Source organism: Melanerpes formicivorus, unplaced genomic scaffold, assembly GCF_026170545.1.
Source record: "Melanerpes formicivorus ecotype bairdi unplaced genomic scaffold, bMelFor1.0.p_v2 SCAF_12, whole genome shotgun sequence".
Lineage (NCBI taxonomy): Eukaryota > Metazoa > Chordata > Aves > Piciformes > Picidae > Melanerpes > Melanerpes formicivorus.
Genome location: NW_027142364.1, coordinates 4,339,551 through 5,463,751, shown reverse-complemented (window position 1 = coordinate 5,463,751; position 1,124,201 = coordinate 4,339,551). Strand labels below are relative to the sequence as shown.

The following is a 1,124,201-nucleotide window of genomic DNA, read 5'->3' as shown; positions in this document are numbered from 1 at the left end:
TTGATACTGTGAATCAATTTTTCTTACAAAGGAGTTCACTGAGGAGTGAATGGATCTATGGACGGAACAACATCTGACTGTGGTTTGGTTTGGAAGACCGAGTGCCTATTGCACTGTAGCTACACATACCAGTGCTTGTGACTGTTGTTTCTCTAAGTGATCTCACATTTCACTGCTTGAAATGGTTTAGTCCTCTCCCAGTTATTGTCTGCCCTTAGTGTTGCTGTACTTGCTGCAGGTCAAAGCCACAGGGATATTCCAGATCTGCCATACTTTCCAGAGCAACCTTGGCTACCAAAACACTCATATAGGATCAAACTGTAATCCAACTTTCATCTTTTGATTCTGCAAGGGCACAGGAGGCAGCAGAAGCATGTTCTGTCATGTGTGTCACCAAAACCTGGTACCTTATCACAGATGGAGAAATGCTCCATTGTGTTCCTTCCACATTTCTGTTCTGGCTTGTTTTAAAGCCAAGTTTCCTTGAGAGGCATATACTCTTCTCAACCCTTTTGAATGAACAGGTGCTTGATTTCACTTTGTCTACAGGCATGATTGACACTCTAGAAAAGGTAATGTATCTCGGCTTCTAATTTTCATCTGCCTTCTTCTTTGCAGTAATACAGGCATTTGTTCTGCTTTATTGTTAGAGCTCAGATGGTTTTACTCATTTCATCATTTAGATGACTTTGTTTTGGATTTCTCTGCAATAGGAATTATGAATATTTTTCAAGAGTGGAGAACAGCAAAAGCAAATAAAAATAAGGTAATAAATATTTAATGTCAGTGTTGCTACAGGGGAAAGTTTTTAGGCATAATGTAATGACAATGACTGGAGATACCATTAGCAATGTGAGTTGATTCCAGATCCCCTGAGATAGTCCAATAATTAAGCTTGTGTTTTCCAGTCCCTTTTGGCCTTAATAGCTATTACAATCATGATGTGCAACCTGCCATAGACTCTGGTTTCTAAATGCCTTTGTGAATCCAAGACCAAGTCTGTGTTCCCTTGTGAGGGAACTAGGTTGCTAAGACAAAAAAAGTGTTCTTGTTAATCCCTCAAGATGCGATTCTTACTTTTGTTCCTAGCCTCTCTTTTCCTTCTTGGTGTCTACAGCTAGCAACATTTTGTAGCTTTTTCTGAGCTTCACTTAATCTTTACTCTTTGTGACAATGTGGCAGCTCTAAAGTGTCACTGAACTTGCTCACATTTATCATCCTCTTATTCAGTGTTTCTAACTGACCCCATCCACTGCAGTCTTGGCTGTGTGGCTGCTAAGCTAGAACCAAACTAAATTGTCACCACAGCAAAGGCCACTCTTAAGTAGTTGGTCTTCAAGATGCAGCTCTGGCTTCAGAAAGTTCGGTCTTATCAGAAAACCTCCAGCTCTAGTTCATTACAGAATATTACAGACATTTCTTCTGCTTCCATAGAAAACAGAAGCAGAAACTTGTTAAAAGGCTTGTTCCCTGTCGTATTAATTGGCAGTGCTGGCAGTAGACACACAGCTGCGAGTAAAGGAACTGCCGTTCTCTATTGCAGAGAAGCATGGCAAAAGCAATACACAAACAAACGAGGCACAAGCTTTTGACTAATCTGTCACTCCTAGCTGAACTTGTCTGAAATTTGTTGCCAGTTAGACAGCATTTTCTCTCTGTTTACTGATTTGATTGAAAGGATCATTTATCAAGGCTCAACACCACATTGAACGCTGCACTCTGGACCGCAGGGTAATGAGTTGTAGACACATTTCATTCTCTTTCCCCATGTGACTGTGAGATTGCAGGGCAAGGTGAGCATCTGCAGGCTTCAGCGTACCACAGAGGCAGCTCTGCTGGGAAGGGAATTGCTCATGCTGTCTTCAGAATCAGCCCACTACTTGCCCCTCCCTGCAGGAAGGGACACATACTGTTTATCAGAAGATTTCAGGTAGCTGCACAAAGATAAAAAGGGAACGTCGATGAGAGAGAGAGGAAGGGCCATGGAAATGGTAAGGATATAAAAAGGATTAAAAATATCAGAAAGTTGAAATGACAGCTTATTGTTGTCACTGCTGCTACCTCTGCTGACACTTCAGAGTGTGGCTTAATGCTGTCTGACATTGTCTTGGCTGCCTACCATAGCACAGTCCCATCACAATACAGTGGAAGCTAATGCTGTACATTTGTTCTGGTTATGGTAAGTTTTTCTCAAGCAGCCCTGGAATTTGTTTCAATCACAACAATACCCATCATCTCACCTTAATTTACGGAGTCATAACCAGCAGTATTTCTTTTCAGTGTAAAAAGTGCACTGAAACAACTGCCACTATTTATCAACTATAATGCAGTTCTTTATAAAGGTCTTACGTGAGCAAAGAGTAAAAATGCAATGATAGTCTCGCAATAAATACCCTAAATCCTTTATTGGCTATTTATGGTGTAATCTCTCTACAGTTGTGCAACAGATGACTGTTTAGAAAAAGCCCCAGAATGCAGTTATATGGTTTATTTACCAGGAGATGGCAATGGTGATCTACTGCAGTATTAACTTCTCTGCAAGGCCCATATAATTCTTCCACAAGGCCACAAACTTCAGTCTGAATGAATCCAAAGTATTCCAATGCTGGGTTTGCCCTCTTTATTTCTAACTTGTTTCAGCTGCTGCTATTCATCGTAAAGAAAGGCTTTATTTTCCCTCATTTTTGATTGAAATGGCTGTCACTACATTTTTTAAAGGTGTCTAAACACAATCATACTGGTATTCTGGAAAACATAACATTACTTAAAAACAGAGCAGCCAATGCCTTTGAATAAGATGTGCCACATGTCAGAAAAATCAAACAATTGAGGTAAGTAAAAGCTTTAAAAAATGTGTTTAGTTTTACAATATCAAAATTGAACTTGAGAAGTTAATGAAAAATAAATTATAGGTCATTAATAATCATATTAGAATTTCCTGTTAGCTACCTAAGTATTATCTTAAACTAGGTAGATGCCAAACATTTTACAGAACCTGAAATTAACTGTGGTCTACGATGTTGTTAGAGTTGGTTTATTACCTTAACCTACAATAAGGCATAGATGATTCTTACATGACTTAGTACAACACTGATGTTCACGTGTCATACAGAAGATCACTGCCATGAGCACTGGAAGTAAAAGTCTGGCTTCTTAGGTGATTGTTTTACATTCCTTCATATCCTTTTCCACCTGACTGCCAGTTTGTTACTTTTCTGCCCAGGAAGCTTGTACAAGTTGACAGGTTGGTTTGTGCGTGTATAGCAGCTTTTTGGCAGTTTGCTAACAGAGGAATCTGCTGGTGAGTCTTGTATTTCTCCAGTAGAGCATTGTCACTCTCCTCTACCCAGTTTTATACCCCTATCTGTAAAGGAGTGAGATAGAGACAATGATGGCTGGCTAAATCTGCTCTGATCCATGTAGGACAGGTGCCATTTTTTACCAGGGAATTAATCTCATGGTTGGGTTTTGTTTTGGACTTCTGAGACTGTCCATGTCTTACAACTGTCAGTATGTGGCTCTCCGGTGGGAGGGTTATCCACCCTCAAGTTGAGTAAATGCTTTAACTGCACCCACTCTTTGCAACCTTAAATGCCAGAACTTTGTTTTATTCATGTGAAGGTCTCAATTTTCTAATCTTTTAATTTGATTTAGTTTTCCAAAGCCCTTCTTCACTATAGTGTTTACTTCTCTACCACCAGAATATCTTTCTTTTCCTTCCTCTGTTCTACATTAAATGGTATTCAGTCAAGCCCCATCTGCACAAGGAATAAAAAGCAGATTTAGAGCACAGTATTTCCCTTACCACTCTCTCTACACCTTTATATCAGACAACTTCTGTGCTGGGATCTGCCTGCTCAGCACCCATGATGTACTTTCTAGAACATCTGTCTCCATCTAACCAGTAACAGGAGATAACCTATGTGCACAACAGCAGTCACACATCACACATCTGCAATATCTTTATGCTCAGAGATCCCACAAGGTACAAAGGAAAGACAGAAGTAAGAAAGGCCTTTGTCAGTCTATTTTTTTCCAATAAAGAAATCGATCCATGGAGCAAAATGAACTGACTGAGTGAAAGCCATGGAAGGAATAAGGGATAGGGTTTAGAGCCCCTTGGCTGCTTGCACCTTGCTGTATCAGCTAAATGAACTGTTGTTTTCTCTTTCCCTTTCATATTTTTTCACCTCTTTACATTCCTCTAGAAAACAGCAGAAAGTGCAACCAATACATTCAGTGCCATCATCTTCCCTGGGCAGCAGAGCAGCCACATGTTTCACCTTATGGTGAGGTTCTCCAGCAGCTTCAACATCTAACAGGGCTGTGAATCACTCCAGTGGCATTCGTATCTCTTCAAAGGACAATTTTTCAGAAAGGGCAAAATGATGTTCAGACTGACAGGTGCTCACACAAAATGTCTTGTCTTCTCTGCTGGATCTCTTGCTGTGAGTGCCACATTCATGTCAGCTGTGTGGAAGGAGGAATTATGAGTTGCCCTATCACTTATTTAGCACCTGCTCCCATCTCCCTTGTTTACCAACTTAGATCATGCTTATGCTCCAGTATGACGTGGATATGAATGTTAGCTTGAAATGAATTATCTCAGCTGTCTCTTTACTTTGCTAAAATCTGTCCTGTAAACATATGAGACTGCAGACTCATGAGAGTGGGTCTATTTACAGCCTTGTTTTTACAGTGTTTAGTACAACAGGGCCGAAGCAGCGAGGCTCTGGATGTCACCGTGGCACAGATAATTTTCGCAGTGACCCAGAGGGAGAGGCAAGGCCAGACTTAGAGGTTAGCAGTTCATAATGGGTAAAGAGAAGTTTAAATTTCTGAATTATAAAGTTGTAAAAAAGATTCAAAGGGAAGTAAGGGCATCCTCAGCCCACTCTTTGATAGTACAATACATAAACCCCAGATTTTGTAGGAGTATAATAAAAGATTGTATAGGAGTATAATAAAACCCAGACACAAGTCTGAAAAATTCATTAGTTTCTGCCATGACTAAAATAAGCACTGTCTATGAAAACTACTTTGCAATGGTAATGAAAAGCTAGTGGAAAAGCAAGTGTTAGCACCAGTGCTGCGACATGAAATAATTTCTGTATGCTCAGATCAGTCATTGTGAACAATGTTGTTGATTATAAACCACATCAAATTCCCAGTCCCCCAAAACATGTATTTTATTTTGCAGTTTTTCTAGTAATTATGAAATCAACAGAATGCTACCAAGTTTTACCACAATTAAGCTAAATATACACTTAATTGATGTAACGTACTCAGTAATTGTAATCTCTCTGTAACAGTAACTTCCTTCCTAGGAGCGACTGATGACGTTTCTCAAGCATTTTCCAGGAGTGGCATCTAATGATAATGAGGATGCTCAGCTCTCACATAATGTTATCATTTTAAAGGTACTTGAATGCAATTTAAAATCAAAATGTGACCTGCAGAGCTTCTTTTATTGTGAGCTGCTAAGAGGAGTCTCCTCGATTTGAATGGTTTTATGGCCCCTTCAGTGTGTGTGGGTTTGATGGAAGAGATGATGGCACAGACTTACAGCAGTGTGAGCAGTTCTCTGAAAACAGGTCTATATCTAGTCTCTTGTGAGATAGTGTTCACCTCTAAAGCTATTACCATGTCATTGTGATGAAGACCTTTGGGCTCAAGGAAATCAAAATGCTTGTCTTAGGTCCTCAGTGATAGAATGACTGGATGGTATTTTGTTTCAAGCAATAGTCACTTGATCAGAGCAGAGGGTCTGGCCAGCATGTGGTGTCTGTGATGGGCCTGGGAGGCAGGAGCTTTATCCTAGAACTTATCTCAAATTTTAGTCTCATATATATATACATATATATATATATATATGTATATATGTATATATATACATATCTCAAGAGACAGCTCAATATTCTCCACCAAACTGGGACTGCCTCTGGCAGCTGTGTCTTGCTGCAGATCAGTCACTGCCATGCTGGCCACCAGAACTGAGCATATACTCCAAATTTATGTTTACTGAAACAAAACCCCTAACCCAGTTTGTAGGAAAAGGCAAGAGAAACTCATGTGCACATGCACCATTAACTTAGAATTTATTTATACATAATTGTTCTGAAAAAAACAAAAAAGCAGCAGGTAGGAACCTGAAATCTTACTATTTAATATTAGGTAGCTACTGATAGAAGTGGAGACTCAAGAACAGAAGATGGCCACTAACAGAGTAGAAAAATTAGTTCACAATCCATTGTCTAAAATGTCTTATATTAAAAGTTCACATCCCTTTACTATTCAGTATTAAATTACACAAATCTTTGCTATACAATACATTCTGTAGATGCATGTTTGAACAATGAACACATGAATTTAAACATTAGATTGGTTAATCTTTTCCATACGCCCCAGAATTTGCTGCCAATGGTCAAGTGGTCCCAAGACTGGTTAGGCCACACCTTAAGTACTGTGTCCAGTTCTGGGCCCCTCAGTTTAGGAAAGATGTTGAGTTGCTGGAAAGTGTCCAGAGAAGGGCAACAAAGCTGGGGAGGGCTTTGGAGCACAAGCCCTATGAGGACAGGCTGAGGGAGCTGGGGTTGCTTAGCCTGGAGAGGAGGAGGCTCAGGGCAGACCTTATTGCTGTCTACAACTACCTGAAGGGAGGTTGTAGCCAGGTGGGGGTTGGTCTCTTCTCTCAGGCAACCAGCACCAGAACAAGAGGACACAGTCTCAAGCTGTGTCAGGAGAGGTTTAAGCTGGATGTTAGGAAGAAGTTCTTCATAGAAAGAGTGATTGGCCATTGGAATGTGCTGCCCAGGGAGGTGGTGGAGTCACCATCACTAGAGGTGTTTAGGAAGAGGCCAGATGGGGTGCTTGGTGCCATGGTTTATTTGATTAGATAATGTTGGATGATAGGTTGGACTCAATGAGCTCAAAGGTCTTTTCCAATCTGGTTAATTCTATTCTAGTCTAGTCTAGTCTATGATTCTATTCTATTCTAAGTTTTATGAGGGCTTTTAAAAATCTCATCTTTCACTGGTTATTTGTAGACAGATCTAGTGCTTCTTATGCATTTTCGAATGTCCTGTTTCATTTTGATTTGACCTTGCTTACTCCTTGTGACAGCATTTGCCTGAGAGACACTTTTCTCTCTAAATGAACACTAACTTTAACCATTTGGTTCAATAACTGACTTTTCTTTTTTATTTTTTCCAGGCTGGTGAAAGGCAAAGAGCAGACAAAGCAAAGATGAATCACATCTCTTTGGCTAACTATAGTTAGAAAACACATTGGTATTGCAATCTGATTATTGCAAACTATTATGACCATACCTGAACTGGCATTTCTTTACTGAAATAGATAGAATTGACAAGTAAATGTGTATATATAAAAGAACATAGAGTTCTTCAAGTTTCTAGTGTTATGAAAGGAATGAGCCAGATTTTTTTGGTTTTTCAATGTTAAGTAACATGTGACTTGGTATATTTTGGAACGTGCGATAACATGTTCAAGTTCCTCCTAGCATATAAAATTGTCTCCAGAACCTTAAAAATCAGTGCTCACAGGCCAAAAACTATTGGAAAAATAAAACTTTGGGAAAAGTGTACTAAAAGGAAAGCAAACAGTTCTAAACAACAGTAAAGAAAAGCAAAATGTTTCACTTTATATATATATATATATATATATATATATATATATATATATATATCTATAAATAAATGGGATGGGATGGAATGGACTAGACTAGACTAGACTAGACTAGAATAGAATAGACCAGGTTGGAAGAGACCTTTGAGCTCATTGAGTCCAACCTATCATCCAACATTATCTAATCAAATAAACCATGGCATCAAGCACCCCATCTGGCCTCTTCCTAAACACCTCTAGTGATGGTGACTCCACCACCTCCCTGGGCAGCACATTCCAATGGCCAATCACTCTTTCTATGAAGAACTTCTTCCTAACATCCAGCTTAAACCTCTCCTGACACAGCTTGAGACTGTGTCCTCTTGTTCTGGTGCTGGTTGCCTGAGAGAAGAGACCAACCCCCACCTGGCTACAACCTCCCTTCAGGTAGTTGTAGAGATCAATAAGGTCTGCCCTGAGCCTCCTCCTCTCCAGGCTAAGCAACCCCAGCTCCCTCAGCCTCTCCTCACAGGGCTTGTGCTCCAAAGCCCTCCCCAGCTTTGTTGCCCTTCTCTGGACACTTTCCAGCAACTCAACATCTTTCCTAAACTGAGGGGCCCAGAACTGGACACAGTTGCAGTCTGCAGTTGCAGTACACAGTCTGAAAGCACATCATCCTCATATCTATCTCCCAGTTTCTGGATACAGAGAGTGTATTTGTCTTTTCCCTACCAAAATCAACCAGTGCAGTTAGATGGTGGGTGGTCACTTCCATATACACTATGAAAAATATGGCCTCAAGTAACCCTTTGTTTCCTCTTCTCTTTAGAAGACAGTGAGTGCTCTGGTCTCAAGATTGTCTTAATCACAGGATCACAGAATCACCAAGGTTGGAAGAGACCTCAATCAAGCTGTCAGCGGGAAGACTGCATTAAAGCAACAAGGAAGACTAAGGGTGATAAGGTAATTACAAGCAAAAGTGAACTGCTAGCCATATCCAGATGTATGTTTAGCATAGTGGAGGTATATTTTTCATTACTTACATGAGGTAGTTTTCTCAGCTAAACTACATGAAAAGGATTGTCGTTATGTTTGTTGAAAGATTTCTGTTTCCATTTGACTTTCTGATTAGCCTGTTGCCTTTCCTGTAACTAATACTTTTCTATAGTGAGAGCTCTTCTGTCATACCCTGTGCACGTCCAAGCATCTCTCCCTTGATCAAGGGTAGACAGGCCCTTTTTTCCCTAGTTCCTGGCATGCAAAGTTAAAGCTAAAGCTCAGTTTTTTGGTCTCACCATCACTGCAAACTTCAGTGTAAATATGGCCTAGGTTTTTAAACCAGACAGAGCAACGCTGAGTTCAGCAAGTGTTAACCTCCTTGTTTTTTCAGCTTTCTGACTGAATTTTGCAGCTTGAACTGTGTGCTCTGTGCTTCTGAAGATAGACTGCTGCCATTGCCCAGTGTGACTGGTTTACATATTGCTTTACTAGATCCCTGCTGCACTGCAGGCAAATGGTGCTGTACAGATACAGTCTAAGAGATGGCATACTGAGAGTGCAAATACCCATAATTATGATGAACAGCCTCTTTGAAGGCTTAATGATCAGTTTTGGTGACTATCTTTCATGTACCTGTTTAAAACTAGTTTTATGCTGCACTTTCAAAAAAAACCCCACCCAGATTGACAGTACAATTACCTTTTCTATTTACTTATCTCACTTTCCATTGTTATGAAATGAGAGCAGGAATCCAGCCCCTATTTTACCAGCCTAATAGACTTTATAGATAATATTATTCAAGAAAACTCTCAGCATATTGCATCTATAGTAGAAACGATTTAGTAAGTCAGAACCTAGGACTTTTAAATCTTTCTCCATTCAACATAATTAAAGATTAGCCAGTTTTTCTAGTGCAACAGAATTTTTATAAGCTGCTATAAAGCCCAGATTTCTTTCTCAGGATATGTGCTAGACAAAAGACTGCACTTTGCTGCATGTGAAGAACCTAACTGGTGTGAGCTGGGACTACCCTAGGCATACCATAGGAGTTTGTGCTGTCCCTCATACTGAATCACAGAATAATATGGGCTGGAAAGGATATCTGGAGATCATCTAGTCCAACCCACCCACCAGAGCAGGTTTATCTAGAGCAGGTGACACAGAAGAGCATCTAGGTGGGTTCTGAATGACTTGAGAGATGGACAGTCCACCACCCCTCTGGGCAGCCTGTTTGACTGTGCTCCACCACTGTCAAAGTAAAAAAGTTCCTCCTTGTGTAGACAGGCTGAAAGAATTGGGGCTGTTGAGCTTGGAGAAGAGAAGTCTTCAGGGACACCTTATGACGACATTTCAATATCTGAAAGGTACTTACAGGAAGATTGGGAAGGACTGCTTAGAAGGGCTTGTAATGTTAGGATGAGGGGCAATAATTTTTAACTGGAGCAGGGTAGATTTAGGTTGGAGATAAGGAGGAAGTTCTTTGCAAGGAGAGTGGTAAAGTACTGGAAGAAGTGGCCCAGTGATGTGGTTGAGGCTCTATCCCTGGAGACATTCAAGGTCAGAGTTGATGTGGCCTGTGGCAGCCTGACCTATTTGGAGGTGTCCCTGCTCACTGCTGGGAGGTTGGACAAGATGACCTTTGAGGCTCCCTTCCAACCCAATAGAATCTGTGAACTTCCTGTGTTCAGGTTTGTTCATGTTACACATTATCTTTTTGCTGAGCACCCCTGAAAAAGCCCCATCCTCCTGACACCACCCTTTACGTATTTATAAGGATTGATAAGGTTCCCCTTTAGTCTCCTCCTCTGTGGGCTAAAAAGTCCCAAGTCCCTCAGCTTTTTTCATAAGACCGATGTTCTAGTCCTCTGATCATCTTGTAGCCTTTGCTGTACCCTCTCAAGAAGTTCCTTATCTTTCTTGAACTGGGGAGCCCAGAACTGGACAAAAACACTGCTGTGCAGAGTAGAGAGGGAAGAGAACTTCCCTTGACCGGCTACCACACTCTTCTCGAATACAGAGATGTTTCTCTTGTGAACCAATTTGTCTTTACTCTCTTATCCAGTTACACCGAGTAGTCTCTATTGTAAAGTAAGTCCCCACTGTCCTGCACAATGTACAGCTACCAATGTATCTGCAAACTTTAAAATAATATCAGCAGGATGAACAGAAACATTTGCTATGAGCACAGACACAAGTAGCTGGCAATTGCTGGTGAATTTATTTTCATCTTCCTTGGGAGCAGTAAACTAGTTAGAGTGTGTTCAGAAATACTGAGCCACTCACTCAGAGAGGAGGTTTCTTCCTGTTACATTCTACCTGTTAAGATACTGACCTGGGCTGCAAGAGCCTCCACACTATTTTCTGCTCTGCCATTCCCAGAGCAAGATTTTTTTCAGTCCAAGGAATCACCTCTTAGTCAGAGCAGAGACTAGTTCTCTCGTATCCAACACCAGGGTTTTGATTGCCCCACACATGCAGTCCCCATCTAGTTTTTGTAGAAATAGCAAAATAAGAGAAAAGTTTGAAGAAAGAGAATCTCAATGGGAACAGTCCAGCTACTTCAGCTGGACTGACAGCTTAAACAAGCATAGATGTCAAAATGATGGTTAAGCCAGTGAAAAATCAACCTGTGTGTACTCTTAGTCAGCTGGGAGAAGTCATGAGTAGGTCTTGAAAAATCAAAAGAACAAGATGGGTCCAATACATTTGCATTTAGTGTGACCACATAACCATAGAATAAAGGGAATTCCTAAAGGAAACATTTTTTTGTCACATAAACACTGTGCCCCTGCAAATAAATCTGGCAAGGCTGAGACTCCAGCTCCCCAGACTGAATATCAGAATACCATGAATAATGTCAAGAGGCAGCACCAGGGCTGTCAGATACTTCTACTGTCATTACCCTATTACCTCAGTTACCCACAAGTTTCAGTAGTTTACAGAAACTGTCAATGGATATTTCAATCTATAAATTCAGAAAACAAAACTATTTTACCAGATAATGGTTGAAGCTAATCTCTCTTTGACAAGATCATTATTTATACTGCTTCCCTTGTAATCCCTCCCCCCTGCCATGTACATACAAAATAAGGCTCTGAAGCCTAATCTTGCCAGTGCTGAAAATGAGACTTTTATGCAAACTGATAAAAGTTCTTTGTTTGATTTATCTGTAAACCAAAATAGTCTGGTAGTTTGCCTTGAAGTTAAAAGCAAAAACACACTCTGTCAAATCCTATGTATTCCTTTTTATGTATTTTGTCATTTCCCCTCTATTAACTCTGTCCTAAGGTTGAAAAGAAGACTGCACTCCAGCTTCCATTTACATACTGTACTTTAGCTTTGACTCTTTTGGTTGCAGCCTGTTAAATTTATTGACTATAAGCCCCTTGAGCTATTGAAGAGTATGTGGCTTACATTCTATATCTTTTGAAAGGCAGTACTGGTAGCCTGTTTTAATGTGTTTGCTCTCTCCAGACACAATTTGTCTTACATATTCATTGGTTTTTAGTGCCAGGCCCAGTTTCTTCATCGCAGCTATTGTTTGGAAGTCTTGCACAGATATTAAGACTTAGTAACTTTTCAGTGCTGCTCAGGGGATCTGAGTGTCAAAAGAAATAATAAGTGTGAATTTGGGCTCTGAAAACCCCTAAGCAGCTGGCTTTTTAGATCTCAATTTATAAAAAGAAGAAAAAAAAAGTAAAGGAACATAATTTGAGATGGCATGAAAAAATACTTTGAGAAGTCTGGAATATTATATATGTACAAATAGAGCCAGCCAAAAAAAAGTAGTGCTTTCCATTTACTGGCCATTAGATGCCATTTTAATTTCAAGATTTCATATAGCTTGAAAGTTAGAGGAAATTTAATTTGTGAAACACCAACATTGACCTGGGAAAACGAAATATGCTCCCCAGCCACTGCAGCTGATTTTTCTAGTGCTGGAGCTGACCAAAATACTGATTTCATCAGGCGAGGGCTTGAAATGGAAGTGATCTCTTTTCAGATTAAAGTCATGGCTTTCAAGTGTGGAGTTTCAAAGGAGAGCGTTTGAAAGCCTTTAGAGTGATGGTTGCTTATGGTTGCAGGCTCCAGGATCCCAAGGTCTCAGCCTCCCAGATCTCACCTATCAGGCTGGTCCAGAGTATGGGAATGTGATATGGGTTATCCTGTGGTTCTGACTCTCATTAGCTCAGTCCTTCCTTGTGCCCTGATGTAGAGGTGCACCTCAGAATATCTTCTGTTCCACAGCATGGGTGTTGGCATCTTGGTTACCGATGCTAACTTAGAAGGTAATGAGATAGGATACCTGCACAGCATGAATTTAAAAGTGCAAAGTATGTAAAGCTGTGGATTTGGAATCTCCACCAGGTACCTTCACATTTATGCTGTTATAGGTATTCCAGGTGGAATATATCTTCATCGGTAGCCGCCATGCCAAAATCCATTGTGCATCTGTGACAGAATTCTCTTCAGATCATCAGCATTCTGCTCCAGATGCAATCACTTGATGTCTGATCCTGACAGAGAAGTCTGCAATGAATGTTTTCATTTCTAGGAAATCCATACTGAAGGTTACCCTCCTTTCTCCCTTGGAAAGCCAAGAGAGCAGCCTCAATACACCAGGGATTTAGTGAGGAGGCAAAGGTGAGATCTTTGTGCACTGCAGTCCACGCTCTGTGCCATTACCATCTCAGTGCCAGGCTTCTAGATATTCCACCTTATACCTTCAAAATCTATCCTTGTCAGGAACATCTGTGGCCCCAACAAGTGCTGAAAAAGAAATATAATGCAGTCAATCTTTCACATGGAAAAGACTGTGCTTTGACTTTCAGTGAAAAGAACACAGGGAGGTCATGGTGTCCCTAGCTTTGCTTGCTGGCTTAGACCCTCTGTGGCCCCAGCATGCACATGAGGATGACATGTCCTTACAGGCAAGTCAGGAAAGCCTGAAATATTTCCATGTCATTAGTTCATAGAACCTTAAAGCTTTCACAGGCAGAAAAGTCCCAAGTGTTAATGAAATAAAAGTGTTTTAACTTAGATTTACTCCATATAGAGTATGTGTTGTGGAAGAGAGGAATATTTTGGGCTTATAGTGTACATATAAAAAAAAATGCAATTATCTATTTCTCAATCTTTATAGCTCACATCATCATAATTAGCTTAAGTGAAGCTGCATTTAGCTTGTACATAGCCTCAATTTGCTGCAAAGTAAATCACCAAATAAATCAATAATTTACAAGCCAGCAAACAGTGCAGACTTTTCTGAAAGAAAAAAAAAAAACAAAACCAAACAAACCCCATTATGACTGGGCATTTCCAAATGGAGCACAACTCCTTGCTTAGCTTCTCTGAGCTAGATGTACCAATTTCCAACCCCAGCCATTCTCATTCAAGCAAGCAGGAAATATGCAAAAGCAAACAAGTAATGACACAAAACAAAGCTTTGATTAGGAGTCTGTAAATATGTCTCTTTTTCACAGATTCAATGTCTAGGATGTTTAGTGTGTTTTACATTTAGAAGATAGCAAGCAAGCTCCACAGATTAGATTTTGGTATTGAGAGAAACTCACTTTATTAGAGAGGGAACTTGTCAGGGCTTGGTGCCAATCGGCTGCCACGAGTTATGTTGCAAACACATCCAACACCCTCATTTTTAGAAGTGCAAGAGGGAACATGTTTCATATTTTCTCTTTCAGTTCCTACCAACAGAAAAAAAAAAGGGGGGGGAGAGGGAAAAGAAAAAAACAACCACAACCTCCCCCCCCCCCAAATCTCCATGGCATGATTAAATCACAGGGTTACATTGCTGAAAATTGCAATTAGGCACGAATGCTTTTGTGTAAGTTATTACTATCAAGACTGTATTGATCTGCTGCATTCCTCAAGTGGTGGTAGGTAGTATTCAGAGAATTTAAAAGGTGGAAAAAAGTAATTTTATTGTATATGTTAAATTGGGGTTTTTTGTTGCCAAGAATGCAACAGGGAACCAAGGCACTGCAAAAGTCTAAAACTTGGAGATATTTTGAATAAACAGAACATCCACAGGTGAATTATTTAGAATGAGTTTGGGGGCCAGGGACTGTTAGTCCCAGTTTCTGAAAGGAATAAAACTCCCTCATGTTTCACAGCATGAGCCATATATTTGCCTGATGAATTTTGGAAAGGCATTTTACCTAGCCATTTATTTCCATGTTTTTCATGCTCAGTTTGCATCTTTCTCTAGATCTGGTTCTGTCTAGCAGTGGAGAGTAATTATTAGAAGAGATGAACCACTACCCTGGGTACACCTTCCTTCACAGGAAGGATATTGTAGTGGCTTCTGCATGTTACTGGTTGCTACACTTTGTGGAGCTCTCCAACTATTTGCTGCAACCTACCTAGCAGATATCATAGGATTATAGAATTGTCAGGGCTGGAAGGAACCTCAAGGATCATCTAGTTCTAAACATTCTGCCATGGCAGGGACGCCTCACACTAGATCAGGCTGTTCAGAGCCACATCCATCCTGGCCTTGAAAGCTTCCAGGGATGGAGCTTCTACCACCTCCCTGGGCAACCTGTTCCAGTGTCTCACTACCCTCATGGTGAAGAACTTCTTCCTGGCAGCCAATCTGAATCTACCCACTTCTAGTTTTTCTAGTTCTAGTCCTAGTCCTATTGCTACCTGACATACTAAAAAGTCCCTCCCCAGCTTTCTTGCGGGCCCCCTTAAAATACTGGAAGTCCACAATAAGGTCTCCTCAGAGCCTTCTCTCCAGACCGAATAGCCCAAACTCTCTCAGTCTGTCTCTCAGTCAGCCAGTATCTGGGATGCTATTACATTTGTCTTGAAGTCACGTGTAGTATTACACTAATAGTTGTGCTTTCTGGCATGAAAATATTTCACAGGGTATCATTGTAAAAATATATCAGTATGTACTTGGATATAAGCAATACTTTAGCACATGACACATGGTTTAATTCATCACTTTCTGCACTAAATATTGCAATGTAGAAAAATGGGAGTTTCATGCAACCTGCCAAAGTCAGAAGGATGAATATAACTGTATATCAGTAGCTAAAAATTTGGTTCTGTGATTAAAATTGCATTATATTTCTATAGCTGGAGATGTTCATGTTTCATTAAATAAACAGGCTTTCTTGTTTCTCAACACTTCAGGAAAGAAATCGCTATTGTGTTTGGAATGAATGAATGTAATCTCAAATCTTTTGTTTGCACCACTGTAAAATGTGCCATTTTCTCAAATGAAAGCCTGGTGCATTTGCAGAGCAGACACAGAAGTATGTATGATTACCTCACCATTTCTTTGTACCATGCATAGATGGAGGTGAATTAGGACTCATCAGCATGAGAGGTTTTTTTCTTCCCTAACAAACCATCAAAGAATCCCAGAGCGTGGTTTAAACAATTCATACTGAAAATAGACTGAATTTTGTCTGCCTGATTTCAGTAAATGCTTGTGCATTACTTATGGCGAGATTCTTTCAGAGCAGATGCTGGAAACTGTAAAGATCCATGTAGAAGATAATGCCCAGTAACTAGTCTCAGGCCCTTCATACAGCAGTGTGGTAGTTTCAACCCACCATAAGCAGAAAGCTTTTCTGAGTAGGACTGCGAGAAAATAGCTGTGACAAAAGCCCAGGTATAGATACAGCTGTATGGGCAAAATTATATGCTAATACATTTTCTTTCCTTTTAGAAACCTACAACAAGGTTGCCATTGTAGCTGCTTGCCATGCCACATTTCCAGTGTGTGCCAGTGCAGCTCTACCTGCAGACAAAATAATTTAAATATGAATAAGGCAAATGTTGGCTAATTAATTAGACTGCATGCCTTAGAGTGTTAAAGTTTGATGTTTCTTCTCTGAGATGGGGAATCACAGGATCACGGTCAGAAGGGACCTCTGGAGATCAAGTCCAACCCCCCTGCCAGAGCAAGACCATAGAATCTATTGCAGGTCACACAGGAACGCATCCAGAGGGGTCTTGAAAGTCCCTAGAGGAGACTCCACAACCTCTCTGGGGAGCCTGTTCCAGTGCTCTGTGACCCTCACAGTGAAGAAGTTCCTCCTTGTGCTGAGGTAGAACCTCCTGTGCTGTAGTTTATATCCATGATACTGAAAAATTTAGTTCCTGACCCTGCAATTTTATTCCTGTTTTGTGTGTGTGCCACTAAGCTATGATGCCAGCTAGAATGCACCACCTAAAGCTGACCAGAGCAAACAGAGGTTGAAGAAAGTGAAAGGAAATAGATGGAGCTTGCAGTGCAGAGCAAGCTGCTCTGAACAATCAGTGAAACTAGATCTAGGTATATGCACTATTCAACTTCACACCCATTGTGCACTAGCTTCTTGTTAACTGGGGCTTGGGAGATGGACGAGAGAAACAGCAGAAGCTCATTTTTGGTTTCTGCTGAGGCTTATGGTCAGCTTCATGTTTTCCAACATTTTATGCCAGGAAGCTGTTCCCTAGAAAAAAAATGGGCAGCTCCAATTAAGAATTGATAGCTTAACACTTCCCAAAACCCTGGTTTTAGCTGCAGGGGTATGATCTTGCCTATGGCAATAGTCACAATTGCCTGCTACTGTTCACTGAAACGCTCATTTCCAGTGGAAACACCTTGGTCCTGACAAAATTGTTGCCAGAAAGCATTCCTCGAATTTAGCATGCAATGTAAGGTGGGACAGGGAGACAGGGATGTGAAAATAAACAAGAACCCTGTGGCTAGGGCTACTCTTCTAGGAAGCCAAGCTCTGGTTCAGCTCTTTAGTGGGACTTGAACAGAGCAGGGATGTGAGACTCCAGCTCCTGTCTTCTGGCCATTATATTACTCCCCCACCAGACACTTGGCTTATTTAGGCTGAGTAATATCTCAGTCTTCTTTTTTTTCATCTGGTTGGATTTTGGCTTGTTTGAGATTTTCTTGTTTGGATGTTTTGGGTTTATGGTTTTTTTTTTGGTTATCAGTAACTTCTTGATACAGGCCAGGAGTGTTTAGTATCTTTAATAACTGTTGCATGAAGACAATTCTGCTGTCTCACAGCAGCAACCTCTCTTGTGCTATATTAGAAATCTGCCTATTCTCTGTGTCACTTCTGTACTCTGATGGGTGTTCTACTGTAACAAATCACAACATTTGTTGCTACTTTTTGCAGCCCTGTCAAACTGGAAGCTCCTGTCTGACATATGTTTCTGTCAAATTCGCTGAATTGTGCAGCAAACAGGTTTTATGTTTCTGCTCAGTGTAGCAGGGAAGGTAAAGGTTATCACCACCACAGGACACAGGGAGGAGTGGCCACACCTCTGAGCTGCCTCTGTAGCTCTGCTGATGGTGTTTGGTGAAGCAAATCGGCTGCAAATTACAGCGTGTGGTTATAGATCAATTTGTGCTCCTGCCTGCTGCCAACAGCGTGCTGTGCACGAATGGAGGTAACTTGGTAAACACACATTCTAGTAACAGAAAATAACCTAGTGTTGTTGAAAGGAATAATTAATTAATGTTTGTAAAGCACTTAGAAACTGAAAAGCACCTTATTAGTGCTAAGTGTTCAGGGGCCTAGCTCTCTCATCAGAAGTTAGAGTTGTCTTCTTTGTTAGTCTTTAACTGAACAAAACATTAAGGGTACAAAGCCTTTGTATCTTATGTCCTCAGTCAGGTGGTATTTTGTGCCTGGCAGTCATTAGGAAGCAGTAAGTAAATAAGAAGAAACTATAAATGGCATGAATCAGCTCGTTTCCACTGATGCCAGCAGAATCGAGTTGATTTACATTAACTGAAGATCAACAATAAAGAATCCAAAGCACAGCTCCTCTTCCTGCCTATTGCGCTCAGTCAGAGCCAGCAACTGGTTTATTCACTGCAGCTCCCATCTTTTCTTGAGGCCAGCTGCCAGGAATGAATATAGAACTGTAATAGGGTGCAGTCCTCCCTGTGCAGTGAGGCAGACAGATTGGATGGCTCAGATTTGCTGCCTGGGGCAGTCAGTGTGCTAAGTGAACAGCCTCATGGTGTTAGTGAGTAGGAATCCTATTTGTCAGGTGTGCTGAATGGGGCTGAAAGGTGATACCTATGTCTGACCCTGGTTTGAGAGATCAGAAACATGGAGAACCAGCACCTGTGCCTTTTACTTTCAAAAAGCCTTGGCTCTCTCAGAAAAATAAACAAGCCTGCATGATGCAGAGACCACCAAATGAAGTTTGGATTTACTTGGGAGGCTGAAAGAGTTATAGCCAACAAGAAGTGAACCATCTGGGGAGATGTTCATGATCCTGGCAGTGTAATGCAGCCATAGAGTCCCATCCAGCCCTCTGCACATAACTCTGCAAGGTGTGGCATTGCACCTTCTCTGTAGTCACCTGAGGGCTGATCTGCCCCTCTAGGAAGTTTGCAGTCCACAGTCAACATTCTCATCTGTCTGAGAGGGTGACAATCCATATTTCACTCCCTGTAAATAGTACTTAAATCTTAGATATCATGGGAGCAGGAAAAGGGAGAGGAGAGATAACCTGGTGGAAAACAGGGCACTAAAGAAAGAAAGTTTAAGACTAATTGGCCAGAGATCCCAGGAAAAACCATTGCACTTTCCATCAGAGAACACTTTTAAGATTATCATGTGCCTTTACCAGATGAGGTCCCTTTTTTTCAGCCAGAAATTTTGTCAGGCTAAATTTGATGATGTCGAGCATCTGTTTCACATTTGTAAATGTCCAGCTCCTCAATAGCTCACACTGATCTTCCAGATTAATTGAAATCCTGATGATGTGCCAACTTAACTGTATGGTGCATGAGCTGTATGACCAAGTGTACATCACATGTGGTCACGGGCAGGAGTGCTAGGAGAGTGAATGCAGTCTTTGATCTCCTAGGTGTTTCTTCTCACAGGAGATCAGTGAGGGTTTTTTTTTATGCTGGATTAATTGGCAGAAGAAAAAATGTTACCTGCCAAGAAAAAGACAATAATTCAGCCCTTTGCTGGTCTTGGATAAAGCTCTATGGTTGATTAAGGATCACAGCTAGAGACAATTAAAATAAGCCATCAGAAGCACAGATATTCTGGTTTTTCAATCCCTGCATCAGTCGAGGGGAGAGTATTTGTCTCACTTCAGTTGTAGTGCCAGAACACAGTGTGCCACAATACCTCCTCATGACATTCTGGGAAGAGCTAAGTGGTACTAAAATTGGTTAATAGTTATCGTTGTAATTAAGTATGTGTTATAGATCCATTTACTAACCCTGGAAGGGGACAGAAGCCTTGAATGTCCTCCTTGCTCCTAAGTTTGCTTGAGTTCACGGTAGAACTTTCCGCAAATTGTGTCCTTGAGTCATAATAATTTGTCTTTTCTGCACTTATTCAAGAGCACAGGCTTTGAAGATCTTGAAAAAAATTTTTATAGGTTGAAATAGGAAATTGGAAGTTCCTCAGGGGTCCAGGCAAGACTCTGTGGTGTTGTTGACTTGAGACACAGTGGTACACATTCATAGACTCACTGTTCTTTGAGCCTGTGTTGTCTGATGTACCCTGTAAAGGTCATAAAAGCTGATGCCTGACACTTTTCAAATCAGTCAGAGACTGAGCTTATGAAACGGGCCAGTTCAACTGTGGCTACTTTCCACTCCACAGCTATTTGTATGCACATCAGAAATTACTGAAAGAAGTAGGCAAGTGTTTAAGGTTTGCTAGATTCCTAAATGTTGGAGTGATAGCCAACCCTAATCCTATTTGTAGGCAAGCAGAAACATTTTCATTGTCATTGGTAATCTCTTGTCCTCTCACATTCACATATGTTACAGACATTATTACATACACACACATGCACATGCACATTTTATCACATTAACTTTATTGTCTTCTTTGTCATCTCATGAAGAATTATTATCTCTGCAGATCCTAGTAACTTTCTGTCCCATATATTCATAGCTAAGAGAGGGAAAAGTGCATGTCAGATCCTTAGATACCATGTGTCTGTTGTCAGAAAAATTTACCAAGCTAAGCTATGCTGCACCAGGGGAGGTTTAGACTGGATGTTAGGAAGAAATTCTTCATAGAGAGAGTGCTTGCCATTTGGAATGGGCTGCCTGGGGAGGTGGTGGAGTCGCCATCATTGGAGGTGTTTAGGAGGAGACTTGATGGGGTGCTTGGTTGCATGGGTTAGTTGATTAGGTGGTGTTGGATGATATGTCGGATGCGATGATCTTGAAGGTCTCTTCCAACCTGGTCCTATTCTATTCTACTCTATTCTACTCTATTCTATTCTATTCTATTCTATTCTATTCTATTCTATTCTATTCTATTCTATTCTATTCTATTCTATTCTATTCTATTCTATTCTATTCTATTCTATTCTATTCTGTGAAAGGCTTTGTTTCTATAGGTTTCTGAATACAGAGGCCAGAGCTGAAGTGATTTGGTTCAAATATTCAATGAATCCAGCGCAGGTAAATGACCCAGCTGAAAGTTCCATAGGTGTCAAGGCAGAAGGTGAATGTATGATAATTAATTCTTTATCCTGGAATATATGCTGCTAATTGACTTGTCAGCAATATCATTACCATGATTCATAGGCTCATAGATTTTAGACCAGAAGCAACCATTACAATGATCTAGTCCTACTGTCTGCATAGTGAAGACCACAGAACCTCACCCTGTGCTTGTTACATCAAGCCTCTAATTTCTGATTGAATTCTGTGGTTTTTATATTTTCTTTTATTTTCCAAAACCCCATCCAATTCTTTTTTAAAAAAATGTACCAGGCTCTTGGGTAAGTAGTTCTAAGGGCAATTTTTTCTTAGGTATTTGCAGCTTACCTTTAATATCATATTCACATTGATATTTCCATAGGATTAACCTTTTTTTTTCTCATCTAAAGGTAACCCAGAAGCATTAAGAAAGCTGTCAGTCAAAAGACTGGGGTTTTTTCCCATTTGTTTTTTTGTTTGTTTGTTCTTGGAATTATAGGCATCTGTAGATTTTATGGTATTGTTCCTGTTATATTACTAATAGAACAAAAGGGCAGCAAAAGGGCCCCTCTCTCCTGGAGGGCTGTGCTGAGATTGCCACATGAATCATGTAGAAAAACAATTTTTGGGGGGGTCAGAGTGGCTGGAGAGCAGCCAGGCAGAAAGGGACCTGGGAGTACTGGTCGATAGTAAGCTGAACATGAGCCAGCAGTGTGCCCAGGTGGCCAAGAAGGCCAATGGCATCCTGGCCTATACCTAGACCAGTGTGGCCAGCAGGAGCAGGGAACTCATTCTGCCCCTGTACTCAGCACTGGTTAGGCCACACCTTGAGTCCTGTGTCCAGTTCTGGGTCCCTCAGTTTAGGAAAGATGTTGAGTTGCTGGAATGTGTCCAGAGAAGGGCAACAAAGCTGGGGAGGGGTTTGGAGCACAAACCCTATGAGGAGAGGCTGAGGGAGCTGGGGCTGCTTAGCCTGGAGAGGAGGAGGCTCGGGGAAGACCTTATTGCTGTCTACAACTACCTGAAGGGAGGTTGCAGCCAGGTGGGGGTTGGTCTCTTCTCCCAGCTAACCAGGACCGGAACAAGAGGACACAGTCTCAAGCTGCACCAGGGGAGGTTTAGCTGGATGTTAGGAAGATGTTCTTCATAGAAAGAGAAATTGCCCATTGGAATGTGCTGCCCAGGGGGGTGGTGGAGTCACCATCACTGGAGGTGTTTAGGAAGAGACTGGATGGGATGCTTGGTGCCATGGTTTAGTTGATTAGATGGTGTTGGATGATAGGTTGGACTCAATGATCTCAAAGGTCTCTTCTAACCTGGTTAATTCTATATTCTATTCTATTCTATTCTATTCTATTCTATTCTATTCTATTCTATTCTATTCTGTTCTGTTCTAATGTGTCATTGAAGCTTTGTCTCCTTTTGCCTTCTTTCTGTCCATCCTCTTACTGTTCTCCAACCACAAAACCAAACCAAACCCCCAAGAACAGAGAGAAGATTTAAAAGGGGAGAGAGGTGACACAGAAAATTCATAACTGAAGAATCTTAAAATATGCAGAATGTTCCTGGACACATCTTAAAGATCTTTTCCAACTAAATCACTCTGTGATTCTATGATCTAATGGAAGGCAAGTATTGACATTTCTGCAGTCCTGAGCAAAACGTGTGGGTTTTTTTGTTTTATGGTCCCACCTGTTCCTTCCCACATATTTCTCTCCTCTTCTTGTTCCCTAATACTCCCCTGGAGTCCTATTTATCTGATTTGTAGAACATGTGAGGATTGCCTAGGTAGATCATATCAATGACAACACAGTGACTCAAGCAGTTAGACAAGGTGTCACACTGCTTGTTGAAAGGGTAGAACTTGCCTTCCTTACAGGCAGTATTTCAACAAGTCAGCATTGCTACAGGAGCTGTACCCCTTCCCTACTCCTGGAGCCAACATCACATATTTTGAGACAAACACTGTTCTTTGCTTCTCTGAGTATCCTTTTATCCCACAGAATAATTTCATTGATTTAAACAGGAACTAAAGTAAAACAGCCAAAATCCTTTTGGCATTGACTAAATCCTTATCCTGTAAAGGCAGAAGCAAAATACCCATTGATGGTACCTGAATAAACATCTTGGTGTATTTATAGCTCAGCAAAACATGAGGCTTTTCAAATTAATCAGAGGTAAACTCAGTGCATGAACTGGAACAGTTTAGCTGTGCTACAGGTATCCAGATGAGGCAGTAGTAATAAAGTTGCTATTTCCTCATTATTTCATGATGTCATGTATGTGTCAAGTCTGCTGTGGTAGTTTGAAGCTGTGGGTGCCTTGAAGAACCACAAAGTTACAGACCTCCAGAGGGGCCATCGTGTTCAGGAGGTGGACTGGAAGATATATTTCATACCTGTAAGTCCTGCATCCCTATAAAACTGACTGAAAATCAGTTTTCTTCCCTTCTCCCTCCTTCTCTCTTCCTGGGAAGAATGCCCAGGCTCTGATGTCTCTTGGAGGAGGAGTGAGGTCTGGTGTTGGCCTTGGCAATGCTTCCAATTCGGCATGGAGCAGCCTAACTGGGGCCTGGAGCTGCCAAGCCAAATTTTTGCTGCGTCAGGATGGTGTGGTATGGAGGATAGAGAGGCTTAGCAGGGAGAAGGGCATGAAAGCTTGGGTTTGTTAGCTTGGTTTAAAGGGAGGTTTGTGTGAAGCTTTGGCTTAGTGAGCTTCTGTGTTAAGCCCAGACAATAGACTTTGGGGTATTATATATGCTTTGTGCTGTTGTATATAGTTGTGAATAGCATTTCCAGTTAAACTTTCCAATCCTTTTGTGTGAGAGATTTTATTTTGCCCCTTTGGCAGAGGTAAAGGAGCAATCTGTCTTGTTCTAAACCAAGACATCTGTGAATAAAGTATTAATTGCCATGGACTTTCAGAATCTGGGGAGAAACATGGTGACTTCCCAAAGGTCCAAGTGGACTTGTTTGTATTTATGAGCAAGTCAACAACAAGCTGATGTGATTAAACAGTTAGTCCATCAATGAATTGGCCCAATTCCTTTCTCCATCTGGTAGGTAGGCAGGCAGATGAAATTTATGCCATGTGTTTATTTTTCTTGTAGGGAAAAAAAAAAAAAAGGAGTTGCATTTCTATTTCTAGTCACCATGAGGTGGTAATGACCTTACAAAAATACATTGATTCACATTAAAAAAATGAAGAGTTAGCAGGAACATCATGACACACTGCACAATGCACAATATTTTACTTAAAGGAAGTGGCAGAACACCATAAAAAAAAAAGAACAAAGAAGTTGTTCAATTAGAGCCCTTAAAGAAAATTAAATTTATAGTTGAGCCTCAGAGTTTTGAAGCCACCAGTTGTTTCCTGGAAGTGACTTTGAAATGAGTTTTGGGAAATCATTTTAGTATTGACTTGGGCCATAATGGTTGGCTGTTGCTTTTTTGTATAAGATTGATTAAATCACTCTGAACAAGCTCCAAGTCCATGTCCTTTTCTGAGGCCAATTGTGAATATGACCATAATGCACTCTCTGAAAAATATTACAGAAAGTAAATAATCTCTAAACCTCGAGCAAATTTAGTTCCTTCTCTCAACATGCATCACTTTCTTTTATACCACACAGTTTCTCTAGCTGTAAAAGGCTGGAGTTATTTGCTCGTTTCTTCTATTTGCTGCAATAAGAGGGAATTTTGACTGTCCTAAAGAACTAGCTAAGGAGTAAGTGTATTGGCAGCAATAAGAACTGGCAGTTGTACTACTGATTTTAGCCTTTGTCTGCCTTTCTGAAATGTAGGACCCCTCTAGCTATGTCTTCATAATCTAGCAAACTCAAGTGGTATTGGACCCTATACAAGCTCATAGGAATGAATGCTTTTAATCTAAAAGAGCTTTGAAAAGAAATGTCAGATGTACAAAGGGGTGAAAGGGCTTCTCCACAGTTGTTGAATACACCTGGACTGGAGGTGGAAGCAAAACCCAGGTCTGCAGAGACCCCTGTCAGTCTCCTATTCTGTGAGCTCTGCTGTTTCTTGGTTACCTGAGCTGTGATGTCTCCCAAAACACTGGCTCGTACAAAAAGCATGGCAAGTCAAAAGACAAGAGTAAAAGCCAGTAAGATATACCCCCAGAAGCCACCAAGAGGTGACTGCCTCCCACAAAGCCAGAAGCAAGTTAGAAAGCTAGAAATGGTGAAAGAATAGGAGCAAGAGGAAGAACACAGATATTTTTGGAGAAATTTAGCATGAGCAGCTGCACAGATAGTGTCTTAACCAGTGGTGGGCACTTTGCAATTATGATACAGAGAAAATCCCCACAGTTTATAGAATACAACCTTCCAAAGCCTTTTACACTTCCCAGATGTCCCAGGTTCTCATCTGAGATTGTGAACCTCACTTAATCAAATCTAGTTCAAGAAAGTTAAAGATTTCATGGCCCTATCATACTGCTAGGGAAGATTTCTCTTTCCTTGGCATTAGTTTCCATGCTAGCAGATCATGCACTGAGTCTTTAGGTCACAGGATCTGGGCAAGTCTTGGTTGACAGGCAGATGAAGCTGGCCCTCAAAGGTTGTGATTTTCTATTCTTCCCATTCTTAAATGTCTTTAACTCCTGCTGACAAGAGTAGTCTAGCTCCACAGAGGTCTTAAGTAAACAGGAATCCTGCAGAGTGCAGGTTAAACTAGCATTGAAAGAGCTGCAATGGCTGTAATTATTTCCAGGAACTTTCTATCTTTCCATTCCTTTGTTGTTCAAGGCCAGAATATTTGAGTACCAACTCATGGAGGGAATTGCCAAAATGTCTCCTACCTGCCCTACTCTATAGGTGGTCCTCTTTAGATCTTTAGGTTAGAAAGAAAACTAATCTGCTCCTTGGATTGATCAAAGCACAAGGGATGATCCAGTTGAGTGAATGTGGAAAGAAGTGGCAGCCTGTGTCAGATTTTTCTTGTTGATAGTTATTTATTTATTTGTTTGTGTTGCGTTTCTGCTTTGAGTAGACAGAAAAATCTTGTAATTTATTGCCTTGAGTTTGAGCTGTAATAGACTTCCTCCTTCCCCCTCCCCTCCCACCCCATGCTTTCTTGTTTTCTTTGAGCTTTAGAAAAGACAAAAAAAATTTCTCCTGTTAAAAGTGCTGGTTCATTCCATATTAATTTGAATATCTCACAGATAAACTGGATTTCCTGCTGCCTCACAAACAAGGTAGATACGAACAATCCTTCCAGCACTTGCTTTTGTGATGACATTTTAAATGTAGGTTCCTATAAATGGAATCTCAGTTGAAGCAATAATTGGCATTTCAGTCTGTTTAAATCAACATTTTAATTAGCTGTAGTAATTCTCAGAATTGAAGACTATCCATTCAGGTATTGCAGTGTTATTTCAGATGTTCTGCTTAAATTCCTAAATTCACATTATGCTCTAATATTCCCTCCTCAATGGGTGGCATTCAAGGTCTAGGTGGTGTTAATAGATATTTTTAAACCACAAAAATGGAGACGATACAAAATAAAGGAAATAGCAGCAGTCAAATGGAGAGGATACAAAATAAAGGAAATAGCAGCAGTCAATTAAACTCTTATTTATCAGTCAATATCTCACTTCACATCATTGAATGGTTTTACAGGAAACCTGAAAAACAAATAGCATTTGTTCAGAAAAGCTGATGTGTCCCACATGCTTAGGATACAAGCAAGTAAACATGAAAGGAGACTCCTGGACATAAGGCACTGAAGCTCTATCTGACCAAGGGGAAGAGAATAAACATCACACAAATACCACCTTAGCATGGGTTGTCAAGTTTGCATGTGCCGTTGGACAGAGCTGAGAAGAGAATTAGTTTAGCCCCTATCTCTCCCACCCTTTCACAGGATGGAGGTGGAAATGACAGGCAGAACATGCCAGCTTCAAGAAGGTGACTTTGAAAGCAATTTATAGTGAGTGAACATGCATTAAAGCAACAACAATTCTGTTTGTTTCAGGTAAGGCATGGGCAGTCTCGGTGCAAGTGCTGAGGGTGATTTGTATTCAGAGAACAGCCTCATTTTCTTTACCATGTGTCTTGTGCAGAGGCTGTTGCTGCATATGCATTGTGAAGTTTATAGCTATGGGGGTTTAGGAACTGTAAGTATCTCTGACACCCCAGTTGCGCTGTTGCTTTCTCTATTTCAACAGCAGATCCTTTTTTTTTTTTTCAGTAGGTGGTGTGAAAAGAATTGTTTGCAATTCTTCTTGGCCTCACTTTCCTTCTGCAGATTCCGATTTAATTAGACTCATTAACAAGACCAAGTGACGTGTTTTCTATAGGAAAAGCTTGGAGATGAGACAAGATTGTTATATCTAGTTCTAAACCACCTGCCAGGAGAAACCTGACCAACACAGGGAGGCTTCCAAGAAGTAGTTTGCTTCTCAAATTGGTTTTGCAGAGAAGGGATTTGCTATTTTGAAAAAAACAAAAAACCCAAAAGAATATGATTGTGTTTCTGTTTAAAATATATCTGCTTTGCTCTTTAAAAACATCATTTACCCACATTTATTGCTGTGAAGAACCCCCTGTATTACAGCCAGGACTGTTTCATAGTGATCCAGATAGGAATGACAGATGCTTCAATGGCATTCTTTAGATGTACTTTTTGGTTACCGGGGAGCCATCTAAATTGAGACTGTGCAGTATGCAGCATCCTTTCCTCAGAGCCTGTACCTGCTGTGGGAGATCACACAGCAATGTGATTGTGGAGAGACAACAGAAATCAAAAGGAATAAGAATAAGGGGAGGAAAGAGGATAAATGTAAGCACAGAATTCTCAGGAGAAGCATTTCTAGTTCCTTAAGGGATTTCTAGTTCTTTAAAGGATTTCCAGCACATAGTCTGTAGGAAATGTTCATCCACATCCAAACTGGCCAGAAACTCCTTTCAGAAATTGTTATCACTAACCCATAAGCAGCTGGCTTCAGCAGCACACTCCAGGCTTCACCAGAGACTGGGATCAGACACTTAAAATAACACACAAACCCTTAATTTGAGGAAGGCTGCAGAGAGGGCTCCTGATAATGTACTGTATACCTTGTGTTTTAGTGCATCTGCCAGTGCCCTGGTAAAGAACTGGTATATAGCACACATAGCATAAAATACCCACATGTACAGCATAAATACTGCTTGGACCTCTCTCTTGATGCAAGAAGTCTATAAATGATAGAAGTTTAATTTCTGGTTAAGCTGTAGCCTTTTCCTGGGCAGAAAAAGCAAGGACGTGTATTTCAGATGACAACTGTGAATGTATCCTATGCTTTTATTCTCTCTTGCCATGTAGTCTTTCATTCTCTAACCTCTCTCCACTACTATCCTATTATTCATCCTCTTATTTTATTTCCCTAGGCAAAAATCTGTGGCTCTAGACAGAATCACTCTCTGGCATTCCATTCCCTCTTCAGAATTTTCCTTTTTGTGGACAGGCAATTCCCAGTCTCGCTTTTGTGTTATAACCCACAGCATGCTGGTACAACCAACTGGAGTTGGAGCTGGGAAAAACCAAGGTCACAGAGAATATTCATTTTACATTTAGCTGATGTGCTTGAGCAGATCAATCAGCCATGACCATGCACAGACCCTGTATAAGCCACTGAGGCAGGGAGCAGAGGTTTTTCAAGAATTCTGCCAAAACCTAGAGATATTTCCAAATGCATGGCAGCGAGGTTGTCAACCCCCACCTAAATGCTGTCTGTATCCTTTGAATGTCTTCTGCCTTAGCACTCTGGTTATGACAACTACTAAAATAGATCTGTGCTTAATATTTTACTACAGAGATCTGCTTTAGGTAGCCAGTTATGAGATCCCATAGGAAGTAATTCTTAATTCGCTTGGATCTCAAGATGGATACCACTTCCATTTCTATCACTGAGGGCACAGTCTTTAATCAAGGCCTGTCTTTAATCAAGGCCACTACCAAATATACAAGCCAGATCTTTTTGACGAATAAAAAACCTCCACCCTGTGATGCTAGCTTCAAGCTCATTTTTTTTTTTCCCCCTTTTTTTTTTTTTTGCCTTCTCCTGTTTAGTATTGACTGCTTGGCTTTATTAACTGTGACTGCAAGTGCCTTAAAATATGTCAGCAGAGTTACTTTGTTATTGCAGTTAACAGCATTACATGGGGTCAGCATCTAAATCTCTCAGCCTATATGGCACGTCAGAAGTGTGGAAAAGAATGGCTGGAGGGAATCGTGTGGAGCTTATCAGTGTAGGAGGGTGGATGCAATCATAATTCATGTGTCTTCTTAGCAGTAATGAGAAAGATTCTGTAGGCTGAGTCATGAAAAAGAAAGAAGAATACACTTTGTTTGACTATTATAGCAAGTGCCAAACCCAGTGAATAATGTAGATAACTTTTGGACATTTGACGTGAAAAGCAATGTAAGATTAGTGTCTGTTCCATGGTTTAGCCTCCTCATTGCTTTGTACAACAGAAGTAAAATTGGTGCAGAACTATGTCTTTGGAGAGGACTGTGCTAAAGTTTTTGTCAAGCATTTGTTGCTGGCTTTTAAAACCCATTCTAAATATTTTCTAAGTAGAGGTAGGGGTAGGTCTGTCCTCAGCTGCATCTTCAGATACTTAATGGAGTATAGATTAAAAACATGTGTGGTTATATACTTGCAGCATCATAAGTGACATTGTCCCTTAGAAGTGTTTGTTGGCTTTACCTCAGGTTATCACACTCACTGTTTTCACCCTAGGTTGTAAGGCATGTTTTTATCTCTATGGGATCACAGAATAATTGGAAAGGCCTCAGGAACTGTAAGTTCAATTATCTTGTGTTGAGAAAGGACTGAGAGTACTTTGATTAACCCCAACTGATGTTTGTTTAATCTGTGTTTGCTTCAAATTAAAGAAATGGCACCTGGAATGGTGAGCAGTAAGGAGACAATCTTAAGGCATTCATACCTCCCTTGGGTGCTCTCATCTGCTGCTGTGCAGCACAGACAACTTCCTTCTTAGAATCATAGAATCAATAAGGTTGGAGGAGACCTCAAAGATCATCAAGTCCAACCTGTCACCCAAGACCTCACAACTACTAGACCATGGCACCAAGTGCCACGTCCAATCCCTTCTTGAACACTTCCAGGGATGGCGACTCCACCACCTCCCTGGGCAGCACATTCCAATGGCTAACAATTCTTTCTCTGAATAACTTTCTCCTCACCTCAAGCCTAAACTTCCCCTGTCAACAGCTTGAGACTGTGTCCTCTTGTTCTGGTGCTGGTTGCCTGGGAGAAAAGACCAACCCCCTCCTGGTTACAACCATCTTTCAGGTAGTTGCATCTTCCCAGAGAAGCGCTGGAGATAGGGTAAGTGGAAGCTAGCAGGGTCAGAACCTTGGCTCTACTTGTTCTTCTCTGCGTGTATGTAGAAATCATGTATAGTTTCTACAGATTTCTCTTGGAAGAATCTCATCAAATCAATGTATAAAAAAAAAATCAAGCAGAAAATGTAACATTTTGTATCAGACTACTCTTGGCTCTTTCATTGATTTTGGTCTGATGTGGACACTAGGGAGCCACTCCATCACTGCCATATGCCTTTCCTGGACAGAAAGCCCCCTAACCCATCATTCACGCTTCAAATTTCACCTGTCCATTGATTCTATAGCCATGACAATGTTAGATAATTTCCAGCTGTAAACTTGTCAAAAGCCACAGCAACAGTGTGTTTTCCCTCTTGCAATACAGGAGGTGGAACACTCTCTGTTAGGTTTATCTGTCTATCTCTGTCTCCTCTCCTATGTCTCTCTCTTTAAAAAGCTCCAATTTATTCAGTCTTTACTCTGAGATGGTCTTTCAAACTTCTGATTTTCTTGATGCCTCTCAGCACCTGACAATTTGCCTACACCTTTTCTTTGGTCAAAATGTAAGAGTCCAGAGTTAAGTTCCTTGGATATATCTTCATCAGTGCCAAGTACCAGAGAAAAATTACCTCCCTCATTTCCTGTATGACACTGCTGTTAACATACGGCCAGATAAAATTTGTGCTTCTGCCACAATGCTACACTGTCAATACAAGCACTTCAGGACTGCTCTAGTCATATTATATAGTGCATTGCCACTTGCCCACTTTCAATGTCACCTCCTTGAATCTTGACCATCCTTCCAATTTACCAGGGCCATTTTGGATCTTAATTCTGGCTTCAAAACTGCTGTTACCGTTGATAGTTTAATGTACACTGCAAATTTTACACAAGCACATTCTTCCATCATTTAAATTAATGAAAGCACTGGCAGACCTCTGTCTGGAATACCTTTATAGCTTTAGAGCAAAGTATTAAATCTTCTAGGAAAGTGGATTTTCAGGCACTTTGGTAGTACCATTGATTGGTGTTAGTACACATTTTCTCACCTTGCTTATATGGATTCTGTTTAGCTTTACTAGGGCTAATAGAGGTACTCCCTTCTGCATCTCTTATCCACTAAACAATTATTCTGTCAAAGAACATACTGAGGCTTTTGTGGATTTACTTTTTTTCCACTTTAGGTACTAAGGAACAAAAGATTTTAACAAAATCACAACAATTTTTTTGTTCCAAAGTTTCCTTTCTAATTTCTGTGCTATGGTTGCAGCAAATAAGGTGAAGGGCCTGAGGACTTTCCTATTGTGCCACTGTCGGTGATTGTAGATATGAACAAGACAGGTGTTCAAAGTGTCTGTGTAAGTACCCACATAATAGGTTTAATGCATTCATTCAGGCTGATTTTGTCAGAATTGATTTACACTTTGTATATTTGAGAGGCTCACATGAAAAGGTGCTTTAATCGTGATTTGTAATACCATTTGATGAAACCATAAGGATTGACTTTGGAAGGAATTATAATCAATTTCTGCACATACAGAGGGTATCATTCCACAAGCATAAAATTAAGATCTCTTTGTCCTCCATAATGTTTCATGAGGGAGAGGCAGAAATACATGAAACCACATAGCAATAGGATCTTTTAGCTGTTTTTCTTAAGAGGGGAAAAGAGCCCAGGTCTATTTAAGGGGTAAGAATTTCACTATGAAAAAAAATTCTGGATTCCATGCACCATCTTAATTTCCTTTTGCCTTTTCCATGTTCATTTATATTCTTCCCTGTCCTAGATGCAAGAACATTTCCTCAAACTGCCTTCAATAATAATAACATCGTTTGAGGGAAGATTTTTCTTCTTTCTTTCTTTCTGTTGAAAGAACAATGGAAAAAAAAAAGCCAAATAACCCTCAAGGAAATGCACTTTAAGGAAAACCTTGGAAGGCTGGGAGAAACAAGCCCTGTAATGACTGCTGAGTCACTTCTTCCTACCAGGCAGGGCAACTTCGGGAGCCCAGAAAGCTTGTCAAAGTCAAACTCATGCTTCCCTGGTATAGCATATACATCTGGGATATCATCAGAACGCTTCCTGACAAATCTTTGGGGAGAAGACAAGATAATTAAGGAACTGACTTTAGAATGTGAGCTGTTAACTCCCACATTGAGCTCAGTGGACCAGGCAACTTGTAAATGTCACTGTCAAAGCAGATATTTATTAGTTTGAACTGACACACTCTAACTTCCCCCTAAGTAGTGAGAAAATATTTCCTATCACTTGAGACATTAAGCTGCAGCTGATTGAACATGGCCTGAAAAAATGTTCTCTGGAGCTGAATGTTCTTATGGCAGCAAGGGAGAGTGAGGAGATGAACATTTGGGGGGAGTGGGGTTATTTTGTGGTTTTGTCCTGCTACTACCTTCAGGATGCTGCTGCCTGCTTCTACAACCACATTTGTTTTCCAGAGTGCTATAGGGTAAGTGGCAACTCGACTTATACAGTAATGAGTACATGGAGAATTGGATGACCTAGCGGCCAGAGTACAAAATAATGGGGCCACTTTAAAAAAAAAAAAAAAAAAAAGAATCTTTTCCCCCCTCCTATCTTACCAGCTGTGTGGTGAGAGAAACCAATCATAGGCTCATTCTCAAACTGTCTAGATGAAAAAGACTTCGAGGCTACTTTGCTTATTGCCATAACTCTCCGGAATTGCTTCCTGCCATTTATTTGAGTACTCTGTTCAGGCTAATTTGCTATAGCTTTCCACTGGAAAGCTATTCCATACCCTGATAAATCTCATCTCTAGCTTTTCCTGCACTCCCATCCTGAAAAAGCTCAGTCCATCTTTTGCTTTGCCCATTTTCATTCTGAATCAGAGATGCCCAAAATATTTAAAGGCTATGGACCTCAGCAGGCACTGGAGAATGCTGTCCAGACTTCCCCTGTCATTTTCTTTAGTCTGTGGATGAACTGACATTTTAATAACTATTCCAGACAGGCCAGGAAAAAAAAAAATTATCTATAGGATAAGATGTCCTGCCTTTATCTTCTGGAGATAAGGACCTTTTTACCAACAGCTTGGGAAAGTGTTATTTAGCAAGCATGAAAGACATGCCTTATAACACTTTAGTTCTACCATACTGTATTAAAAGAATACCTCTATGGAATGTAGAGAAGAAATAGAATTTTTAAGTAACCACCTCAAACACAGCCAAGAGGATGTTGAAATGGCTGAAGCTCCATTCTGCAGCACAGAAACCAGCTCAGACTCATTTACCCCTACATCTTGGGTGCTGCACTTACATCCTGATCCTGGTGTGTGTATATGTATATATTTATACTCAATATGCTGTGATGATCTCAGGGGAGACAGTCCTCACGGATAAAGTAGGATGTGGTCTGATGAATATATTTCTCTAGGTGCTCACCTAGGGAATTCCATAGGGAATATGTATTCAGAAGTCTGATTGTTTATACCTGATTCTGTAAATGCTCACTCATTTGTTTGACCTTGCCCATGGCACCTCACTTAGCCCCCACTGAAACCAATGGAAACCTTTCTGCCCTTTAGAGGGGAACTGAATCAGGCCCAACTGGAAAATGAAAGTTGATGTCAAAGCTATTGAAGGCAAGAGCAGAAAAGCCCTAGGTTAGAAGGTCCTCTTCCATTTCAGTATTAACTGTGAATTGAAATTAAAATATTTGGCCATTCCCACACAGATTTTTTCATATACTATTAGTAATTTTCAGGTAATATTAATAATTAGTATTACAGGTATGGAATCCTGCCTTTATATCTTTTAGCAGGAAACTTTGTCAGTGTCTCTAAAATATAAAGAGAGCACTATTTTCCTGAGCAAACAGTGACAAAGATGTGCTGTGCTGGAAAAAAATAGCACTTCTCCTGTCTCTGTCATCATTTTTGAGTCCTCTCTTGGTTATCTCTTTATTCCACACAAGCATGGTATTAGTAGCCTGGAGCAATCTCTGTGTGCCCTTTCAATCAGAAGAAAAACATCTTGATTTGTATACTTATATAGCACAGGCCAACCTGAAGTGATAATTTATATCCTGAAGACAAGAGATTTAATGTGAAAGGTGATCCTCAAAAGTTTCACAGTTTCAATTGCCTTGGAGAAGCACTAAGAAACAGGAGGGAATGTTCTGTACAGAGGTTCCTTTCTCAAGGACAGAACATATATTAGAAATACTAAAGTGGGATTAACGTGATAATCATCAAACCCACGCATTCAGTATCACATTCTGCATTGCTTTGTGGTCCACAATTCTGCTCAGATCAGAACCTTCAGCTCCTGCTCTTCCATAGTTACGTGCTCCCTTCACCTACACTGGACTTTGCAGTCCTCTGATTCTGACACCCCCAGACTCCTCAGAACTTCATTGTGTGCATTACCAGCCAAAACAAAAATATGTGAGGAAAATGTTCACCAGTCATTTAAAACATTACCAAAAAATTGTGTCAACAAATGCATTTATCAGAAAGTCAACAGTTAGCTTCAGTTTTCCTGGTTATATATCTGTTCCTGATCTTAATTAATACAATTCCTGAACCTTGAAATGAGTGCAGCAATAGACAGAGGACACAGTGAGTGAGTAACATGGTCATCAGCTTATTGTTTGGAGTGCTGATAGCTGCCTAAAAGGATGATGTACTGTGAAGAGCCTCTGATATGAAAAAGAGACCCACAGACAAACAGCTATTATCCAAAGTAAGGAAGATATGCCCATGAAATAACCTTTGAAGACCTTTGGTAATTTGATACTTCAACTCCTGGTCACAAAGCTACTAGATGAGAAAAGAACTGTTCATAAGCCCTTTCTAAATACCACTCTTCCATAACAGCAATGCACTAAAATGTATGGTATATGGCAAACAAAGGATGGATTAGTGCGTGACCTAACAATTATATGAACAAAAGAGGGGGAAAAAAACCCACTGCACCACCTTTCTGTAAGTTTCATTTATCCATGAAATAACAATTGCATTCTTATTTGCATTTCCATTACACAGAATAGCCTACCTTCTGACTTACCAGCACAGTGGTATTGTTTTATTTATCTGAGCTGGATGGTTTGCTTTTCACGGTATGACCAGCTGGTAGCAAAACAGGATTCAATAATGTGAACATTTCACACTAAATAAATTGCATTAATACAACAATATAAAAGCTGTGCTCAGCAGTTTCTCTAGGACAAGGGCTGTTCTAGAACTATGCATGCAGCTTTCTAAACGCTCACTTGGAGAACTATGAAGGTTACATCTCATTATGTGAAATCGTACCAACAAAAAAAGTGTTGCATTTCTACTTAGGATGTTGTTTACTCATTTCTCCCTGTTAAAAAGAGTTACATGTTTAATTGGGTTCTCTGAAGCAGAATATTTCTGTAGCTCTATTTCTTGCTCTTATTCACTACTGCAGACATCTGTGTAAAATCTTGTAGTGACCAAGGATTAGGAAGGCATAGCCATTAATTTCATTTCAGAGTTACTCTATGCAGAGATCATGCACACACACGCACACACACAACCCCAAACAAAATCCAAACATTCACTCTCTCTCTCTCTCTCTATATATATATATATATTTATTTCACCCATATATATATATATAGAGAGAGAGAGAGAGAAAGGGAGAGAGAGGCGGGAGGGAGAGAGAGACTTAGACACGTTCTTTTGCTGTTGGATCCGTTGACTTGATTGCCTGGCAGATTTAGCATCCTCTGTGCAGAATTCCATCTCCTCTCTGTGTTGATTTGAGGATAAATTTTATTTGCTTCATTTCTGTGAGTTGTCAAAGACAACAGACCTCCTCTCCTTCTTCTTTGGTCTTCTCTGGTTGTAGAACATCCACCTTCTCTCTTAAGACCCTTTTAGTAGTTTGCTGTGGAAGTAATCAGCAAAACCTCCACTTCTACATCCTAAACAGATCCTGTTCAAAGTATGCACGCTGTATCTGCGTTAAAGAGTCTGCCACCTGTACAAGGTGTACACATTTACAAGGCAACTGCAAACATCTGTAAATAAATGAGACACTCTGCTAGTGTCATGACTGTTGTTTCTTATGTAAAGTGAGATGAATTGACAGCTGCTACCACATGACTCTGAATTTGTTATAATAGTAGCAGTGGCAGGGCCTTGTGGCCTGTGAACACTTCCACAATGTGCTCCTTTGAGTTCATGTCTTCTCTGACTTACCAGCAGTGCTTCAAAGCCATAGCCCAGGTTGACACCACCCAGTTTGACACTACCCAGTCATTCCTTGTGTTATGCTGGCAACAAAAATCATCTGTGTAAAACCCATGCTATTCAGTAGTGATGATGTCCATCAGAGTCTGCATTATTTTGCTGGCACTCAGACTTGTTTGACCTTCACGAGACAATGAATATTTTATATATTGCTTAAAGAATTATGTTACTGTTTTGTCTGAGTTTCATAGAAACCATAGAATCTTTCAGTATGAGTTGAAAACCTTTGTTGAAAGAACGAGCATAGTGAGTTCATATCTTAGTTTGAAAGGGAACAAAACCAAAATGAAAATAAAAACACTTGCCTGCTTTTAATGTTCCCAGTTGTCCTCTTTGTCCTTGACTCCTTTGTAACAACCACAATCTTCTTTATTTCTGATCCAGTGCTAAGGAAAATGAAAAGCCTGTTGAAAATGTAACTCTTGGATATGGGTAAGCAAGCTTTTTTTTTTCTTTCCCTTTAGAAACTACTAAGCTATTTGGATGTTCATAAAAAGTACCTCAAACGCTTAAGCTAGGGGGGAAAGAAAACCACAAAGCAAAAGAAACCAAAACACCACATTCTGGTATTAACTGTATTTTTCATTATCACAATGGGGTAGTCTTGGATAGTGAAACCATATGGCTCAAGTGCTTCAAGTCTGTTGATGTATTTGTGGTTTAATGTTTCAGGCATCTGCAGCTGGAGGGTGTATGAGCAGTAATAGTGGGCATCAGACCTGACCACCTACCCTGGGACTTGGAAGAAGTTCTGCCATTGGGAGACTGGCTGCCCTCTGTTCTCAAAGCCAAGGATTTCACATGCTGGTCCTTTTCACCTGCAGTATTGCTACCTGTGGGTTCATTAGGAATAAAATTACAGATAAAGGCAAAATGAGTTTCCAGACCTTTGTGGTCCTTGCTAAGGTCAGAAGTAACATGCATATAGGTTCAGTTATGGTTTTGTCCTGTTTGTCACAATTCTGCTTCCTGTGGTATAGTTATAGTGGATATGCGGTTGTGGATATTTCCAAAAGAGGTTTTTCTGGAAAGAATGTGATAGATTTATTCTGTCTCATATGTTCCCTAGTTCTTGCCTAAGCTCGTTGTGTAGTTATACACATAAAATATTACCTATACTTTTGTATGGATATAACATTCTATTATGAAGTATTCAACCTGACCTCTTTTTTTTTCTCCTTGTCTTTCTTTTCTATTTTTTTTTTTTTATATAGCTTATGCTTGTCATGATTGAATCTGTAAAATAATTAACATTTAAGTTGAGCCATTTCTGTCTTTTGTGAGAATATATTTCTGCCTGACTTACATAAGCATCTGGAGCATGGAGCCATAACAAAAATCTGTAGCAGCAAGTGATGGAAAGCGCTTTTATATTTTATCTCCCAATACAAACAGCATACATACATTCTACACCTCCCCATTTCTGCACTGCATGTACACTGACACCCTCCCATTGTTCTTTCTCTGGAGATACACTTGGCATGGGTGAAATAAATGCATAAATGAAATAAAAAAAAGTACTGTTGCTATATTGGTACTTAACATTAGCAAGACAGCTAAAGCCTGCATTCTCTGCTGATTACAATTAATATGAAAGGGTAGAAAATGTAGCAAACAAAACATTTCTTGCACATTATGCACGAGCGTCGGAGCTGATTTTATTCTAATGTTCCGTGACATCCACACAGTAGTCAGAAAGCCTGAAAAATTTAAGCATAACAAAGATCTAAATATGTAATTTATCTTTTCAAGTGACTGCTAAATTATAACCTTAAAAATGGTGGAATTTCATCAGTGACACTGTTTGTTGTTCATGAAGAAACTGAGTAATTTACCTATCTAGTTTTAATGTACGTGATCTTTAACTCTATTTTTAGCACACTCCTCACCTGTTCTGCAAGAGTGAAATGCAGTTGCCTTGTGGTATTGTCTTTAACCACCATTTAAGTCTAAGCAGACTGGATGCTTGAGCAGACCCTTCAGTTTTGTAAAGGGATTTCAGGTGAGACCAGCAGTCCCTGGGTTGGCCTGGCTCTGATTCCATTAATGCTATTGAAATGGTGATAAGTATCCCCAGGTGAAGATCTGGCCTCCAGTTTTTGAGCAAGAAGTAGCTGCAACACAGCAAAAGCTGTAAAGCATTCACTTTGAAAATTTGAGACCTTCAGCAGCAAACAGGTTTTTTCCCCCTGTCACACTATACTCCTGCCTGGTGACTCTTCTGCTGACAGTAAACTAAATATTGGACACCTCTTCAAGGGATTTGCCTTCTTCCTTCTAAGCTTCTCAAAGAAACTGATAAAATGTCTAATTACTTAAATAATCAAGGCAATGAATATTTGATCAAAGATGCAGGCATAATTCAAGAGTTGAGGTATGTGCTTAATGTTGCATTACTCATAACACAAAGAATCGTTTCCTTGAAAATGTGTTTGGAAAAGGTATTTTTCCTCCGCCTCTTGGAACAGTGGAATGGAGACACATTGGGAATTAATTTGCATGTATTTGTTTAATTATCCCAAACTTGTCACAGTGTTATTGACAAGCTGCTGGGTGGTCAGTTAAGGTAAATTCACCATGAGAGTGGTGAAACCCTGGAATGGGTTGTCCAGGGAGGTGGTCGAGGCCCCGTCCCTGGGGGTGTTTAAGAGCAGGCTGGATGAGGCTCTGTCCAGCCTGATCTAGTGTGGGGTGTCCCTGCCCATGGCAGGGGGGTTGGAACTAGATGATCCTTGTGGTCCCTTCCAACCCTGAATGAAACTATGAAACTATGAAACTATGAAATAATTTAGACACACTTCACAGTGCCAATAATGGTCAAGAGTCTGACTAGCCATGGCAACTGGTATCAGTTGCTGCACAAGCAGGATTATCCATTCAGTGTCAATGAAGTCATTTTGTTTCTGGTTTTGCATCAGATATACTGACAGGTGAATATGGGACATTATCGTGGCCACTGCCTGGGAGTTTCTGCTTGCCCTTCTCAACACCTCTCTCTCTCTATATATATATATATATACACACACAGAGAATCACAGAATCAAGCAAGTTGGAAAAGACCTCAGAGATCGTCAAGTCCAACCTATTACCTAATACCTAACACCTCATGACAACTAAACTATGGCTCCAAGTGCCACATCCAATCCTCTTTTGAACACCTTCAGGGATGTTTACTCTACCACCTCCCTGGGCAGCACATTCCAATGGCCAATTACTATTTCTCTGAAGAACTTTCTCCTCACCTTGAGCCTAAACTTCCCCAGGTGCAGCTTGAGACTGTGTCTTCTTGATCTACCACTGGTTGCCTGGGAGAAGAGACCAACCCCCACCTGTCTACAACCTCCCTTCAGGTAGTTGTAGAGAGCAATAAGGTCTCCTCTGAGACTCCTCTTCTCCAGGCTAAACAACCCCAGCTCCCTCAGCCTCTCCTCACAGGGCTGTACTCCAGACCTCTCATCAGCCTTGTGGCCTTTCTCTGAACATGTTCAAGTATCTCAATGTCCTTCTTCTATTGAGGAGCCCAGAACTATACACCTATATCTTTATACAGATATATTTAGTTCAAATTCTCCTTTCCCATTTCATCCCTCAAGGCTCAGTGTCACAGCTAGCACAGATCATTAACAAATAGAGTTTAACATGACCTTATGCTCAAGCTGGACATAGGCAGGAAACAAAGCAAGTGTATGTTTTTTAATATTTCAAACACACCTTAAACAGTTCAGGGACCTTCCATCACAAGCACCTAGAGACACTGTCAACTGTATAAAGCCCTGTGCATTTACTTGCCCTGACCAGTTATTCATATAAAGACGCCATGTTGTTATGGTTGCAGATAATTAAACTATTAACTACTACCTATCAAGATATAGAGAATAACAAAGAGAGAGCATGAATTGAGCATGAATTGACCTAAGAAGGTGAGTTCTGACCTTTCATTCTTGTCCCCTGTGCAGTCCCTGAAAAAAATCTTCATTACAGAAGCACAAATACAGGCTGACTCACTCAGCTACCTCTAAGCAGTGTTTCAGGACTGGATTTGCCACCAGATCCCTTTTCCAAGGCAGTGTTCGTGTCTATTAAGGTCCATGCTTCATGGAGATAGACAAGCAACACACCAAGAGGTCAAAATCCATTTCACAATGCCCCTTTACAACCATTTAATCAGTTTCTCATTCATTTTACAGTGAGTATTCTTGCTGATTATATCTCTGGTCATGCGTCTCCCGCTCACTTTCAATCTCCTTAGTTAATTAGCTTATGAACACACTGAGAATGACTTCAAGATTCACTTATTAGCAAAAATTTAACATTTTTAGCATAATATTGGACATTTTTTCTGGTCTGAATATCCTCACAATGCAGTATCTCAGGAGTCTGAATAATCACCAATGCTCTTGAGTGGACAGCAGGCATCTTGCTCATTGATCTAAGTAACTGCTTCCCAGTCCTGTTCTCAAGTGCCTCATCACTTCTGCTGCACAGCAACAATATTTGGACTTCCTACTTCTTTAAAGCAATATACTAATATTTGAAACCATGTACCAATCCAGATCCTCAGGCAGTAAATACACCTAGTCAGCTGCATTTATGTGAAGGTATTTACAGGATAAGTTATCACAATGCTACTAGTGCAGTTGGTTGTAAAGTAATAAAAATATAAATATTGTACAATATTTTAAGCTTTGGCTCTAAACTATTATTTTTAATGTTAATATCTATATGTCTTATTTGGATCTGTTTGGACCTTATTTCTTTATACTTTAACGTGAGCGTGAAGGCTTTTTGAATTATAAAAATCCCCCCAAACCCTCTCCAAACAACAACAAAGCAACAAAACTCCCCACAAAAGTACACCCCCCGCCAAACCTCTCTTATTTGTTTTTCTTTTTGTTTCAATAAATGAAATGTAAATTAATAGCCCACTCTCCCCAACCCTCCCAAGGCTTCTATAAATGTACAGCTAGACCAAGAAAGTGAGCTAATAGCCTCATTGCTCTGAGGGAAATTATCATGTTGACTTGTGGTAGTGTCATGTGGTCATCACTTCCACTGACTAACCCTACCCAAACTCACTAAGAATCAAAGAAAAAGGTAAGCCATCCCCAGGTGGCCAAGAAGGCCAATGACATCCTGGCCTGTATCAGGAAGAGTGTGGCCAGCAGGAGCAGAGAGATCTTTCTCCCCCTGTACACAGCGCTGGTTAAGCCACACCTTGAGTCTTGTGTCCAGTTCTGGGCCCCTCAGTTTAGGAAAGAAGTTGCATTGCTGGAATGTGTCCAGAGGAGGGCAACAAAGCTGGGGAAGGGTTTGGAGCACAAGCCCTATGAGGAGAGGCTGAGGGAGCTGGGGTTGCTTAGCCTGGAGAGGAGAAGGCTCAGAGGATACCTTACTGATCTCTACAACTACCTGAAGGGAGGTTGTAGCCAGGAGGGGGTTAGTCTCTTCTCTCAGTCAACCAGCACCAGAACAAGAGGACACAGTCTCAAGCTGCACCAGGGGAGGTTTGGGCTGGATGTTAGGAAGAAATTCTTCACAGAGAGAGTGATTGCCCATTGGAATGGGCTGCCCAGGGAGGTAGTGGAGTCACCATCACTGGAGGTGTTTAGGAAGAGACTTGATGGGGTGCTTGGTGCCGTGGTTTAGTTGATTAGATGGTGTTGGACAATGGGTTGGACTTCATGATCTCAAAGGTTTCTTCCAACCTGGTCTATTCTATTCATTGTCAATTAAGAGTGTGATATTGCAGTGTTTTCCTCTCCATTATTACACCTACAGTGAATAAATGTTCTGAGTGAAAGGATAAAGAGATTAAAGAAGAATTATTTACCCAGAGAACTCTCTAATTTCTTTATGGTAGAATTTTCATTGGAAAAAAACCCCAACCTACACCTGAGGAACAATAGCACAAATTGCAGATATTCACTGCAGAGACAAAATTTGCTATATAAAAGGTAGCAATGCTGTTGCAATTTCTAGTGTCAAGAAGCAATTGCAAATTGTACTTGTGCCTGGACCTCTACTTGGAGATCAAAGATCAATTGTAATAGGAAAAAGACTGCATTCTAAGGAGTGCCAAAAATAGAAATGGGCAGTCCAGACAAGCAGGGTGCATATCATCCACTATTGTAAAGGAGCAAAAGCAACACTGTAGGTTCTTACAGTGCACTGCTGTATTTTATCTTACCAAACGTTAAAAACCTGTTTTGTTTTGGGTTTTTCCCACCTGTCTTTACCAGCACTGCCACAACAGAAGCTCAATGAGAGTCCTTGCAGTGTGGACATCACAATGCCACAAGTCCACTGATGGCAAGAGTGGGGGTGGTGAGAGATCACAAGGTAACAAGATACAGCATTAACAAAACCCACAAATCCCCTAACCATAGAATTTGAAGGACTGACCTGAGGGGAAAGGGGGGGGGGAAAGGAGGGGGGGGAAAGGAGGGGGGGAAAGGAGGGGGGAAAGGGGGAGGGGAAAGGGGGGGGGGGAAAGGAGGGGGGGAAAGGAGGGGGGGAAAGGAGGGGGGGAAAGGAGGGGGGGAAAGGAGGGGGGGGAAAGGAGGGGGGGAAAGGGGGGGGGAAAGGGGGGGGGAAGGAGGGGGGGAAGGGAAAGGAAAAAAAGGGGAAAAAAGGGGGGAAAGGGGGGGGGAAAGAAGGGAAAGGGGGGGGGGGAAAGAAATTCAAGGTTGTTTAGATATAATTTGACTAAAACATGAAGCAGGGAAAGCAGCCAGAAGATACTTTAAGGATGTGTTTACATGGGAAATACTCAGAACTGCAATACAAAGAACTCTGAAGCATTGCATAAATAGGGGAGATGGAACCAAGTGAATATTTTGAAAACTGATTTGACAGCAAGTGCTATGCAGTTGCTTCGTTATTGTTTCCCAAGGGAAACAGTCAAACCTGTTTTGCTAGAAACAGTAAAACTCAAAGCAGGCTGGACAAAAGCACAAGAAAATGTACTGCAGGGACAGTGCAGCAGTAAGAGATGGTTCATGAGAGCTTTTCCATCCCTGAATTACTCATTTTCTGGCTGGGGTTTCACTGTGATCTTCTTGTTTTCCCTTTTGGAATGTCTAACCTTCCACTATACAGCAATCTCAAGCAATGGTGCTCAAGCAAAGACCTGCTTGGGAGACTGATGTGACCTATCAGCCTGCATCATTCAGCACTGACATTTGTGTCCAGAGTCTTGCCTCTGGAAAGCGCCAGCAAGTTTGGTTCCATCCTGCTGTCACAAAAGACATAGCCAGAAATTAACTGCTATATGGAAAGGCATAAAAACATCATCAAATCTTGAAAGTGCATGATAATTCCCCTAGCCTATTTTTATAATTGAATGGAAAAAATCTTCTTTAACATTTCACACACATTATTAGAGCACGTTTAATTTATGCTGCTAAGTACTGCCTTAAAATATCTATACTGGAGCCTTCAAAATGACAAACACCTGTCTTACCACTCACACCAAGAATAGGCTTCCACCACAGACCATAATAACAAAATGCTAATTTGTGAGGTTCTGAAGGAAGATGGGACTAGTAAAAAATCATCACATAATTGACTTTTTAATATCCCAAGATCACTGTCACTTAATAAGACCTGAGACTTTGAGAATGAAATTAAAGCATAAATCCCTGGAAGAGACTTTTATGAGCCTAACGTGCAATTATTAGGTTAAAGAAAAAAAAAATCAGCTTGAAAGTTCTAAATGTCTCCCTGTCAATAGAAATGCAAGGAGAGAATGCAAGCACACACTATTAGGAATAAGAGCAGCTCAGCACTGAAGGTGAAATTGAATTCTCTGATAATGTTCAAGATCCAAAATTGTTCCACCCAGCCTTGCAGTTTCACAAAAATACCTCAAACTAGAAAATTGCTGCTACAACCGAATTTTGCTCCATGATGGTGTGGAAAGTGCAAAGCCATATTTTCAAAGTGTTTTTCAAAACCCTTGGCAGCTCAAACAGACTTTGAAAGAGCTTTCCAGTGATTTCAGTGCTCTACAGACCTAAAACATCACAGCTGGCCCTGGAAGAATGGTCAAAAATTCTGCTGTGTTCCTGAATGTGGCTTGTGAGTTCTCAACACCAGGTTTCCTTATCACTGTGCACAAAAAAACTTGTGATGATGTAAAAATCCTAAATAACCTGTAAAAACTGTTGAGAGTTCCACCCCTCACCCACACAAAGCCACATGCACAGGGTAAAGGTTCAGAGGGTGGGGGCTCTGCCAACCACCCTTTGCAAAAGTGACCTGCATGCAGGACTGTCCACACTCTTTAGGAAGCTCTTTAGAATCATAAAATCAATAAGGGGTTGGAAAAGACCTTAAAGATCATCAAGTCCAACCTGTCACCCAGCACCTCATGACTGCTAAACCATGGCTCCAACTGCCATGTCCAATCCCCTCTTGGACACTTCCAGGGATGGTGACTCCACCACCTCCCTGGGCAGCACATTCCAACAGCTAACAACTCCCTCTGTGAAGAACTTTCTCCTCATCTCAAACCTCAACTTCCCCTGGTGCAGTTTGAAACTGTGTCCTCTTGCTCTGGTGCTGATTGCCTGGGAGAAGAGACCAAACCCCACCTGGCTATAACCTCCCTTCAGGTAGTTGTAGATGGCAATAAGGTCTCCCCTGACTCTCCTCTTCTCCAGGCTAAGCAACCCCAGGACCCTCACCCTCTCCTCATACAGCTTGTGCCTGAGGCCTCTCACCAGCCTCGTTGCCCTTCTCTGGATACCTTCAAGAGTCTCAATGGCCTTCTTAAATTGAGGGAAGAAGGCACAAAGAAAAAGTTGCCTCGGAGCCAGAAGTGCTTCAAAGCCATTCACAGGGCTAACAGATTCCCTCCTTTGTGGAAGACAATCAGGATACTTAAGGAATGGTGCCTCAGACCTGTGTTTTCAGATGCATGATGTTTCTTATGAGATATTTCAATTTCTGGGAAATAGTTGTATGGGTTTTTTTCCCAACAGAATTCTGTCTTGTCTGATGAGGTCTGACCAGCCTGATTTTGCTGTCTCATTTCTATAGTGGGGAGCTTACCACTGGTGATTTTTAGAAGCTAATATAGTAAACAAAGAAAACTAAAATCAAGCTTCTACTTAAGAAATTGCATAGCTGAGAACAACACCTCCAGTTGTGTAGAAAATATGAGAAAGTTTCCAACAGTAAGTGCCCTAGAAGCCTATGCACCAGGGGATGAAAAGAGGATTTCACTGCATCTACTGTGGATCCAGCTGGCAAAAGAGAGCTCCTACAGCTTCACCAGCATATGTGCATATCAAATCCTGGGCAGGAGTCAGCCTGTTGATGTCTCACTGCTGAGTTTGGCCTGGACTGCCAGTCTCATTCAGAGTAACCTGGATGTTACTGCACTGACTGGTAGGTGCAGAAGAGCAAGTTGCAGCAAAAGCTACACAGCCTGGAGAGGTAAAAAGCTATTTCAAGCCCAAACCTCCCTTCCTGCAATGGGCCATGAGCACCTGCTCAGCAAGTGAACTCCTGAAGAGTTCACTGATGTCTTCAGGCTTTGAATCACATTTATGCAGCTGATAAGCAGAAATCTGGTCTCTGGATGCTTGTCTGTTCAAACTATACAGATACCACAAGGTGAGATGCCACAGTTTCAATTACTGTTCTTAAGTTGCATGTGTGTAAGAAAGGGAGCAAATAAAATAGACAAAACTGTTGCAATACAGAAGACACCTCAAGAACCAGGAAGCTTGAGAGAGATTAGATGTGACAGGGACTCCCAGGAGAGCTTTGCAGGAGTTAGGGAGAAGAGAACTTTTTTGTTAACTCCAGCACATCTAAAACTGAGAACCTGAAGCAACAATTTAGTAGTGTTTGTTTAATAAAAGAGCATTTTATTCTTAACTTAGAAAGAATCTGAAGAACTGTTTAAAGCACAGTGGAACGTTATACAAATAAAACTTCCTCAGACAACAAAGGGAAAGTAAGACATGCCTAAATGAGAAGGAAAATTGCTAGAGAAGCTCAGACAACACCTTAGACTTTTGTCTAAGTCTTTTTAAGTAGTGACTAAAATTGTAAAGCAGGTCTATGTGCTATGAATAGATGCTATAAATAAACTCCAGGTACCCAGCTAGTCATTTTTTCTGCCTAATAAATACATACCCTAGGAAGAACTAATCTGTGTGGAGAGTAGAACTTAATCCATGGACTTGATGCAGCTGATGGAGTTACTTTAGGAATTCATTACAGGTTCGCCTGTAGCACATTTTGTATCCCTGTCTGCTGTTGGCACCCAGTATTAGCAGTCTACCAGAAGGATGACACCAAAGCATAGCTGGAGGGGAGGTGTGTTGGCACAGAGGTTGTAGGAATTTCTGATCTGAATCCCACAGCTCGGAAGCTGCCTATGCAACAGAGTTCTTTCTTAGCCTGGAAAAATGGATGTGGAGCAGAATCACACAAGTTTTGTGCTTTCCAAAATTCAACAGGGGGAGCAGATCTTGTTTAACATAATAACAATACTTAGTGACATATTTAGAATAGAATAGAATAGAATAGAATAGACCAGACCGGGTTGGAAGAGACCTTCAAGATCATCGCATCCAACCTATCATCCAACCCCACCCAACCAACTAACCCATGCAACCAAGCACCCTGTCAAGTCTCCTCCTGAACACCTCCAGTGATGGTGACTCCACCACCTCCCCAGGCAGCACATTCCAATGGGCAATCACTCTCTCTGTGTAAAACTTCCTCCTGACCTCCAGCCCAAACCTCCCCTGGCACAGCCTGAGACTGTGTCCTCTTGTTCTGGTACTGGCTGCCTGGGAGAAGAGACCAACCTCTGCCTGTCTACAACCCCCCTTCAGGTAGTTGTAGAGAGCAAGGTCTTCCCTGAGTCTCCTCTTCTCTAGGCTAAGCAGCCCCAGCTCCCTCAGCCTCTCCTCATAGGGCTTGTGTTCCAAGCCCCTCACCAACTTTGTTGCCCTTCTCTGGACACGCTCCAGCAAGTCAACATCCTTCCTAAACTGAGGGGCCCAGAACTGGACACAGTACTCGAGGTGTGGCCTAACTAGTGTACAGGGGCAGAATGACCTCCCTGTTCCTGCTGGCCACACTCTTCCTGATGCAGGCCAGGATGCCATTGGCCCTCCTGGCTGCCTAGGCACACTGCAGGCTCATGTTCAGCCTACCATCAACCAGCACCCCCAGGTCCCTCTCTGCCTGGCTGCTCTCCAGCCACTCTGACCCCAGTCTGTAGCACTGCATGGGGTTGTTGTGGCCAAAGTGCAGAACCCGGCACTTGGATGTGTTCAATCTCATGCCATTGGACTCTGCCCATCTGTCCAGCCTGTCGAGGTCCCTCTGCAGAGCCTCTCTACCCTCCAGCAGATCAACTCCTGCCCCCAGCTTGGTGTCGTCTGCAAATTTACTGATGATGGACTCAATGCCCTCATCCAGATCATCAGTAAAGATGTTAAAGAGCACAGGCCCCAGCACTGATCCCTGGGGGACACCACTAGTGACTGGCTGCCAGCTGGATGTGACACCATTCACCACCACTCTCTGGGCTCGGCCCTCCAGCCAGTTCCTAACCCATGGCAGTGTGCTCCCATCCAAGCCATGGGCTGACAGCTTGGCCAGCAGTTTGCTATGGGGGACAGTGTCAAAGGCCTTGCTGAAGTCCAAGTAGACTACATCCACAGGCCTCCCCACATCCACCAGGCAGTCACCTGATTGTAGAAGGAGATCAGGTTGGTCAGGCAGGACCTGCCCTTCCTAAATCCATGCTGGCTAGGCCTGATCCCTTGGCCATCCTGTAAGTGCTGTGTGATTGCACTCAAGATGACCTGTTCCATGATCTTGCCTGGCACTGAGGTCAGGTAGTCTTCACATGGTGATGCCACAGAAGGCCACCTTCAGATGGCTTCAGCAACCTTTGGTTCAACTGACAGGGTGAGTAAAGTTTCTGCTTTGTTATTGTATTCAAAAACATTAATTTTTGCAGGATATGACTGGGCAGTTTCATGTTGCAGAGTTCTCAAATGGAAGGGGCAACACATCCATCTGTCTTAACACAGCTTGATTGTGAATTTTTTTTTCATGGTGTTGGATTTGACTTTAATAAGTTTTCATGTCCTGTCCATCTAAATTACTGCCTAATCTGAGCTGAAATAGAATCATAGAATCATAGAGTTGGAAAGGACCTCAAGGATCATCTAGTTCCAAACCCCCTGCCATGGGCAGGGACACCTCACACTACATCAGGTTACTCAGAGCCACATCCAGCCTGGCCTTAAAAACCTCCAGTGACGAGGCTTCCACCACCACCCTGGGCAACCTGTTCCAGTGTCTCACCACCCTCATGCTGAAGAACTTCTTCTAACAGCCAACACCACCTCCCCAGGCAGCACATTCCAATGGCAAATCACTCTTTCTGTGAAGAACTTCTTCCTAACATCCAGCCTAAACCTCCCCTGGTGCAGCTTGAGACTGTGTCCTCTTGTTCTGTTACAGGTTGCCTGGGAGAAGAGACCAACCCCCACCTGGCTATGTCCTCCCTTCAGGTAGTTGTAGAGAGCAATGAGGTCACCCCTGAGCCTCCTCTTCTCCAGGCTAAGCAACCCCAACTCCCTCAGCCACTCCTTGTAGGGCTTGTGCTCCAAACCCCTCTCCAGCTTTGTTGCCCTTCTCTGGACACATTCCAGCAACTCAACATCTTTCCTGAACTGAGGGGCCCAAAACTGGACACGGCAGTCACAAATACATCTAAATACTACCCAGAGACCTCTTACTTTCTTTGAAGACTGCATTTATTTTTTTTAATAGTGGTGTGTAAAAGTGACATCTGTGAAATACAATGAAATTTGTTGGAGGCTTCCAACACTGAAGATTAAATAAATATTATTTTATTCTCTGTACTAAATCTGATGATGAAGAAACCAAGTTCACAGCAGCAGCAGTTACAGTAACTAGCTTGCCTGGTTTTCTCATGCTAGGGATAATTCTTCCTTAGAGATGCTACTCATTGATGCCTTTTTTTCCATGACAGATGTTTAAGGTGATACTTCCTTACATGACAAGAGTGAAAATAGACCTAACACCAGCTGCAATTCAAAGAACCCCTCAAGCATCGATACAACCAGCACAGACCCCAAGTCCTTTATCTCAGGTCTCAGACAGTAGTTTGGCAGCCCTATATATGATAATGTAAGAATAATTGCTTATTACATTTCTGCTGTAACATACAAGCGTTGTGTAATTCAGAATTAATGTCTGACAACCCAGCTGTCATCTTTCCAAAAATACTTGCTGTCTAACTACTGTAGCTGCTACCGCTTCTACTTCAAACCAAAGGAAGAGATTCTGCTGCGGGGCATTTTGACAGGGTGTTATCTTTTGAAAAGACAGATGTTTGTGCTGGAACTGGCTGGTGATTTTAAGGCTTATGCACATGTTTCAATAAATAAGTGCTAAATTAGTTGCCAGGTTCCGAGTTTAAAGTTCAGATTAGGACATCTTCTAGAGAAATATGGCAGTGACACACAGAACTATGAGCAGTATGTTCACACACACGCACAAGTTTAAATTCACCTTTTAAACAACATGGAAAGCTAAGAAGCTCTATCTTTAAGGCTTATGTATGTGAAAGGACACTGAGAATGTATAGAACAGATGGAGTTGGCGTTCTCTGCCCTTCTCCATTTCATTAACCAAGTGAAATACTCCAGAGGGAGGGCAAATAACTCCTCACCTTATAAGAGATTTTATTATTTGAAGTAGTGTGCTAGTCCTTATTGACCCAACTTTGATTTGTAAGCTGCTGATGAAATTAATTTGGCCTTTGGTATAACCACAATTAACTTCTCCAGAAGGGAGGTGATAAAAAAAAACCAACAAAAAACACCACAAAAACCTGCCTTTGCAAGGAGCAGCCTGTTTGAGGTTTCAATAGACACGTCAGGCTGAAGTGGTTTGTCTGCCTCCGGGTGGACCTCTGCACAGGGTGGAATTTCACCTTGCAGGATAAATTATGGAAATTCTTTGGCATCAAATGACTGACTATTAGCTGATGTGGGAGTTTAATTCCTCGTTCAGATTCCAGATAATGGACCAAAGAAAGAACTGGAGGATGACACTGATTGAACGGTGGGTAATAGTCTTTGTTTAGAAAGTCTGGTTAACCTGTCACAGCTAAATGAGTATGTGTTGCGTCTGTGTGTACTTTAGACTCTGTCTTGTATTAATAAATGGAAACAGAATAAACTACTTGAACTTTAAAACTACTTACAAGGGAATATATGAAACACACACCCTCCCTCTTTTAAGCTGGTGAGTGCTTATTGAGTGGAAGGACAGGGAGGCAAAAAGAGAAAAGAAAAGCAAATAGGGGTCCCATTAGTTGTAATATTCTGAAAGTCAGTCTTCTGCCTTTAAATTATCAGAACATCAATCTGAGCACTCAAACTTTGGGAAACTTACTCAGAAGGATCACTTTAAGTCATTTACGGAATACAGATTAAGACCACTTGAAGTGGAATAGCTTTGCAAGTTAGAGTCTGACGATATTCCTCCATATGCCAATGGATCCATCCTTTTCACATGCTTAATTTTAAGTTTGGACAATATGAAAATAAAATTAATGAAAAAAAATTTGGTTGTCTGGTGCTGGAGCTCTGACACAGTCTGAACTTCTCTGCCTTATAAGGAGCTGGAAATGGACATGGACAGTGCCAGCTGATCGCAGATTCCAGATATTGGAAGAAAACTTTGTTGGAACAATTTAGATTTTCTTTGCCTGAACAGGAATTTCCTGTATGAAAATTACATTCCTCTTTCCCCTTGCTTTCTTAGAATTACACATCTCCCACTGCATCTCCTGCTCCAGATGGAAAACCTGAAGCCAAGACTCCTTACCTGCTGGCTTGTAGGCTTCTGCAAATGATGTCTTCTGTGCATATGCCATTGCTACACAGTTCTTATGTGCCACTTTATTGTTTTTCCAGAGCTGTTCATGGCACATACTTGCAAGCAAGCAAGCAAGGCACCAGCAGTGGATGGTTAGCAGAGCAGCAGAGTAGCAAATGGAAGATCAGATTTTAACTTCTCCTTTTCCTCTGACCAGCTATTCAGAGCAGTATGAAAATTCTGCAAGTATGCTCTGGGGAGCATAAGAAAAAAAAAAAAAAAAAAAAAAAGAAAAAAAAATCAAGGAAAAAGAAAAGAAAAACAAGGAAAAGAATGGAAGCATTTCAGCATTAAGCTACTTCAATTTTCTTGTTTGTTGAAAAAAATAGCTCAAAAATGCCCTGCATATTCTTTCCAGTGCTCATATTGGTTTGAAGGAAAAAACAAAAATGAAAGAAAACATCTTTATTTTATCTGGATTAGATGGGCTCCTTTGAAGCAATTCTTAGTAGTTTTCCTACTTATTGCACAGGGGTTTGCTTGTGAAATTCTCCCTGAGAATGTGAAGCAGATTCCTTTTGTACAAGCCTGAACTGGAGGACTCATACTGAGATCACAGCATGAACTCTACTTACAAAGGGATCTGTTGGACTAGACCAGAGCTAACGCAGTGACCCCCAAACATGCAGGATGCTGCCCTCAGCACCAAGTGTTTCTCTCTTCAGGTTCACCTGTATTACTGTAAAGTCCCTGGCAATGGACAGGTGCCAGGTCTGGCCTGTGCTGTCCCATGGGCAACGATTAGCCCCAGATATGCATTTGCAGCAGCCTTGCACCTGGGTAGAAGCCCTGAAGGTACAGCTGCTGTACAAACACAAACATTAAGAGCTGATGTATTGGTTTGTCTTTGAAATTCAAATAATAGCGACATTTTGAGAGATCAATAGCTTTTGAATTTCTTTAGGGCAATCTAGTAAAGTGGCTTGATGTCAGAGGATTTGCTAGCAGCTGGAGATACTTGAAAACTCACCCTCTTATTTCTGTCAGGAAAGGCTCAACCTGTAGCTCCTGCAGTATTGAGGTGGTTTGAGATCATCTTGGAGAAGATACGTGCTTGCTTTGCACATATGTTCTGATTTCAGAATAAACTGCAGCAGGTGATGTGCTCCTCAGCTCAAATCTCCCTCCTCCCCACCCCCCCTTTTTCTTTTTTCTTTTGAGAGTGTAGCTTTCTTAGTGGTATCTCACGGTACACCAAAAAAGGACACGTATCCTAGGAACAAGAAGCACCAGGTGATCTGTCCCAAGAGGCAAAATGACAGCTATGCACAGGTTACACACCTTGCAGGGTTGGCATGAAAATGTGAAGCACAAGAAGAATCAAGCACACTGTACATGTGATTCACACTCCTTCACTTGTCCTCCTCTGCAGCACAGAGGATAGATAGACTTTCGCTGCTGGTGAGGGAATTTCAGCTGAGCCAGGAGCTCTCACAGCCTCCATCACCTCTGCAGGTAGCTGGCTGAGTGAGCTCTCCACGTGTGTCACTCTCAATTGCCTTCTCCAGGGAGCCCTGCAGATTCTTCAGGGAAGGTGAGTGACAGTGCCCCAACACTAATTCTTAATTATTTTCCAACTTTGACAATTAATAACTAATGAGTCCTATCTAATCAAATGGGATTTCAAGCCCAGGGTCTAAACTCAATTTACTGCACTTTCATAAAAGTATTTTTTTCCTCTTTCCTTTCCCTGAGGGCACCCTCTTCCTGAATTCTGGGAGGTGAAGATTAAGCTGACAGATGGTATCAGCAGAAGAATGATGATGAGTTTTAAGAATCTTGATATTTTGGCTTAGTACACTATTTTACATGCAAATACTGACATGGATATTAGCATCCAATTAAGAAAGTATAAAGCTATGCCATTCTGTTACAGTTTATGTTACTATAATTTAATATTTCATTTAAAATACAAAGAAACACTGCTCTGAAAGGGATAAAAATCAATGATAGATATGCCACTTCTGCTGCTTTGCTGCTCTGGTACTAAGTGCTAGTGAAAAGAACTCTTCATTCTCTTAAACTCACTGAGTTGCTGCTCCCATTTTTGAGTCCTACCCTTGCCAAAAGGATCAATTGACAACATAACACACTACCTGCTGTTAAGAGTCTTAGTAAGGCAGTTAAGTGTTAACTCTTCTGGAATTTCCCTCTGTGTCTTTACAGAGTACTTTAATATGATTAAGGTTAAAAAGCTTGTGACATACCTGGGATGATTTGTTTCCATAGGTTACGTCTAATTGGACACCATGTGTTAGCTGGACAAGGACTATGAGGGATATGTGCTAGACAGGGATTTAAACATCAAAATCATCTGATGATTTACATCAGTTTTAAATGTCCTCTCTTAATTCTGGTGCATCAGAGTAAGAAAATAAGGAAACAGAGTCTGCTCAGGGATGTCTGAGGAAGAGTGATGGGTAGGTAGAAAGCCAATCAGACATTCACTTAAGGTCATGATTGTGGCTGCTGCTGACATTTCTTGGTGGCATGCCTTTCTTCACTGCCCCCAACAACCCCCAACCAAACACAATTGTGACTTCATGCTACTTTTCCCTTCCAAAAAAAGTGAAATCCCTGTCTTTTTTAGTATGGAGGCCCTAGTGCATAGCAGTGGCTCCTCAGAAGAGTGTGAAATATCTGGGGAAATAAAGGAGAAACTGCAAAATATCTGGGGAACTGCAATGTTTCTGCTTCATGCTTTTGTTTGTTTTGTTTTTTCCCTTTCCATGAAAAGTGGACATAGATACCAACTCCCTGTCTCCTGTAGATTCTGGCTACAAAGCAACTGTAGGTGTAGGAAGGATGTCTAACCTGTATTTATCAGACTGTAAAAATGGAGGTTATGAGTGGTGAAAAAGAAACAGCACTGCCATCCAAACATTGTTGCACTGTAAATAGCATTGGCTGGGTTTCTGCAAACCACTTGCAGGCCTTTATTCACACTAAGAAAGCCTGCTGTGGGCAGTTCATCATCCCTCCAATCCTATTAGCAGTAATGGAAAAGTGGCAAGCCATTTCCCACAAATCTTCACTAGTTCCCTTCAAATTCATATAATATCCAAGCCTAGAGTCCAACCCTATCAAAGAGCCCCTGGCTCTTAGTCAATAAAATAATCCGGTCCTGTGTTAGAGAGGCATTGTCAATTCATTGAAGGGTGGTTGTAGCCAGGAGGGGGTTGGTCTTTTCTCCCAGGCAAGCAGCACCAGAACAAGAGGACACAGTCTCAAGCTGCACCAGGGGAGGTTTAGGCTGGATGTTAGGAAGAAGTTCTTCACAGAAAGAGTGATTCACCATTGGAATGTGCTGCCCAGGGAGGTGGTGGAGTCACTGTCCCTGGAGGTGTTTAAAAACAGACTGGATGAGGCACTAAATGCCATGGTTTAGTTGATTAGGTGGTGTTGGGTGAGAGGCTGGACTTGATGATCTTGAAGGTCTTTTCCAACCTGGTTAATTCTGAGTGAGTGGTGGAGTCACTGTCCCTGGAGGTGTTCAAAAAAGGATTGGATGTGGCACTTGGTGCCATGGTTTAGTAGTCACAAGGTCTTGGGTGACAGGTTGGACTTGATGATCTTTGAGATCTTTTCCAACCTTATTGATTCTATGATTCGAGTTCTAAAGCACAAGCACAACAGAATATCACAGAATCACAGCATGATAAGGGTTGGAAGGGTCCTCTGGAGATCATCTAATCCAAGCCCCCCACCAGACAAGGTTTACCTAGAGGGGGTTGCACAGCATGGTGTCTAGGAGGGTTTTGAATAACTCCAGAAATGGAGACTCCACCACCTCTCTGGGCAGCCTCTTCCAGTGCTCTACCATCCTTAAAGTAAAGAAGTTCCTCCTCATGTTTAGATAGATCTTCCTATGCTCAAGTTTGTGTCCATTACCTGTTGTCCTGTCACTGGGCACCACTGAAAAAAGATTAGCTCCATCTTCCTGGCACACACCCTCTCTTTATAAACATTGATATGATGCCCTGTCAGTTTTCTCTAGGCTCATGGTCATCCTCCCACAGCACTCCCAGGTCATGTCAGAGTTAGATTTTTTTTCATTTGAAAATGTTGAAGCTTATTCGTTTCATACATTTGGACATGGGTTGTTAACAAGGTTGTACTCTGAGTCCATGCTGTGAAGATAAGCCTCACACGGATTCCTAACAGCCGTTAGCTTTGTCTCTGATACCAAAACTGACATGTGAATTCTTTAAGGTTTGAAAAGCTGGTGTAATAACCAGCAGCCTGATGTATTTTGCAAACTCCTCTCATTAAATTTTCAGAGGCTGATGTGTGTTTTTATGGTTGGTATCAAGGGTAGGAAAAACTGTAATTTCATGCCATGGCTAGGAGGTAATGCTAGGCAAATTCAAATTCAAAGGAGTATACTATAAACAGGTATCCAATGAGCCAGTTTAGCTAGGAAACTGATGGGTGCTTATGCACCTCAAATCCCTACAGGGATTACCCATTTCATTCCAAGAGCAAATATTTTAATTGTTTTTCTTTCAAAAAGTCAAAATATTATCATCTCTAAAGGAATGAAAAAAAAAAAAAATCAGAATATTTTTTCATATGTGAAATATTGTGACATCTTTTTATAACATTATTTCAGCCTCTTTACCAGGTCCTATAATGTACCATGCTCACACCATCCCAGGAGGAACATGTAGGAATACAGTGAGGACAATGTAGGGGGAAAAAAAGGAAGCAGCTGCCTACCCTGTAGAAAATAAAGAATTTTGAGATTCATGCTACAATGTTTAGGGCTTCCTGTGGCTCTTATTCTTCAAACATAAGTCAGCAGTCTTACAATATCATTTAGTCCTAAGTGACCTGTTCTTTTCTGGAGGGATTCAGCCATACAGGATACAGACAAGGGCTATTTGTCGGTTTGGAGATAAGGATGTAAGTGAAGACTCTGCTGGATCAGCTCAGTGCTGGGAGACAGAGGTGAGCAATGAATGAAAAATTCTAGTGCCTGTTCATAGATGTGCCTGCCATTTATCTCACACTCTATTCTGGCAAACAAAACTCTGGGGAGTATATAGTAGAGAATAATCAGATTAATGATCTGCAGAGATTTTTGTGTTAATGCTCTCTCTTCATAAGAAAGGTATGCTTTTATCTAAAAGCCTTTTCAGTTCCCTTCCTGGGCACCTAAATGAATAAAAGGATGATAATGGCACTTTCATTACCTTAGGAACATATTTACACCCTAATGAAAGAGCTCTTGGGAGGCACCAAAAGCCCAGAGATGCAAGTGCTTAAACTAATAGAAAAATGTTTTGTGGATTATGTAAGAATTGAAAAATGTAAACCACTCTCCATGCTGATATCTTAGTATTAAAGAATAAATAAAACCCCAAACCAAATGGTAATGAGATTTATAAAACAGCAGTCAAACTTTATCCTATCACAGTATCATATGGTTCATTTCTGTAAGTTATGAGGAAGAAACCTGTAGTGAAATTTCCTGCACAGCCAGGACCTGGGGAGTTTTTTTCCATCTGTGGAATCACACTGTTTTCTTTTGTGACAAATATAATCTAAACCAATGACTGACTAGTCTTCAAATACATATAGCTGTCAACAACTTTGGAACACCAAGATATGCAAAACTGTTGTGGGTTGGATTTGCACCCCCAACAAATTGAAAATTTACCCTCAGGAGTAAATTTACCACACTAACTCAGAACTTGGAAGCAAAACGAAATTATATTTACAAAAATAGACTAAATATAAAAGTATATAGGCAATAAACATATACAAGATATGTTTAACACATATATACAATTCAACAACAGCACAATACCCCCTTGCACAGATCCACACTCCCTTGGGCAGCCCAGAGGGCTGCTGTTCCAGCTAATAAGTTATCCCTATCCTGTCCCAGGCAGTTCTTACCATAGCCTAAACAAGATCGATCAGGCCACGCAAGAAAGGTCAGAGAACAGAGAGAGAGCAACAAGCAAATGAGCAGCAGAAAAGTGAGAGAAAACACTCTGTGCTCCTAAACTATATAGAAATTTATAGAACCAATTAAATGAAATAAACTTCTCTCTGTTACTTGCTCAGCCTTTTAGAAAACTTCATCCAGCCCCTGGACTGAAGTCTCTGGAAAAATCTAATTCTTATTTACATTTAAGCATAGCCTTTAAACTGTAACAAAAACTTTGGTGCACTTAACCATTTTAAAAGCATGCATTTCTATAGAAACGTTAAAGTTTATCCTCTGTGGTACATTAAATTTATTTACCAGTTTATGGAGTGGGCATGCTCTGGTCTCATTCTTCTAAACAGTTCTCAGGCCAGTAGCCAGCAAGAGGCAATGTCTAACATCTGACTGAGGAATACAGAATGATTTTTTTCTCCTCATATGACCCTTCTTAATTTATAGAAAGCATAAAAAAAAAAAAAAATCAAAAAAGGAAAACTTAGGGATGAAATCTGAAGTCCAAACTTAGAGCAATGCAAAACACTGGAATATGCCAGTGTTTGATCTAAGGCAGCTACAGAATTAGCACAGCAAGCATATGTTTGTGCTCAAAGATAACAGACATTTTTGATAACTCTCCCTAAATTTAGTTCATCTCTAATTTACATATTTAAATGTTGGTTTGTTTTTGGTTTGGGTTTTTTTTCCTCCCCCTGAATGACTTAAATCAAGGTCACCTTCATAATTTCTACAGAAGTATACACAGAGCCTTCATTTATACAACCGCTTAGCTACAAATATTGCACCTGAATTTCTACACAGTGAATCTGTATCAAGTTGCTCAATTCCTTATTCAGGATTTTTTTGTAATGCATAATTATATTTTCTTTCTCTGCACATGTGTCAAAAATCTGTCTGCACAAAGGATGCTTGAATGTCATTCCTTCACAGCTGAGTTCACTTACTCCTAGATCTCTTTTCTCTCTCCTCCATAATCTTTTCATTAAACTCTTCAGCAAAATCCTTCCTGGACAGGAGCAATATAGCTAGTTTAAAGTTTTTATCAGAACTCAAATATTTCCATGAATAATTTGGGAGCAATAATAATTCTTCTAGGGCAAGCCATTTCTACCAAGCATTTCTGACTAGGGAAGTTGTAGCCAGGAGGGGGTTGGTCTTTTCTCCCAGGCAACCAGAACAAGAGGACGCAGTCTCAAGCTGTGCCAGGGGAACCTTAGGCTTGAGGTGAGGAGAAAGTTCTTCGCTGCCCAGGGAGGTGGTGGAGTCACCATCCCTGAGGTGTTCAAGAGGGGATTGGACATGGCACTTCATGCCATGGTGTCACATCCAATCCCCTCTTGAACACCTCCAGGGATGGTGACTCCACCACCTCCCTGGGCAGCACATTACCATGGCCAATAACTCTCTCTGTGAAGAACTTTCTCCTCACCTCAAGCCTAAACTTCCCCTGGCACAGCTTGAGACTGTCCTCTTGTCCTGGTGCTGATTGCCTGGGAGAAGAGACCAACCCCCTTCTGGCTACAACCTCCCTTCAGGTAGTTGTAGAGAGCAAGAAGGTCTCCCCTGAGCCTTCTCTTCTCCAGGCTAAACAATCCCAGCTCCCTCAGCCTCTCCTCATAGGGCTTGTGCTCAAGGCCTCTCCCCACCCTCGTTGCCCATGTCTGGACACGTTCAAGAGTCTCAATGTCCTTCTTAAATTGAGGAGCCCAGAACTGCACACAGTACTCAAGGTGTGGCCTAACCAGTGCTGAGTACAGGGGCACAATAGCTTCCCTGTTCCTGCTGGCCACACTATTTTTGATGCAGGCATATGGAAATCCTTCCTGTAACTGGAGGGAAAAGTATCTTCTCCCCGTAGATCTTTATCTTCTTTGCTAAAGTGAGCCTTGATTATGTCAAAATTGCACATGAAGATATCACAGATGATCTTATTAGGATGGATAGACTTCATGGAATTTGTATGAGAAAAAGCTGGGCATCTAATCTGGTCCAGTTTGGAACTGCACCTGTGTTCCACATGTAATTATCCTCTGCAGGCCAGGGAAACTTGCCAAAGGCACTACAGTAGCTTTTTACAGCAGGTTACAAACTTGTATTTTATGTGTGGCTCTCTAAAGATACTTAAGGGAAATACTGGTGGAGCAAACTGAATTTATTGCCATGCTAGTGGATATGCAGCTTCCACTGCTTCAAACGATGTTTTCTCTTTATTGGGAAGTTTTAAAAATCCTGCATCCATTTTTACTCTTTGGCTCCACTACTAAAAGCAAACAAAATATAATGTGCAGCGTTAGAAAGTATACATGAGCTCTGATATCATTTCTGCTTTTGGTTAACTAAATCCCTGAGGCCATTTGTCAGTGTTATGAAGCACCCAGAGTGAGTGCAGCCAACCATACCATTTAATGTTCTGAATGCTGTGTATACCTGCATTCCTAGAAAGGCTTGAGGCAGTGGAAGAGCTCCTTATGACTATAGGGTTAGATAAGCATTTTAGGGCTTTTTTTCTCTTTTCATATTCAGTCTTTTGCAGTGGCTGCTGAAGGTGCTTCTTTACTGCCAGGAGCAAAAGGGATTAATTTGATTCTTTTCCACTATGAATATTAGAAAATATAACAAAATATCTCCAAGTATTTTGATACTAACTGCACCTTCTGTACAAGGGATCACTGTTTTTTTTCAGAAGAATAAAATGATGTCTTTATTCTTTTCCACTCACTACAGCTCCTGGCCACTGTTATTTTTCACCTCACAGTAAAAATTGCAGCAAAAGGTGCTGCAGAATGAGTAGATTTCAGTCCTTTGTAATCTGTTCTCTTTGCTCAGCCCAATCCCCTCACACGCTCCAGTCTCAGGATTTTCTTCTTCACTTGGCTTTATCAGCACATTCTCTATTGCTCACCTTGCTCCTTCCAAAATATGGAGCTCACATGGGTAGCCATTCTTGCCCCAAGATGAAAGCAGAAGAGCTTTCCAGAGGAGAGCTGCACTGTGGACCATGCTCACATTGGCAATTCACTCAGGGAAAAGCTGCTTTAGCTGCAAGAAAGAAAGGGAATAAGCACAAGGTCCATACTTGAGACCCTGGGAAGGTGCATGTGCAGGACGTAGGTTATATGGTACAGCTACCAAAGAGGGAAATTTTTTACATCAGAGTTGTTATATGTTCATCATCTCTACAACCAATAGAAGACACCAAAGGTTCAGACTCAAATTAATGCTGTAAATTTTAGAAGTGACACCAACAAGATAGTGTTGCATTGAAAATGGGTTAAAATCTAACCAGTACAATAATGGTTAGGACTTCAGCAGTCTCTAATATTGTGACAGAAACTCCTCCTCCCTATGTATTTATCTTCTTAGTCCGTGAGAAAGGGACTAGCAAATATTAGTGTTAAAATGACACAGAAAAAAATGTTTGGCTTTTACTGATGAAACTGAAGAACGAATATATTATTCAGATTAAATACACTCTTGCAGATGCAACACTTAGTTGATTTCTACCAAATTAAATTAATAACTTAGCAGCACCAGAACAAGAGGACACAGTCTCAAACTGCACCAGGGGAGGTTTAGGCTGGATGTTAGGAAGAAGTTCTTCACAGAAAGAGAGATTGCCCATTGGAATGTGCTGCCCAGGGAGGGGGTGGAGTCACCATCACTGGAGGTGTTTAGGAAGAGACTGGATAGGGCACTTGGTGCCAGGGTTTGGTTGATTAGATAGTACTGGATGATAGGTTGGACTGGAGGTGTTTAAGAAGAGCCTGGACAGGGTGCTCGCTGACATAGTTTAGTTGATTAGATATTGGTGGGTGATAGGTTGGACTCGATGATCTCAAAGGTCTTTTCCAACCTGGTTAATTCAATTCTACTCCTCTTCTATTCTATGCTATGCTATGCTATGCTATGCTAATTCAGTGTTTTTAGTGCAAAAGAGTACAATTGGTTTTATGACTCAACGTATTAAAACAGCCCACTTGGCTGGCAGTGGGGTTGAAGGCCAGATATAATTATTATATTGGTTTTTTTTATGTGCACATACCTGTATTAACATCTGTGAAAAAGAAAATGCTGCTACTCCAGAACTGTGTGTACCTGCTGAGTCCATTTTCTTATAATAAAGATTCATTATTCCCAGCAAATAAAGCATCCTATGGTTTACGTAAAACAAGTGTTTCCAGCTCTGCACAGTTTCCCATTACCAAATCCTCTTTCACTTTAGACAAATAACAAAATCACTTCATACCTCACTAAGAAAAGAAATTAAATTATTATTAGGCCTACTTACCAATTCCTAGTTTATAACAAAGCTGTTGGCATACTGTTGCAGGCCATCTCTAGATCTTAAAGCATGAAGCTGACCTGCAGAAGACTTCTAAGTGTTGTATGAAAAAGATGGTAATAATATAGGTCATCAGTTGTGACTTGAATCTTTCTTTGCTATCTGGAATTGTGGTAAAGTGAAAGATCTTCAGAAGCAATTGGAATTTAGGCTTTTAGGAGGACTGAAGTCAATTATATGAGTTAGGTCTTATAAACAAATCTGGCATACACCCCAAGGAAAATACATTTCAGGTCTAATACCTCATGAATTGACCATTAGTAAATCAATTATTAAAATTAGTTAATCCTTTGCAATAGTAAAAACTTAATTTTCCATCAATTTGAAAACTAAGCTTTTTTTTTTCATCCAACTGGGAAGTTCCTGCTTCCTGCAGCAGTAAGACTGGAAAAAACCAGCTAAACACACTTAGAATTGTATAGATATGTCTGAAAAGCATGAGTTTAGGAGTGTCAGTCAGTTGTTTCAGTTCTTCCTGGGGTAAATGTATTCAAAATTAAAACTGGGAAAATAGAAGTTATATCAATAACTTAAACTTGCTTAGAGCTCTCCTGTGAAACCTTCCAGATCTATAGGGTTCAAGGCAATAAATGTAATTGTGGATGCCATAATGCAGCATGAATTAAAGGAGTCTAGAAGCCAATATAAAAAGGAACGCTAGTAAAACCTTACTGAAATGCATTCAGTGATTAAAAAAGACCAACCCAAAACCACAACATAAAATGCATAACAACTATATTTGAGTCCTGGACAATGACCTTCTCAGATTACTATTAAACTGGTATATGGCACAGGAACACAACACATAAAGTTATAGATTTTTTTTTTTTTTTTGTTACAATGTCAAATACAATAAAAATGAGATATTCCCAAGTTTCCCACGTTCATATAAAAGGAAAAGATAATTTTTGAAACAAAGACCTAGGCTTTAAATCTTAGAAATGTAAAATAACCAAAAAAAAAAATTACCTCACAATAAAAAGAACTGCCTTTTATTTGTTTCCTTTTTCACTTCTCTACAAAAGCCTACTGATGTTTTGTTCATCTGCATCAAATTAAGTTCAGCTGGGAGGCTGAGTTTATTTGCTTTCATTTCTCCTACGAAATCTGACCTGGCTATTGAACTTCTCTCTGTAGTAAATACCTAAAATATAACTTCCTTGGTGCTGTTATTTTCCCAAAGCATTCACAAATTGCACAGTTGTTCTTTCCTAGGTTATCAAAATCTGCTTATATGAAAGCCCTAAACAGAGAAATGAAGTAAAAAACCCCAGACCTTCAAAGACTAATATAATATATTGTAATATATTGTTTCATCTGACAAATAAGCAAATATATTTCCATATATATATATATATATATTTCCATATTCCAAATTTCCAGTCACTAGATTGTCAAATACTTATATATTGATCTTAAATAGTTTGGCTGCCTTCTTTTATCTACCAGCTTCTATCTACCTGCAAGAGTATATCAAACCATTTGTCCTTTATCTTCCAGATATCAGATATTTTCATACTGCCACCCTATGTTCAGTGTATACTTTGGGTTTTGCAAATATAAAATCTTACAAATTGCCTTCAGGTAATTAGAGTACTTAAATGGAAGAGTTATTACAATGAAACTGATAATTATACTATATACAAAAGAAAATGTGGAGGATGGAAAAGGAGTACACTGAACCAGAGTTGTATATATTAGCCACGATAACATTAGCCACAACTACCTGAAAGGAGATTGTAACCAGGTGGGGGTTGGTCTCCTCTCCCAGGCAACCAGCACTAGAACAAGACGACACAGTCTCAGGCTGCACCAGGGGAAGTTTAGGCTCAAGGTGAGGAGAAAGTTCTTCACAGAAAGGGTGATTGGCCATTGTAATGTGCTGCCCAGGGAGATGGTAGAGTCACTGTCCCTGGAGGTGTACAAGAAAGGATTGGATGTGGCACTGGAAGCCATGGTTTACTTGTCATGAGGTGTTAGGTATTAGGTAATAAGCTGGACTTGATGATCTCTGAGGTCTTTTCCAACCTGGTCAATTCTACGATTCGATGATTCTACTAAGTTAACTCTTGTCTCACTATATTCAATGACAGATTTGCTCCAGCAAGCTGATGAACAAGCAGCTATTTTCTTGACACACTAGCTCCTCTTTAAATGCTAGCTGTTGGACTGACTTCAAACTTGGCTTTTTTTAAGCCTTAAATATATGTTTATGCAAACAATCACCATTTCCTGCACTAGGTGAGAAATACTGCAAACGTTAGTCAGAAGGAAAAATAGTGAAAGCTCTTGAGGCTGCGCCAGCAGCAAAGACACTTTCCAGCAGGCATTTGATGTACCTTTCACGTCTCATTGTTGTGCATTTTCATGGTTTGAGGTTCCAGGGAAGTGATCAAAATATGTATATCTCCTTGCTTAAAACCAAAAGAAAACAAAATAATGAAAAACCAAGGCTAAGTGTACTGAACATTTTGCATTCACAGTGAATTCTGATTCATTCTATTCCTCGCTTTGTTTTGTTCATCTGGCTTCTGAAAAGCAGGCATGCTGCTGCCTCATTGATATCTACAGCGCATTGTAAAGCTGGTGTCCCTGTGATCAAAGTCCTTCCTTTTTTACTCACATGTTTGTTTTTAAACACAATCTTGCTCTTCAGTTAGGCCACATAATCAAAGTGCACACTCTAATTGCAACTCCTTGTTTCTGTTCTTTACACTGACATTTAGAAAATGAATTTAGAAGAACATAATGGTTTCACTGACTGTTTTCAGCAACAGTAGACAGTCACAGTTTCACTTCCAGAGTGAAATTTCTAGAGTTTGGGGAGGGGGTTTGTTTGGTTTGTTGTGGGTTTTGTTTTGCTTTGTTTTGTTTGTTGTTTGCCCTTTTTTTTTCCCCAAAAACACTTTGTAAGGGTTAATTAGATATATATTTATTAGATTTGGAATATATGCTTAAATACCTTGAGAGTAAACTACCATCCATTAGGAAGTGATTATTATTCTTGTTCAGTAAGAACAAGTGTTCTCTTGGTGAAGGAGGAATGAAAGCTGTGGAGTTGGTGTACAGCAATTTTATTTACACATGTATGTACCAACCAAAGGCCATGGGTGGTCAGAAGGCTTACAGAGCCTCAGTCTAACATAGCGGTTTAGATGGCAGAAAGATCTCACCCTGAGAATGTTTCTGACCATGAACCCTGATCCAGAATAAACTCTCAGGCTGCTCCCTTAGAATTTTGTGTGACAGAGCTAGATTAAAATATATATTACTGAGCTTGTGCATTTTGCTCACTTGATCAGGACAAATAACAGATTGTGTAAAAGTGATCATTTCTTGAAGCACAGCTTGAGTATTTTCATCATCTGTAAAATGTGTGAGATCAATAGTTAATTACATCATGAGGCAGCTGGGAGAATTGCCTAACAACTCCGTCTACAGGGCTACTGATCAGATCAAATACTGTTCTTATTTAAGATGTGTCAACACTTCTATATGAAGGTGTGACTTGTGCAACCAAGCATGCTAGACACCTCCCCTGGGTGATGAAAGCAGTGGTTAAGAAGTGACACTTGGGTATGGCCTTGCACAACTTCATGAAAGGTGTGAAGCACGAGGCACATACATGCTGTTCACCTGCACTCCTGTCTGCACCGCAGCATCTGTGAGACCATTACACAGCCTGTCTGGCCTGCTCCAGTTACTCCAGCTACTGCTGTATCTTCATTCTGCTGCCAAGACTTCCCTTTAAATGAATTTTGGGAATTATTCCAGTGTAATGCACATAAGAATTGGAAACCAAACATTTATCGAACTAGATAGATGTATATGTTGATATACTGCTTTGTGTCCACAAACTAAGTGAATCATTATATGTCTGCTAAAAAAAACATTTAGTATGTCTTGGATGCTCTCTCTATATACAAAAGAGTAAGACATTATCTTAAAAAAATGAAGCTTCTAAAGTATCAACATGTTTATATATATCATATTTATATACATCTTGCCTTTTTTCTCTTCCTTCTTTGAAATGATGTTTTTTATTTGCAGTTGAATCATTATGCTAGATTCTCCTTGGCACACAAACATATCTTTTTAAAAACAAGTCAGTTGGCTGCTTTATAGTGCATCACTGAATGTGGAAGACCACAGCTGGTGAGAACTGGTACATTGTAGAAGAAATACAGAGTCTATCAGATATCTGAAGTTCTGAATTGGGCAGTTGGGGAAAGACAGTGGAGAACCCTTGTCAAGCAAAGTGCAGAAGCAGAAATTACTCTGTGCCAAGAATGTCTGGATACCTCAAGAATGCTGCCTGCAGACAGCATAAACTCCCCTTAATAAAGCAGTCTGAAATACAGTCACACCTGAAGAAAGGTCTCACCTTGGTGTGCAGTGATTATACTTCTGCCCTCTGTTCGGCTACAGCTGCTGTGAAAGCTTCAAGGCACTTCCCAGGCTCACTCCATGGGCACTGATTGATAGTCTGACTGTAATTCATAACAGGTGGAAATGGCAATACATAATGTCTAGCAGGAGATACAGTGGAGTTACCAGTCCATCAGAAACCTGAAACAAAGGATAAAGCAAAAAATGAGCCAAAGTCTGGTCAGAAGCTTAAATGCTGAAACAATAAAGATAGGCATTAGGTCCGCCTTATGAAAAAATCAGTACTATTTGTTGCATATTCTTAGGGATAGTTCTCTTTTGAGCCATATTTGGAACCAAGATCTAAAAATATAAAACCTGGTGGAAAACAGGAGATATCAATACCATCTGTAGTGCTGGCTGCTGGCACTTCTAGTCTTGCTCCTCCTACAGCCAGCAGTGACACTGCACTCCCCAGATAGCAAAAGTCATGATTTTAGCAATGCAGTGCAGAAAGACCAGTCTGGTTGCATCTATGCAAGAAGTATTGTAAGAACAAGGGTTCGATTAATACTTGAAAAAATATGGAGTTGAGGGGTGGACCACTTTCAAGATAAGGAATTGGCTGGATGGCCACACTCAGAGAACTGTGATCAAGGACACCATGTCCAAATGGAGACCAGCGACAAGCGGCATTCCTCATGGGTCACTATTTGGACCAGTGTTATTTAACATCTTTGTCAGAGGCATGGACAGTAGGATTGAGCATGTCTCTGACAAGGTTGTAAATGACACCAAGTTGTGTGGTCTGGTTGACATGCTGGAGGGAAGGGATGCTATCCAAAGGGACTTGGACAGGCTTGAGAAATGGGCCCAAGCCAATGTCATAAAGTTCAACAAGGCCAAGTGCAAGGTCCTACACCTGGGCTGGAACAATCCCAAGCACATGTATAGGCTGGGCAAGGAATGGCTTGAAAGCAGTCTCAAGGAGAATGACCAGGGGGTGTCAGTTGATGATAAACTCAACATGAACCTGCAATAGTCACTTACAGCCAGAAGGCAAATTATGTCCTGGGATACATCAAAAGCAGTGTGACCAACACAATGAGGGAGGGGATTCTTCCCCTCTATTCTGCTCTTGTGACACGTCATCTGCAGTACTGTGGCTAGTTCTGGTGCCTACACCATAAGAGAGACATGCGACAACTGGAGAGGGTACAGAGGATGGCCACAGAGATGATCAAAGGGCTGAAGAGGGGCTGCTCAGCTCCAGGGGGACCCAATAGCACCCTTCCAGTACCTGAAGAAGGCCTACAAGAAAGCTGGAAAGGGACTTTTTACAAGGGCTTGTAGTGATATGATGAGAGAAGGGATTGAAGCTAGAGGAGGGTAGATTCAGACTGGATATTAGGAAGAAACTCTTCACAGCGAGGGTGGTGGAACACAGTGGAACAGGTTGACCAGGGAGACTGTGGATGCCCCTGTAAAGTGGTGTTCAAAGTTGAGTTGGATGAAGCCTTGACAGCCTAGTCTAGTGGACTGTGTACCTCCCTGTCCATGGCTAAGGGGTTGGAAGTAGATGATCTTGAAAGTCTCTTCCAACCTAAACCATTCTATGAATCCATTGATAGACAAATTAATGATTTCTGGAGAAGATGGCTTCATACTACACCTGGTAGTCACTCTGCAGATGCATACAAGGACACATTGTCATTGCAGTGACTGGAATTCCGCCTCCTTCCCCAGCAAACTTATGGTCTGAAGCCATGAAGATTTATGATGATGCCTCAGTGAATTTTGGACTGAGTTTATTTTATAAAGAGCTCTCATTGACACTACTAAGCAGTAAAGCAAAACTTCATTACTATAAAAGGAAAATTGCAGTGTGCCCTGGCGGCCAAGAAGGCTGGGAGTATCCTTCTTGCATCAGAAAAAATGTGGTCAGCAGGGCAGTGATCATCCTCTTGTACTCAGTACTGATGAGGCTGTACCTTAAATGTACGGTTTGGGTTCTTCACTAGAAGAAAGGTATTGAGGTGCTGGAGCTCATCCAAGGAAGGACAATGAAGCTGGTGGAGGCTCTAGAGAGCAACTTTTATGAGGAAAGGTTGAGAGAAGAGGGGTTGGCTTGGAAAGAAGTACCTTATCACCCTCTACAATTGAAAGGAGGTTGTAGCAAGGTGAGTGTTGGTGTTTGATCCCATGCAGTAAGTAGTAGTACAACAGGAAATAGCCCCAAGTTTCATTGGGGGAGGTTTAGATTGGATATTAGGAAAACTTTCTTCACCAGAAAGATGTCACTCACTGGAAGATGTGTAGAGGTGATGTACCTAGTAATATGAGGTCAATGGTTGGACTCCATGATCTTAAGGGTCTTTTGCAATGGAAATGATTCTGTAAGTCTACAATCTCATTTACATTTAGTTATTTATATACCTGCTTCCATCTGACCTAGTTTTCTGAGTTCCTATTCTAGTCAACAGAATTCTGTCTGAACCACTCAGTGGGCGGAAGGGTACAATCCATCTGCCCAAATGCAGGCACTTCTTTTAGGATGAGGTGCACTTTAAACAGATATGGGTAGATTTTTTATTTTTCTTTTTTTTAATTGGTATAAAAAAGGAACATAGAGCATCTACGTCACTTGCATGTACCCATATTATATTCCATATATACTCACATAAAATCTCATCCTAAAGGACCAATACATTTCAGGTACAGATTGTAATACTTTTTATGGACATACACCAGCAGAAGAAAATACTGGTTTATATAATTCCATGCTTTAGAATCATAGAATCAACAAGGTTGGAAAAGACCTCAAAGATCATCAAGTCCAAACTATAATCCAACACCTCATGACTAACTAAACCATGGCTCCAAGTGCCACATCCAATCCCTTTTTGAACACCTCCAGGGATGGTAACTCCACCACCTCCCTGGGCAGCATATTCCAATGACGAATTACTCTTTCTGTGAAGAACTTTCTCCTCACCTTGAGCCTAAACTTCTCCTGGCACAGCTTGAGATTATGTCTTCTTGTTCTGGTGCTGGTTGCCTGGGAGAAGAGACCAACCCCCACCTGTCTACAACCTCCTTTCAGGTAGTTGTAGAGAGCAAAAAGGTCTCCCCTGAGCCTTCTCTTCTCCAGGCTTAACAACCCCAGGTCCCTCAGCCTCTCCTCATGGAGCTTGTGCTCGAGACCTCTTACTAGCCTTGTTGCTCTTCTCTGGACACGTTCAACTGTCTCAATATCCTTCTTAAATTGAGGGGCCCAGAGCTGGACACAGGTCACAAGCCTTAGGAGCCTCCAAAGAAGCAATATCCTTAACTATCTCTGACACAGCTTGTAACATCTACTTACAGATCCCAGAGTAAGGATGCAGAGCCAGCTGTTGACACAGGAATGTGTTTCCTGTTGACCGTGCAGAGCCTTTTAATACAGAAAGTTGTTCCTTCAGTGGAACAGGCCCTGAAAATAGAAACATTCCTCTGGACCATTCATTTTTAGAACAGTTAATCACAATTGATCCTTACACAATGAATACAGAATAAGAGTTATTGTTAATAATGAATAATAAGAATGAATCATAACGGTGTGTTTATTAGGCTATCAATAATTAACAGGGATTTGCCATTTATTGTAAATACTGTTGCTGTTTCTGTTGCAGCTTTGGACGGTGCAATTTATATGGTAATTTTGTATGAAACCCTGCCAATTACAGCCTGGCTATTACAATAGACTTGAAGCAAATGATGACTTTATCAGTTTTGTTAACTTTTCCATTTTACTCACTGTTAGCACAGCCTGTAATATAAACATGATGTAGGGGAAAGAATAGAGAAGTTTTGAGCAAGTCTAACAATTTTGGCTAGTGATCTACCTTCCCCCAGGCGGTCACACGGCAGAAATAAATACAGTAGGGCAGAAATAAAGGCAGGCAGGTCGACATAAGGATGGAGAAGGAAGAAGAGTATCAGAGTTTGTTGATTACAAATGGCCACTGGAAGTGCCACTGAAAGGAAGGAGAGGGAGAGTAATACCCTCACAGGGAATAACAGCAGCCATGGCAACAGGGAGTCAAAGCAGGGAAGGATCCCTCCACATGATCACAGAATCATAGAATTGTTAGGGTTGGAAATGATCTCAAGGGTCATCTAGTTCCAACCCCCAGGCCATGGGTAGGGGCCCCTCACACTAAATCAGGTTGCTCAGAGCCACATCCAGCCTGGCCTCAAAAAACTCCAAGGACGGGACTTCTACCACCTCCCTGGGCAACCTGCTCCAGTGTCTCACCACCCTCATGGTCCAGTAATCCAATCATTTAGGTAATGCTAGGGCTGGATTTAATAGCAGCGTGGCTGGAGATATGCACTTACACAGGCTCATGCCTCCTCCAACACATGATCCTAGCAGAACTGTCAGTGGGTGTAGGGCAGTCACAGTGTACAACTTTTAACCATGTTGATCCAGAGCCTGCCTGAACTTGTGCTATCAATAGAAATACAAAATTATCAGTCCATGGGAAAAGCTAACCAGAATGACACATTTGATGACTTCCCAAATAGGAAAATACAGTAAACCACCTTATACTGAAGCATAGCTTCTAGTGAAGTCTAAAGATGCATTTTTGTGGGGAAATAATCTGCAAGAAGGGCAACAAGGCTGGTGAGAGGCCTTGAGCACAAGCCCTATGAGGAGAGGCTGAGGGAGCTGGGATTGTTTAGCCTGGAGAAGAGGAGGCACAGGGGTGACCTCATTGCCCTCTTCAACTACCTGAAAGGTGGTTGTAGCCAGGAAGGGGTTGGTCTCTTCTCCCAGGCAACCAACACCAGAACAGGGGGGGACAGTCTCAAGCTGCACCAGGGGAGGTTTAGGCTCGAGGTGAGGAGAAAGTTCTTCACCAAGAGAGTCATTAGTCATTGGAATGGGCTGCCCGGGGAGGTGGTGGGGTTACCATCCCTCGAGGAGATTGGACATGGCACTTGGTGCCATGGTCAAGTCGTGAGGTCTGTGGTTACAGGTTGGACTCGATGATCCTCAAGGTCTCTTCCAACCTTGGCGATACTGTGATACTGTAATATATGAGCATTGCTACTGGGGAAAAAAAAATCATTTCCTTTTAACAGTGGAGATCTTACATTCCAACCATACCTATGAAAAAAAACCCAAATCTTATTGTGAGAACATATGCAAGAGTGACTGAGTGGCACAATGAAACATAATAAGAGCCTGAAATATGATTTAAAAATAAAGGACTTGGAAATATGTAAATGTTTCAAAACTTGGGAAATTTGTCATGTAATCTGTCTCAATTACACCATTACAGACTGCAGCTAATTTCAAAGGAAAAGCACTTCCAATACGTGTCCCAAACATAGCAATTTGTGAATTTAATTGAAGACATGTGACAGAGATAAGCAGATAGAATGCATGTCATCTAGTTAAAAAAGAAAAGTCTGTATTTTAATCACAGTATTGCTTCCAGAGAATTGACAATAGCCTGCCCACAACATTTAAAGGAGTCATGAAACTTTTAAGAAACAAAGGCCATCTTTTAAAATATTTAAAACAATTCTGCAATCTTGTCAGAACCTGCATCTTTGATATTAATAATCAGTGTTTTCAGAACTGCCTTAGATGAACCTGCATGGCACACAGATGGCAAGTCATTTACATGAGAAAAATGAGAACTGGCCCATCTATGGATCCCTAGAGGGTGCCATGACCCATTAGCAGAGGAAAGAGGACCTTTACTGAATAATAATTGAGAACTATTACTAGGATAATTACAAAACCAATTGACTGCCAGAAGGCCTAGACCTTGGATCTTCAATTTATAACGCAACTGCTCATGATCTGCACAGGAAAAAAAAAAAGCACTTAGGGTTCACAAACACCATAACCTCAACATCTGCCTGCCATCTAAAGATAATGATCTGGTATTAATTAATTTGAACAGCGCAGTCATTGCAGAGGTAGACTGCATCACAAATCAGACACTTAACATAACCTGAAGTTATCAGGTTTTTGTCCAGCCTCTATTAACAAGCAGAATAGTATAAGGTAAATTAAACTGTTGCAGGTCACAACATGGAAATGAATTAACTTAATTCTCTTTAACAGGGAGCATGATTGCAGCCCTGCACCGAATGCCGTTGCTGGTAAACACGATGAAAGCTCTTCTCGAAAGTGTTTTACCAAGTGCTTCTACCACAACTTTTTCTAACACTACATCTTCAATGGCTTTTTCAGATGCCTTCCTCTACAGGAAGAAGAAAAAAGTATTTGACTTTGAATGAGATCTTTTCCACATGTGGAGTTTTTTGAGGTTTTTTTCTGTTTCGTTTTCCAAAGAGGAGGTTCTAGGAACAAAACTATCAAGGAGTATCTGTTGTGAGATACCACCTCTGTGGGTGAAATCCTGGATAACATGGAAAATCAATGAAAAATTCCCCGTGGCTTGTCTGATGTCTGCTGCAGGGATATGATGCATAAGACATACAGCAGCACACCACATGTGTTACTGATTGGATTTTCAAAATTATCCTTCCTTACATGTGAAGGATATTTTGCAGAAGACATCAAAAGCAGAATGATTTAACAACATAGTGCCAAGTGTCACACCTGGGAACTGATATTTGGGAATGCTCAACTTCAAAAATACCCAATACTCTACAATATCATAGCTAGACTTCATCCTTAGGAAGGAAACAGCTGAAATTGCTGTGAGAATGTTTTTTTTCACCTAAGACCTGCTTCTTGATTTTTAACTCCATTACTCAGTCTCAAAGCCAGGATTCTTTGAGGACTCTCTACTAAAAGGAGTGTTAGAGGTAGACATTCTTCAAGGGAGACAATTTGAGTTGCAGCATGAAGTTTATATAAAATTCAATTCACATTTGAGACCTATAGCAAAAAAAGAGCTGCCAACACTGACAGACACTTAGCATGACAGAAATGCTAATAGAAACAATTTATTACCCAAAGAAGTATCTATACAATAAGCTATGGTGGAAAGGGGAGATGTCTTTCAATTTACAAGGTGCAACATTCATGAAGAGTCAAAAATATTAACTGCAGTCTCAGGTGAACCTGCGAAATCAAACAGTAAGCCAGGTGGCACCAGAGGACACTGTGACTCTTACACCAAACCTCAGACATCTCACCAGCTGGCAAGGTCAAATCCACAAAAAGGACTGGGTCGGGCTTGTAGTTTTAGATCGGTGATGGCTGGGGGGAGTAAAAGGATTTCCCACAGAGAGACAGCAGTGCTTTCTCTTCCCATCATCCTGGTTGCAACAAAATCTACATCAGAAGCAATAAGACATAAAGGTAGAGAAATAATGACCATGAAGAGGTCTTTACAGAACAGGAGCTGGGAAAAGCCAATTACCAAAGGTCTGTCCATGTCACATGCAGAGGAATAAAAGCATCGCATTCTCAACACCCTTCATACATCTAACACTCTCTCAATGCAACTTCTGACTTGCTCTGATGCAACATGGAAGATTTAAATCAAAATATGCACAGTGTCTTTGGAATCAAGGAAGCACCTTGCTCTAGGAGTGGAGCTATTGTAACTACCTGGTTGCACCTTCTAGCTAGCACTTTGTGGGGAATTCATCATTGGAGACTGACACTAAAGAGAGTCCGTTCTTTTTGGATTACACCTTTGTGCTGTAATACAGCCTAGGAAGGTTTTCTATTCAAAATCTCTTGGCAATCACTATTATTTCCATCAATAAACCCTGCTATATAGCATGTTTTCAAGCAGTTTTTCTTCAAGAGATTTTAGCTGTAGGATGGCACTTACGCACGTTTTGACTGTTGTAATTGTAACAGGGATCAACAAAATTGGATGTTGTTCTGTCATCCTTGACTGGGCTCCTGGTGCTAATCAGGAGCTGAAAATTACACATTCAGATGGATTTAGAGGCATATAGCATGTGACAATTCAGCAAGCAATGAGGAACACTGTTTTGAATTCTTAAAGGTTAGTGATGCAAGCTGCAATGACTAAAAATTTTTGAGCCCTGAAAGAAAGCCAATTAAATATAGGAAACAAACACATTCTAGTAATGTAATCTATATTTTCATACATTTAAGGACAGGAGAAGAGATTAGTTCATCTACACTGACTTTTTGTTTCACAGATACTTACATTCCATCCAATTACCTCTGATACTGAGCCCCTATAACTTATGTTCAGCCAAAAAATAACTTTCAGAAAGTAGACAGACTGTATCTGAAGGCCTCCAGAGATGACGTCTACCATTTTCTACTGCAATGTAGCCTGCCTCAAAGTTTAATTACCATCTCTGTGAAACAGAGGGGGGGGGGGAGGGGGTAAAGAAAAGCAACAGCATGTGCTTTATTTCTAATTTGAAATTGCCTTGCTTTAGCTCCAAGCTACTGGTTCTTGCTACATGTTTCTTTGGTAGATTAAAGAATCCTGTAGTATTTCATATTTTCTTCGTAGAAAGGTGTTTATACAGACTTAACTTTCTTTTTTGATAAGCTGTACAGAAATCTCCCACTGGAATGCATTTTCTCTCCTCTCAAAACCTTCTTGTAACTCCACTTTGTACATTTTCCTTTTTTTTTTTTTAATTTTCTTTTTTCTGTCTTTTTTTTTTTCTTCTGTAACAGTTACAGACATTAAAATCATCCTACTACTTTAAATTCTGTTTCTATCCAGAACATTAGTAGAATCCTTACCATAATGAAAACTGAGCAAATTTTGCCATTGAAAACATGAGGGAAAAGAGATGAGGCATTAAATGCAAGCAAGTGCACTGCAGAAAGCAAAAGGAGTAAGTCAGATTTGGAGCCCAATAGGCTAACTGGCAGAGTGAGCCACATAAGCAACTACATTACATCTTTTATTTCTTTTCTTTTTTTCTCCCATAGTACTGGGGGGGGAAAACACCATTAATTTCTTATATGAAAAATATGCAGAGATTTCCAACAAATATGGAAAGGTCTAGAAAGAAAAGGAGGTAAAAGATAACTCAGTTTAGCTTACTATGGTAATGATGGAGTTTGTGTTTTGCATTTGCTATTATGATACTGATGGTTTCTTTCTACTATCTCAGGTGCTGAGTGGATGGCCAAATAAATATCCTGTTCCCCAACACCTTAATATAGGCTTTGAAGGTGACTACAGTACTGATGATCAATTCATGATTTATTAACACTGATTGAAAACATGAACAGCTCAGCTTTTACTCCTGCTAGTCACCATAAATGGTTAAAATGTAAAATTACTAGGAGGAAAGACAGGAAATTCATACAAGTGGAACAAATTCAAAAGCTTATAAAATCACAGCTTAATTTCAGTGGAATACATCCAATTAAATAAACATAATATAAACACACAAAAAGCCCAATGCAGGTTACAAATCTCGTTAGCTGTGAACATGCTCCCACATTCACTCAGATGACCTTGGTTTGCATGGCATAAACGGGGCACCAGATGGACAAGAACCTGAGGGAATTATTTTTTTTTCTGCCAAAGTACCAATATTCAAGTTAATTTTCATTCTTACATTCTACTGTTCTCCTTCTTATGAATTTATATTAGCATCAGTTTTCCTTTGTTTTTTGTAATAACCTTCTTTCTTCAGCATCCTTATGCTCATTGGTTTGTTAGCTCAGCCTCTATTGCTGCAGCAATCTGTTGATATGATTTCCACAGATTTATTATTCTTTGCAGATTTAGTTCTGTATATTACATGCTTCTGTTCTGTTAGAAATGTTAAATATTTATCTATTTCCTAATTTTCATTCTGAGATTATAAAGAATAAAATTATTGTGTGTCCAGTTCAGGGTCCCTCAGTTATAGAAGAACTCTGAGACACTTGAACGTGTCCAGAGAAGGGCAACGAGGCTGGGGAGAGGTCTCAACCACAAGCCCTGCAAGGAGAGGCTGAGGGAGCTGGGGTTGTTTAGATTGGAGAAGAGGAGGCTCAGGTGAGACCTTACTGCTCTCTACAACAGCCTGAAGGGTGGTTGTAGCCAGGAGGGGGTTAGTCTCTTCTCCCAGGCAACCAGAACAAGAGGACACAGTCTCAAGCTGTGCTGATGGAAGTTTAGACTTCAGGTGAGGAGAAAGTTCTTCACAGAGAGAGTTGTTAGCCATTGGAATGGGCTGCCCAGGGAGGTGGTGGAGTCACCATCCCTGGAGGTGTTCAAGAGGAGATTGGATGTGGCACTTGGTGTCATGGTTTAGTCATGAGGTCTGTGGTGACAGGTTGGACTTGATGATCTTTGAGGTCTCTTCCAACCTTGGTGATTCTGTGATATATATATATATATAAAAAAAAAGAAATAAAAATTGTGTGTCATGCAAATATTTTTTGAAAAAGTTTAAAGTTCTTTAGTCTATTCTTATAATGCATAACTGCACTTGTAGCTAAGCACAGCTGCCAAGGACTTAAATGTGGGGTTTTTTTTATATTCTTAGCACTCCCAATAATACAATTATTTAAGTGGAAGCAAACTAGGTCAGCTCCTCAAAGCTGACTCAGATTAATCAAACAAACAATCAAATAAAAACAGAAGAAATTGAGATCACTTCAGGCTGTATTCAGAACACAATCACAATTCAAACAATGTTTCCTCACAGTCAGCCTGCTGCTATGAGATGCTTTAACTGGTAAAAACAGTTTTGTGCACATCCAAACACCGAGTCTACCAGAGTGTAGCCCAAATATCTTTTATAATGTGCACCTTCAGCCCAGAAAGCCAATCAGATCCTGAGCTGCATCAAGAGAAGTGTGGCCAGCAGGTCAAGGGAGAGATTCTTCCCCTCTATGCAGCTCTGGTGAGACCCCACCTGGAGTACTGTGTCCAGTTCTGGAGCCCCTATTACAAGAGGGATCTGGACATGCTGGAAGGTGTCCAGGGCAGGGCCACAAGGATGATCAGAGGACTGGAGCACCTCTCCTATGGGCACAGACTGAAAGAGTTGGGGCTGTTTAGTCTAGAGAAAAGAAGGCTCTGAGGTGACCTAATTGTGGCCTTCCAGTATCTGAAGGGGGCCTACAAGGCAGCTGGGGAGGGACTTCTCAGGATCTCAGGTAGTGATAGGACTAGGGGGAATGGAAGGAAGCAGGAGGTGGGGAGATTCGGACTAGATGTGAGGAAGAAGTTCTTCACCATGACAGTGGTGAAGCCCTGGAATGGGTTGTCCAGGGCTCCGTTCCTGGAGGTGGTTAAGACCCCATTCCTGGAGGTGTTTAAGACCCCATTCCTGGAGGTGTTTAAGACCAGGCTGGATGAGGCTCTGGCCAGCCTGTTCTAGTGTGGGGTATCCCTGCCCATGGCAGGGGGGTTGGAACTAGATAATTCTTGTGGTCTCTTCCAACCCTGACTGATACTACTATGATAAGTTAGTAACAACTGGGAGAAGCTGAAAATGAGGAAATTAAAGTGTTATCAATGGCATAGCTATGGTATGAAATAAACCCTTTAATTTAAGATAATGAAATCATATTCAGAAAAAAAAACCTACTGGGGAAACAAAAAAAAAGAAGGTGGTTTAAAAGGTAACAGAATTTCTGGCAGTGTCAAGTAATGTGAAAATTTAATTTGTTCATTTGTTCAGGTGTAGAGTAAAAAAAAACAAAAAGATCATCACCATGCCAACCCTACAGCAACCGCCTCATTCTTCTCAGGGTGCTTTGGAAACCAGTTTCCATAAAGAAACTATGACTCATGTTGTCATTGGAATTTTTATGCCTTTGCTTTATAAAAACACTGATTTTAGTGGTTGTTCATATGACAGTCTTGAGCTTTTTGAAATCAATCTTTTCGTATGAAATCCAATAACAGCTTTCCCCAGTGGGCATATTTAATTTTACCAAATCCCACATCAGTTCTGTCCACATACGAAGACTAACAAAGAAAAATTCCTTATTTTGTGTTCTGATTTGTGCATTGAGACCATGTCTCTCCTTCGACAAAAGAAGTGAAACCAGAAGCAGAGTATGTCAACAAGTCTCTTTTTTGTGTCTGTTTTCATCAAAATTACCTCAAAACTGCCTATGCACGATATATATATATATATATATATATATATATAAAAAAGGCATGTAGAGACTCAATCAATACAACCTGAACTAAACAGTTAATTTATATTAGGTACTGGGGGGGGGGGGGGGGGGGAATACATTCAAAGCTACAAGCACAAAGCATCTGCAAGCTGCTAACCTTTTGTTGTTTGCACATGTCAGGTGCTGAGATGAGATTCCTCACTTGCTCAGGGAAGAGCTCTCCTGCATGAATTCATGTTGCTGAGGAATACAATAGACATTCACACAGTGGTAGATCAAGGCTGAGTAACCTGCACTTAACTGTTGGAGAGTCACAGCTCTGAATTACAAAGATGGAGAAACCACTGGCAATTAATGTTTGTCAGTAGGTAACTGGCCAATGTAAATAAAACCTTGTATCATCATGTCTCTCACTGCAACAAGAAGAGGAATCACCTACCACTTGCCTCACAGTGCAGTGCAATGAGTTCCTAACCCTTTCTGCTCTCCCTTGCCTTCCTGACCTACTGAAAAGTCCTGAGTTAAGGCTGATGATGCAGGAGCCTGCTTTTTCCTTAGGGCATCCCTAGTACAAAAATGATGCTGCTAGTCTTTGTTCAATTTCTGGCAAGAGGAGGCATCTATAAGGTACAATATCTCCAGTTATAAAAATCAATAATTAGATACTTGTATTTGCATTTCAAATTATATATATTGGATCAGACTGTGGCATTGGTTACCATTTTGTTTCTGTAAGAAGATAGTTGGAAGGCAGTCAATATTGACTGACTTTTTATCCAGTAACTCCCATTTCACAGTTTCTGAGCATGAAATCAAGACGTTACACAAAAGATCTGACAACAAAAGCCACTTAAAACAGCCTTTTGCCTTATACAAGCAACTGTTGAAATTAATTGAAATAAACCACCCAACTTTTGACAGAATAAATCAGTGGTTTCTCAAATTCTGGTGCTAGCATGCACAATGAGAAGCATTGGTATGAAACCATTTGCATTTTCTGTTGGAAAGCAATCTGTCCTTAGTATAGTACTAAATTAGGAAGTGAGTGGTATGTCTTCAATACTGAGGATACTAATTACTGTAGAATGGAAGATAACACTACCTCAGCAGACTGCTTTGTGGTAGTCATGGCTGCAAAAGCTTAATGTTGCAGCTTCTGGATGATTCCAAGATGACCACTCTGGGCAGGAACTCTGCACAATAAAGCTTCCTACCTTGCATCCATGTAATTTTTCACCAAATGAGGATCTGGCCCAGATGTGGTATTAATCATCACCACAAAAATTATGCAGTAATGAAACAAAGACTTCAAGGAACTTTCAAGCACCCAGCCAGGCAAGTTTGTGAGGTTTCTCTGAAATACTTTAGGCTCAGTACTGCTCACTACTTCACCAGTAGGAAAAAAAGTAGGTAAATAAAGGCAGCAAGATGAGCAAAGCCTTGGGTTCAGACAGGAGTTCTTCTGGGTTTGAGCTAAGGTTAATCCTAAAGCAAATACCATCAGTGCAGAGATTGATTTGAAAAAGAATCTTGAGAACCTAGAATGAGCAGAATCATTCCCTTAGAAAAGTATTCTTTTATTTGCATATTCCCCTCTAATAAGCTAATAACTTCTATTACATCTAGCAGTTCAGGTCACAGACCTGAGAATGATCCTTTCTCCAAATTACTTGTTGGCTGCTTGGATCTCAGAGGAAAATCAAGTGACAGAGGTAATCAGGATAAACAATTAGATACAAAGATTTCCTGCGAGCAACAGGGCAGCAAGATGTGTTAGGGTATTAAGAACTGCACAGCTGAAGAATATTATTGGGCCATAAATATAAGAGGACAGCATGATTTTGAAAGCTTTCTTGTTTTTATATGAATAATAATATAGTGCTTTCTTTTGTATTTCTTTCCTTTGTGCATTGCATTTTGTGTGTATGCTTCTACATGAATAATGCAACGTAGCAAAATTGATGGCACAGTTCTTTTGTTAAAGCAGTTATGAAATAAGAAAACAAAGTCTACAAGGAAAAGTTATGAAAAAAACCCACAACATTTCTCTAGCAATAAAAATATGAAGTTGCCTGGCCATTTACATTTGTCTCCTGTGTCATGAATATTAGATCAGATTCTTTTTATTAATCCATTGATAGTACTGTAACGCAACTCATTTTTGACAAACTCTGTCAGGACTGCTGTAAATACCAAAACAAAACAAAACAACAACAAAAAAAGATTTATGAATTAATTTTCATACATAAATGACAAAATCCTCTGATACATTAGAAATTTCTGCCTCACAGTTAAAATAGAGATACACGTGCTTGCATGCATATGTGTTACTTTAACATTCAGCTCAGCCTATTCTTTTAGAACTCTAATGTCAGCTGCATTTTTCTGTAGGGAAGAACAGTAAACTAGAAAGATAATTGGCATTGAGGGCATATTACAAATGAAAGAAATAGATGATCTGCTGCCTGGGAAGTGTGCTGGACTAAAGGTCTAGTGGATTTTATTTCAAAAGCATTTCTGTTTTCAAGCATCAACAGGTTGCTTATATGACAGCGTACTGTAAAAACACAGATATCTACAAGCCATTGCTATTATTACTTGAATTGTCTTTCTAGCTACAAGTCCCAGCCATAGACCTTTTAGACTAAACAGCACAAAAAGGATAAGCTCTAAATATGTCTGCATTTGAAGAGTACATGAGTAATTCATCGCAGTCCTAACTACATAAAGCCAAAAGTACCACTGCGCCTCACTTTTGCTGGCAGCAGTAAATCACATAGCTGGTTCAACCCCTCCTTTTCCTCTCCTTTGCCAGTGACACAGGGACCACAATGGGCCTGCCAAGACTGATGCTGCCATACAGCCAGCACACATTAAAAGGCAATGAGGTACAATCATATTTTTCTTCCTTTTCCTTGTACCACAGTGATGACCCCTCTACCAGTACATCCACACTAACGCTCCAAGTGTAGCACCTCCTGCATCTTTTAGGCATTTTATAAAGGAAACTTTTTAAAGGAAACATTATTTTTATCTTACAGGTGGGAAAATCAAAGTACAAAAATGTACACTGACTTGTTCCAGGAAGAATTTCATAATCTGCTATGCTCTGAAGAACTTGGAAGCAATTTAGCTACCCTTTTTGATCTGTAGTACATCCTCACTTTCTGTATATAAGGACCCACTTCATGTTTTGAAATATTTTGTTCTGACTATTTTGACCTGTTGCTTAATACAGAGGGGTCAGATTGAAGGCCAGCACAGTAATGGGATTTCTAAATTATAAAGGATCTTATTCCATAATATGAGACAATGTTCCTGCTTAGCAACCTGCAGCCACCTACTAGAAAGTTAAGTGATACATGAGATGGGTGTAAACCAAATTGATCTGCACTAATTCTGGGCTTTGCATTCTTTTAAATAACAGAATAACAGTCCTGTTATGTTCTGTTAAAGATCAGAAACACGCTTGCAAATGAAGAGAAAGCAGTAGATACATTTAATCAAAAATTTTCTTAAGTAAGCAAGCCAAGAAAAAAAACCCAATAGTTGAAGGAAGCTTTTTCCCACTCAAATACACAGTTTAGTTACACTAATTAAATTCAAGTATACTTTTCTACACAAGCTTGATATTTTGTATTAACTTGATTGTTTCCTGAAGCTAGAAAAGAAATTCTTAGTAAAAATAGAAGTCATAGCCAATTAAAAATAATTTGAATGAATCTTAGTTTCTTATTTTCATATTACTGAAATACTTCTGTTAGCAGCCAACCGAGAAATCAATCCCTTATTTTGTTGATATCAACAAAATTGTTTTGTCTGTCTTCTGGTTTATTCAACCTCAGAATGTGGCCCACCATCAACTTCAGCAGGACTCTGACAATATGATTCACAGATGATTAAACTCAATATGTGCAATATCCTTAGGACATTATATTACCTGCGAGCTATGTCTAAGAGATAGAAAAGGAAGAACTAAAGGCTGTAATAAGAGCTGAGCAGAGTGGGCATTCACTATATCTCACTTAAAGTAGTTTGGCTCTGTTTCACTACAATGCTAAGAAATACACACACACACACAAAACACCCATGAAACAAACCAACAACAAAACCAACAACAGCAAAGCCCCACATTGCTGCATTACAAAATATATCTGTCCACTGTTCATAAAGTTATTTCTTTTGATGCCAAAGGAATTCAAAAAGGAGTACAGATATAGAAGGTGCTGAAAGAGTTAGAACACTTCTATTAACCTATTAGCTTACAGCCCCTGAGGGCTTGTTCATCATGGTGCCTATCAAAGTGTCAGTCTTTTCTATTACCTTTTCCTTCAGAAGATGTCTGTCTATCATTGTCATGCTCTTCTAAAAGAATTATCCATCATTTTGGATGAAGCCAAATCATTCATTTTCATGGCTGTCTCTGTTAGCAAGTCAGGGAGGGAAAAAAGTGTTTTATTCAACAAAAGAAAAATGATGGAATTGCCCTCTTAATCATTTTCTTTTATTACTTAATCCAAAAGGTTGGGAGGAGGCTTTCAGTTTATTATACCAGAAGTCACTGACACTATTATATTTCAGGGTGTAGCAATACGTCCTGCTTTTTCAGCAGCTTATAAAACTAGCTATAAACATTACCTTCAGGCAAGAGTTTGTCATACTGTACTATGGCTCTTGATTCAGAGCACTGGTTGACCCATGTGGTTGGTATTATGGTACCCCTTCTGGGCTTCACTTCACACCAGAGGCAGGCTGAGATACCTAGAGATCACAGTGGGTTGTTGTGATGAACTGCAGCTTTGCCCTCTCGGAGCTGTGTGCATTGAGACATAATAGATATTGCTAGATGACTAGATGAATCTTCTAGAAGTTTGAACATATTTAGGTTTGACTACTCAGTGTCATTATCCCTATAGCTACTAAACTTACCAGCAGAATGTCTGTAGTGAAATATGTAGATGTTTCAGAAAGTTTAATAAGGCAGAAATTCCAAATTGCATCCCAGTCCACAGTAATGTTCTGTAAAAGTCAGCCTCAGATCTTAGGAATTTGCAAAGTTAATGTAGAACAAAAAATGTGAAGTTTGCTCCCTTTTTTTTTTTTTTTTTTTAAATAATCTTTTTCTTTGAATTTGTGGGTTTGGTTTACTCCAGGTTGGCTAAATCTCAATCCATCCCTTTTGTCTTATGGACATCTTCATGTTGATGTTCTGCTCACAGGAAACCAAGCTCCTGTTGCCACTATTCCTTCACTGAGAAGTACTAAGTGTACATCTTCTCTTCCTCACCTCTACCTTAGCTACCTATTTTCTTAAAAAGTTTTAGCAACTTAACTTTGAGATCACTTCTGCCATGTTGGATTTGGTAAAAACTGGCTGTGCACTCAGAATTTAAATCATAGGTAGGCAAGCAGGTTGAAGCACGTGAAAAATAATTAGGGGAGAAACGAAGTGAGGTGATAACACCACAGGAAAAGGATAAAGCATTTGAGCAAGGATTCTAGCAAGGAAGAAAACATCAGAGAACTGTGACACAGTGTGGGTAAACATCTTAACCTCAGTCTTTTGAATGCCTCATAGCAGCATCCTCTAGCCCTGGAGCAAATGTTGCCTTCTATCATAGCCTAATTGAAAGACTAATGAAGTAAATGTGACTCTTTGTTTTGACTACTTTGGGATTGTGATTAGGATGTTGGAAAGAGAGAGAGACACTGGATAAGTCTTTTTTGTGTTTGATGTAGACTCTCATCATGCTGCTAGCCAGCCGGGCATAAGTCAGCTCCAGAGCAGAGCCACAGCGAGCATGGCACAGGGCCCAAGTTAATAAGGCCTGCAGAAAGGCAGAGTATATCATCTTGAGCTCAAACTGTACTGCTGCAGCCATAAGGCTCCTGGCCAGCTTGGCACTTCAACTGAATAAACATCACATCTGTCTGGCACAGTACTCCAACATCTGCCTGAAAAATCCCACATAAATACACCCGTTGCTGAGCAGTTACAATCACATCCTCTTTACAATCTGAAATGTGACTGCACTACAAAAGCCCCTAAATATTTGTACAGAAGTAGAGCTCAGGAAATAATTACTTGGCTAATTCTTGATAGTCTGGAGATGATGTCTTGTTACTCTACAATGTCAATTGTTGAAGTACTACTGAAGAAGATACTTGAGAAATATAGAGTGTCTTCTCACAATCACACTCTCAAGAGCTGTATTTGTCAGTGATGTCCATAAGTGGTTTCAGGATAATTGTGCTAACCTCACAAAATCATATGTCAAATACCACAGAACCCTTGAAAATCAACTGGCACTTTTAAAATGCAAAATTAGGATCTTTGGATTGATACTTCTACTTTTTATCTTTACAGTTTCTTTGTGGGTGCCCTGCCCAGGAATGCAGATTTTCAGTATGGTGGATATTCATTCCATAGCATTATTAAAGGATCCCTAATGGTTTTTTGTTTTGGTAATAAAGGCAGTGATATCAGAACCCTGGCCCCTTCATGTTCTTCTCAGTGGATGGTGAGAAGGTTTCTCTTTCTACAGATATCCAATGGTACCTAGAGGGATCCATCTATCAATCCACCTGTTCTGTTAAAGTATTGTGAGCTAATAGGCACATTCCAATAAATCCCTTAATACTCCAAAGACTATTGTTGAGTTTGCTTGCCACAATTTTCCCTTTGCTAATCGATAATATTATTGTTATATCCTTGACCTAACTATAACCCCAGCCCTAACCCTAAGCCTAACCCTAAGCCCAACTCTAAACCCTAAGCCTAAACCTAATATTAACCCCTAACCCTAAAATTAAGCCTAAGACCTAACTCTAACCTTAAACTCTAACAGGAACCCTTGATATTACAATCACCAACAGTAAGGCAAAACACTACAGAATTAAAGATAAATGCACCTGCACCCACTCAGCAGCTCAACCAAGGTTCCTGACAAGCAGCAGAAAGTGAAGATTCACCTAAATTCTCCGAAATTATTACCAATCCTACCTAGAAAACGTGTAATTCCCAGTTCAAATGTTGGATTAAGAATCTCAGAAATAAGTTTCTAGTGCAAAGAACTCGGGTCTGGCCTGCTCTTGGTAATATGGTAACAAAATTCATAGGTGTTCTCACAGGGAAGTAAAAAAGCAGAAAAAGTGTGGGATGAGTGCTAGGTGAAGCATTAGGATATATACCCAGCCCCACCCACAGCCAGTCAGTTCCAGTGTCTGTGCATAGGATTTTCCTGTGGTTCTGGTTCCAGCCTCTGAATACTTAGGGACAGCTCTGATCTATCCACAGATCTCTTACGTGTATGACATGAACAAAATCCACATAGAATAGAATAGACTAGACTAGAATAGACCAGACCAGACCAGACTGGAAAAGACCTTCGAGATCACTGAGTCCAACCTATCACCCAACACTATCTAATCAACTAAACTATGGCACCAAGCTCCCCATCCAGTCTCCATCTCACTCTTGACAGTTAGCCTCACATACAGAATCATAAAATTATAGAATTGTTAGGGTTGGAAGGGACCTCAAGGATCATCTAGTTCCAACCCCCATGCCATAGGCAGGGACCCCTCACACTAGATCAGGTTGCTCGGAGCCACATCCAGCCTGGCCTTAAAAACCTCTAGAGATGGGGCTTCCACCACCTTCCTGGGCAATCCGTTCCAGTGTCTCACCACCCTCATGGTGAAAAACTTCTTCCTAATATCCAATCTGAATCTACCCATTTCTATTTTATTTTTTTTCCATTCCCTCTAGTCCTTTCACTACCTGACACCCAAAAAGCTCCTCACCAGCTTTCTTGTAGCCCCCTTCAGATACTGGAAGACCACAATTAGGTTTCCTCAAGGCCTTCTCTTCTGCAGATGGAACAGCCCCAACTCCCTCAATCTGTCCTCATAGGTGAGATGCTCCAATCCTCTGATCATCCTTGTGGCCCTTCTCTGGACATGTTCCAGCACATCCAGATGCTTCCTGTAATATGGGCTCCAGAACAATACTCCAGGTGGAAAGAGATACATCTGCTTTTCTATAATTTTCTATAATTTTCCATTTTTAAATCTTAAAAAGCTGCCTTGAGTCAGGATCATATATTAGGCCTCACATTTGGAAGGCACCTTGTCTACCCTGCAGAAAATCAACTACTCATCAAAAAGGAATTTCTGCCTGCAGCCACAGCAAAACAGAAGAGTGTTATGCAGGGATTTACCAGCCACATGTCCCCCACATATGAAGATCACAGATGGTATAGTTCCAACAAAATATAGGTGTTCCAAGTAATTGCTGCAACAAATCAAAATTCATATTAAAATAGACCAAAAAAGAAATAAACCCAGTGATGATGATACAAATGAATGCAGATCATGCTTTTCTGTGTAAATTCAGTGGTTCTTATAACCTGGGAGTTAAAAAAAAGACAAACAAACCAACGCACAAACAAAAAACCAAAACAAACCAAACAGAAAACCCACCCTGAAATTTAGTAATAGATATGATGGGCACTCTAGAAGGAAAACTAGTATTTTTTAACTGCAGTTCATAAATACAAGGGACTATATTCTTTCACTCATCTTTTGAACCCATTAGTTAGAATGACAGTTAGAATATGGCCAGAAGAGGGTCTAACTAATTTTAATAACAGTTAAAAGAAATCAAGACTTACTGCCCTAAGCAGAAGTCTTTTTCTCTGTGATACCCCTTATTCCAAATATAGATTCAGTCAATTTCTTGAACAACAGGCAGTGAAACTAGCAAACATTTTCTTCAATTCTGAGTACAAAAGTCAGGTCTTCACTGCCAGAAATTTGATTATAATTGCAGATGCTGAACATCAGTGGAACACAATTTTTCTTTGCTTTTCTAAGAAGATCTATTAACAGAAACAGATCTTGCTTTTTACAAACATGGCTAAAGCTAAATTTGTTCCTCAGGCCTGATCAAAATAATGAAATTTGTTTCCCTCACTTATCACCATCTCAGTTCCTCCCTCAGAAGGGATGGGTTAGATTAAAAAAAAACATGACTCAGGAAATACCACTGCGAGCTGTAAGCCTCATTCTCATGTACCCTGCTTTAGGTGCCACAGGGCCATGTATATGGTCTCTTTTCAGGTCTGACAAAAGATAACCTCAGTAGACACTGATATCCTCTTGGATAAGTCTCTGAGAGAAGGAGAAGCAAAAGCAAACACTTTCTCAGGCCTTTATCAGACAGAGTAACAATCAACATACAGCATCAGAGCAAGGGAGCAGGGAGATTAAAGGGAATACTAAGAACTTTTACAGGTATATTAATGGGAAGAAGAAGACTAGGGAAGGTGTGGGCCCCCTCAGAAAAGAAAATGGTGACATGGTCACCTGTGATGAGGAAAAGGCTGAGGTACTTAACTTCTTTACCTCAGTCTTCACTGCAAGGGCCTCTAGCCACACTCCTGATGTTATGGAAGTCAAAGCCAGGGACAGGGAGGAAGAACTGCCCATTGTAAGTGCAGATCAGGTTCGTGATCATCTGAAGAACCTGAAAGTGTTCAAGTCCATGGGACCCGACGGGTTACACCCACGGGTGCTGAGAGAACTGGCAGATGAGGTTGCTAAACCCCTCTCTATTATATTTCAAAAGTCCTGGCAGTCTGGTGAAGTCCCCACAGACTGGAAAAGGGGAAACATTGCCCCCATCTTCAAAAAGGGCAAGAAGGAGGAACCAGGGAACTACAGGCCAGTCAGTCTCACCTCTGTGCCTGGAAAGATCATGGAACAGATCCTCCTGGAGTCACTACTCGCTCAAAAGAATAGTGAAGAGGTGATTGGGAACAGTCAGCATGGCTTTGCCAAGGGCAAATCCTGCCTGACCAACCTGGTGGCCTTCTATGAGCAGGTGACAAAATTAATAGATGAGGGGCGAGCAACTGATGTCGTTTACCTGGACCTGAGCAAAGCCTTCGACACTGTCCCGCACCACATCCTGGTCTCCAAACTGGTGACACATGGGTTTGATGGGTGGACCACTAGATGGATAAGGAACTGGCTTGATGGCCGCACCCAAAGAGTGGCTGTCAATGGCTCCATGTCCCAGTGGAGGCCAGGGACAAGTGGAGTCCCTCAGGGATCAGTCCTGGGACCTATCTTATTCAACATCTTTGTGGGGGACATGGACAGTGGCATTGAGTGCACCCTCAGCAAGTTTGCTGATGACACCAAGCTGTGTGGTGCAGCAGACACGCTGGAGGGAAGGGAGGCCATCCAGAGGGACCTTGACAGGCTGGAGAGGTGGGCACAGGCCAACCTCATGAAGTTCAATAAGAGCAAGTGCAGGGTCCTGTATCTGGGTCGAGGCAATCCCAGGCACAAATACAGGCTAGGCAGTGACTGGCTGGAGGATAGCCCTGAGGAGAGAGACTTGGGGGTGCTGGTGGACAAAAAGCTCAACATGAGCTCTCAGTGTGCACTTGCAGCCCGCAAAGCCAATCAGATCCTGGGCTGCATCAGGAGAAGTGTGGCTAGCAGGTCGAGGGAGGTGATCCTCCCCCTCTACTCAGCCCTGGTGAGACCCCACCTGGAGTACTGTGTCCAGTTCTGGAGCCCCTATTACAAGAGGGATGTGGAGGTGCTGGAAGGTGTCCAGAGAAGGGCCACGAGGATGATCAGAGGGCTGGAGCACCTCTCCTATGAGGACAGACTGAAGGAGTTGGGGCTGTACAGTCTGCAGAAGAGAAGGCTCCGAGGTGACCTAATTGTCGCCTTCCAGTATCTGAAGGGGGCCTACAGGAAGGCAGGGGAAGGACTTCTCAGGATATCAGGTAGTGATAGGACTAGGGGGAATGGAATGAAGCTGGAGGTGGGGAGATTCAGGCTGGATGTGAGGAGGAGGTTCTTCACCATGAGAGTGGTGAAACCCTGGAATGGGTTGTCCAGGGAGGTGGTCGAGGCCCCGTCCCTGGGGGTGTTTAAGAGCAGGCTGGATGAGGCTCTGTCCAGCCTGATCTAGTGTGGGGTGTCCCTGCCCATGGCAGGGGGGTTGGAACTAGATGATCCTTGTGGTCCCTTCCAACCCTGAATGAAACTATGAAACAAGTAAATTTCTAGTGTTTATGTAAATGAGAGGAACACTTATGGAACAGTCTGTAAAGAGTTTATAAAAGCACAATCAGAACAATGAAATGCCAGATCTGATATGCAGGATGTGATATTAGTACACACCACTGCACACCTGAGCAAAAGAGCAACTACGCTCCCAGTTTTGACAAATTACCCTTCAAAAAAACCAGTGACAATATTTGATCCAGTCATGCTGACAATGAGGACTGGGAAATTATTCCCTAGGGAGCATCACCTTCTGAGAACTGTGAAAAATCTCTATAAAAAAATTAAGGGAAGGAGAGGGACCTCTGCAAGAACTGTGCTCCTTCAGCTTCTCCAAAGCAAATGAGAGCTCTTGCTCACCTGACTTCAAGGAAGTTTTGCTCTTCCGCTTCACAGTTTCTCTGTGTTAGGCTCAGAAGCATAGTTCTTTGAAGAGGTCTCTAAAATATTGCCATTTTTTTAAAGTGAAAATATAAAGCTCTGTATTAAAATAGTTGCAATCAAAACTCCATCTTACCATGGTCTTTTCCTCCTTGCTGTCACATTCGACTTTCTCTTTATTAGTATCTAGGTGTATTCCTTTTAGCTTGCTTTAAACTGTTTTATTTCAGTAGTGGTGCTGGATAGTAATCCTAGGTATATGTGGCTGTCATTCATTTTTACTACATCATATTACACTCTACAAAACTGTTTTATACAGCACTTGGGTGTATCTACATATGATACTCAGATTACATTTTCTTTCTCATTTTGTATTCTACCTTCAGTGCTGTGCAGGGCTCAGTGACTGTCAATAGGACAATTTCACAGTATCACAGAATCACCAAGGTTGGAAGAGACCTCAAAGATCATCAAGTCCAACCTGTTACCACAGACCTCATGGCTAAACCATGGCACCCAGTGCCACATCCAATCCCTTCTTGAGCCTCCTCTTCTCCAGGCTAAACAACCCCAGCTCCCTCAGCCTCTCCTCATAGGGCTTGTGCTCAAGGCCTTTCCCCAGCCTCGTTGCCCTTCTCTGGACACATTCAAGTGTCTCAATGTCCTTCTTAAACTGAGGGGCCCAGAACTGGACACAGTACTCAAGGTGTGGCCTGACCAGTGCAGAGTACAGGGGCACAATGACTTCCCTGCTCCTTCTGGCCACACTATTCTTTCCAGTGACTTAACTGAGAGCTGGATAATTCCTTTCACTGCTGGGTATGAGCCTTAGTTTGTTATTTTATCCAACTCTACAGAATTTAATTAAAAAACCCCAGCAAACAACAACAAAAAACACAACCCTAGCAAACTCCCTCTACACCTTAAGATGTATTTTTATTTCTTTAAAAGAATACATTTCCTTCCTCTCTTATTATTGTTGCAGTGATGGCAAGGGAGGATTAAAAAAAAAAAATTAGCTTCCTTTCTGCTCACCGCCTTCCCACTCACTTTATAAACAGGTAGCAACAACCGTAAATTTATGTCATTTTTCAAGTAACAAAGGATAATATCTTAGAACAGCAAATTCAGGGAACCATTTAGTGATAGGTCTTGGCTTCAATTTTGGAAAGATCTAGCTTAATAATCATTGCCAAACTATATCTATGCCTATCAATCTGTATCTGTATGCATGCACTGATGGATGCGTGCATGCACTGACATATTTATATGCACATCCATTTCAAAATGTTTCTCTCACTCAACTTTAAACTGTTTGCATTGTTATTACTTTCCCCCCCCCCGACTTGTTCAAGAAAGCAGTAAAAAAAAATAGTTGCCAAAATGGTTTACATTAAAGGAGGAGATGCACTAACTAGAGTAATCACCTAAGTTGAAACAAACTTTTTAACAAAAAACAATAGACTTTTTTCAGACTTCTCCTTTACCATGACTTCCAGCTAAGAACATTTTCTAGCTGTCAGACTTCAACCCATTATTTGTTACTGTAGAAAATTGTTCTGTCAACCTCCCAGTGTGCTTTTCAGTGGGCTACTAAAGGAAGGTAGAATGGGAGCTAAGACAGATCCTCACCTTTGTAAAATAAGTTATTTTGCATAATTCTAAAGTAAAACTTCATCCTATAATGGACAATTGCCTCCATCTCAACTTCAGCTGAGAATTACTCAGTTGTGTCCAGCAATAGCCTAACATTGGGAGGTCAGTGTGAAAAAGAGATTCATGGATTTGATACGCAAAGTCTCACAAAAATCCTGATAACATGAGCACTTTTTTGGTGGTGACAAGCCAGCTGTGACTGCAGTGACAAAAGCAATTACAGAAGGTGATCAGAAGGACCCAGCCACGTCAGAGACAAAACCCAGAAGAACAAACTAGCTGCAGCCTAACCTCAGAGCATCACATCATATTGCACAAAGAGTATGCATTTGAATGGAAGAATTGTGTACAACCTAGGAGTGCTGCAGGAAAAAAAAATCACCAGGGTTTGACAACTTGCAACAGCATAGCAGGAGGGAGAGGATTAGTAACAGATGGTCTTTGTATTGATGAGCTGGTGCTGGGAGCAGCATCTAGGTATATTAGAGCTGAAATACATCTACTGTGCACAAATAAACAAGAGAAAATGAAAGAAAGGTGTCTAATGGCCTTTGCTTTATCTTCTATCTTCTTCCATTCAACCCCTATATTTCCCACATATTATTCATGGCACTACAACCTTCTGCTGTAGTTCAAAAGGTAAAAAAAACCCTCAATAAGTCCCTATACGAGTTAATCAATACAGAAGTAACGCTGCTATGGCTAGACACCATGCCACCAAACGTCACACAGCAACACACCCAGTGCACAGGGCTGTGGCTTTCCCAACACTATGCAGGAAGAGGTGAGAAGCAGCTCCAATAACAAAGCAAGGCTCTGGGCATGCTTAGGATTTGGGTTCTTCAAGCACAGATTTCTGTAGCTATAAAAGAGATCTCTTTCTTCCTCCCAATCATGAAGGGTCAGATGAGGATAACTCACACTCATATCCATTACTACTCTCCTGCTTCAAGGACTGCAAGAGAAAATAAGTAGACCAGCTTGAAAGCAAGATACTAGAGTGAGTCCTGTGTATCCACTGTGATTTAGCCTACAAACTAAATACAAAACATTGCAAAGGGGAAAAATAAACAATTTACAGTCAAAATTTTGTGCCTCAAACCAACCTTACAGACAAAAACAAGGCAACTTTATTTTGGATAATAAAAACCAATGCTTTCCTTCATTAATCTTTACTCTTTTTTTATTAGTAGTCTTGGCACTGTGACTTTAAGCTGAGCCCAGCAGGCTGCCCAGGCAATGACATTTCAGAGATTGGCAAAGCAGCACAGTCCATGTCAGTTTGACACTATCTTGAGGTTTTGTCATTGACAGCAGGAAGAAAGCTGGTCAGTTCCTTTTGTATTTTTGAGAGGCAGATGAAGAAAAAAAGGTAGTGGGGGGTGGGAGGGTGTCAGGAAGGTAGGGAACTTGATTAGAAAGAGAAAACAGACTGAAAAATATTCCACTGACATTTTGATCATCTGGGAAGCAGACATCATATCTCAGGCAAAACACTAGCTGTTACATATTTTCCCTCTAATCAACAGTCTCAGTGTGGAGACTGAAGGGGAATAATCTAGAAAGTTTTTGATCCTATATATTTCCCATATTATGAAGAATATTAGAAAAGGTTATGAGAAGTTATTTTAGACATAGATACACACAAGACTGGAAAGGACCAAAAGAATTCTTTCAGTTTATCCTTTTGCCCAAGACTAGATTGAGCAGTGAATGCATCTTTTTACTAGCCTCTCTACCATGAAGAATTTTCAACTGTCTTTAAAATGTATGTGCTGAACTACTAAGATCACTATTCAACAGAAGACAAATGCTCTGTCAGATGACTCTAGGGAAACTAAACATAAAATCACTGGTTTGGGGCTTTGACTGTTCTGATAAAAATAACTGCAGTAATAAATATTATATTTTTGTGTCAGAAACAAGAAGCTGATCCCAAGTAAGAGCCACACACTGTCAATGAAACAATCCATGATTCTTGCAGTTCACATTCAAGACAAGGGAGAAAAGACTGAGTGGAAAATAAGAGTCTATTCTTCACCAGAGAGCTCATCTCAGGTAACAAATTTAGCAACTTCACATAAACAAAAAACAAACCTGTGGCAAAGTCAATAGTTTAATTCAGATCTCACCAAGTTCCAGGACAATGAATTCCTTAACACTAGCATAGAAATGAATAATAAAAAGCCCAGTGTAGGAATGTTTCACAGAAAGATTAAATCAAATTTATTGTAACTAAAAATATGTCTATCAAGGCAAGCTGTGGTGGTTGCTGTCTGCAACACAAAAAATGCTCGCTATGTTATAAAATATTAAGGATATCAAGTTCATTTAGACTTCCATTATGCCCTATAAACTCATTAGAGTAAAGAAAAGAAAAAAAGGCAGGGTGGAGCGGGAGATGGAAGGAAAAAGGGAAAAATTCATTCAGCCAAACCTAATGATGACAGAAAAAGACTTTTCCTCCCTCAGGGCTCTATTTAAAGCTCACCAGGTCTTGTTTGTGGAAGAGTGGAAGATGAAGAATATGCGATGGTTAAGCCAAGGTGGAAGACACTCTCAGCAGAAGGATCCAAATGAAAAAGGGAGGTGAAAATATATTATCAATGATATATAAGCATTTAAATAAAAAATTACTTTAATACCAACAGACACAACCTTGTACAGTTGAATTTTAAGTAGTTACTGACATAACAAATCATTCAAAGACTGAGTAGTAGTCATGTTATTTTCCAAACACATTTGCACTATGAATGGAATGTGATTTCTTGTAACAGAATTGTGTTGCATGGTGTGTTTGTATTTTAATTGATAGTACAGCAGTATGACTGGTTTTCTCCTTCCATAACAGAAGTGCCTAAGCAGACACAAGCTAAACTCAGTTCTTTTGATTAGCAAAGCCATTGCCTCCAGTGTTAGCTGATTGCTTCCTTGTGGTGCTGAGAAGCTGCACATCTCATTGCATGTAGGTGTTCTAGCTTAATCTACGGTCTAAAAGAATTTTCAGGCTCTTTACAGAAAATACTGTGGAAATAAGATATTTTTCATGGATAGAATTTACATATATTTGATATCTTATAAATTATTTAAACCTAAGAAGGGTTTCTACAGCACTGTTGACGTAGAAGAGAGTGAAGCCACGCGAAGATTTTCTGCATGATGTTCCATTTCAAAAAATATCTGCTAGAAATGAGACAAAACATAGGCCAAAACTTTAAAAGAGGAGTCCTAGTAACCAAATTTATATGCCTGTTATGTAGGTACTATTTTCCAAAGATTTTCAGCAGCTGATGAATGATAGCTGTGACAGGCCCAATTAATAAGATAAACAGATATGTCCTTAACTGCTCTGACAGTGAGTACAATGAACTGCCTTGAGAAAAGAGAAGATAACTATTATTTTGATAACAGTGTTTGTTAAGCTTGGGTTACTGCAGCTTTGGAAATCCCTGACTAGTATGTTGACTCTATGACAGGGACTCTGCCTGCATTTGATATATTGGAAATGAAGATGGGTAACACTGACTTGTTCTCATTTCTTGTTTATTTCCCGTGACATGTCAATAGCAGTGTTGTCCTGTATTAAAAATAATAACCTTTAAAGTTAAGTGGCCCTGGGAGCAAGAACCTCTAGGATGAATATACACCATATCTACCACAAACACAATGAAAGATCCAATACTGCATCAGTCTTGGGGGGACACAAATTCTGTATGTGAACCAGAAAGGTGTTGAAGTGAGCAGATCTCAATTCTGAACAAGCTGAGTACCAGTGTGCCATAGCCTGCACCTATTCAATCTAGGTGCCACATGACAGGCAGTTTAGATTTATGCTGATCATTGTGTAAGAGGATGGCTTATTGAGTCCACTCACTCCCAGCCAGGATTTATTAAATCAGAGAGCACAGCTGGCCATAAGAACTTTTTCCCCAGCTTTTTTCCTACATAATGAAAGAAATAAAATTCATATACAACTCTTCATTGGTTAAAAGGTTCTTTCAGGGATTTTAATGTGCTTGAAGAGAAAAGTATGTGTTCATTCTAGACACTTTAAGGTCTCTGTTTCCTCTTATCCTTCAAAGGATAGTTTCTGTTGAGTTTTATTTCCAGTTCACCAATATTTTTTCCCTTGCATCAGAAAGAATGACTGCACTTCTACCAAAAGAAAAACTTTCTTCCCAAAGGAATAATAGAACATTTTCTCATCTCCTTCTTAGAGGAATAACAGATTTTATCCCCATCTTCTCCTTCAGAATCCAAGGGCTAAGTCTCTTAATTGTCCTGAATATGCCATCTACAACTCCATTTTCTAGTCTGACATGTGAATTACAGCCTCCTAATAGCCACATTCTGGTTACACCCCATCCTTTCCCGTGGGTTAAGATAAACCATATACCAGTAAACTGCTGGACTAGTGCTTCAGAGGCAGACAAAAAGGCTACCAAAAGACACCTCATCCTCTTAGGCTATGCTGATAATGCCAACTGTTAAGGTGGCCAGAATTAGAGTACTGCTTCTTTATACTACCTTAATTTTCTTTTTTAAATTTATTTTTCCTGGTTGTACTAGATCACACCCCCTCAGACATGAATGCCACTTGCTCACTCCTGTCTCAAGAAAACGGAAGCTGGTCTCCAGTGAGGACTTGAGGCTGTGAAACTCTAGGAAGCAGCATATTTTTAGAGACAACAGTTCTTCAATGAAGAACTGACAGCTGATACAGGAAGAAAAGCCTATAAAATCCAGAAGACACGTGCTATGAATTCAAATGAAGAACCAGAACCCGCACACAGATCCTCACCCAAACTCTTGTGGCATTGATGATGATAGAGCCTGGCGCCACCAGTTCATGGACAGAGTGCAGAAAACACATCCAGAGTCAATAAGACTGTGGAGCCTCTTAGAAATACTTCTTATGATGGGAAAGAAGGGGGGGGAAGGGAAATCAACATCATTAAGAACTGATATGTGATTGTAAGGTTTATACAGAAAGCCCACATACATAGGCACATTTCTTACTTCCTCTTTATAACACTTAATACTGCCTTCATAGATCAGTAAGTGTCCTGTCCCCCACCCCATATACACATGAAAATCAGTGATATGATTACAAGCATCTTTAAACAGACTGAAACCTCTGCTGAGTTGTTAAGGCAGAAATAACAACAGAACCTCTCACTATTGCTAGACAAAGCAAACCACCCATTTGTAGGAAAACACAGTTTCACTTGATATGAAGAAAAAAAAATGAGAGAAAGAAGCAAATGCAACTTGTCTGAGAGCCCAGAACGTGCACAGGATGTAGTTAGCTCCATCTGAACACAGAGTACCACTTAGCACTCCAGTATAATGGGTCTTTTCTCAATTTAAAACTACAGGACAGACAAGCTGAACTGTAAGAGTTCACAGTGACAATACACTTGGATCTGCAATACAGACTGCGTAGAAGACCATGAAATCAATATTCTAATTGTTAACTAACAGAACAAAGGGCAATCTCAAAAGATAAATTCTCCTTAATCATTCTTCTATGAGTGGCTGTTAACCAAGTTGCTTGTTACCTAGAGCATCCTTTCCCTCTAACTTCCTATCTTTACAAAGCAAAAACGTTATATACTCATGTTCTAGAACCAGGATGTCAGTTTCCTTTGTCTTGGTGTCTAAACATGGCTGCTTTTGTAAACATTTCATGGTTGGGTTTGAACTGTAGGCCAGCTTCCTGAGTCAGAGTTAAGCAAATCTTCCTCAACATTTCATGATGTTTTTGCAAGGGAAACACTAGATTCAAAGACTTGCATGCCACCTCTTGCTATGACAAAGCTGAATATGTTTGGTCACGTGTGTTGCTCCACCTAACTGAAAAGTAGAGACCAGCTGTGACAGTTCTCAGGCTACATATGCTTGTTTACCTCTACTGCTGATGAGGCTAGAGGTCTGCTTTGTCAGGGCACACTGCCTCAGTTCCTCCAGCCTACTGCCCTGTCACTGCCTCTGCTTTGTATTTGAGGTATTAAGTCAAATAAGTGTTTTACCATTTGTAAATCCTGTTGAAAGTGTTCACTCTGCATCAGGAGCAAGGCATTTACCTGTCTTGATCTTGTGTGGGATACTCTCCAAGCTGACAGACGGTGCTGTCTCATCCATCTGCTCTGTCGACAGCTCCTGGGAGGACCGTGCGTGGATGGAGTACTTCAGCCCATTAAGTAGCCAACAAAGAGCTGCCAAAATTTATTTACTGCTTTAAGCATATAAAAACTACAGAGATAGACTCAGGTTTTCTATAAACATTATCCCATGAAAATATAGGAAGAGCACACTGACAATCTGCATGTTTCTACAGTAAGCACAATTTCAGTCTATTTATGAGGCATAAAATAGAGACCCCTCTGGTGTGTCTACAGACTTGGCTATAGTCAACTTCCCTGTTTTCTTCCAGAGATACACGAGGCACAGATGATGGATTCAGCATAAGTACCAGCTGACAAAGAAACTTCTGTTTCTAGAGAGATTCCTGCAGACAAAATCCTGCTTATAAAATCCCAATATAGAAAAATACACTTTGCAGAACCTTTCTTCATGCCTGCTAAATATGCTAAGTAGTTCACTATATGAAAACAATACTGCACTTCAAGTATATATTTGCATATATCAAGGTCTGATATCCCAAAGCCCTTGAGTCTGGAGTTTCTGTTCCACTAACAAAGAACAAACTCAATGACCCCTAGTGAATCTGTGGCTTTCACCTCACTTATGTTGATAGACTCAAAAAATCAATTGGCAAAACATGATATAAAGCAGATGATAAAGGTTTCAAGGAGTTATCTCCTAATCAGAAGTCAACACTTGTGCAACTCAAGCCACAGGTGATAGTTATGGAAATCCAACAGCCAGCAGTCAATTAGAGAGGAAAGGGAAGGGAAATCTACTGGTTTGGATTATGCAAGAAGTTATTTATGTTAAATTGCACTGCAGTTATTATTTTTATATATTATCATACACTTACCCTATATTTACTACTCCTTGCACCCTTTAGACATTTCAGGAATTGAGTTGTTCTTGCAAGATACACCTTTAATTTTTTGCTAACTTTAAAGCAAATGAATGAATGACAGAGGAACGTGCTCATGTTGGTAGAATATACTGCTGATTGTTTCCCCAAAGCAACCATTTAAAGTGCTAGAAGAGACTAAATAAATTAGATGGAAGGATGGAGGGTGTTTAGATCTGTTGTAGCTAATTTCCAAGTAAGCTTCATTATAGAAGCTGGGTTTCCAAGGAAATGAGCATCCTACCACAATATACCAGGTCATTTCTCTTGTTTCAAATGGAATGTTTACAGAATATATAGTTATAAATAAAAATGTAAAAAATAAACCAGGAAATTACAAAATAAATACATTCTGTACATACAATTTTAGGAGCAAATGAAATTCAGTATCCCAGATTATATTCAACACAGAGACAGAAAATATTTGAGTACATAAAGTAAACCTAAAGCTTCCTGTACAGAAAACTGCTCTCATCTGAAAAATCACCCATTCCATACAGAGAAAAGATAAGTTACATCTCAAAAGATACTGCTGAGTATGTGGCAAATGCTCCTGTACAGTGACATATTTTAAACCAGAGGCAGTAATAATTCTATAAATATCTTACAGATATGCACAACCTCACAGGGTGCCTTCTAGATCCATCTCTTTTACTGTCACAAAGGACTATATCATATGCAATCTATCTAGAGATCTCTTCTACAAAGAGTGAAAAGACAGCCATTAACTAAAATATTCCTCTCCTTGGAGAAGAGCAACAAGACAACAACCACTCACAGGAGAAGGAAACTGCAACTATTAAGGGAAGGAAAGAAAGGCAGATAGAGTTCTGCCAAGGAAATTCCTAACAGGAGAATACTAGTAATAGAGAATGCAAACAGAGATCGTTAGTAGGACCCAAACTGTGCAAATTCAGATTAAAATAATATGCACAAATACTTAACCAAACCCATGGAGAAGAGAAGGCTCTGAGGTGACCTAATTGTGGCCTTCCAATATCTGAAGGGGGCCTACAAGAAACCTGGTGAGGAACTTCTCACAATATCAGGTAGTGATAGGACCAGGGGGAATGGAATGAAACTGGAGGTGGGGAGATTCAGGCTGGATGTGAGGAGGAAGTTCTTCACCATGAGAATGGTGAAGCCCTGGAATGGGTTGTCCAGGGAAGTGTTTGAGGCTCCATCCCTGCAGGTGTTTAAGACCAGGCTGGATGAGGCTCTGGCCAGCCTGATCTAGTGTGGGGTGTCCCTGCCCATGGCAGGGGGGTTGGAACTAGATGATCCTTGTGGTCCCTCCCAACCCTGACTGATTCTAAGATTCTATGATAATAATTTGACTCTATTTGCAGTTTCTGAGAAGTCTTTGGATTGTCTGATGCTGAGGGCGAGCAACTGATGTCATTTACCTGGACCTGAGCAAAGCCTTCGACACTGTCCCGCACCACATCCTGGTCTCCAAACTGGTGACACATGGCTTTGATGGGTGGACCACTAGATGGATAAGGAACTGGCTTGATGGCCGCACCCAAAGAGTGGCTGTCAATGGCTCCATGTCCCAGTGGAGGCCAGTGACAAGCGGAGTCCCTCAGGGATCAGTCCTGGGACCTGTCTTATTCAACATCTTTGTGGGGGACATGGACAGTGGCATTGAGTGCACCCTCAGCAAGTTTGCTGATGACACCAAGCTGTGTGGTGCAGCAGACACGCTGGAGGGAAGGGAGGCCATCCAGAGGGACCTTGACAGGCTGGAGAGGTGAGCACAGGCCAACCTCATGAAGTTCAATAAGAGCAAGTGCAGGGTCCTGCATCTGGGTCGAGGCAATCCCAGGCACAAATACAGGCTGGGCAGTGACTGGCTGGAAAGTAGCCCTGAGGAGAGAGACTTGGGGGTGCTGGTGGACAAAAAGCTCAACAGGAGCTCTCAATGTGCTCTTGCAGCCTGCAAAGCCAATCGGATCCTGGGCTGCATCAGGAGAAGTGTGGCTAGCAGGTCGAGGGCGGTGATCCTCCCCCTCTACTCAGCCCTGGTGAGACCCCACCTGGAGTACTGTGTCCAGTTCTGGAGCCCCTATTACAAGAGGGATGTGGAGGTGCTGGAACGTGTCCAGAGAAGGGCCACAAGGATGATCAGAGGGCTGGAGCACCTCTCCTATGAGGGCAGACTGATGGAGTTGGGGCTGTTCAGTCTGCAGAAGAGAAGGCTCCGAGGTGACCTAATTGTGGCCTTCCAGTATCTGAAGGGGGCCTACAGGAAGGCTGGGGAAGGACTTCTCAGGATCTCAGGTAGTGATAGGACTAGGGGGAATGGAATGAAGCTGGAGGTGGGGAGATTCAGGCTAGATATGAGGAGGAGGTTCTTCACCATGAGAGTGGTGAAACCCTGGAATGTGTTGTCCAGGGAGGTGGTCGAGGCCCCGTCCCTGGGGGTGTTTAAGAGCAGGCTGGATGAGGCTCTGTCCAGCCTGATCTAGTGTGGGGTGTCCCTGCCCATGGCAGGGGGGTTGGAACTAGATGATCCTTGTGGTCCCTTCCAACCCTGAATGAAACTATGAAACTATGAAACTATGATGGACAAAGTTGGAAACTCAACATGTCTACGTAGCCTTTGTTAGGAGGGAAGAACTTTGGGGAGTGAGAAAGGAAGCTGGCACCAGAGAGGGGTAAACCCCAACTCTTTAAAGCAAAATCTGGCTTATCATCTCCTAAAAGACATCAGACATAATATACTGAAAGTAAATATTATGGGGTGAGATCCTATCATCACTAGTACGCAGGAGATACAACTGACTTGTTCTATCAGCCTTCTCTGGTCTTAACATCTGTGTGTGCATGAATTTACCGATTCAACATAACAATAACTCTCCTTTAAAAAGTCTCTGTGGAACAGTATAATTAGTTTGGGTTTATGGCTTGTCTAAAATGCTTCTGATAGTGCAGCATACACTAAGGCAGTGTTATAAATGCTTAAAAATGTAAAATCTAATTATGGTAGCTGTGCAACTGGGGTAATGAGAAGTGAGCGTGACTGATAAGAAGTGAGATGGCAAGCTAACAAGCTGAACATTTAATTCAAAAGGAGTAACAGAGGTCTAAAGGAAACACCTGTGGCATTGCTTGGAGGAAGATATGTAGAGGGTAGGAAATACGAGCATACAGCTTTTATAAAGATATGGTATGATCTGAATACACAGCAATGCTAATTATCAGAGCAGGCATTTAATATATATGTAAAATAAATGGCTAACAGAAATGCTCAAGACTGAAAATGACTGCTAGATGTTGTAGTGAAAAAGAAATTACTTGCTGTGGATAAAAGAAAGCTGTGGCTCTGTTTATTTGGATTCATGCTGCTGGACAGTCAGACCTTACTGAATAGAAGAGAACAGAATAGAATAGACCAGGTTGGAAAAGATCTTTGAGATCATCAAGTCCAACCTATCACCCAACACCATCTAATCAACTAAACCATGGCACCAGGTGCCTCATCCAGTCTCTTCTTAAACACTTCCAGTGATGGTGACTCCACCACCTCCCTGGGCAGCCTATTCCAATGGCCAATTTTCAATATGAATCAGTGTTGCCTCTGAGTATTTATTATTCTGTCTGAGCAATTACACTTGCACCACACTGACTGGTCAATGAGACAGCGCCACTAGTACCAATGACAGGGAAAATGAAGATGAAGCAAACATTGAGCAACAGAGGAACATAAGTGGTGATTTTGCCTTCCTTTACTGTAATGAACATACACTACCAAATAAGCCAATGCATCCACTGCTGCAGCACACTCCCTTCTAGAGCATCAGTATCCCCTTGCTGAAATCCTTGCCACCAACCAAGACTATTGCCCAGTGAAATACTAATGCTTTTTCTACATATTTTTCTGAGATCATAGGTTATTGACCAATTTATACAATTTTATGCAATAAACCCACAGGTATTAGTAATAAATTTGCAGTTCTACTGGAAACCAAAATTGCTGTATGAGAAAGCTGTACTACAGTATACATAAGACAGCACAGCAATGTTCCCACCATACTGCTTCAACCAGCACATAACATCAAGTGGTATGTGACTGCATGTTTGGGCCTAAGCAAGAAGCTTCACAGCTTTACTGCCCTTTCTACCCTTGCATTGTTTCTATGGGGTTACAATACATAAGTGAGGGGAACTCTTTTCTATGTTCATACAGCACAGGGGGGCAGGGAATGAAATGTGCACATAGAATCATAGGATCAGCAAGGTTGGAAAAGACCTCAAAGATCATCAAGTCCAACCTGTCACCAAAGACCTCATGCCTATTAAACCATGGTACCAAGTGCCACGTCCAATCCCCTCTTGAATGCCTCCAGGGACAGTGACTCCACCACCTCCCTGGGCAGAACATTCCAATGGCTAACAACTCTCTCTGTGAAGAACTTTCTCCTCACCTCAAGCCTAAACTTCCCCTGGTGCAGCTTGAGACTGTGTCCTCTTGTTCTGGTTGCCTGGGAGAAAAGACCAACCCCCTCCTGGCTACAACCACCCTTCCTGCTGTCATTGAATGCTTGATGTGATTTTCTTTGCCTCCTTTTTTCCAAGTTGCACTAACAATAATTTTTTTTTCCTGGTTTTACTGATCTCTTTAAATAGTTAATCACAAGATATATAAGTAATAAACAGTCCCTTTTTTATGTGGGATTTTCTTTTTGGTTGGTTGGGTTTTGTTTTTGCTTTAAATTCTCAGTTGACAATGCTGAAGATATTAACTTTATCAAGTATCAAGGCTGCAGAGCACATCTTATTTAACAATATTCAGTAATTTACTTTCTTACCCTGCTGCCTCCACACTAATATTTTTAGTTCAGTGAAGATTTTCCAATCTGTCTAAGCTGTCGTCCAAGACATGGGGAATACCAGAAATGGCACATTTTGATTTGACAGTACCACAGGCTGTTGTTTGGTTTTTTGGGTTGGTGTGTGTGTTTGTTTATTTTTAATAGCCAAGGAAAAGACTTTGCAGCATTGTTTGAAAAGACTAAATTTCCATAAGGGTCAATAGAGGTGCTTCTCTTATGCAATTTATTCACTAACAAGTTTCATGGGTTTTATGAGACAATTCACCTTCCTGGATAATAGAAAATCTGTACTTACCATGGCAACCCCTATATCAGATGGGCATACAGTAACACTCTTGAAATATACCATGGATTTATTCGGTCTTCATAATCAATCTGGTCATAAATGTCACAGCACCTTGTCATTAAACTTCCCCTCTAGCAACTGTAGCAGTCATTTGATCCTTCCTGCTTCTCTGTCGAACTCTTCCCTGTGCACAGCTGCAGTGTTCTGCATGCAGTCTTTTCTCAAATCTGTCACCTGCTGGGTGTATAAATGCTCAGTGATACGGCATACATAACAGGTAACTAATGACAACAAGCACTTTCACACACACCTACTACCAACAGCAGCAGTGATCACTTTAAGACAACACTGATGACCAAGTGGAAGTCAAGGTGGAAGAGAAAAGAAAATCTTGAAGTTTAATAGCAGACTAAATGATTTGTCTGTGTTCCTTACAAGACTCCTTGGATTTCATTTCAGTTTTGCTAGCTGGCAGTGAGAGATGCTGCCTCTGTGGATAAGACAGATCTCTCTGCACCAGCAGCATGTGAAAGGAATGCCCTGTGTAAACTACATTAACAAGGTATGGGAGAACCCAGATTTCATCAGCTCCTGTCAAAAGACTCACAATGTAATGTAGCCCTAATTCTGGCTGCTTTGCATCTTTCATTAATAATCTGCATCTGTGCAATATGGGTGGAAAATGTGATCGTGTAAAAATGAGTAATGCAAAGAGGGAAAAACATCAACTAGATGCATTGGGACCTCAGGACTAGCATATATTTTGAATGTACTTTATTGTCAGCTAGAAAAAGCAATACATCCAGCACAAAGGAGGATGACCAAATGTTTAAATTTATTTGAACTAACTATAAGCTTAATGAATAGTTTATGCAATTCATGTAGAGCTTAATAAATAGTTTATGCAATTCATGTAGAAAATAGTGCAAGGTAATAGAACAAAACACAGAAAAATGCTATATATACTTTATAAGGGCATGTGCTGCAAAACACTGATTAGGAAGATGAGGAGTTTATGGTGGGTAGCATCCTAAAATCTTCTGAACTGCATATAGTACACTAAAACCTTCCAAACGGTACACAGCAAAAGTAACAGATTTTATCTTCATGATGATTAAAATCTAGACTACTAGAATTACATAAGCTATCAGCAAACTCTCATCCAGAACGTTAGATTCATCACATCTGATCCTACTCCACATTGTTTTAAATTTGCAGCAGTGTCAAGTTATTGATTGAAGCCCAATTATACTGGAGCCAAGCCAGAGCAATTCAGGAGAGAATCAGTCTCATTGTTTGCACAGTACCCTTTCTAAAGGCAACTCAAAGCTAGCCTAGTGCTTCAACCCCTTTTACTTACATTAACTAGTAGAAAGACTCTCTCGCATGCAACATCTTCAACTTCCTTTTCTCTGTTTAGACTAGTAGCAGCGCAACCACCCTAAGTTCACACAATCTGAAACAAAGATACTTTTCAATGACAGGAAAGAACGAAGTTCCCAGCTGCAAAGCCTTGTCTTTGTTTGGATCTTATAATTTAAGGAATCATTTTCTAAAATTGCCTCTTGTACAGTAAAATGACAATGATTAGGCTTGCTATTCTCCAGTCTCCTGCTGTGCAAGCCATTCACTCGGTGGGTCTAGGATACAAAAGTAGCTGCTTTACAAATAATAACACAGCTTAACCACCATTTAATAGCTTCAAAAACATCATCGTAGTTACAAACCCTTTGGAATGAGGACAACTAATTTCAGCATCTCAGTTGTTGTTATGTTTAATCACTTTCTAATGACAGTGGCTGTTTTGGTTTGTTTCTTTGTTTTTAATTGCTGGAAATTTTTAATTCCTGGTTCAAACAACTTAACTTCACAGTTTGTGTATTAATCAGTGATCACCTGAGGGGAAACAAAATTATTGAAGTTCCTCAGAATATAATGGAGAATCAACGTGATGTTGCATAAAGTATTTCAATTCTATGTAACACTAAGGTAACATTTGGAGAATTGACTGGGTATGTGGCTTTCAGGGATTCTCTGTTTGATCTACAGAGCTGATCTTCACTGCCAGAACTAAGGATATATCATCCTCAGGGCTGGTGAGCTTAAAGGGGTGGAACAATGACTCCCTCACTAGAAGAAAATATTGTCTTGAAAGTCTCATTTGTGCACCAGAGAAATTTCCTGCCCAGCTGCCCTGAGTCCTATAGAATCATAGAACGGTTTTGGTTGGAAGGGACATCCAAAGGTTATCTATACCTGCTCCACTAGAGCAGGATGCTTGGAGCTTTGTCAAGCTCATAAATAATTTCTTTGAACACACCACTACTGAAAATACTTTGTGAAGTCCTGAAACTCATAGACACAGCTCTCAGACTACATCCTTCCAGCACTGGTAGAGCATCCCATCTCCTCTATTAAAAGATATTGAGTGGTCATTTGTCATCTCACACCATTAGCCTCCATCAGGCTACCCCCCTGGCAGCAGACATTTTCAATGTTTTAAGACAAGATTGTCTATACAAATGCAGTCTTTGCTCAAACCTAATACAGTAGTGGGTTCAGCAAGGCAGCAATGCACATGAGACACTGACTCATTTAAAACTATTTTTTGTTAGATAACTTAGTAGAGAATCCGCAGCAGGCCCTTTTACAAGTAAGTTTCCACAATGAAGCATACCTGGGGATGCTAAAACTCATAACCAGAGCATTCCATGTAATACAGAGAAGCACAAAGTTATACAATACTTTTTAGTCTGAAATGAGTTGTACCAAATACAGCTACAGTGACATCAACTGTGATTCTTATCTCTCTTTCAATGGCTGTAAAAAGGTTAATTTCTACGTCTTTACTCTGATTTGATATTTAGCTGGTCCAGATCAGAATCAGCCCTAGTGGGATCATATGAAACATAAAGAAGCCCAAAATTTGCACCTGACTCATCTCTTTCTCTCATACCACTGTAAATACACTTATGCTTAGTCAATATATTTTATAGTCCTGTAATTTTAAATCATCATTTTAGAGTTTGTCATTGTAATTTCTAGTAGCTTTACTCCCAGATGCCTTAGCTATTTTGATGCTATTATACTGTCATTACCTTGATGCTCTCTTGCATCTTACATGGTTGGTTTTATAAAACACGAGGCAAATTATTGTGACCTGATACTGAGAAAAGCCTAAAAACATCAAAACATCTGCAAGGAATTAACTTTGTCCTGGAAAATAAATGCTGTTAACCATTATCCCAGAATTACCTGTGTCCCTGAACTAGCATATCCAGCATATCTAGCCCAATTTGGGGGGAGGGGGAACAAACAAACAAAACCCAAACAAAACAAACACAACCCAGGGTACAAAGTAGAATTCTGCATCTCTTGTTAGTTCCCAATTCATTTCTGAGCTTACATATGCTCAAGGGAGTATTTCAGTCTCAAAACATAATTCAATGAAGCCACAAGAGATAAAAGAAGCTGAAAGAACATTTTGATGGAATATTTCTCAAAGGGAAAATTTATTTCTGAAGGACTCTTTTCAAGCCTCCTTTAAACCTTTAGGTTCTATATATTGTGCTTTTCCATTTTCTCCCCCCATTTGACTTTCATTCTCTTTTTTTTTTACAGGATGTGAAATCTTGAGCATTTTGGATCTGCCTTCTTCATCCTTTTTAACCTGAGGGCTTTAAAACACTAGAAAGCCAAAAGAAAAAAAAAAAATATCAAGTGATAGACAAAGGAACAAAAGGATTTCTTAAGGAAGGGGGGGGGGAACCCAAACCCACAACAAAACACTATAGATGAAAGAGAAGGATGATAATTCCTAGAGACATGTGCAGTTACTCACCATCTTCATCATGCATACCCAGAAAACTTAAGGGTAAAAATCAGACAAGCCATGACTCTGAAATTATTTGAGTAGTGAATATATGTTTATAGACTCCAAAAGCTTTTCTGGCATTCCATTTTACATGCCTGCAGGGTCAAGACTCCTGTTTCATGTGGAAACAAACAAACAGGAAAAAGGAATATGGAAATGTTGACATTGGGGTATTTTCAGAGATTTTGTTCCCAAATACTAATTTCAAAATATAGTCCCTTCTTTATAAAAGAGGACAGTGGTTTTGCAAGGCTATGTTAAACCTGAATAAAACTCAAAACCTTTAAGGTTCAAAATCATTTGTTATACAGACATCAACTCTGCCTGCTCTTCAGCAATCAGTTTCACGGCAGGTTACTGATACCCTAGCTTGATTAAGCTAATGATGAAATGTAGATACTTTCTTTTTTTGCCTGTATACTTAACTGTAGAAGGAACATGAGATAGTTGTAAATTATTTATTATTTGGAGGGGAGGGGATGGCAATCAGTAACTCCAGTTTGTAGAGATTATCTTCCTCTGCTTTGCTAAGGCCTGATGCAAGGAACATTTGATTGCTTTGTCACTGACAGATGCTTTTCAAATCTGCCTGTGCAAAATCTATGCAAGAGTCATTATGTTTGAAATGGTGTGTATGGCCTAACAAATTAGCTTTGAGATCACACCATAAGTAAACTAAGATTGGTTTGTCATTGTAAGAGTAAAGCTGGCTGTCAAAACAGGAATACTCAGCAGTAATAGCCAAGAGTTTTAAGCGATATTCTGTTCTTGCAAACAGATGAATATCAAATAAGGCATAGATACAAAAGAAACATAATAGTAGAAATTATAGAACACCTGATTTTTCTCCCCTTTACAAATTTTCTCTCTTCAGCAAGTAAAAAAAAAAAAAAAAAAAAAAAAAACCACCCAAAAAAAACCCCAAACAATTGAAAAAAACCCACAACAAGCAAACAAAAACCTCAAAAATTTTTGCTCTATGTCTCCCCATGCTTTACTGGCTAAATGTTTGGGCAGCAGTCTGTCCACTGAAAAATGAGACCACCTGTGGTGGGTTGAAAATTCCCCCCTAACATTAAATTTAACAGACCAGCTCAACTAGAAGCATATGAAAGCTGTATTTACAAGCAAAACTACAATCTACAATGGGATGCAATGAATGTGTACAAAATACACAGTATTTGCAAAATATTTACAGGTATTTACAGTTAATAAACAGCACAAGGACCCCTCTGGTCAAAGACTACCTGAAGGGAGGTTGCAGCCTGGTGGGGGTTCATCTCTTCTCCCAGGCAACCTGTAACAGAACAAGACGACACAGTCTCCAGCTGCATCAGGGGAGATTTAAGCTGGATGTTAGGAAGAAATTATTCATAGAGAGAGTGATTTCCCATTGGAATGGTCTGCCCAGGAAGGTGGTGAAGTCACCATCACTGGAGGTGTTTAGGAGGAGCCTTGATGGGGCACTTGGTGCCATGGTTTAGTTGATTAGATAGTTTCATAGTTTCATAGTTTCATAGTTTCATTCAGGGTTGGAAGGGACCACAAGGATCATCTAGTTCCAACCCCCCTGCCATGGGCAGGGACACCCCACACTAGATCAGGCTGGACAGAGCCTCATCCAGCCTGCTCTTAAACACCCCCAGGGACGGGGCCTTGACCACCTCCCTAGACAACCCATTCCAGGGTTTCACCACTCTCATGGTGAAGAACCTCCTCCTCACATCTAGCCTGAATCTCCCCACCTCCAGCTTCATTCCATTCCCCCTAGTCCTATCACTACCTGAGATCCTGAGAAGTCCTTCCCCTGCCTTCCTGTAGGCCCCCTTCAGATACTGGAAGGCGACAATTAGGTCTCCTCGGAGCCTTCTCTTCTGCAGACTGAACAGCCCCAACTCCTTCAGTCTGTCCTCATAGGAGAGGTGCTCCAGCCCTCTGATCATCCTCGTGGCCCTTCTCTGGACACCTTCCAGCACCTCCACATCCCTCTTGTAATAGGGGCTCCAGAACTGGACACAGTACTCCAGGTGGGGTCTCACCAGGGCTGAGTAGAGGGGGAGGATCACCTCCCTCGACCTGCTAGCCACACTTCTCCTGATGCAGCCCAGGATCTGATTGGCTTTGCGGGCTGCAAGTGCACACTGAGAGCTCATGTTGAGCTTTTTGTCCACCAGCACCCCCAAGTCTCTCTCCTCAGGGCTACCCTCCAGCCAGTCACTGCCCAGCCTGTATTTGTGCCTGGGATTGCCTCGACCCAGATGCAGGACCCTGCACTTGCTCTTATTGAACTTCATGAGGTTGGCCTGTGCCCACCTCTCCAGCCTGTCAAGGTCCCTCTGGATGGCCTCCCTTCCCTCCAGCGTGTCTGCTGCACCACACAGCTTGGTGTCATCAGCAAACTTGCTGAGGGTGCACTCAATGCCACTGTCCATGTCCCCCACAAAGATGTTGAATAAGACAGGTCCCAGGACTGATCCCTGAGGGACTCCACTTGTCACTGGCCTCCACTGGGACATGGAGCCATTGACAGCCACTCTTTGGGTGCGGCCATCAAGCCAGTTCCTTATCCATCTAGTGGTCCACCAATCAAACCCATGTGTCACCAGTTTGGAGACCAGGATGTGGTGTGGGACAGTGTCGAAGGCTTTGCTCAGGTCCAGGTAAACGACATCAGTTGCTCGCCCCTCGTCTATTAATTTTGTCACCTGCTCATAGAAGGCCACCAGGTTGGTCAGGCAGGATTTGCCCTTGGCAAAGCCATGCTGACTGTTCCCAATCACCTCTTCACTATTCTTTTGAGCGAGTAGTGACTCCAGGAGGATCTGTTCCATGATCTTTCCAGGCACAGAGGTGAGACTGACTGGCCTGTAGTTCCCTGGTTCCTCCTTCTTGCCCTTTTTGAAGATGGGGGCAATGTTTCCCCTTTTCCAGTCCGTGGGGACTTCACCAGACTGCCAGGACTTTTGAAATATAATAGAGAGGGGTTTAGCAACTTCATCTGCCAGTTCTCTCAGTACCCGTGGGTGTATCCCGTCGGGTCCCATGGACTTGAACACTTTCAGGTTCTTCAGATGATCACGAACCTGATCTGCACTTACAATGGGCAGTTCTTCCTCCCCGTCCCTGGCTTTGACTTCCATAACATCAGGAGTGTGGCTAGAGGCCCTTGCAGTGAAGACTGAGGTAAAGAAGTTATTAAGTACCTCAGCCTTTTCCTCATCACATGTGACCATGTCACCATTTTCCTTTCTGAGGGGGCCCACACCTTCCCTAGTCTTCTTCTTCCCATTAATATACCTGTAAAAGTTCTTAGTATTCCCTTTAATCTCCCTGGCTAGATTCAACTCAAACTCTGCTTTGGCTTTCCTAACCAGGACTCTTGCTGCTCGGGCAGCTTCCTTGTATTCCCCCTGTTCTACCTGTCCTTCCCTCCACTTCCTGTAGAGTTTCCTTTTAAGTAATAGTGTGTCCAGTAGCTCCTTGCCCATCCAGGCAGGCCTCCTAGCATTCTTACCTGCTTTTCTCTTTGTTGGTACACAGAGCTCCTGGACACAGAGGAGGTGGTCCTTGAATACTGACCAGCTGTCCTGGGTCCCTCTTCCCTCCAGGGCTTTGTCCCACGACACTTTGGCTAGCAGATCCCTGAAGCGATCAAAATCTGCATGCCTAAAGTCTAGGGTCGTGAGCTTGGAATACTTCCTCCTGATTGCCCTGAGGATGTTAAATTCAACTGCTTCATGGTCACTGCAGCCAAGGCCGTCTATGAGCCTCACATTGCTTACCAGCCCTTCCCTGTTGGTGAGAACAAGGTCCAGCATAGCACCATTTCTTGTTGGTTCCTCCACCATTTGGAGGAGGAAGTTGTCATCTATGCAGTCCAGGAACATCCTGGATTGCTGGTGCCTTGCTGTGTTGTCCCTCCAGCAGATATCCGGGTGGTTGAAATCACCCATGAGGACCAGGGCTTGTGACCTGGAAGCTGCTTCTATTTGCCTATGGAGGGCCTCATCTGCTTGGATCTGCTGGTCAGGTGGCCTGTAGGAGACCCCCACAGTAATATCTTCTTCCCCTGTCCTGCCTTTAATTTTGACCCATACACTCTCAACTAGCTTATCATCCCTCCCCAGTTGGAGCTCCACTGATTCCAACTGGCTATTGACATAGAGGGCAACACCTCCTCCTCTCCTTCCCTGCCTATGCTTCCTAAAGAGTTTATACCCATCTATGCCTACATCCCAGTCATGGGATTCATCCCACCAAGTTTCAGTAACAGCCACTATGTCGTGGCATCCCAGCAGCACAGTGGCCCTTAACTCATCCTGTTTGTTGCCCAAGCTGCGCGCATTCGCATAGAAGCACTTCAGCTGGGCTGGCCCTGGCCTCCTCTTGTGCCAAATCCCCTCGGTTTCCACAGAATGTCCTGATGGATCATTCGTGGCTTGCCTCAGGGTAGCAAGTTGAGAGCCCTTACCAGCTCTCCTTCTCTCTACTGCTGGTGAGCTGCCCCTCTGTTTGTCACCAGCCAGCAGGAGACTATTAACCCCTTCCCCCTTCAAATCTAGTTTAAAGCCCTATCAATGAGCCCTGCCAATTCCTGCCCCAGGATTCTTATCCCACTCTGGGACAAGTGTGTCCCATGAGTTGTTTTCAGCTCAGGTGCCTTGAAAACCAATCCATGATTGTGGAACCCAAAGCCCTGTCGATGGCACCAGCCCCTGAGCCATGAATTGATCTGTTGGCCCTTCCTCAGTGTGTCCTCATCCATTGCTGACGTTAGAGGGATAGTAGAGAACACGACTTGAGCCCCTGATCCCTTTAGCATTTGCCCTAAGGTTCTGAAGTCTTTTTTAATAGATTGTGAGCCTCTCATTGTTACATCGTCACTGCCCACCTGAAAGACCAGCAGTGGGTAGTAGTCCGAAGGACTCACGAGGTTGGGAATTCTATCTACAACATCTTTTACTTGGGCACCAGGGAGGCAGCTGACCGCTCTATGAAATGGGTCTGGTCTGCATATTGGGCCCTCTGTTCCCCTCAGTAGGGAGTCTCCTATGACGATGACCCTGCGAGGTTTCTTTTCTGGGTAAGTTTTGATGGCTGGCCTGAGGCAACCTGTCATTGGTGCAGCTTCTGACCTTCTTGGGTCCTCGACCTTACCAATGACCTGTTCCTCCTGCAGAGCCTCATACCTGTTCTGTAACTGCACTGGAGGCAGCGTGCTGCTCACAGGAGCAGACTTCCTTTGTTTGCATTTCTTCCGTCGGGCAGAGACCTGGTCCCATTGGCCCTGCTCATGGGGGTTACTACAGGGAGGTTGAGAATCTTGCTTCTGGGAAGGTATCAAACTCCCTGTTCCCCTAAGTGTTACCCCCTGTTCTGGTTTAGAAGAGATTACATTATGGGAATTGTCAATTTTCTGCTCGCCATCTCTTCTAGCTCTTAGCCTTTCCACCTCTTCTTTTAGTTTGACCACCATGCTCAACAGATCACTGACCTGCTCACACCTGAAACAGGAGCTGCTCCCTCCAGCCTCCATGTCGAGTGCCAGGTTCCAGCACTCACTGCAGCCACCTGCCTGAACATCTGCATGCTTGTGTGTGGTCTCTGTTTGGGTGCCCACTGTCCTTCTGCTAGCCTTTGCTCTAGTGGTGACCATCTTGTAGTAACCACCCTCTCCACGCGGCTTTTTTTTTTTTTTTTTTTTTCCCTGTCAGTGAGCAGCCGAGCTGCGCTGCTCAAGCTGCCTCCTCTCTCAGCCACGCGCTGGGTTCTGTTTGGTTTGCGCGCGGTCTCCGCGGCAACCCCTCCCCCAGCTACGTCACTGCCCTCCGGCAGGTAGGCAATCCGAGCCCGCTGCCCCTCCTCCTCTCTTTGGAAAGTCCCAAGCCACCAGCCCCTTACCGCCTGAAAAGCAAGGGAATTAAAGCCAAAAGCCAAACTCCCAGAGCTGCGCTGCTCAAGCTGCCTCCTCTCTCTCTTAGTGTTGGATGATGAGTTAGACTCAATGATCTCAAAGGTCTTTTCCAATCTAGTTAATTCTATTCTATTCTATTCTACCAGGGGAAGCTAAAAGCTTCTCCTTCCCTGCCTCTCCCTTATCCCCCTCTACACAAAAGGGACAAGAGAAAGGAGCACAGAGATGTTAGACTTAACCAAAACAATGCAGCCAAGGTCAAGCAGAAGCGAGTTAGTATCTCTCCCAGAGCAAAGAAGCGAGACAAGGGAGGAGAGATTGTTTTGGTACTCCTAGTTAAGTCCCTTATTTCTCCAATGGGATTGTTTAGAACTATCATTGGTTTCCTTTTTACACCCAATAGTGATTTATTTACATTTTACCACTTTCTGTTCAAGATCTGTGAAAAATTTTCAAGGCATAGCCTAAAACTACCATACCACCTTAGTAAATCAAAATAATTCAATATGATAAATGTTCCCTGGCTGAGAAAGTCAGCAAAACCAGCAGCACTCCATCTGCAAGTCCTATGTAGGAGGTTTTAGACATGAAAAAGTTCTTCCCCTCCATCTTAGTGTGTTTTCTAATAAGTAAACTCAGTCTACGTGACATATCCAATTTGAATTCCCAAGTTTTCTGATTGAGAAGAGATAATAGAAGGTGATCAAGGCTCATTTTTAAATTCCACCAAAAATTTCTATACATGCACCCATTAATGACTTAATGACTTAATTACTCTAAATTACATAATTACACTTGTTCATTATTTTTTTTTTTTTGTTCAGCACAGTGTCACTAAAAGAAAGACCGGCTTGCTGATTCCAAAGAAGAGCCTAAAAATGTAATTGTCTACAGCAATTAGCTCTGGAATTCTTTCAGATGGCATATGACTTGCATTCTCAGACAACAGTGATATGGAAATCTGAATGAATTTATAAGTTATAAGCCAATGTATTCCCTGTCATTGTCAGGCGTAATGTAAGTAAATTAGATTTACACTGCCATGTCATGTGCATAAGAATCTACAAATAAACAAACTTAGTAAAAAAAATTCTACCTCATTTATTTCCAGAAAAAAAAAATAATGTTTTAATAACATATTCATAGCTAAGCTACCAAAAATATTGCTATTTTTAATGACTATCAAGGGAGTGATGAAGTTCACATATTTCCTTTGTTATATTTTCTACATGGAAAGCCCTGAGGTTCAAAACTATTGTAGCTTTTGAAGTTGTTAATAAATTTAACCTGAAAATTAAAAGGATAAGAAAAGAAAACTATTCCAAATTATCTAGCACCCCACAACATATTTGAATGAGTAGTCTGCAAGAAGTGCTAAAAAAGTTTCAGGCTGGGCTGACTGAGCACCATAAACATACAGAATTTAAAACTTTTTGCAGACAAACATGTCAGAACAAAAAATTTAAAATACATTTCAGACATGAAATGTAGACAATTGAATGAGCAAATTGTTTTGTCTGGGGTGTCTTGTGCAGCTTTTGGAGTTTTGAGGTTTCTTTAGGTAATGCAAAAATTTCCATGTAAAATACTGGGAAAGGGAAAGAAAACAAGCCCTTCTGCTTTACTGTGATGCTTTCAGGGTAACTGTAGCATGGATATTTCATGTAGATAGTCTCATCTACATGCTCAGATTTCTAGCTGGTACTATGTTTTCTGTGGTGTCCCTGCAAAAAATGGGAAATGCAAAGCATAAATACAACACCTCATGGACCAGCAAAGTATTGCATAAGGTAACATACCTGTGGATTAACTTTGCAAAAGGAAATGAAGTTGAAGAAAAGCAGCAGCACTTGAAAAATACAAGTCTATGCAGTTTGGGATGAAAACTTGGATTTCTAGAGATTTGAGTATTTGAAAGAAAAAGTAATGATTATTTTAAAGAAAAAGACATGAAGCAACAGGTCTTTCAGTTTCACATTTCTGACAAACAGCCAATCTTAAGTAGTGCCCCTACACTGTTTTTTTCCTGCTCTGTGTGAAGTGGAAATTGACCTTGGACAACATGGATAGAAGCAAATTTTAACCTGACCAAATCACATTCTGTCTAGTATGTCCAAAAAATAATGCATCACATTTCATTAATAGGGAAATCATATTAGAAATATTAACCAGCAAACACAACCATGCATATAATGCACACACAAAAAACCAAATGGAAAAAGAAACAACCAACAAAAAAAACCCCAGCAAAACCACCAAGAAAATAAAAAAACAGCAACAAACTGACAAAACTCCCTCAGATTTAATTAACACAAAATGCTTTGTATCTGTCCCTGATTTTGCACAGGAAGCATTGCAGAATATCATTTATGTACAGCAAAATGCCATTTTTTAAATAAGAAAGGACCTTTCCAAATGCAATTATAGATATTTAAAGGTGAAGCAAAGGGAAGCAGAGATAACACCTGTAATAGAATAAAATGTTCTTTTTTGTGTAGTCAACACACAATGGCTATCAAAGAAAATTAATTCTAAATAAATGGATAATGGAAAGGAAAAAAAAAAAAAGCACTATAAATTTTGTTAGGAAAGCTGTACATTCTTATGATACATCCTTCACTGTAGCAATTTAACATGTTAGTCTTGATCTGCCCCTGAAGCTGGTGGGACAGATCCTTAAAATAAAGCTTGCTGTCACTAAGATGGGCAGTGCAAATAGAATATAGTGTCCCATAGATCAGTCTGCTTTTATTTCTGATGCACTGGAAGACTTGAGGCTATTCTATGCCATACCAAATTGTCCTGAGAAAAATTTTTCCATCCAAGACTGCCAAGTCTTGGTCTTAACAAGTCATACCCAGCGCTGGAGTGAGTTCTTTGCATATAGAACTGTTCCACACCTAGCTCATGAAAACACACCCTACTGCTTATTTTAAACAAGGCTGGAAAAGCATTTTGGCTTCAGCAGCAAAGAGCAATAACTACATCAGAATTTCCCACCAAACATTTTATATCCATTCTTTTTTTCCCCAAAATCTTTTGAGCCAGTTAAGTGCCTGTAAAACAATTTGCCCTTAAGAGGTGAAACTGGGTATATAAGCACGGTGCAGTAACGGAAAAAACACAGATACCATTCTATACTGTAGGAAAAAGATGATTACTGTAACACTACACTTGGTCTGTACAAATTTTGCTGACAAATTTGAAAAAACAAGGAAGGCTCTTCTGTAGTGTCACATACAAGACAAAAGTGAGGAATGAATTCATGATCATAAAGAATTCTTTAGGCAAAGCCAGAAAAATAAGATTCCTCTTTTGAAAACGTAAGCCTTTTATATTCAGACGCAAAGAAACAGATTTTGTGTGGATAATTAACTATTAAATTGGGCATACAGGGATGCTTCATCATTTGATGTCTTGAAAATCTTCTTCTCCAGCTCAATTAAAAATTATGGGCTTGATAACAGATCCATTTATCAAATTCTGCTGCTTTATGCCAAGCAGGTTGTCATGGCAGTTTATTTTAGAAGACAGAATTTATCTGTCAGTTGAGTCCATCAAAACCTCTGAATCGACAACACACACGCTGAACATATTTTCAGTGAAATGTTCTCATAATGCCATATGGATTCTAGAAAACATCCATTGCAGTGCTGCTTCTGGTGCTTGGCAATGTAAATCTACATTTAGTTGACCTTGGATTTCATTCGTCAAGAACAGAGTTACTGTAACTGCAGTCTCACAAGATAGCTTCAGAGCACATAGAAGGAAAAATACACATGAAAGAATGGCACTTTTTGTTGTAAATTATCCAATTACAGCTCCACTTTAAATCTGAGTGCTATATAAAGTTTTCCTACTAAATATGCCTGGAAACAGGCAGAAGAAAGCTGTACAGTGCCTTACCTCATCTCTTAGTATCAGTTACTAAAAACAGATGTCATTCTGACAATGAGCTGCTGAAGCTGAGAGACTGTAGCTCATTATTCTGCAGAAGTCTCCTGACTTACCTTCAAGATGGGCACAGTGTCATAGTGCATGTTGGTAATGATTTGTGCCACAGCAGCATGGCATGTTTTACAAGGGACAGCCAAGGACTCAGGTAGAACACCAGAAAGAATTTGTTTTCATGTGTTGTCAGTTTAGATGAAATTAAGCACATGTACAGGTTATGGGAGGAAAAAAAAAAAAAAAAAAAAAAAAGAAAAAGAAAAAGAAAAATAAGTGCACTTATCCCACGGGGATTTTAATCTACCCTGCAAGGTGTGTAATTAGATTGTTGCTACACTTGACTACACTTTTGGAGCTTTCCAATTTGGGTTTGATTACCTGATGATTAACAAAATTTCAAATTTCAAGTCTGATCTGTCTCCATATTTCATAAGTAGGAACACTTCCCATGTCAGTAAAAGAACCTCAGCCCTTCCTGTAAAGAGGCAATCTGGCAACAGGAGTGGAAACCAATTCTATTCATGCCCCACATTGAAAGCAGCAGTACAGGAGCTGTCTGGAACATAATCATCCCTGTGCATAACCTCTCTTTAGTCTGCAAATGAGCTAGATGTATGTCCCACCCGTACCTAAGAGGAAAGCAGCTGCAGCCCTGCATCCAGATGAGCCATAGACTTCTGAGAATGAGATCACTGTTCTAAGTAGCAGCCTTCAGGGCACCCTTATGCCTTCCACATCAGGAAAGTGATAAACTAGCCCAACAGCAGACAGTTGAAAAATCAGCCTTAGATAACTTATGACACCAACCACTACACAACTCTCATTAAATTCACACAGTCAAGGCTGGCTAGGGAGCACCAAAGAATTTAATGTACAGCAAAGGACATATTCCAATCCATAAATACATAAGACAAATGAAAAAAAGACAGTCCAGATAAGGTAAGGACATGGAGACTGCTGGAGAAAAGATGGTAAGAAAAATCTAAATGAGTTTCCAGCACAATTTAAAAGGGAAAATGGTAGATAGACAGGGAGTAGACGAGAGAAATACTAAGAGATAGACATTAATATCAAAGCCTCAAATCAGCAAGAATGGTTCAAGGGGACATAAAATGCAAATAGATGAAACTTTTCTGATTTTTGGTTCTCATTGTATAAATCAAGGAAAAACACACAGAGGGAAGCAATTTGTGCACTAGTGCTTTAGATGGACAGAAGACTGAAGGCAAATGACCGTACCTTCTAGCATTTATCCAATGGTGTTACTCCATTAACAAAATGAGAAAGGAAGCATTTAGTGCACTAGGATGGAAAAAAAAAAAAAAAAAAAGTATCTAAACTCTTACCAGCAAAACAAACAACACCAAAAAGTGCTGGAAAGGTTGGGTTACATTCAGAGAGATAAAATAGTCTAATGGTTCATCTTTCTTTAAACAATGCACTAAATGGAACTGAGAAGTTACCATTTCTTATAGCCTGTTATTCTTGCAAAACAATTCACAAAACTAGGGTAAACCTTGCTTTCTACTACAAATTTCCTACATATATTGTATACACAAGTACACCTATATGCTCATAAGAAACTCTCAGCACAGCTATTTCCACCTGTTCACGGTATTGTTATCCATATACAAGACAGTCCAGTCGTTGCATGTAGCAGATGGTCCTAACCATGCACTACTCTTCTGAACTATAGTACTGTCATAACTGCAGCTAATTTAGGCACTGGAATAAGCAGATTGAAATGGCTGCTGATCAGTGCCTACCAAAGCCTCACACCTTCTCTTTTCCCCCAGAGCCTGGCTGCAAGGCTCGGTGCAGAGGCAGGTGTATTTCAAGCCAAAAATCAAGGAAAAGGAACACCTCCCTGTGCTGTGAAGTTTTTCTGAAAAGAGCATGAGATTGTGCCTTGTTTTAAAGCCTCACTTCTTAATGTTGGCTGATGTGGCTTTGTTTTAACATTTGTTACCTGATGCAAAACGGACCAATACAGAAACTTCTTAACACAGAACACGAAGCACAAAACAATATATATATATGTATATATTATTTTTTACCATTGCCACAGGTTAAATTTAGATTACCCAGAGTTATTCTTTCAATCATATAATTATTCCTCTCCCTAATGTTTATAAGGCTCCTGGCAGATGATGCCAGAACCATAGCCAGCTAGATTCCAACAGAGATCTGAAACCCCAAGAATGGGAATGGAACATGACTACTGATGTGGAAGAAGCATGTAACAATGAAAGAATGATATTCTCACTTTACCAACTGCCATGGTACTTGCTAAGGAACACTGGAAGATGCAGCAGTTGGAATGTGGCTCTATGCAAACTGTAGTGAAATGACTTCCAATATAAACACTACCTGAAGAAAGAAACATCTAGTGAAACTTCACCTCCTTCCTTCTAATACAAGAGTGCTATTCCCCATGGTAAACAGGTGGGATAACATCAGGGACCCAGTTTCAACAGTAATTTTTCTAATTAAATCCATTAGCTCCTGACTTTAACAATCACTTTAAGACCACAAAGCAGAATCTTTCTCCATACAATTAATGTTCAGGCTTGAGGTACACATGTATGTAACATGGGTGTACTCAAGACACTGAATTTCCCATCCTCTTATGTGGTGGGATGGTCATAGCTGCAGCGTCTTCAGACTACAAGCTATACATGTTGCATCACCTAATTATACCACATTCAACCCTGAATCCTAGTAGCAGTGTAATAAGATCAATCAACTGAGAAAGGGTCTCTATATGCCTAGCAGAGTGAAAGTCAAAAACTTTTAAAAGGTGAAACATAACTGTTATCCAAATAAATACAATCCCTTCCTAACAAAGAAGACAGGTAGATTTCTGACGTAATGATAGATTTATATGCAAGTTGCTCTTGCATTGAGTCCTTACATGATAGGCAACCGGATAACTTGGAAGTAAATAATATAAATCAAACCCATGATACTCCTCTCTTTAAGGATTTGGGGGGGAGAGGGAAGGCTGTTAAAGATGTTTATTTTGCACAGCACCATGGGGAAAAAAAACTATGTCCCATGCTCTCCTGTTATTTTCATGTTATCAGCTAGAGTTTTTTTATTCCAGGGAGGGGAACAGAAGGAAGTGGCTGATGGATGAGTAATTTATATATATCTATATTTCTTTTATACTGCAAGTACATTTCACTGTTCTGAAAATATGTCACGATCTAAAATGAGGACAATTTTAATGAATTGGGTTCATAATATTTCATATCTTGCTTCCAGACTCTTAGTCAATCAAACTAATGTTATAAAGGAACAGCCAACAGCCAATTTTGACATCCTTTAAGGAGGTCAGTTATAAGCCAATTAGCTCTACCTACTTGGTCTCCAAGGTCTGAATAAAATATAGTCTATTTTGCTTAGAAGAACTGCTTCCACCAGTGCTCACATGTCTTAAAATAGACTGCAAAAATACTTAAACCCCCATGGAATTGCTAAAGAATGTCTCAATCCTACTGAAGTCAATTACTATAATAAAATTTCTCCCGGCTTCTCACAGATTACAAGGGCTTCTAGATTAACACAGTGTCATTCCAATTTTATTGGGTAGCGGAAAAAGCGTGTGCTGCATTCATCAGAGCCCTTCCATCTGCTAAACACAACTTTTCTGCAACATAAGATAAATTGAAAACATCAGTCCTGAATTCCAGCAAAATCACTGGTGAAGCAACTTTGAGGGGAGGAAATCTCTCAGAATTACATTTATAGGCACCACACGTTAATTTCTCCTGCTTATTTTAATACAAGTCTCACATAATTAACTGTCAGATACTCCTTCAGTTTGGATGGCTTGATGAGAAATGCAGTTATTAAAACTGGGTAAAATAAAAGTCATCAAATTATTTTGAGAATGAATTTGATATTAACCTAAACTTATTTATTAATTTTCATTAGTTGATAACATTTTTTTCTCATTAACAGTGTAGATTAAAAAAAAAAAAAAATGTTAAAATATAGGTGTTTCATTCCTCAAGAATTTCCTGCTTTTCATTGCTTAAAAAAAGCATTATCTTTTTCATTAATTTTTTCTCCCACCATTTACATCATTACATAAGGATGCCCAGGTGGCCAAAAAGGCCAATAGCATCCTGGCCTGTATCAGGAGAGAGAGAGAGAGTGATTGCCCATTGGAATGGGCTGCCCATGGAGGTGGTGGAGTCACCATCATTGGAGGTGTTCAGGAGGAGACTTGATGGGGTGCTTGGTGCCATGGTTTAGTTGTTTAGGTGGGTTGAACTGATTGATGGGTTGGATGTGATGATCTTGAAGGTCTCTTCCGGTCTGGTCTATTCTATTCTATTCCATTGGAACAGTGTGGCCAGCACAAGCAGGGAGGTCATTCTGCCCCTGTGCACTGCACTGGTTAGGCCACACCTTGAGTCCTGTGTCCAGTTCTGGGCCTCTCAGTTTAGGAAAGATATTGACTTGATGGAATGCATCCAGAGAAGGGCAACAAAGCTGGGGAGGGGTTTGGAATCCAAGCCCTATGAGGAGAGGCTGAGGGAGCTGGGATTGCTTAGGCTGGAGAAAAGGAGGTTCAAGGGAGACCTTATTGCTGTCTACAGCTATCTGAAGGGAGGTTGTAGCCAGGTGGGGATTGGTCTCTTCTCCCAGGCACCCAGCGCCAGAACAAGACGACGCAGTCTCAAGCTGCACCAGGGGAGGTTTAGGCTGGATGTTAGGAAGAAATTCTTCACAAAGGGAATGATTGCCCATTGGAATGGGCTGCCCAGGGAAGTGGTGGAGTCACTGGGGGTGTTTAGGAAGAGACTTGATGGGATGCTTGTTGCCATGGTTTAGTTGATTAGGTGGTGTTGGATGATAGGTTGGATGCGATGATCTTGAAGGTCTCTTCCTACCTGGTTTATTCTATTCTATAATCTTCCTGCATCGTGTGTCAAACCACACACACACAAGTTATTGAAATTACACCAGCAACAAATTCAGCCTACTGTATCTCACCATGTTTGCTACTATAATCACACGGTCACTTAAAAAAAATAACTAAAAAGAGAGTGTAAAGAACCCCAAAATCAACAAAAAAAATTGAAAAGATACACAGTTAGCAATCCAAGGGCACAAGAAGCAGCAACACCAGGATTCAGAACCGTCTAGAACTGCCTCCACTGCCTACATTTAACAAGACTTATGAAAAGACAGAAGGGGCCTGACACTCAGCTGCTGTGAATGTCACAGCTTCCATGAAGCCAGATGGCTTCTAGCCAGGTTGTGCTGGTCAGATGCACAAAAAGCTAATATAACTCTGAACCCATCCTAAGAGGACTGCATTGACAGAAACTGGAATGAAGTTCTTACGAAACAGCAAGATTGTAATACTGAGGGTTGTAAAATTTACTCATGCTTGAGAATGTAAATAAGCTTTCCCAGAGTAATTTAAAAGAAAGATACTGCTGCTTCATACTGTGAATACAGAAATATTGAAACCTCTTATCAAGGAAACAAGGCTACAACTTCCTTGATTTAATGGTTAATTACACTGTTGCTAATTATTAAAACTCCTGATAAGTGAGGCAGCAGAGGCAAATGTATCTGCCTTCCAAAAATGCAAATGTGCCATAAACATTCTCTTTACTGCACTACTTTTTCAGTGTTCAGATGATTGCCTGTCCTATGTCCATTATTCTTCTACATTTCCACTGAGCTTTAATTACAGGTGAAGTATGTCTTGATTTGCTGATTAAATATGATCAGCAATTTAAAAGAAATGGTCATCACTTTAAATATGCAGGAAACTACATTTAGCTCGCTTCACAAAACACAGCCTTAAATCAAGTAATTCATTTTTTAAGAGAAAAGTTCTGATCATTTCAAATTGTAAATTAGTTCTTTACTTAAGCCTGGAAAAATCTGAGCTATTCTTGAAAAGGAACCAAGGGAGCAAAGCAAATGTGGACTACAGGAGGGCACATATGTAATTTGCAGTCAAAGCTGCATGTACTGTAATAGGTACATAATGGATGGAATGGCAGAAAGTTGTTCACACAGGGATGGTCATTATTTCCATCCCAGAAACATTTGCTTCAGAAAGAAATCCTGCCTGTCTATATCAGCATGTTTGGTCTAGCATACTTACTTGCCTTGAGGATAAAACCAAAATCACTTGCAAGATTACCTGTGTAGACATAAAGGTATCCATATTTTAACACCTTTCCTTCCCCAGTATGGAAATGTAGGAAATGCTTACAGTGTTTTCTTAGTCTGCAGGAGAATTTTTTGACATCTTACTAAGCATTTTTAATATGGGTAAGTTTCCTTTCCAAAAGGTTATTCATTAGAAAGAAATAGCTACAAGCTAAATATTTATACATTTTTCATTGAGGAATTCTTCCTAAGCTGCTGTTTACTTTTCCCTACTACTAACTGTCATAGTATCATTTCATTAGTTAATCAACTTTTCTCTACTCATACACACTCAACAGGCACTGTAACTGCTGGGGACTGGGCTAAAGCAGAAGAAAACAATCTTTGTAGAATCAGAGACATGATAGAAATGGAAATATTTTACATACAAATAAACTGACATACTTAGAGAATGACAGAGCACTCAAAATTTATCACTTCAAATTAGACATCCAGTTTCCCTTCTTACCAATCTATGAAAATGCTTAGGAGAACAGCATCAAAGAATGCAAAATTAGCTATCCATAGCTTTTGCAGAAGTGGGGTTCTGCTCCATAGCCATACAGTTAAATAAATTACTTGCTTTTTGATAGTCCTCAATTCACTTAGTTAAGTACCTGAATCTAGCTAGAGACATAAATCTGAAAGTATAATAATAAACTACCCAAAGCCAGACAGCAAATCAATCTCTAAGCAAGAAGAGGAGTCCCAAATACATGTCAAAAGACAAGGTGACACCGCTCAGTGTGGAAAAACATATTCCATTATACAAATATAAATCAGTTCTGCTCCCCAAAGTATGGCTATCCCTGTGAAATCATCTTACTGTGTATTCCTTTACCTTCATTCCTACAGAGGTAGGTGTGGAGGGATTAAAAGCACAAAACTCCAAAGTCCAAACATTCTGTACTAGGATTAAATCACTAACTGCTTGCACCCTTCTTGTAGTGGTCCTAATTACATTGTAAAGAAGACTATGTACAGTATCTGATTAATTACTTAGTTTAATTACCCTGGAAAATGTTTGTAAGTAAAACATTTGAGGGAAGCTAAAAAATGTCTCTGTAATTAGTGTAGAAACTTCAAGTCTGAAATTGTGCCAAAATTAGGTCCCATGTCAAAAATTTCACATTTAGAATAAATTGTGTGTACAATTTTTTGGGGGGTCGAGGTGAAAGCAAAATATGAACTACTGTTTAAAGAGAGGAACTGCAGAAAAGCTGCAGTCTCCCTTTTTAAGTGACCAGTCCCTCTCCCTGACCACTGCCATAATTATTCCCCAGCATGCATCATGGGACTAGGAAACGAAAGAGCTGGGAACTAGATGGTAGGAAATTTAACAGCTTCAAGGACCCTACAAATCTATCTTCATTTCCTACTGAAAAACTTGTCTGATTCATACAGTTTTCATGTGGCTCAGCTTCAGCAAACCTTCATTTTAAATAGACACAAGGCTTCAGAAAATTTTCAGCCAATTTAACAGTAACTGTTTCTTGCTTTTTAGGTAGAATATGAAGTCACTTTAAGAACAGTTAAAACTGCTGTGCCTCTTTATGATCAGCTGGTGCAATGTGAACTGTGAAGTGGAAAAACCTTGGCACTGCCTGAGTCTGAGCTATGAAATTCCATGAAAACTTGACTATTTCTTTTGGGGGGTGAGGAAAAGGGAAGATTTTATTCTCTGCTTTTGAGTATCCCAGATGTTTCCAGTATCATTAGGATCTTAAATGACTTGTTCTCAAGTCAAGCCCACAACCTTACATTTTGGGAACTGTAATTTCTGACTGTGTCTGGTCAGCCCACTATCAGGAAATATTTCTGGATGTGGAAATAAATAACACTTGTGTAAGATGCCAAAGGACTGTTTTTGGCATTCAAAGAACATCTCAAAGTGGAACAATGGCAATGTTATTGTTGAAACATCGTTTTGTGTGTGTGTGTGTTTTACATTATGTATGTTCATTGGTATCTGATAATAGCAAGAGCTCAGCAAGCAAACTAAATACAAAGTCTTTAAAGAATTCATTAAACTTTCTATACATCCCAGGAGAGATGCAGAAAATAATGCTTCACATCCTAGAAAACTTAATGTAGTCTGTAAGGTGAGACATTTGAAGTACAATCTCTGCATTACAAAATAGCACATTTGCACATTAGGCATCACCACTGATACAGCAAGTAGCCTCAAGGTTAAATAACCTGCTGATGCTAAGAGCTGAAACAATGCTTATGAATTGCAGCTGGAGATAAGCTGCACTTCCCCGGAAGTAAACTGATGACCCTTACATACACAGAGCACTGAAATAAATCAATTGCTGACTAATAATAATGCTTCTGCAATTCCTAACCTTCACCAAATCCATAATGGATAAATTTTCGCCTCACAAGATCAATGAACAAGGAAACACCTTCTAAGTTTTCTTGGAAGTAATGTCTCTTGGTACTTTTGGAAGGTCTAAGCAATCTAATTAAATCAATGTACATTGTTGATCTGTGCCCTGGTGCAGTTTGAGACTGAAGGGAGGTTGTGGACAGGTGGGGGCTGGTCTCTTCTCCCAGGCAACCCGCACCAGAACAAAAGGACACAGTCTCAAGCTGCACAAGGGGAGGTTTAGGGTGGATGTTAGGAAGAAATTATTCATAGAGAGAGTGATTGCCCATTGGAATGGTCTGCCCAGGAAGGTGGTGAAGTCACCATCACTGGAGGTGTTTAGGAGAAGCCTTGATGGGCTGCTTGGTGCCATGGTTTAGTTGATTAGATGGTGTTAGATGATGGGTTGGACATGATGATCTTGGAGGTCTCTTCCAACGTGGTCTATTCTATTCTATTCTATTCTATTCTATTCTATTCTATTCTATTCTATTCTATTCTATTCTATTCTATTCATCCTTTTGTTCTATTGGTGGTTGCCTGAGAGAAGAGACCAACTCCCCCTGGCTACAACATCCAGGTAGTTGTAGAGAGCAATAAGGTCTCCTCTGAGCCTCCTCTTTTCCAAGCTAAGCAGCCCCAGCTCCCTCAGCCTCTCCTCACAGGGCTTGTGCTCCAATAATAACATAATAGTATACAGACCACCTTCTAGATACTAGAGAAAATTCTAAGGTCTTAAAATATACATTTGGGGTTTTTCTTTGGAAGCAGCATTGTGTGGTCTCAGGAACTTACAGCACTTAAATGCGCTACATTCAGCTTTATAACTAAAAGTCAGAACAGGTCACGTCCACAGAGTCCAGTTTTCAGAAAACAGGTATTTAGCACTTTCAGTAAGTGAGGCATAGCTGAAAGCATCAGATTCTAGCAATTGGTAGTCACATCAGGAAATCCTGGCCTAGATATTCCTCTAGCCAGCTGTGGGTCTGTTGCACTGTGATTCGGTATTTTCTGCCTTTTCTATCCAGAATAAGAAGCATTCAAAATCTCACCTAAGCCAAATAAGTTTCAAATGATTCAGGAACTGGGGAGGAAAACCAGAGTGATTTGTAATGTCATTGTTTATCCTCTAGATCTCCCATTCTAATCCAAGGGCACTCATATGATGGGCTTCTACCAGGTGAGCTCCAACCTCTGCATATCTTAAGAACCAGACATCTTAAAAGAGTAACATGCCTTCATGAATAGCAAGAAGCCAGACAAATTTCTGTTAATTTCAGATAAAATCCTTTCATAAACCAAACGCCGTGGGATTTGTTCAGCGTTATTACCAGAATGTCCTGTAACACGCACCCTGACTCTGGCTGTGCAAGCTAAATTTGCTGTGATTAGTAGGGCTGAAAGAAAAACGACTGCACTAATATTCAAGCTGTTTGAAGAAAGGTTTACTGCCCCCCAAAGAATCATTTAATTATAACACACCATTTTCTTTAGATCTACATATAAAAGAGTTAATTTGCCTAAGCACGCACCAATGGGGCTAATGGATTAAGGTTTTTATTAGGGATGTGCCAAACGGTTCAATAGTTATTTGAATCCTGTAGAGACCTCTCGAACATGTAGCTTTGGTGCACAATAATTCTGTTCAATTAATGGGTTTATTTCCTTCACAGATATTCTTTTTGAAGTGCTCCATCATCCGTGCAGTGCTGTTCAGAGACATGTTGTAAATACTTTCTCTTTACTGGTAAATTCTAAGGACATGAAGCTGTTCTTTCAGACTGCTGTACTTGATAGGGGAAGAAACCTGCAGAGATATACATGAAAGAATGCTGTACCAAATTCTCTTTGGACCTGACTTAATTGGTGATAATAACACTGTTGCAACCAGTGGCATCACATCAGCTTTAAAGCAACCTCTAGCACTCCTCTCGACTTCAGCATGGCACATCCAACATTAGTTACCAGAGACGGCCATTAATATGACTCTAAATCTCTTAGTGCAAATGCAGCTCTCTTATCTTATCTGTGCGCTATTGCTGAAATTGCATAGCTCCACATACCTATTAATTTGGAGTTTTAATAGCTGTCAGTAAAAAAAAAAAATAAAAGCCAAAAAAAACAGGCAAAAAAAGGCAGTAAAGACCTCTGGCCTCTATCACCAGGGCATCTGCCAAATTACGCCATGTCTGATGTAGCTGATGCAGGCAGGCAGACAGCAGCCCCATTGCAAGTCATAAATATCAGCAGCAAATCTGCATTTCTATTCACTACAGATTTCCTGATTTATAGGCTAGCTTTTAAGACACTGCTTTTTGCACATTTATGTTCATGCTGGGAGCTGTGTTTATGCTGTAGTATCTCAAAAGAAGTTGAAAACAAACCTCATGAAGTTCTGGCCATTAATACAGACCAGGACAGAATGAAATTCAGATAAGAAATTTCTCCAGAGCATTGCTGACATTATAACTGGCTGTATTATCAATTCAATTAATAAGAATATTTGAGGTTTGCATAATGATTTCATCCTGAGTATCAGCACACCTAGCTATAATTGAAAAATAATTGTATCCCCAGAAAAATGTGTGTCTAAAGAAGTCAAGGGATCTGACATGGAAACACTTCAATAAAGGCAAAGCCAGAAGATCCTCATCTCTTTACAGGGCCCTTGCATAATTAAAAGGAAAAAGGGAGTAGTTTTAAATGGCATAGAAATGCATAAAGGATGCAGGAGATTTCATTTAAACATGTTAACCTTTAGAGTAAAATTTCAGTGGTCATCTTTTCTAGCATCCATGCTCATTATTTCCCCAAGTTTCTGGATCAACTTTTGTTGCTTGTTCAATATTACTCACGTATCTTCAGACTGAGTTTTTCGGTATGATCCAGAACAAATTAGTCAAGTCCGACTTAACAAAAGATGTAACAAGTTGGCTTGTGGGGGACATCTTTTCAAAGACAGCATGTTAACTTCTCATTTGAAAGCTGATTCAGCAAACTGTGGATTAACTACAATCCCAAACAGATCATTCCCCTGGCAGTTTCGTTTCTAATGTAGCTCTCCCAGCCACAGCCTGACCAGCTCCTTTACATCTGCTTCTTGAGGCTCCTCTTAAAATGAAGCAATCCATTCTAAAAACAATCAAGATTGCTCTTATAAACCCATTTAGTCTCTTTTTAAAAGTAGAATCTTACACAAAGGGAAAACAAAGCAGCAGAGGGCCAACCAGAAATGGGGGCGGGGGGGGGGGGGGGGGGAACAAAGCCGGCACATGTGCTTTAGCGAGCCAGGAGAAATAAAAATTGCAAAAGCAAATATCCAGCTGCATAAATGCCAAGAATTCTAAAAGCACATAAGTGTATTTTGATCCCATTTGTAAATTAGCTCTGTTCTATAGTCTTTGACAGGACTTCTAGAGAATTTTACTCAATTATTTGCATGCTTTCAAGACTGTGATTAAACCATGATTTAAGATCTCCCAGGGACTTTCTAGCAGCGATGAAGCAGACAGCAGCACACTCTCCACCACTGTTGAAAATCCTGCCTTTCCAATAGTCTTGACTTGTCTTTGAAAAGGCAGACCAGCTGGAAGGAATACTGCTTTTGATCATAGAAGCTTGTATAGTATGGAAACCACCACCCTCTCCCTTTGCCATTCTGTCAGGAAAATAAATTTACTGTGCTATGTTCAGAGATTTTTAGAGATGTCCTCCTATTCTGTATCTCTATTTAGCCACTCTCTCACTTCTGGAGCTTAACTTTCTGTTTCTGTTTGCTTTTTAATTGCACATGCTTTCTAGTAAGCTAGCAAAGTACCAAGCCTTCCTGACGACCCATTGGCCTAAACTGTCCAGCAAAGAAAATTAGGCCCTGTCAAATCTGAGCTACTTCTCTCCCAGGAGCAGAAAATACTGCGCAGCATCACATCTCTATTGCATTGTCCAGCTATTTCAGAAGAGTTTTCCTCAAACAAGGAAACAAAGAAACACCAGCATCCTTGAACATTCCTGTATGTTTTTCAGTTTACCTTCTGACTCTCTCTCAAATTCTAAAGTAAACATCTGCTACTTATTAATTTTATGTCTGTTTATGGATCTAAAGAACCATATAATACCTGGCACATCCAAGAAATCAAAATGTCTTTCTGTATCAAAAGCAGGCAAGTTACAACAAGGCACAGCAAAACCCAGTGCACACTTCTAGCAAACATCACTGAAGTAATACTGTCCTCTGAATGCTCCCCTCTGTGTTGCCTGTTGTTTCTGTTGATTGTTTCTGAGCCCTCTTCCTTTAGTTCCTCTTTCTTGCCAATCTGATCCTCTGTTCAATTCCACTGAAGGATCCAGAAAAAAAAATCTCAGACCTAATATGACCATTGCCATCCAGCTGTTAGCTGTCCTTGAATGGTCTGTTTCTTTGTCCCTGGCTTTTATCTGTGTTGTTTGTTTGAACAGTAGAAAACAGATCTTGAACAGTAGAAAGTGCAGATCTTCAAAAACATTTAAATGCCTGTCTCCCATTGGGAAAAAAAAATGGAGTCTGGTAACTAAATATTTATGCAAAGCTCTCTGTAGGCATGATGTAATAAACTGCTTTGTCTGTGTTACATTTCAAAGACATATTAAATCTTTATGTAAAAACATTTTTCTTATTCAAAGGGAGCTTAGGTAACTACGTGAGAATTGAGAATTTTCTGCTATAAGTTTAACATTGTTAAGCTACCATTGTAACAAATTTTAGCCTTTAACAAATGGAGTGGCAAATAAGTGAGATGCTGCAGGAGTAGCCCAACATCCATAACAGAAAACAGGAATGTCTGGATATCAGAAAAGTTTGAGATTCCCTCCAGAAGGATTATCTATCTTATTGTGACTCCTGTATTATGGCCTTTAATTATAAAAAAAGAAGATGGAAAAACATAAACTTGAGAGTTTCTAAAGTTAAAGTCTATGGAGTCAGCAAGTATCTCACTTGCATGACACAGATGCTGTGACATACTATGGCCCCCACCCCTCTCACTGCCTGGTGCTTTTCCCTCTGAGAGGCACCGGCAGCATTTTCTGTATTATTGGACCACACTTGTAATGTTCTTCACTATTCTTCAACAATGTAAAGGAGATTATGTACAAACCTCTAGGTAACTGAAGTCAATACCTCTATTCCAGTGGTTTGGGTTTGTTTGTTTTTCCATTTTGTTATTCTTCACCTCTCCATTTTTGAGTGCTGGTTCTTTAAATCCTGCTATCAGCACAATAAGAAGTAGTAGTGAGGACAGAAGTCATGACTACAGAAGACCGTGAACATTACAACATTTTCATGGCGACATTTTTACAGAAGTCAAATTATTCTCTAATGACATCTCCAGAGCTTCCAGAGGTGACATCAGTCAGGACCACAAGACGGTTTTTGTTTCCTGTGGCTACCCAGGGTAGGAAAAGTCCACAAAGGAGAACATACCTTGCTCTTTCTATGGGAATGAATGGAATGGAATGGAATGGAATTAACCAGGTTGGAAGAGACCTTTGAGATCATCAAGTCCAACCTATCACCCAACAATATGTAATCAACTAAACCATGGCACCAAGCACCCCGTTCAGGCTCTTTTTAAACACCTCCAGTGACGGTGACTCCACCACCTCCCCGGGCAGCCCATTCTAATGGCAAAGCACCCTTTCTATGAAGAACTTCATCCTAACATCCAGCCTAAACCTCCCCTGGTGCAGCTTGAGACTGTGTCTTCTTGTTCTGTCACTGGTTGTCTGGGAGAAGAGACCAACCCCCACCTGGCTACAACCTCCCTTCAGGTAGTTGTAGACAACAATAAGGTCTCCTCTGAGCCTCCTCTTCTCCAAGCTAAGCAAGCCCAGCTCCCTCAGCTTCTCCTCATAGGGCTTGTGCTCCAAACCCCTCACCAGCTTTGTTGCCCTTCTCTGGACACATTCCAACAAGTCAAAATCTTTCCTAAACTGAGTGGCCCAGAATGATTTTAGATGGAGGGAAAGTTACACAAATTCCTGAGATTGAAAGTAACCATCAGTGTTTGATACTTCTGAAACTGTTTTTCTAAACTGTGATGGGAAGACCTAGATGTAGCTTTGTCCTATTTACCCTTCCTAGTAAGGATCTCTCATTTCCTAAACAAAAAGGGCATCGTATTTAAACACAGTAAGCCTTTCAGCAGTTGGAATTGAATACCATTGAATACATTGACCTTTGTAAAGGTTTAAAAATAACCTTGAATGTTGTCTTGCATTAGCTTTCATTATTATTCAATTGCATCTGATGAGCTGGCAGTAATTTCCACTTCTGTTTGCTATTGTTTCTCGTAGAACAAACACCTTCTCATATCCACAGGGCAAGCTATTTATGGAAAAATGTACGAAAAGCTCCATGATATAATTCAGATAAAACATGTCAGCACCGTGGATGTCTAGGGCATCAGTCAGAACAGCATCTCATTCACTCTGCCTCAATGCAATTTGCACAAATTTCTGTTATTTGTTCCTATTTTTCCTCACACCACTTAATATTTTGAAGAGCATTTCTTTAATCAGAGACAGATTCTCTACATTCAAGACAGAATTCAGCTATTTGCTTCTAGGAAAAAAAAAAAACACAACCAAAAAACAAAACAAAACAAAATCTGAAAATTTCTCAAATTCTTCTTCTTCTCTGTTTTCAGAGAGATATACAAAACAGTTTTCTTTTTGTCCACATTTGTATGGGGAGCACTTTGTTTTCTTACTTGCCACTCTACTCCAACTTGCACCACAGTCAAGTAAGTCAAAGTTTACTCTACAAATGAGTGAAATATATTGCTCTGACCTGCTTGTTAGCCACTTAAGCATCTCCAAGGACCAAGGGCTGAGCAAACTGACTAATTTTAAAAGCACAAAACAATGTTAAATGTCCATTATTCTCATTCCATCAATACTCACTATTATTTCCAATACATAAGGTGGGTCTCAAACTAATGGTACCTCTCCTCCAATGCTAATTCCTTCCCTGATATCCCATCTCTCTCAAGAGATCTTCAAAGACAGAAGTGCCTGGCAGGCAGCAAAGCATGGCTCAATCGAAATGTTTTTAGCAATAAGCAATCTCAAACAGAACATTTGTTGGGAACCTTCCCAGTGGCCACATACAGTGAAACAGGATTGGGGCAGTGAAGACCCAAGACTTTGCTACTTACAAGCCTTGCAATATGATACAAAGAAAGTTATAGACTTTTAATTAGATTTGGATGTACTACAATTTTATGAGGCACAGTCATCCTTTTCTGAATCAGCTGGACTCTTTGCGGAAAAATACACCATAGCAGAATGTAGCACCATGAGTGTGAATCCATTCACAGCTTCATTGGAAATTCTTGATGAAAGGTGTGATCATTTTGAAATTGTTTTAAAATAAAGGAATAAAAGAAAAAAATTTACCTCTTTGCATTCCTTGTTTTTTGTTTGTAACATTAAAGTAAATGCAAAAGGTGGAAAGCAGTAGCTTTTCTTGATCTCGTTATATATGTTGCAGGGATGAGGGAAGAAAAGCAATGATAGTTTCAGAGTCATATTTACTTCCTTGGTGCAAATAAAGTAAATCTGAGCAAATAGGTTCTTTTCTACTCACTGACAGTCTAATATGTTCTGACTTCAGTAAGGCTCTTGCAAACAACTTTAATGGTCTGTGCTAAGACCTAATCAGAACCCTCAGGTATTGATTAGCCTTGAATCAGCAAAGATATTTACTGGTTTACCACATTCTCGAAGAGGAAAAAAAATAAACTCATTTTAATAAACTACTTGTGTTTCATAATTCATTACATGACCACCAGTCACTTAATAATTCTTTTGCTAACTCTTAGTGTGATGCTGTGAAGCTAGTAATAAAAACTTTCTCCCTGCCAACAGTGCTCAGAAAAAAATAATTCTTCTCTAGTCTATCTTTGCTGAACAGAACCCAGGAATTTGCTTCAATATTGCATGTGGAGAGAAATCCAGATCTTTTTGTTTAATCTGGCCTGGAAAAGAACCCACAACAGCCAGGTAGGAGAAGGTCTTTCTGAGAAAGCCCCCTTTCTGATACTAGAATAATCATGACCCTGGAGTGCAAAGATGTTCTGTTCTTTGCAGCTACAAAATAAATTGGGAAACAAATGCTTTGTTAGACTGTGAACCCGACTGATGCCAGTTGCACTGAAGAGCCATCTTTGCCCAAGTCAAAAAATCATAAAGATATACACCTTTCACCTATACTTCTCAAGCTGCACAACCAAGACTGGTAGCAAGTAGCAACAAAGCAAACAGATCATGCAGCATTATTTAAGCCCATTGCCAGGCACAATTGAGGATTAGCTATTCAAATCAACCACATTTTGCCCAAAAATGCTTTTCTAGGTTGTGTCATTAATTCAAGCCTAAGACCAAAACATGCTATTTATTTATTCTGCAAACATAATATTACTGTTTTCACAAATAAGTATTTATGTTGTATTTATGTTTTATTTATGTTTAATTTGGAGAGATTTTTACTATATGTTCGAGGTTATACCCAGTCCCTAGGTTACTGGTATACAGAATAAGGGTCTAGCTGAATGGTTAGAAGTCATGTAATGAAGGACACTTGCAATTCTACCAGCATTTAAGAAAATTATATTGTACCTAAATTTTTCTATGCTAAGAATGGTTGTATACTGTTCCATGAGACAAAACGGTTTAAAGTTCTAGAACTGCCTTATTCAAAGTATTAAGAGTATTAAGTATAAGAGGACACAGTCTCAGGCTGCGCCAGGGGAAGTTCAGGCTGGAGGTCAGGAGGAAGTTTTACACGGAGAGAGTGATTGCCCATTGGAATGGGCTGCCTGGGGAGGTGGTGGAGTCGCCGTCACTGGAGGTGTTCAGGAGGAGACTTGACAGGGTGCTTGGTTACATGGGTTAGTTGATTGGGTGGTGTTGGGTGATAGGTTGGACGCGATGATCTTGAAGGTCTCTTCCAACCTGGTTTATTCTATTCTATTCTATTCTATTTTGTGTGATGCAGAGGTGCATACACGGGTATCAGGCTTGTTTGGATAAGGCACAGGAAGCATGGGAACACAGGTGAGCACCTTCCTTTGTGTCTGCTGCTGTATTTTCCTTACTTTCTATGCAACATATCAAAAATGTATTTGTGTAAGGCTCTATTCACAAAGCTGTATTTTGACAGAGCTGACATACAAAGCAGCATAATGCTAGGAAACTCATCTAGGGTTGTGCTTCATTTCAGGCTTCAGCTCATCTATATGCTAATTCAAACTGGATGCAAGTTGGATTCTTTCAAAGACTGTGCTCCTAATATCCTTTTAACACATAATTTAATATCATGATTTGGGGACAGGCAGATGAAGTTACTGCGTGGTGGTGTTCTGTAAATCTGTTGATTGCTTCTTTCAGGTATACTGCATCAAGCATTGGCTTTTCAGCTGAAAGGGCAGCAAGGTCTATTAGACTGATCTGGCTCATTGTGCCACATATGCAACACTGAGGAGCATTAAATAACACTTCACTGGTGCTAATATAGAATAATAAATGATGTGGTACAAAGGTATAAAGAAGTGTCTATTTTTATATGAGCAATGAACCACTTATCATTGAAATGCCATTATTTGCATGTGAAGCTTTAACTATCAACTTCTGGAGCCCTGTAAAGGGGTGGTGGGGGGTGGAACCAAAACAAAAAACCCAGCAGACATTTGTGAACTAAACCCTATATGCATCACTGGAGGTGTTTAAGAAGAGCCTAGACGGGGTGCTCGGTGACATGGTTTAGTTGATTAGATAGTGTTGGATGATGGGTTGGACTTGATGATCTCAAAGGTCTCGTCCAACTTGATCTATTCTATTCTATTGACAACAAAAAGCCTGCTCATGAATATAAATAACTCAGTTTACTTCATGGAAACACAGTCAAATTTCACTGAAATTTGTAAACAGCCACTCCACTAATGGTCACAAGAAGGTCAGTGTATTTACCAGATACCTTATTTAAAATCCTAAGCAGTTAATAATCTTAAATAATAAGGAAAAAAAACCACAACCAACCACACCTATTTTAAGGTATCAATATTCATTTATCTCTTACTTTGAGGATAACATCCTGTAATGAAATACAAGGCTACCCTGCACACCTGCCTCCCTTCAAGACAATCTTCTCGATAATCTTCCATTCCTTTGATCTGTTATCTCCCAGCACAGACCTTGTACAAAAAAACCCCCATATGTTTCAGAAGTTAATTGGATTCTGAGGCTAGAATTGTCCCAGCTAATAGGTCAGTGTCATCGCTTGGCCATCCCTGTGACAGCCCACGTGAGGTCCTTATTTTTCTTTAATAGCAACTCCACAGTTTTGTCAGGTGAACATTCCAATCAGCACATTGTATATACATACCGTATTCAGTATGTGCATAGCAGTGTAGGCTAAAACACAGAAATGCTACCCTTTTTCTTTTTTTTTTGAGCTGAGGATAAAAATTAGCAAACCTCAGACATGCACATCACAGAATCATAGAATCATCAATAAGGTTGGAAAAGACCTCAGAGATCATCAAGTCCAACCTGACACACAAGACCTCATGACTAACTAGACCACGGCACCAAGTGCCACGTCCAATCCCCTCTTGAACATCTCCAGGGACAGTGACTCCACCACCTCCCTGGGCAGCACATTCCAATGACCAACAACTCTTTCTGTAAAGAACTTTCTCCTCACCTCGAGCCTAAACCTCCCCTGGTGCAGCTTAAGACTCTGTCCTCTGGTTCTGGTGTTGGGTGCCTGGGAGAAGAGACCAATCCCCACCTGGCTACAACCTCCCTTAAGATAGTTGTAGACAGCAAGAAGGTCTCCCCTGAGCCTCCTCTTTTCCAGGCTAAGCAACCCCAGATCCCTTAGCCTCTCCTCATAGGGCTTGTCCTCGAGGCCTCTCCCCAGCCTCGTTGCCCTTCTCTGGACACGTTCAAGTGTCTCAATGTCCTTCTTAAATTGAGGGGCCCAGAACTGGACACAGGACTCAAGGGGTGGCCACAGGACTCAAGGGGTGGCCTAACCAGTGCTGAATACAGGGGCATAATTACCTCCCTGCTCCTGCTGGCCACACTATTTGTGTTGCAGGCCAGGATGCCATGGGCCTTCTTGGCCACCTGGGCACACTGCTGGCTCGTGTTCAGCCAGCTGTCAACCTGTAACCCTAGGTCCCTTTCTGCCTGGCTGCTCTCCAGCCACTCTGTTCCCAGCCTGTAGGACTGCATGGGGTTGTGGTGACCAAAGTGCAGCACCCAGCACTTGGAATTTTTGAATGCCATCATGTTGGACTCTGCCCATCTGTTCAGCTGGTCAAGGTCCCTCTGGAGAGCCCTTCTTTCCTCTAGCAGATCAACATCTGATCCCAACTTGGTGTTATCTGCAAACTTACTGATGATGGCCTCAATCCACTCATCCAGATCATCATTAAAGATACTGAACAGGATGGGGAGCAGCACTGATCCCTGGGGGACACCACTAGTGACTGGCTTCCAGCTGGATGTGGCACCATTGACCATCACTCTCTGGGCATAGCCCTCCAGCCAGTTCCTTACCCAGCACCAGAGTGCTGCTATCCAAGCCATGGGCTGACAGCTTGGCCAGGAGTTTGCTGTGGGGGACCATGTCAAAGGCCTTGCTGAAGTCCAAATAGACTACACCCACAGCCTTCCCCACATCCAGGTATACTGGAATCAGCATACTCCAGTATAAGTCTGAAACTAGCTACTGGTGCTACCAGGTTAAATCACTGCTGCAAAATATGGCATATGTGAAAATCACTCAAGAGGAATTTCAACATGTACCAAAGAATGAATAATGTTAGACAAAAGACTACATGACAAGAGGCCTCAGCATCAAATCCCAGGCACTGACTAATTGCCAATAAGCAAAATACAGCAATTACTGGCTAATGAGCACTATGGGGTGCTTAGTGCCATGGTTTAATTGATTAGATAGTGTTGGGTGACAGGTTGGACTCTATGATCTCGAAGGTCTTTTCCAACCTGGTCTATTCTATTCTATTCTATTCTATTCTATTCTATTCTATTCTATTCTATTCTATTCTATTCTATTCTATCAACACAAATACTGCCTTAGTACAATAAAATGGAAATTCTTTCATTTTCACACATCAGTTATGGCCATCTCGTGGCAATTTCTGTGAGCTTCTCTTTTGTGAATGTGGATCTGAAAGACTCATTCTTGAGAATACCCATGAAAGTTAAAATCCATATCCTGCTAGAAACAAACCCCACCCAATATCAAAGACTAGATAAACCAAATGAATTATCCATAAGGGAAGGGAAAGTCAAAAGTTGGCTTCAATGCATGGGCCAAGCCTTCAGGCTGATATAAACAGAGAAATTTTTTGTACAGAGAGAGACAGATATTCTAATAACACTTTAAAATAATTTTACCATGGGCATTTGTAACCAATCCATCTACTTCAAAAAATTTCAAGAAAATCAATCAACTATGTTATTGCTCATGGCTTGTTTACAGCAGAATGCACATCAGAGTAAGGAACAGTTAAAAGAATAAGATCATTCACCAACACAATTAATTGGGAGATATTCTGAAACAGTTCCTTGCACAGGTAAATATCCTCTCAATTTTTTTGATGGTAGATGTTCCTCTATAGGATCAATCTCTTCCCTTTGTATTTTTCTTTTGACAGCTCTATCAAACTAGTAGAGGCACAGTGAGACTTTTCAGGTCAATTGTCAGAAGCACACTCATGTTACATGGCTGACTACCTCATCATCCGGAGCAGGCAGTACTCTACTGGGAGACCTGACAGCCCAACAAAAACACTAGCAGACAAGAAAAAACAAGTTGACCCAGGTGAAGTAAAGACTGATGAGATACACAAACTAAAGGATTTAAAGGACAAGGGAGAAACAACTACCACTAAGGCCCCATGAAGAGGTCATCTCATCTCAAAATTAAGAGAAATGTGTGCACACCACAGCGGTTTGGGGTTTGCAACTTCACTTTCTACATGCAGAGAGGTTCTAAGGCAGCTTCTTTTCTCCTCCTTCAACACTCCTCCATTTCTATTACCTGATGTGCCCCAAACCTGTCCAGCACAGAGATTCATGCCCTCACCATGTCCAAGAAACTGCTAAACTACAAAAAGAGGTCACATGTTGTCTTCATCTGGCCTGAGATACAGTGATTATGAAGCAGTGGAATAAAGCACATCACACTGGTCTCTTCTCAGGGTGTTCCTCTGTGATACTGGATAAAACATGATGCCCATACCTACCCATGCAAGTTCAGTTAATTTGCCCCAGTTAGCATATTGCTTTAAGTTGTTTTGTAGAAGACACCTTTTCATAAAAATTGTACCTCCCACCAGATAACTGACAGTAACATGTTCAGAAAATATGTGATAAATGTGCTTATACTCCCATGTGGGTATTTATTTATCTTTTTCTGGAAGACAAACTTTTGTCCTGAGGCAGCAACGATAGAATTTTATTGTAGTGATGTTATAGTGATTGATGTCCTCAGTAAAGTTGATTAGCATTAAAGAAATGTGAAGAAAATCAATGAAGCCAAAATAATCAAATAATGAAATAAATCCTGGCTAATGGATATAGGTTTACCAAATTGAAAAGCCCACAGTGCTTGCTATCAAAAATCTGATCTCCACCTAAAGGTATAAATTAGTGATTCTGGGATATTTCCTAGTCCATGCAGAAAAAAGGGGAAAAGAACAAGATTCCACTGTTTACATTACTCAGATATGTTTGTGAAGACACAGCAACATTTTAAGTGTGAGCACTCTTCAAAACTAGTCAAACAAAAACCTGTATCTTGGAGGAAAATTCAAGAGTGCAAGAGAATGCAGCGATACTAAAGCATGGATCATAAATAGGATACTGACAAAAACTATAAGGACTTCCCGTGGCAGGGAGTAATTTTTTTCTCTGAGCCCTTCTCATATCAAAGTTAAATTCAACTCTACATTTGAGAAGATGATGACAGAGTTTGCAAAAGCAGATGCACTGCATCTTCACAGGAATCTTGCAGAGCAGGCAACGTGAAGCTAGTAGACACATTAAAATGAAGAATAGATCTCAGCTTCAAAGGAAAGAGAATCACTCTCACATTTACAATAATACTATCATATAACATCATATTTAAAGAAGCCAACATAAAAGGAGTCAAAATACATTTCTTGAAGTATAATGGGCTTTATTCCTTTAGCCTTGGATGTGGGGGGGAAAAAAAAGGAAATATAAGAAGCAAATGACATGAAGCTTTCAGTGGCTTGGGGAAGGTGGTCCACCATTTTAAAAAAAGTTTTCTCTGGCTGAGAGTATTTTAGCTATGCATGTATCAAAGTAGCTCTGAACACAGCTTAGAGTTCATGGAGTTTGCTTCAAATGGAATAGACACTTTTAAGCTGCCAGTGGACCATGTTGCTTTTCTAACACGAAGACTTACTACAAAGCCCAAGAGAGTGCTGCTGTTACCTCCTACCTGAGTGCAGCTGATTAAGCATGTCCTTGACAGAAATTGTCTGTGTGAGTGACTTTTAGCTTCCAGGAACTTAGCCAAACTAAGAAGTCATCCTACAGGCAATAGTGTAGGATGAAAAAAAATGATAGTCCTTTGAATTTTCTTCAAACCTAACTCTTCAAGAGAGGTTTGGTAACCTCAGGGAATAAAAATAAAGTCAACTGATTGTACATTCTGGTACTCCTCATCTACACTACCCTTCTCATTTTCTTTCTTACAGAGTCACAGGTTGAGATACATACCAGAAAGATAGGAAGCATCCATGGTGTACATGGTATAGCATTTTCTTTCCTCCTCCTTAGCAAGTCTATTGCAAGGTAGGCTGTGACACACTTAAGAGAAACAGAAGATCAAGGACTTAAGCACTGAAGTAACTACAGACGCAGGATCTTCTGTGACTATTATAACAATGTCATGAGAGCTGCCTGTGTCTAAATGGCTCAGATAAGAGCTATTTTCAGAGGGTTTTTATTATTGTTGTGTTTTGTCCTGGATCACAGTAGGAAGATGTCTATTTTAGGCACCTGATACTTTATTCAAGCTGGTTGAAAGTGGTTATTTTGAATGCATTTTTGTCCCCACTTACTTTTTAATCATAAGCTACCTCTTTCACTCACTCCACGCCCACATCTAAGGGATGTGAAGAAAAACGTTTCTTCCAATTATCTCGGTATGAAAAGATACTTTGAACATCTCAAGACAGCAGAATAGTCAAAAGATATTTTGGCCATCACCCTTCACATGACCACAGGCTGAAAAGTCTTTCAATTTGTGCAGTTTAATACCCAGCACAGAAGAGAGAAAACTCAAAACTGAATTAATTAGCAGCAAGTTTGTCAAACCACTAAAGTAAACATTTTAATTAAAAGCTAAACTTCTGGTTGACTTGATCTGACCTTAAATTTTCAGTTTCCTGGTTTATTCAATAGGGACATTTTGAGATCCTCTTACACCTTTATTCGGGTTAGAAAATTGAATTCTTAATTCACTGAGGTGTCTGATGCTTAGGATTTAATATAGGCTTAGCTTTGGGGCATTGCAGGCATACCCAGGATTCCAGAGAATTCCTGGAGCTGGGACCTGACTTGTTCTCACACCAAGTTCCCACTCAGTGTGTTCCTGAACATTTTCTTTGAGCTCTGTATGCCACTGATCATATTCCTCCACTTGTCTTCCTTTTTTCCCCTCTTCCATCTACCTTTCTCATTATAATCCCAGTAAACCAGATGGGAAGTTCAACCTATCAGTGTTTGCTGGAATGAGAGAATAGAATAGAATAGAATAGAATAGAATAGAATAGAATAGAATAGAATAGAATAGAATAGAATAGAATAGAATAGAATAGAATAGAATAGAATAGAATAGACCAGACCAGACCAGACCAGACCAGACCAGACCAGGTTGGAAGAGACCTTCAAGATCATCGTGTCCAACCCATCATCCAACACCACCTAATCAATTAACCATGGCACCAAGCACCCTATCAAGTCTCCTCCCAAACACCTCCAATGATGGTGACTCCACCACCTCCCCGGGCAGCACATTCCAATGGGCAATCACTCTCTCTGTGAAGAATTTCTTCCTAACATCCAGTCTGAACCTCCCCTGGCAGAGCTTGAGACTGTGTCCTCTTGTTCTGGTGCTGGTTGCCTGGGAGAAGAGGCTGCACAAGGTTCTTTAGGGAACTGACATTTGGTTAGCTGGTTTTACCTAACATGTGCAAACTGGGCTTATCAAATTTCAGTGGTGACTGCTTTTGCTACCCTGCTCTTATTGTCATAGTTCTGTGTAGCAGATGTGCTGCAATTATCCCTAAATGCCTAATGTGCATCCCTTTGTGTTCCAAGTGTGTTTTTGTTTTTATTTAATGGAACCAAATTTTAAAATCATGTTTAATCTTGTGTGTCAATTTGAAAAACTTCTCCTTTTTTTATTTTTATTTATTTTATTTATTAATCAGACACAAAATGGAGGCCAAGGATAGACTTGATGCAGCCTCTCTGCAGATAGCAGAGATTTCATGTAAAGATCTTACTAAAAAGAGTTTTACTTATTGCTGTGGATTTTTTTTTCTTTTTCTTCCTTAGTCTGCCCATATTAATTCCAGTTAATTTCATAAAACTTAATCTTGAGAAATTATTTGTGCATAAGTGAATAAGCCCTGACGAGATATGAGGGGATTAATGCTCTCACTCATACTACCCAATTAAAATACTGCAGAACCTACACCAAGTGCAGTAAAATCAGATAAGTGCAGTACACCAGTCTGGCTGTCCTTAGGTAAAGCACCATTTGCATTTAGCTGTGGAGTCTTGAACAAAGTCTTTATCCCTGATACAACAGAAATCAGATTGGATTGTATTCTGAAACAGAAAAAGCCCCTAGTGATACACAGACTCTTTTAATTATGAATAAAGTATGTGATTCTAACGAACTGCAATCTGATAAGGTGATTTTTTTTCCCCCCCTGCATTGGAAGAAAAAGACAAGAAATGTAGTAATCTTTTTGTCTTTGAGGCAGTTTGTCAAATGCATTAAATTAGAACAATGTTTTCTTTATCACCTCTTGGTTTTGGTGTACCAGAGTTTTATTATATTCAAATCTTTTGAGTGATGCAGATTGGAGATAAATACACATAAAAATAGTGTTAACAAGTTCTCTCAAGAATAAATAGATACTTCTTTTCATTTTCCTATTGGATTCACAATTTTTCTTCTTTAATCCCATAAAGTAACTGAAGAAATGTCTGCTTCCATACATCTCTTATTTCTCTATCCCCAGCAGATTTTGTCTAATCCTGAAACAAGAGCTACTTCTAGTAAGAAACAGAATGACTGAAAAATTATAAACAAAATAAAAGTATGCTGTACCAGAAAACACATTATATGATGGATTTGTTCCTGGGGTCCCCAGGGCTTTGCTCTTAAAATGGAAAAAAAAACCAAACCCAAACCACCAAAAAACCACCACAAAACAAAACAAAAAAACAAACCCCATTTGTTTTGCAACCAAATAATAAATAAATAAAAATATTGAGCTATATGCTTAGTTGCTAAAATTAACATCATGCTGAGGACCTAAACCATCTTTAATACGCCCATAATAATAGACTACCTGAGGTGCGTGCCCTGGTTTATTCTGGAGGGGGAAAAAAAACCAAAAAAGCTGAAGATCATTTTACTTATACTGGAAGGTGCTAATGGCCACTACCAAGAAAATCTTTGATCTCTCTATATTCCTAGAGATAGAGCTCAACTTAATTATGTGTGCTAAAAACTCCTTTCAAGCTCAGAGGAACCATCTAGTCTCCTTACAGCATGAAGAGACTCAAACAGCAGTGTTGGCTAATTCTTTCTCCCCCTTTGGTACTCTGTATCCATGTTAAAATGTTTATGGTATACCTTCAGAAGCAATTTTTCTCTTCTTGCAATCACACCTCCCTTGTGCAAAAATCTTGCTACTTTTCTTAATGCAACTGTTTTGCAGAGTGGCTAATGCTGTGGCATTGCTACAGAATGATAGAATGATTTCTGTTGGAAAAGACCTCTACAATCATCAAGTCCAGCCATTGACGTAACACCACCATGGCCATTAAACCATGTCCTAACGTACTGTGTTTATATGTCTTTTGAACACCTTCAGGGAAGGTGACTCCACTACCTCCCTGAGCAGCCTATTCAATGACTAGCAACTCTTTCAGTAAAGAATTTTTTCCTAATGTCTAATTTAAACCTCTCCTGGCACAATTTTAAGCCATCTCCTCCTATTCTGTCACTTGATAGTAGAGAGAAGAGAATGAATCTCACCTCACTACAACCTCCTTTTAAATAGTTGTAGAGAACAGTGAGGTCTTCCTTCTCTTCTCCAGACTAAATAATCCCACTTTCCTAGGCTGCTTCTCATAAGATTTGCTCTCCAGGCCCTTTACTAGCTTTATTGCTTGTCTCTGAACACACTCCAACTCAATGTCCTTCTTGGAATGAAGGGTCCAGAGCTGAACAGTATTTGAGGTGTGGCTTCATCAGTGCTGAATACAAGGTCATAATCACTCCTCTTCTCACTGTTTCCAATCCAAGGCCATGAGTAACAAGAAGCAAAGATGGGACCCCTCTATTCTCTCTCTCTGCACTTTTTCCTCTCTTTAAGAAACTTACATCAACTACTGCTGTCTGAAAGCTGCTCTGCAAGTTGTTAGGAAAACTCACACACATTACTCCAAACCATCTCAACCTCCTGTCACCAAAGCATTTCCAAACAGCTCACCATAACAATTCAGAACCACTGCTTGCACTCCTTTGAAACAGTGGTAATATCTATTACTTGCCCCAATATACTGATAAGGGAAACGATGCCTGAAGAGACTGAAGTCAATGCAAAGGACGTGCAAACATGCTTTATGTTAGCCATGTGCTTAGCCTCTTTAACCATAAGAAGTCATAGACAAAGAATGTCAAATTCTATTTTTCAATCACATCGTGGGCCTGATACAAACAAAATTATAAGAAAACCTGCTCCTTTGATTCCTGTCACAGAAGTAACTCTTATCCAAGTGAATCATTTCTCCCAGCACAAATGGCAGTGGCACCAATGTAAAGAACAGGGCTTGTCATGGGCAATGGGTCATCAACATCTGTGTTTGCAGATAAGAAAAAAGTATATGGGTCCCTGTCCAAGTGGAGGCCTGTGACAAGTGGAATCCCTCAGGGATCAGTACTGGGACCAGTCTTGTTTAAAATATTTCTTGGTGACATGGACAGTGGCTTTGACTGCACCCTCAGCAAGTTTGCTGATGACACCAAGCTGTGTGGTGCAGCAGACATGCTGGAGGGAAGGGATGCCATCCAGAGGGACCTTGACAGGCTGGAGAGGTGGGCCCATGACAAGCTCATGAGGTTCAACAAGACCAAGTGCAAGGTTCTGCATCTAGGTTGGGGCAATCCCAAGCACCGATATAGGCTGGGCAGCAACTGGCCTGAGAGGAGCCTTGAAGAAAAGGATGAGAAGCTCAACATGAGCCAGAAGTGTGCACTTGCAGCCCAGAAAGCCAATCACATCCTGGGCTGCATCAAGAGAAGCATAGCCAGACGGTCAAGGGAGGTGATTCTCCCCCTCTACTCTGCTCTGGTGAGACACCACCTGGAGTACTACATCCAGTTCTGGAGCCCCTCTTACAGGAAGGATCTGGACATGCTGGAATGTGTCCACAGAAGGGCCATGAAGATGATTAGAGGGATGGAGCTCCTCTTCTGTGAGGACAGATTGAGGGAGTCAGGGCTGCTCAGTCTAGAGAAGAGAAGGGTCTGAGGAGACCTTATTGTGGCTTTCCAGTATATGAAGGGGGCTACAGGAAAGCTGGTGAGGGACTTTTTTAGGTTGTCAGGTAGTGATAGGACTAGGGGGAATGGAATAAAAACTAGAAGTGAGTAGATTCAGACTGGATGTCAGGAAGAAGTTCTTCCCCATGAGGATGGTGAGACACTGGAACAGATTGCCCAGGGAGGTGGTGGAAGCCCCATCCCTGGAGGTTTTTAAGGACAGGCTGGATGTGGCTCTGGGCAACCTGCTCTACTGTGATGGGTCCCCACCCATGGCAGGGAGGGTTGGAACTAGATGATCCTTGAGGTCCGTTCCAACTCTAACAATTCTCTGATTCTATACACTTTCACCCTTGATTTGTTTTTTTAATTTTCTTTTGGGTAAAGATTAGAATTTTCAAAGATCACAAAGGCTTATGTAATCATATATCAACATACATAAATGAAATACCTGTGCAATGATTTATATGTGAAGTTCTGCATTCGTTTAATTAGCATGGAGCTATTCTGCGACTGCATTCCAAAGAGCAGCTATGTTTTCATGGAAAATTTAGTGTTTATTCAATGAAGTTGACTGCTGGAATTAAATTTATAAGAGTGGCATTCTTGTCACCACACTGCAAATCAAACAATGCAGCTTCCTACCTTCCCAGCACTTGCTACTCAATGCCCAATTTAAGCCTTAATATTCCAGTTCATAGAGTGTCTATTAGAGCAATTGTGTGGTAAATCACAGAGAAAAATGTTTCTTCTTCCATATGCATAGTCTTTGCCATCAGAGGTCAACAATTAGTACACAGATCTATTATTAATGTTAATTAATTTCTAGAAATAATATTTGTGACTATGAGTATTCATAATTTATGAGCTGATATTTAAAACCTGTGAAGTAGCTCACTTGACATACATCATAAATTACACAGTACATTACTAGCTCATGAAAGGAAGAGCATATGACTTAGAATAGATTGTGTGAAATGCCATATCTACTAATTTGAAAATCACCCTCTATTAATATTCCCTAATTACTTAAAACTTGCTGTGTATGAATTTCCCTTGCCAGTAAAATCATGGAACATATGCAAGAAGCAGAAACAAAGAAGGTGACAGAAGTTTCAGAGCAGAACCCTTTGAAATTTGAATTATTATTAGTGAAGAGAGAAAGAAAAATTGAAATAAAACCCCCCACATCCAGCTGCCCTGTAGCTGCAGACAAAGAAAAAGGAAGGGAAGATGATGACTTACACTGAGGGACATGCAGAGGCATCAGAGTTGACATTCATTGAGTCACAATTATAAGTTTGTCATTCCCAGTCTCTTTCCTTACATCATAAAGTCGGTCTTTCTTCCTACTACATGCATGCAGAACACAGACACCCAATTACTGCTAATTGGTTTCAGTTGCATAGTTATGCAACTTTATTTATACTGAGCAATCAGCTCCCTTCAGGTATGATGAACTTCGCAGTTACATTCATATGAAAGGGCATTAATTTGAAATTTATAAAATACATTGAAAATATCCAGAGATAGCACAAGAATCAGTCCACAGGATGAGAAGTAAAATAAATAAACACTTTAAAAAGCAATAATGTTTCTACAAACATTTAAACATGCACTTGCTCTTTGCCAATAAGATAATTCCATCCTGGATGCTTAGGTTTGTGTGGACAGATGCATCAGGCAAAACTCATCAGAGAAACAAACCAGGCAGCAATAAATGAGCAGAGATACCATGCTATGGCCTCAAATAGCCATAAACTACAACACAGAGTAGTTTTTTTTACACCAAATTATATCTTCACTTGCATTGCCATGAGTGTTTTTCACGTACATACATCTGAGTCCACACTGTTTTTTGATAAGTATTTGCAAGAGCCTACAAAGGGGCCCAGCACACAATGCAAAGCTAACACACAAAGGTGCCTCCGTCTGATTGTGGCAATAGGTCTGAAGTCATCTGTGGGAAGGCTGTAAGTAATGCTGGATTTACAAGAGATTCTCCCAGTTTCACTTGTACCTGCCCCTTACCCACTGCCTTCAATTATAGAATGACAGAATCAATAAGGTTAGAAAAGACCTCAAAGATCATCAAGTCCAACCTGTCACCACAGACCTCGTGACTATTAGACTATGGCACCAAGTGCCACGTCCAATCCCCTCTTGAACACCTCCAGGGACGGTGATTCCACCACCTCCCTGGGCAGCCCATTCCAATGGCTAACAACTCTCTCTGTGAAGAACTTTCTCCTCACCTTGAGTCTAAACTTCCCCTGGCACAGCTTGAGACTGTGTCCTCTTGTTCTGGTGCTGGGTGCCTGGGAGAAGACACCAACCCCCTCCTGGCTACAATCACCCTTCAGGTAGTTGTAGACAGCAATAAGGTCTCCCCTGAGCCTCCTCTTCTCCAGGCTATACAATCCCAGCTCCTTTGGCCTCTTCCCAGTCTCTTCTGGCAGAGACCGTAACTGTGATCTCTCTGAATTAGGAAGGGACACTACAGCTGTTAGAATGCACTTTTGTGCACTTTTTCTACTTCATTGTATAAAACCTGCTGAACAGTTCTCTCTTACACACAAAAGGCACTGTTCCCCTTGCAGCACTTTGGAACAAATTGGAAAACAGGATAGCTGACCAAAACACTTGGATTCAATGCCTGCATTTAACAGCTAATACATTTCCTTTGCTCATTGTTTACATATTTTTCTGTTCCAAAAATGCAAATCAATTGATAGCCGCACTCATCCAACAGCCAGAAATGTGCCCTAGAAATCCAGCAGACAGAGAATTTCTGATAGCAGCATTTACCCAATTAGCCATCAACTCACATTAGAGAATGGGTAGTTCTCTGCCTGTATTAAACTACTGAAATTTCTAGGAGAGTGCTGGGAGATTATATGACAGGATCAGCCTTTCACCACAGGTGGTGAAACTAAAACTTGAAGTGCAAATCCAGTGATGCTAAGCCACTCCTCAAAACTGTGGAGGACCTGCCTTACCTGACACACCTTTGCTCCAGGGGCTTAAGAGCAGTGCTGTGTGACCCACTGAAGGTACTCCTTTCTCTCCCATGAGGACATAGTTCAATACAGAGAACTCACACTACTGGCAAGTCAAATTCTGGTAAAACAAACTACCCCCTACTCTCCTCTCTATCACATAGCACTGACTCCTCTTGTAGTCTCACTTTCCCAGGAAAGTCTGGTCCCTGACAACTGCTGCCCATTCGGGTGCCCACCCTGTGCCCTGCCTGACCAGCCCAGCTTCAGTACCTCAGGGGCTTCATCCTCCCCAGAAAATGTCTAATTGCACTTGGGAAAAGCTCTCCCACTGCCCTGCAGAAAAGGCTGCTGGGACAACAGACTGCAAGGCAGCTTTTTTTGTGCCACTAGGCTTTATTTACTCTTTCAAACACGCAATGCAATAGCCATATTAAGCTTGAGAAAAACCAATTAGGCCCTCTGTCACATGGCATAAATCAGAAACAATGCCATGTAAAAAAAATGCTCTAAAAATCAGCAGAGAGGACAAAGGCAGAGGTAAACTCAAAGGCAGCAGCTGTGCTGGCTACCTGAAACCATCATTTTAATTTGGTTTCTGCTAAGCTATAGACTTGGCTACCTCTGACAAGTGTTGGCTCAGTATGCAAATGTCAGTGCCCTCCAGCCCCCTTTCCACATACTAGCAGGTACCTGTCCATTTAACTCACTCAATGCAAATTAGTCCTTGCAAGTCCAGTGGCATACTCAGAAAAAATATAATTTGAAAATGTAGTCCTATGCAGCCTGCAGATGTAAGGCACAGGATACTTTTGTTCCAATGTTCCTAAAGATAAGCATGGTGCTTCACAGAATTATCCCTTTTTCTAGACTCTAATCTACTGACATCATACTCAGAAAATGTTTGTATCATAAAAGGCCCCAGATTTATTGCTTTCTGGAAGAAACATAATAGTTTGTCTGAAGAACAGTATTTTCTTAATTATTCCACCATTATTCCACCACATAGCACGTTCCCCCTCTTATGGTCAATAGCACTGTCACACAGACCCATCTTAATTGAGCAGATATTGACAACTCTCTGTTTAAATTGAGGCATGTGGAAGTATTTCCGAAGTACAGTTGATGGCATTTGGGTGATTACAATCTCTCTGTGTGTCTTTCAAACTCACACCATTATTTTTTCTACGTGGCTTAGTCTAACAGACTTCACTAGGATGAAATCAGGAAATAGAGACCCTGGCTTTGGTTTTACTTTTCCTTTGCTCATCTTCTACTCATTTATCCTTTTCTTTTTAAATGTGAGGACATCTGAAAATGAAATTAAAAAAGTCAGAAAGATAAGCCTGTGGGAACCCTTATTACTAAAACTGATAGTTCATGATGATTGCACAGTACCATTCCAAGTAGCACTGTTTTGAGTAGCCTGATCTTCAGTGTACCAAACAAACCCTGTTTCTCTACCATCAAATGTGTGTCCCCTCTAGACTACCACACATACCAGTTCTAGCATGAATTTTGCAACAGTTTGCTGCAGCCTGTCTGGGCGATGTTACCCTGTGTCTTCCATCATGCCCTATACAAACTCTCTGGGGTACAAATGTTAATCAACTTGATGTATCCTTTCACTGCTGAATGAGGAGCCTGTGCCAAAGCACTCTTCTGTGAATAGTGGTCTCAAACTTAATTTACTTTGGTCTTGATAAAGATCAAGTGACACCCTTTAAAAACAAACAAACCCCACAGGTTTAGCTAAAGAAAAGCTAAGACACAGGGTCACCCTTTGTGCTGCTACATACACTTAAGGTAAAAGGGCATCTTCCACTTAACTGCCTGGGACTTTATTCTGATCCTCTCCAGTTTTCCTACCTTGTGTTTCAGGGATACTGTCATTGTGCAGCCTCTCACCTGTCAGTCCAATTGCCTTTTTCTTTTTTCACCCATGAGTTCCATGTGAAAACTAGCATAAACAGCCCTCATGGGAGTCTCTTTCTCATACCAGGTATCGCCTCTCACTCTAGTGGAAAACACTTTGTGGAGAGTGCCACCCCACTTCCCTGTCATCCCTCCACCAGGGAGCTACAAGGGAACTGTCAGGTTGTCTGCAAGAAAGTAATGAGCTCAGAAAAGCTGCCAGTTGGATGTGTGTAACTAGATGAAAGACAGAGGGCCAATGGCAACAAGATGAAAGGTAGGACAAGGCTACAGTCCCCATTGTCCTCTGATAACAGTGATGCATCCAGCTTAGCTTTGTGTTCTTGAAAGTATCTGACGCAGATTGGCAAGAGCTAGCATGAGCTGTTGCAGGCCTTAGTGTCGGTAATTAAATCACTGCATCCTTAAAACTGCATCTCCCTCATCCTCACAAAGAAAAAAAAAAGTAAAAACAGAGTATTATGTCTGCTCAATACTGCTTATTGAAAACCAAGCCACAGTGGACTTGTTCCAGAGTTAAGCTGTCCTGACAAAGTAACATGAGCAAATAATTAGCCAGCTTTTATTAAGCCATGGTTTTCAGCATCATTTTCCAATCTCATGTGGCCCTAATGAAGAGCTAGGGTGGGGAATGTCAGTGAATTCCAGACTCAAGAGACCAGTTAACATTTGTATGTGTGAATCACACTCTGAACCTCCCAGTTTTATGTTCAGTGACTCTCAGTAGCTCAGCTCCATCTGACGTGCAATTCTACGAGACTACACCAATTCCTGTGGATTTACCCTGGGGATGTATTTGGCTCAAAAGGATTAACACAGAAGGGAACTTTCCCCTGAAACAAGTGAAATAAAAGAAATAGTGACATGGAAATCCTATTACTGGTTCTTGCCATTATTGATTAACAGGCTAAAGACAACCACTTTCTAATAATCTGCTTACTAAAACCTAATGGTTGCTTCTTTCCTAATGCACATAGGCACTGATCCTTGTGGAAAACAAGCACCACATTAATTACCTCTATGAGGAGGAGTTGCTCCTAAGAGCCTTTTTGTTCAGCAGATTCTAGGTGGGCAAGAGCAAAACCCCCAGGTCATTCCAGGAGGGGTTGTCTAAGGTGGTTGGGTGGTGGTTGGTAGGGAGGTGGTTGAGGCCCCATCCCTGGAGCTGTTTAAGACCAGGCTGGATGAGGCTCTGGCCAGCCTGATCTAGTGTGGGGTGTCCCTGCCCATGGCAGGGGGGTTGGAACTAGATGATCTGTGTGGTCCCTTACAACCCTGACTGATTCTATGGTTCTGATTCATGGTACTGAATAGAAGATAAAAGTGAACTACTGAAGCATGGAATCTGGCACAACCATTCACAGCAGTAACTTACTAATAGACTATGCCATCTGTAGGACCAAGTGATACTGTACATTCAGTTTTCATTAATGTATACAGGGATTTTTCAAGTGGTATTTAGTTGATGAAGCATCACCTGTAAAAATTTGCATAGATAACTACAACCTTTTATGAAAAACGGTGCTCTGCATTTTTGAAATGTCACAGAACAACCCTTTGAAAAAAAGAAAATAATAAAGCAAGTAATAATGACAGTAACTTTTCTTCATTATGCTGAAAACCAGCCCACAAACACTGTTTGGTCTAATACATTTCTCCTTTGTTTTTTTAATAGATGCAGATAACAAAGGTTTCTTAAAGGTTTTCCTGCAATAGAAACCAGCTAAAAAGAATGTTCTACAGGACAGAAGGTATAGCCATGTGCATTTAATTATAAGTTATGCACGTTCTGCACTTTAAAATATGCATCTTCAGACAGATCTTGGAACAATTTACATTGTTGATACTATTCAAAAAATGAATATAAATGAAAATGTCACAATAAATAAAGGATTATTTTTTCCCCCAGCCACTATTAATATTTAAAAGCAATGTGTGGGGTTTTTATTAACTTGAAAAAGAAGTCTTTTAAAAAAAATTTCATTTACAGAAATTAAACATTCCCTTGATATTACAGATACTCTTCCTTTTTTTTTTTTTTTTTCTGCTTCAGTTGCCTGATTATCAAAATGAAAAAATTAAAAGGGGAGGGGGGGGAAGAGAAAAAAAGAAAAGAATTAAAAAGGGGGTGAGGGGCTAGAGGGCAGATAGATTTCATGCAGACGCATTCTAATAGACCTTCCAGATATATAGCATCTTGTTAAAAATTCATTCAGGCCAGAATACTAGAAGGTCAGAAAATGTCTTTGAAATTCTGCCAGAGCTCTTTTTGATAATTCATTCAAGGTTTTAAAAGGGAAAATTCCTCATTAAAAAGGACCTAATGCTTATTAATTTATACTCCTAAGGCAGAGGCTGAATATTAAGTGGTGGACTCTGTTAATCCATTTATTGAATATCAAAGACCATATGTTTTCACCCTGTGTCCTTGCTTATTGATTAATTGCCTTAAATCTATATGGGTAAAAGCAGGGGAAGGGAAGAATGTTCCCTCAAAGGTAAGTCTTTAGACACTCTCTTAACTTGGTGAAAATAGTATTGCTCTTTCGTGTACAAAAGAGTATCTTAAAGAACTGAATCTCCTCTGCCTTCAGGTACCATTCTGTAATCTACTGGATCTGGCTGAATAAAATTTCCTTTGCTGAAAGTTATCATTTTGTGACAAAGGGTAACTATAATAGCTGCTACAGCACTGATTTCTGGTTTCCCGGTGAACACATTATTGGACATTAGGTAACAGCAAGGCTTCTCTGTGCCCCAGAAACAAACAATAGCTTCTCTGCTTTATGCTGGGACATAGCAAAGAACTGAGCACTTTTCACACTTTTAACACTATTTTCAAACTCCCTATTCAATTGCAGAGTTCTAAGTACAGTTCAGATGAAGTTCAGTCTCTGGTCTACAATTTAAGCTATAAACCTTATAGAGAACACTTTTTTCACAGCTACCTAGCAACATCCATTTTGCCCAGAATCTACATATTACCAAAGCAGGAAGCAACAAAAGCAACAGGAGTGCTGGAGTTCTAAGCAAATCTGTATTTTACTCAAGTATTTTGTTAGGATAGGGTTTGTTACTTGACCATCTTCTACTTCCTTATATCAGTCTCAAATGAGAGAAGCAAGAAGACAGGATCATGTCCTTCATTCACTTCATAAAGTATAAAAGATGAATCAAGGTGAAAGCAGTTCAAGAAGAATCCAACCTTAACTATGAATCTTTTCTATCTTTTCTGAAATCCAGTGAATGTAACTGTCAAACACTTTTTTTTTTTTTTTTTTTACTTCTTATGAATAAATTCCCCACTTTCCTGGAACTGAGGATGAGAACTAACAAAGCATGATCTCAAGTACATTAAGAAGGTTATATCAAGAATGACTACTGGCATGGAGAAATATGACATTAGATAGCAGAAAGGCTTTCCAAGCAATTGAAGCTGTCAAACAAAATACCCCACAATACCTGTCCCCCAGAAAAACCAAAGCCCCCCCCAAAAAAAAAAAACCCAAACCAAACACAAACCAAAGGGGCAAAACCACCCAAAACAAATAAACAAAAAAAAACAACCACCACAAACACATGAGCAAAAAGCCAAGCAACAGACCTCCAGGAGCAATCGCAACTAATACCTTCAAGATCATCAAGTAATATGCTGATGCACATTACCTTGTGGATGACATGAAATCCTACCAAGGAAAACATGGAAGCAGGAAACAGTTTCACAGGCTTGCTTGGCAAACCTTTCTTTCTCTGACTCCAGAGGGGAAAAGCCCCTCCAGGAGTGAGGACCATCCCTCTGCATGTGTTACTGTGTCAGCAAGCAAGTTTTCTAGCCAGAACTATTTGGTTATCAGGAAAGCCATTACTCTTTTTGCCTTTTCAGAACCAGGTGATGCTCATCTTACTGCTAATTTTCAGTTGCCTACTAACACAGCCTGGAAGTCCACAGAGACTTTTTCCTCCTTCTCTTTCTTTGCTCTTAAGTGCTTCAGCAGTCAGCAGACAACAAACGAGATGGCAGATGAGTACTGGCAGAGTTGAAACAACATGTTGTATGGGGAGAAAAAAAACCCTGTGTAGCAACAAAGTGAGAAAAATCCACAACAACAAAAACGCCTGTAAGAGAAAGAGAATGAGGGCACTTCAAATTGACACAGAATAGAGGACTTCAAGGTGGTTTTGTTCTTGTATGAAGGCTGCTGTGTGCAGTCACTGCTCCCTCTGCTAAGTCTTGCTGCTCCCTCCATTGTGCTAGTATAACTATATGTGTGACTGTGAAGTGAATCAGATCAGGGAACTGATCCAAGTTAAAAATAACTAGGGGAGGAAAAAAAAAATAAAGAAATAAAAACTCAAAGCAGCTGCCACTGGCACCAAAATGAAACATCAGGCAAGTCACAGACTCACCATGGTCTCTCCAGAGCCCAAAGTTTTAGAACAGTTAGATTGGCACTGCATTCAAGACCTACATATAGACCATACAGACAGCAGAACATAAGCCTGTCCTGTCACAGGACATGATGGACATAGGCAACAGCAGGTTTTGAACTCAAAGTCCAAAATACCAATATCAGGGCACAGGGATATAAAAGGAAGAGCATGGGTCATCATACCACAGATTGAAACAAAAGGATCATGGGAGCAAGTCTTCTAATTGCTGCCACATTCCAATCACTCAGAGTGAAGGTGGAGACTCATGTTTCCAGCTGGCCTTGCAGCTGCCTCTAAGTCACCATCTCAGAGAGTTCTTCCCAAAAGCAGAATTTTCAAAACTATAACCCAAAACACTGATCCTCATATGCAACATGACATACTGAGTGCATTTTAGATTAGAGAATGGAAGAAACATCAGGAAACAGCTAGTAAGCATTCAGAAACTACAAGAGGGAAGGACATGTCAAAGGCAGAATATTAGCAGAGTCTAACCCTCCCCCACATAAGAATGAAGCACAGATTCAGTTTCAGTAAATGATTACTGCACACAGAATGGGCACAACTGAAGTCTACTTTACATGTTAATAACATTCTCTGTGAATACAGCTAAGCCTCTTCCTGCTTATGACATGATCTTCAGCATGGCAGTCAGTACAGTGACCAGCTTACCACAGCCCAGATAAACTGTGGAGTTTATTGCACATTTTCTGAACTCAGCAGACAATGCTTTCCTGCTAGACAGCCTGCCAGAAACATCCAAACCACTACCAGATCTACAATATAGGCTGAATGGTTTCCTTATGAACGAAAAACATGTAAGAGTATCATACAGAATTCATTTTAGTGCCTGTCTCTAGAGGTTAGATAACAATTCCTGATAATAAGCTCAGCCTTAAATGCACACATGCCATGATCATGCTGTGTAAGTTTTAAAATGCTACTTGTCTGCCTGCCTGTTTAGCTGGTTGTTTCACCCACCAGGAACAGAAATGATTTAAAACCCAGATGCTGAGCAATTTGAGATGCAGAAGCACCCTACAGTGAAGCAATTATTGCCTTGGAGGGTCTTATTATCCTCATCATGACATGAATTCTGCAGAAAGTAAACATGCCTTCACTGTTATATATTTCCCAAACTACAGTATTGTAAAGAGAAGTTTTAAAAGATTTTCCTCATGCCTAAATATGAATTCCACCAACTCTTCTCCCTGCTTACAGACAATGGAAGCTTGCTGCTGTCCTGCCAAATTACACTGGAATCCTCTCCATGCCATCCTGGAAACCTAAGCAAGTAGCTGAGTCATGGCTTTTATATGCTACTGACCAGGGAGCACAGATACAAGGTAGCTTGCTCAAGTAAACAAACCATGCTGCTACACTGACCAGCGCTGCTCCCTCTCCATAGCCGCAGCAAAGAGTTGGAGCTCATTGGGGCAGAAGTGTGTTAGCCACAGAATTGTGCACAAAAGGCACTAGCACTCTGGTTTAAAAAGAATATACCCTACAGGGCTTTTAAATCAATAGCATTCGTGGCAAATGTCTTATTGAACAGATTACAGTATCAAGAAAACCTTTCTTTTTGCCAGAGAACAAGGAATTTGTCTAAAATTATTCTCTTGCTGATGCACTGTGCTTATTGCATGCTTGTTTCCCACTCTTAATTAAAATGCATTGAGACGAGGGGCCTGTGGACTTAACTGGACACCAGTAATTGCAGACCTGGGATGTATATTTGGTGCCACCTGATCAGAGCCAGGTCACCTGAGTATAACTCAGAAATGTAGATTTCAGGTATTTACAGCCTGGAGAGGAAATGGATTAACTGCCTTTAAGAAAACTGCAGTGCCCCTCATATTATTTCTTGAATGATACTCAAACCCTTTACTGAGTCATCTAAAAACTTCCAAACTTAATGACCAATTGACAGTGCTGCTTAATCTTTACATTGATTACTCTGTGTCCTTCTGTGCAATGCATAAAGGAGAGTCATATACTTTTGGACTACACTGTTTATCCTGGAGTACAGCAAGTACCCAGTACAGGAAAATGCTAAAGTAACAACTCTGTATGAAGCAAGACGTGTACAGATTGCACAGAATCAAACACTTGTTTTTTTCTATTTTCATGAACCATCTGCCTCCTACATTATTAAGACAAAAGCAATACAGAATAAAAGAAGAAAAAAAAAACAAACCCAAACACATTGGAATGGAACAGAATGGGATGGAATGGAATAAACCAGGTTGGAAAAGACCTTTGAGATCATCAAGTCCAACCTATCATCCAACACCATCTCATCAACTAAACCACGGCACCAAGCACCCCATCAAGTCTCTTCCTAAACACCTCCAGTGATGGTGATTCCACCACCTCCCTGGGCAGCCCATTCCAATGGCAAATCACTCGTTCTGTGAAGAACTTCTCCCTAACATCCAGCCCAAACCTCCCCTGGTGCAGTTTGAGACTGTGTCCTCTCACTCTGGTGCTGGTTGCCTGGGAGAAGAGACCAACCCCCACCTGGCTACAACCTCCCTTCAGGTAGTTGTAGAGAGCAATAAGGTCTCCCCTGAGCCTCCTCTTCTCCAGGCTATACAATCCCAGCTCCTTCAGCCTCTCCTCATAGGACTTGTTTGTGTCTGAAGTGAATGGGTGGTACAATAGGTACTAATGACTGCAGTTAATCTACAATACAGATATAATCATTTAACTGAGGCATCCAAGGATTATTCTTGCTAAACCACACAGTAAGTTCCAGAAAAGCCACAGGGAACATTCCTTTTCCTGAGGAAATATGAACTGGCAAGGCCATAGATACATGCCCCAGTTATGCTGTCTTGGTTACTGATGACATAGTGACACCAGTCTCACATCTTCCCATAGAAGCTATTCTGCTAAACATGATAGTCACAAACAGGAGTGAAGATGGAATGGCTGTAAAGACTGCTCACTACAAAAGGTAGGAAATAAGATTCCCAGTTTCTGATGCACTAGCTAAGCCTATTCATCAAAGCAGGACAGGTTCAACTGAAGAAGAAAAATACTGCACCTAGAATATGGTATTGCAGAGACATTTAATAAAATGCAGTCCTGCAAAACAAGCACTTTCACTGGTTAGATTTTAATTCCAGGGTCTTCAGTGTGAATTCTCCAACAGCTTCAAATCAGATAAAAGCATGCCAATGATTCTACAAAAATATTGGCTTCTATGTACCTGAAATCTGAAGTTATCATAGATCCATTAGCTAATGCTGACCAGATACAGGAAGTGGACTCAGTAGATTTCACAGGAGTACAAAGGCAAGTACTCTAACTATGGCAGTGTATTGTCCCAAACCCGTGGCTTAGCCTTCTGATGTAAACCATTAACAGTTACTATAGTAAGAGATCTCCTGTGCCTTAGGAAGTTTAAAGCAAAGAATCAGTTCAAATATTCAAATTCAGATACAGGTCTTTATTCTAAAGAACATCAATAAACTTAAGAGCATAGAGTATTTGGATTTGATGATCTTGGAGGTCTCTTCCAACCTTATTGATTCTATGATTTTAACCATTATAGTTGAACATTCTATCAAACAATGTAGTTCACTGTCAGTTCCAGGTTTCAAATATTTCCACTTTCTTACCAGCTTAATTCCAAGATCAGCCAGGTCCCCCACTTGATCAGAATCAACAAGCTGAGAACATTTTATTACTTGAGTGAAGCAAAGGATCTAATCTCTTCCTGGTGCTCATTCATCATCACCAGGGAAGGAAGATAGATGGTAGGAGCATTCTCCAGAATGCTTCACTTCTGCTGCTGAATTGCAGCTTATTCTGCTTTATCAAGATATTTAACTCTCAACAAATGCCTAATAAAAAACATATCAGTCTTGTAATTAAATGCAATTGTTTTTTTTTCATTGATGTCAGCAGTGCCAATGCAAAGCAGGAATATTATTGTAATTTAATTTTGAAGAATTCAGAACTGAAATGAATGATGGCTTCTTTGCAGTGATCACAAGACCATAACATCCTTCATTCCAAGATGACCTAGTGCATACACATATGAACATAATACAATGTGTCTATGCAACACATAAGGCAAGAACACTACAAGTTACTCATTACCTGGATAAAACTAAGTAATTTTTATATATAGTAAACAGAGCAACAAAAAACCTAACCTTGTCACTTTGTCCTAAATTGCCTTCTTTCATGTTTAACCTGAGTTGCTCAATGCCTATGCCTAAGGTTGGAAATAGGCAACCAAATATTTTGGGCTGTTTCTCAGGAAAATAACGCCAGAGAATGCTGTAACGTGCTTCATGAATTTGTTTTTCAATGCACACACAAAGAAAGTTATTCATCACTGTAAAAAGGAGGGTTGAAGCACAGTTGCTCAGTAAATTCTCCCCACTTGCATCACAAATGACATTATCTGACAGCCAAGATTATGAGAACTTTCTCCTCTGCATTACCTTTCATGACCATGTGCCCATCTGCTGCCTGGTGGTGGCATGCTCTCCATCCCAAAGCTCAAAGATTTTACAGAGGTGTATAAAATCTCCTAGGGACAGACTGCTCCCACAGGCAGTCACCATATCTCCATACAGGTTACATTCTTTTTGTATAGTTGTTCCAATCCTTTTGTATAGCTACTCCACTCACAGTCAGTTGACGAATTGTTTAGTGTTTGCAGACCCTTCTTAAACTACCCTATTCACACCTAACTTTCAACTGTTTGCATCTGTGATTAACTTGGTCCAATGAATCTTGCTGCTATTGCTGTAAATCTATTGTCAGCCCAGGCGTAGAGGTATAGCAATTGATTTGTCTCAGCTCTTCTGTCTTTCGTGCCCTAATTTTCAATTAATGCCTATTCATTAGTGCTTTCTTTCCATTAAAAATCCACAGCCGTTTTTGTTGGTGACTTTTATTGGCCTGCAATAAAGAAGGCTCTGCTTTTTACATGTCAGACAGACCTGATTTTGTATTACTACTGGCAGCAATAACTAAGCATGTGACACTGCCTTTGTACTACTGATGAATGTCATATGACACATGTAGGAGGCAGAGACGAAGGGGAAAAGAAGCTCTCTCTGGTTAATACCTACACATAATAAAGAGTTATACAATGCAACAGGAAGAGTGGACCTCTGCACCTATCTACCATTATCTTTGGCAGAAGCTTTAGTACAGATCTGCCATTTTTCCTTCCCTGCTCCTATTTCTGCCTAATTGCAATCCTAAATTATGTGCAGCACATTTGTCTGAATACTATGCAGAGAACAAAAAAACTAATGAAAGCTAGATGAGGGACCTCAAAAACAACAGTGGAAGGAAAAATTGCATGGTGGGAATAAAACCCATCTGTTTAGGAAAATGAAAAGAAAGAAATGCCAAAATGCCTCAGTTTCATAGTAAAATTGATCAATGTTAGCTAGATCTCAGCACTTGTCCATTATTACTCATTGCAGCAAATGTAAGGCAAAATGATGTTTTTTTAGTGCCTGACTCTGACCTTTGGAACAGTTAAATGAGAAAATACTTTTTGGAGGCTAAGGATACCTCTTCTTGACAGTTACTGTGGATAAACTGGTGCACAGTAACTTTTTGAATGATATTAACTTGTCTGAGTCCAACCTGTTAAATTTACTCAATATAAAATAATGTTAAAAACACATTTTGTGGGGAAAAAATAAAAATAAAATAAAAAAAAAAAACATTGCTGGATCCTTAAAAGGACAGAGGTCTAAGAGCTCTTCTGACAGGTCACCAGATGGAGTGAAGATGCTCTGAGCCAGAGCTGTGATGCATTCTCAACACGGTAACTGAAAGGGACAGCTAAACGATAGATGCCTTGGCTGAACGTCAAGATGAGCTGTTGTTCTCTCAGAAGATCAACAAAAGACCATCAGGCATTCTCTATCTGCAGGAGCTACATGATCAAAATGCAGTTTAAGATGTTAATCAGAAAATGGAACAATAAACTGAAGCACAGCAGTTCCTTGTAGTCTTGCTGCCCCTGTGGCATATAAGAGTTTTGCTGCTGATTTCAACAAGAGGAAAATCATGTAATTATAATGCTTGTAGCTTACAGAGCCCTCTACCTTGACTAACAAAGCTCCTCAAAGTCAATAATTCTGGCATTTCTCTACAGTCTTCTTCTACAAAAGGACTTCTTGTATAGTAATGGCACACCTTTAATTAAAGAAAAGCATTAAAATTCAAGAGTTGAAAAAACATTTCAAGGGCCATAAATCATGATTAAGTGATCTATAAAGCTTCTTCACAGTAACAACAGAGGTATTACCTGTACTACCTATAGCATTATTACAGCTCTGCAGTAAGAGAGCAGAAGATGGAAAAAGACTGTTTAAATTGTTTTGTTTAATTCTGCAAAAGACCTTATTCACAGCAGCCTTTAAGCATGGAAGATTCTTAACCTTAAGTCCGGAATGGAAACTAAGGAGATTCCTAAAGTTAACCATGATCTTAAGCACTCCCTTAAACTAGCAGTTTACAAAGCACTGTCTCTGATCAGTGGTATTCTTCTCTTATGAGGGCTACTCTGGAGTCTAACAAGATGCATACAGGGCCCCATGTTTCAGCATATAAATTGACCAGAATCACAGAATCACAAAGGTTGGAAGAGACCTCAAAGATCATCAAGTCCAACCTGTCACCATGACCTCATGACGAAACCATGGCACCAAGTGCCACGTCCAATCCCCTCTTGAACATCTTCAGGGACAGTGACTCCACCACCTCCCTGGGCACCTTCCAATGACTAACAACGCTCTCTCTGTGAAGAACTTTCTTCTCACCTCCAGACTAAACTTCCCCTGGTGCAGCTTGAGACCATGCCCTCTTGTTCTGGTACTGGTTGCCTGGGAGAAGAGACCAACCCCCGCCTGGCTACAACCACTCTTCAGGCAGTTGTAGAGAGCAATAATGTCTCACCCGAGTATCCTCTTCTCCGGGCTAAACAACCACAGCTCCCTCAGCCTCTCCTCGTAGGGCTTGTGGTCGAGGCCTCTCCCCAGCCTCATTGCCCTTCTCTGGACACTTTCAAGAGCCTCAATTTGGGACATTCTAAAATGTTAAAAATACATAAATAAATAATCAAGGAAACTTGGTAACATAGGTGAACCTGTAATGTATGTAAACATAGCTTTACTTATGTGAGCATATTTACAAACTACATTACTCAAGTAAGGGCAAAATCATGCTACTGGCAGCATAATGACATTCCTGTGCTTTCATCTGGCTGACCTCTGACAAAGAGCAACAAAGTTGATGAGGGGTTTGGAACACAAGCCCTATGAGGAGAGGCTGAGGGAGCTGGGGTTGCTCAGCCTGGAGAAGAGGAGACTCAGGCGTGACCTCATCACTCTCTACAACTACCTGAAGGGAGGTTGTAGACAGGCGGATGACGGTCTCTTCTCCCAGGCACCCAGTACCAGAACAAGAGGACACAGTCTCAGGCTGCGCCAGGGGAGGTTCAGGTTGGATGTTAGGAAGAAGTTCTATACAGAAAGAGTGATTGCGCTATGGAATGGGCTGCCCAGGGAGGTGGTGGAGTCGCCGTCATTGAAGGTGTTCAGGAGGAGACTTGATGGGGTACTTGGTGCCATGGGTTAGCTGTTTGGGTGGGTTGGATTGGTTGATGGGTTGGACACGATGATCTTGAAGGTCTCTTCCAACCTGGTTTGGTTTATTCTAATAAAGAGATTTATTCTAATAAAGGCAAAAGCCATTGCTTGAGATGGTAAATCTAAGTAGTTAAGTGAATGTTTTTATTTTAATTCCAGGTAGTCAATTCTAATACTTTCTCTACCTGGAAACTGTGCACCACAAGCTGCAGTAATACTGTGTTCCTTGATTTTTTTCCTTTTTTACCAAATACAAGATGAAAGCGCAAAGACTGAATGAAGCTGCAGTAAAATTCTTGTAGAGACATAAGTAAAAGCAGGTAACTGTCTCAACAGCAAGAAGATTGTACTGTGGGCCCTATGAAACAGAGAGACATAAGACTCCTTGGCCCTACAGTCGCTACTGCTAGTGGTTGTATGAATCTGAATAAAATGCAAATGTCCATAGAGATTATAGGCTTTGTCTGTGAGCTTTAGTGCAGATCTTTTGTTGCAGCCTGCCCACAAAGATAAGAGAGTGGATGGATGGATACATAATAGATATGCTGCAGCTTCACCCAGTACAAAGCCAAATGCACACACTTGCTACTTGCAGTGTAAACCCCCAATTATTTAAACCCTTATAAAGCACTAGTTGATGGACTACTTACTAATAGATGCCTAAGAGGCAGCTCTTCAGGTAGGCTCATCATCTGAGAGTGCTAATTAAGGGGTTTTAGTGACATGGCTGTTTTGACATAGGTGCACTTTCATTTCCAAACATGTGATGTATTACTCCAGGTAGAAAACTCTTGTAAATATCTGGCATTATTGTGGGACACTTCTCATGAAGCACTTTGCATATTTTCCACACCTTCATGTGTAACATCAAATGACTTTAAATACCTAGGTGTTTGAAAAACAAAACAAAACCCAACTGCATCTGGGTAGTAGATAGGCTTAGAAGCAGAAAAAAAATGCTAACCAGAGAGACCTCTCTGGGAAGCTGAATTTAGGACTGAATTTACAAAGAGACTCAAGTGAAGACAGCAGAACAATTTTCAGGTTCAATGCCACGTTGTGTGTACATCCAAAATCCTTCATTAGCTATAAAATAAATGTCAAAATAAACTATGCCAAATTATGGCCCTAGTAGAAAGGAATGAAGTATGGTTAAGTGTTCATAAATCAGATGTACAAATGAAAATTAAAACTGTAAATTTGAACCTGGCACATTCTAGATTTACAAAAGCTATCAAAATACAGCCATCCCTTTTCACTGGGCTGCTTTAACTTGGTGCCTTTAAAGAAAGGAGGAAATAAGGCAAGCACGTTTCCCTCTCAGATTTGTTTAAATTGATATACCAACCTCTATATCTACATCTTCATATTTGTAATTTACTAGAAAAGTCCCTCATTTTTCTCATTACTACAAGTATGAATATGAAAATAAATAATAATATCCCAAGGAAGTGTTTCAGCCTTGATGTAATGATTCTGTCGGAGCTATTAAGGTTCATCATTTCCATAAATTCAGTCTCCATGCAATGAGCTCTTTATGAAAGGCCATTTAATTGCCTGATAGGAGGGTATAATGGCTCCTTTGCATCAATGATAAAGTCAATAATCTGCATTTTTTTAAAACCTCTTTAAATATCCATTGATACAATAGGCTGCTGCAATCCTAAGTCCTTCAGGCCCATTGGACCACTAATATAAAAGTTCTGAGGCTATTAAATATACATTTAACATGATAGAATGTTATGAGTCTATTGGAGGTCAATGCTGTAAAATTATGCCTCTAAAAATCCTCCTCAAAGTAATTTATGGCATAGAATATGTTTATTAAAAGTCCCTGACTACAGATTTATGTGATTTTATGTGAAGACTGCAATTGAATATAGTTGGGTACCAGACCCGTGAACACTTTCCATGAAGTTCAGACAGAGCTTATTACCCTGCATAATCCCTCCTGGAGTCAAATGAAATGCTCCCAAGAGTAAAGTTACTCATAGTTTTCTAAGTATTTAGTAGCTTCATGCTCTTAGACTTGTTTCCTCAGCTCTACCTCTGATTCACTGTGTGATCCAGCAAGTCATTTGATTAGCTGGGTTTATCTGAGAAAGGGAACCGTTCAAAGAGTAAATAGCAAGATAAACTGTATGTTTGTTATGCACTTAGAGAAGAGAAGGCTCCGAGGTGACCTAATTGTGGCCTTCCAGTATCTGAAGGGGGCCTACAGGGAGGCTGGGGAGGGACTTCTCAGGATCTCAGGTAGTGATAGGAATAGGGGGAATGGAATGAAGCTGGAGGTGGGGAGATTCAGGCTGGACATGAAGGGGAAGCTCTTCACCATGAGAGTGGTGAAGCCCTGGAATGGGTTGTCCAGGGAGGTGTTTGAGGCCCCGTCCCTGGAGTTAAGACCAGGCTGGATGAGGCTCTGGCCAGCCTGATCTAGTGTGGGGTGTCCCTGTCCATGGCCAAGGGGTTGGAACTAGATGATCCTTGTGGTCCCTTCCAACCCTGACTGATACTACGATAAGTATTGGTACTAATTGCAAACTATGTCTGCAGCTCTGCTTTCATTAACCGACTGTGTCAGTGCTAGTGGCCAATTAAATAAAAACCTTCTCAGATCAAACAAGATACTGAAATCCCTTTGGGACATACCTCAAAAAAAAAAATTTAAAGTTCCTACTACTCCATGCTCTGAACCCATTCCTGTGCTTAAAAATAAAAATCAATGAAAAAGAAATTAAAAAAAACTAGCATGCCGGTCTATTTATAGATATTTTGCAGTGCAATGCACATTCATGCAAAAGTATTGCTTTGCTGCTGAAAATAGTAATAAAATATTGTGGAAAAAAATTCCCCATCCCTCTAATTTTCTATCCACACATCTCTGCAATGTGGTTCTCAAGAATCACTCCCTCCATGCCACTGGAGTAATTGGTTACCACTGTACATAAGAGCAAGCAAGAGTTATTTAATGAACTGAGTAACTGCTTTCTTTTCTATGCTTGTATAAACTGTGGGAGGGATAATTTTTACATTAATTTCAGATCTAGCTTTGGGCAGAGACTGAGGAAACAACAGAACCACCTGGCACACAAGGGAGTTTACCTCACAGTAACTTAATGGAGAGCTTATCATCAGCTGAGCTTACAAGCTGGGTAGCAAGGTGCAGGCAGGGAAACATCCTGCATAGTCATGCATGAAGGACAGCACTGCCTAAGCACTAGGAAAGACAACCAACAACCTTCCTGAAGGACTGCTAATCTCCTAATATCCCTTCCATTCATGGCTCAACAAAACTGTTGAAGAGTGAAATACCAAAATCATATTAGAATAGAATAGAATAAACCAGGTTGGAAGAGATCTTCAAGATCATCACAACCAACCCATCATCCAACACCATCTAATCAACTAAACCGTGGCACTGAATCTCCACATTCATCTGGCAGGCTTTGGAAGGTGGGGATGGGAACAGGTTATATACTTTGAGCTGGCTTTTAATCAGGGAAAAAATAATTTAAAAAAAAAAACAAAACATTCAAAATATTTCCAAAGTATGTAGAAGAGTGTCTGTGGAGCGTAGGTATATTGATCTGTGTGACTCAGATCTAGTGAAGCATTTGACAGAAAAGGACATCAAGGATTCCAGAGAAAACACTGAGCTATTTGTCCTGTAATCAAAGCTTTGAGGAAGGTTGTTTTCTCTGCTACCAGCATGGAAACTTTTATTCTCTGCCTAAAGGGGGAAAGATGCAGGTATTCGGTGGGGAGAAGTGAATGCCCATTTAGAATTTATTTCAAACAGAGGCTTCCCTAAATTATCAGCTACTGGTACAGCATACAGAAGGAAACATTTCTTAGCAATTTGTTTTGTTTGATGGTGATCTGAAGAAATTTTCACTGGAAATTTAGGAACATGATGATATCTCAGTACCTTTGGATGGATGTCAACTGGCTCCATAGATATATATGTCAAGTAGCAGGTCACTGACCATTTGCCCTTAGATTATGCAGGCTTCATTCTTCTCCTTCTCCCCTACTCAAGCTCAGGGGGCTAGGGACTTGGAGAACAATGAATCTTAATAGTAAGGAGGGAGGCAAAAAGGTATTACATTCCTCAGCCTTTTCCTCATCATTTGTCAGTGTGTTTCCACCCGCCATTCAACAAAGGATGGAGATTCTCCTTAGTTCCCTTAGAGGGGCAATGCCTTCAAGAAACTTAAAACGGGAGCAGGTAACAGCTTCTTCAATCTGATCCTGTTGAAATTCAGTGAAATTCCTCTCACAGAATTGAATCCTCCTTTAGAAAAAAAAGGGGATTTATGCCTACACAGTCAGGAGAAAACTAAAAGCCCCACTAAACAACAGAAGAAGAAAAAACCCAACTCATAGCACCACAGGGGCTCTTGAAATTTCCGAACTTTCATGCATTTTTTTTTGGTGGCAGAAATTGTTTGCCTGTGAAAATAGAGCACAGCAGAACAGCAACTGCTTGGCAGTGTTTACGTGTTCCCTGGGTAGAGTTCTCTCACGTCTTTCTGGAGCCCTGTACTAATTTCATATATACACTGAGCTACAAAAACACTAAGAAAGAAATCTATGCTTTGTTTCTGTCTTGTATGTTGGAAATGCTGGAGCATGGATTTTCTTTTTATGGTATTTGGCACCCAGAACTTGGGTGAAAGATAAGCCAAAACAAAACACATATGATGCTTGATTCTCCTTTTTACTTGCATTGATACAACAAGAACTGCAATTCCTTGGATTTCAAGAAAGTTTTTCCTTATTTACATTGGCATAAAAGGAAAGCAAACTACTATTCTAATAATCAGAATCTGTATTGACAGCTAGCACATAAAAGAACTCAGTAGCACAGGACAGTCATTTCTTAACAAAACTGAAGATAAGAAATGTACTACCAGGGAATGTGTTAGATTTTGCTTCCTTTCATAGCCAGATTTGGGATTCCAGCAAATCTGTGGATCAGCACTGACAGCATAGCAATGACAGAAGCAGCCTTACAGTCTGTGATGAGAGCACTTTCCTTCTCTGGCCACAACTCCTCATTTCTTAGAAACAAAGATACCATGGTGCCCCAGTCTGCTCTGATATAAATTACAATTTACATCCATTCATTATGCAGCAGTTGGTTGCAAAAAAAAAGAGCTTAGTTTCATGAGAAGCAGAACCAGACTGCAAAACATTTTCAACACAGCAGAGTTTTGTCAGGAAATGCCATTCACTAAACCCAAAATGTTTTGCCCAACATTTCTCTTTTTCTTTCTGAGATTCACACATATTGTCAATTGAATTCCTGACAGGCTGTTGGAAAGCCTACTACTTCCACACTGCGTAATGCCAGGGGATGAGCTAAACATGTGCTCACATACTTGCTACAACAGAAGTGACAGATTCAGGTTATCCACACCACAGTGCCAAACTTCACCTCAGGGACACAAGGACAGAGAGCCTAGGACCTTTAGCCTCACAGTAGGGTAAATTCAAAGGCACAGACATTCACACATGCATAGAGTGTTCAAAGTACTGTTTACAACTTCTAAATGCTTATAAATAAATCCAGATTACAAATCTTATGTTATGGTGCATGTATGCCAAGTCATTTATATAGGAAAATCCTAAAGCAAAACACAGCAGAACTACAAACATGCTGAGACTTCTCACAAACAGTGAGTTAATCATATGTGCAAATAAAAGTTTAGTTTAATCTTAGTAACAAGTTTTCAGAATGCTCTCTCTCCAGACAGATTTGTAAACAATTAAGCAATTCTAAATGCTTTCAAGTATTCTTCAAACATTATGTTTCTCATATGAAAAACCTTCCCAAGACCCACAGCTGAAAAGGATGCCTGTTGCTGTATGGTTCAGGGTGTGACCACAGCAATGAAGATAAAAGTCAAACAGAGTATAGAGGGAGAGCCCAGACAAAGACTGAGAGACCCCCTCGAGCAACGTATTCATATCTCCACTCTCAGTGTGACTCCATGTGCTTGGCTGATGATGTGGCTGCATGGGGTTGGTTAACAAGCTTTTTTAAAGACTCTTACTGGCTAGTGATACTCATTAAGCTAGCACAGCTGACTTCTATCTCATCTACTACAGTTAGTCATTAAGCTAGTGCAGGTGGTTCCTATCTCATCTTACAATATCTCACCCTTAAACATGCAGCCCAGGGGACTTCCCAGATTCTCATGGGAACACAGATTCATCAAAGTCCCCCACAGATGCCAATTTTTTACAACATCTTTTGGGGCTTCTAGAGTACTCAGCAGGTATTTTTCCAGATTCCTGGGTCAAAGGTAGCAATGGGAGTTGCTGCATGGAACAGTGTCAGCTGCATCTAGAAAGTTGCATCTTGAAAGCTGTAGCAGTGGCCAAGGCTTTAATCCTTAGGTTTAAAGGCACCAGACCAGAATTCACACTCTGAGAGGTATTCTTGGGAAAAAAATGGAACATCAAAGCCTGAAGTAAATCCTATGGATGCCTGAGATTACAGCAGGTAACCCCAGGATGATCTGAGCTATATAACTGGATATTCTTAAGAACTCAGTTGTACAAAATGAAAGAGGGAGGAGCAGCAATCCATCTCTGTGGCTCCTTGGTTATATACAGACTGTTCTTTAAAAAACATGGAGAAATTAAAGAGGGGGAAAAAATACAAATCAAATCCTATCAAGCTGTCCATGAAGAGAACTTAGAAAAAATTTCTAGAATTGCTCACTGATGTTGTTGGAAGGCTTATGAATAAATCACCCATAGCACTGAGTATTTAATTAATTAAGCTTAGTTGTCTCTTAGTTGTCTTAATTGTCTGTGATTCTGTCTCACCATTGGCTGCACACCCCTTATCCAGCAATGTCATTGCACTACCTCAGCATCTGTCTACTGTTCCCACAGAGAATGAATATTAGTTCAATTTCAACATGTACCCAGAGTTCAACCACCCACATCATACTGTAAGATTTATAAAAGAAATTCAGTTACAAAGTGCTTTGTTTTAATAATGAATCTTTCTATAGCCAGGGCCACTTCATTGACATCAAGCCTACATCTGGAATATCAGGCAGTTCTATTTTGTCAAATGTTCATCCCATTGTAAAGTTTAGGGGGTTTACAAATAGCTTTTTCTCCTTTACTGTTTGCACTTTTTGATATATTCTTTTAGCCTAACTCCATTTGCTTCCCTGTTGGAAACCCTTTGAGACGTAAATAACTGAAAGTATTATCTCTTGCAAGAGCACATTTCAGCTGATGATAGGAAAAAAAAAATAATAACAAATTGTTTAGATACCAGCTACATTTCTTTATTATTGTTTTTTTCTTATAAGTAAATCCTAATATAGGGCTTTTTGTAAAATGCCATTTTGACTACTGGGTGGAAATAAAATTATGCCTGTCCAAAATGTGATATGTTCTAACACAAATGGAAACCCAAGGAAATGTCTCTCCTGAAGTCATTTTTAAAGAATAACTACTCAGATGAAAATCTCCAGTAGTTATACAGACAGCTGCCAGGGTGCACTATTTAGATTACATTAACTGTAATACATCAGTTCTTATTTTGTACACACTCACATCGCTCTGATTTCCATCCTCTGCACCCATAACAAAGACCCAAATATTTGATTTTGTTCCCAAAAAGGAACATTCTCTTTGACCCATTACCGCAGGAATACATCCAGAGACAGTAATAAATTCAATGAAATCCTTAGCAGCAGCAATTTCTAGTAGGTATCACTGATATGGCCCTGCACTCAAAGTCCCTGTATTTTCCAGGCAAGTTAATACACCAGATGGCCTTGGACTTAGCCTTTTACTTTAGATCTGCCCTTGCCGGAATCCATCTCCAGTGCTCATTCTTTGTGCTTACTCTCTGTGAACAAATAAGCAGCTAACACAGAAGAAAGCACATTTTCAGTCTGATTCCTGTGAGTGCACACAAAGTCACATGTACACAATGTTGTACACTCCATGTATACGTGTCAATAGATGACCAGTGCTACTCACCGTGACGTGGAAACTTCTAGCTCTCTAAGTACACAGTGTAGAAAAGTATTGCTGTGTTTTGCAAATTTCTTACCTGCACAGCTCTTTAGTGTCATGAATCATAGAATCAACCAGGTTGGAAAAGACCTCAGAGATCATTAAGCCCAACCTATTACCAAATACCTAACACCTCATGACAACCAAACCATGGCTTCAAGTGTCATGTCCAATTATTTTTTGGACACCTCCAAGGACTCCACCACTTCCCTGGGCAGCACATTCCACTGGCCAATTACTCTTTTTGGGAAGAACTTTCTCCTCACCTCACCTCATGTGCACACAGCCTGGATGGGGCAAGTTTTGTGGTCAGTAAGCAGCATAAGCAGCAAAAATGAGTATCAAGCTCTCAAAGAAGGCAGCTGAGAGAAACAAGCATCATTTTTAAAAGAGGGCTCTATACCTATTTCTTTGAGGACATGCTGCGAAACATGAGATTTGGAAGCATTTTACCTAGGTCTAATTTTAACATGAAAAGCTTACATACAGAGGTGAGAAATGTGGTATTGGTACCATCATTACTGCAAGAACCACTGCAGATGCTGTGGCATAGTACAAGACAGGACATCTGGGATTACCTGTTCATTGATCTAATATCACCCTAGAACAAGATGTTTCATCCTATTATCTCTTTATCAAAATATGAAAGCATACTCACACTGCTACCCTCTGTAGAGAGCTTCCAAGAAAAAATGTCTTGCCAAAACTGCACATTGGCCACCTACATAGTGTACAGCAGTCACAATTCTTCCATTTGTAAAAGTGGATGATTTATATCTAGGGTGATGACACCTGGGCCTGTAGCAGGCTATACTTTAATGCTTTTAGATGTCTGTCAGCATTCTCATAAGATGGTTTTCTCTGCATGACTGCATTTTTTTTATAACTATTTTTAAATCTATTACCTCCATGACCAGAAGTGGAGTGTGAGGCTGCACAGGACAGATCTTTGCCATTTGAACTGGTGACGCCCCTGGTAACTCTTCCCTAAAGTGCTACAATGGTATTAACTTTTCCCCTGGGCAAGTGTGCATGGGGAGAAAAAAACACAGGACTATCAGCACAGTCATTTTGCAACCTAGGTGATTCTCTTGTGCCTCCTTTTCAGCCTTGCTACTGCTCATTCTTCTGCTTTTCTGCAGAGATCCCTACTGCCATACTCTATCCCTCACTTTCCCTCTTTTCCTTCTTACACTCCATGGATTTCTTATATCCAGCCCTTGTTTTGCTTATCTACCTTATTCTCAAGAAATACCTCTTCCCTCCAAGCCTACCCCAAGTACCTTCCCAGAGATTCTTTTTGCCTTAACCCTTTCTGGATCCCATGGTCCAGCCTGCTCAAATAACAGGGGTCATACTACAGCCATCAGCTTCTAGGCCAGTTCCTAATTCAGTTTTTCTGCTTGGGCTCTTCTATGATTTATGCAAAAGTCTGATTTGGTGCTTTTACATCTGCAGTGCAAGGATGCTAAGGCAATACATTACGATTAAAAAGTATAGTTCTAATTACTTGTAACTGCTAGTATTTCACTGAGCAAATAACCCTGGAGATTACCACAACACCCAATCAGCTGCTCTCATAATTTATGCATGTTTAAATGTATTTTCTCCCCAATAAATCCCTTTGAATCTTTTGGAAAGCTGTGTTCTACATGACTAACTCTGATTTATGCAAGAAACATTCTGAAATCAACAGGAACAGTTCTTGATCAACCAGAAGGAAGCTCTCTTAGCCCAGTAAGACACATGGATATTCAAGACGCTGTAAAACACAATAATAATCCGGCTTCCAAGTCAGCATGGTAGGAACATTAACACTGGAAAAACCTAATGTATGGTAAGTTCTCTCTTAAACTTAATTTCGGAAGCTCAAATAGTGAATTTATGGTACCTGGAATGACTGCTATGTAACAACTCAGAATATTTCTGCTCTCTAATTGTATCACACGTTAGTGGCTGTAATTGATTTGGTGTTAGTCTTGCATACCTTGGCTTTGTTTAACAGGCTGCACTGAGCACCACAAGTACTTGTACATTTCCTCTAAAATGCTGACCTGAGCTGGTTCTGCTTGAGATACTGATTATTTTCCTTTATCATATTGTTTGCTTGGGATATTTTTTCTATGTGGGTTCCAATTTTTCATTAACAGATTAATTTTTTTTTCCCCAGTGTCTTGAATGTTCCTGAACTGTGTTTATAAGCTCATTCATTCCAGAGAGTGACACAGATACAGGACCCAGAAAGTCTCTCTCTAATAATACCAGATGAGCTTTGATGTAAGGAAGGAATTGCTAGCTCAGGTGAAGTGTGCAAAACAAGCTCCCATGAAACTGGTGGGGGAAAAAATATTAAAGATGGAATTTTTCTCTGTAGCCAGGATAAGACATGAGATAAGACTGGATATAATAGGCAGAAGTCCCTCACACAAGTATCTTTCATCTTTCTTGTAATACTTGTGTTTGACCTTTCTGGAAAGGTCAAAAGAGGATAGAGTAGAAGCAAGAACTGGGGGAATCAATACGAAGCCTGTGTGGCCAGATTTAAGAGGCACAGAGTGGCTGTAGCTCCAACTTTCAGGATGCACCAGTGGATTGGGCTACCTTTTAGAACCACTACTTTACTTGCTGGTCTAATAGCTTCCTAAAAATAAAGCTAAAATTTCTCTAGCTAGATTTTGAGACTATTTTCTTATGTTATTGCAAGTTCCCCAATTTTTTTTACTTTTGTTTTTTTTAGGACAAGAGAATAATATTACCAGACCATCTATGATTCTGCTGTATTTCTTGCCCTATTTAGATTTAAATCAGGAAATTAAAACAATGATTAAAAAAACACATGTCGTGATTAAAAATGGTACAGAATATTGCCAAGGGACTAGAAGGGCTGAAACAATGGAGAGATGAACTAAAAACATCCTGAAAAGTGGAAACCGGCTATGAATGAGTTTTTCAGAGCAAGGAAATAAAAACAATATAAGTCTCTTTCAGGTGTGTAAAGTGGAGTGAAGCTGACAAGAGAAGACATTAGGCCATGACAGGAAATTTCAAGGAACTTAATAAAGGAGGAAGATAATATAGCCCTAGAATTTAATGAGGTCCCTGTAGTGTTTGCAAGAGGAACAGGAGTTGGAAAGCAAGCAATAAACAGCACACTTAAGTTTTTCAGAAAGTATTGTGCCTAAAGGCCATCAGGTTATTGTTCAGATTTAATGAAAAACTATACATAGACCAGAAGGTTAAAGCATACATCAGATCTCTTCACACTAACTTAAGTCTCTGCTGGGGAGTGGAATTCCCTCAAATACAAAACTCATTCAAACACTCCATGAAAAGCTAAGATGGAAGAAAGTACAAAGTATTTTTCAACTTACTCAATCTGAGACTTTCTTTGATAATTTTTTTTTTCTTTTGCCTTGTCAAGCTGAGATGAATAACAAAGGATTTTTCCTGGAGGATCCTATATTTTCAAGAAAATTAGTTATATATATGAATATATATATATATATATATATTTAAAAAACCCACACACATTTAAATTAACAATTTTTTACACTGTGTCTGGGCCCAGCCTTCAAGGTTGACCCTCTGAGAAGTCAGCCTCAGCAACAGGGACCTAAGACTCCTGCAGGCTATAGCCCTGGAGATAGAATAAACCAGGTTGGAAGAGACCTTCGAGATCATCACGTCCAACCTATCATCCAACTCCACCTAATCAATTAAACCATGCAACCAAGCACCCTATCAAGTCTCCTCCTAGACACCTCCAATGATGGTGACTCCACCACCTCCCTGGGCAGCCCATTCCAATGGGCAATCACTCCCTCTGTAGAATTTCTTCCTATGGTACTGCAGCCCCCCTAGGGGCCCTGGGCTTTCCTCCACAGGGCTGCAGGGATGCTCAGAAGCTGGGGAGAGCTGATCAGGGGAGTAGAAAGAGGATTTCCTTCTCAGACAGAGGTTAGTTAAAGAGGCTTGCTACTACAAAGTATTTACAATTTCAGAGCTTTACATTACAGAATAAATGGCACCATAACGTTTCTGTCTGGCTTACACAGGCATTCCTGTTTCCTCATATCTTACTATTGTTGATTTTACTAAGCAAACATCACATATTAGGGGAAAAAAAATACTTGAATGGATAGTCTCTGAAATCAATGGACATTCTATTGACAACCACAGGCTTTAGATCATAGACCTTTAAGAAGACATTACCTACTTCAAATGACCTCTTATTATGCAGCTAAAAACAATGAACGATAAGACATTGCTGGAGCTGATAAAGAGCCTCCAGAGTAGTAGTTCTCAAAATCAGAGTTGCAGCCTCAGGTTAGAGTATGATGATGTTTTTCTGCAGGGTGACAACATATTTTACAAACTTAAGATCTCCTTGTAAAGGAAATTACTTCTAGCTCTTCTGGCAACAAAGATAACCTTCAGAATGCAAATCTCTGAAGTAGTTTGGTTTATTGAATATATAATAGTAGGGAGTACCCAGCTCATGATGCTTTCTACAAGGGTAAAGAGTTGTTCTATTCTGATCTTATAAATACAAAATAACAAATTTATAAGTGTCAAATATAAGTGCTATGAAAACAGTTATACTGTGGTAAACTATTTCAGCTGGGTTTCTGTTCCTGAAACAGCATCAAAGTTTCTAACAGAACTCAGAATACAGATATTTTTAGAATAGAATAAACCATGTTGGAAGAGACCTTCAAGATCATTGCGTCCAACCTATCATCCAACACCACCTAATCAACTAACCCATGCAACCAAACACCCTGTCAAGTCTCCTCCTGAACACCTCCAATGATGGTGACTCCACCACCATATGCTGTGAAAAACTATAGGATGGAAATTTCTGGATTTAGAGTTACCTAAAGATTATTGACTTTGTATTTCATATACCCAGGTTGATTAAAGAAGAAAACTTTAAGATTTGAGACACTATAAACTGCTACCAATTAGAAGTTGTAATGGAAAAAGCATTAAAACAGTCACAGAGAAGCTTCATAGGAAATTGGGGGTTCTCTGAAAATGAAAGGGCAAAACCTACAAACTACTTAATCCTTCATGAAGAACAAGCATGTGATCATCTGAATACCTTGCTTTCCAGGATAAAACTTCATTGCTGAACTTAATAAGCACTTATCAAGCCTGCACAGCTAAAAGTAAAGAACTATAATGCCAATTCAAAAGCACCAACCATACACAAGAGAGATCAGGTGACCCAGTCCGTGTTCTTCTCATAAAAAGCACCACCTGATGCCCACTCCAGTCAAAAGATATCATACATCCAGTGTTTTCACATCAGAAACAGAAATGGGTTGTATAAAGTAGAGTGAAGCCAGCAAGATAAGACATTAGACCATAGCAGGTAATCTGAAAGGAGGATAATATCGCCCCATAATTTAATGAGGTCCCTGCACTGTTTGCAAGAGGAACAGGAGTTGGAAATCAAGCAATAAACAGCAAACTTAAGTTTTTCAGAAAGTGGGCTGCCTTTTAGATTTGTTTTTCCTTTGTTTGTTGGTTTGGGGTTGGTTGGTTGGTTTTTACTTATTTGGTTGGGTTTTCTTGGGTTTGGCTTTTTGTTTGTTTGTTTACATTTTGGGTTTGTTTTTTTTTTCAATACAAAAGACCTGAATTTTCAGTGTTCCAATGGAAATTAATACACAGAACTTAATCTTTTCAGACTTTCTTAGATTGCAGTTCAAAATACTGGTTGCAAAAAAGGGTCTTTGATCCCTGGTTTATAGGGGACTAATGTGTGAGAAAATGGATCTGGCATTAAAAGGGAATAAGAAGTGAATTGTAGAGGAAAAGTTATCCTATATGGAAAAGAAAAGAAACATATATGGAGAAACAAACAGACTACATCAGTGTCCAAAGCACTGAGTAACTTGTTCTGATTTCAGTAATTCACATCAGTGAAGCATTTGGTCTGATATCATTAAACTCAGCTGTTGTCACAAACACATAAAGGAATTCAAGAGAAACCTAGGGAAGGTTGTAAAGAAACAAAAGGAGTAAAGAGATAAACAGTTCTGAAAAAAAGGGTATGAACCTGAAAGAACAAACGACCTTTCCCTGCTCTGTAGATTTTCCAAGAATAAACCTGTTTAAGGGAAAAAAAATTATTGCAAATCTATCCCTACAGTTACTGTAGTGATAATGAAAGCCATTAAAATGAATATTTGATAAATGAATAAATGAATAAAAATTAAGGGAATAAATGAATGGTAAATGAATATAAATACTAAATGGTGAAAATTAAATGAATAATTCTATTAAATTAATAAATCCATTGTGCTTCAGTTTGTTAGTGCTCTATATGGATTAAATTTCTCTTAAATAGCATCTTGTAAGGAGTTTACGTTGCACCACAAGGATGTATATATACTCAGGGTTAGCAGGATAATGGAAAGTAAACATCTGCATGTGTGCCCTTGCTCAGTTTCTTTAGCACACACAAAAACCTGACTATTCAGTTTTCGGATTTTTACAGTTAGTGCAGTGAGCTGCTGTTGCAGAGACAGCAGCCTCTCAACTTTTGCCTGTGCATTTCCTGTCCTGGTATTTATTAAGCATTGGCATTCTTAGCATTGTACACAACACAAATACCAGGATGCTGAGACAGCACACAGTCTAAAGTCAAAGAAGAAAACAAGAGCTGAAGACAAGGAGATGAAAAGATTGTTCTGTGCAGGAGGAGCTCTTCAAAGAGAGAGGTGGAAGGAAGAATGCATAAAGCAGTTGTTGAATGCAAAAGGGAAGAAATATTATCAACAGAAGACCACAACTATAGAGACTGCAGATAGGAGGAAAGGAACAGATACCTAGAACTAGATAAGGAATTGAAAGATGAAATTATATGATAGAATAGAATAAACCAGGTTGGAAGAGACCTTCAAGATCATTGCATCCAACACCATCTAATAAACTGAACCATGGCACCAAGCACCCCATCAAGTCTCCTCCTAAACACTTCCAGTTATGGTGATTCCACTGCCTCCCTGGGCAGCGCATTCCAATGGCCAATCACTCTCTCTATGAAGAATTTCTTCCTAACATCCAGTCTAAACCTCCCCTGATGATGATGATAATCTAGTTCCAACTCCTCTGTCATGGGCATAGACACCTCCTATCAGAACAAGTTGCTCAAGGCCCTGTCCAACCTGGCCTTGAACACTTTCAGGGTTGGAGCCTCCACAGCTTTTCCAGGCAGCCTGTTCCAGTGCCTCACTAGCCTCCCAGGGAAGAATATCTTCCTGATGTCTAATCTAAATCAATCTTCTTACAGTTTGAAGCCATTACTCCATAACCTTTCACAACATACCTTTCTAAAAAGTTCTTCTCCTGCTGTCCTGTAGGATGTCTTCAAACACCGGAACGCTGCAACAAGATCTCCCCAGACACTTCTCTTCTCCAGGATGTATTCAAGTCCTTTGATCATTGTGCCCTTCCTCTGGACCTCACTTCTAACAGTTCCATGCCCTTCTTGTGTTGAGGGCTCCAGAAATCTCAGTCCCAGCTTGAACTGTCACTGCATATTTTATTTCACTTAGATTCTTCTCTCATCCACTGGAGGAAATGCAAGAATGAAAGATACCTGGAAAAGAACCAAAACCATCATGTGCTTCTGATATAACTGCACCCTGCTTTGGGATTAGCTCTGCACAGCTGCTGCTGTTTGGTCACTAATGCCATTGTTTCTTAAGTAGGTCTCACTGAAGAATTAGGCCTGTCTTTTTGGTAGCTACTAAGTTAAAGGCTGTAAGTTTAAGTAGGTAACAAGTCTCATGGTGAGGTCCCTGCATGTTGAATTATTGCTTCTCTTCTTGTAATGTGGTTCTTCTCCTTCTTGTTTCTTTAGCAGAACTTAAGGCTTGTAACCCCACAGAAGTCTTTTGCTTGTCAGTGGGTAATTCGTTCCTATTTCACATCTTATGTAGTTTCTGTACCCCAGTTCTGAAAGCAATTATTACAGTATCATAAAGATGAAAGTTTCAAAGACAAAAGTCTGCATAAAAATGCCTAGGCAGTATTATAATATCCTCTTTTTCACTGTGGAAGGAGCCAAGACCTGTGTCCCAGTATTTCCTAGCCTTAATGTTTAAAATAAAATTACTGGGTTAAACCAAGCAAACATCTATTAAGCCAGAACAAATAGGATGCTCACTATCCATTAAGTATGATATTCATTGCCCTGTTACCCCTTTTTCCCCAATCTTAAAAAATAGGGGCTGGCCAGTAAATAGTTGTTATCTAGCAATCCATTTCTCTCTCCTTATTTATCTATACATCTGTCCTCTTTACCATGTGGTAAATGCACAGAATTGAAGTTGCATTGAATTACATACCTGCCAGAATGTCTGGTGGTTTTACAGCAGAAGTTTTATTTGATTCGTTAACTTGGCTTTGAAACAGTAACTGAGAATGGCATTTTAATAGCTGTTATTCCCTGCACCATGCTGGAAAGTACTTTTTTCATTACCTTTTGTTATCATTCTATTGTTTACCAAAACCTAAACCTGTTGATATCCCTCAAACACCTCAACTCTTTCAGCTGAAGCAAGGTTGATTAGCAAAAATAATTCTGAAATACGAAGCTCTATGCAATTTCACTCACTGAATGCCAAAGAGCCATTTTGTGCTCCTCAGTCCCTTTTATAGCTATTGACTGAAATGTTGCATCAGTATCAATCACAGAGATTTGAAATGGTGAGAATGGTGGAGAAGCAGAGAATGAGATTTCATGATCACATCAAAGCCATAAATATTGTCATTCTTACTGTTCAAATGTCCCCTAAGCTTTATTTAATGGTTAATTGATTGCTAAAAAAAAATAATCTTTTAGATTAATTTAATTTTCAGGAATGTGGCCTTGTTAGTATGTTGCAGGGGCTCTTTTCTTTTTTTTTCAACAGCAAAGTTATATATTCTGTGGCATGAATTATAAAGCAGTTGTCATGGAGATGTTGCTAATGCAGGAGACTATATGCTGTGTACTTTGCAAACTGTGGAGCAGTTTTCAAGCAGCAGTAGGGTTTACAAGCACCTTTTCAGAGGGCCTTGCAACTGGTGGTTAGGATATTACGTGGATAGTTTGTTGCCCATGCCTGAGCATTATGCTGTCGCAGTGATACTCCAAGTACCTCTCAATTTACACCATACTCAACACTGGAAATTTTAGTGGTATTCAAAGCCCATAATAAGGCAGTGAATTGAATATATTGAATTGCTCTCAAGCTTGTGTCTTACCAATGTAGAGCTTACAAAGAAGTGAAACAGGTAATACTAAGAGCTTGAGATCTAGGACTTCTTTTTATTCCTTTGATTTATCGATATTAATTAATTTAGCTAAAAAACAGTAGGCATACAAAAGAGTGTTAATGAACCAGAGCCTGCAATCTGGTGGCTCAAGATTTGCTTACCTCTATAAGATTTTGGTAAGTAGGTTACAGAACAGTTTCTCCTCTGTTTGCACAGCTGTGAAATGGGGACATTTATGCCTAATTATCTTTATAAACTGCTTCGGAGCTCTCAAAATTGAAAACATTGCTTAGATGCTAGGAAAAAACCCACACCTCTATCTCTAAAGCATTTCAAAAGATACTACTCACCCAACTTTCTTAACAGTTGTACTTTACAGCATATAGATACTTTACAGCATATAGATACTTTACAGCACATAAATACATACATAGATATTAATCTTGAATAACTTTTATTCTTGGAGGAAATTATCCTTCCTTACAAATCAGTTTGACAGTGTTTTTCTTGCATGTTACCAAACAGAACAAGCTGGTGTGTAGACTTGTTTTGTAAGACAAATGGTTCCAAAGGGAGGTTTGCAGTGTTATAGAATCTCATGAAAGCACAGTATCTTTATCTTTCTCTCTTTTGTGGTAGTGCCATTAGAAGATACTGGGTTTTCTGACAGAGAACATAAGACACAGCCTTACTGAAAACTGCTAAGTAGGTTTTGTATTAAGCATCAAGTCCACTATTTCATATTTTCATAAATATGTAGAAAATCATGAGGCCTTGCAAAATGAAACTTAAGAGACCAGTTCATGAAAAAATTATATGCTCCATTTACTCTGGCCTCCTATGTACTTTATTTTTTTATTAACTCACTTATCCTTTATATGCAGGAGACCATCTCTCTAATATGTAACCCAGAAGGGTGGACTGTAGGGCAGGGAGAAAGTAAGCCAAAGTGGGTATTTGCATTTTCCAGAACAGAAAATACATTCAGAAATTCACCCCACATTAGAAAAGAAATGAACCACACAGAATTCAGTTGTTTGGGAAGGTTTTTAGTTTATATAAATGAACAAACTAACAACAATAGCAACAACAACAAAACACACAAACAACAAAAAAAAAAACACCCACCCACAAACAAAGACAAATTTCTAAGGGCTTTTGTGGACTGCAAGAAATGATATACACCCCAAACAACCGTTTTTATTGCAGAAGGGACACTGTACTTCCCAGATCATTTTTTCTTCCATCAGTTATTCCATGTTTTTCCTCCCTTTTACCTCTTGAGGACAACTTCCTTCCAAATTATACTAGCAGCTAATTATGATCCTACTGCCCTGGTGGGATTCAATGACCAGAAAAAAAACTTCATTTGGAAAATGCCTGCTCACATGTCTCACAAGCAGGGAGGCTTTGCTTTTCTCACCAGGTGAGGAAAAGGTATATTTCTGGGTTTGTTTTTTTTTTTCCCCTTACAGATGGTAACTGACATCAGCTACAGAAAGTTTTGGTTTAATATTCACTCTTTTTGGAAATTATCCAGATTTGTTAATACATGTGAAAACAGCAAACATTTAATCCTTGATAGACTTCTACCTTCTATTAGCCCATGTTGCAATGGATAAGATTGCAATTTTTTTCTTGCTGGCTACTATTGAGCCTTATTGTCTTTTTTGTTTTGTTTTGGTATGGAGTTATTTTTTCCCCTACTACTGTCAGTTTGTTGAACGGACTGGAAACTGAGCATATTACTACTTCTCATGCTCATGAGAAAGAGCTTACTTGTGCTAAAATCCTCTTTAACATGTGTCATATGTGCAAGCAAAGTAATAAAAGCCTTCTTAAAAGCTGTATGCAAGAGTTTTTCCTCTCATTTTGCTGATAAATTTGCTAAACTTAGGAAGGGAACTTTAAGATACAAATAAAACTAAACCATAAACAAGATGAGGCTAATCATAGTCATTTATCTGGCTACAGAACCCCAACAGATTAAGTTAAAATTGGACCTGGCAGGGAAGGGAAAACAATATAAATTAATAGAATATTTTGAACTTACCACAAAGGATGAAGAAAAAGCCAACAGATAGTCTGAGAATTCAGGTTTTATGGGGTTTTTCCCTCATTTTTTCCTACTACAAACAAATATTTGGAAGTCAATGGTGATCTTTCTTTACGTTATCATTTACAGTACCCAAAATTAACCCTCAGGGCAAAACATATTGTCATGTTATCCACATTTAGCTTCACTCTTAAAGATGTGACTTCATTTCTGTATTAAAATGAGCTCATTTTTAAGATGAGAAGGCAGGACTGGATGTTAAAATAGCTGAGTTGTATTCCTCATCATGGGGCATTCATTATTTCATTGTTCCTAAACTGAGTTTAATGCACCTGGTTTGGGCTTGTTGTTTGCTGATTTCAGAAGATGTTGAAGACTTCATGACATAAAATAATAATAATCCTTGCTTCTTTTCTCCCCTATTCCTAATAAAAGCCAACAGATTATGTCAGAGAACTGTCAGGATGCTTAGTGGCAACTTCAAGTGCTCTGCAAGTGCTCTCAAACTGAAAGGTAGTCACTGAATGGCAAAGTATATTCCTATTAGAGAATATTAAACTTCATTTTAATGTTCCAGTGCAATCTTCATCCTGTTAAAACATGGGTTACAATTTCATTGCACAGCTATAATGGAAATTTTGTTCTCTAGGTGTGAGAGTCAGAGCCCAATGAAATCAGAGAAAGACATGGCAAGCACTGTGGCCTGATGAACCCTGGTAATTACTGCGGTTTCTTGTGTTGGACTGGCACAGTTTTAACAGTAGAGCAAGAATGACACCAATTTTCATAAATTTCATTACATTAGTAGTGCCTCATGAAGATTAGAATGCAATGCTCTGGAAAGAGCAGTTAGGAACTAAGTACATTTTTAGGCAATACTAACCACTGAGGGTGGGTTCTAGTCTTTGTTTTGTAAAGCATCGTTTCTTCCTTCTGTGTCCCTTCAAAAGAATATGTACAGAAGTGGAAAGACATAGAAGTCAATCCTACCATGTGCCACTGAGTGAATCATATAGTTGTTCCTATTGTGGAGCAGAAAATGGGAATGTGTGAATCTGTAGTGACATTAAAGTGATCATTAATCCTTTGCTACTTGTCAATCAAAAATGTTTTACTCTTGGGGTGAGAATACGTTTGGCTGAGAACAGGCTTTTAGTAAAATAGATTTGGCAGAGGCATATCTACAGATGCTCATGAAAGATGAATCATGACATCTCCTGACAACAAACACACCAAAATGTCTGTTTTGCTACTCTTTCCCTTTGGGTATTGCATGAGATACATATACTGTATATGTCTGTGTTTCTGTATAATTTAATCAAGCACTAATGACGAAAATTCTTTGCTCTACCTACATACCACCTTAACAATATCCTGGTCACAAGAAAGAACAAAAAAGTGAAGAACATCTGGAATGATTGAGCAGGTTTTCAGAAAGGCTATGAAATATGATCATTACAAATTCTTTAATTATGTATGATTGTTATATTCTCAGAGAAGACTTTCATTTTTATCACTAAACCTCATCAAAGAAGATTAATTAGCTTAAGACAATTCATCTGAGATCAGTAAACACCTCCAGTGCAGAACACATTAAAGAAAATGGTGATTTTATTGTACATTTGAGGAAACAATGGGAAATGACTGACACAGTGAATGAATGAACAAACAAATAGACAGACAAACACATAAATATCATTGAACTTGTCTCACAGTTCAGTATTGGTTAACATTCCACTTTATTTAGTTATTTAAAGTTTTGCGCAAACCCCAAATCAAGCCAGCAAAAGGAAAAGGAAGCTAATAAAAATAGAGCAAAAGAATGAACACAGGAGAATGCTAATGAACAGGGTCAGATAAGTTTGAGCTGATGCTCAGAAGCAACTCAGATGCCATGTAAAATGCACTTAATCTCAGAGCAGCGTTTGACTAACAGCAGTTAAAATTTCAGCACCCACTATTAAAGATTCAGGTGCTCTTTGCTTCAATAAATGCTGAAAAAAGTCAGAACTTCAAATTCATGTTGATGGTTACACAATATCCACCACCCCTCACCCCCTGCTCCAATATACTGAACTGAACTCATTCATTCCTTTGTCTTTTTTAAGGTGTGTGTGGGGGGTGTTAAATGATTTTTAGGGTGGGGTGTTTTTTTGGGTGTATAGGAGGGTTTTATTCCTGCATTTCTTTAAATGAATTGCCTTTGCAAGGAGGCAGAATCTGGATATTCTATAAAAAACTCGTTATTGTAATATTTACTCATTATGCCTTTGAAGCTGATTGCTTCTACATGTACTGCACAAGCTGTGACCTCCCAGGGTGTATCCACCAGATGACCATCTAGTCTGACCTGTTGCAGTTTCAGAGCACCAAATCAATATCAGTGAGAATATAGGCCCTCAAAACACAGAGGCTACTAATGTAACAAAGGCAAAAATAAATTTGTCATCAAAGGCCGCAGTCTGTTGTACTAAGCTTTACAATAACTTTGTTCATTCTTAAGGATTTTCCCCTAAAATTGAATTTAGGAGTATCAATTAGTTCTTTAAAATGGATTTTAAAGCAAGTAACACCAATGTATCACAGTAAATATTTACTCACATTCCTTCTGTTTGAGCGCAATAGTTATGTCTGACCAAACCGTATCTTCCAGACAATAGCCAGCCTTGACAAAGATTCTTTCTCTTGACTACATGTTCCAATAACCTTTTATGAAGACATTTGGCCTCATTTTTACTCTGAGATGTCCAGCTGCATTTTCCAGGGAAAATTGCCTCTATGTTGACTGTCTCTCCAACTAGGGGGAAAGATTAGAGACAATTGCTACAATCAATGGGGAAGCACACCCAGTCTTGAGATAATGACAAACACTTGGCTTGTGAAGGTATTTCACCAGTGTGGCTTTAAACAGGTTGGGTTTCCTCACCATCACCCACTGGTTTTGCATTCAAATAGGCAGAGCAGTCATTGTTCTTTGCAGATATAATCAAGCTGCAGTGCAGGATTCTGTTTCTGGCTATGGATATTTATTTGTTATTAAGTATAATATATTAAAAAGCCACAGCAATGCTGATGGGTCAACACAGATGCCTTCCATTATCAGTTACCAAGATACGTTTCTTCAACAAAACCCATAGATGAAATATTTTCAGCTAGCTGAGGTTAATAAAGATAGGTCCTTCATCATCTTAAGGAATGGAGCCAATAACAAGTAACACAAATAATATCATAAATCATTCTTTATAAAGTAGGACGGGCTATTGTTTTCTAAAATGCACTTCATGGTGAATTTGCATTCTCTTAGTTCTTGAATCACAGTAAGAAACAAAAGAACAAAGGTCACAGGGGATACAAGAAGGCTAAATACTGCAATGCACTACCAGATTTGATAACAAGTATTGATCTACAGAACAAGCTACCATACTATCCTGCCTACAAGTGATATGGCTAGCATGAGAGTCTATTCACATAAGGAAACAATCTAAATGTCTGCATTTTGAACGGTTGACTGTTCAGAAAGATCTGGATGCTCCTAAAATGAAACAGGATCTTTATGTATGCTTTATTAGTGCCAATCTCTTACCGTAACTGTAGTGTTACTATGCAGGGGTAGGTTTTGCTCACAAGATGGCAGTGTTGATTACCACACGCTGCTTCACTCAGCCTTCCTCCCGCAGAAGGTCTCTGTGTTGTTCCCCAAGAAAGACCACACAGGGTGGAATTCCTTATAGGGCTGCAACTCTACACCTGCTTGCCCCAAAGGCAGATCGTTTGACACATCACACTGCATATTTGCTATCAAAACCCCTCAGGATTAAACATACAACACTCAAATAAGACTCTGAACATTCAAACATCCAAACAATGTTGATCCTAGTTTCCCAGTTCTTATTAATTTTAATGTCAATAGAAAGCAATTTTTTTTTTTTCCATCCTTACAGATGGCTTTTGCCCTGTAGAGAGCAGAAACGATCTCTAAACTGACAGGATATCAAGTTTCCAACCTCTGTTAGATTTTCTTTAGCAGCCAAAGTTTCCATATGATTAACACAAACTAGTATCAATGACTATTTGCAACACAGATATGCTCTAGTAGTTTTGGATACCCTGTGCTGAGTAACAGTCAAACCCTACAGGACTTTTTTCATATGGATTCAAGAGGTTGCATTCACCAAATACACTCACAACAGACAAACTGAGGCCTTTTCTGTGCAAACTCAGCAGTAGCTCTTTACTCATTAGACTCATGAAAATCAAACTGTTTCAGAGCACATTTATCCAACTTTTCTTCAGAGTTTGAGAAGCAAGAGGTTCATCATTGCCACTAAACATTATGGTACCTTCTGGAGAACTGCTTATTAAAAGGGCTTGGAATTCACTAATGTTTATCCAAGTCCAGAATTAGAGATAAAGATTTTTTCTGAAGTTTGACAACTAAAGATTTGTGTTGTAGATGAGAAAATAAAGCACTTGGAAAAGGGAAATCACACATTTTTTTTAGTAGTGGGTGCAAGATAACTGCAAAGACATAGCAGAATGAACCACCATGCAGAATCAGGCAAACATACAAATCAGTTTCCAAAACAAGTTAGAAGAGCTTCTGGCTGCAGGTGTTGTTGTGACCAACTACAGTCCTAAGAGCATGGAGAAACAGTATAAACTGAGGCAAAACAGACAGATTCTCATTATGTAAACCAATGAATGTCAGGAACAATGTTCATTTCAACTAAAACATTATAAGATTCCTTTATTTACCTGCTATAAAACTGAAAAAATGCTTACTTGTGCATTCCCACTGATCTATCTCCAATGACAGAAGTGACTTTAAGTAAATTAAATTTGCAGTGTTTACTCTCAAGCATCATAGAATCACAGAATTGTTAGGGTTGGAAGGGACCTCAAAGATCATCTAGTTCCAACACCCCTGCCATGAGCAAGGACCCCTCACACTAGATCAGGTTGCTCAGAGCCACATCCAGCCTAGCCTTAAAAACTTCCAGGGATGGGGCTTCTACCACCTCCACGGGCAATCTGTTCTAGTGTCTCACCACCCTCATGGTGAAGAACTTCCTCCTAAAATCCAGTCTGAATCTACTCACTTCTAGTTTTGCTCCATTCCCCCTAGTCCTATCACTACCTGACATCCTAAAAAGTCCCTCACCAGCTTTCTTGTAGCCCCTTTCAGATATTGGAAGGCCACAATTAGGTCTTCTCGGAGTCTCCTCTTCTCCAGACTGAATAGCCCCAGCTCCCTCAGTCTATTCTCACAAGAGTGGTGCTCCATCCCTCTAATCATCCTCGTGGCCCTTCTCTGGACATGCTGCAGCATGTAAGATGGAGCTTTTCTTAAAGAGCTTCTGAGAATCCAACAAGACAACATTTTCTTTGGACACTGTGACAAAACCATTTAACACTGTAATGATTACAGGGCTTCCACTTAATCACAACATCAACAAAATTCAAAGTCCTGGATGAAACTGTACCTGTAATGCAACCGGTTCTGTTTACACATTGCAGTGCTGAATGCACCTAGAGCTTTGAATCGCTCATGTTTGGTCTCACTTGTCATCAAAGTTATAGTCCTAAACTTGCAAATTCCTGCTTTGCATGTGTTAACTTCAGTAAAGAGTTTATATTAAACTCATTTGTCACCTACATGTCTTGGAATTTTGAAGGGCAGACGAAGTACGTGAACGATAAATCTTCTCTACTGTTGTGGTGATCAGATGCTGAAGCTATCCCAGCTGTACAAAGGCATTTCTGTATTCCTTCCTACTGACTGTGGGGAGCTCAGGGAGGAAGAACTATTTCTTATTCACGGACAGAACTCAACACTGCCATTGCTCAATTGCAAGGGCACTTTTCCTCCCCCCCCATTGCCCCCCATGTAGTTGTTTCTCTGACATTTCCCCTCATGAAATTATTTTCAACAGAGCAGTGTGCTCTAAATCCACCTGAACCAATGGCCCTTGTTTGGCTTTTGTCATCTCTGTTTTCCTTCCACCTCTTCAGTCATCAAGACTGCCAGAGCATCTGATATGCCCTTTGCCTGTGAGAATGACAATGGATTGTGACCTTGTTTTCCTTTCCCTTCTCATTCCTCTTACAGTATCTGTGAAGGTATCACTAGATTTAAAAAAAACACAAATTTGAACTGGTGCCTTAGAAACAGATTTTTCTACTCCAGACCAATCTTAGCTGGCCAAAGGAAAATACTGGGTGACAGACAATCTGGGGTCAGAAGGACCTTTTTGTGTGTGATTATGCATTGCATGAGTTCCATCTCCTTGCATAATTAATAATGATTAGTGATGCTAATAAATGGTACCATAACAGAACATGAGTTTGCTATTCTAGTATGCTGGAACAGGCTAGCCTCTCTTTAACAACTTGCTACCCTATCATTTTAACCAGTTTCTTTCTCACTTCCCAGTTGATAGTCCATGGCCTTCCCTGCCCAGTCTGAGCTCCTGCTGACATTGATAGGGAGTGAATTTGGACTCTGCAACCGAGAGAGTGCACTCTGAAAAGTGAACTGGTGTGGAGAAACTTGCCCTTGGCTGCTGCATGCGTGACTCACTACAACTGATATTTCAGATGCCCCAGATTATGACCTATTTTACTGTGCATTACTCAGAGAGAATAAGTGAGACATTTCTGAGGTTGATGGAGTATTTTCTATGGTAGCAAGGAATAAATGCTTTCTTAAACAATAGATCAATTTTGGAATTCTTGTATCAATGATTAAAATTCCCTGGGGTTAGCATACGAAGTCTACTGAAGAACTGAATTGATTCTCATAGGCTACAAATCAGATGTGCAGTCTCTAACTGAAACGCAAGGTGCATGTTTCCCTACATAAGGGATCATCTAACTGATGAAAGACCAAATAGGCCTCCATGAACAGATTTACTGTTTGGCAAAATTACAGGGTTTGTGGGTAATTCATTCAGTACTGGCACCAGAAGTACTGTTTTCAGCCTGTTCTGCAAACCTTGTGTGGCACAGGCCTTAATGTCAGACAATCATTTAAGCATGTCCCTAAGTGCTTGGCTGATATAATATCATAGATCCATCGAAGTCACAGGAAGCCTTTGCCTGACTTTTATGGGCTTTTCATAACATCTTCTATGATTCAGTTTTCCAGGTACAGAACGTGAATATGAATAACAGCTCTTTCCTCCTATTATTTGTCAGGTCTATTTAGACTAGAAACTCTTCAGGGCAGATCCGTCTTTTATATGCAGGTCCTGTGCATACAGAACAATAGTCCCCCAGCTCTAGATGGGAGCTAAGTCCTACCATAATATTGTGCTCCAGGTCAAACCAGTCTTAATTTGTGGAAGCTCAAAGGGCCAAACTAAATCATCAAATTGGTTCCTCTTCTCACTCTGGAGTTTAATAGGAGTAACTGAGATGCAGTTAGTGAAACTGAAGACCAGCTCTGTTTTTCTGCTGCTACTGGAATTCCTCTGGGTCTCTGTAAATGTGTGGATTTATACAAGTAGATTGAACTTGCCATGTAATAAGCAAGTCTTGAAAAAGCTGTGGCTCAGTGTCTGAAAAAGTTCTGAAAAATCCAGTAGATACTTCAGTGAGTGGTCACACTGAAATCCACATGAAGATATCAGCCCTTCCAGGAACTGCATGACGACTTTGTGGACATAACTCTTCATATAGGTCTTACCCACTGCATTAATCTCTAGAAGTGATCTGAGTGAGCTTAAAGAAATTTCTTCTTATTCCTGTTTAACATTGTAACATATCTGCGTTGGACTCTTTTTAACTATATGTAGTAATGGTATATGAAGGTCAGTGTGGGGACATTCATAAAACATCACTGTTTTGATCTGTAGTGGCTCCTGAATAATAATAATGATAATAATAATAACAATAATAACAACAACAACAACAACAGAATCAAAGAATCACCAAGGTGGGAAGAGACCTCAAAGATCATCAAGTCTAACCTGTCACCACAGACCTCATGACTAAACCATGGCACCAAGTGCCATGTCCAATCCCCTCTTGAACACTTGTGGTGAAGAGGTTATTAAATTTATGAATATGAAATATGAATTATGAAAAATATTATTTTATTAATTATCAAACTATTAATAACCGATGAATCACCAACTTATATACATGTTCTAGTGCACGTTCGTGAAATAGATTCCACAATTGGCTTAGTGTTATGATTATAACGTAATTAAACTATCTATAAACCCTTTCTATATTTATATAACGAAGGGTGCAGTTCTGCCGCTTGGCCACTAGATGGAGACTCGGCGGGACGCGGGCGGCTTCTGGCTATATACAGCAATATTATAATCTTTCTATGCGTCAGCGCTTACTCTGCTAGACGCGGATACTTTGAACTGAGTGCTAGTGAGTGGAAAGCACGTGGACAATATTCAATTCCCTTCAGACAACAGGGATCGGTCCTGGACAGGGTCGGTCCGTGGGGTCGGCCCTCAGAAGTCGGCTCGCACGGCAGGGCGGGACGACGGTGGCCGGTAGCTGGGCTCGAACGACGGAAGCAGGCGAAGCTACGGGGGTCGGCCCAACCACGGCGGTTCTCGGGGCTGATGCAAACAGCCTCAGGGGGAGAATGCGGCTGCGTTAGGCGGCGGATTCTCTTTACCGAGGTTAAAGGAGCAGCGGGACTCTCGTAGTGGTCCCGGGTCCGGTGCAATACAAGCACGAACAACGCTCTGGTTTTCCCTGGAATTCACAGGGCTCAGAGCGGCACTCGGCGGCTCTGAGAGAGCGACACTCGGTATTGATCAAGTCCCTTCTCCCCGGCAACTGGGCAGATCTTACCCGCGGGGGTTGGTCCAGTCCTCCGGTGGCACGATGGGCTCTTCCGATCGGCACGACTGGTTGTAGCAACGCTGAGCTCCTCAGGCTCAGCGAAGGTCCTCCCTCTGGGCTTCTTCAACAATGCAGAGGCTTCCAGTATGCGTGCATGTATAACAGAAGCTAACAACAATAAGCTCAATGGCAAAGGCTACAGCTCGAGACTTACTCTCTCGAGCAAGCACAGAGACAAAGTAAATGAGGGGGCAACGTGTTCACCAACTGGGGTGATACTTATAGATTCCTCGAGGCTGGGCTTGACCAATGGGCACTCTCATAAGCAACTGGCTTCAGCCTATAGAAAGCGTGAAGCTAGAATTATGCCCATACTTGGTGTAAGCACAAGCACTGCATGCGCTGGGTGCGTGCAAGCCTGGCTAATGCCTTGGCTTTTGTCTCCCTCCTAGAGGGAGGGGGAACTTGCCCACATGCTGGGACAAGATTCAGTATCGGGGCATAATGTGCCTTCACCACAACACTTCCAGGGACAGTGACTCCACCACTTCCCTGGACAGCACATTACAATGGCAAACAACTCTCTCAGTAAAGAACTTTCTCCTCACCTCGAGTCTAAACTTCCCCTGGTGCAGCTTCAGATTCTTGTCCTCTTGTTCTGGTGCTGGTTGCTTGAGAGAAGAGACCAACCCCCTCCTGGCTACAACCTCCCTTCAGGTTGTTGTAGACAGCAATAAGGTCTCTCCTGACCCTCCTCTTCTCCAGGCCAAACAATCCCAGCTCCCTCAGCCTCTCCTTGTAGGGCTTGTGCTTGAGGCCTCTCTCCAGCCTAATTGCCCTGCTCTGGACATGTTCAAGAGTCTCAATGTCCTTTTTAAACTGAAGGCCCCAGAACTGGACATAATAATAAATATATTCATGTCTTTAAAAGTTTCTACAGGAAAAAAAAACCCTCATGTTCAGCTGCCTGTTCAATCAGCAAATGAAAGGCTGAGATAAGACACCAAAGAAGGAAAATGCAAAAATAAAAATGTTTACCATGCAAATGAGCTTCATTAATACAGAAGATCCTTATCTGGACTACTCAAAGGGTTCCACGTGGGTGGATTTTTCTGCTGTGAGATATAAGGTTTTCTTTTGCAATCAGCATGATATAAAGCTGTTGGCATCTCCATGATTGTTTATCAATGCAAGTGTAAAATGAAAATTAGATATAGAGATTAAAAAGACTGAACCTATTTTAACTAGAATTTAAAATACAGAATATTATATATATATATTCAGTCTATCTCATCAACCCAAAATGATGGTTAGACTTCTAAGTATGTATGTTTCCAACTTGTTGTGATAACTAAATGGTCTTACCCAACCTGTATTCCACATCCATGATTTTGAATTTTGACCAGTGGTAGGAATAGAGTATTCTAATTGGGTAATAAAAATTCTAATGAGTTGGAATACACAACCAAAGAAAGATGTTCACTCTGAATAGAAATTAGGAAATTCTTATTATAATTCACTACCAAACACTTCCATCTAAAAACTGGATGTAGCTTTATCCCATAGGTTCATACTCAGAAATCAACTTTGGCATTTCTGTTAAAGTATCTTCTATGAGCTTATTTAATTTGGTTGTACAATTATATTCAAGGCCGGTACAAGATGTGTATCACAGTATGATAGTACGTTAGAGGTTGGAAGGGACCTCAAGAGATCATCGGGTCCAACAGCCCCCCCACCCCCCCAAAGCAGGATCACCCAGGGGAGTCTGCACAGGAATGTATCCAGGTAGGTTTTGAAAGTTTCCAGAGAAGGAGAATCCACAACCTCTCTGGGCAGCCTGTACCAGTGCTCCATCACCCTCACTGTAAAGGAGTTTCTCCTCACGTTGATGTGAAATCTTCTATCTTCAAGCTTGATCCTGTTGTTTCTTGTCAATATTGCACACCACCGGAAAGAGCTTGGCCCCCTCCATTTGACACCCACCCCTTAGATATTTATAGACATTGATGTAAGGGTGTCAACACACAGTAGCAACTACTTACTGCTTCAATATTTTTGCAAAATTTTGCCACCAGTCTTTTCAGGACTTCCTTATTGAATCTGAAATTCAACCTCAAAACTGCAAGAAGCAAGAGTTTTATCTAAACCCAACTGAAGTGACAGAAAGGTTTACAGTGGTTGTAACGAGCTTTTCAGCAGACAGGAAACATCTAAGTATCTTGGATACAGAATCTGTGGCAGAAAACATTCATCTGGTATACCAGACCTTTCTTATTCCTTATATTAATTTATGGGCTTTTTAGAACAGGATTTTCAGAGTGCAAATAGATTTTTAAAAAAGCTTATAATTTATGCAATAAGAGTTATAAGGAGTTTAAGATGGAAATCAAACCTCGGGGGCCATACTACTACTATTACTACTGCTAATTCTGCCACTTTGAGGCACAGAGTAGTATCTAGTCTTACAGTGCTGTTACAGTAAGATATCCAGCTATATGGAACTTCCTCTACTGACATAATGCATGCTTGAAAAGCAGGCAAAACAGTTCTGATTCCTATGCTCAGCTTTCAACTTTTACATTGAAAATACACTAAAAACTGAAAACTTTTGATTAACTCTGTCTGAAGAGGTGATTCTTACTAATCTACACCCAAATAAAACAAGCATACAGAATCACTTGATCACCAATAATGGGATTGCAGCTGCCTGCCCCCAGATCCTTCCTTTCATAGCATCGCTGTAGATGTACTCTTCTATAATAGACCTTTTTAAAATGTCACCATTAAATAGACACAAACATACACCAAAATTACATATACATGGATTTTAGTTTTGCATTTGATCATGTGTGCTGTGTAGAATAGAGTAGAGTAGAGTAGAGTAGAGTAGAGTAGAGTAGAGTAGAGTAGAATAGAATAGAATAGAATAGAATAGAATAGACCAGACCAGACCAGACCAGACCAGACCAGGTTGGAAGAGACCATCCAGATCATCACATCCAACTCATCATCCAACAGCATCTAATCAACTAAACCATGGCACCAAGCACCTCATCAAGTCTCCTCCTAAACACCTCCAGTGACAGCAACTCCACCACCTCCCTGGGCAGCACATTCCAATGGGCAATCACTCTCTCTATGAAGAATTTCTTCCTAAGATCCAGTCTAACCTCCCCTGGTTTATGGGAGGATCTTACTTAGAAAGAAAGAATCCAAAATAGGATAAATGTTAGCAGGGTGGAAGCTTTGCACTCTGCTTGCATTTAGTCTATGCAATAGATCTCACAGTAATTGTTACTAATTTCTTTTTCCTGTATATAAATACTTTAATACTTACAAATGAGGCAACAAAGAAAGTCAATTTGACATTTAATGTTCCACACGGAAATCACAGACACTCTGCCAAGGAATTAATTAAAATTACAGTCACATCATAATGACAGCAACAATAAATACTCTTATACAGGTAATAAATTAGCTCATTAATTCAGCCAGTACACAGTAGTAAATAACTATATGAAAATAACAAACATTTTATATTGGTGCTTTAAATGTTAGCTCCATTTTTAACACTAAGTTCCCTTCCTTGGTTGTTCAAAATAATTATGCCATAATGGGGATGCTAAAATGTTATTAAAGAAACTGAAATAAATTGGTTGGAAACTTCCTAAAAGCAGTTCAGAAAGACTCACAGCCTGCCTTAATCATGATGCCAAAAATCATAGAATAAAAAACAGTGGCTCTATGTGTATATACAAATTATGTACACACATAAATATATAGACACACACACATAAAAGTTTATATCTGTAGGTACAGACTTCTTTTTTCCAAACACATTTAATTGAGGGAGGCAAGTTCAAAATATGTTTTAGGAAAACACATTTGTGACTTGCTTTAATTCAGATTAGCAGTAGATCTTCAGCTTTTATCTGCTAAATTGTGACATTGTATTGCAGTCCTATGTGGGTTAAATTCCCATCACAGGGAAGCAGTAGATCACTGATACCAGCTTGCCACAAGGAGGACATCCCAAGAGCATCTGATCTTCTTTTGAGCAGCTCTGTGTGTCAGTGTCAGAAAGAAACCCCATCAATCTATCCTTACAAGGAGAGAAGTCAGAAAGGCCATGCACATCTGCCCTTTATCCAGTGGCATATATAAATACCTTATTTTGTCCCTCTTAGAACTGTTTCTGAAACATAATTCAGAAAAGCAGAAATGTCATTCTTACTTCAGAGCCTCGGCCATGACTGCACTAGCTGCTGCAGGTAACCTGCTGCTAAAAATGGTGAGATTATATGTTGCAGACACAGAAAAGTCACCCACAAGCCAATGCATCTGGAGAATTTATTAACTGATCATTTTAATCCTCCACAGTTTTCAGGAAAATGGATTTTGTAAGCATTGAGGTACTAAGTGCTTTCAATTTACTGGTACAGTAGTGGATAAAGAATTAATCAGAGTTTTCTCTACAGTACACTGTAGAATCAGAATTACAGAGTTACAGACTCTCTCGTCCCATTCTCATTCCCACCACCAAGCAAATCCCAGGACGTTTCTCTGGGCATTTTAGAAGGCAGCACTTCTCTCTTTACCTTTACAGAATTACAGAATTATCCAGGTCAGAAAAGACCTTCAAGATCATCGAGTCCAACCTATCACCCAACACCATCTAATCAAACAAACCATGGCACTAAGTGCCTCATCCAGCCTCTTTTTAAACACCTCCAGCGATGGTGACTCCACCACCTCCCTGGGCAGCACATTCCAATGGCCAATTGCTCTTTCTGTGAAGAATTTCTTCCTAGCATCCAGCCTAAAACTCCCCTGGCACAGCTTGAGACTGTGTCTTCTCATTCTATCACAGGCTGTCTGTGAGAAGAGACCAACCCCCACCTGGCTACAGCCACCCTTCAGGTAGTTGTAGACAGCTATAAGGTCTGCCCTGAGCCTCCTCTTCCCTAGGCTAAGCAACCCCAGCTCCCTCAGCCGCTCCTCATATGGCTTGTGCTGAAGACTCTTCACCAGCTTTGTTGCCCTTCTCTGGACATGTTCCAGCATCTCAACATCTTTCCTAAACTGAGGGGCCCAGAACTGGGCACAGTACTCAAGGTGTGGTCTAACCAGTGCTGATTACAGGGGCAGAATGGCTTCCCTACTTCTGAATCATGTCAGTATTGGCAAAAAGCATGGCATACTCCCAAGTTACCAGTCAAGAATAGTTTTCCTTCCACCACACTTATTTATGTAAACCTGTATCTAAAATGAAATGGAATATCACTCACCCATGTAAGGGAGATTCTGATTCTGTGTCTTTCACTGTAGAGAACACATTTCTTCAAACAGGTCTGATAAAGCAACGCTTTTGAGCATCTTCAAAATGTAATATTTTGTCCACATACATAGTTTCTTCACAAATGTTTTATTTTCTACCTTGTAGTAAAAGTGTACTACTTTTTAGCAGAACAGACAGATTCCTCATTTAAATCATAACCAATATTCTTCAGCTGTTATTAATCCATAAATTGTCTAGGCTATACTTGCCCCATAATAAAGTATATTTTAAACAAGGTAGCTATCTCAAGCTGAAAAAATATGAACTGGTTGATGGTCATTTCTATTACAAGTACAGAAATCATTTTGGGACTTATTGGTTTGGTAGAACAGGTTCATTACAAGCATAGTGAAGTGTACAAAAAGTAATCACGCATCATTCTTCCCCTGGGCCTTGTTCTGAAAAATATACTAAGGGATTTCAAAGACAAATAAAAATTACCTTCTGCTTAAAATCATCGTTACTTTGACTACCTGGACTGCATCTTTACGTAATAAGAATATAGCTCAGTAACAAAATAATGGTCTTCTTTTTTAATAGTAAGGTTATCTTTCCATTGGAATGAATGAAAAGACCATAACAGCAGTTCATTTACATACCCTTTGTGTCCAGCAATGGCCACATTCTTTACAGAAAAAGGCAAAGATCTAAGTTATCAATTACAGACAAATTCATATATATATAGCATTTTTTTCCCTATGCACCATAGTCAGTAAGTTTATCAGTTAATAGATACAGTATATTTCTTTGCTACAATTGTTTCCCCATCCAATATGCCATTGTATCATGCAAGTATTTGATACCACATGCTTGTGCAATAGAGTCAGATATTCAGATTTTTTTCACCATTTGGCTGAAAAAAATAGCCTAAAGCTAATGCACTTCCAGAAAAAGAAAACCTGTATCAGAGAGGATTTAGAACAATTTGCAGAACATGGGGGTAATTTTCTGTTGGTCAATAAGACTAAAAATGATTTGTGTAAATTGAGGAATTTGCCAGTAAGCTGTCTTTAAGTGCTCTCCTGATGGAGATGATGTAAGGGAAAATTTAAGGACAACATAGATGTCTTGTTTCCATAGCAGGGTAAAGGACCCAGTGAGCCAAGACGGGCTGATTGGCTTTCTCCTAATTTGCTATTTTAAGTGAAGGGAACCAATGAGCTGGGATAGGCCTAACATGGTATTGTATCATAGTAAAAGGGGATCATTAAAGCCAAGATGGGTCATGGTATAATTCTTGCTAACTTTGTAAAAATACATTTGGCATTACTTGTGGTGAGACAAGAACTAACCAAATTGCTGATTTAGCATAACTGTAAAGGCCTGAGAATATCTATAAACCGTGGCAGAACTGCTGAACTAACAAATGGCTGATTTAACACAATAAATAGCACATAGGAAAAATAATGCAGAAACAGCACAGTTGAGACAGCTGCAGAATGAGGGGAAAAGGATCTGTTTGAGAGGAACATTGCCTTTTGAATATGGAATTAAAAAAGTCAATATGGAATACTGAAATGGGAAAATGCCAGAACTGGTGTCAGGAAGTTTCCAAAAGAAACAGAGAAACGTCTGTACTGGGGATCTGACTCAGCAGAAACAATGAACTATTGGTCTGAGAAACTGAGGAAGTAAAGAACAGAAAGCCATAGGTTGTGGGTTGCTAAGAGGATAAACCACAACTCAGAAAACTAGCAAGGTGGGATTAGAATTAGAATAAACCAGGTTGGAAGAGACCTTCAAGATCATCACGTCCAACCTACCATTCAATCCACCTAATCAACCAAACCATGCAACCAAGCACCCTATCAAGTCTCCTCCTGAACACCTCCAATGATGGTGACTCCACCACCTCCCTGGGCAGCCCATTCAAACTGATCATCATTCAAATCCCCAGCTGTGAAGAATCAACCAGTACAGAAGCAAATACCCTCTACACTGGGACCTTGAGGACTTGGGAATACTTGACATACCCATGATACTGTGCCTTTAATACTTCTGTGGCTGTACGCCGAGGAGTTTGCTACAGCTCTCCATTACCATTATTGTCATTAGAGTTATCTCCTAAGACCATTAGAGCTATTTGCCATCCACTCCCATTCTCCTAATTACCTCAGTATCCTGATTGTCTATTGTTATTGATTACTTATGGCAGTCTGTTTCACAGTAGAATATTGATAAATCATAGTTACATTTGGTACTGCCACGCTTAAATTTACACAAGCTATTAATCAATGGACATTTTTAAAAGCTGTCCCATATACTTCATGTAGTCACAGTGCCTTTCTTCACTTAATGAGATGCTGTTCACTTCCCTCTTTCTCTACTTACAGATCCAATTAGACAAAATAATTTACCACTGTGTATAGAAATTACCCCAGTCAGGTGCTCCATAGCGGGGGGGGCGGGGGAGGAGAAAAAAAACAAGATAAATTCCTAGCTACATGAGATGTTATAAAAATTAGAACTAAAATGGGAGACAGATACAGAAATACAAAGGCAGAATGCAATATAAGAACATCTTACAAGTCCATTTCTGGTCCCACAGATGACTGAATGTTAGATTTCAGCCAACACAAGTCACAGTATCACAATATCACCAAGGTTGGAAGAGACCTCAAGGATCATCAAGTCCAGCCTGTCACCACAGACCTCATGACTACACCATGGAACCTAGACCAAGTCATCCTATGTGAAACACAAGCCATACCTGTTTTAACATTAGAAGGCACCAGATGAAGCATCCAGGAAATTAATATTTTCGGGGGTTCATGTTTAACCAAATAAATCTCATCACTAAATGGTACTGATTAGAAACCAGAGGTGAGGCATGAGATACTGACCAACAGCAGAGATACTATCACTAAGGGCCACTGGAAGGAATCCACTGATTCCCTCCCTGAGGAGAGTATCAAGTGAAAAGTTGAAGTTCATTAAAACTGTAGCTTTGACTAGTTTGACTGGAAATTACAATTCTGGGGTATTACATAATATATTCCTTTGATGTATATTTTACCTACCATAGATTATGAATTAATAGAGGTATGATTTTAGATAAAGGGAAGGAAGGTAAATGTCAGCAGATGATAATATTCTCTGTGTCAACATAACTTCTCATGTTGACTCTGTAGAACCTTCTCTTGAGGCTAAATGTGGCAGGTTGTGATTTATGAAACAGTTTAAGGTGTATATTTGATAACCAACTATTCTAATTAGTTCAATATTATCACTCTTCTTGATAATTTTGGTTTCATTCCAGTGTCTATCGATGTCTATGAAAAGGCTCTGTTATTACCAAGGGAAAGTAGGTCATAATTCAGTTTAACTGACTGTCAATAGCTGTCATTGAATGATCTTAAGGAAATGAAAAGCTCTCAGATCTAGGAAAAATGAAGTCATTACTCGGCCTCTGGGTTGCTTTTATTTTTCCCTTGGTTTGTTTTTTTTTTTCCCCTCCCAGTAGACCCCAGTAATCATGATACAAAACCTGGCACATTTACTGAGCTTTCTGGCAATCTCAGTATTTATCATGGCAGTCAGACTTGAGGACAGTAGTACAATGGGCTTGAACTGATTGTAACGATTAGAGGGCTGGAGCACCTCTCCTATGAGGACAGACAGAGGGAGTTGGGGCTGTGCAGTCTGGAGATGAGAAGGCTCCAAGGGACCTAATTGCGGCCTTCCAGTATCTGAAGGGGGCCTAAAGAAAGCTGGGGAGGGACTTTTTAGAGTATCAGGCAGTGATAGGACTAGGGGAAATAAAAAAAAATAGAGATGGGTAGATTCAGATTGGATGTTAGGAAGAAATTCTTCACTATGAGGGTAGTGAGACACTGGAACAGGTTGGACAGGGAGGTGGTAGAAGCCCCATCCCTGGATGTTTTTAAGGTCAGGCTGGATGTGGCTCTGGGCAACCTGATCTACAGAATACAGAATTAACCAGGTTGGAAAAGACCTTCGAGATCACCAAGTCCAACCCATCATCCAACACCATCTAATCAAACAAAGCATGGCACTAAGTGCCTCATCCAGCCTCTTCTTATATGGCTCTAGTGACTCCACCACTTCCCTGGGAAGCCCATTCCAATGGGCAATCACTCTTTGAAGAACTTCCTCCTAACATCCAGCCTAAAACTCTCCTGGTGCAGCTTGAGACTGTGTCCTCTCATTCTATTACAGGTTGTCTGGGAGAAGAGACCAACCCCCACCTGGTTACAACCCCCCTTCAGGCAGTTTTAGATAGCAATAAGGTCTCCCCTGAGCCTCCTCTTCTCCAAGCTAAGCAATCCCAGCTCCCTCAGCCTCTCCTCATAGGGGTTGTGCTCCAAATCCCTCCCCAGCTTTGTTGCCTTCTCTGGACACGTTCCAGCAATTCAACATCTTTCCTAAACTGAGGGGCCTGGAACTGGACACAGTACTTAGGGTGTGTCCTAACCAGTGCTGAATACAGGGGCAGAATGACCTGCCTGCTCCTGCTGGCCACAGTATTCCTGATACAGGCCAGGCTGCCATTGGCCTTCTTGGCCACCTGGGCACACTGCTGGCTCATGTTCAGCCTACTATTGACCAGTACCCCCAGGTCCATTTCTGCCCGGCTGCTCTCCAGTCAGTCTGACCCCAGCCTGTAGCACTGCATGGGGCTGTTCTGCCCAATGTGCAGAACCCGGCACATAGATGTGTTAAATCTCATGCCATTGGACTCTGCCCATCCGTCCAGCCTGTCAAAGTCCCTCTGGACAGCCCTTCTACCCTCTAGAGTGAGTGGTTCCTGCCCATGGCAACAGGGTTGCAACTAGATGATCCTTAAGGTCCCTTCCAACCCTAAGAATTCTATGATTCTATGAATTTAACTTAACAATGCTTCCTCAACCCAGCAAATTTATTCTTGATTCTGTCAATAAAAAAAATAACTAATTTTATAATCTATTTTTTCACATAGTTTATTATTACTGTCTGGCTTCTTTGTGTCCTCACTGCATTAAAAAAATAAATAGATCTGTATCTTTTCGTATCTCTCTCATTTTTATATTAACAATTTATTCTTTCCCCAGATGTAAACCATTTGATGTTGCTAAGCTCACACATAGCCATTGTTATTGTTATCAGTATTAGTAATGGAATCATTATCATTCTCATCACTAAAAGCTACCTCATTATCTGATAAGTCAAAATTTCCTCCCCAAGATTTTGAGGCATTTGATTTTCCTCATTTGTATGCTCAGAAGTAATTTCTTCCTCACTTGCTAGAGATGAAAATGCACCTTCCATAAGTAAGCTGCCATTCTGCTCATTATGCAGCTTTGATTATTAATTTTTCTTTTCTCCTTTGCAGCACAAGAATGATTGCATTTTTAACTGGTTTGTGGCTCCCAAGAGATTTCCTTTGAAAAACTGCTACTAGGGGTTAAGTTGTGATTATGTGGGCTTGAGACAACTACTGATCCAACTGCTAAAACCGATGGGTGCTGATAAGACTGACAGTTGAACCACTGCATCAGCTGGTGCATGAGTTCTTGGGGAACATTCTTGAGGAAGAATTTGAGATGATACTGATGACAAGCTGGCCTTTCACTAGGGCAGAAGATGGAAAAATGTTTCCCTTTTTTCCACCTCAGTTTCTCCCAATATTGACTCAGTCACAACCTACTCAAAACTCCTTTTAGCCAAGAGAGTTGCAAGAGCTCAGAGAAGCTTTTGAACGTCTGCTTGCACTGTAAAATGGGTGGCTACTTCCTAGACTGTTAAGTTCCAGTTGGAAGATATACATGCTAATTTTTTTTCCCTCTGTAGCTGGGCAGCTCTGTGGCTGATCTCAATGATTACTGCTCAGCTGTTCTAGTGTAGAATATTAACTGTTTGCATATCTATCTGCAGGATGATGTCATAGTTTGTCCAGCATTGTTACATCAGGTTTTGCTAGGCCCTTTCTGATTTCTCCTTGACACTATAGAGAGGGTGAGATTTTCTTTTCAGAAAGGCTAGTTTGATATTGGAATCCTTTCCTGATCTTTCAGGCACGTGGTTCTTCATTATTCAGCTGAGTTCAGGAGCACACTTCTCCACTGCAAGTGCTGACACACTGAGCGTGCAGGAAATCTAGGAAGAAAATGTAATCAGACTGGGGCAGAGGGGGAGTTACTTCATTTTTGTTATTCTGGTTTTGTGTTTTCTCTCACAAAGAAATATTTCTGATGATGTGGTACAGAAAACTACCTGATGTGTGAGCTGTAAGTGGCCTTTTAAAATTCAATTAACTCTATTTAATGGGATTCATGCATTTGCAATATCAAGGAGTCACATTACTGAAAATTAGTTTCAGTAATGTTCTTCTAATATTACTGCACAGCTATTTGTTGCCAAATGGAAAGCAAGCTAATTACTGGACTTAGTTTCTCATACAACTGATACTGCTTTTGCCATTTCCCCCTCCCATGACATATGACTATGCATGTATAATACTAAATCATAATTTATATGTGAGGTACCTGACCCCTTCAGAAAACTGTGTGATTCTATTTGTTTAGACAGGGATGTGCACACCCAGGGGAAGAATTTAGATTCTTTATTTCCAATTATTGGAGTCTAAATTCCTAGCTTTAACACAAACTATGCTTAGAAAAAGGCCTTTGCATGTTTAATCCTAGCATAAGCCAGCTAGCCAGGCTGGGGCATTAGCAGATAACAGCTTTACATACAGAATTCACCTCCTTTTTTTCCCAATGTACTGAGCAAAATCTACTTAATATTTGTTTTGTCCAACCTTTTGGAGGAGAAATTCGGGTTGGAGCCATGCTTGAAAGTTTAAACTTTGTTTCTTCCTAGAAAATAGGACAAATATTTTAAGGATTTGGAAATTTTTAACAGATCTTATGCTCTGTTTCTCTGTTTGGAAGAAACGTGGGTTTAAAATGTCACACAATTATTTTGCATACAACAGAAATGTCAGCATTATGAAGCAAATCTGTTTGAAAGCAAAATTAATGTGTAGGAACAAAACTAATCCATTTCAAGGCCCTTGGACTCACCATCTGAGCAGAAATATGGAAACCAAGGAATGATAATGTTTCAAGGTACACAACAAACATGTTTCATTATCACTGCACTGACTGCACGGAGCCTGAAACAGCACTGGATTTTGTTTAATGGGAATTCATATTTTCTTTGCATTTTGCTGTAAATTGCAGGCTGGTCAAGCTTGAAAATGCAAAATTAAACATGTCCCAAACTATGGCAATTTAACTTCAAATTTATACCTGCTTTAAGAAGATACAAGACAAATTGCAGACAGAATGTTATGTATCCTGGTTCATTTCAGACAGAGCTGTAAGAGACTACAGGTTTTTCATAAACCAAATCATACTTAATAGATACATACAACTTCTCTTATGTTTCAGTACTCATCAACCAGCAGACCATACTATGCTGACTAAATTACATCTGGTGCATGAAAACAATGAGAAATGGGGGGCAGGGGGGTGGGGGGGAGGGGGAGAGAATACAAACCACACAGTTATTTTCTTTCATTCCTCCTCTCATCTTAGCATTCAGGCTGCTCTGTTACAGGGTAGAGAAACTCCATGCTCACTACAAAAAGACCTACCCAACCAATAAACAGCTAACAACTTGCATTTGCACAGTGTAATGCCTTTCATGAGAAAAAGATAACCAAGGACTTAAAACATTTACATGAACTATACACACATTTGTCATGGAAAGCAAATGGCATTATAAAATCAACATTGAATTGACAATGTAGAATAAATCTGAAAAAGTATTGTAGAATCATTTAGGTTGGAAAATACATACAAGGTCATCAAGATCAATCGTTAACCCAGCACTGCCAAGTCCACCACTAAATCAAGTCACTCAGCACCGCATCTATACCTCTTTTAAACATCTCCAGATATGGTGATTCCGGCACTTTCCTGGGCAGCCTGTTTCAGGGCTTGACAATACTTTTAGTGAAGTAATTTTTCTTTATGTTCAGTCTAAACCTGCCCTGGGGGCACAACCTGGGGCCATTTCCTCTTGTCCTATTCCTCGTTACTTGGTAGAATAAACTAATACTCTAAAACCTCCTTTCAGGTAGTTGTAGAGGGTGACAATGTCTCACCTCAGTTTCCTTTTTTCCAGGCTAAACAACTCTATCCTCTTCAGCCTTTCTTCACAAGCCTTGTGCCCCAGACTCTTCACCAGCTTTGTTACTCTTCTTTGGATATGCTTTAAAGTAGCTCCATATCACATCCATATTTAACTGCAAATGTTAAAGGAAATCTAATTTATTTTGAAGTTTTCCCAAAAGACTTAGAGAAAAGAGACTGGTAAGTCAAGCTGGAGGACATCACCTACAGGAGTAGAATGCTGGTGGGTTCCCTGGGATCTCTCAAGGCAACTGCTACCCAGAGTGCTGGTTGTTTCACCTGAGAGGTAATAGACTAAGAGGGAATGCAGTTTGTTGCAGACCTCAAGCCCAATCTTCACTGAAGCTTGGTAATGACTAATACGTCCCTAGACAGCTGAAGACTTTATTTCCCAGTTCTTGTGATGTCAGCAAATAACTAATGTGACAAAGCAGTTTCAATGTGAAATTAAGCACAGAGAAGCACTTACCCAAAATGATGAGGGAATTAACTAAAACAATTAATTTTCCATTTTATCTTATCTGAGTTAGACCAAAACTCACTGTCAGCATTTCTGCTTATACTGTGATCCTGGAATGCAAAAGTTCTTACCTGCATACACTCACAGCATGGATCGAGACATACAAAAAAGGGGCCTTATTTGTTATTGACTGCATCCCCTGCAGGTGATTGAAGAGTTCTTGAAAACACCTGAATTTTAAGACCTTTAAGACTGATATCTTTCCAATGAAGCCCATCTTCTTCTTAAGTCTTTTCAATAAAGAAACAATATTAGAAAATGTCAACCATTCTTCCCCTAACAGTGGGACTCTAGCAGAAGACACAAGGATTTCAGTTGTCTGTTATTCTTGCTGGTGCAACATGAAAGATTTTTGAGTTAGATATTGTACAGTAAAAAAATCTCTTTAAAAAGAAAAAAAACCCAAACAAAAAAGGTTTTGATAGTTATACTGAACTTACCACAGAGAACACTGACAGCAAACTTAAGAAAAAAACTATCTGAAGTAGAAACAGAAGACTTTGCCCTATTTTATTTGATATAGCCATATCATGGATATGAGTCTATGAGCTTTTTGATGAAATGCTGAATAACATCAGACTTTAATGAAGAAAAAGCATAAATTATATATAAAAGGGTTTCCTACCTATTTGTAGGAGGTGGGATGGCCTCACATAGAATGTTGGGTTCACTGCATGTGCAAACATAACAGTCCAACAGGAAGAAGAATGCAAACCCCAAACATTTATGTCATGAAAACGGTAAACAAATTGCAAGAGTTTATATTTTTACCTTTACCAGAGAAGGGCAACGAGGCTGGTGAGAGGCCTCGAGCACAAGCCCTATGAGGAGAGGCTGATGGAGCTGGGATTGTTTAGCCTAGAGAAGGGGAGGCTCAGGGGAGACTTTATTGCTGTCTGAAACTACCTGAAGGGAGGTTGTAGCCAGGAGGGGGTTGGTCTCTTCTCCCAGGCACCCAACACCAGAACAAGAGGACACAATCTCAAGATGCACCAGGGGAGGTATAGTCTGGAGGAGAAAGTTCTTCACAGAGAGAGTTGTTAGCTATTGGAATGTGCTGCCCAGGGAGGTGGTGGAGTCACCACCCCTGGAGGTGTTCAAGAGGGGATTGGACATGGCACTTGGCTGCCATGGTCTAGTAGTCATGAGGTCTTGGGTGACAGGTTGGACTTGATGATCTCTGTGAGGTCTTTTCCAACCTTGTTGATTCTATGATTCTACCTTCAGGACTGAGGTACAGAAATAGAACCACAGCAAGCATAGAAGAGGAACCTCAGCAGAGCAAAAATGTAATCTTTTCCCTACAGAAGAACTGCAGCACCACAAAGTGTGAGTATTCCCACATTTGAACAGGATCCCAAGCATTTCTTTGGCATCACTGTTTGTTTTGTTACTTGCTCAGGGTACTTCAACATGGTGCTCTGATGTTAGAAGCTACCTTGCCAGGCTGTGGTATTGACAACTTGCAGTTTTCCCAGTTAGACATCCACTTAAGGTGGGCATCTGGGGTGGTACTCACACTACACTGCCCTTGCTCAGTACTCAGCCTGTGATGGCAGAATGAAGTAGGCACCTTCCTACTGATTTAACTTAAAAGTTTCTCTCTGCCACACAGGCCACCCTGTGTCAAGCAGAAAAACACTGGGCTTTAGTGAATGCAACATTGGACTGGAGCTCTTGGAGGTAATTTTCTTGAGCTCTTATGAACTGATCTAGGCATTTCATTTATGCTTAATTTCCCCATACATATAATGGAACACTAACATTACGGCACGCAATGAAGCACTTACCCAACCTGAAAACCAGAAAAGAACTTTGCAGCCTTCCAGCTGCTCCAGATATTGTCCCTCTGTGTTCTTCCCATTCAGCTTTGGCACAATGCTGCACAAGTTTCAGACTTTCAGGTATCATTTATAGATTCAACCACTTTTAGCTGTTACATGGCTTGTCTATCCTTCATTTAGAGGGGAAAAAAATCATGTAACATTGAATGTGTGCTAGAATTACCAGGAGATAAATGGTCTTTGATTTTCAGATGTGTATTAATTAGTCAATATTCTCCTTTCTTAACATATACAGATCTCTCATTAATTATAGTGTCCCTATAGCTGCAGAATTAATTTGACCCTATCCATTGAGTACCATGTTTTAGTATTAACAGTTTTTGTTCTCAAAGCAATTGGGAAATACAGCCAGGCATGCTGCATGATATATTCTTTCCAGTATGGCTCTACTCATTCAAAAAAGTGAAATATGAGAAAGGGTGTTAACAACAATTTATTTCTTTGCATTTCTCTTTTTAACAACAAATTGATGTGCTCAGTGCTGGGATTATAGAAATTTAATATTGACCTGTGAAACTCATCGCTTCTATGTGTCTAAAGCGGTAGAAAAGGCTTGAGTAGGAATCGTTATTCAACTCTGGACTAAGGTTGTTTGCACAGTAATTTGTTCAATTTGGCAGCTTTTCCTTTATTTTTTACAAAGATAAAGTAAATGCATAGCTGAGTGAGTGCACATGAGAAAATGCATCAAGTGGAAACGTAGCACACAGGTAATTTTTCAGGAAGCAAAATTTCTTCAGTTCTAAGCCAACAAAGCCTTGATCATAGAATCAATAAGGTTGGAAAAGACCTCAAAGTTCATCAGGTCCAACCTGTCACTCAATATCTCATGACTACTAAACCATGGCATCAAGTGCCATGTCCAATGCCCTCTTGGACACCTCCAGGGACGGTGACTCCACCACCTGGGCAGCCCACTCCGACAGCTAACAACTCTCTCAGTGAAGAACTTTCTTCTCACCTCAAGCCTAAATTTCCCCTGGTGCAGTTTGAGACTGTGTCCTCTTGTTCTGATGCTGGTTGCCTGGGAGAAGAGCCCAATCCCCTCCTGGCCACAACTTCCCTTCAAGTAGTTGTAGAGAGCAAGAAGGTCTCCCCTGAGCCTCCTCTTCTCAAGGCTAAACAACCCCAGCTCCCTTAGCCTCTCCTCATAGGGCTTGTGCCACTAACCTGATCTAAAACTCCAGGTTTGTAAAATACCTCAAAATAACTAAGCATGGATGTGGCATTATACAATGCTTACACCAGGAAGAAATAGAGCAATAGGGATATTCTGCCATGGATAAAACGGGAATAAACTGGAATGCAGAAACACCTTTGCTAAGGTAATACAGCACTGTTTCACCAAGAAGTTCCCAGGCACTGACAAGAACAACACCACAATGAATGGTTTTATCCTGGAGAAATTAATAATGAGATAATAGTGAAGTTTAACTGGACAATATCACAGAAATGTTTTATTCGGCTAAAACCAGTGGAGTTTTATCAGGAATTTCATTCAAGCTGTTTAACAATATCAGTGTAACACTTCATTTGAATGGGTGGGAAATAGAAAAGCAGTAACGGAAGGTATCATTTGGACAGTGTCAAGCCACAATGTGCTTGAAAGCAATTAGGAATCTTCCGCAGGAATTTAAATGACACCAGAATAGAAATCTATGCATAAGGAGTTACAAGAAAAGAAGCAGTGAAACAAACAGGCTAGCTTTGAACAAATGATTATGTCTCTCCTGCTTAAAATAGAGCAGACTTCAGGATAAGTTTAGGATCTATACAAAGTGACAGTTATGCAGAATGAGATAGAGTATTCAAATCTAAAGCTAAAGGCTTCAGAGAAATTCTTTTCAAGAGTGAATCCTTCTGGCAAATTCTTGCTGTGGCAAAACCAGCGTGCTGCCCTCTTATCTCACATTCTTAAGGAATTACAATTGATCGTGTTAGCTCAGGCAGCCACTGCACTCCTCTTACTTCAGGGTCATTATGTGTATAGGCAAATGAGACTACCCTTACTGGTAGGACAGAACAAAAATGCAGCACTTTTAATATGGAAAAAATTCCACCTCACCAATTAAGTTCTTGTCTATTTCCCGGCTTCTGTCTAGGACAAACTGGTCCCTCTTTGCTCAGCCATGGGCATCTGGGTAGGGTCTCTAGCTGTGTTCTCCTCTTTCTCTTGAACAGCAATTCACATCAGTACATTGGAATTTTGGACAGCTCATCCACATGATGTTTGGTCATTGCTGCCTTGGATGCAAGCATTTTCCAGAGTGAATTACTGCACTGCAGACAACATCAGTCTTTTGAAACCATGAAGAGGCTTTCATTTTAGCCATACCACAGGAAGTTAAATTCTAATATAAAAATACTAACATTAAAACTTGGGTTTATGTGTTTGGTTTTATGTGTTGCTATGTGTTTCTCTGTGTCTGTATGATCCAAGAAACAGGATGGTTGTTTTGCTAGCTTTGGGTATGTCACAAATGTTTCATGTGATTAATTCTTATAGACCTGTTGCTGCAAGTTCACAAAGTAAATGGGTTAAGTAAGAGTGGACTCAATTCTTGCTTTACTCATCAAACTCTCTTCAGCCAAGACTGAATTTACCTTTAAACATACTAAATTTATTAGTTTTTTTCATATATATATACAAATACAGCTGGTGCTCCTAGTGAGAACTGTGATATAAGAAAATACCACTACATGCCTTGAGCTAATCCGTTGCTGTTGTTTATGCTACTACCTAAAACACAATCACAGAGCAAAGAAATGAGAAGTTTTAAAGGCTACTGCATACTGGAGATGTGAAATCAGCACTAGGTTAAGGTTATCTAGTACAGCTTTTTAGAATGACATGTAGGGAAAATGCACTGCTTAAGGATTCTCCAGGTCACACTCACAAATCACAGTATCACCAAGGTTGGAAGAGACCTCAAGGATCATTGAGTCCAACCTGTCACAGCAGACCCATGACTAGACCATGGCACCAAGTGCCACGTCCAATCCCCTCTTGAACGCCTCGAGGGATGGTGACTCCAGCATCTCCCCGGGCAGCACATTCCAATGACTACTGACTCTCTTGGTGAAGAACTTTCTCCTCACTTTGAGCATAAACTTCCCCTGGCACAGCTTGAGACTGTGTCCTCTTGTTCTGGTGTTGGGTGCCTGGGAGAAGAGACCAACCCCTTCCTGGCTACAACCACCCTTCAGGTAGTTGTAGAGAGCAATGAGGTCACCCCTGAGCCTCCTCTTCTCCAGGCTGAACAATCCCAGCTCCCTCAGCCTCTCCTCATAGGACTTGTGCTCGAGGCCTCTCACCAGCCTTGTTGCCCTTCTCTGGACATGTTCAAGTGTCTCAATGTGCTTCTTAAACTGAGGGGCCCAGAACTGGACACAGTACTCAAGGTGTGGCCTAACCAATGCAGAGTACAGGGGCACAATGACCTCCCTGCTCCTGCTGGCCACACCACTCCTAATACAGGCCAGGATGCCATTGGCCTTCTTGGCCACCTGGGCACACTGCTGGCTCATGTTTAGGCGGCTGTCGATCAGCACCCCCAGGTCCCTCTCCATTTGGCAGCTCTCCAGCCACTCTGACCCCAGCCTGTAGCTCTGCATGGGATTGCCGTAGCCAAAGTGCAGCACTCGGCACTTGGACTTGTTAAATGACATCCCACTGGACTCCGCCCATCTGTCTAGTTCGTCAAGGTCCCTCTGCAGAGCCCTTCTACCCTCCAACTGACTAACATCTGCCCTCAACTTGGTGTCATCTGCAAATCTGCTGATGACTGACTCAAATGTAACATTTGTGACCTATTCTGTAATAAAACAACATGAAACACAAAGAGCCTAAAAGAAAGTAAACCTTCTCAAAATCCCTTGGCAAACAAACCCCCATCAGCTCTTAAAGTCTGTTTCTTCTCTAGTGTATCATTGTCTTTTGCTCATATCCATTTTCCAGGTTCACTGATAAAAAAAATGCTGATTCCAGCTATTTTAACAGTTACACATTTCCATCTCTGTTGCTTAAAAACAAATAGAAGTATTTCAAAGGGAATTCCAACCCTACAGTGTTATGTTTTGCTTGATAAGGCATTCAATCACTCTGAGACCTGCAAATCAACTGAGATTTCCACCAAATGGAATTAAGTTCAATGTTGACACTTTGCTTTAGTTTGCTAAATTTTAGAATAAACACATAGATGCTCATTTGAATATTACTGTGACCTCTGGACACTTCAGCACACGGACAATCTTAATTTAGTTTGAAGGATCTCGTTTACCTTTCCTGAAGTGTGGTATTATTTCCTCTCAAAATAATTATTCCACAACAAATGTTACCAGTGCTGCACTAGAATGAGGAAGATTTTGCCCTCTTCTATGAGCAAAGGCTTGGTAAACACCTCAGGACAGAGTGCTAGGACCACAAAGCTGGTGAGGGGTTTGGAGCACATACCCTGTGAGGAGAGGCTGAGGGAGCTGGGGTTGCTTAGCCTGGAGAAGAGGAGGCTCAGGGCAGACATTTTTGCTGTCTTCAACTACCTGAAGGGAGGCTGTAGACAGGTGGGGGTTGGTCTCTTCTCCCAGGTAACCAGCACCAGAACAAGAGGACACAGTCTCAAGCTGCACCAGGGGAGGTTTAGGCTGGATGTTAGGAAGAAATTCTTTACAGAGAGAGTGATTGGCTGTTGGAATGGGTGGAGTCACCATCACTGGATGTGTTTAGGAGGAGACTTGATGGAGTGCTTGGTGCCATGGTTTAATTGATTAGATGGTGTTGGATGATGGGTTGGACTCAATGATCTCAAAGGTATCTTCCAACTTGGTCTGGTCTATTCTATTCTATTCTATTCTATTCTATTCTATTCTATTCTATTCTATTCTATTCTATTCTATTCTATTCTATTCTATTCTATTCTATTCTATCCAATCCACCATGGATACACTGCAGGGAAATGACATACTCTCACGTTTTGGTATTTAACAGAACAGTGATCTGTTCTGTAGATGCTGCTCTCAAGGCTGCTGCAGGAGGCAGTAGGTCCATTGAAATGAAATTCCAATAGTAACACAGGCAAAAATATTAACTGTAAATCAAAGAGGCTGTTTAGTTCAGCCTGCCAGAAGGCTCAGACTACTTTGAAATTTCATGTCATCCTGCCAGATTTATAATGATATGACTGAGTACAGAGTCTGACTTGCCATCTTTGATCTGATAAAATATTTAGACACATTATTTTCAACTTTAAATGTCCAAGTCCCCTCTTATAGAGTCAAATTTTTCCCTGATGGTACAAACTCCAGAGTGATGCCACTGACTTGTACAGGCTTTTCCCATTTACTCTATAGTCAGTGGAGTGACTGTGGATTTAAACTAACGTAATTGGGAGTAAAAGTTGGCTTTTTAAGTCTACTTCTATTTTTAAAATCTTCTGTCAAGTTTGATGAGGTCAGATGTGAAGATGAATTTGTTGTTTAAGCTTCTTCCTCCTACAGGCAAAAAGCTTAATCATTTTTTTCTACTGACCTTGTCTTGTCTAAAGATGAGTCAATGAATCAAGTTATGAACGATGTATCATGAATAAATGATTTATGCCTGGTCAAATCAAATATGATGTATTACTTAGGTCCTTGAGTATTATTGCATATAAAGATTTATCCAAAGTGTCATACAATTGGTCAGGGAGAAAATTCTTAAGTCTTTGTATGTCCTCTTGGAAAGGAAAAAAAGAAAAAAAGGGGGGGAGGGAAGTATATAACTGTTCTCTGACTAGAGAAATTTATTGTGGCAGAAATCTCTTTGACAGAGGCTTCCAAAGGACAGTCCAGCAGTTAAATTTCTCTGTGGGAATGCAGGAGATCCCAGGTATGCCTGTGCCCTTATTTCAGCTGGGACAGAATTAACTTTCTTCCTAGGAGCTGATACAGTACTGCGTTTTGGATTTAGGATGAAAATAATGTTGAAAACGTACTGATGATTTAGCTGTTGCTAAGCAAGGACTTTCCAGCTACTCATACCACCCTGTTGGTAGGCTTGGGAGAAGACACCAAGGACATAAGACCCAAACCATCCAAAGAGATATTCCATACTGTATGACATCACAGTTGGTATATAAACTAGAGGGAAAGCTGGGCAGGGGCTGCTGCTCAGAAACTGGCTGGGCATTGGTTGGCAGGTGGTGAGGAATTGCTTTGTGTATCTCTTGTTTTGTATATTTTACTCATTTTTATTATTATTTTCCCTTCCTTTTCTGTCCTAACAAACTGAAGCCAAGATTGGTTTATTTTTCTTATTCCCATCCCAGTGGAGGTGGAAAGTGAGCAAGTGGCTGCCTGGTGTTCAGCTGCCTGCAGGATTAAACTGTGCCAGCCTGTCTCTCTCATTCTTTGCAAATTCCCTTCACCTTAGTCCCACTATCTATAAAAGATGAGAACAGGAAACCTCTTTCAGTCACAGAATGATAGAATTATTTAGGCTGTAAAAGATCTTTAAGATCATCAAGTCCAACTGTTAATGCAGCACTGCCAAGTCTACCCAGTCCTGAGTGTGTTGTGACACTGAAAAGTTCAGAGACCCCAAGGAGCTCCCACAACATAGCAATTTATCTAAGATATACAAGAGGTTGTTTTTTTTTTTCCTTTTTTTTTTGTGTTTTGTTTATTTTTCTGGTTCAGTATAATTTTCTGACAGCCTTCATCATACGGATTGAATATAACAGATTAGAATAGAATTAACCAGGTTGGAAGAGACCTTCGAGATCATCGAGTACAACTCATCATCCAACACCATCTAATCAACTAAACCATGGCACCAAGCACCTCATCCAGTCTCTTTCTAAACATCTCCAGTTATGGTGACTCCATTACCTCCCTGGGCAGCCCATTCCAATGGCATATCACTCTTTCTGTGAAGAACTTCTTCCTAACACCCAGCCTAAACCTCCCCTGGTGCAGCTTGAGACTGTGTCCTCTTGTTCTGTCACAGGCTGTCTGGGAGAAGAGAGCAGACCCCACCTGGCTACAATGTCCCTTCAGGTAGTTGTAGACAACAATAAGGTCTCCCCTGAGCCTCCTCTTCTCCAGGCTAAGCAACTCCAGCTCCCTCAGCCTCTCCTCATAAAGCTTGTTCTCCAAACCCCTCCCCAGCTTTGTTGCCCTTCTCTGTACATGTTCCAGCATCTCAACATCTTTCCTAAACTGAGGGGTCCAGAACTGGACACAGTACTCAAGATATGGCATAACCAGTGCTGACCTTTGAGATCATCAAATCCAACCTGTCATCCAACACTATCTAGTCAACTAAACCACGGCACCAAGCACCCCATCCAGTTTCTTCCTGATTGAGTCCTAACAGTAGTGCAACAGAAAAATATTTTACAAAAAGAATCACATTGCAGCAATAATCCATGCCTCCTTTCATGAGATTTGATTAAATTAATAATAAACTTGTGAGGTAGTTCCTCAGGTGGGCTACATAAGACATCCCTGAAGTCTGCTGGTTAAGGCCTGGCCATAACTCCGAATAACCGCTGGAAAAAGCCTTGGTGCAGAGAAGTTATTAAAAAGACCTACTTAAATATTCTGAAAAATAAAGTAAAATAAAATAATACAATATAAAATAATCCTATCAGCCCTTTGACTTTCTGTAAATCTGACTTTTTGTGGTTTCTCTCTTCCAATAGACTTAACTCTGCTTCACACTTATGGTTAATGATGTTACACAGTTATGGTTAATGATGATTAATGACCTTGCCATACTGGGAAGGATTTCGGAACCACTACCCAGATCACACCTTATTATGCAAACTGTTTTGCATCTACTTAATGAGTTATCTATCATGGAGAACCATTCATTTCTATTTATTCTAGGTTTATGAAATGAGGGGCATCAACACACACAATCTGAAAGAAATTTATGTATTCTGAAGCAAATTAATGTACTCTGAGAAGGTTGTTTTCTCAGAAATATTAATAGATGATAGAAAAGTTGTGCCAATGTAATGATTCTGACAAGGAAGAGCTTTTTTTATTTGAAAATGCAGCCACAGCAGCAGAAGCTAAACTAACAGCTCCTTACTGCATATGGATGGTGAAGGCCTCGTGGAAATATACAGCATAAAACATGAGAATATTAATCATCTGTCAAATGTTTTGCACTGTATTGTGACCAGAACTAAATGTTTGCAGTCAGCTTACAAAACTGCATGAAATTGTACAGCCTAGAATCAATCCCTTGGATGGCCAGCAATGTAACTGAGGCAGAATTCTGCCAGGATAAAAATCCACAGTTACAGGAGGTGCAGAGCCGGTTGAAGGAGTCAACCAGTCACTACAAATATTTCTCTCTAAACCTAATAATGAAGCACCAGTGAAGTAGGGCATGGAACATCAAGTTAAATTCTTCACAGATTAATGAAAATGTTACGTGCCACAAAGTCATGCATTGGATTGTCATACTGTAAAAAGAATTATTTTAAAAGCTGCCTTTTTATTTCAACTGCTACTTCCCCTGCTATTTTCTAATAGTCAATGGTAACAAAGTTGTCATTTTACATATAGGATAACAAATTGCCTTGCTATGAATACAAGGCTATTACTCATTCATAGGACCCTTGATTATGTTGTGCTAGAGGAATGTGACAACTGCTTTATGAATGACACACTCCTGAAAGTGAACTCAGTCAATGTTCATTATAGGGTCATCCTCCCAGAATTTGAAAATGGGAGCTTCATGTGTGGAGGTATGACCAAATTCTTCATGCTCACTGTATAAGTAATACCTCCATATCAAGTTCTCTGTGCTGGTTTTGGCTAGGATAGAGTTAATTTTGTTCACCTTAGCTGGTATGGGGCTGTGTTTTGGAATTGTGCTGAAAACAGTCTTGAGAACACAGGGATGTTTCAGTTACTGCTGAGCAGTGCTTACAGAGAGTCAAGGTCTTTTCTGCTTCTCACCCCACCAGCAAGTAGGTTGGGGGTACACAAGAAGTTGGGACGGGACACAGCTGGGACAGCTGACCTCAACTAACCAAAGGGAGATTCCATACCACACAATGCCATGCTCAGCATATAAAGCTGGAGCAAGAAATAGGAAGGGGAAGGCTTTTGGAGTGATGGTGTTTGTCTTCCCAATTAACCATTATCCATGATGGAGCCCTGCCTTTTTGGAGATGGCTGAACACCTGCCTGCCCATGGGAAGTGGTGAATTAATTCCTTGGTTAGCTTTGTGTGTGGAGCTTTTGCTTTTCCTATTAAATTGTCTTTATCCCAACCCAACATGTTTTCTCACTTTTACCCTTCTGATTCCTTCCTTCAGCCTGCCAGGGGAAAGTGAGTGAGTGAGTGACTGTGTGGGACTTAGTTGCTGGCTGGAGTTAAATCATGACCGTCTCCCACCATAATTCCGCATCTTCATTTTAGGTAACACAGAGATCCTTCACTTTAGGAAATGCAGTGACACAAGACATATGAGGAAACTTACTCAGCTAATTTGACCATCTTTCATATGTAGTCCCACGCTGACAAACACCTGCTTGTCACCCAGGCTAGAGACAAATCCATCTTTATGAATTCTTCCACAGAGCTCTATCATTATCAGGAGGAAAAACACAGAGATACAGTTAGAAATGTCAATTTGTTTGTGGTAGATGCAGACAGTAATCTTTTTTCCCTTGTTCCTTTGGATGCCATATCGAGTTTGGAACAAAACAGTTACATTTTGAGAGGTATTAGACATCTCAACACCTGACTAGCTGTACAGCAGTACACCTTCTCTCACATATAACTTACACATGTCCATGTAACTTGGATTTAGATCCATTTTTAACCTTAAGGTTTTTCCTGTGAGTTTTGTAATGACCTCCACATATTTATACTATCAAAGCAAAGGCATTTCTCAGCCATCTTGTCTTTTCAATATTGATAACATATTTCCTTGATTTCTTTCACTTTAGATACTAGTTTTTAACTTCCATTCCAGACTGCATGACCAACACCATGTGAACACTTCTACTGTTTTAAGTTTTATGGCTTATATTGCTGTATTTTTAGCTCTATAGTGCATCTCTGCCTATTATTTTCTTTTCTTCCTCTTGAAGATACAGTTCAGATAGAGTACTGAACTTTCCATCTTGCTCTTTAATCACAGCTAAGGAATAGAGAGGGATACTGTGTAAAATTGCTTTGTATTATATGCTATAAAAGCAGCGTATTCTTAGGGGATGATAGATAACTTTGTTTAAAGGAAAAGTCTAAGTTTAAGTACAATATTTGCTATTAAACAAATTACACGTGTTAAAAAGGAAGTAAATATTGGCATGGTATTAGTTACAATGTGTGTTCTCTTTTGTGCAGGAAAAGTAGCCCTTAACCTAATAGGATATTTCATCCCTGGCATAGCACTGACCTCAGCTCAAATATACCAGAGATGAATTGGAGGCATTGGCTAGAAAACTCATTAGATTTCTCTTGAAATGAGATAGTCAAGGAATGTCAGAAAATGCTTCCATTTGTTTGAGGCTGAACTACAAACAGATGATCAGATCTATACTTGATGTGAGCTGACAGCCTCAAAGGAGTGATCTTGGTTTACAACACTTGAGATACAGCCTAGAGCCCTGTGTTTGAGAGGAGGACGATAAGCAGAAAGAGATTGAAGTTTGTTAGAAATAAGGTCAATGGACTGTTCAAGGTCACTGTACTGAAAAATCTTTGCTTTGGTGCCTTTGTGCATTAGCCTCAACCAAAGCTTTAATGCTTTCTAAACTTGGATATTTAGACCTAGCTTATTTTATCCAGTCTTGGGATCAGTCATTCTCCTTCTTGGCTGTTAGAGAGAAAATGGTGATCCAGTTGCTGTTACCAAGCATCTCAAAATCAATTCAGCTCACGGCACCACTCTCATAGTCACTTTTATATTCTCTTCTGACAGAGTGCAGAATACTAACTCGCAGAGCCCTGACTTTCTCTTTCAAAGGCCGGATTGGCTCCTGTTTCGAGCGTTAAAAGTCTTAGCCATTTCATATCTTGCCCTTTCTAAAATAAACAGATCAGTGTGTGGCTGAACTGCTCTTACTGGTGTGCAGTGCATTCAGAGCAGATTCAGTGCGGGTTAAACTGGCATCAGAGTTCCTTGGGCAATAGCTCTCCACAGTGTGCTTTCTGGTACCTGGTGAAACAGAATAATCTTATCAGTACTTGCCTTTCCCAGTGCCCTCCTCTGGCACTCTTAGGACTTTCAACTCATCCTTGGCTTTCAACTCTTCCAAGAAGCTACCAATTACCAGAATCCATTTCTTCTCCCTTCCTGCTCATTAGTTGAGTATACTGGTGACAGCATAATACTACATATTACTTTAGTTGCATAGTTATCATACCTGCACTTACATAAAAAGCAAATGCCTTAATAATGACATTATCCTATAGACTCCCACATGGATCTTAATGCTACTACCTGATGAGAAATACAGGTGCAAGAACTGCCACAGCAATCTCATGGTGAAAGAAAACAGTGGAGAGGATGGGTTATAGTCATATTCTCTTGGACATATCTGGTCTATGACAAGCCTTGGAACACTTGTATGTTAAATATCACTTTGGGGGGGGGGGGGGGGGGGGGCGGAATAAAAATCTTGCTTAGTTAGATACCCAGTGAAAGAGAATAATGGTCCAGTCTCCTAAGCAGAGCCATGAAAAAGGATTTTGATTCCCAGGCAAAGAACATTTAGCTGCAGTGACATTTTTCAGCGACACTGACTTCCACAGATCTATCAGCAGGGGCTGCAAATCAGATACGTGTATAAAAAGATTTGTTGATATACAGTTGGCTTTTATTTTGATGGCACAAAGTTTACATGACTCACAGGAAACATGTTCTGAAGGAGTATGTTTCACAAATTAAGTCTTTAACATGATCTGAGAGAGACACTCTAGTCAGAGCTGCACTTTTTATGGAGCTAATGCATCAAGTGAGGGTTAATGTTAATTAACAAGGTATCATTTTTATTTTTCCTTTTCATATGGTGAACAGGAAAGCAGTTTCAAAATAAAAAAAAAAAAGACCTTCACAAAATGGAAATAAAATTTGGAAATACACATTCACTTACAACGAAACTATTTCATTACACCTCTCAAGTGCTTCAGAAGTACAGTAAAGCCACCAAGTGCTAACATACTAAAAGCAAAACATAGAATTTCTATTTTCATGAGATAACATCTACTGTGTAATTTCAGGACCTCTGAACTCCAGGAAAATTTCACATATTTTGAATATTAAGTATCATCAAGATTTTCAGAGCTGCCTGGTATGTTTCTTCAGACAGCATTAAGGATTAAGGTTCTTCTGTAGCACTTTTTTTTTCAATACTTTGAGTTTGATCCAAAGTCTCTGTCTACTTTTCACATTTTTGATCCTCAAAAAGAAAGAGAGACAATTTCTTCCTACCTGAAAGACCAATTATCTGAATGTCTGGGCTTTTAACATCAGCACCTTAAAAAGTGGGTAATTCAAAATTTACCTGTCAGTAAGTTATCGCATCCCAGGTTCTGAGGTTCTCACTAGGTATTTTTTTCCTTCCTTGCTTTTTTTTTTGCCTTTTTTTTTTTTTCCCCATTATGTTTTCATGCCTGGGATCCATGTTACTGAATCAGCAGCTTGAGAGGCATATGTTACAGCTCACTGGCAGAACCAATTAAAGAAGAAAGCCATTCCAACATAAAAAAAGGCAAATGATTATAATTCCAAATCATTCAGTGCAATGCACATTATACACATCTTCATATTCCACTTTAATTTCTAGCAAAAATATAACTATGGCAAAAATGCTGTCTAATTTGCAACCACTCTCACAAAATATCTATTACCAAACTCCAGTCCACAGAGCCTTCTGGACAAACACTCACAGGCTGCAGGAATCATAGAGCACAAACAAGTGAAATGTGCTTCTTAATCAAGGTACTTAGCATCTACTTGCATTAATGGCCAATGTTACCTTTTTATTACACCACATTATAAAAGTACAAATTGATACAAAGTAAACTAATTTTGCATATCAGCTGTTTCCTTCAGACCCAACACTCTACAATGTGTTATAAAAAACATATAAACAAAAAAAAATCAACCTTTCATTGCACATTTCCACATAACATGATATTTATTGGTTTCCAGGAATCACTGCATTAAGTTTATAGTGCTGCATGGTCAAAAAAACCCACCCCACCAGCTACTTAATGTCTCAAATTGTCTCATTTGTGGCAACTTGATTTTACGACAGGAAAATCTGAAAGCAGATGACGGGATGAAGGAATCGTCATTCACGTGTCTAACATTCTGTGTCGAAGCTTGACAAAGGGAACACAACTTGACTGCTGCTCTTTTGAATACAAAAGGCAGAAACACTTGCATATTCCACATGATTAGGTTAACTCCGTAAGGTGTTGCATGACATAAAAATAATAGTTTGTACTGAGACTAATATGGTCACCAATAACAGTGTCAGAGCATTAATCCTCAAAGTACAACAATGAGGACATATGATGCATTACTGTGCAGCTAGGTATTAATGCAGTGCTAAAATCTGGCCTTATGCAGAAGAATATTATTTTCCAGACCTCTACTAAAAGTCTCCAAAAGCCTCTGTTTCAAGTATCTTAACTTGTGCTTTTTCTCACTCTATACAAACGGTCAAGATACTTTAATGTGAAGCATTCCCTGAATTCATTATACTTCTGGATATGGAATCATGTTCATTTCCCATCCATGTCAGAATAAATCATAATATATGTGATAATAGTATGCTGCATATTAGCTTCTCCTATGAACACAGGCTGAGAGAGTTGGGATTGTTCAGCCTGGACAAGAGGAGGCTTCAGGAAGAATTTATTGCAGCCTCCCAGTACTGAAAGGCAGCCTACAGGAAAGATGGAGAGAGACTCGTTATCAGGGATTGTAGTTGTAGGATTGAGGGGTAATGGTTTCAAAATGAAACAGGGTAGATTTAGATTAGATGTAAGGAAGAAATTATTCACTGGGAGGGTGGTGAGATAGTGGAACAGGTTGCGCCCAGAGCAGCTGTGGATGGCCCATCCCTGGAAGTGTTCAAGGCCAGGTTGGATGGGATTTTGAGCAACCTGGTCTAGTGGAAGGTCAGTCTCCCCATGGAAGGGGGGCTGTAAGTTAGATGAACCTCATGGTCCCTTCCAACTCAAACTATTATGTGATTCTATGAACTTGCATAAACTGCAAAGAATTTGTATTCATCTCATCTGCTTGAAGTAGGAACTATTAAGCATGTCCTTATTTCTCCTCTAGTGGATTCAGACCATAAGATGTTTCAGCTGCTGAGAACAGGAAATGAGACTGCATGACAAAATCCCAGTGTCCAGCACTTTTTCAGAATCCTCAGTATATGTACTGAAATGAGCAAAAGTTTGGGGAGCACTTACCAAGTATTATATTTAGTTTTGTAAGGATAGGAGGCAACAGCATTTTCTGTAGCAGGCTGACACATCAGACAGACCTATCCATCTCCCTTGGTGCCATTCCGACCTACACCAGGACTGTATCGTATAAAAGCTGAGTGGAGCTAGAAGGGACACTAAACAGAAACTGTGGAAATACACTGACAGCTAAGACTGCTTAACATGCCACCTGGAGCAAGAGCTTGCAGCTGACGCAAGCAAAAGCTGGTATTACATTGCTGTATCACCAATATGCTCAGGGGAGGAGAGTTTCAAATGGGGAAAAATTAGCAGGTCTCTGTAATACTCTAAAAATAATAATAAAATTATTCTTTTAAGTTAGTGCCCCAAAGCATCATATTGTATACTTACACCACTGCATGGTAAAGGCAGACACTAATATCATACACATTTAAGGGTCAGTAAAGGACCTTCTTTCAAAGACTATGTGTGGTAGTTTTTCCTTTGCTTCTAACTGAGTTGGTCTGGCAAAGTTAATGCTGCGGGGGTGGAACTTCAACCCACCACACCATGCTTTGAAACAACACTTTTAATTCCATCATATAATCCAGGAATGATCAGACAAGACAACATTATACTGTCTTTACATGTGATAAGCTTTCCATAAACAACAAAGGCAGCACACATTTAGAAGAAAAATAAAGAGCAAGATTTTCATTTCAAAAGCTTGTTGGAAAATAACCCAGAGAAAAGTAGCTTAAACAAAACCCTAATCTTTTTTTTAACCAAATGGATTAGGCAGATGAGTAAGCATATACTGCATTTGCAGAGCAAAAAAAGGAAGTTGTTCCATAAATATATTCTGATTAATTTCTTAAATTAAGCTCTTGTATTAATTCCAATCTGTGAGGTTCATAAGAGAATGTGTGTATTAATCCGTGCCAACACTTATAATGACTATGAAGTGAATACTAGATTATAATACATCACTTGTACATACACATTTATATTCTGCCCTATGGCTTTACTTAACATTGACCAAGAGACTCCAGCACATTTATTTCTTTGAAGAAAGATACTCTTGTTTGTAATAATCTACATTGAGAGATTAAAGAGAATAGACTAAGTATAAATAAATAATGGGGGTTTTATACCAAACCTTTTAGGAAATTCCATAAATGCCAAATTCTGATGACCTCCCTGACGTGAAATAGTACCTCGATAAGCAGTCACTGTAAGTCGGTTCTGCTGAACAAACCAGACCAAGTCAGTAAGCCTGAGGACAAACATAATCTTTCAGTAAATCTGTTATCTATGGGTGCACATATTCTCCACTTACAGTGAGTGTGGATGAGCAACAGTAGAAACAACCAGCGGCAATGGCATTAAAACTGGGGGGGTGAAATGTTAGGTTTGATAGCACCAGAGTTTTAGTAAACATACAGTCTACTTTAGATATTCTTAAATCCTTTTGATTCCTAGATGAGTGTTTATACTCTTAGGCACTTCCTAGGTTCAAGTACATGTTTGTCCATATGGCTTGAGTCCTTATCACCCTTAATCATTGAAAACACTGCAATACAGTATATTTACACGCATCATTTTTGCACCTAATGAAAGGTATTAGACGGCACGCACAAGGTCAGAAGAAACTATGTGCTTACATATTGCTTAGTTTATTTTGTAGGCAGGAAGTAGACAATCCCAACTCTGATTGTCTACCATTTCTTATTCATATGACTTCAAAAAGCTTATTTCAAAACTTTCAAGATTATTGCCTGCCAACACTGATATTTGAGGCAGAATTTCCTAGTCTGGATATTAGAAAGAAAGAAGATGCAAAACAATTCTTTGCAGGCCCCATGAAAATCTGCTTCCATTCAACCAAGTTATAATTGGAAAATACACAGAAGAGACTACTTTGAATTTAACAGATAATATTTCCTTACATTATATCCACTTGGATCTGAGCAGGACTTTTCCATCACTTTCAGCTCTTCATCGTGACCATCTGTACCAGAAATAAGACTCTAAAATCAAGGGAAGTGAGCTGGGAATTGGATGGGGAACAGAAGATGTGGTTGAGGTCAGAGGGAGAAAAAAGGGGGATTCACTTAGTGACTGGAGAATTAAAGGGGAGACAAAGAAGGACAAGTTGGCAAGTTAATGGGATGACTAAGATGTGATAAGGAACTCGAATAGAGACAGAAAATTAGTGGGAATGATTAAGAAAAAGGTGGTGAGCAATGGGAAGGTCGTCATATTGTGTGAGGATGTGACAGAAGTTGAATGCAGAGGGTTGATGGCAGAGGGAGAAAAGACATTCTGACGGTTAAAGCCATCAAAAACGATCTAGGGTGACAAAATTCTACCCCTGCATGGCTAGGCAAGTAATTTTTAGCATCAACATAACCTTTAATAGACAGCAACTGTGTATTCCATATTTCTGAGACATTTACTTGCCATACTGGAGCCTCCATCCCAAGTTTAATGGACTGAGAGCTCCAACAGAAGTCACTTTACTAAGTTTTCAACACTTATATTGCTGCATGAGGCTAACTGTTTTCAAAATTCAGGTCCCAGGCATCTTAAAATGAGATTTGTTTCCTATCACTTGCCTTTCTGGGACTGCCAAAATACTGCTAAAATGTTATAGAGCGCTAAATGGAAAGAACATATTCCACACTAAGCTTGTTTCCTGAGATAGCAAATGTAATGTATGTCAGAGGTACCTGTTTCTGAGTAACACAGATAACAGCTGGTAACACAAGGTTTCTGAGGAAACTCTTAACTGCTCCCTTGAGAATACAGGCCCAGACATAACTATGTTTATAGTATTTAATAATATTTAAAGCAGAATGACCCATACCATTATCTTGTCTGACTTTCTGCATAACACAAGCCACAGAAGTGCACTGAGCTCCCAGAGTTAAAATGGATACGTTAACCCCACATAGCTATGCATACTCTGAAGGGTACTTTTCCTCCCTATGTTTTCTGATGTATCTTTGGCTCTCAATCTCTCTCTTACTGCATATAGAAATCTTGTGACCGGAAAGCAGGGAGCATGCAAAAAGACCTCCAAAGTTAAAGACATTAGTTTCTATTACTTAAAAATAAATGCCACGGCTTGAAGATCTTCTCACACAAACTTTCCAACATATTGACTGAAATCCTAGAGACCTTGGCCAAGAGTTTTGACTTACTGAAATGATGATCACCTTTTGAATATTTGTAATTAAATCAGTTAAAAAAGAAATACATAGAAAGATTTGGGAAAACTGTATCTCTGGAAGAAGGATGCACTTTATGAGGGTGACCAAGCACTGGCACAGGCTGCCCAGAGAAGTTGTGGAATCTCAATCCGGATTTGCAAGTAAAACTAATCTGAATACAGTCCCTCCTGGGCGACTGGCTTTAGGTGACCATGCTTGAGCAGGGAGGTTGGACTAGATAGCCTCCAGGGGTCTTTTCCGTGATACTTGAGAGATTTAACCTTTCCCCACCTACCACTTCAAGAAGCGTAGTCAGCTCTAGTGCCTTATTTTACACCTCCAGACTAAAACACTTTCCTAAAGCTAAGTGAAGCAGTATGAAGTGTTTGTTAATTTCCTCTTACAGTTTTTATTTACATCTATGTTTATGCAGATGCATCATGTCACTGAGCCCAGTAAATTAGCCTTTGTGCAATGTTTTGAAGATATAAGGCATTTGTGTATTTCTGTCTTTGCATATATGCCCAGATACTGCTTTTCTGGGATGATAAAAGCAATTCACTGCCATTTTTAAGATCAGTACTCAAAATCCAGCTCCCATGTACTTATTATTCATCTGGGTTAACTGTACTTTACCTTCTTTATGGACTCTTTAAAATGAGCATTCATAAAGTCTTATTAGCTTTTTATTCAACTGTCTCCAAATACAAATATTGCAGGGATTTTCTGGTCACTGGGAGCATGACTTTAGATTACCTAAAAATCAATACATTTGTTATGCTGTCTCTGGCAGTTGATGTTTCTGAAAAGGTAACACATTTTTAGCTTCCTTCCTGCCATTTGCAAGCATGCTCCTGACTTCAAGGGTGCCCTGGTTCTTTCAGCACAATATAGGTACAAATTTAATCTCAGTAAGCTACTATGATTTACTAACACCTTCCTTTAGCTGATATTCCACCGCTGGCTGGGCAAAAATTCTGTGTTAGAAATACACCAGGTATTTAGGACCTTAACTTGCTATAAATTCTTTGAAGTCAATAGAGAGGATTTAAAAATCAATGAAAGGATATAGCTCAGAAATGGCTTCTCGAAAGCTGTAATGGTACAAATATTATCACTAAGCACCCACACAAAAGATCTGACCATTTGAAATAAAAGCCTAGAGATCTAGAAATGTGAGATGACATTGTGATCAATGCATGGAAGTCCTTAAACACCTCATCTGATTCATCTCACCAACAAGAACATATGACTGTCTTTAGAATAGACAGGCTTCTATTGCAGTAGTGCTTTCAAGGAGGACATTAGTGAGAAAACAAGATAAAAGTTTCAGTGAGGATTACATAGTTAAGAAATCTTACATGAGGGATCCTCTTTCCATCAGATTTCACCAGTTTTGCATGGGTTCACTTTGGTTACATTAAAGGTGGTTTTGGTGGAACATACAAACTAAGACTGAGGAAGCAGTTATTAAATTCACTTGGCAGAGTGAAAGGAACTGTTAATCTCTAATTGTGTTCTCTTAATGGCACCTGACCCTGTATCATGCTGAACCCTAAGTTCACAATGCAGAACATATTCCTGCTTCAGTTGCAGCTGTACAACTACACAGCCCCTGACTCTGGTCAGACCTGGGATGCTTTTGCCCATGTGATGATAATAACCTGAAAAAAAAATGTAGCAACAGCATAATTGTACATACCTAACCCTAGGTCACTGCTAATAGAGGCCCATTTGACAAAGACTTTTAGGAACAGAAACCCAGCTCTCATTTCTTGCAACATGAATACACACTACAAAAACTCTCACCAAAAAATGTGCACTTTGAAATCTTTTGGAGTTTTTTTGCATTAATACAGATACCTTTTCCACTTCTATTGCAACCTGAAACAATTCTGTGGCAAACTGGGTAACAGTACATTTAGTGTTTCCATCAAATAAATTACATTTCAATTCTAAGTACATATATAAAAGTAATTTTTTAAGCTCTACCTCTACAATCATCTGAAATTGTAAAAGTCTAAACCAAACAGGGCTTAACAATTTCAGCTGTTTATATTATTAAGATCTGCAGTTCTCAAGGGTGCCTATTATACCCTTAGAGGTTAGGACACTGAACCTCCTGATACTTTCATTCACAGATTACTTCCGGCCAACAAGGTAATGATGTGATTACAGCCTCTCTGTAGGGCTTCCACCAATGCAAAACAGATTTGAGGTGTAGCCTTGTAATATGCATCAGCAATTTGTGCCTTCAGAGGTGAATTCCTGGCTCTGTAGCAGAGAGTGAATTTATATTTTCCTTATGCTATTTTGGCAACAATCCAGGTCCTGTAAGCCAAGCACTACTGATTGTATGATCCACACTGGAACAGTGGGTGGTGTGGCCAAGCGGTGGAAGCCCAAAAAACATTCCCAGAACTTTGAGGACTTGTTTTCATTTACTGCTCTGGAAATTTAGGGAGACCTTGAAGTGGGAGGTGTGGTAATGTATAAGCTATAAAGCCTGTAGCCTTATAAAGTTAAGCAGTTATTTTATTTAACGTAAAGATTCAATTATTTTGGTACAAGTGTAACTACTGATACAGACTTTTCAAACCATCACAAAACTTTCCAAGAATTACTAGAGAAATTTTTTTTGGTGGTTTTTTTTTTTTTTTTTTCCATACAGAAAAGGGATAATCAAAGTTTATCTGTATTTTGAGGTATTTATTGTTCCACAGGAGTAAAGATGTTGGATTGCACTGGTGCAATTTTTGTTTGTGCACTTCCTGATTAACTCCCATGCTGGAAATGCTACATCCTTCAACTACTTACTCTGAAAGGAGCAAGGAAGAAAAGGAGTACACTGAGGAAGTTAAGAAACACAAGAGTATATTTAAGTCACATTTTTCTGACAGAGTATTTCATGGAAAGCTCACCTGGTTATACATCTGGGGTGTCTCAGAATCAGGCGTTCAGCATATTGCAGAATGTGCTCTGTACTTGAGCTCTTAGTCATAAAAATATACTTTACATAAAAAAATACAGTAGATGTCCTTCCAAAAAATTCTATCTTAAGTGTTATTCCCTCTCATTATGTTTTATACATTCAGAAACAGACATGAGAGATATACTGTGAACAGTGCAAAAGACTGTTTTATACTTATGCAGACATGCATTGCAGTACCTTTAAGCGCCAACTGAAAGAAAAGTTGAGGAAGGTTTCATCCTCAGAGAAATTCTGGTCCAAGTCGAACTTTTGTTTAGCAAGTTGTAAACAAACGTCTTAGAATGCAGAGAATCCTCTCATTTCTTTCCAGCTAAGGTAGTCTCAAACACATCAAGTCCTGCTTTGAAGTAAACCTGAGCTGAATTGATGCTGTTCAGCACCTCTGACAAAGCTGCTTGAAGGGTCTCATTTGACTGATGTAGTTTGCTGTGCTCCTGTGCCTCTAGCAGTACTGAAAACTGGCTTGTCCTTTCATCCAGTCTGTAAAGAATATTCCTAAAAGAGAACAATGGAGAGTGGTAAACTTTTTACTCAAAACAATTCGTGAGAAATCATCAAAAACCACTGCAAGCATCAACCACGGTTTACAGATGTTATCTATTATGCGCAGTGAAGCTGACCTATGGCAAAGTGAAAGACAACTGCATATTTATTACAGCTTTGGAAACGGCATCTCTCCATTGATCATGATGTACATACACTGAAACATCCACTACATCCATCTTTTATTCAAAATCATGAGACTAGACTTATCAAACCCCCCATGAAGCATTTTGTGTCTCAGCTGGATTCCATTTATTCCCCTCCAGAAAAATGTTTGGTTATTATTGTGGATGCTAGCCAGGGACATTTCCTGCCCCTCCCTCTATCTGTTCCTGTTATTTATTTCACACTTCAGAGGTGAAATTCTAGCTGCATTGAATTCAATGGCAAAACTCTCATTGCCTTCAGCAGAGACTTTATTTCATCAATAATCCTTTGTAGCATCAGAACAAGAGCAACTCATCTTTAAAGTCACATACTTGAGGAAAGAAATAACTGGAACACACAGCTAAACCCTTATGAAACAAAACCCATGTTTTCCTATAATATTTGCAAGATTTTTTCAAATGGCTCTTATAAAAACACATGCAAAGGTAACATCTGATCCCTTGAAAACAACGTCTGTGTGTCTCGGTCTGGAGAGGGAAAGAGACTCAGTTCTTCTGAATATTCCTGTGTTATGAAATTAGAGGCACAAATGAGGCCAAAATATCAACAGCTAGACTGTTTATTACATCAATAAAGTGGATGGATCAGAAGGGGAGAGAGAGAAAATAGAGAGTGAGAGAGAGAAGAGGAAAGGAATTATTTTACCACATCCCAAGACAGTTTGAATCAGTGGAGGAAAGGTGCTGTTGGGTCTGTAGAGAAAGAGTGCTGAGGCTTTGGCTGTAGAAGAGATGTGGTCCTCTGGGCAGCCTCTTCAGCTCCATGAGTTGCAGCAGGTGGAACTTAGGACACAGAGAGAGGGTTCTGCTTCTTCCAGGCTCCACAGTGATGTCTGTCATTTTCCTCTCCTGGTATTCTCTCCATTTTTCTTCAGAGCAGCATTGCCCCAGGCTTTTTCTTCTCTCATGTTTTCCTTTTCAGCAGCATTGTCCTTCTCCTATGTTTTTCTTCATCTGTGTTTTCCTTAACTGTGTTTTTGGTTCTACTGAGCCACTAGTTGCTCAAGTCTTTTATACAGTTTTTAGTCCTTAGGTATGTGTCCAAGTATTGTCCCCAGGAAATCAGGGGCCAGGAGGTGAATCCATTTTCTCACCATCCTCCCTTTCCGGGGTACCTCATGGGTGGAGATGATCTTGTCTTATGCATATTCCCGAAGGTACTGATAACAGTGGCCTCAGCCCATTGTTGTCAGGCCAGCTGTGGTCCAGTGAGCAATGTTATCTTTGCACCTTTCCAAGAGTCGTTCCAGTGGCTCTGCCCAACATACATCAGCTATTGTCTGGGCAAGCAGCAAAGGTGATTTCATCTTTGTTGAGTCACATCAGAAGAGACAAGATTTCAGTCTCTCGCACTGTGTGACGTGTTGAAGGGTCAGAATCCAAAGCTAGTCGGTGATTTCAGTGAGGCTTTTGGAAGTAGGCTAGAAATGTTATCTCAAAACAGGTGTAATCATTATCTCAATTAGCAGAACAAGTAAATATCATAAATCTCCACGCAGGAGCCCCTTGAATTGCAAACAGAAGTGAGTGAAATGTGAAACAGGGAAGCCACATGTGATACGGTGCAGGACCTTATTCTTGAATACAAGGCACCAGAGGAGTTGTTTCACGCAATGAAACCAGCAAGAAATCAGGATGACTTAGATAACTCATTAATAACCTAATTGCACTATAGCATAGGCCCAGTGGCAACTCCAAACTTGTAATAAAACTGCCAAGTACCTATAAGACAGATGACCACAAAAGTGTATCTTAGTATTATATGAATCATCTACAAGAGGGAATGGTAACAAAGTAGCCCAATAAATGACACCACGGAACATCCACAGCCTGCTCCCATGTCTTCCAATTTGAAAAAGCGCTTTGAATAAGGGGCAATGTTTTTCAATGTGGCTCTTACCCTCATAAAACAATTTCTCAGTCTTTATGTTTTTACCTTCCTATAACATATACATTCAAACTGATAGGAATTGGTAAGCTTTTCATCCTCTGACAGCAATGTATCCAGAAATTTCAAGTGGTCTGCAGCACAATCCACTGTACTTTTAAACACATGAGGGTCATGGCTGGAATCTGACATTGCAGGAGAAGGTTGCCTTCCAGTATCTTAGGAGGGCCTACAAGAAAGCTGGGGATGGACTTTTTATGGTGTCAGGTAATGACAGGACTTGGGGAAATGGAGGTTTTTAAGGCCAGGCTGGAGGTGACTCTGAGCAACCTGATCTAGAGTGAGGTGTCCCTGCTCAAGGCAGGGGGGTTGAACTGGATGATCCTTGAGGTCCCTTCCACCCCTAACAGTTCTATGGTTCTATGATAGCTTCTACTACATATTTTAAATAGTAGGTCATCACTGACCCAGACCATTTAGACTAAACCAGGTTAGGAACACTTGTAGGAACAGCTTCACCAAGGACAGAATCCTCTATCAACAGCAACAATTAGATATGGCTATACCCTCTTCATCTTGCACTTCAGTAGAGCCAGATGTCAATTGCCTGCTTCCTCAGTTCCAAGCTGATGATGGGATTGTAATGCAGTTTACACTCGAGGTTGACTACAGTTATATTGTGGACTGTCTCTAAAGCATCTCTGTGATACAGCAAATGCAAACTCTAGATGCTGAGAACCAGATGAATTCTTAGTCAATGGGTTTTTAAGGATAGACTGTACTATGGGAAATACTGTAGTTTCCAAAGCAGGGATTGATTTTGCTCCCTCTGAAATCAATCCAGGGACTCCTGCTGAGTTCAGTGGGAGCAGAACCAGGCTTCTGACAAACTCTTCTCTATAGTTCCCACAGTTCACAAGGGACAGAAGCCTGTTCACAACTCCCCAACACCTTTGAACAGCAGGGGCAACACCAGAGATAATCACATTACTTTCTACTCTTAGGAGGCATGTGAGAGTCTTGTCTAGTTGCTGGTGACTGGGAGAGTTTGACTGAGCCTATGACACTGGCATGTTCATCTGTATCAGAATCTCTCTATTCCTTTACTGGGGGTGGTGTCAACTAATAAAAATGTTGTAAGACCATAACCACCAGCAGAGCAACACTAACTTAGATTGCTAGATATCAGACTTCGGAGAGAGGATAACCTGAAGACTGGAACATTAAGGGACTGCTGAGGAAATACTTGTGGGGAATAGGAAAGGATTTTTCTCCTATGCCATCTTCAAAAGTGCTCTAAATAAGACACACAAGTTAAAAATATTATTTACATAGAATAGAATAGAATAGAATAGAACAGAATAGACCAGGTTGGAAAAGACCTTCGAGATCATCAAGTCCAATCTATCATCCAACACTATCTAATCAACTAAACCATAGCACCAAGTGCCCTATCCAGTCCCTTCCTAAACACCTCCAGTTATGGTGACCACACTGGCCAATCACTCTTCCTGTGAAGAACTTCTTCCTAACATCCAGCCTAAACCTTCCCTGGCACAGCTTGAGACTGTGTCCTCTTGTTCTGTCACAAGTTACCTGGGAGAAGAGACCTACCCCCACCTGGCGACAACTTCCCTTCAGGTAGTTGTAGAGAGCAATAAGGTCTTCTCTGAGCCTCCTCTTCTCCAGGCTAAGCAACCCCAGCTCCCTCAGCCTCTCCTCATAGGGCTTGTGCTCCAAACCCCTCACCAGTTTGATTATACTGCAGTGATTTTGGAATCACAGATGATTCCAGAGTAAAGCCATGGGCAGGTGTTCCACCGTAAGTATTCCTAGCCCATCTCACCTGACTACAGTACAAATCAGCATCTAAGGAAAAAAAGCTGTTTGATTAATTGAAAGCTGATTAAAGCAAAAAATTATGTGATGAATGAAAGAGACAAGAAGTCTGTTGTTACAGTTTAAGAAAATAGATTAATTGTTTCAGTGGTAACATGATTGCAGCATGCCTGATTGCATAGTATGACAGAATCTTTTTGTGTGTGTGTATGCAAATAATAATAATAACAACTGACATTATATGGGACATGTTTGGGGTTTTTTTCAGATTTTCTGCTAGGAATTCTAAGCAGGATCTCATATTTTCCAATTACTTATCTTTGTTTGGCAAGCCATGCCACCCCCCACTGTTGCATTAAATGTTTTCTCTCTTTATGCATGTTCATGAGAGTCAGTATATACAAATTTACTTCTTATCTCTGTCCAAGTTTCATCAAATGAAAAAAAAAATGGTTAATAATAATGGTTAGTCCAATTTATTACTTTCAAGCCTTTACAAGTTAAAAAGTATTCTCATTAAAGATTACACATGGACTGAAAAATAAACCCCAACCATTTCACTGGCACAAGATATCACTGCGACCACAACATGCATAATGACACCAAGAAACTTTAATTTACACTGTGAAATTCAATTACTTAAACATGCCTTAATACAAATTAGTTTTGTAGCCTACACCTCTAATACAACAATTCCAGCCTCTGGCCTAATTGCTGAAGTATCTACCTTCATTTTTAACTGTTTTGATCTTATAAATATAGTTCACACAGTCTGACCCACACAAAACCAAAAGAGACACCCAGACTGAAAACTGTGATACATTATGATGACACTAATGAAATTACAGCACACATCATTCATCCTAATGGGCTTGTTTCAATGACACATGACAGTGACCTGAAAAGTTAAATGCTGCATAAGAAACCTAATTAGTAACTTCAGGCATTGGCACCAAAAGGGGTGAAATGGCTCCAAACAAACAGACAAAAAAAATCAACCTTAGCAAACTAAAGCAAAGAAACTATAAGGATGAATTCTAAAAGAAGTTCTTCTATAACTTTGACAAGTCCTCTGCAGGCCTAGGACCATAAGCACAATTGGCCAGAATAATGCCTCTCACTAGAGTTAAGTGCTCCTTTACATTATCACAAATAAAAATGCAACATATCCCCACTAGACCAAAATGAATTCAACAATTTCTTGAATGACAGATCAAACTAAAAAATCACAGAATCACAGAAACATTCAAGTTGGAAAAGACCCTCAGGATCACCAAGTTCAACTGACAACCCTACTCAACAAGGTTCACACCTAAGCCATATTCCCAAGCCCACGTCCAAACCAGCTTTAAACACATCCAGGTGGGTGAATCAACCACCTCCCTGGGCAGCACATTCCAATGCCTGACCACTCATTCCATGATTTTTTTTTTTCTAATGTCCAGTCTAACCCTACCCAGTCACAGGTTGAGGCCATTCCTTTGTGTTTTATCACTAATTACCTGTGAGAAGAGACCAGCACCTATCTCTCCACAACATCCTTTCGTAGAATCATACAATCAATAAGGTTGGAAGAGACCTCAAAGATCATCAAGTCCAACCTGTCACCACAGACCTCATGACTACACCATGGCACCCAGTGCCATGTCCAGTCCCCTCTTGAACACCTCCAAGGACTGGTGACTCCACCACCTCCCCAGGCAGCCCATTCCAGTGGCTAAAAACTCTCCCTGCAAAGAACTTTCTCCTCACCTCCAGCCTCAATTTCCCCTGGCACAGCTTGAGACTGTGTCCTCTTGTTCTGGTGCTGGTTGCCTGGGAGAAGAGACCAACCCCCTCCTGGCTACAGCTTTCAGGTAGTTGCAGAGAGCAATGAAGACTTTAACACAGCTTCAAGCTATTTCATAGTTTCATAGTTTCATAGTTTCATTCAGGGTTGGAAGGGACCACAAGGATCATCTAGTTCCAACCCCCCTGCCATGGGCAGGGACACCCCACACTAGATCAGGCTGGACAGAGCCTCATCCAGCCTGCTCTTAAACACCCCCAGGGACGGGGCCTCGACCACCTCCCTGGACAACCCATTCCAGGGTTTCACCACTCTCATGGTGAAGAACCTCCTCCTCACATCTAGCCTGAATCTCCCCACCTCCAGCTTCATTTCATTCCCCCTAGTCCTATCACTACCTGATATCCTGAGAAGTCCTTCCCCAGCCTTCCTGTAGGCCCCCTTCAGATACTGGAAAGCGACAATTAGGTCTCCTCGGAGCCTTCTCTTCTGCAGACTGAACAGCCCCAACTCCTTCAGTCTGCCCTCATAGGAGAGGTGCTCCAGCCCTCTGATCATCCTTGTGGCCCTTCTCTGGACACGTTCCAGCACCTCCACATCCCTCTTGTAATAGGGGCTCCAGAACTGGACACAGTACTCCAGGTGGGGTCTCACCAGGGCTGAGTAGAGGGGGAGGATCACCTCCCTCGACCTGCTAGCCACACTTCTCCTGATGCAGCCCAGGATCTGATTGGCTTTGCGGGCTGCAAGTGCACACTGAGAGCTCCTGTTGAGCTTTTTGTCCACCAGCACCCCCAAGTCTCTCTCCTCAGGGCTACCCTCCAGCCAGTCACTGCCCAGCCTGTATTTGTGCCTGGGATTGCCTCGACCCAGATGCAGGACCCTGCACTTGCTCTTATTGAACTTCATGAGGTTGGCCTGTGCCCACCTCTCCAGCCTGTCAAGGTCCCTCTGGATGGCCTCCCTTCCCTCCAGCGTGTCTGCTGCACCACACAGCTTGGTGTCATCAGCAAACTTGCTGAGGGTGCACTCCATGCCACTGTCCATGTCCCCCACAAAGATGTTGAATAAGACAGGTCCCAGGACTGATCCCTGAGGGACTCCACTTGTCACTGGCCTCCACTGGGACATGGAGCCATTGACAGCCACTCTTTGGGTGCGGCCATCAAGCCAGTTCCTTATCCATCTAGTGGTCCACCCATCAAACCCATGTGTCACCAGTTTGGAGACCAGGATGTGGTGTGGGACAGTGTCGAAGGCTTTGCTCAGGTCCAGGTAAACGACATCAGTTGCTCGCCCCACGTCTATTAATTTTGTCACCTGCTCATAGAAGGCCACCAGGTTGGTCAGGCAGGATTTGCCCTTGGCAAAGCCATGCTGACTGTTCCCAATCACCTCTTCACTATTCTTTTGAGCGAGTAGTGACTCCAGGAGGATCTGTTCCATGATCTTTCCAGGCACAGAGGTGAGACTGACTGGCCTGTAGTTCCCTGGTTCCTCCTTCTTGCCCTTTTTGAAGATGGGGGCAATGTTTCCCCTTTTCCAGTCTGTGGGGACTTCACCAGACTGCCAGGACTTTTGAAATATAATAGAGAGGGGTTTAGCAACCTCATCTGCCAGTTCTCTCAGTACCCGTGGGTGTATCCCGTCGGGTCCCATGGACTTGAACACTTTCAGGTTCTTCAGATGATCACGAACCTGATCTGCACTTACAATGGGCAGTTCTTCCTCCCCGTCCCTGGCTTTGACTTCCATAACATCAGGAGTGTGGCTAGAGGCCCTTGCAGTGAAGACTGAGGTAAAGAAGTTATTAAGTACCTCAGCCTTTTCCTCATCACATGTGACCATGTCACCATTTTCCTTTCTGAGGGGGCCCACACCTTCCCTAGTCTTCTTCTTCCCATTAATATACCTGTATTTTGGACCTTACATCAGAACATGTGGACAATACAAGATAGAACTGGACAACCACGTTGTTCTTGTAATGAAAAAGGATTTTTTTATCTTACAAGAAAAGTTTTGAGTGTAGGCAATGCACAGCACAAACTGAATGATTCAGGTACTTACAGTCTCCTGTCTAAAAGATTATGTTTGAGATTTTGAAATGTAATTATTAAATCATTAGGACATCATTAGGATTATTAAATCATGATGGCAAGTATACAGTCTCACATGACTGCAGGTTTTATCTGTGGAATCAGATTAGAATTGTTTACAGATAAATGCTATGGGCAGCCTCTGTCTGTTTGAGTTACACCACAATGTGCTGTAATTAGAGATGCTTCAGCATCCTCACAAATTAAATTTTATAAACCCCTGAATTATTTTTGTCTTGAAGTCTCCAAGAGAAAAAGCTCACCAGAACAGGGAGCCTCTGCATTTCCCTTTCTCTTCAACATGTTCAGTTTTGAATGCACTTTTCTTGAATCTAGGAGGTGTTTGCTTTTTCACTGTTGTTTGTAGAAGAAAGCATTACTAACTTAGTAAATAAATAAAAGCTTTTTAATAATAATATCTACACGTTAGGACTACTAATTCCACAGGGTGTTTATTTATTGTGGAACATAAAAATATTATCAACTCTTCTTCCTTGGAAAATACAGGAGTTGATTTACACTAGTTTATTTACACTGGTTTGCACCCCAGAAAGTTTTACGATGAAGACACGGAAAGCTACCCTTCTTCCTCTGTGTTGTCTGGACTTTTGGTCTCTCCTTTCCTCAGCACCTTTCCTTTTCCCTCTTTTCCCTTTTTTTCTTTTACATTTTTTGACACCCACACACAGTTACTCTATTTTATTTTCCCTGTTCTATTTCACAGCATTGCGGCAGAAGGTTTATTATTATAAAATTATAGCTGCTAGTCATGTAAGGCTAACTTTTATCAGGACAAAATTTATGCTCTGGTGAACTGTTATTACATGTTATTACAGCTGATCCAGAGGAAAAGCTTCTTTCTACAATGCTCGTTTTTTGTTGGATCAAACACTGGCTGCAGGGCTGCGTGAATGACAATGTGAATGGAAGACAGGAATATGGCAGCTGATCTTTCAGGGCAAATTAGCTGTAGAAACCACTCTACTTCTTCACTGTCTTAAGTCCCCACAAACTCAGCATGTCATATTTAAGGACCTTTTATTTGTAATAGGTTGTTCCTAACTTTTGTCTGCTGCACATCATACCCTTTTTAAGAGCCACCAATTGCCTTCACTTAGTATTCTTAATTGTAGGACTGTTCCACCAGTATACATTATAGAAAGTGATATGTTTAAACCACATACATTCAAATGTGAGCATCTGCATGAAAGATAAGCGTTTCCATGGTATCAGCAGTTGGCAATCACAGAATGGCTTAGGTTGGAAGGGATTTTAAAGGTTATCTACTCCAACCTGTATGATCATGATAGGTTGGACGCGATGATCTCAGAGGTCTCTTCCAACCTGTTTATGCTACTCTATTCTACTCTATTCTACTCTCTATTCTATTCTATTCTAACCTCCTCACCATGAGCAGGGATGCCTCAACTACACTTGGCTGCTCAAGGCCAAGAATTGATTCCAAGCTGTAGAATCAACTCTGCAGCTTCAGCAGCGTGGAATGACTTCACAGAGTAGAAGTGGAAAGAAAAAGAAAGATTAGGATGCATTTGTTCTTCAGAAATTGCAAGCCATTGTTTATCACCGCTAAAGAGCAGTCCTCTAATTAATTAGGCACGATTTTTCCAGGGTTTTATAAGAAATTAATTAGGTAATTTTAGCTAGAAATTCCTGAAGAAGCCACAGAACACACTTTCAGACTCTCTGTCATAGGGCTTCCAAACTCTATATGCAGCTGGTGAAAGAAGGATAAATATTGCACAGAAACATACAAATTCCTTGAAAACCCTTCAATATTTTCCCTGCACTTTCTTAGAGCAAGGGCTTGCATCTATATTTAAGAGTGATGCATTAATCAAAATTAATAGTAACTGTACTTTAAAATGCTATTTGCTGGCAGCAACTGGTATGAAATATGCTTTGTTGAGTTTCAAATAATGTAGCTGCTGGTAACAAATGTTGATGTGCTGTTCGTGGAGTGATTTATGCCACACTTGCTTTTGAAAGGAAAGAAACATATGCTTCTAACTGAATAATTTGGAGGAAACTATTTTTTTTCTTTTAAGGATGTCTCAGTCTGAACTACTCAAATTCAAAGCAGATGTGCTACTATTTTGAAAGATTTGAGGGAAGTGAATTAATAACATTATTTCCAAATGGCTCACAGCTGATGTTCTGAAGGCTTCACAGAGATTTTTTTTTTTAGAAATCATGTAAAACATCTGACTCCTGAGGAGGAATAGAATTTCTGAAGGAAACAGCAAGCAGTGTCCAGTGTTTGATGCAGCAAACTGCCTTGACCTTGTTCTCCAGTTCTGATCTTGACTAGCTTTATCATCTTCAGTAATTTTGCAGCATGAAACATGAGTCCATTATCATCACAGCCAGAACCAGACAAGTCATAATCATAAGAACTAACTCTGAATAAACATTAATTATCCTATAATATGTTCCTTAAAGAAATGCTTAAAGTTATCTTATTATAACCTTCAATGGAATGCATATACACAAAATTTACACTTATTTTTCATCCCAGTTGAGATAAGTTTCCTGTTCATGACCTCACCACCAAATTTCTAAGCCCTATTGCCTGGGTAATAAGTTAGTGGGAGGAGCATCACATATCACAGTATCACCAAGGTTGGAAGAGACCTCAAAGATCATCGAGTCCAACCTGTCACCACAGACCTTATGACTAGACCATGGCACCAAGTGCCACATCCAATCTTGAACACCTCCAGGGACAGTGACTCAATTGTTTCTCCAACGAATTCCACTTATTTTTGTATTATACTGAAGAAATGTTCCTGGCTAATATTTTAAACATAGAATCAAAAGATCACAGAATGGTCTGGGTTGGAAGGGACATCTGAAGGTCATCTAGTCCAACCCCCTTCTGCAGTAAGCAGGGGCATCAACTAGATCAGGCTGCTGACACATGAGTGGTTCTTATCTGTCACAACCAAAAACGTGGAACCATATGTTTCATGGATCTAAAATAATGTCATTGATCCTACTCTTTACAAGAAAAATTAAATGATGTATCAAATACTAAGTTTCTGTCAGATCTAATCAATTTGAAATCTAATACTTTGTATTCAACAGAGGCTATTTTTCTCTGCAACTAAATATTCTTGGCCTATTTAACACTGTAATCGCAGACCTGAGAAAGATCTGCTAGCGAGGGAAACTGAATGGAAACTCATTCCTAATCAGATGACTTTCTAGGCATTGGCATGGTAGCTCTGCACTGAGCTCATTGAACAGACTTCCATGGAAAAGGTTAGCAGAACAACTGCTGTGAAATGGGCTAAAACATCTTTTAAGGCCAAATATGCAAATAAATAGCATTATACAAAACCTCCCAGATTCTTTGCAAAGTCAAGACCATGCACAGTTGTGGAAAGCATGAGGAATTGCAGGTCCTGGATAAAGCATGGTCTTCGGGACTACCAGCGCTGTGTTAAATTACAATGCACATATTTACTATATCAAAACCATAAAGGGTCTGATGCATCCTACAGGTAGAATTCTGTAAGTGTACAAACCAATCTAATTAAAAGCATGGAAGAAAATTTATGGGAAGCACAGACAGAAAACAAAAGTTGTATAGACCCAGGTTTACCATTCATATCAGGGAAGTGGGAAAGCTGGTTTGCAGCCATGACATAATCCCTAATTACAGTGGTTTTCTGCTTTTGCAGGTGTAATGAAAAGATTTTCATGTACCCTGTTTAAATTAGCTCTAAAGTCAACCATAATTATGTCTCTGCAGATGGCTAATTCAGTAGTATTTATGCAGCAAATGCTCTTTAAATAGTAAAAATTGACAAGACAACAAATACAGACATTACTTCATGGTCATTACATGTCCTGGTGATTCCAAAGGAAAAAGCATTTGAATTGCCACTCCAATGGATCAGGTGTTTTGAGTATGAGTTTAACTCACTTTATTGCATCTTTTCAGTATTAAGAAAGGGCATAATACAGCATGATTATCAGTCATGAGAAAAATAATAACCATAGCAGGAATTATAAGAGTATTATCAAACTAGTAATTGCTACTGCTATATGCTAGTATAAACGTGCTGCTCCACACATGGATGAATGCTAAAGTCATCATCACAGTGCATGAAATTCTATCTATCTGGCCTACAGAATGAATAACAACAGCACTGTTCAATCACCATCAGAGGGGCTGGGAGGACTAGGCCAGAACCCTTCCCAAAGTCACCAAGTGCAGAGAATGCTCATGCTGCTAGAATATTGTTCCTACAGGTCCATCATGAATCAAACAGTTCCTACAGATTTCTAACTGTGTCCGTTCTACGGATCTGCACTGGTAGCAAAAGGTATCCTGGAAAAGCTCCTTGTGCTTTTCAGAGTTAGAGCTTAATTCAAGTACTACATTATGTTGATCCACTGAATGAGCAGATTCATGACTGTTATCTTCTTACCAGTCCAGTAAAAACCCATTTTTTAGTATCTGCACCATTTGAGTGAATAGGAAGTGATTTTAATTATTTCTGGCTTCTGGTAGCTGCTCAAGAGAGAATAAAATTCCCTTTTTCCTTCCAGCCCCTGCTATACCCCCATGTAATAAATGGGTACAATGTTTAAAAGTAATATAGTGAATAAAATGCTTTCAGTCCTCTTTATATCAAGGTTGCTGCTCCAGGTTCTGCTAGTGACTTGCCTGCATGAATTTGAGTCAAAACTGTGACTTTAAACAGAAATTAGAGTGACAAACATGTTAATTGCATTTTTTAAAAGATAGAGATAGCTCCTCATGAGAGTGCTCAAGAGACTCCTCGTGCCTTAAATTATATACTTGCACAAACCACCCTCAGACTGCACAAACACTAGAGTTTGAAGGAAGAGGAAAACAGGAAGACAGTTTAGGTGTAAAATATACATTGGGACAGTCAGAAGGGAGCTGAACAAGAACTGGAGAGCCAAGAAAGATTAGATAGTGAAACAAGTAATTCTACTAATCATAACTCCATTTATAAGATGTGGGACAATTATAGAAGAAAAATAGATGCCAATTTTGAAAGATACAAGGCATTAGGGTGAAAAGTTGGATGGAAAATCACTGCTGTGCAGTACGATGAAACACATTTACTCTGACTGAATGGCAAAATCTGAGGTATGCAATTCTAAAGCCAGTACACAATTCCTTTCTTCTCCCTCAACATCATTCTAGCATTATATTTACAAATTGCACATGGTAGATAATAAGGAGACAGAACATTATCTACTGCTGCCAGTGCAACATGAATTGTTGCTGTGTTTCTCACACTAAGGATCATCGGCACCATATCAAATGACTCTTTGCTCTGCATAATACAATGCAGGAAAAGAAAAATAATTCCATGTGTTTGGTTCAGGCCAGTCAGAAACATTTCAAACATTACAACAACGTATACAGAAATATTTCCTCCTTGATGCCACAAAGAGTTCAAAATGAAAACTCAAATCTGCAAAGACTTCATACAGTGAGAATCACTGTCTTCCATAGAAACTCTTGGCTAGTGTGTGTTGTTTCATTTGGGTTTTTTTCAGATGACATTGCACTACATGTTTACCTATATTACTGTTTAAGATTATCTTTAATGCTTGTCCTCTGTAAATCCAAAGAGCAATTTATTTATACATGGAGAGTTAATAAGGACTTTATAACTCCTACTAAATGTATCTCTAGAATCCAGAGTCTTAAGGCATGTGAATTTTGACACCTGAGAATCTGCTGCAGCTTATCAGCAAAACAAATAAATCCAGTAGAGTCTGCACATTTGTATATAATAAATCTTAATCTGAAAGGAGAACATTTGTTCTGGTGAACAACAAACACTTGAGTGGCATGAGATTAGCAGCCACAAATTATTTTCTTTTTTTTTTTGTGGTGCTAAAAAACATTTTTTTGTTGTTCTTTCATGTCATTAGCCCAAGCTCAGGCTGCACAATCTAGCACTGTTCATTGTCAGTATTTTATATAGTCCCTTACAACATACTGATTTGTGGTGATTTTTTTTTTAGCTGAATGAAGTCTTAATGTCACACCTGGATATCCATGATAAAAAAGAAGCAAAAGGAAGAAGTTTAATTTGCAAAATGAGCATGAGAAACTGCTGGTGGTCTTTCCTGAAGACACAGATTGTTTTAGGAAGTCTTACTTCTCACATACTTATTACTCAATTACAGCTAGCACAATGGCCCTTCCAACAATGCCATAGATAGTGGTGACAGATGCATACAGCCTTAATGGATTGGTTAAACTTGGCTCTTACATGAAAGATTTTGCACAAGTTCACTTTGATTCCTTTATAAAATCAATTAAAATAATTATCAGCCAGGACATAACTGAACCTTAAGCAATGGTCTTTGAAGAATAAACCCCACTTAAACAGAACAGAAATGACAACCTCAGCCCTTACATGCCTTGTTTTTTTTTTTAACTTTTAAAGACTGAAGACAAAAACTCTGGCTTTAGGGACTCTGTTATAGATTTGGAATTCTTAGAAGGAGCATAACAGAGTTTTCTAAAGCATTCTGCACACTTCTGGATCTCTCTGGTATGAACAGCACCCACCAAATATGGTTAGACAAGCACCTGAAGAAACCAGACACTTTCAGAGAGGACTTCTTACTGCACCTGATACTCCATGAAGTTTTCTTGATTCCTGCATTTGTTTGTGGTGTTACTGTGTTCCAATGCCAGTAAAGTGCTACACATTTACAGCAGAGGGACACAAGCTCTCTGTGTGAATACCTAAAGAGTTCACACTCAGACTTCCAGATCCATTGGTCTGACAGGTAGTCAGAGGCTGTAGTGACTGGCAAATACAGGAAATAGAATAACACGTCCAAGGAACAGCAGGAAGGGTCTTGCTCACATGTAAGATTTGAGCTCAGTATTTATAAGGAACAAGAAGATACATGCAATGTTTTTACACCTGATGTTGCCAGTATTAGTGCTTTGGAAGGTATTTTCATAGAGGGAAAAGCATGCAAAAGCATTACAGTAGACTTCTTAAGAGTTTTAAGGATTAGCTGATGCACGAAAGACAAAGATATTCAGGAGGGACAAAGAGGAGATCCATTACTCAGTATAGATACATTTGCCTAACTTACAAACATTAATTTACAGAAATTAATTTTGTCCTCTCTCAGAAGCCAGGTAGAGATTTAGTGAATCAGTATCAGAACAGATGACAGCATGTACTTCCTTGACCTTATCAGAAAAGCCACTTTCAGTGTAGGGAAACAGTCCCAGGTCTTTACTTGGATATATGTTTGTTTATAGCTGGAACACCCTCTGTTTAGACAACGGAGATTAAACATCTTTTCCTACCCCTAGCAGGCAACTACACCTGCTATATTGCATGCTGATGAAGGCAAGAATTTGGGTATTACTTATCCCCTGTCTACGCACAGTACCTAAAATAATGGAGCCTCTGTTCTTACCTTAGCTTTGTACATGCCACTGCAGTGTAGCCTGTGGTTATTAGCACCAGTATGAAAATACAGGCATCAGAAAATACACAGGCATGTTCAGCACAAGCATACATTGTAAAAGTGGAAAGGAAGAAAAGGCTAGAGGAAAAAAGCAGACATATACAAACTTCTACTGATTATTCAATTAAAACAATTACAAAAATATAAATCAATAAATCATTAATAGTATGATTATGTTCCAGGAAGCAAAGGCAGATAAATGGAAAATATCAATAGCTACCTTACTTCATTCCTAAACTTTCTTTTTGAAAATAGAAAGAAGCCTACCCAGAGTTATCAATGGGAATCACAGAAATTCCTCTGGTACAATAAAACTCAAAGAGCTTGTCCTAACCCCACATCAAGCTCCAGGGTAACCTTTGCAAAGCAGGATTAACATTCCTCAACCTATTATTTTTCATTCGGCTTAAATTTCTGGATAAGACTGAAATACCCTGATGTCAGCTCTACTTCTGTATTTCCAGCTCAGCTGGAAACAGAGTATCATGGGGAATGTATGGTACTGTCACATTTTCAGTTCAATGTCATGAAGTACAGGTAAGAACAATCATCATCTAAACTACAGTGTTTACTTACACTGTATTGAACAACCTGCCAAAGTCAATCATCATTACTTAAATTTAGTCAGGACCTACTAATATAATGATCAAAAATTAAAGTAATTTCAATTCTGTTAGTAGCTCTGAATAATTTGATTGTTCATTATAGATGAATAATGCATCAGTTGTGCCCAAATACTGCCCTATGCTATTGACAGGAATGAGGAATCTAATTTTTTTAAGCACATATATACAGTGAGAGGCTACAGCTATGGTAGTGTGTGTACAAACCATACCATACCACCCTGACCTGTATTAGGAGTGGTGTGGCCAGCAGGAGCAGGAAGGTCATTCTGACCCTCTACTCAGCACTGGTTAGGCCACACCTTGAGTACTCTGTCCAGTTCTGGGCCCCTCAATTTAAGAAGCACATTGAGACTCTTGAACGTGTCCAAAGAAGGGCAACGAGGCTGGGGAGAGGTCTTGAGCACAAGCCCTATGGGGAGAAGCTAAGGGAGCTGGGGTTGTTTAGCCTGGAGAAGAGGAGGCTCAGGGGAGACTTTATTGCTCTCTACAACTACCTGAAGGGAGGTTGTACCCAGGAGGGGGTTGGTCTCTTCCAGAACAAGAAGACACAGACTCAAGCTGTGCTAGGGGAAGTTTAGGCTGGAGGTCAGGCGAAAGTTCTTCACAGAGAGAGTTGTCATCCATTGGAATGTGCTGCCCAGGGAGGTGGTGGAGTCACCATCCCTGGAGGTGTTCAAGAGGGGACTGGATGTGGCACTTGAAGCCATGGTTTAGTTAGCCATGAGGTCTTGGGTGATAGGTTGGACTTGATGATCCGTGAGGTCTTTTCCAACCTTATTGATTCTATGATTCTATGAAAGGGATTAGTTTCCCTGCATTGGACAAGCACAAGTAGGTTGCAACCCACCTCTGGCAATAAAGAAAAAAAAAAAAATCCACCTTTCTTTTTAATTTAAGTTTTAGAAGAAAAAAAACCCCATAGTATATATCCAGAGGGCCGTGAATTAGGACAAACACAAGCCTAAAAACGATGCCTAAACTTCAGGAAATTTGTCAAGTACTTTGATTGAGGTTGAGAATACGAGTCCAAATGGGTATACAGGAAGCAATCATTTCTTCATGAAGAATACGTGCTTTACTGTGCACACAAATTCTTCCTTCAGAAGGCTGTAAATTACAGTATTTATGGAATCTTAATGATCTAAACACAGTTGGAGCCTGAAGGTCAAGGCTGCAAGCTGAATCCTAAATTTCTGTTTACAGATGAGGCACAGTATTTATTGCCACACTGCTTGTGCTGCTATAGTTAAAGGGCTGCCAGCATTTCCATTATAAACCACTATTTCAGAGGTTTATAACTTGCCCATCAATCCTCTGGCTGGGATGAAACATGGCATACAAGGTCCTGGCTGTGAGACTGACTGATTTTTTTTGTTTGTTTTCTTTATCAAATAAAAAAAAAATAAAATAAAAAGCTTAAATTTATACAAGAAAAAAAAAAATTAAATGAGGATTTTCAAGCATTTCTAGTGCTCCTGAGATGCAATTCTAGCTTAAAAACACAAAATAGATGTACATAATTGCATCAATTAATAGAAAGACTTTCAGTCCTGAAAGAGTGAAAAATAACCCAAATAGACATGTTTTTACATGCCTTTTTTTTGTTTGCTTTTGTAAAGGTAAAAAAAAAAGAAAGGGAAACTGTACTGCAGATTTTTAGTGACAGGAAAGGGGATATGAGAAACCACTGTCCTTGATTCTGTTTGCATCAAAGTTAAATTTACACTACCATGACACACCTTGGCACAGAACAAAGAATGCAGTCTTTTAAAAGGAGTATCTAAATGAAGATACACAAGATTGGCCAAGAAGGCCAATGGCATCCTGGCCTGAACCAGAAATAGTATGGCAAGCAGGAGCAGGGAGGTCATTCTGCCCCTGTGCTCAGCACTGGTTCGGCCACACCTTGAGTCCTGTGTCCAGTTCTGGGCCTCTCAGTTTAGGAGAGATGTTGAGTTGCTGGAACGTGTCCAGAGAAGGGCAACAAGGCTGGGGAGAGGTCTTGAGCACAAGCCCTATTAGGAGAGGCTGAGGGAGCTGGGATTGTTCAGCCTGGAGAAGAGGAGGCTCAGGGGAGACCTTATTGCTGTCTACAACTACCTGAAGGAAGGCTGCAGCCAGATGGAGGTTGGTCTCTTCTCTCTAGCAACCAGCACCAGAACAAGAGGACACAGTCTCAAGCTGCACCAGGGGAAGTTTAGGCTAGAAGTGAGGAGAAAGTTCTTCACAGAGTTGTCATCCATTGGAATGTGCTGCCCAGGGAGGTGGTGGAGTCACCGCCCCTGGAGGTGTTCAAGAGGGGATTGGATGTGGCACTTGAAGCCATGGTTTAGTTAGCCATGAGGTGTTGGGTGACAGGTTGGACTTGATGACCTCTGAGGTCTTTTCCAACCTTACTGATTCTATGAAGCTGTACTTTACTGCTACGCACTCCAGATAATGTTAAGCAAAAGTATAAAGTCCATTCCAATGTTTTTGCTCAAACTAGTAACCTTATTGTCTACTGTAAAACTGTGTATCAAAGTTAACAAAAACAAGAAGGGAAAAATTAAAAAGAAAAGTCATTTCCATGTTCTGTATTCAGCCAGGGCAAATACTGTGCCCTGCACCAAAGCACTGATAAGAGCAGGAAGGTGAAAACTTTAAACCACGTTATGCCTGCATGCCTAGCAATTACATCTTGATAAATAACAAACTCAACACTGCAAACACTATACGAATTTAAATATTAGAAGACTTTAAAAAACCCCAACAACCAAACCACCTACTTATTAGAATCCTAAGTTTTGGCATAAGTTATTTCTACAACTAAAGATCTGGGCCAGATTGAACTGCGTGATACAACACAGACACATAACATCATATGAAGCAGTTTTATGGCTTCTTTGCAACACCACATCACTTCAGACAAGAAAGAGAGCAGTGCTAAGCCTGGAATATTAGACCTTATTTAATCACATTTTGGTTTATTTCTTTATATCATAAAGCCAGTCAGAGCAGGAATGACATAAATTAGTCTCACCCCAAGTATATTATTACATTTTCTTTATTATATCTGTAGGCATTTTATTCACTGACACTGCTGAGTTAACCACAAACTGTTAAAGGATGACTGCATTTGTTCGATGCCACTCCTAATGCATGAAAGAATCTCTTCTTCCTGATGCTGTAGATTTCTGCTTTTCTTCCAAAGTGTTCCTTTACCATCTGCCTGTCCTGCACCCACTTGAAACAATCACTTGCACCAGACATTTGACAATTTTTCCCATCAACTGGGACAAAGTACTGTTCTGTTACTTCAGTTGGTTGTGGTTGCAAGTACATTTGTATTCCTAAATAACACAGATGCCTTATCCACTTCTGTGTCCTGCCTGTCTCCTGTGCACGCATGTCAGTTCATTTCCAAGCTCTCTTTTTTGAGCACATCAGCCAGCTCCCTCGTAAGTAAAACCTGGGCATGGCTTTAGGGACAGTTTTAATGTGGGGATGAGCCATTGGCTGTGCACAGACATAGAGTCATTCAAACTAATACCAGTATAGAATCAAAGAATGGTTTGGGTGTGAAGGGAACTACAAAGGTCATCTAGATGCATGCCTCTGCGGTGCGCAGGGACATCCTCAAGTATCAGTCTTCCCAGAGCCTTGTTGAGCCTGACTTTGAATGGCTGCAGGGATGTGGCCTCAACTACCTCCCTAGACAACCTGTTCCAGTGTTCTACCACCCTTGTGGTAAAGAACCTGTTGCTAACATCCATTCTAAACCAATACAAGACTGCCCTGACCTAGGTGCAGGATTTCACACTTTGCCTCATGAGATTCTCCTCAGCTCACCGCTCCAGCCTGTCCAGGCCCTTCTTGATGGCATCCCATCCTTTGGACTTATCAACTGCACCACTTGTCTTGGTATCATCTGCAAATTTGCTAAGGGTGCCCTCAAACTCCCTGTTGATAACATTGATGAAGATAATGAACAGCAGTGGTCCCCATACAGACCTTTGAGGGACACCACTTGTCACCCATCTCCATATGGACACAGCCACTGACCACTACCCTTTGGATGCAATCACCCAACCAATTCCTTATCCACTGGACAGTCCACCCATCAAATCCATATCCCTCCAGCTCAGAGAGAAGGATGTTGTGAGGGACTCTGTCAAAAACTTTACAAGAGCCCAGACAGATGACATCTGTTGGTCTTCCATTGTTCACTAATGTAAACATCATAGAAAGCCACTGGCTTGATCAGGCAGGACTTGCCCTTGGTGAAACCCATGCTGGGTATCTCAAATCACCTCCTAATGAAGTCAAACAGCCCACATATGCACTCACTCTATAGCCGAGGACACTGAGAACACATCTTGGGGGGAAAACTATGAAACACCACATTGATAGGCTGCAATACAGTGGTTCAGACAGTTTGTACTGAAGCACATGCTCACACTTTATTATTTCTCCTGAACAGCAAGAGGGTCAGACATTGCTCAGGGCAGGCTTGGCCAGTTCTTGCTTTTAAAACTTTTTTTAAGCTACTGATAACTCTAAGTTTTTTTGGTTTGGGTTTTTGTTCTTTCATAGAGGAATCTATGATAAGAGATATATACCTGTAGACTGCTTTCTTATGAGGTGAAAGATGGAATGATGATGACATCTTAAACTCAACCTGGATAGTGCAGCTGAATACACATTGAGGAATATTTCAAACCAGAGACAAGATGTTATGAATGGTGACTGACTAAGGTTTTCTCATTCACTCCACCATACTGCCTCTGACTGGTTGAAATGAACCCAAGAATGTTGCCATATGATTAAATATGTTAAATAATGCTACACAGTACCTTGTATAATTCTCAATCCTCAATGAACTGTAAAAAGTTTTAAATAAAATATAAGTGGAGCCTGTCAAGCAGTATTAGACTTCAAGATATTTTCTTCTTCTGAAAGCTTACTGCACCATCTAACACAAGTATCTGTCACGCTGCCTGAGTTGCCATCACACCATACATCTTGTTAACAGTGATGTCACGACAGAAACGCTGCAGTGCTGTATTGTAATGACCTCTTGTATTGTAATGAATTAATGCTTTCTGCAGAAAGCATGAGATAGGGAAAAAAAATAGCTTTAATCTTAGAAACTCCCTGAGATGTTTTCCAAAAGAGCATGACGGTTCTGAAAACCAAGCACTGCAAGATTACCATTTTAGGTGAAATGAAGAACATGCTGAGCACCATACCTGTATAGTCCCGGAGGAGCTCGACGAACCAGGAAGCTTTTCTCCAAGCCTTGTAACACATCATTGAGCATCCTGACTCTGATAGGAGCTTGCTCCTTGGGGTCATTAGCTGGGCGCATCTCGTCTGACTGGAACAATTCTGCCGTGTCCCTCAGACATGCTGCCACTGCAAGCAACCGAGAAACATCTCCTTCATCACCTAGGAAAAGTAAGAGCAAGACAGTTGCCAGTGATTCAGAACACATCACTCACTTCTCTTGCTTACAAATCAAAATTCATAGTCCAATTAAAAGCTGAGCCTCTTTCCTGTCGTGAGAAATAGAATAGAATAGAATAGAATAGAATAGACCAGACCAGACCAGACGAGACCAGGTCAGGTCAGAAAAGACCTTCGAGATCATCGAGTCCAACCTATCACCCAACACTATCTAATCAACTAAACCGTGGCACCAAACACCCCATCCAGTCTCTTCCTAAACACCTCCCTGGGCAGCCCATTCCAACAGCTAATCACTCTTTCTGTGAAGAATTCTTCCTAACATCCAGCCTAAACCTCCCCTGGTGCAGCTCTGTAATGGGTCAAGGAAAGACACAGGTCATTGTGCCTAAGCTATAATATTTTAAGATCTAATAAGCGATGAGGAATGGTTTTGGGGTACAGCTTGAAATCTACCACTGGAAAAACAGGCATGCAGGAAGCATTGGTTATAAATCAGTAACTGTAACATTTCCTTCTGAGACAGAATTTATTCAACTCTGTTTGATGCCACTGCCCTCCAGCTAAAAGCTTGTGCTTGGATTCCATAATGACTGGTCTGTAGAAAACCATAATATGGAGAGCTCAATTTAATTTTGTTCAGCATTTTAGAATCCTAGATGCTAACAACAGCTGTGGAGGAGCTGTGCAATTGTTCCTTTTAATCACTCAGATCATGCCAATAAGCCAACTAATACTTCAGTTGAAATACAAGTGTACATTTTAATCCAGCCAATATTTTAAAAACTTTTTTACACTTGGGGTGTTCACTTTACTTTGTCATCCTACAGAGTCACCAAAAGAATAAAAACACACAGCAATTTGGAGCACACCACCATTTAGCTATTTCTCTGTTCATAGTCCAGAAGGTAGAATGTGAGATGTGAATTGGAGCACTGTGAACTTGAAGTCTGTTCCCACTTGCAGTGTAGGTGAAGAGCATGTCCTCCTTTCCCACTGTGTGCACAGACTGAGTTAATTTTTACAAGCATGTGGAGAGAGAAAGCAGTCTGAAGCTGACATAAAGTCAAAAGTAAGGTCAGTCAGCAAAAACATTTCCAGGATGTAGAAATTACTTTTAAGGCCAAGATTCACCTTGCCTATTAAGGACAAGAAAATTAACTACCCTTAGATCTCTCAAATGATGATTTAATTAAAACAGTATCACAGTATCACTTAGGTTGGAAAGGACCTCGACGATCATCGAGTCCAAACTATCAACACAGACCCCATGACTAGACCATGGCACCAAGTGCTACGTCCAATCTCCCCTTGAATGCCTCCAGGGTCGATGACTCAACCACCTCCCTGGGCAACCCGTTCCAATGCCGAATGACTCGCTCGGTGAAGAACTTTCTCCTCACCTCAAGTCTAAACCTCCCCTGGCACAGCTTGAGACTGTGTCCTCTTGTTCTGGTGCTGGTTGCCTGGGAGAAGAGGCCAACCCCTTCCTGGCTACAACCACCTTTCAGGTAGTTGTAGAGAGCAATGAGGTCACCCCTGAGCCTCCTCTTCTCCAGGCTAAACAACCCCAGCTCCCTCAGCCTCTTCTCATAGGGCTTGTGTTCAAGGCCTCTCCCCAGCCTTGTTGCCCTTCTCTGGACACGCTCAAGTGTTTTGATGTCCTTCTTAAACTGAGGAACCCAGAACTGGACACAGTACTCAAGGTGCGGCCTAACCAAAGCAGAGTACAGGGGCACTATGATCTCCCTGCTCCTGCTGGCCACACTATTCCTAATGCAGGCCAGGATGCTATTGGCCCTCCTGGCCACCTGGGCACACTGTTGGCTCATATTCAGGTGGCTGTCGATCAGCACACCCAGGTCCCTCTCTGTTTGGAGCTCTCCAGCCACTCCGACCCCAGCCTATAGCTCTGCATGGGATTGCCGTAGTCAAAGTGCAGCACTCAGCACTTGGACCTGTTGAATGACATCCCATTGGACTCTGCCCATCTGTCCAGTCGGTCGAGGTCCCTCTGCAGAGCCTTTCTACCCTCTAACTGACTAATATCTGCCCCCAACTTTGTGTCATCTGCAAACTTGCTGATGACTGACTCTACCCCTTCATCCAGACCATCAACGAATATGTTGAAGAGGACAGGGCCCAGCACTGATCCCTGGGGGACACCACTAGTGACAGGCTGCCAGTTGGATGTGGCACCGTTCACTACCACTCTCTGGGCCTGGCCCTCCAGCCAGTTCCTAACCCAGCACAGAGTGTAATGGTCCAATCCACAGGCTGACAGCTTAGCCAGCAAACAAACCATTCAGCTTCAGAAGCTGTCCATTCTTCAGTCTAATGCAGGAACCTCAGTGAGTTCAGTATCTTAGCTACTGAGATGATTAATCCAGCAAAGTGGTTCAAGACACAAGTTAAATGAATACTAAAGTTCCTTGTCTAATAGATATATGGAGAGATCAGACACAGTAAATGAGAATCATCAATCCATTTCTCAGACTTTTTATGGATGAAATCTGAAAGGTGAGCATGTAATGGGAATGGAAAAACCAAATAGGTACACTGAAGAAATTCAAGGAAACACCTCATTATGGCATATTCTTCCTCTTACATAGAAAAAGATACATTTCAGCAAAGAGAAGGGAGTTCATAGATTCCAATAGATTCCCACTCCTGCCATTCAGCTGACCAACATATTCCAATCTAGCAAAACCTGAAATGATCCAAAATATGTAGAGACCAATTCTGGTGTGAGAGAAACTGTCAGGTTTCATGAGCAATCAAGATGAATTTCAACAATGAACAGAAGCTCTCTGTGGGACCAGCAGTGAGAGAAGATGGTTTACGTCTGCTTTGGTTTGGGACAAGTTTGCTTTTTCAATGGCTCTCGACCAATCCACCTTTCCCTAATTAGAATGGATAACAGGTACTCTGCAGGATTGTTATCTTTCTGATTGAGTCTGGAGTAAAATAAAGTGTGATTAAGTTAGATTGATGCTTCAGAAAAGTATTCTCCAAACAAATAAACTTGGTACATTTGGGATATTTTGCACAATATCAGTGGCCTCAATTTTCAAATCTCAGGCAGACATCCTGTGCAGCTGAAGAACTAGCAATTTCCAGGCATATAACCAGGCACTGTGCCTACCTTACCCTGGGACTTCCATCAATATGGGAAGGTTTAAATTCACCCTGTTAGAAAGAATCCTTTGGTTTCATCAAAGCACTTCATATTCCATGATTTTTATTCTGAGTATTATATAAACAGTTGTAAATGTCAGCTATGCCCTTTCAGTAGGGAAGGTAGATAAAGGAAAAATACCTCATTGGATATTTGGAAAGAACACCAACCAGACCACCCTATTAAACATAAAAATCCTGTAAATACTCATGTTGCTTCTCCACAGCATGCATTTTGCCCCTAAACCAACTACACCACACTCTAACCACTGCTCATTATAAAACAAACACTCAGACCTGTCTTTTAATACTTCAGTACAAGACCCAGAAGCCTCTGACTAGTGTTACCACAGAGAACTAAGGACAAAGCTTTAAGGGCATCAGCAGCTTTTACCCCAATGCACTGAACTTCACTGCCAAGGGAAATTGGGATTTATTCTTTTCTCAAAAAACTGGGAATGGAAGGATGAACAATTCTTAAAGGCAAGGAAGCACTAACTGATGTCTTAAACATCTTGGCATGCTTCCACAGAAGACAAACAAACCACAAACACAAAGGTAACTTCACTAAGGAGAAAACACCACCACATATATTTTCTATTCTTTGTCCTTTTGTCTGCAGTATGAATCATGATGAATCATTGAAGCTAGTTGTTTAGTTGTTAAATAAAATTGCAAGTGACTCAAGAGTATGTATACTCTTGATCAGAGAATTACACTGCTGAATTTCATTTCACTTGCTAAACACAACTGGATTTTATTCAGAAACAGGTTACACCAAATGGATATTTATTTTTACAGACCTTGAATACAAAAGCCTTTTCTTATGTAACTGATTGCTCTTATGAAAAGTACTGCTAGAGATTTAGCATTTTTAAGTTGTGTTTGCACACTCTGGTAGGAGGGTACTTGCCTATGAACACTTACAGGAGAATAAGTACAGACAAATCAGCAGTTCAAGGCACGATGCTCACTCACCATGCATGTGAACATATGCAAACTCTCCTCACAGAAAGAGGGGGAATTGCTTCAGGTTTTGATGAGCTTACAAATGCAGGATCAGCTATGGTGTGTTGTATTCACTAGGAAGATTTTTCATGCTGTACAAAATTGGATGATCAGACTGGCAGTAGAAAATCTGAATGGGAATGCTTTGCAGAAACTACCCTAAAGGGGGTAGAAACACAAATCCATGGATATCCTCAGTGCAGAAAGTATGTTGCCATCAGCCTCAATTTTGTTACCATGACTGCTACTGCCCAAACAAACTAATCTGGTGTTGCAACAAGAATACTCTTCAAAGAGGTTACCATTAAAAAGGCATGTTGTGACATACTATTATACAGATCAATACAATCCAGGAGAAGAGACAGTTCTGGGGAGACTTTATTCTGGTCCTTCAATACTTAAAAGGGGCATATAAGAATGATGGGGACAAACTTTTTAGTAGGGTCCATTGTAATAGGAAAAGGGCTGATGGTTTTGAACCAAAAGAGAGGAGATTTAGGCTAAATAAAATGAAGGAATCTTTTTTTACAATGAGGGTGCTAAAACATCAGCACAGGTTGCCTGGAAAGGTGGTAGATGCCGCATCCCTGGAACCATTCCAGGTCAGGTTAGACAGGGCTCTGAGCAATTTGATCTATGTGAAGATGTCCCTGCTGACTGAAGGGAATTTGTATTAGAAGATCTTTAAATGTCTGTTCCAACCCAAACCATTCTATGATTCTATGACATTATCCATGACTTTGTACAGAGGTGCTGAAATGCATAAGGCTTATGGACACCAAGTGATGAGGAAAAGGCTGAGGTACTTAATAACTTCTTTACCTCAGTCTTCACTGCAAGGGCCTCTAGCCACACTCCTGACGTTATGAAAGTCAAAGCCAGGGACAGGGAGGAAGAACTGCCCATTGTAAGTGCAGATCAGGTTCGTGATCACCTGAAGAACTTGAAAGTGTTCAAGTCCATGGGACCCGACGGGATACACCCACGGGTGCTGAGAGAGCTGGCAGATGAGGTTGCTAAACCCCTCTCTATTATATTTCAAAAGTCATGGCAATCTGGTGAAGTCCCCACAGACTGGAAAAGGGGAAACATTGCCCCCATCTTCAAAAAGGGTAAGAAGGAGGAACCAGGGAACTCCAGGCCAGTCAGTCTCACCTCTGTGCCTGGAAAGATCATGGAGCAGATCCTCCTGGAGTCACTACTCGCTCAAAAGAATAGTGAAGAGGTGATTGGGAACAGTCAGCATGGCTTTGCCAAGGACAAATCCTGCCTGACCAACCTGGTGGCCTTCTATGAGCAGGTGACAAAATTAATAGATGAGGGGCGAGCAACTGATGTTGTTTACCTGGACCTGAGCAAAGCCTTTGACACTGTCCCGCACCACATCCTGGTCTCCAAACTGGTGACACATGGGTTTGATGGGTGGACCACTAGATGGATAAGGAACTGGCTTGATGGCAGCACCCAAAGAGTGGCTGTCAATGGCTCCATGTCCCAGTGGAGGCCAGTGACAAGCGGAGTCCCTCAGGGATCAGTCCTGGGACCTGTCTTATTCAACATCTTTGTGGGGGACATGGACAGTGGCATTGAGTGCACCCTCAGCAAGTTTGCTGATGACACCAAGCTGTGTGGTGCAGCAGACACGCTGGAGGGAAGGGAGGCCATCCAGAGGGACCTTGACAGGCTGGAGAGGTGGGCACAGGCCAACCTCATGAAGTTCAATAAGAGCAAGTGCAGGGTCCTGCATCTGGGTCGAGGCAATCCCAGGCACAAATCCAGGCTGGGCAGTGACTGTCTGGAAAGTAGCCCTGAGGAGAGAGACTTGGGGGTGCTGGTGGACAAAAAGCTCAACATGAGCTCTCAATGTGCACTTGCAGCCCGCAAAGCCAATCAGATCCTGGGCTGCATCAGGAGAAGTGTGGCTAGCAGGTCGAGGGAGGTGATCCTCCCCCTCTACTCAGCTCTGCTGAGACCCCACCTGGAGTACTGTGTCCAGTTCTGGAGCCCCTATTACAAGAGGGATGTGGAGGTGCTGGAACGTGTCCAGAGAAGGGCCACAAGGATGATCAGAGGGCTGGAGCACCTCTCCTATGAGGGCAGACTGAAGGAGTTGGGGCTGTTCAGTCTGCAGAAGAGAAGGCTCCGAGGTGACCTAATTGTGGCCTTGCAGTATCTGAAGGGGGCCTACAGGAAGGCTGGGGAAGGACTTCTCAGGATCTCAGGTAGTGACAGGACTAGGGGGAATGGAATGAAGCTGGAGGTGGGGAGATTCAGGCTAGATGTGAGGAGGAGGTTCTTCACCATGAGAGTGGTGAAGCCCTGGAATGTGTTGTCCAGGGAGGTGGTCGAGGCCCCGTCCCTGGGGGTGTTTAAGAGCAGGCTGGATGAGGCTCTGTCCAGCCTGATCTAGTGTGGGGTGTCCCTGCCCATGGCAGGGGGGTTGGAACTAGATGATCCGTGTGGTCCCTTCCAACCCTGAATGAAACTATGAAACTATGAAACCAAATAGCTGCTTATCCTTTCCCATCAGCAGCAAAATCTTTGGTCATGAAAATGCTTCTTGCCAATTTTTTTTTTTTTTAAAGGTTGATGAAAGATTTGCCAGGACAAAAATATAATATCCTTGAAAGAGTACTGAAGACAAGATGTCAGTGTCTCATAGCAAAGAAGGTGTTTCTGTTGCATATCCAGATAACTGTCACATTTTTGACCTCTGCAGCAGTCAGGAATGATGGGTGTGAACATTAAAGAAGGAAATTTTCTGAACATTACGGACAGATGCAGAAAGCACCCTAAGTGATCAGGGAAATGTGGTCAAGCAGGTAAAATGATGTCAAGCTGAGCACTAGCAGATAGCTTTAGGCAATGAGTATACAGTCATCAAGTAAATGACAGATATGTTTCTGTATTGATTTTTCCAAGGATGGAGTGTTTAGACTGATGTTATGAAACATATGGGTTGTGCCAGAGCTGTGAAAAGCCATGCAGACTTTCCTGGGAATGGCTTTTCATAAACCAGATTATTTTAAAACTTCTAGCTCTGCCTGCTGTTATCACCCCAAGTACTTCAACTGCTTTAACATCTGTAAAACGTTGCTTCTGGGGAGAGTCAAGGGTCTGACTCACAAGAAGCAAGACACAACTGACCCTCTGTCAGCCAAAGAGCTTTAAATCACAGCCCATGCCCTCCTCTTACAGGGAAAACCTGAAAATCTCACCTACACTAAACTTGATTTGTCTTCATAGGCCTCTCTTGGCCAGTACCTATTACAGATGGCTTAGAGCTTATCTGACTCGCTTAGGAGCTTCAGCAGTATGTGGTGATATCCATAACAAAGGAATCTTAGCATGTGTGCCTAGTGCTACTCAGCCACAACCTAATGCTGGGGCAACAGACACCAATTTTTGAAAGGTCTGCATGAATCTAGGTGAGCCCAGTGACTTGCGATAATCAAGCAAGATCAGATTCTACAGTCACCTGCACCTAAGCAAGATACACAGCTGGCATGAAACCTGGTTGCCTATATTTCTGTGAACCATGAGACTGAACTTGTTATTCTTGAGCCAGGAGCAAATGTGCACCTCCATCATCAGTCCCTGAGGACTGCTGTAATAAAGACTACATTTTAAAAAGGTTGAAACCCAGCATGAGAAAGGCTACAAAGAGCATGTCCAGATGGCACACTGCTTTTTAAAAGCATTCCGTGGACAATATAAATACATTTTGAATAAAAATATGTATATAAATACATGAAGAATACTTACATACATTTGTGCTTGCATAGACATAGAAAATACTCTTATAGAAGTGCTTAAAAGAACCATTTGACACATTCACACACAGGATTTGACATCTTGACTGTCCCCTATCTCAAAAGATAAATTGGGTTTTCATAGCATGCAAGGTCTAGAGAGATATGCTGGGATTTGATTTAAGTGGCAGTGGGTCTTCATTTCAAGTGTATGAAAGGCACAAAACCACGACTGGAATGTGTAGGTAATAAGAATATTTCAAACTCTCACCTATTTGTTAATTTCTGTAAAACATCACATCTATGATCAGACAGGAAACAGCCTGAATAGCCCCAGGGACTTGGAACCCACCTCATGTAATTTATGACTATGAGGCTTCCTATTAAACCTCAGATTATAAGCAGATTCACAAATAATGTCTCTCCAGTCACAACAGCTCCTTTGAGGTAAAGCAGTAGCTTGTTTCCAAGAGTTCTGGTGTGTGCAAGTGAAAAAAACACATAGAATCATCATAGCATCATAGAATCAATAAGGTTGGAAAAGACCTCAAGGATCATCAAGTCCAACCTGTCACCCAAGACCTCATGACTACTAAACCATGGCTTCAAGTGCCATGTCCAATCTCTTTTTGAGCACCTCCAGAGATGGTGACTCCACCACCTCCCTGGGCAGCACATTCCAATGGCTAACAACTCTCTTGGTGAAGAATTTTCTCCTCACTTCCAGCCTAAACTTCCCCTGGCACAGCTTGAGACTGTGTCCTCTTGTTCTGGTGCTGGGTGCCTGGGAGAAGAGATCAACCTCCTCCTGGCTACAACCTCCCTTCAGGTAGTTGTAGAGAGCAATAAGGTCTCCCCCGAGCCTCCTCTTCTCCAGGCTAAACACCCCCAGCTCCCACAGCTTCTCATAGGGCTTGTGCTCAAGACCCCTCCCCAGCTTTGTTGCCCTTCTCTGGACATGTTCCAGCAACTCAACATCTTTCCTAAACTGAGTGGCCCAGAACTGGACACAGGACTCAAAGTGTGGGCTAACCAGTGCTGAGTACAAGGGCAGAATGATTTCCCCACTCCTACTGGCCACACTATTTCTGATGCAGGCCATGATGCCACAGGTCACTTAACAGCTATTTCCCCAAATTTCTGAGGGCCTCGAGCCAGATGTAAATATGTTAGGGATGACATTTCCCTATAACCTGCTACCTACTCTATCTGCAATGTAAGAAATTATTTATAACATCCTAAGTAGCATCCCACTGAATTTAGCTGAGCTCACAGTACAGTCATCCACCACATTACAGAGTTAAATCCTTTGGAAATGTAAGCAAAATGCCACATTAACAAATATTGAGACACAGACATCCTTATGTGAGAACATCCAGGAGACTGAAAAATTATGACTCAAGTATTTACACTTATGATTTAACTTCAAGAATGTAAGAAAGTCCAATAATAAAACATGTGTGAGCCAGATCCCAGAAGCAGAAAACCAAGCCTAATAAATCTTGCAGATTTCCCCTTCCCTGTTCTACATTTATAGCTTGCACCAAATTAGAGAAGGGAACAGTTTACTAAGACCATGCACGTTTAAACTAGAAATCTAAGACAACACAAAACTTTGAAGAATGAAGAAACTCATGAACCATGTTAAAAAACACAGCTTCTCATTTAGGTAAGCAGAAAAAGAACCATTGTCTTATTGGTTTCCAAAATAAAAATGAAGTGATATTAGACACAAGTCAGAGACAATGAGACATGAAAGTCATGAAAAAAAGTCATTAAACAAAACTCCAAAGTGAACAGCTGGGAGAAAATTTATCCTGCTGGCCCTAGAGCCCAGAAAATAGTTTTTCCTCCCCTAAAGTTGTGGCGATAAATGACCTCACTGAAGTTGGAGGAAAAAAGTCAGCTTAAATCAAAATTTCCTTTTACTCCAAACAAAGAAAGAAAGATGAGCAAAACTAGACATCTCATATACAGTTGAAGAAATACAGCCTGAGACACACTTATTATTTGATGATTATTCCCTGCTGTGTTTAGAGTGAAATAAAACAATGTCCACATGGCACAACAGAGCTAAAATTACTTGTCTTTTTGGATGCTCACTGATTTCAGACCAATACTAGCCTGCTGACTCCTCGATCTTGACAATGATGGATGGCAAAGATTAAAGAAAAAATATCATACTTCTATGAATGTGTATTACAGAAAAGTGATACTTTATACTGCCAGGAGTGAATGAATTGCAGGGGCAACACCTGAAGACTGCAAAAAATCTTCCACTTTGAGAGAAGATGTCACATTCTGCTAAACTACATGTAAAATTTTGGTGCAACTTTATAAAATGTCCATCTTTATTTCACAGACCAGCTTGAGAGAGAGCCAGAAATGTATAAATAGAAAAATTATTGTTGAAAGGCCTTAGCACACTATGGGTAATCTATGACAGAGATATGATTGGAGAAAAGGCAATAATGAAATGGTTTTACCTATCTCACATTTTTCCATTGTGAGGTCCTAACAAGGGCATGCTTTGGAGTAGTCTTTTATATTTCGTGGGGGGTCTTGTCAGGGATGTACAACTCCTTTAAGTTCATTGAATTCTGACCAGAACATCAGCTTCTGAAATACCTCAGTTTGTACACAATCATGTTAGAATTTGGCAGATAACTAATCAAAAGGTTTAATATCCAAGGACAAAGCCTCTTATGTGCTCTCAGCATCCAGTCTACTTTCAAACAGTTACTAAGATACGAGCAAACTGTAAGGGAAAAGGGACAGAATAGGAGGAGGAAGACAGATGACACCGAAAGAGAAAGCTTTAGATAGTGAGAGAATCTAGACTTCCTCTCCTCCTCTGTCCTCAGGACTGAAGTTAAGACTTTTTTTTTTTTTTTTAAATAATTGCTAAGAAGGATTATTGTTCCTTTGTTGTTTAGACAGTAGCAATGCACAACTTCAAAACTGCACCTTTTAACCGTGTTATCTTAAGCAGCTCAAGCCAAGGGCTATTTGCTGCATTGGGTTCTGTTGTCAAAACAGGACAAAAAGACTGCAGAATGCTTGTTCTTTTATCAAGCCCTAAAAGGCTACAAGACAACAGAAAGAGCCAGAAATGAGAAGCTAAGAGGAATATCAGTAATAGCTTCACAGTCTCAACGGCGCAGTCACATATCAAGGAGTTCATCCTACATCTAGCACACAGGATCTGATCTAGAATCTATGAGAATTATATCTGCCTTATTTCCAGGTTAACAGACACTCGTCTGCTTTCTAACTAGGAACCTTTTTGTCCTTATCTCTCACCCCAACCCACTGTCCCAAATGCAAGATCAGTTTCAAATACAGAGCTTTCAGTATGAGTGCTTAACCAATTCAATCAATGTGCCTTGGTAAATGATCGTGCTTTATCATGTCTGAAAAAAAGTTAGCAGGCTCAGCCAGCAGGGTGAGTTAGTGGAAAAATAAAACAAAGATAATGATTGTGAAGACTAAGGAGCTAAATAACAATGGGATTAGAGGCACTCTCTTGCTTGCAAAGCCTTGAAGAAAATTCAAGTCAGGTTCAGTCATAAAGGGTGTTATCTTTAACTGTCATCTTTACCTGTAATTATGACATTTTAATACTAATTAGTGCTTAACTGACATGGTAACATTAAAAACAAACAACAACAACAAACCCCCCAAACAACCAACCAACAACAACAACAAAAAAACAAACCACAAAACCCAAACCAAACCATAAACAACTTATGGCTTTATTTAGCAAGGAAAACTGTGTTTTATTTAGCATTATATAATGACACTGTTTAACTAGTAAAATCACTGGCTAATATTCAAGTAGAAATTGACAAATTGGTGTCAAGCAGCAAAAGATCCATTTCCCTCCCCCTGTATTAATGCAAAACAGTATTGCTCTAACACAAATTACCTTTAAGATTGTTCTGAACTTCCAACGCAATGTCCAGGGCATTAAAGGGCAAAACTGGTTCACTGGCGATTTGCAAAGCCACTTGTCCTGTTAGCTGAAAAATACAAGAAAATCCACAAAACAGTCAAATAACTTCTAGCAGATTTATTAGCCAACACTTCTTTTGGAATAATACTCGCTTTCACTACATGGGATTATGAGGGGAAAATGAGTAAAACCCCATAAATGCATCTTTATGAAAAGAAATAGGATCTAGGCCTTTTGCTTTGTAAATAAAATGTTACAAAAATGGTAAGATATTAGGATTTGTGACCACTCAAAAGAATTCTGTTCAGTACTTTTTCTGTGGACCTAGGATAATGCAGGAGTCTCTGAAGGATTTGAGTTTTGCTTTGGTTTCAAATGAAAACATCACAACATTCTAAAAATAGCAATGAGGTTTACTGCGTTACTTAGTTCTCTGGTTTTAGTTATTGGATTTTGAGAGTTTACACAAATGGAAAAAAACCCAAACATCACATACATTAATGAGCTTTGGATCGAGCCGGTGGCTAAATGCAAGCTGACCTGAACACCCACCGCCTTTTGAAGACAAACGTGAGAACTTCATACACACAGATGTACAACTTTCAAACTGGATAGAACCTGCATTTTCTCAGTAACTTACAGAAAGAAATTCCCAAATGGGTGAAAGGGCACTCTCAGTTCACTCCAGACGAGACATTAGCACCTGTCACAGAACTCAGTGGCATGAATGCTTATTTTCCACAGTTCCAGATTGTAAGGCCAGGAGGGACTGACTGGCCTGAGTGCTTTTTTCACTTATGGAAGATAGGCTCCCTAGCTCAAGGCTTAGACATGCTACAGGGACTGTGTATAGAACTATGTCTTTCTGTTGTACTATACCTAGCCTGTGATTAAACAGAGGATTTCAGTCTCTAGGCTGCCAAGTCTGTCACTGTCCATGGGAGCTATAAAAGCACACTGACAAAAACATGCAAGCAACTTCCATTCATCATCTTCATATCTTGATATTGGAAAAAAAGAGGGGAAAAAAGCAGCTGTAGGGCTGTGTTCTAGAATATAATGATGGCTGCAGGTGATGGTGATTGTGTTGATAAAAACGTAGACTGAGTAGAATCATATGGTACAATACTTTCCAACCTATCCTTCAAATGCAGTATGGTACTTGCTGTGCTGAAAGCAGAACCCTAACTCCACAATACAAAGTAGCAGGAAAAGACAACAATCCTAAGTAATATTAAAAACAATAGTAGAGCAACTGAAAAAGTTAATCATCTCCCAGAACAGTGTATGAAAACAGGATACTGTAACCACTATAAATTACCTGGAGCAACATCAATAGAACCCCAACATTTCTAGGAAAGTATTAAGAAGCTGACCTAGACACAAGCTGATCTGGTACAAAGACTGAAGGACTAGGGGGAATGGAACAGAAATAGAGATGGGCAGATTCAGATTGGATGTTAGGAAGAAATTCTTCACCATGAGGATGGTGAGACACTGGAACAGGTTGCCCAGGTAGTTGGTAGGTTTTTAAGGCCAGACTGGATGTGGCTCTGAGCAACTTGACCTAGTGTGAGGTGTCCCTGTTCATGGTAGGGGGGTTGGAACTGGACGATCCTTGAGGTCCTTTCCAACCCTAACAATTCGATGATTTTATATTAGACTGTAATCTACACCTCAGCAGAGACATACTGTGAAGCTCTTGAGATTTACCTCTAGAGAATACAACAGTGCCAGAGGCATAAAGAAAAATACTACATCATATATACAGTGAGAAGAAAAAAAAAAAGTAGGGAGGAATAATGATATGTCAGGTCATTACCACAAAACCTAAATAACTAAGAATGAACTGGAAGGAAGGCAGCAAAAAGTACAGTGTTTGAACATCTATGTTAAAATATTACACAGTAACCTCTCATGAAGCTTTTTTCCGAACTGCCCAACTGCATAAGCCATTAATGCTTGAAGGCCATTATACTTTCTACCTGTGATGACACAGAAGTCTCTGGGTTGAAAAGAACAGAAAACTTTGGTCTTAGGCATATCAGAGAGGGATTGTGGAAACACAAAACCTAAAACTGTTAGGTGAAAAACTGTATCCAAAACTTCATTTAATCCAGCCATATACAACTGTAAAAAAGCTGGTTCTAATTGTCCAGAAGCCACTCAAAGTTCTTCCTTGTCCTGCACAGCATTCCTTCAAGATACAGTTGCCCAAGACATAAACAACCTTTAAGTTACTATGAACAACCAACTGTGGCAATGAAATAACATCCTGTCAAAGAGGAAGCATCCTATATGGAGTCCAAGTCCTTTGAATCTTAAACAGCACTATAGCACACTAAACATTTCCATTCTTCCTTGATGCCCTATTTCTGCAAAAACTTTCACTAAAAAGTAATGCAAGATACATATTCATAGGTATATTTTAGGGAGGGACATCTATAGTTAAACAGTGCTCATGATACTTTTCAATCTGTTACTGTGATGTTTAAGAATGCAATAAAATAGAAAAAGATGTTTTTAAGAGGCATGAAAGTGGCATTAAAAAGGAGAACAGAAAGCATTTTTCCTTTTAATTGTCATCTCCTACAGAATTTGGCTTGATTTTTATAAGTTCTTGCCTTATTTCTATTTCTTTCAAGTAAGTTTATTTTGGTTTTGACTACATAAAACCAAGGTTGCTTGCTCTTTCCTATTCAAATGAAGCTACCAGCACCAGAACAAGAGGACACAGTCTCAAACTGCACCAGGGGAGGTTTAGGCTGGATATTAGGAAGAAATTCTTCACAGAAAGAGTGATTGGCCATTGGAATGGGCTGCCCCAGGAGGTGGTGGAGTCACCGTCAGTGGAGGTGTTCAGGCAGAGACTGGATGGGGTGCTTGGTGCCATGGTTTAGTTGATTAAACGGTGTTGGGTGATAGGTTGTACTCGATGATCTCAAAGGTCTTGTCCAACCTGGTTAATTCTATTCTATTCTACTCTACCCTACCCTATTCTATTCCATCAAAATCTTGTGACTGACTGAAGCACTTTGGATATAGCATCCCCGTATGTAATATTGCAGACCTGCGTGTGCCAGTAAACATCTAACAGTGGTGTTTATTAAATCACATACTTTGCAAGCTAATCTGGAAGAAATCAATCACAGAGAGGAAAGCTCAGAGCATTGATTTGAGCAAGTAAGTAATAATGCTGCAGAAGCATATATCAAACCCACATAACGCAGCAAGACAGAAAAGGCTACTGATTTCTTATTTATAGTCTTATTTTTGGATATACCAGTCCCCTGAGTACAACACTGAATACACACAGAGCATAAAGACCAGCTTCTGCCCCCTCTTCCCTGTTGAAAAATGGTTCAGTCTGTCTATTGAATTATTAAATGCAAGAATAACTTAGCAAAGAGTAAAGACAACATTTTATTTTGGTGGGTTGTTTTTTTTGATGAAGTGAAATGCTAAAGCAGCATAATTGATTCTATTCCCACACTGAACCGGTTATAACACTAAAGACAGCTTCTCAAATAACATCTATGCATAACAACACACACACACACACACACACGATGCACACAATAATTGATGTAAAATTTGCACAGTTATCAAGTATAAAGAAAAATGTATCCTTCAAACACTAACTGATTCTGAAAGGCTTTTCTCATACAATTTGCAATGAAAAAAATAACAACTCATGCACTGTGCTTGGCTTTGGGAAAGGTATTCTTCAGTAAGCCAAAATGTATTTAATGACATTAAAAGTATTTTAGAGATCAATATTAATATAAAAAATAATTGCAGAGTTTTTCTGCATATTGCATAGTAAATCAGAATATTCAAAATAACATATTTCAAGGCAACATTTTTTCAAGGTCTTTTACCTTGAAGTGAAAACACCTTTGTATGAAGGAAACAATGATTCTCTCTGCCTTTCTCTGCCATCACACAGATCCCAAAAGCTAAAAAAATCTTGACAACTCCAATAAAGCAATTTCTAAAAGTGCAGCACTTAAAGATTATTTAGTATCACATGACACTTCCTACATGAAACCACAGGTTCTTCTCTCTTCCAAAGTAGAATCATAGAATTGTTAGGGATGGAAGGGGCATCAAGGATCATCTAGTTTGAACACCCCTCACCCCTCACACTAGATCAGGTTGCTCAGAGCCACATCCAGCCTGGCCTTAAAAACCTCCCAGAATGAGGCTTCTACCACCTCCCTGGGCAACCTGTTCCAGTGTCTCACCACCCTCATGGTGAAGAACTTCTTCCTAACATCCAATCTGAATCTACTCATTTCTATTTTTGTTCCATTCCCCCTAGTCCTATCGCTACCTGACACCTGAAAAAGTTCCCCACCCGCTTTCTTGTAGGCTCCCTCCAGACTGGGTCTCCTCAGAGCCTTCTCTTCTCCAGACTGAACAGCCCCAACTCCCTCAGTCTGTCCTCACAGGAGAGGAGCTCCAGCTCTCTAATCATCCTCGTGGCCCTTCTGTGGACACCTTCCAGCACGTCCAGATCCTTCTTGTAATAGAGGCCCCAGAACTGGAGGCAGTATTCCAGGTGGCATCTCACCAGAGTGGAGTAGAGGGGGAGAATCGCCTCCCTTGACCTGCTGGCTATGTTTCCCTTGATACAAGTGTTATAACCCACTCATTTATGGACTATCTCTTCTTCCAATTCAACCCAACTTATGAATCTCATTTCACTATTAAAGTAATTTCTCAGGGACATACATTGGAGTTGGACCTCTCTCCACAAGCTTGACCCATAAATAACAACTAGATTAAATAGAGACAATACATCTAGGTAAATTATAAGTATACTTTCTCTTTTCAGTCATTTCACAGTGTAAATAAGGAAACTGACTAAAATGGAGTCGAGGGAGGGGTTCATGACAGAAATTATGTTTCTGGTGAGTAGGTGACACCTGGTTTTTCAGTGAGTTAAACTGAGTTTTCAATGCAGCTTGCTTCTTTAAGTATCCAAGCTGCCTACTAACAACTCAAAGCACGTCTGTTGGCACGCAACGTTAAAAAAAAAAAAATGGCAAAAAGCTGAATACTTAAAACTCAGGATACAAAAATGTGAAAAGCTCCACTCAGCCTTTTTTACACAGATTCAGTTTTGCTTTTGGGGCATGCTGTTATTGATCATGTCTTGCAGAGACACTTCTTAAATGTTATCTGGTTTTACAGACAACACAGGCATGGCAACCCATCTTCTATTCTGTCATATGATGACAAACTTGTAAGATGAATAAAATGAAAACATATTTAGTGGATAGGAAGATATGAAAATATTATGCATGATAGAGATCAATCTGCTAGAATAAACATCAGCTATAGTGTGCAGGCAGTTTCTTTAACAGAGAAGCTCACATGCTAGTTTTGCTTTGTTTTTTGTTGTTGGTTTTGGGGTGGTTTTTTTGTTTGGTGGGGATTTTTATGTTGTTGTTGGGTTGGTGGTGTTTTTTTTTTGTCTAGTGAAATGTGGAGCTGTGCTATATCAAGCCTGCATGCTATGTAAACCTCAGTGGGTGTATGTGTTGAGCCTTTAGGACATTTTTAGTTACATTAAGAGTGCTAAAACCTAAACAGACATCTCAGATCTCTTCATATGCCAAGTTACAAAGGACATAACTTAAAAAAAAATATCAGGTAAACTGCCATGTTTATCCTTTTGTGAACACTGCTTTTCAGTAGTGCTGCATTGTAATTTTACCTGCTGGAATCAAATAGACAGATATTTGAAAACTGAGTGGTGCAGTATGGTGGCCATATACCTCTGCAACATACTTTTACTTCCTTCCTGTACTCTGTAATTTTAAAAAATTATTTATGGCATAGTTTTATTCCATGAATATTAACAGCACTTTACCCTACTGCCACCTCTGCACTTTTAGAGAAACCTAAACACAAACAAGGCAGCTGATCTACCAAAAACATGACAACACATATTGGGAAGCAGATAAGATAAAGTAGTGTAGCAGACCTGTACAGATTCTCAGCTACAGATTCAACAGACCTCTGCATGTAAGGCTCCCTACCAGCTCAAACAATCCCTGTAATTGTTCTGTGTATGATACTGGGCAACTTGTTGGAGTTCTGAGCCTCAACTTCCTTTGACACCAGGTATTATTTTTTTTGGAGTTATTTTGCTCCTGTGCCTTGCATCTCCCCTTTACACATTATCCATGGGGGTTCATGGATGAGGAAAGATGGAAGGATACTGTGCTATTTAGGGGGATCAATAGCAGTGTGTTGAAAATAACTTGTTTTCCCTCTTTTTTCTTGTAAAGGCGCATGAAAAGGTTTGGCTTTTGTGCCTGGCTGTTGCACTGCCTCATCTCTGGTGTTCATCTCTTTGCATCAAGGGGTCTCTCTTTCCACATGTACTGACTAGCAGGGTGACCTGCTGAGATATTTTGACATTAACCCAAACAAAATCGATGGTTTCAGTGTCCACAGCCATGTAAAGAGGAAATAAATCTCTGCATATATTAAGATCCCCTCACAGAACATTAACAATCTCATTAACATCAGCAGCCTCAAATGCTGCAATAATCAGCCTTCCATCCTGCAAAATTAAAGAAATCTTTTGGATAACACAGGCAAATTTGACGAATTTCCTTGCTGATGGTTGCCCTCCTCCACCCCAACTTCCTACTTGTTATCAGATATTATTTTTTTATTAAGTATGAGAAATTGAGTGCATTTAAATGAAATCTGTGATTTCCTGGCAATAACACAATTTTAACAGTTAGTGCTACTGGATGAATGGCAGTAATCATAAGACTGATGATAAATTAATGAGCATTTTTGACAGTAGGATCTCAATTTACTGTAAAAAAAATATATCCTGCATAATCAGCCTACAGCATTGTTTCTTATAATCAGCACCCCCCTCAAAAAAAGCTAGCTGACTCATAAAAGGCAAGTCAGAGACAAGAGCAGGAAAAAAACAACCAGTTCTTTGGCTTTCTGATTGTCTGAAGAAGCACAGTCCCTTGATTAGACAAAGAAACAGAAAACTGGTTACAAACACGCTTGCTTTGCACTAAAGCTGTCAGCTTGTGAAAATTCAGAGCTTCTTAAAAATTTGGTGGTGCCACATGTCGTTTTGATCTTAATGAACATTTGAACTCTGCCTTGGCACCAGGACTCGTATTTACACGACAAGTCAGGAGATAGTTTGGGGTATCTGATGCTCACTGCATTTTAGGTCAGTAGAGGGCTCTCTGAGAAAAGAGTACGATCAGCTTATGGCTATAGTAGGTGAACTAAAGCATAGTAATTCAGAGCAGATAGCTGTTTCTGACCAAGTATGACTTGTATCTGAGGCCTTGTTAATGTTAAAAACTACGTCAACACTGTTACTCCATCATTTAATATTGTTCTATTTACTCTCAGTATAGAAAACACTGATTGGGAAGGAAAAGTGATAGTGAACAAAACATGTATTCTACCTAACTAATTGTATTATGGTGACACATTTAGGCATCTTGAAAGTTACACATCTTAATATGCCAGAATCTTAGTAGCATGGGCAGTTCACTCTGGAGTACAAAAGATCTGTACCTACATGATCATGCTACATTTTCTGCACAGCTCATGATGAGATTCTGAGGCACTGAGAAATTAAGGTAAAAAATATTCTCTTAAGAGATTAATTTGCTCTAAATCTAATCTGTTAGCTAGCGTAGAACTATACACCGTGTAGAGCACTGAATGTACAGTTTCTACAGGTTTCCTTCACAGCTGGGAGGGATCAGTCATCCCACTGTTTTCAACTGCTTACACACACACAAAGGATCTCATGCTTATCTCTGCTTTTTCTGTTTACATCTAGAAATGCCTACATTTTAAATAATATTTATATAAACATATATATATATATTTATCTATAAATGCATTCCTATGAATCATGTGTATCATAGAATGAATCATGGAATCATTTTAGTTGAAAAAGATCTCTAAGACTGCACTGCTGACTACTAAAAATGATACTCCAGATTCTAACTTTAACTGTGGTCATAGGAGAAACACACTTCTGAGGTGTTCATCACTAGCTACAGATAGAGCCTGGGAACAGGGCTGAAGTCTGGTCCGTTGTGGCAGCTCTCACACATGAGTTACTACCACAGCAGAGAACAGAGATTATTAACTCTACCTCCAAGATAATAGCTTTATTGAGTTAGGCTTGGCACTGTATCAATGAACTTGTACTCAAGCTGGTTTCTTTTGAGTGAGGTGAAGGAACTTTGTGCCTGCGCTGAATACACAGGGTTAATGCTTGCACAGGAAACCATGAAGATAACTGTAAAGCACCACCCACATAAGAAGCTGGGCCTGTATAGAAGTGTAGCTAGAAAGGGGGAGTTTCTCAAGTACTTCATTCTTATTTTTCTGCACATAATCAGAAATTGCACATCTTTGAAGCATGTGAGTAGCACATGCTTCATGCTTATTATACACTCTTGAGAAGAGTGTATAATGATGTATTTCATATTTATGTATGTCAAATTCCAGTGGGATCTTGTTTAAAAAAGTTGGACTTTTCCCTAGTGTGCATAGCTATGAACATGCAAAAGGGTACAACAGAAATGTCTTCTGCTTTTCATGAGCTCTGGGTGAAGAGGTCATACTATGACAACACAAATCTTTACATCATTACAAACCCTCACACTAGACTTCTGAAAGAGAATTCTAACATTTAGTTCAAGTGTTAATGCTTTTTTTTTTTTTATCTCAGACTTTAAAGCCATGTTGCTCTGGTTACCAGCTGCAGACTTTGAGAGTGACAAATAGAGGAAAATTTTGCTTTAAAGCTCAATAATTTGCATACAGCTTTCCCAAAGACCAAGAAGCCATCATTGCACAGAAAGTGACCTTTTTAATGCTTTCATTCTCTGGCCCTCTTCAGGTATAGCAGGAGGAGTGGGAAACCAGTGCTAGATCCTTTTTAAAGAAGCGATGTTAACTGCCTGAAGCTGGTTAGAGGCAGTTCTGAGGAAACAGATTTAGCAGTTGTTGTGGCAGAAAGAGAAGTATATAATAAAACACATAGCAAAATTTATTTCCCCATACAGAGATTTCCAGTGACTATGTCATGTAAAGAAGTTGTACCAAAACCACAAAGTTTTGTGGTTTGGTGGGTTTTTTTGGTTGTTGTTTGTTTGTTTTTCAGGGGTAATACAGACATTCGAAAGGTAAAACACGCAGCTAGCTAACAGTGCGCATGGCAGAAATGTTACATATTATTTCTAGTTTAAGCCATGAAGGAAAGTTGTAAAAAAGTAATTGTAATTTCAAAATAACCAACAAGATATAGCATTGTAGATTCCTGTGTCCTGGTATGGAAACACAGGGTGCTGTGATTAACAGCTTGGACATCACGCTCTTCCATGCTACTAAAGGTCTTCATTGTGTTTGCTACCAGTTCATGACTATCAGTACCTTTCCCTGATTTATGTATGTGTTTAAGACTCCAACCAGGATGTTAGCACGACCAGCCCTCCTTACGCACGATGCAGGCTAATCAAAGCACAAGATAATGGAACTCAGCAAGATAATTGATAATTTTGTTAACAGTTGCCAGACAGTTGGCTGGGTCCTGCTGGCCTGTGCGCCTTACAAGTCAGGCAGTAATGACTAGCAGATAAAATAAGCAGCAGTGCAAGTCTGCATTTAATCACCCAGCTTCACAAGCACTCCACAGAAATATAGATCAGTCTAGCTAACAGTATGTTGTCTTACAGCGCTACTTAATCAAAGTGTCTTTTTACATGCTTCAAGATACATGCATGAACCAAGAGCCTTCCTGAATTTGGACCAATCCCAGGATCATACATTCAAGGACATCCAAGCACTTGCTAAGTTTCTATAAAGCCAGTTCTGCTGCAACTGCAGGACTCAGTCTGAAACTTGTGGCATTGTCAAAAAGTATGTAACAGCCATCAGAAGAGTGAGTGCAATAATAGAGAAAACTGCAATAGGAAGCTTCAACCACAGCTTTCAGTGTAGACCTTGATATCATCTTTTTAATCACTCCCCTTTTACAGAAATGGATTTAATTGAACTCCTGAAAAAAAACCCCACACAAGTCTTTAATCACTCTTCATCAGCATGCAATTATTATTCAAAGGAAACCATATGTACTATTAGGCACACTTAATTAAAATAATGCATATAATCTGCTTCAGTACCTACAGTTGTACTCCTTGATGTGCATTATTCTTTTCCTTCCCTTACCCTGACAAAAGATTTTTTGTCTATTTTTCCTCATCTATCTCTGCTTCATTTATATAGTTTTTCAACATTGGCCATCATGATATGAGGTCACTGAGATGTGTTAATATGTCAGCATCCTTAAATCTCATTGTAGAGCATGACTTTTAATGGGTCAGACCTGACTGTGAAGAGTTGTGAGAAGAGGATGAAGAAATGCTGTAACAAAAGACTTAAACCATACTTTGTTTTGCTTGAATGTAATTATCAGGTCTTCTAAGTGGCCACACTGAATGAAGAATGTGTGCTAGGCAGCAGTCAGTCCTTAGAGAATGAGAAGTGGAACTGGGGGATAACCAGGGACAATGGATGGAATAAATTGAATCTGAGAGTTGAAGAACGTGAAGAAAAGCATCACTGAGGGGTTGAGACAGTGGTTCCTTGAGGAACTTGGGAAGCTTGGATAGTCAGTTCAGCATAGAGAGAAGAGAATAAGCACAATGAAAAGATGCATGAGAGCATCAGACATTAAAGTCTACCTATCCTCTCAGAAAAAGCTATTTAATGGTGGTGTAGAGAAAATATTGTTCTTTTCTCTCATCACCTCCTGATGCAAAGGCACCTCAAAGTTTCCTACTTAGGTCACCCTTAATCAGTCAGGATTGGAGCACTGACAGTTCATTAAACATGACAAGACTAGCCCTAAGGGAGACACACTAGGGAACCACAGTGCTGAGGATTCAATGGAAACTGAAAACACACAGTTCTGTAGTATATAGCTCATAGGAAAGACCCATAAACATTAACAGAGACAGTTCCACTTCAGGGGAGAATTGGATGGATAATATCCTGAGGCCACCTCCAGACACCAAGATATACTGCAATAGCCACAGAGAGGCTTAATTTCCTTGTTAGGCAGTGACTTATACTAGGAGTTAGATTCTGCTTTTGGATTTACTTGCATAGTAGCTACCAAGGCAGAAAGGTATTTAAGCATCATACTAGTACCATAATTCAAAGACATAATTACTGATTTATTTATCTTTTTTTTTTTCATACTACTTTTCAAATGAGAATATTCAATCTTTAGTATACACTGTGCAAGATATATAGAATGTGAAGTAACCAGTTGACTTACATTAATAATTTGAAATTCAAACCTCAAAAGGAGACGGCAAACTTCCTCCTCTTACACTGTTAAATAGTTTGTGTTAGACTTTTAACTAGTATAACTTAACAAATAAAGGTGGGAGTAGATTGGTTGTTTTATTTTAAAAAGAAAACATTAATTAAAGATGAATATGTTTGGGATGGAGCAATCTCCCCTCAGGCTTGGGGGAAATGCCAAGTCTGACAAACTCTTTGAGCCTTAGGGAATCCCAGGTCAGTTTGATGAACCTACTGGAGTACTTTATAATTAGCTGGAATGCTCCTGAGGCTACCAATTTACCTGAAGAAGAAATACCCTCACCTTTCAAACTTGTCCCTGAATAACAATGAATAAAGATCTAACAAATAATGTTTCTCAGCACAGAATACTTATATAAACAGAGGGACAAAACTCAGAAGAATGTCCAGTGCTATAGAGTGGCCCTTGAAATTTATAAGTAACCCTAGCACTACAGCTCAAACTATCTGAAGGTAAAATTGAGATTTATTAACACCTCTGGGGCTGTAATAACATGCCCATTACGAAAATAGTCAAATTATGATGGCTACTTCATTCCACTGCATCCTATCTTTATGTGGGCTCTGTATTAAAATTATAAAGGCAGCATGATGTAAGGGCAACAACAAAGTTTAAATAGAAAGGCACATTTTAAAAGCAACCTTACAACACTGCAGGAAATCCTACTGCTCGCTCAAATGACAGCAGTTGCTATTAAGAGAAAAAAAAATACAAGTCAGTGTTTACCTGCAGTATGGACCCATGGTTGCTCCTGCTACCACCTGTTTTACATACCTCATTATTCACAATCATCATTAGTGTCTGAGCACCAAAAAACTGTAATAGGACTCAGAAAATTCCAAAGACATCTACTCTTAAAGGCTTCTTGTCTTCTCTACTTATGCAACAGAATCCAACAAAGAGGAAGGAGGGTGGCATGTGAAAGGCACAGGTTATGTGAGACTATTGGGTAAGCCATAAGAACTCCAAGCTCAGGACTCATCTTGTTGGTAAACATCATACATTTTTAGCTTTTCATCCCACCATTCATTCTACAGCTTTTGTTTTGGCTGAGCTGTATGCCTGCTTGTCTTCGGTTTCAGATTAACTTTCCGGAACAAATGAGTTCATCAGAAGAGATCTCAATATGGGCAAATGAAAAAGGAGACAACTTTTGCCTGACAGGTAATAACAAAGATGAAGATCTCATGATTGAAAGAAGATGATGAAAGGGATGTTGTTGAAGAGGCTGTGGAGTGGAAGGGCAGGGGCTTGAAAAACACAAATGCTTTAAAAAGAAAAACAAGTTGGAATTTGCTGCACAACATAAACAAGAGCCTGGGGAACTCCTGAAAGAGGAGATGGCAAGATTAAAAGGACAGCTGAAGAAGATCATTTTGGCAACAACACTACAGATGGATTGCAGGGAGAAAAAAGACTTGCAAGGCAAATGTGTCAAGACAGGAGAAGATTACAATGCAGACACGTGGTTTGGTCATGAGGCTGAGGAGAAAAGGATGGATTTTTAGATATACAATAGAATGAAAATTTATCAGAGGGAAATACTTAACAATATCCTTTGGCATACTTCAGTCAGACAGTGTGTACTCAGCATAATTTCCCCATATTATGTAAAATTCCAAGTAAATTATCCCCCAATTTGAAGAAGTGCAGCAGATTATGGCACAGATATATAGTGAACAAATGAGTAGGAGTGCTGACAGTATCGGTTGGACACGATGATCTTGAGGGTCTCTTCCAACCTGGTTTATTCTATTCTATTCTATTTTATTCTAAGTGGACATGTGCATGAATGTGTGTACTTGTGTACACAGATCAAAACCTCATCTCAAACTTGTGTATGCTAAAATTACAGCTACAGTAGAGTTTCAGACCTAAATTAAGGCTTTGTAGCACCAAGAATTTCCTCTTTTCCCCCTCTGCAGCAGAAAGGCACTAGATTATATGGTTATGAGGTCCTGCTCTGTCAGGGAGGTTGGACTCAAAGCTCTCGAGAGGTCCCTTCCAACCCCTAACATCCTGTGATATAGGTGCTTGAGGTACTCAGAATAGCTTGAAAATGTAAATAATTTTCAAGAGAAATTTTGTATCAGAGTGAAATTTCTGTCTACATTGCATGTCAAAACCACAAAAAACATCTTTAAATGTTTCATATGTACGTTCAGAGAATAAAGAGCCCTACAGAAATTGTTCTGTATCTTTTGGGTATACCAGAATGTTGTTAACAGGTTCTGAAGCCAAGCTTCATCCAATAAGGACTTGGGGTATTTCTGGGGTGAGGAACTGATCAGGATGCACACTTGAGAGCAGATTTCAAATATTTTTTTTTTTTTTCAGTTTTCATTTATGGGCCTAATGAAAAAGACAGACTTCAGATTTCACTCAGTAGCCAAAAGAAGTAGATAACAAGTCACAAAGTTTTTAAATACCTGCAGTGGTTTTAGGCTATGCCTTTAAAATTTAATTACAGATTTCGAGGGGAAAAGTTGAAAAAAATACATAAATCACTATTGGGTGTAAAAAGGAGAACTAAAGTTTATTCTAAACAAATTCATGGGAGGAATATCTGCCATAAAACAGGCTGTACCTGAACAAAACTATCTTCTTTTTCTGATCTCTCTGCTTGCTTCACACAGGAGAGATTAACCTGCTTGTCAGCTGACCTTGGCTGTGTTGTTTAGTTAAGTCTAACCCATTGTTTTCTCTCTGCTCTTTTCTCTCGTGGAACAGCTTCCCTGGTCTCTGACCAAGGGGATTTTTGTGTTGTTTGCTAACTGTAAATATCTGTATAATATTGTAAATACTGTATATTTTGTACATATTCATTGCATTCCATTGTAGAGCATAGATTTTGCTTGTAAATACAGCTTTTATTTGCTTCTGACCGAGTTGGTCTGGCAAAGTTAATGCTGGGGGAAACTTCAACCCACCGTAATACCTTTTAAACTCCAATTCATCTTATGAAAGCTGACCTCTTAATATATTTTAAACAAACAAACACCATAAAACTCTAAGTCTTGTGGTTTCTAGGAGCTGCCAACTACTGCTCAGTGGTCACAGTCAACCATGACAAGGCTTAACCCAGCTGACAGAAAGTAGGTATCTCCATGTCTCCCCATTCCCAACTGTTTTAAATCTTCGACACTGAGAATGCCAGACACTAGACACAGTATTATATGAGGCCACTATATTGTGCTGATTTTGGCAGTATTTATGTTATCTCCAGTCCTTCAGCATCTTTTGCGCAAAACCCCCACGTGTCCCTAAGACAGAGGTTTAACTACATGTCCTCAGCTGAGTTTATTGCCTTTTCTGCTTATTCTACTCAAAGAACAACTGACATTTGCAAAAGAGGGGATAAAGGGGGAGACTTGTACCATTTCAGCAGAGGGTTTTGTTTGTGCAGAATACTACATTAAAAAGAGCCCAATAGCTATTAGTGATTATTAATCTTCAATTACAATAATAGCCACGTTTAACCAAGAAAAAATGAAAAAGCTATGCTGCAAGCCATGAAAAAAACTTTTTTAATTGTCAGCCTTGCCAGTCTAAAACACTCTATTCATTCAGTTATCATTCTGTAGTTTATAATTAAAGTGCTAATGTAGATCAGAATTCTTTGATCTCAAAATAAAGGATTCCTTAACCAAAGAAATTTATGAACACAGCAGTTACAGGAAATTCAATCTTCCAAGTAAAAATTAGAAGAAACAACCAAAAGTAAAGTAATTAAGGAAAAAACTATTCTTGTTGAATAAGAGAAGGGAAATTAATTGTGCAGTCATTCTGGTTTGTGGAATGGTTCACCAAGCAAAGTTACAAAAGACCTCTCTTTTTCATAGTTAAGTACAATCTAGGAAAAAAGCAAGTAAGTGAACTGTACCAACATGAACAGTCTAAATGCCCTCAAAGTCCTTTATCCTAAGCTAACAAGTAGAGGTAATTCATATGTCCAGGAGTATAACTTCAATTAGCATGAGTTATCATAATGATTTGCAATATCTCATCCGTGATATTTTATTTCATTTCCATTCTAATTTCCTATTTGAGGAAAAAAGTCAGCAGCCTGCTACATCACAAAGTTGGTCTAAATTAAAGCAAATTCCAAGACCTGTGTAGTGATCTGCACTACATGGTTTAAAGTGTTCACTTAAGCACTCAAGGTCAGAAGAACTCAACACACGGTCTCATCTCTTGTGTCTTACTGATTAAAGACAATGTGCCAGAAACATGAATTTAGAAATTAAAGGTGGGCAAAAAAAACCTCAGAAATAATTTTGTCTTTCAGTCTTCTAAGGAGAAATCTACTTGGGTCACTGGAGATGCTAACTGGAATACATGTTTCATTATCCCAGGCTGGATGAAAGGTATGAAAAAAACTGGAAACTAAAGAGATAGAGTCAGCAAGCCAGTAAGATGCTGCACTGCTTATCTGCCCATGTTACCACTCCTGAAAATCATAGAATCATAGAATTGTTAGGGTTGGAAGGGACATCAAGGCTCATCCAGTTCCAACACCCCTGCCATGGGCAGGAACACCTCACATTAGATCAGGTTGCTCAGAGCCACATCCAGCCTGGCCTTAAAAACCTCCCAGAATGAGGCTTCTACCACCTCCATGGGCAACCTGTTCTAGTGTCTCACCACCCTCATGGGGAAGGAACTTCTTCCTAACAGCCAATCAGAATCTACCCATTTCTATTTTTGTTCCATTGTCCCTAGTCTTATCACTACCTGACACCTTAAAAAGTCCCTCACCAGCCTTCTTGTAGGCACGCTCCAGATACTGGAAGGCCACAATAAGGTCTCCTCTGAGCCTTCTCTTCTCCAGACTGAACAGCCCCAACTCCCTCAGTCTGTCCTCATAGGAGAGGTGCTCCAGCCCTCTGTTCACCCTCGTGGCACTTCTCTGGACATGCTCCAGCACCTACAGATCCTTCCTGCAAGAGGGGCTCCAGACCTGGATGCAGTACTCCAGGTGGGGTCTCACCAGAGCTGAGTAGAGGGGGTGAATTACCTACCTCAACCTGCTGGCTATGCTAAAATGGAACATGAGCTTTGGAAAAATCATTCAAAAGCAACAAGTGTCTCACAAGTCTGAGTGAACACCAGGTAAGTTTAACTCTTATTTCAGCACTGATATTGTCATGCCTTCACTCACAATCTGCTTCTCTGGGAAAGTGATCTTCTTTACATATAAGCAAAAACCCCAATAATAATAATAACAAAAAAATTAGCAAAAATTAGTCTGCACTCAGTTTCAGTGAGCTTTGGATCAGGCAGCTCAGTACATTTTAGAAGCAATATACACTCTTGCTTTTCAGCACCGTAAAGGACGTGCTTTGTGGTTTTCTCCTCATTATTTTATTTGAATTAAACCCACTAAGCCTTAACCAAAAAAAGCAACACAGTTCAGTCTCAGTGGACTAAACCAGTCAAACTTAGAGAAAGTGAGCAAGAGCTTCTTAACATGAAAAATGTTCCTACTAAAACCACATGACTCAAGACCACCTTAAATATTTCCTACGTGGCCTCTAAAAGCAAGATTTCTCATTCTGCTGCCTTTTGAGACACTCTGAAAGCTATGATTATTGGAGCAGACAGTCATTTTAAAGTTATTAGTTTTCTCATTCTCAAAGTCTCAGTTTTTAAGATTTTTAAGATCCAACTAGTCATGTAAGAATGGAAACTGAAAATCCACTACAACCACAGACAATAACACAAGAAACACAGCTACAGATCAGAGGAGACTGTGGAATTTTACCACAGTATATACTTCTCAGTGGCATTACTTAGCTTTGTTCTTCAGAAAAATCATACACCAGAAACATGAAAAGTTTGATCAGACAGGACTTGACTAATGAGCTGCATAGCTGGCATTTGGAAAAGCTCAGGCAAAGGATGTAGGAAATAAAGGGTCAGTAGTTTATTTTCCAAGAAAGAAAGATTCAGAGTGACATGGGTTGAGTTGAACCTGCTGATGTGTAGCCAACACCATGTTGCCACCATGCTAGCTTAAAAATGAAAGTGCTGGCACTTTCCTTTGCCAATATTACAATTTGGTTACCTTCTCTCCAAATAGTTTGAGTTGATTCATGCACTCAGAATGGCAAAGATGTGCTTTCTATAATTTCTGTGACAATTGTCCAAGATGAGCATAGAAACTTTCAAAAAGTACTGCCTTAACCATTGTGACCATTGAAATTTCAATGTTTTCTTTGCCTTCTCATGAAAATGCCAAGTGCTAACCTTTAAATCAAATTACTATATTTGTCTCCTGTTTACTTTTCAACTTCCCGTGCCTTATGAGTGACAGACGAGACCTATGCTCTGAGAGAGGAAAAGCTGAGCTTTAGAGTGCTGCTCAGGTTAATACCCTGCCAACAGCCTCTAATAGAAATGCATGAACCACGTGAAAAGGACCATGGACAGATATGTCCCAAATAAAAAAATAAAGCTAAAAGAGAATTTACACCTTCAGCTGTAAATACAGAAGCATAATTAAAATAATCACTCTCAACAGAGACATTTCAGAGGAGGGTTCCCTAAGTGTATGTCCCTGTTAAATTGCTGTTTAAAAACTAATGTAAGACTGCTAACTGAATAGCTGTCATCTCTCTGGAATATAACTTGCAAGTTCAGGGTCTCTTAGTTCAAGAAGGACAAGGAACTGCTTGAAAGAGTCCAGCACGGAGCCACAAAGATAATTAAAGGAGTGGAACATCTTTATGAGGAAAGGCTGAGGGGGCTGTGTATCTTTAGATTGGAGAAGAGGAGACTGAAGGGTGACCTCATTAATGTTTATAAAAATGCAAAAGGGTGAGGATGGAGCCAGGCTCTTCTAAGTGATGTCCAATGATAGGACAACAGGACAACGTGTAACAGCTGCAAGCTGGAACATAGGAGGCTTCACATAAACATAAGGAAAACCTTTGGGTTTTTTTTACTGTGAGGGTGACAGCACTGAAATAGGCTGCCTAGCGAGGTTGAGGAGTCTCCTTCTCTGGAAACATTCTAAACCTGCCTGGAAGCACTCCTGCTCTGGCAGGGGGGTTGGACTAGATGATCTTTTGAGGTCCCTTCCAACCCTTAACATTCTGTAATTATATTAGCAAAGTATTACATATTTCAATCTCCTGTTTAAAACTCAGTTACACAATTTTAACAGATTACATTAGACAGTATGAAAGTAGGAAAAAAATAAATAGGAAAGAGGATATGGAAAGTGCTTATTAGCAGCAGCTTCTTGATTACAAAAGTGTTCTGCTTATAAGCACAACCAAGGAGCCCTACTTACGTATTGCCAATAAAGACATTTTGCAGTGTCCCAGTTTATTTATAGTCAGTATGAGATATTGTAAGCAAATTAAGAGACAGTACAACCAGACTGCAATATCTGAAGTGCTGTGCTGCTGGATTCCTCAGATAAGAATTGAATCTGGAGACTCATCTTAGTCCCATGTAATAAATGTACTAATTTCAGTAATAATGAATTTAATAGTGAATTGCCTTTCCTAGTTTGTATAGGCTCTGTATCCAGCAAGCTACAGATCAATGCCAAGGATTACAGACTAATGCTTTATAGCAGTGAGGACTACAATAGCGTTAAGTCCTTGCCTTCCAAAAGTACTAAAGCCTTAAGGCATTTCACTATAACCCCTTTTTTCTTCAGTACAGTAAAAGGCATAATGATGTAAGTATCTTTAAACAAGATAACTGGATAGTCAGTACAAGCAAAAGGTGCATTTTAAGGCAAAGAGGTGGGTTTTGTTGTTCCTGCAATATTCTAAGACCAGCTCTGTTTCTAAGATCTACATCAGTGAACCAGTTCAAGCTGAAATTCACAATACTTGGAAGGCCTTTAATGAAATGAAACGTATTTCAGCAGCATATGTCACAGCTTTTCTAAGTGGCACACATTCTTCACTGAACAGAAGCAGGTTGTTAGTTTCCTTTATACTCATAATTATATCTCAATCCTCCATCTAAGTCTTAAAAATAACTGAGACAAGGCATGAGAACGAACCTGAATCATACTGCTTTCAATATGGTAACACAGGGAAAACTATAGATTATGAAGAAAGACACTATGGGCCTTTAAAAAACATTTCCTGACAGCTTCTGAAAAACAGCAAAACCCCCAAAATCTACCTATTTATCAAATAATATCTTACTGTGCAGCAAATTCATCCCTTAAAGACAAAATAACTCCATAGTAGCAGGACAATTGATTTCTCAATTTAGTGAAAGAACATGGTGAATTTCTTGTTATAATTTCTGCTTATTTTTGTCTTCTCCAAATGTTAGAATGGAGCAAAGCATAGCCTGAACTATAACCAGAATAAAACTTTTAAAATTGAATGCAGTGAGCAAACCCATGTTTCTATTTTTATGTTCCTTACCAAGAGTCTCACTTCCTTGCTTTGGGTTCTAATCCAATTTTGAAGCACCTCAGTGAGCATAAGAATCATTAAGAGTAAAGTCATAACTTACTCATGGGTAGAATAGACAATAATCTTCATAAAAATGCAATAATAAGCAAAAAATAACCCAAGCTTCCAGATTTGCTACTGCTGCAAACAATATGGGTTTTCATAATGGTTTTGTGTAAATAGTGCATCTGGGACAGCTGATATCTTCAAAAAGCCAGCAACCACAGTCTAATAGCATGCTAACCAAAATCAGGGGATAGTTGTGGCAAAAAATACTGCACATATACTACCTGTCACTCTACAGAAAACATCATATGCCTTTCATCCGTAGGAATTTGTTGAAACAGCTTATGTACCACATACAAGCTTGCTTCAGTGTCTTAGGTCTGGCCATTTGAAGATATCAAGCCTGTGCTCAAGATGACAATCTGGCACTCAGCACAGCTCCACCAGCATAAAACAAAACCAAATGACCATGTTCAAGTCCTGAGACTTCACTCCCGGTCTTCAGCTTCACTTTCCCCTGGAGACCTGGGACAAGCACCGTTACAGAGAGAAAAGCTTGTAAATAGCATCACTTCCCTGCTACTGAATATATTGGGAAACGACTTTATGCACTCCAATATTTTCTATGGGCTTGCCATTTTAAAAACTTTGTAGATATATATATGTAAGAATTGATCTCTTCTGCTCTTACAAGTCCACCAGGAAAACTAATCTGCAATTTATTGTGCATATAGATGGAAGATGAAAAGTAGACTGTTAATACTAACATATCATCTGTTTCTGGGCAGGCTGAATGCATAAGATATTAAATAGGACACAGATTTATAGCTCTATTTTGGAACTGGAACTCAGTTCCTAAAAATGTCCCCACACAGCTACTGGCTTCTGTTACATAATTACAACCTAACTGTCCACAGCTTGTCAGAATTCTGTTGCTTCTGCCAATGTTAGAACCTCTCCTCCTCAGTAAGCAAGAAAATAATTTCTCTTGTCAGCATACAACTGCTGAACAAGTGGAAAGTCAAGGCCTTCCAACTCACAGAACACAGCCCTTCCACTGGTATACTTACATGGGCAGAAGTGCATCAACCAAATGTCTTATTGAAAGTCTTTCACTCTCCTTGAAATGTGGTCTGGAAAACCAGAGACAGTAGAGCCCAGTAGGAGGCACAATAAGGAGAAAAATTACATGTAGCAGCCACAGGTAGAGTTTTGCTTTAAAAAAAAAAAAACACAAAAGAAAGATGCGAGTCTCTTCTCTGACAGCTAGTCAATTAGAGGCTGATGGTATAAAAGCCTCTAACAGTATCGTGAGATTAAAAGCGCTTGCTGTAGATCCGGACGCTGATCGTATCCAAGTATCTTGAGATTTTTTTTTGTTTACTTTCATTTCACTAAGAAAAACAAATGGCTTTAGAGCATCCTTGTCCTTCCCCCAGCAAACACATGTTCATTAAAAAATGTGCCAGAAAAAAACAGAAAGAAGAGGTAAGTGGCATTCTTCATTAAAAATTAATCTTATCTATTAACCACATCTTATAATTTGGGGGGGAAGAGAAAAATAAGCTCTCTGAAGTAGACTGCTGGCAAGGCAAATATGTTAACTGTCATATTTGTACTGGCAGCATTCACAAAAACATGGTCCAGACTACAAAAATAGATGGTCTGATATTATCACATTGCTTCCCATTCTGTGCTCTAACAAGTAATTTGTGTAGTGCAGCTCACAAACTGTCTTGTTTTGGATACACTCTGCACAGATGTCTGCATTTTCATGGGGGGTGATTTGAGCATGCAGAAGTAGATGGGAAGTTCAAAATGACGACATAAATACTCTCATAATCTTGTTGTCTTCTTTCCTGCTGTGACTGTGTTTTGTGAGTTTGATTACTTACAGTAGAGAAGAATGCAGGTACAATTCTAGATGCAGTTTCACCCCTTCAAATCTCTAGACACAAACGGGAATGATGAAATATTCAACAGAAAATCAGTGGAACAAGAGTTGGGTTCCTTTACATATAGCAATAAACTTAGTGGGATAGCCCACAACCACATCAATATTGCATTGCCAGTTAAAAAGAATGGAATGGAATGGAATGGAATGGAATGGAATGGAATGGAATGGAATGGAATGGAATGGAATGGAATGGAATGGAATGGAATGGAATGGAATAGAATAGAATAGAATAGAATAGAATAGAATAGAATAGAATAGAATAGAATAGAATAGAATAGAATAAACCAGGTTGGAAAAGACCTTTGAGATCATTAAGTACAACTCATCATCCAACACTATCTAATCAATTAAACCATGGCACCAAGCATCCCATTCAGTCTCTTCCTAAACACCTCCAGTGATGGTGACTCCACTACCTCCCTGGGTAGCCCATTCCAATGACAAATCACTCTTTCTATGAAGAACTTCTTCCTAACATCCAGCCTAAACCTGCCCTGGTGCAGATTGAGACTGTATCCTCTTATTCTGGTGCTGGTTGCCTGGGAGAAGTGACCAACCCCCACCTGGCTACAACCTCCCTTCAAAAGGCAAAGCAGGAAATTTTGAAAATAATTTCTAATTTTTGAGGGTTTTTTTGTTTGTTTGCTTGCTGTTTTCCTTTCTTAAAACACACAAACACCAAATCAACAAAACACACAAAACCAACCCCAACAACATTCAAACATAAAATTCTGTCCAGCAAAGGATGCTTTAAAGTTTTAAAGTAAGTGTTTAAAGTAAACTAAATTCTTAATTTTTTAAATTGGTTACTTAATATGTAGTATGTAGCTAAGTAATTTAACTTCTTTTCCCAAATTTAGCTATTTTCATGTGGATGTGGGTTTGATTGATAGAGCAGTGCCGTGCGGAACAGCAAATAACTAACTTAGAATAATGCTTTATTTCAAATCCAGTGATGGAAATGAAGCATTTAGAACACAGAGATTCTTAGCTAGGCTGGTTTAGAAAAGTACTTGTATGAATATCTGTAACACACTTGTGCTTCTAGCCAGGTGGGGTTTGGTCTCTTCTCCCAGGCAACCTGTGACAGAACAAGAGGACATAGTCTCAAGCTGCACCAGGGGAGGTTTAGGCTGGATGTTAGGAAGAAAGAAATTTGTCACAGAAAGCATGATTTGCCATTGGAATGGGCTGCCCAGGGAGGTGGTGGAGTCAGCATCACTGGAGGTGTTTAGGAAGAGACTGGATAAGGCACTTGGTGCCATGGTTTAGTTGATTAGATGGTATTAGGTTGGACTTGCTGATCTCGAGAGGTCTTTTCCTACTGGTAATTCTGTATTCTGTATTTCACAAACCTTTTATCTGGAATAAAATAATCTTAGAAAACAAGAAGGAATGTACCATATGACAAATATTTGTTTCTTCTGGTTCTGTGAAATTTTACTGTGGACACAGATTAGGTTTTTTTCTATCCAGAGAATGTGAAGGAAAGATTCCCAGTTAGTGTGGAAAAGGGAACAAAGAGGAGACAGAAAAGTTTTGATTAATTAATATCTGCAACATTCAGCATTCAGTCTTTTATATTATGAAAAATATCTACTGAGCTACAAGCAAGTAACTCAAAAGCAAGTATTTTTCCATTTTATTTTTCTTTGCAAAGAGTGATATAATGTCCTAGTGGTGTTGGAAATTCTTAAAAAGAAACATTTCCTTTTCTTTGCGTTATTAAGATCTCATGCAAGGCTCCTGTCAGCTGCTAGTTTGTTCACTTTATCTCAAGAAAAAAGGAAGAAAAAAGCTTCAAATTTTCCTTAGATATGTCAGTCAAAAGCATTACATTGGTTGTAACATCAAGTTCAGAAGAATATCATTCATGTCAGTTTAGACAGAATAGTTTTGTGGCCTCATTTCCTTCAATACTTTTAGACAAGATAATACTTTGTAAAAGCCCAACCTCATCCTGCTATTAGCCCCAAATCAAACTGTGCTTATGAAGGTGATCAATGATTCCAACATGCATTTCTCTGTGCTGTCTTCTTAGCTGAGAACTACTTTCCAAAGGATCACAGTTTCACTAAAGATAAGTAGTATTCAAATTTGAATTAGCCAGGGAGAGCAGGCCTGACACTCAATCTTAAAGTATTTCCTAACTTGGCTGTTTGAAAATTATTGAAATTCCAAAATTCTTGTGATTTATTTCACGTTCCATTTGCAGGCTATGTTCATTTATATTCAAATTTACTGCTTTCTTTCCATTCATGTACTAAAGATACACTCTCCTTATTCACTTGTGTTCGTGTAACTGATTTTAATGTATTTGCACTAGGAATGAAACTGAAGGCCATGCTGTATGAGATCCTTGATTTTAAGAAACATACCTGGTTGGAAGGGACCTCAAGGATCATCTAGTACCAAACCCCCTGCCATGGGCAGGAACACCTCACACTAGATCAGGTTGCTCAGAGCCACATCCAGCCTGGCCTTAAAAACCTCCAGGGCTGGGCCTTCTACCACCTCCCTGGGCAATCTGTTCCAGTGTCTCACCATCCTCATAGTGAAAAACATCTTCCTAACATCCAATCTGAATCTGCCCACTTCTAGTTTTGTTCCATTCCCCCTAGTCCTATCACTACCTGACACCCTAAAAAGTCCCTCCCCAGCTTTCTTGTAGGCACGCTCCAGATACTGGAAAGCCACAATAAGGTCTCCTTTGAGCCTTCTTTTCTCCAGACTGAACAGCCCCAACTCCCTCAGTCTGTCCTCATAGAAGAGGTGCTCCAGCCTTCTAATCATCCTCGTGGCCCATCTCTGGACACCTTCCAGCATGTCCAAATCCCTCCTGTAAGAGGGGCTCCAGACCTGGATGCAGTACTCCAGATGGGGTCTCACAAGAGCAGAATAGAGAGGGAGAATCATCTCCCTCAACCTGCTGGCTATGCTTCTCTTGATGCAGCCCAGGATGTGATTGGCCCCAGGTCTCTCTCTGCCTGGCCACTCTCCAGCCACTCTGACCCCAGCCTGTGGCACTGCATGGGGTTGTTATGGCCAACGCATAGAACCTGGACCTTAGATGTATTAAATTTCATGCTGTTGGACTCTGCACATCTGTCCAGCCTGTCAACGTCCCTCTGCAGATCTCTCCTACCCTCTAACAGATCAATACCCACTCCCAGCATGGTGTCATCTGCAAACTTACTGATGACAGACTCAATACCCTCATCCATATCATCGATAAAGATATTAAAGAGCATGGGGCATCTTTAGCTATCTTTATATATTTCCTTATATTCCATACTGAATGATATTAGTAGGTCTATTTAAAAAATGAATTTGCCAAATCTTCTCACCATAGAACAAAATTCAAAAATCAAAGTTCATAGTGTGCTGAGCCACAAACTCTACTCATATAAGTGAATGTTCTCCATATTTCAAATGAAAATAAATAAGATAACAAGGAACTTCAGCTTTCTATATGTTGATTCGATCAATTTTTGCTTTTTTTATGACACCTAAAACTTCTGTAGCAGAGCTTTTATTCCACTGAGCCAAATCCAAGTTTCTCAGTTGCATAAATAGAAGTATTTAATCTTCTGTCTTGAGAGTGCTCTTCAGCTTCCTTTAAAGCTTTGGAATTGAATTCCTCTCTTAAGTGCAGCAATGCCAATGTGGAATAGTACTGGATGATTACTGATGGGATGCAGAATATGGCTCATAATTTAATTCCCAAATAGGTCTTATATTCACAAAGCAGAAACAAAAAGATATACTTTCTATTTTGAAGTACAATGGATTATATTTGCAGCTGCTGCCTCTCATTTTGCAACTGAAAATCTGAGAGTGCACCTGCACTTAAGAGCTCAAACACTTTGTGAGCAGCAAAAAAATCCAACCAACTTAATTCTTGATAAGCACACTTCATGCAGACCATTGGCTTTTACACTGGTTCAAGCCAGAGTGAACTCCAGTGAAGTACACTGCAGTAGCACTATAACAGAAATTAGACCTGGGCTCATCTGTTTGCACCAGCTTCATTTATCTGGTAGAGGGCACTAATGATGAATTTTTTTAAGTGAAATCTGAAATGAATAAAACATGCTGGCACCTTGACAGATGCAAAAAGGTTATTTAAAATTAGATTCCTCAAAATGATATATTAAGGAAACAACTCATGAAGGAAATTATTTTTTAAAAGACACAATCTTCACCTTTTTATTCCAAAGCCATTCCTTAAGAGAGAGAGAGGGTGTGTACAGAGTTCAATTAAGCCAGTTGAAAGCTTGATTTTTGCCAACTAAATGCTTTAAATATAACCCCCCAAACTTTAAAACTCACTAACAAAAAACCCAGCAATTAAATATTTGTCTGCCATGTAAAAAAAAAACAAACCACACCCTACTTAAAAAAGCCCTAAACAAACAAGTAACAACCTGTAATATCTGTGGTTATTTCTTGTATGGCATTTTTGACAAGAGGCAAGGGCTGATAACCAATTAAGGAAAGCTATTTGCTAAAAGCCACTGCCCAAATTTTTCCCTTGGGTTATTTACAGGCTGGAATTTTTGAATACTTATCCAAGATGAAGTGAAATCTGTAAGGTTGCCTCACTCCAAATGAAAAAAGATGTGTTGATTCAATGCTGCTGGTCACAAAAGGAGCGTGCTTCAGTGTAACTAGATGTCACATTCACTCTAAAAGGATTAAAATTAGCTTGTATTCAACTATTGTTATGTTTGCTTTAATTACATGTTTGAAAAAAGCCTTCACTTCTGACAATGCTGACTTGTGTCATCCTCAGCACATATCAATTTTAATCTTACCTTGACTGTGCAGCCTACTTTCTTTTTTCTTATTGGATACCTTGAAATTCCAGGGAGCTTTCCAGAATTTTGATGGATTAGCTGTTCACCCTGTCCCAGCAAGTCTGAGATAAATGATTGGAGAAGCTATGATCTTTGGGTAAATTACTCTCCTTGACTGCAATATATATATGATGAATTGTGCTGGTATGCATTTACATATTTGTCAGTTTAATTACCCAAATAATAAACCCCACACATCCCTGGCTCCATAAGAATGAAAAGAAGGTACCATATGCTATTAACAAAAGATAATCATGAAATTCACATTAAATTTGATCAGGAAAAAACAACAACAACATAATAATGAAATCCAAAGTTGTCTTAATATCATCTACTGTAGTCAGATGCAAAAGTACTGCTATTTAAGAATTAGAATCATAGAATCAACAAGGTTGGAAAAGACCTCACTGATCATCAAGTCCAACCTGTCACCCAGGACCTCATGACTACTAAACCATGGCTTCAAGTGCCACGTCCAACCCCTTTTTGAACACCTCCAGGGATGATGACTCCACCACCTCCCTGGGCAGCCCATCCCAATGGCTAACAATTCTCTGTGAAGAACTTTCTCCTCACCTTGAGCCTAAACTTCCCATGGTGCAGCTTAAGACTGTGTCCTCTTGTTCTGGTGCTGGGTGCCTGGGAGAAGAGATCAACCTCCTCCTGGCTACAACCTCCTTTCAGGTAGTTGTGGAGAGCAATAAAGTCTCCCCTGAGCCTCCTCTCTTCCAGGCTAAGCAATCCCAGCTCCCTCAGCCTCTCCTTGGAGGTCTCTCCCCAGCCTTGCTGCCCTTCTCTGGACACACTCAAGAGTCTCAATGTCCTTCTTAACTAATTAGAACTACTCTGTCACATGAAAGGAAACATTCTCCTCTCACAGTTTCATACAAATGTTGATGGACCGCATCTGGTAGCAAAAATGAGAGAATTTCATTGCTTATCTGTAATAATCTCAACCAGATTAAGTAGAACTTTACAATTATGTTGGGATATACACATGCATTGCCCATGTACATGCACTCCTGATGTATCTAAGCCATTAAACAAATGAATTGTCTTTCCACCAACTGAAAAAGATAAGAACACTCTGAGATTGAAGGATTATCACGTAACTATTAGGAGACACTACTTTTTCATGCATTAATCTCCCAGAAAAAAAGCCCAAAACTTTTCCATGCATGATTCTTCAAAGAAATTATAATTCAGAACACGAATTTCTTCAAAGTAAGGTTAATAATAAAGCTGTATTTCTATTTCTATACGATCATATTATTTTCAGATGAGGAAATAGCCGTAGCATAATAGAATATACTACTCTACTACTCCAGAACAATTTCTATCCTTTCCTTCTATCTTTCTGAAATAGTGCTTTTCATTTATTGGTTACTAGTCTTTTCTCTTTAAACATTTTTAGGTCTAAATGCTGTACTTTATAATATTAGTTTAAATTTTGAACTCAGATTATTTCAGGGGATAATAAAGATGCTGTATCTTTGCAAATCAATAATATATGTGCGGGGTTGGAAATAGGCTGCAATTTATGAACCCACTGGCCATTAGTTTTACAAGAAGGCATTAAAATAAAAAATAGCTTCATAGCCAGTATATGATCTCTGCTTATGAAATAAAAATATCATTTCCACTGCAGGAAAGTACATCTTTAATATTCCTTTTGTTTTATGGTTAGCTTGCTAAAGGTAATTCCAGCCTGGGACCCAAGGAATTGCTAGTGGATGGGGCGATCACTCCTGTTTGTTGACTGAATCTCATGCAAATTATCCTAAAACGTGGTCTTGAATCTATTCTGTTGGACTTAAATAGAAACAGCAAGGATCATACATGAACTTCAAAGTCCTTAAAGCAAAACTGACCAGTAGCAGTCCAATCTTACTTGCGTCTGTGTCTTGCTCTTCAACTGGAAACACTCTTATCTACCACAATACTCCAGCAGACAGAAAGCCCTGTTCAGTGACCTTTCTTCAGTCAGAATGCACTCAAGAAATTGGATTTTGCTTCCCTGCACTGCATGCTTGGACTAAATTCTTTCAGTGTGGCTGTCATTAATTGTCTGGAGCACAGAATTAACTGCTTTTGTAACACAGCTGAACTCAGATCTTCTTTCAGGTGTGAAGCAGGCAGACAGTGTTCCTTACACATAATCGCTGCTTAGCTATCTTCTCAAAGGTGCTGAACAGATCATAAAAACAAACTCTGTGATGTTATTCCAAAGTGATCTCTTCCCTTGTGCCTACCAAAATATGAAGAAACAGTTCAACCACCCCCACTGTTTCTGACAGCGGATTTTCAGTCCACAATTCTCTGAAAGATACTTCTGCTAATACTCTCATTCTAGTTTAACTCAAATAACCTGTTCTTAGTTTAATGCTAATTGGTCTAATCCTAGCTGCTTTAACACTAGAGTGTCTCAGCAAACTGGCAGTATTTTTTTATTGCTATTGACTATGCTCATAATAAAACCAAATCAATAAACAAGATGTTCTTCTTGGGATTCTATAATAGCTCTTGCTTAAAGTCTGTCTGTTTGGTTTTGGGTTTTTTTTTGGCTCATACTTTTATTTTTTAAAAGTATTTGCTAGTTTTGCCTCACAACTTTTTGTAACTTAGAAAATGTCTTCACATTGTTCAACTCTATTTGAAAATAGAGTTTTCCTTCCTGCTGATTTTGCTGTCCTTCATGGTATGAGATTTAACACATCTAAGTGCCACAACAACCCCATGCAGTGCTACAGGCTGGGGGCAGTGTGGCTGGAGAGCAGCCAGGCAGAAAGGGACCTGGGGGGTACTGGTCAATGGTAGGCTGAACATGAGCCTGCAGTGTGCCCAGGTCACCAAGAGGGCCAATGGCATCCTGGCCTGCATCATGAACAGTGTGGCCAGCAGGAGCAGGGAGGTCATTCTGCCCCTGTACACTGCACTGGTTAGGCCGCACCATGAGTACTGTGTCCAGTTCTGGGCCCCTCAGATTAGGAAAGATGTTGACTTGCTGGAATGTGTCCAGAGAAGGGCAACAAAGTTTGGACCACAAGCCCTATGAGGAGAAGCTGAAGGAGCCTCTTCTACAGCCTGAAGAATTCAAATCTGCAGCTTCTATTACCCAAAAGTATACCATAATATGTCTAAGCTGCAGGTCACTCTAGACAGACGTATCATAGAACCCGAATGGCGAAGATGCTGCCTAGAATTAGCGTTTCAGTGGTTCTGTTACAGAATAATGAAAGAAGAGGAGTGTGCATTTGTATCTAACCAATTAGTGTGTTAAGTGACAGCCCCTAGTTTCCACAATGTATCAGGTTTTAACATTAAATAGTGTTGATGTACAACAAAGGTTATTCTCAGAGGGTCTGTACAGCAGTTACATTACAAAAATAGTACTCCAGTAAATAGCCCTTGTCCAGGCTACAATGCTCAAGACAATATTTATCCAGATCTAAGTTTGTGCTTAATTGTTACTATTGGGTTTCTCCAGGCATTCCCTGACTCAGAATGTAACGGGTTGGTTCTTAGTTTTTTTTCCAGGACACACATTTCTTTTTATTCACTCTGCACACACTTAATTTTGGTTTTATATTGTCTTCTCTGGATGGTCACAATCCCAAGAAATGCTCATCACCAAGAGGATGGTTTCAGCAGAGTTCAGCTATCAATCAGACGCTGAAATAGGTGCTGACATTTAAAGACAAGATTTAAAACACTCTGGATTGGGCTAAGACTCTTGGGAAAATCTGACATTTTAGACTTTCTTAAGAGAAACTGAAGTCTGGAAAACCTGGGGATGAGCTCAGAACTGAGCTCATGACAGAAACTTCAGCATCTGATAAATTCTGATGTGTCTGTAGTTATGTCATGGAACAAAATATAAAAAACCCCCAAACCAACAAAGAAAAAATGCCACCACAAAACAGGTGAATAGCATAGAATAGCATAGAATAGCATAGAATAGCATAGAATAGCATAGCATAGACCAGACCAGACCAGTCCAGACTGGAAAAGACCTTTGAGATTGTCAGGTCCAACCTATCATCCAACACTATCCAATCAACTAAACCATGGCACCAAGTGCACCATCCAGTCTGTTCCTAAACACCTCCAGTGATGGTGACTCCACCACCTCCCTAGGCAGCACATTCCAATAGCCAATCATTCTTTCTGTGAAGAACTTCTGCCTAACACCCAGCCTAAACCTCCCCTGGCACAGCTTGAGACTGTGTCCTCTTGTTCTGTCACAGGTTGCCTAGGAGAAGAGTCCAGCTTCATCTTTGATACATATCTTAGTCTTTGTCTGCAGTGTCAGACAGATCATTAAATTAATGCAGAATTCAGGTTCAGGAGATGAAGTAGTTAGTTACTCTAAGCATCATTTTTTGACCCACAGTATTTAATTTTCTCATATATAGAACAGGGAGTTAATGCTCCCTCTCAGGCCTATCCTATCTTCTTTTGCTTAGTCAAATGTACAAACACCAATAATTTGGGGTTTTTACCATAAGATTTAAAATTATATATTATGTATGGACTTATATGTTTATCCTCTGTTTTGATTGGATCAGCTGTAGTTGACATGTATTTGTTTACTTCATTTAAATTGCAACTCTAGGCTGATAAATAATGGGGCGACGGAGATTGGGAATCAATACGGCTGACCAATGTGATCGAGTATTGTTCCTTTATTGTTCCAGTGTTGCAGGCCGATGGTGCAGGCCTATGGAGCAGGCCTGTAGTGCAAGTATAGCACTGTAAAGTGTAGAAGAAACAGGAGAAAGGAAAGGCAGAAGAAGAAGTGCGAAGCAAGGCAACTGTTACGACTTATATAAACTCGGAGAGCCTCATTGGCATAGCTCCATTGGTTCCCTATGAGTGACCACACATTGCACTATTACAGATTATTGGTCCAACTACTAATAACACAACGAGGTTGTTGATGCAGGTGCATATCCTGTTGTCCCCAGATAACTGTCCGTGTTTATAGCTACCAGTGTCTTGTTTTAGTTACATGCTGCAGGCACAGCACTGTTTTGCTACACTGCTAGCTGACTCTGCATTTATGGCCTACCACCATGTCAGGCTCTAGGCCTGCACTGCCAGATTGCTCACACTGCTCGTCGCTGGCATTGCCACAGATAAATGATGCAAAGATTTTTTTCCTTTTTTGCTGACAGTTGGCAGACAAACCTTGAGAGAAACTGAGGAAAATTTAGGTTCAAAACAAGAACTGAAGAACTGCTCTAAACAGCAATCTGGTTAGGAAATTACCTAACAGAAGCCAATGATAACTTTTTAAAAATAACCTAGAGCCTTGCTGCCCTCTAAAAAAAGATTTAAGGACTGTAGAATTAATTCTCTCATGATAATCAGAGCACTGAACTCAGTCTGGAGAAGAGAAGGCTTCAAGGAGACCTAATTGTGGCTTTCCAGTATCTGAAGAGGGCTACGAGAAGGCTGGGGAGCAACTTCTTAAGGTGTCAGGTAGTGATAGGAGTAGGGGGAATGGAACAAAACTAGAAATGGGTAGATTCAGATTGGATGTTAGGAAGAAGGTCTTCACCATGAGGATGGTGAGACACTGGAACAGGTTGCCCAGGGAGGTGGTAGAAGTCCCATTCCTGGAGGTTTTTAAGGCCAGGCTGGACATGGCTTTGAGTAACCTGATCTAGTGTGAGGTGTACCTGCCCATGGCAGGAGGGTTGGAACTAGATGATCCTTGAGGTCCCTTCCAGCCCTATGATTCTATGAACTAAACACAGACAATCCAGAGGAATGGTTTCTACATAAACCATGCTACTAAAAATGGCTAAGCTGTCTTGTTCTTTTGGCTTCTCTTTTTTATTTAGCCAGTTTCTTGGTTATTTTGATATTTTCATTGTTGTCAGAGTTCTCTGAGCTGAAAACATTAAATTCCAAGTACTCAAAAAAAAAAAGGAAAAAGACACAGGAATAGAATGGAATAGGAACAGGAATAGGAACAGGAATAGGAATAGGAATAGGAATAGGAATAGGAATAGGAAGAGGAATAGGAATAGGAAGAGGAATAGAATAGACCAGACCAGGCTGGGAATGACCGTCAAGATCACCAAGTCCAATCTATCACCCAACACCATCTAATCAACTAAACCATGGCACTAAGTGCCCCATTCAGAATACTCGTGTCTTGATGTCTTTCCATAACTTCAAAAATAAACAGCACAGGAGCAAATGGAATTAGTTCACTCCCATAACTCTTTCTCCAGTTTGAAGAAGTTATTAGTAGGAAAGACAGGGAAAATGTTAGGAAGATGGGGGGCTGGGATTGGGTTTGAATACCTGACTGAATCAAGTAAAGTTGCCTTTGACAGTGCAGCTGGTTCATCAAATTTTTACCAGGGGTCCTGCAATTTCAGTTTATTTTTATTACCTAGTCTTTATCCATCAAAGTTCATGTATAAAGTGCAAGTGTCCTTGAGGCTACTTGCTTTCAGGAACAAAGAACTGCTGAAAAATTCCAAGCATATCTACCCTAACTAGGCTAAAGCAGATAGAGAAGATGTTGTCTGGCCAAACACAGTATGACTGTCTGTCACAACACCTCATGTCTGCAGCAGCAAAGTCACCTCTTCCACATCTAACATTGAGAAAATCCCCAGAGTGCTTTTTCCCTTTGAACACTATTACTGCCCTGTTGACCACAATTCATACGGCATCCCCAACGTTACCGTGCCTGTTTATATCACCAGATTTGCTCTCCTTTTTATTGCTACTGACAATAGCTGCAGAATAAAATACACATTGTTAGAAAGGAGTTTTCAGCAAGTTTGTATTTACCCTCTGTTTGAACTGAATTATATGTTCTTTCATGCAAGAAGGCTAAAGGTAGAACAAAAACTCTCACTTGGGTACTGAAGAGACTGTGTGCTAAATCAAGACATTTCAGTGAAATATGCCCGTGTTTCTTTGCAGAAATCTTTGGATGTTTGGTTTTGTGCAAATTCAGTCAGACTGTCACCACACACAATGTAGTTCTTCTTTGCACATCTCAAATCACACATCTCAAATACCAGTAAGATGCTTGAAGCCAGTACATGAGAGGCCCATTACTAAAGCAAAGCAAGTAGTTTAAGTTATGGAGAAACTAGCTGGCAGTTGGTGCATCACACTGCACCTATGCTGCTACATCACTTTAGGGCAGGTGAGAGCTGCTGAAACACCATGAACAGCTGCCAGCTGTGGGAAAACAAACAGAAAAATAATGAGATGCCCCAAGTCATCCTGCAGTTTCTCAGGCTACAACCCCATATCGGTGCTGTTACAGATGACAGAGCATCCAAACAACACTGCAGACAATTCTGGTATGTTCAACACAAGGCCAAATTCCACATCTCAAAATTCAGTGTCAAAAGCAGATTATTGCAAATACGTGTGAAGAGAAGAGAAGAGAAGAGAAGAGAAGAGAAGAGAAGAGAAGAGAAGAGAAGAGAAGAGAAGAGAAGAGAAGAGAAGAGAAGAGAAGAGAAGAGAAGAGAAGAGAAGAGAAGAGAAGAGAAGAGAAGAGAAGAGAAGAGAAGAGAAGAGAAGAGAAGAGAAGAGAAGAGAAGAGAAGAGAAGAGAAGAGAAGAGAAGAGAAGAGAAGAGAAGAGAAGAGAAGAGAAGAGGAGGTTGGAAAAGACCTTTGAGGTCATGGAGTCCAACCTATCGTCCAATACTATCTAATCAACTAAACCATGGCACCAAGCACCCCATCCAGTCTCTGCCTGAACACCTCCAGTGACGGTGACTCCACCACATCCCTGGGCAGCCCATTCCAAGGGCCAATCTCTCCTTCTGTGAAGAACTTCTTCCTAATATCCAGCCTAAACCTCCCCTGGTGCAGCTTGAGACTGTGTCCTCTTGTTCTGGTGCTGGTTCTCCAGATTGGTTGCTACCTCATACACTGAGAATTTAGTTTCTCTTATGTTAACTCCACTTAGCACCTCTGACACCTATTCCTGTTGGTTGGTTGGAATCCTGAATAATGTGATTCCCAAGTACAAAATCACTATTTGTCTTTAAAAACACGAGTGCTGTGTTGGTCTGTGTAGAACACATATCTTCGGAGGTATGGTGATGAGGAGACTGAGAAATGATGTGAAATTCTGGTGTACACAACTGAAGACAGGAAATTTTTAAAATGACATCAAAAGGAATGCATCACTGCACAAAGTTAACTGCACAAATTACCTGTGAAAAGTGACACTCCAAGGTATCATGTTTTCATAGTGGTAACAATGATATTCAGCAAAAATCAGCACACTGCATGGTGATGCAGGGGAATGCTGCCATGTATCTGCCTGGGCCTTGCAAGGATAAAGAGATTTCTGGGCTTGGCTTGGCTCTGCTGTGTACTCGGGTGCATTGGGCTTTTGTTTCTGACTATTTCAGATTCATTCCACAAGTGCCATACAAGCACTTTATCACTTTAAGTGCTGTAACTCTGACTAGAGCAACACTGTGTCTCTGCTGTTTGGAAATCTTAAACAATTCCACCAAATCCTCTATTTCCACACAGAGGAAATTTTAAAATGAAAACAGAGGATAGATGTACAGCTGCCTGGATGTAGAGGCCACTGGGATGCCTAGTCACTATGTCACACAGCTTTTTCAAGACCAAAAAGGGTGTATTGTAGCGGGAACAACTCATGAATGTGAATGTACTCCGCTGAAATAGTTATGGCAGTAATAATATGCTGGCAGAAATGTTTCTGGTAAAACTTTGCAACACAAACATGCTGTACATGCTTTGTGAAAGTGTCTGCATTTGATATTATGAGGATTGCACCTGTGCCAAAGCTACAACAGATGTTTCAATGAAATGCAAAGAAGTTTGAAGCTGGCTGACTACAGTGAGATTCAGGTTCAATTTTGAAGTCTGAGAGCAAACAGCATTAATTCTGTTCTTTAGAGTATTATTCTAGTGATTCAGAATCAACACTCTCAGTCTTTGGGACTGTAAAGGTTTACCACCTTCATGTTAATTTAGATATGTTGTATTATCTTTCATACTTTTAATATTTCAATAATTTATGGAAATCTCACTTATCAGTTACATATAAATACATCTATAGTTACTTTAAGCTTTTGCAGTAGAGAAGCATACAAAAAAGGAGTTCATTTGCAGATACCATTCAGGAAGATGAAAATACTTAGCAGAGGTAGCAAGCACCAAACCACAGATTTTGTTTTTAGGGAGATTACAGACAGGAACTAATGAAGTTATGGATATTATTGCATTGCCAAGATGAAGGGGTATTCCCTAAGCTTGTATTAGAGAATTAATGGGACTAGACAACAGACACATGGGAATATCTGCATGTCTCCCCATGCTTCAAAGGAACAGAACAGTATAATCCTGTTAGAAAACTCCCCAAATCAATATTCCCATGCTGTAAGCAGTTTGTGGTCCAAATGTGAATTTGATTTACAAACAGCCCCACAGCCGAGTACTTTTCATTCCATTCATTACAAGGAAGGAATCTCCCTCTCATCTTCCAGGAAGTGTCTGTATTGTTTTAAAAATCAAACTACTAGGGTATGTTACACAAAAATCTGTTAGTTCCTCTAGAAATGGAAATACTTCTCCCTAATGTTGTTTTATTTAACATTTAGAAGTTAATTTCATTATGGTAGTTAATTCTACTTTATGCAGCTCCATAATTGAAGTGCAGAATAATCAAGATCACTAATAATTTCCTCAAGAGTTTTCTGTCAGCACCCATAACTCATCATAAAACCAATTATGTCACTTCTGGCATACCTTTCAACACTTTGGTGCCTGCCAAAATGAAAATCAATGAAATATTATTATTATTCCATGGCTGATACAGTGTAAGTGGCTCCACTGGCACTCCCTGTTGGGGGACTGCCATCAGAGCTTTTAGAACTGCATAATCTGAGTGTTATCAGGCTACTCAAGTGAGCATACCTCATCACACAAAAGTATTTTCAAACTTTTTAATGACTTCTGTGGATGAGTTACCACCAAACTCTGTGCTGAACAACACTGACGAATCTCACTGAAAACTAGCACATACTTTCCTGAGTATGCATTTGCTGAAAATGGAGTTCACCTGATTTCTACTGGCCTGAGGGGAAAATCCCTTCTCTGCCACACAGGCACACATTTCTTCATTTTAATACTTGAGAGATTCATTATAAAACACACTTGAAATTACAAAGTCTGCAAATCTCACTTAAGATATCACTAAATTTTCTACTGCAACACGTGGCTGTAATGAATGCCTTGGGTTTTCACCACTAGGAAGCCTACATATTTCTCCTCCTTCTCTCAGTCTTTCAGGTCAGCCTGGGCCTTGCAGCAATCTTCCGTAAATCCACTTTAAAGTGCCAAGATCTAAGATAAATCGATTTGATAAGTGTTCTGACAAATTAGATCTTCCAAGCACTCAGATTACAGATCTATCTCTTTAATAGCTGCACATCTCTCATTCATTTTACCTGCCACATTCAGCAGTCTCCTCTTCATGAAAGTGGGCATGAAATTAAGGTATCTCTCCCCTTCTGAGAGTACAAGCCACAATTAGCTGCTTACTTGCTCTTACATGGAGCCTCATGCAAAAATTTATGGGGAAATTCTTCCACCATTACTTAGTATCAAGCCATTCAGAGAGAAGAAAAAAAAAAAAATCATTAAAGTCTTATTTCCCTTAGAGATATAAAAAGCCTCAAATAATTTCCTGCCAAAACCAGCATATGGTTTCCCCCCAGTTTCAGTGGCTATACAAGCAAAGCACACTGCAAATGATAAGCAATGGGAAATAAGTTTCAAACTGAACAGAACTCTGCTATCAAGATTGAAAGATACTCTTTCTTTGTGTCTCTCTTGACCTGCATTCCAGATTGTTTCAGCACTGTGATAAAAAAATGTCAAGCCCACTGCTGGAAAATATGAAGTGACGTATGTGGGAGGAAACAACCTATGAGTATACACAGACAATCAGGCTCATAGAATCAGAGAATCATAGAATGGCTTAGGCTGGAAGAGACCTTAGAGATCATCTAATCCAACACCCTGCCATAGGCAAGGAGGCCTGTCATCCAAACCAGGTTATTCAAGGCTGTGAACATTTTCATGGAGGGGGCTTCTACAGCCTCCCTGGACAATCCATTCCAGAGTCTTGCCACCCTCATAGTGAAGAATTTCTTCCTAAGATCCAGTCTAAACCTATTTTCCTTCAATTGTAACGTATGTATTAGCTCATATCACTGAAGAAAGAAGTATTCAAGTCATCACGAATGGTTAATAGGTAATAGCAGTCTAAAAAACCACAATAGAATATTGAAGATTTTTGAAAAAAGGATTAGAGAAGAAAATAACACAGACAGTCTACACATCCATAGTGATTCAACATGATAAATATGGTACATAGCTCATTTATTATTTCTCACAGTAAAGGCAGGGGGGAAAAAATCTACTGAGTTATACAAGCAGCAAGTTTAAAGTATGGTGGGGAGGGGGGAATTAAGTTGTGGGAACTGTTGCTATGGGTTGTTATGAAAGCCAGAATGCAAATGAATTTTAAAGGGGCATAGACGACTAGACATGTAACAGAGCTGGAAATTGGTGCAGAAGTGTGATTATGAGACTAAGAAATATTGCACTGCCAATTGACAGAAAGTGAGAAATTATACCAGAGGAAGTTTCGTGCCATGATTCCCTGATTTTACATATTCTTTCCTGAAGAATATAATGCTGTTGTAGGAGCAAATGGAGCTTTGTTCTCATCCATCGAGGCTATTTCTACTCTGAAGGCTGTATGTTCAAACAAGAAGCAACAACACCTTTTGTCTGAAATCTATCAGCTTGGGTAAATTGGTTTGTCCATATTTAATACTCTGGAATATACACAAAAAAAAAAGATCCAGACTGCATCAAACTCTCCTATCAATCCATCAATGCACAAGACATTCAGTAATAGATATTACTTCCTAACAGTTGCTTTCTTCAAGAGTTTCAGGGTTTTTTTCTCCAGATATATCAACATCTTTAATATCTTCACCGCCAGGTCTGAATGAATAAATCTCATTTTAGTAAAGTAAATATTCCTTCTACATTAAGCACCATCCAGCTCCAGTATGACTTCTTGCACTGAATTCAAGATTTTCTGTTTCCAAACCTCAATCTGATATGACAAAATAAGTACAGCTTCAAGAAATATATACCAACTGTATCTCAGAAATACCAATTACTGTGCACGTTCCAATGAATGCAGAGTCATTCAGGTCAGGCTGCTAAAGGATCTGGGATTGTAATTTTAAACACAAAAGCAGCTGTAAAGTACATGCTACATATGGAAAACTGATTACTTAGCTAGTGTTTGGCCTTTTAACCAGAATTTGGACATCAAGATTTTCCAAAGGAAACAAAATACAAGGATTATTAGTGGAAGTAAAAATTACTGTAAAAAAAATAACTATTTATTGAACACAGACCCTATAGTTAAATTCATAATCACTGAAATAGAAGAAACTACATTAATAATTGAACACAGCCTATTATTTCTAGAACCTAGGCTTTAGCTTGGTAGCAGGCCCCTAAAGAATACAAAATCTTTAGTTCAGAACTAAAGATATGGCAGAACCCTGCTTAACTACAAACGACAATAAGTAATCGACTACAGACCTACAATACTTTGGATTTGTTTTCCATAACAAATAAATAGTGGTAAAATAACCAGATATGTATCTTTAAATACCAGGTCAGAATTTGACATTTTCATCATGTGAAAAATATTAAATTAATGAAAATATGCTTGATCTCAAACAAGAATAAAAGCTTATAGTTTGAACATTTTTCATACACCATTTCTGAGGAGAAAGCAAATCAACGTCATTAAATATTTAGGCTATTACATTTGCATCTAAAACTACCACAGAATCCTAATTTCTTTTAACATTATAAAAAACAGTCTTGTGTGAAAAGTCTTTTGAAATTAAAAGTTCTGAAGCAGTTATGAGACCCATTTTACTTGCAGTTGCAGTGGAGCTTACAGTCACTTAGCAAGGGCCTGCTGAAGGGCATTAACTTCCAACTGAGGAGTGTAAATTCTAACTCCAAGCTGACTTCTCACCATGGATTTATTTTGCAAACAGAAGTAGTTTAAAATAAAGCTAGAGATTTCTAATCTTTTGAAGATATTACTTAGACTCATCTCTTCAGAGTAGCACAATGAAGACTTCAGATTATGGAATAGCATTAAGAGTGCTTAGTTAAGTAAATAAATTATAGTATTTCCTCTGAACCCTATATCCAAGTAATATTTTTAGTTTAAAGACTTCAGTAAGAAAGTAAGGCTTGATCACTCACACCATGAGGTTTCCAAGGACTTCAGAGAATTGCATGAGAATTTCTGTAGTCTCATGAATAAAACTTGGCTTTGCAGCTTCTAAGTAAAAATTAAAATTGTTTTCCCTTTTAGCTTGCTTACAAAAGTCAGGGAAACTCTGTTTTCAAAGATAGAAGATTCAAATATTATTTTGGGATATGTAACATTTCTGGATTTTTATCCACTTCTCTAATTCACTCAAATAGAAATGTATCTTCTTTTCAGCCATGCTAGCTCAAAAACACCCATCAGGCATATACAGTAAATGAAAAATAGGGGGGGGGGGGGGGAACCAAACAACTAAAAAAATAAATTAGTATTCCACTGTTTACTAGAACAAATAATTGTCAAAGTTGCAAACATCAGGTAACATTCATGTGCATATGTAAAATTGTTCTATCACTCATGCACTGACCATGGAGAAGAAACTAAGAGAAGAGGAGGCTCAGGGGAGACCTTATTGCTCTCTTCAACTACCTGAAGGAAGATGGTAGACAGGCGGGGGCTGGTCTCTTCTCCCAGGCAACCAGCACCAGAACAAGAGGTCACAGTCTCAAGGGGAGGTTCAGACTGGATGTTAGGAAGAAGTTCTTCAAAGAGGGAGTGATTGCCCATTGGAATGGGCAGCCCGGGGAGGTGGTGGAGTCGCCATCACTGGAGGTGTTTAGGATGAGACTTGATGGGGTGCTTGGTTGCATGGTTTAGTTGATTAGATGGTGTTGGATGATGGGTTGGACGCGATGATCTTAAAGATCTCTTCCAACCTGGTCTGGTCTGGTCTGATCTATTCTATTCTATTCTAGGAATGGTGTAGGATAAGTACTAAAAGATTTGTATCTCCACATGACTCAGATTTCCTTTATTTTAGTAATTATAGCTGGCTTTGCTACAGCTAAACTGATATGTGCTTTTTCCTTAAAAAAAAACCCCACAAACATAAACACAAACTTCATTAAGCTTTTTCCCCCTTAAAAAAAGTCACATTGAGAATTGTCTATGCAGCAAAGATAGGCCAAAAGCTTTGATAACAGAGAGAGGAAAAAACACCACTACCACCAAATCCCCAGCATCCTTCCAGGTTGTCCAAAGCATAGGAACCAATGCCAGTTTAAAAATAAGATTACTCTTTAGAATTCAGACTACATATGCAGCAGCTTGTTTGCACTAACATGCAGCTACGAGAATCAAATGGAGGGCTGAAAGAAGATGCCATGAAGGAAAAGGTTATATGCTGTCACTTTAGGTACAAAGCTGGACAAACCCAAATCCTGGCCTGCTCTAGAATATTGCACATATTTCTGTTACTTTCACCCACAGAAAATGCTTTAAAATTGGAACAAATTACACACTAGGATAAAGAAGAGGCAAGGGAAAGTCTGTCTTGCAGAAGGGATAGACAATGGCTGGCTTAGATACTCTGAAAAAAAAAGGCAGGTAGTGGACAGAACCAAGAAGTAACAACTCCATTAGTTAGCTATAAAAAAGAGCAAATAATAGATGACGTTTAGAAAAGAAAAATTGCCCTTCAAGCTATTCAGAAACTATTTTAAGATCAATTAAGCTAGGCTAAAGATGACAAAATGACCCACTGAAGACCTTGCTCCAATGTTGCATATATTCATCTGTATAAAAACATCCTGGGCTATGGTCTGAAAAGCAAAATGGAAATACAGTCTAGTGCAATTTTCATCAAGTTTTATTAAAGAAAATTGTAATGCTCAGTGAACCTACTTAAAATAATTTGTAATGATTTAAGCAGACTCAAAATGCTCCAAGTCGTCTATCTAATAAATATTTTTCTTTCAGTCAACATTGTAGAGAAAACGCTAAAACACAGATTATTCAGATTACACATGGCCCATCACACACTAATTAGTAAATCACAAATCCATTATGCAGTAAATAATCACATGCCTACTCCCCTCAGTCTTGGGGTGGGGGGGAGGGGGATGATGAAATTTTTCAGTCTGGTACCAAGGATGACTTAAAAAAACATCAACTCAATTAGAAGTGTTCCAGAGAAAACTCATCTTGTATTTGTTCCTTAACTATCAGACTCTGCTAAACTTCAACACCCCCCCCCAAAAAAAATGCCCAAGATCAGTCCATTGTCTGTTTTGCCAAAGATGCTGATCTGCCTAGATGCTAAATCTGCACCCTGCTGATCTTGTGGAATTTATTTTTGTTGTTGCCAAAAGAACTGTTTCAATGGCAGCTGTTTTTCCAAAAGTAGTAGCTCAGAATAAACAAATCTTTCTGTGAGGTCTACATAAGCTCTGGTTAATAGGAAAACCAACTGTAAGAAGCACAGATATGAATCCATTAAGCTGGACTCATTAATAGTCATGCCTCTTTGCAGAAAGTAGGCTGAGTGGACAGAGTGAAGAAAGAGCAAGGAGTAAATTTGATTGTATTAATAAATAACATGGAGGGAGTATTATGGAGGAGCGACAAGAAGGGAGTCAGAACACATTAACTTTGGGAGCATCCTCTCTGCAGAGCACTTTCCAGAATCATGGGATGGATACCCCTGTCTCCCATGTAAGCATCACTGTGACAGCTCATAAAACAAAATACCTGTGCATGTGAAGGTGCCTTCAGAGAGTGCTCTTCACTGACAAACATGCTACTTTCTGCCACGTCGTGGCTCAACACCCTGTATGCATGTCAGAGAGTTTTATGTGAACCATGCAAAAAAACAAATGAATCACAAAATGTGAAGCATTTACACATAGAAGTGTTTCATCCTAGCTGACCAATGCAACAGTATATCCAAAGGTGAATCTCAATGAATACAAAAAAAATCACATTCCAGGTATTCACAGGAACAATTTCAAAATGCTTAGCAAATTCAAATTTGCCCAGGTGAAGGAAGCATAAAGAGATCTCGATTTCTGTTACCTTTGCAATGGCCTCATGCAAGTGGAAGGAAGGATCCATCTCTTCGGTTTTTGTTGCATGTACAGGAAAAAGAGCTTCAGAGAGAAAGCCAGAATTCTGTGAGAAAGAAACAAGAAGCTCTTTAGGATTCCACACTGATTTCCTCCTTCAAATGCTTATTGCAATTTGTTCAAAGACTGAAAACCCCTTCAAACTGTTTTTAAGTTTTGTCAATTACTAAACTTATTTCACTGATATAATTAACTGATTCAAAGTCCCTGAAACAGGCAAAACCTCCTAAGTCTTACAACTATTTCTGGAATGGCAGTTGTCTTTGTAATTATGCTTCCTAAAGTAGCTAAAATTTTCGCCTAGAGGGAGAAAAAAATATCCACACAGATTTCATTTTGAGCTAGGCAGCAATCACACATTTTCTTAAATATGTTACAATTTAATCTTCAGACAAAATGTAAACATAACAAACAAAGATTGCACTTTCATCTTCTGCAACTTCTGTCCACAGTAATAGCATTTACATAACATGGGAGGGGGTTTGGTCAGTTCCCTGGAATGACATCCTTTAGGTCAACCGCTCTCCTTAACAGCAGGCAATCTCAATATATTATTTGTACAAGGTGTTTGCCTCTTCTTGTGCTGCAAGAAAGCAAGCAGTTAGATTGCATATTTGCTGTCACAAGGGAGCAACAAACCGATGCCCAGGTATGGACTGGAAAAAAAAATGTTAAAATTATAATGATAATAATAATAACCAACAAAGCAAACACACACACCCCGAAAAACCAATAACAAACCTCAACAAAACCAAAACCAAACCTCAAAGGTGCACAAATGCCTAAAATGGGAATTATTTTAAACCCATGTTCCTGAAGCCGGTATAATAACCCAGCATCTAAGCTTAAAGGGAAAGTCTTTCTCTTCATCCCTGTAACTCCTGAAACATAGATTTGAAAATTACCCTTGCTTTTCTGAAGCACATTTAGTTTTGCTCTTTAGGCATGATGTGAACTACCCCTTTTGGAAAAGCTAGGAACATAGTGCGTATCTAATTCCCACATGGTATAAGAACACATGTAGAGGTGCTTCTTCATAGACAGAGATGCTTGATTTCGTAAGCATAGTGTGAATGCACTCACTGCTCACCAACAGTAATGAGACTGGTATAAAAGCACAGAAACTACAGCCAAAGTTATTTTAAGAGATCAGCAGGAGGCTCTGACAGTACACAAGTATAACACCATTCTAAAGTGTACTAGTTATGAGCAGTTCTTTTATACATACTCTTCTGATGCACTACTCTCCAGACTTACCTATTTCCTGAGGAGGAACAGAACTTCATCTCTGCCAAACTCTGGTTAGCTTTAGGCAACTAGAATTCAGCATCATAATATTTTGCATGTCCTTTTGGGAGGCCTAACTTTCCTTGTCCATGACTCTTATTCTGGGTTTTGAATATAATTTTGGATGCCAGCACCTAAATACATTATTGTCTTTAGCTAGAATATCCTAAGGTCTTTAGTTCTATTTCATATTTAGCATACAATGCACAGTGTGCCACACAGAATCACACCCAGGCTTACCAGAGGGATCACCTGGGGATTGCAGAAGGACTACAAGCTTCTCATTAACATACTACCTTGTAGCATGTCTTTGCATCTGACTTCTGGGAAACTTGTCTTGTCCTTTGTTTAACAGCTCTGGAAGAATCTCTCAAGAAGTACCCAGTTCCAGATTAAGTTAGGCTAGTTCTAGAACTAACATTTTCTATACCACTGTTGTGTTTTTTGTCTGGAGAGCAATAGTAAGAAGAATGTAAGAAAATGTATTCATTAAGAGAGGTTAAGCAAAGCCGCATGACTCATGAAATGAATATATTTGCCAGGATCATAACATTTTATATAAACTAATTCTGGAGCTTTATGTAGGATCTACTATAAGATCATCCCTATTCTGAATTAGATTTTTATATTCTATGAATTCATGTATAAAATAGTACCAGCAGCAATAACAAGCAGACAATATCAGCATAGAGAAGAGAAGACTGAGGGGGGATCTTATCAATGCTTATAAATACTTAAAGTATGGGTGCCAGGAGGACAAGGCCACTCTGTTTTTTTCAGTGGTAACAGGCACAAACATGAACATAGGAAGCTCCATCTAAACATAAGAAGGAGCTTATATATTGAGGGTGGTGGAGCACTGGAACAGACTGCCCAGAGAGGTGGTGGAGTGTCCATCTCCAGTCTCTGGAGTCATTCAGAACCTGCCTGGACACTGTCCTATGCAACTTGCTCTAGCAAGGGGCTTGAACTAGATGATCTCCAGAGGTCCCTTCCAGCCCCTATTATTCTGTGATATTCCTGTCTCAGAAATGCCCAGATCATCATGAGATTATACTATGGTTACATGCCTGTGAAAGTAATTGCAATAAAAGGTGTATAATTTTTTGAGACTGATTTCTGAATACATTCACAGAAACCTGTGGTCCTGTGTGCAAAACAAATAGTTTTTCTCATCTAGATCACGATGCCAAACCCCTAACCCTTCTTCACCAGTCATGAATTTATTTCCATTCAGAGATTACATGCTGAGCAGTGGTCAAAAAAAGCTTTCTTAAAAAAAAATATTGAAACTAGTCTGAGCTTTAACCAGATCGATTTGTAAGGCTGGCACCCCACACTACCTTTTCACTTGCTAAAAACGCTGAGGGTTTATTGTTTTTAACATCAGGAAGTGTGCAAATGTAAGAGACAATTTAGATGCTTTGTTTTGGTTCATACAACCTCTTCGTATGAGACTAAGCTTTGCTCTTTTGCATGCTGAGTTTTAAGCCATACAAAGAATGAAGAAAAACAGTACTTCAGCTAAAAGAGCTGTTAACTTCAGTTGAAACAAAAGAAGCAGAGAAGAAACCCTACCCACTTCCACTAAACAAACAACATGAAGTATCTTACTCATGTACCCCCGGAGGATAAAATGATGGTCTCTGATACACGCCTGCTGAATTGGAATAATGTTTGTACTACATGATGCAGTACGTTGTGTGGATCCAAGAGCTAGTTCTGAACTAGGCACAGCACTGTTAGCTCTCCTCCCAAAGACGCGTGGGACACAAATGCAGTATAATCACACCAGTGAGGTGATATGCCAATATGCCCTGCTCAAATCCACTCAGCTTTGGCATAGATGACTACAGATGTTCAATTCACCTCCTGACCTAGTACCTTCACCACTAATTTAAGCTTCTTTGAACAGTGTGGCACAGACACACTGAAGAAAACTCAGTGAAAGCTGTGTCTCAGAAGGGCTATTACACTGCTGGTAAGTTTGCTTGTTAATTTTTTTTCTACAAATTAATGCCCCTATGATCAATATCCTATAAGTATTTCCATAAACTTCCAAAATATTATTTCTGGTAGTAAGCTCCCATCACTTTCTTAAAAAAAAAAAAAAAAGAAATTAAATATATATATACATATAATGAGCACTGACTTATACAAATTTTTGGTTAAGTGATGCATCTGTGTGTTGCATAATTTGTCACAGAAGTATCAGAATAATAAATGGAGTCATTCTTCCCTTCAGAAAACTATTTTTTTTAGATCTCAGGGAGAAGATGCACAAAGTCATTTATTATAAAGATAAAACACTTACTTCAGGACTAATTCATAATAGCTATTCATCTTTGGTTTGAGTTGGCACACCAGTTTACAAATCCATATCGTTTCACTGGGGGGAGGCTGAGGAACGCTGCCATTCTGCTTCGGTGGTGCTAATGCTGTTCATCATCATTCAAGTAATTGCAATCAATAACTCAAAAATAACTGCATTATTTATAGTCATTCTTGAGTACCTTACTGAGAGTCAGGGAGTTGGATTTGCTACACAAGATCAGGTTATCGCTCCATCTAGACAGATATTCTTTCTCTGGAATTTAAAACTCGATGGAGTAGATGCTTGCAAAGCAGAGAAGCAGCACTTAAACTGTTCTGTATCCCACTCCACTCCAGACACACCTGCAGAATACAGGTTAGGATTCTAGTCATGCTACACTCACATCGCAGTCCTTATTACTGTTCCCCTCTCACACCAGCCCAGTTGCTCTCTTTAGTATGCCACACCTGTGCTCTGGAAAGCTCTCCCATATTAGCATGTTCCTTCCCACAGTTGACCTTTCTTCCAAAGGCTTCCAACCTAGAAGAGCTCACAGCAACCTGGCAAAGTAAGTAGGTAGCATTGGCTACCATCTCAGCGGCTGCCTTTTACAGAAACACAACATAAGCAAGCAACAATTGGCAAATAAATCAAAAGCCATTTTTTTCATCACAAGGGGCAAGTCATTTTGCTCATGGTGTAACTAGGACCTTGCTTGCTGCAATCTTGAGAAGGAGTCACTCAGAGTATCACTGCTTTAAGCAGGTCTGGGTATTTTTACATGATTGAGCTTTCTACCCAGAAAACAAAGCCTTTCCTATGAGTGCACATGAAATAAAACAAATTACTACAATTTTTACACATTTGTGCATATTTATAGATAACACTTTTTATTCTTTGTGTCTGTGCAGACAGATAACATTTGCAAATAGATGATCCAAGATAGCTATCTGAAATAACTTGCTGACATCTGGAATATCTTGCTTTGTACTTATTAAAGGGAAATGTTTAAAAAAGCTGTTCCTTTTCTTTCTTTTTTTCCTTCATAAAAGATACCACCATAAAGAACTTCTAGAAAGGCAAACATGTTGTTTCTCTTGCCTTTCGCTGCCTTTCAAGCACTGTGCTCATCAGAGAAACCTGCATGAACTTTCCAAGTAACAGAAGCCCACTCTTTATCCCCAGGAGCACATGGCAGAGATATGAGTCTAGATGATGTTTCAAGAGTACCTCTTGGCATTTAACAGCAAGAGCAACACTTTCCAGCAGCGAGAAGCTGAATCAGACTCCTCATTTATTCTTTCAGCAGGCTCACAACAAGCATGTTTTGGTTTGATGTTTGTTTTTCTTCTAACAGCAATTTGCTAAGCAAATTTCTAGTAAATACCCCCTAAGAAAAAAACATGCTAATCCAAAGAGCACTCAAACATATTATTCCTTTATGTTTCTCACCCACAGTAGGAGTTGCTGTCCTCATAGTCTCCCACACTTACTTCCTGAATAAAATTAATCTGCCTTTACTTCTAGTCAGGCACTAGAGTCATCCTCACTTTGTACAACATGCGGAATTTTCTATGTACTGTGCAGCTGAATACTCTTAGGATGATATCAATTTATGGAAAAACCTATTCCAGATCATACAACTGTGAGACACCTGCAAATTTAAGAGACCAACTTCCAGCCATGCCTTTGAAAATTTTCTCCTTGCTGCTTATTGCCTTTTGTACATTGTTCTTTAGGTAGCTGGCTATCCAAATGGATCAAGAACATTTGCTCTTCTAACAGGAAGGTTTTGACCTACAAAATGTACAACCTAGAAAGGACCACACCACTAATCCTTGGATTCCAAGGGTAATGATTTGGTTTCCCTGTGAGCCCTTCCAAGCAGAAATGAACAACCACAACATGTATTTGGAGGAAGGCTTCCAAAGCCCTCCTTTGTTTCATCTGCCTTTTGAAATGATCAGTTAACCTGATCTTTTCGATGCTCATTTAATGAAGCATTCTGTGAAATTAGAAAGACATCGATGTTCCACTTTTCAAATAATGGGTCACTTCTGATTAAACTTCGATTGAACATTCAACTTCCAATCTTAAAACAAATTGCCTTCTTTTCTTTTTAATTTGAACCCAATTTCCTGCTGCCCTTGGGTCTCATGACAGTAATTAATTGATTTATGAATCGATTAAGTAAGGATCGAAAATGCAAGGAAAAAAATCACTTTAAAATCCCAAAGCCAGCTTACTCATGCTTATTTATGATGGACACTTGCACTAAAATTAACTTCTGATTTACTAGACTCATTTTTCTAACTTAACTTATCCTTCCTCAAACAATTAAGTGAGCAGAATTCTTCACCTTCTAAAGGTATTTAGCTTTCCATTCCTTGAGTAGTCTCACAGCATACCTCCAACTGATATGCCACCTTTCAACTAATGAATTTTAATTCATTAATAAAATCCCCCATCACTTCTGGATTTTAACGTAGGAGTAAATACCATGACATACTTGAGAGATTTACTTCACAATATTCATGCCACCACTTTTGTACCAATCAAAAAAGTAACAGACTCTTAGGAAGACAGAACAGAGAGCAAGCAGCAAGAGTAAAAACCCTTCTGAAATGTATACAGGTAGGCCAAACAGTATAAATGTGCTAATCTAGCACTGCTAAAGACTGAAAAGCAAATACAGAAATGAAGGATGAAAGCCATGAGAAAGTTGTTCATTTTCTTCACACAGTCCAAAGAATAATGCCTGGTAGAGGAGAATTTGAGAGTATAAAGCATCTGCTGCATTGGGACTGAGAGTATAATCTCCTGTCTGTCTATATATATGCTGTGCCTTTTTTAAGAGCTATTAACCTGTTTTGCTTTTTCTTTCTTTTTATATTGCAACAGCATGAGAAACAGAATTGAAGCAACCTGAGGGACATGCACCAACATGCAGTGTCTGGTCACCAAGCCGCAAAGCAAGTGGTCAGTACTTACATTCAGAATCAACCTGGGAAACAAGTTCAGTCAGGAGACTGAATTCACCCACTGAGCACACACTATAAAATGTGCCTAAAATTATTACCCAAGGGCTTACAATTGCATGAGGATTTGTCTGCATCTGTATTCAAAATCGTTGCCAGAAATTTGTCATACCATGAAGAAGAAAGCTCCGTCTGAAGAAAAGATAAAGAGAGAGCAGTGAGCGGAACATAAATAGCTCTGAAATCTGCACTGCAGGCTTTCACTAATTCCTACTTGCATTTTACCCTAAGTCAAGCAGTGGCATATGGCAGCAAATATAAAATGATATTCCTTTGTGAAACAGGTGCTTCACCTCAGCAAGGCTAAAAGACCATCTCTTCTACATGTTCTTTGGTTTTTGGTTTGCTTGCTTGTTTGTTTGCCCAGAAGGTTGTTGACTGGAAGAAGGATTGAAAATAGAGTTATGGAAAAGAGTGTCTCATAGACTAAAATATTGCTTATCAATAACTACCTGGAATACTTTCTGTTTGGGAGAGTATTGCAGACTGGGGCAGATTTTTAAACAGTTTTACTGAAAAAGTGGATTATCTAGCACAGAGCATACTGAAGTCAAAGTGTAGTTCAGTAATATGTGGGTTACAATGAATCAATGGAGTAACACCCGGCATTAATGTATGACATAGAACATTTCTCACTAACAAAAGCCCTTCGACTGCAAATATATTGCAGAAAGACTGGGCTGCTTCCTCTCACTAGTAGACTGACTCTTCCCTTTCTAGCAAATGCTTTTGGCATCCAATTAATTATTCCCCCTCAAAAATCCATAAACAATTATAGAGCAACATAACAGTTGTTTTTCACTGGTTTTTATTTAAATGAAACTAAAGATCTAGACCGTGTAACCTTTTCTGTCACTTTTAGAAAGCAACTGTTTGCAGGTGCCACAGCCTAGAGTGTGTCAAAAATCTCATTCAAAGTGAGAATGACCCTACTTTGTGAAAATGGGCATGTCAGGAGGAGTTTCTGACAAAGGGCCTTTTCTTTGGTATTTTTACCATTTGAGTTTACTGAAGAACTTTTAGAAAAGAAGCAAGCCAAAATGTATTTTCTCTTTTAGTTTTTTTCTTTCACTGACCTTGTGATGTCATCAGATGCTGGACAAAACAAACAAGGCCTGCCAAATCAGACTACAGAGAAAAGGCAAAATTGGAATCACTGCTGAGCAATTTATTTTATTCTTCAACTCGATTGTAGCCAGAAAAACTCATGCCAACAGTCATTAGACAGGAAACGAATACAGGCACTTTGCTCTCCTCTCTTGTAATTTAATGTTTTCTTCCTTGCATTAGTAAGTGAATTGAAATAATCAGTATGAAGCTATAAATTCACAGACAGAAGCACAAGGAAAGCAACTGTTAAGATATGAGGATACTTGCATAGCTTTATTCATCTCTAGAGTCTTCCCTCAACACTTTTTAAACTGACAGCAGAATCAGCAATTGATATAGGAGGAAGTAGCACAAAACAAGAAATCGGGAACCTCACAGAAGATCTTCCCAGTGTGTCAGAAGGTTAGAAATAAGAGGCTCAGTTCAGACACACTGCATATTAGAGAGAAAACCTTTTTTGGATGTGTCACATCAAGGATGCACAAACATTTTGTAACCTTTTATGATCAATTGTGAGCATTCCAATTATGCAGAAAACCTGCGGTGCCAGCAAGATCATCCTAGAAATGTCCTTCTCTAAGACACGAACTCCAGTGACAATGTCTTTCATAACGTCCAGTATAAAGCATAACAATCTAATTTCCTGATTTGATGTTTCCTATTTTCAGGTTTTAGTGCTTGAAAAAAACTGTTTGAGCAATTGCACTGAATGGAGAAATCTGATTTTCTCCACTGGACAGATGCATAGGTGCACTAAGAGCCAGAGCTGGTTTTTGCTAAGAGCAAGAATGTCTTCAAAGACAGTATCTATTTACTCATTTAAATCCTTATTAAACAATTCTTTAATGGCTATGATAAGATTGCAGATTTTATTAGAGAGAACCTATGTCTGACTCAAACCAGAGCTGTCTGATAGTCCAGTGATCTTGATTCCGCCCCCCCCAGAGTATGAAAACATAAAGCACAAAACAAGTTCTGATACATATTCCAGATATTCTGCCAGAAAATTTTAAGTTGGTTTGTTGAATTTAGCCACTCAAACAAGAACAAAAAAGCTATCTTGAATGCAACAGATGCCATTTACTTCTCTAGGGAGGACAGATAATTCAACGTCTTCACTCCTTACATAACACGTTTGTCAGTAACTAGATGCTTCAGCACACTATCAAACAGAAAGCAGTAACTGGTGCCTAAGCAAATTTCTCACACATTCCCATATCCCAGCTGACCCTGTAAACTTCCAGGATGTCTTTCTTCCATTGAATTTCAACAACCTTCAGTCAACTCCAGGAAAATGAAATGCATATGAGAGAATCTGCAAAGGCAGAGTTTACAGCAACAACATGTTTTCATACAGTGTGAATAGTAAAGCTGTCTTTTTTCTTTCTTTTACTGTGTGGCAGGTTTATGCAAAGAATTTTCCTCTTCTGGAGGCACTGTGGAAAGTCTGGGACATGAAACCACTATGATTTGCGAAACCAGACAGATTATTCTGGAGTAGCATATCCAACCGATGAGGACGTCATCAGCTTTGGCTGAAATTAGTGGAATAACAAAGATGCTCTTCCATGAAATTAAGAAGCTAAATATTCATATTATTCAATAAAACAACTCAAGCAATCAATGGAACATCAAGTGTATTTTGTCTTGTAAAACACTGAGTCATTAACCTTAACAATTTCAGCATGCTCTCACTATCAAATTCAACTAAATTAGCATCCAAGTGAACAGATGGTCTAATGTATTAATATATTACTGGAGAGTACCATACTGAATAACCCCTGAATGTACTGAGAAATTTTAAAACACTAATTTATGCTAAAGATAGAACAGGAATACATTTTGGTCTGAAGAAATATATTATGAATAAACAAATCCATAAATATTATAAGGACAGAATTGCCCATGAAAGAGAAAGACAAGATACAGAAGCTGCTGTGGTTTGGACTGACCTCCACAAGCAGTTCTAAGACAATCTACTGGTGTCTTGGAAATAGATTTTGTAACACACTGGCACTTCATCACTTGTCCATGAACAAAAATGAAACCTCTCTCTTCACCTTGACATGTCTAACTCCCAGTGATACACTTTGTTGACCATGAAGTTCTACTACAAAGTTCATAAATTTTCCCAGCAGCAAATGCAGCAGCACTAAAGTCTTTGGAGATGGAATCCTAGGTTCCCAAGCAATCTGCTATTCAGAGGCTGAGAAACATTTGTTCCCTTGAAAAGTAATTCTGATATTCTAAGCACAGTTATATTTTGATTCTTTCATACAAACATGGAATATCTCAGGTTAACTCCTAATGAGCAGCTACAAGCTGCATATTGCCTTTTAAAAAAATTGACACATACAAGGGAGAAAGGAGGAGGAAAACATGGAAGGAGGGAAACCAGCTGTATTTAGCTGCCAAATTGTAGATCATCACAGCATCACACCGCTATTATTCAAACTTTGTATTGAGTCTTGATATAGATGGGGAAATACAGCCTCTGTTTAAGGAAGGAATCTCCCTGGAATATCAAGGTCAAACAACTGGCACTAATTCTCTTCTAGGGACACACAAACATATACATGCCACAGGCCTGAAAGTTCTGTTTAGAGCAGCTAAGGCTGAAAAAAGTATGTTGTGTCTCTGTATACGGCATTCTTTGATCCTTCAAAGAAAATGATGCCACAATGCTTCTAATTGAAGTTCTTAATAAATATACTTTGATCTGATAAATTAATTGGTACTCTGTGACACTTAATCCAGGAGGAAATAAATAATAGCAGAAGAAAAACAGCATAAAATTTACCAGAAGAGCATGGTCAGACGTGTATCATCCAAGCAGTCCCTACAGTAACTCTTTCTTGCCCAGAAAGGGACTGGAGGACATACTGGATGTAAAGGAGAAAATTATCTAGATACGGAATAACAGTGAGAATAATGATATGATATAAAATGTTGAGATAACTGCATTAGGAGGAAAAATTTGAGACTTCAGAGCATAAAAAATTATTGACTTTAAGCACTATCACTCTTTGACCAGTGAACCACATCAGTGATACATAAGTGGCTCTCAGTAAAGGGTATCATAGATGAGACAACTCATATTTGCTTGAGATAAATCTATGATGGCATGATGCTGTGTTCACGGGGTTAAATTTCTTGCTTTACCCAGAATCTGCTGACAAAATGACGCTGCAGACTTTTCTGCCTTCCATTATGCCACCTTGATTATACCTAAGAAAACTAAGTGTGTGTGTATTATTATCGATAGAAATAATCCTTGATAAGAACTTCTTTAAGAGTGAATATAACAGAACACTGGTCAGAGATTTACAGTGACAGTTATCAGAGTTTGTTCACAATACATAGAGCTCCTTCACGTTACAACAAGTTACTCTGAAGACAGAGGTTTTGTCTATCTCTAGGGATTATTTGTCCTTGAGTTTGCAAATTGGTACTGATTGTTTTCATCTTCATTGACATACACAGTTCAACCTGCATCAGAGATACAGAGAAAGAGAATGGGTCTTTCAAAGAAACAGTAGCTTTTAACAAACTCTGTAAGACAACAGCAATAGCTCACTGGTAGACAGAAACTAACTTTATTTTCTTTGCTTATTTTGTGATATATAAGAAACAGTGTGCTGCAGATGATAATGGTAATGGCTGTAGCTATTCATGTTGTAACAGGGCCAGCAGCCACACTATTGGATTACCCATACTACAGTGATTGATAAAGGCAGTTCCAAAAGTGAAAATAATAGTAATATTAACAAAAAACAACGACCTCCAAACCTTCCTACAACTTCCACTTAAACTAAACTTCTCACAGTGGCAAGTTAGTTAGGCACTTTCATAAACACTGTGCCAAGGTCATAACTGGAATCACTGGTGAACCCATAATGATAGAAAATGGATTCTCCCAGTCATCAGCAAGATACAGGTGTTTGCCATGAGGTCCCACTGTGGCCAGCCCAGCTGACTGGAAACTGCCTTGACCCTTTACACGTGTCCAACACCCAGAATTTCCCCCATGACACCCTGATTTCTATGAATTTGTATGTTCAGTTCAAAATAACCTTGACACAAAATCCCAAGAAATGAAACAGCAGCTCAAGGTCCCCATAAGAGAGGGCTGAAATGGTGCTCCTAATCAATGGTGCTGGAACCTCACAGCTTACAAGCACTCAGTACTGTTCCAGAGATGAAAAAATTGGTATAAACATCAGTTTCCTAGCCACTTTAATAGACACAAGCTAGATGCACTGAAGAGCACTCCAAAAAGCCTAAGCACTCAGTCTAAACTCTCACAAGCACATGAAAGTGATAAAAGCACCATGCAACAAGAGTTAGTTTTCAGTAAACAAGACCCTAAGTTCTTTCCATCAAGGACAATTCCTCTGTTTCTTTCCTCATAACAAAGAAAACTTCGAAAACTTTTGATTTCTTTCAAAAGAAGTGTCAGTCTAAGCATGCAAATACCAAAATTGAGAAACTGCAAGAAATTTCCCCAAAGAGTGATAAAAAGGGAAGAAAAGAGAGCAGGACGCAGGGGAAGGCAGGAAGGAGAGGCAGACATGAGGTTAAATAAAAAAATAAAATAAAATTGAGAAGCCACATTCATTGAAGAGTTAAGATTTATTGGCCTCTGTTTTACACCAGTGTGGGTGAAAATCACTTTTAAGGGCTCTAATGAAAGTTGAAAGTTACCTTCAAAAAGTTATGCATATTTCAACAGAAATAAAAATCATTATGCATTCTCTCTAAAGAGGATACAATCTCAAACTGTCAAAATTCTAAACTCTTCTACATATATTACGTACAAATGCCTTCTATAAAGAAACCACTTTTCATTTTTCTTCTAAATTAGCTTAGTGGTCCATGGTATTACACTACCTTGGTCTAGCCTGTGAATAATGTGACAGGTAATTTTTATATTCCCTGCCTGTACTTTTAAGTTTGAGTGAAGATACGGAAAACAACTTTTATGGCCTAGGTGTAAAAGTAAATGTTCTGTAAGCCCTGCATACCCAAACCTGGCCAGCTACCATAAAATATTTCATGCTAAATATGTGTCCATCAATAAAGAACAAAAAAAAAGAGGGTAGGGTCTGGTTGTTGTTTTTTTTCCCACATGTGCAGTAACTTGTGTTTTCTCAAAGCAAAATGACAATACTAACATTGACACAACCTAGCACATTATCTCGGAAGGGAGTTCAGATTCTGAGTTACCAGATAGGGATCATCATGTAATAGGATGCGCTGAGAAGGATGAATTATACGTTAATTTAGTCACTTGCTCCAGTTTGTTAATTCTGATGTACTGATGATCCTATGATCAAGTAATTCCATTGGTATCTAGCTCTTACTGCAGCACAGAGAGTTAAAAAGCTCACGAGGTCTTTACAATGCTAACTCTTGATGTAAAGTTAAGTGAAGATTTTTCTCATCCTATCCTCCACTGAGGATAGGGATCATCATGTAATAGGATGCGCTGAGAAGGATGAATTATATGTGGGTAAGATAAGAAATCAACTACAATAAAAATTAATTAATTAAATTAGATTCCTCATGAAATTGTTGACTGCAATGACATAGAAATGTAGAGTAACAGTCTATTTCCATCCTGTAAAGAAGCTCAAAATACTCCTGTATCAGCTCAAGTTGGCAAGTGATGAGAACAGCTTCAAAACACTGAACAGTTTAATGTTTGACTTACAATGCTGAAGAAACAATCAAATCTCAGACTGAAACGGTAGCTGATCCAGACTGTATTTTCTCTTGTACCCAAACATTAGGCAGCCAAAGCATGGCTATTTTTCTCACTCTCTGTGATTCACTTACATTCCAGTGCTTTAGCACCTATGCTATAAACTGCACTGAGACACAATCAAAATTAACTTGTAACTATGAGGCTGGTTGTTTTTAGTGAAGAAGCCCACTGCTTTACTTCCAAACCCAGACCTTTTAAAACCTACTTTCCTCTGACCCCTTTTAAGAAAGAAAAATAGGCAAGTGTGCACATTCAATTTCTCACTCAGAAAAGGGAAAATGACACAGGATGATGCTTAATGAAATAATGGAGACAAATAAGGGAAAGAGAAGAAGGGTAAGAGATGAGGTATGGATAAACTTCTGAAGCACTGATTCTAACAGGTAAACTTATGGCTAGGGACAGGAAATAGAATTTTCCAGACCATGCTGTGAGTCCTAATATTATGTTTTTATATAATATATTCAGTGTAAAAAAAAAGGAAGGATTAATATGAAGCAACTTTTGGAAAAGGCTGGAGACACCCTTGGCTGAAACACTTTAGCGTGGCCACGTAGAAGGACTTTAGTTTCAAGAGATTTTGATTGCAAAGAAATGAACCTAAGAATCTGAGCAACAAGTTCTCTGATCCATACAGATTTTCCACCCATTGCCTCAGCAATACATCAATTGTATTTATTTTCTGAAACCAATAATTCTATCTTCACAAAACAACTTCTCAATCTGAGTTAAGCAGGGTAACTGGGAGTATTTTGCACCTTTGCCATTCATGTCTCCACATACAAAAAGCTTCATATTAGTTAATAAATAATGGTTCAATGTGACTAAACCTACTTTTTTGCTAATATGGCCAAGGATTTGAATAATGAGCCTTTCATTGCTGTAAGGACTAAGTTTCTATAATTCTTAACACTTTTCTCTTTGTATTTTGTAGAGGTCATTCATTAAGTGTCAAGCTGAGTCTATAGTAAAAGTTACTCCATATGGAAGAACAGTTATCAATCAGATAACTGCAATGAACCATTTAATACTAGAATGTCCATTAACATGCTAATGCAAAAAGATGCAACCCCCCAAAAAAATTCAACAGAAAAGGATAAAAAAAGATGTGTGAAAGAGAAACAAGGTGAGTTATTAAGTGATAAAGGAGCATTTTCTATTACGCAGGTACTCACCCAATGTATATCCATTCAGAAAGAACAACAAAGAATTCAGATAGAAACTGAATACATGCTTTTAGATCATACACCACCTTACCCAGTGTTGTCAGGGTTATTCCTGATTTACAATCAAGTAACCAAGAGCTGAGCTTCAGACATGTTGTTCACAAAATAAAAACACCACAGGTGAGGAATTGACATCTAAGACACTAAGCAGAATTAGGAAGAAGGTGATGCTCAAAATCCTGGCTTTGTCCATTACATGCACGTGATTTCTGTCATTGTGGTGGATAGTTATGTATTATACTCCTTATAGATTTCTTTGGTTTGAAGATATATTGCCAAAAAAAAAAAAAAAAAAAGGCATAGAAATGGTCCAGACGGGAAAAAAAAAGTTAATTTAGTCACTTGCTCCAGTTTGTTAATTCTGATGATCCTATGATAAGTAATTCCATTGGTATCTAGCTCTTACTGCAGCACAGAGAGTTAACAAAGCTCACGAGGTCTTTACAATGCTAACTCCTGATGTAAAGCTAAGTGAAGATTTTTCTCATACTATCCTCCACTGAGGTGAGGACTAATAACATTACTCTCTCTCTGGAGATTCTACATAGTCACTGGGATGTAAACTAATGCTTAACTTGAATAGTATGTCTCCTCTTTAGAGGAAGAGAATCTGCAGTATTAGAAAAAGCTGATTAGTCTTTTTCTTAATACATTACAAAGCAGAATGCGACCCTTATGTGGTAGTGAAGCCAGTGCACCAGAGGTTCAGAGGAGAGGAAAGCTTTCTTAAACAACTGCAAGAGAATCCTTGGAAATTAGGTTAATGTTGTTTTTTTGAGAAATTCTTCCAGGTTTACAATTTACTTGCAGACTAAAATGCTGCATATTTTCTGCTAGCAAATAAATGAGCTGCATTTCACTCACTGCATTTTTCATGGCTGAATACTTAGAATGCATTTTACTAGCTCACCTGACCTGACCACAGGCATTTGCCATGCAGATTTAACCTCCCTGAAGCTGTGGTTCACTGTATTAGGCAATTTAAAGCAAGACAGTTTTACTTACTCTTCTGGTCTGAATGTTGCCTCTTACAACTTTTATTTCCTCTTATTTACTCCTCAGGTTGCTGCCAATGAAAAACTCTTACAATCTCCTCTCTAAGGACTGGCATTATACTGGCTATGTAAGAAATACATTGCTAAAGCTGACATATAACTGTTGCTCTATAGGCAGACTACTGGGCACAAGTCTTGGGCTTTTTTCACTTGGAACCAGAGAGGTTTTGAGTGTGGAACGCCATCAGTTTAAAGTGATGCTACATGCTGACAGGTGGGTAAAATAAAGAATCAAGTATATTCCTCAGTAGATCACAGCAGTGAAAGAAAGAGACAGCAGAGGAAACCAACCTGGCAAAATGATAGCCTTCAAAAGCATGTCAAAACATCCCATTTCTGAAATTTGTTTTGCAATGAAGCTGACATAGCTGAGACATAGTTTTAAAGGCCAAATGGCTTGGAAAGAAACAAGTAAAATCCCTCCCTGCAACCCAACAGATTATTTTCAGTCACTAATCTGCATGAGAGGAATTCCTACAATGCTTATTAGTAGGGCTGAAAAACCCAGAATAATTTCTGTCTGCCTTGCAAGTACTATCCATGTCTGATATAACAAACAGAATCCCCAAGAAATAACTGCAAGAAACAGCAAACAATAAACAGACTGCTTGTCTGACAGACACAGGAGAGCCAGTAAGCCTATGTGTTAAAGGACTGTTAATAATCAGTACAATAAACAACAAAATTATAGCAAAGAATCACAAGTCTGTGCACTTTCACTTTTAGAAAATAATGCATCCTCTTGCCAATAGAAATTTACACATTTTGCTAAGCAGATTTATTTCTCAAATAAAGCACATCTCACAAGGTCAGGTTCCTCTAGGGTCTGAGATGCAGAGCTTCAACTGCAAGACTGCAGATTCTGCCTATCAAAATTATTTTGCAAGAAAGACAAAAGCTGTTTTCAACACAGAATAAATTTGCTGTGCCATGTGCAAGCAAATAGGAAAATATTTTGGTTTATGATTTTAATTACATTGCTGAGTCATTCTGAGAGACAAAGATGCACATCTGCAAAGTTAACTGAACATAAAGAATAACTTTGGTGAGATCTAAACAGACAATAGCCAAGGGAAGCTTCAGTGTTCATATTGCAAATGTTGCTAGGAAATACTATTTCGATACACTGAAGTTTGCAGATTATTTCTCATGCCCTATACATCCTATATACACAGATGTGGAACGAAAACTATGTGGAATTGCTGTTCAGTGACAACAGAAATTTGCAGTGGACTACAAGCCTGTCAAAAACATTGCTCTCATAGGTCTTCTGCCTTCACATTTTCTTTACAGCCTCTGCCTTGTCTTTAGCCTGAAATAGAATGCTTTGCCTAATAGGTGCAGCGATGCTTAGAATCAGAAGTCTCCTTATTTATATAAATTCTTGACTTAATCTATTTTAATTTACACCACAACACGACAACAATGCTCCAATATCTGGCATATTTCTGGTTTGGTTTGCATTTGTGAAATAGAAGCATATTAGCATGCAGTGCAAGGAAGCATTCCACTTCAACTCAGCTTCAGTTTGGTTATTGAACTTGGAATGATGTGCACATCCACAGATAAGCACAGTGCAAGAGGAGAAATGAGAGGAATATGAAGTCGATGCATTGTCACTTTTTACAAGGAAAAAAACACCTATTTTCTCATGACCTCTGTATCTTGAAATAACTAATGCCAGGCTTGCTAAGCCTCAGCTGAAAGAACTGAGGGTAAGTGTGAGCTGTTCAAGTGCAAATACAACCCACAGTAGTGAAGGCTAGGGAAGAACAAGCCTTCCTAAGAGTTTGTGTTTGTCCAGTCCCAGCCTGGTCTACCAACAACATAACATACTGCTTTCCTCAACTTATCTTGCAGAGGACAATGGACTGAAGAAGGAAGGAGGTATACTGAAGACTCCAACCAAGCACACATATTTTTACACTAGAGAGTCATATTCTGCCCACAGTATGAAAATGGATGTAAAATTCATTTTAAAGGCTGTCTTGTCTTACTGTGCAGGCAAAAAAATGCACATAAAAACTTGTCTCTCCTGTCTTGAAAGCTGTCTGAAAAGTTTGGTTAGATAATATGTAACCTATAATATTATCAGCAATATTAACATAATGTCTAACAATTATTTTTTTTTTCTTTTCATTTGTTCTAAACATTCATCTGTTTGTTTGAATGCTGTACCCTTATAAGGTCAGTCCCTTTGAAGGTCTGTGGTAAACCTCCGAAGATAAGAAAAATGCACTTACAGGACATAATTTTCCACTACAACATACTCATCATGTAACGAAATAGCTAATTATTTTCTTCTGCTATTTTTAGTTTGTCCATTTTTATTTGTAAATACCTCTGATGTTTTGATGTCTTCATAAGAAAACTGCATGGCAGGTACTCCGAGATGGTTGATGAAATAATCTGCGTCTCCCTGTATCTGCACAGAACTCACATTAGATCTTGGACATCTGGTCTTTCCCACACAGTTCAAGCTCTGGCTCTGAAAAACAAACACAAACCAAAATTCTACTTATTTGCAACCAGACTCTTAAAAATTTGTACCAATACCTTATTTACACAGGATTCTTTGGGTTGGAGTATTTTAAGAACAGGGTGGAACAGACACTAGTGCAAATTGGTATCAGCTCATTCACACTTAGTAGTGAGTCTACAAACCTTCCACCTTTTATTGATATACAGGGTGGTCATTTGGATCAGAAATAGCAGGGGATTAAGAGTATGCTGCAACATGGCTGAGTCTTTCAAAGGACAATGAAAGTCATGTCTAATTGAAATGGTAGTAGGGCAAGAGAAGAAGCCTTTGAAATGTCCCATACTGGGCAGGAGATTAGGGGTCATTGCGGTGCCTTTTGGAAACACATGTTGAGATCTTTAATAGCTACTAAGGATTTAATTAATGGCATACTCTCTAACAGCAAAAAGCTGAATCAGATAATAAAATTCAAGATGCCTATGGTCTATGATATGCTGGCAATGTAAAGAATTTGCTGCAGCTGTAGAGGTTCAGAGAAAAACATAATTAAAGGCTGAAGATACCTAAATACACATTTTCTGAGTGAAATGCCTAACACAATTCTATTCAGTGACACATTGGTATTTCTTTCACAAAAAATATTCAATGGTGAAATCTTAGCAAAAGAAGTATAATAAGGATAAGATGAAAACTAGAAAACAAGTCTAAGGGTGCTACATACTAATGTAATTTGCAACTACATCAGGTAATTAAACACTTAATAAACAGCAGGCACAAAGGCTCTCGACATCTTTTACAACATACAAGCTACTCAAGCTTCTTTTTAAGAACGGTAAAAAGCTGAAGTACCAGAGATTATTTACATTCAGTTATCAGTTTATGTAGCACACCATAACTTCTTCAGACCTAACCACTAAATTACTAGCTTGCTACACAGAACCATGTAAGATTAATTCCCTTTTAACACTGAAATACACCAGAACCTGCCCATGAAATTTCCCGAGGTTAGCAGGAAAATGTTTGAAGAGTAGAAAGAGACAAATCTTGGTGTTCTTCCACTTTTATATTAGCATAATTTTTGTTTCAGTTTCACCTTTGTGCTGTGAAGAATGTGATTGCATGCTACCCAGTATAAATAAGGGCTGCAGATTCTCACAGAAAAGCTTCCTTTTCCTAAGTATTTTTAAAGGTGGTTACATCACTCTTTTAGCAAACGTTTCTGCTTCCACCATTCTTAACATGCAATCACAGTAGTGAAGGTCTGCCCAGAACGACTGAGACTTACAATCAAAACAGAAACAGAACAACAAAAAAAATCACTCCTGTATGCGCAGTCCACATCCAGTAAGTAGTAGCCCCTTAAAAGATATCCATGGAGCAACACGATTCACAGCAGACAAAATTATGGCTCTTCAGGGCTTAGTAAGAAAGAAGAGTAAGTAACATTTAATATTAATACAGTATTAATTTTAGGTGTTATCAGTAAGTCATAGCTGTTAAAACTCTGCAGAGGTTTGAGTTTTTTTTAATATGTTTTTAAACCTGAAGGTATCTTTTTAATTACAACTTGTGTTTCTGTGTTTCTTTCCCCCTTTATATCACTCTTGAGGTTTCAGTCACATTGTGAAGACACAAAAACCCACCTGCTATCTACACACAGTCTCAATAAAGTCAGTAAGCTTGCTTTTAAAAACCAAAACTGTCACAGAAACAGCAGAAGCCCAAACTCTATACTAATTTCAGGTGGTTTTAAGTGACCGCACTTGATCTTCTACAATCCTTCCCAGTCAAAACCACACATCCACAAATAAAGGAATGGTTATAATTTTATGCATGTGTGTATTCACAGAAGATCCATCCTGAAGTGATTGCTCCTTTCAAGAACTGTAAGATGTTTAGTAGTTTAATATCACACAGTGTGCTATTGTAGAGGGTAGACTACACTGCATGATCTCCTAACTTTCTCATACTGCCAAACACATCTAATCAAGTTGCATAAATGACAAATAGTCAGCTCTTCCTTTAATGCTGAAAACTTTACTGAATGATGTTAAATACAGCTTTTAGGTTCAATAGGAAAATCTCTGAAATGAACAAAAAATCCCAGAGTTATCTACCAAAACAAATCAGAAAGTTAAATGACCAAAATAATCCAAACAGAACTGTTGGGGAAAACAGTACCAGAAAAGACAAACAGAGCTGAAGAGTCAATGAGCCATAAGCGAGCCACATACCACATGGAATGATCTTGTCTTTCTAAAAAGACCTGATCCTAACTCTCAATAAACACAATGGCAGCAAAGTTCTGCAAGGCTAATGTAATAAGACAAGAAACAATGGGTTCAAGTTTGAACACAGAAGATTTCACCTCAACATGAGGAGAAACTTCTTTATAGTAAGGGTGATGGAGCACTGGAATAGGCTGCCCAGAGAGGTTGTGGAGTTTCCTTCTCTGGACATTTTCAAAACCTACCTGGATGCATTCACACAACTTTTACTCTCCTAAGTGAACCACCTTTCATTATCTCCTATGTATTCATATCTAGAATTAGCAATGGGATTTTCAGAAAGGGAATATTGTAAGCTCTGACTGGAGGTGCAAGTGTGGAATTTATATCTGGAGACCCCGATTAGAGAGAGGGTAATAGAAACGGAAAACAAGGTTTCATGCAATAAATAACATTTCACACAGCAAAAAAAAATTTTGATCTAATGTGTGAGACATCAACCAGTGCAACAGTACAAATGACATATGAATACATCTTCAATTAAAGTCATCTCACTACCCCTCAAATTTTTTGACAAAGTATCAAGAAAGCTGAATCGTCATTGTCATCTACTACACAGATCAGTTTTCACAAAGAGTAATCCAGGTTATAGATTGTGCAAGGACACAGAGTATTTTGATATTAGTCCTCTTTCTAAGACAAGAAAATGATGGTAAACTCTTTTAATTCTGAATATACACCAGCTCCCTTTATGCAAGCAAACCAGGAACGCAGAAAAGAGCTAACTTCCTTTTTCAGAAACTCAAGCCTGACTTTTTGCCAGCACTCTGCCCTTCAGAAAACGCTTTACCACATTCCATTTTAACTACTCAAAAAGAGCTCTTACTTTTTTTTTCCTCTCTATAGCAACACCACAATATGTTTTATGCATGAAAGTTTAAATATGAAATGTTTACAGATTTGGCTAAGAGTACAATGCGATAAAGTATACTGGGGTTTTACATCACCATTTTTCATGGTATAGGATCTATATTTTGATGACAGCAACGTTCATTTCAATAGTGCTAGCATCTGAAGAGCTTAACTGCTTTCTTCAGCTTTCACTGTTCTGACACACAAGTCCCTGATAATGACTAGTTCAACAATAAATATTTAATATTGCACTAATATGAGAGAAGGCTTTATGTGCAAGACACTGTTCTCTTTCAAGCTATTTTTATTGTTATGCAGACTCTACAACATCAGCATTCTTCGAGTCTTTGACAATGACTGCAAAGTTCATGTAGTGTGCTTTGCATTTGTGCTGGGCTAGAGGCAGCCCTCTTCCCCACCACTGGCAACAATAAACAGACAAACAGATTGCAAAAGTGATGGACAGTTTAAACAGAAAGCAGTGAACATTTACAGAGAACCAAAAGCACAGTGACAAAGAAAAATCCCAAAACAGACCCAGAGAGATCCCATCCCCACCTGAGGGTACACCCAAGACCCCCAGGGCTCCTTCTTCCCCCTCCCACTGCTAGGCTAGCCTCAGCTGGCCAGATCTGAGACTGCCCATCCCCCCGTGGCCTTGGGCCTAGCCAGGCCCAAAGCCAAGAGACATCTCCCCCAGTTACCGGCTGACAGAGGAGGAAGAGAAGAGACAGTGCTAGATTCCGCACTGGATCTTATAGTGGTGCAAAGAATTGTGGTAGGAAATACTACATAACTTCCTGTGTCCATCCCTCTGGGCTGGACTTCTGGACACAGGAAGTAAACATTGCAGGGGGGCACCCAGCTCAAACTGTAACATGCCACCCCTTATTTCATACCATAATCTTTGCACCCAAACACATCATTAAATCAGAAATCTTCTGATGACATGTTCGGCGAAGTCCGTATCTTCATCTGAGTGTCCACCCAAACAGTCTCTCATTCAGGCTCAAGTGTCAGACCATTCCAGTTCTTCTTCCCTCATCTAATGGAACCTCTCAGCGATGCAGAGGTCACTCTTGTGCGGTGCAAGCTCTTCATGAATCCGTTGGACATCCTGGTCACCTGGAAAGAACCTCACAACTTCTCAACCAAACCTTTATTCCTGTCTCTATTTACTCAGCGGCGTATTTCCACCCCTGGGGCAAATTAAATATTTCTCCAAATTAGTGGACTTAAAGAATTATAATATGCTACAACTAATAACACTTTCCCATCATCCTTACCTAAGAGAGCCATCCTAGTGTGATCCTTCAGCACAGAAGACACTACTGTTTGTGACACAGAAATTAACATTAAAGTCCATCTGGAAATACTGCTCTTGTATCCTGTGAAACAATCTCCTACCAAAATGTACAAGCACTGCATCAATTTTATTTCAATATGGAGAACAGCAGACTGAGGGGTGACCTCATTAATGTTTATAAAGATGTAAATGGTGAGTGCCAAGAGGATGGAGCCAGGTTCTTCTCAATGATGGGCGACAGGACAAGGGGCAATGGGTGGAAATTGAGGCATAGGAAGTTCCATGGAAACATGAGGAAAAAAATTTTCACTGTGAGGGTGACAGAACACTGGAACAGGCTGCCCAGGGGGGCTGTGGAGTGTCCTCTTCTGGAGATATTCAAAACCCGCCTGGATGAGTTCCTGTGTGATCTGGTGTAGGTGATCATGCTCTGGCAGGGGGTTGGACTGGATGATCTCTTGAGGTCCCCTCCAATCCCTAACATTTTGTGATTCTGTGATGCAGCACTCAGAAAACCAGGAAAAGATCATGTCCCAATACTGTAACTGCAGTTTATGACAAGCAGGACAGCTTCCACGCTTGGCAGCTGAATGCCTGATCCTTACTGCAAGTCAAGTAGGCATCAATCAGAACAGATGAGACTGACTGAAAAAATTACTGCTGCTAGGAAATGAAGGTCACTTCTAAGTAAAAGGCTACTAAGGGATGTGGGCCATAGAATTGACAGGGGTGAGGGAGAAGATTGCACTAATGCATATGTCCAGAAACATGGGATTTAAAAGCATTTTGAAGTTCTCCAATGCCAAATAATATGTCAATCATCATGTAATAGCAACGGTTCATCACTTCGGCATTCTGCTTTCCCTTGCCTATTTTTTTTTTCTCCCCTCAACATCTGATCTGCTCTTATTGCAAGTTTAAATCTAAAATGGTGTCATTTACAAGAAAAAAAAACAAACAAACCTTATTTCTAACTTCACAATTTGATTAATTTTAATTCTGATAATCTACAGAATCTTTCCTTGCATATACTCAAAAAACAATTTGCGACTTCCCAGTCTGGAAAAAAAAAAAAGTTCAATTGCTGTGCATTACTTCACCAGTTGCAGTCAGGTCCTACTTAATGATCCTTTAAATGTTAGCTTTTATGTAGGATAAAAAAAAAAAACTCTTTTAAAAATGCATCTAGAATACATGATCAGCAATGCACTCTGTAAGAAGTAACTCCCTATTGCAGAGGAGGCAAACTACATTTCTTCAGCTGGTTAATCTTAGAGTAAAACACACACAGTAGCACTATATAGATCACTTGGTTGGTGAGGATGGTCTCCACTGTATCAATTGAGCCCTCCCTTTAGACTGGAAGGAAACCAAGCCATGTGGTTAGACAGTAATGAAGGAGGGGTTCATGTCAGTGCAAGGATGCACATGCTATTTGTAATTGAATAATTTTATTTCTCTGGAGTTCATTTTGGTTTTCAGCATCATGTTGCAGGTTTATATTACAAATTTGAGAAAATGAAGAGTACCATATGGCCCATTAAATGCATTTAATTTGGGTTAATGTTATAAATAGATCTGACACACCTAAAGTATAATCAAGTGGTACTTCACAGCAGACCTTTTCCTAGGATGAATTAGAGCCAAAGACTCCGAAGTGCATTTTGCTGCAGTGTTAAGATCCTGGTACAAATAAAAGCCTATGTATTTAAAAAAAAAAAACCAAAAACAAACCAATTGGTCATTTTTGCACTTCACCTTCCACCTAGAGATGCATGTCTGTCAGTTAATTCAGGTTACCTTCCTTCCTTCATATGACTACAGATGAAATAAAGACTTAGCAGCTTTTAGAATATGGGTTAAAATGTCTAAGTATTTTCAAACAGGGCAAATAAAGAACCACCAATTATGCCTACAATGTGTCAGTGATCCCAGCTCAGAACTACAGCAAGGAAGCTTATGCTTCATGAATAATCAATCTCTATTTCTTGAGCTGAATCACCACCTGTGTGAGCAACTGGTGCAAGGCAAAGGCATTTAAGACGCTGAAGGATGATAAGATCATCTAGATGAAGCAAAATTAAACAAAGAACTGCATAATTTATTAAATTAATCACAGACCATATAAAAATGCAGAAAGCAACAGTGTGGTATCTTTATTACTGCCAATGTGTTATGCTACATCACCATCAACAGGTGGGAAAGGACAGAGAAGCTACAAAGCACAAGTATATGTCTCTCATTCATAAAATCTGCTACATTCTGAGAAATAAATCATTAGAGAGAGAAAGTCTGACAGCTCTCTTAAAATGTTAGTAGATATTTCCTTGCCATGACTACCAAATTAAACAGAAAAAGAAAGAAAAAAAATAATCATGGAGTTTCTAGGAATTGTATTGATTCAGATTCCCATCTGATTTATCTGGTTTAGCTATAAACAACGTGCTCTGTTCTCTGTCTTTGTTAATTGAGCATGCACATTACTATCCATGCAAATCAGCTGGTTATAAAATTCTTAGGGAAATTTAACACAGCACTTTCCCCTATAGACCTCAAAGTATTTTTCAAACCAACTAAAAAGCAATGGATCTAATATTTCAGTCTTGCCCAACTATTCAGAATAAACCATTTAGAATAAACCAAACCAGGTTGGAAGAGACCTTCAAGATCATCGCGTCCAACCCATCAACCAATTCAACCCACCCAAACAGCTAACCCATGGCACCAAACACCCCATCAAGTCTCCTCCTGAAAACCTCCAATGACGGTGACTCCACCACCTCCCCAGGCAGCCCATTCCAATGGGCAATCACTCTCTCTGTATAGAACTTCTTCCTAACATCCAACCTAAACCTCCCCTGGCGCAGACTGAGACCGCGTCCTCTTGTTCTGGTGCTGGTTGCCTGGGAGAAGAGACCATCATCCGCCTGTCTACAACCTCCCTTCAGGTAGTTGTAGAGAGTGATAAGGTCATCCCTGAGTCTCCTCTTCTCCAGGCTGAGCAATCTCAGCTCCCTCAGTCTTTCCTCATAGGGCTTGTCTTCCAAACCCCTCACCAACTGCATTGCCCTTCTCTGGACACGCTCCAGCAAGTCAACATCTTTCCTAATCTGAGGGGCCCAGAACTGGACACAGTACTCGTGGTGCGGCCTAACCAGTGCAGTGTACAGGGGCAGAATGACCTCCCTGTTCCTGCTGGCCACACTGTTCCTGATGCAGGCCAGGATGCCATTGGCCCTCCTGGCTGCCTGGGCACACTGCAGGCTCATGTTCAGCTGACCATCAACCAGCACCCCCAGGTCCCTCTCTGGCTGGCCGCTCTCCAGCCACTCTGACCCTAGCCTGTACCTCTGCATGGGGTTGTTGTGGCCAATGTGCAGAACCCAGCATTTGGATGTGTTCAGTCTCATGCTGTTGGACTCTGCCCATCTGTCCAGCCTGTTGAGGTCCCTCTGCAGAGCCTCTCTACCCTCCAGCAGATCAACTCCTGCCCCCAGCTTGGTGTCATCAGCAAATTTACTGATGATGGACTCAACATCACAGAGCAAGCCAACTAAATAGACATTAAATAGAATAGAATAGAATTAAGCAGGCTAGAAAATACCTTTGAGATCATCCAGTCTAACCTATCATCCAACACTGTCTGATCAACTAAACCATGGCACCAAGCACCCCATCAAGTCTCTTCCTAAACACCTCCAGTGATGGTGACTCCACCACCTCCCTGGGTAGCACATTCCAATGGCCAATGGCTTTTTCTATGAAGAAATTCCTAACATCCAGCCTAAACCTCCCCTGGTACAGCTTGAGACTGTGTCCTCTTGTTCTGGTGCTGGCCACCTGGGAGAAGAGACCAACCCATATCTGGCTAATGGGACCTCCTGGGACCGAACCACATTTTAGATGCAAAGTTTACATTAAACTGATAAATACAAAAGCAAGGAAGTAATATATATATATATATATATATATATTATATAGTAAATTTAATTTCCTTTACTGGACTTTTTTATTTATTTAACTTTATCTAGTGACAGTCTCTGATTCCTGATGCTTTGTATATGACACTGAATTCCATTTATCCTTTCTATACCTAAACTGAAGTCATATGCCTCATTAACTCAGATATACTTCTTGCCAACAACCAGTAAAAACTCCTAGGAATTTTAATGGCTTTTCTAAGGGAGATAAAAATCAAGCAGGTATGCTCCCATCTGATAAGAGAACTTCAGAATGAACAAATATTTAGAGGTAAAATTTCATACCATAAATTATATCAGTGGCAAGACTGCAACTGGAATGCCATCAGCAATTCCAAACATCTCAGCATCTTAAAAATAAAGAGTTAGAAGATTTAACAAAACTAATTAAGAAATTAGAGACCATAGCTATGGTAGCTGTGTTTCTCCAAAGCATCCTCTTACTCCAGGACTTTTAGACTCATCAACCAGATGTACTGCATCAACACTTCTCCCATAATTTGTTTCATCAGCACAGATAAAAGCAAACAAGCTCTCAGGCATCTCAGGTAAAACAACTTTAAAGACCACAGGCTCAGCCTCAATATTCAGTGTACTACTTGGGGTAAAATCCAGAAAACAGTTTAAGATTGTATTTCATTACAATGAACACCCAGCAAACAAAATGCCATATTAACAGAGGCAAACTGTCTCCACACCCAGCTCTGAACACACTCACAACGATTGCTGTTTTCATTCAGAGCTTATATTTTTAGATCTAATTTGTTATGTAAACTAGTTTTGAGCATGCTGTTTGAGCAATTAAAGGATGAAATCAAACTGGGGTTTGATTATGTAAAAAGTAGTACTTTCCTGCAGGTAATATGGTAGTATTTTCTTCCAGGTATTCAGTAGCAGGAACATTGGTAAGTGTTAGTTGTCACATACATGCTGAGATCCCTTGAAACCTAGCCTTAACAAAGAGCAAATGAATTGATGATCCTGAAGGGCTTTTGCAACCTCACCAGGTCTATGAACTAGTTTTAGCATAAAACTCTGATAAATTTCAGCTTGATCAGAACTGCATGGCTTCCTTAATGTTTTGTGCTGTAGTAACACTTATTGCTAATATCAAAACACTGCTTAAGCAGGGGAAAAGATTAGGATTTGACAAGAAGACATTTGACAAGATGGTTGATATTTTATACTCAATGGAAATAGCTGTGGCTTGTAAATCATTTTAAATGCCTAAAGGCATTCTCATAATACATAGAGATGGAAAGACTGTGAACCCATTTAAGTGTAGTCTAACTCTGTGATGATCAGGTTCTGCCACGTTACTCATTTTGGGATGTATCATTCAAACCCTCCAAATAGATATTAAATAATTCATGCCAGTGAGATTACAGTCTTGCTTCTCATATCCCACAGGAAGAAAAAGAGATAAGTTACTCATCCCCTTAAAGGGGATGGATACATAGACTCACTCTCTTAGCTGGAAAGTTACAATCTCTCATATTTCAAGATTTCATAAGTGTTCCAAACAGGATAGGACAGTCATTGTGAGGCTGGATTGCAAATTAACATGATGTAGCAAATTGTTCACTGGTCTTCAGAATAGCTTCAAAAAAAGAAGAAGGGGGGGAAAAAAAAAATCAGGAGAGAAAGTTTAAGCTACATACTTTCCACTGAAAATGAGTTAAGGTGCACAAAGTAAACTGTGAAAGTAAATGTATGGATTTTTTTCTATGCTCAACAGTAGCCCCATTAGTACGCACAGCACACATCTGCAGAAGCTGTGTTTCTCAGCTAGCTAACCAGACGGCTCAAACTACCCCATCCCTCTATCCTATTTGAAAAAAATAAATAAAAATAAATACAGCAAAAGCCACACAGAGAGCAAAAATTTGTGTTGTAACACCTAGTGCTAGAAGTTAAGCCTACAGATGGCTGTCCTGTGGATTCTGTGGTTGGCAACTAATTTGTATTTCCCCAAACTCTCATCATTCACGTCACACTTTCTCTTTTTGAGCTACATATGATGTGTAGTATTTCTACCAGAAATGTTTGCCAGCTCTACTCTCCCAGAAAACCCACTTGTGCAAATTAGCTCAACAAAGACATCCTTTGAGCCTGACCCAGAAGGACAGATGCATCAGACCTTTTGAGTGTCAACCTGCTGCCCTTTCCCCATGCAGTGGACTGTTCCACTGTGCTGAGATCTAGAATCTGCTACTTCTGAATACAGTATAAAATCCATCGCCAGATAACAAAACATCACACACATGAAACCATTACATGCCACATATTCCCTACCACTCCTCACACATTCACACACTCCAGCTATCCAATATTGTATTGAATCTTTTCCATAACCTAATAATCTCTCCTGGTTTGAGCTGGAACAGAACTAATTCTGTTCAGTGATTTTACTTTTCAGCCAAGACTCTTCTAATAAGCTGCACTTTCTGAAGTTAATGGTATGACAGTGTCTGCTTGTAGCACTGATATAACATTTGAAGCTTACAATAGCCACTACCAAGGTCTGGTGTGCACAGACTTTGCTTACACTCGCTCCAGTGCAGACCAAGGTCACTGATAAATCTTGTGTGCAACACTGGCAGTGCAGAAAGACGGCACCTGCAGGGTGGAGTGGTCAGAAGAGGTGACCCTACACTGACCAACAAGGGATTCCATTCCATAGACCTCATATTTCATATAAAGCTGAGGGATCACAAGGGTCAAACTTCTTCAATGGCTCATGTCTGAGGAGGACTCTCTGTTCTGCCTTTGATCCCAACTGTCATCATTATGTCATCATTATTGTTTGGATTAAAGTTGTTTTAGTTTCTAGTGCATGCATTGCACCCCCTCATTCCCTTTCTCTTTCCCTTCGGACAGGGAAGGGGTTAATAGAGCGTGTCTGTCAGTTGTCTAGAAGCTGGCCCAGTTCTAAACATTGACAAAACCCTACTGAATCACACTGCACATCTCTAACACTACACACAGTGGACAAACCTCTAAAATACTATGTGTTACACAAATAAAGGTGGTCTAAAATGTGGATCAATCAAGGTTTTAAACTGGAGGAGAAACTTGCAATCAAAATTTCTGTTTTGTTTCTGTAATCAAAGAACAGAATAAGTTCAAACATAATATACACAAATGAAGCAACTTTCTTGGAACAGAACACAGAAAATCACATACTCTGGAGGAACTCTCTTGCCACATTGGTAAATTACTGCAAATCTCCCCTTGTGGCACAACCCTGGAATAAGACCAAAGTAATTTACTGCTGGCAAAGCTCTACCTTGCTCTGAAACCTCTGGTCCGACATTTAAACTTCTTGATAGTAGCTATGCATGAACAAATCACTCCCTCCCCAGCCACACACACAAAATATTTTTCATTGTTTGAAGTGGGAAGTCACCCCTATTAGACCATGCAGATCAGGAAGGTTGATAAGCTACTAGCATATTTTTCATATAAAAACCCCAAACACCCATGCTGAACTTCAGTGGGAACTGAGTGAATGCAAACAGTATTTGCACTGAAGATATCAAGCAGCTGTATCAACTGCATTTTTCAGAAAGATCATCACAAAGCAGATTTATTCGAGTGTGTCAGCACCACAAATATTGGTCTCCAGGCTCCACTGGGAGATAAATTAGCTGATCTAAAAGATATTAGATGATTCTATTCTCTACTGCAGTAGCACAACCCCCCCCCACCCCACCCCCCCAAACTTAAGGACAAATTGACCACTGTAATCTCTCATTTACATGATATAATGGTCTGATGCTTTCACAGACTGGATTCTTCCAACTTTTAACTACCTATGCCATAAGTAAGAACCCTTGGTATTTCCTCCATACTGAAGAGGGAAAAAATTAAAATCATATTAAAAAATGCTGGGGCACAGGAGCAGTTGTGCTACTACAGTCAAATGACTTCTTTCTGGCTTCCACAGAATAGAATAGAATAGACCAGACCAGGTTGGAAAAGACCTTTGAGATCATCAAGTTCAACCTATCACCCAACACTATCTTACCAACTAAACCATGGCACCAAGTGCCCCATCCAGTCTCTTTCTAAACACTTCCAGTGATGGGGACCTCACCACCTCCCTGGGGAGCCAATTCCAAAGGCCAATCACTTTTTCTGTGAAGAACTTCTTCCTAACATCAAGCCTAAACCTCCCCTGGCACAGCTTGTTCTGGTGCTGGTTTCCTGGGAGAAGAGACCAGCCCCCACCTGGCTACAACCTCCTTTCAGGTAGGTGTAGACAGCAGTAAGGTCTTGTCTGAGCCTCTTCTCCAGGCTAAATGACCCCAGCTCCCTCAGCCACTCCAAAACCCTGGCTTGTGCTCCAAACCTCTCCCCAGCTTTGTTGCCCTTCTCTGGACGCATTCCAGCAACACTTGACCTTGGTTCCAAGAGCTATGAAATAGTATTTGGGAAAACAACTCACTGGTTAAAATGTGATTTTAGTCAGACACATGAGACAGATCTAGCTGAAGCAACTTTAAGAACATTTTCACCAAAACACACAGGAGCCCCAAACTCATCATACATCTAAATGGTGTGTACTTTTGCACTCTGAAAAATTATTACCTGAGATATTTCCAAAACCTATTTATAGTATTGAACAAGGATATTACAATTCCTATGACATGTCAAGTACTGGAGGACTAAAAGAAAAATGCAGGAAAATATGGGGTTATGGTTTCTTTATAAGGTCACTTATTTTTATTAACAGGAAAGTAAGCCTCAGAAAGGCTGATCACATGTTTTATTTCAGAATTTATTATTACATAGAATCACAGAATGGTCTGGGTTGAAAGGGACCCTCCAAAGGTCATCTAGCCCAACCCCCACAGATCTGTAAGACTGAAAACTGTTTCCAACGACTGCATAATACAATCTAGGTAAAATCTTTAGCATATACTGTTTCAGGTTTTAATTCCTCAGATTCTGATTGCTTAAAATTGTAACTAAACCTTCTGAACCAAGGCATATATGGCATGTAAGAGAGAAATGTTTATACTGCACACATTGAGAAAACAGATTGACAAATCCAGTAAAGAGCAATCTGCAGCTAGTTACTATTATCAAGTAAGGAAGACTAATAAAAGACACATATAAATGTTTTTAAGTATACTAAATAATACAGTAGCTACATGAACACTGAGACTCTTGAACATGTCCGGAGAAGGGTAATGAGGCTAGTGAGAGGCCTTGAGCACAAGCCCTGTGAGGAGAGGCTGAAGGAGCTGGGACTGTTTAGCCTGGAGAAGAGGAGGCTCAGGGGAGACTTCATTGCTCTCTACAACTACATGAAGGGACAGCTGGGGCTGGCTTCTTCTCCGAGGTAACAAGCACCAGAACAAGAGGACACAGTCTCAAGCTGTGCCAGGGGAGGTTTAGGCTGGATGTTAGGAAGAAATTCTTCATAGAGAGAGTGATTGGCCATTGGAATGTGCTGCCTGGGGAGGTAGTGGAATCGCCATCACTGGAGGTGTTCAGGAAGAGACTGGATGGGGCACTTAGTGCCATGGTTTAGTTGAGTAGATGGTACTGGATGATAGGTTGGACTTGATGATCTCAAAGGTCTGGTCTATTCTATTCTGTTCTACTCTATTCTATTCCTCAGCTGTAGCATAGGGCTTTTTAGTTCACATGTGAATTTGTAGTTTTCTTTTCCAGTTTTTGACTCTTAGGCTAGTCTTTATTCACAGATGTTACATGAGCAGCAATTTTCTATCCAATAAATAATGAAGATCTTGACTAGTGCTGAATCTAGTGCTGGAAAAATGTTGTTAGAAAAACCTCCCTTCAATGATGACTCTCCATTGGCAGGTAATACCTTTGAAGATCTATCATACAGCTTGTGTAAATTGGAAATCCAGGTGATTACCTACTATACTAAAGCACTGTTTTTATTGTGAATTGCACAGAGTACCACACAAGATGTTCCAGAGAAGCTTGTACTGCTATCTTTTTAAAATAAACATCTTTTCTTCAAAAGCCTTTTTAAAAAGGTTTCATGAGAGAGATGTGTTCTGGAAAAAAACAACTCTCTAACTGCCACTTATTACCCTGCTTTTTCTATACCCTGTTTAAATCAGTAATTACCTTATTTTCTCTTGGGTATCATCAAAATTAATCAATTTATAGTTACACAGGTCATTGCATTTCTCTTTCTTAATGTTGGTTGTGCTTTAACACTCTTACAGCTTCTGGAGCATCCTTAGCCTCCATATTTCAGTGCATGTGGCTCATTTAGTCTATGGTTCCAGAAGGACAGGGACCTGCTTGAAAGGACACAGCCAAAGGCTACAAAGATGATCAGGAAACTAGAATATCTGTCTTATGAAGAAAGGCTGAGGGACTTTGGGCTTTTTAGCCTGGAAAAGAGGACTGAGCAGGATCTTAATGCTTATAAAAAAACATTAAGAGGACATAGTCTCAAGCCGTGCGAGGGGAAGTTTAGGCTGGAGATGAGGAGAAAGTTCTTCAGAGAGAGAGTTGTTAGCCATTGGAATGGGCTGCCCAGGGAGGTGGTGGAATCACTGTCCCTGGAGGTGTTCAAGAGGGGATCGGACGTGGCACTTGGTGCCATGGCCTAGTAGTCATGAGGTCTTGGGTGACAGGTTGGACTTGATGATCTTTGAGGTCTTTTCCAACCTCGTTGATTCTATGAAAGAGTGGGTGCCAGGAGGATGGGGCAAGTCCTTTTTCAGTGATGCCCAGCGACAGGACCAGAGGTAACAGGTGCAAAATTGACCATAGGAAGCTTCATCTAAACATGGTGTTCCTGAGAAACAGCAGATTTCCTTGTGAACAGAAGATTGGAAAGCCATCAAAACAAAGCAAAATTAATAAATCTGAGAGAGTTATACTGTCCTTGGCTAAGCCTATTAATAAATACATCGTATTTGAAATGTCACAAGAGAAGAGACACTAGAATGACTTGTTCTTGTATGAGCAGTGTATTTTTAAGAAATGCTAAAATAGTCATTACACAGCTCCAGGTCTAATCCTGGACCTTCAAAGAAAAGAAAAAAAAGAAAAGAAAAAAATAAAAAAAAAAACCACCAAAATGTTAACCTAAAGCTGGAAGCAAAGCTGAACCTTTACTTAAAAAGAAGGCAATACAAAAAATGACTCACACATCCTTCCTTAAATTGTGTTTTTCTCCATGCTCCTAAGTAGAAATAGAACAGTCATCAGGACACTCATTTGCAATCAAATATTCTTTTTCTCTAAGTATTTGCATGTTGACACAATACAGAAATACTAATAATTATCATGCATTATACCAACATTTGCTACTTTCTTAAATGGCACTGAATGACATACAGAGTGTGAAGTTTTAGGACTTCATTTTCTCTAAGAATATAATTTGTAAAGCTTTTTAAAGACTGTGATCAAAAATAGCAATGTAGATGAATTCTAGAGCTGTAAATTTCACTTCAAGTGCTTCACTTTAACACACTTGAGTGCAGTCTGATTGACTTATCAAAACACTGAAAAATAGGTTACAATTTGAGCCAATCATGCTGAACTAAAAGGAGCTGTGAAAAAAAAAACCACAAACCACCAAACAACAAAACCACATAACCTCAACCTTTCTAAAGTGGAGTTCAATACTGAGATTGGAGATAAACAGTATTAGTGTACATTAAGGGGGTTAAGGATTGCCATCTAAAAGCATTACAGAAATTTTTATGACAGGAATTATTTTCTACTTACTTGCCACATAGCACATACTAAAACTGAGAGGGAAAAAGAAAAATAAATCTCTCATTCATCTGCACATCAAACCTGAAAGCAGTAGTACCCCAGCATTTGTTAAGCTAGTCTCCCTGCTGGTATTTCATCCTCTTCCTCTCTTGTGCCAGCCTTGAGTCTTGCTCCTGCTTTGGCCCCCATCAGCACAGAATCATCGAATCAGTACCTCAAAGATCATCAAGTCCAACCTGTCACCCAACACCTCATGACTACTAAACCATGGTACCAAGTGCCACGTCCAATCCCCTCTTGAACACCTCCAGGGTTGGTGACTCCATCACCTCCCCGGGCAGCCCATTCCAATGGCTAACAACTCTCTCAGTGAAGAACTTTCTCCTCACCTTGAGCCTAACTTCCCCTGCTGCAGTTTTAGACTGTGTCCTCTTGTTCTGGTGCTGGTTGCCTGGGAGAAGAGACCAACCCCCTCCTGTCTACAACCACCCTTCAGGTAGTTGTAGAGAGCAATAAGGTCTCCCTGAGCCTCCTCTTCTCCAGGCTAAACAATCCCAGCTCCCTCAGCCTCTCCTCATATGGCTTGTGTTCGAGGCTGCTCACCAGCCTCATCACCCTTCTCTGGACTTGTTCAAGAGTCTCAGTGTCCTTCTTAAATTGAGGGGCCCAGAACTGGACACAGTACTCAAGGTGTGGCCTAACCAGTGCTGAGTATAGGGGTAGAATGACTTCCCTGCTCCTGCTGGCCACACTCTTTTTGATGCAGGCTAGGATGCCATTGGCATGAGCATACCTCAGTAATGCTTCACCTACTGATCCTAATTCAAGCAGAGCAGATAGCTTCAAAGTGTAATGTGTGTCCTCAGAGCACATGGGGTTGGACCACATACATCATGAAAGTCTGCCGATTTAAAAATTCCTGACTCACCTAACAAGCCACAAGAGAGTCTAGTGAAGCTTCTGGACCAAATTTTCTTTTGAACACAAATGATTTTACAAAAAGGTGGCTGAAGCTTAACTCAGACTCACTCAGAAAGATCAGCATTCACTGACTCACTGTCACCAGGGTGAATCCTTAAGTGGTTACTGTCAATTACCAAAGACAAAAAAGAAAGAGAGAGATAAAAAAAAAAAAAAAGGAAAAGATAAATCAGTACTCTGAATTCAGCCTTTTGAACTACCATCTCTGCCTATCAGGAAGGTACTCTGAATTCAGCCTTTTGAACTACCATCTCTGCCTATCAGGAAGGTACTGAAGCAAGTACTGCAAAAAATTTGGAGCCAGCTACCTGACTAAAGAATGAAATCATTTATAAAAATTAAGTAAACATGATGATAAAGCATTAGAGAGCTCACTCAGTGAGGGATCTGAAAGAAGCTGAATCCCACATTAACCAGCTTAAATCTGGAATGTTGGATACATGTGTACTGCTTTCAGATCACTTACAGAGTGATAACAGATTTGATGCAGAGAAAAATTCTGCTAAGCATTTGAAACAACACGTGAACTTCACAAAAGAAGGGTCAGAACTAATACAAAAGCACAAAAGACTACATATGGAAAATTTCATTCAAAATTCATCATTTACATAATGCAACATATTAGAGAATTTTCAATTTTATACCTGAATTCTGTATTAACCACTTACTCTATGCAACCTGAAGTGATCCCAACTGCTACTTCTCAAGCACTTAACAAGTGAACTTAATATCAAATGTTTAAAGAGTGCTCAAATGTAGAAGAGAAGAATGAAAATTCATATCCCTTTAGTCATTTGCCATGAGATCTGGAATAAATTCCCCTCTTTTTCCTCCTTTGTGACTTTGTCAAGTCCTATTCATCTCTTCACACTTCACTTTACCATTAGTAAAAAAGAGACCGGTTTTGGTTTGCCCTACTGTTAGTCTGTCTTGTCTCTTGGGATATAATTTTCAAAAGCACAAAGGCCAATCAGGAAAAGTATCTTCAGCTGAAAGCCAATTAGATTTAACAACTTCACCTTATCTTCAAAAAAATCTCCTCCATGTTTCAAGTGCTGTATAATCAGACTCACAATTTGTACTAATTTAAAACGATTCTCATCAATACCGAATTCCACAAGCTAGCTGTTTGTTTTAAAATCAAATACTTGAATGGAGGAGACCCAAGATAGCCTTAAAATGTTAACGCATGATGCAAAAGCAATGATCCAGAGGATGCTCTAGCTAATTAACAAGCTCTACACACTGACTTGGAACGACAATACAGATGAAAGTAGTGACAAAGATTCCATGAAATTCTAAGAGATCCTTGATGGGCTTGTGCTCCATAGAAAGCAGAGGGAGAAAGGACAAAGCACCTCTGGGGAAGTATTCATAAAGATCCATGTTCATACACCTAGAAATGCTGATACAGGCAAATGTTTCAGGTGCCAGTGCAAATAATCCTGCTGGCGTAGTTGATATAGCTGGCTCCTCAACTCAAACAAGGGATATCCATGGCAGTGAGCCTCACAGAGAAGTGAGGGGCATATCAGTAGTAATTTGAGCAAGGAATAGGCACCCCCTGTTGCTGCAGGAAAATACATGCTGACCAAGATAGATGAGGTGCAGTTCTTCCAAGACAACATGAGAAACACATGGGCATCATGAGTTACTCTACCACAGGTTTTCAAGACTTCCAGAAGACTCCTGGGATCTGTGTTCATGCTGTCTGAGATTCAGGCATTACTTAAATATTTCTGTATTTTGCTTGGCAGAGTCCTTCAGCAAAATTTGAAAAACTGAAGAGTAGTTGTACACAATAAGGAGTCAGTTAACTTAGCAGTTAATTACCAAGGACTATGCAGCACTCATTGAAGTAGACAAATACTTTAAGAAAAGGTTTTATGTCTGAGGAAAAGAAGGCCCACTCTGCTGGAAATCCAGACTTCTGTAGTGATAGAATAACCTCTAATCTCTCTCATGCTTTATCCCCCTTTCACATCAGTGTGACTGCACCAGTTCTCACATAATTCCTCAGTGTACATAAGTTTACAGGAAATCAGAATAAAGACCAAAATGTTTGCACTAGTGCCCAAGGCAGAGTGTGTTCTTTGTAGACCATAAGCACATTGCTTCCATTAAGGATCAGGTACAAACTCTCCTCTGTTCACACAGTGTTACAGCCTTCTTTTTAAAAGGTCATAGGTAATCTGTAAAGTAAGTGATAAGGATATTTTGCCTTGAGCTACAGCATTACTTACTATGAGTAGTACTGTATAAGTGTCTAACACTAAATCTGCATGGAAGAATGCTGCACAGTACTTGTGCCTGCTTTCAGGAGGGAGTACAGGATGTCAGAAAGAAGAAATGATCATAGAAGTTATTTACCCCTTTCTCTGGAAAGAGAGATTAAATACTAAAGCATGAAACTCAGACATCAGCACCTTAGAATCTACTTTGTGAACCCCAGAATGAGCAGATGCTGCCAGAACATGAACAAGACCTCTCAGCACAGTAGGCAAAGGTGAGTTTTGCTACCGTAATGATTTTTTTCTTTGTCCTTAGGGCTGCAAAATTCCATTTATGGTGTAAATAAGAAACTTAAAATACAAATTTAGGATGACCTTTTCAAGCCACACCTCTCATTAAAACAAATAATCCTTGTATTATTGGGGAACAACTAACCTCCCAGACACACCAAGGGAAGCACTGGGAACATGCCACCCTAACATTACCTTCTCCTTCTGTGCCTTAAGACAGCTTTCAATCTTCCTTTGCCTTCAGGACAAACACCTTTCAATCCACAGCAGCAGCAAAGTCTCCAATTTCTAGACCTTGTGTACACAAATCAACTTGTATGGACAAGGACTGCCCTTCCATCCATGTAAGCTGATCCTTTCAGATTGTAACAGTGCTGCTATTCTGGTTTGTTTTCTAAGAATCAGACTTTGACAGTTGAAAAAAGAAAAAGAAATGGACTGTTTATATGGAGACTTCTACCTGACATGTGAAGAAGAAATAGTAAAGAAAAGAAAAAAAAGAGAGAAGTAGTGTGTAAATGGTGTTAGACAGCAGAACACACATATATGGCATCAATAAAAAGGTCAAAGATGAACAATACATAGGCCCCTCAGTTTAGGAAGGATGCTGACTTGCTGGAACGAGTCCAGAGAAGGGCAACGAAGTTAGTGAGGGGCTTGGAACACAAGCCCTATGAGGAGAGGCTGAGGGAGCTGGCGCTGCTTAGCCTGGAGAGGAGGAGACTCAGGGGTGACCTTATTGCTCTCTACAACTACCTGAAGGGGGGTTGTAAACAGGCAGAGGTTGGTCTCTTCTCCCAGGCAGCCAGCACCAGAACAAGAGGACACAGTCTCAGGCTGTGCCAGGGGAAGTTCAGGCTGGAGGTCAGGAGGAAGTTTTACACAGAGAGAGTGATTGCCCATTGGAATGGACTGCCCAGGGAGGTGGTGGAGTCGCCGTCACTGGAGGTGTTCAGGAGGAGACTTGACAGGGTGCTTGGTTACATGGGTTAGTTGATTAGATGGTGTTGGATGACAGGTTGGACGCCATGATCTTGGAGGTCTCTTCCAACCTGGTTTATTCTATTCTATTCTATTATTTTATTTGTGTCAAAAGATAAGGTACAGATTTAAGTTGAAGAAAAATAGATGCTCCCACGTGCACTTGCCAGAACTGTTGAACTGCTCAGTTCTGCACATAACCATTTTAAATGCCTGACAGAGAAGCCTAATTAGATTGCCCTGTTATAATATTAAAAATTGCTTGTTTTGATTACCTGCCACTCAGGATCTGTACAGCACTCTTCTCTTTGCCAAAAGAGATGCTATCACACCATGATACCTCCTACATTAACACATATACGTACACAAAGAGTGTACTTCATATGACCTCTGTCTCAACTATTCATGAGTAGCAGAACAGACTAATTCATGAGAAAAACATGATGTTAAACCCAGGCATTTAAGTACCTCATAAAGGTAAAAAGAAAGATGATCAGTATTGCCATTAATTCTAATAAAATGCAGATGATAACCATTTAAGTCTTTCTTCTCTTGAAACAAAAGGATTGCTTTCATCACTCAATCTCTCCAGAGATATTCAAGGCCTGCTTGTATGAGTTCCTGTGTGATCTGGCATAGGTGATCCTGCTCTGGCAGGGAAGGGTGGACTGGATGATTACTCAAGGTCCCTTCCAGCCCCTAACATTCTATGATTCTGTGATCTGTCTATCTCTGATTAGCTAATATCAAAGACAGCTAACTTTTAATGAGCAGGATCAGATGCCTTCAGTAGCTCTGTCAACACAAATAAAGTGTTTTTATGGAGAATACTTTTTAGTGCTGAATCATTAAAACTCCATCATTCTAACAGGGAAATAAATCAGAACACTCGATTCTTTTCTGTCTTATAACAGGACAAATATACTTAAATCATTAAGGTTACAGCATTTTATCAAAATAGAAGTGAAATTAGAATTCCATCCTCAACCTGTTCTTACCAGGACAGTAAGACCAAAAAAAGCCACAAATACAAACACAGAGCCATTTGACAGAATAAGTGAGATATGTCCCAGAACTGTGAAGCTAGCACCTAGGGACTAGTATTTTTTTAAAAAAAATATAGAAGGAATCAAAAGGAAAACTGAGTGAAAAACTGGAGAGCAGCCAGACAGAAAGAGACCTAGAGGTACTGATTGACAGATGGCTGAACATGAGCCAGCAGTGTGCCTAGGTGGCCAAGAAGGCCGATAGCATCCTGGCCTGCATCACCTGACTGGTGAGAGGCCTTGAACACAAGCCCTATGAGGAGAGGCTGAGGGAGCTGGGGTTGTTTAGCCTGGAGAAGAGAAGGCTCAGGGGTGACCTCATTGCCCTCTACAACTACCTGAAAGGTGGTTGTAGCCAGGAAGGGGTTGGTCTCTTCTCCCAGGCAACCAGCACCAGAACAAGGGGACACAGTCACAAGCTGCGCCAGGGGAGGTTTAGACTCGAGGTGAGGAGGAAGTTCTTCACCGAGCGAGTCGTTCGTCATTGGAACGGGTTGCCCAGGGAGGTGGTTGAGTCATCGACCCTGGAGGCGTTCAAGGGGAGATTGGACGTGGCACTTGGTGCCATGGTCTAGTCATGGGGTCTGTGTTGATAGGTTGGACTCGATGATCCTCGAGGTCCTTTCCAACCTAAGCGATACTGTGATACCTAACCACACCTTATGTTTGGAATCTGCAATATAAAATTCTAATTTCCTTTACAGAAAAGCCCCAAACCAAACAACAAACCAAGCAGACTACATCTTTGTGTTTCATTTACTACAATGATCCATTAATTTACAGGGAGAAAAAAAAAAACAGATTTAATGTGATTTTTTTTTTTTACCCCAATTCCCCAGAGCCCCAAAGAAGTATCTACTGCAGCATAATTGGTTCCAGAGCACCGTTGATTCCAAATGTTCAGCCCCATTTTAGCTGTGCAGGCAACTGTTTTACAAGCTTTCTTGAAGATATTTTGTAAATAAGATTTATGATACTTTTGTGGTGTTTGGAATTAATTAAATGCTTTGACAACTGCAAATAACTGCGGCCACTTGTTTTAAACAAAAATCCTGTGACGACAAACCTCGATAAGCAGACCAAATGCAGCCAGCAAAATGCAAGCAACAAAATACACTATGCAAGGCAAGCTTCCTGATAAGAATTAATCTAAGATCAAATAAGATGTTTTGCAATTAGCATGAATAACAGAAATTTGAAAACATGATACTACTATGAAGTTCATGTACACAAGCTACTTTGTCTGTTTTATATAGCATTATATTATCTTTTGTTCACAGGTTATTACTTGGTAGACGACAGCTTTAACATTTTAGAGTTAAAATGACTTTAGAACAATTTTCCTCTCATCCAAGTACCAACTTGACAGAATAAAACAACTTTAAGTATTTATTACTATTAATCTTTGTATGTTGCCTAGTAGCTTAAATTAGAATAGAATAGAATTAACCTGGTTGGAAAAGACCTTTCAGATCATCGAGTCCAATCTATCATCCAACACTATCTAACCAACTAAACCACAGCATCAAGCGGCCCATCCAGTCTCTTCCTAAACACCTCCAGCGATGGGGACTCCACCGCCTCCCTGAGCAGCTCATTCCAATGGCCCATCACTCTTTCTGTGAAGAATTTGGAATGGAATGGAATGGAATGGAATGGAATGGAATGGAATGGAATGGAATGGAATGGAATGGAATGGAATGGAATGGAATGGAATGGAATGGAATGGAATGGAATGGAATGGAATGGAATGGAACGGAATGGACATCTGAGAAGAACTTCTTCCTAACATACAGCCTAAACCTCCCCTGGCACAACTTGAGACTGTGTCCACTTGTTCTGGTGCTGGTTGCCTGGGAGAAGACACCAACCCCCACCTGACTACAACCACCCTTCAGGTAGTTGTAGACAGCAATAAGGCCTCCCCTGAGCCTCCTCTTCTCCAGGCCAAGCAACCCCAGCTCCCTCAGCCTCTCCTCATAGGGCTTGTGCTCCAGACCCCTTCCCCAGCTTTGTTGCCCTTCTCTGGACACGTTCCAGCAACTCAACATCTACTACTACTTTTTATTACTACTTTTCCACTCCATTTCAGCCTCCTTTGGCAGAAGTATGAAACAAAAATTTGTTAAATATACAGGATTTTTTTTAAAAAAGTATACTTGACACTTGCCCATTTGATGACAGAAATTTTAAAGGCTTATCACTTTAGACAGCTTTAATAGTAGGTTTAAATAATTACTCACCGTCAGAATCAGCATTTATCTACTGAAACTGTGAAATTTGGAGGAAGAGCGAAAAAATATGGAACAGTGGAACATTTTATCAGAATAAAAACACTGCTGGCAGATATGAAGTACCTGCTGCAACTCCAAAATCAAACCTACCGTTAAACAAAACTTTGCTTTTCAAACTAAAGTGGTGCTTTAATGAATTTAATAGAATTGGCAGTGAAGTATTGTCTGTACTAATGGAATCCTTTTAATGTAGTTTTGAATTCCTGGGACAAGAATTCGCAGCTTAAACTTCTGATTCTCTTGAGACATTCCCCCCCACCCCGCCCCGCAGAAATACAGAAAATGATCAATTACAACACAAAAAGCAATAACAGTAAAACCTGAAAATTCATGGGGAAGCTATGTCTCTTGTATAGCATACAGCAAGCAATTTAAATAATATTTTCATGTTGTTTTCTTCTTTACAACTTACTGATCTATGAGGCTTGAAGATCCGTTATTAAATGCTGAAGGTGAAATAAAATAAATGAGCAGCACTTAGAAGTTGGATGAAAAGGATCAATACTGACATTAATGTAAGATTTTTGTTTAAAAAAAAATAAATTGAAGGAATACAGAATCTTTACAGAAGTTTATCTTTGGTTTCACTTCAAAAATACCTCCCCCCCCCCAGTTTTCTGTCAATAAGATCACTTTTAAAATGTAGAGATATTTTATGTCCTTTACTTCATTAATAGAAACTAATACTGCTAAGTAGCAAGGAACAAGACTTGGGTATGGCCATTTGTAATGCTCAGCTCACTCCAATAGTTTTAAGTGGCTCTTTCTCATAGGAGAAAGGAACTGCAAGTTTTCTTGGGTTCAGCAATAGCAGCAGATTTGGAGTCTGATCAGCAGTAGTCATACAGTCAGTTAAATGAAAAACAGCAATAATTCATGTTTCATAATAACTTTTTTACTCGTAAAATGCTATTAAAAAAAATAATTAGTGGCCTTATTTACAGAAAATGAGTGCCAGCATTAAACAAACCAAACTTACCAATTACACTCTGCCAACAAATGGTGATTCACTAGCTGAGCAAGTGAATTAAGTATAATTTTCCTTACAAAATAATAGTAGGCAAAAATATAACTTGGCAGTATTTCCCGCTTGTAAATGTGGACACTAATTAGCATAGTTATATATATTTTTAAAAAAATGGAATTAAACATGTCAAGGTCTCAGAATTGTTTGAATTCCTCTTTGCTTAATTAATCTGAATATTTAAATGCGCTGCTTCGTGTATTTGGTGTTTCAACCAGAATCCCACTGAATCCCACTAGCAGTCACATTAAATTATTATTTGCACACTGCTTATACAGCTCCCTTTTGAAACCTGCAACTAAAATGAAGATGTAATCCCTTCACATAAAACACCTCCAAGAAATTATGGTCTCTTAATTAGCCAAGCACTTATCCTATTCTTCAACTGACCGTGAGATCTCATGCAGTAGGCAACTCATCAGGTTGATGATCTTTGGTTTTGTTGGTAATACTCAGTCTAGAATCACAGAATCACCAGGGTTGGAAGAGACCTCAAAGACCATCAGGTCCAACCTGTCACCATAGAACTCATGACTAAACCATGGCACCAAGTGCCTCATCCAATCCCCTCTTGAATACCTCCAGGGATGGTGACTCCACCACCTCCCTGGGCAGCCCAGAACACTCATAGAAACTACATTTCAGCTAAAACTTCATCCCTGCATTCCCAGAAATTTAGGGAAAATGAGAATTTTGGAGGATGCAGCAATTAGCAAGCATACAATATTTTATTTTAGACAAGTCACATCTTTACAGCTCAGAAAGTAAACACTGTGGGATGCCTTTGTTTAACTTAGTGTGCCATTTCTTCACAGTTCTGTATAAAATATCATCCTTGTAGCATTCATAGAGTGCTGAAGGATCTACTCTAAACATTTATTCCTTAAATGGCAAATAGCTGGTTTTGATTTGTTGTTGGTTTTTTGGTTTGTTTGTTTCTGCACTATTTGTTTGGTTTGGGTTTTGTTTTGTGGTTGCTGCTGTTGTTTTGATTTGGCTTTTTTATGGAGACAGGACCACACACACTAATAGGTTAGTAAAAGTCTACCATCCTATCAGAACAGTATTGTTTGGAAATACAGCGCCTAAAACTCATAATGCAGTCTTGACATATCCATAATACCTGAAGACACACACACACACATATATATATAACATTACAAATTATTTTCCCCAAATAGAAGCCTTTTTTTTTAAGCCAGAAAAGAAGGTATTTTGCATTGTATTTTCCACAATATTTACACAGAACAAAGCAGATCCTTCCCTCTGTGGAAATTACCACCTAATCACTGGATAGGAGAATTGGATAAAACATTGCTAAGAAGCAATTTGACTGATTACCATTTTACTAACTTAGTTGAACAATTGCCAAGCAATATCAGTCTTAAATGGTATTTCATTCAAGATAATAGTTTGAGCAGCATTTAGCACAAAATGCTTCAGAGGCAAGTCAGAGACATAAGAATAAACTATTGATCTTGGCAAATTTATGGAAAAACATCTAAAAAGCATACTTTATGACAGTGAGATCAAATTCAGAATCACAGAATGTATCTGGTTGGAAGAGACCTTGAAGATCATCCAGTCCAACCTTCAACTCAGCTTTGAAGGTTCAACACTAACCATGTCCCTAAGCACCACGTCCATATGGCATCTGAACGCCTCCAGGGATGGTGACTCCACCACTGCCCTGGGCAGACCATTCCAATGTTTGAGAAGCCTTTCATCGAAGAAGTATTTCCTAATATGCAGCCTAAACTTCCATGGCACAACTTGAAACTATTTCTTGTAGTTCTGATGCTTGTCATGAAGGAGAAGAGGCTGGCTCCCTCTTTGAGCCAACCTCCCTTCAGGTAGTTATACTGGCCCATTATGCATGCCACTTAAAACCATTTTTTTGTGATTTAGTATGTACCTTATATTATTTTCAGTTTCTTTTCAAGATTAATAAATTAATCAACCTCAAAACCAGCAAAAAAGTCATTAGTCTAAAACTCAAGTGCACTTACACCAGCGTAACTGCAGACCAGTTACAAAAGTGTAGCTGAGCACTGAACCTGACGCACTTACTTTAGATAGCACTTACTTTAGTAAGAGTAATAGTTTCCCTCTATGTCATGTTATATCTGGCAATCATAAAGGCTTAAATGCAAACTGGAAAACAGTCTGGAAAGATCAGATCAGGAAAAGAAAACTGTGGGGTTTTGTAAAGCATAAAAAAATATGTTACTTGAAAGCTGTCCAAAGGTGAAAAAGCTGTAGGGCATGCAAGCAAGGTAAAACTCAGTTATAATGAGCTGCTGAAGAGTTATACTTTCCAACCTCTTACTACACCCTGGAGTTTTTTTAATTAAATTGAATCTGGTTACTTAGTAAAAACATTTGATGTGTATTCGTGAGGTTAACATGCTTAAACAAAACAGCCTACACCTATAGTTCTCTAAAACCAAGATCATCAAGAGGGTAACTATGTAACCATATCAATCAAATGTGAAAGAAAATATTTTAACTTCTAACCTCTGTTGCCAGTTGCTGAAGAGAAGGGGATGCAACAGGGTGTAAAGTTGAGTTGCCTCTGACTGGATTATGTAGGCTAATGTAAGCCACAACGTTTCTTTGAAGAACTCTTCTGAGATCCTACAATGCAAGCAAAGCAATGGTTATTACTATGCATCATTATAATCAAGTTTTTGTCCTCTATGATTTTCTAAGTGTTCCTTTACTACTACTTTTTACAATATGCTGTTAAGAACTTCAAAGGATATCTTACTGTTATTTCTCTCTATAGCAGAAGTTATAAATCCATTTCACACATCATCTCAACAAAATGCAAACAGGCCTGGGAGGAATTAAAATGACTACACTTGTAAGGTCAAAAATGAAAACATTACATACTGTGAAACAACGTGATGGCCTTTTAAACTCATGCCTGACAGCAGACAAACTTCAAAAGCAATCATTATCAGCAGTTAAATGTACTAAAAGTTTTAGAGACCAAATTCAGATTTGAATTGCATAACGAACCCAGTGTTTCATTTTATTATTTTTTAGACTACAAAAAAAGTATGTATAAACTGTTTCAATTATTATCTCCTTTTAAAAGAGATCCCCTTTGCCTTCTCAGTAATGAGCTACTCTTTGCATGAAGTGGCTCTTTATTTTGAACAGAAGGGGTGTAATGCAATTACATCTGATGTAAAGCTGACTTGAAGTGGAACTAAACAAATTTTGCTTCCAGCCTGGATCTTTTCAATTTGATTTTTTCACCCCTTCTTGTTTTTGAAGAATAATCATATTGGAAGTATGAAACTTGCAATGCTTCTCACAAATGATAAAAAGCAATTAACTCTTCATTTTTTCTACTGCTTTAATTCAACAGCCATGGATCTCTCTGTTAGCTATTCCTTTATCAATAGAAGTCCACTGTAATCATACATGATCAACAATGCCCTGATGAGGTATTGTCTTTCAATAAGCTGATTTCTGTTCTGTTGAAGGTAAGAGCCCAAGGAATTGTCTGTTAGAATGTACCTAGCTCCTTAGTACAAATATGTGAGAAGTGAATCAGCACTAGCCATGAGGACACTGAAATGTTGACGTCATTAATGTTAACCACAGTAGGGTTCTCTTCCATTCAGTGTGCTCTTGATTCAATTCTTCCCTCACTAAGCCTATCAATTATTGGTATCTGTTGAAGCCCCCAAAAGAATTAAAAGCCCTCTAACCTATTCCTGGGCCTAGGTCTTTTCTGAGGATTGCTCCACCCCCCGGTTCCTCCTCCACCAAACTCTGGCAATGCTCTCTCTTACAGTTCTCTGCTGAATTAGGGAGGGGAATGAGCTCACTGAGGTGCTGCCTTCACAGCTACAGAAACAACTTCCCATCTCATTATTACCCACACTGAATTCCACAGGAACTGCCTCTACAGACATTTTCACTGTGTTTGCTATGGAGTATGTGAATGTACACAGACATTACAAAATGTAGACAGATGTCACAGACCAGTAAATCAACCATAATGTCTATGTGATAACTTCATATCATTTTCATGCTTTCAAGGAAATAATAATTGGTTCAATGAGTCTTTCTGAAATCATTTTACCTCTGCCCATTCATATGAACCAATGTTCCCAAATAGTGTTCCTCCCCATGAGCAGAAAACGATGGTCCGGTCAGGTCTCCAGCCTCTCTTAACCTTCAGCATCAAGGCTTGTATAACTGCTGAGATGACTGCAGTGCTACTGGCCCATTCCTGTCCACCATAAGCATTCAAATCATTGTGATGACTACCAATGATGACATATCTATCTGAAATGTGAGAAGAAAAGACAGACAAAGGAATCTCATTTCCTCTGGATACAAGCATTAAAAGAATTTAAAATAACCTAAAAGATGAACTGTATTAGTGGTCTGTAACATCACTAACAGAATACAATGCTGTCAACAAAAATTTACAACATCATGTGTAAGACAAAATAACAAAATAACACATAAAAATGTGAATACTGCTTCAAAAATAAACCAGTAAATAAATAAGTTAATCCCTGTGCCCTTGCCTTCATTGTTTGCTTATGACTTTGTCTTCTTATAAATCTGATATATACTATTTTTACTGCCAGGACCTTGCCACATAGATAATTTAATAAAGTTCCATGCTCACATTACAGTGTTACAAAAAAAAAAAAACACAAATGAATAAGCAGGAAACTCTATTTTCAATACAGATTAGTGTGGAAAATGGAAGAGAAGAAAAGAGAAGAAAAGAGAAAAGAAGAGGAGGAGAGGAGGAGAGGAGGAGAGGAGGAGAGGAGGAGAGGAGGAGAGGAGGAGAGGAGGAGAGGAGGAGAGGAGGAGAGGATGGGGGAGGAGAGGATGGGGGAGGAGAGGATGGGGGAGGAGAGGATGGGGGAGGAGAGGATGGGGGAGGAGAGGATGGGGGAGGAGAGGATGGGGGAGGAGAGGATGGGGGAGAAGATGGGGGAGGAGAGGAGGAGGGGAGGAATTATGATGAGGAAACGGAGAAAATACACAAAGTATTAGCACTCCCTCACCTGGAAGCCCGTGTTCTGTGCTCACCACCCTATCTCAAAAAAGACATTGCAGAAACAGCAGTTGAGAAGCTGGTAACCAGAACAGTTAGATATCAGGACTTAGACTTCCGTGTAAGGAGACATCGAAAAGACCTGGACTGCAGGTTCAGAAAGAAGACATGACAGAGGGATAGAGATAATGAATGATACAGATATGGTAAGTCAGGCCTAGCAACTTTGATGATCCTGGAAGAATGTATTGTATATAAGGCCATTTTATAAAATGAATTTATTATTTATTACTATTATTAATATTAAATTATTATTATTATTTAATTATTGTCCATTTTAGTTATAATAGTATATATTACTATATACTATTATTTAGTATTATTAATTTATGAATTATTGTATAAAATTCATTTTATAAAATGAATTTTCAACCTGAAATAAAAAGACCTGTCTATGCTTATCCAGAATAAGTACTACTACTAATAATAACAAAAAAAAAACCCACACCACAAAACAAACAAAAACCCCCAACCCCACAGTATATATGATGATACAGACATGGTAAGTCAGACCTAGCAACTTTGATGACCCTGGAAGAATGTATTGTATACAATGAAAAGTAAGACTTTTCAACCTGAAATAAAGAACGTGCCCATGCTTATCCAGAATAAATGATTAAAACAAAAACAAAACCACAAACCAAACAAAAAAACCCAACCCACTATATATGTATATATAGAATATATAGGCCCAATACTAACTTGCAAGTGTAAAGAACTTTATTTTATTCCAAAATGATGATGTGATATGAAACATGCATGACCAGTGGGACTGATGTGCTTCTAGGAGCCTAAACCAAGTTATGACTTGTTAAACTATAGACCATCTATATGAGAAGAATTCACCACCAAAGCCTCTTTGGAGGATTGCTTACTGGCTGTGCTCTGATATTTAGTAAAATTTCTTTCTAATGCAGACCTAGACTTTTAAAGGTGCTGTTTCCATATTTCAGGGTAACGAAAGTGAACAGAAGAATAGTTATCAAATGATGTCACATCCAAAACAATCTCTGGGTGTCGCTTGAGTTTCAAAACATTCTAAAAGTTTTTGTTTTCTTTCTTTATCCGAGGCAATTCTCTCTTCAATCTTGTCAGAACACTGGAATATTGCAACATATAGGTGTCAAAATGCCCATGTTTTATAGTTGCCTATACAAAATTAAGTATCTCCTTCGTACTGCTGATTGCTACCTCAAACCTCAGATTTTATTACCAACACCAACACACTTTGGATATTAGACCAAATTCTCTGTCAAACTGGACTTCTACCAGTTTTGTTCAACAAAATGTGATGCTGTTTTATAAGGAGTCAAAAAATACTTTATAAATAGGGGATCTGTTATGAACCTTTAAAACAACATCTTCAATCAGCTGCTTGGGAGTGTAGAGGTATGTAAGTGAGAATGTCTTTCTAAAAGCAAACATTTAAAATATAAGTGTACATAACAATTTAATGTAACTAAATGCAGTATAAGTCATATAATATTCCAACTTGTAATATTCCAACATGTAATTACAGGTTACACTGACAGTGAAAACCTGTAGGATCTTCATCTCACTTAATTTTAGGCCTTTAGAGGAAGTGCCACTAACCCAGGGTGATCAGACAGAATCAATGTTTGCCTTGTATTGTAATCTCTGTTCAATCTGTGATTGGCATATGTGAACAGGAGTGGAAAGAGACCTTAAATAAAACAGTATAGAACATTTTGATGGAAAAGAAAGTTACAAGCAGCAACTTACTGTAGGAGATGCCAGCTGAATGAACAGGGGTAAAACATACAGCTGGTGCCTCCTTTAAAATTCTTCATCTTTGCACATCTCTCCCTCTTGAATAGAGGCAATACCCTGAAGCAAATGACTATAGGAAAAGCATAAGAGAAAGGATGGTCATGCTTACAGAGGCAGCAGCTGTCCTTTCTCATAATCATTTGCTGAACCATGTAGAGAAAGAGATCATATGGTAAGAAAGTCAAGAAAGAACGAACTAGAGGAAAAAATATCTATCACTTTTGAAAGTGATGAGATAATTCTCAGGGTAGTGATGGGCTGGACAAGAGGGATTTATCATTAAAAAACAGTGACTTTGCACTGTCTTCTCTTGTTATGCATCCCATTTTCAACCATACCCAATAAAGCTACCAAATGAATGTTATGTTTTTCAGGTTTTGAAAGGGCATCAACTATCACATTTCCTCTGCCCTTAAATCTTCTAACATTGTTGCTTCTCAAATCCGATGTCTAATAAGATCACCATTATATGGATGTATTTCTGTTGTGTGTGTTAGGAGGTCTTTAAGCAAAAGAAAGGAAAGAAAAAAATTCCGCCCTTGGTGACGCTCTGCAGTCTTTTCCTTAGGCACTAAAGAGAAATTCTGCCTTTTTTTCAGCATTTCTGGGAACACCAAGGCAAATATTTCAGGTGTAGGAAACTAGCACAACCCCACCAAAATGACAGAGAATGACAACATTGAATATTCAAATCAGTCAAGGGAGCATCAACCAGGAAAAGTAGAGAAACAAATGAAGGTTTAACATTGATTCTGTACAAAATGTTATCCATAGTGCATTACACAGTTAACTTGTGCCTGCATTAGAAGCCATCGCTTCTGCCCTTGCTCAGCAAAACACTCACAGGACTAACTGTTAGCATCTGGGCAGCGCTATTGACTTCACTTAACTACATAACCTTAAACCCTTAAATTAAAGCATATAAGGATATACCTTTCTTCATAATAATGTAATAACAATGCAATAATAAAAGGAGATATTTGGATACAGAGAAGATAAAGAATTTATTAAAGATAAACTAATGTATGCTTTCAAATATCTGCCTTGCTTCTGTTTCACAATTCAGTAGACAGTATGTCTAAACATGGCAGTTTCTACCTTTCAAGTTCTTTGACAGCTATTTGCAAAACAGCAATAGCAGACTAGTAAGTTTGAATTCATGAAGGGAATTAAATTCTTGATTGAAATTAAATTCACTGCACCATTGTTTTCTGTGCTGCTTAAAATAAAAATATTCAGGGTGAGAAGCACAGCATTCAGCACACACGAAACAGAGTCATCAGTTCTCCAACAGGAAGAAATTCCAAATTCTTCACCTCTTACAAGCCCTTAAAATATGAAATGACTGGCCCACCCCCTAAGGGTCTGTAGATAAATATGCAGCCTTTCTTCTGAACTTAATAAGAAAGTCTTAATCAAGACAAATGTGCTGATGTTTGATGATGATTCAATCTGTACATTAAGATTTGAACTGGGTCTGCCACACTTTGAACTATGTAAGTAACCAGAAGCAGTGTTCCTTCATGTTGCAGAAATCTTTCAACTTTTAGGCAAATTCACTTTAGACAGAACAAGCAATAACTGGCCTTCGTTCCCATGATGTCCTCATTATTGTATTATCTCCATACAGCACCAAAGGAGGGAGGGGGATTGTGGTTTATGTCACAGTTGTACTTGTGCAAATTACTGTCTAATTCTTACCCATATTGAACAGCAATTATTATTCATAGACCTGTATAAAACTTAGTCATTATTGTAACACAAAATAAGGCTGCAGGAAGTGTGATTAAGAACTTAGTCACAGATTTTGCACATTATAATCACATTCAATATTAGATTCTTAACTAAGTCAGAGACCACGCTGCCCTACACTTTGGTTTCAGTGAGATGCTTGAATTATGTAAGGATGTTCTAGAGTTGAAGCACAGACTTTTCTTTATTTCAGAATTCTGCTAAAATTAGAACAAACCAAAACCACACACCTCCCACCCCTCCTTATCTAAATTTTTATGTACAGCTTGCATTGTAATTCAAATAATACAATACAGGACACTGTAAAATTTAAACCACAAACATAGTTGCTTGTTTTAAAACACTAATGGTCTTTATGGTCTACATGTAATCAGTGCTAGTTGTGTAAAAATATGTGCCCTTCAGCTCACTATCTGCTTAACCCTTATGTTTTATAAAAAACAAGTAACAAAATGACTACAAAGGTTGTCTCCTTCCTTTGTATTAGCAAATTATCTGGTAGAATAGATTCCCAATCCAAACTATGACTCTCAGCCATCATAAAACAAATACTTGATACAAATGACAAAGGACTACTTACCAGGCAATACAGATCCTTTTAAATATCCAATAACATTAGAAATTGTCTTGTAAGTTGTGACTGACTGAATATTCAGACTGATTATTTTTTTGTCTGTTAAAAGATAAAAAGACAAAGAAAATGATAAACTTGCTTATCCAACCAAGAAATCTAGAGCTATAAATTGCCTGCACATTAAAAAAGTTAAAACAAAGGAAAAAGAAGGGAAGAAAAACCACAGCAAAGAAAATACAAGGTACCAAACATGGAATATGAAATTAAACCATGAAATATTACATTATTCTCTTAGTCACATTTAGATCTCTAAAAAGATCTGTACTTGTTGAGTTAAAAGATCCTTCAGTTCACCCAGTATAAGCTGCCAGAATACAACAGGAAAAGAAAAAAAAAAAAACAACCAAAACATTAAATCCAGTAGGATTTACATAATTCTAGGGTAATGAAATTTGTCTTAATCTTTATAGGTTTTTCTCACTTGATACTTTGCTCAGGTCAATCTTTTGGTAACATCCACAAAATTCTACTTTGTTTCTTTTACGCTATTCTTCTGGAGAAAATCCCCTATGGTAAAACAGGTGGGAGAAGTTTGACCTCAGCTTGGTCTTTGGTGATATCCTTATGAACTTATACCAACAGAAGCCAGCTTTTATTGGCTTAGCTGGTATCAACTGATGCAAATGGTGCAAACAGAAAGCAGAAAAATCCCAAAACCTGCTAAAATGCAAGGGACTTGCCAGTATTGCTATAGCAGTTGAGACTGTAGCATAGGATAAAGTCAGATAAAAGTGAATCACAGCATCCTAGAATGGTTTGAAGGGACCATAAAGATCATTTAGTTCCAACTCCCCTGCCATAGGCAGGGACACCTCCTAGTAGATCAGGTTGCTCAAGGACCAATCTAACCTGGCTTTGAACATTTTCAGGCTTGGAGCTTGCACATCTTCACAGAATCACCCAGGTTGAAAAGAGACCTGCAAGATCATCAAGTCCAACTGATACATGCCTAATGAAAGGAACACACAGACACGGTGGCTTGGAAGAAGTGAAGAAGTCTCTTCCAGGATGACCAAGTCCCCAGGGAATAATTTCATGGGGGTTTGAAAGGAAACACAAAAGTGATACCAAACTTGTTCCAAGTCCTTGCTGTAATACCCAGCAAAGCAGTGTGAGGACTGGATGCTCGGCTTGTAGAGTCCTCAGCCAGCCAGGGCTGACTAACAAAGCCTCCCCTGATCGCAACCTATCTTTGAGCAATCTGTTCCAGTGCCTCAACACCCTCATGGGTAAGAATTTCCTCCTAATGTCTACTATAAATCTAGCTTCTTACAGTCTGAAGTCATTACCCATCAATGCTGTCACCATATGCCTTTTTACAAAGTCCCTCTTCAGCTGTAGGTCCCCTTTAAATACTGGACAGCTGCTAGAAGGTCTTCCTGGAGCTTTCTCTTCTCTAGGCTGAACAATCCCAACTCTCAATCTGTCTTCACAGGAGAGGTGCTCCTATGAGTGTCAGACATAAAATAGCTTCAAAAAAATTAACTGTCCTTTCTTCAGAATTGTCACTCCCACTGTCTCCCAGATGAACTTCTTCAGTCTGCAGCAATGGAAACGAAACAGTCAACTACAGGGAGCTGCTGATACCTTTAAAATGTTTCATTTGTATTAAAATAGGCTGTGTTAACATTCATCTCATCTGAAAGGTCATAACTTCTATCTGAGAAAAGCGAAAATGTCTTACACTGCTCTAACTTAAATGCTAGCAGTTGTCTGATGATAAGGACTGTCTCATCCTAGACCTGCAGGGAGGTTCTCTTACACCCAGTGTACTGCACCACCCTCATGACAGATCTCCTTCAGTGCCCACAGCCTAACTGTCACAGACCAAAATTAAAATATTTGGTGGATTGTTTTGCTCTTTCCCTCCCAGGCCATTATCCTCCCACAGCTGTATTGCTAACAGTTTGTTTCCTGAGACATATGGAATACGTGAGGAGTTTATTGCAACATGTAAAATAAAACCAATCCATCTCTACAATACTGTTCTTTGAGGTTCATTTGCTAATGCTTCATCTGTTGTTTTGTTTGGGGGGTTTTAATGTACTATTAATATTTATTCTACTCTTTGCTCAGACAAAACCCTCTGTCATTAATGGCTGTGTTCTCTATGGGACAGAATCACAGAATCACCAAGGTTGGAAGAGACCTCAAAGATCATCAAGTCCAACCTGTCACCACAGACCTCATGACTACTAGACCATAGCACCAAGTGCCACGTCCAATCCCCTCTTGAACACCTCCAGGGACAGTGACTCCACCACTCCCTGGGCAGCCCATTCCAATGGCTAACAACTCTCTCAGTGAAGAACTTTCTCCTCAGCTCCAGCCTAAACGTCCCCTGGCACAGCTTGAGACTGTATGCTCTTGTTCTGGTGCTGGTTGCTTGGGAGAAGAGACCAACCCCCTCCTGGCTACAACCACCCTTCAGGTAGTTGTAGACAGCAATAATGTCTCCCCTGAGCCTCCTCTTCTCCAGGCTAAACAATCCCAGCTCCCTCAGCATCTCCTCATAGGGCTTGTGCTCAAGGCCTCTCCCCAGCCTCATTGCCCTTCTCTGGACACGTTCAAGGGTCTCGATGTCCTTCTTAAACTGAGGGGCTCAGAACTGGACACAACTCTGGTTTTGCTAGAACACAACAATAAAGAAAATGCAGGTCAAGCACAGTTAATTAACAATAACCCTCACCACACTGCTTTGCAGTAATCAAGGACAGCACATTAATATGTTGATCTGTCGTGCATATGCTGGGGTTTGAGTCAGAATTAGCTTTGCTCCTCTGATGTAAATTGCTGTAAGGTTTATTAACTGCATGTGATGATGTTTGTTCCATAAATCTGCAGATGTTAGCCTAGAAAATTCTTTTAAAATATTTAATTCTTTTCCTTTTCTAACGTCATGACTTGTAAACCTAAGCCAACCCTGGCAGCAGGGTAGGTCATGCTAAGATTGAAAAAAAAATTCCTTGGAGTAAATTAAAGTGAACTGATGCCAAACAGCTGATGAGTTTGGTTTATGAGAGCCAGTGAAAACTCTTGGTAATGGACTGGAGCAGAGGGAAAATGAAAAGAATAAAAAAAGAGAGGGGACAAAAAGAGAGATAGTTACAAAGTAAAACAAAGATATCACCACCCTTGATTCCCACAAAGTTTCCCAGGCATAGTCCAAGTTCTTGATGGTGGGTGTACCTTCCAAAAGTCTTTTGTAGTAAATGCAACTAATAGTTGCGGTCCTTTTATACCCTTTTGGCAGGGGGGTTGCTCTCCCCATGTAACAGAGAGAGGTGTGCATGAGTTCGGTGTGCACAGAGGGGTGCTATTGACCTTTCAGGGTGCTGTTGCAGTGGTTTTAAAATAAGGAAATAAGGAATTCCCTCCTCCACAGAATCCTCTCTTCATTGTTAGGCCATTTTGCCAGGCCAGTAACTCTCCTCTAGAGCTATTAAGGCTATCAAACCCACCACTCTGTCTATTCAGACCAGGTAATGCCACACAACTCCTTTGAGACAATAGAGTAATTAGAGGCTATCAGCCCTGCCCTGTCACATGCAGTATATTGAGACAATAGAGGCATTGGGCTCTCACCACTAACCCTGATAATACTCAAGGCAGGCCCCATTTCAGGCAAAAAAACTACTGTTTATTTTGAAGACAACAGACAACTGTTTTAATTATACTTAACTCTTTTTCCTCAATCAACACCACCTATCCAGCCTTCAACTAAATATAAAGAAACAGAAAAAAAAACTGCTGGAAATGCACATATTCTGGAATCAGATATTTGAGTTAATAGTCATGTAACACAGTAGTCAGCTTAAAGTGACTTGGGCTTAAAGGCTTAGTACACCAGATGAAAAGACTGAAAATACTCTTTGGAGTACAGAGCAGAAGTGAAATTTAATCCCCTTTAAATAGTTCTGACAACAAACCTCTCTTCCTAATGCTGTATTTTAAAGATCTTGACAACTTTCTCTCTTTTTTCTGTACTCTCTAGAAAACCATGAGGAGACTTGAGCCTAACATTATTATATTATTAGTTTTGAGTTTATGTAATCCAAAAAGTTACTTCTAAAAGAGAAGAACAGAAAGGCAATCGCCAATATTTATTTATTCTCAATATTTGTTACTTTGAAATCTGTATATTGTCTCATACTGAACGACTATCTTCTCCTCTCACAATTACATAGGATCTGATGACTCAACTGTTAAGTTCTTGAGCACATAGCACCGAACTTTTCAGACAGCCCTAAAGGCTTTTTTTTTTTCCCTTTAATAATGAAAGTGACAGTTTTCATGAAGTTATTTCCTCCAAGACCTGAGGCCTTAAAGTAATATCAAATAACACAGAACACGACACAGGTAGAAGTAGCTGCACTCCATGTAGAAGCACCCTAATTTATTTACATGTTAACAATCAGATATGTCAGAGATTTCTTTTATACTGTTGGTGCTATTGTATGGAATAATGTGGACTGCTATGAAATATTTGTAAGATCCTGCTAAGCACACTGATATAAGTAGTACATATTTAAACATATAGAACATATCACAGACTCACAGAATGTTAGGGGCTGGAAGGGACCTCAAAAGATCATCTAGCCCAACTCCCCTGCCAGAGAAAGATCACCTACACCAGATCACACAACACATCCAGGCAGGTTTTGAATATCTCCAGAGCAGGAGACTCCACAACCCCCGTGGGCAGCCTGTTCCAGTGCTCTGTCATCCTCACAGTGAAAAACCTTTTCCTTGTGTTTCCATGGAACTTCCTATGCCTCAACTTCCACCCATTGACCCTTGTCCCGTCATTGGGCATCACCGAAAAGACCCTGACTCCATCCTCTTGGCACTCACCCTTTACATCTTTATAAACACAAAGGAGGTCACCCCTTAGTCTCCTCTTCTCCAAGCTAAAGAGACTGAGCTCCCTCAGTCTCTCCTCATAAGAAAGTTGTTTCACTCCCTTTATCATTTTTGTGGCTCTGCAATGGACTCTTTCAATCAGCTCCCTGAGGTCCTTTCTGAACTGAGGGGCCCAGAACCGGACACAATATTTCAGATGCAGTGTCACCAGGACGGAGTAGAGGGAGAGGCAAACCTCTCTTGACCTGGTAACCACACCCCATTCTAATACTCCCCAGAATGGCACTGGCATTCTTGGCCACAAGAGCACATTGCTGGCTCACAGTCAACCTTCCATGTACTAGGACCCCCAGGTCCTTTTTCTCTTCACTACTCTCCACAAGGTCAGTCCCCTACATATTCCAAAGTTTAATTTCATAATCCTGCACAATTTAGAGAGATTCTTTACCTGCTTTGCAGCAATCTAAACCAAAGCATCACACAGAAAAATAATGGTAGGGAACCAATTTCTGAAAATAAAGCTTGATAATTTACAGTTCTGGTAGGAAAACATTTGAAGTGTCAGGTAGGAATAGAGAGAAGATATATAGACAAATGCTTCACACTGCTTATGCTTAATTCTTTTCATGATCTTCTGTTTAAAAGGAGATTACAATTGAAAGCAACACACAAAGAAAATCCAAGGATGTTAGCATAAATGTTTATAAGTTTTCATATACACTATGCCTGTGCTCCATCTGACTTCCCTATTTAACATGAACTACTTTGAAATGCCAGTAAGCAATAGGTGCAGAACATCATTCTGTTTCTACTGTTTCATACAAAGAATTCAAATTTGGTAGATAAAGTAACGTGCACCGCCACAAAATATGGTGACATCTTTCTCTGTGTTTTCTTGAATTTATGTGCACCACAGTGTAAATACCTAGAAATTATGGGATTGTTTGCATATCGATATCATAGTGCATGATGGCACAGTCAGAGTTTATTAACTGTGCTATTCTTTCTTCTTTCTGACAGGTAGCAAACTACAAAAGAGAAATACAAAACAGCATCACAAGGCTGTAGCTTAATGGGAGGATATATACATATCCTGCCTTTAATAACTACAGCAGAAAGCTGGGAGTCTTTGAGCATCTGGATCTATTATTCACACAGTGTTATCATTCCAGTTACTTAACTTCATGATTTACTATTTTATAAGTTTAAATATATATATATATATAAACAAAAGAACCCAAAAACAATGTCTACTTCACAGACAAAGGCATTAAGAGTTCATAAGAAATGGAATCTTTTCCTGTGCATGCTAACTCTCTGATATTTTCTGAAATTACACCCTCAACGATCATGGTTGATCTAGATGAAGAGAGAAAGAGGGTTGGATATAAACATCAGCTGAAGAAACTTAAAAGCCTTGCATTAGAGGTCCTGTAATTTCAGACAAGACTGCTTAGGAACACTAGGTCAGAACTGTCTGTCCAGCCCTTTATCTGTAAGAGTGACTAGCAATCTGTATGGGGAGAAGAACATAAGAATAGGATGAGTGTATAATGTTTCTAAGACATTATTGTGTCCTCCAACAACTTGAAAGTTACTTAGGCAAGGAGAGAGGGAGGGAATGAGGTGGGGACTATGTGTGTTTAAACTCTTTTGACAGGCTTTTTTTTTCCCTCCCCCAGTGAATCTTTAAGTAGTCCTCTTTGACTGTCAATTTTTAGCATGCACAATATCCTGTAGCTGAAGAGGAAGGGAGAGGGACCTACATTAATAGTCATTTATGAATAATGATATTCTCTCATCATAAATCCCTATCTCCATTGGTGACTTATCTCCACCTCTTCACTGTTAAAAACAAACTTAATTTTACTTATTGCTTTCCATAATTAAATCTCCTGTAATTAAACAGCTGCTTAGCCATATGAACATTTTACCTTGTATACTATGCTGTTTTTCCTAAGTTCTGGAGAGGATCTCAGTAGAAAAACCTTTCAGACAATATCCCCTTGATTCCCTATTTACAAGTCTGGCAACTCAAATTCCTCAGGGTTCCATTCATCCTCCAAAACATGCAGCACTGTGTTTTGTTTCATTTTGTTGTTTGGTATTTTTTTAGGTACAGGAACTATTTAACCATGCAAGTGGGTCTGTGAGATCCTTGGGTCTGCCCTTCTGCAGCAGACAGCTAGAGATGATCACTAGTGAAATCCTCCATCTTTTTCATCTTTTGTCTTCTCAGGTACAACTCATGTAAGCATGAAAACTGACACTTAAAGGCAAAGAGAAAAATTACACATATAGTTCTAGTGTTTTGAACAACCAGACTTCCAGGCTACCACACTTTCCATTTAACACCAAAGCATGCAGTCATTAGTGAGGAAAAACACTTTGTAAACTAAATCCCACTAGACAGATTTACTTTAAGCACTCCAAAGATTCACTGAAAAGGGATGGTTTGCACCTAACTGAAATCTACCAATGGGCAGGTAACTTTAACAAATAACAAATTTTCTCTATCACAGCAGGACTTTCTTCATTTATGTTTATAGGAGTGCTTTAGTTTTACAGCAGTCTTCACTGTTCTAGCAAATACCCTAGTAATACTCTGTAAAAACAAGAAAGCTTCAGAAGAGTACAGCTTCTCTATAAAACTTCACTCTTAAATTCCTTTTAATTACCCATTTTTGGGAGAAAGATCATGGGAGCACAGAATTTCAGAATAATGAGGATTAACAACGATGCACTGAAGTAAACAAAAAGCAATCTAATTACTAACTTCAACAAACACAAAACTAATAACTACACTTCCATTCCCACTATATGTTTTGTAGGTTTTAAGCATTCATCGTATCTCACATGTTTCTCTCCATATCCTCCCACTCCCTCCATCACTTTATGTCTCTTGAAAACTGCAAGGCTAAGGGAAAATAGTGGCAATATGAGAAAACTATATATAAATGTTTAATCATTACTGATGAATCTGCTGTTCAGCTTTTTGAATCATACTGATGAGAGAATGATGATCATTCTATTCCAACAAATTTTAAGCCAACCAATCATCTGAATTGCTCATCCACCTCTTTTGACAGATATGTGATGAGTTCCATGTCAGAAGTCAAATCTCTCTTAAGCTTCTTCAGATCAACAGGAAGACTGCAAATTCAGCCTTCATGGTTCTCATATGCATTGCTCTGTTCAGCATTTTCTCTTTATCATTATAAGTTATACAAGATTTCTTGTCATGAGACAAGTCTTTTATCTCTTCCACTAGGGCTCATACTGAACACTTCAGCACAACATATGCTCCAGCACATGCATAGCTTCATCATTATTTCAAGGTAAAATATATCATAATGCATTACAGAATTATGCAAGGCTTTTTATTATAGACCTCAGTTGCTTAATGAATTAAGAATTAAAACAAAAAACAAAAAAAAACCACCTCCAAAAAACTAAATCTCATGTGGATTACTGTGCCTCAGAAGCTTTACAAGAAATCAGACACAAGCTCTTGTGTTCACCCAGAGTAAGCTGGCCATGGACTGGCTCTTAATGGACTGATAGATTGGAATATTCTCTCTTTCCAGAAATTTTCCACCACACAAAATTCCTGCCTTCTCAGGGAAATAAAATAGACATGCCACACCTGTCACAGAAAAAAAAACAGAATAAGCTGTCCTGCAGTCTCCACACAAAGCTTTTTGAGAAGCAGAGCCTGCAGCCTTTTATCTTCCTAAAATGAGCATCATTTGCAGACTAAATTCATGCTTTCCTTCAGACACTTCAGCTGTTGAGAATTCCTATAATACCAGCAAGCCTCACACATCCTACCTGTAATGGCTAAGCACTAGTTCCTCCCAAATGACCTTTCCCCATTTATACAGTCTGTCTATTGGTTGTGGGGAAGACAGCTCATTTTAAAAATATCTAGTCAGCCAGGCATGGAAAGCAATAGTCCTGCCTAGCCACAACATCTTAAGCCATGAAGCATGAGGTCTTTCTGCCTTTTTAGTATGTGTAAATATAAAAGCTAGCACAAGTCATAAAATTAATCAACCTTTTTTTATGACTTGTTGTGTTATATTCCTATTCCACAATCACCTCCCAAAAAGCAAGAAACAAGTGATACAGCACATATGTGACAGTAAAATAGTTGCCCTTAAAATCTGCTTTTACTGTTAGGATCACCATATTCAGCAAAGGATACAGTGGCTGAATTAATTACCCTTCATCTCTACCCGAAGACCACTGCTTCAAATCAAATAAATTAAATGGTGTTCTGATAAAATATATAATTTTTCTGCCTTTTGCTTTTTTTCCTTCTGGTGAAAGACAGACTAGCATAAACCAAAGATGAGGAAATAACTACTCTTTACACACGTATCTCATCAAGTATGTCATCTAGAAGGTGTTTCTTCTTCCTTCACTGAAATGTTGCTCAGCATCTTTGCTGGAAAACTGTATATGGGGGAAAGACTTCCCCTCCCCTCCCCCCGCAATCAACAATAAGTTTATTCAAGTAGCAATCTGTATGACTTTGCCATCACCATTATCTCTGAACAGATACTCTGAAGGCACTTTTCCATTACATCTAGCTCTACTCAAGGTATTTTTCTCTTTTTGTGATGACCATTTTCCTGGCAAAACTTGCAGGAAAAGGTGCCTGAAAGTTCAGACAACAATCCATAGTTTATTCTACAGCAGATACAAATTAAGTAACATAGAAAAACATATAATAATTTAGTATTATTGTATTATTATGCCAGAGGCAGAAAAAAGACACAGAATGACTTTAATACAGCTACTAGTGCCTTAATGTTAAAATCACATTCTTAGTTGTACAAGAAGGCCTAAAAAAACGTCCTGCAGCACTTACAGAATCCTCCTAGTGATGGTATCTAGATAGGAAGTTTCAAAGTCATTATTAAGAATTAGAGCTTAATGGTTTATTTTATTTTATTTTTGTTAGACAAAACTTGCATCTCTCAGTTTTTGGGAGCATAATTTTTAGATGGAATCATAGAACTGTTAGGGTTGGAAGGATGACCTCAAGGATCATCCAGTTTCAACCCCCATGCCATGGGCAGGGACCTCTCATACTAGAACAGGTTGGTCAGAGCCACATCCAGCCTGGCCTTAAAAACCTCCATGGATGAGGCTTCTACCACCTCCCTGGGCAATCTGTTCCAGTGTCTCACCACCCTCATTGGGAAGAACTTCTTCCTGACATCCAGTCTGAATCTACCCACTTCTATTTGTTCATTTCCTCTTCTACAAAGCAGCTAAGCAAAACATATTCATAATCAGTTAAAACCTCTTAGTTGTATACAGTTACAGAAAATGGATTTGGGGGTCCTTGAAGAACATTTAATATTTCAAAGAAAAGAGCATTACCTGTAGCTGTATTTTGGAAGGGTATACACCTGTCTTTTTGGACGGTGCCCTCAGGTAAGGAAAGGAGCTTTTTGGCAAGCACTGCAGAAATTGGTTGTACTAACAGCGTTGTGAGGTTCAGTCCATTTTGTCTGTAGATTCCATCTTGCAAAAGAGAAAGAGAATGGCAATATGATAAGTAAGAATTAGAAGAGTGTCTTCTGCATTAACCAAACAATAACAACAAAAGTATCTACAATGCAGCCCCAAACAACTGAGTTAGATAAGCAGCCATTATTTTGTACTTACCTTACTAAAAAACAGAATTTCCATCAAGACTGTGTGTCACACAACTACACACATGTATTTTAGTATTTGAGGAACAGTTCCACAAGAAAGAAACAGTTTGCATCTGTGGTGGGTTGAATTTTCCTTCTCCACATTAACCTTGCCAGACCAACTCAGTTGGAAGCAAATGAAAGCTGTATTTACAGGCAAAACTACAATCTACAGCAGAATGCAATGAATATGTACAAAATATACAGTATTTACAAATATTTACAAATAACAACACAAGAATCCCCCTGGTCAAGTGACCAGGGAAGCTGTCTCTTTGCTCCTCCCACTCCCTGTCCAAAAGGGAGAAAGGAGCAGAGAGAGTTGCTGTTAGACTTAACCAAAACAATGCAGCCAAGGTCAAGCAGAAGCAGGTTAGCATCTCTCCAGAGCCACGAAGCAAGAAGAGATGAGAAGCTCCCAAATTGTTTTGGGCAGGGTTGAAAATCCCTCAAAGTTGTTACTTCAGTAAATTGATGGTAAAATCTGTTTGCTGAAGCTTTGAGGGTCTATTTCTGGATTCAGAAATAATCTTAAAATGCCCATCAGAAGTGTGTAACTGAGACACCACTTTCTGTCTGTTGTTTGTCAACCTGCAGATTGAATTACTGTGGAAGTAAAGCTCGAAGTCTTGCAGACAAAAAGTATCTCTTCCCATTGACCCACAACTTGAGCTTCACACCTGAATAAACTGTGATAGCTACACTTTTGGGAACAACTTACAAGAGAAAACTTCTCACATTTAAAAATGGATGGCTTCACAATATAAGATGGACTCAGAAATATGGGGGGAGAAGGGGGGAAGGTTATAATATAGAAAGGGAGATTTAAGTTATCTGGATGAAAAACGTCCTAATAGGATGAATTCATAAAGACTTGCCTAGGCAGGTGGTAAAATCTCTACAACTGAAATCTTTTTAAAGGAAAGATTAAACAAACATCTGACAGGAATGATGTAGGTATGGTTGATCCCCTCTGTGAGGAAGGTGCTAGATTAGATGACCTCTTGACACCTTTCTAGGCTTGATTTCTACACAATTTTCTAGTGCCTGACCTTCCTGAACTATTTTTTTTTTTTTCCAAATATATTGGAATTACTGTTTAAAACATTAGTGAGAATTCCTTTCCCTCTGCCAGCCATTTATTAGTTGCCATGAGTACCTTGTTTAGGAGATTGAGGAAAGCTTTCTGCATCATGATTAGGATTCAAAACTGAAAGATTCAAGACCAATTTCCCCAGTAAAACACAGCACTCACTGGAAAAAAAACATAAGGGGTGGGGGGGGGGGGAGGTGGATTCTCTGGGCTACTAGTTAAAGCACAATCATTCAGTTTTTAAATAGTCATGGGCTTGGTGCTGTACCAGCTGCAAAACAGTGCGCTGCAACTTCATAAAGAAACCAGTTATCAGAAGAACTTTGCCAGACTCGTGCATGCTCTTTCTCTGCTGGATGCCAAACTCCTTGGAACACATTGTGCTTTCAGGATCTGTGAGCATAACAAATGATTTGAGAATAATTTAGATCTGAGATTTTACTTGTAATGATACTTAGTTTTACAGCATGAAAGTCTTCCAAGAAGCAGAATTCCTTCCTCTACACAAGTCTAACAGTCTCACCGTGCCAGGCCTACCTGCTATTAAGTATGGCTCTAGAGAACATACCGGAGGGCAAGAAAAATAAATGTGCTGATCAGTAATTGATAATTTTAGGAGCACAAAAAAAAGAGGAAATCTTTGGAAAGTTTCTTTGTAGGAAGCAAGAACTCCACTTCTACTTTTGCAATGACCATGTTTTGTGTTCTCTTTTTCAATGCAAGCACAAACCTTGAGCATCGGTATACATATGGCTCAGTCCGGGATACATACTTAGAACCTAGTGTTTCATAATATTGTTAACTTACTAGTATTGGTAATGTATTCTCAGATTCCTGCAAAGTTTTTACTGAATTTAACAATAATACATGTGTGCCATATGCCACTCAGTTCTGCTTTAAAGCACAAATTTACCACCATTTCAATCGTTTTTGTCAAGCCTGAAAAATCAGCCAAAATTAGCCAGTGTCACACTCCTCCAGTCAACAGATTCTTCAGTGTTATGCAGCCAGGCTTTTATTTATCTTTCTCCATAGCATTTGTGCTGCAAGAATAAACTTTCTGTTAATTTTTATTTAAATTCCAGATTCAGAAAAAGACTGGACAGAATACTGCATTTCATTGCCATCCATTCATTAAAGTCACCCTCCACCAGGATCTGATAAACCAAACAGTTAATAAATAGAACTGTCTAAAAGGTTTGCTGATAGAATTCATTAAAATAATTCCTTCTATGACCTGAAATTGTTTTAATGATGTCTGCTTCGAAATATGGATAAAAGAGTGAAGTCTGACTGAACACTGACCCATGATTGTACATACCCACATCTTTGACTTTCTGCTGCATTCATAATAGAGCAATATTAGTTTTGAAATATTTGAAGTGAATGGTTCATTAATTTTTCACCTAAAGCTTAATAGAAATTTGACAAACAGTTTTATCCTGAGTATTGACACCCCAAGCAGGACTTTACAGCAGACAATGAGAATAAATCAGAGCATAGAATAAAGTGTGCTTGGTCACTTAAGATGGTTCTGTCATTCAATTGCCTGAAGTGAACAGTTCAATGCATTTCTGTGCAAGAGGTATTCTCCCACTTACTCATTCCCAGCACATCATCTGTGCTGCCCTCTGTCAACATTTGATCTTGTCTTAACCACAACAAACCCAAAGATGTATAAACTGACACATCATAGACATTTACAGCATTTGCCCTTTGAACTCATACACAGCTTCCTCCCTATCTTTGCTGGTAAATTCAAGAGCTGTTAGGCTTCTATTGCTTCTCATGAAGCTAGTCACAATGCACCTCCTGGCAAAATCATTTTATCTGTATTATTCTGACTTACAACTACCCATATGCCCAGACTGAAAGAGACTGTGTGGTGCCTACAACAGGGAGTCTGCAGCAGCTGACTGGTGGCTCCAGGTACTAAAACAACATCACCACTGCTAATGATAATAATTTAGTATACAGCAGCTATTTTATTACATCTTCAGCATTTTTAAGACCAATTATGACTCTTCCTACTCAAAAAGCAGCCTTCAATTAAGTATTCACACTATCAATTAACACTGCTAGATAAGGTTTGACATTGGTACATTCATGATACACAAAGATTTCAGGGGTTGCTGTGGCTGCTCATTTTGCACATTGGTCTTACAATGGACAGTTGCACAAATTAACACCTTTTCCTATGACAAATCTTTGTTGACTTTTTGATAGCACTATCACTACAAGTATAGGCATACTCAGCTGAAATGGCAGGATTTGATTCAAGCAGATTCTAATACATATATCCCATCTAACCTCTGATGTAAAATTCAACCATCTGCTACACCTCACAAAGTCACTGACAATTTTTTTTTCCCTTCCTAAATGTCCTCTTTGAATATAGGAAGAGAAATAAACTGATTCTGGCTGCCACTTCTTATTGTAAATGGATACAGTGAGAATCAAGAAAAGCTGACGCTGTACTCCAAGCACTTACAAAGAGGAAATTCTGGGAATTTCCACTTATGCACAGTATTTGGACTTTCAAAGTCAGACACTTGTTTTTCTGCATATGAAGTCAAATGGAAAAACTATTCCTTCATCTCTCTTAAGTAAAGAGAATGGTGCTGATCATCCTGTGGTTCTTAAAATCGAAGTTAGGTGGATTTTATTAATATGACAGAGACCATAGCTTCAGCCTTGGAGAGTATATTCAGAGTTGTAAGCTAAAAGTATCAGCAAGGATAAGAAAAATGAATGGTATAGAAAACTGTTACTCAAGAGAGGAGCAGAACCTGGAGCAGATGTCCACAGAGTAGAAGTGCTAACAGCCCCTTTTCCTGCTATGACTTTATTCAGTTCATCATGAATTATCCACTAGAATTACAGTGTGGAACATATGTCAGTTTTGAAGTACTTTGCTTCACTAGCCACTGGTAGTAACGCGGAAGAAGAGGAAAACATTTGCTTCTCTTTTGTAAGAAAAGAACTTTGAAATTCTGCAACCAGGGATTTTTAACAGCAGCCCCAAGTAAGGATGTTCAAAGCAGCTTTACAGGCAATGAAGCATGAGATGATGAACTGTTCTGCCAACTACAAGAGCACCGCGGCAGCTTGCATTTCAGGATGCACAATTCACGTTATGGACAAGGGATGCTTAGAACTATGTAGTGCTTTGGCATATGGGCGAGAGAGACAGATGTGCTTAGAAAGTGCTTATGCACATTTATAGAAAACACAGAACTTGAAGGCAGTGAGGATCACCTAGAAGGAAAATAAGTCTGAGAGTCCTCAAAGTACCTGACAAACATTGTCAAGTTTTTCTTCACACTGGTGGTGGATAAAGAAACATCTTTAAAAACATAGTTTGTAAAAAAATAATCCATGATCTCATGAGCTACAAAGTTTAGAAGTCAAAGCTACCACACCACCTGGGACAAAATCCTGGGAGTTAACACGACCATACTTTCATTGATATATATACAAAAGTACAGATAATATAGGGATATTGTTTTGCTTTATAAAGTCCATTCACTCCACTCTGCTTACACTACATTTTACCAATGGAATGGAGGGAAATTTGGGTATATAGTACCCAAGATTGTCTCTTTAAGCAGATTTTTATTGTTCTTATAAGTTAAAGTAGAAATTCTGTAGTTGATAGGAGAAGAAAACATTCCTCTAGAACCCAATGTCACATTTTTTCCTTCCCTCACAAGGAAATATGCTTAACCAATATGAGAGAGGAAAAAAATGTAACTGCCCTGTCTCTTAGTGTAAATCACTCTTGTCTTAATGCATACTTAATGTACTTTACAAATACTGTCAGGCTTGTTTCTTGTTAAGATAAATTGAATAAAAAGCAACACATTTATTTTGTAAAAGCAAAACTGCTTTGACAGGCTGACGCAAAAACATCACATTAATCCCCCCCTGTTCCCTTCCAGAATTATTTAATATAGTGGCAAAAATGAAAAAAAGACAAAACAAAATCCCCCCAAAAAAAAAACTTTTCACAGTATTCTCATCATCTGGTATCCTCTTTCCACTTAGCTTGTTATAGTGGCTAATCATTAAAATGACACAAAGTGGCCAAAATAGAGCAAAATTGCGTAACTCTTCTACACCAATTGACATGGAAGTATATTTTTTTTTCCTTATTATGTAGCCTCCAATTGTATAACCACTAAGTCATAAAAAGGAAAGAGCAGTTCCTCCAGACATTACAAAGGGCTAAAAGATTCTTATGTGCGTGTTACAATGGAAATTAACGGGAGAGAAAGGACAAGGTAATTCTCACTTCTCCCTGTGTTAGCAAACACTCATTAAATTAAGAACAAAAGCACTGAGGTAGGAGCCCACAGTGAGGGAAAAAAGTTATGATGATAATGCAGCATCTCTTGTATTGTGAGTGGCTAAGTAGTTTTCCCCCAGTTTATGGTTAGTTGTATTACTTGGCTAGTTACTCTCTCTCTTTTGAAGAAGGATGAGAATAGGTAAAATACATGTTTACTTTATGTTTGCACGGCAGAACCAAAGATTTCTCTCCCTCCTGCAAAACAAATCCAGGTAGCCACCAAACACAACAGTGGGACCATTAAGTCACACTAGTAGATAAGGCACAAAGCACCTCCTGGTTTCCTGCTAACCATTTCAAGATATAAGCACCTTTGGCAGATCTGAGAGTTAAAGGGCTGGTCTTACAGCTTGTACCCTCATGAAATAAACTTTGATTTTCTACACTGATGATGGCCACTGTAGACAAAACAAACGTGGAAACGAGACACTGGTACAGATTTCCTTCCTTTCAGTGATGATCAGGACTACTAACAGCAAAATAACTGTCTTGCTTTAGGTAAAATATGTTTGCAGCAGCCAGAATGTACGTCAGGTTAAATACACCATCATTGTTCTGGTGATGAATAAGCACGGAATCCTGTCTACCCACAACAATGAGATGTATTGCTAATAAAAATAATAAAATCCTTATAACACTCTACAAGGAATGGAATGGAAATAGAAAATCTCTAAGAAAACAGTGGAAATGACAGGTTTAGGATGCCAATTATATTTTTTACAGCCTGTAGGGTGCTCTGTAATGACTCAGAACCATGTGCTGTCTAGATGTATTTGGTGGGTAACGTGAAATAAAATTGCATATGTTATCTGTGGTACATTATGCTTTTCTTACACTGATAGAGATGTCTAATTTGTTTTTCCCTATTTGTTCGAAATCAAAGAAAAATCACATTTTGGCTTCAGTTTGATGACATAGGGAGACACACAAAGGTTTGAAGTCTCCTCTCTTTCCCATAGCTTTTTACTTGTCTCCTCATGCTGCAATGCCATTCATTGTGTCAACACAGCTCTTTCAATGGCCATACTAAGCAGCACATCAACAAACTTTTTCTCAGTTCTTTAAAGCTAGATCAGTGCCCCAATCCACATCACAGCAGTGCTCTTCACAGATAAAACAGTAAAGTAGGAGGTAAACTGGGGCAAGGAGGTAGATTGGGTGGCAAGAATGTCTTGGATTCCTCTCAAAGCCTTGTATTGTCAAACCATAATGCCAGAGGATATTCTTGTCCTCTAGGCCACAGAGACTGTTCCTTGGCACAGAAGGATAGTTAAATCATAGAATCAATAAGGTTGGAAAAGACCTCAAAGATCATCAAGTCCAACCTGTCACCCAAGACCTCATGACTACTAAACCATGGCTTCAAGTGCCATGTTCAGTGCCTTTTCGAACACCTCCAGGGACAGGCGGTGGACACCTCCACCACCGATTAAAAAGGCACTTGCAGGTAAAATAAACAAATAAATAAATGAAACAATCTTTATCGTTTCTATTATATTTAGATTTCTGGGTTTTTTTGGTTTTTTTTTTTGTTTTTTTTTTTTTTTTGGTTTTTTTTTAAAACCAGTGTGTATGGTGATTAGTAAGGGGCACCACTTAGTTTACATTTAAAAATCAGAGCCTGATAATACAATCCTCATGGGGTGAGGGGGGAGTGAAGAAAAAAATGTTACTGTGTTAGAGTCTGGTTTATGAAAGAACTATCTGGTAAATCCAGCACAATCAGGCAGTAATTGAGTAATAACTGGTGAGAAATGAGACGTTAATCACAGGTCAGATCCTAATGGACAGATGATTGCATACACATGTAATTGGAATCAAAAGCAATGAGAATCCCCTTGTCAGCCTATGGACTATTTTCAATGCTGAATCAGCCCATGGACTATTTTCGATGCTGAATCACAGAACAGTCACTAAACCAAGCCTACTGCATATATTTTTGGTTCCCTCCTGTAAGGGTTTTAGCAAACCAACAGTATGTCTTCACTGTCTGTCCCCAGGTAAAAGTGCTGCTTTACGTATGCTCTGTTGACTCAGACTTCAATAATGATTGCTGTTCTGCTGATACTTTGGAACATTTCTGGCATGGTGTATGAGGTATTTATTTTTCTTCTGTACAAATCTTCCAATTTAAAATAATTCTATGCTGTTGCACTCTGGTATTAGAGGTAGCAGTTAGGTTGGTTTTTGTTCTTTCTCCTTTTTATCGCTACACTGTGTTAATGAGTGTCAAATCAGGACAGCCTAGATCACTTTCTCCTCTCATTCTGCATAGTTTGGTAGCTTCCCCTTGCCACATTTGTTTTCCTACCAGCAAAATATTTGAGGTTCTTCATTCATTACTGTAGATATTAACATTTCATTTGTAAAACAAAAAAAATTTGCAATCCCTTACTTTCTCCTTTGACTGCCATCTGCTAAGCTTCTCCTCAGAGAAATTAGCAAGTTTCCATATTGGAGGTCTGAACTGCAAATATGCCATCATCTGCAAAACTTATGAAAATAATCCCCACTGGAAAAGATAATAGTTTCATATGAAATTACCAGAGAAGATTGAAACATAAACAGGGCATTATCCAGATGATATATGAAGGCTGCTCATGGATTCTAAAACAACAGAGCAGTCTGAACAACATCAGAACTAGAGAATAGTTGAACTTGGAAGGAACCTGCAGGGATCACTGAGTATCAAGCAGCCAGCTCATGGCAGCTAACCACAGCAAGTTGCCCAGGGCATTGTCCAGTGCATTTCTGAGCATCTCCAAGCATGGAAATACCATAAGCTCTCTCAGCAGCCTCTTCCAGTGCTTGCCATCATAAAATAGTTTTCATTATGTTTAAAGTGAATTTCCTGTATTTCAGTTTTCTCTTCCATTACCTGAATACCACTGGAGAAGAAACTGGTTCCACCTTTTTCAACTCCCATCAAGTATTTAGACATATTTACAAGATCTCCACAAGTCATCTCTGCTCACGAATAAACAATCCCACATCTCTCAGTCCTTTCTCCAATGCCAGATGCTCCAATCACTTGGTCAGCTTCACTGCACTCACTTCACACCATCCAGGTCTCTTCTGTGTGGTGGAGGCCAGAACTGGACCCGGCACTCCAAGTGCTGTTTCACCAGTGTTAAGTGGAGGTGATTCATCACCTCTCTCTACCCACCGAGAATTCTTTTCCTTATGCAGCTCAGAATGTTGTCGGCCACCTTTGCTTCAAGGGCATGTTGCTGGCTCATGCCTGACTTGTTGTTTACCAGGACCTGCAGGTCCTTTTCTGCCAAGCTGTGTTCCATTCAGTCATCACTCAATGGTTACTGGTGTGTAAGCTTCTTCCTCCCCCATAAAGAACATTGTCTTTCCTGTCGTTAACTTCATGAGGTTATTGAGGTCCCCCTTGAAGGGCAGTACAGTGATATGCTGTGCTGAGCTGCATGAAGAACAGCAACCCTGAAAGTTCAGATGAATGCACTGACTAGAACTAGATTTGGAATGCTTCCTAATCAGTGATAGCAGACCCTGACTTTGTACACAACAAATATAACAGGCTGAGACAGGGAAACACTGCCAGTGGTACACTTTGGATATTAATCCTTAAGCTACCAGGGACACAGCTGTCTGAATCAAGGGTCTCCCCAAGATGTTGCAAAGCATTGCAGTAAAAAGCACTCATTTTCTATTTGAAGTGCCAATACAGTTTCTAACTCGTAACTTAAGACTCCACATATAAGAAGAGGTGAATTTAAAAACACACTAAACCCAAAACATTGTGGGAATTTGAGGTAACAGTGGAAGTCAGACACGAGTTAGTGCTGCTTTATTGTTTTGGGGGGTTTTGCAGTGTTCCTCAGAGATATAAACACTGATACTTAATTTACTTAATAACTTGTTTATGCATTTGCAATGTTTTATTATGTTCACACTGACTACTGTAACTGCTGTACTCAGCTTCAGAAGACTGTTACAAACACCCATGAGGGCTGGATTTTACTTTGCACATAACTAATATTCACAGAATCACAGAATGTTAGGGGCTAGAAGGGACATTGAAAGATCATCCAGCCCAACCCCCATGCCAGAGCAGGATCACCTCTACCAGATCACACAGGAATACATCCATGTGGGTTTTGAATATCTCTAGAGCAGGAGACTCTACAACCCCCTGAGCAGCCTGTTCCAGTGTTCATCACCCTTACAGTGAAAAAAAATTTTCCTCATGTTTCCATGGAACTTTCTGTGCCTCAACTTCCACCCATTGCCCCTTGTCCTGTCATTGGGCATCAATGCGCAGAGTCTGACTCCATCCTCTTGGCACTCACCCTTTACATATTGATAAACATTAGTTTCCTCTTAAAAACTCCTAATGGAGTCCTTGGCCCTAAATGATTCCTGAACCACCTCTCGTAAAAAGCTTGCATCCTCACTGAGGCAGCAGACAGAACTGAGCTTGTGCTACCTGAGATGAGCATGCAAAACCATTTTATTGAAATGACAGAGTCGAGGGACCAGTTAATGCTTAGGCTAAACCACTTGAAACTCAAGGACAATTTGAGTTAGGAGGATCAGAGGTAAAGGCAATTTGAAACAGAAAAGAAAATGAGGCATTAATTGAAAAAAATAATGTAAACAAATTCCTGTCAAAAAAAGCAGGTTTAAAGCATTGTTTGTAACTAAAGAATGCATGTTATCCTTATTTTTTCAATCCCTTCTTCTTTCAAAAGAAATAAAAAGCAAGACTCACTACAGCTGCCTCAGAGAACATACTCTTCCTAGCTCCTTTCTTACTGCAAGATTCAAAGGACGCTGCAGCATTGAACTGTCCTTTGTTCCTTTCTATAGTATTAAGTGTGGAGAGCTCACTCAGGTCACAGGCAAATCAGGAAATCCATTCTTTTTGTTTAGGTTTGTTTTTTTAAAGTTTTACTGCAAAGAACATAGAAGAAGCCCTAAAGAAGAGTGCAGAAGAAGAAATCAACACATATCTGGTTTCACTTAGACTTTCCCCCTGAAGTTTAAAGATATCTAGAAGCATAACAAAATATAGAGAAGACTGACAGAAATGCCTATGCAAATCTTAACTCTTCATAGCAGCTGCATCTCAACCAAACCACTGCCACAAAGCAGCTGTCTTCTATATTTTGTTATTAGAAGAGTTATCAGAAAATATTTCATATTTGGCACTACTTTCCTGTAAAGTACTTGCAATTTGCTTGCAGCAATTAAATTGTTTTCACAAAGTGAAACCACAATGCACCAGATTGTCCTCTTCAGATACATGTAGCTCCATGGAAGAACATTAAGCAAACTACCTGCAAAAACTGTACCAAGTAGAGGAACTGTTTATACTACAGATCAGAATCAGATCAGATCAACATTCCTCAGTTCATTTTTTCATCAACATAGCAGGTATTTGTAATGGTCATACCTTGATACTTTTATAAATGTGAGCGGTGCTAAAAAGACACATTGCTGTTAAAAACTTATTCTTCCACGACATCTCCAAGGACTAGCCCTGTCTTTGAAGATGGGACCTCAGTGTGTGAAAGATCCACAGCATCCACATCTATCCAGAAGACTCTTGAAAAGTCTGATGCTACAGAAATGCATGAATTCCAAAAGTACTTGGGACTCAGAACTCTGGAGCTGTGTCTGGATCTCATGGCAAAAACCTATTACACAACTTTCTGGTTCAGTAATTAAGACAGTGTGATGGCACAATTACCCTAATCAGCCTACAAATCCATGCACATGCACACATACGCACAGACACAAACCTTGTCCTGCATGAAACAGAAACCCCTCTAGCTGCCACTGAAAGTGGCTGCTTTAGAACTAGAAGCAGCATAGTCATGTTTCTGGAGAGCGTAACATGGAGAAATAAAACTTCCCTCTAAGTAGAGCTAAGCAGCTCTGATGTGTTGTTCTACTAACACAAGCCTCACCCAGGATGTCCTCAATGTGAAAGACACAGCCTTACATCACTTAATCATTCCTGTAAAGTTCATTCAGCACTGTATTCAAACTATATTTGATAACCTAGCCTTCAATGTTGCCTCTATGCTGATTCTAATACTTTACTGCCACAATTCAGTTCCATGGATTTCTTGCCTGAAGTTACACAAAGGTGCAGAAAGCAGGTAAGCTATCACCATGGCTTTACAGTAGATGAATAGATGTTCTTCACTCAATCACACTGACAGGCAAAAGCACAAACAAATATAGAGAAATATGGCTCACTGAAAGAGATGAAGACATACATATAAAAAGAACACATGGACTCTAATAACAACCTAGGTTAAAGCAGTTATTTTCATAAAAGGAATGTGTGACAAGTAATCATCACTGCTATGCTATTTCATCGCATTCTTAGCATGGCTAGAAATAAACAGATGCCACATTTGTAAATTTCATTGGCACTGTTCCATTAAAGTGACACTTGATGTATCACACACTTGCCTCTACAGTATGTAACATCATTCTTTTTTTGTCACAGGTGTGTAAACCAGCATTTGCAGTTTTATAATAAACTATTTCCGTCCTATAGCATAGTAAGAAAGTTGCATTTTGTCCTCAAGGATCTGTTTTCTGCTCAGAAAAAAACCCAAACATTTATAGTCACCCAAAGACCAAACACTATTTTCCCATTTTCCCGTGCACTTGTTGCAGTCCTTTCATTCTCAAACATGGTGTGGGGTATGCGGGCATCTAAGCTGGTGAAACAGACCTGAGCTATTTAGTTGTCCATTATTGTTCATTATAAGGCATTTCTTAACCTGATTTCAGGTTACCAATTCATAACTTCATTTTGCTGCCTACAGTTCAACTGCAGTAAACAAGTCTACTATTTAACAACAAGATCAGAAGGCAAAAATACTACTTTAGTCTGTGGATACTGCTGAAATTTTTTAGTGGGCTTTTACTTCATGTGTGGCCTTTCCACAAATATCAATAATTATGAGGAAAAAGATTAAAATGCTGTGAAACAAAAAAGTGTACTACATGAAAAAGCATAAACTATTACTTTTATTACCATTTAAATTAAAATTAAACTTTACATATCTTTGTTTTAATCTTATTAAGCAATTTTATGTCCTGTTAACTTCCAAAAAGGAACTGAAAATGGCATTCCAAGCATAGGGAGAGCTTACTTTCTTGACAGTCACAGTCATCTCTGTCACCAGTGCTAAGTACATAGTCACAAAGCTAGCTGCTAAATGCATTTTAATTAAGAAGATGTTTATATACAAGGCCATGCATTCTACTTGCATTGATGGGATAGAAAACACAGAAATGAAGAAAAATAAGTTCTCTTCCAAAAAATCAGGCCCCTTGATTCAATTATCACTATAATCTGATCTTGCTTTTGAGTGGCAGCTGAAAAAAGTGGCAAGACTCTTGAGAAGTATTAAAGGGCTAAGAGGAATTCCAGAAAAAGGAAACTTGAAACAATTAATCAGACAAATTGTTTAATATATTAATATGAATTCACTACAGGATACTATTTATCTCCCTTACAGAATTCTTCTGTACATATAATTAGATAGTACAGAGCCTGTATTGATGAGACATCACGTACCTATAAACCTATTTAACTCAATCCAAAAATTAGATTTTGAGTTATGTATAAAAATTTGTTTAATCATAACTTCCCTATCAAAGATTATTAAGCAGAATAAGGCATTGCCTTAGATTAACTGGGCTAATCATAATTCTCTTAAAATTCTTTCAATAACTTTCTGTCTCCAGCCGTAAGTAAATATTTCAGATTCCATTTGTTAACCTCTAGTTTAAATCCCCAAGACAAAAAAAAACATCCAGAAGCAAATCTATTTAAAATCTGATGGAAAATGCTGTATTTTTCTACCACTAGTTGGAAGTGTGCTCATTAGTGTTGGTTCCCTACATTGTGGCTACTGAATTCTAAAGTGGGCCAATTTTATTCTGTTCCGAGAAAGTCTTATTCAACACAATAGAAACCTCCACGCACAGTCACAACTATGAATCCAAGCACTGCTGTGGTTTTTTTTTCCTTGAAGTCCTTGCCACTGATGTGCTTTTTGGGCTCTGCCTGTAGTTGTAATTTTCAAGCTTTAACCAAAACGTAGGTGTTCAAGAGGGGATTGGACGTGGCACTTAGTGCCATGGTCTAGTAGTCATGAGGTGCTGGGTGACAGGTTGGACTTGATGATCTTTGAGGTCTTTTCCAGGAGAGAAGGAGACTCAGGGGTGACCTTATTGCTCTCTACAACTACCTGAAGGGAGGCTGTAGACAGGCAGATGCTGGTCTCTTCTCCCAGGCAGCCAGTACCAGAACAAGAGGACAAAGCCTCAAGCTGCACCAGGTGAGGTTTAGGTTGGAGGTTAGGAAGACGTTCTATACAGAGAGAGTGATTGCCCATTGGAACGGGCTGCCCGGGGAGGTGGTGGAGTCACCATCACTGGAGGTGTTCAGGAGGAGACTTGATGGGGTGCTTGGTGACGTGGTTTAGTTGTTTAGGTGGGTTGCATTGGTTGATAGGTTGGATGCGATGATCTTGAAGGTCTTTTCCAACCTGATTTATTCTATTCTATTCCAACCTTATTGATTCTATGATTCTAAAACTTCACAGTAAGCATGATTGGCCATTGGAATTTCTTGCCCAGGGAGGTGGTGGAGTCACCATTGCTGGAGGTGTTTAGGAAAAGACTGCATGGGGTGCTTGGTGCCATGGTTTAGTTGATTAGATGGTGTTGGATGATTGGTTGGACACGATGATCTCAAAGGTCTTTTCCAACCTGGTTAATTCTATTCTATTCTATTCTATTCTATTCTATTCTATTCTATTCTATTCTATTCTATTCTATTCTATTCTATTCTATTCTATTCTATTCTATTCTATTCCCATGTTTTCTTAGTCATACATAGATATATCATGTTCAGGGTTGATATTATACAAGTTATTCCATTTAGACTAAAAGCTTGTTTAAAATCATCACTGCACACAGGTTTGGAGGGGAAAAGGGAAAAGAAGGGGGCTGGGAGAATGATCTTTTTCTTTTGAGAGAAGTATTGGCCACATTCAGTGTGCATGGAATGCGCATTAGGTACCTTGGACCTTGTGTTTTTTTTCATTAAATAGTTCTAAAGGGACTTCATTAGGTCAAAAGAGGAAATAAAACTGTGTTTTTCACTGATATTCAACCCTACACTCAGGATAGCTCCTGAAATACATGATTGACATGAAATAAATCCTGCATGGAAAAGACAGAACTCTAGACTGAAACCTCCTTCATCCATTTCTTAACAAAAAAACCCATGGTGAGATACAAATATGGCAGCTTTTCCTCCAGCTGCTGAAAATCTCTATATTCCCTGCAGGAGAAACTGATTTTATTATGGTCAGATAACCTGATACTTTCAACTATGGTCAGCTACCTGAATTAAAGCTGACAGCTTACAATTGGAATTTCCTCACATAAGAAAAGTAAATAGCACACTGAATAACCATGAGGCTGAAATAATTCAGATTCATTTCTGAAAGTGTTAAGAGCAACCTTGCAAATCTCCCATTCAACTGAAAGCACTATGTACCTATTTACTGCTCTGCTAAGGTTCACCACATGTAAATTATATTATTGAAACCTGTAAGAAAGATGCAGGAAACTGCCTAATGTGGTCAACTGACTAAATATTTTCCTGTCTTGGATTAATTCAGCAGTTGTGAAATTAACCTTCAGAAAATGCTCTCAAAAAGCATCAGACACTAACTCTGTTTATTCAGCTCCTGTGACAAAGGGGTATAACATTTGTTGCATTGATCATTACTTACTGTTGCTAATTAGGTCCTATTATTACTGTCAAGAATTTTGAGAGCTCCCAAAGGAAAACAGAACAAAATGTTAACAAGCTGTGTAAAAAAAATCCTGTACATTGAAGTATCTACACACAGTAAGGTATTTTTCACCACAAGGGTTTTGAAAATCTGGAACACACCCAGAACAGGACAGGAATTAGAATAGAATGGAACAGAATTAACCAGGTTGGAAAAGACCTTTGAGATCATCGTGTCCAACCTATCATCCAACACCATCTAATCAACTAAACCATGGCACCAAGCACCCCATCCAGTCTCTTCCTAAACACCTCCAGTGATGGGGACTCCACCACCTCCCCGGACAGCCCATTCCAATGGCCAATCACTCTCTCTATGAAGAACTTCTTCCTAACATCCAGCCTAAACCTCCCCTGGTGCAGCTTGAGATTGTGTCCTCTTGGTCTGGTGCTGGTTGCCTGGGAGAAGAGATCAACCCCCATCTGGCTACAACCTCCCTTCAGGTAGTTGTAGAGAGCAATAAGATCTCCCCTGAGCCTCCTCTTCTCTAGACTAAGCAACCCCAACTCCCTCAGCCTCTCCTCATAGGGCTTGTGCTCCAAACCCCTCACCAGCTTTGTTGTGAATTCTGGTACCCATCAATCTAACATTTTTTTTTGCAAAGCAAAACAGCACATTCTAGCTTCTAAAGTAACCAAACCAACAAAAGGTGCACAGTAAATTCAGTGGTCAGTGCTAACTACACCATATGCATTAAACTATATACCAAGCGTGAGTGAAAGGGAATAGAATGGCTGATGCCAACCTAATTTAATATACAGGGAAAATGAGACTGGCCAAGGATAACTTTTCTGGGAAGTGGTCAGGAAGAAGACTCACACTAGACAAAAATGTCTTTTTGTTAATGGTTAAATACATGCATATTAACATCAAATCTGAATCTCAAATCATAGTGCCAGCATTTGTAGCAGGAGACAAATGGAAATAAAAATGTGAATTCTTACATATTCCACTGAAATCTCTCTTGTCCTTGAAAATGAAATGGGGAGTGGGGAGGAATCTCAAACAGAAATTCAACCTCTTTAGATAAATTACTTAGCTGTAGAATGATCCATAACATAGCCAGGACAATATATTAATCACAAGGACTATTTGAAGTAAATAGTACTTTGAAAAGGATGTTAAGAAGATACCTATGGATTAATGTCACAGGAAGGTAAAGCTGGAAGCTGGAACGTGGCACTTAATCCAATTGTGTTCCTGCCATGGCTATATCACAAAGCTATGTAAGTGGAAAGAGAATACCAAATGACTTCTGGCAACATTCTCATCAATAATACTGCAGCAGCTAGAGAGTTCAGGCTTCAAGACAACTCTGCATTTAGAGTCTAATACTGAAGATTTGTATGATTAGCATGCAGCTCACCTATATTCATTTGCAAAATAAGTTCCAGAAGGTGTCTGTAACTATACTTAGGACACTTGGATAAAGAAATAGGGTAAAGAGGTAAGCTGTCACATTTAGTGAATAAGGATTAGAAATTCACTGTGGGAAAAGGGACTTCTATATTCCTTGGATCTGTAGCTAGAACCTGTATTAACATAAATGGATTGTCACACTCTGCATTCATATGAACGAGTTCTTAAGTAAAATCCAGAGTTTAGTCAGGCTTAGTTATTTGATAGATTGGCAAATAGAAAACATAATGTCAATGGAAGCTTTTCCACATATTTATGTCTTTTCCAGTTCAAGGTCTGATTTAAAAGCTCTCTTAAAAGTAATTTATTCAAGAAGTGGAAATATTTTTCTAGTCAAACCTTTTACCACAGTAAACATCAGTAGGAACAAAAATCAAGATTTCAAAAGTGGGCCATATTTTAAGTTCCTTTCACTTCAAAGATAAATCACCCAGACCTACCTTAATTTCTCTAACAATCAACTTTCTCTTGGCAACGTTTTTAATTCAGAAGGAACTTTTAATAAACAAATAAAAAGCAGAGATCATGTACATCATGCAACCTCCCTGTAATGTCTAAGGATTTCTTACACATCACTTAAGAAATACTTTCCTAAGATACTTCATGTAAGGTTTCTTCCTCTCTTCCTCCCTTCCATAGGAGAAAGCCATCAAGTCCCCAGAGTTTCAACCTGAAGTCTCACAATGGATGTAAACTACAGCACAAGAAGTTTCACCTCAATATTAGGAACAACTTCTTTACTGTAAGGGTTCTTGTGAGACCTGTGCTACATTGTATGGACTTGTTCTGGTAGGGACATTGGACTCAATGATCTCCAGAGGTCACTTCCAACCCCTAATATGCTGGGATCCTTGCTTCAGCAGGACTAAAGGGCACATAAGTCTAAAACTTAACTGAGCATCTGACCACAAACATGAACATTGCATTGTGCTTTAAGAGAGTTGCTCTTTATTTTCCAGGCAACATCATGCTACAAGAGCTATATAATCTGAGTATGTTCAGAGTCACAGGATCAGAACATTTACTTGTATAAACTGCCACAATTTTACTGCAGTCAGTTTACACCTGCTTATGACTGACTGAACCAATCTTCATATTGACATTCTCAGGTTAAGATCCTGAAATGTGACTGGAAGCATAGTGTTTAACCTAAAATATTTTGAGGAATGTTTGGAATGTTCATTTTCAAAAAGCATTTCAACCTTCAAGGAAGTAAAGACTTGAAAAGTTATTTTCTGAAATGCTGCTGAGTCATCATTGGATGTTAGGAAGAAGTTCTTCACCATGAAGGTGGTGAGATGCTGGCACAGGTTGCCCAGGGAGGTGGTAGAAGCCCCACTCCTGGAGGTTTTTAAGGCCAGGCTGGAGGTAGCTCTGGGCAACCTGATCTAGTGTGAAGTGTCCCTGCCCATGGCAGGGGGGTTGGAACTAGATGATCCTTGAGGTCCCTTCCAACCCTAACAATTCTATGATTCATTAATCGTATTTAAAAACCTTGAGTTAAATATCTATAGCAGGTGCTCAGTTCAAGGTAGCTACTCTCAGATTGGCATTCAGACAGGAACTTCACTGTACCTGCAAAATAAGTAACTCCAGAGAACTGTATTACAATGCTAAGTACTTTTGGTACTTCCAAAGGCCAACTTCTCAAGTTGCTCTCAAACAGCAGGTCAACAGAGTACAGCTGGATTTGTCAATTATTTTGCAATAATGTGCATAGTGGTGTTTTGGTATTACCTACACTAAATATATTTGAGGTTTTCAAGCAGGATTTAAAGCAATCAAGTGCTAATCTGCAACACGAAAACGCTGCCTCCTACATTATTTGCACTCATTACTAGGATGAATTACCACAAATTTGCTGTGTTCTTTCTGTGTTTTTTCACAGTGTAATGTTACTGAAATGTATATGACTTGGACAAAATACATTTAGTTACATCAGTGCATGTTCGAAGTTTTTTGAAGATCTCCACAGGACAGTGTGTTCTGAATCTCAAACATTCGGAAGACAATGAAGCTGCTATTACTCACTAATTATTAATTAATGGAAAGTACCAGATGCTGCTGAAATGGAAACTACTTTTTGCTCCAAAGAGAACTTAAATAATATTTCCCAGATACCAAAATTATTAATGATCCTTTTGTAGTCAAGAGCTGTAGTACATTTTTCATTAATAGGCAGGGTTACTCAATGAATATTTACAGGTAAAAAACAGTTGCAATGGCTAAAGGGGAACATGACAAGAGGAGGTCCTCAAACATATCCCAAGATAATCTAACAATGTTAATCTCTACAGCATCCCCTTCCTAAAGCAAGGGATTCAGGCTATCTTGCACCAGCATATCTGCTATAATATAATCCTAACTTGGCAATGGTACCCTGGTCACATTTACCTCAAAAGGCAGATGTGATCCCCTTTGCTCCATTACTTTAGTTCACCATTTTAGAATAAAACCATACAGTTTACTAAAAAACAACTAAAAGCTACTTTCAGCATTTAATACAGAAATCAGAAGGGTAAAACACATGTTACATAGAGAGCAATAAAAGAATTAATGCTCTTGCACCAGAAAAACATTAACTTATATAAACCCTATATTTTAATGCAAAGTAAATAGATGCATTTGGAAAACACTTCTAGAATCGTATTAACTGCTCCTTCAAAACCAGAACAATATTCAGTAAGTATAAAAGTAGGTTAAAGTTGCAGGCGCAGCAGGGAAAATGTGCTAGTTCTGCTTACTGACAACAGAAGATTCTCTTTCAAATAACTGTGGGAATTAGGCTACAGTAAGTAACAAGTAATGGACAAATAAATAGCAAAATGCCATTCATAACGACAGACTGAAATGAGCTCTTCTTTGCTAATGTCTTCAAAAGGTTTAAACGCAATCAAGTAAGCAATGTAAAGGAGGGCACAATTCAGCTGAATTTTGCCAGCTCAGAAAGAGACTAATTTTGCAATCAGTTTTGCTATTAACAAGAACAGAAGAGTTTATCCAGGTCTTATAGTTTACTATCCTTCTGTGCAGTAACATTGCAGACCCCACCAAGGAGTGAATGGACGGAGCTAGAGATATATATGATCTGAAATATTTTACACTGCGAGTGGTGAAATGTGTGTGCATTAAAATCAAGAGTCAACTACAGGTAAAACAGTGTTTGAGTATTAGTCTAAAAAATACAATCAGCTATACTGCAACAACTGTTAAGTATCAAGAACTTTTTTCACAGGGGAAAGAATGAGTTATTCAGTTATCATACAAAAAGGAAACTGGATCTAATCCAAAGGGAACTTTGTATGATAATAGAGAAGAAAAATGTAAAGTGGAGGTAATGACAGCAGGGAAGGATGTGTGGACATGCATTGGCAAATTGAATTAATTCCCAAACACACAACTTCAAAACGTTTTCTGAAATGCTGTTGCCCCAGCTGCACAGATGTGACATTTTTTAACTTGACCTTGCGGTAACACAGGGTGGAAAATTCTGACTGAACTCTGACTCTAAAGTCAACAGAAAACTCCTAAAAACTTTAAAATGGCCAGAATTTTAGATTGTATCTCCAGCCCTAGGCATCTCTGGATTATTGATAATTCAGCTGTTTTCCTTGGAAAGAAAAACATAAACTTTTAGAGTACCACAAGTATTATAATACAGGTAAAAGATTACCAGATGGAACATGAACTGCCTTACCAGTAGTATTGTAGAATAAGAGTTTCAGTATGCAGCTGCAAATATTTCAGGCTTGCCTTAGGAAGCTTTGTCAAATCACAATTTTCACATTAGAATTTAATTTCTACTTTATTATATCAACATGAAACACAAAACACTGTATTTCTGAGGACAACCTTGGACACACTATAAAGAAAACTTACTGAAAACCACTGTAAGTTTATGCTTTAAGCAACAGAGGGAGGCAAATGTTAATTTTGCCAAATAGTTCCAGTATGAGCCCTGGGCTCATGACAGGAAGACATTGAGATATTACCTAGAACGCAACAAGGACTGTTAAAATATATACTTGAAAGAAAAGTATGTGCCAAGCTAGTAAAAATAGATTTTGCTCTTTGTTCTTATCTTGAAAGAAGATTAACTATGGATAAATTAGTAGAGAAAAGCCACAAGAGATGTGCTTTTAATGCTTTATTTTATTTCTTCTGTGTAGAATAAAGGAAGCAAGTTTTTAAATGATCTGTAAATGAGGAAAGAAGAGGGAATCATTACCAGGATGATGAGGCAGATGAAGTAATGTAGAGTAAAGGGGATAAACCAGACGAAAATGAAGTACCACAGGGCATCTCCACATTGAGGCCATAAGAAACATGCAATGATGGTCATGGGATAATTTAACTGTTGAAACAGGCTATGTAGAAATCTGGTACTGAAAAAAGTTAAACAAAACATCCAAATTTTAAACATTTTTTTTTTTTTCAGAAGGGACAGAGTTTCTTCTAATTTTATACCATTTAAATTATTCTGAAGATGAACTGAGGCACAGGTACTTCCCACCATTAATTTTAGTCACTGATTTTACAACTGATTCTGAAATTAGCTCTCCATATTTAATATGATAATCAAAATTATCTTAACCCTAAAGTAGCTTTCATTATTTCATGACTGAACTGCAAATACATTTAAAAGCCCTCACTAATGATCAAGCTTTCAAGTAAACTAAGATAGGATTTCCAGTACTATCAGGTAGTGATATCCTGTCTAATAATAACCTGGAGGTAACATCCTGAAGTACACCAGCACATCACACTAGCTCTACTCTAACATTAAATCTAAGCAGAAACAAAAAATATGTAGGCGCGTATTGAAGGGCATCTTTTAAATAGCATTAATCAGCATAAAAGAAGTATCTAAGTATAGATAAAAACTCTGTTTTTTAAACAGAGTTTGCAACTGGACCCTTATATATACACAGGGGAGTTTTCATCCTGAAAGCCACGATGCAGTATGAATCACCTACATGGGGTACATTCATGGCTCAGTTATTCAAGCACACAAAGTCTCTGCTTGGGTATTGTTCTAATTGTTAGCCCTCACACTGAAAAATCCATCAGTTGGGTAAAATATAGCAAAGGAATTGAAAAAGATGCAATCTACAGAAAGCATTTGACAGTGGGAACATTGATGTTTTCTTTACCAACAACGAAAAAGACATTATATGATAATTCAAAGTAAAATACTGATGGGAGCATACAAACCACAAACCATCAGTGAAATATACAAATCACTGGCCTGATAGCCTCAGCCCTGACATTTTGCCTGACATTTTTGAAACAACAGAGGCTTTCCTTCCACGGGTGTCAGGCATTTTGTTCCTCTCTTTAGTCAAAATAAGTGGCAGAGATGCCTTGTGAATTGAACTTTTCTTCTGGATGAGCACAGTCAGTCTCTGCAATTAGAACGCAAGTCTCAAGCCGAAACAATTTGCTGAATAAAGCTTAGCTTTTGCAAATTACAAGTGCAAGATGTTGAATAGGCAGTAACCTCAATCAGATCAACGGACTGAAGAGTCATCAGCATCTTTAGATAGTACTCCACAACAATTAGAGCTTCATTATCAATACGGGGAAGACAATGTTGAAAGGCATTATTAGAAGCTGTGACACATATTGCCTTCAATACTCTTCTTTTAGCAATGATTTCTCCTACAGAGTCTGATAGGAAGCACAGTAACAAGGAAGACAGAACCTGAAACAGAAGTAGGTGAGTTAGCTATACACTACCTAAACAGGAGTTGGAACTAGACGATCCTTGGGGTCTCTTCCACCCCAAACAATTCTGTGATCTAATTTCAGATCTGTGCTTCCAGACATCTAGTTGGTCTCATGGTCAAATCACCAGAGGCACAAGTACTCAAACTAGCACCCACATCCAGCCAGAGATACAATGTATAGGCACAATTACAGATACAAGGTAATTTCAGCTGGAAAAAAAAAAAAAATACTGCGTTGAGCCTTAAATCATACTGGATATTGCTTGGTAAATCCTACTAATGCAGTTCAGTTGGAAGCTCAAAATACACAACCCTTTGACTGAAAATTAAGACCAAAGACTCTTTCATCCTTCCTGCTTTAAGACTGGATATATGAAAAAAATCCATCAGGTTCTAGCTAAAGGGAAATCCATGTTTCTCATATTTGGAACAGAAATAAACTCAAATGAAAATGTAGTCCAGTACACATTAGTGCCTTAGGTCTCTGTGTGGTCGATATTTAAACATTCCATTCCTTTTACTCCCTCTGGTTTACTTTATTCCTTTTTTTATGCAGGCTATGGATTTCAACATGAGTTTAAGTTCAGCCTTACAAATAAAAGGTAATACACGTTTAAGTTTGAGGCATTTTCTATTATAATAATCACTAAAATATTAAACCCCTCCAGTTTTGAAAGTATAAATATTTTCAGTAAGCTAAACCCAGCAAACTTGTAATGATAGCTCTGTGATAAGGAGATCTTTCAGCCACTCTGCTTACCTCAACTACTGAGTGCTCAAATCATTGTGGTAAGATAATTTATCTCTTTAATTAAAATAAAGCAAGCTCTGTATTTTCCACTAAAAGTAAAATTTCCCCTAAAATTTATAAAATCCCAAATTCCAAAGACCACGTAAAAGTCCTATCCTTGTGATAAGCATCACTAAGCTATACTGCTGTAGTAGCCCACTCTTTAACATCCTTAATTACACTGGAATTTCCATGTAATTAGTCTACGAAACAGATGAATAGAACACAAACCCATTCAAGAACTAAAGAGAAAAATTTAAAGACCCAACAAAGACTTCTTTACTGCAAGGAAGCAGAATGAAGAGAAGACTGAGAAGGACTGAAGAAAGAATACAGTAACTGCTTTGGACTTATACTAAGCGCAATTCATCTGACTCAATAATAATCTGGTAGAGCAGTGACAGAGTGGAGTTGAACAGCACAGCTTGGCAATATTAAAGAAATAAGTATTGTTACTATGAATTCTTTTAATCTCATTTTCCGTGACAGCTAGGAAACAGGCAACACATTAAAATGAAAGGGATATCCTTTAGCTAAAATAACATGCATGCAGATTATCCACATAAACAAACCTGCATCATTATTAAAGTAACAAAGTGCCTATGGCATTGTAATGATTAGATTTTTCTTTTCTTTCTGGAAGCAAGTATAAAATTCTTGCCAGGACCTGAAAAATCATAAGTATTCAGATACAGAATCAACCAGGTTGGAAAAGACCTTCAAGATCATCAAGTCCAACCTATCACCCAACACCATGTGATCAACTTAACCATGGCACTAAGTGCCTCATCCAGTCTCCTCTTAAACACCTCCGGTGATGGTGACTCCACCACCTCCCTGGGCAGCACATTCCAATGGCCAATCTCTCTTCCTGTGAAGAATTTCTTCCTAACATCCAGCCTAAACCTCCCCTGGCGCAACTTGAGATTGTGTCCTCTTGTTCTGTCACAGGTTGCCTGGAAGAAGGGACCGACCCCCACCTGGCTACAACCACCCGCCCTTCAGGCAGTTGTAGACAACAATAAGGTCTCTGCTGAGCCTCCTCTTCTCCAGGCTGAACAACCCCAGGTGCCTCAGCTGCTCCTCATGGAGCTTGTGCTCCAGACCCCTCACCAGCTTTGTTGCCCTTCTCTGGACACACTCTATTTTCTTTTTCCTTTAACAACGTCAATTAATTATGTTTCCAGCATTAACCAGCTACTAATAACTCAGTTCAGCTTTCCTGGGCTATCAGACATAGCTTAAGAAAAGCAGCAAACGTATGTATGTCTACAGATGTAATACAGAGAGTGGAATGGATACACAATGCTACAAAAGCAAACTCCTATTTCAGAAAATCCACCTGATAAATCTGACTGTCAGACAATCACTCTATCCACAAAACTTCATCATAGCTAGAGCAATAAAGGTGGAAGCAGACATTTCTGAGTCTCAGAAAAGCTTTCCTACTCCCAAAGTCTTGAGCAACATATTTAAAAATGCAAACACTTCTTCCAGAAGTGACACCTTGCTTTCATGTTGAAAAATTAGTCTTGAACACTCTTCAGCAACCATGGCACCTACCAGAAAGACTGTGATGGTCACTGTAACTGACCTTCCAGGAAACCTCCAAGTAGCTTTTCATGAATCCTGCTCCACAAAAGAATCATGAAGAAAACTGTGATGTTGCAGCAGCTAATACAGACACTATTTGACCTCAAGGTTTCTTTTGTCCTTTCCTTTTTGTCATCATTTCTCAGAACCACTGGATATAGCTCCTATTCAGACTGTGCAATTCCTTTAGCACCCTCTAAAACTATGAACTACCAAGACCATTTCTTACAGTCATAGAGAAAAATAAAATGATTAAAATGATTAAGCACTACAGGGTATGTCATACAACCAATACATTTCTCACCACGTGCCAGAAATACCTTAATAAAGACTCTAAAATGCATTTCATCCTGGCATCTTCCTCACTACACAGCACCCAGTGCTGTTTGAGAAAGCTTCTTTAATGTCTGCAGTCTATAGACTTTAATAATAACCATCCACATTTCATCCATCTCTTTAAACTTATAGCTCTCAGAAAACATTCACTGATTCTTTCAGTTCAGACAATTACTGCTATTTTTACTCTTTAGCTTGGGTCATGAATGAATACTTGCCATTGTGTTGAAATTGCATTAGATGGACATGTTAAATCTTGTCTTCCTTTGTCTGCCAATTACAATAGGAGTCATAGAAGCTTTCCCCTACTTTAATACTGGATCAAGACCAATTTAAATGGCTGCATACTATCAACACACAGTGCATCTTGTTCTTTATCATCAGGAAGATCAAAGTCCTTTAAACTATTGACCAAGAGCGAAGATGAAGAAATGAAAAGTATGACACAGTCAATAATAACAGCTGCTTCAAATAAAATAATTCCATAATAGTTCCTACAAAATCCCTTGAACTCCACTTAAAACAGAGAAACAAACTATACATCTGCCAAAATCACATTTTATTCACACATCCCATTTTGTTGATTAATGTATTGGGTCAAAACTTAAACCTGGAAAAAGGAAAGACCATGCAGAATCTGTTCAGGCCTGATCTCTTACATCCCTTGCTATCATACAGACATGTTCTCCTAAAGTGCTACAGTCAGACAGTTCCTATCAGCTGGACTGCAAGAGAAACCATTAGCAGGTATACTCTGGGGCTTCCTGGCTTCACATCCACAGTTCCAGGGTTCTTTTAGGCCACCCTGTCCAAAATCACTTATATTATTATATTTTCTTAATAACTCTGTCAACAAAAAAAATGGCTGTCAGGCTGAATTTATTCTAAAATTCATTGCTTGCTCCCAGAATCTAAGAACAGTTCAGGCTGCAAAGGACGCTGGAGATCACCCAGTCGAACCTCCCTGCTCAAAGCGGCATCATTTAGATCGAGTGGCTCAGGATGACATCCAGCTGCATTTTTCATATCTTCTCTGGGCAACAATATCTCTGGGCAATCTGTTCCAATGTCTGGCACCACCATAAAGACAGTATTCACAATACTCATGTATTCCGCACACAACAAATCCAAGGAAATGACATTTACAAAACATTAAACCTAGGATTTTCCTCATCTTAAGGCGAGACAAGACATTAAAATGTCTTTAAATTTTGCCTTTTCAAAAACTGATCCACATTGAGCTGTGCCTAGTATGAGACAAACATCTTACTAAATGACTATACTTCTATGCAAGTTTCAGTTGCCCATTTCTGTTATAATGCAACCACCAGGGAGGAAACAGCTTTTGTAACCATTTCTATGAATGTCAAATTCTTGCTCTGCTCAGAAGATAATATTTAGGGGGTTTTATTCTATGGAGTTGAAGGGGGGAAAATGAGCCACAAAGAAAAGTATTTTAATAAACATAGGTCCCATAGAACAAAATAATAATCATAAAGAGCCTGACCCAAACCAGAGCAGACATAAAAACCGAAGAATGATCTCTGCTAGGATGACAGAGATTTTAACTTAGAAATGAGTACAGATTTGTATAGCTAAATATTACTTTATTAAGATTTATGCTATGATTTGTAAATCTCTTGCAGTATTTCTACATATGCTTGTGGATTTGTAAATCTATTACAGGATTTGCAATTCAACTTTTCAGCTGGCAAAGCGAACAAGAGAGGTAACTAAATCCTTTCTTAAAGCACTTGTTCCTAAGTCAGGGCTTCAGAGTTCAGAATTGCAGGCCCATTGTGTAAATCAGTTGATAAATCCAGACTCCAGATACACAGATGTGTTCCCTTTAACTGGATGAAATTGTCAGAAACTCGAAAAGTAAAACTGAAGCTGCAACTTCTAGAAAACATTGTTGACTGCCTCAGGATTACTGAGGCAGAGTTTCATGCATGCTTCTGTGCTTAGCTATGTTGTACTAACAAGCAAAAATTACTGAAAGCACATGAGCAATGCCTACCAGTTATAAAACCTACTTAAAATCCATGGATGTTTTCCTCATTTGCATGCTGGGGTTGGGATTTTACTTTTTATTAGACAGCAGCCACGCTGTGCTTCTCGGCTTCCTCTAGTGTCCTGAAGCTCACAAGGTAACACTTCCACTTTAAAAAATAGAATGCTAATAATAAAAAATTAGTAAGTGCATTGAACAACCTAAGGCTTACAGACCAAAAGTAACTACAAAGCAAAATTAACCAAGCAGTAGCAGCCATTTGATACCTTCACTTTTGGTATTACTGAATACATCACCTTCCTCTCCATCCCCCCACCCCCCCACCCCCCCGCCCCTTTAAAACAAAAACCATACAAAATACTTATATGAAATCATCCACAGAATCTTTACACAACTAATTGTAACTGAAGAAACATTCCACTCACACTACCATTGCAAAGCCTATATTCTCTCTTTCTAGGAGACTTCTAAAACATTCCTCAAGACAGTCCATACCAGGTGATTGATCTCTTCTTTCAATTGGTTAGAAGCACACAATACTACTGTCCAGGAAAATGCTTTGTTTCTTACCAGCAAAACTCAGTCACATCTAATACAGTGATTTTGGGGAGGGAGAAAGGGTAACTGACAAGGGAACTGACTCATAGCTTTACCACACCTCATATACTCCTATAAAAGCAAAATGGAGTTTAATCTATGCAAAAATTACTATTGCCAAAGCTGTAACTGCTGAAGGCTTGCCAACGGGTGGTTCAGTTCTCTCAAAGAGATCTTTCAGAATGTTGGTGTAATGATTTGCAATATTGCTGAAAATCCCTTGCAGTTCTGGATTAAACTAGGCTTGGCAGAAACCGCACAGTGGACTAGTTGAAAGACTGCTGATGCTTGGAAATCAAGAAAATAACAAACAACTTAGGCATTTTAAAACACGAGGGGGCCAGCTGTTCTAAAATTAGGCTCCTTGTCATGAGTATTATAGCAGAAAGGAATTGATTGTCACCACGTGTCAGCTTTAGATGACATCTGCTATATGAAAAAATATAAATAAATTACCTCCCAAGCAGGCAGCAGAAGCATTTGTTCATTACAGAGTTTGTGAAGGGAGGTCCCTACAGCACAATATTTTAAATAAATATGCAAATCCTCATACCACTATTCTAAAAGATCTATGACTTCAATGAAGTTTGAAATAACTCAGGAGGCTCCACTCATCTCTATTCCCCACTAACTCAACAGACCCTCTTGTCAGTGATGTAAATTTAGCATATAGGAGGTACTGGATGTTACACATATTCTGTGCAAATTCTTGTCCTAATTAAAACAGTTACCAAAGTTCTTAAAGGTTATTCAAATCATTCTCATAGCCTCATTTTGCACATGAAAACCACATCAGATAACAAAAGCATCTGGCAACAAACTGACTGCTTCTTATTCTGGCACTGAACCCATCACACAGCAAATATTGACTGGCATCACCACGTACAGGACTACTCCAAAAGCAGTGAAGAAAGCAGCGTTATAAGCTGTGACAGCCTCCTTGTTACAGAAATTCTTTCTCACATATTTATGTCATTCTCCTGTATTGCACAGATGGCCCCTGGCCATCTCTACCCCTAAGTACTTTTCCCGGTACTATGCCTTTCCCGAAATGAAGCTCCAGGCTTTCCCAGAACAATCAGAGCACTTTAATTTGCTTTAGTAGAGTAAAGGAGAGAACAAATTTGCACCAAAACTGACATGATCTCTTACATAAAGGAGTGTTAGAACTCGCTACCAGCAAGAGTATATGAATCTGATGTCCCTTAACAGGAAACTATGTCTACAGCCATATTGACACACCGGGGTGCTTGGTGCCATGGTTTAGTTGATTAGGTAATGTGGGATGATGGGTTGGACTCAATGATCTCAAATCTCTCTTCCAACCTGGTTAATTCTATTCTATTCTGTTGAGACGACTGAGACAGTATGCCTGTAATGGTTTGCAACACCAGACCTGTCGAGGCAGAGGAAGCACCTTTTATCCAGGAGACACCACAGGACATGATGACTCACTTCTTCCCTACTCTAAATGCATTTTGCAAAGCCACATTCTTCCATGCCTAAGAAACTTTATCTACCACTATATTTCAGCATTCAAACTACAGAAATAAGTATAGATTGTGATATTGAGAAGCATGTCAGAAGGAAAAAAAGAGAGCAGCAATTAGAGGAAGATAACTAAGGGGTTGGAGCACTTGATGTATAAGGACAGGCTAAGAAACATGGGACCATTTATTCTTGAGCAGGACTTCCAGAGATTTTAACATGTGTAAATACTTGATAGGAGTGTGGAAGAAGATGAAGCCAGATTATTCTCCAGTGAATGGAGAAGGAGCAACAAGCACAAACCGAAATACAGGAAATGCCCCTCAAGCAGAAGGAAACCTGTTCTGTGATAAAGGTGGTTCAGCGCTGGAAGAGGTTGCCCAGAGAGTTTTTTGGCACATGCTTGAAGATGCTCAGAATCACAAAGGACAATATCTTGTGCAACACACTGTGACTCTGCTTCAAGCTTGTGGCTTGTCCTTCCAACAATATTCACAAGTCCCTTCCAAGGTCATGCATTCTGTGATTCTCCTCTCCTGTACTAAGGGCTATGATCCCTTTACTGACATCAGTGTCAGAGGCATCCCACCTGCTCCATCACACCACGCTCTGGGATGCACTGCCACTGAAACCACACTCCTAATGTGTTTAAATTGTTTTGATCCCATTTGATGCTGTTTATTCTCTTGTCTCATAAGGTTCCTTCACCGATCTTTTTGTCCAGCTAAACAGTTTCTTCTCTCCTCCCTATCCCCAGTCCCTGAGTAGAACATTCTTCTGCATCTGAAGGAAAATAACGCAAGTCTGAAAGAAATCCTGAAAAGTACAAACAAAATGCTTCTGAATATTGGCCCAACCCAAACAGTGATGGATTATTTATGTCTTTCAGTTTTCTACAGAATGGTACTACAGAATATGACATTTATGTAACGAAAAAAGTCTTTTCCACATTGCCATTCTAAGATGATTAGTTTTTCTTCTGGGGGAGTTTCTACCTGTCTGAAGGCAGCAAGAGGTACTATTATCTTTTTTTATACAGCTGCTGAAAATGGTAAGCAGTGGGCTGGAACAAAGATCAAGTCGAATTAAAGACGGTTTGGTTTATTCTGGCTTGTACTATTCGAACTGCACTAGAAAAAAAAAATTCAATTCTAAAACTAATTACATCTTTAATTGCTTAAACAATCAGCCAGATGACTTCACAGTGCTCTTGACACTATGCAGGTGCACTTCCAGGTGTTAGCTCTGCAATATGTTAACTGTTACATTATAGTAGCCTAACTTGTGCCCAGAGTGCTAGGACAAAAAACCATTGTATTACATACAGGCACAAAAATATGAGAAAGTTAACCAAGCATTATTAGCAAATATAAGTCCTTATCTAGAGAGATATTCTAATATATTCTTTATAATTCCAACTATAGCTACTATCTGCTTTATCTTAATGTGAGGGGTACCGAAACTGCATTACAGTCATTGTGCTTGCAGCGCTTCCTCTTTGGCTTCTTTCTACATGGCAAAAATTATTGGCTGAGTCTAACCATAAATTAAGACAGTTGTGTTTCTGGCAATTACAGTAGTATTAATAACTAGTACAGCCTACCAGGAATGCCTGCTTTTTACCCAGTGGCATTTTCTTAGCAGTATGCAAGGGTAAAACACAGACACGAAGCAGTTATTTGCTTTGTACACACAAAATAAATGAGGAAAAAGGCATAACTACTAGTTAACCTTTTTGTCTCTTCACTGTATTTCATCAAGCTTTAAATAGAAGAAAGAAGTTCAGATTTTTGAAATTGAAAAAGTAAATTAATGGCTTTAAAAAAACAAATCTCCTTCCTGCATACAAACTTAGAAACTAAATTCAGCCTAAACTAACAAACATATTCTACCTCCCAGCATTTCTTTTAAACAAATGTAGCTCTTCACTGAAAAAATTAATGAGTTTTAAATCCAAGCTGCCTGAACAGTCATATTAAAAGAGAATATTTTAAATTTTGACAAGTATAATTTTCAGAACACACAATATATCACCTGAAATGGGAGACAGTGGTAATTAGACTTGGCTGTTAGAAACAAAGGAAAAATCAGCCTTGGGCACTGCTGTGGATTCATTGTAGTACTATAACAAAAGTTTTGGAACCTTCAGAAAGAAGTCTACTCAAAAGGTTGTAAGCCCATTCTGGACACCCAAATACCAGCAGCACCACTGATGACTGCTTGCTTGCAACACTGTCATCACCAATTAATAAGGATACAGAATTAATCAGGTTGGAAAAGACCTTCAAGATCATTGAGTCCAACCTATCATCCAACACCATTTAATCAACTAAACTATGGCACCAAGTGCCCCATCCAGTCTCCTCTTAAACACCTCCAGGGACGATGACTCCACCACCTCCCTGGGCAGCCCATTCCAATGGCCAATCTCTTTCTGTGAAGAATTTCTTCCTAACATCCAGCCTAAACCTCCCCTGGCACAGCCTGAGACTGTCCTCTTGTTCTGTCACAGGTTGCTTGGGAGAAGAGCCGGATCCCCATCTGGCTACAAACTCCCTTCAGGTAGACAGCAACAAAGTCTCCCCTGAACCTACTCCTTCACTTGCAGTAAACAAAGAAAAGTGTTTACAGGCTGCAATTAGCAGAAACCTGAAAAAGATAGTATTGGGTTTGTCGTTGCTATACACGTTTTTGCCATAAACTCAGATTTCAAGTCTGAGTACAAACACTGCTAAAGCCTTCCTGCCTATCTGCTAGACATTGCTGGATGAAAAAAAAATCTCAGGTAGCATTACCTTAATCGTGGTCTGAAAGAAAACAGCTCCCACCTGAAACACAAAAGGCCATTGGAAAAGGCTGTGAAAGATACATGATCAGAAGAAACCACTGTCACGGCCAGAGAAGGGCATTTAAGTAGCAAATGACTGGCAACAGAGCAAGTGGTCCATAAAATTGGCCTCTAGCTGAGAGTCAGTTCAGAGCTCTGCTATTTTTTAAAATGGATCATTATATATTGCTACGTGAGCAAACACACAACTATTCAGCTCTCCACTTTTACAAACAAAAGTAATTCCTTTCCACATCCATACACATAAATCTACTACGATATTTCCTGAATATCCTGTCTTGGGTCTCATCTACTTCTTAACAGCATTTCCATACAGCACTCCTTGGTTGTATGTATGTATATAGGAGTGCAAGGGAGTCCTTGTAAAACTTCCTGATGCTATAAAGCCATGGATTTTCAGCCCATGCAAAGACAAGTGATTTCAACTAGACTTTGCAAGCCTCTCTGCTTCTGTAGTAGCAGATTCCAACACACCAGCTAGACTTATTACCATACAGTGATGCTGGCTGTTTCCTGAGCACATAATAAATTAGCTCGTTCACACAGCTGAACAAAATGTTGAGCTGAAATATTATGGCAGTAAAGCTATGGTAGGATTATTTTCAATCATGACTGCACAAAAGATTTAAATATGCTAAACTAACTTGCAAGTTGAGCAGCTTCAAAATTTAATCTGGACACCATTTAAAGTGCTGTTTTTGCAGGATGAGAGACGAAGTGGCTTCAGCTAGAAAATGTTCTGCAGGGAGTTAAGGCTGTTTAGCAGCTTGAAACTGTCTGCAACATCAGAAATACTGAGTAGCTCTCTCCAGCTTCTAAGGCACCAGGAAGTATTTAGGCAGTAGGTTTTACCACTGAACTGATTTTGCAGCATAGGGAGCTTTGTTGTGTTGCTTTTCAAATAATTTGGTACTACCACTTGTAAATTCCACAGCTCTTTTAAAACCCACATTTTTTGTTCATTTTCTGTTTGAGAGAAGATTTGACCACATGCTTCAATACATCATTTGCAAGAGTCACATAATATAAATGCTGCTAGCAAGCTCTTGCAGTACCGTAGTCAACTCCTAATAGTCTAATTGATAAAATCAAGACATTTTCAATTGAAATATTTCTCTCCCCACACGAGGGAAGATAAAATGACAGCTGATACATAATACAGAGTTCCACACATACAAACCTGTGAACCTAAATTATCTTGATGTCCAACTGATTTTCTCAGATTTAAAGAGATGCTACTCCAACTGAAAGCCAGACGGGAGGGAAAAAACCCACAAAGCTCAAACAGCTCAGAAAATGTAATTTGCTACTTAAATAAAAATGTACTTGTTTTATTATATCCTGCAAAATCTGAAGAGGCAGATCATGGATTCAGATACCTTTTGAAGCCTCAGTTCTAGAGGTATTATTGAAAAATCTGCTGAAATTATTACTTACTGTGCTGGCTGTTCAAAAGGCAGTATTTTCAAAAGATTCATTTCTCTGTTGCATTAGAAGAGATTTTTTGGGGGGTTTTATATTCATGCAGAAAACAACACTGCATCTCAGTGATAAAGTCTGGAGGTTTATTTATGGCAATCACTAAAATGATGTCATAAGTAAAAAATTATCAAGAACATATGTTTACATATACTCACATCCACTCCCCCCCCATTAGATAAACTTACAGTGTCATATTTTTTCTCCCCAGTTTCAGTTTGCCCTTAAGACACATGAAACAAAACAAAACCACCCAGAAGCCTGCATATAGACAGTCATTTTACACCAAAGTATCTTCCTATTCCATTTATCTGATGCTATTAGCACAAAGTAAACACAAATTTGGGAGGAAAAAAAATATAGGATCATTTTCTCAGCTGCAAAGACAAGCACAGCAGAACTGTCCTTGTAACTGTGTTTTGTTCTTTAAAAGAACAGACAAACCAGGGCTGAGGACATCTTGTAGAAAGTCATGATGATTTATAACAAAACATTCTAGAACATATGCTGCATATTCATGGTTAAAACTGTTACACAACATTCTGTTTTCTAGTTAACTTCTGCTCAGCTGGTTGCTTCAGAGGAGCAAAATACCATGAAGTAAAGGAGAATAAGGATAAACTCGGATATGAGGCAGGAAGCACACACACACACACAGAATCATAAGGCTGGCTATAAATAAAGCAGGAATACATTTCCATCACAGCATGCATGTACCTACCCACATTCCAAGTAGTAGCAGTAGTTCCTTGTGTCCCCTGCAGAACTGGCTAAGGTCAATTAAAGAATGACACATGATTAAAGAGGTAAATGCCACAGGCTCTTTATGATGCATACATGGGGTTCTTTAACTTTTGCTGTAATTTATCAAAACATGGAAAGCACATTGTGATGGGTTAACCTTGGCCAGCTTCCAGACATGTAACCAGACACACTCTCACTCCTTCTACTCAACAGGATACAGGGTGAAAATGAGACAGAAAAGCTCATTGGTCAAGATAAAGATAGGGAAATCACTTGTCAGTTACAGTCATGTGGCAACTATTGCTAATTATGATAGTGAGAAACAAAAATGGTAGGATAGTAGGAAATAAACCAGAAATTGTTAAAGCAGCACCTTCACCCTGCCTTATTCCTGGCCCTCCATTCCCCTGCCTGTCCAGCATTCTTGTCCTTTCAGAGGAACCACAGACTTGGTTGATGGGGTAAGCTGTGACCAGCAGTGGGTCCACACCCCACCAATTTCTCTGAAATCTCATCCTACAACCAACCATTATTCTGTTCTAGGGAGAATATGCATTTACCCTGTGTTACATGTGAGCAACCCTGCTCACATGACTAGCTGTTAACAATGACCTGAAGCATGGACTACTTTCAAATACACCACTTTGCCTTACTGTTCAAACCTCTGCATACCAATCCTCTGAAACAACATTACACTTGGAACTCCAGATGATAGCATAAGATTGTATTTTACAGCTGTTCCATTTTAGCATTTTTTAAGCTCTCAGTATTTTCTATGATGCTGCCTGAACTCTTCATGAAATAATTTCTATTCCACCACTGCACAGATAGGAATTCTATTATGAGGTGCCTTATCTCAGGGCACGGTTCTTAATGCTTATCACAGTGACACTTTCCTATTTACATACTAGGATTGACAAATAGGTTCTATCCATATTTTTGTTTACTGAGCCATTTCGTGTGTGGAAACAAATTTGATTTAAAATGGCTCAGAAGCCTAGCAATGGAGAAATCTACTATGTGTCTGCCATACAAAGGTAGGTGAAAGGAAGTGCAGCATTCAAAAAAGACAAAGTGGGGGGAAAAAAAATAGATTGGTGGAGAAAGCCACTCAAGTTTCATGCTATTCTTTAAGTTCAAGGCAAGTTTTGACATGTCTCTTATGTCCCTTTCAAGTGTCTTAATCCTATACATAGAATTCCTTGAGTATCACCCACTGGATCTGTTCCAGTTCAAAAACAGGAAGAGGGAAGAAAGATTTCTAAAAACAGAGGATGTCTTTGGCAAGGCAGAATCAGTAAGACAGAAATTCATGCTCCCAAAGGCTCATACAATTGTTTCAGGACTGATGGGACATTGGGAAAGTCTTTGGAATGGAATAGAATGGAATGGAATGGAATGGAATGGAATGGAATGGAATGGAATGGAATGGAATAGGAATGGAATAGGAATGGAATAGGAGACCAGACCGGATGAGACCTTCAAGATCAAACAGAACAATTAAATTATCAAACAAAGCTGCAGAAACTATTACATAAGTGCTGTTCCCTTTCCACATCATTGCCTTTTCCCCTTTATAAAACAGAGATTCCAAAAAATATAAATCATTCCACTCCCAGGTAGTAGGCCTCTCAAACCCATCCCCAAGCCATTTCTGTACATTCTAAAATAACTCTTATGTAGAAGCAATGAATTTCATCTTCATGAAACAGAAAATTGAAGCTAAAACCTCATGAGAACTCAAAAGTTCTCACTGCACTATAAAACAAACCTATCTGAAAATGTTTGTGGCTTTGAGAAGAGATCTATAAATGGTATCATTTCCTGAAGAGTCAAGAAGAAACTCTGAAGCAGTCCAATACTCTGATGCCACAGACAAATTTTAGTTGAGGCTAAAAGAAGAGGAGAAAAATAGGCAGCAACAGGAAAATACAAGTTTCCTATCCTTTATTCATCTATAACAGGACTAGCTTTGGGTCACCCATCTTACTAAGAATTTCCCAGTAAAGGGGAAGATGGTGGCAGGAGCAGTCCCTGAGACTGTAACAGTTCTTTCATCAGTGTGTGAAGTGCAGGTCCTATCACAGATATGCCAATATCTTAAGCAGGAGCTTCCCATAAAGTCTCTTGTACTGTGTGCTACACTCTGTGAATCAAAGTGATAGGGCAGCCTTGGGTATCTGACACTTTTATTCGACATGCCACCAGTTTAACTACCTTTATATGCAAGCACATCCCTCAAGGAAAAGTCTGCACTCCAGACATATTTGTATTTGTCCCAGCCACAAGTTACCTCTAACCACACTGATTCATAGTCTCCAGGGAAGAAAGTCATCATCAGAAATGCAGAAATTACTTCTATTTGATCTACCTTTCAGTGACAGAACCATAAAATAAGACTTTGCTCAAGTATTCCTTTGAGCACTTTCCAGCTCATCACTGCATTCAGTGAGCAACATATAAATGACTTTAGGAACATGATAGCCTCTTCCTGCTTTTAGATATAGCTCAGAGTTTTAAAACCACAGACAAGCCACCCTAAAGGTCCTAGTAGAAATCATCACTGTACTTGTATCAGAGTCTTCTATGTAGTTCCTTTCCCAAACCGTGGGCTGGAATGTATATTGCTGATGAGAGCATTTGCTGACAGAATACCAACACATAAGGTTTAGACACTGAAGTAGCATCATCATCTTGGTGTATATGGTTTAATTAGCTTTACTTTTCATGTAGGGTAAATAAAACATTAAGGAGTCAGCCAGATAGATAAGCAACAAACTGGTTTTTTTCTTCAAATAGCTCCATGAAATGAACAAGAATAAAGCTTAAAGAGTGTTACATTTACCTCTGTAGCTCCCAGGGCACTTTTAAGAACACTAGGTCAGGTACACTGAGACACTGAGAAAATGTGCAATTTCTTTCCCACTGAGCTGTCAGAGCATTCATGCTGTGAATTGTTAACACCCTTCTTTGACAACCAGGCAAATATTTCTATTTTCTGCCATTCTAGTCATGAAGTATCTCAGCATTGCCTCAGTTGATTTAGTGCCAATTCAAGTCGGACCTGAGATGCCTGAAGTCGTAACCAGACCAAATATTCTTGATGAAGCCTTGTCACAAACTCATAGACTGCTGCTTAATACATTTCCAAATAGTTAGATAGTAAAAAAAGGTTGTAAAGCTGAAAAGGCAGCAGAGAAGCAGAACACACATTTCAATGAACTGCCAGAATGGAGATTTAAGTAGTACATACAAGTCAAATATGCTGCTGCTTCTACTTATTGCTTTAAAAAAAAAACAACTTATACTTATAAAAGACTATGTAGTTTCTTAAAACAAAAAGTTATTTCTCTTACTTTGAAAATATATGTATTTAGAAAAGCATAATTGGTGATCAAGTCTATCCAGGCAGGGCTGCAACAAGGCTAAACAAACACATACTACTCAAGTGCCAATTGCACAAAGACACTGCAAGCAACATTTTTTCTTAAGTCTTTCCAGATATGAATTTCTGATTATGCTGCACTTGCACCTGTTGATCAAAAGCTTCTATTAACTATACCATGAATGTGGAAGACAGAATGAAGGGAAGGATACTTCTTGCGGTGGGGACAGATTCCATGGAACCTGGTCAGAAACCACTGTATCAGTATTGCACAGCTGGCAGGAATAATGGTTCCATGTGTGAATACACAAAGATAGACCCCAACAAAATAAATTATTTGAAGTACAGACTTTGTGCCAAGAGTTTAGAGTAAAGCACTTCTGAGATTGGACTCCATCCTTTGAGCCATGCTGCATTACAGCGTTCTCTTACTCAAAGCAGGATTTGCTTTGGACTTTTAACTCCTATACTTACTAATCTACAGTGAATTGAAATATCCATGACTTGAATATGTTTTGAACAGTACTTACCAATACTGGCATAGCCAGGTGTTGATGGATCTCCTCCGCTGTTCAAGGAAACCATGAAAGCTTTATCAGCAAGATCTGAAGTCTTTGGTAAGTCACATGGATCAACATAAAGAAGAACACCACCAAACCCCACGTCTTCTAAGAGAGAAAGCTGGAGAAACAAAACAACACAGCATGTTGAGGAAATACTCACTACAACTGCATTTAAGATTTTGCAACTCTTGTTCCACCTTCACCTCCTTTACTGTGATAATCAGACAGAGCTGGTGTGCTGGAGATTATATTTAGATGACCATGATTCAACAACATACCCAAAGAGAGGTGAGTGGAGCCACCTTTCTCCCATCTCATTTGACACCTGCTAGACTTACAACCCTAACCATCATGTGCTATAGATAATCACCTTGCAAAATGCCTTAGTTTTGAAACTAATCTTATTAATTGATCTGGAGTAGATCTCCTATATTTTCCATATTTTTAGCAGAATGACATTCCTGCTTAGCTAATCTCTTCCAGGACATGCACAAGTATGTATGTAGCATATACTAGAGACACAGTTGCTCTTCATAAGACTTGCTGTCTAGGTCCTTCTAAGAGCAGCTTAGTTGTTATTCTCTGGACCTGCTCAGGCACCTAGATGTTTCTCTTATATTGAGGTGCCCAAAAGTGAACACAATATTCAAGGTGCGACCTCACCAATGCAGAGTACAGAGGGATGATCACCTCCCTGGTCCTACTTGCCACACTGTTTCCAATACAAACCAGGATGTCATTGACCCTCTTGGCCTCCTGGGCATACTGCTAGCTCATATTAAGATGCTTGATAATCAGTACTCCCAGATCCCTTTCTGTCAGACAGCCTGAAGGGAGGTTGTAGCCAGGAGGGGGTTGGTCCCTTCTCCCAGGTAACCAGCACCAGAACAAGAGGACACAGTTTCAAGCTGTGCCAGGGGAAGTTTAGGCTGGAGGTGAGGAGAAAGTTCTTCACAGATAGAGTTGTTAGCCATTGGAATGGGCTACCCAGGGAGGTGGTGGACTTACCATCCCTGGAGGTGTTTGAGAGGGGATTGGACGTGGCACTTGGAGCCATGGTTTAGTAGTCATGAGGCCTTGGGTGGCAGGTTGGACTTGATGATCTTTGAGGTCTCTTCCAACCTTATTGATTCTATGAATGTGCACAGTGAGGATGCAAATGACCAGCACAGGTGTTTAAAAACGTACAAGGTTACAAATGTACTACAGACCATGCAAGAACAAAGATTTCCAAAGTGGTAGGTTAGTTTATTGCTGTATTGTTGTGTTTCCTATCCAAGTTCATATTCAGCTAGGATTTGACTGCACAATAAAAGGGGAGGGGACACTCTTGAGACAAGCAGGACACATGGTAGCTAAATAATCTAACAGCCAGGATTTAAAATAATAACTGTCTTTTCTTTTCCTATATCCAGTATATTTGTTTTCCCCTCTCCAGACTTATATAATAGCATAGAAGATAGGAAACACAGACGCAGGGCTTTTTGTAAGAGAGTTAAAAAGAAATCACTATTAAATACCTCTGTTTCACTGAGAGAAGGCAACTACACCGCTGTTATAGACAAAGTGCAGCAACCACTGCTGCCATGGCTACAATCTCTAGTAAAGAGTTGGGTTGCACTTGAGAAATTACAAAACAGTCTCCAGATTTCAGCTATAATTGTTGCCTTTTAACTTCCCAACAGCGATGTGATAACTATGCCAGCAACTATGCTGCTTCCATTTTCCTCTTCAGTCAACAGTTGGACAGCCATAAAATACCCCAGCACAAGGAATCTAAGATGATACTGATTTATTATTATTTTTTTTTTTTTTTACATAGATAGCTAGAGACTGTAGATTAAGTCCTTCAGGTAAATTAATACATCATTCAGACTGCTACTGTCTAGACAGTTCTCCATCTTTGTGAAGCTTCTTTGCAGTCATGGTGTTATATGTGCAGGGAGCTACACAATCAGCACTGCGGTTTGTCTTCCTCTCTCTCCTGTTGAAGGTCATCCCTTCTGTCTCCCATTTATCCCTCCTCTAAAGTTTTAATGGTTGTGCTTTATTTCTGATTTAAAAACACTAAAACCCTGCCTTTTTAAGGCTTCTTTAGTCTGTTTTCTATGCTTGTGTCTTGATCCACAGTAGCGATTGAACCACTGATTAGTTAGCACAGAAGACTTATTTCGCAGCACAAAACATCTCAGATCTCAGTATGTTCCTGTAAATTTAATGAAAATGAGACACTGAGGAGACAAGAGGCAAATCCTGCTAATGCACCACATTGAGAAGGCATTAATAAAAATCTTGAGAGCTCATCCCTCAATGCAAGTGGGAAACCATATAAGAAGCCACAAGAAGGAATGTGACAGATGGAGAAAAATACAGGAACTGGGACCACAAATCTGACACCACAAAATCCAACCTTGAGAAATAAAGCTGTAAAACCCCTGTTCACTGACTCATGGAACAGCCTGTTCCTCTGTCCAATGATACATTATGCAAGACAATGCAGTTCAGAACAAGATGTAACACACCTCTATAGAGCAAGTGACTTTGTCATCATGTAGGGTTTATTCTTACTCAAAACAAGTAGAACTAACACTGTCTGGAAAAGCTAATTTACAATGCAGCAACTTTCAATGAGAGGTTCACAGCATGTAATAAATCAAACTTAGTGCTGAGGGGAAAAAAAACACCAACAAAAACCCCTCAGACAAAAAAACAACCACTCCCTCACACATATAAACAAACAAACAACAACAAAACCCCAAACAAATCTCTTCCTTCTACTATCGGTTCTCTTCTGTTAAATTTTACTTCTTAATACTAGGTACATTATTAGCACACTGGGCAGTCGTATTCCCAAAGCACCTCAAAATTAAGTTCTCATCTTCAGAAGCCATTCATGTGCATGGATTTCACATTACTGAAAAGTGTGCATCTTGGCTGGATCCTCCCTTCTGTATACAGATAACTACACTAATAGTATCAGGTTGTACATTGAAATCACTCACAAGTTTCTGAAGGCCTTTCTACTGTACCACCACAACACCAAACACAACCCCAAGCAGCACTACAGCCTTGGGGAAGTGTGGCTGGAAAACTGTCTGGCAGAAAGGAACCTGGAGGTTCTAATCAACAAGCAACTGAATATGACCAAGCAGTGTGCCCAGGTGGCCAAGAAAGACGATGGCATCCTGGCTTGGATCAGAAATGCTGTGTCCAGCAGGAGTAGGGAGGTGATTGTCCTCTTGTACTCAGCTCTGGCGAGGCCACATCTCAAGTATTGTGTCCAGTTTTGGGCACCTCCATACAGGAGAGATGTGGAGGTGCTGGAGTGAGGAGGGCAATGAAGCTGGGGAAGGGCCTGGACAATAAATCTTATGAAGAGCGACTGAAGGAGCTGGGGCTGTTTAATTCAGAAAAGAGGAGACTGAGGGGAGACCTTATTGCTGTCTACAACTACCTGAAAGGACATTGTGGAGAGGCTGGTGCTGGTCTCTTCTCACAGGTAATTAGTGATAGAATAAGAGGGAATGGCCTCAAGCTATGACTGGGTAGTTTTAGACTGGACATTAGGGGGAAAAAAAACCCAACCAAAACACAGAAAGAGTGGTCAGGCATTTGAATGTGCTGCCCAGGAAGGTGGTTGAGTCACCAAGCCTGGATATGTTTAAAGGTCATTTGGATGTGGTGCTTGGGTATATGATTTAGGTGTGAACTTTGCAGAGCAGGGTTATCGGTTGGACTTAGTGACCCTGAGGGTCTTTTCCAACCTGAATGTTACTGTGATTCTGTGAACACAGCAGAAAAAGGATGGTGTAAAGTAGAATAAAGCAATTATGCTGTACACTAGCAGCTTCTGAATAATGTCAGCACCATGAAGATCACATACCCAACCTTTGTGAATTTATTTATATGAAAAAATGGAAATTACAGTCACAAATGAAAAGGGACTGAGATGGTCTAGAGAGGGGTATACCAAGACATAAAGCTGTAAGTAGTAAATTAAGCAAGCATTTACCTTCTTAACTTTTATCACCAAATTTATTGCAAAAACATAAAATTAAAGTATATCAAAATGTGTCTGGCAAAGTAAAAGAACCCTAAATAAAGAGATTGGACATGTTCTATCTCCAGGCACTTACAGAACGCTTAAGCATGGGATTTTTTAAGCTTAAGAGGGCACTCCTTAAATCTTCTTAAATCTGCACAAAAACTTTACAAAATTGTATTTCACACAATGTCTGCCTTATTGTAAATGACATCACAGTTCATTAGGCAATACAGGCCTTTAAGTGTCAGCTACTGACAGTACAGCAAAATTCATACTAGATCTGGAACGAGTCCAGAGAAGAGCAACAAAGTTGGTGAGGGATTTGGAACACAAGCCCTATGAGGAAAGACTGAGGGAGCTGGGGTTGCTCAGCCTGGAGAAGAGGAGACTCAGGGGTGACCTTATCACTCTCTACAACTACTTGAAGGGAGGTTGTAGACAGGCAGATGATGGTCTCTTCTCCCAGGCAGGCAGTACCAGAACAAGAGGACACAGTCTCAGGCTGTGCCAGGGGAGGTTCAGGTTGGATGTTAGGAAGAAGTTCTATACAGAAAGAGTGATTGCGCTATGGAATGGGCTGCCTGGGGAGGTGGTGGAGTCGCCATCATTGAAGGTGTTCAGGAGGAGACTTGATGGGGTGCTTGGTGCCATGGGTTAGCTGTTTGGGTGGGTTGGATTGGTTGATGGGTTGGACACGATGATCTTGAAGGTCTCTTCCAACCTGCTTTGGTTTATTCTAATAAAGGTTTATTCTAATATTGTTATTGTAGCAAACAACCTCTTCCGTGTAACTTCAGACCAGAAGCCTTCCTCTTCCTAAAGCCAGATTCTCAACTGTACTGTTTATTACAAGTCTTAATGGATATTCCTGCAGATGTGTTTATGGACTGTATATAATCCCCCTTTCTCTGTGCCCCTTTGAGGTAATCTATCTAAAAATGCACACAGAATTTTTATATTCAGGTCATAATACGCACAGAGCACAGAAACAAAACCGCAAAAAATCTTAAAGAATCAAAACTTATCAGTAAACCAAACAATACAATGCACACAATAAGAATTCAGAGGAAGAAAGAAAACATCCCAAACACATATTAAGAAATACATAAAAGTATCTATTACTGATATCTGTTTAAAATCAAATATGTTCATACACATTTGTAGAAGCTGCATGGCCTACGGTCATTACACTGCAGTGCAATGATCAGCATTTATTAGACAAATAACAGCAACCAGTTTTTAACTGCTGCATTTTTCTATTTGTAAGCAATGTGCAGAAGACATTAATCTGAGACACAGCTTTACTAGCTGGACAGGCTACACATTATTAATTACCTTTTTTTTTCTACTGAAGTTCCAATTAAAATCATGACACTCTGAAAGGAACTCCCATCTCATTTTACTAACTGGCAGTATGTAAAACTACCAGGCAGGGGGAAAGTGACATTTAAACTGTTGGAAGACCTCACTGACATAACATCTTTTTTATTTCAGAAACAGATTGCTTGAGGAGAAAAATAAGACTTTGCATACTGAAGATTTAATTAGATGCCACTGTCCTCTCAATTACCTCCCACAATGCAGAATACTTGGAAGATTCAGTGGTAAGACAAACAAGACTCAAGGCAGAAAAAAAAATCCCCAACACCTAGCTACATACATCTTCATTTTTATACCACTCACATATTTTTAACAAGTAGAACAGCAAAAGTTAATTTTGGCTTAACCTTAATATTTAATACTGCATTTAATGTTTAATCTTTCATCTGTATTTCCCATCAGACAAATCTAGGGACATTGATCAAAAGAATTCTGTGGAAAAACACTATTTGAAGAGGTTTTGGCTTTTGCTGACCAGTCCTGAAAGTACTGAGTAAAGACAGTGAAAGAGACAGAAGACATAGCCAGTTTAATGGCTCACTGTATGGGGATAATGAAAAGAAATACATCTTTCCTATTCAGCTCAAACACAGCCCTTGTCTAAGGAATGACACCATAGCTCTGTTGAACAAACAGGTCTGGGAAAAAGATTATGCTGCATAAAACATCAAAAAACTAGAAATGCAGACAACAGTGATCTCATAACAGGCTATTCCCATAAAGGGCTTAGAAGATGGAAAGCATACTGCATTGGCATTAAACAAACTGTTTGTGACATACAGTGCCATATACCTGAACAATACAAAGTCAAATACTTCCTCTGCATCATGGCAAGACCTTAAAACTGTGATGTACTTACAGCAGACAAATGATACTTTGAGGTGCATTTGGGGAAAGAGCCTGACTTGCAGACCTAAGATTTATTTCAAGACATCTTTATTAACCACTTTGAAAGCTCAAAATGTCATTGACAGTTTTCAATTCTCAGAATCTTGTGTATTTTATATCTAAAAATTATCTTTTTTCATGGGACAGGGGATTTCTCACTTGTATTTTCTGGATGTCCTGTAGAATGTGGGAGGAAAAACAGGAGGGAAGGGTAACAAACCTTAGGATGTTAATCATAAAAACATGCATATGAGTGATAAGGCTGTATGGCAGCAAGGAGTAAGAGCTACTCCATACATAAATTTACCATAAGTTGTATCTTTAACTACATTTGTCTGTCAGAGAAGTGCTATTCAAGGGCAGTAGACATTTAAATTAGCTCTAACCACAAGAAAACTGATTTGTGAAGGTTTATGAATATATATTTTTAGAATCAAAACAATAAGATAATTTGCTTTTCCTTAGTGCATCTTAATCTACCAGAGGGATGTAAGATAGTCTTCCACATTGCTAGCTCAGCTTGGAATAACAGTTCAAACCATAGTAGCTAAATCCCTTTTTGCACTACATGTGGCTATGAGGAGTCCTTGGAATCCTGCAGCCCCCACTAGGAATGCTTTTGCAGTTGAAGGAGCAACTAAAGTGTCATGAAACACAACATACCTTCCCACAGACATATCTTATATGCCAGTTATCCACTACCATATGTGTAGCTGACCCTTTTCATTCTCAGAGGCAAATGATGGTATATAGCCACACACACAAAACCAACAAAGATAAAAGAAACCCAAGGGAATACAAGACAGGCAATTAGCACTGGGAATCAAAGCACACATGCAAAGAGCTGCAGCTTCTCTGGTGCAAAGCTGAGAGAAGTATTTGCCAACAAAAGGAATAAAGTCCTGCATAACACAGAAATTGGCAGAACTCAAACTGGATCAAGAGTTTCCAAGCATCCATGTATAATGCTGAATCACAATTCAGCTTGTTGTCAACTATTTTGACTGGAAACCAAGGCCTAGAGGCAAGCACCTGCTGTAGTAGCTGAGGAATAACCTCTTGAGACTTTTTCCCTTCACCATCTCTAAACGGGGAAAAAAAAGTTCCATGCAATCCTGTAATCCTTGCACAATTTGTAATGCCATGGTCCTGGATGTGATGATAAGCCTACAAAGAACTGACTGCTTTGTGCTGTTCTTTTCCTGTTTACTGTCTGCTCATCTTCTTATCAAAGAAAAGTAATTTGTCACACACCAGCAACTTTTAAAAATGGAATTTTCAAAATAGGGTACTTGGACAATTTAACATAAGGCAGATATACTGTCAGTACCCTGCACTAGATTTTAGGCACTTTTAATACAAATTGAGTGCATATTTTATTGCCAGATCTTGCTTACTACTGCTAAGAAACTCACAATGATCAATCTAATTAAAAATGAAATTGAACTACAATTCCCTAGAAACAAAGGTTGATTGGACTCAATAAGCTTTACTTAATTTATTTCAGAAACAAAATAATTGAATTGCTTACAGTCCAGGGGAAAAAAAAAAAAAAAAGCCTCACTATTTGATGAGTATATAATACAAAGCCTTTCATATTGCTACTGCCTGCCTACATCTTCAGGAAATACTACTCACATTTAAATAAGCATGTAGAGGAGCGCATTGTGTGTGTAATAAGTACCATTAAATACTCAGGAAACATTAAAAAGAAGAAATAGACAAACTGAATGAACATCCAGATGAGCAACCTCCAAAAAGCCAACAGCATTTCTTTGCTCATACTGAAACTTGTTTCTGATTATGGTCATGGTTATTTCAGTCTATGTTTAGACTCCATTATTGAGAGAAAAGAGATAAAGATCCATCACACAAAAAAAACAATTACACAAGGATGTCATTATAATCCCGGTAAATCATCAGGAATAAACTGATTAGATCCTTAGCTGTATTTTATCCATTCTACCAAACTTTTGATGCAAAATCCACTGAGTGGCCAAAACAGTCACAGACCTAAGTAACATCTGCCAGTTTCCCCCATTTTAAAATTCATTTGTTATTTATCTCATTATTTATTTTATTTGTTTTTCTACTGCTAGAAAGATGAGGTAAAGTCAGCAAGATGCAATTTGCAAACAATGTACACAGCACAGGGTCCTTCTCATAAAGAAAGCCATGGGGTCAGGTTTACAACAATCTTCCTGCGTGATTTACTCTGGGTGATCCTGCTCTAACGGGGAGTGTTGGACTAGATGATCTTCAGCTGTTCCCTCCAACCCCTGCCATCTGTGATTTTGCACCTCATGCAAAAAAACCCATGCAAAGTTTTCTCTAGTAAGGAGGCTGCAGTTTCACTGTTCCAGCAGTCACACTGTTCACTGCAATCAATTAGGACACCTAGCTCCAACTGCAGGGAGGTCTCAGACCTCTGCAGTCCATTTCTCCTTACCACTTTTGAACTCAGCACCAAGTGCCCAGCCAGGAGATATCCCAACTATGAAACAACTAATGACAGACCAACTTTTCACTATCAGTATGGTTGCATACTACAGTACCTCACATCACATCAGATCTCTTGCAAGCACTGCTGAACAACCTGGTGGCTCATACTCAGGGTGGGGCACGGGGAAGAACATTGCTTCCTCTGCAGTTTGCCATACTGGCCTTCCACAAGGAAGGCAAATGTGTTCAGAACCCAAAACCTTTCCACTGCAACCTCCATCTTCATGAAGTGCTGTGACAACTTGCTACAGCAAATATGGTTTTCTTGGCACCACATGAGCTGCACTTGCCCTGCAGATTTGCTGGGTGGCAGCTGACTGGCCTGGGCCAGCAGCTCTCAGGTCTCACTCAGACCAGGATCATCATTATTCTTTTTTGGGAAAATACATTTAGCCTGTGGTGTGTCTTCTCTCCTCAACTTCTGCTAACCACAGCAATAATGACACACTGACTCAGTGCTGTTAGAGAGAGGTTAGACTGCAGTACCCTAAGCCTTATAACAAACTGATGAGCAGGCTCCCACCCTGCCTTAACACCAAGAACAGGACCTGACTCCCATGGGATGTGACAGCAACTCCTATTTTTATCTCTTTAGTTACAAATTGAACCCTGAAGTCTCATCCAAAAGAAAAGTGATTACTTTCATGAGTGGCAATACTTTATACTCAGTCAATAGCATCACAAATAAAGTACAAATAGGTGTATTAAAGGGATTTTACCTGTCACTACAGTAAGAGCTACTAAAGATATAATGTGTCAATTTAAAACTATTGATGTCTATCTATTTAACCTTTTCCTTCCACCCAAGATGAATTTGCATTTTCCATTTTGGAGAATTCTCTATTATTTAAGGAGCAGATAGTTGGAGTAATATCTTAGACACAATTTCAGTGTTTTGCCCTCAAAACATACTGCCAGATGTCCAAACTGAGACAGGCTTACAGAGACTCAGTGAAGCCACTGTGAGTGGCAGCTGAGGAAATAATTTCACACTGGTGTTTCTTCTAGTAGTGAGCTGCTAGCCCATCAGTGTAGACTGGAACTGCAATCCACTGCCAGTGCATAGGTGCCTGTCTCACAGAATAGTCACGCTAACAACTGGCAACCTGACAGCATGCAGGAAAATTTAAGGATTAAGAACATATAATTTCATTTACTAGAGTTTCTTATTCATTGGCCATAGATACATGCAACTGAAGTCACAAACAAGATACTTGCCTAAATCTGAGTTTTAGCATACTTGCCTCTAATTAACTGAGTTATCCTCATACTTTGACTGTTAAGATTCAGGGTTCTTTGTTAAATTCAAGACTATACTCACACAAAAGGCTTAAGGCATCATCATACCAGTCTTAGGGGAAAAATTTTTTTTAAATGTTTAAGTTTATTACCCAAGTGCTTCCAGCAAATCAAACACCAGTGAGCATACAGGCTTGTTTTTCCACTTTCAGACCACAGAGCTGAGTACCTTATTTCTCAGTTATATGCAGTAAAAATCAATTACATGGTTATACGTTTTCAGGTGATGGGAGAAGCAGCTCTTGTGAGGAGGGAACAGCTACGTCTCAGATTACACTGCACCCATCAGCCTTCTGAGGTGATTCAAACCACCACAGACACTGGCCTTTGCCCATAAGGGAAACCTCTATGGCTATGTAGTGGTGTAAATCATCTACTGAGAGTAAAGAAGAGGGTAGCAACTTATATGTTAAATCCACGATAGGGATTCTCAAATTCTTATGCTGTGTCTGCTATGAGAAATGGTGCACAGTCTGAAACACTGAAGAATCAATACAAGATGTACTACACTTACAGACACAGTAAACAGCAGAGGTTTGTGTTGTATGCACCTAATAGCCAGGAATGTGTCCTCTTTTCTATATGTGATTTACCCCAGCTGTTTCTTATAACTCCTCCTGAGGATTGGGGGTGTCATGACTATTATTCACTCAACTCTGCATTAATTCTGTACAAATGCATACATTTATGAAGGGTTTCCAGAAACAATTCTCCAAACAAGACAGGTTTTGAATGAGAATATCAACCAAACCAAAACAGAAAACTATGGAGACAACAATATGGGAGGAAAAACACCTTAGGTTGTTTCTAAAATTTCTGGTTACATAATTGGAAAGACTAAGGAAGTAAATAAGCAGACAGAAAATGAAATACCTACTTGCATTAACCCCTCACATTATGCATCATATGAAACAAGGGGACACAGTCTCAAGCTGCACCAGGGGAGATTTAGGCTGGATGTTAGGAAGAAGTTCTTCACAGAAAGAGTGATTGCCCATTGGAATGGGCTGCCCAGGGAGGTGGTGGAGTCACTATCACTGGAGGTGTTTAAGAGGAGACTGGATGGGGTGCTTGGTGCCATGCTTTAGTTGATTAGATGGTGTTGGGTGATAGGTGGGACTCGATGATCTCAAAGGTCTGGTCTGGTCTATTCTATTCTATTCTATTCTAAATATAAACTCTTAATCTGATGCTCCCAACAGTCTCTTCTCAACTTGCATGTAGCTTGTGTTTGAAATGTCCTTGGGATACCTTGAGTATGTATTTTCCAATATCAACACTGAAAGTACAGGCAAAGCACAAATCAGCTCAAGTAATCCTACCACCTCCAAGATAAAAATAGGATTTTGCCTTTGCTAGCTCACTGAGTGTAGATGTTATATGGTATCTATCAAGATATTAGCAGATGTTCTCACAACCCACATAACAATCAGTCACAGATTTTTAATTAATGTACATTTGCTGCCTCAAGTAATTGCATCTTAGAACGTCTGTTAGGCTGTTAAAGTACAACTGCCTTCATTAGACCTCTGCAAAAAAAAATAAAATACAAATATTCCTTTCCACTTATTTTCTTATTCTTGCAATTATTATCTTTGAAGATTCTATGCAAAGCTAGTCTGTTTCTTTTAAAGTACAAAACATGTCCCTTACTCAACTGTCTTCTGGGATGTATATATGGGGCTATTCAGTCTGGAGATGAGAAGGCTCTGAGGAGACCTAATTGTGGCCTTCCAGTATCTTAAGGGGGCCTACCAGAAAGCTGATGAAGGACTTTTTAGGACGTCAGGTAATGATAGGACTAGGGGGAATGGAACAAAAATAGAAATGGGTAGACGTAGATTGGCTGTTAGGAAGTTCTTCACCATGAGAGTGGTGAGACACTGGAACAGGTTGCCCAGGGAACTGTTAGAAGCCCCATCCCTGGAGGTTTTTAAGGCCAGGCTGGATGGGGCTCTGAGCAACCTGATCTAGCATGAGGGGTCCCTGCTCATGGCAGGGGGGTTGGAATTAGATGATCCTTCAGGTCCCTTCCAACCCTAACAATTCTGTGTAGCATTGTATCCAGGCTTCATGCTTTAATATAATGCCTTGGATATAATATAACAACGCCTTTAGCTATTGTATAACAGCATTATGTATTTTTAAATTTACACTTGGTTTAATTTTATGTTTCTAAATGGAACACATAATGATATAGAGTATGCTATATGTAAGCCTCAGGCATATCTATATATCAACTAGGAAATCTGCATATTATTAATTGGCTGATGAATATTTTACTTTCATTTATGAAAAAGAGCAGTGTTTAACTACTTGGTTAGCATGCCTTTAAGTAAATCAATACTCAGAATGAACTTATTTATCTTCCTGATTAGAAAAACAGTCACAAACTAGGAGTGATAAAAGGAATGATCATAAAGAATGTGCCCCAGTGTATAAAGTTATTTCACAAACTATAAATATTAAATAAGTTATTAAAAACCCTAGCAATAAAATTTCCTTATAAATTACCAGTACTAATTTCCACTACTATATGTCCCTAGAAATCCCCAGAATTAAAAATTTGGCTAGTTTCCTTCTTATTTTTCATGACTGAAATTTCAGCAACTAGAATTTCTTCCACCAGAGCCTATTAATGAACTGTGCTATACAAAATATATCATAAGCACATCTTTCATGTTGAACACAGAGTCTGTCTGGACCATCTGCATGTAACACAGCAAAGCACCATTTTCCTTTATAACTCAAGAACAGCAAAACTGCAGGAAATCTAAAAAAAAACCCCTCAACAGCTGAAAAAGTCAACCTTCACACATTGGCCTTTTCCCTCAGTCATTTCTTTTTTGCTGCTTTCCACTCAGCACATCAGTAAAACAGTTTTTGGCTCCTCCTGTGACCTATTAAATAGCCCATTCACCAAAATGAAATCGTAGAAAGAGCTACATGGAGGAGGTCCAAGGTTGAAGTTCTTGATGAGAACAAGGATGGCAGTTGCATTAGTTTGGCAGTCACAAAGTACTACAAAGTCTTTCATTCACCATCAGTTGAAAAAACAAACGACAACGACAAAGAACCCCAAACACACAACAAAACCAAACTAAACAACCCCTTTCAATAACACCAGTATACAATTTGTTCAGAACATCAATCCAAAATTATGCCCTTGCCTTGTCATAAAAAATGGAGTGAAGAACATAAAATCTGAAAAATATGCCCAACTTGCTGTCATGAAGATTTGTTATGCAGTGATTAGGAAAGAAGGACCCTAATACTAAAAGAAGGTCACATAAGGGGTGGGTAAGAAAGATGAGGTAGCTGCACTATTGCTCCCTGTCAGTCTCCTCCTCAACTAGGTCGTGGACAGGAGCCACAGTAAGGTCATTTCTGCCCTTCTCTTGACAGTTTCTTGGGGAATGTGAGAAAAGACCAAAAGAAAATATCTTTTGAATTGGTTTATGATAGAAACAAATATATATTGCTCTAATGGACCCACTGAAAAGATTTAGCATCACTTGCAGCTTCTGGAACCCCACTGGAGGTGTTCAAGAGGGGACTGGATGTGGCACTTGGTGCCATGGTCTAGTAGTCATGAGGTCTTGGATGACAGGTTGGAGTTGATGATCTTTGAGGTCTTTTTCCTACCTTATTGATTCTATGATTCTACGAAGTGACTTCTAAGTGACAAAACACAGAATACTATAGGTGGAAAGTAAAAGAAATATAGTTAAACTCATGATCAATCAATTTCTGTTACATCACACGCTTCTCTTGAGACTGAACTTTCAGTAAAGCATAAAGAAATTAACCCTGGTTTAGAAACATAAAAAAGGGAAAAAACCCACAAAACTCAACTACAAGCTCAAGCACAATACAATGCCCTTTCATATAGGCTTATGAAGAGAATGAGCCATTTGTGTAACATTCCATGAAGATACTGAGTTTAGAAGGCAGCTCTGACAGTAAAAACTTTCTGTGACACAACTCCAACTCTTGGCATCCTGCAAGATAATCTTTAATTGTTAGAAAATAATACTTTGAAGTCTGCCTCAGAAACACTTAAATATTAACTTCAGCTCACAGTCACTGATGTGATATTCCAGGCCTACCATCTAAAATCTTCCCTGGATTTGAATATAAGCATTTGTGTAACAACTTGAGAGTACCCTTATCACTTAATAACCCTTCTTTCAGAAGCCGTATCAACAAGTTGGTGATGGATAAACAAACACATTGTAAAACAGGGCACTAAGTTAAGAGGTTCTTACTGATTTCTAGAAAAGAGGATAAGCACAACCTATTACAAGGAATTGATTATTTCACCCAGGTGGAGAAAGAATTTTTATGGCTGACATCAAAATGAGGGCAGAAAGCCTTAAGAGAAAGCATCAAAGACATTTGTTTCCCAATAATAAACCCAAGTTTGTGTATTCTTTAGTCTCAGCATCTTTTAAAACACTTAATGTTTTCTGAAGATCTAAGGAATTTTGAGAGGGAACAAAATAGCTGTAGTTTTTCAGAAGACACTGTTAACTAATGATCAATCTTCATGGATTAATCTATTCACTTAGTTGGACTTTCAAGAACAAAAATGTCAATGAAGTTATTTTTAGTTCTCTGTTGCACACAGCATTAATCTAGGGGGGGTGGTCAATATTTTTAGAAAAAAAATAAAGTTTTATTCTTTGAAATGCTTTGCTTCTGAAACACCCTTTTGAGAAAGACATTTTGAATGACTGATCACCTAGCAACAGGAAGGCAGCCGAGGTACACACTCAAGATGAGAGATCAGGTGACAATACAAAGTCTGAGAAATTCTCTCAAGTCATTTTCTCAATTACACTCATAGTTCTGAGTGATGGATGCAGTTTTCTCCAAACACGCTCACATTTGAGACAGATGAAAAAAGAATGCATGAACCCTTCTCAGATGGCACAGGTAACTTTGTAGAAGGTAGATCTAAACTGTACTCATGATGATCTGGTGCTAAAAGGGGAATACTTGGAACAATATAGAATCATTTTTGGTTGGAAGAGATCTTTAGGATCCTCAAATAAAACTGTTAACCTAGTACTGCCAGATCACCTCTAAACCACGTCCCTCAGCATCATATTCTACATGTCTTTTAAATACCTCCAGAGATGCTGATTCTACCACGTCCCTGTGTAGCCTGTTCCAGGGCTTGACAACCCTTTTGGCTTTGGTTTAATTGGTTTATTTGCTTTCAGAAGCAGCAGACAAAGTATACATTACAAGAGAAGTGTTCAGAGAACATAACTGAGTTTTTATTTACATAATGTTTTGTCTATGACATTTTCATCATGTATTTCCATTATTTAACATCACTGAAATTCTGGTATCTTGCTTATTCAATGATTAATTTCTATAGCCATATGCTTTCTAAGTCTATGTGCAGCATGTGTTGTTGAACCTCATTCATAACACATACATTTACTTGTAAGTACAAGAGTTCTATTCAGACAGTAGTAAAAGTCAAAGCCATATATTATCACACTTGTATTACTGACAATAATTAGTATTATTATCACTTCACATCTTCCTTCTTTCTCTACATTTTGTAAAGCAATAAACATCATGTATCATCCACCAGCATTTAAATCCCAGATGGTTTTAGACAGGCAATTGATGTACATGGATTTGAAGAAACAAGTTATACAGTTTTGTCCCAAAATAATTATTATTGCACTAGTTTCCAAGATGAAGGTGTATGATTTGTAATCAAATTCACTGAAATGTTCCCACAGTAGCACTCCAAAGACTTAGGTCAACACTAGAACATACAAAAGGAAGTGCTGCTTCCTCTTTAAGGAGAAGACACACATTTGTCTTTGTGTTTGGGTTGGGTTTTAAGTTTCCTTTTGGAGGTTTTCTGGGTTTCCTTTTTTTCCCTTTTGGGATGTAGTTATGGCATAGCAATGTTACAGATGTCCTTTTTTCCTAGTACCTATAAACATCATGTATCACACCTTGACCAAAAGATACCAACTACTTAAATTTCAGAAAAAAATAAATCTGCTTGGGTGATATTTCAGGAACACAGACTCCTGAAGCACTGGTTCTTATTACACTATTAATCTTGAGGCCAAGTGCAAAAGCTTCTCTTTTTCTAAGACCCTTAAAGGGGGAAGACTAGTGTTTAGCATGCAGCTGGTACCCTCAGGATTGCAGGAAACTCCCCAGTCTTCTATAGCCCTCTGATTATTTATTCATTTCTGGTCATACAGGATGGAAGTGATGAGGTTGAGTACAGAAATGCAAAAGCAATTCAAAAGGATTCCAAGACACTGGGGTGACGGGTTGAAGGACCGGGAGCATAGGCAGTGTTTTCTTCAATACCTTCATTGGCAGCAAAGACTGCACTGAACACTGAAAGGAGCAGGAAAGCGCAGCTGAGGAACATGTGGCTTAGGGGCTGGTGCCACAGGGGGAATTTTGGTGTCTCTGATCATGGGAACATTTATGCAGCAACAACAGAGTTCAGCTGTGTCAAAAGGGGAGAAGGATTCTCACTTGTGAGTTGGCAAGGCTCACTGACAGGGCTTTAAAGTAGGCTCAAAGGAGGAAGGAGATAAAACCAAGCTCAATAGCGATGAGCCTAGGAGTGGCATGCCAATGTCAGTGGAGAAATTGATAGCCCAGCTCAAGTGCATCAATTCCAAAGCATACAGCATGGGCAACAAAGAGAAGGAACTATAAACCATTGTGCAGCAGGACAGCAATGGCATAGCAGCCATCACAGAAAAGCAGTGGAACGACTGTCATGACTGTAGTACTGCCATGAATGGCTATAAGCTGTTCAAAAGGGATAGGCAGGGAAGGAGCAGGTAAGACAGCCGGGGTTGTTTAGTCTGGAGAATAGAAGGCTAAGGGGAGAACTTCTTACTGTCTGCAACTGCCTGAAAAAAGGTTGCAGTGGGGCTGCTGTTGGTCTCTTCTCCCAAGTAACTATTTATATGAGTAGGAAATGGGCTTGTGTCAGTAGAGGTATAGATTGGACATTAGGGAATACCTCTTTACTGAAAGTGGTAAGGCATCGGAACAGACTACCCAGTGAGGTGGTGGAGTCACCATCCCTGGAGGTGTTAAAAAAGTGTGTAGATGTGGTGCTTCAAGATATACTTTAGTTGTCGTGGTAGATGAATTAGAGTTGGAGTTGATGATCTTCAAGGTCTTTTCCAACCTTTATGATTCTGTATTTCTATGAATTAATCTGGTCTGTTCATATGCAGACTGAAGCCTGAATATTTTGGGGATAGGTTATTATATCCATTTTTGTTTTGTAATCAGTGGTAAAGCATTACCAGAGTTTTAAATAGATGCTTTCCTGAATGTGCAATTCTATATGAAGAAATCACATCTACATAGAGAAACTCATCACCAGGAACTCATCACCACAAGACGTTGTAGAAACAAGCATAAATAGGCTCAGTACTGGAACACAATTATATTCACGGAATACTCAAGATGATGACAAAATCAGCCCAGGCACATTCTCCACTTCAGGAAGTCAAAATATCAACGATTTTCATTTTGGGGAAAAGGAATACTGAAGAAAAAAAGAATAATTTCATTGTAGTAGTTTTGTAACTCATACTCTTCCCCTTAGCACAGGCCATGACATGTAAGGATTTCAGGCTGACAGAGGACATTTGTTATGTTTTGTTTTCATAGTGAAAGATAGAGAGAGTTTTTGGTCAGTAAGAACTTCTTGACAGAAGGCTAAGCAGCTGATCATTCTGGATGAGCGACTGTCTGTGCACTTGACCATGACAGTTTAGGGTAACAATATTTCAACAATAACAGGACTATGTGATGTCCATGACCTTATCAGAGTTTCACCTGAATAAACATCAGACATGGCTGTTTCTGCTAAAGGGGAGTTACTCCTGAAAAACATACTAAATAACACACTTAAGTATGTTCTTCATATGAAATGAAGCGAGTTTGAATGTGCTTAAAGATAAAACTGTGTTTCTGTATTCTTGTGGAGCAAGAGCAGAATGGTGGAAACTTCACTCTTATCAAGCTTATCTCTTTACTGAGAAATCCAGTTGGCACATTAACAATCAAAGTAATTTTGACATTAAAATATAGGTTTTCCTGAAATTAAGTAATGTACTTGAAATTTTATTTCATTTGCTTGCTGAACAAATAAAAGGGAGAGCCGAGACACTTAAGCTACCCCTCCACTGTTACTATTGCTATCGCCAAAGCACTGAAAAATTCTTCATTTCTGGTAGTGCCACCTTAAAAATCAGGCCTTAAGCCTGTTTTATTGCTCTGAACTTGCATTTTTCAGGCTTGCATTTGAAAGGCTTTCGTTTTCTTCTTTCCTTTCTTGGTCCATGGACATTACCTTACTGTGGAGACAACTTACATTGCCAGGCACAGCAAGAGCCCATAAAGCCTGCCTAAGTTTCAACATTTCTCTGATACTGGAAAAAGCAGATCCAACATGTCACACACTTATGCACTGCTAGAAGGGAACTCAAAATTAAGATGGTCTAACTTGGTTATGGAGAGGCAATAATTTCTACAGCAGCCAGATACACAGGACTAATTAATCTTTAATCTGTCAGAAAGATTCATTAAACCTGGAATCCAAGAATGGCCTGAACTAGCAGATTTGGACTTGTCTCTTTCTTTTCTTACGTTCTATAACATGATAAACAGGAATGGGACATGCTCAAGCGGTTAAGTGGATTAAATGCTATCATATTTCCTCTGAGATCACAGCAGGAGGCCTGACTGAAATGAGTTGTCAGGTCAGTTCCCCGATGGCCATTTTATATCATAAAACCATCACATATAACTGAATACTGATATAAAAGGCAATATAGTCAATTCCCACTCTAGGGAAAACCAAGATTCACTTAGAAGTGAAAAATGCTTCCCTCTTATTGAAAAAGTGGTCTCTCTAGGTCACCACAAGATCACTTCAGAGGCTGTGTGGTAAGAGTTCTTATGATGCCTGCATAATAACTTACAGTGGGAAAGCATAACTAAGGGGTTCTACTGTCAGTGGAGGCACTCCTCCAACACCCACCAAATGCAAACACTCTGTCCTCTAACTAAAATGTTACCTGTATCTGGACATAACTGTGCATTACACTGACACACCTCAGCCAAGGCACATACAACCATTATTAGCAATTAAAAGGCTCTCATTGGTGACAGTATGAGGCTGTCAGTTTAGTTGGCTAGTTGTAATTTTTGATCTGATGAAGAGCCTAGTTTTTACAGAAATTTGAAATGTAAAAGTAATGTGAATTTTGGAACTATTAATGAAAATTGTACTAATTATTCTATTGCATCCTAAATAAATTTAGGAAGGTAGCCCTCACCAATTCTAACTTAAGGTTCCAGTGACCGAGTGATTTTTGTTTTCTCTCTGAACAAACATCAAGAAGTTAAAAAATCTTTTTATATACACAAAGCCCTTGACTGATAATTTGTATCAAGAGCAGTGTTTTGACAATATTTTAAAATAATAGTAATAACGCAAGGAAAAAAATATCAATCACTGTGAACAATCACAACTCCAACTTCAAATACAGAAAATTGTTCTCAGAAATGTGCTTGCAATAAATTCAACATGAGACCAACAAAAGGAAAAAAAAATCCAAACAACCCACAACAAAAATAAAACCAAAACACCAAACCCAAACACCCAACCCAGAAAAACATGAGAACATAGTATTAAAGCATATGAATTAAAGCAAGCTGGCATTTACATAGAGGTAGGCCTAGAGAAAACAAGGTAATTTAACTTTGTTGTACATGTTGCTGACTGTGAATTAGACCTAAAGACAAAATTATAATGTCTGAGTTATCATATTGAAATGCTCAATCTTTTCCTGTTGAATGAAAATATGTTCACTGTGGAAGAATTGCCTTCAAGTACAAAAGGTTAGGTTAGTGTTTTGGCAATCAAAACTAAATATTCCAAGTGGTTGTTACTGTCCTTGCAAAGAGGGTGCCAATTATATCTGCAATAATGGACTTTGTGGTTTTCTTTTCAAATTCATGCACAGGCATCAAGAGCCCCAAGTGGCTAAAAATGAAATGTTGGGTGATGTGCTCTAAGCTTCTCCAGCGTTATGTAAAGAATGAGAAACAATGTAATGCTAAAAGACATCCCCCACCTTCCGTCCATGCCACCACCTAAAAAAGAAAAGTAAAATCAGACCCCAAAACAGCTGAACAAAAATACCCAACACCCTTGCAAAATCCTGAAGACAAGCAGCTATATATTTTATCCAGAAATGTTCCACAAAATCCAGTTACAGAAGCTCTGAAAAGAGTGAATCAGCTCTAGGGAAAACAATGAAAAACTTCTACATAGGCTATAGAATGTAAAGTATAAAAATCTAGTTCCACTTATGCCAGCGAAAAGGTTGGCAATCAACATTCAGCAAGACCACATTTCTACTCAAAGCTCTGATCACAATGCTAACTACACGTGTATTTGAAAGGGCAGAATTCAGATTTCCATACATAAATCACAAGTGCTGACTTTGCGAGCCAGTTCTCATAGATGAGTCTCTAAAGCCAAGCAAAGAAAATGTAAACCAAACCAAGATCTGGACCTGGCTATAGGTCCTAAACTGCAGGACCAGCTTCAAAGCTATTTCTGTTCAGAAAACCCACTGGGTTGCTGAACCATATTTTTCTTAACTGTGTTAACTTAGCTGAATTTTAAAGGCCAAGTGACAAAAATAAGCCATAATGCATGAAAATCATTCCTCGGTTAAGTAATCTATGACACTCTGTTTTATCAAATAAAATGTAAATTCTAGGAACAGAACTATTTATTTCTGTAATATCTTCAGGTTCTACATAAATACTTTGCTCAACAACAGATAGAATGAAAGGAAATTACCTCAAGTTACACCAAGGGAAGTTTGTATTGAATATTAGGAAAAAATTCTTTACAGAAGGAGCAGTCAGGCATTGGAAAAGGCAGCCCAGGATGGCTGTGGAGTCCCCATCCCTAGAGGTGTTCAAAAAAACTGTAGACATGGCACTTTGGGAACGTGGCTTGGTGGCATTAGGTAGAAGGTTGGACTCAAGGGTCTTAGCGGTCTTTTCCAACAAAAACAATTGTATGATTCTGTGACTTCTGATTCCTTTCAAATTAGTTCACAGACTGTGAAACAAGAAGAAAAGAAAAATAGACTGGAAAGAGCATAAAAATCCCAGAGAATCGTCACTAACTCTGCTTAATAAAATAAGACAGAAGATGTCATACAATACAAACTCACTGTAGAATGAGGAAAGTATTTATCAAACACTTTTTCCTCTGGTTGCTATTCCAGAAAATTTACAATAAGCAGCATGTACAGTACTGCTCTGTAATTACCCTTTGTAGGTTTGTTTAGGTGGGCAGTTCTGAAGAACAATGGCATTGGTTGCATTGTTTCACCTAGTCCCGATGCTGATACTTTCAGAGAATCAAAAGGCAGACAGACCTGTCCTGGCTGGATGAGATTTTACATATTCACCCCTCATCTCTACTCTGAGCTCTTTCCCACTTTCTAAGCTGTCGTTGAAATCAAACAGTATGTGCTGGGAACACATGAGATGAAAACAGACCCATGCAATTTGTCTGTCAGCAGCTCTTTTGCAAAGTCCAAGCTCAATTAAGCTGGCCTCAGTTAGGAGCTTGGGCAGAAAACAAATCTCTCCAATACCCTGTGTAAGTAGGAGAGAAGTGCCAAGACCACTTGCAGAAGTATGGCTGGTGCATTTGCAGAAAGAGCAAGGCTAAAAGATTTAGATTTTATGACAAAAAGACAATGTGGACAAGGCCTCCCTATTGTCCTGCTCATGAGTAGCTAATCAGCTGTACAGATTTAGGGCTCTGAGGCACCAAGTGAGGCAACAAATTTCTTTGCTCAGCTCTGCTTCTCAGCAACTGCCTCATAGCAAAGCTATTGCAAGTGACTTTGCAGCATTTATCAGGACATAGCACTCAGACAGTGAATTGGATGATTGCATTTACTACTCACTTCTTAAAGCTTGATAAAATAGAAAATTATGCTTGGGTTTCACACCTCTAAAATCTGACAAGAGCTTCAGAATACCCCAGGATGAATCTTTTATGAGTTAGTCATCCTCCATCTTTGAATGGAAGCCACTTACTGTCTCACTCAATAGAAGCCTATTGTACTAAAAGGAGAGGACCTGCTGTAAAATGGCCAGCCCTTGGCCTCAGGAAGTAGCAATTCATAATGGGAGCTTGTCTAATTTTTCAAAGGATGCATTTAATGCACATAGTGCATGTGCAATTAAACACCCAATTGAGTATATGAATATTTAGAATTATTTTCCCAAGAGAAAACTAAGTGTTCAGTGTTATTGAAGATAATAAGACCGTGTAACCTGGTCAAGTAGCAGAGAATTCAGTGCTTGATTCAGCAGTAGGACCTCAGGAACTTCTGTATCAACCCAGAAGAGAAAGAGATAATAGGAACTACATCTGGGAATACAAATATGTGTGCAAAATGGCAACGACTTCTCAAAACACTCAGGGAAAATTCTGTGGCATCAGAAATGCAGAATAATCAACACCTAATTCTGCTCATTTTCACTCTGGTAACGGAACATTTCTTCTTCCATTCAAACAAATCCAGGAATTTGTAATTGAAAAGGAAATGAGTTATAACCAAAAGACCTTTTACTGATGCACTGATGCAACCAAAATGTTAATTATATGAGAATATTGACAAGTTGTCCTACAATTATGCTTCCTTCCAGACATTGATTGCTTTTCTCTTACTCCACCCCTTCCATATTATTCTAACTGCTTACAAGAGCTAATTACTTTCTCCCATCTATATTGTATAAACAAGGAATCCTCACTCTACTCTTATTTACTGCAGTGCAGTGAATAAAAGGATAAAAATGCAATTTTTTTTTCAACTGTTTCATATTCAGATGAACAGGTATGGATTAGAAGAGCACTAGCCCTGTTTCACTTTTAGGCAGTACATGGCACAGGAAATCATCCTTCAAGTGATGGATTAAGTATGAAGTAAACTGACATATTCAGTTTCAGTTATTTTGGATAGTAAAAGCCTTCTAAGAACTGAACAACAGATATCATCATGATTTGGTTATAACCAGCAATACAAAACCACTTGTGCCAGGTATTTTTTTGTGTTTGTTTCCTCATTGTTTTGTTGTTATTCTCAACAGCTACAGATTTCTGAAGTCAGGATCTTTATCAATTTTCTTTCCCATAGTACCTTATACAGAGGGTAGATAATATACCACAACCAGTACTTTAATTTTCTTAAAGCTATGTGTTAAAATAAGTTTACCAATACAGTTTAAGACATGACTGCAGGAAGAAGAACTACGTGATAAATCTGTGCAGAGACTCCTCTCAGCATTCTGGAGGTGGATTTCTTAGTCTCCCCAACCTAGAGTGGATTTATGACATTGAGGCAAGGTGTCTCCAGGCTCCTCTAATTAGCTATTATGGCTTATACCTTTCTGTTCAAAGGGACAAGAAAGTACTGTTATCAGTCAAAGTAGTAGGAATATAACTGAGAACTATGTCTATCAATCTCTCAAATTTGATACAGTTTGAGATGAAGGAAGACCCATGGTTTTTCCTCAAACCAAACATAAATTCTCACAGTAATCACTAAGAGCAAAACAGCTTATGCAACATTCCATGAACCATGAAATCAGGAAGAGGTAAATAGATGACAAAAGAACCATTCAAAACACAGGATTGATGGTAGTGTGAAAACCTCAATTACATAAACAGCCTTTTGGTACAGACCGTTGTCCAGTAAGTGCTTTGGATGCCTTAGTATTGATTTTTTTTTACATAGAAAGTAGAAAAAAAGAAAAGGGAACCTTCTTCAGAATGGATTATATCCAACAGATTAAAGAAGTTGTTTGCAAAGGGAGAAGGTTAAGAACAGAAGTATAGTAAATATAATCATTGGGTTAAAAAAAAATAAATAAAACGATAAAGAATAGCCATAAAAGTAGCTGCTTTGAAGCAGGTAATCTCCTATGAGCTCAGAGACAAAGGCTAAGGAAAAAGAATCACAAAACAACTAGTAGCTCCTTGAAGACAGAATAAGAACTTGCATCTTTTGCAGGAATACAATTTGGCTAAATAGCACATTCTACTTCAACAAGTCTGATTGTTATCAGTCAGCCTGAACTCAGCTTGGATTATTCAAGAGGAACTCTGAGGACTCTGGGAATCAAGACAGTATTTCTGAAAGAGAAAAAACGTGAGAAACAAGAGGCTATTGAAGCAAAGTTATTAGAGGATCCCTTCAGAGCCACATTCCAGATCTAGTTTTATATGCTTTTATAGCCTTTATCCATGCTACCTGTACCTATTGTGTGAATTTTGAAGAAGGACTTTGAGAGGTGAAATTATATCATAAAAAATTCCTATAGCACTCCCATGGGAAATGGGTATACAAAGACTCTAGGTACCTTGGAGAAAATTCCATCCTGAAAAAAAATCCCAAAACACCTCAAACCCCAGTTTCCATAATAATGAAACATATAGAAAGTGTTGGAGTCCTTTAAAAATAATTTTACAGGAATCATAGAATTGTTAGGGTTGGAAGGGACCACAAGGATCATCTAGTCCCAACCCCCCTGCCGTGGGCAGGGACACCTCACACTACAGCAGGTTGCTCAGAGCCACATCCAGCCTGAGCAACCTGATGTAGTTCAATATAGTTTATATATCTAGCTATATATGTGCACACTGCATGCACACACACACACATATATATACACACACACACACTTATACATGAATCTATATTAGGAAGGTGGAAGGGATGGAAGAAGAGAGTCCTAGTTAAATGGAGATTTGAAATGCAATCTCCAGTTGCACGTGCTAGCAATAAGAAGTACCAGAGGGAGAGAAATAAACAATGTAGACAGTAGGCAAGTAAAATGACTTTTTTCACAAGGAAAGTTATTTAAAACTAACAGTTATTAAATAGAAGCCTTTTAGCAAATTGCCTTTGTTCTGGGAATCTTTAATATTTTTCCATTTAGTGAATCTTCATCTCTAAGTGCCTGCCAATAACCTCTGCATGAAAATGCAAGCATCCACATTTCTAAACTTTGTGACAGTTAAAAAGCAATTTCATGCATATTTATGAAGACAGTAAATTATTAAAATAAATATAGATATTTACACATTAGAACAACATCTCTGTTTAATGGATGTGGAAAAAATGTTAATATATGAACATTTAAAAGATGAAGTGGTTTGGCCTTCAGGGCTTTTGTTACTCTATTAAAAGTTAATTTAGGACAGAAATGATGGCTTTTTCTTGAATCTCAACCCCAAAAGATTAAACCACGTTCAAGACTTTTCCAAAAAAAGGAATCTGGAAATGATATTTCTAGAGTCTGAATATTGAAATGAATGTGCAAAGTTCTCCCCTGAACAAAAGCGGCCTCTGACTTCTTTCCTGTGCTCACAGTGGTGACATACTCTGACAAATGCAGGGCAGTGGAGCTAGGTGCGACTTACGTGGTTTCATTCATCTTTCTGCCACCACATACTTTTGTACTGCTGGAATATGTCTATAAATACAGCAGAGGCAACTCAAGGTATTTTTTCTCCAGGTGTTGCACACCACAGAAGTGATTTGCTTAATTACTTGTAATACATTTCATCATCTTTCTCCGCATTTATAGATCCTCCTGATTCAAGGGAAGTCTTGATTCCTAAGGGAGTGTGCTCTGACCTCCTGTCTGTAACTGGCTGCTGAAGTTCACCAGTGATCCCAATGTCCTGAGTTCCATTAAAACACCAATTTTGCCTCTAGCTAGGACACCAGGAGGCAGTCACTTTCAATCTCACCGCATAAGGAAGCGAGTATTCTATCTTTGTTTATGGTAGTTAATTCCCAAAGTTGTACTTCACTTCTGTTCTACATTTATCTCCTTTTGGCATACTCCACGAGAAGTTTTTCTTCCTTGATCCAACCCTCTGTTTATTCAGAAACAATCCAGCTCTTACAAGAAGTGTCTCAGGCTAGCCACAATGTGCCTTTAGGAGTAGGCATAGTAGTTTCAGTTTTTTCCTTCTCTCAGTGATTCAGCACTATGAATTATTCTGGCTAAAGAGAGAGCATCGTGGCTATGCCAAGTTAATTCACCACAGGAGTACCCCCAGTATGATTCGCTGCTCAGTCCGCTGGCTTAGCTGCTACAGGAAATTGTCACTCCAGGTGTTTGGAGTAGTAAATTGCTAAACCTTTCAGTTACATTTGAAAATTATTCTGCCTTTGCCATGCTATAACTTGCTCCAGCCCTTCAAGCATTTCTATCATTCTTTTCCCCCTCTTTTAATATTAATTTTATAATAGACTAGAGTCTTGTTCCCTTACTGTTCTTAATAATCCTGTGTGAATGGTAAAACCTCTTTCTAAACCTCCACTCCACTCTGATTTATACATAGGTTAATACATAACCACTTTTTACCCTTTTTAGCACATGTAAGCTCTACTTGTTCCCCTCCAGAGTCAATGTACTTTTTGACACTTTGTCCTGATATAAAGGCAGGGTCCATGTTCTTTCTTTTTTTTTATGTATAGCTTATCATGTCAGTGTAGTAACATATTCTTCATTTGAAAAGGTCTGGCTTAAGGGATGGAGATAGAATAGAATAGAATTAACCAGGTTGGAAGAGACCTTTGATATCGAGTCCAACCTATCACCCAACACTATCTAATCAACTATACCATGGCACCAAGGACCTCATCCAGTCTATTCCTAAATACCTCCAGTGATGGTGACTGCACTATCTCCCTGGGCAGCCCATTCCAATGGCCAATCACTCTATCTACGAAGAACTTCTTCCTAACATCCAACCTAAACTTTCCCTGGCACAGCTTAAGACTGTGTCTTCTTGTTCTGGTGCTGGCTGCCTGGAAGAAGACACCAACCCCACCTGGCTACAACTTCCCTTCAGGTAGTTGCAGACAGCAATAAGGTCTCCCCTGAGCCTCCTCTTCTCCAGGCTAAGCAACCCCAGCTCCCTCAGCTGCTCCTTGTAGGGTTTGTGCTCCAAACCCCTCCCCAGCTTTGTTGCCCTTCTCTGGACACCTTCCAGCAAGTCAACATCTTTCCTAAACTGAGGAGCCCAGAACTGGACACAGTAGTCAAGGTGTGGCCTAACCCGTGCTGAGTATAGAGGCAGAATGACCTCCCTGCTCCTGCTGGCCACACTGTTCCTAATACAGGCCAGGATGCCATTGGCCTTCTTGGCTACCTGGCCACACTGCTGGCTCATGTTCAGCCTACTATCAAACAGGACCCCCAGGTCCCTTTCTGCCTGGCTGCTCTCCAGCCACTCTGACCCCAGCCTGTAGCACTGCATGGGGTTGTTGTGGCCAATGTGTAGAACCTGGCATGCAGATGCGTGAAATCTCATGTCATTGGACTCTGCCCATCTGTGCAGCCTGTGCCTGTGTAGCTCTGCAAGTACTACAGAAAATGTGCCTACATCAAAACAGCTGCTGCCATTCTAACTCTGATCATAGAACAGCTTGAGTTTGAAGGAACCTCAAAGATCACACAGTTCCAGCACCCCTGCCATGGGCAGGGGACCTTCTCCCTAGACCAGGGATCAGATATTACATTTGTTCCAGTGGAAGAGCAAGTCAACACCCCAAATGAAATCTGAAAAATCACATTCAATAACAAAATAACTTAAGGTCAGATTTCTACAAATCTTGTTCACACAACACAGCTTGAATTTATGAACCTTACCAAATTTAATCAGAATTACTCCTATTAAGGATTCAACTGCATGTTCTAACAGCACATTAACTTCAGGCTTTTATGAACGCTCCAAATTCCCTCTATATTCCCAATTCCCTCTGTATTCCAATTACGAGGTACTCCAAGGTACTAAACCCTGTCTGTTCTTTTCATTATGTCTGAGGATATGAGAGATGGGCCCAGTCTGAAAGAAGATGCTCGAAATTATGTTCAGCCTTGATCCTCCCACAAATTTTGTACCCTATCCAAGCTCCATAAAATACCAAACAAACCTCTACAGCAAAAATAGGCAGCAATAAAATTACTTTTCCAAATACTCAACTTCCCATCACTTGGGATATTTCTATAAATGATCCCCTTGCACACCAAGCTGTTTTCTACCAGGACATATTTCTTTCTGTTTATGTGCTGCAAAGACTAAAGAAATGTTGATCAGTTTTCACAGTGAGTTTTGTGCCAGCAGCAGTTTATTATTGTTTTCAGGCTTTTTCCAATGGACTCAATAGAAATGGAAAGATTGAAAAGGCAAATTAAAAAGAAGAAAAAGGAGGGAGAAGGGGACGAATAGGAAAAGCACATGAAAACCAGCAGTTGATGATGGCAGTAAAGGAGAGAGGCAGGCAAGAAGCATACCCATGCAAGGGAATAGGAAATGTGGTAAAACAGAGATGTGATTAGAAACTCTTATGAAAATGAAACTTTGGTGAACAATCTCTAAAATAAGACCCAAATCCAGGGTGAGATAGTTCTATAATACAAAGTAATAACAATGGGAAATTAAAGAACATTACAACGTGAAAAATACAAGTCAAATATGGAAATTAAAACAAAAATAATTTAAACATATATATATGACAGCCCTTTTATGAGCCAGCATTCTGTTTTAATGTGATGTAAAACCAAGCACGTGGAAGACAGAGATAAGGAAAATATAAGCAGAGCGAAGTATCTGCTGAAACAGAAATGTGAGACTTACTAAGTACAGAAACATAAACATTAGGGGGGGTGAAAAGATAAAAGGGTGGATGCAGTAGTGAGATACTGAGCCCATTTAAATCAGCAGCACTTGCTGTTTAAGGCACTCTTGCTCTTCCACGTCTCATATTCCTTGTGAAAGACTAATCTGTTTATGATACCTTTCTATGTATTTCCTCACACTTTTAATAGCTTACACTTATTTCACAGCCAAAGAGACATGATTTATATTTGGAGGGGGGGTAAAAAAGATTGTTTATAACCTCAAAATAAAGAGTAAACTTCCATCCTACATGAGCAGAACACAGGAAGCAGGTTTGGGGAGTTGCATCTTTAGCTCAGATGCCAAGCACTAAGTCAAACACCTGATCATACCACACTTTGGTTCCTATTGTGTAACACACTCCGAATGTGCAAAATGGATTAATTTGGAACAGCAGATGAGCTCCAGAAGTGTCACTCAGCCACCAGTCAGAATCTACTTTCTTGTGCCCAGCCGACGGTCAACCCAAACTCAAAGCTTCCGAGATGTGCCCTGTCCTCAGCACAGAAAATTGTTTTTTCCCCTACTTCTTCAGGCTGCACTACTGGCTGATTTAGACACAGTGAATGCTTGCAGGAACACAAATTAAACCAGTAAAAAGTCCATCTCCTAGACACTTCAGATAGTGTCATTATAGCAAACTTTGCATCTTTATCAAATGCCTACTTTATAAGCCCCAATTGCTATTTCATTGCTTTTGTCAGTTAGCGCTGAAGTGCAGTGTAAGATCTATTGGTGGAAATGATGCACAACAGCCGAGTTCCAACAATGACAACTGACCTTTCATGGACATAATTAGATTGCATCTAAATAATTCAAATAAACAGCTAAAGCTACTCTGTTGAAAATGGCATTTTTACTGAGACAAATATTATTGCTATAGGAAAAGAAAACACATTAAGTGGTGGGTTTTTTTTTCCTGAACCTGTGTTTTAGTCCCGAATGTGCTTTCTGTGGCTGACAGAGCAGATCTTGGCTCTCTTAATTATAAGATCTGGAGTTACTGTTCTTTTATAATTGCTTTTGTGAATTGGGAATGAATTGTTCAAATATTTATTGGGCTAGTGTATTTTCTGAAAGGCAAAATGGCATTTTTGTTTATAAAATATTTGCAATAGAAGGTGGGTAGTTGACATTTAGAGTTTAACTGTGGATTATATGTTGAGTCTATTACGTCTAATTTATAAACAGACTTGTGAGCTCCATCTCTGTGCTTTCTGCCAGTGCTGCAGTTGCAGGAGAAAGAGCAGGCACAGACATACCCTTGCGCACACTTCTCCACATATAGCTGCAACCAAAGAAGAAAGGAAGAGTGGAAGAAAAACATCATTCTCATTTCCAACTTCTGGTACCCCATCCACAGACCAGTATATCCTAATGACTTTACAGAAGTGTCTGACCATTAATGGCAGGAAGGATCAGAGCATCCCAACAGGCAGAAAGTCAAGAAAGGGAGCCAAAAGAGCCACATGGCTAAACAGGGAACTGCTGGGCAAACTCAAGTGGAAGAAGAGTCTACAGATCATGGAAAGAGGGGCTGGCCACTCAGGAGGAAGAGAACACTGTTGTGAGAGGATGTAGGGAGGCTATTAGGAAAGCTAAGGCCTCCTTGGAATTAATCCTTGGAAGAGGCCAAGGACAACACAAAGGTGTTCAATATGGTATTACCAAGGGGAAGTCATGTTTAACCAACCTGACTTTTATGAAGACATAACCAGGTGGATAGATGATGGTAGCGCAGTGGATGTGGCTTATCTTGGTCTCAGGAAAGCATCTGACTCTGACTCCCACAGCATCCTAACAGCTAACTGAGTAAATGTGGTCTGGATGATTGGGTAGTGAGATTCATTGAAGTCCCTTCCAACCCCTAACAGTCTGTGATTCGCTGAGTGTCATAGGTTACATTTTTAGCACACAAATCCAACTGTTCCTGAGCTCAGTTACCCTTGGTTTTCCTCCTCATGCTTTATTATTTCTTGTAGGGATTACTTTATTTGCCAAAAGGATTACAGTACACCTAGAGAAAATATGGTATACTACTGAGGCACGGCAAGAGATGCAGCAAAATAAATAACTGTAACACATAAAAGGCACTGCAGATCAAAGTAGCTACTATTAAGGAAGAACCTGAAACCAGTAAATCCTGACTTATTGGGATAGAAATATAAAGGCCTTGTTTTGGTATGTTAGTACAGACAAAAAAAACTAAACAAATAATTCAGCTACAGTGCAACAAGCATTTGACTAACCTTATAAAGCAAAGGTGATTGTCCTAGCTTCAAAAGTGCAATTTTTTTGGTCACATTCGTAATGGCTTGAATACGGATCAAGTCTTCCATGGTCCCATACTGTACATCCACAAGTTCCGCCTGCAGAGAAGACAAAGTTCAGGCTATACATATAACCATGCATCATTGAGGGTGCTCCTTCCACAAAAAACTAAGTTACTTGCTCAAGTGCAAGCATCTGAGCAGAGTTTTCCAATTACCTTACCCCCACTTCCTAATCAATACCTGTAATAATGAAGAGATTGAGAATTCAATCTAGCAGATACAAGCAGATACATTTCTATCTTTGCAGTTTTCACCCACGCTTCATCAGCTGTGATAAAAACCCTTTTGTTGTGATTTGTTGGTTGGTTGGTTGTTTTTCAGTAATTATAATAAGTGGTGCTGATTGTCACAAGAATTTCCCCTTGGGGGAATGCAAATTCCCTTAAGGGAATACATTTTAAACCAAATAAGGGAAACTAACTCAGCTCTTAATTTTCTTCACAGGAATCAGAGTCTTGTAAAGCATGTTTAGAAAGGAGTGAATGATTACACTAGTCATGTATGGAAACATACAGATAATGGATACTCTACCAATAGGTAGTTTTATTATGCAGTCTCATGATTCCTCAGCAGACCAACATTACCTATTGCAGTGTTTTCTTACAATCCATCAGTTATCCAAATGTTATCCTCAGCTAACCATTTAGATAAGACTACATCACTCTGACATGTAAATGGTTCTATTAATACATATTTTTAAATCATTTAGAGTCATGTCTCAATAAACTAAAACTTGTTGAGAGCATGCAGGTCTTCAGCTCTGCAAGAATACATAATAAAGGTCTAAGTTATTATTAAATGTCAAGCACTGGCAGCAATGGAAAGATACTTCAAGACATGTTTTCAAAGATTTTTTGTGTGTGTGTATATAATATGTGTGTATATATATATATATGTGTATATATATATATATATAAAATTTTTACCAAAGACATTTTGTCACATATACATAGCCATAAATTCCAGGGAAGACCAAGCATGAGGATAATCACCTTGCTCATTATTGTTATTTAAAACATTACGAAGCTCTCAGGACTGCATCAAGGACATTCTGCAACAATCTCTAAATCCCTACACAACTTTCACACAAAGCACAAATGCTAGATGACACAAGAAAATTACAGGAGAGTTAAAAAATTAAAGTAAGAGAAGCAGTAGAAGCTGGGGAAGTTTCTCTTTCAGCTTAGTTTTGGAAACTTAAGTATGGATCCATTGGAAAGGAAGCAGTTCTGATTTGGGGCATCTCTCCACAAACTGTTTAAATTCCAACAACAGCTGTTCTGGATGTCTAGGATGTGTGAAATTTTACTAGATTCTTGAGCCTGGGTGTTTTAGGGAAGCATTTACTCTTCTGCAACTCCACCCAAATATTTTGAGTTTGTGTAATTACAGTATCACAGTATCACAGTATCACTTAGGTTGGAAAGGACCTCGAGGATCATCGAGTCCAACCTGACACCACAGACCCCATGACTAGACCATGGCACCAAGTGCCACGTCCAATCTCCCCTTGAACGCCTCCAGGGTCGATGACTCAACCACCTCCCTGGGCAACCCATTCCAATGCCGAATGACTCGCTCGGTGAAGAACTTCCTCCTCACCTCGAGTCTGAACCTCCCCTGGCGCAGCTTGAGACCGTGTCCCCTTGTTCTGGTGCTGGTTGCCTGGGAGAAGAGGCCAACTCCCTCCTGGCTACAACCACCCTTCAGGTAGTTGTAGAGGGCAATGAGGTCACCCCTGAGCCTCCTCTTCTCCAGGCTAAACAATCCCAGCTCCCTCAGCCTCTCCTCATAGGGCTTGTGTTCAAGGCCTCTCACCAGCCTTGTTGCCCTTCTCTGGACACGCTCAAGTGTCTCAATGTCCTTCTTAAACTGAGGAGCCCAGAACTGGACATTCATACAAAACAATTTGCCTTCTAAATTTTCAAGTTAACAAGCTCCTAAGTCTGTAACATGTCAGCACTGCTATAAACCCCAAGTATTTAGAAGAGTCAGCCAAAGTTATAAAGCACTTCTGTAAAAGGCAAACAGTAGATTTAGCACCAAATATTGAAATGTGGGAAGAGAAAATTTTGCATATCATACAGTTTCTTCCAAAATATATGTGGGTTTAAATATATAAAGAACATAAAAACTATTTCACAAGAAACTTCAAATGGCAACTACAGGCTGAAATCCAATATATGTTTTTTTCCCTGTCATATTTGAAAAGTTTGATAAAATCAAGTGCAGAAGTTTTTATACTAGTGAAAGCTATTTTATGTTTTACCTAATCTGATACCTCTGTTATAAAGAGCTCCCATCAAAGAAGGGAAGGACACTTCCTTAAAATGCACACAAATTTTACATCATTCCTTAGATCTCAGCTTTGTTTTAATTTGCACCTACAGACATGTCAATAGATACACTTTAGTGCAATAATTATTTGTCTCAAAAGTCTTACGGCTTGAGAGGTTAGATTCCAGCTCATTTCTGGGAAGACCTCTAATCTAATTCCTTTGGACCCAATGCCTTTCCCACTTATCCTCAAGCAAATCGAAAAACAGAGCTTTCATCATTTGTACCAGAGACACTACACTGAATTTTCCTGAGGCAAAATCAATACACAGAGACATAACATAATGAAGTATCAAACCATTTTCTTCAACAGTATGCCTGTGTGAAAATGAGATCCCATCCCTGCCCATCTACATTCACGAGCTTCTTCTCTTCGCATTAGTTGCTAGCTGCTTCTCCAGGGTGCTATCCACCACTCTGTAAACAACAAAACTACATGTTTGCACAATTATTAATGCATTTAGCAACTGCCCTTCGATGTTCTTAGTTAATTTATGGATGTAAACTGCATCTTCAAGAGCTGCTCATGAGTCTTTTGCAGGCAACATGAGATCCAAAAAGAGCAGGCTGGAGAAAAGAGCCTTACAAAGCACAGTTCATTTTTCAATTATGTGAAAAACAGAATTCAAGTCCCTGATGCCCTAAACACTCTGCAAACCCTGCCCTTTGCTCCAAATGTTAAACATGAGCCCTAATGCCAGAGCTATGAAATACACTTCTACATGCAGAGTACATGCAAGCTTTATAAATCATTACATAATAAAAAGAAACTGGGTATAACACAACAAAGTGTTTCACGTGCTTTCATTACACATCTTGCACATGAAGGCTAGGTTAAAACTCAGTATATTAGAATCATTGGATCAACCAGGTTGGAAGAGACCTCCAGGATCATCCAGTCCAATCTATCACTTATTAGAACCAACCTAACAGCCTATTAGAAGTCTTTCCATTGCACTTGTCTGAAAGTATCACAGAATGGTTTGGGTTGGAAGGGACCATGAAACATCATCCAGTCCCATCCCCCTGAAGTGAGCAGGGACATCCTCCACTGGATCAGGTTGCCCAGAGCCTTGTTGAGCCTGTCCTTAAATATGTCCAAGGATAGGGCCTCAACTACCTCCCTGGACGACCAGTTCTAGCATTCCACTACCCTCAAGGTAAAGAATTTCCTCCTAATATTCAGCCTAAATCTACTCTTCTCTAATTTCAAACCATTCCCCCTCATCCTATCACTACAAGCCTTTGTAAACAGTCCCATTCCAGCCATCTCGTGGGCCCACTTCAGGTACTAGAAGGCTGATATTAGGTCTCCCCAGAGATCTAACTCTCTTCTTACTGTGCAACTTTAGGTGTACACTTAATATTTCACTGTGCTTTGAAGTGGTTCTCTTCTCATGAGTAAAACTAGAAATGGTTCCTCCCGTCCCGAAATGAAGTCAAGAACCCACTAGAAGAGTTTAGAATAAAGTCATAACATTTTGGCAGTACAATCCAGAAACTAATAGATAAATATTAAATTCTAACAACAGTTTTAAAAGTCATTACCACCCCTTCTTTTCTTGTACACTTCGATATTTTACTAAAATTTGTAACAAAAAGCAAAATGTTTTTGCTTTACTTAACTGGAACATCTCATTAAGTAAAGTACAGCAGCACAGTCAGTTTTGGTTTTATATAAATACAAAGATACTCAACTAACTGGACCCTTTACTTCTAGCATAAAATAAAGGAAAAGTATTGAAAAATATGTAACTTTAAAATAATGTTAAAGAATCCTGTTGTATCCAAGGAGTGTGGCCCTCTCAATAATCCACTGAGAAATTAACAGTATTTCTATGCTGCCTGAAGTCTTGTTTTAGTCAGAAAAATTCCTAGCACCTCCAAAAAAGGATTAATTTTTCTACTTTCTTGTTTTTAGAAATGCTCACAACATAAACACAATCTGCATTTTACACATTCCAGAGTTATAAAAGCAAAATATCCCACCCTGAACCAGCCATATTTGATAAACTGCTTTCCTTTTGGATAGGATAACTCTGTTGAAAAACAAAAGAGAACTCCTACTTTTATCAGGTGCTAAAAAGGAGCACTCGTGTACTTGGTTTAGATATGCAACGGTAAATCCTCTTACCCTAAATCTGGGGAACAGCTAAGAATGAGTTGTTTTATCCATTTGAATTAGGTACTTACTCTTTGAATTGTTTCATGCTATGTTGTTTGAAAGATATGAGTATTTAGGAACAAATTGTGATGTGCACTATGGAGTTCAGTAGCATTCCCCCATGCATGAAATGAAGTAGGGGTAGGTAATTAAACAAACATTTTTAGACAAAGTAGTTATTTTGTGTTAGACTTTATTAATAGTTTGTAAGTACTAGGATGAGGCTTAATGAGTTGTAAGCATTTTAACTTGAGATGCTAAAATCCCCCCCAAAACTGAAAAGACAAGCACTCTGAAAATGCCACAATCAAGACAGATGAAGGTCTTTTCCCAATTTCCTCTATGCATCTGTAAAATTAAAGAGGAAAACTGTAGTTCACCTGGTCATGGACCACATGAAAAAATAAATTAAAAAGTTATACAGGTCTTGGAAAGAAAAAAGTATGATTAACTATATGAAGCAGATGGGGTCTTGACAATGCTGGATAATATTTTAAATCTTTGTTTTCTTTGCAAATGCTGAGTCAGTCAAAAGGATTAAGTTAAATAGGTGAAAAATAACAATGGGAATACATTTGTCATATTATATTGTTATCGTGTGGTTCACTTATGAGATGAAAGGACTAAAACTACTGTCCCTGGAGGTGTTCAAGAGGGGATTGGATGTGGCACTTGGTGCCATGGTCTAGTCATGAGATCTGTGGTGACAGGTTGGACTCGATGATCTTTGAGGTCTCTTCCAACCTTGGCGATACTGTGATAATACATCTGCATCCAATACACTGGCTAAGAGGCAGATTGAGGCTGATTTTCCAGGGGCATACAAGACAGGAAGATGATTAAGAGAAATAACCTACAGGAAAGAAAACTTCAATGCCAGTACACTCAAAGGGATGCTCCTCACAACCACCAAAATGAAGATGGGAGTCAGTGCAGCTGGGGAGATAGCTCTTAAATGTATCTGCTCTAGCTGGCAAAGCTGGGAGTAGCAAGATACAAAAGCACTACCATATGCAACAGTTTTATTGTTATTTCTTAAAAGAATACCACCAAGGTGAGTACTGAACAATCTCTGAGAAATCTTATCTGAAATGTGTAAACTTATGCAGAAAGTACCCCAAAAGTAGCATGCAAAACACCTGTAGTGAAAAATCTGTTCACATTACCTATTGTCAGTGTCACGGTCCTATAACCTCAAACCAGGAATGTATGTTATCAAATACCAATCTGTTGACTCACATTAATGAACAGCTTCTCCACAAACTATTTGGGAGGTGAGGACCACAGAAGCTGCAGCTATGAAAATGACTGATACTCAATAGCACAGTCAAGCTCATATTTCTGCCACTTCTGCCCTACCCACTAAGAGAGTGTGAGAAATGGGTGACATGACAAAATTCCAAGTACTGAAGAAAACTAAATATTAAATGCCACATAACAAAATATATTTGAGATTGCTTAGTCTTCAAAACGAAGACAAATTTCTCTGAAAGGCACATGGCACATATGTAATTCTAGGAGTATCCATACCTCAGTTCTGTGACTGTCAAGGCCTACTCCATCCCCCTTTTGAATTCAAATCAATGTCCTTTATTCGTACTTCAACATTTAGCTCTTATTTTCAGGCTGTTCACAAAATAAAGGTAACAGAAACATCCAATGTATGATCATTCACAAGGAAATAACCTTCAACTATTCATTCCAAATTGTATCTGAGAACACAGCAGTCTGCAAACAGGACATGAGGCCAACTTTAATTAAACACTTCACTCTATTATTTGCACAGCTCTGAAATTGAGGCTGAAGGCAGCATTCAGCAGAGCAGAAAAGCAAACTCGGGCTGGCTGTAGATCAAAGATGGACATCAACAAATGCAAAGAGCTGCAAACACAAAACCAGCTCTAAAATTAGAGAAAAGGAAGAAAGAAAAGGGCACATAACAGAGCTGTGCCCAAGTATGCCAAATCATTTGTTAGTGTAAACTCTGCTACACTTTGACAGGAACTGCTGCTCCCATCTCAGCCGAAAGCTTCCCTTCAATAATCAGGCAACCACAGCTGTCTCTCTCTGATTGCTACCACTCAAGCCTCCTTCATTGTTCAAAATAGCAAGCCAGAGACAAATAAACAGCCACAGTCATCTTTTAGATACTTACTGTATTTCTACAGACATGTTAATATTCAAAGTTATCTTTCAAACTTTGTCCTTCACTTGGTTCTATGCAAAAAGAGGGACAGAGAGAGACCGTCTGTGTTCGTGGGCTTTGTGGCATGCATGTGACTGCCTCTGAACTAGAGTGTTTTTGAAGTGCCAAAGTTTGAACTAATAAAGTAATGTGTTTGACTACTGATTTGTTTTACAGTAATGGCACTTGACATGAATGGGATCAGTCAGTCTGCTACTTCATCATTAGGACTCGCTGAAGTCAGATGCAAGTGCAGCAAGTTTTATTTCATAATTTTATGTTACTAGGTGCAGCTTAATCTAAAGAGGTAAAGATCCAAGAGTGACCAAGGGTATAATTCAAGATTTAACAAAATAAATACAAGTCAGACACAAATCAGGAAAGGATATGAGAAAGAATATGAGAGTGATTTATACGAAGAGAGTCCTCATGGGTGTTTTTTTTTCATATGAAAGAACAATTTTTTTATAGAGCTACTTTTGCTATAAAAGAAAAGAAAATACCTTATTTAGAACTCAGTTTTCATGCAAACTCTATACTTCTACAATGTTTACAATGATTTCAAAATAACACTAGCTTTGAAATTCCCTGATAAGGTTCCACTATTTACTTCATGAAAAATTAGGCATAGGGCCTCAAAAGCCAAGCATGTGGTCTTCTGGCAGGAAATACTACAGTGTTTTGTGTGTTCTATGACACTTAGCCATTCCCAAATTGCCTGGGAAATCTGGCAGATACATTTGGGGTAATTACATAGAAATCTCTATGATATAATGCATTAGATGTTCAAGAGGGGATTGGACGTGGCACTTAGTGCCATGGCCTAGTAGTCATGAGGTCTTGGGTGACAGGTTGGACTTGATGATCTTTGAGGTCTTTTCCAACCTTATTGATTCTATGATTCTAAATGACTAAACTGTGTATTTGAAAGAAAATTCCCCTACCTTGTTGGCCAGATTTAGATGCTACTCATCCATATTCTCTTTCTAGTATCACAGGACTCCCTAAACTTGAGCTTCTTTTTATGTATTATTAGAAAACTGGAATTAGAACAATCATCTTATGCCTTGGAAAACAATAACCTAATGTAAGCAACTGTTAAGGCAAGCCATAAAGATATTTTTGTGCAACTTCACTTGGAACATTTTTGAGCCTTAAAAAGCAAATCCTCATATACCTGGATTAACTGAAGATGACTTTGCTCTGTTACAACACTAAAAGATGCACCTCACTCACAGCATCTGAGGATTTAAATCATAGAACTTCAATATTCCTCCACATGACAAGGCAGGCGTGTATGGGGTCACTAAATAAATAGCTAGTCATTAATCAGCTGGTGGTTTTTTTTTATCTAGAGGTGCTTTTGAAACACATTCAGGACATTTTTTTTCTTCATGATCTTTATCATCTTACTCTAGAAGTTTTCTTCTTTTTTTTTTTTTTCCCCTTCTTTAATATTTCTATCATGCAATAAAATTCCAGAGTATCACTCATAGTGTCAGCTTACAGTCAAACAAGATTTTTCTGTGTTTAGTTTTTATTACATAAAATTGCATACTAGATGATGATGACAGCTAAAACTGCAAACTGTACCAAAACTGGGAAAAAAAATAAAGACATCCCTTAACCTCAGTTTGAAACAGTTTGGCCCTACAGGCACACATACACACTCCCTCCAACCCTTCATCCTATCTGTCCAGCTAACACAGCTCCATTCCAGGCAGGGCTCTGATGAAGCTTTTCCTACAAGAAGCTTTTGCTGTTCCAATATGAGTTTTGAAAAATACTGGGGTTCAACTTCCTGCTTTCTGGCTTTTTACTGCTTATAGCAGGATTTTTTTCTACCAGCTCCCAGGGAGACTGAATTAAGATCGAAGGCTTTTTATAGTCTATAGAAAAGAACCTCTTCTACGTTTTATGGTTATAGAGCCCCAGATAAATCTGAGCTGACATAGCTCAGTTGACTGTTGATGTTCATCCTGTAGACTCCACCCTCGACAGCTATTTTCAACTTTATTTTTCCTTTCATTTCTTCCATACTTCCCCCACTCTGGGTCCAAAATCACCTTCTTTGAATTTTCTTTTAGCAGAAGGGGAAATTAATACTTAATATAACTTCTTAATTCATGATATACAGTGAGATATCCAAACAATATATCTGTGTTTTCATCTTTTCTAATTAAATATTAATACACAGAATCACAGAATCAATGTTAGGAGTTGGAAGGGACCTCAGAAGGTCATCTAGACCAACCTCCCTGCCAGAGCAGGATCACTTACACCAGGTCACAAAGGAATGCATCTGGGAAGGTTCTGAGTATCTCCAGAGAAGGAGACTCCACAACCCGCCCTGGGCAGCCTGTTTCAGTGTTCTGCCACCCTCACAGTGAAAAAAAAATTTCCTCATGTTTACATGGAACTTCTTATGCCTCAACTTCCACCCACTGGCCCTGCCATTGGGCATCACCAAGAAGACCCTGACTCCATCTTCTTGGCACTCACCCTTTACATCTTTATAAACATTAATGAGGTCACCCCTTAGCCTCCTCTTCTCCAAGCTAAAGAGCCCCAGCTCCCTCAGTCTCGCCTTGTAAGTAAGGAAGATGTTCCATCATTTTTCTGACTCTGTGCTGGACTCTTTCAATCAATTCCCTGTCCTTCTTAAACACAAATCTAGTTTGTCAAGTATTCTGAAAAAGAAACATTTTTATTTTCAGTCATTTAAAACAGATATTTAGTTTTAAATCTGCAATTTGACACTTAAATACCTGTCAGAAATGTTAGTATTTCAAGCTTCCATTATTATTTGTCTCCTCAGTGGTGACAAAAATGTAAATTCTTTTTCTTATGCATGTTTAATATTAGTTGTTCTCCCTCCTTTATAAGAGTTAACTGCAAAGATATTTAGTAGCACTAGTCCCTAAAGTATAAAGTCACATTGATCATATATTCCTAAGGAGAAACAGTAATCTGTATTTGTCAGCCTACTTGGTTTAGCTTATTCAGGGGTAATTACTCATGCAAATATACATTTACAAATTACACAAACTAAGGATAAACTAAACAAACCAGAATTGTTCACCTGTGATACAACATCTTAAAAAATACACAATAAATTATAATGGTGTGATGGAAATCTGGCTTTAAAATCTTCAATGAAATAGCTTTACACCAGAATCCAGTCCTTTCACGTCAAAACTCACCAAATTCTCCAGGCCAGGCTGCAGTAAGGCAGAAGTCTGACTGGCTACTCTCAAAACATCCAGAGGCCACAGGCTGTCCTCCTTCAGTGGCCTTTTTATCATATATAGAATAAAAAAAAAAGGCAACTCCTCACATACTAGCTACAGCTGTTAAATCTTTAGAGAAAACCTTATGGAAGGTGCCTAGAAGAGCTTTGTATACAAATAGGCTCCACAGGCTGCAGCAGAAGCTGCCAGCTCAACACTTATTGTAGGGAAGGATCCATCCAGCTAGACAGCTATTGCAGGGAAGGATCCATCTCAGCAGTGCAGGAGAGGCACTGGGCACACTCCTCTCCCACAGTATCTCACACAGTATCACACAGTATAACTTAGGTTGGAAAGGACCTCGAGGATCATTGAGTCCAACCTATCAACACAGACCCCATGACTAGACCATGGCACCAAGTGCCACATCCAATCTCCTCTTGAACACCTCCAGGGATGATGACTCAACCACCTCCCTGGGCAACCCGTTCCAATGACGAATGACCCGCTTGGTGAAGAATTTCCTCCTCACCTCGAGTCTAAACCTCCCCTGGCGCAGCTTGAGACTGTCCCCTTGTTCTGGTGCTGGTTGCCTGGGAGAAGAGGCCAACCCCTTCCTGGCTACAACCACCCTTCAGGTAGTTGTAGAGGGCAATGAGGTCACCCCTGCGCCTCCTTTTCTCTAGGCTAAACAATCCCAGCTCTCACCTCTTTGGAGGCTCAATGTGAAAAACAGTGAAACGTGAGTTCATGTATCTGAAATGAGAGGTCATAAGAACGATGTCCTGTGAATGCAAATGCTGTCTATCAAAGACAGAACCTGTCAGCTGCAGTGAAATGTTATATGGAAGTGCTTCTGAATCCAAGTACAATTTAAATATCTCCTTTTATAACTATAATAATTTTATATTTCCTAGTGAGTAAAGTATCAACTGTTTGATTTTTCAGTTAGTCTGGTTAAAACAAAACTTTTTGCCATGATTCAGAACATGAAAAGCCTGTTTTGCAATTAGCTCTCATGAACAGTGTACTGTTTGCAGATGACACAAAGTTAGGGGCAGATGTTAGTCAATTAGAGGGTAGAAAGGCTCTGCAGAGGGACCTCGACCGACTGGACAGATGGGCAGAGTCCAGTGGGATGGCTTTCAACAAGTCCAAATGCCGAGTGCTGCACTTTGGCTACGGCAAGCCCATGCAGAGCTATAGGCTGGGGTCGGAGTGGCTGGAGAGCTCCCAAACAGAGAGGGACCTGGGTGTGCTGATCAACAGCCACCTGAATATGAGCCAGCAGTGTGCCCAGGTGGCCAGGAGGGCCAATAGCATCCTGGCCTGCATTAGGAATAGTGTGGCCAGCAGGAGCAGGGAGGTCATAGTGCCCCTGTACTCTGCTTTGGTTAGGCCGCACCTTGAGTACTGTGTCCAGTTCTGGGCCCCTCAGTTTAAGAAGGACATCGAAACACTTGAGCATGTCCAGAGAAGGGCAACAAGGCTGGTGAGAGGCCTTGAACACAAGCCCTATGAGGAGAGGCTGAGGGAGCTGGGATTGTTTAGCCTGGAGAAGAGGAGGCTCAGGGGTGACCTCATTGCCCTCTACAACTACCTGAAGGGTGGTTGTAGCCAGGAAGGGGTTGGCCTCTTCTCCCAGGCAACCAGCACCAGAACAAGGGGACACAGTCTCAAGCTGCGCCAGGGGAGGTTTAGACTCGAGGTGAGGAGGAAATTCTTCACCAAGTGAGTCATTCATCATTGGAACGGGTTGCCCAGGGAGGTGGTTGAGTCATCATCCCTGGAGGTGTTCAAGAGGAGATTGGACGTGGCACTTGGTGCCATGGTCTAGTCATGGGGTCTGTGTTGATAGGTTGGACTCAATGATCCCCGAGGTCCTTTCCAACCTAAGTGATACTGTGATACTGTGAAACACAGAGTCTAGCTCTATTTCTGTGCACACTTGCTATACAAACACATAAAATATATGTTGCTGTTACTGCAGTACATCAATAGATAAAGCTAAAATAGACATCTACCTCAAGGATACCGATAATCCTGTGTATGTAGAAGAGGAGGTCATCCACTGCATCAGAAGAACACTTGAACTTTCAGAAATGTCAGTGAGAACTATTTTCCAGAGTATAATAAATGCTCTTTCACAGAGTACTTATAGCCCTTGCTTGGTCAAACATCATGCACTTGAACATAATCAGGGAGATGGCCAACCACACAGTGCTGCAAACATAAATCTGAGCATTAAGGCAGCACTTTATCAAATCTAGAGAAGCAAACATGCAGTTGTGAAAAGGAAAATGACATCTTTCCTATATTGTGAATTTTATTGTTTTGAGTTGTTACACAGATGTCTAAGTCTCTAAATTGCATCTGTAGAGAAAGGGCTGTGAAAAAATAGGTTCTAAAATTACAAATGCATTCAAACAATAGAAAAGGACTCCAATGAAAACAGGGAATGCATTTGAGTAATAATAAATTCAAGTGGCCCAAATGATTGACCAGGACAAACACAAAGACGGCTTCATATGAGAACAGCACAGCTCTAGGTGACTAAACAAGTATATATTTCCATTTTTCAATCACCTAACATTTTGGAAAGCACGAGACAAGTACTTGGAGACTCAGTTACACATAACAAAATTATAGCAGGAAGAAAATCAAGTTCTTTGTTATTTCAGGCCCTCAACTTTTAGTTTTTAAAAATGCACTCAATATTTTGGCATGACCATTGGGTCATTAAATGTGACATTTCTAGTTTTTCACACTACTTCATCCTCCAAAATACCCCCCAAATAAAGATCATGCCTAGCAAGCACTGACCTGCAGTATGAGAAACATCTCTCCTGGATGACACCGCAGCAGGAGTTTTCCTGCATATTTAAGCAGCTTTGCTCTCTAGTAGTTGAATCCACTGCCAGACCTCTTCTATTCTTATTCACCTCTGTGTGCCCCTTGAAGATATCAGTGCAAAGCAGTAAATCTTACAGGAGACAAGACTAACTCTATATGGTAACATAATTCAGTGGAAGGAAGATAAATTCCTTGAAGCCACCTTCTTTCTCTCACACCTACTCTTGGGCCAGTCACAGATGGTGATCGATTAGTCACCTTCTCTCTGAACTGCAGAGCACAGGGACATAAGAAATAATTATGAGAACACACCTGGTATTTCTCATTATTATTTCATATTAAGGCCCTCTTAATGAATGAGATAAACACAGCAACTAATATTCATTATGTGTTAGATGTGAGGTTTACTTAGTGGAAAAGACAGCATATTAGACAGAAGAAAAAAAAAAACCAAACAAAACAACACAACAAAGGAAGCCTAAATCTAGAGAAAGGGAAGGCCAATGTATTTTCAGCTTTGTTTAGTTTGCACTGATATTTTTATTATTTATAAGCAGATACTTCTCTCCTGGGACTGTACCCAGTGGGCACAGCCAGAAGTGCTGAATGTCCAACCAGCATAAAAGTGAAATTCTGAACAAAAGCTTTTTCTCAGGACATTTTATTCCAGCCAGTGAACAGGTTCTGGCATTTTGACAGACCCAATGCACTTCTGCCAACTGCACCTGGATACCAAACTTAGACTTGCCTGTGGTTAGTGACTGGGATCTTTCTTGGTTTATTATTCTTTCCCGCCCCCCCCCCCCCCCATTTTTAAGAATTCGTTTTTCACATTTTTTTTTCAACCAACTATAGCAGAGCAGCACTTTTTTTTAATCTTGCTCCAAAAGGCTTTCAAAAGACATTCGCTTCAAAGAGTTTTCTCTGAGAGAGGCCTTCTTCACTTTTTGGTCTTTCTTACTACTAAGGCTGTGTGTCCAGGCTTACAGCGTTCCTCAAAGCAGCCTCTAGAGAGGGACATCCTTTGCTCTTTCCTACCAGCATTTTTCAACAAAGAAGTCACACAAGCTGCTAAAATCTGTCACCAAATTATTCACATAATGGCAGCTTTATCCTCTACTAGCTTAGATTACATTTCAAACCTGTCACATATGGTTTGGGTTTTTTTTCCCCAGAAACTATTTCCACTCTTTCAAAGTGTTCATCTCAGAAGATTATTTTTGAACTTCATATTATGACATCCTAACAGAGATAGGAAATCTTCAGACTTGCTTTGGATTCTCAATGCTACTTCAGTTTCAAAATATTAAAAAGATCTTACCAATGAGAAAAAAGGGGGGCAGGGGGGAGAGTCCTGCAGAAAAGCATTCAATGAAATGATACTATTACATCTAGGAAAAAAAATTACAGATTTTGACAAAATGTCCTGTACTCACTGTAAAAGTTATATGTGTAGACACAGATAACTCCTAAGATAAAACACATTGCTAAGGTTTCAACTGATAAGATTTACCACATTGCATCAAAGATTAAGATGCTCACACCTGATTCTTTCCAGCTGCCAGCACTAAGTCACAAGAGAAAACACACTGAAGACCTTTCCTCTATTTCCAAAAATAATCAAGTGCAGTATGTCAGGTTATTGTTTGTTTGGGGTTTAGGTGTCTTTTATTGCAGTGATTCTAACCCTTTTTCTTATGGCTGAATGACTGATGCCTGGGACTACCAGGGTCAGAATCCTACAACGAGGCTACGCGGTACAGGATGTATAGGCATGGTAAAATGTAATCTGCCTCCAACTACAGAAAATAGAATAGCATAGACTAGCATAGACTAGCATAGACTAGCATAGACTAGCATAGACTAGCATAGACTAGCATAGACTAGCATAGACTAGCATAGACTAGCATAGACTAGCATAGACTAGCATAGACTAGCATAGACTAGCATAGACTAGCATAGACTAGCATAGACTAGCATAGACTAGCATAGACTAGCATAGACTAGCATAGACTAGCATAGGTCGAGATCATCACGTCCAAGCTATCATCCAACACCATCTAATCAACTAAACCATGGCACCAAGCACCCCATCAAGTCTCCTCCTAAACACTTCCAGTGATGGCGACTCAACCACCTCCCTGGGCAGCCCATTCCAATGGGCAAACACTATGAAGAATTTCTTCCTAACATACAGTCTAAACCTCCCCTGGCACAGCTTGAGACTATGTTGTTGCTATCATTCCTTAAAAGGTTTTAGGACTTGCTTCTCTTCCAACAACAAAAATAGAAAAAAAGAGACCAAACTGTAGTTTAATCAATATTGTATTTTACAGTCACTCATAGTATCACAAAGCTGAGTAGCATTTTAACCATTCCTTTTATTGTTTATGCATGATGCTATGTTTTTTGGGTTTGTTTTCTTTCTTTCAATACACAAAAAAGTTATATAATTGGTTTTAGGGACAAAAACTGGGTATTATACAAATAAAAAAACTGTTCTGTTATTGTTCTCATTACATCAGTTGTAGTTGTTCCTTCTGTTGTTTTTCTCATCCTAGTAATTTTTTAAAAGCTGATAATATTGGCTTTATAGTCTCTCTCCTGGAGGAAATTTTTGCTTTTGTTTTTAATGCAAGCAAGTTCCCTTCAAGGAAGTTTTAAACCTTCAAAATACTAGAGAAAAGTAAAAGAAAATGATCCCTAAACCCCAAACCTAACAGCTCACAGCAGAAGCAATTTTTTACTTGGAATTCCTCCTCCAAGTAGGATATTACCTTTATAAACTTTAAACAGAACTCAATAGGCTCATATTGACTAAGGAGATGTGAAAGATATTACAGGGAGCTGGTAAGACAGCAGAAAGATTTCCACTTGACTTGGGGTACATCTGTACTTATATTTGCACTAAACACCATTAACAAAAAGTGGTCATGAAGGAAAAGTAACTGGGTAGATATCAACCCAGATGTCTAATGAACTGCACAGGTGATTGCAGCTTAATGAGTCTAACATAAAATAAAATCATTACTGAGGAAAACCATTTCTCAGAGATCCATGCATTTAGAATCATAGGATCAATAAGGTTGAAAAAGACCTCAGAGATCATCAAGTTCAACCTGTCACGCAACACCTCATGACTACTAAACCACAGCCTCAAGTGCCACTTCCAATCCCTTTTTGAACACCTCCAGGGATGGTGACTCCACCACCTCCCTGGGCAACACATTCCAATGGCCAATCACTCTTTCTGTGAAGAATTTTCTCCTCACCTCAAGCCTAAACTTCCCCTGGTGCAGCTTAAGACTGTGTCCCCGTGTTCTGTTGCTGGTTGCCTGGGAGAAGAGACCAACCCCCACCTGGCTACAGCCACCCTTCAGGTAGTTATAGAGAGCAAGAAGGTCTCCCCTGAGCCTCCTCTTCTCCAGGCTAAACACCCCCAGCTCCCTCAGCCTCTCCTCATAGGGCTTGTGCTCTTGGCCTCACACCAGCCTTGTTGCCCTTCAAGTGTCTCAATGTCCTTCTTAAACTGAGGGGCCCAGAACCGGACACAGGACTCAAGGTGTGGCCTAACCAGTGCTGAGTACAGGGGCAGAATGACTTCCCTGCTCCTGCTGGCCACACTATTTCTGATGCAGTCCAGGATGCCATTGGCCTTCTTGGCCACCTGGGCACACTGCTGGCTCTTGTTCTGCCAGCTATCAATCAGTACAGCCAGTTCCCAGAAGTTACTTCTACTTGCATTCTCTCATAGCAACTACTAAACAGACAAAATGCAACTCTGGTTAAAAATGGTGCAATTCCTACTGATTTCGATAGGAATTTGACTTGCACTAAAATCCAAGTAAAGCACCACATCTATTTCCCAAGTCCTCAGTGTTTTCACCCTACAATTTTTACCAAGCAATTGGAAGATAAATAATGTTTATGATTCAGCACTGCTCCCCCTCAAATACTGGGGAGAGAGAGAGAGAGAAAGGCCTTACTGAAAAATGCCTTTAGCTGATTATGTGCAATGGCATGGAAGTGCTCAGTGATCTGTTAGAGCTCTAGATATCAACACACCTCACCTTCTGCATTTTTGCATTTAAACCCCTTCATTTATTAGTAATGACATTACTACTAAAATGTGATTAGCAATATTTTATTAGGAAAACATGAGTACGTGTTGACTCACAATTATAAAAGGTTTTGCAGCAGGAGCCACGTGCATCTTTGAAAGCTTGCCCTTCAGTGATACAAAAATCTTGCAGCAGCATTAACCAGGCTTTTGTGCATGATGAACTACTCTTAGTTTTAGGGAACTGTACAACTTTATTTATGAATGCTTATGTGATATATGCCAGAAAGCTGACAGGATGTTCTGCAGGACATCTCTTCAATGATTGTTTTTTCAGTCCTTGACTGCAATTTTAAATTATATAACCTTCACATTGCATTTCACAGCTTTCTATATGTAATTATAATGGAGAGGCAGCTATGCTGTAGTTAATGTTGAATGCTGTTTTCTGTTTAAAGGTCAAGTCTATTCTAAAATCCATATTCTAAGTGAGATTGTCTTGAAAATTTTCGGTGCCTACTTGGTATGCAGAATAGCAGTCTAAATTATGATTATTTGTGGAAGAGGTTTCTGAGAAGCTCTTCCATAAATAAAAGATAAATAAAGCTCCTCTAAAACATCTAAATGTTACCAAAATATCACATGATTCTTCTCGTTTGTGTGTATGTGTTATTCAACCTATAGCCCTAACCATCTGCAAACTGATTTTTAGTTGCTAGGGATTCATTTTAGCTAGTACATGTCCCTTCAGAAATTTTTTTTAAAAGACTGAAAAATGTTTAATAAAGATAATAATGAACTAAATTGGCATGCCTAAAAGAATTAAATGCACACATGTATCAAGATTCCCTCTAGCTTGGTATTTTGCACCAACGTGCCATCAAAAATGACTGAAAGACTTAGGGTGAGATGCTGTGATTATTTTGTCTAAATTAAGTGTAGTCTCTGCCTTTGGAATTCAAGATGTGCAAGGGAGCATGATGCAGAAGGCTCATTTGGAAATTTTGCCTGAGGATAAAAATAACCTGGAAAGATTTTAAAATTTTCTAAAACCAACCTGCTGACACCAATCTTAATTCAGAGATATTGTTAAAGAAATTACCACTGATTAGCTAGAGGGAAGATAAAAGACAATAAAGGTGCACTAATCACATTTCCAGCACAATGAAACCAAATCAAATGGAAGCAAGCTGTTGGGTCAAGGACTTCCTGATGCATTGTCCCTATGAAACTCTATCAAATGGAGGCAAGCTGTTGAGTCAAGGACTTCCTGATGCATCATCCCTCCAGATGAACTTGCAACCTTTTGGTGCAGAGCTAGAAATAGAGACCTGCAAATACTGCAAGGAAATAGTACTCCATACTGCAGACATAGAAGGGAGGAGAGGGGACTATAGGGCAGGCAAGGAGGGAGCTTGGATTGAGTGGGAAAGATTAGAGGAACAGACAGAAGAGGGGAGGATGACTCCCATCTTCCTGTAGAGTGAAGGACTGGGGACAGAAGGGAAGAGAAAACATCTCAGCATAGCCATAAAAAAGTGGGGTATCAGAGCAAGCCAAGACCCAATTCCCTTACTCTCTTGCCAATATTGAAGAATGGTGGGAAGTTCACTGAGTGAACTTAACAGATGGGTTTGTACTTCTCATGTTGCTTCAGGTTGCATTAATCTCTGCAGTGAGTTCTCATTTAGCCGAGAAAATGTCATCAGAACAAATGAACCGGAGCAGACTGATATACAATCAACAGATGTAGGGAATCTCTCCTGGATATTGCAGAGAGAGGCAAACAGTCGCCATTCTCCTTTGTCTGCTCCCTGCAGCCCCTCCAAAACTAATCCCAACTATCTGTTGGGAATACACATGCCTAAAATCAGCAGACACGTCAAACAGAGAAATAGGTAGAATCAGTCAGGAAACTTGGATGATGCCAGGGAAGTGAGGTGATGCAGCTGAGGAGTCCAAGCAGTCAGAGAACAGGGACAGCGGAGGGGTCAAAGTACAAAGACGAGTCAGGTCTTGGCAAAGGTGCCTTGGAGATGGGCATGAGTCATTTGTCTCCATGAAACCATCAAACCTCTGCCTGTTTCAAGAACATGCCACTATTGGTACTTTTCTTACATCCTCTCTTGGTTTGAACCAACAGAGACCTTCCAATGTATAAGGTTCAGTAAAGTGATGTTCTGCTGGGTTGCCTGAGAGCATCCATGATGAAACAAAGAAAGGACAGAGATCCAGGAAAGGAACCTAGAGGGCACATTCAGCAGCCAAGGCAGAGTAGCATAGTGTAGCACAACACAACACTGTATAACGAACCTCAGTTTAAAGTATGGTTCAGATTACCAAACATTCCTTAACTTTCCCATAAAGCAAGGAGTGAATGACTATAAGGCAAAAGGAAGGTGAAGAAAACTTAGGGTTGCACAAAGATGATTTTGAAATCTCAGGAAATACAATGCAAATACAATCTTCATTTTGCTATAATTAGCCTGTCCTTTAATGATGTCCCAAGACACCAACCATTACATCTGCTAAGCTTTTCACTTCACAGTCACTAAAGAAACAGGGAACAGAACAGATGAACATTGTGACACCAAAACTGAACACTTTCTTCCTGAACTTCTCTGTACTCAGTGGGCCTGCTTTAAACCAACAGCTCAGCTGACCCAACTACGACCCAGCCTTCTGCTCTGCTTCCAGCCAAGATGTGTCCGTCCTTACACTTCCCTGCACTTGGGGGATTACTGCTGTGTTAACAGATGGGCTACAATATGCACCTACACCGACACTACCTCAAAGAAGGCACTCAAAGAAGGACTCTGGATCTCTGGGGGTTCACATACACCCCTCCTCAACTCTCATCCATGGTTCCCCAGATAATCCCTCTACTGCTTGGTGGTGACAGCACATGCAGCCATAGCTCTCCTATCACTATGCACCATGAAGGCAAGCAAGGACCAGCACATTTGGATTCACCACACTACGCTCGCTCAGAGACTGGCTACATAGTGCTTGAAAATGGATTTTAACTCATAAATTCAATGCAAAGTAATTTCCCTTTATAGACCTATTCTGCTGGCCACTGGCTTTCTTGTTTCCATTAAGGAGACTAAATGTTTAAACTCTATAAAAGGTGGCTGATATTTATGTTTTAATAAAAATATACTTCAGGTATGTCATTCTTTCCTTAGACTGACCTAGACTACAATACATTATTTACATAACTGCTGCAGTAACTATTTCAAAGCTGACTAGACAGCACTCTCCAGATCTGTAGGCTGCCCTGCTTGTTACTGAGATGGGTAAATAGTGTCACCTTCTCAGGGCCCAATGAAATATAGAGTAGTATTAAAGCACACCATCCATCACAATGGCAGTAAGTAGGTTTTGGAAGTAGATTTCAGATCACAAAAGCTCACATTTTCACTCAAAAATGCTGTTTAGACTGTTAGCAGAAAGCACAAATTGGATGGCTGATACACAATGGCCATATGATGAATGGACATGACAGGTGGTCAAAGAAAATGAGTCTTGCTATTTCACAAATAACTTTGTCAACATGAAAGCAGAGCTCTAGCTCTGCTGGTAGCCAGACTGCAATAACTTAATGGTTTTATTTGTCTGAACTTCTAGCAAACTAAATATACAAATGAGACACAATGAAGCAGCATCATCAAAGCAATATTAGCAATTCAGCATGATTATGTGACACTCACAATAGAAATTTTCTACTAAAGATGTGTCACATCTGAAAGAAAATTATTCATACTATAAGCAACTGTTACAGTACCTTTCCAGAGGAAAACTGTCATGATTTTGAATCATAACCCACTATCAGATATTCAAAATACATGACTTTCAGTTCCACTGCAAGCAATCCAGTCACCTCCTGATGGCTGAACCTAGCAACGGCCACCACCTGCCACTTCTCATCAAGATTTTCTACTTCCATTAGTTTAAACAGTAGAAACTACTGTGTAGGATTGAAAGTCAGGAAGGTTAGATCACTATCAACCTATCTGTAGCCTAAACAAATGGGAAATTTTCCCTTTTAGGCAAAACTCTAGAGCTAAGGTCACTTTGGGCAGACTTTCCAAAGGAAGAAAAGATTTGAAGTTTTGCGAGGGTGCAAGGTATCTCAAAAAAAATGACTGTAAAATTGTGCACAGCCATTCTTTGGCTCAAGCACAAGCTTCCAAGTTTTGCCAAAGCCAAGGTCCCACCCTATTGATGAGTACAACACAACTTGTGTGGACCTCATTTCTGCAAACTCATATACTGCCCTGAAATCTAACTCCACATGGAGGTAATAACATCAATGATTTTTCCCCAAACACTGGATTTCCTTTAATCTGATTAATTTGGCAGCAACACATTGCCTTTCTTGAAATTAAAACTCAAAAGCCGTAACTGGACTTTTACCTCATTACAGTTACTTTTTTTAAGCTAAAATGAGGAAATATTATTACATACTGAGTTTCTAAGTAGTAAATGTGAGAAGTTAAACCCATTCTTTAGTTTTTTCACTTGTCCATGGGGAAAGTTCAAGTGTAAATCATGCAGATTAGGATTTACCCTTGCCTACTTTGTTTCATTTCTAAACAACAAACTATTAACTTGAAGTTGTTTGAGATCATGACAATGAGACTTAATATGGAAAGCAGGCATATAAAGCACACCAAAACAGAAGATGGAGAATAAGACTTCCATTCCTTCCCCTCAATTTAAGAAGGGCATTGAGACTCCTGAACGTGTCCAGAGAAGGGCAACGAGGCTGGGGAGAGGCATCAAGCACATGCCCTATGAGGAGAGGCAGAGGGAGCTGGGGTTGTTCAGCCTGGAGAAGAGGAGGCTCAGGGGAGACCTTCTTGCTCTCTACAACTACCTGAAGGGAGGTAGTAGCCAGGTGGGGGTTGGTCTCTTCTCCCAGGCAAGCAGCACCAGAATGAGAGGCCACAGTTTTAAGCTGCACCAGGGGAAGTTTAGGCTTGAGGTGAGGAGAAAGCTCTTCACAGAGAGAGTTGTTAGCCATTGGAATGGGCTGCCCAGGGAGGTGGTGGAGTTGCCATCTCTGGAGGTGTTCAAGAGGGGATTGGACATGGCACTTGGTGCCATGGTCTAGTAGGCATGAGGTCTGTGGTGACAGGTTGGACTTGATGATCTTTGAGGTCTTTTACAACCTTGTTGATTCTATGATTCTCTTATCTGGAATAAGTTCCTTTAGGGCTTTTTAGAAAGAGAAGCTGAAGCCTGTGGACTTCAGGAGGAGAAGTTTAAGGATCTGACTTTCTACCAGCCCTATATTTCCTACAGTTCACATTTGAAAATTATATTACTAGTCTGTAAAATGGGTGAGTGAGCATCATGTAACTTTCCCCACTTCCACGTGCTATGGACATTATGGACAAAGAGTGTCACAAACAAAAGGAAAATAGACAATAGCTGCATTTAGCAGCTAGAAAACCAGTAACTGATACACTGTAAATATTAAGATCTTCACAAAGATACAAAGATATTTTGCAAGAGGTATCCTCCAAACCCAATGCCATTCACAATTTGTTCCTATATAGTCCATCAGTGTTCTAAGTCAAGAAAACAAATCCATTGTTTAAACAATAAAGAAACCAAGAAGGAAAAGCTGTGTCTCTGGAATAACCCAAGAAATGTTAAAAAGGAGAAAGACAACAGTAATGCACTTAGCAGTGACATTGCAATTTTTATATTTCAGATATATTTACTGAGATTTATACTACCTCATCTAGGAAAGGAAACAGAAATTTTGACCTCTTTGTGCACCTCCCAATATATTTCGAAGGCAAATACAGCAAGCCAGTCAGTGAAGACAGTAAAGAGGATAATAGAAGATAATCCAAGATCTTATTTCACTTGGCAAGTAACAAATCCCAATAGGCAGGATCTTTTCTACTGACAAAACATCCTAACAGAAGCTATAGTAAGATACAGCTACAAAAGAGAGCTTTCAAGAGGAAACAGAGCAGATGTGTCAACAGTAATTGCTATAGAAGTATGCATGCTAGAACAACCATAATTCAGGAGTTCCAGGTATTGGTCCAACACTCCTGATGTTATCACTACAGAAAACTTCATCTTACCCTTCTTACAAGGATCCCTCAAACCAGTAGCACTTATACATCAGCAAGGACAGAATGTAGTCCTAGAGACAGCTTCCAGATTTTTACACCCATGCAAAGATGTCAACTCACAAACTTACACACTTAAAAAAAAAAAAATAAGTAAAATTTTTAAAAAATAAGAAAACCAACCAACCAATCATAGGAAGCATTCAGGTCTGAGGAGCTTTTAAATCTGAATTGAGATTGGCAACATCATAATTGTGAGGTCTTGGGTGACAGGTTGGGCTTTATGATCTTTGTAGTCTCTTCCAACCTTATTGATACCTGAACAAGTTTATTTTAAGGCTGGGTATTTGTGAGAGACTAATAAGTTTGTCTCTCTTGGTGTGAGTCAACAAAGATAAACTGATAGCAGAGCCACTGGAAAGAAGGTGGAAAGATGGTAGGCTGAACATGAGCCTGCAGTGTGCCCATGCAGCCAAGAGGGCCAATGGCATCCTGGCCTGCATCAAGAACAGTGTGGCCAGCAGGAGCAGGGAGGTCATTCTGCCCCTGTACACTGCACTGGTTAGGCCACACCTCGAGTACTGTGTCCAGTTCTGGGCCCCTCAGTTTAGGAAGGATGTCGACTTGCTGGAACGAGTCCAGAGAAGAGCAACAAAGTTGGTGAGGGGTTTGGAACACAAGCCCTATGAGGAGAGGCTGAGGGAGCTGGGGTTGCTCAGCCTGGAGAAGAGGAGACTCAGGGGTGACCTCATCACTCTCTACAACTACCTGAAGGGAGGTTGTAGACAGGCTGATGATGGTCTCTTCTCCCAGGCAGCCAGTACCAGAACAAGAGGACACAGTCTCAGGCTGCGCCAGGGGAGGTTCAGGTTGGATGTTAGGAAGAAGTTCTATACAGAAAGAGTGATTGCGCTATGGAATGGGTTGCCCGGGGAGGTGGTGGAGTCGCCGTCATTGAAGGTGTTCAGAAGGAGACTTGATGGGGTGCTTGGTGCCATGGGTTAGCTGTTTGGGTGGGTTGGATTGGTTGATGGGTTGGATGCGATGATCTTGAAGGTCTCTTCCAACCTGGTTTGGTTTATTCTAATAAAGGTTTATTCTAATAAAACAAATGTCATTACTAAATACTGAAATGAAGATAATCCTGTCTACCAATCCTGGATGCAAATCAGCTTGTGATTGCATCCTGATAACACGGGACTACAACAATGGACCCAAGGACCCAGCCATCACGCCTTTAGGGCAAGATAATCTCCACCCATCAAGTACCCTGGGCAGGATGACACAATGGTTTTTACCACCTGTTTCCTGATGTGTAAGGAATGGGGGGGGGGGGGGGGGAGGGGCTTGTCTGGATGGAAATGGGGGAGATGGAGATCCCCCCTCCATCAAAAATCTTGCCCAAACACATAGCAATACACAGAAAGATTTCTGGGGAAATGATACCTGGATATTTACCTAAGGATTATTTCCTGTCCCTGGAATTCCTGAGGGACAATGTTTGAATACATACCTAAGGACTAAAAACTGTATAAAAGACTTGAGCAACTACTGGTTTGTAGAGAGAAACAGAGGAGAAAAACAGGTAGAAAAATGGAGATGAAGGAAAACACAGGAGACGGACCATGCCGCCGAGAAGGGAAAGCCAGGACAATGCTGCTCCGGAGAAAAGAAGCTGCCCAGAGGACCACAGCTCTTCTCCAGCCAAAGCCTCAGCACCCTTTCTCTACAGACCCAGGCTGCCCAGAGGAGCCTCAACACTATTCCTGTACCAACCCAACATCTCCCCAGAGGATCACAGCTCTTCTCCAGCAAAAGCCTCAGCACCGTTTCTCTACAGACCCAACATCTCCTGCAGCACCTTTCCTCCACAGACTTTAACTGTCTTGGGGGGGATGAGGGGTGTGGTAATATAATTCCTTTCCTCTTGTCTCTCTCTTCTCTCTCTCCCTCTCTATTTTCTCCCTCTCCCCTTCTTATGTCCACTTTATTTATGTAATAAATAGTCTAGCTGTTGATACTTTGGCCTCGTTCATGCCTCTAATTTCACAACACGGGAATGTTCTAAAAGAACTTGAGTCTCTTTCCCTCTCCAGACCGAGACAGTATTCCATTGTATGAACTTTGGCAGCTAAGTTGAACAAAAACTGATGTTTTCAAACTCTATTTCACCACAAAAAACAGAGACAAATGGTCAGATTACCTCAAGAGTTCCTTTGGCAGAGTAAGCTGCATACGAATACAGGAGGTCTTGGCTATGAAGTGTTTTGGTCTCTCTGTTGCATGGTTGACCACTAGGATGGAAGCATTCACCACTGTTTTTCAGAGTAACTGTGTTTGAAGAAGAGCCTGGCAGGTCAAGCAACACAGAGTAATTTGCCAGCCGAACATCTTCAAGGCCCTGGGAAGTCCACTGAACCTGAATTTTTGTTGCAATGTCCACATCATCTTCTCTAGGGAACTGCAACAAATCTCTGGAAAAGACACACAAGTAAACACAACTTCAGTTTATTTTCCACCAAGACACTTACACTTTAGTATGCTTCAGTCTGTAATTTTATTCATAATGTATCATCAAATATGGAAGAAAAAATATAATTAAAGATCATTCATAATATTTTGGATATAATTTCATACCAATTATGAGATTAAGGCAACTGCTGGTTTGGAAATAAAAACAAAAGGGGGAAAAAATAAGTATAACCAATTGAAAGAAAGAATCCTACAGGAATTATCACAGTAATTGTTTCACAGTTAATCTCTCTGTCTCTGATCAAGTTTCTGATACAGCATCAAGTTAACCAAAGACCAAATACGAAGAACTTAATCTGAAGTAACATTTCAGGGTCTTCAGGGAGGGCATGATGCTGAAAATTAGTTGTAATTATATGTTTGGCTTAAATTCATCAAGAACATTTGCTAAACAGAATAGCACTGTTTCCCCAAATACTGTGCTAGCTGTCAGAAAGTTTTCCTCTGATTTCCTACCTGCACTGAACAATTTACTGAGCCAACAGCTTGGCAAGGTTACAACACAAATCTGCAAATTATTCTGGCAGTATCTACCACACAGGCCAGTTGATACTTCAGACAGGTTGGTCTGGGCTTGTATCACTGAGTTTCTATCACTGTTGAACACCTGCTACCAGATGGGCCATAGGATGAAAACGGTGATGGCACTGAAGAACCATACTCCTTCCCAGAAAATACAGAAGGATACAAGGTGTAGAGAGGATTTTAAAGATAACTCGAGAGGATAGACATGCTGAAGGGACAACAAAAAGCTTTCCCTACTCACACAGTCAAGCACTTATGCAAGCAAAGCAGAGAAGAAATAAAAAGCACTGTTATTCAAATAAAAAACACTATCCAAGCTTATATACTATTGACCAATGGTGTGGGTTTTTTTTGTTTCGTTGGTTTGGGGTTTTTGTTTTGTTTTGCTTTGGGTTTTTTTGGGGGGGCCTTCCTATGAAGCTCTCAAGACTGAGAAACAACACTAAGAATCACAGAGGTATTGATTTCCAAGCATGGAGACACTGACATTGACTGAAACCATTCTTCACAACTTTCTCTTCACAAAAGGGCCAACTATGTGTAGAGCTTTAGGCCCTTAATAGAATCTTTAAAAATATCTTGTCTGTCTTTCACACATCAAAAACAATGGCTGAATAATGCATAGTCTTTTAAAAAACATTATTCCAAGTGATAGGTGCTTTAAAAGCACCCTTGTGCTACTCAGAACCCAGCTGTGAAACTGCAGGCAGGATGCTCCTGGCTGCAGGTACCAACACTGCTTCCATTGGGGTCTGCACTAACCCCAGGGAGAACTCCACCAAGCAAAGTTTATGACAGAAAGCAAGTACAAATACTTTCTTCTCCACCCCAACAAAATTATCTTGCAATTCAACAGAGCTTAAAAAAACCCCAAGCATTTACTGACTAGATAAAAATAAAACCTTATAAGGGCAAAAAAATCAAGTTTTAACATGTATTACAGCCTAAAAATGGCTCAAAAATAGTATACTCCATTCAAATGTCTAATGCCTGTCACTGCATTATGTGGGTGAAAATTATTCCAACATCAAAAGGATTTTAAAAAAATATACAAAAGTTCCCTGTTTGGAGAAATCTGTTGCATCTCAGACTGCACTACAATTGCCAAGGTACTCATGTACAAAGTCCAAAATCACAGAATTGTCAGGGTAGGAAGGGGCCCCAAGGATCATCTAGTTCCAACCCCACTGCCATGGGCAGGGACACCCCACACTAGATCAGGTTGCTCAGAGCCACATCCAGCCTGGTCTTAAAAAAAAATCCAGGGATGTGGCTTCCACCTCCTCCCTGGACAACCCATTCCAGTGTCTCACCCACATGGTGAAGAGCTTCTTCCTGATATCTAATCTAAATCTGCTCTCCTCTAGCATTCCTCCTAGTCCTACCACTACCTGACACCCTAAGAAGACCTTCACGATCTTTCGTGTGGGCCCCCGTCAGATATTGGAAGGCCACAATAATGTCTCCTTGGGAGCCTTCTCTTCTTCAAACTGAACAACCCCAACTCTCTCAGCCTGTCCTCATATGAAAGGTGCTCCAGCCCTCTGATCATCTTCGTGGCCACTCCTAAATCTTTTCAAAAACACTAGACTTATGCTGAAGGCTTCAGAGATCCTGTCAGGACATATCACTGTCTTGCAGATTCAATCTTTTTAAATTATCTAAAATAAGTCTTCTAGCAGTCTACACAAGACAGATGAGTTAATCCAATCTTTAGTATATTACAAGTTTCCAATTTCATCTCCTGTGCCTGCTAATATAATGACATAAACTTGGGCAGTGTAGAAGTAACAATAGTTGCTTGATTAATACAACCAGCAACAGAAAATCTGAGCTTTTTTTCAGGTGACAGAAACATTAATAGGCTAAATAATTGAAGAAACTAATCTCTAGCCAGTAAGGTTATGGCACATTGCACTGAGAATTATTCAGTTTAAATAAAAGAAATTAGGCATTAAAAGAAGAAGAGACAATAAGCAAATTGCTCCCTTCTAACAGAAGTTACTTTTTACTTCAAAATTAAATAAGCATGCCTTTGAAACTTTTGTGACAACATACCTGATTAAGTTAAAGAAATTAACACACTCACTATTTACTCCATAATGTCTTTATAGCGTGTTAAAATCAAATAGCAGGTTATGAGCACACATTATATTACAGCAAATCAGCACATATTAGAATACTTTGATACATCTTATGAACATTGCCAGCAAGATGACTTCTTGCTGACTCAATGACTTCTTTACCTCAGTCTTCACTGGCAAGGGCTTCAGCCACACTCCCAGAGTCACAGAAGACAATGGCAGGGGCTGGAGGAAAGAACTGCCCATTGTGAGTGAAGATCAGGTTCGTGACCATCTGACAAACATGAAAGTGTTCAAGTCCATGGGACCTGACAGGATGGACCCACAGGTACTGAGGGAACTGGCGGATGAGGTTACTAAACTGCTCTCTATTACATTCCAAAAGTCATGGCAGTCTGGGGCAGTCCCCACCGACTGGAAAAGGTAAAACACAACCTCCATTTTCAAAGAGGGGAAGAAGGAAGAACCAGGGACCTACAGGCCAGTCAGTCTCGCCTCTGTGCCCAGTAACACTGGATGTCAGGAAGAAGTTCTTCACCATGAGGGTGGTGAGACACTGGAACAGGTTGCCCTGGGAGGTGGTAGAAGCCCTGGAAGTTTTTAAGGCCAGGCTGGATGCGGCTCTAAGCAACCTGATCTAGTGTGAGGTGCTCATGACCATGACAGGGGGGTTGGAACTAGATGATGCCTGAGGTCCCTTCCAGTCCTGACAATTCTATGATTCTGTGATTCTGAGTTTATTATTTTTTTCTCCATATTTTGAACAATCACTGACCTGCAATTCTCTTTGCTATAATTCTGTTGACTGCATCCACTTAAAGTCAGAGATCATTTAACTCCTCCTTTTTATTACATGCTAGTTGGCTAACAATTATTACAAGTAAAAATCGTATCTCCTAAGCTCCACCAAATTTGGAAAAGTGCGAAGTTCACCAGTTTGTCCTAGAAAAATCTCGATGCTTCACGTACACTTCATGATCCTTCCCTACAACCTGTCAAACTGCTTCCTAAAACTTCCAGGACACTAAGATTCACAGCAGTAAGATTTAAGCAGTAGAAAGAAACAGGCCCTGGGGATGATTATGTTGCTTGCTTTTGCAAGTGGCTGCATACTCAGAAGGAATCAATAGCAATGTGATTGCCAATTTCCATCTACAATACTGCCTTTAATAATGCCAGCCAAATTTTTTATTCCCTTACTCACATTAAAAAGATGTTTTATTCTGCTACTTGTTCATGTTCTGTCAATGGGAATAACCACAAAGTTAATGGGCACATCTCACTTGCTGTAAATCTACATAATTTATTAGGGCCACAACAGACTAGAAATTTAATCTCAAGTTAGCATCAATGTTAACAAATTAAACAAAACCAGCCTGGTTAGTGCTATGCCTTTATCAGATGCTCTCACACAGATTTCCACAGGTTACTGACCTTTACTTTCTAATACAGATCAACTATTTAACTGAACTTCATCAGAAAAGGATATAAAACTTAGTACATGAGTATTCTGTTCCATCTCAAGTGTGTTCAGCTTCTGAACTTGAAAAAAAAATAATCAGAGAATTGAAACTCAGCAAGCATACCCCACCTCAGTTAGGTGAAGCTTTCCCACTGTGGTACGATGGCATGATCAAGAGAATCGTAATGAAGACTTCATGATTTCCTTTGTAAACAAGAAGTCTAACTCATATCTTACTGCTTCATCAGCTGAATGTCCTGGCCAGCACAGAGCAGCAGATCATAACTATTGAAGGTTCAGAGTTCTAAAGTTACGAAAATGATTTGGAATTGACACAGAGATACATCTGCCACAAAGCTAGGCTTGCTGCAGCCTCTGCAGCTTCAGAAGACCAATCTTTAACAGATGATTATAAAATATAAATGAGCAGACACGCAAAATACAAAAGGTTCACAGTCAAACTGGTAACCGTGGGGAACACAGCACTGCAGCAGCTTCTTGGAAAGTCATCTGCTGGAACAGCACTTTTTAGACACAGTTTGATGTAGAAGAGACCAACATATTGCAACTAAACCAGCTGCTTGTTGCCGGTGATAAACCGGGACACTCAAATTTTGACTGTAAAAGTTTAATCTTTATTCTCTTCCAGTTCACTGAAATTGTTAATAAAGCAAGTATTGGTCTGCAGCAAAGCTTCAAGAGTAAATATAATCTTGCAGTAGGATGATTTTTCAGCTGAGTAGTTGCTTTCAAATTTTTGGACTTGCAATGAATTCACCACCTAACATTTTTTGTAAAGGTGTGTCTGATCAAAGTGTCATCTTACCTAACAGGCTGCTTATGGTAGCTGAACATCAGAAAAAGAATGAAAGAAACATCATATAGGGTTGTTATATTTATAGACTTCCACACATACGTCTTTTTTCCTACCCACAAACTTTGTCCAGGCTGAGTTTTAAACCTGTTTACGTATTTTCTGTGTCCAGTTCTGGGCCCTCCAGTTTAAGGAAGATGTTGCATTGCTGGAACGTGTCCAGAGAAGGGCAACAAAGCTGGGGAGGGGTTTGGAACACAGCCCTGTGAGGAGAGACTGAGGGACCTGGGGTGGTTTGCCTGGAGAAGAGGAGGCTCAGGGGAGACCTTATTGCTCTCTACAACTACCTGAAGAGAGGCTGTAACCAGGTGGGGGTTGGTCTCTTCTCCCAGGCAACCAGCACCGGAACAAGAGGACACAGTCTCAAGCTGCACGAGGGGTGGTTTAGGCTGGATGTTAGGAAGAAATTCTTCACAGAAAGAGAGATTGGCCATTGGAATGTGCTGCCCAGGGAGGTGGTGGAGTCCCCATCACTGGAGGTGTTTAAAAAGAGACTGGATGAGGCACTTAGTGCCATGGTTTAGTTGATTAGATGGTGTTGGATGATAGGTTGGACTCGATGATCTCAAAGGTCTCTTCCAACCTGGTTAATTCTGTATTCTGTTCAGGATTTCAGAACCCGTTTCAGTCCATTAAGAGCTGAGATGTGGCAGTGTCAGCCATACCGGGTGAGTGCACAGCACTTGCACAGACCAACTGCTCAGCATATGCACAAGTATTTTTCTCAGTTGCAGATAAGAGCATTTATTTGTATCCATCACATCTAGCGTGTGCACACAGCAGCCTAACGCATTCAGGAAATACCACCTGCCCAAACCACATCTGCTTTAATTTTAATTACATGCTCCTGGTAATTAGGGAGCTCAACTGGTTGGTCTCCAACCTGCCCGATCGGATATCCTGTGGTCTGAACCCACTGCCACAAACCTGATGGTTCCAAAATAGATTAAACAAATCTAAGTGAAAGAGAGAATAAAAATGTATCAGAGATCAGGATGGGTAAGACAGACATTCTCAGGGTATGAACAGCTGACTACATGCAGCTTAGTGCAGGACAGGATCCAGAACCACTCCAGGCACTTCAGGTTACATTGCAAGGCCTCCAGCAGCTGCTCCAGAAAACAGATCTGTGACACATCCTTCATCACATCTGGCATCACTCTCTATACATTCTGGGCATATTTTTAGCACTGGCATTAATACTGATTTTGTGACAGTCACAGGTCACAAGAGATATGGTATTGTGCCCATTCTTGTCACACAGTGACCACAAGAATGACCAAAACTACCAAGCAACTATTCAGATATACTTCCTAAATCATGAACTAACAAAATAATACTGGCTGATAGCACAAAACTAACAGAACACTCTGCTTAAACATAAGATTTAGACACTAAATATTGGTCACTATGTGACATCATGCTGAGTCTTCTGTTTGCCTGGGTTTTTTTTGCCTCTCAGTCTCATCACCCACAGCAGCCTCTCCAATGGAAATGGATGTCTACTGGGAAGCAGGGCTGCTGGCCAGCCCTACACTGTTAGAGAGTTCTGACTGATAGAAAAATGTATACATGGCTCATCAGAACACAGTGGTTAATGTATGCTCTGTCCTAATGATAGAAAAGTTAAAACCTCATTCATTCTTGGGTGAAAGCAGACCACTTTTGCTAGCAAAGGGAACATTGAAAGATTTGCACCTGCATTTTTCTGTGAATGCTGCACAGTCCCTACAGCATAGATATGATGCTAACAACATAAAGGAGAATGATTTATGACAGCTTTTGCTTTTCACAGACACAGAAAAGATGCAATATATTAAACCATTAAAAGTATATCACGTTAGGTAGTAGAACACCAGTTCTTGGTTTGGTTGCATGCTTCTCTAGAAGAAAAATGCTTTAAAATGTTACTTTGTAAACATTATTTTCACTATGACTTCAGGGCGTTTTCAATAAAAAGGGACTCGAGCCATCTATTAGAGAAAATTATGCCATGAGTAGGCACAGGAGTACTTTTAAACTAAGCTTCATAGTATTTTTTGTGCTGTATTTCAAAGTCCATCTGGGTGTTAAAGTTTACAGGGATACCTTGGTCATGTGTACCTTCTCCTCTCACAGCAGACTTACATGCACAACAGCATCAGGACAGGCCTCTCATTTTTCTGAGAAGTTCTTTATCATGGGATTGATGAACAACTTCAGATCTCAGCCCATGCTGGCTTCCAAGCTTAGCTATTTTGTGTATTTTACCCTTTCCCCTCATATCCCTCATAGGACTAGCAAGCATATTGCTACCACCCACCACATCAGACAGTCAAATGCCTTTTATATTTTTGAAATAAAACTAATGGGGATCGTTCAAATCTCTCTTGGCAGTATCAGGATATAAGCCAAACTTGCATTTGAGGCAGATGGTGGAAGGCATTGAAAAACAACTGAGTCTCTCACTCTGATTCCACAGTTTATTGGAAAACAAGCAATTCACTGTTCCTCTACACTAAACATTGCAAAGTCATAAATTTGCCACAGGTGAGCTTTCCAAAGCTTTCTAAGAGCTTTGGATGTCAGTGATGCTGACATCCAGCCAGCATCCAAATCTTCCAAATGCTTCAGAACATCGGAATGTCAATACGAGTTCCAACAAGGGTCTATCAAATGATTGCCCAGAAGAGGGGAAAAGCAGGGCAAGCACACACAAAATCTCTCAACTACTCTTCTAGTCTATTTTGAGCTGAGAAGATTTTTGGGACAAAAACCTATAGCTCTGAATATCTGTGACTTCTGAGAGAGTATTCACTTTACTTTTCAGCAATAACATGCCATTCTAAATGGAAAAATGCTCTTTCAGTTCTATTTGTTTAATAAAAAAACCAAACTACTCTTCCAGTTACATAATCTTTTATTGTGGAAACAACCACCCATACTAAAACTTGATGCCTTTCCTATTCTAGCACCCAACACAGAAGCAACATAATAGTATTTTTAAATAGTGTTACTGCAACAGTATGCTTTCCATGTTCACTCCCAGTCTATGAGCCCATCACATTTTTGCAGACTATGAATAGAAAGCTACTGAATAGATCTTATTGAGGAAAAAGGTAAAGGGCAGCAACTGAATCAGTCATATGACTTATAGAATCATAGTATCAGTCAGGGTTGGAAGGGACCACAAAGATCATCTACTTCCAACCCCCTTGCCATGGGCAGGGACACCTCACACTAGATCAGGCTGGCCAGAGCCTCAGCCAGCCTGGGCTTAAATACCTCCAGGGATGGGGCCTCAAACACCTCCCTGGACAACCCATTCCAGGGCTTCACCACTCTCATGGTGAAGAACTTCTTCCTCACGTCCAGCCTGAATCTCCCCACCTCCAGCTTCATTCCATTCCCCCTTGTCCTATCACTACCTGATATCCTGAGAAGTCCCTCCCCAGCCTTCCTGTAGGCCCCCTTCAGATACTGGAAGGCCACAATAAGGTCACCTTGGAGCCTTCTCTTCTCCAGACTGAATTAATCTAATCCCTAAAACTCTGTGACAATACAGAGTATGTGGCTAGATCCACCAACAAATCATTGCTGACATTTGTAGAAACCACATCAACAAATGCAAGGTATTTAAGTTTTCAAGGCCGTCAATAAGCAAGCCACCTGCAAATATGTTGAAAAAACCTCAGTACATGTTCACCACAAAGAAATTACGAGTTTATATCCATTCTGAATCCTTTTACTCTGATTTTCAGTAATTCCTGATATTGTAAGCACAATATCAGAAGCACCTCTAAGTGCAAAATGCATCACAGCAGAAGGAAGGCTCTTATTCCATGCTTCTGCTTATGGTCTACTAAGGCAACATCATGAATGCTCTCAGTATTTCATGAATCAGCAGCATCTGCAAGTGCCAGTCAAAAAAAACAACATCTCATCTAAGGTCCAAAAAACATTGCATATGTGCACTAGTGTTTGAGTCCAGAAATTGCTGGGCAAAGAACTGAAGTGGTTAGTTAATTCAGATCCTTTGCCAGTCAGCCAAAAAGACTTTGAACATGTGCAAAACATGTGACCTGGGTTGTAAATTTGATAGAACCTGTTTTGAATACATCAGATTTTCACAAAGAAAGGTGGTCTTAGCACAATTTTGATTTGCATTATGGAAAACGGATGGCAAAAGATCAACATTATTGCAGCACTTTATGAACAAATTGGCTTATCAACAGAGTACAAAAGCACAGTACAATGCACTGGCCAAAGTGAAGGTTGTTTAAATGTGTTAATTTGCAATGACCTATGAGCATGTGCAATCAGCTGAAGATCTGATGTTATGTAATAACTTGTTAAATTACTGCTTTTTGATCACTTACAATTAGGTAGACAAAATCTGAATGGCAGCTGACTTGGATATTTAAACAGGTGGCCAAGAAATGAAAACTACGAAGCTGTGGAAGTTTTAAAGAAAAAAACAACCCAAACATTTAGTATAAGGAAATCACTCAAGGGCAGACAGGTAGGCAACAACAGGGTAAGGAACAGAAACCAGACTGCCTGATTCATGCTCCTAAGTTTCAGTCATTGACATATATAACACTATTTTAAATCATTCTTAACCTTTTTTTTTTTTTCTTGAGCACTCACTTTTTCATGACATACACCTTACTTAATGACCTAGTGTAAGCCAGATGAGAACACCATTTAGCAGTTCTCCCCCATCATTCTGGAGACACATAAAAAAAAAAGGGACGGTAATCACTATCCATTTTCAGAATAGTTAATGAACCACAGACACCTTAGTATGGAGAACCACAGCTCCAGACCTTCCAATGGGCTATTTTTCAAAATCCCAAGGACAGTTAATACCAGGTGAAGAAGAGAAAGGAAATGCCTTTTACATTGTGTACTTCAGTGCAAAAGGAGTCACTGCTGTGATTCTTTTGGTTAGCAGAGGGTTTAGGTGCAAGGCACTTCTTTTAGGAAAGCAAACAAATCTTGCTTCTTCCCAATGGTGGACTCCTAGCCTTCAACTACTTACCACAAACAGGATTAACCTACTCCTTTTTAATTTTTTTTTTTAAGAAAGCAAACTGTTTTCAATAGATAAACTGAGTGTAAAAAAGAAGTAATTTCAAAATATATACAGAATGGAAATATCTACACAACAAACTCCTTTTCTTGTCTCCCCCCTCCCATCAGTCTCATTTACAAGATCTCTTGAAATGATGCCACTGTATTTCAAAATTAGCAAGATCACCTTATTTTTTTAATATAGAATAGAATAGACCAGACCAGACCAGACCAGACCAGGTTGGAAGAGACCTTCAATATCATCGCGTCCAACCCATCATCCAACACCACCTAGTCAACTAACTTCCATAGTTACCAAGTTTCAGTCACAGGAGATAGGTTTTCGTCTGTGGCATACAGGATTGTGTGTGTGCATAACACCACCATCCATCTCTTTGCAGAATTCCACTTAAAAGTATTATAACTAAACGTGTACTATGTCAGCAGATATAATAGTGCTCTGCATGACTGAACCTAAACCTTTATGTTAGGCATAGAAGGCTGTCTTAGCCTGAGTTTTAAACACAGCAAAGGGAATATAAAGTTTTTCAAAGTTTATAGTTCTAATTATTTAACAAAGGGATTCACTACTATTTTCTCCTAATGCAAGAAAAGAACAAGGCCTCAAGCTCCAAACAACCGTGCCCTGCATTTTCCAGTCACTTACAAGGCTACAGGCAATGCATGCTGCAGCTGAAAGAGGACAGTAAAAATGACAATCCCCCACCTTGAAAGCGTTTGCATATGACCCTGCATTCACAGAGAGAGCATTGACCCAGCAAAACTTCACAATGATATCATCTTCCTTTCTTTCCAGACCACAGGGAATATGTCAGAGTCTCAATAAAATGTGACCAGCTGCATAATCAAGTCCAAGTGGTGCCTTTTACTGTCAGAGACAATCACATTTACTTACAGCAAGACACCACTTCTGTATGTGTGTGAATACCAGGGGATGTTTCACTAACACTTTTCTATACAGAAAACCTATTAAACAACAACAAAAAAAATCTTGAAACTTTGCTTTTTATATAGAAAATTTGCTGATCAAAACAAAAAACTCTCAATGCTATCCAACTGGCTGCATTTTATTCCTTTCAGTTGTTATGCTGTGAACTGGAAAGCAATTAGATTGAATGTAGGTGTTGTTGTGATGGCACTGGACATCTTTGTTTGAACTGTATGACTTAACTTTCAAATAATATCCCACTTCCCAAAGGACAATGGAGACTTGAGGGCACACTAACTCAATATCCTAGGAAAACTTAGCCATGCTTAGAACACCTATTATTTGAAGATTCTGAATTATTTGGAATTAGATAAATTTCCAAATAAATGTTGGTCGGGTTTTCTTTAGTTCAAAAGAAGGCAAAACTTTTGTCTCATGAATCTCAAGAAGTTAACCCCATATACAGGAATCACAGAGTGGCATATTTTGGGAGGGACTTTAGAGATCATCTACTCTAATCTCTCCTGACATGGGCAGGGATGCCTCTCAACTAGCCTCAACCACATCCCTGGGGAACCTATTCCAATATTTTACCACTCTCATTGTAAAGGACTTCCTTCTTCAAGATGTCCTTGTCCATTCCAATGAATCATCCTACCTACTACTGCTTTTGAGTACGCTTTATTTTCTCTTTTCCAGCACTGAGAACAGACTAACCTCTTTCCCTTTGCAATTGTTTTTTCCATATTTAAGGACTGCTCTTACCATCTTCCTTCATTTGATCTTACACCAAATGTTCTCAGCTTTTTCAGTTGTTTCCTCAGAGCTCCTGCAAGCTCTGATTGCCCTCCTTGATCTGCTCTGATCCCCACTCCTCATGAACTATGTTCCAGTAAATGAACACTGTATATGTCACTGCTTGCAATGAGAATCCTGTATGTTTGCTCTTCGTCCAGTATATCTGCAGTCACTCCTGCCCTGTGGCAACCACCTACATAGCCCACTTCAGGTCCACATACACACACACACAAGAAAAAAACACAAACCAACTCTTTTTTTCTGTCACTTCAAGGCCAATCTACCCACTTCATCTCCACTCAGCAATCTCTGGGCCACAAAATCCAAACCAGTTGCTGTATGAAGTTCACTCACCTCCAATAAAGTACATCCTCAAGGGGCACGTTGGAACACCTACACTTACAGGGCAAACTGCAGGTGTGTCAGTGCAGAATCTGTTAGAAAAGTCCCAGGAAAGTGACCTTACCTGCTCCTTCTCCACTTTCTGGTTTTATACTTTTTGGTATACAGCAGTTCCTCCTTCCACCTTGCAAGCCCCAAAGTGCAACATGCTTCCACTCAGATCATCTGTTTACACATATTTTCTTGCCTGTTCCAGATTTTGCTTGGACTTCTGACCCTTCTTTATGCAAAAAAACAAAATAAACTACACCAAGTGCCCCAGGAACGGTGGGTAGTGGTTTCATGGAGTAACACTTCACTGGTTTAATTCATTTTCAGCTTCTCTTAATGATCTAACTAAAATTTCAAAGCCCATTTTAAAGAGAATAAAACACAAATAAAAGAGAAAAACAACAGCAATATGCAGATGTTCAGGAATTGGAATCAAGGCTGAAAAATGCCCCCTAGTATTCGACATACTTTAATGTGCAATCACCTGAATTGCTTACTGCAAGTACAAATGGGCTATTGTAGTGCAGCGATGTTTCAACCTGAAGGCCAGAGGGGGGTGGCTGTTGCTAGGCAGTAAAGAGGAAAGTGCTTTATTCCAGAGCTGCAGTATCAATTAAAGCTTTGGGGGGAGAAAAAATAAATAAGATGCAGAATCATTACATATCAGTGGTGAATTTCACTGCATTTTCTTGTGCCTCTCTCTCTGCGTACTATGATTCAATGTCTGAGTTTGCTATTGTGTTCTTAAGGAAGCTACAGACATGAGGACACAAAACAGAACTCAGAGATTTAGCAGCAGAGCAGGTCATGTTTCATTCAGTGCAGAAAATAAAAACATTGTCATGGTCATTCTGCACTGCTGCTTGTATCTACAAGGAAGACAAACTCATCTATTTAATTACCTATGAGCTGGAGGAATCCTGGGAGGCTGATGATCTATTTGTTATTAACACAACACAAATGCTTCCATTTGTGAATAAAAACTACCTATGTGGATTATACAGACACAACATTCCATCTCAAGTCTCTCAGAAATCTAGCTGCTCCGCATTATATGGTCCTGCTCTCACAGCAGGATTGGACTCAGTCTCCAGGGGTCCCTTCCAACCCCTAACATCCTGTGATCTAGGATCTTAACATATGCAGCACATTCACTGACACATCAGACGCATAAATATGAAAATGGAAATAAAACTAACAAAGGATTGGAAATCTAGATATATTTAATCAAGCTGGACCATACAGAGTCGTTTCAGATTACTTAATCAGGAGAGAAAGAAAAAGTAAACCCACAGCTTTAGCAGTGTAACTACAGAGAGAAATGTTCAAAGGGACAAAACCGTAAAAGATGACAATTGTAACTGTATCTGAAGGAATAGCCCCTAAAACACAGGTATCTGTAAAGTCTGTGGGTTTGGAAACCTTAAGATAAATTGAGTTTTACTGGAAAATTCCAAAAACCAAATCTATCTTACTCAGTAAATAAGGGAACGCAGTAACATTTTCCCTGCAGTCTAATGCATATCCGTGCCCGGTTTTCAACTTCCCCCTCCACCCACCCCCAAATGGTTCAGATTAAGGGCCCATATTGCTGGGTATTCACTGCCGCTCTCACTGCAAACAGAACTCTGCCAAAAAGAGAGAAACACGACAGTGAAAGACTCAACAATTCGTGTGCATTTATTCCTCAGAGCAACACATTGTAATGGCAAGTTAAGGGTTTTGCAAGGATCTATTTTAATAAACTGGTTTAAATTATAGAAGTACAAATCCATATGCAGGCATTATTTTTAAGCAGTTGTTCTGTTTGATGTGAAATCATTGGAGGCTTTTACTTCTCCGCATTTACTGATGGCTAAAAACATGCCCACAAACTGCTTCTATAACTCCTCTGCCACTAAGCAGTACCATGTCAGCCCAGCACAAACTGCTAGCTCTACCCCAACACAAATTAAAACTACCCAAGTAAGCTCCTTTTAAACCAAAATATATACACCTCTTTCAATTTCTTCCAGGACAAAGACAAGTAGGATAGCATTCACGACTTCTGAATTTTAGTTAGATGTTTAATCAAGTTACTTTTAATTAAAACTTCACTCTAAGTACAAGCAGCAATTGCTATGCGACTTGAGCAACTCAGGGCATGTTAGAAGGCAAAAAAAGGAGTAGACACACCACAGTACTGTGTGCCTGGCTACTGAAGAAAATAATGCTCTGGAAATGGATGCAAGGTTGAGTGAAACAAATTGTGAATTTTATTCAATCTGATCACCAATTAAAATAAATATCACACGTGGTTAAGCTTAGAAATTCACTTTATCTGAAATCATGGCAATACAGAAGACAAGAAAAGATGCTAAGCACAATTTCAGAGACGTTAACAGTTTTGTCAACAAAATGCAGGATTATCTGGCATATTTATTTAAGCAAGATTTTCCAAAGTGCCTAGAGGATTAAGGAAAACAAAAAGACTTAAACTTCCATTTTTGAACTGCATGTGAGAGTACCTTTGCTACATACTGTTACAAACAGTACATTTGCATAGCTAACAGCAGTAACACCATCTAGGTGAGGGCAAAAAGACCACAAGCGCTCAAGCACATGTTGGTTGCTGTGAATCAAGACATGGTGCTTTCAAAATGGTTATTTTAAAGAGAAAACTCTGCTGCTTTACCTTTCTCAGTGAACTCCATACTGTCAAAAGTGTCAAATCATGCTGTCAAATCCTGCCTATGTGTGTTGCTTTGGTTTTTGGGTTGTGAGGGTGGGAGTATTGCCTCATGTCACATACTGGGGTTTTTTTTACTGTTCTTTGTTGGAGTTTTTCTGCAGATTTCCTCACTGTCCCCATCTTCCCACTAGAAACTTGACATTTGGTAACCTCAGTCTTTGTTGGTTTCACTCAAAAGAGAACACTCCCTCTCTACCACATTTGACCTCCAAACAGCACTTGTCAACTGCAGCCCACTCTTCTACCATAATATGTTGCTCTACGTACTAAGCTGATAGGATCAGCAAACAAATATTGTAATGCATGTGAGCCTTGGGACTGAATAAATGACTATAAGGCAAATACGTCTTGAGTGGAGAAAGAAAGAATTCAACTTGACAGGGGAGCTGGATTACTTACACCTCCCACAGCTCTTCATCCTGCACATCACGAGAGGAAGAGGAACTACTCCAGAAGTATGGGGTTATAAAAATAATCTACTGACAACAGCCAGATGGTGAGTGGGGAGAGGAATAGCCTAGCTGCTGGAAGTGTTTTGCCACCTTCTACTTAAGTTTTAAAATTTAGCTAAAAGTGATGTCACCTGAGATGACTTCCCAATCTGTGTCCACAAGTTTGCTCTCTAGGCTAAGAAAAGACACAAATTCTGATAAAAATATATTTGTAAAAAACTAATTACTTGGCAATATTACTCATACACTTCATGACTAACACACCAACTCTCTTTTGGAGGAACAAAGCAGCAGCTTAGTTAAGGGAGTTCTTGGAAGGAAAAACAAAATAATAAACAATTAAGATTTTTGTATAACTATTATCCAGAGGCAGATGTGAACATTTGTAGAGCTGAGAAATAGAAGAAGAAAATATTGTTGCTCTGCATTATCTTCTCTTCTGTTCATCTTGGTTCCTACATTAGGATATGCAGTTTAATGATACATTTATAGGAAAACAACAATAGCCTTATAACTTACTGTAACAGCCTTATAACTTACTGTGCAGTGCATTGCTAGGAGGCATTTCCTAATCTTCAACATAATTACCCTCTCCTAGGTATATATTTAGTACATCTATCAGCATTTGAAACGTGTATTGATCAAACTACCCATGGCCAATATTTCACTTTTAAAAAAGGGAAGGTTAACATTAGAATCCCAGACCCATGTTTAGACATGCAAAGTCTTTGAATTAAAAGTGATGAGCATGGCAGACTGGCTCACATATACAGGAGTTTTATTAAAGAGTTAAGTAGCGGGGTTAGAAGAATATTTCCTCCTCAGTTATAAAATCTTCCTGTGGGAGACTGACAAGTCAGCAACATCCTGTATTTCTGAGGACAAGATGTGTCTCATACCTTTCCATACCCGAACAGTTTATCCTTTTCTACTGCTCAGGTCTCAGCCCCAAGTCTCAAGAGACATACCACATGCTCTGCCTTCAAACATGCTCTACCTTATCAGTACTGGAAATTCACCCTATAAACCTCATGCATCTGCAGTTGCAGCTGTTTCCACTATAGGGATTACTGTCCCCAGCCCTCCCCTACCCCTTTACCCTCTATCTGAAAATTACTGTTTATTCAGCTATGTTGATGGAACAATAAACCCATCTCAATCAAAGTAGGCCAGGTTTATTGACACATTTTAAACACTGTATATTTGTTAAGCCAGCTCATCAACTACCTACCAAAATATTTCTCTGCAGCAAGCCCTCTATAAGACTAATTTTACAAGCCACTATCCCACACAAGTTCACTTCCATCATTTCTCTAGCACCCACAGTGGGCACCGGCTATTTTATTGCCTGAAAGGAAATCACCACATCAAAACCTTCTAGCTGAATGGGTCCAACCTTTATGAAGGAATGCTATTAATAAGATAAAATAAACTGCAGGACTCCAGCAACCAGGTTAAAAACTCAGTAAGCAGCCAGCAGATTACATGAAATGAGACCAAGTGGTCTCTACTTAATGAAGTAGTCTACCTCCTACAATTAAAGCAGCTTTCAATCTGCCTCTACAATACAAAGACACATCTGCATTGGTGAAGGAATAGAAAAAGAGTGTAGTTTAAAGCAAAGGCACTTAGTTTCTGTCTGTTCGCATTTCTAGAACAATGATGCATGAAATAACGATTGCTAACATACAGGTTTCCACATGCCACCAAAATTAAGGATAAATCCCAAAGCAGACTGACGGTAAGAGGAACATACCTACTTTTCTTCCCAGAAAAGCACAGGCCTCTTACATAAACATGGAATGTTAAAGCAAATGTTAGGAAACACGCTCTTTGCTCAAAAGGCAGAGAGATATATAGCATAGAGATAAATCTATAGGCATAAGTGGTAAGCCATGTACACATGTGTCAGCATGTGTGCATGCCTGTGTCCTGCATAAACTGCTGTGACTGGAAGAAGCCTGACAGCTGCCTAATCTGCAGCTCTGGTTTTCCAATTGAAGGCTGATTGCAGAAACACCAGAAGATTTCCGTGCAATTCCCGATGACAGCAGGCAAATAAGATGTTTGGAACACAACATGGTTTCTCTACCCTTGGACACTTCCAGCTACAGTTCAACTTATCTTCTGCCAGATGAAACATGAACCCCAGCAGACAGCAACCATGGGCTGCTCCTTCCACTGGCCAGTGTCGTTCACCTAAGCTTTGGAGAGAGCCCCACAACAGCTCTTAGTTTCCATTTGAAAGAGGTGAAAAAGCACACATTAGGCTGTCCTGCTGGGTAAACATATTCACCTGTTTCTCCAGCTTTCTGTCTAAAATGCTGCTTTAGCTCTGCAGGATCACAGCTGCCAAAAACATAAGAAGATTGAAGGGGAGAAAAACAGACATTTTGTCAGCAACTGAAAAGTTGAAGTAAACAAAACCAGCACCTGGTTTTTTCCCATTTGCAAAGATTATTATTCCTTAAGTATTTAGATTTCAGCACACTGAAGACCTGTATTTTCCAGGACACAGAGAAACTACCAGGCCTACTGATGGTAGATTATAGCTTTTGGAAATAAAACGATTACAGGAGCATTTTCAGAGCCATACAAAATATCCAATGACCAACTAGGTCAAAAATTCAATGCAAGTTCCTAAGATTAAAAAAAAAACAAAACAAACCAACAAACAAAATAACCCTAAATACAGCATTTCCTCACATATTGAACTCTGCCCATCTGGGTTAATCACAGAGCAAAGCTATGTCCTGAAGTGCCGGGTTGTACACATTAGCCACAATAACGCCATGCAGAGCTACAGGCTGGGGTCAGAGTGGCTGGAGAGCAGCCAGGCAGAAAGGGACCTGGGGGTCCTGGCTGATAGTAGGCTGAACAGGAGCCAGCAGTGTGCCCACGTGGCCAAGAAGGCCAATGGCCTCCTGGCCTGTATCAGGAACAGTGTGGCCAGCAGGAGCAGGGAAGTCATTCTGCCTCTATACTCAGCACTGGTTAGGCCACACCTTGAGTCCTGTGTCCAGTTCTGGGCCCCTCAGTTTAGGAAAGATGTTGAGACTCTTGAACACGTCCAGAGAAGGGCAACAAAGCTGGAGAGGGGTTTGGAGCACAAGCCCTATGAGGAGAGGCTGAGGGAACCGGCGTTGCGTAGCCTGGAGAAGAGGAGGCTCAGAGGAGACCTTATTGCTCCCTACAACTACCTGAAGGGAGGTTGTAGCCAGGTGGGGGTTGGTCTCTTTTCCCAGGCAACCACCAATAGAACATGAGGACACAGTCTTAAGCTGCACCAGGGGAGGTTTAGGCTGGATGTTAGGAAGAAGTTCTTCATAGATAGAGTGATTGGCCATTGGAATGTGCTGCCCAGGGAGGTGGTGGAGTCCCCATCACTGGAGGTGTTTAGGAAGAGACTGGATGGGGTGCTTGGTGCCATGGTTTAATTGATTATCATAGTGTTGGATGAGAGGTTGGACTTGACGATCTCAAAGGTCTTTTCCAACCTGCTTAATTCTGTTCTATTCTATTCTATTATATTGAATCCCAGGAAGTCGCAGTACTACACTACAGGTAAGGTTTAAACTAATCAAAGGATTCCAATGTTCTGTCTTCATCAATACTACATCTATCAGGTCCACAACATGACAAAGACACTCAAATTACAAAATCCTATCAAATATCAGCATTTACATAAAAAACTATTTGAAGTATTTCTTCAAAAATCTTCTAATGCCAAAACCAACTGTAATTCCCTCTCGCACTTCTCCTAGGAAGAGCTCAATCCAGCGCCACCAGAAAACACAATTATGAACCATTGTACAGAATTCTTTTGAGCAACCAAACCAGTACTTTTCCTACCCTCCAAAAACAGGTGGATGGATAATACACAAAATATGTCCTTCAAGTAGCAATGTCCATCCACCCCCAATTGAGAGCTATGAAACTTTTCTACATCTTCCCCATATAACCAAAAACATTAAAGTGATACACCCAAAACTACAGCAATCACTTACATAAAAAGATTTCATAAGCCTGAAAAAGGTAGAGAAAGATAATCTGATTACTCCAAGCAAGCATTGCCAATTATTACAGTGTGGATTATCAAATAATTCTTGCTAAGCATAACATTAGAAACATAATTAAAATGAATGTTTGCCATTATCAGCTGATGAATGCATAATAAATAGAGCATCATACACATGATCATAAAGAGACAATATGTAATAAGTTACTTTTGAGAGTGGGAGACTATCAATAACACCTTTGAGCTTTTATTATCCTTTTTGGTTTTTTTTTCTCTCAATCTCCTAACACAGGCACACTCAGGAGGAAGTGGCAGCCAAAAAATTCAGACTCTTGACTCTATCAAGGCTATTATTACTTGCAGTACCCAGAATATGTTTGGCACATCCCCAAAAAAGGTCCAGTCAGTGCTTCAAATATATAAAACACAGCCTAAAGCGATTTCCTAAGGACAAACTGGAGCGGAGGAGCAAAAGCAGAAGACACAAGCAGCTGCCAAGATACCATTGTCTATTAACGACTCTCAATTTAGGCACATCAGCTGAACGTGACAGACCACGGGCAAGATTTTTTTTTTACAGAATAAAAATGCTGTTACTGAAACAAGCAAAAAGTACTTGAAATGTCATGCCCAGTGCACAGTGAAGCCTCTCCCCTCAGCTTTATTCTTGAATTCCTATAGAAACGCCTACAGCAACACATAAAAAGTTTCCAGCCATCCAAATCTCTTTTGCATTTATCTCAAGTCTTTGCTCCTGGAATACTGTGATGGTGTCAGAACATCAGCTTTTATTTTGAAGTATTTTAGCTGTTAGGATTACAAAGGAAAATGTGACAGAAATGACCCCGCAGTCAGATAATGAATTAAAAAAAGTATTGCTAGTTAATGTAATCACTCTCATTGCTTGAACAAGTAACAATAGAGAAGATGAATCATTTTGCCATGTGGTGTTGGCAATTCTGCTTTATGTGGTATTAAATAAAAACAGGTAGTGAGACAGCCACGTAGAGGGACAGTGGCCTCATGCTTTTTTGACCTGATGCTTATCAAAACTGCAGCAGTGTGACCCAGCCTTCCCTGTACTGCCAGTGAAGCACAATTCTGGGGCCACCACTGCAGAGCCTGGACAGAAACGTCAGTTGCTACTGGACAGATCTCTGTCCCTGTGGTCTTGCAGGAGTCTGGTGGCAGCAGAGAGAATTCAGCAAGCACAGACCCTCTAGAAGATATCCAATACACATGGGGGTTTGGATGCTGCCAAGAACGGCTCCACTCCTGTAGTCCAGGCAATTAACATAAGAAAAAGCATTATATGGAATAGAAAGACCCTTCACCTCATGTTTGCTGGATAGCTGCTGCATACCACACCATAGGATCTATGTTTCTGTAAAGAGATGGAAAAAAACTAAAGGATTCCAGAGTACTGCAAACACTGAGCCAGATCCCACTTCAACTGACACTGATGAGAAAAAAAATAATATAATAATAATAAATGTTTAAGCCCCACTCACTTGCTATAATATAAAGAAAACTATTCTAAAGAACCAGAAACCTATTCTGGAAACCTATTCTGGAAAAACCCCAGGCTAACAATTTAATTTCTGACTGCAGAGATATTAACTTGTTAAATCAACAGTCAGTGAAAGGCTTTTACTTCTTCCCATGAAAGTGTTCCTAATCTTTTCCTTTTCCCCTGCAATCCTGCCACCAGATGAAGGGCACATGGTGAGGCACACACAGGGGAAAGAACAAGGGAAGGCCACAACCCCATGTATGAATTTTGACTCATTCCAAACAAATAAATAGAGCTGGAGGTTCTGTCTGCACATAAACCAAAGGGAGTATTTGGCACAGCAGTGTAAGGACAGAGTGAGCAATCCCTCACGCACCATTAGTGGTTTAAAAGACATGCAGTAATGGTTTTAAGAGGAATAAAGCCATTCATTTGAAACTGTGCTGAAAATATGACAGTAATTGATGTAGTTACCAGTTGTGTTCTTTAGATTATAAAATGACGTACAGCCAATACAAGATTTATCCTTTGAAATGCCATTTCCTTCTTGAAACAGAGTAACTCAAGGAGGGGATGGTTCTGTTGTAAGCACTGCATACTTTGTCAATAAATTTACTATGAAAACAGGGAGAAACAATTTAACTCTTCAACCATCTGCTGTAGTGCGACCCTGCTAATTTAAGACACAGTCAAGCAAATCTGATTAAAATAGAAATTATATCAACTTCGTCAAGAACTCTGAAAATCTGAGTGAGAAAACTCTTATTTCTGTCTGGAAAATTCCTGTTCCTTCACCCAAGTGCTCTGGCACTGAATACAGATGTTTTCTTCTCCTGTTGTATCTGACAGATTAACTAATTCCAGAGTTGTCCATATTTAATTTTGGTGTGAAAGTAACTACCCTTGCACCCTCTAGAAGACAAATGAAAAGTCAGAGGAAGGCACCTCAGAGTAATTTGTTTCTTGCCTTATCTACAATAAACAGGTGTAATTTTTTAACAGGTGTTATAGGACAGCACAAGGCAATGGATCACCACCAGTCACTCAATAAATGCAAACATATGAGAAATACTTTAAGTACTAAGTAAAAGGGAGAAAGGAAAAATATAAATAGATTAGTACAACAAATTAACCTGACCCACCCATCCACCCAAATTACAAGCAGTCCTTAGCTGAACATCACAAATGTGAGGCATTCAGTATGGTTAGGATCTGCAAATAAGCAGCCAAAGAAATCCTCCTGATAATGGAGCAGATGAACAGCTACCCAAGAACTGTGAGACATCCTCACCTGCACCATAAATTCTAATAGGCACCTGGAGTGCAGGTGTCACATAGATCACTGTCCCATAGAGCCTTGCCTCAGAACTCAAACTATCAAACTAGCTCCAGGGCTGGTGTTACAGTCTGAGGCAAGTCAGAACCAGATGAATGTATGATGATATGGTGGGCTACGCCCATCCACAGACGACCACAACAGTCTTGTTTCTCTAACCATCATGATACAATAAAGCTTCCTAATGATATAATCAGCCTATCTCCTGCTTGGGTGTCCCTTTCCTTCAAAAAACTAACAGAGCCTCTGCAGAAACTCAAGGCTAAGCAGCAGAGCAGCTAGGATGTATGGCAGAGACAGTGAGATGTGCAACAGGGATGACCCAGAGACCCACTTCTTGTCTCCCTCCCACAGGGAGTAAGATGGAAGGAGCATAAAAAGCCACCATGAGTGACAAAGCCACACAGATATAGGCTGGGCTCACAGGATGTCACTACAGGATTACCAGAAATACACTTTGCTGTACTAGGTGGAATGTTATTTATTAACACTAAATGTACAAACCTGTCATCCTCAAGCCTGTCTCTCTTGTTTACATCACCTCTCCCCTATCATCTTAAATCCTGCTATTCTCTCTCTTTTCTCAAGATTACTTGTGATTGCCTTATCAGTCTCCTCCAGACTGATAGTTTCAAAAGCAGATACATCCTCGAAGTGTGTGTCTGACAGGTTTGGCCTCCCTTTTTATGACACCTGCGCTGACAGCACATCACAACCATAGATACATTCAACTGCATCTGAACACACCTAAGGACTCTAACCAGAAAAGAGTTTTCTTACTTGCATAGGAAGATTTCCATTGTGACCCTCCCACAGGATATTAGTTATCAGTCTAATGAATCTTACACAGTCAGAAAACTGCCAGTCAGCACAGAGGCAAGAGGACAACAATCTTAACTTCTATTAATAATTGAAGTGGAAATATCAACTGAGTATTATTAAAAACATGTTAACCTTTTTTGTCCCTAAATGTAAGTTTTGAATATTTCCATCAGTTTTCAATGAGCAGAAAAATGAGGAAAAGAATTTCTTTTTCCTCACTCTCAAAAATCACTTAGAAATCAGGATCAATCACATCAAATATCTCACACACCACAGCCCTTCCTCTTGAACTTAGTGAAACGAGCGTCTTCCTATCTGACACAATGGCAAAATCCACACTCCAATTTCTAACTCAGGAGATGAATAATCAATGTGTGTTCTGACTTCAACTGCTGTGAGTTCCAGCACTCCTCCATCAAAATCCTGCCCTTAGTTCAAATGCAACAAGCACTTATTTAAATTCAGTGTCACCTGAACACAAATGGTCTCAGGAAGAAAACAACCAACCAAACAATAAAAGCCCAACCACGTTTAATTAAAAAAGTCTACTAAAAATGTGAATAATTGCTCCAGAGCAACCAAAGAGTAATCCAAGAATTGAGGATATCTGTAGGTTTACTGTGTCCAGTTCTGGACCTCTCAATTTAAGAAGGACATTGAGACTCTTGAACATGTCCAGAGAAGGCCAACAAGGCTGGGGAGAGGCCTCGAGCACAAACCATATGAGGAGAGGCTGAGGGAGCTGGGATTGTTTAGCCTGGAGAAGAGGAGGTTCAGGGGAGACCTTATTGCTCTCTACAACTACCTGAAGGGAGGTTGTAGCCAGGGGAGGCTTGGTCTCTTCTCCCAGTCAATCAGTACTGGAACAAGAGGACACAGTCTCAAACTGCACCAGGGAAGATTTAGGCTTGAGGTGAGGAGAAAGCTCTTCACAGAAAGAGTTGTTAGCTGTTGTAATGTGCTACCCAGGGAGGTGGTGGAGTCGCTGTCCCTGGAAGTGTTCAAGAGGGGTTTGAATGTGGCACTTGGTGCCATGGTTTAGTAGTCATGAAGTCTGTGGTGACAGGTTGGACTTGATTATCTTTGAGGTCTTTTCCAACCTTATTGATTGTGTGGTTCTATGGAAAAAGTTACAGTAAGTGTGGCTGCTTTAATGTGGTGCAAAATTATTTTACAATAATCAACAGACTATTGTATATGAGATAAGATTCCAAGTTGCTCTCCTGAACACAGTGGATTCATTAAGTGGGTGTTTTGGTTGGTTGGTTGTGGGCTTTTTGTGTTTTGTGGGGTTTTCTTGTTTGGGTGTTTTTGAGTGCTTGTTTTGTTTTGTTCTGTTGGTTTGGGTGTTGTGTTTTTTTTTTTTTTTCTTTGTTTTCTTTTGTTTTTTTAATTAATAATGTCATTATTACTAAAAGCAGGAAAAAGAAAAGATTTCTGGTTTTCAGATTTATTGATCAGCAATTACATTACCAGCTACAAATGAAAATGCTATTTGTCGAGGGTTGAGGGGAAGGCCTCAAGCCTTCTTCTCCCCCTGTAAGTAAAGGGAAGAAAAACGAAAGAAAGGAAAAAAAACCCACAGCCAGATTAGCAAGGGAATGTGCTGTATTTACAAGTGGGGCTGCAGGATATATATATGTACACAATTTACAGTATTTACAATATATACAGAAATATACAACAAAGTAACACAGGAATGAGATTCCCTTCCTCCACTAGGAGGAAGGGTTTCCCCCTGTACCCCCTTCTCTCCCCTTTTTCCCCAAAGAGGGTTAGAAAGAGAGAAAAAAGAGCAATTGTTAATTAAAAGCAGTTAGTACAGGCCTTGCGGTTATCAGCTCCAAGGTCAGTCTGGCCAAAAGCCCAGAAGCTGTGAGCTGCAGAAGAAGGGGGAGAAAATGCAAGACTGAGTGAGACCAGTCTCACTGGGAATCAAAACTGAAGGCAGTGCTTCTGCTTCTCCACCAATGAAATTACTTTAGATCTGTCCTGTTTATAAAACATTCGGCCATGGTGTCCCTTTGTTAAAGGCACCGCCTCAAACGGTCACACTATTCCACTGAAATTCAGAGAAAAAAATATAGTGGATATTGAGGCTCGAGGTGAGGAGAAAGTTCTTCACAGAAAGAGTAATTGGCCATTGGAATGGGCTGCCCAGGGAGGTGGTGGAGTCAGCCACCACTGATCTCCCCAGCAGTCATGAACTCAAAAGCAGGCAATGTTCCCCAGTGCTCCATTGCATGAGCAGAATATGCAATAAATAATCTTTCATCTTCTTTTCAAGTCATCTGTTTGAATTTAAGTAATATTTTAGAAGAATATAGAGATGGATTTGCCATCTTCTTTTTTTTTTTTTTTTTTAAACCAGCAGTAATAAACTAATCACTACAAATTTAAAAGGGAGCAGCTACATGTTAAAGGAATAGCATATACAGGTCAGTGATAAAAAAAAAAGTTTGGTTTATTTAATAAAGTTCTTTATTAAATTATGATTCTACATGCAATTCAGCTTTCATTTGCAAAAAGAGAGGGAAATGACTACACTAGTATCATAAATAAAGCCTGAAACAACTAAGCTCTGGAAAGCAATACTTGCAAGAGCTAACTGCATTAGATCCTTAAAGAAACCTGTCACCAGTGTTAGGGTTTTCCAGGAGGAAGTTGCTGCTAGAAATGAGAGTCTCTGCAGGCAACACCAACAGCCTTGTACAGGGATGTAACAGCATTACACAGATGTTTTCCTCTAAGCAACCAAGATTCTTTTTGGCTATATATTTCACCTGCTTCCCAGGTTTATTGTGCAGGTTAAATATGTCCTGATTTCCCAGTCACATTAGAATAATTTTTAATTTTCATTGCAGACTCAGCTCAAGGCCTCTATCCTTCACACAAGAACCCAAGCTTTGTCTCCAAAAGAATTGACAAAAATAAATAGGCTTGGGAATTGAAAATATAGTGGATGATAAGTGGCAAAGCCACAAAAATTATTAAGGGAGTGGAACACCTTCCTTACAAGGAGAGACTGAGGGAGCTCAGTGTCTTTAGCTTGGAGAAAAGGAGACTGAGGGATGACCTCGTTAATGTTTACAAATGTGTAAAGGGTGAATGCTAAGAGGACAGAACCTGGCTCTTCTCGGTGATGCCCAATGACAGGACAAGGGCCGATAGGTGGAAGTTGAGGCACAGGAAGTTCCATGGAAACACAAGGAAAAAATTGTTCACTGTGAGGGTGATGAAACACTGGAACAGGCTGCCTAGGGAGGTTGTGGAGTCTTCTGTTCTGGAGATAGTTAAGATCCACCTGGATGCGTTCCTGTGTGACCTGCTCTAGGTGATCCTGCTCTGGCACGGGGGTTGGACTAAATGATCTTTAGAGATCCCTTCCAGCCCCTAACATTCTGTGATTCTGCGAAACTTCTTTATTAAAGAATACCAAAGGTTGCCTCTGAAGGAATCAACTCAGAAGTTTCTTGTAACATAGTTACATGATACTGCAAATGATGCAAAGGTCAATTCAAGACGCTACTTGGCCAAGAGATGTCATATCTGCCAGCACAAGAAGCACCACTCTCTCTCCTCACCACCTAATTAAATTCCTCTTTGATGCAGAATTAACATAAAAACAATGAGTGAAATCTTATTTCATTTTTTTCCCCCTTAATAAAAATATTGAGGATAGCAGCTAGGCAACATTTAGGAAGAAACGATGCATTTAGATGGTTAATGAAAATGTGCATTTGCCTTACAAAAAACAAAAAAATGTGCAGAGGAGTCAGAAACACTTTACCTCAAGGCATAATACAACCATTAACTGAGCCATAATTACTGACTGTGAATTCTAACGGTATGCTCTGATGCATTTGGCATTGGCACGGAACAGGAGGCAGTAAACTAATTCAATTACATGCCTGATCTGTGAAGTTTATTGATCTTCAGAAGTGAGGCTAACTTGTACAGTCTTAACTATGGAAGTTCAGATGATGCCGAGTGTCTGGGTTTTATCTTCTCGCTTTTCTGTTGCTGCTCTTTTTAATTTACAGTCTTATGGGTTCTTATGCTGGGGGGTCCAGTGCTGGATGCAGTACTCTAAATGGGGTCTTCCCAGAGCAAAGTAGACAGGAAGGATCCCCTCTCTCAAACTGTTGGGACACACTTCTTTTGATGCAGCCCTGGATGCAGTTGGCTTTCTGGGATGCAAGCTCATATTGACAGGTGATGTTGACCTTGTCATGAACTATCATCCCCACATCTGTCTCCACAGGGCTGCTCTCAATCCACTCATCACCCACCCTACACATGTGCTTGGGATTTCCCCAAGCCACACGCAAGGTCTTGCTCTTGGCCTTGTTGAACTTCATGAGGCTTACTCAGTTCCACCTCTCAAGTCTGACAAGGTCCCTCTGGATGCCATCACTTCCTTCCAGCATGCAAACTGCACCAAACAGCTTGGTATTGTCAGCAAACTTGCTGAGGGTGCACTCAACCCCACTATCCATGTTGATAATAAAGATGACAAAAACTACCACCTCCAATACTGACTAAGGAATAAATGGTCACTGGTCTCCATTTGGACATTGAGCTGTTGACTGCAACAATTTGAGTCAATTCTTTATCCACCAAGTGGTCTATGATCAAATCCATGTCTCCAATTTAGAGACAAAGATTTTAAATGGGACAGCACCAAACACTTTGCACAAGTCCAGGTAGATGACATCAATTGCTCTTATCTTAGCCATTACAGGCAGACATCAAATTTGTGAGGCATGAATTGCCCTTAGCGAAGCCATCTTGGCTGTCACCAATCACATCCTGACATTCCACATGCCCTAGTAGAGTTTCCAGCAGCATCTGCTGCATTATCTTGCTGAGCACAGAGGTGACACTCACTGGCCTGTAGTTCCCTAGGTCTTCCTTTCCTCCCTTTTTAAAACCTGAGGTTATGTTTCATTATTTTCCAGACAGTGGAAACTTCACAGATACAGTGCATAGTGGCTTAGCAACTTCATCCCTCAGTTTCCTCAGGACCCATGAATGCATTTCATCAGGTCTGATGGACTTATCCCTAGGAGGTCTCAAACCTAATCTCCTGTTGTGGTGGGAAGTTCTCCATTCTCCAAGGCCCTATCTTTGCGTTCTGCAACTCAGACAATGTGGCTGGAGTAATTGCCAGTGAAGATTTTAAGCGAGAAACAACTTAAAGTGGCTTCAGGAGAGCTTGCTCTGCTATTTCACTCTCAGAACCCACCTTCCCTAAGGGAGACAGAAATTGCAGGTATAGTAAGTAGCACTCCTATACTTCTCCTAGGCACAATACCAAGATTAGTGCTCACGAGGCAGAATTTGCCACGTTGCCAAACATTTTGCTGCTGAGAAAATATGACTTCACATTTTCTCAAGTGGAGTATTTTGCATCATCAGTGTGATGTAAGTATGAAGTGTTATCAGAATGTAAGTCAGTAAAAATCTTCTTCACAACTGGAAAGCTTCATTTTTTTTTCCACTAGACCTTGTTTATTTATTTTCATAGAAGATGACTGCAACCAGTATGTCTGCTGTGACACATTATGATAGCCACTGCATTTCTTAGTGCTGACCACAGAGTTTTTTGTCCTGTTTGAGGTAGCAGCATTAAAGTCCATCTTTATAGATTTTATAAGGATGTTGATTCCAGTTTAATGAGCGTCAGAGAGCATCTGGCAATTATATCCCTGAGGGAGGCTAACTGATAAATTAGCAGCCTGACTGCAGCAACACCAGCGGAATCCAGTTCTCAAATATTCTCTGGCATACATGAAATAGTTTATGGAGAAGCAACTTCCACTTAATTTTGAAAAACATTATTAAGACCATCACAGAATGAAAACCTTGCCCTGTTCTGTCTCATTTCTAAGTGAGATCTACCCCAATGTACAGCTCCTCATATGGATAAGCAGATGTCTATCAGGACAGTCAGGATCATGAGTAATGATAAAATGTATTCACATTTAGTCTCAAGATCATAAAGTTTGTCTGATAATACTCCAAGGCTTTAATATCTCGGCTACAGTGAAGAAGCAAGGATCAAAATAACCCAACAAGAAAAATGAAGAATGGCCTCACAGACCAACTGCTTCAGAACTATAAACTCAGTGGTCTGCCCAGGAAAACATGAATTATAACCAACAGCTGTTCAATAAAGAACCAGAGAAGTTCAGTAGTGAGGTGGTTGCTCCATTCTGAAGCTTTCTGCACTATAGAAAGATAAAGTCAGAAATTAAACCCAAATGTAAGAAGAAACTAGAAAGGGAAAGGGTATATATACACACACAAATATCTGAATTGCGCTTTCACAAGCAAGATTCCACAGAATCACAGGACCATGTTATGGACACTTTAAAGGTGTAGTTGGGTTTATTATGGGAATGGAGAAAGCACGGGCCATCACGCTTTCACAGAAATGTTAGGGGTTGGAAGGCACATCAAGAGACCATCTATTCCAACCCCCCTGCCAGAGCAGGATCACCTATACCAGATCACACAAGAACTCATCCAGGACAAAAACTGATTCTAGGACAAAAAGCTGGTAGACAATTCCAAGAATGAACTGGGGCAATGAAGTTGTTGCAGGGAGACTGTTAACATGCCAGCTAGTAAGATGGCATAGGAATGTAGAAGGTTGCACGCAGCTACACAATGCAGGGAAAAATGTTCTATGGAAGAAGTAAAAATGACCAAAGACTTTCTCTGGGATTAACTGATGCAGTTGTATGAGGGCAACTGAGAAGCATCCAAAACTAAAAATTGACCCTAGCGCTCTGCTTAAGTACAGTTCAAAGACAAGGTGCTCAACAAATAAAAAAGGAAAATAAAACTAAACAGACCTTTTCATCCAGCAGCAGTAAAACTAGAGGGCAGAAAACGATGCTAAATCGCTTAAGCTTGTTGCATCAACAAACCATATCAGAAAGTTATAAAATGCATGTCTCATGGTAACCATTCCTATCTAACACAGCGCTACCTAATAAAGCACTTGCATCAAAGTCAAGCTGAACCCACATAATGACTTGCTCTGGGAAATGCAGGCACTGGCAGTGTGTGCAAAGGAAGGAATGATTAGGTGAAGAATGCAAAGCCACGAGAAGGTAAAACAACAGGAAGGCATTACAGTGGAAAAGCAAGAAACCACAGAGGGCTTGGAGCACTGCTTAGGTAGTAAAGCAGGTAAAAAGCCATCTTAACTGCATAAAACCATCATCCCAGAAGATGAAGGGCATGCCATTATTTTAGTGATTGTCAGCAGCAAACTGTGTTCTTGTGGCAGTAAGTGCAGCCTAAAACATAAATGTAGACGGAGAACAGAACAAGGGAAATGTACAAAGGCCTAACAGAACAGTCAGACAATCCTAGAAACAAATAGAACAGAATAGAATAGAACAGAACAGCCAAGACATGTGAAGAACAGCATTTTGGGACGCTGTATAGCGCATATAAATATTCCAATATTTACATTCTGCTTCAGTCTCCCGTCTTTAGCCATTATGATACAGGTCATCATCTTTATGTAGAAGATGGTAAGGCTACATATGTGTAGAGATTTTAAAGCTTTCAGAGAGTATCTTATCTCATACCTTGCTTCTAGAAGGTTGGGTTTGTTGTATTTAGGATAAATTTTTGTATGTATATAGAATAGAATAGAATTAAGCAGGTTGGAAGAGACTTTTGAGATCGAGTCCAACCTATCACACAACACCATCTAATCAACTAAACCATGGCACCAAGTGCCCCATCCAGTCTCTTCCTAAACACCTCCAGTGATGGGGACTCCACCACCTCCCTGGGCAGCCCATTCCAATGGGTAATTACTCTCTTTCTATGAAGAACTTCTTCCTAACATCCAGCCTAAACCTCAAGCTGGTGCAGCTTGAGACTGTGTCTTCTTGTTCTGGTGCTGGTTGCCTGGGAGAAGAGACCAACCCTCACCAGGCTACAACCTCCCTTCAGGTAGTTGTAGAGAGCAAGAAGGTCTCCTCTGAGCCTCCTCTTCTCCAGGCTAAGCAACTCCAACTATCAGGCTCTCTTCATAGGGCTTGTGCTCCAAACCCCTCACAAGCTTTGTTGACCTTGTCTGGACACGTTCCAGCAACTCAGCATCTTCCCTAAACTGAGGGGCCCAGAACTGGACACAGGACTCAAGGTGTGGCCTAACCAGTGCTGAGTACAGGGGCGCAATGACTTCCTGGCTCCCCCTGGCCACACCATTCCTGATACAGGCCAGAATGCCATTGGTAAAGACCTCTTTATGATTTCACTTTCCTCTTGGTGACCTAAGCAGAGCTACATGTATAGGAAAGCTGATGAGTTTTTAAGTAACTGCAGACAAAGGATTAAGTAGTTCATATAAAGAACACTCATTTGTAGTAAGATAGGATTAAAGTTGTGTTTTAAAGAAGAAAACCACACACACCAATTTCTAACAGTGAATAAACACAGATTATTATAAAATTATTATCACTACTAATTTCAGATTTAGTTTGTGCAGATTAGGACATAAGTAGACCTTTATGGCACTGACATTAAGTCAGGACTCTTACTCATATTTAGTCCTACTTGCACTAATTCCTTCCATTTCTACACTGGAATCACAGAATTGTTTCTGCTAGAAAAGACCTATGAAATCGAGTCCAACCATGGCCATTAAACCATGTATAAGTTTTATGCAGGTATAAGATTAAAAAAAAGTATTCTAGATAGTGCAAGGATTTTTAAGTACATCTGATTTGGCTCCTGTAGGCCTGGGGAGAAGGGAGATTTCACTTCTGGCACATCAAAAACTTGTGTTGGCTAAAAACCTTTAATGTTGCTATTGGAAGCAGAAGCTTTGGGGAAAAAACTGTTAAAACATTAATGTGCACCAAACTGTACTTGACAAAATTCACAAGATGCTCATTTCCACTTGTATAGCTGTCTAAATACAAAGCTATAAGCTGAAAACTTGGTATTTACTGTAAACAAATCATGAAGTAACAATTTTTCCTTCTTTGAATGAAAGGCAGTTACTACAAAAGTGAATGTTAATTCCTGGTGTCAAGTTGGTCAACTGAATTAAATTTGCCAGAATTATTCCATTAATACAGCTTAAATCCTTCTCTTAGTAGAGATGTTGTTGTATAAGACCAGCCTGGATGAGGCTCTGGCCAGCCTGATCTAGTATGAGGTGTTCCTGCCCATGGCAGGGGGGTTGGAACTAGATGATCCTCATTGCTCTCTACAACTACCTGAAGGGTGATTGTAGCCAGGAGGGAGCTGGTCTCTTCTCTCAAGCAACCAGCACCAGAACAAGAGGACGCAGTCTCAAGTTGTGCCAGGGGAGGTTTAGCCTCGAGGTGAGGAGAAAGTTCTTCACAGAGAGAGTTGTTCGCCATTGGAATGTGCTGCCCAGGGAGGTAGTAGAGTCACCATCCCTGGCGGTGTTCAAGAGGGGATTGGACGTGGCACTTGGTGCCATGATCTAGTCATGAGGTCTGTGGTGACAGGTTGGACTTGATGATCTTTGAGGTCTCTTCCAACCTTGGTGATACTGTGATCCTTGTGGTCCCTTCCAGCCCTGACTGATTCTATGAAATACATACATCCCCAACATCTCAGCTGCCTTTGTCCTTCTGATAATACTGTGACTGAAAAGAATTCAGGAAGTTTAAAACATAAATGCTCAGACCTCGGGGAAAAAAAAAAAAGCCAAACACAAAGCAAAACCAAAAGCCTAACACCTGAGATGAACAGAGCTAAGACACTTCCCTGCTGCTAGTACAAAATCCAACGCTTATTTATGAGGGGCTCTAGGGCACAGTGTGAAGCATGTTTTGGCAGCAGTCACAACTGCAACAGAATCAGTGCTCTGAAGAAACAAAACATTTTGCATTTACAGTCTCTTTGCTCTTCTTTAACCTTCAAGCCGCTTTAGAAAAAACAAGATAATTTTTAATCTGCATATAACGTGGCATCAAAATAGCACATCTCCAAAGCGGAGAAAACATATGCTGTCAAAGAACAAAATGATCTCTTTGATTCTAATACCTGTGATAGTAGCATGATAATAACTACGTGTGACAACTTCTCCCTACTCTCAAAATAATTATGGCTCTCTAGAATTCAACATCTGTGTTACCAGATGTTACTGTCAACCACGTAAGCAAAAGCACTGCAGAAACCTGGCCAGCCTCCAGAGTTTTTGTCTCACTACCTCAGCAGATGCAGGTGGTTTTCGGTAGTCCAACATTTGGAGCACCAAGCCATGCAAAACTGCTCATGTAAACAAGAAAACAGCATCAGCAAATAATGCATCATATCCAAACAGGTTCAGCATAGTCTGAGACTGACATTTCTGCCAGCCTATGGAGAACTCAGGGCCGACACAAACCCCAGCAACGTCATGGCAGGTTTCTGAAAATCCATTTAACTTTGAAAATCATTTTAACTTCAACACTCACTTTCATCCACAAACGTAATACATGCCAGCTGGATGACACACAAGCTACTAAAAAAACAGGCATGCACAGCACAATTCTAAAATACCATATCAAAAGCATAAATCATTCACTCTTAAGACATTCCTTGTAACCGAGCACCGAACTCCTTGCCTGAACAGGACGATTTACATACAGCGGAGCTTTGATGGAAGAATTTTACTTCTATCTATATACTTCTAAACTGCTGCAATTTGAAATCAAATTATCTTCACCAGGGAAGCAATCCAAACTCTAGCTGAACTTTCTAAGCAAAAATAAACATATTTAAAATGGAATTAACTGTAGCCAAAGGGTAACAATCTTTCAAGAACGTGCCCGAAACACTTCTGATGCAGAACCTTTTTGATGTTGCAATGAAACAAACAGATTTAATATAAAACCAAGTAAGAAGAACAAGGCTCTCTCTACCAACAACTCCTCTACCATTTTCTTTACAAACAGCGATGAGCTTGCCCTCTCCTATTTGGTCTCATTTTCCTTTGTTTCTCAGGTCAGCCAGGGCATCCCTTTTCCCAGAAGAAAGAAGTATGTTGCATTTTGGAGGGCAACTCTGGCTACTGCAGCATCTCTCTGGTCCCAGTGCTGCTCTCCTGCCATCTAAGAGGTCCAATTCCTCTCTTCAGTAACAGCTTGTGGATCCCCAGGAGTGCATACCATTTGGGGAATCCCTTGACTAACACACTGACAGACATACAGAAGGAAATTGGTGCAGATACAGAAGGGCTCTCCCTAACAGCTGTCCCAAAGCAAAAAAAGTCTAATGTGCTTCTGCCATTTATTTATAAATTCAAGAGGTGCGTGGGAGGCTTAACTTAGATGTGAAATACTAACAAGAAGAGAATGCATCTGACATGCAGTCACATCTCCTAGAGCTTAGTGAGCTGTGCAGTCAGAGAAGCAAAGTAATGGTGTAGGTTTCACTGCCAAAGAGCACATTCAGTATTCGGGACTTACACGTTAATCTCTAAAGGGTAGTGTATCAGCCTAAATGTTCAGACACATAATTAAAGCAGAAATCATTAGAACCTTTATGACAGCATGACTCTAGCTCTACAATATGAAAAGTCAAGGTTTTCACTATTAAATATTTTTTTTCTCATGCCTGTAAAAATTAGCTGCCAGAATTATTTCTAGGTTCAAATACATCTTAGAAGCTCTTTGCCTTCAAGGAAATTTAACTGAAGTGCCCAATCATTTTTAAATGGTGTAAGTGTTAGGGGGCTTGCAGGCTCTGACACAATTCTGGATGTTCAGCCTTTAACTTGAACTTCAACAATTAAGGTTTAATTAGCAGCAGTAGCTCCACTCTCCTTCCAGTTCTGTGCTTACAACGTTCTCATTTTATACAACTGTGGTTAAGTGTGCATTCAAAATTCAAGCAGCATATGCTATGCCTGCTGACATTAATTTTAGGAAATCTTTTACTTCTGGTTACTGTCACTTTAGTGACTCAAAACAGAGGAATTAGAGTTGAATACTCCAGAACACTGACCGCTGTATATACAGATAATAAAACCACTCACCACACCGAGTTTCCAGCCTCTATACCTGACAAGCCACCATTTCATGGTCTTAGTTATTTTGGCCCCTTTATGCACAGGAGTATTTATTTCAAAAGTCTTCCCTCCAAAAAATATAAATTTGATCTTCCAGGAAGCCATCTTGAAATTCTGTACAGCCATAACTCATTTGTAATGATTACTTATTAAAGTAAAACAAACAAACCAACCAACCAACCAACCACACCAAAAAACCCCCCACACAAAAACAAACAAACAAACCAACCAACCCCAACCAAACAAAAAACCACAGTGTTACTCCACAGTGCTCACATGTGCCAAGACACACTGGGCATCTCACCTAACAAAATAATGCAAATTAAAATACAAAATAAAAGACTGAACTCAGATAGTTGCAAATTCGAAAGAACTCTGGGAGTTCAAAAGAACTCTTCAAGAAAATAAGGGCATAGTAAGTAACCTGAACCCCCTGGCTGGGGTCAGAGTAGCTGGAGAGCAGCCAAACAGAAAGGGACCTATGGGTACTGATTGACAGCCAGCTGAACATGAGCCAGCAATGTACCCAGGTGGCCAAGAAGGCCAATGGCATCCTGGCCTGCATCAAGTATAATGTGGCCAGCGGAAGCAGGGAAGTCATTGTGCCCCTGTACTCAGCACTGGTTAGGCCACACCTTGAGTCCTGTGTCCAGTTCTGGGCTCCTCAATTTAAGAAGGACATTAAGACTCTTGAATATGTCCAGAGAAGGGTAAGGAGGCTACCTAGCCTACCTAGCAGAATACAGTCTCTCAAAGTTAGTGCTCAAATAACACTGTAATTAAAAATCATTCTATTTTGCGATGTATTCTCAAGTATTCCCAGGGCAGTTTAGATACTGTCTCAAAAAAACATTCTAACTGAGACTGATTATCTCCCTTTCAGCTATAATAATAATAATAATGAACAAATCTTGAATGTATTCTAATGTTTCCATGATTTGAAACACTGTTGGAGGCAAAGAAAAAATAAGAGCTTTTCTGGCAAACTTAATAGCCTTTGCAATTGAAAGAGAAATCAACACACCGTTTGTACTACAAAAAAACATGAAGATGCACCTTCTAGCTGGAGGTGAATCTAGAAAAGAACACTGATGTTCCATTGCTAGCAAGTCATCTATTTAAATGATTACAAATAGACAGCACTATGATGTGCTTTTGTTGCTTCTGGAATAGTTCTCCTGTCATTCTACCTGAGGTGACATTTTTGCTTTTAAGTTATCCTTCTATTGGTTTTATGAGGCAGTGTTTACATACTGTATCATAGTATGGCATAAGAAACTAGAAAACTATTTGTGTACTACTACAACAAGTCTTATGACAATTATTACCATCCTTCTCTGGGAAAAATTACTTACCCCTCATTCTAGAAAAAGTAACAACTTTCCCTTTCAGTAATATATCTTGAAATAGAATAGAATAGACCTTTGAGATCATCAAGTCCAACCTATCATCCAACACCCTCTAATCAACTAAACCATAGCACCAAGCACCCCATCAAGTCTCTTCCTAAACACCTCCACTGACAGTGACTCCACCACCTCCCTGGGCAGCACATTCCAATGGCCAATCGCTCCTTCTGTAAAGAACTTCTTCCTAACATCCAGCCTAAACCTCAAGCTTGTGCAGCTTGAGACTGTGTCCTCTTGTTCTGATGCTGGTTGCCTGGGAGGAGACAAGCCCCCACCTGGCTACAACCTTCCTTCAGGTAGTTGTAGACATCAAGAAGGTCTCCCCTGAGCCTCCTCTTCTCTGGTGAACTATCACCATTATCACCCCAAAGTCACTCTTCCTGAGTGGCACAACTGCTCATAAGACTTATATTTACACAAATCTGTTTTCTATCTCTGCTGAACTAAAAGACACATAATGTAGCCACCAACTAATGTTTAACGTACAATAATAAGATGTGGTACAATGTCATTATGCACCAACAGATCCAATATCTAACATCCACTCTTAAAATTGTTTTTTCGGGTTTTTTTTAGGTACACTGGATTATTCAATAATCACATTTCCACTGCAAACATTCTGAATTCTTTGGAGGATAAAATAATTTCTGTGTGTGTAAAGCAATTTATCATCCTGTGCTAAAACGTGCTGCAGAAATGTCATCTGCTCTTATCTGAGATGGAGCAAACAGGACCAGGTCTCAAAGAAAGTCAGCTTTGAGGAAAAAAAAAAACCAAACAACAAAAAAACACCAACCATAGGTGAGTGAAGACGGCTAAGACAAAGTCAGAAGTCAGAATAAACTGCTGGCATCATGCCCTTTGCCAGGAGGAGTGTGCCCAACTCAGCTGGGATGCCCAGGAAGAAACCAGGTATTTCCCTGGAATGGTTCATGAAAGGCAGATGAGGAAAGGCAGCCAAGCAACAAGATGTTTAGTTTCAGCACACACAATTCTACAGTCCTGCTAGAACAGTTTTGGCATTCTCCTGAAATACTCTGGGAAACAATTTGTTCTCAAGATGCGGGGGAGGGGGGGATGCATGCCCAGCCGGGGCAGGAAGGAGCTGCTGCACAATGAACCTGCGAGCCCTGCTCCAGAGCCCCACGCTGCAGCCAAAGCAGCAGCACGCCCTCAGACGAGACCTGTCACATTCTAATTAGCCCCTACTGCTCTCTGTACCTTTGTGGCCTAGGGCAGTTTTTCAGCTCTATGGTCCTCTCGCATCTGCATCCCAGTGCCCCATGCTTGGGATGTGGAAAAGAAGAGAGTAGCACTCACTCCCCCAGAGCAGCCGGCATGACTCGGACAGAAGAGAGCATTAGGACAGCAGGTGTTTGCAGTCTGGACCTCAGGGCATAGCTCAGGGTGTCATAGGGTTTGTCTGGGGGGCCCCATGACCTCCTTATCAAGGCAAGGACAGCACAAGGCAGGAATGTCTCTGAAGAGTTTCTCACCCGAGGCCCTAATTTGGTATGGGATAATTTGATCTTTAATGTCAGTCTTAATTACTTTAACTATGGGGAAGGGATCCAAATGTACAACCAGCTTTTAATCCTGAGTATGACTCATCCTGATCCAATTAACTGTTTCTCAAACAGGGAGACCTTTTTAACTTGAAGATGTACTAAGTCAGATGAAAATTAAGAGAGCCAGAAGAGAGACCTAACCCTCTGCAAGCCTTGCTCTTCCCTGGGGAGCTGCTGATTGCTGCCTTTGCCACGATCTGAACACCATTATTGCAGCAGCCACACTGGCACAACTGTAAAATCAGTGGGATTAATCCAGCCAGGATGTGACGAAAGCATGTAAAACCAATTGCCAAATCCATAAGACTAAAGTAGGATTTAATTTATTTAGCTTTGTGTTCCTAAAATAGTACCAAATGATTATTATTTTAAGAGTTTGTTGTTTGTTGTCATAGTTTTGTTTGTTTGTTTTCAAAAAGAAAAGAAAAAGTTTTGCTAGTGGAGAGCTGCAAATCCCAGATAAAGCTTCCCGGTGCTATAAACAGCTCCACAGCCCTTCCAGCAGCCCTGTGACAGCACCCGGCTCTGCCTCGGCTCCTGCAACTGCCAGAGCTCAAATCCTCTCTTCTAGTTCTGTTTATTAATCAGAAATGACTATTAAACATCAAACCCTCTCGGGCAGCCTAGCTAAAGCACCTCAATGATAAAGAATTGGTTAACTCAAAAAATGTGTAAGTTTAATGCTAACATCCTCTACCAGATGAAATGATCATTGCCTTTTTTCTTTAGAAGCCAATCGATGAAGAACTGCAGAACCCAATCTCATCTGACCATACCAAGAAGAGGCAGAGGCTACCAGTGCAGGCTTGAGCCTTTGGAGTGTATTTTAAAAACTGTTTTATTCTCTGCCAGAAACCCATATGAAGGCAGTGGGATGGTGAGCAGAACAGGCCCACACTTCCACCAGCATTATTCACTCAAGTGCAATAATTTCAATCTGCTTTTATGAATTTTCTTATTATCCTTGTTAGTTTATTTGACCCATAATGTAACAAGACTGGGCACACGCTGCATTAATGCAGCCATTCATTTAAAGGAGTTTTGCAAGTGCCACAAAATACATGTAGAAACCACCTCTTGTGTTCCTCTGGCCCCTATATTCTGCTCCAGGTACTTGGGAAGGTACAAACCACCCTCAGGTCACAGGTGCCAGCTGTAATTTTGAAGTGCGGTCAAGAATTCAGAGAGAATTTTTCTTGTTTAAAAAATAATTAAAAATCCTATTTCAAAACAAAACACACACACAAAAAAAACAACACCAAAACACTCAACCTATTTGTTTGAGGAATTTAAAAAAGGATCTATATTCTGTGGTTATGTCTGAAAGCAGGAAAAAAAATTCCTATTGTCCTTGTCCTATGCTTAGAAAAAGAAAGAAAAAAATACTACCTTCTAAGGAACATATTCCACATCCAAAATACTATTGGCTTTCAGACTTACACTCCAAGATCTCTGCTGTACATGTAACATGCTTCAATAAAATATTTGAAAAGACTAATGAAACACAGAGACTGGAAAAACATTAGAAAGAAAACACTAAATCACCACACCTCACATTTGCTATGCCAGGCACAAATATTTTGCCTTGTACTGAACGCTGTAATGACAGGTTGACTAAAGAACATCCAACAACATAAAGTCATAATGAAATTTGTTCTATTCATCATCTTATCTGTGATGTACATTTTAATTTTCAATTTAATGCTTGATCTTTCACCCATTGGTTCTTGTACCTCTTTCTCCACACCAAACTAAGAAGCCTTGTTATCTATTTTTACGTGGAAGTATTTCTGTACTGCGATTATCGTATCTTGAATCACAGAACTATTGAGGTTGGAAGAGACCTCCGAGATCATCACATCCAAACACTAAACCATGCCCCTAAGCACCACACCCACATGTCTTTTACATACCTCAAGGGGTTGTAATTCTACCACCTCCTTGGGCAGCCTGTTCCAATCCCTGATAGCCCCTTCTGTGAAGAAATTTTTCATCATAACCAGCCTGAACATCTCCCTCAGCATAACTTGAGGCCATGCTCTTGTCCTGTCACTTTGCTGCATGTGAGAAGAGTAACTCACTCAGTACTTTATTTTATAGAATACTTATTACAGTATGAATGACATAAGCCTCCCAAGGCATAATTATTTCTCACTGAATGCTGAACAAGTCACTTTACTAGCTAAGGCCCATCCTCCAGTGCAGACCTGTGTCATTAATAACCCTTTGTACATTTTTAACACAGTTGTAGCATTTTGAGTTCTTACCATTTCAAAGGAGCTATGAATCACAGAATCATAGAACTATTAGTGTTGGAAGGGACCCCAAGTATCATCCAGTTCTAGCCCCGGTGCCATGGGCAGGGACACCTCCCACTAGATCAGTTTGCTCAGAGCCCATCCAGCCTCACCTTAAAAACCTCCAGGGATGGGGCTTCTACCACCTCCCTGGGCAACCTGTTCCAGTGTCTCACCACCCTCATGGTGAAGAACTTCTTCCTCACATCCAATCTGAATCTACTCATTTCTATTTTAATTCCACTCCCCCCAGTCCTATCATTACCTGACACCCTAAAAAGTCCCTGGCCCCAGGATTAGAATAGCAAGTGGGTTTCAGCCATGACCACAGGGAGAAGTGTTGCTGAGCACTAGAATACAGGACAGTTTTGAGATATGTAGTATAAATGGCAGGATTATAGCTACTGTGCAGAGTTAGAGCTACGTATTCACATGTAGACAAACCCTCATATGTAAATTAACAGACAGCTAAAGTTGATTTATGTCTATCAGAAACACTCTTTACAAAACTTATTTTGACCTTTGTTTTCCGTGATAACTAAAGAAATGCCTGCATTAACTTCAAACCCATGGTTTCTCATATATCTTTTTAGCACATGGGCTGAATAATTTTAAACAATATCTCCCAAAGAGTCTGTGTTGGGATTCTAAGGAGCTGTTCAGACGCTGCTCCTTTTGTCACAGGATTTAATTTTCTGAAGCAGTTTGGAGAGACACCAGCAACGAAAAACAATCATGATAGTACACAAGAAAACCATTTGGAGTTTTTAAGTCACTGTTTGCACTGCCAGCAACACAGCAGCAGGTTCCATTTGCCATTTGCACTAAGTATATAAATAATTCAGTTTCTTGCTTTGTTCCCTAAATAGTCAACAGGGAATGGAAACTTTATTCATGATGGTATGGCCTTTTTCTGAGCTTGACTATTTATTTAATAATGCACATCACAGGACCATCACCCCAGTTGGCATTTATTAAAAATAAAAGCATTCAATAACTATTACCAGCAAATGGCCACGAAAAAAAGCAACTTCCTAGAGCTACCACCTTTTGCTCATGGATAGCACTCAGCCAGCTATTTAAATAATTAAATTCTCTCAATCTGCACTGCATCAGCCCTGGCTCATGTTGCCTTCGACAGGAAACAGATTCCAGAACCACCAGGAACATGTTCCTGCCTTGGCCACAATCATAACTGCAAATATCTAAGCTCTCTGCTAAATCAGACCTGCCCAGCTGGAAGAGAGAAAGCAATTTCCACCAAAGGTATACTGACATTTTCATGGACTCCTTATCCATTTGGTCAATTCTGTGTTAAATAGGAGAATGACTACATCAGTCTTCAGCTATACTCTAACTTCCAAAGGAAAGATATCCCAAATTACTAACATTCTCTAGACTCAGTCCTCAGCAAAAATACAATTCACACAAATTCTTTCTGAAAAGTACTGGATGCAAGTCAATCTTTGAACAGGTCCTAATTCTCCCACAGCAATAGCAACCTTTTCCCCTAAGCTTCACACAACCTACTTAGATGGCCTGCTGGCTAATTAAGTTTGAGCACCCATTATAAAAGAGAGAGAGAAAATTCCAGCCAACTGGAATATTTCAAGCATTTCATCCTTGAAAACATACTCATAAAAGAAGCTGAATATACATCAGTATTTTAACTCAAACAGGAACTAGTTCATCAAGAAATTCTATGGAATTTGTGTCGATTACCTGAGCCTGAGGGAAGCTTCAGATTATACAAAGGGATGAGATTCCTCATTTTAGATTTTGAAGATTATTTGAAGATTACCCATTATTTAGATCGAGAACAATCAGGAATACATATAGACCTCCTGCATTATTGAGCTTCTTGCCCATAAAGAGTGCTCTATACATTCAAAAAAGCCAACTAACTTGATTGATTTTGAGGAGTCTAACACTGAGCAAGTTCCAATGTTGCTGGGAAAAGACCCAACTTTTCAGTACATTTCATATTTGTTTCAGTGTGGCAGCTACCACGCTCCTGAAACTCATCAGCTTTCAAAAGAACTGAACTGAGAACAGAAGCCCCTTAATGCAAGACTACTGTAGAAGACTATTATTAAAATTGATTATTATTTAGACAATATCAGTTTCATTATCTCTGATCGATTCCTAGCAAAGCTCCTCAGTAGCCTTCAGTTACGAATTCTGCGTGAATTGTAACTTAATGCTACACAATAAATTGCAGTCCTGCTGCTCCCAGTAAATTTGGTAACAGTCAGACTTATTAGCAGGCTGCTAGTAAATAGCTGTCATAGGTGCTGACTATAGGGAACTGAATGTCAAAGCACCATCAAAGAGGGCTGAGAAAAGTCTTTCCCCTCGAGGCTTTGTTAATTTGATTTATGTGTACAGGCAGGAAACTAATTGCTAATTGTTGCAGCGCATACCATAGAATTGCAGCACTCCACTCAACTTCGTATCTCAAGAGTACCGATAGGCTGCAGTTTTATACTCTGCTGATGAGAGATGCATCCTAAACAGGAATTTCCGAGTGTTTGGGGCTTAAGAAATTTTACTAGAGAACTCTTTGCAATGGCCTGTGCCGCCGTCTCCTGTGAGAAAACAGCCACCCTCTGAGCACACTCCACCGCTGAGAAGTTGAGAGCCAAGACAGTTAGCAGGAGCAAACTCCCGCAATGGTTCAAGCAATTAGTAGATAGTCCCTGTACTTAGTGCCACTAATTAAATCGTTAAGGGGGTTTGTTCTGGAAGGTTTATTTCTCAGTATCTTTGCAAGTATATCCCCGGGAACGCTAGCCAAAACTGCTGATTCTCCTTCTATTGACTTGCAAGGACTGGACAGTGAAGGACAATTTTGTCCAATTTCTGCTATTTCCTCATTGAGAGAAATTGGCTTAAAATTAAGACTGCCTGTCAGTTCAGTAGGCCATGTGCTTTTTTTCCTTCAGATTCTATCTGTTGGAAGAAATATGGTTTGGTTACATCTATAAAACTGATGGATGGCAACGTAAATAAGTCTTTTGCCTCTAAATACTACCTTTAGCCAGCATTACTGTCAGAATTGCTCAGAAATGTCTAGCCAAGAATTTATCTTTTTCAGGTAAAGTACAGGGTCTACCACTCACCAAAAGTTTTTTAAAAGGTATGTTTGTTTAAGATTCATAGATGTCTTGTCATCCATTTCTGTTTAGCATGCTGAAAGAAAAACAAGCCCTTGAAAAGCAGAACTTTCCGAACAGCAACAAACAGAGAGATAACGGGGAGAGCAAGATGTCCTGGGGGCAGCCCAGCAAACAGAAAGATTCAAGGTATCTGCAGTTCCTCAATGATTCCTCTCTTACCCTAACCAGACAGGAGAGAGCTATAGTAGACCTTTTAAAAGCAAATTGCTCCCTCACCCATGCTGGCACAGCTCATTTCATCATCTATTAAGAAAAGCAGCACTTGTCACTATTCAGAATTGCTGTTCTAATTGGGACTAAATCGCCCCACGCTTCTCAGCAGTCATGGTAAAGAGGTAGGTAGCTAATGGCCGTGGAAATCAGCTCTCTCTCTAAACCCTAACCACACTTCTGCTACGAGGAGTTTGAGGCAGTTTCAAGCAAGGTAATCTTCAATTTTAAAATAAGTAAGATCATGAAATCCAAAAATAAGTGATTAAAGCTCATTCATGCTCTATAGTCTGACTTTTTCTTAGGAAACGCGAGGCACTGCACCAACACACAGATGTTGTGCATGAAAGCACTACACTGGGAGAAGTTCAGGCGTCATTGCCTCTTCTACCTATATGCAGAACAGGACTGTGACCCTCAGTCCCTTGTGTCTTGCATAACCTCTAAGCAGGATTGAGCTGTCATCCATCTTTCCCTCCCAAATTCCAACCCTAGGCTGGTGAGTGTTGCATTGAAGCACTGTACCACAAAAGGAGCAGATTTACAGGGGGAAACAAAATAATCTTCAAAGCATCTCACTTAGCTTATCTATATATTTTGCTACTCCACAAAATACGCTTCCTGGAATGGTATGTTTGTCAGAAAATACTCAAAACCTCATTCTCTAGTCTTCCTATCAATGTCAAATGATAACCACCCAGGACATTATGTACAAGACACAAATCATAGAATGGTTTGGATTGGAAGGGACCTCCAAAGGTCATCTAGCCCAACCTCCTTGCAGTGAGCACAGACATCCTCCATTAGATCAGGTGGCCCAGAGCCCTGTTAAACCTGACCTTGAATATCTAGAAGAATGAGGCCAAACATTCCTGCTTCTTTAGAAAGAAGGTCTTAGAGTTTTGGCAATCTAAAACTAAAATACTCTGTCCTGTCTTTAAAGCGTTCCTTCATCAGTAAGTTGGCCTGACTGTGATTTTCTTTCTGCATTTCCTAGCAAAACTCAAAAACTGTATGTTGTTTTTGAGAAAGGAGCAGTAAGCCAGACATCATTCCTGTGGGATGTGACAGATAAGGACATTTGTGGTGGGATTCATTACTTAGTACGCTGACGTGGCATAACAGTTTATTTGATCTAATTCATTACTACATCCCACAGGTGCACTGCTTAGAAAAATTGGTTTAAGGCTTCTTTTACAAAGGATACACTAATAACAGACACATTAAAGCTTTACTGTAAGTGATTTCTTAAATCAAATCTCTGAAAAACAGTATCTACTTTTACAACTGGCATCAAAAACCAACCAGCTGAGAGGAAAAAATTGTTTAAATTGTTTTCAGTGGACCACATGGCGGACAAAACACAGAACATGTCCTTTAAATGTTAAGCAAATCATCAGCTGAGACATTTCTTCAAAAAGGAAGAAGAATTTTTATAAGCATATGCTGTAAGTGGCCCTTAACAAGGACAAAATTACACCTCCTTGTGAACTATCATATCAGTACAATGCTTCCTTCTTTCATCTACAGGCAAACAAATGAAAGAGCTATGCCTGGCAACTTTAAAAAAAAAAAAATAAAAAGGAGGAAAAAAATAAAAAGGCAAATTGAATGAAACCAAAGAAAACTATAAAGCAGCCAAGCTTTCCTATTAATGCCTGTGAAGTACAGATATAACCTAGTTTTTGGCAAAAAAAAAAAAAAGAGAAATCCTATTTGACCTAAGTGGGTATCTGGAGCCCAAATTTATTCAATCACTGTCCCACTGATATCACTCAGGTCATGCAGGGCATCTTTATTCCACAAAAGACACCTCCCCATGTTCTCAGAGCCATTCTTTCCTTTGGAGGTAGCAGAAGGATAAGGGAGCACTTTCACTTGTTTGACATTACTCTTATCTCCTTTCAAAAGAAGCTTTGTACTTATAAATACACATTCAGAATCATCGTGTGAATAAAGAGAATCCCAAGTGATTAAGAGAGAGTGTGGGAAAGACATAAATCTAGAGAGCTCACTTAGCTCCCCGTTACCCAGGAACATGCCAATATCCATTTCTAAAGATGTAGTAGGCAGGACTTCAGACACAATAAATATCTGAGACACATACACAGCAGGGAATAGGATAAGGTTTGCTTTCTGCAATGCATCTTTCAACTTTGGCATGACACAAAACAGAATTTTCTTGTGTACAGAGGACACAAAGACAATGGCTCAGATCAGAGGAGAGCTGCAGTCTAGGCCAGCAGACTGCTGCCAGCCTCCATGTAGATGTTAATATGTAGCTAGTAATTAACACTAGGTATGAACAGGAGTAGGGACAAAATAGTGTTCTGGTTTGAGCTAGAACAGAACTAATTTTGTTCTGTTCTTTCACTTTCCAGCTCAGACTCTTCTAAGTAACTGCACTGTGTACAATTAACAACACATTTCTGCAGTATCTGCTTCTAGAAGTGACAACACTTGATGTTTACAGCTACTACCAAGGATCGGTGTGCAGAAAGGCTCTTGCTTATTTTTGCTCCCATAGAAACCAAGGCCACTGCTAGATTTTGTGTGCCACGTTAGGAGTGCTGGAAAGCAAGAGACTGTGGCTGAAGGGAGGAGTGGAAAGGACAGGTGACCCTAAACTCACCAACAAGGGATTCCAATCCATATATACTATATTCAGTACAAAGCTGAGGGATCACAAGGGTCAAGCTCTCTTCCTCAATGGCCAGTGTCCAAGAAGGACTCTCTTTACTCTGCCTTTGATCCTGATCTGCATGTTCATGAATACAGGTTTAGAATCCAGCTCAGGGATCCAGTTCCCATCTGCCTCTGAGTCCAGTATGGGACTCCTCTGCCTCTAGCATCAGTGGTGACGTAACTGCTATCAGAGCATTGGGCTTGCTACTGGTTTTCTACATGTTTGTATATAATTCATTCTAATGTTCTTTTCATTAAAGTTGGTTTAGTTTTAGTTTGTTTTCCAATCCATCAGTGTCACTCCCAACACTTCTTTACAATGAGGATAATGGAGCACTGGAACAGCCTGCCCAGAGAGATTGTGGAGCCTGCTTGTCTGGAAGCTTTCAAACTCTGCCTGGATGTATTCCTGTGTGACCTGCCCTAGGCGATCCTCCTTTGGGAGGGGGGTTGGACTCAATGATATGTGGAGGTTCCATTCAACCCCAAACATTCTGTGACTCTCTCCCTCTTTGGGAAGGGCTTCTGTCATTCATCTGGTGGCTGACCCAGCTCTAACCCTTAACAAACAGGTCTTTCCTAAGGGAAGCAGTCACCAGAGTCCTCTGTTCTCTCCTCTTACCCTTCCTTTACAAGGACACGCTCTGCTCCTGACGCAGTTTCTAATTCTGGGACAGCAAAGGCAATTCTGCCAAGCAGCAGTCTGTAAATTCAACTCTGTCCAAGTCTCCAGAACTGACAATTCCTATGAAATTCTAGGCTCTCTTTGCTTGTCAGGCCTGCATTTTGCATGTTCTACCTGTTAAAAACTTTTAAAGATTCATTTAACAATGTTGATTACAACTGATAAAAAACACTTGGGTATGGAAGGGTCTCACTCCCTTTCAGAAACAAGTGAGCTCCTTCTCTCACTTCATAGACACTTTTGTTCCTTCAGCCATGACTGTGTAGGAGAGCTGCTGCTGTCTATTTTCCCAAAGCCCTTTGAAGAATTAAGTTTATGTTATGGATGGCACCGGTGGCAAATCAATTCTTGCCAGAGATGGATTTAAGAGATTCTGCAGGTGATACTACCAGGTGGAAGAAGGAACAGATATACCGCCAAAGGACAGTTAGTTACAACTAGATGTATTATGAAGGGATTTAAACCTTCCTGTTGCTTGAAGGTGGGAAAAAATGATAGTGAAGAAAGCATTTGAGTGAGAATACACAGGATGAAAAGTAGAGTTGAAATGTAGGAGCTGCTCTATTGACTGGATTAAGAGCAAAGCAAAGTTTCCCTCTATGCCCCCTCCTCACCACAGGAAAAAAAATATCCAAGAGAATTGTGACTCTCATAGTAACTAAGATATATGATTGTTAAAAGGAATTACAGGGTAAAGCAGAATAAGGATAGAAAGTAATTTAAATAATGTTGGACAGAATTAACTAATCTGACAAATAAAGTAGAGCTAAAGTCATCATCAACAGCAACACAGCCCATTTCTCTTTACTCTTACTATTCAGCATGAATTTTCATCACTTCAATTTACAGAAGCCCAAAATTACAATTTCCAAAAAATTATGATAGCTTAGCATTTTCCAAACATATCAGGACTGTTTTGTTCTTAGCTGATTTGGGGGCAAGGAAGTACTTAAATATAGAACAAAAATCACACTTGCTTGAATTTCCCCTATTGTAATGTTCAGTATTCATAAAAATGCAACACAGTATATTTTCTTTAAGATGCCAAATTGAATAGCAGTAGTTAATCCTAAAAGTCTTTGACAAGACTGGATTTCTGCTACTTTTAATGCTTTAATTGCCTTGTCCCTTTAGATTTTTATTACCAACACTCAATAACACTCACCAAAGCTCAGTTCATTTCAAATCAGAAACGTTTAACATCCTAAAATACGAAAGCTTAGCAACATATATGATGACCAAAATCTTGGCACTCGTGACAGCAACCTTTCCAACCTAAGTTATACTGTGATACTAAGTTATACTGTAACTCCCTGAAGGAAGGTTGTAGCCAGGCAGGGGTTACTCTCTTCTTCCAGGCAACCAGCACCAGAACAAGGGGACACATTCTCAAGCTGTACCAGGGGAAGTTTAGGCTGGAGGTGAGGAGAAAATTCTTCACTGAGAGAGTTGTTAGGCACTGGAATGTTCTGCCCAGGGAGGTGGTGGAGTTACCATCCCTGGAGGTGTTCAAGAGGGGATTGGACATGGCACTTGGTGCGTGATTTAGTCATGAGGTCTGCGGTGACAGGTTGGACTTGATTATCTTTGAGGTCCCTTCCAACCTTGGTGATTCTGTGATCTGACATCAGTGACAATGGTCCTTCTAACTTTAGGCCAGGGTGTCTGAGTCTTTTACCTTGTCTTCTTCCTCCCAAATGTAGGTCAAGGAAAATAAAAAGACAAACCAGGAGGCAGAGCAGATACTACACAGCACAAATAGTCAACTCATCTTTAACTTGGGGAGGAGGCACACAGAATAAAAATTGACACCTCCCTCCCCCCCCCAAAAAAAAAAACCACCAAACTACCAAACCAAACTAACCAACAATTCACCCACTTTAAACACAAATCTACAAAATAATTCAGTTATGTGGTAATGACTGTTGGATAGCTAACCTGCATCTGGCAGATGCACAGCAGCAATGGGATACACTATTTCAGCATCCCCCTTTTTATTCACATCAAGGAGAAAAACACAGCTGAATTCCTAAAAGCACTTCAGTGAAACCCAAATCCCAGTTTAAGAAGTAGCTTTACAATGTCAGTTTTCTTTGAAAATTAGGCTCATTTATTTTTGAGAATTCAGCAATGTGCTGAGCAAAACTGTTGATGTTTTCTTGTATTTTTGAAGATCTACCTCTGACAACCATAAGCATTTATTACAAACTTCAGAGACTTACCCATCTAAATGCATTCATCACTCCTGTAAACAGGGCTTTTCCTAACAACTGTATGTTGGAGCTGCAGACACGTTCCTCAGGGAGCAAGACTGTGGACTCAAAGCACTTATGACTACTCACCAGGTGTGCCCTCTTGACATGCAGTCTCTGAAAGGGCTCCCAGAACTCAATCTTGCCGTCAAGCCTCAATGCAGCTGTCCCAGGAGATAGCCTACTTTCAGCCTATAGATTTGCTTTGTCCATCTGTGTTGCCCTGGTAAGTTCTGCTGGTTACAGATACAATTTAAATAGTGCCTGAGGTATTCTGCATCTTGACCTCTACCTTGTCTCTTTTGGATATGGCATTTAAATACTTTCCTTATTCACCCTGAAGGCTTGTGGGAGCTAAGTTACACCAGACAAACTAAAACCTTTTCATATTTCTTCCTAAAGAAAACTGAAGGGAAGGCATAAAGAGATATAATACCACTGGATTCTTATCAGCTCAGCCATGCTTGCAGAATTATGTCTGGTTTTACCAGTCCTGACTCTGCCCACAGTATGGAGCAGCTTAGATTTCTCCTGTATTTATCTGAGTAAATGTAGTATTCACAGTTCTAAAAAGGTTAGATTGTCTGACTGAATGCTATTAACAATATTTATCCTAATTTTTTCATCCTGTAAAATGTAATGCGCAGGATAAGGAAAACTTCCATTCTCTCAAAACTTCTGAAACATCAAGTGTAAAGTGATTTCTACTTTTTATCAGCACATGTCCCTGCAGGGAGTGAAGGGAGGTTTTCAAAAAGGCTTACAGAGATGATCTTTACTTGGGCTGTATCATGAATTAGGCAACTTGGCCAAGGCCAGCAATAAGAACTGTGCTAAACTGCACTAAATTTCTGTAGCACTGACATTTCATGGGATGTAAGGTGCAAGTTGAAGGAATAAAAAGTCAAAACAGTGACTTTTCTTACCTTGTGATTTCTAGTATGTCTGCTGAGAAAAATGCTTAACAGAGCTGGCTGATGTAAATGGCCAAGATAGGACTGACAGAAAGGTGGAACATGAACTCTCACCAAAGTCTCACATAAAGAAGCTGGACAGAACACCTGCATCTCCCATTTCCATAACCCATGCAGAAAAAGTGTTGTTATCCTCTGTTCCTAGCACAGATGGGTAGAGAAGCTTAATTCACCGGCACAAAATTGAGTCCATATCTCAATAAAATCAACAGAGGTCTTCTGGTGCACTTCTCCAGTATCTTCAGAACCCCAGCAGCCCCCAGCCCTCAAAGCTTCATCTGACTACAGCAGATTTCATCCCAACAGGAAGTTTCCTCTCCAGAACTCCAAGCACATTAAGGTGATGTCTGCTTGGGCGATAAAATTGGCACTGCTGTGTCTTTTATACATTTCCTGCCCCACATAAGCTCTTTATCATGACTGTTAGCAATATCCCTCACCATTATTGAGTCTGATCTAAGTAGTAAACTAAGAAAATTAAATTAATGTCATTTTCAGTAACATTTAGAAATTGCAAGCTAAGCAGCTGCCACTTATTCCTAGTAACTCAAAGTATATTGTATCGAGAGAAGTCTAACAATAACATATATTGATTTTGTCAAGTTTGGGCTTGCTTTTTCCCCAAGCAACATATGTTGTGTGTTCTGTATTTGTGGGGCTACACATACACAGGTTTCCTTGCAGCAGCTCTGACTCTTGCCAAACAGATGTTGAGGGAAAGCAACTTAACACAACATGGGATAAAAGCTGTCTTGGATCAAAATGTTGGGTTTAGAAAAATCTTGTGGGCAATGTGGTATACTGAAAGCACTGATTTTATATTTACATTCAAAATCAATACATAGCTGAATTTATGTGTGGTTACATTTGTTAAAATTGTGCTATTAGATACCAAAATAATTGCCAAATCCTAAGAATTATGTTAATGAATAGCAACTATTCAGTCTGCAGAAGAGAAGGCTCCGAGGTGACCTAATTGTGGCCTTCCAGTATCTGAAGGGGGCCTACAGGAAGGCTGAGGAAGGACTTCTCAGGATCTCAGGTAGTGATAGGACTAGGAGGAATGGAATGAAGCTGGAGGTGGGGAGATTCAGGCTAGATGTGAGGAGGAGGTTCTTCACCATGAGAGTGGTGAGACCCTGGAATGGGTTGTCCAGGGAGGTGGTCGAGGCCCCGTCCCTGGGGGTGTTTAAGAGCAGGCTGGGTGAGGCTCTGTCGAGCCTGATCTAGTGTGGGGTGTCCCTGCCCATGGCAGGGGGGTTGGAACTAGATGATCCTTGTGGTCCCTTCCAACCCTGAATGAAACTATGAAACTACATAAGTTAAGTGCCAAAGTATTCATGGAATTAATTTTGCCTGAAGTTCATGTTCTGACTAATATCTTAACAGCTGGCCAAAAGAATTTGAAAACTGCTGAAGAGTTTGAAAAGGGATGGTTTTTAACCCATCCTTTGAAATTATTAGATGGCAAGTGATTCCCAGTCCCCAAACACAAAGTACTGGAGTATTAACCTCAGATGACAGCTCTGCAACTTGCTCTAATTTGTGTGATACCCCATCAGCAAGGCTTAGCTTATTCCAGTACTTTGTTCATAACTAAACCTAATGACAAAATTCAGTTCCATTTACTCTCTGAGGAGACAAAGAGGTTAATTTTTTACTATCAAGGATCAATATTTTTCACCACCTGCATCCTTCACTATTATGAAAATAATTAAATTTTAATAAAGTAGAGTCAATTCAGCACACAAAAACTGACATGAAATCCTCCATATCTATTTTTTCCCCCCCTTGAACTTAGTTAACAGATTTGGCTCAAAAAAATGGCACAAACTGCTTCAGGATTTTAGGCTTGGTTTAGAAAATACAATGAAGGAAAGATTATAATACAGGATTTCTATGATTACTTTCAAAGTATTTCTGATCTACTCAAGAACAACTCTTTGGATGTCCATAACAACACTCCTTTCTAACCACAGGTATAGAAGTCCTTCTGCTTCTGAATTGGTACTGCTCAAAAAAAAAAAAAAAAAACAAACCCGGCAATGCATTTCCTTTATCATGGAAAAGGAACTTGCAGTTCCAGAAGCCAGAAATAAGCACATGTTCCCCCTTATACAGAAATAACTTTCAAAATTTGGCAGGAAAACCTAGTTTCTTCCACATTCACTGCTACAGAAAAATGATTATACTCTGATATGAATGTGTTATATAAACCTTCAAAGCAGTGAAAAGACTCCATGTAGGAATAAATAAATAAAACCCTAAAAAATAAAACCCAGTCAGTAGTTTACAACATTTTATGTTCAAAAAACAGGTGCTAAAGGAAAGAAAAAAAACAGTGAAAATGACATTTTTCCATCCTAAACCTATGCAGACTAAAGGTTTACTTCACCACAGACTACAAAAGTCAGGATTCACTAATTTGCCAGACATTAGATGAGGATTTCTTAAAGCACCACATAGTACAAAACACCATCTAAACCCTTGCTTTTTGAAAATGTTACTTGGCAATCAACTGAATCTAGGACAGCTGCTTATTGTTTGTACTTCTACACACCTCAAATTATCTGTGCTTTTCAATTCATGCACATTAAAGCCAATATGAATATATTTAGCAGTAGAATGGTATTAAAGCAAAAACTACAATGGCCAACACGACTGGGGATTGGACGTGGCACTTGGTGCCATGGTTTAGTAGTCATGAGGTCTTGGGTGACAGGTTGGACTTCATGATCTTTGAGGTCTCTTCCAACCTTGTTGATTCTATGATTCTATGAATCCACATTGTTCAAAACTACTCTAGTTTCGCATATGTTTATAAAAGCTTCCCAAACACCATCTAGTTAAAGATGTCTCTGCTCACTGCAGGAAGGTTGGACTAGATGACCCTTAAAGGTCACTTCCAACCCAAAGCATTCTAGGATTCTATGATCATGATAAAACTGAACACAAAGAAAAAGCCAAGGTATGTAAAGAGGAATCCACACAGAACAAATCAGAAGAGGTCTCAACAGTGCCAACTTGATTGCATTTAGAGAAAAATAATGTCAAGGTCCATACCTGTAAATCTGACGAATATTTTCAGCTTTGATTTCCTGGAGAATTTCATGGTAGATATGAGGGTTATTGGGTTCTTGAGACGTTGGAGGAGAAGGGCATTTCTTGCGTGCATAATATCCTACTAGAGTTCCAAAAATAAATATAATCAAAGCAGTGCAAAATACTTTCAGTATCTGATAAAAACTGCAGCGGTTGCTCTTTGGTGCCTGCCTCGTGTAGTGTGAGACGTAGTCGGGGTCTTCCTGAAGCCGCTGGAATCTTCCTTTTGGAGAAGATGCAGGCTGGATGGGCTCAAGATCAAGGTCAGGACTCTGTGAGTTTCGTAGGTGATGTGGGACCGCACCATCCAGTCGGAAATGGTCAAAGCCAGGCTCTTCCAGCTCTTTTTCCATGTCCCATTCCAGTTCCAGTGCTGTGGCTTGGAGCTCGTCGTTATCCAGATATGGAGAGTGCCCCTGTGCTCTCTGGTCAGCATTCACTTTGTGATAGGCCATCTTTTTATCTGTTGAGACAAAATTAAAAGCAAAAAGCCTAAATATTTATGTACACACAAATGATTTCATTACTCTCTGTAATCCTGGGAGAACTAAACACGTACAGCAAAAAGCAGTGTTTCACTCTTCCTCTCTTCATCATCTCCTTTTGTAGGATCAGCAGTCCCATGAACATTGTCAGAGGGGAAAGAACATACTTAAGAGAACAGAATATATTGCAAGAATATGAATAAAGGGATTTTTGCGGGTGCCAGTAGCAAAACACAAAAGTTATCCTATTATTTTGTCAGTCCCCAAGACAATATTAAAAAATTGAGTGAAAGCACAGAGTTTCCAAAACAATTATTTATTACCTGAAAGTAATTTTAAAGCTCAACAACTGTGTGTATCAATTCCACTTCCTACACTATACAAAACAATGCTATAAAAAATAAAGTTGAAAAAGTAGAAATTATGTAACTTGCCTGAGCTGATTCTAAACACAACAAAATGCTAAGTTAAAAAAGAAATTTCAGGGTGACACTGTACTTACACATCAATAAAAGGCTTCCATTTAGATGGAGCATTCTATTATTTATAGGTATTTTAAATGCATAGTTCCTGAATGACTGATGAATTTACTTAGAAATTGTCCCAGCTGTTTTGCTCCACTTATTTTCCCCATTTTAATGAATCAAAAGCACAGCCTGGTAAGCATTTATATCAAAATCATTCCCTTAATAGCAAAGCATGTCTGTGGTGCTTCTAGATATTTCTATGGAAGTACAAGCTCCCTAAAGGGAACTCTGACCTCCAGCACAAACATTCAAAGTCAATTTACAGCAAATCATTTTTAACAGACTGCAACAATAGGGTGCCCTTTTCCCTCCATTCTTTGACAATAGCTATTCCATCACACATGCATCTGCAATTTAGGACATTTAAAACATCAAACTCATCAATTAGAAAAAATGAAGATAAAGGTATTAAACCTCTCACAGTGATAGATACTAGACTGACTCCTACAACATATTATATCCCTCCATATTTACATTTTGAGGCATTTTCTCAAAGATTTACCTCCAGAAAACTTTAAGGCCACACAATAGATGAATCTACTCCAATGGCCAAGTAGAATTTAGCTTTTTTTAAGCTATCTGAAGAGAACAAATGGTTAGAAAACGTTGATATAATGAAACAGCCTTTTGTCCACTGAAAGGCTATCTTGCTCTATTCAATTCCAATTTACAGATCCTATTTCCTTGCACAGCCCTATAAATATCCCTCACCTACAACTGTCAGGCAGTCTAGGACAAGTAAAGAGAGCCCATACTTGGAGTATACATTTAAATTGTAGCTATTGTATACACTTCACAAATCAATTCTCCACCTGCAGCCTAAATTCTTCTACATGCAGTGGAAGAGACAGAGTTCAGAGTGAGCTAAAGCATCTTAAATGAGTGCAAAAACCTTCATTATTTATTTAAATAAAGATAACAAATGTGAGTTTCTAAGTTCCAGTTGAGTCAACAAAAGCTTGCACCTGCAAAAGCATTCTGGCTGAACTGTATGAACTTTCTGTTAGCCATACCCTCAGGTTTGTGATGGTCTGAACTGTAGCGCTGCAATCCAGAGGGTCAACCTCTTCCCCCGCAGTTCTGCAGCCCCTCAAGATTTCTCAGAGGAGCATGCTGTCTCCTTATTCAGGTTGTTAAGCAAGATATTTAATAATGTAAGCTCCAGAAGTGACCCCTAGTGCACTAAGCTTCTTACCAAGCACCAGTTTGATAAAGTGATTTATTAATATTCTTTGTAAAATTGACCTACCAATTTTCCATCTATTTATCTGCCCTTTCACTCTGTTTCCTCCTGGGTTTGTTAGCAGAAGGATTAATCTGCAAACCATCAAATGACAGAGGTCACAACACCACAATAACAACTGCCCAACAACTTCATCTTTCCAAGTCCACTTCATACAGCTTTTTATTAGAAAATAAACCTGACAGCAAAAGAAACAATTACTGTAGTCCACAAAACCAGAATTTTGACTGTAGAATTGCTGCAGTCCTTTCACAAAGTGGTTTAGCCAATAAACTCTTAACAGATTACATCAGCATTACCCACAGGACACGAACTGAGTAACTTTTTCGGATGCAGTTGTGTGGCAAATTTTAATCTGGCTGAGCTTATAAATGTTGACCATTACATATTCATGGTAGTTAAGTTTTCTCTGTATTTATGGCATTTAAAAAATGTATGTTATTGTTCAATGGAGTGTATTAATAAAGGTTATTTAAATCCACACATAAGTGCATAATAAAAATTCCTAGGAAATTTCTTTAAATGGCTGTTAAAGCAGAGGGGTAGTAACCACATTCTACAGCTTAGTATCTCAGAAAGTCCATTTTCATACAAAGCAGCAAGACCAAGTTACCTCACTCCAGACAAAAAAATAAAGTTAGAAACCCCCAAACACAACAACACAATACCAAAAAAAAAAAAACCTCCAACACAAACATCTAAATGAACTAAAACAAAAATCAATATTCAATTCAGTTTTATATTGGAGACCAGGCTTTGGAATATGGGATCTTCTTTAGTTAAGCATGCAAAGAACGAAAAAGCAGCCCCAGTCTTCATTTCACAAAAGTAGTCATCTTCACTTTTACTAATTTTGCCAAGTTCGTGATTTGAATGCAAGGGCACAGCACAACTTAACACAAAGAACCCAAGATTAGAGCCTGCAATGCATTTAACCATGCCAGCAGTGATTCTAGACGAGGGGTCTCCCGGTTCTCAAGGCACAAGTCGTTTGTGCCATGCAATCCGTATTACCAGTTCTACTTAACATTTGGCCTGTTAAAGAAGTAGACATGACTTAAAGATTATGTTTTCAATGCAATTTTAGGTAGGGATTGGAAGGATAGAAGAAACAATCCATGGAGAATAATGACAAAACTAATAGAAATATAGATAAACAATGACGTAGAGAAAAAAAACACACCGTGATATGCTACTTCAATCTCCTCTGTAACACACTATAAAATTAACATATTTTTGAAACACTTTTGAAAACTTCAGGAGATGGAAAATCCAACCCCATCTGCCAGCAAGCTGTTTTAACATTTAGTTGTTGCTAAATACATGTTTTATTATAAAGATTAAAAAAAAAAAGCAACTGCGAATTGCCAGAAGTCTGAATGTGCATCAAGTGAGCTTTAAAACCATTCCATAGGGACAGCAAAGGAGGATCATAAAGGCAGGAATACTGGACAGAGGCAAGCTGATGAGCAATAAAGTTGATGTGCATTTCTATATTTCCACATTTATGAGAATGTTTATAGAGAGGTATCAAATCAATGCCAAATAACCTTTCAATTAGGTATACCCAAGAAATCAGGAGAGTCAGCTTTATCAGATTGTCATTGCCTTAATGAGACCATTTCAAAACTACTGTTCTTTGATCTTTAAAACAATGTTTACATCATAGGTACATCTTGTTCTGAAACAAGCAGATTTTTTGTGTCTGTGATAGTTTTCCAGCTTGAATCCCTTATCAACAGAGCCTTTGACAACCATATAATAAGGACTGCGTGAAAAGTGTTGTATCTCTATCACAGCCACCCTTTAACACCCTCACAAGAGAAAAGATTTTATCAAACCGACAAGGGAAGAACAACATGAAGGTATTAGAGTAAATTCTTTGTGACTGGTGCTGTAGTTGTTAAATCCAGTTCCTAAATAGCTGAGACAATTAGCAGGCTCCCACACAGCAGGAAGAGTGGCAAGTGTTAAAGTGCTGCCCACAGCGAACTCCTTCTTGGGCCATTTAGTGTTTATTACTGAAAAGGAAATTTTCAGTCAGGATTGTATTAAAGCCATTGAGGCCTCTTTGTATAGTCATAAACCCAGAAATCCAGGGCGTTGCCTAAACTCATTTTTAAAGGTTATTTCATTTTTATTTTCTTTCCAGTACCTTCTATACAGAAGGCTTTTGCTTTAATCTTTTTTTATGTCTAGCAAACCCCCAAAGCAGATACAGTGTCACCTGTTTGAAGGGCAAATCGCTGTACTTGCCATGGAAATTACACCCATGCACATACAAGTCTTTAAAGTGTATATGATAACAATTTAGTACTTTGTTACGTGAGATGATGCCAAATTTCAGGCCTAGACAAATGTCTCCGGAGTTATAAATCCCTGACAAAAAACTGTATGCAGAAGAGATTATCATGCCTTTGTCAAAAGCAGCTTTACACTGTAATTCAAAGACTAATGTAGTATTTCCATCATCACTTCCTTAATTTTCTGCAGTAAGGATTTCTCCCTTCCCTCGGGTTTGGGATATGGACTTGGCAACCAGTTCACTTACAGTGGCACTTCTAAGTTCCTTGTGACTCCACACAAGCACTGTATGAAAACGAATGACAAAACTTCCCAGTTGCTCGTGTTTCACTGGCTGACTTAAGTCAAACACAATCTGAAAGAATATGCGGTGGTGTAGCAGAAGACAGAACAGAGAGATCAGACTTGAGAAACTGTAGAGTAGAGCTGAGGCTAAGCTGTCTCTTCACATAACACCAATATGTACATTTTGGCATATGAGTGATGTAGAATATTCAACTTCTTCAAAATCTCTCATCAGTTATATCATGAACACCTGTGTAGACTAGGATAATATCAATACAAAGGATGACTACATGACAGGAACAGGGTCTATAATGCACCTTGATTGATAAGCCTTGGCACAATGATGTCCAGCTGGAAGCAGGATTTAAGTTGCCTGTCAAAGCAGCGATTAAATGCTGCTTGAGCAGTAATATCTAGGGCCATCCATGTGTGCATAGATACACACATATACATACTTGCCTGCTGCATTTCCAGAACCTTTAAATTCCTGGGACTTGGAGAAAGAAGGATTGGTAGGAAGCTCCTTCTCATGCAGCAGACAACTATCACCTAAAGATGAAGCAGACTCAGCTGGTCTCTAATATGCTGGCCATGTATTGCTAACATGGATCTTTCCCATCCTCAAACACGTTTAGTTTACAAATACCTGTTTGCCTGAAACAAAACTCAGAAATATTTACTGAACTCACAGCAGTTAACAGAATCTGTGATTTATGTATAGCCTACCTAGGAGGTTTATTAAAACTGTGGATTATCAGATCCATTTAAATGGTTCTGTTACAGAGTCTGTGCATTCCTTGTGGTACATGCGGTGCTGCCTTTGCTTGGCTTCATTTTCAGAACAGCTCCTCTCTTAAGTTCAGATGGGTAACAGCTCACTTTTCTAGCTGCTCACTATTCAGCCCACTCGTTTGCAAAACATCAGAACAAAGGTCTCAAACAAGGAGGGAGTGGCCACACACACAATGGTTCCTTAATCCATGAATCAATCACTCATCTTTCCTTTGGGCTCAATACTCATAGATCCTGCTGCTCTCCTTGAGAAGGGGATTGGATAGGACTGCAGCGTTTCTAAAAGCAGAGAAGTGGATGCAGGAACAGGACTCCCACACTCAGAAGGGATGAGGTTGCTAAAAGTGAGGAGATGCTTCCTACAAAATAAGAAATACTAGCCAATGTGTTTCAGTCAGTCCTCACTATAGTTTGATTTAAACTGCAGCATCACTGCATTCTTGGTGAAGCCATCTACGATCTCATCTGCCCCCTCACACCCAATGGGATTTGGGATAGTTAACAGCAATCATCTCTTCTTGAAAAGCAATCAATCCACTCAAAATTGCTCTTCAAACAACTTAATCTTTCCCTGTTCCACATACCAACTGCCTGTGGGCTAACCTTATACACAGTTTGCCTGAACAAATATTTTTCCAAATGTAAGGTTTCAGGAATAATATATTTTGCATTGCACTTCCCCAGACATTATAATTGCCTCTGAAAGAAAATAAACACAAAACTTCAGCAATACAAAACTATTATTTGGGCATTTGCATTTAAGCTTGCAGTTGAGTATGATGTGAAATAAAATTATTGTGAATGGTGCTTAACTTGAAAATGCTGACAGCAATAGCTGCAATAACAGGCCTCAACAATGCTTAAGAAAGTTAATTTTACATGACTCATTTTTTGCTTTGGCTCTGGAAATTTTTTACTCTGCAAGTCTTTGGCTTGGGCACATTTCACTTTGATGTTTTTCAATCTCTTGTTTTTTTTTTTCTTATTAATAGCATTTATATTATTGACCAAAAAAGAAAAGAAACCAAGTTATCTACTACAGCCAAAGAAATTCTGCTAATAGGAGCCTATGACTCCAAAAGGTGCAAACTAACATTACAAAACTCCATGTGATTGCAACATTCCCCCAGAAAGGTCACTTCTATATGTGGGCTACAAGCAAGAACCCCACCTCACCATCAAACACAGATTCCATGCTGGGTTTTTAACAGTTATTGGCAAAATCTAAAAGCCATGAGGATATGAACACATTCTGCTGGGGAAGGGAAAAAATAAATACCCAGCAAAAAAAAAAACAAACAAACAACCCCAAACAAACAACACAATCAAAGAAAAATATACATAAAATAACACAAGATCATAAACAAATCAAGCTTTAGTCTAGTTCATGATCATGAGCCAACAATATGCTCTCGTGGCCAGGAAAGCCAATGCCATTCTGGGGTGGATTAGAAGGGCTGTGACCAGTAGGTCAAGAGAGGTTCACCTCCCCCTCTACTCTGCACTGGTGAGGCCACATCTGTAATATTGTGTCCAGTCCTGGGTCCCTCAGTTCAAGAAAGACACTGAGCTACTTGGAAGATTCCAGCGCAGAGCCATGAGGATACTTAAAGGAATGGAACATCTTCCATATGAGGAGGAATTGCGGGAGCCGGGGCTCTTTAGCTTAGAGAAGAGGAGACTGAGAGGTGACCTCATCAATGTTTATAGATATGTAAAGGGTGAGTGCCGAGAGGATGGAACCAGGCTCTTCTTGGTGGTGCCCAACAACAGCCCAAGGGGCAATGGGTGGAAGCTGAGGCACAGGAAGTTTCATGTAAATAGGAGGAAAAAAATTGTCACTGTGAGGGTGACAGAGCACCGGAACAGGCTGCAATGGGGGGTTGTGGAGTCTCCCTCTCTGGAGATATTAAAAACTCACCTGGATGCATTCCTGGGTAATCTGGTATAGGTGATACTGCTCTGGCAGGGGAGTTGTACTGGATGACTTTTCAAGGTCCCTTCCAACCCTTGACATTCTGTGATTCAAGTATAAGAGATGGCCAGTCAGCCCTGCAGTTTAAGTCTATCCCTTGAAGGGATCTACCCACTGATAAAAAGACATAGCTTCCAGCAGGCCTCATGAGACATGCTCATGACCCGAGACCAAGTTTCAGTAAAACTGTAGATTGGAGACAGTAAGTTGCACTCACGACTCTTCTAAAAGGGAACCTTCTCTTAAGCGACTTACGACACTTTAGAACATGTTCTCTCCAAGCATAACGTTCTCAGACACAAGTCAGTGACTAGACATGAAAAAAGCCAATTTTAAAAAAAAAAAAAAGACAACATTTCAAATCTGTTTTTAAAAAGAAAAAATCTACTGACAAAAGCTTCCTCTCTAAAACCTGCATGTGTGGCTGACCTGCATACACATCTCTAAAGAGCGAGGGCTCCAGCTGGAGAAAGCACGCTCAAAATTCTAGTTCTATGGCATGTGTTGAAGAAACCAGAATTGGTAACTCTGTGGAGGACAGCAGAATGGACTTCATCTGTAAACTTCTACTACTCCCAGTGATTCACAGCTTCACAGAATGTTAGGGGTTGAAAGGGACCTCCAGAGGTTGAGTCCAATTTCCCTACCACAGCAGGATTACATAATGCAAGTGACACATGAACACAGCCAGATGGCTTTTGAAAGTCTTCAGAGAAGGAGACTCCACAGCCTGTTCCAGTGCTCTGTCACCTTCACTGTAAAAAAGCATCTCCTTGTGTTGAGGTGGAAGCTCCTGTGTTCTAGCTTGTACCTGTTGTTCTTTGTCCTATCAATGGACACCACACATGACACCTTCATCTTGACACCCCTCCCCCAGACATTTGTAGACATTGATCAGATCACCCCTCAGCATTCTCTTCTCAAGACTAAACAGGCCCAGGTGTCTCAGTCTTTCTTCACAAGAGAGATATTCCAGTCCTGCAATCATCTCTCTTGGACCTTCTTCAGTAGATACCGGTCTCTCTTGAATTGGGGAGCCTAAAACTGGACACAGTTGAGGGAGAGGAGAACATCCTTACTCCCACTAGATTCACTTTTCTTAATGCATACTAGGATACCTTTGGCCCTCTTGGCCACAAGGGCACATTGCTGTCCCATGGATAACGATGTCCACAAGGACCAGCACGAGAACAAGAGAACACAGTCTCAAGCTGCACCAGGGGAAGTTTAGACTCAAGGTGAGGAGAGAGTTCTTCACCAAGCAAGTCGTTTGTCATTGGAATGGGCTGCCCAGGGAGGTGGTGGAGTCACGGTCCCTGGAGGTGTTCAAGAGGAGATTGGACGTGGCACTTGGTGCCATGGTCTAGTCATGGGGTCTGTGTTGATAGGTTGGACTCGATGATCCTCGAAGTCTCTTCCAACCTTAGTTATACTGTGATACTGTGACTCCAAGTTCTTTCTCCATGGAGCTGCTTTTCAGCAGGAGGACCACTATGCTCTACTGGAGCATGAAATGATCCCTCCTCTGATGCAGGTTTCTGCATTTATGCTTATTGAACTTCATGAGGGTCACCTTTGACCAGCTCTCCAGCCTGTCCAGATCTCATTGAGTTTGTATCACATGATCTGAGCTGTTTTTCAGGGCTTAGGATGAATTTCACAAACTTAACTGGTTACAGAAGTCAGAAGTTCCTATTATTAAGATTTTGCATGGAAATCAGAGATACACATGACATAGGAAGCCTTAATGCATCATGTCAAGAGCATTTAAAAAAAATAATTTTATATTTAAAATGTTCTATGTAATTACATATTTAAATCATATATTTAAAATACTGATAGAGATAAATAGCATTTCTGTTGTCACCATCCTGTGGTCATCTAACTTGTTGGAAAATAGGTCAGTACTTACACAAAAAAAATAAAACTGAATCCTGATTTCAGAGTACCTTTTAGAGGAACTTTTTATTTGTTGCTCTGTGGTGTTTTATTGAGTTTTATCAATTCCAACAGTGACATGGAGACCTTAAAAATAAATTATTATGGAGCTGAATATGGTAACATTTACAAGTCAGCTTTATTGGAATTTTACTATATTTTGATAGATGAGAGCTTTAATGATTGTGTGCATGGTTTATAGCGGAAAATCTTTGGTAAAGTCCTTGGTAAGTCATGAGGAAGAAAACTGGAGAAAAGCAAATGTCACTCCAGTCTTTGAAAAGGGCAAGAAGAATGACACTTGGTTTTACAAAAGGGAAGTCATGTTTAACTAACCTGATAGCCTGATAGATATGAGCACGTAACCAGGTGGATAAATGATGGTAGAGCAGTGGATGTGGCTTATCTTGATCTCAAGAAAGCATCTGACATCACCTCCCACGGCATCGCAAAACCACAGAAAACATCTAGTTAGAGGGGACCTCAAAGCTAAGCTAAGGAAGTGTGGTCTGGATGACCAGGTAGTGAGGTGGATTGAGAACTGGTTGAAGCAAAGTCATCAGAGACTTGCAGTCAATGGGATAGAGTCTACTTGGAAGCCTGTATCTAGGAGTCCCTCAGGGGCTGGTACTGGGACCAGTACTACTAAATCAATGACTCAGTACTACTCAATCAATGACCTGGATGCACAGAGGGCACTGTCAGCAAGTTGTTTGATGACACAAGAGGAGGAGTGGCTGACACCTGAAGACCGTGCTGCCATTGAGACAGACCTGGACAGGCTGGAGAGTTGGGCAGGGAAAAAACTGAGCGAAATTCAACAAGAGCAAGTTTAGAGTTTTGCATCCCAAGGACATCATAGGTTGGGGAGTGACCTGTTGGAGAACAGCCTAGGATAAAAGGACATGGGGGCCCTGGTGGACAACAGGTTGACCATGAGCCAGCAATGTGCTCTTGTGGTCAAGAGGGACAATGCCATTCTGGACTGTATTAGAAGGGGTGCGGTGAGCAGGTTGAGAGAGGTTCTCCTCCCCTTCTACTCTGCCCTGGTGAGGCCACATCTGGAATATTGTGCCCATTTCTGGGCCCCTCGGTTTAAGAAGGGCCTCAGAGAACTGCTTGAAGGAGTGCAGTACAGTCACAAAGATAATGAAGTGAGTGGAACATCTCTCTTCTGAGGAAAAGCTGAGGCAGCTGGGTCTCTTTAGCTTGAAGAATAGGAGACTGAGGGGTCACCTCATTCAAGTTTATAAATGTGTGAAGGGCAAGTGTTAGAAGGATGGAGCCAGGCTCTTCTCAGTGATGCCAAATGACAGGACAAAGGACAGTGGGTGCAAGGTGGAGCACATGAGGTTCCATGTGAGCATAAGGAGAAACTTCACTGTGAGGGTGATGGAGCGTTGGAACAGGCTGCCCAGATAGGTTGTGGAGTCTCCTCTGGAGACATTGAAAACCCCCCTGGATGCATTCCTGTGTGACCTAGGTGATCCTGCTCTGCCCATGACACTTGGACTAGATGATCTTTCAAGGTTTCTTCCAACCCCTAACAATATCTGATTCTGTGATCCTGTGAAGACAGAGTAAGGCAGCAAGACAATTTTCTGCCTTTTTTCAATGATCTGTATAAAAAAAAAATTAATTCAGAAAACAAGCAAGTTTTCTTCATAATCATGCCAAATTTATTTTCTGGGTGAACTCTCAAATGTTAAAGCTCAAGTACACAGAGTGATGTTGCCATGGCAATGGCTACTGCAACCCAAGATGGGAACATGTTTATGAAAGCACATTTATATACCAGTACACACATGCTGAGGCACACCGACGCTCCAGCCTCCTGTCAGAAGGCAATCAAGCTATTCATGCATTATCAGTCCTGATTCTGCTGCTGGCAAGGCAAGGGGACATTCACAGAAGCCATTAAGCTGCAGCAAACCCTCGCGTGATATACAGAACGCAAGGTTGTTCCTGTATATTGTGGTCACAAAGCCTTTGAGCCATCGCTCCTGCTTCTAAACGAGGAAACCTTAATTTGCCATAAGCTGTAATATTCGAAGATTTAGTGTTTCTATAGCTACAGGCAAAGAGTGGAGTAGTAATGCATTTGGTGTCCTTTGACCTTCTTTTTCTAGATCTCCACTGAAATAAGCTGTCAAGTTTGAGAAATGTCAGAGTTTGGTCATTTGAGTCTGCCTGGAGGTGTAATTTTGCATGGTGTACAATTCCTGTGAATTTATCACAACATGTTATTTCACACATAGTCAACATGGTGTGACATTCAGCAGCCTGCATTCGCCAGCGCCTACATGCTGAAACGAGTTTATGATTTCTCTCTAAAAAGAAATCCAAGGTGCGTTAGTTCAGGTCAACAGAGGAATCCTCACTGGATTTCTGAGGATACAATTCAAAGGAAGCATCTCGTCTTCCTGCTGCTTCTGCAGACCTATCTGTTAGCAGTTCTGCTGCTCTTGACACAGCCTTTCCACCTCAGCCAGTACTGAGCTCAATGTGGAAGCATCTTAAATTAAAAACTGATTTGCTCCTTTAGCTCAGCATCACCCACTCTGTAAACATGTTTAAGATCTAAGAACAAGTAAATCTGTATGTAAAGCTCTATATATCTGTAATAAATGTGGTTTCAGTAGCTTTCCAGGACATTTTCACACTTTGACATCAGCCTTTCCAGAAATACTGTCACAAAACCAGATACATCTGATGCTGTTTTCAGCCAAGTCTCACCCAGCTGTAACCACAGCCTTAGGAGAAGTGGCACAACTGCTCAGCCTATGATTTTAGGTTCAGCCTCTCTTTGATGGACTCCCCATCATCACTTACAGAAGTATCTCATCCTTGTTGAGATACAGGAAGGGGCGGGTATTACATCAAATAACCTGTAGAAGTCCATTATTTTAAAGACTCTCTCAATTATCAATTGTCCATCCCAGCATGTTAGAATCACTTTTGATAACTACATATTGGCAGTTAAAACTTTCACATACAAACAATTTACCCTAGGCTGCTATTAGGCTGAACTCTGAGCAGTTCCTGTTAACACCATTAGTCTGCACTAACAAAGTTAGAGTAATAATTACTTAGGTAGACATAATACTTCTTGACCATAAGCAGAGGAGTTTTAGAGAGAAGCACAACAGAACAGAATACAATAGAATAAACCAGGTTGACCTTCAAGATCATCACATCCAACCTATCATCCAACATCATCTAATCAACTAAACCATGGCACCAAGCACCCCATCAAGTCTCCTCCTAAACACCTCCAGTGATGGTGACTCCGCCACCTCCCTGGGCAGCCCATTCCAATGGGCAAGCACTCTCTCTATGAAGAACTTCTTCCTAACATCCAGTCTAGACCTCCCCTGGTGCAGCTTGAGACTGTGTCCTCTTGTTCTGGTGCTGGTTGCTTGGGAGAAGAGACCAACTCCCACCTGGCTACAACCTCCTTTCAGGTAGTTGCAGAGAGCAGTAAGGTCTCCCCTGAGCCTCCTCTTCTCTAAGCTAAGCAACCCCAGCTCCCTCAGCCTCTCCTCATAGGGCTGTGCTCCAAATCCCTCACCAACTCTGTTGTCCTCCTCTGGACATGTTCCAGCAAGTCATCATCTTTCCTAAACTGAGATGCCCAGAACAGGACACAGTACTCAAGGTGTGGCCTAACCAGTGCAGTGTACAGGGGCAGAATGACTTCCCTCCTCCTGCTGGCCACACCATTCCTGATATAGGCCAGGATGACATTGGCCTCATAATGTAAAATACAGACAATACAGCCCTCACAATCTAAAATAAAGAGATTGGCTGCTTTAGAAGGAAATCTTTTAAGGAATGCTATTCTTTCGGAGTAGGGCAGGGTTTGTGCATGGCTAATAAAGCTCAAATGCTTTATGTTATAATACTTTTTCAGTTGGAAACATTAGCGATTGAACGCAAGCAAAGCATGCATTATGACAAGAACAAAGAAGGTATATTCAAGAAACATCTAGCTTAGTATACTCAGTTAAAACAGGCTATAAACTATGTAATGGATGCTTAGAGGTATTTCTGCACTTCCTATTTAAGTCAGGAATTGTGCATGAACAGAAGGACTGATGGTTTGTGCTAATTCAGCTAAATCTGTGTTGATGATCTTGTAAGATGCTGGATACCCAGGTTCAGGAACAATCCCAGCTCCCTCAGCCTCTCCTCATAGGGCTTGCCTGACCACTCTTTCAGTAACGACATTTTTCCTCATATCCAATCTAAGCCTTCTCTGGTGCAAGTTGAGGTAATTTCCTCCCATCCTAAATGATGTTACAGTTTCTTAAAAAGGCAGGATGATACAGCAATTACACTAATTCTCTTAAGCCGAGAAAGTTGTACCAAAAAGTTGACACTTCACAGAACCACAGATATGTTGGCTGGCAGGGACCTCAGAGGATCACCTGCTCCAACCTCTCAGTCACGGTAGGACCAGTGCCAAGAATGAGTGGCCTCCTCCTCAAACTGAGCTCATCAAGTATTTAATCAAAGCTAAGGGCTTGAATATGAACACAAGTGTATGCCATTTCTTTTTAATTTTTTTCCTTCTTTTTTTTGCTGCTGACACATCTGTTTCTTATTAAAAATAACATCAGCAGGCAAAAATAAGAAACCTCAAACCTGCAATATAACCAGTTGTTAGAATTAATTTCTGCTTAAGAAAAATAAAATTTTAAAAAAGGGCAGAAATAGGAAAAAATAATAAAGAAACAAAGAAATGAAAGCCTTAACACACAACCATAGCAGCCATAGCATGAAAAATTCATTTCCATTAATGAGACATGGTAGTCCCCAGGCCAGCGCCCTTTGTATGTGAACCATGTTAATCAGATTGTATGAGCATTTGCTGAACACTCCTGGGATAACAAGCAACTATGACTATAGAGCAAGCATAGCAGATTAGCAGCTTGCTAAAAACTGCTTGACTTGTAACCCTTGAAGCACGAGAATGATGCAGAGTTCTTGAATCACTGATAAGACCAAGCTTTCTGTTTCCAAAGCTCATCTTTGCAGCGTTTGATGCGATCTGTGCATCGCCAAAAACGCGTACAGAATATCCACCTCAGAGGATCTTTGTGTAAGAAAGTACAGAATAAACAAACAAGTACGGGCTGTGTCAATTCAGACTTGGTTGCACACATTTCTTACACAGGGCTTTGCTATTGCTATCCTACATCTTTAAAATACCCTTCAGCAGCTTCAGCTGAGTGAGATGAAAACACAAGTGTTCCTACTAGAATTCAGTGCAGAACCTCTGATTTCTTCATAGACCTAACAAGACAGCAGGATCTAGACATGACCAAGCAAACTTCTCCAATCTAAGAGGCTCTATAAAGTGAACCCTTCAGCCTGGAGGAGAAAAACAATCAGGATTTAGATTTTCCTTCCTAATTCTGATCTCAGTGACGAGTTCACACTTCTTGCACAGAGCTGGGAACCATTAAGAAACCAATATTCTCCAAATGTAACCCAGACAATTAAACTAATAAAACTAATTTCCAAGCAACATAACTTCATTGTAGTCACAAAAATACTAGCCACAACTGACTCCGAAAGGAATCCAAGACAAACTCTATTAGTGACTCTGAATCACATCAACTATTAAATTCTGCAAATTCCTGTATCAGTATTTTCAACGTTGTATGAAAACCTTTGATCAGAAAGTTAATTGCAGTTCCACTGCCTGCCTTCTCTTCTACCACAATACTTAGGTGTCTCCTTGAAGGAAGGAAAAAAGACTTCGTAAAATAAACAAATATATAATGCATCAGCATTTACATGCTGCTTCTGTCTCCCTGCAGGCCTCTGAGAAACTATAGATTGCTACAGAATAGAATAGAACAGACCAGACCAGGTTGGAAATGACCTTTGAGATCATCAAGTCCAACCTATCATCCAACACCATCTCATCAACTAAACCATGGCACCAAGCACCCCATCAAGTCTCCTCCTAAACACCTCCAGTGATGGTGACTCCACCACCTCCCCGGGCAGCCCATTCCAGTGGGCAATCACTCACTCTATGAAGAATTTCTTCCTAACATCCACTCTAAACCTCCCCTGGTGCAGCTTGAGACTGTGTCCTCTTGCTCTATAGTGACTATCACTATGGCCCTGGTCTCTTCTGCCTTTCTTTCCCTTTTGAAATCTCAAATGAACAAAAACCATCGCAATAGGCATGCAGCTCTCCAACTCTATGCATATTTTCTTCAACTTCAAAAATGGAAAAGCAACTTTTCACATGTTCCCCAGAAACGTCATTCAAAACCGAACATCCTCTGCTTTGTTTCAGATGTTAATTATTCCTTTTAGAAATAAACAATTTCCCCACTAAAATAATGTGCATTTTGATTAAATTCAGGGGTTTAGTGAGACTATTTCCCTCACAAAACAAGTTAATCAGCTTTATTTTTATATGATCGACTTTCAAGCTAACAAAAAAAAAAATTAAAAGCCAAAAGATGCCCACGAGCTTCCACAGGAAGAGGATCAGGCCATGCAATTTAACAAGGCAGAAGTGCTCTCTTCATCTCCACTGTTTGGTTTTTGTTCTGGTTTTTTACAGTGAAATGTCTGCCACTGAGCTTCCCAGCGCAAAGTTTTTCATGATTTACAGCAAGGAAACAAAAAAAGAGGCAAATCAGTCTCTAGCGAAAAGTCACCCAAGCTCATGAAACATTTAGAGGGACTAAATTTATAATTAAGATGAACCATGAAACAACATCAGAAAACAGTTTGTACATTAGCAGAAATTCCAGACTGAGAATGGGGATGTTCTTTCCATTATTTTTTTTCCCTTCCCAAAAGCAAACACACAAAGTTCCCTGTGTCTTAGATACACATGCATACCTGTAATTTCTGTAAGCATTGAAGGTATTTAGAAACAGAGGGAACTATTTTAAGTATGTCTCATAGCTTGAATAATTTATTTATGAACAGGGACGATATTAAAAATAAATGATCTTCAATGGCACTTAAAAGTAATGTTGTTTTGAGACCAAATGTCAGGCAAATGGCATGAAAATATAAAACTCTGTGAGTCATAAAAAAGCTCCTGTATCACAGAATATTTATGCTGCCAAAGTACAGCCTGAAACAACCAAGTTTATTATAACAACACAAACAAAATCGTTATGTTTCTTGTGCAACCATTACGTTACTTGAACACTCAATTTTTCATTCTCTTTTAACAAGTATCAAGCTATGACTCTGCCTCACACAGGCTTTAGCTGCACTGCTGTGTATGACAAAGGGCAGGGTCTGAGTAGTCATGATCAAAAGTCATCAGTTCCATTATCCAATTTCAGATCTTTGCCAAGAGAGACCACCTAAATATAACCATTGCAAAGATGCGCCCAAAGCCTACCATATTCAATGTAAAGACAGTAAACCCCAAAATTACCACTGGTCTCTTCTCCCAGGCAACCAGCACCAGAACAAGAGGACACAGTCTCAAGCTGTGCCAGGGGAGGTTTAGGCTGGATGTTAAGAAGAAATTCTTCATAGAAAGAGTGATTGTCCATTGGAATGGGCTGCCCAGGGAGGTGGTGGAGTCACTATCACTGAAGGTGTTTAGGAGGAGACTGGATGGGGCACTTGGTGCCATGGTTTAGTTGATTAGATGGTGTTGGATGGTGGGTTGGACATGATGATCTTAAAGGTCTTTTCCAACCTGGTCTATTCTATTCTATCTATATGCAAGTAACATGCAAACTCTCCATAAACCTGTTCAGACTTGCAATCCATCTCGTCTTCTCCTTTACTTTTAGATCCTGGAAATAATTAAGCCTACCGTTAAGCCAATTAAATATTGTGTGCTGTTACAAAACCACACTGGCTTTCTATCTTCTGTGGCTAATCTTAGTCCAAAAATAATTGCAGCGAATACAATTATCTACCAGAGTTTACCATCTGGGAGATGAAAGGGAATATTCTAATTATTGCCATTGTAATTTGGGACCCACAAAGACAAGTATTTGGGCTACATATGGAATTTATTTTAAAGGATTAATGTCAAAACAGGTGGATGCAACACTTCAAAAGACAGTTGGCTAAACACTCGCAAAGTTTTCTACCTAGTGCAGACTATTACAAAGAGATGGAGAACTGAATTTTATACTCCGGCTGGTTGTTAAGCTGCTGGTGATCTCAAACACAAAACTGGGATAAAAGACATTGACCTCTGTTCTAAAGCACTTTTATGTATCATTGAAGTAGTTACCATTGAAGTGAAGAGAGGACTTTCTCATTAGAGATGTAGATTATCAAAAACCGCTAGCAATTTCACTGACTGTTTTGGGAACTCTGTATGCAGGGAAGGAGAATACTTCACTTTGGGCACTTTTATTTGAATAGATAGTTATAAGTATGCACGTCTAACATTAGGTAAAGTTAAAATGTATTTGTCCTGCAGAGTGATTGCTCACTAAAAAGAGCAAAGGAGGACAGCAATCTAATTAAATTAATGAGAATCAGAAAAATAAATATATAGGGTATGAAACAGAGAGGGTATTAACTTCAGAGCTTTTAATATAACACTGAAAATAAGGTACTGAAATGCCTTTGAAGACAGTTTGAAATTGTTTTACCAAGGTCAAAATGAGTGCAAAAGGAATAAGATTGGTAGTGAGTGAAAACTTCTTACAGCCCTATCACAACTTAGACTTCGCACAGCTGAACAGAACTAGAAGGAACTCTCACTTAATGAGCCCATTAGGATTACCAGCTTGGTGACTAAGATCTAAGATTATTAATGACTCCACAACAGTCTATGAAATTCCTAGCCTCCATGTGTTTGAAAGGATCAATTCTTTTCAACATATAATAAACTCCTCCTGTGGACCTGCTGAGGCTGGTTAACTCTCACCTGTACTAAAGAAAATTAGTTTGTTCAATTTCTCCAAAGCACACAATAAACCCATCAAAACTGAGCCAGAAAGACCTTTCCATCACACATCACAACCTGTGTTAACATCTAGTAATTATGGCTGGTTTGTGATTTGTTTCTTTGTTTAAAATAGTAAGCCAACATCCACTAAGACCCCATACTATTTACTTTCCCTGTTTTAATAAAAGATAAAGCAGCGTGTAGTACAACTCAGCCAATTAGCAAGGACCCCTTTTCCTGGTCATGTAGGCTGGTACTAGTGCAATACTCCAATAAATCATAATTCACTCAGTGTCAGACCTGGAACCAACAGATGTGCTAAAAGAACTTCATGGTCTGTTATCTCCAAATATACACACATTCCAAATAACCCCCACCCTTACTGAGGCCGGGAGGATTCTTTTCTATTGTGTTACTGGAGACAGATTTTAATATCCCTCTTCCAAGCAGATTTCCTATCTGCAGTTTCTTTCCCAAATTAAAAATTCTACACTGCTTTCTGTTGGACAGCATGCCCAAACCTTAAGCCTCTGAATATTCTAATAGCTTTGAATGACACAGCATAATGTTTGAAAATAACCACACACTTGTGACTAGAGGCATTGAACTAAATTCTGCTTTTTTTAGCAGACCTACTCTGAGCATCCAGATATGCATCTTTGGACTTTTAAGACTTACCTAAGGCATACTGTAGGGCAAGAATCAAGTTAAAATACTTACTACTTAAAAAGATGATACAACTATTAAGCTTAAAAAAAAAAAGCCAAAACAAACACACAAAATAAAATAATGACATTACTGGATGTTAGGAAGAAATTCTTCACAGAAAAAGTGATTGGCCATTGGAATGTGCGGCCCAGGGAGGTGGTGGAGTCACCATCACTGGAGATGTTTAGGAAGAGACTGGATGGGGCGCTTGGTGCCATGGTTTAGTTGATTACATAGTGTTGGATGACAGGTTGGACTCGATCTCAAAGGTCTCTTCCAACCTGGTTAATTATATTCTACTATGAAAGTACATAATCTTTATCTACAGACAAGATATTGAGTAGGTCTTCATCCCAGAAGGAATATTTTACTATTACAACTATAAACATCTATCTCCTCTCTAGGTTTTGAAACTCAATAATTAGATTTTGAGAAAATATGCTTAATTACACCCAGAACAATCAAGACTGACTGCTTGGAGGGTCTGAATCGCTCAGTCCATCTGCTGAGTACGTCCACTGCCTTTCTGGCACTTTGTCGAAGTCATGAAGCGCACACACGCACAGAGGTTAGAAGCATTTCAAAACCATGTAAGCAGATGGTGATACAGCAGGTAATAATTTCATTACATAACTCCTAGAACATGTTTCCAAAAAGAAAAAAAAAAAAAAAAAAGAAAAAAAAAAGAAAGAGGGAGAGAATAAAATAAACAATGTCCAGGTTGATCTTTTAATTGTGCAATGATTTTCCACCCATCTATTCTGCAATTGGAAACAGTAATAAACAAGAAGTTTGATACCATGTTTTATGCGTAACACAACATATAGAGATAAAAAAACAATTAAAAACAAACAAAACAAAGTATAAGCTCCCTAAAACAAGAAAATAACCATAGAGCACTGAATAAGACAATTTATCATTAGTTCTGCAGGTACGAAAGTCAAGAAGATCTATGCACATATGCTTGTACATAAGCACAGAACACTGATACTGCTGAAGCAATGAAGAAATTTTAGTCTTAATTCTTCATTTTATGCAGAAGTATGGAACCACATGGAAATGAAAAAAAGCATGATACAGACATGATACCAGAGGTAAACCAGAAATTGAGTTATTTTAATGAACATGAGAGAATAACAAAAGAAGATGAGATAGGATTGTGCTGGTCTACTTAACATAGTAGATATCCTAATGAAGGCTGAAGGAGAGAAAAGGATCTCTCCTGAATGCTATCCTAGCAGCTTCACTGGTTTTGAAAATGAACTGCTACCTCCAAAGGAGTTCAAGATGCTGAGATAAATACTAAATATGCAAGGTTTGACTGGCAGTCTGCTAAATCGGTGGGAGTCATCCTAGCCAAAGGAATTAGGATTTAATCAGAGATGTATCACCCTTTGCATTATGTGTAGAAATTGAAGCACAAATGTGTAAGGCAGCAAATGCAAATGAATTAGAATAATCAGCAAACTGTGACTATGAGGCTCAGATAGCACATTCCAGTCACTGCTGGCTTTATGACAATGTCTTCCAGGGAGATATTGAGACAGAGAAGAAGGGAAAAGAGACGGAGAAGAAGGGAAAAGAGACGGAGAAGAAGGGAAAAGAGACGGAGAAGAAGGGAAAAGAGACGGAGAAGAAGGGAAAAGAGACGGAGAAGAAGGGAAAAGAGACGGAGAAGAAGGGAAAAGAGACGGAGAAGAAGGGAAAAGAGACGGAGAGAAAGCTGGGGGGGAGGGTGTTTGGTGTAGGGTAGAATTAATGGTTATGAAATGTTTCTCCCACAATAATACAAGTGTACACACAGTATTTCAGTGTTGTCATAGAACAGTGCCTGTTGCTATATGTAAGGTAAATCACATGAAGGGTCATTATATCCAGCTCACAAACTGTAAGTAGTAATTTTTATACATATACACACACATATTTGTTATATATATATATGCACAGACAGACATATACAAAAGAAAAGTATAAAAATCACTAGCTGAATCTACTTGGTTATTTTAATTCTGACAACAAATGCCATAATAGGACAGCTACTTCAAAGTAAAAAAAATAAAATAATGATTTAAGCAGCTCATGACACAAACTTTCAGTCTATTGGCTTTTTTATTAGTTCCATTTCTCAGTAAACTCCAATACAGCAATGGATTATGGAACTTGGCTTCTGAATTTTATGATTCTATAAAATGGTATATGATGGTATATGAAACAATTTTTTATGTCAAGTTAAATTTCATTAAGAAGACAACCCCTCCCCAAACTGTATACCCAATTAAGTAGAATTTGGGATTGGTTTCTTCGAATGCACAGGAGAAAAGCAGCAGCACAGCCGGCTGGAGTGTCACCTTGTCTTTGTACTATGTTTATTTTTTCCTAGGTTTTTTTACAGTGTAAATAAATGTCATAAATGAAGTGAGGTGAAGTATTTGCAACTGTTTCCTTAAATTTGGGGTTTCGTTTCACAATTTATTCCTCTATAAGTTAACAAAACAGAAGAAAGTCATCACAAAAAGGTCACTTTGATGCAGGAACATGAAAATCCCCAGCACTATTCCAAGCAGGTTTATGACTTGTAGCTTGAAATGCTAGATAAAACAAGAAAAATAAATTAAAATAAACCCCATAATGAAAACTATATATAAATGCCATAGAATTCTGTGCTGTGCTTGTCACTTGAAAAGGAAGTGCAAATCAAACTTTAAGAAATATGACATACCAGTTCATACTGTAATGGTGCAGTTACCATATGAGACAATCAGGATGGTTTTGGTTTGGGTTTTGTTTGTTTGTTTTTTAATTGAATGCTGTTTAATGGACCTTTAACCTGCCTTTCAGTTTGCCTACAACACTGTTGTGAAAAGACTGAATCTGAAGTCAAGAGTCTGATTAGAATCCTCTGCATGCCCTACTGCATTAATGCTGGGGTTTTGGCATTTGGGGTTTGGTTTTTTTATTAGGAATATCTGCTATCTTGTACATAAATTATTCACTTAAGTGTACACAAATACATATACATGCACAAGTATAAATGTGCATGCATTTTCTATGGTGATGCACAGAGTAAATGCAAGCTATTATTTGGTATTTACTTACAAAACTACACTACAGCTGAACTGGCTTTGTGGCAACAAATATCTTGTTTGAACATAAAAGTGACAGTAATAACTGTCAGGTTTAAATATTTAGTGCTAGAGTATTAGGCTTCTGGCTATTAAAATGACCCTAAAGAGCCTTAAAGCGGTTGTAGCTGGGACAAATGAGGAATGGAGTAAGGGAAGCACTTCCTAGCAAAGATAGCTGAGAAACAACCTACTTCTGCCCTCCAGGGGAAGGAAAAAAAAGAAAAAAGTACAAGAGACCCACATAAAGGAGATGTCCATATTTATATGAATATAGAGGCACTTGTGGTAGATGCAGAAACGTCCTAGGATGCAGCCATCCCAGACAGCAGTCTGAACAAGAATGGCAGGAAGAGCTGACAGAATCCTTGCTGCTTCAGCTGTAACCACAGCCTCAGGGCCCCTTTACCACAGGTTGGAGACCAAAATGAGTTAACCTGCCCAAGAAGGGAAGCAGAAGTAAACTGAGAGCTTGATCTTGTCCACTTTCAACAGTAAGAGATCTAATAAAAACAGAAGTGCTACTGTTTTCTGATGAATTCCACTACCCAAAAGATCTCTTGTCGTAGTGAACAGTGATAAGTAGGAATAAGAAAGCCCAGAGGTACAACTCCCTCAGTGAACAACAAGGTAATGACGTGGTAATGCCACCCAAACACAGAAAACTAAAACATAAAAAATTAAAGCAAATTCTACTACCCCAAGGTGCAAGGTTTTTCTCTAATACAGCCATAAACTGCTACAAGATGACACATGCTATTATTTAGCCTTCCAGATTTCTCTCTCTTTCCCCATCTGCAATAATCCACTGGGCCATTATGCTGACCAAGGAGATATCCGACATATCCTGATTGAGCCCATCATCACAGCATCCGTCACTCCACAGGAAGGATGGATGGCAGTGACCAGTCAGTCAAAGAAGCAGATGATGAAACAGCATGGCAATCAGCTCCTTCCTGCTCTGGGGTGGTAATGTGCTGAATGAACATCACAAGTGAACACCAGCTGTGCGTAAACCGGAGTAACTGATGTTGCAGATCCTCCTAGAGCCCTCAGATTTCACACCCCCCATGAAAAAGCATTGTCAAGGCTTCAAAAAGTATACTGATAAAGCACTGGAGTCACAGCCTCATATCACATGGTAAAAATAACAAGAAGTGCCAAGATTACAATGAAAGCCATGTAGGAGAGGACTAGAATGCTTGATTCACTAAGACAAGCAATATCTGCTTTGTCTTAAGATACTAATATTTAGAGGGGGAAATGGGGAGATGAAAATGCTAAACAATCTTCATAAAAAAAAAAGTCATAACTTTGGGACTTTGGAGCTCTTTTGAATGCTAAACACCCCTACAACACATAAGGGGACAGACCATGCCTGATGCACCTGCCCTTGGCTCAGCTGGGACATGCCAGAGCAGAGCCTGGCTCCGTATCTGACACCAACGGCGATCACAACCCCTAACTCTAATTGGATTTTAAATGATGTCAAGTTGATCCATATGTCCCTTCTGATTTGCTATATACTTTTTTTGGCTCAGTGAAGAGAAGTTAAACATGCAGGAGAGCATAATGTGTCAGCCAGGAGCTTAGTTTTACTGTCTATACATTGAAGAGAATAAATGGTACTTTCATTAAGAGAAGTAGGCCACACACCAAAAAAGCCATCAGATTCGCTTCGCTGCTGAACTAGAGCAACAATACACGACTGGAAAGCCTCAGCAGTTCACAAGTCTTTAAAGGCAGGTCCAGTGGTTATATAATTAATTTTTAATGATATTGTTCCATTTGGGAGATTCACTTGAAGTGCCAAATGGGTTCCCTGAGCTGAAGTATTAGCTTTAACAAACTCGACACATCTACAACCTGACTGGTATCTATTTAAAATATTATTCTAAGATTTACCACAGAATCACAACATTTCAGGGGTTGGAAGGGACCTCAAAAGATCATCTAGTCCAAACCCCCTGCCAGAGTAGGATCACCTACACCAGATTACACAGGAATGCATACAGGTGAGTTTTGAAGATCTCCACAGAGAGGGACTCCACAACCCCCCTGGGCAGCCTGTTCCAGTGCCCTGTCACCCTCACAGTGACAAAATTTTTCCTCAACTTCCACCCACTGCCCCTTGTCCTGTCATTGGGCACCACCAAGAAGATCCTGGTTCCATCCTCTTAGGACTCACCCTTTATATATTTATAAACATTGATGAGGTCACCTCTCAGTCTCCTCTTCTCTAAGCTAAAGAGCCCTCAGCTCCCTCAGTCTCTCCTCACACAGAAGATGCTCCACTCCCTTAATCATCCTCATGGCTCTGTGCTTGACTTTTTCAAGTAACAATTTATGCATTTATGGGAATAGGCTCTCATTATTTGTGCTTCTTTCTTCTCCAACATTTGTTAAGGTCCTGCAATATAAACATAGCAGGAAACATTTGCAGCTAGCGTGTTTCACTGGATAACTTGGGAAGTCTGAAAGTTAGACAAGACTCCAAGGTCTTTCTCCATGGAGCTGCTTTCCAGCAGGATAACCCTCTGGTTTGTACCAGTATATTGCCAGCAATGTTTCTCCCCTCCAAATCCAAGTAGCACATAACTCCAACAGGTCCTGTTAAACAAAGGCTCCAACTTGCAAATTTTACAACCACAAATGAACTAAAAAAAAATGGAAATGGTTCCATCTCTTGTTTCAGAAATGTTAATACTTGTTACAATTCTCACATTTCAGCACAAGTGTTTATTCAGTACAGTAACAACCTTGAGATTTCATATGGGGATTCAGGGATAAGTCAGAACAGTGTCTAAATGTAAATTCACAAATACAAATTTATGACTTTTGTGCAATTACAACAACAGCAAAAAAAAAGTCACTGCAACACAGCTCCATACAAATCTGGTTTGAGCAGGCAGCTTCTAGTTTGAGAATGCTTTTGTCTCCAGTGAAATGTCAGAGTTTCAATTTTGTTTTAAAAAATACACACATGAAGCTACTAAGCTGCAATTTTCTATTCTATTTCTACTCCATTTTGATTTATATCACAACAGTGATAGTTAAAAAAAAAAAGTAATCAGGCATAACTCTGCTTCATATTCCAAGTAGCAAGATGTTCTTCTAGGATTATAGGTCTCATGACATGAAAGCAAAACTCGCAGCTGCTGAAAACCAGCACTTGTTATCAGGATAAGAACTGAACAGAATTGAAAGCTTTTAGCTAACTCAAAAAAAAAAAACACAACCCACCAAACATGAAAGCTCATTTCTAAGGCTGAAAAATATTTTTGAAGCACAGAAGCTTGTTTCTTTGACCCAAAGTATTTTGTATAACTCATAATAAATGGACGAGCCAGAAGAGAGGAGGTGAATAGAAAGACCAGGCTGAACCTCTGACTTAGTGAGTGCTTAGCAAGGACTATCTGATTTAGAACAGTAGCTTTGAAGCTGGGGCATCAAATCTATACACCTGGTCCACACCTGGTCTCATACCATCCTTCTAACTACAGTAGCTTTCTGCTCACAGAGCAGTTTTTGTCCACCTTACACTCCCACCATCCAAAAAGCCATTGGAAAGCAGCTGATACCCGCTATCAGTTCCCTTCCTTTATAAAATATGCAAATGTTTACCAAATTTACATTTCAGAACAGATGTACATTTTACAGTCAGCAAACAGAAGTTTTTCATGGGCAAAATGACACCTGTGCCATTTATGAAGAAAAGCTGAAAGGAAATAATGCAAATACCTCCATTTTTTTGTTACTTCTACTTCATCAAAAAGCATTAAGAGTTAGAGGTTCCCAGCACCGCAGACAGAACAAAGGACTGAACGATGATTATTCTAAAGGTCATATTATCTTAACAAAGTGCCACTTTCTGACAGTGTGACACTGATATAGAAGTAATGTACTGCCATTTACCAGAAACTGCTCTACGAGATCCATGCCCTCTGCACTCTAAACAAAGAAATTAGTGATTTTCTTCAAAGGTCACTCGATGAGTGTGTTATTTAAAACAAGGCATTCGCCAATGGCAGTAGGTATCTAAGAGATGTCTGATCTGGGCCCTGAAGTGAGTTTTAAAAATGCCACCGAAGCTGAAACAACCTCTCCCCAGATGGCACATTTGTGTGCCACAGGACAAATTCTTGATCTCTTGCAGGGCAGCAGGCTATGGCATTTCAGTTACAGATCTGGAATCTGTTCCTCTTTTCAGAACACATTTTGGTTTTGAAGAAATGCTATCTCCTTTTAGCAGGCACGAAAAGCAGTAGCATCCACTTCCCAAGTGCTACTTATGTTATATGCATTTAAGAAAACGGATGTAACAGTAGAAATGAAACATCAGAAATGTCCCTGCCTGGCTCCAAGTGTGAAATCTCATACATCAGCCTAAAGATAGGATTGTTACATAAGATACATCCAATGCTAGTTCATGGGAACTGTTCCATAACAACAGACCTTGACAGCCTATTACTTAATGTGCCACTGAGCTGATGTGGCTCAGAAAATAACACACAGGGAAATTCAGTGCTGCCTGAAACACACTATTCTTTCTACAAGAGCCCCTTTTCAAACCCCCATGGCAAAGTAGCTGGTCTGCCAGTAAGAAGTAGACTACACTTAAAGGTTATTGAAAGGGCAAGAATCAAGAAAACAATAAAGATCAGCCCTGCAAAGCTCAATAATAATAACAAATAAGTGTGCTGACATTTCTATACAAGATGTGAAACTCTAAGATGGAGATAAAAAGATGAATAGAAATGCATTCAAAGAACTAGATACATTTCTCATGAATAAGATGTGCCTTCAGCAGTCATTCACTACTGACCTTATCAAGCTTTTCAACTTCTCCGGATCTGTTTGAGCTGTTTGACACCAAACAAACCAGTCAGCTGGAAAGATGTGAAAGTAAAGTGTCTCAAGGGAACTAGATTACTAATTCACCAGGAAACCTTAGTTTCATGGAAATGGCTTATTAAAATGACACACCCTTAAATATCTCCTAAATTTATTGGCATATTTCTATTTGCATTTTAAGGAAGGTCTTAGGGGGGAAAAAACAGAATCTCAACAGTTCTTTGGAAATGTTCTTTTGGTGAAACAGCATTCATCACATTTGTACACAAAACACCCTAACACTGCAAAACATTGTGCTTGTATAACACACACTATGGTTTTCTTGCTGTCTTAGTTACTGAGTTACACTGAACTTTCCACTTGTAAACTATGAAAATTGGTGGAGTGGGAGGAAATAAATCCTACAGGGCCGGATTTTCATGCAAGATCTACTACAGAGAAAACTAAGCTATGCCAGATGTGATAGGAAAGATGTCCAGGACTGATGAAGAAACTCATCTGTCAGTCTGTCCATTTCTCTCTTGACCTAAGCACAAGCCCTTTAAAAACTCAGCCATTTCTATGGAGCCGCAGTTCCTGAGAGGATTCAAATCCAAATCCATCTTTTAGAATAATGATGAACTACTATATTGCAACCAGTCTTGCTTCTCACTCATATTTCTTCCCAGTCTCCTCTTCCACTCCTTTATTACAGTCATTCAGCTTTGTGCAGAACATGTAAGTATTTGGAGAGCAAAAGGAAAGAAGCAACAATAAATATTTCCCTCTGCATCCTTGGAAGTAAGTTCTGCTTCAAAGGAAACAGCTTTTGTTTCAAGAGCTGCATATCTAGTTTGCATTGTCAATGTATAAAACTGCAGGCTGAAATAGCTAAATGATACTTGGAGACACCTAGCTCTGCTTTTTTTGTAAAGCTAGATGACTTTAAGCACCTAAAATTAAAGCCCTTTCTAATTGATTCTGACTACTTATCTCATAAGCCTCATTTTTTTCCTCAAAACTAAGCTAGTAATACTTACCCATCATTACAATGAGGACAAATTGATTAGCAGTTGTAAAGTGCATTAATTTGAGATAAACAAATAGAATGGAGTATGTAAATCCAGAAACTGCAGACCTCACAGATGAGAAATGGCTAACATGAATATATTCCTCTTTAATAAACAGTACTAATATTGTTCTTCACAAAATCAAGAGGGTACTATTTTTTCTGAAAAACTTTTACACCTTATTGCTGCAATCACTTCTTTAATTTCATGCTTCCCTAACTTTATTACTGTTAATTTTATTCACTTAATTCTGGGTATTTTCTACCATTTACTGGAAAAGAGACAGAACGTCATTGTTTTCTGATAAATAAAAATGAAATGGCTTTGTGGAAAATGACATCTATTTGTTGATGCCTCTTTCCACCAGTGGAAGCCATTTGACATCCTATGACAGTCTTTATTTCAGTAATTCCCACTAAACATCCTGCAGCCTCAGAGCAAAGGCCAAGGCACAACAGAAGCAGCAGTGTGCAACCCTAGATGCCCCAGTGGCTGCACCCTAAGGAACAGCCCTACTCTCTTTGACGAGTTTTTGGATCACATCTGCTAGCTCTCGAGTTGGTGTATTCTCTTACTTAAGTAAGTCTTATGTCACTGCTGATTAAAATCCAAGCACTAATTAATTTTCATATTAGCCACAGTTAATCAATACCTTGCACTTAATTATCTTTCAGGAGAAAACTCTTATTCCTCTCCACTAACTGCATTTAAGCGAGGAGAGGATCAACTTGGAATGATGTGAATGCTCATGTGATTTTGCAGTCAACTGGTTATTTTCAACGTACATCTAATAAATGTGAATTCTGTTGTGCTTGGGTTTAAGTTTAGCTCTTGCCCAAGCAAGCCAAGTGTTTTAAGATGTATATTAAGATCTACAACTCTTCTTACAAGGCATTACATTAGAGAAGAATGATTTATCATGCTACTACTTTTCTAGACAGCCAGGTTACAACTAAACAACAAATGCTGGAGCTACATTTTAAAACATAAAAAAAAGAGTCCATGCTGGCCAAATATATAACACTCATAAATGAAAGGCAGAGATGAATGTATTTATGCAAAAATCTCACTACCTTATCCCTTTGCTTTTCGCTTAGTATTTTCAAAGCAAGGGTACAGAAGAGCTATAAATCAGGACAATTTCAATAGCCTAATGTAGACAGCTTTCTCCTGTGCTTTATGCCTAACAGTGAGCTATACAATGAAAGCCTAATATCCACAGCTGAAAGGATATTTATATTCATAATGTAAAAGAACTGGAGAATGAGTTTTTAGTATATTGTAGCTTTCAGCCATCTTGGCTTTAACTCCTGAACTAGCACTGGATTAGGAGAAGAAAACAGTTGTATTTCTATCTTTCTTTCTGTCTTAGTATGATAGTGGAAATATTTCAGGTTCCTTAGTGTATTATGTTACTATGCTCCAAGTCCTTATGGGTGGATTCTGGTTTATGTGCTAATTTTTCAGTACTTGCAACTCTATTTGATAAAGTTTTCCAAGCTTCTCTAATAAACATATTTCTCTCAAACAGCCAAACTCACTGTACAATACTACTTTGCATTGATGCCCAGTTCTAATTATGAATGATACTCCCTACAAGCAAGACAGATTACAAGTATTTCAAACTAAATGGGTGTAATGAGACACCCTTCCAGTTTCATTTCTTCTTCTGTAATGAAATGAAAGTTAAATGCCATAACTACAGCTCCCTGAGATTGCACACACCAGGTCATCCTAGCTGTATTTGTTGTGTCCTTCAGAAATAAATATATTTAAAAGTCAACTGATAAAAGAACCTGAAGGAGAGCATTTTAATGTTTGTTTCCTTGAAACAGACAGTTCCCTACAAACAAGACCATTTTGTGAAGCATTTGCTGCAACACATCTTTGTGAAAGCACCCTGGCTCAATAATGCCATCCACTGGAGTTGATTATTTATATTTAGTGCTGCTTTCAGTCCTTACAATATTCTAAAAGCAGGCCAGCCATAGCAGTCAGCATATTAGCATGGATCTCTTTGGAGCAACACAGCTACATTTTTCAAAACTCTTTAAAACACCCTTTTGCAGAGTGGAAAAGTAAAACCAGTTGTGTTCTGCTTGTCTCTGCATACATGCTTCAAACTTTTCAGCTCTATTTTTTCCCCCTCTATCTTATTAAAAACACATTTTGCTTTCAGTAGCACACCAAAAGACTGAACGGAATAACCCAACATGATCCTGACCAATAAGAGGTTAAAGAAAGCATCTCTCTGATCATGGCCAGCTGGTAACCTCCCACCCTGATACTGCAACGACCACAGCTCTCACTCATCCTAAGTGCTGTGCCCTGCCTTTCATTCCTGCATCCTATGATGTCATTTTACCTTTCAACATTATTATATGATTAAATTGCCAGAATAAAAGTCAGACTTCAAAGATCCTGGCCCCTCTCACCTTGCTTTCATACCACATAAATACATGCATCCTCTCATAAATTAAGCAAGCCACCAACTACAGCTGGCTAATTGATGATCTTTAATTTGCTGAAAAGGAAAGAAATGGATTCAGAGACAGCATTACCTAAACCTACTAACTGTGACAGAACGCGAAGGCCCCTGTGTCCCCAAAGGCACACCACTGCATCAGAGACAAGCAGAGCAACAAACATCTTATTAAACAAGTGCAGAAAAGCAAAAGGCAAAGCCTCCAGGGCCATGTTAATTATCTCAGGGTCGAAGTCACTTGGAAGGCTGTCTCACAGACTCCAAGGCAGTCAGATGGCAGTGCCAAGGCACTGAAGTCCCCAAGGTCCTGCAGTTATAGCACTGTCATATTTCAAATGACAGGTAATACTTACGAACATGCCGACACTAACCTCCTCAATTATATTCAATGTCAAGGTTTTCCTGCTGAAGGAACTGCTAATTTTCAACACACACATTTCCTGACAAAAGGTACTTTATCAAAGAATTGAGTTTAGGGTATCTGCTGCAAGACACTGAAGATCTTTTTTGACACTCACAGTGGGAATACCATCTTTCATGCAAGCTCTCAAATGATGAAATAAATATTGCCCTTAGTCAAGCATACAAAAATCACAACAGACTATATTTGCTCTGCTGACAAACAGTGCCTCTGCACAGAAATCTCACTCTGCTGTTGACTGCAGCACAGATGAGCAAATATCCTCTTGGTGTTTGTTTGAACTTCCTCTACACAAAAAGGCCCAAGCAGGTGTGAGCTATTGCAATGCCTCAGGTGCTCCAAGAAGCAAGACTTAAAAAGATAGAGTGCCTTCCACCAGCCCCCCAAGAGCAGCCAAGCATGCCATGGAGCAATTGAAGTGCAATTACCAAGAAAAAAAGTAAGCATGAAATTTAAAGAGAAAGCTATTTCAACTTGCAAACATGGTTGCTTGTTTATTCTTATATTCACTCTGCAGAATTTAACTGAAAATACAATTAAATGAACTTGATTTGGCAGTTGGTATAGGAAAGAGATTAGGTGGCACCGATATGGCTACGGGTGAAAGAACATGGTCTCATTAGAGCTTTCTATCTGTTCAGGCTTCTCCCACTTGCAGTCATTAATATGAACTGGAGACAGATTCTGCTGTGAGTTGCACCAATTTAAATCCAGAGCAACTCTTATCTGGCCTCCAATTTGCATTAATGGTCAGAGGTGGCACACTGAGATGAAGCACAATGAAGGCAGACACCATGCTTGGAAGGAGAAGGAGCATTACAGTAGCAGAGAGGCTCTGAATTTAAAGGGGCACAATGCAATGTTAAAGGATACTTGTTTGAAACAAAACCCTGCTAAAACTAAACAGAAGATTTCTTTTATTTTGTATTTCCATTATTTGTAGAATTCTTAGTTTTCCTTAGTTGTGTTACAGTAGTTTCAGTGTTTCCTTATTACCATTTTTACAGGGCAGTAACACAAACATCCAAAAATGCCCTATTCCTACAGAACATATCTGGGTAGCATTTGTCAAATGCTCAGATTAGAGAACTACTAGATTCTCTCTAGTTTCCATTCTTACATGGAAGATAAACAGGCAAATTTGGTTTATAATAGGTGAGTAAGAGCATCAGCAACCCCATTTGTAATTGATGTAAACAACTGTAGCTATACTAAGTAAGCAGTACAGGCTATAGAGTGGTTTCTGAATAGTTTTGGCATGAAAGCTATTGCTTTCTTGCATCTCATGACCCAAAAATGCCTTTATAACGATTCCTATATTGCCCACGTCAACACCAAACCAGCAGAAAATGCTGAAGCACTAAAATCACAAAAGAGCTCATTAGTCCTCCAATTTATAAATAGGGAGTGGAAAGGTTAAACAAAACAGCAGACTTGTACATCTGCACATGACTTTCCAACTCTGTATAGATGAGGACATTTTCCAATTGATCTGCCTGTTCCTCTTCAAAAGAGCTGCTGGAGTAATAAACCAATATCCGCTTTCATGAAAGGGAATATTTCAGCAACAAGGGGAGCAATTTTTGGCAGTGTACCTGAATATCTTGAGCTTGAAATTTTTGCTGACCCAGCAGATAGATTTCATAAAGCACCATGTTCTTGTTGAAAAAGAAAGAAAGAAAAAAAGGAAAGCCAAACAAAACAAAAACCTCCTCCCCCTCCAAGCCCAATGGCATCCTTGTCACTAGTGCAAGAAGAAATTCAGGGGTCTGAGATTTCATCAGGAAACTACATGCTCATTCTAATAACATCCAGTATTCACATGGCCTCCTGAGAGGTCTGACAATGTCTGACTGCTCAATCCTTTTTCCACACTTTTATTCAGAACATAAAAATTCTGCAAATGTTTTACATAAAGTCAAAATGTATAAACACATTATTAACCAGCTCTAGTTTCACAGCTGACACTGAAGAAGAGAACTCCCTATGCCTCTACCTAAACATAACAACACATCAACAGTTTCCTCCCAAACTCGGCTTGCTCTGAAAAATATTCTAAGTAAATCACAAAAATGAGTTAGACAAAATAAGTTCAGACAAAAAACCCCTACAACTCCTCAATATATCCTTTCCATCTGCCATTTTGCTATTAAAATATTGTTATTGTGTTGGTCTGGCATGAATTGAGATGACAACTTCTCATACAAACTTAGATGTACAATAGCATTACACAGTTATTCACACATCTTATCTTTAAAAGACAGCTATGCTGTTAAGAGAAACAAGAGGTAAAAAAAAAATACTTTCCATCAGTCTTAGTTTTAAATGAGCAATTCACAGATCAGTCACAGAATGTTAGGGCTTGGAAGAGACCTTGAAAGGTCATCAAGTCCAACCTCCCTGAAGATCAGGATCACCTAGAGCAGATCACACACAAACGCAGTCTGGGCAGCCTCTAAACAGAAAAAAACTTTTTCCTCCTGTTTACATGGAACTTATCTATGCCTCAACTTCCACCCATTGGGGTTGTAGGTTTCTTTTAGTTTGCTTGTCTTGGATTTTTTTTTTTAACATGGAAGCTGAGTAGGTAAAACCACTCTAAAACGTTCTGAGAAAATAAAGAAAACACTTTTGCTTAGGGGAATTCAAATAAGCTTTTCGGGTTTCTTGTCTTTTGAAACCTAATTTTAAGACACAGCAAAATACTGAGGTCATTATCAGAAGTCCAACAATTCCCACAAACTTGGGCAAAGCAGGAAAGTATCACACTTTTAAAAAAATACATTTTTGATAGTTTAACTTTCATGCTTTTATATTACTGAATACATACAACACTTAAAATGTGAAACTTCTACACCTCCGGAGAAGAACTAGAAGTTGAGCATCCTAAATAGCCAAGTTTCTTGGCAGATTTCATGTGCACCTACTGTATCTCAACAAAATACATGCACATATGTTACTATGACAGGTAATTTTACACGCTAGCAGACACTTGCATGTATTTGCTTCCTGTATGCAAATGGAGGTGTTTTAGTTCACGGGTGAAAACTCTCCTTTTTTTTTCAGTGTTTACTAAATTTCTGATTCTGACACTATTAATCAAACTATTTTACTAATAGCTCCTTTTTATTTTTCAGGATAATGAGGCTTAATGAACCAAATTTAAAGTGGCCAAGAGTTCAAGAACAAGTGTGCAGCAAAAAAAAGTGTTTCTGCTGCCACGCTTAATGCCTCCACTTAAACCATGGCTGGGTTTAAGTACTACAAGGAAGCTTAACAACTTAACACTTTGTCCTTGATTTTTAAAATGCAAACAGTTCAGATACACACACACACACTTTGGTGAAATGGAAGCAATGAACTTCAACGGCAATATATGAAGTGCAGCTGCTTCCTCAGGAGTAGTCCTGCTGTTCCTAAAGCTTAGTGGGGAGCTACAGCACCAAGGCTCTGGCTTACAAACTCATAGAGCTACACTCAGTCATGTCTTAAACGGCCATATACTGTGATACCATACAGCTGAGCCAGATACAAGTAGCTAAGTGCTGTATTAAGCCGTACAGACAGACCCAGATCAATTAAGAGGTTTTTAGCGTCTTAAGTGAGGAGCCTGAGAGCCTGGCTATAGAAAGACACACATAGTTACACTCACACAACCTGAACCACACACACTCCATCAAAGATTTGCTAGATCTGTCATTATTTACCCAGCCACTATTAGCATCCCCCATGCAGATGGCTTCAGGAACATTTGATAGTAGAGACAAAAATCTAGATTGCCATCTGAAAGACTCAGCCTAAAGATTTAATAAAAGAGCAACTTTCTTTTCTTAAGACTAAAATAAAAGACACATTTCCAGAGCCAAATCTCAAATCTAAATTGCATTCCCAAACAATGTTTCCCCACACATGACATGACTTAAAACTTGCTCAGTTCTTGGAGCAGTAACAACACTGAAGAGAAGCCTTGGAAAGACAGATGCCTTTTGCTCACATTGCAGCTGAGGGGTTGGCAGCCCAAGCTGTCCAGCAGCTCTGCACCACACTAAATCCTTGCAGTGCTATTGAAACAGCAAGTTCAAAGGCAACGTTCTAGAACATGAAGGAAATGTTTCTGCAGAAGGCAGCAAAACATGTTAAAAGAAAATGCCTGGAAACTGGAATGTTCCTAATGGTGCATGATGGTTGTCTCCCCCCCCACCCCCCCCCTCCTCTTTTAAAGGAAGAGGGGATTCAAATGCAGGGGATTAAACACAGTCACCATTACTGGCTGAAGGAGAAAGCAAGCTAATGTCCTGAAGTATTTTTTCGAAATACTGCTTTTAAAAACTCCTACAGCTTACATTATTATGTTAGACAACCTCGCTTTCTTCTCCTTTCTAATATCTTAAGAAACACATTAGAAAAACCCACTCCATAAAATCCATTTGTATGTCTAGTGTGGGTGGCAATACAGGCTCAATTCTCATCTCTTATTGTTGTATATCACTTAGAAACCTCACTGGATCCACCTTACTGCCCATTGCTCCAAAATGCATAGGTTGCTCTGACAACTAAAAGACCGTACTTTGTACTGGCAGATACATATAATTCTGTCAGCCTAGACAACCTGTTGGCAGCTATTACAAAACAAAATTGCAGAAAGAAAACAAAAAAAAAAGGTAAAAATCTCTTCCCCATGCATTCCTTCATTTCTTGAGATCGTCGAAAATTCAAACTTCAGAAGAATATCCAAGACAGCTTTTGTTTCACTTCTCACATGCGGAACAATGACTTGCCCTACCTGAATTAGAATATTCTTATTCCTCTCTACTGCTTTTTTATTCTGATTTATGAAAATAAAAATTAATGAGATGGTTTTAAACCTCTGCTTAACTGTAAAGCTACCTCTTTAATACTTTATTTATTTATTAGCACAAAGCTCAGGTCCAACATACACTGCAATTCCAGCTATCCCATAAATTAGCAAAATTAAGCTTGACCACTGTGACTGCTCAGAAACTTCTCAGCAAGCCATAACCACCACTCAGAATAGCCTCACTTTCAACAGAAAGTACAGGAGAGCACACACATAATTATATGAGCTATAAAAATCTGAAAGAAAAATCTCACAGGAAGGATAAAGAAAACATAAGCATCAAGGAAAACACCAACAGCTCCGTTTCCACCATGCCTGAAGACCAGCAACAGGAGGCCTTGCCTCAAGCAGAAAATGACTGGCACGTATTAGACTCTTCTAAAATTGCCATGAAAAATAATAACAATTACCAAAAAAAAAATCTAAATACTGTAATTCAGTCAAATCTTAAGTGCTACACAGGTGATACATGGTAAGATACAGGACTTCCCAAACCCTGCCGAAAGAAATGAGTTAGCTCCCTCTCCACTCTCACTACTGGCATTACAGGGAGCTGCAGATATACTTTTTAGTGTCATTTGAAGTATTTCTTTTCCACATAAGAAAAAAGTTTTTGTTTTCCTTTCTTTTCCCCTCCCAGTAATTGTTGCATAATTATATTTAAAAATTCATAAATGGAAACAGGTTTTGCTTTTCCATGACCAATTCTCCAAATTCAGTGAGGCGTGGCTCAATGCACAACTGAGATCCTGAGGACAATAATCATGTTTAATGTCACAGCAGTAGAGAGTTAAGCACACATGCAAATGTTATCTTCTTTCACCTCAACTCAGACAGGTCCACATGATCACAGATAATCACTTTTATAGCTAGGGTTGCATTGTTCAGTCATTTTTCCAATGACTGTAACAATGATTCAATTAACTGCTCGTAAGCATTGGCAGGCGCACAGTCAATGTCCTGTGATATTTAAAGCATTGATATCTGCCCAGCCTTTTTCTTCCACAAATTCTGTAAGCCCTGAAAACAAAACATGTCATATCTGAAAGATGATCACAGGATGTCAGGGGTTGGAAGGGCCCTAAAGAGCTCATCGAGTCCAACCTCCCTGACAGAGCACAACCATACAATCTAGGTCAGGTCACAGAGAAACACTTCCAGACAGGCCCTGAAAGTCTCCAGAGGAGGAGACTCCACAACCTCTCTGGGAAGCCTGTTCCAGGAAAGATACTCCAAACTGGGCTGATCCCCACTGGAGGAGCAGTGTGCAGATAAGGGATGCTCCCAGCTTTCTGATTGCTTTGAGGCGGTGATTTGGATTATGACCGTGGAAATACAAACCCGCAATGGTCACCTTCGTAAGAATGGATATTGCAAGTAATTGTAAATGATATATCAGAAATATATATCTGTCTGCATAGCTATAAATATTTTATATATATCTGTCTGCATAGCTATAAATATTTTTTGATAATATGTGCTTCCATAAGTTAGTCAAGTCAAGATCTCATGTGGCCAGGTTTCAGTGTATTGGACTGTGGATGTATTAGTGGGATTCTCAAGGTCTGTTTGGAGACAGGTTTCTCCTGAGAAGGCAGCGATTTTCCTCTTCAGCACTTTTCCTGCCTATTACTGTCACTAAAACTCAGGACCACTCAGGTGCTAAACCTTGAAATGACTGTTTTCTCATAAGGTAATGGACTTAAATATTATTTAGGCAGAAATAGATTATTTCCTCCACAAATGTAATAGAAATAATCTGCAAGTACTTTCATTTAGAACCATTTATGATGTAAAATTATTTCAGACTGTGGCTTCACTCTAGCATAATATAGAAATTTGTATTAAAGCCGACTCTGAAATATTTGCAAGCTGTAATACCATTCCCATACCAAATTTTGTGAAATCAAACCTACTGCAAAAAGAGACTGTTCACTGATTATACACACAAGTAGGAAGCCATGGAAAAGTATTGTAGCTCTCTTACAGTCAGAGTTGCATGAAACATTTGCAATAGATGAAAATGATAGCCTGAAAGCAGAGAGCTTCACCTTTCCTTATTACAAAGCCACAAAAAAGGTCTCTATATTTTATCCAATAAATACGTCCCTTTCCTAGAAAAAGTAAAAGAAACCAAAAAGAGTGATTTTTTTATAGAAAGCCTGAGCACAGTGAGGTAAGGCTAGTGTAACAGTATCCCTTAAACATTTACACTAGAATAGATCAGATCAGGTTGGAAAAGACCTTTGAGATCATCCAGTCCAACCTATCACCCAACACCATCTAATCAACTAAACCATGGCACCAAGTGCCTCATCCAGTCTCTTCTTAAACACTTCCAGCAACGGTGACTCCACCACCTCCTTGGGCAGCACATTCCAATGGCCAATCACTCTTTCTGTGAAAGAGTGATTGTTGGGTCTACTTGTATACAGATCTTCAAAACACTCCCAGACACATTCCTGTGTGACCTGCCCTACATGGTCCTGCTGGAGGTGCAAGGCAGTCTCAGGAAGTCAGAGCACATCTCACAAGAGACAGTGTAAACACCAACCAGGACACACAATCAGCAACTCTCCATGAGCTGAACAGCTACCACCAGAATTGCCAAGACACACCTTGCAGGTCAGTAGCCCTGAAGTGTACTTGAAGAAGAGCCTCCTTCTAGCACAAACCAACAGGCACATCGTAGCCCATCAAACAGGCTTCAAACCGCAAGAAAGTTTTCTGTAGATGAGAATTGGTAGCCACCTCACAGTATCACAGTATAACTTAGGTTGGAAAGGACCTCGAAGATCATTGAGTCCAACCTATCAACACAGACCCCATGACTAGACCATGGCCCCAAGTGCCACATCCAATTCCCTCTTGAACGCCTCCAGGGACAGTGACTCCACCACCTCCCTGGGCAGCCCGTTCCAATGACAAATGACTCGCTCGGTGAAGAACTTCCTCCTCACCTCGAGTCTAAACCTCCCCTGGCGCAGCTTGAGACTGTGTCCCCTTGTTCTGGCACTGTGTGCTCTTCAGGGCTGTCAGTCTTTCTCCCATTCAAATACCCCAAACTGAGACATTACCATTTTCCTTTTTATTCCTCTTGCCAGTGACACCAAGCTGTTTAACCAGTTGTTTGGGATTTGACAGATGACCGCACTGAGGACACAGCCATTACAACTCTTTCCTCCCCAGTTACTAGGGAAGGGGTTGGCTGATGGATGCTTTCCATTTTTATTTTGTTAAAATTTATTTTGTTAGCAACAGACTCTCTGCTATCAACTAGTGCCTGAAGAAGAGTTAGATTTCAAAGAAAAGCATCAAGACATGTTCAAGCATGTGGCAGGCACAGCATGCTGACAGGAGCTGGGAGATACAAGTCTATTATGAACACCAAAATTCTGTTCCAGCAGAGAACTTAAACTTTTTTTATCTTCTAGATATTTCTCAAGAAGAGTAATACTTCTATAAATGCAAGGGCTGCCCACACAAGAATTAAAGAAGCAATTGCCAACATATTTCACTTCACCTATAAAGGAATGTAAGATACCAAAAAGTTTTGTACATGTATTTCTCAGGGAAGTAAACTCAGACACAAAGCAGATTTCTGACTTCTGAAGACACTTACTGTTCATGGAGAGCAAGCATCAGGTTTTAAAACTTTCAAAGGAAGCCAACACAGTGTCAGAGAAGTGATCCTGTGGGTTTCCTGGAGGAGTGTAAGAACACAACAACAAAAATCCACCAACCAGTAGCACTAGAGTTTGAAAGAGGCAGCAGAACTTCCTCCCACTAGTGATGCTGATGGATGTTTTCTATGCCAAAACTGACAGCGACAAAAGAGGCTTGAACATGAAGGGGCCTTTCCAGTCCCTCTTCACACATCTGGGAAAGCTGGTACTGACTGACAAGCAAGTCAAATATTATACACGATTGACAACCCTAACACAAATTTGGAGGCGAGATGCAAAGAGCAACCTCTACCACTGCTGGCAGGATTGCTTTTTTTAAATGCCTGTTGCACTAACTGGCTTTGCTGCATGCAGATGAGAGGGCAACTGTTTCTTTGCTCGGACTTCTTCACTGCAGGCACCAGCCCTGCTCTTGCTTCCCAGGACAAGGAAACCAAAAATAGCTATGCAGGGATCCCTGAGGTAATGAACAGACTTTGTTGATCTGGGATGTTGCTCCCTACACATACCATTATTAAAGAAAACGCATTGGAAAGAGATACCAATCGATGTGAAACCAGAGGTAGAACAGAGGAAGCAACAAAATGTAGAGTACTCATTACCCTTCTCATGGCCTATTTCCATTACTGCCTGGTAAACCCACACTTGTTGTCTCCAGTACCTTTTCTCCATTTTCTCATCCATGCCTGGCTTTGTATCCTCAGTGGAAAAATATACAAGACATGAGGAAAAATTTATACCTTTTACATTACACTCAATTCTTAGTGATGGAATAGAATAAACCAGGCTGGAAAAGACCTTCAAGATCATCGCGTCCAACTCATCATCCAACACCATCTAATCAACTAAACCATGGCACCAAGCACCCCATCAAGTCTCCTCCTAAACACCTCCAGTGATAGCGACTCCACCACTGCCCCGGGCAGCCCATTCCAATGGGCAATCACTCTCCCTATGAAGAATTTCTTCCTAACATCCAGTCCAACATTGCCTGAGAAATGATCTGCAGAACCCTAACACTAATCCCTAATATGTCACAGACAGCACCATCTATCCCACAGCTAACCTGTCAGTAGGAACTCAAGTTTTCCACACAACTTTTTGTTTCACTCTAGACAGAGAGGGAAAGGAACTTCCTGGGGAGAGAGACATACTAAGAATGTATATTTTGGGCAAGATTTGCACGTGCTGCAAGTAAAGGTCAGATTTATCCTTGCCAAGGATCTAGTACACGAATGAACAGAACAAATTTAACATTCAAGTAAGGAAACACAAACTAGTTTTAGCACAGACAAGGATCATGACGTCAAGCATAGCATCCCTCAATCTATCACGGTTACTGTGATTTTAATGGATCCTTAGAAATGCTTATGGAACCTATGAGTTTCTGGGCACTACTTTGAGATCAGTAATAAAAAAAATTCATTCTCTAGTTACCTCCTAAAGCAACTTAGCATACCATATATGATGAAGAATTATAGTCTACTTGAGGAAAAGATACTTAACTCCCTACAATGCAGCAATAAAAGATGCCTGATCAGAGATGAAATTTGAAAGCTTTGAGTTTGATGTGCTTTAAGAATACCCCTACGTAAAATATTGTATTCTATACTCTCTTATTTTTCCTCTTCAAAACAATTGTTTTTCTACAGACTTTCTAACATAAGCACGCAATCAGAAAAACTTTGGTGTTTCTTTTCTGGTCACATCAAATTTTAACCATGTATTATAGTGCAGAACCTCGGATACAAACACTGCTTAAACCACATACTTAGCTCTACCTGCAGCTTAAGAATGTCCAAAATCAGACACCGTGGTGGTAGCTCACGAAGAAATCTTTTTGGAGTCAACATGCATCCTCGGTGGTCGTTTGTATCCACACACACCCTTCCCTACAGTGAAGCTACCCTTCCTACTCTACTGCTTTAATCTCTCTTCATATTTACTATGCTCCGATGAATTTTAATAAATATTCTATGTGGTATTCATAAAGCAAATAAAAATGATTAACTAACAGTCAGCACAAATGCCTCTAAAGCAGCATGCTCTCTTCTTTCATGCAGGATCATCAAGTTCAATACCATGATAAAGGTTAAGTTTATTAAGCATTAGAGAGATCTGACTTCTTATCAGTCTTATCTTCCCCCCCCCTTCCCCCCCTTTTTTCTTCTTTTGAGAAAGTGCAATAAAAAAATGCAGAGCTATATGGTGACCTTTACAACTTACGTGTGTTCCTACAGGAAAAAATGCACTGCATTTGATTGTTGGTTTTTTAATAAGGCTAATTAGTTTGGGATGCTAATTAATATTTTTTGGTAGGTGAGAGCCAGGAAATAATTTGTTTCCTTTTAAAGGAATTCTGCCATAAATGCAATCTGTAGGTGAATATGTACACTGCTTCATCATAGCAATAAACTTTTTTGGGAGAGACACTTTAAAACATAAACCAAACACCTCTATTTAGGTAAGTTACTGAAAGCACAGTTTTTTCAGACAGATGGAATTAAATCACCAAACCAGATACATAATAAAGGGCTCCTGTTTAACAGACTGGCAGATGTCCTCAAGAGAAAGCCTTGGCACTGGTGAGCTAGCACATCTCAGTTCAGGATTATGGCCTGTGCATATTGCTATTGTAATGCAGATTGCTATTGTAATACATCTTCCACAGCAACACAAAAGCAGGTAGCGTGTAAAAAGCCAGCACAGTTAGAACTGCTCATGTTGCTCAGCTTTCGCTTGTACTAGAAGCTAGGCATAATAATCACAAATCTGACCTTCAGACACTGGTATACAAATATGTCCAGTATACTGCAAACACTAATTACAATGTTTAGACAGTGTAGTTAGACATCAGACACATGATAAATTTATCGCTAATTTATTATCCACATCCAGTAACACTCTTAGCTCAGAAAGTGCAAGGTAATGAATCAACATGAGTTCAAAACAACCACTCACTTCAGGTTAAGGCAAGTCAAATAACTTGGCAGTTGTGCAAACACGGCCAGTCACTGCATCTCTGATAACCTACAGCAACTGAACAGGTCTTGGTATGTCCATCATAGGATCATTTAGGTTGGAAAACACCTTTAAAATCAACTCCTACCATAAATCTAACACTGTCAAGCTCTCCTGAAGCCATGATAACAGATGCTCAGGTCCTTCAGAGGGGTGGCTGATGGCTGCTGTGTCCTGGTTGCCTGGCTGAGCCTATCAGCTGTACTGCCACACATAGAACCTGTTAGACACACTACTGACACCTCAGGTATTGCTCCACACATACCCTAAAGTAAATAAGGTATGAATTGCACAGTCAGTATCTACTTCCTATGATACCAGAATCATCTTGCACAGACCTCAGTCTTTTGAGAGGCTACATCAAGACTTGTTCACCTGGTAGCTAACTTAATGGTGACACTCCAGCTCTTACTGCACCTGGGGCAATGCTGGACCTCTGCATTTTTACGCCTTCATGGCAACACTTCAGCCTCCACACAACATCCCAGAACATGCTTGTACCTGGATATAAATAAGGCATTAGAAGGATGACATTAAAGTTTCTAACAGCCCAAGAGATGCTATTCTCCTCAGCTAATCAGCAACTCTTGTAAAAACTGCAGGGAGCTCAGCCCAGAGGCACACAACCACCTAGATGCTGAACTGGGGCTAGCAGTGGGGAGTTCAAACAGAAGTGGAAAACCTGCCTACCTCTGAGTCTGGCCTAACTGGAAACAGTTTATTCCCCACTAATTACAAACCAGAAAGGGGGGGGGGGGGCGGGGGGCAGCAACCAAGCAGCCCAACGTCCCAATCCTGACAAAATGAGAAGAGAGAACTGCATCAAGTACAAAGATTTAACACCACAGGTCTCCTGAGGATTTCTGCCAGAAAAAAAAAAAAAAAAAAAAAAAAAAATCACTATACACTATAAATTGTGGCCAGACTCTGTTAGGATTCCTCTTAGAGACCCACTGGCAGGGATTTAGGAATGATGGTGTTGAAATCTGTGAGCCAGTAGTTCCCATGATGGTGTGGCACAGTCAAGAAGGCAGTACAGATTTTAAGTCCTGAGACTAAACATTCATTTATTGTTGGTTTTGGCAGCCAAAAACATTTTTCTATGAATCAGAAAATAGTTCTTTATTAAATGAGAGTGCTCTTATCAAATAAGTGCTTCATTCAGTGGGCAAGAGTCTCTCTCAAACCTCATCCCCCACCCCAAAACAACATAACAAAACCCCAACAATGGAATGAATACTGAGGTAGTTGTACAACACACAAGAGCATCAACAGAAGAGACAGAGTCCCCACATAATTCCTTTAGCCACCAATCAGTGGGAATGGGAAAAACACAACAATTGGAATGCACACACTAGAATAAGGGCAGGAGAGGAAAATGACTATGCACAACTGGAGCTTTTTTGTATTTCTTTCAGAAAATAGCTACAAGACAGCAGCAGCTCTGTCTTTGCTACTCAAGTCTGTGGACCAGCTGGGAGAGACATGTCTTTTTTTTGGTGAAACTCAGCTCCAAGAAGGCTTTTGACTGCTGGGAGCTCACTCCCTTGCTTGGTAAACCTAAATCTAGACTGTTTTGATAGGAAATGGCAGAAAGTAAGCAACATGACAGGAGGAGGAGGACATTTCATAAATTAGAAGCATGCTTGCATCAGGTACAAAGAATAAAAAAAGAAGTATATTGATGACTTTTACACTAGACTTATACTGACATTATTTTAGCCTTCTCATAGCTGCAAATGAGGAGTAAGATTAATTTTACAGCAGCAGATTTTCTCCATGACTTCAACAGAATTAGATTAAATTAATGTTTCAGCTGTGCTTAATCTAAATTTCTGTCTTCTAAACTGTGGGCAAATGGTTTCTAATCACTATTTCTGTACCATCTGATGTTAAAGGTTCATCAATTTTGTTTCCCACCAATACGATTAGACTCTTATTCAGGCAAGAAAACATTGTTAGTAAGCAAATCAATTTCTTTTAGAACTCTCTCATGTACTACCAGTTAATAGCTTCTTCAACCAAATCAAGAATACATTGGTCTTGGACTTATTTTCTAGCTACATACTGAGCTGTGAGCATGATGTTTCTCCCCTCTAATTCTGACTGTCCAAGACAAGCAACATATAGGACATAAATTTGAATTTCCCTCTACACAACTCTTTAAAGAGTTGTTAGACTCAAACTGCCCATTACTGTGATTTTAACTTATTTAATGAAGGACAAAATGAATTTCTACTTTACAAAATGTAACTCCCGCTAATAACAAGAATAAAATACATTGCACTATTATCAAGAAGTCATAAAGCATCTGGGTTTAACAGTAATCTGACTGAAGAATACTACACATAACAGAAATAAAACTCCTTATTGCTGTTCATCATCCCCTACCTTTAAAATGATACTGTGCTCACACATTAATTACAGATATTAGATAAGGACATTATATCACAACACCCTGCAAGGCTGGCATACCAACTGCTGGAAGAGTATAAAACCATTAAGTCAGGAAGATCCTTTCTCTGCCAGCAGCATGATTTCACAACATAACACTTTGTCAGTCATTTACCTTCAGCTGTACTTGTGAAATATATCGCCCCATAAGCACTTCATGCACTACAACTTGGTCTAATAGGTGAAAAAGACTTTTGCAGGTGGGGCAGGGGGAATTAAGGGTTCCTGACACTGCTTTCAGACAAATGTGTAAATAACCTGCCAGTAGTACAACCAAGAGTGAACTTTGCCATTTATAGATTATTCATTTTGTTGTACAGGTACAATAAACACACTGGAGAACAAAATTGGTCTGTTACATTACTATATCTATTTAATTCTGAGTAGGGCACGGTGTGAGCCTCAACATTTTAATGAGACAACAATGCTCAAGCACCACAGTAGGTACTCGATCACTACTACTGAACAAGCTGTCAGATAAAGCCCTTTATTGAAAAACCAAACTACTATAGACCTTCAGCCTCAGCCATCAGCCCTGATGCAATAGCAGAACTTGTCAGACACTGACAGCTTTTGGGGACATTCTCTCCTTACAGCATTGCCCTGCACCAGGCTCAGCTAAGCTTGGTTTGTGAAGCAAGCAAAAGGAATTTGCTTTTCGCTCTTTCTTACCATCAGCTCATTAACAACCATCCCTCAGGACACAGCACAGCTTTGGTGCAGCCAGATTTAAGGTAACTGGCTCCATCAAGTTAAGTCCTGATCAGGAAAGAGAGAGGAACAAGTCTCTCCAGCTAGTACATTCCCTAAGTCTCCTTCTGCACCTATGGAAGTGCATGGACAAGGATTCCATGTTGCCCTGGGCAAGGATTAGTACTTCTGTGCCATGCATACACACTTGCAAAGAAATATGCATTTATTCACAAAATGACAACCCAGCCCATCCTTCTCAGCAACAGTTTTCCTCCTCTGCAGCACATTAAAAATGTATTTTTATCTACTTCCAACACCATGCCTATAACATAAAATGTTTAATTCTTTAGAAAAATAAACACTGCCTCTGGTAAGGATAACATCTGTAGCACATCAGCAGAAGCAAGGGTTTCACAGTTGCCTTGTAATAAGCAATCAAAGGTTTGAAAAAGAAAAAAAGAGATTAAATACTTGTGTGGGCTATCATTTCTGCCAAGAAATTCAGTCAAACACAAGGAATAGCAAGGAATCAGAATAAAACATCATCAACTTAAAGTAAAAGAAATCTGCGGATGACCCTGGTCTGGAAGGAAGGAAAAGCTAATGGAAACGTGTCATGCAGCTGTTAGCTATGCCTAGTGAGAAACAGAGCAGCTTTCAGAGGCAAGCCTCCTTCTGTGAAGGTTTCAGGGTGACAAGAAAGCTTAAACTGTCACAAGTGCTTGATTTGTATGTTACAGATGAAATTTTAAACTGGCAGGTTAATAATCAAGAGCTCCCCAGGGTATCAGACTCCCATTACTGCGTCTCCTCCTTTACCTGGGCCAATCAACCTCCATTCGTACTTTCCAACCACCTGACAACATACCTCTGCTGGTTAAAGAGGAAAAAAAAGCCAAAATCAAAATAATCTTTTCCTGGAAACAGATTAAATATTTATGCCATTCTATTAATGATGTAAACACTTCTCCTACACAATTTTCTAGATATAGATCAGTAGCTTCATTGCAAAACTTAATCATGCACTGCTCCCAGGAATCTGCTTAAAAGTATGTTTTAGAAACTGCTCAGAACAGGCAATAAAACACACTTAAAGTCACATAAAACTTATAATCATTGTTTCAGCCGTTTTAACACTGAAAAACAACTGTGTTCAGAAGTTGAACAGCCTTCACTAACACTACATATGCCCTTCCAAAACCTAATTAGCTGATAATACTCTGGGTGCCTGTAATGCACAATTCAAATGCCTTGCTTACCAATGTGTTTAGTATTCTGCAAATAAGACTTTGTACCAATTAAATCCCTTGTTATTATGAAAATGCTTCCATACTGTTGTAATAACACGGGATAACACAGTCAATGCTACTAATCATGAGGCTATTCTTTGAATAATTGCAGGATTTATGAGTAATCATTGCTAAGGATACACTACTATTCAGTACAGAGTACACAAAATCTAATAACACCTTTCAAATAAATCTGATTAATGTTACAGTATCTTTTAAGTGAGGCATGTACATAAAAAAATCTTCTCAAACCACCGAGAAGCAGTATTTTACAGTGCAGTAATTTACTGTAGCAATTTCACAGTAATTTACAAGCACAGTAATTTACAATTGTATGCCAGCAACAAAAATCTATTTTTTACCTCTCAATATCTGAAAGCAGTGCTAAATATCAGGTTTGATCCAAGCAAAGATTATTACTTCCATTTCCCTTATTACAAGTAAATTAGGAGAGACTATTGGCTCACAGGAAACTTTTGGGGCAAACTCAGGAACAATCCCAGATACCCTATCAAGTACACTAACAATTCAAGGATGTTTAATGGTTCTGGTTTATAGTTTAATCCAGTTCTAAAACTTTCTGCTCAAGTCAGTAGGACTTACAGGGGGGAAAATATGTCATTTGTCATCAAAAGAGCCACGCACTTTACTTATAATGCACAAAGTCATCTTATTACTCATCTACCTACAAAGAGAAAACTTACAGGGCTGTAGAGCAAGAAACTCCCCCCTCCCCCATCAAAAAACCTCCTCCCATCAAAAAAGATTGTAACACTAGGATTTACAACAAGTATGAACTTCAGGAATATCCACTAAGGTTTTCAACAGGTAAATGATTAAACAGTGAAACTAAAATAAACAAATCAATAACCCCAAAAAAACCTGAAAAAACACCACACTAAAAATCTTCAGCTGTACACAGACATGGTATCAGAATGGAAACATTTTGAAGAATTATTAGTAACTTACATATCTGAAGATACTTGAAATTAATTTCCCACAAGTAGCCAGACCCACAGGAGTCAGTACGGCAGAAGACAAACACCGAGACACACCTCACAAATCAATGCTAAACCTCCTTCACCTATGCCTAATGCAACACCTAAATTTAAAAGTGCCTATCAACCCCAGGTGCTTACAATCTTTGACCACGCACTCCTGGAAACACCTGAGACAAGAGCCAAGCAGACCTACCTATGTGTGACCTCCTCAATTCCCAAACAGACATACGAGGAGGTACTGGCAAAGCTGGCCAGCAGTGTGATATGAATTATGCTTCAAAAGGGCAGATGGTATCAGCGCTTACTGGGGTGCACAACAGAGAAAAAGGACCAAGTGCTGAAATCAATACCTTGAAGAGCCCTCATTTCTTGCAAATTAGTTGTTTGTGGGGCTTGCTGACACAGCCTATCTCTGGAGCATTAACTAAGTGGTACCTGCAAGGGCTACACTCGCACTGTTACCATCTTTCAAAGTCCCATGTTGCCTGTATTGCTTTAAAAATATAACATCTTAGAATATATATATCTGTACCTTCTTGCAAAAACAATAGTTAATTGCAACATTTGTTTAGAATTCAATAGGAAAACATGACGATATCTGCTAATCAAAAGCATTACTTGGTAGAAAAACAGACACAGAAAACTTCAAGTTTATTATAAACATCAATCTGTAAAAAAAAATAATTCTCCAAGATATCAGTAATAATATATTACAAAGTATAACAAATATACACAGGGAAAGAAAGTGAAAAATATCAACAACCTGCTGCAGATAAACAAATCTGTTTATTTTTCCTTCAGAATACATTGGTTATTCAGGCAAACCACTCTGCTAACAAATCCCTCCAAACCCAAAAGATTAAATATTCCGCAGAGAGATTAATAGCAGGTAAACTGCTGCTTCTGGTCTCCTGCCCAGCAAATGTTCCTCTCAAGGAACAAAAATATTACTATGCCAACCATTACCACCCAACAATGGACTCCACCTTTTCATTTGTTAAAAATCAAATTACCAACAAGCTGAAAAAAGAAACATCTACTAAATTTATGATGTCTCAATCAGATGGACAACGTGTACCGAATAGAATAGACCAGAGCAGGTTGGAAGAGACCTTCAAAATCATCACGTCCAACCTATCACCCACCACCACCTAATCAACTAACCCATGTAACCAAGCACCCTGTCAAGTCTCCTCCTGAACACCTCCAGTGATGGTGACTCCATCACCTCCTCAGGCAGCCCATTCCAATGGGCAATCACTCTTTCTGTGTAGAACTTCCTCCTAGCCTCCAGCCTAAACTTCCCCTGCTGCAGCCTGAGACTGTGTCCTCTTGTTCTGATACTGGTTGCCTGGGAGAATAGACCAACCTCTGCCTGTCTACAATCTCCCATAAGGTAGTTGTAGAGAGCAATAAGGTCACCCCTGAGTGTCCTCTTCTCCTGCTAGCCATACTGTTCCTGATGCAGGCCAGGAGGCACTAGCATCACCAAGTCAAGGCAGACACTTGCACATTATCAATGGTATTCAGCAGCATCCTACATAAATTTATTAAAGGCAAAGTCCTGGCAGTTCAAAAGTCCTGGCAGTCTGGTGAAGTCCCCACAGACTGGAAAAGGGGAAACATTGCCCCCATCTTCAAAAAGGGCAAGAAGGAGGAACCAGGGAACTACAGGCCAGTCAGTCTCACCTCTGTGCCTGGAAAGATCATGGAACAGATCCTCCTGGAGTCACTACTCGCTCAAAAGAATAGTGAAGAGGTGATTGGGAACAGTCAGCATGGCTTTGCCAAGGGCAAATCCTGCCTGACCAACCTGGTGGCCTTCTATGAGCAGGTGACAAAATTAATAGATGAGGGGCGAGCAACTGATGTCGTTTACCTGGACCTGAGCAAAGCCTTCGACACTGTCCCGCACCACATCCTGGTCTCCAAACTGGTGACACATGGGCTTGATTGGTGGACCACTAGATGGATAAGGAACTGGCTTGATGGCCGCACCCAAAGAGTGGCTGTCAATGGCTCCATGTCCCAGTGGAGGCCAGTGACAAGCGGAGTCCCTCAGGGATCAGTCCTGGGACCTATCTTATTCAACATCTTTGTGGGGGACATGGACAGTGGCATTGAGTGCACCCTCAGCAAGTTTGCTGATGACACCAAGCTGTGTGGTGCAGCAGACACGCTGGAGGGAAGGGAGGCCATCCAGAGGGACCTTGACAGGCTGGAGAGGTGGGCACAAGCCAACCTCATGAAGTTCAATAAGAGCAAGGGCAGGGTCCTGCATCTGGGTCGAGGCAATCCCAGGCACAAATACAGGCTGGGCAGTGACTGGCTGGAAAGTAGCCCTGAGGAGAGAGACTTGGGGGTGCTGGTGGACAAAAAGCTCAACATGAGCTCTCAGTGTGCACTTGCAGCCCGCAAAGCCAATCAGATCCTGGGCTGCATCAGGAGAAGTGTGGCTAGCAGGTCGAGGGAGGTGATCCTCCCCCTCTACTCAGCCCTGGTGAGACCCCACCTGGAGTACTGTGTCCAGTTCTGGAGCCCCTATTACAAGAGGGATGTGGAGGTGCTGGAACGTGTCCAGAGAAGGGCCACGAGGATGATCAGAGGGCTGGAGCACCTCTCCTATGAGGACAGACTGAAGGAGTTGGGGCTGTACAGTCTGCAGAAGAGAAGGCTCCGAGGTGACCTAATTGTCGCCTTCCAGTATCTGAAGGGGGCCTACAGGAAGGCAGGGGAAGGACTTCTCAGGATATCAGGTAGTGATAGGACTAGGGGGAATGGAGTGAAGCTGGAGGTGGGGAGATTCAGGCTGGATGTGAGGAGGAGGTTCTTCACCATGAGAGTGGTGAAACCCTGGAATGGGTTGTCCAGGGAGGTGGTCGAGGCCCCGTCCCTGGGGGTGTTTAAGAGCAGGCTGGATGAGGCTCTGTCCAGCCTGATCTAGTGTGGGGTGTCCCTGCCCGTGGCAGGGGGGTTGGAACTAGATGATCCTTGTGGTCCCTTCCAACCCTGAATGAAACTATGAAACTATGAAACTAGGAATCTTTGCACACAGATAAAGCACTAAATTTAAATAGTAAGACAGGAATAGATGTGAAAAGTTCTTCAGGAAGACAGCTATTCTCCACAAGTCTTTTAACTGTAATGGAAAAAAAATTCCAATTGGTATTTTAATGCACCCAAATCACATCACTAAATGTATTTTACATGAATTTACACTGTGCCTTCAGGGGCAGCAAGTTACTCCTAAATAAAGACAAAGAGATTTCTATCCAGGGCGGGGTCCTCAAATTATGTATTAAGTGTCAAATCATGAGTCTAACTTCTTTCAAAAGTGGCTTCTCAGCGAGGGAAATAAGAAAAAAAAAATTAAAAATCTTCGTTTTCCTACAGTGATGAAGGTTTGTTTTCTGACTTTGATCAGAAGTTTTCCTCTGTTTTCTCACATGTACGTTTGCCATGCACTATAGAAAAAAACATGGTGGCAATCTACCATTTCACTGCAGCATTCTTCCAAAATTGTACTAAATCATACTAAAAACATCACACTAATTTTTTTTCCCAAGCATGTAAAATATCTAAAAAGGTATTTACCTGAATTGTACAAGTACTTTGCATATATTGAAAGAATTTTTTAGCAAAGCAACTATCTGAAAGCATTAGATGCAAGCCCATTTCCTCCTATGAGGACAGTCCAAAAGAGTTGGGGCTGTGCAGTCTGGAGAAGGCTCTGAAGTGACCTAATTGTGGCCTTCCAGTACCTGAAGGGGGCCTACAAGAAGGCTGGGGAGGGACTTCTTAGGATATCAGGTAGTGATAGGACTAGGGGAAATGGAATGAAGCTGGAGGTGGGGAGATTCAGGCTGGAGGTGAGGGGGAAGTTCTTAACCTTGAGAGTGGTGAAGCCCTGGAATGGGTTGTCCAGGGAGGTGGTTGAGGCCCTGTCCCTGGAGTTAAGACCAGGCTGGATGAGGCTCTGGCCAGCCTGATCTAGTGTGGGGTGTCCCTACCCATGGCAGGGGGATTGGAACTAGATGATCCTTGTGGTCCCTTCCAACCCTGACTGATACTATGATACTACAATATTGAGGTAGCCTTGGAATCATCTAATGTCTACTTTCTTTTATTACATATTTTCTTTAGTACATGAAGGAAACAATTTCATTAAACTACAGAAAAAAAGGCAGAGGCTTCAGATTGGTATCTGTATATATCCCACCAAAAAACTGAACCAAAGAGGGTTCAATTTAATAATTTATACTAGCCAACCTAATCATTTTAGCAGTAAAGCGAGTAAATAAGATTGCATGTCTGAACTTTTTACTTATGTCTCCTTAATCTCTTTGCTTGCGTATATGTAAAGTGTACAGTCAGCATGTGCTGCATCCCCAGGCAGGTGAATATGGAGCAGCTCGACCTTTAGATCCACAGCAACAGTTCCACAATGTTTGAACATGATGTCTTCTAATGAAAACTTCCTCAGCAGCTATTTTCACCAAGCACATACCACTTGGTATCACTGTCAGCACCTCTGGTCATCCACACCTTCACCTTCTCATCATGAAAATCAAAGCTAAATAACCTCTGTCTGTCTTCCAAGCTGTCACCCTGAAAGCCACCCATAGGCAAAATCACAGCTGCAGCAGAAAGTTGTTAAATAAATGAAATGCATGCCTCAACCCATCATTTAAATCAAAGTATATAAAACTCAAGCAATAAATAATACAATGTCCCATATTAACAACTTTAGCCTAAGCCACATTCGCTTGTCTGGTGTTTTTTTCCCAGCACTTGGCAGTAATCATTAATACTGCATTTAATTTGTATATGCATTAGAGTATCATCCAGAAACACAAGGTGCAGAAGATGCCAAATACAGCATCTTGATAAAAATCCAACATTAATTTAAGCACACAGATTTTCTGGATACCACATAGACCTTAATTAGGTACACATGTGCAATTCACTTCCAACAAACAGCTTCATGTAAGAGCAACTTATTTTATGCAGATAAAATACCAAGCACAAAACATAACAAACAGTTTGAGACCACAGAAAAATTGCCTTTGGGTTTTGATTGGTTTTGCTTTAATCAATGTAGTTGATAATAATTAAGCCTCACAACCTGCATGCCTAAATGACATACTGCAATTTATTTTGATTACAGAGTTTGTTCTATCATTTGTAGCTCGCCATTTAATAGGCAAACACAAAATGACATGTCTCCTTGGTAACAAATTTAGCCCAGCTTGATATCCAAAAGAGTCTTTCCAACTCTGCAGTGGGAAAGGGAGTCCCACCTGTCCCTTCTGACCAGGGATGAAAACTGAAGGGACTGTCCAGCCATCACCTTCAGAGACAGGTAGCCATGTTGGTGAAGGTGACAACAAAGGCTTCCCAGATGAGGCTATTAAATATGTTTTACCGTCAGGCCCATAAATGAACACTGATGGAGTTGTGTCTTTGTTCAGCTGTCCTAATTCCACTGGGTTTTGGCACAACCCACACCTCAACCGCTCCAGGGCTTATACAAAGGACAATTCCCACTCTCTCTTTTTTTCTGGTATGTCTGATATTAGTTGTTTGTGCTCCTGTGTAGTGAGTGATAGCTGATGAATATCTCCCTAACTGCACTATGTGAAACTGCGTCACGGAAGGAACCTGTTATTGATGGCACAATACATTATAATGGAATTTTATATAGATCTTATGGATTTCTTCCCCCTTCACCTACCAACATTATTTCAGAGAGAGGTTTAAGCAAGAGTCAACCTGACTTTTGTTTTAATCTCTCAGCAACAACAACATAATTAAGCTGTGAATGATATATCAAAGTGCCATACACCAAGACAAATTGACAGGAGCAATTTTTACTACTCAAAAGGCTTTAGTTTCATATATCATAATATCCTGTAAAGCAAGCCCACTGACATCTGCTTGACTGTAAAAGCAATAGCTCGGTATAAACCTCAATTCATCCTTCAAACAGGCATATGTGCTCCCTGCTTATTATTAGCACTATGTGCATCACTGCAGCTGAAATCTGCATCATTCATTATTTCATTGCTTTATTAACTGCTTGCCGCAATCGGAAAGCAGAACTTGCCATATTCTTGCATGACACTGTTTCATATGAGTGAGTGCTCTGCTGAAATTATTTTAAATGTTTTATCATGCTGACAGATATTTTGCTTCTCTTGAAAGTGCTGAAGAATAGCATTTGGCATGTCTGGGTAGGATACAAATAGGTCTCCTCCTCAGAACAGAGGATTTGTAGTCAGCCTCTCATTGTTTCTCACTTCACTTCTAGTTTTGAAGCTTTTCAGCGCTGGAGCAGATCTTAGTTCTGTACCTACAAGAATGAGAACCTCATTTACAGCTAGGATCCTAAGGCACTACTGTAATGTAATTATTACTATCGCCACCATCAGTATCAGCCCAATCAATCTGAGCGTGTGGTTCTAATGAGTTTGTGTCTAGAGGCAGCTAATGTTCAGACTGATTTTTCTGAGGATTTTTTGTTGTTGTTGTTGTTAAAGAACCATTCTTTGCAGCAAATAAATGGAAAGCTTTATCAAACTAAAACTGGTATTTAGAGAGCAACTAGAAAAAATCGATTATAGCAAAAAATTATCAAGAGCAGCTGATTAACCTAGCCCATTTGCAGGGTGAACTGTATTTGTTGGGGTAAGAGAGATCATTTGGCCAAGAGGCAATTTGCTTACATTTCTGGGTTCTTTTGCAGAACAATAAAATGATTTCCTTGAACTAAATACATTATACAGAAAAGATTAAATGCTCTCCCTCACAGACTGTGTATAGAAAGAATGCATGCTATTTAAATGGCTGTTCTGGCAAAACAGAAATTCAAGACATTTGTTTTCTGCACATTCATGTGTGTGATTCATTACAATTAATCTTCCCCACCTTTCTCAGAGCACACCAGAGAATTTTTTTTCTTAGCAATCAGATGCCAGAGACCTTCCAACCCCACCCCCACCCCCAAAAAAAATCAACAACCCACAACCTAATTTATTCTTGTCTGATAAAATACTCATCTGCAGAAGTCACAATTGTGAATAACTACTATTCAATCACATGAATCCATCGTGTGCATATGGCTGGATTTATAGTGATAGATTCATTTTCATTGGCATGTTTGCAAGTATTTGAATTAGAAAGCCACCATTTCCAAAGCAAGCATATAAAGAAAAGTGAAGGTGAAAAACTTTTTCATTATCTTAGAAGACAGCCTATTACCTATATCACTTTCTCAGATATCCATCCATCCACACCTAATGAGTCCTGTGGTTTAGCCAGAACACATTCATAAAGATGATTCATAGTTGTTATGCAGCCACTTGATGTTAATAGCAAAGCTCATGTCTTAAATCACAGCTGTTTCCCTATGATAGCCAAGGGGCAAAGTGACACTTTGGAAATCAGAGGAAAGAATTTACTAAGGCAACTTTAGGAAAGCTACATTTACAAGAAAAATGTGAAACAAAACGTCAGGGTCAAAAGTGCTATAATCAAAGCACTAGATGGTATTAGATGCCATAAAGTAGTCTGCATAACTAAGAAGCTTGTAGTATTTGGTCCTAACTCTGCTTATGTTAATAATGCCAAAAATTTACTATACCTAGGTTAAATAATTTATATTTCTATCATCTATTCTTGGTTTTCAACTGAGATGCATAGTAACCTGTATACACTGAGTAAGAACAGGCAAGTGTCACTCTTTCCTATATAGTAAGCATTTAACCACAACTGAAGAGTAATTTTAACACCATCCCATCCCCACCCCTCACAGAAAAAAGACAGTGTCTTGCATTTAGCAATTGTAGAGATTTGTTGATTCTTAATTATATCAATTAAGGGACAGATAATATACTGTGTTAAGAGAAACAATACTAAGCCAGTAACAAACACCAAATGACTCAGTGCCTTCAGGAAAACTACTTACATCCTTCAGTTTTAGCTCATTAATAAGTTCTTGTGGGATCACAGAGCACAGAGGGGTTTACAGGGCTGAACCCTCTCTGCATTCATCTTACTTGGATGTGATTTGATCCAGAAGCATTCAGTTCCTGTAGACTACAGACTCTGGAGCTTTAAAGAATGTAGCTCTGCAGCCAGGAGGGAGGGAACACATGAGTAAATCTGGCATGACACAAAAGGTAACAATTATGTACAAGGCACTCATTGGCTCTTGGAAGTTTTTTAGTAGGTTCATAGATGAAGAGATGTTGCCGCATCAAGCTCTGGTGAGAAATGGGTGGATTTTTAACTAGAACCATCAATCCCTGACACTTCTCTTGCTTTCAGCAGGACGCCATTCAGTTTACTCATTGCTATTAAAAACATCTAAACTAATCCAACAGGATTTCCGAGAAAGCAGTCAATGAGCTGTGATTTTGCAAAGCTGCAGTCTGGTTTCTGCCTCCATTCTTCAGGCCAGTAACTGTAACAATAGAAATACTGAACTCAAGTTCCCATTACCAAACGTATGGGATTTTTAACATGGAAGAAAGTCACTGCCAGACTGGAAACAAACTATGGAGATGAGAACAAGATGTGCCTGCACCCCAGCAAAGTGGAATAATTGCATAGATTAAATAGGACTACAGGTATGGATTTCTTTTAAGGCGATCCAAACACATATAAAAAGGTGCATGTGAAGGCACGCTCCGAAGAACTCAACTGCAAACAGGCCTGGCTTGCTCAAATCAAGGTCGGCAAAACTGAAACCACCTACCCTAAGGAGCTTCCCCTGGAAAGCCGGTCTTATTTCCCAACCTGCTCGCTGGAAAGCTGCTGTGGAATAACCGGAGCGACTGACGAGCACATGTCACACAACTACTTCTGAAGGATATTTTTGTCAGGTGATTTAGTAAGCTGGAGCTGGGATTGGGTAGGAAATTATCTTCTTCACAACCACCATCTAGTATTTTGCATTACAAGAAATTGCTATTCAAATACACAAACACAGCAATTGCTGCCTTCCTTGAACCTCCTTTCTAAAGTGAGCTCTGAAGTTTTCTATTAGAGTTTAGATTTTCAGTGTGATTTTTCAACAGAGAGCTAAGCTTGTGAATCCAAAAGAAAAGTGACAGGAGGACAAGAACCACCCCATCAGAAAAAGTCTTCCATTTTGAGTGGGAAGGTGGACTTACCTTAATAGGAAAAAATCTTTGAGCAAGAAATTGCTGATGACTCTTGGGGATCTGTGGATGAGTTGAGTTAGTGGGTTTTGGTGGAAGAAGTAGGAAAAGACAGGCACACACACATGGGTTTCTTCTAGCATCTAAATGCACACCAAGATTTTAAATTTATAGATGCCTTGACTATTGAGGTATCAGGATTCTTCTAGTCTTGAGAAAAAGGCATTAGTTTCTTCCTAATTTTTTAAAAAGAACTTTGAAAAAGAAAAGCTGAAATTAGAATCCACAAGACTCAAGCAGGCCATCAGGCAAGTCTTGTATTTCCAGAAAGGCTGAAACATAAGGCTTATAATGAGAAACTGATGCTAATACTAAAGAAATTGGTTTTCCCCTTGACTGCACTTGACTCAAAAAGAAGGTGCTTCAGGACACAAGCTCTATAAAGCCCCTGGAATTCTCCGTTTTCCATGCAAAGCAGCACACACACACCCACAGACCTTGTTGCAGAAACCCAGGGAAAGGTGAACAGAAGTCCACACGCTGACATACTGATACAAGTAGGTGTTAATCTGCTGTGCAAACCACAGAGCAGGAAACCCAGACTCCAGTAGGGGACTGGCCCCAGGAGAGAAACAATATGAAAAGTTAAGAGCTGGGACAAATCTCTTGCCTCTACCCTACACTCTGTCATACGGCACCTCTTCTCTGACATAAAGCTACATGGAGATAGATGAAGCTGTCACATCTTTAGCAAACTGAAAATTTACTCCCCCCACCTGTGAGAAGAAGCAAGGAGACATCGTTGCACAGTGGATTTCTTCTTCAGACTTCTGCACAGCAACGCTTACAGATGAACTGTTGCACCACACTGGGGTGGGAGTCTCCATATGTATGAGATCTGCGTGTGCTGGCAGCACTGGCTGAGAGCCTCCAGTTGAATGAAGAACATGATCTTACTTGATAAGAGTATGTGTAAAACAAAAATGCACAACTTCCCATGGCTTGTAGCCTCTCTACTCCCTTCTCCACCCAAATATAAAAATCTGTGGATATTAAGTAACTGTAAACATGGTTAGAGCTCACTACACACATTGAGGCTGCTTACCCAGGCTGAACTGCAGCACTGGTAGTGCAGGAGATTAAACAAAAGAGTGAAACAACAAAAAAAGCAAACTACTGAAGAACAACTTGTTGTTGCAACTTAATGGGAGTTTTGGGAGGATCTAGGAAAGCTCCTGAAATTTCTTCCTCCTCTTTTTAATGTCATGTTTGTAATTTACTTCATTTATATTAATAAACACTGGATAACCCAACTATTAGTCTAGTTGAGAACTGCACTAAAGCTCACTAAATCTGTCTCTAATTATTATGATTAATGGTCCAAAACAATCAGGTTCTCAAATTAACAACCCAAAGCAACTAGTATAGAATAAATATTTTTTTCTTGGTAAACAGGGTCTTCAGTCTTTTCAGTTAATGAAATCTTAAGCAGTCCATTCAGTAACACTACTTTCTAACTCACCATAACTACCAATTTACACAGATTAGCATCCATTATGCTGCTACTAAGTATTTATTTGAGCTGAATTATTTTTTAATTGCAGTAAAACTTAAGTCTTATGCTTATTTTAATGTTGCAGAAACTGAGAGGTAACTACCTCGGCCCAATTGTTTTTCTCACTGCTGCTGGAGCATGTAGTGTATATGGGGGTTTAGTACTACTACTCCCACCGTTCACCAATAGTTATTTTTAAAGGACAAGTTTAATACTTGATGTTTCTGAAGCAGAATCCTAACACTTCAAGCATTTATTGACAAATTAAGATATAAAACAGGCAAAATATTTACAGGAATTACAGGATCTCTGTTACATCTGTGATTGGTGCCCCAATGTTTGTTATTTTAGAGTGATTTTTAAAGAATATTAAAGCAAGATGATCACACAATGTAAGTTTAGAGTTTACAAGTGAGAGAGACTATAAGGAGAGTCTTATCAAACCCACAAAGGAAATAGAACATCCTTTTATTTATACACTTAAGTATCATAGGATAGGATAGGATAGGATAGAATAAACCAGGTTGGAAGAGACCTTCAAGATCATCGTGTCCAACCCATCAACCAATCCAACCCACCCAAACAGCTAACCCATGGCACCAAGCACCCCATCAAGTCTCCTCCTGAACACCTTCAATGACGGCGACTCCACCACCTCCCCAGGCAGCCCATTCCAATGGGCAATCACTCTTTCTGTATAGAACTTCTTCCTAACATCCAACCTGAACCTCCCCTGGCGCAGCTTGAGACTGTGTCCTCTTGTTCTGGTGCTGGCTGCCTGGGAGAAGAGACCATCATCCGCCTGTCTACAACCTCCCTTCAGGTAGTTGTAGAGAGTGATAAGGTCACCCCTGAGTCTCCTCTTCTCCAGGCTGAGCAACCCCAGCTCCCTCAGTCTTTCCTCATAGGGCTTGTGTTCCAAACCCCTCACCAACTTTGTTGCTCTTCTCTGGACTCGTTTCAGCAAGTCAACATCCTTCCTAAACTGAGGGGCCCAGAACTGGACACAGTACTTGAGGTGTGGCCTAACCAGTGCAGTGTACAGGGGCAGAATGACCTCCCTGCTCCTGCTGGCCACACTGTTCCTGATGCAGGCCAGGATGCCATTGGCCCTCTTGGCTGCCTTCTCCCATCCCTTCAATGCAAGGCATCTACTAAGGACCACATCAACTACACTGATTTCCAAAGAGGGTGATAATTTGCTCCCCCCATGCATCAAGACACAGTAATATGGGTTAAGAGGAAAAGAAAGCTCTTCAATAACATTCAAATGAATGACAGTTTCCTTTGCCATATAAGACACACTGAAAATTTAGTGTCCGCTCTTGCAAACAAGGATTGATAGCTCTTGCTCAGTGTATCTTCACCAGCAGTCTTTTTTCCCCCTTTTTTCTGTGAAGGCTTTTATTTTTCCTCCGTTGAACTAAAAACATGGCACGGAAAATTAAGCCCTGCAGAACATAATGAGAAACTTTTTACACAGCTGTGGGGAGCCTAAGGGACAGCTCATTAAGGATTAGACTTCAAACTATATTGATATGGTCAATGCCATAGGGAAGCATCTGTCTCAACAGTGGCAAAGTCCACTGACATTTCTGTTTTGTTCTTATTCATCACAGCCCATTCCTAGGATCACTTGAATATTACTTAATGTGCTTCTGTTGCAAATAACCAGCATAATGGTCATGCCTTTTATTTATCTTGCTCTTTTCTCATGGCATTTTAACGTGTCACAAAATTATGGCATTCACTCTTCTAATATTGGTATCTCATTTCTATTGGGAACTTTTGTGGGCTCAGGCAGCGATACATGGAGGCTTGGGCAGTACTCCTGGACGAGTCACCTACTGCATTCTGCCATGTCATTATCCCAAGGCAGATGCCATGTATTTCAGGGTCCCTGCAGGTTTTGTTTCTCTACATGTCATAAGTTAAATGCAAGAGTCTTGATATTAATTCAGAAGTCTCTCTCTGGCAGGGGATTAACAAGAAAATGTGAAAGTTGTCTTTTCAAATATGGATTGCAAAGCTAACAGAACCTACAATAATACTGGTGAAGAACTTGCTTCCACTTGAAGATTCCTCCTACAAATTTCAGATTACATGCCTAGTTAAAACAAGTTTCTGTTCAGTACTTCTGTCATCATCCAAGCTAATAACGTTCATTCTTTAGCACATATGAATAGCTAAGGCTGCAAAGATTAAAAGGGAAAGTCGATAGCTAAAACAACTGGTTTGGCAGCCACATGGAAGAAACAGGAGTGGTTCAACCACCAAATTCTCACACATCAGTCTGGGAATGCCCTGCAGAAGACTACTTAGGACACACTACTGGCTGGTGTGTGGGAAACATAAGTACAAGATTGTTTCAACATGACAGGTACATTTGAATGCTCTTCAAAGCAATTGTGAAAGCTATGCAGAACCCACTCGATTCTATTTGGAAGGTTATTGGGAAATGGCAAATTACTCATAGCTGAGTAGTTTTGCTTCTGTTGTCATTGCTTGAAATACCAGAGACTGCAACTAACCTGAAAAAAGAATCTCAAAAATACTATTGATATTTTAAAAACTTACCAAATGCCACCTCAGAGTCCACTGCCCTAGGGTGTGATCACCCCTCTGGGTGATCAAATGTGAAAAACCCTCTTTTCAGTGAAAGAACTAAAAGGTGTAAAATGATGTGATCTTGTGTTTTGCAGCCTCCTGAGCAGCAGTGGGAAGGGGGCAGGGCACTTCATTAAAGATGGAAAGTATCCAAAATATAATGCTGTAATTAAACCTCCTGTAACTGACTTAAACACTTAATTCTCTTTGTTGACTGATCCATTCTACAGAACATGACTCTGACACCTTTCTTTAGGGAAAGAGGTAAAAACGAAATTGGCACTTCTACCTAGAGGTAATTAGGCATGCTTTCCTCTTCCCCAAACTATCATTTCCTTCCCCCGCTGTAACAGCAGAACCGGGAAGATCATTTTAATCATTTCTGTGACACTTTGACTGGCCATTTAGCCCTTTCACTTACTTTTCATGAAGTAGAAATAAATTCACATCACTCCAAAGTGTAACACCAGCTGAATTTCATCTGCTTTCAAGCCTCAACAAGAAATTTCGCAGAACTCTATCCATCAGATGTGACCTTGCAAGGTCTAGAGCCTTACTGATATATTTCTTAGCTCAGACTTAACTGGCAAGAACAGACTCACTTGCAGATACCCTGAAGACTAAAAAAGAAAGTAATTTGCTCCTGTGCACGTACAAGATAAACATAATTTGTGAAAGCATTCATGTGTATAAGATTTCCCAAGGCTTCATGTGACACAAGTTCATAAAACATATTTGGACCTGATGGTATATACTTTATATCACCACCACTCACCTCTCTTCTGTTTCCATTAATTTTCATTAAGGGAATAAGGTTTCGGCATGCAAGGTAAGTTTCAGTAGTAGCTGACTGGGTGAAGGTGATGTAGCAGTAAAAGTATGTTTGCCCCCTTAAGATTATTGTACTTGACACTGTGAAAAGACCCGTCACATACCACTTTTGGAATGACATTCGTGCTGATGTGGCTGCTGAAAAAAAAAATCCTAAGAATTATATGTCACAATAATAATTAAATTGAGGGAATTTGGAATATGAGTTTTTGCAAACCTCCACAAAACCTGAGAAACTCATTTAGGTGAAGGCACTTCAGAGATATTAATTTAGTAGTGTCAGAACACCCTTCTTTTTATTTTGCAGTCTTTTGTAGTGGGTTGACCTTCTTTAGGTGGCATACTGAAAGACATTATGCACAGACAATGATCTATCAAACAAGCACTGCTGCTGTTAGCACCAAGTTTTGATCTGACTCCTCAGCCTGTACTGCAAAGGATTCAGGGAAAACAGAACTTACTGCAAAGACAAACTCATGCTGGGTTGTAGACCTCTGTGAGAATAGGAAATACACATCCACGCCAAATTCCTAAAACCTTCCATACAAGCTCTCACTGATTGTAGAAAGGAAGCCCTGATATAAAAAAGCCACAGTCTATAAGGCTCCCAATCAATACACTCACACAATGTAATTGCATATGGCCATGTTTGCTACAGATCACTGAAAAAAGGGTCCATTTTGTTCTCACATCTGGGAGCCAATTAAACCACAGTCAAAACACTTGAAACTACTGTGACATACAAAGCCTAGGACCAATGAAACCTTAAAGATATTGGAGCTCTTCACACTGAGAAAAGTCAGTGAAAAGTTTCTTTTTAAAATACATATATACATGTACATATAATACTGCTAAATTTACATTATACAACTAACTGTAGCATGTGTCCACTAACAAAAAATGAGAACTAAGAGATGCTCAGGGCTTCTGCAAGCTTCATCACTTAACAAATATGAATTATTTTGAAGGGAAAATCCTCTCCTACTATTTCCTACCTTCAACATCATATTCAGCCTTACAGTTTTAGAACACCCAATGTAAGTATCACTAAGTTAAGATGAAAAGATGTAATATCAAAATAGACAAAACGCAAAGGTCTTTCAAATAGACATGAATTGCAGTTCTCCAGAGGCAGTGATGCCACTACTACTGATTTCTATCCTTAAGATAGCTAAGGGATGCAAGCAGTGCAGGATTAAAAGGCCTAGTAAAGAATAGCATCATCGAGTTGATGTTCATCATCCTCCTTTTATAAGACTGCATACTATTTTTATGTTTAGGCTGGATATTAGGAATTATTTATTCACAGGGAGAGTTATCAAACATTGGAATGGCCTGCCCAGGGCACTGGTGGAATCACCATCCCTCAAGGTGTTTAAACAGAATATGGACCTGGTGCTTAGGGGCATGATTTAGTGTTGACCCCTCAGTGCTGGGTTGAGGATTGGACCGGATGATCTTTGAGGTGTCTTCCAACTGGATGTTTTCTGTGATTCTTGTATGAAGGGAGCTGTTTCTTAGACACACTCATGAGAAGTCTCCCTCAAATTAGATTATAATGTAACAAATTTTATAATAGGGATTTTTTAATCACCTTGTGATGTCTAATAGGTCTTTGAATATTAGAAAAAATTGGCAAACTGAGGTTCTCACAGACACAAAACTTCCATATGTGAAGGCATCTCTCTCTCTCCCCACACACAGCTCTCCTCAAGTTCTCTATTTACAGAAGTAGCCTCACAAGGTGAGATTACAATGTGTGCTCCACCTTGAGCTGCAAGAGAAGATCACAGTACATCTCTAATGTAGTTCATAATGTAACTTCTCAGTTAATTAATGGGAAATAAAAAAATTGATTGAAAGAGGTGAATCACTCTTATTTTTAAAGTAAGGCACAGACTGCTAATACAATACAGTAGTAGTCCTGCTGCATCATGGTGGCCATGCTTCCTAGTCATAGGTCTTCAAAACAATGAACAGGGCATTTAACAGCCCCCCTCTACCACCACAAAATAGCAGATTATTGAGATTTTCTAAAAAAAAAGCTCTTTTCCCTGAAAAAAACATTGGTTTGTAAAAAAAACAACCAAACAAACAAGAAAAACCCACCAAAACCCCCAAGAAGTTTCACTTAGGTGCATTCTGGAAATCTCACTAGAAGTTTTCCTTTTGTGGGGAAACCGCTGAAGTTTCCCATGGCAGAACAAAAATACTCAAGCATTTAGCTCTTCAGGTGGATGCTCTCTCCCTTCACTTTCCATGACTGTGTGGGAGAAAAAAGGCGGGAAATGGTGAGGAGTGAGAGAGAAACATTGCCTGAGCTGATTACAAGCACCACTACCCACAGAGAGAGGTTAAATTGGCCCAATTCTTATTTTAGCCTAGTCAGTTCACTCATATTTAACAATTACTGAAAGACAGTATGCTGTTTGTCTTGAAATTATTTTTAGACACCATTTGAAAGCCTGGCCTTCAAAAAAAAATTGTAATTTAATTTGTCACAAAGACAGTAATGAACATACTGCAAAAGAAAGGTTCTGTGCTGACAAAAACAGGGAAAAGCAAGAGCTCGTCAAGTCACAAACCAAGCATGCAAATCTCAAATAAAACTCCCAGCAATGAGAAGGTGCTCAGCGAACACTGCTCAGATTCACTGTGTCACTCTTGCAACATTTTAAGGCTACTACATATCATCAGTTTGTGAAGAAATTGCAAATGTGACCTGACCGGTTAGTGGTATATTGCTTCTAGGCTGCTTCTCTTCAACACTGGCTAAGTCCAAAACACCAATGCAAGACGTAATACTGTAAATTATCTCTAAGAGAAGTTCCGCCGATGTTGAAGCATCGCGTAGGGCCAGAATGGACCAACACTGGAGAAGATTAAACATATAGCCCGAAGAAGAGGAGGATCAGAGGAGATCTTATTGCTGTCCACAACTACCTGAAGGGAGGTTGTAGCCTGGTGGGGGTTGGTCTCTTCTCCCAGGCAACCAGCACTAGAACAAGAGGACACAGTCTCAAATGGCACCAGGAGGGATTTAGGCTGGATTTTAGGAAGAAGTTCTTCACAGAAAGAGAGTAATTACCTATTGGAATGGGCTGCCCAGGGAGATGGTGGAGTCACCATCAGTCGAGGTGTTTAGGAAGAGACTGGATGGGGCACTTGCTTAATTCTATTCTATATACATACAAAAATTTATCCTAAATACAACAAACCCAACCTTCTAGAAGCAAGGTACAACTCTCTACAACTACCTGAAGGGAGGTTGTAGACAGGCTGATGATGGTCTCTTCTCCCAGGCACCCAGTACCAGAACAAGAGGACACAGTCTCAGGCTGCGCCAGGGGAGGTTCAGGTTGGATGTTAGGAAGAAGTTCTATACAGAAAGAGTGATTGCGCTATGGAATGGGTTGCCCGGGGAGGTGGTGGAGTCGCCATCATTGAAGGTGTTCAGAAGGAGACTTGATGGGGTGCTTGGTGCCATGGGTTAGCTGTTTGGGTGGGTTGGATTGGTTGATGGGTTGGACACGATGATCTTGAAGGTCTCTTCCAACCTGGTTTGGTTTATTCTAATTCTAATAAAGGTATGAGATAAGATACTCTCTGAAAGCTTTAAAATCTCTCTCTATATAAAGCCTTACCATCTTCTACATAAAGATGATGACCCGTATCAAAATGGCTAAAGATGGGAGACTGAAGCTGAATGTAAATATTGGAATATTTATATGCCCTATACAGCATCCCAAAATGCTGTCCTTCACATGACTATCAGGAAAACATTTATAGTAAAATGGTGTATTGGGCAGTGGCAGAAATGAATGTTAACATGCTGAAAATTTCTAACAGAGGCAACCTTTTAGCTTAAATGGATTCAATACATTTGTAGATATATCTGCGTTTAGTTTCCTGCTCTCAAAATGAGTATTAAAATATGAGACAAACAAAACCCATCTATATGCCATTGTTAGAAAAAGGTCTAGCTTTTTTTATTTCTGGAGAGCTTTTTAAATTGAATTTAAAAAAACAACCGACCAACCCCAACAGCAACAAACCCCAAACAAACAAAATCCAAAGCACACTACTTTAGAGCTATAAAAGACATCCTGAATCCCCTTTTTAAAAGGCCAGACTTTCCAATGTGTCACTAAGATTTTCACAGACTGCTTGAATGTTGCCCACAAAAAATACCTATTAAATATTTTTTTTAAAAAAGCTTTGATTAGAACAATTAAAAAACTTGCATTGGGAGATTCTTTTAAAGGAGAATTACATTGAAAGTATGTATACCAGAAGAAAAAAGATACCAAACAACATTTTAGTTGTCTGATATTTAGGGTCTGGGTTTCTTTGATTTTTGAGATAAAGCTCCACTGCAAATGTATTAAAAATGTGACATTTATCATTTACCCAAATATTCATGACTGTCTGTGGCAAAGCTGAGAGTTTAGGGTGAATTTCACCCATCATCTCGTCTATCAAATGGTAGAAAAACCATATCTAAAACCTGAATTTGCTAGAACTACCTACAAGCTGGACCAATGTCTTGGTGATGGGTGAATGAAAGACAAATGGCAGTACACTGGATTCAGGTCTGCATGCAATTACAGTAGGACTGATCTCACCTCTACTGAAGCAACTTAAAATGAGATCTTATGCTGCAAACACACTAAAAAGTTTTAAGTGGAATTTTACTTGATATCACCGATAGGGTTTTTTTGAATCTGCATTTTGTTCCTGCTGCTTTCCACCTATATTGTTATCATCAAACTTTTTAATTCTATTTTATTTCATGTTTACTTGTACTCATCAAATAGTATTGCTGTATTCCTTCCATTAATATTGTTTCAAATTTAAAAGTGAAAACTAAACCCCCTGACTTTTCTATGCCTAGTGGATAGTTATGTGTGAATAAAATAACCAAGAATATTGTTGTGTTTTGCATGAAATTCCAGTGGAGCTGAATGGCTGAGAGTTTCAATCACCATACTTTCACAGAGTCATTTGTGTTGGAAGTGACCTTTAAGATCACCAAGTCCAACTGTTAGTGCATAAAAGGCAGCATTTAGTCTCTTGTTGTACAGAAAGATGAAATGACAACACTCTCAAAGTCCAGAGGACACACCTCTGCCTCAAACACACACTTGTCAATAACAATAACTGTATGAACAAAGAGGCTGCACTGAGGGATGTGTGCTCAAGGAAGAGGGGAGGAGAATGGAAGGCTGGAGGTAAGTCAAACCACAAAAGTCAAGGATACAATCAGAATCCATCTACAAAGAAAGTGCATTTTGGTTAGGCACACTGAAAGAGGAATTGAACAGAGAGCAAGTAAATTCTGCTTGAATTCCCCGGATAGCAGAAGAAATATTAGGCACTATTTATAACATACAGAAGACATCTCACAGGATAAATAAATGAATCCTTTCAGAAAACCCTCAAATGTTGGACAGATTTTTGATCAGACAAGATGAAAACACCTACTCGACCTATGTTACCCAGCATCAGCTTCTTTACATGGATTAACACACAGAGCTAAATGAATTGTTAGGCAAGACAAGAAAAGCCAAAAATTGCATTATACAATGTTACAATTAGTCATTAATATATTTCCTTTGAAGTTTGGTGGTATGGGAAAATACTTGTCGTGGAAAGCCTGAGGTAATCACAGCTAGCAGGTGGTTTAGCCCAAGGATCTGGAATCAGGAAGACTTTTGTATTTTCATTATTATTTCTTTGTAAGAGATCGGAAGACAACATCTTGAGTTAATGGGATGTAACTTCAAAGTACAAGTATGGCTATGCTAAGGAGGAAAATAGAATAGAACAGAATAGAACAGAATAGAATAGAATAGACCGGACCGGACCGGACGAGACCTTCAAGATCATCATATCCAACTTATCATCCAACACCACCTAATCAACTAAACTATGCAACCAAGCACCCTATCAAATCTCCTCCTGAACACCTCCAGTGATGGTGACTCCACCACCTCCTCAGGCAGCCCATTCCAATGGGCAATCACTCTCTCTGTATAAAACTTCCTCCTAACCTCCAGCCTAAACCTCCCCTGGCACAGCCTGAGACTGTGTCCTCTTGTTCTGCTGCTGGTTGCCTGGGAGAAGAGACCAACCTCTGCCTGTTTACAACCTCCCTTAAGGTAGTTGTAGACAGCAATAAGGTCACCCCTGAGTCTCCTCTTCTCCAGGCTAAGCAACCCCAGCTCCCTCAGTCTCTCCTCAATAGGGCTTGTGTTCCAAGCCCCTCATCAACTTTGTTGCCCTTCTCTGGACATGCTCCAGCAAGTCAACCTCCTTCCTAAACTGAGGGGCCCAGAACTGGACACAGTACTCGAGGTGTGGCCTAACCAGTGCAGTGTACAGGGGCAGAATGACCTCCCTGCTCCTGCTGGCCACACTGTTCCTGATGCAGGCCAGGATGCCATTGGCCCTCTTGGCTGCCTGGGCACACTGCAGGCTCATGTTCAGCCTACCAGCAACCATCACCCCCAGGTCCCTCTCTGCCTGGCCACTCTCCAGCCACTCTGACCCCAGCCTGTAGCACTGCATGGGGTTGTTGTGGCCGATGTGCAGAACCCGGCACTTGGATGTGTTCAATCTCATGCCGTTGGATTCTGCCCATCTGTCCAGCCTGTCAAGGTCTCTCTGCAGAGCCTCTCTACCCTCCAGCAGATCAACTCCTGCCCCCAGCTTGGTGTCATCAGGAAATTTACTGATGATCGACTCAATGCCCTCATCCAGATCATCCATAAGATGTTAAAGAACACGGGTGTGGAGAACCTCAGCAACTGACAGCAGGTACAGTAGAGGCTGAAGTCATAGAATTATAGAATCAACCAGGTTGGAAAAGACCATCAAGTCCAACCTATTACCTCATATCTAACACCTTCTGACAACTAAACCATGGCTCCAAGTGCCACATCAAATCTTCTTTTTTTAACACCTCCAGGGATGGTGACTCCACCACCTCCTGTACTCAGCCTCTCCTCATAGGGTTTGTGCTCGAGACCTCTCCCCAGCCTCACTGCCCTTCTCTGGACACATTCAAGAGTCTCAATGTCCTTTTTAAACTGAGAAGCCCAGAAGTGGACACAGTCGTCAAGGTGTGGCCTAACCAGTGCTGAGTACAGGGACAGAATGACTTCCCTGCTCCTTCTGGCCACACTATTTCTGATGCAGGCCAGGATGCCATTTGTCTTCTTGGCCTCCAGGGCACACTGCTGGCTCATGTTCAGCCCCAAAACATAAAGGGATTAAATTATTTTCTCAGATGAATAGTGCTGCTTCTCTCCATGTGCCTGTAAAATACCCCTAACTCTTACACCATATGAAACGTTTTCTAAAATGCTATCAAGTTAAAAAATAGAGAACATCACAGGACACACAACACAGATTTCTTGAAGTTTTCATTTACAAATATAGTCACATTCCTCAAGATGAGTGAGCTAATGCATGAATGACAAACAAGCTCTCACCAGTGGTAGAAATTATCTGATTGAATTTCCAAGGAGACTTACCATAGCTTATATGAAATATTTCACTAACATTTATATCTGTGACAAAACTGACAATGTTATTTCCTCAGCTTCTCGTTACAAAGGAAATTATTTCAAACATTATCATGCTCAGAAAAAATAAATAGATCTGTGTTGTGGTGTATCATAAATTAAAACAAATTGTTGCATACATCATTTTCTCATTTGAGAAGTTCTTATCTTTAACTAAGAGGAAGCTCTCAGGAATTTCATGGTTCTGGATGCTCCAGCCAGCTCTTCTCTGGCAGCAAAAGTGTGGTCCACTCCCAGCAATAAAAGTGCAATGCACACATCTAAGGGGCAACATCAGGATGTTAAGTAGAATGTTTAAATATTTCATAAAATTAACTTCTCCCTGCTTGCAGGCATTTCTTTCAGCTGTACAGTCACTGAAATTTAGAAACTAATACCAATGCTTATGCAATTTTAATCTCACTGATGCGATGAAAGGCAAAAATATAATTTATCACACACCAGATTTACTTTCCCAGAGTCATGAGGTCTTTTCCCTTCATCCAAGCACCCTTTGGGTAAGGAGCACTGTCATTCAGCCACCCTACTTGGAGCTGCTGCAGAGATATCTGGTGAAGCACAGTTGCCAGAAGTGATGTTGGTGAGACTGTGGTCAAAAATTGAATCAGAGATCAAACAGATGCTCTTTTTGATGTCTGTCTTCTGGGATGCAGTGACCCAGCAACAGATTCAACCATCTTAGATAGTTTGCATGCATGTAACAGCAGAAAACCTAAAGGGATAAACAGAAAATGCCACATACAACCCACATCAAATAGTAAAGAATTGGATTTAAAATAGCTAGCTGCTGTCCAGATTACATTTGTCTTTTATAATTATTTTCAAATTAAAATGCTGGTCCACTATATAATCCTGGCAATGCTCATCATAATACAAGACCAAAACAAAAAATGCACAGTACTTTCTGTGGACAGGAAGCCTGTCTATACTGTTAACAGCCAGGAAAATACTTGTTGGCCCACAAAAAAAGTTAATATACAGCTAGCTGATCCTATACAGTTCTCAAGAGGTCAATGATCTGCAAGTGATGTGGTGTGCATATAACAAAGTCTGCAGAGGTACGAAAATGTAGTCATACGTGAGTCCCAGTGTGACATTCAAGACAAATACCAGGACTGTTGAAATGAAGGGTGTTAGGGAATCTTCAAAAATAAATCCAGACTTCATCCAAAGCACAACACAGCTCAAATGCATTAAAAACAAAAAAGGTCAATAATTAATTTTACAAATTTTACAAGACAAACAAGCACAACAGTAATGAGAGAAGAGACCAAAAACTTGAATGACTTCTACAGTGTATGATGCACAGAGAGCACCTGAAACGCTTCAGGATTCCTCTGCAAGTGGATTAGGAATCACTGTTTCATGAAGTTCCCTGCTAGTTCTACTATCAATCCTTTCTTTTGCTTCTTTCCATTTTCCTCTACTCTTTCGTTAGAGGTATCTCTCTACCTACACACAGCTAACACACACAAAGTCACAAAAGCACTACGGTAGGCCAGCAATGCTTTTTCCTCATGTTGTGTATAAAAGCAAGAGTCACTTTTATTCACAATGGTATTACAAAGCAATCTAGAATTTAGTTACTCTCTTACCAGTCCTTTTGTCATTACAAGTTCAGACACACTGGCTGATGCTATCGGCTTTAAAGATCCTGTTCCCCAGGTTGTCTGTGAGCAGTTTATAAATCTGCTTTGGATTATATTGATTCACTAATTGACCAAAACACTGGATTATACACTCTGCTGGACTCTTCATGCATTTAACAAAGTAATTGATAAAGATTGGGCTCCTTGGGCTGATTTTTCTAGGATTTGATCTTTTGTAGGAATGTACATCATTTCAAGTCAGTCCTTAACAGCACAAAGAAACAGCATAAAAGAAAAGAATCAGAGGAAAACAGCCTTTGGAAACTGCTATTTTCTACTGGAGCAAGGCTAGCAGAAGCAGCAGTGGGAGTAGAGACTTGACTGGCAACAGAGACCTGATCAATGATTGCTATCATGCAATCAATGGAAATTCATAAGGTAACACCCAATGCAGCCTAAGAGAGGTGACTGCAGTGCTCCCCAGGAAACTGGGAAGCAAGCATTCTATCTATCAAATCTCTGTAAAGAGCAGTTTATATTCTATCCTGATGAATATACATCTGTTATTAATCAATATCTGTTAGAATTTGTGTCCCCTCTCCTCCCATATTTAAAGGAGCTGGCAACCTTCTTGTGACTGAAATAACTCAATTAATCTTCCAAACGGAAAGGCAAGCTTTTTTATTATTGTTTTTGACAGGCAGATGTTTGACAATTGATCTGAACAGCCTGAGGAAAAGGAGATGGAGCACGAACAAAATAAAACAAGCAGATGCAATATCAGGATACAGCAATGTCTACAGTTTGCTGCTCCACCTGCTGCTGGGCTCCTTTTCCTCTACAAACTGTGCTCTCTGTCACTGATGCTAAACACAAAAACATGCACCTACAGCCAGCCTCACCACACAAATACACTGTACTAAAAAGCCTGGACTAAATACACATAAATCTGAAGGCAAGTCAGAAGGAGACAGAATGCTGATTTACTTCTTACATCTCTTTTTAATCAGGATCTAGAAGTATAGAATACAAACAAGCAAAGATTGCCACACAAGTTTACAGCCACCTTTGAAGGAGACTGGTATTACAGTATCACAGTACCGCTAAGGTTGGAAAAGACCTCGAGGATCATCGAGTCCAACCTGTCACCACAGACCTCATGACTAGACCATGGCACCAAGTGCCACGTCCAATCCCCTCTTGAACACCTCCAGGGATGGTGTATTGTCCATAGAATAATAAAGAAATTAATAATAAGGTATGCTACAGTGAAACTGTTGGATCAGTAAACAACTAATTGCTATTCCTACCAGCAAGCCATATTCAGTTTACTCCCATACATTTTGTATGGGAAAAACTAAACCAGCCTGGCTTTGCTTTTCCTCCAAACCCATTAAATTCTCCTTCGCAGCATGGGTTTGAACATGAGTTCACCTGACTAACATAATTGTGTGCTGCAAGGCAGACCTATGCTGAGCATGCAGCCCTGCTCCACAGCAGTATACACTAAGGCTGTCTGTGGTGAGTAACCTGGTCCAAAGGATCACAGCAAAAAGAAGGATAGAATGTGTGTCATCAGGCAAGTTCTCCTCTCACAGTGCTACCGAACTCAGGATGCTCCCATCCTCTGCATCAGCCAATTATCCTCTTTAAACACTTTTGGAGATCAAACACAGTCAATTCCTATGGTCAAAGGTGTGGGTTTAGGTGAGTAATAGTTGTAACTTCAATAGTCAAATTACATGTTCTGCTGTGACTAATAAATTCTGCATTTCATTAATCTTTTCGCTAGGCCACTTGTAACTGTATGTTTGATTAGAGGGGAGCTTGGCTTCAGGCTGTGGTATGAAGGTATTAATATAAATAGGTGATGTACTGCAAGATGTGCTGTGAAACTGCTTGTGAATATAATGGTTCAGTCACTGACAGTTGTTACACACTGGCAGGGCTTCTCTGAATCTTCATCAGTAAGGAGACTGTGAATTTAAGAAAGCATTTTTGGCATTTTAAGTAACAATATATACTCACTCAAAAAACTGGATTTTTTTTTTTTTCTCCTTTACATTATCATCTATAGTAGTGTTTTATTTTAAAAAGCTATTCCCTTTGTACAACTGTATTGAGATAGTTTATTAAGTATATTATTAGATATCAACTTTCTGCCCATCAAAGTTCTTGGGCCTCTGTTTTATGTCATGACCTCTGAATTTGGTATATAGCCCTTACTCTCAGCAATATGCCAACATTAAGTCAAGGAGCACCATGGTGACATCTTAAAGCCATTATCCCATCCTCCCAAAGGCCTTCCACTCCTATTCTGCTCTACACTTAGCTCTATCTTTTTAGCTTTTCAAGTAGTGATTCGGAGGTATGACAACACTTTTAAAATCCCAAGACTATATGCAAGTAATAGCCCAGGAGACACTAGGTTCATGACCCTTAGACTTTTGTTATCTCAGATTTTGGCCTTTTAGTCATCAGTTTGATTCTAATCTCAGCCCCACACTCCACACATTGGCATAACAAATCTTTAACACACAGACACACACACAGGGGATCAGTCTACAAGAGCGTATTCTCAAACACTCCACTGTTGCAATCACAGCACACAGTACCCTAAATCCAGCTTCAGCTTCCTGATTCCAAATTTGTAAGGTGTGGTAAGAAAACTATCCCCTGCTTTCAAGCATTTATGTCTTCTGGCCTATGATTTCACTTATGTCAGTTATTATGAGCACAAATGATTTGGCTATTTTAAAAAGTATCTCAGCAACATATTTCTGACTGAAAATGCCAGCCTGTAAATAAATCAGCACTACCACATTTCCCCATTTTTCTGGTTATTCACAGAATCGTTAGGGTTGGAAGGGACCTCAAGGATCATCTAGTTCCAACCCCCCTGCCATGTGCAGGGACACCTCACACTAGATCAGGTTACTCACAGCCACATCCAGCCTGGCCTTAAAAACCTCCAGGGATGACGCTTCCACCACCTCCCTGGGCAACCTGTTCCAGTGTCTCACCATCATCACAGTGAAGAACTTCTTCCTAACATCCGATCTGAATCTACCCATTTCTGCTTTTTTTGCCATTCCCCCTAGTCCCATCATTACCTGACACCCTAAAAAATCCCTCCCCAGCTTTCTTGTAGGCCCCTGTCAGATACTGAAAGGCTACAATCAAGTCTCCTCAGAGCTGTCTCTTCTCCAGACTGCACAGCCCCAACTCCCCCAGTCTGTCCTCACAGTAGAGGTACTCCAGCCCTCTGATCATCCTCGTGGCCCCTCTCTGGGCACACTCCTAGAGCCCCTATTACAGGAAGGATCTGGAGGTGCTGAACTGGATGCAGTACTCCAGGTGGGGTCTCACCTGAGCAGAGTAGAGAATGCACTATACTTATTCATAAGACTCCAGAAACAGAATATGCCCTTGCTTTTACTGGCTGTGAACCTCCTTATGAAGCGGGGAGAAAAAAAAATCTGGAATATATGCACTTTATTGTAAAACTATCAGCAAATTCAGACACAAGAGCGTCCCTATTTCAGGACATTCTATTGAAATACAAATTCAACTTTCCCTACACTTCAATCATGTTTCAAAAACACTTATGGCTCCATCTAAATTAGCAATTTTCTTAGAAAATTATACTTTTCTAGCTAAGTATTAAATGACACAGTTACTACTGTTAAATCCTCTGAAATCCTGCCCACTTCCCATATTATAAAGCATTCTTCCTCCTGTATTACATTGTTAATTGTAACAACTACATAATATACACCATACTGCTTACAGAATGAAAACCTCACTTCCTCGTTGTAAGAAAGCATTACCCATTAGAAGCACATTTAAGTGACATTTGCAATATTCAACCAGAGGAATGCCCTGGCAAAACACCTAAGATCCACTGTACATTTAGTGCTGTAACAAAGCCCCATGTACATATAATCAGTGTCATGAGTTTGAGACAAAGGCAATGCAGGGGGGTTTCTCCAGATTTTGTTCCATTTTTTGGCCACACAAAGTGCCTCTTCGATTTATTTTTCCCACTTATCAAAAGCAGCCACAATTATGCTTTAAATCTGCAACTACCTGTCTTAATTCTCTTAGAATTGATGCCTTTTATATTTGTCACTGATTAGCATGTCTCTGGTTATCAGGCTGATTTTTTTGTCTTTTCTTTTTGAACAACTACAAACAAAACAAAACAATCTGTGTAATCCAAAGAACCTCAAGGTAGCTCAGGAGTTGTGACCTTCTAAGAAGGGAAAAACAAATCACACAGAGAGTCAACACTTGTCTAGGGATATATAGCTCTGTCATTCTTCCTTCTCTTTGCTATCACAGCCCCTTGTCATAAGGCATGGAAACATCTTCCCTTTCCACCCATTCTGCACCCACAGATTTTATATTTACCACCAAAGCATAAGATCACTCTGTCACACTTTCAGTGGCAGTGGGTTTGCTCCACCTGTCTTTTCTTTGATCCAGTAAACTACTGAAATACCAGTAAAGCAGATGAGAAATATGGTTTTAGCTATCATGTCTAAATGCCAATGTTTAGTCAGCTCCTCCATTTCTCCCACTGACAAACCACAAACAGGATTTTCTGTAAGGCTGAAAAGAACTAATTTCTTATTTTAGTTTTACCTTTTAGGTACAAGTCTTCTCAGTAAAATTTGCTGTCTACAGAGAGGGCCTTTTTAAATATTACCATAATCACACATTCCATTTAAGAAAACAAAAATGTCTTTTTTCTGGATAGGCTCCAAATGCATTTCAGATTGATGGATATTAACAGTCTGGGTCTTCCTGTTAAAGACCAATAACAAGAACAGTTTCCCAATAAAGCATTGAGATTTTCCTTCTGAGAAATAATCACCATTCATCCAAAAGGCGGTAAAAATTATGCAGGTGTCAACATTTGCCATGAACTGACAGCATTTATCCTCTCAAAAGACCTTGCTGGAATTGTAGAATAATTAAAGGCTCACAGCTTTTAATTAAGAGATCTTGAGAAGGAAATTGAGGAATTCTTAACAGCAAAACAACTAAGGGAAGGAGAGACAAAACAGAAAGGAAAAGGGAAAATAAAAAGGAAAGAAAGGGGGAAGGAAAAAGAAAGCCATTGCTGTTAAAGGAGGTTTACAGAGGAGAAATCAATGTTCTCACTGGGAGAGGAGGAATGTCACAGAAGTAAATTCTCCAGATAAATGCAAGAGAAAGCAAATGATAATATATTTATAAAGATCCATATTTTATGAATACATTTATCTCCCCACTCTGATAATGCTGTTTGAAAATGTACACTACAAAGCACAGAGATATGGGCTGTGCAGTTTTGAAGTGTACATAATAAGCATTTACCACCTAAAATAACAACACATGAGAGCTGCAGGAAACTGGGGTTTGGTTTTTTATCTGCCTGTACTTTTAATATAGGACCCAAAGTCCTAACCTCCACATGAAAGCTCTCAGCATCTCTTCTCAGTTTTGGGAAAATGAGGACAAAAATCAATGGGGCTGCAAGAGGCCCCACACTAATAACTTACTGCTTCTTATATTGCCTCAAATCTCACCATAAACAGCATTTCTGATTGCAGCTAGCTTGAAGAGATACAAGAAGTTAGTTAGGTGAAGTGGAAAGCACCATGGGAATGGATGCAAGCAATGTCAGACCAACATAATTGCGGCTTTTATAAAATCTTCAAGAATCCCATGGTCCAATTCTAAGCACAGGTACTTGGATTTGAAAGTGTCTTGAAAATGACATTCTGGTAATCACTGAGCTAGAAGGAATGAAATGGAGGCGGTTTCTGAGCTGGGACAAACAGATTTCTTTTATCTGGACATTCTATTCTTAAAACCCAAATAATTCTGTATAAAGTGTTACCTGCCTAATTTTCAAATCTATTTCTCCTTAACTATGGAGGTCATTCTGCAGATTTTTTTTTTATTCCCATTTTTAAGCTAATTTTTATTTAGTCCTAATAACTGAATTAATTAGATTCAACAAATAATGTCCTACCATGCAGTCTTACAGGGAACTGCTTGAAAGAGTCCAATGCAGAGCCACAAAGGTGATGAAAGGAGTGGAACACTTCCCTAATGAGGAAAGGCTGAAGGAGTTGGATTTCTTTAGCTTGGAGAAGACTGAGGGGTGACCTCACTCATGTTTAGAAATATACAAAGGGCAAGTGTCAGGAGGGTGGAGCCAGGCTCTGCTCAGTGATGTCCAATGGTAGGACAAGGGGAAACAGATGCAAGCTGGAGCATAATAGGTTCCACCTGAACGTAAGGAAAAACTTTCACTGCAAGCATTACAGAACACTGGAACAGGCTGCCCAGAGAGGCTGTAGAGTCTCCTTCTCGGGAAACTTGCAGAATCCACCTCAATGCATTCCTGTGTTACCTGCCAGAGCAGGGGGGCTAGACTAGATGATCTTTCAAGGTCCTTTCCAATACCTAACAATCTCTGATTCTTTGGTTCTGTAAAGATCAATGTGTGACTTCAAATACAAAAACCTAGTAGCCAAAATCTTCATGTGCTTAAAAAAAATTACTAACTAAAATTATCCAAGTAACAGCACTTGTGGAAGTTTCCTATGGGGCAGGGGGGAGAAGGAAAGAAAAGCCCTAGAAAATTAAAAGCTGCATTTATCCTTGCAACTGCATCTCAAAATTGGAACAATCCAAACCAAATTCTACAAGTGGTTACTCTTGGCTAATTAGTAAATACTGTCATGGACTTTAAATGAAGTTACTCCATATGCATTCCTTTTTTAACTACTAGTCTGACCCACTAGCTCTAAAACATCTGCTGCATCACATAACGATGATGTACTGAATAAAGATGTTGTGTATTCCAGCTGGGATAAATCCAGCCAAAAATAGGTGCACTGGCATGTCTAAGTGGCCTTCAAATCAGTCTGGGTGACCTGCAATGAACATGTTCTTGACAAATTCACTTGCAGAGCTCCCTCTCTATCTGTTATCTGAAGCAGGTAGCTGCATGCTTCATGTCTTCACTTGAGAATGTGCCTCATAGTATGAAGAGGACACAGCCGACAACACCTGGGCATTTCCCCTCACCTCCTGTTCCACATAACAATAATGATACTTATTCTTGTAAAGGACTAAGACTGGAAACTAATCACACAAACTTTTGCCTCCACATTTCAAATTATCCTGACCTCAGAACCTCTCTCCTCCTGTGTCATGCAGAAACTGCTAATCCTGCTATGGCATGCTGAGCTCAGATGATTTTGCCTTTTGGACAATGAAAACAGGCCTCATCCCAGTACTGATTATCTACTTCTGAGCCGTTTGTTCTTCGCATTCAGCAAAACTCAAGCAGCTGCAACTTACTGGCTTATTGACACATCTGTGGTTCAATTTGTGGAACTCAAGGCAGACCTCCAAGGGTAGGGTAGAAAACAAAGATCTCTTTTAAGCTCACAGACGAAGACTCAGAAATATGGCTACATAAAATAAGTGAGATATCTGGACAGCCATACCTGGACTTTTAGTCTTTCTTCTGGAAAACCTGCTCTGAATGGCAATGAGACCAATCATTTTTAGTGTTTAATGATCTGGAACCACTAAGGTATTTTCTATTCTTACTGCTCTCATTTTCAGTCTTTAGCCTCTGGTGTGCCAGAAGAAATCCAATAAGCTGCTTCTCCCAAATAAAATTGTATTTACTTCTCTGTAGATATGGGCTAGACTTTGACTGGAGTCCCGAGCCACCACTCTTTTAAGTAATCACATCAGGCTTTCATCCTGTTAGATTTATGTTTCAGACCTTTTCAAAACACGTCCTGCTGTTCATCAGTAATTGGCAAAGAGCTAGCTGGTTATACCCAGAAACCAGCTGACAATAACTCCAAGGCTTCATCTACTTAAAGCTGTCCAAGAGTGAGGTTAAACTAAGGTAACTGCATATGCACTCAGGTGCTCTGTGTTCTCAGAAGGGTATTGGATGCACGGGGGTGGGAGATGATCAGCCTCTACAGATGTCTCTCTAGGGGACCAAGTCTGGATTTTGGTGGTTTTGGTTGTTGGTTGGTTTTGGTTTTGGTTGGTTGGTTGTTGGTTTTTTTTTTCAGGAATGCACTTGACCAAGAACCACCTCCAGTATAAGCTGAAAATGAGAACTGGCCACTCCTGACACGGGACTTGGGGCATGCACCAGTCCACACACAGCCAGGTGTGACTAGGATATGGAATCGCATCCTTTCAAGCAGGAGCACTCAACTCATCTTTCTCCAGCAGTCAGTTTTCATGCTGACACATGAGCTGGACTCTTTCCTTTGAAGACTTACCACCATCACAGCCAACCTCTGCTTTCCAGGGAATAGTGACAGCATTCAATTTAGTATAAGCCTTACAAAGAGCTTGGCATGACCATTCCTCCTCCACAACCCCTGGCTTCTCTAACAGGTCTGAAAATGTTAATTTCTGCAGCTCAAGGGCAGCTGTAACTTAAATATTGACAATTTACAGATGTTTTGCTCACCTAATTTGTTCCACTATTCACAAAACCATGCAGTTACCCTAGCAACTACTACACTGCATTTTATCTCCGAGCTGCAGAGCTTTTTCTTTTCTAAAAACAAACCCCACAAGCTTACTGATACTGCATGTAACCTTTGATATTAGTTTTAGGCATTTCAGGAAACATAAAAATAGGCACAAATGTAATGAAAATAGCAGTCTCTTTTCTAAAGTCCATTTAAGTTTTCTATTTATGAACAGATTTTCTTTGCAGATTAATTTCATTTGACTCTTCTGTATGTTTGCTCTTCTTCCATGGGTTACAATCTGCATGAAGGAAATTAAGAGGACAAGGAGGAAGACAAGCTTTGATAAAAGGAGCTAGCTGGAATCTGGGTAGAAGATATATTAAAGAATGTGGATCTAGAGAGAGAGAAAAAAACCCAACAAAACAACAAACAAACAAAAAAAAAAACCACCAAGAATCAAGGTAATATCTGAAAATTGCTGCAAGAAGAAACAAATGCCTCTAGACCACTGACTCCAAAGTGTCCTTGCTCAATGGACATCTAGAATGAGAACATACAGTTTAAAATGGCAAAGGAACAGAATACTGATATATTTCTTTATTTCTACAGTAAAAGTCATCTTCTTCAGTGGACATATCTAGAAGAAAGAATAATTACACATGGAAAATATTTGCAGTTCGTTGTGTAGAATCATAGAATCAGTCAGGGTTGGAAAGGACCACAAGGATCAACTAGTTCCAACCCCCCTGCCATGGGCAGGGACACCCCACACTAGATCAGCCTGGCCACAGCCTCATCCAGCCTGGGCTTAAACACCTCCAGGGATGGAGGCTCAACCACCTCCCTGGACAACCCATTCCAGGGCTTTGCCACTCTCACGGTGAAGAACTTCTTCCTCACATCCAACCTGAATCTCCCCACCTCCAGCTTCATTCCATTCCCCCTAGTCCTATCACTACCTGATATCCTAAGAAGTCCCTCCCCAGCCTTCTTGTAGGCCCCCTTCAGATACTGGAAAGCAGCATTGCTCTTGGGCACCACTGCTTCCTGCACCATGGAAATTTGCATTCAAGTGAAACAAATTTGTTTTGAAAGGGACATTGACAACACATCACCTGAAATGATGTGGAGACATGTAAACAAACAGTGAGGAACCTGCTATCTCCACACTGCCTGCTGCAAGATGAACCAGCCTCAGATCCAGACGTGACTTCTGGAAACGTTCATGTCTTGCTAACGAATATTGCATGACACAGGGTGGATAGAAAAGAAAGAAACAGCTTTTTATTCAAAAGGAATACATTAGGGGACATATTTTTGTTTTACTTAACAGAAAAACAGAGATTGGTATCTTCTCAGAACAGTAAAAAAAAAACTATAAAATTTTATCTTCAGGGATTACTAAAGTTAGTGAACTTGCTGAGTCTTCTGATTTCAGCAAGTTACCTGTTGAAATCCATAGATCACTACTGAGACTCAAATTCTAATAAATTATTTTAACTACCTTTGAAATTAAGAATGATCTTAAATACCATCTTGGGTTAATATTTTAATGAAATAACTTCTGAAAAGGTCTTGTACAACATCTGTGTGATATCCCTTTATAGCCATGACATGATGTTTGATTTTCAGCTACCTGCTCTGCAGTGCCCATTTGTGCATATTTCAATACACCAGAGAACATGGCTTCTACATTTTACAGAATTTAGAGACCTTTCAAAGACTAATGTTCCCATTAAAGATGGCTAAAATAAAAAGCAGCTGGACAGAGAATATTTTCTGGTCTTTCTTTTCAACAGGAAGTTAAATTTTTAATTAAAAAAAAAAAAAAAAAGCTCCCCATACCACATCTTTTAAAAACAAGGAATCATAGAATCATAGGAAACAATAAGGTTGGAAGAGACCTCAAAGATCATCAAGTCCAGCCTGTCACCCAACACCTCATGACTACTGAACCATGGCACCAAGTGCCATGTCCAATCCCTTTTTGAACACCTCCAGGGATGGTGACTGCACCACCTCCCTGGGCAGCACATTCCAATGGCTAACAAATCTCTCAGTGAAGAACTTTCGCCTCACCTCGAGCCTAAACTTCCCCTGGTGCAGCTTGAGACTCTACCCCCTTGTTCTGGTGCTGGTAACCCAGGAGAAAAGACCAACCCCCACCTGACTACAACCTCCTTTCAGGTAGTTGTAGAGAGCAATAAGGTCTCCCCTGAGCCTCCTCTTCTCCAGGCTAAACAACCCTAACTCCCTCAGCCTCTCCTCATAGGGTTTGTGCTCCAAACCCCTCCCCAGCCTCGTTGCCCTTTTCTGGACACGTTCAAGAGTCTCAACATCCTTCTTAAATTGAGGAGCCCAGAACCGGACACAGTACTCAAGGTGTGGCCTAACCAGTGCTGAGTACAGGGGCAGAATGACTTCCCTGCTCCTGCTGGCCACACTATTCTTGATACAGGTCAGGATGCCATTTGCCTTCTTGGCCACTCGGGCACTACGTAGGAAGCCAGCAGTACAAATTACAATACAAACTTCAAACTTTAATGGCAGTTAATTGAAGTGTTGGGAGGGAAATAATCACAGTATCACAGTATCACCAAGGTTGGAAGAGACCTCAAAGATCATCGAGTCCAACCTGTCACCACAGACCTCATGACTAGACCATGGCACCAAGTGCCATGCCCAATCCCCTCTTGAACACCTCCAGGGATGGTGACTCCACCACCTCCCTGGGCAGCCCATTCCAATGATAAATGACTCTCTCTGTGAAGAACTTTCTCCTCGCCTAGAGCCTAAACTTCCCCTGGCACAGCTTGAGACTGTGTCCCCTTGTTCTGGTGCTGGTTGCACCAAGCCCTTCCTGGATACAACCACCTTTCATCTAGCATCCAATCTTTTTTTAGTAATTATCTTCCAGCAAATCTACCCAAGGATGCCTCCGGGCACTTCAGTTATAATTCAGGGGACTTCCACTTTATTGACCCTTTATATTTTCTCCTCTGAGCCCGGACTCCTGTACATAAAATTTAGGCCAGGTTTTGGTTTTCTTCATTACCCCCCAGACCTCTAAACTTCACTGACTCTGAGTCTGTGGCCACCAGGTTGAAAACACCTCTGCTAGTTTTAAGTCACTGCCTCATTTCTACTTCTATTCCTTTCTACTTTCTCACCTATGAGCACCTATCTATCTGAAGCTCAGCATGACTCTGCTTTGAACCTGTTTTTTCTGTACTGCTAAAGAAAGTCACTGAAGCTGACCAGCAATAATTACCTCCACAGTTCAGCACATCAGTCTTTCTGTAGCCTTCTGACTATTTCTGAAACCGCAGCTACCCTTGAATGATGGTTTATAATATTTTTTTTAAGAGATACCACTGTGATCTTTCCATCTTAAATACCTGTCTGCCTATACTCACTGTCCTGTTCTGTCCTTGAACACCACAATTCCCTCTGATCATAGATTTCAGAGGAAGAAGCAAAACTGCTGTCCACTGGTGCCTATTACAAACTGTGCAAAACACTTTCTATCATTATCCATTAAGTCACCCTGTGACCACATACAATGCTTTATCCCTACCATTGATGTAAAATAAATAGCTATATAATGCAATAATACCACTTTGTCAGATAATCCTTTTCTTAGGTCCCTTTCAGCAAGGGAGAGGCAGAAAGAAATACATACAGTTACTTGGTTACTTTCTACATTAACATTCATTTAACCTACTGAAAAATGTAATGCAGCTAAAAGGTAGCCAGAAACCACAGTAATGCCAATGCAGCATTAAAAGGAGTCAGTACTCCTTGATACATCCTTTCTTTTACACTGCCCAGAAGACAGACAAACATCCCTTCCTCAAGCCACCCCAAAACAGGGCTACAGCTTGGATTAGCACTACTAAAAATGCTGCTGTATTCCAGTGTAGTAAGAGACGAGTTTCAGTGTTGTATGGAACGGTACACAACGCGTGCGACAACGACTTACAGAATACAGACTTAACCAGGCTGGAAAAGACCTTCAAGATCATCAAGCCCAACCCATCAACCAACACCATCTAATTAACTAAACCATGGCACTAAGTGCCTCATCCACTTCCAGTGATGGTGACTCCACCACCTCCCTGGGCAGCACATTCCAACAGCCAATCACTCATTCTGTGAAGAATTTCTTCCTAACATCCAGCCTAAACTTCCCCTGGCACAGCTTGAGGCTGTGTCCTCTCATTCTGTCACAGGTTGCCGGGGAGAAGAGACCAACCCCCACCTGGCTACAGCCTCCCTTCAGGTAGTTGTAGAGAGCAATAAGGTCTTTCCCAAGCCTCCTCTTCTCCAGGTTAAACAAACCCAGCTCCCCCAGCCGCTCCTCTCAGGGCTTGTGCTCCAACCCCTCCCCAGCTTTGTTGCCCTTCTCTGTACACATTCCAACAACTCAATATCTTTCTTAAACTGAGGGGCCCAGAACTGGACACAGGACTCGAGGTGTGACTTGTCACACACAGATGCAACTAACACATATGAAATGAGGTTCAGCAAAATGATATGAATTAATATGCAACTGCAATTTATGCCACTCCTTTCCTTTGCATGATGCTGTACTATACCATCCATTAAAATGCTCCACTCATTGCTTTTTACTTGATACATATTCGTGAGCACTCATTTGAAATTGAAAGGGTTTTCTTATTGACACCTTCCACCTTGACCAAAAGAAAAGAAAATATATAAAGGAAAAACAAACACTAAAGGCTAATGACTTACACATTTTTTCCTGCTATTAGAAGAAGAGAGGAAGAACAGAACAAAGGAAAGAAAGGAGAAAGGGAGGGACAGAGAAAGAAGAGAGGGAAAGAGGGAAGGGGGGGAGAGAGAGAGGAAAGGAGGAAGGGAGGGAGGAAAGGAGGGAGGGAGGGAGGAAAGGAGGGAGGGAGGGAGGAAAGGAGGGAGGGAGGGAGGAAAGGAGGAGTTAAAATAAGAGGGAGAAAGGGAGCAAGGAGGAATGAAGTCAGGAAGACAGCTATTTGAATATAAAATTAGTACTTCTGTGAATGTTTTAAAGAGCAGACTATAGCTGCTTCTGCTCTATTCTAAGTGTTTATTTAGAAACTCACCAAGGCAAGGATTGCCTCCTATTATATTAGGAGGTGGTTTCTAAGCAAATTCAGCACATAATTGAAGGACAGGTTCTAAAATATGCTACTACCTAAATAGAGGTGGCCAAAGTTTTCAAAATAAAGCACAAGATAAAACTTCACTGAACATTTGATAAAATATTGACATTTCCACCCCAAAATTCATAAAGCCCTTAGAAGCAACTGTAGCTATTACGGAGCTGGGGGGGGGGAAATGACAATAGCAAAACCAAACCATTTTTATTCATTTTACCTACTTCAAATAAGTGCATATAATGTCAGAGTGAGACTGAAATTTTAATCTCTCATCTGTGACTTTTAAAAAAGTTGTCTACATAACAAATAGTTCAATGACAAAAAGCAAAACAAGCATTTGAAGGGGACTTTCAGACATAAAGTTATTACTAGGATTGTCAGGAGAATAAATCTTTATTTTTCAGAGCAACTGTGACTGTTTCCCTTTGCTTCAAGAAAAAGAGGATCATTAACATTTAAATTGAAGTAAATTAGACCAATTTCTGCACTGAACAGCCTGCAAAGCAGGAAACATGATCTAGCATCAAGGAAATGAAGAAATCAAGTTTGTTATCAGCACCTCCTGAATAAAACTCTGTGTAATGTTGTGTACCCAGTACACAACACATTGCTCAAGAGAGGAACAACCTAAAACGACCTTTGAACAGCCAAGCAGACATTAGAATAATAGCAGTCTGGAGATGCTGGAGTTTGTTGTACCTCTACATCTGCAACATGTACAACAGCACTGAATGTGTTTTAGGAGCCTTAATAGATGACTGCATTGTTAACGTAACATGGAATGGTGCACTGTTTCCCAGTATACTCACAGAAACTGTAAAATCTTGAATCTAATTAAAAATACAACTCAAGGAGGGGGGGGGGGGGGGAATGGAGAAGGGTGAAAAAAAAGAGTTTTCACTTTCACAGAGTTTCTTGTCTTCAATGGTCACACACATCTAACAACCTGGAAGGCAGACGATGCTGGATTGCGCGCAGGCCTGCCCGAGCACGGTTTCTGGGATTTAATGCATTGATGGATTACTAATGTGACAGCATCACTGACATCCCACTTAGGATCAAGGCATGTCACTTCAAGCACCAGGTTCAGAAAAATATCTTTTAGATCAGGTACCTGTCTTTCCTACAGACACGTGCCACTCAGCTGCGATTCACTGCAGCTGCACTACTTTAACGTATGGTATCACGTTAACTCTGAGCTGTAGCTGCAGGGTGAGTCCCTGTGGTATCATTTCTTCCATGAGCACTTAAAAATTGCCTTAGGTGGGATTAGCTTTGCCTCTTAACAGGAAGAGAGAAATAAAATATTTTGCCCTCATGAAGGACTATAAAATAATGACGGATTTTGTTATTTTTGCTCTTAGGATCTTCCCATTTCTTATCTGCACTTTTATTACTGCATCAAAGCAAAACACACAGGAGAAAAGTTTTATGCCAACTGCAGCCAGGTTCATAATGGCTAACACTTCGGGGCCCTAATGAGTGTTTAACGCTTTCCTAATGCAGGCAGTGCACAACAATCATTTTTATAATCAGGTTATGAAGGTTCTGGCTCTTCCTTGACAAAGCTCCCTCTCTCCTAACAACACACAGCCAGCCTGGCTCAAAAATTGGGAAAGAAAGGGCACAGCAACATTCCTTCAACATAAATTAAATAAATGTAATTTCAAACTACAAATAGTGTCGAGGACCTGCTATTAACAAATGAAAAACAACAAACAAACAAACACCAAAAAAAAAGTCAAAACCCACAGAAAATTCAGGAGTAAGGCTGCAAAATGCTTTCATGCTTTTTATGCTCCGATATTGCCAACAGCAAGATTAAACTGTAAGAATAATGACAGGCTAAGGTTTTCTTTTCTGCAGAATATTTGCAGCACTGGAAATACCAAAGGAGTTATTATTGTTCCTATGCTACCACTGCCTAAGAATTAGGTAAAAGGGCATAACCAGATTAATTTTATTGGTGGCATAATAGGCAAAAAAGGCCTGGTACAGGCAAATAGGGCCATAGTTTATCATATAATTCAACCACTACAATCCTTTTTCTCCAAGTATTCCATTTTCCAATTGAAAATGAAAGATTTAGTTTGGGATTAGAAATAGTCAAAAGCCAAAACCCAACAAACAACAACAGAACAACAGCAACAAGAAAAAAACACAAGCCAAGCAAACACAAATCTATTTAATTCTTCCTTGTAGTATTGCACAACTTGGAAACCTCAGACTGCTCCAAATCTTTATGGCTTTATACAGTTTGCAAATTTAAGAGCCCAGCTGGACAGCAAATGACGTACAATCACACAGAGATCATGGTTACCATCATTTTAAGCAGCAAACAAAGACTTGCTCTCTTTTCCACATTGTTTGAGCCTTCCATTCTTTATCAGAAACACATACAGAGGGAGGGGAAATCTTTACTCTTGCATAAAGCATTTCATTGTTGTTTCTTTTAGACCTTTTAAATTAGTTGTTTGTTGTTGTGGGGGTTTTGTTTGTTTGTTTTTTCCAAAATGAATGATTATTTATTGGTTTTAATTTGGATTTGAATACTGTGGTCAGATGATGACTGAATCATTTCTCTAGCTTTGGTACAGTTTCTGGGCTTCTACCAAAAAAAGCCTAAAATCTTAAGGCAGCTTTAACCTTGTATTTTGGGGTTTCTTTTAGTGTATGAATCAGGAATGTTAATGCACAGCAAGGAAGCTGAGAGTATACAATCTCACTATTGATATTTTTGCCTAATATGTAACATCAAGCAACTGTAACATTTCTGTAAGTAGCAAGTTCATGCCAAAGGAAAAACAAGTTTGACTGCCAGTTGGGGTTTTTTTCAGAGCCAGCTGAAAACTTCTATTTTGCAGTTAACCATGCAAAGTAACTCAACTTGCAGCTTACTGCTAATACAGTAAATGTAAATCAACAACAATATAAACCCAGACATTTCTGTGAAGACTTACTACCAAAATAAACATATTGCTGCAGTTTACTGGTAGACAGCAAAATAAGAGCAGCATACTAATCCAGACAGAAAGCAGGTGGTTTGATAGATAAGCACAATGCCCCATACCAGAGCTGGGTTACTGCATCTTCTGCTTGAAGATTTTGAGATGCCAGTCATTGTGTTTCTGACAAGAGATGAAATCCCCAGTGGATAGAGCCCATCACTTCCAGCATATTTCCATACCCTGTCAGCATGCACAGAGCTACATGGATGCTTCTGACAGATTCCTAGTGATGTATCAACAGTTTACTCTTGCTGATTACATGCAAGGCAGCCAGACAACAATGCAAATTAGTAAACAGGAAGAGTCATTAGAAATTTGATTCATTATGGGAAAGGGGAAAACAATTTCAAATAGGACTATTAAAATAGTTAAAACCACATTTCCATTGTGTCCTAATTTCAGCTAATTATAAAAAGATGACAAACTATTTAGATTCATTTGAGAAAGGAAAACTTTAATAATGGCTGAAGTCAAAATCTGCAGGAGCTTTTTGCAAAGACTGACCTGATTAAGAAAATTAAAAAAAGCTGGTCTATCCTACCCTATCCCATCCTATCTTATCCTATCCTATCCTATCCTATTATACTCAAATTTACATGGAATTTAAAATCCGCCTTTTTAAGGATTCAACACCAAAACCTAATGAGAGCAAACTTAGGTATATAAAACACAATAATTATACAATTATGATGATACATAAACTGACTAATATGACAACACTTGGGTTTAATAATGTGATATGGGATACACTGTCATAACAGCTTTAGTATATCAAGTCCATGCTAGTCAAAAACTATCTTTGATTCCTTCTTCCTGACCAACTAAAAGCACTGCGGAAGCCGCAGCATCACTGACTGCATCTGAAAACATCACTTACTCTTGCATGAAATTGAACTTTATGAAGAATAGGAAGTTCCTGATGATCTTCACATTTTGAAGCATAACAGAAATGTTTATCTTTATACTTGGCATAATTTAAACATTTATACACTAGTAATTGAAAATGGCTGAAATGCCTCCTGGTTACGGGGCTTACCAACGATAAGGGAACAATCCAGCCACGTTTAAAATGCTGCTTTTTCAAACGTCCTATCTCAGCATTCTGCTCCTATTCTGCTCCCTGGGATATAGGATTTTAATTTTCTCCTATTACAGTAAGCAATCATGCCTCTATCAATTTCCCATCTTTACAACAGATGTGCATATTCAAAGAGCTAAAACTTCAAAATACAACCAGGCAGCACAAAATGAAAAATGCACCCAATTACGACTTTTTAGCCCATAAGTGGCATTAAAAAAAAAAAATAATCAAACAAACAGAAAACAAGAAGGAAAGTTTACTAAAAGCAGTCTAACAAGAGCATAATAATAGAAAATATTTTTGGAATGGAATGGAATAGGGAATAGAGTATTAGAATATAGAATATAATTAACTAGTTTGGAAGAGACCTTTGAGATCATGGAGTCCAACCTATCATCCAACACTATCAATTAAACCATTGCACTGAGCACCCCATCCAGCCTCTTTTTTTATATGTGAGCTAACTGTAATTTGCCCATTTCAAATTAATGTTCCAGACCTAGATTTAGTATCTCTTAATTTATTTTTAAGCTTGAAACAGTCAGTATACTAGGTTTGGGTTTTTTGTTGTTTCTCTGAAAAAACAGACATGGGTCACTGGATGAACCCCCTTCCAACTGGGAGCAAGAAGTACATGTAAGAGAAAGAGTATTAAATGAAATGCAGACAAATATTCTGCAGTCTTTAAGAGGAAGAATTCAAATCAACTATGATAGGTAGGACAATTTGGATAAATAGGTTTAGCACAAATGCTTGTACATTTGTGCTTATAGTGCCTACAATCTGTTTCAGTATGTGATTGCAATCCAGCAAAGCATACAAACCTTGAATATTTGTGTTTGCTTATCAGGTAAGAATTTCTGTACAGAAAAGCAAGATGACCGCTGTGAAATTTCACATCTGATCGAAACTAACTTCAAGATACCAGCTGCATCTCATCTCCTCTACTTAAGACCTGTCTGTGCTCAGATGCACTGCATACGAAATGACTGAATGCAGCCAAAGCCGCAGATTCCTACAGCCAAAAAAAACCAACAAAAAACCAAAAAGAAAACAACACTAAAACCACGTTTTAGCAGTCTGAGTTTTGAGGTTTGAGATTTGATTTGGACCAAACTCAATAACTCGGACTTAACTGGAGTTGGGTTGCAATGTGAAGTTCCTGCACCGTTTAAACCCTGAAAAAATATCTTTATACAAGAGCCTGCTTCATCAGCAACTTTGTTTCTTTTCCTGGGACTTTTAACTATGCTGACAGAAGCCCTTTTCCAAGTCTTCAGCATATAGCAAACTCCTATTCATTTGCTCCCAAGGCAAAAGACTGGTACAAAATTAAACAATAAATTAAATCTGAGTACATCTTCATAATTGGGTTTAAACAAACATCTGTTTCTGAGACAACAGAAAACATGTTTTATTTTATTTTAAAATCACTGTAGAAATGTGAAGATGATTTTTCTTGCATGCATCTTTTAGTTTTGCTTTAATTGCAACTAAAGTTTCAATCCAGTTCAAGCAGCTGACACTGAATAAGAAAGGAAAAAAAGGGAAAAGGGAAAAAGAAAACAAGAGGGGGAAGGGGGAAGGGGGACGAGAAAAGGGGGGAAAAGGGAAAAGGGAAAAGCAAAGAGAAAAGCAAAGCAAAGTAAAAATCAAAGAAAAGAAAAGGAAAGAAAAGAAAATCAAATAAAAGAAAATAACAAGTTTCTTAAACTCAACAATTGACTTTACAACAGTCAGGTTTTATTGGGCCTCATCCTCACTTAGTACAGCAGTACAGCACTTAGCACAGCAGTAGCTGTACACACTGTAGAACTAGGACGCCGAGATTAAACTCGGTAAGAAGTTTTCTTTTGGTCTGGATCAAAGACAAACCAATAGACAGAAATAAAGCCACAATGGACTCTCCTCTTTAAGTAAATTAAAGAAATCAGAGAACACATTGCCCTAAGGCTATGTGCATCTTGATGCTAAAAATCCACTGGGTTTTAGAATCAGTTTCATTTTTCTCTTGCTTTTGGGTAAATCTAAAGAAAATCACAGTATCACAGTATCACCAAGGTTGGAAGAGACCTCGAGGATCATCAAGTCCAACCTGTCACCACAGACCTCATGACTAGACCATGGCACCAAGTGCCATGTCCAATCCCCTCTTGAACACCTCCAGGGATGGTGACTCCCCCACCACCCTGGGCAGCACATTCCAATGACGAATGACTCTCTCAGTGAAGAACTTTCTCCTCACCTCAAGCCTAAACTTCCCCTGCTGCAGCTTGAGACTGTGTCCTCTTGTTCTGGTGCTGGTTGCTAGAGAGAAGAGACCAACCCCTTCCTGGTTACAACCACCTTTCAGGTAGTTGTAGAGAGCAATGAGGTCACCCCTGATCCTCCTCTTCTCCAGGCTAAACAACCCCAGCTCCCTCAGCCTCTCCTCACAGGGCTTGTGCTCAAGGCCTCTCACCAGCCTTGTTGCCCTCCTCTGGACACGTTCAAGTGTCTTGATATCCTTCCTAGACTGAGGGGCCCAGAACTGGACACAGCACTCAAGGTGCAGCCTGACCAAAGCAGAGTACAGGGGCACAATGACTTCCCTGTTCCTGCTGGCCACACTATTCTTGATGCAGGCCAAGATGCCATTGGCCTTCTTGGCCACCTGGGCACACTGCTGGCTCATGTTTAGGCAGCTGTCAATCAGCACCCCCAGGTCCCTCTCTGTTTAGCAGCTCTCCAGCCACTCTGACCCCAGCCTGTAGCTCTGCATGGGGTTGCTGGGGCCAAAGTGCAGCACTCGGCACTTGGACTTGTTGAATGCCATCCCATTGGACTCCGCCCATCCGTCCAGTCGGTCGAGGTCCCTCTGCAGAGTCCTTCTACCCTCTAACTGACCAACATCTGCTCCTAACTTGGTGTCATCTTCAAATTTGCTAATGACTGACTCAATCCCCTCATCCAGATCATCAATGAAGATACTACCTTTTCCATCTCCACAAACTGTTAGGAAAGGTTTCTTTACTAAATCAGACAACTGGAGAAATAAAATTATTATTGTGTGTGAACACATCACTAACTTCCTGTGTTAGGAGTACAACCACATATTGAAAAGGCAAGAAGCTTGATCTCTAATTTGTTTAAGCTCAATTCAGCAGTAAGGTAAGCGTGTAAACTTGAACAATTCCTCTTCTCTCACTCCTCTCTCTCCCACTTGTCTCCGTGGAAGAATAACATTGAACAAAATACAATTATGTCTCCAAGGTGGGCAGACAATGTGTTTAGCATGTTACTGTTTTATGAAAAATGGCTGTAAGAAAAGATCATCACACTGCATATGTACATTATACACACAGTCACTAGCCACAAAGCCTCCAAGTCTCATGGATTTCAAGTCGCAGCTCAATTAACTCCTGTGCCTTGTAAAAGCATGCAACTTTGGCACGTGATTTACATAGATGTAACCTGTCATCTCTAATCTTCAGATTAAGAATGCAACAGTAAGAGAAAGACTGGTTTATACACCTCTGAGATATTCCTCAAAGGGGTGCAAAGCCACCTTCATCAGAGCCAGAATGTCAGTACTTGCTGTTTCCTAACTCTGAGGCATCCATGTCAACACTGGAGGGTACAGTTTACTCTTAAAACCACAAAATGCAGTGATATCAGAGTAAACAAAACAATACAATGCATTTATACACCACATTTATATACCAAATCTCAGGTTTCACATTTAAGAAAGACCGTCTTTGGGATAATATTTGACTGATGTAAATTTAGGATGCTAGCACTTCGGCAGGAATAACCTCATGTGTCAGTAAAAGCTGGGGGATGACCTGCTGGAAAGGACAGGGAACTGCTTGAGAGGATACAGGAAAAGGCTACCAAAAAAAATTAGGGACTACAACATCTTATTTATGAAGAAAGGCTGAGGGACTCGGGGCTTTTCAGCCTGGAGAAACAAAGATTGAGGGGAGATCTTATCAATGCTTAAAGGATGGGTGTCAGGAGGATGGGGCCAGTCTGTTTTCAGTAGTGCCCAGTGACAGGACAAGAAGTAACAGGCACACACTTGAACACAGGAAGTATCTAAACATGAGGAGCAACTTCTTTACTTTGAGGGTGGTGGAGCACTGGAACAGGCTGGCCCGAGAGATGGTGGAGTGTCCATCTCTGGAATCATTCAAAGCCTGCCTGGATGCTGTCATATGCAACCTGCTGTAGGTGGACCTGGTCTGGCGGGGGAGTCAGATTAGATGATCTCCAGAGGCCCCCTCCAACTCCTATCATTCTGTGACTCTGTGACCTCTAAAAACACTTTGCATTTCCATTAGTCAACCAAAACTCAAATCACTGTGCCAGATAAAGATCTGCCTTCGGTCATGTTTTTAAAAGTTAAAAAAGAAAACAACAAAACAACAAAACTTTAATGTTGCAAATAGATACCTGCATTATAAAATTAATTGGAAATGTCATAAAACAGATTGAAAACCAACACCAAAGTAACATCCTGAGGATGCTTCCCTTCCAAACCACCTCTGGAGAGCGCTTAAAGATACTTAATCTGACACAGAGCTTTAAAGCACAAGATAAAAGGAAAAATGTTCACTTAGCTGCTGTGCACAGGGAACTGAAGTAACTAATCCCTCTTTCACCCAGAAACCTGTCCTGAATCTTCTACATGACAATGGATGAAGGTAATGTGAATAATTACATCTAGACTCACATTTAAACCTGTTTTATAACACTGTTATTAGTACAGAGCCTACAGCACTTCAAGTCTATCTTGAAACATGAAAAAAAAAAAAACACAGGAAGGTGGAAAAGCTACTCCCTGATTTTAGGTTCCCATCAATGCTGCCTGCCTTCACAACTGACCATGACCGCAACAGAGAGTTTTCTGAACAAATCATCACATTCCTTGCTTTTACAACCTTCTCTCCCAACCTTTCAGTTCCCATCCTCCATGTTAAGTGCTCTTCTCTCTCAACAGCTCTGCATGTTCTAACCTTGCATCTTAGGAAAGCTTCCTTTTGTAGAAATGACTTTGTTTTTTTCCATTTCACTTCAACACTCTCTTCTACTGTTAGAAATTAGCCAATTAAAACCACAAAGGTACTTGTAAGTAGTCCTTGCCACTATTATATTTACCTTCCCTAAGATAAAGGCACTTGAGAAATACTGATGAATTTCAACCCTGCCATGCCTGCAAATCTCAGGGAGCTCCTGTCTGCCTATCTCAAATGAAAGCCTAACATAAAAAGTGAAGCAAGTGATTTGCACAAAGTGAGATTAGGATGCAATCCAGACCCACAGAGAAAACCTGGTTTTCACACAAAGTTTAAGCAAGTCCTCTTCTGCCCTATGGCTTTGAGTCTTCAGCATACAACCTGGCACCTGCTAAAACAGGCCCAAAGTATCACTTTCTTTTTTCTCTTCCTACTAAGGAAGACCTCTCTCTATACACATAAACATCAGAAAATTTAGTGGCAGTCATCTTTTGTTAGAGCAGCCACCATGTCATAGCAAACAACAAATTCCCTTCAAATCAAAAGCCAATTAATTGCATGTCTTATATAACCAATTTGTTAAAAAAGGAAAACAACACCACACACAAAAAAACAAACACCCACCAGAAGTTAATTGCATTTTAGTATAAAATCTTTACACCTTTTGCAGATGATTAGGTTATTTCACAGTTTATTATAAATCATCTTCTGTTATCACTAACTGAAAGTTAATAGTTTTCTAGTGTGGTGGCTGGAGTGTAGGAACTGCAGTGACACACCAACGTGAATGTTAAGTTGCTGCATACAGCAGCAGTACAAATCTGACCTGCCAGCCAGAAACAATATGTAAAAAAATTGGACTATATAAAAATTAGAGCTCACATTTTTCAAGGTATTGAGCTTCCCTTTGTCGCCCAAACAAATGGCTCAACACAATCTGCCGTTTGGAGTACAAGGCCCAAATTAAATGGCTACAGGGAACTGCAGGGGAGGGAGGGGGTGGAAATCAAGGCAGGGCTGGGTTGGAAGATTTCACAGAGAGCTGGGTGCTTCAATGGAGGTTTCCCCTGTGAAAACTAAACATTTCACACATTTTGTGGTTTGTTTGGTTTGGTTGGGTTTGTTTGGTTTGTTTTTCAGAAAATGAAAGTAGACCCCAAAGAAAAGAACAATTCAAGTAGTGCCAGGGTTGTTCAGAGAAGACAAAATTGGGGATTTTGAGGCGTTATTAATTTTACAGAAAAGGTTCTGCCGCAGATAAAGATGTCACCTTAGCCCTCCTCTGTGAAGAGAATGCAGATGCACATTTCCATTTCAACATTCAGTCTCATATGAAAATATTTCAGTCACTATCAAAAGCCTTCAGAAACTGCATCGTTCCCCCCTGTCCTTGAAATGGCCACAACTGTCTTCCTCACTGAAGTTCACTCCAACAAAATGCTTGACACTCACACAACACATTTTGTCTCTGTGTGTACTTAATAGGCTTCCGTTTACCTGCTGGAGTGCAACCTGTCAGTTTGGCCACCTCAAATGCCTGCAAGCCTCAGTGATATTTTTCCACCCCTTTTGTTCAAGGCTAGGCAAAGTCAGCCAGAAGGGTTCAAGCATCAATACACCACTGGCAGATACTCTTACGAGGGAGCAATTTCCCAACAAAGAGCTGGCAAGAGCTACTACAAGCTGCCTCTCTGAAGTCACCTTTGTCCCACTTTGCTTAGTTTACTTATTCAATAAGAGGTCACAGCATCACTGTAATGTGTACAGAGTTTGAGAAACTTCAGATGCTGCTTGGTATCCATGCTCACCGCAGGGTGCACAGAGATAAAAAGATGAGAACCTAAATAAACTAACAAGTGGAAAGGAACAGAGGTGCATCCATCCCTTGCTGCAATAGGGAGAAAAGCACAATATTTCTCAAGGGTGTTGTGGGAGTTTCCTTAACAGAGCACCCTAGCCACATGCCAGACCTTTACAAAGATCCTTCTGTTTAATGTAGTTGTATCAACACAGCATTTGGCACTAAGATTAGGATCACTGTGTCTTTACATTGAGCCAACTACAGCACTAATTTGGCACAATTCTCAGGACCACACAAACTACCTCCTTGGTTTACATGACATAGGCATTTGGAGAGAAGACAAGCAACATTTTGGTCCTCCAAGCACCTGCTCAGGAGTCACCCTTTCCCACCACAGTGAGTTGTGCTCAGTCATCCTTCCAAGGGTCAGCTCTTTGGAGCTATCTAACCCATTTTTATCTATGTTATTCCAATTTTGCTGGATGGGAACAACTTACCTTCCTCCATTCACCTCAAAAGAAGGTCACCAGGCAGCATCTCCTCAAAGGCCATTTTGGATGGAAGAAAGGGAGCTTAATCTTACTCTGCCTCCAAGGATCCTTGTACTGAAATTTTAATGAGAGTATAGCCAGTATTTCCAGTCACCTCAAATGACTATTTTTGGGGATCATCTCAGTTCTCTTTTCTTTCACCTACACTCAAACCTCATGAACCATAAGCAGACCTGCCATGAAACAACACATTTGGCTCTAGGCCTTACTGTGATTAGAAAGGTTGTCTGCATTTCTAATGCAGCACTCATTACATGCTGCTCTGAAATTCAAACATGTTACAAAGCTCTCCCTCTTACTCCATGACATCCCAGTCAGAGTTTACTGTGCTGAAGCACAACCTTAGCATTGCTGCTGATTTCATCAGGTCAGGATTGCAATTGCACTATTTTAAGCCAGACCATAAACTTCTGTACTAACAGGTCTTTGTCTCACAGCCCAGGTTTAAGGCAAAATGTACAAAAATAAGGTTCCAGCCCTTGAAACTGCATTTTTTCCACAACAAAGAAAAATCAATTGAACTGCAATTGCAACTTTAAATGTGCCTCTAAGACAAGAAACATACTGTATACATTACAGCATCCCAGGGTGAGAAAGGGTCTTTGATGGAAGCAGAATTTGCTTTCTTGCATCTGAAATGCAAATTTCTCTGGAGACAGCTTAAAAAAATATATATATCTGGTAAGAAACAAAAACACTCTTCAGCAATAAAATACTTTTAGCAGATAAACAACCCAAAATATTCTCATTTGCATAGGGTACATCTTCATTTCTTGTGACATTTTATATTTTTATCCTATATGGCACTGCTACACACAAACCAAATAACCCAAAAAAGCAGGCAGCATTTCTTTTGCCAGATGCTGAGAATCAATGCTATTTCCCAAAGTTTATGGCATAATTAAAATTTGTAACAGGAATAATTTTCTTTTCAAGCCCTCAGGCTAAGCCTGGAATTATTGACTAAGTCAAAGTTATGTAGTATAGCATTTTTTTTATTATGTTTATGGATAATATAAAAGACTTTATAGTTTTTACATGTAATCTGGTAAGTATAGAAACAGTAAATAGGAAAAATGCTCTCTATCAGCAAAGCAACAGTTATAAACATTTTGTTGTTTAGGTATGTAGAGGACATGGGTTTATATAATTATCTGCTCATTAAGCATCAGCTGCAGAGCAGTTTGCAGGTGGATGACCAGAATGCCCATGAATTAGCTGAGAACTAGATTTACAGTCATTTAGAGCTTGAAAATCTTCCGTTACAAGAAGGCAGCATCCCAGGGACGGCATGCAGGGTGCCAGAGCCATCAACACTGCCAGGAGCTGGAGTAATATGGCATCAGTAATTTAATTTACTGGCATATTGGAACAGCTTTATATTTATAACCCAAACCATCCACTTCTGCTTTCTTCAACTCAAGGAATACTGAAAAGAGACTTGAAGAGAGAGAGAAAGAACAAGAACCAAAAAGAGAGAGTGCAATTGATTGAGGACACCCACACACCACCTCAATGAGGAGAAAGAACAGAACTATTCTGCAGCACATACAACATTGCCATGATTTGGGTTTACTATAACTCTTAGGCTTCCAGGTCAAGTGAAGTAAAAAATGTATACTTGTTCACTCTTAGCCCTAAAAAGTCAGCCTTGGCCAGCAGAAGCCTCACTGGATTATTTCTTGCTCGTAACACTCAATCAATGCTAATAACAACACAGGGCAAAGTAAACCCTCAGATACCAGTGCAATCCCATTACTTTCATCACGTTTTCACAAACAAAATATAACTAGGAAGTTGGTAAACATTTCTGCTGATGAAGCACAAGAACAAATACAGCCTGACTCAGCCCCTCTTTGACACGCTAGCAGGAATAAAATGAGGTAAACTTAACTGTGTTATCTAAGTACACAAAATCTGAGCTTACACAGACAGCAGAAGTGCCCCCTTCATATAAGTATTATCTGAAGAAAAATATGAGCATCTGTACAAATTACTAAAGCTATCTACTATTAAACTAGCACTACTGATTCACAGTAACATTCAGGCTAAACATCTCAGATCCACTTTCTATGATGTTTCTACTGCGATGGATTTAGTTAACTTCAGGTTATATTCTGTGCCTTCCTGGATGATAAGAAGGACTTCAGTACATGACCAACTTACAACCAGAAGCAGAAAAATGAAAAGGCAAAAGCAACTGCAGCCACACTCTGCAAAAGTGGACTTCTGGTAGCAGTACAGGTCCAAAGGCAATCTGTGGCCCTGCACCAGCTGAAATTCCATCCTGAAGTAAGCATCAGTGGAGACAGTGGACCCTCAAAAAACAGACTCTAAAATTTGAGTAAAAAGCTCCAACACTGCTACACAGAACATGCACATCTCTCTTCAGAGGGAAAAATATAACAAGTCTCCTTGAAGTCAACAGTTGTTTCCAATGATTTCTAGCTACTTTCCTGATGCAGATGAAGTTACTCCTTCTGCTTCCCTGTTAATTGAATGAAAAAGGAGGTTTTGCAGTCATTGTTGCCAGTTCTATATATTCGACAGCCATAAGATACCTACAAATGGTCACAACTATGATATAGACATTGAATACAGCCAAATTATATCCTTCCAGAGTTCCTTTTTTATATAGAATAATAAGAGCTAGAAAATACCACAGCATTTCTGGCAAACACACTTCTTTCTTTAGCAAACCAGGCAGCATTTTGGTCTCTGACTGTGGACATGTCCACACTTCTTCAGGGTTGCAGAGGTTTTTTTGTGTAATTAAAGATTAATCTTAGGATATGAAGATCTGCAGTCACTAAAAAGTAATTAAACTTGTTCACTTCCCTCAACCCCCTATATCTAAGATATATCTTCAGCTCAATTTAGTGCTGCATAGATGAGCTGATCCAATAAAATCTTTCAGGAAAATCTGCTTCCAGAAGAGCATGTGAAATATCCAAAATATGCCTGAACATTCTCAAGTTCATCTGGAAGATATAGCATAAGCCTCATTTCCTTAGTAAATAAGGTTAAAACAGCCAAAATCCCTCAAATTTTTAACACATGCTAAATTTTAACTACTTGCCATGAACATCAAGCTTGCAACAGCTATTGAAACCTGCATGACAAAAGCCACTTCACTAAGAGGGTGCAGAAGTCCTTACAAAGCGAAATTCTCCTCCTCTTTCCAAGGCATGTGCAAATGTCGTGACATAAAACATTTCCTGTGTCTGTCCTGGTCTATGTGACAGTCTCCACAGTATGCTCTTAGTTTAACAATTCATAAGTGGTTTCAGAAGGGTAAATTGAAGCAGTATGCCTCCTGCCCAATCTGCCTGCTTAGCCTTATGATTAGAAACATGTGAGTGAGATGGAAAACTACGTGCGCTCACAAACATTTCCCTCTGCTAACATTGAGCTGCTTCACACACCTCAGGATACACTAATAATACCCAATAACATACACATTATGGCAACCTGGAAATACATAGAGTCACCCTGAGCCACTGGGAATCGCAGGAGAACTAAGAACACAGTCTCCAGGTTTGGAGTAAATTTACAACAGCCTGTTTCATTTTTACAAAATTCACTCCATGCTAAGCAGGAGAGCAGTAATGCATGAGAATTGTGCCAGTTTTGCCTTAATGTAACTGATCACAGAATCACAGAATGTTAGGTGTTGGAAGGGTCCTCCAGAGATCATTGAGTCCAACCCCTTGCCAAAGCAGGACCACTGAGGGCAGGCCACATAGGAACACATCCAGATAGGTTTTGAGAGTCGTCAGAGAAGACGACTCATGTTTCTCCTATTGGCTTGAATATAAACATGAGCCAGCAGTGTGCCCAGGCAGCCAAGAAGGCCGATGGCATCTTGGCCTGTATCAAGAACAGTGTGGCCAGCAGGAGCAGGAAAGTCATACCCCTGTACTCTGCACTGGTTAGGCCACACCTTGAGTACTGTGTCCAGTTCTGGGCCCCTCAGTTTAGGAAAGACATCGAGACACTTGAACGTGTCCAGAGAAGGGCAACAAGGCTGGGGAGAGGCCTTGAGCACAAGCCCTATGAGGAGAGGCTGAGGGAGCTGGGATTGTTTAGCCTGGAGAAGAGGAGGCTCAGGGGAGACCTCATTGCCCTCTACAACTACCTGAAGGGGGATTGTAGCCAGGAGGGAGTTGGTCTCTTCTCTCAGGCAACCAGCACCAGAACAAGAGGACACAGTCTCAAGCTGCACCAGGGGAAGTTTAGGCTCGAGGTGAGGAGAAAGTTCTTCACTGAGAGAGTTGTTTGTCATTGGAATGTGCTGCCCAGGATGGTGGTGGAGTCACCATCCCTGGAGGTGTTCAAGAGGAGATTGGACATGGCACTTGGTGCCATGTTCTAGTCATGAGGTCTGTGGTGACAGGTTGGACTTGATGGTCTTTGAGGTCTCTTCCAACCTTGGTGATACTGTGATAATTTAAATGACAATAGTATAGAACAAAACAACCCAAGAGTAAAAATTACCCACATAAGATCACTGAAACACAGAAATTCTTCCAGTAAAGTCTACTTTATCCTACTTTTACATCATTTCTTAAAGCATATTATATTACAGTATAATGTTAGTACATTGAAGTTAGGCAATGTGCATAAACTCGTCAGAATATTAAAAATATGATAAGTATGGGAAGACTAATTAAGACTTTAGGCCCTGGGTAAAAAAACAACCCAACAAATAATCCCCAAACAAACAAATTCTAAATACCTGGCTCACAATAATATTGCAATGAAGAAAGATAATCTTGCTTGGCTTTATAAAGCACATCTCAAAACCTCAGTGCAAGACAGAATGCTGTTAAGCATACTGTTCCAGGATTCTATCATCTTGTTTGTGGTGGAGGTCAGTGGAGATGCTGATTTTCAAGCAAAGGAAAAAGAGAAATAAAATAAACCATCTAAGCACTGCTGCCTTTTGCACCAGGACTATGGAATGCAATCCCAAAATGGAGCCACTTCCACAGAAGTTCCAGGATTTGAAGGAGGAGGAAAAGGAGACCTTATTAAGGTCTGCTATGAAAGCAGAGCACTCTTCAGATTATTGACTAGTGTCACATCTGCATAAGAAGTATATATAAACATTGGTTTCTTTTGCCTGAACTGCTAAAATCACATTGGTATTCCCTCTACATCAGCTTCAGGTCTTTACTTTTCCCCAGTAAGTGATGCATGTTCAGAGGAAAGGGGTACAGGAGCAGCCAAAATAAACACAACACTGAGGACACAGACCAAAGAATGAGGTATTTGGGGACACACACACACCCAACAACTTCCCTTAGATCACTTCCTTGAGTGGCAAACACTGAAATCCGATAGACTCTACTGTCAACAAGAGCTTATTTCCAGATTTGGTAGGATTTCAAAGTTTAAAGTAGCTTTATAATCAAGATTATGATGAAAAGTTTTCGGACACTTCACAAACATCACCCTGTTACTATACATCTACTACGTTTTCAATTTCAGCTTTGTTTGTTGCAGCAAGATGTTGCTATCTTGTTTCATTTTCTGGCACATACCTAAAGATGCAATCATCTGCAACATACCTTTATAAACTGGGAAGGATTAGAACAGCAAAACAACAGTAATACAAAACAGACTGGGAGCTGCAAGTCTGGAGTCTGAGATCCAGTTCTGCAGTGGATTCTCAGCATTGGAGACAGATTCACTGTTACTGTACTTCAATTTATGCCACATTTTCACTTTTAACATGCTCCTCTTAGTGAGGGTATTTCTGCAGAACTGAAACACTAAATCCTGATTCATGAGCACATAAACTGGGAAATTAAAGTTGAAAAAAAAAAAACCAGCCTACCTGCTATAAAAGAGTTAAAAGCACCCAGAAAATGTTAGTATGACTTCACCTGAAGTCAAAAGAGTGCTCTGTGCTGATCCAGCTGCTGATGGCTCTGCGGGATTATTTGAATCTCCTATTTTTCGCAGCGCCAGGATAGTGATCAGAGCATGCTTCTCCAGCTCTCTAGATTCACCACTTGGAAATGAAAGTCAGAAATCTACAGGAGGCAGCAATAAAATGAATTATTTTAAATTACCTATTGTTAGTGTACCTGGTTGGAAAAATAGAGCCAATCTGTGTAAGAAATGCTGTCACAGGAAACCCTCGCTACTATCATTCAAAAAGAGCCAAGAAGGGACCCAATTATGTTCTGCTAATAACTGTCCAGAGAGGAAACAGGCACTCAGTTCTGACGACTGAGGTCATCAAACACAAAGGGGGCAGGAAGCATTTTTACAACGGACTTTCAGAGTTACCACCTTTTATTCAAGAACCTCACAGTTCATAACAGCAGCTGATTACAGCATTCATTAGTATTTTTCAGAGTCCTGCTCAAACCACACACCTCTTGCAAAATGCTTTTTCATACAGCCACTAGCAAGCACGGTAGACCTGGTGGCCAAGGCGCCCTCTCCTGAAGTAAAAGAAGCTTAAGCAAAGCCACTGTTCCAAAATTCACTTTCTAGGACATTCCTTTATTAATTCCCACTACCCTAAACAAGAGTGGAATGTTCTCTATGTAAGCTCTTGATATTTTCCCTTCACCTTTCTCAACAAAAAGTAGCAGTTGCTTCTTTCAGACCCTGGCCTGTGAATGTTTCATGAGAATACATATATATAGAGAGAGATCTAAAAATCAACATCAGAACACAAGAACAAAACTAAGGAACACACACTTCAGAGCTGATCCACAGCCCAGATTACTTATGAAGGGAATCTAAACTTGCTGGAAATCATTTTAAGAAATATTATACTTGTTTAATTAAGGATATACATAATGAAACCATTGATAGAAATGCTTCAGCTATGCTAATAAAACAGCACATAAGGGAGCTCCGAAAGAAATTCAGGATGGTATATTAATAATGCTCATACGACTCTTCTCATTCTTGCTCACTTGCTGTGCCTCCTGAGAACTGAAAGAATAAGCTGCTTTAACTTGAACTTGTCAATTTAACTCTGCTCTCTGTGGACCACAGAGGCAAGCAAGTATCTCACACTCTTAGCAAGCAAGCAAAACTACTGTGATCATCGAGCAGCAAAATACACTGTAAAATGAATTACAACTCACGTACAATAACTTAAAATTAAAATTTACAGTAATTGCCTCTTGTGGGGCTAATATGGTCATACTCTCCAGTATACTATGTAATTCACAGAAGGATTGAAAACAGCAACTCATGTGAAGGAATGGATCTTGAAACTAAAAACAAAACAACAATAGCAAAAGGGGGGAAAAAACCCTAAACCGCTACAAAAATACAAGTTATTCTCAGTTAGTTGCAGTGCATTTTTGAAGGGCCATCAGTGTGCTCCCTTGAACAAGGAATCAATTTATGGCTGGCAGTGAAAGCCCTATTGTTCTGGGCTTTGCTCTTTTCAGTTGTCACACCCAGGCTGCAAGCCTCCACAGAAATGGAGGTCTGAAGCGTTTACAGAAATAGAAGAATAACAACAGACAGAAGCAAGAGCTAATTTATTCTCTGAGCTTCCTGTATAGTTAGTGCAAAACAAAAAAGCTGTGACGGTAGAGTGACCTTATATTTACTGACTGACCAGATGGTGAGAATTACTGACTTATGTAAGCCCCAAGCCTTCTTCACCATCTGACGCCTGTTTGGTGAAATCAAATAAAGGTCTCTGTGTAGTCTTTAGCACACAAACCTAACCATCACAAGACCATTATTACCTCAGAAGAAAATGCTGCAGGGAAAGGCAAGGAGTGAACAGGACTGAAACCCTCGGATCTTCAAAAAGGGGTTTTTCACAGCACCCTGAGACACATGGGTATAGCACAGCAAGTAGGTTTGTGCACCTGCTGCCCCAGCCATATCTCTTTTGCTAATGAATAAGTGAAGCCAGCCTCCAGGGCTGTCAATCTGGCACCTTTAGTAATTCATACAAGCACAAAGTTCTCTAAAAATAAACAGCATGAAAAGGAATGCAAGTTGGCTCAACTAGCAGTGGTTTTGACAGGTATCTTGAACAATGTTAATTTTCCCACCTTTTGTTCCTTAAAGAAATTGGCTGAATCACCAATTATTTTGGACAGTTTCTAAAAACATGCATGCATGGAAATAACCCAGAATATCAAATTGATAGCAAGGGGAAAAAAAACTTACACTGGGGGTGTATGTGTGTTTGCATGCACGTACACACAGAGTACTTTTATTTCAAAAATGGTATTACTGTACAGCCCTAATTCTTGCGCCATTACCACTAATGAAAATCAAAAGGAATTCCATTTGACTAAGCTCACTTACACTAATGGAGAAAAGGCACAAATTAAATCAGAATCACAATCCCGGCCCTCAAACTGTATGAAATACCACAGGTCCCAAATCATTTTGTATCAGTTGTACCAATATGATTTTAGCAGCAGCAGTGAAGTAGCTCCTCATACACAGCATGACAGCTAAGGTCAAAATCGGGCTGGATATAATTCTGAATAGCATACCCCTGCAAACTTAAGTCACATCCTGAACAGAGAACAAGAAAAAAAGCAACAGTACCAATTCTTTCATTATAACACAAGAAAAGTTGTTTAGACCTCTACAACACTGAACATGAGTTTTGCACCTTTCAACATTAAAATCTGGATGAAAACTGAATTTGCTAGTATATGTTTTCTGTATGGTATGTACATACAAATGTTTTCTGTATGGTATGTACATACAAAGAAAGAAAAAAGCAATGGAAAAAATACCCATGAACAAAATTTGATCTGGCATCAATGGAGTTACTACCAATTAAGAGAATTCTGAGAAACATTTGAATCCCTGTATAATATGCTCGTGTATATATATATATATAAAAAATATATATATATATATAAAAATAATATCTTGAAGGGGAGAAGTAGCAACATGGCTTCTTGATGACTAGGAAGTCATGATCTCTTGGAAAACCATCTGTGAATTCTACAGCAGTTGCAGAATTCTTGCACAATGTGAAATAGATACAAAGCCTTACTCCCTCCTAGTATGCAAAGCAGGAGAAAGAAGCCAGGAAGAGACTGGTAAAGTCAAGCGAAAGAAAAGCACAGGTTGAATGTCAGGAGGGGAAAACAAACAAACAAACAAAAGACTGACTGCTAAGAGCATAAAACAATGGAATAATTATTTTGGAAGATAGTATTTCCTGGGACATTAAAAATGTCTGTTGGAAGAAAAAAGTGCTACTGGGAAAACGTGCTTTCTCCGAACAAAACCTTGACATTAATGTTGCCAAAGAAGAACTAAGCAAGATTTATGAAATGCTGTGTTCAGGCTTCTACTGAAAAATTAAAATACCTAGGTTGCAATAGTCTGTTCTTACAGTGAGCCACACAAGTGCTTACAAGGGTTATTTTGCATGCATGTGTTGGTGTCACCTTAGCACAGCCCTCAGAACACCAAAAAAAAAAACAAACAAACCAAGCAACAACAACCTGGAATAAGCCAAGAATACAAACTGGAAAGACTATCCTTCACCTCTGTGTATCTGTCATGCCCTGCTCAAATGCAGCTGGTACTCAGTTTCTGCAAACACTTGTGCAAAGCATTTCCTATCCAAAACCCTCCCGCAGCGGACTGAACTGCATTACAGAATGATAACCCCAACTTCTACAGATCACCTTAAGTTTAAAGCAACCTTTGTTGACAATACACTTCCAAATGCTTACAGGAGCTTATCCTTACACGATCTTATCAGACCTTCCCTGCCCCTCCTAATAAAAAACAGTGCATGAATTTAAACACAATATACTGTAGAGATGAGGGATGGGGATTTTCTCCTTTCCCAAAAACCACACAAATGCAAAGCCAAATGCCTTCGTGTGGCCACTCAGCACATGCTGCAAGAGCGGATAGCAAAACAAGTTCTTACATGCAGAGACTAACAATGCCCCAAGGCTGCACAGGGCACGGCATTTCCCAGCTTGCATGTGCTTACCTTGTTGGGACAGACTCGGCACACTAGAGCCATTCTCCCCCATTTCTACACAGCGATAATCTCCCCCGTCGCAGCTGGGCCGTTTTAGAAGTTCACTTGCTCACTCTGCCAGTTTTGACCCCCTGACTTTCAACTGTAGTGCAGTAACTGTATACCTGACTTTCTTCTGTGAATAATTAGTATCCTGCTTCCTGAGCTACCTGGGCTTGCCTGACCTGTTTCACTGTAAACTGACATCATATCCTTTGATCTCCGTTGATTAACATGTGCTTCGGGCAAGGCTGCTTTGTCTCCTCTTGGACTCCCCTGCTCATTTGTTCCCCACCCTTTCCTTTCACTTTCACCCAGACAGCACCTGAAGAATATTTCTGTTCAGCAGCAGGTGCTTTTGTCAAAATGCCAGAGGTTGCAGAAAGTTTGCAACTCATTTTAAAGGCCCTCTGCATTTGCATTTCATAGGAAAAGTAAATTGTAAGTATCAAGCTAATCTCTGTGGACTGGGAACTCTGCAGCTACATCCTTCCACCAAGAAGAAGGATGATGCCCACAGACACAGTGTCCCCTGCCAAAATCTTTGCAAAGAACCCCTAAACAAATAACCAAACCCACCCTTTCCCTATCTTTCACGAAAGTTACCTCCAAGGAAAATGCTCTACTTGAACACTGTAGTTTTGAGTTTGTTTTGACTGAGTAACAGTAAACTTCTAAACAAAGCAAAATGTTATTTTGCTTCTTTCCCCTCCTTCTCCAGCACAAGGACACAAACTTTGTAGATAATATTATCCTGTCAGCCTTCAAGTTGGGTTCCAAGAAAATATTTGCTCTTTACTTCTGTAGAAATCAAATAACAAGCGTCTGATACATTTGTGATCAATTTGTTGAACAAGTACACCCCTCTCTCTGCCGACAAAGTCAGTTTTATTCTAACATTTACATTTGCAACTGCCAGAGACAAAAATCAAAGAGCAGCCGCAGCACTGTTTTAAAGGAACAAACAATGGCAAATTAAAGGAGCTAAGTGGTTCTCACAATGTTAACCTCCATCTGTTTTACTCTCAAAATGGTCAGAACAATAGCATTAGAAATTCCTTTAATCCAGTAGAAGTCTATTTTTAAAATGAAACTGTATTGTCTTTCCCTTCCTCTTTTCTTACAGTTCTGAAATAATTGTTTATTAGAACAGAAAAACACAGAGGCAGATAAAAATTGAAGATAAGCCTTCAAGACAATTCAGGCTAGAGTAAAGTGTGCCTTTAAAGGAGGTTTTCTGAAACAAGCAACAGAACAAGAAGACACAGTCTCAAGCTGCAGCAGGGGAAGTTTAGGCTTGAGGTGAGGAGAAAGTTCTTCACTGAGAGAGTCATCAGCCATTGGAATGGGCTGCCCAGGGAGGTGGTGGAGTCACCATCCCTGGAGATGTTCAAGAGGGGATTGGACATGGCACTTAGTGCCATGGTTTAGTCATGAGGTCTGTGGTGACAGGTTGGACTTGATGATCTTTGAGGTCTCTTCCAACCTTGGTGATTCTGTGAAACTATGCTAATTCAAACAAAACTCTTGGGAATAAGAATATCTCCACATACGACAACACTCCTGAAGCTAATTGTCACATGGGAAAAAGTAAAAAAGAAAAAAGAAGAATGTGTGTCCTTTAGAGATTTACCATCAACATTTTGTGCACACACTAAGCATCCACACACATAACCAGATTTCAGCCATGCTTAAAAATCTGAGGTTTCCTAGAGAAGCTAGATCAGACATCCAAGATCTGAATCATCTGAACAGTGAACTCCAGAAGAACTTCTCACTTGGCTTACAAAAATGAAGGCGTTTACAAGAAAAAGCTCATGCTTTATTCTTGCCTGGTTGTCAAATTAGTGGACTTAAATCAGCTGTTCCACAATCAGAAAAGATTCTCTACCAAGAACACAAAGAGAAAAACAAAATGAAGGTTATGCTTGGAAAATGAGCCTTTGATTGTTTTATATCTGTTAGTTTAGCTGGGCTTTTGCTAGAGTTTATTCCCCATAATCCTCGATCTCTGCTCATGGCCCAAAGTTTGCAGCCAACAGTTCCTAAATTTGCCCATGCTCATCCCTCCTAGAATACCAATTTAGATCAGTGAACTGAAGCTCCCCTTGGCCAGCTCAGAATCAGTGGAGGAGGTGAGACACCAGCAGACACCTGGGGAATCTCCCCAACTACACAGCAGGCACTTAGAGACATCCAGTTTCAATGCTGAACATCATCTTGAGTTAATTTACAAAATTTCCACTTGAAAGTAGGAGTGAAACATTCAACTGAAATACATTTCATGGATGGAGGTCTTTTTCAGCTCAGTTCTGATGCAGCTTGGTCTGCTTAAGGACAGAAACTAAGTTTTGTAAGCAGAAAAATGTTGACTTGGTGATCACTTCAAGGGGGACAGAGTGTGTTTTCCTGAAAGTATCCAGTAGTACAGTTAATGAAATAAGCAGACAAGAGTGGATATGGAGACTTCATTAAAGGCTCTGACTGTCTATTCCTGCTTTTCAAACAGGTCTCTAATACAAAAGGAGATCTGCATGGTCATCCCAAATCTCAAAGCTGACAAAATGCACCTAAGACAGGAGAAGGAAAAACATCTGGACACTGACTTTTATCTCAGCTTCCAAACAAGGCCTCTATGGCAAATGCACCATTTACTAACAGCTGGATTTGGGAACCAATACTAGCTTGCATGTACCCCTTTCTGGAGACAGTGAAGGTGCCTGTACAGAAACTCTTCCTTGAGCATCAAACTTGGGAAGTCAAGGATTTAGTGCTGAGTTACTATATTCAAATAAGCTTGAGTTGGTCTATATTTAAAATACATAATTAAGTAAAACAGGTTGATTTATCAGTGAAGATCTGCAGTGCAAAGCAAAACATATTTGGTAATTAACTGATGAGACAGAAACACCTAAAGCATTTCTACCCTCTCCCAACTGTCCATCTCTTGAAAGACAGAAATCCTTAAATACCATAAGTTATTATAACTTCCAAACGTGGGCGATAACATAATTATTAGTTTTTACCTTCAATACTGTAGTCTGTGAGGCTCTTCTCCCACATAAAAGTCAGATACTAATTCCAAAGAAAACAGAAGTCTAAGCCAACAAAAATAACTAATCTGCTTAGCTACTGAGTACCAGCACTTCTCTTAAAGAGTAAAAGTCTGATTTTTAGTTTTTTAGCACCTACAGAAGCATTTTGTAGTTTAAGTTCTAGCATTTTATCACATCACCTTCTGCTAACTCTTTAAGTATTTTTAAGATTTCAAGATGTGAGCATGACAGTACTGAAAATACTTCTTCCTTTGAAATCAAGCCTACAAGTGGGAATAGTGCAAAAGGGGCTGAAGCTCAGGATTTTTCACGCTCTTACTTCCAACAATGCCTGATGGTGAGAAATGGCTAGCTTAGGTTTATGTTCTCCTAAAACTGTTTGTCATGTAATGATTTAAATGGAGTGTTTTCCAAAGGAGGAACTCTTAATTCATTCACTCTCTCTAGAAAGACCCAAATGTGAAAATGCAGGGATTTTATTCTGCTCCCAGAAGAAAAGCTATTCTGTGTATTTACTATACAGCAGCTACAATGCTTCTTGATTCTAGGGAGTACATTTGACAGACAAGAAACAGAAACATATCTGGATGATGACGGTGATCAGTACTACCAAAGAGAAAAGCTAGCTCTTACGTTGTACATAGATCCATGTCAAACAGATCACTGCATTGTATTGCAAACTTCATGGATGACTGAAATTCTAAACTCAGTGCCATAGAAACGGAGTACTCTGTACCAAGAGTGAAAAGGTTTAACAGACGATACAAGTATTGTCATGAGCACTCTAAGTTAGCCCTGAAAACTTAGAAAAAAAATCATACAATCATAGATTGGTGTGGGTTGGAAGGGACCCCCAAAAGTCATCTAGACCAACCCCCCTGTAGTAAGCAGGGACATCCTCCACTAGGTCAGGTTGCTCAGAGCCTTGTTGAGCCTGACCTATGAATATCTCCAGGGGCCTTAATTACCTCCCTGGGCAACCTGTTGCAGTGTTCCCCCAACCTTATGGCGCAAATCTTGTTCCCAATCTCTAATCTAAATCTCTTCTTCTCTAATTGCAAACCATTGCCCTTTGTCCTATCACTACAGGTCTCTGCAAACAGTCCATCTTCAGCTTCCTTGTAGGCCCCTTCAGGTACTGAAAGGCTGCTATTAGGTCTCCACAGAGCCTCACAGGTAGATAGTTCCCAGGAGTTTCCTTTCTATCTTTTTAAAAAATTGGTATAATTTGTCCCTTCTTCCAGGCACCAGGGACTTCACCTGACTGCCAGGACTTTTCAAATAACATGAAGAGTGGCTTGGTGACTACATCAGCCAGTTCTCTCAGGATTCTGGGATGCATCTCATCAGGTCCCATAAACTTATGCATACTCAGGTTCCTCAGGTGGTCATGAACCTGACCTTCACATGCAGTGGGAGGGTCTTCTCTGCCCTTATCCTCACCTTGTGCTTTTTTTAACTTGAGAGGTTGCCAGTGAAGACTGAGGAAAAAGCTTTCTTGACAGTCTCACCTTTCCCCTCATCTGCTGCTACTAGCTCACCATTATTGCTTTTCAGGGAGCTTATGTTTTCTTTAACCTTCCTTTTTTCACTGGCATACCTGTCAAAGCCCTTCCTGTTATTCTTCACATTCCTTGCCAAGTTCAGCTCCAACCATGCCCTAGCCTTCCTGACCTCATCCCTACACAACTGGGCAGCATCTCTATACTCTTCCCAAGATACCTGTCCCTGCTTCCACTGCCAGTGCAGCTATTTCTTACTAGGATGTTTCCTTCTGTGGTGTAGATTGTCTCCATTTCTGTGCATTATGTATGCACTGCTAAAGTTCGTTCATTTTGATGTCTTGGTTCATGAAGTATGTAACAAAATACCCAGGAGCCTTATAAGGGAATTGTGGGAGAGTAGTCATCCTGGGTGATAGCACTGTTCCTTCTGTTATAGGTTCTTCATGTCAAATGTAAAAGTATTGTGATGAGGTTTTTCTCCTCTGGCAGTTGCTATATACAGACTACACACAAAATATATGCAGATATATACAGAATAATTCAAAGCTGAAGCAACTGATAGAGCTGTCCTGTCTGGAGGCAATAGGCCTCCCTTGGAACAATTACTTCTCTGTGTTCAGTAGCTGTACTGCAAAAGCCTCCGATCCTGAAGATTCTGGTGATGGAAAAGCTCTCATGGTTCTTGGAAAACTGCCCAACAGATTACAGTGTTTGGAAACATTTGCCCTATTTATTGCCTGAATTTGTCTGAATCAGCTGGAAACACTGAAAATAACTTCTGGGTTCCTTTGCATTGCTTTCTGCTCACCTGCTCAACCTTATGTTATCACATTTCTGATCCTGGTTTGGTTATTTAACTGCTAGTTAACTGCACCCAAATTTACACTTAAATATCAGATTATACTCTTTTAACTTTTTTTTCACGAGGATGTTTTCCAGTCTCGTTCATGGCCACTGTCTCGTCATCTCTAACCAAGCTCTTTCTCCAGTGATGGCTAACAGGTCTGAAACATGTTCACATGGTGCTCTCAGGAATGAAACTAAAAAGAGAGATAATGCAGCTTTATAGTTCTATGCTCAAGAGAGACTTCTGCACAGCCTCACACCAGGAATCTTGTGTTTCCCTGTTGTGGTTTTTGTGACGTTTGATGCTTTTTAGTGCTTTGCAGTAAGTTTTTTAATAGTTTTGGGTTTTTTTCCTAACTTGAGAAGTTCAAGTAAATTTCAGTCTCACAGAAACTAGCCAGATAATGAGACTTTGAAATACCAAGAATGTACTATAGGGTTATTTGATGGTAGCATTGAGGTGATATAAGAACAAACTTTATCTAAAAGAGCCTTATCTGTCCCTTTGTCTTCAGCCTTGGTCCTACCACTTCCCTGTTATATCATGCATGCTTGGGCTGCAATGTGAGGAGCTGGATCAGAGCTGCTACTGCTGAAGGTAACCTGAGGCTGGACCAGAAAAGAGTTTTCATCTTCATCTACGTTGTCTACCTACATTTATGGTGGCACAACTTCATTGCTAGTGTCTGCAAATGGAAGCTAACCTGTGACTAGAGGGTGGGCAGGCAGGGAAATTGCTGTTTTGGAGGTGGTGGATATTTATATTGAGAGTAAGGCCAGTGGTTTGGTACTTCTACTGGTTGAAGTACTGTTTTGTTTCCATGGAATACATTAAAATAACACAATTCTACTTCTGAGATCAGTTGATTTTTATTTATCCCGACAAGGTTTAGCATAGCATCTCCTCATGTTGAATGCCATTCATCTACAGTTAAAAAGCTGTCATCTGTTATTTTATTTTTACAAACTGAAAGAGCACTTTAATACTGTCAGCATGAGATCATCACTGTCTAATAATAGGCATTTTTGAAGATTTCTATCAATGTTGACTTCTAACAGAGTCCTTTTACTAAAATAACTGGGCCTTATACTCATGCTGTATCTTTCCCTACAAAGAAATTATATGAATTGTCTGAAATGCATAAACTCAGAATGTTTCTTCTGATCAGAAAGTCATCTTGCTTAACTTCCCCCTCCCCTTCATGCATCTTTGAGGAAGAAAAGAAAGTGAGCCTGATGGTGGTTAATAGCTAATGAATACAGCTAAGGATACAGGAATGGTTGCCTGGCAACGGAGGAAGGATGGGCCGAGGCCCCTTGTCAGTACATACGAGTTGACAACTGACTTCTCTCTTGAACTCATGAAGACTGACTTCTGCATTTTTGCATACTTTATTCTCAATGCCTATCATAGCTGGGTCAGATTTGACTATCAAATGCTTTGTCTCTATGCATTTCCTTCTTTTAAGAAGAAATACAAGAAGAATGGAAGCAAACCAAGTGTTTAAGTTAAAGGAACAGACCATGTTGTGAATTCTGTCCCATGCAGTTATTACGCCTTCAAGAAGAGAACCAAGATTAGTAAGATTTGCCCAAAATTCCAAGCTCTTAGACCTAATTCAAGGCAAAATTATGTTTTCTTAGTCTGAGAGCCCTCTGAAAATAACCATCAATACATTAGATGCTGAAAGATGATGTGCTGGGGTCTGTGTTATAATTGCAACCTTGAGAAGACTGCCTTTTCTTTTGGTGGTTGAAAAACAGTTATGAAGTGACATGACACATCTACTTTGTTTCCCTTCTTACAGTGGAATAATATCAGGCTGAAAATTAAGTGTGTACACTGAGGAGTATGACAGACTTGACCAAGTTGTTCATACAGGAATTCGGATGAGTACGGGTGGCAGCAGGAGCTGTAGACTGGTTCCTCTGGTGCAGGATAATTGTGCATAGGCTGTGGTTTCTTAGGGAGAGGAAGGATGGCCTTTTTTAGTTTGGTGTTCTCTAGAGGGCCTACGTAGAAGAGTACATGGGTGTGACCACATGAAGATTGGTAGCATTAAGTGATTATTGAACTGCTAACTTTTTCTTTTCTGTGGGAATAGTTCTTAAGGAAAAAGTTGCACGGGGTTGAAGATCCAGATTGTGCATTGCACATTGGTTACATTGGAACACTGATTAAGAAAGTGCAAAATATCTAAGTTGTATTTTAAAACTGCACTTTAAATCAGCCACTTCTGATACTTTCAACTTATTTTTGCATGAGTTTTCTTTTGTTTTCTTCTACTTCCTCATACTGTTGGTGTTTTGGCTTTTTGTTGTTGGACTCAAGCATAGAAAGTCATGGAAAGATTAGGACAGAATGGATGAGAGTTGGTTTAGGGTTGGGATTTTTTAAGTACCATGAGCACTGTTTTAAAATAAGATTCTGATTCCTTTTCTTAATTTAAGGACATGGAATTAACTTCTCATCCTTCATCTTGGCTTCTATGCTGTTTTATATGCCTTACATAATACCCTGTCTGAGATACAGAGGCAATTTATTGAATAAAGTATATGAAACAAGTGCATGGTGTGTAAGGAGGGGGGAAAAGGGGCATGGGTAATGTATTTTAGATCTCATTTCCTATGTTGCTTCTGTATTACAAAAATCTATGTGAAAATATATTAAGCAATGCAATAACTGCATACTAGTAAATACAAAGCCAACAGCTGTGTTTTCCAAGAGTACACTACCGCAACTGGAATTGGGAAAAATAAAACTTTAGTGGAGATTTGGGGGAGAAATAGAAAGCAATGCTAATCTAAAAATCATGTGTCTTTTTTCTTTTCCCCCTCCCCTCCAAGTCTGGGAGAACAAGATTTTACTGCCTATTCTCTCTCTGGAAAAATACAGCTCACTTTGGTTTTTAGGAGTATTGCATTGATAATTCAGAGAGGCAAACAACAATGAAGAGCGTTACTCTACACTATAAATGCTTTACCTAGGGAGTTCATTGCAATAAATAACTGAGCTAACTAGTTTGGAAAAGAAGGAAGAATTTATTCAGTCTGAAGCACGCTTCAAGGGTGATGCATGTGCCCTGTTGTCAAAGGAGGTGTGTGCGGCCAGAATCTGACCCTCACTTTGTATAGTCCAAGTGCTGCCTACCCATCTGACTTTGCAGAGTGGTTGTTAAAGACTAATGAAATGTGCTTTACTACAGACTCATGAGGGTTGTAAGCAGATGTGATGTGAAAGTATCTTGTTGGAGAAGAGAAGATCATAAATTATGGGTGTGTTGAACCTGGGCTGCATACTGGATGATGCAGCTGGATTAAAGAGGCTGAGGTCACCTAACAGCTTGTTGGCACTACAAAAAGCTGGGATAGGATAGGATAGGATAGGATAGGATAGGATAGGATAGGATAGGATAGGATAGGATAGGATAGGATAGGATAGGATAGGATAGGATAGGATAGGATAGGATAAATAAGGTTGGAAAAGACCTCAGATATCATCAAGTCCAACCTATCACCCAATACCTCATGACTAACTAAACCATGGCTTCAAGTGCCCATTCCAGTCCTTGTCTTCTTCCTGCATTCTCCTTTGTGATCTAACATTTTTAAAGTAGCAGAAAACTAAGTTGTTGTAGAAAAAAAGTAGATATACTTCTTCTGGCAAAACTGTAGGATAGTGAACTGGCTTACCATAGCTTCAGAAGATGGCCATGCTTAGCACAAGGAGGCAACAAATCTACTGGCTATAAAAGCAATAAATGGGAGTAGGAATATCATTTTAGTGACAACTTTTTGTCAATATGCCCTTTCATTTGTCAATTGGTATGTATGTACCAAAATCATTTGTCAGCCTTCCTGTGCAGAAGCTCACTGTTTAGCCTAGATGATGATGTGACAAAGCCAAGTTGTGCTGCTTTGCGTGACTCAGGGAGCAACTGTTTGGCAGCTTGTCACTCTTGATGGGGTGTATACACTGCAACTCAGGGTCTTTCATGAAATGATTGTTTTGCTGTATGTGGCAGTCCCACAAAGTGAGGCAATTTCTTAACAAGGTATTGATTTTCTGTAAAATATACATACATATATATCTTTAAACACTCATACACATATTTTACAGCTCTAGTCTAGGAATGTTCTTTAGAGACTGAGTATTCACACAGAAGATTCTTCCTTATTCTTTTCTATTTGCTGGGGTAGAAGATACTTCAGAGTCCAAGTCTTCATTGGCTTGAAAATCTGCCTCCATATTAAAATCACTATATTTTATATAGTATATTTGTTACCAGAGCTTACCTGTGAGGCTGGAATGCAAGCTGACCTACTTAAACCAGAAACTGTTCCAAGCCGTCCTAGATAAGCGTTCACCTTGACAAGGTCTAAATACAAGGTCACTTATTTTTGTGCTTTGAAGAAATGCTCTCTTTTAAAAGGTAGAGTAAGGATAAAACGGTGGATTTTTGTGTTTAAAAGCTGAGCAGCTTCTTATTCCCAGTATCAGGATTTTAGGCTCTGTGCTTCCTGATGTGATCTTAGAATAGTAAGATTTAGTTCTTAGTTGTGCAAGATGGAGTTCAGTATTAGCATTTATAGCATTAGCTCACTTACTGACAAATATTGGGAAAAATGTTTTTCATTGCCTCACTCTTTTGCTCTCCTCTTTTAAGCTTCTTACTTTTGTCTTGTTCAATTTATCCTTTGCTTTCAGCTACAACTACAAAATTCATCAAAAGTAGGGGTGGCAGAAAGAAACCCCGAAGAGATTTTTAAGTAAAACAAATAGCATCTTTAAAACCCACTGATTTAATTCCACCACTTTTATAAGTCATGTGGATTGAAGGCCACTGATATGGTTACCCTTTTTACTAAACCTTATATACTCTGCATTACAATCATTTTACAGGCCCAGATTATAAACTACCATCTTCCACACATCAGACCTTTACACTTGTTTGCATAATTTGATTTTATTTAATATCAAGAAAAGCAAGTCAGAAGGAAAGCTAATTCTTATTTTTTCCTGTCTTCTACAACCTGACTTCATACTACCATGTCTAGCTTTGGCTTCTGAAGCCAGCATTAGGTTTGGACACAGAAGCCATGTGAATGAAAACTGAGGAGCTGTGTCCAGTTCTGGGCCCCTCAGTTTTAGAAGGACATTGAGACACTTGAACATGTCCAGAGAAGGGCAACAAGGCTGGTGAGAGGCCCCAAGCACAAGCCTTACGAGGAGAGGCTGAGGGAGCTGGGACTGTTTAGCCTGGAGAAGAAGAGGCTCAGGGGAGACCTTACTGCTCTCTACAACTACCTGAAGGGTGGTTGTAGCCAGGAGAGGGCTAGTCTCTTCCAGGCAACTAGCCTCAGAACAAGAGGACAGTCTCAAGCTGCACAAGGGGAAGTTTAAGCTCAAGGTGAGGAGAAAGTTCTTCACAGAGAGAGTTGTTAGCCATTGAAATGGGATGCCCAGGGAGGTGGTGGAGTCACCATCCCTGGAGGTGTTCAAGAGGGGGTTGGACGTGGCATTCAGTGCCATGGTTTAGTCATGAGGTCTGTGGTGACAGGTTGGACTTGATGATTTTTGAGGTCTCTTCCAATCTTGTCGATACTGTGATACTGTGAAAGATTTTTTTTTTTTTTTTTACTGTGTAAAATGTCAGTTTGTGATGCCAGTAGTAACTACAAGAAACTTTGTGGACTGCTTCTGTCCTGTGGTACACCTTAAAACACTTGTCTGTCAACTAGCAGTCTGTCACAGAAGCTGAAGCAGTCATCTTACCAATTTGTGTAAGAGAACTCTTTCTATTCCCCAGCTTGTCTTTCAGTTCTAGGTATGATTTGTATTATCTGTGCAATTCCACATTAATAAGCATGCCTCATTATTCACATTTTTTCAAACTCTGAAGCTATACTCCTTGGAGCTCTCCTTCACACATGTTTTTCTATTACATTTGTAGAGGATGTAGCATAATACGTCTGGGAGTTCAAAACACATTACCAGCAAGGAACGGCAGAAACTGTTAGTTGTTGGTGATATTCTTTTGCATTAAGTCTACAAAATATCTAGATTCTTAAACAGGAATGAGAGTCCTAAAAGCAATTCGGCCAGCACTAAGAGGAAACCTTTGCTTTTCTGAAGACTTACAACTGTTATGTTAAGATTGGAGGCTGCCTGGGCTGCAGTGCTCATGCACTGGCGGAATTCACCATATATACTAAGGGCCACAAAGCAATCAAGGAGCACAGTCAAGACCATGAACTTCAGAACTGCAAACTTCCAACTCTTCAGGGACTAGTCAATAGGAAACCCACAGAAACAGTCCTCAGAGAGAAGGGAACAGAACAGAGTCTTTGCATTAGGTTGGACCTGATGATGTTTGAGGTCTTTTCCAACCTTGTTGATTCTATGTTTAGGACATGTTCCATAGAACAAGATCTCGATTCCCAGGCATAAGAAATCTAGCAGAGACCAGTGAGGCTGAGCCAAGACCAGCTGGTCAAGCTAAAAGGCAAGAAGGAGCTGCACAGGACAGGTATCCTGGGAAGAATATGGAAATGCTGCCTGATTGGGTAGAGATGAGGTCAGGAAGGCCAGGGCATGGTTGAAGCTGAACTTTGCAAGGGATGCTTCACTAAGGGCAAACCCTGCCTGATAAACCTACTGTCCTTCTATGTTGGAGTGACTACATCAGTGGACAATGGATGACCTATGGATGTCATCTATCTGGACTTCTGCAAGGCCTTTGACATGTTCCCCCACAACATCCTATAGAGATTTAATGGGTGGACTGTTCAGTGGATAAGGAGCTGGTTAAATGCTCAGTGGCTCAAAGTCCAGATAGAGATTCATGACAAATGCTGTCCTTCAGGGGTCCATACTAGGACCAGTACTGTTGAATATTTTTATCAATGATCTAGACAGTGGGATTGAGTGCACCATCAGCAAGTTTGCAGATGACACCAAGTTCAATGATGTTGCTGATATGCTAGAGGGAGGGGATGTCATCCAGAGGGACCTGGACAAGCTGGAGAGGTGGGCCCAAGTAAACTTCATGAGGTTCAACAAGACTAAGTGCATGGTCAGAACAATTCTCATTACTAATACAGGCTAGGGAATGAGGTGATAGAAAGATGCAGCTCTGTGGAAAAAGACTTGGGAGTTCTGGTGGTTGAGAAGCTGGGCATGAACCAGCACTTGCAACCCAGAAGGTAAATTGCATCCTGGATTGCATCAAAAGAAGCATGGCCAGCAGACAGAGAGAAGTGATTCTGCCCTCCACTCATTCCACCAAGATAACTGCTTATAGGAAATACTTCCAAGTATTGACTAGACATGGCTACCCTGGCCAGGCAGAGAAACCTAGCTGGACTACTGAAAAAAAACAAACCAGTTTTTCTGTTCTATTTATTATGACTAAGTTCTGTGAGTCACAAGCTCTAGAGTCACAGGATTTCATGACTGCAAGCCCTTCTGTCTCGATGTGGTTCTAGAACTACCTGATGCTTAAGGATAAAACCTGGCCCTTTAAACCAAATACCCAACTGACTACATTTCTGACAGTCAATTTTTCAATATGTTATGCAGCCTGGAACATAGGTTTATGGCATGTGCCAGTATCACAACCCCTAATACTAAGGATATGAAGTAGCATATGGTTTCTATTATGTCTAATAGCATTGCTAAAAATTTGGACAAATGTTCCACTTGAAAATAATGCTTTTTGAGTACAGCAGTCTCACTGATCCATTCAGACACAGCAGGGCAAGTTGATCCAAAAAATGTGAAACACTGAAAATTACCCATTCTGAGTGACTTCACCAGATGAACACTACATAATTACCAGTCAAACAAGGCACAACCACGATAAAAGACTTCTTACTGGACATTAAGAATATTTAGCTATACTCACTAACTGTTCATAAAGTTATTAAAATAATTATTTTCTGCAATGAATTCACAAATGAAACAAGCTTGACACATCTTACCATGGAACACAGTAAATTAAGTACTTCTGGAGGAGAAAGACTAAAAGAATGCAGTGTTGGAGGATATGTATTCCATATACATGAGAAACCAAAGCATATACATATATAATGAAAGCTGCAGAGTGCTTAAAATTAGTCTCTGGTTTGGTTCTTAATTTCCTAGAGATAATTAATTACTCTTTTGTCATTTTCACTGACTTGCTCTTTATACCAGGAGTATGGTACCATGAAAGCAAAATTGAGAGGAACAAAAATGTGAAGCCCTGTTCTAGCAATTTGGTTTGCAACTGAGCTCATGAAATACAGAAGCCAGAGTTTCAACCTGTTTTTCAATTATTTATACATTGCTGCCTTTGTAATTTTGCATTTTCCATTCAATTATAATGATCTCTCCTTCATATGAATATTCAATTCTTAGACATAACATTTTAGACATGAAATTGTGTCCAGTTCTGGCCCCCTCAGTTTAGGAAAGATGCTGAGTTGCTGGAAAGTGTCCAGAGAAGGGCAACAAAGCTGGGGAGGGGGTTGAAGCACAAGCCCTATGAGGAAAGGCTGAGCGAGCTGGGGTTGCTTAGCCTGGAGAAGAGGAGCCTCAGGGGAGACCTTATTGATCTCTACAACTACCTGAAGGGAGGTCTTAACCAGGTGGGGGTTGGTCTCTTCTCCCAGGCAACCAGCACCAGAACAAGAGGTCACAGTCTCAAGCTGCACCAGGGGAGGTTTAGGCTGGATGTTAGGAAGAAGTTCTTCACAGAAAGAGTGATTGACCATTGGAATGTGCTGCCCAGGGAGGTCATGGAGTCCCCATCACTGGAGGTGTTTAGGAAGAGACTGGATGGGGTGCTTGGTGCCATGGTTTAGTTGATTAGATGGTGTTGGATGATAGGTTGGACTTGATGGTCTCAAAGGTCTTTTACAACCTGGTTTATTCTATTCTGTAAAGAGGCACTCGCCAAAGCAGTATGTAAGACACAGAACCATGCATGCCACTGTCATTTTGTTTAATTTCTGAAGCCTATCCCAAATTATTAGTTCATACTAACAAGTTATTTAGAATAAATATTACATTTCACAACTTAACACCTTAAAACGTTATGTGGTTGTGGTTTTTTGTCATCATTTTTGTTTGGATGGTTGGTTGGGTTGTGTTCTGATCAGGTAGTACCTTCACATTTCTTTCAAAGAGAACAACTATGATGAGAAGAAAAGTTTGAATAGGTGTTTGATAGCTTTTGTCTTTACCTTAAAGCCAAGATGGGGTCAGTTTTGCAGAGACTTTATCAGGAAGGCATGTTTGCAGTCTGGCCTCTACATCAATTCTCTGCAAAAAAGGAACATGTCACATTTCATAACACAATTCATTGAAACTCAACACTAAACGTTGGTGATGATGTAACTTGCAAAAATAAACAAAATGTGCATTTCCCTGACATGGCAGTAAAGCAGAAAGTGTTTTTAAAACATGCTGGTCCATACAAAGTGTTTTTATCAGTTAAAGGAATGAAATGACTGCCTAAAATGTCAAAACTAATGCCCTTGCATCCAGAAAAGTCTGGTTCATGAAGCAGCAGGGAACCTGCAGGGGGTCTTCTGTTCTACTACAAAACACTGGACAATGAACAATTGCCTTGTTTATTGATCAATAAAGCAGAAATGTTCTTACTACAAAAAAAAACCAAACCCTGATATTCTGATCATCTCCAATTTTCACCTATTTCCCACTAGCAATCTCATTGTCATGCACATAAATCTGTCCTTTTAATGAAATGCAAAAGGTGCCAGCATGTTCCTTCCCCAAGCACAAAAAGAAAAAAAGGTCAGTACATATTTAAATAGTGTCTGTCCATATCACTGCAGTTCAGCACTAATCAAAGAGTATTATGAAGATTCTACAGATAACTCCACTAATAACCCTTCATTGCTGCACTACATAAATTATGAAACAATAGGAAAAAAGGATCAGTAGTAACCAAATTGCACCATTATCATTTTCTGCAAACACAATCACATCAGGGTAATAAAGAAGTAATACTGACTCTTTTTTTGAGGTGTCCTATTGACATCCACAATTCAGAACCCAATCAGCTCCTCCAGTACTCCGTTTTGTAGGACCACAGCCAGCAACTAATCCCAGTAAACAATGCACTGAAGTAACAGGAGTGCACTTTCCGTCTCCTAGACACTAGATTTTCATGTAAACTTTAGTGATCCAACATAATGGCTGTAGAGACCATGTTGTTCAGGTAAGAAATGGGAAAGAATGGTTTGGAGATGGAGCAGGCTTTGGGTGGGGGATGAACTTGCTTTAGCATCTAGGTATGCATTCAAAGGCCTGACCAAAGCTAACCTTTAAATAATAGGGAGAATAAAAGCTGCAAAAGGAAATGTTAAAAGCTGCTTGTATTTATCACATAGAGATAAATTACCTTTTTCCAAAAAACCCTCACTGATAGTACCGTAACTATTCATATTTTAGTTGCCATTGTAATTACCTTCAAGGTTACCACACAGTGTCACAGTTCATTTAAAAAAAAAGGAAGAACCAAAGGAACATAGTCCCTTTATCTTTATAGATTTGAACTCTGTCAGAGACACGAAGTAATTTGGGTTGGGAAGAGCCTAAGAAGTCACCTCAGCCAGCCTCCCACTTACAGCAGTAATAACATCTACAGTAGATCAGAATGCTCACAGTCTTCTACAGCCATGTAAAACCAAGAGGAAAATACCAGTCCTAAATGAGATTCAAAAATACAGTCCCCTTTTCACAAAGATAGTTGACAATGAACTGCAGCAGAATAGTAAATATTTAAAATTAAGTAAGGATGGATTTACTGAGTTCCAAAAAGCGTATTTCCTCAACAGTCAAATACAATATTGTGCTACTTTTGTGTAAGACAACATCTTAAAACTATACAAGCCCATTTAAGCACATATTACAGTTATGGTCTTACTGGGCAAGATAAAAAGGCAGGAGGGAGGGAAAGAAAAAATAAAATCAGTCCTTTCCCTGGTCCAGAAGAATACTTATTTGCTCACAGGTCTCAGATAAAAGCTTCATATTAAAACATTTTATCTGTCTTACAGTTTTAGTGCACAGAAGATGAACTATGAGATTAAATCCAACCTTCTATTAATCTCCAGAGATAGCACCATGCCATGCAACTCATAAGGCTTCAGGATTTGGACATCAGTAGTAGGTACTGGATATATGAGGGAAGCATTTCAAAAAGGCATTAACACTAACAGGGCTTACATATGTGCATCAAGGGAAAAATAGCCACTAAGTTATGATACTACTCAGTCATGATCCAGAGGTACAGAAGGAAGCCAACTGTACAGTTCCAGAGAATTCTGAGAGCTGCCCCTAAACAAGCCTACCTTCTCAGCACATACTGAGAAGGAGAAAAGAAAGGGGAAAAAAAGGTTAAATCATAAACTAATCAAATGTAAAGATTTTTGTGTTTTATCAGTTTGAAGAACAAGTGCAGGGTCAAATGTAGCAGACATAGATTTTTCTTTTCCCTTCAAGTGAAAGCCAGAGTTAAAAAAAGAACACAAGTGAATTCCTCCTACAAAAAGTCAACAAGTTACAGTTTTGTCCGGTCCTTTGTATTTAGACAGTGACAGCATTACTTCAAAAACACAGAACATTTCATGTTTTTTCTGTCACTAAGTCTAATCCAGGACCCCACACATCCTGCATCATTTAGACATGCAATAAAAAAGGAGACAATGCTATCTGTCCATTTACACAGTAACAATGAGATTCAGGATCCAGGTATCAAAAAAGGCCATGGTTCAGCTTTCCCCTTTACTCTACAGAGGCAATTATTTCATTCCTGATCATTTTCCTGAGCAAGAATGACTGTGTTCAAAATAGACATATTTTTTTTTATCTGTGCCGCCCATATCTAACTTTAAAGTACCTGGCAGAAACATAGATAACAACTCTAAAGTAATTTAAGCAGGCAAGCATTAGCCCAAGGAACCAAGGAAAGAAAAAATCCTATTCACCAATCTCAAAGATATTACTCTCTCCACCGCAAAGTTTCTATTTCAGAAGATAAGCATTTTTGCCAGGAGAGAATGTTGCATATTACAAGAGAAATCCTATGTGACTTAAAATTATAATTCCTGTGTTTCACATGAAGCTGAGAATTCAGTGGGTAGAGAAGGCAGGGAGAGGAGGGAGGAATACAACCGCTAACGGATCAGATGTTGTCACTTAGGAGGCAGCATCACACTTTCTCAGATTATGAAAATGAGCTTTTCCCAGTAGTACATTTTATGCTTGACAGACTACAGATCGGTTTACACATTCAGAATTGGAGCATTTGGATTTTACAGAAGTTCAGGCCTTCTGAGACCAGCCTTTATTATGTGGTTTGACACAAGTCAAGAGAAGCATTCGGCAAGACAGTGCCAGAAACACATTCAGGCAACGAAATGGGTGAAGTCACAAACTTCAGCAACCCTGAATGTAACACTTTTTCCTTGACTATACAGCCGCCTCAGAAAGGTCATTAGACTATTATATTCACTGTTATGTGGAGCAGCACTAGACACATGCAAAGTTTCTATAGCAACACTTTCTTAATTCACTCTTTAAGCAAAACAGCAATTAGCTTTTTATTATAGCCAATTAAAAAAATCTGCACACTAATTGACAACCTCTCTACTCGGAATTTAAGCTTGTGCGAAAGAAAATTGCAGTGAAATTTTCTGCGGTAATAGCTTCCTTCATATTCTTTCTTCTTAACAGAATGCTAAATTATTCTTGATAGGGGCTGAACATTTCTTTTCAATCTAAAACGTTTAGACACACACAAGTAACCTATCCTGATATACCTTAAATCTTAGCAGAGCCTGCAGACTGCAGGTTTCAGAAAGGCAACAGAAGTATAATCAACGGACTTGTTTCTGCATCACAGGAAACTGGGCACAGGCCTCTGCACCTGGAGACCATGAGAGGCAGCCAGCAAAATGTTTCTCTCTCAGAGTATTTAAGTGTATTGAGCCAAGGGAGAAAGATGGCAAAAAAACCCAGTACTAAAAGCCAAATTCAGTAAGGCAGCAGAGACATTTTTATTTGCTTCTTAATACTTATTGATAAGTTTTCTCAGATGTCTTCTGCACAGCTGGTGGTGACAGCTTCATTGTATGCCACTTCAAGTAGCAAATATCAAGATACATTAGTCAGAGTACAGTCAGCAAGCACAATATAAAAAGAAACATCATGATACAGAGTAGCAGGACAGGTAATCAACAACAAAAGCTAAACTATCCTCCGTAAGATGGTCTGCAGGAAGCTGAGTAAAAAGCAGCATTCCACTTAACAGTTCATCCACGTGAGACGTGGGGATTCACCTTACTAATAAATATGCACAGAACAAAGTAGCAGATGGCTCCTCTGACAAGCCTGGCATGTCCCAATCAAGAATTAATGGTGCCTCAGATATCAGTAGGTCTGCTAGTTCTTAAGGGCAATCTACAGGAACGACTTCAATTTCAATTCTCACCATTTTACACTTAATACTGCAGAATGAGACAGTGTGAGTAAATAAGTATAGAAGTTAAGGCATCTGACAAGTTACATGAGGACACAATAGCAGTAACAGCAATAACTAAAAGTGTTTCCCTTGAAAGGCTGACAAAAGAAGGAAGGGTTAGAGTGCTCTTTCAATACAACATACCACTATGGAGGAGAACAAAAGGTATTTCTACACGTGGAAGACACATATAAACTTGGAGATACAGAAGTTGCTTAAGCATGAGACCTTCTGCTCTTAAGTACACCAGTGGGCTATGCAGTACACAAGGACACTAGAGGTTAAGGGACTAAGGTTAAATGACACAGCCATGATTTTTTATTCTTAGGTTTTTATGGATGTCAGCTCTCAAACACAGCTCCATGAATCACCAGAAAATGGCAGCACATTCAAGGTCAAAGCTTTCTCAGTGCAAAGTCCCCCTCTACCAGGCCACAGCTCTACCTCCTGGGGAGGGCTTGTATTAGCCCAAGACACACTACCTGGTTTTAAAACACAAAGTACTAACTGCAAGAAATGTCAATATTTGCAGTCCCAAGACCTTGAAGATTTCACCTCTAATAAACCCCTGCTACCAGCAGCTCACCAAAATATGTGACAGTTACACACCTCTGAAGTGTAGTCTCCCTCCTCTTGCCATGTCCCAGCACAAGACCCATCAGCCACAGTAATATAGTACTGAACACTTGTGAACACCAGACCAAATGAATAAGCTTTTTTTCCCTCCTTTTACAGTTTTTTAAGCTTTCTGCATTTCATGTCTGTCATATATTATACACACATGGAAGGTATTTGAGGAGGTTTAGGACAAAGTTTAAAGGCAGCTGATGATGGGAGAGATACTTATTGGCAGCAGCCAAGATCACCTTCAGTAGCTCTCTGGGATCACCTTCATCTGCTCTGCAGGAGCCTGCATTCCCAATATCAGAAAGGCTTCAACTGGTGACAGTTATTTTTCAAACACTTCATCACTAGGTACCGCTTTCTTGGTTTCTTGTCTGATTGGCTCTTTGCCCAGGTCACTGCTCTGAAGAGTCACATCCATGTGGTCAAGCACAAATACCTGTGCTAAAAACACAGGTATGATTTCTGGCAGTCTCTTTCTTGCCAAGAAAACACCTTCAATGGCCTGAAAAATGAACCCGAGCCAGCTGTGCAACCATCACAGACAGTTCACAAATCAGTATGATCAGGTAGGCATATGCTTCTGCCCTGTATTTCCTGCTACTATGGTTAACATTCAAAGGATCTTCATTAGAAGAACAATTTGCACATTCAGTTGCAGGTAGGAAATATAGAGCCACTTTCCACTTTAATAAGACTCCAGAATCAACATTTTCTTTCACTTTTTTTTGGGTGCTGTTTCACAGGAGGGCTTACTGCAATTAAATTGCCTTTGTTTATGTACAAAAGCTCAAAATATTCTGTTATTTCCAAGAAGTAATGTGATGGTTTTATTGCTATCTGAATTACTATGACCTACAATAGAACTCGAGCAGATTAGAACAATAGTCTAGGCACCATTGAAAGCATGGATTTTCAACACTTCTAAAACATCCTTAAAGGTCCTTTATTCACTCCTTCCATCTCCTTTTCCAATTTTGAAACTGTTGTGGGGTTAAGCACTGGAAGTCTTAACCACAGAGACAGAAAGTCCTCCAGGGGATAGACAGTCCAGGAGATGGACTCAGGAAACTGTAATTTTGTTACTTAATCACATAATTCTGCTTTCTCTTTGTAAGATGGCAGCAAGGCCAACTCAGTCTCTTTTAGAATAGAATAGAATTAACCAGGTTGGAAAAGACCTTTGAGATCATCAAGTCCAACCTATCATCCAACACTATCTAATCAACTAAACTATGGCACCAAGCACCCCATCCAGTCTCTTCCTAAACACCTCCAGTGATGGGGACTCCATGACCTCCGTGGGCGGCACATTCCAGTGGCCAATCTCTCTTTCTATGAAGAACTTCTTCCTAACATCCAGCCTAAACCTCCCCTGGTGCAGCTTGAGACTGTGTCCTCTTGTTCTGGTGCTGGCTGCCTGAAAGAAGAGACCAACCCCCACCTGGCTATGACCTCCCTTCAGGTAGTTGTTTTCTCCCTCATCTTGACCCTCCGGGATCCTGACTAATTTGTCCCTGCATAATTTTGGCCTAATGGAAGGGAGGCAAAGCAGGGAATGGGTAGGGGAGTTTGGAGAAAAGGAGCACTGCGCCTAGGGGTAGAGCAGCATATATTTATATTATGTATGAGAAAAATCAATAGATGCAATTGAAATCTCAACAGCACCTGCAGTCTGATGGATACACCGCTCTAACTAGTGCCAGGTTGCAGCTGGGAAATCTACAAGACATTTCAGTGCTACCACCAATCCTTTGCAGCACCTGACAGAGATGTTCTGCATCTTTGGTCCTCAACAAAGGACTGGAAGAATGAAGAGCCAGTACAAGCCCGTACATCGAAAGAAAAAGGGCACCTATGTTGGCATCATGCTTTGTCTTTGAGACAAGAACTCCCAACAGTTTGCCTTTATATATTCAGAGAAAACTAAATATCTACCACTGAAATTAAAAGGACAAAGATGGCTGCTGTGAACTGAAAGAGACGGTGAAATCTGGGTTTAGTTCCAAAGTTCCCCTAATAACAACCAGCAGAACACTTCATCTTTTTTGGGCCGACAAAGCTGTTATCTTCCTTCGCTGCTCCTAATGGGATTCCCTGGGGGCTCTTTTTAACCAGTATCAAGAGCTCAGTCGCTGTCTCCAAGAGCTTCTCGTCTACGTTAAAGCCACAGTCTAGTCTTTGATACTGAGATAAGAGAAATATTTGCTGGTTTAAGACCACCACAAACAGGTCCACTGAAGTACTTCAAAGTATTAAGTGCATAACACAAGATGACCAAGGTAGGGTAATATTCTGAAAGAGAACAAAATCACTTCTAATGATATGTTTCACCTCCAGCTCGGTCCAAAATGCACTGCAGTTTGCAGAATTTTCTGTCAATTTTAACAGGTTTGGGAGTATGCCCTTTATGGGCCTCTGAAATTAAACCAGGAAAGTAGTATCAGTTTATCAGGTTTAGTGGGCACAGACAACAGGTTTAAAGTTTCTTTCATTTAAGAAGGGAGGTTCATATATTCAGCATATTCAGACACAAGTAGAAAAGCAGATGAGAGGAAAGGCAAATTTCTCAATGATAGAACAAAGACAAGGTGTTTGTCTTTCAATTGCTATTTTCCCCCTTGGCAAAAATAAAGATATATTAAAGAAAAAATTAAAATGCCAGATAATATATTTTTAACTTTTATTCTCACCAAGATTCATTCCAGTTGTGTAAAGAAGGTATGGGTCTCTCTCTCTATATATATAAATAGATTAAATCATAAACAACAGCATAAAGTCAATTTCCAAACTTTACAACTATTTTTATCTAATAATTTGTTGTATTTTGCAACTCCTAAGCTGTAAACCTCACCAAAACAGGGTTTATGATAGCACGACTACAGATAATCATCTGTCAGCCTTTTTATTAAATTCCTTATACCAGCAGAGTTCATAAATTGGCAATAAAAAGAATATATAATACCAATGGAAACACACTGTACTGCAGCCAGGCTGTCTGTAAGTAAGGAGACAAAAAATAGACCATAACTCTCCATCTTACCCTAGCACAGAGCCAGCCACATGCTAAAAATGAAAACAGTTATCTCATGGGCAAAGCTGAGCTGCTGTTCTCTGGGTGCTCACCACTACAAAACCTTCAGTCTTGATCCTTAAGTCCAGCCTGTGACACGCAGAGCTCAGATTAAACAGCAGCTCTGGAGGCTCTATGGGCAAAGGCAACTTTGGGCACTGGGCAAGTTTAAAAATCTTCTGCAGTGTCCAGGGTTTGTGAGCCTAGGAAGAAGTAATTCAGCTGCTATGCTGACAAAGAACATGGAAAATGTTTTCAATACATTTTTATATGGCAAAATGCTTTGTGGTATTGAGACACACATAGTAGTAATCGAGCTCATTCAGGCACGTTACATACACTAACCAGACTGCACTCCAGCTCCCTTACTCTGAATTATGTCAGGTGTTTCTGCCCAGCCCTAAACTGTGCTGCCTCATATAATCCTTCAGAGCACACACTGCTTTGAAGTCATCCCATGTTTTCACCCAGGGGAAGGGCACAGAGAAGAGCCTTTTCTGCCCTGCTTTTATCATAACTGTTGAAGGACACCTTTGCAGAAACACACGATCAGGGGGTCACCCTCCTCAATGCCCTCAATCCAACGGGGCAGAAGATCTGTGAATCCCACCTGATTCTGCCTGCAGCTTAGCAGTTAGGACATGCCATGGATGTGGGACCTGTATCTCAGGTAGGTCTACACTTTCCCCTGCCCAGGCAGGTACTCTGGACTGCTCTGCTTCAGCTCATGGGTATATTCTGGTTTTCACCTTCCCTGGACAACCTCAGCACAGGGATATATACCTGATGAACTGCAGCACTGGCAGCTTATGACCTGTCCAAGATTAGAGGAGAAATAAAACCTGAATTCACTTTAAAGAGTTCAGCTACACTGAGTTTTGCTGACTTATTATTGGTCAGCATATTTATTATGCTAGATATAAATAAAACATTATGTTTTACTCAAAATATGCAAAACAGCCCGCAAGCCTCCTACATCCCAAGCAAATTTAAATGAGTTTTCTCTCCAATGGCTTTCTCTTCATTTTTATTATTAAAAAACCAACACAAGCAAAAGCCATGACTCACTATGCCTTTTACTAGGAAAGCAAAACAAAGAAAGGAGTAGCCAGGAGATGACACAGGCGGCCAAACTTACATTATTGTTATGTGAAATTTTGTGCTATTGTTGCTGTTGCATTATTTGGGTGGTTCAATTAACTTCTGGTGTTGTCACATGCAAAAATCAGATAACTAATAACCAGTTTGCACAATGAATACTTACACACAATGCTGATAGTAACACAATTACACAAATTTCCATTAGCCCACGCTATCAGTTAAATACTCTCAAAGGCAAAGGATAAAATGCCTATTTTACAGCAGCGATTATGAATTCCTGTAGTTCAGGAGACAAGTATTACAGAGCAATAACTAATTCTGAAATCTCATTTGCTTGGTTTCTAATTAAACCCACTGCACTACTGCAATGTATGTTTGCAGTTAGCTCTGCTAGATTTAACAATGTCACCGGGAAGTACCAGTAAAGATCATATTGATTTAACAGCATGCCTTGCTAAAAATCAATGTTCCAATATGTGGAACAGAGGTGACATCAGAATTGCAAAGTTCTGCTTAGTTCACCATTTAAAAAAATAAATGAACAAAAAAATCTGAGATCTACACTGACTTATTTTTAATTTGCAATTTTTTTTTTAAATGTAGGTCATAGAATCATTGAATCATTTTGGTTGAAGAAGTCCAACCATTAACACAGCACTGAGGGAAGGGAGGCCATCCAGAGGGACCTTGACAGGCTGGAGAGGTGGGCACAAGCCAACCTCATGAAGTTCAATAAGAGCAAGTGCAGGGTCCTGCATCTGGGTCGAGGCAATCCCAGGCACAAATACAGGCTGGGCAGTAACTGGCCGTCCCTGGAGGTATTTAAGAGCAGGCTGGATGAGGCTCTGGCCAGGCTGATCTAGTGTGGGGTGTCCCTGCCCATGGCCAAGGGGTTGGAACTAGATGATCCTTGTGGTCCCTTCCAACCCTGAATGATACTATGATACACTGCCAAGTCCACCACTAAATATCACACCTATGCATTTTTCAAGTATCTCCAGGGATGGTGACTCCACCACTTTGCTGAGTAACCTGTTCTAATGCTTGACAACCCTTCCTATGAAGAAATTTTTCCTAATGTTCAATCTAAACCTCCTTTGGCACAATCTGAGACCATTTCCTCTAGTCCTGTTGTTACCTGGGAGAAGAGCAGGAACCCCACCTTACTCCAATCTCTTTTCAGGGAGCTGCAGAGAGTAAGGTTTCTCCAAAGCCTCCATTGCTCAGGCTAAATAACCCAAGTTACCTCATCTTCTCATAAGACTTGTTCTTCAGACCCTTCACTAGATTCATCATCCTTCTTTGGACATGCTCCAGCATCTCAATGTCCTCCTGGCCCAAAACTGAACCCCTCCTGGCCCAAAACTGAACCCAGTATTTGAGGTGAAGCCTCACTAGTGCTGAGTACAGGGGAACAAACACTTCCCTGATCCTGCTTGTCACACTATTTCTGATAACACATCTGATGTATCATCTTGCCCCACCATGGAAAGGTAACTTCACATTCCAAAGACAGAGTTTGATTCTCCTCTGGTTCTCCGCCGTGTAAGTCTGAAATAGTCCCAGTGGAAATAAAAGCTAGTCTAGTGTTGGTGGAGGGAAGGTTGGATACTACCACTAGCAGCACTGTGATTTAAGATGCTCACTAATAATACTTCTGTGAGAGAATCAGGAAAGCTCTGATTGCCTATTATGTATTATTATGAAACAGATCAATACAGAAATCTCCAGGGGCCACTAACATGTACTGCACGCGTGCTTTAACCTTCTGCAGACACAATGAGTGAGCAATGAAAGCTGGTTTCCTGCAGCCCCATGGTCAGGCTCTCTGCAGCACAACACAGCTTGAACCGCTATTTTTTGGCCGGGGTGGCCCTGGAGAAAAACAAACCCTCCAGAAATAAGACCTCATCTCTTAACCGAGAGCAACCCCTCAAGCAGCATGTGTGTGACATGTCTCCTCTAACTCACCTTCCTTCTCCCTCATGGTTGGATGTTTTTTGGTGTCCACTGAAATTCAAGCATTGTTTTTTTCCTAATGGGATCCAGTAGGAATCATAGAATCATTAAGGGTGATGAAGATCTCTAAGGTTGATGAAGATCTCTAAGATCTAGTGCAACTGTGAACCAAACACCATCATGACCACTAAACCTCATCCCAGAGTGCCACCTCCAGAGATGGTAACTCCACCACATCGCTGGGAAGCCATTTCCAATGCTTGACCACTCTTTCAGTAAATATTTTTTTCCCTAATATCCAACCTAAAGTTCCCCTGGGATAATTTGAGGACCTTTTTTCTTGTCCTATCCCTAGTACTTGCAAAAAGAGACTGACCTCTCCCATCTCATTACAACCTCCTGTAAAGACTGACAAGGTCTCCCCTGAGTCTTCTCTTCTTCAGACATAACAAACTCAGTTCCCTCAGCCAATTCTCACAACACTTGCCCTCTAGACTCTTCATTAGCCTGCTTCCGCTTCTCTGGCCATGTTCCTGAATGGTTCTGCTGCTGACTCCTCTGTACCTAATTTTCCTGCCTCAGGGCGATAACACAGTGAATTTGTTGACTTTAACGTACCACCTTTCCAGCTAGTGTGTGCCTTTGCCTCAACCTATCACTTCTCAGAATGGAGCTAATGTATGGAAATGCAGCCTACATTTAGTGCATGAAGTTTGCACCAAAAAGACTGTTTTGGCCATAGTGCCCAATGAACACTTGACAATAGGCAGCTATGACTCCTGCTGGCTGTGCCAAGCACAGCTACCCTGCATTAACTTGTGCTCCACCAGCTGTAGCCACCACCATAAATTTCTCTGTAAGCTCTTTGGGGAAGAGGTGGGTTGGGAGATGGTGGTTGTTCACATGGAGCAACCAAATGCAAGAGCTGATAAACTCCAGCTGGAGCTTCTCAATCTTACTTTAAATATCAAGAGTAATTAGATCATGCTACGTGTTTTTCAGCTAAGGGATTGATTTTAAGGATCAGAGGACAGAAACAATTCATTTTTGAAAGAGAAAAAGTAAAATATTACAAGCTCAATTTTCTTCCCAAGACAGGAATATTGGTTAAAATTCCCCTCTCCACCAAGCAGTGGGTTGCTGTTTTATTTTTCAAAACATGACAATTTCTGAACATATGTGAAATAAAGCACCACCCTGTGAGCCTCACACCACTTTGCTAGCAGAGCTGGGCAGATTGGTGTTGCTTACAGGAAGCACAGTTAATAACTTACAATAATCACGTTTAGCATCAAGCTCAGAATGAACTGCTGCCAAACTGATAAACGTGGCTATGAAAACTGATAGCTTTGAAGCTTGTTTCAAGGTTCACATGCAGAAAACCTCGCCAGCAGACATATAAAAATCAAACATTTTGAATAACAAGAGTATTCTGCAAATGGCTGAATTAATTATTTGAAAATCACCCACTCAGAAGAAAAGCTGTCTCCAGCTTTGGTGACTGGCTGTTTATTTCCAACACAGAAATAACTTAATTCATTGTGGAACAGGAGGATATCTGACTCTTTCCATCTTCTGAAGGGTAAAAACAACTATGCAGAGAAAAGATAAAACACCACTCATTTAAAATAGACTTCAGGCCTTAAAACACAATTGCAACACCAATACAACTCCCATATGAGTCTCCTTCTGCCCCAAGTTAAGTGATCCTTACTCTTGATTCATAAATTGACCTATTGAAGAATGGAGTTTCTGTTAGGACTTTCTCCTCCACCCGTTTGAAGTTATTTTTCTAGACACAGACAAAAAAATAGTTAAGCTCGTTATCATACCAGCAAAATAATAAAAACCACAAAGCAATGCAGGTGCTGAACACTGGACACTAAAAAGAAAGAACTGGTGAGAAGACAAAATGGAATAGAATGGACAAAAGTAATAGGTTTTATTCACATTGCTTACATGGCTAGCAGTCATATGAGACACAACTGTCTGTATGTTGGATTGCCCAACTTATCACTGCGTGGCATCTGGCTGCACACACCTATAACTGCCAGGTCTTTACTCTATGGGTTAAACTGAATTTCTCAATCCAAGAGCAGATGTTTCTACAGATTTCTGAAATGTGATTTTTGTTGAGTCACCAATAACAAACACGAAATCTTACCACAGCATGCCTACTTTTAAGGACATCATAATGCAGCAAAGGCAGACTGGGACCAGGACGGTTAGGGAGATGTGGCAGTTCAGGCTGGGTGCCTCTTGGTACTGACACATAAATCACACCTCCAGTGTCCTAAGTATCCAACCCAGGAGGTGGACACAGGACCAGCGTACTTCACACCCATAAATCTTGTGCCCTATAAATCCATCTGCAAAGTCATTCTCTTGCTCATCCTTCCCTCTCTGCTCCTGTGGGAGATGCTCCCTATGGGGTAATGGTGAGAGAGTATCTCAAGGCCTCTTAGACCTGTCTAGGCCTAATGCCAGGAGGAGAAGAGGGAGGGCCAGTCTCAGACCTGGCCAGACTGAGACTAGCCTAGCAGGGGAGGGTGGGGAGGAGAAAGGGACCTGGGAGTTTTGGGTACACCCTCAGGTGGGGAGAAGGGAAGTATTGGGAGGCGTTTGGGTGTGCTGTAAGGGACTCTATGCTTTTGGATATCTTGCCACTATGCTTTTCAATTTCTGTAAAACACTAATTGCTTTTCCGTTTAAACTTTCCATCACTTTTGCAATCCATTTGTGTGTCATTCTTTTGACCCTCATAGGGGCAAGAGAGGATCTGCCCGGCCTCAAACCAGGGCAGGAGAACAGGCAGAGAAAACATGGAGAGGCCAAAGAAGAGATATAAATAAAATAAAACAAATGAACACAGACAGCAGCCAAAAAATGTTCTCTCAAAATCTCACTGCAAAGCTTTATATACGCCAAACTTCTTTTGCTCATATGGAAGCCTATATGAACTGCACTAACAAGCTGTGTACCCCTCAGCCTTATCTAATCTGGAAATGACAAACTACAGTGGTCTTGCTCTTTCAAAGACAACAAAAAGGGTCTCTCTTTACAGATCTGTAGTTTCCATGCACAATGTTAGATGCTGGTCAACTCTGTGGCCACTACTCAGATTCTGTATTGCATGACTGATTAGAATTATTCAGCCTGCCTAGAAAATTGGACAATAACAAAAATGCATTAATAATGCAAAGTCAAGCACTGAACAGCTATGAATTTCAAACACAGATATATTTATTATTAATTAACCCACACATCGTTCTGTCTCTTAATCTGACGTCATTGGGGGTGAAAAAAAATGAAGCTGCTGTTGCCTTATTCTGTATTTATCTTGTCAGAACTCTCTGGTGAGAAAGAAGAGACAGAAAATCTGATCCAACAGGAAAGCAGTTGAAGGAAAGCTTCAAGAGAACATATTGAACCAGAAGAAAGAAGTAGATCATCTTATATTTAACACACACACATATACACTACAGAAAGCTGAATCAATATCAAAGATGGATGAAGTGTTCCTGACTTGAGCAGCTAATAATTGAAAGTTCAAGTGAAAAATATTTCTTTGTTTTGAAACTCTTCGAATTTTTAAGCATTGGAGGGGGAAGAGGAGTGTGGGTGAGGACATGAAGGAGACAGAGAAATGAGGAGAGGAGAAAACAAAAACAACTTGAAAGTTGAAGATCTCTACAGAAGGAGACAGATGACAATGGTACCAAGTAGAACAACCAGTCCCATGGAAAGAGTCTTCAACTGAAAACATTTATGTGCCAGTGAAACAGATCCTGCACAGGAATGTTATATGCAGTAAACCAGAATCACTAGCATAAGGTTGTGTATGATATGCAGTAATACAGCATTGGCTGACAACTCGAGATTCATATAGGATACCCTCACAGAAAGTTATCACTACAAACAGTGCAATTCGTTGTCTGGCCTCCCTTAGTTTGAAACTGCTGATGCTGTTTAACCAACTTCTGTCCTTTGAAATAGTACTCAATTTCTCCATAAAATATTTATATTAAGCTTCTAGCACACATTACTGCTCAAGGTCCTATTAAGTTCTCATGAGGAGCTGAGTCAACATGTCACATGCTCAACCTTTTAAACTCACTGTTTCTCTCAGGTTACATAAAAATGGAAGAAAATTAGAAGTCATGGTTGCACTTCTCAATTCTCCTTAATGAAAACACAACTGCAATCAAAGAAGAGCAAAAGAAGTAGCAAGTATACATCAAAAAGTTCTTTTAAAAATGCTGTTCATCTCCTCAACTAAATTAAGCTCCAGCAAATGGAAGGTATTACTCTGGCACGCTCTCATCCCATTCATTTCGTGCCCTCCTACACATTATTCAACTTCTGTGCCAAATGAGATCATTCCACTGTAGCCCACACCTGCTGAATAATTGATGGTTTTGACATGAAATGTTCATGCACAGCAACACACATCAAATCATCTCTGTGACCATGGGAATGTGATCTTTGAGTTGCCAGGCTGTCAAAACTTCCACAGAAGTCAATGGCAGCCCTGCTCAGACCAAGTGTGCTGAGTGTTTGTGGTTTAAGCTGACTCCAGAGTTCCTTGGTCTTCAAGCAACATTTTCTGAAATTCTTCCTTAGGATCTTATTTCCCTTGAAGAGAAATATATATATATATATATATATATGGATCTCATGACTGAAACATAGCCTCGTGTTTTTACTGACATTTGGCTATCCTCACCTCAGGCAAAACAGTAACAAAATGTCTACATAAAATTATTTATAGGCAAAGAAACAGATGCAATATGAGAAATATTAAGAAGATGACAGGTTTCTTAATTAATCAATTGTGTCTTCCTGGATGATAAGCTAATCATGAAGATTACCAGTGACTTGCTGATTTTTTTGAGAGGAGGCAACCAAGATGTGTCTGGTTTTATGCTTATTGAATTTAAGTGTGTATTTGTGATAGTGCCACTGCAATGCTAAGCATAGGAACATGCCTCTGCAGCTCTGGCCATACAGGAGTACTCACTACATCAGAGCAAAGTCTGTATTGTTTTGCCTCTCCAGACACACCCCTCAACTATTGCACAACTCTAAAGCAACTAGCCTTCTGAGACTCAGTCTCAATTAATCAACATCTTGACTGTTGTAACAAGCACAAATCACAGAATGGTTTGGGTTGGACAGGACCTCCAAAGGTCATCTAGTCCAAATGCCCTGCAGTGAGCAGAGACATCCCTCCAGCAGATCAGGTTGCCCAGAGCCATGTCAAGCCTGACCTTTAATACCTCCAAGGATGGGGCCTCAACTACCTCCCTGAGCAACCTGTTGCAGTGTTCCACCACCCTCATGGTAAAGAACTTGTTCCTAATGTCCAGTCTAAATCTCCTCTTCTCTAATTTCAAACCACTGCCCCTCATCCTATCAGTGCAGGCCTTTGTAAACAGTCTCTCTCCATCCTTCTTGTAGGTCTCCTTCAGGTGCTACAAGGCTGCTATTAGGTCTCCCTGGAGACTTCTCTTCTCCAGGCTGAACAACCCCAGCTCCCTCAGCCTGTCCTTATAGGAGAGGTGTTTCAGCCCCCTGATCATTTATGAGAATTTGATACAGATGCTTCAGAACAAGAACCCCTCTTCCTTTACTACCTAATGTTTAGAGAGAGTGATTGCCCATTGGAATGGGCTGTCCAGGGAGGTGGTAGAGTTGCCATCACTGGGGGTGTTGAGGAGGAGACTTGATGGGGTGCTTGGTGCTTGATTACATGGTGTTGGATGATGGGTCGGACACGATGATCTCGAGGGTCTCTTCCAACCTGGTTTATTCTATTCTATTCACAAACCATCCAAGTATCTTGCCCCAAACCACATAATCATTGTTAGGCAAACGGCACTTTATTCCACAGCAATCTGGATGCCACTGGAAAGGTCACGTGCTGTTCAAGCACTGAACACCATTCACTGGACCAAACAGAACTTCAAAATACATATAGTTGCACATATCACATCCAAACCTCTCTATCACACTGTAAACCCTGATAAAACATGTGGCATGATGACAGAATGATAGATCAGGAAGAGGAGAGTTTTAAATGAGTTTGTAAAAATTTAGCACTGGTGGACGATTCAATAAAATGGCTTACCACAAGAGAGCATACTTGCATATATATAAACTGCTCAACAGTTAGGTAATTCCAGCATAGGATTTTAATTATTTTATTTTTTTTTTTTTTTTAATTAAAAGATGTGGTTGATCTGCGTAAAGTCATTGAAACCAAGGACTTTATCAAAGTGAAAAGCCCAATTAGCATCAGTCCTCTCTGGATGTATAGGCTAACATATCCCTCATCAGCTCAACAAAAACCCAAGGGTGCCTCTGCTCTGCAGAACTGCAAAACTAATAAACAATTTCATTTCATTTGAAACAGACTACACAGAAATCCAGTATACCTCAGAGTAACAGTGGCTGCATGCTTTCCTCCAGGGCATGTGCGGAAAAGTAAGTATAAAAAAAGCCCTAGTGCATGGAAAAGTACACTGAAAAGATCTATGTGAGCAAATGGAAGAGGGAGAGTCTTGTTGCTAAATTGAAATTTGAAAACCACAGGCTCAGGACAAGGGGCCAGTGGGTGGAAGTTGAGACACAGGAAGTTTCACGTAAATATGAGGAAAAATTCTGTCACTGGAATGGTGACAGAGCACTGGAACAGGCTGCCCAGGGGGGTTGTGCAGTCTCTCTCTCTGGAAACATTCAAAACTCACCTAGAGATGTTCCTGTGTAATCTGGTGTAGGTGATCTTGCTCTGGCAGGGAGGGTTGGACGAGATAATCTTTTGAGGTCCCTTCTAGCCCCTGAAATTCTGTGATTCTGTAATTCTATCAATAATTTCTTATGAAATGTCTTGAAAACACATTTCCACAACATCTTTAAAGTAACTTTCTAAGCTGAAGTAAAATGATACCCCGAAAGTAATTGGGCATTATTATTTTAAAGAAGTTAAGAAAAAACAAAAGTACCACAGCTTCCTTCTGATAACTGGCATTCTATATTCTGCTTGTTTCCATCACCACCAAATGGACTGTCCAGTGGGAAAAAGCCTACAACCTGGGAAAACACACCAATATTTTGTAGAAGTCATCAGAGGCAAGAAAATGCCTTCCTAATTACAACACTATTTCTATCACTGTGCTTCAGCTACAGTGCTTTCACAATATAACACAATAGGTAAAGCATCTGTTCCATCCTAGTTCAACCACACACATTTTTGGTGCATCCCTAACTGTTACATAATTCAAAAGCCACACAAGTTTTTTCCTTTGAGGGGAAAAACAAACAAACAAAAAAAGGCAAAAAAAGACCACAAAACTCTCTAAAACTGGAACAGGAAAGCATCCAAATGTTATAGTAATAGACAAGAATAAACAGAATAGAAAACATGTTTTGGGTGCACTCTGCAACTATTAGTCAGACTTACAGTCAAGTCAGTGGTAACAATAATCTTTTTAATCTACAGGTTAAACCTAAATTCCTGCAGCCTTTAAAACTGTACTAATAACTAACAAGATTTTGCCAGTGCTGCCCAACAGGAAACAAAATTTGGCCCTAAACACAATTCTGTTTAGATACTCTTAAATCCTAATATTTTAATTGATGCTGGGAAGTCAGGATCAGGGCAACAGCTGGGAGACCAGGACCATATTCCACAGAGAAATGCGGGATTTTGAAAAGGAATGAAAACGACGTGTCATTTCCTATGCTTCATTAAAACCTAAAAACCCATACAGGACTTAGAGGATCTGTCCCAAATCAGATTACAAGACACAAACACAAGAGCAAGGGAAGGGGAAGGCACTGGGAATCCTTGTTTTGCAAAAGCCATGCTGGATCTGCCAAACACATGAAGGGTATTTTTGAAGGGTGAAGCTCATTCTAGGTTACTCACATAGCACTTATGTCAAAATTTCCTCAAACATTGATATCCACGTTATGTTTTGGGTCTCATTACAGCATAAAATCCCAGCTACCATCCAACCCAGAAAACATTCACTGAGCAGTTTTGCCCAGCTCTAATTAAGGTACAACCCTTACAGTTGTACACCAGTTTGGTGTTTATTTGAGCAACATAAGTATTTAATAGTTACCTTCACTTTTAATTACCATAAATGTCAAGAGCTTCCTGTAGGGTAAGAAGAGCTCCCCAAATGTTTCAATGATTTTTGAGCTTTTTCTGAAGTGGTTAACTTTAGGATCTTGTAATGAAAGCAAGCCTATAACATTTCAAAAACTAACAACCTTCATGACTACATGCTTTCACCTTAAAACATATCCAAGAACTTTTACTGAATAATAGTGCCTCTTCTTACACTTGACATTTATTAGTCATGATTTTAAAGTGAGGAGTATTTAATTACAAATAAAGGATTCCTGCCTTTGATAACTCTCAAGGAACTGCTAAGCATGAAATAAAATATTATGCTAGAGCCTCCCCTTCGACTTCGCCATGCATATTTCTTTCTTTTGATAATTCTAATAAAATAGGCTGATTATCAAAGTCTAATTTGAGACTTAATGAAGCAGTAAAGGTTGGGGTGATGAAAAAGAAGCTGGAACAATAACAGTAAAAACACAGTCATAGATGATGACGATCCAAGAAAAATTTTCTGGCCAATTAGATTTCATTGTGTTAAACAATGACAAACTACAGAAGTAATTAGAAATCACATACAGTATTAGCAAGTGACTAAATGCTGGTGCTGGTTAACTGCATTCTACACTTCCTGAAGACTGCCATATCCTTCTACCACATAGTGGTTTAAACAAGAACCCAATTTAATCGCCAGAATGGTACTTTTGCCTCCCATTTAAGTGGGGCCAATTTTTTTCTGCATTTTATTTTCCTGCTGACTTTCCTATTACAAAACACTATTAACATTAAACAGGTATTATGGAGATCTTGTTCATATATAGTCCAATATTGACAGTGTGTGACAGACCAACCCTCTACTATCTCAAAACAACCCATGTGGCAAGACTAGGCTGCTAGCCCATAATGACTCTATTGTCTCAAACAAGGTGTGACATACCTGGTCGTGAATAGACAGAGTGATGACCTTAATAGCTCTGGAGGAGAGCTGCTGCCTTAACCATGAAAAGAGGTAATTCCTGCAGAGATGTGAATTCCCTCATTAAGACCATGTGGAAGGGCATCATTGACAGGCAGGGCAGTGCAGGGGTCTGGCACACACCTCTCTGTGGGATTTGGAGAACCCCAACACACCCTGCCAAAAGGGTATAAAAGGTCCACAACTTCTGGGGTTGCACCTACCACAAAAGACCCTGCAAGTATATACACCTGCCACTGTAGGACTTGGACTCTGGATGTAAGGAGTGGTGATTTCATTCTTTTTTATCTGACTTCTTAACTCTCTATTCCTCCCCCTCCCTCCCCCCCCCTTTTTTTTTCTTCCCATTTTCCCTCTACCCTGGTCCATTACTGAGAGTTTCCATCAGCTCTAGAAACCCAACTCATCATCTGGTTGGTGTCAGTTTGCTTTAATTTATTCCAAGGGAAGTTTTATATCTTAGCACAACCTCCCTCACTGGCAAGGGTTGGCTTGGGATATTAGGTCATGGCAGAGTGACACAAGAATTTCACAGAATCACAGAAATGTTCACATTGGAAATGACTTTCAGGATCCCCCAAGTCCAACCAATAACCCTACTCTACAAGGTTCACCCCTAAATCATAGTGCCAAGCACGACATCCAAATGACCTTTAAATACATGCAGTGTTGGTGACTCAACCACCAACCTGGGCAACCCATTCCAATGCCTGACCACTCTTTCTGTGATTTTTTTTTCTCCTAATGTCCAGTCTAAACCTACCCAGTCACAGCTTGAGGTCACTCCCTCTTGTTCTATCACTAATTACCTGTGAGACTGATTAAGTAATCTCAACGACTGAAGTCACAGTATCACAGTATAACTTATGTTGGAAAGGACCTCAAGGATCATCGACTCCAACCTATCAACACGGACTCCATGACTAGACCATGGCACCAAGTGCCACGTCCAATCCCCTCTTGAACGCCTCCACGACGGTGACTCCACCACCTCCCTGGGCAGCCCGTTCCAATGACGAATGACTTGCCCGGTGAAGAACTTCCTCCTCACCTCGAGTCTAAACCTCCCCTGGTGCAGCTTGAGACTGTGTCCCCTTGTTCTGGTGCTGGTTGCCTGGAAGAAGAGACCAACCCCTTCCCAGCTACAACCACCTTTCAGGTAGTTGTAGAGGGCAATGAGGTCACCCCTGAGCCTCCTCTTCAGTCAGGCACAAGCTTTTGTCATAAACACATTATTTTATGTGCATATATAAATAAAATAAAAATATTCATGGAACTGATAAGATCCATAGAGATCCACTCCCCAAACTGAAGCAGGCAATCAAAAATTTCACACGTCACTTCAGCAAAGCCAAACTGCTCTGCCAGTTCTGAATAGCTGAAAGCCCAGTTGGTTTTGCATTTTAAAATAAGGGATGAGTGGGGAGTGGGGGGTGAGGGGTGGGGAGAGGAAAGGCTTTGAATCCACAAAAACATTCACATCACACATACACAAAAGCACTTTACACCAGCATTCAAGATTGAAGGTTATTCACAATGGCTCAGTTGAACACGATGGCAGGGAGTCCTTCCTGAGGTGCGATTAAATACAGTCACAGCCTTACCATTTCATAAGCATCTTTGTATTCACAGAGGGTGTATAACACCACAGCAGTGAACGCACCAAAAAAATGTGGAGACAAAAAAATACTTAATGTAAATGCTCACAACCAATTTCCTTAGTGCCTCAAAATAATAAATCAGTAGAAATCCAACTGCTAACAGCACAAGCTAATCCACGTTACTACTGTGCTTGAATCAGAAGCCCTGATATTAATGTGTCTGTGAAAACTGAGAGACAAGAGAAGGGAGAATAGACTTTCTTTGTTTCAACCTTCTCCTCCAGGTAATGCAATACTCATGAAGAATTTCTCCCAAGTCACCCACTCCAAGTTTTCAGACAATTAATTACCAGGAAAAATTAATTCATAGGTGATGTCTCAGCAACATTTCCACTGGCATCCTTCTGAATACAAACACTGTGCATCTATTTAAACACCAAACATCAGAGGGATTTTGTTGAGTACCTAGCAAGTCATATGTCAAGCTGCCTAACAGAAAACCTGGTTTCAGCCACAATTCCCACAGTCAAGGTGTAATATTAAGTGGCCATGCAAGACAGATCTTGTTTTACTGACAGACAGATGACACGTGGTAATGTCGAAGGTGAGATCACTGTCTGCTTGGCTCTGAGTCTTCCAAATCTAAATTCAGAGAAAATTCTTCCCATGGCAAGAGGCACAGCATCTCTATTCTTTGCTCATTTTGAAATTTCAAGTTCAAATTTCTGAAAGACTTAAAAATAGAATAATCAGAAGATGTATTTATGTATATATATATATATATATATATATATATATATATATATATATATATATTGTCCTTTGACACAGGCACAACCATCTCATGCAAATTAATTCAGTCAAGTTCACTCATCATGCAGCAAGGAAAATAAGGGCAAAAAGAGCAGGAGTATAGCTTGACTGCTCTTCTACAGAGGCTGTGTAGAGTATGATCTTTCAAACCCTGACACAGACGCAGTAATTACAGTTAAGTTTAACACAGTCCCTTTTGCTCTGCTCTCACCCTTAAGAAAATTTCTGTTTGAGGGCTAGGTTGATCTTTTATCCCTCCCTTCCACACAACACTCAGAAATAAGAGGATTTATCATAGGGTAACAAAGAAGCATTATATGCCCTGATGGAATTTGCTGGGAAGACTTTCTGTCCAAGAGCAGTTTTGTGTCTCTGGAAGTTGGTCAGAAAGTTTGCCTATAGTAAGAGAGAGGAAATGAGACACCAACCAAGAACTGATTTAGCTTCAACCCTAATAGGAGGTTCCATTCAACCAGCAGTAAGACCTGGATTATCCTTAAAAGGCTTGTCAACTATTTTTGACCAAGTCAGCCTTATTCTGTAAATCAGATCATTTCCCTACTTTCTGACTTCAAATATTAGTTCTGTGTCCCTGCACTGCCACTGCTTTGCATAAATAGTGCACAAGCTTTCAAAAGTAGATATTATGACCATATCTTAATGCCATTCTGAATCTTTAATTACAAACAAATATAAATTATCTTGATAAATATAATGCTACATGTCTAGTTGGTTAAATGTTTAGTAATTGTTTAAATGCAATACTTTCTGGTCTTGGAAACACTGAAATAAGTCAAGTGAAGAACTGGTTTTAAACTCAAGCACTGGAAATGCACATTCTGTGCACCTCATTTCATTTTATAGTCTCCAAGAACTATTACAATTTTTAATAAACTTGTATCTGGGATTCTAAGCCAAAATCTTATGCTTAAAAGGCACACATTTATTAACTAAAAGACACCCAAAGTGGTGATAAAACTTATTCCCCAGTGGTATATTGCAAATGGGATGTAAAAATTACATTTTATTAATCCAGCTGCAATTAAAGAATAACAGCTGTAGCATTTGCATTGCAATGCCCCACTTTCAGGGAGATGGCAAATATTGTTCATTATTCATTACATATTGCTGATTGGCAAACATTTTTCTTAGTCCAGTAGTGATGTCTCTTGGGCATCACTGCATCTCTTTATGATTGCAAACTGAGTTCTCCTGGTATCATGGGGTTTGCAAATGCTATGAGTCTTTCTTTATTTCCTCTAAGATGTTCCACATTTCAAAGAGAATGATAAATTTCTGCTGAAGCCAACAAATCTAAGCAACACATATATAGACAAGTATCTGGCTAACAAGTTTTTAAAGTGTTACTGACAGCTACTTACTTTCCTACAATTAATAAGCCAGAATCATCATGTCTACTTCTTTACTGGGATAAAGGCACCAAACATAGAATAGAACAGAACAGAACAGAACAGAATAGAACAGAATAGAAGAATAGACAAGGTTGGAAAAGACCTCCAAGATCATCACATCCAATCTATCATCCAACACCATCTAATCAACTAAACCATGGCACCAAGTGCCTCATCCAGTCTCAAACACCTCCAGTGGTGGTGACTCCACCACCTTCCTGGGCAGCACATTCCAATGGCCAATCTCTCTTTCTGTGAAGAGCTTCTTCCTAACATCCAGCCTAAACCTGCCCTGGCACAGTTTGAGATGGTGTCCTCTTGTTCTATCACTGGTTGCCTGGGAGAAGATACCAACCCCCATGTGGCAGACATGAGTAGCAAAGAAAAACAGTAGCTCAGATTTGGCGAAGAAATAGATTAAAGTATATTGATTTTTACAATCAAAACCAATAACTAATGAAATCATCATTCTTTAGAATGAATTAATATTGCATGCAGTAGATAAAACAAGCATCATCCTGCTTCCACACTTTGCCATACTCTGACTTTAGAGCTGCTCTGTAAATATTAAGACACACAGAAAATGATGATAATAAGACCAGACTTGTGTGACTTCTGAAAACAGACAAGAAGCCACAGTAGATCAAACAGGCATGGTATACAACTATCGGACATCAGCATCCTGTTCCATACAGCAGAAAAACCTCAATTCAGCTTCACTATGATTCTGATGGCTCTAGCTCCAACAAAACAACTTGACTATTATCTGTTCAATTTTATTCAAAATGTTATCTGCAGCCCACATTTTTTTGATTAGTGTTTATTTATTTTCTGAAACTTTTTCTAACCACACATTCAAGACAACATCAACTACTCCCTGAGATAAGCATCATACTGAATGCTTCAGCCCAGTGTATGCCACTGACTAAAAACAACCATTAGCAGCTAAACCATTTGAAAACCAAATGATCAATGAGCACGCAAACAACAAGAAATAGAGACTTTGGGTTTTTTTTCATATCCAAAAACTACCCAAGTAAAGCATTTCAGCATGTCTGATTATGTAACACAAACACTATTTGAAAGTTACATCTCACAGTAAGTCTTATGCAAGTCTGATATGAAATACACGTGCCAACAAATAAGGAGAATGTACATACACTGTATGTACTTTAGGATATTATTACACAGATACAAGTCACTAGCAGTGAAGATGCTGATGTATCACAACTCCTTTGCAATGTTAAAAGCAATTGCATAAACAGGAGAAGGTCAAGTTGCAGGCTACACATCTTTCCACTGTACCAAATGGTCTTTGCTCAAGATTCCTTTAACCAAGAAGTTCAAGAGCTGAGCAACGGGAAACAAAAAAAACCAAAAACAGACAAACAAAACAAAATGAAGCCCAAAACCTCCAAACCTGTCTTTGGGAAAAGGTAAGCAAGAAAATTGATGACCATCAACCCAGAAGGCTGCAGCACAGAGCAGGTATCCTCTGTGTAAAGCTAATAAATTGAGAGCAATGAAAGATGTCCTTCCCAGGTTAGAAACAAATTAAGATTGTGAAATCTGGGCAAGGTTTTCTTATGAGCAAAAAAGTCCCCACTTCATTCACACCTGCCTAGATCAGACAAACAAAAGGCAGCCCTGTCATTTCTCCCCTGCTATTCACTGCATTTTTTTTTCCTCTTGCTTTCACAAAGAGAGTCTCTTGAGTGCAGTGACAACAATATCAACTTTCTCACTTACCTACATCACCTCAGATATTCAATGATGCTCACATAAACATCTATTTTTAAAAAGCACATGCCAGGCTGTCTTCTCCTTGTTACAGGCTTACTGACAAAGTCGAAACTATCATTCCTTCTGGAATAAAAAAAGCAACCTAAGTAGCTGCAAAAGTATTGTTTACTTATACAGCATTAGGAAGCCTTCCTTCTTGTCATACCACATTTTCAAGGTAAGAATTTCAGACTGACAGTTCATAATCACTACTACAGGGAATGATTTCAGAATGTTTATAGTAATAGGACTAAGCCTTGACTTCAAGACAGGAAGACTGGGTTCTGAATATACTTTCATAAAAAAAAAAAAACCAACAAAATAAACCCCAAAACAACTGAACCACAAACTGGATCTAAAGATCTGTGAAAGTTTGTATGTACACCTGATCCCAGGACCTTTTCTCTTCATGAAACGTCTCTCCCTCTCTTTGCTGAAATCCTACTAAATCCATCAAAAGGTCTACACAGATGTGACAGTCTCCTCTAAGCTTGATGCCATCTTCGAATCTTATGCACACTGTGGCATTTTCAAGATCTGAAATACACATTGTGAGGGCTTCCTGTTGACCCAAGACAGCTTCACAGCACGGTACATCTAAGAACTGGGAAGAGCACAGCACAGGCTGCTTATTTGCCAAGCTTCTGAAGGAAAGAGTAGGAGACTTCATAGACAAGTCTCTAAAGTATGAAGCATGGACAGAAAGAAGCAAGGAAAAAGCATTTAAGAAGGAAAAAAAAAAAAATCTAAGGGCACAATATTGATTTATATTCTTTTCAGTGAATTCATTAATTCACTGAAATAGAAACAGTCAGCCATGAACATTTGATGTATGCACAGTACCAATTTTAGTACCATTTGAGTTCCTCAACACTGCATTTGCCAATTGCCATACGAGCTCCACTTGCTTGTAACATTACTTATAATATGATCAGCATGAGCAAACAGTTTCTTTCTCAGTAGAAGTCTGCTAGTTGGGGTGGAGAGGTGGTGTTTGGGTTTGTGTGAGGTTTTCAGTGAGTTTTATACTAGAGGAGCTGTGGTGGGGGTGTTTTAGGGGTGTTTTGGGTGGGCTGGCTTTGTTATATTTTTCATTGCTGCTATTTGTGCTTGGTGGTTTGATAATTTTTTTTTTTATTTAGTTGGTTAGTTTTGTTTTAATTAAGAAATATGACAGTAATCACAAATTGCCATGTACAGACCACAACACTGAACTGACCTGCTTGAAAGATGGTTCTAATTTATTCTCCCCCCTCCCTCGGAATTTTGTATTCAACTCTAAACTAATTTCAGGGCAGAGCACAACAAAGCTTCATAAACTCACTGCCTAGAATCAGCAAAAAAAAACCCACCTTTGCATTCATATGGGGAGAATGAACAGAAAACCTGCTGCTGGTGTGGGGTAGGAGGAGAAATTAGTTCACCTCTCCCCACTCTTAATTTTCCAAGAAAGTAAAAATCTTTTTTAAATGGGAAGCATCCCTGCTTGACCAAGTGCTTTAAAGTTTAGGCAGATCATGAGTCCCACAGTCAGAACAGTCTTCAAGTTCTTATGCCAAGTACAACCAACCACTGCTTGTCGCTCTAGGCTGCACCAAAAAGCACAGACTACTCCCAAGTCTATACTTCTTCCAAAACTGTCTGCTACACAGAACTTTTATTTGCACCACAAAGTTTAGCATTGCCTTGGTTGCTGCTCAGTAAAATATTTTTAAAGGACCTGAAGCATTACAGTCACTTTCCATTAAGCAAACCATTTGGAAACCTCAGATAAGCTCAGTGAAAAAACAAAAATAATAATAATGTGTAGGGCCTTAATGTAAGAAAACCCAGCAGGCTCTCACATATTAGAGCAGTGTGGGTTCCTGAATTCAGCTCTCAAAAGAACCCAAATACAACAATAATGGTCTTGGCACGGGGCATTTCCTGCAGATTAATGGCCAGCAGGGAGGAGTTGATGGCCCACAGCACAGCCAAGGGCCATTAACCCCAGCCAGTCATTAATCCCCAGGAAATGCCCTGTGCCAAGATCATTTTCTTATTTCAAAATGAAAAGCAGCACAAGCCATATAGGGTGTTTTGTTTTCAATATTCAATAGGTAACTTTCGTTTTGTTTTAATGAATGATGCTATTCCACTGCTATCTCCAGGGTGTAACACCTATGTAAGTTAACTTGCTATACTTTTAATTAAGAGATTGCAAGTGCAGAGGATGGGCAAAGCACAGGAACCAAACAAGGAAACACTCCTTGTATACCAAGCTGATAGCAATTAAGGGATGGCTGCAGCCCTATTCCCTGCTCAGAAACATGAAGAAATGCTGAATCACTGTATCATGAACAAAGATGTTGCTGTGAGCTGCATTTAATCATTCCCAACTGTGCTGCTGAGCACACTCTCACTAATAAGAGTCATGTATCTGCCTCATCCATGCAAAATACCAGTGTGTTGGCTCTAGAGCAGACAGTGCCATGCACTTCATAAAATAATTTACAGGGAAAAAGGGGCAGTTACCACATTCACTACCACTCCTCTCACATCTGCTGGTAATTCCCATTTCCCAAGAATCACATTCCCACCTACCCCCCCAGAAAAACCCTACCAAAGTAATCTACAATGATATTAGATTTGTGGGGGCAATTTCATAAAAGCTCTCTACTAGGAATTCACTACAATTACAGTTGTGTGCCTTGGACTCCTGATGGACTGCTTCCCACTGTACCCTCAAAGATAACCCTTCTGACAGCAGAAAACTAGCACACAGAGAGGGACTTTTCAAAGGACCTGAGGTGAATAATCACCTTGGAGATGCTCAGCCTTACCAACATGCTGAAATTCATACTGCCTATCAGAAAACTGTCTGGCAAAGCAGTGTGCAGGGGCAAGCAAAACATTCCCTGAAGTACATGATTTCAGAATCATTATATTGACATCATGCAGATGCAGAGAAGGGAACTCTTATCTTTACATTCAGAGTCTAGCATACCTCCAGGTTATCATGACTGCATATCAGTGAGTCCAATTTTGTTGGTCCACAATCATGCAATTAAAGTTTCTTGCTAACAGCATTATCACTATTTTAAATACCAATACATCAGCTGTCTTCAGGTTAAGAGATTTTTGTTCTATAAATACCATCCTAGTGTCTTAACAATTAAATATGGTCTTGGCAGAAAAAGGGGGGAGGGGGTAGAAAGAGAGAAGGGGGGAAAAAGACAAGGCAGAACAAAAGCCTTTTAAAATTATTCTAAACAATTCATCTCCAAGAAATTTCACAATCCTCTTTTTCGGAAATTGTCTCATCTCTAAACTACTCAAAAAGTCCCAAATAAATAAGTAGTTGTCTTTTCACAGAAGCATGTCTTCCTTCTCCTCTACACTGGTAGACAGAACATTTGCCTGCTAACTTGGTGCCTGTGAGAGACACTTGCTTTTTTCTCATAGCTTTAAGCTGATCTTACTGTATGGATAATCTCCCACATGCAGTCCCTTCCTAATCTTCTACAAAGCGCACTTTTCAAAAATGAAACTATATGAAAATTGGTGGGTTTTTTTCTGTACTAGGGAAGAACTTAGATGTGCTTTTATTTACTAGTAAACAACTGTGCACAGTTACTTGCTCTTAAGAGTCCCTAATCTTATAGAAGGCTAATATGCATCTTCCCCCATACCAAGAGCACATACAGTACTTTGCAGCTTCAGGCTCTCATCCAGACTACATGTGAGCAAAGCAGAATGATCCTAGTACTCTTAACAAGCGTTTGTTATCCTGTGGTCATATATAATTTATTTGGAATAAAAATAATTCATGAAAACCATTCAGGAGGGACTGAGTAAAACCACCACTGCTTTTCAGGAATATGTTGCCCAACTGCTGCAAAGGTCAGCTTTTCTGGCCTGTCGATTAGTTTGATGGATTTATTCCCACATTGAAAAGTAGAGCCGAAGGGTTTTCAGTATTAATAAGTAGAACAGTGTATCAAAGAGCCAACACTGTATCAACAGAGGACACATTATCCACTTAGTTTCCACAGAGTGAGAAGATAACCAGGAACCAAAACACTGAACTAAACCAGCTCCTTGTCAAAAGACATTTCCACAAGACACAAGAAGTTGAACATACACACTCCGTAAAAATACACCTTTTCGCCTCTTGCCCAAGCTTCCTAAAGATACATTGTTTGGAAAAAAGCACTAACAACACATCTTTACAAAAACATACCATAATAGCATTTTTCTTCAGAACAGATGTTCTAACAGCAAAGCAAGTAGACCTCACTCTAAAACTGCATCTGTTGCAAAGCGATCTCCATCTCAGCAACCTTCTCCTGCAAAAGAGCAGCAAGAAGGAAGCAGGAAGAAAGTGCAGATCACAGACGGGGGCAGCATTTCCAAGTTCATCTTCAACACTGGATGAAAGTTACTACAATATGTACCACACAGGACTAGATTTCAAAAGCAGTACAAAATTCTAGTAAAGAACTAATTACTCTAATAAACAGTGCTCAGTTTCACAGCCCCAATTCAGTCTTGTAGAACAGAAAAGACCTTGGCAACCTATCCAGGGAAAGGTAAAGAAATCCTGGACATTATGATGAAAGAGGCCAATCTAATAGAATAAAGGGCAAAATGCTGTTTATTTTTCCTGATATAAATCTAGCAAAATTCTACAGATCTTGGCAACATCCACAAACCACAAACATACTGTCTGACGATACACAGTACTCAGATATCAAAGACATTCCTAAACCGAATTGTATTACCTTATTTAAATTTGAAATTGAAATCCTGTTATTAAATTGAATATCCTACTGCCTACTGCAATCAAGTAGATATTAATACAGACAAGGGGTGTACTTACCAATCACTATTTGGTATTAACTTTTCCCCCCAGTGTTTTTTAAAATCAATAATCTTATCCCTCAATATAAATAGCTCCTTGTGGTCGTTTTAGGCTATGCCTTTAAAATTTTGTTACAGATTTAGAGCAGAAAAGTAAAAGAATGTAAATAAATCACTATTAGGTGTGAAAAGGAAAACTAAAGGTAATTCTAAACAATTTCACTGGAGAAATATCTACCATAAAACTGGATGTACCAAAATGTACTCAGCACTGGTTAGGCCACACCTTGAGTACTGTGTCCAATTCTGGCCTCCTCAGTTTAAGAAGGACATTGAGACACTTGAACCTGTTCAGAGAAGGGCAACAAGGGTGGGGAGAGGCCTATGAGCACAAGCCCTATGAGGAGAGGCTGAGGGAGTTGGGATTGTTTAGCCTGGAGAAGAGGAGGCTCAGGGGAGACCTTATTGCTCTCTACAACTACCTGAAGGGTAGTTGTAGTCAGGTGGGGGTTGGTCTCTTCTCCCAGGCAACCAGCACCAGAACAAGAGGACATAGTCTCAAGCTGCACCAGGGGAAGTTTAGGCTCGAGGTGAGGAGAAAGTTCTTCACTGAGAAAGTTGTTGGCCATTGGGATGTGCTGCCCAGGGAGGTGGTGGAGTCACCATCCCTGGAGATGTTGAAGAAGGGATTGGATATGGCACTTGGTGCCATGGTTTAGTAGTCTTGAGATCTTGGGTGACAAGTTGGATTTGATCTTTGAGGTCTCTTCCAACTTTATTGATTCTATGATTCTATTCTAAAACAATATATTCAAATTCCCCTGAAGTACTCTTCGCAGCTCCTCTGATGAGAGAGAAATTAAGAAGCATGGTTCAAAAGAGCTCAAGATCTACTTTGACCTCTCAAGTTCACTGACTGGTCTACTGAGCAGCAACATAACTCATCCTAAAATTAATGAAAGGATACATATTTTTGCTGGTTGGAAAGAGTGCTTAAACACGAGTAAAAGCAAGGCCTGCAGTTCATTGGTATACACCCACCTTGTGAATATGTTTGCTATCCACACACAATACACATTTTACTTCAGTTTCAAGCTGAGAGAGACAACAATAGAAGGGTTTGAGGTGAAAACAAAACAAAACAAAAACACTCCATCATACACAGGAAAGAGAAGGAGCCTGCTTCTCTGAAGAGGCTTTAAAAATTATATAAGCTTTTAAAATAAGGATGTTTTCTGAAGTATTAGTTGTGTCCCACCACTGCTAAATTCCAAGTCCAAAAGCAACTAACCAGTTCAACAGGGATCACTAAAATTTACAGAAGAGTGAAAGAGATTATTCTCTAAACTAACAAGGAAGAGACATACACAAAAAACCCAACCCTCTACACAGCCGCTAGAAAGGCAAATTGTACTGCCTGCAGCTTTCACTTTGAAGGTCAAATATTCTCTGAGTCATCAAAGAAATTACTCTTCAAAAGGTGAGAATAACAGTTTCTGTATACAGAAATGTTCTGCCCAGCTATTTTGTGCAGAGAGGACCAATGATAGCCTTTTTCATTCCTAGCTGGGAACTGCAGGCCAAATGTCATGCTAAGATAATAACAGGCTGATTTCAGAATATTGAGAAGCAGCTTGAAAGTGAAAAACAACTTCCAGAAAATGAAGGAATGGCAGCATTTCCGCACAACTGCAGCCTGAGATGATTTAAGGGAGTGATCAAATTAGTTTCAGCATCTTTGTTCCTCTAATTTATCAATCTGCAATTACTGTCATTGTCATAATAATTTGTATCAGTTGCAATTTATCCAATTAAGAAAGAGGCAGATGCTCAAACCCAAATCACATAATTACAAGGAAGAATGTTCCTGATGTTGTGTGTGCTCCAGTTAGACATGGCCTGTAGAGTGGACAGCTTCTGTTCATCTCCATGGAGGCAGAATTCCACCTCCTGCTAATTTTTCTCCCCCCGTAAACAATAATCAATATGCAAAAAAGCTCCAAGCTACAGAAACTGCTCCATTATGTCAATGTTAATAATGCCAAGGCTTGGAATACAATTAATTTTCTTGAGACATTTAAAAACACATAAAATCAACTGTAACAGAAAAAAAAAAAAAAAAAAAGAAATAAGATAAACAAAATAGGACTATGCTGACCTGTGCATTTCCACTAAGAACACAATTTTCTGAGAGCAATTTTCCTCCTTGGATGTGGAACTTAGTTGTTGCATCCCCTTTGAGCTGCTGACACAGGGCATCCCCACACACAAGTACAGGTTTTTGGTGGGAAGAAACTTAAAGTCTACTCCTTGACATTTTCTTTCAAATTAACACATTCCACTTACTGAAGAACTCACAGCTCTTAGCTGATTAACATCCTTCATTTTGCATCTACTCCTAAGGCTTTATTTAGCACAAATAAATGAATGCATACTTGAGCTCTCCTTGATCTTACACCACAGCTCTCTTCAAGATGATAAAAATCTTGGTCATCTTTCCTCCTTCCAGTTCTTGCTATGAAAAGAAGCAAAGGTCAAAGGTGGTTTTGCTTCTCAATCTCACCCTGATTATTCAGCACACAGAAATTCTAGAGTAATTTACTCTTGTTTACTTCTAGTTCCCTAAAATTGTTAGAGATATTCTTCTCCTTTCTGTACCCACAATCAAGAGGGAGTCACTGCAATTTACCTCATTCATCCCATATTTCCACAGTGAACTGACTCATTTGTGAATGCAATTTTACTCAAACCCAGATCATGCAGAAGAGGAATACTGTTTGTCTCCCAGTGCTGCTGTTAAAAACCAAGACTGAGCAAGGACTGTGTGCCTGTGGCCACAGTACTGCAGTATGCTGTGGTTTCCATCATTCTTGGCTGCTCTTTCTAACCATCATGTTTCAAATGCCACATCCTGCCACTTCTTCCCCCTCCCCCCACTCCCACAGTAATTTTATAAATAAATGTGACCTACAAAACTGAGATGTTGATTTTTGAAAATTCAGAGGCATTTGTAACTCATTGGGTATTGGGCTGTTTTTCTGTTTTGGGGTTTTTTTGTTATTTATTATTTTGCAAATACATGGGTAGCTCCATAACTTAATACTCCCTTTGCACAGCATAGGGCAAAGATCTTCACAGATCCATTTTATTCCATAAGTAAAGCAGAGAGAGAAACTTGCACAAAGACACCACTGACCTTATTTATTTATTCTGTCTGTAGTGTTCCTGAGAGCTACTACTGCTAAAAGGTAATGTAAGTGAGCTAGAGCCTTCAACACATCAAGCAGATGGCTATAAATAATGCAAAGATGCTGAACTTAGCGAAGCTATGACAAAAAAACACTCACACCAGTAAAACCAACTTGTTAGAACATCTTTAGGCCAAGTCACGCAACACAGCTTTACAACCAACTCAAGAATTCAAGACTCATTTGCCAATGTATCAAATTCTGCTTTGTCCATCTATAAAGCAAATAGTGTGTGCGCCTGTAAATCCCCTTAAAGTTCTGTTTCTACTTACACTGCTTTCAAAAACTTCTGCTGAATACATAAACTGGTATTGGGCACTCTGAGAAAGTAAAAACCAAACCAGTTGAACCTGTGTATTTATTACACTGCAGATTAACACTTGGATGTTTAGACAAGAATTATAGTTTAATACTGTTTTGGTTTGGTTTAATGGCAGCAAGCACAGAGGAGTATATAAGGGAAGGGTTGGTTTGCTTCAATGATAAGCTCCCAGCCCGCTGTCTCTGTCAGCTGCATTGCTCAGCTTGGAGTCTTCTGTTGAAATTCTGGTTCCAGGTGGGTCAAAAAAAATCCACAGGGGAAAGAAAAAAAATAAATATATAAAACCTGGGCCATCTATCTTTCTGCTTTAGCCAAAATGAAGGCATGGAAGTTTATGCTTCCATTTCCTTTACCAGTCTCTTCTACTCCTGTGCATGCGTTTCTGTCACGCACTCTTAAGAGCAGCAAACACTCCTAGAAAACTTAGCTGGCATGTCAGAGTAACTTCTGAAATTTATCTTCCAACAGATTTCAATAGCAATCTTGTCATTTGGGGGGAAGCAAAAAAAAAAAAAAAAAGCTTGCTTAACTATTTTGCAGAGAAAGAGCCCAAAGAATAACGCATCCATCTCAACTTGCCAAAGACTTGCTAAGCACATAAGGATAGTTCATTTCTAAAAAAAGGAATCGGTTAAAACTCATTTAAAAGCATTTCACTACTTTTTAAAGTGTATGTTTTCATAATCTTGCTGCTTGTACAGAAAGCTTAGCCATAAAAGAAAGTGGAAATTCACGTCATAAACATCAAGTCTTTCAGGTTTCCATCAACTATAGAAGAAAAATAGCCTTAAGTATTTAACCACTACTTATCCCCAGTTGCTGGCTTATATTTTAAAGGAATTTTGGGATTCATACTTTCAGTAAACTGAAGCACTAATCAGCTCAAAGAAAAACTTCAAGTAAATACATTAAGCAGGCTCCATCTTTAACCTCTACCCTCCAGCAGAGGCAAACAGTCAGAAGTATACCTCAGGGAGAAAGATATTAGTCTACCTCTCAGTTTCAAGCAAGCCTGGAAAAAACATGAGATTTAGGAGAGCTGGGAAAGCATTGACAGGAAAGATTAGCAGCAATGGCAACACTGGGAGAAATAACACAGGAGATAGAGACAGTTGATGTGAGTCAGTCAGTCTTTTGCAAACTAAGGGAAGCTTCTCATCAGCTTCTGATTCCAGTATTTGAGAGAAACACCATTTTTATTTCACATCTTTTTACTTCTCAGCTTTACTCTTGTCTTTGTTTTCCTATAATCATACATCTGTTTGACACATCATATCATGCATTGTCCTACTCAGCTCTTCCCTTCAGAAATAATATTTATCACTTTCTCCTTTTTTTTTGAGGAGATCATGGTGACATTTGAGAACAACACTAACACTATTTTACCATTTGGGAAAAACCTCACTGAAATAGCTAGCCCACATGACGTAAAACAGCTCCACTGTAGCTCAGTTCTCAACCAAGAGGATTTATCACCATGGACTTGATAGAGGCGGTCCTGAGGAGGGCAATGAAAATGATCAGGGACTGGAACACATCTCCTACAGGCTGAGGGAACTGGGGTTGCTCAGCCTGGACAGGAGAAGCCTCCAGAGAGACCGAATAGCAGCCTTCCAGGACCTGAAGGCAGCCTGTAAGAAGGCTGGAGAGGGACTATTTACAAAGACCTGTAGTGATAGGACAAGGGGCAATGGTTTGAAATTAGAGAAAGGTAGATTTAGATTGGATGTTAGGAGTAAGTTCTTTGCCATGAGGGAGGTAGAACACTGGAATAGGCTGCCCAGGGAGGTAGTTGAGGTCCCATCCCTGGAGATATTCAAGGTCAGGCTCAACAAGGCACTAAGCAATCTCATTTAGTGAAGGATATCCCTGCTTACTGCAGGGGTGTTGAACTAGATGAGGGACCTTTGGAGGTCCCTTCCAACCCAAAACATTCTATGATTCTATGCTGACCTCAATAGGTGCACGCCCTTCAATACAGGTCTTGTCCCCTATTGCCCAACAGAACACATTCACATTTTACAACTCTTGACAAGTACTTCAGTAAAGTCAAGCAGCCACTGAAATGATTACACGTTAGAAACCCAATGATACTGTGATTTTGAAGTTTCCAACGTATCACCACAAATTCCAGTGACTGCAACAAATGCCACAAATACAGAACTACTGTAATGCAAGAATTAACAGTTGTTGAGACCCACACAGAAAATAGTCATTAAATAAGCAAGTATTACCCAAAGTCCTCATCATCCCTGTGAACAGGTGGCAGCTTGTAACACCATCTTGGTGATCTGATTCAGCTCAGTTATTTCTTATTCCCCTTAAGGCTTCTCAGCATTCCCAGTTCAATGGTGTTTGAGAGAGAGAGGAGACACACAATTTCCAGAACACTACACTTCGAATGTGTCCTGAAATGAATAACTGCATGGAAGTTGAGAAAATGAAAAATAAAAAGCTAGTTTCATAGATTCATAATTGAATGCCCCATGATGGCTCAAGTTGGGCAAGTCAGCCATAAATTTTTACACCTTAAGCTTTCAAGTAGCAGAATGGAGACTTGGGAGATATTTCTGGTTTCAGCTATCTATCAGGCAGTTAAAATTTGCATTAGTTAGCATGTCTGATGCCAGACGAGATTCACTCCAGCGAGACAGCAAATTGTTGCTACTCTAAAACTTTGAAGCAAGCACCAGAATCAACAGTGTACCATGCACAGTATCACTTTCCACCCTAAACCCTGGGCTTTCAGCACTCCTACCACAGAAAGCATCTAATGAGCTGTTGGGAGCACACCGAGCAGCACGCTTGGTGTGCAGAATAAAACATTCATCTGCAACTGGAGATTTTATGAAAATCAATGTCATAGTGTCACTGAAAAATATCTTCATTCCCCACTCCCTATTCTTGTATCTTCATATACCACATTCAATTATTCAAAGTTTTTTTGGGTTTTTTTCATTCTCCCATTGTCCAGCCTTTCAGGAGGGGTACACAGCACTCTACAGCACTTTCTGTGAGTTTTGAGTCTTCCTTTGTCATGCAACTGCAAACCAGAAAACAGCTACTTCTTGTGATTATATTAATGAGTAAGGCAACACTATTTCAATATTGATTTTCCTGACATCCCTGAATAATGTCCTATTAATAATACACTCAGGAGATAAGGCTAAATGCATCCTCTTTAGGCTAAGTTACAGTGATTATTACTATCTATGGATCTGCAGCCCAGTAACACTTTATTTAACCCAAGAATTATTATATAAACAGCTGTATCTAGAAAAAAATGAAAACCAATTTACTTCATTAAATACTTTCTACAAAAAGCTTCTACCTTCCTGTATATAGTTCTTGGGTTTGTTTGAGGGTTTGGTTGGAGTTGGTTTTTCAATGGTTTTGCATTCATTGGGTCTGGTTTTGGATTTTTGGGTTTTTTCCCACTTACATACAAAGCAAGGAGCATAAGCACATGGATATAAGAAAGTCACTTTCTAATAGGATATTACAACTAGTAAATAACATGACTGGTCACTGGTGACTTCTGGCACCCTGATGTTACCAGCCGATTGCTGGCAAAATCTTAAGTTAGACAAATGGATGAGAAGCTCAGCAGGAGCCACCAGTGTGCACTTGCAGCCCAGAAAGCCGATCACATCCTGGGCTGCATCAAGAGAAGCATAGCCAGCAGGTCAAAGGAGGTGATTCTCCCCCTCTACTCCGGTCTGCTGAGACTCCACCTGGAGTATTGCGTCCAGTTATGTAGCCCCTATTACAAGAAAGATCTGGAGGTGCTGGAACATGTCCACAGAAGGGCTATGAGGATGGTCAGAGGGCTGGAGCTCCTCCCCTATCAGGACAGGCTGAGGGATTTGGGGCTATTCAGTCTGGAGAAGAGAAGGCTTCGAGGAGACCTCATTGTGGCCTTTCAGTATCTGACAGGGGCCTACAAGAAAGCTAGGGAGGGACTTTTTAGTGTGTCAGGTAGTGATAGGACTAGGGGCAATGGAACGAAAAATAGAAATGGGTAGATTCAGATTGAATGCTAGGAAGAAGTTCTTCACTGTGATGACGGTGAGACACTGGAACAGGTTGCCCAGGGAGACAGTGGAAGCCTCATCCCTGGAGGTTTTTAAGGCCAGGCTGGATGTGGCTGTGAGCAACCTGATCTAGTATGAAGGGTCCCTGCCCCTGGCAGGGGGGTTGGAACTAGATGATCCTTGAGGTCCCTTCCAACCCTAACAACTCTATGATTCTAAATTATTTCATATTTACTTATAGTATGAACCGTTTTGATCTGCTCCCTGACCACACACAAATCCACCCACCCGCTAGACCGCTTACATTTTGTACAAGCACAGATGAGGATGCACACCAAAAGCATTTTAATATCTGCTTTAAAATACTCAGCCTCATCGAAAAAAATCTACAGCGCTCCAGTGCCCTGCTGTAAGAGATGCTTAATGCCATGTTGTCTTATGTTTAAATGTTCTACTAATCGAGCACTTAGAGTTATGTACAGGTTGATTGCAGGTCATTAACTAACATGAATTGGATTCAAGCCGACAAGAGGTAAGTTATTGAACTCCAGTAAAATCAGTATTACAGCTAGAACAGAGCTGTCCTTCTGTAAGGACAGATGCCACGGTTTCATCCCTTTACACTATAAAGTTGTCACATTATAGGCAGCCATATTTATGTATAATATGTATATGTAGAACAGTCAAAACCAATATCAGAAAGTTTTATCAAATAATGTGATCTTACAATGCCTCTTCTTAAACCTCTGAAACACATCCCTCAATGATTTTTTTTTCATCTTTCCCTCCGAAGCAAACTCAATTATTACATCAAAGAGACAGCAAATGTGAAAATTAATACCAAAAAACTAATTTAAGCAGCATATGGGCAAAAAAATTTGAAGGTGGTAATGGACTGCATTCCATTTGCCTCCTCTCAAAGGGGATAGGGAGACCTCAAATTAAAAAAAGTAAAGAAGAATATACATTGAGGAGTTTATGGCAGTAGCAATCAACCTTTTGGTCTGCTGAGAACCAGAAATGTTAGCTCATTCAGACATGAGCAGCACTGAAAGAAAAAGCCTTGTCATGCAGGGCTATAAACACAAATTTTATTCCCACTGGAATCAGCAGCACAATTTCCAGCCCAGCTCACAATGCAACACCCAGACTGTTAGATGAGGAGCTCCAGAGAGCAGGAAGAATGGAGTGTGCCTGTACCACCCATCTGGCTGTGTAGCTGCACTCTAGCGATTTTTACTAATTGAGTTTTTGGTGTTCTTTTCTTTTCTTTTTTTTCCCCTGAAGGACAGCAGAGCAGAGGACTGACGTTCACAACTGTTCAGAAATAAGATGACCACAATAGTATCATAAATGCTAATAAAAAAATATTAAAGAATTAAATATATAATTATGGAATGCAAAAATCTTACAACTTTATGTCCAACTTTTTATAGAAACCACAGTGAGGGCTCAGCAGAGCACAGTGTTTGTCATTCCCACTACAATTATCATCACTGCCAGAGTCCAATCAGTTTAAACACTCCAGGGTGTTAGTAAGAATCTTTTATTTTGACACAAAACTTATGTCTCTTATTGACCAAAGTCAGCAGCTTTCATGAAAAACATCAGAAATTAATATTACATGCTCTGAAGTAAGAAAAAGGAAAAGACAAATGGCATCCTGGCCTGTATCAGGAACAGTGTGGCCAGCAGGAGCAGGGCGGTCATTCTGCCCCTGTACACTGCACTGGTTAGTCCACACCTCGAATACTGTGTCCAGTTCTGGGCCCCTCAGTTTAGGAAAGATGTTGACTTGCTGGAACATGTCCAGAGAAGGGCAACAAGGCTGGGGAGGGGTTTTGAACACAAGCCCTATGAGGAGAGGTTGAAGGAGCTGGGGTTGCTTAGTCTGGAGAGGAGGAGGCTCAGAGGAGACCTTATTGCTCTCTACAACTACCTGAAGGGAGCTTGTAGACAGGAGGGGGCTGGTCTCTTCTCCCAGGCAACCAGCACCAGAACAAGAGAACACAGTCCTAAGCTGTACCAGGTTTAGGCTGGATATTAGGAAGAAATTCTTCATAAAGAGAGTGATTGCCCATAGGAATGGGCTGTCCGGAGAGGTGGTGGAGTCACTGTCATTGGAGGTGTTTAGAAGGAGACTTGATGGGGTGCTTGGTGCCATGGTTTAGTTCATTAGATGGTGTTGGATGATGGGTTGGACACGATGATCTTGAAGGTCTCTTCCTACCTGGTTTATTCTATTCTATCCTATCCTATCCTATGATACTGAAGTGTCAGCTCTATGACAATAAACCAAATTCAGAGCTGGGGGTAACCTCTATATACCATGATGCACATAATAGCAGCAAACTGCTGGGAAAGCACTATTAAATTATTTATAGTGAAAAAAGGAATGGATTAGCAGTATATTTATCAATATGCATGCATTATATATTTGTATACATAACTATACATATGTATGTGATAACCTTTTTTTTTTGGCAAAGTCTGGGGTTTCTCCTGTTTTATAAATTGTTCTCTTGTCATTAAGACATGCAAAATCATTTACCTCTCCATAGCTCTTCAAATCCCAGAAGCTCTAAAAATATTAGGTCCTTGAGGGAAAAGAAATAGCAACATTTTGTTATTTTAGACAGAAAGCCAATCATAAGCAGTAACCGAATCCAATGGATCAATTGTAGAAATGCTCTGGTTCAGGCCAGTCATTAATCAGCAGAATACACTTATTGTCATATTCATAGTATTCTAATAGAGATCAAAATACAGAAGGGTGTGTAAGGATCTTGATTAATTACTATTTTCACTGGGAGTTGCTTCATCATGAATTCTATCAGCTGCTTTTCAACATAGCCCTTCATCAGCACAACAGCTCCTCCATTCTTGAATCCGCTAAGCAATCCAGCAGTACAACAAGTTTCATGCCTTTGATTCAAATTGTTCTCCAAAGAACTGCAAAGAAGCAGAGTAAAGCACAGTGGCTTTAATAGCATCACCACCACAAAACTAAAACTCCCTTAATGGTGTAAACAAGCTTAACCAGACTACTGTCCAGGTAAATTGGTTTTATTTGGAAGGAAAGATATACTGCCAAATATTATGGTCATTGCTTGAGGAACACTACTCTTTGAGTTTTCTTAGAATTAATTTGGTTTATATATCTTTTTTCTTCACAATATGTTCACCTGCAAAGTTAATTTTGTAAACATCGCAAAATCATAACATTGGCAAAAACCTCTGTAAAAAATACAATAACTAGGAATGGGCACATAGTATTACGTTTGGATTAACAGAATTTTATTGCAGGTTTGTTTCAGGTTTTTTGTCCTTTGCAAGTCAGTATTAAAGTAGCCTAAAATTTAGAATCCGAAGAATATGTAGAGTCAAACTTTTTCTTGCAGCTTCATAATCAACGTTCAGCACTTTCAGGAAAACAGCCACATCAGACAATACTTGCCTATCTTCAGGATATTCAGAGGTATTTCTATCATGTCTATCACTTTTTGTACAAGTTACTTTGATATAGGTCACTACTACTAATTCCCTTCGACACAGAATCACAGAATCACCAAGGTTGGAAGAGACCTCAAAGATCATCAAGTCCAACCTGTCACCACAGACCTCATGACTAAACCATGGCACCAAGTGCCACACAGAGCAATTAAAAAGATTTACCTCATTCTATAACAAGTTCTTCACCACTCAACAGCAGAACAGAGCATATCTGCACATATAGGTACATTGCCAGCACTCAACCAGGGAAGATCTAAGCTGAGAGTTAATTTTAAAACACCAGAAATCGTGTTTGGGGACTTTTAGGGCTAGTACCTTCCTCTGTTTCAGCCACTTGACTTCACCAAGTAATACCAATTACTTTAGGAGGCGTTCAGACTATGTTCCATAACCATTTCTCTGGATCTGTTTCTAGAATGTGGCACAACTCACTTTTCCTGTAAGGACTTGAGTCAACAGAAGACCAGTTTCTGTGTGAAGGGTATTCATGGTGATGGTCATGGTTTTGATATTGAAAAGGAGCACAAGCATTTGTAAATATGGTTGTCCTTCAATTCAAAGAGAAGTACTGCGTTAGTAACACCTCTAACAGAATTCCCGACAGAACAAGCAGCATAACCACAGCTGCAGATGCGGAAAGATAAAGGTCCACAAAATTATCACAAACTACCTGTAGCAAGAGAGAACCATGATTTAGCACAACAGAGAGGATTTTAGGAAGACAGAAGCTTTTCAGTCTCCCAGCTTCTCACATTAAGTTTCACAGTAGTTTGCACAGTCCTTAAGACAACTACTACTTTGCCTAAGTTTACCAGCCTGCTACAGATCAGAAATTCTAAATTTACTATCCAATTACAGGTGATGTGACAAGGAGGTATATAAAACTGTGTGAAATTGGGTATTATAGAACTCTTCACAAACACCACTCAAGGTGTACTGAACTTTAAGCAGAATGGTTTCACTGACAACCACAAGGATTATTGTGCTCGAAGTTAAGCACTGCTTAAGAGCTTTTCTCATTGAAGCTAAATGCAAGTTAATATCATGACCAATAAGCATCCACAGCCTCCTGGTTCCCTCCTGATATGAGACTTTATTCAACAAAATTAAATAAAATTGTTGCAATTTCACAGAAGTTTCACATGCTTAAAACCAGATTAATGTCACTGGGGAAGAAATTCAGAGAGCAAGTATTCCACAAAGACCTATGATCCAGTAATGTTTAGTATAACACCACTTTAGAAGCCTGTTCTTCTAACTCCAAGTGTACCACTGCACAAATAACTTGCCAAATAAAACACCCTTTTAAGCAGGTCCATAAATCTTTTACTGTAGCCGGTAAAAGGGGCAGATGTAGTTCAGGAGTCTGCCTGAAGCTGATAACTGTGGATATCAGTCACCCAGTAATGCACACTCCATTTTATCAGACTTTTTGCAATGTAAAAACATTCAGGAGTTTTTCCACCTTCCTCCTGGATCAACAGGTCACTGTGGCTAAACGGTTTGCAAAAACATTTCTGAATGCAACCATAAGCATCGAGAATTCTTTATTTAGGCAAAGAGCTTGATATGAGATAAGCTTAATGAAACAACCAGCACAGACAACAGCAATATTTTGGTCAGTGGCATAAGTTCAAGGAAACTGTCAAGCAAATTAATCAACCCAACTTATTCACTCTGAGAACCGTGCTGCATTCTTGTTTGCACACAGCTGCATTTGCATTCTTTCATTTATTTCCTGAAGCAAGTTGCAGACTAAAATTCCAGCCCAGGAAGAGGCCAAGACACTTCAATTGGCACCTATGGGAGGATCATGAAGCCTGTCTTGAGGACTTCAACCTCAAGACCGCAGCCAGCATTTATGCCAGCTATGCAAGTGCCTGTACATAAGACAAAGAAACCACTTGCAGAGATGTGATAATTTGACAGCTACATGCAAAGTGTTCCTAGATTACTCTCTTCAGACTACCAGGAACATGTAATGTCAGCAGCAATGCTGAATTTGGTGACAGAAATCTACTGCCGTATGGCTTCAATCACATTTCTAGTAAACAGACAACTATTAATTTTGTGGCCTAATGACCCAGGCTCTGATTATTTAAAATTATTTGTTTCCTGTTTTTAAACATGTCATAATTCAGTTTGTTCCTTCTGTTTAGCAGGACAGACATGCACTTCTCCAGTCAAAAGTGAAGTGGAACACTGCCATTCATGAAGATCCTTCTGTTCAAGCTCTCTCCACATTTCTCAGCAGCGACAAATATGAAACTCTATTACTGGTAACCATCAAGCTCCTAGTGACAGCCACATAAGTGCAGTATATTCAGGGAACAAGAGAGTAAGAAAGAAAGGAAAAAAAACCAAACCAAAACCAGCTGCAAAAACACTGACCTGCTACAGGAAGGGCAAAATTATTTGTTCCCATAGCAGAACTAGTCTCCATCCTACTTCACAGCACCTTCAAGTAATGCAGAGCACCTTTTTTTCTCCTCCCTGTAAGAATGATAGATGTAAAACGTGCTAAGAACTGCTTTCTACTGTTCTAGCTGTATTTCTTTCCTACCTCACACAACACTTTGTCTGGAAGTGACGGATAAATATGTGATATGGCAGGATTCCCAATGATCCTCACAACATAATAGTTCTTTAAAATGTAAAAGTTTTGTTTTGCTGTGTAATAACTAATGACAAAGGCTTTTTTCCTTGCTCTGTATTCATTGTAATTACAAAACACATTACATAATTTCATACACATCCACAAATCCTCTGACATTATTTTACTGGTTCTGCCAGCTATGATTTGAATAAGAAAAGGATCCCAGCTAATGAAGTCAGCACTAATCTTTCTGAACACCCAAGAACTTCCATACAGAGTAAAAATCAATCATTTTTATGACTGCTTGATGACACAGTTGAGAGAAGACACAAACTAAAAAAAGCTGTGAGAATTATGAAAATATGTCAAACATAGGATGTGAGACCAGGATGTGAAGAAGCCAGGAGATTAGCGCAATGTAAAAACAGACCTTTGTGTCTGTTGTTAGCAAAATCTGTACAGCATACTTAGAGGTAGTTTACAAAACTAAGAGGTACCAAAGTAAACTTTTCAAATCTGTTGTGGCTGCAGTATGTCACAGGCTAAACTTAACACCAAAGGGTTGCAGTTCTTCTTTTCCTTGTCAGGCCACTAGGTAATGTCCAAGTGAAAGAAAGCATATTTTTTTGAAAGCAAGTATTTCTATTGTAGTTCAGTATAATGCATTTCCAGGCTTTCATTCTGTAGAAGGAAATAAGCAGACTCAGTTTAACAGTGCATTTCATCTTGCAGTGGAAACGTTTAGGAGACACAGGAAACCACCCCTCCCCAAGACCACAGAGGTGCCTACTGCATAGCCCAGGTGACAGCAATTAACCCGGAATCCAGAGATCTTGTCACACACAGCTGACAAAACACTATTCCCCCAAGTCCTCCACAACTGTTTTACCACAACTACTTCACCAAATCTTATCATAATATTTGCAGATACATACAAGCACGCTCATGATTTCTCACTGGTCAAATTTCATTCCACCCTCATTGATTTGTACATGAATTTGATTCCAATACTAATAATTACTCTATTTTGAAGATTAAACTCTTTGTATCTTAAGGTGCTATCTCAAAACTTTTGACAAGTGAACTCTGTGCAGAAAGCTCACGCTCCCACACTCACACAAATAGACATGTTCAAATTTAACAAAAGAAGAAGGGTGCCAGGGATGTACAGGATAAGTGACTAAAAATTAATAATACTCAGAGACATATAGCGGAGGCAGGGATCCAGATACAGTCCCTTCTTCACTCTTCATGACTTCTGTCCCAAAACAAATGACCATAAGTGGACTGAGTTGCCTCCTGCTCAAATTTCAGTACAAAACTAGGACCTACAGCTGTTCTGAATTATAGCTATAACTTACACTTGATGTTACCATTACCCAAAGCAAAGCTTTCACTGTCTCAGACTGTAACAGCACATTATTATTACACCAATATTGCCAGACAAGCACAGCCCTTCAACAGCACATGCATGCAGCTGTAATGATTCTCATGCCAATATAACATTGCTCGTGTTAGAAAGCGTAGTTAAATTCAAGACCACCACTCCATCCTGGGGGCTGCAGGGATATATACTAAAATGAGAAACAAAACATAGCCTGCCCCTAAATATGGGGCACGCAGATTAGACACCTAGGCTGCAAAAAAAACTCGTCTGTAACTTCAGCCAAGAAGTTTTACTTCCGTTTTTCTAATCTCTGGCAGGCTTGGAAACTCAGGCTTTGTTTAAGTGTCAGTCCTTCTCCTGAACCAGCTGCAACTCATCACATTATAATCCCATCTCCAATTGCTCAATCCATCCTTTTGGGTGCACATTTCCTTGTGTTAAGCCTGTGGCTCCCAATTCTTTCAGACTCTCCTCCCAGGACTTGATCTTTTAATATTCAGTGTGTGCTTTTTCCACATACAGTGAATTAAATAAATTGGTTCCATCACTCCTAACGTTTGAGAAAAACAAACACACACATGTGGCCTAAGATGCCTATTACAGCACACATATTATACTGGAAGTCTGCCAAGTCCCGTTCTGCAGTCACCAAAGTGGAGAAGAAAAAAAAATTCTTAGATATTAAAAAAAAAAAAAAAAATTAAAATTGTATATCCTCCTGCAGTGAGAACTTTCATGCTAAGATTTAGCAGAGAAAGCAGAAACTTCTATAGTTAAGTGAAAGCTCTGAAACTTGTCTTTTTCCCGATAAAGATATTGAAACACCTTAGGTGCAATAGTATGTCCTGACCATCCCCAAATCCTCATAGCTGATTTGTGTGGACCACAGCTAACAGTACCAAACATGGCAACATAAATCATACTCTACATTAATGTATGTAATAACAAGGCATGCTGCACAGTTATGTAAGAATCACTGTGGCAAAATAAAAGTTAGACTGTGATTTATAAGGAAACTTGAGTACCTTGACATCATAGAGATACTAAAGAAGGAAACATCATCCAGCATTTTCTTCCACACATGTAATGAAAAAGACAATAATGGACCTTCAATTCTATTTATCATAATGCTATAAAAGGCTCCATATGTTAATTATAGGTATCACTCAATTCTATCAGTCTTTTCCTTTCACAAAAATTAAAATCCCAACTCCAAAAGCTGCTGTATTTTCAAACTTACCTATTGTGCCATAGGTGGTATACAGAGCATCAAAAGATTTAAGCAGCACACATCTAATGTCTCCTTACAGCAGTACCTTCCACTTACTTGCTTGTGTATCAAAACCCAGTACTATTTTTGGTTTTGTACTTTGACCATCATTTAAAAGATGAGCTGTCTGTGCAATCCCATCTTGTCTAAGGAATTATTGTGCCCTGAAGATGCCACTAAAAACATCCCGACTGGCTACCTGTCAGCAGGCTGAAGACAGTCTTGGGCAGCCTGCAGGTGGAGAGGATTATAGCTCACAAACACTGTCAGTATCAGTGAGACCACAAGTAGCAGACAGTTCATTTTACAAAACCTTAATGGAGTGTATGGCCCTGGCTGCTTAATGCAAGCACTGTCAAAGCATCTAAGCAAAAAAGCCTCAGTTGTCACTGCCAAAACACTGAGCAGAATTATTTGTCACACTGGGTAGATAAGGGACCAGTAGAAGTGGTGTGTGGTGAGATACCTACACATCTCCATGCCGCAGTCTCAGGCAGCAAGCATGTTGTTTCTTCCAGTACCCTGGCAGGATAATACAATCTTGCTACAAGGCAATATTGTTAAAACAATATTCTTTCATCTTCATATTTCAGCTACATTATCCTCCTGTGCTCGGTGTTTTATATCTTCTAATTAAGTGGTCTCTGACTTGCCCTTCATATTTTCTGAAAAGGACAGTATGCCAACCCCTGAATAATCTCCTGGCCATTAGCTAGTGCAATCCATGCCATCAATATGTCAAATTATACCAGCCAAAGAACTAACCCGATGCATCTGTTCCGTAATACAAAAGCTTTCATCTGGATATTTCTTCTAACTCCATTAAAAGGCTATCATTTATTATCATTCAGCACATGTGTACTCATTAGCAAAGATTTCCAAAAAGCCAATTCTTTCCTCGCTGGTATTTACACACCAAAGCTCTCATTATCCAGATTATTGGATGCACACAGTCCACTTTTTTAGGAGGATGGTATACATCCCCCACCCCGCCCCAAAACATGGCCTTAAGATTTCCCTATTCCTCACAACATAAGAAAAATTCATGGTTTTCTTTTATCAGAATTTCCCTGCAAAACCACACTGATACTAACACTGACCAACTGTATCCAGAAAGCTGCATATCCTCCTTCAAACTCTTCAATTACCTGAAATTCAAATCATCAGTCAAGAGCTATGAAACAAACTACTTTGTCAGATGCCAGGCAGTTATATCTCATGCACAGGTGTTGGTCTAGTCCCAGTATCTACATAAAGTTATTCAATTTATAACTCTACTACTATCTTGCACTACCATAGACTTCATAATAACATTTTCTGTTCCATCAGCCTGCTGCAGCTCATCAAATCTAATATGTGAGTTATTTTGGGCAAATGTCTTTTTATAGAATGATTCTTTGACAATCAAGCACAGTGGACATTGGGTGCTTCATAAAGGCTTCTTGATGTTAATATAATACATACAGCAGCATCACTGCCCAACCAATTCACATCCAGAAATTTGGGATTTTTTCCAATGCCTGCCAGACAAATGTAGGTGAGTGAGTATTCCCTGTGGTTTTGACCATATTCTTTAGCTGCCCAGTGTACTTCCAAAATAAGCTACATGGGTGATGGAATTTCTCAGCCGTTTGTACAACATCTTGTAAAAACAGGGGGCTAAAGTGGACTAAGCCAAGTACTCCAGAATTCCTTTTCATAGTATCACTCAGGGTTGGAAGGGACCACACGGATCATCTAGTTCCAACCCCTTGGCCATGGGCAGGGACACCCCCCCACTAGATCAGGCTGGCCAAAGCCTCATCCAGCCTGCTCTTAAACACCCCCAGGGATGGGGCCTCAAACACCTTCCTGGACAACCCATTCCAGGGTTCCACCACCCTCATGGGGAAGAACGTCCTCCTCACGTCCAGCCTGAATCTCCCCACCTCCAGCTTCATTCCATTCCCCCTAGTCCTATCACTACCTGAGATCCTGAGAAGTCCCTCCCCAGCCTTCTTGTAGGCCCCCTTCAGATACTGGAAGGCCACAATTAGGTCACCTCAGCGCCTCCTCTTCTCCAGACTGAACAGCCCCAACTCCTTCAGTCTGTCCTCATAGGAGACGTGCTCCAGCTCTCTGAACATCCTTGTGGCCCTGGACATTAGGTATTTTTATATTAGGTATTTTAAATACCTACAAATATTTAAGCATTCATTAAGAATATAATGTCAAAGAGTGGTTTTCAGAATATAAGAAGGCTATAGATCCAGAATCATTTAGGATCATTGCTATCAATTCACTGTCTGATGAGGAGAACAAAGTTACTAGAAATGTTACTAGTTTGGACTAGATCTTCTTTTTAATCAGTTTAACATATTGAGTATATGAACAAAAATTAGGGAGCTATGCCCATCTAAATTTTAATTGAAGGTTACCTACTAAGTTTGAGAATATACTAGGTATCACTTAAAAGCAAAATTTTATCTCAAAATAACATTAAAGAATGTCTGTAAATATATTGTCAAAACTAGCAACCTGAAAGGCTGTTTATGAATGCTAGTTTTTCACAATCTAAAATTACACAAGAAAAATGCCTGCAAGGCAGTGTTTGGTATTCAGCAAGTGTTCAACCAGGACCAGCAGTTAAGTTAGTACATGCAGAGAGCAACTGCTAGGTGATAAAAACTTGGCTATTGTACCTCCCTTCTTACACTGTGCAGATTGTCCATGCTGATTCACTCAAGACAAAGTCAAGGAGGGACAATAAGGACCATTTAAACTATTCTCCTTTTGGGATGAAGGAACTCAAGGCAGGAGCACTACCAAACTTTTATGCTCACATGCCAACATTCTTTATAAACATTCTGTAAAATCACTAAAACCCAGGTATTGTCAAACACTGATACATGGATGTTTCTCTATATGTGACATTAACAAGTGACCAATTTGTTATTGACAGAAGTGTTGATGCCTAGACAGAAAACAGACACCTATAAAGAATGAATTTTAAAGCAACACTCAATCCATTCTTTCTAACAATGGCAACACTTATTAACATTTATTATCACATGCAGACATGCAAACTTAAGATCTACGCAAACTGCAAAAGAACCATTTGACAGATTGGTGCCGAATTGCTCTGCAAAAGAAACACAACAGCTCAAGCCTGAAGTGCCAAATCTCATTCTTCCAGTCAATACAAACCCTCTCTTTCCCTACAGACATATTCCTTACTCTAAGTTTTAAGGAAAGAATCTTAGGAAAGAATGAAGTAATTGCAAGAAATGAAAGCAATCATACAGACTGAGTCAAGTTGTAAAGGGCTGACAGGCAAGGATGAGAGAACTGTGCAAGAGACAGAAGGTGGAGGCAAGGTTACCCATGTTGCACAAATGCAGGTTTTGCTTGCTTGCTCCTGACACCTCTTGCTTTACCTCTGAGGCCACTACTAAACAGTCAGATGGCATGAAGGGGTGCCATTTCTTAGGCATGGTCCTTCAACAACAACAAGAAAAGGTTATGAGGTTATCAGGGATACCATACCAGTACTTTACCACAATGAAACAGCCTGAGTACCCCAAATGCTGTTCTCCCTCACCCTGGTTTTCAAGGAAGAGCATTCACATTCCCTGAAACTTTCTTCCTCACAAAAGCACCAAGAAGCTACAGCTATTGTAACATTAGCAAGAAACAAAACAGCCCAAACAAACAAATTTCAGCTAACAGCATCGTTATCTAGTCTTCTATTTGACATGTATTAAATTTAAGAGTTTGACTATTACATCTAAAATGAAAACCAGGAAACTTCAGCATGTCAGCCCATCTCTCAAAGACCTTCCCCACCTCTGAAGAGTCTATATTATTTCCTGCAAGCTGTAGGAGAGTCAAAAAGTTTTCACTTAGTCTACAGGAAGAACTCCCCATGTTACAGTGATAAGGCCTGGAAAACGATTGCTATTACTCTTCTACACACAAATATACATACAGCTATAAAACCAGGTTAAGAATCTTTCTAAAGGGAAGGAAAAAAAAAAGAAAAAGAAAAGAAAAGAAAAAAAAGGGGGAAAAAAAGCCTTATCACAGAGCTGAGAGCCATTCCCCATGGCTGAAATTCATTCATGGAGAGAAGACTTGTACATAGTTTAAGTCTCATGCAACTCCTCAAAGACAGCGGCACACATGCATGGACCCTGTGCAGAGTTCATTTTGCCTCCCAGATAAGCTACCAAACAGCCACAGCTGAGGTGGGAGCACTGACAGAGACACACTGGGCTTCAGAAGACAAGTTTTTACATTCATGACCAAGAGTGAGCTGCACTGATGATGATGAGGTAGAGCGCAGCGCTGTGTGGATGGTGTTTTGTGTTGCATGGCATCACCAAATTAATATTGTGTATTGCAGATCAAAGTGAGAGGGCAGAAGGATGAAAAAAAACTAATCATGAATCAAAATTAGAATATGAGAAATAGGTGCATACAGCAAAGGCAACTGCTTGCTAATTCACACCGTTGAAAGTGCTTAACAAGTGAGCAGCTAACCTACCTAATGGGTGCTCAAAGGACGTAAAAAAGGCAGCATGGACAGAATTAAATTTCATTAGCTCAGGCTTTCAGAAAGCTCTATCAATATTTGAGCTGCAAGTCATATTTTGAATGCAGTTAATCAGGCATACAATGAAAACAGAGGAGCAACCCCAAAACATAAACGTAAGTATTTCAAAAGTGTTACTTTACAACGCTAACTTTAGGAAAGACCAATGCTTAAATTCTACTCACTGATAAGTGAACTCCTCCTCACTAATTTAGCCCATCATCATACTTCCCAAGGAGACATCACTAATTCAATCTCACAGACCAAGAAACAAGAAGATTACAACATCCTAATTACATAGGAATGGGTAAGATCAAATGGGCAAAGATAATCATAATTCAATAGAAAATTAAGAAGATTAAACCACTAAAAATTGAAACCAAAGCCAAAGCAACAAGTGTTAAGTTACAAGACATCAATGAAACTCCTAAATGTAAACAGCAGACTTTTATCTTGTTCAAACACAAAAGATGAAACAAGAAATGCTTTACCGGCAAATAACCTCTGACAAGAAACAGCGCACATTTATGAACTTCTTGGTCCATCCTGTTTTCCTTTACCCCTAACAGCTTTGCAGTCAGGATTTAGAGGCATCTTCTCAGAACCAAGCCAGCACTGCAAGATTTCAAGAGCTATGTGTGTTGGCACAAGTGAAGTGTGACATACTGACTGTGTCATAAAAATGGCAAGACTGACATTCACAGTTGTAGCAATTCATCTAGATGCTCTGCAGTATAGCTTCACTTTGGCGTGTAAAGAAACAAGACCTAAACATTAAAAACGTGCTGTGTGCTGGTGAATTGCTCCACGATTCCATTTACACTGTGAAAGGAGAACATTTAACCTTAAGAGCCTTCATCCCGTGCTGGAACATATAAAAGGCATTGCCAGTTACTTTGGAGTCAGCCTCTTTTGACCAGGAGATGATACCAAATTGCAGCAGCAGGGCCATTTAAATAGCCATCCTAAAGATCCTGTCAGTGACTCTCAGCTCAGCCTGACATACACAAAAAGGGGATAGAGCCCAGAATGAGTTCTCTTCACATGCCTGACAGCTGATGAAGACTGAAACACGGTCTCCTGGCAAACAGCACTAAGAGATAAGCAGAATACATACCCTGAAATCGCTCCTCACTCTCCCGCATCCCATCCCATATCTCACAAATTCTTAATTACTAGAGCTTCAGGAGGTGAGAGAAAGAAGAAAGTAGAATGGCTTACCTGGAAAATGAGAAAGCAGTAACTAAAGCAGATAATTTCTTCCATTTTCAATATCCCAGATATTTCTGAGCTTTAATCAGCCATCTCCTCCCTTAAATCTGCCTTGCAATGAAAGGCATAACTCAGAAAGGAATTTTTAATACCATTTTCTTGTGGGACAAAACTGATATATTTTAGCCCATTTCTTCCTCATAAATGCAAAGATTTTAATCAAATTTGTTCAGAGGACAGAAGATTAGTTAAAGAGGAGAAGTAAATGAAACATTAAATTAAGGTATCACTGGGAATTAAAAATGTAATTTTATGTTATTATCAGTGGTATATTATGAATAAAGAATAGGCAGTATGCAATTAATATGCAGCACAATACGAACAGCATTTGAGAAAAATGAATTTGATATGTAGGACAGAAAGGTCACAAATTCTTAAACCTGATTCAATTTGCTTTATTCTGTTCAATTCTCGCATGAGCATCTGCTGGAATATTTCCAGATACGGCAAAAGTCACTGCTGAATTCTGGCACACTTTAAGGCAACTGGGGTTCATGATATGCAGCCCAGTATTACATAGAATTACATAGAATAAACCAGGTTGGAAGAGACCTTCAAGATCATCGCATCCAACCCATCAACCAATCCAACCCACCTAAACAACTAACCCATGGCACCAAGCACCCCATCAAGTCTCCTCCTGAACACCTCCAATGACAGTGACTCCACCACCTCCCCAGGCAGCCCATTCCAATGGGCAATCACTCTCTCTGTATGGAACGTCTTCCTAACATCCAACCTAAACCTCCCCTGGCGCAGCTTGAGACTGTGTCCTCTTGTTCTGGTGCTGGCTGCCTGGGAGAAGAGACCAACCTCTGTCTGTTTACAACCCCCCTTCAGGTAGTTGTAGAGAGCAATAAGGTCACTTTTCCTATACAAATCAAGGCACTACACTTGTAAGCCTGTTTGTGTTTGAGCAGACACAGCTCTGTTTGGGAAGCAGCAACAGGACAAACAGCAGTTCATAAGTCAAATAGAATTGCATCACTAATTAAAAAAGTAAAAACATTCTTGAAACAATATGAACTCAACTTCCCTAAGGTTAAAATGTATTACTCCACGTTACTAACCACCGCACAAAATCACATCTTCCTAATCCACTCACCATTCTGTTTATGGATAGTCTGTGGGAGAAGATAGGAAGTAATGTCTTATTAGACTGGCAGTACATTTCACCTCTAAGCATCATCAAAGAGAATAGCAAAAGTACCTAGGAAATGAGATACACATGTTGCACATCCCAGAACATCCATTTGATTCAAAAGCATTTGTATTGATGCTTAGGATAAACAATTGCTTTCATGCCAAAGACAAAACAGACAACCCCATTGCTTGACTTCAGTAATTTCTGTGGAAAACTAATACAGGTAAGGATTTAATTATGCTCTTCCAAGAGCACAAGAAGTTTTTTCTTAGCTTGCTAAACTACACCCAAAGATTACCACATCAGTTTTCAATTCACAGTACCTAAAACTCTTCAGAAAACAAATAGCCAACATAAAGGTTTCTTTTATTGTCATTTGACTCCACTCAGGTGCAAGAGCACATAAAGGAAACTAAGTGCAGGTGTGTACACAGATATTGGTGCATTCAGACTTTGTGGAGTGCATTTGGGAGCCTGTTTTCAGATTTCTTCAACTACCCTTTTCCAGGCGAGCAGACTCTTGAGGCACACTGGAGCTCAAATGAAAACTGTATGGATGGAGTCCTGTTTTGTATACTACATACATATGGAAGAAAAGAGACAGTCTACTAGTTTTGCAAGTTTTTGGGTTCGATTTTAAAAGACAAACGAGCCACTCCCAAGCTTTCATAAAACCAGCAATTCTTAATCCATTTCCTAAAGCAACTTACTTTATCCATCCTGTCCTAACTGCAGTTTCAATATTCTCTGCTTATTCTAGCCCACGACATCTATCGACGTCTCATTTCTTATAAATGCTGATTCGTGCTTCCTCAAATGCATTCAGCTGAATGTTTGGTTTTGACAAACACCATTTATAGAGGGCAATTGTGATCACCAGACTGACCTTCCACATTACACATGCCAATGAATTTTACTCAGTCATTTCTGCATTGAGCCCACATTCATCCAGCTAAGCTAGATTACATCTTTGCAGAGGAATATACAACCGTGGTTTAAATAGCTAAACCAAGAGCAGTACCATCATTTCATAGTTTCATAGTTTCATTCAGGGTTGGAAGGGACCACACGGATCATCTAGTTCCAACCCCCCTGCCATGGGCAGGGACACCCCACACTAGATCAGGCTGGACAGAGCCTCATCCAGCCTGCTCTTAAACACCCCCAGGGACGGGGCCTCGACCACCTCCCTGGACAACACATTCCAGGGTCTCACCACTCTCATGGTGAAGAACCTCCTCCTCACATCTAGCCCGAATCTCCCCACCTCCAGCCTCATTCCATTCCCCCTAGTCCTATCACTACCTGAGATCCTGAGAAGTCCTTCCCCAGCCTTCCTGTAGGCCCCCTTCAGATACTGGAAGGCCACAATTAGGTCACCTCGGAGCCTTCTCTTCTGCAGACTGAACAGCCCCAACTCCTTCAGTCTGCCCTCATAGGAGAGGTGCTCCAGCCCTCTGATCATCCTTGTGGCCCTTCTCTGGACACGCTCCAGCACCTCCACATCCCTCTTGTAATAGGGGCTCCAGAACTGGACACAGTACTCCAGGTGGGGTCTCACCAGGGCTGAGTAGGGGGGAGGATCACCTCCCTCGACCTGCTAGCCGTTGGTGTTTTGCATTTCTCCATCCACAGCTGGGACCCACAGGGACAAAACTAGTGGACTAATTTCTTTCACACGTTTACTACATCAGTCAAATTGCCAGCTTGATTCTGAAGGTTAAAGTACTTAGTAAATCCTCTCAATTATAAAAGAGAATTATTACTTGACATTAGTTCTGAGGCCCTGTATTAGACCCAAATTTTCCTTCTAAGCAAACGGAAATAAAGTGAAGGGCTTCCAGCTATCAAACAGCTTCTGTAAAGCTGGCTAATTTATCCACCAATAAATAATGCATAGCAAAAGCTCTAAGTGCTGAATACTCCTAACTACCAAAGATATACTGGGAGATCCCTCCTCACGAGTTTTATTGCAGCTCAGAGATCAATAACTCGTTGCTCAAGCTTGTCCAGTTACAACATTAACAGCTCACGCATAAAAGCTTTTAACGCAAATATCAAAGAAGATGCAGTTTCAAGAGTCTCATAAAGAGTTTTCATGAAGTTTTGTGGAATACTTTTTTTTTTCCCCAGGGGTCATCTCTAGTACACATTCAAATATTTTTTAATTTTATTTAAAAAAAAAAAAAAAAAAAAAAAGTAACCCCCACTACTATGTTTGTGAAATTCCAAGTGCAGGAATTTGATTTTTAGCTACAAAATCAATTCTACATTCAGAATTCATAGAATCATAGACTCAGTAAGGTTGGAAAAGACCTCAAATACCATTAAGTCTAACCTGGCACCCAGCACCTCATGACTACTGGACCATGGCACCAAGTGCCACGTCCACTCCCCTCTTGAACATCTCCAGGGACAGTGACTCCACTACCTCCCTAGGCAGCCCTTTCCAATGGGCAACAACTCTGTCTGTGAAGAACTTTCTCCTCACCAGGCCAGGTTGGAAGAGACCTTGGAGATCATCGTGTCCAACCTATCCTTCAACACTATCTAATCAACTAAACCATGGCACCAAGTGTCCCACCCAGTCTCTTCCTAAACACCTCCAGTGATGGTGACTCCACCACCTCCCTGGGCAGCACATTCCAATGGGTAATTACTCTCCCTATGAAGAATTTCTTCCTAATATCCAGCCTAAGCCTCCCCTGATGCAGCTTGAGACTGTGTCCTCTTGTTCTGGTGCTGGCTGCCTGGGAGAAAAGACCAGACCCCACCTGTCTACAAGCATGAGAGCAAGAAGCTAGGCTAGTACTTAAAATTATATTACCAGAAGTTTTTCCTGAACCAGAAACACACAAGTTAAAATGCAAAGGAAGTCTCTGACAAACTGACAAATGGACTGACCTGAAAATATAGCCTTTGTTTTGCTTCAATTAGCTAAAAAAAAGAAAATAAGAAATTAGTTTCCTTTTTTTAATTAGGTCATAGGCATAAATGTGTTTATTTGTAATATCTCTGAGAGAACTGGGGCTGTTTAGTCCTGAGAAGAGAAGACTGAGAGGGGATCTCATTAATGTCCAGAAATATCTGAAGGGTGCATGTCAAGAGAAAGATGAGGGTTTTTTCTCAGTGGTGCCCCGTGATAGGACAAGGAACAACAGTTACAAGCTAGAACACAGGACGTTCCATCTCAAGGAGATGGAGATGAGGGAGATAGGGCCCTGGCACATACTGCCCAGACAGGCTGTAGAGTTCCCTTCTCTGGAGGCTTTCAAAACCCATCTGGATGGATTCCTATGCAGCCAGCCCTAGCTGATCCTGCTTTGCCAGGGGGGTTGGACTCAATGACCTCTGAAGGTCCCTTCCATTGCCTGGCATTCTCCGATTCTATGATCTCAGCTTCACATCTTAATTATTTCAATGCATTTCTTGGTTAAGTCATGTCTTACTCCTACTCAGAAGGGATAAATAGCTCTGTTTTTCATAAAATAAGGGTGAGCATAGCCTAAAGAGATATTTTCCTGAGCAAACTGCATGTTTCTGAAACTTTTGAAAGCAAATTTTAGTCATAAAGCTTTTATTTTCTAATGCATTTACCTATAGTTTGCCTTTACCTTACCCCTTACTTCAGTACTGCAAGTACTTTAGATGACCAAGTTTAAGAGGAAAATAAGTAAATATAAAGCAGTACAGTAAAACTGCAAGCAAGAGGCACCAAAATATTAAGCTTTGCCTTTGAAAATTCATAATTGTGTGTAATTTGGTACTTTAAGAGCAAACAGGGTATCCGCAGATTAGGAATACTTTTTGAGGTGAAGCATGTATTTTAACACTAGATCTCTTTTGAGGTACTTATTACTGCTTGCCTCTTTTAATTCTATACTGCTGCAGAAAGCTAGAAAGAAGAGCAAAGATATCTGCTTACTCAGCCTAAACAGAGTTGAAAACTTTTCTTTAATCCAGCTCTTAGGATGCAAAACCTGTCAGATAAAAACTTATGAATATGTTATGGTTTGAAAATGAAACCCATACATGGAGACTGTTTATTTTTAACTAATTAAAATAATACTAATTGCTGTTGCATTCACAGTAGAGGTGTGCTACTGGAATGCAAACAAGCACAGATAATTCAGAACAGAGGACAGGCAGTGATTTTGAAATGTTAATTAGAAACACAAGGCATAGGAGAGAGTGGTGGAAAAGAGCTAATATGCTGATTGTGAGAAAAACAGAAACTTTTTAGAACAAAGCATCCAGAATAACACTTCCAGTAAAAACAGAAACACACAGTTGGCAGAACAAAGTATGCACATCTACAATGCCTGCAGAAGACCCTGTTTTGTGCAACCGTGCAGTGTGCTAAACATCAAACAACCTTCTACAGCACAGCACCGGGTTTACTACAGGCCAACTGCACCACCTGTAGAAATTAATATCTTGTCATGGAATGTTATATCAAATAAAACAATAGCTTTAGTCAAATAATTGTGCAACTGCTATTTTACACTAGAAGAATTGCAAGTTAGTCAACATTCAGAAGAGTAATAACACAAGTAGCTTCTGCTATCTGGATTTGCAGGAAGGATGCAAAACAATATTTCAAGTGTTTAATATGCAAGAGAGACTATTAGGGGGCAGTTTGCCTCGATTGTTCCCATCTACTGAACATTGAAGCCACAAGAGTTTTGACACAAAACTTCCCTTTTTGTGCTATTATCTTCCATGCCTCCTCTATTGTGCTGCCTTCTTTCAATCTTCACTTAAACTATAAGACATGAAAAAACACTATACATATTTGAATAGAATAAACCAGGTTGGAAAAGACCTTTGAGATCATTGAGTCCAACCATCACCCAACACCATCTAGTCAACTAAACTATGGCACCAAGTGCCCTATCCAGTCTCTTCCTAAACACTTCCAGGGATGGTGACTCCACCACCTCCCTGGGCAACCCATTCCAATGGCCAATTACTCTTTCTATGAAGAACTTCTTCCTAACATCCAGTTTAAACCTCCTCTGGTGCAACTTGAGACTGTGTCCTCTTGTTCTGGTACTGGTTGCCTGGGAGAAGAGACTAACCCCCACCTGGCTACAACCTCCCTTCAGGTAGTTGTAGACAGCAATAAGGTCTCCCCTGAGCCTCCTCTTCTCCAAGCTAAGCAACCCCAGCTCCCTCAGCCTCTCCTCATAGGGCTTGTGCTCCAAACCCCTCCCCAGCCTTGTTGCCCTTCTCTGGGCACGTTTCAGCAAGTCAACATCTTTCCTAAACTGAGGGGCCCACCACAAAAAAAAAAACCACAAAACTCATAAATCAGTGGTAAATTAAGTAGATTTTAAGGCAGAGTGCCACAAGTTGTTAACATCAGTTTAATCTCCCTAGGATTAACGAAATGCAACAGAAGAAGGGTCCTCATGTGGAGCTTCTTGCAAAAAGGAAGTTGAGTGAAGGGTAAAATTAACTCTCTTTCGCATACTCTATTATGCAACAGTACAGGCAGGTCTAAAACTTTTTGTTACATAAAGAACTAACAAGTGGAACAAAGAGGTAGTTGAGCATATAGGGGTTGTTTATTTTCCTACAAAACAAATTCAGAAACACACACAGACAGGAGAGGTCATCAGTTTAAAATAGTAAGACTACTTTAGACAGTAATAAAATATTAGAGCCATGGTCACAATCCCAGTACACATGCAGCATACCATCTATTTATTTGCTTTGTTTTCCTGTCCTCTCTGAACAAGGGGCAAGAGTTGGTTTCAGTCCATCCCCCACCCATGTGCAAATTTAAGGGTGGAGGAGGAAAGATTCTTAACTAGTATGATTGGCCAGAAACAACACCAAAATTAACATGTATATTTATTTCTTTAATAAAGACGACCCACTTCAAAACCTGATCTTACTTTTGGTTATACTGTCCCACTCATTAGATGTGACTATGCTGCAAATAAGAAAACACTTAAACTAGTATCCCAGCAAACTAGTGTCTTAGTATCATCTTCCTGCTGTTGCAGGATGCAGATTATATGATTTTAACTCATATTGATTTGTTGCAACACAATAGATGAATGCAACATAGCACCAACAAAAGGGATTGTTCTGAAATTAGATCTTTCCAATTCTACGCACACTGGGGTTTATGGACACTCATTTAAGGCACTGAAATCATCAATTTTGTTATATTATCAAATCAGACCATTTAAAGACCAGAACCTGAGGATTACAGTTATTGCAAATAAAGTCAGATTTCTACCACTCAGAATGTAAGGTCTCTTCATACCTAATTTCACCTATTATAATTAATGGATCATAGAAGAGTAGTTACTAAACACATTAATACCATTTTAACAGTGTCATTAAAATTATAGTCATGGGAGTCTTGCATACAGAACCAATGGACTATAAAGCTGCCTTGTTTCAGTACCTTATACTGGAATTAGATCACTTCTTCCCAAAGTCTGTCATTCCAGACTGATCCTTGGGGGCAAAGGAGGGGGAGTGGGGGGATGCGTGCCTATGGATACATGTGTATACACATATATGGTCCTTAATGAAGCCATCCATACTTCTAGGTGTTAATAGTTTCTTATTCAGACACCATTCTTCCTTACAAAAGAGAAAGACAACAAAGTCATTTCACTAGTTTTCTATTACAAAAGGAATGAAAAGGCATCATGTGAAATCTGCTTCACATTTCCCATCATTCACATCAGGGTTGAATCTACATTTTGGGTGACGCAATACAGAAGCTGGATAACTAATGACGCCTACCTGGCTTGCTGAATAACAGAGCACTCTTTCAGCAGTCTGTCCCCATTTAAAGCCTAATGATACTATAGACTCTGGTTTACACCTTTTTGAGCAGGAGACAAGAAAAAACATCATCCTCTGGATAATTCAATGAAGAGCTGCATTATCATTTAGTTAGGAGGATCTACTTACGGTGTCATCTTTCAGAATCCTCTGAAAGCAGCAAAAAAACTGGGTAGAACACCACTTTTTAGAAAATTTATTTCCTCAAATTCAAGCAGATTTTTCACCACGAACTCCCCATCAAACTCTTCCACAAAACAACAAACAAAATAATTGCTACATCTCAGTCTGAGTTGCAGGAATAGAAAGGACTAACTCTGAAAACCCATTATTAGTGACCCTGCGTTAGAAGGCATTCACAAATTCTGACATAGGATAAAAATAAGTCAAATATTGCATGGATTAACAATCATTATGGATTTTATTTTGGGCTTTTTTAAAGGAATAAGCAACATTTGAAGCACCCAAGAACAATCATTTCCCCCTCCACTTGGTTCAAACCCTAGAAGACCAGCATCTTGACTCCCATGTGGGCGAGGAAGGAAAACCTCAAACCACAAGTGGCTTTGGTGGCTTAGCAAACCTTCACCTTTCATAAAATTAAGACCAAGAACATAACATCATTTGACTGCTGTTTCAGCCAAGTGGTCATTTTGTATTTAGCATGTCATAATCTAACACAGCCCAGAAAAGTTTGCAGGGCCTTTTCCACAGCAGGCAAAAAGCCTTGGTTCCCATTTCATGGAGTTTACAGCACAAACTGATCTCAACATCATAAGACATTGAAGATGATGTATCAAGGACAAATGTAAGCTAAGCAACTTTAGAGTGTTTTATGATGTTACCTACATTCCAGGTTAATGTGCAATTTTTATATTGGTACATTACTGTGTCTGAGGCCACTGGAGTTATGTTGCAGCTTCTTTACCAGATTGCATTATATTTCTTCACAGCTCCTATCTACTTTCAAATTTAAGCAAACCCCAGGGAATGCAGCCATTTGGTATTTTTGTTGATAGCTTAGCTGCTTTGCTGCCATCCCTCTCAAGAGAGCTTGTTAGGTGTAATACCTCTAAGAAAAGGTTTAAGCAACAGTTTGTTCCAAGTCCTGAGAAAAGTAAAAATAGTTTTAATTACATTCTCATTTCAATGCCAGGGCATCTTCGTTACTATGATAACAAGCAACTACATTCTGTACTGAAACAGATTTGGAGAAACAAATGAGAAAAACATCCCAGGCTCCTTAAGCTAGGAAGGTAGTTTTATTTATTCAGCAGTAGGTATCTGAAATGCCTATCATAAAGAAACTATAAAAACATTTGAACAGATATTTCTTATTGCACAGGGAGGCAAGAGAAAAATTCTGAAGTACAGCTTGAAGACAAGTCGTAAGAACTCTTGCATTTCTCAAGCTTCAGCTGATTCTAAGGTACAAGAAAAATACAAATGAAAAACAGCAGGGGAAAAAGAAAACTACTAGACTTCTCACATTTGGGTGAAAGAACTAATATCCCTTTATAAAAGCTGTAAACCCAGGTTCTCTCGCTTCTTATTGCAAATGTAACAAACCACACAGCTATTCAAAATTAAAACGCTAAGGGACACATCCCCTGTCTTCTCCTTGAACATGTCCAGAGAAGGGCAAGGAGGCTCACGAGAGGCCTCGAGCACAAGTCCTGTAAGGAGAGGCTGAGGGAGTTGGGATTGTTTAGCCTGGAGAAGAGGAAGCTCAGAGGAGACCTTATTGCTCTCTACAACTACCTGAAGGGAGGTTGTAGGCAGGAGGGGGTTGGTCTCTTCTCCCAGGCAACCAGCACCAGAACAAGAGGACACAATCTCAAGCTGTTCCAGGGGAAGTTTAAGCTCTATGTGAGGAGAAAGTTCTTTACTGAGAGAGTTGTTAGCCATTGGAATGGGCTGCCCAGGGAGGTGGTGGAGTCACCATCCCTGGAGGTGTTCAAGAGGGGATTTTGAACGTGGCAGTTGGTGCCATGGTTTAGTCATGAGGTCTGTGGTGACAGGTTGGACTTGATAATCTTTGAGGTCTCTTCCAGCCTTGGTGATTCTGTGATCTCAGATAGCCCCTTTAGTTTTGCTCCCACATTTTTGTTTCTACTTTTATCTGAACATGCATCTGCTAGGCAGACTTTTCTGTGCACATTATGAGGAAAAGAACTCATGAATAAACAAACACACAAACGTAGACATACAAAAGCAAAGAAAATGGACTGAATAAGTTTTAGGAGGTCCAAATGAACAGAAGATGTCCATTGTAAAGGAAGGGTGGGGAAAGAATGCATTTACATTTATTTTTTTTCTCCACATTCTCTCATTTATGAAGTGCTGTGGCAAAGTCTCACATTTTAAAACAGTGGTGCACTACCAGAACTGCCTTACAGATCAGGTAAATTGAGCTCATGAAATTTTATTTCTGTAATTCAATCTATCATTTTCCAAAAGGTATTTATCATACAGCTGTGGACAAAACAGTAATAGTACTATCTAGGATAAAGGATCCTATCACCTGAAAAAGTCATACTTTGTAAAAGTAACCGCTAATAAGAAATCTGAAATAAATGGTGCAGAAAATCTGTGAGGTCTGCAGTAACACAGACAGTGACTCCCAGTGCAAAGTGTTTCAAGAAGACAGCAGGTATAGCTGATTTTGACAGGAGGCACAGGAGGATTTGGTGGAGCAGAGGTGAAAACCATAGGGGTACTTGACCCCCCAAAACGAAGCTTCAAGACTCTAAATCCTATCTCTATGCAACACACTGAAACCTCAGGCTTTAAAGATCTAAATTCTGGAAGCCCCATTTATTGGATGTCCTCCTTACTTTAGTTGAAATCTCTAGTACTTTAATTACAGTATTATTTATTTGTTTATTTTTTGAAAAAGAAAATCAATAATTGAGTAATTTCTTGGCTATGACTTTTGCTTTTGTGAAAATAAAGCCATCGCAAAACATCTCAGTGGAAATGAGCTCTCTTCCTTGGAGCACTGAAATTGTTCATACTAGGATTGTGAAATATTTTGCTTTGAGCAGTACTGTATCTATACATATAAACTGAAGCTCCAGAAGACAGATTCATAATGTTGCTGAACAGAGCTTTGTCATTGATATCTCCAGGATGAGGGCATTTTATTAATACAGGTATAGCCATACTCCAATATAAAACCAGGCCAAAACCCAAACTACAGAACAAACCTGCTGAACTGGCAATACGTTACATAAAGGAGTTTCTTAGCCAAAGCACTTGAACATCTCAGTTTATTGATCACTGATTAGTATTGCTGATCATTGGTAAATGGCATTTCAGCCTGAAGTTTGTGCTTGATTCTGCTTCCATTAAAGCAAACGTCAGAGCTCTCCCAAAAAGATTGTCTCCTTCATAGGTCTTAAGATATAGGAAACACTGACTTCTGAACTCAGATGTGCTGTATTTACAACAGAAGTCTTAAAGAATTATTAACTGTACTACAAATGCCATGAAGCTGCTAAATACTACACCTCTTCCTTCAGCTACAGCAGGCCCACAATCATCTACTGCAGCTTCTATATTTTCTTTATTTTTGTAATAATCATGTGAGAAATAATGATCATACACATTGGCTGTTTTGGAAATTTGTTTTGCACACTACTCCAGATGTTTAGTGACTGACAGTGATTACAATAGCTTGCTTCAATCCAAAGGCTGATTGTATCACAGTATAATTAAGGTTGGAAGAGACCTCGAGGACCATCGAGTTCAACCTATCAACACAGACCCCATGACTAGACCATGGCACCAAGTGCCACGTTCAATCCCCTCTTGAACACCTCCAATGACAGTGACTCCACCACCTCCCTGGGCAGCACATTCCAATGACGAATGACTCGCTCAGTGAAGAACTTTCTCCTCACCTCGAGTCTAAACCTCCCCTGGCGCAGCTTGAGACTGTGTCCCCTTGTTCTGGTGCTGGCTGCCTGGGAGAAGAGACCAAACCCTTCCTGGCTACAACCACCTTCCAGGTAGTTGTAGAGGGCAAGGAGGTCACCCCTGAGCCTCCTCTTCTCCAGGCCAAACAATCCCAGCTCCCTCAGCCTCTCCTCATAGGGCTTGTGCTCAAGGCCTCTCATCAGCCTTGTTGCCCTTCTCTGGACACATTCAAGTGTCTTGATGTCCTTCTTAAACGCCCTCATTGGAGGTTTTCAGGAGGAGACTTGATTGGGTGTTTGGTGCCACAGGTTAGTTGTTTAGGTGGGTTGGATTGGTTGATGGGTTGGACGTGATGATCTTGAACGTCTCTTCCAACCTGGTTTATTCTATTCTATTCTTCTCATGTTGGCACAGACTTTCTAAGAGTCTTCAGTCCTCACAGAGGACAAATATTTTACATGTTGTATCTTTAAGGCAAAGTACACAGCATTCAACATCGATTTTTAATTTTAAGACAAATACTTTCCCTTCCAGTTTGCTAGAAGCAAAAATCACTAGAAATATGAGCCTTTTAGAAGTTCTGTAAACTAAATATGCTAGTCTAGAAAAAACATACTTTCTTTTACAGATCATTTTATAGCTCTACAGTTTTTCCCAGGATCAGTCATACACTTTTGCAGTTAGAAAAAGATTATTTCATTCCTCAAAGGAATGAATATGAGATATTGAAGGGTCATGTTACGGTCTATTCTCATTACTTTATGGCACCCTATAGGGAGAATCAGCTTCAAACAGCAACACATTTCTGTTGATGAAAACATTGCTTTACTTATGTATCATCTTAGTATGGCATAACAGCCTGCCCCAGTCTACCTCCTGCATGCAAGTCAAGTTTTCACAAATGTTAAAAATCTTAATTATGTCACTTTACTTCGGAACACTGAAGCAACTTCTTCCCCAAAACAGTAGAGGGGTGCTGTATGGGTGAGGGGGGATGTGGAAGGCTGTATATGCTTCTTTTATAGGAAAACATTGTGTGAATTATTGTTCCTACTGAAAGCCACCAGAATCATAGATTCAGTGAGGTTAGAAAAGACCTCAAAGATCATCAAGTCCAACCTGTCACCCAAGACCTCATGACTAGAATAAACCATTTAGAATAAACCAAACCAGGTTGGAAGAGACCTTCAAGATCATCACGTCCAACCCATCAACCAATCCAACCCACCTAAACAACTAACCCATGGCACCAAACACCCCATCAAGTCTCCTCCTGAAAGCCTCCAATGACGGCGACTCCACCACCTCCTTGGGCAGCCCATTCCAATGGGCAATCACTACTAAGCAGTCACAAGTTTGCATGACCAGTTTCTACAGCTACAGAAGAGTCATAGAGGTTTTGTTCAGCCATCATGAATTATAGATAAAGTTTTCAAGGGAGCCCAACGACATGCTTATCAAACAGAGCCAATACTATTAACTCAATTAAATTAATTGATTTTTTTTTTTTTCTTGCAGTAATTCTAATCCATATGCAGGGCTATGTACACAGGATCCCATTCTGAATGGAATTTCAAACAACTTTGCTCCAGTTGTTTAGGGGAGGAAAAAAAAAAAAAAGGAAAAAAACGAGAGCCCAAACCAAAACCAAATCCAGCTGCAATCATCATTATTTGTTGCTTAAACAAATACTACAGTTTCCCTGGGAAGAAAAATCAAATACATTAGGTCCTGCTACCACTTCTGAGTGCTGGAAGTATTCCCAAGGTGTTCTTGCTAAAATAATGACTCGAGGGAATGCAGTCAAAGACTGCATCCCCCACTTGCAAATGTATATACAGAGATGATCACACTACATTTCAAGTCACTGTTCTGACTTTTGGAACTGAGGGGTCCCCACCTTTGCTTTGCTGCTAAAACAACAATCAAACTATTTCACCATTAAGCTTTTTCATGTGGTTGGTTGTTTTTTTTCCTGTAGTTTGGAGGATTTTCTGATGGTTTATCTTTCTGACCATCATTAATACATTACAGGTAGAGGGAACTGTGAGAAAATGACCAATTAAGCAAGCGATTAGCAATTTCCTTTGCCCTCTCCAACCACCGAAAATTAAGCAGCTCAGGCTTGACCACTGTGAAATGAGTAAAACATTTTACCTCATTATTCCTGTCTGAATAGCAAATTGTCTAAAACCAACTCATTCAGCCATGGCAACAAGGATCTGCAAATTGTTTGTTAGTATTGTCTTGTGGGCATGCCTTCTTTACATGTCCCTTCTGCTGTGAGTTCTATTACACCACTTGAAGCAATGCTATTTATAAAGCAACTACACAAAGCAGTTCAGAGGAAACAAGTCAGATAATAATGTTTTATAACAGCTAAACGGCAGGAGCAGCACAGAGCTGTGCCTCAGATACAAAGACCAGAGGAACCATTTCTTTATTCTAAAAATTATCTCCCTGAAGTCAATGGAATAACACAAACCCTCAAAAAGTAACGTGGTGCAGATCAGAAGAGGTGCTGGAAACTGGCCTGATTTTAATTAGCATTTTCCAGAAGTGAAATTGTATCAACTTATTTGACCAAGTTGAGAATGGTAACTCCTCCAAATCTTATCTTTCCCCATTTGAGCAGGTTATCCCTTCTTAACTTCCCCACTTCATCAGTTATTTTCTTTCCTTTGTATATAGAAAAAACATCTTAGGCCATGAAGAGATGTATTTGGGGATTGGGAAGGGTCTATGATTCATCTTGCTGAAATATGAGACCAGCATGTCCCCAAGACCTAGAAATACAGCATTTTTATTAAATAGGAAGAGACACACATGTGCATGAAGAGAGGCTGAAGGAATATTCTGGGTTCAGGAACCAAACAAGTAACTGTCATCATGAATAGATATGCCTAATTACTGGTGAGGGAAACCATAACCTGTTAAACTGAAACTTAAATAGCTTCAACATTTTCATTTAGTTTAAGAACAAACTGATTCAGAAAGATACAGTTCCTGGCTGAAAAAAAGTTTAGTAGAAATCTGTATTAGCATTACAGCACTGCCCCTGGCCCACTACCAGATAGGGCTCTCACTGGAGCTTATGCTCTGTGTACCCCTTTTGCTCAGGACAGGCCGAGAGAGCTGGAGTCGTTCAGCCTGGACAAGAGAAGGCTACGAAGAGACCTAATAGCAGTCTTCCAGTAGGTCAAGGGAGCCTACAAGAAGGCTAGAGAGGGATTCTACACAAAGCCCTGCAGTGATAGGATGAGGGGCAAGGGTTTCAAATTAGAGAAGAGTACATTTACATTTGATGTTAGGAACAAGTTCTTTACCATGAGGGTGGTGGAACACTGAACAGGTTGCCCAGTGAGATAATTAAAGTCCCACCCATGAAGATATTCAAGCTCAGGCTCAGCAAGGCTCTGAACAACCTGATCTAGAGGAGGATATCCCTGCTCACTGCAGGGAGGTTGTACTAGATGACCATTGGAGGTCCATCCAACCCAAACCATTCTATGATTCCCTACCTGCAAGTGAACTAAATAAGCAGTGGTGTTCAATGTCTCTCCCTTTTTTTATTAATCTGCATTATTTAACGGATGGAGATTTTAGACAATCTCCCACTAAAGTTATATACTAACTCATGGAAATTTTGCTCAGCAGTTCATTTTGCCCATAGCTCGTAGGGACATCCAGCAGCTGAAGAGAAATGTTATGATTCAGACTAATATATGGAAGTATTCTCATATATGTAATCAGCTGGCACACAGATTTACATCTCTCTAACTCTGCAGAGTATGCCCAGCACTATAGATGCCGGGACAAATGAACATCTGTAACATTATGAAAATAAATATCATGTTTATATGCAGAGATTTAGTGACCAAAAGCCTAAGCTTCTGCAAATCTGCCAAGTCATATTTAGCCAATTTCTTGCTATTGTTTCAAGGCATTATGGAAGTGTTCTAGATTTCCCGTTACAGCACTGTTTTACTCATGAGTGCATGCCCCGTTTAGATTTGAAATGCTACAGACTTCCATTTAGATTTACTTCAAAACAATTTACAGTACTGCTGAAGTAATATGGTGGGGGGAGGAAGAGTTTGGGGGATACATGGAGCTGACAGTGCTGAATTCTACTTCATTTCATTTAAGTTCTCCTTTTTTAGTTTACAGTAACAACAATAATTAATTACACAAACCAAGGCTGCTATTTATCCACTGAAATTATGTCATCAGTTTTCACACAGCCAGAGTTAATTTCCTATCTTTGTACTAGATTCACATGTCAGATTTTCTTCCAATGCAAATAACAGAAAAGCAAGGTTAGGCAGCCCACAGCCCACCACACAGTAGTAGAAATTGCCCTAGAGAACTTTGTCCCAAAGTTTGTGTCAACATGTAAACAAAGAGCGTTCACATACAACCTAAGGATGTTCTTATGTAGTTTCATTCAACAAGTTTTGATTTCCAGTTAAAAGAAAGAAAAAAAAAAAACCTTTCAGAAAAGTTATTTTAGTTATTAATTTTAAAGTTTACTTTAAAACAAATTCAGCGCATTTCATTTTAATTACACTGAAGATACAACTTTAAAAGTTGGTTCTGAAATGAAACACATTCAAAATGTTCCAATAGCTGACAAACGTGCGTATATCAATGCAGGGAAATTTCTGCTGTGTTAGAAGTAGAGGGAATCAGGCTAGATTACAACCCCAGAAGGAAAAGGAATACAAGAAAAATCTGTAGAATTAGAATTAACCAGGTTGGAAAAGACCTTTGAGATCATTGAGTCCAACCTATCATCCAACACTATGATAGAGTAGGTGACTTCATAAAGTGTCCTTGTTTTCCTTTTAAAGAGTTTGATTCTTGCTAGGAGTTTCCAGAGTATAAAAATGACAGCAATGTGATTTTCTCTGGTTCTTCTGCTTATAATTACCTCCTATTAGGAATAGTGGTAACTTTTAAAAGCAGTAACTTTTAAAATATGCTGTGACAAACAAATAATGTGCACTGAAATAGAGACTTTGTGTTGCTTGCCAGATTGCAATATGTGTGTGAATGGTTCTTGAAGAACTCCTTTACACACATGTGAAATGTCACAAAGCAGTTCTTTCTGTACAGTGTGAATTTACTTTAAAGTACTGGAAAATAGTAAACTCTCATTCTATTACTATTTGCAGATTACACTTTGAGCATCACAGAAAAAAGCATGAAGCACAAGAAAACCCACCCAACAAAAAAACAGCCAAGGTCTATCATTAAAAACCTTCAACTCCTACTTAAAGGATCATTGGCATTTCCATACATGTTGATGACATTTCTTTCACAGCAGTTTAGTAGGACACTCTGTGGATTTTTCAACTGCTATCACAAAACTGAAAATCAAAGAGAAAGTAACTAAGACTCTTTTTACTAGAAGTGATAGCAACTGAGATGCTTTTTGTATCTAATACCATCTCAAATATTTCTTATAATGAAATTTTGATATCCATTCTTATCCTAACACTTGCATTAAAAGGGGTTTACTGGTGTTGCACATTAGTCCACTCAGCGAGCCAGCAAATACATAAGAAAAACAGCTCACCTTTCAATGTGTTTGCAAGCAGCAACACTCATTAGAATAACCGTGTTTCAACATATGTTGAAAGGGAATGAGAAGTTATAAATCCTGAAGAAAAGAACATGACCAGCTTAGGAGTACATATTCTTTAGAAGCAAGTAACAAAACAGCTATCTGTATTTTCTGTGGCTACTACTGCCGGATGCAACATTTACAAGGTAATTACCATAATCCACAAATACTTCTATAAGAGAAACTAAGAAATGCATCCACTACATCAGCAGCATTCCCAAGTGTGGATTATATTATGCAGTTTTGACATGCATTCATCAAGTGATTGGTAAGAATTTCTTGCATTTCATCCTTTATAAGCACAGAGAAGTCAACATTATTTAACCATTGCAAGTCAACATTATTTAACTATTGCACACATGTTAATAAGAAGTTATAACCTAAGGAGCTTACTCTGGGTCACCACAAAGAAGCCCAGAACCATCCAAAGTTATTTCCAATGTCCAGACAAGAGATCTGACGAAGAGAATAACAAAGGGGTTGTGACAAAGCTGACACAGAGTACTCTGAAAGGAGCTAAATCAATTGTGACATTTTTCATTTATTTGTAAATGCCTCTTTGGCAGTATGCTCACTCAAAACGACAGTTGACTCTTATAGGATAGGGGAGGTGATGGTAAAATAGAGGGACCCTGACAGTTGCTTTAATGAGATTCTGCATTAGGACCACTCTACCACTTTCCCTCAACAACGAGTATGCCCTTCACTTTCAATCTTATATCCTCCAATTTGGAAAGCATTAACCCTACGAAAAACTCTACTCAGCCTCCTCTAATCAGCATCACAGCAGTTCTTTCTGCCTTCTTAACATTATGTAGGGAGCTCCCTCAGTATTTTAAATACATACAAGTAGCAAAGAGCAGATTAAGCTTTGGCTTGAAAATATTACTTTGATTAAAGTCTAGTTGCAGTGTGTGTGCTGAGGGGATGACAAGGCTCTTGGACACAAGAAGACACCTTAGACGACACCGCAAGAGAGTGCAAGCCCACAAAGGATCCCTCCCAGTTCTAGGAATCATGCTACTGGAAGTGTTCAGCGCAGGAACCTCTGATGTTCACATTTTCATTACTGCAAAACTACAGAACTTTGTACCACAATAGGAAGCTTGTCTTGCAAATATTGCAAGAAAATCATTCTGGAAACAGAAGCAGACAGGAAATTAACTGTAACAGCGTGGTAACAGAAAAGGCCACTGGTGTGAGAAGTTAATGCTTAAGTACACTTATTGTGACATACCTCCAATCTGAGCTACTTCATTGTCAAGTTTTCCAACAATAATATTTTGTTGGTTTTCTTGTTGTTCAAACTTGCTTCCTAGTATTGTTTCTAGTATGTTTCAGTGAAACTAGATGATGACACTGAATATAGCATGGCAGCCTGAGGCTGCACTGAAATTAGTACTTTATCCCACATTAACAGTAACACACTTGTTACTAAAACAGTAAGTTTCTTGTAAAAAGCAACAACAATATATAAACAAACAAACTTATGTTGGCAGTGCTAAGAAGAGCTTCAATGATAGCTCTTTTGCATAAAGTAAATAATTTGGAGACAAAATAAACTAAAACATCTGCAATAATGCTGCTCAGTCTGTTTCAGAACACAACTCCATACCATCTCTGTATGAAACCTGGCTAAGTCATCTTTAGGGAGTTTTCAACGAATTAATCTCTATCACAATCTGCTGGATGATCTTTCTACACAAAGTGATTGAAGGACTTTCATTTCTTGAAAAAGAAAGATAGGTCATCCTCATCAATTAGAACAGTTTGCTTGATAACTTTCAGAGAATCAGTACAGTAATCTCAGTTGAAGCAAAACTTCAATTTTCCACTCGATTCCTTTGCTTCAAAATAAGTCTACAACTTGTTAAGAGTATGACAGAACTGTCTAGAGGAAAGATTTTTGCACCTTTGATTTGTGGATGCACAATAAAAGGTTAACTTTGAAGTCTTTTGCAAAATCTCGGTGTATATAAGAAGTCTCAATTATTAGAAACATGGACTGACTCACGTTCAGTATTAGCTCATATTTCCTCTGGCTGAAGATTCACTCTTCACTGCAATGCTCTAAAATTAGTGTAACAATGTTTAGCCCAATAAATCACCTACTGAACATACCAATCTGAGCTAACAAAAAAGAGAGTACACTTCAAAACAAATTCTCTGGCAGTTTCTTCTGATTGATATCAATTCTCCTATGTTAAATGTTCTTTGTATGTCATTCTTAGAAATACACAGTTATTCCAAGCAACATTTCACATTTGGATAGAAGGCCAGATTCTGACCTCTGGTCTAGTATTGAAGATCCAATGAAAAATAATGAAGACATAGAATGAACCATAGAATGGTTTGGGTTGGAAGGGACCTTAAAGATCATCTAGTTTCAACCCCAATGTCGTAGGCAGATCAGGTTGCTCAAAACCCCATCCACCCTGGTATTGAATGATCTCAGGGATGGGGCATCCACAACCACTCTGGGCAACCATCCTTACAGTAAATAATTTCTTCCTAATATTTAATCTAAATCTATCCTCTTTCATTTAAAAACCATTACCCCTCATTCTATGACTACACTGCCTGATAAAAAGTTCCTCCACATCTTTCCTGTATGCCTTCTATGTACTGGAAGGCTGCCATAAAGTCTCCCCAGAGCCTTCTCTTCTCCAGGCTAAACAACTTCAACTCTCTCAGTTCATCCTCACAAAAGAGGTGTTCAAGCCCCCTGACTATCTTTATGACCCTTCTCTAGACTCACTGGGGGAGTTTTCCTATGTTGGAGGCCCCAGAGTCGGACACAGAATCCAGATGAGGTCTCACAAGAGCGAATCACCTCCACTTGACCTGCTGGCCATACTGCTCTTGATACAGACCAGGACGTGATTTGCTTTCTGGGCTACAAGTGCACATTTCTGGCTCATACTCAGTCTCTCATCCACCACCACCTTTAAGTCCTCCTCTCTACTGCTGTTCTCAATCCACCCATCCTCCTGTATTTGTGCTTGAGATAGCCTGGACCCATGTGCAGGCCTTACACTTGGACTTGCTGATGAGGTTTGCATAGATCCACCCCTCTAGCCTGTCAAAAGTCTCTCTGGAGACATACAGATGGCAACGTACCCTATAAAGGGAAAAAAAAAATACTATTTAACTCCAAGGAAGGTTGTTTTATCATTCCAACAGGTGATCTGGAGGCACAGCAGAGCAATAATGACTAACACACATACTAGAGGGAGCATAAATTTTAATGATACCACTCATAAACCCCACATTTTAAAGGTTACAAAACAGAAACAAGTTTACAAAGAACACACATAAATCATTCAAGGTGTTGGGTTACCAGTCCTTTGCTATTTCAAGAATTAACAGCCTGTCCATCACTAAATGAACTAGAATATGCTGCATTTATTTATGCAGGAATGAAAAGGAACAGAGAGTTCAGCAAGAGGACACTAGAGTTCAGCAAGCATACACCACTACAGCTTCTCTTCTCAGCCACACAGTACCTGAAATCATTTATACCTTCACTCATTTATTCATTATTCAAGAAAATTAAAGAAAAGCACTTGGCCAAATTGACTTACACCTAGGTGAGATCACAACAATACACAGTCAGCCCTTCATGGGTCAGGTAACCTGCACGGACTTCTCATTCAGACACATGAATGCACTTAACTATTTGCTCATACACTTTACATTGTAGTCCCTTAAATATCTTTTCACAGCCCAGATCACTTGAATGTTCAAAGATAGGTAAATATCAAGGAACAATAAAGTCCATTAAAACACTAGAGTGCTCACTGCATTTTGTTCTTGATTTTTCAAACTTCAAAATGTTATTGCTTTGCACGTAAAATTAAAACTCACACAATAAACTCCTGAAACTGCTGTACCACTTATCAAGGAACTCCATCTTCTGACCAAGTCACAATACACAAGCACTACACTCCTGATTATCTGCACCACAAATTGACCAGAGTTATTACCAACACTGCTGGAAATATTAAGTACATTATAGTTCATATCCATTTGTTACTAGAAACTGCTAAATCAATCATTAATTGTAGGTCCAATATGCAAATAGAAATAAGTACCACCCTTCCAAACGAAAAACCTCTAAGTAACCATCCTACTTCCCCACTCCCTCCTGCCACTGCAAGTAACTTCCACTTCCACAGCAGAAACACACTCCAGGCTCCCTTCTGGAAGCAGCATGTCAAGCACCAGGATCATGCTTTCTGCATACTGGTTCAGAGATCAAACCTTTAGGCTGTGAGTTTGAGAGCTAACTCAGCTTTAACATTACTCTTCTTGTTAATGCCCCCCCTATGTTTGAGCTGATTAATGGATAACTCCAAATCGACTTATTTTTTCATAGGTAGACAAACATTGAAAGACACTTGAATAAGGTCATTTTTGCCTTGTTGCAAAGTCCAATGAGACTATCAAAATCATTCCATGTCAAAGGCAGTATGTCTACTGCCTGGGCTTTAATGTTGAATGTAGATTCAGGATCTAATCTCGGTCCATATGGGAGTGCAACAATAAACCACACAAATACACAGCTGCCACTGGCAACACTCATTGGATTTAAAACTGCAACCTTCCACTTGGAATTTCTGCATCCAATTACCAGTCACCAGAGGAAACCAATCTTTTAAAACTGTACTGGTTAAAGAAAACTCAGTACTTGGTTTACTATGGCAGCTAAAACCTAACTATTTTCAATAAGCTGTTTTGTTTATGCCATGTATTTAATTCTGGAATCTTTTCCCGTAGCTCTGGAGGAGCTTTACTTAAGTAACCTGCTAACATTTTTCCAATCTTTGTTTTCTTTATGAGTTTATTTAAGACAAAAAAAAACCTTGAACTGTGATCTCAGCATTCACACAACTGTGAACTCCAGATCCAATAATTGCATTGCTGTGAGCTATGACGACTTTCCCATGAGGGAGAAATGACCTGGTAATTCAAGAATGACAAAGTCAAAAGTAAGGTAAGCGGGGGGAGGGAAAGGATTTCCCCCTAGGACGAGATAAATATAATTTCTCACGGCAGTGTATATCTCTCTTAAGCCTCAGGTGGTTTTAAGTTAATGAGATTAGTTCCAGCAGGCAGTGAAATCCCAGGATATAGGATTTATATTTCAGCAGTTTTCACTTCATCCAGCAAGCACAGTGAAGTCAATCTTTGTGTCATTTTGTTATTGTCCTGGTTTGGTTCTCTTTCTCGGACTCAAGCCTGGCTAAAGCACCTCGTAACTCTGACTTGAAAGCTTAAGCATCATGTAAAGACTGTGTTTAATGTCTAAAAAGGAGGAGAAAGGCAGCAGTCTTAATGTGTGTGAAAGGATTTTCATTTAACTTTTCAGAAGTACTTTTATGCAATGGAATTTCATCTTGTACTTTTTCTTTTTAAGCCAAGGTCACATTTTCATCCTGAATACACACACACACAAAAGGCAAACCAGTAGGCATTCTTGGAAGGCTGGAAGAAACCCTGCTTTATTAATGTTTAGTTCCTAAAACAATGCTTAAGACGACTGGCTAGTTGAATGTCTTCTACCTGCTAAATTACTGCCATCCAGCTTGGTAACAAACAATATGACCTCCTAGCCAGTGATTACCCACTGGACATTGAAGTTCCACTGCAGTCTCCAGTTCTGCCCATAGAACAAAGCCTTCACTTCTGCTGCCAGTTCTAGTTGTATCACAGGTTAAACTGGGGCAGCCTCATGCAGTGCTAGGAGAGGTCTATCTGGTGACAAGGCACAGTAGAAGGATTCAGAAGTGTAGAAAGTACCTGCAGTTATCTGAAATACAAATCATTATACAGAGCTGTTAAGCAGAAGCTTTTAGAAGATAACATAATGGGGGGAAAATGAGGTCAGACGATAAAACTGATTTCCATACACTAAGAATTCTTCCATATTCAGACTGATTTCAACTCCCAATCACTGCCTGTTAATAACCACCAATCTCACAATTGTTTCATACACTGGATAGCATTTGTAGCCATGATTTTCAGTAAAAGCATCATCATTAGCCTCAATGACATTACCAGTGTAAAGAAAGTGCAGAAAAATCTAGTACTGACAACATGCTTTAGGCAGCTCCTTCCCATCCAATGGGAGAATGGCCACAGCTCTTTCCTCCTCCTGTGAAACAGAATGTGCAGACATCACATCAAGAAAATGCTCTTATTAGTCCCAGACAGTCTGATTAAATTACATAACCAAAAAGAACACAAAGAAATTATCTTAATCAGGGTAATTTAACCTCAAAATACAAGATGAGCTCTATTCAAAAGGCTTTCCAGACTGCCCAAGCCCATCACAGGAAAAGCCATATGTCAGTTTTAACTTACAAGCCTGATTTTAATGCAGGCAAACTACACTCACCTAGACATCACAGGTTCAACTTTTTCTGTTGTTTTTGGGGGTTGAGCCTTTTTTAGTATTATTATTTGTTTCTTATCTCACTTCTGTGCCAAAGCAGCACCACCCCATTATCATTATTCTTCATCCTCCACCTAGATGTTCTTCCTACCTCTGTTTTTGGCACTTCATTAATCAAGTGATCAATCTCTTCAGTGAGACACAAAAAGTTCAATCATCTCTTAGCCAAAGGAAAGGGTGTGTTCTGTTGATGCTCTGAGTAAAGAGTGCCAAAAGTTTTGTTAAGGGCAACTGCTCAAAGCTGTGACACCTATTTCCTTTTTCTGTACTGAGCCAGAATCCCACTTGGTACAAAACTGTGTAACTTAACTGAAGAGAGGGCAACGTCAGTAAATGAACCCAAGGACACAGAGGGCAACACTTGACCACAAAGTGGTCTCTGGCATGAATCACAACTTCATAATCATTGGAACCCAGTATGCTGAATAAACTCTTTAGCATTCAGTATCCATTGCTACTTGGACTGGCTATAACAAGGAAAAATGAAGTTGTATAAGGATGTGGTATCGCATGCAAGTGATATTAAAATGCATTTTCCTGTCAGGATAGCTGAATGTTTGCTTACCTGCTAAGTAAATACACGTCTGCTCTCCAGTTAAACCCAGTGAGTATTTCCAGATGTGCACAGAGCAAAGCACGCCGTTTTCAATTAAATATAACACACAAATATGATTTCCAACAATATGAAAATGAACTACCAGGGTAATTGTTCTGGAAGTACTGCAATTATAAGTGTCATCAGAATGCATTATGTCTTCCGTTGGCTAAGGAATTACTTTGTAACGGGTCAGGGAACTCCTTTCACACACTTTATTAATCAGCACACAAGCTTCAAAAAGGAAATCTATTTAAAATATCTCCCATCATTTCACTATCAGCCTCTGTAAGTAACAGGCTTATCAGAAAAAATTCTTGGAAAGGTATGATTACAGGCTGAGTTACATTAAAATAATGTTTCCAAAAGAAAACAACCCAGAAAACCAATGGTCTGCAAGCATTTGCATTTATTTTGGGGCAGAAAAGTCAGCTAAAATGAACAATTTGGGTATCTCCCTCAGTTGTATGACAAGAACCACTACACAAGAAAAAGGGGGTTTTAAAAAGTGTCTAATAGATTAACTTTCTAGACGATTTTTTTCATTAAAACAGTGAAGCATTGTGATTCTATTTTTAAATGTTAATGTGTTTAGTGCCTTGAATCTACTCTGACCGGCCCCAACAGAAATAATTATAATTTAAAAACTCTAAATATCTGCTTTAACCTCACCTTTCTCTTGGTCAAATCCACTTTTGCTACATGGAATTTCATCGCTAAACGAATCACTGCACAAAAGTTCCTTTATAAAGCCTACTATCAGTATTTGGCTGAAGAAAGCACAAAAGCATTAAGCTTCCTCGAAAGCCAAAAGGAGAGTCAAGCTTCATCTTTTCACAACAGCCACCACAAACGGGCTGCTTTTGAGAATAGCCTGCTGTACCCACCTTCAGCTAGTGAGGAGCTGCAGTTTTATAATTGCAAGTCATAACCTACAGATGCTATCTCTTCCATCCACAGAATACTGTGAATCCATGTAGCTGGTTGTATATAAATAAGCACAAGAAAGATGTTCCCTGTAATTTCATACCTATGGACAGGGTGCACAACAAAGCATCTAAAACGTTGCAGTCATAAAGAGAAGGGACAAGTTCAGTTTTGTCCTGGAAGGTATGAAGAGAACCTCATGCCTAGCTCTAGACAGATTTATCTTCCTTATGCTTTGTTTCTTCTTCTCAGCTGCATGCTTCTCTCTTGATATTTGTAACATTGAAACTATTACCCTAGAAATCTGACTAAAACATTTCATAGAACAAGGGGAAGAATTTAATCTCCACAAAGACTCCTTCATACTGCCATAAAAACGGTGCAAATGGTGCGTATGAGAGCACGTACGCTTCGAAGTATTACACATACACACTGTCCTGCATCAATGGCAAATAGCCTTAGCATAAATGGGAAAAATATCACATAGTTCAGTGAAGAGATTCCATTTTACACATGAACATAATTCAACAACTGCTGCTCTGTCTGGGCTGGGACAGAGCACACTCTGACAGAGTCTGGATATTAGACATCACGTAACACTAGATAAGACCGAGTGTGGTGCGCGAGGGAATGGCAATACCGAAGCCTCTGTGCTTTGCATGCATTGCAAATATCCTAAAGCTAGACTACTTTTGAGGAAGAAAAATAACAAGACAATAAAAAAAATCAAGTTTGAAGTCTTATATTCCCTGAAATTTTTGCTTCTAGGTCCAGAGATCTGCTTGCCACAGCTGCTGGATATGTCAGGAAAGATTCAACTTCCTTATTAACCTAATGCTTTAGAAGGAACCTTGTTTGGAGAGGAGAGAGCTGCTGGCATCAGCCTGATGTATACGAAAGATGACAGCCTACAAAGTTTAAGGAAGTGTGGAAACTTTAAAAGACAGCTTCATGATTAAAAAAAATAGATAATGAAATGGACAGAAGTTGTCAAAAGAATTTTCATTTTGATTTACATTAACTGAAATAAATATTGATTGATAAATTCATCATTTCATTGCAGTAAGCATTAGGTAAGGGCTATTGAACTAACTCAATATGATGCATTGCATGACAGTGAGAAAAATTAAACAGTTCAATATGCAATCTTGTCAGATCTCACAAGCCAGAGAGGGCATGAGTGATCTGATAGGGAAGTTCCATGGAAATCTGGGAAATACAGCTCCCATGAGGCAAACACATGGTGAACTTTGTTCTAGAGGCAGAGGCTGCAACCCAGGCATCCAACTACAGTGATCATTAATGGTCACCAGTAACACCTTTTGCAAGTTAATCCTCTTGTTCTTGAAAAACACTCTAGCAACACCTTCAGTTATTTTAACACAGAATAGCTGCACATATACAGGAATAAAAGTGAAGGCTTTTGGAGAGTCCTTGAATGGAGCTGCTCAAGTATTTCTATTATTTTAATGACAGAGAAGACACATGGTTAGCCAACAGGGCCACTACAAATAGGCTACTCCATTACTCTTCCAGAAAGAAGTGCCCTTCACTTCCCATGCCAGACAGAAGCACTGCACTCATTTCTGTGCAGCAACAATCCAGTGACTGCAAAACAATTACCCACAGACACAATTTTTGAACCAGTGGACCACAAAACCTTCCTAGAACCACTGACTACATTCAGGTTATCAGGATATTGCATATCCTTCATTAAAAGGACCACAGAACCACATCAAAACAACAGCACAGAGGGTTCCCCTTTACACAGCCCTTCACACATAACAATCCAATCCATTTGTTTTAAAATGGTCTATTTTAAATTAGCAACAGCGTGTCAATCTTTTGCAAGTGTTATAGCAAGGCTCACTGTGATATTAAGATGATTGTGTGGCTTGTGCTTCAGGAAATTAAGTGCTGCTGAAGTTCAGTAATGATTTTCAGACCTTAGATTCCAGTAAAGTGCTCTGCTTATGTCACAAAACTCCACTTACAGTATGCCTCCTGCTTTAGCTTGCAATAGGTTCGCATTGCTTACAAAACCTTTGGAACATGGAACAATCTCTTTTAATACCATTATGTAAAACTCATGAACATTAGCAAGTCTGCTCCAGAAGAAACTCTGCCAAGTTTTAGTTTCTCCTACTTCTACTCTTTCATCAACCTCACTCCACTACAAGTTTTCATGTTACACTGGCTTCATTGCTGCTGTAAAGGAGAGCACAGACATCCCAGTTCACAGCAATGGAAAAAATTTCTGTGTCCAGTCTTAAGCAAACAAGTAGCAAACATGATTTACTTTTTATCTGAGGAGACTGGTAGCCTTGAGTTTTAAACTGGATCTGGCATTTCACTGTTCCTCACTTGCCATAAGAAAGGTAGAAAGTCCTCAACTGCAAATTACTAAAAATAATCAGCTGCAAGATGTGACCTTGGATAAAGCAATGTTAAATTGGCCAGCAAATTTTTCTGAGGCATCACTGTTATTAACTTGCAATTTTTTCATTTCAGTCTGCCACTGATGCTTGGCAGGTTATAATTTTTCATTTTCTCACTTGGCTGATGCTCACTCAAGTAGAGATTATGGAGATAGTGGCAGAGAATTTTTACAAAGATTTTTTTTCCCCTTCCACTATCAAGATACAAATACAAATCGTCTTTATGAGGTAGGTTACCTTCTAGGTATAATAGGATTATTGCTAAAATAAAATATCCTTTCAGTACTCCAATGGTACTCACACTTCTTGTCTCACGTGCAACCCAGGAGCTCTCCAGTGTGAATGAACAGGTGTACAACCACTACCTGTTTAGTGCATTTACATAAGAGACGATGTGGCCCAACTGCACTTCCAATCCACAGTTAATACACAACAGAAGTTTTACAAGCTTAGTGAATTATTCCTTTCCCTTGAAGTGACCACTTCTTCCTTTTCATTTAAAGCCACTGATCACTTTTCACTGAAGGAGCATATTCCCCACTCATGACCAAGTATGTTTGGCTGCACATCAATTCCCACTCTCTTCCCATTCTTTTGCTGGTGATTTAAAGCACAGAAGCTGTAACACAGCTCCTCCCAGTGATTAATTCTGCAGCAACACTTGCTATTTCTTAGGTCTTTGTAGTTTTCATTGGGTGTGTGGGCCTTGTTTTGCAAGGTGGTGGTGTTTGGATGGCTGGGGAGTGGCAGTATTGTGGTGGATGGTTGGGGTTGTTGGCATTGTGGTTGGTTGGGAGTCCCTGGTGTTGGTGTGGTTGAGTGAGGGTCATTGGTGTGGTTGATTGGTTCAGGGTTGGTGGTGGTAGTGGTGTAGGTTCATTGGGGGTCATTGTTGGTTGGGGGGCAATGGTGTTACAGAATACAGAATTAACCAGGTTGGAAATTACCTTTGAGATCATCAAGTCAAACCTATCACCCAACACCATCTAATCAATTAAACCATGGCACCAAGTGCCTTGTCCAGTCTCTTCCTAAACACCTCCACTGATGGTGACTCCACCATCTCCCTGGGCAGCACATTCCAATGGGCAATCACTTTCTCTATGAAGAATTTCTTCCTAACAACCAGCCTAAACCTCACCTGGTGCAGCTTGAGACTGTGTCCTCTTGCTCTTGTGCTGGTTGCCTGGGAGAAGAAACCAACCCCCATCTGGCTACAACCTCCCTTCAAGTAGTTGCAGAGAGCAATAAGGTCTCCCCTGAGCTCCTCTTCTCCAGGCTAACCAACCCCAGCTCCCTCAGCTGCTCTTCACAGGGCTTGTGCTGGTGGTTGCTTGGGGGTCAGTTTGTTGACTGGGTGTTGTCAGTTTGTTTGGTTTAACACCCCCAAATAAGCTCTGTTCACAAGGCAAACATCCCGGATACAAATATCAAACTGAACACAAATACATCCAAAACCACGATTTCATTTACACTGTTCTGCCTCTGGTGACAAATGGAAGCATCCTTCTGCCAGAAGATCCAGTTTGTGACATTTATCTTTAACTAAAAATACCCATCCCCCCAAGCAACCCTGACACGGGAGTTGCATGTGATATGCTGCAAACATTTGCAGAGCTTTCCTTATTATAGAAAAAGAATTTATATTACTATTATCCTAGTTATAACTTATGCTACAAGACACATTGTGAGGAGAAGTCAAAGAACACATTAGAGCCTGATACACAAGAAGCATAAATCACAGTGGAATGCATTATCATTGATCAGAAACTATGATTCACATGAAGCTGGAGACACTATGATGTTGTTACTACTAAATCAGCATTAAGTTACAGCCCAAATGATACTACCACAGCCTGACAAAACATGTCACTCTCTCCCTAATTATGCATTTTTAGCCTTCCTATTCACAACATAAGCATTCAACAGAAAGAAGCATAGGCTTCTTGCTGCAATGTTGCGATCATTGACCTGAGCACACAAAGAAACAAGGTCACATTTTACATTGCCTTTGCTTTGTCTTTTTTAATTGTATTTTCAAGTAGTTACTGTCCTAACAACTGTCTTGCCACATACTTCACTCTAGATACACTGACTACCATTGAGAATAGACTTCATTGTACATCCAACGGGATTACAATTTTGGCTGATAATTAGTGGCACAATAAGGTTTCTATAACCATATGGCTAAATAAACCCATAACACTTAGATCTAATTCACTGCTCTTCATTGCAATTTCTGAAATTTCTTTAGAAAAAGAGTGTAGCATCCCTCATTTTACAGACAGGGAAGTGAAAGTGAAAAGCAGTCTTGGCCAAAGCCTGAGGCAAGCCACGAATGATCCACCAGGACATTCTGTGGAAACCGAGGGGATTTGGCACAAGAGGAGGACAGGGCCAGCCCAGCTGAAGTGCTTCTATGCGAATGCACGCAGCTTGGGCAACAAACAGGATGAGTTAAGGGCCACTGTGCTGCTGGGATGCCACGACATAGTGGCTGTTACTGAAACTTGGTGGGATGAATCCCATGACTGGGATGTAGGGATAGATGGGTATAAACTCTTTAGGAAGGATAGGCAGGGAAGGAGAGGAGGAGGTGTTGCCCTCTATGTCAATAGCCAGTTGGAATCAGTGGAGCTCCAACTGGGGAGGGATGATAAGCTAGTTGAGAGTGTATGGGTCAAAATTAAAGGCAGGACAGGGGAAGAAGATATTACTGTGGGGGTCTCCTACAGGCCACCTGACCAGCAGATCCAAGCAGATGAGGCCCTCCATAGGCAAATAGAAGCAGCTTCCAGGTCACAAGCCCTGGTCCTCATGGGGGATTTCAACCACCCGGATATCTGCTGGAGGGACAACACAGCAAGGCACCAGCAATCCAGGATGTTCCTGGACTGCATAGAAGACAACTTCCTCCTCCAAATGGTGGAGGAACCAACAAGAAATGGTGCTATGCTGGACCTTGTTCTCACCAACACGGAAGGGCTGGTAAGCAATGTGAGGCTCATAGACGGCCTTGGCTGCAGTGACCATGAAGCAGTTGAATTTAACATCCTCAGGGCAATCAGGAGGAAGTATTCCAAGCTCATGACCCTAGACTTTAGGCGTGCAGATTTTGATCGCTTCAGGGATCTGCTAGCCAAAGTGTCGTGGGACAAAGCCCTGGAGGGAAGAGGGACCCAGGACAGCTGGTCAGTATTCAAGGACCACCTCCTCTGTGTCCAGGAGCTCTGTGTACCAACAAAGAGAAAAGCAGGTAAGAATGCTAGGAGGCCTGCCTGGATGGGCAAGGAGCTACTGGACACACTATTACTTAAAAGAAAACTCTACAGGAAGTGGAGGGAAGGACAGGTAGAACAGGGGGAATATAAGGAAGCTGCCCGAGCAGCAAGAGTCCTGGTTAGGAAAGCCAAAGCAGAGTTTGAGTTGAATCTAGCCAGGGAGATTATAGGGAATACTAAGAACTTTTACAGGTATATTAATGGGAAGAAGAAGACTAGGGAAGGTGTGGGCCCCCTCAGAAAGGAAAATGGTGACATGGTCACAAGTGATGAGGAAAAGGCTAAGGTACTTAATAACTTCTTTACCTCAGTCTTCACTGCAAGCGCCTCTAGCCACACTCCTGATGTTATGGAAGTCAAAGCCAGGGACGGGGAGGAAGAACTGCCCATTGTAAGTGCAGATCAGGTTCGTGATCATCTGAAGAACTTGAAAGTGTTCAAGTCCATGGGACCCGACGGGTTACACCCACGGGTACTGAGAGAACTGGCAGATGAGGTTGCTAAACCCCTCTCTATTATATTTCAAAAGTCATGGCAATCTGGTGAAGTCCCCACAGACTGGAAAAGGGGAAACATTGCCCCCATCTTCAAAAAGGGCAAGAAGGAGGAACCAGGGAACTACAGGCCAGTCAGTCTCACCTCTGTGCCTGGAAAGATCATGGAACAGATCCTCCTGGAGTCACTACTCGCTCAAAAGAATAGTGAAGAGGTGATTGGGAACAGTCAGCATGGCTTTGCCAAGGGCAAATCCTGCCTGACCAACCTGGTGGCCTTCTATGAGCAGGTGACAAAATTAATAGATGAGGGGCGAGCAACTGATGTCGTTTACCTGGACCTGAGCAAAGCCTTCAACACTGTCCCACACCACATCCTGGTCTCCAAACTGGTGACACATGGGTTTGATGGGTGGACCACTAGATGGATAAGGAACTGGCTTGATGGCTGCACCCAAAGAGTGGCTGTCAATGGCTCCATGTCCCAGTGGAGGCCAGTGACAAGCGGAGTCCCTCAGGGATCAATCCTGGGACCTGTCTTATTCAACATCTTTGTGGGGGACATGGACAGTGGCATTGAGTGCACCCTCAGCAAGTTTGCTGATGACACCAAGCTGTGTGGTGCAGCAGACAGGCTGGAGGGAAGAGAGGCCATCCAGAGGGACCTTGACAGGCTGGAGAGGTGGGCACAAGCCAACCTCATGAAGTTCAATAAGAGCAAGTGCAGGGTCCTGCATCTGGGTCGAGGCAATCCCAGGCACAAATACAGGCTGGGCAGTGACTGGCTGGAAAGTAGCCCTGAAGAGAGAGACTTGGGGGTGCTGGTGGACAAAAAGCTCAACATGAGCTCTCAGTGTGCACTTGCAGCCCGCCAAGCCAATCAGATCCTGGGCTGCATCAGGAGAAGTGTGGCTAGCAGGTCGAGGGAGGTGATCCTCCCCCTCTACTCAGCCCTGGTGAGACCCCACCTGGAGTACTGTGTCCAGTTCTGGAGCCCCTATTACAAGAGGGATGTGGAGGTGCTGGAACGTGTCCAGAGAAGGGCCACAAGGATGATCAGAGGGCTGGAGCACCTCTCCTACGAGGACAGACTGAAGGAGTTGGGGCTGTACAGTCTGCAGAAGAGAAGGCTCCGAGGTGACCTAATTGTGGCCTTCCAGTATCTGAAAGGGGCCTACAGGAAGGCTGGGGAAGGACTTCTCAGGATCTCAGGTAGTGATAGGACTAGGGGGAATGGAATGAAGCTGGAGGTGGGGAGATTCAGGCTAGATGTGAGGAGGAGCCTGATCTAGTGTGGGGTGTCCCTGCCCATGGCAGGGGGGTTGGAACTAGATGATCCTTGTGGTCCCTTCCAACCCTGAATGAAACTATGAAAGCCATACAGTGGTTGCATTTGAATATCGACCAAGTGTTTCAAATGCAAGTTCATACACTCTTGGTGTTTAGTTCAGTATTCATATTCTGGACACTTCCCCCATGAAGAAAGGATATTTACAAAAAACAAACCAAAATAAAAGCCACAATACAGCACCCACATTTGAGTTCTTAAAAAAAAAAAGGGATTTAGACCGTTTTCTTCAAGTTCATGACTAAATTGCCAATCTTGCGGCCTCAGAGCATCAAGCAGAAGAAGAATGCAGCTGTACAGCATCAGCCTTGCTTTACTTTATGTAGATGTAATGCTAGTTTGACCCTATGTAAGTTCTGCAAACTTTCTAACTTCTACTCACATGAAATATCTACTCTGCTCTTGGTATTCTACTTTTACTAAAACATTTTTTCAGACACTATTTCAGTAATATACACACTTTATTATAAACTACTTTATAAACAAGGTTTGGGGGTTTACATTTTTTTCATTTCTCCCTCAGGTTGTATTTATTCTATAAGCTGATTAACACTAATTTACCTCTGTTAGTGCCTACTTGTTCCAGTCAAAGTATATCACGTGAGGTAAGTGGGAGAGAAGAAAAAGAAAAAATTAAATAAAAGAACACAACTAACTTGTATTAGTCAAAACAGCAATAAGAAACACTCAAAATATTTGCACATATTTCTATCCACCAAATTAATTTTCTCCAAACTACCACATTTGCAGCAAGTCTGACCTCAAGTCTACTGAAGTCTAATCACAGAATCACCAAGGTTGGAAGAGACCTCAAAGATCATCAAGTCTAACCTGTCACCACATATACATGTTTGGAGGAGAACAGGCATAAATTACACATGTATGAAGCTGTAGCTCTCCAGCAGTATCTGCTAAAATAAGGTTTCTTCATTTTAAAAGGAAACAAAATTTGATAGCATTTGAGTTGAATTTCAGGGAAAAAAAAAAATCCTGCCTGAATCCCTACAGGCCTGCCCACAGCTAATAAACTCAAGCAGAGATCAGGAAAAATCAAAACTCAAATAAACTACTCATGAATCTTTGTTACTTATGCTGAAACCTTTCACAAATTCTCACGAGAATCCAGTTCACTCATGAAGCAAAGAATGTAATAAAAAAAAATGCATTTCAGCGTCCTCTGCTGAAAGCTTCCCCTAGCTTCACACTACAACAAGGAGTTTCAACACTCCAGACTTTTCTTAGGTACTCATTACTGTAGCCCAGCCTTTGCAAGTCTATTCTTTATGTGATATTCTACTTTGTAACAAGACAACACCTCATAGTTTCTGTCATTATTAACTAAAAAGATTAAAGATTCCTTTGATGCCAGCTGATGTAAGAAGATACAAGTTTTCTACTTTTACATTGTTATGGTACGCTCACTTCAAGAATCAAAGTACTGCTCTTAAGCGCTGCTCTTCAGCCAACCTTAGCAATGTGGAAAGGACCCTGAACACATGAGAACTGGAATTGCTCACATCAGCTCTTGACCTTCAACTAACAAAAGTCAGACTGGACTGTTAAAGCATTCATAGCAGTAAATAGACAATCCTGGCTATCCCATATTTTGTTTACTCAATGAAGTTCATAGTCACTTTTGATTGCCAGTGACCATAGATATTTATTCAGGGAAAAGTAATTATTTCCTCATGAAGAAGCCAAGATAGTGAGATTTCAGCAAATACTCTTCATTACCTTGCTGATCTTAGCAGAGGGAACTGTATGGTCTCAAATATGAATACTCAGCTGGGCAACTAACTTAGAGGTGGCCAATCTGTAAATCCAGAGATATAAGTTTCACTGCCCCTGAAGTGGTTTAACTACAAAACCTTAGCACCTCAGCTACCAGATGCCTCAGGTTCATCTTGTACTGGTACATACTCTAGATAAATTATTTTCTATTGCCTAATGCACCCATACTTTGCCACCCAGGAAACTCAGGCTTAATACAATGTCAGAAAAATCTTGAAGAGAAGTAAAACTTAGTGGCTGGGGGCAGGAATACATCTTGTTGAGATTTTCACATTTAAAGAACGGAAAGATACCAGACTGATAATGAAATTAAGTTGCAAGTTCACAATTTTTTTGTATCTGGCTATTCTTAAAAAGTTACCTTTAATATAGATCTGTAACCATTAAAGGAAGATCAATCAATTTTTTTTTGTTCTTGATAAAAAGAAAACCACAAACTTTCCAACAGTTTAACTTCATTACATCTGATTGCAAAATCCTGCAAATTTTAGGCTGTGTATATTTGCTCTGTTCAAGTCTGACCTGCTGTTCCATACACATGACACGGTCAAGAGAGCACATAAAAAACCCACACCACCACCAACAAAAAAACCAAGCCCACAAGTGCTACACAAATCCTAACAGCCTTCAAAAATGCTCCCTGGAAAAGCTCCAGAAATCTCTCATCTTAAGTGTATCTTAGATAAACACTGAATCTCTCTTTGCTTAGCATCATTGCTCTTACTATGATGCCGTGATAAACCACACTCAGTACAGACTCTGCTGAAAGTACTCCCAATTTCCTTTCCATTGTCACTTTCTTCTAATTTTTAACCTGCTGCAATAATTAACCAAATACAGTGCAGACCTCTGAAGGCCCCGGTTGGTACACCGTGACAGTGAGATTAAAAACTGTTCTGAAACAAACAGAAATCTCCTGACACTACTGCATCCTGTGGTATAGGACAGTCACAAATGAAGTCTTTAGAAAAGTCTTGCTTTAAGAAAGGATTACCAGGAAAGACTAAGGTAGTATTTACACAGCTTCTGTAGAAGCTTCTTGGTGCATACAGAATGTCCCTAGGGAAAGTTACTTGGCTGACCAAGACAAGAAGATTCCTATGTCTGCATTTCTGTCAGTGAATTACTCAAGTTTGCTCTGTTTCCACACTGATGACTTCCTTTTGTTTGCAAAACATCTACCCTAATTTCTACTCCAAGTGAATCAGGACAAGGGTCTGCCTGCATTTTAAGCCCATTTGTGAAGCACATCTCCTATCTCTGTATGGCAATTTTCTTTTAAGAGTTTCAAAGAAAATTCTGTTCCTTTTCCCTTCATAAGCCAATAGAACTTAGTGTCAAATCCGCATTTTAAATATAGGGACATTCTCCTACCAGGGGTAGAATACTTCACATTGAAAGAGATAACTTGAGTAAGTTTCTACATGAAACTCCTTCAGAACAAAAAAGAAACAATAAATGGATTAATATTCCTTAGGAGGTACCATAATAATCATCATCTCTGAAGTTTTTCCTACAGCTTTCAGTTAATTTATTCTAGAACCCACAGTGTAAATGCAAACCTTCTAACAGAAGAAAAATCCAATTTCTATTAATGGGGTTTTAGGATCTAAGTATCTTGGCAGTTTCCCTTTAAGTCACATTTATTTCAATTCGGAAAAAACTGAATTACTTTGATATATCTTTTACACTGGCACTTTTATGCCTTCTCAGGACATCAGTGATTTTCAGACTTTTGAACTGGTACTAAAAATAATTATGTACTAAAGGTCAAGAAAATTTTTTCCTCTTTTTTATTTTTTTGGTAATACTTCTATCTCATCTTTCTAGGAAGTGTCATTAATTAGCTCCTTTCAACCAAAAGAAAGAAAAAGAACTGTCTCCATTAAACAGAGAAAGAATTGGACTTCAAAACTGAATTGCACAAAGTATCTGCTAGTAAAAGGAATAAATTACTTAGGCTTTGCCTCTTAAAATATATTATGCAACAAGAAAGACATTGGATTTTATGAAGGAAAAAACCAAATACGCCAAAGAGCAGAAAGTAGTCATTATACACCATCATAATTTTTCAAAAATACATGTAATCCAGAGAAAGATGGAAGAAGAGAGATTTGAAAAAACTCACTCGTTTATGCCCGAAAGATGTAGCAAATAAAAAACAACAATTAAGCAGTGGCATCAGGAGCAAGTATTTCACTTACCGTAATTCAAGTATAATTTGATTCCACTAACTCTTGCCACCCCGCTTTCATGTATTGAAACATAAGTCTTTTTCTTAAAGGAAGAGGAGATAATAGCTCCCTTAAACGTCACTCTACCTTACCAAATACACCTGCTGGCAGATGCTAATCCACAGACACAACTGCAGCAAACCCTCATCTATCAGCAAGGAGACAACAAACATCACAGTATCACAGTTTAACTTAGGTTGGAAAGGACCTCGAGGATCATTGAGTCCAACCTATCAACACAGACCCCATGACTAGACCACGTCCAATCTCCTCTTGAACACCTCCAGGGATGGTGACTCAACCACCTCCCCGGGCAATCCGTTCCAATGACAAATGACTTTCTCGGTGGAGAACTTCCTCCTCACCTCGAGTCTAAACCTTCCCTGGGGCAGCTTTGAGACTGTGTCCCCTTGTTGTGGTGCTGGTTGCCTGGGAGAAGAGAACAACCCCTTCCCGGCCACAACCACCCCTCAGGTAGTTGTAGAGGGCAATGAAGTCACCCCTGAGCCTCCTCTTCTCCAAGCTAAACAATCCCAGTTTCAATCTTAGCACTATACACGCAATATAGAAGAGAAACACTAATACCTATTTCAAAAGGTGTCTCAGGTTACTTTATGCAATTTGAAGTAGCACTTCAATAATTGTTCAAATTATTCATCTCCTACAAAATGTACATATGCAATACATCTCAGACTCCTCTTTGGACAGGAGCTCAGAAGGACTCCTATAAAGGTTCTCTATAAACTATCAAACTCACAAGTCACAAGTCTATCTGGTGAAGACTTCACATTCATAAATACTCAGACACTTGAACACTTCAGTAAATAACTACTATGTATATGAAAACATCTATTACATTTCATTTCCCTAAAGTCAGAGGTACAGCAACAGTTTTTGTGGACAAGAACCACCTGTCAGCAAAACAGCAGTACGTGCTTTTTCACAAGCAAAAAGAAACAATGAGAAAGTAGCTTTAGGAGAAACCCAAACAAATCAAAACGCCACACTTGTGCCACACGAATAGTGTATGTTTGAACGCACATCCCAGGAGAAGTTTTGCACCTGGGAATTTCTGGTTCTGAAGTGCTGGACCTTGCAGAGTTCACATTAATTAAAAGAAAAAAAAAAGATCTCACTTGAAACAGATTGCTTTTTCTCCCTGCAGAGCAGACCTTATTTGCTCAAAAAAACTGAAGTGTTCTTCAGAACTGGTTTTAAAAATGAAACCAATGTAAAATACAGTGCAAACTGAGAGAATTTAAACTTTCATAGTTCCAAAGTTAATTATCCATTTAACTTCAAAATCTAGACTTAAATACTGGCATACAAAATAGATCACAAATGAAGTGTCTAAGCAGAATCACTTTCAGTTGGAGTACTAACAGTGTAGAAAAGGCAGCTAGATCGCATAGGGAATTAGTATTTTTACACACACACACACACACACACTTATGAAATACAGCTGCTAGAAAGCAGAAAGGACAAAGCTTTTCTTCTTTTTTTTTGACCAAGGATGAAAGTGAGAAAGCCTGTCACAAAATACTCATTTGCAAAGTGTTTACAAGTAGGTGTATGCAGCAGGTCAAAAGAAGACACAACTCAGAAATCAAGAGAAAGTTCTGTATTAAAGTGGTAAAGTCTGGTAACGAATAGGAACTAAAACTGTAAATTCACCCTCCCCTCAGCATGTTCTCCACAACCTTTCTGTTCCCTAAACTTTTGTTGTTGTTTACTGTTTCCATGAAGGCAAAAATTAAACCATCTGGTTTGTGCCAGACATACTTGCCCATGTTGAATCTGTTCTTCAAATAGCAGGTACTCACTAAGGATCTAATACATGTGATTAGTTGGCAGGAAACCAGAATTCAATCTGATTGAAAAATAGCTTTGCATTTCTTCTCCTTCCATGCAGGGAGAAAGCTGAATACTTTTGCATGCTTATCTGTGACTGAGAAATAAACATGCTGAAATATTGGTTACTAGTTGTCTATTTGCTCACGTATCAGCTGTGGGCCAATACTTTGGCTTGAAAACAAGACCAGGCTTCTCTGAGCATTCTGACATACGCTTCTCTTGTGTAAGCCCTTATATAAACAATATCAACTAGGCTTTAGTTTCAATTGATACTGTAAAAATAAGTAGTAATGGAGCACCTCACTACTAAAATTAAACTTTCAGTAGCATGTTTCTGATACCAAATAACTCAGTTCACTTTTTAATCAAAACTTTTTTCTCTCTCCCCTCGATACATGGTCCAAATGACTGCTACAGACCCATTTACAGGACACAGAAGAGGACAGTGAATCACAACTGTCTGCTTTGAGAGGCAACAGCCTGAGCTTTCTGTTTTCTCAGCTATTCTCAGAGACCTCTAAATGACTACATCCACTAATATTTTAATAGGCTTCTATAATTCAGCTTCAGACACAGTCTACTACAGCAGGCAGAAGCACAGCACATTTCCTTTTTATAGATACCTTGGGTGACCCCCAAGGTTCTTGTTTCCTCCTCAGAGGTAGTTCCTTCATGCTGTAGATGCCCTGCAATGGTTCCCACGGCAATAGCCAGTATCAACAGGAAGATTACAAAATTCTCTAAGTCCCCAGCACATTCCTTCATTTGTTGTAGATACAAGGTGTGTATCCACAGCAGTACAATATTCTTTGCTGACCTCTAATTACACCTTCACATACTCATACAATAAATATTTTCTGTGCCAGAGTTTGTATGGATTTGTTCTTACTAAAATAATTCTAAACCCAAGCTATTTCAAGCAAGTCACCATGAGGAAAGGATGAGGTTTTTTTTTGACGTGTTCAAATATTGTCATTAAATCAACAAACTGAGCATTGGAATAGTGAAGGACAATTCACAAATTTAGACTGCAATACAATGGAAATCCCTGCCCTTAGTCTCACCCAGCACAGGGTTTGTGATTCATAGATGTAAATCTTACGCCACAGTTATAAAAAGGCATGCTTAATAATTGAATGTTTCAGTGCAGCCAATGAATCCCTCTGGGACTTCACTGCCAAATTAATTTTTTTTCCCTGCAATTGGCATGACCAGTGTATTTCAAATTTCACATTAAAAAGACAAACAGGAAAATTAAACAGCTGCCAACTATTCCTCCTAGGGGGTTTGGTATTAAATTTAGTGTCCACAAAGTGTGTCAAATTGACTGTAGAGAACTGTGACAGTAGACAGGATGCATTCAAAGGTATTGACAGAGTTGGCTAACGTCACCGAGAAACTGCTACTGGCTTTGTGAAGTTGTGGCAACCGAAGTAAGTCATAAAGACTGGAATAGTCAAAACTGTTACACTCATCTGTAAAGAGGCATGGATGGAGATGCAGGAACTTGAGCTCATCCAGCTTCATCTCAGTCCTGTCCTGCCAAAGTATGGTACATGAGAAAATTTAAGCAAGCAATTCTTGCCTGCACATGGACACCAATCCATGTTATTTATACAAATAATGTGAAATAATGCTACAGAGGATCAATGTAACTCCACATCTTTGTTGACTTTTAAACACACTGACACCTAGTGTAATGTAACCTGATGATACTGCGGAAGAGCCAGAAACACTAATTTCACTTAAACAATCAGGACTAAAGCAGTAGCTTCAAAGTGTAAAACTTACTTGAAGCCCCACATACAAACACCATCTGCTCTTTTGCAAAAGGTATAACATTTGAAATAACATTCTTCTCTCTTCCTCTTACTACATGCCATCATGAAGAGAATCATTTTATTTATATAAAGAGCCCACAAAATGAAGTTCCATAAAAACAGGAACATATGGCAAAATAATTCTGAATAGCACTTAGCATATTCATCCGTAAAATAAGAACCATAACGGGCAGATAAATACACCCAAGTCTACTTGGAAATTGCCAGCATACACCTGGTTTTCTGCAAATAATTTTCTTTAAGGACTTCTCACCCATCACTCTACACAGGTACTTCTCATTACCAGTTCACCACAGTTAATCCTTTCAACCTACAAACCTGGCCTACAACGTCTTATAGCACACATACTAATAGTTGCCTTAGGCCTAAACCAGTGCATTAAGTGAAATTCCTCTTTCATACAAGTTAAAAAATTTTATCAACATTACAAACATACAGATAGAAACAAATTTAGGCAATCCCAAACATGAATGTGAGTGCAAATACAAAGTAGAAAATGTATAATCTGTTTGGAGCTACTTAGAACATTAAATAAAGTGCCTAAATAAAAACGTAAAATGAGAAATAATTGGTTGCTTTTTTTTAATATAAACAGTCCTGAAAGAAAATATGTGCACATTTGTGAATTGCTTTCTGCTATTAATGAGAAAAGCAATGCAGTCACACTTCTCTGCCTTGCACCCACACTCATGCAGGATTTTCTGTAATTGCAGCATTTGGAATCCCTTTCTTTTCCATCCACTGGCTTCTAAGCCGTCACATATTTCTATTGCACAGTTTCTTACCAATCAGTGGCTTAGAATTTGTTGACTAAACCCTAAAAAGAATATAAATACTTTTGCAGACATCTACAACTCTCACAAAGATCTACAACAGATACCTAGCTTTCTCTTCAGCATGTGTCATGAAACTTTCTGGATTACTTGCACATTATCGCTTGAGACAAGAAGCACAATCATCTTCAAACTCAAAAATCCTTCCAGCTGCAGACTCTTCCTGCCTCAATTTGCTGCAGTATAATAACCAGCTGGTTCTCATTGTATATATGGTTCAGTTTACAAAACCACACTTTTTAACCAATCCTCTGGTCACTGCTTCAGTATCTTCAGTGCTTTCAGCAAAAAGACTGTTTTCACAAAGTGATGTGCATTTGCTCATGTCCTCATTTATTTTGATGATCCTCTCATCACCCTGAAGGCTGATTTCCTGACACCTCCAAAACTCTGAAGAGTTTATACAAGACTGACTTGGGCTTCAGCTTGATTTTTTTTCCCTCTTCCTGTCAATCTTAAGTGTCAAAAGGAGGTTTCAATATTCTGATTTACAATTCTTTTACTTCTCTTTCTGCTGTCTACAATTCAACTGAACCTAAGACCTGAAAGCACTGCCTGGTAAAGGCACGTAAAAGTGAACAAACTAAAAACCTCAGAACATTCCTGCTGGCTCTTCCCAGCAGGAGATAATGCATTATAACACAGATTTCCCTGAAATCTCTGCAGGGTCTAAAAATCCCTCCTTGCAAACCCTCCAATAATTCACACACACACAGAGAAGGCTCTTCTGTTAACCAGCCTGTTGTACTCAGCAGTTTCTAAAGTAGCCCAAGTGCTCTCTTCTATCAAAGTAACCCAATGACAGCAGGGTGTGGGGTTTTTTAGTCTTTTTTCTTTCCTTAATTTCACTTTTTATTCAGATTCTGGACATCAAACATCTTTATTTCCACAGTACCTTCATGAAAAAAATTGCAAGAAATCTCAGCAACTGGCATTTCAATCTAGTATTTACAGACAATGATCAATGCAAAAACTGAGTGCAATGACATCTTTCCATCCCTGAAAAATTTTGCTGCCAACATGATTTAGCAACCTTCAATCTTCAGTACAGAACTTCTAAAATAAGCTCATTGTTTCCAAGCATTTTAAACATGTTAAGTCTTAATGACCAGCTTTGTTCTAATGCCAACAGTATCCTGGGTTAAAGAAATGTATTCTCTTCTTTTCTTTTTATGCAAATTCATGGACTTCAATACTGAAAGAATACTACAATCATCTGCTCCAACTTCTGTAGATTATGAACACAGGCTCTCATTTTTTATTTAGTTACACCTTAAAGGAAAAAAATGTCACATTTAGACTAACATTTTATTTTGATAAATAACCTACCATTATGTGAAGTTACCCTCACTGCTGAATATGCATTTCTTATTTCTATTGCAAATGTGTCCCATATTTTAGCCAATGGATCTTGCTACACCACCATTTTTTGCTTCATCACAGAATTTCTGTTCACAATGCCTACACTGAAACACTGCAATCAAGTCCCTCTTTGCCTTTTCGCTTTTTTAATATTTAACATATTGAGCTCCTGGAATTTCTCCCTCAGGAGCTATTTTCAACCTTTATTCATTCTTACAGTTCTTGTCTGAATGCTCTTTGACTTCAACATCCTCCCTAAAGAATGAACACCTAATCTCGACAAAGGATTCTTGGAGTGACCTCATTAATGTCAAATACAAATATGCTGTGCATTTTCTGCTCAGTCATACGTACATTAGACCGTATTGAACCTCTTTCTCAATCTTCCATAAATTAATCTGTACTTACGTAGAAAATAGTTAACTAAGAAGCTCAAAAAAAAACCCAACATCAATGAATAGACAACAAAGACACAGACCAATGATTCTACCAATTCAATCTCCCAGATGATTCCTGCATTATTTCCCTTTCCTTATGCATGTGCTTAGGTGGCATTTTCCTCTGATTTTCAAGCAGAATACACAGAACAACTGCATGATGGCTGAATGCTTTGGCTCTGCACAAACAAAGAATGCTGTATGTACTACTATAGCCAGTTTAGAGCTAACCAGTCCAAGTTAAACATCAAGCCTTACTGAAGTCAACAACCAATGCCAATAAAGTCAGGATATCACTCTTCAACACAAGTAATAGATCAATAATAAATAACAGCACATTCTCACTTTTATTCAGGTCCTGTACATATTCTGTGCTTCCCAGATATTTGTGCAAAACTGCAAGCACATTTGTACATGAAACCAGAGAAAAATGCATTTGTGAACCTTTATTTGATTGCTTCTTGACACATCTTCAGACATTCAAGTCTTATTAATTTTTTTTCCCTGCTAGGTTCCAGCTGACTGACAGATCTCAAGGTTAGCAGATGCCTCACAGATAATAACTGCTCTTCTGCACTCAGCCTGGACTATAAGAGCTGGACTTGATTTTTGCTTTATAGGAAACATATAGTTACTGTAAAATGAACAATGACCTTTCCTACTTCCTGGCACAGCAATGGTAACCAAGCATACACAACTGACAGAACCAGCAGATGTATATTTGGGGAGAAACAAAGTGCTATAATGCACATGTTGCTAAGGCTCCAAGAATAGACTGCATTGTTTTCAACTGATCATAACTCAGTCAGAACACTGAGTTACTTCTCAATGGAGGCAATTTCCACATCAAATTTCAACTCTCAACCACCTCAGCAATACAGTTAAGGAATGTGAAAATCTTGAAGAAAATTAGAGGGGAAAAACAGAAAAGGAAAATGTTTCTTCTCCTCACTTCACTTTATGATTTAAGTGCACAGTGGGAGTGGGGGAATCAGGTTTGTGGTTTTGTTTTGGGTTTTTTTGCTGTTAAATAGTATAGCTGTGTTGATGTGAGTTTTTATGCTGACATGCATAAAGGGGAAATGTGTGGACAGAGGGAGAAGAGACACAGCACACCTACAAGATTTCATTTCAAACAAGTGTGGTTTGCATCCAAAGAATACATATGTAAGTTTCTAAAATTTATTATAAAGGAGGTGTAAACAAAAATACAAACATCAAAGTAGTTTCCCTGCAGAAACTGAGAGTCAACACAGCTGTCCTGTGAATTAAGCTTTAGCACATGTTCCATGGAAGGACTAGTGCAAAATATTACATCCATAAAAGTCTACTTCCTCACACCAAAATTAAGAAGTTTTTCTGTTCCTGCCACTGACAGTCCATACACAGACTCAGTGGCTGCTGGATTGCCAACAACCTACAGAGAAGATACAATCATCAAGTTGGTCTCCCCTGCTCTGCACAGCCATCTAACAGAAAGTTTTGGCACACAGCAAATACAGCTGACGTTCCTGACATCGGTTTAGGCTGAGATGCATCAGGCAAGGAATCAAGCAAAAAAAGTCCCAGACAGCTACTTGTTTCAATAGATCAAACACAAAATTCAAACCTCGATGAAAACAGGAATGGTATCTCTGCATGGCAGGAAAAAGAAACAAGTTTGCCTTCCAAAAATACTAGACACTCAGTAGTTCTTCTGTATCTCACAGCTGGTGATAACATCTATGTTTCACAGTTAATTACAGCTATCTTCAGCAAAGTGTTGTAACCATTGTTTTACACATCAGCAAACCAAAGAGGTAGCTGCACAGGAAGGCAACTTACAGAATCCCAGGTCTAAGTTTTATCACTGATTCTGAGCCAGCTATCAGTGATTTCCTCACACTACATCGCATAAGCCTAACCAACTCATTTATAAATGGATGTGTTATTTATAGACCCATGTGCCTAAACTCCAAAACATATGTCATAGTAAGGGGGAAAGAAACCTAAAAAAAAAAAAAAAAAAAAAAAAAAATTTACAAAAAATATTTTAAAAACCCAACAACAATTAAAAAAAACACCAGAAATAAAACCCCAACCCAACAACAAACCAACCACACAACAGCCTAAGTATTGATTCTATACTAAAGAAACAAATCATACTGAAGGAATGCTACCTTGGCCAACAAAAGTATGTTCAGAGTAGGAGCTCCAGAACCAGGGAAATAGTTTGAGGATCCAAATGACAGATGAACTGTAATGAAGATCTACAGCACACATTCCCTGGAGGGTTACACGTATATCACTAACAACTACTCGTCTGAAATAAAGCTGTTTATTAAGGGCAAGAAAAAGCACTTTAAAAGGTCTATTTTTGTCTAGTTTGTATTCATACCTGGAGGTTATTTAAGCAGGGGGGGAAAATGTTGCAGGTATGTACCACAGTAACTGACAAGCTAAGACCACAGATGTGAAAATAAACGGAGTGGGAAGTCATATGATTTAGTGTGACTACTGGGAGTCGCTACCAGGAAAAATCTGCAGCTCGTGACACTCACATGAACCATGAGCATCTTTTTGTTGACTTAGACCAGATTTTTACCACTAAATCCATTTTTCTGCCTTAGGTAAACAACCTGGACCAATCTCTTGAAAGCAAACAAAAATCACCTCCTGTTAGCACAGACAGAAGTATTGCTTCATTATCAGGCAACTGGACCTGTTAATATTGCTTTAATGAATATCTTCAACCATATAAAATTACTCTTACTTTAAGGACATGGAAAAAACAAAAACTGTGAAGACTCAGATTACATAGGGTTGGAAGGACCCTCAAAGGTCATCTTGTCCAACACCCCTGCAGTCAGCAGGGTCACCTCCAACTAGATTAGGATGCACAGGGCCCCAACAAGTCCCATCTTGAATGTCTCCAAGAACAACCACACCACTGGGCAACCTGTTCCAGTATTTTACCACTCTGATTGCAAATAACTTCTTCCTCATGTCCAACATAAATCTACTTTGCTCCAGTTTCAAACCACCACCCCTCGTCCTATTCCTACAAGCCCTTCTAAACAGTCCGTTAAACAGTCCTTCCCCAGCCTTCCTGTAGATCTCCTTCAGATACTGAAATGCAGATACAAGGTTTCACAGGACCCTTCTCTTCTGCAGGCTGAACAGCCCCAATCGTTTCACCCTGTCTTCATAAGAGTGGTGCTTCAGCCCAGCCCTCTCATCACCTTTGTGGCCGTCCTCTGCACCCACTTGAGCCATCAAGAAACAAAATGGATGAAAGTCAGAGGAAAGTGGTTTTCTGCAAGATTGTTTCTTTCTTTAAGAAAAAGTTATGTATATAGCTCTACAGGTCTTAATGGTCTTAATTTAAAAATTCCAGCTGAAAAAAAAAAAAGCCTGCATAAGGTCTGCTACAAAAGAGCACGTTTTGGCTTGTTTCAGATGATTAACTTTATGGTAGACCGTCAAACAGTTAAGATATCTACTAGGAATGTAATTCAAGCCCCAAATTCAGAAGATAGTCTTCAGTCTTTTGACAATACTGGAGATCAGCGCTGAATTATGGATGCACTGGGATTCATACAAGAGCTCTTTAGACTAAAATTCTAAATACATATAGCACTGCTTGATATACAAGACTCTGGCATCATTACAGTTTCAGCCATCTAATGTTTTCCATATGCTAAACACTGAACAAATAAATTTGCCTCCAAATGCAAGAAGTATGTACCAAGTAATAAATAAACCAACATGAAACGGGGTGTTCATATAGAGGTAAAATCTAAATTCTTCTCTTTCTTCCCTGAATATTTCTGTCCAGATGACTCAGCAACAATGCTGCAAATTTCAGCTAAATCAGCAAGACGCCTCAGCACTGTTTGAAGTGTCATCTCCACGGCCTTCACAGAATATATTTGAGTTACAGTTTCGAGGCAATCTCAGTTGATGGAGACTTATCATACAGAAACCTACTGAAAGCTCCACATGGATGCGGAAGCCAAGCCACCGTGAATCACACAGTAGGATTACAATGTTATCCTATACTGAAGCCAGTGAAATTATTAATTTGTGTTTCGGATCATCTGACCATACACAAACTGAAGGAGGGGAAAGCATGTTTTCACCCGATTCATTGTTTTGATGGCTTGCAGAAAGTTTTCAAGATGTAACATATCACTGTGTTCTGGGGTTTCTATTCCAGTATTTAAAAGCCTTAAGGAGCTAACACCTAATTCAACACATCATTCAGTTTCTAAGTTTTGCCACGGCAACGCCTGTGTCAATTTCTCATCGTAGCTGAGTGAAGAGAAAGCAAGTGAGAGGAACTCAGCTCAGCACTAGGAATGAAGAGCGGGAGAAGGCAGCTGATCAGAAGTATGTAGAACACATTTGCAATGCAGATTTACCTGTTCTATTGCAAACTGTAGCGTACTTCAGCCAGGAACATCCTACCCGGCCGGGAAAGAGCAAGCGTGCCGGCTCCCGGGCGGCGTCAATCAGGGCTCATTAGCAGATGGCAGCTCCGCAGCAATTGGCGTCCGCACGGAACGCGCTTCCCGCTCACCTCACAGCGGGGAGGAGCCGCCAGGACGGCTACGAGCTACTTTTTTTACCGAGTTCAGCTACTTTTAGAAGGCAAAGCCCATCAAACTGTCTTGCTCTGACAAAGTTTTCCCCCGCTGCCGACGGCGCGGGCATGAGGGTGAGCCCCGGCTGACAGCCGGGCTCCACAGCAGCCCCGCAGACCGGCCTCCTGCCCACAGAGGGGAGACCGGCACGCAGCTGCCCGGTGCTTCCCCCGGCGGGACCCGCCCGCCCCGGCGCCGCGCTGCCCGCCTACCCCCTCTCCTCCTCACGCCGCCGCGCCGTTACCTGCCCGCCCCGGGTGCCCCGGCGCCGTACGGCTGCCCCGCGCTCGCCGAGGGAGGTTTTCAGCAGCCGTAAAGCGCTGAGTGCTCTACCCGAGCGGCGTGGCGCCGGTCGCCGCGGCCGGACAAGAGCCACCCCAGGAAGCGGCCCTCAGGCCGGGCAGCGGCCCCGGGCTTTCTTCCCCCGTGGGGCAGGCTGGGCCGTGTGGGCGCGATGCCTTGCTTTGGCTCTGTCTTCCGAGCACCGGGGCTTGTCCATATCGGGGGTTCCCTACCTGCGCGGAGAGCTGCTCCCGCCGCCGTGAGCGGACGGGCCAGGCTTGCCCGAGGCTCCCTCCCTCCCCCGGCAGCCGGGGCCGAGTCAGAAGAGGCCACCCTAGTCCCGGAAAAGTAGGGAGAGGAAAACCGTAGAAAGTTTTTCACAGAATGTGACAACAGGTCGTGCGCGTTCCGAGCGAGGCCGGCACCTGCATTCAATCTGCAGAGGCTCTAGCTCCTGCCGCCCGAGAGGATTTTCCCCACCTCGGGGTCTAGATTGACGACATGTGGCAGATACACTGGTGTTCAGGACTTGTTTTAAAGGGGGTTTGGTGGCGCTTTGGGATATGCGGGGTTTGTGTCACATAGCACCATACTCTTTAGTCGGAGACCCACCACCTGGGATTAGGAATGAGAGGAGCAAAGAACATCCAACGCCAAGCAGGACCCACAGGTCTTCCCAGCACAGCTCTGTGGAAATGAACACGTCTGACAGCGGTATCAGCACGATCGGGAACCAAGAGTGGAGTTTTAAGGGTGTCGGAACTGCTGGAATTATGTTGCTTTCACAAAGCCTCTTAATGTCCATAGGTAAACTTTGATCTTGAATTCAGTCCCACGACAATACTGTCTCCTTATAAAATGGAACTTCCTCAATACAGACTTAGTTCTGCTTGCAAGCATTTTGCTGGTCACTCGGTCTCAAATCTACAATTTGTCCTGCAATCCAAGATGCTACCACACAAGCTACGGTGCTCAGATCTCTTCAAAGGCAGCCTGTGAAATCTCACTATCTGAAGTCAGGGTTAATTTTGTTTACCCTAAGGGAAGTAATGATAGATATGTTCCTTTTAAGAAGAGGAAATGTCAAGAAGCATTTCCCAGGACATTTATAATACATTCCTCCCCATGAGAAGGGAAAAATAAAGAAGTAACTAAATAAAAAAAACAACTCCACAAACAATTAGGAAATTAATTTTTTCCCCTATTGGATGATAAAAACTAATATTAAAAAAAGCCCTCTTAACAGCTACTGCAGATATGGCAGAAAACAGTGTCTTTCAAAAGTCTTCCATGCATATGGTATGCCTACCAGCAGACACAAACCCAAATTTCAGACATTTATAACAGAAGTAGCTTCTGCTAATAAAGAATTAATGGGAAAGTCTGGTTGGACTGCTGTAGCTCTGAAAGCAATTTCAGAAAGCACAGAGCAATGCAATCACTGAAGAGCAGGTGAACTAATCTACAATCCTCATTAATGCAGCAGTTTTCCCAACATTAAGCAGAAGCAGAAATGAAACAACTGCGGCTGGAGGCATACTTTTCTTGCCCAAAAAACCCAGTAATCTATCAGGCACTTAGGTGTACAAATGCATTTACTCAAAGCATGATTCATCAAGTTTTATTCACAATTTTCTCTTGTACTGCAAGAGCATGTTAGAACTCTGCTCCTTCATATATTCTTTTCTAGACCACCTACAGGTTAGAGCTACGGCTATATAGTGTGACTAACAAAACCAACAGAAGTACAGACTAGAGTTTTCTTGTGTAACTTAAGCCATTCATAGTTATTCCGCGTGAAAGACTGAGACTGAAGTTCAGAATAGATTTACCATCACCACATTTCCACACTTCCTTGCTTCAACAATGAACCACTTCTAGATGGTCCAAATCTGGCAGAAGTGTGAGCTGACACTGCAGCAGAGAAATAGTCTCCAACACCACATCAGTGCACCAGCCACGACTCTGCACGCATTCACACAAGGGCCCAAATGTGTCTGGTCACCAGAGAACTGACTGTTTGGAGTCTTGCGCCCCTACTGCAGGTTAGTAAAAAAATGCTGGATAGGCCTCTTAATTACTGAGCAATAGCAAAAAGACACTCAAATCTAAGGTTTCATTATCCTTTTGCTAAGACCAGGTTACCTTTGCTGCCCAAACCTTCATCTTCTTTCCGTGATTCTTACAGTTCTCCCCTTCCTCCAACATTTTTGCCAAGGATTGGCTTCATTAGAGGCAGCAGGAGAAGAAAGCATTCACTTCCCACAGCACAGAGGTGTAACAAAGGGATAAGCTTAGTCAGCTGACAAGAAAATAAAAATACTTTTTATACTAAATCAGGACCACACACTTGAGAACTGAGTCACAAGTAGGCAGGTGATGCCCCAGCATTCATAAAAGCTGGCACAGATTTACACTATGGAAAAAACCCTGCACTCCAGGCAATTATATTTTGGAAAAACTTGACGTGACTACGAAAAAAAGCGTGCAAGAGAACCAAATAAACCGTCCATAACGCTTCTCTGAAAGGAAGTAGTGCATAAAAGTAGTGCATGCACAGAACACTGAAGTATTTCTATGTATCTGGCCTTATCAAAAATATCTTGTAATTTGGAAGTGTTCATGGAAACATGGAAAAAGTTGAATGTTAAGCTTGAATTGATTTAACTGACATTAAGTCAGTCTTGAGACACCAAATAGAGCAGAAAGACTTTCTGCATTACGAAAAGGCTAGGTTGAAAAGAATCCATATGATGATTTTAGCTAATTTTAAATTGCCATTCACAAAACTAAGCTTGCTTTTCTTCTATAGGTTAAACTTTGGGTTTGTTTGCTTGTTGCTTTGTTTTTTTACCAGCCTGCTAAGTGATAGAGCTTTAGCAGTTCCCTGAAGCGAAAGTGCCATCTTGTGGCACTGTAAGTAAGCTGGTTAAGACTCTGCCTTTTCAGGTCATATTAGAGGTACTAACATCAAAATCTCATTTTTAAAAGAGTTCATCCAACAAACAATAAACCAAAAACAAAACAAAAAAAAATAGAGAAAAAAAAAATCCTCCTGACTAGTTCACACCTTTATAGAGTGACGCTATGAAGGGTGATGTTCTCCAGTCCTTGCTGGGGGACATGAATCACTGGATTTGGCAGGACTATTTATTCCACTGCAGGAAGAGGACATTCAAACTGTCATTTGAACCTGCAGTCCTGCCCCTTATCGTCCACTCCTGCGGTATTTAATCAAGGAAGCTACTGAGACCAAGACAACTTGTAGGCATGTCTGGAATGTCAAGTCTTGCTTCCTTACCTAGGCTAAAGACACCACACATTTAAATAACAGAAACCCTACATAGAGAAACAAGCAATTAAGAACTGTTAAACGCATCTGCCAAATGTAGTTCGAAGGTCTAAAATTCCTTTTTGTAAGCAGCCTCTGCTTTTTATACTAAAGAATTAATTGGACATATATATATATTTTACAGAACTAATCCATGATTCAGCAGGAAAACTAAAATGAGCAGACAGTTGGAACTGCTGCCAAGAGTGGTCATTTTAGACCTAGCAACCTTGGGAAATGACCTTTTAAATAATGAATTTGGAGAAGTACAATAGAACAAAAAAAAAAAAAAAAAAAGTGCTGCCTACCTATGAAGACTGCTAATAGTAATAGCATCTAAGAATGAAGACATTAAATAGATCATACAAAGCTTATTGGAGCTGCTATTTATGTATCAAGCATCCTAAGCATTGAACGTACCTGCCTCAATACACCACCCTAATGGAGCTACAGTTATGCTTAGTGTGTTTCTACGCACTACTGAGACCAGGAGAAGTGTAGAGCAGTATAGCATTGTCAAAGTGAGATTACAGAATTATGCCTTGAAGGCATACCTGTGCTTCCCCAAGTACTTAGAGAAAGATAACTAAACAAAAAGTAATGCTCCATATTCAGACAATTCCATAATGTATAGACTTGATGATCTTAAAGGTCTCTTTCAACCAAAATGATTCTATTAATTATTCATTATTCCAAAGGCAGTGAAATACTCCCTAAGAAAGCCATTTAAGGACACATGCTTTATACAGTTGGAAGAATGGTTAATTCATGTTGAACTACTGTTTAGGTAGTGCATAACAATGCAAAAGAAATTGTGTGGTTCTGCAGCTTGCCTGGAGTTTCTTTTTATTCCTTGACCCATGTAAGGGCAAAGTAGAATAACTAGCAAAAGCAGGCAGTTCTGACTTTTTTGTCCAAGCTGGAACTAAAGTAGGATTTCTCTGTATTGAAATGAAACAGAAGTCCACCATTTCTTACCAGTGCAGTGAGCTACCTCACCCTTTTCCCTTCTATTCAGTGAAATTGTATCCTAAGCTGCAAATCTTAATTCTCAAAGTCTGTACATAGTTTTTTTTTGTTTGGTTGGGTTTTATACTATCAAAGCATGTTGTTTTTATGGACCACATGACCCATGATGGAAGCTGATGTCCTCATCCATATATGAACATGAAAAGGATCATGATGATTTACTGAAGAATCACCCCCATGCCCAGACTGGCCCCAGGACACTGTCCTTCAAAAAAAAAAATAAAAAAATTAATAAACAACCTGCATAATGCTACTGTTAATCAAAATGTTGGTATGGGAAGTACCATCAATTGTCCTAAAGTCCTTGAGACTGTCATGGACATTTTCATACACTACCAGAAGCACACTGTTTTTTCACTGACTTGATAAGATCAAGATAGGGGAATCCTAGCAGTTAATTTTCATTTATTAAAACAGTTGAGGGTGCACATTTCAAGATGTTCATAGACCAACTCATTAAAGGGATGTAAATGAGTGGAGATAATCAACATCTCCACAAGACACACACGAGAAACAGTTCCTATGATAAAGCTTATAACCAGATATAATGGAGAAGAAAACATGCCTCCTGTTTTTGTAAATTATTTAAAGAATAATCACTTCAGTGGTAGGTTTTAGAAGGTGTTTGTGTATTGAAACAGAAAATGAGAATGCAGAACCCAAGCCTTAATCCTCCAATTTAATTTCCTTTAATCTTGCTTATAGAATATAACCTCTTTTATAACTATCCAATTTTTCACCAAAGCCTGGCAGTTTCAGATCTTCTTACGCCTTTTTACCATGAGATACATGCATTGCTATTCTCCAGACAGACTTCTTTCCCCCCCTCTCCAGGTTTCACCACCTCATGTTCAACACAGCATTCATTTTCTAATCTAGGGTGGCTAACACAATAAAACTAGAACGAGAACTGAAGACAGGGCATTGCAAGTGGTCATTTGGCAGCATGCTGGGTTCACACTTTCAGCAAATACTCAAAGCACAGGTAGGGTGGCAAACACAACATTAAGACTAAATAAAAAACAATTTGTATTCACCCCCATTGAGGTTTGAAGCTGGGATAGGTAATTTGCTGCAAATGGAGGAGGAACACTACAGACTTCAGTGCTCCAGGCTTTTCTGGGTCTTGATCATTTACCTCATCGTGGGGTTTCTTCACATAACCTGACCTCCAGTTGTTTTTGAACAAAAGAGGTAACTTCTGGAGGTGGTTGTGGGGACAATGGGAAGGACACATCATTGGTTGATTTCATCAGGAACTGCATTATACTCAGTATTTAGCAAGAACTTTTTTTTTTTTTTTTTTAAATCAATACAAATATAAAGAGTTCATTTTCTTTCTCAAATAAAACCACTTTACTTAAAAGCATCAGGCCTAGCAAAAGTAAGGGATCACTTATAAAACCCCAGTGGCTCAGACACATTCCATTTGGTGTGATACCTTGCAACGTATAATTTACTTCAAAGGACAGTAACTTATAGCCTATGATTTTAATGATTGTCTTGCAACTGATCATTTTGTGAAGTACAAAATAAAGTGCAGTTAAGCTAAATATGATCCTCTTACCCTTCCAGAGAACAGTATTTCATGTAAGCTATTCAGATAGAGGTAGTTTTGAGGGTTAGTGGTAGATTTGAAAGCTTGTTTGTGGTAGATTTGAAGTCCAAAACTTCAGCCTTATTTAGACTAGTTCACATTTTTGAAACTTCTCAGAAGCTGTAAAATCTCATATGTTTTAAATGTTCAGCTTAAAGTACCTAAACCTTCTACAGGGCTCACTTCTGATACTGCTTTAGCAGCACTTTTGAATTAAGACTACAAGCCTCTCCCAAAGAGGAAAGAGAGAATCTTGTTCTTTCACCACTCAAAATAATTATATTGCCACCACTCAGATTAGGAGGAAAAGATAGATGGCCTTTACTCAAAGATGCTCTGATTTGCCCTTAGAGAGTTAATTGGAGGACTGACATCTGAAAGAGCTCTCTCTGTCTCACAGGACTCCTTTTCTCTTTACTCTTAACTGTACCAACTTGAAAGATAGAAGCATTTAACAGACTGGTCCCCAGACATGAATTGTTTTTGCTAATATTTTCACACAGCAAGCAGCATCTTGAACATAAAATATATACTGTGCCAGCAGGAAATTGCCTGTTTTGCTCTTAACTCCTGAAAGTATCAGTGGATACCAGGAAACAATGTCAGATATGCTCATCAGTCACAAGTAATTACAGATCCCTATCATCACTGCTTTTCCACACAATCATCTTATCTCTGACAAGACACCAAAAAATATCCTACACATTGCAGGAAGGATCCAGCCCAACAAGTTAGCAGTCAGAAGAGTAAGAAAAGAATAACATGGATGTCTAACACTCCTTTCTTAATGTAGTTGGTGGTTATTTTTCATAACTAGTAAATAATGAAAACCAAATTCCAATCAAAGTCCTAATGAGTGGAGGCTTTGCCCAGTGATCCATCGGGAGAGTCACTAAAGCCTATGCCCAGTGCAATGCCTCCCTATAAAAGAATTTAATTAAATGAACAATATGAATTAAGTGACCATATGGACATCAGTTGTGGAGAGATATTGTAACTTGGAGGCAAAATTATAACAAGAGATTCTAAGAAACAAATAGGGTATCTACTGAATATTCATAATATTGGAACAGGAGCTATGTTTAGAAGGGGAGGGTATCAAGAGACTGTCTATACTAACAGTAAGTTATCATTCTGAGGCACTTTGATTGCAGAAAAAAAAAAGTGTTACCAAACCAGAAGAATTTAATTTCTATTTAATACCAACTGCAATGGCCACATGCTGTTCTGTGTTTCTATTTATTGTATATTTTTGTTTGTTGCCATCAGAATATAAGCTCTCCTGGGCAGGGCCCAGCTGTTTGTTTGGCACAAACTCCCCTATTATACAGTATCAAGCACACTTAAAGAGGGGCTATACATGCTATGTTAATCCTTTCCCTGAAGCAGGTTAATTAAATCAAAACCTGATAAAATAGTGCTGCAGTTTTCACAGAAACCAACAGGATGAAGGCCATTTCAATTTTAACTTACATGGGGACTGGTGAAAAAAAAAAGAAGTGTAGTTTTAAAAACCCATAATTATATCAAAACTGTATTCTATGAGTAGTGACAGAGTTAGACTCAGATCTCTGTGTACCTGTTGGGAAGCTGTAACTGAAGTCATTGGTTGCATTCTTCCATTGACACAGCAAGACTTGCCAACACAAGTCTGAGCAGAGGCAGAGGAGGCCAGCTTATGGCCTGCATTGCAAGTGCTTGGTAGAGTTTGCTTTCGCTGTAGAGACAGGTGACAGTAATAGGTCAACATCAATTTCCATTTTAGGACCTTGTGGCTTTTAGAGTCACAGAGAAATGATATCCACAGCAGTGATAGCCCATCACACTGCACCTGTTTCCTTGCACCTGCCCAAGTAATACTTGCGAGAGTTTGCAAATCCCTTATTCTGTTCCCATCAGGACGCCTGTGCCTACATAACTGAAACCTAAATATCTAAAAAGTCTGGAGAATACCCAAGTGCTTTTTACTGTTTCAGTGGTATTTTCTGTCCCATAATATGTGCTATGCCCTCACAGAAGTCCTCAGTGTAAAAGCCTTCATTTAAATCTGTAGCTAGTCTCATGATTAAACCTAGCCTGTTGGCTTAAAACAACAACAAAAGTGAAATTCAATGTTTGAATGTATTTTATGGCATTGATATAAAAGACTGCATAAGGTCCAAGAACAGAAGACAACAATGAACTGTCTAACTGATTTCAAAGACAGCTTCAGGTGACTGGCACAGACCAGAGGATATCTGTTAATACCTTGTCACAATATAGCTTTACAGGAAAAACATTTATATGAGCTGGTATGAAATCCATGCAGTAAAGTTCTGTAATGTTCCTCATTGTTTTCCAGACACATACCCAAGAAAACTATCATAAAAGGAGTCACAAAAAGTACAAACACTGAAAGATAATTTCAAACCTAACAGGGCACCAAAATTCATTCAAAATCATATCTGCTTTTACCAATGCTACTAATTCATTGCATAACAGCAGAACTTATGCCAATGAAAAAACTGGATTCAAGTGGATAAACTGAGGAGTTTGGTTGTCTGGAGCTTAGGTTTTCTTTAAGGCATAGCTTGTACCCCATTTATTTGTCCTAATGCAGGCCAGTGTGAAGAACATACTATTAAACCTTTTAATTTCAAACACACCTCTGTGATTGCAATTTAAATGAAAACACATGACTTGGAATCCCACTTGATCTCTTTGCACTACGTCTAGTGGTGCACAGGCTTTAATCAGAATAAACAAATCCATAGCTGAGACTGGTAAAGATAACTACACACTGATTCTATAGGAAAATCTTGCTTTTTTTGTTAAATGATGGGCAAAGGGAGAAGTACTGAGCAGTAACTCAAGGTACTGGCCTGAATGAGCAAGAGCTTAAGTACAGTGAAGCAGAAGGGGCCCAGCAAAGACCGTATGAAATGTAGAACTGCTTCAGTACCTTTTATTGGATGGCAGAAGGGGTAGTTTAGTATTTTCATCAATTCTCATTTCAGTTTATATTGTCTTGGGATATTAACAGTTTTACTTCCTGTGGCCAAATCTTTTAAAACTGAGGGTGATTAAATTAGCTTTTAAGCAAAACACAAGGTGCATACTAAAGTAGGAAAGTAAGTAAAATAAAAGAGCTTTCCAAGCTAGCACAGGCCTGAAGATGCTGTCGTATAATAAATAGCTTTTCATTGGTCTGGTTCACTTTCATACTGGGCACCAGTGCATGGAGCAAGACAACAGTTTGGCTCTGAACAGTCAATTTTTTTGAAGTGTGTAGCTGCATACTTCCAAGGATAAAAATGCTGTCAAAGCAGCATACAATTTAAGGTTTGTAAGTGAAAGAAAGTGGAGGGCTCATCAGCAAAAATGTCATTTCTAAGAATAAAAACAGATTTTATTTTGTTTTAAATGCTGTTCATGACTCCAAGGGGAAAATTAGAGTCTCTTACAGAACTAGTAGGAGAAAGCAGCAAGGACAACAAATGTCAAGTTAAAGCAGATATATTTGCTGGTGGGTCATTTAAATTGTGCCTGAAGGATAATCCCAGCAAGATGGGTATTTCAACTTCGTTTAGCAGCATCCCTAGCTGGGATAAGGAGGTCTAATCACTTTATTAGAGCAACAATGTCATTAGAGGAGAGTTTGGGAAGAAGCATCTTGATTTTCTTTTTAAATTTTTAAAAGATTTAGCAGGATAAGTTTAGCGACCAACTTGAAACTGCAGATATTTATGATTTTAGCAATTAGTCTGACTTTGTGGCATGCCAAAAAGCTGACTGTGCAACAGACCAAGAATTGCATAAAACCACCAAAAAATAAAATGCATCCTATATTTTTGATTTCTTCCTTTTTAGATTTTAAAAATGGCAGAGTACAGCCTATTTTCTTTTGTTCTTTAAATGTTTTAGAGCAATACACTTTTTACTTTCAGACATCTTTATTCCTTTTCAAATAGTACTGAGAATTCAGATGATAAGAATCACAATGTGACCTTCCTTACCTTTTGTGCAGAGCTCCTGAGACTCTGTAACCAGCAAAGTTTGGGATACTCACTTCACTGCACCTTAGCTTCATGTGAGGACATCCTCTAGTGCTAAGTATTGCAAACAGATAATTATACTAATTAACTCCCTCTGAGGGTTTCATAATGTCCTTTACTTCTTCCTCCATCTAACCACCTACATCTGTGACAGAACATGCAGTGTCGCTGTCTTCCTCTGTAGAGCTACATCCAACCTGGTTTATTCTATTCTATTTTGACTTTTTTCCTATGCTGCAAGGAATAACCACTGATAAAAAGAATGCAGCACTATTCCTGAACGTCACACTGCTAGCTGGAGATTGTCCCAATTAAAAGCTACTGAGTGATAAGAGCACCCCTGATCTAGGAAATGGAATGTGAAAATCTATCTTAAGCTGCAAGCTACATGCCAATTTTCATACTGAGGGGTCTGCAATATCATCTTGGAAGACACAGTAAACATTCTCAGAGCCCTACCCAGCTATGAAACAATATTCTCAGAACATAAAGATCAAAGCAAGAAATGTGTAACATTTATCAACTGGGTAAAGATAAAAAAGGGGTTTCTGGTCCTTGCCTGTTATTGGAGAGTCTCATGTCACTTGTTTCTTGAGTTTCCTTGCCATTTTTTTGCAGAATCAGAACTGCATTCAAAATATGTCCAGAAAAATGAGTGCTTTCCCTTGCATGCAGAGAACAGAATTCAGCACCAGAGTGAGACATTTGACATGCACGGTGCCCAGTTTTTAGCTACTAGCGTAATATCCTTTAGCAGTCATTCTCAAGATGCAGATGGCAAGTGGCCAAAGCCATTCTACAGGCTGCTTGACTGCTTGAAAGAGTATATTCTAGGCTGAAGGCATCATCATTGTTCTGAATGGTCTGTTGCTTAAAATGGACTCACATCAGCAGACCGTCATTAAAGGCTAGTAGCTGCTCCTTTGAGTACCCCTCCTCTTTTTTATTCATAGACTTGAAAGAGAATCACCTTGGACAATCATTTTGAAACACCTCCTATTCTAAAGTCATCTCCAGCAACAAAATGAACAACTGCATCATGAATTAAGCCTTTTAAGATATGACTTTCACCAAGTATCACCCTCTGGATATTTGAATCCACAACATCTCCGCTACAGGGGCAAATGCAGCACTTACCTTTCTAGAAGTAGGAAATCACCCACTCACCTATACTCCTTGGTGCAGACAAGGTGTAAATTAGACCAAAATACCAACCAAGGTGATGCACTATCAAAGAGCCTATTCATCAAGTCTCACTGTAACAATGGTATGCACATACATCTGAAACTGAAAGAAACATGTCTTTATAGCCCATTGATTTTACCTCCTCACACTTCTCTACCTGGAGCTAAATGGGTAGACAAGAGGCAAACAGGTACAGTAAGATGTTTTCTATCTGTAGCATTACGCACTGTGTGTATATATGTGGAGGGAGAAGGAGTTCAGGCCACTCAAGCTACAACCAACTGCTTTTTTCCCATTAACACATTCCTTTATATTTACAACTTACCCTTCACACTTTGAATTCACCTTCCAAACAACATCACTCACCACCGATAACCAGACACTGCACCTCTACAGCAGTTGTGATGTGCATTACAAAATCTGCTGCATCTGGCTAGGGCAAAACAGTGGTTTATTTTCCCTCTTCTCAACTTTTATTGTCAAGAATAAGTTATCTGACTTACTTTCCAACAGTCTAATGAGAACAGTATGTTGGAAATTGTCTCAAGTAGTTTATGTGAACTGGGTCTGATACTTAAGGAGTCAGGAAGCTGCCATGTTGCACTGTACCTATTATATTCCTGCCATACATCTAATGTTAAGAACATCATCTTCACTGGAAAGTCAAGAGGAAAAAACCACAAGCAAAAAATTGCTTTGCCTTGTACTATTCTCACATTGGTCAAAAGCAAGGTTATGCGGTTGCACCAGGTTTTGCCAAAAATTAAAGACACAAACCAAAAAAATCACAAACAAAACCAACCAACAAAATCAATACAAACAAACAACAAAAACTCCAAACAATAGCCAACCACCAAGCCAAAAATCAATAAAATATCAGATTAGAAGTGACCTCAACGATCATCTGGTCTAACCTTAAAATGCTAGATTATGATCCAATACTTCTGTCATAGATCCACAGAGCTTTATGCACTCAGGTTTTGAATAATCTCCACAGATGAACCACTGCCTCCTTGGCCAAAATCTGCTCAACTCACCTAATAATGAGAAAGATTTTCTCCTAAATTCAACCTCTGTAATTCCAGTTTGTGTTCATTGCCTTTCAGCTTCCTGCCATGCACTGTTACAAAAAGCCTGGCTCTGTCCTCTCAGTTGCCACCTCAAAAGCACAGGAAGGCTGCCTTCAGGTTCCCCATAGAGCCAAATACATCACAGTTACCCTGTACTCAGTCAATGCAGTATATCATGGGAACCATGGTTTACTTTATGAGATGTAGCTCTTTGTGCCCAAATTATAATTTCCAAGAGAAACTGCAGCAGTTTTATCTTTAAACAAATGAGCTCACATTTTTGCCAGCAGCAAAATGAAAAGAGGGAAAATCAGGTTTAAAAAAAAAAGCAAACACAAAACCACAACAGCCTTGCTTGCCAAAATACGAGGGGGGGGGGGGGGGGGTGTAAAGCAAAAAAACCCTGTGAAACAGTACTGTAGTGCTAGAACCAGAACACCCACCTCCTCTTTATCCCAGTATCTCAACCATAAGTCTGCTCTATAACAGCCACATTCACAAATAGAACAGTAAATCCCTAGTAGCATTTATCCAAATATGGAAAAGGCACATTCCATGCAAAAGTTTAGCAACAAAAACAGAGAAGGTCTGATTTAGTAAATCCAGTCTGCCTTATTATTTAGCAAACACCTTCTACTAAAATCCTACAGTTTGTTGACAGCAATCTGAAATGTGTTAAAGCAGGATACACATACATAATGTCTTATTTACTAAAGCAGAATTATTTTTGGAAAGGCAGAATGCAGAACAAGCTACATCTTGCTCTAATTTACAGCTGAGCATCCTGTTTAGATGCTGATGTCCATGTTTGCTTTTTTGGTTACAGGAAGCAATGCTGAAAGACTAGAAATAATTTTGCCTCACACTGCCTATCAAGTTATTCCACTCCCATAGGAAACCATGGCTTGGGGTCAAGTTAACTCATGCAGAGAAATGGGAGAAAGTAGAGTGGTTTCACCGCTCTAAGACAATGCCATTTTAACAGCTTTGCTATAAGGATTTTCTTTGCCAGGCTTCTATGCCCAATCTGTCTCTCTGAAATATGTACAACTTCCTTCTGGCACTTCTGCTCAGAATATTGTTCAAATTATTTTTCTTTCTATCCAAACCTTATTCTCTCTCTCTTTTCCTCCCCCCTCTCTCCTCTTTTACAGGGCAAAGTACTAACATTTTCACAATATTTGCCCTTGATCTTCAAGCTGCAGTCTTAACGCATCAATCTCAACTATGGAAATGTACACAACAGAAGCTTCTGCATTATATTCCTGCATTATTATATTTTGGTTTACATCAGTGTTTTGAAACATAGATTGGATGGCCTTATACAGGGTTAAGAGGAAGAAGCCAGGACAGTTTTCCATAAGAATCTCTGTGCAAGTGCCAGCTGGATTTCGCAGCCTGATGCTCAGCACAGCACAGTGGAACAAGAACGCTGTTAGTATTCTTAGAATGCTCTGAAAAGGAACAGGAAAAGGCAAGAAAATAATCTTACTCTGCAGCAGAAACAAGTGCTGGAAAGTCAAAGAGAATTCAAGCTCCATCTTCCTTGCAGCACACAATCAACATCACTCACAGTCACTCTCATGCATCCCAGTGACACTAAAGGTAATAAGCTGTACATGGAAGAAGGGAAATACTGAAGAGGAGGTGCTGCAGCACATTCCCCTTTCCTCTTGTTCTCCATGCCCTCCAAAACTGTACAAGCTTCCAAGATACTGAAAACACACTGGTTGCTGAATCACTGCCTAGTGGGGGGACCCACCATACACCCATTAGGTGTACCACGCCTCCTAAGATATATTTAGTAATGATTTGTAGCAATACAATCATTCAAATAACCACAGATTACTACTTAGTCTGTGTTATTATTGATTTATTTATTCAGTGGCTGCTTTACCCTACCTTTGAATCACTGCTAAGGAGCATAAGACAATCCTAACCATGGACACAGCCACAAAACACAGATGACGCTGAGGTGATACACAAGTGTTGAATCATAGCTTAATAGGGTGGTTTTCATTGGAAGAGACCTTAAAGACCACCTAATTCCAAACCCTGTGCCATGGGCAGGGACACCTTCCACTAGACCAGGTTGCTCAAAGACTTGTCTAACCTGGCCTTGAACAACTCCAGGGAGGTGCATCCGCAACCTCCCTGGTTAATCTGTTTCACTGTCTCATCACCCTTATTGTAAAGAATTTCTTTCTGATATCCAGCCTAAATCTACCCTCTTCCAGCTTCAGTCCATTCCCTCTCGTTCTATCACTACAAGCCCCTGTAAAAAGTCCCTTCTGAGCTTTCTTGTAGGCCCTCCTCAGGTACTGGAAGGCAGCTATGAGGTCTCCCTGTAGCCTTCTTTTATATCAAATATACGGGATGCCTCCCTAATACTTTAGAATTGCTCATGGTTAATGCTCAGGGGCTCTGGGTTGGTCTTGTGCACATAGACAAGTTGGTTCAAACACCACTGATTTTTATTAATTCTTTATCGAGTATAAGGAAGATTTAAAGAGGTCCAGAACAAAAACAAACAATTGAATCTCCAGTCTCACACTGTGAAGAGCATCTACATAGGGGAACCAGGACTGGGTAGCAGTCCTGTCCCATTTCTACTCCATTTACCTGCCTAGCTCTGCAAACAGACACATCTTTGACCCCACCCTTCTTAGCACATCCTAAAATATTATGTGTCAGAGGCACTGCCAAGTGGTACCATAATGCACACAAAGAAAAATCCTCAAAATTCAAAGCTTGTGTAGGACAGGAAAGTAATGCCAGGTTCTTCACCTCAGGCACAAAATTGGACTTCACATGTGTGATGGACTGAATAACGCTTCATCACAAGAGCCAATTTTCTTCCAACTCCCCTGCAGCTCTTCAAACATAGATCTTAGTTTTGTAGCTGATTTGCTAAATGTCTTTCCTCTCTATCATGCCTTTTAAAAAAAATTAAAAGGAATGATAAATGCATAATTTCATGATTTACTGCACTCACCAGAAGGTAGATATTTTAGGAAGGAGAACTGTTCTCACTTTAGAAACATATACTGATATAAAAATAAAGAAAACCCCACCCTAAAGCCATGTCACTCCTCCTCTTCTGCAGGAAGAGAAGGGGTTTTATTTCCTCAGGGAAAACAAAAGGCAGAATAAAAAGCTAAGTAGTTATTAATATGGAAATCATCTTAAAAAAAGCCCTGTGACGTATAACAGAAAAAAAGCCCTAGGACAGTTCCATCTCATGCAGCTTGAATTCCAGTGCTAACTGGAGTGAAAGCATGAGAGGTGAAAAAAAGAGAAGACAGAGCAAAAAACAATATATGTAGTGCAAGCCTTGAATCAATAGAATATTTAAGACCATAAGTAAACTAAGAAAGTCAGCACTTTAGCATTTTCCTACTGTCTATGACTTTGTTAGAAAGAATAGGACCCACCCTCAGTAATGAATTCCTTCTCCAGACTTGCTGTACTGCTTTTGCTGCATGAAAAGCAAGCTGGGTGGGTACAGCTCCTTGGCTCACTGGAGCCTGAGCACATGAAGGGTGGCTGAAGCATCATCCAGGTGCCATAATCCTTAGTGTCCTGCCAGGCCATGGTGCCTCACAGCCTCAGGGACAAAGAAAAAAAACAAAACCAAGAAATCATTTGGAGAAACCCCAGCAGAAGCACAGCAAAGCTGGACCACAGCAGTGCCAGAGCTGGGGTTTAGGCAGCTGGTTTATCAATTCTAGTCACTACTGATACACAGCATTCACCTTCACCAGAAGAGGGCTCTTGGTTTGATAGCACAGTAGCAGCTGTGCAGGTACTGCTGTTAACACCCTGCGCCCCCTGAAGCCATATATGCAGTTCCTGATGCCGCTTTCTCCTTGTCTATGAAATGCAGGTTAGAGTTTACGTTAGGAAATCTGAGCAGCTTAGGTGCATCTGGACAGGACAGCAGAGAAAAGCCTAGAGTTAAGATTGTGGACATGGAAACTTAAAAATCAGCTGGGAGGTTTTAATTTCTTAGATATTAATATCACCACAGAAATGTTATTCATGGAATTCAGTGCCACGGGATAAAAGTTGGCTTTAAAAATGCTTGATAGCTAATGCAAAACTGACCACTTGCAGGGGAGATTATGAGCTAGCTTTAAGAAAGATTTATTTGCCTTTGCTCTCATTCTGTTTAATATTGTGGACACCTAAAAATATCTGAGTAAAAAAATAAAGTTGAGCCAAAGCTGTAATATGGGCCAAGTAAAGGTCCCCCACTGCTTTCAGCATGTTGCAAAATAGATGATACCTTTTATAATCATGTGGCAAGAATAAATCAGCCTTTCACAATCAAGAGGAGACAGCATTGCTTGTTCTGGTGCTTTCTGCCTTTCAGAGGCAAGTATGCTCCAAAATACTGTCACTTTTGTTGCTTCCAATACGTCAGCTTGGAAAGGAGATCAGAAAAGTGAGATCAGGCCAACACAAACATTTTACTGCCATATTTTCCCCCTTATTACAATTGCTTTCAAGTGGGTATCAGTGTAAAATTTAGTATCTCATAGCAACTAGATGAAGTTTTTTGCTGGGCTCAATGTCCTGACAAGGTTCAGGCTTTGATGACATTGCATTTCATTTTTAGCTCCTGCCCAGCTGCAGGAGCAATTATTTAGATATATCTTGTGACATCCTTTGTGGTTTACAGCCGGAAGATGTCTCCAGGAAATATCTGCATCCCAAACCACCTTTGTAGACACCCCACCACCCACCCACCATATTCACTCAGATTCTATTCACTCATATACTCACTGTGATGGGAAAAAAGGACCTAAACCATGTGTGGCTGTGCTGACCTATGGAGCAGCACAAGGGCTGGAAGCTTGATGGGACCAGCCCCTTGGTCCTGCCTCCAAGACCCAGCCAGGCAGCCCTGGGTGTTCCTGCCACTCTTGCCTTGCCTGGCTTCTTTTTAAGTGAGTCTTAGCCTTATAGAAAAAAGTTGTTTTCTTTTTTTCCTTAATGCTGCCTACAAAGACTCTCTCAATTTTTAGTCCATTAACAAATCTTTCCTGGGATCTGTTAACATGTCACTATGGAATACATTTTTCTTCGAAGTTTAATACAGCTTAACTCTGCCTTAGTCACATTGCTCTACTACACTTTATAGCCTGCAGCTTCAGGGAAACTTTGCCTTTTATTAGTAGCTATATACAATCATGATGTCATTACAAAAATTCAGTGTGCTTTGAGTTTCATAAATTCTTATCCCTTTGATTTACTCAGTGTATGTGCAGCTGTCCAAGAAGGAAGATATGCAGGCAAGGCAAGGAATGAAATGTTACAGTACCAAGTTGTGTCAGCACATTGCTTCGCAAGGAGGAGCTGTACCTGACAGAAGATAGGTCACTGCTTCCCTGCAGAGATGCTCCTGAATGTTAACAGCAGCACTGGCTTGGTCAAACTGTTAGCAAAATCGTCGTGAGGGCTAACAGACTTCCATGCTCATAGCTTTGCTAGGAGAGACTGTTTCTAGCTTGATAGTGTCCCATAAGGAAGATCTTTCATGACACAGTCTTGTCAGACTCACAGCATTTCGGATCCAACCTGTCTAGAAGCTCTGCTGCCTGTCTTGTTGTGGGACAACACCCCTTTGGGTTGATTTGCACCTCCAGTTGAGTTAAAAGGAAGTCAGACTGAAAACCCTCCTTGGAAGTGCAGATTTGGACACGTTTTATGTGTTAGTTGGAGTGATATTTTGTACTTTCTGATAACATTTGTAAGGGGCATAAGGAAGTGTCTGTGCTAAATCTATGGTCGCCATCTGATAAATCTCTTATATCACTGGCCTTATTACTGGAGATGACAAACTAGGATTATGCAATTGTATAAAAGCAGTTAGTGAAAATTCTGTTGTCTTTTCCAAGTCCCTTTCTAGTGAGATTCATATTGTAATGCAATCTCAGGTGCTGTAGTCCTAGGAGCACAGACAAGATGGATTCACTAATTACATGGAAACAGGGTCCAGCCTGCTATCTCTAAATTACAGCAGATCCCATCATATCCACATGCTTGTATCTCTTCTGTTAGAGATTCGTCATTTGCAGGTTCGTGGGTTCTGTCTTAGCATCACATCAAAGAATCTCAAAAATATCCCATCTTCCCTCTCATAAGACACCATCTGACTGTTTTTTTTTTTCTCAGAGTAGAATCCAAGTAGGCATTGTCTGGGTCTGCTTAGACATTTGTTGCCTTTTTCCAGTTTCTTTGCAAGATTTTTTTATTATGATTATTTTTTCCCAAGTCAAGGTTGTTGCAATGGTCTCTGCCTGCCTGTGAAATGGTATTAGACACAGCAAATGCAGTCTATCGATTCTTTGGCATCTATATCAGCTTCCTCTTTGCTTCTGAGTATAATTTCAGTCCTAGTTTTTTACCTGGTTGGATCCTTAAAGGTTACTGCTTTTGTCTTTATGAATTGCCATAGCAACTGTGGTGCCGGAGCAAACAGTCATGAGCTTTAACAGCCTGGGGGGCAGCAGCAGAACACTCTTAATTTAGAGACCTTCATCTCTAAAATCTAGGTTGTTTTACCAGCTTGATTGGGTTATATTTTCTGTACTTCTGCATGACTCACTTTGTGATCTGTGGGCTACAGGATCCTGCTTTCTGTAAGGCAGGGAGGGAAGAAGTGTGAGTTTATGTTTGTTTATTTAGGAAGTCTCACATTCTTTTTCCTTTGAAAAAGGCTGGAATGAAACCCAAAGTATATATTGGCTCACATGATATCTTGATGTAAAGGCCATGCTTTTAGACTATGGCTTGAGTCTGAGGCCAAGATGAGACATATTGAACACTATGGTACCACATTTGCTTGCACTGAAACAGAATTTGTCCTATTACGCAGTGCCTAAAGGTGCCTTAGTACCTCAGTCATAGCTGTACTAAGAGGCTACTGTTTGCAGCTCTGCAGTCTTACACATCAGCTGCTGAGGCACAGGTTTCCCCTTGTTATTCTCATGTCTTTGTCTATTGTTCCCAAGGCCTCACACCTGCAAACCCCAGTAATGTTATATGGCAGGTTCTTAAGAGAAACCATCAGCACTGGTGTGAAAATCAACCCTTTCCCCCAGACTTTTCATACCTTCTTTTGTAGGTGTTAGTTTGTATTAGAGACAGCTAAAATACAGCTCACAACAAAGCAGTTTGAATGCTAAATGATAAGTAGTATTTTAAATACTAAAATATTATCCAAAAATGCTTGCTCACAGAAGATTAATGACCAATGTGCACCACTTACTCAAGCTTAGCTGTAATCATGCCACAAAGAATATCCAAGAAGGAGTTTGAATTGATCCAACCTATAATAAATAGTGGGAAAATATACCAAAACCAGTCACAGTATCACACTATCACTAAGGTTGGAAGAGACCTCAAAGATCATAGAGTCCAACCTTTCAACACAGACCTCATGACTAGACCATGGCACCAAGTGCTACATCCAATCCCCTCTTGAACACCTCCAGGGATGGTGACTCCACCACCTCCCCGGGCAGCACATTCCAATGATGAATGACTCTCTCGGTGAAGAACTTTCTCCTCGCCTCAAGCCTAAAAGACAGTCATTGTCTTCCTCTTCATTCTCGCCATTGCTTCACAGGAGGGAGCCTCAAGAGGCTACCTATTGGTGGATTCCACCACCTCTCTCCCACTCTGCCCACAGAGCAGTTTTCTTTTTCCCAGATGTGTGTTCTCAGCTGCAGATCCCACTAACAACACTCTGTGCCTGTCTGTACACCTTGCATGCAACAGCCCTTCCAGTGTGAGCAGCAGTGTTACATGCTTGAAACCACAAACACAGGAAAAGTCCCAAATGGTATTATGGTAGATAAACCACATTGGCATTTTGGGATTTGTAGTGGCTACCTGTATTTTATGCCACAAATGCCTTGCCTTCAGTAGCACAAAGTTTAAATAGGAATAATGACAGATACACAGTTGGCCATTTGACCAATGCTCACACACATCTACCAGCCATAGCAGTTATACCTGCCACAATGTATGTATTGTTTTCAAAAATCAGTGCAGCTGGGGATCTTCCCAATGAGAAAAGCTGAGTGTCAAAGCCCTTGCTCTCCCTAAGAACAAAAGGCATCCAAAACTGACACTGTCAAATGCTGTAAGGTGCTTCTGGTCATGCTTCTTGTTTTTCTGTAACCCTCTAGCATGAATGTTTAGTGTTACTGCTGACCTAGCCAATGCAATCATAAAAATCAAAGTATATTCTGTAGTATTTTACAGGGGCTTGTATTTTTTGTTTTCTGGGTAAATCTTTTCCAATCTGTTTCCTCTGAATTCCATGTGTTTTATCAGGACTTTGGGATTTAACCAAGATTGCCTACACAGCTGACAAGCAGCTGTAACCGTCCCCAGAAATCTGAAGCTAAGCTTCCAAAGTACTCTGAATACCAGAAGCAGGCATCTGCCCACTTGCCTTTTGACAGGTATGGCTTTAGGTGACAGCTTCTGTGAAACTAAATATTATGGAAGATGCTGCTTTACACTTCACCTGCTTAATTGTTACCACTGAGACTGTTTTTAAATAGCAGAGGACATTCTCATGTTGTTTGGATTAATGGTGGTTACCTAACTTCTTCCTAGAACAGCAACCATCAAACAATTGCAAAGGGAGCTGAAACAACCCCAAGATGACAGCTTTATGTGAATCTGGAATATCCAGACTGCACTGAGCTCTTCACTCATGTTACATTTCCGTGGCTACTGTTGCTTGCATGTAGAGAGATGTGTTAAACCTCAGAGAAAGCACTCAACCTTAGCCTTTGGGGCCATCCTCCCTGCTCTTCTCCTTACTTAGAAAGCTTCAAAAGCATCTATTTTCACAACCCAAGTGTTAGAAGAGTAGGATGCTGTGATACAGCAAGCAGGGCTGTGGCTCCCTGGCCAGGTGGCTCTGTCAGAAACAGATCTTGGTCTGCTGTGTGAGAAGCACCAAATGAGGAGGAAAAAGGAGATATAAAGCCTAGGACAGTTGTAGTTTTACAGTCTCCTTTTTCAGCTTGCAAACTGGAGATAAGAGCAGACAAGCTTTATGACAGTATGGAGAAATCAATACGTTTTTATTGATTCTTGTAGCTGCAGACCTCTCTCACCCAGCACAAGCACAGGGGTCAGAGTATGAGTACACGACTGTCCCACTGCACTACAGGTGTGCTCCTCAGAAACCATGCCATTTGATTCACCAAGGATGAAGCCTGCTCCATTACACGATTGCAACAGCAGCAGCTGACACAGGAATCACTCTCAGCAGGGGAAGCTAGGTTTTGAAAATTTTCCAGTGCACAGGCCAGAAACTACAACAAAGCCAGTGGCAGCTGCAGCTGAAGGCACAGCTTTTCCTTTTCTAGTAAGGAAAAGAATTTCCTTACAGAAGACTTGTTTTCAAACAATTACCCAGAGCCTATTGAAACAATGCATGTTCTTCCAATAGAAAGAGGTCCACAAAGTTGCATCTGAAGAATGACACAGAAGTAGAAACACCAAAACAAAACGACTTGGAAAACTAGCTAAGAAGTGGCATAATTAAGAGAATGAAACAAAGAGCCTGGAATGAGTATCCAGCTTTGAAACAAAAGGGACTGGAAACAAAAAACCCCAAACAGTCAAACTCAAATGAAAATGAAATTGATGAAAATTTGAATATGAAAAAATAACTGAAGCAGATTTGTAAAGTTTACATTTTTGTAAGTCTTCCAAAAACATCAATGAGAGTCTTTAAAAGTTGTTTTTGATTCTGGGAAAAAACCATTAATTTCCTTAATTGGCATTTTAACTTCTGTTGGAAAATTTCTGACCTATTTCTACCCTACTGAGAAGCTGTTCATTAGCAAATATGAGGTTCTTTCACCATTTTCAGTTGCTACAAAGCTGTCAATATGTTGTAAAACTCACTTAGAAGGCCCTTTCAATATTATGGCCCACCTTTGCAGATGACATTTTATGGTCGATTTGACTGTGTGGCAACGGACCTGACCTTTGTGTCGTGTCTTTCATTGCCTATTTCTTCAGCAGAGTCCATTACCATTACTTGTTCCAAATCGCTTCAGCTCTTCTCTTTGACTTTGCATTACTTTCCACTTCATTCCCAGATTGCACCACCTAATACTCTACACCTGCTTTTGATGTTGCCGAATAGGGACAATGACTATAAAGCTATTTCCCTTTACAAGTCAAACCTGGAAGGTCTCTCTGTTGTTTTGAAGGTCTCTATTTCCATTGCCAGTGTAAGTGTCCTTGTTGTTTTTCCCACTAGTGAAGAAAGGGCAAATGTCATATTCACTGAAGCAAAGACTTTTCTTTGAAGCGGTATTGATTTTTCCTTTTCCCCTCTGAAGCTTTGCCAGGCTCCATAAAAGCATGTTTCTTGTTCAGAAACTCTTTGGACTGAGAGACAACAGGGGCAGCACAACCATCGGGGCACAGTGGGAAGTTAGGGCATCTGGTGGGGAATGACAATTGTGACAGCAGCCAGAAAAAGAAAGAGGTCATTTTATTTTTAACTGTACTGTGAGAACAATTGTGGATCAGAACAAAGCCAAAGGGGAAAGGCAGCTTTAATTCCAACTTATGATTCCTCCGTCTGAACCTGAATGCGAACATTTTCCTAGGGTTCAGCAGATGGAGGCAAGACACCAAGACCACTAGAAGCAACGACTTGGCTAGAGGCTTAAACACAAAGGTGACAAAAGATAAGTTTCTGGCACAATGCTATGAAGATACAGCCTTATATGGCAACATGTTGAAGCAGCAGCAGCATCTAGACCTGCAGAGAACTCCTGAATGAGGGTCCAGTACTATGACAGGACTCCTAATTAAGAGAACTGAATGACTGTTTAAAGCTAGCTTATGCAATGCTGAAATAGACCATAGCATTTACTGAGCTCACACATACCACAAAGCCCCAAAATGTCCTTCTTTTTCCCCAAAATGTTTCTGTCTTTCATAGGTTCCTTGAAGTCTATGAGCATATACATATTTATCATCTGTGCACTGGAGAGTGTCTCTGTTTAATGAGAAGATGGGTGCTAGCTTTAAGTCTTATTTAAAGGTGATGCATCTCAGTGCCACCAAGACCCTTCTACAGCATTTTCTTCATGCTGATTCAGAGGAGAGAATGTCACTTATTGAAACATCAATGCCACTTTTTTGCAATGCTTCTGTAGTTCTTGGAGCTGTCAGGCTGGTCTTCCAAAGCTCATTAGATAAACAGCTGCTGCTGCTGGAACTGCATGTAAAATTACAGCAGCTGCCTCTTGCCTAGTAGGTCAAGCAGTAATTAATGTAGATTTTCCTACAGTTCCTGGGTTTTGTGAAATTAACACTTACTGCCAGGAATCAAGTAACAGTAAGAATTACTCCTAATGCTAGCAAGTGTGGTCTTACACTCAAGATGTAAATGAACCTAGCAGTATCCTCAGGACCTTTTCCTACTCAGTCCTGATCTCTCAGTCAGAAAGTACTTTAAAACCTAAAAATCCATAAAATGGCTTCCAAATTCTCAGCTGTTTTGAGAATCCTGCATATGTGACAGCTGGAAATGAGACTTCTTGTTTTAAACATGTGAAGAAAACCTTATCAACATCAGTGAGAGGGTTCTGTTGATTAAAGGACGTTTGCTGCTACTCATTTTTAAGGGAAATGATTCATTAAATGCTGTCTGAAAACCATCTTCATATTGAATAAAAGGAAAATATTTTCTGGACACTAGGGCTTACAGGAGTAGCTTGGACACCCACCACCGCCTTCACCTCTGATGCTGACCTGCACTTTGTACATCAGCACTGCTCCAGCTGCTAATGACATTTGTCAATGCACTTCAGCCTCCCGCAGCAGGGCCATTACTAGCTGCTGCTTTTTCCTCCCCCTACAACCAGCTGGACCTGTCAGTGCAGTTTTGCAATTTTTTTTCTCCAAGGATAGGAAGTATTCTGCATCTGTGACACTCTGCATAGGGGAAGAAAAGCATAACTTATACTGTTTGCCCCATCAGGACCCAGGCACAGCAAGTAATAAATACAGGGAAGCTATTTCAGTGTCCTGGGTCAGCTTTGACTTTACACAGCTTCCTGCAATACGTTTCAGGGCACATCACACTGTTGACTTCTGCACTGGTGTTACCCATCCAGTTCTCTGTGTACATTTGTTTTCATTACTTGTGCCCCCTCCTGCTGTTTTTTTCTGACAAGCTTGGGATCTGAATGCTGCTTTCCCAGACCTTTAAGTAACAACCCATCATCAGCTGTACTGTGTATGGAAGGCTGCAGCTTGCATTTGTTTTCACAAAAGGCACATCACAAGACCTGCCTAATCAGCAGTTACCTGGTTTGCTCACACCAGACAGAGTCAATTTACAGACTGTGCCTGCTGTTGACCCTGCTGTCTGCTCTGGATTACTCCAGTCTGCCTCCACTTTCTAAAAATTAAATGTTAGTATTTTTAATTGCTGGTTTTAACTTGTGTTTAATTGGGCACAAGCTCATGCTGTTACAGATCATTCCAAGGCAAGCAAGAGGGATCACCTGTCAAGGAGCTAGTGGGGTTGCTGGTAGTAACAAAGTGAGTTTGTACTATTCTGGTCGTGTCCATCTTCCATAGATCACTGAATGGCAATGAAACAGGTCAGGTCCTCTCACTACCCCTGTCCAGCTGACATGCACTGTCGTGTTGCAGACACTCCAGCTCTCAGAACATGATGCCTCACAGGACTGCCAGTTTAATTCAAAGCAATTCTGAGGTTGCTACTTGTTCATGTTGCAGCTGAATGAGCTTGAGATGTTGAAGAATATATCATGTGGGTAGGCATCTCTAGCTTGCCTGTGGTAAATGCCCAGTGCTGAGATTACAGATCATGATGTTTTATTGCTGTTCTTTCTGTTCTTTTTTGTTGCTGAAGACATATGAAATAAAAGTGGCTCTTTCAGAATAGTAACAGCAATATAATTTTGCAATAATTGTGAAAAATATAGGCTATCTTCCTATATATTACCTTAAAGTATTACTGAATTTGATGAAAGAAAACATGAAAACTGATTTTATTTTTTAAACCAAGAAACAAGTGACTGGTGAAATTATTATAGCATTTCAGTTTTTTACTTTTAGTGAGACTTTTCTTTCTTCTGTGTGACTATTTCTAGCTGATCCCATCTTAAAAGCATTTTCGAATTATGAGAGCAATGCAGCCTGTCCTACGTAATTTGCTCTATAGGGTGCCGAAGATTTGCACTCTGTAAATTCCAACTTCAGCTTCTTGTAGCATGGTAAGTTTTCTCTCCTGATGATCAGACTCTGACTGTAACAACACAGAACCAGGATGAACATTCAGGAAACATAAGCTCAGCACTTGCCTGAAGGATTATGGACATCTCACAGACCACATAAATAATGAAACTAAAAAACCTACCGGTGTGCTCTAGTGTAGAAATAAGCACCTGAATAATTTGGCCAGTGTCATCTTGTGTGCAGCAAACCCATGGCAGGTCTTCTCTAACATCAGTGAGCTAAGGTCATCAGCAAGGCAATAGTTCAGATTACAGCTTTTAAACTCAGAATATATTTATTTGTTCTCTCTTCAGATTTTTACCAAAGTTTAGTTTGCTTACTTTTTTTTTATTAGCATACCAGACCAGAGACCTAGAACCATGGCTACCATGACAATGATAGAAGCCTGAAATAAGGTCTTCTGTTTCTCCCTTCTGCTGCTTTTCAGTCTGCTGCCTGCAAATGCCATGTAGAAGGGTTCACAATGGACTCTGCTGGGCTGTGACCACTTATCCTTACCAGCTTTCCAGGGCCAGTGCTGCCTTTCGATAGCATTTCTTGACTTTCTAGTGAGACTTCACACTGCTGAGTCAGCTGGTGGAGCTATGGGGGCTGAAGTGTTTGTGATGAATCATTGTTCTACGCTATCATAATGCTTGCACAGTACTGTGGTGTTCCACTGTGACTTGCAATGACCAGCTGAAAGCATGTGTGCTTAACAGCCTCAAAACATCCTTGTGTTGTGTGTCACTAACTTCAACAAGGAACAGATATTTTAAAAACTCAAAAGCTGAACAAGAACATTCAAGATATGTTTCATTTGCATGTACACATAAGAATGAAGAGAGAAGAGAGAGTAGATATTAATGCAAATGTAATTGCAGAAACTATCTGAATGCCAGCAGGGAAATTCCTGTTGTCAAGGATGAAAGACAAGATATCTCCTGTTTCCTAGAAGGGTCCTTCATTAACTGAAGGAATAAAGCTAATGTGCAGGTAAGTGTGCTGCACAAGCTCCTTGTCTATCTCCTCAGGAGATGCCACATATATAATGTAAGTCTGAAGCTAGGGAGACACAGATAACAGTCACAGTTTCCAGAAAGCTTTTTTTTTGCTGATCAGATGTGAACCATGTGTAATCATACCAATCCTTAATCCAAGTGACTCTGCTGTAAACAAAAGCCGGCTATGTCTGGTATCTAGGTTAACCAGATGACAACTTCTTGGCAAATTCTTTGAATAAACAAAGGATTTCCTAGAAGATATTAGTCAAGGAGTCTCATGAATGCTCACAGCTGTTCTCTGTAATTCCACATTGTCTAGCTTTGACCTCGGATCTGAGAAACCAGTTTCACAGAAGCCTTATAGATCAACAAGATGGACATGCACTTGTTGGTGATTGCACCACAGGTAGTCCCCATTAGCTGATGCTTTTCATATTGATCTCTCCTCTAAACGGATAATGTTTACTAGTTTCATAGGCAATAGAGCCTTCAATGTCTGTCAGATTTTTGCCTTTGACCTCAGCATGGGGCAAATATTGCTCTGGTTTGTTCTGTTTGTTTGTAGTTTTTCAGTTAATTTGACTGCAACACACAGCATGAGGTTCAGAGGTTTGAACAAATGCAGCCAAGGCATTCATGTAACTCTGCTCTAAGGCATAAGTGATCACATTTTGCATAGTTCTCTTGATAATACTTATGATTTACAAGACAACAATCAGTTCTCCCTCCAGTTAAGTAGGTTGGCAATGATTTAAATGATGTATTGCTCTAAAGCATGTTTTTTTTCAAGTCTTATGTTCTTAACTGCTTGTCAAATAGATGTCAGAGACCACACGGAAGTCTAAAAATACATAAACCCTTCTTTGAGTGCTTGACATCGATCTGTCTATTGTACATCTTCATGCTCAACACAGGTTAAAATAGTGCAGCTCACTCTGACACTGTAACTAGAGGCTGCTAAGCTGACAAATAATTTTTTATGCTGCTTACAACTAATAAAACCCCTTTTGCTTTTGGGCAGTTTTTGAAACTACAACTCTCATCCTTTTCACATATGAACTCTCACTCTCATAGCCCTTAGACAAAGATTTGAAGCCTACAAACACTCAAAACTAGAAGAAAGAGGAATATCTCACCACATAAAAAAAGAACTCTACTGCACAAGAGTAGGTAGCTAGTGTTTCTGTTAAGTGTTCTGTCTTAAATGCATCTAACCCCATACTAAATTCTGAGAAGAACCAGCCCACTTGATCAAAGAAGCTCAAACTAGCAAAACAAAGGAGTCTCACCAAGTACTACAAGAAGCCTCCATTTCTGGTGGTGTATCAGACTGCTCAGTAGCAGTTTGATCCCCAAAATTCACTCCCCATGGCTGATCTTTTTTCCTCCAGTTCTTCCCTGCTTTCTTTCCCATATGGCACATCACTTTGCTAGCTCACCCCTCACAAGATAGTATTACCTGGGATTCTCCTGTAAATTACAGGACTGTGCATTAGCTATTAAAACTCATGGAGTTATTTAAAGATATAGAAGAAGAAATTCTCCAGTCCATCTAGCCATCACAAAGCAGAATCCATTCTGCAGTGCATTCTGTGCTATAGAAGCCACATGAACTTATTTCCATCTTAGATGTACTTACCATTGGAAGGCTTCTACACTGCAAGGTTTTTAAAGTGAGGAATGTTCATTACTTCACGTTGCCTTGGAGTCTTTGCTATTTAATTCTTACTGCTGCTGGTCTTACTCCCTTAGCCACGGGCACTATACAATAAAATAAACAATAGTGTGGATCATTCTGATCTATGCAGCTCAAAAAAAATAATTCTCAAGAGCATACAAACATAAAAATAAATGCTTTAGCTCAAAAAAAGGCATCAGGATTTATAGGAAATTAAGCATACCTAAAGGACAGGAAGGACAACTTTCTTCACCTGCTTTTAAGTTCCCTCAGTCCACAGGAGAAGCCAGATATCTGTAGATTATCATTTACCCAGCACTACAGTTGCCTCTTTTACTAACTTCAGATCAGGTCTACTCACCTGCCTTACCTTGGGCAGTTACACTTAGGGAGAAAGGAATGCATCATGATAATCTTCTGCACCCAGCAATAGAGTATCTAGAGTAAAACCACCTCCCACACTCACATCTAAACTAACAAGCCTTCCTTGCTCGAGGGGAGAGAAACAAACTGCTGTTTCAAGTTAAAAAACAAGAGAAAATTTGGTTTGATGCTCTACATCTGCAATTAATTTCCTTCTGCTATGGAAGGTGCTCATCTTTCTCAGGTGCAATCAATAGAAATTGTGCTGTTTACTGAAGAGGGGTCACCAGGAGCTCAGTTCTGTGGAGCAGCTGTAGCATACATACAAGCACCATGACAAAGGCCCCTTCAGAACAAAGGTCTTAGTATTTGTGCAGCAAAGAAAAATACATAAGCAATTGTTTGGAGTGTGGCCATGATCTAGAAACTATTTGTACCCTCCTTTAGCTTTTTATTCCAGCAAGGAGCAGAGTTTACAAGTCACTGCTTATTTCTGTAGGCACGTGCTTGTCTTAGCTCGAGGTCAGCTTTTGTCTGTGAAATTGTACTTCCAGCACCTTTGAAAGGGAAAAATTGTCATTGAGCCTTCATGTGAGGATAATTCAGTGATGGCTGTGAATTTCCTGGCACATGCCTCTCATTATGGACTGAAGGGATTTTTGGTCCTACCCATACCAGATGCTAGAGATACTAGAGTAGGTGGATTTCCATTCCCATTCCAAATAACAATCCCTCTGTAGTTGGGAGTGAATGAGTTAACAGAGGAGTTTAGCTTTCAGTGCTGTTCTGTACCCAAACACTAGTTTCATAGAACAAGAGATCATCTGTGAATAGGCCTGGAAATGCCACTACAAGGAAAACAAGGCAAAGCAAAATCCCAATCAGAAGGAACAAGAAGACAAATAACAACAAGAGATTTAAACAGAGATTTAAATTATTTCAAATATTTTCATTTGTCTGAGACAGCAATAACAATATGAGAGGGCATGGAGAAGAACAAAATTGCACTTATCACAGAAATAGCTAAAAAACTCCAAACACTTGAAGTAAGAAAAACAAACCTACCACCAAATGAACAAACAAACAAACAAACAAAAGAACATCCCCCCCCCAAATCATACCTTAAAGGATTGAGAACATACACTTCTGAATAAAAGATGAATGAATTAGAGAGAATAAACTGCTCCCAGCAGTAGTCCATACTGAAACAACTGAATAAAGCCAGGGAATTTCTAGTTTCAAAACAAAATCCCTGAATTGGATTGTAGAATGGAACTAGGAGAATCACAGGACAACGGGGAATTCACATGAGGTCATACAACCCAGTCCAAATTCTAGTAACCAAGTAGCCTTTTTAGGTTTAAGTTAACCTGTATTGGTGAAAAAGGATTACTTGGTGTTTTTGTGTAGGGTTTTTTTTTACTTTTTATGTTAATGGAATTTCAAATACACAAACATTTCCAATATTTTATTGAATTTGACAATATATGTTCCTCCTCCTCAAACACAGCAGAATTTGCAAGTCTTTTCCTGCTGCCTTGGTGTGCCTCAGAGCTACGCTTGGGAATGTTTTTCTGGAGAAGTTTTCTTTCATAAATCCAACCCTGCCCTTTCCTCCTGGAAAAGGAAAGAGAACAATTTCCAACCCAGCTCTTGCCTGTGGCAGTTAAAGTTGTATCCTTTCATAGGTTCTGATGAGCCTTCAGAGAATCAAGATAACCAGATGTACCTGTAGAAAAAAACCCCAAAACACAACAAACCAAAGAAAACCCCAAATCCCTAACTTGCTAGTTTTTTTCTACTACACTTTCTGATCTTGGACACTGAAATCATGACTCTTGAGAAGAAACAAATAGTTCCTGTTACCTTCATCTTCTATTAAGAGAAAAACATATGTATAGCATATTGATAAGTGTTAAAGAAAAAATCATGACTTGGTTTAACATGGGAATCTCTACTAGCTGGCCAACAATAATTGGTTTTGGATGTTACTTACTTTTTGTGTGCGTGTGTGAAGGTCCACATTTCCCACTGTCATTTCCCACTTATCCTTACCTGTAGGCACATGAGAGCAGACCATATTCATCTGCTTAGTTAGCCAAATTTCACCACTACACAGGAGTCATCTTGTGAAAAATAGACACCCAACACTGTACAACCTTGTCTCTATCATCAATCAGTGCATGACTTCTGAAAATGTATTTGGTGAAGAACAAACCAGATACTATTTTTAGAGTCTTTCATATAGTATTAGTTGCTTCAAATTAGTGATGAATTTGTTTCTACAATTTAATGGATGGAAGAGGTACATTGTACATCTCAGTCTCCCAAACTGCCTTCTGCCAGAAGGCTCTGCCCCACTCCTCATTTTATTCCAGGGAAAGTTTGTATCAAGTATATTGCACTGGGTCTGGCCCATGACTGCTTTGCAGTTGTAAGCTATTTTTCTATCCTACATGCCTATGAGATACAACCACACTCCGTTCATGAGCCATGGGGCCACACTGACGCAGTGCTGAGGCCAAGCTCACATGACCTGCTGGCAAAGGTGTATTAGCTGTTTTCACAATATCACAGTGATATGTCTTTTGGGGAAGAATCTATCTGTATTTGGCCACTGAGCATGAGTACTTGAATGCACACGTTCTCTGTGCAGAAAGGTGAATACCCAAAGATACACTTTCCTCTTTGCAGAAATACAGATGGATAAATAATTCAAGGAGGTCTGGAAATATCCAGAGACTCTTAGAAGCCATGTTCATAGCAGTTTAACATTCACATGGCCCTCACAGGAGTGTCGATATTGTTGAAATGATCCTTCTTTTTCAGTGAAGTCAACAGCAAAATTCTCATTGCCTTCCACAGTAACCAAACTCACTACATGCAAAATTTGCCCTTGGCTTTCTTTCTTAATAATGTAGTCAAGCTGTTATCAGCTCACACAGTCTTTCATGAACCTCTTGTTAATTGAGCATTAGTATTATCACCTCTGGTTGCCAGTATTATCAACTAATGTTTGAAAAGACGTTACTGGCTCTTACACCTGTAAAGCAAAAAACCTGAATACAGACTGCTCAACCCTGCAGACTCAAGAACTCCACACCTATATTTTTAAATGGCATCATTCTAAAGCTAATTTTCCAAATGCTGAGTGCCTGATGTTGCTGACATTGAGAGGGGAACAAAGTCAGAGAAAATTCAGCTACTCTGTCTTGAAATTGCTGTAAGTGTGTGGCTCTGTGGTATGGCTCTTCCCTTTCAGACTGGCACAGAGCAGAGCAGTCTCACAACCATTGTAAATTGTCATTGTGTCTAACATAGAGGTTAACCCTATAGATTTGAGGGTCAGACAGAACAAACTGTTCCTTTTAAAAAAATAAATATTTTAACATAAATCTTCCTATAGCATGATAAGGCTAAAAACTGCAGTCCAAACCTTTTCTTTGCATCAGTGTAATTTGGAGGGTTTGTTTTGGTTTTTTAACGTATAAAGCTCTTCTTATCTGAATTGTGGACTTCGATAGAAGTAACCCCAGGCATATTTTAAAGCATGTTTTAGTGCCTGATAATGTTCATAAATCAGGTAGTTACACTTGTAATAATTTCTGTGAGTGGGTGTTCATGTGCGTGAGAAGTTATGCAAAATCGGACGGAGTGATGAGCCATGATGAACATTAAAGGTCCGGAAGCAGATCGATAGCTGGTGTAAATTGTCAGGGCTTCATTGATTTCAATGGCCCTATGATAAATACTAATTCAGCTGGTGCTAAAAAATTGTCATCTGCTGAGCATCTGATCAATAGAAGTGGAGAATGCAGAATGAGGTATAGGTGTTACCTCCACGCCGAGCACTTTCATTTACCTTTTGAATTAACTCTGCATGAGGCAAAAAGGTAAAATTTCCCAGTTTATTCATGTTTTCTGAAATCTATTCTATTGGCTGGAGTAGTGCATCGGGGTAGGCATGTGGAGAGAATGATGGAGAAGGCATTTTATGTGACAAACAAAAGCTTGGACAGCTTTTACTGCTGCATGACACTTTTATCTTCAAATGAAAAAAGAAAACATTTCAAGATACTGTATGAAAATCACTTGTACAAATTTGTTGCACTTCCAGGAGGTTTTTCATTCATCCCAGTGGCAAAGGAAACTAAACTCAGAATAGGTTTTAATCCACAATTTACATACAATACTTAAATTCCTTTTAGAAACTAAAGCTTATTACAGAAATGATCGTTTCCCCGTGTGTATGAATTACTGAGGATTATATCAACAAAAAGGAAAGAAGCCAGGTTGCACATAAAAATCTGCACTTCCGAGGTGATTCTCAACAGTTTTTCCTAAACACTTTCCACCAGCTGAAGTTCATTACCTTCCTCTAACCATTTCCCATTTCACAAAGCTACGGTTTTACTGAATCTGTAAATAAGAAATGAATTATACAACAGCATTAACAGAACCTAAGAGAGAAGGGCCTGTGTGCGTGGCTGGTGTTTACGCATCGATTCTGCTGCGTAGTTCTCTTCAACGCCTTATCAAATGCTGCTAATTTCTAGTCTGCATACAAATGTATTGGTGTGCCAGAATTAAATCAAATTAGAATGTTTAGAATAAAAGCCCATTTGCTGTGTTACAAATTCCTCATATTTACTTGGAGGTCTCAGAAGTACATCTTAATCTTATAGTGTTGTTATTTCCAATAGAAAAGGAGTTCAGTGTTGTTTGGAGAGAGATCTTTAGCTTACAGACTGAAAAAAAAAAGAGAAAAAAAAAAGCAGAACTGCTGCAACAGATATTTCAAGAGCTTTGAAAGAAAAATAACAAAACCTCTACAGGGACTTTCCCATTAATCTAATTTATTTGGGAGCACTTTTTCGGAATAATAATTGAATTATCTAATGTTCGCTTACATTAAAAGAGATCATCTGCAACACTTCATTACTAGGAGAAAGGAGGGAAAAGAAGCTCATGTTTTAAACTAACACCACAGGAAAAACCCCAACATCTTACAAACATCAAAGGAATGCCATGATGTTTGACATCTTCCTATGAATTCAGCTGTTTCATCTCTTAGTGAAGCTGGTAACAGGAATTCTCTGCAGTGGTGTCTTTAAAGCTGTAACATGTTTATTCATTAGACCTCAAATCATGTCTGGGTGGTTTAATAACCAAAATATCCAATAATTAAAGTCTTGTGACATAACAATCCATGTTTAGTACAGACAACAGAAACAACAACCACATTTTCCTTGGGAACATGATATTCAGGTAGTTCATCCACATCTTGCAAGTCTTCAGTGGTTGGAGGATACCACGTGTAACCAACTGAGATACCATTGAGCAAAATGCGGTTTTATCTGCTTTATTTCTCCTAGAAATGTCAGCACATCACATTATATTGCCTGTAATTTTAATAGATAAACGAGACAATGATTCCATTGTTTTCTTTTCTCAAAATGGTAGAATACATGTTCTTAAAAAGGTCTGCAAACATATTTACAAAAGTGTGAAAGCAATAAATGCAGGCTTCTTATATTGTTACTGATCTTCCAAAGACTGATTGATAGCCTAATTTTATTGGAAGTCTGGTCCAAGGATGATACAAGAAATTAAATACCACACTCAGATTTGCTTTCTTGTAGGCTACTGTGGAAAACAAATCAAACAGATAAATATTTTGAAAAGAACAAACTTATAATACATGAAGATATTCCAAAACCATTTCCTGCATTTTTATTGTGTTCCAACTATAAAACATCTCTGGGTCTCTCTTAATGTTGTGTGCAACCATGGGACACCATCTTACTTTTGGAAAGTCAGCTGCTGTAACGTAATTCTAAAGTAGCCACTAAAATAGCATTCACAGTATCTGCAGCACAGGAATGGAGGTTTTGCTTTTCAGACAGGAGTGATCAAATTTGTGTTGTCGCCTTCATCTTTCACATTTTAAATACTGTTGGCTGACAGAAATAAAGTGTAGTGTCATGCTTGGTTTACCTAAATCATTTATTTTGTAACTAATAAAAGTAAACAATTACCAGATACTGTATATAGAGAGATATATAGAGATATATGGCCACAAATAAACTATAGTAGAAAGTTATTTTGGTTCTGATAAAGTTAAGAAAAGCACATAAAATCATATTTCATGAAGATCTTGGTTTATGGCCATCAATTTTTTTTTTGTTTGTTTGTTTTGTTTCATCAACATAGCAAAATACAATCTTCCTATTAAACAATAATTATCAGATGGCAGACAATTCTTTTTATTGGTTTACATTGGCAGGTCACAGTCTAAAAGCACAACCACATCAGGCAGAAATTGCACACAGACCGCCCTGGATTTTGAAGACTTTTTTTATGCTTCTACCAAAAAGTGCTTAATTTAAAAGTGGGGACTGTAGCAAGCACTAATTAAATGTATGGATTTTTATTTATTTATTTATTTGTTTTTAAAGAGCTAAATACAATGTCTGACACTGTAGTACTTTATTTTGCCTTCAGACATAGTTTTAACATTTGTGCTTGATGTTAGCAAACACACTTTGAACTTCCTAGCAGTCATTTGTGAATTTCAATCATCCAATTAAAACCAAGGTGGTTTGTTGGTTTTTTTCCCCCTGTCACAGAATACCACAGATTTATTTCAGTGAGGCCTGTTCCTTGGTGCTTTTTTGATGGTTGGTTTTTTTTTTTTTTTGGTGCTGATACTAGTATTTTTAACTTATTCCTGAAACCTAGGGGAGATTTGCACGTAATACTAAGATATCATACAGTCACAAGATCAGTACCTCTGTGAGAAATGGCTGTAGGTGGGACTGGCCCCTAAATATGCAGTTGTAGAAGGCATGTTCCTGTCTTCAAAAACCAGAATGGTCTTAAGATATTACTCTTTATTTGAGACAGTTACCATTACTTCATTAAAAAATGACAAAACAGCAATAAACATTTTAGCTCTTTAATGAGCAAAGATCAGGTCTCTTAGCATTGGAATAATATTCGTTATCCAGATTATCTTTATTTCACTCAGTGGACCAGTAATATGGCCAAGAAGTACAAAGTAATTTTCCATCAAGTAGTATACAATTTTTTTTTTGTGTGTAATAAGCTTCCATTCTTGAAAAAGAGTAACTGAAAAGAAATGTTTCTGTTACTGCAGTTAGTTTGTCAGAGAAAGTTCTTCGCATTATCTTACAAACTATCAAAATTGCTAGTAATTTGAAAAAATGTAAAAAAAAATCACATAACTTTAGTCTAATAGAAATATAGTACAGGTAAGAGAGAAAGTATTTATCAGGGATGTGCTCTTAAGTCCATCTCAATTGTTTCTTTTATATAAATGTACATCTGATTACATATACAAACATTTTGAAAGGACCGTGATATATAATTACTGGAAAGCAACAGGGGAATGAAAATCTTCTTGTGATTTTAGAACATTCATTTCAAATCACACAAACATATGTAGTACTTAGATATCCAAATTTCCACTTATTGGCTCTCTCCCCATTCTCACGTACCCTCTTTTCCTATACTGTTGCCATCTGGTCTAGCGAATTCATTTGGATGGCAAAGCTCGCGTACAGCAAAAAGGGAAGTCACTTTCTATTGAAGTATTGCAAGTAAACTTTGTAACATGCAACATGAGTTCAAACAAATAAACTGAAAGGTGTAATCAGAGCGGTAACGCTGGGGCATTTTTTATATCACAAAAGATCACTGCAATTAAACTTTTGGACACACTTTTACCTTACCAATTTGAACTAAATAGACTGTAACTTACTCACAGCAAATTATAAATCCTCCATCAAAGGAGATTCCATTCAAGTTATGTCAAAGTTAGAAATTATTTAGGTGGAAAGGAAAAAGAACATTAATAAAACAATTATTCTTTCCACTTTTTTTGGTCTGGGATTCGTATCAGCAAGGTTTCACCACTGTATAACTAGAATGCCACAAATACCTTGAAGAACTGTTGCAATTCCATCTGTTACTGAAGCTACCGTGAAATATTTTACTGTAATTACTTTTGCCCCTTTAAAAAACTTCTTTAGGTTGTGCCAATTGATGGAGAAAGCTTCTATTAAAAACTCCAATGGGATGAGAAGAATTTTAATTACGGCTTAATCAGCAGCACAGCCACCAAGCATATAAATTATCATGCACATCGTGCTAAAAATATCCAGATTCCTTTATTCCCACAACTTTTATACTGACAGCACTTATGTGATAATGTTGTACCTGCCAGGCTGTAAAACTTCTTTGACTGGCAGATTTCAGCATGAGCCCCTTTCTAAGGCCTTAACAGCATTGGTGCTTTGTGTACTTATTCAAATATGTAAATATGGTCTACACAAGAAAACAGGTCCCAAATAAAAACTGGTGAAAATTATCTGACATTCCATTAGTGTGTCCCTTGTGCATATTTATAGGTTTTTTTAAGATTTTTTTTCAGTCATAGTTCTTTCCTGTTTGTGTTGCACATGCCTAATTCCATTACGTAACTTAAATCTTCACAAAATTAATACTTGAATGTGAATGAAAAAATATCATTCAGGACAACTGCGTCAAGCAATTGCAAACGGTTGGGTTTTTCTGGTTTGTTTTGTGGTTTTGTTTTCCTTTTCTTTGTTTGTTTTTTTTTGTTTGTTTGTTTCTTTCTTTCTTTCTTAAGTTCATTTGATATATGTACAATTCTTTTTTGTTTTTTTTTTTTTTCCAAAACCCCAAAAGTTCTTGATATGTATATTCACATAATATTCCTCCATATTTAAATAGTAAGAGTCTTGTAGGTTGAAAGCCAAGTAATCTTCAGTAATATCACCTACTGTAATCCATCAAAAAATAAAGTTTGTTTCGTCTTGTCTGGCTATACCCTGGTTGTTGAGTGTGAATGGGGGTGGGGATGAGGATGGGGCAGAGTATTGTTCTGTCCTCCAGTAAATGTATTGAATGTGTGTAGGGGTTGAATCCCTGGTATAGTGTTGGGGATCATTGTGATGGTGTTGGGTGTCATTAAGGGAATATCATCAGGAGACCTTCTCATAGCAAGCGTGTAGTCTGGGGGACAGGCGGTCCTAAGAACCACCTCATGTGGATGGATGGACTCACATTCATGATCCAAGTCAGTGTGCTTCATTTGGAGGGACATTATCTCCTCTTCTTGTGCATGGGTAAGATCATTGGTATTAGTACGTTGTGGGCTACATCTCCTATGAACATCGTGTCTCCGCTTGTCTTTTTTGTAGTACAGTGCTGCAAAGGCCAAAATGTTCAGGAACAGCAAAGATGCACCAACTGCAATAGTAACACTCAATTCTGTAGAATAGTCCCTTTGATCCACTGAAAATGGGCTTGGCTGTTGTTTGGGATCATCTTGCTTGGCTGTAGGAAAGGCTGAAGTAACAGAAACAGAATTTTTCCTTGTTGGTCTGAAAGTATTATCAGTTGATGGCACTTTAGTTGTGGTAGAGGTATACTGTGAAATGTCGTTAAGATTGTGCAGATGAGGTACCAGTTCCAACCAAAGGTTCACTTTGTTGGCCCTATAGTGTTCTTTAACTCGTGGTTTTAATCCAATGTGAAGATACAGTTGGTCTTTCTGAGAATATCTGGTCCATGCTACTTCTTCAAAACGATTCGGTTTTGTATGGATGAATTTTGTGTCTTGCGGCACTGGTTGATTTGGGTCACTGAAAAAAAAAAGAAAAGGGAATCTTCAATGTTACAAAGTATTTCAAAAGGAATTATAAAATTACCATAATTAAGATTTTATACTCGATGTTTAAGTCTGCCTTTGGACAGAGCAAAGTGATATTTCCTAAAATTAGTAGCTTTAATAACCTTGATTAGAAAGAGCATTATGCAAACGAACCTTTCTTTCAGATAGACCCCAGGGACTTCCCCAGTTCCCCAAAACGTCAGTACCTCTCACCCTGAAATCTTTTGCTGCTGAGAACAGATTTCCAGCAATGTGATAATGTAGACAAAAAGTGAATGAACACTAAGCTTTGCTTTTCCTTTTTATTCACATAAAGCTGATCATTTCAGCTCATGTGCAGTATCTGTAGCCTTCCAGAGGTGAAAGACCATGGCAAGGTAGGACACATCATGACTCAGAGTCCAATGGCTAAAGGTAGAAAAGTGTTTTCAACTACCAGTGAAAGAAGTAGTAATAAAAATAACAAAACTTTCAAGTTTGAAGTCACAATTTTATGGACAGAAACGTCCAATTAAAACAAAATAGGTTATTAAAATAACCTGCATGATACTAGATGCAATATTCATGTCATTATCCGTCTCATGGGATGAAAATACCGGTGCTGGGGCACAGTCAATTACTAATGCAACCATTTTTAATGCTTAGTTTTACACTTTTCAGAGGATCCCTTAATTGGTTTTGGGTGCAAAAATCTTTCTCTTGCTTTCTTCATGCTGAATGTTCACATAGGTATTTTTTCCTCCTCTTTTTACTAGAATATGTAAGAGAGCTAAAAGACATTGCAATAAACATAAATATCCAACCCAGTTCTTAATCTCTTCTTAATCCTGCAAGTACAGAGGCACTGCCAAGGGAGATACCTAAGGGAAAGCATCGTGTTGTTACACCCTGAGTTTGTATATAGGACTATTCATTATCTGGTACTCACCCAGTTTTTGCAAAGTTTGTCCAGTATGTCATCACCACTGCACTTAGCATGACATCATTTTTGGAGAAATTGCAAGGAAATAATTCAGTAGGACCAATCATGGGGATTCCTAGGACGTAAGGAACCTCATCTCCATGGGCTGCATCTGCCCATGCAGGTACCTGATCTGTCTGGCAATGATGGTAGAAGGCATAGAAATATGTAGGCGATCCAAAATTGGAGTGAAGATCTGCTGTAGCCACTGCTGGTGCAACCCACTGGTGATCAGTAAAGAGAGCCAGCAGCGTTTTCCTTCTGGTCTCAGGATTGTGTCGATCTGCCCAGTCTGTGTACATAAATTTAATAGTTTCCCTCAATATGTCTTTGCCTTCAGGGTATCCATATAAGTTATCGACAAAGTTAGAAACTGCAAAGTCAAAATCACTTGCTGATATGCCATCTTCACTATCCACAATATTTTCAACAAATTTTAACCCTTCCCCTTGGTTAACTCCCAACATGATGTCGTAATTGAGGAATTCTCCTTGTTCCATCAGTATCTGCGGATCGTCTGGTATCACATCGCCATCAATGACTGGTCCAAAGGCTATATGGTATCTTGCTGGTTGAATGTCCTGGTCGACAAGTTCTCTATAAGGCTTCTTCTGCAGACATTCGACCAATTCTACAGTGTCTGACATGTTGCAACCAACTTTTGTGGCCAACATTCTGGCGTATTTTGCAGGCTGAAAACTAACCGCCCAGCTGGAGAGAGCTGTTCCGCTTTGAGCTATTGCTCTTTGAAAAAGTCCTGTGGGGAGAAATATTTAAAAACTACTGAAGTGACCTTGAAGCAGCTACATACTTGAAAGATTCAAAGGAGTTCTTTGAAACAATTGAAAATTTTAACAGAAGAGATACTTGAAGCTTACTAGTACTTAAATACACAAGATGGTGAGATCTGACTGTCACTGTCTCTACAGCTAGTGTATACAAAGTAAATGCAATATGTGCAGAAATTGAAGGAAATAATTCTACCTCAGTCTAGTCCAGCTGAAGAGAATGTTTTTCTAAAGAAACTCAGGAAAAAAGAAGCCAAGGATAACACTATTACCTTGAAAGAAATCCCTGAAGTTAAGGCAATTGGGAAGTTGGAGGAAAAGGCAAGAAGCCTCTGTGATGGGCTGAATTTCCAGATCTTGTTCAAGCCATCGGCAGCTTGCATACATCTATGTGTTAAAGATACTTAATGTACTGCTTTTTAATGTTTTCTTTGGGATTCAACTTGGTTTGAGAGGTGCAGTGCTTTCGAATTGTATATCATAGGAAAAGTTTATATTCTGGTGTAACGGATTGGAAGGTAGCAGGCAGCAATTAAATTTCTAAGTGCCTAAGAGTCAAAGTCCTTTCTGTAAAGGTATTTTTAATGAAGGTTTGTCATGGTCAGACATAAAAAGGGAAATGATACGTTTTACACTATTCAGCTTTGTAAGTCAAAGATCTAAACATATGCTCAGGTATTCATTTAAGGGAGTGAGACAATCTGATGCTGCATATAAACCTGTGGCAAATCCCAAAGACTTCAGTGCAATTAATTTGAATTTATGCTGATTTAACTAGCACTCTGGACCAGGAATTCTACTCGCAGAAATAACAAAATATGCTTAAACTGATGCTCTCTCCCTTCTGTAAGACTTTTTCAGTGTATCATGGATGAAAGTTTCACTCCCTTGCAGACAATTAATCAATCCAAGTGCTTTGCTACTGACTTCAACACAATCAAAACTCCACCCTTGCTCCAACATTTCTTGTGCTCCCTTTGTGTTGAGGTTGTACCTTTCCCTGCTCCCTTTGGAGACCACAGTTCAGGTTCTGAAAGCAATTTTGATTCTGAACCTTGGGTAAAATAATGCTCATCTCCAATATCAGAAACTTAGGCTATATTTGGGTAAATGTGAAATCTCTCTCTCTTTTTATTTTTTCTTATTTTTATTGCATTTTCCTGATGGGGCATCCAGTTAATTTCTGTAGCACACCTATGGTGTTAATTACTGGAAAATGTTTTATACTGGACCCTACCTCCTGTTGCTCACTGAGAGTAACACAAAATGGTTTACAGCATATGCAATTTATGCTGATTTAAGATATATGGGTCAAAATTTGGTTTTATTTATGCTGATAGGCACCTGGAGTAATTCCTCTGACTTCAGTAGAGTTGCTTAGAGACTGGTGACATCTGGCCTCAACACACTTAATTTTGCTAAAAGTCCATCTTTGGTCCAGTGATTGATGAATAGCTGGGAACTCCCACTAAAGGAACCAGAGTTAAGCTTACCTCAGAATATTATTCCAATAACACAAAAGATGGCTTTTACTTTGATAAGTAACATATTTCCATAGATCAAAAAAAACCAAAACACTTTCCACAGCATGTAAATCAAGTCAGACACATGCCTTTACAACCTCTATTGCAGTGGCAGATCCTGCACACTCAGAAGTGAGTTGGAATCAGTTGCTGGCAGGAAGCAGTTTACAAGCTTCTGAGGAATTTAAAGATCATTCTAGGCTGTATCAGGACCAATCCAAAAGTCTTAAAATCAGATATGTGCAGAGATTGAAATATGTAAACTCAAGCTTCTCCCTAAATTTATGAGAACTCATATCCAAGTTATTATTTCCTTGTAAGATATGAATAAAAAATATGAAAGAACTTGAGCTATAAAGCAGGTAAAAAATATTTGCATGTTTACAAGGTCAGATACTGAGCTAGTATAAATCAGCTCAAAGTCAGTGGAATTACCACAGAGGATCCAGGCACTGTAATAAATGTAACTAAATGACAAAACCAAATGCTCACAAAGATGTATTTCATGATACTTTATAATGTTTCTTTTTTTTTTTTTGCATATTGTGTAAATCTATTTTTATTGCTTTATTAACTGTCTCTGAACAAGGGCAGAAAGTGTAAGCTATGGACTAAGAAAACACTGATATAAAGAGCATGGCTTGCTAAGTGCTACACAAACATTAAATGCTGGATTAAGCAAAAGTGGACGAGTCCTCTAGCCATAAATTTATCTTAGCAAATGAAACTAAACATCACTCCTTCTGCTGAAGAATACTTATGGAAATATTCCATAATATTCCGGGATCTACTGGAAGGTGTCCTTGCCCACGGCTGAGGTTTTGGTACTAGATGATCTCTAAGGTTCCTTCCAACCCACACCATGTGAATTCTATGATGCTCCTCTTCCCAGACCACTTGATGAAAAATAAACAACAGAATGCAAACTTTCATTCTGTCACTTAGTTCCTGGCAGAAATTGGTATCACACAGGATGGAGAACTACATTTTTATCTGATAATGTGTATACTCCTTATAGTTAATCAGCTTTGGACTGATGGAAAGAAGATTTTAATGCTCAATGGATCATATCACTTTGTGACTCCTATTCCAAGTGTCACCAAAGCAAATAATAATAATAACAATTTACACATATTCATCTACATCTTTAGATCTCTTTCTGAAGACAGGTGCTCCACTGCCCATTAGCAGATGGGCAGCTATGAACAGCACCATCTTGAAAACAGCTGAATGATTCCTCTTGGCTACCAAGGAACCCTCTCAAAAGGATATGAAGGAAGCAAAGAGAGTATTTGAATATACACTTTATGAAACAGACTGGTTAAAGACATGAAACAAAATGTTTTTAGAATATGTTAAGATATTTGAAAACTTGAAATAACTTTTTCTTATTTGGACCTGACCAATTTTTAATGCTGTTGTTTGGGGGGGTTTTGGTTTTGTTAATGGCAGGTCTAACCATCCCCAGATGAAATGTAACATATCTGTGGCACATTCTTCTGCTTAAGCCAAATTTCATTAAAGCATGCTATTGCTTTCTTGTAAAACAAAGCCTCAAAAATTTACTTTTACAATTGGATTTTAAGTCAAGTCCTCTTCAGTCCCCTCCCAAATCCTTTGATATGCTATGTTGGCAAATTACTGCCTCAGGTTCCCCAAACAAATTCTGCTCCTGGCAGAATTCTGGCTGTGTGTCAGAATATGACAGATTACTGTCCAGATATTGTACATGTGGCATTTTGCATTAATGTCATGTTACATCAAGATGATCAAGATAAGATTGTGAGAGTTAGAGAAGGATAAAGCAGGTCTCCTCATTCAACTTTAAACTAAATCTCTATGACAAAAACCTAGTTTTGTGAGTTCTGATGAAAAAAGGCAGTGCTGTGTGACCCCTCAGAGTCCAGTGTAAGTGAGGGAATGCTGATGTCTTGCTCCTACAGGCCAGTTTATAAATCTGTCCTATTTAACTGCAAGTAGTTACAGAAAAAGAAAAGGTTATGATAAAAACCCAAATTGTGTAAATAGACTAAAATGTAAGCCACAGTATGTTTTGCAGTAGACTTTTCTTGTAACAACTGTATTTTTATCTCATTTAAAATAGTATAAGGGCCTGATGTAAAGAATGTGCCACATCTATTGATGTCAGTGGGCTCTGCATCACACCTGTGAGTAAATGCAGCTCATTTAATGTCTCTGGAAATATTTTTTTATGATTGGCCAATTAGACCCCCATGGAGAAACAGCAACATAAATTAGTGAAAGATTGTATGCACAGGGCACAATGTGATGTCCCTGGTGAAACTCCAATGCAGATAAAAATGTGTGAAAACAGTGAGACAAAAAGTAACGTGATCAATAAGCAATAGCCATGCACATGAGAGGAACTGTATGGAATTGGGGGGCAAAAATCACAGGAAAAAAACTGGGTCCCTCAAACAGCATGTTTTTAACTTCCTGCTGTCTGCCTCAACTAGAGAGAAAAGGTGTTAGTTGTGGGAGAGGAAAAAACATAAGAGAAGAAAATCCATTTGCAACTTGGATGCTTTGACAATTTTGGATCATGCATGCAAAACATTCAACCATTCTTTTATTAGATGACAGCAAGTGAAGTTCATGCAGTTTCACACAAAAGATTTCTGAACTAGGTACTTGTTTCCTTCACAAAAATAATTGTTTTAAGCATTTCAGCTGTTAGCCTGAAAAAAAAAAAACAAAACCAAAAAAAAAAAGAAAAAACTCTGCCACTTTAGTTTTCTTTAAATTCTGCTCCTTAAGAGAAACTAAACAAGCCTTTTGTGACTGCCTGAATATAGATGACCTCATCTACTGTGAGTATGACTGACTGTTTCTTCCAAAAGCCACCCTTAGGTGGGAAAGAAAAGAGACAAAAATGATGCACCAAGAAAATGCTGTTCAGAAGCCTGCTATAAAGTGTCTCTACAAAGCTCCATAGGAAAAAGAAGAAAGTGACCCAAAATTTAAACATGCACGGAAGAGCTGTGGGAGAAGGCAGCTTGTGCAGCCTTTAAAACGTTTGCCTAGAATTGAGCTGAACTCAAGAGTTCATAGGAACAAAGAGAATATACAGAGCATCACATAGTACTAATGGTGGTGGCATGCAGACACCAAAATTGTCAAAATTTGCAACCTGCATAATACCTTTGGTTGAATTGCTCCAACGGTTACCTTCAGAATAATGGGATAAAGTCAACAGATTGACGCATGAACCGCCTGCACCGGATCCAAAAACTGTTATTCTTAATGGGTCACCACCAAAGAACCCAATGTTTTCACTAGTCCATCGCAAAGCTTGAATTAGATCAAGGAGGCCATAGTTTCCTTTTGCTGCCTGGTCCCCAGTGCTCAAAAAACCTGTGAATATAAATGAAAAAGGAAAGGGTTAGTGAGTGCTCTTCTGAGTAATCCTGTTGCAATCTTCCCAGTGAAATTTCAGATGCATTTGCTATTAGATATTATGCCACTGTATAACTTTCCATATGCACTGGACAACAATTTGCATTTTTGCACTCTTCCTGAAACAATTTTTTTTTTATTCACTCTTTTCCCCATGATACATTAATGGTAAGAAGATGAAGACACATCCCAGACAAAGTATTGGTCAAAGTTTTAACAGGTTACAATGTATTACTCCCCAGATCTTCCTGTTGATTGGACTAAATTTCAGAGTAAAGGTTTAGCAAACGTGCTGCAGTCATTTTGTAAGTGATTTAGTCAACTGTGTGCCGCACTTCTGTGCTTAGACACAGCCACAAGTTTTGCATGTACCTGAAAGGTAATGGTCACACTGCACTGCAGACTGTGGTTATGTCCTGGCAATCTTTCCCTTTTTTCACCCCCCCAAATAAAATTGTTCAACAAGCCAGGCTGAACAATGTGAGTCGTTCTCGGATCTCTGCGCTCCATCTCATAGTCATAAACCTGACTTAATTGAATCTACATTAAATTAGTAAAGACAATTTAAACTGTTTCCATGACCCTTTAACATAAAAATTGTAAGAGGTCAGGGGTAATGCAGAGAGCAAAGGGGTTGTTCCCTCTTATTAAACAGCAGAATGTGTCAGGTGCAGGAGCACTTCACTCCCAGCAGTACCCGTGTATTTAGCATTGCTGTTACTCTTGTCGTTAGAACCTGCTGACTCTAAAAAGTGGACAATAAAGACTTTGAAGGAGGTCTCTGTTGATAAAAGACATTGCTTTCAGTTCCCATTTGTTGACATTTCCAATTTTCTCCCCTAATAAACAAATGTCTAAATAATACCAGCACTATGAAGTACCCCATCACCTCTTTTGTATATCGAACTGATTTAATGCTCACTAAATCCCCACTGTAACTGTTTTCTAGTACATGCTTTGTAGAGAACTGCAACCATTGCAACAATTATTTCTACATTAACACTAGTTAGGAAACACTAGTCAATCTCCTAGTCCTGTTGAAGTTCTACAGATTTAACTCTCTTGAGTGCAGATAGCCTATTCAAAAGGAGTTTACAGTAGTTTTTCAGACAAATGTCTCTCAGAGGAGTCTTATTGTTTCATTATGACAATACAGACCTAATGTGCCAATGGTGAGCTGCTCCAAAAGCAGTTTTGGAGACATTTCTAAGAAGATATGTGAGTATACATTCTAAAGCAAGGCTTTAGCACAGATAGGTGCATGTCTGTATCCATATTCATATTTAAATACGTCATCAGTTCACTCCTATTAGAGACAGAACAAGAGGAAACAGCTTCAAGTTGTGCCAGGAGAGGTTCAGGTTGGATAATAGGAAAATTTACTGAAAGAGTGGTCAGGCATTGAAACAGGCTGCCTAGGGAAGTGGTACAGTCATCATCCCTGGAGATATTAAAAAAAAAACATTTAGATATGGCACTTCTGGACATGGTTTAATCACCGTGGTGGTGTCAGGTCGATGGTTGGACTCAATCTCAGAGGTGTTTTCCAACCAAAACAATTCTGTGATTCTGATTTGACTTCAGATGGCAAGCTTGCACTTGGTATTCTGCCATTTGTGTAAACATTTACACTAACAGACCCTCTTTGCTGTAGGCTACACTGAAAGCTAATTGGCCTCGCTGCCTCTGTAGTTGAGCTATGCTTTGTTTAGGGTGAGCAGCTTTGTTCATCTAGGTCAATCCTGATTTTTGTTACCATGGAGAGGGAACAGAAAAGTGGCATAAGGTGCCAGGCCAGCAATTCTCCTGCTTCCAGACTTAATGTACCAAGCTTAATGGGCATACTTCATTCACTGTAGCTGTAGTAAATTGTTGCTCTGATACTAGACTTTGAAATAACCACTATTCGACAACTAAAACCTGCCACATTTACTATTTAACTGCATAAAAAAGCATTACTGCCATAGAAGGACATGCCACCTTGATAGTCAAGGAAAGCCCAAAGAGGAAGTCATAAATACAAATAATTTATTCTCATTTTACTATTACAGCTCAGTACTAAGTTGAGATGAATGTGAGGTTCTTTTACTCTGCTTCATTATCTTTTGCTTTCTTCTGTTTAGCCAGAGTGCATGTCTATGTGAAAAGATGGCCCCACTACAACCCTTCCTGCACAGCACTTGTGCTCCAGTAAAATGTTGCTCCCCCATAAACAGTTTTTAAGGACACAGAGAGGTTATATCTTTGAATCTACAACAGCAAATCTATCAACAGCTTCCCAACCAGTCTCACAGCTTCTGTCAGCCTGCTTGGAGTTGAGGGATGGCACCGGTGATGGTAACAAAATTAAAATGTAGGAATTTATGGGAACTACCAGATCCTGTGGCTGCACATGCTGAGAAAGTCTTCCCCTTTCTTTCCCTAAGTGTAGGACTGTGGAAAATCACTGGCAAATCAGTTCATCATATTAAGCACATAAGTGACTGCCCAGATTTAAGGGATTAGAGGAATGATTGACAATGGCAGCCCTCAAAACACAGGCAGCAATGAGATGAGAGCAGCTAGGGCGGTTACCAAAAATTATGCCCTAAACAAGTCCCTCTTTGCTTTTTTCCCCTTTCCCTGGTTTGCAGATTCCCTTAGCCTGGACAAGGAACTGCTCTCAGCAAAGCTGGAGTTGATTAAAAAAACATTCTGTAGATTTCTCAAAGTGATTCCAAGATATTTATTTATTAGGGAAATAGCTGCTAGGTATATAGCAGCCCTGAAGGAAAACAAATGCTAACACTCAAACATTCTGAAAAAGTTGTTTCCTATAGTCTGTATAATATACAGCAACAAGGGAAGCAAGTAAGTCTTTGCCTGGAAAAGCAACAGATTAAAATAATAGGTAAAGCCTCAGGGCAATCCGCTGCTATTAAATGAGTTCACATCAAGCCCTGAAGCTTGGTGGGGAAATGGGAAATCCTTGGGTAACTGTTAATACACTGCTTTTAAAGAATTGTTGTGAAAAGGATCTTGAGAGCAAAAGAGGATATGTCTCCTGTTGCTGTGCCTCCTGTTGCCTTCAGTTCAGGAAACATGCCAGGAGGGGGAGCTTTCAGTTTATTAAAAAAAAGAAAAAAAAAAAAAGAAGAAGAAAGAAAGAAAAAAGAGAGAGAGAGAGAGAGAAGAAAGGGAAGTATTAGTAATAGTCTCCTCATTCATCTCTATTAGACAAACTATGACTTGTGTCCAGAGCAACAGCTCTGATGCAAAAAGAACTATCTCACGCCTCCTCAGCAAGAGCCATGTTGGCTGACTTCCATATCTACACAAGATGGATGATTATTGATGTTGACTTTCATGACATGAAACATTTCTATCTCATTTTTCAGAGCCATAAGAAGCCTGTTAATATTGCCACCTGTTCGTGCCTTTCTTTTTCATATGCAGTAGTATCAGCTGGGCTTAGAAACATTCAGGATGTCATGAATCAGAGCTAGGACTGATAAAACAGATGAGGTTTTTCTTTCCATTTCATAGGGTCTTTTCTTTTCCTAGCAAGAAGTCAATTAATACACTTAAACTCATCTTACTAAACACCCATAGGGAAATGCTTTAACACACAGCATCATAGTCAGTCTATAGGTCTGTGGGTGTAAGTACTTATTCCTATTTATCACTCAGATAAAACAGAGGTTGCAACCTTATGTTTTGTCTTTATCCCAAGAGGAGCTTTCAGCACGCACTTAATAGGGCTCCCATGTGTTTCTATGCGTTCCTACGACACCAGCATCACACCATCTAGGTATAAAGCTAGCAGTTTTGAGCCACAGGGGGGAACCTGCTTGTGCTGGAAAGGGCTTGTGTGTCTGAAAGCTTGCCTGTGTTTAAACTGTATCAGCAAGTCTATTAAAATGTATTATCCCTTTCTGAAAATACCATCTTATTATTATCCTTGGATAGTCCTCTCCCCAAGAGCACTGCTATCATATGCTATCACCTTTTGCCCTTGTGAAAAAGGTGAATTAGTCTTTATTTTAGTTATTCCAGGATGACATCTACAAAAAAAAACTTATTTTTGCATTATTCTCTAAAAAGGTCAGATTGAGCTAATTTTATTCCATAATTAAGTCCTTCTACTGGAAATATTCCAATCATCAGCTGAACAATTGCTATTTTATATTCTGAATGGAGAGGTTATCTCTTCTTTTATCTCCTCCTAAGGAGCAGACTCTAATAGAATTATGGAAGTAAGGATGTGGTCTTTTATGAATTTAAGAATGAGATTTATTAGGCTCATTTGGACCATTTCTCTGTTACATGTCCCTTAGACAAATAGGCAGAGTGTGCCACAACCAGGACCTCCATTTTGTGCTAAGATAAATTTTAATGCTTTATAGGCTTATCATATAATAAGTAATGGGCAATGATTTCTGCGTGCTATTCAGATTTGTATGTGTGTGTTTTATTTTTTTTTCCTAATGTGATTCCAGCATTTTTTAAGAGTAAATAAATTAATAGAGTTGAGAAATTCAAAATAATTTGTTGAAAACCTTGGTAGATTAAATTACTTTAAGCTCTGGCCTAATTTGAACATTCAAAGCAATGCAGAAGGGAAGGCCAAGAGGGCATTTTTCCTAATGTAAAGGACTGCCACAGTCTGATGATATAGTTTCAGACAAAGCACAGGCTGGTGGCTACTAAAGTGCCACTTCACAGCACAGAGAACCAAACCTTCCCCTCTGACAAGTTCTGTCCACATAACTGTTTCATAACCCAGCAATCTTTGTGGCTGGATGCAAGTAAGGGGCTGAATGTCTTGCTGGACAAAAACCAAACAAACAAAAAAAACCCTGCCTGCAAGAAAAGAGACAGCAACAAATGCTATTCTAAAAATAAAGCCCAAGAGATTATGAAAACTAGTATGATGTGCTTAAAGGCTTTCTATGACATTCTTAAAGGCCTTTTTCTGTGTGTGTGTGTCTTCCAAAAAGTCTTAGGACTTTAATATTACCCAGCTGTTTAGGCATGTGCTAGGCTAATTTAGCTATGTTTCCAATTGCAATTCCCTATGCAGTCAAATGTCATCTTCTATTTTCTTAAAAGCAAATGTTAAATTGTACAAAGATAACTGCATCCCTGCACAGTGGAAGCATACAGGACCTATTTTGAGGGAAGACTTTATATTCCCTCCGGATTGCAAGTTCCTGGTTAGGACTTTAGTTTGACACCCTCTATTAATATTGAATGATAATTGCCATGTACAGAAAATTTCAGTCGCCCTTTAAACTTCTCCCTACTCAGTTAGAAATGTGAGCAAGATAAGCAAATTTAAAGTGCTGTGGTTAAACTTAAAGAGCACATTTGTTTTCATCTTAGACATCTCTCTTGAATTCGCATCAGCTAACTAGTCTGAATGAATTACGTGGGCAGCATCACTGTGAGCGTTAATGTATATGTGATATTCATGAAGCAGAGGATACTGCTCCTTGCTTTGCTGACCAGCACATCCTAATATTAATAGCATATTTTAGTAATGGATAAGGGGTAAGGTGACTAAAAGGACTAGGTACTTGCATAAGGAAGATGTAGGAGAATATAAACTAGTCAGTGCAAGATGTTGCAGCCAACTGCAGTACGCTGCTGCTCAAGAATCAGATAAGAAAGACTTTGGATAATGCAGCACAGTCAGGAGCTTGAGATCAAATTCATTTAATATAAAAAAAAAAAAAAAAGGAACTGTGAGATTAGCCAAGTGTTTGTCTGTTTCTATAGCTTTCTATCACATACATATTAGCAATAAAATTAATTATTTCAGAAGTAGAGGATTTTAGCTTAATTCCAGGAGAAGTACAAAGCATCATGCTACCCCATTATGCAGTTTTCCTGGCTGTTTAATTTAGGTGAGACCCTGCATTTAGATACAGATTTTATCTCAATTTTCTGTATAGAAGATAAATTAATGTCAGAATCTTTGCAGGTGGGCATGCTGTGCTTTTAAACAATTAGAAGACAAATGTTCTGTTGCTAAATATTTGTTAGCAGATGTACATTGTCAGGTTGGATAGGGCTCTGAGCAACCTGATCTAGCTGATGATGTCTCTACTCCCTGAAGGATGGTTGGACTAGATGACCTTTAATGGTCCCTTCCAAGCCAAAACATTTATGATTCTTCAAGTCTATATATTATATGTATATATTTGCAAACTACTCACTTTGCACATAGTAAGGTTATCTGACTGTTCACATAAATTGCTCAAAACCTTATATTTTTCTAATGTCATACCATAAACTCTAAAAATTAAAGACATGTAGCTTCCATACAAACACCCTGTGCTAATTTTTTTCAGCCCAAAACTCTGTTTTGGCATGTGTTACGCTTGCATTTCTGCAAGTTCCCACTACCAAAAGAGATGACTGTGCCGTATAACACAGGTCAGAGCAATGGGAGGACCAGGAAGGGTTCTGATATGAGGCAAGTTTAATTACAAATGTTTTAAAGGTGTGGGATGTGTGGAGACTTTTTTATACAAAGGCTCTTCCAGCATGGAAATCCACACACTCAATATGGCTGATTTAAAAAGAACACCTCAGAAACCACTAAGTTCTTTGTGTGTTGTTGTCCCCACTATTCACATAACCTCAGTCACTCAGTAAAAAAACAGCTGTGAAACAGCTCAACTATTTAACTGCTTTAATTAGACTGTGCTACTGTAACAACAGTACCTCAAGGTTAAGTGTCTGAATAAGAAACTGTACTGCAAGTAAAGTGAAGCAGCTGCAGTAATTCATTAGTTACCGAACTCTAAAGTGGGGCATCTGTAAGGCAGAGTTGCTTACAAATATCTACAGTACCAACTTCACCGGCCACTGCTATTGCCCCAGCAATTATTCCAATTCACTTCACCAAAAAAAAATTATTTGCAGAACTGAATCAGTAAATACAACAATTTGTAACTATATCCTTTGGCATTTTGAGAGTGTACATCTGGAAGCATGCATTGCCTGCACTGAAGTAGGAATAACCTCCTCCACCAGGAAGTTAGGGCTTGACCTGCTGTAAAACAGCTCCACAGAGAAGGACCTGGGCGTCCTGATGGACAAGAAGTTCACCATAAGCCAGCTATATGCACTCATGCCTAAGAAGAGAAATGGTTTCCTGGGGTGCATTAAGAATGTGACCAGCAGGTGGAGGGAGGTACTCTGCCCTTGTGAGGCCACATCTGGAGCACTGTGTCCAGTTGTGGACTCCCCAGTTCAAGAGAGACTGGAGAGAGTCCAGTGGAGATTACAAAGATGGTTAAGGGACTGGAGCATCTCTCTGAAATGGAAAGGCTCAGAATCCTGGTGCTGTTTAGCCTGGACAAGAGAAGACTGAGAAGAGACAAAATCAATGCTAATAATTATCTGAAGGGCAGGTGTCAAGAGATTGAGACCTGACTCATTTTAGTGGTGCCCAGTGATAGGACAAGGAGCAATGGGCACAAACTATAACATGGGAAGGTCCACTCAGACCTAAGAAAAAACTTCTTTACTTTAGGGTGCTGGAGCCCTAGAGCAGGCTGCCTAGAGAGGTTGTGGATTCTCCTTCTCCGGAGACTGTCAGAGCCCACACAGCTGCAATCTTGGGCAGCCTGATCTAGGTGAATGTGCTTTAGCAGGGTGGTTGGACCAGATGATCTTCAGAGGTCCCTTCCAATCCCTACCATCCTGTGATTTTGTGAAAAATGTGTGATCAGCCTACAAAAGGCTGGCTTTTCCTCGTGGCTCTTTGAAACAACAATGTTTTCACCTCTTTGTATTTTACTTACTTTCTTCTCCCATAAAAGGCAAAACAAAGTGAAAACTGCAAGTTACAGAAGTCCCTTACTAATGTTTCCATAACTTAGACTGAAAAAAGAGTCAAGTTTCTCACAGCAGAGCACTTCACTCCGTTGTCAAAGGTGCATTGACACAACTTCACTGGGTGCAGTGCAGCCCCAATGCAGGCTAACCCTCAGACTTGATCGAAAACACAAGTTCTCTTTCACAGGCCAGATCAAAGTCATTTAAATGAGAAAAAAAAAAGTCCAGATGAAGTCAGAGTTTTTCCTATCCTGAAAAAATTATCATCAACCATTACACAAGAAAGGAAGTCACTTAGATTTACTGTGATATTCTTGGCAATTATGCTGTAGATGTTGAAACAGTCTGAGATTATAATTTCTAGCATTCTCTGAAGGCTGTTATAAGAGGGTGACTCTTTTTGCTTTTAAAGTTCCAGCTAAGCAATTATAAAAGTCTGAGAGTGCTTTCAAAAGCTTTATCTGCCTTTTCTTCATGTGGTCAATGGTTATTTTCCATTCTGCCTCATCTATCATGTCAGGACAGTTGAGGGCAGTCTCTCAAATTCTGTCTACTCTCAATGGGTGAGACATCCACGTATCAGTCCCTGTGACAATCCCATGCTTGAGATGGAGTCACAGTATGAGCCAGGCCCTCATGAAGAAGCAGGTCAATGTAAAGCACTGAGCTGGCTGGTTTCTGTGCCTGCAGGATGGCACAGTGTGGTGGTGTTTCTCTCCAGCTCTCCCAGCCCACGCGTCGAGCGTGACTGGTTAGTAGGTCACAGCTACAGCACAGTGTGTGGCAGGCTTGTCAGACACAGGGTAATGGTGAGAATACAAAAATGGTTGTTACCATACTGACAGCTGCAGAGGTAAGTTTCACAGATGCAATTCTCTGGGTGGTAGCATTGGTGCTGGGGTGGGAATTGTAAACTGATCCAGTGCTCTGAAGGTAGTTCCTATAGCCAACATTTTGGGTTCAGCACAGGCAGCATGGCTGAAGGGGGCTTCCACTGCCCTCTGCTTGTCAGACTTCTACTTGAATACAACCTAGCCAGTCTCAAATGATCACCCAAGAGATCAGCTCTGTAGCAGCTTACTATAGGTGATCTTCACTGAAGAGTCAAATGAAAGTCTGATAACAATCTCAGAAATACTTTCAAAGAGTTGTTTAAGCAATAGGGCTAGTCCACCAGAAGAGATCTTTAATACTGATTTCTGGATAGGCTGTAAAGGGAAAAAAGAAAAGGAGAAGGCAAGTCCAATCTCAGAAATACAGATGCGCACATTGGAAAGTAGAAGTAAGCCTTATGAACTGATGAATGTTATTTAGCATAGGTGGATGCAAAAGGCAGATGGAGTACATTTGATTTGATTGTCTACTCTTTTTCTTTAAAATATGGGGTGGGGGGAAGGATGGTCTTTGCTATAGAAAAGAGCAGCTATCTCTGAATATTTTCATCTTTGAAGGAATAAGCAATTCTGCTACCAGCAGAGAACATTTGTTTAAACGCCTTCCACAAGGTAAAAAACATAGCTGTTAGTGCATGGCTGAGTCCTGCTCTATGAAAACTCAACTTTTCAAGTATTTTCATAGAATCAATAAGGTTGGAAGAGACCTCAAAGATCATCAAGTCCAACCTGTCACCCAAGACCTCATGACTACTAAACCATGGCACCAAGTGCCACGTCCAATCCCCTCTTGAACACCTCCAGGGATGGTGACTCCACCACCTCCCTGGAAGTTGCATTTCAGCTTTTCATGGGAAATGAACTACGCTCTACCACGAAGTAATACAACAGTGATACTCTTTTGAGCCACTACATTTGGGAATGTTAATAAAAATAAAAATATAATCAATTGTCTTCAAAAAGACAGAATGGGCAAAACCAACACTTATTATATGATAAAGTGTAGAATAATAAAAATAAACCACACACTGATCCCTTCAAATACACTCAGCCAAAGCTCAAACGATAAGGAAAGAGTACAGGAGAGCACAGTCTGTAGCCAAAGCCATCACTTGACTTTCCTACTTGGCAGAGGAAAGCGATGCCCCAAGGGAGAGATTCTTGTCGTCACCAGGATTGAGTACACAGCTGTTCCAGTCCTACTTACTTCAAGTAGTGCAATATGCAAAATTAAGTAGCCCACAGCACACTGCGTCAAATATCTGTCCTTTACTATGATCTTTCAGCATCCTCATTTTCAGTAGCAAGATCAGAAATAAGGCATTAAGATATGCCAGTCTGTCATGCAATATGCCATAACTTTTAACTTTAGATTATAACAATTAAAGGCAGCAGCTACAAACCTGGAAAACATGCTACAGTGGACAGTCAACAAATATCCATGTTCTTAATGGGCAAGGCTCTAAAAATCAAACCTGACCCCATAATAAAGTTTGCTTTCCATTTTCCTTCAAGATTTGGGCAAAATGAGTTCATTATCTCAAGTTATCCCAGATGGTACCTGAAGATCACAATCTATGTTATATGCTATATAACGAGCTCTGTAATATGTGCAGCTGCTTAGAACTACATGCAGTTCAGATTCAGCTTTCAAAAGCATCTTTTAGGTAGCACATTTTAATTGATTCTTGCACGCCAGAGAAAACTTCTTCTGACTTAGACCTGGAAATCATCTTTGCTTCACAATGGTCACTCTGGTTGTGTATTAGTATGTGTTTTCAGTAACACCATGCAGGTTTTTTTCAGGGGTTTGAATATTTATGTGACCGAGATGAAGGATGAATTTAATTTTACTAGAAGGGAAAATTCATATTTTAGAAAGAAAAGGGGGGAAAAAAAATCATAATTATGAGTTCCATTGAGAGGGACAGCACGGTAATTTTTGATAGTTCTTCACAGTGTTGAGATGTGCAATGAGGGACCAATCAATGCTAATATATATTCTATGAGCTGATGAAAGGCAAGGCAGAAATCTTCATGTAAAACTGTATATGCAAATCACCAGTTAGAAGCCTAGCAGCTATTTGAAAGTGCAATCTTTCAATCAGAACACAGAAATTATGGTGCTAATTTTCTAGGAACTCAAATCTCCTTATTTGAAAATAAATAGGAAAGATTAACCATTGGACCAATTTACCAAGAGTTGCAGTCAATATGTCATCACTTGCATTTTGAAATCAGAACTGGAGGCTTTCTAAAAATATGTTCTGAGAAGATTTGATTCAGGAAAGTTTTATGAACAACATAATACAGGTAGAAGTCAGACCAGATCATCACAAAAATGCCTTTTCGCTTTTGAATGCGTGAGTCAACATCTGAGACTTAAATAATCAAGATCTGACTTCTGTAGCATGATCAGTGCAGATAAACTCTTCAACTGTACTGGGAATTTAAATAAGTGTTGAGATAGGCTGAGAAATAAAGCTTTTCTCTCGTCCTTCTTTCTCTCTTCCTCTCCCCCTCTCCCCCTTCCCACTGCTTCTCTTTTTGCAAGGCTTAATCTTATTTAATCAGTATCAACATTATTCTTGGTGTGCTGTTCTTCATGTGAATTTATGGATATGTCCACTATGCTCTTTCAAATATACTCGGGGGCACACAATCAATTTATCGCTTGACAAGTCCTTGGGAATACTGGGCAATATTTTTCCCCCTGTGATGACAATCTGCCATGCTCTCCACAGATGCTGAGTGGTTGACCAACTCCTTGACCTACCTGTGGCATGGCCATCTACATCTCTTTCTTTGCTGCAATACCATGCACAGCAGTAGCACAGTGATCAAAGCATGACATTCTGCTCTGTTCCTTTAAACACCTAATAGCATATTTGTCTTACTGAAGATGCCATATTTGTGGTTCTCTTACCTGTATGCAAGAATAACTTCAGAGTAACAAAATACAATGAAAAAGGTAGAAGAAGCAGCAATACAGTTTCAGTTCGATCTGTAAAGTCAGGCATGCTGGAGATGTGGTGGGTTGAAATTTCCCCCCCCCGCCCCAACATCAAGCTTGCCAGCCCAGCCCAGTTTTTACACCCAATAGTGACTTATTTACATTTTACTACTTTTCAGCTCAAGAGCTGTGAAAAATTTTAAAGGCACAGCCTAAAACTACCACAGGAGACCACCACCATAATTATAGCACGTTAGGTCATATATCACAGCTTGTTAATCATAGAATCATAGAATGGTCTGGGTTGGAAGGGACCTCCTAAGGTCATTCAGTCAAACCCCCTCTGCAGTAAGCCAGAGCATAATTTCTCAACTACATCAGGCTGCCCAGCTGCCTTTTGTGGTTCTGATAGTAGTGATGCTGATTTGTGCTTACCCAGAGAAAAGGACTGGTCCAACAGTGAGAAAGCTAAGAAATATATCAGGTTTTCAACTGGAGCTCTAAAAGTCTGTGGGCTAATTCCTGTGGGCCAAAGATCACCAAGAAAAGCAAACCAGTTAAGACCAAATGCAAATGTGCTTCATGACTATCTGAGAAGCTTGGGAGGTGGGTACAAAAATGTTGCAAGCAACCATCTTCATGCCTGGATGCATGCTAGTGAGATCTATATAGTGTTTTCATTGCTATTAGCTGAACACCAGAAACATTTGTAAGAGCATATATGCCTAGAGAGAAACATTAAATCTACTTTTCTGCTAAATATCTATCAGTTCTGGCAAAATGTGAAGTAACTAAGAATTAACTGGATCACCATATGCCTGTTCCTTTCTTACACAGCACCCTGCCTCTGCTAGTACAATTTTTCCTTTTTGTTGTGTCTGAATTTCCAGTTTCACAGGGCAAGATCCTTTATCTTTTCACAATGATTTTACTGCGCTGCAACACAGGTTTTGTGTTTTAAAGGCAGGGAGCTGAAGAAAAGCCACGAGTGGGATGAAGGTAGCTGTTACAAAGATGGTAACTGCCATTTACCAAGAAAAATGATTGCTATTAAACTATTCCTCCCCAGCAGAATCCTGAGGGATTTGGCCACTGCTGACAGTACAGTTGTTAAACAAAACAGTAGGACATAAAACACATGTATTAATACTCAAATAATGCACACAACTCCTGCATACTTCTTCCAAGCAGTTTTGTAAAATACCTGCTTATATGTACATCCCCTAACTTTTCTAGCAACAATTTAAATAAATACAAGACGACAATGAATCATGCTTAGTCCAAGGAGAAGGAAAGAGAGAAAGAGAGAAGGAGAGAAACAGAGGGAGGGAGGGAGGGAGGGAGGGAGGGAGGGAGAGAAGAAGGAAGGAAGGGAGGAAGGAAGGAAGGGAGGGAGGGAAGAAAGGCCACTTCAAATCCACCCATAGTTAATAGAGGCTAGAATCACTGCAGCTCCATCCATTGCAATTTGGCTTTGATGCACTTCAATTAAGGCATAACAAGAGTACAAAGTAATTTACACTTATAGATGAGATGTCATCTGTGAAAAATCACTGATTAACTCAAAGTAGGCTTCTGGAGAGGCAGAAGAGCAAATGTTGTAGGTACTCCGAGTTTTGTTTTTCAGTTAGCAACTTGATACCACAAAAGCAAAGCTAAAGTTGAAACACCTACATTCAGAAGCATTGGTAAGCAATACTTTATATGCATGGGCACACACAGACACATGCCATCAGTGTGGTGATTTTCAGGCTTTGCAAAGGGAAGTTTCACTCACCCATAAGGTACAGACACAAAAACACCTGTATCATTTCTAATAATGAGCTGACAGGTTTACTCAGTTGCTGAAATGCAACTTTTTAATCTGGTTTGTTACAATTAGAGATTTGCCTACTGCAGCGACACCTAAATGTAGAGCTCTACTTTTCTGTAAGATGCTGCATCCTTTCATTCCACCTCACAATTAGTATCATATGCAGTACTGCATCCAGTGTGGTGTCCCCAGTTTAAGAGGGACGTAGATCTGTTGGAACAGGGCCACAAAAATGATCCAGGAGCTGGAGCACCTCTGCTATGAGGATAGGCTAAGGGAACTGGAGTTGTTCAGCCTGGGGAAGATTCTGGGGGGACCTCATAATTGCTTTCCAATACCTACATGAAGGCTTGGGAGGGACTTTTTACAAGAGTGTCCACCAATAGGACAAGGGGATTTAAATTAACGAAGAATAGGTCTAGATGGATCTTAGGAAGAAACTCTTCACTGTGAGGGTGGTAAGACTCCGGAATGAATTGTCCAGAGAAGCTGTGGGTGCCCCTTTCCTGGAGATGTTCAAGGCCAGGTTGGATGGGGCCTTGAGTAACCTGATATAGTTGAGAGGTGTCCCTGCCCATGGCAGAGAGGTTGGATTAGATGATCTCAAAGGTCTCTTCCAGCCTAGGCCATTCTACGACTGCCACTACTTCATCTGAAAATATACATATAGCCATCTACAGATGGACCAGGCTCATTGCTCTTCTAAATCTCACAAATTGTGGTGAAGTCAACAGAATCTGGCAGTTTAAACCAAGCTAGGATGTGATTCCAGGCTCTCAATCTTTTGAGATACGTAAAAGCATGACATTAGTAAGTGCAGTCGTAGATACTGCATCAAATATACAGCACCAATAAAGTGGCTCAACTAAGGAATATTTAACAAGTAGCAGGACATAATTGATGTTTCAGATAATTAAGTACATAAGATGACTGGAAGCTTAAGTAAGACTGTGGAAATCTTTGCAAAGAAAAAAAAAGTGCATGTAAATATGCCATCCAGCTTCCAATAATGGAGATGGCTCTGTGTTTAAAGATTTCTGCAACAAATACAGTGAAAGAAAACCAGAGTCCAGCTGAGGTAAATATACTGTTAAAGATGCTAACTTTGCATTTACTGTCCCTCTATTTGGTCCACAGCAGGGAGCCAGATACTCAATATTACCTGGTTAGACAGCATCACCTGACAGCTTGACATCCAGCCGGGCTAGTTTCACTTTTTAGCCACAAGTATTCAGAGACTTGGTAAGTAGCAAAGTGAGGAAAGCAAAAACAACAAGACCTAAATTATTTGCAGTTTCTGTCATGTATTTTAAAATCCAACACTTTTTTGAAAGCTACTCTGCAATTATAAAGCAATACTTTGATACAACACAATTACACAGTCCTCGAGTAGGAGGATTCTTTTATGGGGAGGGTAATGCTCTTCAGTTACTCATGTTTGGATGAAATTAAATGCCTTAAAGCTTACAACACCCACTTACAGCCAAACCACGAGATGGAACACGAGTCAGAGGTCACTGGGAAGAAATTCTCTGTCCTGAACAAGAGCTGTATTTATACAGAATAGTCACATCTAATAAAGGAGTGCTCAGAAGAGGACAAGAATGTCAAGCACCTCTATAAGGCAGCTAAGAAACATTCTGGCAGAGAGTGGCTTGCTCAGAGGCATCAGTTTTCTATCTTGCTCTTACAATTCTTACAGCTGACTACAAAACAAACTCATATGCACAGAATTCACACAGTAAGTAAGAGGGTGCTAATTTGATTTTAACATTTAACCAAATACCACAGGTTCTAAAGGCACTTTCGTAGCCTCAGATGAGTTGGAAAATCTAATCTGTGCTAATTTTCCCCCAAAACAGATGGTGCCTGAATTAAACTGTGTAGACCCTTTTAAGCTTTCATTCTTCCTAGGTCCCTTTTGGGATAACTTATGTTCATGTCTTAGGGCTCTATTCTCCTACACTTATTTCTCTTAAATAACTGCAAACAGCTTCCTTAATTGTATAGGAAGATACAATAAATGGGAGAAAAATCACAGAATTTGGGCCTTCAGGGGATTATGTTATGTATGTAAAGCTTGTCATTAAAGGCAATATTTTTTTCCACAGGCAGTACAATGGTGTCTGTGTTATTTACAATGGGAAAATGTTTCATTACAGTCCAAGAAATATCATTAACTATGGGATGTAAATGAACCTAAGACTATGCTGTTAAACCACAAACATGTACATCACTTTGAGGCAAGAGGTATGAACTCATAGGACTAAAGGCCACCTGATCTTGAAATAAAGATCACAGACAGCAGGTATTAGTTGGTGATTTTAGCTGTTATTTATTATTGCAAGTGGTTTAAAATCTCATCACAGCCCTGGGCTTAGCTGTGTTAGAGGTAATAAAGGGTGACTTGTGGGTATTGGTGGGTGAGAAGCTGGATATTGAGCTGGATATTGAGAGGTGACTGTGCCACTTTGCTCTGGTTAAGAGGAGGGCCATAAAGATGTTCAGAGGGCTGGAGCACCTCTTCTGTGAAGACAAGCTGAAATAATTGGGGCTGTTCAGCCTGGAGAAAGAAGGCTGAGGACAGCCCTTATAGGTACATTTCAATATCTGAAGGGGACCTACAGGAAGGCTGGGGAAAGGATGTTTAGAATCATAGAACAGAATCATAGAATCAATAAGGTTGAAAAAGACCTATAGAATAGAATAGAATAGAATAGAATAGAATAGAATAGAATAGAATAGAATAGAATAGAATAGAATAGAATAGAATAGAATAGAATAGACCAGACCAGGTTGGAAGAGACCTTCAAGATCATCGCGTCCAACCTATCATCCAACACCACCTAATCAACTAACCCGTGTAACCAAGCACCCGGTCAAGTCTCCTCCTGAACACCTCCAGTGATGGTGACTCCACCACCTCCCCGGGCAGCCCATTCCAATGGGCAATCACTCTCTCTGTGTAAAACTTCCTCCTGACCTCCAGCCTCATGATCAAGTCCAACCTGTCACCCAAGACCTCATGACTACTAAACCATAGCTTCAAGTGCCACGTCCAATCCCTTTTTGAACACCTCCATGGACAGTGACTCCACCACCTCCCTGGACAGGCCATTCCAATGGCCAACTCCTCTCTCTGTGAAGAACTTTCTCCTGACCTCAAGCCTAAACTTCCCCTGGCACAGTTTGAGACTGTGTCCTCTTGTTCTGGTGCTGGTTGCCTGGGAGAGGAGACCAACCCCCTCCTGCCTACAACCTCCCTTCAGGTAGTTGTAGAAAGCAAGAAGGTCTCCCCTGAGCTTCCTCTTCTTCAGGCTCAAACAACCCCAGCTCCCTCATCCTCTCCTCATAGGGCTTGTGCTAGAGGCCTCTCCCCAGCCTTGTTGCCCTTCTCTGGACACATTTGAGAGTCCCAATGTCCTTCTTAAACTGAGGAGTTTAGAAGGCCTTGTATTGATAGGCTGAGGGGGAAATGGTTTTAAAGTGGAGCAGGGTAGGCTTAGGTTGGACATAAAGAAAGAATTCTTTACAATATGTTTGTGATTGAGACATCATCCCTGGAGACATTCAAGGTGAGACTTGATGTGGCCCTGCATAGCCTGATCTGGTTGGAGGTGTTCCTGCTTACTTCAGGGAGGGTTGGACATTCTGTGATTCTGTGAATCTTTCTCCAAATTCTGATGCCAGAAATAGGATTTGGTAGACTTGAGCAATGAAAATCTAGAGAATTATCGTGCCCTTATGTTTGGAAGATTTTTTGCAACCACATAACCACCTTTAAAATTCCAGCATGAGCATTCTCCTAACGTACTGTATAATGTAAGCTGGGTGCTAACTGATGAAATAAATTGAGTTTTAATAGACTTTGCTCAACAACACACCCCAAATGACACATCAGTAATTACCATCAAATCTCAAGCAACATCCTGACAAAGTTACTGAATGTAAGGCGCATCTGCTAGATTGCAATGGGTTGCAGTCTTGGAAAGCTCGAGATCTGTCAGAAAATGTATTTATACTGAACACTAATTCTGCTGACTCTGAGGATTGTTTTGGTTAACAAAGGCATCTCTGACACTGCATTATGGAATCATGTCCCATTTCTGGCACTGTACTGCTAGCAAAATACCAGCTGTTTTCAGTGGAGGATCAGTGTGATACAATGAGGTGATGTGCTGGCTTGATTAATCTTTATAAGATTTCTCAGCTTCTAACATAACACGTGCATAACTTTATATTTGTAGTCAATGGAGTAGAACATCACTTGACACTGAAAGTACTTATGTTCTTTACTCGTGAGACAGTTACTGAAGAAAGTTCATCTCTCTTAATTTGCTAACTTCTGAAAGCAGCAGTGATGGCTTGACTACACAGACAACAGAAAGGAAGAGAGTGGCTCAATGACTAGCAGTTTCAGCTAGTATCATTCTGTATATCATTGTTGTTTTCCTCCATCAGAACAAAAGGTACCACCACACAATTTTTGCTGTTCAGTGATCCATCAGTCAAACTCAAAGACGACGATGAATCATCATTTCAAAATATTAATTCAGAAATTGTTTTGCTAGTTCCCATAGAAAAATCTAGTGTGATTTATGAAACAAGTAGAATATGCTCCTAAATGTTTAGACCAAGTCCCAGTTATCTTCAGACAATGTATTGCTTTCTAGGATAGAAACTAGAACTTCAATTGTATCCTTCTTTCTTAAAATCAGAGTTCATTACAGTAGGTTTGGAAGACTATTCAGCAGCATTATGGAAGACCATTTAAAAGCATGACAGTGACTGGAACACTCTGCTCCCTCAATAAGTCAATCTCCAGCTATCACAGACTAAATGGAGGTGGATCTGATCAAACTTGAACTGAGATTTTTTTCCCCCCTGTACTTTCTCTGTTCTTTCAATAGATAGTTCACATTCAGTTTCCCTGTGTCACCAGCTGTATGTCAAAAACTAAAATACATATATTGGTGTCTCCTTTATTCTAAACCATTTCTAAACACTGCTGTGTGCTGCCCCAGCTATTGTTCCACAATATGTATATATCATAGCCAACAACACATAATGTCTCACACTAAAAAGAACTGAGCACAAATAATGCTGTGCAAGGTATGAAAAATATTTACTTTAATACTGTAAATCACTTCCTGATAGCTACTGGGAACTGGCCATGTAGTAGAGTTTATACCTCCTTCTGTCTTTGTCTTTCTTCCCAGAACCATGTCAAAATAGATATAAACCACAAAGGTGCTATGTACTTAAAACAACATTGAGTAAAAGAATGCTATAGCTGGACAGTTAGAAACTTAGACATAAGAAACCCAAGCTTGTGTGGACCCCTTTGTAGTACAATGCATTGTTATTTGCAATGCTATGGCTGTTATTTCATTGGTGCTTTGGCATTGACAGTGCTCTGAAAAGCTTACAGATATTGTGGGTTGTCCCTCAGTTCACAGGGCAAAGAATAATATTGATGTCTGGGTCACAGTACTTGATGTCTTCTTTGGCTTGTTACTGATTGGGCACTAAAGGTTTCATATATTTTAAAGATGTGTAACTTTAATCCCTTATCTTATTCCAAGTATAGGAGGATTTGTGGAATAAGCAAGTTGTTCTCTGCTTTCAAAATGTAGTGGTGAGTTTAAGGGTTTATAAATAAATAAACAGGCAGGGAGATACACGAATAAATAAATAACTAAATCTCAGGATCAGAAGGTTTCCTTGGGGACAAATGAAGATCAGACAGCTTTCTGAATACCACTGTGTCATATAGACACCTTTTCCCCACACAGATAGGGCAGGTATTGACCAATGTACAAAAGAAAGAGGTTTTATCATCAACATGATAAGAGGTCAGACAACAAAGTAACTGAACTGGGATGTAAGAATGTACTTACTCAAGACCTATATGGAAAAGCCACCCAAAATTGAAACCTTTATCTGTCATTTCCTATGAGTTTCCTCCTGGGGATTTTGCAGCGCTCTCAGGAACAGATGATTGTGTTCTGAAGCAGTGAAGCCAGTGAACTTAATGAAGATATTTCCATTAATTTCATAGACTCTGCATTCCTCATTTAAAATGGGGACTGAACATTGATACATTTCCTGCTGTTTATTGCTGTTGCTGCAAAATCTTGCATGTATGTTTTAAAATCAAGACCCTGAAGCTATTTATTCCAAAGTGATTAATTGATTGGAGAGAAGATGCTTATTATAAAATAATGAAAGATTTGCTTCACAGCTCGCCTATTGAATCTATTTACCATTTCTAATAATACAAGGGGCAGAAAAGGAAGTAGCAGTTATTTCATCCCTATATTGGTTTCTCTCATCTGTTTTCAAATTAGTAATGAGATTACCTTTTGCCTATACTCTCACTATGGAGGGGTGAACAGAATGAACTTTTCACCCCTAGAATCTTTTATATTCAAGGCATTTGGTTTCCCACAAGCTAAAGAAAAAATAATTATACAATCTTTGTTCCCACTGCAGGTACCTAGCAGGTTTTAAATATAATAAATGCATTCTGGCAAAGTTAATGTACCATAAAATCAAGCAGACTGTATCACTCTTTGATACATATACCTGGTAAGCCATCACTGAAAATAACAGTCATTTATGCTAAGGGATTATTCATCCATAGCAGACCCACCCTCTCTGTCAGGAAAGGTATTTTAAGATACAAAGACATAATCCCCTCCTCCTCCTCCTCTCTGTTTTCTCTGAGTGTATTATTTATCCAGGATGCAATGTCTGCTTTAAGTCCTGCTTTTAGTCAGTTTTATAGCATGGCTGAAACACTGGAAGTCAAGTGGCTCAATGCAAGGTCACACAATGAATCTGTACCTTCGCTGCATGCCGGAGCTCAAATGCAGCCAGCACCTGCTCTTTGCCCTACATCATCCTGCTTCCTCTTTTAAAAGCATTAGCCTCAAAAAGCAGTTGGTCTTGCAAATTCTGTTTACAGTGACGAAAGGCCAGTGAAGCGTTGTCCAGGAGGAGCAGCTAGCTCTTGTGATTGGGATGCAGGGCAAACTGTACTTGCAGACCCAACTCAATGGGTTGCTGGCTCACTCTTTGTTGTTACAATTATACTTCTCATACAACAAAACAGTGCAGATGCCAAGGTCATAAAAAGTTTTATATGGCTCTGCCTGCAGTCTCTTCAAGGTGGGTTGGCAAGGCGAAGGGCTACAGACAGAAAAATGGAGTAATAAAGTTTAAGTAGTGGGCAATAATATCCATCTGCAGTGCTGCAATGCTGATTAAGAGATGGGGGGGAACTTCCCAGTGGCTCTAATTGGATTTTCTCGTGTGGTGTGCAGCCCTTGGGGCCCTATACTGATAAAGCCTCCTTGTGCTGCCTGCTTATCCAACACGCGTGACTCCATATAATGGACTTATCTGTAAAACATACACAATCTTATGGTGCTCTGGAGCTGTGGCAATACCCTTTAGAGACCACTGCATATTGCTTAGAAACCCACAATCTAATCAGTTAGCATGACACAATTCAACACTAATGGTGACACTAATGGCCATCTAAATATGTCTTATTTACACTCTAAGATGACCAAGGAAAGAACCCAAATGCAGAAGTCTGTGTGGTTACCAAACCTATATAAAATCCTCTTAGATCTTATACAGTGACAAACCATAAATTTGAGGGGGGGAAAAACAACCCAACAAAACACATGCTAAAATCTAAGTTTTAAAAAGAATATTTGTCTAGGAAAACAAAAGCTATAGCATTTGAGTATCATTGCCTTCTGCTGAACTGAGTCTGTTTTAATTTACAAAGCCTTGTACCTCAAATAAAATTACAAAAGCAAAATAAAGACCATTCTAGAGATGCAGACAGCCTTCAGGAGTTTTTTCTTTTCTTCTCACAGATTTCCTAAACTAGTGACCAAAGCAGGCTGGAGAGGCACTTTTTGTAAGGGTATCTAGCAAGAGGACCAAGGGGAATGGTTTTAAGATGAGGGAGAGTAGGTTTAGACTGGATGTTAAGTAGTTCTTCGATGTGAGTGTGGTGGGACTCTGGAACAGGCTGCCCAGGGAGGTTGTGGATGCCTCCTCCCTGGGCATGTTCAAGGCCAGGTTGGATGAGGTCTTGAGCAGCTGAATCTAGTTGGCAGGGAGATTGAAAAAGATGATCTCTATGTTCCCTTCCAACCTGAGCCATTCTATGATTCTATGATTCCTGTTCACTGCTCATTTCCAAACCACTGGACAGGAGAGAAAGCTGAAACAGTTTCATTAGATGGAAAGAATACTGCAGCTATTTAGTGGGGGAAAAAAACTCCCAAACAAATGAAATATTAGAAGATTTGGAATGTATTTGTATTTTCAGGAGAAACAGAATGAAACTGGAAGGATAAAGCAACAAACCTCTCGCAATAATTGGTGTTGAGAGTCAGGAAAGGAAAATGAAGAAGCTGGGAACAGAGAGAGACATCTGTGATTCATCAACACAGAGCTGACAGTTGTATTTGTTTGAGATTATTGAATGCCCTTTATCAAATTCAGTTCCTGTTTATGATTGTCTCCTGCTTTCATCCAAACACTTATGGCTTCCTACATGATCTGGAGACCCCATAAGTTCACATGGAGTAAGATCTTGTTACCTAGTGGTTTTGGGAACCTGTTAGTGGTACACGGTATTGAAGGGAGCATTAGAAAAAAAATTGGGGGTGTGTGTGTGGAGGGGGTGGTGGTATAAAACCCCATTAAAAACTCTGACATATTATAGGGAAGAAGGGAGAGAACCAGTTAAATTAACCAATGTCGCTAAAAAGGGAAGGGAACTGTGAAACCTGCAGCAATAAAACTGAAGCAAAGATCACAAAAACCCTGAAGAAAGATTAGCTTCAGATAGAAATACAGACAGCTAAACCTGGGGATAAATGGGAGGTACTTCTACCCCAGTTAAGTCTATCACAGGTTTGCATTGCCATAGAGCAGCTCTGTAAATGCAGCTCAGCACTTGTTTAGCAGCTGAAAAGTACTAAACAATCCAGGTGTCACAGTGTGTCTTTCTTATCTGGAATACAAAGGGAAAACAAATGGGAGTAAGCTCACAAAAGAGAAACAAAAAATGATAAGGTGCTGAAGGTGGAAGCATTTGGAAAAGATTAAAAAATGAGTAAACAAGACAAGGCAAAATGGATATCGTTTGGTCAAAAACCACACCAGGGACAATGGGTACATTACAGCATGAATTATTCAGGTTGCCACAAAAGGTTATCACTAGCCACAACAGCACCAAAATAAGAACAAGAAACAAATATACTTCTGGGTTATGAGAACTGCTAAAACTGAAGGAAACTTTCCTGAGAGGAGTAGTGTCATGATTCATTGACCTGAACTTTAAAAACTAAGAGACATAAAGCACAAGAAAGTTTTACATTGGTGGAAATAGAGAGATGAAGATGAACAACAGAGCTTTTCCCTAATTTCCCTGGTCCTGTGTTTCTGCAGTTCAGCTGATAGCATGATTGAGAAATGATCCTTACTGTATTTTACCATCATTATGCTCCTGCTTTCCAGTAATGAGAAGACTTTCCTTAAAAGGACAGCATATGGGAAACTTTCTCTGCTTTATGAATTTTATCCTTGAAGCAGACTGGCTGCCAATTATCACAGAAGGTTAGAGAACCTGGAATGTGAGTGCACAATCTGCTTCACATCCTCTGTATAGCTCTCTGGGAAAAGGCAATTGTTATTTATTTATTTGTTTTTACAAAGGATGCTGATGTGCCTTTAATAAGGCCTTAGAGGCAAAGGTTAGGTATTTCTGATGAAATGTACATTTTCTGTCATGAGCTGCCATCTAGGAAACCTTCTCTTCATGCCTCCCTTTAATTTCAGGGACAACAAAATTAACTTATCCAGGCCAAGTTACCAGATTAGTTAATTCTTGTTTATTCCTACTGATGAATAGAATAGAATAGAATAGAATAGAATAGAATAGAATAGAATAGAATAGAATAGAATAGAATAGAATAGAATAGAATAGAATAGAATAGAATAGAATAGAATAGAATAGACCAGACCAGACCAGACCAGGTTGGAAGAGACCTTCAAGATCATCACATCCAACCCATCATCCAACACTATCTAATCAACTAACCCATGCAACCAAGCACTCTATCAAGTCTCCTCCTAAACACCTCCAGTGATGGTGACTCCACCACCTCCCTGGGCAGCACATTCCAATGGGCAATCACTCTCCCTCTGTAGAATTTCTTCCTAACCTCCAGCCTAAACCTTCCCTGGCACAGCTTGAGACTGTGTCCTCTTGTTCGGGTGCTGGTTGCCTGGGAGAAGAGACCAACCTCGACCTGTCTACAAACTCCCTTCAGGTAGTTGTAGAGAGCAAGAAGGTCTGCCCTGCCCTGCCTACTGTTCTTCATTCACTGAAAGTAAAACAACAGAGATCTTGGGCTCTCCAGGGGCCACAAAACCATGAGGGAAGGGCTCAGTCATGCAAGTTTTCCCAAACAGGAGACAAAATGGCTCCAAACCTTTTCAGAAAGCAAGTAAACATCCAAGCATGACAACAAGCTTCAGGCTGAAACAGTATCTGTACCAACTGATTTTCCTTTTCCAGTGTAAACTTTGATGCATTAGGTACCTTGGCAACATCTTTTCAAAGTGGCTACAGAAGCATATGAAGTATTCCCACTGTTTACCAGTTAGAATTTGGCAAATAACTCCTGTTTTTAGGCATTTAGGATTAAAAATGTATAATCAGAAAATGTCTCCAATAAACCTTATCTTTTCTGTTAGATAGTGAGAACAAATCCGTGAGAGATTAAAACTGCAATTATGATAGCTGTGCTTATAATGCCACCAAAAATATCTGCATTTGTAATACAATTGAGTAGTCCTGCAGAGAGCTCTAGAAAACTAAAAACCAAAAGAAAATAGGGTAGTTCTTCAGCAACTGCTATTCAACCCCCAGTTGCCACGTTCATCAATTCTGTGCAACCACCAATGCCTGCAAGCATACTTCAACACAACTGACACCTGCACACACACACACACATCAGCAATGCCATTAGAGTCTGTAAAGAGCATTTCTGAAAGCTCAAGGGGATAAACTCTAAACCCACATGCACTTTACTATTGTGGTTGTTGACCTGCACAAGTGTAGCTGCAAAAACCTCTGTTCGCACGACTGGAGGAGCACATTTTAGAAGGAAACATGGTTGAAAAACATCAGTTTCCATCACACAGTGACTGAATATAAAACTGTTGAAGCAGGTGTGAGGGTCAGCACTAGTCAGAGGAACAAATTGGTGTCACTCTTTAATATAGTAAATTTTCATCCCTGAAGATCAGGGCTCAGTATTTGAAATACATTTGCTAGACTATAGCCAGCTCATAGACAAGTTAGTCTACAGTCCAAAGGGGTGAACCCACTTCAGTGTTTGGCAGCTCTTTGCATCAAGTCCTTGTCAATGGAATATGCTGCTTCGGCTTGGAAATTGGTGTACTTTGAAACTGCCTTCAGAACCCACTGAAGGCCAAGCAAATTGGCTTGGGATCCCTGTGAAGAGTATTTGGACTGTATGCTTGACACTCTCAAAATAGTCTTAAGTTACGTATTTGCAATAATGAATAAGACATTTAGAGATTTGAAGTGGAAAGCATTTTCAAACAACTTAGGAGGACTTATTTGGCCTGTGTAAGTAGAGAATAAAATCTAGAGTCAAGAGTGTTCCATATAAGTGTCACACAGGCAGGGAGATAGCTGAGCTCAAGAAAGACCTTGACTTCTGCTGCTCAGATGGTGCTGCCAGCCCTCTCAAGGGCTCCAATTTACTGCATATCTGCTAAAGAGCTTCAAGATGATGCCTGCTCACAGGGCTGCACTTCCACTTGGTTTAAAAACCTGGGAGGCATCTGAGAATTCAGTATTTAGCCCTCAGACCTGATTCAGGGAGAAGTTTGATCACCCAAGTACTTAAATCTAAGTGCTTTGCCCAATCAGGGGCTAAACGTTGAGAGTGACTGAAACCCCTTTCTAGTCTAAAGGAGAAGTCATTACAGTGCTCTTGCATAAATTTATATTAAATAGATCCCAAAAATCCTTAAGAACTTTGGAGCCAGTTTGTAAAAAACCAAATGGCAGAGCAATTAGTGACTCATGTAAGGCTAAACATCACTGGTTGTTTTTGTAAGCGTAACGAAATAAACCTTAGATCTAACCTCAGGCTAATGGTATTTTGAAATGGATTAGATAGCAGAAGCAAAGCAAAATGGTTCACAGCTATATTTTGAATCTCAAGGCTCTCCTCAGAGGAAAATAGAGTTGCTGAAGCTGAGAACAGAGGGGCATGCACTGCAGCTATTGTTTTTTCCCTTTGCACTCCCAGCACAGGCTACTTTCTCTGCCACAAATAACTCAGATTATGAAATGCACTCTTAATCAAAGCCAAGATACATGAGGCATGCTTGCATATCTTACTCATTATTGCATATTAGAAACTTAAAGTTTCCTAAAAGGTAAGCCTTTATCACTAGATCAACCATGACAATATGAATAATTTTTAACATACTCTTCCTGCTGGCCTTTTCCCAGCTAACACCTTTAAATCTGTCCTTAACGAACCCCTACAGACTAGCAAATTATGTCCAGAAGCAGGTAATCCAAAAGGATTTTGCAGGAGCCATCTGCAATAAATCTGCTTGAAGTTTAGTTAATCTGCATTTTAATAGCTCACCAGCCAAGAAATTCAAGATTTGGGAAGTTGGAGGATGGTAATACACTCAGCTCTATCAGATGAAGGCCTGCAAACATGAACAACTCAGAACTCTTATTCTCTACACATAAGCTTTCTATGAACTTCAGCTGAGGAGAAATTGTTGCAGAAATTGGATGGCTCTGCATTCACACAGCCTGATTGAATAGCTGAATATATGAGTACCACTCACCATTTAGTGCCTTCAAAATTCATCTGCATGACCGTCAACTCCCATTTACTAGCACTCTACACTAATATACCACAACAACTGGTTGAACTTTGCTGGCTCTACAAGTGAATAATTTGCTGTTTAAGGTGGAGAGGCATTTTCTGTCTGCCTGGCAGCAAGCCATCTGCCATGGGTAGCTCCAAAAGGAACTGTCCTTGGAGATTATAGACTTTTAATACAGTTTGTAGGCAGTTTAGCTACCAACCTTTTTGATAAAAAAACAGGTAACCTATTTGATAGTTCCAGTCAGCTGGTGTTTGCTAGTTTCCATAACTGAAACATCTAGAAGTCCATGTTTGTCTAAACCTGTGTTCATAATGACACTGAATGTCTGTAAAGCACCAAGTACATCTTTGATAATCATATAGACAGGTAATGATGCTCAGGTGTGAAGAAATCAAGGTTTTGGTGTGGGGTTACTTCTTTTTATCTCCTTATTTCCATGGCTTGATAAGCCTTTTGAGAAGGACTGTTAAAATCCGTCCTGAAGAGTCCAGTGCAGACTTCAGTGCTTGGACTCAGTTAGATGAAGGTCACAAATATTGCCATAGGTATTTTCAAGCTAAATTTTAATCTGTTTTAATTAGCAATTTTTCCTCTATGGCATAACCTGGTTGCTGCTGCTTGAATTCAGTCCTAGGTGAACATCTACTTTGCCTTGCAACAGACACAAAAACACGGACTGTTTTGTTGTGCAGACTGAATTAATTCCTTGTGTGGTTGGACTTAATGATCTCAAAGGTCTCTTCCAACCTGGTTAATTCTATTCTATTCAGCAATAATACCTTGGGTTTGAAATGACCATGTGGCTTGAACAAACAAGCAACTGCAACACCACAATGCAAAACAAAAACAAACCAAAACCTGAACAAACCAAAACCTGAACAAACCAAAACCCACACCAAAACAAACAAAAAACCCAAAGGAAAATAAACCCCAAAATCTGGCACGTATATTAATCCCCTTACTGGGACGCAAGCAAAATCACCCCAACCACTAAGTATTTCTTGATTTTATCAGTAAACAAACTAGGGCTAAATTCCTACTTAGTGTAACAAGTTCTATATGTGGACTGAGTTTGGACTTTCCTTTTGTATATTCTTTCAGCTAGTCTATGACTGAGGAATAAGTAGCTGTTCAAGCGTACTACTTGAGCATGTTAGGATACAAAGCATCTCTCTAGCAGTAGGTGGCAAACCTCTCTTGATTTGTCAGCTGCATCCTTTCCTCTTAGCCTGAGACAGATCATAGCTCCAAGCCTCATTTTTCCCACATAAGAGATGAGGATTGCAATTCTCCCTTCTGAGGATTATTTTGATGTCTAGTGGTATAAAATGATATGCATATCATTTACTAATTATAAGTGTTTGTAAAAATCTTTGAGAATATGCTAAGACACTTGTATGGAGGTCCTTTGAAAGGAAAAAAACAACCTGTAAAACCCCAGAGGTTCTAAAATGACAGTTACAAGAGCTAATACAGACATCTCAATCAGACATTGCCTTTAAGAGACATTTCAGGTTATAATAAATAACTTGTTATGAGGATTGCTATCCTAGGGCCTTCTGTAAATCCACACCTGATAGCTGCACAGCTAGTCATTAGCAGACCGACAATGATTGACTCATTACCTCTCTAACAGTTATTTATGAGGCTAGATATTAATTTTTCAGTGTTGTATAACTCCAAAGATAAATACTGCTTCAGTTTCATCGATGGATGATCTCTGTCTGCTCTTCAGCTGCACTTGTAACATTTCTTGTTTGCTCACCAAAGCAGCACAGTGAGCATGACAGCAGAGAGATGACATTTTGAAGAGGATTGCTATACAGCATCTGTTCTGAACTGCCTGGGTTTTAAACTACCTTGCAAATGGCAGGTTATTTTTCACATATCAAATATTTTGGTGTCAGATTTTCACAATATCAGAGCCCTCCTACTCTGTCAATCACCGCATAATTAAAAGGATGGGCTAAACTAAATGACAGTTCTTCCTAGTTTTAGAGACTGACAGGGCAGGCACATCTTTTTATCATGAAGGCAGAGGTTGGAAAAACACACACTTAAAAGCCAGAGCTGTAGGATTCCCTTTTTCATGCACACACATAATATTCACTTCATATGAAAAGGAATGACAGCCTCATTCTGCAGGTGTTCCACATATATAAAAGGAAGTTATTGCTGTTAAAGACCAAGGGTCATATTTTGACTACCATCTAACAGACAATGAAATACTGTTGATTCAGATTTGGGCTCCTCTTCTGCAGTTGTGTAAAATAAAACCAATCAGATCCTGGTTTATTTTGCACTGTGGAAATACAATGAAGAGATCTGATACATGCTAAATGGACAGCTCCATCACTGGGCACTTCCCACAGTGCCAGCTACCTGATGCCCTCCTTCTGACAGAAGAGCTGGTGTAACTCCATGGCTCCTGCTATGTCAGTGGTCCCTGGGAAGTGGCTGGTTTGCACCACACCTTCCTTATGGGAACACAGACCTCATACCAGATTACAGGTGCACATGTATTTAGTACTATCTAAAACAAACCCAGTGTTTACAAACAGTTATCAGAGCTGGAGTTTGAACTGGTGGAAGTAATTTGCAGTGGTCAGAATAAGCACTTCAAATGCCACAGGGAAACTGTTATCTTCTGAGTTGTATACAAAGTGACCACTGTAACAAGTCATTTAATTAACTGCCATCTGCATCACACTCTGAAAGCACAATCTTCTCCCCCCCCCCCCCCCCTTTTTTTTTCTCTTTTCTTCAAAAATTAGCTTCAGTTGGAAGCTTATCTTTACTTCACTACAGTTTTATGCTCATCACATTCAGGTTTGTGGGTTTTTCTGTTTTAAAAAATCCTTTTTAATACAAAGTCAACGTAGTGTTTCATTAAAGAAATGTAAATAGGCTCTGTAGATAATTTTGTTCATCTGAGTTGGTTCAGACCTTGATGCAATCTAAATAACCCGATTTAGCTGAGAAAGATGGAAATGAGGATGCTGAATATAAAAGAGAAAGCATTATAAGAAGGCTTTATTCTAATTCTGATTCAACAGCAACTGTGTAGCTCTTGGTATTTTTGGAAAAGCTGTAGATGGCTGATCTTAGACTTAATGAATGGAGGTTACAGTGCTTTTATGAGGAAAATAACAGGAGAACAGAATATGGAATCAAATGAACAGGCATATCCTCATGAATAAACCTGACATGAGAGACATCTGGATCAAGAACACAGGAAAACTACTTCCCAGTACCTAGGTAATTCTCTATCTGGGTCATTTATTTTCAGGTCAAAAACTCAATTAAAAGCAAGATGTGCACAAATTGCATGTCAAGAACAATGGACTGGTTTAGAAAATACCCATTTCTTTTCAATACACAATGATGGAAGCCAGAACAACGAAAGCAAGAGTACTCCACCAGCACTATTCTCTGACCTGAGATGAACAATATGTGGAAATACATAAAGATTCACAAAATATGCTGCTGACATTTTTCTGTGAGTCAGAGAAGAAAGTGCATCTTTGCCTAGTAAGGTATTTAAAGGCCATACACAATGTCCTTCAAAATCCTCACATGAAAGAGACTCATACTCAAGCAACCCTTACAGCAGTGATGAGAGACAAGGTCCTTTTTCAGGTATTTGGAAATCTCATTGTAAGGATTTCTTTTAACTAAGGCAGTAAATTGTGTATCTCTACAACTCAGATAAAGCACACCAGTTGAAGAAACAGCCATGAGTTAGAAAAGAAATTGCTAGCTTAAGAAACAGCAAAAAACTATGCAAGAAACAGAATTGTATGTGTCTATATCTGTGTAGAACGGCTAATACAAAATTCTGAAGCTGGCATCTCATCATACTTGCCCACAGGTAGACAAAACACATCTGCATGTAGCTGTGGAGTGACTGAATTTTCAAGTGGATGAATGAAGTACCATAACTTAAGCCATGTACGCATGTACCTACTTCCTTCCTTGTGTTAGAATTTAAGAGCAAATATCCTAGCATTTAAACATGTTAAAAGTTAGGGTTTAAGTCATTCAGTCATTTAATTGCAAAACTGAGTTACAATACCACAGTTGGCGGTGTTACACCTTTTCACCCTGCCTCTGTCCCAAGTGTTGTTATGTTCCCATTTATTGAACCCACTGGATATTGATGTCATGGTTGCAAATTGGCTTCCCTCCCAACCTAATAACTTGGAGACTCTCTCTAAAACAAATGTAATATTAAAATGCAGACAAGTGACCTAAAAATGGCCCTTGAGGGCAGGCCTGCAATTTCCTGAATCACACTTTCCTTATTCCCTCATTTGTTAAGTTTCACAACATCAGTTTTTATACTGTTGCTGTTTTATTCTGTCCAAATGATTGCTGAATACTAATGAACTGTCTCTCCTTGACAAATGAGTTATTGTTTGATATATTACATTAGGGACACAGAGACTAAACTACTTACAGATACTAGACATTAATAGAAAATACATTTACATAATAGTATACTATTAGTGTAATGAACTCCCATATCTGGAAACAAATAGGGGTTTCAATAAATACAAATTTGGGCAGCTACACTGTTTTGCAAAACAAATGGAAAACTACTCTTTTTCCAAAGAATGTTTCATTTTGATGAAAATGAACTAGTCAGATGTGGACATTACAAGTATGGTAGTACTTGTATGCGTTATCATGTCTCACCAGCATGGTTATCACACAGTTTTGCTTTATAATGGTAAAGATATACCATAGGGCCTGAAAAACCAATGTATTCAAATTATTGATGAGTGGCATATTTTTTGGGTACACTTCTTAACCAACTTCTATAGGAAAGCAGAAGGAACTTAAACTTGTGAGTGGACAGGGACATTTACAGAATGCTGTGGAGGTAGGAAGTCCGTACTGGAACTCTTGCTCTGCTCATTATTTACTGCTTTTCTTAAAAAGTAACTAAAGAGATTGTGTGGAGAAATCCCCTCTCCTTTGTTATCTGCCACAGGGTAGGTACTCTTAGGGCACACAGAAGAAGTCACTGATCTGCCTTGAAGACTAACTGGTCTTCTTAAGCTGTGATTACATTTTCTTTTGACAAAGTATTTTTTTCCTAAGCTACTTTCTCTTTCTTTCTTTCTTTCCTTTCCACCTCCCCTTTTTTATTTTTTTTTCTCCAGTTGGAACACTGATTAAAGAATTTTAACTGCAAGTCCTTTCTCTAACCGAAGTGCCTTTTCCCTACAGCTTATTCCGATCACAGTTATGGGGAACCAGTATTATAAAACAGACTTCATAGCAGGATTTTCCAGTCCTGGTTGCTGTGCAAGAGCAGACAGTTCTGAGCTATCAGAGACTGCTGAACAGAGCCTGTAACAGAGCTTCCTCTTCAACCTGGGCAGAAGACAGAGATCCAACAAAATGCACTAGGCTGTCTTTTCTTTGATTTCTAAGGCTTTTTCCTCATACATTGAAGCATCAATATTTTCCTTTTGTTCACTCCTGCTTGCGGTTGGTGGCTTGTTTTTTCTTTCATAAGCTACTTGTGGACAAATTGTATCTTTGCTTAGATTTACTTTACTACTACTGGCTGGCATTTGTATTTGAGCCTCTCAGCCAAAGAAATTTATTTCTATTGTGTGGTCTATGGAGAGCAATGCACTGAAAGCATGAATGAAGCTGTCTGCGTACAGCAGTACATTTTCTGGTTCAGATTATAGTCTGCCATGTGACAAAGAGGTTGGATCTTTAATTTTTCAAACCTTACAGATTAAAAAAAGACAGGAGGTAGATGTGATACTGCCCTGTCCAACTCCTTTATTTTCAGTCATCAGGACTCGTTTACAAGACTAATTGTTCAGAATTGCTTTACGGTCAGTGGCTGAATGTACAACGTGAAAACCAGCTTATCTGGAAACTAATTTATGCACTTTGTGGCTGTTTAATTACATCTTCTCTTTTTGTATTTTACATATAGTCATTAAGAGGAGTTCAATGCAATAATGCAAATATTTTTCTCCTTTTGACACTTCCCTTTAACAAAATGCTGCACTTGAGACGTTTCTCTTTATGTTTCTTTCTCACAGTTGAGTTAAGCAATACTAGAGATATTGAATTAGCCAATCAACAATGTAACCATGCTCATTGGGACCTAAATATTTGGACTACATGTATCATAAAGCAGTAAAGATGAGGGTGGCTCATGAAATACTCTAATCATTAGCACAGTATGCAACACTTAAGAACATGATACTGCTGTCCTTCAAGTTCTGGGCCAAATCAACAGTGAATGAATGCATTTAAATATGAATAAATTTATAACTTATATTAAATTTATGAAGATAGCTCCCAAAGAACTAATAAAAATCAACACCTAGTAGAGATGATCCTTCACTTAAAAGCCAAAAAAAAAGTTGCTTTGGATAGTGTATTTATTTTGAAGTGATTGCTGGCTTTTATGTCATCTTACTTGCTTTTTGGCAGTTAAGTACTATTCCCCAACAGAGTTCACTAATAGTCATTCACACAGACATTATCTACCATTTATTATATACAAGGTGATTTATCTGATTGAATGGGCAGATCCACACAGGCAGGAATAAAGTGGGTGTGTGTGAATTGAATCCAGAAACACACTTAAAATGCTGCACCTCAGACACTAAACAAGAACTCAGCAAAGCTCTATTTTGATTCCTTCTCAATTCTCCTGTCAAATGCTAGGCTGATCCAAAGCTCTCATATACCAAGTCCCTCACTGGTGAGCATTTTTTCTTTTTGCCATTTCAACTTTGTCTTTGTTTTTCTCTTAAGACACTAAATGCTTTTCCCATTTAACCTCATTAAGAAATATTCACCTGGAAAGCTCATCTGTAGAAGGATGTAGAATGGCCAAGTTGTTGGCAAAGGACTGTGAAGTTCACAGCTACATCTTTGACTCTAGTTAGTACAGTACTAACAGTAAAACACTACACACTATATTTTAAACATAATCACTAGTTTCTGAATGTGTACGTTAGGCAAAGGGTGAACATTGCTACAAAGCATGCAGCATGCCTGGGTAGTTATAACAAGAATTACTGTGAGCATTCTAGATGTTGCTACCAGCAAGGAAACATTATCTGTCTCATTTGCTTCTATTCTTATTTTGACCACACAATATTTCTAATTAAGTATCCTGTAACAATTGTCTTTTATGAACAACATTTAATAAAGGCATTGCTGCTTTCTCATTTATTCTCTCATTTATTCCATAAAGGTTATTAAGTTAATGCAACTGTCACTTTTAAATTGTAAGGAAATAAGCCCAAGGAGTATTATAAGTAAAATCAAATAGAAATTAGAGGTTGATATACCATGTATGAATTAATGCTGGATGAACAAATCATGTATTGAGTGCAATTAAGAGGCTTGTGGATTGTTGGGGGTTTTAAAAAATTCCTTCTAAGCCTTAAGTAAAATAAACTACTGAAAGTCAAATAAATTCCTTTTAAAGCAGTTGATAGTTCAGGAATTGCAGATACGATGCAATTTACTGCTGCTACCCAAACAATGGTTAATAACTGTCTATATAAACCTGCTGCATCCCACAGATTAGGCCACCCAGGTCAATGCATGCTCATTATAGGGATGGTACCTTCATTTCCATCTGTCACCTTTCAGATCTAAAACATCTTCTTCCATTTATCTCCACTTTTAATATTATGTTTTTTTTCCCCAGAAAAACTATTCAAAAAATACAACAGGGAGAAAAATGTGCATCTATACCTTGCTCCAGCTTTTCTTTTCCAACTGTCTGAAAATAATTTTTCCACATCTCTCAGGCAAAATATATTAACAATGGCATTATTATTAAAACCTTCTTGAACTATAACACTTTGAGCACCAGATCCAAATGAAATCTGGGTCCAAGTTTAGTGCCAGAAATGAAAAAATAGCATTCCACTGGAAAGATCCAAACCACCCAAAATGACGTTGCACATGACGAAATACATCATCTTTAAACAGCTGATACAGGTCAAAATATTAAAAGGAGACAGCATGTTATGTGTCAGCCACTACTAGTGAACCTCTTAATTAAAAGCATTTTGTAGAATCACTTAGTGATTTATTGTGATTTATTGTGATAGCAGAACATTCCATGAACACCATGTGTTGGTGTTTTGGTAATCAATAATAGAATCAGGTTTCAAAGGTAGTGCTTTGAATGAACCTTTAGCAGGACACTGTAAGCTACAACATTAATAGCTGTGGACAGCACATTCAGGATTTACCTGTATATGCCAGCTGAGGAGCTCTTCTCTTATGTTTCTATTTCACAGAAGCACAGAATAACAGAATCACCAAGGTAGGAAGTGATCTCAAAGATCATGAAGTCCAACCTGTCATCACAGACCTCATGACTAAACCATGGCACCAAGTGCCATGTCCAATCCCTTCTTGAACACCTCCAGGGATGGTGACTCCACCACCTTCCTGGGCAGCACATTCCAATGGCTAACAACTCCACAAACTTCAGGAGTTATGAAACCTATGACCTTTGTTCTCTAGTAATGGGGTTAAAGTCAAGTAGTAAATTTTCCTTCAGTTCTGGCATTAAGCTATATTATCCTCTTCTATCTGGCTTCTCACTCTTATGAAGCACGTAGGTATGTAACACATTTTTTGATCTTTAAGTCATAGTTGCATGAAATTGGCCAACTGATGAACAAGCTGCTAGCATGGGAAACCAGACAGGAGGCACTACAATAAAACCAGCAGACAGCATAATCGCTAAGGCTTGGTTCTTTAGCACCTAAACTAAAAGTTTCCTTTGATACAGTCTTCAGCTCAAGCTTGAAAAAAAAAAACAACCCACCTCTAATATTGCAGTCATAAATATAAAAATTTTGCTATTTTGCTTGTAAGACTTGGCTGAAAAAATAAAATACAACAGCAGCTCTAAATAAAAACCAACACAATTACCTGGGTGAAACAGAATATCTTTCAACAAATTGTGCTGGAACCTGAATTATTGTTTCTTAGATTACAATAAATTTGGCATTAATAATGATTTTGATGATATACAGAGAAGTCATCGTGAATATAAATTTTGCTAATAAATAAAACAAGCAGTCATGAGCCAACATTTTGTGGTACTGAGGAATAGTGAGCGCAGCAGAAAGCTCTCCATGCAAAAGGACATCTCAATTTAAACAGCTGGCGTCTCAGAGCAGCAGAAGAACAGAGATATGCTGAGGCTGTGCCCATATTGCAGAAAGGAAGGTGGTTAAGAAACAACAGTAATGAGGGACTTGAGAATAAATGAGACAGTGCAAACAGGGCACTGACATTGTGGCAGGTGGATTAGTGGGAATGAGATATAACAGAGATGACAAGGGAGGATAATGTTATCAAGTTGTTTTTGTACCCTTCGTTACTTTGGTTACTGAACAATGCACCTGGAACTGGTATAATCAGGAACAATCATTTCAAAGGGAAAGTAAGAAAAACAACATGGATCCTGCAGAGGTACTAAAGCCAGACAAATATTCAAGTGTTCAGGAACTGGTGTAATCAGGAGCAATCATTTCAAAGGGAAAGCAAGCAAAACAACATGGATCCTGCAGAGATACTAAAGCCAGACAAACATTCAAGTGTTCAGGCATATTTAAGAAAAATAAAGGGTATGAGTTTTGCTGCTAGAGACTGACTTCATACAATGGAAAAGCAGCACAGGAGGATGAGCACTGGAAAAGTAAAAGGTCCAACCCTGGAGTAAAAGTTCTTCAGTAATTAGGCACAAGGGACTAAAATGGCATAAAATATGATATGCATGTAATGTTTTCTAACTTGCTTTCCCTAAATGTGAAGAAAGTTCACATTTGAGTCTAAATGAGCAAATTCCAGTTTCTGAAAGTCTCCTACTAGTCTCAGTAGTTTTTATGACACAAATGGGAGCAGGAAAGTTCAGCAGGAACACATCAAATTTAATTCAAGACTTACTGACAAGTTTTGATTTCAGTTTTACCAGCAAACCTAGAAGAAGAGACATAGAGCCACTTACTCTTCCTCATGAACATACTGAAAGGACCTCAAAGAGCTTTAGCTGCTTCTCACTTCTGCATCACAAGCAGATTACAGGGCTCACAGAAAACTCCTGCATCTGCATTTACAAACGGTACAGGTCTTGATAAACACAAGCCTTTGCTTTACACCGATTAATAGGTCATTTGTCTCCTGCTGTTGTTTATTTTTATTAAAAACAAACACACAGAGAGCTCTAGTATGGTTTGATAGTCCTCAGCTAGCTTTCCACTCTGTTTAGTTACTTGGCTTCTGTGATGAAGCTGACTTTCATACCAAGGCACAAATCCACCGCCCTCCCATGGCGATGCTTGGCAGTAGGCAGCGTGAAGCTGGAGCTCTGATTTCATGTTAGCTCTGGCTCAGCATCCCGACAAGCTTCCCGGGGGCCGGTACTGCAGGGGAATTCCTGCTGAGGATTCAATTAGCACTACGCAAAAGTGGAGCAGTGCCAGGCGGCAACACATCAGCACATGTCCTGCATGCACAGCCTCAACAGCCGGCTTTGGACCTTTAACTTCTTACTACCACTCACCGTCCTCCTTTTAAAGGGCAAGCGTTCAGGGGAACGGATGAACATTCTGCTCAACTGGGAGCAGGGCCAGCAGCATAGCTGGTAGATTTTTAGGCATTCAGCAAAACAATAACAGAAAGCTGAACACTCATGGCAAAAATGAAACTGGACACTCCATTTATTTTTATAGCCCTACATTTTCGAAAGTTGCACTTGCCTTGAACCTTTCGATTTTGCTTGGTCTATCACTGAAGGAGTTCTGTTAGATTTTGGAAGTTAATGACAATTTAATTGATAACTTTAGAGTGGAGACTGCAAAACACTTCTGGAAAATCAGTTTCATCAAGCTGAGTACTCAGAAGTTGAAACAGATTAGTATAATGAACCTTTCTGAAATGCCTGCTTGTCTGCCCTGGCAACATGCTTCATTCTAGCTCTTGAAACACAAGAATGACATTTCCAAGTGGAAACCACTGTGAGTTAGTATTTCCCCTCCTTTCTATGAAGTACTTCTTCCTAACTGGAAGATACTGCCCATGTGCCTTCTATATGGAGCCTGCAGGCATACAAATAATCAAACCAGTCCATTAAAGGATGAATTTGGCAGACTTCTCACACGAGTATCATATGGGGCATGTTGCAATAAAATAATTAACATGTTTACTGTCACTGGCATAACTTTAAAAGCACTGGAAAATAAACTGCAGCAGAAGATCAGGTTGCAAGAGGATGTGCGGGTATTTGCCGCATTTAAGGGACCTGAAAATATAGTGGCATTAAAATAGCTCAAGACAGTCTAATCTCTGCAGTGATGTATGCATAGCACTTGTAGCACAATATTCTGCAACACAGGAGAATAAATGGGCTTTCTGGACAGCTTGGGGATGTAAAGACATGCTTGGGCATTTCCTCCACTTTCAAAGCTGGAACAAACCTACAGCCTGTCTTCTAACACCTTAGTTTTTAAATACTTATCTCCTAGGAAAATAAACTTACTGTAATTCACCAATAATTTCTTTTTCAGAACTTCACTTCAGCCTTAAAACGAAACTGCTTAGTCTATATCTTCAAAAACAGTACCTAGTAGTAACAGAGACTATTGGTGACAGAGCTAAGGCAGATGGATGCTAAAACTTTTACTTCCCAGCACTAGCCACTACCATTAAGTCATTTGGGCCTGTTCAGAGACAAAAAGTAGATAAAGACGGTGTGGATCCTTGTAGCTGAAATCTCCCTACTGCTGTGACACCAAGGGGGAGAGCAGTTGGCGTATTGCAGTGATGAATGAGAGAGTCATTATTATGGGATACATCACCATTATGTTTTTTCCTCTATTGGCACTATATTTACCACTACAGATCTTTCCTGAAGATGAGAAAAATACTGCTGCTAACTTGACTTTCCACTATTCCATCTGCAGTCTATGCTGATGCTGCACCATAGAGTGTTTTCCTTCAGTGGTGAACAGAATGAGAACACAAAGCAATTTAAACATTTCTCCATGGATCCCAACATACTTATTTGCAAAATTTTAGAATAGAATAGGATGGAGGGGAAGAGATCTGGATGTCATTTACATCATCAAAACACCCATTATAGCTTAGAACTTGAAATTCACAGTGAACGAATGTGTGTCCTTGGAATATAAATTAAGCTTTGTGATTGTTATGAAGCATCTGCATAGCATGTACCAGTCAGTAAACCCACAAAAAAGCCTCAAATTTTAGAGGAATCTATTAGATTATTTTCCACTCAAGCTTCCCTGACCTGGAAAAATCTCACTCTATTGCATACTTATGCTACTATATAAATCTCCATTTAGTAAATGATATTTTGGTCAGTGCCACGATGGAAAAATTCAAGCAGGTTGCACAGTAATACAGACTGTTTACAATAACTTGAGGTTGGATCCTTTTCTCCCTCCTCTACTGCCTATTCATGCTCATATGGAGTTTAGGCTGACAATTTACAGTAAAAATTCCTCTTAATCACAGTATCATTCGGTTTGGAAAAGACCTTTAAGATCTTCCAGTCCAACTGTTACATCCAGCACTGCCAAGTCCAACACTAAACCACATCACTAATCTTAGCAACAGTCACAGAATCTGACTTTATGCAAAACACTGACAAGACACTAAATGCCAGCACTCACATAGAAGGTGGGTTAGAATGAATTCCTTTAATCAGCCCCAAAGAGAGCATGGCTCTCACCTACTCTTACAAGCTTACAAATTCAGATAGAAAAAAATGTGAGTGGTTTGCCTAAATTGTTTTGTTTTCTTTGTCCAGCTTGACCTGAAATTGAGATTTATGTTCTAAAAATTGGCTTTATACTCCCTTGGAGGCTGCCTGAGCTATTTTAAGCACCATGTAAACCACACAACATTGCTATATGAAAAATTTGAAGCTTATTCCCACCATATATTGCTCACAAATGCCTCATTGTCCCTTTGACAAATGGTCTGTGGCAAATTGCTGAAATCATCTCTTGCAGCATTGCAGCTTAAAAGATTCATGCCATTGAATACTCTCCCTCAAAGGCTAAAGTCTAGCCTCAAAATTCCAAATATTGCAGCTTAATAAAATTTTAAAGACTGAGAGACCCTCTCCTGGGATCAGCTGTCAAACATCTTTTGAAAAGAAGAGACATAAACAGCATCCACCCTAGAGTCTGAACATCTTAGACTTAGGAAAAAAAACGGGGGGTGGGGGGAAGGTACAGCAAGGGGTGTTTTTTTTTCACTGAAAAAATACCCCAGATTATGCTTCTTGATATTAAAATGATAGTGTTTTGATCTTCTGTTGAAGACTATGACAGGGATACTTACTTTAAATGTTAGGATCCCATTCGCAATGAAAAAGCACATCTACAGTTACCTTTCTTCTGGCGTTTTTAAACATCCACAGCTTTTGTGGAGCTTTCCTGGGAATTGCATACATGTTTCCATCACACACAGAGCTTTCCCATGGTATCTGCCCTCAGCCTCATCAACCCAGCAAAGCAGCCAAGCTTCATCTGGGCTTTCCGCTCTGCCCTTAAGAAAGAACTAAGTTCACAGTAGTTCATGACACTTTCAATTCTGTTTATTTCCTTCTAATCAAGCCTTATCACAGAATTTTTAAGGAAGTTTCAGTAACACTCTTTGTCACTGTTATGCTTGGAAGGCTAATTCCCCTGCAGTCTGTTCTAGGAGGAAAAACTGACTCATGTTTGATGACCAGAAGAAAGTCAATACAAGGCAGCATTTGCATGGACTGCAGCTGGGTGAGTTTACAATCCAGCATCTGTGCCCAAATACATTGCACTGGTGGGTTAAGGTCACACACGAGGCTGGGATCTGAAGTGACACATGGGGACGTACACCTTGTTCTGCCACATCAGGGGAGTAAAGAGGAGCTGGACTTTCAGGAGCAATGTTGATATTTATCACTGCTACAGCTGATTAGACAGGGGGCAAACAGGTACCACTTAGTCCTAAAAGATGAATGGCATTCCTCTCCTCCAGCCCCCAGACCCACACCTTCAATCAGTGATGCCTTTGACGTTCACATTTAACCTATGCTAAATAAAGGCACCTCTTCTATTGCACCTCTCAAAGTTATTTTTGAGTGTGAGATCTGTAAACCTGTTCCAACCACTTTAAGATCCTAGAAAAGAAGAATGGGAGTTACTTAATGAGAATTAATGGGAGATGTGCTGAAACCTGACTCTGAGCATTCCCCATGCCCTGAGATGTGCACTATGCAAGCATTGAGAGACAGTTTGAAAACCTTCAGCTTCCAACCTATTAATCAATACCCTAGCACTTAGTGGTAAAACTCTTGAGTAATTAATGCTTAGCTGAAGTTATAAAGCAATGGGTTGTTTATGCTGTTTCAAGCACACTAGCAAGTTTTCATGTTCCAGCTACAAAGTGGTGCTTAGGGAATAATCAATCATTTCTACCAAGTTAGCAAAGATTATTTACTTTGAGTCCTAACTGAAGAAAATAGTTCAAACTATGCCAATTCCAAATACTGTTCCTATGCATGACAGGAAGCACACAACCCCCTTCCTTCCACCCACACCATACTAAGATTAGAAGACTCAAAACTTTGCTAAAACACCAATGGCCTCCTTCTATGTCTTGCAACAAAAAAAGGTTCCCTGTGGCAGTTTTGAAGCACGCTGCATTCCACCCTTTTGGTTCAGTACCCACAGAAATTAAAGGAAGATACTCTCACATTTTCAACAGTCTATGGGTGAGAACCTTTATCTTGCCCTTCACTTCATAAAACTGACAAGTGTGCATCCCTATAGAAAATATAAGTGCAAACCGAGAAGCCTGCTCTGTCTGAACAGAATTAAGCCTCCAGAACTAAATGAACTGTTATTAACCCAACAATATTTGTGCTGCACTGGTAATTTGGGCTTTGTTTGAAGAACATTATTGCTCAGTGGCATTTCAGTTGCATTGGCAGAAGGAAAAATTCTTCTAGTTGTTTGGTTTGGGTTGTTTTGGGTGTTTTTTTTTTAGCTTAAGTCCTTAAGTACAGCATGCTCAGATAAAATAGTTTCATAGTTTCATAGTTTCATTCAGGGTTGGAAGGGACCACAAGGATCATCTAGTTCCAACCCCCCTGCCATGGGCAGGGACACCCCACACTAGATCAGGCTGGACAGAGCCTCATCCAGCCTGCTCTTAAACACCCCCAGGGACGGGGCCTCGACCACCTCCCTGGACAACCCATTCCAGGGTTTCACCACTCTCATGGTGAAGAACCTCCTCCTCACATCCAGCCTGAATCTCCCCACCTCCAGCTTCATTCCATTCCCCCTAGTCCTATCACTACCTGATATCCTGAGAAGTCCTTCCCCTGCCTTCCTGTAGGCCCCCTTCAGATACTGGAAGGCGACAATTAGGTCACCTCGGAGCCTTCTCTTCTGCAGACTGTACAGCCCCAACTCCTTCAGTCTGTCCTCATAGGAGAGGTGCTCCAGCCCTCTGATCATCCTCGTGGCCCTTCTCTGGACACGTTCCAGCACCTCCACATCCCTCTTGTAATAGGGGCTCCAGAACTGGACACAGTACTCCAGGTGGGGTCTCACCAGGGCTGAGTAGAGGGGGAGGATCACCTCCCTCGACCTGCTAGCCACACTTCTCCTGATGCAGCCCAGGATCTGATTGGCTTTGCGGGCTGCAAGTGCACACTGAGAGCTCATGTTGAGCTTTTTGTCCACCAGCACCCCCAAGTCTCTCTCCTCAGGGCTATCCTCCAGCCAGTCACTGCCCAGCCTGTATTTGTGCCTGGGATTGCCTCGACCCAGATGCAGGACCCTGCACTTGCTCTTATTGAACTTCATGAGGTTGGCCTGTGCCCACCTCTCCAGCCTGTCAAGGTCCCTCTGGATGGCCTCCCTTCCCTCCAGCGTGTCTGCTGCACCACACAGCTTGGTGTCATCAGCAAACTTGCTGAGGGTGCACTCAATGCCACTGTCCATGTCCCCCACAAAGATGTTGAATAAGACAGGTCCCAGGACTGATCCCTGAGGGACTCCACTTGTCACTGGCCTCCACTGGGACATGGAGCCATTGACAGCCACTCTTTGGGTGCGGCCATCAAGCCACTCAAAATAATTGAGTGATGGTAAAAAACAAAGGCACAATGAAATAAGCTTTGTGATCAGCATAAGTTCTATTTAGTTGAAGCAAAACCATACTGTAGTATTCACAGAATAAAAGCTGAGGTGGATATAGTACTGCTATTGATCAGTAAGACAGAAGGACAACTAATATTTCGAGTATAAATGTGATCTCTAGTGCCTCTACAAGAAAGTAATTCCTATTATGTCAGCTGGCGTATGCAGCTCAGTCTCTTGCTCTATTACACATGCTTGGGAGTGTTTTCATGTCTCCATAGCATGTCAGAAGCTGCCAGCATTCTTGCCATTTTCATCAGGTCTGTTTACTTCCCCCATATTTGAAAGCCCCAAGTTTAAAAAAACTTGTCCTGACCATAGCTGATTTCACTGAGTTTACTCAGCACTAAACCAGACATTTTTTTGCCTCCTTGGCACAAGGAAAATCTATTAAATTTAAATTAGTCTTATATAAGTAATGTATGTATTAAAATACACAAATATACCCTAAAATAAATATTCTCTTTCCCCATGCATACATATTTATACACATACACACAAAAGACAGTTAAGAGAAACAGCCAACATAGAATTCCCACTCTATGTGAATTTCTGAAGCTAAGATGTCCAAAGTGCTCCATGCACGCGAGCAGCTACTACTTATGGTTTCCTGATGATGAAGAGAAGACAATGACAGGAAAATCATCAGAAGATCAAATAAATATAATTTTATATACAAATTATTTTATATAGCAGATTAGTTTATACTACTGGAGATGATGTAATAATTCAATGCATCTATGAGGAACAAAGGATAAAAATATATAAATCTATTGGGTTTAAGTGTTGACACTACATTTCTACAGTACAAACTACTTTCTGCAACTAGCACACCTGCCTCTAACATGGTTCTATAAAATAGAGCAAAGGAAAAAGCCTTTGCCAGCCCAGAAAAGTCCAGCTATTTGAGGCCATCAGAAGAAATAAACTCCCAGATCTGTGATCACAGCTGGAATGTGGTTTGATGAAATTTATAGCTACGTTATGTTATGCCAGTCACCATATATGAGGTCACTGTTGAAGAAAGGAGGTCTCTGAAAGAGAAGACTTCCACAGTGTTATTACATGAGAAATAACTGCAGATCTAGATTAAATTATAACATGGACACTCAGCCATGAGCTCAAGAGGTAAGGGAGTAACTGAATGCTCAGAACTCCTGTGATAACCCAGTGAGGTGATGGAGTCACCATCAGTGGAGGTGTTTCAGAAGAGACTGGATGGAGCACTTAGTGCCATGATTTAGTTGATGAGATGGTGTGGGGTGATAGGTTGGATTCGATGATCTCAAAGGTCTTTTCCAACCTGGTTAACTCTATTCTATTCTCTCTTCTCCTATTCATTGCACTGAGAAGTCTGACCTAATCATGTCATGATGATGTCAGTGTCACTGCAGCATGTTAGTATTTCTTCAAATCTTGCCTGAATTACAGGTGAGAACAACTTTTCATTTGAATTATAGCGGTCAGACTAACCTTTAGTGTTATGTTTTCATGCTCTGGCACATACAAAGAGCTCCACACTAATGGCTTAAATATGGATCAGACAAAGAGCCAGAGGTAAACAGAGATGGACTTCAAAGGTGGGACTAATTTCATAATAAATTGGATGAAGAGTTTAGGTGATGCTTGTTAAAGTTCTGAAGCTGGCAGGTCTATGAATGGTGTCAGCTTTTAAAAAAGCATTTCAAGCCTAAATGATCACTGCCAAATACCCTCTGTAAGTAATAGAGAAATGCCTCCCATTTATGGGTAATTACTCATGTCTCCCCATTTCTAAAAGCAGTGGCAGAAGGTGAGACATGAATTGTGCAGTGTTTCATTACATAAGGACACACTGGGTCTTTTTTTGGAATGTAACCTGCCAAAATCCGAAAGAATCTATCTTATTAATAAATGATGCTTTCTCAAAGGCACTTTGTATTTCATCGAAGAGAGGACAAGAGCTAGAAAAGGTAAGAAGACTTCTAAAGATGGAATGATAAAAATGATGGTTTCCTTCCCAGCAGATCTGCATTACTCTGCAGCCCCATGGTGCAATGACTTGAACTTTAGAGCTGTAGACTATGTAATCTGGAACCTGAAAAGGATGGAGACTTCACTGCTGACTTCTGCTGATAGCCAAAGAGGTTCCCAAATGCTGGAGTGTCAAGAGATTCACTGAATTCTCGACTGATGTCTCAAAGGAACACTACCATTCCTTAGTGGGCAGTCATGGCTACACAGAATCATAGATTTATCTGGTTGGAAAATACCTTAAGATTGTGGAGTCCAACCATAACCCAACATTCCCTATACACAACTGTTAGACCACATCCCTAAGCACCTCATCCACATGTTTTTTGAACACTTCCATGGATAGTGACTCCTCCACTTCCCTGGGCAGCCTGATCCAGTGCCTGATAACCCTTTTGGTGAAGTATTTTTTCCTAATATCTAACACACACGATCCACCCCCAGTAACCCCCTACTCCCCCTCACCCTGCAAATGCAATTTAAGGCCATTTCCTCTTGTCCTATCACTTGTTACGTGGGAGAAGAGGGCAGCCTCCACCTCACAACAACCTCCTTTCAGGTAGTTGTAGAGAGTGATGAGGTCTCCCCTCAGCCTCCTCTTCTCCAAACTGAACAATCCCGGCTCCTTCAGCAGCTCCTCATAGGACTTGTGTTCAAGACCCCTCAACAGCCTCACTGCCTTTTTCTGGACTCACTCCAGCATTTGAGTGTCCTTCTTGTAGTGAGAGGCACAAAACTGAACACAGAATTTAAGGGGCAGCCTCAGCAGTGCCAAGTATGGGGGGAAGCAGAGATAGGAGAGATGTTCAGTCTGTTGCCTCTTTTTTTTTTTTTGCTAGGCTGTCTTCATCCTTTGAAGTTGTGTGTGAATATTATTATATTATTTCACAATGAAGGGACAAGATAACCGTGGCTGTCAGGACTTATGACAGTGTATCTTTTTCTCACTCTCTCTGTAATTCATATGTAAAAGTTTGTGTAAAACTTGAACTCCGGAGGCAGAGCCCAACCCTTCTAGATTACCAGCCCAAAGCTCCAGGAAGGGCAGGAAGAACCTGAACTCCCTAGTGGACCTGGAGGGGAACACAGTTACTGAGGATGAGGATAAAGCTGAGGTCCTGAACACCTTCTTTGCCTCAATTTTTAACAGCAAGGCAGGAGTTCAGGACGAGTGGTCTCCGGAGCTGGGCGTTGGGGTCGGGGAGCAGAGTAATACCCTGGAAATCCATGAGGAGTTAGTTCGGGACCTGCTGAGCCACTTGGATATCCACAAGTCCATGGGACCAGATGGGATCCATCCTAGGGTGCTGAGATTGCTGGCTGATGTGCTAGCTAGGCCACTCTCCGTCATTTTCCTCCAGTCCTGGCTCACTGGTGAGGTCCCAGATGACTGGAAACTGGCCAACGTGGTCCCCATCCACAAGAAGGGTCGGATGGAGGAACCTGGAAACTACAGGCCAGTCAGCCTGACCTCAGTGCCAGGGAAAGTGACGGAGCAGATTATCCTGGCGGCAATAACTGCGCACCTGAAGGATGGCCAAGGGCTCAGGTCCAGCCAACATGGATTTAGGAAGGGCAGATCCTGCCTCTCCAACCTGATCTCTTTCTATGATCAGGTGACCCGCCTGGTGGATGTGGGGAGGCCTGTGGATGTGGTCTACCTAGACTTCAGCAAGGCCTTTGACACCGTCCCCCACAGCAAACTGCTGACTAAGCTGTCAGCCCGTGGCTTGGACCACTACACTCTGTGCTGGGTTAGGAACTGGCTGGAGGGCCGGGCCCAGAGAGTGGTCGTGAACAGTGCCACATCCAGCTGGAGGCCAGTCACCAGTGGTGTCCCCCAGGGATCAGTGCTGGGCCCCATCCTCTTTAACATCTTCATTGATGATCTGGATGAAGGGGTAGAGTCAGTCATCAGCAAGTTTGCAGATGACACAAAGTTAGGGGCAGATGTTAGTCAGTTAGAGGGTAGAAAGGCTCTGCAGAGGGACCTCGACCGACTGGAAAGATGGGCAGAGTCCAATGGGATGGCTTTCAACAAGTCCAAGTGCCGAGTGCTGCACTTTGGCTACGGCAATCCCATGCAGAGCTATAGGCTGGGGTCGGAGTGGCTGGAGAGCTCCCAGACAGAGAGGGACCTGGGTGTGCTGATCGACAGCCACCTGAATATGAGCCAGCAGTGTGCTCAGGTGGCCAGGAGGGCCAATAGCATTCTGGCCTGCATTAGGAATAGTGTGGCCAGCAGGAGCAGGGAGGTCATAGTGCCCCTGTACTCTGCTCTGGTTAGGCCGCACCTTGAGTACTGTGTCCAGTTCTGGGCCCCTCAGTTTAAGAAGGACATTGAAACACTTGAGCGTGTCCAGAGAAGGGCAACAAGGCTGGGGAGAGGCCTTGAACACAAGCCCTATGAGGAGAGGCTGAGGGAGCTGGGATTGTTTAGCCTGGAGAAGAGGAGGCTCAGGGGTGACCTTATTGCCCTCTACAACTACCTGAAGGGTGGTTGTAGCCAGGAGGGAGTTGGCCTCTTCTCCCAGGCAACCAGCACCAGAACAAGGGGACACAGTCTCAAGCTGCGCCAGGGGAGGTTTAGACTCGAGGTGAGGAGGAAGTTCTTCACCGAGCGAGTCATTCGGCATTGGAATGGGTTGCCCAGGGAGGTGGTTGAGTCATCGACCCTGGAGGCGTTCAAGGGGAGATTGGACATGGCACTTGGTGCCATGGTCTAGTCATGGGGTCTGTGGTGTCAGGTTGGACTCGATGATCCTCGAGGTCCTTTCCAACCTAAGTGATACTGTGATACTGTGAAAAAACCTCCATACTTTGCCACAAAATATAGCTGGGTCTAAGAATCTGAGTAGAAGTGTAATCTAATCACTGCAGTAGGAATGCAATGAAGCAGGACATTTATGATGGAGTTATTGTGCTGCTGAACGCACCAGGGATAAACAGGAGCTCTAAGCAGTGTCACGAGAAGGTTAAAAAAGGAAATGCAATTTCTGGGAACCTGGGGGATTCAACTACTACATCAGCATATCCAATATGAGAATGATTTCACATATGAGGAGTCAGAAAGGCTGCTTATTACAGAGTGTTAGTCACAGTGTCTTCAGACATAATTGCATGAAGTGGGGAGGAAAGCTCAAAGCCTAATGACTATATAGAGTCATTTCTTGCTGATGGTGAAAGGGCTGGACTCGAGACAATATAAATCAATTAATTAAAAACTGGAGTAACCAGCAGGAAAATTGCCTGTTGCTCGAACAGCTAAATGTGCCATAAGCTGTATGGGATGGACACAAATGGAGCAGTCTTGAAAAGAGAAAAGCTGTAGGGCTTTAATGACATGACCACACTGACACAACCTATACCCAGCATGTCCAGAGATGGGTAATTCTCAGCAGTGCCACAGCCAGTGATGTCTTGAGTGACAGAGGAATGCTGCCGTAGGCAAAGGGAAAGGAAGGAAAACAGCTCTGGATCACCTCAGTGGGTAAGGTCTAAGCTGGAATCCTGACTGCTGTTTCCTCTGTCCCCAGAGCTGAGATTAGTGTCATGAGCAAGTTAGAACCTGGGCATGGAAGCAGCTGTGACAAGAGCTCTGGTGAAAGGAGATTTGTCACAAGACACAGAGACTGATGGGGCAAGCATCATGGTGAACAGCTTTGACAGGACACTCTGACGAGGGCCTGCCTACATAATGCCAGAACAACCATGTTCTTCTCAACTAAAAATCTATCCTTTTAACCCTGGACAGCCTGATTGCAAGCTAGCATCCCCTGAGCCTGCTTGGGTCAGGGAGTGCCAACAACAGGTTCAGGCCAGCATTATTTGGGTGTTGTTTATTTAACTGGGAAACTTTATGAATTTCATTTAGTTCTTTTCCCCACCAAGCATGTTTATCAGTTAAAGGACTTTTAATTTAAAGGATTATAATTCAAAAAGCACCCCTAGTGCATGACAGCTGTCGTCCAAGTTGTCACAGAGCCCCCACTGCCAATTGTGGGTCAGCTGGGTATTCCAGTTTATTGTGATTCCCCTCTGATAGGGAGGGGAAGGAAGGATCAGGGATAATTCCAATAATATAATGTCTGCCACTGTGGAAAGCATAGGGCACAATGCATCCCTTGGCATCAAATTCCTGATAAATAAAATGAGAGTGGCTGGGTTTTAATTTAGAATTGCAGCATAGAGGTCACAGGCAACATGGAGGCTTTGATGCTTAGAGAATATTCACAATGTATTTTCTCTTTATGTTTTGTGTAATCATAATTTTAACCCTATATTGAAGTATTGCTCTAGTCTGGAGCATAAATACTTAAGGATATTAACTAGTAAGTGCTATAATTGAGGGGGTTTATTATTTTTTTTTTTAAAAGGCATGCTGCAACTTAAAATTGTAACAAAATAAGAATGTTATTTTTACATTGTGAAATCTCTCAGCAACAGCTGTCTCAATATTAACTGAAAACATGCATGGCAGTCTTCTCTCTTCTTCACCTTGAACACTGTGTCCAGTTCTGGGCCCCTCAGTTTAGGAAAGATGTTGACTTACTGGAACATGTCCACAGAAGGGCAACAAAGCTGGGGAGGGGTTTGGAGCACAAACCCTATGAGGAGAGGCTGAGGGAGCTGGGGTTGCTCAGCCTGGAAGAGGGTCAGTGGAGACCTTCTTGCTCTCTACAACTATCTGAAGGGAGGTTGTAGCCAGGAGGGAGGTGGTCTCTCCTCCCAGTCAACCAGCACCAGAACAAGAGGACACAGTCTCAAGCTGTGCCAGGGAAGGTTTAGGCTGGATCTTAGGAAGAAGTTCTTCACAGAAAGAAAGATTTGCCATTGGAATGGGCTGCCCAGGGAGGTGGTGGAGTCACCATCACTGGAGATGTTTAGGAAGAGACTGGATGGGGCTCTTGGTGCCATGGTTTAGTTGATGAGATGGTGTGGGGTGATAGGTTGGACTCGATGTCAAAGGCCTTTTCCCGCCTGGTCTATTCTATTCTATATCCCTACTCATCTTTACATCATGTCTTGCTGCAAGTCCTACCTATTCTACAGTTAACAGCTTTATCTTTCCAGGTCAAACACCAAAGCTGCTATGGATTACAGTTATTTTTTTCCCTCCTTTTAACCTACTTTTGTAATTTTTTTTCTCCTTAGGTCTTATTTGCCTTTTTTTTTTCTTTTTTTTTAAATCAGGCAGATGTTTTTGTCACAGTGAAACTCCTCAGTAAGCTCCAAGCGGTCCAGGGGACCAGGTACAAATCACTTCTCAGTATCTTCAACAAATTCTCACTCATCACTCTGAAGCCTTAGTGAAAACATTGTTGTGTTTATTTTGTCAGTCCTGTATTACTGGTTAGGCACACAACCTTACCTCCACTTGTGAATTTCTTGGAAAAAGTAAATAGCACTCCCTATTAACTTCCTGAGAAATAATTTGATGTCAAGGGATTTTTCTATGCCTGCTTTCTCCTTTCTTATTAGAGAAGTTTACTGTATCACTACATCAACAGGGGAGAACAGCAAAACAATCTCCCCCACCCCCTCCCCAAACCCTGGAGTATTTTTTAGGAGATCTAGAGAACAATGTCACACATGAAAAAACAATCTTGCAGTAACATTTAATTGCCTACATTCTGTGTTTCTGCTGTCAAGAGTTGGGCTGCACCAGTATAATTCAGGGTAGGATCTGGCCCATTATATTTAACTTGTCTACACTTTTTTTTTGGGCAAAATTCTCACATGTCCTCGATAATTAATCCTCAGATCTAAATACTGGATAACAGCACACTTCAGAAATTAGAAGGGGAAAAAAACAAAACAACCCACAGAACTAGTTGTCAACATCATATTGAGTAATTCAATAGTGCTGGAATATCCCGAGGGTAGATATGAATAAACAATTCATGAAGAGCTAGTAAATTACATTTCAGCTTCTCTTTATTGCAAAACTAGATACTAGTCAAATACTTAGCTCTATCAAATAAAGACAGCCCATTGGGCTTAGAATAAAGAGCATTTCTTAAGACTTTTTTCTCCTGTATTTATTGTGTGCAGGATGGGTTTAGGTTTTCAAGCAATCTTGCACACAAACAGATGAGATTATATCAGACAAGGTCAAAGAGGAAATCTGTTGACCTGCAGAAAGCTGGGTTAGTCCTTAATTCTTTCATAATGCACACCAAAATATAATCAACTAAAAAGAATATTCCTCTCAGGTTTTGGACAAGCTTTTAAGAGTATATGACAAATGAATACAATTTAGAATAACTCCATGGTACATTTAGAGGCATTCATAACATTAGATATCTAGAGGATGAAACAGTAAAATGTGATTCTTTTCATCCTATAAGTCTAAACTAAATTAAGTTAACTCTTTTAAATCCCAAGTCAAAATTCATAGCAAATCAACACTGAAGCAAATACTTTCCAGTGTGAAGTTGTTCCAAGGAATCACAGAACATTTTAGGGTGCAGACCCCCTGGGAAAGATGACCTTTCGAAACAGAGCCAACGTTGAAGCTGAATGTAACTTTGAAGTTGTATTAGGTTGCTCAGGGCTTTATGTGGTTGTGCTGTTCATATGTTTAAGGATGGAGATTATGAAACATATCTGGACAATCTGTTCTGATGCTTGACCATCCTCTTTATGCATACTTTTCCTAATATCTATTCAGAATTTCCCTTCATAGAATCAGTAAGGTTGGAAAAGAGCTCAGAGATTTTCAAGTCCAACCTGTCACCCAACACTTCATGACTAAGCAAGCCATGGCTTCAAGTGCCACATCCAATCCCCTCTTCAACACCTCCAGGGATGGTGACTCCACCACCTCCCTGGGCAGCACATTCCAATGGCTAACAACTCTCTCTGTGAAGAACTTTCTCCTCACCTCCAGCCTAAACTTCCCCTGGTGCAGCATGAGACTGTGTCCTCTTGTTCTGGTGCTGGTTGCCTGGGAGAAGAGACCAAACCCCTCCTGGCTACAACCACCCTTCAGGCAGTTGCAGACAGCAATAAGGTCTCCTCTTCTCCAGGCTAAACAATCCCAGCTCCCTCAGCATCTCCTCATAGGGCTTGTGCTTGAGGCCTCTCACCAGCCTCGTTGCCCGTCTCTGAACACATTCATGTGGACCTCGGGGAATGTTAGACAAGAAAATTACCAAGACAAAACTCATATTGTTAACTACACCACAACACTGTATGTGGTACCAATAAATAGCATCGAAGTGACAATCTCTATAATGAGATCCACAATCATTCTCATCACAAAGCCACACAATTTATTAGTGTGAATTGACGCTCCAGCTAGAGATGTCCTGACAGTCAGATATTAACTGAAGGCTGTAGGTAATTTTAACAATATTTTCCTGTTCAGATGTTAAGTTTGATTTGTTTCTACCTGCTTGCATAGTTTTTAGTGACAGCATTAAAAATGGGTTACTGCACTGTGTTATTTTACAAAGGTTCATGTCACTTCTTGTTACTTCATTTCATGCTGCAACATGACAGAGCACAGTCTGATAGAACAGAGTGTGGCCTCCTATATTAGAAAGGGTCAAACATTTTTGAAGCAGTAATATTTACATTGCAATGGATATTAACAAGGCAGCAGTGAATGTTATTTCAAATGGTGGCAGCACGTTATTTTCCATTTCTGTTAATTTATATGGCTCATACACAATAGGGTACATCAGTCAGTGCTCTGCACCAGAGAATTATCTCTGTAGCAGAGAGAGACAGGAGGGGGGAAAAAATGGATAAAATTAAAAATGAAATAAACAGTTACCTGTCCTCCTCCAAAATGCACAATAAATGTTAATCTCCATCAGCAATTCCTCAGTTTCCAGGTGTGTGCACCCATCTAGTGGCCTTAAAAAAAGCACTCAGATGAGACTGGCCCACACAGTCACCATCATGTACATGTGCGTAGTGTAAGCAAGCACAGTCTGCAAGCCTCTGCAGCTACTTGTACACCTCACTTCAGCTCTACTCATTTCCTTAGGTTACAAGTAGAAGTAGTCAGCTTTTTGTCTTATACAAACAAACTCATCACAGCTATGACCTGTATCTGGGAAAACCCTAAGGAATTCTTTTCTGTTTAATTTGATTTCTTTGAGTTTATCATAATGTGAGTATTGAATTACCTCCAATATTTACCTAAGGAATTGGTGAACTTAAGATCAAATTAACAAAACACTCCCAGTCCCAAGCAGGCTTTTACTTGGTCTTCTCTGAAATAACATTTTTAGAGGGTCACAAGGGGAAGGTTTGGATGAAGCCAAGTGGCAATTTTGTTCTTGCATTTGATAGCTCTGGAATTACAGAGAACATTTCAGTATAGGGATATTGCCTGTACTGCTGTCCCTCCTCACCACACAGGATCCTCCTGTAATTCCTGCTTTGACTTCATACTATTCTGCAAGAATTTGGTATTTCCCATTAAAGCTATGGGAAGAAAGCAAAGCCTGCCAGAATAGAAAAGCAGAAGAGTAACTTCACATTAAAGGCTGATGATTAAAAACACCTGAGAATACACAAAATCACCATTTATGTGATAGGTTAATACATATTGGGAAATTAGGATGGAAGGAATGGAGGATCAAACACCTGCTGTTGATAAGTGTCTCAAAAGCTTACACTAATTAAATGATATTTTACTCTACAAATGAGAGTGGAGTACATACAAGTAAACTTAGAGTATTTCTCTACTTGGTACTGCATAAGAGCCTAGAAATGAGAGTTTTCTGGGGGCTGACTACCGCTGATAGCTGGCAAAAGTATAACTGTTGGTATAAATTTAAACCAATTTAACTTAAAACAGGTGCAAAAGACTGTGTTCCTTGGGCTTAAGCCAACTCATTTAAGGTAATTTCAATCAATATGAAATGACTTATGTTAAATTTAATTAAATCACTACTTAAAAAAAATAAGAATTGAAAGTGCCTTGATGAAAAGTTGTCCAGGATTAACTTAAATAAGGTTTAAAAATTACATATGGTAAGTTGTGCAACCATCTTTCATAGATGTATGTCAGAAGTTAAAGAGGTAAGTCAGTAATGTGAGAGAGTTTGTGTTCCCTCCAAGCTGCCTGACTCAGAGTGATGGAGCCTGAGCTAGACCTCATGCTGCAGATCAGGATGGCAACATAAAGCCACTGTAGCCAGACTCTTCTTCCAGGAATGTTCTCACTACAAAGCACAGCAAACAATGGCAACACCATTCTTGGAATCATAGAATCAATAAGGTTGGAAAAGACCTCAGAGATCACCAGGTCCAACCTATCAACCAACCCCTCATGACTAACTAAACCATGGCTTCAAGTGCCATGTCCAATCCCTTTTTGAACACCTCCAAGAATGTTGATTCCTCCACCTCCCTGGGCAGCACATTCCAATGACCAATCTCACTTTCTGTGAAGAACTTTCTCCTCACCTCAAGCCTAAATTCCCCCTGGCACAGCTTGAGACTGTCTTCTTGTTCTGGTACTGGTTGCCTGGGAGAAGAGACCAACCCCCACCTGGCTACAACCTCCCTTCAGGTAGTTGTAGACAGCAATAAGGTCTCCCCTGAGCCTCCTCTTCTCCAGGCTGAAGGAAATTATCCTTCAACTCTTTTCTTCTTAATTTTTTTTTCCTTTTATAAAAAATAAAGGTAGTTTCGCAAAATCTTAGTATTGTCAACAAAATACTTCCCAAAAAAATCCACAGATAAATATTTGTTGACAAAAACAAGCCAGTGTTTTTCTGCAAAACTTCAGAATACAAATTCATTTCCTTCACAATGCATTTTGACATTGTCTTTTGTTTTCTTTGCTTAGAGTACTGCACTCTACACGAGCAGCAGTGCACTGCAATTAGTGACACAGTCACCTATAGCATAGGACTGGAAATATTTCACTTTTAAATCACCAGAGACATGTCTGCCACCCAGCATTGATTAAAAGATGTCATTTTTTTTCTGGACTGAAACATATCCTGTTTGGTTTACGACGGAGCAGTCTGACAATCGATGATAAATAACAGATGCCCTTAAAACGACTTTAAAAGTAAACCCAAGTATTTCAATTATACCGCTCGACACGATGGCAAATCAAGAGCAGAAGTGCAAAGTATGGCAGGCTGTCCACTCTAACATCCCAGCCTGCCTTTTTGTACCGGCTCATAAGAAAAAGAATTTCCATGAAACTTGAAACTCCATTTTCCAGGAAAAAGCATTCTGCTGGAAGATTCCTGACAAACTCTTCTCTCTCTCTCATTTCTTCCCATTATATGTACTTCACTACTCTTAAGTGTCCCTACAACTTGCAAGTGCTCTATGAACCAGGCACCTGGCTTGGTCTCTAATAAAAAATACAAATCCCAATGTGTTAGGATAAATAGTTCTCTGCACATATACCTTCTGCTAAAATATATGGGGGGGGGGGGGGGGGGGGAAACCCTTATTATAGAATCAATAAAGTTGGAAAAGACCTCAAAGATCATCAAGTCCAACCTGTCACCCAACACCTTATGACTACTAAACCATGGCACCAAGTGTCACATGCCCTCTTCAACACCTCCAGGGACAGTGACTCCGCCACCTCCCTGGGCAGCACATTCCAATGGCTAACAACTCTCTCAGTGAAAAACTTTCTCCTCACCTTGAGCCTGGCACAGTTTGAGACTGTGTCCTCTTGTTCTGGTGCTGGTTGCCTGGGAGAAGAGACCAACCCCCTCCTGGCTACAACCTCCCTTCAGGTAGTTGTAGACAGCAATAAGGTCTCCCCTGAGCCCCCTCTTCTCCAGGCTAAACAATCCCAGCTCCCTCAGCCTCTCCTCGTAGGGCTTGTGCTGCAGACCTCTCCCCGGCCTCGTTGCCCTTCCCTGGACATGTTCAAGTGCCTTAATGTCCTTCTTAAATTGGGGGCTCCAGAACTGGACACAGGACTCAAGGTGTGGCCTAACCAGTGCTGAGTACAGGGGCAGAATGACTTCCCTGCTCCTGCTGGCCACACTATTTCTGATGCACGCCAGGATGCCATTGCCCACCTGGGCACACTGCTGGCTCATGTTCAGCCAGCTCTCAATCAATACTCCCAGGTCCCTTTCTGCCTGGCTGCTCTCCAGCCACTCTGTCCTCATACTGTAGTGCCACATGGCGTTGTTGTGGCCAAAATGCAGAACCTGGCACTTGGACTTGTTAAATGCCATCCTGTTGGACTCTACCACTCTACCCATCTGTCCAGCCTGTCAAGGTCCCTCTGCATAGACCCCCTACCTTCTACCAGATCAACACCTGCCCCAACTTGGTGTCATCTGCAAACTTAGTAATGTTGGACTTTATCTCTTCATCCATATTGAACAGGATGGGGCCCATCACTGATCTCTGGGGGACACCACTAGTGACTGGCCACCAACTAGATGTGGCACCATTCACCACCACTCTCTGGGCTCAGTCATCCATCCAGTTCTTAACCCAGTGCAGAGTGCACCTGTCCAAGCCACAGGCTGACAGCTTGGCCATCCCCACACTGTGGCAGCCATCCTGAAGGGCCAAGAGGACACTACAGTGAGGACATCCTCACCGTTCTACTCTGGCAACTGAGAGTTCAAACTGTGAACCGAAGTAATGTAAGAATATTCTGTGGCAGAGAAAGGAAGAGAAACCAGGTTCATGTGAGAGCCTTGGGAGCTAAAATCACACATAGAGATGCCCAGGGAAGCACAGAGGCACAGGCAAGCAGCCAAATAACAGAGCTGGGCCTTCCGGGAGGAACAACTGAACTCCACCTTCATCAGAAGAAGAGGTGATAAGGAAAGGTGGGAGAAAAAGGCAGCAGATGGGAGAGGGAGGAGGCGTAGAAGAGCAGAAATGCAATTAACAGTTTTCCAAATGGTTTAAATGGCTATGAATTAAGAACTGCTAAAATTCACAGATAACAACAAACAAGCATTTTCCACCTGTAAGTGCCAAGTGCTTCAAGCAGAGCTACACAGCATTAACTCCATCTGCAGATAGCACAACTGCAACACGCAAAGGAGAATCCAAGTTGTCTGCAGGCAGGGCTTTGGAGCCAGCAAGTGTCCAAAGGCCACCTACAGATCCACCCCAGCCCAGTCACAGCTCCTAGCTGTATTTTTTCCTGAGCCAGTAATTTAGAAAAATACTCTGTGGTTAGAAAAGCAGGCACGGGGGAGAATCAGCCTATATATGAAAAGACTCTGTGAAGCAATGTGCAGAGGAGGTGTGCAAAGCTGGAGAATACCAGCTTAAAAAGGTGATTTTTCAGAAATGGTTATTCTTAAATGGTCTCCTAGACAAACCCAGTGACCTTATCCATTTCAATTAACTGAAATTTATGAATATGAGGGGGAAGGCATTTTTCAAAGATCCAAAACTTGCATTTTGCAGAATTTCCAAGGAACAGAAGGTTCCCAAACCTCAAAGATGGCCATTAGCACTGTACAATGTTTTACCATTTAGTATTCAGCCAGGTCATTTTTAATTGCCAAAAGGAGGACTCTTCAGATGGAATGCATATGAATGATGTGTGCTAGAAACACTACAAAATCTTGTCATTATAGGGGATAAAAATGTTACCTGACGTAATGATATGCAGGGGAGAAAATTCCATTGAAATTCCAGCAGATCTCTCTTAATGAAAAAGATTAACCAGGTATCTAACAAAAATTTTTTTGTAAACAACCAAAAATCAGGCACATTAGAATGGGTAAAAGTGAGGAAAGAGGCAGCAGCATGTCTAGCATTGACTCCTTGAACAGTAACAATGAGCAAAAAGACTGTTGTGGATTGCAGCTCTCTCCCCTTTTTACCTACTTTCCTCACTTACTCATTTTCTTGCTCTATTAAAGAATCCTGTTGGTAAAAGCTTTAAGGTCAGACCTTGATGTGCACTAGAGCCAGTATTCTACTCTGGGAGGGAAGAAAAATCCTTTCATTTCAGGTTTTTATTTCCAGTTTTAATTTGACTTGATAACTTGTTGCACTTTGACTTATGACGAGTGTTCACTATGTGAAGAAGTTACATCCCAAAGTTAAAAGACTGTAAAAATCAAAGTTTCTGTCTACTGAACTGCACAGCCTGCCTGACCATGCAGGGACCATCTTGCCCTGGATGTAAAGAACAGATGCCTACAGAAAACCTTCTCTGGAAGAGCTCTTCTAGGAATGCTTTATTCTAAAATTAATCAACCAAAGGCATCAGTGACTACAGAGAGAAGAAAGAAAAAGGTACTCACTGAACTACCAGACCTGTGGCGTGGAATGGCTAAATGGAAAAAATCTGTGCTTTCCACTAAAACTAGAATGCTGCAATGATATGAAGAAAGAAAAGCTTTTAGTAAGTGCTTCATAGTTTCTTATTATTGCTCAAAAAGGCTACAAAACACCAAAGAGTATCCTTTATGTGATAGAAGGTTCTCAACCCCCTGAGTGAAAACATTCCCTTCCTCCTAGTAAAGGCATATTCCACACAAAGTAATTTCAGAAAAAAAACACAAGTTAAAATGTCATTACTCTATATACCAACCTCTAAATCATTGGCATCTCAACAGTGGTGTGCGGTAACTCAGTGCTTTCCACAGCACAAGGATGGGCGTGAATATACAGGTATGCTGATACCTGTAAAAGTCATTAAGTATAATAAGCTTGCTTTCAGCTTGTCATAGGGTGAAGGTAATACCTAAGCTATGCAAATTCCACTTCAAAAGCTGATGTCAGACACTACATTGCTATCCTGGTGACATCTTTTCCCTGAGGTGCATGTGCAGCATTCTATTTGTGAGGGTGTTTTTTTTTGTGAAGTGTATGTAAAGGTGGCACCTGCTCTCCTGAGAAAGCCTTTCAATCTTTTATTCTCTGCTGTGCCACACATCTCTGCCTGCATTTCTACTGAAAAAGGTCTTGCAATTACAGGAGTTCTGAAAAATTACTGGAGAAAGGAATCAATGACATTTTCAGGAGAAAATACTTCATTGTTCTTTGCACAACAGAAGCTTCCAAATGAAAGTATTGTTTGTTTTAATCTCATAGTATCGTTGGAACAACAGAGTTATTACCACATATGCCCCAATGCATTTAGTTCCCTTCCTATGCAAAAAATCTGCAGGTCATTTCTGTTTGAATGGCCAGTTCTTCATGTGGAAAGAAAGCTCAGACAATGTCTTATTGAATAAAACAGGCTTGTTTCATGATTCATTACACCTCTTTTTGTCCTTATGTGTAAGCCAGCTCCTCTCAGCTCCGTATGAAGGCCGAATGCACAATGGAGGTTGTGCAAAGCCATAAAAGTAATGCTGCAAATTCTTCATGCATACAGTAAAATGCTCAATAAAAGCAAGAATGTTTTGAAAAAGGTACTAATACTCTCCATTTTCAACCTGATTTTTCCTTCTGCAAAAGCTCATTTTTCTTTGTGATTAAACAAAATGACAGATGTTCATAAAAATGATATTAAGGATTCCTTTTGGCACTTCTTTTCAGTGTTCTCATTTATTACTCTTCTGGTAATAGAGTATGCAATGTTATTCTTGTGAAACCAGGATCATCAAAATTGCCAGGTGTCTGATGTGTGATCATTCCCTCTATATGCAAAGCAAAGTGTTTCCAAGCGCATTAGTTGAGTGAATTCTCCCTTACGGCTCAGTTCTTTGGTGTGTTGTGTACTCTGATTATATACACCTTAACTCTATGAGTTTAATGTCAATAATGTTCATCCTCCTGTAAGACTGGGTCCTTGAAGAAAAAAAAAAGGTATTCTAATAGTGATTCTTACAGTGAATAAGTTTGTGTTCCTGAGCAAACCTATAAAGGCAGGCTCCAAGCGATAAAATCCATTCACGTTTTCAAGCCCTACACAGCAGTCTTTCTTAACAGAAGTGCTGGGCTGCAGATCAAGTTTGCAGCAAAGTCAGTGGGAATAACAGCTGTGTAAATATAAATCTAGGCACTTAAATTAAGATGTCTAGAGCTGGTGCTGCTTCTGCAATCTTTTGCCTATGAATGATTTACCCTATTCCTCTTCCCAACCCCTCTACCTCTACTCCCTCCGAAAGAGAACGGAAGAAAGAGAACAAAAAAAGCTTAGATCCATTCCTTGACAGTAGATGGAAAGATCAGGTTATGGTGTGAAAAATAGCACCAAGCAGCTCAGCAAAGTTGAGAAACATGTGGTAAAGGAGGCAGCTGATAGCTAAACCCCACTATATATACACGCTACATATGCACTGTACATAGCCATATGACACCTCCTTTAAGAAGCTAGCAAGTAAATTTCCATGGTTGGTAGAAGAATAGGCCAATCTGACAGGAGCTTTATAGGCATTCAGTGGCAGCAAAAGAAAGAGGACTCTCAGGGGACTCCTTTCAGCCTCTGAAACACCATTTGCTCTGCTAGGGAAACCCGTTTTGTGCTTCCCTGCTTTTTTTCTGCTTTCTACTGCACTCAATCTAGCAAGTTCCTTTCCTGTTTCTCTTCTTGACCCAGCCTCAGTCTTGTCACCTCCACTGTCTGCCTTCTTATTCCCTCTCTTATTTCCTTTCTCCACATACCCTCATCTTGGTGACCTTGTGCAAACTGCCTGTGCTCCAGCACGCACAGCCCCTGACCTCCAGCGCTTTGCCACCTCTTTTTCAATTCCTCCTTCTCATCATAGCTTTAGAGCACCTCTGTTCCTACCTCTCTGTTCTCTGGACATTTCCTATTCCCCATTTCTACTCACTCCAACTCAAAGAAAACCACTAGCAACAGTATGCTTTATAATGTTTATGTGTTAAAAAAAAAAAAGTATGCTAGTTTAATTTATCTGAGGCTGTATCTAACTATTTCAAGTGCTTGTATTGTATATTTAGCATTTTTAGTTTAGCTGCATTCCCTTATACCAAAAAAAACACCCCACCAACCAGCCTCTAATGACTTCAGTGTCACTATGAGGAGCAAATTTATTGGCATATTCCTGGTTTTGAGTAAGCTGTAATTTTATTGCTTTAGCCACAGGGCAGTTAAATGGTAACAGATTTGCTAATCACTACTTTAAGGAGGGTAAACCTGTTTACCTCCCAAATAACAGAGAGTTCTTGCCTCCAGGTACTTCTGCTTATTGTCTAAGAGATTTTACTCTCTTGCAGGAATTTGTTAAAGCAAAGGAGTTTGTGAAATGTACCATTACAATGAGGAGTAGCGAGGAGGCTGAGGGTGGAAAGAGAAACCTCCTAAGGTGGATCAGAAAGAAACTCCATTACTGGCAAAACTAGCTAGAAAAGCCTAGCTTTCCTACATTTCCTCCTGCTGTCTCCATGAAGGTTTTCAGCCCTTCATTTATGCCACTTTCAAAATCAAGTAATTCCATGACTACAGCCTGTGTGAGAAAGTGTGAAATGGAGTAGAGGATAGGAAAAAAAACACAACAGTGTAATACAAAAATTATACTCAATTTTAGAAGATTACTACTATTGTAATATGAATCAAAATTATCAAAACTACTTATGGCTAGGATGGCTTCTCCTTCCTTCCCCCCCACCCCAGTGCAATGTAATACAAAACTAGAATAAACCAGAAAACATACAAAACTAGAAAATACAAAACTAGATTTCTAGTAAGTCTCTATTGGACTTGTGTGAAAGGTGAAATATGAGACAGTCCTACTAGGATTATGAAACAGACATTGCTGAAGAAAAGCTACCTCTCCATAGTGTCTTTTTTTTCCCAAATCTATGTGCCAAAATATGTGGGTGAAACTGTTCTGTCACAGAGAATTTTTAAGATGTAATGTAAGCAAAACAGCTTCTCCCCTCTGGATTCCTATTTGCATTAAGCACCGCTCCAATTTCCCCACTTAATTCAACCTGAGACAAAGTCCTGCTGTGGATTTCATCACAAATACAGCACAAAAGTTGTAAAAGCAACTCCAAAAAGCATTTTGTCATTAGAAGTATCACAACATTCTAACTACAGCCTACATCATTTCTGTCTATCCTGTCCAAGCAAACACATACCTTACAGTCATCTCTTAGTACTCTCCCAAGTCAGGATCTCAAATAATAATGAAACTGAAAAAAATAACTGTAGATAACTTCTGCATATCTTCAGAAGGTAGTTTTTAAAGAAAGGATATTAAATGGAATTAGTAGAATATTTGGAAAATTACAGGTGATAAGAAAGCAGAAGGATAAAAAAAATAAATGCATCAGCATGCCCTGTACTAATCCTAAGAAATTTACTTGTGAATGATATGAACAAGATCCTGCAATTATCCTCTAACACATTCAAGGTTATGGTTGGACATGATCTATTATTTTTTCAGTACCTTGCAAAGTCAGAGGCCCTGCAAATGAGCAGAACATTTCGAAGACCTAAGCAGTATGTGTGAAGCAAAAGCAGTCACCCAAAGGTGCATGACTCATCCTTTGCAAAAACCCTCCAAGACCTGCAGACAAGACATATTAGTTTTCTCTTGCTATTGCTGGTGTATCTCAGCTGCAAGACAGAGATCCAGGTCTGTGTACAGCTCTGTATTTAATCTTAGGCCAAATCTCTATTCTATATGCAATTCACCCCTTTCCACCGCTGAAGTCATGGAAGATGACTTGTTTCTTCCTTCACAAGGGAAAAAATTAAGCAGTTAAAAATTCCAACACTTCTTGAACTTAAATCTTCATATCACCCATCATCTGTTTCATTCATTTATTGACAAATTACGTTCTTCCTTCATTGTTTACATATTCTTCTTGTCACTGCTTTAAACCTGGGAAAGCAGTATAGATTTGGTTCTTTTCAGTCCACATCAGATAACATTGCATAATCAAACCCTGGTTTTGGCAAGAAATAAAGAGTTTTCTTATAAGGTTGTAAGCTTATCAAGATGCAGGGTTGCCCTTGCCTCTGTTTTATAAGCATTAATTATGGTCAGTGTGAGAGAAAAGTACAGTAGAGTTCCCTTGCTTTGGGAGGTCTATCCCCTTATGATGACTTAAAACCAAACTCACTTCAAGCTTGAAGGGCAAATTTAGCACATAGCAGTCATGGGGAAATATTACAAATTGTTCCCCATGTTACAGTCTGTCTCCCTGATGAGGTTATTACTGTGTGAAAAAAAAAGAGAAATCAGAGGTTAAAATAAAACCCTTCCCCCCTTTGGACCAAAAACAGTTTAAGACCAAAATGACCTCTTAGATTTTCATCATTCTATTTGAAAAAGCTTCCTTCCTTTCTCCAATTTTATGCTCCTCTAGTTGTTTTACTAGTCACAAGGTAGATTTCAGTGTCAATCTACCAGTTTTACAAGCTGATTGATGCCAAACTCTGTGCCAACTGCTACCCAGAGAGTTACAGTTTACTCCTCCTCAGTAGTGAAGTGTGAATTTAAGGGCTGTGATACTGTGTCAGCAGCAGTGCAGGAGTCTTCCTGGCTTTCCAAGCACACACAGTGGGGAAAAATACAAGATAACGTCCAGGGTGAGGAACAAGTAAAGATGGGAAATCTCTTAGGTATGCCCCAGATAGGATGGAAGTTAGACTGGAGGGCTCTAAATCTTTTCGTGGCTGGATTCATGCCTGTCTACCTCAAAGTCTATCCTAGATATGCTTAGAATATTGTCCCCTTGCTGTGGTTTGATGATTTTTTAGACTTCTGTTTCTGCATTTTGCTCCACTACATAAGCTTCACCTCCCAGCAAGTATCATGCTCCAGCTGCTTTCAGGAGTGGTTTGGTTCTTCCTCCCCGTTTCTGAGGGAGTAAGGAGGAGGTAGCAATTAGCTACCTTGCAAACACATAATCACCTCTGGTCGTCTATCATCTGTGTAGTGTCTTTGCTGTATGTACTGAAGTTAATATAAGTCAGGAGACACATCCCCTGTCTGTCATCCATCCCCATAACACATTGCTATAGCAAGATCCCTGTGGGAGAAGATGTCAGTAAAGCAGACTTTTTGTGTGAAGGCATTCAAATCAGTCACAAATCCAACTTTTTTTACTCATGAGCTGTGCTGATTCTTATGCGTTATGGCCCTCAGAATGAACAAAACTGGGAGAGTGAGAGTGGAGTTGAGCAGTGGGTACGCTCATCAGAAAGTTCATAGCCCACAGCATCTGCACATAAATAACAGGCCATCATGGTTGAAGGCAAACTGTGTCCATTTGGGAATTTCAAAGTAAATTGCATCCTGGAACAGGCCTCTGATAAGCATTCATTGCACTCAGGACTTGAGGACAAAATCTCAGGACCTTGGGCACAGGAGAAGGTCACTCAGCCTGCAGCTTGAACTCTGAAGTGTTTTCACTCTCCTGCACATTATGAGCAGCCCTTGATTATCAGGGGTACATGCTGCTATGTTGACCTTCATTCTTTTATTTTCCAAGCTATGTAGCACATTAGTAGAGGAAAGCTAATGCAATTGGCATCAAAGAACTTACATACCCTCTGATGGGCTGGCGAACTGCCAAGCTTCTAATCCACCATGTGAGTGACAGGACTTCAGTTCCCCAGGAGAAAGTGATTTTTAACACAGTTTTCCGTTTCTCTGAAGTTATCAGCAGTTCCATTCAGATCATACAGATCAAATGCCTTCCAGGTAAGTGATTATTTAAGGAGTTATTTTCAATGAGAGCCTTTGGTGCTGGTGTTCATTCTGATAGTATTTGGAAGGAAAGAACACACTTCAGTTGTCTGATGTGGAGGGGTTTTTGTACCAACTAGTGCCAGATGATGCTTATGCTAGCAAAAAAACCCAAACCAAAATAACAAAAAAAGTAGTTTGGGCTCCTTTTATATTAAAAGTAAAAAGAAAAAGCAAAGCTCACAGCTAAATTTGGTATACATGCCAGGGGTCACCCAAGCAGATGAAGCCAAATCCATATTACAAAATCTTATATCCTTAAACTGCAGTTTGAAATACCAGCGTCTATTACAGCTGCATCCATGGTGTTTGCCTATCAACTGCTGAGATAGGAATGAAGAAGAGGGATGCTCAGACTCGGCAAAGCACTGCAGCATGTACTAACTTTCATCATAAATAGTGTCCTGAAGTAATAAACTTAAATCACCTCAATGGCTTGTAATAGTACTTTAAGTTGGCTAAAGCTTTGAGGCAAATCTGCTTAGATCTTTTCCTTACAGTGAGTTCACAGAAAAGGCAGTCTCTTGAAATTGAAAAGGCAAAATATCATTAGAATAAGAACTAGAATAATTAAGTCTTTATGACAGAGGAATTCTATTAGATTAGACAGAAAATACAGAAAAGACAGGAAAGTGGTTTTAAGAAATAGTTACCCCTTCCTCCTCTGCCCTTTCAGGCTGTTCCTCTCCCCCAGGCTTGGTGGAGCTTTCTGGTTTGTGGCAAGCACTGCCTGGTCACTGTTTGGGGGTGGATTTTCAACCCACCACAGTCACTGAACTCCCCAGGAAATTTTCTTCTCTCATCCATAGACCTGGGGAGCATCTCTTCCCAGCTGTGCTCAGTATCTCCTTGTTTCTCCTGTGCTGTGGGCTATCTCTTCCCTAAGTGTCCGCACTCACAGCCCTCCTGGGCACCATGGGGACATCCCCTACCTTCCCCCTGCCTCATCCAGTCTGTAGAGGACCATATCACACAAATTGAACCAACAAGCCAGACATGCAGCCATGAGGCTAAAATCCAGGAATCCTCATGTGCTTTGGTGGCCAAAATTCCTCAGTGAAGCATACGCAGTGCATCCATAAATCTAGATCCAGGACCCATAAGGAGTGATGCTCTTGTTTAAATCTATGCCCCTCAGAAGTCCCATCGATTTCAAGAGGATGACTTAGGCATGTGAAGTAAAGCACATACATTTTGCGGGCTGTAGGTTTAGCTTTCATAGGAAGTGATAAAGGAGATTTACAGCACTGCTTTTTCACCTGGGTTTTTACCCCATTTGTCCAGCTAGGTAGAAAAATGACCAAAGCTAGACAGGCACTATGGTGAGGACTTCACTGCACAGGAATACAAAAAAGGTAAAAGTGATTTGAAATTCTCATATTTACAAAAACTTTTATGCTACCTTTCCTTTATTTTTAATGTCCCAACTGAGGGGGTTGGGTTGCTAACCAAGACGATGATCCTCTTAGATCAAGCATTGAAGAAATGCCTAATGAACGAGAAACCCTGCCAAAGCACCTTGCAACTTAAATATGAGATGCAAATAAATGCAGGTATGCACCTTCTGCTCCCAGTTATACAAAAACAATCCATCCAGAATCCTGTATTTCCATGCAGTTGGGTTTGCTCATTTTTAATACACAGTTGAGAATAAATAATTACTCAAAAACCTGGTTAAAATTCTTTATGCAATGTTCACTCATTTATCTACACTGCAGTTATCTTCTCATTTGCTGGTTCAGATCTTTAATATACAGCTTACAAAGTCTGAAATCCAGTGCAAGAGAATCAAGTTTGGTATGAGAGATGCAGCTGAGACATTTGTTAGGGCTGGGTTGTTTTTTTTTTTTGAGTGATTAAATACTTAGTGTAATCTGCCATCAAATTATTTTTGGAGTTTAACACGATTTCTAAGCTTGCTATGCACCTTGCGGCACACAAAAAAATGTGATACAAATCAATAGATGATGGCATTGATTTTATTTGTGCTTTAAATATTAGGGGCAAGGGGGCAGGGTGACAACAGAACAAAAGGTGGCCCTCCTATCTACTTTCTCATGACAGAAAATAGAATAGCTTCAAAAATTGATTGGAAATAAATAAAAGCTAGCCCCAGGTGCACATTTTATATTCCCAGAGATGGTTTTGAAACATAATAAATTATTTGGAACAGAGGCTTTGCATCCAGCAAATTAAGTCAAAAAGCCCTCCAAGGCCAACACCACTTATGCTCTGCACATTACTGCCAGAGATAAAGCATTCATTAAGGCTACAAACTGAAGATAACACAAGTATGTTTGATATCAAAAGAAGCTGGGTCTTTGGGAAATAAGTGGAATTATCTGTTTCCAGTTCTTCAGCATATATAGTGAACTGCTTTTAGATACTGTTTCCACAACCTATACAAATCAATATTCTGTTTAAAATGTATAGACCGCACTCAAAAAGCTGGGAAGAATGTACTATCTGAACTCAAATCCAAGGTCAGATAACCTTGACTGAATGCAGCTGGAAAAATTCCAGTCCCCATATGAATGAAAAGCTAATACATTTCATTGCAGAATGCGCCCTGTAAAGAAAACGTTAACTTCTTTCTTCCTTAAACACAAATTGGGAACATTTTACACAAAATATATTCCTGAAGATTTAGCTCCATTACGCTGCATCATGCCTAATATTCAATAAAGTATATTCTGAAAAGAACAATTTGTTTTCTAATATGCCTAATGGAATGTGATTTATGACCACAAACACAAATTGGTCAGCATGCTCAAGATGCCTCTCCTCTGCCTTGTGCTTAAGAAAGTTTGCTGACAACACCAAGCTGTGTGGTGCACCTAGAGGGAAGGGATGCCATCCAGAACGACTTGACAGGCTGGAGAGGTGGGCTCATGACAACCTCATGAAGTTCAAAAAAGACCAAGTCCAAGGTCCTGCATCTGGATCAGGGCAATGCCAGGCACTGATGCAGCCTGGGCAGCGACTGGCTTGAGAGAAGTCCTGAAGAAAAGGATCTGGGGGTGCTGGTGGATGAGAAGCTCAGCACGAGCCACCAGTATGCACTTGCAGCCCAGAAAGCCAATTACATCCTGGGTTACATCAAGTGAAGCACAGCCAGCAGGTCAAAGAAAGTGATTCTCCCCCTCTGTGCTATTGAGACCCCACCTGGAATACTGTGTCCAGTTCTGGAGCCCCTATTACAGGATGGATCTGGACGTGCTGGGACATGTTCAGAGAAGGGCCACGAGAATGATTAGGGGGCTGGAGTACCTCTCCTATGAGGACAGACTGAGGGAGTTTGGGCTATTCAGTCTGGAGAAGAGAAGGCTCCAAGGAGACCTAATTGTGGCCTTCCAGTATCTGAAGGGGGCTACAAGAAATCTGGGGAGGGACTTTTTCGGGTGTCAGGTAATGATAGGACTAGGGGGGGATGGAAAAAAAAATAGAAATGGGTAGATTCAGATTGGATGTTAGGAAGAAGTTCTTCACCATGAGAGTCGTGAGACACTGGAACAGCCTGCCCAGGGAGGTGGTAGTAGCCTCATCCCTGGAGGTTTTTAAGGCCAGGCTGGATGTGGCTCTGGGCAACGTGATCTAGTGTGAGGGGTCCTTTCCCATGGCCAGGGGGGTTGGTACTAGATGATCCTTGAGGTCTCTTCCAACCCTAACAATCTGTGATTCTATAGATTTTGCTTGAACTGAAGCAAAAATTAGCTGAGTTAAGTCCACCTGAAGAAGTGCATAAAGCCATGTATCCAGACAGCAGTGAACTTGACATTAAATGAATTTGAAATTTAAGGGGAAAATAACACATTTTATATGTCTAATAATTTATAAAGAAAAGGACATGGGTCTAAATTTTCCTTTTTTTGTGACAAAATGTAATTGTTCCTTTGACACAGTCTAGTTTAAATTTATAGTTGCAATGAATGTAGCATCGGAAAAAAAGGCCTGAAGAGCTCCGTTAAGTATTTATGGAGCTACCAGAATTATCTATATCCTGCTTCAATATTTTGGACTATAGACACATTAAATTCTACCTTTATAAGCTCTTCAGCATAGTGAGTAAGGTTTTAAGTTGTCACTCATAACCTGATCTTTTTTATTACTCCTATTCATTCACGTACTGGAAATGGAAATGCTTGGCGTTATTTACAATCCAAACTGGCTTGCACTCATCGGTAGTGGTGAGGTCTAAGTCTGAAAGCAGTACTTTTTAAACATCAGTTGAACTTCATAACCTAGGATTTGGGGTAAAAAACATGCAAGCACATACACCCCCCCCCACACACACACATACACATTCCCAGATAGGGCTTTTTTTGAACAACATATAAAGAAACCAGCAGATACAGGCATTATCAGAAATGCAGTGAAGCAGGTGGAAAGAATTGTGCCTGCTTAAAGGGCCTTCGGTTTAGACTGTATCATACCTTAGCAGTGGCTGATCTAGATCTTAAGGGAGAGCCACTATAAAAATCTGAAGTAAAGCCCAATTCTGAAGCGTTTTATTTCATATCCATTCTGGTTTGTATATTTATAGAATGATCACTCACAGCTGCACTGTGTTTACAAAAGACTGAAAAAATTCACAGAACTTAAAACCATGGGCCTTCATTTTGACTTTTGTTGACATTCATCCCTGTTAGAATAGTGGATTATAAAATTATTTTAAGAAGTTAGTTCCAAGTGAAGATGAAACCACTGTATCTTACCAAAAGTCAAAGGAATTCAGTTGATAAAAGCCAAAATTATTTTAAAAGCAGAAGTTCAAAATTCTGCAATATTAATTCCTACATTGAAGGCATAACCTTAAGAAAGACTCATTCTTGTTACCAGTGCACTGAAAAATCTGTTTTTCTACAGACCTTTTAAACACTATACAGTTTCTCTACCACAGCAACATTGGATTCTGAATAGCATAGGCTGACAACTAGCCTGTTAAGAAATAGCCTGAAACATCAGTATGTCAAAGTATGATTTATAAAGCCACATTTACACTCACCTACAATGATATATGTATTTCAATGGATCAGATTTCAACCAGACTGACAAAAATCAGTATTCCATTTGAAATAGATGGATTTTTGCCAGCAATAACAAGAATGCATCAGGCAGTATTCTCTCCCTCACACAAAGTTCTCAAGCATCGAATTAAGATAAGCAAAGAAACGAAAAAATAGAATAGAATAAACCAGGTTGGAAGAGACCTTCAAGATCACCGTGTCCAACCCATCATCCAACACCATCTAATCAACTAAACCATGGCAACAAGCACCCCATCAAATCTCACAGTATCACAGTATAACTTAGGTTGGAAAGGACCTCGAGGACCATTGAGTCCAACCTATCAACACAGACCCCATGACTAGGTCATGGCACCAAGTGCCACATCTCCTCCTAAACACCTCCAGTGATTTTAGAATAAACCTTTATTTTAGAATAAACCAAACCAGGTTGGAAGAGACCTTCAAGATCATAGTGTCCAACCCATCAACCAATCCAACCCACCTAAACAACTAACCCATGGCACCAAGCACCCCAGGAGGTAATGGCAACTCCACCACCTCCCTGGGCAGCCCATTCCAATGGGCAATCTCTCTATGAAAAATTTCTTCCTAACATCCAGTCTAGAAGTTGCAGCCCCCTTGGTATAAAGAAGGAATAGCTGCTGCCAGGCTATTAGTGCTGCTTTTAACCATTATTTTTAAAAGTATCCTGATTCTTGCTGCCTCCAGGGAAAGCTAATCTGTTTTATTCTTAGAATACGTATGTTTATTTATACCACATAAATTCACTGTAATAACTTTCATATAACAACTTCAGGGAACTGTTGTATGTGGATAAGACCCTCCACTTATTTTGTACTTTTGAAGGTTTAGGCTAAAGAGTAGGTATTTGTGTGTTAGTCCTATGCTTTCTGTGGGGAGTCATTTTGACTAAAAGTTGTGATTTCTTTTTTTCCCTTTAGAGACCACGGCCTCTCTTACCAAGCCAAGCTGATGGCACTACAGGCTCAAAATTTATTGGCATCAGACTCAGACTGATAATGAACCCCCATTTTGTAAAAAAATCTAGACCTGCCCTATGCCAAATTCTAGCACCAATGCATTGACTAGCTCCTGTCAAACCAGAATTGTGAGTAAGCAGTTTCCAAGCTATGTTACAAAACTCTGCAATAAGGCCTGAACTTAAATCTGTGCTAACCTAGGACCTGACTTAATGAAATGCTGACCACTGTATCTCAGCGTATTTCATTCCCAAAGGGTCCAACCCCCTCAGGGAGATGTTCCTGACACACAAGAGAATGTCAAATGCTTCCAGGTTCACACACTTGGTCTGTATCCTCCTACATGTCAATTACTTTATCATCATGACATGTGAACCTTTAATGCTCTACAAACATTCTCAAAAGATCAAATCAAGGTCATTGTTCTCCTATCTGGTTTTATTCTAAACCACAGCAGATGTGCTAGCAGGTTCTACAGGGCAGTCATTCTAAACTACTCTGTCACTTGTCATTTATTTCATCTCCCAACCAAAAAAAACCCTGATGGGAAAGTAAAGGAAACATCCTCAATATGTATTTGAAATATCAGATGATTTGATCATATATGATATGTATTTAAGTAATTCATTTTAAAGCATGATCAATGCAATATGTAATAAAATCTCTCTTAAAAGAAATCAGATCAGAAGACAAGGTATTTTCTTTTGAGTAAAATGTGACGTTCTTTGAGCTACCCCATCTTTGAACCTGTACTGAGTGCAAACTCAAGTAAGCTATAGTCTTAAACTTAAGTTCTTTATATATTAAGCCTGGTATAACCAATGAAGTAATGGAAATAAATGAAAAAAAAATAATTCAAGGCAGAAGGGGGTTTGAGATTAAATGAAGAATGACCAGTAGATCTTTAAAAGGAGATAAATTCAAAAGAAGTATAATAAACAGCAGAAATTAATCTAGTAACTTCCAATGAAGCTGAAATCATAGTGAAAGGAAGGTAACCAGGCAAATATTCAGCTACAAAGAACAGACAAATATGTATGAAAGAAACAGCTGGCTCATATATGCAGCTCTGTGACTTACAACATGCTTCCTATATATCTTTAGATAAACAGAAGTATTTTCAAGTCATATCCTAACATGTATCAGAGAATCACAGAATTGCTTAGGTTGGAAGTGGCCTTAGAGATCATCTACTCCAACCTTCTTGCCATGGGCAGGGATGCCTCTTGACTAGACTCAGCTGCTCAAGACTTCATTCAACCTGGTCTTGAACACCCCCAGGCAGGAGGCATCCACAATCTTCCTAAGAAGCCTATTCCAAAGTCCCACCACCCTCATACTGTGATTTTGTGATACTGAAGAACTTCTTCCTAAAATACAGTCTAACCCTACTCTCCCTCAGCTTGAAACCATTCCCCCTTGTCCTGTTGCTAGACACCCTTATGAAAAGTCCCTCTCCAGCCTTCCTGCAGGATCCCTTCCAGTACTGGAAGGCACCTATGCAAGTTCCCTCCAGAGTCTCCTGTTCCCCAGGCTGAACAACCCCAGCCCCCTCAGCCTGTCCTCATAGCAGAGGTGTTCCAGCACTTGCATTATGTATTATATGTATTATGTATATCTGTGTATTATGCTATAGACATAAAACCATAAAATAGGGTAGAATAAATTTTCTTTCATTCTATCAGGCTAACAAACAAACCAAAGGCACCAGTGTTTTGTAAAGTGTTTGCAAATTCACAAATTACTACACAAATCTAAAGCAAATTCATGGTGATGTATGTGGGCATATAGAATCCTGTCTCAACTTTGATATTCAAAGCACTCAGCAAGTAATAGTACAATTAACTTATTCAAAATGGCAGGCCAAAAGTATTAAGACCCCAAATTACCTATTTTCAACTTTAAATTGCAATTAACTGTGTATAATAATTACTGACTGCTGCCTCTAAGAAACAGGACATGTTACAGAGCATGGAACTCCCATTTGCTGCAGGCAATAGCTGTCACTTTGGGCACAGAGCAAAGAGGGACTACAAGGTAAAGGAATTTTCTCCCCCATAAACCTGCCAGCTGAAAACCCATGCAAAACAGTGCACAGCAGTTTCTGAACACTCAGTGATCACTCAGCAGTGGACAGTTCAAATGCTGGGAGACAAAAGTCATGCCTTTGCTGCCACTGCTTCATTGCAAAAGTAAAACATTCTTCTACAAGAAATCTTGAGCCCAAAGCCCTGCACTTGCTCAACCTCACTGATTAGGAAAGAGTTAACAGAAAAAAAAATACTATACAGAGAATCATAGAATTGTTAGGATTGGAAGGTTCCAACCCCCCTGGCTATGCGAAGGGACACCTCATATTAGATCAGGCTGCTCAGAGTCACGTCCAGCCTGGCCTTAAAAACCTCCAGGGATGGGGCTTCAACCACCTCCCTGGGCAGCCTGTTCCAGTGTCTCACGACCCTCACGATGAAGAACTTCTTCCTAACATCCAATCTGAATCTACCCATTTCTATTTTTTTTTTTTCCATTGCCCCTACTACTATCATTACCTGACACCATAAAAAGTCCCTCACCAGCTTTCTTGTAGGCCCCCTTAAGATACTGGAAGAAGACATCTGAAGCTCTGAAGAAATGCAGGTTTAACCCACTGAGCAATTTTGTGCAGCACTGAACTCCAGTGAACATAGGCTCATTCTTCTTAACATTGCCAGTGACAGAAGCATCACATTTACTATCAGGTTTGGATGCAATATGTTCACGTTGATTGAATTAGGCAGATAAGTTACCTCCTGATGGCAAGAAGGAAAATAGAAAAATGAGACCTACTTTGTGCCACTGAACTGGCTGGCATGTACTCAGATATGCTGTGCCATCAGCAAGCATCACGTTGGGTATTAGTAGTTAATAGTAAGAGCACAAGTCTGATGCAGAGTAATTCTAAGCAAGTCACATACTCATAGGAGCAGAAACTTACATGTAGAAAGCTCAGCATTGGCCAATGCATCTACAATTACTGTGAAAACAACCCCAAAACAACTTGAAAAGTAATGCACAGATTCATGAGCTACAGTAAGATTTATGATCATAGCAGGCTCAGCCCTATTTTGTAGCTGCCATATGAGATTTTATTTCTGGAAAGAAGCGGCATTGATAAAGAGGTGTAATTGTCTGTCAGCATGCCTTATGCTGCAATTACTTCATTTACTTCAAGCCTGAATCTCATTACTGCTTCAATTCTCCAGGTTCCCCTCCATCTCAAGGTGGGTGCTTAATTAGAGCAGCCCTGCTAATGCAAGCAAATACAGCAGACTATCGCTTTTTTCCTCCCCCTGTCATCCTGACAAATTTAATAGACTATTGATTTTCCATCCTCAAAGAGATCAGGCTCCACTTTTACCATTCAATCATGATATTAGCTGTCCATTAACTCCAATTCCCTGGCCTGACAGCTTGTGGACACCACCAAGGCTGTTCAATCAGCCGGTCAACACCCAGACAACAATGCAATTACAAAGCCCTTCTAGACCGTAGCCCAGGTCCTTAACCTTCCACTTTCTCTCAGTTCCTCAGAAGTTTCCTTTCTTTTTAATTTTTTTTTTATGTTTTTTTATTTCTTATTTGTCAACTTAATACTTCTGCCACTTATTAAATTACTGTGCTTGAAAGGAAATGTATTTCTGATTGTGTTATTCCCTGTCAAAATCATCAATAGTAAGTGAAGTTTTTCCTCCATCGCTGCTGCACCTGTAATAGCTTGAAACTAACACAAGCACTAAAAACATTTGGTATTTGTCAGAGGAAATAAACTTGTCAAATCTCAGAGTTCTTCATTAACTTCAGCTGTGCAATTTATCCTGCCCTTTAAAAATAAAAATCACAGGAGTAAGTAGCCCACTGAAGAGGTCACTCAGCTTTTGGTGGAATTACAAAGGAGGGAAATAATTTTATGGTTTTCCTTGCCTTTTAGCCAGTGCATTTCTGAAACTACAAAGAATAGTCAAGAATTCTCTGACAACTGTTCTCTCCATTCATTGGCATTAAAATGTATATTTAGCTAAATTAACTCTACATTATTGTTATACCTCTTCTTTACATACATTAAAGCCCCAAGCCTTCTCTTTTCTTATTTTTCAGCTGCTGACAATCATCAGTTTTCGTCAGCCCACGGTATTTCTGCCAATTGCAAAACGAACTTGCTAAATATTTCACTCTGAGTTTTAACAGCTTGTAACAACCGTGGCATGAACGACCTCACTTTGTTAGGCACAGCCACACAATTTGGCATGGACACAAAGAAAATACTTCTAGCCTATGGGAATATCCTTATGCAGATAATGTGTGTATGAAAAACTAACTGCTCGTGATAATCTGATCTGTGGGAATGAAGCTTAAATGCTGTTTTGTTTTGGTTTAGATAACTGATTGACAAAAAACAATCAGCTTTCCCTGGTTTCATCTCTAATTACAAGGGAACAAGGCTCACATGGTATTTTTGAAGCCTTTTGTTTGAGAGATTTAAAAGAAAGTCTTTTTGCTGTGCATTTAAGTTCTGCCTGCCACACTACATTTGCCTCAAATATTTTACAGCTGAAATTCTAACAGGTACCTAATTCTGCATAATTCCATCTGCACAATGCTGCCTTTAATGATTTGATGATAACATTGTGTGGCATTCTCACTGCATGTATTATGGGATGCCATCAAAGAACAGTGAACACTTCAGATCACATCCATAATAGGTGTGGAAACATTTTGGTTCTTGGGTGAGGGGATGTGCAACTCTAATGAACAGTGACTGGTTTTACGTTCCCCATTTTGACTACAGGCTTCTATGCTTTAAATTAATGTTCCATTTTAACCCATAGATTCACCTTCATTTATTACTGGTAATATTGTTAATAAGAGATCTGAAAGGTTTTTACAGTGCATGCTCAATTAACTAGTTCTGTAAACAGATTTTCTGTTCCATCCCAGAGAACTGGGATGCAACTAATGCCACTGGTTCTATTACACTGTGTGCATCCTGTGGTCAGATACTTACTAGGTCTTCCAATCTGGCCAGATTAATACACCTCAAAGGGCAGAGTTCACATCCCTTATTAATTTCTCCCTAGGATTCCTTTGCAAAGGAACTCAACCTGGCAAAGCACAACTCTATACTGTGGGAAGAAGGCTACTGTCACAACAAACCCATCTTATTTTCCTAAATTGATTTTATCAAGGTCTAGAATACTGATTTACTCAATACCTGAACCCTATGGTAAATATTTGACCAAGTGCAAAATTAACGTTGTCCCTAAATTGCACAGCAGGTTCACTGAGATATTAATAGTAGTTTAGCAGCTCCCTTGAATACCCCTCAGGTCAGACTGAATTTAAGATAATCATGTGGTTGTATTACATACAGCTGGAAAAATTAAAAGACTATATGCAAAATGATGGAAATTAAATTATTTACCTTCAAATGCTGACATCTCTCTCACACCTCAGAGCCCAGCTGAGGATAAACTGAGGCTGTTTAATTTCTAGAAGATCATCATCTACTCTCATTCCCACAGATCTCAAAGGACCACTTCTAAGTAGGTCTGCAAGAATCATATTCTTAAATTAAAAGCCAGTGTTTGCAGACATTACTTATCTGATGTCCAATTCAATACTTTATCCTCATTCATGGGCACTACAGAAGGGCAAAATTTGTGTTAACTGAGATGTTCTCCTCCAAAATGCAACCAGACAGGAAATGGCCATGATATGTCACATTGGATAGCATTGTCCATCTTCATTTCTGAGACTTTTAGCCTCTGAAACATTGCTATATCTGTGGTGAATTATACAGTGTTTAACTATGCACTATACTGAAGATATAAAATATACACTAATGTAATCTCTCCACAATTCTAACAAAACCAAGTCCATATTTTATTACTTCTATATAGATTCTTCTTTGTTTAAGAGGCATAGTTGAGAGGACTTAAACTTCCTAGAGAGTAACTGATGTTAAGCATGTTAAGCATTTTTCCGTCAAGAATTCCTAACTCCTTCCACAGTTGTGGGCTGAGACTCTGATGTGCATGTCTCATATAATTTTTGGAGTGCATCTCTGCAGAAGATTAAGGTTGGCCAGCCCAGCAGGCTCCAAAATGGCTGATTATTGCCCTTAATGTAGCAAGTTGCCCAGATGACTGATTTTGATTCTTTGCTGCACAGGGGGTGTAGTCAACGAATTTAGATAGTGATATCCTGCTTCTGGTGAAGAGCTGCACAAGAATTATGGCTAAGTAAATAGAGGGGCCTCAGAAAGAAATTAAATTAGAATAACAATGATCAGACACAGAAGCTGGACAGTTTTGCATCCAGAAATTAACTTCAACCAGAAAACAGGCTGAAGATGAATCTTTCTGGTCTGTTGTACCACTCCAGAACAAGCTCTTATTTTAGCAACCAGTCGGCTCTCCGCCAGCACCAGACCTTCTCTCACAAGCATGTGATAATCTTCCTTCTCTCCCTCTCCTTAGCAGTTTCCTCCTTACTGATCTCCATTTTCATCTTTAGACTCTTCTCCCATTCCTCCTGATGGGGATTTCTTCTGACTCCTTTTCCATTCAGATGGCATCATCTGAATTATTCTTGCAGGACTAATCTGGGTACCTGAAGTGGTCCCTGTAGCTAGGTACAATTGAAGTAATCACAGCAGTTTGTTAAACACCATGGGGGTCGACTGAAGCCAAGGCACTTTCCTGTCTCAAACAGGAACCAATTTAGGACTTCACATTTTCCTTGTTTGCATTGGTGCATCAGTTCAAAGTTTCAGGCCAAGAAAAGCCAAGGATTGTATGGCAGTAAAGGAGTTTGGAGAAAGCTTTGACTTGCTTTCTGATTAAAGATTAAGCTACATAGAAACAGAAAATAAAGCAAAAGATCTTACTGCTTCTGGTATAATTAACATTTTGGTGTGTTTGGGTTGGTTTTTTTATTTTGGTTGGTTATTTTTGTTGTTGTTGTTGGGTTTTGTTTGTTTTTTACATCATTAATTTTGAGAGCATCCCTGGATATAAAGAGCCCAGAGACTTACGTCTCTTTTCTAAGAGGACCTTTCTTGAGGCCAGAAAAAGGCTGTGGCAGCTAGCCAAAGGAAATCTGCTAATCACAGAGGCACAGAGTCATTATGGATGGAAAAGACCTTTAAGATCATCGAGTCCGACCATCAACACAGCACCAGCAGATCAGATCTCTGACTAATCCTTCCTTAGTAATCTCATAACCATTAGATCTACTGACATCACCTTCGCTCTGGACAGAGGATGGTGACACCAATGCGGTGTTTAACCCAACACAAATTAAACAGGCCCATACAAACACAATTTCATTGAAACTACTATGGTGACCTATAAATACAGGAACAGATTTTGTAAGAGAGATATAATATCAAGCAGTAATGATATTAACTTGCCAACAAATCTACACAGCTCATTCAAATAATTTAAAAAGTCATTGGTCTTTGGTTTATGTAAAGACAGCCTTTATGTCTGCTAATACAGGTTTTAGAGGCACTTCAAATCAGCCTTCAGTCTGACTTAATAGACCTTACACAGAGTCAGTAGTGCTTACTTAAACCCACAAATCCACAGAACTACAGGGGTCCTTAAACACTACAAAGGGGCTAAGGTTAAAAACAACCCTAAACCTGAGGCCAGAGAGGTCTTCACTGAAAGAAGCAAGTGTGTAATTGAAGTTACACTCTCATTCAGAGACTGAAAAATTAGAAGGAGGGACTGTTCTAAATAATACATTCTGCCTCTAAAAACTTAGCACATAGTCCTTTTTCATCTGCTGACCACAGGGAAAATGGCTATATCTCTTTTAATAAAAATTAGATATTTCATTTACAGCCTTCCAATTTGTTTCATCTGGAAGCTTTTTCATCTATTCCCTGTAGGTGGAATTCCTTCTTTAGACCTTTAATTATGTGGGTTTTCCCTTGACCACTGCAGCTTAAGATTTAGTTTAGTGTTCTAACCCTACAATGGCCACTTGTGTATTTGTGCTCCAATGCTGACCTTACAAATTTCAGAATCTGTTACAACGTTTTAAAGTGCTGGGGCTTTCCCCACCTTGTTCCAGCTCACTGGGGGGCTTTTTGCTAAGAAGGTCAATATTGTTCTTGGATGAACCTTGATTTTCTTATCTCATAAGTCACCAACTGCCTCTTTTGAATGACACTGATAAAATGGTTAACAACAAGCGCAGAGTTCGCTTCCATTTTCTGCAGTGAGCTTTTTGCACATCTCAGTGCACATTTCTGAATTAGCATTGCTACAGGTTCCAACCATGACTTGCTGATGTGATTTATCTACTGAATATTTCATGTATTTGATACTATCAATGATAAGATTTTAATGAATTGTTTACAGACATTATCTCAAAGACCAGTGAATAATTTCATCCTTCTGGGAATGTGCTCAGAGTTAAAATTACAAACAAAAACCCAACAACAAAGGCACAGAAGATATCTTCTAACAGAAGACATCTTCTGATTTCTGGCTTACTCCAGGGTGAAAACTTGGGGTCATATTTTAATGTTGATCCTTAACTTAGGGCACTGTTGCTTCTTAGTGCACTTTGGTTTGAATTTTCATTTCTATGCAAATAAGTCTCTGATTTATGGCCCTGGTAAAGATATTACTCAATGGCTCCTATTTTTCAAAACTGCTTTCAGGGTATGTAACATTAGATAAGCAAGAATATTCTGAGCTTGCATGATGGCAAATGCCAGGAGACTACTAAAACAAATAAATAAATAAATAGATCTATATTTCAAAAAGCTTGATGCTCTAGCTCTCTGATATAATAGAAGCTGCCCAGGCTCTTCATTCACACTTTGCTTCCGAGACACTGAGGCATTTGTAGCAATACTTGAAGCTCACACCTGAACTTTACTGAAGGTCAGTCACTGGTAACAAAGCTACACCAACCAACTAAAGGAATTAAATGAAAACACTATGTAGGAATAATGGCATATTGTTCTTCCAAAAAATCACATTACAGAAGTATGGTTTAAACATAAGCAACCCAAAGTTGGTTTTCTTCAGTTCTTTTTATGTTACAGTAATCAGGACATGATCTAATAAAGGATATCTTTGCTGAAGAAACTATAGAGTTTATGTTAACATGAGGAAAATTTTTTTGTCACAGGTGATGGACCACTGGAACAGGCTGCCCAGGCAGATTGTGGAGTCTTTTTCCCTGGAGATTCTACAACACCTGCCTGAATGCATTCCTGTGTAATCTATTCTAGATGATTCTGCTCTGCCAGGTGGGTTGGACTGGATGATCTTTCGAGGTCCCTTCCAACCCCTAATGTTCTGTGATTCATGAATTTCATCCATGCAAGTTACCATTTTCTATAATAGCTTTTGTACCTTTATAAATTACATGGAAAGCATAGTAACAGTGACTCAATATTCTTTTACAGTAGTAAGTTTTACTGCACCCATCTAGCACAATTAAGCTTCTGGCTACTTGCTGATTAAATCAAAAGGAAAGACAAAAGAGGAAGGAACAGTAGGGAGGGCAGCACAAAAGCATCTGCTAAGGAGTTTTCTGATTTTGTCCTTCAGTACTGGGAGGAGCTGGAAGGGGTCTCAGGTCTGCTGGTTTGACATGCTCACTTAATTAGAAATTAAAATAATCTTTCCATGCACATACACAGTGTGATTCACAGAACCCTGTTTTATCTGTCACTTTATCTGCAGATGAAGAAATGCTGTCATTAGTTAGATGACTGCGCTTCAGAAGAAATGAGTGGGCAATCGCTAATTGCAGCTCAAGGCTGAATTTTCTCACTGCCACCTTCTTCTATGGGAGACAGAAGAGGGAAACTGTGTCACCATCAAAACTGTCATCACTGCTTCAGTGCTGACAATTTCTGTGCCCCTGGAAGAGCCACAGAGAGGAGAGGTGGGAAAGAGCACCAGGAAAACAGCAGAAAACAGAAAATGCAGGAATGTGAGTGTGTCCATCTGAAGCTCTCCAGGTGGGCATCAGCTTCTTCCATTGTTTCTGCTACCCATAGCTTTCATCACATTACTTAACAGACTGATAGACAGCCCAGATGCTGAAACTGTGTGATCTAATTATGCAGAGCATTATGCTTTGCAATGAGCAATTTATATTGGAAAGTGTAGATTGAAAATACTTTGATTTCAACGCTCCTCTAAATACAAGTCTATCATTTACTGTGTATGTGGTGTTCCTTTTTATGACAAAGAAGTCTTGTACTTAATCTTTTTTTTGTGTGTTTAGATTTCCCCAGGGCAACAACTAAATTAATATGTTCCTCATGGGAAAACACATGTTGGTAATAACACTGCAGACAAATTAGGTAGATAACCTGGAATCACAGTCAAAAGCAATCAGATCAGCATTGAGTTCTAGGACAGAAAATGGTAAGTTTTGCCTTCTGTAATATTTCTAAATTAGGTTTTCCTGAATGACCTAAAGAAAGGATTGCAGAAGACTTAATACAAAGCACCCATAGTAGTGAAAAGAGATTTTCTTTGCTGAATAGAAGAAGAATAAACTTTTAGGTATAACTTCAAAATCTGCTTTTTGAAGTGGAAGGTCTCAGGTGGGGAAGATTTTTCTGAGTTACAAACCAGGCCTAGCACTAGAAGAATATAGAATTAGGATTGCATGAACGGTGTTACAATCTCACCTCCATTTATTTCTTTAGCCACGTTTCTGACTGTAGTTGATCTGTTAACCAATGGAGTTTTCACCTTGAGCCACTGATAGCCAAGCCACAGAACAGTAAACCATGCTGTTCCCATTCAACCTAAGTTTGCTGTGCTCCATTATAGCCTATTATGCCAGCTACAAACCCTGAGTCACTCTAAATAAATCTTCTTGTATTTTGTACTTAGCATCCCTGAAAGTTTAAGACAGTTATGCTTTCCCTCCCTTAGATATTTACAGCCTGATTCTTCTTTCTTTACAGCAGTGTAAATCAAGGGTCACTCCAATGAAATGAGCACATTGCTGATGTAAAAGAGGCATCAGAGATATACCAGGCCCATAGCTCTGGTCATGTTAGGAGAAAAGTCTGCTATGGTTAGACGTCAGATGAGTATGAAACACCTCCTTTGGTATCAGATATTGCTAGAAGAAATTCAAAGATTGCTGGTAATTTCTCATTTTTCCATTCTCACAAGGTACCTATGCAATACATACTTCCCTCCCTATCCTTTTGAACAGATTGAGAAGGTTTTGTTCTGATAAATGTATTTGCCAAGCAGATGCAGCAAAGCGACTGCACAAAGCATAAATTAACTATGTCTCATTTTATAATTAAGTGCCATTGAACATGATCCATTTACACAGAGAATGTAATTTCATAGCAGGAGTGGGTGCTACAAAGATTATGATCTGATTATGTATATTTATAGAGAGAAAGTAGTTTCTTCCATTGTTTCGAGTCCAGAAGAAGTACAATGGAAGACAAAGGTAAGTCTCCGATTGAAAGGAGGGCAACTGCCAGCCATGATGGAAAGATTCTTGGTATCTACTGACAGATCTTTATGATTACCATGAGCCCCTGAAAAACAGGGGTGTCTACAGCCACATTTTACAACTTCTCACCCCACCCCACCACCGTACAGGGCTGCCATTATTCTATTTCTAAACCCAGCAGATCGAAAGCACCCCTTGAACAATGGCTTTATGTATAAAGTAAAGAAGCTGCATTTTATAAAGTCCTTATAACATGGCTGTCTTGGTATATGGCACCTTCCAGAGCACCTCTAAATAAGCATTTGGGAAAAGCAATCTCAGTAAATGGTTTTAAAGACAGGTTATTTATTTATTACATGAGACAACTTCTCCCATTATTGCCTCAAGTAAAATGAATGCTGATAATGCTCCAGTCTCTGAAACTGAACACATTTATATTAAAAATGTAGAAAGTACAGTATACACTGAGGTGCAATCTATTGACTGTGTCAGTAATAGCAGCTTTTTCATTTTTCCCCTTGTAATAGAAGTCATTGCTTGCATTTAGAATGTATTGTCAAGCTTTATTAATCTCAGCGCAGACACCATCCTGGGCCTTGAAAGCTATTGCTTTTTTTCCCCTTTTTTTTGGCAAGAGATGGTATTCTTTTTCCATGGCCTACTCAAGATCTACTTCAGATGTGTCATAAAAAGGAACCTCAAATTACAGGACAACTTAAACAACGCTTAGTGATCAGTGATGTGTTTCAAGTCTCCTCTTTGAAAAGCTTGAAAATGAATTACAATATTTTCAATTCTCTAAAAAGAGTTTCTTTGCAGGTAGGCAGTCACATTGTAAGATGCTTCTTTGTCTCATTATTCTCAGATGAAAATTGATTATTAGGCACTGAGGGTGATATTCTGAGCAGAGATGAATGCATGATCTAGAAAAAGGATTGAGAAACATCCCTCTTTGAGCTCTCTGGAAAGAACAGTCATTTTGGTGTCTTAATTCCAGAGCTGAAGTCCAGATCCAAATGAGGTCTCTGGTAAGGGTGTCTTTTAACCTAAGAGTGCACACAGGAAGTATCTGGGCTACAAGCAACCCAAATATGATTTGGGAATTGGAGCATCATTCTGAGTTGAAATGCCAGACAAGCCCGGAGGAATGGGCGAGCTGTTATAAGGCATAATACCTACATAACATTTGCAGTTGTTCCATCTCTGAATGGGCAGAATGGAGAGGTGTAGGACACACAGAAACTCCTCAGCACTCATAATTTAGATGCAGGCTTGATGTAAATCTTCTCCCTGCTTTACAGCATTAACACTGTAATAGTCTTACAGTGGATATCTACATTATGTAATCTATCTGTTAACCATCGAGGCACTGGAGACAGAGGACCAAGGCTTTATAACCATTTCAAATATTGATCTTCTGACATGCTCCCAATCTACCTACACCCTTGTTTCTGCATCTGTTTCAGAAATTAGTCAAGTAATTTGCATGGAAGACCCTTTGCACTGCCCTGAACATGGACTAAACGTGAGCATATATGTTATGACAAGATTTAAATCAGCATGTGAAGCTTTAATCCAAAACCATTTACAGCAACATAGAGGGGAGAAGACACTGAAATAAGAAAACAGCCCTTTAATTGTTTTTATGGCAGATGTTGATAGTTTGACTTGCCTTTGGCAGGACTGTATGCTTCTACCTCATGTTGTTTCTGGAGGAATGTTAGAAGTATTTTGTACCCTTTGGTAAGGCAGCAAAAAAGAAATTTAAGGGGTGCCTTGCAGTTTTGTTGCTTTGCATTCAGGCGGCATAGACAGGGATATCAGCTTCTTGTAACTACTTGGGTATAAAATAAAACCACTCTGCAGAATTAGGTACTTGCTGCTCAAACTCAGTTGCTGTAAAAGCTTAATAGTTTGTGTGTAGCAAGTTAATAGCAATACTGAACAAGATTCCACTTGGCATCTTTCATTTACAAAGTCATGCTAGAGATGAAAAACATCAACTCCAATAGCAAAGTACTGACACTTAAGTCTTGCAAGTGGTATGCACAAAATTAAATATAAACCAGACATCACTAACAAAATGAAAGCCAGCTCAAACTCTCTGGGATTTACAGTTGAGGTTTGATAAGCCAACAAGCACCTACACAATAACTGCTGGGATTTTTAGGCTTGATTTTAAAGTTTTCTTTTAAACAGATTAAGGCAGTTTCAGGAGTTTAATTGCAAGACTATGATTCAAAGTAATATGATAGAAAGGTACTATTGTGTCTAAGTGTAAAGCTGACTAATTAGAAGAACTCTTGGTAGGATAAAATAATATGTCGTCATTATTCTAGAAGATAATAACTTATTATTAAGTTGGCAGCTTCTCATTTCACAAATATATTTGCTATTACTTTGGGGTTGAGTGTTGCTGACAATCAGTTTTATCAACAGACTTTCCAGGAACGTGCTTTCATTTTCTTGCACCACTGCTTGCATATAGGTGGCACTAAAGGTATGCAATGAGTTATTATGAACTATAATATTCCAGGTTTTAAACTGTATTATTTATGCTACACACTTCATATAGCTCAAATATTGCCATAGTTTACTATATGTGCTCATTCTTACACATTTCACAAAGATGAGAGTACCAATTGTGAATCAAATCCATGAAAGGAACTCCTTTAAGTAGGAATTTCTAAGAAGGACATAGGAGTTTGGTGATCCTGTTTTCTTGAAAATAAAAGCTACTCCTTACTGGACTTTTGGCCTTTGAAAATCAGAGGATTTTTCTTCTAGACAAATTGCCAAAAATCAGACCTTAGATAATTGTCTGGAGTTGCTTTTTAGACAAATTTATGCTGGTTTCAAAATGGGCTCATATAAAAGAAGAAACCTTCTTGCAGTTACAGAGTCAGTGCACTTCATCTGTTTGGTACAGGGGTTTGCTGTTGAAGTCAGCAAGAATTTTTTTTTTATGGAAAAAAAAAAAAAAGCCATGGACTGAATAAAATTTGGATAATTTGACAACTGAAGTAATTAAGTCACTCTTACTATATTCTCAGTTCCTTCTGGAACAAATAGAGTAGAGCTAACCAGGTTGGAAAAGACCTTTGAGACCATCAAGTCCAAACTATCATCCAACACTATCTAATCAACTAAACCATGGCACCAAGCACCCCATCCAGTCTCTTCCTAAACACCCCCAGTGATGGTGACTCCACCATCTCCTTGGGCAGCCCATTCCAATGGGCAATCTCTCTTTCTGTGAAGAACTTCTTCCTAACATCCAGCCTAAACCTCCCCTGGTACAGCTTGAGACTGTCTTCTTCTTCTGGTGCTGGTTGACTGGGAGAAGAGACTAACCCCCACCTGGCTACAACCTCCTTTCAGGTAGTTGTAGACAGCAATAAGGTCTCCCATGAGCCTCCTCTTTTCCAGACTAAGCAACCCCAGCTCCCTCAGCCTCTCCTCGTAGGGTTTGTGCTCCAAATCCCTCACCAACTTTGTTGCCCTTCTCTGGACATGTTACAGCAAGTCAGTACAGGAGGACAACATCCTGGTTTATTACATTATAAGATGCTGGGAAGAACTTGTAGTATTAAATACCACCAACAGCCTTTAACACCATACACTGATGTGTGAGACACGTTTGGTATCTCAATGCTGGCCACAAATTACTTTTTCATGCTTAAATTCCCTTAATTTAGAATTCCTCTTAGCTCTTAATTTTTGTGCTCAGCATTAATAAATATGGCACATACTGAAAGTCATCAAAACAAGTCTTTTATTGAAACAGGACTCTCGTTTCCTCACAGAACAGAGAAAACTAGATCTGGGCCAACTGATTTTTGTTTATCAGCCTAGTCAGTCCCTAAAAAAATCAGATCCTGAAGCAAAACAGCAGAGCTGCTCAGTGTCTGTGGAAGATGTAGTCATGCTTTACACCAGAGTAAATAAGCTCAAAAGCTACAAAGTATGTAGCATAACTAATAAGTTTACCCTCTAACAAAGCCATCTCTCTTCTACAACCTGTTTTATTCTGCAGGGCAAAAGTTCAGACTACTAGTCGTGTCTTTACCCAGAGGTTTTACAGCTCCACTTCCTACAACCTCTCATGCTTCTCTGAGATCTGTCCATTATCAACTGTGGTGTAATAAGCTAGAATTATACATTATGCACACAAGCTTTATGTGTGCATTTATACATATCCTCTGTTCTATTTTGCTAGACATACTAACAGCTTAGTGAAAATGGTCATTTTAATGACAGGAACAGAATAATAAAGCATATTGTAAGAATACTCTAAAATTCTTGCATTCTTTCCATTTAAAGGAATCCCTATGACATCAGTGTCTATTATTAAACACTGACTTTTCCCCCTATTCAATCCGTGAAACAATCTTCCATGCAGCAATGGTATAAAGAAATCAAGGCAGAGTCACACATGTGATCGCTGCTGGAAATGTGTGGTCAAGATTACGGTTGACAAAAGGGCATAGACCTAGCCAGGAATACAAAGGAAGGATGAAAATTTATACTGGTCTTCAAGAGTTACTAGCCAGGAATACAAAGGAAGGATGAAAATTTATACTGGTCTTCAAGAGTTAATGAAGGAAAAGAAGAGAGTGTCTAAATAGGAAAATTAAGATTGTGGATTTCACTGTGAGTTACATCAAGACAGCCCTCATTCAATGTGGTTAAGCTTTGTGCAGACACACCCTTGATTCGCTGTTAAAAGCAAAAAGGAAGGCTGCAGACTCAGATTTTGAAAGCTATCTTTGTCCATACTTAATATTACTGGACCACTCTTCTAATGGCACACTATTGGGATGCTGGGTTTAAAAAAAATAAGTTGAAAATTAAATTAGTAATAGAATCCAGAGATAAAACTGAGAAAACTTTCTCCAGATATAGGCAGATAAGGGAAGTAAGTAGATAATGTATGAAATGAAGTTGCCACCTAACCTTTGCACAGGTATGATCAGCTCAAACAGGACCCTTCAGGAGCACTAAACACCTGCAATGTTATTCCATGGGATGAAGACAGAGCTAATGATAAAAGCATTGCCTTCTACTGCACGCTATAAAGGTCAAATTGTATCTATCCAAGACAGTAATCCCTAGGACCCTCTTTGAACCCTTCTGAGAATAAAAGCAATTTGTAAATAGAATGGGGTGATGTCTCTAGAGAAACCACTAGCAGAAAGTGCTGCAAAGAGCAAATGTGCTTCCTATCCACAAAGCAAAAGAGAAGAGAAATCCAGTTTACTCTCCAAATTACTGAAACTGTTGCTGAATTGCTGAGGGCAGAGCATTAGGGAAGAAGTGGAAGGTGCTTACCTGATAATGGGTCTTATTAGATGCAGAAGAATAATATAGAATATAGAAGAGTACCTTCAGTTTGGCATAAGGACATCATTACAAATACATATAAATAAATTGATCCAAAGGGAACAAAGCAAAGACTAATGTCATAATCAGCTAAAAATGTACTACTTTCCTACTAAAGTAGTGTAACAGCAGTTATCAAAGAAATTTTAACAGTCAAGAAGTAGTCTGCCTGGTACCCAGCAGCTCTCAAGATGTGATCATTTGCTGGTAATATCTGTCATGGCATCACAGCCCAATGGTCAATGAGGTGGCAGAAAAATAAAAAGAAAATAAGACAGGAGCAATTGCAATACTTTGGGGCATAAACTATTCAGTCTGTAAAACGTGCAAACTGCAGCTTTTTGCCATACAGCTAAATTTTGGTATGACCGATGAGTTCAGTATATGGTTGTGTGGCTAAAAAATGTGAGCTTGAGATTACAGTGCTCCTCCTTTTCCTCCACCAAGGTAGGAGATGCTAATGTAAAAAGGCAGGAAAAAATGGGCTCTTTATTTTTGCAGGACAAAGAGCATTTGAATTCTATCAGTGGCTCTTTGACTGCCTTCAAAGCTTGTCTCTGACTAAATAAAAGGCTGCGCTAGCTTCTGATTCATGCTACACTGTAGGCTTTCCACTGCACTGCCAGCTAAATGCATGTAATGGATTAATTGTTACCTTACAGTAATACACCTAATGAAAAAAAAAAAAAAAAGAGAGAAAGAGAGAATTAAGATTTACAAAGGGCCTTGTTCTCACTCAATGCAAAGTAGTGTAGCTTCCCTAAGATCAATTTTTATTATGCCACTTTACAGTGGCTCAGAATCTGCCCCCTGATTCAATGAGCTAGTTCAGAGAGAAAAGTCTTAACCTTATCCTGTATAACCAGGATAGCACATTTTGAGGTCACTGATAACATGAAATAGTTTAACTGGAATTAAAGTGATTTTGTGAAGTTAGAAAAGCACAACTCAGCAGATGAACCAGCAAAATTGGCCCCAAAGCAGGAGGACCGCTGATCCTGATCGCACTTAATTTAAGAGGCACTCCTGTGAAATCTGTGAGGTTATCTGGGTACAAAAAGTCCCAGTCACAACAATGAAGAGGAGAACAGAAAAGTGCCCAGATGCATTTACATAGCTGCACTTCTGATGTTCTGATATTTCTTCATCATAGCTTACAGAGACTGGTTAACACCTAAGCATTTATGTGGTGGCAGGGCTGTTGGATTTTTTTTTTTTATGTGCCTTTAAAATAAAACCTTCTGTTTATCTCCCCTTTTGCCACTGCTCCTGCTGCAAGGCTGCCTCTGCACTCCTCCTAAGTGAGGAAGAGTTGTAGCTGGTGAAAAAAAAAAACAAAACTTACAGCAAGAACAAAGTGGCCTTTTAAGTAACCTATCTTAGATGTGAGAAGGGTGTCAATGGCACTGGTTTTACAGTGTGTTCTTCGTGCACACAAGCACAAGGTGACAGCTAGTAGATCAGCATTGTTGAACTACAGCAAATTAAATTGCATTTTGGTCCTTTACACCTGACTTTCCCTTATACTGCTCATACTGCCATCATCCCAGTTTTCAGTGAGGTTGTACCACAGCTAATAAGTTTTGAAAATGCTTTAAAATCTCTCATTGATTTTCATTAAAGAAAACCAAATATGAACTCACAAGAAACTCCCTAATGATAACTAAACCAATAAGCTTGAAATGGTGCAGTGTGTTGAGGCAGGGCAGTTTACCCACTCTTCAGTATTTCAAAAATGAGAAAATATTTCTAGGAGATGAGCCTCACTGGAGATGATAATTCTACAGCAAGACCATGTGCCCTTACTGATGAACATCCATGAAAGAATTCACCCAGAAATGCAAGGCCGCTCACAATGATTTGAACTTCCAAGAAGGCAAAGACAGAAAGGACAGACAAATGTTCCTTTGCACTTGCTGGAGATAAACCTAGACTGCTAGGACTGGAACAATAAAAACCATAAAAGCTCCAGTACCTATAGGAATCACACACATGGTTATTTATCAGAATCACAGAATTGTCAGGGTTGGAAGAGACCTCAAAGATCATCCAGTTACAACCATCCTGCCATGGGCAGGGACAGCTCACACTGGATCAGGTTGCACAGAGCCACTTCCAGCCTGGCCTTAAAAATCTCCAGGCATGAGGCTTCTACCACCTCCCTGGGCAACCTGTTCCAGTGTCTCATGACCCTCATGGGGAAGAACTTTTTCCTAATATCCAATCTGAATCTATCCACTTCTGGTTTTGCTCCATTCCCCCTAGTCCTATCACTACCTAACACCCTAGAAAGTCCCTCACCAGCTTTCTTGTAGCCCCCTTAAGATACTGGAAAGCCATAATAAGGTCTCTTGGGAGCCTTCTCTTCTCCAGACTGAAGAACTCCAACTCTCTGTCTATCTCCATAGAAGAAGTGTTCCATCCTTCTGATCAGTCTTGTGGCCCTTCTTTGGACATGCTTCAGCACATCTATATCCTTTCTGTAATAGGGGCTCCAGGACTAGATGCAGTACTCAAGGCGGGGTCTCACCAGAATGGAGTAGAGGGGGGAGAATCACCTTCCTTGACCTTGTGGCTATGCTTCTCTTGATGCAGCCCAGAAAAGGGCTGGCTTTTGGGGCTACAAGTGCACATAGACCGCTCATGTTGAGCTTCTCATCTGCCAGTACTCCCAAGTCCTTTTCTTCAGGACCAAAGCAGCAGGAACCTTTACACATACTTTATAGAGAGAAGAACAGTACATGGGCAGACCTGGCTAAAGGGGCATTTTATCATTTATTTTATTCGTTTGTTATTTTATCTTTCATATTATGAGTTTTAAAGCAACTGTTTATTTCATTCCTACCATTTAGAACTGTGTAGTTAGAAAGAGACATTATAATGCTAATAATCTAAGAGAGAGAAAACATGTATTAATCATAGATATAAGAGGAAAAAACAAACAAACAAACATACACACTTAGTGTGTGTAAGAAATCTGAAATAAGTTTGTTTTGGCACAGCTATAAGACAAAACATTCCTGGAGGCAGCGGAAGGGATAAGTAATTATGTCAAAAACATGAATGTCCCAGCTGACTTCTTTCTTCTCCAGCAAGCAGACCTGCCTTTCCAAAACAGGTCTGAGAACCCATGTGCTACCATATAAAATATATTCATTGAGCAAAAAGTGGTAGGAGTAACTTCATTGATTCTTCTCTTCCTACTATATTATATTGCCTACAGTGAAGTATCTGTATAGACCACTTAGCTCAAGTTGTGCATGTTTACATCAGCAGAACCTGTGGGATAAAATTCTTCATTTGGATGCTGGGCTACTTATTTAATGAGAAAAAGTTGATACCTTCAGCTGTCTAAATCCATGGTATGGCTAGTAAATAAGGTTTATTATGCAATTTTACCCCTTTCAGAAATTAGGACATTTACTTAAAGCATAAATCCTAACTTCTTAAATAGAAATCCCACTAATGCTATGGGACTGGAATTTTATCTGAAGGGCAGGACTTGAATGTTCATCCTTCTTTCAGGCTCTGCAAATTACCCTGCCCCACCTCCAGGTATTGATCAAAAAAGCTGAGTCACCCCTAATTCTTGTGTTCTATTTGTCTTTCCAGGTGCAGTGCCTTGGATACCTGAGTGTATCTTGAACAGTGCTGTGATCCATGCTTCTGCAACTGGAACTTGGCCAATAGGTAATTACAGTCTGGACACAACACAGAGAGGGAACAAACTGGATAATGGCCTGTTTGCTGACCACACGCAGTCTTCAGCTTTCCCCTGCCTAGTACTGTTGTATGTGTGGTTTCTTTTTCCCTCTGATGTATTGAGCTAGAAGGAAATATCTCTACAGGCTGCCTGTCAACAGAGCTTGATAAACCATGGACAAGCTATTGCTTCTAACCACATATCTCTACAGGAGACCAAACAAATTCTCTCAAACCTCTCTGCCATGTTCCTTCATCTGCTTCATAGTACTTTGAAAAAATCACAGGATGTTAGGGGTTGGAAGGGACCCAAAGAAATCATTGAATCCAAGCCCCCTGCCAGAGCAGGACCATACAATCAAGTTCAGGTCACAAAGGAACACATCCAGATGGGCCTTGAAAGTCTCCAGAGAAGGAGATTCCACGACCTCTGTGGGGCAGCCTGTTCCAGTGGTCTGTGACCCTTACAGTAAAGAAGTTCCCCTTTGTGTTGAGGTGGAACCTCCTGTGCCACAGCTTACATTCACTGCTCCTTGTCCTATCACAGGGAGCAAGTAAGAAAAACCTGTCCCCTCCCTCCTGACACCCAGCCCTCAGATATTTATAGACACTTATTAAATTCCTTCTCAGTCTTCTCTTCTCCAGACTAAATAGCTCTAAACAGCCCAAGTGAATGTTTTGCTCCTAATGATGCCAGGCTAGTAATCCTGAAGGATTATTTTCCAGGTAAAACACTAGAAGTGCAACGAGAAGGTCTTTATTAAGCCCTTTATTGGGAGAGGGAGAGCAAAAAAGAAAGAGAAAAAAAAAGAAAGAGAAAAAAAAAGAAAGAGAAAAAAAAGAAAGAGAAAAAAAAGAAAGAGAAAAAAAAGAAAGAGAAAAAAAAGAAAGAGAAAAAAAAGAAAGAGAAAAAAAAGAAAGAGAAAAAAGAAAGAGAAAAAAGAAAGAGAGAAAAAAGAAAGAGAAAAAAGAAAGAGAAAAGAGAGAAAAAAGAAAGAGAGAAAAAAGAAAGAGAAAAAAGAAAGAAAAAAGAACAAAGAGAAAAAGAAAAAAGAAAAAGAAAAAAATTTAAAAAAAAAGAAAAAAGAAAAAAAAAAGAAAAAAATTTAAAAAAAAGGAAAAAAATAAAAAGAAAAAAGAAAAAGAAAAAAAGAAAAAGAAAAAAGAAAAAGAATAAAGAAAAAGAATAAAGAAAAAGAAAAAGAAAAAAAGAAAAAGAAAAAAGAAAAAGAAAAAAGAAAGTGTTTTTCTGTTGAGGAAAGACCAATACACTCAGAACCTTAAGCAGTCTGCAATTCCCTGAAATAGTCATAAATAAACAGGTGGGGTTTTTCCCCTCAAACTGTCACCTCAACATATGTAAATAGATGAAGAGAATTATAGAATCATAAAATCAATAAGGTTGGAAAAGACCTCAAAGATCATCAAGTCCAACCTGTCACCCAACACCTCATGACTACTAAACCATGGCACCAAGTGCCACGTCCAATCCCCTCTTCAACACCTCCAGGGATGGTGACTCAACCACCTCCCTGGGCAGCACATTCCAATGCCTAACAACTCTCTGTGAAGAACTTTCTCCTCACCTCAAGCCTAAACTTCCCCTGGTGCAGATTGAGACTGTGTCCTCTTGTTCTGGTGCTGGTTGCCTGGGAGAAGAGACCAACCCCTTCCTGGCTACAACCTCCCTTCAGGTAGTTGTAGACAGCGATAAAGTCTCCCCTGAGCTTCCGCTTCTTCAGGCTCAAACAACCCCAGTTCCCTCAGCCTCTCCTCATAGGGCTTGTGCTCAAGGCCTCTCACCAGCCTTGTTGCCCTTCTCTGGACACATTTGAGAGTCTCAATGTCCTTGTTAAATTGAGGGGCCCAGAACTGGACATAGGACTCAAGGTGTAGCCGAACCAATGCAGAGTGCAGGGGCACAATGAGTTCCCTGCTCCTGCTGGCCACACTATTCTTGATGCAGGTCAGGATGCCATTGGCCTTCTTGGCCACCTGGGCACACCGCTGGCTCACGTTCAGCCAGCTGTCAAAGGGTCCCTTTCTGGTTTGGCAGCTCTCCAGCCACTCTGACCCCAGCCTGTAGCGCTGCATGGGGTTGTTGTGGCCAAAGTGCAGCACCCGGCACTTGGACTTATTGAAAGTCATTTCTTTTGCTTCTGTAAACTCTGTACTCAAAACATTCCACATTAGAACATTCTACTTCAGCTCAAATCAGCCTATATCACCTATGAGTGCAAGTAGATAAAATGGGCATTTTGATCCAGATGCCAGTCTTTGCTCTCACTGGTTATATCTCCTGCCGTCTCAGTTGATTAATGGGAAATTTTCTGGGAAATTTGCTGCCTAGAATTTGCAACTGACAGTTCAGAGTTTTCTGAGGGCTGATGGTTGCCAGCTCAAGAAGGACTTCTTGCTGTCAGAGGTTATTGCACCAGTGAGTTTGTATATTCTTTGTGATATTTTGCCATTGTTTATAGGTTTTCAAAGAAAAAAATAAAAAAAAAAAAGTTCTCTTCTTGAGCTGTGTCACTCACAGAAGAAGAAGGAGCAATTTATACCTGAGTGCCTCAAGCACTGCAAATTGCTTCTCCTCCCTCTCTCCCCCTTTCCAAGCAGATTCTGTGACATATTGAAGCTTGGCCATAAACATGACTCCTTTGTGTGATTACTGCAGGCTTCTGAGTGCTGTGTATTAAGGGTGCACCTGAACAATGTAAACTCACTTTAGCAATGCATCATGTCAGAATGGAAACTTATCTCTGTAAACTGACTGGCTGTTTTGTGCAAATGTTCCACAAGTGACTGTGTGAAATATTTTCCCTGAAGCCACAGAGGCCACAAATGCTGAAGGGTCTTACTGAAAACTAGAAAAGAATGTGCTAAATAGAAACTCCTCAAGGCTGAAATCCCTTCTAGTTCAAGTTCAGTTCATATTTAAGAGGTTTACTAGGTTTGGGAGCAAAGTTCACATCAGCCTGCAGGATTCAGCTGAAGGCTTTTTACGCAATGAGGAGGCATTTGTGTGCCTCTCTGTCTTACAGGGCACACACACGCAGATAAGAGGACCATTGAAAATTAATGGAACACATTTCATCTGACTTTCAACTTTAGTTTGTCACTGAAACACTATGAAATAAGTTTTTTTCTTTTCAATAACTCTCCAAAGAAAAATCATTCCCTACAGTTCCACACACTCTGGCTTTAGTATATTTTGACTGACTTACACTTAGAAGGCTCTGTCAGGTTACCTTAATAGCAGGTGCTGTGTAGCCAGATTTTCCCCAAAGAATTTGAACCAAGGGAATAAAACAAAGGAGAATAGAGAGAGAAGATGAAAATGATTCTTGAAAGCTTTTCATATAGTTAAGTGCTGATCTCACACTTGTAGGGTTGTTGTTTACAAGTCTTGTAAGTAATTGGAAATAAGCTTTTAGATGCAGCACATACTGCTACCCATCTTCACCAGGTAAGGGAGGAGTAATCAGGGAAGGAAAGAAAGAAATGGGGGGAGGAAAAGGAGGACACATTCTCCTTTAGTTGTGGTGAATTTAGCTAAAAGCTAAACAGTCACATAAGATCACTGGAGTTGCTGGGGTGTTAGTTGGGACAGATGGCAGAATGATTGATAGGGTTTTGATTCAGCATCATGGAATTGGTTATTTAAGTTAGTTGCAAGTAGAACCAATCAAAGATGAGGCACAGAGGGAAAAGACAAAGCAATGAGGACATAGCTGTAAGAAACCCTCACAGAAAGCAGGACAGCAACAAAGAAGGATTTCCTGAAAAGCAGTCTAAAAGAACAACAAGAGAAAGCAGAAGGAAAAGAAAAGAAGAGACAGCTGTCCTGACAACTATCCACAGGTCCAGGGCAGGAACCAGGAACTAATCTTGAGATTTGCCTAGGAAATGAGCAACATCTATTCATTAATAAAGGAAATACAGAATGGGCTCCAGAGCTCCATAAAGGAAGTCTTAGATAACATTTGGAAACACACTGTGAGCTCAAGATGAAAAGAGGAAGATGAGGAAGCTGTGAAAAGCAACTTGGCATGCATCCATGCAGGGTTGGAGCCCTGGAGATTCCACTTGGTCTGTTCTGGCTTGGTGTTCACATGCCGTCTTCAATCAGCAAGACTGTCAGAAGTAAGTACACAGCTCTGAGAAAAGCATCCTCTTACTTAACTGCTTTTGCTCTAAACTCAGCAAGGAAATAAGCACAAAATGATTCCCATATAATGGCTTCTAGGAAAAGAATTTCTCAGATTTTAATGTGGGGGTTTGCAAATATTGCTATTTACAGCCTGGGATGCACTTGGAACCATAATACAAGTCACAGTTTGGATATAGGATCCTTGAAGTTATACTTAAAAAAATACAAGCAACATTCCTCCCAATCCTCATAGTGCTGGTCTCAGAGAAAGCATTAGCTGCTGCATGTAGATAATGTGGCATGAAGCTGCCTTGTCTGTTAGCAACTAAGTAAGCATTTATAAAATACTCTAGCCTGACTAGATAAATTAGAAAACAAAGTCTACTAGACAGGTAATTAAAAGCAATAAACCAATTTTAATTGGTTAAGTAACCATGTAGAAATTCAGTGCCAGCAGCAAAGGTATAAAATACTGCAAGTTGGGTTTTGGTGTCGTAAGTGTCTCTGATACCGTTGAGCCACAGTAATTTCAGATACCGTAGGGAAGCTGCTACTTCATTAGTATGAATATAGAAATCATTACCACACCTCATTCCATATGCTTAAATAAAATAAGTAATGTAGATAACTGACAACCTGAACATAGCAGGAAGATGATTAAAGAGCAGGTGGTCAAGAAATATTGCCAACAGGGCCCAAAAGGCATTTTTATTTTCCTTCTGGCCAAGTTAATAAGTGGCCTGATGACCCCATCTCATGGCCATACACCGTTAAATTTCAATAGAAATGATGACAAGCCTTCATAAATAAAAACATCCCTTTGCAATAGCTTCCCACTAAACAAGGGCTAGGTAATGCACTTTGCTAGTGTGAGCACTGGCAGCTAAGGGCCTTTTCCTTCTACGCTACACCAACGGTCCAACAGGCTCATGCTAAGAGCCATTGGCCAGAAGTGGATGTTTTCAAAGCTCAGTGATCTCCTGAAGGCCAGCACCAGTGATAGCAAAGTTAAAACTGCTAAATTTCATTAAATGTAACACCATTCCATTTTGAACCTGTCAGCAGAAATCCAGTAGGAGCAGCAGTATGGATGGGCTGGGTGCAGGAGGTGGGTTTCCTGAGGAGTACAAGTGTGATGGGGAATATAATGAGTAACTCCAAAAACTTATTGGCTCATTAACAATGCCCTACAGGAAAAGAATTTTCTGTCTAATAATAGAAGTAGCACAAGCACAGATTCTCAATATGATCTGAAGCCTGTTTAATTCAACTGCTTTGGGAGCAGGGCTCTTGATTTCTCCCTTTCTCTGTCACTTACATAATTTGGGCACTGAAGTGCTAACTCTATTATATGGTTCAACATGAAAATGGAGAGGTTTTTTCAAGCTTCATTAACATACTGTTGCAAAAATTGGCCTCAATAGAAGCTCACTCATTTTTCCAAGATTCAAAATCTCCAGCACAATTTGTTTCCAAAAATAATAAGATGTGTTTTTGAAAAGAAACAACAGGATTACAAAAATATTGTGCATGATTCAAAATGGAGAACTTGGCACAGAACAGAGCCTTTACAGCAGAAATTAATTGGGAGACTATTCCACTGGGGCCACTACATGATATTCAACACTATCCATAGCACTGCAAGTTCATTGCCAGCAGCGCTCTGCAAGAAAATGGGCTGAGAAAGCAGCCCCTATTTTGTCTGGACAGGTCAGCAATAGCTTCCAGAGATTTAAACTGGTGTAACTCTATGTAGCTGCCTCATCCTTCCTAAATGTCACATTCATGATCATTTCCCAATTTACCCTAAAGAGCATCTATAGAGAGCACAGTCAGAAGCAAGACAATTTCTTTGTGATGGTGAGAGGATCCTATACCCAATGTGCATCAAAGCTACAAACATTCTTCACCTTTTCTTTCCTAAAGTGACCAATACATCTTTGCAACTTATATTGGAACTTACGACTGTGGTAAAAAAAATAACCATCATAGTAGTAGATCATATTTGATCATGGGCCCTACCACATCTCAAACTGGTTTATCTCTAAATATTGAGCCAAATTCTCAAGCATTTGCTTACTATGCAAACATTGCTTCTGATTGCATCTGCTTTCACAGTAAACGAAGTGTGTGTTAACAAACCACATTTTCTAAGCCATAAGCACTGCAAATCTCAATCTAATACAAAACCAAGGAAAATACATGATCTGCAATTTCAAGCCCAACACCTTCTGATTATTGAACTCCAACAAAAGTTACTGTCTTACAAACAAGTGCTGATACTTCAGGTTCCCATTTAACCCCACATATGCATCCCAAGTGTTTTCATTTGGGTATGATTGACATTTTTAATAAGAGAAGAAAAAAGAATCAAAAAGCAGTATTTTTTTTTTCAGTGGTCGTGGGTGGCTGTGAGAAACTAGTTGAAAACAGCTATATGTATTCCAAACAACTCAAGGCACAGGTGCTTGTTATTAATTTTCATTCTGTAGGTGCTATTTTTGGCAACATACCTTATTTTTCATAGGTGTTTGCACTCTCTAGCAGTGAAACAATTGCACTGTCTGTAACAGAGATAACTCACTGAAAGAACGATGCTGCAATGAGGATGATGGCATAACATCTCCTGTCTCTTCATCAATTATAATTAGCAAAATATTTATAATATGCTATCAAAGCCAGCCTGGAGAAGAGGAGGCTCAGGGGAGACCTTCTTGCTCTCTACAACTCCCTGAAGGGATGTTGTAGCCAGGTGGAGGTTGGTCTCTTCTCCCAGGCAACAACCAACAGAACAAAAGGACACAGTCTCAAGCTGCACCAGGGGAGGTTTAGGATGGATGTTAGGAAGAAGTTCTTCACAGGAAGAGTAATTGGCCATTGGAATGGGCTGCCCAAGGAGGTGGTAGAGTCACCATCACTGGAAGTGTTTAGGAAGAGACTGAATGGGATGCTTGGTGCCATGGTTGAGTTGATTAGATGGTGTTGGGTGATAGGTTGGACTCAATGATCTCGAAGGTCTTTTCCTAGCTGGTTTATTCTATTCTACTCTAAATCCAAGTGAAAGTCTTATTACCAGATGCAATATACATCTGGAGAAATTACAATACCTGCTATTTATATTAATCAATGTGCAATTTAAATTCTTCAATGCAAGGAAGTTTTGCAGATACAACGTGACACCAAACATCATGCCTTAACCAACCATAATTCAGATTTAGAAATAATTAGACAAGAAGGTGTTACTTAGCAGAGCTTTTCCTTATATGAATGCACAGAGCGACAGCTGATTACTGTTAACAACTCCATTTTTACTTCTCTACAGCCTTCTACTCATTTCATCCTTATGGATCCTAAACACCAAAGTCAGAGCAAGGCAGGTAATGATAACAAAGCCTGTACCTGAATATGCTGGTTGTACTGGCAGACTCTTAACCTTGGGAAGCCCAACTGGGAAGTAAAATACAGTATTGGAAGTTTCACAGAAAGCATTTGAATTAACCTCATTTGGATTAAACAAAAAGTAAATAAATTAATGCATTTGCAGTGACAAGGAAGAAGCAGGCAAGAAGTTATACCCTGGCATCTGTACCTTTACAACCCAGAATGGATCTCCATTTTAGTCTTTATCCAAAGCTTACATGTTCAGCAGAAGCCTTTTCCTAAAACAAGATGTACAAACAGAATTATCATGTCTAGAACAAGCACAACGATCCTTTCTGCTCTAATAAGCACTGGAAAGACTTCATCCAGAGGACTGCTTTTGGACACCACCTTCATAGACAGGAACTAAAAGGAGAGAATTGTTCAGGGGAACAGCAGTGATGACAAGGAACAATGTGAAAGAAAATCTTTAAGCTGAGGAGGAGAATATAAAAGACAGACTTGATAACAGTCTGCCAACATGTAAATGATTCCTGAAATTAATTCCTCCTCCATGGAAGACAGTTAATAGGAATAAGAATGAAGAGAGAGAGAGATTTTAGCTATTAATTATGAAAAAAAAAAATCTATTGATGAGGATAGTTAAATACAGTCATCTCCTCTCTGAATGTTTACAAAGATGGATGTTAACATGACAGAGGTATAGTTGATCCCATTTGGGGCAGAGGAATGAATTAGGCAACCTCTGGGAGCCTGACTCTTGAGACTGTACTTGAAATACCCATAAAATTGGTCTCTGAATTAGCATCCAAATGGATTTATGTCTCAAAAACAGTGCAACAGACTTCAGGGATTTGATTCTGTAATACACTTAAGGAAGAGAGACTATACTGGGGTATAAGATCCTCCAATTTTTGAGAAAATATAAACCTGGAAGTTGATATTTTCAGTTGTAGAGAGGCAAATGAATGATGGAGCTTGCGACCAAATGAGCAAAGGCTGCAAAAGAAGCAGGTTTGGATTAGCAGGATTGTCTCAGGCTCCCAGCATTGGGGGGTGTGTATGTGTGTGTGCTAAGAGAAATCTCCAAACTGGTGTTAAAAACAAAATCCTGTAATTTTCCATTATCATTTCTTCAGTAACATTTTTCACTGTTAAAATACTCTCTGCTGATTAATTAAACACCTTAGCATAATCAATGTACAAAAGAATATGCCTCCAATATTGATTCAAGCTTTCTTTGAAAGCCCCTCTGAGTTCTTTCATCACAGTCTGCAGAGAGATGGTATTTTCTAGAACAAAACTGAACTGCATAGCAAGTGTGAAAGTGTGACAGAATAAAGGTACAAAACATGAAACTGTTTAGCTGAGGATGTGGAAACAAAGCATGTTCTGAAATGGAATAATATGACAGGTAATTTACACTGATCTGATGAAAGCTGACTGGATGCCAAATAGCCTGTTGTACTCATAGCATTATGTTTGTTTGGGTTCCCCCCCCCCCCGCCTTCAGATACTTAGAGTATCTGTTTTTTTTCAAAGCTGGGTGTAGATGACACATTAGATCAGTTACAAGATCACCTGCCAGGAATGAAAAGGGATGAATACTGTCATTTAGGTTTTTAGGACCATCTAGGAGTAATAGGCTTGATCCTTTTTATACCATTCCACTGTAGGAAATGATGAGCCTAGATGTGGGTAACAGTGACATGGACAGCAGCTTTTGTGCAGTTTCCCTCTTTTTGGATGCAATTCCCTAGACAATATAAATGAATAAGTATAGTGATGAAATGCAAAAACTTTAGAGGACAACCTGGGACTATTGCAGGCTCTGATCACTGAGAGCACTGGAAAGACTCTTGGTGACTTCCATACAGAGTATTTGAGAACTAGAGATATTTGGGGTATTTTAGGTCTTCTGAGTATCTGCATGTTTAAGCTTTTAGCAAGAAGTATCTTGAAGCAGTCATGACAAGTTGATGCCTCTTCCATGTTAAGAAAATCACTTTCTAGAAAGTCAAGTTGCTAACATGAGGAATGATTAAAAATTAGCAATTTTTCCATATTTATAAGGAAAAAAAAAAGTTCTTATTTTACTGAGCAACTGTCCTGTATAGAAGACTGTAAAATTAGAACTAAACCACAGCCTTTCAAGCAAGTGCTTGTCTCTGTGATGAATTATGCCAGACCATTATTCAGCATATCCAGAGAACTGGAAAGTAAAATTGTTCCATATATTTCAGTTGCTCCTAATTTTTCTAAGGCTATGGTGGTTGGAGTTCAGACTTTTTTTTTCCCCACACACAATAACTTAAGTAAGTTTCAAGTCAATTATAATACAAGGAAGTTACATGGAAGTTAAATGTTGCTGAGATAAACACCTAAACTTCAGCAATTACAGGGAGTATTTTTCAGAGACATAGGGGCAATGATGATGTCTGTGAGACTGAGGGATACCTTCCCAAGTAGATATGATTCTGGAAGGCCATTACCACTTGCCATGCTATGAACCACAAAGGCAGCCTTTATAGTTATTGTCCCAGCATTTTACATAAGCATATACAACCTGCCAACCAAAGCCTGCAAACCTGCAATTATGCAGTGTAGCAGCTCCAACTATTTACATAAACATTTTCATTTGGGACAGTTCTTTTTTCTGTCACCAGTGCCCTGCTTTTACAGATGAGCCACATATAGTTCTGTTTATCTTCTGTCTTTCTACTTACAATGCATTAACTAGTTCCAGTGGCTTTCTTGAAAGCATAATGACTTTTCCTGTACTCTAGTAAAAATATATCCCCACAAATCAAGAGGAAGCAGGCTCAGACTAAGTGGCTGAGAAGATTTACATTCTATTGCTAACTCAGTTATTACTCTGCTGAAAACCCCATAGCATCAATATAATGAATCCCTCAACCTCTGCTGCTAGCACAATTTTTCTTCCCAACCTCATTGGCTCCAAACTTTCTGCTTGACCTTTTACAATCTGTGTGCGGCAGAACTTCATTACAACCTTTTAATGATGCACAAATGGCACACAACACCAAGGTCACAGCACGTCCCCAGTGAGAACTTCTCCAGCACCTCCAGAGCAGACAGTTTTCATTTAAAGAGAAACACAGTCCAATGGGGAAACAAAACCTTAAGATATAGCATAAGTCTCAACAGCTGCTAATGCACAAAAAAAGTGATGGTGTCACCAATGGAGTACCTCCTCCAAAAAAATGCTTTAAGAAACAAGTTGATGTCTCAAGCTGCCAGTGACTAAATGAATGAAATGGTTCATTTAGGAAACTCAGGAAAACTGGAGTGCTTCCCTGTATAGAAAGATTACTCCAATGTTTTAAAAATAAGAAAGATATACTAAGGGGTTAGCAACATTCATCCATCTTGCACATTAGAAATCTTCCCAATGTCACAGCAGTGAAGGGAATACCAGATGATAGATTCTATTTCAACTAATCACCAACTTTTTTGCTCAAACAGCTCATTCTCTGTTCTGTAATTTTCCAGCAGGGGTGTGGGGATACCAATGCTTAAGCCTACCTTAAAAGTATTTCAGGTGGGGTTTTTTTTTTTGTATTCTTTCACCCAGAGTGCTATATAAATGCAAAGCATCTTGCTATTCAAGCATGTAGACTGTAGAGCACATTATTCAGTGCTGCCTAATGTAAAGTCACTGCATACATGCATATATTGCACCTCAGGTACTGGTGATGTAGAGTACAAAGTTCCACATAAGTATTTAGTATTACCTTATACACTTCTGTGTGATATAATTAACACTCAAACCCCATAGGATCACATCTACAGTTATTTACTAGGCACTGGTGTGCTCCTTTACTTCCGATAGTTTGGATCTTCAGTTTATTATATCCGGAGCATTACCATTCTCTGTGTGCAGGCACAAGCATACAAAGCTATCCTAAATGAACTTTACACACTCAATTCTTTTCTCTCCTACAATAGGGAAATTAGGAATAACAAAGTGAAGTCAGCACAGTCAGACATACAGTCTGTGAGGAGAATTAGTACCCAAACTAGCCTGTATCTCATGATATGCTACTACAGTTACAGTGATCATAGATTCATAGAATTCTTCCAGTACCGGGGATCCACAACTTCTCTGGGCAACCTCTTCCATTGTCTCACCACCCTCATTACAAAAATATTCTCCCTGATGCCCAACCTAAATCTTGACTATTTCAGTTAAAACTATTGTTCCCTGTCCTGTACTACAGGCCTTGGCAATAAGTCTCCATATTTCTTATGATTTCCCTATATATATCGAAAACCACAATAAGTTCTCTCCACAGCCTCCTCTTCCTTAAGCTGAACAACCCCAACTCTGTCAAGTCATTCTTCACAGCAGAGGTGTTGCAGCTCTCTGACCATCTTTTGTGGTCTTCTCTAGCCCCACTCCAACAGGTCCATGCATCTCCTGTACTGGACTGTTCTATAAACAGTCTTGGAAAGCAACATGTCTTAAATCCTCATGCTTGTGCACTTAAAAAAGATAATAATAATAAAAAAATATATAATTCTCATAGTTGGTCAAACCAAAATTCTGGTTTCCAAGTCAGGCCAGTGACAAAACCAAAGTAGAATTTGTCATAACTCTCCAAGATACTTGTCCAGTCTCCAGCAATTTGTAGCTCCCCAAAATCTTGAGCTACAGGGATGCTTGGAAGTTATTAATGGACTGCTCTTTATGAATTTGTCTCCTCATCACCATTCTTAGCCCAGTGGGTTTGGTTTATTTAGTATTTATGTTACAGAACTGATTTGATGTATGAGGACTGGAATACAGATGTAAAAAAAGACTGTTTTTTTAAAGTAGGAAGCAAAGCTCAATATAACTCCTGACAGAGCTGTTCCTGACACAGCCATTAATAAAAATTCAAGTTCAAGGCTTGATTTTGATTTTGCAGCTCACAGAATACATCTGGTTAGAAGAGACCTCAAAGATCATCCAGTCCAACACCTCCTCTTCTATATAATAGATATGATTTCACTGCAGGCGCTAGAGTTACATCAGCAATAGTACGCGATATGGATGCAGCAAGACAGAACCAGTGGAGGACATAACTCCTTTCACAACAGGAGAAATCCCACCCATCCAAACCAAATCCCAACAGACTAAAAGCTCACTGTGAATTACCACTCCTTTGCAAAACATTCTTTAAGTTTCTTGCTAGGATAACTACTATAGCTAGGGTTTCTAAGGCAGAAATCTAGGATTTTATTTCAGGGACTACAGCTAGACTTTCCATATGCCACTTATACAGTAGGTGGTTTATATGCAATGTATAAAGTAGTCACAGGCAGATGCCTCTATTCACTTTTTAAAGCTTCTGCATTTTCTCTTCTGTATGTAGAAAAGTGCATCTGTCTTGCCTTACATTCCTTCATACTTTAGGTAGCCCCCCAGCTGTGCCTCCTGATCCAACAAGACCATTTGACCCATGTTTTGTAGCGTACTGCTTGGTCTGTGTCTGCAGAACTCAAAAACATCGAGTGAGAAATCAAAGCAGTCAAAGCCGCTGAATTTTGTTGTAATGGAAGTGCCAGGACTTGCTTCTCTTTTAATTAATTAGATTTAAATTGGCCTTAAATTGTAAATTCTTGGAGGTTTTCTTTTCATCGCTGACAGGCCCTAAATTACAAAAAGATAAGACTCCATGGAAATCAATCCATAGTCCCAATACTTTCATTAGCATGGTCATGAAATTATAGAAGAATAACAAATTGAGGGTATGTAATTAAGCAAGAGAAGAATAGGAACATCTCAGGCTGTCAATCAGCAAATAATAAAGCTTAATGTATGAAAACAGAAAACACTAAGTGTGGCTTAATGTAGTTTTTATACAAAAAAAACAAACCCAAACCACCACCACCACAACATTCCCTACAGGGCTTGACATTTCTGAAATGTATTGGAGGCTCATTTTGCATTAATCTGATCAGATTCACATTCAGCAGGAGAAATAAGAAGATTCTTATGTTACTGAGGCTGAGCTCTCCCTATGGCTAAAGCATATTGCCTTTCACAATGGTAAGATTCTAGTAAATTAACTTACCGGAGAGATTTGATCAGAAAAATATTATCTTTAAGTGATATCTACGGCTGCAGGCACCCACAGAGAACACAAGTGTTTAAGTTCAGTTTGTGGCTTGATTACAGAAAATGTGTTAATTTGCAGGTGTCATTTTTTTGTTTATGTTTTAAGAGGTGAAGGAAAGAAGTGTAGTAGCTCTGAGGCGATGAAGAGAGGTTGGAGGACGGGGTTCTGGAAAGGGTAGAGAATGGAGACATATATGTCTGTGAAAAAGTAAGGCTTGAACCTTCATGGAAAAGAAAGTTGCAGTTCAATCTAAAAGGCATGAGAATAAACTGGAAACCTGCATCTGCTGCATATCATACCAAGATATTTCATCTCTATCTTTTATTAGTTACCAATGAAGAAACCATTAACATTAAAATACGTATAAAATTATATTATGGAAAAATGCAGTTACTTGGCCTAATGGTTCCATTTACTGAGCACACTGCATGCATGTGTGTGGCATTAAAGGCTCCCCAAGGGATCTTGTAGAAACTCCATTCTTGGGCATTTTTACAAACATCTAGACAAGAGTCTGAGCAGCCCCGGAATGTGACAGCAGCCCTATTGTGGGCGTGCTACTGGAAAAGAGACCTGCAACAATCTTTTCTGATCTGTGCTGGTCTAGGATTCTGTGACTATCAACTTGTTCAACCCAAAGGGATAAAAGTATTTCTTAAGTAACTTTTTAAGAGACTCTGACATAATTGCTGTGAAGCCAATTGTAACTTCTAGATGAAGTCTGTGGGTTTTTTCTTTTTAATTCTTCTGTGAGCCTGGTGGCTTTAACAATGTCTTTTGAAAAAGTGAAAATAATATGCTTTAGTCTTGGAAAAACATGGTTGATATTGCATACCAGTTAACAAGAAGAAATGCTTTTTTCTGCGTGGCTCCTTCTTGGAAATTCATAGAATTATAGAATCAATAAGGTTGGAAAGGACCTCAAAGATCATCAAGTCCAACCTGTCACCCAACACCTCATGACTACTAAACCATAGCACCAAGTGCCACATCCAATCCCTTTTTGAACACCTGCAGGGATAGTGGCTCCACCACCTCCCTGGGCAGCACATTCCAATGGCAAATAACTCTCTCTGTGAAGAACTTTCTCCTCACCTTGAGCCTAAACTTCCCCTGGCACAGCTTGAGACTGTGTCCTCTTGTTCTGGTGCTGGTTGCCTGGGAGAAGAAACCAACCCCCTCCTGGCTACAACCTCCCTTCAGGTAGTTGTAGACAGCAATAAGGTCTCCCCTAAGCCTCTTCTTCTCCAGGCTAAACAATCCCAGCTCCCCCAGCCTCTCATCATAGGGTTTGTGCTTGAGGCCTCTCACTAGCCTCGTTGCCTTTCTCTGGACACCTTCAAGTGTCTCAATGTCCTTCTTAAATTGGGGGCCCCAGAACTGGACACAGTACTCAAGGTGTAGCCTAACCAGTGCTGAGTACAGGGGCAGAATGACTTCCCTGCTCCTGCTGGCCACACTATTTCTGATGCAGTCCAGGATGCTGTTGGCCTTCTTGGCCACCTGGGCACACTGCTGGCTCATGTTCAGCTGACTGTCAATCAGTACCCCCCGGTCCCTTTCTGTCTGGCTGCTCTCCAGCCACTCCGACCCCAGCCTGTAGCGCTGCATGGGGTGAAGTACAGCACCTGGCACTTGGACTTGCCATCATGTTGGACTCTGCCCATCTATACAATCTCACAGTAAGAAACCTTAACAAATGAGTGCAGGAGATCTTAAGCAAGCAGGAAAAGCTTTGCTGGCTTCACCTTGTTCTCAACGATCTTCCACCTCTCTACTTTTGTCTAGACACAGTAACTGTGCATTAACATGAAGCATCCCCATTCCCACATCTGTTGGACTAAATTTGATTTTCATTTGCTCAAGTGGCTCCTTCTAGATCAAAACAAAAATTGAGAATGTACTGCTAATATGCACATGGATGCAGTCAAAGCAACTAATTGAATTAGGAACCTGTTTAGTCTGAATTTCATTATTAGTATATATAGCAATGGTGGGGGGGGGGGGGGGGAATCCCAAAGAATTAGTACATCGATTTTTACATTACCTTAATTACCAGGATGTGCTAACTGCTTTTCAAATACAGAAGTAGAATTCACTAAAGATTTTTCCAGAGCAGAGTCTCACCTATGTGTAGGATGGTAAACAATCGGTATCTGTGGTATTTTATTTTATCCTACTATTAGTCCAACTAATGTTAAAAGACACTTCTGTAACATATATAATATACAATTAACTCCATATTTGTTAAAGCAGCCAATTTAAGGTCATCAAGACTATGTAAATGTGCAGATGAGTACATAATTGATGTAGTTTCTATCTGGACATCCACAACATATCTACGACACCCCCTAAAACCAGCAGAGATAATTAATATTGATACAGGTACTACTGTAAGCACTCAGCCATATCTTGCAGAAGGAAGTGCACCACACTGAAATGCTGTGCTGTCACATGGCTCTTCAATATTTTTGTTATTCAAACTTGCTGCTCGCTTTTGCATATTAAAATTTGGTAATAAGGTTCCCTTCTTTCTGAAGAACTGGCAGAAAAAAAAAAGAAGTCCTGTTACTCCCCTAATGAAGTCCCCAGACAGAGCTGACAATTTTCTAAAGAACAAAAGAAAAATGTTGCTCTAAGCTTCAGAACTGACCCTATTGACTAAAAGCTGTGTCTTACCTTGTTGCAAATTAATGCACTGGGCAAATTACCCCATGCCAGAAAGACGAGAGAAAAGGCTTAAAGGGCATTCACACTCCACATTTCCCAGCTGGTATTGTCAGCAACTGTTAGGTGGCAAAACTGGTAACATCTTAATAAGAGTATACAGTTGGAAATAGAAGAGAAAGTTGCCATCTCATGACAGATGAGCCTGAGGTCGCTTTTAAAAAACACTGTCTAGCAGAGGGGGTGCTTTCCAAAAATGCAAAGAAATCATTTTGTAGAGGTGTGGGAAAATGAAAATTGTGAATCCAGGCTTCCTTCCAGTGTCTGTTTCTTTCACATTGTCTCTCTTCTAGCCCCACAACGACAAGGTTACATTTCCTTACTCAAAGTCAAAACACTTTTCAAGGATAGAGGATCTTCATGAATTAATGCTCAGTAGTTATGGAGATACTATACATTATAAGAGCTTTTGTTTTCTCACTCTGTTCTTCTAGCTCCACTTAATCTTTTCATTCCTTCATTGGTAATACCACAGTGCTGTCTCTGCTGCCTTGTCTACCTATAGTGTTGCTGTTTCTTCTAAGGATGGCAATATAATCTGACCTCCCAGCTTTCAAATCTCAGTCCTCCTGCTCTATTTAATTCCTATTTTTTGGTTACTACTCTACCTCTTAAGCCATGTCTGTTTCCACCCCCTCCTTCTCACTAGAAGAATCTGCTAACACAACGTCTCAATGTTACGCTCGTCCATTTTTATATCATAGTTGTTTCAAACTTTTCACACCTTAAATACTTTAACAACCAAAGAACAGAAAATATATTGAGTATGTGAGCCAAAAAGAGGTCTTTAAATGCAACTGCTTGGCACAAATGAAACAAAAATGGCTTCAATTACAGAAGACATTCAAACTAAACTATCCAGTTGCTTTACTTGCTTGAGTTAAATTTAACTACAATTTTTAGCCTCACCTTTTAACCATCCCTCTGTGCCACATTTACTTGGGCATCTTTTTTCATATGCAGACATTGTGCAAGCAGGATCACAGAATCAATAAGGTTGGAAAAGACCTCAGAGACCATCAAGTCCAACCTGTCACCCAGCACCTCGTGACTACTAAACCATGGCACCAAGTGCCATGTCCAGTCCCCTCTTGAATACCTCCAGGGATGGTGACTCAACCACCTCCCTGGGCAGCCCATTCCAATGGCTAACAACTCTCTCTGTGAAGAACTTTCTCCTCACCTTGAGCCTAAACTTCCCCTGATGTAGTTTGAGACTGTGTCCTCTTGTTCTGATGCTGCTTGCCTGGGAGAAGAGACCAACCCCCTCCTGGCTACATCAAATATAACTGACGAGCAAACAATCATTCTGTATAGTAGCTACAAAAGACATCTTGGGCTACTGTACCACAAGGCTAGGCAGCAGCATGATCACTTCGCTGGCACCCAGTGAGTACCTGCTGGTCAGGCAGTCATCAGGCAAGGGCGGCCAGGTCAGCCACCCTAGATTGATAGATCCTCTGCCTTGCAGAGTTGCAACCTTCTGACCCTGCTTTTTCTGGAGCTTTATCTCTTTTCCTGTCATTACTATTCCTTGAACCCTAGATTTAGAATAATCGTCTCAAGATTTCACTTTTCCATTATTTATTTTCTTGCATTGCAGAGTTTTTGCTTGTAGATGATCTCACAGCTCAACAACATTGTGGATTTTTTAAGTGAAACTAAGCTAGTCACACAACTTTCCTTCACAAACTTGGCTGGGACGTGGGTCACAACATGAGCTCAGCATTACCTGGAATTACAGCCTACTTGTGTCATAGAAACGATTCCATATTTTTCTTCTGTTTATTATTAGAAAGCTAGACAGTTTATATTTTCCTCTAACTATTGAATTCCTATTTTCAAGTGTCCACTCCAAATAGGCTTTCAGCTCATTTCATTTGTTTTGTTAAAACCAATTTGAAATCAGGATTTTATATTGCAAGACCAAGCCAATCTCATAATATTGCCACAGCATAACAACAAACTGTTGAAAGCTTCTATTGCAATTCCTTCCTTGTAGTAATTAGTAACTAGTGTTTTGCATTATTTAAATTCAATTGCTTGACAGACTTGCTGCATTATTAAACCTTTTGCTCTTGGGGCCTCTGTTTCAATTTCTGGTTGTGCTGGTAGAATCTGCACAATGCTCTCCAATGTCAAGTGGCAATTTTCTGAAGTTCATTCTTACTGGTAAGGACCAGTACACCCTCACTGATAACAGGTTCATTTGCTTCCCGGGAAGAAGAAAATGATTAGGGTTAAATTCCCTCTGGCCTTCATTACAGGAACAGATACGAGGTTTCAAGTTGGTAACTTCCACTATTTAAGCGTATTTAACTTTGGCAATAGAAGGCAAAGAGCTCAAAAAGCATGATGATTATTTGTGTCCCTGTTGCATACGTTGTCTAGAATTGGGCTTTCAAAGGGGAGTGAAAGAGTACTTTGGAGAACTGCTTTTATTCATCTCTAGTGAAGCAGTTGAAAATAAAACACTGAGTCAATTGGTGGCAAGATCCCCAGTGCAATGCTAATAGTGGATTTTCAGGCCTACTGACAAGCAACAGCAGGCAAATCCTGCTTTCATACTAAGCAAAACCAGTGTCTGCTGAGCACAGTGAGATCAGAAGGCTTCTGCTAAGAAGAGCACCTCATGAGCTGGCATTTATGATGTATAATGCATTATATATTTACACATACATCCTACTAAATTTATACAAGCCACATATGCATTCTTATACCAAGACTCTTCTAAAAGCAACGCTAATTATTTGTAGGAACTAGTCACAGCAATCGCACCGGCCAAGATGTGTCAGAGATGATGTGATGGTTGGGAATGCCAATGAGCACCCTGTTGTGATAATGATCCATACTATCATTTCAGGGATAGGAAAGGACAAAAAAAACATCCAGTAAATCATTTAAGGACAGAAGAATTGTTCCTCCTAGAACAAAAAAAATCAATGTGGCTGTGAAGTTGATTTTCAGGATGAATTTATCACAAAGTGATTCATAATTATCTACTTTCTTCCAAAACAAACAAACAAATAAAAAAACAACAAACAAACAAAAAAAAACCCCACCCCAAACAAAACCAAAACACCAAAATGAACAAACTCAAATTGTATGCAATTTGTTTTACTGGAGTAATTCAGGTACAAGGAGAGTACTTTACCACAAAACTAGAGACAAATTCTTAAAACTATGTGTTTTAAGAGCATCCATCGAGTTGTGACTGTACATGATGACTATACAGACGAAGAAAAAGTAGCAGATATTATGAGTAAAAGAAGAGCAGAGAGGTGTGTGTTTGATTTTATAATCTCAAGCTTCTAAGTTGAAGCCTTTTGTTAAAATGAGCAGGTGATTTCAGCATTTATGGTAGATATCTATGGTCAACGTTAAGGTATCACTAGGTATGTTCCCTCAACACCCCTGGCTACACAGTGCTGCAGAGGAGGAGATGAACATGCAGATTTCTCTAGTTATGCTCCATCTGATGGTATTTGAAGATATTTCTACTATTCAGAAATCTGTGCGTATGTTTTGTGGGTTTTTTTTAATGTAGAATCTGCTTGCAGTTTTTTTCCAAAGGTGAAATATTACAGCACACTTACATAATGTCATATCTTCCTTGCGCTTGCCCACACTTACGCTACTCCCCTTTCTCCCCCAGGCATTCCCTTGGATATTTCAACATTACTGCATCAGCAGACCAGGAACAGTACAACTGAAAAATGGGAGATGCAGAGGCCTAATTCATTCTCTTCAGAGGCTCCCTCGCAAATAAGCACCAGCTCCAAAATTAAGACCTTCAGTGTTACGCTATTACAGAGGAGAAAGATACATTTGGATATGCAGCATGGAATTCCACTGGATTTTATGTGAACAAAGACTGATTTAGACAATTACTGGTAAGACAAGAGCTATTGTTCATTCAGGTGCAGCAGACATTGCATTAAGTGCATCACCAAACCTCTTTGTCAGGCCAAAGAAATGAAACCAATGCCCAGCAAGATCCACTCACCCTCACCATGCTGATTGCTTCTTGCAACATCTGTTAGGACAGCAGGAATAGCACTGCTGCCTCTATTGTTCATCTTTTACAGAGTGAAACAATTCAGTTTCCAAATCTGTCAGTTTAACACTTTCCTAGTCAAGTAAACTAGTTTCAAAAAAGATGTAAATACAGTAACAACAAAGGAAGAACCACCAACAAAAGTAATGTCAAACATGAATAATAACCCTATTCTGCAGCTAGTATGAGAGGTCCCTGCCCATGGCGGGGGGGAGGGGTGTGGCACTAGATGATGCTTGAGGTCCCCTCCAACCCTAACAATTCTATGATTCATTGATTTTGACTTATGTTCAAACATGCAGAATATGCTTATTATTCAAAGTCTGATTTCAGGGCATATACTTTTTCTTGAATACGAGGGTGACTGGACCTGAAATGGTCCTAACCAAACTTTTACCAATCCATGTTTTACTTTGAAAGAAACTCATGATGATATTTCCTATCTCTCTCTTGTTCTCAAACTAGTCATAGCCTCCCATGTGCCACTTTCAGCTGGAATTATACTGATTGGATGGGGAGTAGATCCCTTGATCTACCCTTGCATACCCTTTGCATACAAATCCCTTGATTTTGATGACTAATGAAAACCAATTGTACTTTTGGAGTTATACAACTTGAGACAACTGTGGATTTACCATTACTGTAGTTTGTACATTGCTGTTGTAGCAAGGAGGAAAATCAGTTAGATAAGTTACTTACCCCTAGGGAAAGTAACACTCGAGTGATGTGCAGGATTTAAAACTTTAATGCTATAATGTGACAATCGCAAAATAAGCTATACCACTGATGAAATGATCAGCTATGGGTTTCATGCTCCAGGCTTAAAAGCTCCAAGATTCTGCCTGGACTGGGCAAAGGTGTGACATTTGTGCGGCAAAGGACAAGGAAGGCTTACAAGCAAAGGAAACAGAAAAAAAAGTACCTGGAGAACTTCAGTGTTCACAGATACAGGACTGCGCTCTCTGGGTTATATCAGGGAAGCTTGTTTTTCAAAAGCCATAAAGAAAAATATTCCCTCATCTGAGACCTTCTAGAGAATTTAAAAGAAGAGTGGTTCTCTTGAACAAATCAAAGAAAACAGAAAACCAAGAAGCATTTCTGCGAGAAAAACAAAGAAACCAGGAAAAAGCTTCAACATTGATGCTGTTCCCTGTCAAGCCATGGATCTGAAGGAGAATAGGTTGTTGCTGGGACATACACCACAGAGGAATTGGAGCATATGTAGACCTTGCAGTATGGTACACCAGTTTTCTGCACAATGTCATGGTAAATTTCAGGAGTTGGAAGCTCCACTAAGATTTGTTAATGTTAATTGCATTGCTAGTTCTATCCTTCAGTGTAAAACCAAACATTCAGTTACTGAAAGGGAGGATTCTCTCTGAGATCCTGGGCTACTATTGTACTTTGCAATCTATCAATGAACTCCATGATCTATACAGGACATGTTCTTTAAAATTACCAGTGACTTATTTTACAAATAAAACACACTGTGGATTGACAGAGAGGAAGAAAGGAGTACAAACTAGCAAGGGGAAGTGAAAAACTAAAGCACCAGAATAAATAGTCATTAATAAACACCAGCTGGCAGTGAAAAGCAGGGCTCTGAATGAAATTCTAAGAGAGCTTTTCTGAAAATTATGGAAGTAAGAAGAAAACAACAAACCAACTAGTTTCAAAACAGCTTGACACATATATTAATTGTGTGATGTGATTTGGTTGGCAGTACCAAACTCTCTCATCAAAACCCTGCACTCTTGCAATGTTATCTTGCTGAAAAGTTGCAGCAAAATGTAAAACCACAGCAGCTGTCATTTACCAGATTCTCCAGTACTCTTCTAAAGCCAGATAAGATGAATACAGAAATCTCTCAGGACAGTATATAAACTGCAGCATAAATGGGAAAATGTGAAACAGAATTCATTAAAATACATCAGTAGCTCTACAACTGGCATAGAATGGATTGATTCAGGAGAAAATCCTGTGCAGAACTTACTGAACTGCTGCTGGCAGGCAGCACAGGCTCAACATGTGCAAAAGTGATAACTGGTGAGACTGCAGAAGGCCTCTTGGCGATTTAAATGCAAAGGCTGCAGACAATTCAAACTCATTTTCCACAACGATTTTTAGTGTTTTATTTCATTACTTTCTGTAGCAAATGTGTGGGAACAGAAGGGTAGCTAGGTTTGAAAAAAAGCTGCAGTGCCCTTGCTGCCTGCCCAATAATCTGACTAAGCCAACTCAGCACTTAAGTTGTGTTCTTGCAAGAAAGAAAGAAAAAATGTCTATGATCATGAGATGGTCTGCCAAGTTTGCTGGTGGTAATCAAGAACCTCAGGTCAGCAAGGCATAAACAGAAGTGCTGAGGATCTATTTAGTTTTGCATACAAAGAACCTTCCAGTCTGTATTTTCCACCATACTGGCACAAAATTAAATTCTGAGTGAGTCAACCAAAAAGCATTCAGGAAACTAATGGCAAAACCAGATTTAGTACCCTGACACCCTAAATCATTGCCCCATGCACTTAAAAACTTTGCCTGCAGAACCATAAGAAACGCTGATATTCTTCTTTGATATATAAATACCAACAAGAGTATGAGTTGAGATACAGAAGTACTTGCAAAACACATTTGCTATTCTATTTTATCCTAGCCATCAAAATATGTTCAGGTATCCTGAAATAACTCCTTGAGCAGGGGGCAGGAGGGCCAGCCTTGGACTGTGCAACTTGTATCCATTCTATCTGCTGATTTTCAAGTCTTGCCAATAAGCAAATAGATAAATAAATCATATCCACAGCTGACCCAAATGGCCACATCATCAAGAGTTCTTAGGGAAGAGCAGAGCAACAGATGTTTTGCAAATAAAACTGTGTTAGAATAGATGTGTCAAGAGAACTTTCCAGTGAAGACTATGAATTTAGTTTACATGCCAGCCTACATGAGATGTTTTTTGAATAAAGCAAAAATGGGTTCAAGTATCACTCAACCTCATCTAAAATAGTTTAATCAGGTATCTACCAGTCGAGTCTCCCCACCACTCCCAAAGCCAGTGCTGCAAGGGCAGCTGTGCCGCTACAACCAGTTCCAGCCAGTGTGCAATAGCAAATCCTAAAGACACTCCTAATTTATCCAATTCCCAAACAGAATGGGCAAACTTGGTGTTGATTTCCTTGACATAAGGTTTCTTTTATCACTGTTGGTGCATCTGAGCTACTTCCAACTATGTTTTTTTTGTTTGATAGGGCACTTCCTCAGTGTTTGTGCACTTCCTTGCATACAGCTTATTCCTCATCAGACAAGAACAAACACTTTGCAATTTGCCACCGGCAGCAATGTTCCTGAAACTTTTAGCTGAAGAACATTAAAGCTTTCTGACAAAACCCAGACCATCTTCTGGTTTTTCATTTCCAACCAACTGAAAATTGTACTCTATGTTGAATCAGAATTCATTACTGTTGCTTTCCTGAGCTGTGCTTGTTTGCTTGCCTGACTTATTTTAATGCTGTTTATTCTTTACATTTTATTTGCTTAGATTCTTCCACTAATTATCTTAAGGTGTTTTCATCCATCATGGACCATTTAGAGATGTGTCACAAGATCAATTCTCCCATGTAAAGAGCAGATATTTTTGTAAATTAGACATGCCAACCTACATGACCTGTTTAATAGTTCTGAATGCTGCATGAACAGAAGTAATGCACACAGGCAGCCAGCTAAACCCATTACATTGTGCTCGGCTTCTTTGTGTTTTTGCTGTAACAAAAGCACAAAATATGTTAAAGAGCTGAAATGGAAGGAACAGAGCTGTGCTTTAGATAATTATGGTTGGGGAAAAAAAACCCACAAAACGAATTCGTAACTGCCATTTGTCACAGCCTTAACTCTGAATTATGGCAGGAGGAGTAGAACACCAGTATGACTTGAGCATACACCAACACACCATGTTGTCAGCCCCTTCTCGGAAATTCTTCCAGAGATAATACTTCTGGGAATGACACTAATTAGTCACCAATCAACATTACCAGCTCTGTAACAGTGTTCCCAGAAACAGCATCTTTCTCTAGTCATATTTCCAGGAACAATACATGGTATGTTTATAGAGGCAGGCAAAAAATAAGGCAATAGGTACTTAAATATACGTGAGGCCAGCAAGCCCTGGCTCTTAAAAGGTAGAGCCTTTCATTAGGCCTCTTCTTCCAAAACAACACTTATGAGTATTTTTCAGTCAGATAAAACATTCCTATTGATTAAACTGATACAATTTTTATTGAGCTGGGCTCCTTTGCAGCATGAAGTGCACACCATTTTTTTTATGTAGTGTAGCACACAGAAATGAGAAAACTGTGAGTGATCTGTTTGCTTTGGCCTGATGGAGCCTTTTGCAGCCACTGTGTAGAAAAACAACCTGCTTTGAACCTTTTACCAACATGAGCAGATACCACCTCACTTTCATTAACTGAGTTAAAAGCTTTAGATTCAAATAGTATAGTTTCTGTGGTAAACAAGAAGGTATTGGGATACTTAAAAGGCAACTAAACAGGTTAAAGCTATTGATTTTATAGGGAGTTTGGTCCATAACATGGTTAGGTGCCTCATGAATACCCAAACCGCTGCAGAGTTAGATGCTTAGGCAACAGGGAACCTGGCTATAACTTTTCAACAATTATAGATGTTGCATAAATTCTCAGCTATTTTATCATTTTAACAGCACTCCAAATCCCTGCTCAAACAGGTATTACTTCCAAGTCACCAAAAACAAATGCATTTTCTGGACCAGATCTCTGCAGCTGGCTTATTTTGCCTTATGAACTCCAGGCTCATGGAATGATCTGACAGGAGAACAGTATTTAAATAGCAGTGAATTTAATTTGACCACTAAAGATTAAGGTGAAAGTCATTGTACTGTAGCATATTCACAGTCACTTAAAATCAGCTGAAGCATTCAAATTAGCACTTATGTTGGAATACGGCAGAGATGCCAACGTAAAATGAATCCTTTACAAGTTCATAAGGATTTCCTCAACTAGCTACTGCAATAGATTTCCTTTTTAAAGTAGATCTAATTGCAATTTTTGGGAAGAAGAAAAGTCTGTGAAATAAATATCTACATTAAAACAATTAATCAGAATTACAGCATAAACTACCTTATTAGGCAGGTTGGAAGGAGGGGCTGTTTTATAAGCAGTCTGTAAAGGTAAAAAAACCCAAACAAACATAAAATTACATAATTTGTCATCCTTTAAAAGAGTTAAAAATTATGTTTGCTCTGCTTTTTTTCAGCAGCTACTGGAAACACATTAAACAAAGATGAATCAAGCCTGGTTGTAGTCTCAACACTAAAAAGACACTTAAATTTTGGTATGAATATAAAAAAAAATACTCAAAATTTACTTCATCCAGCGTTTGTTACACAGGGAGTCAACAATAAAGATAATTGTGAACTATAAAATTGTTAATTGACTCAAATGGCACAGTGGCTTTGTAATTTGGAGACATGATCAGTGGGGAAAAAAAAGAAAAATAAAAAAGAGCAACTTAAACTCTTTAATTGAGTCCAAGTGTAGGTTGTACCAGGGACAACTTCAGTAACTCTATGCCAGAAGAATGCTGAAGAAATCTCTTGGAAGGAAATCTGCAGGATTCATGTGCCGATGAATTTTCATGAAGGCAATGAGAATTTACTCACTTGAATCTTGGCTTTAGTTTAAGGCTTATTGGAAGATGAAAATATTTTGGGTTATGTCCCTGGCTGACGTTCAGGAGATATCCTTTCCACATCAGCGCTTTTCTTACTGACCGCAGTCCAACAGAAATGGCAGCAACAAAAAGGAACTGGAAGCAATCAAAGCTACCAGGGTATTATTTCTTAGCCCAACAAAAGAATGGAGAGAATGTTTGATTAAACTTCTGTTGTTTTTTATTAGCAGTGCCTATGAAGAGACCAAAATGTTTTGGCATTCATTAGATAATAAAATATTGCCAGAGTACTGTATCTAGATGTCCTATCAAATGATAGTTATTGGAAATGCGCTCAATGCTCTCTTTTTCCCCCCGTTTGGAATTTTCACTCTTTCCTTTTGTGCTTGTTAGAGAGAAAGGGTGGACCAACATGGTTTAAAGCTTATTGGGTTTGCAGACTGCAAAAAGGTTTCTCTGTTTGATACCAACTGATGTGTAGCAATGACATCTCACTTTTCAAAACCGTATTCCTGCCTCTTCCTTGAGACCTTTAGAGAGGAACACATATATATGCAGTCTCACTTTCCTCATTTGAGGGCAAACTTTGATAATACTTTGCAAAAAAATAAAATAAATCCCAAACATCTCACAAGCAAACAAAAGTCCACAAAACCAGTAAACCTGTCAAAGGCATTGTCCCTCATACAGCAAGAAACCTCATAATATTTTTCCTTCACAAGTGTTCTCAAGTGATCACCAAGCAAATGAACATAAACATGGCTTTAAGTCAACCTGTTAGGCATTTTGTGCTAGAGAATGTGAAATGATGAAAATTATAAACAGACTGAAAAGAGCAAGTGACTGTTCCCCAGCTTATTTCATTTCTCACTTTAGAAATGATCTTTGTTTCCCTAGTTCTGTTCCTTCCATGCTCTGCAAAGAAGTAGAATGTAGGGAAATATAATGTGTGCACCATCCTAAGGATCTTTTAAAAGGCCTTATTTACTGAAACTATTATTTAAAATGTAAAGTAATAGAGGTGTCAACCACTATTAGAACTTTTTAGTAAGACAGTAAAAGGAAATCTTTTCATATCAAATTCTATTATCTACTCAAGATAGAGTAGAATTAACCAGATTGGAAAAGACCTTCGAGATCATTGAGTCAAACCTATCACTCAACACTATCTAATCAACTAAACCATGGCACCAAGCACCCCATCCAGTCTCCTCCTAAACACCTCCAGTAATGGTGACTCCACCACCTGCCTGGGCAGCACTTTCCAATGGCCAATCACTCTTTCTGTGAAGAACTTGTTCCTGCTCCCTCAGCCTCTCCTCACAGGGCTCAGGAACATATATATACACCCAGATGAGGCACACAGAGCACTAGAAATTAATAAAATACCAGATAATTATGAAGAAACAGCCTGCAGGTCTGATTATAGAGATGAAGCCTCTCTCAAGACTTTTAAGCTTATTTTTAGCAGCACTGGTTTATGTGTCTACACTCTTATTTCCAGAGCTGAAGGAGAATGAGCACACTATTTTCTTCATTACTGCTCTCACTGAGAATGCTATTTCACATTTACAGCTTGAGTACTGCTCAAATGCTAATGACAAATTGTTATTAGATGTCAAGTAGGGGGATACATCTGTCAGGCAGAAGGATGATAGCAACCCTCAGGACTGCTAGATCTGGACCTACATCAGAATCTGGTGTAAAGCTGGCAACAGCAATTCAGCAAAGTCCAGGAGGAGAGGGTTCTGTCTGAAACTTCCCAGCATGCAGTCACCACAATCAGAATGAGAAATACGTGCAGTGATCAGATGATCCGAGCCTCCATTTGAGCAAAGCTGTATGGTGTCGACCTGTACCTGTTCTCTACGCCTCCAGTGGTTAATGGAAAGCCTTACACACAGTACAATCACAGCATCTCGAACAGAGTATTACCTTGATAACTGCTTTTTATAATTAATGTTTTGTCTGATTGGGCTAATTTTCTACTAGAAATTTGAGTACATTTTTATGTCAGCAAGACCATTTCAAAATCTGAATCCATTACAATATATTTCCATGCTTTTCTCTAAGGGATTTAAAATACAGTAATTCATGTTAGGATTTTCAAATGGCAACAACAACAAAAGTAAGATTAATAACTGCTACAAACAACTTGCCAAGAAAAGTCATCCAGCTAATGCAACTAAGAATGCTTCTGCCAGCCCATGGAAGAAAGAAGCACAATTCAGAGATTGTTTCACTCTGTGTGAGTATATTTAGCAAAGATCCTGGGCCAGAAACAGAGGTGACAAATGAAGGTATGAATTATAGACTAGTAAATGGAAGAAAGGCAGAGTAAAGTGGCATAAGTTAAAAAAAAAAAAGTAATTTAGAACCTTAATTTCTGAAAATGGATATGACTTGGAATGTTCAGCCCAGTGATAACCCTCTGGCATGGTGTTAAGGAAGTCTTAAACTGGTATTAGAATCCTTATTTATGTATCTCTCTAGTTGGAAAATGACACAGTTCCATGATCTCTAAGTGAACATTTAAAGATTTATGAAAGTACTAACTGAAGACATCTATGCCTCCACAGCCACAGAACTGAAAGGATCAAAATTACAAACATGCAAACTGCTCAGCAGAATGCAAATGTAAAGGGTATGTGCAAAAGGAGGAGAGGAAAAAAAAGTAATTAAGTGGCTAATACTGAACTAACAGCATTATAAACTTTACAGCACCATCTTTTTCAGTAGACTTAGCTTTTAAGGAAACAGACATGTCACTTTGACAATATAACTATGCACATTTTAACCAAAACTTAATTAAAAAAAAAATCTATTCAGTGAATAATAATGGGGAAGTATTACATTTATTTAATCCCTTACACAGTGGAGCCAATGTGCCTACCAGTTGGGCTATTCACACATAAATTGCATTTAACGGCTTCCTGTTAATATGGTCTGGTTATAAAATGAAACCCCAGCAATCCTAAAGCTCAAGCATCCTTCTTTCTCTACTGCCATCAAACTGAGCAGTAATTGAGTCACTCAGGAAAGTACATTTGACCTTGAAGCTTTAAATTTTGATTATCCACCACATCAGACCAACAGATGTAAAGTCCTCTGTAATTTTCTTTTTCTTGAAAGGTAGGAGGCAGCAACAGATCTTGCATTTTAATAATTTAGAACCAACACCTTTTGCAGAAGAATCAAGCAGAAAAATTGTGGTTTGTTTCAGGCAAAACTGGAACTGGCGACTTCTGCAAGAGTCTTTTGGCACAAAATGAATTTTCTGAAGGCAAGAGACAATAAATCATCAATAATGTAATAAATTTTCATTCAAGGAGCTAGAAAAATTGATGAAGCAAAGCCTTAGCTCACACAGATTCAATTTTTTAATTGTGTGTTTCACCAACCATAAGCCATTTAACTAATAAGCAATTCAGAAGTCTGTCAGAGTAGAATTTGTAACTATATTGTACTACAGGAAAAGTATCAGTAGAGAAGAACGTGTGGCATACGGCAGCCAGGCTTACTGGTACACATCTTACTTCTACAAGTACAAAAAAGAGTAGATACCACCAGGTGATTTCTAAAGCTTTGTGCTTCCTATCAACCAGAATGGAATATGCACCACGGAACACAATAAATTCTGGGATTGATTGTATCAACTGGTATTTCAGATGTTACACAGAAACAATTTGTTTTGTTGGCCAAAAGGACTATCATGCAAAACAACAAAAAAAGCTGCCTGCCTCTGAGCCAAGACTATTACAAAAAAGAAAGCCCCTTGCCAAATCCTGTTCCATCTCCTGTCTTCCTCCCCACAGAAAGAAAACAAATGCTCCCACATCCTCTAAAAGCCTAAGCAGCCTCTACAGCTGTAAGCTGTCCTAGTGTCACATCTCAGCTTGTGGTAGCTCAAATAAAACTCCAGCTCCACTGAAAGAATCACACATAAGTAGTAATGTTCTCTCTCCACTCAGGGAGGGGGAAAAAAGCTAGCTCAATGTGGAGGTAGCTGCTGGTGGGCAAAGCATTAATTAGCAAGGAAGAGACACTGAATTTCACCAGATCCCAACCAGTATGTTTGTTTCTTAAATAGCAGAATGTATTTCAGTAAAGTGGTATCTGTTCACTTTTAATCCACTAAACATTGACAGGCTCCAGGGCACCTTATAGCTGCCTTCCAATACCTGAAGGAATCCTACAGGAAGGCTGGAGATGGACTCTTCATAAGGGTACCTAGTGGCAGGACAAAAGAGAATGGTTTTAAACTGAGGGAGAGTAGGTTTAGGCTGGATCTTAGGAAGAAGTTCTTCAAGTTGGTAGGACTCTGGAACAGGCTGCCCAGGGAGGTTGTAGGCGCCTCCTCCCTGGGAAGATATTCAAGACCAGGCTAGAAGAGGCCTTGAGTAGCTGCACCTAGTTGAGAGACATCTGTGCCAATGGCAGGGAGGTTGGAGTAGATGATCTCTAAGGTCCCTTCCAATCTAAGCCACTCTGTGATTCTATGAATTACTCTAAGTTATATATGGCAATAAAGATAATGTTTAGGTTTGGGGGTGGTGGGTTTTTTTAATATTTGACTGAATGTCACAATGGCTAACTGCTCATAAAAAAAAAAAAGAAAAAAGTTTACTTTCAATTATTCAATTATTCGGTGTAGCTGTCACCAAAATTCAAGCATTCCAGCCAGAATAGCTGAAATGACACCTTTCCACTGTATATAGGTCACGCATTGTTATAATGCTGTGATTTTCTTGTTGATACCAAAAGCTATCAAAATCAGCTGCAGGACAGAAGTCCCCTACTTATTTACATATTTTAACAAAAGCCAAGGGGGGGGAAAAAAAAAAAAAGAAGGAAAAAAAGTAAAAGGACTGAAGGGCTATTTATCTATGGGGCCTGGAGTTCCTCTTGTTCAATTAAACTTTATAATCATTCATTGTAATTGCCTTGCTTATTTTTGCAGATGCTGAAATAGAAATCAAGACACTTTTTCTCACTGGGGAGAAAGATAAATACTGCAAGCCCAAGCTGTCTATAACAATATGCTCTAACTGCATATGGACCTTTTTCCCTTTCCAAATGATTGCTGAAAAGATGCAGTAGCGTATGATAAATTAAAAAGGTACACTTTCCTTCCTATTTATAGAGCACCTGCCTAATTACAATAGAAAGAATGGGCTTATTTCCAGCTATGTGTATACAAGGAAGAGACCAGCAAATTGGAAGGCAAAAAGAGAAATGCAGAAGTAGTAATTATGAAGATGGAAAGAATAAATTATGAAGAAAGAGTATAAGAAATACTATGCATAGCTTGGCTAAATAATTACTAAATGGACTTACTGTGTACAAGTATTTGGAGGATGCAAACATGAATGAGTTGTGAGGGGACTTTGCTAGAATTAATGAGTTGAAATAAAGTAGAAAAGAAGATTGACTGCAAGACTCAGTTTTTAATTTATAAGCAACCCAAAGCCCTTTAAATTCTATCTTGATAGATTATCAAATGCCATAAATAAGTGTCCTTTTTTTCCCCCCTTTTAAAACACTCCCTTGCAGTACTACAGGTAGAATGTTGACATTCTGCATTTGCTATGCATTTTAATTAGATTTATTGCGTTCAGTGTTTTAAATGTTTTCAACAGGAAAATTAAGGAAAAAGAGAACAGTAGTGTAATTTGGCGGGGAAAAAGCTAGCATGTAGAGTCTTGACTTGCAACTTTTTAATCCAATTCTAAATTCATAACACATCCTCAGCAAAAGTGAAAAGAAAAAGCTTTTTAAGCACTTGACAAGGGCATAGCCCCTTTCTAGTGCTGATGGAAGCCCTTGTGTATATGGCTGCACACAGCACTGCAGAAATGGTTAACAAGGCTAAGCAAAACAAATCAGGTATCCCCAAAATCACTAGCTCATGCTGAAGTTGGTTAATAGTTAAATGAGAACAAAATGCTGACTCCACAACACAGAGACACTATCAAGAAAGGGACAGATCTCACAAAATGCATTTCTCCCTCTCAGAAGTTCCAGCTGCAAAGGACAAAGTGACAAGACAGTGGCACTTAAGTCAAACAATGCACAAATCCACTGAGAAACAGACAGGATAACAAAAGCATCACATTAAAGAAAAAAAAAAAATAAAAGCTAATGAAATTCACACAAGAAAGTGCCATAAAAAGAAAGTAATGGTAGAATGTTGTGAATTTGTATCAGCCTGCAAAACCAAATCAATAAGCACAGGGAGTTGCTATGATGTTCAGGCTTACAGACCGTACAATCCATATGGTTACCTAACTTGAGAGCTCATGGTGCCCAAAAACCTCCTGGAAGAATATAAATTACGCTGTAACTTATGCGCAGTATTACTCTTTCTCCTTGCTTCCCTCTTTTAAGGCTGTCATGTAGCCTAAATATTCCAGCTAGGGCACTGGCTAAATTCCATTAAAAACTTTACAGGTGTTTATAACCAACAGTGAGTGCCAGACTAGCTTATATCCTCAGGATGAAACATGGAATTGTCCTATCAAATTACTATGTTTTTAAAAGTCACAGCTGATTGCTTACAGGACAGTGTTCATAGTTCCTCTAGTTCAGTGAGCATTAAGCAGAATAGCTTAAGGAACAGCTTTCTTCCTTTTAAAAGTTCACTGGAGTAGCACTAAATTAAATCAGTACCAAAACTAAGACTGAAGAAGCCCTCACTGATCTGAGTAACAGCTTCTACGTATTAACCATCCCACAGAATCAAGTTATACCTAAATTAAATTCACCGGTATAATTGTCTTCTTCCCCCTTGAGGCTGATAAAGCACTGAAGAATTCTTAAAGGTGCTGGTGCTCATGTCAAGCTTGGTTGGAAAAATAAAGTTAAATGCATTTTCTCAGCTGTATAATGTTATGTCAGATAAACAATCCATTTGTGACGAGGACTGTGAACTTTTTCCAGCTGCCACTTGAAAGAAAAGATGTCGTCTAACATCTCATTGGATCCATATCCTTTGAGAACTTGTGGATGACAGATAAAGTTTCTAAACACTGAATGTTCAGTAAAACTAATCTTTGTTCTTTTCCAAGAGAGGGGAGAACAGAAGAGTCACTGAACTTTAGACTGCTTCACTGCACTGATTTCCAAGTAATCAGAATTATAAAACTACCTGTGAGTACTTGAAAGATGACATGGATCAAGGTTATTGCAATTCATAGGTCAGTCACATCTTGTAGAGGAGGAGAGGAAGCAGTAATTTCATATGTTGAGTTCAGACTTTTCAGACAATTACATTTCATATTTTCATAATCAAGACAAAGAAATACCAAATAGGACTCAGAGCAGGAAGCCTCAGAACGTATTTCTAGGGCACGCATTCTTTTCAGGAAAAAACAACCCAACATAAAAAAAATGCTGCAACAAAACAAAACAAAACTCTCAGAATCACAAAGGATCATAATTTGACCATCTCTCAGCTGCATCAGACAAGAACAACATCATAATGAGCTATATTCACAGTATTTTGTATGGAAAACAAGCTAGATTTTCCATCCTACTAATTAGTGATAAGGCCTACAATACAGCCTAAGTATCCCAGCTTTGAGCACCCCATGAAAGACGCAGGTTAGCTGAACCACAGATGTGGAAAATATGATCTAAACCAACAAATTCTAGAAATTAACTTGTGATTAAAATAGTATCAGATCAAGAGAACCCACAGCAGTTACATTTAAATATGTAAGAGGGAGCTACAAAGATAAAGGGAATGAATTATTTTCCACATCTCATATGTACACAAGGCAAATAACCATGGGCTTCAAAAGTATAAACCATGGTATTCAAAGTCATGGGATCAGAGTGATTTCTGTGTTCTCCTGTAAATCACCTGGTTCAACCTCCTCAAAGACAGGCTGACCTCAAGTTTTATCTCTGAAGTTATATATTAGGAAAGAAAACCTGGTTCATGGTATGGCTGTAAGAACAGACTGCTCCCAGCTATTGTTATCTCCACTATTTGAAACCAGGAATAGATTGCATGGGAAGAGTCTAAGACTTTTACTATTTATGGGAAAAGGAATGAACCCCTTGAGGTCATATTCTACAGATTGTGACCTTGATTCTTAAGCCCCTTCATACGTACCATGCACATGAAAAAAACATTTGACTCAGTGTTGTTCAAAGATTCTGCAAAGCAGCTTTTTTCCCCAATATTTATTGAGAATGTACTCCTAGGGAGATTCATACATCACTGACACCAGCCCTGAAAAACAAACTGCATTATTTGCCAAACATCAATTTCTAAAATATCATTTAGTTGTTTCTCTGCAAAAACCAAATTAATAAGTGTTATTGTATGAAATAGTCATGAATATGCATTACTATACAAACATTTTGCACAACAGCTGTGAGTTGTTTACTAATTCCTCGTTTAAATCATAATGACATTATTTTGAGAAGGTGAATATTGCTGTAACTATGATTAAAACTGAGGATTAATCAAGTAGTCAATGGAGTAAACAACTGCATTATCGCCACTGCTATCACAGCATCATGAGAGCCACAAAAATTTTCATTAAAAGGAGAATTTAAATTTCTGTAGAAGCAGAACTTTTCCTTTTGTGCTGGGGGAAAGCACAACAGGTGGAAACAAAAAGTTTGGCAAAAAGTATTGCTTGGGATATTTGACAAACACTTTCCAACACAAGCTCTGAGACCAGAAGAAGAATGAAGTTTACTGCGGGAAGTTAAGATGAAAATTGAAGCACTTAAGTTTCTCACATGACTGTGATCTTTCACTTTAAAAGAAAGGGATCTATACATTTTGTGCAAGGCAATGCCCAGCTCTAAGCTGCACTAGCAGAATTTATGCATAAACTTACATAAAACCAAAACTATGCTCCTCATGAGTTACAGGCAAATTACAAGTTCCACAAGATTTGTAGGTTCTCCTAAAAGTTTTCTCCTTTTCTCTGTATTCTCACACCTGCATTTGAACACTATGAAATCTCCTTAAAGAGGCTGTCCCCGTACTAACAATACTGTTCTGGGATCCTTCTTGCATCTATTTGATCATTCCAGAACAAATAAAACCTCACTAACTGCTACAGGATAGTTCCTCTGATGAGACAGTGACTACTACATTGTAATGCCAGAGTACATCCAGATCCTAGTGCAGGAAGATTCAAGATTCAGAATGTGAGGCTGGTAAAGAGTCTAACTCTCAAGGAGAAAAAGCAACTGAAGTACATCATTCTTGCCAAAATGAATACTGGATCTGGTGTTCACATAAGTTTTGCATATAATTAAAGGCTAAATGAGATTTGGAAGTTAGAGAATCATATTCCTTAAGAATATGGGCAGCTAAAGCATGCTGAAGGTAAAGGCAGAGATGCAAGTTATCCTTTCTGAAAGCTTTGGGAGGCCAGTTCCATTTCAGTAATGAAATTAAAGCCTTTATCATTCATTTAATTAATAGATTATTTCTCACATGAGGTACAGTTACAGCTCAACATTTGAGCCTGTATGGGTGTAAATTACCATTAAACATGAAGAGATCCCAGTCCTACAACATCCTCTGGGTACCCTTGCACAATCACACAGTACTATGTATTTGCATGAGGAGACACAACACAAGTTCTTTGTTTTGCAAACACAGAAATACCCAAAGAAAAGTAATGAACTACATCTTTTCTAAATACATTGGGAGAAAATCTAACAGCTAGTTTTCTGTTATTAAAATGGCAACCTCACAGTTACCGTTATTCACTCTTTTATCCTTAGATTCTCTCTGTCACCATTCCATGCCAAGGCTGGGCCTGTACCTATCCCATTATACTTCTGAACAGATTTGAGACCTCTTCTCTATGCTGGAGGAATAGGAATATCAGAGACAGAAAGATATGAATTTCCTAAAACACTAGAGCTCTTCAAAACGACCTTCCCCCAGGAACTGACTTTTAAGTTCTGTGTGGTAGGTATTTCCTACTTCTATTTTGTCATCCATGATTTTTTTTCTGCTCTTGCAAAATACAGAGGTTTTCCTAGCCATAAAGTTTTTACTTCCATTATCAATATACCAGCATTTTGACAGCTGTTACAGGAATATTCATTAATAGCACACATATTAGGGAAGCTGATTAATATAATGCAATAAAGGGCATGAAATTAATCTTTTCTAGACTATAAATGAAAAGCCTGCATGAGCTTTGATCTTTTGCCACGAAGTGTTCTGCAAGAATTGATTTGCTTTTATTTGCCATCATAAACAATGTGTTTACATGTCATGCATATTTCAGGCAGGAAGCTTTCAATAAATCTCTCATCTGAAACACATCTGTAACTATGCATGGTAATCCTATACATGCATGACAACTTTTATCAGCTCTAATTGTTCACTGATAACACATCTGATAATTTGCCCCAAGGCAACATTATACATTCTAAGTTGTTTTTTCACAGTTCTAATTACCTTATGTCTTCATTAATCTGATTCTGTTAGCTCATTCTTTGCTTAGTGATCTTGGTGTCAATCAGCTATTCTTCCAGCCAATCAAGCCAATTAGATTGGATTTGGGAAACTGGAAATGTAAATTTTTCATTCTGAGGAACTGTTCCAACAACCTGAGTCACAAAACCTGCATTTTAAATAGAGGTGACGATACAACCACTGTGTTTCCAGGGGGCTCTAATATATGTACAACATGCAGTATTTTTCTACCCATTCTTTATGCTGTGAGCACACAGGTAGCTGTTAAAAATATCGACAAAATCCAGTACGCTCTTTTACCGTTTGAGAATGTCAGAAAGGGCGAAGGAGAAGCTGCTTTGGAGCAGCAGGATGATGTTTCTTAGCAACAACTTCTCAGGAGAAGTTTGCAAGGAACTGCAAATAGGACTCAGGTAGTGCTTTGTAGTTCAGCAATCAGTTCCCTGTCCCTAATTAAAATGACCCTGAATCTCTTTTGTTTATGAATAGTGAGTGCATTCAATCCAAAGTCTAGGCAGGAAAGAGAAATTTACAGATAACACCCAAGTGCTACAAAGAGAAGATGACACAGTAAGAGTCAGCAGCTTCCCTTTAATTTTAAAATTATCTAAATGAGGTGGCAAAGTTCAGAATATTTTATTTCACAATGTGCTTATTTTTTTTTTTATTACTTTTAACTTTTTAACTACCAGTGGATAGCAAACCCCAATTTTTAACTAGGTCAAAAGTAACTTCATGTTTTGAGGACAGCAGTATGTTTCCTGATGGATGAGTTTATCAAAAGAAAATCATTACAGTGATTGAGGACACAAGCCTGAGGAAGGGCAGGCTCTTCTCCAGTGGTGCTGAGTCCTCATTATTTTTTTAAATCTTAAGTTTGCCAAGCTAATTCTTACACTCATTCCTCATGTTAGATACACTGCTCTTGCCAAACTTATTTATGTAATCAACAATTTTATTGCAACATAGTAAATATTAAAAATGAAGCCTCCTAGTGCTATCCTTTAACCAATCAAAATGCATCTCAAACTGTCTGAAACACTTATGCTTCTCATTTGTATTTCTACATTAGCAAACACCCCCCTTTACATTCTTGACTTCAGCACATGCCATAAGTACATTTATACTCACAGCTATCATTCATGGCAATGACAGTTATGCCTCAGAATTTATCAATGGAAATGCCAGGGTATTCTAAGTGGAGCATGACACATCCAAAACTCATTAAAAACCCTCTCTATCAACAGCTGACACACAGCAACACATTGAACAGAGCCTAAATGTTTGTCTTCGCCAGTTTTGGGCATTTAGCTTAAAAAGTGATTGATAATGCCAGTAGTAGTGATGGATTTGTCTGTGGTTTGCTGTCACCCATTTATTTGAGATGCATTACTGGAAAGGAAATAATCTCCCTGAGAAATACACATCCCAATATGAAAACAAGCTTAATGGGGGGGAGGAGGAAGATATCAATCCAAGCAAGCTATGTAACCAAAAAGAAAAATTTACTTGGGGGGGGGGGGAGGGGGAGATGGGTGGGAATTAAATAATTTAAAGAAAAATAACAAGCTGCCTTTTACAGAGATAAACATTTCTGTGTTGAACTACACAGGTTATGTCTGTTCACCTAACAGGCACTCATCTTCACAAACACCATCACAGAAAAGACAAACTGACATCACTGACCTTAAAACAATGGTTTAGGATGGAGTGGGATATGTTCAGAACCAGGATAATACTACAAAAAAAAAAAATCACATGGGTCTCTCCTGTTGGTTTAGGTAGCTAAAGCCTTATTGCATTAGGTTGCTTCAGTCTGAAACATTCAATCAAAAAAAATTCATTAAACCATGGGTAGAAAATAATAATTCACGCTGTGTTCAAGGTTTAAAGCTAGAGTACAGCTCTGGGTGGGACAGCTTGCCAAAGGCTGACATTCTGTTCAGGAGTTCTCTCTGAACTCACCAGTTCTTATATATCTTTATCTATAAAACATGTATGAAAGTGTAAGAGGCTCAGCAAGTAGCAATGTAGTACAGAAGTCCTCAGAGGATTACAAAGATTTACTTGCTAAACCCCCAGTCAGTAGTGTTATGGCTTACATATGTGTAGCTGCTACAGTGATAAAACAACAATGAACTTTTAAAGTACAATAATGACTGTGTAAAGTTCTTTGACTTTTTAAAAATCTGTTCTGCCATGGTTCTCCTCCTGTCAGTCTGATCCCTTCTCCTGCAGTCCTGATCCCTCCTTCATGGGCTTATCAGTGCAGCTCCTCAGGGTTATATCCTCAATCGCTCTTATGGTTATATTTGGATAATCTCATATTGTCATGGTAGGGCCAAACAGCCCCAGCACAAACCTAGACAGACCCCATGAGATGTCTAGACATGGCCCCCTCTCCCCCAGTCCTTCCTGCAGAAAGCCAAGGTAACACAGGAAGAGGAATAAAGGGGACAGGACCATGCATGCCTGGTAAACAACCTGTATCTGGGGTAAGGGTATATGTTCCAGCCACAGCCTGGCAGAAACACTTCTCATTGGGTAGCTATGTGCTGGCTTCAGTTGCCCTATTGGCCCAATCGAATCTTGGGCAAGATTTATATACAGGCTGATTTCTAGTTGCCTGTGCCTTGCTCAAGCCTTGCCTGCTTGGACCTTGTCTGGCATGAAGTTGCCTCGAGTTGCATTGCCTCAAGTGCCCAGTCCAGAGGCTGGGATAAAGCCACGAGCCTACACACTGCAAGATATGAGAGAAGCTACAAGCTTAGGAGTCAGGCAAGGGGAAGCCTGCTTCCCCTTGCAGCCAGGATTTTGCCATGCCTCAGTTTCCCCAGGAAAAAGCAAGCACCTGTCACAATAGCGTCATTAACAGCCTGCTGTCTGCTGAAGCCAGACCAGCCATTGATGACCGTGTGGCATTCCTGCTGGCAACCTGCCGTGCCTGGCATATGAGAGCGTCCCAAAGCCTCTACTACAGAGCAGCAGCACTCCCTACCTGGGTACAACCAGCTGTGAGTAATTAATTGGTGGCCTCTTTGGCTTAACAGTTCTTGTCAAGTCTCCCCGCTGCCGTGGTTGAGCCTCCCAGGGTATGCTCTATTATATTCCTCACGGTTTGCATAAAACAGTTAAATTGTCATAGTTGCTCAAAGCCTGTACATTCCCACTGTAAATATATTTTAACCATACATCAAACATTTTCATGTTTTGGCAATTTTCACATTAAAGGTTATTAATATGTTTATTAATATTGCCATAAGGCAATATGCTATCCTTTAACACATGATCTCAAAGGTCTCTTCCAACCTGGTTAATTCTATTTTATTCTATAGACAATGAAATTTTGTCTAATCAAGGTTTCAAATTCCACTTGAAACCTTCCTGTGAATCTACAAGGACACATGGCTTAAGGCTTTAGCAGAACTCCTATAGAAGCAACTTGGTGCTAGAGACAAGTGGCCAAGAAGGCCAATGGCATCCTGGACTGCATCAGAAATAGTGGGGTCAGCAGGAGCAGGGAAGTCATTCTGCCCCTGTACTCAGCACTGCTTAGGCCATCCCTTGAGTATTTTGACCAGTTCTGGGCCCCTCAATTTAAGAAAGATATTGAGACTCCTGAATGTGTCCAGAGAAGGGTAACAAGGCTGGGGAGAGGCTTCGAGTACAAGCCCTATGAGGAGAAGCTCAGGGAGCTGGGGTTGTTTAGCCTGGAGAAAAGAAGGCTCAGAGGAGACCTTATTGCTCTCTACAACTGCCTGAAAGGAGGTTGTATCAGGGGGGGTTTGGTCTCTTCTCCCAGACAACCAGTGACAGAAGAAGAGGACACAGTCTCAAGTTGCACCAGGGGAAGTTTAGGCTTGAGGTGAGAAGAAAGTTCTTCACAGAGAGAGTTGTTAGCCATCGGAATGGGCTGCCCAGGGAGGCGGTGGAGTCACCAACCCTGGAGGTGTTCGAGAGGGGACTGGACATGGCACTTGAAGCCATGGTTTAGTTAGTCATGAGGTGTTGGGTGATAGCTTGGATTTGGTAATCTCTGAGGTCTTTTCCAACCTTGTTACTTCTGATTCTAACACAGATTAGCCAATCTCACGTTTCACTTCCACACCCCCCCCCCAGCCTTACATGCAACTTCAGTTGTTCAATCATTACTGCTATCACTCATAATGAATGTAAAAATATGTCTAAACATGCTACAACCACATCTTCAGTGCTGTTTAAAAATCCTGGCACACGTGTTGTCTTCGACCTTAAGCTCTTTATACTAGTGGGTTCTTGATGCCTGGTTAGGTCTCTTGGTGTTATGATGGGCTGAAATCAGGGACACAAACTCAAAATATCTAGAATTTTTAAATGTAACCCAATTCTGTTTGTTCCATTCCATGTATTTCAGCATCATAACTTCACACTGAATTTCATCATCTCTAGAGGTTACACACTGTCATAGTGTGCTCCAAAACTTTTCAAGACAGGATGATAAATATTTTCCTCTCTTTAACAACATTCTTCGCAACTTCAATGATTAAGGGGCTTCCTAAGGGGTGGTCGGGGGGAAAGCTTGTGTTTATTTTTTTCCCCAGGTACTGTGTAAGAGATAGCTGGAAAGTCCCAAAATCTCTCTAACAAACATACATGAGCATAGCACTAAACAAAAGGAAGAATAGCTTCTCTGCAGAGAAAAAGAAGCTGGGGCTTCCACATAGTGCTGCAGAAGAAGCAGAGTGTGTAAATATCTCCACAGCAAAGCTGTAGTTTTAATCCTGCAGAAAGAGAGAGTGGCTCAACTGAGTTGATCACCTATGATGACAGAAACACCTTGAAACAGCTGGATCTGCATCTATCATTCTAAAAGACCTGACTTCCAAAGTGAGAAGACAAAGGTTAGTTTCTAAAAGCTTTTAGTTCCATCATCCAAATACCTGTCTTACATTTAGGAATTACTACCTTTTATTTGTACAGCAAATACCTATAGGTATGAAAAGCTAAAATCTGAAAGTTATGTTAGACTTACTCTGCATCTCTGCATCGCACAGGGATCTGCTGGAGAGGGTCCAGTGGAGGGCTACGAGAATGATTAGGGGACTGAAGCACTGCCTTATGAGGTGAGGCTGAGGGACCTGGGGCTTTTTAGTCTGGAGAAGAGAAGACTTAGAGGGGATTTAATAAATGTTTTTAAATATCTGAGGGCTGGGTGTCAGGAGGGAGGGGATAGGCTCTTCTCACTTCCTCCCTGTGATAGGACAAGGATCAATGGATGTAAGCTGCAGCACAGGAGGTTCCACCTCAACACAAGGGGGAACTTCCTTACTGTGAAGGTCACAGACCACTGGAACAGGCTGCCCAGAGAGGTTGTGGAGTCTCCTTCTCTGGAAACTTTCAAGGCCAGTCTGGATGCATTCCTCTGTGACCTGAGCCAGATTGTACAGTCCTGCTCTGGCAGGGGGGTTGACCTCAACGGTCTCTTTGGGTCCCTTCCAGCCCCTGACATCCTGTGATCTCTTTCAATTGAGAGACATTTAGGACAACATGCCATACACTATTTAGCATCATCATATAGCAGCACCCTTACAGGACAGCAAAATCTTTCTATGATGCTCTGGTTTTTTTTAGTTGAATTGTTCATCCCATTGAAGTTAGAGTTAAAAATATTAATTTATGCAATCTGAGCTGTGGAATGACTTCAACTAAACTAATTAGCATAACATTCTCAGATGTAATCCATATTCATTTTGCAGATTGTGGCAATGCTTAATGGCAGAACTAGAACTGATGAAGCCTTAAGCTGTTTTAGTGCTACATTTCATAAAGCTGTGAATTCAGCAAATTTTACTGTTGCCACCTACAGCAAGCACTGTCTATAATGTTAAGTAACTGCTCTAAACTTCATTAAAGCCATCAAGGGATTTGTGCACTCGGAGCAAAGATTAGAAATACCGTCACCAGTGTCCATGCAGTATCCTTCCTCAGCTGCAGGCTCACCTTGGCTGGGGGGAAGTGGAACAGTTACGTCCCGAAGGACGTGATGTGCATAGGTCAAGACTGTGCATGGCAGCATGCCTGGCCACTGCAACTGCCCAAAGCTAGGCTTTGTATGTTCAGTCATGGCACATATTATGGGAATTACCAAAAAGAGAGAGTCAAAGGTCCAGAGCCCTATGACGTGTGCAAAAAACTTGTGAAACTTCACCTGAAGATGCTGCCTAGGTTTACCCTCCTTATGACATGACTCAGTGATACCAACCCATGCTGAATAACATGAGGTAGATAGTTGCCAAAAGATCAGTGATTTCTTTTGGACAAAACAAGGTTTTTAGCAGTCTTATGCAGTCTTGGGACCAATATGAGGCCATGCAGGACTACTAGGCCATTAGTAGTCAGTACAGGCTAGGCCACAGCTGGAGCCAAACTTAGCAAGAGATGTAAAGAATAACAAGAGGGGTTTCATAGGAATAACTTTCCTTTTCTAGATGATAAAGAAAACTCCCCTCCCCGATGAGCAAGACTGGTGAGCTAACAACAACAGACAATGAAAAGGCTATGGTTCTCAATAACATTTTTGCCGTGGTCTTCACTGGCAACTATTCTCATGCCTCCCGAGATGATGGGTCACAAGATGGGGAGCAGGGGAACAAAGGCCCTCCCACTGTAAGTGAAGACAAAGTCCATGAGAGCCTGAGGAAACTGAACTGATGTGGTTGCCAAACCACTCCCCATTATGTTTGGTAAGTTATAGCAATCAGGTGAAGTCCTGGATGACTAGAAGAAAGGAAGGAAACACTATACTCATTTTCAAAAAGGGTAGAAAGGAGGACCTCAGGAACCAGAGTCACATCTGTGTCTGAAAAGATGATGGAACAGATCATCCTTGAAGTTCTTTCCCATGAGAGTGGTGAGACACTGGAACAGGTTGCCCAAGGAGGTGGTAGAAGCCTCATCCCTGGAAGTTTTTGCAGCCAGGCTGGATGTGGCTGTGAGCAACCTGATCTAGTGGGAGGGGTGCCTGCCCATGGCAGGGGGGTTGGAACTAGATGATGCTTGAGGTCCCTTCCAACCCTAACAATTCTATGACTCTATGATTTTATACTACAAACAAGCAGGTTAGTGAGAAAACAAGTGAAGTTATTATATTCCTGATATTACGCTAGATGCATCTTCCTGAGCGGTTCAAGAAAACAATTGGAGCTCCTGTACGAGATGTTGCACACCCACTAAATATAAACCTTGAGTTACAAGTTCAATATTCCTTGTTATTAATATCAGGTAAGTATTCTGATAAGCAAATCCTAAAAGTCTGCAATCATACTGCTAATCCCTTTGACTTTGAAGACACTAGCTTAGAAACAAACATCTGATATGTACTCAGGATCAGAGTTTTTCCTCTCATACACTTCTCTCCAGCCATCCATGGAGATGCATTTGTTACTGGTATCCACTGGCTACAGACCTTATATAATATTTACACCTTTAAAAAAATTACAGTCATATTGCTTCTCCATTACAATACTTCACACACGACTTCTTCAAATATTAACTTCGTAACAATCTCAAGAAAATACAGCCTGGCTTCATAAATGTTTACAGGGTCATTCAAAGTGAGAATATCCATTACAAACAGTTCAAGAACATATAACTGGTCACTAAGATACACTGAGATTTGTTATATCAACCCCTTCACACATGATAGGACACAAAATCATGTTAAAGACATTAACCCACTCTTGTACATACATAGTCAAAACACCATTACAGAAACCAACAATTTATTCAGCAGCCCCCAAGCCCTCATCCTGCCTCTAAACCTTTCTAGACATTAGTGCTACAAAATGTGGATATAATTAACAAGCAAAAAGCCTGGTGCACTGGACAAAGATGCCTGTGGCTTCCAGGACAAGCAGCAGCCTTCCTCTTGGTGATTTTTAATTGGAATTTTAATACAGGCTCTACAGCACTGAAACAAACTGCCATTAGCACAGCACTGACTCTTTTAATGAAATTTCTTGATGACTGTTCCTGGGACTGACTGGAATAGAGAAAGTTTTTAGCAATATTTCTATTTTCTCTGATTTATAATAAAAACTTTTACTCAAGTAAAAAGACCAAAAAATTGTAACCTCCTTGAATACTGTGATTGGCCATTGGAATAGGCTGCCCAGGGAGGTGGTGGAGTCACCATCACTAGAGGTGTTCAAGAAGAGACTGGATGTACCACTTGGTACCATGGTTTAGTTGATTAGATGATGTTGGGCAATGGGTTGGACTTGATTATATTACATTGTTATATTATATATAACATATTACACTGAATTCAGCTAATAAAATGTCAATCCTCTTTGAAAGCCGCCTCATTTGTTTACCAGTTTCATTTTCAGTAGCATGCCCCTTCTGCAACAGCAAACTGGGCTCTCACTGAGTCTGCAGTCATTTTCCTTTCCTATTTTGTAAGGAGAGATAAACCAGCAGACATAATGGGTAGTTTAAATGAGGTGTTGAACAACTCGTAGGAGGGAAGGAAGATCAAAAGAAATCAGGATGGTGAATGTAAGAGTGGTCTCAGCGGTAAGGGCCAAGGTGCGTACACCTTACGTCCTACAGAGTACTCAAACAATTCTCAGTTTCATCACTTAGACTGCAGAAAGGGAGATTAAAAATAGTTCACCAAACCAAAATAGCATGCACAGGAAGACTTGATTTATAACAACTATGTTCAGAACTGATGAGAAAACTTCAGGACACTGTAGCTTGGATACTTACTTGAACTGTCTCAAACTACAAAATAAGTTAATGAAAACTGCCCGCAGTTCCCCTCTATTTTTCTCTCTGCAAGACAAATGACCACCTAAACCAGCAACATCTCTGTCAGACTATGCTGACTTTGGGATCCCAGTATCACACTTTCAAGGTTTAGCCCTTTCAGACTTGACAATTTGGGTATCTGTTGGTATTACTCTTTTATCTGGTTTCCAGACCCCTCTACGAGATCCACCACTATCCTCCCTATGAAATGGAAATACTACAGAGAGGAAGACTGTGACTTGCCCAGCATTTCTTTGGTAGATGCTCAAATACAAATGATTCAGTTCTTCAACTACTGTGAAAATGAATAATCCTCCCTAAGAATTAACTGGCACATGGAGAGCAATAAAAGAAAGACTAGAAACAAAAATTATCAGAGCCCACATCTGATTCACTTTTAAGTAATACTGCATTTGCAGCTTGAATCTTTGAATATTTTTTGTGCTTAACAATTGGAAAAGTTGTCCTTCTTATCTTGCTCAACTGTCCCTCAGAGTAGTAGGGGGCATATCACTAAACTTCTAACAGGGTTGCTGTAACGTTAACTCTGACATTACCATTCACAACATCATCATTACAAACTTTCATGTTCTCCACTCCATCCTTGCCTTAAACAGCCTGGATGGTACAAATTAACTGTGACCACCCATTTCAGAGAGGCTACACATGAAACCATGACAACACTGGCCTTTTCCAGTTTCCAGTTGTGTAAGCAAAGTGATTTTGTGCAGGCATGAATAGATCCTGCAACACTGCACCTAAGCATGCATTTAAATGCCTTTGCAATACACTTGCCTGACTACTGTTAGAAAACAATGAGAATCTGCTAGTGAAGGTCAGTAGGCTTAAGGATGCATTAATGCAGATGACTAATGCCTACATTAGGCAGAAGGCTCATATCTGGACACTCTAGCAAGATAGTTTTATATGGAACCACAATTTCCACTGCAGAGAAATTCTAAATAAGGTGTGATGAAAAACAAAACAAAACAAACCCCAAGCTATTGTACCACAGTCTGTTTTAGCTGTATCCATGAAACTCTACAAAATCATTTGGAAGCTGTTCAAATATGTTCTGGAATAATGAACAGCACAGCTTCATTTCCAAGCCAGTATCCAACCATCATTTTCCACAGGTCAGCACATTTAATGCTCTCAAAGCTGGAAAGAGCTTGAGCAGAATGTAATTTCTTTCCATGTGTTTTTGGGCAGAATTGAGAAATATCCATCCCACAACAATCCCACCTCCATTTACTTTCTCAAGTGGGGTTCTGGATCAGCCTGTGAAGTCAGAGAGGAAATGCTCTTTGTGGAGAAAAGAACAGGAGGCAGGCAGGATGGGGACTGCAGAGCAAGCTCCTTTGCTGGCAAAAACGCTCTGCCTTCCAGATGGTGGGAGAAGGGAGTCTATTGCGTTCCTGTGGGAAGAGCTGCATAGCCAAGTACTTGCCAGGTGCTTCAAGTCTCCTGCTCTGTGCCCTCTTCTACTCCCTGTTTAGTACAGAAATTCCATTTTCAGGACATACTAGCTGTTTTGAGATTGGAAGAAAACATTCCCCCCTGAGTCCAAGACTAGAAGGCATTTTTAAGAACATAACTTAGGCACACAGGTTAATAGGTGTAGCACTCAGAAGTAAATAAGAGAAAATTCAGTTCATTGCATCTTCTGGCTAATATCAGACCTCACTTTTCATAGCTGGAACATTAAGCTTGCATCAAGTTCTCTGTTTTAATTTTAAAAGCACTAAGTAGACAGGAAAGGACTACTCATTAGAGGTTTACTGTATTAGGGGTAATAAAGATCCAATCCACTACTCGTACACTAGCACCACTTGAAAATTGCCAAGTACATTAACAGAGCTGCAGTGTGAAACTTCAAAATCATCCCTTTAATCACACACCACTCAAGAACATACAAAATCATCATAAACATTGGAGTGACCATTTTAGAGGGTCCACCATTACTCTGAAGCATGTCGTTTACTGCAGAGATGCAGAAGAAACAAACCACTTTCAGCAGAGCATTTTCTGAGCATCAAGGAAACTGCAAACATAGTCAAAACAAACTTTTCCTGAGAAAAAAAGAAATCATTCCCATTGAGTTCAGATGAGTGAGCTTGTGTAAGCAGGTAGAATAGAATAGAATTAACCAGGTTGGAAAAGACCTTTGAGATCGAGTCCAACCTATCATCAAACGCTATCTAATCAACTTAACCATGGCACCAAGTGCCACATCCAGTCTCCCCCTAAACACCTCCAGCAATGATGGTGACTTCACCACCTCCCTGGGCAGCACATTCCAATGGCCAATCTCTCTTTCTGTGAAGAATGTCTTCCTAACATCCAGCCTAAACCTCCCCTGGTGCAGCTTGAGACTGTGTCCTCTTGTTCTGGTGCTGGTTGCCTGGGAGAAGAGACCAACCCCCACCTGTCTACAACCTCCCTTCAGGTAGTTGTAGATAGCAATTAGGTCTCGCTTAAGCCTCCTCTTCTCCAGGCTAAAGTATGAAGCTTTCATCATGCCCCTGACAATGCAACAAATACTACATAATGTGTATAAAAACTTCAACTTCTTTACCCCATATGACTAAGAGAAATAAAATGTCTGTGCTATCATATGATCCAGCAGGTTTTCATATGTAAAGGTAAATAAATACAGAATAAACCAGGTTGGAAAAGACCTTTTCAGATCATTGAATCCAACCTATCACCCAACACCATCTAATCAACTAAGACATGGCACCAAGTGCCTCATCCAGTCTCTTTTTAAACACCTCCAGTCATGGTGACTCCGCCACCTCCCTGGGCAGCCCATTCCAACGGCACAGCCTGAGACTGTGTCATCTCATTCTGTCACACATTGCCTGGGAGAAGAGACCAACCCCCACCTAGCCACAACCACCCTTTACGTAGTTGTAGATGTTAACAAGGTCTCCCCTGAGCCTCCTCTTCTCCAGGCTAAACAACCCCAGCTCCCTCAGCTGCTCTTCATAGGCCTTGTGCCTCATCAGCTGTGTTGCCCTTCTGTGGACATGTTCCAGGAACCAAATCTTCAGATTCAGAGTACAATAGCATGTGCAGCACCCCTTCCTACACTGATATTGGAAGCCAAAGGCCAGAGATGATGGAGTGACTCAGTTTTTAACTCTGAGCACATGGCGTGCACTTGCACTTTCTACTGATTTGGCTAGTTGTGCCTCATTAGCTGCATTTCTTGTCATTCCATTAAAAAAAGGCAGCATGCTCATTACCAGTGATACATACTTGATAGGCTTTTTATGCTGGTAGCTACATAATGAGTAAACACTTTTAGCAGCTATTAAATTTGAAATGTAAGGTAAGTAAAAAAATATTTTTCCCCTGACACTGATGTGTTCCTTAGACATACTAAAGCTCTCTGCTATATAATATGAAAAACCAAAGCTTTGTCTTAATCTGTAATGATATTTCAGAAATGTCTTTTGCAGCACAGTAATTTCAGAAATTATGAGAAATGAAGACTAGCTGTGACAACTGAGTTTAGAATTAAGCTGAAGTTTCTCTGGGGAGAGCAGGGTTACCAGCATAAAAATATTCTTCTGCTGAATGAATGCAGGTTTCTTGAGAAGGAAACCCAGATATACTTCAATATGGACAAAACAGGTATAAAGTGCTTACTAGGAAGATAAAGTTCCCTTGCAATGCAGAGTAGTCACTTATCTGAGGAACATTATTGCCCCAGCAAGGAGGTAAAGACCAGGAGTAGATGCAATTGGAATATCCAATGTACATGCAGTAGCAGCCTATGAAAACCATGAAAAGCTCAGGATAGCAGAACAACTTATGATATATCTCCTTAACACAATGTTCAGGATGCACATCACTATTATACAGTCTGTTCAAAGTCCCGATGCTATTGCAGGTGTATAAATGGCAACTATTTGTACCAGTGCTATCTGAACATAAGCTGATCTGAGAGATCCTCAGAGCCAGGAGACTCTTGGAAAAGAGAAATGAAAAGAGAAAAAAAATAATTACAATTTCTTTATTTCTCCTTTCAGATACTTGAGGGCAATTTCATTCTTTCTCCCTCTCTTTGCATATGAAAAAAAAAGAGGTACGCTAAATAAGTTTTCTGAAGGAGGAGGACAACTTTAGGCTACCTCAGTGCCTCCAATAGGAGCTAATAACACGAGCCATAGCTGAAGCCTACTGAAAGCCCAGAAAATATCAACAAAATGTGGAGTTATTATTGAAAAGTCATACCAGCTCAAAGACCAAAAGTTCAGCATCACTGTGATTACCTGAGAAGTACCAGGCAAGAACCTGCATCCAAACCTCAAGCAGTTTGACTGCCACATGGTTAGATTAAGATAAACTCGGATCTACTGAAGATTTTACAGTCCATATTCAACCAAATATCTATAATAACTCTTTCATGAGCATAATTTTCTGCACTATTTTCTGCACACATACCCTTTTCTCTAGTTGTTTCAAAAGTATGCAGAGACAGGACACATTCAACGATTTTAAACTTATTTTACAGTCCGATTGCATCACCGCAGTCTAGGAATTACCTTAAGGAAGTCAGTGCAATTAATTAGAAGGCTTTACTTCAAGGAGAGAAAAGGACAATATAGACAATTATCTCCATCACCCTCAAGTAGAATTATTCTACTTTTCCCCTCCTTTTCTCTGTGAGTCAGACAGGATCCATTAATACCTCTTAACTAAAGCTTGAGACTCAAATCCTAATTTTCACACTAGTGATACCCTTACCTCAGTATAATTGTGGGGGAAAAAATTAACTGGGGATTAACTGTATGAGGTACCTAATGCTTTCAAATCCTACTGATACAAAGCACCCTTTGGAACACGGAAGGTTTTTGAATGAAAGAAACACAGTTTAATTTGCACACCCCAGAAGTGCTTATTGGATGGGTTGAGGAATCTATCTGAAGCTCTTGATTACTTGTGCCAGATGGGTTAGCTTTTACAAGTGCCAAATTAAAATATACTACGTTCACATCAGCCACATTCCCATGCCATAACACTGTAATCTCATATTTAAAGAGACTCCACAGCAGCAACTGTGGTTTTATTTATCTTTGATTTCATGGGTTGTGCCAGTCTTCACTTCATCTGCAAAAGCAGTCCCATTTCCATGTGTTTAATTTGATGTAAAGGTATGAAAGTTATGTTACTCATCTTCCCTAACTAAAAACTGTTATATTTCAAACTGCAGTTCGTGGGGAGGCTGGGGGAGGACATCAAATGAACTAACCTGCCAGTCACAGACATTTTGAGATGCTTGATACTAATTAAGCATATCAGCTCTGATGCCAGACTTCTGCAAGACAAAGGGTTCCATCAAATTGATAAGACTCTGCTAAGCAGGGCTTAAAATTAATTCATAATTTCTTTTATGTTTGTCATGTTTTGTGAAAATGAACTGCCATTCAATTTTTCATAAGCTCTGCACAAGCAGGAGAAGCTTAATTTCAGGCACTGTGCTGACAGGCCTGGGTAGTTTTATGAACAAATTATGATTACACACAGCGATCAAGCCTCAAATAATTGAAGCAGCACACCAAACTAGCCAACACACAAAGATTAATGGGTGTCCCCAAAGTCTCTTTGAGTCTGCATAATCTAAGAAGTTTTACATTCCTTTTGCACTGGGAATATTTTCAGCACAAATAATTACAAAGGATTACCTGTAGGATCTTCACACCAAAGATCATTCTATCCCAGATTTCCTATCGTTTCATGACAAAACAGTGAGCCTATGGCTGCAGCCTGACAGAGAGCACATGCCTGGGAAAAGCTATTTCTGCATCCCCCTTTTGATTGCAGAAATGAGCATGCCCCAAAGTCCAAACTTTACTCATCTATTTTTAGGGGTGCTGAATTCACTCTTCTGTAATAAGTCAGCAGAGCACTGAGAACACAGCACCTCCCAAAATACCAGAGCCAGAAACATGCCATTATAAACTAGAAAAAGAAAATAAATGTAGCCAGTGGCATTAATTCTGCCTAAGCATCTGGCATGTGCTAATGTTGAAGCATCTTGGAGTTCTAGAGTTAGCAGATACATCTCAGTGCAAAACACTGGCATTTTCAAGAGTGAAAAAAAGGGCTCCTGGGAAGACTTAGTTAACTTCTAGGTCTAGTCTACTGGTAAATATAAAGCCTGTGAATTAACTAATCACAGTGAAAAACAGTAAAAAGCCCCTGTAAAAAAAAAATAAATATCTAAAGACAAAATTTGTTTCAGGTTAGCACAGGAAAAAGGTGAGACTCGTTGCTTTGGAGGGAAAAAAAACAGCATTAATACTGTCAGGGTAACAATGGATCTATTTTACTATTATTAGGTGGAAAATTGAAGGTGCAGAACTCCTTCACTTGCTTTGTAATAGCCTGTTTAATAAAGGGGGAGCAGAATAATCATTTTTCACCTTTAATATTATTATAGAGAAAGAGAAAAATGGTGTCTGCGATCTAATGCTGAAAACCACTTTCCTGCTGGCTGAGAACGGCTCTGTCTTGACAAATCTATTGCTTCTGTAAACAAAGGAAAAACCTTTCACTATCACCTCATTAGGAGAGTCGTCAGGGGTTTTCATTGATTAGCTCCTATTATAGCAATAATCCTCAATATGCTGCATGCTACATGTGAACACTGTTGTGGGTAAACAACTACCAGTGATTAGTGATCAATGAACAATTTTTAGCCAGAGAGATAAACGTAATTGGATGAGAATGTAATAAGAGCTACTTCATTTTACTCTCCTGATACTCAAAGGAAGAAGAGAGATCAAGAGAGTTATCCCACCTTGTTAATTAGTATTTTCTTATGAATACGAACATTAGATTTATCGGAGATGTATCCCCTCAAATAAAACTTTATATAATCAAAGCCAACTCCTGCATCGCTGGCTTTCATCCAGTCTTTTAAGAGATTTCTCATTATTGGCGTTGTATAATTGCCTATTTTAAGAGATGTACAGGGCCATCCTACAGAGCATGGCTGTAAGAGATACACATTGACCAGCTGCAACAGCTACAGATTTTCACACTGAAGTGCAACATCAGAAACAAAAGGGAGCTGCAAATGCAGCACACTCTGGTCAAGTTGTTTCTCCTGATCCCTGAAACCCTCCCATGTGGCAGCACCAGCCAGCCAGTTCTCTGTATGAACAGGGTGCAAGTAAACCTCATTTTTTGATTTGGGGTTTGATAGATTCAGTAGGTGCTTTCCAGAACACTGATATGAAGCCACATTTCTAAAATCCATGGGAGGCGTGTGACTGTGTTTCCAGACAAAGCACAACTGCAGCAATATTAAGCAAAACAAAATGTTTTGGACTTCTGTGAGAAGCTTGAGTCCTGTGTCCAGTTCTGGGCCCCTCAGTTTAGGAAAGATGTTGACTTGCTGGAACATGTCCAGAGAAGGGCAATAAAGGTGGTGAGGGGTTTGGAGCACAGGCCCTATGAGGAGAGGCTGAGGCAGCTGGGGTTGGTTAGCCTGGAGAAGAAGAGGCTCAGGGGAGACGTTATTACCCTCTACAACTACCTGAAGGGAGGTTGTAGCCAGGTGGGGGTCTGTGCAATCAGCACCAGAACAAGAGGACACAGTCTCAAGCTGCACCAGGGGAGGTTTAGGCTGGATGTTAGGAAGAAATTCTTCACAGAAAGAGAGATTGGCCATTGGAATGTGCTGCCTAGGGAGATAGTGGAGTCACTGTCACTGGAGGTGTTTAGGAAGAGACTGGATGAGGTGCTTGGTGCCATGGTTTAGTTGATTAGATGGTGTTGAGTGATAGGTTGGACTCAATGATCTCGAAGGTCTTTTCCAACCTGGTTAATTCTATTCTATACTATCCTTAACTTTCTTTTAGCCAGGTGAGTGACCAATCCCTTGTCCATTTTTGGAAGCCAGTTCTTACTCTCTTACTGAAATAAAAGGTATAATATTACTGTCAACTGGACCGCCTCTCTGACTTCTATTGTTATAAACACTTAACCATCTTTTTCCATTGGCATTCTCTCCAGTTTTAAGGTGACTCTTTCTTTGTTCAGTTTTCCTTTCACTTTAATGCAAATCACAATGCTATTGATGCCCACACAAAGTATATTCTTAAACTATGTAACATCTACATTTCAGATTCAGGTAAACATAGCAATAATGTCACCAGCAGTCTAACTATCCTGAAATTAGCTTCAGCTGTAAATAAGACTGTCCTTTGATGTTCCTGACTGCTTTTGACGGTTCAGGCTGCATGATGAATCCATAGGTTTACTTGATTCTTAGTCTTTCTCTTCCTCCAGGCTCAAAGATGACATACATTATTGAGAAGTTCTCACTGTGAAGTGAGAGAACTGACTAGCATCCTTTCAGGAAAGCAGGCCCTCAAACTGTATGATATACAGCTCTTGGGATATGAAATCTGATGTAAGCTCACTGAAGCTTTTATCAGGTTTTGATTTAAAGCCAGACTCTAGCAAGTTAGCAATAGAGATGATAACAGAGGTGACTAGTACAAGAGGGATCTCCAAGAGGCAGTGAGCGACTTTTAGAAACCTCCTCAGCTAGAGATCTAACACCTCCTGTGGCACACCTGCAAGTGCTGAAGCAGCAAGCGGGCGCAGCTACCACAGGAGGACAATTACACTTTAACAGTTCTTAAACACAGGGCAGGAAAACAACATGAGGGCAAAGGAATGGCTGGCCTATCCACATGTGGCTTTCACCCCGAAGATGATGAGCTTGGTACCCTGCAACTGCTGGGAAAACAGTTCTCCTTGTTTTATGCACTGTAGGATAAGATGTTTTTACCATGCCTCATCACAAAGCCCAGCAATGTATTAACTCATGAGTGTCTCAGAATGGTCTGGATCAGCAGCTTCACATTTATTTCAGCTGGTCATTTATGACAAACACTGATGCAACATTTCTAGTTTCTCTTCCAATTAGGGCTTGTAGCATTCTGACACTTAGATCCCTCACAAAATTACTCCTGATTTTTAACAGCGCTCTCCCAGGTGAGGCACAAGTAATGACTCCTGGCAACATACACTTCAGTGTTCCTTGCCAACATCACACCTCTATTACAGAACAACTGACAATCACAAGGCTTGTCGATATCTCCCTAGGGCTTGTGTACCTTAATTAACTTAAAAGATCAGTCCACACAAAATAACATTTTCATTTGTGAATGCTGAATCCTCTCAACTTGAAAAATTAGAAGCCTAAGTCAGGTACTTTGAAGTTCTCGTTGTGAATCATTGTTTTCTGTTACTGTACACATTGTAAATTGCTGCAGATAAAAGACTTTTTCTAAGCAGTCGTAAATGAAAGCCAAATTGTTTCCTTTTTATTAGCTACAGCATATGAAGTTTTGCAAGCACATTAAAGGCACCTAATTGCTCTTTGAACCAATGTGTACATATTTGTCTAACTTAGAGTTAAGTTTCTTGAGTAACAAAATATCCTACTGCAGTCTTATAGAATGTTTTAATTATTCGTGCAAAGCCTCAGAGCAAGTTCTCAAGCCTTTACTTTTCTTGCTTACATTAAGCAAAAGATTATTCATGGGGTAACAATTAAAGTAAATAAGAACTTCAGTGAATAAGAGGGGAAAAAAAAAAAAGCAAGCCACTTCATATGAAAATACAGCTAGCTTAAAAAAAATACATTGTTATTTTGTCACCTACATAACACATGATGGTAATAACAAAGCTGAAAGGAGCACCAGTTTCAGTGACAACTGCACTGAAGTGAGAAGTGTCTCTCTCAAGGCTGTGACATTATTACAGGAATGGCACTACAGAACTAGGCACACACCTTAAGGCCTGCAGGAGTGATAGATGCAACACACTAATTCCTGGTGGCTAAAGATGTTATTACACCACAAAGGTCATCTGTTCAATCTTGTGATATATCTTCCGCTGAGAACAGCAATTTAGAAACCTTAGCTACAATGCTACAATCAACAAATAAGCTCTGCAGGTAAACAGATCAATGACCAAAAGAAGATTTTAAATATAAAGAAGTATTTATCTATTTCTGAGGCATCAGAAGCAGAGAATGGCTACTACCTGAAGTCATTTATTCTACTAATGTCAGCATTTCTGATTCTTTATTTTGAACTGATAGCAAACTTCCAAATGGCAGTAGAAAATGTCTGACTTGGTAATTTTGAGCACAGACTGTGTGTGCAATTCCAGGTGTGTCTCAGTGTATGTATTCTCATGGGTTCCCCTCCTGCTCCCTGTTGGATTTCTTGAGCAAGACAGAGAAAGAATTTGGTATAGGATACATAACATTTAAAGGTACAGAAGCTCATTTTACAAAGGTTTGCAGGGTGTGTACTTAACAATGCTAGTTTTCACAGAACATTAAGAGATTGAAACACAAAAAAACTACTTAGAGAAAGTTTACAAAAACTGAAGTTCAGTTCTAATATGTAGACTCAAATTGTTAGAAGGGCTTAGGTTGGAATGAAACCTTAAAGATCATCCAGTTCCAACCCCCCCTGCCATGGACAGGGACACCTTCCACTAGACCAGGTTGCTCAAGGTCTCATCCAACCTGGCCTTGAATGCCTCCAGGGAGAAGGCATTCATGACCTCCGTGGGCAAACTGTTCCAGTGTCTCAACACCCTCACTGTAAAGAATTTCTTTCTAATCTCCAGTCTAAATCTGCCCTCCTCAAGCTTAAAGCCATTCCCTCTTGTCCTATCACTACAAAACCTTGTAGGCCCCCTTCAAGTACTGGAAGGCTACTCTAAGGTCACCCCAGAGCCTTCTTTTCTCCAGGCTGAACAATCCCAATTCTCACAGTCTGTCCCCATGAGGGAAGAAATACTGCTCTGGAATAGGAAGGAAAATACACCAATGAACAAAGTTGGTGTATAACACTCCAAAGACAGCTGACATCAGATCAAGAAAGATATTCCAATAACCCCTACCCACTCCTCCACTGCCTCAGGCAGTCTTCCTACCTCTTCCATGCTTCTTGCAAGAGCTACTGCAGACATGAGGTCTCTGCCTGGGTAGTGACAACAGCAAAAATAGCAAAATCTGCGATCAGGGTTTTGTGGTAACTGCCCAAAGTTTGCAGACCTCCTGCCCTCCCATTGCTAGGGCACAGGCAGCAAAACAGTAAATGAGTTTTGAAGAGAAACCAAGCTTGGTTCTCTCCACAGTGTCTTTGGAGTTCAGTGCAGACACTCTCAACTTACATGATGTTTGGAAGAAGTCAAGGCACAACAGCACTACTAGATCTTTACAACTGCACTTTCATGATCAATACTATGGTATTACCACTTGATACTACTTATATAAAGCTGGCTTGGGGAGGTCCTCTTTTTTTTTTTTTCCCCTTCAAAACAATCAAGAAAAAAAAACCAACACCCAACAACAACAGCAGCAATAAAAATAAAGCAAGCAAACAAAAATGGACACCTTCGTATTCTTCTTTCCCAGGCAATTATTTTTCCACAAGAAAGAGAGTAAAATCAGTACCAGATGTTTTCCTGAAATGTTGTCCAGAACGATCTTTTGAGAAGTGTTTGGTTTTCCTTGTTTGCTTTGTTGGGGGGGGGGAGGGGGGGGGCAGAGGTTGGTGTTGGGTTTTGTTTGTTTGGGCTTTTTTGGAGTTTGATTTTTTTATTTACTTTCTTTAAATCCAGTATAAAACTCACTTTGCCTTACAACATTTAATTAGATCTACATGAAGTTTTTAGCTAAGGCAGCTTCTTATGCAATTAAGGGGTTACATGGTGTGCAGATACACGTACAGTTTGTGTCAAAAATAGGCAGTAATGATTTAATATATACTAAATTCAGTTAGTTATCAATGTTACTACCTAGAGGATGAGCATGTTCTTGACTATTTAAGATACAGCCTGACAAAACACATGCACAGTTTATCTGAACACAGACGAAACAAGCCATGAAGCCATCAGGCACATCACAATGCAACACACTCCAGCAATGCTCACTCTACAGGGTGTTAGGGGAAACACTGATTCCACCTGTCCTTTCAGCAGACAGCTTGTCATTTGAGTCAAGCAGGGTAAAATTACTCAATTTAACCAAGGAGACACCATACATTTGTCCAAAAATACTTCTTTACAGATTTAGTTCCCTCATGCTATGCAAATGGGGTGAGAACACGCATAGGGTTTACATGAGGAGCTGCTCTGACACCTCTTCTGTCTGCTCCTCAAGAGACACCAGCTGCAATTTAGGAGAGGCAGCTATGAAAATGCTTAATGCTACATTGTGTTAAGAAGGCTGTCCCTTGTATGTCTTTTTTTTTAGGTTATTGCACTCACAATGGAAGATGAGATTTTTCAGCTTGGAGACCTTCTGAAGCACAAAATGCAACAGACAAGGAACAGGGGGCACCAACAGCCCAAGGCACAGGAATCGCCAAGCAGGGAGCAGAACTACTGTCAGCTCTTGGGGGACAGAGGGATACTTTTACCTGGGAACCCAAATTTTGCCTAAGTTCTCCAACTGAGAGAGTCACCAAAAAATGCTGGACTTGAGAAAGCAGCAGCATGAGGAAAGATGTCCTTCTTCAAGGGCACAGTGGGCCAGAAAGAAATTTGCTTTTCTAATCTTTTATTTGAATCTGCCTTATCCTGCAGATCAGAGATCCTCCTATTTCAAAACCACCCTATTCTAACAAAACCAAGGTCTTGAGATCAGAAGCACAGCAGTATCTGCCAGTTATGTTTCAAAGCTGTGGCAAACTCAGGGTCCTGTCAAAACTTTCAGAGATGCCATCAGGTTAATTATGCAGCATACCCTGAGATACAGCAAATGTATTATACCTCCAGGCACTAATGACCACTTTCCATAAATACCGGAGCACATTTGCTGTAGTCTCCCTGGTGGGGGAGCCCTAGGTGGCATGGGCTCATTTCCTTTCCAAGGGATGAACAGCCAGATTTGGGACACTAAGATCCTAATCTGGATACCTCAGTAAGGCACCTCAGACTAAGAGGGGATGAGCACAAACTCTTACTGACTTTGAGGGTGCCATGCAGGAGTAATTCAACCCATATAAGCATTTCCCTCCTTCATTTCACACTGGCCAGGCTCAGGCTTACTCATGGAATTGAGCACCCACAGTATGCATCAATCTTATGCTGGAAAGCAATGGTGTGAAGAGACAACTGCTGATGTGAAGAAAACAGTCATAATCACTTCCATCTGCATTGGAGTCTATTGTATTCATCCTCTTCTTGAACTGCTGTTCCTGGGGGGCTTCATTATTATTTTTTTAAACAGTAAGAGCAACTTTCTGGGGTTTTTGTAGGTTTGGGTTTTTTTGGAGTCACCATCACTGGAGGTGTTTAAGAGGAGACTGGATGAGGCACTTGGTGCCATGGTTTAGTTGATTAGATGGTGTTAGGTGATAGGTTGGACTTCGTGATCTCAAAGGTCTTTTCCAACTTGGTTAATTCTATTCTATTTCCTGCCCCCCCTCCGTGCAGACATCCTTGTAGTTTATGATTGATGAGCACAGCACAAATTTGTAAGGAAGTAAAAATCCTGGTAATATAATGCCAAGAAGGATGCAACTGAACATGTGTCCAGGGAGGCAGAAATTCTACTGTTTTTACATCAAAAGACAATGCTTGTCCCCTAGCTGTGGGACAAGGCATTTCATAAATACTTAGAAAGGTTTAGGTTGGAAGGGACCTTAAAGATTGTCTAGTTCAGTCAGGGGGCAGCCACAACCTCCCTGGGCAACCTGTTGCAGTGTCTCACCACCCTCACTGTAAAGAGTTTCTTCCTAATATCTAGTTTAAATATCCCCTCCTCACACTTCAATCTATTTCCTCATCCTATCACCACAAGCCCTTCCCAGCTTTCTTGTAGGCCCCGTTCAGGTACTGGAAGGCTGCTGTAAGATCCCGTTGAACCCACCTTTTCTCCAGGCTGAAAAGACCCAACTCTGGGGGACCAGCTGTCCCCAGCCCTCTGATCATCTTTATGGCCCTCCTCTGGACCCACTCCAGCAGCTCCATGTCCCTCTTATGCTGGGGGCACCAGAACTGGATGCAGTACTCCAGGTGGGGCCTCTCAAGAGCAAAGTAGAAGGGGAGAATCACCTGTCTCATCCTGCTGGCCACACTTCTTTTGATACAGCCTGGGACATGGCTGCCTGCTGAGCTACTTCTGCACATTACTGGCTCATGTTGAATATTTCCATCGACTGAAACCCTCAAGTCCTTCTCAAGGCTGCCCTCAAGCCACTCCTCATCCAGCCTGTATTTGTGCTTGGAATTTCCCCAGCCCAGGTGTAGGACCTTGCACTTGGCCTTGTCAAACTTCATGAAGTTGGTTTGGGTCCACCTCTCCAGTCTGTCCAAGTCCCTCTGGATAGCATCCCTTCCCTCCAGCCTGTCAATCAAACCACACAGCCTGGTGTCATCCACAAACTTGCTGATTAACCTTATGGTGCCTCTATTCTACCTTTCAATATAAAAAAGCAAGTCATAAACCTTATCCTACTTACCCTATCTCTTTCCTATCCTGTTTTCGAACATGCCTGAAAAAGCTTCTCAACTACTTTTATTCCATTACCTTAAGTACTTAAATTTCATTTTCAGTAAGGCACTGTTTAATGAATATTTATGAGTAGATCCTGCAGTGTTCATTGAAACTGTAGACTTCCCTTCACAGCAGGCTACAGATTTACATTTTGCTTTTTATTACTAAAATGTTAGCCACACAAATTGATGTCAGTTAGAAAATAAGATGACAGTTCTTCCTGCAAGTCTAGCACCTTCATCCAAGTAACTCTACATATCATATTATTCTTTGACTCAGGAGAAATAGAAATTGTATTTTTGATATGCAATATGTAATTAAAAAATATGTAATTATAGAACTTCCAGCAGCCACAATTTACACATGGCAGCCTCAAGCTGGCAAACCACTGTGAGCAGTCTCCCTGAAGCCACTGAGATCATTGACATGAATAAATTTAGTCACATCAGCAATCTCAAGACAAGGTCTTCATTACAACCATACACAACCTGAAAAAAACAGCAGCATTAACTTTGGGGTTGCTTCTTTGGTTGGGCACCAATTAGAGACTGTTTGAACAATGGTGACGCATGGGAGCAGCTCTGCAAGGCCATTGTGTCAAATTTTTGCCGGGTTCAGAAATGCCAAACCCTTCTCCCAGGTAGCAGTGATCACCTCAAAAAGTCATTCCATTACAACAAATATCAAACCCCAGAAACACCTGTATCTCTCTCTATTAGTTTCAACTGTGTTCTTGCAAAAACAGGACTAAACAAATATATAGATTAGATAGTGTTGGGTGATAGGTTGGACTCGATCTCAAAGGTCTTTTCCAACCTGGTTAATTCTGTTCTATTCTAGAACTATCCACATGCAGGGAATATGGAGTGCATTTATTCCAGAACAGGTCAGTGACAAAAGTAGTTCATATACAGTGATGTAACTCATCAGTGAATAAGCACCAAGAGCTTTTCTGTAACCAGTTACCGTTCAAGAATAACTTAACCTAGAAATAAAGCAGCTCAGGAAGGTGGGAGGAAGGAAAAAACCCCAAGCCCCAGAATTTAAAATTAATTCATTAATTTTAAAAAATATAAAGAAAACAAACAAAAAAAACCCAAACAAAACATATTCTGGTGACTCAGGTATTCTTGTTTCCCTAAGTTTACTGTTAAACTGAGTTTCATTGTCTTTTCCTTTAGAGCAGCAAGAGATATGAAAAACACATCAAAATTTCCACAGTGTCAAACAGTTTCAGACTTCTTTACATAGAAGTATTTGTTTCTTCCAAGTGGAATCTTCCCTATAGGCTATGAACAGGTTGCAGCTGCCTGCAATACAGGATTTCTATAGCAGATGTTAAAAAATATGCTTCTATTTATTTATTTAAACAGCTTTAGCTATCATAAGCCACATATTTATATATAAACACCTTTTCTGAAAGGCAAGATACACATTACACTCTTGGAGCTTCAGTATGGAAGAGGCAGCACTTCCATTGCATAACCTGCTGGGTAAAAAGTTCACAGAACTAAAGAGGTTTCACATGAAATAAAAAACAGTTGGGCACTGTCATTTGTTAGTTCTCAAAATATTTCTGATGCAAATGATACAATATAATCTGACTTTCAAATTGCAATCAACGTTCAGTTTGTAAGCTCACACTTCAGAATAGCTTAACTCTTGCTGCTTCAGTAGCTGTCATATGGGGAAAGCTTTCTACTTCTTTAATCTGACTAAAGAGAACTTAGCCAAGTTCAGCAGTTGGAGCCTGCAGACCATGACCTTCCCTTGACAGCGTGCATTAGAAGAGGGCTTCAAAATACCTGTGCACTGCAGTTGTTTATGGAAGAATTATATATTTTGATATTGGAATAGTACAGTTTAAGTAGATTGCCCCTAGCTGTTCTTGGAATTTCTATTAAAATGCACTCTTCCTTCTTGGTATATGAACATTTCTTCACCTCTTGGATGATGACTTAAACATTGAACACTCATTCGGAAGTGAGTTGCAGCACATCACTTGAGCCAAAGAGTAATTGGCTATGTGCCCATTCTTAGCCCGTAGCTAACCCGAAGTAAAATGGACAAGCAAGGAAAAAAAATTATCAAGAGATGAAAGTCATGAGCTATCAAAACATTAGCCAACAGGTGACTTACTGTAATTTCAACACTTGTATAATGGGCAATGGAATTGCAGCTCATTGACACTGCTAAAACTAGGACTATATATTGACATTAAGGTCTGTGCTAAAAAACCAAACAAACCAACAAACAAACAAAAACCCAAACAAAACCCCCTAAACCTATGTTTTCCTTTAAATCACCTTTATGGCTTCATGTCTAAGCAGATACTACTGCCACATTATCACTGCTTCCCCTGTGCTCTCCCATATTGTGTTACCTCTCACAAAGTCAGATCTCAATACTATGAGCAGAGTGCAGTATGAGTGCCATTTCTACCAATAGCATAGAATCATAGAATCAATAAGGTTGGAAAAGACCCCAAAGATCATCAAGTCCAACTATAACTCCACACAAAGCCAAATGTGGGTCTTTGAGTATAAGCTCTTTGAGATATAGTCTAGTTTCCAAGTTCTTAAGATAGGATTTTCTCCAGAATAAAAATATTTTATACACAGAAAGAATAAGAGCTAAGCACAAAATGTGCCTTCCTCACATATGCTCTAATTTATAAGGTTGCTAGCAAACATCCAGTTCCTGAACTCAGTTGCACTTCTCCAATACTTCAAATCAGGTGCAGGTATTTTACCTATCAAGAATACATGATGCTGCAGAAAGGACCTGAAAGAATAAGACTGCAAGTGCAATTACTTACAGGTATAACTGGCTCCTATGACAGACTTCCTTTATATAACCAGAAAGACAGAAATAATAAAAATGCCAAACAAGGCACACCAGAGGCTTAGATTAATATACAGTTTTACAGCATTGATCTTCTGCCATCAACAGATGGAGAGATTAAAATGGTATTGTCGCACCTCAGGTTTGAAAGCGGCACAGCATGAGATACTAAAGGATTTTCCAGGGAACACTGTTGCAAAAGAGTTTCAATGGGAATTCTGCAGATAAACACGCAGGGCAAAACTGAAGATAAAGCATGGTACACATACTGTTCCTCCTTGTTGCAATTCAAACAGCCAAATCGCCTGCACAGAACAAAACCAGATTTTCAAACAAAATCAGCCTCACCTGGAGACACACAGCTGTCATCCACACTTGCATTTTAACAGCCTGCCTGGGAGAGCCTGACAAAATGTTTGAACAATTACTACTGTCACTTTTCACTTTGTCCTTCTGCCAGATTTGCACTTTTCATTCATGAGCCTTCTGTGAGAATAACTAATTTCTTGCTAAATTGCTTACTCCCATTCAAAGGGTCATGAAAAATCAGGCATCTTAACAGAGACTAAAAGCTCTCAAAACCCAAAATAAAATACTTGGGTGTTTATTCGCATCACACATTCCCAAAATTCTTTTTTCCACCCAGCCAATAAAAACTTCAGTGGTAACTCAAATTTTCTGTATTATATTAGAATGGGATTAAAAAAACCCATAATGGCTTGTTCTGAAGGTTCACCTATCTTGAGGTAATTAAATCGGAATTGCCTACAGAGTAGGCAAGTCTGGACATTACCCTGTTGTTGCACTTGCTGAGAAGCTGAAAACTTAAGTAAATTGTTCCAGGTTAGTTTTGATGCAGCCTTCTGTTAGGAAAGTCAGTGGCACCTTTACTACTTTGGTGGGGGGGGGGTTTGTATATTTCACAGAGAGCAAAGCCAGGGTCAGTGAAAGGGCATGATTACATAAAACTCTCCCACAACACAAACCAAACAAAATTCAGGTCAGAGAAACGGATGAGAACAAACAGGATTTTGCTTTAAGTCCAAACAAGCAGCTGTTGATTGCTATCGTAGTTAGTAAATACATGGTTTGTATTTACTACCAAGCTGCTGTAGGTATGGGCATCAAAAAGCATGACAGACTGACAACAATTGGTGTTCAAATTGCAATGGTCTTCCCTGCATTGCCAGAAATTACAATTCCTTCCTGCTCCCCATGCTCCCTTTCCAGAGGAATGATGCAAAGAACAGCCTCCTTATTGACATTCAGATGTGTATTAACTAAAAGCAAACCCCACTACAGTAAACAGATGCAGGTAATAAGGGTATCAGACTCCATCTGGCAGAGATACATTCAAGTTATTATGTTGGTTAACAGAATTCTTTTATACTCCTATAAATAAATAATTTCCCCCAAACACAAAATATGAAGGAAAAAAAAGTAGCCAAAGATAACGATAGCATTTTTGTTCCTTAACGAGGATCATTGCACCAAGTTGAAGATAACCAGAGAGAAGGGGAAAAGAGAGGAGCCCATTTTAAGCTCTTACAGCCAGCAAGGCTGTATTAAGCATCTTGTTGTGATAAGGAAAAGCAAAAAATAAATCCTTTTTCGAAACACTACTCTCTAGACATTTGATTTAATGGATTACACTATTAAGTCCTGTTACCAAAGAGCTATCTTCCAGTCTCCTAGTTTCCTCTTGCACTACAAACACACAATATTTGCATTGCACAGAGGTGAATTTCCTCCTGTGACAGCTCCCCATGAAATATCTGGAGGTCCTCTTGTGCATTTCACTGTACCTTTTACACCAAAACATGTCCGAAGAGCTAGAATACAGCTCTAACAACTCTGCTGGGGTTCCTGGTTCCTTGTTAAAACTGGAACAGAATCATGTTTCTCCCTCAGGCACTGCCTTAAAAAAACTTTAGGCCATACGTTCTTGAATTATTTATCAGAAGTTATTATGCAAACAAGGATTAAATAATTCTCTTTGAGCTGCTTGTGGGAAGCACAGCAGCTAGAGGCATATTGCATGTGTGATATCTACATTTTATCCAGCCTTCCCAGCAAACAAACTGCGTTTTGCTAGCGAGATGCAAGACTTGATTTTCCTCTTTAACTCACACTGGTGTAAATGAGAGAAACCTCCTTAGAATTTGATGGAATTACATCAGCATAATGCTGGGTAAATGAATCAAGGCCACTATTTGTTTCCAAATGCATTTGATTAATGAGTATTGGACAAAAATAGTACAGGCTTAGACTTTATTCTGCCCTCTTGCACACTTCATCTGGCATTGCTTTAAAAACCAGCTAATCTGTTAATGGATAAATGAAATAAACAATAACCACAGAATAATTTCAACTTTTAAAAAGAGCCAACTGTGTCATCTACTGCTTCAATATGCAGTAGAAGAAATTCTCAGTATTTTCCAAAATAGGCATCACCTTCTAAATATAACTGGGGGGGGGGGGGGGGGGGAGGGAATATTAGTAAACCATATATACTTAAGCAATTGCTGTTGTTTCTGTATGATCTCAGTTCAAGAAGGCTACCAGTCCACTCAAAAACATGGATTTGTGCAGCTGTGCAGTAAAAAACATTTATAAAAGAGTAAAAATTATGAGCTGCAGCTGAGTGTATTATGTGACAAAAAATATCTGGACAGAGAGATAAGGCTGCTGCCTAGGATAAATACTATCTTAGGTTAGCTATTTTCCTCTATATGCAAACTTCAATAGTATATGTGACACCCATCTCCTTCAGTAAACTCCCAAAGAGGAGAGATTGCTTTTTCCTTTTCTCAGGACTGACATATTTACACACACAAGCATGCACAAACACACACAGGAGGTTCTCCATTTCTTAGCATGGCAAAGAGTCCATCTGCTACTATTAAAGGAAAGGATACTGAAAAAATAACCACTGATTATCATGGAAAGCAAAATGCCCATGCCAGTATTCTTTGAAGGTTGTAACTCTCCAAATATTTAGGCAAGGTGCACCATCCAAGATGCAATAAACTTAGGTTTGGAGTCTAAAGGGTGGTTGTAGCCAGGTGGGGGCTGGTCTCTTCTCCCAGGCAACCAGCAACAGAACAAGAGGACACAGTCTCAAGCTGCACAGGGGGAAGTTTAGGCTTGATTTAAGGAAGAAGTTCTTCACAGAAAGAGAGAGGCTGTCTGGAGAGGTGGTGGGGTCCACGTCCCTGGAGGTGTTTAATAAAAGAATGGATGAGGCACTTAGTGCCATGGTTTAGTTGATTAGTTAGGGTTGGGTGACTGGTTGGACTTGATAATCTCAGAGGTCGCTTCCAACCTAGCTGATTCTGTGATCCAAGAAAGACTTAGATAAACTTTTATCACCTGACATCAAAAAGTGGATGAAGACAAAACACTGGCTGCTTTACTCTGGAGGCAGTAGCTGTAGCTGCAACTCATCTGTGCAAAACCATTCCATCTCTGCAACAAGTGAGCCACAAGTGCCAGTCTTTGGTGACAGGTTTGCAGTTTCATTTTGTTCAATGGCTTCTTAACCCACAGTAACCTCAGACTGGAACTGAGACAGGTCATTCCCAGCTAAAGGCTTCAACTATTAAACTGGGTTTCTCTTCCTTACCTTTTGCTGGGCTCACATAAGGTATTTCCTAACTGTTCAGAGTCCCTGAGTTTCTCACACTCCAGCCACAGCAGCTCAGCAGATGTCACATGGTAGCTGAGATAGGCATAAAAGCTGGGATATATTCAGAAGGTGTACATGATGTAGTCCTCAAATTGTGAAGGCTGACAAGCCACAGACGTGCTCCTCTCTAAGCAGCCTCTCTGGCCACCACTAGCCCCTTAAAAGATGCTTCTTAGCAGATCAGGCTTCAGGTGCTACAAAGGCAGAGTCCTCCTGGCAGTCCTGAATCAAGCAGCTGCATTTTTGAAGCAGGTGGAATTTCAGACTCACCTTCTTGGTTTAAGATATTTCAGTGGCTAATTCTGTAACTGTCCCCTGGGTGAGTCTAGCCCCAAGCAAATGCAGTGACTAATAGCAAAAGCCAATGAAACCTTCTTAATTAATGTCAATGGGTACAGAATGATGTCCTTAAAGAAGTTAATTAAAATTGAGGGGTTTGGTGCAATATAAAGATGAATAATATGCTTCACATATTAATACAAAATTAAAAAGAAACTCCTAACCAGTAGCTCCAACACTGTTCAGGAGTATTGTAAAACTCCAGAGGGGAAAGAATGAAAAACTGGAATGCTCTTTACTGCACCTTAACCATAAATATTCAAAGAAAAATAACATGACTAAAAAGGGGAAGTTTTGGGCCTACAAGATTTCATTTTTGGGGTAGAAATAAGAACAATAGTCAAAGACCTTTTACAGACAAAAAAGAAACAAACAGAAAAAGCTGTATGCTGATTTGTTTTCTTCATCTCTGCCTATAGCACCAAACCAAACTCAATTGAGACACACAAACCAGAGCAAGCAAAAACCTCCATTGCCAGGTGCCACACCACTGCCAATGCCTGCACCTCAGGCCACTGAACCCATCTGTGACTGCCTGTCTAGCCCACCACATCTGCTTTCTGCTGGAACTTCAAAAGAAACATTAGGAGCAGCACTTCTATTTTGTCCTTGAAAATTAATACTCAGAGACAGCGACACCCAGGCTGGTCTTGCCAGATATTAAGTGCCCTCTTTTTTCTATGCACCAAGTGCCTCTCAGAACCAAGATAGGACTCAAAATAAAGCATACAATCAGATGCTATTCAAGCAGATTATTTTCTTTTCCCATATTTAAGTTGTTGATAGACAGATGCAAAAGCCTGCATCTCCTCACACCTCATTAATTTTTATATTTGGCAGTTTAAATTTAAAAAGTCCCAGAAGATTAACACTGTTGTTACACTTTCTGTTTCAGAAAGGGGGGGCAGGGGGGAAAGTGTCATGTGTTTTGGAGTTTTGCAGTTCTGGATGAATAATGATTTTAACCAGACTTTTTTTTTTGGTCTTTTTAAGCACCAAGTATTTACAGTTTATGGGCTCTGTTCAGAGGAGCTGACACATTTACTCGCTGAGCTGAAGCACACAATGACAGCAGGGTGAACAAACGCAAGATCTCAGTGTCCGCGAGACAATGGAGGAGCTCATTTTGGGATGGGATGCGGCAGCCCTTGCTGGAGAGCACACTACAGAAGAGGTTAATGGGGATTTGTTTTAGGTGTATCACTTCTGTATTTGCTGATAATTGAGATGAACTGCTAGATTTAAAGCTGGGCAGGAGGTAGGAGAGAGTACTGGTGGTTGTAATGGCCCAAACAATTATTTCTTGCAGAATAATGCCTTTCCGTGGTGTTGTTTAAGGTAGTGTTCATGAGTCACAGAATTTTCCCTTAATTTAGGCTTATTGTAAGTGAAGCCTTACTCATTTTTCTTTGTAGCTGAAGCTTTTTTAGGTAAACAACCATACATTAATCCAGAGATGGCAGGAGATAGCCTTCCCATTGCTATTGCAATCTTCCAGTATAAAAGAAACCAATCTAATTATTCTACTCATATTGTTATTTCATTTGATCCTGCAGTGTACTGAGTAACTGATACACCCACCAACTCATTAGGCCTTCAAAGCACTTGGTATAGCCTACCTCCAAGGCCTGAAGTGCACCTGAGAGTCATTACAAGTTTCACAGAGGCAGTGGCAAAATTTGTCAGGCAAGCTACAAGCTACGCTCTTGCAGACATCCATTTCTGTGATACAAACCAAATTCTCCTTATCAGCTACGTTATGCAAGCTCTGAGGAAGACAGTAAGTTCCCTGAACACAGTGGTTTAATTGTCTCTGAGAGAAGTGGTTCATCAGTTTTAAAGCCAAATCCAGTTTATAATGGTGAGAGCAATTTGCAAAGACAGAGAAGTTTCCCTCTAAGCATACTTTCCCCTCATATATAAATACATGGTACATGAATTGGTGAGCTGAAGGCATCCAAATGCAATATTAGCCATAAAAGCAAAAGAATTCTGTGCTGAGTGAAAAGAGTTGATTTCCCACCCGCTGTGGAGTTAAACTTGCCATATTGCTGTTGCATCCAGGAGCAAATATGCATAGAAGCAGTCTCTCATCACAACAGAGCTTTTAAAAAAGAGATCTTAATTAACATTTATATGAAATTTATTTGGGGATCCTAAGGCTTTCAGTATTTCCTCGCTTGAGTCTCAGTCCCTTTTAGGAAGCATGTATTTTAAACAGAAACTGTTGTATTGGGGGATCCCTAGACTACTAAGTTTCTTAGTATCCACCATGGGATTCCAAATATGAAATACTAATACACAGCTTTTCAGACTCATGTTCCAAATATGTACTGCACTCATCAGAAACAGAAAGGTACAGTGGCTTTTAAAGCTGACACTTAGTAAAGGAAGCCACATTTCATTCAATACACAGCATATGTTAATCAGAAATAAATTACACCGGTTTACACAACTCTGTATGGACTCTTACGGCCTCTGTAGTCAGTTTGGGCTTCTATTCTAAAGCCATTTGCAAAACCTTGCAAAATATTCAGGTCTGGATGCTGTTTGATGTTGTGCAGTAATTCTACTTTTATCCAACCCTTTTCTTTAAGGTTATATTCCTATGTTCACTTTTACACAAGTCAGCTGCACCACTGTTTGGAGACAATTCAAATTATTTGCCAGACTGGTTGTGTTCACATTCTTTGGAAACCTTCCTCTGGTGTTAAAGAAGTTGTTTTAATCCTGGCTCTACAATTAAGCTTTAGGAATTCAGAAATGAATGCAATCAGGTTTGCATATGATCTGAGCCACCCTCTTGTTAACCTTTTTGTCTCAGCTTCCCCCCCACCAAGCCAATCCCATTCTTCCCTATCTCTGCCACAATATCTCCGCTTGTAGTCTCCGCTTTTCCATCCTGCTTACCTCTCCTCATTTACCTTCTCTCTGTAGCAAAAATTCTGAAAGTATCAAAACATCTGGGACATACATCTATACATTATTTGTAAGTCACAGAGAAGCTGGAAGCTGGTATTCTTCTGGCTGAGCTGCATCTGTCAAACTGGGTTAATGTTTTCAGAAGGGCCTTCCAGAACAGATGCAGAGCATCTTCTTGGCTGTGAAGGCCAGCGACACATAACAGAACTTCTGCAGACAACAGATGTAAAGACCATTTTGAATCCTGGGAGGGCAAGACATGAGATCTTTTTCACACCATTTCCTTTCTGTGCCAGGAACTGTGTTGCTTTCAACTCCACTCAGTGGGTTATGCTGTTTAACTTCACATAATTGACAAACTGGCCTATAAATCTTCTAGCCAACACCTTAGTGCTTGATAATCATCAATCTCACCCTCCTTAGATGTGCCTAGTCCATAAATGCAATCCAGTACAGTAAAACAGAAAAGGAAAGGTGCAAGGTAGGGTTGGAAGGAGACAAGTTTTATCCACTCAACCCCATTTTATGGTTACCAGAGATGGTAATTACAGGATCTATTTGTCCCAGAAAGAAATCCCAGTTCTCAGTATGACATGGGAGACCAGTGTGGCTGTAGACATTTCTGTAGCACCTCTGCCAGACATGATCATAATCTCTGGATAAACGAGTAACTTCTTAGAAAGGGAGGAAAATGAGCAAAGAAGCAATGAGTGGCCCTGGAAAATCCCTTTCTCTCGTGCTGAATGATGGTTGAGGTGAACAGGGCAAAAGGTACCTGTGAGGCTGCTGGAATCCCATTGCAAAAGCAGCTTCCCTTGGACCTAGTGCAGCAGCAAGCTCAGTTCCCTAGCCCTTCCCATAAGAAAGTATGATGATGATGATCTGGGGCATCTCGCCCTCAGACAGGAAAAAAAAGAGCTCCTCCTGCTCTGCTGAAATGACGACTTAATTTGCCCATAGATTGCAGCTCACATCCTGCTCTGCTTTGCTGCAAGTTTGTAACCCCCTTAGCAGACGTTTCTGTTTTGAACACGATTTTCCAAGGAGTGAGACTACAGTGGTGGACTATTGCGGACACTTAATGACATAACCGAGAATTATGCTCTTTGAGCAACATTGTTAGTGGGAGTATAACTCCACACCTTCCCCTGTGTGACAGATTCTAGCCCTTGGCTCCCTAGTAATGGAGATGGATATGCAAATCCACTAGTGGCTCCTGTAACATTCAGTGCCTTGAGGCTTTTGGGTTTCCAACTCATAGTTGGAGTAAGAGCTTTTGCTGAAAACATCTCCTGTAGTGGGCTGAAACATGAGGGATCATTCAATTTCAGAGGAGCGTGCAGGCTTTTGTATTTTGCATTAGCTTCGGACATTATACCACGAACAGGAACTTTTATGAACATAAATCTGATTGCCTGGAATGACTCAATCCAATAGAGGCAAAAGTGCCACACCACTCTGCTCATATTGATCACAAGTTTGAATGGTGCATGCACCACAAAAACAAATCTATTGCCACACTTGTAGAACAAAATCCCTGAAGCCTATACAGGTGAGTAAACACAGCTTCCCTGCTGTAAAATATTTATTGCATATCCTGCCTTCCCCATCCATACTCAGGCTGAGCTATACCTTTTATATATACCAGTGCATTACAGTGTGATAACACATTCACTCTATTGAGCAACATTGTCTAAGTAAGCAGAGGAAATGTAAATCATGCAAACAGCAGTGAGAGATATAGATACATGAAGTGAAAACCTGAGGGCAAGACAGGAATATTTCTAGATAGCCCAGAGATATGCAAGTGGAAAACAGGTGCTAAAGTTTGACACATGCAGTAAAAACATACTGTAAAAACAATGTATCTAATGGACAGCTGGCACGATTGTCCCAGGAAGAGTTTGTCTAGATGTTATTTTTCTGGCTTTAGTCTTTCTTACTGCATCCAGTAAGTCACTGCAAGTGTTTCAGACCCAGATGCTGCCCTTGCAAACTGATGGAGCAAGTCCCTGCAATAGCCCTGAAGATTATATATGCTTAAAGATAGTAAGGTTCCCCCACAATTACAGATTTTCTTATAAAATACTTCCAGTGATAAATCCTATGTAAACTGACTTAAGCACAAGGGCGTATATCAGCATTTTGTAGTGGTGGAGTGCATTGCATGCATGCAGTTTGGTGGGTTATTTTCCATTTTCAGAAGTTACAGTCATGTCACAAAATATGTGACCTTCCCAAATTTACCCACCACTTACTCCCTGTAAGGTATTTTTTTACGATCTAAATCATGAAACACCCAAGCAGACAGGATCTATCATTGTATATTGCAGTATAAGAGCAAACAATGCTACTAACTTACAGCTAAAGACTAAACTGCCACAGGTCCTCATTTAAGCTTAATTACTTTTCAAAACTACATCCTTTAACTGTTTAACAGCATGTAAGCTAAGCTTACAAAGAAACAGCAAAGAAGCCTTTTCCCACACAACACTCCCATGCCAGACTTACCTTTTCTTGGGAGCTGCAGCTAGCAGATAATTTTCATGTAGCTTTTAACCCCAGCAAGAGCCCTACTAAAGGCCTAGCTACAAGTACTCTTTATTGATCCTGGCCCTCCCCTTTAACCTCTCCCTCCTAATCACATAGCTGCTACAGCGGTAGTGACCCATCACCATTTTTCACCATCCAGGATGCTTTTTGGTCTCTGATACTGCAACTTGATTTTTATGATGAAAAGTTACATGGAGCTCATTTAAATCTCTCTAATATCTTCCTAACTATAGTTTGCACACATACATTTTTTAAACATTTAGCTTTGGCTTCACTCTAAGCATATGCCACTTATATCAGTAACTTCCACTGGGATGTTATGGAACATAGTTTATATTGACTTCAGTTATGTCTTTATCTGTTTAGATAAACTCTGGTGAAAAAAAATAGTATCCTTTCATCATGTCACCAGCAACTGAGCTACGGAAATGAGTGTTATAACAAGAAAATGAAAGCATATTTTCCCACACTAAGACATTCTTTCAGTAATCACATTCCCATTAATACAAATTTCCTTCTGCTTTTCCTATTCATGTTGCTGGTTTACCCTGGAATTCCACAGCTTTCTCTAATGAAGGAGGAAGCCAACAAATCTCCCCTCAGATTATCTGCTGAAGTAGAACTGTATATTGTCGCAGGTATCATGTATGCACAGTGTGGGTCCCAGTGGAAAGATGGCTGCTGAGGTAGGTTGGTACATCTTGCCATATTGCACTCTGCCACAGACCTACTTGCTGATGTACTGGTCTGTAAATTGTGTTCCCTTATTACTGCCATGCTCTCTAATCTTTCCAGTAGCACCCATTAGAAAGTCACTATCTTACGGAGAAGATCTTTAATGCTTTTTCTTGATCTATTGTTGCTATGCATCTGTTATTCAGCTGTATAAAGTAATTAAGGAATGTTCTCATGGAAAGAAAAGCAGAGCTCTCTCTTAGGAACGTGTGCATGCATATAAAAAAATCACTCCCAAAAAGTACTTATTCCTGCAACCACATAATGTCAATTCTGCAGTTAATTGCAAATGCAGATTGTAAGAGGGGAACTACTGTGCACAGTAGACTTGTCTATGCAGAAGAATAAGTAGGCCTTGGTTGTGAGAAGCAGCAAGAATTTTAATTTCAGAGTAAAACTGTGCTTGATTTTCTAGAGAAAGTTTTTTACTCTCACAGCTTATTGGCCACCACTTTCTGCTACATAACAAAGCCCTACCTCACATGAAGAGTACTGTGATGGAGTCCAGAGCAATGAGCTATAAATAAAACCTGGATTTTTTAATTATTTTTTTTAGTTTATTTCAAACATGGTTGTTAAAAATAAATAGGTTGTATATGTTAGACAAGTGTGCACCCAACCAGTGCTGCTACGTGCACCTGTGTATGTTGTGTCTGCAACCCACAGGGTCTCTCTTTCTTCAATTACTAAAATCTTCAAGATAACAGTTCTCTGATTTAATATTTGTAGAAAAGTAGCTACCATTTATACTTTGCTTTTTCTCTTCTCATGCTTTACTTCACATTTATTAAAGGATCCTTTGCAGCAAAGACCTGCTTCTGTGCAGTCTGTTATTAAACAAGCTCAAATTGCTGCTTTCATTGTGACACTTAATTGGGATGTCGTGTGTCAGGATCCATTAGAGCTCTCCTGCTGGCGTGGTTGGTTTTGCCATCTTATGCCATATGGAAGGCTCGAGCTTGGAAGCGATTTTTGGGATGTTTGATCTTTGGCCAATGAAGGCTAAATTAGAACTGAAGGTGAGTCCCAGCTCCGGGGAGTTGCAAGCGCAGGTTGAGCTGCTCTCTGGTGTCCTCTAGTGGCTGACATCACGAATGGGACTGGACACCAAGCGTCTCCTTTTAGTTAATTGTGTGATGGGGAGACGCAATCAGCTAATTAATATCGCCTTTTCCTAGAGGATTAGCTTAGGTGATTGTATTAGAAGGCCTAGGAACTTTCCTGTAGCAGAAAGTGCCGGGAAAACTGGAAGAGACTTGCAAAAGTTGGTGGAAAGGAAGACTTCAATATAACACTTTCTAATTGCATAAATGTGACAATGGGAGTAGTTTTATAACTGCTATAGGTGTTAGGAGGATGGTAAAAAGCCAGATATATTTTATTTATGTATATTTTTATCATTAATGTGACTAAATATATTCAGTATGGTCTTGTAAAACAAGTAACACAATCCTTGTTGTTTTCTAATGAGGGTCCCAAATTTATGGGGGTTTGGATGCTGGAAAATTTTTAATACTTTTTGCCACTAATTAAAATGAATTCTGTTTCCAGACAACATACCAGGGTATAAGGATCATGGATTGGAAGCTCATTCTATCTTTCAAATTAAGTTTTCTTAATTGGAAATAGAGCATTCATAACTTGTTTATGCTGCTACTTTAATTTCCTTCAGAAAGCATCTTCAGTTTTTTTTTCCCCCTGAGTTATTCCTGACTTAATTAATAAAACTGCTTCAAAAATAAACTAATTTTCTTAGGTGCTACAGTCTGGGCATCATGACTGGGTTCTGTCTGCCTCTTTAAGAGTAATAGCTGTAGGTTGGATTACATTTTTAGTACCTCTCTTTGATGAATCCTTCCATCTCTGTCTTGGATTCCAGCAACAGATTTTTACAACTGAAGCTACATTACATTCATAAAGCATCATTGTGACCTTCTAGTTGATAGATTTTAGGCAAGAGCTTGCTGGAACTCACAGCAGAGCATCTAGTAATAATTTTACCTTCAACATTGTTGTGCTATTTGTAAATCCCCTTCTGCAGCGAGAAATAACAATTACTGGAATGTTGACTATTTCCCTCTCTTTCTGCATGAAGATTTACCAATTAATGAAAAATATTGCTCTAAAACAGTGAGCAGTAAGACTGCTTTTGATATACCTGACACGTAATGAGGTGCAGAACCTTACTGCAAAATTCACCTCCAGTATTAGAAGGGAAGCCAGGGGCTCATGAAACATTCAGTTTGGGGCTCTACTATACTGAACCAATGCAGCAAGTTGTTCTCAAAATTAAAACCAGCCCAGATTTTTTGCCACTTACTCATGCTTCTGTAAAATGCCAAGAAACAGCACCTAGGGCAAATATTGCCTCTGCTCAAGGTAAACTCTTGGGATTCAGCTCTGGTAAAAGCAACTCAAAATATATGCAGATTGTCACAGATGTACAGATTTATAGGCACACAAAGCCTGAGCACCAGTAAACAAAGGGAAAACACATCAAAAGGAAATTATTTCTGCAAGGTAGGTGCCTTTGCTGGGGGCATCTTGGGAAAACCAAAGACAAGGTTTTCCTCTGCTAGAGATGTATTCTAGGCTCCTATCCACTGCATGAAACCGAAATACAGGAATAGCAAACAGAAAAGGTGCTTTCCTTAACCAAAGGCATCTATATGCCTGTTGAATGGACAATCTTTTGAAGGAATTGAGGGCTTCAGCTCTCAAGATGAGTGAGGTACATCTGACACTGCAGTTAGGGGAAGTAGAAAGCATATTTGTGCAAATGAACTATCACCTTCCCAGGTGAAATCACTGAGAAGGGAGGAGGGAAAACAACTTTTTCTTCTTTTCTGTTAGAGCCATAAAGCTATTGTAATTTCTTTTAATAGATAGGCCCTTTGAATCTTGTATTTGTAGCCAAGAGCTCAAAAAGCAAAATATGAGAGAAAAGGGGAAAAAATAAGATAGAGTTGACTAAATAATAGGAAGAAAGAATAAAAGTAAAGGTCTAAGGAAAAGAGTGAAAGGAATCTAGACTGCTAACAACAAAAGCAGTTCCAGCCATCCAGGAAATACAGATATCATAAGAGAAAGCCAGAGATTTTAAACAAGCTTATGGATAAAACTGCAGTGAAAAGGAAATATGTAAAAGGAAATATATGATGCTTTACTTCTCTGACTGCAACAGATTGTTTCCTGAGTTTTATATTCAAATGCATGTGTGTATCTGTGCAAATATATTTAAGGATAGTGGCTTCAGTCATTTGTAATTCAAACTCTAGTGTCTTCCTAACTGAAGTGTATCCCTGCAGAATCCCCAAGGAACGCCTTGCTTCATGGAGTAATCATTCAACACTTCCCTCTGTTTAACACTCTCAAAGTATTATCTTCTGCATTCATCACTAGCTCTGTCTCTCCATGCCTGCAGAATTGTTCCAGTATAATCTTCCTTCTTTTTAAATTTAATCTGCCAAATGTACCTTCAAGAATCAATTCTGCAGAAGCACCACTTAGTAATAGAAAGAATAGACTAGACTAGACTAGACTAGACTAGACTAGACTAGAATAGACCAGACCAGGTCGGAAGAGACCTTTGAGATCATCATGTCCAATCCAGCACCCAACACCATCTAATCAACTAAACCATGGCACCAAGAACCCCATCCAGTCTCCCCCTAAACACATCCAGGGATGGGGACTCCACCACCTCCCTGGGCAGCACATCCCAATGGGCAATCACTCTCTCTATGAAGAATTTCTTCCTAACATCCAGCCTAAACCTCCCCTGGTGCAGCTTGAGACTGTGTCCTCTTGTTCTGGTGCTGGGTGCCTGGGAGAAGAGACCAGCCCCCACCTGCCTACAACCTCCCTTCAGGTAGTTGTAGAGAGCAATAAGGTCTCCCCTGAGCCTCCTCTTCTCCAGGCTAAGCAGCCCCAGCTGCCTCAGCCTCTCCTAATAGGGCTTGTGCTCCAAACCCCTCCCCAGCTCTGTTGCCCTTCTCTGGATACGTTCCAGCAAGTCAACATCTTTCCTAAACTGAGGGGCCCAGAACTGGACACAGTACTCAAGGTGTGGCCTAACCAGTGCAGTGTACAGGGGGAGAATGACCTCCTTGCTCATGCTGGCCACACTGTTCCTAACAGTTACCAAGCTACCCCCAGAATCAGTTTCAAAGTTACATCTGTGCCGCCTAAACTGGTGGAAACAAAAGCAGACAAGATCTCCATAATTTCTCCAGCTTGGTAGTGGCATGCTGTAAGCAGACAGTATTTGGGGGGTTAGAAGATTTGTTTTCATTGTATTATCTCTATCATAAAAAAACCCACAAGCTCTGGCATCACAAGAATAAGAGCGGCAGGAATGCAGCACAGACAACTGCTATCATCATCTGCTCCAGTGAAACCACTATCAATTAATTTAGTTAATTAGTTCTTAAAGGCCCTCCAAACTGAATTGTGTAAAAGAAAGGAAGTTTCCTCTGGTTTGCCTCTACTCACATCAACTCAGAAGTTTTCTAAAACTGGATAAGCTATTAAGAATTTGGAATATTCAGGTTTCAGTAGTGAACATCCTACTTAATTAAACAATCAAGCAAAATAAATCCCTTTGCTTAGGTGGGCTTCAGAAAGTGAAAATTGAAAGCATCTGATTTTCAGCTGCTATAACATTAAACACACACATGCAGAGAACCAACACAAATCCTTGCCATGATCATGCACCCTAACTTGGGATTTGAACAGAAGCTGTAATAAGAACTATTTCTCCCTTGAAATGAACTCCCTGTTTATTAGAAGATCTCTAATACTGAGGGGAAACCACACAGGCTTCAGCACCTTCCCAAATACACCAAAAAAAAGGGTTGTACAGAAGTCAATGTAGGAAAAGGAAAAATTGAGAAACATTTTGAATAGCTCTCCTAACCATAGATTATCTAGATCTATGCAGCTATCTGTGCCCTCCAGCTACAGGAGCAGTTGTTCTGAAATATAGAGGAGGAAATAGTCCAGGTAAAAATAAAAGCCACCATTCTGCTCTGAGATGTATGCATATAACTGAAAAAAAAAAACACCACAGGATAAAGATATGTGCTTCTTTGGAGTCAGAAAATGAAGTCAGGATCCTATTCATGTATTTCTGGGATAAGAAAAATGTGGATTAGAAGTCTCTAAAAGCCTGTCATTGCATTATACTTACCTTCACACATATACATACATAACAGGCATCAGCTAAAAGTAGAGCCATTTGGTCTGGGCTCATCACATTGTATTTTATTCTGCACAATGCTATCTGGATGTTTTAGCTGGGAAAAAAAAAAAATATGGTTTCATCAGTGAATGGGTCACTAACCTCCAAATTGAAAGATTTATCGGGGTATGTTTGCATGACAAAATGCAGCACTACACAGAAATATACTAGCTCTAAATGTGACATTTCCAAAATGGAAAAGGATTTAACTGAATTAGCACAGTCCTCTGATCAGCCTCCTATGCCCTGCTGTTCAGTAAAGCTACTTAACCCAGACAGAGCTGTACTAACACAGTTATACTTGTGCTGGTTTCTGTGATAGCCCAGCATGACTCGTCACTGAATTTAACTCAAAAGGGATTTACATGATGCTTTCCAAAAAGGATCCCTAAACCTCCCAACATCTCCTAATTTCAACTTAAACAAGACCCTTACCAGCAAATTAAAAATATTTTACATATTATTATGTGTCCTGAGGAAGAGTTGGGTTTAATAAAGCATTCCCATATTCATACTGGAAAAGATGGGAGTATGAAGAATACAGCCACAGCACCAGCACATTCTAAAAACTTCTGGACCCCAGATAGCTGCAGCACAGCAGTTAGAGAGACCTGCAAGGACGGGTCCTCAGTGGGAAGCTAAAGGACTCACTGGAGACAGAAATATCTCCAAAAACATAACAAATGAGGACATTAGAATGAAAGGGGGGGGGGGGGGGGGGGGGAAGAGAGAGCAAAGGGAATATTAATTTAGATCAAAGAGAGATCTTGAGAACAGAATATATTCAGGATTCTGTAGAATGTGAAAGAAAAAAAAAGAAAGACATCCTTGCAAGGTACCTGAGAAACAGAGAAGCACCACTGGAATTTCCTCTTTTTGGACAGACGTAATATGGCTGACCCCACTGGAACTCAGTGGGAAGAGTATCATTACATCATGACAAGTAATGTTAAAATAACTCTTTAAAGGGGACTGAGGGACAGAGGGGAGGGATAATAATATTCCATATCAATAAGCAATTCTGAGAGTTTTAATAACTAACAAAGCCTGGTCTCTTAGTGATCTTGTGAGTGATTGATGTCATGTAAGATGACATCAGCTGTAGCTGAAACTTTTTCACAGCTCACAGTTTATAAAAGCTCTCCCATGAGGATTCTTTGTCATCTAATAAGCCCTTCCCAGGAACTAAGCACTTAGAGTCTCCTTTTTCTGCCTGGGAACTGTTTTTATAGCTAATATGAGCTCAAATGATAGAAAACCAATTGGTTTTGCCATTTATTTGCCAAATAAATTTGAAAAGAGCCCAGAGAGGAAGCTCAGCCTCGGAAGCTCACATAACACCGAGTGATCATGTTGTCTTTTTCATGGGAGAACTGCTGAAAAAAAAAAGCTTCTATTTGACTAATGGGCTCTAAATGATGCAAACAAAAGATCTGGAATTATCATGGATACAAACCATAGCTGAACAGAAGAAGATGAGGTCCCCGTTGACATTTGCTACACAGCATCAAACATCACATGGGACATGATGAAGGGGTACATCAACACCTAACTGTGATACGTACAGAAGCAATCATGTAATCAAGGAAGAGTTAAGTCTGAGAGGAAATAAAATACAACTTTGGAAATTATAGAAGGCTTCCTACCTCAAAAATGTGTATCTAACTTGAGGAGATTCTATTTAAGCTGCAGCGGCAGTTTGGAAGAAAGCACATCTGATACAAATGGTTCCCACCCACTTCCTGCATTTTCTTTCTCTTTCTCAACCTGAGTTACATTCAAACCCTTCTGGAAAAGATTACTACTCCTGAGTTAGGGCAATTCATCTATTGCTGTAATTTAGCTATCTGAACTACGTGTGTGAAATAATCTCACAAAGAAAGGGGAAAAAGAAATTAAGCCAGACAATGTTCACAGATGCCTGTAACCAGGGTCTTCACAAATAAAGGAGAGCAAAAGAATTTATGGTAAGTTCATTGCCAGTGACTACAACCTAATATACTTTCTGATAAGCAAACAGAGCAAAATTCAGAGTTTATTATGTATTCCTTTTTGTTTAAAATGGCTAATTCCATAAAGCTGAAAATAATTATGAACCAAATCGCTTGGGATAAAGAGCTAAGCGAGGAGGGGGAAATTAAAAATTGAGAATAGCTCAGTCAAAGCTCAATTTAAATGGAAAATCATGAATTCTAATTGGGAGCTGCTTAAGAACATTTTCCTAGATGCTCAAACCCAGAAACCAATAATCACAAAACAACTCTCTAAAAACTGACAACAAAGCCAACCAACATGTTTCAAAGCAAACCCAAATGCAGCTATTTAGATCATGTAAAAAGACACTATCACAGCAAATGGGGGTGGGGGGTAAGGCATAAGTAGTAATAAATATCTACCTATAGGTAGGGTCTCAAGGAAACTAGCAATAGAAAGCAAATCACATAAAATCAGGGGCTGTCAGATTTTATTAGAATGGCAGAAATTATTAAAGTATGTAAAGAATGAAAGGAACCCTATCATTGCTATAAAGACTCAGAACAGCTACCGTAATAATGACTTGCAGAAGAATCATAGAGTGGCTTAGGTTGGAAGGGACCTTAGAGAACACCTCCCCACCATGCGCAGGGACGTCCTCTTAACTAGACAGCTGCTCAAGACCTCATCCAACCTGGCCTTGGACACCCCAGGGAGGAAGCACCCACAACCTCCCTGGGCAGCCTACTCCAGAGTCCCACCACCCTTGTATTGAAGAACTTCTTCCTAAGATCCAGTCTAACCCTACTCTCTCTCAGCTTACAACCATTCCCCCTTGTTGCTAAACACCCCTACGAAGAGTCCCTTTCCATCCTTCCTGTAGGATCCGATCCCTTCAGGTATTGTAAGGCAGCTATATTGTCCCCCAAGAGTCTTCTCTTGTCTAGGCTGAACAACCCCAGCTCCTTCAGCCTATCCTCATAGCAGAGGTGTTACAGTCCCTGGAACTTTATATCATATATACCTCTGTGGTTCTTAAAATTAAAGCCCATGATGCATGTTGTGAGGAACACAATAAGCATTTTGTTTCTGGATTTTGAACCAACTAGGCTTTACCATATCTAAGTATGATGGGGCAAACCCCCAACTTTTCAGCATAAACAGAGTTAGTGGGAGAGCTTTATACAAGAGGTCTAAAAACCATTCTCTGATAACCTCACTGGGCCATATCTGTTAAATATATTATCAAAATAGTTTCAATTTTGGATTCTCTTGACATCTTTCAGCCAAATTAAGTTTAGTTTCTAAAGTATTGACATATTACACAGATAAAGTATCACATGAGATTTTTATTAATAAAGTGGAATCATTCAAAACTCAGCATGAAATACTTTAAATTAGTTGCAAGCCGGTTGCTTTCTTGAAACTGTAATTAAAAAGGGAACCACCAAGCATCATTAACACTTCCCAATTGCACTCCACTTTGAGAATCCATTGACATCAGGTATAAAAACACTGACATGCCAATAGCCAGGTAGTGGACCTCGTGCTACAAAGATTGCAACATTTGCATACAGTCCTTAGCCATGAAGTGGAGAATATTAGAAGTCCAGACAGGCTTTCGGGTTTGTTTTTGCTTTTTCCACGCAAACCATAACGTGCAGACAGCAGAGTAATTCATTTTTCATGAAACTGCCACATACTTTATTAGTGGCATGATTTCCTAAAAGCTCTTTGTGATAGTCCAATTTAATCAAGAAAGTTCAAAAACCTCTGTTGAAAAAGCAGAACGAACTGCAACCGGAGACCAGAATTTACTTTAACAGTATGCTATAGAGTACTGTAATGTAATAAATATTACAAAAGGAAGCCCAGATGTCATAAAGCAGATCCACTGACCTGGGCAGAATATCATACCTGCTGATTTTTCCATTTTCTCCATGCTTAGACTATGTTTGTATTTATGGGGGGAAGGGGGGGGAGGAAATGATGAAATATTAAAACAGTAAGCAGCTTGAAGATCTTCTATTTGTTTGCTAAAATTCAACACATGCCACAGTAAAAGACCAAAGTCCCAGAAGCAAGCTGCAGGGCTTTCAGGGTGACATGGAGCTGTCTTGGTACATGCCCTGCAGCCACAACAGCTCATCCCAAGCATTTGGGAGTACTGCACCAAGGGCCCTTGCTGCTGGGCCTCAGGAATCTTAAGGGCTGTAGATACATGTTAGAGAAGGACAAAAATAGGATGCTCTTTTTGCTCTTAGGAATGGAACTGAGCTGCAATCAAGAAGGAAGCTATGAAAGTGACATTCCTGACTTATTGGCAATGTGATATAAAGACAAATAGTAGTGTTTCCCCTTGGAAGAGTGGCTCTCAGCTTATCATGAGTAAGCCTAGGAATGGTCCTCAGCTTTTTCTCTGAGACCTACATGATGCATTATTTTTATGTCAACCAAACCATACTGCCAATTGCCTTCACTTTTTTAATTGGCATCCAGACCTGTCCTTTAGAAGACATAGCAGTATCACAGTATAATTAAGGAGTTTCAGACCTGTAGGGGAAGATCATCATAGAAGAATATTTCTGTGACAAGAGGAACTTGTATGAGACAGATATGGACCATGCTGCTCTAGTCTTCCATATTTATTCTGTGGCCTCACTCACTGTCTAACTGTGGGAATATGGACTCTACAAATGACCCTGACCTTCAGAATAGGAATGTCTCAGGTATGAAAACTAGGGATTTGAAAACTGTAATACTGCTAATCATTACAAAGTTGCCAGATGTTTTCCATATCTTCCAGGCTGAAAACTGAGAGAAATAACCAGTTTCAAACATAGCAAATGAATTAATCTGAGAATAGAATAGAATAGAATAGAATAGAATAGAATAGAATAGAATAGAATAGAATAGACCAGACCAGACCAGACCAGACCAGACCATACCATGCTGGAAAAGACCTTGGAGATCATCAAGTCCAACCTATCACCCAACACCATCTAATCAACTAAACCATGGCACCAAACACCCCATCCAGTCTCTTCCTAAACGCCTCCAGTGATGGTGACTCCACCATCTCCCTGGGCAGCCCATTCCAATGGCCAATCACTCTTTCTATGAAGAACTTCTTCCTAACATCCAGCCTAAACCTCCCCTGGTGCAGCTTGAGACTGTGTCCTCTTGTTCTGGTGCTGGTTGCCTGGGAGATTATTCTAAATTTAACTAATTAACTACAAGCTATCTAAGGAGGGACACTTTAGGAGGGCACCTGTTAATATTCAACAGAAAAAGCACATAAAACATTTGAGGCCTTCCTTTCAAACTACTCCTGTAATCCATCATTGCAAGGGGTTGCTTGTACTGAAAAATGCAAATATGCATATAAGCACTGGAAATTTCACACAGGGATTTAGAAAGTGGTGTAGAAATAACAACAGCCATAAATGAGATGAGAAGACTGGGTTTAAAAGCTTACGCTGGACCTCTTTATGAAGTGACCTCAAGAAGAGATCTGAGCCTTCCTCTGCAAGTAAATTTGAGATTTGCATAGAATTCATTAAAACAGAAATATTACATTAGGATACTAGCACAGTGAAACAAGGTTTGAACAAGGTGGACTTCATCCATTAACCAGTGTAAGATAAAGGTAGTTCCCTGACTGGTTTGATAAAAAGGTGAACTATCTAAAGGAAAAAGCACATCCCCATGCAAGGGGAGAGCAAACCTATCAATAACTATATGAACAATAAATCGCCTAATATATATGTGCAGAAGGAAAAACAATTCCAGCAATTTATGTAATTACTTATTAATTAGGGCTTTTCCTTCATTCCTTTTTTTATTTATACTTATTACTTTGGGCTTTTCTTTCATTAATTTTTTATCTATACTTTTAAAGGCATACATATAAGATAATGAATGAAAGAAGAATTTAATATCCAAAAATTGCATAAAAGGTTAAAAATTGAAAGTACAAACACTCAAAAAATAAGACTAAGAAAGCAAAACATCTCAATCTCAATTAAAATGCATGCACTGATTCAGAAAACCTGGGAAAAAAATCCCATTTGTTTCATAGAAACAGAGCAAAAAAATGTGAAGTACAACAAATTTTTGCTCTGATGAGCAAAATTGTTAGAGGATATGAAGGCAACCATTTAGGACAGAGTGGAGCAGTGGCATTTGTAACAAGAAAGATCACATTTGTTGTTTTAAAGGTCCACGTGACCCACAGTTGCATTAGAGCCCTGGTGATTTTGAACTTCTTTGAAAGGCATAGTGCCAAACACCCCACAAGAATAAACAGTTCTAGTTCAATTGTCATAAGAGTAAAGACTTTCTCTAAGGAATGTTCTTTACCTTGACAATGTCAGCTTGTTCAAATCAAGCCTCAACCCACCTATGCTCTATGTTCGAACATCACTAGAGCAGTCAGTGGCTTGATGCAGAAACGAAGTTGAATATTCCCATGTACACAGTGACAATGCTAAGCAGAAAAGGGGGAGTAAAATAATTAAAACATTAACTAGATTGAAAATTAAATGGCATGGATCATTGGGTAGCTCTGCGTTGGTTTATTGGCTGTTGATAGGTTACTCCAATTACTCAATTTCTACCGCAGTCACATTAAGGGCCCCGTTGTGCTCTGTACCATGTACACACACTTGCTCTTAATGACTAAATCTAAAAGGACAACACATGGGAAATGACACAGAGTCATAAAGAGGTTAATGGACTTAACCAAGGTTACAAGACAAGATAATAGGAGGGATGAAAATAAAATAAAACAAGCAAAGACTACAAGCCATACCTCCTATCCCTTTGTCATGCTTAAAGTAATCCCTTGATTTAGATAAATGAACTTCACAAGCAACTGGCTTTAGCAGTCCTAATACAATGCATCTCAAAGTCACCTGATGACTTTCTGGTGGTTTTAGTGGAAAGATCTGCCTATAGAAAACCATAGAGGTTGGGACACGTAACTCTGATTCCATCCTTTGACAAGGCTGCCTAAAACTTTTGTAGACACAGCAGACTGTCCTGCCTCTCAGAGTGTTATGATGACACATTAATGTGACAGCAAGAAGGGTAAGGAACGGTGTTTAGACCCAAAGTGTTCTTTGATTCTGAGAATTTTCTGTGTAAAAGCAGACTGCAATCACAGCGCAGTAAAACCAAGAATTTAAACAGAACAGTTTAAATCCACATTTTGGGATTTTTTTGTTCCTTCTGGTTTTCTGTTTCTTCTGTCTTTCTGGTTTCAGTCCCAACTGGAGTAATAGCTGGTTTCTGACACTGATTCAGTTACAATGGTTACAGGCCTTCACAATGCTAACATAAGTTAATTAAAAATATTAATTAAAATGATGAATTATTATAAAGTGAATTATGAAACTGCATTACTTTTCTAAAGGAGGGTTTGCTTTGTTTACACATGCTGAAAAAGCTCTGCTCATTTTCTTAGAAGAGGCCAGTATATCAGTTCATATCCACTTATTGCTTCCCCTTGGCTGTTAATGAGGCTATTTACTACAGATTTTGACCAAGGGAATATATTCCTATTTTTAAAACTCCCTTTTACAGTAAGCTTCATCAGATGCATCCATACATTGCATTATGCATTATACAGTGGAAATTCATCATTATGTGTATTAAAAGCTGGAAAGCCTACTGATAAAAATGTAAGAATGTGAAAAATGAGATCAGAACTCAGACCAAATCATGCATTCTGTTCACCTGCTCTGATGCTGCAATATGCCCATAATCACTGGAGACAAATTCTCTGGGACAGGAAATGTAGCTGTTGGAGAAGGAGGGGCTGCCTTTTAGTTTTGCCAAGGGAATATCATATATTTCCATACTTTCCACTTTTAGAATGATTTTTCTGAGCTGTATAATGTTGAATTAGGTATTATTTCACCAAACAATTTACCATTTGCAGGACTCCAGTGTTATAGAAGAGGCAAATATTTAATATCAAATAAAACCTTCCTGAGACGCTACTGTTACTAGTTGGACTTAAAGATGCTTAATCTAAAAGCAGGGAAAAATTAGGCCAGTGAAAGAAAACTACTACCCTTTCAAGAGGAAAATATTTTCTTTTGCTTCCATGACATCTGAAGACAGCTCAGCAACCAGTTTCACATCATTAAAAAAAAACTATCTGGAGGAGAAACCAGGAGAATTTGTGCCATTGTCTTTTCCACTGAAGCACCAGAAGACATTTCTTCAAATGATTTTATCTTTCCTAATTTATTTTTTTCATGACAGCACATCCTTGGAGCCTAAAGTTCAAGTCAAAAATCAAGTGGGAATTTTTCTTCTTTTCCATTGGTTTTCTATACGCTTTCTTTGTGAAGACATGCAGTATTTCTGTCTCTAAATGTTGAAAGTAAGATACATGCTGGCACATACTATTTTACAGCTAGGAATAGTCATCTGAACTAATGTGAGGGAAAATCTGACTGCTCATCTTGTGAGAGTGAATTGTTTATAGCAAAACCCTGTCCAGTGGGCATCTGCTATTCCAGCAGGTACAGACGAGGTGCTTTGCTTTGTACCACACTAAGCATGTAAGCAGAAGATGCTGTGTGGGTTTCCATACAAACCATTTGCTTACTGCTCTTATTTCTGCATACCTAAGTGCTTGCTGCTGTTTCCTAGATTTTTAGTTTCTAGCTAGGACAACTTTGGTTTTAATATTTCATTTATCTTTTTAGAGCAGCCTGAAGAATCCATGTGTTACTCATGTTGTTAATGGCCCTTAGGTTTTTCTGGCTTTTTAAGTCCTTGTTCATGTTCTGCACAGGCCTTTCTATTTTCTTAACTGAGTTCTGATGTATGCACAAGAAGCAAAAAATAGAGAAACTAAGATCAATTCTTAATTAAGACATGTTAGATTAAGAATTAAGGATTCTTAATTAAGACACTTTGGATGGGACCCTGAGCACTCTGGTCTGTTAGGAGGTGACCCTTCCCACAGCAAGGGGGTCAGAATTGGCTGATCTTTAAGGTCCCTTCCAACCCAGACCATTCTATGATTCATTGGATTGTACTAAATGAGTATTCATTGAATATTAGGGAGTACGGCCACCTCATACATTCAAGATTCATGATTCCCTGCTATGACAGGACAAAGTTAACTCAGGCAACAAAGGTGACTTTTAGAATAACTGTGCGTTTCCTACTTGTGTGGACTTCAGTTGTAATTATGGTAAGATAACATCTCCAAGATTCTCCCCTCGTTTTTTCTAAGCTGACCATCCAAAATCAGAGGACACTCTTCTGTGATGTGAATGTAGTAAACTTTTGTACTGCCAGAACCATTTTATGAAGCATAGAAGAAACAAGCTGCCAGCAATAATGTTCTGTTTCTAAATTTTCAGCAGTGTAGTTTTGGAGCATCGCTTTTAATATTAGCCTGAATAAAATCTACCAAATCTTTCCAGTGGTCATGTCCAGTTCCTGGCTTATGTACCTACAGAATCACAGAATCACCAAGGTTGGAAGAGACCTCAAAGATCATCAAGTCCAGCCTGTCACCACAGACCTCATGACTAAACCATGGCACCAAGTGCCAGGTCCAATCCCCTCTTGAACACCTCCAGGGACGGTGACTCCACCACCTCCCTGGGCAGCACATTCCAATAACAAATGACTCTCTCAGTGAAGAACTTCCTCCTCACCTTGAGCCTAAACTTCCCCTAGTGCAGATTGAGACTGTGTCCTCTTGTTCTGGTGCTGGTTGCTTGAGAGAAGGGATCAATCCCTTCCTGGCCACAACCACCCTTCAGGTGCATGTCTGTGACACTCACCTAGTTGTGTCAACTTCTCCACTGAATTTTCCTACTGCACATTGCCTAAGTGTCCATACTGCAAATACACCACAACAATGGGTGGTGAAGAGCAAACGTTCAGACAGTGATTTTTTTAGGTCTGAATTACATTTTCCCTTTAAACACAATCCCTCAATATCAGTTTGCTTCCTTGTGAGAGGATGCTTTATGGAAGCTTTTACTGTGATTTCTTGATCAGGAACCAGTCTTAGAACAAACAGCCAACCTCCAGGGTTAGTAACTCAAGACTTTTCATAAACAGTGTAGTCAAATCCATAAATTGATTGCATGAATTTGACATAATCTCTAGCAATTAATGTATCTTACAGAGCATGCTTGTCTGTTTGCAAAGTACTAACCAAAGTTTTGTCAAAGGGCTATCCTTAATCTTATCTCAAATATTTCTAAAATACTATTGGAGTAGGAAACAAAAGTCAGAGGGGAGAAATATTTTTCCTTGGATGTTCTGAAATGTCCAGCTCTACATAAATGACCTACTCTAGATAATGTATTCCATATGATGAATAAAGAGCCCATATAAAGAATTAATTTCAGGCTCAATATTTAAAGGTTTAAATTTGACATTCAAAAGGAAATTAAAACCAATAATGTGTGGGTTGAGGATTACCACAAGACTTGGGAAAGAAGATGCCTCTGAAATTAAAGTTGTGTGCTTACAGTAGGATAACCTGTGATAAAAATCATGGCTTGTTTTCATAAACAGCAAGGATGAAAAAGGGAAGTGGAATACACTGAGAACCCGTCCAAATGGCAGTTTGAGCAAAACAAATCATACCTGTGCATGACAGAGGCTTATATTTTGTAACAACTACAACAGAAATATCGAAGGCTGTTGTTATTTCATACAGTAAAGATCTCAGAAGAGAAATAAATACTTTTTTTTTTTTTCCTTATTCAAGTCTGTAGATACATTCTGCAAAGAGAAATTGCAAGCTGTGTGGGGTTATACAGCTTTCAGAATGCAAAGGTGAGAACTAAGGTGTTTAGGAGGAGACTGGATGGGGCACTTGGTACCAAGGTTTAGTTGATTAGATAATGTTGGATGATAGATTAGACTCAATGGTCTCAAAGGTCTTTTCCAACCTGGTTGATTCTATGCTATGCTATGCTATGCTATGCTATGCTATGCTATGCTATGCTATGCTATGCTATGCTATGCTAACAGTTTGGTTTTGTTTAAACAAAGAGAAAAATAGTACATACCTTTCCAATTCAGGTAACAAAGTAAATTTAAAAATAATAGTAATAATTATTAATAACTTTGAGGCTTTAGACTGAAAGATGATTCCCTTACAGGACAGAGCTCTCTAAAGATCTCCAAACACTTCATAAATATTGATGAATCATGACAGCTTTGTAACAAATAGAATAAGTAGCAATTTTCCATTCTACAGAAGAAGAGACTATGTCACAATCCTTTTTTCAACAAGTAGATAGGAAACAAAAAGAAACCAAATCTGTTTCCCTTCTGCATTACAAAGGTTGTTGGGCCTTTCATATTCGATACTGAGTAGTATGTTGCCTCAATACTAAGTAACTTGTGCCTGTACCATTCTTAGAAATCGTTCTGAAGTAGGAAAAGAATGTCAGGTAAGTATCTTAGGGGTTTTGTTTGTGTGTTTGTTTTAATATGTCTTGTGTAGAAGAAAATCATGAAATCACAGAATGCTAGGGGTTGGAAAGGACCTCAAGCCCAATCCCCCTGCCAAAGCAGGATCACGTAGGGCAGGCCATGCAGGAACATATCCAAATGGGGTTTGAAAGTCTGCAGAGAAGGAGATTCCACAACCTCTCTGGACAGCCTGTTTCAGTGCTTTGTCAGCCTCACCATAATGAATTTTCTTGTCATGTTGAGGTGGAACCCCTGTGTTCTAGCTTATACCCACTGTTTCTTGTCCTTGTTCAAGAAAGTGAGACTTCTGATGAGTTCATGAAGCTTGACAAGTCTGCATACAAAAGATATTGATTTGGGGAGGGTAGAGAATGTATAAGCAGCTGGGGTGTGAATGATTTGTACCCACTTAATTTTGGTGGGCCAAAGTTCCAAGTTAGGTGCCTGCAACGTACCTGCAAATGCTTACAAATGCACATTTCTTCAAAGCCAGAAAAGACCATTAAAATAAATTCCTCTTTCTCTTGGAATACTGCAAAGCAGAGAATTAAAAACCCTTATTACACCAGCTAAACAGTAACTTTTTAAAAAGAAACAATGGAGTAAGATATAAAATTTCCATTTAAATGCAATGGAAAGTAGAAGTCTGATTCAGTTACTCTATGTTATGAAAGGATTTTCTGGTCTCCATAAAAGCCAGCGAAACACCATAAGCAATCAGGCTGAGAAGTTCAGTGAGTTGGCTGGAGCACCTTATGCACTGAGCAGTTTTTCAGGTCTTCAGTAGGCACCTACGTAAGGTAAACCTGCAAAAAGCAGGGTGCAGTGGAGTTGTAATGAGAGGTGATAGGGTTGCCATGGCGCTAAGCAATAAGCCTAGGGTCCCCAGAAGTGTGGTGATGCCTGAGCACAGTGTTGAGACACTGTTGTGGGGAAGTCTGGACAGAGAAACTGGGGTGGTGCAGCCTGAGCCACACTGCCTCTGGGCAATGGACTCTGAAAGAGACTACCCAGACAACTGCAGCTGGATTTCATCTCAGGAAAAAGAATTTTCTCACTCAGAAGGCAAGTTTGGGGGTAAACTAAAACGCACATAATGTGGCTACTTCAGCATGAAAATAAGAGATACAGTTTAGAACTATACCAAGACTACTGGAATACAACAGCTTTCCCAAATACAACATTCTTTGTATCTCAGCCTCTTTCTGGAAGAAAGACTGCACTGTATGAAAAGGGAACTCTCATCTCATCAAGCTCACAATTCAAGGAGATTCCCCCCTTTTTGAACTCCCAATAATGCCAAGGAGTCCAAGTTCTGCCCTCCCATAAGCTGCCAGACTTTTTCAAGTGGCTCCCATGACCAATTCTCACAATGTCATCACAAAAACTGGCAGACATCTGTTGCCAGAAAACTTCACTTTTGCCAGCTCACTCATCAGTAGGAGGTAACTTACTGTCATGTACAATTGCATTTCAGTGGCAATAACACTTCACTCAAAGGATTCACTGCTACAGCCCCTTAACAATATCATTCAAGAGAGGTGGAAGTGGCAAGACAGAGTCAAAAACTCAAAGATAAGTGTGGAGTCTGGTTAGGGCAAGAGCAGAATTCATATTCCCAAAGGAATATGAATTTGCAGCGCACTGGAAAATTGCCCAAACTGTTATAAAACAACACACACAAGAAAATATTTTTTTTTTTCCCCACTTTTTTCCTAATTATAAACAAGGAGCTGCATTTAAATGTTTTCTAACATTCTTTATACATTATTCTTTTAAAAAGTTGCTAAAAACTAACAATGAAGAGGAACAAATTAAGAAGGGAAGTGGAAAAAAAAATAGTGTTGGTAATTTTCACTGAAGCGGAAAAAAACAACTGAAAAAAAACCAAACCCCAAAACCGAAAACCAAGGGAAAACAAGAAAAAAAGCCATTTGGTATATTCTGTACCATCATAATAGGGAGGGGGGTGGGAGAAAGGCAATTTTCTCCAGCATTTTTATGAATCAGAAGAGAAGTTATTCTTTTTTTTCCTGCACAGCTGAGCACAGTCATGGGACACAAGAAAAGCCAGAGGCAATACCCACACAAAACAAACAAAAGCCCAAACCCAACATTGCTTCCACCAAAATCCTCTCTGTCTGTACAAGCAACTTACAAATGCAAATCATGTTTTTTTTTTTTACCTCACAACAAACAGGGTCAGCACAATATTGGTGTGTGTAAAATCTGTCTTCAATAGAATTCCTAACTTATTAATTTTGTTTTTCCTGAAAAAGGTGAAGAATAATAATAAACAACATGAAAGGAAGTAAACAAATACCTGCAAAAGTTGTTAGGACCAAGGATAATACATTAATTCAATCTTTTTATCTGGTGTGCTGTACCATTGTACCAGATACCAAGAAAAACCTGTCAAAAGTTGAAGATAAGTAGATGTGAAAAGATCCAATTATAGCAAAGGCCAATTGTGTACCACCTTTACTTTCCCTAGTAAGCAGCTGCTCTGATCTATTTTTAAGGCCTGACTCATCCTTGTTTGCATTTGATTTCTGTATCATCTGGACCACAGAGTATTCTTTGCAGTTGACTTCATTGGGGATTTAATTTTATATTTTTATTTGCCTTTCTTTTTTAAAAACAAACTCTTGTCCAGAGTTAGAAAGCTTTCATTCAGGTAAGTAAGCAACACATGCAGGAAAGATTTCATAGCTGTTAGAGCAAGAATTTTCACAGTGGTTCACAGGACAAGTGATGATGTTAGATCTGGTGTCACTAGGACAATCTGGTAACAGTTTGAAGGTTGACTTCTCCCTTAAGTTCCTAGGGAAAAGAGCCAGACCTGATGTTGGAAAATGGGAATGTATCAGAAAATTATCTGTCTAAACTAAAATCCCAGGATAAGTGTTCAGCCCATGAAATAGTACAATAAAGACAACAGCTGGGGAAAAAAGAGAAATGTTAATAAGTTTCTGAATTTCAGCTTGCATCCTCACAAGTTCACTAACTCTGGTGCTCCTTCCCATAAAATATATTATATCTGCAGTGTTCCATTTCTTTTATACTAGTCCCTTTGGTAACTTTGATAGCTCTCCTTAGCAGTTGCCCTTGATTAATTCAAATTTCCTGGTTAATGCATTTTTAAAGACAGAAAGAACCTCTATTAGCATGTAGACATACTCTGAGCAAGGGAAGGCAAAATGCACTCTCTGCGGTGATCTCTGCAGAGACTGATTTGTATTTACATCATTAATGTGAGTTAGCAACAGTTAGAACATGAAAAAAAAAAAACCAAACCAAAACACAAAAGCATTTCACTTTTTAGATTCAGATATATTTCAATTGTGCTCTAAACATGAAGAGAGTCTGAGCTGGATAGTACTAACTTCCAAGTTCTAGGCAAACATCAGAAGATTCAGATGGAGGTTTTTTTCTCTATTGACACTTGTCCATTGGCAATGGCACATAAAAAAATCTGGTATTTGGGCCACTTGGTCACTAGCTATTGTGGAATAGGATGTTTTCCTTGTGTAAAATTTCCACACATTTCAAGTAACCATTTGGAGGCATGAAGTACAACTTCATTTAAAGCAGGAATGCACTTCATCCATTTTTACTAATCCCTTAAAACCCTTTTCACTTTTATGCATTCCTAGCCCTTGCATGTTTCAGAAATAGGACACTATTAAAAGAAATCCTTTCCTGGTCAGAATCAAGAGTGTGTAAAAACTGCTCTGAAGCAGATGGTTATCTGTGAAGTGGTGGGAAAGGGGGAAAAAAAAAGAAAGAAAGAAAAAAAAGGAAGATCAAAAAATTTGGATCCTCTAATATTAACTTCACTTTAAGTACCTTATTTATATTATGGATGGATCTATACTTCTTTAAAAAACAGTCAGTTTAATCCTAAATTACATATTCTGAAATGCATCCCTATCTGATTGTCTGAGGGACTTAAAATATCTTTATTAAAGATTCTCCATTTCCTAAAAATTATATTTTATCTTCTCAGAAGCTGTGGGGTTTGAAAAAGCAGCATGTGAGATATCTGGCTAGCCTGTCAGATGGCTATTTTAAGCCAGTGTTTTCATACAGCTCATTAGGTGGGGTTACCATCCTTGCTTCTCATGGATTCAGAACTGGACATTTGGGAAGTCTATTTCCTAGCATCTCACCTGAGTGTCATATGTATATTATGAGGAAATAATGAAGATTAAAAAGCAATGTGATACTGCAAGTATACATCAAGTGTTGTTGCAAAACACGTGCAACACACATGTACCAGGATACATCAGAGAATCATAGAATTTTAGGAGCTGGAAAGGACCAGTCTAACCCCCCTTGTCAGAGCAGGATCACCTAGAGCAGGTCACACAGGAACACATCCAATCAGGTTTTGAGTGTCTCCAGGGAAGAAGACTCCACAACCCCTCTGGTCAGCCTGTCAGCTCTGTCACCCTCACAGTGAAAAAGTTTTTCCTTGTCTTCACATGGAACCTCCTATGCTCCAGCTTGCACCCATTGCCCCTTGTCCTATCATTGGACATCACTGAGCAGAGCCTGGCTTCCTCCTTCTGACACTCACTTTTCATTTATTTATAAACATGAACGAGGCCGCTCCTCAGTCTCCTCTTCTCCAAGCTAAAGAGACCCAGGTCCTTCAACCTTTCCTCATAAGGGAGATGTTCCACTCCCTTCATCATCTTTGTGGATCTGTGCTGAGGTCCTTCTTGAACTGAGGTGCCCAGAACTTGACACAATATTCCTGATGCAGCCTCACCAGGGTAGAGGGGGAAGAGAACCTTGGACATGATGATCTTGAAGGTCTCTTCCAACCTGGTCTGGTGTATTCTATTCTATTCTATTCTATTCTATTCTATTCTATTCTATTCTATTCTATTCTATTCTATTCCATTCCATTCCATTCCATTCCATTCCATTCCATTCCATTTCAATCTCCCTTGACCAACTAACCACACCCCTTCTAATTTGTAGATACAGACACATTTCTTCTGCAGCCAGCACTGAGGAGTCACGCTGTCTTTATTACTGTGGCCATTTCTGTGACTGATTTAATTAAGGTTAAGAATAACATTGTACACATAGTGATTACAGAAAGCAATTCTTAGTATTAGGCTTCTGATTTCTTCTTTTATCTACCATATAAACTAAAAAGAATTTTCATGAAATCAACCACAATTCTTCCCATGACCGAAACAATAGGGACTGATATTCCTTGAAAAAGTCTCTGCCTACAAGGTTTCATGGAAGAGATTTGCCAAAAGCAGTGCTATGCAGCATGCGTTTAGTCAATGCAGTCAAAAGGTTGACTGCCTTTACCACCAGCTCTCAATGACATTGCTTTTTAGAAGACTATGATACTTGGTTTCCCTTTTCTTGCTGATTAGTAAAGCAACATCTTTATTGTTTGATAGATGTTGATACTCTTAAACTCTCAGACCCTGATGTGGCAAACATATCCACATGAATGCAATTAATTGAGGTGAAACAAACTGGACCACTCACTGAGAAAAATATTCATGTACTTAAAAACTTGATGAATACTTCAGCTGTTGGCTTGAGCTAAAGAAAATTGCACCAATTTTAAGCAAGAGCATTACTTCACTAATATCTTCAGTGCCCAAAACCTCCTTGAGAATACACTTGATAACATATCTCATTTTTTCCTGCAGTTTTGCTGCCTCTGTTTATCACAGGATTGAAACTCAAGCACTGCATTTCAGTTTCATAGTCTCATGCATAAAGGAAAATTGCGCTGCTGATCAGTTTGTAAATAGATATGAGCAATTATGTTTTCCTCTCTGGAAGCCATGGTTTTCCTTACTATCCCATGTGACTGAGAAAAAAACTTGGCTTCTCAACAAACATTACAAGAAAAATAAAAACCTCCTTCAGTGTTTTGACAAAATATTGCCTTAGATACTGTCACACTGTCTGTTCTGCACTTTTGAGGCCACATCTAGAGTAGTGTGTCCAGTTCTGGGCTCCTCAGCTTAGGAGAGAGGGAACTACTGGAGGGAGTCAAAGAGGGCCACAGACCTTATTAGGGACTGGGCTGGAGCATCATTTTTATGGGGAAAGGCTGAGAAACCTGTTTAGCCTGGAGAAGACTGAGAGGGGATCTTATCAATGCTGATCAATATCTAAAAGGCAGGTGTCAAGAGGCTGGGCTAGATTCTTTTCAGTGATGCCCAGTGGTATGACAAGGGGTAATGGGTACAAACTACAACACAGGAAGTTCCACCTAAACATAAGGCTCCATCACATTGAGTGTGACGGAACAATGGAAGAGGCTGCCCAGAGAGGTTGTGGAGACTTCCAAAATCCACCAGGATGTGTCCCTGCATTAGCTGAGGGGTTGGATAGGTGATGTCCAGAGGTCCCCTCCAATCCCCACCATTCTGTGATCCTGTGATACAGGACAGATAGGAATTAATTTCAAACTGTGCTGCAAGGCTGCTAGAGTTAAAACACTTAGCAGGAAAACTGATAATGAATAAGCCAGAAAGCAATGAAAGGAGCATAACAAAGAGGAGGATTAGACTAGAATAGATTAAAACATAGCTGGACTTTTACAGAGGTGTAAAAGTCCATTTTATAGGAAAATATTGTTACTATTTCTTGCATGGAGCACCATCCAGTATCAGGGGAAACATGATGATATCTGTAACAGTTTAATTTTACAGGTAAATCTCAGAGGTCTTTTTCTGTGATGTATTAGCAAAATCAAGCACAAAAAAAATCACAGAAAGTCAGAATATTCCCGAAGGCCTGAAATGGAGAACTGCAAAATCAACAAACTTTTGTGTGAGATAAATCAAGTAAATTAATTTGGGACGTCTGTAACTGCAGACACTGTAGTGGGAATGACATGCAGTCTGTCTGACTGCAGTTACTCCCACAATTTGCTTGTACTGCAGACACAGGGTAAACCACTAATGCATTAGGTCACATTCAGCCCTAAATGCCCCAAACGTTCTCATAAAATTCTCTTCCACCTTTATCAGCAGGCAAATCACTGTGGTGCCCTGTGGCCAGGGTTTGCATCGTGGTTTTGCCCTGATAAAAAGAACTTGCCCTTCAGGTTTGATTGGAAACTTAAATACCCGTCTTGTTTCAAAATCCTCTGAGAAACCTCACTTTATAATGAATATAATGTCAAAAAATGTCACTTACAAGTTGACTTCCTCTATAAAAGATTTTAATTTTTTTTTTGGAACAAGCTGTGGGTGCATTGCAGTCCAGTTGTTCACTGCTATCTACAGCAGCACTTTGAGGAGGCTGGAATCCCATAGGGAACTATTCTTTTTTTCCAGTATATTTGACATGTTCGGCTGTTAGTGCTCATTATGGTCATTATGAGCTATTACTGCTCATTATGCTGTTAGGCAGATGACACCTAGATTTACTGAACTAATGGTGATGGGGGTGGAAGAACCCTTCTTTTCAGATACATGAGTAATCAAAAAGGAGAGCTGAAAATCTTTGAGATGAGAGGAAGAAACAGAGGTATTGAAAGAAACACTAGACTTTGAAACTCAAAACAGAGATATCAGATGGTGTGTGCCATTCAGCATTAGGTGCAGACGTCCCTCTTACACTCACCTCCCTCTGGTTTTCTCTCTACTAAGCTCTGGAAAGTGTAGAAACGGCTAGAAACAACAATGAATCTAAGCTAATTAGAAGAATAATTCCAATATTACTGTTCTATTTTCTCTGTGCCATCCCTCATGCAATGACACATCTCACTTTGGTGACTTACTTTGCTGATACAATTCCAGATAGCCTTAGGCATTACAATTTAATTATTATTTAAAGCAAAATTAGAAATATTGGCATAGGCACAAAATAATATCAAGAGCTATACAGCAATAGGATTGTCTGGAAAAAAGTGTTCAATTACATATTTGCTTTTTCTGCTATGAATATGAATCATACAAATTCAGAGTCTAGAAACACAAAATTGCAAGAAAGGAATAGCAAACAATGCTTCTCTCATAAAAACTTACACAAGACAGTGGTCAACAGGTTAAACTGCTTAGGTCACAGTTACCACCATAGTCATTTTTTTTCAACCATAATTATTTGCTTTTTAAAGATTTAGATTTGCTATTCAGAGGAGGGGAAATACATGACTAGCTATAATATTTGATTTGGTTTCACTAGAATTTAAGCTTTATTATGTGAAGAAAAGAGAATAAACATAACTTCCTGTAGAATAAATGGATTATAATGCCAGTCTTTAGTTTCTCTTCCATTACCACTCCAGATGTAAGCATACAACATGTTCTGGCTTTCACATCTACTCAGGTCCCCTATTACCTTCCCTGTGTGTCACACAATTCAACACAGCACTCAAGCTCCTTGACAAGAAACTTCAGAATAAAGTCTCTGAGGATGCACTGTACAGCAACAGCTTTAAGTATTATGTACTCACTAGTGTAAAGTGCCTAGTATAAGCTGGAGGATCAAGGGAAAGGAAATGCCATTGCTACCTGCTATTTGGTGTAGAACACGAAAGAAGCAAGTAATAATCTTTCCCCTCATGGTTTCCACTCAGCTGTGTACAGGCAGGCAGTGAAGCTAGTGTTCACTGGCTGAGAAACAAAATAAATGCCATCAGGATGAAAGTGTGGAATGAGGTGCATTAATCTGCCTGTTGCATCTCAGAAACCAAATATTTGGACTGTATATAGCTATAGTGTTGAAGTCTCACAGTCATAAGCCCTATCTATCTCTCTGTAATGAACCAAAGAGAAAGTCATTAGCAAATTGGTCAGGCATAATTAACAAATGGATAAATAATATGCAGTGGCATTTGTTTAATCTGGAGTAATTTTAACAATCTGTTAAATCTGTTATTTTACCAATTTCCAGTATTGTCTCTTTTGCTGAGGAAGAATTGCAAAGGGCACTAACAAAAACCTTCTTTTCAGATAAAACAAGCCAAAACAGCCTAGCACAGCGTCGTGATACAAGGTGCCAGCTCAAACTTATGGTGTGTCAGTACTTGCCTGCCGGCCAAATTTTCACTTGTGGCAGTCTCTGGAGGAAAGAAACATAACTGAATATGCAAATCCTTCAACCTCTAACACATTGAAATGGAGTCGCTCTGCCAGTAACAACAACTTGTATCAGCTTTAGGTTGGTACCGTCACGACAGGAGACATCTAACATTTAAATAAGTACAAATGAATATACATTCAGGCTTAATTTCCTTTTTAAATGAAGGAATTATCTGAGCTTTTGTTGTTGACTGAGAATTGTCTGATGGCTAATCCTGCACCCACAAATAAAATCTAGCGCTTTCCTTACAACCGAGAACTGTATTGCCAGATGTCATGAATGCAGTGGACAATTACATCACGTTATAAATATGGGGCTTAATCCAACACAATTAAAATAAATGATTTTTTTTTTAATTGCCTGAAATGTGCTAGAATCAAGGTCATCATTAACAGATATGGTCACAGTTTTAAAAGCAATCTAGACAATTGTGATCTACCTGTTCATAGGATGTGTCAATCTTGCCACTATCTTGCACATCAATAAGTCAGTATGGGTGCAGTTTTAACTGAAAGAAACCCCATTGCTTTCAATGATCAGTATTTGTTTCTCTAAAAAGAGACCATTTTTACTATTATGATCCACTGAAATACTAGAAAGACTTTATCAAGATAATAAAGAACAGAAGGATAATTTTCCAGTAAGTGTCTTTGGAATTGCTAATATTCATTTTACAACTGATGTGCAAAGTAGGTGTAGTGAGGTGTGAAGTACACTTTTTCTGCACTGAGAATCAAAGGGGAGAAATACTTATTTTTCCACTTTCTTCAGAGAAAACTTCTACTCTTTTCTTTATTATATTCTCCAAGATTCAGATTCTATAAACATCTATTATATGTTAATTTTATACAGAAAAGCAATCCACCTGCAATCAGCAGAACTATTCATGTTTAGAGTTAATTAGGGACAAGAGAAATAATGAGTGGCTATAAAATCACAAAAAAATATTTTGGCCACAAAGATCAGGCACATGGAAAGGAAACATCAAACCCATAAAGGCTCCATTATGTTCTAGAGTGCTCTTTCTGTTTATTATGCTCTTGAGATAAACTTCCATCTACCTCAGATCACAGAATCACCAAGGTTGGAAAAGACCTCAAAGATCATCAAGTCCAACCTGTCACCACAGACCTCATGACTAAACCATGGCACCAAGCACCATGTCCAATCCCCTCTTGACCACCTTCAGGGATGGTGACTCCAATGGCTAACAACTCTCTCAGTGAAAAACTTTCTCTTCACCTTCAGCCTAAACTTCCACTGGCACAGCTTGAGATCATCCTCTTGCTTCAGACTGACAGGAAACCATGGTACTGTCACTGACATATCTTTTCTGTTGTACCATTATAAGTGAGAGAAGTATTTAGCACTGAAGAAGTCTTTCAAAGCTTTGATTCAGGTGCTATTAGAGGAGCATGTTGAGGTTATCCATACCATCTGGAATGTGACAACACACTGTGCATTGAAGAATGCTGGATGAGTGTTGCCCTCAACCAGGAGCAATGTGCAGATGGCACAGCCTCAGTTCTGAGAGCATGCTTAATTGTGTTTGGAAAGTACAAATGAAATTAAGAGACTTGAAAAGAAGTAGACATCCTTCTGAAGGGATGAATGAGTAGGAGAAAATGGAAAATATAATATAAGGACAACAGCTGGGTAGAGTAAGAAATGTAATTTTGTCTAACATTGGAGGAAAAAGCATTGGGGGGTTTTAATTTATCACATAATCCACAATTTCCTTCTAGATTTTAAGTAATTTCATATACTCATTAGTATTTTCAAGATTATCAGGGCTGCTCAGTATCTGATAGAAATCCATTTCTACTTTAAAGAACATATTCAACAAGCATGTTTAAAGTTGCTTTAAATTGCTAAACCTCTACATTCTCCCTTTCCTTCCTTTGATGTGCCACAAGAAAGTTTGCTGGCACGGCACAAAATAAGGAACTAAGGATTTTGTACTGCAGTGAACAACTGCCTGTTTGTCCTACTGAGTGTTAATGCTGACCCAGGTAGCAGCGTTTTATAGTACGAAGATCAAAGTGCAGCTTAGCCATCAAAATCACATTCCAGCCTTTGTTTATTACTCTTAACCTTTCATCTGTGCTTTATGCAGTACTGGAAAACACAAATATAAACCAATAGTCAGAAAGTCCTGGTTTGGTGAGTGATCCTGATTTCTTGACTGTATTAACAAGTGCTTTCCCCCTCTTGAAATTCTTCCATCATTAAAACATTTCTTCTGAAGAAATGAGTGACTTACTGTACAAAATTCATTTTTCCCCCTCAAAAAGTAGCACTTTAGTCTGTTTGATTCTCCTTCAAGATATTTATGTTAAAGAGTTTGTGTTATTGAAAACACTTAATGAAATAATGAGGCTTATCACTAGCATTAGTTTGTCTTTTTCATATTCTTTTAAAACTAACATTATTTTGGGAGGAATTTTTATCTTTTAGGTTTTTTAAGGAACTGCAGCAAATAATGTCAGATTTATGTAAATGCTCTTAAGGGAAAAAAAAAAAAAAAGAAGTACAACAAAACCATTTATCACTTGTATTCTTACAGAGAATTTCCCAAAGATGTCTTTAAAGAGCCTTCTAGATTCTTCAAGTTGTTAAGCAGGGGAGGTTTAACCTGCTTTTTGCAACTGCTTCAAGTTGCTAAGCACAGGAAGTTTAACCTGCTTTTTGCAACTGCTTCAGTCCAAAGCATTTCACTACTGGCATTCACTGAGAAGCTGCTATTAAAAGTACCTTCAATCTGCTTTATACATGTCAACTGCAGAAAGCTATTAGCTGTAATTGGCAATTTAATTTCCTTTCTTTTATTTTCTTTGCTGCTTTTAGTGTATGATCAGCTTCTAGAAAGTAAGACTTTAAAATTTCGCTAATATACCCTAAGCGATGTATTCACCCATGGCATAGGCAGGTTTTAGTTAAGGAACTGGTCTTCATCAACTTGTGATTTTTCAGGATGTGTCAAGAGATGGGAAAAAAAATATGTGCTCAGGAATTGCCACATTGTGTGGAAAAGGAACACCGAGACGAGTGACAGCACAGAGGAAACATCTTGGCATGATGAAAACAAGGAGGGGGGAAATAAGATGCCATATAGTTCAGTGGTTGATAGGCCGAACCTAAATAATTGGCATGAAACTAAAACAAGTCAGCACTTCGTGAGTATAGGTAGAGATTACACCTTTCCTAAGAGGGAAAAATGGCAAAGAAGGGAGAAAAACGAGCAGTCTTCCATTCACTTATAACTTGCAGTCTTTAGCACTCCTCAGAATCAAGGAGTTCCTTTTCAGAAAACCCTAGAGCCAGCTGAAAAAGCTATGGCAGACTTCACTTGATCTGACCTGTAACCATGTGATTCTTGACCCCTCAGTGTTTAATTTCTGGGTAATACTAGGGTAAGTGCAGCATTAACCAAAAGAGCTTGAAAGGCTTAGCTTAAATGTGAAAAAGGTTCTGCATCTCTGCTTTGGATGTAAGCCACTGTAAAGTTTGCAGGAGATAGATCATTATCTCTCACTGCCAGACTGTCAAAACAGAGCTAGTTTGCTCTACTGGGATGGTAGAATGAGTAATCCTTTCTGCGCCTGTGGGCCACAGTCTGAAACCATAGCAAGTGAAAGTAGATCATATATCTACTCATGTAAAAAAAAAAAGGTAGTAGTGTGATTACTGCTTTGCAGAAACATACTTTTTTTTTTTTGACTAAGGTAACTCCAATGGGCCAATTGACTTTCATGTCCAGTCTATGCAGAGGTAAGGTTTGCCCAGATAATCAGAAGCCAGCGATCAGACAAGGGACAATGGCTACAAACCAGAACATGGAAGGTTTCACTTGAACTTATGGAGAAACTTCTCTACATTGAGTCTGACAGACCACTGCAACAGGCTGCCCAGAGAGACTGTGAAGTCTTCTCTGGAGATTTTCAAAACCTGCTTAGACATGTTCCTGTGCAACCTGATCTTGGTATACCTGTGTTAGCAGAGGCTTGGACTAGGTGATCTTCAGAGGTCCCTTCCAGCCCCTACCATTCTGAGATTCTGCAAGTTGAAAGATCAGATAGGCATCTAGAGAACAATTCATCTGCCCCCTCATAATACTTGGTATCCCACTGTGACACCTTAAGAACACAGAATCACAGCCTTGAGGTCGAAGTGGCCTCTGAAGATTGTTTAATCCATCAGAGAAATGTTCAGGTTGGAAAAGACCCTCAGGACGCCAAGTCCAACCAAGAACCCTACTCTACAAGGTTCATGCCTAAAACATATCCCCAAGAACCACCTCTAAACATATCCAGGGATGGTGACTCAACCACCTCCATGGGCAGCACATTCCAATGCCTCCTCCCTTGCTTAAATCATGTACAACTATGGCAGGTTATTTAGGACTGTGTCCAGGTGGAGTTTGAATACTTCCATCCACTGGAGGCTTCACAACCTCTCTGACCACCATCAAGAGTAAATTAGGTTATTACTGGAATGTCCTGTATGATTAGTCCCATTGCCACTTGTCTTTTTGCTAGATACTACTATGAGGAGTCTTGTCTTTTGGGTTTTTTTTTCAAAAGTCTTCCTCATTGTACAGAAACTTAAATGGAAGCTAAAGGAAACCAAAGACCTTCACATGCTTGTTTTCATGTCCTTAATTTTCCTGCATGTTTCTTACTTGGCAGTGAGAAGTTAAGAACCATGTTCTGAATATGTTTCTGCTGGGTTCTGCAACTTTCCAGGATGACTTTAACAAACAACTATTAACACACATTGATCTTCACAACTAATTTTGTTTCTTTCAGAGTGAGAGATTGATTATTTTTACTTAACTTGTGCAGATCTCCAGGGAGGATACACTGAGGAACCATGGAGAATGTGAAGGAAAAAGCTTTTAAAGAACTCAAAAGTTTTAGCATCAAAAGAATGACTAAGTGCTTGTGTACATGAAAAGTGAAGTCTCATGACAAAAGCTCTCCTCTGTACAGTCAGACAAAGGAACTTGGTTTATCTATTTCTATCATCCGAATGTCAGCATTCAGTCCTTAATGGGAAATAAATCTACCTAGGCTCACATTTCAAAACTGTTTTGTTGGAGTGTTGTAAAAGAATCGTATGAAAGAGGAAAAAAAAGATCCACATACTATCACTGCAGTATTGAAAACCTGCCCAGAGTCATTCTGGAACATTGTGAAGACTTGAATAGTGGTGAGACACAGGAATAACAGAGCAAAACAAATACACTGGCCCAGTTTTATTTGGTTCTCAGGCAGCAGAAGCAGACTCTCCACCTCTTTCAGAGGCACTGCACCAAGTGGTTCTCCTATGGATGAAAAATGTTGTCATTGCTGATTCTTTGCTACAAACCACACATAATTTCCTGTGTGTGGTTGGTCCTAGTGAAAACAGATCATGTTCTAGACAAGCAGATGATTCCTAGGGACAGCTTACTGGCAACTGTTTTGCAAGAGGGCCTACTCTGTGGTAAGTTTAGGCTGGATGTTAGGAACAAGTACTTAATAGAAAGAGTGATTAGCCATTGGAATGGGCTGCCCAGGGAGGTGGTAGAGTCACCATCCCTGGAGGTGTTTTAGGTGAAGGTGTTCAGGAACAGACTGGATGGGGTGCTTGGTGCCATGGTTTAGTTGATTAGATAGTGTTGGATGATAGGTTGGACTCGCTGATCTCAAAGGTCTCTTCCAACCTGGTTAATTATATTCTGTTCTATTCTATTCCATTCCATTAACCTGGAACTGGTAACAAGACATTATGTGCAAGAGGAGGGCTTTTCCCCCAAATCTGTAAGATTACCCAGAGTTTTTATGACCCTCAGCTACATCTGTGACACACTATAGCCAAAAAAATGCTGTAATTTTTTATACTTTGCATACCTTGGGGGGGGGGGGGGGGAAGGTTAAAACTGAGCATTGATTCTAGATGTCACTTTTCCAAAATAATCAGTTCCACTACACCTAGGGAATATACTCCTGTTTGTAAATATGTTTGCACGCAGAACTTTCAAAAGAAACTTACGAAGAAAAACACCTGCTGCCATGACTGAATTTGAACCAGAGATCAAAACACTACCTATGAAATATTTATGAAATGAAACCAGCCAAAAAACTATATAGAATTTCAAAGGATGAAGGAAAAAAAAACCTCAGATGATGTGCTTATGGAGAGGAAAGAAAAGGAAATGTATGCATCATTGTAAAGCTGTTTAAGAAGGTGACCATGAATTTCAAATTGCTGTCACCGCTTCCATAACGTTTAGTTAGACACAACTGCAAAGAGGGAACCTGGGCACCACTACAGATGCTGAATTTCGTGGTTGCTGAATAATGCACATGGTATCTTGCTATTCATCAATAAGAATTTTAAGCACATCTTTGGCTGGAGGGAACCCACATTAGGAAAGACCCATACTGGCAAGGTAGATGCTTAGTGAATTCTTTTCTTTCAGGAAGAAGTATCGAGTGCATTTCCATTTTAGCTTTTTAAAAATACATTCAAGGACCTAAGGATAGACAAAATCCAAGCAACATACATCCAAACAGCTATTAATTACAGCAGGAGAAACTCAACAATGAACTGGTTTGTAAGCTTTGAAGACACAGGACTTGCAAGCTCATGAAGTGTTAAAAGAGAAAACATCAAATAATCAGAAAGAAGAGGTGAAAAGAAAGGTAATACTCCTTTTACTGAGCACACTTCCCTTTCAGTCTACTATAAATTAGCCTTCCTAGTTAAGGACTCTATAAAATCAAAAGGAAAATATTTAGAGAATGTTTTTCAAGAGGCATGTAATAATAAAGTGAGTAATTATAATAGCATTAAAATGCACAGGAGTGTATTTTACAGGGTCATTAATATGGTTCATGGGTAGCTGAAAGCACATGGCCTCTGGCCTCATGCCTCACAGCACACATGGGGCATGCATTAATGGCTCTGTAAAGCACACCCTATTGCATCTCACTGCTTTAATAATGCCTTATAAATGCAATGCAAACCCATTTTCAGTTGAGCTAGGGTGTTTTGCTGAAGTTGAAAGGAAAATTTCAGCCAAAGAAGCAAATCAACTAATGTGCCATAAGTAGAGATGGAAACAAACTTTTATGGAAGAAATTAATTTCCCCTTATGTTGCCCATTGAAATCAGTAAGATGATACAGAATCAGAGAATTACAGGATATATCTGGTTGGAAGAGACCTCAAAGATCATCCAGTCCAATCCTTGACCCCAGTACTGACAGGTCAACAGGAAACTATGTCCCTAAGTGCCAGGTCCATGCGCCGCTCGAACTCCTCCAGGGATGGTGATTCCACCACTGCCCTGGGCAGACCATTCCAATGCTAGAGAATCCTCTCAGTGAAGAAATATTCCCTAGCATCTAGCCTGAATCTCCTCTGGTGCAGCTTGAAAACATTTCTTCTAGTCCTGTTGCTTGCCACCAAGGAGAAGAGGCTGTCCCTTCCTTGCTCCAACCTCCCTTCAGGTAGTTGCAGAGAGCACTGAGGTCTCCCTTCAGCCTCCCTTTCTCCACACTGAACAACCCCAGCTTCCTCATCTGCTCCTCACAGGCCATGTGTGCTCCAAGCCTTTCATGAACCTTGCCGTCTTTTTTGAGCCTTGCTGCCCTTCTCTGGACGAGCTCCAGCACCTCAATGTCCTTGATGCAACTGATGTTGTTTACCTGGACCTGAGCAAAGCCTTCGACACTGTCCCGCACCACATCCTGGTCTCCAAACTGGTGACACATGGGTTTGATGGGTGGACCACTAGATGGATAAGGAACTGGCTTGATGGCCACACCCAAAGAGTGGCTGTCAATGGCTCCATGTCCCAGTGGAGGCCAGTGACAAGCGGAGTCCCTCAGGGATCAGTCCTGGGACCTGTCTTATTCAACATCTTTGTGGGTGACATGGACAGTGGCATTGAGTGCACCCTCAGCAAGTTTGCTGATGACACCAAGCTGTGTGGTGCAGCAGACACGCTGGAGGGAAGGGAGGCCATCCAGAGGGACCTTGACAGGCTGGAGAGGTGGGCACAAGCCAACCTCATGAAGTTCAATAAGAGCAAGTGCAGGGTCCTGCATCTGGGTCGAGGCAATCCCAGGCACAAATCCAGGCTGGGCAGTGACTGGCTGGAAAGCAGCCCTGAGGAGAGAGACTTGGGGGTGCTGGTGGACAAAAAGCTCAACATGAGCTCTCAGTGTGCACTTGCAGCCCGCCAAGCCAATCAGATCCTGGGCTGCATCAGGAGAAGTGTGGCTAGCAGGTCGAGGGAGGTGATCCTCCCCCTCTACTCAGCTCTGGTGAGACCCCACCTGGAGTACTGTGTCCAGTTCTGGAGCCCCTATTACAAGAGGGATGTGGAGGTGCTGGAGCGTATCCAGAGAAGGGCCACAAGGATGATCAGAGGGCTGGAGCACCTCTCCTATGAGGACAGACTGAAGGAGTTGGGGCTGTTCAGTCTGCAGAAGAGAAGGCTCCGAGGTGACCTAATTGTCGCCTTCCAGTATCTGAAGGGGGCCTACAGGAAGGCTGGGGAAGGACTTCTCAGGATCTCAGGTAGTGACAGGACTAGGGGGAATGGAATGAAGCTGGAGGTGGGGAGATTCAGGCTAGATGTGAGGAGGAGGTTCTTCACCATGAGAGTGGTGAGGCACTGGAATGAGTTGTCCAGGGAGGTGGTTGAGGCCCCGTCCCTGGAGGTGTTTAAGAGCAGGCTGGATGAGGCTCTGTCCAGCCTGGTCTAGTGTGGGGTGTCCCTGCCCATGGCAGGGGGGTTGGAACTAGATGATCCTTGTGGTCCCTTCCAACCCTGAATGAAACTATGAAACTATGATACAAATAAGTGCTTACCAAATTCACAGGGCATTAGAACCTAAGCAAGGAAAGCCAATTAGGGGTAGGTCTGCCTTTCCTTTTTGAAGTGATTTGGAGTTCTGTGGCACTATGCCTCTTCTTTCTTTGTATTTCCTACTTCTATACCAAATGCTTCATTCCAAATAAACAAAATAAAGATTTTTTTTCAGCATAGCTATGCCAGCAAAAGTGCCCTCCCACTGAAATCCTGGTGAAAACTGCTGAGACGATAAATGATGATGAATGCAGATTTCAAAAAATCAAACATTCAAGAGCTGACAGAAAACTGTAGAAAAAAAATAACTTGTGGGATCAGTAGAATTCTTGAATGCTTAGTGAGTCTCCCAGAGAAAAACTGCTCACTTCTTTTTCTGTTTCATTAGAATCTCAAAACAGAAAGGAGTGGGAAATTACCGCAGAACAATGAAAAACCCCAATAAGATTTATTCCTGTCTTGCTTCTCATTTAGAGCAACAATAAAGCTCCTGAAACATGGAGAATATATTTCAAATATTTAATTAAGATACATAAGTAATCTTTTCTTTTCTTCCAAAAATATCTCTAGCTTGCAACATGTACAACATGAGAGAGATTCAAAATACTTCTACAAATATGTTAGTATCTATTATTTACAGTGGCTTGCAGGCAATTTTCATACTTTGCTTAATAGGGATGTTAGCCAATATACATCATTTCCTGTGGCCTTTCATAGGCCTCTGTCTAGCAGTTTTTCATGTAATAATGTATTCAAATTCAGCTTTCACCAAAACAATATTTATTTGCTAGCACTTTGTGGGATGTAAGAAATCAGTATATCAAACATTGCAGCCTTCTATATATTCTCTGTTGAAAAGCAATGCAAATTGCTACATTTTACTATAGTATTTTCTGTGTTGGCTAAAGCAGGCACTTGCACATGGATCACACACTAAACAGAATTGAAAACATTAGGACTCTCTCTTGCCAGCTCTGCTGCCAAGAGAGTTTTGTCCTCTATATCTATTGTTCCCAAGACTCTTCTGAACCATTAAAAAGTGCTGTTACAACCTTAAAATACAGACCTTGCTCAACTGGTATCAAAAATATCATGAGGTATTAGATCAAAGAAGTATCAGAACAGTATTTGAGCTAGTACCTATATATGTAAACTAATTTGCACATGAACAAACATAAACCAAGCAATTTTATGCACTTGAAATGTGTGAAAAATGAGAGCAACATTTGCAATGGAAATCCTTGTCAAGTTATCTATTGCTTCCAAAGCCCCACAGTACACAGACTGATTTAAGTTTCAGAAAACTTGGGACTATTTTAATACATGTAATTAAATGCAGTGAACTGGGAATTCAGAAATATGCTCTCTATTTGTCCTACTACTTCTATCAGAAGTACCAAAAGGATCTTCATTTGCCTTTTTTCTGGGCATGAATTACACAGGAGTGAGGAGTGCCCTGCCCACCAAGACTAAGCACAGATCTCACCCAGATGCTGAGCTGCAGCTTATTTCTTAATGTCTTCCAGTCTTGATTGAAAATCATAATACTGGAAACTCAGAGGATGATTTCAGTGTTGGAATGCTCCACGTTTATTGTCACCTCTTGGTTTACAGTCAGACAGATCCTATCCTGGGAAGTTTGGCATTCTGGGAAAAGCAGCTACTGATGATGAGGCCAAATGTGGCTTCCTGACATGTCTTCCATCAGAAGACAACCAAAGGTTTAGGACAGTGTACAGTGCATAATACAAGTTATTCTGTGTACCTAAAAAAATTTGTAATGCTGTAGATTAGAGGTTTTGTATAGGGTACAGTGACGATGTAAAAATAATTTGGTCAAATATCACTTAGATGGAAATGAAGGTAGCTACAAATAGCTAGATCATAAAAATTGCAGATAACTTCATGTAGGATAATAAAGACTGATTTTTTCTTCCAAGGGAGTTAAGATATCTCTAATTTGTCTTCAGCGAACACTTTTTCTTTCCTATTTTGCAAATATTATCAAGCTGAGGTTTATTATGCTCTCAGAGATAAATCTGCTATTTAGAAAACCTGGAATACTTTTATTACATGATTAAATATTGATCAAGGGAATTTATCTTACCAAAAAGTAATTTCTCTTGACAGAAAAGACACAAACTGCTCTCATGCCAAAATGAATAGTTTTAAAGTTTGTTATTTGTTATTTTCCTGTATACCAAAGAAGAAGTGTAGTGACAAATGTTGGAATAAACCTGTTATTTAAAATGTACCTGTACCAAGACAGAAACCTATTAAATGGCAAACAAAATGATGTCTTCGTGCCCTGAACAGAAAAAAAAGAAGCGGGTGTGGATCCATCTATCCAAGCGGGTGGATAATGTCAATTTGCTGTGCTAGAAAAAGCAGAAATAGAAAAGAAATGGTTCATTTTAAAAGCGCACTATATATTCAGGGTTCCCATTGCATAAATATGTCGCCTGCTGTGCACTGCAGTTGACCCTTTAAACATATCTAGTCAATAACCTATTGTTTACTGCGAGTCCATTTTGTCATTTTGATGGTACAGGCTCAAGTGTGGCAATCTTCCTTTCCCTGCTTCGCCGTGTGCATGACTCCCTTTGGCCAGTACTGGCTCACAGAGGGGAAAAAAAAAAAAAGCCACCAAAATGTCATTAATTACAGCAGGTTTGAGATCTGAATGTTAATTCTATTAATGGACCGATGAAATTAGGACACTGTAAATCTAGACGAGCTGTGCTTCGGCCTCCTGCAAACGAGACTGACCTGAGGTTACCTACTGTATTAAATAAGAATTGTCTAATACATTTTTAGAATTCTAAGTGTGTGTAAATCAGACCTTGTGAAGTACACCACCAGAGGGAATAGATAACTGCAGTATGCTTTCCAGCTTATCTTCTTCTATTTATCTAGCATCAAATTCATTTGGAGTGCTTCATATGAAGAAACAGTGATGCCCAAGGCTAAGGTGAGATCAGATAAAGTCTTCTGGACACTTTCCCTACTGCCTAATCCCCAAATGTTAAAATTTCATTCACAAGCAACTTAATATTCTATCTAAAGTCTGTCTAAAGGAGACTTGTTATGAAGTTGCCAAAGGTCCCTAAAAGTATTTATGAATTAACATTCTCTGCAGGTTCTTCCAATTCAGAAAACTTAAATTAATGATTTTTGACTGCAGATTTTGATGTGTTTTGCTATTAATTTCCCATCTTTACTTCCAATGTAACGCACTTTTAATTAGGCAATAATACATAATCTTCTGCTCATCTATCATTTTTACTCAAACATGTTAGGTAATGGATAATAGAAAAAAGGCTCATCAGAGACCCTTTGATGGAAGAGCAAAGACAGAATAAAATGCCATCTCCTGACAGTACCTTTAAGGTTTCATAAAAAGATAATGGATGTGCTTGTCACTGACACTAACGATCAAACATTTTCCCACTTTTACTGGATATTACATTGTGAACCATAAAAGAAAACCCCTACAGTCTAAGCAATGTAGGGGGGGAGAAAATTTTTAAATCTTGCTCCATTTTTAGTCTCCTTTGATATCTAACCAACACATTCTTATTCCACTGTTACTTTCACTGAATAGGCCCTGTGCCATGAACGGGTGATGCTTACTTTCACTGAAGTGAAGAGGAAGCATCTCCCTTCCGTATTTGCAGGAAGAGAGACAACTCTCCAGGTTGTAGAATAGGAATATGGTAGGCTATGTATGTGACACAGGGCACTAATTCATCATAATATCTTCATGAAGTATGAAAATTAATCTGGAATGAAGCAATTTGGAAAAGGCTTATGTCTACATTTGATATATGATTTTGAAAGACAGCCTCTGCTTAATATTTTCAGTAGTATTACCATTATGTCAAATTAAAGAGAAAAGGAAGTCAGCAAAAAAAGTCTCCAAGCTATGTGATGGGAGAAATACAAAGTAAATAATTACCAAAATAAGGATCAATCAATTTGACAAATTAGATTAATACTGAAAAACAAAACAACACAAAACCCCTCACAGATCTAATTTGAAAGCACTGGGTGGTGAGGGAGAAATAATAGCATGTTACATTATTTAGACATAGAAAAATATAGCAAGACAACACTCTATAGCCAATTACAACAGCCAATTATTACTTCCAAGTTGTTCTGAGTTAGTTTTCATCATAATATATTTTCATCTCTGTATCCAGTCCTGCAAATGGTTAACTAGATTGATCTTGTGCCTATGAAAACGTTCCCCAGGATACAGTCTGAAATTACTAGAGTAAAGGGAACAAACCTATGTGCATAAACTTACTCATAAAGGAAAGGTTGTGCATTAATTTTTGGCTGTTGGGAATGTGCAACGTTTCACTGAGTGATAGATGGATAATGACAGAAATGCCACTGGGCTTGGCACAGATTGCCCAGTGCTTACTGCTAGGCTTAATCCTTATATTTCACCTACCTCTGCAGCCAGTAAGATACCACCAGTTGGTATGATTTGACACAGAAGCAATATGTACATTCAAACCTAATGCATTTCCCTAATGTATCCTGACACACAGCAACAAAACATGTTAAGGCCTAATAAGAGTCATCTTGCATTACTACATCATCCATAAAGCTCTAACAGTCATTAACCAAGGTAGGAAAGGGCTTATGTGACAGTATTTTTTATTTGTTCTGTCCTCACTATTTGGAGTTATAGCTTGCATGAATATTGCAAACAAACACACCACTGAAAAATTGAGATTTGGGATGGAAAACACAACAGTCCCCTTCTAGGAACAGTCCTTTCAGAAGAAGCTCTGTGAATGAGTAGAACTTTCCCAGTATCCGTTTTCCTAGTTGTATCATTTCAAATTCTAGGCAGCTAGGCTCTGTCACAAAAGGAAGCACTGTACTTTGGAGCCCCATTGATTTCAGTGCAGTGATTTGGGGAATAATGTACTAGCACGAATAAGGACATCAGGCCTTTGAGTGTGCTGCAATGATTTTACTTTCAGTATTAAAAGTGTAAATGGGCAAAAAAATGAAGTCGCAGAACACCTGGATAGGTTTTCTACTCAGTAATCCCAGTCAACAGTCTCCAACTAAAGACTAAATGACAACAAAGATTCCTATACCTACTCCAAAAGGAAAATTGCTTATTATTAAAGAAAACATAACCAAGACTCGCATCTGTGTGTGCTTCTCTTTTGGCATAAATTATGCTCTTAGAATAATAAAACATTTACCTTCCCAGTGCAGACCTTATTCAAAATGCTAAATGAAAAAGACAAAATACATTTTTTTTCTTCCTTTTTCTTTGTGACCATCTTTTAATCCAGAACTTTGGAATGACAATTTACTCTTTCTGTAGGGAAGATCACTGCTTTTAAAGTGGTAAAAATGAGGGATTTAAAGCAGTGCTTAACCTAAAGATTGCTGTGAATTGTTCTTCGGTCTCCCAGTCCAGTTTGTGATTTGCATCAAAAAAAAAAAAAATGTTTCTTTCAGTTCTCTTAAAGTCCTGTGGTTAAAAGATAATCAAGAGCACAAAGTATAAATTAATAAAATAAAGAAATAAGCACACAGTTAGCATAAACCAGCTCTGTCCTCTCTCTCCCCTCTTGAGAGCAAAAGAGGCAGCAGCCAATGCTGACCCAAAGCATTCTCCTTTACTAAATAAACCTTTCATAAGACAGAACACAGAAAACAGAACTGGCAGTATTAAACCTATCATGATCGTTTCTGGATCTTAAACAGACTCCTTTTATAATCCTTTTATATTTTTGGGGGGTGAAATTTAAATAAAAAGCTCCTGCATTTTACCAGATGGACGTATGTTAAATAAACATTTGAAGTCTCACATTAGCTGAGTTCAAAATGCAAACATCTTTGTACCTGTCCTTTACTGAAAACAAGGCCAAACATCTTTGTACCTGTCCTTTACTGAAAACAAGGCATACAAATACGCCTGCACTTACTCCTATCTTCTGTCCTTCAAGGGTATTAGACTACTCACGCAGTCTTTGTCACTAGACGAGGCTGCGCAGGACTTACATTTAAAGACAATCTAAGGAAGATATAAATAGTCTGCTTCCAACGGCTTCTTAGTCAGTAGTCTTCAATTTTCCAGGGCAAACAGTTCTCTTTTCCATCTTACATTTTTTTAAGGAAAGATTCTAACAGACTTTCATTCTCAGACTTGTTTCAAAGTTGCATCAGGAACTCACTGGGGTTTTGTTCTTTTTTTTTTAAATGCACTTGCTCCATACTGCTTTAATTTTTGTCATTGTTTTCTCTTTACCAAATGGATTTCACCTTCATGACACTTGTAATATTTTATTTAGAAGTAAATCTTGCATTTCCATAAAATGCAGGCTTTCAAACAGATTAGTCTATGTGACAAAGGATGCTTCAATTCAGAATAAGTAATCTGAATTCCACCAGAAGTTGTCTACTGTGTAGACAATTGTGTAACACTACAATATACCCTTCTTTTCCTTCACAATAGACCTGGATGAAAATGTTGCTGTTGCAACTCTAAACATTTATTTAATTTGCCTCTTGTTAAGAAATGTCACTGTGTGAATCCTGGCGAAACGATGGCAGAAACCCCAGGACTTGAAGAGATTGTCTTGTGTTAAAATACAAGAAACCCAGACCAACAAAGGTCATGTGAAAGTGAGAAGATAGATTTTACTTAGTCCCTACATCTTCTCATGTGAAAAAAAATCCCTGTATTACTTCTCCCTGCACAGCCAGGCATTTAGAAAAAACAAAATGAGACCTAGGTGTCCCACAGGCAACAGAGAGTAAAGCTGAACCTCTCACCTTGTGGGATATGATCAGATAAGGGAAGCTGAGAACTTGTCAGCTATATGTTCAAAACGCATCTCCTATTTAATGGGACTACAAAGAGTAACATTCTGCTGTACAGTGCTGAACAAGAGTTTTAAAACAGTAAAAGTTAATATCTACTATGATTATGCAAAAAGTTCTGCTTGGAGGCTATCTTAAGACCAGGCAGAAAAAATGCAAACTGTGCAGATTGTTTCAGGATTACTGCTCTGCTTCTGCACTACCTATTTAGTGACATGTCATCATTATTTATTTAATACATAACAGATAGGCACTGTACCAGATACAAAGCATATGAACAACTTCGACATAGAGTTATCAGGTGCATTTATTTTTTTACTAAGAAAACCCTGCAAGCCTGAGACAGGATTATTTCAGTTAGTTTGAAAGTAATTCCAAGTATTTATACCAATCACTGGATTCTACTGTGAGTTTTAGAGGTTTTAATGTAATAGGTCCCACTTAAAAGAAAATTAACTCACTGTCCCTTGAGGGTCTGTAAAGACCACAAAGTCCAAAGAATCACAAAAGCACGAGCACAAATGCAATCCTAAACTTGGTAAGATGTTAGCGGTGGGTTACCTCAGGGATCACTGTTAAATTACATGTGGAAAAGCCATTACCATCCACAAAAGTGAATTAATTTTCATCTTTCAAGCAACTAGCCCTCTCAAACACTGCAATTACAAGTGGAATAATTCACTAAAATAAACTGTGCTTTCAGATTACACATACTGTATTACTGGACAGAATACTACAGGCATATAACATGGACAAATGTTTGGAATGCCAAAGGTGAGAGTGCTGGTGTAAAACTAAAATGTCAATTAGCAGCTATAAGCTATCAACTGCTGCATTGGTATGTGCCCAGGATTTGAAGTCACTCTATAAACTGGAAGACAAGAGGAGGAAGAAAAACATACAAAATATCAGCATCTCATTCCTTAAAGAACACATGACAAATGAAACCTTCAACTGGATGCTAAGAAGATAAATCCAGCCAAAACTAGTTATGGTCTTTCTGAAAATGATTCAGTCCCTCATAAATCACAACTCCAGCAGACTCTGTTTCAAAACCTAAAGCCAAAATCCATTACAAAATTCACGTGTATTCATATGTCAAATTGCTAACAAAAATGAAACCATTGAAAGAAAATTACCCAGACAAGCAAACCAGAACTGGTGAATTTGGGGATTATGCTAATTGGATTCAAAGCACAACGAAAGAGAGCAAGGGTGAAATAAAACAGCCACACAAAAGAAGACCAAGCAGCAGACACTGCTAATGGCCATGAATTGAAAAGAAAGTTGACTGGTCTTTGGAACCAACTCACTGTTGTGAATGACACCTGGCCTACGTAAGCCATGGCTTTGGATGTGACAGGGAACACCCTCATACCTATGTATGTATTCTGAAGTTAAGGTTCCAACCTCTGTAACATCCCAGAATTGAGCTCCTGCTTTCATGAGTCTCAGCATGCAACATTTTGGTAGGATATATAGAAGTAAAGAGCAAGTAGAGAAGTAAAGATATTGTCACAAGAGCTGGCAAACCTATGTCATGAATATGAGCAAATAGCAATTATAAGTTTTCAGAAACAGTCCATCAGAGGAATACCACACAGGTCTATCAACAGCATCAGTGCATCCCATTCACTGCATTTGAAACACTCAAAAGTAACTCTGATTGCTCTCTAATTTGGCCTAGAAAAGAAATATCAGAAGTATTGGAACCACAGTGAAACTCAAAACAAATGGGTAAAAACTCCACTACTTAATGAAATAATGTTTTCATAACCTTCTTTGCTTTTACAAAGCATGAAAAAAAATTGTGACCATCAAAACCCAGTCTCTTTCTTCTAACTGAAACCCCTGATGTCTGTGACTCAATGTTTTTAAAAGATCTAACTTAGTTGTCTGTGAAGTAAAGCATCACTGTTATTCACAGAAAACAAAACAAAACCAAACCCCACAAAAACCCCAAATCCCCTCTTCTGTCTAACAGCTCAGGATTGTGACTATGTTTCATACCACTAAAAGCACAACAAGCGGTTTTTCCAGGTAACACTTGCAACATCTTTATATCTCGTCCCCAGAATACAAACCTTTTCTTTTCCAAAGACAATAAAAGTCGTTGTCGCTCTTTCACTTGCTTGTTTGTGGGTTTGTTAAATACATTCTCACGCACAACACGAATTGCATTGCAGATAGCAGGGATTAAGGGAAAGCTGAAAGCTTCTTACCAAGTACCCCAAGGCGATAGTTGACTGTGATGACTATCACATTCCCATAACTTGCTAGAACACTGCCATCATATAAATTTCCAGTGCCTTCCATGTAGGACCCTCCGTGAATATACACCATCACAGGCTTAGGTCCCCCACTGTCCCGAATGTCTGGAAAAAACATTAAGACACATTTTATCTCAAGAAAGTACAAAAAAGAAAAAAAAAGAAAAAAAAGAAAAAAAAAAAAAGAAGAGACATGCAATATATTTTTTTATAAATTTATTTATTTTAGTGAGGTTATTTTTCTTGAAGTGTTTCTCAAGCAACATCTTTTACATAAGAAAATGGGGAGGTGGTCATAAGTGTTTCATTGTGGTTTGCCCGTAGCTCAAGTCCATCTTTTTGAAACACTTGTTTGCCTCAGAAAAGCAGAAAGGAATTGAAAATGGTAACATGTTTGCTCAAGCACAATGGGGCAGTGGACTCATTCTGGTCTTTGGTGTAAAAAGTGTCTACTAATATCAGTGTGAACTCATTAAGGCAAAGTCTGAACACTTATGAAAGCTCAGTCCATCTTTCCGCTCACTTAGCTAAAGGTGATTCACCATATTGAGTTTAAAAAGAAATTTCTGCTCACACGACAGTTGGTGACTGCTTCCAGTAGGGCAAGATCAATAATTTATAAAAGGGTATATAAACTTCCTTTTGATAGGTCTGAAGTCTGCGTTCTCAAAAAGTACTTTGAAGCTGTTTAACACTTACACCTCAAATGGATATTATTTGTAACCTGGGTAGCCTGGTGTTCAAGGTGTGTGGGAACTTACCATTTTACTAAATTATTCAAAGGACCCTTTACATTTGGAAAAAAAGCTGCCTGGAACGATGCTTCTAAATAGAATCATGGAATTGTTAGGGTTGGAAGGGACCTCAAGGATCATCCAGTTCCAACCCCCCTGCCATGGGCAGGGACAACTCACACTAGACCAGGTTGCCCAAATGCCCACTCTGAATTCATGCAAATTGTAAGGTTCTCAGAAGTGACACTGAACGCAGGAAACAATTTTAAATCTTAGAAGCTCTGTCATTCTCTCAAATGACAACAAACTAAGATATAGACATATTGTGTTGTTTCTTTTTTTAATGAAGACATTGATTTGGGTGTCCCTGTTCCCTAAGCAGTCTGATTTGCAAATGGATGAAATAACATTTTTAATATCTGAACACTGCTCCTTGTGAGGAAAGTTGTTTCAAGTGCCAAATCAAAGTACCAGTTAGTGGTGGGATAATATATATCTTTGAACTATTTTTTTTTTGTTGGGCAGGAAGGAAATCAGCTAAGGTGTACATTTAAACTTTTACTTCTGGATTAAATTGTATTTTGATCTCGTTTACTAAGTGCCTGAATCTTCCCTACTGACCAAGCCATAATATTCCATAACATAACAGCCCCCAACCTTCAAGAAACTTTGGAAAAAGGAACTGTATGGAGTATTCTGATTTGAACACAGTTTTCTGTCATTATGGCAGTATTCAAGTGACTTCCCTGATTACTCCAGCATTTGAAGAAACCTCAGATGCGTTGTTTACTCCTCTGATTTGGAGGAATGTCAGTTAAGAAGCTTTCAAGAAAGCTCTCTGTAGAATTATTTGAATTGTCTCTCAGCACCATAAAGACTACTAGGTGTGGGCAGTTACACTAAAAGCCCTGCTTTTAGAATTTGCTGAAGAAGATAGCACAGATGTGTCTGTTTATGGAAAGCCAGTTGCTATTATTATTTTATATTGATTCAAATTGGAAGAAAATGCCAGAACAGTCGAGATCAGAAATTGGATCTTCAATATTGGAAGTACTAGGATAATCATTTACTCAAGACCAAAAGGATGATGAAAGGTTGTGCATGAAATTGCTTGTATTGCTTTCCTCATTCAAGCATACAGTAAGGGCTTTCCAACATGCCATTTTCAGAATCTAAAGCTAAGAAGATTATGTATCTTCCTTGTCCATAGCATAGAATTATGAGCTCCTGAGGTTTAAAATCTACAGCAAGGAAGCAGTCTTTTCAAATTCATACACTGTTTTCACTAGATGGCTTGTTCATAGCCCACGCTTCCTTCTTTTTCTTTTTTTTTTTGGGATACAAATATGGAAGCAATAATAAATTATTAATCTGAAATCACTGTGTGACTGTTCCCAGCAGAAATTGTACACAGTTAATTGTATGCTTGGTGGTAGCACAGGGGGAGACTGTCTCAGAATTCTTCTTTAATTAAAATTACATAGAATTACAGAGCACCAACTGTGAACAGTAATGAAATGCTGGTAGTACTGGCCTGTTTATCTGGAAAATAATACTGGAATGTTTAGAAAAGAATGGGTGCCCTTTATCTAAGAAAGGATGCAAATATTCATGAATAAAATCTGACATAAAAGAAGTGATGCTCTGAGTAAATTCTATCTATACCACACTTCTGTTATTTCCTACCAATAATAATCTTGTAAAGATTACAGACAAAGAAATACTATTTTTCAGCTCTTCCTGTCTGCCATGTCAGAGCAGATGACATGCAGTATGAATTTTCCTTATGCTGCTTTGCCAAAGTTTTCAGTCTTGTGAGAAATCCCTCCTACAAAAGAAAAATGGTGCTTCTGTGTGCCTTGGGAAGTAATCTAGCACTGGAGACATCTGTGAGGCTATGCAGCATTCAGCTGAGGCTAGTGGCACTTTGCATTATGGAGTGTATAGCAGCACTGGAGCTCTTCATGTGAAGAGAGATTCCTGCATTTTGGTCTTACAGGCTGTGGTTTTGTATCAGTTGCAGTCTATAGCTAGGAATATCTGAGAGGTGCAAATATTCAGCTGGGACAGTACTGTAAGTACAGATCTTATTAACTAGTAGATGTTATTAAAGAACAAGATCAAAGAAAGAGATAAAAGAATCAGACCATCATCAGGAATTGATTCCTACCAAAAAAAAAAAAAAGTATAAATGTTCCCCCATGAAAATTATCAACCTTTAAAATTACAATGGAGGAAGCACTAAGATAATACTCTGTGAGGAGAAGCTCTATATTGGTTCAAAAGTGGCAGAAGTTTTCAGAAGTGCTTAATAAAATGCCCAACTCGACAGAGAAAATAATTGAGATTTTGGCACTCAAGATACTTTGCAAAATCATTCTTTTCTACAGGCAGCTATCAGTCCTTTGTGTGCATGCACTGGAGTGGCCCCAGCAAACTGTAGTGACAATTTCTCACCCAGATTAATAGTTATTTATGGATGGAGACTAACAGTTATTTGTGGAAGTAGCTCATTTGGAACCTGAAGAGTTGGGGTGCTAATGTGGCATTTCTGCCAAGTGTAGATTTATATACTGGTTTAATTTAGTTGTGTAATGTACTTTTTGTTGCATTTTATTAAGTGTTGCTTTAATTAAAAAGCAGACATTGATATTTTCAATGATATATACAGAGATAATACTGTGCAAAAGCCTTCTCAAATTCAACTCTGCTCAATTTTTATTCACACAAAAGATAGGGTTTGAGTGCTGTGATTTGTTTGGCTTTAAATTGCTAGTTCATAAAGAAGATCTTAGTGTATAGCAGAAAATGATCCTTATTTACATGACATATACATGAGCTTTCTTATTATTATATCCATCATCTCCTTTCTTCTGTCCTGTTCCAATGTTTGCTGCGTCTAATTTTTATGTCTGGTCTTAATTACAATTACAGGCAATTTAGGAATAGGGCTGTCTTTTATTCTGTGTTTTTTAGAGCACACAACAGGGAACCAGGGCTGACTGTGAATACCAGTCACAATTGTCATATATAACAAAACATAATTATAGCTTCAGTCATTTGAAGCTGATGTGAACTGGCCACGTGACTTAACAAGTATGGATTTGTAAGGCACAAGGAAAGCAGGAAAGGAAGAAAGCCTACCTGGACACAACTTAGCACAAACGTACAAACAGTATTGCTCAGATGCCACAAGGAGAGATATTATAAATGTCATTAAAAACTTGTGACATCTTGATGTAGAGTATTAAGTAAATCTTGGGTTTCAAACCTGAAACCACACAAGATTAGTAGAAAAGTATTAGATTGGTTAGTGTAAAACCTGTGTGTTCCTCACACAGAAATTATATGGATATAGGTGCAGTTCTTCCAGAAGATTTTGTCCTAAAATATTTGAGTAGAGCACAGTACCAATCAGTGCTACTCTTAATCATTTGAAAGCCTCTTAACAGTATTCTAACAGGGGGTTTTAACAGTCAGTAAAAGTATTGACCTTTCAGTTCAAATCTGTCTGGTGCCTCATAGATGCACTGCTATTTTAAATAAGCTAGATGTCCTGAGACTATTGTAGTGATTATTAACTTTCTGTTGAGAGTGGCAGAGGTTCTAGACATGTTTCATATTTTGAAACACAGCCTGCACCCATCAAATGTTCAGAAAGATGCACTTATCTCCCTTAGTTCTTTGGTTTGGTTAAATCAGTGGATCATTTAAGGTACTCTCCAACTAGATTGACCTGAAAGTGATTTGAGATTCTGATGGAAGACTATATGAATGCATACTCTAACATGAAAAAAGGCCTGTGCTTGTATAGGTAAGGAACTGGAGCAGATTCTCATGAAAGTAGGACCTCAATGGACTACTCTAGGGAGCCTAGGTAGGACTACTTCCTAGACAGCTAGGTAGTAATTTTAAACTATTAAAAGACAATAGCTAGAAATGCAAAAGCTGACAGACTTTACTGTACAAGCAGTATTTGGCAGTGCTAAAAGTACAATAGAGCCCCAAAGAGGTGCTTAAATTAAAGGTCTGTCAGAATTTTTATTATGCATGTTTTCAAGTGTTAAAAATATCACCACAAAAAAATTCAGCACAATCTGAAGTTCCCAGTATAAAGGGAAAATATAATCAGCAAAAATCAATACACAAGTGACACTGGAAATCTGTACCTGGGAGCCAGAGTCACAAAGTTAACATGAATGGGTGACAGGCTGAGCAGGAATCATGACTACATTCCTGTGCATCAGTTAACAAGTTCATCCAAAGCCACGGGATCTGTGCTTATTCCAGCCTAGCTGGAACTCATTAGAGCCTATAATTAAGGCTGGAGCATGTGGTTGCTTTGCGAGGTAGACAAATGTGTTCTGCTGTTTACTGGGCTTTGAGCTTCCAGTTCTGGGCCCCTCAGCTTAAGATGGACATCGAAACACTTGAGCATGTCCAGAGAAGGGCAACAAGGCTGGGGAGAGACCTTGAGCACAAGCCCTATGAGGAGAGGCTGAGGGAGCTGGGATTGTTTAGCCTGGAGAAGAGGAGGCCCAGGGGTGACCTCATTGCCCTCTACAACTACCTGGAAGGTGGCTGTAGCCGGGAAGGGGTTGGTGTCTTCTCCCAGGCAACCAGCACCAGAACAAGGGGACACAGTCTCAAGCTGCGCCAGGGGAGGTTTAGACTCGAGGTGAGAAGAAAGTTCTTCACCGAGCGAGTCGTTCGTCACTGGAATGGGCTGCCCAGGGTGGTGGTGGAGTCACCATCCCTGGAGGTGTTCAAGAGGAGATTGGACGTGGCACTTGGTGCCATGGTCTAGTCATGTGGTCTGTGTTGATAGGTTAGACTCGATGATCCGCGAGGTCTCTTCCAACCTTAGTTATACTGTGATACTGTGAAGTCCGAAAACGTACCCCTAGTGCCAGATGGAAAGACTTTCTCTCCCTATTTCTTACCATGACAGTAGATGAAAGAAAATGAAATGCTAAACTTGGTTTATTTTAATACTAATGGACTGATAGAGGTTTTTGGAGAAGATCCTCAATTCTGAAATGTGCTCTTTTGCGCCAATGACGCTACAGTCTGTTAAGCATAAGAAGGGATTTGCAGATGCATTCTGAATCATTAGCAATTTAAAATTTGAGTGCTTTTTTGTTTGTTTTGATTTAAAACATGCTCTGGACCAAGACCTTCCTCCAGTCAATGAAGTCAAATAGCCCGTATAAGACAGCGCATCAGACTAAATGATCAGAATCATCACAGTTACAGCCTGTGAACAAACAGCAACATCTGTTCCTAATCTGTCTCCTTTTTCACAGGAGAGATGGGAATGGAGAAGGGAAGAGTAGAAAGAGCTAGCAATTACGGTGCAGACCTTGCTTCCAAGGCATGTAGTGTGTTCTCTGCTTCACTATGGGCATAGTGTCTGCATTCCTCAAACTCAGAGCCTGTATTCTGCCTTTCTAAAAATGGAATAACAGCATTCCTCTGTTGCAGAAGGATGCTGTGAGACTGAATACATTAAACACTGAGAGATGCTCAAATAGAACTGGGGACTAAATAAGGATCTAAGATTGACAGATTGATGTGCTGGGTAAGGGATGTATGACAGTATGCTGGGTAATAAGAATTCATGTGTGAGCAATCCTTCATGGATATTTCATACAGCACTAACTACCTAGAAGTCCACTTCTGGTCCCTGAGTATATAGCTGATTAATCGTTTGTGTTGCTGTATTTGAAGTCAGGCTAAGGATTTTAGCATAGAAGAACTAAGGGTGCACAAAGAGTCACTGTTTGTTTTGCTATAGCCAAATTAAATCAAGTTAAATTACTACCTTGCCAAAATTAAGGCTGAGATATTAAGACTAAAATAGTTTACTTTAAATTTTAGACTAAGCCTTGTATCTAGACTGGGGAAAATACAGTTAATTCAAGTGCTGAGAAACTTCAAGTTGAAATTTTGCATCTCAACTAGATTTTGCTTGCCTGCACATATGCGAACCCACCCCCACAACCAAAAAGGGAAAGCCTCAGTGCTCACTGACTGCAGGTGCTTTTGCCACTCTTGGTTTTGGTGCTTGTTCAAGTAGTTCCATACTTAACTGAAAACAGGTAATCCATTTCAAGTGTAGATGTGAAAGGGTTAAGCAGAAAGAAGAGTGCATTCAAGACTGAGGGGAAATATACATTTATATAATTTCTGACTTTTTGCACATTTTGCACTCATGGAATTTGAAAATACCTTCGTTTTTTAAGCAGCAAATTTGCAGATCATTAGCTGGTAATGTGCACTACTGCCTTTGGGTCTTTTGAAAACAAAAATGAAAAATGATCTAATTAAGCCTGGTCTACTGGTTGCAGAACATACCAGAGATCCAGGTTTGATAACTGCTTCTAATGCTCATGCTGGCAAGGTTTGGACCACAATACTGTGGTAGTGGCATATAGCAGCAGATGGGAGTAGGATTAATGAACACTGTTTTTAAAATGACATTTTCTAATCAAACCTTGATGTTTGAGTGACATAATACATAAGACTTTCCAGGCATCTCATCAAAGAAGCAGATCTTTCTTCAGGAAAGTTGTAACAGAAGAAATGGAGCTCTGAATTTTTTAATACATAGACCATCCTGGGCATTTTAGGAGTCACTGGACATGGTTTACATGGAGTGCTTACATGACACAACTGTTTTTCACCATGTATTAGCCCAATCTCCCTAATATTTCAATGTTGTTATTCTTTCAGTTTAATAGTTGTTTTATTTTGTTCTGTTATTCTTTTGCAGATTTTTATCTTGAGTAAAAACTACCACAGGTGAAGGGTTTGGTGGACAGGCTAGCAGAAATCCAGACAGCTAGGGTAATGTTTTGGATTGCTCTTTTTCCTGCTATCCATACCCAAATACCTATGACTTGAAGTTTGTGAACTCTTTGTCTCTGCCTATGCAACAAGTGTTGGGCAGAAGAGCAGGTTCACAAAATGCAGGTCATCTGCCACTGTTCCTTCACTGAAGAAATACAGAGCTTCAGCAGACAGGGTTTCTACCAACCCAGTAGACATCCCAGCAGCCTTCAGTCTCTACTGATCATAAAAATTTAAATTTGCCCTGTCTCTCTCTGAGTCTCAGAAGCAGTAAAAGTCTAATTACTGCCTGTATTCTTCTGTTGGCACATAAAGGAGAACAAAATTGTCACTTGTATGCCAGAGAAAATTAATCCCAGTCCTATGAATTAAAGAGATTTATTAGTGTTGTAAATGTATTTCTTCCCCTCTAGTTGGACTGCTGGGTTCTTACAGTCCTTTCTCCTTTTCCTATAATTGTCAGTGTGGGAGATGGGCTTTCTCTGACATGGCCACTTGTTCTCCAACGATTGAGATCCTGGCTCTCATCTGAGTCTAAGCATTAAACTGCTTTCTGTTAGGAACCACTCTCTGCTGAATTTCAGCAAACTGAGTAGTCTCTTTTAAGTGTGTCTAAGCAGAGAAGGACTCAACAAATGTTAAGCCATTAGCATCTGTCTTGGCAATTATACAGCAATTTAGGAGAGCCATTAAGGTCCACTGGATGAATAACCCAGGTTTCAAATGGTTTCTTAAAACATATTGTTAAACCGAGACAGAGTAACTTTTACGATGGCTAATTCAGTATCACAGGTCTTGGAGAATACACAGGAATGTCCCTTGCAATATTCTGTAATGAACTAATGTAAAACTGGCTTGGCCTCTTAGACCTAAATGGATCAGAATTACCATAATTAGTTCTGAATAACATGAAAGCTTTCAAAGGAGATTTACAGTTAGGTTCTTCTTTCAAATCTTGGGCCATCTGGTGAGCTTTCATTCATGTGCTTAACATACACATTCAGCAGAGGATCATAAATCAGGTATGTACAAGTTTGTGTGTTTGCTTATAACTCTGTTCAGTTATTGGGTAAGAAGTTAAATGTTCATATTTGCCTGCCTTCATCTTTTGTGCCAAGATGTGTGTTTATGTTTGAGTAAAACACTTAATATTCTGTGCGATGAAAAATGTCTTAATTATGAGCCTTGCAGTTTACAAGTGAACCTTCATCTTGGTGTCTGGCAAAAAAGAAGGTCAGATATTAACAGAGAAACATGTGGCAACTCTACTGGTCTTATATGGTAATTCGTTTTACTCATTGACCATAAAATATACAAAGTATGTGTTTAAGATTCCAAATTTTGAAGCACATCTACTTGAAGGGATGAGACAGCTCAGGAGAAAGAGCCCCTTGTTACCATTTTCATAGCCCTGAAAAAATATCAAATCTGCATAGCTTATATGATTAACAGACACAATTCATAAACAGAATAATATGCCTGACATTTAAAACTTTTCCATTTTCGTTGGTAATAGAGTTTTCTAAGGGTCAGCACAAGCAGACAGGCATCTTTATAAGCCTGTAGAAAACAGAAGGGACCAGATTCCTTTAGAAGACATCATTTAGCTCCATTGAAGTCACTGGTGCTGCACAGAGCCTCACCAATTGCAAAGAGCGCTTGCCATTTTAAGGGTACTTCTACAGGGAGGTGGAGTAGTCTTCTGTTTGTTTCTATTTGTTCATGGCAATGTAACTGCAGAGGGATTTATATTTGGGGAAATTCAGTTGCTTAAGAGACACTTTCTAAGAATTTTTGGTATTTTTCCTTTCATAAAACACATTTTTTTTATGTTTCTCAAACTGAGACCAGTCAGTGAAAAAAGAAACATCTTTGTACTCGGTGAAATACACAGGGTTAGAAAACATGCAAAAAGGTGTACAGAGAAACTTTAAAAGAGTGTTAGTTTAAATAGTATGGACAAAATTCGGTCAAAAGGTGGGATGCAACATATCAAAAGTCCATTTCAAGAAAACAAAAAAGACCCTCCTCTTTAAATATTGTTACTGGTTTGTATCAAAACGTAGAACTTAACAACATTCTTTCTCTTAAAAAAAAATAGTCAAAATATATATAACAACAAGCAAGAAGACAAAACACATCAAAAATGGGAATTAAAAAAAAAAAAAAAAGAAAAAAAAGAACTCTTCAAAAGAAGACAAGAAGTCAAAAAAAGAGGGGAGAAAAAAGATTTTCAGGGGTCCTTGTCATGCAAATCAGTTTGGCGGCAAAAAAATACCTTCATCTTCAGCACCGTCATTATCACCTAAATCATCTGTCTGTTTCTTTGTAAGGGGACCTAGGATTGAGAACGGAGAAAATGGAGGAAAAAAGACAATTCAAGAATATACAAGACTGAGGAAAAAAAACAGTGAATATTAAATTCCCACGGATGTTTCAAGAAAAACATTTGCAGGGAGGAAAATCTTAGTTTATAACAACCAATTCTTCATTACTTTTATCAAACATTACAGCAAGGCTTCCCTAGGGGGTATGGCTATTAGAAACATCTAGCACAAGAATCAAAGAGTGCCCAGTGCTTTATTGTTTTTAAATGAAGAATCAAAGCTTGTTTACTAAAAGCATACCCACCACAAACTTAATTTAATTGGTTTTATTATTAGGAATAGCAGAGGCAAGAACTGCCAAATTACCTCTTGCATTTGATGCAATAAGGTTGTTAATAAATGGATTGACAGTTGGTTTAAATAATATTTTCTCTGAAATGTTAATTGACATTTCTATGTTCAATCATTTAAGCTCATGCTTTGTGAAGATAAGCATGGGTTTGGCTTTTTTTTCCTTTTCTTTTTCTTTTTTTTTTAATTTGACACTCTCATTACATTCTCTTTTCAATAGGATTGTAGATTCCCTTGAAACCTTTGACTACCTGCTGAGATATTTGTAAAGAAACATGAAAATCCACATGTGAACTAGAAACACGAGTGAAATCCCAGACCAACTGAAGACAGTGGGGTTTGCCATTGATTTCAGTGGGGCCAGGGTTTCACACACAGTGTACCAAAGGGGCACTGAATATGGAGTTGAAGTTACAGTTTGGGCAAGACACACAATGCCGTAAATACCTTATTACCGTGAATGGATTGTCAAGATAAAATTCTTTCATGCCCAGCACCTGTATCATTAATAAATATTAATAGAGTCATGATATTCTCCAATGGGAACAATGCCCACTCTTTTACTGAGTAATAAAAATATACACCAGAAGGAAAGTCAAAGGCCATTCTGAAAATATTTCCACGTCATATATTTTACACACTTACGCACAAACAAAAGACAGTTGGAACTCAGCATTATCTTTCCTTTTTTTTCAGAGCTCTCTCATTTCCATGACATTCTGTAATTTGCATGCAAAAAAGCAATCAGTACGAACACAGGACTAAGAAACAAAAAACAAAACAAACAAAAAAAAAAAAAAAAAAAGCCAGCCAAGCACAGAGTAGAAAACAAGAACTTTCTCATGCATAAAATAGCAATAGACAAAAAAACAACAACAACAACAACAAAAAAGAGATGAACAGTATGTGTTGATATTTGCAGTAAATGCAGGCAAGAGACATGCATTAACTGTAAGCGCTATGGAGTATTAAAACATTTGTATTTAAAAAGCTCTCTATCTCTGTTATTTTACAGGATATTAGTCATTCAGCATCAAACCTGTCATTTGTAGGCAAAATACCACGTGATGCATTTAAACTCATAAAATGTTTGTACCAGGTGCATGGTTTGGAAAAGCAGAAACGACCCATGAAGTACCATGAAATTTTAACTGTGGATGTAGGACGTGGACCATATTATCAAAACCCATAACTGAATACCTTAATTACTGTGTCAGTCAGGAGTACAGTTTCAAACTCATTCTAAATACAGAACACTGGAATTATACATCAGAAATTAAAACCAAGCATTTTTATAGTCATACCTGCAACAGTCACTGTTTGTTTAGTACAGAGCCTTGGTGATTAAGTGATAGCTTAATACAAGCCCTGAATATAACCTTTACAATACATGGTCTCCAGATAATGTGACCCTATCCACACGCACACGTTCGAATGTCTTGATGCCCATCATTCTCCTGCCATGGCAACTTTACTTCCAAAAGGATAAAGCCAGAAAAGTAAAAGATGTATGCAAAGAATTTCACAGTCGGTTTTCAGCATTGTGAGCAGGAAGAATGAACTTAGGAATTTTATGACCTAAGCACTTACTAGAAAGCCAGACAGAGCCAAAGGAATGAATAGAATAGAATAGAATAGAATAGAGACTAGAATAGAATAGAATAGAATAGAATAGAATAGAATAGAATAGAATAGAATAGAATAGAATAGAGAATAGAATAGAGAATAGAATAGAGAATAGAATAGAGAATAGAATAGAGAATAGAATAGAGAATAGAATAGAATAGACCAGACCAGACCAGGTTGGAAGAGACCATTGAGATCACTGAGTCCAACCTATCATCCAACACCATCTAATCAATTAAACCATGCAACCAAGCACTCAATCAAGTCTCCTCCTAAACACCTCCAGTGATGGCGACTCCACCACCTCCCTGGGGCAGCCCATTCCAATGGGCAATCACTCTTCCTATGAAGAACTTCTTCCTAACATCCAGCCTAAACCTCCCCTGGAGCAGTTTGAGACGTGTCCTCTTGTACTGGTGCTGGTTGCCTCAGAGAAGAGACCAGCCCCCTGGTATGTACATGTACACATTTTAAAGGCTTCTTCTTATCTTGGAATACTTTTATGTCACCAGAAACTAGCATCTGGAAGGACAAAGAGCATTTCTCCAAATAACTTGCACAGGGAGAGGCAAGACCTTTTCTGGATAAAACCAAGCCAGTGAGTGTTGTATTTTTGTAATTGCTGGCCTTTGGGAGGTACTTTTTGTAGATCATAGTTCCAGGTCTTACCAGCAGTCACACTGTGCATGGTTTTCTGCTTCCTGGAGTTACAGTGCTACCTGAGGTCTAGAAACTACAGCAGAGTTTAGTCCTCATGCATGGGGAGTGAAACTATGTACCTATTATCTGTTCTTTCTCTATACATATAGGCATATCATGAAACTCTATTTGTAAATTGCTCTGAAATCCAGCTCAAGCCCCATGGTGCATATGGCTGTCCAAAATGGCATGGAGCAAAACCAAGTGGTTCAATCTTGAATCCTCTGGGCCCTGAGCTTGACTGTTTATGCTCTGTGTTGCCCATTTCATGTATGGCTGCTGAAGAAACTTTCCGAACTCATGAAAGTAGTATTAAGAGACGAGATGGATTCAACTTCCACCCATTTCAGTAGTAATTCTTATTCTGTTCTCCACATAACAGACTACATTGACTAGAAGCATCACTGTGTCTGTAAGATCATAAAGGCTGACATTCCAAGTCCTTACCCTGGAAACCATGCTGAAGTCACCATCAGATACACGAAATAAAATCATATGGAAAGATCCTACAAAATGTAACAGCAGTAGCCATTTTAAATAAAAATATATCAGGACTGAAATTGCTTAGGAAATGTATAACTTCCAGTTATTTTCTGCAAGTTTGAATTAACAGTCTATAGAAAGTTTATGATTTTGTAAATTAAATGTATGCCTCAGTTAGTTTTATTTCTTTAGCTTTGGCTGTTTGCTCCATATATGATTCGTCACAGTTCTTTCACCCTTTCATTATTCTTTTCAGGTAACAGTAACTAAGTATTTTCTAAATACAGATACTAAGACATGATGGAGTAGGAGGCAATAAAACAAAAGAGTACAGATTTCACAGAGTTATGATTGCCAGAAGTCTTTTGCCCACAATTACTTTCCACTGTTGTTCCATGGCAGCTTCTCTTCCTCTTTCATAAGGGCTCACTTATTCTTCCTCTCTGAGTATCCCACTATCCCACTTAACAAAAAACAGGCATCCACTACAAAAAGACTGCTTTACTGTGTTTAAGACAAAAGCTTTCAAATAATATGCTGCTTTGTTGTACTGGCCTAAATTTCAGCTGAAGTTTATGTAATAAATATTAACAAATTTATCAAGTACCATAAATAAAGGGGGTGGGGATGTGTGTGTAAGAATACTAAAGCCTCTAAAATGCTGATGTGAAGATGATTTACTTATCAAGAGACTCTCTAAGGTTTAGTCTCCTGTTGCTGCATGCCCATAACTCTCAATAATGCTAATGGGAAAGTAGACCCCTAAGTCAGTTTAAAAAGGGGAAGAAGTGATTACTACATTTTATGTCTCCTTAAGGCAATGAACAGACTTGCTACCAAAGCTAAAAGAATGCCGTGTGCAGGACAAACTCCTAGCAGATTCTCTGCTCATTTAATTTAAAAACAGTTCTTACATTATTTAAAGGAGTATTCAAATATTTACTCTATTTGTATTGCAATCAATGCTGAGAAAGTAACATGATTCATTTGAAAATCTTGACAGTCGACTACTGCGTTTTTGCAGATGGCTTGCCTGGGCTCAGAACAGGAGAAAGAGCAAACCTCCTGTCCACTTAGCTAAAGAATAATTATGTGCTCAGAAATAATTAAAGTCCAGCCATATTAATTCTTGGGTTTATCATTCCCTTTGATGGACTAAGGTACTTTCGCTCCCAAATACATTAAAGCTGATTATAAATTCTCTCTTTATGGTCTTGATTCGGCAAAAATTATGTGTGGCCTTTTGGACTGCATGTGTGTGGGAGGCATGGAAGATGTGGATGTCATTAGCTTTTTGGCCTGGGAAAGCTATTCATCATCAAAAAAAAGTCATGCTGCGAGCTGACAGCATTTTGTGAAACAGTGCAAATCCTCTAACCTTAATAAAGCTGTGCTTATGTATACAGCCATTGTTTGGGTCAAAATGTTCTCCTTCAGTAATGAGACGTGGGAATGAAATAAAAGACCTTTTGCATTAGGTTAAATAGAATCCATGGATCTAGCAATTTAGAAATCTCTATAGTAGTAATTGTTTTTTGAGTTAAGGTGTCTGTTCAATAAAAAGGGAAAGAGACGAGATTAAGGCTGACTGCAAAAATAACGCAGGTATTAGAAAAATTCACTAAGTGGGTTACAACATCATGGAATCTGGTAGTGCACGTTAAATACAATTATATACTTCAAATTTACTTAAGTGCTTCCGTCCACCCATTGTTATTTCTTAATTACCTCATTTTTTAATTGAGCACTGAAGATCTATGAAGTGAAACTGCCTCACCTTTTCAGCCCTACCCTCAGATCCAAATATAAAATACCCAACCCTCTGTTATTTCAACTATCCTTCTTATGCAACAGACCCTCCAGCTTAAAAAAAAATAAGGGGGGAGGGGGGGAGAGGGAAAGGCACAAACATAAAACTAAAACTGTGCAGCAGACATTTGCTGGGGCACAGTAACATGTTGTACCTATCTTCTTTTTCGTTTAGAAGAAATCAGTGATGAGTTATAATTAACAATCTTCAGACCCCAACATTGTCAGTGAAGTGAATTCAAAAATCAAATTCTTCTATGCTGAAATTAATACACAGCTATATATTTTCTATGAATGTAATGACAAATTGGAATGATACAGCATAATAGCTATCTGATGAATAATTGTATACAATCATCTTCCTTCATTTGAAAAGTAGAAAACTGCCACCAAAAGCAGAAAACTAGAACTCTTCACAGGAAAAAAAGGTTTTGAAGGTACAAGTGGCAGCTGGAGCTTAAGAAACAGCTGAAAAAAAAATCTCTCTATTATTGTACTCTGTTGCAAAAGATAAAACAATCTCGTTTATATTTTCCCTTATTACTGTCTCGTTCTCACCACATGCTCACTCCTCTCCTTGTTATTTTTCCTCTTTAAATTCCTTTTATTTCCATATTGTACTTTGTAATATTTGTACTTACCAGCAGGGCAAAGCCCTGGTCGACTTTGCTTTTTGATGATAACATTTGCACTCATGTTTTAACAACAAACGATGGCACAAACCTCAGCGCTTCCCATCCTACTACCTGATTTGTGATGACAATCAAGCACTGTAATTAGAGCTGCAAGTAACTCAAATTTGCATCTGCAAGTGAATGACAGGTGCAAATTGAACCCACAAAAGGGCTGCCAACTTTCTTTGAAAATTTACATGTATAAATGCTTTGTCACTAAAGAAGCTATTCTGACACTTCAAGACTAACTCCTGCTGTGTCTTTTATAACAGCATATTGCTAAAGTGTCACACAGAAAGAATGTCTAATCCCAAACCTTTTTATTCACAAGATTAATCACACTGGCTGAATCTTGATTCCCCTTAAATCTGAAGGAGTTTCATTACTGAACACTAGATCTGTGTGAATTTAAATGAGATTAGAATCTGGGAATGTAGATAGAATTTCACCCCTCTGCTTCCCGTTTTAGGTGGAGACTGAAAGTCTCTGTGTTCTCAGAGGTGAAGGCACTTTATGTTCACTTGTCCTGTGGAGAGCAGCCCAAATGAAGCTTCATGTCAGGCTCTCTTTAAATCTCATTCCCTTTGCCAGTCTATAAATCCAATTTCCTTTCTAGAAGCTTAGGTTACATGATATGCCTTTCATGGACTCCTTGTACTTATCCTTAGGTGGATAAGTACAGCTCACTGGGTGAACCATGGTCTCCTGGGGCCCATCCTCACAGCAGCCAAGTTCAACCCTGACAATGCACACAGCACACACACCTCACCGTTCTGGATGTCTGCCAGCACTGGGCACCCTGACAGCATCCTGCCAGACAGCATTGAGGGTGGATAAAGCTCTGCTCCACACTGCTCAGTACAGCAGTGAACAGACACAGTGGTAGCACTCAGGTGGATGAGATTTGCCAGGTTCAAAGATATCACAGATACTTTCTTCCAGATTTTCCATAAATATAAAGCTTATATCCATGGGGAGCTGCCTGCAAATCCTTCTAGGGTTGCAATGAAAACTTAGCTTGAACATGGAGTATACTTAGTACGTGGAGGAGGCAATTCCGTGGATGACTATTCTACACATGATAGCTTCTGAACCACTCTGACTTCTGTTTTAGCTAATGGGGGTGGGGGAGTGGGATGGGGGTGGGGAATTACAGTACAGGGGAGAGAGAGTCAAAGTCAGTCATTCATTTTCTTTCCAGTGAAAGTATGGAAATGAATAGACACTTAGGGTAAAGTAGTAGCTGTCACAGAATCATTCAGGTTGGAAAAGACCTCTATGATCATTAAGTCCAGCCACCAACCCATCACCCCCCATACCCACTGAACCATGTCCTGAAGCACTCATGCCTACACATGATGGCAACTCCACCACTTCCCTGTGCAACCTGTTTCAATGCTCGACCAAATGCTTTTCCCACCCATTGGAATTAAGCATGAGAAAAAGGACATTTTGAAGAGACAAAGATTGGCACAAAGAGGCCAAGGTTGACACAGAAAAACAGAGCCCAAGCTATTAACCAGGAACACTGCTGCTGGAGTAAAAAGCTCCAGAGGTGAGGGATGGGTAGTAACAGACCTGAAAAATGAAATTTGTAAGCTGTTACATGGCCATTATCATCAGAATTTACCACCCCAGTGCCACCTCACTTGCTTATGGCACAAGTTCATATAGCTTTTAACATTTTACTTGCATTAATAATTCATGTTGTTTTACAGATACTCACATTCCAGGGTGACACACTATTGTAATGAATCGAATGCAACGTTACACAGCTGTGCCACCACCTGAGCTTTTCAATCCTGAATCAATTCTCTCTCTCTACAGGTAATGACTGCAATACAGATCCTAATGAAGACTTATGCTCATGCTTAAATTTAAGCCTCTGAGTAAGTTCTCTGAAGTCAACAGGCTAAATCTCCTAATAATATAAAGATAGATCCACTACCATTAACAGAACTGCTCCTCTTTGCAACTGGGCCAGGAGGTCAACTCAGAAGTAAAAGCTAAGCAGGAACAAGCATCCTGGATTTCTAACTTCCCTCAGTTATTCTGTGGATAAATCTAATCAACAAATAGAATTTCAATCTCTTGAAAATACTGCCATAGCTCTGTGATGAAATTAAATTTTCCTTTTTATAAATGCATTGCTTTTCATCTGTGTACATACAAATAAAACTCTACATTCATTTTCTACAGTTCTCATAATTACATTCCTTCCTAAATTTAAGGAAGGGATGAACTTGGTTTAGACAAGAAGCTTGGGAAAAAAAAAGATCATATTTCTCTCATGCAATAGAACTGAAGGTTTGTAATGTTAAGACCAAATATTTTGTTTCAAAAGGAAGATTTGTAATTGCCATCAATATATCAACATTATCTTCACTTTCAAAGACCTCTGGAGTGAAAGTCAAGATGCAATAAGTGCATCCTTCATATAAGGAGACACAAAGAGACACAGCTGAGAAAACCCTCATCAATTCAGGTAAAAGTGGTAAGGTTTGCCCTCTTTTTGTTGCTTTTGTGTGTTTAGTTTTGTTTGTTTGTTTGGGTTTTGTGTTATTTTGTTTCAGAAAGGTAGGGTGGGCCATGCACAACAACAACAAGGTTATCATAAAGCATTCTCTTCTCTCTCTTATCTTTAAAACCAAACTATGATTAAAACTACACTTTAAATAAAATAATCAAAAATCCATCTTCTTTTTTTTTGTTGTTGTTGTTTCATTGTCTGCTTCTATTCTCAGCCCTAAAACAAATGAACAATTTTTGTAATGTTGACCCCAAATATCTCTCTCTGGAAAGAAAGCAGCCCAGAACAGCAGTTTCAGCAGGTGAAAGAGCTTTGGGATTCTTGAACACGGAATTTCCTCTGCCAGGGCCAAACTCTGTCAGTTTGCCTTCAGCTGGAAAAGCCTTCTCCCCAACCAACCCTAGTAACTGCAGGGGCTGGTGTTACAGCAGCTATATAGTTTTGTTTATGGCACAGCTGAGCATACAGTCCAGCTCTCTCGAGACCCAGTTTCATAGCCCAAATAGCAGAGCAAAATGGTCTTCATGTAACCATGTAATTGAACATTGCAGAGAAAATCAAGTTAATTGTGCATAATATTTTCATATAGAGTTTGGAATTAAATAAGTTCTCCCACCCCTCTCCTCAATGTACTTCATGTCCTCTGGTTTTAAGCCACATGCTTTGAGTTCTACATAATCCACTGTACCACTGCAACCTGTGCAGTATCTTGCCATCTAGAAATCCATATGGTATGCTCTTGGATACCATAGAGATCATAAATAATGCACAAGTGGCATTTTCTCAATTTTCTAAATGAGCTGCTATCAGTAAAACTTAATTCTCCAGCTGCCTCACAGAGCTGAATTTCTTCATTTCATTCAGTTTTGTGTTGAATAGCTGATTGCAATCCAACACCCTCCTTGCTCTCAGCAGGCAGAGAGGGGCAGGAAGTTACAGACAAAGCACCTTGTTGATCAACTTTTCAATTCCCTCATATTAAGTCCAAATCACTGCATTTTTTTTTTTTTGCTGTGTTCTGTGCAGTGCAAAGAAAATCTGATTCTAGAGTGATCAACTTAGACATCATGCATGTCAAGTCACCCACAGCAGGCTAAATTAGACAGAACTGCATCCTCCATAACTGTGAAGGCTTGTCTTTAGTTTTGGCCAGAACATCCCACTCATCTAATGCTGATGCTCATACCTGAGTCAGAGTTTCCTTGTTCTTCTTATCATATCCAGGTTTGTCTCTTGTAATATCAAGGGCAGAGATAGTATTTCTGACTCTTTACCTCTATCTGTATGTATGGTCATATTTAGATATTTTAAAATATTCATATGACAAAGTTTCTACCCAGAAGGTAAATATAGATTGTTCTCTTTTAGTTAAATATGGCTACATATATGTTGACAGGCAGGTTCTCCTACATGCCTTTTTAACACAAGAGAATTTCCTCCTACAGATTTGAAGCCCTAAGCATTACTGACATATAAATACAAATAAATTAAATATAATTAATACTGATATTAATAACCTGATATTCAGAACTACAGTCTGTCCATTAACTCGGATCTTAAACAAGACAAAGATACTTCAAGTCAAATGTTTCTCCACTATTCAGAGCTTTCAAAGCATCCTTGAAAGACCATTTAATAGCATCTGTAGCCACCAGCTTTTAGAAACATAATTATATCTGCTCTCATTACCACACCTTTTGACAGAATCAAAGGGCATAGCTCTGAGAAACAGTGATGGGAGTACTGAGAGGGCATCATTTATGTAAAAGGCTGTCAGAAGGAAAGTGCCTGGCTTCACTTATTTTCTTCTATTTGCATACTGTATTTTCAGAAGAGCATAATTTTAGGCAGGAAAACGCAAAACATCTCAGCAATGGAGCAGTCACAAAACAAGAACAGCACAGCCAGCAGCTGAAGATTAGTGGGATCAAATACTTGTCATAGGAAAAAATAATTTTCCTTTTGACATGTTTTCAGTATTAGCATGGTTCTTGTTTTGAAACTACAGTTCACTTGCTCTGCATGTTATATTAAGTATTCCCAAATGGATAGATAAAATCCCTATCTTGAATGGAGCATGAAAGGAAATCAGCACATCACTTCTGATCTAGCAGAGGTTACAGACAGGCAGTGATACTTGGGACCACATATTTACACAGCGACTGTCGACTCCTGGATGGACTGAAGCTTCCAAACCCTAGCAGAAACTCTGCCTTCATGCTTACTATTTAATAATTAAAAACCTGAACACAGAAGCTGGTAAACAGAAAATGATCATCAAAATAAATCAGATTTACAAAATGTCAAGTCTGGGACTACAATATATTATTTACCAAAAGTACATGAAATTTAAGAGCAAAATGTCAGAGTAGCCCTTGCTTCCATCTTCACAACAGCCATTTAGGTGAGAGTTGATGGGTTTGGGACAACATGACATTTTTGATTCTTTATCTGCTGACAATGAGCATGCTCTCTGGAGGACAGCAAAAAAAAATGCACAGCAGATAAAAGCATAACATTTCTCAGTGCTGGACAAAAGGTACTATCACTTCTGGTTATATTTGTTTTCCTTCTCAGAAATCTACTTGCTTAGGATGACAGTTACCAAGGATTTTATATTTTATACTGAGCTATGTTTCTTTTTTTTCCTTAAAGCTGACCCTAGTGGACTAAAAGGTACTTTATTTTCCCAAACAAATCTCGAGAATTTATGTAAACAGTATGAACTACTATATTATAAAGATGGTCCACGGTTTCATGCATGAGTCCTTTTGATAACAAAATCAGAGACAAATTAAATACGGCATTTTGTAACAGCTAGATACAGGATATTTAGTTAATTTATACTCACTCTAACTCAGGGACAATTATCAAGGTTTGAGAGTTTCTGTCATGACCAGAATACCTTTTGTTGAGAAAGTAAACAAATGTATAAGGAATATTTCTGAGAATATTTAAGCAGTTCTTAGGAGCCTTTCCCTGCGGACTGAAGCCAGCAAGAAGATATCACAGCAATCCAAGCCCCTTCCCTACTGAGCAGAATGAATGCCTACAGCAAGTATAGCAAACTACTGGCACCAGAACAATATTTTAGACTAAGAAACCACCAAACAGACTGGGGAAAGTGAAGGTTATTTCTGTATTGGAGTGCTAATAGCCTGCTCCTGTGGAGCAGCAAAGACTGCTTTTGCTTATGGACCTGACAGTACAGGTAATCTTTGTTCTTGTGTTCACTTCAGCATCAGTAATGAGTAGCTTCCATAGTAAGAGGCAACATTTACAATTTATCATTTTCCTTTAAGATTATAGTTTGTTAGCACTGTGGTTTCAATACAGTTTTGGCAATGTTAGATTCATTCCAGATCTCCAGCTAGGAAATTATTAACTAAACTAGATGCAGGGTATTTAATGTAGACAAATGGGAACAATCCAATTAACTTCAATAGATTCTGAGAGCTTTTAACTCATGCCTTCAGACATATAGATGTGCTAAATGTATATTAACTTTGTGATTTAGATGTAGCAGAAAGTTTTAGAAATGTATGTGGGTACCAATGACTTCCACATTCTTTGCTAATGTGAGAGTTAAAAATAATTCTCCTTCTCCTGGGATATAATGTGTACAATTTCAGTATATCTGATGGAGAAAGAACAGATTCAGACAAAACAGATTCAAGTACAAGAAAAGGAACTTTTCTGAAGTAACAATTATAGACATAATCAGATTTCTATATAGACAAAGCATGAATGAACTGGTTTGTTAAATTAATTTCCTCATTTAACAGAAAAGAATTTGATCATTTTGTATTGTCAGAAAGTTTGAAAAAGCAGTGAATTGATGCTTCAATGTAGAGGAGGAGGACCACCTTTCCTGTTAGTTATTACTTGCAAATTAAAACTGCAATTAAAGCTAAAATAACCTAAAATAACTAACTAAAAGATACACACACACACATATATATATATATATATATATATGTGCAAAATTATGAGTCACTCTGGTTTTGGTCAAGGTTCTAAATATTTGCATGCTGACCTAGGCTGTGTCCTCAGTTTGGAACTGTGTTCCTAGAAGTTACAGGACTCTTCCCTGGCCATTCTCATCCCTGAAAGCCTTTCAGCTGAAGCTCTGATTTTGTCTCAACCCATCGCATATCATTAGTATAACCTCTGAGCACTGCAGATTTCCATCATGCTGTGAACCCTAGCAGACTGCAGCCATTCATTGCAGTAGGCTGCTCCCCAACAACAGCTGTATCACGGACAGCAGGTGGCTTTTCCTGTAGCCTGGATAACAGAGAGAGAACTTAAGTCCCAGTAAGGGTTGTTGAAGAGCTGGGACTAACATCACAATGACTAGCTTCCAACTACTCAAAGAGCCTGTCCTATGTTACAAACAAAACCTTTGCAGTATCAGTATAGCCTTTGCTTTTTAAGGTGCCATTCTCTGGGCCTATGTCTTTCACTGGTACCGCTGATGAATGATGTAATTTATGCCATAATGAGAGAAAGTTGGAATGCCCTGGCATTTCATTAGTGATTTAAATCATTACAGTGGGCTTTCCAAATTCAAGGGTAAGAGTTAAATTAGGAGTTATACACTTTAAAGACCAAATGTAGTCCCCCACATGCAAGCTAGGAGTCTAAAAGAACAAGGACCACATTGATAATGGACTTTTTAATAAACAACCATGTATATAACACAACCAGTGTCAACAGAATGACATCATCATACCCTAACGTAGACATCTATATTAGGGTATGATATCATTCTGCAGGTGCCATGAACATTGGTGCACTCCTACACCACCTCTCTTCAATACATAATAGGCTCAGATAATTGGCTCAGCTACAAGGTGACTCCTATGCATGAATCTGGAGTGTAATGCCACACCCAGTTTCCAGAAACTAGAATTAGAGAGAGAGAAGTGGTGAGAAGTACACATCTCACATGAAACAGTAAAATGTTTGTATGACATTTTTTGACACAATCAATTTTGTACTTTTATAAAGCTCATCAGTTCATTGTTATTATTTTTTGTGTGGAGTTCATTCCATGCAGAATGGAAGAACTGAATCTACAAGCTCTCATTAAAGTCAACATACTGTGTAGCATTACACCTATGTAGTAGTCTGATACTCTATTGTCTTGAACAATTAGTGCACATCATTGGAAGCACAGATGGGTGATTCAAATAAGTATGTGTCATATGCAAAATGCACTGAACCTTTAGAGTCTTCCAACTACTTGCATCTGTCATATCTATTATGTCAGATAACAAAACTGCAGAGCCTATTTTGGTTTTCAAGCTTGAGTTAAAGGTCCCTACAATTCTCCTCTCCCATCATCCTTCAGAGCAAAAATTACATTACTAGGGCCTATGAAAGGAGAGCAAAACATCAAGGGATTCCATTTACACCTATCTTGCAACAAACGCTTTCCCAGTCCAAAACAACCTAGCATTTTGACATTTCTCTCTTGGAAAAAAGAGTTCAAACCTCCTTTTGCTAAAAATTTGTGCCAAAGTTTCATCTTAACTTTGAATTTTAATTTCCTTAAAAAGAAAATGATATATTTAATGGACCACAGCTGTCTGGAAAGTGCATATTTGATAGACATACAGTGCTAATTTGGAAAATGAGTATGATTTACTTGATGAGTCACAATGAATGTCTGTAAATATATATCCCAAGTTCTTGACTAGAGAATACTAGTCTTGCAAGCTGCAGTACACAGAAATCATGCTTAAACAGATTAATACCTCCCCTGAAGAAGAGTGGAGGCCAAAGCTAACAGCTCCCATCTTACCTCTTTTATGCTTTAGGTTGATGAAGTTCAGAAATAAGAACCTGTCCAAGAGTGTAAATATGGAATGAAAAATCTTTTCCCAGTTTAATCTATTTTGTAGGATAGAAATCCCATGGTATGGCAATGGACAGCCCCTGCTGTAGATGACATAGCAGCTTCATTAAAGCCAGGCACCTCAGGCACTGGCCTGGCTATGAAGGATGCGAATGGTTCTGGCATCCTGCAGCACATTCCCAGCTGCTCAATCTCTCCTTCAGGCCCCATAAAACGCATGTTTGCCTGGTTATGTGTCAGGAGAGTCTTAGGGTGGAGGCAGGGTGGGCAGAACAAGCAGGAAGAAAGTGCATGGACATGACTGAGTCTGCACCTTAAATGGTGAACACCAGAGATTACTTAACAAATCAGTACTTGTTAGGCCAATTCTGGTTATCAGGCTTCTCTCAAATCTATTTTGAGTAAAATTGTACACAAGAATTCTGGCAGTATCAAGAATCTTTGGAATTCCTAGATTTCACTGTGAGTAAGGAAAAGGAGGGAATTTTGCATCAAGTCATCCTCCACCTAACAGAGATGTTTGAATAATTAGCACAAAGAATTGCCAGAAATATGACATTTCAAAGTCAGATCTACAAACATATCCATTGATAGCATTAATTTAAGATAATCAGGTGACTAATTGGGTGACTAATAGTATTAATGAGTAAAAAAAAAAAAAGAAGTTGAGATTGTAATCAGAGGCAAATTTAAGCTTCTAGAAATGCACTAGGCAGAACACAGAACACTAAACCACAGTGATCACCTACTTCTCATTTGCTAATATAAAATGCTGAAGTGTTGAAAATTAAGAGAAAAATATGTTTACTGTCATCATAAGCCATCAGGCTGTTTTACATCTTTATAAAGAAAACACACTTTGCAAAATAGTACAACTCAGGCTCAGGGCAGGCATTTCTATGAGCAGTTTCTCATAGACAGTACGATAATTAAATGAAAATCACCTTGTGGACCTAAAGATGGTGCATGTTGTATGGATGGGAAATCAAGGCTATGGCAATAACGTGGCAAAACATATAAGACTTAAGCATTTGAGCAACTTTAAATCCATGAGTAACTTCTGTGAGCGGCACTGGATTCACACTGTTTACATTAATAGGATAGGATAGGATAGGATAGGATAGGATAGGATAGGATAGGATAGGATAGGATAGGATAGGATAGGATAGGATAGGATAGGATAGGATAGGATAGGATAGGATAGGATAGGATAGGATAGACCAGGTTGGAAGAGACCTTCAAGATCACAGTATCGCCAAGGTTGGAAGAGACCTCGAGGATCATCGAGTCCAACCTGTCACCACAGACCTCATGACTAGACCATGGCACCAAGTGCCACGTCCAATCTCCTCTTGAACACTTCCAGGGATGGTGACTCTACTACCTCCCTGGGCAGCCCATTCCAATGACTAATGACTCTCTCAGTGAAGAACTTTCTCCTCACCTCGAGCCCAAACCTCCCCTGGCGCAGCTTGAGACTGTCCCCCCCTCTTCTGGTGCTGGTTGCCTGGGAGAAGAGACCAACCCCTTCCTGACAAAAAAAAAAGATCATCACGTCCAACCTATCATCCAACACCACCTAATCAACTAAACCATGCAACCAAGCACCCCATCAAGTCTCTTCCTAACAGGATCTTTGGAAGACATTTCAGAAAAGATCATTCAGAGAAGTCTGAATTAAGGAAGAAGATAGAAGGGAAATGAGATTTTCTGCAGATAGTTGCCAGCTGATTGGTTTTAATTATTTTAACAGTACTGGTGCTTTGCAATTAGGTTAATTATGATACATTAAGGCTCTGTGTAGAACTAAAAAAAATAAATGCAAAGTTGTAAAATTTTACTTTAGTCATGCCCTTTATTGGTTAAGCATTCTGCAGATACAGGGATTAAGCAACTGGATAGCACCAGCACACCAGGCAACCAGGAAAAACTTTCAAACCAGCTAATTTAACTTCAGGGCATATTAACAAATGTAAATTCATGTTTAAAATTTAATAAAATAATTTCTTCTTCCTTCAGTGGTATGATAGTATAGCAAGATCTTCCAGTATGTAAACTCATGAGAATAAAATCAGCATCACATTAAACACATAAAATATTCCTCCATCTAATAGTTAAGTTAGTCAAAGGTTAATTAGCATTTGTGAAAGGGAAACTGAAGTTGCTCCAGCAACATTTGACATCTGTTCTCTTTGGTTTTGTTTGTTTTTAATAAAAGCATTGGGAGTGGACTCAAGGTGACTATTAGAAATGTTCCACAGAATCAATCCCTAACATTCAAGAATTGCAAAATTACTTTCTTTGTCTGGTGTTCAGTCTGCAAATGAGTGAGGCAGCTTGCTCTTGCATTAAGCCTCTGCATTATAACACTGTAGGTAGATTATAAGGAGGAGGGGAATATTTACAAGTCTTGATCCATTTTAGTCAACCATGACTCTCTGATTATGTGAAATGCCTCCAGATGAATATACACGCAGTGCTTTCTAAAAATCAAAAAGCCAGAAAGCCAGGACAAGGCCCACATTACAAAAGCAAGTTGCAGTGATGCCCTACTTTACAAGCCTAAGAGGAATTCATGTGGTTCATAAGCCTCTGCTAGCCTTTTGTAAAAGGATGAATTTCTGTTGTGCTGTTTCCTGAAAAACACACCAAGCCTAGGTCAACAGTTTGTTATTAAAAATAAGTAGTGCACACAGCTCTTAAATGTCTGAGATCTTGTTAGAAATATTGGAGGCACTTGAACATATATAGAAAGCATTTTTCACAAGCAGTTGCAGGATTTTATTTTTGGAAGAGTTAAAGGACAGCAGCAACTTTAGATGTAGGTTTCCTTGGGCTTTGGAGGATGAAAGGGATTAATAGAGGGTCACAAGAGGAGGATGGAAAAAGAAATGGAAATAAGAGAAGACTGCTTCTGGATGTAGCTTATCCTTTCCCTAGGCAATGGATAGAGGTGTCTACATGAAGAAAAAGGATTGAGTACTTCTTGCTGCATGTTTCCAACAGTTATCCCAACAGAAGGATAAGTATGGTCAAAATGGGATTTTCCTATTCTCTTTGTTAAGAGTAAGACTAAGGCTGTAATGTCCTTTACACAGAATTTGATTTAGTATAAAACTCTAAGCTCCTTCAGGCTAACAGTTACTGGAGTGGCAGGGTAGGACTCTACATGCTTCTTGTTTTATTAGAGGATTTGGAATACAGCAGAGAAATGTACACCATGCAGTTATGTGCTGCTTTTTCAGAAAGAACATATATTAAAAAGAAGATTGCCAATACTCCCTGAGATTTATAGCAATTTGCATTATAATATCCAAAGCTATGGGAGCTGCATCTCAGGTACTTAGTACTGCAAAATGATTCTTCATCAAGCACTTCTTGCTGTATTATAATTTTTTAAAATGTCATTAGGATGAACAACACGGCCATAAATTGTAGGATCAAGTTTGGAATCCTTTCTATTATTTCAAAATAAGAAAGGATTATTTTTCTAGGGACATTACCTGGAAAAGCTCCCACTCTTAATATAAATTTTGTACAAATAAGGCCAGTTACAGATGCAAACTACACTGCTCCTCTGCTGCACAGGCAAAAAGAAAAAATACCACATTTCACAGAATCTCAGGAACATTCAGGTTGGAAAAGACCCTCAGGATCACCAAGTCAAACCAACCCTACTCTACAAGGTTCACCCTTAAACCAAATCCCCAAGCATCACATGCAAACGAACCTTAAACACATCCAGGCTTGGCTTTCTTGGCCACCTGGGCACACTGCTTGGTTATATTCAGTTGCTTGTTGATTAGAACCCCCAGGTCCCTTTCTGCCAGACAGCTTTCCAGCCACACTTCCCCAAGCCTGTAGCATTGCTTGGGGGTGTGGTGACCCAAGTGCAGGACCTGGCATTTGGCCTTGTTGAAGTTCATCCCATTAACATTGACCCATCAATCCTATCTATCCAAGTCCCTGTATATAACCTCCCTACCCTCATGCAGATCAACACTCCCGCCTAACTTGGTGCCATCTGCAAACTTACTGATGACATACTCTATGTCTTCATCAAGGTCATCAATAGAGATGTTAAACAGAAGTGCTCCCAACAGTGAGCCCTGCGGACCACCAATTGTAACTGGCTGCCAGCTGTATTTAACTCTGTTGACTACCACTCTTTGAGCCTGTTCACCCAGCCAGAGCTTTATCCAGCAAAGCCACTTGCCAGAGTATCACCCATTACTCCATGAACATTTGATGGACTTTGTCAATGCAGCAAACACAGTAGTGCACAAAACAAGGTTTTCTGAAAACCTTCATTTAATTTCATTTATAATATAAAGATTTCTCTTAAAATTAAGCTATGTTCTTTGAGTCATCAGTTCTAAATGTTGAAATTCTAAACAATGCCATGAGTAATGCCTTGTAATCTAGGCCAGGCAGAAAGCTACCTGGGGCTACTGGTTGATAGTAGGCTGAACATGAGCCAGCAGTGTGCCTAGGTGGCCAAGAAGGCCAATGGAATCCTGGCCTGTATCAGGAATGGTGTGGCCAGCAGAAGCAGGGAGGTCATTCTCCCCCTGTGCACTGCACTGGTTAGCCCACACCTTGAGTACTGTGTCCAGTTCTGGGCTCCTCAGTTTAGGAAAGATGTTGACTTGCTGGAACGTGTCCAGAGAAGGGCAACAAAGCTGGTGAGGGGTCTGGAGCACAAGCCCTGTGAGGAGAGGCTGAGGGAGCTGGGGTTGCTTAGCCTGGAGAAGAAGAGGCTCGGGGGAGACTTTCTTGCTCTCTCCAACTCCCTGAAGGGAGGTTGTAGCCAGGTGGGGGTTGGTCTCTTCTCCCAGGCAGCCAGCACCAGACAAGAGGACACAGTCTCAAGTGTGCCAGGGGAGGTGTAGACTGGATGTTAGGAAGTTCTTCCCAGAAAGAGTGATTGGCCATTGGAATGAGCTGCCCAAGGAGGTGTTGGAGTCACCAACACTGGAGGTGTTTAGGAAGAGACTGGATGGGGCTCTTGGTGTTATGGTTTAGTTGATTAGATGGTGTTGGATGATAAGGTGGACTCGATCTCAAAGGTCTTTTCCAACCTGGTTTATTCTATGCTATTTATAATGTAAAAAAAATAAAGAAAAAAAAAAATGTAGATTTCAGAAAGCAGAGTATTAAGCATATATTTTCTGAGAATAGGAAATGTAACATTAGCTGTGAGGCTTTTGGGCCTGCTAAGCCTAGAATGACATAGTACTGGGAGTAATGTGTACATTTCTGACTATCAGATTATAGGAAGCACAGTGCAAAGACTCAAAATATGCAACAGATGGCAACCGAAATGAGTCAGGTTCTGTGAATGTAAGACATGGTGCAACTATGCTAAAATTAATTTCTAGACTTAGGAAACAGGAAACTGAACGGATATGTAACAGACAAGAAAATAAACAGATATACCAGTGAACTCTACGAGATTAAACCTGACATACAGGCATCATACATTACTGTAAAACCAGGAGGACCCATTACAGGAACATTACATCTAAGAACTGCACCTAGGCTTAACATGAGGTGACTTAAGCATAATTCTCCCACAGCATGGTCAAAACCAGAAGCTTTGTGCAGCTTTTGAAGGCTGAGCAGAGGGAAAAGAAAGTCAAAGGTTCAACTACTGTGTAAATCTAACATTAATTGCAATTTATAGGGTTATACACACTCATGGCCTTCTGAGATCTGAGCTAAAACCAATTGGAGACATTTTCAGAGGCATGGAAGGGAGTTAAGCAGTATGTTTCCACTGCCTTTTGACCCTCACTTCTTTCTGCCTTCAACATTTCTTGTGTTTATTACTGTATACACTTGTGTGTATCCGAGTATTACTTACAAATGAGGGAATTTACAATCACAGCTCACCTGTGAAGTACAAATGTTTTTACATTTCCATTTTGGAGAATGGAAAACAAGTGACTGATGAAATGGTTTGTTTGAGGTTGCATACAAAGTGTGGTAGAAGTGGTTTATAAATTTCACATCTCATTGTACATTCCTCTTCACCAAGCCTGTACACGTTAAGCACTGAAAAGAGAGATGATTTTACTCACCATCCCTGTGATTTACCAAGACCCCCCAAACTTTAAGAAGGTGAATAGCATGCTGTTTATTTCTACATAATCTTGAAAAAAAAGTGGGGATATTCTAGTCATTAGAGATCAGTTTTTAACAGTTTTGTTTCTGGGAAAAGTGTCCAACATCTGTTTCTTTACCTTGCTGTATCAGTACCTTAGGGTAAATGCTATTACACAGTATATTTCTTTTTCTTATTCCTGTTTCTACTATGCCCTTTCTTCTAGGAAACACTGAGGAAAAGAATTATTCTCCTTTTCAGTCATTTAAACTGAGCTTTGATATTTTCTGCATTTTTTTGGTGACCTTAGGAAAAGTAACTTCATGACTAACACAGAAATACAAGACAAACCTCAGTAAGAAATGACAGTCTAAATGGTTTCTTACAAAGACTCATAATTTAACTTTCCTATTATAAAAATTCACAAAGCAAAATTAGGTTTTTACATCCACTGGAGGTGGGTGCCCTTTATCTTTTTTTCTGCTGTTAATTGCTTTCTTCATCTGTGGCTTCAGTACGCTGATTCTTTCTACAAGAATGGAAATATTGAAAAGACTTTGTTGCTTTTTCTACTCCCTAAATGGGAAATTGTTAAAACACTGACAAGGTAAACACCTAAATGTTACTTATACTGCTTCATCTCCCCTTAGAGTTCACAATGATGCTTTCCTACTTGGTTTTTGTCACAGAGTAATCTCACTCTGTATGGATAAAACCAGTTACTGCACAATACACCACAGATAACATCTGCTGCTGTGCATTGGGCAAGCATGAAAGAGCTGTACCATAATATCCCCAGCAAGCCCTGTTCTGTGGGCTTAAGGCAGGTGTACAACCAGTGCTGACTGACTTACAAGGATAAATCAAATGTAATTGTTGTGCTTTTTCACTGTTGTCCCTTCTAAGATACATTTAACCATGACATAGTACAGCAATAGCCTGCATGGAACTGCAAACTATTTTGCTAAGACAAAGCACAGAATGTCTCTGTCTTCCACTGGGGACAATATCAAGCACATGTGTTGGTCTTTTACCCATAGTCTCACAGGTCATTTGTATCTTCCATTTGACACTCTGTAGAGGATCTGTTCTGCTAAAAAATTGTAACTTAAGCTTAATATATCAGCTATACCAACAAAAATAGGTCTCTCTGTAGAAAGCACAACCAGCTGAGCAAAGCTAGGCGTGCACCTGTATCAAAATTCGTATGTGGTACAAATCACACTGCACAGAGGACACTTCCCTGTCATTCAGACTTGCCCTCAGACTCCCACATTTTGGTCCCAGCAGGCTCCTGGTGACAGCACTCGCATTCTTTTGGTAAGGCCTGAAATAAGAGAGCTTTTATTTTCCTCCCACTAGCTGGCTGAAGAGTATTTTACAAGGCTTGCTGAGAAAAAGCTATTGTAATGTTTTTGTGTGGCTGTGTGCCACCACAGTGTAAAAATAAGGGAAACCATCAAGCGTTATTGGAAACCATGTGGAAAAAGGGATGAATCCAAAAGCAATGAAAATCTTCTCTCCAATTTGTACAAAGTTTTATTTAGAAGTGGGATTTCCTGCAGCTACCCACCCACCATCCTTCCAATGCGGCTTTTCTTGCTCTTTTTTGGTCTGCATATTGTTCTGGCTGCAGCAGACGGAGTGTTCTTCCACTTGAGGTCAACTAGATGTTACTACCATGTCAACAGTGTTCCTCCATCTGTATTTTCAGGTCTCAGTACTGCATCAATCCAAACCCCGCTAGAATTAAGATTTTGGTTCTGTATTTTGTTGTTACCTATCCTCTTTAGGAAACTTCTGTGACTAAGCTATATCTGCTACTCCCTCTTTTGAAGTTCTAGTTTTAAACAACCTTACGCTACTGTTGCAAGAGTACATGTGAGATTTGTTTGCCTGAAAGGGTAAGTACAGACAGATAAGAAAAGGAATCAAGATATTGGGAATTAAATCCAGGTCTTTATCACTGAAGTTCAGAACACTTTATCCTGGCAATTGATGATTAACTTTCAGTTTGTCATTTCAGTTGGTAAATCATCTTCAAACAAAAGATCCCTTTGGGGACCTCAATACTGTATGGTCATTTCTTTTATTTTTTTTTTCCCCTCCTCCCAATACATCCTTTAAGCTGCTTTTGAAAGTTCTTTCCAAGGGTTTTGAAAGTTGAGGAGTAAATAAGTGTTTATTCTTTTAACTCCATCGATTTGTTTCTGGTTTTTCCAGAATGGTTTTATGTGTTTGTCAAAAAGGAAGTATTGAAGCTTTCAGAGAGCCTAGAATGTTAATGGGGCACTACTACTGGTCACCTTAAAAAGGAAACCAGTCTAATTGTAAATTCCTATCCTCTCATCTGTTCTGCTTTCACTTTATTATAGAAGTCAATTCCAATAAAGCGACTCCAAAACCAGTAAAAAACAAATCTGGCTCCATACTTACTCAATTTTCATTTACCCAATCCCTCCTGATTAAGGGATTTTCCTTCACTGCTGTATTAAAAACAGATCTTGCCTGGATGTTCTCATAACCAATTTCCCATCCACACAGCAAAACTCTTAAGTCAGGCATGGGGTAACTAGAGCATTCCTGTTGATCCTTTTAGGCAGTCTAACAGTACAGTGCTGTGAAACAGTAATCCACGTGCTTTGCACTGAGACATACTAAACCTCTCAGGTAAAAATAATCCTCTCAGCTATTTAACATTCTCCATGGTCCTCTAAAAGACAAATTCTCCTGTTCTCCTCTCATAAAGGGAAGTAGACCATCTCTGCTTAGAGGGTCGCTCTGCACTGTAAAAGTGACATCTGACATCCTATAGGCACAAACAAATGCTGACGGTACTAGCACCAAGACAGAAAAGCAGAACATGTTCAAGGTTGGCTTTTCAGTGTAGCTTCCAGAGCAGGAAATTGCTTAAAGGCCAACCACTGAAACTATCTCCCAAAGACTCCTCTTCCAGGCTAGACCAGCCTTCCAAGAGATAGGAAAGCATGCTGCTTTTCTGCTGAAACAAAGTTCTGCTGAAACAAGAGTTTCTAAACACCAGCTGGCTCGCTAGATTAAAGACCCCATAAACTTCCTTTTCAATTGCTAAAATTGTTACTATTAGCAATATGATGCCACACAACACTGCAACTGCAGAGAGATGTTTCCAAGGCAGATACTTGAGAGTCTAAATGAAACAACACAACTTTTGGACACTGCAAAAGTACCCACTCCATAGCTGGTTGTCCAGAACAGAAATATTTCACCTCTAATTACTGTGGCCAAAGATTCAGGTTCACAACACATTTTACTAGAGAAATCTTTTGCCTTTCCTGCCAGTATTAAATTACCAGTCACACTCATTTTTATTCAGTTGGTTCTTTTTCCCCCAGAACCTTGCCATGAATTCTTTAGTATGTGTTATTTATAAAATATTGAAGGAAAATATAACCTTATCTACAAAGACATACTACCCTCTAGCACACTTTTCACATGAAAACAAGACCAGTGAGTATGAACCTCACAGTAAACTAACTAGAAACCACAATTAACTGGAAAGAAAGAAACAAATAATCTAAGAAGCAGCTCTAATAGCACCAAAAAGATAAAAAACTGTCAAGATGATGAGAAGCAGAAGCCTAACATCTTACATCCTGAAAGGATCCCATAGCACAGGGCTCCCTGAGGCAATGTGCACCCATCAACCAAAGCTCGAAGTAAGCTTCATCTCAAAATTATTGTTTTTGCAGTGCAAGTGAATACACAAGGGATGGGCATGATCCTCCACTAAAAAGAACCCGAAGTCTGTGATGCCTTGATGCCTGCAATTCCTTGTCTAACCCATGCCTCCTTTTGGTGTATTTGGGTTTGCATGTGAATAGAACTTTTCAACTAATTCAAAATGCAGTCATTTAATTTCTTAGTCATATCAACAGCTAACAGGATACCATCCCTCTTTCACTACACCATCTCTTCACAGAATATTTGGGTCAAATTCAAGGTCTTACTGTTACACTTCAAAACCCGCTAGGGAACTGATTTAAAATACCTGCAGGAGCTCCCCTCTTCACAACACTAACATCCCATGAGAACAATGTTCCCCAAAAACTCTGAGCTGTCATATTCGAAGATGACACTTGTGATTATAGGAGACAGGGCTATATCCACAGAGGACTACAGCTTGGGTTCACACCAGAGAAGTTTACAGTGATAGTAAATATAACAATGAAGTATTCCTAAAGGTGGAAGAGATGTAGTAAAGCACATTATTAGAAGGAAAGCACAGAGAAATGAAATTAAAATCTATGTATAATCTCAGATATTATGTGGGATGTAACATAGATCAGTATTGCAGTTCATGTTGTGATTGTTTCTGCAGTGAAGTTACATGAACACAGATAGGATCAGATTGAAAACGGAAGTGTTTTTATAAATTGGATTTATGCCTCTGCTAAACAGAAATTTTTAGATCTGATAGGAAAACACTTGCCAGTTTTTATTAATGCAGTCATCTAAGAAAGACACATCCTGTTCATACTATATGGGTCACGATTGGGCCTGTATTTTTCCCTTTTGTAATGGGAGTAGAGAGGATCTAAAGCTGCTTGTCAGCTTAGAGGTTGCCTTCTTCACAAATTAGATGGCCACATAAGCAAAGGTTTATAGAGCAGTGATATAGAACACACAAGAACTACACAGTGTGAGGGGGTTGGAATAAACCCATGAAACCAGGCCATTTCAGAGTTAAGCCTATCAGTCTATCTTTACCTTATCTCCCTGTGTCTGGCTATGGAAGTAATCTTGTATAAAATCATTCAAGGATATTTTGTCCCATGTGTACTGTAACACTGACCTGGAGAAAGCATAGTGCTGAGTTAATAGATCAGCAAGAGCTTTAGCTTCCATTTTCATTGATTTTATGGAATTAAGTTAAAACCATTTAGTTATTTGAAGGCTTCTTTCATCTTAGTGTTATTTATTTAAATATGTTTCAAGGATATAGCCTGATACATAATACAGGAACATGGCTCATTAACATGCAATATTACATTAATCAGTAGCATCGATTCTTGTTGCCTGTTATAATGTGCACTAAAACTATTACAATAACAGTTACAGCAAAGAGGGGCAAGTATTTCCCTCCTTGCTGAAGCAGAAACCAACATGAGAATTTATGCAAATAAAGTGCCACAGAATGTCATTGTGAGCTTTATATTCATATCAATAACACTACTGAAATCCACAAGAGGCACAGACACAGGACTGAGCTATTAACAGGATACAAGACTATAACCATGTCCACTTACAGCAAGTGAAAAATCACATTCACTCTTTTACATATAAAATACAGAGAAAGACACAGATTTGTGATAAATTGTTTAAAATCTTATTTCCTATTTCAAATTAAGACATACATAGGCTTCTACCTAAAATTAGTTGTCTGCTTTGTCTCAAAGTACTTGCAAAAGTACACAAAAATGCAGGCAAATCTGAAAATCAAGTATTTCATGCTCACATCAACAACACATCATTCATATAGGGAATGTTGCCATCCCAATAGCAGGTGAAAACTTCACAAAGGTGAAGTGATGTCTATTCACCCTCTTTCACTCCCTCTCCAGAGTACTACTGCAGATTAGACAGATTCGCCAAAGCCAGAAAGCTTTAGAGCCTTCCCATCTGCCTTGTTCAGTGGGATCCACTGTATTACATGACAGGACCACAACAGTGTAGTACCCTTCCTGGCAAAGCACCCACCAGGATATTTTACGTCCTAGACCATAAGTACAGCCAGAATAAAGGTACCTGATGGTGCAAGCTCCTTTACACAAAACAGGCAGAATGACAAATCAATTGTGACATTCATCCTTTTATTCACATAGGATAAATATATAAGCTCATTACTGCTCTTGCTTACTATCCTATCCTGTTTCTACAAAACCATGTGGAAATGTTTAATGTCATGAACATACTCAGATTACTTTCAGTTGTCTTAGTTGTAAGAGAAATGAGCCAAACTTGTTAAGAAATAACACTGCATGTGTCCATGTGAGTCGGTATGCGTCATACATATATGCACGAGACACTTCTTCATGGTATCTTTGCCAGCTACTTGTTTTACCTCCACCACCTGACTGACAGAACATCTAACCCGAGGCTGTGCCTCAGCCAAAGTCTACAGAGTGACATGTGCGATGTGTTCCTGCCAGAAATTCATCTCCTCTTGTAAAATGATCAGGTAATATGATCATGACATACCATCTGGATTTAACAGCCTATTTTGTCTTTTTTAAGAGGTATTCATTCAACTTCTAAAAGGTCAGATTTGAACCATCTGTGATGGGAACTGGTTAGGGTATTTGTAATAAAAACACAAAGCTTTGGCTCAGATGTTTCAGCAGGTTCAAGACCTGGAGATAATGAGGGAAGAAAAAAAAAAGACACTAACCTGTCTCATTCATGTTCCTTTTTGACATGAAATACTTGGCATGGATTTATTTGTTGGTGTGTATACTGGTAACAAATTTTGAGCTAATTTATGACTATTTTATATTAAAATGACTTTTCAGCTTTTTTCCCCTCCAGAAACATCAATTTTACATTATATTTGGGTATACTTTGGAGGGTTTTTTTGCCCTGGACTGTTCAACGCAGCACCAGAACCAAAGTAAGGATGAGCCAGGATCCCCAAACTGTTGGAATACTGTTAGTCACTGCTACCAAAGTCAATGTCAGCTTTACTTCCAGCCTTGAAACCACAGATGATGCCTACATATGAGACAGTAAATTTTACATTTCAGCAGTACTTTAGATAGGTATCTATTAGATAATCTTCTGGTTACTCACCTAGAACAGTGTCTTTTCAACTTCAGCTTAGCGTGGAGTTAGCTGTTACTTTGATCTCAGGAAAGGACACTGGCATAAAATCCTATCCTTTTTTCCCTAATATGTCAGCAGCAGGAAGAAATCATGGAGTAGCACTGCAAGCTAAGTAACCTGGTATTTTAGTAACTACAGATCACTTTGTTACAAGAAAAAGATAGAAGGTGTAAAGAAATAAAGCAATGAACTAAAACTAGAGGTTTTTGTTTTCTAAAATACTCTACCAGTCATGAGTTTTGTTTTGTTGTTGTTGTTTTGGTTTTGGTTTGGTTTTAGTTGTTTTGGTGTGTGTGTTTTTTTCCATAACACTTGACTATAAAGGAAGAAGTTATGGTAAATTGATAGCAGTCACAAATCCTAAATACAGAGTCAAGCTTTGAAAAGCTATGCAGAAGTCACTGAGCCCTCATTTCATTTTACCACATCACTAAAATTTCTCAATGGCCTTTTCTCTGCATATTTTATACGCTCTCTGCTCCTTGCCTTTTTTTTTTCCCTCCCCCCTCTTTTTTTCTGAACTAAAACAATGCCTACACTGCCATAGGGAAAAGAATTAAACAAACCTTGAATGTTGTTTATTAACTGCAAGGAACAAAAAGCTGATTCAACATAATAAGGTTATAATTGTAATAATTGAATGCTAGTGAAGCAATCGTCTTATATGCTTGTGCTGACAAGAGTTCAATGAACTGAAGTGCTATATATACATAGTCTAAAGCCATTTAAAAATAATCAGCAAGTGAACTGATGCTTCCAGTATTTTCCAGATAAATCTAATCCAGATGGCAAATGAACTGCCTGTCAAGATGTATTTCAATCTAAGGCAAAGTGTACCACTCACCATTTGAATTAATATGAGAACAAAACATGCACATGATATCATTTTGATCATCAATATCTCATGCCCTATCAAAGCTACACAACCTGTTCATGCTTTTGACTCTGTGTTTTCTGTTTTAACTCCCTTGGTGCCTTCCCACCAGACGATGCCAAAAGCAGATGGACTGCTATGATTTTCCACTAATGTACACACCGTTTTGTTTCATAGACAGCACATTATTAAAAGCAGTTAATATAATAGGATATTATCTCTCTCCCCTGAAAATTCTGAGTAACACCTATCTCATCCTAATTAACAATGGTGATTATGACTTTTGCACCAGCAATGTGAAGTTTATCCATATTATGTATCAATTGCCCTAACAACATCCTAGACTTACTTCAAAACCCAAAGAAGAATAAAAACAGATTGGATTTACCTATACTTACATTTATCTGACACAAAAATTTGTTTGCAAACCTGGCACAGAATACAGTGACTTGATGCTGTTTCTTTCCCTTCTACAGACACTATAAATGCCTTTTTTTCTTTAGAAAGTCACATTTTCAGTAGTTCCTTAGAACTGGTGAAAACAAGTGGTTTTCCAAACCATTATTTGCAAAACTTATTCCACTGCTGCTTCGGTTGTGGCAGCAATTGTAACTCCAAATTAATAGAACAGAATGAACCAGGTTGGAAGAGACCTTCAAGATCATCATGTCCATCACCCAACACCATCTAATCAACACCATCTAATCAACTAAACCATGCAATCAAGCACCCTATCTAGTCTCCCCCTAAACACCCCCAATGATGGCGACTCCACCACCTCCCTGGGCAGCACATTCCAATGGGCAAGCACTCTCTCTATGAAGAAATTCTTCCTGACATCCAGTCTAAACCTCCCCTGGTGCAGCTTGACACTGTGTCCTCTTGTTCCGATGCTGGTTGCCTGGGAGAAGAGACCAGTCCCCGCCTGTCTACAACCTCCCTTCAGGTAGTTGTAGAGAGCAATAAGGTCTCCCCTGAGCCTCCTCCCCTCATAAAGAAACCAACACAGGATAATAACAAAACATAGAGAAAGATGGCATTCTGCTGCTACCTGTCTTTTCATGTATGTCAGTCCAACAGGTCAGTCTAAAATATTTTTTATTCAAGGAAAAAAATCTCAGTTCTGGCTATTTGCATTATACCTCAGCAATGTTAATACAGCATTTCAAAACTCTGGCTGTCACCTCTTCCACTGCACAACAACTGGAGTCCACTACTAGATTTTACTACTAATGTAGAAAACAGTGGCAATGATGTCTTTCTAATTTTGAGTTATTTACAAATGCTAAATTAAGAAGATGTCATAGAATCAATAAGGTTGGAAAAGACCTCAAAGATCATCAAGTCCAACTATAGTTCCACACAAAGCCAAATGTCCTCAATAGAAAGTGTGTATCAGAGTACCTCTGCCCTATATAGGCTGCAAACCAAAATGATCTGATCAAACATATTACTGGTATCACATTTCATTTGAGAAAGGTGTCTGATACTAAGAGACAAACTTAAAAATGTCCATCATAAGACACACAGATCTCTACTAGAACTTTGGAATAGCCTTAAATCATTAGGTCTCTTTAGACACATGAAAGATCAAAAGTATGGATTAAACCCCAAATAAACAGTCCTTATAAAAGCAAAGCTTATACCATTTTGCTTTGCCAGGTAAGAAAAGGGAGAATATGAGTCATGTGATAGATATTATTCATATTGCTAAACGCTCTTTCAGAAGGAAATACTTTTAGGAAGAGCACAGTAGAGGAATCCCCCTGTAATAGTGTTGCACAGAACACATAAAATATGGACTTGCAGTAAGTGTAGCAGATACAAGTGAGAAGTGATCCAAAACTTAGATCCTTTTTTTCACTATTATTGTTACTGAGACTATGGCAAAATTCACTGCATCTCATCAACCAAGCCCAGCAATCTCAGGGAGCATCTGAATTGCACAGCTGTGTTACACAAAGTCTCCTGAACAGCCTGCATCACCACAGAAGCAAAGGGAATTTCTAAACACATGGTTGGGTACTCTTGAATAGAGACAACTCCGTTAAGGTAGACCAGTCCACAAGATAACATCAAATAGCAAGAGGGAACAAACTCATCCATTCCACAGTGCTGAGGAGCTGATGTTTGGGGAGCTCATTAAACTGCCAAATAAAGCTATAATGTCCTCCCAAACCTTCCATGAATTCTGACCTGTCAGGGGCTTCACAACCAGACAAGAAAAGCAAGATTCAAAACTGAGCTTTCTTTCTTCAGCATTAGTTCACTGGATTATCTAAGCATTACAGCATGTCCAGTCTTCATTAACAAGCAGCATATCTCCAAACACTAAGTTTTCCTGGATACCACAAATGCTGCAATAGCAATCCAACAGCCTGCAATCATCTTGTTGCAGACTTATTTTAACAAGGCCATCAAGCAACTAGATGTTAATAGGAATTAGTGAAGTTGCTGAAATACCTGGTAAGCATTTAATGCATACTTAGTTTGCTTTAGACACCCTGACAGTTCTGCAAAGCATAGCATTGGAAACATTTCTTCACATAAAGGGCTGTCAAGCCCTGGAACAGGCTGCCCAAGAAAAAGGTGGAGTCACCACCCCAATGGTATTTAAAAGATATGCAGATGTGGCACACAGGGACATGGTTTAGTGGTGACTTGGCAGCATTGGGTTAGCAGTCAGATGCAACTATTTTAAAGGTCTCTTTCAGCCAAAATGATTTGATGATTGCCACACTCAATAGTGTGTGGTGGTTTTTTTTCCTCTAACAACAACTGAACACAAAATTCAGCCTTATATTTCTGCAAATGCATAATTTACAAAGGCTTCCGATCATATTAGCGCTAGAATTAGTTCCAAAAGTCAGAAGAGGCTGTTACTAATGTGAGCTTCTAAATCAAGCAAAACAGGTTGATGAGGTTTCCTAGAGAATTTAACATTTATATTGGGTGATTTATTACAAATTATCACCATATTCAACACTTTTCATCCATGTATATCTAACCTTACCAGTGTTGCATAATATACAGGATAGGTGAACATGCTTATATCACTGTTCTGCTGAGTGCACAGTGATGTGTTCCCATGCCCAGCAGCTCCAAACACATGGCTGTGGGAAACTTCCCTTATCACAGTGCAAATCCCACCAGTAACCCTTCTTGTATCAGTAGGGCACGGCGGGAAAGGCAGCTTGTGGAGAGCTCTAGCCATAGCCAAGATGGAGGCAAGGCACATGCAGAGATTTATAGAGCCTTTGATTTGTAACAAGTGATCTAGAGAGATTACATCCCTTTTTCAGAGAGGACATGAGATTCAAAGCAGCCTCTTGGCAAGTCCCAAGAGATGATCTCCAGAAACTAGAATAGAATTCTACAAAGGGATGGCATCATTCCTCTTAAGTGTCATTTTACAACAAGGTCTTGAGCAAGTATGGTGTTCTGCAGCTGACTAAGGCTTAAAGCTTATCAGGTAGCAGTGATGAGGGTTTCAACATGTCTTAGTAATTAAAACTGTTGAGGTGAATGTTTATTCTGTAAGAAAGCAGTAGTTGAGGCATTTTTCCCCAAAAGTTCCATGCTCACAGGAAGTGTTAAAGCTACACTTGCACTGAAAAAAAAATTAAATATATGAGAGTTTAGAAAGGACATACAAAAAGCTCTTTATAAGGGAGAGGTACTTGGAGGTTTGCTGGTAACCTCCACTTTCTGAAAACTATATCCAGTTTAGAATCGTGCAAATGTGAAGAACTAGTTCTCTCAAACAAGCCAATAATACATAAGAGTTAGACACAGAAGTCAGTATTGGTGAATATAGATTATGATGTAAAAAGAAGATAAAGAAATATGAACAAGAGTACAGGAAAACTCCACAACTGTTTCCTTCCATCTGCCTCATGGCTGTTGGCTGGGTTTCTACATTACAGCATGCAATAATTGAAGGTCATGGGTGTAAATCCCCTATTGCTTTTAGTTCACAGCTAACCCAAGATGAACGTAGGTGACGAACACTTCTTGATTGTTTCTGTCAATCATTTTTCCAGTTGAAATGAGAAAAACTATACAGGGTTAACTGAGAAAGCAGAGTTGGAGCTCCTTTGATATAAATGGGAATTGAACTCATGGGACTGCGCCGCTGAGAAAGACTTTGCAACGTGTTTTCATCATTCCTAGGATTTTATTTTTCTTTTTTAAATTCTCTAGGCACCTTGCAAAGCCCACATTTATTCATTGGCATTTAGGGAGTGAACCAGACCCACTGAAGTCAATAGGAGTCTTTTCATTGACTTCAGTGACCTTTAGATCAGTTTCTTAGAGACACTGACAGAGCAGAGATGGAAGGAATATCTGATAGAACTTCCCAATTTGGTGCAGGCTATGGTCATTGCATTTTTACTTACAAAAGGATCGGTAACACAGACTTTTTGTTCAGCCATATGTGGGAAAAAAATATTTGACCAACTCCTTTTTTTTATTGAGGTAGATGTTATGACCACTGGATAGTTACCTGATGGAATAGAATACATTCATCTTCGAAAACTCATGGAAAAGGAAAATATGACCCCACATAGAAGACATGTCTTCCTATTACTGAGCATGCACTGGATCAGCTATTCCAAGTGAAAGGATCCAGTGAAAGGTTAAAGATGTTTAACTGAAATTCACACCAAAACCCCCCTTATATCAAATTTAACATTAAAATGACTAATTTAAGTATGACAGCATGAGAAAATAACAGAAAAGGCTTAAAATGAGAAAAATTAAAGTATTTGTCTTCAAAGTTAGATAAGACATTTTCTATTCTGTTCATTCAATCATTCTTTTTGGCTTAAATATTAATACAATATAAAACACAAAGGAGAAAAATATATATTAGACACCAAAAGCAACTGCCATCATTCTAGTAGTAAAGCTGAGCTTATTACTTGCTAACACATCCCTTTTCAAAGCCAGGCATAAGATAAACTCTCACAAAACGCACCAAGAGGAGAATTATTAAATCTCTCATAGCCATATAACATTGGTCGCCTGCTGTCCCAAAGACCACAGGCAAGGGACACAGCTCAATAACTAGTACTGCACAGCTTCTTGTCAAGAACAAGTGCACGGTTTGGAAAGGACTTCTCTAATTCTGGCCTAAGTATTTTAGTGTGTTTTAGTGTGTCTTTCTTGCCTTTTAAGGAAAGGATTGTTTACAGCCTTTGCAACCCATCACAGCCAGGCAAGCTTTTCCAAGCTAAATATTCTATATCAAAACCCATTTGTACTACACAGGTCCTATTGCACATTTTAAAGCAAACTGCAAGTCTCAGGCCATGTAGCTGGTCTCAGCAGAAGAAGCTGAAATGCCAGAGCTGCACAGGACATCTATTTACTTCCCACTGAATAAAAAAGTATCCAGAGCCCACTGTACTAAAATTAGTTTTTAAATTCCTGGAGGGTAACTGGCTAAAGTAATATTTCTTGTTATTTTTTAACAAGATTTATTGCAGAGGACTACCCTGTACCAGCACATAAATGGATGATACTGTAATTTTATAGACTTTTTCAACCTCTGTCTTCTTAAACCCTCGAAGTCATTGGTTACAGATGCAAATGTTAACGATATATTGACATCTTCAAGAAGTAAGACATAGGGCTACACAATGCCATTAGTCCAGTCACAAATCGTATAGGTCCTCTAGTGATGCAAAGCTGCCACCCAGGCTAAGACAGAGCACATCCTCCTTGACCACAGAAACCATCAACTTTTAGAAAGGCACATTAAGACAATTGGGCAATAAAGGCAATTAAAAGTAGACAAGATTAAGAGCTTTGACAAGAGCATATAGTGGTATGTTAGACCCTTGAGAGATTCTATATAGAGCACCTTGTCATTCCTCTGCAATTTTTCTGTTTTCAACTTATTTTCTTGAATTAAATTATTTCCTTTATGTGCTATATCAGTGACTTCCTTATTCTTTCATTTCTACCTTCACACCGTCTCCTGTCATCTTTTTGCATCCTTTCATATTTTCCAGTTCCACTCTATTTTTCCTTTCCCATCCTTTACCCTTGCATTTCTTGCACTTCTCCATTTTCCTATGTGCCTTCCCATTTGCTTCCTCCTTTAGCTCCCTTCTTTTCTCCCTCAGTCCTCTCATTTTCCAGAACAATTGATTCCCTCCATCCTTCCCCTCCAATCAATTCAGTTGACCAGTTTTAAGATATGCAGCAGTGACACAGTACTACACTGTAAAGGTAAAAAAAACAAACTCCAGATTCTCTCAACTGCAATCAGTGACAGTGATCAGTGTTACTACTCTGATCACACATGACTTCAGACTTGTTTGCATTATATGAAGGTTCTGGCATGCTCTTTGCTTTTGGTTTAAGTTTTTTGGGTTGTGTTTGTGGTTCTTTTCCTAATAATAGAGACACACAAGGTTTAGGAGCCACTGCTTTCGTTCAGCCATAACATGAAAGAAAACAGAGATAACCCCCAAAGTCTAACATGCCACATTATTTTCTACATACTTTGTCCAGTACTTGTGAGCCTAAAATCCAATCAGTCTCATTCAATTGAAAAAACAGCTCTTCCAGCTCCTTAAAGATCCAGCAGGTCTGTGATTTGTCTTGTGTTGTCCAACACTTCCATTAGGTATTTAAGAGGAAACTGCTTTAATTTGCAATAACCAAGTGCTTATGTAGCACAGAACTTCTCCACCTCCTCATGACCAACCTCTGATCAGTTTTGAAAGTCCTCAATATTTAGAACAGGAAAAGGCATGTAATTCTCCTTGTTTGCCATGATGTTGAAAGATTTAACACCTTAGGTCTTAAGGAGAAGTAAAAAGTACATCTCTGCACGTTAGAAATCAGAATTAAAAAACAACAACAACAACAATCATTATTGGGACTTGTGCAACAAATTACTACAATGTCATTTAATAATGTGACAATGAATAAGTATTTGCAAAACCAGGTTGTGCACATATTTTGTCAACAGCAAGCAGTTGCTTCAGTGATCTGTAAAAATCCTTCTTTAGCTCATTTTGTGCAAAGGGTTTTATTTTTTTTATACCTCTGCCCACTCCACAGCCTGACATTTAATTATGAACTCTCAAGAAACCTTTCCTCCCATGTAAAAGGTTCTTTTGAACAAGGGCTTTGACAAAAGGACAGAAGGTCCCCGTGATTTTGCCTGTCTTTTATTAAATCATGAGCTAATATAAGCAAACCTCGTCATCTGGCAGGATAAACTACTCTGTTGCACTGTCACTGTCAGAAACCCTGCTATCCAGGAAGCACACAGGCCTCTCAAACCTCCTGACAATATATTGTCATCAAGGTGACCTGGACAGACAACTTTCATTTCCTTGAGGCATCCTCAAAAGTCATTATGCTACTGATGTTCCTGCTCATGGAGATTTTTAAATCTGAAAAGTCAGAGAAAAGATTTTATATTACAAAGATTACTGAGAGTGTCTGATCATGCCAGACAAGCTCACACATACATCTGCTCATCATTTATAAAAGTAATGGCACATTAATGAAGGAAACAGCTGCTTAAAAATAAATTCTTGCTATTTTAAGATTTTTTTTTTCATGGAATAGAATAGACCAGACCAGACCAGACCAGGTTGGAAGAGACCTTCAAGGTCATCACATTTGACCCATCATCCAACACCATCTAATCAACTAAACCATGGCACCAAGCACTCAATCAAGTATCCTCCTAAACACCTCCAGTGATGGCGACTCCACCACCACCCTGGGGCAGCCCATTCCAATGGGCAATCACTCTCTCTATGTAGAATTTCTTATAGCAATATTTGTGATCTAGAAGTCCTATAAAAACACAGACTTCTGCCAAAACAAAGTGCACAATTATTTGAAAGATGCTGCTCTTCAAAGATCTAAGAAGAGTCCTCATTGCCAGTGCAATTTTGGGATATTTTGGGGTTTTGTTTGCTGACTCCTGAAGATGTCACCAAAACTGTTTTCTTTGCACTTGGAAGAATTTAGGAACCAAAAGGTAGAATTGTAATATTGCACCTATAAACTCAGTTCTGAAAAAATTTAAGGCCCACTGAAGGACTCCAAACTCTTATTTGGCAATGCAACACTTGCACCTAAACTGGTTTTCATTTACATTCATAAATTCACTCCAGCTTAAGCCCTGCTGGGTTTGAGGAGCTACTTATATTTAGGCTAGTTTAAAACTTTAACACAAAACTGATCTGTGTGTCAGCATTTGCCTCCATTTTCTATCTTTATTGACTTATGAATGAAAGTTGACTGGCAGAAATCCTTAGTGTTACCCTGTTGTTTTCTTGGATAGTCCATCTTCCCTGCAAAGCCACAGACTGGCATGGAACAAGTTCAATAAAAGATTTTCATAACCCAAATAATCTCCCAATTTTAGGACACCTCGCGCATCAAACTGTTCTGTTTGTATGTACCTGTATGTGTGAATTTTGGAAGACTGGTGCCTTCTTTATGGGGATTCTGCTGTAAACAAACTACAGAAAAAGCATATGTAAATAGCGTGGCAAATTAAATGCAGATGACTTTAAAAATTATCAATAAAGCAGGTTGTGGCACTTCAGTTTCATGCGCTCAAATTTTATTGAGCACTCCAATTTACGTGTTGTCATCATTAGAGTTAATATTTACATGCTCCAATCACACTAAACGAGCAGGTCCTTAATTCCAGTGATTTTTCAGCAGTTGCTCTAATTTCTGCCTCTTCACTTGTAGCTGGCAGTTGCTCTCTTTATGCTGCTGAGATGTCACCATCCAGCTGGGGAGGTGTATGTACACTTCTTCCGTATCTCTGACACACAGTAAAATGTTCTTACTTCCCTAAGCCTTTCTTCTTCCATTCTAATCAGAGCAGAAATACAAGGAATCAACAATCTGAGCATGTTTAGAATCAGTAGCAAAACCACTCACCCTGACATGTTCAAGTGAAAGGAATACATGAAATGAAGTGGATAATTCATAAAAAAAGTAAGATTGAGACTACTACCTATGGAGATTGCTACCCTATGAAAGACACAGACAACATGATGTTAATATCTGTTTACATTAAACGCAGAACTATTTACTTCCATTTGTGCCTCATCTATGTTAAACCCTCCAGCTACTGAAAATAGCCTACTTGTATCTGAGCAACATCCTAGATGGCAATGGTAGCAATAGCATTACTATGTTATATGCATTCCTAGACACAACCCTCATCTTAAATTAGTCCACCTTATCCTTGTTAAGACAGTTTGTTGCATCCTATTCCTGTGACTGGGTTCAAAAGGGCAAACCCCTGGCACACATCACAAACTTCCCTCAGAAGAGTTTAGTGTTAAAAACCTCTTAACACACTTCACGTTGTACAGCACATTCCAAAAGTAGTAAGAACAATTGATGGTGATCACAGCAAATTTTGTAAGACAGTAAAATAGACAACTAGAAAATGTGCAGACAGCAATTTATGGGGCAGATGAGAGTGCAAAGCTCTCATTCTGCCACCGTGTCTGTAATGCAATTGATCTCCAGGACAGAAACTCTTGTGTCAACCAGCTTATCTCAGCATTTTGTTAACAGCAAGTCCATGAACAAAAGCTTTGGTGTCTGCTTTTGGACAAATCCATCCAGTCATTTTCCCAGCATGGGAGCTGGGCTTTTTGACAGGCAATCCTGAAGCTGGAACAGAGAAACCTGAACATAGTCGTAATTGTGCAATACCTGCTTCTGACTGATGGAGATCGCCGACACAATCTATGGTTGAAGGGTCCTGGATAATTTTCCAAGAGAAGAGATCTGCTCCAAAGCCTTGCGTGCCAGCTCAGTTCTGCCTCCAGACAGAGCCTGCACCAAAAACCTCCATAATCATACTTTCATAGCCTCCACACATTGGAGATAAGATCAGGTTTTATACAGCAGGCAAGTTCAATACTCTCCAAAGCTGGTTTTAAAATTTATTGCATTGCAAATCTGCTTCAGAAGTCACTGAGAATACTACAATCAGAAGAGGGAGCTCTAATTTATTTCATTCACAGAAAAAAGTTAAGTAGTGGCATCCCATTTTTATCGAAAATAATAATTAACTCCGTGTCTTTATTATACAGCTAAATCCAACACTTGCGGTACTTCAAAGACAAGCTGACAAAGGCTGACGCCAAGCGCAACAACGGACAGTATTTTACATACCCGACAGGATTTTACATTTCCGCGAAACAGCGCTGCAGACACTGTGCATTATTCTGGCTGACCCCAAGCACAGAAGAAGCCGAGCTCCCACAGCGGGTTGCTGCAGGGGCAGCGACTGAAACTGTCTCCAACAAAGCTGTCCTGCGGGGACAGGAAACTTCTTCCCAACAAAAATCTCAAAATAGATGGGAGGTGAAGCAAAGGAGGGTCAAACACAAGCTGTTGGGAGCTTACTCTGTGTAGCCATAATGCTCAGGTAAACCATAGCCTTCCAAGGGCTCCCAAGATTTTAACATTCAGCATTTGAAAAGCTTTACCACTGCCAACAATGAAAAGGTCCTTTCCAGTCACCAGATAGGTCGCAGTTTAGCAACTGAAGGGAAAACACATTTGTTTGAACAGTTAATTTGTTCTCCTGGGGGCTGAAAGCCATCTCAGAAGTAGATCTTTGTTTTAGAAACAAAACCATCAACCGCGGGAGGGGGAAAGAGTACCCACGGGAGCTGCCTATCCTGGAACAACATTAACCCGGATACTTCGACACTACCTGCTAACACTTGAGGAAAATAATGCCGACAGTCTCTGAAAATAAATTATCAGAGTTACCTGTTATCACAGAGTTTAGAATTTTGCTGAAGCAGATACAGACCAATGCACTACCGTGATCCACCCAACTTGAAGCAACTGTTTTAGAATCTGATCTCATTTTACTAATGGAAAGAAACATACAGAAAGGTGCAAAATCAAACGGGCCATACTACCCCTCTCAGCTCAGACTCCGCCTGCACTTCGACGGCTGGCACACCTCGGGTAGCACTCACAGCAGGGTATGAAAGCGCTACAGGTGCCTCATATTTCTGCTCTTACTGTTGTGTTACATGCTTCCACCTATAAATCTGTGTTAAAATCCCACTCGGGCACAGCCTCCAAGCACAAGCATCAGCGATGCCTGCGGCTGACGGGGCCGACGTCGCCCCGGCAACCGAGCAGGGCCCCAGCGCCGCCGCCCGCTCCCCGACGTGAGGTGGGCAGCAATGAGGGCCCCGCGCCGGCGGAGCCCGGCCGTGGGGCGGCACCAGCCTCTGTTTCCAGAGGTTTGTAACATGCCTGGAAAAATGCGTCCCTGATAAAAGCATGGCACAAGAGTGTCAGGCTCTGTTGGTTTTTCCCTTCCCTTGCTGTCGTCTACAAGGCAGAATTAAAATAAAACTTCATGGTAAGGAATGTCAGAAACTGAGGAGAAGCCCGCTCACCCTGCAAGTTATTAGACCAAGAAAACTTAAATTTGACCTGTAGGTTGGAGACTGACCTGTTGGAGAGTAGCACAGGGGAAAGAAACCTGGGGGTCCTCATATACAGAAGGAGGACTGTGTGAGACAGCAATGCGCTCTTCTGACTGAGAATGCCAACAGCATCCTGCGGTAGGTGTGTGGCTAGTAGGAGAGAGGTTCTCCTTCCTCTCTACTGCGCTCTGATGAAGCTGCACCTGGAATATTGTTTCCAGTTCCAGGCCCCACTGTACAAGGAGAGGGAACCGCTTGAAAGAGTCCAGCACAGAGCCACAAAGACGATGGAGTAGAATATCTCCCTTATGAGGAAAAGGCAGAAGGAGCTGGGTTGCTTTAGCTTGGAGAAGAGACTGAGGAGTGACTGCATTCGTGTTTATAAATATGTGTAGGGTGAGTGTTGGGAGAATGGAGCCAGGCTCTTCTCATTGATGAGCAATAACAGGACAAGGGGAATGGGTGCAAGCTGGAGCAAAGGATGTTCCATGTGAACATGAGGAAAAACTTTTTTTACTGTGAGAGAGACAGAGCCCTGGAACAGGCTGCCCAGAGAGGCTGTGGAGTCTCCTTCTCTGGAGACATTCAAAACCCACCTGGATGCATTCCTCTGTGTCTTACTTTAGGTGATCCTGGATGATCTTTTAAGGTCCCTGGCAACCTCTAACATTCTGTGTGCTTCTGTGACAAACTGCTAATTCACACTATTTAACTGCTTTTTATAATCCAAGTAGCAGTGTAAATAAGAAAGATAACAATATCTGATGAGAGATTAATGCCCAGCTGAAGCAGTGATTCCTTTCCAAAGAAATATAATAATAAGATTTATGCTGCAGAGTGAGAGTCACCACAATTTAATGGATAATAGAGTATGGGCCAAATCCTGCTCCCAGCTGTACTAAACACATTTTGTTCTAGATTTAGAGCAGAAGTTTTAGGCTATTTTAATATATTCATTTTTCCCACCGCATTCCTCAGCCTGTAGAAGAGATACACAAAGCTAGTAACAGAGGTACACAAAGTTAGTAACACACTGAAATAAACTATGTCAGGAACATGAATTTATGGATGAAAAAAAATGGAATAGGTATTTGCATCGCTTGTAACTGTATTTATTCATAAAGCAATCAGCAATTACTGTGGTAAAGAGATGCAGAAGCAGTGGGCTGAGGACAGCTAAGCCTCTGGTGCAAGCCAAACACACAGCAGAGGCAAGGCTGCAGCTGCCATTTACCTGCAGATAATCCACCTTCCAGCAGGAGGACATGTAATCCCCTGGGTGGTTGACTAGTTGTGGGAATTGGGAAAGTATTGGTCTTTCCATAAAACACGAGGACATTGAGAGCTTAAATGAAGTACTGATAATCAAGCACAGAACTCAGCTGTGGGTGTCACTGCACAATGAATCAAATCATCACAGGATGTAGAAACCAAAGTGATCTGTTGTTTTCACGCTAATGCCAGAAGTTTGTACAAAAATAAGGGGAATATTTTAAAGCTTCAATTTGCAGAGAAATTAGACCCCCAAAAAAACTGAATCAGATTTATCAAAAATCTGGTAGGAAGATTCATGACTGGAGTGTTTAAATTCTCTAAATACATCCAGTCAGGAAGAACAACATGCCAAGCTAGGGTGGAGAAGGGAAAGTGCTCTTCAAATTATTCACACATCAGACATCCATGCCCTGGAATGGATTAAAGTCCTATCTGACAGCAGCAATCATTAACATTTGTTACAGAGTACTGCATTAGATCAAAGAACAAGATTTAACATGTATGATAAAGAGAAGAAACATGCATTATCCAAGGTGACATCAGTCTGGAGGACACATGCTAGTTTTCTTTGCCATTGCTAAAGCGTCTCTAAAAAAGGTGCAAATGATCACAGCCTGGTTATATTTGCTGTGTATTGACACAGCTCATGCCCAGCAAGACCTATCCATAAGCATAAATGATAACTCAAACTTCTTAACTGGGTTGGGGGTGGGAGGGAAAGGGGGTGTTGGAACCCAACAAACTGTAATTCCATTATGATTCCAAGAGATGACTGTTTTGCTTAAAAAGTCATCCTGAAAAACAGGAAAGGTGAAAGCTCCACTACGAAGTGCATGGAAAAAATCCTGATTGGATTGCAGATAAACTTACATTTAAAAAGATAGCTGAAAAAAACACTAATAAAAAGAACTGTGGCAAATGGTGAAGCACAATAATAAAAGAATTTAATCTATCAGTGAAGCATACACCCATATCAAGACTTAAAATATCAAAAACAATGTATAAAAATGATTATTCACTAAGTACTCCTGTTTATGTCTGGAAAGCCAGAAGATATGTGGATATGCTACACAGTTAATTTAGCAGGGTTTTATCCCTACAGTAATTAAACCAGTCACTAATGGTGGATTTTTAAAGTGAGCAAAACATTTCATCCAGTTCTTCTGCAAGAATTAGCTGATTTCTAATATACCTTGGCACACCGCAGAAATTGCGGAATGATAAAGGATGCTCTTTGGGCAAAAACAGTGAGGTGGAAACTAACCAGATTCTGTACCTGCAACTCCCGAGCAAAACAACAAGCAGCTGCCAAGTGCTCAAAATATAAGGATTTGGAAGAAAAAAAATAAATAAATTAATGCAATTCACCTTGTTTTTATAAACATGTTTTTAAGCCTCCTCCTCCAAACAAAAAAATGCTATCAGCTTTAGTTGACAAAAAAAATCCACCCAACCAAAACAAAAAAAAAATCCCAACCAAACATATCTCTCTGTGAGACATTTAATTTTGAAGCACACAATGTTCTAATAAAAAATAGCACTACACAGAATTAAAGTGGCACATTTAAATGTGCTAAATGTGCACATTACTGTGCTAGGCTGACAGCTCTAAAAGTTACTGTTAGACATTCATTGCTCACTAGAGCTGCTGATACTAGAGATCTTTGAACAGCTGTTCTTGGCCCTACACAATTCTGTAGCTCTTTAACCAGAAATGTAGGGAAAACCTGCATTTGTATGGTTTAATATACAAAGTTTTGCAGCGTTGTGAATACAAAAAGCCATTGGGACATTTGATTGGAGTCTTCTATGCTAGAAAGCTCCACAGAGTATATAAAGGGATAATCCACTCAGCATTTTCTATGCGAGCTAACATATATCCTGGTTGTATAAACTACTAGCAAGAAGGCCTAGCGAAGTTGTATTATCCTGGTATGAAATCAATTATGCTGTTCTTCAAGTACACTCCAACTCTTGAATAAGTAAAATAGAATAAACCAGGTTGGAAGAGACCTTCAAGATCATTTGTCCAACCTATCATCCAACACCACATAATCAACTAAACCATGCAACCAAGCACCCTATCAAGTCTCCTCCTAAACACCTCCAATGATGGTGACTCCACCAGCTTCCTGGGCAGCCCATTCCAATGGGCAAGCACTCTCTCTGTGAAGAATTTCTTCCTAACATCCAGTCTGAACCTCCCCTGGCGCACCTTGAGACTGCGTCCTCTTGTTCTGGTGCTGGTTGCCTGGGAGAAGAGACCAGCGCCCACCTGTCTACAACATCTCTTCAGGTAGTTGTAGAGAGCAATACTAGCAAGAAGGCCTAGCAAAATGATCTTATCCTTGTATGAAATCAATTATGCTGTTCTTCAAATACACTCCAATTCTTGAATAGGTACTTCAAAAGAGCTTTTTTAAAGACAGGGAGGAAGTTCAAAAAAATGAGCTACAAAATACCCATATCCTGGTTAGGTTCCTCACCCTTCTCTGAATGAAGAATTTCTTTCTAGAAACTGCCAAACCACCTTTTCCAAAGGGGGGAAAAAAATAAATAAATCCTTAACTCTGAGACACTTCTAAAGTGCAAATATTTTGCCTTTTAAATACACCTCATTGCACCAGATGGTGTGCAAAGACATATTTTTAAGTGTTCCTGTGGATGAATACTCCCACATATTCCTTACAATAGCACCTTCATCACCGTCCAAATCATCAAGACACACTCAAAGGCACACAATTGCAAACTTAGTCATGCAAAAGAGTAGCAAAGTGGAGTAATTGGGAACAAAGAATACCATTCAACTGCATAAAACTCCAGTGCTTGTTAACATCCCTAGTAGCAGCGCTACTGTTTAGTACTTAACGCTTTTACCAAGATCTAGAAAAACATACAAAAACCTAGCATAGCAAATAGAAGGAAGTTTTGAGGTTGTCCTTATTTATCCAGCAGACCGGAAAGACGGCTTCGAGTTAGTTCATGTTTTATTAATATGTTTAATGCACCCAGTTCTTCAAGGAATAAAGCACAAGCTTCTTAACTGCTCTGCTCTGGGCTGGCCATAGCCTCGCTGCCACTTGCCTATCTCGTGTCGATTGCGGTTCACTTACCATTTGTGCGAGTCTAACACCAATGACATTAGTGGATTTCTGCCTAGTCTACAACACAGTGTAGGAGGAGAACAAGCCTTATGGTCAGACTTTCAGCTGATCTCAACGAAGCTCAATTACTCTGCATGGAGCTATGCAGTTTTCACAGCAGAGAATCTTGTCCCCTCTTCACTCAGCAACAATGCCAAATTTAGACTGTTTCTTCTAATCTCCCTCTACATTTACCCCTTAAATTTCTACAGAGAGAATATTTTGCTGGTATGGTAACTCCTCCATCATGCCAATATTTTTTTTGCCATGTTTACCCGTTTTTAATTAGCCTTAGTGTAAAAGCTCTATTATAACGAGCACCTTCACTGTAAATTAAACTTCAAAATTAAAAGTAAACCACAGAGAGCAATTCCCAGCGACCTAAAAGACTGACCTAAGCTACAGTCAATACTGTCTTCTTTCACTGTTAGCCAAGTTGTCAGCACAAAGTAATCCTTCAATTGCATACAAAAGTGTTGTCACATTATACCTGACTTGCCCTATGAAACCAGGAGAAATTTCCTCTGAGCCTGAAATGCCAATCTGCTGGTCCTTGGCAATATTATTGAGGCCACATGGGAAATGGCCAAAGAAACACATTCATTGCTTTCAATACTGCTTACCGGTGCTTTACTGTTTAAGCAGATTATTCATCTCACAGCATAATACCTCCTAGCCTCTGTCTCTCGAATACAGATAAATGCATAAAATCCACACAGAGAACTGAGCACATAAGCTCTAGCATGCAGAACTCTGTACACTTCTGCCACATGCACTAGAAGTGGATCAAAAATGACAGTGAAGGAGAAAAAGTCCAATATTTTTTGTTCCCTGAACAGTCTGTTGCACACGGCTGAGAAACAAGATAGTCAGGTAGCTGGTTATAGCTTTTCAGATTCTCAGGAGGAATTTCTGCTGCCTTGAGTGCTGCTGTAAGGTTAATTTAGTGAGGATCAGCTGAAAAAAACCAGGAATGATTAACAGAGAACTGCCACGGTTAAATTTTTACCCATCATATTTAATGTCTAGAAATACATTCCTACAACCCTGCACTGAATAATAAAGGAAGATCGTCAGGAAAAAAATAATAAATAATTCTTGCCATCCCTATGCATTTTTCTTTCCAGTAACTTCTTGAAGGCCCAGATATAATCTCTACTTTCATCTTTTCTTGTCTAGTTTGTGCTGCAACAGTAGTGCTGTTTCAAGATTCTTAAGGCTTTTCTTATTTAACTAGCAAAGGATGCTGCAAAGCAGCACATCACAGGATGTAGAACACAAAAAAAGAGCTTTGAAATTGTTATGCCTTTAAGAAGGCTGCTGAGTAATAATGCTGGTTAAATTATGCAAGGAACACTGCATTCTCCCACAGACACACATTTAATATCTCCTGAGATTCGGTGTATTACATAGTCGAATGGAAAATGTGAAGATTCTTTTATAAGATTTCTTTGAAAAATGCTCCTGGAGATAGTAGCAGTTCCATTGAGAAGAGTTTGGTGATGGATAATTTTCCATCTACATAGCATCAGATTAAAATAGAAATTAAGTTCATAAAAGATTTAAAAAAAAATAGGCCACAACAAAAAAAACCCTCAACCTCAACCCCCTTCCCCAGTGATTTGGAATGTATAGTTCCTTTCAAATTCCCAACTCCCAGCTCCACGAGCAGTCCTTGTTTGTCCAGCACTTTCCAGACAAGGAGCTGCATGCCTTCATTCTTCACTGACACCATTTTTTGCCTTTTCAGCCATGGCACTTCTACCATGATGTGAGGTATTTCTGCTGAAGGCTTTCATAGAGATGTTCAGAACACAAAACTTCCTCTCATCCAAAGAGAAACACTGAGCTACAATAGCAACTTGAAGCAGAATTTCTATTTACTTGTTTATTTTCCCTCAGTGACACAATACATCCTGGTTTGGTGTGTCTTCTGTCTCCCCAAGATGTGCAACAGACAAACCTTAGATCTTCATGGAAGAATATTCACTGAACAGTGTTATAGATAGGAGTCTAAAGAAGAAAGCTTTACAAATCTGAACTGAAAGATTATAAAACTTTACTGAAGGTGCAAATAAGTATCTTTTCTCTGCATATTAGCAAAGGCCCTTTTGTCTCTTCAAAAGACTGCACAAACTGCAACAGTTTGCAGAGATCCGAGTGACTTAAAGACACTTTAGATGTGGATCCTCTCCTCTTTCTTTCCTTAGAGAAGCATTTCTTAAATACCCAATCCATTGCCAGAGGCAGCATAGCGATCAATGAATCCCCTGGCCTCACGAAATTTAATGTCAAGGTAGAAACAACAAGGTAGAAACAAGCATTCTGATGAGAGCAACAGAAAGGAGGAAAGTTTACAGCAGCTTTTGGAGAAGAAGAAAACGGCAAAATGTAAGGAGGGAGAAGAAAGAGCAAGCGAGGGTTTCCAGGGACCATGCTGGGGTTGAATCAGACTGATAATTTATTTTGAAAAGAAAGGGGGTAGGAAGGGGAACAGCAAAGGAAATCACAGCTCTGCAGAAGAAAATGGCAAACTTCCACTGACTTTAACAGGCGAGCATTCAACCCAAGCAAGCTGAACAAACCCTTAAAACTGAAATTACATCTCTGCTGCAGCAGTTACTCAAAAAGAAGGAGGGAAAAAAAAAAAGATCCATGTTTTTCATGAGAAGGAGACCGACCCAAGTTAAATATAATTCCATTTTACTCATATTTATTAAACACTAACAACATGATTCACGACACCATTGAAAAGTCACTAATAAGAGCTGCAAAACTCCCCCACACAACAGGACTCAAATAATCATTATTAGCAGCAAATATTAAGAAAAAATATGAAGTCTAATGCTATTAGTAGAGTAGGACTGATGCAAACAGAAAATACAGCATGGATGTGAATGTTATCTGGGTAGTATTGATGCCAGCAAAGATGTTGTACAAATTGAAAAGATGGATAAGGAGAGTGGGGGGAAAAAAGATGCTAGCACACATAAATGAGTATCTGATATGGTATTCTTGGAAATCAATAGGTGTTGTGAGCATGGTGTGAATCTGGTACTAGAGCAGCAAGACAAAAGAAGAATAAAGAAGAAAAATGTGATATTAAGGATAGAATCTGTTTTCATTTACAATGCAACTGCAGAAAGTGAAATTTACATTTTGCAGGACTGACTGCCTAGACCCAAGGAAGAACACAAGACAAGCTAAGTATCTGTGATCAGCACAAATATCTGAAATTGACAAGTAATTATTCCTTATTAAAACCAGATCATTCATTACCAAACACTACAAATTAAATCACCACGTATGCCAAGGCTGTCATTTTCCTGACATTATGCTCACGCATGTGAACGTTAAAAACTGAAACTGTATGTAGGAAGAGACATGGGGAAAGGGTTAGGACAAGGCTGCTTTGATTAACTTTGATTTTAGCTGAAAATATATTAGTGTGCTGAAAATTTTTACTTCCTTTCATGTAATGCAGTTAGCCCTTTTGCTTTCTTGCCAGCATCTCAAAATGAATAAACCATGCAGCTGATACAGGTAAAAAATACGCTGCTGTATTTAAAAGAAATTAAAACATTAACTCAATTTTAATTAACCTAATTATTCCTGTACAAAATCCGGTTCATCCATGTGTGCATTAAGAAAAGGGTTTTGTATTAATGTACATCTGTCATAAACAGTGCAAGTCTAAATGGTAGAATACATTTGCATCTTTTTCAGGCGTGCTGTAAAAGAGAAGGAAAAGGGAATTATTGATGCATTCAAATAGCGTGCATCTTGCTTTGTAATGTAATCTGTTTTTCTTTTCCTTAACACCTACACAGCTTATGTTCCTAGCTAGTACCGTTTAAAGAATAAATATGGACCCAGGGTATCAACTTCCAAAGAAAAACTTGCAAGAAGCTGTTTGCAGATTTGCATTTTGTTATTTTAGAACATGATAGTCAAGTTTGGGTTTTTGCTTCTTGAGGCACGTAAACCAGCTGAAAGGAATTTTGTTGTTGTTTCTAGAGTTCATATCTAAAGGTCCAATAAAGATCCTTTATCTGTTAATGCAAATTCTTTCCCTGTAGACTTCCATAACAGAGTCAGGAGCTATTAAAACACATCCAGAAGAGAAGACATTTCCTTCTGGAAATAAAAATGTCTGTTGCACTGACTATATCCATGACGATCCTACAAATATGCAAACCAAGAAGAATCAGAGAGAGCAGCAGCACGCAAGCTGATGAACCTTTATATTCCAGGGCACCACCATGGGGGAATATGTTTTAGCTTGAAAAGAACAGTGAGTCCTTCAAACAGTTCTTGGGTTCACTGTCTTACAACTATACATAATCACAAAACATTTCTGAGAGGCAAAGGGAGCCTGTGGTCAGCAGAGGAACAAAAGCACGTCTATGATTTGCCATGTACAGCCGGCACAGCAGAGATGAGTGTGCGCGGGATGACTAATGCATTGCCTCAGTGACAGAACTTACCCTTGGGTCACAGAGCAAGGAAGGGCCGGGCTCAGTGTGGAAGGAGAGTACAAAATTTCATGGAAGGAAAGAAAGAAGGAAAAAATGGCCAAGTGGTCAACTTCAGTGCAGTATTTGTTGAATGAAGAAAATTATTGTCTGCTGTGGCATTCTGAGAGGACTGGGAGGCTGAGCTGCTCGAATTCAGCTCCTGCAGCTATGGGCTCTTTCATAAGCGAGATGCATTTCTCCCAAGTAAATGGAGCGTAGTGAGTACTTACAGTCCTCTTCATTTAACTTTGTTTTGCAACAACTTTGGGTTGTGTGCTTATGAATTAAGTACCAGCCTTTTCCCAAGTGGGAAAAGTGATTTTTAAATGAAGTGACTTATTAGAGGTGGCTTATACAAACAAGTCAAACAATGAGATAATGGCACTGCCAGAAAAAGAATTATACAGGTCTTCTGGGACTAGGCTGGTAAGGATGAGTTTGTACAGGAACAGCAGCTGACTACTGAAACACTAGCCTACAATCATCATTACTTGGTTAAATACAGAGCTGAAAGACAGCAGTTTAATTCTGCATGTCAAAATGCTCCAGGATTTCTTCCTGATGCTTAGTTTGGCATAGTTTTCTCAGTTTACAGAACATTTTCTACTAATCTGCAGCTGAGGACAGTCCTCATTCTGAAGGGCAATAACCTGCTCTTAACTAGGTAGACTTTCATCAGCTTCCAGCTGTTAAGCAGCCCAAAGCATCTAAATCGTCACTGGGAAGTCTGAGACCACATTCCAGAATATACCTGTACTGGGGGCAGACTGTTCCTCAAGGCTGGCAGGAACATCCACTGGGTTTAATCAATAGTTCACATCTCACTCCTGCATGTCTGACTGTACATTCAAAGACACACAAAAAGCATAGCAAAAGAAAAACAGCAAATTTACCTGAATACTTTAAAATCTGCTTCTGGAGCTGTCCTACAGGTGAAAAAGGTCTTCAGAAAGAAAAAAACCCAACATCTCTACACCTGTGGTAGAAAGCTATTCAGAGAAAGAGCATTTCTCCCATGTGTAATTACATTGAATGCCCAAGAAAGCAAGAATTAATGAGCAATATATATCATAATTAGTCTTAAAATTTATACAACATAAATGGAACCGTACAACAGGGAGCCAGTCCTCTCTGTGGCAGCACACAGAGCTTAAAGTACACTCTCATAGTTCAATACTTTTATCTCTTCTTCACTGTATGATGCTTCTTGGCAACTCCACAGTTCAGTGCATTTCACACACTGAAGAACAGAAGAATGGAGAAATAAAAGATACATCACAAAACCGAAAAGTCAGATGGCAGCTATGCCAACTTAGGGCAAGAAAATGAAATTATATAAAAATACAAGACAGGCAAATTCCCAGGTAAGGGAAAAACTTGAAGAATAAGAGTAGAACATAAATGAAGTGCAAAGAGGCAATGGAGGGAATAAATTCATGTCTCTGGATGGATACAAGAAACAAGGAAGAATTTCTGATCAGAGAAGGTGGAAGTGGAAGATGACAAAGTGTAGCTGAAGGAGTAAAGGAGCAGGTACAAATGGGTAGCAGCAAGAAATGCAACACAGGAGGATTCTGGAGTATTTCTTTGATATCAGTTCATGACTACACAAAGTAGGAAATGAGGAAACATAACACTTCTGTTCTCACACCAGCCTCTGCAGAAACCTCTACATTTCTTTAGCCCACTACTGCATGCCTTGTGCAGACCACTGCAAAAGACTGACTGCTTTTCTGGTATTGGAAAGCTTAGTATCTCAGGGAACCCCAACTGGCCTTCCACTGATGGAAAATGACAGCATTTGTAAGAGGCAACCAGTCATAGCAGAGCTCTAACTGGCTGCTCCAACAGTCTTGCTTCTGCTTTCTCTTTTTAACTTAGCAGAGGGGTGACAAGTCTACTACGCCTACTATCTCATTACCCAAGTGTGACTCTGGACTCTGTATACTACCTACTGCTGGCTCACAGATTTGCTCTTCTCAATTGATTGCATTCCCCAGTTTTACTACTTCACACAAGTGATAAACCTGTCTCTTGCAAAGACTGTATATTTTGTCTGTGAGATTATTCATTCCTTATCAGTTCCATGTAGAGAGCGCTTTTATCAGTCACCTTGCAGTAGGATAAAAAATATCTTGTTGGCAGTTGATCTAGTGAAAGTATGAGAAGAACCATCTCAAAGTGGCAGGTTACTCTGAAGTTTGATCAGCTAACACAAATAACACAGACTCAACTGCCTACTGCTGCAAGCTTGTGACTCCATGAAACACATAAAGAGAAGATACAGTTCCGTTGAGAAGGAAGGCAGGGAAGAGAGTACTGGATTATAAAATTCTGTGCCTCAGTCCTGGAGAAAAGACTTAAAATACATTGTTTGTTGTTAGTGGTATTTTTCACTTTTCTAGAAACTTCTTGTAAGTCCAAAAAAAGGATAAAATTAACATTTCAGAGTAGATTACATTAAGTTCAGCTATGGTAACTAAGAGTTACTCTGGCATCACAAAATAAAACTACATTGCTTAAATTTGCTTCTGTCAGCATAGGTTTTGTTTAATCTACAGCCCACTGTAATGCAGCAAAAAGGACAGGACTGAGAAGAGGTTAAAGTCATCTACTTATCAGAAGTCATTTAATAAAAAGTAAATTGCAATGGTAGCTGGAGGGAAAATCAAATACAAGAAATTAATTCGGGCTCTGCAATCGAAGCTGCAGTTCCATTGATTAATGTCTGCTAAAATAAACTGCTGGACTGTAGACTTTCTCATTTATCGTCTGCCCCATGTTTTGGTTGCTATGATATCCTTCTAAAGATATGTGGCAATTACTCATCTGAGAGTTGCAGGCAGGCAAAGGACAGAACAAGCACAAAAATCCTAATTAAAAAGGATGATTAACAAATAACCCATATTGAATTATTTTTGTGGCTTCACTGAAAGGCTCTCTCAAAACCTTTGCCCTCTTTGACAGTAAAAGTCTTATTCTGCCCCATTAACATAACGATTTCCCTGTCCCCTGATTAGACAGGGATGAGCATTTTCAGCAGCTACAGTGACTAGAAAGAAATAAGCAGAGACCATCCCTGCTGCCATTAAACACTATTCCAACCATCTCTCACCAGTACTTCTCACACCTTTGAGGCACCCACTAATCTGCCCAGAAACAGCATGCTCTCATCCACCGTGCAAATAGGCTGCAGACTGCCCAGCCCTGAGACAGCTAGGCTGTATGATACTGGGCTCCCACCTCCATAGTGCTGGCATTGGGCAGAGGAAAACCACTATAAATCACAGAATCGTTAGGGTTGGAAGAGAACTCAAGGATCATCTTGTTCCAAGCCCCCTGCCATGGGCAGGGACACCTCACACTAGATCAGGTTGCTCAGAGCCACATCCAGCCTGGCCTTAAGAAACTCCAGGGATGGGGCTTCTACCAGGTCCCTGAGCAACCTCTTCCAGTGTCTCACCACCCTCATGGTGAACAGCTTCTTCATAACATCTAATCTGAATCTACCCATATCCTTTTTTTTTTCCCATTCCCCCCTGTTCTATCACTATCTGACACCCTAGAAAGTCCCTCACCAGCTTTCTTTTAGCCCCCTTAAGATAGCGGAAAGCCACAATAATGTCTCCTCAGAGCCTTCTCTTTTGCAGACTGAACAGCCCCAACTCCCTCAGTCTGTCCTCATAGGAGAGGTGCTCCAGCCCTCTGATCATCCTCATGGCCCTTCTTTGGGCATGCTCCAACACATCCAGATCCTTCCTGTAATAGGGGCTCCAGAACTGGATGCAGTACTCCAGGTAAATGATTGATAGAATACTATTTCTCTTACATTTTAACAGTTTGTATTTAGCTGTGATGTTGGAAAAGTCACCAGACTGTTGTGGAACCAACCCTTATTTGAAAGGGTTACCAACATCATTGTGGAAATTAAAAACTCTCCAATATAGATGCTGAGTCACAGCACAGATGCCCTGAGGTTTTCAGTTAGCAGCTGTAGCATTTGGAGAAGAGCAATGCCTTCATTACCCAAAAACACAGAGCATCAGCCATGTGCTGGGCATTCTTTTCCTCTGTCTGAACAAAAATGTGTTTTCACTAATGCAGCTGAAATTTTTTTCTGTTTGACCATACACCACAACAATGTGCTCACAAAAGCAAAACTAGAACTTCTCATACATGAGATCCAGACTTACAGAAACATCCTCATTTCCATTTGGCCACTGAGCATATGTATGGAAATTATAGAATCACCTAGGATGGAAGGAACCTCTCACAGTCATCTAGTCCAACCCCCCTGCAGTGGGCAAGAGCATCCTCAACTAGATCAGGTCACCCAGAGCCCCATCAAGCCTCTCCTTGAGTATCTCCAGGGACGGGACTTAAATGACCTCTCTGGGCAACCTTCTCCAGTGTTCAACCACCCTTTTTTTAAAGAACTTTTTTCTAACACTCAATCAAAATCTATTCTTCTCTAGTTTAAAGCCATTGCCCCCTGTCCTATCACTGCAGGCCTTCTTAAACAGTCCCTTCTCCAGCCTTCTTGCAGACCCCCTTCAGGTACTGGAATGTGGCGATTAGGTATCCCTGGAGTCTTTTCCATATAGATATATTTATGTTGTGTTTGCACAGCTAGGTGCCCCAAGAGGGGAAAATGGCTCACTCTTCCCTGGGATGTAATATTATTGTTGCTTTAGTTAAGACCATCTGAAGATAGAACTGAGGTCTGCAAGAAAAGTTTTGTTAGAAAAGGTAACATGGTTGTGAGAGAAACAAAATAAAAGTGAGACTGCTATCAAAAGCTTGTCTTCAGTTTAAATCTAAGAACAGTAACCTTCAAGTGAAACATGGTTTAGACAAATTGTCCACATTCAGCTGTTTACAGAGTTTAGAAAAGGAGATGTTCAGTAGTCACAGAAGGGACTAAAACAAGATGATCAGGAATTTAGTTCAACAGAACAGGGGAAAGAGACAGGAAATTGTTGCCTCTGGAATACAAGAAATTAACGGAAAACCAAATTATCATGTTCAATAAAACCTATTTTGAGCATGTGGTTTTGGTGTCCATTAGATGTGAATTATTTTTCTCCCATAGCCTCTCAAAGGTATTTTGTAGACCTTTTCTGAGGATTCATAAGAGGCTGGAAACAGAGTCGTTGTCTTGGGAAAACTATGATTTTCATATTTTGCTCACCAATTGTCTGTGTGAATTCATTTTAATGTGTAGGGGTTCTTTTCACACACAGTTTCCCTAAGGATATTTGGTAACCTGGAAGAAATATGTTGCAGTCTGAGATGGGCTGAACGGGCAAGAGAGAATCCATGCATTTCGATAGTTGCATCGTAAGAACCATTTCTTACAGCAGTGGTGGAGAGGCCTTTGCAAATGCTACACTTCACACAGTCACAGAAACATTCAGGTTGGAAAAGACCCTCAGGATCACCAAGTCCAACTGATAACAAAGTTCACCCCTAAACCATATCCCCAAGCACCACATCCAAACCACCTTTAAACACATCCAGGGTTGGTGACCCAAGCACCTCCCTGGGCAGCACATTCCAAAGCCTGACCATTCTTGCTGGGAAACATTTTTTCCTAATGTCCAACCTAAACCTACACAGTCGTAACTTGAGGCTATTCCCTCTTGTTCTGTCACTAATTACTTGGGAGAAGAGACCAGCACCAGCCTCTCTACAATGAGGTAGTTGTAGAGAGCAATGAAGTCTCCCCTCAGCCTCCTTTTTTCCAGACTAAGCAGCCCCAGCTCCCTCAGTCATTCCTCATAAGATTTATTCTCCAGGCCCTTCACCAGCTCAGTTGCCCCCCTCTGCACTCACTCCAGCACTTGTTGCTTCGTGTGAGCTGGCTTCTTTTGGTGTGTGGTGGTCCTCAGCAAGCCTGCTTCTAATGATGACTTTTGCAAGACTATAATGCATTTGAAAGCTGTGAAGAGAAATTCTGGGAAGATAATTCAAGGTATGGTGCTGCTTGGCTATTCTGGAAGAGTTTTCTTGGGAAAATATAATTTTTGTTGTGAAGCTGATAACATGAATTTCCCCACAGTAAATGCAGTGGTACCCAGCAGTGAGGCTATACATCAATGCACCTACATCCTCAAAACAGCAGCCACTCCCAAACCACAGCAGGAGGCAATGCTTTTGGTTCAATGGCATGTTGTCATTTTCTTCTCACCTCCTCCACATTCATTTTTCCACAGGCAACTTCCATTTTGTATCACATTTTTTTATATCCTCATTGCCTTGCTCTAGTCCTTCCGATGAATATTGACCACCTGTTTTCCCCAGTCCTCTATGTGTGTCAGTAACCTGTGGGACCCTTGAGAAGATCGGATACCTTAATCTATGGACTTTGTATTTGAACTGCAGCATTTTCACATTCTCAGAGGCACAGGAAGTTAATGCAGTACCCATTACTGAACTGAAGATTCAGGTGAAAATAATCCCAAATAGCACTGACTGCATTCAGACAGATTTTAACTGCAGTAATGATACTTTCCAAAGACCTCAGCCCTGCTGTCATCCTTGGGTCACACAGATGTGAATATTTTCTCACTGAGCGACTCAGTGGGAGATTGCAAAAGAGAGTTTGTGCACATATCTGTAGGATTAGGCTGCCTTTGAAGAGAGCAGCAATGAACTTGAGAGACTGGAAGACAAAGGCAGCCCATAGCTGCAAACATTGTCCACCATCACCCCTATTGATGGAGAAGCAATAAGGAAAAAAACTCAAAGGCCTGTAGGGACTTCAGAGATTCAGAAAGGATGCTTCTTCATAGGAACTCATTTAGAATCATAAAGTCTGGAAAAGACCTTTAAAACCATCAAGCCAAACTGTAACCCAACTACCACAAGCACTAAATTGTATCCTGAAGCACCAGATCTACACACTTCTTGAATACCTTCAGGGATGGCAACTGTTGTCACCTCCCTGGGCAGCCTGTTCCAATGCCTCACCACTCTCTCAGTAAAGAAATTTTCTCCTAATATCTAGTCTAAACCTCCCCTGGCACAGCCTAAACCCAATTCCCCTTGTCCTACTGCTAGTTACTTGGGAGAAGAGACCCACACCAGCCTCACTACAACTTCCTTTCAGATAGCTGTAGAGACCAGTAAGATCTCCCCTTAGCCTTCTCTTCCCCAGACGAAAAAACCCCAGCTCCCTCAGCCACTCATCATATTCCATGCCCTCCAAACCCCTCACCAGCTTCATTGCTCTTCTCTGCACATGCTCCAGGACCTCAATGTCTTTCCTATATTCTGGAGCCCAGAACTGAACACTGTATTCAAGCTGTGGCCTCACCAGGGCTGAGTACAGGGCACAATCACTTCCCTGCTCCTGCTGGACACACTGTGCTTGATACAGGCTGGGATGCCACTGGCCTTCTTGGCCACCTGGGCACACTGCTGACTCATGTTCAGCTGGCATAAAGAGAGGACTTGAATGAACACAACCAGAGACTGAACATCTACTGAAAGATGAAGTTCTTCCTTTGTGAGAGCAGGTTGGCAATAGCAAAGAAGAAGTAACCTTATTATACATTAACCACAATATTATTGTTCAGTCTATAAACCTTTTTATGGAGTGAAATCCAGACACCTGTACTGCCTTAAAACACTGAAATTTGAATCGTACTTTTGAATGCAATGATGATAGTGGAAGTTTCATCACTGAATTTAATGGAGCTGGCATTTCACAAATGGGATATGGTTTTATTCCTTATGCTATTCATTAGGAAAAACCCTACTTTATTCAGTGTTGCATTGATGTAAGGAATTACACATAATAAACCAGAAACTGAATAATAGTGAAATTATATATATTACTTCAGTTATTTCTACACATTATAATGCATTTATAGCAATTTGTTAGAGCAGCATCTGCTACAAATTTACTAAAACAATCTGAAGATGATTTGCAATGAGTGAAAGAACCGAGCTCCACCTATTAATCATGATATATATATCACTGAATAATGTATAAATGGTACCTTTATTCAAAGTGCTACCAATTAACTAAACAGTCACTGCATTCAAAATCATATCAGTCACCTCTACAATTTCAACTTTTATCAAGATTTCAAATACAGAGGCAGGGAAATTGGATGAAAAGTAGGTTTTTTTAGCATAACCGCTTCACACTGACTTTGCTGTTCTCTGGCATCACTGACAGTTTCCTCAGGAAAAGCAATTCTGAGGCCTTTAATGTAAAAATATATATATATATATTCCTATTTCACACCCCACAGCTTTTTTAAGATAATCACAACTGCACACTGTAAATACAGTAAATAAAAATAGAGACTGTGTACCTCTATAAAAGAAGTAAAGCGAGGCTAACTCAATAGTTCTGCTCCAGAAAAAAAAGACTATATCCTCTACTCTACTATATCCTCTCTATTTCTACGGATTTCTTCTGCAACACAGGTAGAAAGCTGTAATTTTTTTCCAGGGCCATGCCCTCTCCTAGTCTTCCAAGTGCACAACAAACTGAGCAATTTCATGCACTGATCTGTCTTCCAGTCCCGCTCACCACAGTGACATGTTTACCTTGAAACCAGTGTAGAAACATTTGTACAGCAAGTAACAAATTCAGGAAAGCTCTCTTTCTACTTTATTTCAATTAAAAAGACAAGTCGTTGCAATCAGCCACATTAATTCAAGATTAAAACTGCAACTGTAAATCACAAAGGGTCACATTTAATGGTGGCATAAACAGATGTCAAAATTATCTGCATACATTTTTAATGTAAATTGGTGTTATTTGCATGTCCAGAGAGAAGGAAGAATGGTAGCAAACAAAAAAGGCTGTCTCGCCTTAAAGCTTCACATTGGTTTCTTTTCCCTTCTACAGCAAAGCCCTCTGGCCTCCCAGCATGGAAGCTGAGCTAACACTGACTTCCTGAGGTGCAAGATGCAGCTGTGATATTTAGCTAATTGAAAAACATGCTTGAAAGTGCATTAGTAACTTTTGGAAAGATTGGGTTGTAACAAGGTGTTATTCACACAGTCCCTGAATTTAACCCCCAACATTTTCAACATCAGTTTGGCAACACTGCAAATTTAACATTTATTTTAGACTCTAATTTTCATAATCAGTTCATTTGGCTTAGTGTGGAACTCCTGTTATTACCAAAAATAAAAATATATTAATAAATAAATAAATCCATCAAATACACACAGCTCAGTAAGATTAATTTTCAAAGTGCATCTGCTGTGATTTCTTCAGCTTCCTCAGCTTACATTAACATACTCTGGAGGGTGTTGTCAAGTGTTTCTACTCCTGTAAAGTGTGCAAGGTTGTATTTTTGCATGGATGTGAAACCATAATGTATATGCATACTTATGAGTATGTGTTTATGAATACACACAGAAATAAAAACACATCCACATCCAAAAATCCAGAGAAGCATTCCTGTCACGAGCACACTTGGTGGAAGACAGTGATTAGGCATGGGATAACGGGGATGTGGTTGTGGTGCGTATTATTGTTCTCACAGTATGGAACAAATGTAAAAATAAATAAATAAAGAGCAGAGAACCAACAGCAAAAGCACCCAGAGGAATAACAAATTCTGGAGAATGTGAAGAGAAGCCAAACAGAAGATGCATCTACTTCATTTTGTAATACAACTTCATTTTAAGAGAAAGATATAAATGAAAAGTCAGTGAATGTGTAGACTGGTAATTGAAAATCTCTGTAATTACCCTAGTTACCAAGGGATTCTTCATCTATTTGTACTCAAAGACAGTTTTTAAAACCAAGGCAAACTATTAGGGAGCACTTTAAGATAATATTTTTAAGTATGTAATAAGAGCAAGGAACATCTCTGATTTTATGTCCTTATAACAACACCCAAACTGCTTCAATTAAATTTCCTGTAGTGCCTACAAACAGAAGCAGTGCATTTTCATGGAGGCTCTTAACTGTCTGTGTAGCATCCTTTGACATACAACAATTTTAAGCAGCCATTGGGGGGTTGTCTAACAGGAAGAATGATACCTTACAGGCATTTCTAAGCTCACCACTGAACGTTGCCACCAGTGGAGCACATTGCTGTACTGTAGGAGTTAGGATAATTGTTGACTCAAAATCATTTTCTAATGGCTGCTTTGTAACATGAAATGTTAAAATAATTTCATTCATTTTCAATATAGATGCAAGTAGCAAGTGGAAGAAAGCCTTTAAGAATATGGTCTGAAAATCCTTCCTCTGATTTATTTGTACTTTAAATAGCTTAAATTAACAGATGCAGGGACTTTGATGCATTTCCCCCTTAGATCTTTAGTCATGCAACAGAGGCAAGCCAAGTAAGTGAACTAGATTGAACCTCTACCAAACTAAAGTTAGTAACAGGCTGGAGGCTAAAATCATGTCCGCTGTCCCTGTCAGCACACATCTGATGTATGTGCTAAACTGATGGCATATGAAAACAAACCAAAGAAAATCACATTTTCATTCTTAACATCCATTTACCAAACAAACTAAGTATTCAGTTCCTACCAGTAAAATCCTCACTAGCAGCAGTAAGCTACATGCAGTTCACCCCAAGGAGGCAGGAGATCTTGATGCAGATACCCTTAGGCAATAGGCTGAGCTTTCAGTAATGGTGCAGGATGCAATGGGCAGGTAAGAGGAATATTTTAAAAGACCTGATGCATATCACCAGAAAATACAGTAAGAAACAGCCTTAAGGGAAGGAATCTGTCAAGATGCAAACAGTAATGGAAATTCAAGATGACTTTTATATATTTTCTAATTTCCAAAAGGTCTGAGTATGTTACCAAAGGGTTAAGTACCTGCACACATTTCTGATGTGGCTAAACTACTAACTACTACTACGAACTATGGTCCATTTTGCATATACCCTGCTTCTTATCTTGTCTATTCCTCTCTCTTATGTTTTATATTCTTTCACTTCTCAGTCTCCTGATTTTAACTCTCATTTTTTTTCTTTTTCTTTTTCCCTTTTCTTTCTTTTCTTCCTACCTTGTCCATTCAGCTCTATCAGTCAAAGTGCATAAAGATGGAAAGCTCTAAGCCACTCCCTTTCATCAGTTTCCTTCCTCTCAGCGTATCCGTATTCCTTTGGACATCTTTACTACCTTGAATTGCAGAAATAGGTACCATTACTAAAAAAGTAGCAAATTAACAAGCAACAAATAAAGCAATAATACCAGGACTTATTTACTCATTAAAATACTTCAGTGACGCTGTTCCCTGGGATTCATCAAGAGTGCCTCTTTACAAATTCCTGCCACTGAAGGATTAAGACAGTGTGATCAAGATGATGCTGAATATGATGTTGAAAACAAAATGTACAGAGTAAAATGACATTTCTGGTTCTGGCAGATGGCAATTTTTATTTTCTTTTTTTTTAAGAATTATTATTTCTTTTAAACTTACTTTTTTTTTTCATACCAGAAAATTAATACAGTGAAGAAGAATATCTTTTCAGAATTATGTTTTTATATAAAGTAAAGTAATTAGCTTTTGCTTTTTGTGATTGATATATTTTGTACTGCCACCCAGACCTCTCCCGGATTGCCTGTTTGCTCTTAGTCAATAAGGACTGTGACATGTTGAAGTTACCATTTCTCATTCATTTCACTGATTGCCATTCTTAGGGAGAAGGAAAAGTAAGTGATTAAACAGGAAGAAGACTGAGCTGTCACTGGCAAATTAGTATTTTCAAATTAACTTTAAACAAAGGATGCATAAAACCTAAGTTATGTTGATGCAAACAAGCAGTTTCTCCATAATTAATACGTAAATCAAGCCCCTGATCTATCGGTTATGATGACAGTCTCACGTCTCAAAAAAACTTGCTGTGATTCCAAGCATCATCCATGGAATGATGAATACATATGGTAGCAGATCAAGATGGTAATGCATAACTGAGTACTTAGAATGCTTAAAACCCCCTCTTTTTATCAGGTAATTTTTAATATAGGCAGCTTCTAAATGCAAGAGCTTTATCTGTCACTGTTAATTAAACTTGTACTTTGTCAACATACAATAATCCATTTATTAGAGTAAAAGCCACTACATTTCAAACCACTCACAAATTGCAAACTGTAATTGCTAGGATTATTTTATTTCCAAGTGCAACCAGCAAAGCCACCTTAAGATTCAACAATGGTGAGATAATTTTGGAGTGTAACCATAGCTATATCTCACAGTCCATTTGCTTTAGTATTGGCATCAGAGAAGCTGTAATTTTTCATTTCCTAATTAGATTTAGCCATTAATTTAACTGTTGTATCATATTGGTGGGCCAGAACAACCCTATTTGGACCTTTTTTTTCCCCTCATTGTTTTTACTAAATACCCTGTGATAAATGCTGTACATGAGAGGAAAAAAATCATGAGGATCTGAATACACAAAATGACCAAGGCACTTCCACACTGGTCACGTAGCTACCTAACTTTTAAGCACCTGACTTCCAAACTGCAACCCGTGATGGGGAAATGAGGCATCCTGGGAGGAATTCACAGTATCTAACACACTCAAATAGTTAATGGGGTATGCTGAAGTGATGAGAGTGCCATAAATCTCATCTCCCTGTAAGGCTCAGATGTCTTGCTCTGGGCTGTCAGCATCAGACAGGAATTAGAGGACCAATGTCCCCTGTGATTTAGCAAACTGGCAGATGGGCTCAGGGTCCCAAGCTGAAACAACGTATGAAGTTAATGCTCCACGCTTGCTCTACTCTGTTAGATGCTGCCACACACAAATCAGAGCCTCATTGTCAGGCTGGGTGAATGTTTCAGGCCCAGTTCAATAACAAGTCAAATAGATTAGTTTAAATCACCTTTAATGCTGGTTTGGGCTAACCTGACTGACTCTGGATTGACAGAGAGTAAGAATGTCTGCTTTGGAGGCAGTAATCACTTACAGGGCAAAAGTAACACAAAAAGACAGCGGAGTAGTTACTTCTCAAATTACTACAGCCAGCCCCAAAATAATCCTGTACTACTATATTTATGCACCTAAGTCATTCTTTTCAACAAAGCGAGCCAGAGTCCTGCCTGCAAAATAAACCATAATGGAAGGAAGCAATATGAGTCACTTTTACACACTATTGAGAAGAAGAGGAAGATGTTCTACATTGTTCTCAGCACAAAAGGGTTCCAACATGCATCATTTGCCTATTTCTGTAATGCACCGACCACCTGCTCTTGGCCTGAAGCACTCTCTGAGCTCCACAGCTGCATGGAAAGCATCTCTATGTTAAAATTAACTGGTACCAAAGAGGGGCAGGATAATTTGCATTCTGAGGCTAACCACTACTCACAAGCAAGAAAGAGGACATTGGGTGCTGATCATATTTACATGGAGGATTTTGCCCAACGGCAGGCAGTTCAAACCATACTGTATATTAGTAACTGGACCAAGATCTCTGCTGGCCCAAGCAACTGCCTCAGAGACTGAGCTACAGACATACTGTGTCTGTTCAGCCCAAGAACCTGGAGGGTTTTTTTTTAGAAGAATGACAGAGATGTGACTGGAATGGACAATGCCGGCCATGCTGAATACCTAGGGGACTTTAATGGGAAATGAAAGGTATGAATTTGATCTCCCTGAGGCCACAGAGAGCCCATAGTTTTAGTCTTGTAAGCCTGGATGAGTGCTCTATCTACTGTAATATTGTATAAATTTCAGAAGTCCCGATTCAGCCATTATATTCTGCACAGGCATCACATCAACCACACTTTAGCTGAGCAGGACTGCTAAGGAGATGTAGACAAAATATAACTTTTCTTGAGGATCCCAAAGAGCCTTGGTTTTGAAAGAGATGACCTGTGTCATGGAGAAAAGAGTACTTTAGGAACACAGGCACATAACTGGAAAAGTAAGTATGAATCTATTCACACTAGGCTTGGGATTTTACACTCCACTCCTGTGTACCTAGAGTCCTGCATTTCATAGTCTCCACTCCCAGTCATCGAATGTTTCTGAAATTACTGAATACTTTTTAACAAACAGCTCTTGTTGTGATGCTTTAATGTTCCACATCTTCCTGGAAAAGTTGCAAGCTAATGTCAATATTTGTAAATAGATGTCAATATTTGTAAATACATGTCAATGTCTGAGTCACAACAGAGACTTTAAAATAGGGGAAACCTGCTCTCAAGTCTAGCAACTGAACAGCTGCTTTTGGAGTTGTTTCTTAAATAACTCCCACAAGTATTGGTAGTGTTCTGTCTTTAAGATGAAAATACATTCTAAATCAAAATCTACCCAAGAATGAGTAAATAGATTTGGGGTATCCCTAGATCAATGTCAGGACCTACTAATAGAGCATGAAAAATTAATACTTCTTGAAGCATTTGTCTTGGTACAAGAACTAAAAAATATGCTGGCTTTTCAGAACTACCTTAGCAAGAGAGCTCTGACAGCAGAGGGTGTGCACAATGCAGTGGTCACAGACACTCTTGGAAATCCATTAGGAACATGTTTGGAAATGTGAAATGCAGACCTGAATGAAAGATCTATAAACTTCCATCTTGTGTTCAGAGGAATACATCTCATAGTGACTTCTCAGTCACATTGTCATTTTTCCCTGCTGTGCATTCAGGACACGAATCTCATTCTAAAATCATTCTGAAATATATTAGTCAACATGAGAATTGGTACTTACACCGTAAAAGCCAAGATTCTACCTCTGAAGCTACAAGCATCAGATCTGTTAACTGTCCCTGACACACAGTCCCTTGGTTTCATATAAAACCCCAGCTTATATTAATTCTGAGATCTGCTAAAACCAAAAAACACGAGAGGAGTTTCTCCAGAGACTTCAAGACAGAGTGAGTCTTGCTACAGATAAGCAAATCTTTCTTCTACATGAGCAAGTACCAGCAGACTAATTAATCCTTAAGCATAATCATAACTCACCCAACCAAAAAAGCAAGGTCAAACAATGAGTTTGTAATCACTGAAGATTGTATGGGATTATATAATACACTGCCTTTGCCTCGAGGCTTTGCGTTTTCTGATTACAAAGGCACAGGTGAGGTGTCCTACAAATCAGTAAAGAAGAAGCTACAGTCTTAAACCTGCATATTGCAAACCCAAATGGTTTTCATTTGTTAGTTATTGACATTTTCCCATTAAAAGGTAGAGATACTACATCTATTACTGTCACAAGAAAAAAAAAGAATATCAAGGAAAAAGGAGGAAAAATAACACTACAACGTGATTTAAAATGAAACATCATCACTACCACTAATTGCTCCCTGAATCTGAATTGGTAAAACTGTAAGATTATCCACAAACTCAATACAGGTAGAACAATAAAACCTAATTATTTCTCACAAAGCAGGCCATTCCATTTCAAATAGAGGAGTGCTAAGAGCAATAAAACCTATGCCATTAACAATTAGTCTTCTGCACACACGATTAGACTCACAGAGATAAAGAAGCCTCTGAATTTAATGATGAATCCCATATTCCTGGCTGAGCTCAATATTCTCTACTAATTATGTTGAAAGACCTTGTGGTACTTAAAAGTATTTAGGCAACAAAATATGATGCTGTCTCTAGAGATTCAGTCTTAACACTTAACATTCATTATCAGGTGTTGAACTACACTGTGAATTAATACTGGCATTCAGGGTTATTTCTTTTGTTTAACTTTTTTCTTTTAAGTCCTTCTGAAAAGCTTAACAACAAAGTTTTATGAACTGACTGTTATCTAGAAGCTATGTACAGGTGTTACCCTAAAACAAATTCAGCAGAACATGTTACCACATGACCTTAGGGCAAGAGAATCAAGTGCTTCAGGAGGATGGATTGAGTAGGATCATAGAATGGTTTGGGTTGGAAGGGACCTTAAAGATCATCTAGTTCCAACTCCCTTGCCATGGGCAGGGACACCTTCCACTGGACCAGGCTGCTCAAGGCCTCGTCCACCCTGGCCTTGAATACCTCCAGCCACAGCACATCCACAACTACGCTGGGTAACCTGTTCCAGTGTCTCACTAGCCTCATTGCAAATAATTTCTTCCTAATATGCAATCAGAATCTGCCCTCTTCCAGTTTAAAACCATTAACACTCATAAAAAGTCATCTGTTCTCCCCTCACCCCCCATCTTTCTTGTAGGCCCCCTTGGGCCAGCTCTAGCAAAACCAAGAACAAGTCAGATTATACTTGATATACAAGATGATCAGAAACCAGAAAGGAACCACATTCAATCTTTAAGTAAATAACATTTTAATGGCAACAAAGTGTTAAGTATTGCCTTTATATAGAATCATAGAATGGTCTGGGTTGGAAGGGACCTCCAAAGATCATCTAGTCCAACCCCCTCCACAGTAAGTAGTGGCATCCTTAACTAGATCAGGTTGCCCAGAGCCCTGTTGAGCCTCACCTTGAGTATCTTCAGGGATGGGGCCTCAACTACCTCCTTGGGCAACCTGTTCAGTGTTCCACTGCCCTCATGGTAAAGAACTTGTTCCTAACATCCAGTATAGAGTACTTGTAACCGGGCACAGAAAAGTTAATTACTCAACCTGCCACAGATTCTCATCTTCCAGTCTATCACTTGGTTTGCAATATATATTACATTCTTTTCAGTTTGGTAAAGATGAAAAACAAGTTCTTTCTCTTAAAATAAAACAATAAACCTCTATAATTGAATTAGTAAGATAATGAGAACTACAGGAGGGAAAAATAGTTTTAGTCTGTGAAAAAATATTTTTAATATTTAATTTCCACTAATGAAAATGCTTCTCAGATGCACTGTGCCTCAAGACTTTCCAATAAAATCAGTCATATATATATATTCTACAGATTAATATGCGGTTGCCAATATGGATTTGTTTCCTGGCATGAAAAGCATATCCCCATAGAGCTCTCTGTGTCTGGTACTTCGAGTCTCTTGAGGAGCACGCAAACATCTACCCAGAACAATATTCCTAGCTTGATGTACACATACACTACACATACACACATATCCACCCGTGGATACATAGGCCAAATAAGCTCTCTTTATGTCTTCCCTGTTAATGATGTTCAGAAATCTCGTTCTCACTGGCTGGCTCTGGTTTCTAATTTGCAAAAGCCGGTGGTGGATTTGCTCACAACTAACAGATCGCTTCACAGAATGCCGCGTGGGAGAGAAAACAGGCACAGCACTGCTCAAATGGCATGAACAGGGGCAGAATTATTTTTACCAACTTCACAAAATTTGATGCTCTCCAACTGCAAGTCAAACCAGAAACATGAACAATTTAATCAAAACGAATCACTGTGTTTTGGGAATGTGAGTCTCTCCGTATTCCCCATTCAACACTGTTGCAAAGAAACGGATTTTAGTAATTCTGACTAGACAAAACCTAATTTTAATGGCTGGATGAATTACGGTGGCTCCTTCTTATCACAAATTAAGGTGTAAAGTTAGTCATGCATAAACAATGAATTTGATCAACACAGCAGTGATAGTACAGGGGGAACCTCATAGCTACATTCCTGAAGGGACCATACAGAAAGGCTGGAGACTTTTCATAAGGGTGTTTAGTGACAGGACAATGGAGAATGGTTTTAAGATGAGGGAGAGTAAGTCCAGATTGGGTCTTAGGAAGAAGGTCTTCAGTACAAGGGTGGTGGGACTCCAGAATAGGCTGCCCAGGGAGGTTGTGGATGCCTCCTGCCTGGGGCTGTTTAAGGTCAAGTTGGATGAGGCCTTGACCAGCCATGTCTATTTGAGAAGCATCCTTGCCCATGGAGGTGGAGGTTGGAATGGATGATCTCTAAGGTCCCTTCCAGCATAAGTCAGTCTATGATTCCATGATACAACCCAACTATAAAAAGCTGTGATATTTCATGAAGCAGTTGGTACTGACCACAGCAAAAGACAACATGTTTTTCTATAGGTCTTATTGGCCCACTCCTTAAGTACCATGGACTCACCTTTGAAAATCTGTAAGTATGACCATTGGAGCTACTGGGTACTACCAGCAGAATGGGCATATGCTGATGGGCCCAGTATGCATAAACAATAGTGTTTCTGTATTTTCCAAGAGCACCTTTTCAGCTGCTCAGGAGTTCATTCAAGGTTGCCATCCACTTTATGCTTCCATTGAAGCAAGTCTTTAAATTTGTTCTTCTTCTCAGAAATGCCATTAAACTGTCTATATTACAGCAGTGTATGTAGCCAACAGTGTGTTTCAGTCTGTAGGTTTTACTGAATTTCACATGACAGAACCACTATAAGCAGTACTGTAATCTTTATCAAAGCACTACGTTAATAGGTAATAGTAGGTAGCTTGGACTGACACTGACAGAGCCTCCAAGACATGATTCCTGTCATCTAACTCAATGGTCCCAGTAAGATTGGCAGGTCAATCTTGGTGTAAACCCAACATGATGAGGGACAGTTTCTTGCCAATGTGCAGCAGCAAACATAGGCAGGAATGATTGCAATATTCCAGTCTGACTTTCAAGGGAGGAATTTTACTGGCTTGCTAATGGTCATGGCAGAATTCTACCAATGCAAGGCAGAAATCTCAAGTGTATTAATTAAACTCAGCTTTATTTCTTCCAATCACAAAGCTAGATCTGTTGTTGCTTAAATGCTTTACTGAAATTTTTTTTTCTGAACTTGTGTCAGCATAAAGCTCAAATGACAATCTCTGAGCATTACTTGGAAACTCTGTATTATTCTAGGGATTAATTTCAGCATACTATTGGAAAATACATCAAATAAAGAGTAAAACATCTTCATCCCCTGCTTTGCACTGCCTTTTCCAATAGTGCTGACCAATTGCCAGTGGGTATAAGACTGCCTGGCTTCACACAGGCAACGATGCTTCCACACCTGTCATCCAAATGGTGTCAGGGAAAGCACTTTCTACATAAATGCCCTTCTCTGATGCAGAACCCTTTGACTCGCAGACCTCAGTGCAGGCTGCTGCCAGATTGCCGTATTATCTGCTCTATGTTTTTTCAAACGTTTTACACGACGAGATGAGACAGACAAACGGATCCTCACTCTGGTGATGTGAATCATTATTCATTGCCAGCAGCATATGCACTCGGCTCACATTCTTAAAGGCACATTAAACAAAATTTATGTTTCGTTACTCTACAGGCAAGATGGCAATCCCAGTTTATTGGCAACAATTTGTTACCTTCGTCTCACAAATCAGAAGTACTTCACAAAAGCAGCTGACAGAAGTAAAAGAAGAACCGAGTCAAATGTTTTTATTATCAAAGTTGGAAGCCATGAGTGACAAATAATCCTCAATTCATCTGCTGGATTTCTTCCTCTTTCCTCTGGATGTATTTAAATTCTTTTCCACATTAACCATCTTTCATTGTTGCACTTTACATACAGAAAATTCTTTATCACTAGATAAAGTAAAATTAGCTTTAACAAAATCTTTCCATTGATCATCTAGCGTGCGTTTGACTGAGAATCTGTTCTGCAACTCAAGCATGTGATTGCTTGATTATGAATTAAAACCTGGGCACATACATCACTCATTTCTATTCTGCGCAAATATGTGGTAAAAGAAACTGGAAATATGAACACATAAATTTTCCAATATGAGTCAAAATCGTAATGAGTCATTATCAGCTACAAGAAACTCACTGACTCATCTCACATACATGCGTGCAGACCTTTTGGAGCAAGGAATCTGAAGGGGAACAACCCAAGGAAGAACCACAATCACCGATTTACACCACGTTGTGCATCAAAATACTTCAAATAAAATCTAAAAGTAAATGTCATTGCTCTCAACCTTCTCAGCACCTTTCATAGCCCCCAGTGTCCAAATTGTTTTCAGTCAGTTCAGCACATCTCTAGTGTATAATTTGTTTTATTCAGTGGAATTTCCTGTCATGCCTTGTCACATCAGTCCCAGAATGGCTCATTGCCTTTAAGAGATACAGAACAGTCTATGGTAAGGGGAAAATGTCAGAGAACACCACAGTCATAGTTCACTCAATGCAAAGAGAAGTATTCAGATGGAAAAAACTATCTCTGAACTCCACAAAAAGACAAACTTCAAGAGATGGAGAGATTATTTTGTATTGCAATGAAAAATGAAATGTAGAGCAAGAGTTCATTACATCAAAAGAGAAAGCAAAAGGCATTTTAGGTACACCCTGTTTGGGAGAAGTGGAGAAACATACAGTGGGAGTTTCTCAGACTGATTTAATGCAGAAACCATACTGCATGGAAAGATCACAGAATTGTCAGGGTTGGAAGGGACCTCAAACATTATCCAGTTCCAACCCCCCTGTTGTGGGCAGAGGCACCTCACACTAGACCAAGGTGCCCAGAGCACCATTCAGCCTGGCCTTTAAAACCTCCAGGGATGGGGCCACCACCATCCCCGAAGGCTTTTAAGGTTAGCTTGCTTCTGGCTCAACATGAATGAAGGAGGTAAATTTCTAGGCAAGTCTTACTCCTGTCATCTGCATTCCACCTTAACCCACATCTCCTGGCATATGATTCTGTGACTCTCAACCTGCCAAGATACCACACAGAGGAGCTCAGCCCCAGTAAGGAGACTCAGCCACCACCCATGGATGATACTGGAGTGGCAATCAACACTCTTCCTAACAACTGGGGTCCACAAGGCCCCCTGGCCTTTGTAGTCACCATCACCCAGTGTGCACCATAAGGACTCACTGGTGGTGAGAGAAGGACCCCTCAGCCCAGATGGGCTCAGCCTAGGGCTTCTGCCTTTCTGGGGGGTGGGGAGGTGGAGGGGTGGGGGTTAAAAAGAGGAGTGGGTGGGGGTTAAAAAGAGGAGTGGGTGGGGGGCAAGTGGGCACACCTGGGGCAGAAGGAGACTCCAACAGAACCCAGGTGCTCTGGGATTTGAGGGAAAAAAAATGGGGGGGGGGGGGGAGGAGGGGGAAGACAACAGGAGAAGATATGGTGGGAAAGGGGAGGTGGTGGTGAAAGCAGAGGATTTTAAAATAACTTTGTTTTCCATAAATCTTTCATAATATACAACTGCAGTTCATGGTTTGCTTTGCCTCCGTGCAAAAAGAACAAACCTGTCCATACTTCATAAAATAAAGCACAATGGTGGCTATTACAATGAAATAATTCCATAACTATCATTTTGCTTGGCAGGAAAATTTGTGCTCTTCAGATTAAGATAACAAGTTTTAACAAAGGAAAAAAAAAAGTTCTGCAAGAGTGATTTTTTTCCCTGGGTACCAGCAGACACCACCAGGATGATTGAGGGTCTAGAACATGTGCCCTATGAGGAGGGGCTGAGAGCCCTAGGGCTTTATAGTCTGGAGAGAAGACTGAGAGGGGATTTAATAAATGTTTATAAATATCTGAAAGCTGGGTCTCAAGAGGGAGGGGACAGGCTCTGCTCAGTTGCACCCTGGGATAGGACAAGGGGCAATGGATATAAACTACAGCATAGAAGGTTCCACCTCTACATGAGGCAGAACTTCTTCACTGTGAGGGTCACAGAGCACTTGAACACGCTGGCCAGAGAGGTTGTGGAGTCTCCTTCTCTGGAGACATTCAAAACCCACCTGGATGTGTTCCTGTGCAACCTGTGCCGGATTCTATGGTCCTGCTCTGGCAGCGGGGTTGGACTTGATGATCTTTGAAGGACTTGATGACCTTTGAAGGTCCCTTCCAACCCCTAACATCCTATGATCTCACATTGCAAGCTCATAGTACATTCAATTTGTTGAACAATTCAACAGTCAACTAGTGAAATATCTTCTATTTTCTCCAAAATCATAGAATCATTTCCTAGAACAGAAAAAAAGTCAGTTTTCAGTCTGCAACAGCCACACAGCCTAATAACTTGAGTTTATCTAGGTTAGAAACAGCAGCTTTATACCACAGAATTGATTGGGAGAAGGTCTGCAGACAGAAAATCAAATTGGATTATGATGTTTCCTTCTGATCTCTTACAGCATGAATCTGTGGTTCAGCCCTCAGCTTTGGTTTGCTCATGACGTTTAGCTAAAAAACATTTATATTTGTATTAACACTACTGGTCTGTGTCTTCCTTCTTGTTGGGAAAGCTCCTTTAGCAGCACTGTAATTTCAAGGAAACGTGAGGCACAGTTTCTCTGAAGTTAGCTTAGTACTGAAGAAATACTTTTGAAGGGCCTAAACAATGATGAGTTAAATAAATCCACACTACTAATTCATATTCAATTTCTTTATTGTCCAAGCTGGACAAGAGATCATCCAGCCAATAATTTAGTGGTCCAAAATCTGAATAAATGTATGGATTCAGACAGGGGCAGGCAGTTTGTGATAAACCTTACAGCAAACGTTAGCCAGTATTTAGGGGACTGAGAAAGGCATTAGCCCCATGATATTCTGCTTTCACATGGCTTTGTGGAGTAGGATACAATAGGCCAAAAAAAGGGACACAGATGGGAGTTTACATAGCACATGGAGAGAAACCAACCACTCAGACATGGGAGGAGTTTGCCTGTGCACACTTTGGGGTTGCCCTCCATTCTGGGGAAACCTGGCTTTGGTGACACACAAAGAAACCAGAAATAAGCAGACAAGATGAGGCTAAGGACAAGATAATGAATAAACAGGGGAGTTGTCACTGCGAGACTCATCAAGTGCCCAAAAGAGGAACATGAGGCATGATCAGATCCCACAGAGGTCGTAAAGGAAAGAACAGATGGGATTTGGCAAGTCTGACCACAGGAAAGAAGAGAAAGATTTGAGCACAACCCGAGGTTGAAAACAGTCTGATAAACAGACTAGAAAGTGCTGACCTCAGTGCTGTGTCAGAGTCTCCCATGAGCTGAAATACAGCACTGGCATTAAAGCGGTCCCTATTTTCCCAATTAGAAGTCCAAGGCTGTAAAAAATGCTTGCTAAGAAAATGTAGGGAAATTTCATGATGTGGTAAAGGATAAGTCCAGTCTCATAAAATCTTAGGGTTATTTTTTAAAATAGTCACAAATGTTCTGGCAAACCTGAAGAAACAACATCCTGGGATTCTCCTACAGCATTCAGCTTCAAAACAATTGTGCAGCTGGGTTAGGTTTTCATCAGGATCCATCTTACAAGGCACCAGTTAACCTCCTGTGGGCATACACATTTCCAAGAGAAACATACACCAAATCACCCAGAACCTGACAAGATCAGTTGGCACTTTTCATAAGAGATCAAAAGAGGAAGAAGAAAAACCAACAAACAAACAAAACACAACACAACAAAATAAAGCTCCCTGCCTCCACTTCAGGCATCTGAACGTGGCTGTTCTTGGACCCTGTCCCAAAGAAGGGCATATGCCAAGGGAGCTCAGAGCTCTGCAAGGGAGAATTATCCCAGATTTACATTTCTCTAATTCCTGCTCTAAAGCAAGGTGATGTAGAAATCCCACTGGGCACCATAAGGAGTGAGGGAGTGAGACAGAAGTCAGCATTCATTTGCTTTAAAGAACAGGAACATTTTCTTGGTGGCATCCCCAGGTTAGAAAGCGTCTAGTTAGAGGTTGCTTTTGAACTCAGGCAGCAACACAGACAAGCGCAAGCTTCCCCTGCTGGGACAGCTTGCTCATTCCATTTTGCTAGGATAATTAGTTTTGAGCTACTCTAATTGTAAGGAGGGGGAAAAAAAAAAAAAAAAAAGAGTCATATTCTCCGCTTCATTTTCATCAAGTGTCAGTAACTCATGCCTGTCAGGTTCACTAGACCTGGGAATATGCTATGCTTGCATAGTTAAAAATACCGAGCAAGTGTGTCAACACAGTTTACTAATTTCGCCATTTCTGTCCTCATATCTCTACAGAGCTCTTTTGGCTGCCTGCTGTAATTAGCAACTGTCAAGTGTGTCTCACTTTGTCTATATCTTGTGTCCTATCAACAACAACATATTTAAACCGATTCCTGATTGAGAAGATCACCAGAGATCCCACACATCATCCTTTATTATGTGCATACTGCAAGCTATTAGGCTACCTCACCCGGATAGAAAGATGACCCTTTAGAAGCTCTAATAATGACAACTGACATACTTGTTAAATCTGCTGGCACTGAGCTGCACAACATGCAATTCAGATTTGGTGTGTGGCATTAGTTCTCCATCATTATGTATCATTCCATAGATTCTTGGCATTTCTTCCAAGACACAGCTTCAGAGCATGAAAAAAAAGATTCTATCTATGAAATAAGGGCGCTCAGCCTAATGAGAAAAGGCTGTCTTCATAACATTGTTTATATATTGCTTCATTATTCATTTTTTTATAGGCACCTTATTAAAATTGGAAAACAGAGGCAGAAAGACTATAAAAAAAAGCTTCATAACCACAGTTAGCTTTTCATTTTTCTGTGCCAATTTCTTTGAAACACTGGGGCCCAAGAGAATACTGTTTGTCAAAACTGAGTACAACAAATCATTTTTATATTTAAAATTTCATCTCCCTTCTTTGCTTAAGGAATGAAGCACTCCAAATATTTAGTGCAAAATAAGAAGACCTATTATTCAGAGTTATGACTTTCTGAGGTCTACTCTTCATTGCACATCATATGACCAAGAGGACAGCTGCAGGAAATTGCATTAAGAAAATGAAGGATTGCTGTGTAATATGGGTATCTGAAGAATATGTTCCTTGCACATAGGTCTTTTAAGTCTAGCATCTACAGAAAGCTAATGGTCTGTGAGTAAATTAGTGCCATGAACATCTTTTACATCATATTACCCCAGGGAGACCTTAGACCTACTAACTTCATCACATGAAAGATGTATTAAATGTGTTCTGACCATTGACTGTCAGGTTTATACTTGTCAAAACTGCCTTAAACACCAAGAAATTCTAGACAGTATTTTGATCCCAATGATACTCAATCTTGTCTTTGAGAAATGCAACTCATTCATTGTCATCACTGAAAGATGAAAAGTATTTTCTGTCTGTGTTACTAATTATACACCTTTTCTTTTTCTCCCACATAGGCATAGAAACTCTGCTACCAGTGTACTACACACTAAGTACTTTATCCTATGTTCAGACCTTCTGGTGAACTGTCCTCTGTTTTCTAATGGGATGAATTACTGAGACATTCCATAATTCTATACTATATGTATTGTGTCTTCTGTTTCTGAACTATCCAGTTCTCAGCTGGTGGGAAAGTAAATGGCAATGCACTACTGGGAGAGAAAAATAGGAGGATGGTACGAGGGGTGAAGAAAGCAAAAGAAAGGAAACAGGTAGTGCACTGTCAGGAGAGAAAGAAGAATGTCAGGTTTCTTTTATTTTGAGCAAGCAATGGGAAGCAGAACATGTGGATGCAGTAGAAGAGCTAAACACATTTAAATACAATTGTATAAGGCTGAGCACTAAACTAAACTAAAAAGGCTGAAAGTGAAGTATTCTGTAATGAAATGTATGCCTTCTCTCCGCATCACGTGGAGAAGCAGCAAAACCCAAACAAAAACCTCATCTACAATGGCATGAACACTACAGACTGCCTTATGGAGACAGTAGCTGTGAGCACAGCACACTCAAGCTGTCTGAGAAACTTGGGCTTAAAAGTAACCCCAGGTTTCAGTCTCACCCTGCATGTCACAACCAGGAGGATCACAGCGGTGATGCCTCAGCTGGTGGGTGATGGCAGATGCTGTGCGGCACATCACTTACACGCAGCCCCTCGGGAATGAGCACTGAGACCTTGGTGCTCAGCCTCACTCTGTCTCTGCAGTACAGTGACAGCTTATGAGAGGTGATGGAGGTGAGACTCAAGAGACTAAAAAAACAGCCACTTAGAAGAAGTAGAGAAGTGGAAGAAACTGATTTATGAAAAGAATGATGAAAGCTAACTGGAAGTGTCTCTAACTGAAAGTTACCAGAAGTATCTCCTTTTTTAGGGACAAATAGGATAGGCTTTAAACATATCTGAAAATCCCCTTGCAGAACTGTATCTGCTTCCTCTGGGTAAAATAAAGGCAAGAGCACTGCCTGATAAAAGTACCAAGTCAGACATTGGGTTACCAGAGCTTTTGGCTTTTGAATGTTTGGGAAAAAAAAATATGGGACGTGTCTGAATCTAACACTGATACTCAGGAACTGCATCCTGGACTCATCCAATTTATCTTCACTGCAGCTTTCAATATAGTCATTAACAGACAATTTCAGCTGCAGATGTACCTAAGTGTGAAATGTAAAACAACAAAAAGAGGACAAAGATGACCTTCCACTTATTTCACAGGCCATCAGAAACTCCTGGATTAGTAAACAGAGTGAATTTAACTTGTGAACTCAGATGCCAAATCCACAGCCTGCTTCCAACCCCCAAGAGTAATTATTTTTGTTTATGAAATCACCCAACCTGCTAGAAATATTGATAAAAGACTGAGACTCAAATGTTGTTTACAGTGGTACCAAGGTAACAGTCCTAAAGCTCATAACTGCTTTTAGGAAATAACTTGTTTCATAGAACAGCTGTGAAAAAGGTGCCAATTAATATTCATCAAAACATCAACCTTCTTCCATTCTCTTTTTCAAGTTGGAACACCAACCACGAAGTCTCAGTGTTACCTTGCCAAAAGCAAAGAATCTTGTCTTTTTGTCTATTTCCCAGCATATAAAATGCTATTCAGTATACAAAACACTTTCTCTGAACTCTTCAAAAATTAAAAATGTATATGACTTTGCATAACTTTGTCTGAGGACAGCCAGGTTCATACTGGTGATGAAATTTGATAGGAAAAAACCCCACAGCCCTAACTAACATAGTTAATCCAAGACAGCAATTATGTTTGGACAAAGAGAAAGGTACTAAACAGTTAGGGGTCATTTTGTATCAGTGACATGTTTAATAAATGCCATTCTTCAGGAGTACTGCAGCTGCAGGTTGTCCAAGAGAACATCCAAGCAGAGAAATCCACCTATCAGAGAATCACAGAATAGTGAAGGTTGGAAGAGACCTAGTCTAACTGCCCTGCTAAAGCAGGTTCACCTAGACATGACTTAATTTTATCAACAGGAGCAGAATTAATCTGTCAGAATGGAGACTATAAACTTAGACTCAAATAATTTATGGCTTCAGCTATCTGAGAACATGTTGCAGCCATTAATGACAAGGAAATAAGAAAACAACAACAAAATATCTCTTCCAGCCACTAAAACCACGCTTACTAAATAGTTTAAAAGCACTGGCTGTTGAAGTAAAATAATTCTGGAGCCCTGCTTACCTAGTATTGTCTTAGAAAGCACTAAGCAGAGCCAAGAAACTTGCTATGAATGAAAATTTCCCTTATTTTTCAAGTGCTTCATCCACAGCCAAAGAAAAGGAAAGCAGGTGAGGATGGAAGTGATAAATTAAGGTCCCCTTAATCCATCTGTGCATCCCTGCCAATGCCACTGTGTGCAATGGTCCCAGGTACTGCTATGACACAGTACAGGAGCTACAACAGAGTATCAGAAAAGGCAACTGTACCAAAGAGCAAGGAATAGCTAAGCAATCCAATTTCTCCAGCTCACAGCTTCCACACTCTGCTATTTGTGTGCTTTGCAGATGCCACTTCAGCTATTACAGTGCCACTGAATTACAATAAAAAGTGTGTGTGTGTGTGTGTGAGAGAGAGAGAACAGGTGATGATCCTCCTGCTTTTCTGTGAGGAAACATGACACAGCAGAGTCTCATGTTAAATCCTTTATCTTCATGCTAAGGTCTTCTGACATTTTAAACATCAGCCAAAATGATTAACATCTCTCCTTAAAGCCAGAAGCTAAAATCCACCAGATTGCCACACACACTGACACCTTTAAACACTCACACACTTCAGCAGTTACTAATTTTCCAATCCAGTACCTGGACATGACATTTTGACAAGCTTGCAAAGGATTTGCTAAACTACTGATTACTTCAACATATAAAAAGTACACTTTTTTTTTGCAATACCCTTCAAATGTAACTTCTGAATGTGTTTTCTATGTCATTTTCCTAAAGTAGTTTTCCCATTCCTCTGCTTTCATGTGCCAAAAGAGCCTAATGGTACTCACAGCATTTAGGCAACTTAGAACATCCAGTGACTTCAATGTTATTTTGAATAAAAGCAAACTGGTTTCTATCCAAGTTCTCTTAAACCACACAGTCATTAGGCAAACCTCTGAGGCAGATCAAGAATTTGCAATAATGCAGCCATTTCAAACAGATACCACTGGAGCTAGCCACGGCTTTGTACAGAGCAGGAATGTGGCCTGAAGCTGCTTTGTGTTTGATAGATCTCTCCATTACAAGCACCACCACACAAAAAACCAAACAATGCTGCAGGTGTTTTAATAAAAAGGGAAAGACACAATAACGGAAGAAAATCCTTGGAGGTGACTGTAGCCAGGCTGTGTGAGGGAGCTGCCACTGCTTTTATGCATGCAGCTTCACAGGGAAGGTGAGAGGCTCTGCCCAATACTATTGGCACCTACCAAATTAGTTATAGAAAACAGCTTCTAATCTGATTAACTCAGAGGTCCTATATATTATTATTCATTCTCCCTGAAGTTGTCCTAGGTCAACTGACTGTTTTCCCATTATCAGAATAATGATAGGTTATTCTATGGATCCTTTGAAGAACCTAAGAAGCATTTTATCATTTTGAAGGTAAACTGGCTTGTGTGTTAGCTCTGGTACAAACTACAGGCTGATTTAATAGGACAACAATGAAAACTAGAATCACTCACAGTAAGGTAGCATTAAACACGTATTGTTAGCTAAAATGTTGGCAGTATAATTATGCCATGCTAAGATAGTCTCAACACTGCACAAGCGTCACATTTCCCCAGCAGATTTTACAAAGTCCTTGACCTTGCAGAGCTAGGAGAAATGGAGATTGAAAACCCCCTTCTAGAAGTCATGAAGTGGATTAAAAGCCCCAGGAAACAGGAATGGTGCTCAGATTTAAGTTCATCTCAGGGGCGCACTTGTTGACTCAGCATCCTTATTTGAACCACAGGTCTGGTCCACATGTATTACTGTTCACCTGGCAACAAGGCAATGTTCCACAGGCAAAATGTGGTCTCAGAGGCATTCAAATGCATCTTAAATCACTCAAAAGTGATGCCAGAAGAATTCAGCCCTTACATTTTTAGGAAGACAGCATCATTCTAGTCCACGTGGCTCCCCCCCCCCTCCCCCCGCCTTTTGCTTCAGAGTCATAGGTTATGCTTTTAGGAATGCAACACTACTCCTCCTGAACAGACAGAAATTAAACACAGCACATATTACAAGCTTCCTTCCCTGGGGGGGGCGGGGTGTGTGAGGGGAAAGCAACCAAAACAATCCTCATATAATGGGTGTTATACTACATAGGTCTTGGAAAACTGAAGACGTTTTTAACTGATGTAGGGTTTACTGCTTTGAACTTTCTGAAAAGAGGTTCATTCATATATATGACTATGTGATCTATGTATATTATCTGATATCATAGAATCATAGAATTGTTAGGGTTGGAAGGGACCTCAAGGATCATCTAGTTCCAAATCCCCTGCCATGGGCAGGGACACCTCACACTAGCACACACACCTCACACACAGGTTGCTCAGAGCCACATCCAGCCTCGCCTTAAAAACCTCCAGGGAAGAGGCTTCTGCCACCTCCCTGAGCAACCTGTGCCAGTGTCTCACCACCCTCATGGTGAAGAACTTTCCAACATCCAATCTGAATCTACCCATTTCCAATTTTTTTCCATTCCCCCCAGTCCTGTCATTACCTGACTCCCTAAAAAGTCCCTCCCCAGCTTTCTTGTAGGCCCTCTTATAACAGTGGAAGGCCACCATTAGGTCTCCTCAGAGCCTTCTCTTCTGCAGACTGAACAGCCCCAACCAACTCCCTCAGTCTGTCCATCAGCAACATCTTTTGAACTACAGATATTTTTAATTCAAGCAATGGATCAAGCTGGGATGTGGGGCTAGAAGTTTGGAGCCAGGTCCCATTTTCTATCAATGCTCAGGATCTGTGCAAAAGCAGGCTCTGTACTGGCATCAGATGTATTATTGTAGGTTTGAGTTCTTCCCAAATGTGTATCAAAACACACTCAGCTATTACAGTTCATAGCTGTAATTCAAGATCCTAAATTAATTGTAAAGTTTTCTTCTCTCTCTTCCTGACTGTCAAGCAAATGAGTTTGGTTAGTTCAGTAAAAGGTACAAATGCATTACATGGGTTAAATGTGATAATCATGATTCAAAGTCCAAGGCATATAATAATTGCATTATGGTTGTGGAAATAATGCATTTATAAATCACACAGCAACAAATCTGGTTTGTAGTTTACTCTTTACATGGGCTTTTAATTTAAAAATAACTCTAAAACTTAAAATTTAAAACTACATTTTTTCTTTATAGAATTTTAGCTTGTTTCCATACACTGCAGAGGGATGACAGCCTTAGCCCATACAGTAGGTAGGAAGCAGCTACACAAGCAAGGGGAAGAGGTATGAGAGCTTGAAAATACAAAGATATCATTATAGAATTATTTTTATGACATGACTGATCAGTTAATCACATCCCCACAGCTGCCCAGCATATTTCTAGTAGACAGAGACGATGCAAGAGTCACTGAATGGAAGTGTTTCATCCCAATCCTGACACAAGTTGTTTTTGAACGAAATAATCCATGCAGTGCCAAAGAAGTTACTGGGTCTGTGCCCACACTCTTTCACTTTGGAGCTTGGCATTTTTAATAGAAGCGTATCGATTTCTGCAGAGTTGTAAGGTCAGACATATATGGGCTTTTCATAATACTGAGGACAATTCTTTTGAAAAACATCCAGGACTCCTCCAGAAGACTTCAAGAGTTGCAAGGAAACAAGTAAAAGAGGAGATATTTTGGGTATAAATGTGCTCACCGTTAGCAAGAAGAGATTGTTGCTTTCTTTCTTTCAAACCGACTGCAAGCCCATTCGCACTGCAGGCTGCGTCCCTCTCAGTCATGCTCCCGGGCGCCATCTGCTGCTTTAGTTCCACATTGCAGTCCGTGTGAGGAATACCCTCTGCAAATAGGTTTTACCATTTTACTCAACTCAAGGCAGGAGGGTAGGGAGGGCTGGAAATCACAGAACAGCAGCGCTGAACTGTTGCTTTAGTCTAGGCTAAATGAAACTTGGAGTCTTTCCAGTAGCGGTTCTCGAGCATTGCAAATCCATGTAACAGCACATGCTGTACCTTTTGCAATGTAAAAAAATTACAGATGACCTTATCCACTTTGGGCCAAGATTTAACTCTGTCCTACCTGAAAACTTTTAAAATACTACTTCAAAGAAAAACGGTGTGTCTGATATCCTTAAATGTAATTTCAGACCCTGACATTCTCCTGCTGTACTTCAAGCAAGGCTCTTATTGTGTCTTTTGTTCATCTAAGGCTTTGCTAGCTTGAAGGCCAAGCTACATGGAGGGTTTGGCAGGCACATTGTAATGCTCCAGCACCCAGACAGGAGAACAGAAGTGATTTCACTTTTCCTCTATATAAATAGATTAATGCCTTTGTATTTCTCCACTTGCTTTAAAAATTATTTTTTTCTAAAAATAAAGGTCAAAGGTGCCAGGTAGAATTATGTTTAGACAGGCAGCATTGGGCCTGACATCCCTGTTGCCTTTTATGCTGAAGTCAATAGGATTTTTGTGCATTTAAAGTAGACAAAATCGGGCCTTTTATCCTGGCTATATTATGAGCCTCCTTCTCACCCCGATGAATCAGTCACTCAATGGAATAGTTCCATTGACTGTAATGAAGCTATTCCAATACAGTGCTAAAAGAGCAGCCGAGTCAACCTGAAATGCCTCTGAGGGATCCTGATTGCTGCGCAGGAGGGGACCAAGATATGGAAGAAAAAATTCTCCCAGTTTCACATCACTACTTTCTCTCCGTCACTGCTTTGAGACCAGAATGAATGAAAGATTCAGCGCCAGGTGCCACAGCTCAAGAAATACCAGAGTCCTGCAACCAGTCAGCTACTGAAACAGGAACATCTTGCACCTTGTTAGACACCGCAGGATATGCAGGACATTTGCAGAGACTGGCGGAGGACACAGGACCTCAGGGAGATTGATGACCCTCTGGAAAGCATCTGGGAGTAGGCAGAACAGCCCACATCTCCAGAGGCAGGACAGTAGGTACCCCAAGCATCCGTTCCATTTCCCTAATGAACACTGATGTGCAGTTTCCCTGTTGTATAGCACAGCTGGTAACAGACCATTAAATGGGCACAGATTTACATACGAGAGTAAGTCGCATACAACAGTTTGTGTATGTGTGTGTATTTTTCCCAGCTAATACCACCTTGATCTTTCCTCTGTTTGTGAATCTGTCCATGATTTATCACAATGTGGCCTCAGGATCACAGAAAATTGAACTGTTTTGTGACAGATGATAACCAAAGCATGGGCAAGGGAAATGATTGCTGGGTGCATGATGTTTAAATCCAAAGGGCAAAAACAAAGTGTGAGCCCTCACTTGGCCACTGACATAAACAGTAACTTCTAATTATCAGAAGCTGCTCATATGTGATTAGCACAGACCTAACAAATGACCACATGCTTATACCATTAATTTTGTTTATTTCTCCCAAAGTGTCTGCACAGGAATTATATATTCACATTGCTTCACAGGTAAACATTTCCTCATGAAAAGGCTATGGACAAACATAACTGCTTTGATGGTTCAGCCTCCTGTTTTCTGACTTATGCAGACATATAAACAGTGTGAATCACTGGGGCATAACCTCTCTTAAACAGAATGAAAGCAAAGTTTAATCATCTATACTATCAACAGGAATAAACAGAATATCACAGAACGACAGAACATTAGTAGGTTGGAAGGGACCTCTAAAGATCAAGTCCAACCTCTCTGCTAAAGCAGGATCACCTAGGGCAGGCCACAAAGGCACACTCCTGGCAGGTTTTGAAAGTTTCCAGAGAAGGAGACTCCACAATCTCTGTACCCTCTGTTTCAGTGCTCAATCATCCTCACCACAAAGTGCCTCTTCATGTTGAGGTGGAACCTCCTGTCTCTCAGCTTGTACCTGCTGTTCCTCATCTTAGCACTGGGCACCACTGAAAAGAGACCATCACCTTCATCTTGACAGCCAAGCCTCAAATATTTAGACACATTGATAAGATCCCTTCTCAGCCTTCCCAAGACTAAAGAGCCCCAGTTCTCTCAGCCTTTCCATATAGGATGAACAGATGCTCAAGTCCTGCAATCATTGTTGTGGCTCTTTGTTGGACTCTCTCCAGCAGATCCCTGACCCTCTCAAACTGGGGAACCCAAAACTGGACACAGTATTCCAGGTGTGGTCTCACCAGGGCAGAATACAGGGGGAGGAGAATCTCCCTAGACCTGATGAGCACGCTTTTCTTAATGAGCCCCAGGATGCCATTCGCCCTCTTGGCCACAAGGGCACATTGCTGTCCCATGGATAACTTGCTGTCCACTTAGGACTCCAAGGTTTTTTCTCCACAGAGCTGCTTTGCAGCAGCATGACCCCTAGTCTGTACTGGTGCTTGGTATTATTGCTTCCCAAATGTAGGACTCTGCACTTGTCCTTATTGAACTTCACAAGATTCTCCATACAGCTCTCCAGCCTGTCCAGATCTCTTTGAGTGGCAGCACAGCCTGATGGGGCATCAGGCCCCCCACCCAGTTTCCGTACCATCAATGAACTTGCTGGGGGTCCACTGAATCCCCTCATCCAGGTCACTGATGAGGATATGGAACAAAACCAGACCCAGCACTGATCCCTGGGAAACACCACTGGCCACAGGCCTCCAATTGGACTGTGCTCCACTGATCACAACTCTCTGAACTTATGACTTCATTATCCATGAAGTAAAGAAAGTGATGCAGCAGTGGATATGTGTTCAAACTAAAGCTTTTTTCCCCACAGGTAGCTGGAACGTGGTCTTACCTGGGACTGTACCTAGTTTTGAAACACATGAAATTTTCAAGGAAAAAATGACTGGAAATTGAAGGCAAGTGTAACCTGTAAATAATATATTCCCATTGCACTGCTGCTTACGAGTGACTGCCGCTGCTCATGGACCATTCTGAGCGCTTAGACAAGGCAATGTAAAATTCAGCTTATGTGACTGACCATGGGAGTAGCAAAAGGAGGGGTGATAGCGAGATTACAGCATTGCACCACACTACAGCAGTCACAGCAACGATGCCTAGGAACTATTCTACGTTGCACACCCAATGAATAGATGAGTTTTAGGTCCTCACTGCTTAAATTAGCTGTTCCACTTTGCAAGACATCCACTTACATACCTAAGTACTGACACAGGTCACTGTGTAGCAGAATCACAGAATCAGCAGAAGCTGAGCATGCACGGCAAAGTCCTTTTCACTAAGTATGTTACAACTGTAATAGATTTCCTGTGTGGGGAGACACAAATTCAGTGAAATCTCCCATTTCCTGGTATTCCTTTCCTTTGTTTTGCCAAGGTTCTGGATTAAATACCCCTCTCCCTCACGAAATATGTGCAATCTACCCAAATGGCTACCACACTGCTTTCAGAGTACATTCTATCAGGTCAGGTCTCAACTTAATATCTTTCTAACACTCCAGTAATTCCATTTGCAGAGCTTTATGGCTTTAAAAGCCATGCTGCTCCGGCAGAGAGTTACCCCAACTATTTCCTACAGCACAGGAACTGTAAGGTCACGAAGCGACTGAGCCTACCCTTGTTTCATAAGCAGCTTCCTTCAACAGCTGTAATATCTGGGACGGGTGTTTGGAGAGTGTCATTTGGCCTCACTGAGTGATTCATTGTATACTGGAAAACTGCTCTGCATTCTTCTGGATGCCTTTGCTGCATAGACAGGACAAAGCCCCATTTAGCTGGAAGCCCTGCATAGTGGCTCATTATTCACCTGCCACCGCAGTCACAATATTGTGAAGGCTTCTAGACAATGGCAAAATTTCTACCTATTTCTTTATAGGCACACACTCCATTTTCTACCATGGTATCCCGAGGAACAGAAGCAGTGTACAGACACTGGAGGGAAACGGGAGTCCTTTTTTTTGGGTTGGGTGGGGGTTTTTTTGTGCAGTAAAAGAAAAAGAAATTAACACAGCGCTCTACCAACTGCCATGGGATGCTCAAGGCTCTGTGATCCTGCCTCAGCACCAATAACATCTACTTCAGAGGGAGAGAGAGAACTGTGAGGAGGGAGAGGAGGAGGTAGGGATGACACGGAAACAAGATACTCAGACATCTCTAGCCTGCAATTTAGCCTGTCCCTGGCGGTCCTCTGCCTCCCCTCACTGCCCCTGCCTGCTGCCCCAGCCTAACCCCTCACAGGGCTGGCTGCAGCCGCTCTCTCCATGCTGATGCAAGTATCCCCAAAGCCAGCTCTTGCAGAAGTAACCCAGATCTGTTTCTTGCATCCAGTCCTGTAGGTTTTGCTGTTTGATTCTGGGATAGATACTTTTAAAATGCCACATTCAAGTAAACACACTCCAAAAGTGCTACATTTAACAGCTGGGCTTTTCCTAAAGTATTTTTTTTTTCTCAGAGCAGCAATAATTCAATAAAACTAAGAGGTGGCTTTAACAGTTTTCCTCTCAAATGTACGTCCTGTAGTACACTGCTGTACAGGGATACCCTCAGTGCACTTGTGAAGGCTTTTAGTGGAGAAAGATTTCTACCTCAGCAGGGAAGTAAACAGTATCAGCAGGCTCTCCAGCAATACCCTAAATGGCACCTGCATTTAATTTCTATACAGTCCTAACAGCACTTTTTTTGTCTTTGTTTTGGTTGCCACCTCTTCTTTCATCAAACTCATCACTGCCACATTTACAGAAGGCACGTATTACACCACAGCACATTCAGTTACTGCATGTCTGTGCTAGAAAAAATCATAGAAAGGTATTTGGGAAACAAATGCTTCAAAAAACCATGCTGCATCCCTGTGGAGATTGCCACCTACTTCCTATTAAGCCCAAACATGCCATATGTTTTAAGGGCTTTTAACCTCCTTTCTCTCTTGTACAGTTCTGCACTTGAAGTCGTGCTGCCAGTTCTGCTGCCATGGGATGTGGTTTTTGGTGGGGGGAAGGGAAGGAAAGGAGTGAGAGGAGGAAGGGATGGAGATTCTACAGCCAAAAGGGGATGCTTGTCTGATATAACCCTCAAGATAAGCAACGATTTTGCTGGCTAATGGAAGAGAGAAGTATTCACTGCAATAAACCTGGTGATGCAGGGATGAGGCAATGACACTGAGGGGCTGCCCCCTGCCTCAAGTGACAGGGGGGTTCTGTGTCCAGGGCCAGGGACTCAGGAAAATGCATTTGAAAATCACCATGGGGGAAAGTGTATGATCATTTTGTTCTGTCTTGTTCCAAAAAGCTGCATGAAACCCAAGGGCCATACTGGGTCCAGGAGGGCTGGAACTCCTCTGCTGTGAGGACAGGCTGAGAGAGTTAGAGCTGTTCAACCCAGAGAAGAGAAGGCTCCAGGGAGGCCTTATCATGGCCTTTCAGTGCTAGAAAGGGTCTATAAGAAGGATGAGGACAGGCTTTTTAGCAGGGCCTGTTGTGTCGTCAAGGGATGATGATTTTAACTAAAATACAGGTGACTCAGACTAGGTATCAGGATGAATTGTTTTACACTGAGGGTGGTGAAACACTAGAACATGTTGCCCAGAGAGGCAGTAGAAGTCCCATCCCAGAGAACATCCTAGTTCAGATTGGATGGCGCTCTGAACAACGTCATGAAGTTGAAGACGTCCCTGCTCAATGCAAGGGGGTTGGACTAGGAGACCTTTAAAGGTCCTTTCCAACACAAAACCATTCTATGACTCCATGTACCTTTGCAGTGACCATAATATGCCCACATATTTGCAAATCACAAACCTCACCACATTTCATGTTATTCTTTAAGCCTTTAGAAGCCAAGCCAAAAGTTTCAGCTAATACATTTCTAAGGTTTGTGATTACTGAAAATACTTCAGAAGGGTGAAGCCAAAAAGTAGGGGAAAAGGAGGCAAGTTGGGATTTTTTCTGTGATCTCCAACAGGGAACAAGGCAAGGACAGGAAGTCATCTCTATCTGCCTAGTCTTGTAATGGAGGAAAAAGTCAATTTATGAGTGTATTTTGCTTTAACTAATAAGAAGAACATCTACATAACTATTTTGTCATCCTGATTTATAATTACTATCACAACAAAACCCCACAAGCTTTAAAATAAGACATGTATTATGCTCTTTGGCATGTTTATTTCACATGAACACCAATACATGCATTAGCTACGATGCTAATTAGAACTTACACTGCTGTACTGTCTGATTCTTTAAAGCTTTAGATCAGATTAATGCATAATTGTGGAAGATCAAGTAGATAATTCTTATTGTGGCTTTCTTAACCCGATGTTAATATAATCTCTAAGGAAATATAAGTCCCTCTTCTCTGACATGCCACCCCAGAATTGAAGTGAATACCCAGTGCTATTCAGGGAGCAATGAACACAGGAAAAAAAAGGAATTTCTGTTTGAAAGAAATAGTCTTGAGTTTTATCTTTGGATTATAAATAATGTGAATAAGTACACTCTAAAAGTGAATTTTCTGCTTTGAGAAATGTGATGAGATCCTACAGAATATTACTATAGGAACCTATACAGCTTAACAGTTCACTATATCATTTTAAAGGCTTCTTAAAAAAAATCCTTCTGCTCTACTGCAGCAGATGTCTTTCCTCTGCTAATCATATAAACTCTCAAGTAAAATCCCTTTGATTTCAAAGGAGTGAATATTTGTCCTCTCTTTGAGGTAGTTTACAGGTGTTTTCCTCAAAGTCATCACAGAGACATTTTCCCATTTCCAGATGAACATGCATTTTCCTTTCTTTCTCAGCAGCCTCTCCTGTTAGATTTTCCATTGGGTTATCAGATTTATAGGGTCTGTGAGGACTCTTTGTCTGTATTAATCTCAAGAAACTGTATTAAAATAACATTAAAGTTGCCGAGTCAAAAACTGTGAGGTTAGGAAACACCAGAATTAAGTTAAACTAATCTAATTTGCCTTCTTATGCAAATACTCTATGAAACACAGCCTACAGTCCTGTAATTACATGCTCACATCTACCCCATGCCGGCTTCAGAGCAAGGGGGAACACAGGTCTTCCATCAAACACTTGCAACAACATCCTTTGCAAGGCAAAATTGTGCACTTTTACCTTCTCTTGGCAAACTGCTACTAGGTCTTCGCTGAGCTTTGCTTACAAAATTCAGCCTGAAGCCACTATCTGCAGAGGTGATTTTAATTGCTCCAATTTAAATTAAGAAAAAAAATAAGAAAAAAAGCAAGGAAATGGGTAAAGCAACTCTGTCTGTAGGAATGCCTACTGCCAGTACCTGGAATAAATCTGGGGGGAAGCTGCATGTCATGACAGGAGGGCAAGCAGGAGCCACGGCCACTGCCTGGTACCAGCTGGTACCCACGGCCCAGCCGCAGCAGGATGTGGTGTTAGTGAACCTTGCCACAAGTGAAAACTGCTTTGACAAATCACCATGGGATTAGAGGTGTTGCTTTTAAAAACATTAAAAAAAAGTAAAAATACAGCTGTAAAGCATCAAGACAGTATGTTCCAGGGTTGTTGTGTATACTGAATTATGAATTGGTTTGGAAGTGTAAATATTTATGGTTATTGTTGAGAGAAGTAGGCTGCTCTTTAACTTTGCGTTGGAATTTCCACTTTGAATGGCAACACTTTTGCACTGTTTCTGCCATATTGTTTATTGTGAACTATGATGAAAATTTTCATTTGAAAAAAAAGAAAGATGAAGAGGCAGAGTGAGTTTAAGGACATCCACACAGGGGAAGAAAAGAAACAAATCAGGTGTGCCCTATAATTCCTCTGCCATGTATGAAAAAAACAGTTTGCTTTGGTTTTCAAAAGTTTCTTAAGCTCCTCTTAGTTGTCTTTCACAGTAGAAACGTGGGCCAGAGAGAGCCCAGAGCAGCCAGGAAAACTAGAAACTTGATCAACTCAGAGGCAGAGAGCTGAATTTAACTTCTGACAGGGAGAATATGGAGAACAAAAAATATATTAGACAATTGAAGTCCTGTTCTCTTACTGAAAGGTAGGACCTCAGTGTAGATAACAGAGGTATTTTTGCCTGACCCCTAGAAAGATCACAAAAAGCTCTGGGATTAGCTAAATTAAATATTCCCCCCTCCCAAGATAAGCAAAAAATCAATTTTAAGATTAAATTTCTGAGCCTTTCAATGAAGAAAATAATTGTCCATTTTTCTAACTCCTTTCTCCACAAATCCTATGTATAATTACTTTTCAATGTTTATTATCAGGCACTTCAGCCAACATACCTCAAATCACCATAATAAAACCACTATATACCTAATATAATAAATCTAAATAAATACATACAGAATGCATTTCTGTTAACAGAAAACACCAGCCCCACCAATGGTGAAACACCACTACAGCCGGTGGAGAAATTCTGCCTTCCCCTTTCCCACAACTGCAATGCAGAAATGAGCATTTTTTGCTTTCCCTGAAAAATCCAGTGTACAATAAACAATGGTCCAGGGAAGTACAGAGGATGTGGACAAGAAGATTGATGCAGCATAGCAGAAGGCCGGATTGTAATCCTCAATGTTACATTGCTATTACATGCAAATCATAGAATCACAGAATCAATAAGGTTGGAAAAGACCTCAAAGATCATCAAGTCCAACCTGTCACCCAACATCTCATGACTACTAAACCATGGCACCAAGTGCCAAGTCCAGTCCCCTCTTGAACACCTCCAGGGATGGTGACTCCACCACCTCCCTGGGCAGCACATTCCAGTGGCTAACAACTCTCTCTTTGAAGAACTTTCTCCTCACCTGTGGTGGGTTTGGAAGGATAAGGCTGAGAAGCCTCCTCCCTTCCCCCTTGTAAAGTAAAGGGAAAAAAAAATTGAAGGGAAAGGAAAAAAAAACTCGCAAGCTGAATTAGCAAAGCAGTGGAGCTATATTTACAAAGCGATGTAGGGTTTGCAGGGAGATATTTACAAATTTACAATATCTACAGTATATACAAAGATATACAACAGAGTAACACAGAAATGAGAGTGAACCCCTCTCGGCAGAGAGGGGGGTTCCCCACCTCCTCTTTCCCCTCTCTTCCCCCCCCTTTCCCCAGAGTGGGATAGAAAAGAGAGAGAGCGAAAGAAAGAAGTTAAAAGCAGTTTTGTGTTAATTGGAAAGGAGTTAATATACAGGCCTGGTATCTTATCGGCCTCAAGGCCGAAGCCTTGGCAGAAAGCCCAGGACAGAAAGCTGTTGCCTGAAGAAGAGGCGGAAGCAAGACTGACTGAGAAGTGCTGGAAATGTCCAGTATAGTCCCAGCTCAGAAGTGCTTCCTCCCACTCATCCAATGAAATTAGTTTAGACTATTCCTTCCGTTTACCAACTTCCGTCCACCATATTCCCTTTCTTAAGGGGGCAACGTCAACCGGCCACAATCCACCCCTTCTAAACAATTTCATTGGCTGTTCATACTGTCCATCCAATCCAAAACGATATTTACAGTTCATGAGTAAAGTTCATAGTCCATTCCGGCTATGCTCAGATGTAGATGATTCAAAAGTCCAAGAAAATCAGAAAATGAGAAAAATGGAAAACAGTTCATTTCTTCACTGACGAAGCGAAGAAAAGGGAAACAGGGAATCTCAGGGTCTCTTAGTTGACTCAGGGCTCTCAGGGATCTCAGGGTTCGTGCACCGTAGATTCCTCGTTGATTCTTCCTCTGGACGCGATGTAGCTGTACAACAGTTTGAAATTAACCTCTTTCAGCTAAAGTTAAATTTCTTTGTGGAATACACTGAATTTCACCATTCTCTTGCATTACCCAATAAGTGTGACCCGGACCTTCAGCTGAAACCACCCCTCGGACAGGTTTAGCCTCTCCTGAGGGTGAAAATACCCAAACAGTTTTACCTAACAGATTCTTTTCTCTAACAACAGGAACTCTGTCACCTTCTACTTTCCGTAGCAAATCTGAATGTGCAGGTCCAGCTCGGTTCACTGAACCTCTACTATTTACCAGCCAGGTTGCTTGTGCTAAATGTTTTTCCCAGTTTTTCAAAGATCCACCTCCCATGGCTTTGAGAGTGGTCTTCAACAAACCGTTGTAGCGTTCAATCTTCCCTGAAGCTGGTGCATAGTAGGGAATGTGGAATATCCACTCAATACCGTGCTCTTTTGCCCAGTTCTTTACAAGGTTGTTCTTGAAATGAGTTCCGTTGTCTGACTCAATCCTCTCTGGAGTTCCGTGTCTCCACAGGATTTGTCTCTCCAGACCAAGAATGGTGTTGCGTGCAGTTGCATGTGGAACTGGATAAGTTTCCAACCATCCAGTGTTTGCCTCTACCATAGTAAGCACGTATTGCTTACCAGAACGAGAACGTGGTAGAGTGATGTAGTCAATCTGCCAAGCTTCACCATACTTGTACTTGGACCATCTGTCACCATACCACAAGGGCTTAAGTCGTTTTGCCTGCTTAATAGCAGCACAAATGTCACAGTCATGGATGACTTGTGTGATAGCATCCATGGAAATGTCTATGGATCTGTCACGAGCCCATTGGTATGTTGCATCTCTGCCTTGATGTCCTGACGAATCGTGAGCCCACCGAGCTAAGAACATCTCACCTCGGTGTTTCCAGTCGAGATCAAGATTAGAGTCCATGTCTACTTGAGAAACTCTTGCAGCTAGATCTGCCTGATGGTTGTGTTGCTGTTCCTCAGTAGCTTTGCTCTTAGGAATGTGAGCATCAATGTGTCTCACTTTCACTGGAATTCTCTCGATTCGATCAGCAATGTCCTGCCACAGGTTGGCTGCCCAAATGGGTTTTCCTTTTCTCTGCCAACCACTCTTCTTCCAGTTCTTTAGCCAACCCCATAGAGCATTGGCTACCATCCATGAGTCGGTGTAGAGATAAAGCTTTGGCCATCTCTCACGTTCAGCCACGTCGAGAGCTAGCTGGACAGCTTTTACCTCTGCAAACTGACTGGATTCTCCTTCTCCATCTTTTGCCTCTGCAACTCGGCGTGTTGGACTCCACACTGCAGCCTTCCACCTTCGCTTGTTTCCAACAAGACGACAGGAACCGTCTGTGAACAAAGCATATTTCTTTTCATCATCAGAAAGGTCATTGTAAGGAGGAGCTTCCTCAGCACGAGTTACTTTCTCCTCTGGAGGTTTAGCACAGTTGATGCCTTCAGGCCAACTTGAGATCACCTCCACTAGACCAGGTCTTTCAAGATTTCCCATTCGAGCTCTCTGTGTTATCAGAGCCATCCACTTAGACCATGTTGAGTCTGTGGCATGATGTGGTGTGGATCCTTTGCCTTTGAACATCCAATTCAAAACTGGTAATCTGGGAGCTAGAAGAAGTTGTGATTCAGTTCCAATCACTTCAGAAGATGCTTTTACTCCTTCATAGGCAGCTAGAATTTCTTTCTCTGTTGGAGTATAGTTAGCCTCTGAACCTCTGTAACCTCGACTCCAGAAACCAAGAGGTCGTCCACGTGTCTCACCTGGAGCTTTTTGCCACAAGCACCAGGTTGGACCATTGTCACTTGCAGCCGTGTACAAAATGTTCTTAATGTCTGGACCATCTCGGACAGGTCCCAGACCCATTGCTTGAATTACCTCTTGCTTTATCTGGTCAAAGGCTGCTTGTTGTTCAGGTCCCCAGTGGAAATGGTTTCTCTTTCGAGTCACATCATACAGAGGTTTCACAATCTGACTGTATCCAGGAATGTGTAGTCTCCAAAATCCCACTATCCCTAAGAAACGTAGGGTCTCTTGCTTGTTTGTGGGACTTGCCATGGTAGAGACTCTATTTACCACATCCACTGGAATGTGTCGGCGTCCATCCTGCCACTTCACTCCCAGAAACTGAATCTCTGTGGTAGGTCCTTTCACCTTGTCTCGCTTGATGGCAAAACCTGCATTCAGAAGAATGTCAATGATTTTGTTACCTTTCTTGAAGACTTCCTCAGCAGTTTTACCCCAGACGATGATGTCATCGATGAACTGGATGTGTTCTGGAGCACCACCTTTCTCCAGAGCATCGTGGATCACTGCATGACAGATGCTTGAGCTGTGGATCCAGCCCATTGGCAGCCTGTTGAAAGTGTACTGGATTCCTCTCCAGGTGAAAGCAAACTGAGGCCTGCATTCCTCTGCTATGGGAATAGAGAAAAATGCATTAGCAATGTCTATGGTAGCATACCATTTGGCCTCTTTGGATTCCAGCTCATACTGTAGCTCCATCATGTCTGGTACTGCTGCACTCATAGGTGGTGTTACTTCATTTAGGGCTCGGTAGTCTACCGTCAGACGCCAGTCTCCATTCTGCTTCCGCACAGGCCACACTGGACTGTTGAAAGGTGAATGAGTTTTGCTGACGACTTTCTGACTCTCCAACTGACGAATCAGATTCTGAATGGGCAACAAAGAGTCACGGTTGGTTCTGTATTGTCTGTGATGCACAGTCTGAGAAGCAACCGGCAATTTAATGTCCTGTATCTTATGTTGTCCCACAACTGCAGATTCATCAGAAAGTTCAGGTCTGGCAGATAGCTTCAATTTTTGTCCATCAATTTCTATTGAAGCTACTCCAAAAGCCCATTTGTAACCTCTAGGGTCTTTGAAACGCCCTTCTCTCAGAAAATCAATTCCCAAAATACAAGGTGCATCAGGTCCGGTCACAACTGTATGCTTCCTCCATTGTTTACCAGTTAAACTTATATTAACCTCTACCTTACTTAACTCTTGAGATCCACCAGTGACTCCCAGAATAGTTATAGACTCTGATCCCTGATAATTTGATGGTATTATGGTGCACTGAGCTCCTGTGTCAACCAAGGCCCTGTACTTCTGAAATTGTGAAGTGCCAGGCCACTGGATGTACACATCCCAATAGATTCTGTTATCTCTGTTATCCCTCTCCTCCCCCTGGCGGGAGGCAGGGCACCCCTAGTTATGGGGAACATGCGCACATGTGCATTGCACATATTGTGCAGGGCTATAACTTTGCGTGTTATAATTGGAGCCACTGTTGGAGCCATAAGAGTTGTTCTGGGGAACTGTGGAAGTAACAGCTACCCTTCTGGTATTGCTACCTTGGGTTCTGCCACTTTGCAATTCCCTCAGTCTCCTGAAAAGATTAGAAGTTGGTTGGCCATCCCAGCGGTTCATGTTCTCACCAAACTGATCACGCAGAGTTATCCAAATAGTTCTACGTGATTGCCTTGGTGGTCTGTTTTGGAATGACCTGTTTTGGAATGTCCTGTTTTGGAATGACCTCCTTGGAGGACGTGTATTCCTCACAGATGAAACTTGTACCCACCTGGAGGAAGAATTGAAATTATCCCTTTGTGCCAATTGGGATATGGAATTTCTAAATTCATCTTTTAACTCTCTAATGCAATTCTGAATATCACCAGACATAGTTTTAATGGCTGAAACCAAAGAACCACGTGTCATGCTATCCTCCAATTGTCTCATTTGATCACTGAATTGGCCAACCGTGGGAGAAGCTCCACCATAACTTCTTGACACAATTCTGCTTGCCAGAATGTTTGCATAATTAGAAGGAGCAAGTTTGATAATCTTTTTAGCAAGACCAATACCCACAGGAATGTCATCAGGATTCAGAGTTTCATGTTCACCATAGAGTAGCTCTCTAACAGCAAATTCTCTCAAGCGCTTAATTCCCTCATCTATGGTAGTCCAGGGTTTAGGATTCCAGGGAAGATCATCTCGGGAAGGGTATCTCAGGGCAACCGCTATTAAAAGGCGTATCCACAGATTAACCTTACCAAGAGCTTCGCCTAGATGTCTATCTATTCCATTGTCCCTTGAGAGAGTTCCTAACTGAGCTGCTGACTTGTCTCCAACTGTTAGAGCTGAAGCACCTGTATCATAACACCTACTAAGCCAAGCTAGAACTGGCTCCTTATCTGCCCTGGTGAAATCTTTACGGACATTTCTCAATTCCTCCCTTGGCGAAGAACAGTCCGTAATATCATCTTCATCTTCATCTCCCTGAATTCTTTGCCCATAAAATCCTGCTGTCATTCTCCTAAGGATCTCTTTAAGCTGAGAACCACCTTTGCCAGCTGCTTTCCTAGCTTCATCTCTATCCTGCTTTGATCTCACTAGGTTAGCTAGATCTTTAAAACAAACCTTCTCTTCCTCCTGAGCAGGATCTTTTAGAGTAGAGGGCCCCTCACCAGGATCAGTCTCCTCCTCTTCTTCTCCATCTTTGCCCTTTCCAGCTCTAGTCTTTAAAGGAGCCACCTTAACTGGAGCTGTGTTTGAATTTACAGCCACCTTAATAGAAGCTGACAGGTCCTGAGATAAATCAGCTGCTGGGGCAGTGACTTCCGGTCCCACCGAGGGAGTGGGTGGAAGTGACGTTGCTCCATTAATGGCCGACAGAGAAGAAGAAGAAGGAGAAGGAGTGGGAGAAGGAGTAGGTGCCATGTTGATACCAGCCGATGCCCTTGGCTGCTTGCTAGAATCAGCAAAGTCATTTAGAGCTGCCTTACCAATTAACTTTTTAGCCTTCTTTTTAACTGACACAGGTTCTCCACAGTCCTCGTCACTAGATGACTCTGGGACTGATCGAGAGCCACGGCGTTTTCTTTTTGATCTAGTTTTAATAACAAAACACGCCCTGGACACCTTTCTCTCTCGCCGTAAAGAAATCAGGAGATACACGATAATTATCACCAGCAGCAGAATTATAGACATGAAATAAATCACCTTTGGATCCCAGGCATCACCTAAAGTTACTCTCTCCTCAGGCAGAATCTTAAAACTCTTTATCTCAATTGGGAGAGTGGTGGAGGTAACATTCCTGTATCTCACTGGCCATAATAAATTAATACATTTTCCATACCATAATTTAACTCTATACATAACCCACATATAAATTGTCCGCACCAAATATTTACCCAGGTAATCCAAAATCAAACCCAAACAATATCTGTAAATCAGAGCCCCAAAAATTGAAAAGAATAATCGCTCCACAAACCACAATACCTTCATGTTTGCTAATTCAGCTAGAAAACACTAAATCAATCAAATAATAACTTAAACTAATTATCTGCCGCACGTTGGGTACGCCAATAAAAAAAATGTGGTGGGTTTGGAAGGATAAGGCTGAGAAGCCTCCTCCCTTCCCCCTTGTAAAGTAAAGGGAAAAAAAAATTGAAGGGAAAGGAAAAAAAAACTCGCAAGCTGAATTAGCAAAGCAGTGGAGCTATATTTACAAAGCGATGTAGGGTTTGCAGGGAGATATTTACAAATTTACAATATCTACAATATATACAAAGATATACAACAGAGTAACACAGAAATGAGAGTGAACCCCTCTCGGCAGAGAGGGGGGTTCCCCACCTCCTCTTTCCCCTCTCTTCCCCCCCCTTTCCCCAGAGTGGGATAGAAAAGAGAGAGAGCGAAAGAAAGAAGTTAAAAGCAGTTTTGTGTTAATTGGAAAGGAGTTAATATACAGGCCTGGTATCTTATCGGCCTCAAGGCCGAAGCCTTGGCAGAAAGCCCAGGACAGAAAGCTGTTGCCTGAAGAAGAGGCGGAAGCAAGACTGACTGAGAAGTGCTGGAAATGTCCAGTATAGTCCCAGCTCAGAAGTGCTTCCTCCCACTCATCCAATGAAATTAGTTTAGACTATTCCTTCCGTTTACCAACTTCCGTCCACCATATTCCCTTTCTTAAGGGGGCAACGTCAACCGGCCACATCACCTCAAGCCTAAACTTCCCCTGGTGCAGCTTGAGACTCTGTCCTCTTGTTCTGGTGCTGATTGCCTGGGAAAAGAGATCAACCCCTTCCTGGTTACAACCATCCTTCAGGTAGCTGCATACAGCAAATTCCAAGTAGGTAAAAAATCCCTTGGGGGTTTCCCCACTCTAAGCTATGGCAGTCAGACTGCTTAAATGAAAAGCATTGTACTGTTGCTGTGTATTCCAGCATGAGTATAGCACTAGCAGAATGAAGGAACCACATACTGATCTTACGTGATTCTAAGAAATTCTCCCATGCACTTCAGTCATGGTCAAGCTGCTCAGCCTAAACACATTGAATTAGTGTAAGCAGCAACTAAAATTGTAAAAGATTTTCCCTTCCAGTAGTAATTTTTTTCCAGTTACCTCAGACCTGACTGCAAAGAAAAATGGTCTGGTCAGAGTCATCTGAGTAGTTCTGACATTTTTATACTATAATTTTTTTCTCCTTCTTTTTTTAAGAACTTTACACATCTTCATTCCTAAAACTATCCATGATGTATAAAGTAGCAGGGACTTTTCAAATCTAATGATGATGTTCTTCTGAGTTTTCTACTTTATGCCTTTCTGTCAGTCTGAGGAATGAAAACGAAGCAGTCGGTTCACTTTGATTTCAGTTGGGTCCAAGTTAATTTTCATCTCAGACACATCTGTGTTATGGCATGACAGAGTATCTGAGCTACAGAAATCTAAGGAACTGTGGTTTAATAAATATTAATAGGATTGAAAATCCATAAAATGTACTCTTAGCTTTTATCCTGCTTTGATTTACAGAACCCAAAAATACATCTTAATTTCAGCTAGCAATACTTCTTTAATAAACAACATGCATTTTCTGTATCACCATTCTACCAATGATTTCAGCTACGATATAGGTAACTTCCAAGCACAAAGTACTCAGTAGGTTGCTACAAGTCTGCCTTATAATTATTTCATCTGAATACCATTTCATTTAAAATATATAACTCTATTTCTTTATTCCTGTTTTAAATAAAAATAATAATAATTTTAAAAATAAAAAGAAGAAAAAGAATAAAGAATACAGAATTAACCAGGTTGGAAAAGACCCTCAAGATCATCAAGTCCAACAGATCACCCAACACCGTCTAAACAACTAAACCATGGCACCAAGTGCCTCATCCAGTCTCTTTTTAAACACTTCCAGTGATGGTGACTCCACCACCTTCCTGGGCAGCCCCTTCCAATGGCAAATCTCTCTTTCTGTGAAGAATTTCTTCCTAACATCCAGCCTAAACCTCCCCTGGTGCAGCTTGAGACTGTGTCCTCTTGTTCTGGTGCGGGTTGCCTCGGAGAAGAGACCAACCCCCGCCTGGCTACAACCACCCTTCAGGTAGTTGTAGGCTTCCCCTGAGCATCCTCCCCTCCTTCCTGGCCACCAGGGCACAATGCTGGCTCACATTCAGCCTACTGTCAACCAGTACTCCCAGGTGCCTTTCTGCCTGGCTGCTCTCTAGCCACTCTGACCCCAGCCCATAGTGCTGCATGGGGTTGTTGTGGCCAATGTGTAGAAAACCTACATCTGCCTCCCTTAACTCTTAGGTACCAGAATTTTTAGCTGATACTACTACTGGAGCAGAATTTTACCACTGTGGGCACTGAGACAGGCACAAAGACACAGATGTATCCAAGAATCCAGAGTCAAATCAGCAATATACTACATTCTGCAAACTGCAAGCAACTTCAATTATGGAAACCAATAAAATATCATTCCAAAGGGGAACTATATTTTTTTCTTTTCCTTTCTTTTTTACCACTCCACACCCCCCACCACCTTTCCCCCCCCCCTCTTGTATTCAAGACAACGAAGACTTTTAATCAATGAGAGTGAATGTTCTTTCACTATTCACAAGAAAGAAGGGCAAGATCACGTCACAGTCTGGATTACATCAGATTGGCAGCAAGATAAGGTCAATTAGGGATCAGATTTTTGCCAGTTCAGGTCCCTGCTTTATTACTGTCAGGAATTATTCTGATTCACTTAAAGAGAGCAAAACAATAAAGCAGGTCAACCCTGCCTACCACAGACCATAAAATGAGTATGGATATTGAAAAGCTATGCTCATAGAAACACTGACATTAGTGCAGTTGCCTCCATACTTCACACAGTCTAAACCTCCCTTAAAAAATGTCCAGGCTATTAAGATAACAGAGAAATCTTAAGTACAATACTTCTGTTGAATCTGCTGCCAGAACAAGTAACAGGATGACTCCAAGGAAGACATAAAAGTTCTTTTAGTTATTCTCTTCTTCGAAGGAAGCATCGGTTCAAGCCAGACAGTCTGTATCCAAATGTGAGCTGTGAAAAGCTCAAGGTGAACCTCAGCTGTGTGGTTAAGGCCGCTTTCAGTGAAGTCAGCTATCAGGAGCATCAGCTCTCCCTATATCCCACTAAGCACTTAACATCTATTTGAAGAGCCAGCTTTTCGGGTGTGTTGTCTCTGTGAAGCCTCGCACCAAAAGCAGCTAAGCACTTGCCCGATTTCATCGGTGCTGGGTGCCGACCCAGAAGACCAACAGGAGACGTGGGCAGTGTTCACTGTGCTTTCCCCACTTTTCCAAGAGTGTGACAGGTACGATACAGTTTGTCCTGTGGCTTCAGCATGTTTAATGCTACAGTTCCAATGTGAAGCTAAGCTTTGTAGGATAGTTTCCTAATTTTTTTCAGTGTTGAATGAATGCCTTTCTAAGTACCTGCAAATATAAGGCTGTGCAGGTGACACACTGGAATTATAATTGAAACTGGTTTCTTCAGACAAGCAATTAGCAATTGCTCAAGTTGCAAGAGATGAGAGACTCAAGAGGACTGATGCCCTGGCAGGGATGTATCTGCAACTTACATTACAGTCAAACGTTCTGTTCGTTAATGCTGTTTTGTTGTAACAGGCAACTACAAGGTTGCTGATTATGTATTCATTCCTGTGCATAGATTTTGGCTGATCTTTCTGTCCACAGATTTAAGATGCACGCACTACACTCCTGTATCTTACAATATTCCCTCTTAAGGTTAGTGAAAAGAAAGATACAGTAAAAAAGCAAATAAATACAATTGCAAGAAGGAAAGCCAACAGCAATGCCTTTTGAGCTCAAGGTGAAATCACACAGCCAAATAAATATTTGTCTTGCTCAGAATTCATGCAGTGATGACAATTATTCCTATTTTATAATAACAGTATAACTAGACTACAGACATCTGACAACTATTCTGAATTCCCAAAGCCACATCCAGGGGCTTTTTGGTGCCTAGGTTCCACCCTTCCAGTTTTCAGCAAACTGTGGGACAAATCCTGCTCCTCTAACAGAAAATGGCAATGTTGCCACCAAGTCTTTAAATCAATGCCTGTCTTCAACTACCCCTGGATATGGCCCAGGCTCCATGACTGCTTTCCTCAGGTGCATGCTCAAGTGACAGGCTTAAATATGTGCAGATTGAGTCTCTGAATCAATTCTGCAGCTCTTCAGTACAATGAACAGCATTTGATCAGAAGATAAGTGATGCCTGAATATGTGGTCAGAAGCAATTTTAGAGCTGTCCTTTGCACTGACCAGAACAAGGTGAGACAGTATGGCACCCAGACACATTGGTTTTTTTTCTAGGCAAAAATGGGTAACTTTTTAACAGGTGTTGTTTATAGGCTGATTGTTCTATCACAGATTATGCCATTCAATACACTGTTATTTCAGGTGATCTCCATAGCAGCAGATGCACCATCTGGGACAACTGCACTTTGCTATACAATGTACGCTGACACATAATGCATAATACCATAACAAAGTCACTGGGAAATAATGTCAGCATCTGTGGATTTCTGTAAGCTAAGTCTAGCCTGTTCACCTTTGGTTACTCTGTGTTGTTTATGTACACTTTCACTCTTTGTGCTCATCCTTTCATGCATCTAAAAATAAAATGCCATTGGAGAAAAAAAAAAAAAAAAAGATAGAGAAAGAAAAAGAGAGAGAGAAAATGATAACAGTTCTGCACGAGGTTAGGGAGAAACCAGCCCCAGTGGGTATCTGATACAGCGCGTTGCCATCACACTGCTGCCTCTGGGAAGGACAGAATTACAGCGGCTACTCCCTCTGGCCCAAAGAAAGCCCTGTGCTAAGGGGCTGGATGTGTCATTAATTCCTCTGAAGGGGCCATTTCCCATTGTTTCACATGACTTCTGGGAACAGTCACTAATTGGCACACGCAGGAACTAGCCCTGGTGGAGAGCAAGACTGGTTTGAACATGTGGGTCTCCATTTGAGACACACACTTGCCTCTGCCACCCATTGAGTTAAATGATTAGATTCAGGAGCTGAAAGAGCACCACTAAGATGCTGAGTGGTAAACACACAAATCAGGTCAATCCTTTTGCTTTCCTTGTAATCCCTGTGTGTTATTTGTTACTGGCTTTTACTGTTGTCTCTTTCTCCTTTTCGGGCACTCTGTGCACGCATCCAGGCACTCTTGCTCTCCTTCTCCTTCACACCATGTATTATGGCAATCCCTTCTCATCAAAACTCCTGCACCCTGCACTACTTTACTACAACCGTTGGCTTTATATCTTCACCTCTGTTGTCTTTTCTTCGCTATAAATTCTCTAGATCAGGGAACTTGTTTTCTCCAAGTTTGTACTAAAGCCTGTAAATTTACAGCACTCTAGGAATGTTTGATAACAGCACATAAATAATTAATAAAAGCTGCAGCAACTCTTTCTTTCTCCCTATTTGGAGGCTGTAAGGCAGCATGACAAGAAAAGCAGAAAATATTTCATGAGCTAAGATGTGATTCGCACCCCTATGGGGGGTAACTGACTGACAAATACTTGCACTTAGGAAAGATCAGGATTAAGTCATGCAGGAATTAAAGACAAGAAACATTGCTTCAGCTACAGGAACCCTAAAAGCAGCCCAGAAGCATCAAAATAAAATAAAATGTGATTAAAAGAATGGGATGCTTTAATTTCAGCTCCACAATGACATAGAATCATAGAATTGTTAGGGTTGGAAGGGACTTCAAGGGTCATCTAGTTCTAATCCCCCTGCCATGGGCAGGGACACCTCACACTAGATCAGGCTGCTCACAGCTGCATCCAGCCTGGCCTTAAAAACCTCCAGGGATGAGGCTTCTACCACCTCCCATAGCAACCTGTCCCAGTGTCTCACTACCCTCATGGGGAAGGACTTCTTCCTAACATCCAATCTGAATCTACCCATGTCCATTTTGTTTCCATTCCCCCTAGTCCTATCATTAATTGACACCTTAAAAAGTTCCTCATCAGCTGTCTTATAGGCCCCCTTAATAGAGTGGCAAATGAATGGTTCATGATTGTGCAGCCATAAAGAGGTAGTAAATGTTTCTACAATGGGGGGAAAACAACAAAAATAAATCAAACACAGTATGACTGAGAGAAGAAACCAGAGAGGGGACAGAAAAAGTACAGGAAAAAGAACAAGCAGTTTGTTCTTGCAGGAAAGGCCATGATGGAATGGAATGGAATGGAATGGAATGGAATGGAATGGAATGGAATGGAATGGAATGGAATGGAATGGAATGGAATGGAATGGAATGGAATGGAATGGAATGGAATGGAATGGAATGGAATGGAATGGACCGGACCAGGTTGGAAGAGACCTTCAAGATCATTGCATCCAACCCATCATCCAACACCACCTAATCAACTAAACCGTGGCACCAAGCACCCCATCCAGTCTCCTCCTCCTAAACACCTCCAATGATGGCAACTCCACCACCTCCCTGGGCAGCACATTCCAATGGGCAATCACTCTATGAAGAATTTCTTCCTAACATCCACTCTAAACCTCCCCTGGCGCAGCTTGAGACTGTGTCCTCTTGCTCTGGTGCTGATAGAAGACAGCTCCAAAATGATTTCAAGAAAATAAGAATGGAGTAAAAAAAAAACCAAAACAACAAAAAATGGGAAAAGATATTTATCTCTCTCAGGCAAAATTCTCAAAGTCTACCAACCATTCAAATTCCCTGCATCTGCCTCTAAGTTTATGCCTGTTCATCTTTTAGAGATGAGAATTTGGGCCTGGCCTTGTAAAACGTGATTTGAATTTCATGGGCGATTTTTATGTGGCCACCAATTTACCCACTGAGTGTGAACAGGTATAGCTGCTTTCCACTGGAGCACAATAGAAAGGACTTTATGGATTTCTGTGCCTCCAAAATAATCAATAATGTAATCCTGACGCTTATGTCAGTTTTGCCGCTAAATATCTCAGTTTATGAAGGCAATCAAGTACTTTGGCACTGAAGAATAGTAACTGCACTCAAAGAAATTTGAACCTGAAAAGTGCAGGGACAAAACCAGAAGCCACTGTGTCTAGCATTGAATGTTTAATCAGGCAAAACATCATAAAAACACAGCAAAAAAAAGGGGGCAGTAAATTACTTGATTTTAGTGCAGTGAAGTCTTCAAAATTAGTTCTCTTTTAGAACAGAGACATAATGACTAGCTTCTGAATAGATATTGGCACAGCAGGGCACACAAAAGCCCTGATTAGCTGCTGTATGATGGCATATTTAGTTAATATTTGTTCTATTTTGGTGTTGATTTCTGACCTTTCCTCTTTGACTTTAATTGGTCAAAATCCGGCTCTTCCTGAATTTATTTAGTATCAGATAACTGCTCCTAAATTGCCAGGATGTCAGGTCACATGCTCCCGATAAAGATGGGGACGAAGGAACTTTGCAGGCTTTTTTACTGTCATGTTTTCAACTTCAACTAATTCTGAAGCAGCAGGCAACAACACTGCTAACAGTTGCAACACGATTCTGACGCAACAGTTCTTGAACTAGTTCTAAGGAAAGGAAATATAAAAGCAACCATGGACTATGCTATTGCCTTTTCTGGGAAAAAAAAAGAGCAGGTGTACTGCAGACACAAACCTGCAGTTTGCAAAGTGGTAAAAATATGCAATATTCAGGAAGAAAAGAATCTGATATAATCTTGCTGTAGATCTTAATATTAGACAAAGCCATCAGAAGCTTCTCTGTAAACTCCTAATCCAGTGATAATCCTGCAGTTTTTCCACCTCTTTTCATTTACAGTTAATAAGATGGGAAAATATTTCACGATGTTTCAGAGCTCTAGCCGCTGCTGTAACACTGTTTGAGAGCCTCCTCATGGATTGATTTACATCCACAACTCCTCTTCCAAGAGCTTCCTTCCCAAATTAAACATGCTAATGATTTTCTATGCAAAATTTAACAACCTAATAGGCTGAACAAGTCAAATGAAAATACACTAATTGTTGCCTTTGATGTATACTATTCTGGAAATTCTCTCATGAAAACAGCATATTAGCATTAGCTGGAGTACTTACTAGAATATATATTAATAAAGAAAACCTCACATATATATATGTGTGTGTATACATACATATATACATATATGTGTACACATATGAAGAAAAACTACACTGTAGGCTCCAGAAAACACAACTTAGAGGCTTAGTGCTGACAGGAATGGCTGTTACACACTGGAGAATCATTTTCATAGGAGCCCTGAAAACAAACTACCGAAGAATTAATCACAAACTTTTATCTGAATTAGCTAGTGTTGGTTCATAACACTGGACTGGTGCAATAAAAGTAGTCAAAATAAGATTCCACAGTCAAAATCATAAATACAGAATGAGATAAGTGAGATAATAAAAAGGTTGGTGAGAGAGCAGGCAGCTTCCTGCCTAACCGCCAAGATCTGAAATGAGCTTCCCTGAGAAACTGCCCAATTGCTTTATAATATCAGATTTCCATATGTATTCATTTTTTCACCTACAGTATAAGAAATAATGTGTTTTAGCCTATGACCAGCATCACAGAGAGAGATTTACTGCAGAAATTGGTTTATTCTGTCCTCCAGCCCAGTTGTGAGCATGGGACTTGGTGCCACTGCAGCCTTAACACATGTAAATAAACCAGAGGCAAACAAACAGTAAGAGCATAAATGTTCTCTAAAGAAATACAGTGGCATGAGATTACTTTCTATTGCTTTGTCTTTAAGAGTTTGCTTATAATGATTTGATAATCTAATCTAATTGATCTCTCCAAGTATTTCTATGGCTCTAATCACTGTAGTATCTGATTAGTGGAACAGATCCATACTTTATCTCCAGATTTAATAACTAAATCTATACTTGAAATAGAGTCACACAAGTTCACCAGAGGGAGAGGGCCAGATGCTGCCTAGCCAGGGGAGGAGGGAGGGAATGAGAAAAGGCCAGTGAGGTCCAGAATGACTGGAAAGGGACGTTTGGCTTTGTGTCAAAGCATCCCTCTGCAACCAAGCTCCATTTAAACTGGGGTTACGGAAGTAAAGCAGGAATGTGACATAACTAATGGGGGCAGAACTGAAAATAAGCTACTGTCTATGGCCTGCTCTCCTTCAAACTGTCTTCTTCATAAGCATAAAGTAAATGTAATTATTATTACCGTTTCTTTGTTCTCTTCCAGGGTAGCACTTCATCAGCCTGGAAATTATGACATTTCCTGAATGTGTTTCAATGGCTTCTTAACCTTTCTAGTTCCTGAGTGCCAGTACAATGTCATGCTGCACTTAAGAGATTTCAGCCGTGAAGAGGTTAACACCCAAAATTGCTAATAATAACAACAGTATTCACTGAGCCAGATAATCACTCACACAGAATTTTAATCCAAAGTCACTTAAAATTCAAAGGAAGCCACCGTATTTCTTTAAGGAAGTGACAGCATTTAAAAGAATATTCATAATTCAAACAACAGGCCAAAATCTGACTTACTGCTGAGCTTATCTATTTTTAATCAAGTGATATTAAGAGCCAGCTTTTGCTCTACTTTAGGTCAAGCCTAAGGTAGAGCATTGTGATCTGTCCAGATGCCCAGGTGATGGACAGAGAGGGGGGACAGGCAGACCACTTGCACAGTGCAAATATCAAGAATGAAAGGGATATGGAGCATTTCTGGTAAATTCCTTGGGTTTTTTTCCTCTCTCCTTTGACTGCTGCTTGTTTGTTGTGCTGATACTCAGCCAGACTAGCTTGTAATTGAGTATGTCAAAGCTCTGGGCAGAAAGACAGCAACTAATATATGTTAGCAAACTCTGGAGAGAAAAATAGTTTCTGCTGCTATAAACTGCAGGGTGGAATTGTGCACTGCCTCCTTCTTGGTCTTATTTTGCCTAAAGGGAAAGAGCCTTTTATTCCTATTTCTATGCTTGGTTTGCCCACTGCTTGGCAGTGTACACCTGCTTCAATGTGTGTGTCAGGAGCCTTCTTTGCTGTCAGATTTGACTGCTGCTTTCAGCTCATCTTCTGTCTCCCAGCTCACCTCTGCAAGCGAACGTCCCTCTCATGCCTAAGCACAATTCGGCAGCCATCTTTCAAAGATGCCAGGAAAAGACACAAAATCAGGCTGTCAAAAACACATGACTGCTTTACAGTTCAAGGGACAATGTTCCCTTTCACGTGTGAACAACATGGACTATAATGCTCAGAGAAGGGGATGTGAGGGAGGGATTTCTGCTAACAGGCCAGGATTTGGGATGGGGGAGACTTTTACTGCGACCTCTTCAGCAATCATCCATGTCTCTGTAAAACTCATGCTCTCATTTCCCATGATCTGGGCTCAAAATGTGCTAGGCTGTATCTTCAATACTTGAACTGCAGCATTGCAAGGATTGCCAGCTAATCAAGGGTTTCATAGCACTTTAAAGAAAAAACAATCAACACATCTTTTGCTTCTTCCTTTATGTGAGACTTCATCTATGGAGATTTCATCTGTAAGAGGCTGCAGGTGCTTTGGCACTAAGGTATAGCAATTATTTTTTGTTTCAAAAGTTATTGTTTCCAGCAAAAGCAATCCATTTGTCATTAACAAACGGCTCAGTTAATGACTGAAAAGTGTGGAAAACCAACCAAATTCTCTTTCCTGTTCCACACAGACTCTGTCTGAATCAGTTAACAGCTGTGCTGAGTTTAGCATCACAGTGAAACAAGGGAAGGACTAAGATTTTAAAACCTAGGCTCACAGCCTGAAGATTTCTTGTGCAATTTCGATAGCCAAATACAGCAATATTTCAAGAACTGATGAAAAGCAGTCTTGGAGTAGGAAAATGTGTAAAACATCCTCTGTGGCTCACATAAGTATCTTAGAACTGGCCTTCAGTAGCTAAACTCAAGATACTTTTTTTTAAGTCCAAATTCTTTTTTGCACTTTATAACAAATATGAAAGCATATGAATCTATATCAATTTTGTAATCAAATAAGACAAATTGCACTAGCTTTCCTTTGAGCTTTCAAATCTGTTTATGCCTGTATGTGTATATATATATATATATATACACACAGATACATAGTTAAATGCATGCCTCGTGTTCCCTTACCACTGGATCTATCTTGCTGAAACTATTGCTTTGGGCATAGAGATTCTCAGAGACTTACATTCAGGTGAGCTGGATCCAGCTGGTGAAAGGTATGTTTGGTTTGCCTCCTCGCTATGTTAGCACTAATATATTAAAGACTGAAAAGGAAGGAGTTGGTAGAAATAATAATAAAAATAAAATCCCTGCTAGGGCACTGGAAGGGAACTTGACAAGAGCAGTGATGCTTAGCTTCTGGTTAAAGTACAGTAGGTCCTTAAAAGTCCCACAAACACATGAGCAAATATAACAGTTCTTGTGTGGGCTGCCTCTGCAAGGTGTCTTGACACAACATGATACACAGGGACAGTTCTCCATGCCAAGGATGGGGCACAATAAGAGTATTGTGACCTCCAGGCTCTCCTGCCTCTTGGAACTTTGTTTCTGTTCTTTTGTGGGACATTGAAAATCTGCCTTAGAGTAGACCCTGCAAACCCTCCTTAATCAGGCTTAAGCAAAATTGATTTGGTGTGAATTAAGTGAACCAAACAGGTTTGTCTAGCCTGTCTGAATGCATCTGAAGTAACTAGGAAGAATGTGCATGAGTCATTCCCCTAACAAAACTGGGAGCAAAGACTGGAGGAGCCCCAGCTGGTAGGTAGGAGGTAAGCAGCCGGGTACAGGAGAGATGGGAGGCCCCTCCAGCTGGTTTGTACATAGCTCCAGCCTGCCCAGAACCTCAGCCCAATAGTGGGGCTGTCTTTAGAAGCAAAACCAAGATGGATGTTGTGGTAAGGGTGGCTGTATGGTTGCCAGTCATGTCCTAGGTATGCTGTTGTACAGCCAGCGCTTCACAACACACTATATTAGATGTAAAAAACCAGATTGATAAAAGAAGTTATATATGCCTTACTGTCATTAACTGAAGGGAGACAGGAGAGATCATCTGTACGCTACAGAAGGTTGACATGAAAGAGGATGAGAGATCTGTGATCCTGAGGTTTTGGTAGATTCTAGCATGTTAGTCATGACAGTCATTCCCTACTCATTCTGGGGAGAGAAGGGGAAACACTCCATAGGGATCCTCTGTATTCACACTGCTTCCTCCACCTCCTGTACTTGCAGAATCAAACTGCATGGTACTACAAGAGGAATTTTTTTTTTCTTTCCCCAGCACCTGGATTTGCTCTATTTGGACATTCCAGTATAAAAGCAAATCACTGAAACTCAGCACATAATGAGAACCTCCCTCTATTTAATAGAGCCTTTTCATCTTCTTGAAACAACTATCAGGTAAGTTTTTCCCTCTGCATAGAAGAAGGTTGCCTAAGTACAGACTGTGCTTGCATGTAGAACCTACTTTCTCAGGACTGAGCCTTCCAGAAAGATTCAACAAGCTGTGAAATCTTCTTACACAATGCACCTTTCCATTAATAATCTGCAGACAGTTTTTAGGTGTAGGATTATAGGGAAGAGAGAGTGAAGACAGAAAGGCAATAGAGACAAATCCTTTCCCATGAGCTCTGTGAAATCTTTTCTGAAAATAACTTTGGAGGGGTTTTACTGCCAGTTCATAATGTGGATGAATCACTTCTGATATTTCTGATAAAACAATATTCAAAACTTCAAAATCACTTCCAATTCATTTATGCCACCACTTAATTAGGGCTTCAGCAACATGTTACAAGGACGTCATTATCCCCTATAATTGTATAATAATTACAATTTTTAATGAAATAATTGCAAGTACACTAGATGTGTAGATATAATTATAGTAATTACATAAATACCTGATTTTCAGCTAATAATTAAAGAAAGCCTTTATTAAAAGGGTTATATTTAACAAATGGAAGCTTTCAGAAAACAAATACAAATAACAAATGGCTGTCTCTCTCCTACAGATTTCACCTTGCTGGATTATCTCTCTATGATTTTCCACATGGTATAAAATAAGGATTTTAAAGAAAAATAATTAAATATTAAATCAGATTGAAAGACCTCAGTATTTCACCTCTGCAGGGCACAACCCCAAACCCTTAATGTAGCTGAGGCCTAAAAATCCTGTAGTTCAGCACCTCACAAGACACTGAACTGTGAATTACCATCAGGAGAAGGAGGATGCGAATAATGCCCACAAGAGCAGATGCATCGTATGCTGACTCCTCTGCAGTATAAAGGGACAGATCCTGGACCACTATGAATTACTTGGGAAGAGGCCCATGTGCAGAGCAGTTCCTGACAGCTGCTGTGGGACTGCCAGCCTTCCTTCAGGGCACAGACACAGCACTCCAGCACAGCTGCTGCTGCAGCTTACCAGTCATACTGGTTATGATCTTCTCCTGGAATGTGTCTTTTTGGTCAAATCTACTGGATATACCCTCGCTAACACAGAAACCCTGCAGAAGATGCATTCCACCTCTATCCCCTTTCATGGAGAGACCTTTACAAGGCAACAGTATTTCAATAAAAGAATTTCTTTCAGAGCTTTACCAGCTGAAGCACCAGAAATTCTTCAGCCAGGTAATTTTCCTTCTCTTCAAACACAGTTCTAAGACTAATCTTCTGTGTGTTTACTGTACTATACCACCCTTTGTAAGAAGCATATGGAAAACTCTACCAGGGCAGATTCTGGTTCCTGCTGTGATAGCATAAAGGGATATTAAAAGAATTCCCACAGTAGAGAAATTAGCCACATGATTTACTGTTGCTGCTGAAGTGCTTCAAAACTGTGGAAGGAAGAATCAGCTGCAGCACCTGCACTATGCCATTTTCATGTGTCTTGCAATTTCTGCATTCTCTTAGAGCACCCCTCTGATGGCTGTGATTCTGGCCAGAGACTACTCTGGTCCTGGTGATGTGTCAGAATATAGGTGCAAACATGGCTTAAAGCCAGCTTCTTCCCATTTCCCTTAGCTTTGAAATGTGCAGAGTTGCTCCTTTTTTTGATTAATCTTCATTATTACAAGCATGAGAAAATAAGAGATATTAGTATTAAATCAGAAGGAAATGGCTTGATATCCCAAAAACAAATCTCATTTATGGTAAGCTCATTAAAGCAGTTGGGTTCTGAATGCAGAGTATAATTAATACTATACATCAAAGAGGAGAAGACATGTAAATTTGACAACATAGAGTAAGTAAAAATGAAGAGGGCTAAAGAATTATTACTGAAAATAATTTGAGGGAAAGAAAAGGTAAGTTATCCTGTAGCAATATTCAAGTTATAAGCAGACTATTAACATTATAATTGAGATGAAACTTAAGAACAGTTTGACACATGTTAAGAATCATGCTTCAAAAAATATGCAAAGTATACTAAAGATATTTGTACTATGTGTATTATAAGGAAACAATGAAATGAAGAGCAAGAACACGGAGGAGAACAAAGGACTGAGAACACAATGCAGAGGGAAAAGTGACCCAAAAAAGCAATCAGAAAATAAGTTATTCAAAAGTCATCTCAATTACTCAAAAGTTCCTCTTGAAAATGTACAAATGTGGTTATATGGCCTTTTAAAAATATTTGTCCATTCTGGCTTGCAGTGATAAATTAGAAAGCAGCAGATTGGAAGGCAAACCATCTCACAGTTGTTTACTGAGTACAACTGGTCCAGTCTGAGAAAGGCCACAGAAAGAAGCACAAACCAGTTTTATCCTCCTTACCGTCATCAGGGTAACAGTACTATTTTAGAGCCTGTGTGTGGGAGGATGTAGAAAACGAAAAGCAAGCAGTAAAATAATGGACAAGGAATGGAATTAGATCAGAACTTAAGACCTGTTACAGCTATAAGCACTGTCAAGATATATGAACAAAGCAATGACAGCACAACGATTCTGTGGTCAGCAAGAGCCCAGAGCCTGAACAACCAGACATTTGCAGAGGACTCTGACCAGTGTTGATGGCATTTAAGATGATTGGAGTCTTAAGAAGCAGTCTGCAAAATCTTCTATTGTCAAGCTTAGGCTCACCTAAAAAAAAAGATGACTGTGGAAAGCACATCAGAGTTTAAGCATTTTATTTTATTTAAAATATGACATAAACCTACTGCACATCTTTGAAAAACGCTGCTAACTGACACTAACAGCTTTAGATTGTGAAAGGATGAGAAGATCTGTACAAGACAATGTTTGCTTCATTATCTTCTTCCCTGTATTACTAGTATAATAGGAAATACTGCAGTGGTGTCTGAGGGATGAAAAACAGCAATACAGTGCTTCAAAAAGGAACAGAGAAATGGAACAATCTTGGTGTCTTCGTGCACAGCACTAAAATTCTGGATTATGAACTACATTTGTGCCTGATGATACTGCAGGGATGAAATCTGGCCTCACAAAGCCAAAGGGATGATGAGCCAGGAGAAAGCGAGGGTGAATGGGGGCAAAACTTCAAATGAGCACAATTAACTGCTGATACAAATAAACTACAGAGAAATAATACAGACAAAAAATACAGACAAATTCTGAATTTTCAAAGTGGCCTAGTGAAGATATGCAGCCTTTGTAATAGTTGATATACATCAAAACACGCACTAGGGTAGCTCTGTGGGCTTTGACACTCCCACTCAAGTCACCACAAACCCTGGTAATGGTCTGCAAATACATCTTCTTAGCCTATTGTCAATATTTTGACATAGCTCTGTCTACAGTGATGGAGGCTCACACCTTAGATCTCATGCTTCTTGATATGGGCATGAAGAAAGAATACTTCAATCATTTTTGACAATATACTACCTACAAGTCCATTACTTTGATATTTGTTTCTACATTGCACGCTTAGAAAAAAAAAACAAAGGATCAGATAACTGATTGGCAAACTTTGCCAATGTAAATAAGCATTCTAACAGGTCTCAGCTCATCCTTTTCTGGTTGATTTCAGAGCAGAAGCAGGTATACCGAAAGAAGTTAATTCAATGAAGTCCAGAGGAACTGTACACATCACATTAATTCCTTCTTGCCCTAGAATTTGATGATAAACACACAATTCTAGGATAGTAAAATGGAATATTGGAACAAACACCTGACAGAAGCACAGGGCAACAGGCAAAACTGAGCTCTTTTCCCTTCTGCTTATGTTTGTAAAAACTACTTCATGTTGCTTATTGCTAAGCTTACAAGCCTTACAGTTATCAGTGCCATTTATGAATCACAAGTGATACAAGATACTCTCTGTTGAAAACAATGAACGATCAAAGCAGGGTGAGATTATAGCACTGTGATTTGTGTTTCATTTCCAACAATGTATTTGTGTGTAAGTTCCTATGCGTCTACAGCAACCACAGCCATAACCCAGGAAGTATGGTGTTGGGAGCTTTGCTCTGAAAATCAAGTAGCCCATTAGGAGGCATAAATATTAATAGAGCTGTCTAATCCCACACTCTCAAATGAGGTAGTTCAGATCATGATTCTTTGCATTTAAAATTTATTCACTGCACAGACTAGAATAAAAAGCAGAAACTACTTGTGAAGAAGTCAGTGATGCTGGGCGGTCTCTTAGCCACTGCTAATTCCTAAACATAAAAGCAAGGATCAAGTGATTTCTTTCCTTATTCTACTCCCAATTCTCCTACAAATACTATCATATCCAAAACTGCATGTGCCTAATTCCATGGCATTGAGTATGTATCAAATTCTTCATAAAAGCTACACCTCCACCATTTCACATTCATGTATCTTCAAGCAGTATGAAAGCTTTCATATGGGTTCACAAGAGCATGGCATCATCTCAAGTGCAGAACTGGGGTTTCTTTCAGTGGTCATATTAGTGATAATGTTCAAGTTTTCTCTATCTAGTTGTCATTAAAGTAGGAAACTCATGGTGCAAAATGTTGCACTTCAAAGAAATTAATATAGAGTACCAAAACCCAAGAGCCAAGCAGCTAAAGCAGCACGTACAGTCCACCTAAGAGATAAGAAGTTACCCTGTCACTCTGGGTCACAAGTAAAATATTTGTGCTTTGACTGAAAAGTAAAACAGAGATCTGAAATACTAAACAGAGCTCAAAACCATTAAGGTGTTCCCTACAAATGATGCAAAATTTGGTCAGCAAGTTCAGGGAATACCACATAATCAACAATAAAATCAGTATCAGACAGTAAAAACGATGCTGCCTACAATACAACCTAGGTTCTAGTAACTTTTAGAATGATGGAACATAGCCTCGAAAATATAAAAAACCCACACAAAATGAGTTAGATGCCTTTGCACAGATTTTCTAAAACCAGCTCCAACAAACAGAGAGGTTTCTGTCTCGTATGCATATCCACAACAGCATTAGCAACCTCTGACCTTCACGTGCCTGAAGCAAAAGACACAAAACCAGATGATCTTCCTTTATCTATTGAATCAGGACACGGAAGATGAAGCACACTGAAATACAGGCATCCATATTTAGCAAAAAGCATCCTAGTCTGTCTCATTCCTCTCCACCCAGCTCTAGCCTATCATTCTGTAGTCCCTGCAGTGTGCGTACCCAAATCCCACCAAAGGCTGGTAATGGTCATTATGCTCATTCCAATCTCTAGCATGACTCAGGGAAAGAATTCCTTTCGCTTCTGTACCTATCAGGTTGATCCTTGTTCTTCAAAGTTTTGCATTTTCTCTTATCCCTCAGCAGACTATTAAGTATTGACACCAATTTATTTATCTAATTCAAACTATTTCATGTAATAGGAATCACACAATATATAGCACATCACACCACATGGTTGCTGGTTCAGTCACTTTGAACTTATACATCCTTTATTCATTAAAAAGATGCTGTAAAAGCCTGCCTCTTATTTTTGTGTTTTCTCTCTTCTTTCTTTCTTTAATTTGCATCATTAAATGTAATAAAATCACTGCAACCTAAAAACTGCTGCAAAAGGCAAAATGTGAGTCATTTCTTCTTTCTCATACAATACCAATGCCCATTCCTAGCTGCTGCTGCTGTGACACTATGACTGTTGCAGCCTTGTCTTACGATGTGATTCTTTTTTACTACTAGGTATGGGGGCAATCCAAACCAAAGATAATCTTAGGTTATGTACAGGTGAGTGGAGCATGAGCTACTCAGAGAACAGAGGTTACTACAGCTAATGCCAGTTGCTCAGGCTGAAGGTATTCAGGAGTTCTCTTCAGCTGTCAAGGAAAGGGAAAAGGTAAGCTTCTGCTGCTTTTTATCGTGCAGCATGCGCAATGAATTTAACTGGAAAGGTACCTACTGAATTTCAAGCAGCTCTCTCTATTCTCCTTCAGGCTCACAGGACAATAAACATGACTTTCTCATCTACTGGGCTCTCCCTCCCTTTATTTTTGCTATTTTTTTTTTTTCTGATTATTTCTTTTTAATATTCTCTCATAGGAAAAGATGCTTGCTGAGAACAACGATGGAGATCTGCATCTTTATTTATGACTTTGTGAATCAGCGTCTGGGTGATAGGAAGTGAAAGTTGCTCAGCTAATTACACACGCTTGATGAACTGCGTAATAACTGCTGCAGCACTGCACATTAATTGAATGCATATAAATGACAGCAGTTATTCTAACTTGAATGATGTGTGAAGAAGTGATGTTGCTCAGAGTACCCTGATTATCTTTGTTTCCAACTTTGGGAATCCAGCTTTAATGACTGCATTTTTACAGCACTGAGCAAAAATTTCTGATAGAAAACTTTGCAAGCTTGACACTTTCAAACCAGAACACCTTAAGCCACTGAAAGTGCATTTGTACATCTAAAAAAGCATGCGCTGAACAACTACAATTAACAATGAATAATTAACAACTACCTACAACTAGCAGTCAGAGTGGTAAGAGCAAAACCCTTGGAAAATATGGCCACTGTCATGTCAGTGCCTAGATATCTCCTTAAAACCTTGATACAGACAACAGAGTTGAACTTTGCCCACCTTTAAACGATTTCCTGCTATGACACCTTCCTAAAAGGTAGTTGTCTGGGAGTAACAGGGACATGTAAAAAGTGATATAAAAACCCACAGGTTACGACCGAGTATGTCCACACTGCTCTGTTTACCCTTAAAAAAGTATTCTATGTAGTCCAACTATGCAATAGCACATTATTATAAAGAAAAAAAATCATTTCACGTAAACCAAATAAAGTAGCAAAAAATATTGGCACTTTAAACCAGTATCAAATGCCTACTTCAAATCATTACCAAAATATCTGCAAATACTCACATGGAACCTGCAACTATTCATAAGGAATCTGCAAATGTTCACAAAGAAATCTGCAAATTCTCCCATACCGTCTAACACAAAAAGGGTAGAAGCCAAGTTTCCAAATGTTCCTAAAGCAGCCCGTCTTCCAAACTTCCATGTCACAATATTTTAACATTTCCCTACACCCCTATTAAGGTATCTTTGGTTTTACAAAGAGAGCTGTAACCGCATAATAAAGGAAATCAACGCTCACCTTTAGAAGCGTGTAAACGAATAAAAAGGTCTTTCACATCTGTGTTTCAGGAAAGTTAACACTGCTCTGGGAAAACAGGCTGTATCACCTAGAAAGGCAATGCAGATTTCCAGCTCTGCTTTGCTATAATACATCCCAGCCATTACGCTATACCACTGGAACACAGAGCTGTGGAGTCGTGCCAGCAACTTCAATGGAAATTGTACCCAGCCCCAGGCGTATGAGCTACCTCCTATGCATGCATACACCACACACTGTATCTAGATATGAGCGACAGACACCTCCTCTGAACCACGAGGCCAAGACAGAGCAGCTGCCAATAAGGCCGGCATGAGATAGTGCAAGAGAGATGATCAGGTGCAATTGAGTTCAGGCTTTACAAACGTTATCTTCTCATCTGCTTTACACAGTCCTCGCTGTAAATACCTTTCTGGCTTCATTAGGACAAGACAGTCCCTAACAGTTCACAGCATGGGAAAATGAGCCTCTTTCAGCTGTATTACTCGTTCTTCCTTTGCAAGGTTTCGATCTTTCCCCCGTATTTTTTTTGGTCCACTTTATACATACCTCCTTTTCTACAAATTTTCTTGCCGGGTTTTCTGGCACATTCCTTGGATATTCTTTTGACTGAAAAATGAATAGAAGACTAGAAAATAACATGGAGCTCCATCACAGACAGTAGGAGCATGCAACACCACTATCTAACTTAAATATGACCTGCTTTATTAGGTGCGGAAGATTCTCAACTTGTTGTGCCTGCACATGCAATGGATTAAGACGTTGATGCATCTTCCCAGAAGTCAGTGGGTGGCAATGAGAATTAGGTACCAACTTTGACCTAAAAATACACGTGCTGTGGGAGGAAAAAAAAAGGAGTATAGACAGAAAAAAAACCAACAAACAAACAAAAAAACACCAAAACAAACAAACAAACAAAAACCCAAACAAGGACAGATGCACACAGAGAGAAGCAGCATGCATACATGTAATAAGCTGGCATGCAAACAGAGAAAGCCATGCATGCTACCAGTACACGTGAATTAATATTGTTAGAATGTAGAACAGGAAAAGAAGAAGATCTCCCTGTTTCGCCTGCTAGTAACTCACCATCCTCGGTTGGGACATAGATATTTAAATAGAGGCAGTCTTCGTTCTGATCTTGTACATAGGTGGAAACTACATCCAAGTTATTAGTAAACCACACAGGAAGCATGACTTCAGGCAACCTGCCTTCTATAATGTTCTGAGGACACACTGGAGCAAACTGAGTGGTATTTTTGATATCTGCCCAGGGAGACGGAGGCTCAGGAGGTTGAAAGCGGCGCTCCCCGGTCGGAGGGGCAGCATACGGAACCCCAAGAAACTGAATAACGGGCCCCAAAATTTCATTATTTAGTTCCTTCTTAATCCCTCTTATCTTGCCAAAGTTGGTGGTCACCACTGGGTTGGTATCATCCAATTTTTGGGAGGACACAGCTGCAGCGTGAAGCAAAAATCCAAGTATAGAAAAAGCAAAAGTGGCATTGAATCCCATGTGTAACAGGCGGACTATCATCGCTCTCCATACACAGTTCAGCCACATGGATCTTGGAAAGGCCATGGTCCCACATTAGTTGTGTAAGTAGGATGAAGCAATCCTGGTTTGTATCCACTGGTGTAAAAAAAACGGCAACCAAAGGAAACAGATCAAGTTTCCTAAATAGGTGCCTGTCAGAAAAATCTCAAAAGGCTTTTCATGCGGTAAGTATCTTCCATTGATTTCACACTTATTGAAGCTGCATCTTCACTCAGCACTATTTATCAGACTACATCCTATTGACAATTCTGTTTTCCATAGCAGCAATATGAAGAGAGCAGCCATCTACTGCAGAATCCCCTCTTATAAATCAAATCCAGTTAGCCGCAGGTCTATATCCTGGAGAAAATGAAAATAAATCATTAGTATGAGAGAGCTAATAGGAGCAGAGTGGTAACTAGATGTTTCACAAGTTATATACATACATTAATAGTTGCTAGAGTCATGTAAGTAAAATTCCAGTAGTTTATAGGTCCACAAAATGGTGAGTGAGACACTGATGATTTGGCTGTCTATAATGTCACCTGCTGAATTTATAGTGATTTTGCAGAAGAAACAGGACTCACAGAAAAGACTTTTTTAAAATCACCTTTTAAGAATAAGCCACTTGCTGCTAGGCTACATTACATAAGTGTTTGTGTTAATATTTAACTTAATCAGCTCATAATCAATTTTCACCTTGTTTGTACAAGTTGATTTATCAAAATTAAAGTAATTATTTCTTAAAGCAGAAGAGAGGGATATTAAGATAGACAGGCACACTGAAGACTCAGATGCATTTTATTTCACTAAAAGCAGATTCTAATCCATACAGACTTTTTGTTAGGTTGAAAAGAGAACTTCTGATTAAAACATTAAGACAAGCAACTGTAATATATTTGTAAGGCTAACATGAATCACTGTGCTTATTCCTGATAACCTGAATTACCATAGTTTATGAGGTTTTCTTACTCAACATGTTTCTGATAGCTGATGAAAAACACCTATAAAGTGAAGTGTTCACACCACTGAAGGACCAAAATGTGCTCCCACCAATGTGAAGAGCAAACACTGAATTTACATGGGAGTATAGTGGGACATCATTGGTTTGGTTGTCACAAAACTGATTTGGAAAAGGACAGGAACAGACAGTTTAAGAGTGAAACTGTATGTCACAATTTCTGCTTGACACCAATCCTGCCTTCCTTCTAAACCAATGACTTTATAGTGAAAAATGAAAATGTATGATGTATGCACTCAATCCTAACCATCCTTAATTTGTAACATAAACCATAAACATTTCCACAGGACAATAGAAATCTTATCTTCCGTATACCTACATGCTGACTGAACAATATCCCAGAAAAACAATCAGTTAGGATCAGAGACCGTATAATCTCAGATTCCAGATCCTATTTTCAACTACTTCAGATCAGAGGTTGTCACACAAGGCTGTGTTCCAGAACTTCTGAAAATTGCTCAGTGCATATCATTACATCTTCCACGTTCATGTTAAACGCGGTTCCAACACGACTTACAATACCCTATTATTCAAGATGCAGTATTATACACAACATGGCAGCACAATCTTAACGCTCCCTATTAAGCAGTGTGTAATGCACAAGAAACGTGTTTGGATTTGTGTAGAAAACCCTTAAAGCCACCTGCTTTTGAAACAGCATTGGCAGCTTTAATGAGAATTGTTTTTTTATCATGGCCATACACATGGTAGAGAGAATTCAAAAGAACGGCTTGTCTAATAGTCAGACTACCCTGCAGTTTGAGTTATTAAAAAGGAGATTGTAAAAGCTATATAGGACAGCAGGAGATTTGGTTCATGTCTAGTGTTCCTTTAGCTCTGAACAATCTATCTCAGGAGGCAATAAGGAGATAGATGAAGCTTTTCTGCAATTTTCTCTCGTCCTTTCTTTCTCTGCTAATTCTAACACCTTCACTGTGAAACTGCATTAACAAACAGGCTTAGATCCTTCATTCTCCAGCTCCAAATTCTCAGCATTTGCTGGAAACACACCAATTCAGCTGCAGAAAATAATTCCCCAAACTTGATCTACGTGTTTGCATTTAGTTCAATAAACTTACACAGAATGGCACACAGACAATTGCCTCTTGGAAGACTGCTGCTTTGTTGCATTTCAAATTTGGAAGGTAGCAATAAATTACTTTGGAAAGAGTAAAGACAGTGTACAGAGGCACCAGAGCAGATGGCACCTGGTACAACTTTGCTTTTCTGAGTTGAAGTACAGTAGGTCATGAAAAGATGGATGCTTATTCCTCAGTGGTACTCAAAAACTTCCACAATTTAAACCTTTTCCACTATGTCTTAGAACCCACATGCTGGTTGTTGAGATTATTCCTGTCAAAAGTAGAAAAATGTACTCTTTCTTCTTTCTCAAACTTGTGAATAGGGGGAACGTAACCTCAGTAGCCCTCCTGCTAATTTACATGGCCTGGGGAAGGTCTGAGGATAAACCAAATTCCCCTTAACTGCACCAAACAACAGCATGTTTCTTCATTTCAAGATGCTGAGTTGGTTCAATGTGGAAATTTACCAAGATGCGGCTAATATTTCATTTAGCACTTTAAACTCTTAGACCTGTTTTCAGAGCTAAGGCAACTTTTTAACATACTTTTGAAACCCAAAATGTGAAATTACATATAAATTCAAAGTACCTCTGGACTATACTTTTAAGCTTGTCCATCAGCTGTTTTACCATTGCAGCTGAACAGCTCTGCTTATGATCTAAAGTTCTGGTTTGCTTCCCATGGACAAGGCAGACAGAAGACTGAAAACATAAGAATATAAGACAATGCTGGGTCTGGCTATTCCTAATTAACTAACTATTGGGTAGTATCCTGCTTCAGTAAATAGATTTATGAGCCATAGATGGCAGAAAACTGTAAAGCACTTGCAGAATTGGAATCAACACATTTTCATTGTATTTGTGACTTGAATTTTGGATTTGCTTTTTTCTTCCACAAGCCTTTCTTTTTAAATGGCTAAGTAACATCTTATTTTTGAGACTGAGAGGTCAAACATTCAAGACTGTCACTGGCTGCCCTGAAGGGATAGCATTAAAAACACAAACTCACGCAAATAAAGAGACTGAGATTACTCAAACCTTTCCAGACTTTTATGCCAAATTTTTATTTTGAGCACTTGGTGGAAAGGCAAGCAGGGAAGCCAGCCTGGAGCATGTCTTACTTGTTGAGAGTTACAGTTGGGCAAAATTCTCCTTAGTCCTCCAGCAGGTGAGCTGCATAGGATTTTCTCTTGGTATCTGGACTTGACTGAACAGGCACGAGTGGAAAGAAAGATAAGCAATAGAGAGGAACTGGAATGATCAGGGAGATAGGCAGGAGGATAAGCTAAAAAGTAATGATGATCAGTTTGGGGGAAGCTTCAGCATCACAATATTGTGGATCTGAGGAGGAGGAGGAGAAACATTTTCAGATTTTATTACTGTCTAGATGTGAGGATCACAATTGTTCCCTGTGGTAACACAAATGAATTCTACTGTAAAAGGTATTTGATAAAGTCTTTCATGGTCTCTGAAACAGTCAATACTATACAGAGGGTTTTTTCTATCATCTATTATTTTATTATCTTCCTTTCTGAATTTAAATTACTTTATAGCTCGGATTTGGAAATACTTCAGAGAGGCATTTAGTATGCCGAGGAGCGAACAATCCAAGATAACTTCAGTGCGTCTTTGCATTTCCAATGACATAGGGCATCCCACAACAGGCCACATCTGCTGCAAAGTGCAGCAGCTAAACTCCTCTTTGTTACTCATGCACAGAGCTTCAAATCTTAAGGGATGTCTTGAACTGAACTACTTGTCAATAGTTCCAATGGATTAATAAAACCTTTGGTGGCACCCAAGGCTCCTGGCCATATGCCAGCTTCGGCACACATAAAGGCATTGTTATGGTATCTTTATGCCACCAGCTGTTTTCTTTTTAGCTGAAGATGTACTCTGTGATTTGATATTCATGCTAAAAAAAATTCCTTTCTACCTCAATTTTGCTAGTAAATCCCAATGGCACAAATATACACAGAAAGTGACTGTAAGAGTTTTGAATACCACACAATGCCACTCCATTTCGAAACACAAATGCTATTTTGCAGAACCAACTACATTTGCATCCATTTTTACTTACAACAGTCTCCACTTAGAACTGGAGGCCAAAGATGTTTCATGTCTCTAAAAAGAAATACATGTTCTAAAACATGCTACTCTGCCAAACAGGAATGTGGACAGTAGAACAGGAGTCATCAAAGGAAAGACTCTGACACAGGGTGAGCACTAGGTCACTGTGACAGACCAATTGTAAACATGATCAGACAAATCCTCAAGAGGAAAATCACAGAATTTCCCATCTCTTCTTTCACTTTTCAAGTTAGCAAAGGAAAGCATTGTGTCAAATACAACATATTTACTCTCTATGTAGCAGTAATGATTTTGAAACAGAACCTGCTCTTATTCCCATAAATGCTTGGTGAAGGGAAGAAATTTACATGTATTTAGCTCAAGAAATTAACTATTCAAAAACCACCAGGTGTATGAAATTTTACTAGAGAAGACTGCAATCCTGAACCCATACACCAAAGAAGGGGCCAGCTCTGGTGGGGTTTGGTTAGCTCCCACATGCCAGCACCCCATGTGACAGCAGCTCCGGGTCTGGAAGTTCCAGAAAGCAGCTACAAATCCAACCCTATTGAGATGTACAACCTTTGCTGAGATTGCCAACAGTGGTATGAATAAGACATTACTCTGATGGGGTCACAGTCCCATGCCACATCAGTATGAGCTTACAAGTGTTATGCTACACAGGTCTGCAAACAAGGCAGTGGTAAGGATTTCCAGATGCTACAAGCTGTGTAAATATATCACCCCTAGATCAGAGAGACTGATCCCTCCACGCCATATTCATATTTATCTCTCTTTAATATTACATTCTGTACACAAAACCTAACAACCACATTAATAAAAATTACAATATTATTTAAATAGAATATTCAATGCAGTGGAGCACACCTTACTGCAAAGTTGAATTAAACTGACTGGACTCATTAAAATTGTCATGCATTGTTCAGCATTAATGTATTTTTGTTCTTCCCCATTAGTGGGAATATTCACTAATGCTAACTCATTACTAATGATTATTTTCACAATCAAAAGATCTCTTTAAATGTTTCCTGCAAGTTAGTATGGCAAAAATAGGAAGATTTCTGATAATAGTTTTCTATTAAGCTAGTTTTGAACTAGACAAATGGAACCTATAAGGAGGGTCATGTAAGTCATCTTATTTTCCATTCATTCGTATCAATAAATGATGTTCTTAAGATAGCTCTATTTCTTAGCTGAAATAATTGTTTATATTACCAGAAGTTGGGTACAATTTTTGAATGTGGACTATACCTGTTTGACATTTTGCACAGTAAGTAGGTAACGAAATGGTGATTTTACCCATAACAGAAAGAATGGGTTACTCTGTCACTTATGTGTAAAGTTTTAGACAGCTAAGTAATACAGATTTAAATTAAAAATGACAGGTGCACTGGCTTGGAATATAATGGGCACTGGAGTGAACCTTTATTCCTTTTAGCAGCTTACAGTTAACTCTTAAATGGACCACACATTATACTCACTTTTGAGTACTCTAACTATTCAGCTAAATGATCAGATGGCTATTCTGTTGATGGCAGTAGTGTGCTTCAGGACATGAGGATTCTCTGACCTACTGTAGAAATTCAGCTGAACTCATGTTAATAAGAGGTCACACCAGAGGAAAAAATATCCCAGATATTTCTCATTTGAGATCTTCAATATTGAAATCTACATATTGTATGTCATAAAGTCAAGTGGATTTACCTTGCTCTGATTAACACTTTATAAAACATTCACATGCTTCCCATTGGATTCCCCTAATAAAGTACACTAGAACCCACTCAGAGCCATCTGAAATGAAGTGGTCTTTTGTTGTCTCTTGCAGGGAGAAAACTGAGATATAGAACTGGTAGCAAAGTTTATTACCTGATACATATTTGTGGCTGCCCCTTGGTTCACTGGGGTTAATCATAGGAGAAAAGTAAATTGGATTTTGCTTGCTACCTTTAATATAATTATACTATCAACAATAATACTCTCTCTAATGCAAGTCCATTACCTAAGGCAATCTTTCAGATCAGATTCATAAGAAAGATACCACTTTTTTATTTTCCTGGTTCTGGGGCATTAGGAAATCAAGGTTAAAAACAAAACCAAACAACCCAACAAGAAAAGCACACCAAAAAAAAAAACCCCAAACAAACAAACAAAAAAACCAAAATGCAATTTTTTGAGAGAGAACTCTGAAAACAAAGATGCTTGAATGAACTCAGATTTTGCTATTGACTGGTTTGCTATCTAGATACAACACAATATCAGTTCCAAAACATGCAAAACCCTTGTTGTAGACACAGAGCAATAACTAGCTCTTCAATAAGACAGACTGAAAACAAAAACAAACAAAAAACCCCAAACCAACAAGCAACCAACAAGAACAACAAAGGGTGGGAAACGAAAAAGAAACAAGCAACAAAACTCCCAAAGCTCAAACAAAACAAACTTTCTTGTGGCACAAAAGCCAGCAAATGCTTTTCTTAATTGATCAGATTTTGGTCTCAATTCCATCAGGGTAACTGAGATCAAACTCCAACTCATCATAAAATCCACAGAGGTATAAATGTAATTTGTTAATCACAAGCATGACATCTCTAACTCAACTTTGAAAGTGCTCTCAAATGGTATCACCACACTTTCCAGAACTGTAGAGTGCACACTACATTTCAAGTGCAATATTGGCATTACAGGGATCTATCAACTCAAGAGTCCATTTCCTGTGATGTAGCATTTTGTACATCTGTGACTTTACTTGTATTTGCTCCAAAATGAATTTCATGCTTAACTTGTTTTTCTTAATTAAACTTCCTTTAGCAGTCTTTAATATGTGCATTATTAAAACTCATTAGTCCCATTCATGCCTGCCTGTCATTTTTGGCTTCATATTCATGTATCAAAGAGCTCTGTTGCTTAATATAGGAAACAAATTAAATAATAAATATGAGAACTTGAACGTTTTACGGGTGTCAGTATGAGAAAGTGGCTGCAAGGCCCATAAGGTTTCACACCAAAAAAAAAAAAAGCATTACAGCTAAAGCTAACATGCTGACACATCTCTGATCTATAAAGTCTGCAGTAATGGTAGCAGTAAAGTGTTGTGCCATAGACAGGGAATTTTTCTCTCACATGAAATAGAAATAGGATAGAGCACAGACTATATTTACTGTTGTAAAAGAAATTCAAATAAAATTTCCCAAAAGCTTAGAATATAACACCATTAAATGTCTACAAAGATTTACCCTTTCCATCCAACTTCATGTGCAGCTCCCATTATTCAGCTCCTTGTCCTGTTTTCATTTTCTACCACTGCCTGTGAGAAAGACACTTATTTAAGTTATAGCAGCTAGCCCCTGGTCTCCCTGTGGTCATGGCCTGGTCATGTCAAGCATGACTCCAGTGACAAAAGTGTTTCCTGACCCAACGGCAGGATCTCATGGCAACTATCTCAATGCCCAAGTCTCCACAGCAATAACCCATCTTTGGGAAACCAGTTGAAGGAATAAAAGCTCCATCCCACAATGCCTATTTCATACAGGTCCAAGGATGTTAAAATATTCAGTGTATCTATGTAGTAAGGTTTCTCCTAAATAAGTTGTTGCTTTCTCCTCATGAATATTTCTAACGCT

At 39.8% G+C, this 1,124,201-nt stretch overlaps 2 protein-coding genes and 2 long non-coding RNA genes across 14 annotated transcripts; 2 read left to right on the top strand and 2 right to left on the bottom strand.

Annotated features, from left to right (window-relative positions):
- The first annotated feature begins 5,021 nt into the window (after positions 1–5,021).
- On the top strand, positions 5,022–38,384 carry LOC137444404 (uncharacterized). 2 transcript variants are annotated; one of them, XR_010988149.1, is made up of 5 exons: positions 5,022–5,420; positions 8,453–8,586; positions 13,178–13,266; positions 37,074–37,121; positions 37,362–38,384. It is a non-coding gene; the product is annotated as an uncharacterized lncRNA (long non-coding RNA). The 2 variants fall into 2 exon arrangements; XR_010988150.1 differs by lacking the exon at positions 13,178–13,266.
- Positions 38,385–218,717: 180,333 nt separating this feature from the next.
- Positions 218,718–738,141, bottom strand: NAALADL2 (N-acetylated alpha-linked acidic dipeptidase like 2). 5 transcript variants are annotated; one of them, XM_068145027.1, is made up of 15 exons: positions 737,786–738,141; positions 637,145–637,223; positions 515,904–516,405; positions 462,177–462,447; positions 436,963–437,082; positions 405,735–405,885; positions 367,150–367,293; positions 356,839–356,931; positions 351,717–351,922; positions 350,132–350,251; positions 322,475–322,621; positions 304,287–304,382; positions 261,316–261,409; positions 249,234–249,432; positions 218,718–228,031 (listed from the first exon to the last, which is right to left on the bottom strand). In XM_068145027.1, exons 3-15 carry the CDS (start codon positions 516,395–516,397, stop codon positions 227,833–227,835), a joined length of 2,334 nt encoding a protein of 777 aa, XP_068001128.1. In that variant the 5' UTR covers positions 516,398–516,405; positions 637,145–637,223; positions 737,786–738,141; the 3' UTR covers positions 218,718–227,832. The 5 variants fall into 5 exon arrangements, with proteins under 5 accessions (XP_068001128.1, XP_068001127.1, XP_068001131.1 ...); XM_068145026.1 differs by lacking the exons at positions 637,145–637,223; positions 737,786–738,141 and adding an exon at positions 622,480–622,932; XM_068145030.1 differs by lacking the exons at positions 637,145–637,223; positions 737,786–738,141 and adding an exon at positions 573,987–574,006.
- On the top strand, positions 282,536–313,518 carry LOC137444402 (uncharacterized). Its single transcript, XR_010988142.1, has 3 exons — positions 282,536–282,687; positions 310,839–310,916; positions 313,489–313,518. It is a non-coding gene; the product is annotated as an uncharacterized lncRNA (long non-coding RNA).
- Positions 738,142–771,996: 33,855 nt separating the features above from the next.
- NLGN1 (neuroligin 1) lies at positions 771,997–1,124,001 on the bottom strand. 6 transcript variants are annotated; one of them, XM_068145020.1, is made up of 8 exons: positions 1,123,815–1,124,001; positions 1,115,941–1,116,748; positions 1,115,401–1,115,460; positions 1,000,917–1,000,976; positions 991,005–991,157; positions 783,047–783,259; positions 777,541–778,330; positions 771,997–776,583 (listed from the first exon to the last, which is right to left on the bottom strand). In XM_068145020.1, the coding sequence occupies exons 2-8, from the start codon at positions 1,116,431–1,116,433 to the stop codon at positions 775,761–775,763; spliced, it is 2,592 nt and encodes an 863-aa protein (XP_068001121.1). In that variant the 5' UTR covers positions 1,116,434–1,116,748; positions 1,123,815–1,124,001; the 3' UTR covers positions 771,997–775,760. The 6 variants fall into 6 exon arrangements, with proteins under 6 accessions (XP_068001121.1, XP_068001122.1, XP_068001123.1 ...); XM_068145021.1 differs by having other exon boundaries at positions 783,074–783,259; XM_068145022.1 differs by lacking the exon at positions 1,115,401–1,115,460 and having other exon boundaries at positions 1,123,815–1,123,999.
- Positions 1,124,002–1,124,201: the final 200 nt, after the last annotated feature.

What these genes read in the sequence shown, in the direction of transcription:
- NAALADL2 (XM_068145026.1), bottom strand. Translation starts at nt 622,522, where the DNA reads ATGGGGGAGAATGGCTCTAGTGTGCCGAGTCTGTCCCAACAAG. An exon ending in TTCAGCAACTGGCAACAGAG is followed by an intron (nt 322,622 to 350,131) that starts GTTAGAAGTTAA and finishes TTTGTTTTTCAG; the next exon opens with AGCCAGAGCTTGAACTGTGT. An exon ending in AGTTCAGAACAATCTTAAAG is followed by an intron (nt 249,433 to 261,315) that starts GTAATTTGTGTT and finishes TACTTTTCCTAG; the next exon opens with GTGATGAAGGAGATGTTTCT.
- NLGN1 (XM_068145020.1), bottom strand. Translation starts at nt 1,116,433, where the DNA reads ATGGCCTTTCCAAGATCCATGTGGCTGAACTGTGTATGGAGAGCGATG. An exon ending in CTATGTCCCAACCGAGGATG is followed by an intron (nt 1,115,461 to 1,115,940) that starts GTGAGTTACTAG and finishes TTCATTTTTCAG; the next exon opens with TCAAAAGAATATCCAAGGAA. An exon ending in TGACGGTGCTGAAGATGAAG is followed by an intron (nt 991,158 to 1,000,916) that starts GTATTTTTTTGC and finishes TGTTTTTTCCAG; the next exon opens with ACATTCGGGACAGTGGGGGA.